Source organism: Mobula hypostoma, chromosome 1 (genome assembly GCF_963921235.1).
Source record: "Mobula hypostoma chromosome 1, sMobHyp1.1, whole genome shotgun sequence".
Lineage (NCBI taxonomy): Eukaryota > Metazoa > Chordata > Chondrichthyes > Myliobatiformes > Myliobatidae > Mobula > Mobula hypostoma.
In genome coordinates, this window is record NC_086097.1 from 166,507,279 (window position 1) to 167,615,368 (window position 1,108,090).

General features: G+C 41.3%; 3 protein-coding genes and 3 pseudogenes across 7 annotated transcripts; 3 read left to right on the forward strand and 3 right to left on the reverse strand.

Moving 5' to 3' along the window:
• The first annotated feature begins 1,127 nt into the window (after positions 1–1,127).
• napgb (N-ethylmaleimide-sensitive factor attachment protein, gamma b) lies at positions 1,128–81,818 on the forward strand. 2 transcript variants are annotated; one of them, XM_063059298.1, is made up of 12 exons: positions 1,128–1,287; positions 43,843–43,910; positions 48,535–48,619; positions 50,870–50,887; positions 61,272–61,302; positions 62,297–62,406; positions 63,851–63,917; positions 64,951–65,021; positions 65,731–65,809; positions 73,821–73,900; positions 75,419–75,548; positions 80,403–81,818. In XM_063059298.1, the coding sequence occupies exons 1-12, from the start codon at positions 1,241–1,243 to the stop codon at positions 80,547–80,549; spliced, it is 933 nt and encodes a 310-aa protein (XP_062915368.1). In that variant the 5' UTR covers positions 1,128–1,240; the 3' UTR covers positions 80,550–81,818. The 2 variants fall into 2 exon arrangements, with proteins under 2 accessions (XP_062915368.1, XP_062915358.1); XM_063059288.1 differs by lacking the exon at positions 1,128–1,287 and adding an exon at positions 40,619–40,861 and having other exon boundaries at positions 80,403–81,817.
• Positions 81,819–89,879: 8,061 nt separating this feature from the next.
• LOC134352105 (probable aminopeptidase NPEPL1) lies at positions 89,880–140,326 on the forward strand. Of its 2 annotated transcripts, none has more exons than XM_063059308.1 (12): positions 89,880–90,081; positions 93,442–93,627; positions 95,635–95,805; positions 97,077–97,166; positions 118,003–118,084; positions 120,600–120,742; positions 122,536–122,613; positions 133,699–133,799; positions 134,217–134,340; positions 135,473–135,649; positions 137,884–137,994; positions 138,845–140,326. In XM_063059308.1, the coding sequence occupies exons 1-12, from the start codon at positions 89,902–89,904 to the stop codon at positions 139,004–139,006; spliced, it is 1,605 nt and encodes a 534-aa protein (XP_062915378.1). In that variant the 5' UTR covers positions 89,880–89,901; the 3' UTR covers positions 139,007–140,326. The 2 variants fall into 2 exon arrangements, with proteins under 2 accessions (XP_062915378.1, XP_062915385.1); XM_063059315.1 differs by having other exon boundaries at positions 122,542–122,613.
• Positions 140,327–140,413: 87 nt separating this feature from the next.
• On the reverse strand, positions 140,414–768,122 carry LOC134352116 (piezo-type mechanosensitive ion channel component 2-like). Of its 3 annotated transcripts, none has more exons than XM_063059328.1 (52): positions 767,409–768,122; positions 615,228–615,323; positions 503,592–503,717; positions 419,476–419,518; positions 374,873–375,035; positions 344,304–344,508; positions 343,892–344,105; positions 341,581–341,749; positions 339,029–339,163; positions 335,516–335,554; positions 324,261–324,387; positions 321,697–321,815; positions 317,967–318,209; positions 314,735–314,846; positions 314,207–314,388; positions 310,219–310,367; positions 302,907–303,080; positions 292,134–292,267; positions 289,756–289,919; positions 288,470–288,646; positions 284,718–284,846; positions 277,507–277,707; positions 274,905–275,109; positions 273,641–273,742; positions 267,088–267,253; positions 263,917–264,160; positions 260,149–260,245; positions 256,105–256,270; positions 255,761–255,850; positions 252,583–252,704; positions 245,635–245,706; positions 239,228–239,331; positions 229,699–229,786; positions 220,553–220,630; positions 216,707–216,873; positions 213,324–213,523; positions 201,931–202,233; positions 201,584–201,842; positions 200,316–200,498; positions 183,502–183,739; positions 177,847–177,982; positions 170,208–170,355; positions 166,767–166,981; positions 166,382–166,540; positions 162,252–162,399; positions 159,442–159,630; positions 157,262–157,354; positions 155,774–155,946; positions 154,632–154,745; positions 151,836–151,915; positions 149,143–149,335; positions 140,414–143,331 (listed from the first exon to the last, which is right to left on the reverse strand). In XM_063059328.1, exons 1-52 carry the CDS (start codon positions 767,470–767,472, stop codon positions 143,079–143,081), a joined length of 7,950 nt encoding a protein of 2,649 aa, XP_062915398.1. In that variant the 5' UTR covers positions 767,473–768,122; the 3' UTR covers positions 140,414–143,078. The 3 variants fall into 3 exon arrangements, with proteins under 3 accessions (XP_062915398.1, XP_062915415.1, XP_062915405.1); XM_063059345.1 differs by lacking the exon at positions 767,409–768,122 and adding an exon at positions 620,335–620,410; XM_063059335.1 differs by lacking the exon at positions 335,516–335,554.
• LOC134356654 (RNA-binding protein 25-like) lies at positions 422,879–427,785 on the reverse strand (annotated as a pseudogene).
• Positions 513,656–515,049, forward strand: LOC134356660 (paraneoplastic antigen Ma1-like; annotated as a pseudogene).
• Positions 753,211–754,785, reverse strand: LOC134356664 (sin3 histone deacetylase corepressor complex component SDS3-like; annotated as a pseudogene).
• Positions 768,123–1,108,090: the final 339,968 nt, after the last annotated feature.

The window sequence follows — 1,108,090 nt, forward strand, 5'->3', positions numbered from 1 at the left end:
TGCTAATTGGTGGCCCTTAAAGGCTTCAGGATGAGTTCAGGGAAAGCATTAAGTAGCTATCTCCCATGTTAATGCGTTGTATTAGGCATTCCTCTGCCAGGTAATGCACAGTTCAAGAAAGGTCTGTTTTGTCACTTAATATTCTGGCATGCTGTATATTCAGGGAGCCATCTCTTAACACTGCAGTAAGGAGATGTATTTTAGGTGTCTGGAGTTTGGTATTGGGCCAGTTACCAGCAATGAATGGCCCAAAGAGCTCTGTTGGGTGGAATGTGCTACCATTGTAAATATGTAATTCTGCAAAATTAACTTTCTACATTCAAAACGTTAAGGTTAAGTGGATAATTATATTCATTGAAGCTAGTTAATTGTTTATTGCTATCTTTGGTTATAAAAAAGTATAACGTATGTGAGAAGGGAACTAGATTCTCTCCAGCAGATCTACTAAGTTAAATAAAGACTTTTACGTCTCCAGACATCATATCCATCAGCACAGGTATATCACAGGCTGTGTACTTAGCCCCCTGCTCTCCTTGCTTTACACTTATCCCTGTGTGGCTGAGCACAGCTCCAATGCTATATTTATATTTGCTGACAACACCACCGTCGTAGGCCAAATCAGAAGTGGTGATGAATCAGCATATACGAGGAAGATTGAAAATCTGGCTGAGAACAACAACCTCTCAATCAATGTCAGCAAGACCAAGGAGCTGATTATTGGCTTCAAGAGGAGGAAATCAGAGGTCCATGAGCTAGTCCTCATCCAGGTACAGAAGTAGAGGGGGTCAGCAACTTTCAGCACTGCAGTGCTATTACTTCAGAGAACCTGTCCTGGGGCCTGTATGCAAGTGTAATTATGAAGAAAGCACAGCAGTGCCTCTACTTCCTTAAGAGTTTGCAAAGACGCAGCATTTAAAATTTTGACAAACTTCTATAGATGTGTGGTGGAGTGTATATGCCATTGAACGGGAAATCCAACGATAAGTAGTGAATATGGCCCAGTCCATTGTGGGTAAAGCCCTCCCCATCACTGAGCACATCTACACGGAGCACTGTCACAGATAGCAGCATCCATTATCAGGGAACCCACCATCCAGCTCATTCTCTCTTCTCACTGCTGCCATTAGGAAGAAGGTACGAGGCTTCAGGACTTACACCACCAGGCCCGGGAACAGTTACTACTCCTCAGTCGTCAGGCTCCTGAACCAATGGGGATAACTTCACTCGCTCTGTCACTGATATGTTCCCACAACATATGGACTTACTTTCAAGGGCTCGTCATTTCAGGTTCTCAATGTTTATTGGTTATTTATTATTATTATTATTTATTTTTCTTTCTTTTTGCATTTGCACAATTTGGTGCCTTTTGCATATTGGTTGTCCACCTTGTTGCTGTGGTCTTTTATTAATTCTAATACGGTTATTGGATTTATTGAGTATGGTCACAAGAAAATGAATCACAGGGGCTTATATGTACTTTGATAAGAAATTTACTTTAAACAATTTTGCTTCTGTGTGGTTCAGTCATGATGGGCCAAGGGGCCTCATGGTTTTGCCTAACTTGGCTTTCTAAACACAGCAGTTGCCACCTGTAAGATCAAACAATGTAAGTTCAGCTTCCAACTATATCCTCTGTTTGGATTCTTATCATAAAAGGAAGCCAGTCTTCAGTTCTTCATATGTAAATGGGAAGCAATAATCAGTTTGAAGTTAAAACACAGTGTGGCAAACAAGCTCTGTCTATGGAGCAGATTGCCAGCACACAACATCTGTTTTATAGCTGAAGAGAAGCAGTATAAGATGATGGGTTATATAATTTGGCCTGTTTCAAACAGACAAGCTGGCTAAATTGCTTACTGTAGATCAAGGAGGCTTGCTAACCAGATGTAGCATATCAAATAACTGTTCTACTAATAAGTTGGGAGTCTTATGTACTCACGGAAGTTGGCTTCACAGCATTAGTTGTGGCTAGGAGAGATCTATGTATTTAAGAAGGTTTTAGACTGTTCGCATAAAAGGGGTATCTGAGGAAATACCACTCCTGTGTAAAGTCACCGAAGTGGCAAAGAAACCATAAAGATAGAGACAGTTCAGGCTTATTAGGAATGGGGTAAGGAACGTCACGAATGAAACATGGGGTGAACAAGAATCCATTTCTCTGGCTTTGATATCTGCAACAGCTGATTCATTTGTCTGCATTGTTGGTGTGTTATTTTAGAATATAGGCATTGTACCTGTGTTTTGGAAATGCTTTATGTTTTAGAAATTGTATGTGTTTATGCAGACGATACCACCCTAATAGCAAGTGCTGCAGAAGACCTACAAATCCTCCAAGACCAGGGGTCCCCAACCTTTTTTGCACCGCGGACTGGTTTAATATTGACAATATTCTTGCGGACCGGCCAACCGGGGGTTGGTGGGGGGGCGGGGTGTTCAAGTAGGGCTAAACTCACCTCAACATGTCTTTTACAGTTAGGTTTGCCAACTTTCTCACTCCCAAATAAGGAACAAAAGCAGCAGTCAAATCCCGGGACACTTGTTTACCCCGAGAAAGACCACCATGACCATGAAGCCTTGTGCGGGCACTTGTGTGCGCATGTGCGAGTGACGTGCGCATGTGCGTACGTGCCGATTTTTTTTCCACAAATCGGTTTTGGCTTAACCTTCCCGACTACACTGTACATACATTTCTACTTTATATAGGCTGTATATTTATCATATCATTCCTGCTTTTACTATATGTTAATGTTATTTTAGGTTTTATGTGTTATTTGGTATGATTTGTTAGGTTATTTTTCGGGTCTGAGAACGCTCAAAAACTTTTCCCATATAAATTAATGGTAATTGCTTCTTCGTTTTACGCCATTTCGGCACGAAAGGTTTCATTGGAACGTTCTACCTTAGCAGGGGAAATACGGGACAAACCAATTTAGCCCAATATACGGGATGTCCCGGCAAATACGGGACAGTTGGCAACCCTATGTTCAAGTTCAACAGTGCGTGACAGGGAATGAGGAGAGGTGCAGCTGACTCATATCGTTTCCTCGCGGCCTGGTAGCACATGCTTTGCGGCCTGGTACCGGTCCACAGCCCGGTGGTTGGGGACCACTGTCCTAGACAAAGTAATACAAACAAGTGCAGATTTTGGTCTAACCATCAAATGTTTAAAAAAACCCAAATGTATGGTAATATCAAAACAGCAGGATACTCCCAACTGCCAATTGTACATCAGTAACCAAGAGATTGAACAAATGACCAGCTTTAATCACCTTGGTGGCTTTATATCACAAGATGCTAGAAGTAAAGTAGAAATAAAAAGAATTGTCATTGCCAAAACCAACTTCCAAAAAATGAAACCCATTTTTACCAACAGACATCTCTATGACAACAAAGCTGAGGCTACTGAAATGTTACATCTGGTCAATCTTGCTGTATGCTTCTGAAACATGGACTGTAACACCAGAACTCCAAAGAAACTTAGAAGCAACAGAAACGTGGTTTCTTAGAATGCAGAAAATATCATATAGAGATAGGGTAACTAATGAGACAGTACTCCAACATACCCATACAAAAAGATCTTTAATAAGAACATTAAATGAGAGGAAACTTAAATTCCTGGGCCATGTCATCAGAAAGGGAGAAATAGAATGCCTTACATTACAAGGCCATATGCCTGGGAAACACGGAAGAGGAAGACAAAGAAGAAAATTATGGACACTGTGAAAGAACTAACAGATCAAAGTGTGCGAGATATCATTGACGCTGCGAGTGATCTTTTGATGTGGAGAGCTATGATCGCCCAAGCATGTAACACGCAAGGCACATGAAGAAGATGATGTGTTTAGGAAATGGTTTGTGTTTTGGAAATAGTTTATAAGATAGAGATCCTTTGTGAGTTTTAAATGTGTTATAAGAATATGGTTTGGGTTTAAACATACTGTATATCACTGAACATAACTGAACTGTGTTTTAAACTACTTTTTAGCTGAAGTATCTTCCCCTTGATAGGGAGAGGGGACCCACCACTCAAATAGCAGGTATTAGCAGCTAAACTCACCCTGGAGAATAAACAGGGAAGGGAACTAGACTTTGAAGATAGGGTAGTTACAGAATAATCTCCCTTTAGTGAGAGTACTCTTGGCTATTTATATCCGATAGGACTTAAAGTCCTCATTTGAATTTAGAACTTCACGGTCAGCAAACCTTATATATTGTACAGTCAACATAGATTTGTGCGTGGAAGGTTATGTTTGACAAATCTTATTGAATTTTTTGATGAGGTTACTAAGAAAGTTGACAAGGGCAAAACGATGGATGTTGTCTATATGGACTTCAGTAAGGCCTTTGACAAGGTTCCACACGGAAGGTTGGTTAGGAAGGTTCAATCGTTAGGCATTAATATGGAAGTAGTAAAATGGATTCAGCAGTGGCTAGATGGGAGACGCCAGAGAGTAGTGGTGGATAACTGTGTCAGATTGGAGACGGTGTGTAGCGGTGTGCCTCAGGGATCTGTACTGGGTCCAATGTTGTTTGTAATATATATTAATGATCTGGATGATGGGGTGGTAAATTGGATGAGTAAGTATGCAGATGATACTAAGATAGGTGGAGTTGTGGATGAAGAGGTAGGTTTTCAAAACTTGCAGAGAGATTTAGAACAGTTAGAAGAGTGGGCTGCAAGATGGCAGATGGAGTTTAATGCTGAAAAATGTGAGGTGCTACATTTTGGTAGAACTAATCAAAATAGGACATACATGGTAAATGGTAGGGCATTGAAGAATACTGTAGAACAGAGGGATCTAGGAATAATGGTGCATAGTTCTCTGAAGATGGAATCTCATGTGGATAGGGTAGTGAAGAAAGCTTTTGGTTTACTGGCCTTTATTAATCAGAGCATTGAGTATTAATAAGGCCAAACCTGGAGTATTGTGTACAGTTCTGGCCACCCAATTATAGGAAAGATGTCAATAAAATTGAGAGAGTACAGAGGAGGTTTACTAAAATGTTGCCTGGGTTTCATCTCCTAAGTTACAGAGAAAGGTTGAACAAGTTAGGTCTTTATTCTTTGGAGCGTAGAAGGTTGAGGGGGGACTTGATAGAGGTGTTTAAAATTATGAGGGGGATTGATACAGTTGACGTGGTTAGACTTCTTCCATTGAGAGTGGGGAAGATTCAAAGAGGACATGGGTAGAGAGTTAGAGGACAAAAGTTTAGGAGTAACATGAGGGGGAACTTCTTTACTCAGAGAGTGGTAGCTGTGCGGAATGAGCTTCCAGCAGAAGTGGTTGAGGCAGGTCCTATGTTGTCGTTTAAAGTTAAATTGGATAGATATATGGACAGGAAAGGAATGGAGGGTTATGAGCTGAGTGCAGGTCGGTGGGACTAGGATAGGGCAAGAGTTCAGCACGGACTAGAAAGGCCGAGATGGCCTGTTTCCGTGCTGTAATTGTTGTATGGTTATACAGTTATACAGTTCAGTAAATCACAACAGATGCTGCCTGACCAGCTGAGTTTCTCCAGAACTTTGTGTGTTCATGCATATAGGAACCTATCCATTGTGCAACACTCATTGATACTTTAGGAACGTTGAAACTAGACACAGGATGTGGGACATTGTGTTTGCATCATTGTAACTGCACAGGGTGAATCAGTAAATGCCTGGATCTGCAGGGAGCAAACTGCAACAAGTAAAACATGCACTGTCATCATCTAACTCCTTACAACCTCCTACCTTATTGTTTACCTGCACTGCACTTGCTCTGTAGTTGTTACATTTAATTCTGCATTGTTGTTTTACCTTGTTCTACCACCATGCACTGTGTATTGATTTTATCTGTGCAAGTATGCAAGATAACCTTATCACTGCACTGCAGTACGAGCAACAAATATCAACCAATTCCAATTCCAATGCCAGCAAATGTTAATACTAATTGATCCTTGTTGAAACCCTCAGGTGAGATCAGGGAAGAGGCTTTCTGTATAAATATGTAATTAAAGACACGTCCCTGCTAGTTAACACATAATTCAAGACATTTGTATATTCAATGTTGTTGTAAGAGGTGGATGCGTTGTGGAACCTATTGTCCAGGGCTGCATCTTAAATTTAATCTACGGTCCATGTTCAGGTCTAAAGATTGGTTGCTGAAGTTAATATTTTGCTATAAAACTTAACTCCAGAATACTCTCTAACAGTCCCTCCGCTTGGCCCTCCTGAACAAAAATAAATTTGTACCAGGAGTTCCTTGTTATGTCTCCCCTCTCACTGTGAAATGGAGACATCTCTTTTTCCCTATTAAAGAGAGAGCCTGTGGTATGTCAAATACAGGGTGAATGAGTAATCTTTGGGGGACTACAAGTCTGTCTTATTGATGCTTTGCTTCATACTTGAGTGCTTGGTGGGGGGAGGTCATTGCCTTGCTACTGCTTATGCGTGGGAGGGGGCTGGGGGGCTTTGGGGTTCTAATATTTAACTGACATTCATCCTTTGGGGTTCTGTTTTCATGGATGTTCGCAAAGAAAAAGAATTTCAGGGTTTATATTATATACAGTTCTCTGACATTAAATATACCTATTGAAACCTATTGAAAAGCCAACCTTAAGGAGAATCTACTCAAATAGGTCAACAAAAATGCCCTGCCTTGGATCCCCCCTCATTACTCTGTGCATTTACATCTACATGATCATCACTAATAGCTACCTACAAGGCATTACACAGAGAGATTGTTCCAGAAGTTTGACCAACTGTCTTTAAAATGCATTGTTGTCATTCATATACCTGTTGTCTCTTTCCCTGCCGGGCAAATGCAGTTTAATCACATTCTTCACCCCTTCATTCTCTGACAGTTAAAGATCTATAGTGGCTACTAGTAGTAACTCTTTCTTTCCAGGGGCACCAGCAAGGTAAACATATCAGGTTCACTGGCCCTCACATCGATGTACAAGCGGGGTTGGGGTGGTCTCTATTAGTGTGGCTGCAAGGATCTCACCCTGCTGGCATCCACTTCTGAACTGTAGTCGATCACCACCACGCCGAGTCTGCACACAGACACAAGTGTCATTTGTTAAAGTACCACCTGTGATCATATCCATCTGGGAGCAAACCCTGCCTTTTCAGGCAGCACCCTCACCATGACTTGGTCACCTGGCTGTGGGAGGTCTACCTCCTTTCTCTCGGGCTCTCTCTCTGACCAGCAATCTGTCATTCAATTCCTCTGTGTTACCCTGGTTACTGTGGTCCTTCACATCTCCATGTAATCTTACTAAATTAGCATTTGTAGTTTCTTTCTGTACACTTGCAATTTCTGTTCTTCCACTGCCCTCCTCGCACTAAAGACTGCCCACTTGTTCCCTTTCCGCTGAGCCTTTACTTTAATCATTGCTCCCTCCTCAGGTAACTGCACTAATTCAAGCAGCTCCTGACTGCGCTTGGCCTCTCTCCTTGGGACCCCCTGATATGATTCCCACACATCGCCCTGTCTCTCCTCCCTGTTAGAGCCTGCTGTCTCTCTGTGGGCCATGTTAGATGTTTTGTGGGTCACACATGTTCACTGTCCCTGTCTTGTCCATGTTATTTCTCCTTTCCCTGAGTCTGTGATAGCACCTGCCTTACTCAGTGTGTCTATCCTCAGGTTAGTACTTTCATTACCCAAAAATCTACAGGAAGTTGAACTCCCTCAATCTTGAGTATCTTGTATTGACTTCTCTTGCCCTTTTTTTTTTCACCTCCTGCACTGGTAACCTAAATTGCCTCTACAGATCAGTTATCGATACTGACGACTCCGTGTCCATTAACGTTTCACATTGCTGCCCCCCTAATAAACCTCTTGTGTATATCCATGGATGACCACCACTGTCAACAGAGGCTGTCATCAGCCATTTGTCTGACCTCACCAGCTCTATAATCTGGTCGGCAGTCAAATCAGAAAGGAAGGGCACTGCTGTGGATTCTGCCTGCTTTAGTGAGTGATTTTAAAACTTTCCTGTTTCTAGGACATTGCCTCTAACCATGGCCTGAGAGGCCACAGCTGTAACAAATCATCTCCTTTATTCCCCCATGTCTATTCCAGCAGTTCCTTGCTATGTGCCCCAGCTACTGACCCACAAAGCAAGTTCTCTGATGTCATAGTAGCTACATTCGCTACAGCCATGTTACAACTTGGCTTCCTTCTCCTCTAGTCCATTTCACTGGCCCATGATACTTTTCCCAAATCTAAAACTTCCTAGTGAGTGAGTTCAGGTCTTCCTTCAGCATTTTCAGGAAGACTGAGTCATTCCTCCCTGGATTATCCATCCATGAATACTCCTCATGCACTCAGTATTTATGGTCTGCAGGCTCATCAGCTCTCTAAACCACTGACATTATTGTTCCCAAGTTACTCTCGCCTCACCACAGTCGCTGCCTCACTTCCCTTTTAAAGAAGTCATATCTCTCTTCATTGCTTACATTCCCAGTAGCTGCCCATGTATAACCAGCACTCCCTGGACCATACTGTCCCACATTCACTTATACCAGCACATGTATATCTTTGGGGTGCATCTGGTGAATTTCAACCATTTCCTAGAGCTTGCATCAGAATTTCCGCATTCCTGCAGGCAACCTCAAGAGAGGGCAACTCTGACAAAATGCTCTGCTTTTCCCGACGGTGAAGGGCTTATGGATTGGTGTAAACAAAGTTAAAGGCCTGCTCGGGTCATCAGGGTTCTTGTCCTGATGTTGCTTGACCTCAGACAGTGCCATCCCGACAGATGGTGCTATGCTGCTGATCTATTGCCACAGTAGGTCAATGGCAAACGCAATCTCAATGGCTCTCCACACGGCCTTAGACCACCTGGACAACACAAACACCTATGTCAGAATGCGGTTCATTGACTATAGCACAGCATTTAACACCATCATTCTCACAATTCTCATTGAGAAGTGCAGAACCTGGGCTTCTGTACCACCTTTTGCAAATAGATCCTTGACTTCCTAACTGGAAGACCACAACCTGTGCGGATTGGTGATAACGTATCCTCCTCATTGACAATCAACACTGCTGCACCTCGGGTGTGTGCTTAGCCCACTGCTCTACTCTCTATACCCATGACTGTGTGGCTAGGAATAGCTCAAATACTACCTATGAGTTTGCTGAGGATACAACCACTGTTGGTAGAATCTCAGATGGAGACGAGAGGGCGTACAGGAGTGAGATATGCCAACTGGTGGAGTGCTGTCACAGCAACAACCTTGCACTCAACGTCAGTGAGATGAAAGAGCTGATTGTGGACTTCAGGAAGGGTAAGACAAAGGAGCACATACCAATCCTCATAGAGGGATCAGAAGTGGAGAGTGTGAGCAGTTTCAAGTTCCTGGGTGTCAAGATCTCTGAGGATCTAACCTAGTCCCAACATATTGATGCAGTTATAAAGAAGGCAAGATAGCGTCTATAGTTCATTAGGAGTTTGAAGAGATTTGGAATGTCAACAAATACACTCAAACTTCTATAGTTGTACTGTGGAGAGCATTCTGACAGGCTGCATCACTGTCTGGTATGGGGGGACTACAGCACAGGACCAGAAGAAGCTGCAGAGGGTTGTAAATTTAGTCAGCTCCATTCTGGGTACTAGCCTACAAAGTACGCAGGACATCTTCAAGGAGCGGTGTCTCAGAAAGGCAGTGTCCATTATTAAGGACCTCCAGCACCTAGGGCATGCCCTTTTTTCACTGTTACCATCAGGTAGGAGGTACAGAAGCCTGAAGGCACCCACTTAGCAATTCAGGAACAGCTTCTTCCCCTCTGCCATCCGATTCCTAAATGGACATTGAACCTGTGAACACTACTGCGCTTTTTAAATATACAGTATATTACTTCTGCTTTTTGCATGATTTTTATCTATTCAATTACATATACTGTAATTGATTTACTTATTTCTCATTATTTTATTTTTTTCTTCTATATTATGTATTGCATTGAACTGCTGCTGCTAAGTTAACAAATTTCACGACACATGCCAGTGATAATAAACCTGATTCTGATTCTGATATCTGGGGATAACCTCTCCCTTAAAATCTCCACACTAATTCCCACATTTTGTAAAATATAAATAATGGATAAAAATTAAACAAAACACAGTTTAAACTGCAATGTACTTTGCAAGCTGCCACTTGTGAGTCTGAACTCATAATGCCTGTTGTATTCCTTGTATCTAACTGTTACATCAAAGTTACAGATGTATTGTTAAAACATGCACACACTTGCAGAAGCATATACTAAAATACAGTTCCCGGAATGAGTATGAACGCCCCACTCGCATCCCGAACCTAAATGGCCAAGCTTCGCAACTAGTGGTCCCGTCTCAACAAATTAACACACAAACTTTAGTCTCTTACCTAAACACACCGGCACACGCACACTCCACACTCTGTGCTAAATGAGGGCTATATAGTAGAATGGCCTTCATTTTCAGTCCTGAAAAGTGTCTCAGCCCGAAATATCAACTGTTTATTATTTTCCATACATGCTGCCTAACTTGCTGAGTTCCTCCAGCATTTTGTGTTGCTTTGGATTTTCAGTATCTGCAGAATCCCTTGTGTTTATATGATCCTTGCTTTATGAATTGTGCTCTATTTGAGTTGAATGATAGCAAAAAAATGCTTTGGGATGTGCTCAGCACCTTTCAGAATCAGGTTATTCATGAGCTGGTTTATTGTCACTGTCTTATATGACGTGAAAGTTGTTGTTTTGTCGCAACAGTGGAGTGCAGGTTCATAAAATTACCAAAAAAATTAAAATTAAATAGAGCAAAAATAGGAATAAAGAGTTCATAGAGTAATGTTCATCTGAAGATTCACTTTCTCTGCACCCCACTACCCTCTGCTTTACTATAGGAGAGGCCAGACAACATTGGATAATATCTAAAAAGCTGTTATATTAATTTTGTCATGGTTTGAAGCTTATTATTTGTGCCACTATAAGGTAGTCTCTGTCAGTGATTCAATAATTTTCAATGGAAAAGAAACGGCAAAATGCTTTATTAAGAGATGGAAAAATTATTAATATTGGAAAGTGATAGCAGTTATTCCATTCATAGCCACGGGGTAGTGTAGGCTCAACCAAATTTAATTGGATGCCACTTACTGGGGTGGCCGAGTGGTGTAGGAGAGAATACTACTGTCAAAATGCTCCAGCAGCCTGGATCCATTCTCAGTCTCTGATGCTGTTTGTGTAGAGTTTGTACACATGGTTTTTACCTGGGTGCTCCTATTCTAAAGACATGCAGTCTGGTAGATTTAATAACAATCATCAATTACCCTTGTATAGGTTGGTGAAAGATGAATCCGGGTGGAGTTAATGGGCTGGTGAGAGACGTTAAGTTATAGGAAAATATGTGGGGGAATAAGATAGATGAATTTGTGCTGAAGGCTTGAGTGGACTTAGTGTAACAAGTGACCTCCTGTGTTGTGAGAAATTAGAATATTAGCAGTTCTGTGAAAGAAAATATTTAAAACTTTGATATCATCCCCTCACAACAATGCTCCATTTCAAACTCTGGTTTAATTCTGCTGCATAATTACTCATGTTTTATAGTCAAATATGTCAGCTTACGGAAAAGAAAGTCCCATAAACAGTATAGGAATTGCAGACAACCCAGTGTGTTAAAATCATGAATGGGCATGCATATACCAGAGGATAACAAACACTTACATGAACTCTAGTGGATAGAATGCCTAGCTGTTGGGATTTGCTTGTGAAAAGCCTTAGCTGCTAACACTAACTCAAATGAGTCAATGGATATGACCACATTGTAACATCATCAGGAGGTAAATGGGAAATAGTCCAGTTACAGCTCCAGGTACACAGGTTTGATCCTGACTTTAGGTGCAGCCTGCGGGTGCTTTGCACATTCTCCACAAGATTCTTCGCACTTCCTCATTGTGATGCCAAAGATGAGCTTATAGGTCAGGTGTGGGTGTGGGGGGCAAACCTTTTGGAGAATGTGCCCAATTAGCGATAATCTAAAAAATTCTCTCATGTCATGATAATTTTTAGTGGAGATGATCATTAATGAAGTAGTAACAACAATAATGGACTTTTAAAGGAAAAAGGATGAGTCCTGTTGCTTGGGTGTATTCATTGTTTTCCTATTAATAAAGGTATAACAGAGACAGATTGAAATGAACAAAACAATTTTAAAAACTTGTTAAAAAATCATCAGTATTAATCTTTTAAAAAAACAATTGAATAATGACATCACTCCTAAACTGTAACTGTTTGTTATCTAAATACCGTTGTGGTCTGCAAGAATTTTAAAACGTATCATCCAATGCCACATGTTCTTGTAACCGATGGCTGGTGACAAGTCGGCGTGAGTAATTTCCTGTGAAAACATCTCTCTGCTTCTGGGTTGTGAATAGTCAATCACTGCTTCATTTGGCAGTAAAGGTAATCATTATGTATCATTTTATTATGGGTGAGGTTAAAAGAATCGATCAGAGCACAGCATGCCGCATACCAACAAAAATATTTTTGCTGCCCCTTTGCAGAATAATTAGATTTTGTACATTGCTCTTTAAGTTAATGGCAGAAAGAATCAAAGGGGAGCTGATGGATAAGTGTAAGAGACAATCCTCCGCAAGGGTGGGTATGGGAGAAATAGGATTGCTTCCCAGGAGCCAATGAGCCAAATTCCTGTCTTCTGTGTCATTAGAACTATAAATTCATATTTATATAATCAATGTAGCAGGGAGGAGCTTGGATGGGAAACTGGAAAACTGCCAATCCCTCATTTTATGCTAAAATGTGAGATAGGATTTTTCAAAGAAAACAGGACATTATCCAGTAACAGCCATATCAGATTAGTTCAAGTTCACCATTTAACTCTTTGTTCAAGGAAGAGTGGTAGACATGGGGTGTGGCTGCAGTTGGAGAGTTGTGGAAGGTCTCAGATTTTTAAAAACTTGATTCATATGCCATCCCAGTAGTGTCACTGATTCCAGAAGAATTCATTTGCGTCAGTGGAATCAATGGGCACATTCCAGGTGGGAAAAAAATATCCACACTGATTATTTATTATTTGTTTTTTGTATTTGTACAGTTTGTCTTTTGTACATTTCACTGATTCTTGAGACTTCGGCGAAAACATGTCCCACTAAGAAAAGTGCTAATTGCATTGAAAATGAATAACATTTTCTTTATTTAAAATAATCGGGGTTGATCATCTGAGGGTCTTTTGCACAAATGCAACACTTTTTCTTGTGCTTGTTTTTAATTTTATAAATTATATGATTATATGATAGCCCAGTACCCACAAAATCAGTTGTCCTCGGACAAGAGATTATCATTTCAATTTGATAAAAGTGTGAAAAAACCAAAATGTGTCCCAAGTTTTTGTCAACACCATCAAATATTTATATATAAAAAAAACAAGAAAATCAGTGGTCAACTATATTCCTGAGGACCCCTTTCCACTCTGCACATCTGCTAAATGCAACAAGTCAAACAAGCTCCTGTAAGTTTGCTATTTTTTCAATATTTTTACATATTTATTGATGTTGCTGCTGTCACAACCATGATGTGTCAACACTGTATCTTTTGTATAGAAAGAATTATTTTAAATTATGACATAAATTTATGCATTTTAAGTAGAGGCCAGAGGCAGCTAGCAACAGAGGGAACAAGATGGCTCCTGTATACAACTCATGCGTGTCATGTAAAAAGGTGTGTTTTTGTCACCACTGTCAGACATTAACACCCTCAGGTTTTCTGTCTGACGGTGGTGACACATAGTTTGACGGTGTTGACAAAAACATCCAAATCATTCTCAGTGGAGGCTTGAATATAATTTATGATTGCAATAAATAGTAATATGGCTTGTAATGTTTCATTAGCCTCTTTATTTATAATATACATAATTTTCCCTTTATTTCTTCCACACACAGGCATACAATATTTCCTTACTATATGTATCCCCAATGACTAAAACCATAAATGAATTTAGTTGCACCATTTCATAATCATTTTATAAAATTTCACCAAATTAAATATAATTAAATTCATAGTAATTTTGCACAATTTCATAGTAATTCCATTAAATTCTGACCTTCCTTTTATGTATTTTAGGAAGTTATAGCTAAGCAGCAGCTATCAGTGGAGGAAAGGAGAAGAAACAGGGAATACCAAAAAAAGTGGAGAGAGAAAATATATAGTGAACCAGAGTTAAAGGAGGAATACCTGAGAAAGGAAAAGCAAAAATGGAAGAAGAGGGTAGAGGATGGGAAGATAAAAACGATCAGTGATTTGAATGAAAGGGAAAAGAGGAGTAAGAGAAAGGCATAGAAATATAGACAGCAAGAGTTGAGAGAGCATAAGAGAAAGCGGATGTAGGAAATGGAGCAGGAACCCCAGAGTGGTCCTGATGGGACTATGACAGATATATCTGCTGGTGTCATTAATTGTGGAGATTGGCTTGCACTCATTTATGACCAAAATTGGTGGTTAGCGAAGGCTGTAACTGTGGTTGCTCATCAAGATGTTCAAGTGGAGTTTTTCCACCCTCATGAACCCAACACGCGCTTCCATCCGAAACCAGGTGGAAAGGATATGTGCTTCATACTATTTGAAGATATTCTGGTCAAACTGATGGAGCCATCATCACCAGGTCAGGCAAGCAGGAGAACTACCACCTGTCTGCTGAAGTTATGGACTTCATAGAGGAGGAGCATATTAATCGTCTACTTCCTGATAAAGCTGACTGAACGTTTTCAAAGATTTTCAAGCCCAGAAATGGATGGAAGTTTTTTTAGTTCCTGGTTTGTTTTCTGATGTTTATGCTTAAACATTGCAGTTGTACTGTAGTTTTTATTTTGCTGTTTACAGTTGTTGGTAATATTTACAGAAGGATAAAATGTACATGACAAATTGTTATTTGTTGTACCAAATTGTTAAATAAAGTTGTTAAGCAAGGAAGCATTGACTTGAGTGGTGAAAAGGTTGAAATTGTTTGTTGTAATTGGGCCACTGCCACCACCGTCAGGTCGCAGTCACCACTGTCAGATGGAATTTTCTTTGTTTTAAATTAATATGCTTACAATCTGTTCCTCTAAAACAGTTGATTTATTAAAGCGATCGTCTCTTTAAAAATAAGTGTTTTATGTTCAAAATTGTTATTTTGTATATTTAATGCTAATGATAAAAGTTGCATGATGGAAGAGTTTTTAAAGGAGTACACGTGAAATAGTATAAAAAATGAACAAAAGTGGATATTCAACATCTAACAGCATATGTGCTTACCTATTGTGTAGACAATGATTTAAAAACTCTAAATCTATGCAAGACTAAATAAATAGGAATAATTAGCTTTTTATTGTGTCTGACACTGTTGGCAAAAACTAATGACAGGAAAAACACATTTTATGAAAAAATTACAAAATCAGGTTGCACTGAAATATTGCTTGATTGCTGAGACCTTGTTCTATAAAAATATAAGTTTAGATTTAACATTTAAATTTTTTTCTTTTCAAAATTAAAACGGGGGTTACCCAAATTCTCAAGAATCAGTGATTTGTTGCTTGTCAGTCTGTATTTGTGTGTGGTTTTTCATTGATCATATTGTATTTCTTTATTGTACTGTTAATTCTGGCAAGAAAATGAATCTCAGGGTAGTACACATGTAATATGCAACCTTGATAATACATTTACTGTGAATTGTGGGCGACTACTTCTTACAAGGAAATAAGTAATTTTCTGCAGAGGAAGTAGGTGCAATAACAATATTTAAAAGGCATTTGGACAAGTACAAGGATAAGGAAGATTTAGAGGCATAGTGGCCAAAGACTTGCAATTGGAACTAGCTTAGATGAGATGTGTTGGGCTGAGGGGCCTGTTTGTAGGTTGCATCACTCAGGACTCTGTGACTCTCGATGTAGACTTGATAATACAACTGTAATTGACATGAAATTACAGAACCATCCAATGGTTGATCTATAAAGAATAGTAGCATAAAACTGAACATTTTCCTTCTGTTAAATTGAAAATAAGTAAGGTACTTTACAGGATTAATGAGATTAAATTTCAAGGGATGCAAGTGCAGAAAAACAAGAGGAATAGGCTTAAGGTCAAGAAGTACAATTTAGAAGAGATATCATTAAATATTTCTTTACACACTGAGCAACTATTAACTGGAATGTATTGCTAGAAATAATCATTGAGTCCAGATCATTTGAAAGATACCAGGCATTAGACTGAAGAGAGAGTAAGTTTTGCACTCTGTAGAGATGGGATCAAATAACCTGAGCACTGAAATAAAATCCTATGAATGACTTTGCTGGAAGTTTGCTCAAATTTCTGTTCCTTTTAACTGGTCTTTAGCAACGTATTTACTAATTCCACGCACATATATATCTGACTCCAGTTGTCATATTTGGCATGTCTTGTTGACACTTGTAATGGACAAATAGTATTTCTCTTGGAGACCAAATCTTCCATGTTAATTGAAAAATGCAATACGGACTTTGCAAGTATAGAAGCCTGCGATGGAATGTTTCACAAGCTGCAAAACTTAGTACACTTTTTGTCAGGTAAATTGTTATATTTTAGTATTTCAGCCACCAAATTTAGAAATTCCACACTTCATACAACAAATCACATTACACTATTGTGAATATTGATCATTTTATAAATGTATTGTAGTGTAGCTGAGCATTACACTGCTATAAGTAAATACAAATGATCAATGTTTATACTGAGTTAGTTAGTGGCCTTTAGTGTCTACCAGCTCTTCATCTATTGTCCTTCATCAATTTATGTAGTTGTTTAGGTGCTTATAAATAATTCTTCCCCAGTTCCCTCTAAACTACTTGCTCTCCTCCTTAAATCTATGTCCCCTGGTATTAGCCACCTCCACACTGGGAACATTTTTTCCTACCTACCCTGTCTATACTTACAATTTGGTACACCTTTATCAAAATCCTCCTCAGACTTCTCTGCTCTAAGGGAAGCAAGCATAGCTTATCCAGCCTCTCCTATTAACTGAAAAGTTCCACCAAAGGCAACATCCTGGTGAATCTCCTCTGCACCCTCCTTTTGCAGTCATAGCTTTCCTACAATATGGTGGCCAGAACTACATACAATATTCACTGTGGCTTAAGCAATGTTTTATAAAGTTGTATGAAGACTAACCTTGTACTTGTATTCTACACCCAGGCTAATGTCAACATCCATGGCTTCTCCACTGCCCTATCTACCTGTGCTGACACCTTTCTTATAGCAAGATCCTACTGTTTCTACGTACTCCCTTGGATCCTATATTTCATGATTTATCCCCTACATTTACTTGATTTCAGCGCTGGGCAAATTGCAAGACATATTCATGAGAATTAAATTCCATTACTTTGCGCAGTTTACCAGCGGATCATTCTGCAGTCTGTCTACTGTCCCCATCATCACCTATTTTGTGTCATCTGTTAACTTACAATTGTATTTCCTCAAAGTCAAGTTTATTGTCATGTGCGCAGGTGCATCGAAAAGCTTTTTGTTGTGCAAAGTGGTCATAGTGTTGTGAAACTGAGTTAGTGGTTAGAGTTGTGTTGATTGTTTCGAGAATCAAATCACTGAAGGGAAGTAGTTGTTCTTGAATCCAATGGTGTGGAACTTCAGGCTTCTGTACCTCCTACTCATTAGTAGTTGTGAGAAGATGACATGGCCTGGATATTGGGGATCTCAGATTATAGCTGTTGCCTTTTTGAGGCAGTACCTCATGAAAATGCTTCAGGTTGTAGGGCAGAATGTGCCCGGGATGTATTTGGCTGATTCCATTACTCTCTGCATCTTATGTTCTTCTGCAATCAGACTGCCATACCAGACCATGATGCAACCACAGGACACTTTCCACAGTACATCTGCAGAAGTTTGTTAGTGTTTGCTGACTTGCTGAGTTTCCTTAACCTTCTAATAAAAGTGGTGTGCCTTTCTTGCGATTGCATTTATGTGCTGGACCCAGGACATTTTATCAGATATTTTAAAGCCAAGGAATTTAATGCTGCTGACCCTCTCCACCACTGATCATCTATGCAGGCTGGCACATGTTTGCCAAACTTCCCTTTCCTGAAATCAACAAACAATTCTTTAGTTTTACTGATGCTGAATGAGACGTTGTTTTTGTGGCTCCTACATTGACATTCATGCTGTTGATGTATACAACAAACAACCATTTAAACTGTTAAAACTTTAGGATTGTTTGTAATTAAAAGGTCTATATTTTGTTTGCCAGCTATACAAGAAGACCATTTGTAAAGTTGTAAAGCAGCTACGGAAGAAATTAACAGTGAAATGGAGCCACCTAGTGTTTGTTGAGATCAAAACATTTTCTGCAATATGAGCATTGGAACAAGTTTTACACACCATTGTACAAACCCAAGCAACAATTGTTTCCATCTATATTTCTTTATGATAACTATTTATGTCAGAATATGACTTAAGAAGGAAAGTTCTTTTTGCAGTCACAAGAACTGCAGATGCTGGAATCTGGAGCAACAATTTGTTGGAGGAACTCAGCAGGTTGACCAGCCTTTGTTTGGTGGGGTAGGGAGGGGAACTAGGATAAAGGACTGTTAGGCAGATTCATGATCTGCAACGATGACAGTTCCTTTCTCCCTACAGATACTCTCGATCCACTACGTTCTTCCAACAGACTGTTTGTAAGCTTCTGTCATCAGGATAACATTTGATTTTTTTACTGGAATTGTACTATTGGGAGTTGACATGAATCTTGAGGGCTGAATGGACAGTTTCAGTCTTGTAATAAGTAAGTCAGTCATACTACTTAAGTCTTCCTTATCTCTTATCTTCTTCCTATCATTCTAATCATTACTTTTATGGCAACAATTTGGACATTGTCTGTTTTTGAGAAGTACTCAAAGTAGGAATAACAGGTTAAATTATGAAGAAAGATGTCTTCATTGCTTTGAGAATAGAAGAAGAGATCAGCCAAGAGGGGCAGTTGAAAGGAAAAAGACATTCTAGGCTCCCGCATACTCCCGAACAAAAGAACTGAAAGTAGATGATCAGTATGATATCAGGAAAGACCACTTAACACAAAGAATGGTAAAAATCTAGAATTTATTTCCTTACAAGATGCTGAGGTAAGAGATTCAACTGAAAAGCAAAATGCTGCAGATACCAGAATTCTGAAATAAAAACAGGAACTGCTTAAAAACTAAGCAGCTTAGTGCAGCATCTACAAAGGAAGAAATAGAGCTAATGATTCAGGCTGATGACCTTGATTTCGACATAGGTAGGTTTGTGTCACACTAGCAGAAACAGAACCCAGATGAATTGATCGAAGTAAGTCAACACAGACATGAGAAGCAGATTTAATGAACGGCTAATCATTACTTGACAATGTCCAAACTTTTCTACTGTATTCTCATGCAGATCTTTAATCTACATTATTATTTCCATTTGTATTTAAATATCCCTTTCATCGAGTTCATTTTTTAAATTTCAAAATAAACTTTATTCAGAAAATGCAATAAAATCAGTATATTTTTTATCACATTCATAGTGTCATCAAGCCATTATAAGTATTTATTTTATTAACAAAATAAATTTTATTCACAACAATTTACAAGAATAAAACATTCAATGCCTTTACATTCTTCACAGACCTGGTCAATACTTTCCATAGTGCTGCCACTCATGAAGGGTCTCGGCCTGAAACGTCGCCTGTACCTCTTCCTAGAGATGTTGCCTGGCCTGCTGCGTTCACCAGCAACTTTGATGTGTGTTACTACCATAACTGAGGAGCTTTCTCACCCACCCGGCCCCTCCATCTCCAGCAGAAGAAGAACCCTAAACTGTGGTCGTTCCCCACCAAGCCTTTGTGGTGGCTGTGCCAAGATTCAGTGTGTCCCTCAGCTTGGAACATGCCAGTCGGCAGCATTCTGCCACAGACATCTCGATACGCTGGTAGACCAACAAGTCCCAGGCTGACCAAAGAGCACCTTTCACTGAGTTGATGATCTGCCAGCAGCACCTGATGTTTGTTTCCATGTGCATCCCAAGGAGCAACCCGTAGATCAGAGAATCCTCTGCTTGGGATGAAATGTGACACTGGCCCTTTCATCTTCCTCCACACCTTCTTTGCAAACCCAGTGTGCAAAGAGATGAGTTACTGTTTCATCTCCATTGTAGTCATCCCGTGGACAGCATGTTGTATGGCTGATGCTCTGAGCACACAGTAAGGACCTGACTGAGAGGGCCTCTCTCATCGTCAGTCAGGGTTGGTCTTGGTGCCTGTTGGTAAGACCTGGCGATGAAGCAAAGCCGAATGCATTGACCACTTGGAACCCTGGAACTGATGCCAATCGGCTGGTGTTAAGTAAGCATATCCTAGACTTGTGCAGACTCACCTGAAATTTAGGAAGATCCAAGTAATAAATTTCAACAGATCTATATTCAGTTCCAACATTTATCCAAAGCTGGACAATTCAGGATTTTCCAGTCTTAATTCAGGAATTCACTCTGTAATCCAGGTTAGGAGACAAATTTGGAGATTGGTGAACAACATTTTTACACACTTTGTTTTAGTGAGCTTCACTTTCATTTTATAAGTACTTACAACAATTTTAATAGTTTTAAAGTATCTCTGGTCAGAAACACATCCTTGCTTCTGTTAAGAGGAAAGGTCAACCTTGTCGTCTTGTCAGTGCGTTCGTGTCCTGAGGTCTACCTAACTAGTAGCTTTTCTGGAACTACCACAGTGGAGATTCAGCTGATTTTGGCCAACCTATGTGAAAGAGGGCAGGAACATCAAGTGGTGAGTCTGTGCAACAAGTTTTGTTTAACCCCTTGTTAACTTGACCCATTTAGTTTACTGAGAGCAGGATGGCTGAAAGCAGCCAAAGACAAAAGGAATACTTTTGTTTTCATTTGCACTTAGATTTTATTTTAATAATAGATAGTTGTTCTCTTTCAGAACCTTTGTGTTAGTCACTATTAAACATATTCTTGTCACTCATGATTCACAACTGTCCCACAGTTGGGCTTCCATTTACAAAACAAATTCCCTACAATTAAAGTTGCTGGTGAACGCAGCAGGCCAAGCAGCATCTATAGGAAGAGGCGCAGTCGACGTTTCAGGCCGAGACCCTTCGTCAGGACTGACGAAGGGTCTCGGCCTGAAACGTCGACTGCGCCTCTTCCTATAGATGCTGCTTGGCCTGCTGCGTTCACCAGCAACTTTGATGTGTGTTGCTTGAATTTCCAGCACCTGCAGAATTCCTGTTGTTTGTTCCCTACAATTAACCCCACTTCAAGCCCCTATTCAACCACTCTCATATTTATGCCAAGTGCTTAAAGCCCTTCTCTGTCATCAAAGTGATAACATTAAGACCGAGGTAACAGGGTGTTTTTAAAAAAAAACTAGAATCACAAACGACTACATAAATTTCAGAGACCTTAATAAGCAGTAAAATTATGGCACAGCATTTGGAATAACACGAGGTGGTGACTTTCTGAAACTTTTTAAAGTTAAAGTCTGTCCCGAGCCTTGTGGCCCATCAGGCTGGTGCTTATGCCGGTTTCTGTGGCGTGAAGCGGCTGAGAGTACGAGACTACCCCCCCCCCACCAGATAGGACGCCAGTCTATCGCAAGGTTGACCCCCAGCATTTGCCGGTACCCATTTTCAGCTGGGTGGACTGGAGAATTGTGTGGTTAAGTGCCTTGCTCAAAGACACAACATGCTGCCTTGGTCGAGACTCGAACCCACAACCTTCAGATCGTGAGTCCAACGCCCTAACCACTTGGCCACGCGCCACACTTTCTGAAATTTCATGTTCAGTATTTCTCGTGTGGCCTTAAGGCTGATTTATACTTGTGCGTCAAATGTATGCCGTAGGTACGGCGTAGCCCCGGACCCTACGCTGCAGCCTAACGCGCACTTCTCCCAAAATGTAACTACACGTGGCAGCATCGCAGACCGCAACAACTGTGATTGGTCCGCTTGGTAGCATCGCATTTCCTCCTACGCTGCAATAGCTTGTCATTCGGCGACTGGCAATGCTGTCCATCACGCTTTAGACCTCCAAAATTATGGAGGACCCTGTGCTTGACGCCAGTTTGTAGCTAACTGCTACAGCCTGTGGACCTCCACCTGAAGCTAAAACTCGAATGGTGATTGCCAGTCTCTGAGTATACTGTGCGTACACTGATGCGAAATAAATGGTTGGAGACGATGAACCAAATCATCAAATCTACCTGCCGACATCCGAAAATATTTGAAGTGCATTTCCTCGTCCATATCTCTCAGTGGTCGGACAAGCACAGAAAATTCACCCTCCTTCAGTTTCAGTCGCCATTGTTTGAAATTTGAGTTTCTTCGTGTTGAGTGTTAACACAAAGAAACTCAACACAATGGCATAGAAACCCCACCGCCAACTAGGGTTTTGGTGGTGAATTGCAGAGCAATGCAGACACACCAACGCACAAATATAAATGCTCACAACGGCGTAGCCCACTTGCGTAGGCTGTGGCGTAAGTTAGTATGCACAAGTATAAATCGGCCTTTAATGGTGACAATGGTGCTTTAGACCATAAAACCGTAAGATATAGGAGCAGAATTAAGCCACTTCATCATGACTGATCCAATTTTCCTCTCAGCCCCAATCTCCTGCCTTCTCCCCATAACCCTTCATGCCCTGACCAATCATAAATCTATCATTCTCTGCCTTAAATATACATAAAGACTTGGCCTCCACAGCTGCCTGTGGCAAAGAATTTCACCAATTCATCATCCTCCGGCTAAAGAAATTCCTCCTCATCTCCGTTCTAAAAGGATGCCCCTCTATCTGAGGCTGTGTCCTCTGGTCTTAGACTCTCCCACCGTAGGGAACATCCTCCCCGCATCCACTCTATCAACGTCTTTCACCACTCGATAGGTTTCAATGAGGTCACCCCTCACTCTTCTGAATTCTAGTGAATACAGGCCCAGAGCCATCAGATGCTCTTCATATGACAAGCCTTTCAATCCTGGAAACATTTCCGTGAACCTCCTTTGAACCCTCTCCAGTTTTAGCACATCCTTTCTAAGATAAGGGGCCTAGACCTGCTCACAATACACCAAGTGAGGCCTCCCCAGTGCTTTATAAAGTTTCAGCATTACATCCTTGCTTTTATATTCTAGTCCTCTTGAAATTAATGCTAATATTGCATTTGCCTTCCTCACCACAGACACAACCTGCAATTAAACTTTAGGGAATCCTGCACAAGAACTCCCAAGTCCCTTTGCACCTAAGTTTTTTGTATTTTGTCTCCATTTAGATAACATTCTGTTTTAATTTAAATGCAAATTTACATTTTCCAGTTACTAATCAACTTGTTAGAGGAAACAATTTCAACTTTGTTGTTCTATCAACCACCCTAATATTTCAAATGCATTTAATAATTTTCTATTTATTCTCTTCTAAGTAGGACTATCCCAGCTCTCATTCACTCACTAACAATTAACCTAATTTATAACTTATCTCTATAGTCACATTAGACTTACCCGATCAGAAATATCCCCCTCCCCTATTCTCCCTGCTGCCAAATCATCTCTGTTCATTTCCTCCTATAGATACTCTGACCCACCAAGCTCCTCCAGCAGTTTCTGTATTTCCTCCGATTTCAGCATTTGCAGTCCCTGTGTCTCTCTTTTGCTACCTTCTTGTTCTGAGAAAGGGTTTTTTGACCTGAAACATTATCTGTTACCCTACCCACAGATGTAGTCTGATCTGCTGAGTGTTTTCTGTTTTATTTTAGAACTTGAAAGGGGCTTTGGGGGCAAAAAAAAAATACCCAGGCTATGACAGGAAGAAACATAGAAACAGAAGATGAATTATTCTCCGTGGGCACATAACTCCCTTCAGCATTTGAGACAATGTACTAATTCAAAGATGTTTATCTCCTTTCTCAAAATGCACGGGGAATAGAAAACAACTCTTCTCCGCAGGTTGTTGAAATATCCATTATGCATTTGGAAATATAGTAAACAGCCAATGCAGTATGACACAAGTAATAAAGGAGCAGAGAAGCAGAAATCTGCAAATAAAAGCAACACAATAATAGAAACAGTCCATTGAATGAAGTCAGATAATGGGCTTGTTATCATTAATTATATTTCAGATCCTAGAAACAGCGTTTAACATATCATTAATATATCAGTATTAACATATAATCCTTCTCCAAAGTTAGAATTTTAGGTGAGAGGGGCAACAATGTGCAGGAAAGGTTTTTTTTTACACAGAGAGTGATAGTTGCCTGGAACATGCTGCTGGGAAGTGGTGGAAACGGACACAATAGTATCATCTAAGAGTTTGTTCAGACATACATGTGAATATGCTGAAAATGGAAGGATATGGACTAGGTGCAGGCAGAGAGACTTAAGTTAACTTGGCATTGTGTTCAGTGCTGACACTGTGTGGTGAAGCTGGTGAAGAGCTTTACTTTGTGCACTTACCCATGTGTAAAAGATGTCACTCTTTTATATATAAAAGACCCTGCATGGAATGTTTATTTCCTTCGTTCCCCTTTCCATGTAAAAATAAAATGCTATAATATTGCATACCAACTCAGTAGTAACCTTTTATTTTTTCCATCGCATCCCCAGTCTTTTCATGATAAACAATGTTTTAATATTCTCCAGTTTAGGAATTACTATTATCTCTAAGAGAATTATGGGTTCATTTTAGTTTGACTTATCTCCATGGATCACATCAGAAACAGATAAGTGTCTGAAAGCATTTTCGGAGAAGTTCTGCAGATCACCAGAGGCCTTTCAAAATGGGAAACGTGCCATCCAAAACGGCAGCATTTCATTAAACAGATCTGGCATATGGAGAAATCGTGTGGGAGCTAGAAGCAGTTTCGTGGTTGCTGTACTGAAAAGGATCATAAGCAAACCCCCACCCCCACCCCAGGTCAAAGATGTTCCCATCCACAGGTTTTATTTCCTTCATCTTTAGGTGATTATCAAGTCTGAGGTTGAAGTTGCAGGTCCATTTTTCAGGAGTTATAATCAGTGGTGGAAAACAGGGTGAGGGATGGAAATAATGTGCAGGCTGAGAAGGAGCTACTTGCTGTGATCTTTGGACTGGAAAAGCTTTGCTAATTCACATGAGGGAGATCTGTATCATCCAGAGCCACTCAGACGTAAGGCTTTTGTAAACAATCCAGCACAAAGGAGGTTGCAGGAAATGCTTACAATGGCAAAGGCATACACTGTAAAGATTTGGTATGGACCAAGAAAAGATGTCGATATGGAAGACACACTTAACTGAGCCTATTTCAAGAGCAGAAGGGATGCCATGGATTCTAAACTTGAGAGGATTAACATGTAAGATATATTCATAGAGTCAGACATAGAGATATGGCATGAAAACAGGCCCTTCAACCCACTGTCTGGTTTGATCATCAACAGCACATTTACACTAATCCTACATTAATACAATGTTTCATTCTCCCTGCATTCTCATCAAACTCCTCCCAGGTTCAACAACTCATCAGGCTAAGTTACAGCAGTTATTTAACCTACCAAGCCACACATCATAGAAATAGAGCACTTCAGCACAGTACAGGCTCTTCGGCCCACAATGGTGTGCCAACCTGTAAACCTACTCCAAGATCAATCTAATGCTTCCCTCCAACATAATCCTCCATTTTTTGTTCATACAAGTGCCTACATAAGAGTTTCTTAAATCTGCCTAATATATCTTCCTCTACCACACCAGGCAGCACATTCCACACACCCACCTCTCTCTCTGTTTTTAGGAAAAAAACCTACCTCAGACATCCCCCTATACTTTCCTCTAATCAGCGTAAAATTATGTCCTCTTGTATTAGCATTTCCACCCCTGGGAAAAGGTGCTGGCTGCCCACTCTATCCATGCCATTTTTCATTGTATATACCTCTATCATGTCACATCTCATTCTTCTTCACTCCAAAGAGAATAGCCCTAGCTCACTCAGCCTAGCCTCATACAACATGCTCTCAATCCAAGCAGTATCCTGGTAAATTTCCTCTGCACCACCTCTAAAGCTTCCACATCCTTCCTTTAAAGAAGCAAATAGAACAAACACAATATTCTCAAGTATGGTCTAACCAGAGATTTACAGAGCTGCAACATTATCTCATGGCTCTTGAACTGATTCCTTAACTAATGAAAGTTAACACACCATATTCCTTCTTAACCACTCTATCAACTTGTGCGGCAACTTTGAGGGATCTATGGGCATGGACCCCAGGATCCCTCTATTCCTCCACAATGCTAAGAATCAAATTATCCAATGACCATTCACATCCTTCTGAGGTTGGAAAATCCAAAGAACTGTAGCTGTCTGCATGAGAAAATGCCTGATTATTGCAATTCCGACAGAGACCAGCAAACAGTAACAGTTGATTCTGAAATGTAATTTACTGACCAACACTGGGTTCCCAAAATAGACTTGAAACCGAGCACTACTAGGGGAGGAGATTATTAGATGGACTGAAGAAAAGATTCAAGGGTACAAAGACTCTCTGAAGTCCCTGGTCTGTTATTGTACAAAATGGAGAAACAGCATTTCGGGTGGTATTGAGGGTCTTGAGTCCATGCATCAGGAGCATGACAGAAGCAATTTGAAGGTGGCAGGAGTACATCATCTCACAAAATTAACCACCCACCCACCATTTGTGTCACTCCCTGTTCCACCTGGGGAGAAGTCTGCAGTTCTTAAATTACCTCAGAATCTATAAAAACAAAATGGAAAAGTCATGAGAATCACAAAAGAAAATTTGCAAATGCTAGAAATCTGAAATAAAACCAGAAAAGGCTAGAAAAACTTGGCAAATAGGAGAGTACCTGTGGAAAGAGAAAGAGTTAATATTTCAGGTTTGGGACTCTATATCAGAACTGATTAAAGTCATCTTTGATCCAGGGTACCTAATTACTCCAAGAATCTTGGCAATTTTAAGTACTTTCAAAATCATGGCTCTATATCTATGTCTGAAGATCTTTTAATTGAATCAATCTATTCCTCTTTCCTTCCTTCAAGAATTATTTTCTTCAACTAATTGGTTTAAGTTCCACAGTGTTTTCAATTAAATGACTCAAATAATGAAGAACTGCTTTGTAAAATAATCTTCCCATTTTTCCAAATAACTTGAAAAGAGGTTTGTGTTTCTTGTCAAAAGATAGTGGAAAAGCTGCCAATTGCTATTGTCAATTTTTATGAGTAGATCAAAACTAATGCAATATATCACATGGAAATTAATACAGTGCTGGAATACTGTGCAGGGCAGCCAATATCTAAATTAAATGAGATTAAGACTGCAAGTAGGGCCTTTGAATAGAACATTTACTCAAGTTCCCTTAGTTTTTAGTTAGGTGAAAGATGTATGAACTGCAAATATAAATATAGGTTTAAGGTGAGCGCGGACAATTTCTTCACACACAGCATGGTGCATTTACAGAATGAGTTGCCAGAGGAAATGATTGAGGCAGGAACAATGATAGCATTGGGAAGACACTTACTTGGACAGTTACATGGATAGGAAATGTTTAGAGGGATGTGGACCAAGTGCAGAGAAATAGCAGTAGTTTAGATGGAAATCTTAGTCAGCATGGAGGAGATGGACTAAAGGGCTCTTTTCCATGCTGTATTACTCTGTGACTTGATGACTCTATGATGACCTAATAGTCCCATGCCTCTGAGTATGGAGTTGAAGCTGGAAAAGTCTGAAGGTTGAAATTGAAGATGGAGTACGGGATTGAAGGCAGGATCCTTAATAGTGCGGAGGAACAGAGGGACCTTGTGGACCCCATGCACAGATCCCATGAAGCTGTTGCACACGTTGATAGGGTGATTAAAAAGGCGGTGCAGTTTCTGTGCCATACAATGATGCAGATTGTTAGGATGCTGCCTACTGTGCATCTGTAAAATGCCATGATTACCGATGTACATAGTCCAGCTCTCTACTGTGCATCTGTAGAATGACGTGAGTATAGATGTGCATAGTCCAGCTCACTTCAGCCTCCTCAGAAAGTGGAGGCATTGGTTAGCATCCCTGGTTGTGCAGAATGTCTTCAGGGACCATGGGCAGTTGTGTGAGATATGCACTCCCAGGAGTTTGAAACTGCACACTGTTTCAAACTCCTTTATTAGTTGAGGAATTGAGTTCAAGAACCGTGAGGTAATGTTGCAGATCTATAAACCTCTGGTTACAGCACACTTGGAGTATTGTGTTTCAGTGTTGGTCACTTTATTATAGGAAGGATGAGAAAGCTTTAGAGAGGGTACAGAGGAGATTAATTAATATGCTTCCTGGATTAGAATGAGAATTACAATCACAATCAGGTTTATTATCACTGGCATATGTAGTGAAATTTGTTTACTTCGAGGCAGCAGTATAATGCTGTACATGATGATACAGAAAAAAATAAGTCAATTACAGTAAGTATGTATGTATATTAAATAGTTAAATTAAAAATAGTTCAGAAATAGAAATAATATTTTAAAAAAAGTGAGGTAGCGATCATGGGTTCAATGTCCAAATAGAATTCGGATGGCGGAGGGGAAGAAGCTATTCCTGAGTTTCTCAATGTGCGCCTGTAGGCTTCTGTTATCTCCTTCCTGATGTTAATAATGAGAAAAGGGCATGCTCTGGGTGATGGGAATCCTTAATAATGGACGCTGCCTTTCTGAGGGACCACTCCATGAAGATGTCTTGGATACAGTGAAGGCTAGTACCCAAGATGGAGCTGACTAATTTAACAACTTTCTGAAGCTTATTTCGATCCTGTGCAGTAGCTACATTCCCCCGCCCCCTCCAAACCACACAGTGATGTAGCCTATCAGAATGCTCACCACGGTCCATTTGTAGTTTTCAAGTGTTTTAGGTGACAAACCAAATCTCCTCAGACCTCTAATGAAATATAGCTGCTGCCTTGCCTTCCTTATAGCTGCATCGATATGTTGGGACCAGGTTAAACCTTCAGAGATCTTGACACCCAGGAAATGGAAATTGCTCACTCTCTCCACTTCTGATCCCTCTGAGGATTGGCTCGTGTTCCCTCATCTTACCCTTCCTGAAGTCCACAATCACTCTGTGTCTTACTGGCATTGAGTGCAAAATTGTTGCTGTGACAGCACTCTCTCTTTTGTACGCCCTCTTGTATCCATCCGGAAATTCTACCAACAATGGTTGTAACATCAGCAGATTTACAGATGGGATTGTGTTGTACCTAGCCCCACAGTCGTGGGTATAGGGAGAGTAGAGCAGTTTGCTAAGCACACATCCCTGAGGTGCGGCAGTCGACAGATTGTCGGCGAGGAGGACATATTACCAATCCACACAGATTGTGGTCTTCCAGTTGAGAAGTCAAAGGTCCATTTGCAGAGAGAGGTACAGAGGATCAGGTTCTGTAGCTTATCAGTCAGGACTGTGGGAACGATAGTGTTAAACGCTGAGCTATAGCCAACAAACAGCATCCTGAAATAGAAAGCCTATCTTAAAAGAAAAGACTGAGTGAGCTACTGCTTTTCTCTTTGGAGCAAAAGAGGAATGAGAGGGACCTGGTAGAGGCGTATAAGATGATAAGAGGTATTGATAGAAAAGACCAGTGTCTTTTTCCCAGGGCAGAAATGGCTAATATGAGAGGGTATAATTTTAAGGTGACTGGAAGCAAATATTGGGCGAAGGTCAGAGATAGGTTTTCTACATAGTGGTGGGTGCCGGGAATGTGCTGCCAGAAGTGGTGGTAGAGGCAGATATAGTACAGAGATTTAAGAGGCTCATAGACAGGCATGTGGATGAATGAAAAATGGAGTGTTATATGGGAGCGAAGCATTAGGTTGATCAGGGAGTAGGTTAAAAGTCAGTACAATATTGTGAGTTGAAGGGCCTGTACCGTGGTGTACTGTTCTATGTTCAATATTCTCGACAGGTTTTTGAACACCAAGGGAATTGGAGAACATGGAGAAAGTGGATTAAGGTCAAAGGTTGGCGAGCAGGCTCAATGTGTCATGTGGCCTGTTTCTGCTTCTATATCTTAAGATGAAATGACATTTAATGGTTGATTTGATGTGCTGTTACTGTTAGAACAATCTTATTATTTTGAAAAAAAAACTTCAATAATTTAAATTTCAAGCAAAACAACACAACATTGGAGGAACTCAGCAAGTCAGGCTGCAGCTATGGAAGAAAATGGAAGGGATCCTTCATCTGGACTGAATGATAGAGGGGAGAGGCGTACCGAGAGACAGCAGGTGGTGGATCGACCCAGGTGAGGAGGGGAAATGAGAATGGTGTCAGAAGCTAGGAGGTGATAGGTGAAGTGACAAAAGGCTGAAGATTATGGAATATCACACGAGCTGAAGGAGCATGGAATAACGGGAGGGAGGTGGAGAGGAGAGATGTAGGGGAGTAGACCCCGTTGGAAAGATGATCAATATTAGGGTCAAGTCTCTTCATCTGGAATGAAAGATTGAGGGTCAGAAGCTGGGAGGTTAAATTTCATAATATTTTAAAAATGGAAATGTTACAAATAAATAAATAACAAGTTAGAATTAAAAATAAATTAACAGTTCAGCCTTGAATAGTTAGTGATTACAGAGCAACTGGTGCAGAAGAACCCTTTCCGGAAGGTGTCAACAAAAAAAATCTGTGAGCCTGAGTTAATCACTTTGTCAGAACTCATCTAAGACTTGAAATATCTTTTCACAGATGCTGCTTGATCTACTGAGTGTTTCTGGTATTTTCAGTTTTTTATTTCATATTTACACCATTTGCAATATTTTTTATCACTGGAAACAAAGTTGTCAAAATGTGATTGCCTATTAACGTTCTAGCCATACCTTGGGTTAAACCTGCTGTGTGAGGAGGGTTGAAATGGGGTTTCAATTCGTTAAAAATTTTGAACTCACTAAGTAATGATAAAATGAAAATATCACACTGATAAAATTATTCATGGTGGAATATTTCTGTTAGCACTATAATATAATATCACTTTAATAAAATCAAGATATTATAAAAAATTAGTACTTTTTTCCATTATTGACTAATCGCTCATTGTCTTTGGGAACTAGATTGTATTCTGCTTCCTTAAACTGCTGTAGTTGTGATTTGAAAGTATCACCACAGTGTCCAACGCAGGTATGGAGTTCCAAGATTTTGACTCTAAGATGGAGAAGTAATAATGATGACATCTTTGAGTCTGGGGGGGGTGGGGTTGGCATTCTAACATTTAACTGTCATTCATTCTTTGGGGCACTCCTCTGTTTTTGTGGATGTTTGTGAGGAAAAAGAATTTCAGAATGTATATTGTATACATTGCTCTGACATTAAATGTACCTATTGAAGATAGCATGGCAGAGCCTCTACTTTCTTAGAGGTTTGTGTAGATAGACAATAGGTGCAGGAGTAGGCCATTCAGCCCTTTGAGCCAGCACCACCATTCACTGTGGTCATGGCTGATCATCCACAGTCAGTACCCTTTTCCTGCCTTCTCCCCATATCCCTTCACTCCACTATCTTTAAGAGCTCTATCTAACTTTTTTTTGAAAGAATCCAGAAAATTGGCTTCTACTGCCTTCTGAGGAAGAGTATTCCAAAGAACCACAACCCTCTTGTGTAAAAAGGTTTTCCTTCAACTCTGTTCCAAATTGTCTACCCCTTATTCTTAAACTGTGGCCTCTGGTTCTGGAATCCCCCAACATCGGGAACATGTTTCCTGCCTCGAGTGTGTACAATCCCTTAATAGTCTTATATGTTTCAATCAGATCCCCTCTCATCCTTCTAAATTGCTTTTAGAATGGCATATCATCTAAAACTTTGATAAACTTCTGTGGCTGCACAGTGGAGAGTATATTGACTGGTTGTAGCATGACCTGGTATGGAAACACCAGTGCACAGGAACAGAAAAGCCTACAAAAATTGGTGGATACCACCCAATTCATCACAGGAAACTCCCTTCCCACCACTGACTACGTCCATAAGGAGCGTCACCACAAGAAGGCAGCATCCATCGTCAAGGACTTCCATTGTCCAGGCCATGCTCTCTTCTTGCTGCTACCATCAGGAGCCTTACATCCTCATACCATCAGATTCAGAAACAGTTATTACCCTTCAACCATCAAGCTCCTGAACCAGTGTGGACAGCTTCACTCCCCACACCTCTGTACTGATTATTGAAAATAACCTATGGTCTCACCTTTAAGGTCTCGACAACTCCTGTTCTCAGCATTATTTGTTTATTTTTTTTAGTTACAGTTTGTCTTCTTTTGCGTATTGGTTGCTGTCAGTCTTTGTGTATAGTTTTTCGTTGATTATTTGTTATACTGTGAATGCCTGCAAGAAAATGAATTGCAGGATAGTACTTGGTAACACATACATACAGGTGGCCCCTGTTTTCCAAATGTTTGCTTTATGACACCTCGCTGTTACGAAAGACCTACATTAGTTACCGGCTTTCACTAACAGAAGGTGTTTTCACTGTTACGTAAAAAGGCAGTGTGTGAATAGAGGCAGCGCGCGAGAAAAGACAGTGCACGCCCAAACAGCCAAGCTCCTCCCCTGGAACTGCATTCTAGCCGCCATTGCTTAAGCACGTGCTTTATCTCGATTTATTTTGTTCATTCGTTAGCAAGATGAGTTCTAAGGTATCAGAAAAGCCTAAAAGAGCTCATAAGGGTGTTACACTTAGCGTAAAACTGAACATAATTAAGCATTTCAATCCTGGAGAATGAAGTAAGGACATTGTCCGTGCGTTGAACTTGGCTGCATCCACCATTCGCACTATTTATACACAGAGAGAAAGAATTTTGAAAGCTGCCGATGTTACTGTTGGTTCTGCTCGTAGCAAAGTGGTCTCTCTTAGTCGGCATCCAATAATGGATAAAATGGAAAGTCTATTGCTTGAGTGGAGTGATGGGTGTACAAAGCGTGGTGTTCCGTTAAGTTTTTTTATACTTAAGGAGAAATCAGTCAGTCTTTTTAATAAGTTGAAACAGAAAGCACTGGACGATAGTGATGCAAGTGTTGTGAAAGTGGAATTTAAAGGTAGTCATGGGTGGTTTGATGGGTTTCTGAGGTGAGGGCAGCTTCATAGTTTAACGTTTACCAAAGAGAGTGCTTCAGCTGATACTGAAGCTGCCAAAAAGTTCCAGGCAGAACTGAAGAAAATAATTACAGAAGGTGTTATTCGTATAAGCAAGCGTTTAACTGCAATTTATTAGTCTTCCCGATTCTGGTAAGTGAAACTGCACTGTACATACATTGTTTCTACTTTATATAGGCTGTGTATTTTTATGTGTTATTTGGTATGATTTGGCAGCTTCATAGCTTAAGGTTACTGGAAAGAGTGTTTCTGCTGAGAGTGCTGCTGTGAGATTTTCGCTGTGCTAGACAGTGCTGCAGAAAAGTACTTCTACTTTATATAGGCTGTGTATTTATCATATCATTCCTGCTTTTACTATATGTTACTGTTATTTTAGGGTTTACGTGTCATTTGGCATGATTTTGTAGGTTATTTTTTGGGTCTGGGAACACTCAAATTTTTCCCATATTAATTGCTTATTCACTTTACGACATTCCGACTTACGAACCGTTTCATAGGAACGCTCTACCTTCGGATAGTGGGGGAAACCTGTACGTGGATAATGAATTTACTTTGAACCTTGAACAATGCAACTAGTCAAATGCTCTCCATAGTACATACATAGAAATTTGTGACATACCGTGTCCTCAAATGAAGTAGAGTGCTAACTTGCCTTCTTCATAAATGGGATCAATGTGCTGAACCCAAGATAGATCGTCCTTTATTCTGTGTATAATTTATGTTTTTCTTGTGAATACTGCTTATATTATGTTATGTTCCATCGATGCTACTGCAAGTACTGTAGGTACTTCTGTGCACCCATGCATAACATGTACTTGTGCATATGATAATAAATTCAACTTTGAATTTTGATTGCAATCAGTTATAGAGCCTCTAAAGCTGGTGTGTTTATACAATAAGTGCATCCCAGGTAAAAGAAAAACAGCGCATCATTGCTGAAATGACTGCCCTGCTAGAAACGAAGTGGAGGAGAGGACACTGCACTTCTCATAAAGTTTAATGGCGGTTGGCAGACCAACATTAGGTGCCTTTATGCTACCTACTGACTTAGAGTGGGGAGTAAAGAGACAGGAAGTATACCCAATAAACTCCTCCCCCCCAAATAAACTCAAATAATATCAAAAAGTCTACTACTTTTCAGAAAGTCAGAATGTACTTTTATACATTACGATGGCACTTTGATATCCTAACAAACTTTCCACGTAAAACTGTGTCTGTCCTAACGATCTCAATTTAGCAATTAGATCAAGCAACACACACAAAATGCTGGTGAACGCAGCAGGCCAGGCAGCATCTATAGGAAGAGGTACAGTCGACGTTTTGGGCCCAGACCCTTCGCCAGGACTAACTGAAAGAAGAGATAGTAAGAGATTTGAAAGTGGGAGGGGGAGATCCGAAATGATAGGAGAAGACAGGAGGGGGAGGGATAGAGCTAAGAGCTAGAAAGTTGATTGGCAAAAGGGATACAAGGCTGGAGAAGGGAGAGGATCATGGGATGGGAGACCTAGGGAGAAAGAAAGGGGGAGGGGAGCATTAGAGGAAGTTATAGTGAGAGGGACAGAGGGAGAAAAAAGAGAGAGAAAGAAAGGGGGAAAAGAAAAAATAATAAATAAATAAGGGATGGGTAGGAAAGGGAGGAGGGGCATTGACAGAAATCAATGTTCATGCCATCAGGTTGGAGGTTACCCAGACGGAATATAAGGTGTTGTTCCTCCAACCTGAGTGTGGCTTTATCTTGACAGTAGAGGAGGCCATGGATGGACATATCAGAATGGGAAAGGGACGTGGAATTAAAATGTGTGGCCACTGGGAGATCCTGCTTTCTCTGGCATACAGAACATAAGTGTTCAGCGAAACGGTCTCCCATTGTGCGTCGGGTCTCGCCAATATATAGAAGGCCGCACCGGGAGCACCTGACGCAGTATATCACACCAGCTGACTCACAGGTGAAGTGTCGCCTCACCTGGAAGGTCTGTCTGGGGCCCTGAATGGTGGTGAGGGCGGAAGTGTAGGGGCAGGTGTAGCACTTGTTCCGCTTACAAGGATAAGTGCCGGGAGGGAGATCAGTGGGGAGGGATTGGGGGGACGAATGGACAAGGGAGTCGCATAGGGAGTGATCCCTGCGGAAAGCAGAAAGGGGGGGGGAGGGAAAGATGTGCTTGGTGGTGGGTTCCTTTTGTAGGTGGCAAAAGTTACGGAGAATTATATGTTGGACCCAGAGGCTGGTGGGGTCGTAGGTGAGGAAAAGGGGAACTCTATCCCTAGTGGGGTGGCGGGAGGATGGGGTGAGAGCAGATGTGCATGAAATGGGAGAGATATGTTTGAGAGCAGAGTTGATGGTGGAGGAAGGAAAGCCCCTTTCTTTTATATATAAAAAAAAGGACATCTCCTTCGCCCTGGAGTGAAAAGCCTCATCCTTTGAGCAGATGCAGTGGAGATGGAGTAAGTGCGAGAAGGGGATGGCATTTTTGCCAGAGATAGGATGGGAAGAGGAATAGTCCAGGTAGCTGTGAGAGTTCATAGTAGGGTTGCCAACTTTCTCACTCCTAAATAAGGGACAAAAGTAGCAGTCAAATACGGGACACTTGTGTTTACCCCGAGAAAGACTACCATGACTGTGAAGCCTTGTGCAGGCACCTGTGTGTGTGCATGCGTGTACGTGCCAATTTTTTTTCCTACAAATCAGTTTTGGCTTAATCTTCCCAATTCTGCTTTTACTATATATTAGCGTTATTTCAGGTTTTATGTGTTATTTGGTATGACTTGGTAGGTTATGTTTTGGGACTGGGAATGCTCAAAATTTTTCCCATATAAATTAATGGTAATTGCTTCTTCGCTTTACACCATTTTGGCTTATGAGAGGTTTCATAGGAACACTCTAACTTAGCGGGGGAAATACGGGACAAGGGCAGTCCCATATGGGACAAACCAATTTACCCCAATATATGGGATGACCCGGCTAATACGGGACAGTTGGCAACCCTAGTCCGTAGGCTTATAGTAGACATCAGTAGATAAGCTGGCTTCAGAGATAGACAGAAAGATCAAGAAAGGGGAGGGTGGTGTCGGAAATGGACCAGGTAAACTTGAAGGCAGGGTGAAAGTTGGAGGCAAAGTTAATGAAGTCAATATCTTCCTCTGATGCTCCCCTCCCCCTTTCTTTCTCCCTGGGCCTCCCATCCCATGATCCCCTCCCTTCTCCAGCCTTGTATTCCTTTGCCACTCAACTTTCCAGCTCTTGGCTCCATCCCTCTCCTTCCTGCCTTCTCCTATCATTTCCCCCTCCCCCTCCCACTTTCAAATCTCTTACTATCTCTTCTTTCAGTTAGTCCTGACAAAAGGTCTCGGCCCGAAACGTTGACTGTACCTCTTCCTATAGATGCTGCCCGGCCTGCTGCGTTCCACCAGCATTTTGCGTGTGTTGCTTGAATTTCCAGCATCTGCAGACTTCCTCGTGTTTGCGTTAGCAATTAGATATTTCCTTTGCACCTCATAGGAACTGCATTCAAACAATACATGCTGCATCGTTTCTTCACAAGTGCATTCTCTACACAGCCCATATCATGCATATTAATTCTGAACAAGGAATTATTCAGTCTAGTATATCCAATATATAAACATGAAAATATAACTTCTTCCTTCCTTTTATACTCATCTACCGGTTGACTTCTCACTATCTTCTGAATTTTATATAAATGCTGTCCTTTTTCATATCCCAACTCTGCTGCCACAGTGATCGAATTGACTTTTTAAATATGGCTTTCACCTCCCCTTTATGTAAAGGAACCACTGCATTTACATCCTTAATTTTAAGTGATGCTTGGCAAGAGTGTCTGCCACCTTGTTTCCTTCAACTGCAAGAAATGTATACATACATAAGTCTAGACGCTGCAGCCTCAACAGATGCTGTCCAATCTCAGGAAGAACGTCTGGCCACAATTTGAAATATCTGTTTTAATATATGCCAAAACTGAGAACAAATCCGAGCACACAAGCACATAATCAGGGCATATTTCTTCAACCCACTCCAAGGCTAAAATGATAGTAAGCATCTCAGGTGTGAATTCTGATACTTTGTCTGGTAATCTTTTCTGAAAAGTCATCTGATACTTTGGAACATAAACAGAAAACACCTGGAAAAACCTGTCACTGGATCTTTTGAACCACCTGTGTAGTTATGTAAGAAGTCATAACATCTGCCTTGAATAAATTGCTGAACTCCCCGTGCCACTGATATACAATCATACAATCGCTCCTCATCTTCATCTTTTCCTGAAGGCCCAAATCAACCACAGGCAAAGGGAAAAACCATGGACGAACAACAGAAAGTCCTTGCAAAGGACTGTGAGAATGGCCAATAGGATCATAGAGGTCTCCCTACCATCCATCAGAAACATTTGTCAGGAGTGCTACGTATGTAGGACCCTTAGTACTTCAAGGATCCCACCCATCCATCCAGCATCCTCTTTGACTTTCTACCAACAGGCAACGGACTCCAATGCATAAAGACAAGAACAGCCAAGATGGGAAAGTTTCTTCCCTCAGGCCATTAAGCGTTTGAACTCCCTGGGGCATTGCATTCAAAGTGTCACCAGTTAATTTGTACTGTGCCCTACAATATTTAATTTATGCACTTCGTTTTATTTATGCATAATTCATTTAATTCTTACTTTACTAAGTTATTGTGTGTTATGTGTATGGCTGTGCTTCACACCCTGGTCCAGAGAAACTTGGTCTCTATTGATGGTACACACCTACGTATATAGCTAATTGGCAATAGACTTGACTTGACTTTAAGAGATTTACCATAGAATTTGAGGTCAATTGTCGGTGTAATGTTCCTTTTAGAAAAAATGTAAACCCCTGCCGACGTCCCCATTCCTCTACTTCATTAATACCTACCTGTATTTTCTGAACAGTATAATTTATACTCCTGTCTCTCTTACACATTGCAGGTAATAATATGGGTATGTCTGAGACGACATTTAAGAAAATAATCATAATATTAAAATGATAATATTAAAAAGGAGTGGGCTACACGCTGTGGAGTCCCGTTCTCTATCACATACTCCTTAGGGAGTGTTGTTCCAACCCTATCTTGCATCTTCTTATCACATAAAAACCACCTATTCCTATCTTTTCCAGTTTGAACAGCAACATTTGTGTCCATAAAATATCATAAACTGTCTCTACACCAAAGAGTACTGCTACCAATGATTCTTTATTAACTTGGGCCTTACGAGAGTCAAACTCCAAACTTAACACCGAATCCATGATCATTCTTCTTTTATGAAATCCAGATTGGTATACGGTCAATTTTCCACACTTTCTACAAAATAAGAAAGCAAGCCTTGCTATAATCATTTATTCCATTAACTTACATACAATACATGTGAAGTTAGTGAAATAGGTCTCTAACTGGAAGGATTGATCTTCACCAGGTTCCAATATAGGGGTAACAACCACTAATTTATAGGAAATAGGAAGTTGCCTTTCAATCCACATAGTATTAAAGAATATTGTACATCACATGAGAAGTGTTTGATGGCTCTGGAGTTCAGAAGAATGGGGATGACCTCATTGAAACCTATTGAATGTTGAAAGTCCTCAATAGCGTGGATGAGGAGAAGATGTTTCCTATGGTGGGAGAGTCTAAGTCCAGAGGACACAGCCTCAGAATAGAATGATGTCGTTTCAGAATGGAGGTGAGGAGGAATTTCTTCAGCCAGAGAATGGTGAATCTGTGAAATTCTTTGCCACAAGCAGCTGTGGAGGCCAAGTCTTTATGTATACTTAAGGCAGAGGTTGGTAGCTTCTTGATTGCTCAAGGCATGAAGGGATATGGGGAGAAGGCAGGAGAATGGGGCCGAGAGGGAAAATGGATCGGACATGATGAAATGGTGGAGCAGACTCGATGGGCCAAATGGCCTAATTCTGCTCCTATATCCTATGGTGTTATGGTCTTAAAACCAACATAAGTATTGAATCTAATAACTGTTTAAACACATTATAACAAATACTATCTTTCCCAGATGATGTCTGAGCAGTGCTATTAATAGCCCTTTAAAGTTCAGATAATGTAAATTCAACAGCCTTGCAGGAACTGGAATATTTTTTTTCTCAGCAATCTGAGGATTGCTTGTCAAAAAAGCTGTTTCTCTATAAGTTAGAACATAGAACAGAACAGTACAGGCCCTTCGACCCACAATGTTGTGCCGACTCTTAAACCCTGCCTCCCGTATAACTCCCCCACCTTAAATTCCTCCATATTCCTGTCTAGTAGACTCTTAAATTTCACTAGTGTATCTGCCTCCACCACTGGCTCAGGCAGTGCATTCCACGCACCAACCACTCTCTGAGTGAAAAATCTTCCTCTAATAACCCCCTTAAACTTCCCACCCTTTACCTTAAAGCCATGTCCTCTTGTATTGAGCAGTGGTGCCCTGGGGAAGAGGCGCTGGCTATCCACTCTATCTATTCCTCTTATTATCTTATACATCTCTATCATATCTCCTCTCATCCTCCTTCTCTCCAGAGAGTAAAGCCTGAGCTTCTTTAATCTCTGATCATAAACCATACTGTCTAAACTAGGCAGCATCCTGGTAAATCTCCTTTCCAGTGCTTCCACATCCTTCCTATAGTGAGGCAACCAGAACTGGACACAGTACTCCAAGTGTGGCCTAACCAGTTTTATAGAGCTGCATCATTACCCCGCAACTCTTAAACTCTGTCCCTTGACTTATGAAAGCTAACACCCCATAAGCTTTCTTAACTACCCTATCTACCTGTAAGACAACTTTCAGGGATCTGTGGACATGTAGCCTCAGATCCCTCTGCTCCTCCACACTACCAAGTATCCTGCCATTTACTTTGTACTCTGCCTTGGAGTAAAGATTTCTCTTCTTTACTTAAATTGGCCAAATTATGTACACTGACATGTTTTGCTAATAATGCTGCTTTTTCAGTCAGTAACTGCTAACTTCTCCCCACCATATAAAAGCATCACGCTTTCTAACCCCTGCCCCCATTTTCTATATCGATACCCTAAACATCCCCATCTGCATCTCTTTCCCAATGCGATCACAATACATTTTCTTTGCCCTTCTACTTTGATTATAGTTTGAGCTCTTTCATATTATATGAAAGATGAATAGGAGTAACACTGCTTAACTTCTCTAAAAGCTTTATTCCACTCCTTCAGATCGCTTTTACATTCGTCCATCTACCAGAGATCAGCTTTCTTTTTATTATCTCTCAATGTTCTGAGGATTGATTCTTTAGTTATGGAGTAAACCTCCAACAACACACTGCACTGACCGCAACCCCAGCGCACTTGTCTGCGTCTGCGCGGATACCGGATGAAGGAGGCAATGTGTCATCGAAGAATCCGCCGAAAACTTTTTGCGCGCTTGCGCGGTAGATGGACTACCGGCAGATGTACGCTTGCGCGGTAGATGGATTACTGGCAGATGTACGCTTGCGCGATTTGCTGGGACTCGCAGTGCAGTTGCTTTGCGCTTGCGTACTCCTGCGTCGGTCTGTCGTTAATAATTCACACGTCGTTGCGTCAAACAACAAACACTGGGTGGTTGAGTGAAGGACAGGCAGTCAGGTTTATTCTGGTTGGTAGGACGAGTTATCTGGTTGTTTTGTCCACATACCGTTTTATTTTTTAAGCGGTCCATCTAGGAGAAAGACAAGATGGCTCAAAAGATAAACGAGGCGCTGGAACACATAGCGGCCGCCGAGAAATGGTAAGCAAGTCAATTTTTTTTGCCGGTGAATGTTGGACTATTACTGTCCCTTAGAATTAGAGGCGGTTTTAAGTGCTTCACCTCAACCTGAGAGACCCGCAGACGCCGGCCTGGCCACCTCTGTGTGGGCGCGGGGTATTCCTGGGATTTGTAGTCTTTTTGATCAGGTGTCACTCTCAGGGGAGTGAGTTTGCACTACAACTCCCATGATGTTCTGCGAGGAAGCTTGCAAGCCCTTGCCTGCGCCGTCTCTATTAATTGGATGAAGTAGATTGTACGTTCATCTGGTGAGCGCCGCTAGTGTTGCAATACCACTTTTGGGATGAGCAGGATTGTTGCAATGACCCTCTGTGTAAAATTGGATATAAGCAAGGCTCTCCAGCCGGTTTCATAAAAGTTTGCCACAATTGCTTTTGTACTCTTTCTCGATTAATAGTGACAAGGGCCCTATAAGATCTTTTCTGTTGAGTTCCTACTTTTACCTTAAACAAACGAAATGAAAAAATTCGACCCCTCGCACTCTTCCATCGTTAAGTGCTTATTAATAATCTTGTACTTCGGCATCACTCTTCTATGCATACTCTCTTGCATCTTGATTCTCTTACATTCTAAGTTCCTATTGATTTTTTCCATGAAAATATTTGGTGATTAACTTCTGCAAGTATACTCCACAGCCATTTTGGTAGACAAAACCAGTGATTCAATTGCTTCTGGGTAAAACAACGTATCCTTGTCTTGAATGCCTTTTTATTTTGAGCTGTTGAACTCTCCGGTTCTGGACATGCCAGAGAATTTTGCATCTATCCTTTCAACCCCGTAAGATATTTGTATAGCTCAATGAGACTGACTTTTCTTCCACTAAAGTAAGTAATATAGAGTTGGGTTTATTTGGTTTCTATCATAAGACATAACTGCCAACCCAGGAATTAACCTGGTGAGCCTAATGTGGGCAGTATGCTATGGTGGTTAAAGATAGCAATATTTTAGATATGAGCCTAGCAGGGTCCTGCAGCATAACTGAAACAAAATATCTCTACACAAATTCTCATGACATAAATATCAATGCATCATTTGGCTTCTTGAGTCATTAAATGTTAATATGCTGGTAGAGTAACCAATCATGTTGAAGGATAACTGACCACCAAGGCTTTCAATTTTTCACCATTTAAGAATAATGTCTATTCATTTTCTCTAACAAGGATGATATCCTCATTTTTCAAGTTATCTTCATCTTCCCTTTCACCTCCCCAACATCTACATGAAATGTTTCTGCTGGAAAGCGGCATCCATTATCAGGGACATCCCACTATCCAGGCCATGCTGTTATTGATGTTGCTATTAGGGAGGTGGTACAGGATCTTCAGGGCTCACACCACCAAGTTCAGGAGCAGTTATTATCCCTCAACCATCAGGCTCTAGAACCAGAGAGGATGACTTCACTCAACGTCATTCACTCCATCACTGAACTATTCCCACTACTTACAAACTCACTTTCAAAAACTTCATCTCATGTTCTCGAAATTTATTATTTATTTATTTACTATTATGTTTTCTTTTGTATTTGAACAGTTGTCTTTTACACATTGGTTGCCTGCTTTGTTGGATGCAGTCTTCCTCTTAGGGTCATTGCACTTAATTGAGTACACCCACAAGAAAACAAATCTCAGGGTTGTTTTTAGTGACAAATGTACTTTGATAATAAATTTTCTTTGAACTTAGCACATCTCCATCTCCTGACACTTGGTTAAATCTAGTATATCAGATATCCCAGTTCCCAAATCCCACACCCATTAGTTCATAATGGTTTTCCTCATTCTTCCTTCATTTTACCTTTTTTCAGTCAAACATTTACTAATTTACATCTTTCTAGAGTTTGTTTGCCATATTTTTAAATTTGAACGGATGAGGGTGAGTCCTGGGCTGGATCTCTTGCTCACTTAAAGAAGGTGAAGTGTCTTACATAGCCTCTCCTTTCCAGGTGTAGTGATTGCCGCAGGACCACTGTTTGGCTTGCCATGCAGGAGGTCACTTGCATATGGCATCTCCTACACTACTGTACCCATAGTAACACCTTCACTGTTACTGTTCTTACTGAGTTTGCTGTGTTATGGCGTGACCAAGTGTCCAGAGGTATAACTGGGCAGGCAGGCTTGGCTGGCAGCCAGCCTATGAGAAGGACAACTCCAATTCCAAACCCAAGTAGATGGGACCAGTTAGAAGGGGCGTAATGACCGGTCCTCTACAGTCACTCCTGAGGACTCTTCTTCCTCCTGATGTTTGCAAGCAAAGAACCAGCCATCATCATCATCATCATCAACAAATTTCGTATCATCTGCAAATTTTGAAATTATTTGTTACACCAGTTCAGATCTTTAATAAATTTCAAAGAGTTTTGGGAATGATAAGGGTTATAATATGAAGAATGTTTGATGGCTCTGGTTCTGTACTTGCTGGAATTTAGATGGATGGGGGGGGAATCTCAATGAAACCTTTTGAATGTTAAAAAGCCTAGACAGACTAGATGTCGAAGTGATGTTTTCCATGGTGGAGGAGTCGAGGACAAGAGGGCACTGCCTCAGGATAGAGGGGCATCCATTTAAAACAAAGATGTGGAGAAAATTCTTTAGCCAGAGGGTGGTGAATTTGTGGAATTCATTACCACAGGCAGCTGTGGAAGCCAGGTCATGGGGTGTATTTAAGGCAGAGATTGATAGGCTCTTGGTTGGACACGGCATCAAAGATTACGAGGAGAAGGCTGGGGAATGGGGTTGAGGAGGGGCGAGAAAAGGATCAGCTATGATTGAATAGCAGAGCAGACACGATGGGCCGAATGGCCTAATCCTGCTTCTGTGTCTTGTAGTCTTATGGAATTGTATCTAGCGTGTCTATTCAATGTAATGTATTTAGTCTAATCCAAATTTGTTTTTGAGCCTGTGAAAATATATTAATGCAATTTTTAATATTGATTGTTTTAATTCCAGTCTGAAAACCAGCTTTTTAAAATGGAAGCCTGATTATGATGGTGCAGCATCTGAATATGGAAAGGCAGGTAAGGAAAAGTGTCCACTGTAGCAGTAATTCGTGGGTTTTCAGATTGAGTTTATCAGAAACTTGTGTTTTTAATTATTTTACAATGAAAGTTGTATGTTGTTATTCCTAATAATACATGTACTTAAATCTAAAATGCTTGATTGTTGAGATCATGATAGTTTAATATAATTTCCAGTACACAAGTGTAAAGGAGAAAGAAATAATCGTTACCCTGGTTACAATGTAGCACAAAAAAATCCCAATAAGATAAAGAACGCAATAATAAAAAAACTACAATCTATAAATATACAAGATAGCTTGTATGCATAAATGAAATGAAGTACCTTTATTGTCATTGCATAGTACAATTTGTCATGTACGAATACAGCAAAAATGAGTTTGCAACTCTCGTACTCAATGCTATAAAACAACAAATAAAATAAATAAACAATAAATAAAATCAAGTAACCAGCCAGTACACGCAATGTCCAGCAGTACAAAAGTGCAACTCAGATGCATGACAGCCATAAAACCAGTATTAAAAGTAGCAATATAACAATTTATGGATGATGCTTGATCGATTGGTTCAGAGCAATTATAGCTCTGAGGAAAAAGCTATTTTTCAGTCTGGAAGTGCGGGTATAGAAAATCTTATAACGTCTGCCAGATGGAAGAAGTTCAAACAGATGATTGCATGGGTATGTATTGTCCTTACAGATGCTTGTAGCTTTCCTTAGGCAGCATGAGCAATAGGTGTCCTCCAGGGCTGGGAGCTGTGTCCTGATGATCTTCTGTGTGCTAGAGACAACCCGCTGAAGTGCTTTACTATCAGCTGGTGTACAACTGAGATACCACACAGGGATGCAGTATGTTAAGATGCTCTCTATGGTGCAGTGGTAAAAGGTCACCAGCAAATTGATTGTATGTCCATAAAGTGACACTAGGCACGATAGTATCAGAACATAAAGTGGCTAACAGAAAATGATACATTAGTGGTGGTTGGGCATGTGGAGGGTGGGTTATTGACTGGAGGTGTTGATCAGCCTCACTGCTTGGGGAAAGTAACTGTTTTAGAGTGTGGTGGTGCTGGCGTGGATGCTTCCTGATGAGAGTGGGACAAACAGACTATGTTGGGTTGGTGGGGACCTTCATAAGGTTACTGGCCCTTTTCCGGCACCTTTCTGTATATGTGCCATTGCTGGTGGGTAGGCCGGTGCTAGGGATGCGTTGGATAGTTTTGACTGTCCGTTGTAGAGCCTTCCTGTCCGTCACAGAGCAGTTTGCGTACTGTGCAGTGATGTAGCACGTTAGGATGGTCTCTATTGCCCATATATAGAATGACATGAGCGAGTATAGATCTCTTCAGTCTCCTCAGAATGTAGAGGCAGTGGTGTGTTTTCCTGATTGTGTGGAACCACGAAAGTCTGTGTGAGATGTGTGTTCCCAGGAGTCTGAAACCCCTGCAGTTTCCACTGCTGTGCCGCTGATGTAAAGAGTGGTCTGATGTCAACAATTTAAAATCGACAATTCTGTTAAAACATTTCTATTAAGGATTGTTTAGAATTAAGGGTTATGGGGAAAAGGCAGGTAGGTGGAGATGAGTCCACAGCCATATTTTATTGAATGGCGGAGCAGGCTCGTCGGGCCAGGTGGCCTACTCCTGCTCCTATTTCTTATGTTCTTATGAATTGAAAATCATTTTGTTGTAATAAAACAAGTATTACTTTGTAGTTACTAATCTACATAGAACATAGAAATCTACAACACAGTACAGGCCCTTCGGCCCACAATGTTGTGCTGATCATGTAACCTACTCTAGAAACTGCCTAGAATTTCCCTATCATATAGCCCTCTATTTTTCTAAGCTCCATGTACCTATCTAAGAGTCCCTTAAAAGACCCCACTGTATCCACCACCACCGTTGCTGGCAGCCCATTCCATGCACTCACCATGCTCTGCGTAAGAAAAAAAAATTACCCCCGACATCGCCTCTGTACCTACTTAGATCTAAGCACCTTAAAACTGTGCCCTCTTGTGTTGGCCATTTCACCATTTTCTGTGTGAAAAACTTAACCCGACTTCCCCTCACCTAAAAGCTACGCCTCTTCTAATTTGTATAGTTTGCACAAAATGTTCTACCATTCTTTGACAATTAGTTGCAGGAACTTTTTAAAAATGAAGTTCTGTCTGTGAACAAAAGTGCATTGTTGAACCCTAAACTTAGGTGGCCATTCCTACTTCAGCTGTTTTATTTCCTTGAGAACCACACTAATTTAATTAAATGGTGAAAATTGTCTTATTTTAGATTTCTGGTCTTTTTTTTGTTCAGGATAAATCTATTAGCTGGATTATACATGCCGTAATAAAGCCTGAAAACAGAATCGTACTGCAATTTAAGGGTTTTGTGATTGCATCATTGTTTTTGTATTTCAGAAGAGTTAATTGACGTATATATTTTATTTCTGAATGACAATAATGCCATGCTGGTTCTCCATAAATTTAAATGACCTAGACCGCTAATACTTCAGCTTAAAGTTGGTGTTTGAGTCTGCAAATTTTTCTTGTAAATTTAAGATGACATTGTGTTACATACCCCATAACTGGGTTGTCAAACCAGCAGAAATGGAACACTGGTTGGCGTCTGTGATTACTAGGAACTAATAAAGTTTTATTAAAGAAATAAGTAATACAGTACACTAACTGCAAGGATATAAATGTAACAGGTTAACAATGATAGTATACACATATACACAGAAATAGGGTAATAGGAATCAACCAAGCTCCATCGCAGTCTAGGGGTAAAATGATCAGTCTTAAGGTGAAACAGAGTTCAGTTCGGTCTAGTGTAGTTCGAAGTAATCGCTGTTGTTGTACCGCTGGGTTGGGGGGGGAGGGGAGAGAGAGAGAGAGATACAGTTAGTTTCAGACAAACCTTTCGATGCCTTCTGATTCCGCTGTGGTCACCGACTGTGACCCCTCCGTTCCAGATGCGATCGGTGAACCCGGCACCCAGGCAAGGGCGGACACACACCAGGTTCCCACCGATCGTACCTTTACACCCTGTGAGCCTCTGACCGATTCCCGCGAATCAGTCCTCCAAACTCCCACCAACCTGTGGGGCACAATGCTCTTTCCAGGGTCTCGTGGCGTGTGTCCCGTGCCTTTGCAAACCCGCTATTTTTATTCCCCCTGATGGGGTATCACCTGTCCATCAAACTTCACACTTCCTATGGTCTCAGCAGGATTTGTTAGTGAACAGTTCAGGTTCAAAGCAAACTGTCTGTGGCAGGCGCCACATACTGAATTGTGTGTGTGTGTGTGTGTGTGTGTGTGTGTGCCCCTCTCCCCTCTCCCCTCTCCCCTCTCCCCTCTCCCCTCTCCCCTCTCCCCTCTCCCCTCTCCCCTCTCCCATCATTTTGAGTGGTTCTCCGTTGTCTCTCGTTATCTCTCTCATTAGCATCATCCATTCTGCAGCTCTGCTTGGCTTCACACATGACATTTTAAGATGACATTGTTAATATGTGAAAGGAAATATTGTGATGAAAAGCACAACGTAGCATATTTTTGAATTAAGCCACTTAATAATTTGAGATTGTAGGTATACAACATAACATCCTTGCTTAAATATGGAGGCCAATAGTGAGTACCTGACCCATATAATTAAAGCATAATCTCTGTTCATTTCTTCCCTTGCAATAAGCTGTAACATTCTGTAGCTTTCCTAATTATTCCTAGACAGGCTGAAAAACATTAAAATGTGAAGAAGACCATGATGCCTCTTGAAAAATAAATGTGAAATCATTAAACATGAGAGAGTTCAGAAGCTGGCTGCCTCCCATCCTGAAGATTCTTCAGAAGAGGCTGGGAGATTGCTTAAGATTGGCAATGTTTCCTGACCCCAGAGAACTGGCTGGCATCAATTTCTCCCAGTTCAGAAATACAAGAGACTGCAGATGCTGGAACTTGGAGCAAATAATGAACTGCAGGAGTAACACACAAAATGCTGAAGGAACTCAGCAGGTGGGCTGCATCTATGGAAAGGATTAAGCAGTTAATATTTTGGGTAGAGACCCTCTTGATGAAAGGTTTTGGCCCAAAACGTCAACTGTTTATTCCTTTCCATGGATGCTGTCTGACCTGCAGAGTTCCTCCTGCATTTTGTGTGTGTTATTCTGGATTTCCAGCATCTATGGACTCTCTTGTGTTTATGATTAGCTGCTGAAGTAATTTTAGTTAGCCAAAATCTGTGTAGAGGAAAATTGACAGTTGGCATCTTGCATCAAGACCCTTCACGTAGACTTCATTGGCCCAGATAAACATTCTTGACCTGAAATGTCAACTGTCCATTTCCTATTACAGATGCTGTCTGGCACATTGAGTATCTCCAGAAGCTCATTCTTTTGCTTCAGATTATTCCTGTTTTGTGTCAGTTAAAACTCTTGTCCTATTTGAGATGCATGAGAGGTTGTTTTCCAGGGTTTTGTATTGCTGTGGTGTGTGTTGGGTGGGGGAGGGAGGCTGGATTAAATTACTTGCTTCTATATTTTTTTAAATTCCTATTCCTCTCCACAAGGTACCCAAATAAAGTAGGATCCTTTTCTTTTTTTCGCATGTAACTCCCTCTTGTATTTATTTTGCTACAGCTATTGCATTTAAAAATGCAAAGCAGTATGATCAAGCTAAGGATGCCTTCCTAAAAGAAGCCGAATCACATCAGAACAACAGAGCGTATCCTTTTATCACGTTATCAGATAAATGACAGTTCTTCTCTGAAGGAAACCACTTCTTGATTCTTTATCCAGCATATCTTAAACTAATTCTTGCAAACATGCTATGAGGCTGTTTTAGTCAATGAGAAGTTAAGTTGTCAGAAGATGTTATGGATTCTTTTGTCTGGTACATAACTAGTTGAAATCTTGTGAGGGGACTCCTGCCTTTCCACTGTTAAGTATTTGGGAGGGTTGATTTGTGAGATGTTTTTCTGAGATAGTTTCCTCTGGGTGGAGAACTAGGGGATTGTTCTTGGGAGAAGATTAATATTTTCATTTTTAGAATTATGTAGTCCTGAACAGTGTAGATACTCTGTTATTGAATGTAGTCAAAATTGGGGTAAATAGAATTTTGTGCTCTAAGGAATCGAGGGATAGGAAGGAAAAATTGGAGTTGACTTAGAAGATCAGTTGTGATCTTACTAAGTTCTGAATCAGCCTCAGAGGCCATTAGACTTGCTATTTTTCCATATGTTTATATAAAACTGCAGAGAAGAATTATGTAAATATTTGATCGCTATTTCCACTGAAATAGACTACTTCATTATATGTTTTTGAGTGTAGTTGGTTAGATTTTGTACTTATAAAGTTTCAAATTTAGTTTTTAGTTGGTCATCCTTGGGGTTTTTGGTGGTGAGACATTTTATTTACATTGCCAATGCCATTTGGAACCGTTTGGCGTTTCTCTGATTTTCAGTTGGATTTGTCAGACTTTGCTCAGTTATTGTACTTTGCCCTTGAATTGGAAGACAGTCCATTCCAGTAAATTAAGCATATAACCAGAAGCAAAATGCTGCAAATGCTGGAAACCTGAATTACAAGCAAAACCTGTTGGAAATCAGAAGAGAGAAGCAATTAGTATTTTATTGTAAAGACCTTTAGTAAAACACAAGTCTGAGTCAGAGTAATGCAACACAGAAGCAGGTCATTCAAGCCAACTCATCCATAGCTTTTTCCTATCCATGTCTTTTAAGTGTTGTATCATGCCTGCCTCAACCACTTCCTCTGGTAGCAAATTTTATCAGTTTCAAAGTATATGTATACTGAATACAACCCTGAGATTAGTCTTCCTATAGGCAGCCACGAAACAGAAATACTGTAGAACCTGTCTAAACGAAAAGCCCCACACTCAGAGTACCCTCTGTGATGAAGTTGCTCCTTGGGTTCCTTTTACATCCTTCCTCTCTTATACCCTAAACACGAGGGATTCTGCAGATGCTAGAAATTCAAGCAACACACATCAAAGTTGCTGGTGAACGCAGCAGGCCAGGCAGCATCTCTAGGAAGAGGTACAGTTGATGTTTCGGGCCGAGACCCTTCGTCACTGAAGGAAGAGCTAGTAAGAGATTTGAAAGTGGGACGGGGAGAGGGAGATCCAAAATGATAGGAGAAGACAGGAGGGGGAGGGATGGAGCCAAGAGCTGGACAGGTGATTGGCAAAAGGGATATGAGAGGATCATGGGACAGGAGGCCTAGGGAGAAGGAAAAGGGGGAGGTGGGGAAAAAACCCAGAGGATGGGCAAGGGCTATAGTCAGAGGGAGAAAAAGGAGAGAGAGAGAGAGAAAGAATGTGTGTATATAAATAACGGATGGGGTACGAGGGGGAGGTGGGGCATTAGTGGAAGTTAGAGAAGTCAATGTTCATGCCATCAGGTTGGAGGCTACCCAGACGGAATATAAGGTGTTGTTCCTCCAACCTGAGTGTGGGTTCATCTTTACATTAGAGGAGGCCGTGGATAGACATATCAGAATGGGAATGGGATGTGGAATTAAAATGTGTGGCCACTGAGAGATTCTGCTTTCTCTGGCGGACAGAGCGTAGGTGTTCAGCAAAACGATCTACTGTCTCACATATCTCTCATCTTGCAGAGGAATTGGTGACTGATAACTTAAAGATACAATAATAAAGTCATGAAGCAGATCCCATTACCTGCATTTGGCCCATGTCTCTCGGACCACCTTCTCATAGATCTTGATTTGCCTCAGAATCATTTTCAGACTTGTGATCATTATTAAAACTCACAATATACATTTCAGGGCGCCAGTTAAAATTTAGATTTGTAATATACTGTTAGAATACTTGTGAAGTGCTATAAATTAAAAGGGTTTATAAGATAATGAAAAAAATTGAACTGATGAACTCAAATGAACACCTGTAATGTCTTTTGTTATCAATACTTTGTCTTCCTTAACTGTCTGTTCACTGTAGTTTCTTTCACGCTGCAAAGTAAGTAAATTTCACTTATTTTCATTGTATCTTGGAATTGTGACTACTTTCTTATATTTAAATTTTAAATTACATGGCAAAGTTGGAGTACTTGTACTTTCTAGCACATTCCAAATGATTTCAAGTTAAACTTAGAGGCGTTGGAAGATTATGGAAAGAGGGCAGAAAAATGGGGTTGAGAGGGAAAAAGGATCAGCCATGATGAAATGGTGGAGCAGACTCAATAGGCCGAATGGCCCAATTATGCTCCTATGTTTTATGCTCTTACGGTGTTCTACTGCATCCATTTACTTTACAGGTGTTAGAATTTTCTTGTTTGGGAGATAATGTTAAGGTTTGCTGTAATCCTGTCCTGTCTTGTCCATACTGCACCAACCACTGCCGCTGGGCTATAATCGTGCAGGAGCAATGTGTGGTTAAGTGCCTTGCTCAAGGACACAACACGCTACCTCGGCTGAGGCTCGAGCTCGCGACCTTCAGATCACTAGTCCCAACGCCTTAACCACTTGGCCATGCGCCACATCTAGTAGATAGTAGACTTGAAGCCACTGTGTGTACCACTGATGCAAGGACTGAATGTTTAAGGTGGTGAAAACAACTGCTTTGTTTGGAGCAGCATTCATTGTGGGACATGGAGAATATTTTGTTAAATTTCTAATTACTGTCTTGCAGGTGATATCGTATCACCACAGAATACCTAGTTTCTGACTGCTATTGTAACCTCTTCAGTGGTGCTAGAAATTTTGTGAACCCTGTAGAATATTCTACATTTCTGCATAAATATGACCTAAAATGTAATCAGATCAGACCCAAGTCCTAAAACTAGAATCCAATTAAATAACTAATATAAAACATTATACTTGTAAATTTATTTACTGAGAAAAATGACTCAATATTACATGTATTTGTTGGAAAATGTTTGTGAACCTTTGAGTAACTGGTGTGACCCCTCTCCCCCCCCGCCCCCCGTACGGCAATAACTTCCACCAAACGTTTCCGGTAACTGTTGATCAGTCCTGCACATTGGCTTGGAGAAAGTTTAGGCCATTCCTCCTTACAAAACTGTTTCAACTCTGGGATGTTGGTGGGCTTCCTTGCATGAACTGCTTGCTTCAGGTCTTTCCACAACATTTTTATAGGATTAAGGTCAGGACTTTGACCTTTTCTCAGACACGAATTTTCTTCTTTTTAAACCATTCTGTTGTTGATTTTCTCTTGTCTTTTGGATCATTGTCTTGTTGCATTATCCAACTTCTATTGAACTTCAGGTGACAGACTGCTACCCTGACATTCTCCTGTAAATTGTCTTGATACAATATCGAATTCATTGTTCCCTCAACGATTGTAAACTGTCCAGGCCCTGAGGCAGCAAAGCAGCCCCAAACCATGATGCTCCTTCCACCATGCTTCACAGTCAAGATGAGGTTTTGGTGTTGATGTGCAGTGCTAAAAAGTTCAACATTTTTCTCATCTGTCCACAGCACATTGTCCCAGAAACATTGTAGAACATCCAGGTGGTCTTTGGTAAACTTGAGATGTCCAGCAACGTTTTTTTTTGGAGAGCAGTGGTTTTCCTCTGTGGTGTCCTTCCATGAACACCATTCTTGTTCAGTGTCTTTCTTGTAGTGGACATATGAACAGAGACATTAGCAAATTCTAGAAATCTCTGCAGGTCTGTTCATGTGATATTTGCGGGATGCCCACTCCTAGGGAGAGTAGCAACAGTACTGAGTTTCCTCCATTTGAGACAATTTCTGATGAACACAGGTCTTTAGAAGTGCTTATGTAGCCTTTTCTAGCTTGATGCATCTCTACAATTCTTCTAAGGTCCTCTGAAAGTTGTTTTGATTGAGGCGTGGTGAACATAAACGGATATTTCTTGAGAAGAGCAGGCTCTGTCAGTAACCTGACTTTGCCTGTCTTTTTAATAGGGCGGGGCATCTCTACAGCCCACACCTCCAATCTTATCTCATTGATTGGCACACCTGACTCCACATTGCTTTTATAGAAGGTATTACTCCAGAGGTTCACCTACTTTTTCCCAACAAATACATGTAACATTGGATAATTTTTCTCAAATAAGTGAAAAAGTATAATTATTTGTGGGTATTTATTTAAGTGGGTTCTCTTTATCTAGTTTTAGGTCTTGTCTGAAGATCTGATCACATTTTAGGTGATATTTATGCAGAAATAGAGAGGGTTCACAGACTTTCTAATTCCACTGTATATTTGGGTGAATGGCCTAGTTAGGTTTCAGATTGATGCTGAATACCTCCTAGACTCTCTGTTAATGCTGTGGGATTTGATTTTGGTGACCATTGATTGCCAAAGTGAGGTGGTGGATTGTTCTGTTGTCTTTGCTTTACAGTTGAGTAGCCTAATTAGGAATCCTGTCATAGTTGGCAATAAGACACAGAGCAGAATTAGGCCATTCAGCCCATCGAATCTGCTCTGCCATTCCATCAGGGTTGATTTTATTATCCTTCTCCATTTCATTCTCCTGCTTCCTCCCCGGAACTTTTGATGCCCTTACTAATAAAGAACCTGTCAACCTCTGCATTAAATATACCCAGTGACTTGGCCTCTACAGCAATCTATGCCAATGAATTGCACAGATTCACCACCCTCTGGTTGAAGAAGTTCCTCCTTATCTCTGTTCTAAATGGGTGTCCTTCTGAGGCTGTGCCCTCCAGTCATAGATTCCCCCTGTACAGGAAACATCCTCCTCATGTAAACTCTGCTTAGGGCTTTCAATATTCAATTAGGTCTTAGTGAGACTTTCCTCCCCTCCCCCCCACCCTGCTTACCTTTCATTCCTGGGATAATTCTCCTGAGCCACTTCCACATCCTCTCCAATGCCAGCATATCTGTTGTTAGATAAGGGACCCAGAACTGCTCGCAGTACTCCGTGCAGTTTGATCAATGCCTTATAAAGATTCAGCAATATATCCTTGCTTTTATATTCTAGTCCTCTCAAATAATGGCATGAGTGCTTTGTCATCTGAAGTGTTGTGAATTGAGGTAAAGGTGGGGTAATCATCAACAAATGCTTTATCATTTCTGATGTTTATGTTGGCAGAAAAGTTCCTAGATTGATTGGTCCAAAGCAAATTCATGTTTATTTACTTTCAACCACATACATGTACGTCACCAAATGAAGCAACATTTCTCCGGACCAAGGTACACACTACAGTTCATATAACTCACACAAACACACAAATAATAAGGTGCATTTATGACGTAAGTTAAAGAGAAAACAATATAATGCTACTAGTGCTTCATAAATGATGAGACCTGGATAGTGGCAGGGAGTTCAGTAGACTCACAGCCTCTGGGAAGCAGGTGTTTCCTATCCTAACACTTCTTATCCTATTGCTGTCCAGAAGACTAAGGAGATTATTGTGGACTTCAGGCATGCTAGGAGCCACACTCATGTCCCCATCTACATCAACGGAGCTGTAGTGGAGCGTGTATCAAGCTTTAAATTCCTTGGTATCCACATTTCCGATGATCTCACCTGGTCCCTGAACTCATTGTGTCATTGGGTGTATTTAAGGCAGAGATTGATAGGTATCTGAGTAGCCAGGGCACCAAAGGTTATGGTGAGAAGGTGGGGGAGTGGGACTAAATGGGAGAATGGATCAGCTCATGATAAAATGGCTGAGCAGACTCGATGGGCCGAATGGCTGACTTCTGCTCCTTTGTCTTATGGTCAAACTCCTCCATCCTGATCAAAAAGGCACGACAGCACCTATATTTCCTGTGGAGCATCAAGAAAGCTCACCTCTGTCCCAGGATTACCGATGGACTTTTACTGCTGTACCATTGAGAGCATACTCACCAACTGCATCTCAGTGTGGTATGGCAATTGTCCCATATCAGACCGCAAAGTACTCCAGCAGGTGGTGAAAACTGCCCAGTGGATTATCGACACCCAATTGCCCACCGTTGAGAACGTGTACCATAAATGCTGCCTGGGCAGGGCGTAAAGCATTATCAAGGATGCATCTCACCCTAACCATGGACTTTTTACTCTCCTTCCATCCGGTAGGCACTACAGGAGCCTCCGCTCCCGCACCAGCAGGCACAGGAAGAGCTTCTTCCCTGAGGCTGTGACCCTGCTAAACCTCACATCACAGCGCAAAGCAGTATTGCACCCATATTGTACTGTCTCTGTACTTTTATATTTGTATACTGTAGCACTTTTTATTCAGTTATTTTGTAAATTTTGCACTTCTAGTCAGATGCATTTCATTGGCTTTGTATCTGTACTGAGACAATAAAATTGAATCTAATCTAATCTAATTCTGCTTGATGGTAAATGGAGATGGTTGGATGACTGGGAAGGATCATTGACAATGCTGAGGGCCTGTGTAAGCAGTGCTCCTGATAAATATTTGATGGATGGACAACATCCCAATGAGCCTCTCAGCAGTCGTTGCAATCCTTTGTAGGTTCTTGTTGTATGCTTTGCAATTCCCATACCAGGTGGTGATGCAGCCACTCAGGATACTCTCGGTGGTGTTCCTGTTTTTTTAAAATAAATGGTTAGAATGGAGTGAGGGGGGTGAAGAGTCCCTCTTGTCTTAATCTCAGTGGAGATGCTGTTGTGCTTTCTTTTTTTTGTGCATTTTCTAAGGAACTTTTGTTTCCAACAACTGTGGGCATGTTTCTTTTTGTTAAGTATGATGGTTTTTCTCCAATTCCCAATGAGTTGAAGTCAAATGCTCTTTATGTTGAGGGCAGTTATTAACACCTAACCTCATGTTTGAATACTGGCCGTAATGAAACAGTAAGTTCTGACAATTCAAAAGAAAATCAGAGAATCTTTTCAGCCCAGAGGAGGCCATTTGATCCACGTTGGCCCCTTTTGAATCAAATTGATATTTGAATCTTCTCTCTATATTTTGCTTAAACCTGTTTAATTCACATCTGTGAATTGTTCCCCTAATCTTTCTTCCAAAGAGAAGAACCGTGACTTCTCCAGCCTAACCTCATAGCTCATTTATGGAACCACTCAAGTGAATCTCTCAACTTATCAGGAAATACATGAATATTCCAATATGTGTGATCAGAAATAAATATTATGCTGCAGTCAATGTATTACAAAGATATAATCTTGCTGCTTTTTGTACTCTGCCTCTGATCTCATAATCTTGTTAGCCCTACTAACCACTATCTCACCAGGTCCCTGCATAACCTTCAGGGCTCAGTTATTTTGTTTGCCTTCATTCTTTGTACCAAAATACAGCACTTCATGCTTCTCAATTAAATTTCATTTTGGTATTTAACCAGCCAATCTTCAAGACTTTCTTGTCTTTTAAGTTAGGTTTTAATGTTATCTGAAAACTTTGAAATTTATGCCACATAATCAAATCAAAGTAACTGTTAATTTTTATTTTGCAATCCAATGACTATGTAGGCTTGTGTTCACTCCATCCCACAGTTTTCTAGTTAAAGAAGATAATATAGTTCTCTCAGAGTACGAGCAGGGGGCAGGAGGTGGTGGTAAGTTGACAAATCAATAATTAGCACAAGAACTGAATAGGGAATTAACATTCAACACACACAAAAAATGCTGGTGAACGCGGCAGGCTAGGCAGCATCTATAGGAAGAGGAACAGTCGACGTTTTGGGCCGGGACCCTTTGTCAGGACTAACTGAAAGAAGAGATAGTAACAGATTTGAAAGTAGGAGGGGGAGATCCGAAATGATAGAAGACAGGAGGGGAGGGGTGGATCTAAGAGCTGGAAGGTTGATTGGCAAAAGGGATACCAGACTGTAGAAGGGAGAGGATCATGGGACATGGAAGCCTGGGGAGAGAGAGAAAGGGGGAAGGGAGCCCGGAGAGTGGAGAGCAGGCAAGGGGTTAGAGTGAGAGGGACAGAGGGAGAAAAGAGAGAGAAGAAAAGGGGGGGGGAAGAATAAAAAACATATTAAATAAATAAATAAGGGATGGGGTGTGAAGGGGAGGAGGGGCATTAACGGAAGTTAGAGAAGTCAATATTCATGCCATCAGGTTGGAGGCTACCCAGACGTAATATAAGGTGTTGTACCTTCAACCTGAGTATGGCTTCATCTTGACAGTAGAGGAGGCCGTGGATTGACATATCAGAATGGGAATGGGACATAGAATATGTGGCCACTGGGAGATCCTGCTTTCTCTGGCGGACAGAGTGTAGGTGTTCAGGAAAGCGGTCTCCCAGTCTGCATCGGGTCTCGCCAATATATAGAAGGCTGCAGCGGGAGCACCTGACGCAGTATATCACCCCAGCCGACTCACAGGTGAAGTGTCACCTCCCTTGGAAGGACTGTCTGGGGCCCTGAATGGTGGTGAGGGAGGAAGTGTAAGGGCATGTGTAGCACTTGTTCCGCTTACAAGGAGAAGTGCTGGGAGGGAGATTGGTGGGAAGGGATGGGGGGGACGAATGGACAAGGGAGTCGCGTAGGAAGCGATCCCTGCAGAAAGCAGAGAGAGTGGGGGAGGGAAAGATGTGCGTAGTGGTGGGATCTTGTTGGAGGTGGAGAATTATATGTTGGATCCGGAGGCTGGTGGGGTGGTGGGTAAGGACAAGGGGAACCCTATTCCTAGTGGGGTGGCGGGAGGATGGGGTGAGAGCAGATACACGTGAAATGGGAGAGATGCATTTTAGAGAAGAGTTGATGGTGAAGGAAGGGAAGCCTCTTTTAAAAAGGAGGACATCTCCCTCGTCCTGGAATGAAAAGCCTCATCCTGAGAGCAGATGCGGCAGAGACGGAGGAATTGCGAGAAGGGGATGGCATTTTTGCAAGAGACAGGGTGGGAAGAAGAATAGTCCAGCTAGCTGTGAGAGTCCATAGGCTTATAGTAGACATCAGTAGATTAGCTGTCTCCAGAGATAGAGACAGAAAGATCAAGAAAGGGGAGGGAGGTGTCGGAAATGGACCAGGTAAACTTGAGAGCAGGGTGAAAGGCTAAAGTTGACTGGAAAGGGACACTCGCGGGAAGGACGGCAGAGCAGCAGTCACTGGAATTTATGCGAAAAGTGAGGGAGGTGCAAGACAGGTATATTCCAAAAAAGAAGAAATTTTCAAATGGAAAACGGATGCAAACGTAGCTGACAAGAGAAGTCAAAGCCAAAGTTTTAAAGCAAAGGAAAGAGCATACAAGGAAGCAAAAATTAGTGGGAAGACAGAGGATTGGGAAGCTTTTAAAAGCTTACAAAAGGAAACTAAGAAGGTCATTAAGAGAGAAAAGATGAACTATGAAAGGAAGCTAGCAAATAATATCAAAGAGGATACTAAAAGCTTTTTCAAGTACATAAAGAGTAAAAGACAAGTGGGAGTAGATATAGGACTGATAGAAAATGATGCTGGAGAAACTGTAATGGGAGATGAGATGGTGGAGGAACTGAACGAGTATTTTGCATCAGTCTTCACTGAGGAAGACATCAGCAGTATACCGGACGCTCAAGGGTGGCAGGGAAGAGAAGTGTGCACAGTCACAATTACAACAGAGAAAGTACTCAGGAAGCTGAATAGTCTTATGGTAGTTAAAACTCCTGGACCAGATGGAATGCACCCTCGTGTTCTGAAGGAAGTAGCTGTGGAGATTGCGGAGGCATTAGCGATGATCTTTCAAAAGTCAATAGATTCTGGCATGGTTCCGGAGGACTGGAAGATTGCAAGTGTCACTCCGCTATTTAAGAAGGGGGCAAGGAAGCAAAAAGGAAATTATAGACCTGTTAGCTTGACATCGGTGGTTGGGAAGTTGTTGGAGTCAATTGTCAAGGATGAGGTTACGGAGTACCTGGAGGCATATGACAAGATAGGCAGAACTCAGCATGGTTTCCTTAAAGGAAATTCCTGCCTGACAAACCTATTACAATTTTTTGAGGAAATTATAAGTAGGCTAGACAAGGGAGATGCAAGATTTTGTATATTTGGATTTTTAGAAGGCCTTTGACAAGGTGCCACACGAGGCTGCTTAACAAGATGCGAGCCCATGGAATTACGGGAAAGTGACATACATACGTGGATAGGGCTTTGGTTGATTGGCAGGAAGCAGAGAGTGGGAATAAAGGGATCCTATTCTGGTTGGCTGCCGGTTACCAGTGGTGTTCCACAGGAGTCCGTGTTGGGGCTGCTTTTTTTTACGTTGTACATCAGCGATTTGGATTATGGAATAGATGGCTTTGTGGCTAAGTTTGCTGATGATATGAAGATAGGTGGAGGGGCTGGTAGTGCTGAGGAAATAGTTTGCAGAAAGACTTGGATAGGTTGGAAGCTGGGCAAAGAAGTGGCAAATGAAATACAGTGTTGGAAAGTGTATGGTTATGCACTTTGGCAGAAGAAATAAATGGGCAGACTATTATTTAAATGGGGAGAGAATTCAAAGTTCTGAGATACAACAGGACTTGGGAGTCCTTGTGCAGGATACCCTTAAGGTTAACCTCCAGGTTGAGTCGGTGGTGAAGAAGGCGAATGCAATGTTGGCATTCATTTCTAGAGGAATAGAGTATAGGAGCAGAGATGTGATGTTGAGGCTCTATAAGGCACTGGTAAGACCTCACTTGGAGTACTGTGGGCAGTTTTGATCTCCTTATTTAAGAAGGGATGTGCTGATGTTGGAGAGGGTACAGAGAATATTCACTAGAATGATTCGGGGAATGAGAGGGTTAATATGAGGAATGTTTGTCCGCTCTTGGCCTGTATTCCTTGGAGTTTAGAAGAATGAGGGGAGACCTCATAGAAACATTTTGAATGTTGAAAAGCATGGACAGAGTGGATGTGGCAAAGTTGTTTCCTATGATGGGGGAGTCCAGTGTGAGAGGGCATGACTTAAGGATTGAAGGGTGCCCATTCAGAACAAGGATGCGAAGAATTTTTTTTAGCCAGAGGGTGGTGAATCTATGGAATTTGTTGCCACAGGTGGCAGTGGAGGCCAAGTCACTGGGTGTATTTAAGGTAGAGATTGATAGGTATCTGAGTAGCCAGGCCATGAAAGGTTATGGTTAGAAGGCGAGGGAGTGGGACTAAATGGGTGAATGGATCAGCTCATGATAAAATGGCGGAGCAGACTCGATGGGCTGAATAGCCGACTTCTGCTCTTTTGGCTTACGGTCTTATGGAAAGTTGGAGGCAAAGTGAATGAAGTCAACAAGCTCAGCATGCGTGCAGGAAGCAGCGCCAATGCAGTGGTTGATGTAGTGAAGGAAAAGAGGGGGACGGATACCAGTATAGGCTTGGAACATGGATTGTTCCACAAAGCCAACGAAAAGGCAGGCATAGCTAGGACCCATACGGGTGCCCATGGCTATACCTTTAGTTTGGAGGAAGTGGGAGGAGCCAAAGGAGAAATTGTTAAGAGTAAGGACTAATTCCGCTAGACAGAGGAGAGTGGTGGTAGAGGGGAACTAGTTAGGTCTGGAATCCAAAAAGAAGTGGAGAGCTTTGAGACCTTCCTGGTGGGGAATGGAGGTATCTAGGGACTGAACATCCATGGGGAAAATAAAGCAGTGGGGGCCAGGGAACTTAAAATTATTGAAAAGATTCAGAGTGTGAGAAGTGTCACGAACATAGGTGGGAAGGAATTGAACAAGCGGGGAATAAAAGAGTGTTGAGGTATGCTGAAATAAGTTCGGTGGGGCAGGAGCAAGCTGAGACAATGGGTCTTTTGTAGGAAATTAAATCCATATTTGCATTCGGTCAATCACTTTAATGTTGACCATTCAGTTGTTCGAGTACATTCAAACCTAGAAATGATATTCTCTTCTAAACATTCAGATTTTAAATTTTTTTGTACAATATTTTTTCCATGGTTCAGATGACTTGATTGAAACTGTCTTTAAGTTGACTTTGCCACTTGAGCAAATATGTTAGGAAGATAAAGACTTTTTTTTAATCAAAGCCCATTCTTACAAAATTCTTACAAAGAAATTACTCTGGAGTTGTTGGTTCCTGTTGCTTACAAATCTTTCGCTTAAGTGGGGAATGTGAAAAAGTTATATTAAGAATATTTTAATTAACTTCTGAGAAAATTGATACTATATAAGTAATTCATTAACTTTAGTAATCTTATCTGTACAATATTAATATTGCTAGCCATACCTTCTGCAGTTTGTATTCCTTTCAGTCCAGTTGTGGTCTACAAAAGCTATTTGTTTTGTTTCAAGTATATTTTTTTTGTTCAGAGTGGGCCAAATTTTTACCTTCTGTTGGTTCCTACTAATGTGATTGTCCATAGTCAGTTATAACATGTTTGTACATCCAGTATTCTGCCTATTACTGAATTGGCTATGTTTGAGTGAGTGATCCAGCTTGTTTATTATACATTTCATTGGTATGAAGTTAGTTTGCACTGAGTAGATCCCTATCCTGTGATTGATTTCCATTTTCTCCACAGAGCCTTTGAACAGGCTGGAATGATGCTGAAGGTTGGTTACTTGGCTATTTTAAACTCTTAAAAATTTATTTCTTTAAAAGTCAATAAATCTTTCTTTACAGATATACGAAATACAAAATGAATTTATTTCTGACAAGTGGTACAAATATTTATTTCAACCCATAAATAGTGTGGTAGCTTTAATACATGATTTCTTAGCGTACAGTATTATTAGTACTTCATTGTTTATGGAAGTAAACTTGCATGCTTTCATTTTATTTAGTTGAGTGGATCCTTGCACTTTTATTCAGGTAGAATTTGTCGATATGAATAGCTGATTTATTGTATCAAGCTATCCAAATAATTTTTAATTATGTTCACAAAATAACAAGTTAATTACCAGGTATTTCTTTTTTTTTAAAAAAAACTTATTGCTTTCATCAAATGATTCTTAATTTTTTGATGTGGAACTGTAATAAACTGTAATAAGTGAACTCTTCACTTTAAGAGCCTGTCATTTCTCTGAAATGAAAACACAAAGTGCTGGCAATATTCAACAAGTAAGCCATCATCTGTGGAGAAAGAAACAATTATTGTTTCAGTTTGCTGATACTTCATCAGAACTGGAGACATGTTTACTTACCAAATGTTCCCAGTATTTTCTATTTTTATTTTTGAGTTTTGGGTATTTGCAGTATTTAGTTTTTGGATTTCTCTTGTCTCCCTTTGCCTGAAAGATTGAAAATCTAAATACATGGTGCTCATTGTGTCATTTTGACATCAATTAACTGGAACATGAGTATATTCATTAAAGATATTTAGTGACATTTTTTAGGAGGATGGAATTTGTGAATCTGCTACAACATATGTAATTACTTACAAAGGAGTTTTATTAAGTGTACAAAGGGAGTAGTTTGCCCCTGATATTGCACTTTGGTCTCATCATTAATTCCACATTGTACTGTATTGTGTAGATTGATATTGACATCTATTTGTTAATTGCAATGTGCCTAATGAAATGTGTATAATAGAATGTTTTAATATAGGAAATGCAGAAGTTGCCTGAAGCAGTTCAGCTCATTGAGAAAGCCAGCATGATGTTTGTAGAGAATGGAACACCTGACACTGCTGCCATGGCACTAGACCGTGCTGGAAAGTAAGAAATTCAAAGCCATAGCAATTGAACAATTCATAAACATGAGATTCTGCAGATGCTGGAAATCTTGTACAACTTATGCAAAGGAGCAACTCAGCTAGTCAGGCAGCATCTATGGAGGGTAATAAACTGTTGATGTTTTGGGCTAAAACGCTTCATCAGGACTGGAAATGCAGAGGGCAGAAGTCAGAATAAGATTATGTGGGAGGGGGAAGCAGGTGATAGGTTGGTGGGGGAGGGGAAATGAAGTATGCAGCCAGAAGGTGATTGATGCTGCCTGACTTACTGAGCTCCTCCAGCATTTTGTGTATATTGAACAGCTCAGAATTTTGTACTGGCAATTAACCAGCTTTTGTATTGAACCCAACTAGGAGGAATGTGCATCACTGTAGTTTGCATTTTACATTGATTTTATCCTCTATGGTCCGCAATGTTTTTTTATTTTTACAAAGCAGTACTCTTTCCATTGTACAAATTATTTGCATTGCTGCAAGTGTATCTCTACAAATGTCTTAATGTAAATTCTGAGTAGTTTCAAAATATAGAGAATGTAAAAGACCATCTAGAAATATTGTTCATAAAAGCTTAATTTTAAATACCTATTTAATATTATTGCTATACCTTTATTCTCCGCAAATGGATTGCTCTTCTGCTTCACTTGAGTTGATGGTAATGAATACTGGGATCGTGACTCATTCCACCGATATCAGGATACAATATAGCTTGATTTCAGTATAGAAGTACAGTACTCAGTGTTGCATTACTCCTTACACATATGTTATGCCAGGGCCCTATTCTCCCTTGCATATCCAGCGACTGTCAAGAATCTTGGCACCATCCAGAACAAAGCAACTAGATCACGGGACACCCCATCCACAGCTCTAAACATTCATTCCCTAAGCCACTGGCACATCCTGCAGAGTGCACTACAGTTGCTTGCGTAAGGTACTGTAATAGTACTTCCCAAACCCACAGGTTCCATCACCAGGAGGGACAATGTCAATAGGTTTATGGGGATCATTCATGTTTAAGGTTGCTAGTTCTAAGAACTGCAACTCTCTACCCAGTAGCATTGTAGGCATACATTCACCAGAATAACTGCATTTCAAGGGCGTTTAGGGTTTTTCCAGTGATGCCCACATTGCAAAACAATAACTTCTCCCAATCCTGATTCTATTTGAAACCCATTCATGACTGGAAAACAAATGTATTTATCCACCCGATTATGAACACTGCACTTCATGTTTTCTCCTATTTTGTTTCCTTATCTTAATGTCAGCTCCCAATCTGTGTTTGTGTCCAGTTTTTAGTTAAATCTTTTCCTTGTGCCTATTGTTCCTCCTCTCTGAACTGGGTTGATGAAAGAGCAGTGCCTGCAGCTGTATTGTATATTTTACAGTGAAAAGTCTTCTATGAAGTGAAAAAGAATTCTATTATGTTTCAGGCTGATAGAAAATGTAAACTTGGAAAAAGCTGTTGACCTGTACCAGCAGGCTGCCTCCGTATTTGAGGTAGGTTGTGGATAACCAAGGTTGTTGTTTTTTATTTGAATTGTTGATTTAAAGAGAACTTTGGATGTATATTTGTTTTCATCATTAAAATCCAAGGAGAATAAACAAAGGTAGATAATAGCAAATTATGGAGTTTGTGCAGAGTACTTATCACTTTGGTTTCCGGAAGGCTGGCATGTCACTGGAAATCCAGTAACAATCAAGAGGCCTAAATGTGATTATTAAGGGCTGTCTTTCCCTTAACATAAATCAGTAACTAGTGTTATACCATGATTTAATAGAACATTTTGTTGTGTTAAGTTTCAATAGAATAGTGAAAATAATTGTAGAGAAGGACTTGAGTATTGTCTGCAGAGAACGTTGAGATTTGGAAGGCGTGTATAAAATCTGATTGCACTTGCAGATAGTTACCTTACTCTTTAAACTGATTAAAATTGTGAGTAAAATGCTGTGGAGAAAAGCACTTTTATTCTAATATGTATGTTCATCCTCTATGAAGAGGATGGGAACAGATTCAGTCTTCAAAAGGGAATTGGTTTTGAGAATGATTTCCAAGGTAATCGTAGAGGGCAGGGGGTATGGGGCTAACAAGATGCCCCTATTAATTGCCAATATAGACTTGATGGATTGGCTGATCCTCTCTGCCACACCAAAACTGATTCTGTGAGGTAAAGTACTTGGAAGAAAAACCATTGGGGATGTTTGGCTCTGATCAAGTAAGTAAAGGTGAATTCAAAGAAAATGTAATCTCAAATTGGAGATCAGAGAAGAGGCATGGTGAAAGATGATGGATGTAGCCAGTTGCGTTATAGACTGCAGAGCAGTTCTGGCATTAGTGTATTCTGGTCACAGTCACAGAAAGCCATACTGAATCTCTGGTAAAGCAAGGTCGAGGACAGCACTAACCTGAAAAAAATCCCTGAATTTATCAGTGACAGTTTTTTTTATGCCTCAGTGTAATTAGTGAAAGAATTTTCAAGCAGTTGAATAAAATATGTTGGCTTTGTAATCTAAATAACTTTTTATTTTATAGAATGAAGACCGTTTGCGTCAGTCTGCTGAATTGCTAGGAAAAGTTTCAAGGCTACTTGTCAGGGCTCGAAGGTAAGTGCCTTTTCCAATACAAAGTTTAGCTAAAGACTCAAAATGAATGTAAGTAAAGAGAAGGATATTTTCTATTCATGAAATGTCTGCAATTGTTGTTATGTTTTGTTAAAAAAATGTATTTTGGTTTGGATCATGTAAACTTGAGAGTAATTCTATAAAGGAATGTCTGCTATCTCCTTGCTGGTCAGCTCATCTCCTGCCCTTCAAACACAAAAGTTAGAGATGAGCAAGAGCCCAGACACTGACATTTACAGTCTTCTGCACAAAAGAAACATCCCCTCAATCTTAAGTAATTGAGCTCTTAATCCTGGAACACCATTGCCTAGTTCTAAATCAGCCTCATGGCATCTACTTTGTGGAACCCTTTCAGAAACATAAGATAATTTCTCTGTTCTCTACTGAACTCCAAAGCATGCAGGGCAAAGTTTTTCAAAGTTTGGAGTGGGCAAAGGTGAGAAATTAATGCAGTGTTGAAAACAGTGGTGAGGTGTAGTGATTCATATTCTTTAACAGTAAAAGAAAAATCCATGTGGGAAAATGGAGCCCCTGTGCTCACTAGTAATTTCAGATGCACGGCAAATGATCATGCGAGGCATCTTCAGGGTTCTATGTCACAACAGTCATTTTCATGTAAATATTTTAATGTAGTTATGCACTTTTGAACATTTTAAGGCTATTGTTAAAATTGTTTGTCTTTATGTTTAAGGCTTGATGAAGCAGCAGGATCTCTTCAGAAGGAAAAAAACATCTATAAGGAAATTGAGAATTACCCAACATGTTTTAAGGTAATCAAATAATTTGTAATATTTCAGTTATTTTCTTCTATTCTTGAAAATTTTTATTAAGTTATGTAATCATGTTTTAAAAGGCATCATGACAAGCACATGAACAGGCAGGGCTTGGAGCGACATTATTCTATATTCTAGAACGGGTCAGCAACCTTTTTGCCTCGGTGGGCTGGATCGTGTGTTAATGAGCGGACAGCGGGCCAGATAATTGCCATAAAAACTTGAAATACGGGAATTATCCATTTTAATACATCTAGTTATATTTTGCCTCAAATTAATGAGTTACGCATGCTAGAAAATCATTTGTACTTAACCAAGGATGCCAATTAGTAATCAAAGAACTCAGTTTAGTTGCAATTTATTTCAATCTAGGCATCTTTTTAATCTATTAAAAGGACACAAAGAATCTTTAAACATAAAATGTATGAACATGATGCATTGAATGGTGGTAAATTAAGTATAATACAAAAGGAAATTTTATTGCAAACAGTCGATAAATCAACGTGAAACTTGATGCTGTTTGTTGCTTGAAAGCTTCTCAATATTGGGTGTCAGGGTTGTTGATGCTAAGAGCAAGACATTATCCCACTGGACATCAGTCAATCTCGTTCTCAAATGGTTCTTGGTGTGCTTCATTTTTGAAAATAATTGCCCACACAGCTAAGTGCTGCCAAACAATGATGCCGTCTTTTTTGCATGGTCCACTAAGTTAGAATACTTCGCACTTGGATGAACATATTTTCTATAGATATCAAGCACTGACACATCTTCAGAATGAAATTTCAATCTCAATATGTTGTCACATTGCATCTCAATCAATTCCATTTGAAAAATTTCTGATGCAGTGTCCACTTTCACATCAAATGGAGTAGCAAACAGCTTGAACTCATTTGCATGCAAGCAAAAATTAGGAAAGCGAGATGAAAACTCTTTTTGCAATTCTTGTACCATATTCACAAAAATGCCTGGATCTTGTGATTTACTTTTTTGTAAAGTGGGAAAATGTACACAATTTCCTTTTTGAAGCTGGTACTCCCACCGTTGCACCTTTCTTTTAAAGGCCACAATATGACCATACATCTCGTGTATCAGTTGATTTTTTTCCTTGAAGTTGTAAATTCAAGTTATTTAAATGAGATGTAATGTCCACAAGAAATGCCAAGGTTGCAAGCCAATCAGGATCATGAAAATGTGAAGCATCCTCATTTTTGCTTTCAAGGAATATTGCCACCTCGTCATGCAATGCAAATACTCTTTCCATCGTTGACCCTCAGCTAAGCCAGCGTACATTGGAGAAATAGGCCAGGTCTCCCAGCTCACTCAATGAAGAAGTAATCGAGTGTCCAAGTGTCTTGGAAATTTCGGCACTCAGTGTCTACTTTCCTGCGTTTTGCATTCATTGCCATTGGAATTTTTTTCTTCAATTTTATTTCGAAACGCGAGTTAATCAACAAGTATCGTAGCATATGTAAATATCTGGATATTTAGCGTGGATTTCTTGTTAAAACACAGTGATGCTGTTTCTGTTTACAAATTTGAATGACCCCATCTGAAAACTTGCTCGTGCACGGAGAGTATCTAATAAATATTAATAAGGTAGTCTGCCTTCCCATCATTCGTAAATATAACAGTGTTTGGTTTGGAACAAAACGGAACCTGGGGCCAGTGCAACAAGATGCCATGGATGTCCATCAGTGTGGTCGCGTGAAACACTCAGAATAAGGGGAAATCGCTCGCACGCCGGATAAGCATAGTATCCCAATATTTGCTCGTGGGCCGGATTTGGCCCGCAGGCCGTAGGTTGCCTACCCCTGTTCTAGAAATTTGATCTATAATTCTACTTGAATTAGCATCTATCCTGCTATGCCTTTCCTATTCAAGTACCAATTTTTGAACATTGTAATTGTACTGCCTCTACTACTTCTTTCAACAGCTCATTCCAGATGAACAATGTGTGGAAAAGCTCATCCCTCAGATCTCTTTTACATTTCTCCCCTCTCACCTTACACCCACTAGTTCTAGTCTCCTGATACTTGAGGGACAAATGCTCTGCCTATCTTATCTATATCTCTGCTTTTAAAATTGTAAAACCTCAATAAGCTTACACCTCAACTGCCTACATTCCAGTAACTGTAAACCCATCCTATCCCGTCTCTCCTTTCCAGTCAACATCCAGGTGAATCTCTATTGCCACCTCATCCTTCCCGTAGTGTGATGCCCAGAACTATGCACAATATTTTAAATACAGCCTTAACCAATGTTTTGCACAACTGCATCCTGGAGTCCCAACTGCTATACTCATTGCCCTGCTATACGAAGGCAAACATACCAAATGTTGTCTTCATTACCCCATATTGCCACTTTCAGTGATCTGAAGACTTGTACCACCATCAAGGTCTCTGTATATAAATGTTCCTAACTTCCATGCCAGAATTTGTGGTAGAATATGTTCTATCAGAATTTGATTTCTCAAACTGCATAACCTTCTACAATTGTGGATTAATTTCCACCTGAATTCCTCTGATTTCCACCCCCCACCTCCAAAAATATATTTTTACCTTGTAATACAGTGATCAGCTGACTATTCAGAGTTATCTTGTCGTAGAGAGTTCCTAAAATTTACTATCTTCTGCATGAAAGAAACTTCTGTCAATCCTACCTGACTGACCCTTTAATCCTGGAGCACTGCTATTTACTTCCAGGCCTCATGGCTTCTACTTTTGTTAAGCCTCTTCAGAATCCTGATTAGTTCTCAGTTCTCTAAACTTCAATGCATGCAAGGCAAGCAACTTCAAACATAGGCCTCGAATATATTGGGGTTACCCCTATTCAGGAATATTACTAACTTCATTTTTAAAGATGCATACAAACATAAGAAAGAGGAGACAGCATTCTTTGACTGAATTTCTCTTGAAGAATAGAGGCATAACGTATTGTACAAAAATAGTGAGAGATACAAAATTTATTATAGGTTTGAGAATCAATATTTATAATAAGAAAAAAGGAAAGAAAAGTAATGAAGGGCAGAACAGATCCTCCCCAGATGATGGCAGGATTCCATTCCCCTGAACTGTTCATAACCTGAACAGTTTGCAGGTTGGAAGTATGGTCCATCAAATTTGGTTATAGACTGTACATAAGTTGGGGTTTGTACCTTGAGATCTGTTGATAACAAACTGCTTGGATAACCTTTGGATGTTAGTTGGAACACGGTGGCCCAAATGGTTTCCTGATTCTCCATATAGCAGTGAGTCTTCATGATGGTAGTTTACAAATGAGTCAAACATGAATGTACAAACCCCATTTCCAGAAAAGTTGGGATATTTTCCAGAATGCAATAAAAACAAAAATTTGTGATATGTTAATTCATGTGAACCTTTACTTAACTGACAAAAGTACAAAGAAAAGATTTTCAGTAGTTTTACTGACCAACCTAATAGTATTTTGTAAACATACACAAATTTAGAATTTGATGGCTGCAACACACTCAACAAAAGTTGGGACAGAGGCATGTTTACCATTGTGTTACATCACCTTTCCTTTTAATAACATTTTTTAATGGTTTTGGAACTGAGGATACTAATTGTAGTAGATTTGCAATTGGAAATTTTGTCCATTCTTGCTTGATATAAGACTTCAGCTGCTCAACAGTTCGTGGTCTCTGTTGTCTGATTCTCCTCTTCATGATGCGCCATACATTTTCAATAGGAGATGGGTCTGGACTGGCAGCAGGCCAGTCAAGCACATTCACTCTGTGTCTACAAAGCCATGCTGTTGTAGCCCGTGCAGAATGTGGTCTGGCATTGTCCTGCTGAAATAAGCATGGACGTCCCGGGAAGAGACGTTGCATTGATGGCGACATATGTCTCTTTAAAATTGTAATATATGCCTCAGAGTCAATGGTACCTTCACATACATACAACTCACCCATGCCGTGGGCACTGATGCACCCCATACCATCACAGATGCTGGCTTTTGCACCTTTCGCTGATAACAATCTGGATGGTCGTTTTCATCTTTGGCACGGAGAACTCGATGCCCGTTTCTTCCGAAAACTAGCTGAAATGTGGGTTCATCTGACCACAGTACATGGTTCCACAGTCTTTCGGTCCATCTGAGATGAGCTTGGGCCCAGAGAACTCGCCGGCATAGAGTTGATGTATGGCTTCCTCCTTGCGTAATACAGTTTCAAGTTGCATTTCTGGATGCAGCGATGGACTGTGTTGAGTGACAATGGTTTTCCGAAGTACTCCCGAGCCCAGGTGCCTATAATTGTCACAGAAGCATGACGGTTTCTTAGGCAGTGCCGCCTGAGGGCTCGAAGGTCACGCGCATTCAACAGTGGTTTCCGACCTTGCCCTTTACGCACTGAGATGTCTCTGAATTCTCTGAATCTTTTCACAATATTATGTACTGTAGATGTTGAAAGACCTAAATTCTTTGCAATCTTGCGTTGAGAAATGTTCCTTTTGAACTGACTAACAATTCTCTCTCGAATTTTGGCACAAAGGGGTGAGCCACGACCCATCCTTGCTTGCAAAGACTGAGCCTTTGATGGACGCTACTTTTATACTCAGTCATGATACCTCACCTGCTACCAATTAGCCTGCTTAATGTGGAGTCTTCCAAACCGGTGTTACTTGAATATTCTGTGCACTTTTCAATCTTGTTTTAACTCTGTCCCAACTTTTGTTGAGTGTCTTGCAGCCATCAAATTCTAAATTTGTGTATGTTTACAAAATACAATTAAGTTGGTCAGTAAAACTACTGAAAATCTTTTCTTTGTACTTTCGTCAGTTAAATAAAGGTTCACATGAATTAACATATCACAGATTTTTGTTTTTATTGCATTTTGGAAAATATCCTAACTTTTCTGGAAATGGGGTTTGTATTTGTCTACTGTAAATCAACTAAACACGGGTTTCCCCCCCCATCCGAAGGTAGAGCATTCCTGTGAAATGGTTTGTAAGCGGAAATGTCGTAAAGTGAAGAAGCAATTACCATTTATTTATATGGGAAAATTTTGTGAGCGTTTGCAGACCCAAAAATAACCTACCAAATCATGCCAAATAACACATAGAACCTAAAATTACAGTAACATATAGTAAAAGCAGGAATGATATGATAAATACACAGCCTATATAAAGTAGAAATACTTTTCCACAATCATTACTGAACTGTTCTCTGTCGCGAAAATCTCACACAAGCGCCATCGGCAGAAAATCTCTCACAAGCGCTGTTGGCAAGAACACTCTGCCCAGTAACCTTTAAGCTATGAAGCTGCCAAATCATTACCAAATAACATATAAAAATACATAGCCTATATAAAGTAGAAATAATGTGTGTACAGTGTAGTATCACTTATGGGAATTGGGAAGATAGCTTGCCGAGCACACTGATGATGGTGTGTTGGACTGAGTCGTCACAGGTTGGGTGGTGCAGTGGCCCCCACCCTCCAGGCCATCGAGCGATACATTGCCGCGAAGCATGCAGGAATGCAGCGGTAGCCGGGAGGTATACAGCACATCTTTAAGAAAAAAGCTGAAACAAACAAGCTAATTAATTAGGTGCCGCCGACACGTAATTGTCGGCGCAGATCAGTGCCGATATCCAATTGCGTCATCTCTGATCTGGGCTGACAATTGTGTGTCAGCGGCGCCTAATTAATTAGCATGTTTATTTCGGCTTTTTTCTTAAAGATGTGCTGTGTGCCTCCCGGCTACCGTTGCATTCTCCGTGAATTGGTATCTGTCCGTGGCCTGGGGGTTGGGGTGGTGGGACACTGGGGTGTCATCTCGTCGTCTGTTTCCATTAGACCAGACAGCTCATCTTCTCCTATGACTGCCCGCCTCGATGTCGAAGGTCGAGGTTCGTCGTCTGCTGTGGCTGACGTGGAAGGCTTGCTTGACTGCTGAACCTCGCTCATTTTTCTATCACACAGTTCTTTGTAAGGACTGAAACCATCCTGCAAATATCTCCTAAACCGACGTACCCTTTCAAAATTAAAGTCGTACTTTATCATTACTCATTCGGTTTCGATTGTTATCCTTTTTTCTTCCAATTGCATCAGCTCTTCATCTGTCAGTTCTTGGTGATGGGATGCCAAAACCTCTTCAACGTCATGTTTGTCAGCTTCCACAAGCCAAACTTATGTTGTCCTTACTTTGTTCACCACGATCAAAACACTTAATTATGTCTAGTTGTACTGTAAGTGTAACACCCTTACGAGCTCTTTCAGGCTTTTCCGATACCATAGAACTCATCTTGCAAATGGCTGCTTACAGGCACGTGTTAAAGCAAAGCAGTTCTGAATCCGGGGGAGAGTGGCTGCTCGGGGTGCACTGCCTTTTATCTCGCGCTGATTTTTTATCGCACGCTGAATTTTTATTCATAACAGTGAAAACACCTTCTGAAAGTGAAAATAGGGTACTAATGTAGGTCTTCCGTAACAGTGAGTTTTCGTAAAGCGAACGTTCGAAAAGCAGGGGACACCTGTATGAGAATTTATTTGTGGTGGTAATTTAAGAAAGGTTGGCGGCCAGTCAGACATCCAGAGTAGCCCTATGTAATGTTTTTTTTCCCCCCTCTTTGACTTCTGTTTAGGTACTCGTAAATTGTAAACATTGAACTTGGCCCAATGCATGGTGGAGTTCAGCAATGGTTAAATGAATGAGCCACTTTACCAATTTCTCATTTAAACATTGGCCTCAAAATATTACTGTGTTGATTTGTTGCACCACCAAGTTACATTCATAGTCATAGTCATACTTTATTGATCCCAAGGAATTGGTTTTCGTTACAGTTGCACCATAAATAATTAAATAGTAATAAAACCATAAATAATTAAATAGTAATAAAACCATAAATAATTAAATAGTAATATGTAAATTATGCCAGGAAAGAAGTCCAGGACCAGCCTATTGACTCAGGGTGTCTGACCCTCCAAGGGAGGAGTTGTAAAGTTTGATGGCCACAGGCAGGAATGACTCATTCCACCAAGATGCAACACTGAGCGTCATAGGATCTTGGTGGAATGAGTCTCTGGCTGAATGTACTCCTGTGCCCAACCAGTTCATTATGTAATGGATGGGAGACATTGTCCAAAATGGCATGCAACTTGGACAGCATCCTCTTTTCAGACACCACCGTGAGAGAATCCAGTTCCATCCCCACAACATCACTGGCCTTACAAATGAGTTTGTTGATTCTGTTGGTGTCTGCTACCCTCAGCCTGCTGCCCCAGCACACAACAGCAAACATGATAGCACTGGCCACCACAGACTCGTAGAACATCCTCAGCATCGTCTGACAGATGTTAAAGGACCTGAGTCTCCTCAGGAAATAGAGATGGTTCTGACCCTTCTTGTAGACAGCCTCAGTGTTCTTTGACCAGTCCAGTTCATTGCCAATTCCTATCCCCAGGTATTTGTAGTCCTCCACCATGTCCACACTGACCCCCTGGATGGAAACAGGGGTCACCGTAGTTGAAAGTTACATGATGTGACAATTTTGGAGAGATGATGTGACAATTTTGGACAGATAAGAGATTAAAAATTTTATAATTCATTCAACAGATGTCTAATTATCCTAATTAGCTTTTTGATCTGAGTAGTCTGCTAAGCCATTTTGGAGGCAGCTATGAATTAAATACTCGTAACTCATAACAAGCGTGGCAGACCGGATTGGATAAGTACAACATACTTCCTGAAGGACATGGACAAATCATTTGTGTTTTTGCAACGCTATTGTATTTTCATGGTTACCAATACAGATGCTAGTTTTTTATTCCAGAACTTATTTAACTAACTACATTTAAATTCCTCATACAGTATGCTGTGTCATGATGTGAATTTATCCAGCCTTTTGAATGCTAGTCAGTAACATAACTATTATCTTAATCATGGATCTGTAGAAAGATTTTTGCTCTTGATGTGTTGGTATTTAACTGTATCAACAGTTTTCAAGAGTATGTTTCTGAAATATTCACCATATTACTTGTTTGCTTTAGAAAACAATAGCACAAGTGTTGGTTCATCTACATAGGAATGACTACGTAGCTGCAGACAAATGTGTTCGAGAAAGTTATAGGTAAGCATTAAAAATGTCCTTATTATTTGCTGATAAGACTATATAATGCTTTTACCTGAATAAAACTGACAGCTAGAATGCAGGTGTGTTAACTCATTGGGTTTGTATACTCCCCCTTCTGGTCATACCTGACAGATTAATAGTTTTGTTAATTGGTTATAAGATTTGTGTGTGAAATGGTGAAACAATATAGAACCAATTTCATTTGGGGCAGCACAGTAGCATAGGGGTGTGTGTGTGCTCGCACACACATTTTCTTAGTGCATCCAACAGAGTAAAAATCTTAAACAACAGGAATTCTGCAGATGCTGGAAATTCAAGCAACACACATAAAAGTTGCTGGTGAACGCAGCAGGGCAGGCAGTATCTCTAGGAAGAGGTGCAGTCGATGTTTCAGGCCGAGACCCTTCGTCAGGACTAACTGAAGAAAGAGTAAAAATCTTGCTGTTGCGTCTCTGTCATAATGTACAAGCGATCAACGGGGGAAATGAGCCCAAACACTAAAATTGTAAGCATTACTGTTTTTTACACTGTATGTACAGTCAGATACACGATTAGATCAATATGTTCTCATTGTGACCTCGTGAGTTTCCTTTGGGTGCTCCAGGTTCCTCCCGCAGTCCAAAGACCTACTGAGCTGCCAGTGTGCAGGTATGTGGCTATGGCTACCAGTATACGCACACCTGCTACCCTTTTGCCACAGGACTTGGGTTAGTTTGGGATTGTAAGAATGGGTGACAAGAGTGACCTGCGCAAAGACTTAGTTTAGGAGAAAGAGTTGCGCAGTGTTGGCCTCACTCACTCGTTTGAGACCATCTGTATACAGTGGCAAGACAGAGTCACAACAGCTGAAGATGAAGTCAGCACAGCACCTCGCTGGGTCAGCCTTCCTGACTGTTGAGCTGAACTAGCGGTTACCTCCGTGCAGTCTGCTGGGTGCAGCCTTCGCTAAACTGGGTAGGCAAGCCCAAGTTCGCCGAGCATTTAATGCCCATTGTTTACCCTCACCTGTTTTAGGCCTTTTGTCAAAGGGGCTTACCAAGGTGTGGCCACAGTTGCTAGAAAACAGCAGTTTTGAGCCACAGGTGAGAGCTGAATGTAATGGTACAAGCTGGGGACAATGGTAGGCAAGTGATTGCCAAGGGGGCATGAGATGCCTGCCTCATCAGAGGTGCTACACCTCCCTGACACCCCATACACCCCAATCAAAATAGTAATGGTATATTCTAAAATTATGAAAGCCTGAATGTCCAATGCTGTTTTGTGGATAGGAAGGACATATATTTTTAGAAGCATAATTGGGAGTTTAAAAAACAAACTTAAAATATTCTGGCAATCTATGTGGTTAGCAGGCAGGAAATGTGGATCAGATGGACAAAGTTATGTCCTTATCTCAATTTTGAAGCCAATAAACTATCCAAGAAGATGATGAAACTTGATGTACAATTTCTTCCTCCCCAAGTTTAGTTTGATGCATAAGTAACGAATGATTTCTGATCTAATCTTTCTTGTTAACAGTATACCTGGATTTAATGGTAGTGAGGACTGCATTGCCTTGGAGCAACTACTGGAAGGATTTGATCAGCAAGACCAGGATCAGGTTTTTGCTATCTGTAATTCAGCACTCTTCAAGTACATGGATAATGATGTAAGTTTGATTCCATTTATTGAGTACTAATATGAGAAACCAAGGAATAGATAAATACTTCATTGATCCCAAAGGAAATTATAGTATCACAGTAGCATTACAAGTTCGCATATATACAATATTAGAACAGAAGTAAGGAGAATAAGTAAAAGTAAGTTATCTTAAACAGTCCAACACGAGGGGGTCATCACTTCCCTGGCCATAGGTTGACTCATTATAGACCCTTATGGCTGAGGGTAAGAATGAACTCGTATAGTGCTCCTCTGTTCAGCCAAAGTGGTATGCAGAGGACGAGAAACCTTGTAGAATTGCCAGGATTTTCCGTAAGTTCCTTTGTTGTACCACAGCCTCCAGCGTGTTCAGTTTGACTCTTACAACAGAGCCAACCTTTCTAATCAGTTAATTGTGCCTATTGGCATCAGCCATGTTGATGACATTCCCCAAGCATACCACTGCATAGAAGATTGTACTGGCAACCACAGACTGGTAGAACATGTGAAGGAGAGGGCTGCATTTTCTAAAGGACCTCAGTCTCCTTGGGAAGTAGAGGTGACTCTGGCCCTTCTTGTACACTGCCTCTATGTTGGTGCTCCACTCAAGTCTGTCATCCAGGTGCACCCCCAGGTACTTGTAGGATCTCACCACATCCATGTCCTCACCATTAGTGGTAACAGGGAGCAGTGCAGGCTTTGTTTTCCTAAAGTCCATAACTATCTCCCTTGTCTTACTGATGTTGAGCTGCAGATGATTCAGCATGCACCATTTGACAAAGTCCTCTACCGGGTCCCCATATTCATTCTACTATTCTCCCTTTATCTATATACTACTAAAACTCTCATGCCCTGTTTGTGACCTCCAACTAGCGGCACTATTTTTGGCTAAATCGACTTAAAATGCGCTAACTTACAGAATGCAGGCAAAGTTCAGGGTTATATATTCATACAAAATTGCTCACTCGTTAAAATCAACAGCCCCGCTTTCACCTGAGAGCCGATGTCAGCCATGATAGAAACCGCGATGCAACACCACGATGCATGCATACAGCCAGCCTCAGAAGTGACTCATGATGCTCACAGCAGCAACACCAATCGGAGCAAAAGGGCAGGGCAGCTCTATTTCGAGCGGTCTCATTCTGCTAATCACCATCAGCATGTGCAGGATTGGGACAGATCAAACTGGGACCCATCAATAAGAGATAATTAAATCTTATTGTAATGACGTACTTCGAGACACCCATCAAACCCTTTACTGCAGTCAAGGGACATTGGTAACTATATCATGTCCATTTAGGAGAGCGCCAACCACAACAACAAGAATAGTCAGCATCCTGGAGGCTTTGGTGTTACTGCTTCGTATCTTCTATCCAGCATTAGGGTAAAAAAAATGGTCAGCCTAATTATTGCGCGTGGAAAGAGAAGGGGGACATTATGGTCAAGAGATGATGCCAAACGTCGTCGGGAAGCGGCAAGGAGAGGGAGAGAACAAGAATCAGATGAAGTCAGGGCCGTACGACTCCAGGATCAAAGAGTTAGGACAACAAAGATGAGAGAAGAAGAGGCATGCAAGTCTCCAAAATGACAACAACTGGCATAGAAGGAGGAGAGATGAAGAGACAAAGGAGCTGAGAAATGCATGTCTCCAGGATCAGAGGCAAACAGCAGAAGAGATAAAGAGACGGTGGATGAAAGGACTGCACGTCTCCAGAATGACAACATGAAGCACAGGGGTGGCAGTTCAACCAGAAATGATGCTATTAAAAGTGTCCTTCGTTAGACGTCGTTCTTCTTTAATAAACTGAGGTTTTCTTCTTCAATTTCCAAAACAAAGCAATACCAATAGCATTCAGGAAAATTTAATGTTCATTCTGGTCACATCAGACTGCAGTACCCTTGTCTGAAATGGTGCCCCAATGGGTCACCCCGTTGTCTAGTACACCAACTATTGCTGACTCACCAGAGAATTTCTGCAGATGACATGACTCAGTGTCCGAGGTATACAGGGTAAACAGGAAATGGACCAATACAGTCCCCTGTGGGGCCCCAGTGCTGCTTATAGCCATGTCTGACACACAGCTGTGAAGCTGCACAAACAGTCTGCCAGTCAGACTGCCAGTCCAATATCCAGGATACAATGGAAGAGCCAACCTGCATTGAATGGAGCTATTCCCCCAGCAATGAGGGCTGTATGGTATTGAAGGCACTTGTGAAATCAAAAAATATGATCCTCACAGTGCTGCCCTGCTTATCCAAATGTGAATAGGCTCTGTTCAGCAGGTAGATACCAGCACCGTTGACTCTAATCTGTTCCTGGTAGATAAACTGCAGGGGATCGAGGGCTGATCTGACCAGGGGTTGGAGGTGAGCCAGGACCAGCCATTCTAGGGTCTTCATGATATGTGAGGTCAGGGCCAGTGGCAGTCATTCAAGACTTTTGGTCTGCCCTTCTTGGGTACTAGGACCACGCATGATGTTTTCTGCACAGTCGGGACCCTTTCCTGGCTGAAACTCGGATTGAAAATCCGCTGGAAAACTCAACACTGCTGCTTAGCACACTCCTTCAGAACTTTGAGGTTCACAAGGTGGGTCTGTGATGACTGAGCAGTTGGTGGAAGGTGGGGGCTGGGGGAGGTGAAGATCAGGATGATAGCAGTTGGTATGTGGAGGTATGGATGGTAGGTGCAGGGGAAGGAAGGGATGGAGACAATGGTAGCCTGTGTTCATCCACGTGTTGAAATGGAGGAGGGGAGGCATTGATCCTGAGGGAGCATTGGGTGCCTTGGCACCTGGACTGGTGTGCTGGGGGCGGTAACAGGAGGGCAATTGTCAAACCTATTGAAGAATTGGTTTAATTCATTAGCCTATTCACAGCTGCATTCTGAGGCTCTGCAGCTTGGCTGATTGAAGCCAGTGATGTTCTTCATGCCTCTCCACACCTCCGTTGTGCTACTCTGCCCAAGCTCGTTCTCCAACTCTCTGTTGTATTACTGTTTAGCCACCTCTGCACATGTTTCAATTCCTTCCTGTCTCCTGATCATTTTGTGGTTGAGAAGAGCCTTCAGATCACTAGTGACCCATCGCTTTTTGTTAGGGAAGCAGCGACCAGTCCTTGATGATATTACCATGTCCACACAGAAGTTGATATAGCCAGTGATGCAATCAATAAGTCTGTTTAATGTCCTCCCTATATGGTTCACAAAGCACATACTGGTCAGTAACCTCAAAGCAGCCCTTAAAGGCCTCGATAGCCTCTGGAGACCCTTTCTTTACTGTTTTGATGTACTTTGGGCTTGTTACAAGGGCATGAGGTGAACCAGATTGTGATCTGATAGGAGACCATTTAAGGCTGCTCCATCATTTGACAGGTATTGGCCAGAACTTTGCAAGTTTCAGCTTTTCTTTAATTACAATAATTTCAATCCTGAATATACTCAATAGCCCAGTGTCTGCTGTACTCAAGTAGAAAGTTCAAAAGGTTTATGAATGAAGAAATTTCTTTATCTCAATATGATCAACCACAAATCTGATTCCCTTTCTGTTCTTTTCGTCCCTTCCCCCCACGCATCCAACTTCCTGATTCTCCCCGTTCCCACATCACACTCTCCCAGCCCCCCTCCTTTCCTATCCTTGTCTCTCACCTCTTTGTTTCTATTCACCACTTCACACACAGGATATCCCCCACTCTACATCTGCTGTTCACCTGTCTCCTATTGATTGCTATTCTCACTTCCTTATCAGAACCGAGCAGTGGTAGTGCTTTGTATTCCTGCTTATCACTGTCCATTTGCTGTCTCCTACCTTGGGCCAGAAACTTTCTGGTCCTGAGTTGCATGGCTTTATATCACTACATAGCATTTTTTTTGTTCCAGCATAGGTCAAGGTACAATTTTCTGCAGGAACCTTGGTTCATAGCTCTGTTGCGAGTTCAGGAGAGCTGTGCCACATGAACAAAAAGTCATCAAGCCACTGTTATATATGGCTTCCAATCTCTTTAAAAGCATTGTATCATATCCACATCCTGCTTAAGCCAGAGAATTCTAGAGACAAATATCAAAGTTGTATTATACATGCATACTTTGGCAATAAAATGAACCTTTTTCTATTGAGCCAAATTTGTCAGCCTTCTCACTACAAAATTTGGAATGAGGTTTTTCTACAGAATTGGAGGTAAATTATCTAAAATCAGAGTTATTTTGTAAATTTAGCACAATTTTCAGTAGTTTTGTTGTTTATCATCATCATGGTACTGTAGTCAGTTATGCAGCCTGAGAACCTGCACTGACCATCGCACACTGATATATTCTACCCCCACTCTCCTTCACAATGGGGAAATGTAGAAACTGGAATTATTTAGTCCAAGTTGCTTTCTGTTGCATGGTGATGTTTCATACTTAGGAGCGGTGGAATTTCATCTGGATTACACATCTCTAAATGCTAGTGCACAGGCACAAAATTAATTTAAAAGATTTATTGAAGTTTTGTTTTATCCAGTGGGAGGGATTATAAAAATGGGACATGGTTTCATAGTCCATCTACAAGAAAAAGTATATTGACTTTTGGGACAATGTAGGTTCATAAAAATTCCAAAGCAGAGCACTGGTGTTCATTTACCACAAACTGCCAGAGTGCTTCATGGGTTGCTGTCCCTGGTCCAGATGGATTCTACAGATCATTGTGTAGCAGGTAGCACAGTGAAATCATTAGTGAAAGAATGGTTAAAATTACATCAGTATTGTTCCTATTCCCAGTGAATGAATAATTATTAGAAAACAATGTGCAAATTCATGGGAAAATATCATTCTGTTAGTTATTTGAACATCTTATTCTTGAGACTATTTAATCTAATCTATTTTCCTAGTATGCCAAACTCTCTCTGAGTTTGAGAGTTCCTGGAGGAGGAACAAAAAAGAAGTCACCTGCGCAACAAAAAAATGGAGAGTCTGCACAAAAGCAACCTGATGGTTTTGAAGAAGAGGATGATGACTACTCCTCTGGATTGTGCTAACTGTGGACAAATCTTGTTTGATATCACTTGAATCAACTTGAATTGCTATGAAGTGATGGAGGCCAAAGCTCGGAAGCATTTATTTTACATCATAACTCCATGTTTGTTTAGTTGTCAGCCTGTAACCTGTGAGATTCTGATTTGCATAAAAATGGCGCAAGTGCTAGATTAATTTATACGTTGTGAAGTATTTAGATTTGACTAACTCTGCATTATATATAATTTGATATTAAGTGTCCTTTTTATTTTGAAATGTAATCTTAAAATGCAGTTTCTTTTTGGTTCTAAATAAATGTTTTAAATCAGTGTAATTAAACTTGTTGTTTTATAAGAATATTTTCTCAATGTCCTAAAGGTAATTTATTATTTATTGTATAGATTCATCTTCAATTTAGTAAGACATTAATTGATGACACAAAACTTTGGAATATTTCAACATTTTTTACAATGTTTGATTTAATATTCCAATCGACACCATAGATCTGAAATATTGTACAGTTACCAAAAGGATACTAATCTTTAAGGTTGCATATCATGTTGTTTTCTGCATCAGTGTCATAGTGTGAGAACATATGCCTGAAAATGATTTGTATGTTTTCCAGTAGAATTCAGTGTTTATGGTTATCATTGTAATTCTGTGTGTATATATACAAGCGTTTGTATATAAATTCCAATTCAATTGATAAGCAATGGGCATGTTCTAGCAATTGTCAGTTAATATATCCTTTGTGGTGATTAGCAACTTGAAAAGTTTATTTTGTAAGTACATTTTAATGTTAGTCCTTTTTATCTTAAAAGTACACTGCTATCAATATCTGCAGTGGCCTTCAGTTACTTCATGATCATATAAATATTAACACAGGATCATAACAATAATATCCTTGCCTTGTTGCCACTTTGGAAAAAAGAACTTTGATTTCCAAGAGCTTGTTGGTATTCGTTATCTATCTGTACTTGGCAATGATGCTGTGGTGTAAACATAAAGTTGCTTTGTTATGTACACAGGTTTGAAATTTCATTCAAAGTAAAGTATTGTATTTAAATGGAAAGTGTTTCATTATTGTTTTTACTGAATCTTTTTCAGTTTGTGCTATACTTTATTTTTGATGCAAGGACCTCAAATTAAGCTTGACCTCAGTATTACAACTCACTCATGGTCCTCAGTTTGTCTTTTGCATATTGGTTCTTTATTATATTTTTTCCTGTAAATGCCTGCAGGAAAATGAATTTCAGGGCAGTATGGTAATATATATGTACTTCGATAATAAATTTACTTGAAACTTTGAGCAAGTCTTGAAGAAACAGATTGATTTAATGTTTTTATGTCATCCAAGCCCTTTTACATTCAATTGAGTACCTTGATGAGGTATAATATGACTCCATAGACCATTCACTTGTTTAATTTATAAATTAAGCACCTGTTCTACGCTTGTTAGGACAGTGATTATACTAAAAACAGAAATACTCAGTGGACCAAGCAGCAACTGTGGCAAGTGAAGTAGTTAAACAGTTAATAGTTTGGTTCAAGGACTTGATGAAACCGGAAATGTTAGTAACTGTCTGATCTGCTGTGCATTTTCTATGGTTTTTCATATTAACAGACATAAGAACATAAGAAATAGGAGCAGGAGTAGCCCATCTGGCCTGTCAAGCCTGCACCGCCAATAAATAAGATCATTGCTGATCTGGCCATACACTCGTTTCCACCTAAGGGCAGGTAGTGTTGAGGAACCAGGTAGGATGCAGAAGGACTTAAGCAGATTATGAGAATGGGCAGAAAAGTGGCAAATGAAATACAATGTTGGAAAATGCATGGTCACGCACTTTGGTGGTAGAAATAAATGTGCAGACTATTTTCTAAATGGGGAGAAAATCCAAAAATCTGAGATGCAAAGGGAATTGGAAGCCCTTGTGCAGTACACTCTAAAGTTTAACTTGGGGGTTGAGTCGGTGGTGAGGAAGGTAAGTGCCGTATCAGCATTCATTTTAAGAGGTCTAGAATACAAGAGCAAGGATGTGATGCTAAGGTTTTATAAGGCACTGGTGAAGCCTCACCTTGAGTACTATGAACAGTTTTGGGCCCCCTCATCTTAGAAAAGATGTGCTGACATTGGAGAGGGTCCAGAGGAGATTCACAAGGATAATTCCAGGAATGAAAGAGTTAGCATATGAGTAACGTTTGGGTTGGGACTCACTGGAATTCAGAAGGATGGGGGGTGGGGGGGATTTCATTGATTCCTTTCAAATGTTGAAAGGCCTAGACAGAGTAGATGTGGAAAGGATATTTCCCATGGTGGGAGAGTCTAGGACAAGAGGGCACAGCTTCAGGATAGAGGGGCGCTCTTTCAAAACACATGGAGAGAAATTTCTTCAGCCAAAGAGTGGTGAATTTGTGGAATTTGTTGCTACATGCAGCTGTGGAGGTCAGGTCATTGGGTGTATTTAAGGTAGAGATTGATATATTCTTGATTGGACATCAAAGGTTACAGGGAGGAGGCCAGGAACTGGAGTTGAGGATGAGGAAAAAAATCAGCCATGATTGAATGGCAGAGCAGACTTGATGGGCCAGATGGCCTAATTCTGCTGCTATATCTTATGGTTGAAATCTACTCCCCCAAATCTTAAGGCCATGTCCCCCAGTTAGTCTCATCTGTCAGTGGAAATGGCTTTCCTGCCTCTATCTATCCCTTTCAGAATTTTATGTGCTTCTGTAAGATCTCCCGTGGTTTTGCTTTTTGAAGGCTAGTTATATTATATGCAAGGTTGTCACTGTCCTTGGATGTGACCTGCTAATGAAAATAACCTACATATGACCCACCACCATGTGTTCAAAAAGTAATTTAAACATTCCTCTTTTCAAAATAGGGAGAAAATTGGCTTATTGTTATTTCTCTACAACATATACAATATATACGTTGTAGAGTGTTGTAATATACATAGTCTTTCACATATGTTGTAGATTGCTCCAAGCGCTGAGCCGATTTGGTGGGATTGAGAACAGCCTCGAGCTGTCCATTCTGTTCCATTCAGCTCCATTCTACTCACTCTGTCTCTGGGGAAACAAGCTTAGCTTATCCAGTGCAGCATACAAAATGCTGGAGGGACTCAGTGGGTCAGACTGCATCTCTGGAGATAAGTCGACTGTTGATGTTTCAGACCTTGACTTCTGGCCCCATAAGGTATTGTGTCATGATGTCAAATGTTGACAAGGAAAGTTCATATTATTTAGTATCCTTGATCAGCTGATGAATCTGGTCTCTTTCATGTTGAACAACACCAGTTTAAAAAAAGATTAGCAAGGATTTAGAACATACTTTGATTGTTCTGTCACCAGGTAAATTGGTTCATTATTGCCACATGTGCTGATGTACAATGTTCCCTCTAATTTGTAATGACCTGTGTGCAAAAATCTTGTGCTGTACAATTCTTTTGTCCAGTGACAACAACATTTGTGCACTGAATTTTTAAGTGGAAGTAAACCTGAAGCTATTCATAGTCATAGTCATAGTCATACTTTATTGATCCCGGGGGAAATTGGTTTTCATTACAGTTGCACCATAAATAATTAAATAGTAATAAAACCATAAATAGTTAAATAGTAATATGTAAATTATGCCAGGAAATAAGTCCAGGACCAGCCTATTGGCTCAGGGTGTCTGACCCTCCAAGGGAGGAGTTGTAAAGTTTGATGGCCACAGGCAGGAATGACTTCCTATGACGCTCTGTGTTGCATCTCGGTGGAACGAGTCTCTGGTTGAATGTACTCCTGTGCCCAACCAGTACATTATGTAGTGGATGGGAGACATTGTCCAAGATGGCATGCAACTCGGACAGCATCCTCTTTTTAGACACCACCGTCAGAGAGTCCAGTTCCATCCCCACAACACCACTGGCCTTACGAATGAGTTTGTTGATTCTGTTTGTGTCTGCTACCCCAGCACACAACAGCCGATAAGTAAGGATAAGTAAGCCATTCCACTTTAAATGAACTAGCAGTTCTTTTGCACTTCATACCCTTTGCTTCTTTGGAATTCGACATAGTGAATCAATAATTTCTTCAATAATGAGCCAGTTCTAAAATTTGCAGAAACGTCATTGCAATCTCCACATTGTGAACAGCGGCCGCATCAGAAATCAGAAAAGAAAATGTGATTATGTATGATCGTAAAGTATACGTAATATGCCAACGAGGTCGAGGGTGACAACTTTTTGTGTGCAGTTTAAATTTCTTTGTACGCTAGTAGCAAATGTGTGCACACGCAAACCTTAGAGGGAAAATTGCATGCCATCCAAATGGATCATTCATTACTACACTGCAGTGAGGCAGTACAAAGGAAAACATCAATAGAATGCAGATAGTGTTACAGTTTTAGAAAATGTGCAGTGCAAGTAGACATTAAGGTGCAAAGCCTTGAGATCAAAAGTGCATCTTATTGTACAAGGGGACCATTCAATAGTCTTATGACAGTAGGATAGAAGCTGTCCTTGAGCACGCTATTAGGCTTTTGTATCTTCTGCCCAGTGGGAGGGGGTACCAGAGAATATCTGTGGTGGGTGGGATCTTTAATGATGGCTGCTTTACTGGGGTTGAGAGAAGTGTAGAGAGAGTCCTTGGAGGGGAGGCTAGTTTCCATGATGTGCTGAGCTCTATCCACAACTCTCAGTAGTTTCTTTTGATCTCAGGCAGAGCATCAATAAGAATTGTTGATGGTCAAAGGGGCCATGCCAATTTTCTCAAAACTCTTGCGGAAGTAGAAGCGATGGTGTGCTTTCTAGGCCATGACATCTAAAACCTCACAATATAGATAATGGCATTTTAAACTAATTGTATTAATGGAGAAAGGGGATTAAGTGCGAGAGAGTTACAGACTCACAATAGGAAAGCTATATTTCCTGAAAGATTTTCAAAAATAAATGTTTTTAATAACAGTAAGTTTATTCTGCTACTGTAAGCTAAAAGTTCTAAAGGTTCCATGAAACTTTGTTTAGTAAATATCTTTACACAACTGTTAATCCAAGTGATTGCTTGTCAATTTCCAATGGCCTCCCATGGTGAAACTAGCTGCAGCCCTGTCTTTTGCACTCAGGCTGGCCCAGCTAATGTTGAGGATGGGGATAATTTTGGAGTTTCCTCCTCTCATTTCGTGTTTAATTGTCCATCCCGAATAATGATACAGGTGGTTTTGCTATAAACTTCCAAGAAGCTAGCTGTCAATCGATCAATCAATTCCAATCTAGTTACAGTTATCATACGTAATGTTACAATACAGACATCTATTCAAAACTGCCCATACTGTATGTCCTGTTCACAAAACCCAGTACCTTAGGAGGTGGTCATTTCCAAAGTACGAGCTTCAGATAAATTGGTCATTACTAGGAGAAATAAAGGGAATAGGTTGTCAGTCAGTGCAGGGTTCCCCTGTGGCCATTCCCCTTGCTAACAGGTACTCCCCTTTGGAGACTGTTAAGCGACATGTTCTTTCAGGGACTAACAGCAGTTGTCAGGTGTGTGGCACTGGTTGGCTCTGAGGGTTAGACGGAAATTGCAGTAAGATAGCATGATAGTGATGGGGGACTCGATGGTTCAGGGGTTTGTGGCTGTAGAAGACAAGCCAGGATGGTGTGTGGCCTCTTGGGTATCAGAGTTAAGAATGTCTCTAAGTGGCTGCAGAAAATGGGAGAAGGCAAACAGCCAAAGGTTATTGTACACATTGGTGCAAATGATATAGGTAGTACAAGAGATGAGGTCCTGCAGAATGTATAGGCAGTGAGGCAAGTAATTAAAATGTAAGACCTGAGAGCAGTCATCTATGAAAAACTCCCAGTGCTATGTGCTGGTGATTCCGGAAAATAGGCCAGATGAACATGTGGTTGAAGAACCTAAGGGCAATTATTTAGATTCTTGGATCATTAGGATCTCTTCTGGAGAGGGAGGCAACCTGTATAAGAGGGAAGGGTTGCATTTGAACCAGAGAAGGACTAATATCCTAGTGGGAAAATTTGCTTTTGCCACCAGGGAGGGTTTAAACTAGACTGGCAGGACAGTGAGATGCGAGTGAAGTCAAAGAGAAGACAGGTACGTGTGGCAATCAGATAGTCACATTTACAGTTAAAGGACTGATAGGACCACTGCTTTAAAGTGCATCTAGTTCAATGCAACACACCCAAAATGCTGGAGGAACTCAGTGAGTCAAGCAGCATCTATGGATGGAAATGGAAAAGAATTTCAGGTCAAGACTCTTCATCAGAACTGGAAAGAAAGAGGATTGAAAGCAGCATAAAATGATGATGGGTCAGGGAGGAGCACGAGCTTGTGGGTAATAGGTAAATCCAGGTGAGAGTGGGAAGATAGGTAGGTAGGAGTAGGTGATATGTGGGAATAATAAGAGAAGCTGGGAGGTGATATGTGAAAGAGGTTAATGTCTGAAGAACGCAAACAACAGGAATTCTGCAGATGCTGGAAATTCAAGCAACACCAGCAACTTTGAAATAGTTGGATTGTCTGAAGAAGATGGATTGTAGGAGAGGTCAGTAGACCATGGAATAAAGGAAGGGAAGGTCTGGGTGATGGGCAGTTTGTAAGGTCAGGAGAAGGGAAAGAGAAAGGTGGAGATGGGCCAGAGGGATAAGGGAAAAAAAGGTAGGGGAGTGGTTACTGGAAGTTGGTTTCAATGCACGTAGTTTAACAGGAAAAGTGGATAAACTGAGGGTGTGGAATGCCTCTAGGGACTGGGATATTGTGGCTGAGAGAAGGGCAGGACTGCCAGCTCAGTTCTCTGGGATACCAATGTTTTAGGCATGACAGAGGATCAGGTAAGAAAGTAGTTATGGGAAAAGTTATATCTGGTCCACAGATTAAATTGATGTACTGAAGCAGGGCCAACTTTGAGGGAATTAGGCAGAATCTAGCTGGGGTTGACCAGGTCACTATTTAAAGGCAAAGGGAAACCGGCAAGTGGGAGGCTTTTAAAAAGGTGATATCAAGATTCCAGCACATTGTGTTCTTGTTAGTTTGAAGGGTAGACATACCAAGTTCAGGGAAGCTTGGCTAATGAGAGATTGATGTTCTAGTAAGGAAAAACAAGGAAGCATACATATTTAGGCAGCTGTATACTAATGAATTCCTTGACAAATATATAATTTTAAGACCAGGCATAAGAACGAAATCAGTAAGGCAAGAAGTTACAAGATGGACTTGGCAGCCCAAATTAAAAATAATCTCAAGTGATTCTTCAGTTCTAGTAACTGTTAAAGGTCAACTAGGGAAATACCACATTTTCTTAAGCAGCCCCTGTGTGGAGCCACAGAAATAAGCTGATAATTTTAATATCTATTTCTCCTCAGTGTTCACTAAGGAGAATATCATTGATACTGAATAATTTAGGGGAATAAGTAGTAAGGGGTTGGGCATGGGTTGTATTTGTAGCCTAGAAGTGTACTAAAGTGGGAAAATACCCAAAGCCTGATCAAGTGCACCTTCTGACTTTATGGGAGGCCTCTGAAGAAATTGCAGAAGCCCTTGTGTCGATAACTTTCTTAATTTTAAGCCACTGAATAAGTCCCAGAAAGTGGTTAATGTTGTTCCATTTTTCAAGAAGGATAGCAAGGACAGATCAGTGAGTTGTAGGGAAGTTACTGGAGAGAATTCTGGGGGATGATCTACCATCACTTGGGCACAGATCCAAGAAGGGAGAGATATAAGAGACCTGAGGGTTAACTTCTTTACAGAACATGATGAGTACCTGGAATAAATTGCCAGAGATACAATTGCAACATTTGGATAGGTACATGGAAGGGAGGAGGTTGGAGATTTATGGGCCAAACCTGAGCAACTGGGACTAACTGTGGTTGTCATAGACCAGTTGGCCTAAAGGGCCTGTTTCCATGCTGTATAACTATAACACGTTTTCATGGAATTGAAATTGGTTTATTACTGCATACAAGTACAGTGAAAGGCTTGTCTTGCATATCGTTCATACAGATTAATTCATTGAGGTTGCAGAGAACAGCTTGCAACGAGTTACCATGCTCCAGATAACGCGATTGCTGTTATTATTTATAATGTGATTTCGGTAAGGAGCTAAAAGTTACTTTGGAAGTTGACAGATAGAGAAAAAAAACTTGTCTTGTTTGAGGCGGAGAGAGAAAAAATAGTTTCCATGTAGACCCTACAGTAATCAAACACAATTTTTCCTTGGCCTGTTTAAAAAAATATATTTAGAGATACAGTGCGGAACGAGCCCTTCCTTCCAGCCCAATGAGCCGCACCGTCCAGCAACCCACTTATTTAAACCTAGCCTGATCACAGGACAAATTATAAACACAAAATAATCTGCAGATGCTGGGGTCAAAGGCTACCCACCAGCCATCTCCTTCCCACCCTTCTTTATAGGGCCTCTGCCCCTTCCCTCTATAGTCCTGATGAAGGGTTCCGGCCCGAAACGTCGACCGATCTTTTCCACGGATGCTGCCCGATCTGCTGAGTTTCTCCAGCGTGTTGTGAGTGTTGCACAGGACAAATTAACAATGACTAATTAACCTAGTAACCAGCATGCCTTTTGACTGTGGGAGGAATCCGGTTTATTCGGAGGTAACCCATGTGATCACGGGGAGAATGTCCACATTCCTTACAAACCGTGTGGAATTGTACTCAGAGCTGTGATAGTGTCACTAACCACAACGCTGCGGTGGCACTTCAAACCGGTCTCAGCCCGAAACGTCGACTGTACCTCTTCCGAGAGATGCTGCCTGGCCTGCTGCGTTCACCAGCAACTTTGATGTGTGTTCCTTGCGCTGGTGAATCGTGTGTTCGGGACCAGGCTACTGGCATCTCCAAATCTCATCACCAGTTCAAAATTTATTCACCAAGCTAATTTCACATCCGCAACATTGTCCTGTTTTCCATATCAACCGAGAATTTGCAGTAGAAATGTCATTTTCATCTTTGCATCATCATTAGAGAATAAATCACAAATTAACTTCTACCAATTGTCGACAAGCAAGTTAACACAAAAAAAAACAAATGTTGGAAATCTTAAATCAAAATAACAGAGCGCACATTCGCGTTAAAGAGCCCCGACACACGCAAAATGCAGGAGGAAGTCAGCAAGTCAGGCAGCATCTATTAAAATAAAAAAACAGTCGGCGATTCGGTCCGAGACCCTTCTTCAGGACTCAATGCCCGAGAGCGTCTCGGGGTCCGGGTACAGTACAGTACAATTCCGGCTCTAAGAGAATGCGCATGCACGGAAAGGAAACCGCCGACAAAAAGAAAGCGCGCAACCGCATCGACGGACCCGGCGGTGCCGCTAGGAGGGTGCGCATGCGCATTCCCGAGCGACACTCAGCGGCGATGAGGGTCTGCGGAAGGAGTGGTGGATTGGTCGTGGTGGAGCGCTTGGTGTTTGCCGCCGACGCCGGGGACTCCGACCCATGCTCCAGGGCGGTGTTGTTCGCAGGACAGCTGCCAAATCTGCACAAACTTGCCTGGAACCAAGTGAAGGGGAAGCTGGAGCCCCGGGTGACCCAGGAGGTAGCGAGAAAGCAAGAGGTCCAAGATGGGGCCAGATGTTCAGGCTATTCAGCCCTTCTGGCTCTCTGTTGACCCGGCACCTATACTTAGGTGGCAGTGGCCCAGGGCTAAAGAGAGTGGAGTTGCTTGAAGCATGTTCTGATGCTCAGTTTGCACCTTGATTTTTAAATTATTACTCTTCATGCTTCCCCCTGCCTCCCACTTATATATCTGTAGTCCCTTGCTCTTAACGTCCTACTCATCTCTGAATTTTACTGCTGCACCATAGGTGACTGCACCTTTGATGGGAAAACGTAAACTCTAAAACTCTTACGTTAAAAGCATTGTGCCTGATCTTGTGTCTACCTACTTTGTGTTTTGGTGCCAATGTTTTCGTTCTCACTATCACTAGTAATGACAGTGTTTATTGTCCCTCATCTGTGGAGGCACATTATTGTGTTTAGAGTTAGTCCAGGTAAAGGATTGCACATTTCCTTCCCTGAAGGGCCTTACTGCTGCTGAAACCAGTTACAATGAAATATTTAATTGCACTTGTACTACTGGCATCCATTCCTTCTAGAACTGACTTTATAGACACAGGTAGATTCATTGCTAATTATTTATTTCTTTGAACAGAAGAACCTGGTTTGACCATCACTTGTTTTTTCTCCACTGTAATTTTTCCTTTCTTCCCCTGACCCAACCATCATGTTATCTGTCAATGGTCAGACCCTATCAAAGGCAGTCCATTCATAATCTGAAAAAGTTGTCAGTTCAGACACAACCATGGAGCAGGACGCAGTTAGCATTTCAAGGTAATGATGTTTCAGATGAACAGAACTTTCTGATGAAAGGTCATAGATCTGATCATTTTCAATTAGGGTCATTTGTTTTGCAGTTAGTGACCCCTGACCTGATGAGTACTCTGGCATTAATTTTAGATTTCCAGAATCTGCAGGTATTTTTTGACTGTACATCACTTCTACTATTTGTGCACACCAGAATGTTGATTTACAGTATTAAGACAAATGGAATACTACTTTTAAATTACCCTTTTGATGTACAATGTTAGATAATTGCTATCAGAACAATTCAGTATTAATGATGTTTAGATTATATGTAAAATCCATTTTTGCAGATTTCTTGTCCCTACCTACATCTATTTAAAAACCTTGCCATTTTGCTCATGTAGTTTTTTTTTAGCATTTAGGACATTGGCTGTTGTATTTTATAGATCAGTGTTAATTCCAAACAGCACAAAGTTTTTACTGTCTTCCATGAATGCTTAAAAGTTATATCTTCAAAAGATAAATATAGAACAAAAGCAAATACTGTGGATGTTGGAAATCAGTAATAACAAACAGAAAATAGCAGAAGAATTGTGGAGAGCAGAGAAATTAAAATGTTGAACATTTTCTGCCAAATGCCATGTTCTCTCCGGTCTTTAGCCAGAGTGTGGTGAATCTGTTTTGTTGCCACAGGCAGCTGCGAAGGCCAAAGTCATTGGGTATATTTAAGGCAGCAGTTGATAGGTTCTTGATTGGTCAGGGCATGAAGGGAGACTGAGGAGATTGAGGCTGAGGGAAAATAGATCAGCCATAATGAAATGGTGGAGCAGACTTGATGGGCCAAGTGGCCTAATTCTGCTACTGTATTTTGCCATCTTATGCTGCCTGACCGAACAAGTATCTCCCAGCAATTTCTATTTTTATTTCAGAGCAGAATATGGGCCACAGTAGGAAGATGGATGGAAGAGGCCAGGGAGAATAGTTTATGTAAATACTTTGAATTCTCTTCTCCAGAGAATGTAAATGTTTTGTATCTGATTATGTCCTTGTACCTTATTGTCTGCCTGCACTGCACTTTCTCTGTAACTTAATTCTACATTCCTACTTGGGATTGAAGGGAAACTAACCTGTGGGAGTTGAGATTATTGCTCTGCTTTTGCCATTGGCATTACTGCTACCATCATCCTCCACTGGTGTGGTGCCAATGAGTGAAGCAACATATTTTCAGAAATGAATCCTCTTCTGTGCAATACATCATGTAGTTCGTTTACTTGGATAACAAGAGAGAAACAACATTTATTTAGAGTACCTTTGGTCTGGTTATTCTTAGCCCAAAAACATTCTGATTTAAGTTTAACATAAAATTTCAAATAAAACCCATATTTATGTGCTTAATGAGATCAATGATTGCAATTGATTCATTATGAAATCTCTTGCTCAGACTGTATCTCTTCCATGATCTCCATCAGCATAGGTGCATCACAAGGCTGTGTGCTTTGCCCCCTACTCTACTCAATTTATGCTTATGATTGTGTGGCTAAGCACAGATCTAAGGCCATATTCAACTTTGCTGATGTCACCACTGTCGTAGGTTGAATTAATAGTGGACAAATCAGCATATAGGAAAGAGATTGAAAATCTGTATGAATGGTGCCATAGCAACGACCTCTTACTCAATATTAGCAAGACCAAGGAGCTTTTATTGACTTCAGGAGGAGAAAAGCAGAAGTCCATGATCCTATCCTCGGAGGATCAGAGATAGAGATGGTCAGCACCTTTAAGTTTCTCTGCGTTATTATTTCGGAGGACCTGTCTTGGGCCCAGCACATAAGTGCCTCTTACTTCCTTAGGAGTTTGCAAAGATTTGGCATGACAGCCAAAACTTTGACAAACTTAAATAGATGTGTGGTGGAGAGTATATTGACTGGCTGCATTACAGCCTGGTATGGATATACCAATGCCCTTGAATGGAAAGCCCTTCAAAACTAGGGGATACAACCTAGTCCATCATGAGTAAAGCCCTCTTCATCATTGAGCACATCTACATGAAACATTGCTGCAGGAAAGCAGGGATCCCCACCATGCAGGATATGCTCTGATTTTGCTGCTGCCATCGAGAAGGTATGGGAGCGTCAGGTCACACCACCGGGTTCAGGAACAGTTATTTCTCTTCAACCACCAAAGGGGATAATTTCATAATTTCATTCAACTTTACTTGCCCCATCATTGAAATGTTCCCACAACCTCTGGACTCATTTTCAAGGACTCTTCATCTCATGTTATCAATAGTTATTTATTATTATTACTTATTTTTGTGTTCACACACTGGTTGAACACCCAAATTGGTATGATCTTTCTTTGATTCTATTATGGTAATTATTCTATTAAAGATTTATTGACTATGCCCGCATATTCAGGGTTGTATATGGTGATGCGCGTGTATACACACACACACACACACACACATATACACATACACACATATACACACACACACACACACACGCTGAGTTTGCTAAGTTTAGATATAATTGTAATTCTCCTCTGTGTAGAGCCAAATAAGCCCTGGAATAATGCTCAGTTTGTTGTTCAGGTCTGGCAGACAGCACTGAGAACTTTGAATCCAAATCCTACAGCTACTTGCTCTCTTTGGCTCAATTATGCTCTAGTGGCAGCACTCCGGTCCAAAGTCAGTCGTCACAACAGTCCATCTTCAGCTCACTTTCTCACACGATTGATTAGTAGTTCCTTGACTCGAAGAACCAACCAGTGCATTGTGGTGAGTGATCTTTTTGTCTCTTGTTTATATAAGCTCCATCCTGTTATTTGTGAATTTTCTTTTTTCAATGTTCATTTTTATTTTCAAAAGGCTAATTAAAGTTAATGCTGATTATTTATGATAAATTACTGGCGATTTTTTTCTGTATGGGCAATCCCATGTTTTTTTTTTGGAGGGAGGTGATATTGCCTTCCTAGAAATTGGTTCTTATTGTAAATTTCTGAAATTCTAAGATGTGTCTTCTGTGCATGTGTCAAGAAATTTGAATTTAAAAGGTTGTTTGTTTATTTTTCACATGTAAATTTTGTAAGAGTGCATTTGTATTCTATATCTCAGATTTTCTAGTGGTCATTTGAGAATTCAGCAAGGGTGAATTTCCATTACCCAAACTTCTGCGTTGGGGAGGGCATCCACCTGTACAGTTATTTTACTGACTTGACATGATTTTTCAAAAGCAATGGGAATTTTCAGAAAAAGCTGTACAAAATAGTTTTCCTTGATGGCTTTCGAAAAGTCAATTGAGTTGACCAATTAAATAAAAAAAATTAGAAAGAGGCCTTGAGGTTTTAGCTCAAAAACGTTACATGGGATGATTTTCATCTAACGTTCTGTTGTCTATTTGAGTGGGATTGTGGTATTAAAGAAAAGACCTTCATTAGTGTTATATATTTGCATCCCTTTCACGACATCTCAACGGGTTTACTAGCCAGTGAAATATGTCTGTGGCATGATTATTGTTGTAATGTGGCCAATTTTTGTATAACAAGATTCCCAAAATGGCATTTTAGTGCAAAAATTAGAATTGATACAGTTGAGCTAACAGATTAGATGACGGAGACTGGAACTTACTGCCTTCATGATTAGCGAAAAGTGTGGAGATGGTATTTCACTTCTGACTTCATAAAAATTGCTTTAAGTATTTGCCTGAAATCTATTTGTGGTATCTTGAAAGAATACCATAAAACAATATTTAATGGAGTCGAGGCTATGGAATAGGTGGAAGGAAAATAATTCTGAGGTGATAGATCACCTATGATTTTACTGAATGGTAAAGAGGCATAGGATGGAATGATCTACTACTTAGTATGTTCTTGAGGATATATGCTGATTTTTAATACTGATAAGCAAATAGTTTTGTTTTTTGTACCAATGACAATTCAACAAATAAAATTCAGTGCTGCCTGTGACAAGATTAAAAAGCTGAAATTGCCAGGAAAATCAACTGTATCTGAACATCATGCCGAAGGAACTAATGTGCTTTTTCATACAGAATAATAATACTGTTGAAGCAGATGATAGTATCTGTAGTTTTAGTCTGCTCCAGGATACTTAAAATACAACCACAACATTAATTATTTTCCTCGTAAGCTTATTAAGTATTTATTAGGGGTTTGCATACATGACATAATACTATCTGATATTTGCTTGCATTTCATTACCAGCACTTAAAATTAATGTTACTAGAGACTTGAGTCATTGTTTTGCAAGTTATCTGCTTTCAGTTGAAATATCTTTTTTTCTCAATGTTATATACCCGGGGCAAAGACTATTTGCTAAATCGTATATCAGAGAATTAGCTGATGTTACAAAGAGGACAAACATGAAGGAGTCTAGTAAGTTGACTATTAATACCTGGCACAAACATTAAAGAAAAGTGAGTCTGTTAAAACTCTTAAGTTTTAAGATTTGTGCAAAGGGAAGAAAACAAAAAGAATCCAATTAAATGACTTGTGTGAACTCTTTTTTTGACCATTGAACAACTTCTCTGATGTATGCAACTTTTAATTTATGGTTAAAAACAGAAATAGAAACAGTAGTCAGCTCTTCAGCTCCACCTGACTACTACAGCATTCTGTCATTTCAAAGCTGACCTTCTGCTTTGGCTACATTTTCCCGCATTGAACCCTAAAAATGTATCAATTTCTGTCTGATTTGGATATGATTATGTATCACATTGTTTTTCAAAAGACTTTTAACTTATTATTATGGTTATAACTTTTATTTCAGTTGGTCTGTGAATATGCAGAGGTTTTTGCCTTAGCATGTGCACTAACAAGAGCGTTTCCTTTGTTCACTCGACGCACTGGAATGCATGAACATGAAGACAAGATCACTGTTACTGTAGAGTTTATTCTAGTGGGAGAAAATACCAAGCCACTCTGTGAATCTGCACTTGAAGTAAGTAATAGCACAATGGTAGGAGCTACAAAATGATGTAGTTGCTGATTTAAGATTAGCTTTCTTTGTTACATCAAAACCTTAAAATATGCAGTGAAATGCATTGTTTGCTTCAATGGTAGGCACAGTTTGAAGATGCGTTAGGGACAGCCCGCGTCCACAACTTTAATAACCCTAACCCGTATGTCTTTGGAATGTAGGAGGAAATTGGAGAAGCAAGAGAAAACCCATGTGGTTATGGGGAGAACATACAAACTCCACACAGCCAGTAGCGGGAATTGAACTCCTATCACTGGCATTGTAAAATGTTGTATTAACTGCTGCTCTGCCGTGCCACCCATGATGTTTGTTTTCATAGCTTCTAATTCTGTGTGGTTTGACAGGGATCTGAATTGAGCTGCACTTGGTTGCATAAATTGCCAATTGTCTTTTACCATCATTGTAATGGATTACTTCCTAAAATAACAGTTGACTGCAAAGCCAAATATTTTAAGTGAGTTTTATGTTATGGTGTACACTGTTTTGTCAGCTGAACAAAATCATAGGGACATATTTTACTAAACTATGGAGGATTAATGTTTGCTCCCATGGAGCAAATTGTAGTTGCAGAGACATTTGGAAAGTTGCGGTTAGTGCTCTCTTAAAACCCTTTAGCCTTTGGTAGCATACTGGAAACCCAGAGGTTTTCTTAATTTTGTTAAAGGTATTTTTAATGGCCCTTTCACATCTTCTTGTATTTAGTTCTAGCTTCTGTGACATAAGGTATCAAGAAGCTTCTTTCAACTTCCCCTGTGTTTCTTGCTATTTTAGTTTGTCTTGATTACCAGGCTTTTATACTTTCAAGATCATCATCACAATTTTAATTGCCTTTCGATGGTGACTGCAGCAATTTTCATATTACCTGTACAAAATTTAAAAGGGTTTCTCTTTTGTTGAACACTAAAGCCTGCTTTCCATAAGTTCAATTGTTTTTGTTTTCCTTTTTAACACTTAGTAGGTGGGATAGTAGTAACTTATGCACAATAGGCCTTTGCTTAATATAGCATCAAAAATATTGTTCAGATTAGTTGCTGTCTAGTGCCATAATATAAATTGCAGTGACTTGAGCAGCCAGTGACTTTAAAGGATGTTAAGTTGTTTATTTCATTTTATTCAGAAAAGAGTAGCTTACTGCATAGCTTGCAATATTGACAAAATAACCTCATTAGGGTGGAGGTACTGTTAGATGGCCCTGTTAATTTTCCAGCACTTAACCATTATTTATTTCATAGTGTTTGTTAAATGCTGCTGAAGGCATCCGATTAGCAGCTCGTATTGTGGATATGCCATGCTGTGAGATGAATACCGATGACTTCCTTGAGGTGAGCACTTTCAGTTCTTTAGACAGTGGCATAAACTGATTCAGCTCACTCTCTCCTGTATTTTGCACTTGATATCAACAATTACATCTGCCACTTTATTTTTGTCAAAAGTGTATTTTTTCAGAACTCCAGTGGTAAAATAATGTTTTATGCACATGCAGCAACTTAAAACGTAGTATTGATTTGTTAACTATTTAGCTTTCTAATAGACTGTTAGGGAATATACGGCACAGAAGCGGATGAACTCAACCATGCTAAACAAGTTGCCAACCTGACTTAGATCCATTTCCCTTTTTTGTAGACTGATTTATGTAAATGTGTTGTTAATGAGACCTTTTGCTATAGGGTTCATATTTATTCGGTTTCAGAAGAGCAGTGCAAGAATCTTTGGGTACATGTTAGAATTTCATTGTTGGTTGATTCAGATAACCTGATCTCTTAACTAGATATAGCATGGAGTTGAATTGGTCAAACACTCCCTATTGAGCTTTCTTTTAGCTGCTTTCAAATGTGTATTAATTTTATTTGATTAAAAATATTGGGAGCAAATAGTAATGCTGTGAAGTAGAGCAAGATATTGCATTGATATAGTTCCTTTGAACTTGGTTTGATTCGAGAGGGTTGTGAATCTCTGAAATTCTTTGACCATTTGGGTGTGAAATATAGATTATTGAAGGTATTTTTAAAAAGGTAGTTTTTTCATATATCTGATTAGATTAGATTCAGATTAGATTCAACTTTATTGTCATTGTGCCGAGTACAGATAAAAAGCCAATGAAATGCAGTTAGCATCTGACCAGAGATGCAAAGAATAGTGTTATTTACAAAATAACTGCGAATAAAAAGTAAGTGCTACAGCACACAAATATAAAAGTACTGAGACAGTACAATATGGATACAATACTGCTTAGCGCTGTGATGAGAGGTTCAGCAGTGTCATAGCCTCGGGGAAGAAGCTCTTCCTGTGCCTGCTGGTGCGGGAGCGGAGGCTCCTGTAGCACCTACCGGATGGGAGGAGAGTAAAAAGTCCATGGTTAGGGTGAGATGCATCCTTGATAATGCTTTTCACCCTGCCCAGGCAGCATTTATGGTAGAAGTTCTCAATGGTGGGCGATTGGGTGCCGATAATCCGCTGGGCAGTTTTCACCACACACTGGAGTGCTTTGTGGTCCGATACGGGACAATTGCCACACCACACTGAGATGCAGTTGGTGAGTCTGCTCTCAATGGTACAGCGGTAAAAGTCCATTAGTATCCTGGGACAGAGGTGAGCTGTCTTCATGCTCCACAGGAAATAAAGGCGCTGTTGTGCCTTTTTGATCAGGATGGAGGAGTTCAGGGACCAGGTGAGATCCTCGGAAATGTGGACACCAAGGAATTTGAAGCTTGATAAACGCTCCACTGCAGCTCCGTTGATGTAGATTGGGACGTGAGTGTGGCTCCTAGCATGACTGAAGTCCACAATGATCTCCTTGGTCTTCTGGGTGTTAAGAGCCAGGTTGTTGTTGCCACACCACGCGGCCAGGCGCTGGACCTTGTCCCTGTAGGCCGTCTCGTCACCCCCTCTGATCAGGCCAACCCTGTGGTGTTGTCTGCGAACTTGATTATGGAGTTAGAACCATGTACAGGAACGCAGTCATAGGTGAAAAGGGAGTACAGAAGAGGGCTCAGCACACAGCCTTGAGGCACGCCGGTGTTCAGGGTGAGAGTGGAGGAGGAGAGGTTGTCTAATTTAACTGATTGGGGTCTGTTAGTCAGAAAGTCCAAGGTCCAATTGCAGAGGGATGATCTGATACCAAGCTGGCGAAGTTTGGCGATCAGCTTGGAGGGGATCACAGTATTGAATGCCGAACTAAAGTCAATGAACAGCATTCTGACGTAAGAGTTGGGGCTGTGCAGGTGGGTCAGGGCAGAGTGAAGTGCTGTGGAGATAGCGTCCTCTGTTGACCTGTTGGTGCAATAGGCAAATTGACTGGGGTCCAGGGTAGTGGGCAGACAGGATTTCAGATGTGATAGAACTAGTCTCTCAAAGCACTTTGCAATGATGGGGGTGAGTGCAACTGGACAGAAGTCATTCAGGCCTGTGGCAGTGGAATGCTTCGGCATTGGCACGATGGTGACGAGCTTGAAGCTTGTGGGGACAACTGCCTGGGCCAGGGACAGATTAAAAATGTCCGTGAAGACCCCGGCCAACTACCCTGCACAGACTCTGAGCACACGGCCAGGTATTCCATCCGGACCAGCTGCCTTCCATACATTCACCCTGCTCAGGGTGGCACAAACATCGGAGGTGGAAAGTGAGAGAGGCAGTTCACCAGGTGGGAGATCCGCTATGAGGGTGACCTCCTTGATCTCTCGGTCAAAGCGAGCGTAGAAGTAATTGAGCTTATCAGGGAGGGAAGCAGAGCTGGCAGGGGGCACAGTACTAGGTGGTTTGAAGTCTGTAATGACCTGTATGTCATGCCACATGTGCTGGGGGTCCGAAGAGTTGAAATGCTCCTCGATTCTCTGTTTGTATATGTGTTTAACCTGAGAGATTCCCCTCCTCAGGTTGGCCCTAGCTGAGCTGTAAGCCTCCTGGTCTCCAGACCTCAAAGCTGAATCTCAGGCTTTGAGCAGGAGGTGAACTTCTCTGTTCATCCATGGTTTCTGATTGGGGAAAACTTTTATTTGTTTTTGTGATGTCACTATCTACACACTTGTTGGTGTGCTCAGGGACAGAGTTGGTATATAAATCAATGTTGAGCTGAGAGTCTGTGGTGGCATGGGCAGCAAACGCGCTCCAGTCTGTGTGCTGGAATTGGTGCTGAGGAGCAGAGTCAGCACCCTCCAGCCAGATCTTAATAGTCTTCATTGTGGCTTTCAAAAGTTTAATGACCGGGCTATACTTGGGAAGCAGAAACAATGAAAGATGGATGGTCTGAAGGGTATAGAGAACTGTAACTGAATGGATGAGGCCTGGAGCAGATCATATTGAATGGTGAGTGGCCAGGTGACCTAATCTTCCTATTTTCTTGTGTTCTTAGGCTATTCCAAAGCACTATGATTAATTAGGAACTTTTGTAATGTAGGAAGCAAGTTAGTGGTATAGTCAAACTCATCACACACAACATTAAGATAAAAAGCATATTGTATCATAGAATTATAGAATGCCTACAGCACAGTAGGAGGCCATTTGGCCCATTGTGTGTGCAGCCCTTTTTTACCACGGGTGTTTCTAGAGATGCAGCTCGTTACCCCCTTGCTAACAGCTGCCGGACTCGGTGATGAGAAAACCACCTTTCTCAGACCCCATGCGTCTAGGGTCGATAGGACTTGGATCCCACCAAACTGGGGAGGTTGGTTGCTTTGTCCACCCGAACCCCAGTCTGAACACTGTGTAAATGCTGCCTGTCAGGAAGAGATAACAGGTCATACACCACATACAATTCTGAAGAAAGTATATTTACAAATTTCAGCTTTATTGAACAGTTAGTAGGAAAAGAAAAAAAAACAAGGGTCTATTACAGTTAACTCAGTCCAAATGTGCACATAAGTTGGAGCTCATCTTGAAGTTGTCTTTAACTCACACGCTGGACCCACAGTCTGCCTGAAAGCACACACCGCCTTCTGAATATCACTTAAAATTAATCTCGATAAAATGAGCTCCCCCACGGGAGTATTGGTCCTTCTTCCTAGAAGCCGTTCATCAGCACAAAGCACCTTATGCAACAGGAATGGCATTCTTAGCTATCTTCCCTCCTGTCTTCTCCCAGCTCCTGCCAAAAGGACCTTAACCTACACCAGTGTCTGTCATAAAAACCTCTCCGTCCAGCATTCTCTAGAACCTTCTCCCAATTCCATCATCCTGATTGGATGACACTACATTTCTAAGCATGAACATCACACTCGCTTATTTTTAGCTCAAACCCAAATATGCTGAAAGCAGAACAGACTGCTCTTACAGAACTGCTAAAATGAAATACCTACAGCATAGCAGTAAAAATCTTAACCAGGGCGTTACATGTGCATAATGTGCATGTCTACAGTACTGTGCAAAAGTTTTAGGCATATATATATAGTTAGGGTGCCTAAGCTTTTGCACAGTACTGTATTTGTCAAGATGGAGCAGAGTAAGTTTGTAACTCTTGCAGGAGCATAGAATTTTGTGAATGAAGTGCTGCAGGAGGGAATTGGGATGGGTGGCAGAGAAGGAGTGCCGGGGGAGGGGATGGCACTGGTGCAGTCACACCCAGCCATGAGACACCAGACAAAGTCATTTGATTCCCAACAATTTGTTTATTGATCATTACAGAATGTCTCTCTGGTGCTTTCTGCTTCCTCCCCTTTCCCAACCATGATTCCCTGGCCCCTTCCCACTCTCAGTGCACAATACAGACCCATATCAGAGTTGGGTGTATCTTCACTCATATGTCATGAATTATTTTTGCAGCATCAACATATGGTCTTCAGTCGTGCTATTAACAGGAACACTGTCATCTGTTGTGTACTTCTATCAAATAATTTCTTAATCTCCTTTAAAGAAATCAGTCCCAGGCCCTTTGATCTATCATTGTAATTATGGACTCTTTTTCCAGGAACAATTTTCATATTTCTTTTCTGGACCCTTTCTAATGCCTTTACACTTTTCCTGTGATAAAGTGTGCAAAACTGAACACAATAATTTAGTTTTTATGAATGTTCAGTATGACTTTCCTGTTTTCTACTTTATGCTGCAATTGATGAAGTTTGCCTTATTAAATGGTTTCTCAATTTGCCCTGCCATTTTTATTTCCTGTTTTATTTATTTACGAAACTGGCCCTTCTAACCTAATGAGCAGCAGTGCCCAGCAACCCACCTATTTTACACCAGCCTGATCACAGGACAATTAACTTACTAACCATTATGTCTTTGGGCTGAGGAGGAAACCCACATGGTCATGCGGAGAATATACAATCTCCTTGCAGACGTAGCTGGAATTGAACTCTGATGTCTGGAACTATAATAATAGCAAGGTTTTTAATAGCAAAGAGCTTAACACTGATCCCTGGGGAACACTACTGTTCACCGTCCTTAAGCTGAAAAGGCAGCCATTTTCCTTAGCCAACTTCATATTCATGCTACCCCAGTCCCTTTCTTGCTATATGCTTCAATTTTGCTGATAAGTTTAGCCAAAAGCTTTCTGGAAATTTTGGAATGTGACAACGGACTAATATTCATCATTCCTGAATCCTCTGGCATCATGTCTGCATCCACAAAGCATTGAAGATTAAGGGCAATATCTCTGCAAGTTGTTCTCAGACTCTGCTCAGAATTCTAGGATGCATTCCATCAAGTCCTGGTCACTTTCTAATACAGTGGATTCTGGCTAATTGGGCCATTGGTTAATCAGGGCAGCCACTTATTGGGATGACTCTTTCAGAACAAAAACAATTTGAGAAATAGCCAGGATTCCCTTCGTTTACTGGGGACAATGTGCCACTTAATTGGGCAGGAGAATGTTGCTTGAACATTTTCTAACTAGCATCATTCACGTGCATGTCATGTGGCAGCAGGACACTAAACCGTGCTTAAAGCGAATAGTTTTTAAATAGCCTCAGCTGCATGTGTCTGTGTTCAAAAAGCAGTGATTTTTGCCATTGATAATTGACAAGAAATAAGCAACAAGACAACTCAGAAACTGCTTTGCTCACTGTGGTTTCAAGCATTCAGACTTAGAAATGCCAGATATGGCCAAAAGTGAAACTGAAATTATTTCACTATTCAACAAGTGAGGAACTATGAAGAATATGAAGGTATTGACAATCATCTTGAATGTTACCTTTGGTCCCTACCTGTGACTCGAAGTAGCTGTTCGCATGCAGCAGCGGCCATATCCTGGTATACCACTTTAACAGGTGAGCTAAACCAAGTAGCTGGTGGGTCTCATACCCCAATGAGATAGGGACATGCTGATCTAGTATGCAAAATCAGCTCCAGCAGACTGGGAAAATGAGATCTACATTGAGATCCAACAGCCAGGAAGGCAGTTCTGCAAAGCCACGTGGAGAGCAGAAGGGTATGATTGGGCACAGAAGTCATATCCACTGCAACCAGGGAAGGCCCAAGTTGTGCTGTCTACTTGTCCCACTGGACTTGGACTTCCAAGGTTGAGAGAGTGGAAATCCCCCAGTGCAACGGCCTTTCCATGTTAAAAACTCTCTTGCACAGGTTTCCTGTCATTGTCTGATATGATGGACAACTACTAGTAGTATGGGTAGTGTTCCAATTTGTTTGTATTTCATTTAAATACATAATTTGTTACCCAGTTAAATTTTTTTATATACCTTTTTAACTATTTCCAAGAAATTTTGGCTTAATTGGGCCAAAATATACTGGTCTTCATGTGTCCCAATTAACTGGAATCCACCGTACCTCCCAGTTTTTAACAGTCACAGTGGCAACATAAAATGATACAACACAGGAACAGATCCTTTAGTCTGCAGTGGTGTACCAAACTAATTAAGTTATTTATCAAGTGCGCAACTAAACTATTCAAGTTCAATTGTCATTCAACCAATCACATGTATACAGTTAAATGAAACAACGTTTCTCCAGAGCCGAGATGCAACACACAGAACATACAGGTGCACATAGCACGAACAGTTACAAACAAAATACCATGCTACCCTCAGTAGCATGGCCTGTATGTAGATGGATAGTGCATGGGATGAACAAGCAGCCAGCAGTTTCTCATCACGTGCTAGTGCAGCTACAGGCAAACGCAATCCGGCTTGTCTTCCACTGAGTGAACTCCAGAGAGCAGCACCGATGGGAAATGCCATCCCCCATCCCAGCAAGGAATTTAGCACACCCGCTGCACCTCTGCTTTCTTCCACGCTGGTTTCAGACCTTCCTCTTCTGGGTGGCTGCAATAAGCAATGCTGTGGTATAAGGGCTTGGTCCCCATAACAACAGAGGACATTCAGTTCCCACGTTGTTGGTCTCACTAATGAACCAGACATGAAGTATTCAACATTACCAATGTCTAACAGAGTCTTGTGATCACAAGAAAAATACCCAAGACAATCATTTGCACTGCTTGTTGGACCATACACTGCCTCCGATGCTTTTCCTAAGTCGCTGTAGCAGGCAATGACACAGTACTCAACAGATAAGCCTGTTCAGCAATGGATCGTGAGCTGGACCTGCAGTACTTGCTGTTCTTAATATCCAGCCGTGTCTTGTGATCATAAGGAAGACATAAAGGATGAACAAATATACCAGTTCTTTAGGTAAGATAGCGACCAAGTGTGCCGCCATCTTACCTAAAGAACTAATCTCTCCTGCTTGTATTACTTCCATATCCTTCCATCTCCTGCACATTCACGTGTTTGTCTAAGAGCCTCTTGTAACACCTCTATCATATTTGCTTCTGCTGCCACCCCAGGCAGCACATTTTAGACGCCAACCACTCTCTGTAAAAAATAAATAAATAAATAAATAAATTTAAATAATTCTTGTCCCCCACACCTCCTTTGAAGTTGCCCTCTCTCACTTTACTGCATGCCCTCTAGTATTAGACATTTCAACCCTGAGACAAAGATATTGGCTGTCTACTCTTTCTGTGCCTCTCATAATCTTATAAACCTTTCTTCAAATCTCCCTCAGCCTCCACCACTCGAGAAAGAAACAACCCGAGTTTGTCCAACCTTTTTATAGTACATACACTCTAATCCAGATCTCTTCTGCACCATCTCCAAAGCCTTGGAGAGGCTCTTCTTATTATATTCTTCCTATAATGGGTGATCAGAACTGAATGCAGTACGCCAGATATGGCATAACTAGAGTTTTATAAAACTGCAGCATAGCTTCCGATCTCTTGGAGGTGTTGTGGATAGTGTGGAGGGCTATCAGTGCAGTGGGACAGTGATAGGATGCAAAACTGGGCTGAGAAGTGGCAGATGGAGTTCAACCCAGATAAGTGTGAGGTGGTTCATTTTGGTAGGTCAAATATGATGACAGAATATAGATTTAATGGTAAGCCTCTTGGCAGTGTGGAGGATCAGAGGGATCTTGGGGTCCGAGTCCATAGGACACTCAAGTCTGCTGCGCAGGTTGATTCTGTGGTTAAGAAAGCATATGGTGCATTGGCCTTCATCAATCGTGGGATTGAGTTTAGGAGCCGAGAGGTAATGTTGCAGCTATATAGGGCCCTGGTCAGACCCCACTTGGAGTTCTGGTCTCCTCACTATTGGAAGGATGTGGAAGCCATAGAAAGGTTGCAGAGGAGATTTACAAGGATGTTGCCTGGATTGGGGAGCATGCGATATGAGAATAGGTTGAGTGAACTCTGCCTTTTTTTCTTGGAGCAATGGAGGATGAGAGGTGACCTGATGGAGGTGTATAAGATGATGAGAAGCATTGATCGTGTGGATAGTCAGAGGCTTTTTCCTTGGGCTGAAATGGCTAGCACGAGAGGGCACAGTTTTAAGGTGTTTGGAAGTAGGTACAGAGGAGATATCGCGTAAGTTTTTTATGCAGAGAGTGGTAAGTGCGTGGAATGGGCTGCTGGCGACGGTGGTGGAGGCGGATATGATAGGGTCTTTTAAGAGACTCCTGGACAGGTATATGGAGCTCAGAAAAATAGAGGGCTGTGGGTAACCCTAGGTAATTTCTCAGGTAAGGACATGTTTGGCACAGCTTTGTGGGCCAAAAGGTCTGTATTGTACTGTAGGTATTCTATGTTTATATGTTTCTTGAACTCAATTCTTTGACTAGTAATGGCAAATATACCGTATGGCTGCTTTACCGTTTGTACCATTACCATGGCTGCTTTACAGTTCCTTCAGTCTGTGGAGTCACTTTCAGGGAGCTATGGACTTGAATCCTAAGTTTCCTCTGCACGTCAACACTGTTAAGGGTCTTGGCAAACAGTGTATGCTTGATCTCCCAAAGTGCAGTACTTTAAATTTGGCTGGGTTAAACTCCATCTGTCATTTCTCAGCCCATAACTGCAACTGATCTATATCTTGCTGTATCCTTTGCCAGTCTTCTACATTATCCACTACATCACCCGTCTTTGTACCATCTGCAAGCTTACTAACCTACTCATCCATGTTTTCATCCAAATCATTTATATAAATTACAAACAGCAGAGGTCCCAGTACATCACCAGTCATGAATCTCCAACCACAATAAGCCCCATACATCACTATCATCTCTCTACTATGGGAAAGCCAATTCTGAATCTGAATACAAGCAACACACATCAAAGTTGCTGGTGAACGCAGCAGGCCAGGCAGCATCTATAGGAAGAGGTTCAGTCGACGTTTCAGGCCGAGACCCTTCGTCAGGACTAACTGAAGGAAGAGTGAGTAAGGGATTTGAAAGTTGGAGGGGGAGGGGGAGATCCAAAATGATAGGAGAAGACAGGAGGGGGAGGGATAGAGCCAAGAGCTGGACAGGTGATAGGCAAAAGGGGATACGAGAGGATCATGGGACAGGAGGTCTGGGAAGAAAGACAGGGGGGGGGCCCAGAGGATGGGCAAGAGGTATATTCAGAGGGACAGAGGGAGAAAAAGGAGAGAGAGAGAAAGAATGTGCGCATAAAAATAAGTAACAGATGGGGTACGAGGGGGAGGTGGGGCCTTAGCGGAAGTTAGAGAAGTCGATGTTCATGCCATCAGGTTGGAGGCTACCCAGACGGAATATAAGGTGTTGTTCCTCCAACCTGAGTGTGGCTTCATCTTTACAGTAGAGGAGGCCGTGGATAGACATGTCAGAATGGGAATGGGATATGGAATTAAAATGTGTGGCCACTGGGAGATCCTGCTTTCTGAATCTGAATGGTCAATTCACTGTGGATCTCATGCATTTTAATCTTTTGGATGAGCCTTCCATGATGAACCCTTACAGGTGCCTTACTAAAATCCATGTAGAGGACATCCACAAATCAACTTTGATCACCTCTCTAAAAAAGTCAAGCTAGGAAGCGATGACTTGTCCCGTTCAAAGTCATAATGACTGTTCCTAATTAGGCCATTGTTTTCCAATTGCTCATAAATCCATTCCCTGGGAATCCTCTCTAGTAACTGCCCTACCTCTAACATGAGAATCACCAGTTCCAGGATTTTTCCTATTTCATTTCTTGCATTATGGAACACTATTAGCTCTTTGCCAATCTGCTGAGATCTCACCTGCTTCACTCTTAATGTGGCCCCTTTCAGCACCCTTTGTACTGATGAAGACAGATACAAAGAATCTTTTAGTACCTTATTGGTAGCCTCAGCATCCAGGTACAATTTACCATTTTTTGTACTTGATACTTTATACTTTATTGGCTTTAATAGGCCTCATTCCTCCACTTTTTTGTTGTTAAGTTTCTAGAAAATTTATGCCAGTGGGTTTGAAAATATTGAGTAGCATATTAGGAAGATTTCCCTGTTTTTCAAAAGTGTGCCTACCATGTGAATCTGATAGGCCAGGCCTTGATTTAAACAGTAACATGTTATCCTTATTTGTCACATGTACATTGAAACATTCAGTGAAATAAGTTGTTTGCGTTAACAACCAACACAGTCCAAGGATGTGCTGAGGCCAGCCCACAAATGTTGCCATTGTTGGATCCATCTGTTGGTCATTTTCTTTGCTTGTATTTTAAGTAATCACTACATGCATAAGTTTAATACGTCTCTTGTAGCTACACAAAGTATAATTCTGGAAAGCCACATACACAAACGGCTTGGAGGAACACAGCAGGTCAGGCTTTGGCTTTCCAGCATCTGCAGAATTTCTTGTTTAGAATTCTGGAAATTTCTGGAAGCTCTGCATTGAGTGAATACTCATTGGTTTTTCTCATTGGTTAATTTTTTACTGCAGTATACTGCAGTATTGACTAAGTACTTTATAATAGGCTTATTGTCATGAAGTAGAATGGAATTTTCCTCATCTTTATTCTTGAATTGTAACTTTCCCCGTCACTGTCCACTCAGTTTCCTCTGTTCTATCAGCTCTTAACAAAATGACCATAAAGCAACAAGTTTTGTGCCTTGTTCCCAACTTCTAAAAGAGACTTGGATTTAAACACCAGAATCCAACAATTTTGGTGGAATTGGCAGGATATTCTGAAGTTAAAAATTTGTTATGCTCAAAGACAAAAAAGGGGGAATTTTTAGCACACAATAAAAAGGAGCAAAAACTTCCTCTGTTCTTCAGTTGTCTGGGGGAGGGGGAGTTCTGGTTTAGAATATCAGATGGAAATCAGGATTGAGGACTGCTGCATTGCTATTTAAAAGAGAAACAGCTGTGGAAATTTTGGTTACAATCTATTTTGGTTGCATAGTGATCTGTTTTTGGTACCTGGTGAAAATAGTGGTTGTGCAATCTGTTTTCTCGTGATCTATTTAGTTGCTGGATGAATTTATGGTTGTTGAATCAACCTATGTGGTTGTGATCTATTTAGTATTTGATTACAATCTATTAATATTTTGAGAACTCGGTCAAAGTGATTAAAGTACATCAAGACAATGGCCAAAGTTCTGGCAGCCAACCAGAAAAGGCCCCTTTTATTCCCACTTGCTACCTCCTGCCTATCAGCCATTCCTCGATCTGTACTAGTATATATCCTGTAACACCATAGGATTTTATGTGAGGCACCTTATCAAATGCTTTATGAAAATCTTAAGTAAGTGACATTGACTGCCTCTCCTTTGTCCACCCTGCTTGTTACATCTTCAAAGAATTCTAACAGATTTGTCAGGCAAGATTTCCCTTTACAGAAGCCATGCTGACTTTGAGTCAGTTTATCATTAATCTCCAAGTACCCTGAAACCCCATCCTTAATAGTGGACTCCAACACTCTCCCAACAACTGTCTTCCTCTCTTCTGAAAGAGTGGGTGACATTTGCAATTTTCCAGTCCTCCAGGATCCGGGATCAAGTGATTCTTGAAAGATCATGACCAATGTATCCTTTATCTCTTCAGCATCCTCTTTTAGGACTCTGAGATGTCTGGTCCAGACCTTACGATTTGCCTAGTACTTTTTTCCTTTATAATAGCCCTGACGTTCACGGACTTCTGGCATACAGCTAATATCTTCCACAGTGAAGACTGAAGTTCATCTGCCATTTCTTTGTCCCCCATTACTACCTCACCAGCATGATTTTCCAGTGGTCCATTATCAACTCTCATCTCCATTTATTCTTTATATAACTGAATAAACTTTATTAAGAAAAAAATGACCTGTATGAAGTTTGGGAAAAAAATGGCTGCTATTGATTTAGAGATAAAACAGTGTTGTCAATTTGATTGAACATGCAAATGATTGAAAGAGCTAGAAGTGAGTAAAGTCTTTTACTAATTGAATGAACATGAAACTTGTGATAAGCTACAAAAACAGCATGATACGAGACAGTAAAAACTAAAGAGCAAATCTTTGCATTAATTGAACAAGCAAAAGAATAACACAGTAATTCAATCTACGTAGAGTATGTGCAACGTATTGAGTTTTAAAGCAAACTAAAACAAAATGGAAAAGTGCAGCCGTGATTTCAAGTGGGCAGTTCTGCTGGTGACACTACTGCTGGTGCTCCGTCCTGGGAAACACCTGCTTCTGTACCTACACTGGAGGAATTATGGCTCACATTGAACCGTCTTCCTATATGGTGCCACCATCCGAACCCTGGAGAATTATAGCCTACATCGGACAGTCCTCCAAGTCACCGACACCATTTGAACTCTGCAGGATTACAGGATGGACATGACATGGACTCTGCAATGGGCCTTAGTGATTCAAGTTAGAATGACAGTGATGGAACAGTAAGATTGATGGCTCTGTCACAGCTTGTTCCAATAAAGACCAAGGGAGTGAGGAGACACAGGACTGAAGATGAAACAATCGTTAATGAATATATTGACAAGCTAGTGGTAAATCCATCGACTAATGCTCAATCACTCAATAATCTGCTAAAGGACAGTAAGTACTCTGACAACCTTGTGACTCAATGAGGAACAGCTGAAAGTCTTTCAAACTTCAAAGGTGACAATTGTGTATCAGCTGCATTAAGAATCCTGATGCAGGTAAATCATTTACCCTGCATGTCAACGAGAAACACATGAGAGCAGTTTTAATTCAAGAACATGCTCTTATTATTCTCCCTAAAATGATGGCGGCTCAATGATTGAGAAAGGAATTCTAACGGCTGTTTCTGGAACTGAAATTCTGGCATTAGGAAATACACCTCCTGGTACCGCCAGAACAGGCAGGACTGAAAACTTCGAATGAAGTCTGTAAGTTGGTAGAGGGAAGATAAGCTAATATCTACACTGATCAGCACAAATCGAATGAATGAATGGAACTATCAGATAATGATTGACTAAGTATCATGAGGGAGCATACTGTGGTCTACAGGTCTTCCTTTGTTCTTATGTAACAACAGAGCAACCCCAAACAAGAAAACGAGACCAAGTCCATTCTTTCTTTCTTTATCAATCTTTTAATTAATTTTAAAAAAAGTACATATATAAAAACAAGAGGATTATCTCAGATAGCTATATTGATAATAATACATATAAAAGGTAAAATAAGCATTATCAAAATCATACATAGTATTAATCTAATAGTATATAATAAAAAAGATAATCAATTCTCTTAGCATTTCATAAGAAAAAATAAAGAAACTTTTATAATTTTTATATATATAAAAAATCCCACTCTTCTCTATAAACAAAAAATAATTTAAAAAAAAAGAAAAAAATGGGGGACTGGGCAGCCCAAATTGAGAGTAAAAGCAAGAAAAAAGAAAAACTTACTGATCAAATCCAAAGTTTCGAGAAAGTAACTGGAAGAGCAATAAATCAAACCATATGAAAATATTGAATAAAAGGTTGCCAGGTTTGTTCAAATTTAAAGGATGTATCAAATGTCTGACTTCTTATTTTTTCTAAACTTAGACAGGACATAATGGAGGGAAGCCAAAAAAAAACCAGTAGGTGGATTAGAGTCCTTCCATTTAAGAACCAAGTCCATTCGATTTGGTAACAGGACGTCCTAAATCTCAGAGAGGCTGATATATACATTATGGCGGACAGTTCAGTTAACTATTGTGTGAAATTAACCCAAGCTGGCCAGGCTGCTTCTCAACAGTTTTCTGCCACTTGGGAAGACCCAACAGAATGAGGACACACCTTGATTCCTGGCAAGTGAGTCCTGATTAAGAAACTGCATAAGGAACCACTGGGAGCTGGATGGGAAAAACGTTATCATGCTGTTAATTACCAACTCAGTGTTGAAAGTAGAAGATAAAAGTAACTAGATACACATCAGCCACTGCAAGTGAGCTAAAATGGAATTTACAAAGGACAATAAGTGCTGTGGTTAATGTGCTAGTAACCTCTGTCACATTGCGTACCCTGCTGGGCTACAGTGAACAAATCACTAATGAGCCAGAAGATTTCAAGCAAGCCTATAGTTACTGAACTTTATGAAGTTGATTCTAATATTATTTGTTATATTTTTGCCAATTTCCGCACTCATAATGTGCTAGTTGACATGACTCAAATGTATGCTTGTATAATTGATGATCAGAAATACTACACTTCAACAAAGCTCCTGTCAAGTAATAAGAAATGGTCTAAGTTCGTTGAACAATACGTACTTTATGTGCAGAGAGAGTACACCTCTCTTCCATGTAATTGGTTAGGATCTTGTTAATTTAGGGTATGGTTTTCCTGCCATGAGACACACACACACCTTGCCTTTACCTCCTGAGTCTAGAAGTAAATGAAGCATTTCGGAAGGAGATTTTTTTGCATCAATTTTATTCCTGTTTTGTGTTGTGAGGAGTATAAGAGATTAAAAATGTTGCTGCAGCCTAAGAAAGGAAGCAATGATGCTGCTGAAGCTTTGGGAAAGGTAACAACGGAAATGATTGTCATGCATAAAATGGTTCGTCAAAATTGTATGGTATTAAGATCTTCTCTTAGAAGTTAAGGGGGTGGGGAAAAACGTACAGTTATAGGCAAGGAGTGTATACATATCTGATGAGTCTGAAGACATAACTAATTTGGCTGATCATATTCATAAGAATCTGCTAAATGCATCAATTGGATGTATGGGATTTCTTTGATTAAATTCATTAAGACTTGGAATGGGGGGGTTACTCAATATAATTCTATTGGGAGAAGTGCGCAGACGTAGTAGCTCGTAATCGTGCAAGGTTGCTGAGAAGATTTAAAAAGCGATGAGCTTCTTTCAGCGGGAGATTCGATTGGGCTAAGTGCACAGACACAGTAGTTTATCATCACACAAGGCTGAGAAGGCTCTGGGATAAAAGGGAGACACTGCCTAGCGGAGCGGTCGTTAAAGAAGCGTGAGTCAGAGTGGTAGGGCTTTGGTGAGGACAGGCGAGGTAAGTTAGGAGGGAAGCTGAGGAGGAGGACTTTAAGGATAGTAATCTCAGGATTAGAAAAAGGACAGGATGCATTTGAATCTGAGGGGGACCAACATCCTGGCAGGGAGGTTTGCTAATGCTATTGGGGAGGGTTTAAATTAGATTTGCAGGGGGATGGGAACCAAAGTGAAAGTGAAGAGGCAGAGAATGGGGCAGCTGGCGTGCAAGTAGAGATATCTTGGTTGGGGCAACTGTAACGAAAATCAATTTCCCTCGGGATCAATAAAGTATGACTGTGACTATAGCTTGTAGGGAGTTTGTGAGGAAAATATAGGCAGATGATAGAACAAAGATGCACTCAGCCTATTGATTTGAGATGTGTGTTTTAATGCACGGAGTATCATAAACAATCTGGATGAACTTACAGTGTGGATCAATACGTGGGACTATGACATTGTGTCCATTACAGAGACTTTGATATCTGGGCAGGATTGGCTGCTGAGTGTTGAGGATTTAGATGTTTCAAAAAGAACAGGGAGGGAGCAAAAGAGGTGGGGGTGTAGCAGTGCTAATCAGGGATAGTGTCATAGCTGAGGAAGTCATGGACGGGTTATCTACTGAGTCAGGATGCAAGGAAGTCAGAAACAGGAAGGGGGTAATAACTCCACTTAGTGATTTTTTTCGTCTCCCTCCGTAGTAACAGGGACATCAAAGGGCATATTCTGGAACAGTGCAATAAAAATAGGGTTGTTGTGATGGGAGATTTTAACTTTCCTAATGTTGACTGGCATCTCTTAGAGCAAGGGGTTTAGATGGGGTGAACTTTGTAAGGTGTGTTCAGGAAGGTTTCCTGATGCAGTATAAAGATAAGCCATCTAGAGGAGAGGGTGTACTTGATCTGGTATTGGGATATGAACTGGTCAGTTGATCTCTCAGTGGGAGAGCATTCTGGATGTAGTGATCACAACTCTATCTCCTTTACCATAGTGCTGGAGAGGGATAGGAGCAGATAATTTCGGAAAACATTTAATTGGGATAGAGGGAAATATGCTGTTAGGCAGGAACTTGGGAGCATAAATTGGGAGCAGATGTTCTCAGGGAAATGCACAGCAGAAATATGGCATTCTGCGTAGGCATGTTCCTTTGAGGCAGGGAAAAGTTGGTAGGGTTAAACAGCTATGGTGTACAAAGAATGTGGAAAATCTCGTTAAGAACAGAAGAAAAGAAAAGCTTATGAAAGGTTCAAGAAATGAGGTACTGATAGAATTCCAGAAAATTTGGAAGGTTGCTAGGAAGGAGCTTAAGACTGAAATTAGGAGAGCTTGAAGCAGCCATGAGAAAATCTTGGTGATCAGGCTTAAGGAAAACCCCAAGGCATTCTACAAATGTGAAGAGCAAGAGGATGAGCTGTGTGAGAATAGGACCAATCCCGTGCAATAGTGGAAATATATGCATGGTGTTGGAGGAGGTAGCGGAGTTACTTAATGAATACTTTGCTTCAGTATTCACCAGGGACAAAGACCTTGGCAATTGTGGGGATGACTTACAGTGGACTGAAATGCTTGACCATATAGACATTAAGAAAGAGGATGTGCAGGAGCTTTTGAAAAGCATTAAGTTAGATAAGTCACCGGGACTGAATGAGATATACGCCAGGCTACTGTGGGAAGCAAGGGAGGAGATTGCTGAGCATCTGGCGATGATCTTTGCATCATCAATCGGAGCGGGAGAAGTACCGGAGGGTTGGAGGGTTGCAAATGTTGTTTCCTTGTTCAAGAAAGGGAGTAAAGATAACCCAGGAAATTATAGACTAGTGAGTCTTACTTCAGTGGTGGGCCAGTTGTTGGAGAAGATCCTGAGAGGCAGGATTTATGGGCACTTGGAAAGACATAACCAGATTAGGATAGTCAGCATGACATTGTCAAGGGCAGGTCATGCCTTACGAGCCTGATTGAATTCTTTGAGGATGTAACGAAGCACTTTGAAGATAGAGCAGTGGATGTAGTGTATATGGATTTCAGTAAGGCATTTGATAAAGTTCCCCACGGAACGTAAGGAGAGTAAGGAGGCATGGGTTCCAAGGAGACTTGCTTTGTGGATTCAGAATTGACTTGCCCACAGAAGGCAAAGGATGGTTGTAGGAGGTTGGTATTCTGCATGGAGGTCAGTGACCAGTGGTGTTCCACAGGATCTGTTCTGGGACCCCTCCTTTTTGTGATTTTTATAAATGACCTGGATGAAGAAGTAGAAGGGTAGGTTAGTAAGTTTACTGATGACTTAAAGATTGGGGGTGTTGTGGATAGAGTGGAGGGCTGTCAGAGGTTACAGTGGGACATCGATAGGATGCAGAACTGGGTTGAGATGTGGCAGATGGAGTTCAACTTAGATAAGTGTGAACTGGTTCATTTTGATAGGGCAACTTTGAAGACAGAATATAGTATTAATGTCAGTGTGGAGGATCAGAGAGATCTTGGGGTCCATGTCCATACGATACTCAAAGCTGCTGCGCAGGTTAACAGTGTTGTTAAGGAGTATGGTGTGTTGGTATTCATCACCTGTGGGATTGGGTTCAAGAGCCGTGAGGTAATATAAGACCTTGGTCAGACCCCACTTGGAGTACTGTGGTCAGTTCTGGTCACTTCACTACAGGAAGGATGTGGATACTATAGAAAGAGTGCAGAAAAGGTTTACAAGGATGTTGCTTTGATTGGAGAGCATGCTTTATGAGAATAGGTTGAGTGAACTTGGCCTTTTCTCCTTAGAACAATGGAGGATGAGAGGTGACCTGATAGAGGTGTGTAAGATGATGAGAGGCATTGATCATGTGGATAGCCAGAGGCTACAATGGCTAACATGAGGGTACATAGTTTAGGTGCTTGGGGGTAGGTACAAAGGGGATGTCAGGAGTAAGTTTTTCACACAGAGTGGTGGGTATGTGGAATGCAGTGCCAGCAATAGTGGTGGAGGTGGATGCAAATAAGGCCTTTTAAGAGACTCTTAGATAGGTACATGGAGCTTAGAAAAATAGAGGGCTATGTGGTAGGGTAATTCTAAGCAGTTTCTAGAGTAGGTTACATGGTTGGCACAACATTGTGGGCCAAAGGGCCTGTAATGAGCTGTAGATATCTATATTCTATGTTCTATTATGAGTCACAATATTCATACTGGTATGCCTTATCATAATTTACATCTTCTTTAACTTGTTTAAAGGTGATTATTAACAGAACAGTTCAAACTCGCATAAATGCGCCTAGTAATCTGCCTAACCATGAAATAATCTTCTGAATATTTTGAAGAATTTATATCCTTTGATACTTCAGAACCTAAGTAGTCTTTTGATTGTTTTATAGTAACATACATACAAGTTTTTCCGTTTCTGAGTTTTTAGATGTAATGATTCTAAACATGTGATTCAGAATCAAAGGAGTGGATTGATGGATCTATTGTTTAATTGTCATTTTCTTTGCAGTTTAACAATTATCTGCTTCTATCTATGCAAAACAGTTTAATATGCCTCTAGTGGTTATACAAAGTATAATTCTGGAAGCTCTGAATTGAGTGAATAAGTATTTTTCTCATTGGTTAACTTTTTACTGCAGTATTGACTTACTTTATAATTGGATTATTATTATCTATAGATTTGATTGGAATTTTCATTATCTCTATGGGTATAAAATAGTTGTATTGTGCTAGGCGTAATATTTTTATTCCTGTTCTTGAATTGTAGCTTTCCCTGTCACTGTCTGTTCAGTTTCCTCTGTTCTGTCAACTCTTAATAAACAATCATGAAGCAACAAGTTTTGTGCCTCGTTCCTGACTTCTAAAAGAAACTTGGATTTAAACACCAAACTCCAACACCATGCTTCTGGCACCATTCCACAAAGTTTAAATCTGAAAGTAAATGTATGTCACTATTTATTATTTTGAGATTCATTTTCTCGCAGGCATTCTTAGTAAATACAAAGAAACACAATAGAATCGATGAAGAGCGGCACATAGTAAAGACGGACAAACAACCAATGTGCAAAAGACAACAAATTGTGCAAATACAAAATAAATAAGTAAATAATATTGAGAACATGAGTTGTAGAGTACTTGAAAGTGCCCATTGGTTGTGGAATCAGTTCAGCGTTAGGGTAAGTGAAGTTGTCCATTCGGGTTCAGGAGCCTGATGGTTGAGGGTTAATAACTGTTCCTGAATCTGATGGTGTTGGTCCTGAGGTTCCTTTACCTCCTGTCTGATGGCAGCAGCGAGCGAGAACGGTGCATGACCTGGATGTTGAAGGTCCTCGATAGTGGATGCTGCTTTCCTGAGATAGTGCTCCCTTGCAGATGTGCTCAGTGGTGGGAAGGGCTTTATTATTGATGGCTGTATCCACCATTTTTTGTAGAATTTCCATTTAACTTGTTAACCCTAACCCGTATGTATGCCTTTGGAATGTGAGATGAAACTGGAGCACGTGGAGGAAACCTATGCGGTCATGGAGAGAATGTGCTGATAGTGGTAGGAACTGAATTCTAATCACTGGCACTGTAAAGTATTGCGCTAACCACTATGCTACCATGTGGCTGACAGTACTCATGACAATGTACTGTTTCCCCAGTATTGCACTGATGTGTTGGCTCTAACTTTGTTATAAAACAAGAATGGAACCATTGGAACCTAACCATGTTATTTGGAGACCCGAAAACTATTTGACCTGAATGTCATAGAAATAGAGAAAGGTGAGTTGATTTAATTAGTTAACCTTGAATGGTCTGAGACTTGGATATAAGTCAAGTTTGCAAGCTGTATATGTGAATCCTGTTTTTGATAAGAGGACTGAGTACATGTTGGATGAAGTTAATGAGAATTAGTTTCATTTGAAGGACAATGTCTTAGAAATTTTCCACATAGAGAGGATCGTGTAAATTCAGTGCTGACTATGAGCTGGTAGATCATTTTGGACATAAATAGAATCTAAGAATATCGCAGGTTCCTGCTGAATAGCAATGTAGACTCTGGGTTATGTACCTTATTCTTATGCATATTTGTGGCCAGTGATGTGACAAAAAGGTAGAGATATGGTGAAGGATTTGTTTATTATTAATTTGTAATTAATGTTTTCAGCTGTTTCTGGGTTGGAGACTTTTCTGCCTGCTTAATCTGCATTCATCCACATAGCTGAGTGAGTCCTGTTATTCTGCTGCTCTGAAATAATTTAACATGATACTGAAATGATGCTCTCCATGTTCACCTGATTTATGCTATTTTAATTTTATTGCAGCAAGGAAGTTGACTTGTTTTACTTCCCCATTATAATGAATGAATTGAGGAACCAAAAATTATATGATATTGGTCCCGCAAAATGAGCGATAGCCATTTAACACACTTTTTTGATTTTACTTATTGGAGGAATTTCCTCATTAACCTGTATAGCTTCTCTGTTTAATACTTTTTCTTTCCGAGAGGTTCACTTAAGAGTTTATTTTTCCTTGCTAATAGGAAATCAACCTTGTTGGATCTGAACTGGGTATTATTCCCACAATTATCCGTGGGGAGGAACTAAATCACAAGGGATTTGGAGGTAATATCCAGAGTAGAGCGATAAGTATTTCTAAAAGATTAAAATTATGATAATAATAATAGTAGAATGTAAACATTGTACAGCTAGATATGGTTAAAGGCAGGATTGAGCTTCTAGTACCCTAGCTACTTCTACTAATAAAACACCAGAAGCTGCAATTTACAGAAAACATAATCATACTGAGCAGAAAGCCATCATGATTTCCTGCCAGCTGCTCTGTGGAGAAATTGTTCTGAACTAAAAGCAAAGGAGTGTGAAACCATCCCTTGAAGGAATGAGTGAAACAATCTTGAGTAGATTGAAGAACTGGGCAGACAACTGGCAATTGTTATTTGACATGAACAATGCACTGAATTTGCAGAAATAAAGCACTGAGATTTTAAGAATAATTTAAATGGAAGGGGATTCGAAGGTGGACATTTCTGTAAAGCCACTGGCACCAAGTAGGTTAGCAACATGGTTAATATATTGCAGTTTATTCCACACTTAAGCTCTTTATGGAAGGACATCAGTCGTGGAATTATATCTGCTATTCAATGTGTAGTGAGAAGTTGCAAAGGGTTAATTGTATCTCTACCTGATGTGCAATCGAAAAGTCAAGAAATACAGATGTTGGGAATTGAAATTTTAAAAAAAATGCATTTATGGATATTTTTACTTGAAGGGGATAACTCATTACATTTAAATTGATGCTAAAGTTACATACGTGGATAGAGTGTTGGCTGATTGGCAGGAAACAGAGAGTGGGAATAAAGGGATCCTATTCTGGTTGGCTGCTGGTTACCAGTGGTGTTCCACAGGGATCAGTGTTGGGGCCGCTTCTTTTTACGTTGTACATCAACGATTTGGATTATGGAATAGATGGCTTTGTGGCTAAGTTTGTTGATGATATGAAATAGGTGGAGGGGCCGGTAGTGCTGAGGAAACGGAGAGTCTGCAGAGAGACTTGGATAGATTGGAAGAATAGGCAAAGAAGTAGCAAATGAAATGCAATGTTGGAAAGTGTATGGTTCTGCACTTTGGCAAAAGAAATAAATGGGCAGACTATTATTTAAATGGGGAGAGAATTCAAAGTTCTGAGATGCAACGGGACTTGGAAGTCCTCGTACAGGATACCCTTAAGGTTAACCTCTAGGTTGAGTCGGTGGTGAAGAAGGCGAATGCAATGTTGGCATTCATTTCTAGAGGAATAGAGTATAGGAGCAGGGATGTGATGTTAAGGCTCTATAAGGTGCTGGTGAGGCCTCACTTGGAGTACTGTGGGTAGTTTTGGTCTTATTTAAGAAAGGATGTGCTGACATTGGAGAGGGTACAGAGAAGAGTCACTAGAATGATTCCGGGAATGAGAGGGTTAACATATGAGCAATGTTTGTCCGCTCTTGGACTGTGTTCCTTGGAGTTTAGAAGAATGAGGGGAGACCTCATAGAAACATTTCGAATGTTCAAAGGCATAGACAGGGTGGATGTGGCAAAGTTGTTTCCCATAATGGGGGAGTCTAGTATGAGAGGGCATGACTTAAGGATTGAAGGGCGCCCATTCAGACCAGAGATGTGAAGAAATTTTTTAGCCAGAGGGTGGTGAATCTATGGAATTTGTTGCCACGGGCGGCAGTGGAGGCCAAGTCATTGGGTATATTTAAGGCAGAGATTGATAGGTATCTGAGTAGCCAGGGCATCAAAGGTTATGGTGAGAAGGTGGGGGAGTGGGACTAAATGGGAGAATGGATCAGCTCATGATAAAATGGCGGAGCAGAGTCGATGGGCCGAATGGCCGACTTCTGCTCCTTTGTCTTATGGTCTATGGATTAGATAGCTGAGTAACGAGTGAATAAGGAGTAGTTTGTATGTGGCAAGGAGAAATAAATGCAGTTTGATATTTTCAGGATTTGGAAGTGTGTGGTTTACTAGGTTAGGTAACTTACTTTGATGTAGCCATAAACTCTAAGGGAAATTTTCTGAGTTGGGAAAAGGAGACATGAACAATTACTCCAGATTCAGCTGGTTCATAATTAGTGAAATATACTGGCAAAGGAGATGGCTTCTATTGGCAAATCCAAGCATTGCTGCAATTTATCTTGGCAAACTATAAAGATGATTATAAATGTAAATTTGTATAATTTTTTTTTAACAATTTGGTCCTAGCAAATGTTTTAAAAATAATTCAAGTCGGGAGTTTCCCATTCTGCACACTCGCTACATTCAGCTTCCCACATGAAATAAATGCTCAGTAGTTTGTACCAGTGAACTTTGCTTACATATTAGTGTTACTGTCGAAGAAATATTCTTTGCAGGATTTTCACTGACCTTTCTACGTTTGGGATTATGCTATTTCGCAGATGTCTAGATTTCAACTTTCAGCCTTGATTTTGATTTCATTGAATGTTAATGCAATAGTTAAAATGCAAATCTGGACTGCAAAGTTTATTGGACCATATTTCTGCCTTTTTGATATGTATTAGAGATTCATTTTCTTTCATTAGGCATTTACTCCATTTGTATTTAATTGGCTGTTCAGGCATTTATGGAGTTGGAAAAGCTGCAGTGAACCCTCCTGCTCTTGCAATACTTAGTCATACACCAGAGGATGCTACGCAAACTATAGCCTGGGTCGGCAAGGGTATCGTTTATGATACCGGTGGTCTCAGCATTAAATCAAAGGTGATGTGGTGTTACTTTTCACTTCTTATGTTTGTATTGTACCTAATTTAGAGTGAACAAATATGTTGTAGTTGTTAAATGCCTATCTCATTTTAAATTTATAAAATGAAGTACGAGTAAGATTAAAGTCCGATGTATCTTGATTCTCTTTAAACATCATAATAGCTATGAGAATGGATATTCTGTGATTGGATCACAGAGACTGAAGAAAGATTTAAACAAGGTGCATAAAAATATGAGGACTCTCCAGAGACTAAATAAATACCCTTTCTTTTCCCCCTTTGCTGAGGAGTCAAAATCAGAAGTATCTGAATGATTGGGAGAAATAAACTTCAAGTGGAATTGAAGTGATATGGAATTCACTGCCTGACAGTTTGTAGAGGCAGTATCATTTATCATATTTACTAAGTGCTCATATCAGTTCTGTAGGTATTAGGAACTGCGGGGCATGGGATCAAGTGCCAAAAGATGAGTCCAGGTTCAAAAAAATGGGCCCTTTAAGCCCATTGAGCTTGCTCCACCCAATTACCTATTAACCAATTAACCTACTAACCTGTATGTCTTTGGAACGTGGGGGTAAACTGGAGCACCCGGAGCAAACACATGAAGTCACGGGGGCAAAGTACAAACTCCTTACAGACAGCAGCGGGCTAAGTAGGTGCTTTTGAACTGGTACAAAAACCATTGGTTGAGAAGACCGTTAGGCCATAAGAAATAGGAGCAGAATTGGGCCCTTTGGCCCATTGAGTCTGCTCTGCCAATACATCATGGCTGAACCATTTTCCTCTCAGCTGCAATCTCCTCCCCCCCCCCAATATCCCTTCATACCCTGACCAGTCAAGAATCTATCAACCTCTGCCTTAAATATACATAAAGACTTGGCCTCCACAAAAAACTTCTTGTGTCATTGATTTTCCATGATTTGGAGGAGGCAAATATCCGTGAATATGTTTCTTGCATACCCTATATATTTACATGGATTTTCTGTGACTGCTTTTTCTGCGTATCTTAAAATATATTCCAGAATATTACGGCTAGCCCATAACCATTGCATTTGGATGAACTACTTTAGTGGACTGTGAATTTTCAGACACTGCTTCTGCAAATACCTTTCAGTACAAATTTTGTATTTGGTCAATAAACAGAAAATGCTAAAAATACTCAATTACTTGGGCAGCATCTGTAAAAACAAATGTTCAAAATCTGAAGGACTTTGGACTGAAATTTTCACTATTTCTACCTTCACAGATGCTGGCTAACTCAATTAGAATTTATTTGGTCTTACATTTACTAATAACTCTTCAAAAATAAGAAACCTTTAATTATTAACAACTGATAAGTAAACTGATATGTAGGAGTGAATACTTGAGGTAATCAATTGCCATAAATTACCCATTTGACATATTGACATTCCAGGTTCTAATATTGCCTTGACACTGTGTAATGGTTTCTTGATCCAGAATGAATCTTTATTAGTTTTGATGCACTTGATCTCCCTTTAATAAGACTGTACTCCAAAACAATATCAATATTGTTGTGTTAAAATCTCTTAATGGAGTAGTAGTGGAAACAATTTAAAACCCATCAGGTTGTTTACCTTTGAAGAAGCTTGTCTTCTGTCGTGGCCAGATGATAATATGCTACACTATTACAATTATGACTCTAGCCAGATTCCAGTATCTGCAGTCTCTTGTGGCACCATTAACATTTTGGCTTCTTTTATACTTTGTAACTAACTATTGATTGCTGATGTTTTTAAAATGAATGAGAATTCCATTTGCCTTATTTTGTAGTCACAGATGACAGGGATGAAGAGAGATTGTGGAGGAGCTGCTGCTGTCCTTGGAGCCTTCCGAGCAGCAGTGAAACAGGTAGGCAGGTGTAACATTTTCCATTTCTGGTAGTAGGTCACCAGAGCAAATTTTTCTAAAAAGAAGATTTTTATAAATTTTGTTCTATAAAAGTTGTTCCAGTTTCTTTCTTTGTATTTCTTTCCTGATGCTGCTTATTGCTGGACATAGCGAAACTGGGCCCATACTTTTAAGAGAAGTGCTTTTAGGATGCTGGATACTGGGTAATTAGCTTCCAAAGTTGTATAGGTTCTTGGATTGTTAAGGGTATGGACATTGAATTTTCTAAATTCAGGTAATCCTCACCTCCAGTGTGTTTTCTACTCCTCCTTATCCCCTCTTTCTGATTCTCCTCCAGACCCCTGATTTTGTTTCCTTCGTACCTGCTCTTATCTGGTTCTGCTTCCATCAGACTTTCATCTCTACCCTAATGGTTCCCATTATCTCCTGATTTATCAGTTTCCAACACTGGTAACCTTTGTGATCCTCTTCCAGCTGTCTCCACCTTCATTCTTCCTATTACCCATTGATTCCATTTGCCTCTTATTTTTTTCTCTTTGTCATCATCTATTATCCACTTGCCTTTGATCCCCTACTCCATCCATCCTGTTTCCTTGCCTAACTCCATTGGCCCATTATTCTTAACCCACATGTCTCCAGTCTTGTCACTCCCCTTTAGACTGACTACATCCCCTCTCTACTCATAGCTATGATTCAGGGTTTCAACTTGAAACATTGACCTTCTTTCTCCTAACTCCACCTCCCCCCACCATCCTCAACATATTCTCCATAAGGCCATAAGACATAGGAGCAGAATTAGGCTATCTGGCCTGTTGAGTTTGCTCCGCTATTTCAACGTGGCTGATCAATTTTCCTCTCAATTACTCCGCTATTTTAACATGGCTAATCCATTTTCTTCTCAACCCCACTCTCCTGCTTTTTCCCCATAACCTTTCACGTCTAACTAATCAAGAACCTATTGACCTCTGTTAAATACACCAAATACTCTCCACAGTTGCATGTGGCAATGAATAAACATTCTAAATGCTCTTCCCTCTATTCTGAGGCTGTTCCCTCTGGACCTTGAGTCTCCACCATAGAAAACATCCTCTCCACATCTACTCTTGAAATGACAATAGACAATAGGCGCAGGAGTAGGCCATTCGGCCCTTCGAGCCAGCACCGCCATTCACTGTGATCATGGCTGATCATCCACTATCAGTATCCAGTTTCTGCCTTATCCCCATAACCTTTGATTCCACGATCTTTAAGAGCTCCACTATCTTTAAATGCTAACATTGCATTTGCCTTCCTCACCACCGACTCAACATGCAAATTACCATTTGGGGAATCCTGCACAAGGACTCCCAAGTCCCTTTGCACCTTTGATTTTTGAATTTTTTCCCCATTTAGAAAATAACTTGCGCTTTTATTCCTTCTACTAAAGCGCATAACCATACACCTCCCAACACTGTATTCCATCTGTCACTTCTTGGCCTATTTTCTCAATCTGTCAAAGTCCTTCTGCAGACTCCCTGCTTCCTCGACACTGCTTGCCTCATCACCTACCTTCATATTATATGCAAACTTGGCCACAAAGCCGTCAATTCCATCATCCAAAGCATTGACATACAATGTAAAAAGAAACAGTCCCAACACCAACCCCTATGGAACACCACTAGTCACTGAACGCCAATCAGAAAGGGCTCCCTTTATTCCCCCTCTTTGCCTGCTGCTGATCAGTCAATCCTCTATCCACGCTAGTATCTTTCCTGTTATACTTGGTGACAAGGCTTTTATCTTGCTGATCAGTCAATCCTCTATCCACGCTAGTATCTTTCCTGTTATACTGGGTGACAAGGCTTTTATCTTGCTGATCAGTCAATCCTCTATCCACGCTAGTATCTTTCCTGTTATACTGGGTGACAAGGCTTTTATCTTGCTGATCAGTCAATCCTCTATCCACGCTAGTATCTTTCCTGTTATACTGGGTGACAAGGCTTTTATCTTGCTGATCAGTCAATCCTCTATCCACGCTAGTATCTTTCCTGTTATACTGGGTGACAAGGCTTTTATCTTGCTGATCAGTCAATCCTCTATCCACGCTAGTATCTTTCCTGTTATACTGGGTGACAAGGCTTTTATCTTGCTGATCAGTCAATCCTCTATCCACGCTAGTATCTTTCCTGTTATACTGGGTGACAAGGCTTTTATCTTGCTGATCAGTCAATCCTCTATCCACGCTAGTATCTTTCCTGTTATACTTGGTGACAAGGCTTTTATCTTGCTGAGCAGCTTCACCTGTGGTACTTTGTTAAAGACCTTCTGAAAATCCGTGTGCACAAGGCCCTTCGATTCTCCTTTGTCTATCCTGCTTGCTATTTCCTCAAAGAATTCCAGCATATTTTTTACCATGCTCATGGTCTGTTCTTTATCAAATTACGGTATTCCTTTGCACTGTTGTAACTATACGTTATAATTATGTGGTTTTTGTCAGTTTTTCAGTCGGTTTGTCATGTGTTTCTGTGATGTCATTCTGGAGAAATGTATCATTTCTTAATGCACGCATTATTAAATGACAATAAAAGAGGACTACGTGTCCTCATAATCTAATCTAATATTTGTCAGACAAGATTTTCCTTTAAGTTAACCATGTCAACTTTTGCCTATTTTGTCATGTAGTCAAAGTACCTTGAAACTACGTACTCAACAGTCGACTCCAACATCTTCTCAACCACTGAGGTCAGGCTAACTGGCCTACAATTTCCTTTCTTCTGCTCCCCTCCCTTCTTGAAAAGTGGCATGACATTTGCAATTTTCCAGTCATCTGGAACCTGCCAGAATCTAGTGATTCTTGAAAGATCATTACTAATGTCTCCACAATCTCTTCAGCTACCTCTTTCAGAACCCTGGGGTGTGATCGATCTGATCCAGGTGACTTATTTACCTTCAGCCCTTGCAGCTCCCCAAAAACCTTTTCCTTAATAACAGCAACTGCACTCTCCTCTGCCCCCCTCGAACTTCTGGCATACTGCCGGTGTCATCCACTGTGAAGACTGAGGCAAAATGAGGTAAAATACTTATTCAGTTTGTCCGCCATTTCCTTGTCCCCAATTACTGCATCTCCAATGTTATTTTGCAACAGCCTGATATCTATTCTCACATCTCTTTTATTCTTGATTTATCTGAAAAACTGTTTGGTATCCTCTTGATATTATTGGCTAGCTTACCATCATATTTCATCTTTTCCCCTATTATGGCCTTTTTAGTTGCCTTTTGTTAGTTTTTAGAAACATAGAAACATAGAAACATAGAAAATAGGTGCAGGAGTAGGCCATTCGGCCCTTCGAGCCTGCACCGCCATTTATTATGATCATGGCTGATCATCCAACTCAGAACCCCGCCCCAGCCTTCCCTCCATACCCCCTGACCCCTGTAGCCACAAGGGCCACATCTAACTCCCTCTTAAACATAGCCAATGAACTGGCCTCAACAGTTTGCTGTGGCAGAGAATTCCACAGATTCACCACTCTCTGTGTGAAGAAGTTTTTCCTAATCTCGGTCCTAAAAGGCTTCCCCTCTATCCTCAAACTGTGACCCCTCGTTCTGGACTTCCCCAACATCGGGAACAATCTTCCTGCATCTAGCCTGTCCAATCTCTTTAGGATCTTATACGTTTCAATCAGATCCCCCCTCAATCTTCTAAATTCCAATGAGTACAAGCCCAGTTCATCCAGTCTTTCTTCATATGAAAGTCCTGCCATCCAGGAATCAATCTGGTGAACCTTCTTTGTACTCCCTCTATGGCAAAGATGTCTTTCCTCAGATTAGGGGACCAAAACTGCACACAATACTCCAGGTGTGGTCTCACCACGGCCTTGTACAACTGCAGTAGTACCTCCCTGCTCCTGTACTCGAATCCTCTCGCTATAAATGCCAGCATACCATTCGCCTTTTTCACCGCCTGCTGTACCTGCATGCCCACTTTCAATGACTGGTGTATAATGACACCCAGGTCTCGTTGCACCTCCCCTTTTCCTAATCGGCCACCATTCAGATAATAATCTGTTTTCCTATTTTTGCCACCAAAGTGGATAACTTCACATTTATCCACATTAAATTGCATCTGCCATGAGTTTGCCCACTCACCCAACCTATCCAAGTCACCCTGCATCCTCTTAGCATCCTCCTCACTGCTAACACTGCCACCCAGCTTCGTGTCATCCGCAAACTTGGAGATGCTGCATTTAATTCCCTCATCCAAGTCATTAATATATATTGTAAACAACTGGGGTCCCAGCACTGAGCCTTGCGGTACCCCACTAGTCACCGCCTGCCATTCTGAAAAGGTCCCGTTTATTCCCACTCCCTGCCTCCTACCTGCTAACCAATTCTCCACCCACACCAATACCTTACCTCCAATACCGTGTGCTTTAAGTTTGCACACTAATCTCCTGTGTGGGACCTTGTCAAAAGCCCTCTGAAAATCCAAATACACCACATCCACTGGTTCTCCCCTATCCACTCTACTAGTTACATCCTCAAAAAATTCTATGAGATTCGTCAGACATGATTTTCCTTTCACAAATCCATGCTGACTTTGTCCGATCATTTCACCGCTTTCCAAATGTGCTGTTATCACATCCTTGATAACTGACTCCAGCAGTTTCCCCACCCCCGACGTTAGGCTAACCGGTCTATAATTCCCCGGTTTCTCTCTCCCTCCTTTTTTAAAAAGTGGGGTTACATTAGCCACCCTCCAATCCTCAGGAACTAGTCCAGAATCTAACGAGTTTTGAAAAATTATCACTAATGCATCCACTATTTCTTGGGCTACTTCCTTAAGCACTCTAGGATGCAGACCATCTGGCCCTGGGGATTTATCTGCCTTCAATCCCTTCAATTTACCTAACACCACTTCCCTACTAACATGTATTTCACTCAGTTCCTCCATCTCACTGGACCCTCTGTCCCTTACTATTTCTGGAAGATTATTTATGTCCTCCTTAGTGAAGACAGAACCAAAGTAATTATTCAATTGGTCTGCCATGTCCTTGCTCCCCATAATCAATGCACCTGTTTCTGTCTGCAGGGGACCTACATTTGTCTTTACTAGTCTTTTCCTTTTTACATATCTATAAAAGCTTTTACTGTCCGTTTTTATGTTCTCTGCCAGTTTTCTCTCATAATCTTTTTTCCCCTTCCTAATTAAGCCCTTTGTCCTCCTCTGCTGAACTCTGAATTTCTCCCAGTCCTCAGGTAAGCCACTTTCTCTGGCTAATTTGTATGCTACTTCTTTGGAATTGATACTATCCCTAATTTCTTTTGTCAGCCACGGGTGCACTACCTTCCTTGATTTATTCTTTTGCCAAACTGGGATGAACAATTGTTGTAGTTCATCCATGCAACCTTTAAATGCTTGCCATTGCATATCCACCGTCAATCCTTTAAGTGTCATTTGCCAGTCTATCTTAGCTAATTCACGTCTCATACCTTCAAAGTTACCCCTCTTTTAGTTCAGAACCTTTGTTTCTGAATTAACTATGTCACTCTCCATATTAATGAAGAATTCCACCATATTATGGTCACTCTTACCCAAGGGGCCTCTCACGACAAGATCGCTAATTAACCCTTCCTCATTGCTCAAAACCCAGTCCAGAATAGCCTGCTCTCCAGTTGGTTCCTCGACATGTTGGTTCAAAAAACCATCCCGCATACATTCCAAGAAATCCTCTTCCTCAGCACTGCTTCTGAATCCTCTAACTTCCCACTATTTGCTCTGTTTTATGCCATCCCGTTTGCTTTTATGTTGGCACTGACTTCCCTCGTTAGCCACCATTGCATCATCCTGCTTTTAGAATACTACTTCTTTGGAATGTATCCTGCATTTTCAGAATTGCTCCCAGAAGTGCTGGCCTTGGTGCTCTGCTGTCATCCCTGTTAGTGTCCCCTTCCAACCAACTTTGGCCAGCTCTTCTCTCATGCCTTGGTAATTCCCTTTACTCCACTGTAATGCTGATACATCTGACTTTACTTCTCCCTCTCAAACTGCAGGGTGAATTCTATCATAGTATGATCACTATTTCCTTAAGGGTTCCTTTACCTTAAGCTCATTAATCAAATCCAGTTCATTACACAACACCCAATCCAGAATAGCTGATCCCCTAGTGGGCTCAACCACAAGCTGCTCTGCAAAGCCTTCTCGTAGGGATTCTACAAATTCTTTCTCTTGGGATCCACTACCAACTTGATTTTCCCAATATACCTGCATATTGAAATCCCCCAAGACTATCGTAACATTATTTTTAAAAATGCCTTTTCTATCTCCCATTGTAATTTATAGCCCACATCCTGGCTACGGTTCAAAGGCCTGTATATAGCTCCCATCAGGGTCTTTTTACCCTTGCAGTTTCTTAACTCTATCTACAGTAATTCTACATTTTCTGATCTTATGTCACTTCTAAGGGTTTGATTTTGATTTTTTACTAGCAGCACACGATTCCCTCTGCCTGCCTACTTGCCTGTCCTTTCAATACTGTGTGTACCCTTGGATACTAAGCCTCCAACTATAATCTTCTTCAGCCACAACTCGGTGTTGTCCACAATGTCATACCTGTCAATCTCTAACTGCACTACAAGATCACCTACCTTATCCTGTATACTGCATCATTTAAATATAACAGCTTCACTCCTTTTATCTGTCACCTTTTCTGATTTGCCCCCCTTTTACGCTGCAGCTTATCCCACTTATTGCAATTTCCCCCAGTCATCCACCTGTCCTTGCTGACAGTCTCACTCTCCCCTGCCTCTGCTTGTTAACCAACAGCCCTGTCACTCCATTTACCATCCCCCTGCCAAACTAGTTTAAACTCTCCCCAATAGCTCTAGTAAACCTGCCTTCAGGGATATTGGTCCCACTTGGGTTCAGGTATAAACTGTTCCTTTTGTACAGGTCATACCTTCCTCAGTAGAGATCACAATGATGCTGAAATTGAAACCCTGCCTCCTGCACCAGTTTCTCAGCCACATATTCATCTGCCAAATCATCCTATTCTTATCCTGACTTGCGTGTGGCACACAGCAATCCAGCAATCTACTCTGGAGGTCCTGCATTTCAGCTTTCTACCCAGCTACCTAAATTCTCTCCTCAGGTCCTCCTTGCTTTTCCTACCTACCTCATTTGTGCCAAAATGTACCAAGGCTTCTTGCTCTCTCCCTTTAAAATGTTGTGGTCTCAGTTCAAGATGCCTCTGGGAGGTAACATGCCATCCAGGAGTCTATATCGCATCTACAGAATCTTGTGTCTACTCCTCTATGGAATCCCTCCTGCAGTTCTCTTCTCTCCCCACCGCCCCCCGCCCTTTTCTGTGCCACAGTGCCAGAGTCAATGCTGCAGCTCCTCCCCACGCCCGGCAGGTCATTCCACTCAACAGTATCCAAAATGGTGTACTTGTTATTGAGAGGTACTCTGTACCCTGCCCATTTCCCTTGCCCCTCCTGACAGTCACCCAATTACTTACCTCTTGTGACTTAGGAGTGACTATCTCCCTGTCTGTCAGCTCCTCAGTTTCCCGTATGAGCTGAAGTCACCAAGCTGCTGCTCCAGTTCCTTAACATGTTCTCTGAGGAGTTGGTTGGCATTGAGCAGTTGGGTCAAAGAACCAGTTTCTGTGCTCTGGCTCTCTAGTAGACTGTTAGGCTAGATTTATCGACAATGTTAGAGAACATGGAAAACTGGCAAGCTATAACTTATGATGTACCACAGGCTGCAGTTATTCACAATCAATGTCAACCAGATCCCTTAGAGGACCAAATGTCATATTTTAAGTTTGTGGACAATACTAAAGATAGAATTGTAGTCTGGAAGAAGATGTAAAGAAGCTTCTAGAGAATGTGAACAAGCTAAGTGGTCAAAACATGGCAGCTGGATGGTAATGCCCAGTAAGTGTGGGATCTGGAACCTAGGTGATTGGGAAGGGGTCACAAGAACCAGAGCCCTGGGGAGTTTAAAGAGAACATGGCAAATATTATCTGGTGAAGAAAGCAGCTGGAACAACTGGATTACAAAATGGTCAGAGCAGACTATTGAAGTTTTAGTGTATCGACAGCGCTCATCTACAACTAACTAAAAATTGCTGGATATTGGGCAATTGCTGCTGATTTTTTTTTCTTTTGTAACACTTCTAAGCAGCACCAGTTTTGCATGGAAAATAAGCCTCGAGTCTTAAAAGGATAAATAATTAAATAGTGGACGTCTGGGGGTTTTGATCTTAATGTGAATGGATTATGTTGTAACTTGTTTTGAATCCAGTTTTAAATCTCTGAATAAATGAATCCTAGGATAAATAGTTGAGTAATAGCTTATTTCTTTTTACTATAGTGTAATATCTTGATGCCATTAAATAAATTTAGTTTTAGAAAATGTGTTTTGAATCTTGTTGAGAATCTTTTGAAAATAGTGTAGTTCAAGCAATCACCTAATTGCATTCAGACTGTTCTGCTGCAACATCACTTGGTTGTAACTGACCTTTGTGTGAACGATTTCTGTGCGAACACCATTCTTTTAAAGGCTATCTTAAATATGTTACTATTTCAATACCAGCTAGGCAATCTATTTATATTCTTCCATAAACTTGAGGAGATCTGCCAAACCTGTGTTTACTTGACTAACTTTCCAGTCAAGTAGATGATTTGGATGACAGAATTGATGGATTTGTGGCTAAGCTTGTGGACTAGATGAAGAAAGGAGGAGGGGCAAGTAGTGTTGAGGAAGCAGGGAGGCTGCAAAAGGACTTCAACAGCTTGGAAGAATGAAAGAAGTGAAAACAGAAGTGGCAGATGGTATAGAAGTGGTAGGGAAGTGTAAGGTCATTTTGATAGAAGGAATAAAGGAATAGACTATTTTCTAAACAGGGAAAAAAATTCAAAAATCAGAGCTGTAAAGGGACTTGAGAGTCCTTGTGCAGCATTCCCTAAAAGTTAACTGTCAGATTGAGTTGGTAGTAGGGAAAGCTAATGTTAGTGTTCATTAGTGGGTGAGTCTAGGACCAGAAGGTACGGCCTCAGAATAGAGAGACATCCATTCAACAGTGATGAGGAAGTATTTCTTTAGGCAGAAGGTAGTGAGTCTGTGGAATTCATTGCCACAGATGGCTGTGGAGGCAAAGTCATTGAGTATATTTAAGTTGGAGGTTTATAGGTTCTTAATTAGTCAGGGCGTCAAAGGTTACAGGGAAAAGGCAGGAGAATGGAATGGAAAGTGTTAATAAATCAGTCTTGATGGGCCAAATGGCCTAATTCTGCTTCTACAGCACTGTGCAAAATCTTAGGTACATGTAAAAAAAATTCTGTAAAGTGAAGATACTTTGAAAAATAATGTGGTGAAGTTATTAAATATCAAAAAATACTGTAAAGAATAGTAAGCAGTAAAAATAAATCAAATCAATATTTGGTGAGCAACCTTTGCCTTCAATTCTCTAATGTACACTGTCGTGCAGTTTTATAAGAAAATCGAATGGTAGTTTTTTTCCAAGCATTTTGGAGAGCTTGCCTCAGTTCTTCTGCAGACTATAGTTGTCTCACTTGCATCTGTCTCTCCAGGTATTCCCCAGTAGCCTCAATAATGTTGAGATCAGGGCTCTATGGAGGCATTCCATCTGTTGCAGAATTCCTTGTTCTTCTTTTTGCTGGATTCTTCTTTATGACCTTGGCCGTGTGTTTGGGGTCATTGTCCTGCTGCAGAATGAAGTTGGTATTGTGCGATCGATGAGAATCTGCTTGTATTTCTCAGTATTGAGGATTCCATTAGGGCTGACAGATCACTAGAAATGCAGCCCCAAATCTGCAAGGTCACTTTCCCATGCTTTACTGTTGACTGCAGGCACTATTCCATGTAGTGCTCACCAGCTCTTCTATAGATAAACTGTCCCTTGCTTGAGCCAAAAATTTCAAATTTCGGCTTGTCAATCCAGAGCACTTGCTGCCATTGTTCAGCACCCCAGTCCCTGTGTTTTTGTGCGTAGGTGTGGCTTGGCTTCGTTTCCACCTTGGAGGAATGGCTTTTTGGCAGCAACTCTTCCATGAAGACCACTTCTAACAAGACTGTAGAGGAGTTTACTTGGGTTCCAGTGGTTTCTGTAAGTTCAGAGCTGATAGTAGTTTTTCCGATTTAGAGGGGACGTCAATTTGATGCATTTCTCATCTGCTGCACTCAGTTTCTGAGGCCAGCCACGGCACTCAACTTTGACTATTTCTTTGTGCTTCTGCAGAAGAGCTAGGATAGCACATCTTAACTTCTGTCTGTTGTGAAATTTCTGCTTGGAAGAGACCTTGCTGATGGACGATGACCACCTTGTGTCTTGTTGCTGTGCTCACTCTTGCCGTAGTGTAAGAATTGAGGATTTGGACGTTAAAATGCCACATCTACCACACCCTCACCTTTTAGTTTGTTTGTCCTTCACCCAGTTTCATTCCTTCTACATCCGTTTCTGTTTCAGTTCATTAGTTTAGTTCATTCAACTTATTATGTCATTGATAAGTACCTGTTTGTTATCTTTGTTTAATCTTGCACTGGGCTGTACACTTACAAAGTAGTCAAGTTTTTATTTGAAAAGTGGCTTATTGATAATATTTTAACGAAATACAAAACTTCCTCCAAATGTAATTTTTTAGAAAATAAATATTTGTAAATCTAAACTTTGTTCTTTTCTCCTTACACACTAATGCAGAAGACCAAAAAATAAACATCTGAAACAAAATGTATATGAAAAACCTGGGGTGCTTAAGATTTGTGCACAGTACTGTATGCCTTATGGTCAGTCTTTGTATGTGTTTATAATTAAATTACTCCACATTTTGTTGTCCAAATAATACTCTGTTTATCTCTGGACTAAGCATTTTTTAAATCATATGACATATTTGTTTTAGTTAATTTGCTGTGCTGTTTATGGAACACCTAATTAGGTGACACATTTAATGAAAAAATAGTTATCAGTGTCTTTATTTAGTGCAAAGTAGTTGGAACTGAATTCTTGCTTTACAGAAGAATCCACTTTAAAATGCTGTGCTCAAGGATATTGCTACAATATCTCTATTTTGTTTAACTAGGGTTTTAAAGAAAACTTGCATGCATTGTTCTGCTTGGCTGAGAATGCAGTAGGAGCTGAAGCCACAAGACCTGATGACATTCACCAACTGTATTCTGGAAAGTGAGTTAGTGGATGTCTGCTGCTACATTTTTGGTCTTCCAGTATCTTGGTGTACTATGTATGAGCAAAATGCAGAATATAAACAAATAGGACGGAGACAATTTGTTGCAACTTTAGAAGGTCAATAGATGCATTTTGTTCTCCAAGTACCTTTGAGCAGAAATTAGGATTTGACTGTAATGTCATTTGTAGTACTTGGGTTGTATGTTCAGCCTGGATAATTTTCTCTGATTTTCTCTTAGCAATTTATCATGGTACATTTTTTAGAGGCCAGGAATACTTTATAAATCCTAATTTTACTGATGATTGCAGATTCATACACTGAATGGGTTATAAAACAAAAAAATGTTGCTTCAATTTTTTGCAAATCAGATCTGATTGTGTTTTACTTTTAAAAAAAACACATTTACTCAATAGAACTGTTGAGATCAATAACACAGATGCAGAAGGTTCTCTGGTTTTGGCTGATGGAGTATCCTATGCGTGTAAAGATCTCAAAGCAGACATCATAGTAGATATTGCAACTTCAGCTGGAGCTCAGGTAAGTGAATGTTTCTATGTTTCTGTTTTGATTTTACTCTTAATTTACATTGCCTCCAGTGGTCAATGAATATTAGTGTCAAAGAATGCACTTTTTTTATTGGCAGCAGTTAGAATCCATTGACCATCCACATGAAAACAGCATGTACAGTTATTAAGTCATAGAGCTGTAACTCATGGAAGTTAGCCCTTTGGCTCAAATGGGAAAACAAGATGCTCATTAAAGCTAATCCCATTTGACTGCATTTGGCTTGTATCCACCTTCCTATCCATGCTCCAATCTAAGTGTCTTAAATGTTGTTAACATACTTGCTTCAACCATTTCGTCCAGCAACTCATTCCATATACAGACCATTTTCTGGGTGAAAAAGTTGGCTTTCAGGATAATATTAAATCTCTCCCTTCTCACCTTAAATTATGCCGTTTAATTTTGATTTCTCAACCCTGGGAGAAAAAGACTGTGTTTTCACTATGTCCCTCATGACTTTTATTGAGTTCTAATTTATAATGACACTTTGTGGATAATGGAATTCTGGTTAATAGTCTAATTAATAAAATTGTTAAATTTTAATGTTGCATACCAGAGAGAAGAATGGTTATTCTGCAGATCTAACTATCAAATGAACCTAAGTGGACCTAAAATGCTAAGATTTTATCACTTGTAAAAGTTGGCCTTTGCAATTCTTCTGCAAAGTAGATGTACCCCCATTGGCTATCCTGCTCTGACCTTGTATTGTACTTGCCAAGAAAAGTAGTAGAATCTTCTTCCTGATGATGGCTTCCTGTTGTCCACCAGATGCTGCAGCACTAACAAGGAATATTCCCTGAACATTTTGAGAATTCCAAGTGAATATTTTACCAGTGCTCTGCACCATGATAGAATGTGTCTCAGTGCATTTGTCGTCCTATTTTATGCAAGCAAATACATCTGTGCCCGGTTCACAATGATCACTTTTCACTAGTTCAGTGTGCTATTTTCAGACCCTGACTTGTGTGATCATAGATGATGACCTCATTTTTATTTATTATACTTTTAGAATTAGCTCTCTTGTAATATGTGTAATTGAAGAATAGATTTTGGTATATTTAAATAGCAGATCTTTGTATAAACTTTTCATATGAACTTTAACTAGGGTATTGTGACTGGGAAGTACCATGGTGGATTGCTTACCAATAATGAGGAGTGGGAACAGGCCTGTGTTAAAGCCGGACAAAACAGTGGAGATCTTGTGCACCCATTGGTTTACTGCCCAGAACTCCACTTCAGTGAATTTACTTCAACTGTGGCAGATATGAAAAATTTTGCGTCTGTAAGTTAGTTGTCTATCTTGGCTATTCTGTTAGAGTTATTTAACTCTCTAAATTAGGCTGATGCTGTGTAAGAAGTGTTTTTTCTCTCAAAATGTAATCTACTGGCGAGATGTTAAAATCAAAAATACAAGAGATATTGCAGATGCTGGAAATCCAGAGCAACACACACAGAATGCTGGAGAAACTCAGCAGAGCAGGCATCATCCTTGGAAATGAATAAACAGTTGACATTTTGGGCTGAGACCCTTCCTCGGGTGTTAAGATCAAATTGACTGTCCAGTCATCTCGATTTAAATAACATTTCAATCCTAAATTTAAACAGCCTGTAACTTAGTTGGGTTAAATTGTTCTCAGATCTTTGCAATTTACTTGCAAACATCTTGCCACAATGTGAGGAGACATTGTCACTGTGCTGTAAAACTTAATTTACAAATGGGTATAGTCAGTGAAGATTTTGAAGCAACTTACTATGCGGAGGTAACAATAAGTTAACTAGGAAATAGAATTTTTTCATTCTGTAAATATTTTCTGTGTTTTTCCTTTAATCTCGCAACGATTTATACGGTGATATGTCCACAATAATTTCTTTGACACTACAACTTCCTGTGTCCATCTTTTTCATATCTCCAATTGCATTTCCAAACAACAGACAAAACTCATTTTAATTACAATATTTGTTACCTATTAATGAAAAAAATTCTTCCTCTCAGTCTGGAGTAAACCTGCAGCTGATCTTCATGTCCCTCTGCATCACTTAATGTGCAAAATATTAAAGATTCCAGGGATAATGGAATAGGAATAGGTTATTCAGCCCATTGTTTGCTTTGCCATCCAATTGTCTTTGATCTTTTACCTGAATGCACAAGCCCCACATTTTAACATCACTGGTATAGTTGGTGTAATATTGATAACAAAAAAAAATTAATGGCATCTTAATTCATGCTCCTGGTATGATTCTGCCTTGCCCACCATCCCATCTTTGTACCATTCAATGACTTTCTTAATTGATTCTTGAGTTTCTACCTTTATTACTGTAAGTGGAATTTCAAATCTTGATCATCTTTTTGTGTGGAGAATATCCTGATAATTGACCTAAAGTTAAGGTTTACCATTATGAATCTTTTTCTCTGTCCTGTTCTATACTGAGTTTTATGTAAAGCATTTTAATACATTGCCTTTATACAGTCTATAATATATTATGGATTGGTGTTGTCAATGGCTGTATAGAAAGTGAAGGGATTAAGAATGGAATATTACTTATGCTAATGCCACTATAAAAGTTCAAGTTGTTTAAATAGGTTTTGAGAAAGTTCTGAAGATGTTTATAATAGTGATGGAAGTGAGTTTTGGAGAATAAGGTTACACAGTAATTTCTAAAGGGTGGAAGTTTGTATTAGGAATGGAGGATAAGCTGTAATTAAATTCAGGAACAGAAATCTTGTTACAGAGACAAAAAATGATTTTCTGAAGGTTGTGATGTGAGATTATGGGGAGATTTAAAAATGAAGTTGAGTGTTTTTGGACACGAGACTCTGCGGATGCTGGAATTCCAAAGCATCTCACACAAAATGCTGGAGGACACTACTGGAGACAACATTACAAGAATTTTGCATGTGTACAGCACTTTCTTGTGGCATAGACATGGCAATAAATTTGTCCTTGTTTGGGGTGTACTTTCATCCTGAGAACAAATAAATGTCCCAAAAAGGACCCAGTGCTTTCCCAGCTTTCAACCAGGTATAGGTATTGATTATAACCGATGTTTTGATGACAAGCTCTGGGTTGTCATAAAAATGAAAGTGCTTTCTTTCAACAGCTTCCATAGTTTTTCTGTATTTCATGGCTATCTCGAGAAGACCAATATCAGAGTTGTATTGTACATGCATACTTTGACTATAAAGTGAATTGTTGAACCTTTTTTTAAAATCCTGCTGGGCTTTCTCGGGTCAGCTGGCCATCTCTCAGCCAGCCAGTTACATGGCACCTCTCTGTTCCTGACTAAAATGCATATTAACTTGCATTCACTGGGGATCAACTAAAACTTTGTTATAAAATGATTAATTTGAGCTCAATGTTATGACGATACTAGATTGTATTAGCTGTGGTTTTTGAATTTAAAAATATATTTAATTCAGAAATATATACATTAATGGTTTACAAACAGATATCCATTTGCATGTTGACTGTGCAGTGTCTGGCAGGGAACAATTTTAATGTAGTTGTGTCATTGTAGGATCATGCCAGTGCTCTGAGCTCGTGTACAGGCTTGTTTATTGAAGCACATATTGGCTTTGATTGGCCAGGAGTATGGGTGCACATTGACATGGCTTCTCGAGTTCATTCTGTAAGTAAAGTTTTCTGTAACATTTGATTCTCAGTAGAAAGGTTAATTTATTGCATGCATTATTTAAGTTTGGATGTCCATACCGCAGGATATATGTTAGCATGGCAAACCAATTTGTTTAATCCACATACAGTTTTCAAAAGCAACAGGATCTGGTCAGTTATTTGTTTAGAAGTTTAATATGGTGCATATATGTTCCTAGTTGATTCTTTTCATCCTATAACTGCAATTATATTTATCATCTACTCTCCAATTCGTTTTAATTTATTTCTCTGTTCTGCTTACAAGCAATATATTTTGCATTTGGGCAGAAGAGAGGATGACTAATGATGAGTCAGAAAAAACAATGGCTCTGGGAATGTTCAGTAGGAGTTGGATTTGAGCATGAGCCTTGGGAAAACCTAGGGCAGAAGTGTTCTGAGAGTAGTCGATTACCATTGTACTGCGTGAAAGTGAGTTACCTTACACATTTGGGACGCGCAGAATTCCAACAAAGCTTTGGAAATGAGTTTTCTTTTGACATACCATATAGTGATATTTCAGCATTGTGAATGACTTGTTCTTTTAAGATTCTGATTAACTTGGGTTATAATGTATCACAATTTTGAACTAATTATAACTTAAAGCTTTAGAGAATATTTGATAAGTAGAATGTTTAAAAACTTTGTTTTACAAACACATAATTGTAAGAAACTGCCTCTTTATACAAAGGGTTATTTCTAGCATGATGCTTTTGGGAATGTCCCATAGTGCATGTGATAAGTTCCATTGTATGTACATGATTATTACAATTTGAGTATACAAGAAGATGTGTAAGCTGAGAAACTAATGGTTATACTTTCTCCATCAGGGAGCTCGGGCTACAGGCTATGGGGTAGCACTACTTTTAGCATTGTTTGGTCATGCAACAGATAATGTATTGTTGAACATCATTTCACCAAATGGTGTTAGCTTTACCACAGAAGTTGGTAATTCGATGGAAAATTGCTTCAAAAAGAGAAGACTGATATGAATCCTGATTGCAATTGTGTTCATTTTCTGCTTTATGGAATTGAAAGTATTCATTTCCTGATCCTGTAAGAAATTTTGCATTAGTATTTGGGAGCATACAGTAATTATTTTTCACTGCTATTCCTTAATGCTGGTGACTTGTCAAATAGAACACACAGCTTTGCTAATGATTTAATCCCATTACTTTTTGCATGGAGACTTGCAGAGATTGGAGTTGTATTTATTGCAGATTAAGAGTTTTTATTTCTATGAATGTAAGTTGAGCTATAATGTTTGGAGGTCACATACTTATACAATGAATCAAATTCTCTTATGTATAGTGATTAGCCTTAGTACTATCTCTTAGCAGCTTAAAATAAAACTGTTAAGATTTTTTAAAGCAGGTTTAAAACATTTTTGTATATTTTCATGTATTTGAATAAGATGTGCATAAAACATTGTATAATTTTCAAAGTTGTCCTGTTGCTTCTATTTAACCCATCGTTGCATTTCTTATCCTTTGGTTTTCTTTTAGATTATGTATTTGTGCTAATGTGGTGACTATCACTAGAGTGCAAAATTAGCAGCCCTCCAATGCTAATGTGCTAAAGTTACTTCTTCATTGATTTCCTCTTGTTACTCCAGTTTAATATTCTGATGACAACAGGGCTAACTTCAAACACTTTACAAATAAGTGGTTAAAATTCTAATACACATAAGACTCATAGCCTCAGGTGTTTCACATTTGTGCAGGAGAAGGTAGGTACCCTGGTTTGTCCCCCGTAACCCTGTGCTAGGAAGATTGGCCCGACTTGCCTTTGGGTGGAACTGGAGGAAGGGTTTTATTGCCATAGTTGACCCAATTAAGTCAAGGGAAATAATTAGCAACATGGTAAATTATTTCCAAACTCCTTCAGCATTGAACATTTACTTTTATAAATGTGGAGATTCTTGCTTTAGTTTCATTTGTAATACAGCTACACTGTTATTTTCTTCATTCCCTCAATCGTTTTCAGTATTATTATCTACATATGATTCTTACATTGAATTAAATTGTTATGATTTACCCTTCATATCAGTGAGAATTTTACAGTGTAATTGAGGAGGTATGCCATTGCTGGTTCTCTTCATATAAGTTCCAAATTCTGTGTTATTGATGTCATTGTTCTGTTGCTTGAATTACTATAAAAAAGTAGCATGAATGGTGAGGGACTATAAGCATAAGTGCACTAAAAACAAACAGGTCTGTATCAACGAATTGCAATATTGGAGATAATTTGGATGAATTCACATTTATCAAAATTAAATGATTTTTATATACTTGACCTACCCCATTTCTAACCTGGTGCTTATTGACCCCTACTTTAGTTCCAAAAACACTTGCCTCTGTTTATACTTTACAAAATCTTCTGGTGAGCGAATACCCAGTTTTCATGAAATTTTATTGAAAATGTCAATCACTGTGAGATGTTTTAGAAACAAATATAAAACAGGGACATATTTTCACTGGTAACTATTGACAGTAGAGCCACAATTGTCTGGGTCTGGTAGACAGCATCAGGTTAAGGAAAAAAAAAGAGCAATCCAACTAGAAGCAAAGCTTATTGCATATTTTCTAAAACTAATTTCAGTATTCCAGAAGTTCATGAATAAACTTGAAATATAAATACACCTTAACACTCTACTATTGAAATCCATAAGGTAATGTTATCCTTTGTCATACAAAACTTAGTTGCACCAACTATTATTGTTCATTTTCAGTTTTGACTTAAAATCATCCACTGTAATACACATAGTATGGTGAGTTGGATCATGGACTTAGCCTATCTATATTGTTGAAAATAGCCAATTCCTTCCAATAAATATAGTCAAGCTACTTGTAGAATGGGAAAAAAACATTGCTTTTCATTTGATTTTCTAAGCAACCAGAACTTTGAAAGATGAGAAATCAGTAAAACAGCTGTATCTGGAAAAAAAAATTGACTCTTGAATGCTATTTTCATCTTCAAACAAATTTATAAAGTGATCTTAAAAACAGTTTCTAAAACTATTATTGCAAGATTAAAGGGTTTTGAAGGCTAACTTGGATTTTTGTTTGGTTTTAAGACAATAACCCTTAATGTTGTTTGAAACTTACGGTAGCCCTGTGTTAGTTTTCTAAGTTATAGGTCAATTATTTAGCACATTTTCTTACATGGAAATCAGTGCTGTGATTGCCAAACTTCTATCTGGATCTCTATGAGACAGACATAAGCAAAGACAAATTGCATTATTAACCTGACGATTAAATCTTCACCAACTGGATTTGTTTGTGCAACCAAGTTACAGGAATATTTGGTGAGTTACCTTCGGTAGGAAAACTGCCAAAGAGGAAGTTGAGTTTCAATCCTTGCTTTACATTAACAATACAAATGTGTAATAGTTGTCAGAAACCAATAACTGACATGAAAATAGTTGGCCACATTGGTAATGAGCCAGTGCTACCTTTAAGAAGCATGGCAAATTACACACACAATTCCTTCTTGGTTGCAGTAACCTTTGCTGTAATTGCCTGTTTTTAAAAGAGTTTTCTCACTTTGGGTCTGTGCTTGTGCTATAATTCTACTCATCAATAATATAATCCTTAGAAATACACCATTATTTCTAAACCAAAACAGTGTTATTAATCTTGAACATGTTTGCATTCAGATAAGTAGATTAAAATTAAATCTTAAGATACATGTATATTTTGCCCTTTTCAGGGTTTTAGTTACCTTGAAAATTGTAGCAATAACAATTTGCATGTGGAAATATGCAGAGAAAAGTCAAACTTTAAGCCAAGTAAATCTTCTATCCAAAAGTCAGGCAGTCTATTTTTCAGAATATTATGCAATATGAATGGTTACATAATATCCTTTTATATTGACTCCAGTTATTATTCATTCTAATACTGTGACACAAGATAAATCCACTTTACTGTGCCAGAGTGAAAGCACGTGAATGTGCCCATCAAACCCCTATAAGCAAGTTCCTGATACTGGTTAGGCTGTCATGGGTAATATCCATTAGAAGAGGCCACATGGTTCCCAGTAAGAAAATCAGCAAATTATCACCTTGGAATATATCACCATATATTCCAATAATTGGTTGAAGATGGATCATCATAACAGTTGGAAACACATCACTCAGGTTCTAACCAGACAAATGGAATAGGTGAAAAGGAGATGGAAATGAAACAGTTATGGTTGGAGTCTTCCTATCAAAATAATTGATGACACTGTGGGCTCATTAAGAAAAAAGTTATGTTAGCTTCAGTTTAATCAAAGAGAAAAGCTATTGAAAGATTTGCCTTTCAGAGGTTCAAGTAAATTCTGAACGTTTTGGTGACTTCTGGTTTCAAGTACTTTTGTGAGTACCACAGGAGCCTTTATCTAGGAGAAGTATGTTTTGAAGCATTAATGTAAACCCACTTTGTTTTTTTTATAAGATATTGAAGATACAGAAGACAGATAAGCCTTTGATAAAATAACTCTTCCTGAGAAAGCTCACTGATAAGGTGATACTTTTCTATTGCCTGTACAAATAAGTCATGTAAAATAAATTGTTAAATTATTTCCCTCGCTTAAGCTCGTCAGTAAATTCATTCATCAGTGGAGACCTGTGATGTCCTTAATCTTTGATGATGTCTTCTTTCATTGGCCATTATAGAATCACTCCAGGTCTTCTTCCCCGAAAACTGGGTGGTATTGACATGAAGTTGTGTCGCTCAAAAATCATAAAGAAAATTCAAAGGATTGATACAGATGATATCTGCAAGGAAGGTTAGCATTTCGGAAGCCCTGATTTTGGCTATCTGAAAGTGAAAAGAAACTGGATTCAGCTACTATCTGGAATCAACTCCATAACCAGGGCTGAATGGTGGCACAAACACCAGTCTTACACTGTCAGCAGAGGGAGACTGTAGGCAGAGAGGACTTGAGAAACGTACAACTGCCTGGGCTCCAGAAGGAAAAGCTCCTATCACCTAACTGTGAATAACTCAGCTTTTCTGTGATATTGTGCTTTTTTTTTAAAATCTCCAAATTAGAATTTTACATCCAGATCAGTAAGATTGGTCACTTCGTCTTTTCGCGTGTCCATTTGATCATAGTTTCTGGTGATCTATATAAGAAGATGAGCTTAGCATACAGATCCTCCTCCAGTTCTAACTCTCCAGTCTCTCGAACCAGGAAGATATCTGTGCATAGCTTCAAGATTCGGTCCACGTTTGGTAGCTCCTCAAACATGATGGAGTGAGAGATCCCACTGAAGAACTCGCGCACAAACTTTCCAATGACTAGCACAACTGATGCATAGAGACCCATAATGCTGAAAAACAATGAAAACCATTAGAATACATCAGGAAATTCAGATTTATTCTTTAAAATTGGGGATGAAAAGTGGAGCTTCCAAGTTTAAGTTATACATGGCTTCCTAAATCTGCAACATAGTGATGGAGAATGCATGCTCATTATGAGCTATATCCCATAATAATAATCTATGTCTGAAACGAGGTTCTCTGGTCTAGTTCCATTGTATATGCAAACAGGTATGCAAATATTTCATCAATGCTTTAAACATAATATTGTTCCCCTTCACCTACCCGCAGTGGTAGCCACCACAACTTACACTTAGTGAAGACCTGGCATATAACATGCCAAGTTCTTCAACTGATGTGCTGTCACTTGCATCCAATCAAACTGTATTACTGGTGTAGATGAAGGAATCCAATGTGTTACTGTTAAATTTAGTGGCAGTACACAGAGGTAGAAAAATGAGCTGGGAATTGCTAAGTTTGCTAAGGGATATAGTTGCATTAACTGTATAAAATTTAGCTGATGCTGCGTAATGTGAGATTTCCATTTTGATAAAAACACTAGAAAACCAGCAAATTATTTAAATACAGATGGAACATAGTACTTTACTGTACCAAACAATCTGGGTGTTATTGTACATAAAACATAGAAGCATGTAGGTGCAGCAAAAGATTACGAAAGCAAATGGAATATTGTCATTTAGTCCAAGATGGTTTGAGTTTAATAAGTACAGGGTGTCAATGAGATCACATCTGGAGTGCAGTGAACAATAATACTCTCCTTATTTAAAGAGGAATATCCTTGGGTAGTTCAAAGAAGGTTAACCAGGATGTTTCACATCAAGGAACTGTCTAATGAAAACATATTAAACAAAAAATATTGGACCAATGTTTATGGATGTTTAGAAGAATGAGAAGTGAACTTTTTGAAAATTTATAATATTCTAAGTAGATTGCCTGACAGTATCTGGCAATAGCAAAATGTACTCTTGTTTCTTCTCTGTCCATCTTACGTACTAATATAATTTCGAACTTGATGAGTTCAAGACCTTTGTCGTGTTCTCTGTGGGAATTCTGGGAGACCTTCAGCCTCCCAGATAACCACATCTATACCAGGTGCACCGATCTTCAGTTCCTCAGGAGGCAGGTGCCTGCGTGACTGTCAGGAGAGGGAAGGGAAATGGGCAGCCAGTGCAGAGTACCCCTGTGGCCAACTGTTGAGGGGGATAACCTTTCGGAGGGAGCCACAACGACCAGGTCTCTGGCACTGTTGCTCAGAAGCGAAGGGGTTTTCTGTAGTTAAAAGAGCAGACACAAGATTCTGTGGACATGAGAAAGACACCCAAATGGTGTGTTGCCTCGTAGGTGCCAGGGTCGGGGACCATCGGGTCCATGGCATTCTGATGGGGGTGGGTGAGTGGCCAGAAATCTTGGTACATATTGGCACCAGTGACATAGGTAGGAAAAAGGAGAAGGTCCTAAAGAGAGAATTGTGCAAAATGTTGGAGGAACTCAGCCGGTCAGGCAGCATTTATGGAATGCAGTGAACAATCGATGTTTTGGGCTGAGACCCTTCATCAGGACTGGAAAGGAAGGGGGAAGAAGGCAGACTAAGAAAGTGGGGGAAGAGGAGGAAGAAATACTGGATGGGGGGGCGCTGAAGTGGAGCTGGGAAGTTGATGGGTGAAAGAGATAAAGGGCTGGAGAAGGGGGAATATGATAGGAGAGGACTGAAGACCATAGAAGAAAGAGGAGAGAGAGGAGCACCAGACATTCGCTTGCATGACATTCTCAAGTGGGAGGGTGATCAGCCAGATGTCGTGGTGCACATCGGTACCAATGACATAGCAAGGAAGAGTGAAGAGGTCCTGGACAGTGAGTATAGAGAGCTTGGTAGGAAGTTGAAAAGCAGGACCTCGAGGGTGGTAATCTCAGGATTGCTACCTGTGCCACATGCCAGTAAGGGTAGGAATAGGATGCTCTGGAGGAGGAACAAGTGGCTGAGGAACTGGTGTAGGGGGCAGGGTTTCAGATTTCAGGATCATTGGGACCTCTTCTGGAGCAGGTGGGACCTGTACAAGAGAGACGGGTTACACTTGAACCACAAGGGGACCAATATCCTTTCAGGGAGGTTTGTTAGTGCTATTGGGGAGGCTTTAAACTAGATTTGCAGGGGGATGGGAACCAGAGTGCCAGAGCTGACAGTGTGGCTGGGGTGAAAATAAATGATGTTGAAAGTTTAAACAAATCCACTGATAGAAAGGTTGTGAGTGGTGGTAAAAATCTTCTGAGGTGTATATATTTCAATGCTAGGAGTATTGCGGGGAAGGCGGACGAGTTGAGTGCGTGGATTGACACGTGGAATTATGACATTATAGCAATTAGTGAAACTAGGCTACAGGAGGGACAGGACTGGCAGCTTAATATTCCAGGGTTCCGATGTTTCAGATGTGATCGAGGCAGAGGAATGAAAGGTGGGGGGGTAGCATTGCTTGTCAGGAAAAATGTTACAGCAGTGCTCAGGCAGGACAGATTAGAGGGCTTGTCTACTGAGTCCTTACGGGTGGAGCTGAGGAAAAGGAAAGGTATGGCCACGTTAGTGGGGTTGTATTATAGACCACCCAATAGTCAGCGAGAATTGGAGGAGCAAATCAGCAGAGAGATAGCAGGCAACTGCAGGAAACATAAAGTTGTGGTGGTAGGGGATTTTAATTTTCCATATATTGATTGGGACTCCCATACTGTTAGGGGTCTAGATGGTTTAGAGTTTGTAAAATATGTTCAGGAAAGTTTTCTAAATCAATATATAGAGGTACCAACTAGGGGGGATGCAATATTGAATCTCCTGTTAGGAAGCGAGTTAGGACAAGTGACAGAAGTGTGTGTAGGGGAACACTTTGGTTCCAGTGATCGTAACAGCATTAGTTTCAACTTGATCATGGAGAAGGATAGATCTGGTCTTAGGGTTGAGGTTCTGAACTGGAAGAAGGCCAAATTTGAAGAAATGAGAAAGGATCTAAAAAGCGTGGATTGGGACAGGTTGCTGTCTGGCAAGGATGTGATCGGTAAGTGGGAAGCCTTCAAAGAAGAAATTTTGAGAGTGCAGAGCTTGTATGTTCTTGTCAGGATTAAAGGCAAAGTGAATAGGAATAAGGAACCTTGGTTCTCAAGGGATATTGCAACTCTGATAAAGAAGAAGAGAAAGTTGTATGATATGTATAGGAAACGGAGTAAATAAGGTGCTTGAGTATAAAAAGTGCAAGAAAGTACTTAAGAAATAAATCAGGAGGGCTAAAAGAAGACATGAGGTTGCCTTGGCAGTCAAAGTGAAGGATAATCCAAAGAGCATTTACAGGTATATTAAGAGTAAAAGAATTGTAAGGGATAAAATTGGTCCTCTTGAAGATCAGAGTGGTCGGCTATGTGCAGAACTAAAAGAAATGGGGGAGATCTTAAATGGGTTTTTTGCGTCTGTATTTACTAAGGAAACTTATGAAGTCTATGGAATTAAGGGAAACAAGTAGTGAGATCATGGAAACTGTACAGGTCGAAAAGGAGGAGGTGCTTGCTATCTTGAGGCAAATTAAAGTGGATAAATCCTCAGGACCTGACAGGGTGTTCCCTCGGACCTTGAAGGAGACAAGTGTTGAAATTGCAGAAGTCCTGGCAGATATATTTTAAATGTCGCTGTCTACGGGTGAGGTGCCGGAGGATTGGAGAGTGGCTCATGTTGTTCCGTTGTTTAAAAAAGGATCGAAAAGTAATCCGGGAAATTATAGGCCGGTAAATTTGACGTCGGTAGTGGGTAAGTTATTGGAGGGAGTACTAAGAGACAGAATCTACAAGCATTTGGATAGACAGGGACTCATTAGGGAGAGTCAACATGGCTTTGTGTGTGGTAGGTCATGTTTGACCAATCTATTGGAGTTTTTCAAGGAGGTTACCAGGAAAGTGGATGAAGGGAAGGCAGTGGATGTTGTCTACATGGACTTCAGTAAGGCCTTTGACAAGGTCCCGCATGGGAGGTTAGTTAGGAAAATTCAGTTGCTAGGTGTACATGGAGAGGTGGTAAATTGGATTAGACATTGGCTCAATGGAAGAAGCCAAAGAGTAGTAGTAGAGAATTGCTTCTCAGAGTGGAGGCCTGTTACTAGTGGCGTGCCACAAGGATCAGTGCTGGATCCATTGTTATTTGTCATCTATATCAATGATCTAGATGATAATTGTGGTAAATTGGATCAGCAAATTTGCTGATGATACTAAAATTGGAGGTGTAGTGGACAATGAGGAAGGTTTTCAGAGCCTGCAGAGGGACTTGGACCAGCTGGAAAAATTGGCTAAAAAATGGCAGATGGAGTTTAATACAGACAAGTGTAAGGTATTGCACTTCAGAAGGACAAACCAAGGTAGAACATACAGGGTGAATGGTAAGGCACTGAGGAGTGCAGTAGAACAGAGGGATCTGGGAATACAGATACAAAATTCCCTAAGAGTGGCGTCACAGGTAGATAGGGTCGTAAAGAGAGCTTTCGGTACATTGTCCTTTATTAATCAAAGTATTGAGTATAAGAGCTGGAATGTTATGATGAGGTTGTATAAGGCATTGGTGAGGCTGAATCTGGAGTATTATGTTCAGTTTTGGTCACCAAATTACAGGAAGGATATTAATAAGGTTGAAAGAGTGCAGAGAAGGTTTATGAGGATGTTGCCGGGACTAGAGAAACTCAGTTACAGAGAAGGGTTGAATAGGTTAGGACATTATTCCTTGGAGCGTAGAAGAATGAGGGGAGATTTGATAGAGGTATGTAAAATTATGATGGGTATAGATAGAGTGAATGCAAGCAGGCTTTTTCCACTGAGGCAAGGGGAGAAAAAAAAACAGAGGACGTGGATTAAGGGTGAGGGGGGAAAAATTTAAAGGGAACATTAGGGGGGGCTTCCTCACACAGAGAGTGGTGGGAGTATGGAATGAGCTGCCAGACGAGGTGGTAAATGTGGGTTCTTTTTTAACATTTAAGAATAAGTTGGACAGATAAATGGATGGGAGGTGTATGGAGGGATATGGTCCGTGTGCATGTCAGTGGGACTACGCAGAAAATGGTTCGACACAGCCAAGAAGGGCCAAAAGGCCTATTTCTGTGCTGTAGTTTTTCTATAGTTTTCTATGGTTTCAGAGGGAGGTGATGGGCAGGTAAGGAGAGAAGGTATGAGAGGGAAGCAGAAATAGTGAGGGAGTGGGGCAATAATAAGAAGTTTGAGAAATCAATCCCTCCCTCTGGTGCTCCTCCCCCTTCCCTTCCCTTCCATGGTCTTCTGTCCTCTCCTTTCAGATTGCTTATCTTTTATCAGAATTTATTGCCTCTGCAACGTGGATCTTTGTTTTCACATTAAATCCACCTTACACTGAAATGGCAAAGAACTTTAAGACCTGTCTTAGAGTTCATTCTGAGTGCAGGGTAATCTTAGAAACATTCATGTGCAATTAAGGCATCCAATATTTTAATTGGTTCAAAAGCTGTACTGGTGAGATGATCTTGGAAACCTGCAATAATCCAAGTATCAAAGTGGAGGAAAGTGCAAACTTCCTCTATCATTTTATACACCAGTAGAGTAATAACGATGTGTGTAAGAATTTATGAAAAAAACAATTACAATATTTAAAAGACATTTGGACAGATATATGGAGATAGGAAAGGTTTAGAGGAATATATGCCAAATACAGGAAGGCACTTTGGTTGGCATGGACTAATTGGGCCATAGGGCCCGTTTCTGTACTGTATAACTCTAATGTAAAGTAAATCAAAGAATTGAATTTGTTGTCTTACCCATAGCCAGCCAGGAAGCCAAGACTTGGAGGACTAACTTTATCACTGAATACAATAATTTCTAAACTTTCCTTTTTATCATTTTTGAGAAACTTGTTGGTCTGATTAACAATCCACCATTCCTGTATGAGTCCTGTAACATTGCTTTTTTCCTGAACCAGCATTAAATTAAGTTCACAGTAGTCATCACCATCTGTTGGAGGAAAGTAAAGCACAGATCATATTGAAAAGGTTACATATTTTAATACATTTTAGTGTATAATGTATTTTAGGATGTCTGTGTGAAAATAGTAGAAAAAGGGACAAATCAATGATTAGATGATATGCAATTAATCGTATCATTTGGTTGATCTTTCATTGATCCTGTTATAGTTAGTATTCTATAGATTTGCTGAGTATGCCCAGCAAATGCTCATGGTTGTATGTGGTGATTATATGCACTTTGATCATAAAATTTATTTTGAAACTACCTTTAAAAAGTCACAGTGAAAAATGAAAGAAGAATCAAGAATGTTAAATCATGCAATGTGCTTGGCTCTGATCTGCCTTCTGAGGTGACTGGTAACCCACTCAGTTATATTAAGCATTACAAAGAATTACTATGCAGACTACAGCTATTCAATAAGGTGGTTCAGCTTCACGTTCTCAGCCATGACTAGGGATGGACATTCAATACTAGTCTTGCTGGTGATATCCACAGCCTGAGAATTAAAAGAATTAAATATAGGAGAAGATGTGAATCTTGATTACAACATGGATATTACAAACAAAAATAGAAGAACCATAGAAGAAGAATATGAAAGATGGCACATGTTAAAAAATCATTTATGAAATCTAAATCAGATACCACATAAAAGAAACTTTTTTTGGTTACTGATCAATTTGAAAATGTGGAAAGGCTCTAAGGAACTTGATGCTTTTTTTTTTAAAAAAAAAGAGTTAACAAAAGTCATTTTGATGTCAAATTTCAATAGAGCACAAATGTTGCCCAGGCCTAGCCTCAGAGACATAAGATATAGGAGCAGAATTAGGCCAATTGCCCATCTAGTCTACTCTAACATTTGATCATGGCTTTCAGTAATTCACTCAAAGCTGTTCTTCTCACTGGAGTAAAATTGAGTTCATATTTTACAGCATTTTGAAAAATGAGATTATTCCACCAAAATTTATAGAATTTTTAAAGGGTCTGGAAAGCTAAATGTTGAGAAACTTTCTCACCATTCTAAAAACGTAGAACTGTGGTGTCTGTATTAGTCTCTGCATAAGGAATTAGTCACTTGTAATATTCTCCACCACTTTCCACATCACCTCTTGCTACAAGAGTTGTGCATGCAGAAATATTTAGTACATCTCAATGAAATGTGCACAATTCCCCCAACGCTTTGTAGGCTGGTTACGGGGAGGAGCTTTCCCTGACTGAGGTTTGTTAAATTTGTTCCAAAAAGAACCCGATAAATTTCTGGACATCAAGGATCTAATCCAGGGAAATAAAGGAAAAGATAAGTCATGATCTTGTTGAACATGGAGCAGGTTTGAAGGTTGGGTTGGCCCTATTCCTGCTGCTAGTTCTTATGTTCAAGACAGAGTGTTAAAACGCTTGGACTATGAAGTCAAGGGAGTGTATTTGAGGCTGGTAATAAAGTTTGATTATGATCCATATAGCCGAATAGGCTTGAATTGTCAAATAGCCCCCTTCGCCTTCCATGTCTATTGTTTCTATGTAACTTTATCAATCAGGGCATAGAAGTTGGGAAATTATGTTGGACTCTACAAGACATTGTTGAGCCCACACCTGGAGTATTATTTTCAATTTAGGTCATCCTGTTACAGGATGGATGTGACTAAACTGGAAAGAGTGCAGAAAAAGATTTGCAAGGATGTTGCTGGGACTCCAGGACCAAATTATAGGAAGAAGTTAAACAGGTAAGGAATTTACTCCTTAGAGCATAGGAAATTGAGGGGTGAATTCATAGGGGTATATAAAGTCACAAAGAGGTGAGTACTCTTATTTCAAGGGTTAGTGAATCCAGAAGACATAGTTTAAAGTTTAGATATGAAAAGTTTAATAACCTGAAGGGCAACATTTTAACACAGTGGGTGGGACCAGCTGCTAGAGGAAGTGGTTGAGGCGGGTACAGTATATTAGATACATTTAAGAAATATGTGGACAGGTATATGGATAACAAGAATTTAGAGAGATTATTGTCTAAACGTTGGAAAATGGGATTTGCTATAATACAGATTTTAGTCAGCATAGGCACATATGGGCTGATCACAAACAAGAGAAAATCTGCAGATGCTGGAAATCTGAGCAACACAAAATGCTAGAGGAACACAGCAGGCCAAGCAGCATATACGGAAAAGAGTACAGTTGAAGTTTCAGGCCGAAACGTCAACTGTACTCTTCTCCTAGATGCTGCCTGGCCTGCTGAGTTCCTCCAGCATTTTGTGTGTGTTGCACATATGGGCTGAAGTGCCTTTTTGTGTGCTGTATCACTGAATTTCCCAGAATTGGTCGATATACAGAGACAAAGTGTGAGCTTGCTTCTGAAGAACTCAGAAAAGCGGACTATCACCTCCATGGAAATAACAGATCAGAACTAATTGCATTTACGTTCCTTCCATAGTTACTCCTTTATTGTTATATATTTATGCACTGTAAAGTTGAAAACATCTTAAAGAGGTACACTTACGAACATAAAGTTGTTTCACAGGCTTTGTGTCAGAATCGCTGGGAGCTCTGATATAGTTTGGAAATATCTTTGAAATTTTTCTGAAAAATAAAACCATTTCATTAAAATATAATTTGTATCAAAACACATGAATGAGTTATTTGTTCATAATAAATCATCAACACGAAGGAGGTTGAAAGGTGTCTTGATAGACATGTGTAAGATTATATAGGGCATAGACAAGGGTGGACAGCCAGTGCCTTTTACCAGAGGACATCCTTTTAAGGTGAGTAGACAAAAGCTGAGGGGAGAAGGCAGAAATGGATTTTTTCAGAGAAAATGGTAAATGACTGGAATGTCCTGCTGGGTGGTGGGAGAGGCTGATACGTTAGGGACATTTAAGAAACTTAGACACTTGGATGAAAGAAAAGTGGAGAGTTATGGACAACATAGGAGAGAAGAGTTAGATTGGTTATGGAGTAGGTTAAAAGGCTGCTACAACATGAGCCTCAGAGCTTGTACTGTGCTGTACAGTTCTACGACAATCGTCCATAGCAGAAAAACTTGTTCCCCTCTGCCATTTGATTTCTAATCAGTGCATGAATACTACTTTGTTATTCCTCTTTAATTTATTTTTGTAACTTATAGTAATTTTGTGTCCTTACACACTGTACTGCTGCCTTAGTTCAACAAATTTCATGTCATAGAAGTTAATGTTAACAAATATACTGATCCAGACATAGGTTCCCCAGCAGAGGGTACAATTTACAACTTTCTTATGGCATTTAATTTTCCACTGAAATTAAGGTGAAATGTCTAAAAAGCGTAAGTGATAGCTTGCACCTTAGAAAATATCATTGTTGGAAGCTTTAATTCGGCAGTCAGAGACATCAAACTGTGGGTTCTAGACACTTGCAAATTGCCATGGAGGCACAAGAGGCTGCAGATACTCTAACTTGGATTAATAAATTCACTAGGTTGAGCAACATGTGGATGCAGGAATGTTAACATCAGGATCCTGCATCCTAATACAGTGTTTCAATCCTATTTTTTTCCCCTCCTACCCTTGAGACTTGACTAGCTGAGTTCCTCCAGCAAATGTTAACCCAAAGTGAAAACAAGAGTTACTGCTGCCCCACTGCAGGCTAGGTCATTGGGTGTATTTAAGGCAGAGTTGAGTAGGTTCTTGATTAGGTGTGAAAAGTAACGGGGAGAAGGCAGGAGAATGGATTTGAGAAGGAAAATGAATCAACCATGATGAAATGGCAGAGCACACTCAAAGGATCGAATAGTCTCATTCTGCTCCGATATTTTGTGGTCACTGAGAGTGCTGCAGCCTTTCCATATGTGGTGACAGCCATTTATTCATGCGATGTGAGTGCCCCTGGAAAGAACTTCCATTTATTTTTATGGGAGAGCTGAACCTATAGGATCAGGTTTATCATCACAAGCATTTGTCAAAAAATGCAGCAGCAGTGCAAAACATAAAAATGGTTATAAATTATGTAAATCCTTAAGTAGTGCAAAAGACAAATAAATGAGGTAGTGTTCATGGAATGCCAACAGGCACGTGCAGAAGTGAACTCCGTGAAGTTCAGACATGCTTTAGTTTATAAGGTAAATATGAAGTATCTGTTACTGGGATTTCCACAGGTTAAGTGAGTGAGAAAGAAAGTGGAATTTATTAATCTGGGAGATTTGGAGTTACACACACAAAATGCTGTTGCGTCCCACCGGCATTTTGTGTGTGTTGCTTGAGTTTCCAGCATCTGCAGATTTTTTTGTGTTTGCATTTTTAAATTTGGAGTTAATTACTTTGGTAGGAAATATGAAAATTTCTGCTTTTTAGACCAAGGCTGTAAATTGATCACCTTTGAAGGGATGATGAGGTGTTTGTGTATGAATCGATAAAGGTTAACATGCAGGTGCAACATGGAAATAAACAGAACATTAGGCTTTATTGTATATGTGGGGGAGTATAAGAGAAAATAAGTCTTCCTGCAACTGCATAGAGCATTACGCACAGGGAAGACTACGTGCAGTCTGGTATCCCTCCTTAAAGAAAGGTGCATTTGCTAGTGCATGTACCAGTGTACCTCAACAAGACCACCTCTTGCACTGCCATGGTCTTATCTCTGAGTCTTTTTTTGTTGCATTAATTCTTATTTTTGCACAGTCTTCCTCCCTCCCTCTTCATAGGCCTGTAAAATTTATATCCTGTGTGCCTGTGATACTGCAGTAATGAAGGCTTGTGTTGTATCTGTATCTCATCACATTTATGCCCATGACAATAATCTTGACAGGACTTGCAAATGGGAAGGTGGTTCAAAAGATTGATTCCAAAGATGAAGAGACCTATGATCCATAGCTTGTAGGAAAATGGAAAAAAAAAGAAATTGCATTTAAACATGCATTGTTCTTGTTGAATGGACAGGGAAGATATTGGTAAACCATTATATTGGTAACCATCCTAATATTGATTGGCATCTCCTTAGTGCAAGGCGTTTAGATGGGGTGGAGTTTGTTAGGTGTGTTCAGGAAGGTTTCCTGACACAATATGTAGATAAGCCAACTAGAGGAGAGGCTTACTTTATCTGGTATTGGGAAATGAACCTTGTCAGGTGTCAGATCTCTCAGTGGGAGAGCATTTGAGGTAGTAACCACAAATCTATCTCCTTCACCATAGCGCTGGTAGGATTTATGAGCACTTGGAGAGACATAATCTGATTAGGGATAGTCAGCATTGTTTTGTTAAGGGTGGGTCGTGCTAATCCCGATATGTAATCAAGAGGTAATTAATTCAAATGACTAACTTACACAGATTTGTTGCCCCCTTCCATCAACTCCGCAAGCTCAGTTTTGGTTTTTGGTGGAACAGGGAATGATAATTTATTAGAAGCAATTTCAGATTTTCCACCAAGAGTGACATTCCTGCAAATTGAAAGAGTGTTTGTAAAGTACAGTCAGAATAGTGATACTGGACTATATTTTACTAAAGTAAATTTAGCAGTGAAAATGATGAAGTATTCTTATGGAGGTTTTAAACATTTAACAAAGCTAAGGTATAAACATACAAAATGCAGGAGGAGCTCAGCAGGTCAGGCAGCACCTGCGAAAAGGAATGAACAGTCAACACTTCAGGCTGAGACCACTCCTTGGGTCCTGGTGGAAGTTCTTGGCCTGATAGGTCAACTGTTCATTCCTTTCCTGACTGACCTGCTGAGTTCCAACAAGCACTTTTTACGTGCTACTCTGGATTTCCGGAATATGCAGAATCGGTTGTGTCTAAGGTATAAACAAGGTGTCAGCAGCGCGAAGTGAAGTACCAGTGATCACAAACTTCAGCAGATGTGACGTTACATATGAAACAGAAACAGGAGTTGGTCGTTCCAACACATGCTCAGTTTTTCCAGCGGGTTTTGCATAATTTTGTACAACTCCTTCAATGATGACTTCATTGGGTAGCAAAGTCAATTTGGGTGTAAAACAGGCCTAGTGGGTGCATTAAATTATTCTCCTCTTCTGTGTTTCTGATTTTCTATCATAGAATATTCCTGCTTCCTATAATTCTGAAGGATGGGAACAAATGTAAATTTCTGAGACACTAGCATTATAGTTAGATAAATAAAATTATAAGACTAAACTATTTTTACAAAAAACTTATTATTTACATATGTTCATAAAGAAGATGTAATGTGCTTTAAACTTGGAATTCTGAAATTGCCTGAGTTATGGTCTGTAATTTTCTAAGGGTTTCTCTAATCTAGCAAATTTCACTTTTTCAATTTATGATAGTAAACCATTATGATAGCACATAAGCACCAACATTCCTGGTCATAATATTTGAATAAGGTAACTATTTTATTCATACAAATTAAAAGATAATATTACACCATAGAGGGTAACTCTAAACATGAAAGATGGTAGTGTATCCATAATCAGGTAGCTAACTAATTTACCTTTGAATAGACCATGCAACAACAATGGAGACAGATGACGTGTTATCACTCAATCCTTCTATCATTTTGGATCGACTTGGTGGACTGATGGTCCAAAGAGAATTTGAATTTCCTTCAAGTTTTGCAATCAAAATGTCTTCTTTCATGTAGGCATCCAGAAACTGCAGAGCACCCTTTAGAAACACGTAATTAACCCATCAGTCATTGAGAATTCCACCTCAAGAGACTCATTTCCAGAGACATTAAGTCAGGTTATTTTTCATCAACCAATACTCTATCTGTGAGACAGGTTTAACTTAGTTTGCATTGTCTTAAGATCTCCTTGAATTTCTAAGCAGTTGTTTTGTCTATGTTCACAACTCCAAGTGCAAACTCTGGAGTGATCACATTGTATCCTCAGCCACGTAACATTGTAAGATGTACAAGGCCAGTTTACACAGAGCAGCCTTGATAAGATGAAGGAACAGGTTAAAATAAAGGAAGATGAAGGACAAGCAAACTGTACACTATCTACTTTGTGAACAGCCAAGTGATTACTGATGGATTCTTAAATGCATGTGAAGAAGTTTGTAGTCTGAGACAATCCATGACACCATCTCACAGGTTAGAATGCAAACTGACCACTATAAGTAGAGTCAAAATTCAAGGACCACTATTTATTACAGCTAATCTTTATAATCCCTGTGCAAATACAAGACCATAATGTCCTTACAGCAGAACACATTGTTCAGTAGTTAGCCCTCTACTGTATCACACCATTACTCTGCAGTATTGGTGTCAATTTCACAGGTGATGATGGTTCCTGATCATCCTAACACGCCATCTTTCATTAAGGATGAGGTGTTGCTGAAATGCTTTTGCTGAACTTTCAGGAAAATACATGCTCAGGAAACTGAAGCTACACCATCTCTGAGAAAACTTGTATCATCAACACCCCTGCCAACAGGGTTACCAGTTTCTCGAGATGTATAAATGTGGTGTTAGCAAAGAGAACATGGAGGATCTCACGATAATGGCTGCCTTTGAGTATACACTTGGACTTAGCTACAATTCACTGGATACGCTCCATTATTGCACAAGCCATTTGGTAAGAAAGAAAAGTCACAGGGAGTAAACTGAGGGTGAGCTGACGATCCAGGGGATGATTAGGTGGTGTATCGGACCATCTGACCTGTGTTCAATGTGCATTGTTTTCATACGTACAGCACCAATGCAGTGAAAGCTGACTGGGTTGGCAGACAGGTGGCAATCCCTTCTGCTAAGTTAGCAGGCAAGGAAATCTACCAAAAAGCAAAATAGTGCAAATACTGGAAAACTGAAATGAAAACAGAAAAAGATCATGATATTCACCAGATCAGGCAAAGTTCAAGAGAGGAACAGAATTAATGTTTCAGGTTGATGATCTTTTATCAGAACTGATGTCCTGAAGAAACATCTACCCTTTAACTTCCATAAATGGGACATAAGGATGATTTAATGATTACTTACAGAATTATCATGAAATTCCTTTAAAAGTCTGTTGTACTCAGTATGATCCAAATCTTGCAGCTGGTTCTGCTGGGCACTCATTGTAAAGATGGGCTTGAAAAAAATACAAATAAATATTACAAATAAGTGACAAATAATCAAGGACAAAAGATAATGATTTTTCTTGTATTTGGGTGGTAAAAGTTTGCAAGCAATTCTTACAAGGAATTACATGGATATGAACAGACTATTAGCATTAATGGACATCTGCTGTCATTTATGTCAGATACTTAACCCCACTCCCTTGTTATGCCTCTTAACTTAACCTCTTTGATCCTCCTTAAATAAAGGCAGATTTTAATGTTTCCCAAATGAAGTCTAATATCTTGTCTTGAAGTAATATGCCTTCCCAGTCAGGCCAAGATCGGAATTCCCTCCCTATGATAAGGAAATAAACTTAGTATGTTACCCCTCAGTAACAAACAATATATAGGCCTTTTAACTCTCTCCTCCTTGATCCTCAGATAAAACTGAAAGTTGATCATAGTTTTATGAGAAAAGAGATTTGAAATATGCTTTACTTTGCCTATTTAACAGTTGGAATGGTTGCACCATTTGTACTCTGTTGGTACTTGGATTAAGGGGTTGAATTGTCCTTCTTTATATTCCAAGAGAACTAATAAACAGGCACGATTCATACTTAAATTTATTAATTAGAAAATGTACTTCTTCCTTTTTGAAATAAGTTACGAGTGCATTTAAGGCTCTCTCTCGGATACTAACAGCAGACTTATGGTCACCAGTACACATGAACAAGCTGACTGATGAATTTATGACTTTATAAACATTTTCTGATGTATTTTTCAACAAGTTCCCTAACTTGATAGTGTGGCTTCACCAGTGAGTGCAAGAAAGAATCAGGTGATTTGGAGTGTGCCAAAGGGGTTGGAGCCTGATCACACAGTTGCGGTGTCAACTGTCCAGAGATCTGTACGGTGCTGGATTTGATGGCTACTCTGAGGCTGCAGGCGTCCTTCTCAGGGAGAGAAAGCGGCATTTCCGGTGCTTTCCCTCTAGTTCTCTCCTCAAGCCACAACAAGCAGGAGCCGCCATCAGGCAGAGCTAGGAGCACTGAGCAGACTCACTCGCTCACTGAGTTAGTGAGGCCAGCTGGCAGCCATCTGTCCTATGCCCGCTCTCTCTCCCACTGTAGTTTCTCTGTGCTCCCTTGTTTTTGCTCATTTCCGACATAGAAAAAAAATCAGATTAGGAACAGTTTTTAGGAATGGGAAACCTGTCATAACCTGGGGCGTGCCTACATATTGATCCAGAATTTGTCCTAAGAAGTTAATCCATATAACATAGAATAATACAGCACAGTATGGGCACTTTGGCCATGATGTCATGCTATCCTTTAAACCTACTCCTCAATCTATCTAGCTCTTCCATCCCATTTAGCCCTCCATTTTTTTCTTTCTTCCTAGTGTCTGTCTAAGTCTCTTAAATGACCCTAATGTATCAGCCTCTACCACCATTCCCGGCAGTGCATTCCAGATATTTACCACTTTGCCTGAAAAAAACTACTTCTGACTTCTCCACTCACCTGTGTGGAAAAAAAACACCTCGCCTAAAATTTCCTCCAATAATTTTAAAAGGATATCCTCTGGTATTAGTCATTGCCACTGTGGGAGAAGAATGCTGGCTATCCACTCTCTCTATGCCTCTCATAATCTTATATGCCTCTACCGTCACCTCATTGTCCTTCGTTCCAAAGAGAAAAGCCCTAGCTCACTCAACATTTCCTCATAAGACATGCTCTGTAATTCAGGCAGCATCCTGGTAAACATCCACTGCACCATTTCGTAGAACTATAATGATAGTTATAGGAAGGAGCGTGCTCAGCCTACTGAATGTGCACTGCTCCTATTGCACCAGTGATAGGGCAGATTCTCCTCATGGCCTTGCTCTTTGCAAACATGACTTAACCTGCTTTCATGGCCCTTTCAGGGAATGAATGCCACATTATGACCACTTGATATGCTTATTTCTTATGTCACCCCAAATCACCTTAAATCTGTGTGCTCTGATTCACAGAAGAAGAATTTCACACTATTCATGATACTGAACATTTCTGCAACCATTTCCAGACCTTCACTTCTGCTAAGAAGAGCAATCCCAGCTTTCGCAACCTATTTCTTTACCTGATAGCCTCCAATGGTGATTGTAACAGAAACGTCCAAAGGTCTGTTTGTCACACCAGCAACAGACTTTATCAATGACATGAAGAGGAGCGGGAACCACACAATGCAGATTAACAAAAAGACGATGAGACCACCCATGCCATATTTTACAACCTTCTTTTTCTTCTGCCCTCGTGGCTGAGGATATCTCTGCAATTAAATGCAAGCATTAGGTTAACAAGTTCCTACCACCACTCAGGCAGGAGGCTGTTTTGCAAATGCAAAGTAATCAGAATCAGGTTTATTATCACTGATGTATGTTGTGAAATTTGTTGTTTCATGGCAGCGGTTCAGTACAAGACACTAAATAAATAGGTAAAAAGGAATAGCAAGGTCGTATTCATGGGATCATGAACCATTCAGAAGTCTGATGGTGGAAAGGAAGAGGTTGTTCCTAGAATGTTGAGTATGCACCTACAGGCTCCTATACCTCTTTGATAGTGGAATGAAAAGAGGGAGTGTCTTGGATGGTCAAAGCCTTCGTGCTGGACGCTGCCCTCTGGATGCCCTTGATGAAGGGGAGGCTTATGCCCGTGATGGAGCTGGCTGAGTTTGCAACCCTTTACTGTCTCTTTCAATCCTGAGCCTCCTCACTAGGCTATGATACAACCAGCTGGAATGCTCTCAAACATGCATTTGTGACACCAGACCTCCTCAAACTCCTAATGAAGTATAGCCACTGGCTTGCCTTTTTCAAAGTTCAAAGTACATTTATTATCAAAGTATGTATACATTATACAACCTTGAGATTTGTCTCCTTGCAGGCAACCACAAAACAATGAAACCCAAAATAACTCATTAAAAAAAAGTCAAACACCCAATATGCAGAGAGAAAAGATAAAACAGATTGTGCAATCAATAAAAGTAAGCAAACAGCATTCCAGACAAAAATGCATCCATAGACACAAAACCCAGAGTAGTTGGAGCAGGCCGGAGCCTCAGCCTCAGTTCAGTGCAGAGCCAAGTAAGCATTACAGAGCAGTGATCAGAACTGGCCCGTCCCTTGACTCTTGTCCCGACACCCTGTCTTTTCTATCCACCATCCAAACATCGGGTCATTCCTCGCATTGTCACCCAGGCCCTGCTGCTCTGGGACTTCACAGTCATGTTTTAGTCCGTACCCGACCTTTCCAAATCAGCCAGCTGCTTAGATGGATCAAACCCTGATCTTAGTTTAGGTGGACGGCCCTCGAATCTGCCTCTCCTCCACTCCATTTGCTCCGACTTTACCTTGAATATGCCTCAACCTCACCCTGATTTTCCCTCGAACGTGTCTCAATGTTGCCTCGACTGCCATGCACCCACCCACTCTGACTCTACACTCAGCTTCACCTTTGGCCACGCACCCACCCACTCTGACTCTACACTCAGCTTCATCTTTGGCCACGCACCCGCCCACTCTGACCCTAGTCTCAGCTTCACCTTTGGCCACGCACCCACCCACTCTGACCCTAGACTCAGCTTCACCTTTGGCCACGCACCCACCCACTCTGACCCTAGACTCAGCTTCACCTTTGGCCACGCACCCACCCACTCTGACCCTAGACTCAGCTTCACCTTTGCTCGTCTCTCCATTGTTTGCAGCGATTGTTTACCATACTTGTTTGTGATTGTATTGGTATGTTGGGCGCAAGATAGATCCTCTGAGATATTGATACCCAGCTGTTCACCTTTTCCACTGCTGAAATCTCAAAAGGCTCTGGTGTGTGTTCCCTGGACTTCCCCTTCCCCAAGAAAAAGCTCCAATATATGAACTCATGCAAAATACTGAGAAAAATAATGATAGGATTTTACCATCGTAACAGCCCTGAAATGAGTATATGTTTTATACTTATAACATTATGAATCTGACAACAACGTCAGAATTCCCACATTGCATAATTTACCAAACCTGCTGTTCATACTCCAGCAGTCCCTTGTTTGCAGCCTCTTCCAATGTATTCTGAGATTTGACAATAGATGCAAGCATTTAAAAAGCATTCTTTCCTGCAAATCGTATGCTTTGCTGTGTAGGTGCAAAGAAATTTTAATGGTGCACTAAGTCATAAGTAATGTATGACAAAATTCTGTGGACCTCAAAAAATAGATTTTTGAATTTTATTACCCTCAGATACATATTTCAAAATATACTGTAGCACATTGTCATATTTTTAAATTTTGAAAGTGTTACTGATATTTCAGTTTCAACATCTTACGTAAATATTAAAAATACTGGTTGAAAATCTGTATTTTCCTTCCTGGTTTGCTGTCAAAGAGGATTCTTCATTATGATTGGATGCTCAACCAGCGAGTTGCTGGGCACCAGTGTCACATTTGAACTGATACCTGAGGATAGCTGGGATTGGATAAGTATCTTGGCCAGGTTCTGATGAAGTCATCGTGACAGCCACTGACCACACTGACCAATGCATTTAAGTTTAAAAGGGACTTGAGAGGCAACTTCTTCTCCCAGGAATAGTTAGTATATGAAACAAGCTGTCTGAAGCAGTGGTTGTTGTAAGTACAATAAGAACATTTAAAAGATACTTGGTGAGGTACCGTGGATAGCAAAGATTCGGAGGGGTATGAGCCAAGTAGGACTAGCATAAATCTTAGTTGGCGTGGGTAAGGAGGGTAGAAGGGCCCATTTCTGTGTCATATAACTCTGACTTTATGAGGAAAACCAGGAACCAGAGAGCCATTAGTGCTAAAAACGTATGACTTGATCAAAAGTTTAACAACATATATTACAAGGGGTTGATTTAACTGAGAATAATATGCAATTTTCTTACCTTTTCAGATTCACGCCAGCACTTCAAAACAAAAATATGGGCATAAATGTCCTCTATACAGATCCAGCTTGAAAGACTAAGGGTTGTGTCTGTCCAGACCCAGTCCATCACTGCTCTTAACTCAGTCAGGAAAGGCACCAGTCGGAATCTGGGGAGACCAGGTGACAATCAGAATGCCACAGACGAACAACATTGCAAAATTCACTGACGTCAGAATCAGATTATTATCACTGAATGATGATTTGTTGTTTTGGGGTAGCAGTATAGTGCATGTAGTGCACTATTTTATAAGCAGGATACTGGATGCATATTACATAACACACAAATCTGACGTGAGTGCCGAGCCAGGAGTATTCAGGTACGACAAGGGCCTCATTAATGGTGAGCTGCCAATGAGAGATGGAGTGAGCTAAAACTCACATTGCTAATCTGTGACTTCTGTTGAAATGATCACAGAGATGAAACTGGTGATTTCCATTCAGAACAATCTAGCAATACTTTTTATATGGCTTCCAATTTTCTTTCATTTTGCAGTTAAAAGAAAACGAAGGGTGTAATGATCTGCTGATTCATTCCTACTGGTGAAGATCAATTTCACCATTATTTGTGTCTAGCATTTAGATTAAGTCTGCACTTCAAAATGCCACATCGTTGGATAGCCTCCCTTCTTACTCTTTGATCCGTTTGAAAAATGGTCATTTGGGTGAGATGCCAGAATAGGTGGCTATAAAGTTACACATTGTATAAGATTACACACTGTATAAGAGGGATGGGAACCAGTGCAGAGAGACAGAGGGGTGTAAAGTGAGCGTAGAAGCAAAAAGTACAAAGGGGAAAAGTAAAAGTGGCAGGCCGACAAATCCAGGGCAAGCATTAAAAAGGGCTAAGAGAGTTGTAAAAGAGCGCCTGAAGGCTTTATGTGTCAATGCAAGGAGCATTCGTAATAAGGTGGATGAATTGAAAGTGCAGATTGTTATTAATGATTATGATATAGTTGGGATCACAGAGACATGGCTCCAGGGTGACCAGGGATGGGAGCTCAACGTTCAGGGATATTCAATATTCAGGAGGGATAGACATGAAGGAAGGGGAGGTGGGGTGGCGTTGCTGGTTAAAAAAGAGATTAACGCAATAGAAAGGAAGGACATAAGCCGGGAAGATGTGGAATTGATATGGGTAGAGCTGCGTAACACTAAGGGGCAGAAGACGCTGCTGGGAGTTGTGTACAGGCCACCTAACAGTAGTAGTCAGGTCGGAGATGGTATTAAACAGGAAATTAGAAATGTGTGCAATAAAGGAACAGCAGTTATAATGGGTGACTTCAATCTACATGTAGACTGGGTGAACCAAATTGGTAAAGGTGCTGAGGAAGAGGATTTCTTGGAATGTATGCGGGATGGTTTTTTGAACCAACATGTCGAGGAACCGACTAGAGAGCAGGCTATTCTGGACTGGGTTTTGAGCAATGAGGAAGGGTTAATTAGCGATCTTGTCGTGAGAGGCCCCTTGGGTAAGAGTGACCATAATATGGTGGAATTCTTCATTAACATGGAGAGTGACGTAGTTAATTCAGAAACAAAGGTTCTGAACTTAAAGAGGGGTAACTTTGAAGGTATGAGACATGAATTAGCTAAGATAGACTGGCAAATGACACTTCAAGGATTGACGGTGGATATGCAATGGCAGGCATTTAAAGGTTGCATGGATGAACTACAACAATTGTTCATCCCAGTTTGGCAAAAGAATAAATCAAGGAAGGTAGTGCACCCGTGGCTGACAAGAGAAATTAGGGATAGTATCAATTCCAAAGAAGTAGCATACAAATTAGCCAGAGAAAGTGGCTCACCTGAGGACTGGGAGAAATTCAGAGTTCAGCAGAGGAGGACAAAGGGCTTAATTAGGAAGGGGAAAAAAGATTATGAGAGAAAACTGGCAGAGAACATAAAAACGGACTGTAAAAGCTTTTATAGATATGTAAAAAGGAAAAGACTGATAAAGACAAATGTAGGTCCCCTGCAAACAGAAACAGGTGAATTGATTATGGGGAGCAAGGACATGGCAGACCAATTGAATAATTACTTTGGTTCTGTCTTCACTAAGGAGGACATAAATAATCTTCCAGAAATAGTAAGGGACAGAGGGTCCAGTGAGATGGAGGAACTGAGCGAAATACATGTTAGTAGGGAAGTGGTGTTAGGTAAATTGAAGGGATTGAAGGCAGATAAATCCCCAGGGCCAGATGGTCTGCATCCCAGAGTGCTTAAGGAAGTGGCCCAAGAAATAGTGGATGCATTAGTGATAATTTTTCAAAACTCGTTAGATTCTGGACTAGTTCCTGAGGATTGGAGGGTGGCTAATGTAACCCCACTTTTTAAAAAAGGAGGGAGAGAGAAACCGGGGAATTATAGGCCGGTTAGCCTAACGTCGGTGGTGGGGAAACTGCTGGAGTCAGTTATCAAGGATGTGATAACAGCACATTTGGAAAGCGGTGAAATGATCGGACAAAGTCAGCATGGATTTGTGAAAGGAAAATCATGTCTGACGAATCTCATAGAATTTTTTGAGGATGTAACTAGTAGAGTGGATAGGGGAGAACCAGTGGATGTGGTATATTTGGATTTTCAAAAGGCTTTTGACAAGGTCCCACACAGGAGATTAGTGTGCAAACTTAAAGCACATGGTATTGGGGGTAAGGTATTGGTGTGGGTGGAGAATTGGTTAGCAGACAGGAAGCAAAGAGTGGGAATAAACGGGACCTTTTCAGAATGGCAGGCGGTGACTAGTGGGGTACCGCAAGGCTCAGTGCTGGGACCCCAGTTGTTTACAATATATATTAATGACTTGGATGAGGGAATTAAATGCAGCATCTCCAAGTTTGCGGATGACACGAAGCTGGGTGGCAGTGTTAGCAGTGAGGAGGATGCTAAGAGGATGCAGGGTGACTTGGATAGGTTGGGTGAGTGGGCAAACTCATGGCAGATGCAATTTAATGTGGATAAATGTGAAGTTATCCACTTTGGTGGCAAAAATAGGAAAACAGATTATTATCTGAATGGTGGCCGATTAGGAAAAGGGGAGGTGCAACGAGACCTGGGTGTCATTATACACCAGTCATTGAAAGTGGGCATGCAGGTACAGCAGGCGGTGAAAAAGGCGAACGGTATGCTGGCATTTATAGCGAGAGGATTCGAGTACAGGAGCAGGGAGGTACTACTGCAGTTGTACAAGGCCTTGGTGAGACCACACCTGGAGTATTGTGTGCAGTTTTGGTCCCCTAATCTGAGGAAAGACATCCTTGCCATAGAGGGAGTACAAAGAAGGTTCACCAGATTGATTCCTGGGATGGCAGGTCTTTCATATGAAGAAAGACTGGATGAACTGGGCTTGTACTCGTTGGAATTTAGAAGATTGAGGGGGGATCTGATTGAAACGTATAAGATCCTAAAGGGATTGGACAGGCTAGATGCGGGAAGATTGTTCCCGATGTTGGGGAGGTCTAGAACGAGGGGTCACAGTTTGAGGATAGAGGGGAAGCCTTTTAGGACCGAGGTTAGGAAAAACTTCTTCACACAGAGAGTGGTGAATCTGTGGAATTCTCTGCCACAGCAAACTGTTGAGGCCAGTTCATTAGCTATGTTTAAAAGGAAGTTAGATATGGCCCTTGTGGCTACAGGGGTCACGGGGTATGGAGGGAAGGCTGGGTTCTGAGTTGGATGATCAGCCATGATCATAATAAATGGCGGTGCAGGCTCGAAGGGCCGAATGGCCTACTCCTGCACCTATTTTCTATGTTTCTATGTTTCTATGTTTCTATTACAAATAGCATTATTTAATTCTATGACTGCTACAATACTGTCTACAAATTCAGAAGAAACATTAGAAGGATAAATTGTTAATTTATAAAAATACTGATATATTACATAAATATCAATACTCATATATGTTACATTGGATTTCAGTTTTTGTGATTATAACTTTTGCGTTTTCACTGATTAACAGCTGGTTTATTGAAATTGTGTGGTATGTCATTGGCAACTGTTTCCAAACTACAGACTAACTATGTAAACATTTAATAAAAAATGAGGTGATGTCTACATTGAGTTCTTGTATATAAAGAGGAATACTCTTACCCTTGAAACAGGAACAAGTTGATATAGTTGTAGCTCTTAGTCAGAAAGTTACCAAGGACACGTGTTGGGTAACCACAACGTATCTGATATGCTGACAATCCAAAGTAAACACATTTAACAAAGTACCAAACCTGTGCAACTGAGTTCTGGCTAAATTTTCTGCAAGAAAATGACAAAGAAAGCTTTTTTTGGAGTTCCATGCCAACAAAGATAAATACACCAACAGAATTAAACTGTACTTCTAGAAATTTCCCTCAAGTATAAATTAGCTGCCATTGTTAGCAGCAATTTTTGGCCTACATTTAAATAACAAAGTAATTTTTCTACAAAACTAACAATTTCTTCCCATAAATTTTATATTTAGTTAAAATAAAATAAAACCTACCGCTCTGTCACCCTTGGCAAGATAAAGAACATCCAGAAGTGGATTCCAAAAACAAGGATGACTTGGAAGATAACTTTTCCTAAGACTGTCTTTCTGAGGTAGAGTGCTCGGTCTACCACCATTGTTCCAAACTGAATTATCAGCATCACCAAAAATGCCTCTGGCACTTGATCCTCTGACAAAGATGATGTTATGTCAGCAGCTGCTGAATGTTTCTGTGGAAGTCAAAGGAAACATGATTCACATATGCCAAAAGATATAGGAGCAGAATTCGGCCATTTTGGCCACTGAATCTGCTTTGTCATTCAATCAAAGCTGATTTTTCTTTAAAACCCTTCTTTAAAAGAAAGGGAGTAGAGGTAGCCCAGGAAATTATAGACCAATGAGTCTTATTTCAGTGGTTGGTAAGTTGATGAAGAAGATCCTGAGAGGCAGGATTTATGAACATTTGGAGAGGTATTATATGATTAGGAATACTCAGCATGGCTTTGTCAAGGGCAGGTCGTGCCTTACGAGCCTGATCGAATTTTTTGAGGATGTGACAAAACACATTGATGAAGGAAGAGCAGTAGGTGTAGTGTATTTGGATTTCAGCAAGGCATTTGATAAGGTACCCCATGCAAGGCTTATTGAGAAAGTAAGGAGGCATGGGATCCAAGGGGACATTGCTTTGTGGATCCAGAACTGGCTTGCCCACAGAAGGCAAAGAGTGGTTGTAGACAGGTCATTTTCTGCATTGAGGTCGGTGACCAGTGGTGTGCCTCAGGGATCTGTTCTGGGACTCTTACTCTTTGTGATTTTTATAAATGACCTGGATGAAGGATGGGTTAGTAAGTTTGCTGATGACACAAAGGTTGGAGGTGTGGATGGGTGGAGGGCTGCCAGAGGTTACAGCGGGACATTGGTAGGATTCAAAACTGGGCTGAGAAGTGGCAGATGGAGTTCAACCAAGATAAGTGTGAACTGGTTCATTTTCGTAGGTCAAATATGATGGCAGAATATAGTATTAATGGTAAGACTCTTGGCAGTGTGGAGGATCAGAGGGACCTTGGGGTCCGAGTCTATAGCACGCTCAAAGCCACCGCGCAGGTTGACTCTGTGGTTAAGAAGGCGTACAGTGTATTGGCCTTCATCAATCGTGGAATTGAATTTCGGAGCCGAGGTAATATTGCAGCTGTATAGGACCCTGGTCAGACCCCACTTGGAGTACTGTGCTCAGTTCTGGTCGGCTCACTACAGGAAGGATGTGGAAGCCATAGAAAGGGTGCAGAGGAGATTTACAAGGATGTTGCCTGGATGGGGGAGCATGCTTTATGAGAATAGGTTGAGTGAACTCGGCCTTTTCTCCTTGGAGCGACGGAGGATGAGAGATGACCTGATAGAGGTGTATAAGATGATGAGAGGCATTGATCGTGTGGATAGTCAGAGGCTTTTTTCTAGGACTGAAATGGTTGCCAGAAGAGGACACAGGTTTAAGGTGCTGGGGAGTAGGTACAGAGATGTCGGGGGTAAGTTTTTTACGCAGAGAGTGGTGAGTGCATGGAATGGGCTGCCGGCAAAGGTGGATATGATAGGGTCTTTAAAGAGACTTTTGGATAAGTACATGGAGATTAGAAGAATAGAGGGCTATGGGGAAGTTCAGTGCTTTCTAGGGTAGGGACGTGTTTGGCACAACTTTGTGGGCCGAAGGGCCTGTATTGTGCTGTAGGTTTTCTACATTTCTCTGTTTCTATGTAATCCATTCTCCCACCTTGTCCCCATAAACTTTTAATCTCTGCCCGATTACATGGCTTGAGCAGATCACACTGAACTAAGCAACACACATCAAAGTTGCTGGTGAATGCAGCAGGCCAGGCAGCATCTCTAGGAAGAGGTACAGTCGACGTTTCGGGCCGAGAACCTTCGTCATGTGTGTTGCTTGAATTTCCAGCATCTGCAGAATTCCTATTGTTTGCGTTTTTAAATTCACACTGAACTAAGCTACATCTTTGGCACAAGCCATGTACTAAGGGCTTCAAAATGAGCATAACAATGTTGCTGCAGTTTGATAAACAGAAGGGCAGAGATTACCAGCATTTATAAACTTATTCATGTTTTTACATCTAGGATGTTTAACTCTGAACCTGCCAGTTTATCCTGCATTTTGCTGAAGCGGACAAATCCTACTCCCTGTGACAGGCAAACAAACCCAGATGTATTAAAGAACCTGGATGGTTAATTATCTGCAACATCCAAGAATCTCCCAAACTCAGCTACTGGAAAATGAAATGTAAGAAATCATTGGTTATATTCACATATTTATGTCAATTTGGAGTAATCGAATCCCGTTTTGGCAATTGTCAACATTCAGAAAATGGACATCTGGAATTTAAACAGCTGAGGGTTTTGTTCTTGCCATATGAGAAACAAGCATCATAAGTTAGAAAGGCATAACAACCAGCATAATTTACCACAGGTGTGTGATTGCATTGAATATACTTATTATTAGGATTATTATGGCAGCATGGTTCATTAGTAATAATAAAGGCTTGCCTCTGTAGTCCAAACACAGTGGGTGACGATGATTTGGAGAAGAGAAGCATGTATTAAATGGTGAATATTCAATGCATATTTCCTAAACTTCTAAGTAACTCATTTCAATTTACAGTTGTGTAAAGAAGTAGCTCAATCTATTTTGGATCAACAGGTTCTGAAGAATTGGTGTATGAAATGCACTAAGACAATCGTGAAGAGATGTGAATTGCTAGAGATCTTCTTTATGTTAATTGAAAAGGTCTCCTTTATTGTTGGAGCTTTCTTTGCAAGGCTACTGCAGTAATATAGAATAAACTTTTCAATTTCTCTACCATTTCATAACAGGTTTCATTCTTTTCTGTCTGAAGAATTCATTGATACCCAAACCTAAGGAACACCAAGAAAGTAGAACATGTGGGCATGGCATATTAATAGTGTGCACGGGAATGTAGTATAAATTGCAGGAATATTGTATTAAAGAATGAATATTGTACAGGATAATCATTTAACAATTCTGTAGGCTTGATGATTTACTGTGCAAGTCTCTAAGAATGTGACACCAGTACATAAAAACCAGATTTAAAAAAAAACTAAATAGCTGCAACAAAAGTAAAAGAAATATTGCAGGAAAAAAGTCATCATGGAAAATATATTATTGAACTAACGTCAAGTACTGTCACAAAGTGGAATGAATATTATTATTTATAGATAATACATTGAGGAAAAAATGTTTGCTCTGAATCAATTTGAAAGCAATAGTATGATAATATCCATCATCATCTGCTAAAGTTTCAAAAGAAAATCAATGAGTGACTTTAAGAAAGACTGGCAAACAGGCAGGGTTCTGGGTAAAAATGAAGAAAATTTCAGAAACCTTACAGCAAGTACTCTAGATCTTGTCAGAAATGCTTTAAAACATTTACATACCCCAAACGCTCCAAAACCAAAGACAATAACAATGAAGTCCACCACATCAGCCATGAACATCAACACATAAACATCTGTCACCGCACTGTACTCTGGGTGGATGATGTTGTAGAAGAAATGTCTGATTGGGAAATAGATTTGAAGTATTCTGAAAAACAACACAATTTGATTGAAATTCTCCAGCAAGTGCTCACAGGTGAAGCTGACATATGTTAAACCTTATATAGCATACAAAAGCTAGTGAAGCAGTGATTTGAGAGTTCTCCTTCTAATTTAATAATTTGTAATCACTCTTATCAATGTGGACTCCTCAACACTGGAGAGATGAGTTTGGGTGACTGCTTTGCGGAGCATCTGTGCTTATGTCTGTAGCTGTACTCTACTCTCAGGTTACAACTCTCTGACTTTGACCTTCTACCTAGCCTAATAAAGTCCAAGCCAACACAAAGGAAAAGCATTTTCATCCTTCAGCTGGACAAATACAAGCAGGCTCTTTTCCACTGAGGTTGGGTGAGAGTACAACTGGAGGTCATGGGTTAAGGATGAAAAGTGAAATGTTTAAGAGGATCATGAGGAGAAACTTCACTCAGAGGGTGGTGACAGCATGGAACGAGCTGCCAGCACAACTGGTGGATGTAGGTTTGATTTCAACATTTGGTTAGGTACATGGATGGGAGAGGCATGGAGGATAATGGTCCAGCTGCAGGTCAATGGGACTAGGCAGATTAATAGTTCAGCACAGGCTAGATGAGCCAAAGGGTTTGTTTCAGTGCTGTAGTGTTCTAGGATTCTAATCCTGTAGAGATTCACAGTTAGATTTGTACTGCAGGGAAACAGCTCCCTCGTCCCAACACATCACTAGTGACCTTTTTGCCCAATCTACACTAATTCTATTTGTCCACAATAGGACCATATTCTTCTAAATCTTGCCTGAGTGCCTTTCTAAAGGTTTCCTGAACATAGTAGCTGTAAATGCCTTTTAAACATTGAAATCGTATCTAGCTCCATCACATCCTCAGGCAGTACATACCAGATATTAACCACTTAATGAATGAAGGAACAAATAAATTAGACACTTTTAGCAATTTCAGGACATTTCAGTTAATGTATATTTTTTGGGATTTGAGCGCTATAGTTAAATTGGATGTAAAAGATTTGATTTCTCTATGATTTAAGCTTTAGTAATGTGCATGTTGTACTTGTTACCTTTTAATTATCGAACTATTTGAATCTGTATCATGTAAAATTTGCTTGCTACACTGACAATACTGTGATTTAATATTAAAATAAAGAAAATAAGAAACTTTCTATTCATTAAAAGGATAACTAATGAATTCTAGTATTAATTTCACCTTTAACATTATTAAATTTGTCAATAAATTGCTAAAAGAAACAGTTCTTGAGCATATGAAAATCACTGGGAAAGCATTGGCTGCAAGTTAATCATTAGCTTCCTCAGATACATTTGCTCAGATATAAAACAACCTCCTTGTCAGATCTTTTCTCTCTAAACTGGCTCTCTAAGTTGTTGTTAAGCTGATATTTATATATTGAATCAGGTAAATTAAATGTACTTAATCGACATATTTCATAAACTGCATAGCAAAAATATAAGGAATGGGAGGAGGACACCAATACAAACAGTGGAACTTGAGTATCCCCTTCACAAAGTTATGACAAATTCCAATATGGTTTGGCTAGTGATATGGAGGGAAGCAGATAATACTTCATCAAAAATTCTGGCAATACTTGACAAAGCATGCAAGGGATTTTGTTGATCTATTTTGACAATTCTTCCATGTAGATGATTCCAAAATTGGTGCTGTAGTGGACAGAGAAGAGGGATGTCTAAGATTACAACAGAATCTAGATTGACTAGGAAAGTGCGCTAAAGAATGGCAGGTGAAATTTAACTCAGCCATAAGGTGTTGCATTTTGGTAAGTTAAACCAGGGCACAAATAGAAAGTGAATAGTAGGGTCCTGGAGAGTGTTCTGGAACAGAGAATCCTAGGCACACAGGTACAATGATCCCTGGAAATGGAAGCATATGTAGATAGTGTGGTGAAGAATGTGGCATGGTTGCCTTCATTGGTCAGAGCATTAAGTACAGGAGCTGAAACATTACATTACAACTACACATGTTGCTCAGACTGCATTTGGAGCATTGCGGGTAGTTTCGGTCACCCAGTTTTAGGAAGAATGTCATTAAGCTGGAAAGGGTACAGAAAACATTTATGAGGATGCTGCTGGAACCGGAGAGCTTGAGTTATAAAAGGAGAGACTGGATAAGCTGGTTCATTTTGCCCTGCTGAGTAGGATGCTGATGGGTGACCTTACAGAGATACTGTATACAAAATCATGGGAGGCACATATAAAGTGAAAGGTCACAGTCTTTTTCTAAGTGTAGTGGAGTCTAAAACTAGAGGAAATAGGATTAAGGTGAGACGGGAAAGATTTAAAAGTGACTTGAGGGGTGTTTGCTCTTGCACAGAGGGTGGTAGTAGTGAGCCACCAGAGGGAGCTGTAGAGGTGGCTACACTTACCAATGTATAAAAGGCATTTGGACATGTACACAGATAGGAAAAATTTAGAGGGATCTGGCAATAAGCAGGGGAACAGGACTTGCTTAGGTAGAAAACTTGGTTGGCATGGATGATTTGGCCCAGTGATCCTGTTTCCATCCTCTATTACTTTTTGACTATGACTCGATATGTATCTGTGATGAGAAGTCATTTAGTTCTGTTATTGGGTTATTGATGCTTGACACTGGTAATCCATTCCAGAGAGACAGATGATGTTAGCCTAATTGTACCAGTACTGAGGCTGATCCTTCTCTTCAAGAATCTATCAATTAAGATTGACTTAAGGAAAAGAAAAATACATCAGAAAGTCAAAACGCAGCTGCATAAAATTTTGGTTCAGCTTCACTTGGGGTATTGTGGGCAGTTCTGGTCACTCCATTATAGGAAGGATGTGGAGGCTCGGGGAAGGGTGCAAAATAGGCTTACCAGAATGCTGCCTGGAATAGAAGATGATTAGAAATAAGGAGAGGTTGGACAAACTTGGATTGTTTTGTCTGGAGCATCAGAAGCTGTGGGGAGATATGATTGAAGTATAAAGTTGTGTGATGCATAGATAGGGTAGACATTCAGAATCTTTGTCCCAAGGTCGAAATGTTGAATGCTAGGGGGCACAGATCAAAGAAATCGTAGGCAAGTTTTTTCTTACACAGAGGGTGCTAGGTGACAGGGACTTGCAGCCGGGGTAGTAGTGGAAGCGGATATAACAGTGGTATTCAAGAGGCTTTTAGATAAGCACATGAACTTGCAGCAAACGGGGAGAGAGGAGGATCACGTCTGGGCAAAAGGGTTAGTTTAATTCAGCGTCAGGGTTAGCACAGACATGGTGGGCTGAAGGATCTTTCCCTCTGCTGTACAGTTCTACATTTTATGTACATTTAGGTGCATGAAAGATACCTTAAAATTTATTCTCTTATAGTCGGTGATGAGTTTTCCTTATTAATTCAAGAGTTATAGAAACATAGAAACATAGAAAATAGGTGCAGGAGTAGGCCATTCGGCCCTTCGAGCCTGCACCGCCATTTATTATGATCATGGCTGATCATCCAACTCAGAACCCTGCCCCAGCCTTCCCTCCATACCCCCTGACCCCTGTAGCCACAAGGGCCATATCTAACTCCCTCTTAAACATAGCCAATGAACTGGCCTCAACAGTTTGCTGTGGCAGAGAATTCCACAGATTCACCACTCTCTGTGTGAAGAAGTTTTTCCTAATCTCGGTCCTAAAAGGCTTCCCCTCTATCCTCAAACTGTGACCCCTCGTTCTGGACTTCCCCAACATCGGGAACAATCTTGCCGCATCTAGCCTGTCCAATCCCTTTAGGATCTTATACGTTTCAATCAGATTCCCCCTCAATCTTCTAAATTCCAATGAGTACAAGCCCAGTTCATCCAGTCTTTCTTCATATGAAAGTCCTGCCATCCCAGGAATCAATCTGGTGAACCTTCTTTGTACTCCCTCTATGACAAAGATGTCTTTCCTCAGATTAGGGGACCAAAACTGCACACAATACTCCAGGTGTGGTCTCACCAAGGCCTTGCACAACTGCAGTAGTACCTCCCTGCTCCTGTACTCGAATCCTCTCGCTATAAATGCCAGCATACCATTCGCCTTTTTCACCGCCTGCTGTACCTGCATGCCCACTTTCAATGACTGGTGTATAATGACACCCAGGTCTCGTTGCACCTCCCCTTTTCCTAATCGGCCACCATTCAGATAATAATCTGTTTTCCTATTTTTGCCACCAAAGTGGATAACTTCACATTTATCCACATTAAATTGCATCTGTCATGAGTTTGCCCACTCACCCAACCTATCCAAGTCACCCTGCATCCTCTTAGCATCCTCCTCACTGCTAACACTGCCGCCCAGCTTCGTGTCATCCGCAAACTTGGAGATGCTGCATTTAATTCCCTCATCCAAGTCATTAATATATATTGTAAACAACTGGGGTCCCAGCACTGAGCCTTGCGGTACCCCACTAGTCACCGCCTGCCATTCTGAAAAGGTCCCGTTTATTCCCACTCTTTGCTTCCTGTCTGCTAACCAATTCTCCACCCACACCAATACCTTACCCCCAATACCGTGTGCTTTAAGTTTGCACACTAATCTCCTGTGTGGGACCTTGTCAAAAGCCTTTTGAAAATCCAAATATACCACATCCACTGGTTCTCCCCTATCCACTCTACTAGTTACATCCTCAAAAAATTCTATGAGATTCGTCAGACATGATTTTCCTTTCACAAATCCATGCTGACTTTGTCCGATCATTTCTCTGCTTTCCAAATGTGCTGTTATCACATCCTTGATAACTGACTCCAGCAGTTTCCCCACCACCGACGTTAGGCTAACCGGTCTATAATTCCCCGGTTTCTCTCTCCCTCCTTTTTTAAAAATTGAGGTTACATTAGCCACCCTCCAATCCTCAGGAACTAGTCCAGAATCTAACGAGTTTTGAAAAATTATCACTAATGCATCCACTATTTCTTGGGCTACTTCCTTAAGCACTCTAGGATGCAGACCATCTGGCCCTGGGGATTTATCTGCCTTCAATCCCTTCAATTTACCTAACACCACTTCCCTACTAACATGTATTTCACTCAGTTCCTCCATCTCACTGGACCCTCTGTCCCTTACTATTTCTGGAAGATTATTTATGTCCTCCTTAGTGAAGACAGAACCAAAGTAATTATTCAATTGGTCTGCCATGTCCTTGCTCCCCATAATCAATTCACCTGTTTCTGTCTGCAGGGGACCTACATTTGTCTTTACCAGTCTTCTCCTTTTTACATATCTATAAAAGCTTTTACAGTCCGTTTTTATGTTCCTTGCCAGTTTTCTCTCATAATCTTTTTTCCCCTTCCTAATTAAGCCCTTTGTCCTCCTCTGCTGAACTCTGAATTTCTCCCAGTCCTCAGGTAAGCCACTTTCTCTGGCTAATTTATATGCTACTTCTTTGGAATTGATATTATCCCTAATTTCTCTTGTCAGCCACGGGTGCACTACCTTCCTTGATTTATTCTTTTGCCAAACTGGGATGAACAATTGTTGTAGTTCATCCATGCAACCTTTAAATGCTTGCCATTGCATATCCACCGTCAATCCTTTAAGTGTCATTTGCCAGTCTATCTTAGCTAATTCACGTCTCATACCTTCAAAGTTCCCCTTCTTTAAGTTCAGAAACTTTGTTTCTGAATTAACTATGTCACTCTCCATATTAATGAAGAATTCCACCATATTATGGTCACTCTTACCCAAGGGGCCTCTCACGACAAGATCGCTAATTAACCCTTCCTCATTGCTCAAAACCCAGTCCAGAATAGCCTGCTCTCCAGTTGGTTCCTCGACATGTTGGTTCAAAAAACCATCCTGCATACATTCCAAGAAATCCTCTTCCTCAGCACCTTTACCAATTTGGTTCACCCAGTCTACATGTAGATTGAAGTCACCCATTATAACTGCTGTTCCTTTATTGCACACATTTCTAATTTGCTGTTTAATACCATCTCCGACCTCACTACTACTGTTAGGTGGCCTGTACACAACTCCCACCAGCGTCTTCTGCCCCTTAGTGTTACGCAGCTCTACCCATATCGATTCCGCATCTTCCCGGCTTATGTCCTTCCTTTCTATTGCGTTAATCTCTTCTTTAACCAGCAACGCCACCCCACCTCCCCTTCCTTCATGTCTATCCCTCCTGAATATTGAATATCCCTGAACGTTGAGCTCCCATCCCTGGTCACCCTGGAGCCATGTCTCTGTGATCCCAACTATATCATAATCATTAATAACAATCTGCACTTTCAATTCATCCACCTTATTACGAATGCTCCTTGCATTGACACATAAAGCCTTCAGGCGCTCTTTTACAACTCTCTTAGCCCTTGTACAATTATGTTGAAAAGTGGCCCTTTTTAATGCTTGCCCTGGATTTGTCGGCCTGCCACTTTTACTTTTCTCCTTTGTACTTTTTGCTTCTATGCTCACTTTACACCCCTCTGTCTCTCTGCACTGGTTCCCATCCCTCTGTTGTGAACTAACCTCCTCACGCCTAGCCTCTTTAATTTGATTCCCACCCCCCAACCATTCTAGTTTAAAGTCACCTCAGTAGCCCCCGCTAATCTCCCCGCCAGGATATTGGTCCCCCTAGGATTCAAGTGTAACCCGTCCTTTTTGTACAGGTCACGCCTGCGCCAAAAGAGGTCCCAATGATCCAAAAACTTGAATCCCTGCCCCCTGCTCCAATCCCTCAGCCACGCATTTATCCTCCACCTCATCGCATTCCTACTCTCACTGTCGCGTGGCACAGGCAGTAATCCCGAGATTACTACCTTTGCGGTCCTTTTTCTCAACTCCCTTCCTAGCTCCCTATATTCTCCTTTCAGGACCTCATCCCTTTTCCTACCTATGTCATTGGTACCTATATGTACCACGACCTCCGGCTCCTCACCCTCCCACTTCAGGATATCTTGGACACGATCAGAAATATCCCGGACCCTGGCACCAGGGAGGCAAACTACCATCCGGGTCTCTGGACTGCGTCCACAGAATCGCCTATCTGACCCCCTGGTGTTGACAGATGGAAACTGATTTTTCTCTTTTATTGAACATCAGCATTAAGTGATCTGATGGCAGACACCAGCCTAACAGAAAGTTTTCCGAAAGCCTGTTCTTAGAATAACGTGACTTATTGCATAAACTTCATATGTTCCTTTCCCAGAAAAAGAGGTAAAAATCCTTCTCTCAGACCAGAGGCAATTCGTATCAACCTAAAAATTGACAGCCATTTTCTGTCATGGACTCACATCCATTAGGAAAGAGCGAATATCATCCAACTTATTTTAACCTCATAATTATTGGCAAATGCAACATTACATCCATTTCAATGGCATGAATTCAAACTGAAGATACAAAGAATATAGGGCCATGATTCAAATATTTTACAACATCTTTCTACGTGTGCTAAATCTTTAGCAAAACAGATTTTTTTAATAATTAGATATTTCATCACCTGCCACAAAGATGACCATTTTCCAGAATTAGAATTATATCACTTACTTGGCGATAATAATGGCCTTTGCCTTTATCATTTGTTCTCTTAACTTTTCCAATAAAAGCTCTCTTTTATTCTTTGGTTGAACACTGAGGGACCCACTTCCTTTCCGACTGCTGCTGTTTCGAGTACTTATGCTTCCTGTATGAAAATAGTGAAAGAATTTGCCTTGAATTTCAAAATCAATCAAATGACCTTAAAGTCAATCAATTAAAAGCAAAAGAAAACTACAGATGCTGTAAATCTGAAATAAAAACAGAAAATATTCAAAGTTCAAAGTAAATTTATTATCAAAAAATGTACTGTATATGTCACCTTATACAGCCCTTTGATTCATTTTCTTGAGGGTAATCACAGTAAATACAAGAAACACAATAGAATCAATAAAATACCACACTTAATAAGATGGACAACAATCAATGTGCAAAAAAACAAACTGTAAGTACAAAAGGAAGGAACAAATAAGCAATAAATATCGAGAACAAGATGAAGAGTCCTTGAAAGTGAGTCTACCTCAGTAGGAACAGTTCAGTCGCAAACAACAGGAATTCTACAGATGCTGGAAATTCAAGCAACACACATCAAAGTTGCTGGTGAATGCAGCAGGCCAGGCAGCATCTGTAGGAAGAGGTGCAGTCAACGTTTCAGGCCAAGACCTCTTCCTACAGATGCTGCCTGGCCTGCTGCGTTCACCAGCAACTTTGATGTGAGGAACAGTTCAGTGATGAGATGAGTGATGTTGAGTGAAATTATCCCCTCTAGTTAAAGAGCGTGATGTTTGTTGAGTAATAACCATTCCTGAGCCTGGTGGTGCAAGTTTTGAGGCTCCTGTACCTTCTTCCTGATGGCAGCAGTGAGGAGAGGTGGGGGTCTTTGATGATGGATACTACTTTCCTGCAACAGCGCTCCATGTAGATGTGCTCAATGGTGGGGAGGACTTTACCTGTGATGGACTTTTTGTGGGATTTTCCATACCAGGCTGTGATGCAACCAGTCAATATACCTTCCACCACACATCTACAGAAGTTTGTCAAAGTTTCACACGACATGCCAAATCTTTGCAAACTTCTAAAAAACTAGAGGTGCTGCTGTACTTTCTTCGTAATGGCACTTACATCATGAAGCCAGGACAGATCTTCTAAAATGATAACTCCAAGGAATCTAAAGTTGCTGACCATCTCCACTTCTGACCTCCCGATTACAACTTGCTTGTGAACCTCCAGTTTTCTCCTCTTGAAGTCAATAATCATCTTCTTGGTTTTGCTGACATTGAGTGAGGGGTAGTTGTTGAAGCACCACTCAGCCAGATTTTTATCTCCCTCCAATATGCTGATTTGTCACCATCCTTGAATTGGCCAACGCCAATGGTGTCATCAGTAAACTTAAATATTGCATTGGAGCTGTGTCAATTGGAGCTCACAGTCATAAGTGTAAAGCATGCAGATTGGGGGCTAAACACTCGACCTAGTGGTGTACCTATGCTGGGGCAAATTCTGGAGAAGATGTTGCTACTAATCTGAACTGACTGAGGTTTGCAAGTTAGGAAATCGAGGATCCCATTGCACAAGGAGGTATTGAGGCCTAGGACTTGGAACTTATTGATTAGTCTGGAGGGGACGATGGTATTGAATGCCGATCTGTAGTCAATGAACAGCAACCTGGTGTGTGGATCTGTGCTGTCCAGATGTTCCAGGATTGAGTGAAGAGCCAATGAAATGGAATCTGCTGTTGACCTGTTGTGGCAAATTGGAGTCAAATCAAGTCACTTCACAGGCAGGAGTTGATATCTTCACCAACCTCTGAAACAATGTTGTAAATATTCAAAAAATCAGGCAGCTTCTGTGGAGAGAGTGAAACAGAGTTAATGATTCAAAGAATGAAAAACATGCAAAATCTAATAATCTGAAATAAGAACAGAAAAACAGATCTTTCTAACCTGAAATGTTAATAGTTGTTCCAATATGCTGTCTGATCTGCTGAGTGTTTCCAGCAATTTCTGTTTTTATTTGAGTTGCCACATCCAGTTGAAGGCCTTTTATCAGAACTAGGAAAAGTATTAAAAATCAAACACATTTTATGTGTAGAGAAAATGGAGGAGATGCTGGTACTGCAAATGTCTGTGGCAAGTAGTGTGGCTGTCTCACAGCTCCAGGAATTTGCATTTCATCCTGACCATGGGTGCTCTTTTGCAGTTATAATGGTATTCACCTGGTGCTCCAGATTTCCCTCCCATCCCAAAGATGTGCTGGCTATTAGGTGAAATAGCTATTGTAAACTACCTCCTTTTTAGGGGTGGTAGGAGAATTGAATGTTTGAGGTAAATGGCTGGGTGTGTAGGAACATTTGGCAGAGAAATGAGGAGGTGTGGAATTGGTCTGAGAACCAGCATAGTCCCAGTGGGTGAAATAACTGCTCACTTCATGTGCGAATATGAAAAATGCACAGTTAGTGGCCTTTAGAATGTCTTAAGATCTTGAAAAATCCTGTAGACGAGGATTATTGACTGTCCATTTTCCTCTACAGATGCTACCTTATTCACTGCGCTCCTCCAGCAGTTTCTTTGTTGGTCCAGTTTCAGCATCTGCAGTACAAGACCTATAATTCATTCAATCTCAGAATCTGAGAAATTGGATCTTTCCTTTGCTGTGGTATTCTTAGTTCAGACATCTGTATACTGTGTTGTGGATGAACCACATCAAACATCAACAGCCTCAATTAATCTCTTCTGTGCTCAGTTTGGTATTTGAGCACAACCTGACAAAGATTTTCATATTTTCATATGTTCAACTTTCATTAGAGTTTCCAAAATAAAAGGGAACTTCATTGAAACATACAAAATCATGAGGAAAATGGATGTGGAGAAGATCCTGGCTATCTCCTCTTGTGGAAAATTTCAGAAAGGGATTACTTTTACAAAATAAGAGATCCTCCATTTAAGAAAGCAAAAATTTTCACACAGAGGGTCAGAAATCTTTGAAACTCATTTTCTCACAAAACAGTGGAACTAGAGTTTGAGTACATTTAAGGCATTAAGAAGGGGTTAAAAGTTACTGTAAGTAGATGTGAATGAAGAATTGAAGTAACAATGCTTATAGCCATGATCTTATTAAGTGGCAGACTAGGCTTGATGCACTGAGTTGCCCACTCCTGTTCCTAAATCTTGAACAAATACCAAAGCAGATTTAGAACTGGAGTTGATTTATTATTGCCATGTGTACCAAGGTACAGTGAAAAGGTTGTCTTTCAGATAGATCGTACAGATCAATTCATTACACGGTGTGTTGAGCTAGAACAAGGTAAACAAGTAACAGAATACAGAATAAAGTGTAACAGCTACAGGGCAGGTAAACAATAAAGTGCAAGACCATGATTACGTAGATTGTGAGGTCAAAAATCCATCTCATCATTCTACAGAACTATTTAATAGTCCTATATCATTGGGGGTAGAAGTTATCCTTGAGGCTGGTGATAGATTTCTCAACTACCTACCTTGTAAGAAGAATTTGCTTAGAACATAAGTAACAGAAAGATTAAAATTTACAGTCCTTTGTGCTTTTTGCATTATTTGCCATAAACATTATTTCCCTTGATTTCCTAGACACTGAATGGCCTATCCAGCCAGTAACAGAGTATTTCCAATCTTCTGAGATATTCAAACATGTAGAATAATATCAACAAGGACACATCTTCACATTGTTAACCTGAATAATCTACCTTTTTTCCATTTTATATTGAAACTGATGTCTCTAATTCTAGACTTTCCAGCCAAGGGAAGCGGCCCTGGGTCCCTGTCCTATAGGAGCTTGAAAATCTGCCTCAAGGTGGTTATGTCTTGTTTTTCTGAATTCCAAATCCAAAATCCTGAAAATATGTATCACCAGTCTCAAGGACAACTTCTACCCTGCTGTTATAAGACTATCAGGTGGTTCCTTGATATGATAAGATGGACTCTTGACCTCACAATCTACTATGTAGTGAACTTGCTCATTATTATTTAGCTGTACTGTATTTTCGGCATAGTTGTTACACATTGTTTTGCATTGTGCTACTTGTTCCAGCTTGTTCTAGTTCAATACACTAGGTACTGATTTGATAGAACATAGAACAGTATAGCACAGTGAAGGCCCTTTGACCCACAATGTTGTGCCGACCTTTGAACCTACTTCTATTTGATCTGCATGACAAGACAATGTAAGACAAGCTTTTCGCTATATCTTGGTATATGTGACAATAGTAAACCCAATTCCTGTTTAGGATCTTCTCACTCAGTCTTTTCACACAGGATATGAGTTTAATAGGCTCAAAGGCAAATATTTTCTTTCTTGGTCATAGAAACCATAGCTGAATGGAGTGGATGTAGCTCACCAGAGCACAAACATCTACAACATGGATAGAACATAGAAGAGTACAATACAAGAACAGGCCCTCAGCCCACAATGCCATGGCAAACTAGAAACCAAATGTTCAACTAAAGCCTTCTGTCTACACAATGTTCATATCCTTTCATTTCCTGCACATTCAGGAGCCTTTTGAACGCCCCTATTGTATTTACCTCCACCACCACTCCAGGCAGCACATTTTAGATACCAGTCTCTGTGTAAAAATACTTACCCCACATATTTCCTGTAAGCCTAACCCCATCACTTTAAACATATGACCTGTGGTATTCTTATAAACCTCTGTCAGCCTCTGCCACTCCACAGAAAACAACCCAAGTTTGTCCAATCTCTCCTTACAGTACATGCCCTCTTAGTTCAGGCAGCATCCTGGTAAATCTCTTTTGGCACCCCATCCAAAGCCTCGACATCCTACCTATAATGTGATGACCAGAACCGAATGCAATACTCCAGATGAGGTCTAACTAGAGTTTAATAAAGCTGAAACATAACGTCCCAACTCTTGAACTCACTCGACTAATTTTACCAGAGGAAAATACACCATTCATCTTCTTTACCTCACTCTCAACGTGCGTAGCTACTTTTAGGGAGCTATAGAATTGGATCCCGGGGTCCCTCTGTACTTCAGCACTGTGCTGCATGTGTAAAGAGACTGTGCACTGTTAATGAGTCTTGCCTTTTTAGTTATACAGTAAGACATCATCACTCTTCTAATCAGCTGAAAGTGCAAATTGATCTTCTAATTGCTCTCTGTAGTGTGGCGTGGTTGTGTAGCAATTCGGGCATTGCTGTACAGGGCCACTAATCACTAATCAGGTTTCAATTTCCACAACTGTCTGTAAGGAGTATGTATGTTCCCAGCACAAGAGCATGAGCTTCCTCTGGATGCTTCAGATTCCTCCCTCATTCCAGAGCCATTTGGGTCAGTAGGTTAATTGGTAGCATGGGTTTGTTAGGCTGGAATGGTCTGTTACTACGCTAAATCAATTTTTAAAAGCTTACCTATCTTTCTCTCTCAATATTGCCCAAATCTAGTTTCCCTATCTGTGGGGGTTGTATCTTCAGCTGTCAAGCCCCCAGGCCCTCTTTCCCATATGACCTGACATCAATTTAGTTTTGTTCAACAATGCTCTTCTGATCGGTTCTGAGATTTTTTAAAGTTCTGCCATAGAAGCCATATAAATGGGAATTTTTTTTGGCGCATCGAGTTTAAGTATTTTCAAATCTTCACACACAAGTCTCAAATATAAAAATGTGCCATACCTCTTTGTGACCTATGGGATGATCGATTTGAGATCTGTGAACCTGTTGAACTTGATCTTCGGGCTGTTGCCTGTTCTGGAAAGTGGACGTGAATGGAATCCATAGATGCTTGCAAATTAATTGACTTTAGAGAACCAAGTGAGCTTTTCCTTTGACAGTCATTTCTGTGATCTTCCTCACTCTCATCTTTACCAGAAGCATTTTCACTCTTTTCATCTTCATCCCACAAACCATGGCACTAGAATAAAATTTTCTTTGTTTTATAAAACTGTAGCACATAGCTGTAGTAGTGTATGGCAATACAATAATATGATGTCTGATTTTCAAGTGAATGCCTTACAAATGTAGCTTTACACTTCTTGAGTGACACATCCAGTATTAATAACCAAGACACAAATCTCAAATCAAAAAGGGGAATGTATGTTCTCCCCATCACCGTGTGGGTTTCTTCCAGGTGCTCCAGTTTCCTCCCACATTCCAAAGTCAATAGGTTAATTGGTCACATGGGTGTATTGTTTGGATGATCTCAAACCTATGATCACTAACTATAGAGCACATTGTCTGATGACCATTCAAAATAGAAAAAGGACATTTTATGAATAGTAAAACTATTGCTATGGTATTCCATGAGGTAAACATTATCAATATTCCAATCACCAGTGACTTTATTACATAATAGTCATGTACCAAATAAATACTTTGAAACTTTGGATGTGACATTATAAAGAGGCCAAATTTGTTTCAAACTCTGTTATATATCCTACCTGGTCACATTTTCCACAAATTTCAACATAGAAAATTACGTTGACTAATGTTTAAGTGGTAGAAAGTTGTCCTATACTTTCAGTGATCAATAATATGTAATATGTCTTTTTTAGCTCAGTTAATAAGGACATTGTAATAAAGGCCAAAATGGAGAATGATTAGGCTACTGCACCAGCATCTCATCTGGACACATTTATTTGTTCTTTGCTGGTCCCATTACTACAGGGGTGCTGCTAGTAAAACTACTGCCTCTCTGCTCCTGCAATCGTAACCTAAGTTAATTATCATCCTATGTATATGTCACCCTATACAACCCTGAGATTTATTTTCTTGCAGGCATATTCAGTAAATCTAAGGACCATAATAGTAACTGCACCCAACAGGACGGACAAACAATCAACTTGTAAAAGACAATAAACTGCAAATACAAAGGGAAAAAAAAAGTAATAAATATCGAGAACATGATGAGTCATTGAAGTAAGTCCATTGGTTGTAGAAACAGTTCAATGATGGGGCAAGTGAAGATGAATGAAGTTATCCCCACTGGTAAAGGGCTTTTTGACCAAAAGACCCATAAGATATACAGTAGGAGCAGAATTAGTCAATTTGGCCCAACAAGTCTACTCCACCACTTCATTACGGCTGATCCAATTTTCCTCTTGACCCCAATCTCCTGCCTTTCTCTGTATCCTTTTGTGCCCCAACCAATCAACAATCTATCAATCTCCGCCTTGAATATACATAAAGACTTGGCCTCCACGGCTGCCTGTGACAACAAATTCCACAGAGTCACCACTCTCTGGCAAAAGAAAATCCTCCTCATCCCCATTCTAAAAGGATACCCCTCTATTCTGAGACTGTGTACTCTTGTCTTAAACTCTCGCACCACATCCACTCTATCAAGGCCTTTCACCATTCGATAGGTTTCAATGAGGTCACCCCTCATTCTACTGAATTTTAGTGAATACAGGCCCAGAACCATCAAACACTCTTCATATAACAAGCCATTCAATCCTAGACAACAGGAATTCTGCAGATGCTGGAAATTCAAGCAACACACATCAAAGTTGCTGGTGAACACAGCAGGCCAAGCAGCATCTGTAGGAAGAGGTGCAGTCGACGTTTCAGGCCGAGACCCTTCGTTAGTCCTGACGAAGGGTCTCGGCCTGAAACGTCGACTGCACCTCTTCCTACAGATGCTGCTTGGCCTGCTGCGTTCACCAGCAACTTTGATGTGTGTTGCTCATTCAATCCTAGAATCATTTTCGTGAATCTCCTTTGAACTCTCTCCAGTTTCAGCACATCCCTTCTAAGATAGGGGGCCCAAAAATGCTCATAATTACATCCTTCCTTTTATATTCTAGTCCTCTTGAAATTAATGCTAACATTACATTTGCCTTCCTTGCCACAGACTCAACCTGCAAATTAAACTTTAGGGAATCCTGGACAAGGACTCCCAAGTCCCTTTGCACCTCAGTTTTTTGTATTTTCTCTCCATTTAGGAAATAGTCAACACTTTCATTTCTTTTACCAAAGTGCATGGCTGTAAATTTCCCAACACTGTATTCCATCTTTTATTTCTTTGCCCATTCTCCTAATCTGTCTACGTCCTTCAGTAGCCTCTCTACTTCCTCAAAACTACCTGCCTCTGCACCTACCTTCATATTATCTGCAAACTTTGTAACAAAGTCATCGATTTTAACATCCAAATCATTGACATATAATTTAATAAGAATTGGTCTCAACACAAAACCCCTATGAAACACCACTAGTCACTGGCAGCCAACCGGAAAAGGCTCCCCTCATTCCCACACTTTGCCTCCTGCCAATCAGCTACTGCTTCACCCATGCCAGAAACTTTCCTGTAATACAGTACCATGGGCTCATAGCTTGTTAAGCAGCCTCTGAATATCCCAAGTACATAACATCAAGCAACTCTCCTTTGTCTGTCCTGCTTGTTATATCTTCAAAAAATTCGAACAGATTTGTCAGGCAAGATTTTCCCTTAAGGAAACCATGCTGACTATGGCCTATTTTATCATGTGCCTCCAAGTACCCTGAGAGCACATCCTTGATAATCAACTCCAACATCTTCCCAACCACTGTCAGACTAAGTAGCCTATAGTTTTCTTTCTTCTGCCTCTCTTCCTTCTTGAAGATTGGAGAGACATTTGCAATTTCCCAGTCTTAAGAACTATTGCAGAATCTAGTGTTTCTTGAGAGATCATTACTAATGCCTCCACAATCTCTCCAGTCACCCCTTTCAGAAGTCTGGGATGTACACTATCTGGACCAGGTGACTTATCTACCTTTAGACCTTTCAGTTTCCCAAGAACCTTCTGCTAGTTATGGTAACTTCACACACTTCATGTCCCCTGACACCTGGAACTTCCACCCTACTGCTAGTGTCTTCCACAGTGAAAACTGATGCAAAATACTTATTCAGTTCATCTGCAATTTCCTTGTTCCCCATTACTACCTCTCCAGCATCGTTTACAAGCAGTCTAATATCCACTGTCATCTCTCTTTTACACTTTTATGTATCTGAAGAACTTTTGGTACCCTCTTAAATATTATTGGCTAGCTTACTTTTGTATTCCATCTTTACCTTGTTAATGACTTTTCAGTTGCCATCTGTTGGTTTTTAAAAGATTTCCAATCCTCCAACTTCCCACTATTTTTTGCTCTATTATATGCCTTCTATTTGGCTTTTATGACAGTTTTGACTTCTCTTGTTAGCCACAGTTGTGTCATCTTTCCTTTAGAATGCTTTCTTCTCTTTGAGATGTATTTATCCTGTGCCTTCCGAATTACATCCAGAAATTCCAACCATTTCTGCTCTGCGGTCATCCCTGCCAGTGTTCTTTTCCAATCAATTCTGGCCAACTCCTCTCTATTGCCTCTGTAGTTCTCTTTACTCCACTGTAATACTGATACAGCTGTCTTTAGTTTCTCCTTCTCAATTTTCAGTGTGAATTCAATCATATTATGGTGGCTTTCCCCTAAGGGTTCTTTTACCTGAAGCTCTCTAATTAATTCTGTTCCATTGTCTAACACCCAATTCGCAATAGCTGATCCTCAACCACCAGCTGCACTAAAAAGCCATCTCATAGGCACTCTAGAAATATACCCTCCTGTAATCCAACACCAACAAGATTTTCCCAATCTACCTGCATATTGAAGTCCCCCATGCCTTTTGGTACGCATTTTTTAATCTCCCATTATAATTTGTAGGCCACATCCTTACTACTGCTTGGTGGTCTGTATACAACTCCCACCCATGTCTTTTTACTCTTACAGTTCCTTAGCTCTATCCACAATGATCCAACACCTTCCAAACCCATGTCACCTCCTTCTAATGATTTTTCATTTTTTTTTAATCAACAGAGCAATGCCACCCCCTCTGCCTCCCTGCCTGTCCTTTCGATACAATGTGGATTCTCAGTCATTAAGCTCCCAGCTATAATCTTTCAGCCATGATTCAGTGATGCCTACAACATCAAACCTGCTAATCTGCAACTGTGCTACAAGTACATCTACCTCATTCTGTATGTTGTGCGCATTGAGATACAACACCTTCAGTCCTGTATTCACCCTTTTTGATTTTGTTGTACCATGCTCAACCTTTTAATTCCTAACTTTGTCTGACGTCTTACATACATCTACCTCCACTGACAGTTCTGGCAGTCTGGTTCCCATCCCCCTACGACTTTAGTTTAAACCCTATCATTAACAAACCTTCCCGCTGGGTTATTATACTTCTCCAGTTCAGGTGCAAACTGTCCCTTCTTTACAGGTTCCACCCTCCCTGGAAGAGAGCCCAATGATCCAAAAATCTTATGCCCTCCCTCCTACACAAACACCTTAGCCACGTATTAAACGATATAATCTTTCTAGTTCTTGCCTCACTAGCACGTGGCATGATAGCAAACCTGAGATCACAACCCTGGAGATCCTTCCCTGTAACTTAGCACCCAACTCCTTGAACTCCCTATGCAAAGCCCCATCACTTGTCCTTCCCATGTTATTGGTACCTACATGGACCATGACTTCTATCTGTTCACCCTCCCACTTAAGAATGCTGAGGTCTTGATACAAGGTATTCCGGACCCTGGTACTGGGAGCCAACATACTGGGAATCTCGTTCTCGCCCACAGAACTTCCTGTCTGTTCTCCTAACTAATGAGTCCCCTGTCACCACAGTGTGCTCCTTCTTCCCCCTTCCCTTCTGAGTTACAGAGGCAGACTCAGTGCCAGAGACCCAACCACTGCGACTTTCCTCTGTTTGGTCATTCCCCCCGACAGTATCTAAAGTGATGTACCTATTGTTGGGGGGGGGGATGGCCACAGGGGTACTCTGTACTGGCTCCTTAACTTCTTTCCCCTTCCTGACTGTTACCCAATTTCCTGTCTCCTGTACCTTGGGTGTAACTACCTCTCTATATGTCCTGTCTATCACACCCTCAGCCTCCTGAATAGTTCAGAGTTCATCCAATTTCAGCTCCAGCTCCTTAACACGGTTTCTTAGAAGCTGCAACTGGATGCACTTCTCACAGTTTCAGTGGTCAGGGATATTGGAGGTCTTCCTGCCTTCCTACATCCTGCAAGAGGAACATTTCACTATTCTGCCTGCTATCTGCAGAGCTGAGCAGATGTAAAGAAGAAAAGGAAAAAAACTCTAGCTTTCCTTTTCTTTGATTTCTCTAAGTGAAGCCCCTCTTCGCTGAAGCCTCAAAGAGCTAAAGCCTTAAGATCACCACTCTGACTATGTCCACTCAGACGATGGCCACTGCGATGATGGCTGTCGCGCTTGCCCCTGCGTTCCTTTAACTTGCTTTTACTAATCAATCCCAAACACTGATTGGCTGCTGGTCAAAACTCTATTACGCTGCCACAAACCACTCCTGCCTTTTATCTTCGGACAGTGGACCTGTTCGAAGTCCAAACCTTCGATGTCCAGATTGGCTGCTGGTCAAAGCTTCAGTCATCATCTATTCTATCATCACCTTTGGTGGTTGAGAGGTAGTAACTGTTCCTGAACCTGGTGGAGTGAGGCATGAGGCTCCTGTACCTCCTTCCTGATGGCAGCAGTGAGGAGAGCATGTCTTGTGATGTGGGATCCCTGCTGGTGGATGCTGCTTTCCTGCAACAGCTCTCTGTTTAGATGTGCTCAATGGAAGGGGAGGGCTTTATCCTCGATGGACTGGGCCACATCGACCACTTTTTGTAGAATTTTCCGTTCAAGGGCATTGGTGTTTCCATACCAGGGTGGGATGCAACCAGTCAATGTATTATCTACTGCACATCTATAGAAGTTTGTCAAAGTATTAGAGGTCATGCCGGATCTTCACAAACTTCTAAGGAAGTCGGGGTGTTGCTGTGCTTTCTTCATAATGGCATTTACGTGCTGGGCCAAGGACAGGGTCTTCCGAAACGATAACATTGAAGAATTTAAATTTGTTGACCCTCTCCACTTTTGAATCCCTGAAGAGGACTGCCTCATGGACCTCCAGTTTCCTCCTCTTGAAGTCAATAATCAGCTCCTTGGTCTTGCTGACATCGAGTGAAAGGTGGTTATTGTGGCACCACTCAGCCACATTTTCAATATCCCTTCTGTACGCTGATTCACCTTTGACAGTGGTATCATCAACAAACTTTAATGTAGCATTGGAGCTGTGCTTAGCCACACAATCATAAGTGTAAACGAGTAGAGCAGGGGATAAGCACAGAGCCTTGTGGTGCACCTGTGTTGATGGGGATTATGGAGGAGATGTTGTTGTCAATCTAAACTGACTGAGGTCTGCAAGTGAGGAATTCAAAGGTCCAATTGAACAAGGAGGTACTGAGGCCAAGGTCTTGAAGCTTATTGATTAGTTTTCAGGGAATGATAATTTTGAATGCCAAGCTGTAGTCAGTAAAGAGCATTCTGATGAATGTACCTTTGCTGTATAGATGTTCCAGGGTTGAGTGAAGAGCCAGTGAAATGGCATCTACTGTGGACCTGTTGTGCCAGTAGGCAAACTGGAGCAGATCTAAGTTGTTTTTTTTCTGACAGGAGTTGATGTGTTCCACCATCAACCTCTCAAAGCCCTTCATTACAGTGGATGTAGATTAAATGCTATTGGTCAATAGTCACTGAGACAGGTTATCACATTCTTCTTAAGCACCAGTATAGTTGAGGCCTGCTTGAAGCAGGTAGGTACATCGGAGCGCCAAAGTGAGAGGTTATGAACATTCCAGCCAGATGATCAGTAGAGGTCTTCAGTACTCCGCCAAATACCCCGTCTGGGCTGGATGCTTTCCATGGGTCGACCTTCTAGATGGATTCTCTCATGTCAACCTCAGAACCTGAAATAACAGGGTCACTGAGGGCTGTGGGATTTTGTGAAGGTTCTTCCATGTTTTGATAGTGAAAGCCAACACAGAAGATATTCAGGTTATCTGGGAGCGAAGCCCTGTTGTCACCAATGTCGCTTGATTTCACTTTGTAAGACAGCATTCAAGCCCTGCCACAGCTGTCTTGCATCCTTCAGCGAATCAAGTTTAGTCCAGAAATGGCACTTTGTCCACAAGGTGACTTTCTCGAGAACGTACCTGGACCTCTTGTATCTTACTTGGTCACTAGACCTGAATGTGTTGAATCTGGCCCTCATCAGATTGCAGATCTCCTGGTTCATCCAGGGCTTCTGGTTGGGGAAGGCTGAGTGAGTTTTTGGGGACACACTCGTCTAAAACACACTTGTTTTTATGAAGTCCGTGACAAGTGTGGTATATATACTGATGAGTCCATGAACACGGCCCAGTACACAGCCTCAAAGCAATCCCATAGCTGTTCCTTTGGTTCCCTCAACCACCATTTTGTCATCCTTACCTCTGGAGCTTTGCTCTTTCGCCTCTGCCTATACACAGGTAGGAGAAGGATCAGATTTCCTGAAATGTGGTCCTGGCATGGAACAGTCAGCATTCCTTATCATAGTATAGCAGCAGTCTAGTGTACTGGGACCGCTGGTGCTGCAGGTTATATTCTAATTGTAATTAGGCATTGATATCTTCAAACAAACCTGGTTAAAGTCCCCGACAGTAGTTGCTACCTGTGTGTGAGTTTGCACGTTCTTCCTGTAACAGCATGCATTTCCTCTGAGTAGCTCCAGTTTCTTCCCACATCCAAAGTTGTGTTGGTTGGAAGGTCATGGTAAATTACTCCCTTCATGTGAGTTAGTGGTAGAATGGGTGAGCAGGTGGTAGAATGGGTGAGCTGATGGTAGAATGGGTGAGCTGATGGTAGAATGAGTGAGCGGGTGCTGGAATGGGTGAGCTGGTGGTAGAATGGGTGAGCGGGTGCTGGAATGGGTGAGCGGGTGGTGGAATGGGTGAGCTGATGGTAGAATGGGTGAGTGGGTGGTAAAATTGGTGAGCGGGTGGTAGAATGGGTGAGCTGATGGTAGACTGGGTGAGCGGGTGGTGGAATGGGTGAGCGGGTGGTGGAATGGGTGAGCTGGTGGTGGAATGGGTGAGCGGGTGCTGGATTGGGTGAGCGGGTGCTGGAATGGGTGAGCTGGTGGTGGAATGGGTGAGCGGGTGCTGGAGTGGTTGAGCTGGTGGTGGAATGGGTGAGTGGGTGCTGGAATGGGTGAGCTGGCGGTGGAATGGGTGAGCGGGTGCTGGAATGGGTGTATGGGTGGTGGAATGGGTGAGCGGGTGGTGGAATGGGTGAATGGGTGGTAGAATGGGTGCGCAAGTGGTAGAATGGGTGAGCGGGTGGTAGAATGGGTGAGCGGGTGGTAGAATGGGTGTACGGGTGGTAGAATGGGTGAGCGAGTGGTAGAACGGGTGAGCGAGTGGTAGAACGGGTGACCGAGTGGTAGAATTGTGAGCAGGTGAAAGAATTTTCTACTTCCCAGTTAATTCACTTGAAGCTTTTCTTCTCAATTTGCCCATTTCCACAGCGAGTAGCTACAATTTTCCTCAACTGTTCAGATGGACTTCATTTATAGGGAAGATTAAAAACTAGGATTCAGCCCCAGGTCTGTGAGGTGGGCAGGTAAACCAACAGTTAACAGTGTAATCATCATTCATTCCATTAGCAATTTTGCATCAATAGTATTGACTGTGTTCCAATCAGCCTACAAAATTTTAGCTCTGAGGGATGATTGAGAAGAGAGTGGCTGTTTTCTTTAGCAAGGAGTTGATGGACACTTAATTGAAGTGCATAAAATTTTGTGAGATCCAGAAAGAGAAAATACAGAGGACTATTCTTTTGGAGAAAGGGTCAAACACCCTGGAGCATAAGAGATGGTCAGGATCTCTTTTCTTCCCTGCCAACCATTCAATTGGCTACCCTTGATCAGGTACAGTGCCAATAAGAAGTATTCACTCGCCCTTCCCTTGGAAGTTTTTGTGTTTTATTGTTTTACAACATTGAATCACAGTGGATTTAATGTGGCTTTTTTGCCATATTAGATGAGTCCACGGCCAGATCAGCCATAATCTAATTGAATGGCAGAGCAGGTTCAACAGTTGGCCTACTCCTGCTCCTACTTCTTATGTTCTGACATTTTGACACTCATGAACAGAAAAAGACTCTCCTGTGCCAAAGTTAAAACAGATCTCCACAAAGTGATCCAAATTAATTACAAATATATAACACAAAAAAATTGATTGCATAAGTATTCACCCCCCCCCCTTAATATAGCACACCAAATCATCACTGGTGCAACCAACTGGTTTCACAAGTCACATAATTAGTTAAATCGAGCTCTGTTTTTGGAGATCTATGTGTAGTCAAGGTGTTTCAATTAATTGTAGTAAAAATACTCCTGTATCAGAAAGGTCTAGCTGCTGGTGAGTCAGTATCCTGGCAAAAACTACACCATGAAGACAAAAGAACATTCCAAGTAACTCCGTGAGAAGGTTATTGAAAAGTATAAGTCAGGAGATGGAGACAAGAAAATTTCCAAGTGACTGAATATCCCTTGGAGTACAGTTAAGTCAATCATCAAGAAATGGAAATAATATGACACAGCTGTAAATCTGCCTAGGGCAAGCCATAGAACCATAGAACACTACAGCACAGAAAACAGGCCATTCGGCCCTTCTAGTCTGTGCCAAAACATTATTCCGCTAGTCCCATTGACCTGCATCCAATCCATAACCCTCCAGACCTCTCCCATCCATGTACCTATCCAATTTATTCTTAAAACTTAAGAGTGAGCCTGCATTTACCACGTCAGATGGCAGCTCGTTCCTCAAAAACCGAGTGGCCGTGCAAGAAGGTGACTAGTGAGGGAGGCCACCCAGAGACCTTTGACAACTCTGGAAGAGTTACAAGCTTCAGTGGCTGAGATGAGAGAGACTGTCGATACAACAACTGTTGCCTGGGTGCTTTACCAGTCACAGCTTTATGCAAAAGTGGCAAAGAGAAAGCCACTGTTGAAAAAAAAAGTTTGCCAGAAGGCATGTACGGACTCTTAAGTCAGGTGGAAGAAGGCTCTATGGTCTGATGAAACCAAAATTGAGCGTTTTGGCCATCAGACTAAACGCTATGTTTGATGTAAGCCAAATACCGCACATCATCAGAAACATACCATCCCTACCGTGAATCATGGTAGTGGCTGCATCAGGCTGTGGGGATGTTTCACTGCAGCAGGCCCTGGAAGGCTTGTGAAGGTAGAGGGTAAAATGAATACTGCAAAATACAGGGAAATCCAGGAGGAAAACCTAACGCAGTCTGCAAGAGAAATGTGACTTGGGAGAAGATTTGTTTTCCAGCAAGTCAATGACCCCAAGCATAAAGCCAAAGCTACACAAGAATGGCTTAAAAACAACAAAATTAATGTCCTAGAGTGGCCAAGTCAGGGTCCAGACCTCAATCCAATTGAGAATTTGTGGCTGGACTTGAAAAGGGCTGTTCACTCACAATCCCCATGCAATCTGACAGAGTTTAAGCAGCTTTGTAAAGAAGAATGGGGAAAAATTGCATCATCTAGATGAGCAAAGCTGATAGAACCCTATCCACACAGACTCAAGGCTGTAATTGCTGCCAGAGGCACATCTACTAAATACTGACTTGAAGCGAGTGAATACTTATGCAATCAATTATCTTGTGTGTTATATTTGTGATTAATTCAGAGAACTGTTCTCACTTTGACATGAAAGAGTCTTTTCTGTTGATCGGTGTAAAAAAAGCCAAATTAAATCCACTGTGATTCAATGTTGAAAAACAATAAAACGTGGGGGTCGGGGGAGCTCAAACAGTGGTGGTCTACTGTCAAGTGAAGCCAACTGCTTGCTTTAAAACCTAGTGAGAAAACGTGGTTGATTCTAGACTGCGACTTTGGCTTATATCATGAACTTCCCCTGGGGCATTCTAGCCTTTGTCTACATGGTCACATCATAGTCCATTAAAAGTAACCGTAACCTTGAGCTACAACAAGCAAGATGCTGGAGAAACTCTGTGGGTCAGGCCTGACCTGTTGTGTTCCTTCAGCACACCCTGTTCATTCCTCCAAATTCTAGCATCTGCATCCCTGTGTCTCGGCCTTGTTTCTGACTTCAATTTTCTTCTAAAATTCCCACAAGGAAGACATAAGTGGCCCTGAAACATTATCTCTGATCTTCTCACCACAGATGTTGCCTGACCCACATGTGCACAATCTTGCTTTTGTAACATGGATATTGACTGGTTTCAGCTTTGCCCTGAGACTTGTTCCATAGCATATTACTGATCGAAATGACACATTCCTTAAAAATGTTGGGATGATTGCGAGGATTTAACTACATGTACTGAAAGATACAGGTGAAATATGGACCCAGGTAAAATGTATTAGCTGAGCTTTATTTAAATTACATCTAACTCAGGAAGTTGTCATATTGGAAAGAAGGAAAGATATCAGATTTCAAGAATATTTATAGCCCTTAGTAAAATATTAACAAAAGCACCCATAAATGTCCAGTTTTACAATTTGTGTAATAGAATCTTTAATATTGAAAGTATTGTCCTCAATTCAGTGTTTTAAATGAGGGGAAGTAACAAAATCAATTGGTTAAATTTTTCAAGCTGATGGGTGTATTGTGAGGGAATCCAGGAGTGCCCCTATTAGCTGTTTGAAAAGAGACAGAGAGAGACATTCATCATTGATGGGTTGTTTGAAAAGAGAGAGAGAGATGAAGATTAACGGTTGGACTGTCACTTTAAGGCATTGGAAGTAACTTTGGATTTCTACTGAGTTGGGTTTGGAGACAGCACCGAGCAGCTCGAAAGTTGCTATAGTGACCGACAGCACATTATTGATGTTACTTTCAAGGACTTGTTGCCTGCTTGTGCATTTCTTCACAGACAAAGGAAGGAGGGACTCTTTGAATGACAGGTGATGCTCAGCCTGGTGAAATAAATGGGAGGTCAGATGATACAGACCTCAGACATATGATCCGGACACTGAATGAACATTGTTGTGCCCGCAGAGAAAGTGGGTTTTGGAGGATCGATCAGGCGGATCGATCTAAATTGCTATTCCAGCGGTGAAGAAGGGGTTGACTGATGGGGAGTTGTCTATGTGTCCACCCTTGCCGGGGTGATAGCTCCATCACAGGAAAAATGGTCCCCCAGTTAAAGTCACAGTCGGTGACTTGTGAAGGATTTCGGAGGACGACGAGAAGATCGACGGCATCAGCTCACCTGAAGACTCAACTCTCTCTCTCTCACTCTCTCTCACTCTCCATCACTACTCAACTAAATACCACAAACTGAACTGAACTAAACTTACTCAACATCGTAAGACTGTATCTTTTTACCCCTAGACTTAAAGAAGTTTGGTTTTTCATACATATATATTCCACACTTATTTTTATATATAATCATTGCTAACCTGTTTGATTTATTTACATTGATATGACTGTATTGCGTAATTACCAATAAATATTAGTAGGTCATAGCAATATGAGACTCCAAAGTGTTTTCTATTTCTGCCGGTTCTTTATCCCCGTCAGGGGTACGTGACAGTATGGTATATTGTTTTAAATTACTGTTGAATCTGATCAATTGATCCCCATGTGGATCAGGACACAAAATTATACTTAAATCAATCTGTCCTTATATTTTTGCAAATCTTGTATTAATATACTCTGTCCTTGAGCACATCAACAAGTGTGTAGATAGAGTGACATCACAAAAACAAATAAAAGTTTTCCCCAATCAGAAATCATGGACGATCAGAAAAGTTTGTCTCCTGCTCAAAGCCAGAGATACAGCCTTCAGGTCTGGAGACCGGGAGGCTTACAGCTCAGCCAGGGCCAACCTGAGGAGGGGAATCTCTCAGGCTAAACACATATACAAACAGAGAATCGAGGAGCATTTCAACTCTTCGGACCCCCGGCACATGTGGCATGGCATACAGGTCATTTCCGACTTCAAACCACCTAGTACTGTGCCCCTTTCCAGCTCTGCTTCCCTCCCTGATGAGCTCAATTACTTCTACGCTCGCTTTGACCGAGAGAACAAGGAGGTCACCCTCAAAGCGGATCTCCCACCTGGTGAACTGCCTCTCTCACTTTCCACCTCCGATGTTTACGCCACCCTGAGCAGGGTGAATGTATGGAAGGCAGCTGGTCCGGATGGAATACCTGGCCGTGTGCTCAGAGTCTGTGCAGGGTAGTTGGCCGGGGTCTTCACGGACATTTTTAATCTGTCCCTGGCCCAGGCGGTTGTCCCCACAAGCTTCAAGATCGTCACCATCGTGCCAGTGCCGAAGCATTCCACTGCCAAGGGCCTGAATGACTTCTGTCCAGTTGCACTCACCCCCATCATTGCAAAGTGCTTTAAGGGACTGGTTCCATCACATCTAAAATCCTGTCTGCCCACTACCCCGGACCTATCAATTAGCCTATTGCACCAACAGGTCAACAGAGGATGCTATCTCCACAGCACTTCACTCTGCCCTGACCCACCTGGACAGCCCCAACTCTTACGTCAGAATGCTGTTCATTGACTTCAGTTCAATATTCAATACTGTCGTTCCCTCCAAGCTGATCACCAAACTTCGCCGGCTTGGTATCAGCTCATCCCTCTGCAATTGGACCTTGGACTTTCTGACTAACAAAACCCAATCAGTTAAGTTAGACAACCTCTCCTCCTCCACTCTCACCCTGAACACCGGCATAAGAGACTACTAGACAGGTATATGGAGGAATCTAAGGTGGGGGCTTATATGGGAGGCAGGGTTTGAGGGTCAGCACAACACTGTGGGCTGAAGGGCCTGTACTGTGCTGTACTATTCTATGTTCTACGCCTCAAGGCTGTGTGCTGAGCCCTCTTCTGTACTCCCTTTTCACCTATCACTGTGTTCCTGTACATGGTTCTAACTCCATAATCAAGTTTGCAGAAGACACCACGATGGTTGGCCTGATCAGAGGGGGTGATGAGACGGCCTACAGGGACAAGGTCCAGCACCTGGCCGCATGTTGTGCCGACAACAACCTGGCCCTTAACACCCAGAAGACCAAGGAGATCATTGTGGACTTCAGGCATGCTAGGAGCCACACTCACGTCCCCAGCTACATCAACGGAGCTGTAGTGGAGCGTGTACCAAGCTTCGAATTCCTTTGTATCCACGTTTCTGAGGATTTCACCTGGTCCCTGAACTCCTCCATCCTGATCAAAAAGGCACAACAGTGCCTTTATTTCCTGTGGAGCATGAAGAAAGCTCACCTCTGTCCCAGGATACTGACGGACTTTTACCGCTGTACCATTGAGAGCATACTCACCAACTGCATCTCAGTGTGGTATGGCAATTGTCCCGTATCGGACCGCAAAGCACTCCAGCGTGTGGTGAAAACTGCCCAGTGGATTATCGTCACCCAATTGCCCACCATTGAGAACATCTACCATAAACACTGCCTGGGCAGAGCGAAAAGCATTATCAAGGATGCATCTCACTCTAACCATGGACTCTTTACTCTCCTCCCATCCGGTAGGCGCTACAGGAGCCTCCACTCCCACACCAGCAGGCACAGGAAGAGCTTCTTCCCTGAGGCTGTGACCCTGCTGAACCTCACATCACAGCGCTAAGCAGTATTGCACCGATATTGTACTGTCTCAGTACTTTTATATTTGTGTGCTGTAGCACTTACTTTTTATTCACAGTTATTTTGTAAATAACACTATTCTTTGCATTTCTGGTTGGATGCTAACTGCATTTCATTGGCTTTGTATCTGTACTCGACACAATGACAATAAAGTTGAATCTAATCTAATCTATCTGGAATTTTCCTTAGTTATACTGTATTTTATCTGGTAAAATTCACCTTAAACCAATGAAAATTGTAAAATGAGGTTGCTGAATTTTAAGTGCAAATTAACATTCTGTGGAAGTTGAGCTTTCACAGTCTTTTGCATTCAAAAACATGCAATAGAAGCTAGTAGAATAAATAAATGCAAAATGCAATGGTAGATGGTAACTACCAAAACAGAGAAAGGCGAAATTGTTGATGTGATGTGTATATGTTTCAGAAGCACCTTAAAAAGGTGCTTTATGGGGGATTATTAAATAAGAGTGTACAGTATTAGGAGTAAAATGCTGGGATGGATTGAAGATTTGTTAATGGACAGAAAACAGATTAGGAATAATTGTGTTATTTTTGGGTTAGGAGGTATGATTCATGGGGATCCATGGAACTGTGCTGAGGCCTGTATCAATAATTTAGATAAGATGATCAAATGCAATATATCCAAGTGTATTGATAGACAAAGCTCTGTGGCAGTGCAGGCAAGAGCAGAGAAGGATTTAGATGGGCTTCCTGGAGAGGTAGACATGTTATGCTGATCAGCAAAAACATGGTAGATGGAATATTATGTGAATTAAGCAAGATTGCCAACTTTGATAGGAAAGATTGAAAACCATTCTTATTTTTAAGCAGAGAAAGACTTAAAGCCGTTGCTGTTCAAAGGGATTCAGGAGTCCTTGTAGATGAATCATCCAAGTAGAGGAAGCAATTGGAAAAGCAAATCATCAGTGGCCATAATTTCAGTACTTGAGGTATCTGCTCCAATGACATCGAGCCCTGGTGAGATTGTACCTGAAATATTGTGTACCAGTTTGGTCTTGCTACCTAAGGAATGACATACTTAGAATTTTGGGGAGCGCAATGAAGCTTCACCAGGCAGATTCTTAGAATGGCCTTCTGGTGATTGAACAAATCAGGAATACACTTGCTAGAACCTGAAAGAGTGATAGATGATCTAATTTAAACCTACAAAATTGTTATGGGGCTTAACCAACCATAAGGAGGAATGATATTTCCCTTCGCCGTGGTGTCTATAATTGGAGTGTTACAGATATAAAATAATCTGTTAGCTATTCAGAATTGAGACCAGAAGAAAGCAAATCTCTGGAATTCTCTTCCCAAAAGAGTTGCAGCAGCTAAGACAGCTAATCACTCAAGAAAGTGATTTTTAGATTTTAAAGGAGTCAATGGGATATAAGATTACTATAGGCAAATGGTTCTGAGGTAACAGATCAGCCATGATCACACTCGATGGCAGAACATGTGTCAGGGATCGAATGGCCAACTCCTGCTTCTAGCTCTTCTGCAGGTTTGTTCTTAAACTCATCCTGCTGATAAAACTATCTGTGTCGTTAGATCAAGTTCATCACCATCAGCAGTATTTCACTAATTGAACTTGGGGACAGAACATTAAATCCATCCACAGCAGAGTCTTTATCTCGCTGCAGAGATGTATATATAAAAACCTTATTAACTGTCTGGGTTTGAAAGGGTAGGGTGAGGAGATTTCGATGGTGATGGGAGAGTGAAGTGGTTATGAGTACCCATTCCAAAATGTACATTCCTACAAAAAGATTTCCAGTGATCAACAGGCTGATTTGAATCTGGTTAGTAACCCTTTGTAAGCTCAGTGCAGTTCCTTCATTTTATAATTAACAACATGATAACAAATGCAGTACCTTGGCTTTCCATCACCCATATACCATAAAAGTTTGTAAAGGATTACCCAAAAAAGAAAATCTTCTGTGGGGAGAAATGTAACATGTTATTACCTTTAAGATGGATCGGTGAAAGAACAGTGCAAGCAGTTGTACGAGGTCATAATGCACATAGCCATCCTTCTTCTCAATGCCGATTATGTTCGGCACAAAGTCAGGTTTGTCTCGGTTTATACTTAAATTCTTATTCCACGGAAAAAACCCAAACTGGAAAAAGTACTTGATCACAATTGTTACCTGTGGGGAGATGAAATACCATTTTCTTAAAAAAAATTTTTAATTCAATTTTCAAACCTGATTACATAGAATAATATCTACCCTCCCCCCTCCGCTTAACCCTTCCCCCCGAAACATACCCCTACCTAAAAAAAGGAAAAAAAGGAAAAAAAAGAAAGAAATACCATTTTTACACAGCACATTCCTTTGTATTCTAAGAAGTTAAGCAAGCTAAATGTTTAAATGCCTACCTTAAGAACAAAGTACAGTTATGCATAATTATACTTTGCCTAAATGTAACAGGATTACATTTGAGCTGAACAGATGATGTAACCTCCTGTACTGAGGGTTGATGCTATAATTTCAGATGGGCACTACAGGTTGACTGACTTCACAGAATGCCTTCCCTCTGTACTGCTGGTGCGTGAGAGCATCACACAAGCTTTCATTGTTACCAACACGGTGAATCCCCTCTGCCATCGGATTTCAGAATGGTCCATGAACCCATGAACACTACCCCGTTATTCATCTTTTGCACTATTTAGTTATTTTGTAACTTATAATAGTTTGTATGTGTTGTAATATACTGCTGCCACAAAACAATAAATTTCATGACATACGTCTAGATAATAAATCTGATTCGGTTTCTGATTGGTGTGACATGTGTTAAAAACATCTTCCATTTAAATTGGCAACAAGCAATTGATTCCATTAAGCCAGTTACATGACCCTCTTGTTCATTTCAGAGGCATGGCTCGGAGTAATAAGGGGTATCAGATGCAAGAACACCACCAATGGAGACAGACAAATATACAATATTTTTCAGCAACCTAAACACTGGAAACTGCTTTCTGTACCCCAAAGTTATTTCACTTTATTTATATTCCCTCTCCCCATCTACCACCATCACCCACATAACTTGCAAGTTCTTGGCTTTAATTTGTCATTTAACCTGGATTTTAAGGAATTGTAGTACAGTATATTTAGCTTTCTCATTCCAATGTCATGGAATAGACAATTTGCAAAAGCTGTTCAGTTCTGAAAAGTGTTAATCTCCAGTTTTAGCCTATAAGGTTACAGAACATGACAAAACAAAATCTACAGACCTCTGTATACACAATTGCTGTCATCCAGAAACGCTTGCTTGGCCTAGGAACGGACAGCATAGCCCAGAGAAAAATGAGGATGGGAAGTACCAAGGTAATCATTGACGCTGAGACTATGTGATTGAGGATAATGACAAAGAAACACAGCATTTCTGACCGGGCTACCAGGGTATTATAGAGGGCAAAGAAGAGCAGCAGTGGCCGAGGTTGAGCTTTGTAGAACTTCTCCGAGTCTTCCAACTCCTCATCATAAAACATCCTGAAATGTAAGATGTTGGAATAACATTAGAGATGGGTAAAGGCCCAATAATAAGAGATTCTGTATAGAACTGAGATATACAACTTACTTGTTGAGAAGCAGTTCACTGGCTGTTAGTTCGTGGCTTAGACTTGGAAAGATAGGGTCTTCAAGTAGATCCGCTTTGCTATCTGGGGTGAGTGCCATAATCTGCTTTCCTCCAGCAGAATCTGAGCTAATGGTCAAATGCTCAAGGCTCACAGCTTTGCTGTATGAAGGAGGAACCTCTTCAGTCATGGTGTCTGTTGTATACACAGGCACTGTCGCTTCTTCATCCTGCTCATCTTCCACCTCCTCAATCGTATCAGTGGTCCCTTGACGTGAATACAACATGGTGCACTGTGTTGGCTCGCTAAGAGAAGAAATAATAAGGTTCAGACCTTCCTTTCAAAGATGTTTCAGATTTTTAATCTTTCCCCATTCAAAGGCCTTGAAATTTTCCACCACTGTTAAAGCACAAGTCTGGAAGCTTTAAGTAGGAAGAGATTGACTGTACTTTTAGCTCCATTTCATGCACATATTCCTCCCACATGCCATGAATGCTAACACAATTATACAAGAGCCCATGCTTGTAGATCATTACAAATGGTACTGATGCAATTAAAATGCGTGGATATGATGAAACCTACGTGGAGTAAAAAATACACAGAAAGGAGATAATGAATGTAAATACTTCTAATCTACTTGTACTGTATTCATCTGACTTAAACACTCAAGAAAAAAATCTGTTGATTTCTTTCCAATTCTCGTTGTGTGCTCTAAGTTTGCTGGCTCTCATTTTTATGTCAAAGTGACCATTCATGACAGTTAAACTCTTCACAGTAAGGATTTACAGGTCATCTGATAGTAACAGGCATCACAGTGTCCTTACACAACATGCATACATGTTCCAGCAGGCAGCAAGCAGAAGAAAGATTCATTGACTATTTCCCCCCTTTTCAAGACACTGTATTCAAATACAGTATCTTCATCAATGCCTGACCAACCCCAGCTGAGTCAACAGAGGTCAGAGCCTGAATTGTGGACCTTCTTTTCCTGGACCCCTCAGTATCACAATGTCATAATTAATGAAAGGAAAAGAACTTGCCCTTTATTTTTAGTCCTTTCCTTAATCATAGCATAAGATTATCAAAGAAACTTTTAAGGCAAAAGTAGAACTCTAGGAAAATTTGCAGTGAAATTTATAGGTTCTGTTAGAATGCGTTAAGTGTGTATTTGAGTATCTATAATACCAATGGAGAAGAATATTATGGGATATATTAAATATTTGTCTTAATTCTGATCCTTCAAAGTATTTATGACTGAGCATCTTTGGAAACTGGATATTGGAATATCACAGCAACTAAGACGCTGCACAAGCCTCAACAAATAAATAGTTTAAGAACCAACAGTAAGATAATCAAGAGATCCTTGTTTCAAGTCTGCTGAAAATACATTCTTTATTTAAAATGTTTCATCTTCTTTCTTGAATCTCAGATTTCTGTTGGTACAAAGCCCAAAACAAGAAACTGTTTCATTTATGTGAGAGCTTGGTTATAATGTGAAGCTCCAGCTTCTGTGTTGAGGATATTGAGCCATTGGAGAATGTGCAGTTATGGAAGATAAACACTGGTACTCTGTGCTTTGATGAAGGGAAGAATGATGGTGACCTAAAAGAGTTTGTCAAAACAACAAAGGGTATCAATAGCTTAGATGTTGTCAAAGTCTCTCCATTTGCTGGGGAGTTCAAAATTAGTTAGTATAAACATAACATAATTAATAATAAATCACCTAAACAATTCGGGCAAAAGTTCATAATGCATGACATTGTAAGAATGCAAAGTTTAGTGCCATATGGAATCACATTTATATGGTAGGTGGAGATGACGCATACCCAAGGCAGAAAGGACTATTGGAATGTGGGCACAGGATGGGAAAAAGCAGTTGGAGTCACCAACAGTTGGGCTAAATGACCTGTTTCCATGCTGAGAGCTTCTATATAACTCTAAAGGAATTCGAAGTATAGCCTCCACATTAAATTGCACAATGGAAAGTAATTGTGTAGGTTGGAGTAATGATATGGCTTTGAGGCTTCTTCATACAGAATCATTTAATAACCATATTCTATTATCAAATTTATGGCTCCCGTGATTAAGTGTGCTGTTACGCTGTGTAAAGTAGAAACACATTTAAAGGTAGTAATCATGCCAACACATACTATGCAAACATATATATGCATTTAGTACATATATTAGTTATTAAAATTAAGCATGCATGAATAAGGCACCTTGACACTATACTGCCAGTTTCAACCGATGAGGAGGACATATCAAGGCTGTACATTTTACGAAGCCTAGGTCGAGCACGCTCACTTGTTTTAGGAATATCATCTATATCATCTAGAGTTGACTGCCGTGAGTACAGCATGGTAGCTTCAGTGTAGCAGCTATCAGTACAAAACATTAAAATGACACAGAACATAGCAATTAGACAGAAGTGCACAAAACAGCCACATGCACAAAAGATTGCTTTAAAGAAAAAGGGGCAGAATTGCCAAAATTCTGTGAGTGTGCACTACTCTGAGGACTTTATTTCACTCTGTGACAATTTGAAAAAAAATACACATGAATAAAAGGAGTATCATCCAGTTAAAAAATTAAAAAAGAATTGACTAATTGTCATTTAGTAGTCCTCCTACATCAAAGAACCACCTCATTGATAGCAATAGAGCAAACACGACTGATTGAATTTCACTGATCAGTGGAAAGATAAGAATGAAAAGATTTACTGGGAAAAAAATCAAAAAGAACCTCCAAAATACAAAAAGTACAGCAGATAATAAACACCTGTTTTAAAATATATGCTTTTTAAATATAAGAATTAGGAACAGGAATCTGCCATTTGTCTTGTTGAGTCTGTTTAACAAGGTCATGCCTCTACTTCTATTCAGCTCCATTTTCCTGTCCCCTCCCCACATCTCTCGGTCTCCTTAACACTACAGCTGGAGAAATTGTTGGACTTGTGTAAAAATCCAACTGATTCACCAGTGAAGAAAAGAATGATCCACCTCCCTCTTCCCTGTCCAAGATGTGATTCCAATGTTATCTACAGAGTTGATGCATTGGAAGTGAAATCTTCAATGCTGGCATTGCAAAACAGGCTGATGGTGAGTCAAAAGTTAGTTCAGTCTTCACCTGAACTTTCAAAGAAATGGAAGATCAGGCACGGTGTAAGTTGGACTCAGATTTGTTAACGGTCTTTTCTGTACAATGAGTGTATATCAGTTTTAATCCTTTAATGCTCTAAGCCGTTTTGCCCAATATCTAATGGAAATTTAGAGGCAAAGAGTAGGGTTGAGGTCAGGTGCAATGCACTCGAACAGGAGGATATAGAGACAGGTACAGAATATACATAATCTGAATGTATATCACGCAGTAAGTTAGAAAGAATGTAAGAAAGCTTTAAGACTGCTTGGAATCATCACATTGTTTTTCTTCTTTATTTCAATGTTTGAAGCAAATAAGGTACAATTTAAGCCGGTGTTTAGCTCAAGAAACACTTAGAAAACTGATAGAAGTTTGTCCAGCTGCACCGGCTAAATTTTCCTCGTGCACATTAGAATTTAGATATATTTGGTCCTGAGATAATGTTATGTAACAAATTTAAGTAGTAAAAGAAAATAAGCAATAAGGGATGGGTAAATTAAAGAAAGCAAACTGACAGTCTCTGAACATAAATAAAAACACAAAATCTAATAATATTTTTCATTATGATTGTACCTAGATCACACACAAATAAAATTTAAACTGCAAGATCAAGAATAAAACAGATAAGTATGCTTGCAAATCAGTCACAGATGTTAATATGCAGGTAGGCCAAGCAGTCAGGAGAGAACTGTGAACATTTATTACAAAGGAGTGGAATGTAAGATTAAGTGGTGGGTAGATGGGGGGTGTGAGGTAGGATGGTGAAGACAAAATTGGTGACTAAACTGTTTATCTATATGCAAGGATGATATTTACCTATCACTAGACCGATACCTGGGTAGAGGATGTTGTCACTTCAGGAGCGATTATGCTGAATAGTCCTTACGTTCCCAGCAGTATAGAAGGCAAATTACCACCACTGAAATGCATACAATTCTTCAGGCTTGCTAGGATATAGACGATTTACTTAAGCTAGAATTTGGAGTCTGAGCTCCAGCTTATGGGTCAAGATAAGTGGAAATGTCTTCTCTTATTGCATTTTGACTCTTTGGAAATCTGAACCCAGTAATGATGCTCAGTTATGTGTGTATTCACAAGTAAAGTCATAAACTCTTCAAGAGATCTTAAGGAGATAGAATTGGAAAGGTTTAAGCAAGATGTTATAACCACACTCATCATTTCAGGAACAGCTTCTTCCCCTTACCATCAGATTTCTGAACAGCCCATGCACCTATGATCACTTCCTCAGTATTCCTCTTCTTGCACCATTTCTTTATTTTTATAACCTATAGTAATTTTTATACCTTGCACTGTTCTGCTGCCACAAAACAACAAATTTCACATGTCAGTGATAATAACACTAATTCTGAGTTAAGATGGAGACTCTAAGGGCTGCAATACCATCACCTGCTTGTATTCCTTAATATTCTGAGTGATTAATGAGTTCATTAGAGATCCTACAATCAGTATGTCCTTCCCCTAATAAACATACGTAGAAGCTGAATAGGCTTAAATCAAACCACTGAGCTGATGAGGGAGACTAGCATAATGTAACACCAGTCTTTAATGGGTAATTATTATAACACAGGGGCATTTGCTAATATCCTTTAAAAAAAAGACATTTAAGGGCCTTAGATAATTAAAACTCATCACCCCAACTTTAATTCTAATTCCATGAAAATATCAATATCAGAGGCAAGTTGGTGGAGATCAGTGTAAAGTATCATTCATAAGGAGAAAGTTGGGCAACATGATTTTCCATGAAGAGTGCCAAAGCAACTGAGGATTAAATTAAAAAAGATCTGGAGGTCCCAGTAAAAAGAGCAGTCAACATGTCAACAAAGTACAGTTGAAAAAGTAGAATCCGGACACAATAGACAGCTCTTCAGTTATGTTATTCTGTGACTAGACTACGAGAAACAAGTGGAAAATAGCAGTGGGAGCCAAGCACAGGGGTGCACATTAGAAGGGTGATGAGACTCAAAATGTCACTGAAGGTTGGGATTTTCAACAAGCAACCACCTTATTCGGGCAGATAAACAATATTGAAAGATTAATCTAAACTACTGCTTTAAATTTAACAGTGGGAAGAGGCCGGGGAGTGCATGTTGTTGTAGATAGTTAAAGAAAGTTTTAACACTAATATCAGGACATTGTTCTTCAGCTGGAGGTGATCAACACAGAGTAGAAAACCTGGAAGCATTTAGGAAATAATTAGATACAGCAAAGGAACACTGAAAGGCTGCTTTGGAATTACATATTTTGTTGAATATATGGACCTCTTCTGGTGTAAATATTGAACTTTTGGAAAATAAGATTCTGTGATAACATTCACATTCGGGCTGTTTGTAGGGGACAAAATTTCATCTAAGAATGCAGCATCACTGCATTGTATTTAAAATGTTATTATGTTGATAAGTCCGAGTTTCAGTGGAAATAATAATCACAGCATGATGAATAATCTTGTTCTGACAAAGTAATACAGAGGCTATGAGGCTAGTTGTCTCTGTACAAACTTTCAGAATGAGAGCAATATTCTAGAGACATTATAGTAGGGCTTTACCACAAACCACAACATGGAGATGGCCCTTGCCAAAGTTGTCAGTGACCTGCAGCTCAGCACTGATGCCAACAGAGTCTCAGTTCTAATTCTTCTCGATCTAAATGCTGACTTTGACACAATTGACCTCAATATTCTCTTAGATCATTTTCACAACTGGGTTGGCCTCTTTGGTAATGCCCTTAATTGGTTTTGTTTATATATCTTGGGGAAAATTTTTTGTGCATCTTGGAGACCAGTTTTCTGACATACAATGTACCTTTTGGTGTTGTTCATGGAAGCTGTCTTGGTCCCCCACTCTTCTCCTTATGCATGCTTCCCTTTGGAGACCTCATTAAAGAGCAGAAACTTGATTTCCACAGTAGCCTGATGATAACATCCTATTGTCTCCGACTTCTGGTATGGCTACACCAAACAAATGATGGCTGCGATAAGACTGTTATACTTTTGGCTGTTCCCAAAGCCAAAAGTGATAAACTTATTGATTAACTTGGAAATTTGTCTCCCATTGGAAAATCAGAAGTAACAAGCCTAGATGTTATTCTTGACTCAGATTTGAATTTTAAATCCCTTGTAAAGAAATTGACCAGAGCAGCATTTCTACACTTAAGAAATATTGCAAAGGTACATCCGTTTCTGACAGATTATGATGCTGAAAAAATAATTTATGCTTTATATCAAATAGACTAGATAACTGCAACGCACATTTGAGTGGCCTTTCAAAGTAATCTATAGATAAACTTCAACTCTTTCAAAACACCACTGCTAGACTTTTAACCAAAACCAGGATGAGGGAACATACCATTCCCATACTAGCTATTCTGCATTGGTTTCCTGTAGCCTTTAAAATCGATTTTAAAGTTATCTTACTTGTTTTTCAAGCTCTTGATAATCTGGGACTGGAGTACCTCATAGAATCATTTTTGTTTTATAATCCTGGTTGAGCTCTCAGGTCTCCTGGGGTCTCATAAATTTAAACAATCTCCCTCAAAAGATAACTGGCAGGTCAGCTTTTTCAAACTATGCTTGTAAACTGTGAATTTCAATACCTAAATCTATAAGGGCTGCAGACTCAGTTGACACTTTTAAATGCCAGCTCAATACTTATTTTTTAACCTTGCTTTTAACAAACATCACCTTATCTTTAATTTTCATGTTTATTTTTATTTTTTTTATTTTATTTTCATGTTTGTACTTTTATCCCATTGTAACACACTTTGAACTAAATTATCTGTATGAAAAACGCATTTTAAATAAAGTTACACACACAGAATGCTGGAGGAACTCAGCAGGCCAGGCAGCATCCTGATGAAAAGTCTCAGCCTGAAACATTGACTATACTGTTTTCCATATATGCTGCCTGCCTGCTGAGTTCCTCCGGCATTTTGTGTGTGTTGCTCAGATTTCCAGAATCTGCAGATTTTCTCTTGTTTATAAATAAAGTTATTATCATTATTATTGCTATTATTAAGTGTGCTAGCCTCCAAAGACTATAGTAATTCAGATCAGTGAATTGTGTTAATACCTCCCCCTCGTATTGCTTATGCAGTGAGAGAGGACTAAGTCTAGTGCCAGCAAGTAAAACGTCAATGGTCAGTGAAAGGCCACGCATACCTTCTACGCATTTAACGCAGCAGCCTCCTTGAAACCATTAAAAAAAATTTGGTGCACCATATTCATAGAATGTTGCATCCTGACTGAATGCATGATCAATAAATGATTATCAATAAATGCACCAAACTCATTTAACACTACATAGCACAGTACAGATGGTACAGTCAAAGGGTGTCATTACACCATTCCCACTGAATGTAAAACTCACTGAAAGCACCATCCTCATTGAAGGCATCACACTTGTTTAACACAACAGATGCAACGAATGCAGCAAACACTGTGAATACCCCACTCGTTCTGAGGTGTAGCAAGAGGCTGGGATCAAAAGCTTTGTAATATCAAATGCATCAAGGTCACCTGGATAAAGTTTGAAAATGGTTTTGCAAATCTCCTTTGCACAACTATTTGCAACAGTAAATGGTGTGATTCTCAAATGGAGAGTATTTCTTCTCATCCAACATGTGTGGAATAGCATTCCGGGTAGGCTTTGAGACACTGAAATTCTGAATCAACCTGCAGATGTGGGAGACGCAGTGGTTTCCCGGAAGGAAATTTGCTCAAGGTGGCCATAAGCACCAGTAAGGCTTTTTTTGAACAACTTCAAACTCAGGCAATGGTTAAAGGAACATAGATTTAATTACATTAATTATGCTGAAGTAGAACAAATTACTTGATCACTTGGTGAAGACTTGCAAAGGTTCAAGGTCACGACACAACCATCACACACCTTGAGCTATTTACAAATGAAGCAATTCATAGTCAGCTTTTGGAATTGAATCAAAGAACTGGACCATTCCAGTATTATGGAATTTGGTATAAAACTTCAGACCAAATAATTAAGTGTATTCATAAGAATAAAGCTAACATAATTCTTCAGATAAAACAAAAAGTGCTGGAAACATTAAGTAGGTCAGGTCGTAGATTCATAGAGCAATACAGCACAAATACCAGCCCTTTGGTCCAACAAGTCCATACTGACCATGATGCCCTGCCAGCTAGTCCCAATTTCCCATTTTCAGCCCATATCCCTCGAAGACCTGCCCTTCCAAGTACCTATCCAGGTGCTTCTTATTGCACCTACTTCGTCTGCGTGAAATAGTTGCCCCTCAGTCACTTTTAAATCTTTCCCCTCTCACCCTAAACCTACAGTATATTCTCTAGTTTTAGACTTCCCTACCCTGGGGAAAAGGCTGTTATCGTCCACTTTATTGATGTCCCTTATAATTTTAAACATTTCTTTCAGATCACCCCCTCCTCATTTTCCTATATAACAAGGAATAATGATCTAGCTTGGCCAACCTTTCCCTTTCACTTAGGCCCATAGTCCTGACAATATTCTTGTAAACCTTTTCAGCACTCTTTCCAGTGTAACCATACTGCTACTATAACTGGATGCACAGTACACTAGATGCAGCCTCACCAACAACTTAAATCACTATTAAATGCCTTGTTCTCCACACTACCTGTGACATTGCTTTCAAAGAACTGCATACAGTACTTGTATTCGCAAGTCCCTCTGTTCCATTCCACTCTCCTGTGCCCTGCTGTACATTGTACAAGTCTTATGCTAACTTGACATCTCAAATGCAGCTTCTCACATTTGTCTGCACTGAAATCTTGCTGCTCCTGGACCTACTCCTTTAATTGATTAAGATCCCCTTGTAATCTATGATCATTTTCTTCACTTTCAACAGCACCTCCTATTTCTGTGTTTAATGCGCTGGTTAAGATTTCTACTGCTATGCTGTTAAGTATTTTATTTTAACAGTTTTCTGCAAAAGCTGATAAGAGTATTTTGTCTTTGGCTAAAAATAAGGAACTATGTTGCCGAACTTAGGACTATTGTGTCAGCCAATCAGGATTGTGGGATGTAGAGAAGGTTCTGCAGAGTTGGGTGGGAAGAGGTTTCTGAAGGACTGTAGTCTGCTTTGGGGTCCTTTGGTGGGAGCTGCAGAGCGGGGCCCAAGGGAAGATAGCACAGAAAGCCTTTGGAACGAGGGTCCCTGTTTCAGGAGTGCTTTCTGCAGATAAATGGCTCCAAGGATGAAGGGCCAATACGCCTGTGAGATCCAGTTCATTCAAGATGGCCTTCGAGTGAAATTTGGACTGTACTGGGTGCTTTTATGCAAACCATGGCTCTAGCGCATGAGTAAAGCGATACACCCCCAATTCCTCCAGAAATGAGCTCCAATGTTTATGTGCACATTGGACTGGTTTAACTGTAATGGGCCCTTTTATTTTTCTTCTCTTTTTGCTGTAACAGTAAATTTGGTAAATATACTTTCTTTGTAACTTCATGCTGGCGTACAATCTGTCATTTCTGGGCTATCGATAACTGTGTATAGGCAGTATTTACACAGCATTCGCTCAAATTGAGGTGCCTTTTATCAGAACATCCCAATGTTCCTGAACCCCAAATCATACCAATCCTGGATGCATGTTGCTTATGAAAGGTGGTCTTCTCACCGCTGAGTCACATGGCTGTTAGCAGACGTAGCTAACGAGCCAAGTGAGTGTATGAACCCCAGTGAGAGGGTTACATGTGTCATTTGCAAATTTACTGACCAAGTCTTGTGCATTCGTATTAAACTCAGTTAAATAAATAATGAATAGCAAGCATCCATCACTGATCCCTGAGGCACACCACGAGTCAATGGCCTCCATTCCGAGAAACAACCCTCTGCTTCTTATCTCCAAGCCAATGAATCCTTCCAACTACCATGTCTCTCCCTGGATTCCATGACTTTCCACTAACATAGCCATGACGACTACAGCTAATCAGATTGTACCTATCCAAATGTTGGTAGATTCTGTCTCTCAGAATTCCCTCCAGTGGCTAATAATAAAGCAGCTATCTCCACAAGTGTCTCTAGCATTTCACCTCCAACTTCCCATAATGTCTGAGGATGCACTCTGTCATGTTCTGGGGATTTATCCACATTAATGCGCTGTAAGGGTGCAAATACTTCCTCCCTGCTAGTCTGAATGTCTACCAAAATATTCTCACGTGTTTCCCTTATCTCTAGAGCAACCACGATTTTCTCAGTAAACACAGTGAGAGATATTTGTTAATAATCACACCCACCCCCTGCAGCTCAAGAAACAGATGCCCTTGCTGATCATTAAGGGAACCTATTCTCTTCCTGCCTACTATCTTAGCCTTTTATAACTGGAATGAGAAAGACAGTTCAGTTCGTAGTCCTGATTAATGGTCTTTTGACCTGAAATTTTAAGTCTGTTTTCTGCCCCCCAGTTTTTTTTAGCATTTGCTGGTTTTATTTCAGATTTTCAGCATCTGCAATTTTAGAACACCAACTTCTCAAAGGAAACTGCTGACGAGCACCTCGGCTTGCACTATCTGCCATATTGGTGAACTATAGAGTGCTCAATTCTCAATGGAAATTCAAGATCGACCACAAGCAGTCAATGCCTGAACTGGGAGCGTTCATTAATGCCAGGGTCCAGAGGAGGTTCACAAGAATGATCCAGGAGTGAAACACTTAACATATGAGGAGGATTTGATGCTTCTGGGCCTGTAGTCGATAGGGTTCAGAAAGATGGGTGCGGGGGGATCTCATTGAAATTTACTGGATCCGAAAGGCCTGGATAGAGTGAATGTGGAGAGAATGTTTCCATTAGGAAAAGAGGCTAAGATCCAAGGGCACAGCCTCAGAGTAAAGGGACATCCATTTAAAACTTAAAATGAGGAAGAATTTCTTCAGGCAGAGGGTGGTGAATCAGTGGATTCATTGCCACAGAAGGCTGTGGAGGGCAAGATCGTTACTGAAACATCAACTGTTGATTTCCAACCTTAGATGCTGCCAGTTCCTCCAGGATCTTGTATGATGTAAAAATATTAAGTCTATTAAGCAGGAAAGCTAACTTAGTGGTACTTGCACAGACGTCTATGATTACACCATACAGTTCAAGATTACCACACAATTGCACATCTGCTTCAAGAGTATTTCAGCTAAGATTTTCGTTAATAATTCATATCAGCTTAGACAGAATTGAATGATTCAGTATTTTCTCGCTGGATACACATAAAAGAATGCTCGGAACATACTCTTCCCGAGCCACTACCTGGACAAGCTGTCGCGAGAGGCTCCAGAGTCTGTGCTGTCCATTCTGTGAGCACCCAGTTCTCGGGCTCCTTCATGGACGACTAAGGCAGCACATCGGGCACTGTTATCACTTCTGTCCAGACCTGACTCCCGGGAACTGTTCAGCTTCATTTGATGCTTGTAGTAATTATGGATACTGTCCCGGCATGGAATGTTTCCCTGCAATAAAGTGACATAGGATAATTAGCAACTATGTAATATTAACTTGTATTCAATGTGTTGATGAGAGCAAATTTTGCTTAAAGTTGGTTTAACTTTCTGCATTATTTCTTAAGAATCTCTACAAAAGTTCTTGATTCCTCTATTCCTTCTAAAAATAGTTGACTCACAATCAGAATAAGATGTAATCTCACTGGTATATGTCATGAAATGTGTTGTTTTGTGGCAGCAGTACACTGTAATACATAATAATAAAAGCTATAAATTACAATAAGAAACATAAATAACAATAAATTAAGCAAGTAGTGCGAAAAGAGCATAACAAGTGAGTCATGTTCATGGGTTCATTGTCCATTTGAAGATCTCTGACTGCAGCAGTGAGAGATTGAAGATGTCCCTGAACGCTCCTGCCAGTTGGTTGGTGCAGGTTTCCAATGCCCTACCGGGTACACCATCAGGCCCTTGAAAGGGTTCACACTCTTGAAAGATGCTCTGATGTTGGCCTCAAAGACAAAGATCACAGGGTCGTCAGACTCTTCCGGAATTCGCACAGGTATAGCTTTATTCTCCCTTTCAAAGTGTGTATAAAAGGCATCTGGGAGTGAAGTATCACAGCCATTCATGATGCCAAGTTTCACTTTGTAGGAAGCAATGGTCTGCAACCCCTGCCTGAGCTGACTCGAACTTCAATTGGAATTGTTTTTCTTGCCCTTAAAAGAGCCTTTTGTAGGTTGTACCTGGAGCTCTTGTATAGCTCTGGATCACCGGTCCTGAATGCCATGGATCTAGCCCTCACCAGACTACAAATCTTCTGACTCATCCACGGCTTTTAGTTTGTTCTGTAACACTATATTCTCCATTCTGCTTTCCTTTTTATGGCCTCAATGTACTTATAAATTGAATTTCTGTCTGGGCAGCACACAAACTAAAGCTTTTCACTTGATCACAGTACCTGTGTGAATGATAAACAAATACTGACACCATAAACCTGCAGTCTTGTGCTTTTGACTCTGGATTGCACTAGATTGGTTTATTATTGTTATGTACAGTGAAGAACTTGCTGTACATTGCTCATTCAGATCAGATCATCACATAGTACAGGTCGACCTTCACTAACCCGGACCCGGCACCATTGGGACTGGAGGAGTGCCGGATTAGTGAAAATGCCGAATTACAGAAGGACCATATTAAGCATAATCAGTGCCGGATTATCGAAGGAACTGGATTGCAGGTAGTCGGATTAGTGAAGGTCAACCTGTACAAGGGAAAACAATACCAGATACAGAATAAAGTGAAACAGCTGCAGAAAGTGCAATTCAGGTAAATAATTAGGTGCAAATATTAAGGAAGTCGGTTGTGAGGTCAGGAGCCCATCTTATTGTACTGGGGAACCATTCCCCATCTTATAATGGCAGGGTAGAAACTGCCCTTAAGCCTGGTGGTACATGCTTTCAGGCTTTTGTATTTTCTGCCTGATGGAAGAAGGGAGAAGAGGGAATGTCCAGGTGGATGGGGTCTTGACTGTGTTGGCTGCTTCACCGAGGCAGTGAGAAATGCAGGCAGTGTCCACGGAGGGGAGGCTGGTTTCTGTATGTGCTGAGCTGCATCCACGGTTCTCTGTAACTTCTTGCAGTCACATGCAGTGCAGTTGCCACACCTAGCTGTAATGCATCCATACAAAGTGCTTTCTATGGTGACATCGCCAGCACTCAGTGATCGGGGTTCGATTCCTGCTGCCGTCGGTACAGAGTTTCTACATTCTCTCCATGACCAAGTGGTTTTCCTTCGGGTGCACTGGTTTCCTCCCACGTTCGAAAGACATTTGGATTAGGGTTACTAACCTGTGGGACTGGTACGGTGACATTTGCAGGCTGCCTGCAAGTACATATGAAGATTACGTTGGTTGTTGATGCAAATGACACATTTCATGGTATGTTTCGATGCTTTGATAAACGTGATAAATAAAGCTAATCTTTATGATGCATTGGTAAAAACTGGTAAGGGTTGACTGGGATGTGCCAAATTCCTTTTGCCTCCTGAGGAAGTATTCTTGGTGAGCATTCTATGGCATCTACATGGTTGGAACAGGGCATGCTATTTGTGATGTTCACTTCTAGGAACAGTATGTTCTGTTTGAAACCTCATTCCTCTGGTCTCCAGAAGTGATTCTCAGCCAACTGCCTGATATGCTGGCATTCTACAAATTCTCCACCCATTTGTAACACTTACAACTGCTTAGCACCATGCTACTTACTGAAGCCCAGACTTGAGCCTCAAGCAAGCATGAAAAGCAGACAGTGTGGTTGCTCTGTTGACTTAGTGCTCATTTGGATGGACTACTAAACACCCCTGTATTATCCTGAAGTGAGTGAACATAGAAAGGGCAACATTGCCACATGATTTTTGGAACTGTGCTGTTTCTCCTTGTTTTGGTACTTAGGATGTTGGTGAAGCTCATATAAAGTATGAGACAGATGTCCCTGTATAGCTAAACAGGTTTCTGTCATTGATCCAGCAGACTGGAAAATAACTCCTAGCTCGAAACGGAATGCTCTTCAAGGCACGGAGGGACCACAGGCTTGTTCCCAAGGTTATAAACTTCAGTAGAAATACAGGGAAGGACAATAGGATTGGAGATTGATGTAAAGGTATCAAACTCACTAAGCATAAGCAGACTTTGGGAGGATTGGATACTGATTGAATGGTTGGAGCAAAAGGATATTTTGTTATAACTGGATACTGAACAGGGGTAGTATCCTGTTGGTCAAAAGATAATTGCTTAAATGTTTATTGATATATCATGAAATTGCTTATTTATGACAGGTAGCATTAGAATTAGGCTCTGAGAATAATAATAATTGAATATGGCTTTTGTGTTTTAAAATTACCATGGAGCTCTGTATCCAGAATGACTTAAAATTACAAGTCTTACCGTGATGATTATATCCTAGGTGTAATACTTACAACCTGAGTTCGGCAGTTCTAAGGTGATGATGAGCTCAGGATGAGCTGTGCTTGGGTGACTTTCTTTCATACGTTCCAATCAAATGGTGAGCAAAATAACTTGAATCTGAACTGATTAGAATTAGTGTGCGGAATAAACGACTCCCCGCAACAGTCCTAGTAATATTAAATATAAGAGCTGAACAAGATTTGAAGCAAAATGATGTTAATATTCCATACCTTCTTCACTTCTCTTGTAAGCATGCATCTCTCTATCCTCAGGACAGTGGATATATCAATGCATTCCTTTGAGATTGAATTTAGCCATTTAGTGAAACTATCCACCAAAGCCAAGAAGAGAACCCAAGTGAACTTCAGGAGGTTGAACACCCTCTTGAAAACATTATCTGGAAACAGAGAGAATGGGATTATTTTAAATTCATAGAGACATGAGAAATTGCAGATGCTGGAATCTGGAGCAACAAACATTGACAACTGCTTTCTCCTCACAGACGCTGCTCAAACCGCAGTATTCCTCCAGTGGATTGTTTTTATATCCAGTTATAAAACAGATCTTTAGCACATAGATTTTTAATCCAATGAAACTGTTGAAAATTTCAAAACTGTGATTGATAAGAGTGGATTAAGGTAGGTAGATGGCGTTAAAACCCAGTTTTTGTGATCTGCATGATGAAGGAATAGGCCTGATGCAATTAAAGGTCCATTCCTACTCCTTGTAGATGGAAACTGTGGAACTCCAAATGAGATTCTCTAATTTAGAAACCGCAGATAAGTTTTCTCAATATACAATTTACACCACATCACTGTCTTCTCTTAATGAATTCATTCTTTGGTATAACTTGATTGGCTATCCTTTATAATACTGGTATCCTTGTAAGATATGAAGGCAAGCATATTGTAATTAAATCAAATTTTAATCATATTCTAATCACAAGCATTTGTATATGTTGCTCCAAATTTCCAGCTTCTGCAGTGTTTTTTCTGTTAACATTTACCCCATCGGGCTCCCTTAAGATATTAAGCATTTGAATAAATTGAAATTCCAAAAATACAAACACAACTATCTAGTCTCTCTTAATAGGACAACCACGTAATCCCGGAAATTAGCCTGGTGAATCTCTTTTGGACCTTCTGCAATGTTACAATATCTTTTATTTAGGTTAGGAAACCTAAACTGTTTACTTCTGGATGACCTCACTAATAACCTGTACAACTGTAAGAAAATCTCCCTTAAACTCCAACCTCTTTGCAATAAAGCCAACATGCCATTTGCCTTCTTAACTACACATTGGACCTGCCTGCTAACTTCTTACAATGCATGCACAAGATGCCTTGTTTTCTGTTTTCAATACATAGTTACGTGCATTATCCAATATTCTGAACTTGTAGTTTATGAGCGAGCCTTTATTAGGACACCTCCTCAAATGCCTTTTTAAAATCCAATTTAGAATCTCAACCTGAGGACCAGACCTATCTTTTTCCATGTTTACCTTGAAAGTACTGGCATAATGATCATTGGATGCAAAGTGTTTCTCTACACAAATGTCTGTCACCTGCCATCTCATTCCCTAATAGGATCCCTAATAGCTTTAAATTCCCCCCCCCCACCCCCTGCTACCACCATGTAGAGCAATAGCAAAGGATGTTAGCCAACGTCCAGCTTAGGTGCAAACCATCCCTTCTGTACAGGTCCCATTTCCCTGGAACAATGCTGAAAATCCAAAAATCTAAAGCTCTCCCTCCTGCACCAACTCCTTAGGTACACGTTAACATGTATGATCTCCTACTTCTGGCCTTACTATCACGTGGCATGGATAGCAATCCTGAGATCACAACCCTGGAGGTTCTGCCCTTTAACTTAGCACCTAACTCCATGAAAAAACAAGAGAAAATCTGCAGATGCTGGAAATCCAGGCAACACACACAAAATACTGGGGGAGCTCAGCAGGCCAGGCAGCATCCACGGAAAAGGTCCCGCTGAAGGGTTTCGGCCCGAAATGTTGACTGTGCCCTTTTCCTGGATGCTGCCTGACCTGCTGAGTTCCTCCAGCATTTTGTATGTGTTGCTCATCTAGTCCCCTGAACTCACTTTGCAGAACATCATTACCCCTCCAACCCGAGCTATTGGTAATGACATGGATCTCGCCCTTTTGCTGCTGACCCTCTCACTTAAGAATGCTCTGGACTCAATATGAGATTTCCCTGACCTCAGCATCTGTGAGGCAATAAACCATCCGGGAATCTCATTCTCATCCACATCCACAGAGCCTCCTTTCTCTTCCCCTAACCAACAAATTCCCATCACTATAGCTCATCTCTTCACCCCCACCTTCCCTTCTGAGCCACAGAGCCAGACTGACTGCCAGAGATATGACTGCTGTGGTTTTCCAAGGTGGTATACCTGTCATTGAGGTGAATGGTCACGGGGGCACTCTACAGTTGCTGCCTATTCCCTTTCCTCCTCCTGATGATCACACAATTACCTGCGTCCTACACCTTTGGTACAACTTCCTCCCTGTATGTGCTGTCTATCAACCCCTCAGCCTCCTGAATTATCTGGAGTTCATCCAGTTCCAGCTCTAATTCCTTAACACAGTCTGTAGAAGCTGCAGTTGAATGCACTTCTTGCAGGTGTAGTCGTCACGGATACTGGAGGTCCCTCTATCTTCCCAGATCCTGCAAGAGGAACCTTCCACTATCCTGCCTGGCATCCACACTTCTCTAAATATGAAATAAGAAATAAAGAAGGAATAACTGACGGAAAGAATATCTACCTATGGCCTATGCCTCTCCTCGCTAAAACCTCAATGAGCCAAAGCCTGAACCCCCACTCCAACACAGGCCCACTCACACATTGGCCGCTCTCACAATGACCACCTCACTTAAACCTAACTTTTTTTTAACTGGACCTTGCAAATCGCCTAATTATGAGAAATCCAATGTCTCCTCAGGACTGTGGCACGCAAAATGTGCCAACTGCTTCCTGCTCTCTTCTTTTAATCTCTTCGTCCCTCCAAGCAATCTGGTGTCTGCTTGGGACTGCATTATGCAAAATGTTCACTCTCAAAATCTATTGTATTTTCTCCCTTCATGCAAGATCACATCTCAAAATCTATTTTCTCCCTTCTCATGAGTTTTCATGACTACAACAGGAAGTCAAAACTGTCCAGTGCATCACCAGTACCAACATAGATGCCCTCAAAGATAGACATACAGAAAGGTGGCCAGCATCATCATGAAGAATCCCATCCACCCTTCTCATGAACTGTTTGTCCCACTCCCATCAGGGACGAGGCTATGTAGCATCCATGCCAGGACCACCAGACTCAAAAAGTTTATATATACATATACAGACATACACGCATACATATAAACACACTCATGTATATGCATCTCTCTCTCTCACACACACACACACACACACACACACACACACACACACACACGTTATGCCTCTTTCTTATGGAATCCCACTTTCTAACTGGGATTTGAGGGGAAGTATTTTAAGTATTTTAGAGATAACTAATCTAAAGGGTGTGATGGCCTCTGGGAATACCATAACCGTGTTGCAACGTTTGGAAATTGGACTCTGGCTCTTTCACCCTAAGCTGACATACAGTATATATTTAGCATGAGCAGAACAACATTTGAGCTGAAGGAAATTACGTGCATTCTATTGTAGAAAATTATGTAATTTGGGGTCTGTTATAACAAAGCATTTTCCATAAAAGCTCGGACTTTTAAAGCAAACTCATACAGACAATGAGGGAAAGGGGTATAGAGAAAGAGTATGGGAACGGGCAAGAACAGATTGCTCAATAAGACAAAACAGTTCTTTCTAGGTCACAATAATTCTACCTTGGTCACTGGGGAAATAGGTCAAATGTTGAGTCTCATATATTAAAGTGAAACAAGGATGGCATTGCATGCTCTATTGTCATATCTGGGTTCTTGACATTTTTTGCATGTGTGAACCTGGATGTAACTTAGGAAACTTTTCCCTGTGACTGTGCATGCACATAATTCCTGTATTTTGTCTACTTTCCTCTTGCAAAGCTGTCATACCTGGTCCATTAGATTGTTTATGCACTTCTTCTGGCGTGGGTAATTCTTCTGACTCCTCACATTCGATTGCAATGTGACCTAAACAAAAGAAAGTGGAATGACACCTCAGCACACTCAAAATCATTCCAGCAGTGTCAATCCAGAATTTACTCAGTTTCTCTGGATTTGTTTTCAAACTACCTCAATCACCTTATCATGCTTTGACCTTAGACAATTCCTAAAATGACTACTTGGTCTCCAAAGAAATTAAAATGAACAATGAAATACAAGAATAATACTCTTACATTCACCATCCCATTTTTGTCCAAGAAGCTTATGGATATACAGTAACTTAAATAAGAAATGGGTGAATAACTGCAGGGAATAGGGAATAATATTGCTAACAAAGTCAGAACTTCCTTTTTAGGAATGCAATACTTTTCTACATTGCCTAAAAACTCTAAAGTAGAAGCAAATGTAAGCATTTGGACTCTGTATTTGCTCAACTATGTTATCCCTTGCGATTGGGGTTTTTCAAAGTTACTCCATGTTATTTAAAAGTAGCCCATCTCTTCGGGATACTTTACAGCTTGGTCCACTATTCAAGAAGATCGACGCCAACGATTTACTTTAATACCATTTCCTATGTGTCCCTTGATCCTTCCAATATACATAAAAATATTTTCACTGTTCAATGACTGAGATTCTACAGCCCTTCAGGATAGAAAATTCCAAAGTTTCAGCACCCTCCTAGTGCAGAAACATTTCTTCATTTCAGTCTTAAATGACTTACTCCACATTTTGAGATCATAATTCTAGCCTATAAATCAGATATTAAATCCATCTTGCCTTTGGTCTATTACTATTTCTATGTCTTCATATCACATTCCTTATTATATTCTCCAGCTCTTTCCCCATCACCAATGTAGGTCTGCTGTTTCCGGTTTTCTTTTGTCCTCCTTTAATCAGTGGGGTCACTTTTCCTGTTGCTGGAATCTATGTAGCATATAAATTCCTATGAATGCATTGAATCAAGAATGTAGACAATCTGGAAGATGATAATCAGAGCTTTCACCACCTCCATTCAAAATTCTAGGATATCGGACTTCAGGTCTTTGGAATTTAGTAGCTTTCAGACTCTTTAACTTCCCCAGCATTTATCATTTGCTCATACTACTTTCTTTTACTTATTACCAATGTAACTTTCTACAACAAAATTAACATCAATGTCTGCTGGTCTCACCCGTCCTGGACATCCTCTCTTCTCCCCCCTCCCACTGGGCAGGAGGTACAAGAGCCTGAAAGCACATACTGCTAGACTCAGGGGCAGCTTCTATCCCACTGGTATAAAACAATTGAATAGTCCCCTTGTATGATAAAATGTATTCTCTACCTTTTAATCTACCTCATCATTGCCTTGCAACATATTGTCTGCCTGCACTACAATTTCTCTGAACAAGTAACACCTATACTGCAATCTATTAAGACCATAAAATATAGGAGCAGAATTAGGCCATTTGACCCATTGAGTCTTATCTGCCATTCCATTATGGCTGATTTAATATTCCTCTCAATCCCATTCTCCTTTGACACTATTTTCTTTCTTCATTAATTTAAAAGGAACATAAATACAAACAAGAGGAGAATTATCTCAAATGTATATATATCAATAACAATACCAACCGAGATTGACATAGACATTATCAGCATTATATATAGTGTTAAGCTAGTATATAATATATAAAAAAGAAAACAGCAATTCTCCTCATATCAGTTCATAAAGAGAAAAGAAAAAACTTTGGATTTTAAATGAAGAAAAAAAAACCCACTACACTATACAAAAAAAACAAAAAAAAAAAGGGACTGGGCAGTCCATTCTGAGGATACAACCAAAAAAAAAGAAAAACTTTCTGATCAAATCAAAAACTTCGAGAAAAAAAATTGTAAGTGCAATAAATCAAATTAAATGGTAATATTGAATAAAAGCTTGCCAGATTTGTTCAAATTTAAAGGATGTATCAAATATCCGACTTCTTATTTTCTCTAAACTTAAACAGGACATAATGGTGGAAAGCCAATAAAAGACCGTAGGTCGATTAGAATCCTTCCACTTCAATAAAATGGCTCTCCTAGCCAATAAAGTCGAAAAGGCTATCATATGTTGAGTGGAAACAGGAATGTTTCCTGCTTCCGATGGGATAATCCCAAAAATTGCCGTAAGCAAATTAGGATGTAGATCCAGATCCAAGACTTTTGATAGTGTTTTAAAAACATCTCTCCAAAAGTTATTTAGCTTTATACACGACCAATACATGTGAATTAAAGTGGCCACCTCAATATTACATCTGTCACAAATAGGATTGTTATTGGAAAAAATACACACTAGTTTATCCTTCGACATATGCGCCCGATGCACTACCTTGAACTGTATCAAGGAATGATGGGCATAGGTAGATGAGTTGTTAACCAAATGAAAAATTTTACTCCACTGATTATCTGAAAATGACTCTTGAAATTCCAATTCCCAAGCACGTTTAATTTTATCATTAGATATCATTCATAAGTTCAATAACCGTTTATAGATTGTAGCTATCAACCCTTTTTGAAATGGTTTAAACTGAAAGAGAACGTCTGTCATATTAGATGGATAAGCAGAGGGGTAATTTGGCAACAAACCATGTAAAAAATTCTTAATTTGTAAATATCTATAAAAGTGTACATTAGATAATCATATTTATCCACTAACTGAGAAAAATACATTAAACAGTCCCCTAAAAACAAATCTGAAAAAGTTATTATTCCCTTGGTTTTCCAAATTAAAAATGCCTTGTCCAAAATTGATGGTTTAAAAAAAATTGAGATGGTATTACTAGAAAGAATAAAACTACTTAGCTCAAAAAATCTACGAAACTGAAACCAAATTCTTAACATATGTTAACAAAAGGGGGTTAAAATCTTGTCTACTAATCTTAGGAAAACAAAAAAGGAAGAGGAGCTCCCAGCAAAGAGGCCAAAGAAAATCCTTTCACCGAGTTTTCCTCCAAATCCAACCATGAAGGACATTCATGTGTATCTGAATAGTGAATCTAAAAAGTAATATATCGAATATTAATTGCCCAATAGTACATTCTAAAATTTGACAAAGCCATACCACCATCCTTTTTTAATTTCTGCTATAAGGGTTTACTCAATCTAGGATTTTTATTGTTCCAAATACATGATAAAATTATAGAATCTATTCTGTCAAAGAACTTTTTAGGAACAAAGGAAGGAACTGCCTGAAACACATGTAAGAGTTTCAGTAAATCTATCATTTTAATAGCATTAATTCAACCTATTAAAGATAATGTCATAGGCAACCATTTAGAAAGCATTTGTTCACAAGATCATAAGAAAAAGGAGCAGAAGTAGGCCATTCAGCCCATCGAGTCTGCTCCGCAGCTCCCCCATGAGCTAAACTATTCACCCATCTAGTTCCAATTTCTGGCTTTTTCCCCATATCCCTTGATACCCTGACTAATTAGATACCTGTCAATCTCCTCCTTAAACATCCCCAATGATCGGGCCTCCACAGCTGCATGTGGCAACGAATTCCACAAATCCACGACCCTCTGGCTAAAAAAATTTCTCCTCATCTCTGTTTTAACTGGGTACCCTCTAATTCTAAGACTATGGCCTCTTGTCCTGGACTCACCCACCAAGGGAAATAACCTTTCCACATCTACACTGTCCAACCCTTTTAACATTCGAAATGTTTCTATGAGATCCCCTCTCATTCTTCTATACTCTAATGAACACAGTCCAAGAGCCGACAAACGCTCCTCATATGTTAACCCCTGCATTCCAGGAATCATCCTCGTAAATCTTCTCTGAACTCTCTCCAACATCAGTACATCCTTTCTAAGATAGGGGGCCCAAAACTGCACACAGCAGTCCAAATGAGGTCTCACTAATGCCCCATAGAGCCTCATCAACACCTCCTTACTCTTATACACTATTCCTCTTGAAATGAATGCCAACATAGCATTCACTTTCCTTACTGCCGATCCAACTTGGTAGTTAACCCTTAGGGTATCCTGCACGAGGACCCCCAAGGCCCTTTACACTTCCAATTTTTGAATTTTCTCCCCAAATAATAATCTGCCCGATTATTTCTTCTTCCAAAATGTACAACCGTACATTTGTCAACATTGTATCTCATCTGCCATTTCTTTGCCCACTCTCCTAAACTGACTAAGTCTCTCTGCAACCTTTCCGTTTCTTCAACATTTCCTGCTCCTCCACCTATCTTGGTATCATCCGCAAACGTAGCCACAAAACTATTTAATCCATAATCCAAATCATCGATATACATTGTAAAAAGAAGCGGCCCCAACACTGACTCCTGCGGAACACCATTAGTAACCAGCAACCAATCAGAATAGGATCCCTTTATTCCCACCCTTTGCTTTCTGCCTACAAGCCAATGCTCCACCCATTTCAATATCTTTCCTATAATTCCATGGGTTCTCATCTTATTAAGCAGCCTCATATGCGGCACCTTATCGAAGGCCTTTTGAAAATCCAAATACACAACATCCACAGCCTCTCCCTTGTCAATCTTATTCGAGATTACCTCAAAAAATTCCAATAGGTTGGTGAGGCAGGATCTTCCCTTCATGAAACCATGCTGGCTTCAGTCTATCTTGTCATGCACCTCGAGGTATTTCATAACCTCGTCCTTGAGGATTGACTCCAATATCTTTCCAACCACCGACGTCAGACTAATAGGTCTGTAATTTTCTTTTTGCTGCCTCCTTCCTTTCTTAAATAGCGGAACTACATTTGTGACCTTCCAGTCCTCCGGAACCATGCCAGAGTCTATTGATTCCTGGAAGATCATTTCCAATGCTTCCACAATCTCCAAAGCCACCTCCTTCAGAACCCTTGGGTGCACCTCATCTGGACAGGGAGACTTATCTATTCTTAGTCCACTTAGCTTCCCAAGCACTTTCTCTCTAGTAATCTTGACTGTACCTAATTCTATTCCCTGATACCTCTGGCTATCAGGTATATTGCTCATGTCTTCCACTGTGAAGACTGATGCAAAATACTCACTCAGTTCTTCTGCCATCTCTTTGTTACCCATAATAATTTCTCCAGCATCATTTTCAATTGATCCCGTATCTACCCTTGTCACTCTTTTACTTTTCATATATTTAAAAAAACTCTTAGTATCCTTTTTTATGTTAATCACCAACTTCCTTTCATAATTCATCTTTTCTTTCCTAATGACTTTCTTAGTTTCCTTCTGTAAGTTTTTAAAAGTCTTCCAGTCCTCATTTTTCCCATTAATTTTTGCTTCCTTGTACGCCGTTTCTTTTGCTTTTATTTTTGCCTTAACCTCTCTCGTTAGCCACATTTGTGCCATTTTTCCATTCATGATTTTCTTTTTTCTTGGAATATAATTTTCCTGCATTTTCCTTATTTCTTGTAGGAATTTCATCCAATTCTGCTCTGCCGTCCCTCCATTTAGCTTACTTTTCCAATCGACTTGGGCCAGTTCCTCTCTCATACCACTGTAATTTCCCCTGTTCCACTGAAATATTGATACACCTGATACCAGCTTCTCCTTTTCAAATTTGAAACTGAAGTCAATCATATTATGATCACTACTTCCAAGGGATTCCTTTACCTCCAGCTCCCTAATCGCCTCAGGTTCGTTACACAGCACCCAATCCAAAACAGCCAGTCCCCTGGTGGGCTTCTGGACAAGCTGATCCAAAAAGCCATCCTGTAGGTATTCTACAAACTCCCTCTCCTGAGATCCATTACCTTCCTGACTTTCCCAATCCACTTTCATATTAAAATCCCCCATAATTATCTTGACATTTTCCTTCTGACACGCTTTTTTTATTTCCAGCTGTAACTTGTAGTCCACATCCCAGCTGCTGTTTGGAGGCCTGTATATAACTGCTATTAGTGTCTTTTTACCCTTGCCATTACCCTTGTTTGGTGTAATCAATTAATGGAAAAATCATATTTATAAAGATCCTTAAAATTTTTAATAATTTTAATACCAAGATAGGTAAAGTAATTTTTAGCAATACTAAAAGGTACTTGATGACTTGGATCCGAGTAATTATTAATAAGAAATAACTCACTTTTATGTAAATTTAAATTATACCCAGAGAAACTACTGAATTCAGAAAATATAGATAACATAGAAGGAATAGATTTCCTAGGATCTGAAATATAAACTAACAGGTCATCTGCATATAATGAAACCTTGTGTATTTTGTCCCCTCTCTTAATACCCTGAACAGTATTAGATTCTCTAAGAGCAATATCAAGGGGTTCTAAGGCCAAGCTAAATAATAAAGGGCTAAGAGGACATCCCTGTCGAGTACCCCTATATAATCTAAAATAGGGAGATTTTTGATTATTAGTTATAACTGCAGCCATAGGAGCGTGATAGATCAATTTAAGCCAGGAAATAAATCCCGGGCCAAGATTAAATCTTTCTTTTGATTCAAGAACAGACAATTAAACAAGAAATCCATAAGTCAAAACAAAAATGGGAAACAGATCTGAATATTAATATTGATGAAACAATTTGGTCAAGACTCTGTCTTGACAGTATGACAAATACAACAAATGTTCGACTTAGATTAGTACAATATAATTTTTTACACCAATTATATATTGCACCACAAAAAATAAATAGATTAAATTCAAATTTATCCGATAAATGCTTTCGGTGTAATCAAGAAATTGGTACTTTTTTACATTCTACTTGGTCTTGTTTTAAAATTCAACCCTTTTGGATAAATTTAAGAGTCTTATTGGAACAAATTACTGGAACTCAACTTCCACATAACCCTGTATTATTTCTATTAAGTGATATTGAAGGGATAAAGCCGAAACTTAAATTGAATAAATATCAGAAAGAATTTATAAAAATTGCATTGGCAGTAGCTAAGGAGACTATAGCAGTTACTTGGAAATCTGATTTGTATTTAAGTATGGATCATTGGGATAATGAAATGGCTAGTTCTGTTCCACTCAAAAAAATTACTTATAATTTAAGAGATAAATATGTAACATTTCTGAATATTTGGCGCCCTTATTTACAAAAGATAGGATGGCATATTTAAGTGCTCCGATAAAGATCTTGGTCCCTTGGGGAAAGTAACGAATAAGTATACCAAATTTATTTTGAACTCCATGGAGCATGTGGAAACCTTCCAATACCCAGGCGGCTCTTCTTTTTTTCTTCTTCTTCTTTTTTAGGTAGGACTATATATGGGGGGGGGGAGGGTTAAGGGGAGGGGGAAGGGTAGACACTATCTTTTCATGTATTCATTTTGAAAATTCAATAAAAATTATATTAAAAAAAAGATTAAATCTTTCCAAAACCTCAAAAAAGTAAGACCACTCCACCCTATCAAAGGCTTTCTCTGCATCAAGAAAAACAACAGATTCAGATTCTTTAGATGGAGAAGAATGAATTTTGACACTCTAACTAATCAAGAACCTAACAAACTCATTGGGTAAATATACCCAATGAATATAGCCGCCTATGGCAATGAATTCCACAAATCCACCAACAAAATTCTACCTTCTTTCTGTTTTAAATGGACATCACTCTATTCTGACTCTGTGCCTTCTGCTCTTTAACTCCACTACTATAGGAAACATCCTCACCACATCCACTCAATATTTGATAGGTTTTAATTAGGACCCTTCTTTATTCTTCTGAATTTGAGCCAGTGTAGGCCCAGAGCCATCAAATATTGCTCATATATTAATCCTTTCATTCCCAGAATCATTCAGGTGAACCTCCTCTGGACCCTCTCCAATTGAAGCACATCATTTTTAGTTAAGTGGCCCAAAACTGCTCACAATACTCCCCAGTGCAGTTTGACCAATACCTTATAAAGCCTCAGCACTACATCCTTGCTCTTACATTCTAGCCCTCACAAAATAAATGCTAACAATGAAATGCCTTCCTTACCACCGACTCAACCTGCAAGTTAACCTTTAGGAAATCCTGCACAAGGACTCCCAAGTCCTGTTGCACCTCTGATTTTTGAATTTCCTTTACGTTATTCTGTGCTTTTATTCTTTCTACCAAACTGCATGACCATATACTTCCCTGCATTACTTCCCATCTGCCACTTAGTTGTCCATTTTCCTAATCTGGCTATGTCCTTCTACAGACTCCCTGCTTCCTCAAAACTAGCTGCCCCTCCACTTATCTTTTATCAATTTCTTCATCCAAATCACTGTCATATAACTTGAAAAGAATCGGTCCCAACACCAACCCCTGCAGAACACCGGGGGTCACCAGAAAGGTCCCTCTGCTCCCACTCTTTGCCCGCTTCCAGTAGCAGTCAGTCTATTTTCTATCCATGCTAGTATCTTTCCTGCAATATCATAGTCTCTTATCTTGTTAAGAGTCTATGGTATCACAGAGTCTCATGTGAGGCACCTTGTCAAAGGCTTCTGAAAATTCAAGTAAACAACATCCACTGAATGCTATTTCCTCAAAGAATTCCAACAGATTAATCAGGCAAGATTTCCCCTTAAGGAGGCCATGCTGACTTTGGCCTATTTTATCATGTGCCTACAAGTACTCAGAAACCTCATCATTGATAAGTGACTTAACCATCTTTCTGATTAATGAAATAAGGATAAATGGCCTATAATTTCCTTTCTTCCGCCTCCATTCATTCCTAAAGAGTGGAGTGCCATGATTATTGCTTCTCCCCAAGGGAAAACTACCTCAAAGCACTGATGTGATGAAATGATCGATATAGATGGCATTCAAAACAAGATTTTTCGCTTTACCTTGGTATGACCTTGGCGTGAGACAATAGTTAACCAATCTACCAACTTCCTGGAAGCACTAATGAACATCCAAGTATTTGTTCCATTTAGCACACCGTAGTGAGCACCATGAATTGGGACTTGGGAATATATTGCTGGGGAAACAACCTGGAGTTCTTGACTCAATAATGCCATGGGAAGAATTCCATCACAAGCAGTGCAGTGTTTCAGGGCGGCTGGTTACCGACAATTTATCAGGGATAAGTAAATAATGGGCATTAAACAGCATTAAAAATTGCCATATTTTTGCTGTGCAGCAAAGGGAGAGCTGTATAATTAATTGCATCAAAAATCACCTTCCATTTCTCTTTTACCGAATCCTCGTTTCTTCTTCTTTTCCTTCATTGCCGATTTGGAATTTTTCATCCAAGTCTGGTAAACGAACTGCAGAGAGAGAAGTTTGCAGAGCTTCTTAATCACAGTTAAAAGGCAAATGCAGTTCAGTGCAGAACTGTACAAACAGGGTAGGGAAATGAAGCTCAGAGCACAAATGGAATAGAAGTACTGGTATCACAGTGGGTTCAAAACGTGGATGGCAAATTCAGCTGTTTATTAGAATCGTCAAACTCCTAACTGAACTATGGAGCTTATCATGACAGGTCCAGAAAAAAATCTTCCTAAAGACATTTATGTAAAAAATAAACTCAGAGTTCTAATGCATGTATTACTTTGCATAGGATAATATAACACAGAGTATCCCAAGACAAATTGGCATGTAAAATTTGAAAGTGCTGATTACAAAGTCTTCAAGTGACTTGAAATCAGGAAGGTGCAATTTGAACATAGTGAGTAGGATCCACAGTATAAAGACCAGCATTATTCTGGCACTTTTGCCCTCATAAGTCACAGAATATGCGGTATGGGAAATTAAACACTTATTCTATGTTCTATTGCGGTTGTTCTAGAGCAAGCGTGCAAAAACATCAATCTGCACTTGGTTGTATTGAACTGACTCTGAGATTGTCTGATGAAAGGTCATCGGCCTGATACATTAAACCTGCTTTTCTTTTCACACACATTGTCTAACCTGCCAAGCATTTCCAACTATTTTGGCTGCTGTTGGTATTTCTATTTTTTTAATGTTTAAATACCACAAAAAAAGAGAGGCTCATTACCCACATGGAAGATTTACAGTACGTCAATCACAAGGCTTCTTCAAAAACAGTGGAATATAATCATGTAATGATTTTAGGCTAACTCGTTCTATTTACGAAATATCTAATGACAACATCACATAAATATAAAAATAGTAATGTTATATGTTGGAAGATAGGCAAAAATTTGGTCACATATTTGGAGAAGTTGTTAGATTATTAAGAAAAATGGTTAGTAATTAGTAAAGCTAATATTGGTACCACTGATTTAGTCGCAGTTAGCTGTAAGCCTCTGCCTCAAGAACGATTTTTTTTGACACACAAGAATAATTTCTGGTTTCTACAATATTATCTTGACATTTTGTGCCCCACAGTTGGTGTTACCAGTAGTGTCCGCACACACATGCAAAGCAAGCATGATAAAAGCCTGAAACTGCAACTCCGGTGTAAAGCAAGCGTTAATGCAAGGCATGCACCTTTTGCAAAACTGAAACAAAAATGTTTGTTTAATCTATTAGATGCACAGAGCACAAACAAAAGAATATACAAAATCAATCAGTAGTCAGAAGATACTATCGCTGCAGCTCTACAAAAACTATCAAATTTCATACTTCCATTTTTTTTCTTCAACTTTCTTAAAAGTTAGTCACACCTGTTTTAATATATCATTGAAATCTCACAAATAGGTATTTCCACAAAAATGTCCTTTGATTTTACACATTCAATGTATTTAATTTGCCTTTAATAGTAATGTTAAATTACAGTAATTGTTGCATTCTGGATTAGCTTTGCATTTTGCTTATCCACAAGTCTTGCATATTGATTGAAATTGTAATATTTCCAGATAATTGTATTCAGTTCAATTTTGCTTTATATTTGATATTAATTTTTTCCTCGTCAACTTTTCAACTACCCATCTTTCTATGCAATATCTTAGAATAAGTAAACCATGCAGGTAGAAAGCCAGTTACAATCAACTAAAATGATACTAATTAATGAGGGAAACTGCAATTCCACTTACTGGCACTCCCAGGAGATGACAGCAATAACAAATTGTCTGATCACTTCCACTGATATAAATAGACATTACATGATAATTGTACCATTGTGCTTTAACATCCATGTTTTATTTTTTAAACCATTTCAGTCAATTCAGAAACAAAAAATCTTCATTCAAAATGCTGTACATCCAAAGAACTGCCAGCTAGTGGGAGTTTACTGTATTAAGTGAGATGACAGATCTTAGAATGAGATACAATGACTGAACACACCCATGGAATATCTAAGAAATACCTTTACACCTCTGGCTACCAACTGAAGTATGGTTTTTGGTAGTTTTAGGATAGACCTTGGCAATGCTATCATGGCTGATGCAAATTTCCGAACTGCTCTCTAAGGAGAAGGACAAAGTGAGGCAATTGTTAGTAGAGAGGCCCTAAGATCTTTTTCAAGATCTTTGAGGAAAAACTCATGTTAGTGTTTTAAGGTTTTACATTCATCTGGGATGTTATTTATCTTTGGTTTACATGAAGAAGCAAAAATAGCAACAGTTGATTTGGATTAGTGCTGAGATTCCTCCTGAAAATAAATATTCTGAATTTCTAAATTATCTGTGCTTAAAACAGAAAAGTAATTAGATTTAAACACTAGGAATTCTGCAGATGCTGGAAATTCAAGCAACACACATCAAAGTTGCTGCCTGGCCTGCTGCGTTCACCAGCAACTTTCATGTGCGTTGCTTGAAGTAATTAGATTTTCCTCCTTACATTTGAGGTAATAAGTAAGTCATAAGGTGGAATATAGTGGACCTTTTTTTTCTCTTATGAACTAATCCCGTTTTGACCTGACAAATGGTTTCACCCCAAAATGTAACAAAGTTAAATATAAAAAAAACTTTGTAAAATACTCTCCACTCAAATCCCTTTAAAACTCCTTTCTCTCATCTTAAGCATTTGTACTAGTTTTTGATAACCTACAGAGAGGAGAAAGATTCTGACTATCGACACTATCTCTGCCTTTTGCAATTTTATATCCCTCTATCAAATGATTTATCTACCTCCTCAGCTCCAGAGAAAGCCAACACAGCCTATACAAATTCTCTCCATAACAAACATTCTCCAAACCAAGTAACATCATGATAAACCTCCTCTTCACTCTTTCCAGTGCAACCACATCCTTCCTATTAAGTGGCAACCAAAACTGCACACAATACTTCCTGTGCAGTCTAACATAACTTTTCAACTTCTATATTCTATACCCCAACCTGTGAAAATATGAATGTCAACTGGTTCTTCCTTGACCACATAATCTACCTTTCTTAGGCATTCCCGGGAACCAAGTACATAAACACCAGGTCCTTCTGTTCATCAACGTTCCTCAGCAACCTACCATTTATATCCTGCCACTATTCGACTCCCTACAATGCAGCACCTTGTACTTGTTAGAATTAAATTCCATCAGCTGACTATCCTCAACTTCTCATCTGATCTAATATATTGCTGTAGTCTAAAACAACTTCCTTGACAGCCACAGCACCACTAACTTTTGTGACATTTGCATACAGTGCAGAGGCTCCCGTCCCTGACAGGATTGGTCAAAAAGGTCTGAGGTTGAAGCATTGTGTATGAGGTATTTTACATCAGTGGATATGGGTAGCACCAGAATTTAGGAAGCCAATGTTATAGTTGCCTTTTGCCATTGGTTCAAAAGTACTTTGAAAGTGTCCAGGAATTTTAGTTCCCTTTTAGAATGTGGCCATAAACATCTCTAATTGCCCCTGAACGCTGGGGCAGTTCAGTATCAGCCTGTTGTTGGGCCCAGAATGATATTTAGAACAGATCATGATGACAGATTTCCTTTCCCATGGTTTTCCTTTTGATACACCAATTTCATAGTATTTTGCTTCTGAATTTTAGGGGCTTTTAATTACTTGAATAAAAATTTCAGGGTAGAATTTGAAATGTTACTGTATCAATGCTCAAAGCCTCTGGATGCCAGTATAGTAATTTAACCACTAGTTATTTGCTATGTTTGGTAGGTGCAAGAGGTTTATATAGGGCAGAATTTGTTAGGATTCCTGATAGAAAATGTAGACAGGTTCATTAGAGGAGAGGCCATATTGGATCTAGTACTAGGCATTGAACTTGGTCAGGTGACAGATCTCTCGGTGGACAAGGATTTCGGAGACAGTTACCACAAATCCCTGACCTTTAGCATAGCCTTGGACAGGGATAGGAACAGACTGTATGGGGAAGTATTTAATTGGGAGAGAGTTGGTTATGATGCTATTAAGCTGGAACTTTGCAGCGTAAATTGGGAAAAGATGTCCTCAGGGAAATGTACAACAGAAATGTGGAGGTTGTTCAGGGAGCATTTACATTTGATTTGAGATAGGTTTGTCCAATTGAGGCAGCGAAAGAATGGTAGGGTGAGGGAACCATTGTTGACAAGAGAGGTCGAACATATAGTTAAGAGCAAGAAGGAAGACGACTTAACATGTAGGAAGCAAAAATCAATCTGGGCTCTTGAAAGTTATAAAGTAACCAGGAAGGAAATCAAGAAAGGGGGCATGAAAGGACCTTGGTGAGTAGGACTGAGGAAAACCCCAAGGCATTCTACATGTAAGTTAAGAACAGGAGGATGATTGTAGTAAGTGTAGGACCAATAGGGATTACAGAGGAAACCTAGAGTCAGAGGAGGCAGGGGAGTTCCTAAATGAATACTTTGCTTCAATATTCACTAGTGAGAGGGACCTTGATGAAGGTGAGATTAGTGTAGAACAGGCTAATGTGTTGGAAGATGTCAAGGCTAAGGAAGAGGATGTGTTGAAATTTTTGAAAAATATTAGTATAGATAAGTCCCCTGTAGTAAACCATACATACATACATTATATATATATATATCTATGTATGTTGTAACTGGGTTACCTGTCTGGACACGCCCCTCTGCTGACTGCCTCTGTGGCTCCTCCCACAGACCTCCTCTCAGTCCACGGACAGACACTCAGCATGCTGGAGGTCACATTTGACTGCTAATAAAAGCCTTTCAGTATTTACTCTACCTCCAGTCTTTTGGAGTTATTGATGGTGCATCATCCCCGAGCCGAGACGGGATATACCCTAGGTTACGATGGGAAGTAAGTGAAGAATCCTCACTGTTCCATGACCCCAACTCTTTAAGATTTTTATAAATGACTTAGATAAGAAGTGGAAGTGTGGGTTAGTAAGTTTGCGATGATACCAAGATTCGTGGTGTTGTGGATAGAGTAGAAGGTTGTCGTAGGTTACAACAGGGCATTGGCAAGATTCTGAGCAGGCCTGAGAGCTGGCAGATGAAGAACTACCTGGAAACAAGTGGGAGGTTGTATCTGAATGCTAAGTACAAGCTTAATGGCAGGATTCTTAGGGAATAGAGGGATCAGGTGTACAGATCCTCCAGGCTGCCGTGCAAGATGATAGGGTGGTTAAGAAGGCATATGGTGTCATTATTCAGGGGATTGAGTTAAAGAGCCATGTTAGGCCACACTTGGGAGTATTGTGTTCGGTTCCGGTCACCTCATTTTAGGAAGGATGAGGAAACTTTAGAGAGGGTGCACAGGAGATTTACCAGGATTCTGCTTGGATTAGAGAGCACGCCTTAGGAGGAAAGGTTGAACAAGTTAGGGCTTTTCTTTTTGGAGTGAAGGAGGATGAGAGGTGACTTGATGGAGATGTATAAGATGATAAGAGCCATGGAAAGAGAGGACAGCCAGGGCCTTTTTCCATGGGCAGCAATGGCTAATACAAGAGGGCATATTTTACGTGACGGGGGGGGGGGGGGGGGAGAGTCATAAGTTATTTATTTATTTATTTTACACAGAGTGGTGGGTGCATGGTATGCACTGCCAGGGGTGCTGTTAGAAGCAGATAAGCTCAAAGGTTTAAAGGTTCATTTATTATCAAAGCATGTATCCCTATACAGCTCTGAAATTTGTAATCTCCAGGTAACCATGAAACAAAGAAAAAACATGAAAGTCATTCAGAGACAAAGATCAAACCCTTCCCCCAATACAAAAAGGAATAGCATCCCCATAATCAATCCCCAAAACTCTGCACAAAATGGGACAGGAGTATCGACCCCCCAAAATACAACTCCTCCTCCACACAAAAAACTAACAGAACACCAAGAGATAGATTAAGAGAATCTTATGGTTGAAAGAAAAATGAGGATTAACCAGGAAGGAAGGGTTAGATTAATATTGAAGTAGGTTAAACAATCTCACTATGTTCTATGTTCAATGGTAATAGCTCACTTCAGAGCTTTGGAGTGAGAGATGAAATTCAGAAAATAAAAAGATTCCATAAGTAACAATTTAAAATAGCACGACATGTGATCAGAGCCAGATAGTGCAATCATTTTGATGCTATTGGCAGGGTTGGGACAGACTGAATCAATGAATCTGAGTGGTCAGAAGCTTGTGGAATAGTTAAAGGATCTAAAGAATGAGACAGGTGGAAGACAAAATCCAAGCAATGAGGGTGAGGAGTGTATAGTTACAATGGGTGATGGGAAAGAGCCTGGGGTTGTAGGAGTTATGGGTGAATATAATTGGTGCCGGAGAGGGAAGAGGGTTGGGATTTAAAAAAAAAACACATATTGGGAGCCTCAGTTTTGCATTTCTTACATTTGGATGAAATTTGGGGTGATGTGGAGTTTTCATCTCTGAAGTCGATTGTTGTATGCACTAAAATGAATAGATCAGCTGAATGGTGCTGAAAAATGCTGCTATTTTCAGATGTATTAATGGTGTTGTCACGTTGCTTATCAGATTAACTAAAATGCTGACTCATTGGCATAGAGCCATGGCATGTAAGCTACAATAAAGATTTGAACACCGAGTGGTTTAAATTCCAGATTATATCAGAAAAATCTTTGTTCCTCTTTTATTAAGAAATTTGCTGCTTTTCTTTCTGTATCAAGTACATTGTGACTTTGACTACATTTGTGAATGCAGAACTCGAAAAAAGAGAAAAACTCAGAGAATAAACCTACAAAAATAACCTTAAGTGCAACACTTCAGTGAATGACCTCAAGCAAAAGCTTTTGCCTTCGATTTAATCCATTAAAATCAGTTTTTTCCTATAAATAAATTCATCGCAAAACAGAATTCATCAGTGTCACTGAGAGGTTAATGAATTGCATACAAGTTCTATGTAGTTAACCTTGGACATTGGCAAAATAGAAACAAAAATATTACCAGAAATTGGCACAATACTGCATTAAGAAGCATCAAGAAGAAAGAAAAATTAATAAGAAAAATACACACAGCAATAGAAAAATGCGTGTTTACAGATACTTGACAAAATCCTGCTTTACATCTGTAGCATATCTGCATGGATTTATGTCACAGTTGATCAGGTCTACAAGCCAATCTAAAAGCACTGCCACAACCTTGATGTAAGCAATATTTAAGGTTCTTCTTCACATACTTTACGTTCATGAAAATAGAGTTTGACTTGAAACTTTATTTGTCATGTTTTGATGCAGGAAGAAGAAATTCTTACATCCCAGTCTATCTGCTTAAGTAGGTGCAATAAATGACAAACAGTTATTATAAGCAAACAACATGTCTAACTTGAAGATGGAAAAGAACAGCATACATTAAGACCCCTAAAGACATCCAGCTCGATATAAACACTTCCAAATTCTAGTTAAATTCATGGTGATTTAAAAAGTTATCGCGCAATAGAATGTTTAAAATATTTTTAAAATGTTATTCATTTAATGCACTTCTCTTATCAGTTATTCCAAGGAAGGATATCAGCAGGAACGTTATGAAAGAGCCCACTTATTCAATTAGATATTGTACTGTTAGTGTACAATGAGCAGCTGGTGCATATCACACCCTGGTTATGTGACTGCTGAAGCCAGGCAGACAATCTCTTAGGAGTATTGTTAAAGGATGGAGTCACCCGAATAAACTGCACTGCACAGAAAAAAGGCAATGGCAAGCCACTTCTGTAGAATTAGCCAAGAACAGTTATGATCATAGACCATGATCACCCATGTCATATGATGATGATGATGACCGCTAGAAGTCCTCATTGTTGTACAAGCCATCAAGAGACCTCAGATGACTATGTTTTCTTTGCTTCCTTTAAACAACTGTATGGTGAATTTTCAAAGATTTACTTTGCCAATTCCAAACTTTTCACCGGGAAATTCCTTAAGTCTTTCCATGTTCTGGCACATGAACTTTGATTGAATTATAGTACAAATCCGATCTCCTCCTATGAAAGAGAATTTCACTGAACCACATTTTAAATTACAGTGATAGAGCACAAGAAGACTCATGGATTCTTTAAAATACAGAGGTGTATTTCCAGTACCCTTATCTTTGCTCTTGGAAACCCCAATGTTTACTGCAAACAATTCCTTGGCTGCTAGCATGAAATGAAGTGAAGAATAAGTCATTGAGCAGAAATAGGACTTTCAGCTCACCATATCCATGCTGACCATCAGGTGGGTTTCCATGCTAATCCCATTCACCTGTACTTAACCAGTGCCAGTCAAGTGGCATTCAATTTCTTAAATTAATTACTAGGTAGTTAAATATTGTGAGAATACCTGCCTCCACAACATATTCAGCAATACTTTACAGATTGCAACCACTCTCTGAGTGAAAACGTTTTCCTCCAATCCCCTCTAAACCTCTCACCCTTACTCTACGCATGTGCTCTGAAATTTTATACATCTCTGCTATGTGAAAACATTTCTTACTATTCACTCCATCTATGCACCTCATAAATCTGTATACCTACGCAGCCTGGTTTCAGTTATCAGCAATGGCACAGCAATATTTTGCATGGTCTGATAAGTTGGAATCACAGTGCCTCCAGTTAGGCGTAGTCAACAAATGTTGTCTTCGTAGAGATGCTTAGATCCCACACGTGAATAAAAAAGATAGTTAGCATCAGCAAGACAAAGGTTAATGTTTGAAGTGCAGGACCTCATACTCTTACTGGAAGTAATGAAGTTCCTTATCCAAACTGACCTAGTATCAGATGCCAACTAAACATGTGTTCAGATATAATCAGGTGAGATTTTGCCTGAATTTTTAACAACTGAATGGATATTCAGTTTCATGTTGTTGCTATACAAGGTCATGTTGTTGCTATACAAGGTAAAGGCAAAGTAACCCAGCAGTAGTGGGAATAGAACAATCCTCAGCAAAGCCTGAAATTTCAACCTACTTCAACAAGTCCTTCCAAATCTATGACTCTACAGTGAAGGACACGAGCAACATACATAGAGCAATTCAGCCACCTATAAGTTCCTCTCCAAGTTGTATAGTATCCTGACTTGGAAGTATGTCACTATTCCTTTGTAGTAGATATGTCTAAAACCAGGAAGTCCCGACTGTGGACAAGTAGTGTTTTGAGGGATGGGCGAAAATTGTTGGCCTTGTAGAAGATGCTAAGTAGATGGTTAGCATCTGGAAAACAAAAAAAGTCAATGTTTCAAATACAACTTCAGACCTCAATCAGAAGTGCAGAAGCTCCTGATCTAGAATATTAATCTAGCTTTCAGATGCAGGCTGATCAATGCATTACTGTTATTTATTTGAATGGTTAAGGAACACCTTGCAGATATTAATAGTCTTCAAATAGCCTGATGTAGGATGTTGAGTGACCTTCAGTCTTCCTTTTAAAATTATTATTTAATGAACTGCCATATAATTCCAGAATATTACCTGAAACCCTGATCTTTTTGGTAGTTCTTCATCTTCTCTGACTTCTTCGTCATTCTCCTCCTCACTGTCTGTCTCAAAGAGATAGTAGTCTCCACTCCGTACCACTACGCAGGAGAAAATAACATTAATAGTGCAAAAACAATGAAATGTTTGGGCTATTGAATGTAACCTTTCAAAAAGGAATAATGAATTTCGTCATTTGATTTTAACCAGCTGGTATGAATAAAACAGATGGAAAGTTCTTAATTTGCCATGACAATAATGTCAAAGAGAGAAAGTGTAAAGAATGTACAGCACTAATCTGTTACCTGTATCCAACGCAAGGAATGCACAAGGAAATCAAGAGGAGGTAGCCAGGTTGACAGATCTTAACAACGAACTAGTAGCAGATGGAAAATGTGAGAAAAGATGGAGAAACAGAGAACTAATATTGCAAAGACTGGCAATATTTCTGTGTCAGTATAGTGGATAAGGAAGTGAGATGTTAAAGCAGAGGCTCAATTGAAGTTCGGTCAAATGTAGATTCCGTGGACCGATCGCTAGAAACATAATTTTTAGCTTTATATTTTTCAATTTCAGTTCTAAATACTCCATGCAGAAGCATGCATTTTCAATGGAAATTAAATAAGACAAAATCTGGACAATAAATAACATAAAATAACACAGAATTTCAGCATAACACAATTCATAACAAGCTTGTTTCATAAGGTTTGTTTTCAGATTTACATTTGACTGAATGTCAGCACATTAATGAAGCACATCTAGACATATACCAAATAATAGACATGGTTGTTCTGACAATGCATGTTAACTTTACAGAATTGCTGTAAAAATAGTTAACTTGTTAAAAGTTATTTATTGATTACATGTGTACTGAATTGCAAACAAACTATTTAAATAATATATTATACCTTACAATCAATTCAGTATTCACTTGTAAAACAAATCACATAATGAAAATAAATTGTCATTGACTTCACACATCTTTCTGTCCAGTTACATTTTCACTGCATTTACATTTCTAAAGGGTAATTGCTTAATCATGGGAGTAAGGAAGGCAGGTGGGATGAGGGCAATGAAATGTAGATATAGTTGAATCAGCAGATGGTTTTAACTTGTGCATTTAGATACTAAGTGAAAAGTATTGACCAGATCATGGCATTTCAATCAACTTTTGGGCTTTTGTACTTTTGGGCTTCCTAGTAACATTGAAGCTTTGGTTCTGGGGCTCTGCTGTGGTGAGGCAGATAGAGAATGGAGAGGAAGCCCCTGAATGAAACTTGACCCACCATTGTTCTGATGGCTTTTGTGCTGTGCTATGCCCTCATCACAGTATTCAATGGCTCTGGCAACCAGAGATGTTTTAAAACATTTGCAATTGAATTAAATAATAAAAAGTACTTAAAAAATTTAGTGAGTTACAGGAAAGTAAAAAACTTAATTGTACAGCAATACAGGAAAAACGAGTGAAACTCAATGAGTCAGGCAAGACCTGTGGAGAAAACAGTCCAATGAACAATTAACTTCTTGGATTGAGGCGCATTATCAAGAAGAAAAAGAAAAGGGATGCCAGTGATAGGTGGATTCAAGTGAGAGGGAGTGTGATAGAGAGGTAGGGAGAGGGAGTGAATGAAGTAAGAAGCTCAGAGGTGACAGGTGTAAATGCAAAGGCTGAACGAGATGGAATCTGATAGGAGAGGATAGTGGATTATAGAATCAAGGGTTTGAGGTGAGGAGAGGAACCAGTGGGAGGAATGTGTGCATGGCAGTGGAAGGTAAAGAGATGGGGGCTGGTGGAATGAGAGGAACAACAAGGGGGAACAGAGGTGTGAGATTATTGTGATATTCCTGCCATCAGGTTGGAGGTTACCAAGATGGAATCTGAAGTGCTGTTCCTCTAATCTGTGTCGAGTCTCAGTTTGGGCTAATAGTAACTCATTTTGCAGGTTAAGGAAAGTCATGAGGAATAGGATTGATGGGAGGTAGCATAGACTCAGTGGGTCAAATGGATGCCTATATCATAAGAAAATATGAAATAACTATAAGGTATGAACAGAATCAGATAAAGGTTGAAGGACCAGGTAAGAAATGTATCCACTCACATAGTTCACGAGGTTATCAACTCCTCCTCAAGTGGAAAATGGACAGGTAAAACAGCCCAAAATGCAATGATGTGTGTGCAGTAATTCTTTTCAGGAGAACCTGCCAGCCATTAGCATGATTTAGCGCATTGCTAACACACTTATAAAGAATGGTTTATAAAATGGTGGCATGCTCAGATGCAGTGGCTTCTACAGGGACAAGGAAAAGTGTCATTGTCTTCTTTAAACATATTTTTTCAATCCCAAACCCTGCTGGGCATTAAGAACTTAAATCAGTGAATTGCTCATTGGTGGAGAAACTGAAGGAGCTGAACTTGATGAGGATTGCGCTGTTGCCTGTGGCAGAGGGGCGTTGGAGGAATCGGTGCATGAAGGCAGTGTTCATTCTAACGGTGTTTGTCTTAGCTGCTTTTCTTGTGATGGCAAGACCCTGTTAGACATTGCTAACGCGCAATGCTGCAGTCAGTCTAATTTACCAATTTATTGGTGGATGGCAGGGGCATAATGAGGACTAGGCCTCAAGCCATGGTATTGCCTGTTTACTGCTGCCCAGGAGAGAGGCGTTGGAGCTGGCATGCTCCAGCAGAGTACTGTGGGGGCCAGTGGCATGGCATCCAAGCTGGAGTCAGTGCCCCCTCCCCCCCACCCCCAGTGCCTGCTTGGCAGAAGACAAGCTGGATTGTGTTAGAATGCTGCAACATTCATGGACTTGGACAATTTTTTTTGGTGTGATTGTATTTTATTGATATCTTATACTGTGCCTTGAAAAAGTATTGAGCCCCCAACCCTTTGTTCACATAAGTGAGTATTACAACTAGGGAATTTGATCAATTTAACAAAGAATTTTTATTTGTGAATTACATACTTTCTTTTTTTCCCAGCAGAGCCCAAAATACAGGGAAAATTGTAAAGCATGAAAAAATACAAATTCAAAAACTGAAATGTCAGCAGTTCAAAAGTATTCATCCCCCTTTGTTCAGTACTTAGTTGAACCACCTCTCTCCGCTATTACAGTCAGTAGTCTTTTTGGATATATCTCTATTAGCATTGCACAATGCAATGGAACAAGATTTGTTCATTCCTCCTTGTAAAATTGCTCAAGTCAGTGTGCCAGGTCAGTTGGAGGTCTTGCCAGAGATGTTTGATCAGTTAAGGACAGGACTCTGACTGGGTCATTTAAGAACATCAATTTTCTTCATTTGATGTTACTCTGGCAGTGTGCTTTATGTTGCTGAAGAGCATCTCTTTCTTTCTTTCTTTTTAAATCTTTTTATTGAGTAAGTATACAAAAAAGGTAAGCCATATAAACATTAATACAATGTTAAAGTATAATAAAATTCCAAAAGATAACAATACCAAAAAGAAAATACTACAAACAATGTAATTTAAGCATAAGAAACCAAGATAACATAATAGTATACTAGATTTTATATATATCAATGGAAAAAAAAAGAAAAAAAAAAACCCCAAAAAAAAAACCCACCGTGCAACTAACTAAAAGCAAAGCAAAGCAATGGGCTAACTTGAAACCAAACAGAGTTAAACTTAAAATCACGTCCTCAATCCCGACCTCCATTAAAACAGTGAAGAAAAAACAAGAAGGGTAAATATTACATTAAATGAAAATATCGAATAAAAGGTCCCCAAATCTGTTCAAATTTAAATGAAGAATCATAAAGGTTACTTCTAATTTTCTCCAGATTCAAACATAAAATCGTCTGAGAAAACCAAAAAAAGGTAGTTGGAGCATTAAGCTCTTTCCAATGTTGTAAAATACATCTTTTCGCCATTAAAGTAAGAAATGCAATCATTCTACGGGCTGAAGGGGAAAGATTACTAGAAATTTTAGGTAGTCCAAAGATAGCAGTAATAGGGTGAGGAGAGATATCTATATTTAATACCTTAGAAATAATATTGAAAATATCTCTCCAAAAAGTTTCCAAAGTAGGGCAAGACCAAAACATATGAGTTAAAGAGGCTATCTGCCCCGAACATCTATCACAGAAAGGATTAATATGCGAGTAAAAACGCGCTAACTTATCTTTGGACATATGTGCTCTATGAACCACTTTAAATTGAATTAGGGAATGGAGCATCTCCATAGCATGATGCTACCTCCACAATATTTTATACCAGGAATGGCGGATGTGCAGTATTAGATTTATGCCACACGTATCAGTTAGTGTTGGGGCCAAGAATTTCCACTTTCGTCTCATCCAACCACAAGACCTTCTTCCAGATCATTATGATATCTTCGAAGTGATGCTTTGCAAAGTGTTTATGGACAAGGATATGCTTCGGTTTTAGCCAGGATTTCTTCCTTGCCACTCGTCCACAAATACCCTTTTTGTGCAAGGCCTTAGAGATTGTGGAGCCACGAACATCATCTCCAGTTGCAGCCGCTGACTTCTGTAGTTCACGCAGAATGACTGTTCGCATCAGAGTAACCACTCTTATAAGTGCCTTTCTTCTCCAGCAACTAAGTTTAGCAGGGTGGCCTGAGCTAGGCAGTGTGGCTAGGCAGATGGACTGCACTGAGCTCCGAGGTATGTTCAGTGCCTTTGAGATGGTCGTCTACTTTTTCCCAGATTTGTGCTTCTCTATTATCATTTCCCTGAATTGTCTTGAATGCTCTTTTGTCTTCATTTTGGTTTCGTCTGTTGAAAATCTACCATACAGTTGGACATTACAGAGACAGGTGATATTTATTCTTATGAATTCATTGAAAACAGGCGATCCTCCAATTTCCTACATTAGCAAATTGGATGAGTTGGTAAGGTAATATACAGTATTACACCTGAGGAGAGTTAGCATAGTAATCACAAAGGGCATGAATACTGTTTCAGCCTCACAATTTTGGTCTTTAATTTTTAGTAATTTTTGGACAGGGTTTTAGAATTTTTCTTTTGATTTGACATGATGCATAATGTTTTGTAAATTAGCTCAAAAATACTACTTCAGTATATTTTAAATGTAGAAAATGAGACAGTAAAATGTGAAGATAATTGTGGGAGCTGAGTACCTTTTCAAGGTATTGTATGTGCTTGCTATCCTATATGTACTTGCTATCTTTTATGTGCAATATATGCCCTGTGCTGTGCATGGCTATTGGTACTGTGTTTTGCAGCTTGGCCTCGGAGTAATGCCGTTTCATCTGGCTGTATTCATGTATGGTTGAATGACAATTAAACTTGTTTACCCACACCAATTGTCCAAAACAACTGAAGCCAAATATCTTAATAGTAAACTCAAGCTAACTACTTTAAAGGTGTCAAATGGATTTGGCTTTTCAAAATTATAAATAGACAGAAAGGAAGCAGTTGTGAAAATTAATGACAATTCTGTGTGAAAATCAAGCAGTCCCAGCAAACCTCGAATGAATTTACACCCTCTCCCCGATAGCTCACAGCATCCCAGAACTGACCTTAGCCTCCAAAATAACCAATTTGGTTTAACATTTAACAAATACTTCATTCCCTTGAATAGATCAAGACTTTCATTACTTTCATGCCTCGTTTATTCACATAAATAAAATTCAACCTGAAACACATCAATAAAGGAGGCCGCTTGATTGTGTCAAACAGGTGCAAGCAATGAAGTCTTACTGTCTGGCCGAAGGGCATTGTTATGCTTCCTGTGTGCATTAACAAGCTGCACTAACACAGGTGGCTTTACAGATCAGGAAAAAACCTTGATAAAGCTAAAATACTGTGTCCTTTAATAATCAACCATTTATTTTTTGTTTCCATGTTGTGTCCATAACCGACAAATAAAAAAAAGCAATTGACTTCCATCTGACTATTAGTGACTGCAGCTGCTCCTGAAAAACTGAATTACTTTATGTAGTAGGTCAGTTAATTGCAATTGAAAAGCAATGCTGTATTACTCAAATTCCTTAATTGCATCCAACAAAACGTTCAAAATTTGGCAGGCAAAGAATGACAGAACTAACAGCTTCAAATACTGTGATCAGTTACAGTGCAATGCAAAATGGTCAGATGATACTTAATACAGCTGTAGTTTCACAATTGGTTATGCATTCAACATGGATTCAAACAACTATGGTGAATGAGTATAGAATGACTCAGATGCAGCAAATTGGCATCTGTCCATCCTTAGTTAAAACTGACCCATAAAGCCCATCAAAATAACAACAGTGGGATAAAAACAAATCCATGCTTTGAGCTAGAAGAAACATTGATTCATTATTTTTTTTAAAACTGAAATTTTAAGATGTGCAGTTGTCTATTCAAGGAAACTTGGTTCATGAGTAGCACATATAACAGATGATTGAGGCAAACCTACTGGAAGCATGGTCAACCCAGGGTCGCCACCACTGCTTTTTTTTGCCCTTGGCTTTCTCTTTCTCTGGTTCTCCTAAAACAAAATAGGTCCAAACATTAATTTTGTCAAACAAAAGCAAAATGATCAGGTGGGCATGTCTGATATCAGCAGAGTTTACAACTCATGAGGTTTACACATGCCGAAACATGTTTACAAGGAATTTCATGCAAGAAAAAAAGTACTTTAGTAATACAAAGACAGTAACTATTGCACTTTTTGTCAGGACATCCATAATATGAATTATTTCCCCATTTCCAGAGTGGTTTCCCCCTAGCATTATTTGTTTTTTAAACTATGAAATTGGTTCATGATATTTGGTTTTCTGCCAGATAGTTCAAACCATTTCATGTTTAGAACTTTTAAAATCAGCCAAACTACTGGTAATTCTATATAATTAGAAAATATGCATGCAGTTTAATTTAAACTGAAAGGACATAGGATAAAGTAGCTGAATGTGTGTCAGAATGTGTGGAGTTGACAAATGTACTGCCATACTCCCTAGAGCCTGCCCAGTTGCCCTTTATTCCAGTATGTCTTTCCCCAAAAGAGGAACTCACTTTCACTGATCAATCTCTCTATCCCAGTCCAAACAAAGAACCTTCACATTATGTTTATCAACATTGTGGTAGGGTTTCAGATATGAACTGGTTGTGGCAAAAGATTCGTTTCATTCTAATCTGGTGCATTATCTAATGATAAAGGGATCTCACCTACCCCATGCATATTTATTACTGCTTTGTAATAGAGATCTCACATCCCCTAAGTTATCAATGTATCAATCCTCAGTTAAAGATGTCCAAACACTTTTCTTTTTGACAATAAAAGGAAACACATATGAAAAAGATACACTACTCAATTCATCAGTACTTATTTCATAACTTGGCACCAGTGCACACTTGTTTTGCCTCTGGACAAATGTGAATCTGAGTATTCATTAATTACTGATATCAGCCTATTGATTACTGCTAGAAATTTGCATGACAGTTCCTTACTTTTTGTTTTAAAGAGACATTGCCCATTGAAAGCCAACTGAAAAATCGCCTGCATTAAATGGATAGCAAGGGAATGTTATTACAAATCCTTTCAATATTAGTCTATTTATAGTGGCAGTAATTGCTAGGCCTTTACTACTAATATATCATGCACTGGCAATGACAACTTAATAATAACAGGAAACAAATAATCATAAGGACTTTCCATAAAAAGTAAGAAAAATATTTTAACCGAATAAAGTAAAGTAAAGGCATCCGTTAGTCTTGCGAGACAATGGATCTGCGCCAGGGCGCAGGCCTGGGCAGGGTTGTATGGAAGACCAGCAGTTGCCCATGCTGTAAGTCTTCCCTCTCCACGACACCAATGTTGTCCAAGGGAAGGGCATTAGGACCCATACAGCTTGGCACCAGTGTTGTCGCAGAGCAATGTGTGATTAAGTGCCTTGCTCAAGGACACAACACGTTCCCTCGGCTGGGGCTCGAACTCACGACCTTCAGGTAGCTAGTCCAATGCCTTAACCACTTGGCCACGTGCCCACTTTAACTGCATGTATATCAGTTAATGACTTTCCGAGAATAGATTGATAATGTTGAATTACAACCTGATATTTGTCTGAATGATGCAAAAATGAGAACTCATTTCTCCTTCCCTATTTCTAAGAATGGGATACAATTACTCTCTGCCTCACCTAACCACCAAACTGTCAGAGATACACCATGCATAGTATCAACAGCAGACCACTAAATATAGGGGGCTTCCATCATACAAGTCCAGCCCTGTATCTGGCACTATTCCAGCAATAGTTAAAAACTTTAATTTTTCCTTCCACCAAATCTGGAAAGAAGATGGCAGTTTCCATGCTGTATAACTCTATGAATCAACAACAGATTTGGGTGCAATGCTTGCATTAGATCCTTCTTAACTGCACTCTCTACTGAAGGTTAAAATGCCCACCTAGTCGGGAACATTCTTTTATAGGTACTTAGGAACATTCTGATGTTGTGAAAGATACTACAGCAATGAAAGAATTTTCAGGAACCCCAGCCAACAGCTAACCCAGATTCTTGAGGGGTATGGATAGGGTGAATGCACATAGTGTATTTTTCCCCCAGGGAAGAACTAAAGGGTGTAGTTTTAAGGTAAGAGCTGAAAGATTTAAGGGGATGGTGCATATTATGAATTGAACTGCCAGAGAAACAGGTTGAAGCAAGTAGAATAATAACATTTAAAAGATATTTGGATAGGAAAGGGTTAGAAGGCTATGGACTAAAAGCAAGCCAATGGGATTGGCTTGGTTGACACAGGTAAGTTGGGTCATAGAACTTATCTCCATACTGCATTGATCTGAAAACTGTAATGAAAATATAACAAAAAGGTTTTGCATCTATTGTTACAAAATTAAGCATTGAAAGAGTGGCTTCTGGAGGTGAACTATATATGTACACAGCCAAAGATGGAAACCGAAAAACTTATCTTCTTAATCAAAGTTTAAAAATGCAAAGTATGTTGATTTTGACTACCAACTGTTATGTTCCAGAAATACTGGATCAGTCATAAAGATGAATAAATCATTCTTACTGCAAAAGTGTCTCTGAAACATAATTATGTCTCATAACATAATTATGGTCTGATTGCAGAATTATTCATTTATCAAAAAATCTCAATTGGAATTTCACCAATGAAATGATAATCTATCAAGTATAGAATTACTATCAACTTTATTACCTTTCTCGCTTACTTATTTTTGGGACTTGACCGCATTAGAGACACTTATTCTTTTAACCTGCAATCATGGCTGATCCACCTCAATCATCATCTCCTCTTCTGCTCAGTTCCCCATAACCTCAATTCCTCGACCTGACTCCATTTTAAATATTTCTAATGAGCCAGCCTCTACATTACTCTGTGGTAGAGAAATCCAGAGAGACCCCATCGTCTGCAAAAAGGAAGTCTTATTCTATCAGTTTTAAATTTGCAGATTAAGTCAGTGGAGCAATGTTAGCACTCATTTTGAGAGGACGAGAATATAAAAGCAAGGATGAATTGCTGAGGCTTTATAAAGCATTTGTGAGGCCTTACTTGGAGTACTGAAAGCAGTTTTGGGCCTCTTATGTAAGAAAGAATGCGCTGACATTTGAGATGGTTCAGAGGAGGTACCTGAGAATGAAAGGCTTATCATATAAGGGGCAATTGATGGATCTGGGCTGTTTCTTGCTGGAATTTAGAAGGATGATTGGGGGGGGGGGGGGGCGGAGATCTCATTGAAACATATTGAACGTTGAAAGGCCTAGATATAGTGGATATGGAGAGGATGTTTCCTATGGTCGGAGAGACTTGGACCAGAGTGTACAGCCTCAGAATAGAGGGATGTCCAATTATAATCTAGATGAAGAGGAATTTCTTTAGCCAGAGAATAGTGAATCTGTGGAATTGCAATGGGCGGCTGTGTGGAGGCCAGGTCATTGGTTGTATTTAAGGCGGAGGTTGATAGGTTCTTGATTAGTCAGGGTGTGAAAGGTTAGATTGTGAAGACAAGTAGTCCTCTTTTATTGTCATTTAGTAATGCATGCATTAAGAAATGATACATTATTTCCTCCGGTGTGATAGCACAAAGCACAGGACAGACCAAGACTGAAAAAACTGACAAAACCATATAATTGTAACATATAGTTACAACAGTGCACAATACCATAACTTGATGAAGAAGTCCATGAGCACAGTAAAAGTCCAAAGTCTCTCAAATGTCCCACATCTCAAGCAGATGGGAGAAGGAAGAAAAACTCTCCCTGCCATGCTGACCACAATCCGACTCTGAGTCATCCGAAAACTTCGAGTTCTGATCAGCTTCCGACACAGAGTACTGAGCGCCATCTCTGTCCGAACGATTCGACCTCCTTCTCGATCGCCAAAAGCAGGCAAGGCCGGGGATTTTGAGGCCTACCCTCCGAAAGATTCCCGACCACACAGTAACGACAACAGTGAACGGGCATTTCAGAAATTTCTCCAGATGTTCCTCTGTGCTCTCACGTCCATTCTCCATCGAATCAGAATTGTCCAAGGCCCCTATTTAACAGATACGATATCATTTTTCACCGGAGGGCTGCGCACACGCAGGCGCGTTGCCATCTTCTCCTCCCACCTCCCAATTACCGGGAGAAAATGAGAGAAGAGATTGAGAGGGAAATGGATCAGCCATGATGAAATGTTGCAGCAGATTTGATGGACCAAATATCTTAATTCTGCTCAAAGAAGAAGAAATAAAATGTCTGATCTCTAATCATGAAACTATGTCCCTTTGTTTGAGATTGTCCCAAGTTCCTAAGTGATCCCTCTGCATTACCCAATTGGGAAGGACCACACTTGCCTGGTTCCATTCTTATCTAGAAAGACACAAGACTGCACATGCAGGATGACTCACTGAGTTCTTCCAGCAAATTGTTTTTTGCCCTACTGTTTTCTATCAGTGTCCCTACCTGCATCCACTATGGATCCAGTCTTGGCTCCTTTCCCATTTTTCATCTGTGCATGCACCTTGGCAACATCATTTTCAGACATAATGTCTGTTTTCACATGGATTCTGAGACTTCCCATCCCTAAATCACCACCAGCCCTCTTGTGCCTTCCAACTGCAAGTCTGCCTGTGCGACTAAAGATTTCCTCCAATGAAGCACTGGGAAGACCAAAGATTCGGCCTCATCAGCTGGCATACAATCACAAAGAAGGCAAGCCACTGGCTGTACTTCATTAGGAGTTTGAGCAGATTTGGTACATCACACCAAAGACATTTGCAAACGTATACACATATATGATGGAGAGCATTCTGACTGGTTGCTTCACCACCTGGTATGGAAACTCCAATGCACAGGATCGAAAGATCGGGTTGTAGGCTCAGTCAGCTCCCCATCATCAAGGATATCTTCAAAAAAGGATGTGCCTCAAGAAGGCAGCATCAGCCATTAAGGAACTTCACCATCTAGGACATACCCTGTTTTCATTACTGCCATCATGGAGCAGGAAAACCCACATTCAACATTTTAGGCACACCTTCTACCCCTCCACCATCAGATTTCTGAATGGTCCATGAATCCATGAACACGACCTTGCTACTCCTCTTTTGCACTATTTATCTATTTTTGTAACTTGTAGTAATTTTCTTATGTCTTGCAGTCAAGCCACAAAACGACAAATCTCACAATACACGGTATGTCAGTGATTCCAATTCTGACAGAGCTGCTGACGCACAGTTCCAACAACATGTGCTGTCTGTATGGAGTGTGCACCCTCTTCCTCTTTCCTCCAACATTCCAAAGACATGCAGTTAGTCGGTCAATTTTGCACTGTAAATTCCCCTGGGGTGCAGGCGTGAGGTAGAATCTGGGAGGAGTGGCTGGAATTGTGAGGAAAATGAAAAAAAGTGGGATTAGTGCAGATGGATGCCTAATGGTTGGTACAGACCTGCTGAGCCAGAGGGCCGGGCCCTGTGCTTTATGATGCTATAAATCCTTAACTAGTAACCTTATTCATCTAGAGTCATGGAACCATAGAATTATACAGCATGGAGACTGCTCTTTGGCCAGTCATGTCAATACTGGCATCGCTAATCATTCCACACTAATCACATTACCCAGCACTTGGTCTGTAGCTTTCTATGCCCTTAAGCACTGATCTAAACAGTTCCAAAATGTTAGGAGAGTACGGGTGTCCACCACTTACTCAGGTCACCTCTACCAGTAACTACTTATACCTCTGTATTATCATCTGACACCGCCTTGTCTCAGCTTAGCCTCTGCTGAAACCTGCATCTCTTCCTTTGTTAGCTCTGGGTCAGCCTTTTCCAATTCAGTCCACATTGCCTCTCATCACGGCATCATCACCCTCCTCCCCATACAGAGGTTATCTGATACTTTGCTGACAGCGTCCTAACTCACACAAGTCTCGCTCACTCAGTATACTGGTTTGCATTGGTGCTCTTTTAAGCAATGCCTTGATTTTTAAAAAAGTCATCAGCTTCGTATCTCTTCATGGTTTTCATCCTGCACAGGGCTTTGTGGGTGGAGAATGGGAAAGTAGATGAAAGCAAACTGAGAACAACAAATAGGAAGCCTGCATTACCTATTCTTTCCCGAATACCAATCGGGCCTTAACAGTACTTTGAATATGCCACACACACAAAATCTCTCCTGTTGCAAAATGTACTCAATAACATTACTTCATGTCACTCACAGGTACATTGCCCACTGACATCAATAACAATAAAAATACATAAAACATTCTTAATCCACTCCTCAGGTTTTCACAGTCCTCCAGTAAAGGTGATATGGTTTCTAACATTTGTAAATATTAGTTTCAAAAACAACCAGGGTCCAAGATAAACAAACAATAAATTTGTTAGGTAGTATGCTTCCAATAAAATATGTAGGAACTTTTTTTTAACTCTGCTAGATCATTGGTTATGTGTATAAAGTATATATGTTGACAGCATTCCAGTCAATAGCCAAGGGCATATTCTGGGAGCAACTCTCATGGATGTTGGATTATAATTGGTTTAGCCATGACGCCAACATAGAGATAAAAGGCCTCTTAATTGTCAATGAGACAGAGATGGCCTTTAACACATGGTTCCTGCAATGAAGATACAGTACTGTATTTACTCCTGTAAATGCCTGCAAAAATGAATTTCAATGTGGTATATGATGACATACAGTATAGGTACTTTGATAATAAATTTACTTTGATTTGACTTGAGGTATGTGCTCATATAAATTCAACTGTGCTTCAAATAACACATATCAAATACAAAACATTGTTGTTCACCCGCAGCTGTAATGAGCTGTCAAGATGTATAAATGATATTGGTCAATTGTAGAATTAAAATGCATGCAGCAGGCATGCATTCCATAGAATATGCTGAAATACCTTCATCATCATCATCTTCCTGCTTCACCTTATTACCCTGCGCATCAACTGACTGTGTCAAACTCAGCATTCTCTCTTTGCCTTTTTTATACTTCTGCTGTCTTGTTTTGATGCGATCCATCCTGTTTAGAGTAAATGATTTGTGTGTGAATGGAGCCTGAATAATTATACATTAGGTAATGATTCTTTAACCATAGAACACTACAGCACAGAAAACAGGCCATTCGGCCCTTCTAGTCTGTGCTGAAACTTTATTTCACTAGTCCCATTGACCTGCACCCAATCCATAACCCTCCAGACCTCTCCCATCCATGTATCTATCCAATTTATTCTTAAAACTTAAGAGTGAGCCTGCATTTACCACATCAGATGGCAGCTTGTTCCACACTCCCACCACTCTCTGAGTAAAGAAGTTCCCCCTAATGTTCCCCCTAAATCTTTCCCCTTTCACCTTAAAACCCCGTCCTCTCGTATTTATATCTCCTAATCTAAGTGGAAAGAGCCTACTTGCATTTACTCTGTCTATACCCCTCATAATTTTGTAAACCTCTATCAAATCCTGCCTCATTCCTCTACGCTCCAAGGAATAAAGTCCTAACCTGTTCAATGTTTCCCTGTAACTCAACTTCTGAAGACCCGGCAACATCCTAGTAAATCTTCTCTGCACTCTTTCAATCTTACTGATATCCTTCCTATAGTTAGGTGACCAGAACTGCACACAATACTCCAAATTTGGCCTCACCAATGTCTTATACAACCTCACCATAACATCCCAACTCCTATACTCAATACTTTGATTTATGAATGCCAGGATGCCAAAAGCCTTCTTTACAACCCTGTCTACCTGTGATGCCACTTTCAGGGAATTATGTGTCTAAACTCCCAGATCCCTTTGTTCCTCTGCACTCCTCAGTGCCCTACCATTTACCGTGTATGTCCTACCTTGATTTGTCCTTCTAAAATGCAACACCTCACACTTGTCTGCATTAAATTCCATCTGCCATTTTCTGGCCCATTTGTCCTGTTGGTCCAGATCCCTCTGCAAGCTTTGAAAGCCTTCCTCTCTGTCCACAATGCCTCCAATCTTAGTGTCATCAGCAAACTTGCTGATCCAGTTTACCACATTATCATCTAGATCATTGATATAGACAACAAACAACAATGGTCCCAGCACAGATCCCTGAGGCACACCACTAGTCACAGGCCTCCAGTCTGAGAAGCAATTATCCACTACCACTCTCTGTCTTCTCCCACACAGCCAATTTTGAATCCAGTTTACAACCTCTCCATGGATACCTAGTGTCTGAACTTTCTGAACTAACCTCCCATGTGGGACTTGTCTAAGGCCTTACTAAACTCCATGTAGACAACATCCACAGCCTTTCCTTCATCTACTTTCTTGGTAACCTCCTCGAAAAACTCTACAAGGTTCGTTAAACACGACCTACCATGCACAAAGCCATGCTGACCATCCTTAATCAGTCCTTGGCTGTCGAAATACTTGTATATCCGATCTCTCAGAACACCTTCCAATAACTGACCTACTACCGATATCAGGCTCACCGGCCTGTAATTACCTGGTTTACTTTTGGAGCCTGTTTTAAACAACAGAACAATATTAGCTACCCTCCAATCCTCTGGCACCACACCCGTGGCTAAGGACATTTTAAATATTTCTGCCAGGGCCCCTGCAATTTCTACACTAGCCTCTCTCAAGGTCCGAGGAAATATCATGTCAGGGCCGGGGGAGTTATCTACCTTTATTCACTGTAAGGCAGCAAGCACCTCCTCCTCCTCTTTAATCTCTATATGTTCCATAACACTACTTCTTGTTTTCCCTTCCTTCCATATATGCTATGCCAGTTTTCTGAGTAAATACTGATGCAAAAAAACTGTTTAAGGTCTCCCCCATCTCGTGAGGCTCCACACAGAGATGACCACTGTGATCTTCTAGGGCACCAATTTTGTCCCTTACTATCCTTTTACTCTTAATATACTTGTAGAAACCCTTCGGGATTACCTTCACATTATCTGCCAAAGCAACCTCATGTCTTCTTTTTGCCTTCCTGATTTCCTTCTTTAGTATTTTCTTACATTTTCTATACTCTTCAAGTACCTCATTTGTTCTTTGTTGTCTAAACCTGCTTTACACTTCTCTCTTTTTCTTAACCCGATTGCCAATATCCCTTGAAAACCAAGGTTCCCTATGCCTGTTAACTTTGCCTTTAATCCTGGCAGGAACATGCAAACTCTGCATTCTCAAAATTTCGCCTTTGAAGGCCTTCCACTTATTGAACACATCCTTGGCCAGAAAACAACTTATCCCAATCCACTCTTCCAAGATCCTTTCTCGTTTCCACAAAATTGGCCCTTCTCCAATTTAGAACCTCAACTCGAGGACCAGACCTATCCTTATCCATAATTAACTTGAAACTAATGACATTATGTTCACTGGACCCAAAATGTTTGCCTACACATACCTCTGTCACCTGACCTGTCTGGTTCCCTAATAGGAGATCAAGTATTGCATCCTCTCTCATAGGTACCTCTACATATTGATTTAGAAAACTTTCCTGAACATATTTGACAAACTCCAAGTCATCTAGCCCTTTCACAGTGTGGGAATCCCAGTCAATATGTGGAAAGTTAAAATCCTCTACTATTACAACCTTCTGTTTCTTACATCGGTCTGCTATCTCTCTACAGATTTGCTTCTCCAATTCTCTCTGACTATTGGGCAGTCTATAATACAACCCTATCAGTGTGGTCACACCTTTCCCGTTCCTCAGCTCCACCCATATGACCTCTGTAGACAAGCCCTCTGGGCTGTCCTGTCTACACACAGCTGTGACATTCTCCCTGACTAGTAATGCCACTCCTCCCCCTTTCATCCCTCCCCCTCTATCACGCCTGAAACAACGGAACCCCGGAACATTAAGGTGCCAGTCCTGCCCCTGCTGCAACCAAGTCTCGCTAATAGCAATAATGTCATAATCCCACATGCCAATCCACACCGTAAGCTCATCTGCCTTACCTACAATACTCCATGCATTGAAATAGATGCACCTGAGAACATTTCTATCATGTACAAACCTTAACTTTAACAAGCATTCAACAAGAAGTCATATAATTCTCTGGAAAGGTATACTCATACAAGGTATCACATAGAATGGCCTACTGTCTCTTGAGTTGGTCCATTGACTTCTTTTCCTCTTCGAGTCTAGCCTTCACAGCTTTTACAATTGTTGCTTGAAATAGTTCTGCACCTCTGTAACAATACATGAGGCATTTATAGAAAACAGAAAATTATTACCAAATAAAAGCTACACTTTAAATGCTTCTTTAAATAAAATATTGATCATTTGACACTAAAATGTTTCTTCCAAAAATGAAGAACTTTCAATACAGTCAATGGAAGAATGGCACAAACTAATTAAAAGCGGTTAGATTAATGAATGTTTATAGTAAAATGATAGATTTATACTGAGTTATCTTCAGTCCCATATTAATGTTAGGACTTACCTTGATGCAAGTATTTGAGCGGATTTTATGTCCGCCACTACGTGCAGGAAATAGTAACTCATAAAGACTCTCCTCTGTAGCAGTAGAAAGGAGAAACATATACTATCCCATATAATGCCTGCTTCACCACTTGGCAATGGGCATTTCTTAAGGTTCTCTGGAGGGGCTGTGGAAGAAAAATATTCTTTCAGCCCAGCAACAAATCAAAGTTGGTAAATTGATTTGTTAATTTCATGTGTACTAGGGGACAGTGAAAAACTTTGTTTTGCAAGCTAACCACAGGGATGATTTCATCAGCTAAGTGCACTGAGGTAGTACAAGTATAAAGCAAGAACAGAATGCCAAGTAATATGTTACAGAGAAAGTGCAAACAGTAAGATGCAAGGCCATAATGAGGTAGATTGTAATGATCGTCGACTTATGCACTGCACTAAATCTTGCCCACTTTTAGATTCAGATTCATTTATTTCTCGCATGTACATCAAACCAGAGTGAAACGTGTTATTAAATTTCACCAGAACATCTTTACTCTTAAAGATAAATGAATACATCTGAAATATGTAAGTTCCATGAACACTGATGAAATATTCAAACATTCCCTTTATTTCAAACTAAAGGATAACCAACACCGGTAATAAAGTCCTTCCCAAACTTCTGCTCGTAAGTGATGATCAAATTGGGTAAGGCACTGAACTGGTGTTGGTGAGGCCTCACCTAATTACAAACAGCACACCACAAACCAATTTCAACGATAATTTCAAATCATGGTCAAAAGGAAATGGGCAGCTGGAGCAACAGTTTTTCACTGAAAGTGATAAATATACAGGATACACTACAGAAAATGTGGTGGGATAAGGACATCTTAAAGAAATGAAAGAATATCTACTTAACTGCTTGTCAGTTCATAGTATCCATTATAATCAAATCTGGCAATGTATTGGAAGTTGATTTTGCATGTGGGTCTCTGACTAACTTCTAAAAATTGTACGATTCCTTTGATAACCTCATTGACCACATTGATGTACTTTTGGAAATTAGGTTACAGAGATAACGATTCCATTATTTGTAAACTAAATGATGCCATGTGACAATGTTCGTACAACTGAAAATACATGTTTTAACTTTATATGGTCTGTGCTGCAGGATTAACATTGAAACTATTTTGGTGAATAGAGCACACACATTCATTCTTGTTTGTATGCAATAAAAGGAGATGTTGTAATAGGGTGTGTCAGACTGAATCTCAACAGCTCTGGCTGGCTGCTCCAAACTAAATTGCTTGTGTTCAGCCATTCCACCTGAAGCTGATGCTAAACTTGTTTGCATGCACAAGTCTTGGAATTACTCTTAGATTATATTGGAGAGTTGGGAGCAGGATCTGAGACCCCTTTAGTTCAATTAGATTATAAGGAAATATTTATTTATTTATTATTTACATTTAATGATTGTAATTATTTTTGTCCTTTTATATATTTAATTTAACATTTTTTAACAATTATGCTACTTTTTAAAAACTAGTAAGTTATTTGTTGATGGTTCTACATTGTTCACTTCAATGTTAAGCATTAAATCATTTCCATATATCACAGACAGCTGAAACCCAGTAAAGTCCATCGCAACATTAATAGAAGCAAAGTTTATGAGGGGTCAGGTTGGTCACACTCCAAACCTCTTTACTTATTGTAAGCGTTAGCATGATCGAACGTCCACATCTGGACTAAGCATGGATCTGACAGACAACAATTGGAGTGGCAGGTTTCATCCAATGCTGTCAGGCCCATTTAATCTGGATTATTGAAGGCATAGAATCATGGAGTCATAGAACAGTACAGCGCAGAAACAGGCCCTTTTGCCCATCTTGTCCATGCCAAAACATGAATCTGCCTAGTCCCATCAAGCTGCACCTGCACCATAGCCCTCCAAACCCCTCCCACTCATGTACATATCCAAATTTCTCTCAAGTGTTGAATCGACTCAGCATCCAGCACTTGCACTAGCAGCTCATCCCATACTCTCACCAACCTCTCCCCTAAACAATTCACCTTTCACATTTAACTCTAGTTGTAGTCTCAGCCAACCTCAGCGAAAAAGCTTGCATGCTTTTACCCTATCTATACCCCTCATAATTTTGTATACCTCCATCAAATCTGCTCTCAATCTTCGATGTTCTAAGGAATAAAGTCCTAACCTATTCAACCTTTCCCTATAACTCAGGTCCTTAAATCCTGGCAACTCACCATTATCTTATACGATTTCAACAAAATATCCCAACTCCTGCACTGAATATATTGTTTTGCCAATGTGCCAAAAGCTTTCTTTATGACCCTATCCATCTGTGATGCTACTTTCAAGGAATTATGGATCTCGTGTAAGCGCTACCCCGGTCGGTCCTCCCAAAGAGCAACTCCTCACACTCGTCTGCATTAAATTCCCTCTGCCATTTTTCAGCCCATTTCACAAGCTGGTCCAGATCTCATTGCAAGCTTTGATAGCCTTCCTCACTGTCCGCTACACCCCCAATCTTGGTGTCATCCGGAAATTTGCTGATCCAGTTCATCACATTATCATTCAAATCACTGACATAGATGACAAACAACGGACCCAACACCAATCCCTGCAGCTCACCACTAGTCCAAGTCCTCCTGTCAGAGGGAACTATCTACAGCCACTCTCTGATGTCTTCTGCCAATGATTAATCAAATTTACGACCTCATCTTGAATGCCAAGCGATTGAACCTTCTTGACCAACCTCCCATGCATACCCTTGTTAAACGCCTTGCTAAATTCCATGCAGACAAAATCCACTGCCTTACCTTCATCAATTTTCCTGGTAACTTCTTCAAAATACTTTGTAAGATTGTTCAGACATGATGTAACACACCTGCCATGCTGACAATCCCAAATCAATCCCTGTCGATCTAAATAATTATATATTCGGTCCCTTAGAATACGTCCAATAACATCCCCACTACAGATGCCAGGCTCACAAGCCTAAATTTTGCTGGATTATTCTTAAAGCCTTTCTTAAACAACGGAATAACTTTAGCTATCCTGCAGTTCTCTGGAACCTCACTCATAGCTAAGGATGTTTTAAATATCTCTGTTAAGGCCCCTGCAATTTTTGCACTAGCTTCCCAAGGATCCGAGTGAAAGCCCTGAGGATTTATCCATCCTAATTTGCCTCAAGACAACAAACATCTCCTCTGTAAGCTGTATAGGGTCCATAACCTCGCTGCTGCTTTGCCTCACATCTATAGACTCTGTGTCTGTTTCCCGAGTAAATACAGATGCAAAAACTCTAAGATCTCCCTCGTCTCTTTCAGCTCCATGCATAGATTACTATTCTGATCTTCCAGTGGACCAATTTTGTCCTTTGCCATCCTTTTGTTCTTAATATATCTGTAGAAACCTTTAAGATTCTCCTTGTCTGCTAGAGTAACCTCATCTCTTCTCTTAGCCCTCCTGATTTCCTCAAGGGTTCTCTTGCATTTCTTCTATTCTTCACATACGTCATTTGTTCCTGCCTGCCTATACCTGCTATGCATCACATTCTTTTTCCTAACCAGGGCCTCAATATCTCTCGAAAACCAAGGTTCCCTAAACTTGTTATCTTTTCCTTTTATTCTGATAGGAATATACAAACTCTGTGCTCTCGAAATTTCACTTTTGGAGGTGACCCACTTAACAAGGACACCTTTGCCATGAAACAACTTGTCCCAATTCACACTTGCCTGGTCCTTTTTGATATCATCAGAATTGGCCTTTCTTTAATTTAGAATCTCAACCCAAACACCACACCTATCCTTTTTCATAATTACATTGTCACGGCATAAAGGTCACTAGATCCAAAGTGTTTCCCTACACAAACTTCTGTTATCTTACCCACCCTGTCTCATTCCCTAATAGGAGATCTAGTGTCTCAGGTCAATGGAGTTAATGTTGGAAGCAGAGCACAAAAAAGATATTGAACTTTTCAAATATATAGCCCAAGTTGAAATTTTGCTCCTATGTGAAATAGAAAAGCTAAATGGATTGATTACTTACGCTCATCGTAGCCCTTAACAGTACAGACGAGGCCAAATGTTTGGATGAACCAACAACCTCTCAAAACCAAAGAATTGATATAGGCACATGCTCCTATCTGTAACAGAAATACATATTCATGAATAGATTAGTGTAAATTAAATGCTTGCAAGTGCTTTCCTCTGGAGCAGCTGAGGCTGAGGGGAGACTTGAAAAGAGTTTATGGCAAATTAATTAATTGGCAGTGTTCGGGACACCACGACAAATTCCACCATGCCAGTTCAGGAACTTAAGTTTTGGTAATTAAAATTTGGAATTCTATAAGATCATGGCTGATCTGGCCATGGACTCATCTCCACCTACCTGCCTTTTCCCCATAACCCTTAATTCCCCTACAATGCAAAAATCTGTACGGGGCAGGTCATGGTTCAGAGACTTAATTGAGTTTTTTGATTGATGAGGGGAGGGCAGATGGCATTGTCTACATAGATTTTAGTAAGGCATATGACAAGATAAGTTGATACAGAATGCTAAATTGCCTGGGTTCCTCAGTGACCTGGATGAAATGTAGATCGGTAGGTCAGTAAGTTTGTAGACAACACTAAGACTGTTGGAGTCATGGACAATGTGGAAGCTTGTCAAAGGACAGGGTGGAATATAATTCCACTCAGGTAACAGTGGAAAAATGGCAGATGGGAGTTTCATCTGTACAAGTGTGAAGTGTTACAACTTTGGGAGGTTAATGTCAGGGGAAAGTTTACAGTCAATGGCAGGACCTTTAACAGCACTGATGTAAAGAGTGATCTTTGGGTGCGAGTCCATAGTTCATTGAAATTGGCCACACAAGTAGATAAGGTGGTAAAGAAGGCAAATGGCATGCTTGCTTTCATTGGTCAGGGCACTGAGTATAAGTCAGGAAATTATGCTACAGTGATATAAAACTTCAGTTAGATTGCACCTGGTATTTAGTGTGTAGTTCTGGTTGCCTCATTACAGGAAGGATATGGAAGCTTTAGAGAGGGTGCAGAAGAGATTTACTAGGATACTGCGTGGATTAGAGTATATGATCTATGAGGAGAGGCTGGACAACCTTAGATTGTTTCCTCTGGAGCAGCAGAGACTGATGGGGGACTTGATAAGAGTTTATCAGTTTAAAAGAGGCATCGTCATAATTTTTTCATAGGGTAGAAATGCCAAGTAGTAGAGTACATGTATTCAAGGTGAGAGGGGGTAAGGTTTAAAGGAACCATGGCAAGTTATTTATTTATTTATCTTTACACAGAGAGTGGTAGGTGTCTGAAATGATTTTCTAGGGGGTTGTGTTGGAAGCTGATGTGATAGTGGCTTTTAGATGAACACGGAGGTATCAATGGTTATGAATCATACGTTGGCAGAAAATAATTAGTTTAATTTGTCATCACATTTGGTGCAGACATTGGGAGGCAAAGCATCTTTTCAGGTGCTGTATAGTACAATCTATCTTCTATGTTTAAAATCAATTTGAAATTGAAGAAAAATAGCTGGTCTGAGACAAGGCAAACATGAAACCACAGATGGTAGTAAGACTCCACCTCGTTCACATCTCCATCTTGGTGAAGGAAAACTGTTGTCCCTGCTCAGTTTGGTTGAGATGTGATTCTCGGCATTCTTGAGATATATGGCATGCTCGCCTTTAACTGTCAATGCATTGAGTTCAAGAGTAACAAAATAATGTTGCAGTTTTACAAAACTTTGGTTAGACAGCATCTGGAATAATAGTTCAGTTCTGGTCATTCCATTATAAGAAGGATGTGGAGGCTTTGGAAATGGTGCAGAAATAATTTGCCGATATGTTGCCTAGAGTAGAGGGATACAAGAAGAGGACAGACAAAGTAGAGTTGTTTCTTCTGGATCAGTGGTGATTGAGCAGGAGACTTGATAGAAGTTAAAAAAAAAAGAAATAGATAGACAGTTTATATCTTTTACCCAGGAGTGCCAAGGGTAATGGTGGAACAGACAATCATATAGAATTGTAGAAAATAGAGGGATATGGACCACATGCAGACAAAAGGGATTTGTCTAATGAGGTGAATTATTTTTGCACAATGTTGTAGGACAAAGGGCCCACTCCTGTGCTGAAATGTTTTGTGGTCTGTGTACATTTAGGGGAAATCCATTAATCATAGGGAGAATGCACAAACTCTGCACAGGCCTCTCTGACTTAAGCTGGTCATTGGAGCTTTGAGGCAGCAGCTCTCCTATCTGTCCCACTGAGCCTGAGCCGGCTTTCATCTCACGGGGCAATGCATGACAACTGATCAAAGGTGAAAACATTTGGCAGAAGGACATCAGAAAGAAAGTTAGGGATTTTAAACAAGGGAAAAAGTGGGTGAAGACTGATTTAGCCACATTTACAGGGAAATAACACCAGGAATTATTACCTGCCAGAATTAACTGAGTGTATACCTAAACAACAGGAATTCTGCAGATGCTGGCAACACACATCAAAGTTGCTGGTGAACGCAGCAGGCCAGGCAGCATCTCTAGGAAGAGGTACAGTCGAAGTTTCAGGCCGAGACCCTTCGTCAGGACTAACTGAAGGAAGAGTTAGTAAGAGATTTCAAAGTAGGAGGGGGAGGGTGAGATCCAAAATGATAGGAGAAGACAGGAGGGGGAGGAATGGAGCCAAGAGCTGGACAGGTGATTGGCAAAGGGATATGAGAGGATCATGGGACAGGAGGTCCGGGGAGAAAGACAAGGTGGGGGGGAACCCAGAGGATGGGCAAGGGGTATAGTCAGAGGGACAGAGGGAGAAAAAGGAGAGTGAGAGAAAGAATGTGTGTATAAAAATAAATAACGGATGGGGTACGAGGGGGAGGTGGGGCATTAGCAGAAGTTAGAGAAGTTAATGTTCATGCCATCAGGTTGGCGGCTACCCAGACGGAATATAAGGTGTTGTTCCTCCAACTTGAGTGCAGGTTCATCTTTACAGTAGAGGAGGCCGCGGATAGCCTCCTAGTTTAATTCCACATCCCATTCCCATTCTGACATGTCTACCCACGGCCTCCTCTACTGTAAAGATGAACCCACACTCAGGTTGGAGGAATGACACCTTATATTCCGTCTGGGTAGTCTCCAACCTGATGGCATGAACATTGACTTCTCTAACTTCCGCTAATGCCCCACCTCCCGCTCGTACCCCATCCGTTATTTATTTTTATTCACACATTCATTTTCTCCCCCTCTGTCCCTCTGACTATACTCCTTGCCCATCCTCTGGTTCCCTCCCCCCCTTGTCTTTCTCCCTGGACCTCCTGTCCCATGATCCTCTCTTATCCCTTTTGCCTATCACCTGTCCAGCTCTTGGCTCCATCCCTCCCCCTCCTGTCTTTTCCTATCATTTTGGATCTCCCCCTCCCCCTCCCACTTTCAAATCTCTTACTAGTTCTTCCTTTAGTTAGTCCTGACGAAGGGTCTCGGCCTGAAACGTCAACTGTACCTCTTCCTAGAGATGCTGCCTGTATACCTAAGATGATTTTCTATAACATTATCACACAATTAAATATTCCCCTAGCAATCCTGCCCTACAAATGAGAAGCATTAAAATTTCATCAATCCCATCTAGTCTTTATTTGCCCATTTGATGGGATAGAAACATGAAATTATGGATATTTACTGGAAAGGAGGAAACAATATAGCACAACAAGCTTGTGCCAGCTGAAAAAATGCTACAAAATTACATCCTGATAAAAGATACAAGAACAAAACAAAAGTCTTCACCAGAGCTTAAAGCTTGCAACAGTTACTTACAGACAGAATATTCTTCATTGTGATCACAAATACGTTGTAGGCTATAAGACAATCCCAGTACTGCAGAATTATTTTAATGGGTTTTAATAAAAGCTCTCCACCAAAAAGTAGGAAATAAAAACAGGCAACCAGGTAACCCATGCAGAAGATGCTGATACGGGTAGTTCCTGTGATAAAGATGATTGTGAGCACGAACCAAAATAAGTAACTGAATCCAATAACTTTGATCATGTCCAGGTAAGACCTGTGTTTGAAAAAGATAAAAAAAAAATCAAGTGTTGGTTGCAAGACTATAAACATTACATTGATTTTAGTTAGTGAACTGAGTTCCAATAAGGAGTCCCAGACCTTAATTCCTAACTGCTCCTCTCTCTCTCTTACTTCTCTTTCCACAGATGCTACCTGACCTGCTGCTTCCAGCACTTCTTACTTTTATTTCACATTTTCAGCACCTGTGTTTTTTTTCACCTTCTCTGAGTGAAAAACTTTGAAGAATATATAATTAATGCAGGCAAACAGGATTAGCATAGATAGGGATGATGATTGGCAAAGATATGCAGAGCCTGTCTCTATGCAGTACAAATTTATGACCTATTAAGAGATATATTTATATACAACAACATATACAGTGTGTGCATGTGTGTATATGTATGTATATATACACACACACATATATATAGTTGATATAAGTTATATAGTTAAATATACAGTGTAGATAAACACACACACACATATATAGTTGATATAAGTTATATAGTTAAATATACAGTGTAGATAAACACACACACACAGAGTGGATTTCAGTTAATTGGGGCAGCTACTTATTTGGGACAACTCTTAAAGAACAAAAGCAAATTGAGAAAATAGCCAGGATCGGGACTCCCTTCACTTATTTGAGACACTATGCTGTTTAATCGGGGCAGGAGCCTGTTGCCAATTTCTAACTGGCATCAGTCGTGTGTACGTGATGTGGCTCTACACTGTGCTTAAAGCAGACAGTCTTTAATAGTGTCACTGATCATTGGTGAGAAATAAGCAGCAAGACAATTCAGAACCGTTTTGCTCAGTGCAGTTTCAAGCATTTTGGCTTGGAGATGCCAGAAACGGCCAGGAGTGAAAATGAAGTGATTTCACTACTCAGCAAGTTAGGAACTGCAAATAGTTTGAAGGTATTGAAATCATAGAAATATAGAAAATAGGTGCAGGAGTAGGCCATTCGGCCCTTTGAGCCTGCACCGCCATTCAGTATGATCATGGCTGATCATCCAACTCAGAACCCTGCACCAGCCTTCCCTCCATACCCCTTGATCCCTTTAGCCACAAGGGCCATATCTAACTCCCTCTTAAATATATCCAATGAACTGGCCTCAACTGTTTCCTGTGGCAGAGAGTTCCACAGATTCACCACTCTCTGTGTGAAGAAGTTTTTCCTAATCTCGGTCCTAAAAGGCTTCCCCTTTATCCTCAAACTGTGACCCCTCATTCTGGACTTCCCCAACATCGGGAACAATCTTCCTGCATCTAGCCTGTCCAATCCCTTTAGGATTTTATATATTTCAATCAGATCCCCCCTCAATCTTCTAAATTCCAACGAGTATAAGCCTAGTTCATCCAGTCTTTCATCATATGAAAGTCCTGCCATCCCAGGAATCAATCTGGTGAACCTTCTTTGTACTCCCTCTATGGCAAGGATGTCTTTCCTCAGATTAGGGGACAAAAACTGCACACAATACTCCAGGCGTGGTCTCACCAAGGCCTTGTACAACTGCAGTAGTACCTCCCTGCTCCTGTACTCGAATCCTCTTGCTATAAATGCCAGCATACCATTCGCCTTTTTCACCGCCTGCTGTACCTGCATGCCCACTTTCAATGACTGGTGTATAATGACACCCAGGTCTCGTTGCACCTCCCCTTTTCCTAATCGGCCACCATTCAGATAATAATCTGTTTTCCTGTTTTTGCCACCAAAGTGGATAACTTCACATTTATCCACATTAAATTGCATCTGCCATGAATCTGCCCACTCACCTAACCTATGCAAGTCACCCTGCATCCTCTTAGCATCCTCCTCACAGCTAGCACTGCCGCCCAGCTTCGTGTCATCCGCAAACTTGGAGATGCTGCATTTAATTCCCTCATCCAAGTCATTAATATATATTGTAAACAACTGGGGTCCCAGCACTGAACCCTGCGGTACCCCACTAGTCACTGCCTGCCATTCTGAAAAGGTCCCATTTATTCCCACTCTTTGCTTCCTGTCTGCCAACCAACTCTCTATCCACATCAATACCTTACCCCCAATACCTTGTGCTTTAAGTTTGCACACTAATCTCCTGTGTGGGACCCTGTCAAAAGCCTTTTGAAAATCCAAGTATACCACATCCACTGGTTCTCCCCTATCCACTCTACTAGTTACATCCTCAAAAAATTCTATGAGATTCGTCAGACATGATTTTCCTTTCACAAATCCATGCTGACTTTGTCCAATGATATCACTGCTTTCCAAATGTGCTGTTATCACATCTTTGATCCAATCACTGAATGCATTGCATGAAGGCAGTCCACTATCAACACTGATTTTGTTCATTCACAGTCAGTCAAAAGAACACTGAATGAATCCTCCATCGATAACTATTAAGAATGAATACATTATTTTATAGTACTATTGTAGTTTTGGTAGTGTCCTAATTTGATTTGTATTTTATTTAAATGCATAATTTATTACTCAGTTAAATGGTAGTTTGCATTTTTTATACCTTTTCAACTATTTCAATGAAACTTTGGCTAATTGGACCAGCCAAAAGGTACTGGTCCCAATGAACCGCGGGAGAGGGGAGGGGGAGAGGGAAGAGGGGGGAGAGGGGAGGGGGAGAGGGAGGAGGGGGGAGGGGGGAGGGGAGAGGGGAGAGGGGAGAGGGGAGAGGGGAGAGGGGAGAGGGGAGAGGGGAGAGGGGAGAGGGGAGAGGGGAGAGGGGAGAGGGGGAGCGAGTGTGTGTGTATTCACTTATGAACTATGACAAGTTTGGCTATAAATAAATTCCCTTTCTGATGATGATGCTTACTACTTTCAATAAATTCAGTAGATAGAGAATAGTGAGCATTAGCACATGTTAGAGTTGCTACTGGTCTCCCAGTAAATATGAAAGCTGTCGACCAGAGTTTATGCTTCACCTGCAATGAATAAAGTCTGGTACTGGGTTGTGTTGACTGAATGTCGCTGCATCCAGATCTCTGCAGATCTCCACATTGTCCCCAGCAACGATCCTCACTGCAGCTTTGTTTTCATCTTCAAACACCTGCCACTGTAGTGACGCACACAGCAACATCATAAAGTCATCTGAAAAACAGTGTTTTATGTGACTCCGATAGATATTCCTGTCAGACACAAGGGGAATTGTTGCAACTGAACATATGAATTAGGGTATATGGTCCTGGCTCTACCAATCAACAAGAATGTGGCTGATTGATTGTAACTTTCGCTCTACGTTTGAGTCTACCTTTCAATCCACAACTTATCAACAACACATCTACTGCTGTTTAAAAATAATTTGACACTGTTTCATCATTACCCTTTGAGGGACAGATTTCCATAAACTCTCATCACTCAGAGAGAAAAAAAGCTTTCTTTATCTCTGTCTTATTTTTATACAGAAATCCCTAGTTCTAGATACTCCACAGGTGGATACTTGCCCATGTCATCCACCATGTTACACCATTTGCCACACTTTAAAATACCCTGCATTAATTAAAAGGTCTGGTATTACAATCTCCTTTCCTTTCTCCACAGACTGCCCAGATTGATCATCTTTCTCTTTCAAAAGATTCCTTTTCTTCCCTACAGTTCAAAACACGGAAACTCTAATCTTTATGGATACATTAGCAAACAATGTGGTCTTTAAGATTACAATTGTTTCGGCTGTCGGAAATGTTCTGATATACAAGTTCAGACAGCTTGATTTTTTTTCTTGGGCCTGAAACGATGTCAGGGTCAGTTTATCCCATTCTGTGGCCAGTGTCCAGCATGGACTTATCAGGCTGTGTTGGTCTATGATACTGTTGCAGAAATACAATCAGCCTCTTCATCCTTATGTCAATAATGTAAATTCCACACCTTTGGTATATATGATGATGATGATGCTCCCATCCATGCATCTTTAGCAATTATGATATATTATTCTGAGGAAAACTGGTACTGCTTCCTCTTGGAATGTCCATGCTTTAATAATGATGATCCCTTCGCAGGAAATGTTCTACAATTGGACTGTCACAGCCCACTAGAGGGAGTCAGATAATTTTTATAAACTAACAACTTGTTTACCATCTTCTGGCATGGAATCCTTCCCAAAAAACTACGTGGCAATCTCCCCAGGCATGAATTCCTGCTTTCTGCATATCCCTTCACTAACCAGATGACAGATCCCCTGGGAATCGACCATTTTTACCCCTGGCACAGATTCAGTGAACAATCCACCAAGAAGATAACATCCATCATCAAAGATCTCCACCATCTCGGTCATCTCTTCACAGCTACCACCGGGCAGGAAATTCAAGAACAGCTACTTCCCTTCAACCATTCAGTTCCTGAAGCAGCCAGCCTGCACAACCCTATTCACTGCAGTTTCACAACACTCTGACTACTCTGATCACTTCGCATGAATTGTGGTCTTTCTTGTAAACATTGAGTACAATTTACGTTTAATTTATGTTTCCATCATGAATGTTGAGTATTTTCATACTAAATGCCTGTAATGCTGCTGTTAGTAAGTTTTTCATTGTACTTGTACATCCATCAGCTCCAAGCGTTGTGGTTTCCATGCCATTGGAATCAGTTGGTTGATTTGTGAAGTATCGTGTACTTCTTGGAGTGCAACATCAAGTACACGTTAAACAAATACACGCACAGGCGTCTTCTTCAAGTCTTTCGTCGATCGGGGGAGCGCGACGGGAACAGGCAATGTGATGGCTGGAAGCTCCTAGTCAAGAACCGGCAAGAAAGCGTTGAATACTTGATTCAGTTGCTCAACTTTTGGACAGAAGCAGGAAAGTTGTTCCGCAGCCCTATTTAGGATCCACTCTGCACACCCCGAACTGGGAAGGGGCTAGAAAAGGTGCCCTAAAAATAATCTGTTTCACCCCATCCTGTCTGGAAAGCCGCGTCCAGAGGGATCACCATCATGCTGTCAAAAAACATCGAGAAGTGAAACTATGAAATTTGGAACCTGGAATATATGAACGCTGATGGATAACCCAAACTCAGACCGACCAGAGAGGCCTTTGTTGCCAGGGAACTCCAAAAATTCAACTTTAACAATGTTGCTCTGAGTGAGATCCACAGAGCTGGAGGAGGGTAACTTAAGGAAGAGCAAGGTCAATACATCTTTTTCTGGAAAGGACTTGATCCTGAACAACCGAGGATCCATGGAGTAGGTTTTGCCATCCAAAACAGCCTACTTCAGAAGCTGACAGAGCAACCATTGGGAATCAACAAACGTCTCATGACTCTGCGAATCCAGCTTGTCAAGAACCAACACGCCACCATCATCAGCGCCTACGCTCCAACTCTGGACACTGAAGATGCAGTAAAGATGAACTTTTACGCCCAACTTGACCACATCCTTTCCTCTGTTCCCAACAACGACAAGGTCATTCTCTTGAGAGACTTCGATGCCAGAGTCGGGAAAGATCATAGGCTCTGGACTGGAATAATAAGCAAGGAAGGAGTTGGCAAGGTCAATGCCAATGGAACACTCCTCTCCAAATGTGCTGAACACAACCTGGTGATTACAAACACCCTACTTCACCAGAAAAACAGGCACAAAGTCTTCTGGCAGCATCCACACTCCAACCATTAGCACCTGAACGACTACATCATCGTACGATCTCAGGACCAACAAGATGTACTGATAACAAGAGCTGTTACTGGTGCTGACGAGTGCTGGCAGACCATTGACCTCAACTCGTCCACCATGAGAATGAAGACTTGGTCCAAAAGGAAACACCAAAATTGGAACATCATTAAGAAATTTAATGTTGACATCCTTCAAGACATCAACTATGTACAGAAGTTCCAATAAAATCTTCAAGAACAACTGCATCAACAAATCCCACCATCTGTAGAAGACCACTGTAGAAGAACACTATCATTACCTCCTGCAAAGAAACAATTGGGTTCAAGATGAAAAAACATCAGGATTGGTTCGATGATAACAACAAACTACTCTAACAACTCAACAACGAAAAGAGAAAAGCTTTCATTACCTTACAAAATGACCAACAATCGGCTACCAAAAGGAAACGCTATCAAGAATAAAAGGCTGCAGTCCAGAAGAGCACCCGAAACCTGAAAAACCAATGGTGGAGGAAGAAAGCTCAGGAAATCCAACAACTAGCAGACGCCAATGACATTCGAGGCTTTTTCAACGCAACTAAAGCTATTTTTGGCCCAGCCACTCATGGTCAAGCCCCTCTCAAAAGCCAAGATGGTTCAACCATCATGAAGAGCAATGCTGATATCAATTCTAGATGGAGAGAGCACTTTGAATATCTTCTAAATCAAACCGTCTCATTTGACAGGAATGTGATTAACAACATTCCAAAACAGCCCATTGACGACTCCCTAAGCAAAATACCAACACTTGAAGAAGTCAAGGAAGCTATCAAAACTTTGAAAAACAACAAGGCCGCTGGACTCGATGGAATACCAGCCGAGGTCTACAAAATTGCAGGTAACCCGCTTCATTATCAACTGCATCAACTTCGCATCAAGATCTGGATAAATGAAAACGTACCAGAAGACTTTAGAGACTCAGCAGTCGTTACCATCTACAAAAGGAAAGGCGATCGATCTGAATGTGGAAACTATCATGGAATTTCCCTGTTAGCAACAGCAGGAAAGATCCTCACCCGCATCATGAACAACCGGCTCAAGCCTTTAGCCGAGAAGATCCTTCCAGAGACACAAGTTGGTTTTAGACCATCACGTGGAACAATCGACATGATCTTCACAATGCGACAACTACAAGAAAAATATCGTAAACAACTTCAGTCTTTGTACATGGCATTCATCGACCTCATCAAAGCCTTTGACTGAGTATCAAGGGAACTCCTATGGGATGTCCTATCCACCTCTGGATGCCCCGAAAAGTACATTCGAATCCTGAGACTCCTCCACGATGGCTTGCTTGCCACAGTCATGGTCAGCAACAGTAACTGTGAGCTTTTTCAAGTTAGATCAGGAGTAAAACAGGGATGCGTGATTGCCCCAACTTCGTTCACCATCTTCATTGCGACAATCATCCACATTATCAAGGACAACCTACCCCCAGGAATCGAAATTGTCTACAGAACAGATGGCAGACTTTTCAATCTTGCCCGTCTCAAGTGCAAAAACAAGACATCCACGAGTTCCCTCATCGAGTTCCAATACGCAGATGACAACAGTGTTGCAGCTCTTTCAGAAAACCACCTACAACAGATTTTGACTGCCTTCAACTGTGCATACACGAAACTTGGACTTACCATCATTTCCAAGAAGACTCAGATCATCTACCAACCGAGACAAATTGGATAGAACCATCAATTCAACTTGGCGAAACAACCATGGAAAACGTGGACCACTTTCCATATCTTGGAATTCATCTCTCCTCCAATGTCGACCTTAATGACGAGATCCAACATCGTCTTAAATGCGCTGGAACAGCTTTTGGACATCTCCGAACAAGAGTCTTTCATGATCGTGACATCTGAACAGACACCAAAATGTTAGTGTACAAAGCAGTGGTAATCCCAACGCTCCTGTATGCATCAGAAACCTGGACAGCATACCGACGACATCTGAAGGCACTTGAAAAGTTCCATCAACGTTGTCTTCGAAACATCTTAAATATCAGCTGGGAAGATAGAAGAACCAACGTCAGCGTGCTAAATGAAGCAAAAAGAACAAGCATTGAAGCCTACGTCATCAAGAACCAACTAAGGTGGAGTGGTCATATTGTTTGGATGAAAGATGAACGTCTGCCGAAACAAATCTTCTACTCCCAGCTTAAAGAAGGCAAACACAAAAGAGGCAGACAACAGAAGAGATTCAAAGACGTCTTAAAAGCCAACATGAAAAAATGTAACATCGACATCAACAATTCGGAAATCAATGCCAAGGACAGGAAACTCTGGCAAGCCATCATCCAAGAAGGAACAGCAACTTCCGAAGCCAATAGATGCACAGAATTAGAAGAAAAGAGAAGGAAATGGAAAGAGAGGCAGCAACAACCAAAGCCCGATCTGCCATCTGGAACTACTTGTCCTGAATGTGGAAGAATTTTCAAAGCCAAGATTGGATTCATAAGCCACTTGAGAGCCCATAAATAGATCAACAGAACGAAAACCATCATCCTCGACCTCGAGGGATAGCCACGACGATGACAACACTTATGTACTTGCACACATAACAATAAACTTGACATTGACTTTGATCTAATGGGAACCCATCATTCCCAGGGTCTGGTTGCTGCACACTCCACTACTGACCTCTCAGCACCCTCACTACCCTACTGATACCCCATGAGGCCTCAATCTCAGTCCATCACACTACCCCAACCCAGGCTCCAATTGCCATCAGCACAGACACTACCATCACCTCACTCCTTTCCTCCTCAAAATACAGAATTCAGCCTCCTCCCCAACCCACTCCTGTTCCTATCACCTGGGCAACGATTTTCCATAACGCAACCACCCCGCAGCCCAGTGACAGATATCTATCATCCCTGTACGGCTTCAGGCAACGTGATTACCAACCAATGGAAGGAAACACAAACAGAAAATGCTGGAAAATCTGAGCAAACCAGACATCTGTCGAGAAAAAAAAACAGCCAATATTTTAAGCTTGTGGCCCTTCCAAAAGTTTTCCAGAATTTTCTGCTTCAGATTTCCAACATCTACAATTTGCTTTTTTTTAAACTTTCCATTAGTTGTCTACTGAGAACTTCCGCTTGCTTGATTATTTAATTGGAACTTTCTCTGGTTGTGACTCCATGATTCAAAGACAGAGCATTATTTTTACCCAGAGTTTTGTCATATTGTAATTTCAGCATAATATTTAATCCTTATTAAATGAATATTATAGTTGCAATTGTTTAATTGTTTGTTTCACTAATTTTGTATTTCATAGCTGTGGGAAGTTATCCATGAATATAACTTGAACCCAGTATTCAGCTAATAAGCAAGCAAGTGCAAATACAAATGACTGCAGATGCCGGATTCTGGAGTGAAAAACAAACTGATGACGAACCTCAGCAACTGAGCAGCATCTGTGGCTGGAAAAGCATTGTCCATGTTTTAGGTCAAGGCTCTACATTAGGCCTGTAAATTTAGTATCTGTCCTAATGCAGGATCTTGACTTGAAATGTGAACAATTCTTCCAACCCACACTCCCCCACTTGCACCCCACCCAGCACAGATGCTGCTTGACCCACTGAGGTCCTCCAGCAGTTACTTGCAAGCATTGCAGTGTAATGGTCCAAAGCAGAGAATATGGATTTTTATAGTCTCTGGTGGAAGCAGATGATACTAGATTATAAAATAGACAGAGCTTTGAAATCACAACAATAAATAAAATAGATGCTGTTAAACACCAACAAGACGTAGACTTGTTGAGAGCTGAAGGAATTCTGACTTACTTCTAAATTCAATCTCTAACACGAATGATATTCGAAACATTCTATGTACTCACAGATAAGAAACATTGGATTAGGATTTATGATGAAATCTGGAAAGTACAACCACTTAATAAAGTTCGAATTAATGTTGGCACTAGCAAATCTCCATGGATACTCTGAAACACAAAAGCAATACAATTAAATGCATCATTTGGTATTTAGGGATTGAAATGGATTAGTCTATATTTCATTTTGGAATGCTTTGCTGTCACTAAGATCAAAAACAAGAATGTAGACTGACTAAAAACATATCTTGCTATTTCAGCTGTGAATGGCTTGCGAGCTGTACATTGTTTTCCTGCCCTGGTTATGTTATTTCAACCAAGTCTATTCCATGAAAAAAATGTTTCTCTCTTAACTGATTAGATGGCTGTAATATTTGTTTCTTCCCTTGATGCCATCAACAATTGTTGGAAGAGAATTAGTTGTACGTTTATTTGTCAGAAGTATGTAACTCTATCTTCTTCAGAGATATAAAGAGACATAACAACATTAGCCTGTCAACCATGCTTAGCTGTGCTAAGAGAGGTGAGATCAATGTGTGTGTGGTAAACCTTCCCTGGCAGTTAAAACCTTTTGATGGCTTCTATTCCCCTCCTCTACAGGATTAAGCCTGCACTCCCTGGTGGCCCTCTACAACAAACTTGCTGGGTTGCTGAATAGTGAGAAAATTGGTCTCATAAAATAAGGTTGTATGTTTGAACCATGTTGGGACTTTGCTTCAGTATTTGTTTGAGTACACCATTTCTTGGTTGAAAATCCAAGTATACCAACACGTTTGTACATTTGTCTCAGTAGAAAAAATATGAACATTATGATTTATGCCCAACTTCCATGGAAACAGGGAGAGTAACTTTCATTGAATAATAACTCTTGATTATTGTCTTAAATTGCTATTTGTTAATAATTTATTTAAATTAAAGAAATATCAGACCCCTACTATCTAATGTCTTAAATTTAACAATAATTCATTAAGAAAAACTGACTGCGATTTATATTGTGCTTTCTAGACCTCAGGACATTCCAATCTGCTCTACAGCCAACAAGTGCTTTGGAAATATAGTCACCAGAATAATGGGCGAAATGAGCCATTCAGTGTTTTGCTAAACATAGAGCAAATTGATAATGGCCAAGTTAACTGTTTGAAGTCTTGGTTTGGATTTCACGGTTAACTTGCACATCTCTTTCTTTAAGCTGTACTATGAAGCCCTTTATCAAGTGGAATATTAATTTTTTCAAGTAAAGATTACAATCAGTTCAGAAGATCATGACTTGTACCTTTGCAAGCAGCGGGTGGGATGCCAATGCAGAGCAGGTATTGGAAGGTCAGAATGCATGCCAGGAAGCAGCAGTATTTTGGCCAGATCTCAGCAATGGCTTTCCTGCGACGTCGGTAGAGTAATGCAAATAGCCAAAAGGCATGAAGCATGGCATACAGATCCATCCGTTGGCCAATCACATTGACTGTCATGAGGAAACATATCTGTGGGTAAAGTGAAAGAGAAACAGGAATGTTGTCAGTTGTGAAGGCGTATCTTTAGGCTGGGAAAAAGCTGGTTAGAAGTAGCTAGATCTGGAAGGAATAATTGTCCTAGCAATAGCTGGGTTGATATAAAGAGTGAGATAGGTTACATGGAGGAGAAAGCTGGGTATCTTAGCAACAAAAAGGATATGGGGACACAAGAGATGGCAGATGCTGGAATCCAGAGCAACGCACAAGATTCTGGAGGAACAACAGATCAGGCAGTAACTATGGACAGAAATGGACAGTACATGTTTTGGGTCAAGATCCTTCATGGGGCATTGGAGTTGGAAGCTGAGTTCAAAATGGTGCTGTGAATGATCTCACCAAAAGTGCATCAGTGATGAGAGCAGGGGCAGTGATTGGAGACGAACAAAATTTATGATTGGGAGCTGAAAGACAAGATCTTCTCAATTGTTATTTGTAAAGGGCTCATCCAAAATAGATGGCAGTTAAGGGGCAAGGGAGAAGCTATACTTTATACTTTATTGTCGCCAAACAATTGATAGTAGAACGTACAATCATCACAGCGATATTTAATTCTGTGCTTCAGTTAAGAGAGGGGAAGACTTAGTCGAGATGAATGCTATCAGATAGTGGCTGCTGTCATCTGTTTTGCATAATGCCACTGAGGGTCAGCCTATGGAAATAAAGAAGTGAGCTAAAACAGTGCTGCAAAATTGGTGAGATTAGGAAATCTGACAATACTTAATGTTTAACTGACTCTTCTCCACATGTTATTTCTGCACCTTAATTTCAATTTATGGAAGCTTTCTCTCTAGAGGTGAGAGAATGGAGGGTTTTGACCTGAAACATTAACAGTTCTTTTCCTTCTGCAGATGCTGCTCAACCCAATGGGTTATTTGTTTCTCACTTGTGCTGCCTTATTTTTTATCAGCAAAACTAAATTCTTCTTTTCACATTTTACATATATTTTCTTAAATTTGGTATCCTGCAACATTTAATTCACAACTTTGGTCACATTTTAACCATGTTTACACAATGCCTATTAAATCAAACCCATTTATCTCCATCTTCATTAAAGAAAAATTTATTTAGATATTGCCTTGCATGATCTCAGTACTTTCCAAACATGCTACAGTTAATGAAGCATTTTTGATGAGAGCTCATTGTTGTAATTGAGTCTCTGCTCAGGAAGCCAGCATAAACAGCAAAATAATAATAATCAACTCTCTTTTTAAGTGTTGGTTGGGGATGGCTGTTAGATGGGATTCCTGGGTTAATTTATACTCCTCTTCTTCAAGTCAATGAAGGAATGCCTTGCATCCAATTAAGAAAGCAAACAGGACTTCAGTTCAATGCTGATCTGAAAGAGACAACTCCCAACAGTGCAGCATTCCATTGAAGTATTACCCTTGACTGCTGTGCTCAATCCACAAACTTCTGAAGCAAGGGTGTCACAGGCTTTACAAAATATACCTTGGACACTTATTGAGATACATACACCTATTGTAAATGTGTTTGTGAAGAAAATTCACTTCACACATTCCCACTTACACTATCTGTACTACCATCCGTAACTAACCTCATTCATTACTGTTACTTACTTTTCTCTTCTACTGCTCACCCAGACACAGACTCTCTCTTTTTATAAGCTGTGAGAGTCTTTGAATCATACAGCATAGAAATAGAATCTTCAGCCCAACTGTTCCATGCTGGCAAAGACTCCCATCTAAGCTCATCCCATTTAGCCTGCATTTCCGCCATATCCCTTTAAACCTTTCCTATATTTGTACTTGTCCAAATAGCTGTTAATTGTTAATGTGACTGCCCCAAAAACTTCTTCTGGCAGCTCATTCTATATACTGACCACACTCTGGATGAAAAGGTTTCCCCTCAGATTCCTATTAAATCTCTCTCCTCTCACTTTATCCCTACTCCCTCTAATTATTGATTCTCCGACCCTGGGAAAAAGATTGCACACTGTCTCTATCTGTGACCGTCATATTTTTATATCTCTCTTCAAGATCACCTTACATCGATCTGTTGCTTCTCTCTACTCCCATTCTTCCTCATGTTTCACTTTTTTCCTCTTTGCTATTGTGTTTTCTTGGAGAGTCATGATAACTAAAGCAGAGAGAAGGACGAACAAACAAGGCCAAGAAGCGTGCTGCCTGGCTTTCTTAGTCCCTCCAGCATTTTCTGTCTATTGCTTTGATTTTCTGCAGATTTTTTCTTGTCAAGAATGCATAAAAGCATCTACAGAAGCACTTAATTTGCCAGTGCATGAAAAGCTACCAACAAAGTACTTGGTGGTTGACATGAATGTCGTGTGTCAAAGGGCTTGCTTCTGTGCTCTATAACACTATGACAAGATTGGTTTTGTAAACGATATACCTCCAACCCAAACTTGTAGTAGAAGTAGTTGATGAAATACTTGGCACAGTCAACCAGCCCATTGTCCAGATGTTGTCTTGTGATGTCATGAAAGATCGTTTTTGTTACTGGAGGTGGAAGATTATTGCGAAGTCTAAAATATTCCTGATGGCGATAGACAGTCACTTCAAATGCTAAAACAGCAAGAATCAATAGGTTGTTCTGGAATAGAAAGAAAAACAAACATTCTGGTTGGCTAATCTGAAACTCTGAAGATATATTCTCGTTTTATTTGCCAACCTTTAAATTAACAGGTATTCCAACAGGCAGAAAGTTATTGTTCTTAGGATGGTAACTAATTTAGAAATGCAAACAGTTGCTGTACAACAGCTGACGTATTTCCTGCAAAAACAATGCTTGTTTCATTGAGCAAGGAATGGAGACCAGACATGAGCCAGTTGACCTTCAAAATCTATTTCAACTGTAAGGCAGAATCAACTCAAAGCTAAGAGTAAAACTTCTGATAATAGGAATATCCAGGGAAATAGTTCAGTGCAGGGAAGTGGACTTGAGTAAAAGAGCCATAATCTTATTGAATGTGGGATTACTTACATTCTTTATTTCAACACAAGTTTTAGTGAAGAGACAAGGATCTGAAATGTCAAATGAGATTCTCTACACATTTCCACAGTATTTTCAGCATTCCCTGACTTTCATTACTTGGGTACCTGCCTGTGTTTTGCTTTCAACATCCGGAGGTGCATTTTAAGCTACATTCTCTTGGAAGTAAGTTCTTTTTGGTAGCTTTTTCCCAAAAAGGTACACCAAGACAACTATGACATGGCTGCAGGCATAGACACAAAGTCAAGACAGAAAAAGTTGGGGAAACAGGGACAAGGCTCTCTCCTCTATAATTACTAAGCGTGTTAAGCATGTTAAGGAGATAGATGAAAAATTTCAACATCTCTTGCCAAAGTTAAACTTATATTCCTGAATGTTGTCCTATGTAAATGCATGGAAAACCAAAATAAACAAGAAATTTAATAATACTGTAAAAGAGATTCCATATAATAGTACACACAACCGAACACTCTCCTTTGGTGGACAGCTGTGAACATTTGAATTACATATTTTAATTCCAAGTTAATAACGGTTTTTAAGATTCCATCTTAAGTCCAATAAGAAGTTTTATTTCCAATGTGCTTGCAGATGGATGCTCAGACTAAAAGGTGACATTGAGTTAAATAAAAACATAGCAGGACAAAGTTGACTGGTGAGCAGGTGGTGCAATTATAAGGGAGGAGCAGCAGAGAATCTGTTATAATATAACATAAATCTTATAGATTTATATTTATTGTGCTTTTTTTATTACTGTGTTCTTTATCTTATCGTGTTTTTGTGTGCTGCACTGTATCTGGAGTAACAATTATTTAGTTCTCATTCACACTTTTGTACTGGAAATTACACTAAACAAGCCTGACTCTTGAAGATGGGACAATCCCAGCACAGTGATGGGTAATGTTATGGTGGTGACCTTTGAGGGAGAATGGATGCTGAATCCAGTGCCCGTAGAAGGTTAAGAAAACGTTTGAGTGTATTTAAAACTGCGCCAGAAAAGAATAGCATTGCATGGATTAAAGTGCTAATTAACTGGAAGAAATTATGGTTCACCTCTTCCCCAATTAACATCACGGAAAAGTCTTGTTAATGGTGCCATACTTGAACACTGCAGTGAGGTTTCCTTACATTTACTTTATATCAGCTGTGCAAACAGATAACACGGCCTAAGAGGCAGTTTTAATATAAAATGTGCAAATGGCTATTAAGTATGCAAGGAATACTGTGGATGACTGTTTGTCAGATTGGAGGCTGGTATCTAGTTGTGTGCCTTAGGGTCCAATGTTGTTTGTCATATATATTAATGATCTGGATGATGGGGTGGTAAATTGGATTAGTAAGTATGCAGATGATACCAAGATAGGTGGGGTTGTGGATAATGAAGTAGGTTTTCAAAGTTTGCAGAGAGATTTAGGCCAGTTAGAAAAGTGGGCTGAAAGATGGCAGATAGAGTTTAATGCTGATAAATGTGAGGTGCTACATTTTGGTAGGACTAAAAATAGGACATACATGGTAAGTGGTAGGGCATTGAAGAATACAGTAGAACAGAGGGATCTAGGAATAATGGTGCATAGTTCCCTGAAGGTGGAATTTCATGTGGATAGGGTGGTGAAGAAAGCTTTTGGTATGCTGGCCTTTATAAATCAGAGCATTGAATTTAGGAGTTGGGATGTAAGGTTGAAATTATACATAGCATTAGTAAGGCCAAATTTGGAGTATTATGTACAGTTTTGGTCACCAAATTACAGGAAAGATGTCAACAAAATTGAGAGTACAGAGAAGATTTACTAGAATGTTACCTGGGTTTCATCCCCTAAGTTACAGAGAAAGGTTGAACAAGTTGGGTCTTTATTCTTTGCAGCATAGAAGATTGAGGGGGGACTTGATAGAGGTATTTAAAATTATGAGGGGTATAGATAGAGTTGACGTGGATAGGCTTTTTCCATTGAGAGTGGGGGAGATTCAAACAAGAGGACATGAGTTGAGAGTTAAAGGGCAAAAGTTTAGGGGTAAAATGAGGGGGAACTTCTTTACTCAGAGAGTGGTAGCTGTGTGGAACGAGATTCCAGCAGAAGTGGTTGAGACAGGTTCAATATTGTCATTTCAAGTTAAATTGGCCAGCTATATGGACAGGAAAGGAATGGAGGGTTATGAGCTGAGTGCAGGTCAGTGGGACTAGGTGAGAGTAAGAGTTCGGCACGGACTAGAAGGACCGAGATGGCCTGTTTCCGTGCTGTAATTGTTATATGGTTATATGAATGTATACACCAAACTGAATTTGTTGGTCAATAAAATAACCTGCGTGTTTTGAAGATGTGAAATACACATCCTTCCGCTTCTTTTCCAATTAGTGATGAGGGACGTTGATGGTGTGGATAGCCAGAGGCTTTTTCCCAGGGCTCAAATGGCTAACACCAGGGAGCATAGTTTTAAGTTACTTGGAAGTAGGTACAAGGGGGATGTCAGAGGTAAGTTTTTCACACAGAGAATGGTGGGTGAGTGGAATGCACTGCCAGCAAAGGTGGTAGAGGCAGATACAATAGGGTCTTTTAAGAGCCTCTTAGATAGGTACATGGAGCTTAGAAAAATAGAGGGCCATGCGGTAGGGAAATTCTAGGCAACTTCCAGAGTAGGTTCCACGGTCAGCACAACATCGTGGGCCGAAAGGCCTGTAATGTTCTGTAGATTTTCTATGTTCTATGTATTGTACCTCATCATCTCATCATTCCAGAATACTTTCTAATCACTCTGGCAACTGTTTCTTGTGATTTTTAAAATTTGTATTTTCATAAGGACAAGTTGCTTCCTTGAACGATGCTTTGTTATTTCATCAACATGCAGCTTCTGCAGCAGGATTTGGTGTAACCTAATCAATCAGGAAGCACGAGTAGTCTGAAGCAAGATCTGTCCTCTGGAGTCTTTCGTCTCTGCTTTTATCAAACCTTATGACCAAATTCCATTTGTCTGACTTTACAGATTGATGATCATCTGAGATCCCATTCAAAAGAAAGATTCCACTCCAGAACTCTAAATTTCAAAGTATCAGAGTATTTCAGAACTACAAAAGGGAATCAATCATACCAGTGCCCACGAAGAGCAGGGTGAACTGCCTCAACAATTATTGCCCAATGGTGCTCATAAGTAAGGACCTACACCTGCTGCAATTTCCATCTCTCCACAACAGGTCTACAATGGGTGCAATCTCACTAGCTCGTCACTTGGCCTTGAATCACCTATAATACCTATGTCAGGTTGCTGCTCATTGATAACAGCACAGTGTTCAACAAAATCATATGCTCAGTTTCAATGAACAAGCTCCAAAACCTGGGCCTCTGTATCTCCCTCTGTAACTGGATCCTTGACTTCCTTACTGAGAGGCAACAGTCTGTGCAGATCAGAAATAATATCTCCTCCTTGTTGACAATCAATACTGACGCACCTCAAGGATGTGTGCTTAGTCCACTGCTCTATTCTCTCTACATCCACGACTCTGTAGCTAAGCACAGCTCAAATGCCATCCATAGATTTATTGATGACGCAACTATTGTTGGCAGAATTTGAAATGGTGACAAAGTGGTGTACAGGAGTGAGATAAATCAGCTGGTTGACTGGTGTCACAACATCAATCTTGCACTCAGCATCAGTATGGACAAGGAATTGACTGTGGAATTCAGGAAGGGGAAGTTGAGAGAACACATACCAGGACTCATTGAGGGACCAGCAGTGGAAAGAGTGAGCGGTTTCAAGGTCCTGGGTGTCAACATCTCTGAAGATCTATCCTGGCCCAACATATTGATGCATAACAGTGGCTATATTTCATTAAGAGTTTGAGGAGACATGGTATGTCAGCAAAGGCACTTGCAAATTTCTAGTGATGCACCGAGGAGAGCTTTCTAACTGGCTGCATCACCGCATGGTATGGAGGGGTCACTGCACGGAAAAAGACGCAGGAAGTTGTAAACTCAACCAGCTCCATCATGGGCACTAATGTCCCAAACCTTCAAAACGTGATATCTCAAAAAGCGGCAGCCATCATTCAGGGCCCCCATCACCCAGGATGTGCCCTCTTCTCAATGCTACCATCAAGGTGGTGGTTTTGGAGCCTGAAAACACATACTCAATGTTTCAGGAACAGCTTCTTCCCCTCCACCATCAGATTTCTGAATGGACAATGAAGCCATAAACGTTACCTCACTACTTTTTCCTCTCTTTTTGCACTACTTAATTTCTTTTTTATATATACTTCTTATTGTAATTTATAGCTTTTATTATGTATTGCAATGTACTGCTGCCGCAAAAAAATTAATTTTATGACGCATGCCGGTGATATTAAAGCTGATTCTGATTCTTTAATATAAAGTGGATGGAAAGTAATTGACACTACTGAACTTTAGAACAATCTGATAACCTTTGTGTAGCCCTCTGTTACCAGTGACTGACATGCTTTCCATATTTTCCTTCAAAATCCACTTCATTAATCAAAAATCTGTAGTTGCCATGGTGAGATTTGAATTCAGGTCCAACTGTGTTGTTAGTTCAGATCTCATGATTGTTTATCTGGAATTTTAACTGGTTGGACCAGCTCTCCTTCCCTCAGTAGATGTTAATTGATGTATACACTCTAGAGATGACTGCTTGTTTCAATGAAGGCAATGCTTTGCATAAAACAACACTGAAAGGTGTGGAAATTACGGTATTCTCATCTGACATTCACTCCTTGCTCACTTGCATGATGATGTGCTTTCTGGAAAAAGTGCTGGAATCAATAGCAATTATCAATAGGAAATCTGTAAGAGGAACTCAGCAGATCAGGCAGCAACCAAAGAAATGAACAAATAGTCAACGTTTTGGGCTGAGATCCTTCTTCAAGACTGGAAAGGAAGGTGGGGGGGGGTGGGAGACACAAGAGTTAAAAAGGTGGGTGCCCAGGAAGGACAGCTAGAAGGTGATAGGTAAAGCCAGGTGGGTGGGAAAGGAAAGGGCTGGAGATGAAGGAATCTGATAGGAGGAGAGAAAGGACCATAGGAGAAAGGGAAGGAGGAGGGGACCCGGGGGGAGGTGATAGGCATGTCAGAAGAAGTAACAGGCCATAGTAGAGTGAATTTTTTTTTACCAGAAGGAGAAATCAATTTTCTTGACATCAGGTTGGAGGCTACCCAGATGGAATATAAAGTGTTGCTCCTACACCTTGAGGGTGGTCTTATTGAGGCACAAGAGGAGACCATGGACTAAGATGTCAAAAAGGGAATGGGAATTGGAATTAAAACACTGGGATGTGGGACGTTCTGCTTTTGGTGAATGGAGCGGAAGTGCTTGACGAAGCCGTCCCCCAATTTGTGACCGGTCTCTCCAATGTAGAGGAGGTCACATCGGGAACATGGATACAATAGAAGACCTCAGCAAATTCACAGCTGAAGTGTTGCCTCACCTGGAAGGACTGTCTTGGGGCCTGAATGGAAATGGTGAATGGGCAGGTGTAGCACTTTGGATGCTTGCAGGGATAAGTGTCAGGAAGGAGTTTAGATAGGAGGGATGAATGGACAAGGGAATTATGATCCCCATGGATAGCAGAGAGTAGGAGGGGAGATAAAGAAGTGTTTAGTGGCAGGATCGCTTTGGAGGTGGTTGAACTTGCAGAGAATGAATGGTTGAATTTGTGGAGATGACTGAAGGATGCAGAGGCTTCTGGGGTGGTGGGTAATGACAAGAATAACTCTAATACTGTAAGGTAGTAGGAAGATGGGATGAGCGAGAATGACTGGGTAGTCGAGGAGATGCGGGATAGATGGTGGATGAAGGGAAATATCTTTCTTTGAAGAAGGAGAACATCTCTGATGTTCTGGAAAGGAAAGCCTTATCCTGGGAAGGAAGTGAGAAAAAGGAATAGCATTTTTATAGGAGATAAGGTGGGAAAAGGTATCGTCAAGAAAGCCTTGGAAATTGATAAGCTTATAAAAGATGTTGGCTGACAGTTTGTCTCCAGGGATGGAGACAGAGAGATCAAGAAAGGGGAGGGAGGTGTCAGAAATGGATCATGTGAATTTAAGGACAACAAGGAAGTTATAGGCAAAGCTGATGAAGTTGAAGAGCTCAGCATGGGTGCATGAAGCAGCACCAATGCAGTCATCAATGTAGCAGAGAAAGAGTTGGGGAGCATTACTGGGCAGATATGGAACATAGACTGGTCTACATAGCTATCAAAAAGGCAGGCATAGCTAGGGTGGCTACCCCACGAAGCTGGAGAAAGTGAGGGGAGCCAAAGGAGAAATTGTTGAGGGTGAGGGCCAGTTCAGTCAGACAGACATGTGTGGTGATGGAGGGGATCTGGTTGGATCTTTTACCGAGAAAGAAGTGGAGATATTTAAGGCCTTCTTGATGGGGGTTAGACATGTATAGGGGCTGGATATCCATGGTGAAAATAAGGGAGTCAGGGCCACAGAATTGAAAGTTAGTGAGAAGTGTCACAGATGAAGGTGGGAAGGGACTGAACCAATGGGGATAGAATGGAGTCAAGGTATGAGAACACAAGTTCAGTAGGATAGGAGCAGGCAGAAACAACGGACCTACCTGAACATATCTGGAATACTCGAATATAATCTGTAATATATTCATACCTTAAGGTACACTAGAAGAGGAGAAGACTTCTTGAGCCCAATCCAATTTGCGGGATCCACCGGGCTAGAGTAGAGAATCGAGCTGTTCAATCTCTCAGCACTCTCTACATTGGTCTCATTGAGTTGAGGCTGGGAAATTAAACATTGAAATATATTTATATAAAGATTTAAATAACTCATAGTGCTAAATGCATTTTACATTCATTAAGCTAATGCCTGAAAGCACAAACCACCAGAGTCGAGAACAGCTTCTATCCCAGGTTCTGACTCTTGATGGACCTCTCATACACTAAAAGATGACTCTTAATATTCCAATGCACTATGTCGTAGCCCTTGCACTCTATTTGTCGCTCCTGTGCTGCGCTGTCACTGTAATTTCAACACTATATCGTTTTCTTTTTCACCACCAGAATGTATTTATGTATGGTATGATCTGTCTGGGTGACACATGAAGTAAAGCTCTTCAGTGCATGTAACAATGATACACCAATGTCAAAAATTTTCCCTTCAAGTGCAGTGAAGCCATCGGTTCATATTTATTTCAAGACTATTAATTGTCATCAGATGAAAAAAAAATAAGAGAAAAACATTAGACAAAATATTGAAAAAATGTAGAAAATATTGAATTATATATTTCAAAAATTTAAAGCTCATGGTATTAGAAAAATATAATGACTAATCTATCATACTCTGTGCTGATATTATACTATATTACAAATAGCAGTTAAAATATCTTAACAAGAATGAAATGAACTTACAATGTTCCATGTAACAGAGCAAAAGCTATTTGGGGAAAACAAACTAAGGGAGATTGAATAAAATTCCTTGAAAAATCCACACGTTATCAAATTAAATCTAGACAGGTCAGGATAAAACACATGCAATTAAATTTGTAATGATCAGACTGAGTGCATTTTTCTTTATTTGCTTATGATTTTCTAGCTTTGCTGATCAGGAATCCATTCTCAATTCCTAAATTCTGAACCAACAAACCATTATGCCTCTAATCTGGATTTCCTCATGATACTGAAGGAGATAAGGGAAAAGATTGCTGGGGCCTTGACTGAGATTTTTGTATCCTCTTTTGCCACAGACAAGATTCCAGAACACTAGAATAGTCAATATTCTTACTTTGTTTAAGAATGACAACAGGGAGAAAGGAAGAAATTAGAGGATGATAGAGAAATTACTGGAGAAGATTCTTACGTACAATTAGTAAACCATGGACTTATTAGGAAAAGTCAGCATGGCTTTGTACAAGGGAGGGTTTGTTGCCTACATACATCGACATTAGTAACACATTTGACAAGGTCCCTTGAGATATGCTGGCCCAGAAGAATGCCACTTAGGATCTATGGTGAGCTGATAAGTTAAATACAAAATTGGCTTGGACATAGAACTTATAAGGTAGTGGTGGAGGGGTGTTCCTCTGACTTGAGGTCTGTAACTAGTGGTGTTCCGCAATGATATGAAAACACAGGTGGTCTCATCAATAGATTTACAGATGACACATAAATTGGTAGAGTTGTTGATGGTGAGGACAATTGTCAAAGGATACTGAGGATATATATAGCAGATGGAGTCTAACCTGGACAAGTGTGGAGTGTTTTATTTTGGGAGATCAATACAAAAGCATAGAGACTGTGGCAGGACCCTTAGGAGCACTGATGTACAAAAGGATCCTAGTGTGCAGGTCCAGAACTCACTGAAAGCGGCCACACTACAGGATGGAGTGGTAAAGAAGGCATATGCATACTTGCCTTTATCAATTGGTGCATTGGGTGTAAACCACATCACAGGAAGAGTGTGAAAGATTTGGAGATGGTGAGGAAGAGGTTCAGCAGGAGCTGACTGGATTGGAGAATACAGGCTATAAGGAGATATTGGACAAACTTGGAGCGACAGAGGCTGATAGAAGCATATAAAAATCATGAGAGACATAGACAGTGTAGATAGTCAGAGTCTTTTTTCCTGGAGTGGAAATGTCAAATACTAGAAGACATAGATTTAAAGTGAGAGGCAGCAAGTTTAAAGGAGATGTACAAGGCAAGCTTTTTTCCCCCACAGCTTGGTGGTTGATTAAATAGCCTCCCAAGGTAGGTGGTAGAAAAAGATACAATATCAATGTTTAAGAGGAATTCACTGAGAAGCCTGAGAAGGAATAGAAGAAAATAGACTATGTGCAGATGGATGGGATTAACTAGATTCATATGATCAGTGAAGACATGGAGGGCCAAAGTCCTTTTCCTGTTCTCTATTGTTCTATGTTCCTGACGTGCCACACATTAATATTACACCAGAGATGCCTCTTCTCACTGGGTATATCAATTATGCCAGGCACTTGAGCAACGACTGATGTGCAAATATCCAGTGTGGTGTTGAAATGGATGAGGATACTTGGCATCTGAATATTTTGTTATTATGATTTGTAGTGTATCTTAAAAATAATCATTTAAACGTCCCAACTAAGTTAAAATAACCCTGGGATCATTGGATTTCTTGCAATGTGAGATGAGGAAGATTTGAAATTACCATTTTTTTGCTGCATTAGGAAAAAATAATACAGAAATGTTTTTTTTATAGTTTTTGATAAGAGAGTATAATCAATTTATGATTGAATTAACTGAACCCAGGAGAGAGGTGATGGGGGATTTATAAAGTTTATTCAGGCATGCATTGCTTCATTATCAGTACGAAGTCGATTGCAATTTCTAAGGAAAGAGTTGTTAAGCATCTAATACAAAGGAAGATCCCATTATATCAGGACATGGAAGGATTAGGAGTTCAGGTTTGGGTATTTCTTCATTAAGTGTCGGCGTGCAGCATAATACAAATGATTTCCTTCTGTGTGGTCAACATCATTATTCTAATCGCATCAAGGAAACTATTTTCCTGGGAGTCAGATTGGAGATACACTCAGCCACTTTATTAGATACACCTGTACACCAGCTTGTTAATGCAAATATTGAATCAGCCATTCGTGTGGCAATATTTCAATACATAAAAGCATGCCAGCTTATCAAGACCTTCAGTTGTTATTCAGACCAAATATCATAATGGGGAAGAAATACGAACTACGTGACTTTGACCATGATCTCCTGCTGATACTGGGATCTCCTGAAATTTACAGAAAATGGATCAAAGAAAAAACATCCAGTGAGCAGCAGTTCTATGGGTGAAAACGCCTTGTCAGTGTGAGGGGCCGGAGAGGATTGGCCAGACTGGTTCCAGCTGACAGTAAGGTGTCAGTAACTCCAACAACCATGCATTACAACAGTGGTGTGCAGGAGAGCATTTCTGAACTCACAACACGTTGAATCTTGAAGAGGATGGGCTACAGCAACAGTAGAGCACAAACACACACTCAGTGGTCACTTTATTAGGTACAGGAGGTGCCTGAGAAGTGGCAAGTGCCCAATGAGTGCGTAAGCCATGATCCAGTAATCATGGCGTCAGGAAGTCTGCTGGATCAGATGGGCATTTCCTGTCACCTGTGTTCTACTGAAGCAAAGCCTGTGAAAACCAGCCGGAGTTGATCATTATTGTGAGAGTATTCCCTCTTGCAACCCTAGTACCTTGCCCTTATTGTTTGCAAATGTGGCCACTGTTTCCTTTCTTAAAAGATAACTTTAAAGACAGTTTATTTCAGGAAGGAAAGGTCAGTAGTAGTGCATTCAGCCACTGCAGGTATAATATATTATTTACTTTAAATTAAAATGATGTATGGAATGAACTTTAAATAACATACTTACAATTGTACAGTTTGAAGAGTAGGTTAAAGGTTGAACAGATGATAATTGATATAACATTTTACAAACAATGATTATGCAGGTCATGACTGTGCAGATACTTGATGCCAGAGGACGTAATTTTACATAAGGCAAAGCGAAGGCCCACGAGATTAAGAAGACATAATTCAGCAGGGAAACCTGTAGGAGTAACACTCTGATCAGTCTTCCACACTTTAACATGCAGATCATACACGAGGATACATAAAGAAACAATATGATATCTTTCTTAAAGGAGATGACACAGTTTGATTAACCCGAGACTCACTCACGTGTAGCGAATCTAAATTGGAGTGAATTCAGTTGAGAGTATTTTGTTGTTGTTAAGACTGCAGGCACTCACTGTTATGTGTTTGTGACTGGTACACCAACTTAGGGAAAGGTTGAATAGGTTAGAACTTCATTCTTTGGAGCACAGGAGAATGAGGAGAGATTTCATAGAGGCTTTCAAAATTATGAGATGTATAGATAGGGTGAATGTATGCATGCTATTTCCCCTCAGACTGGGTGAACTAGAACTAGAGATCATATATTTAGGATGAAAGGTGAAATATTTAGGAGGAATCTGAAGGGAAACTTTTCACTCAGATTGGTACGAGTGTGGAATGAACCACCAGTGAAAGTGGTAGATATGGTTTCAATTGCAACATTTAAGAGAAGTTTTGATAGATACATGGATGGGATGGGTTTGGCAGGCTTTGGTCTGGGGGTCGCTAGATAAAAATAGGTTAGAAGATAAGGCTGGCATGATCTGGATGGGCTGAATGGTGATTTTTGGTGTGTGGTTGTGGTGTAACCATGAGTATCAACAAGTACAACAATTATATGACACCTTTAGCATAGCAACATTTTATCAAGGCAGTTCTCGAGACTCCATCAAGTCTAGACTTTCAGGCCTCAAAAGGAGATATCAGAACAGATAGCCAGAAAGTTCCGTTTTGAGAAAGCAAATTTGCGTTTGAATTGCCTGCAGTTTCTGAGAAAAGGCATCACACTGTGTGAGCCGTGAAAGGTATGGATTGGAACTGCTCTTTTGGCATGGTAGAGAAAAGCAAAAGACATGGCAGATATTTCAGACTAATAAACAGTAGCATGATTCATACTATAATGATGATATCCAACTCCCCATGCAATGGACATTAAATATTCCAGCTGCACAATCACAGACATCTAAATTTTACAATTCGTGAGATTTTAATGCTAAATATATTTGGGATTAATAAAAATGGTCATTTTGTTCTTACACTCACCTCTTTCAATGTAATCCAAATGATGTAAAATGACACAATTTTGATTATGTGAAGTTCCAAAATCCACCAAGCCATTATTTGTAGTTTATGGAACGTCTCCATAAATTTTAGGAACAGCACAGTCAGACGGTCAATTACCAGGTGCCATTTATTTGTCTTTTCTTCTAAAATGGGGAGAAAGGAAATTATTTCATTATCTAAGTCAGCTATTTCTGAAACAACTCAGGCAGAGACACAGGCAGCAGCAAATCTTGGAATCTGGAACAATAAACAAAGTGATGAGGAACTGAACAGGTCAGGCAGCATCTATGGAGTGAAGTGGACAGTTGGCATTTACACCGCAAACCCTTCCTCCGGACTTACTTTAAACTGTGATGGTCAGATGGAGAGATTAGGGGTGTGGAAAGAGATTGGATACTGGATCAGGTGGATCAGGAGAAGAGAAAAAGGGACGGCGGAGAGCAGTTACTGGAAGTTATATGTAAAATTTAATGTTCATGCTGCCAGGTTGGAGACCGCCCACGTGAAATATGAGGTGCCGTTCCTCTCAGCGGCCTGTTCTGTCAATTTACTACAACAGAAATCACAAAGTTCAGGAATACGAGTCCTTTAAAAATAGAATTCTCGTGCAAATCTGTGGAGGCTCTCTCGATACTTACCCAGGGAATGGTCCATAGTTACCTCAGGTGATGTACAAGGTAAAGAATAAACACCTTAATTTCCCCTGTACAGTATTAGACAAACAAACAGTGCCCATTGATAAAAACAGGACACTCAGCAGATCAGGCAGTATATGTGGAAAAAGAAATCCCGTGTTGATAGGAGAATCAGAGAGGGCTTAATAGTCATTCAAGAGAGAATATGGAAATAAATGAGGGAATAAGATTGTTTTGGGGACAAGGAACGATGATAGACTTCCTTTAATGTTGTAGAGAAATACAAGTATGAAATGCTTTCGCATTGACAGCCAAAGATGAGTTCTCTACTCTTCCCTCTGCTACCCATCTCCACTCACTTGGAGACTCCAACCCTTATCACTTGCCAGTTTTTGCTTCACCCACCCCTTCTCCTCTTGAAACCAGTGATCTCCTCTCCCCTCTTACAGTCCCAACTCAAAATGTTGATTTTGTCCATTTTCCCTGCGCAGATGCTGCCTGACCCACTGTGTTCCTCCAGCACCTTGTTTTTAGCTCTTGCTCCTGCACCTGCATTCTCCTCTCCTCTGCCTCCAATCATGGACACTATTCCTGTATGCATTCTGTGTAAACAGTTAAACTACACATTCTTCAGTTCATTCATCACAACAATACAATGCAGAGAGATTACCCGTCTACAAACTGGATCCCTACCATAAGTGACCTTAGTTACTACTCATTACAGGGTGCCCACATATACCTATGTGGTGGTGACTTAAACATGCCATTTGGTGCCCAGGTCCTCAGGGTGATGCCACACACTTATGGTCTTTTGAGAGGGACTGGAACTTGGGGCATATTCATCAGGATGACATCTTGATCTTCCAAAACAGAGCAAAACAATTTCGAGACAAGCGCCTTTCAACAGGATCAAATTGTCTCAGTCTGAGTGGTAAATTCTGTGTAATAATTCAGGCATGCAATATACATTCCATCTCTCAAAATTTAAATGTAGGGAAGACCACAAAGATTTTAAAAATACTGCAATTTAAGGTTTTATAGGAGGTTGAACTTCCACAGGGGTTTATAGCAATCCACTCAATGCTCGTAAATTACATAAATAGCTTTGCACATTCAAAACCACCCAACTAATAATGTCACAAGGCCTGGCGTGCTACATATTTACAATCCTTTATACAGACAAAACAGTTAAATGTGCTGTTAATTTCCCCTTAGAAATCCATTTCAACTCAACCTATCTGTGATATTCCCTTTGTTCTTCACAGTCCAGCCCCACCTTCTGTTACACTGAAGCTAACCTGTAATTCTCCGCTTCCCTGCTCTGAAATGTTGCATGGTTTCAACCTGAAATCTTGACCATTTCTTTTCTCCCACATGTACTGCTCAACCCATTGTGTTTCTCAAGCAGATCATTTCGTGGACATGATATCTTAACTGTTTTGCTGATCACAGATGCCTCATCTGCTGCATGCTTCCAGCATCTTTAGTTGTTACTGGACCTGAAATGTTGACTCCTTCTTCCTCTGCAGATGCTGTCTGAATTTCCAGAATTCTCTGTTTGGATTTCAGATTTCCTGCATTTGCAGTTTTTTTGATTTTCTGTTCATCTGGATTTTTTTTTTGAATAGGCACAACTGGAATAACTGGCAGGATTGTATCCCCAGACCATCTAGAGAGCGGAGAATATTTCATTTAAGGACAGAACTTGGAAAAATAAATCACCTCTCGAATCTTCCTCTTCCTCCTCCTCTTCACCCTCCTCTGTCTTTTTGTCATCTGTTCTTTCCTCTTTCTGAGAACTGGTGTTGATGTTCATCATGCCGATGTCAGGCAGGCTTCCATCCTGATTCACTAACCTGTGGAGATATTAGGACTGTTACGAAGACATCAAGCACAAGGTGTGGCCCTATCTGGATTAGGTTCAGAGGTGTCTTGCCATAGAATGTCAAGCACGTTACTCTAGCTTTTTGACAGACGTTTTTCCATATGAGCATATTAGAATTAGGAGAATAATTGGTACATGAAGCAACTGTCTAAAACAGCTACATATTAAAATTGCTGCTTCAAGATTATGATTCAAAACTAAACTTGACATTTTCCTGATGGAGAAAATTGTCATAGTTTAAGTTGAGAGCATGAAATGGCAAGATGTGAGAGCAAGCATTTCATGTCTTTGGAAGACTTACGCATTCTGACGATTTGACATGTATAGCTTGATTCTGTACAGAGTAATTCACACAGGAAGAAAAAGAGGATGAGTACAGCACATTATGGAAAGAATATTACAAAAGAAAAGATTTGCATCAAGCCAGACAAAGTTTATTATCTTCCCCATAAGCTGGAAACTGCTTTACCTTGCTGTGTATTTTAGATTTTGTGCTAAAGCTGCGTGCGTTTCTATTCAGGATAATACATGCAACCCTCATCATTCAATGCTAACTTTTGCAAAACCTTATTGCATTCAAACAGTAATGGCCATTCCATACTTGAGATTTGCTTCAAACTGTGCTGCTATCATTTTGTTTTAGGTGCATGGTCAAAAATCAATTCAGCTTTAGTTTGCTGGAAGTGAAAATGACAAAATACTTACTTGCCAGCAGTCTGCAGCTGCGTGTGAATATTTTACAAAGTGAAGGAGGGAAGGCAACTTGCATGCTTAGGCAGGAAATTTAGATCATGCACTTTCTCCACAAGCTATACATGATAGCACTATAGTTCGACGGTACACATTTACTTTAAACTCTAAGAAGTCTATCACAGGCAAAGCCCTCCCTACCATTGAATACATTTACATGGAGTGCTGCCACAAGAAAGCAGCATCCATCATTGAAGACCCCCACCAAACAGGCCATGTCCTCTTTTTGCTACTACCATTGGGCAGGAACCTTAGGTCCCACACCACGAAATTCAGCAACAGTTATTACCCTATAACAATCAGGCTCCTGAACTTCCATGGATGACTATGCTACTCTGAACTGATTATATGACCTAAAGACTCACTTTCATGCACTTTTTACAACTCATGTTCTCAGATTTGTTTTTATTTGCATAGCTTGTCTTCTTTTGCACATTGGTTGTTTGTCAGTCCTTGTTTGTGCATGGTTTTTCATAAAATTCTATTGTATTTCTTTTAGTCCTGTAAATGCCTGCAAGGAAATGAACCCTAAGGTAACATATATGTACTTTGATGATAAATTTACTTCGAACTTTGAAGAATAACATTAGGAGGAATTCTTCCGTGGAAACTGGCATCAAGAGGGAGTGAGAGAATCAGCTGGTGATTGTAATCAACTCACACATTTGTTTCATTGAAGGCAAAAGTGTCAGTGCCTTCACACCTTATACTAACCAAAAAGGATTTCTTTCATAAAGAGACCAAAAAGGTTCTGTGCAATAGATTGATACTTCTTAATTCTAATGAAGTATACCCTTGCAGATAAATGTCAGTCAAGTTGAATTTAGTTATACTATAGATCTTTCTGCTGTGTTATTTATGCTGTCCTAAGTTTTTATGCATCCAGAAAAAATACTCCTGTTTACATCGATGGTGCTGAGGTCAAGAGGATTGAAAGCATCATGTTCACAGGAGTGAATATGACCAATAGCTCGTCCTGGTCCAAATACAGATGCCATTGGCAAGAGAGCTCACCAATGCCACTTCTTCCTCAGGAGTCGAAAGAAATAGGGCATGTCCCCTTTGAGTCAATGCACCACAAAAAGCACCCTGTCTGGATGCATCATGGCAACTACTCTGCCCATGGCTGCAAGAAATTGCAGAGAATTGTTACAGAGCTCAGCACATCATGGAAACCAGTCTCCCTTCTATGGGCTCGGTCTTCAATTCTCACTGTCTCGGTAAAGTAGCCAACGCTGTCAAAGACATCACCCACCTATCTTCTCCCACCTCCTATCAGGCAGAAGATATGAAAGCCATGAAACTCATTCCACCAGGTTCAAATACAGCTTCTATCCTGTTGTTATAAGAATGGATCCCTAGTACAATAGAATGGACTTGGCGCTGCACAATCTACCTCATTATGGCCTTGTACCTTATTGTCCGCCTGCACGGTACTTTCCCAATAATTGTAACCCTTTATTCTGCATTCTGTTATTTCTTTCCCTTGTACTACCCCATTGCACCATGTGATGAAGTGATCTGTATGGAGAGCATGTAAAACAAAAGCTTTTCACTGTACTTCAATTTGTGTAATAATAATAAACCAATTTATCAGCTTTTAAAATGAGGGAGTAACAATTATCAATGAAATTCTGGTTAATAAGAATAAAAGAAATAGGAGCAGGAATAGGGCGCCCACTCTTCCATTCAAAGATTATATATGAGATCTATCTGTCACATGTACATTGAAACACACAGTGAAATGGATTGTTTGTCTTGTTGAAGATGTGCTGAGGCCAGACTGCAAGCTTTGCTATTTTTCCAGCACCAGTGTAGCATGCCCACAACTTACTAAGCATAACTTGCCTGTCTTTAGAATGTGGGAGGAAACCAGAGCACCTAGAGGAAACCCCAAGCGGTCACAGGAAGAACATAAAATCTCTTTACAACAGTCGTGGGAATTGAACCCTGATATTATACCTAGAACTGTAAAACTTTATGTTAACTGCTACACTACCAGGCCACCATTCATCGAATATCCAGAGATCAATTAATCTGTTCCGTATTAACGTAATTACTGAGTATCCACAGCCTCCTATGGAAATGAATCTCAAAGTTTTGTCCTTCTATAAATGAAGGAATCTCTCTTCAGATACGTCTTAAATGGTTTACCACAGTACCACAACCTGGGGGAATATCCTTCCCGCCTCAACTGTCAAACCCTTTTAAAATTCTCTTAGATAGGCACATAAATGAAAGAAAAATGGAAGGTTATGCGGGAGGGAATCTTTAGAAATGATCGTGGAGTAGGTTAAAAGGTTGGCACAAGATCGTGGGCTGAAGGGCCTGTACTGTGCTGTACTGGTCTTTGAATTTTGTATACTTTATTGTGATCTCCTTTCAGTTTTCTAAACTTCAGACAATATAGTCATAGACCATTTTATCTTCCTTTACACACCAATCTTGCCTTCTCTGCAACCATTGAGTGAATCTTGTTGGAAGTACATTCTTTCATTAGGCAAGGGGAAACGAACTGTGCACCAATGCCCCCATATAATTCCGATAACAATTCCTTATTCCTGTGTTCAGATCCTCTTTAAAAAAAAGGCAAACGTATCATCTGCACCTGAATATTAGCAGGTACAAGTACGTTAAAATCCTGTTAAACGTCAGCACTACCCAATCTCACTACATCTGAAATTCTGCTGCTTTTCTATTAAATGCACCAAGGTAGATTTTTTTTTTCATTTTTCCACATTACATTCCATCCACCATATTCTCACCACTCTCTAAACTTATTCATGTCCACCTGAAACATCTTTAGCTCTCGCTTTGTACTCACAATTCCATCTAGAGTCAAAGTTATACAGCATGGAAGCAAGCTCTTGGGTCCAACACAACCATGTCAGCCGAAGTGCCTTCCTGAGTAGCACGGTTTGCCTGCCTTTGGCCCATATCCTCTTCTCTATCCATGTGCCCTTCCAAAGGCCTTTTAAATGCTGCAACTGCATTCATTTCCACCACTTCCTCTGGCAAGTCATTCCACATAGCCACCGCCCTATGTGTGAAAAGCTTGCCCCTCAGGTCCCCGTTAAATCTTTCCCCTCTCACCTTAAACCTGTGCTCTCTAGTTTTAGACACCCCTACCCTGGGGAAAAGACCATGATCATCACTTAAACCATGTCCATGTTATATCATTAAGCTCTATAAGGTTAGTCACCCAGGAAAACAATTCTAGCCTATCCAGTCTCTCCCATAACTCAAGCCCCCAAAATCCTGCCAACATTCTGGTGAAACTTCTCTGCAGCCTCTCTAAGTTAATTGCATCCTTCCTTTAATATAATGACCAGAACTACACAGAATATTCCAGGCGTGGTACCACGATCATCATGTCAATGGTTCAACTCAGTGTCAGAGAATATATACAATCTTCAACTTGCAGTCCTTACATGTCAGAACAGGAGTTGGGATATCATGTTGTAGCCGTACAAAATGTTGGTGCGATGTCTACAACACAACAACAAACCTAGTTTAGTACTGTCGGCAAACTTGGTCCCCTCAGGACAATGTGTGACTTTGATTGTCAAAAGTCACAAGCACAGGGCACAAGTCACCAGGGCTTGTCCAAGCACGTGCCCTGGGTTATTCATGATATTAATTTTAGTCTCTATCTGATAACCAATTCTCAGTCCTGGCCAGTATATTACCCTCAATTGCACCTGTTTGATCATCCTCCTATACTGGCCCTCATTTAACATCTGAAACTGAGTACACCACATCAACTCCCATATCTATTCTAATAGTCATATCCACAAATAACTCCAGCACATTGGTTGAGAGTAATTTCCTCCTCAGAAATCCATGTTTATATTCACCAAGCCTTTATTAATGATCCATCGTGATCAAGTTCCAAAGAAAACAATTTGAATGTACTTTGAAGGGCAAAGTTTCATCTTATTAGCACAACAGTTCTCTTCCATTTCACTGGATATATTGTCAGCCAAGGTGTGCTTTTCTTACAATTCTCTCCTGTAAACTGTACCCTCAGAACAAAGGCATGGGCAAACTGTGGAGGTGTGGGAATTATGTCAAGCACTATGCAGAACTCCTAATAACCATGTAAAATGAATGTTTAGGATGGGATTATGGACCTACTCACGCACACTGAGCTCATATGAATAAGTATGTAAGCCTCGGAAAGCAAGCTAACTTAAGGTCACATGCCCCACCTTTGAAATAACATTGGAGGAGGTTTTAATGGTTTCTGTACAAGTTGAAGGGACTTTGTGGAATTGGAAAGCAAATGAATCTGATTCTGTGCTGCTCAGTAAACTATGCAGCCTGTTACAAAATCTTACACTGAATTAAGCCATTACCATATTACCTTCAGCCTGCTAATGTGAGGTTGACTTCAAAGGCAGCACCAGGTGATTGAGGAACATCATCATGTGAAATGAAGCGAAATTTAATTGACAAACACTATAACTCCAATCTCATCAAAACAGCAAGTATCAACAGATTAAACTGATTTGTAAAAAAACCCATTAGCATGATCTGAAGACAGCAGCTCATTTTCTCTCCTCAGATAAACACACAGATACACTGACAATATTAGGTAATTAGGGTGTCCATATCTGCTATACATCAATATATTAACATGCCTGGTGGCTTCATAGAGCCATTATGCACTGATATTGTGCACTCTAACATGATAATTAAGTGGTGAAACTTAAGAGAGGCGAAGGAGCAACTGATGAAATCAGCAAGAATTAAAGCACGTTCATGAAATTACCTGCACGGACATAGAACACAGAACAGGAGCAGGCCCTTCAGCCCACAGTATCTGTGCTAACCATGATGCTAATCCAAATTAATCCCATCTGCCTGCACATGGTCTATATTCCTTGGCTTGCTGCTTGATCATGGGCTGTGGATAAAATGGCTCTTAAATATTGCTAACATAACACTTGCTAGCACTCCCCCAGCATCACTTTACAGACTCCTACTGCTCTTTGGGTAAAAAAAATTCCTTCTGCATAAAAACACTTGCTTGATGTACAAAGTTTGTACAAAGAGAAAAAGCTGTGCCAACAGAAGGTGGGACGGGTTTAACATCTCAGCTCAGAGACCTTTCTTCAGACATGCTGAACATTTCTAGCATTTTTCTACTTTAATCCAGATTCCAATATTTGCATTTTTTTGCTTTTAGAAATCTTTCTGGCACACACTTTTATTTAATTATACTTTAGTGAAAAAATGAGGGACATACTCTGTTATTTGATTTGTTTTGGTATGTAGGAATATTTGTCTCATTTTGAAATACAGTAATAATAGGAACGTACTTGATAAACATTGGAGGAAAGAATTGCTGTGAAAGATATTGATGGTTTTTGTCAGCATTAAATATATGAATGAAAGAAAGAAAGTGGCTTTTTCTAGGCGAGGTGCTCAGTATAAATGAGTAATAATCATTATTTTTTGGAATTGGGATAGAGCCCAGCTACTCTACCCCAGTCCAAAAGCAACAGATTAAATGCATTGGTTTTGGGTCGGGTCACTGACTGAAATATGCATAGACCTTTGGCTTGGATTTAAACGTAGAACATAGATGGTATATCAGAGGAGCAGGCCCCCCTGGCCCACAATATCTGCACGGACCACAACACTCATTTCTCCTACCCGTACACAATTCATATCTATCCATTCTCTGCATATTCATGTATCTATCTAACAGCCTCGTAAACTCCACCATTGTAGATGCTTACACCAATACCCCTGGCAGCTCACTCCAGGAACCTACCAATTTCTGTGTAAAAATAATTCGCCCCATACTTCTTTAAAATTTCCCCTCTCACCTTAAAAGCATAATATTAATTACTTAATTCAACACAGAAAGAGGCCCCTTGGCCCATCAGTTCCATGCCAGCTCCAAAGAGAGAAATCTTTTCGGTTTCATTCTCCCCATTCCATACTGCCTGGGCCTATCACTCCTGCCCTCCAGTCAGCTTCATGTTTGATTCCAAATTTATCTTCTCTTAGGATAATTTACTGTAATTAACGAACCATGCAACACTCCTTTGAGTTAGGGAGGAAATCAGGACAGAGAGTCAAAAAAAAACACCAGATGGTGATAGGGAGAATATGCAAACTGCACTTTTAGCACCAAGATCAGGTTTGGTCCCAGGTCCGTGGAGCTGCAAGGCAACATCACTACCATCCTAGCTGTGGCCGTGTAAGGAGACACACAAGATTCTGCAGATGTTGGAAATCTTGAGCAGTACACACAAAATGCTGGAGGAACTTCACAGGTCAAGTAGCATCTAAGGAGGGAAATAAACTTTTTATTCTGGCTTCTGCCTATCCCCCCTTCCTTTCCAGTATTGATCAAGGGTCTTGGCCTGAAACGTAGACTGTTTATTCCCCTCCATAGATACTACTTGATCTGCAGAGTTCCTCCAACATTTTGTGTTGCTTGCTCTGGTCATGTCAGACTTGGGTAAGGTTTTAACTTTACAACTGAGCAGATCTCTCAAACAGAACTCTTCTTTCACAGCAAACTGCTCTCTCTTCAAGAATTTAATACAAAGAATTAAACACAACATTTCCCACTTGTTCACAGATGTCAATAATTACCCCACCACTCACTGATGATGCTCAACATACCCTGTTACATCCTGCTCATCTGATGCCATTTAATAAAGCCCCAGAATACGCCCAGGGGCCTACCTAATTCCAACCAAACACTAGGAGAAACTGAAGGAACACCACAGAAACTGCCAAATCCTTTTTGTTTTTATTGGTAACCCAGAGACCCTATTTGTGATTAAACTTAGTAAGAGTTAACATTGACTTTGTATAGGATGAGACAATTCATCACAGATGGTAGTAAATACATACCTTGAAATTCAGAAGCCAATATGATAAAACTTTCATTGAAATAATCTTTTAAGTAACGCTAACACTATTACCTCACATTGTTATACCATACAGTCATTATATTCAGGGATGCAATGATGCGATTCATTGAGATTCTGTTGCAGAAGCAGTTCCAAAAAAAGGATATGATTTGCATGCTATAATTTATGGCAAATAAAATAACTGCTATGGACTTCTGTGATTACTAACAGTACCCACCTATTTACTAACAGATAAACACGACCATTAACTTTGGCATGGCTGGAAAATGGAGTGATGGGAAGCACAGGAATGATCAAAGAGAAAGGAGAAAGACATAGAAGAGATAAGAATCCACAGGTCAACAATTAGCCAACACAGCACACACAATGACATGCAGACCAAGTTACCACAAATGCAACACAAAATGACAATTGTTAAACAAAGTAAAGCAGGATATAATGGAAATGAACTATTGCACTTAGTTCTGGTACCTTTTTCCAAAAATACAATGTTAATTTCTCCCACCGTTACAACAAATATAACAATACTGTCATCTTTGATTTTTTTTTAAATGGTCTGATTTTTCTCGGTTATCTTCTATTACACATGCACAAGTGGACCCCAGAGAAAGTCACCTGCCCACACATCTGCTTGAGATTCCTTGTGGGATGGGTGATGAAAGGCAACCGACATTGAAGAATGCCACAACAAACCATGATTTACTGATGAAGTTAATTGACAAGAAAAACAAATGCGTACTATTTAAAGGGGTGATTTGGCGCTTTACTCAGCAATGTGGAAAAATGAGATGACAGGAAGATAATGTTTATCTAAACATGGAATACACAAACTGGGACAACTAATGGCACTCTTGCCGTAACGAGAGGTTAATTATTTACCCAAACCCCAATTTTTCTGCACTATTTCTGATTTTGACTTGTAGTATTCTGTACCTGGATGACACTATAGCTTAAAAACAATGGATTCTTCTCAGAAATAATGGCGTGAGCTACCTTTTGTCCAAAGGATCTTGACTGCATTATGACAGGACTCTGCTGCTTTGGACCATACAAGGAAAACAATGATGTCCTTCAACCTGGATTCTCCTCACCTCCACAACTCCTTCCTTCCTCTGCATAGCCCCACTGACATTTGCTCTTCATTATTTCTTTTTTTTTGGAATCTGGGCAGTCCCATGATTATTCCTCATCTGGGACAGCTCTTGAGAAGGTTAACTACTGCCTTGAAATGCTGCAGTGCTTCTGGTAAATGTGATTCCTCAAAGGGTGCCCCAACGGGTCACCCCGTTGTCTAGTGATGAGCTAATTGGAGGAGAGGTGGTGGTATTCCCTCGAGTCTGCTGTGTTTGCCCTACTTTGAGATGGATGCAGAGATTTGCTACATCACCAAAGACGCTGGCAAATTTCTACCGATGTACCACGGAGAGCATTTTGACTGGTTGCATCACTGCCTGATATGGAGGCTCAATGTGCAGGATCGAAAGAGGCGCAGAGGGTTGCAGACTCAACCATTACAGTTACAACCCTCTGCATCCTTGAGGATATCTTCAAAATGTGGAGCTGCAAAAAGCTGGCATCCATTCTAAGGACCCTTGCAATCCAGGAGATGCCCTCTTCTCATTACCACCATTGGGGGAGGAGATACAGGAGCCCGAAGACCTACGCACACAATTTACGAAAAGCTTCTTTCTCTTCCCCATCAGAATTCTGGACGGCCCATGAACTCATGAACACTACTTCATTATCCCTTTTTTACACTATTTGTTTACTTTGCAATGCCTAGCAATCTTATGTCTTTGCACTGTACTGCTGTCAGAAGAGCAACACATTTCATGACATATGTCAGTGATAATAAAACTATAAAGCTGATTCTGATATATGGGAGGTACTGTCAGAGTAGCCTGGTTAAATAACTGCAGTGCATTTTATAGATGTTACACACTGCATCATTGTGAACCAGTTTGCTGGTAAGCTGTTAGTGCTGGCTACCCTCTTCACTGTTGCCTGCATGCCCGCTGCAGCTTTCTGGCCTTTCCAGAGAGCTCAATGGAACACGAGGCTTGGTATAAAGTTTAATCCTGGATATTGTTTCACTTCGCCTCAACTCTCTGCCTGCCTGAATTTTCACTTTCACCATCAAGTTCAGAATCTGTTGGGATGGGTCGCATTGCAGAACCAGCCTGATCCTCACTCTATTGAAAATAAATTGGGATGAACACAGGGCTGGTTCCTTAGTCTGCACCTACCACAACATATCTACAGACAAGTTTACTGAGACAAAGTGTTAAATTCACACAAACCAGAATTATGTACAATCGAGATTAATCAGCAATAATTCAGAACTAAACAATGGCAATTAAAAGAATCAGTGTACTATTTTATTACTGTTAATATCATAATTAGTGTAAAACAAATGAATAATAATGGTATTGTAGTACATACAGTAAATATCTATGGTTTGAGGAAAAGCAGACTTCAACTGTCTTATTCTATATTGAAATTTTAATGTCGTTTATGTACCTTTTTAAAATAAAATTCTGACAGAGAACAATTTTCATCTTTATTATTATTCATATTCTGGTGGATTGGATTGATTACCCCTTTGCAGAACTTATGAACAAGAGAGGTTCTTCAAAAGGCTGGTGATCAGTCTCAATATATGGCAGCTAAGGATAAAATCTAACCCTGTTGAATGAACCTTGTATTTTCATTAACTAAATTTAACACAGAAGATATAAAGAATATACGTTTCACTGCTCTGAATGTTACTACATTTAAAATTTATCCCTCAGTTAGTCAATTACAAAATACATATATATTAGAGTTTTCATAATTATCACATGAACTATTACGTAACCCATTTCTGATACAATCAGTCAGGGCTGTTGGCAATCAATGTCATGACATATACAGTATATTTGTAATGCATAATTTGCCAACATATTAAAGAATGTTTCTTACCTGTAGATAGTGCTCTCCTGTTTGCTGGTCACTGCTTTAAGGTCAGTGAGCTCCAGAAATCGATCATGAAAATAATGAAGGTGCAATATACACACGAGCAGGAAAGATGTGGGGATGAAAATGCTAGTAAACAGATCCGCAACTGTGAATTTCTCCAATCCAAGATCCTTCAATCTTTAACAGAAAACAACAATTACATGTTTAGTTCTGAAAGGGACTAGTTCAAGTTCCTGTTCTAATTGGAATTTACCAAATTGTGTAAATTTTCATTTTGTGCATGCACGGTAATACACTTAGCTGATCTAGTCTTGTTTCTTAAGTCCTATTCCTGCACTTGCAACCTGTACCAGCTGTAAGTAAAGTGCACCCAATCTGCCATTTTGTCCAGTTGTTCGTACTTCACAGATTTGAATTATTTATAATTGGGAGGCGAGTGTTGCTGGTAATACCAGTATTTATTACAGATTCTGGGTCACGTTTCATTATTAGCTACCGTATTTAAGGTAATGTCAGCTTTATCTACCTTCCATATTAGTCACTTAGGTAACCAGTATAATGTTTTGCTGAAATTAACAGTGATGTGTAATACAGTAAAACTCTGATAATCCTCTGTCCTTTTGCCTGGAAATCCTGATGGTCGAGCTCCATCTCATTTTAGCACATAGAACAGTACAGCACAGAAACAGATCTGTCAGACCATGATGTCCGTGCCAATCTAAACCCATCTGCCCGCAAGTCATCCCAACCCCTCCCTTCCCTGTCTGCTCATGTGTTTTTCTAAATGCATCTTAAACATTGCTTTTGTATCTACTTTCTTCACTTCTTCTGGCAGCACACTCTAGTCACTGACTGCCTCATGAATCATTTACCTTATAAATTAATGGCCTATTTCTGTTCCTATGTCTAATAACCTTTAAAGTTCCTCCCTCTCATCTTAAAATTATGTTCTCTGGTATTTGACACTTCCACCCTGGAAAAAAAAGACTCTGACTGTCTGCACACTCATCGTTTTAGACACTTCTATCAGGCTGCCATTCAGCCCTCCAACACACCAAAGAAAAGAATCCAAAATTTGTCAAACATCTCCTTATGTTTAATCTTCTAATCAGGGAAACATCTTGGTTCATCTTCAAAGGCTTCACAGCCTTCCTGAAATGGAATGACCAGAAATGAAACAGTACTTCCAAATGTGGCCAAGCCCAATTCTTAAACTGTACAGCACAACTTCCTCACTTTGGCATTCAGCAACCTGTCCAATGAAGGCAAATATGCCATACACTTTCTTGACCACCCTGTGCATAGGGTGTAACCATCCATTCATAGGATATAGCTTTAAGGTGCAGCGATGGATATTTAAAGGAGATTCAGAATGTGGATTAGTTTTTTTTTAATAGACAGGTGGGATGCATGGAATGTGTTCTAGGGGTGGTTGTGAAACAGACACGATAGTGGCAAGATGAAGAGTCTCGGCCCAAAATGCCAACTGTTTACTCTTTTCCATAGATGCTGCCTGGTCTGCTGAGTTCCTTCAGCATTTTATGTATGTTGCTTGGATTTCCAGCATCTGCAGATTGTCTCTTGTTTGTGAATGGCATTTATGAGCCACTTGGACAGGTGCATGAAAATGCAAGGAATGGGAATTGGATCACGTGCAAACATAGAGGTTTAGTTTAATTTGGCATCATGGTTGGCACAGACATGGGCTGAGGGGTCTGTTCCTGTGCTATCTATTCCATGCTCTGTTACTTGTATTCTATTACTTATACTGAAGGAGCTATAACAATTAGTGAAACTTGGCTACAGGAGGGGCAGGACTGGCAGCTTAATATTCCAGGGTTCCGATGTTTCAGATGTGATAGAAGCAGAGGAATGAAAGGTGGGGGAGTAGCATTGCTTGTTAGGGAAAATATTACAGCAGTGCTCAGGCAGGACAGATTAGAGGGCTTGTCTACTGAGTCCTTATGGGTGGAGCTGAGAAACAGGAAAGGTATGGCCACATTAGTGGGATTGTATTACAGACCACCCAATAGTCAATGAGAATTGGAAGAGCAAATCTGCAGAGAGATAGCAGGCAACTGCAGGAAACATAAAGTCGTGGTGGTAGGGGATTTTAATTTTCCATATATTGATTGGGACTCCCATACTGTTAGGGGTCTAGATGGTTTAGAGTTTGTAAAATGTGTTCAGGAAAGTTTTCTAAATCAATATATAGAGGGACCAACTAGGGGGGATGCAATATTGGATCTCCTGTTAGGAAACGAGTTAGGACAAGTGACAGAAGTGTGTGTAGGGGAGCACTTTGGTTCCAGTGATCATAACACTGTTAGTTTCAACTTGATCATGGACAAGGATAGATCTGGTCCTAGGCTTGAGGTTCTTAACTGGAAGAAGGCCAAATTTGAAGAAATGAGAAAGGATCTAAAAAGCGTGGATTGGGACAGGTTGTTCTCTGGCAAGGATGTGATCGGTAGGTGGGAAGCCTTCAAAGGAGAAATTTTGAGAGTGCAGAATTTGTATGTTCCTGTCAGGATTAAAGGCAAAGTGAATAGGAATAAGGAACCTTGGTTCTCAAGGGATATTGCAACTCTGATAAAGAAGAAGCGGGAGTTGTATGACATGTATAGGAAGCAGGGAGTAAATAAGGTGCTTGAGGAGTATAAGAAGTGCAAGAAAATACTTAAGAAACAAATCAGGAGGGCTAAAAGAAGACATGAGGTTGCCTTGGCCGTCAAAGTGAAGGATAATCCAAAGAGCTTTTACAGGTATATTATGAGCAAAAGGATTGTAAGGGATAAAATTGGTCCTCTTGAAGATCAGAGGGGTCGGCTATGTGCAGAACCAAAGGAAATGGGGGAGATCTTAAATAGGTTTTTTGCGTCTGTATTTACTAAGGAAACTGACATGAAGTCTACGGAATTAAGGGAAACAAGTAGGGAGATCATGGAAACTGTACAGATCGAAAAGGAGGAGGTCCTTGCTGTCTTGAGGAAAATTAAAGTGGATAAATCCCCGGGACCTGACAGGGTGTTCCCTCGGACCTTGAAGGAGACTAGTGTTGAAATTGCAGGGGCCCTGGCAGAAATAACTAAAATGTCGCTGTCTACAGGTGAGGTGCCGGAGGATTGGAGAGTGGCTCATGTTGTTCCGTTGTTTAAAAAAGGATCAAAAAGTAATCCGGGAAATTATAGGCCAGTAAGTTTAACGTCGGTAGTAGGTAAATTATTGGAGGGAGTATGAAGAGACAGAATCTACAAGCATTTAGATAGACGGACTTATTAGGGAGAGTCAACATGGCTTTGTGCGTGGTAGGTCATGTTTGACCAATCTATTGGAGTTTTTCGAGGAGGTTACCAGGAAAGTGGATGAAGGGAAGGCAGTGGATATTGTCTACATGGACTTCAGTAAGGCCTTTGACAAGGTCCTGCATGGGAGGTTAGTTAGGAAATTTTGGTCGCTAGGTATACATGGAGAGGTGGTAAATTGGATTAGAGATTGGCTCAATGGAAGAAGCCAAAGAGTGGTAGTAGAGAATTGCTTCTCCGAGTGGAGGCCTGTGACTAGTGGTGTGCCACAGGGATCAGTGCTGGGTCCGTTGTTAATTGTCATCTATATCAATGATTTGGATGATAATGTGGTAAATTGGATCAGCAAATTTGCTGATGCTACAAAGATTGGAGGTGTAGTAGACAGTGAGGAAGGTTTTCAGAGCCTGCAGAGGGACTTGGACCAGCTGGAAAAATGGGCTGAAAAATGGCAGATGGAGTTTAATACAGACAAGTGTGAGGTATTGCACGTTGGAAGGACAAACCAAGGTAGAACATACAGGGTTAATGGTAAGGTACTGAGGAGTGCAGTGGAACAGAGGGACCCGGGAATACAGATACAAAATTCCCTAAAAGTGGCATCACAGATAGATAGGATCGTAAAGAGAGTTTTTGGTACATTGGCCTTTATTAATCAAAGTATTGAGTATAAGAGCTGGAATGTTACGATGAGGTTGTATAAGGCATTGGTGAGGCCGAATCTGGAGTATTGTGTTCAGTTTTGGTCACCAAATTACAGGAAGGATATAAATAAGGTTGAAAGAGTGCAGAGAAGGTTTACAAAGATGTTGCCGGGACTTGAGAAACTCAGTTACAGAGAAAGGTTGAATAGGTTAGGACTTTATTCCCTGGAGCATAGAAGAATGAGGGGAGATTTGATAGAGGTATATAAAATTATGATGGGTATAGATAGTGAATGCAAGCAGGCTTTTTCCACTGAGGCAAGGGGAGAAAAAAAACAGAGGACATGGGTTAAGGGTGAGGGGGGAACAATTTAAAGGGAACATTAGGGGGGGGCTTCTTCACACAGAGAGTGGTGGGAGTATGGAATGAGCTGCCAGACGAGGTGGTAAATGCGGGTTCTTTTTTAACATTTAAGAATAAATTGGACAGATACATGGATGGGAGGTGTATGGCGGGATATGGTCCGTGTGCAGGTCAGTGGGACTAGGCAGAAAATGGTTTGGCACAGCCAAGAAGGGCCAAAAGGCCTGTTTCTGTGCTGTAGTTTCTATGGTTTCTATGCTTTCTATGGACAAACATCCATAGATATGTATCATCTACAGGTTCAGCCCATTGTTGAAGAGCTGCTTCAACAATGCAACATCAAGGCCCATGCCATCTTCCTGCAGCTACCATCTGGCAGGTGGTACAGAAAACTGAAGTGCCACAGTACCAGATTCAAGAACAGCTACTTCCCTTCAACCATTAAGTTCTTGAACCAGCCAGCACAACCCTAAACACTACCTCAGTATAGCAACACTACAGCAGACTCTTTTCCTTTGCTCTAATTGTGTTATTTCTTGTAGAAATTGAGTATAGTTTTTGTATAACTGATGCTGTTGCTCTGAATATTGTGCACCTACCTGCGATGCTGCTGCAAGTAAGATTTTCATTGCACCTTACTTGTGCCTATGGCAATGAACTTGACTTCAAGTTGCACCCCAAGGTAATGGTCCGCTGCTAGGTCTAGACTGCGGACAGGGTGCATGGCTGGAGATGGGCTTGGAGTCCAGAACACCAGGGGTCAGGAATGCAGGTATGCAGCAGGATGCAGGGAATGAAACATTTTGTACATTTCTGGTTCCATTTAAACTTCAAGGTCCTCTGAAATACTAATTATACAACTGAATAACATCTTAAACACTATATTGAAAGCATATTTGGAATTAATAAGCGTAACCTAGAATATAGAATAGTGCTGTACAGGAACAGGTCCTTTGGCCCATTGTGTTGTGCTGAACTAACTGAACCAGTAATTAAATGTAATTAAGCTAATTCCCAATCCCTTCTGCCAAAACAAGGACCATATCCCTCTATTCTCTTCATATTCATGTACTAACCTAAGTGTTTCTTCTTTCTTTTTAAATCTTTTTATTGAATAAGTATACAAAAAGGTAAGCCATATAAACATTAATACAATGTTAAAATATAATAAAATTCCAGAAGGTATCAATACCAAAAAAAATACTACAAACAATGTAATTTAAACATAAGAAACCAAGATAACATAATAGTATACTAAATTTTATATATATCAATAGAAAAAAAGAAAAAAAAAACCCCCAAAAAAAACCCACCGTGCAACTAACTAAAAGCAAAGCAAAGCAATGGGCTAACTTGAAACCAAACAGAGTTAAAATTAAAATCACGTCCTCAATCCCGACCTCCATTAAAAACAGTGAAAAAAAAAACAAGAAGGATATATATTACATTAAATGAAAATATCGAATAAAAGGTCCCCAAATCTGTTCAAATTTAAATGAAGAATCATAAAGGTTACTTCTAATTTTCTCCAGATTCAAACATAAAATCGTCTGAGAGAACCAAAAAAAGGTAGTTGGAGCATTAAGCTCTTTCCAATGTTGTAAAATACATCTTTTCGCCATTAAAGTAAGAAATGCAATCATTCTACGGGCTGAAGGGAAAAGATTACTAGAAACTTTAGGTAGTCCAAAGATAGCAGTAATAGGGTGAGGAGAGATATCTATATTTAATACCTTAGAAATAATATTAAAAATATCTCTCCAAAAAGTTTCCAAAGTAGGGCAAGACCAAAACATATGAGTTAAAGAAGCTATCTGCCCCGAACATCTATCACAAAAAGGATTAATATGCGAGTAAAAACGCGTTAACTTATCTTTGGACATATGTGCTCTATGAACCACTTTATATTGAATTAGGGAATGTTTAGCACAAATAGAGGAAGTATTAACTAATTGTAAAATCTGCCCCCAATCATCCACAGAAATGGTAAGCCCCAATTCCTGTTCCCAATCTACCCTAATCTTATCAAATGGAGCTTTCCTAAGTTTCATAATAATATTATAAATCATAGCCGATGCAGCTTTCTGACATGGATTGAGGTTAATTATCGAATCTAAAATATATGTAGGAGGAAGCATTGGAAAGGAAGAAAGTATAGTACTTAGGAAATTTCTAACTTGTAAATATCTAAAAAAATGTATTCTTGATAAATTATATTTATTAGATAATTGTTCAAAAGACATAAGGGAACCATCTAAAAATAAATCCAAAAACCGTAAAATACCCTTAGTCTTCCAAGTTTGAAAAGCGCGATCCGTAAAAGAGGGAGGAAAAAATATGTTACCTAAAATAGGAATCGCTAACCCGAATTGATTAAGATCAAAAAATTTTCTGAATTGAAACCAAATGCGCAAAACATATTTAACTATCGGGTTAGACACCTGCTTAAGGCGTTTCGAATCAAAAGGGAGAGAGGAGCCTAAAATAGAGCCAAGTGTATAACCCTGAACAGATTGTAGTTCCTAAGTGTTTCTTGAACGCTTCTATCGTATTTGACTCCACCGCAACCCTTGGTACATATTCCAGGCACCCACCACTTTTGCGTAAAAAAATTTGCCCTGCACATCTCCTTTGAACTTACCCCCTCTCACCTTAAATTCATGCTCACTGGCATTAGATGTTTTGACCCTGGGAAAAAGGCACTGGCTGTCTATCTACACCTCTCCTAATCTTATAATCTTCTGTCAGTTCTCCCCGCAGCCTCACTGCTCCAGAGAAAACAACCCATGTTTGTCCATCCTCTCCTTATAGTACATGCCTCTTAATCCAGGCAGCGTCCTGGTAAACCTTCTCTGTACTCTCTGCAAAGCCTCCATGTCCTTCCTGGAATGGAGTGACCAGAACTGAATGCAATATTCCCAATTGTTAGGACACTGTGAGTTTATCAGAGTTTTACTACAGTGTTATTTTGTGCTGCGTACAGTCATTTCTCAGTTACTCACTTTTCAATATCCATTCCAGTCATGTTTTGCCACAGAGACGGGAATGAATCAAACTGATAGGTATACACGAGGATCAAAACCAGCATTGTGTAGGAGACAACAATAATCCAAAAATACTTCAAGATCCGCCGCCACCAATCATAATGCACCTGGGGAGAAAAATGCCTTCAGAAGTATAAGCAGCCAAGGAAAGCAGAATTAAGTAACATAAATAATTATTATATTTGGAAACGCTGGATTTGCCTGCATTGGTTTCCAAAATAAACCTCTTAACTACCATGGTCTGAACAGTAATACCAAATTCCCACTGCCAGCCACACTCTCAAGGAATGGTTGTAAGATCAAGTCCATGGCATAGTAATTCCTTAAGTACACTCCCAGAATTTATAGTTTACTGCTGGGAAATCACAGGCAAAAGAAAACTGAATACCTATTTCATTGAGGTATGCTTGGACGCATGATTTAAGTGGAAAAGGGGGCTTGGTCTGTGAGTTGCTAGATACAGTGGATTGTGTACTATGTCATAAAGTGGCAACGCTCTCAGCCCTTGATTGGATCGTCTGAATTTTTCCTTCTGTAACAGCCTTTCAACACATTCCATGTTTTTGGAGAAATGTTAACTCCATATTCCCACTACAGCTGTATTTAAAAATTACATCGGCAGTGCTAGATCCATCATTTAAAACGTTTTTGCTGGAAATCTTGCAGCCCATGAATTTCTCGCAAGTGAAATGAGCTAAGTGTGGCACGGGCAAGGAACAGCAGGGATTTAGGAGTCCTCTGGAGAACTTGTTGACCAAGACTTGCTGCTTCACCATCCTCTTTCACTCGATTACACGCTTAATCTCAATTACTGTTTTCCAAAACAATGATGAAATATTTTTGTTCTAATTGTGTTATCTGTTGTATAACTGTTGTTTATGTTTCCCTTGTCAATGCAGTGCCGATGTATTTGTGACGGGTTACATCACCGCCTGGTACAGAGGCTCCAGTTCACAGAATTGCAGGAGGTGTCCGAGAGTTGTCAGCCAGCTTCATCAAGGTACAATCTCCCACCTTTGAGGACACCTTCAAAAGGTGGTTACAAACTTTTCAGAAACCTGATGACAGAGGGGAAGAAGCTGTCCCTAAAAGGGTGTCTTCAGGCTCCTGTGTCTCCTCCTTGATAGTGGTAATGAGAAAAGGGACGGTGAGGGTCTTTAATATCTTTAAAAGGTATTCCTAAAACATTAGATTCAATCAGAAGAAAAGCTCACCAGCAGATTTACTTTCTTAGGAGGTTAAGAAGGCTTTGCTTGTCACCGAAGACTCTAACTATTTTTATAGATGTACTACTGAAGGCATCCTTACTGGTCACATTATGGTCTGTTATGGCAATTTGCATGCATAGGAATGAAAGAAGTTGCAGCAAGTAGTGGCCTCTGCCCAATATATCATGGGCACGTCCCTCCACACCATTGGCCATTTCTGCAGCAGGCGCTGCCTCAAGAAGGCAACACCCATTATCAAAGATCCCCACCAGGCCATGCCATCTTTTCACAGCTCCCACGGGGCAAGAGGTACTGAATTTATACCCATTTCTATTGCTGATACCTGGCACAGAAATGAGCATAAAGACCTGAAGAAGGGTCTCAGCCCCAAACACCAACTACTTGCTCATTTCCATAGATGCTACCTGACCTGCTGAGTTCCTCCAGTATTTTATCTGTGTTGCCTAGCACACGTTATTTAAACAATTTGCAATTTGGTCACTTTGCATTTTTGTGCATTTTTTGGTCACCTGGTGACTTGAAGAAAAAAAACAATTTACAGGAAGTGTAGAAGTAAGTATAAAAAGGTTGCCTCATGAATACATTAGCTCTCTGTTAAATCACCTTTCCACCAATTACAACAAAAAACAGTCAACGGGTGAAAAAGTGTTATGCCTGGAAAAATACTTCAGATAACATAATTCTCTAACTCTAATTCCAATACTTGCATGTTATTATAATCATTGAGCCACATCCTTTTAGATCACTTGTCACTTTTTTTTTACAATTAATGCCAAATGCAGCTGGGAGAACGTAACAAATGTGGCTTCTGAGAATTCCTGCCAATTAGCTTAATCTGGTGACTAGACCCAATTGAATGAATAATCTAGGCCTCTATACGTCCCCTTGTTAAATCTACTTGTATAATTTTCCTTAAAATGTGAGATAGTGTCGGCAATTAATTTGTGTAATTTCTGGCTCTAAAGATTCAATTTCTTCAGAAAATCTTGTGATTATGCATATTTAGTTTACAATTCAGTTCAATTCTGTACATTGCATAATATTTCTGGTGAATAAATGTGGAAATCCTCTTCTTCTGTAGCATGTGTTGTTTTACAGACTTCTCTAGAATCTGTCAAGATCATGATCTGTGGGATATTCACTGACTAGTCACTGACTGACACTGATTCTTATTGTGCAAGAGGTACTCAAGTCCTAACTAGTACAGGCTCTGCAGTGTTGCTTCATTCACTAAAGACAATGAAAGAATGAACAGCAACAAGACAAAATCCACCCCACCCCCACCCAGCCTGCTCCCACTGCTCCACCACTGGACTATGGAAAACAGGGATCACATTCCATTTCCAGGGAGTGTCCCTCATTGAATCAGGAGCAAATGATCACAACAGCATCTGGTGCACCTGGATAGCATTTCGCCAGGTGAGGGAAATGGTCCTCAAAGATCTGTTCCCCAAGCCGACCAATACTTATTCCACAGGTCAAAAGTCAGACCATGTACTGTATATATGATTTCAATTATATCTCTTCTAGATATAATCCCTCTGTAATTGGATCCTCGACTTCCTAACCAGAAGACCACAATCTGTGCAGATTGGTGATAATGTCTCCTCCTCGCTGACGATCAGCACTGGTGCACCTCATGGGTGTGTACTTGGCTCACTGCTCTAATCTCTATATACATATGACTGTGTGGCTAGGCATAGCTCAAATACCATCTATAAATTTGCTGATGTTACAACCACTGTTGGTAGAATCTCAGGTGGTGACGAGAGGGTGTACAGGAGTGAGATATGCCAACTAGTGGAGTGGTGCCACAGCAACAACCTGGCACTCAAAGTCAGAAAGATGGAAGAGCTGACTGTGGACTTCAGGAAGGGTAAGATGAAGGAACACATAGCAATCCTCATAGAGGGATCATAAATGGAGAGAGTGAACAGTTTCAAGTTCCTGGGTGTCAAGATTTCTGAGGATCTAACCTGGTCCCAACATATCGATGCAGTTATAAAGAAGGCAAGACAGCAGCTATACTTCATTAGGAGTTTGAAGTGATTTGGCATGTCAACAAAATACACTCAAAAATTTCTATAGTTGTACCGTGGAGAGCATTCTGACAGGCTGCATCACTGTCTGGTATGGAGTGGCTACTGCACAGAACCGAAAGAAGCTGCAGAGGGTTGTATATCTAGTCAGCTCCATTCTGGGCACTAGCCTACAAAGTACCCAGGACATCTCCAGGGAGTAGTGTCTCAGAAAGGCAGCATCCATTATTAAGGATCTCCAGCACCCAGGGTGTGCCCTTCTCTCACTGCCCTTTTCCCATCAGGTAGGAGGTACAGAAGCCTGAAGGCACACCCTCAGCAATTCAGGAACAGCTTCTTCCCCTCTGCCACCTGATTCCTAAATGTACAATGAACCCTTGGACATTACCTCACTTATTTAATATACAGTATTTCTGTTTTTTGCACTACTTTTAATCTATTCAATATATGCATACTGTAGTTGATCTACGTATTTACTATTATTTTTATTTTTTTTTTCCTTCTGTATTATGTATTGCATTGAACTGCTGCTGCTAAGTTAACAAATTTCATGTCACATGCCGGATAATAAACCTGATTCTGATTAAAAGTTTAAGTGTCTTTTAATTAAGGAATCTCACTGACTTAAGATGAAATTTCATTTTTTATGTAAGACCAAGATACTACCTGAATACATACCTGATATAAAGCCACACAGAACAGGAACAGCATCATGTAGATAATCTTGTACATGACAATCTTGCCTTCAAAACTCACGAAGAAAAACATTCCACCGCAGATGTAAATCCAATATTTGACAAACATTCCCATCACCAGGTTTCCTAATACTTTCATTATCTCTTTGCCTTGCTGGCTATCTTCTGCACAAACAAAAAAGACAAGGTTATCTGACAACTTTTAACTGAACTTTTTTGCATTCCCAAAGGAAGATTTGTCACCCCAAGATCTCGGTGATGACACAATGAAGGACTTGCCAGATTTTTATTTTGTATGGTTGTAGATGAGGAATAGAGATATGCGGAAGAGGGGAGATCAGGGAGAGATTAGACTATTTGTTCAATTGTCTCCCTGATAAACACAAAATTTGCTTATTTTAATTTTCCCTCTTGGTAAAGAAGTCAAGATTCTTAATGTTCTCTAGGTCAATCCAATTGAGACATTGCTCCTCAAATATTCTAACCCAAGCAATATAACAATCTGTTTTACCACTTTCTTCCACTCTGACTTCTGATAAGAGAGATCCTTTGTTCTTTTCAGCTTCACGACGTTCAGTAATATTTTGACGGAGCAAAAGCCAAAAGGTCAACGCGCACAGGATCTATTAGAAGAAAACAGGATACTGATTAATCTGAACAAAGAAATAATTAATCATGTGCTGAGAGAAGCAGATACATTTCTGCAAAGATGAAACTTTGATTTACGTTTAAGCCTTGAACTTGCTTTATACAATTTAACTTCAGGCTATTCTGACAGCAACTCCCAAATATCAAGTCACCATTGTAAGTGCATCTAAACACCACCCCCCTTCAAGGCACTCTTTATTCCTAGCAATGCACACAAAATGCTGGAGGAAACTGAGCAAGTTAGGCAGTATTTAGATGGGAAATAAACAGTTGATGTTTTGGGCTGAGACTCCTCATTGGGACCCTTAATTAAATTGATTTATAGACAATCGACAATAGGTGCAGGAGTAGGCCATTAGGCCCTTCGAGCCAGCACCGCCATTCACTGTGATCGTGGCTGATCATCTACTATCAGTATCCAGTTCCTGCCTTATCCCCATAACCTTTGATTCCGCTATATTTAAGAGCTCTATCCATCTCTTTCTTGAAAGCATCCAGAGACTAGGCCTCCACAGCCTTCTGGGGCGGAGGATTCCATATATCCACCACTCTCTGGGTGAAAAAGTTTTTCCTCAACTCCGTTCTAAATGGCCTACCCCTAATTCTTAAACTGTGGCCTCTGGTTCTGGACTCACCCATCAGCGGGAACATGCTTCCTACCTGCAGCGAGTCCAATCCCTTAATAATCTTCAAACAACAGGAATTCTGCAGATGCTGGAAATTCAAGCAACACACATCAAAGCTGCTGGTGAACGCAGCAGGCCAGGCAGCATCTCTAGGAAGAGGTACAGTCGATGTTCCAGGCCGAGACCCTTCGTCAGGACTAGGACAGGGCAACGACCATGGACACCTTCAAAGTGATTGCGCAACCACCAACTGTGACTCCAGCCTTGAACTCCAGGCGGGGTCTTTATGTGCTGCTATTGTGACTCACGCCTCCCCTTCCCCCACCAATACTCTGCAATCCCGTCTCCTTCAGATCCCATCGTCAGCTCCCGGGTCCTCAGAGGCTCCATCTTCCTCTCACCCCAACCCTCCCCTTTCCATTGACACCCCCAGCCTCCCCCCTCCCCCCTCTGATCCCAACTCTCATCCGTGCCGGGTCTTTACCATCCCCTAGTCCTGACGAAGGGTCTCGGACTGAAACGTCGACTGTACCTCTTCCTAGAGATGCTGCCTGGCCTGCTGCGTTCACCAGCAACTTTGATGTGTGTCCCTTAATAATTTTATATGTTTCAATAAGATCCCCTCTCAGCCTTCTAAATTCCAGAGTATACAAGCCCAGTCGCTCCAATCTTTCGACATATGACAGTCCCGCCATCCCGGGAATTAACCTTGTGAACCTATGCTGCACTCCCTCAATAGCAAGAATGTCCTTCCTCAAATTTGGAGACCAAAACTGCACACAGTACTCCAGGTGTGGTTTCACCAGGGCCCTGCACAGCTGCAGAAGGACCTCTTTGCTCTTATACTCAATCCCCTTGTTATGAAGGCCAGCATGCCATTAGCTTTTTTCACTGCCTACTGTACTTGCATGCTTGCTTTCAGTGACTGATGCACAAGAACACCTAGATCTCGTTGTGCTTCCCCTTTTCCTAAGTTGACTCCATTTAGATAATAATCTGCCTTCCCGTTCTTACCACCAAAGTGGATAACCTCACATTTATCCACATTAAACTGCATCTGCCATGCATCTGCCCACTCAGCCAGCCTGTCCAATTCACCCTGCATTCTCATTACATCCTCCTCACATTTCACACTGCCTCCCAGCTTTGTGTCATCGGCAAATTTGCTAATGTTACTATTAATTCCCTCATCTGAATCATTAATATATATTGTAAACAATTGCGGTCCCAGCACTGAACCCTGCGGTACCCCACTGGTCACCGCCTGCCATTCCGAAAGGGACCTGTTAATCGCTACTCTTTGTTTTCTGTCAGCCCGCCAATTTTCAATCCATGTCAGTACTCTTCCCCCAATACCATGTGCTCTAATTTTTCCCACTAATCTCCTATGTGGGACTTTATCAAGGGCCTTCTGAAAGTCCAGGTACACTACATCCACTGGCTCTCCCTTGTCCATTTTCATAGTTACATCCTCAAAAAATTCCAGAAGATTAGTCAAGCACGATCTGCCCTTTGTAAATCCATGCTGACTCGGACCAATCCTGTTACTACTATCCAGATGTGTCGTAATTTCATCTTTTATAATTGACTCCAGCATCTTTCCCACCACCGACGTCAGGCTAACCGGTCTATAATTCCCCGTTTTCTCTCTTCCTCCCTTCTTGAAGAGATGGACAACATTAGCCACCCTCCAATCCACAGGAACTGATCCTGAATCTATAGAGCATTGGAAAATGATTACCAATGCATCCACGATTTCTAAAGCCACCTCCTTAAGTACCCTGGGATGCAGACCATCAGATCCCGGGGACTTATCAGCCTTCAGACCCAACAGCCTATCCAACACCATTTCCTGCCTAATATAAATTTCCTTCAATTCATCCATTACTCTAGGTCTTTTGGCCACTATTAGATCTGGGAGATTGCTTGTGTCTTCCCTAGTGAAGACAGATCCAAAGTACCTGTTCAACTCATCTGCCATTTCCTTGTTCCCCATAATAAATTCACCCGCTTCTGTCTTCAAGGGCCCAATTTTGGTCTTAACTATTTTTTTCCTTTTTACATACCTAAAGAAGCTTTTATTATCCTCCTTTATATTCTTGGCTAGATTTCTCTAATGAGGAATTATAGCACCATTCCTTCATCATCATTGGAACTCCCTTCCCGCAAAATCACATCACATTCATCAGCAGGAGAAGGGCTGACCACAACCTTCTCAAGGGAAATTATAGAGTCAATAATTCACATTCAATAAATTACGTAGCTATTAAAACGCACAATAAAATATTAAATGATAATTCTGTTTCTCTTTCCCCAGATACTACTTGATTCTTAGAGCATAGCTAGCATTTTCCATTTTAAGTACACTGTACAATTAGACATGTGACAAAGGGGCAGAGAGTGAAATTCAGGTATCAATTCCAAAACAGTCATAAAGGTATCTTGTAATATTATTTTAGTTAAACAAACCTTTGAACCCAATTCAACACATGGTGTCTCCATCTTTTTCAGTACTCCAGATGGCTCAGGAAGTTCATCTTTAGTAAGGTCGAGACTCCAGATATATTGTAGGGTTAGCAGGATGTTTCCATAGAAGACCATGAATGGAGATGTGAGCATTGCATATCGTCGACGGTCTCGCAACATCCACAGCACACATGACCAAATCAACAACACAAAAGTGAGCCAGCTATGGTAGGTAATACTCCAGGCCTAGATGAAAGCGATAAGATGATTAAAAATTGTTCACATTTAAAATAAATTTCCCTCAGTGAACATACTGTCTAACTGAATATAACTGATAATGATTAAGGCTAAGATACACAGAATGTCAAATCTACAGTAGTTTGAGTGAGAAACTTTAGTATGAAACTAGAGTCCTGAACTTAAAGGAACAGTAATTAGTCAAAGTAAAACAAATTTGTAAAAGTACATATACATCTCCATATACTACTGTGAGATTTAGTTTTTTGCAGGCATTCGCAATAGATACAAAGAAACACAATGGAATCAATGAAAACGTTGGTTTGATTGGTTTGAGGGCAGAGTTGTACGGAGCGGGCTGGTAAAACGCATTCGGGTTTAACATCGTAAATGGACAGTGACAGATGATTAAGAAGATGATTTATCAGTCTCCAGAAAAGACACAGTGGAGAGGAAGAAAGGGTGCATAAGAAGGATACATTGGCTGCAGCTAAGGAGGATAGTGATGAGCAACCCAAGTGAAATGTTTGCAAAGTTGTGAAGATTAGTGACAGTTACAGGACTAAATACTTCATAGAAGGCAAAACAGGATGACCAAAAATATTATAAAGAGGGAAATGATCTGTGTAGTAGTTTCCGGTTCCATAGAGTTGTAGAAGTAGATAGCAAGGAAATAACCCATTTGTTCCATCAGCTCCATGCCAATCATCGAGCATCTATATGCACTAATTCTACACCTGTCTTATTTAACTCTTCTTTCATTCCCATCAACTCCCCAACTAACCTACAGACTCATTAACTTGCTCACGGCAAATGAACTTGCCCTCTCCAATATTCTTAGGATGTGGGAGGAAACCCAGGTGGTCTCAGGGAGAAGATACAAACTTCACAGAGACAGTACCTGAGCTTGAGATGGAACCTGTCTCATGGGAACTGTGACAAAGAACTCCATACCTATGTCACTGTTATATCCTCATATATTTCTGCAAGCAATGAATTGCATTTTTTGCATTTTTTTTCCTTTGGAACATGGCAACGGACATATTGAACTTTCCTACCTCTGTGTTCAAAACGTTTCAGTATTGCTGCTCCAGAGATTCAAAATGGTGGCCCCAAAATGTGCTGCTTTCAGGAACATTAGATTAACACCAGAAGTACAATTGTGTTATAAATGGGCAGGGTGCTGGTGAGGCCACATCGGGAGTACCATGCACAGTTCTGGTCCACTGGTCTAAGAAAGGATGTAGCTCTAATGAGATTCACTAGGGTAATTCCAGGAATGTGAGGGTTGTCCTATCAACACAGCACAAATAGTTTGGGTCTGTATTCTTTGGAGCTTAGAAAAATGAGGAATAATCTTATTTAAATATATATTGTAAGATCTTAAGGGTTTGGCAGGATAGAGGTTGAGATGCTTTTACAAGTTGAGAATCTTGTATAAAGTTTCAATTTAAGGGGACAGTTATTTAAAATAAAGCTACATAGAATTTTCTTTCATTACAGAGAATTCTCTTTCCCAGAAAATTAAGGAGGCTAGTTCCTTCCATGTATATTCTTATGTTCTTAGGATATGCAGCTCTGACGGAACTTGAACCAAGTTCCCCTGGAACCCTCCAAAACATAGGGATCTGTGCAGGAACTGACATCCTGTCTTGTATTATGTGAAATTAGTTGTTTTGTGGCAGCAGTACAGTGCAAAGACATAAAATTACTATAAAGGACAAAAAAGTGCACAATGAGGTAGTCTTCATGGGCTACTGGACTGTTCAGATATCTGATGATGGACATTAAAATTTCAGAATAATGTCAAATTACCTGGAAACTATTTCATCATCTGTCATGACAGGAGACTGTAAAAAGACTACTGAAAGAAAATTCATCCATTGTATTATCCCAGGCAATTCTAATTGTGATGTTCCCAGCATTGCATTTTGGAAGAGCCACTGCAAGTACTGAAGAGGCAGAATGATAAAGGAATATCTAGCTCCCACCAGTAATGTTTAAAATGAGTTGCGTGCTTCAGAGGTCATGACATAGCAATCCATGATGGCTATCCTTGGATCACACTTTTTCTGCTAAATGATCACTGCAATCAATAGTCTGTAACTTCCCTTTCGGAGTTGAGCTTTTGAACCCCCTGTACAACCTGGCATTTTTTACAGTCTGGATGGTAGTGGCGCAACATGTATGGGCCAAACTGAGGCCTTGGGGTGCAGGCCTGAGAGTGAGGAATGAGCTAATGTATGGCCATTGAGGGATTGGAGTTGGAACTGATTTGAAGCGAGGATCTGAGGAGAGGCACAGTCAAGGTGGTGGGACCCATGCCCAAGAGCGAGCAATGAGTCAACGTTTGATGAATTTCAACGCTGGGCCAGATTGGAAAGGTCAGGTACGAGTTGCATCAAAGTAGTGGGGCCCAGATCCAAGAGCAGACTGAAGCACCGGAGCCGAGATCCGAGGGTGAGGAACGAACTGAGGTTCGGCTGATTTAAGCACCAGGCCAGATTGAAAAGGTTAGGGTGTCAGGAGCAGAGGCCCGTGTTCAGCTTGCTGCTTGTCTCTGCACTGAACAGCCAACAGGCTCTTGGATCAGCTATGACTGGCTTCGTGGCTGTGAACTCACTTTTGTGACCCTCAGTTCTGAATGTTATTGCTTGCACAATTTGTTCATTTTTTTGCACATTGGATGTTTGCGGTCTTCTTTTTTAATGGGTTCTTTTGGGTTTCTTTGTTTTGTGGCTGCCTGTAAGGAGATGGATCTCAAGGTTGTATAATGTATACATACTTTGATAATACATGTACTTTGAACTTTGAGATGGATTAATACTAATGCTTCGAGTCTATTTCACCTCGGATCTGGTAATAACATTAACAATATCAATTTCCAAAAGGCTGCCCTCGGGATCATTAACAATCTCTGAGACAGTTCTGAGTTTGCTTTTCATATCTTGGATCCAAACGTGGGAGTTAAGATTGCAGAATCACTCCAGCGAAGAGTTGGTGCATCATGACCCCCTCTACATACTGTGCAGGACAAACTGCAGAAAGCTCTTCTTTTGAAAGTATTGTTTGGCTCTGGAAACATTTCCACATTACAACAATGCTAAGGCATAGTTGTGCTTAGCTAGTATTAACTTAGAGATTAATTGAGCATAGGAACTGGCTATATGGCCCAGTTCATCCATACGCACCTAAGTATCCACCATACTCTAAGTTGTTCATGTTTGGCCCATATCTCTTTAAAACCTCTATTATCCATGTGCTTATCCAAATGTCTCTTAAATGATGTTATTTTACTTGCCATAACCACTTCCTCTGGTAGGTCATTTCATATACTGACCACATTGTGCAAAGAAATTGCTCCTCAGGTCCCTTCAGAATTTTCACCTCTCAACTTAAACCTATGCCTTCCAGATTTTAGCTTCCCCTTCCCTGGGTAAAAGACTAACACAGCTTTGATGAATGAAGAATCAGGCTCCCAGTTCGATCAACTCACCATCATGGCAATGAGTGCACAGATATAACTCTGCTTCATAATGAAACGGAAAATAGTGATAAGGCTGTTGAGTCTGCTGTTAACTGGTTCTTCCACAATACTTTCTTCTTTCTCTTTGTCTAGCAATAACAAACAAAAATATTTAATCAGTTAAGTCTGCCATAACCTGCCACAGATTTAATCAACAGAAGGGCCTCCCCTGGCACTGGATGACTCTGGAGACCATAATGTACCTGAAGATAAACCATGCTAGTTTTAAATTACAGATACCAGCCTTCAACAAAGTAGCATATAATCTATGGGTATAGAATGACAACACAAATATATACCTGAAATAATGGTAATTCTTTTCCCAATGCTTTAAAATCTTAAGCTAACAATGAAAAGAAGGAAGCTATTCAGCCCATCAAATTCATACTGGCTCCCTTGAGATTAATCCATTTGGCCCAACTCCTTATTTCCTCATACTTCTGAAAATTACTCTCCCTGGCACAGGCCCATCAACACCCTTTTGATTCCCTTTGCCATTAATTCACACATTCACACAGATGTGATTTACATGTAAAGGGGTTTCGACTTTTATGTTACTGCGGAGGCTAATTAAAATGGTGTCTTTGTTATGTTAATCTGGGGAATGCGGCTTTGTTGTGTTAAATGCTGAGAAAGTTTGTGCTAACAGTTTGTTTTTGCTTTAGTGTGTGATAAAAGAGTGCTATTAACCAATTGGGATAGTTGTTATGGTTTTGGTGTATTTGAAGATACTGTATGCGCGGGGTTTTGGGGGAGAAGGCGGGAGAGCGAGACAGAGGATGGACGAGGTGCTGTGAGTCCGCTAACGGGGTCAGACCCCGAGCGGGACATTCGGCGAGGAAACGGAGACGGACCCATGTGGAGCGTCTGGTCGACCACCGTTGTTGGTCCCAGGCGGCCGGTCGAGGGGGTCCGAGGGGGTCGCAGGGTGAAGAAGAAGGTCCTTGAGCTCCAATGGTTTTTGTGCACGAAGAGATTGAACTTTGATAAGTGTGGCGCCTTTTATTTTCCTTTTATATTTTATTCTCTTTTAATTATATAGTTCCAGTAATATCTATAAACTGTAAATCATTTAATTGCATCTGGTGTATTGTCTGTTATTTGGGCGGGGTGATATACCTCACACAGCATCCACACAAACAAATTATCCAGTTTGGCGGGGCCGAGGCTGTTTCCCTAGACGACAGCGAGCCGAGCGACCCTGAGGGTGGCTGGGGGGGGGGGCTACGTACAGTAGGCCGCTAACCCACCAACCCATCTTTTGGATGTGAGAGGAAACCGGAACACGCAGGGGAAAGACAGTGCGGTGGTCACAAGGGTGACGTACAAACTCCATGCGAAGAACACTGAGGTCAGAATTGAACCTGGGTCCCTGGAACAGTGAGATACAGCCATACTCACTACACCACCCTGCCACCCAAAATTCCAGTGTGGGTTGAGGAACCTCTTTGATGTGGCAACAGGCTAATAGTGTCCAGCCATCTGGATGGAGGTAAACCTGGATTTGTGTGGATCCAGAAACTTCTTTCACGCATGAAAGATTCTCTGGTAGAAGAATGGGAAAAGTAACATTTGAAGGTAATTTACTTTTTAAAATTTCATGTCATGTTTTTTAAAGACCTTAGTTTAATATCTTTATTGATTGCTAATGTGTTACCAAAATATTGTGTATTTTTGAAACTTTTGAATGATATTATTTTAAATAACTTACATTAGTTTTAGTCCTTATAAGCATCGTTGAATGTCAGGAACATTCAAAACTATGAAAAGAACTCACTGCTCTGCTGTGATACCAAACCCTGCCCTTAGCATTGCCTTCTATCAAATTTGACTGCGGCATTCCACAATACGTTGCCCGATACCTAGTGCTCCTTTAGACTTGGCTTCCTAACTTGCTACTGTGGAGGTTTAATGAGACGGAGCCCTGGTGGAAGCAGGTGGGTGCCACTATATAGGGTAAAGGTGGACCAGACTCAGGGAGATCCGGTCAAATATTTATTTGGACCATAGAGACACAAAAATAATTATCTTGGATTTTCTGCAGGGGGAGAAAATAGCTGTTTTCATTACTTCCCATTTAGTTCAATGCATTAAATTAGCAGTGCATAGGTGCACTATCTTTACTGCTCAATAGATATTAGAATTTGTTGCTTAAACCCCCTCAGGTTCAAGTGGAAGTTATTCTTGTAGAACTATCACCCAGTATTACAACAGCGACAGTGAAAAACTCAATAATGAAGCTCAAGAAATCATATCCAAGATATCCTCCGCCCCATTACCTTAGTAGGTTATCATATAGGACATATTTAACCAGGCCAACCATTCTAAATTTATATTAATCAGACAAAGCCATCCACTGCCTGAGTTGGATTCACTATGGGATACAAATCTCCCAAGACTACTGAAAATATTTGTTTGGTTCCATTCAACTGAGTTCACTTCAGACCAATTTTCACCCAGAACTAATTACCACTCTTGGGCTGACTGCTTGGAAAATATAATAGAAATTCAATAGCACTCATCATTGAACTTACCAGGAGATACATTTCCCACCTCCCATTTGTATTGTGGAGTGGAGTACATCTCTAGTGAGACTGGACCATTTTCACCTTGCACTCCATTGTAGTCTGAAGGATTCCCATTCACTGTCATTATCAAGGACTGGAAGAAGAGGGAAACATTTCTTAGGAGACCAGTGAAGGAAGCCAAACATGCAGCCAACATTTCCTCTGAAATTTTGATTTGATTTTCAAATTCTATTGAATTCACTGTCACTTCTCTTACAGAAACATTAAACTCAAGTAACCTCTGCTTCTTCTCTCCTATTGCTTCTTTTCCATTGCTCATCCTTAGTGCTTTTTGCTTTTCTTTTGGTCTTTGATAAAGTGTTGCCCTTTGTCCTATCCCTCCCTTCTCTATATCTTAAAACCAATTTGTATTCTCTTTTTTCTAGTTCGGGTAAAGAGTCTTTGACTAGAAATTTCAACTCTGTTTCACTTTCCATACACACTGCCTCACCAGCATTTCATTTTTCAGATTTCCATCTTCTGTAGTGTTTATTCTCAAAAAAACAGTATCAGATATTTTCACACTGTTTTCCAAATTCCCTGTTTAAAAGAGCTTTCATAATTCAATGACATTACTAAGAGAGGAAAGAGCTGTTGATACTATACAGGGCATTGGTAAGGCCAAAATTGGAGTACTGTGTACAGTTCTGGTCACTGAATTATAGGAAAGATGTCAACAAAATAGAGAAAGTACAGAGAAGATTTATGAGAATGTTACCTGGGTTTCATCACCTAAGTTACAGAGAAAGGTTGAACAATTTGGGACTTTATTCTTTGGCGTGTAGAAGGTTGAGGGGGGACTTGATAGAGGTGTTTAAAATTATGAGGGGGATAGATAGAGTTGATGTGGATAGGCTTTTTCCATTGAGAGTGGGGGAGATTCAAACAAGAGGACATGAGTTGAGAGTTAAAGGGCAAAAGTTTAGGGGTAACATGAGGGGGAACTTCTTTACTCAGAGAGTGGTAGCTGTGTGGAACGAGCTTCCAGCAGAAGTGGTTGAGGCAGGTTCGATGTTGTCGTTTAAAGTTAAAATGGATAGATATATGGACAGGAAAGGAATGGAGGGTTATGGGCTGAGTGCAGGTCAGTGGGACTAGGTGAGAGTAAGAGTTTGGCACGGACTAGAAGGGCCGACATGGCCGATTCTGTGCTGTAATTGTTATATGGAAAAAGCTACTGTTATAATTTTTATTGATGAATTTCTAATGGGGTAATTTGTTTCAGTTGATACATTATAACAGATGACATACTGTATATATTGAGTATAAACATTGAGAGGTCATGTTGCAATTGTACAAGACTCTGATGAGGCCTTACTTAGAATACTGTGCTCAGTTTTGTTTGCACTGCTGCAGGAACAATGTTATTAAACTAGACAGAGTGCAGGAAAGATGAACAAGAATATCATCAGGATTTGAGGCACTGAGTTATAGTGAGAGGTTGGACAGGCTGGATGTTTATTCGTTGGAGTGTGGGAGACTGAGAGGTAATCTCCTGAGGGGTATAGACAGGCTGAGTGCACTTTTTCCCATGGTTGGGGAATCAAGACCTGGAGAGCATAGGTTTAAGATGAGAGGAGCAAAAATTAATAGGAACTTGATGGACAACCTACTTACAAAAAGCGTTGCAAGTATGTGGCTAAGACAGATATAATAACTACTTTTAAGACAGTTAGATTGGAATGGTTTTAAATGGTATGGGCTAAAGACTGGCAAATGGGATGAGCTTGGTTAATATGGACCAGTAGGGCTGGAGGGGCTGTTTCTATGCTGTAACCATGAATCTATGACTTTATTACACTAGTTATCGCAGCTATTGAAATTGCTCTCTAGAACCAAAAATAAGGAGGGAGTTAATTAGTTAGTCAAGTTGATCAGTAGGTCAGGCCACAGTTAATGCTTTGTGTCAAAGTCCATTTGTCAGAATTGAGTAGGAGACAAAAGAAGCTCATTAAGCTGAAAGAAGGATGGAGGGGTGGGGGGGGGGGTACCAAAGTGATGGGAACAAGCTGTAAATAGGACTACCTGATCAACAAGTCAATGGGAGGAAGCAGTCAGGGAGTGAAGACATTGACAGAAAGGTATAGGAGTCTCAAAAGACGGAGCAGATGGAGATTTCCGGCAGGTCAGGCTGAACACATCTTGCATGCCCAGAGAACAAGGAAGAATAAAAAAAAACAAGCTGAACCAATATCACAGACAGATGACTGATACTGACCAGAAATCTACCTGACATTGTACAATTCAATATTCAGTTCACAGAGCTGCAACATACCCAGATGGAAGATGACGTGCTGTTTCTCAAGCTTCCATTGGACTCTATTGTAGCAGCACAGGAAGTCATAGACTGATATTAGCTGAACTTGTTAGTCTACCCTTTCCCTTTCTCTTTTCTCTCTTTTTTGGGAATGAAGGATATGCCACGCTGACCTACTGTTTACATCTTCCTGCTCTGCAAGTACAAGTTTAATTGTCATTCAGCCATACACATTTATACAGCTAAATGAAACAGTATTCAATGTGTCCGTATTTCAGTGGAATAAAGGAAATTACAATGGCATGAGAGGGGAGCTGGCCGAAGTTGACTGGAAAGGGACATTTGCAGGAAGCACAGCAGAGCAGCAATGGCTGGAGTTTCTGCGAAAAATGAGGGAAGTGCAAGACAGATACATTCCAAATAATAAGAAATTTTCAAAGGGAAGAGAGGAAGCTGGCGACTAATATCAAAGAAGATACTAAAAGCTTTTTTAAGTATATAAAGGGTAAAAGAGAGTCGAGGGTAGATATAGGACCAACAGAAAATGACACTGGAGATATTGTAATGAGAAATGCAGAGATGGCAGAGGAAATGAAAGCATATTTTACATCAATCTTCACAGTGGAAGATGTCTGCAGTATACCGGACATTCAAGAGTGTCAGGGAAGTGAAGTTTGTGCAGTGAAAATTACAACTGAGAAGGTGCTCAGGAAGTTTAATGGTCTGAGGGTGGATAAATCTCCTCGACTTGATGGAATGCACCTTTGGGTTTTGAAGGAAGTAGCTGGAGAGATTGCGGAGGCATTAATGATGATCTTTCAAGAATCGATAGATTCTGGCATTGTACCGGATGACTAGAAAATTGCAAATGTTACTACACTATTTAAGAAGGGTGGGAGGCATCAGAAAGGAAACTATAGACCTGTTAGCCTGACGTCAGTGGTTGGGAAGTTGTTGGAATCGATTCTTAGGGATGAGATTACAGAATACCTGGAGGCACATGACATGACAGGCCAAAGCCAGCATGGTTTCCTGAAAAGAAAATCCTGCCTGACAAACCTACTGCAATTCTTTGAGGAAATTCGGCAGGAGGAGAGAGAGCAGCACACCGTGTATGCGCAGCCCTCTGGTGAAAAATGATATCGTATCCGTTAAATAGGGGCCGTGGACAATTCTGATTTGATGGAGAGGGACGTGAAAGCACAGAGGAACATTTGGAGAAATATCTGAAACGCTCGTTCGCTGCTGTCGTTACTGCGTGGTTGGGAATCTTTTGGAGGGTAGGCCTCAAAATCCCTGGCTTTGCCTGCTGTTGGCGACTGAGATTGAGGTCGAATCGTTCGGACAGAGATGGCGCTCAGTACTCGGTGTCGGAGAGCTGATCAGAGCTCAAAGTTTTCGGATGACTCAGAGTCGGACTGTAATCGGCATGGCAGGGAGAGTTCTTCCTTTTCCCGTCTGCGTGAGATGTGGGACATTTGAGAGACTTTGAACTTTTACTGTGCTCATGGACTTCTTCATCAAGTTATGGTATTGTTGCACTGTTGTAACTATATGTTATAATTATGTGGTTTTGTCAGTTTTTTTCAGTCTTGGTCTGTCCTGTGTTTTGTGGTATCACACCGGAGGAAATATTGCATCATTTCTTAATGCATGCATTACTAAGTGACAATAAAAGAGGACTGCGTGTCTTCATAATCTAAATTACAAGCAGGGTAGACGAAGGAGATGCAGTAGGCATGGTGTACTTGGATCTTCAGAAGACCTTTGACAAGTTGCCACACATGAGGCTGCTTAGCAAGATAAGAGCCCATGGAATTACAGGGAAGGTACTAGCGTGGGTGGTGCATTGGCTGGTTGGCAGAAAACAGAGAGTGAGAATAAAGGGATCCTATTCTGGCTGGCTGCCAGTTACCAGTGGAGTTCCAAGGGGGTCAGTGTTGTGACCGCTGCTTTTTACGATGTATGTCAATGATTTGGACTATGGGATGAATGGATTTGTGGCTAAATTTGATGATGATACAAAGATGGGTGGAGGAGTGGGTAGTGTTTAGGAAACAGAGAGCCTGCAGAGAGACTTAGATTGTTTAGGGGAATGGGCAAAGAAGTGGCAAATGAAATACAATGTTGGGAAGTGTATGGTCACGCACTTTGGTGGAAGAAATAAATGGGCAGACTATTATTTAGTGCCACTATATGCACTGTATGGGGATAGAATTCAAAATGCAGAGATGCAAAGGGACATGGGAGTCCTCGTGCACGATACCCTAAAGGTTAACCTCCAGGTTGAGTCGGTTGTGAGGAAGGCAAATGCAATGTTGGCATTCATTTCTAGAGGTATAGAATATAAGAGCAGGAATGTGATGTTGAGGCTCTATAAGGTGCTCATGAGACCGTACTTGGAGTATTGTTTGCTGTTTCACGATCCTTATTTTAGAAAGGATATACTGACATTGTAGAAGGTTCAGAGAAAATTCACGACAATGTTTCCAGGAATGAAAGGGTTACCGTATGAGGAACATCTGGCAGCTCTTGGGCTGTATTCCCTGGAGTTCAGGAGAATGAGGGGGGAAGTCTCATAGAAAATTTCCGAATGTTAAAAGGCCTGAACAGATTAGAAATGGCAAAGTTATTTCCCATGGTAGGGGATTCTAGGACAAGAGGGCACAACTTCAGGATTGAAGGATGTCCTTTTAGAACTGAGACATGGAGAAATTACTTTAGTCAGCGGATGGTAAATCCGTGGAATTTGTTGCCACGAGCAGCTGTGAAGGCCAAGTCATTGGGTGTATTTAAGGCAGAGATAGATAGGTTCTTGTTTAGCCAGGGCATCAAAGGGTATGGGGTGAAGGTAGGGGAGTGGGGATGACTGGAAGAATTGGATCAGCCCATGATTGAATGGCAGCGTAGACTCAATGGGTCAAATGGCCTGCTTCTGCTCCTATATTGTATGGTCTCATATCATTCGTCTGGGGCCAGGGTGAAAAATACAGTGCATACAGTGGCACTAGAAACTTTGTGAACCCCATAGAATTTTCTCTATTCTGCATAATTATAACCTTAAATTTGATCAGATCGTCATACACATCCTAAAACTAGATAAAAAGAACCCAGTTAAATAATTAACACAATAAGCATTACACTTGTTCATTTGGAACTCAGCAGGGCAGGAAGCATCTATGGAAAAAAGTACAGTTGACGTTTCAGGCAGAAACCCTTTCGACTCGAAACATTGACTATTTTTTCCATAGATGATACCTGGCTGGCTGAGTTCCTCTAGCATTTTGTGAGTGTTGCTCAGATTTCCAGCATCTGCAGATTTTCTCTTGTTTTTGATACTTGTTCATTTATTGGAAAAAAATGTTCCAATATTACATGTATTCATTGGAAAAAGTATGTGAACCTCTAGGGTAATGCCTTCTACAAAAGCTATTTGGAGTCAGATGCTCAAATCAATGAGATGAGATTAGAGATGTGGGTTGTACAGGTGCCCTGCTCTACAAAAAAGACACACAAAGGTCAGATAACTGATAGAGCCTGCTCTTCTCAAGAAAGATCTTGCCTTAATCAAAACAACTTTCAGAGGACCTTAGAAGAAGAATTGTAGAGGTGTATGAAGCTGGAAAAGGCTACCAAAGCATTCCTAAAGACCTGAGTGTTTATCAGTTCATAGTAAAAGAAATTGTCCATGAATGGAGGAAACTCAGTGCTGTTGTTACTCTCCCTGGGACTGGGCATCCTGCAAAGATCATACCAAGAGCACAATGTCCAACGCTGAAAGAGGTGAAAAAATCCCCAGGGTAAAAGCAAAAGACTTACATTCACCTATAGAATTTGCTAAAGTCTTTGTTCATGTATCCACTGAAAAACACTGAACAAGAATGGTGTTTGTGGAAGGACACCATGGAGGGAACCACTGCTCTCCAAACAAAAAACACTGCTGCACATCTCAAGTTTGCAAGAGACCATCTAGGTACTCTATAATGCTTCTAGGACAATGTTCTGTGGACTGATGAGAGAAAAGTTGAACTTTCTGGCAGAAATGCACATTGCTGTGTTTGGAGGAAAAGGGGCACTGCACACTAACACCAAAACCTCATCCTAACTGTGAAGCATGGTGGAACGAGCATCATGGTTTGGATCTGATTTGCTGCCTCAGGGCCTGGATAACTTGCAATATTGAGGAAACAATGAATTCAAAATTGTATCAAGACATTTTACAGGAGAATGTCAGAGTAGCAGTCCATCACCTGAAGCTCAGTAGAAGTTGGATAATGCAACAAGGCAATGATTCAAAAGACAAGTGTAAATCAACAACAGAATGGTTTAAAAAGAAGAAAATTTGTGATCTGGAACGGCCGAGTCAAAGCCCTGACTTTAATCCTACAGAAAAGTTGTGGAAGGACCTGAAGCAAGCTGTTCATGCAAAGAAATCCACCAACATCCCAGAGTTGAAACAGTTTTGTAAGGAGGAATGGCCTAAAATTCTTCCAAGCCAATATGCAACTGTTATTGGAAATGTTTGGTTGAAGTAATTACTATATGGGGGGGGGGGGTGGTCACACCAGTTACTCAAAAAGGTTCACATTCTTTTCCAACAAATGCATGTAATATTGGATCATTTTTCTCAATAAATAAATAAACAAGAATAATGTTTATTTATGGGGCAGAGTACTGACATGGATTGAAAATTGGCTGGCTATCAGAAAACAAAGAGTAGCGATTAATGGCTCCCTTTCGGAATGGCAGGTGGTGACCAGTGGGGTACTGCAGGGTTCAGTGCTGGGACTGCAGCTGTTTACAATATATATTAATGATTTAGATGAGGGAATTAAAAGTAACATTAGCAAATTTGCCGATGACACACAGCTGGGTGGCAGTGTGAAATGTGAGGAGGATGTTATGAGAATGCAGGGTGACTTGGACAGGTTGGGTGAGTGGGCAGATGCATGGCAGATGCAGTTTAATGTGGATAAATGTGAGGTTATCCACTTTGGTGGTAAGAACGGGAAGGCAGATTATTATCTAAATGGAGTCAAGTTAGGAAAAGGGGAAGCACAACAAGATCTAGGTGTTCTTGTGCATCAGTCACTGAAAGCAAGCATGCAAGTACAGCAGGCAGTGAAGAAAGCTAATGGCATGCTGGCCTTCATAACAAGAGGAATTGCATATAAGAGCAAAGAGGTCCTTCTGCAGCTTTACAGGGCCCTGGTGAGACCACACCTGGAGTACTGTGTGCAGTTTTGGTCTCCAAATTTGAGGGAGTGCAGCGTAGGTTCACCAGGTTAATTCCCGGGATGGCGGGACTGTCATATATTGAAAGATTGGAGCGACTGGGCTTGTATACTCTGGAATTTAGAAGGCTGAGAGGGGATCTTATTGAAACATATAAGCTTATTAAGGGATTGGACACGCTGCAGGCAGGAAGCATGTTCCCGCTGATGGGTGAGTCCAGGACCAGAGGCCACAGTTTAAGAATAAGGGGTAGGCCATTTAGAATGGAGTTGAGGAAAAACTTTTTCACCCAGAGAGTGGTGGATATATGGAATGCTGTGCCCCAGAAGGCTGTGGAGGCCAAGTCTCTGGATGCTTTCAAGAAAGAGATGGATAGAGCTCTTAAAGATAGCGGAATCAAAGGTATAGGGATAAGGCAGGAACTGGATACTGATCGTGGATGATCAGCCATGATCACAGTAAATGGCGGTGCTGGCTCGAAGGGCTGAATGGCCTACTCCTGCACCTATTGTCTATTGTCTATTATTGTGTTATTTACTTATTTGGGTTCTCTTTATTAAGCTTTAGGATTTACGTAAAGATCTGATCATATTTTAGCTCATACTTATGCAGAAACAGAAAAAATTCTACAGGATTCACAAACTCTTTAGCACCACTGTACAGTTACAAAAAGCATACATAGTTATGATAGCACATTTAGTTACAAAAAAATAGTAAGGGGCCTAGCCTGAAAATTGATGGTGTATGGGAGGTTGTCCTGGAGCCATGTTTCTGCCAGAGCAGGTACACAGCAGTTTCTTATCTCAAGCTGGTTCACAAGATGATGGCAAATCAGTATATCTTGCACTGGGTCAGCAGCAAGAAAACCAGCTTGTCTTCTAAGGAGCGAATACTGGAGAGCAGTACTGATGGGATGGGCCAGCCCCAACCCAGCATGAATTCCATCATGCCTGCCATGCCTCTTACTCTCTCACACCACCTCTGGCACCTTTTCCTCTGTGTAGCTGTAACAGGCGATGTTAGGGCTTGGTCTGTACGACAACCAAGGTCATGCAGCTTCCCTGCCATGTGTCTCACCAATGTATCAATGAAATGGGCTGTCAGTATTTTATATTACTCATGTCCAAAAGGGTCTTGCAATCACAAGAAAAACACTTAAGACATATATTTGCACCATTTGTTGGACCCAGAGAGGCTTCTGCAACTAAGCACGCTACTATCTTAATGGAAATGCCCACGTCAATGTTTTCATTCTTAACTGCTTCCGTTCCTCATTCGCCTTCTCCCCACCTTTTTATTCTGGCATCTTCCCCCTTCCTTTCCAGTCCTGATGAAATGTCTCAGCCCGAAACGCTAACTGTTTATTCATTTCAATGGAAGTTGCCTGACCTGCTGAGTTCCTCCAGCATTTTGTGTGTGTTGCTCTGGTTTTCCAGATTTTGCAGAATCTCTTGAGTTTATAATCTGCTGCCCCACTGCAAAGTCCCTTTGAAGTATGCTTACCCTTAAGAAGTTTAAATCTTCTCTTCTGCAGAAGTTCAGTGAGACCCTCTCTCACTGCTGCCCTCTGTGATCTCTGCTGCCCTCTGACTCTTCGTGTACTCACCCTGGTACCTCTCCTTCTTCCCTTTCTCCTATGACCCACTCTCCTCTCCTATCACATTCCTTTTCCTCCAGCCCTCTACCTTTCGCACACATCTCGCTTCACCCATCACCTTCTAGCTTGTATTTACTTTCTCCCATCTTTTTATTCTAGTGTTTTCCCCCTTGCTTTCCAGTCTGGATTGAAGGATCTCAGCCTGAAACAACGGCTGTTTGTTCATTTTCATAGATGTCGCTTAAGCTGCTGAGTTCTTCCCGCATTTTCTATGTGTTGCTTCCATTTACCATTTACCTTGTTTACAGATTATCCCCATGCTTACTCCAGTTTCATCCTATCAAATATATCCTCCCTCTCCCACCTTCCCTGCAGCTTCTTTCATCTCCTTCTCAGTTCTGATTTAAAATATTGACCCTCTTTCTTGATCTGGAGGAACTCAGCAGGTCAGGCAGCATCTATAGAAGGGAATAAACAGTCAATGTTTCAGGCCAAGACCATTCACCAGGACTGGTTAGGAAGGGGGAAGAAGCCAAAATATGAAGGTTGGGTGGGGGGGGGGGGAGGAAGAAGTACAAGCTAGAAGATGATAGGTAAAGCTAGTGAGTGGGAAGGTAGGTGGGTGGGTGAGGGGTGATGAAGTGAGAATCTGGGAGGTGATGGGTGGAAGTGGTAAAGCAGGAGGTGGAAGAAGATGGAATCTGACAGGAGAGGATAGTGAACCATGGGAGAAAGGGAAGGAGGAGGGCACAAATGGGCAAGTGAAGAGAAGGAGTAAGTGGGAAGCCAGAAAAGGGATGGATGAAAAGAGGAGAGGAGAGAGAAATTACTGGAAGTTAGAATGTTTTAAAAGATGTCATCTAGAGATAACTATTGCCAAGGTTCTGGGCAAAAACTACTGGTCTTATTCATAATGGTATCTTAATATTTTGGTAAGTGTAACGACCTCATTGAATGTTCAGTCCGAAGAAGGACAGTTCAGATCTCCGAATGTATCTTGTCGTGGAGAGGTGAGAATGCTGTCACTGCACTTTGCATTTTAATTCAAAATACAGTAAAATCTAAAAAATGAAAAATGCCAGAGAAACTCAGCTGGCCAGGCAGCGTCAGTGGGGGGAGAGAGACAAAAAAACAGATTTAATGTTTGTCTCCTTTAAATTTGAACAAATATGGTGACCTTTTATCCAATATTTTCATTTAATTTGATTTATTACTTTCAATTTTTTTTCGAGGTTTTAGATTTGATCAGAAAGTTTTTCTCTCCTCTTTTTTTTGGTTGTATCCTCAAAATGGACTGCCCAATCCCTTTTATTATTTGTTTTATTTGTTCTGTTTTTCTATATAGTGTAGTGGGTTTTTCCCTCTCTATTTAAAACCAATTTTTTTTCCTTTCTCCTTTTCCCCGGTAAGAGGAAAATTGTTCTTTTCTTTTTTTTATTATATATTTTATACTAGTTTAACAATATCTATGATTTTGACAGTGTCTATTTTAATTTTGGTTACTGATATATATTTGAACTAACTCTCCTCTTGATTGTATCTACGTTTTTTAAAAAATCAATAAAAAGATTGATAAAGAAAAGATCTAATGTTTGTCTTTCCATAGGTGCAGCCTGATCTAAAGTATCGATACTTATTTCATATTGCCAGCAGCCTTTTTTTCTCCCTCTGCTTAAGTAAATTTGCAATTATAACAAGTTTGATGTCAACATGCAATTAACAGCTACTGTGTGCTAGTCATTGGTAAAAGAAAAGTAATGTATTAGTAACTTCTGGCACAACTTAAATCACATTCCCCTACTGAGCAATTGGTTTGCATTACAAACGTTCCAGGTATCTTTTATTTTGCTCAGATAGCCCTGCTGTACATAGGAAATCATTCTCAATGTTAAATGTGCAAGATTTATGGAAGGAATTTATAAATGATAATTCGGAAATTATTCTTGGGGTAAAGAATGCCAATATACCCTTGTGAGAACATAGCACTTTTTTCTACAGAAGATTATTGTATGGAAATAATGTGACCAGATACAAAAAAAACTTGAGGAGTAAATAGCCTAGCAGTTGCAGGTGATTTAAAAATCTAGTCTTACAACCCTGGCAACCATAGATTTCTAAATCAGGTTTACTAACATCAGAGAAGTTGGAGTCATCATGGGTAATCGTAAGGAGCTGGAAGAGACAGAGATGAAAATGTTACAATCAAGCAAGCAATGGTCCATGCATACATAGAATTTTCAGCAATTAGAGCTTATTTCAATAAATCTCAAATACATATAAAGGATGAGTGTGGTTACAAATCTTTAATACTTCCTCCATATACGAAAATCTGTTTACTGACCATAGATTGGCCACAGTATATGGGCATACAATGAGATAATAGAAAATACTGCGATTGATTTTGAGATCAGTTGGTGTTACTCATTTTCATTTTTCCAGTCCAAATGTTTGATGTGTATCAGTGGTGAGTGGAACTCTGCATTAGGAAGACTTAAATGGAGAAGAAAACTTAATGGAGTAAACATTTTACAAATGATAGTACAAATTGGACAGGTCAAACTCAGGTGCAGATGTCCTTAAACGTTTGAGGGATCTGGGTCAAATGCGGGCAAATGGGATGAGCCTATATGGTGATCTTCGTCAGACCACTTAGGCCAAAAGGCCTGTTTCCATGCTGTTCTGTGTGACTCTATAACTCTAATGTTCTATAAATCCCTACTTCTACCTCTGTACAGTCCAACAGGAATGCAGATGGTGTGCTGAAGGTCAGATACCAGCACATCTGACCTCCTGCTCTACTACTAAATCCAATGGTGGTTCTGAATCATTCAGACCTGAAGGGCTGGCTGTCCTTCTCAATCACAACCAATGGGTCCAAACAGAGCCAATCTCAGTGAATATCTGAGTCAAACAAGGCAGCATCATTACTCTAACCCTCCTCTCAGTCCTTCCTGCTATATTGTTGTGGAGTAGACAATGGTCTATTTCTGCTCTTACGTCTTATAGCCACAAAAGTGAGCTGATTTTCAGAACTAACAGGAAAGTATTCAGCCAATGACTGCAACCTAGGTCACTCGACCCTCTGCAGAATAGTTATTAATGTTGGTCATCAGAAACTAGACACAGAGATGAACAAGTAATTTTCTGATTAATAAACAAAAATAGAGTTAACAAATATTACTATTCAGAAAGTTCTTATTCACATCAGCAAACGTATGCATGTATTGTATAGTTCAGACACTGATGTGCCTTTGTTAGTAACATTACAGGAGGAAAATCAATAACCTTTTATTCAATGTGAGTTTTACTTTCTTTGCTACTGAATTCTGGACAATGATTGTAAATATACACCCATCAGTATTGTGGCTACTGTGTTTACTATTAAATTTAGAGTGTGTAACTAAAGCAATGTTCACATGGACTGTGACCATGTGGCAAGCTGCCTTGTATAACTCCACTTTTCTGTATCATATTCTTTCTTCAATCTATTCACTTCCATGATCTCTGAGTGACACTGGTAAAATGATGAATTATAGTCAGTCCAAGTATCAACTACATAACACAGTAAACAAGATATTTTTTCTATTCAGCTCATATGACTGCAGACAATGCTAAATGAGCTTAAAGGGGCTGCTTCTTGATAGTGAATCTGACTTTAATGGCACCATTTACCATAACTGTGTGTCTGAATCCCAACGCATTGGCAGATTATAATGTCCTAATCCCAGGGCTCAGTTATGACACAGATTGAGCCTCAAAAATTGAAAGATGTTTCAAAAACGTATTTTAGTATTTCTGACACAATACCTTCTTCTAATTAGGTGTTTGGTACTGAAGATGAGGGGGAGGATCATAAGGGAGAGGTGTAGGGTCTGGAAGGACAGAGAGAGGAGGGTGAGGTGATGCAATAATGCCAAGAGGAGATGTTTGTTTTGCTTGTTGCAGCAAAACAAGGGGCCATAAATAAAAGATAGTCACGAGTAAGCCCAACAGGAAAGTTCAGGGGAAACTCATTCAGAGTCAAATGAAACTAAAGATGCTGGAAATATTCAGTAAGTCAGGCCACATCTGAAGAGGGAGAGAGTTAATGCTTCAAACAGATAACTTTCCATCATAACAGATACAATGTTCAACAGTACAGCACAGAACAGATCCTTCAGCCAATACTCTGCACTGAGCACAATGCCATTTTAAACTAAATCTCTTCTGTTTGCTCATGATCTATATCCATCCATTCCCTGCATATTCACTTGCCTATCTAAAAACCTCTCAACATCACTATTGCACCGACCTCTACAATACCCCCCACCCAACACCAGCAGCCCATTTCAAGCACCCTCAGTGCCCCACACTTCATCTTTAAACATTCCCACTCTTATCTTAATGCAGATCCTCTAGAATTTGACAATTCAACCCTGGAAAAAGAGATTCTGCCTGTCTACTCCATCATTGCCTCTCATAAGTTTGTAAACTTCTATCAGGTTTCCCATCAGCCTCCAACACTGCAGAGTTTGTCCAACCACCTTATAGCTCAAACCCTCTAATGCAGGCGGTGCCCTAGCAAGCCACTTTTGTCCCCATTTCCAAAGCCTACGCATCCTGCTCAGGCTGATGTCTTCCCAGCACTCTGAACAGTTCTGATGAAAAGTATCAACCTGAAATGTTAGTGCACTCTCCTTTGATGCTGTTAGATCTGCTGAGTGTTTCCAGTATTTCCTGCTTTAATTCAGATGCCCAGTAACTGCCATTTTATTTTTTTTATTTGTAGAAAAACAGGAATGTGGAACTTGCTACCACAAGGAAAAGATAGAAAGAACTGATCCACTAAGAGTAAATCAAAAGAAAATCTAGATAGGTTCAAAAAGAGGATTGAGAATTGACGGACATCTGATAAGGGGAGTCACAGCTGAGCGAAAGGAAACTCCCTTGAAAGTTAAATAGCAACAGAGACCTGCTGAAAGGGCGTTATCTCTGTATATTTCATTTTATGTCACCTATGCACCTATTCTTAAAAGTTCTAAAAAAATTGTTTAAAAATAAAAATTCACTGTTACTTCTGAAGTGATTTTCTGCCTTAATCTTAGCCAGGCTGGATGCAAAGAGATTTCAGATACAGAATTTTCTATTCAATTATATAAAATAACACACCCTCAATGTCTCATCTCTTCTCTCTTTATATATGACCACTCTGGAACGTATATTCTGAAGGGCTCATTGATGTACTGTAAACCTGGAAAGCGCTTGCAAATACATTTAAGTATTACCTTAATCCATGTAAAAGCAAATATAAGAGCACGTTGTCTCAAACAATAAGCAATCCAGCTTTTAGAACAACTCTCATAAATCTGACCTACATGCAAAACTGTCGCTGAACACATTGAACCAAATTTTAACCTATCAAATGTCTAATTCATTTTCTGAGTATGACTGACCTAAACAATATTGTATGGAAGATATATCAGAGTATGTTCACGTTACTGTATGCAAAACAGACAGGAAGTGGCTACAGACACATAAACCGTGTGGTCTAATACAAAGAATCAAATTTAAAAGTATCCCCTTACAGATTCTGAAGAACATCCTGACATTACTGAGATTGAATATGAACGTTCTCCGTATGGAGTATGGTATTCTAAAGGTACCTACCCTTCTTTCATCTGTTGCGTAATGCGCTGAATACCACAGACTACGTCTCACTTCAGCAGTGACTGGTGAATCATTTCTAAGCAGGTCCTTTTCTCCTTCTTCCTCATTTTCATTGTTGTCTTCCTCTTGGTTATTCTGTAAACGTGATTTAACAAAGTAGGATTTTACAAAGTTATCATCTATGTTGGCAAGTATTCTGAAGTTCTGTAAATATAGCAGAATTTAAAAAGGATCTAGTGCTTTCCTGATGTATATGATGAATAAACCCTTCTCAGGCTTCCAAGTTTTGATGACAAACTCTGCCATCTTCATCAGGGAGGACGCATCAAGGATGAATACAGCAGAGCTTGTCATTAAAACATTGGTTAAAATTGATACCAGTACCTAGCTGGATGCCCAAGGAGAGTTTATTCATCATAGCAGATATTCATTTATGAAAGAACTGGCTAAAGAAATTCCTCCTCAACTCTGTTATAAAAGAATGCCCCTCTATTATGAGGCTGTCCCCTCCAGTCTTAGACTCTCCCACCATAGGAAACAACCTCTCCTTAAGCACTCTGTCAAGGCCTTTCATCATTCGATAGGTTTCAATGAGGTGATCACTTAATCTTCTGAATTCTAGTGAATACAGGCCTCAGACGCTCTTCATATGACAAGCCATTAAATCCTGGAATCATTTTCATGAACCTCCTTTGAAACCTCTCCAGCTTCATCGCATTTCCTCTCCACCTCTGATTTGGATTGAACCTCTTCACCTGGAACAGTTCTGGGTAGCCTCCAACCTGATGGCATATGACCTGTCAGTCCATGGCTTCCTCTACTGCCACGATAAGGAGCAACACCTTATATTCAGTTTGATAGCCTCCAACTTGACGACATGAACATCGATGTTCTCAAACCTCTGGTAATTGCCCCCTCCCCGCTTCACGAAACATCATTCCTGTTTAACTCCCTCACCTTATCTCCTTATTTGCCCACTTGCCCATTACCTCCCTCTGGTGCTGCTCCCCTTCCCTTTCTTCCATGGTCTTCTACTCTCTCCTAACAGATTCGCCCTACTCCAGCCCTTTATCTCCAGCTCTTTACCTCACCCCTCCCCCTCTCCATTTTGCCCATCACCTACCACCCTGTACTTCTTCCACCCCTCCCCCCTATTACTCCTCCTCCTTACTTCTCCCCTTCCTTTCCAGTGTCCATGAAAGGTCTCGGCCCAAAATGTTGGCTGTTTACTCTTTTCCATAGATGCTCCTTGGCCTTCTGAGTTCTAAGTGTGTTGATCTGGAACAGTTCACCAGGTTCTGAATTATTTGAATTTTTAGCCCAGTGAGTCATGTAAATGCAAGGGTGGAGAGATAGGTTTTTTGGAATATAGGACAATCAAAGCCTACGGGGTCAGGCAGGAATGTGGAATGGGAGCCAACGGAATATTCCTTCCATTCTTATCTTTGAAACCAAAGATGCTAAGAATGCCAATATTTTCTACAACTATGTGTTGCTTGACATTTCTTCACAAATAATTGTTCAGCCATGGTTCATGTGGAATAAATAGTGCAGTGGAAAGCTGAAGTCATAGTTATACAAATCAAAGAAGCACATTGGGAGGAAAAGTCCCTTTAGAGGTTCTTATATCATCAGACAATGTGCATTTTCAATATACCAGGTTACATGTGGAAAGCTTTATATCCTTAGTAAAGATATAGATATTGTGTTTGAACTAGATCATTTGTAGGAGAAACTATGGCTAAATAATCCTGAGGTTTTATAGCACAGGAGCTGGCCCTTCTGCTTATGAAGTTGTGCCAAACTAATTAAGTAATTACCAATATTAATTGGTTATGGTTGCCCGTCGTATCTGACAATAGCAGGAAACCTGTGTGGGAGAGTTTTTAAAGTGGAAACCTGTTACATTAGGGCAATTGCACTGTCTTGGCCGCAGAAGTCCGGGTCCAGTGTTAAGAGTAGTCATCACACCTGGGGATCTTTCTTAGTTACAGTGAATGACCAAGACTTTCCAACCTCCCCTTTTAGCCCATACTCTCTAATTCAGCCAGCAACCTGGCAAACCTCTCCTGCACCCTCTCCAACCTTCCAACCTTTCCACATCCTTCTTATAATAGGGTGATCAGAATAGAATTCAATTTTCTAAAATTATATTTATTTTTATCAATACAGTTATGGATCAGGCTCTTCTGGACCGAGCCATGTTGCTCCAGCAACCCCTGAAAACCCCAGTAAACCCCAGTTAAGCCTAATCTAATCATGTGACAATTTACAATGACAAATTAACCTACTCGGTACGTCTTTGGACTGTGGGAGGAAACTGGAGCACCAGGAAAATCCCACACATCCAGAGACTCCTTACAGGCAGCGCCAGAACTGAACTCCGATGCCCTGAGCTGTAATAGCGTAAAGCTCACAGCTACGCTACCATGTGCCCAATATATGCAGCCAATATACACCAGACCTTTGAAGGATATATAAAATTTCTGATATTGAGATCATGGCTCTTCAATACACAGGAATTAGTTCCATAAATTTTGAACATTGCTCACCGTTACAATCGGTTCCTGAAGCCAGAGGCGGATGAGCGTTGCCAACGTATAATACAATAATAACAGCATTATAGGATTGACGTGTTGGGGCCAAGACATGTTGGGATTGGCTATAATCTTCCACGTTGTTGTGCAGTTTGTCTGAATCACTGGTGTTACACCAAACAACCTGTGATAAGAAGAAGACGATTACCCCATTATGATGGTAAAACTGCAATATTAATGATGTTACAATTAGATTTTCATCGAAAACAAGAGAGTATCAAAAATTAGCAAGGGGCATGACAAAGTGAAGTAGTTGCAATGGACAGGAGGGTTGAAGACTAGAGGAAACACAGTTAAGATGTAAAATAAAGCAACAATGACTTGAAGAAAGCCCTTTTCATGCAGTGAGCCTCACACTGTATAATTCATAGCCGGAAAGGGTGAGGAAAACAGCTCTAATTCATACCTTCAAAGGGATTTGTATAGCTTCTCCAGGAAGGAAGAGGTGAAAATAAGTCACCAGAAAATGGGAACTGGGTGGTTTGCTTGCAGCTACCCAAAAGTTCAGAGGATGTAACAATTTTATGATTTGTTGAGGTATTTAAGACAATTGAGTTGTAAAATGAATTTCTTTGCAGGTATGTTGCATGCATATGGAAGTTAAGGCTGGATTGATACTTCGGTCAGTTACATAACCTGATTGAATACAATCCTTTTTAAGTAACAGTCTACTTATAATTCCTTATGGATTTTTTTAATTAATCAGAGATCAAAGCCAGAACAAAGGTATATTTTCTGATGAGTGCTGGATGAAGAACTTCAAGGCACGGAGTTATCCTCCACGATATGTTGGTAACGCACAAAATGCTTCATTGTCTGATTATTCTTGAATCTTTATCTGTGGGCTGGGGCAACCATAAAGGCCTCTCTTTTCTCATCTAAATGAAGGCAGCTCTCTGGCGATGAAACACTCAGTCACTAACACACAGTCCTAGTTTACAACTCAAATTTGTTACGGAGCTTAATGTGGGGACAGAGGGTGCAATAAATTACAAGGTCAGTCTTTCATCTCTTGATCTTTGGTTCAAACCCAAATGAATGTGATTTTCCTCCCATGAACATTAAATATATGAACAGTAGAATAAGTTGACCACTTACTCTCTCAGTCACAGTAGATAAGGTGATAAAATTATCAAATGAGAAATCCTGCCCCGAGGAGCTTTAAAATGAGAACCTCCTTCGGATGAAGTTCAATATAATGCCAAGAATTTTATTGTATTCATAATTAACAAGTAGACTGTTTACATTCGTTTGGCTGATTTGAGCTAAGATACACTAGTTCAACCTGGGCTCTTTGAATAATCAAACAGTGAAGTCTGGACATCCAAGTGAGCCAGCTCCATTTTCTGATGTCACAAGAAACTGCAGAGGCTGGAAGCTGAAGCAGAAATCGAAATGCAGGAGGAACTCAGCATGTCAGACAGGCATATGTGGAGAGAAATGGACAGTTAACATTTTCAGTCAGGACCCTTCATCCAAAACAGTATAAAGAAGTGACAGGTAGTTGAGGCAAGAACTGGAAATTGATAGGCAGATGCAAGTGAGGAGGAATGATAAGCAGATGGAGGAGGGAAGTGTGGAAATTGTCACAGAAGCTTAGAGTGATAAGTAGAGGTAACAATGGGCTACAGATGATGGAATCTGATAGGAAAGGAAGGTGGAGCATAGAACAAAATAAGGGGGTGGGGTGGGCAGATGGGAAGAGTAAAGGGAGAGGACCCAGTGGAAGGGAGGTGGTGATTTTTTGTTCTTTAAAACAATATTACAAATTGGGCTCCATTTGCAATTTTTTCCTAATATTTGTGTCATGTGGATAAACCAACAATGTTAACAGGAACTGTAACATTTCCACCCTGATTTCATAAAACATTAGTGATAAGAAGACAGAGCAGAGATAAAGGTCCTTTAGCCACCAAGCTGACCATCAACCAGTCATTGACACTAAACCTATTCTATCAAACCCTCCCCAGACCCTACCACTCACCTACACACAGGCTGCAATTAAGCAACAATAATCTTTAGCAGCACACAAAAAAACTGGAGGAACTCAACATGTCAAGCTGCATTTAAGAAGGGAAATAAACAGTCGATACAGAGGGTCTCGATCTAAAAAATTGTGTGTATATTTCCCTCCATAGATGGTTACAAACCAAGAGTTCTTCCAGCCTTTTTGTACATTGCTCCAGGTTTCCAGCATCTGTAGTCTCCTGTATCTGCTGAACCCACAAATCCTTGTTTGCTCTAACAAAGACATGTTGTTGTTTACCTTGCATAGAAGTCACCCGGTGGGACAAGTTCTTGAAACAATTGCAGTTGGTAAAGGTAGAGTCCAATTAGGTGTCCTGCACTGAATATAGCCATCAATACACACAAACAGCTGAATATCAGCGGATCAAACTGTTTCCCACAGGACCACCACGTGCATAACCCCAAAAATACAAAGAAGTATACACCTGAGGTCAGAGATGGTAGTGTTATACCTGCAGAAAAACAAATAAGCCAAGTTCTGAATGAGAGAGACATAACAGAGAATGAGTGATAACATATTTTTAATCAATATCATCTGTCTTCTATGATTCAACATTCAGCATGTTTAAAATGGAGCAAATGAGGACAGCAAATTAATCATTTACAAACAGCACAAGGATTGAGTGGATTTTGATTATGCCCATACCAACCTGTTAAACCAAGTAAAATGGTAACAACTACTTTTCCAGTGGTTGTTATGATATTGCCAATAAATTCTTTTAATAGTGATGCGTATGTTGCTATTCTGCGAAGAATATTTTGCCTAGTTCCCTCTTCCATTTCTTCAACCATGTTTGTGACTTCAAAATCTTCCTCATAAATTAGAGCTTCATCCAGTTCAAGCTTTTCCTCTTCCTGGAAGAAAAAAAGTCATTTTAATCAACTGCATGCAGGGAGACCTATCATGGGCACCACCCTCCCCATCACTGGTAACACCTACAGGAGGCGCTGCCTTCAAAAAGGCAGCATCTGTCATCAAGGATGGGCCATGTGCTCCTCTTTCTGCTACCATCAGGCAGGAGGTACAGAAGCCTGAAGTTGTACACCACAAGGCTCTGGAACAGCTATCTTCCTACATCCATCAGGCTCTTGAAGTGAACTGCACAATCCTAACCTAAATTCAGTAATGAAACACTACAGACCACCTCTTGCATAGCAATGGATTTGTCTTTCATTGGGTCTTTGTTTTTTTTTGCACTGAGGGTTTGTTTTCTGCACAATTTGTTTTCCACTGTATGATACACTTTCCTGTGTGTTACCTGTGATTCTGATGAAAGATTTTCGATGAACTGTACCTCAAGGTACTAAAGTACATAACTACGCTTAATTTAGGATTACTTTTTCTAATTTATAGGGCTCTCATCTCAGTTTGTACAATATAGAACTGACTGATAACAAGCATGAAGATTTATAGGTGTATCTCTTGACTGAACTCACATCTGAGCGACAATGACTGCAATAATTAACCACCATATTATGTAAATTGAAGTCACCCATTGCTCCAGTTCATGGTTGGCCTCCATTGTCCCTTTTGCTGAAAATGTGTGAATGCTGTAATAGTGTGTAAGCAGATTCCGATCAACCCCAATATTTATATGGCTCCACTGCTTGTTGATCCTCACTGTCAACATTTATACATAGAGTTGAGGCATCAGAAGTTAGTGATGGTCAAGGTAACCATTCGCTCAGCAAGTGAAATTTAAATTTATTCTCGAATGTTAGTAACATAACTGTAGCTTCCAAAATTCAACTCCATTAACTTCAAAAGCGTGAATTGACTTCAGAAGTTCAAAAGTCATCTTTATAATGAAGATAAAGAACACTTCGTTTCAGTGATGACTACAAACTGACTTTGTTCCAAAATTTGGCTCAATGAAATCCATTGGAACTGAATTTCAGGGGCAGAATACAGAGTCACTTCTTAGATATTTAGCAATAGAGAAGTGGTGATCAAGAGGGAGAGGGAACTCTCTCCCAAATTTTTAAGTAGCAGCTTTCTAGAAACTATTGAAGTAGTTTGATAAATATAAATCTATATTATACCCATGTTGCTTTGTTTCATAAAAATAATCAAACAAAATGTTTCATAAACAGGGCTTGATAAGCTGCCACTAAAAGTTCTCTAAAGGTTCCAGGCATAAGCTTCATATATTTAAAATAAATTTCTCCAGAGCTACTTCAATTCTCCAGAGTAATTTAGCTAAAGGGCAGATCACACACATGGAAAGGGCTTCAATGTCTCTCTATAGAAATAATGGCACCTTGACTAACATTTCCCTACATCTAATATTTTGTGAGAAAACAGAAATGTACAAACATGTAATTGAGATCAGCTGAACTCCGTACTGATCTTCTGTAAGTCCTGCTCCAATGATTATAATATATCAGAGGAATTTAACAACCTGTTCGGGAAGTTTTAACAAACCGATTCTGGATAGTGAGTGGTGAGTGGCAATGGGTGCTGCTGAGAATTCTCTCTTATCACTTAAAAAGGAAAGACATGACTTGGCAGTAGGATACTTTACAGGAATGAACTTCATCCTTGCCTGTAGTCGTAACACATTGCACTTGATTCACCAAATTAAGTTCTATTTAAGACAGAAGAATTTTATCTATAAAAGGCTTTAAAAGTGTTTATTTTGTACAGTAGAATATTGAAGTTTGAGTTTAAATTTTCAAATTTAAAAAAGAAACATTTCCTGCACGTTTTTTCTGCGCCTGTTTTAATTGTTTTCAGAGTGTGCATAAGTGAGGGTCTTGACCTGAAATGCTGACTGTTTACTTTTTTTCCATAGATGCTGCCTGGCCAGCTGAGTTCCACCAGCATTTTGTGTGTATAAGGGGATTAGGTTTTATTTGATTGCTAAAATGCTCCCTCTATTCACTAAAAGCTCCTATTCATTCAGAATGCTTCATCTTGTCCTTGCTGCTTCTGCGAAGTTCCACTGTAGTCATGGGTCTTGCGCTCTCTATATTCAATATTGTCATCTTCATTTCAAACACTTCAAGGAGAGATTATCCTACATTAGTGAGCTCTTGTTGCCACTGACACCTACCCCTATCTCCTCCTAGGTGAACTGTTATGTACTGGACCAATAGGTCAGAAAGCAGATTAATGTTCTGGAGACACTCAAAACCACATTTAAATTTTACTTCAATATCCAGAATAAATTGATGGTATCAATAACTGACTGCAAAGAGAAGGAAAGGAATCTGTCTTACTTACACGGCGTGGAGCCTCGGTATAACTCCAGATCCCAGCATTATGATTAACTTTCTAAGTACACACTAAAATAGATTAGTTCAAGCCAACCGGCAATGGGCACCTAATATTTTTCTTAGATTTGCCTCCATTCTGCAAGGAATAAAAGACAACATGACACAGCGTGCTTGCCATTTCGATCTTCCACCAGCTGACAGGATGGAAAAGGGTGACAGGCATGAGGTAAAACCTTTGCCCAATTCTTCCTTCCAAGCCCTACAGAACCATGGGGATACCTTATCCCCTCCAGTCGTTGGAAGATTGCTTACTGTACTTTCTCAAGAGAGACTGGGATGGGCAATAGATGTCTGCAATATATTTCATCTAATTGGTTTTTGTCAGCACTTATTTAAGAATAGTTCTACATATAGATCTTATAGAAGTCATTCCCTTTGAAATTGTGTACTACATCATAACTTAGAACAATCTGCCTTCTGATTTGCCATGAACAACAGTAACTGAGTGAGTGTATTTTGTTAAGCATGCAATTACATATTTTTAAATACATTTTAAATGCTCGATTATTATTGGAAGCAGCTGTATAACTGAAGCAATTCTAGGAGGAATGATCCTGATGCTAGAATAAACGAACTTGGTTTAACATTGGAAATATTGCATAAAATGTACTGTACCTTTTTTTTTTACAATAATGAGATCATATAAATGATGATTCTCTATAGTAGTTTAATGAAAAGCCTGATTCCCTTCTGCTGTTGGCCTTTCAGTTCTGGAGAATTATTTGTAAAATTAATCGTATCTATCTATAAAAATCGCCGATATTAACTATGTGTATAATAATGATAAATACAAGAAATTCTGCAAATGCTGGAAAGCCAGAGGAAAGCATACACAATGCTGGAGGAACTTAGCAGGTCAGGCAGCAGCTATGGAAAGAAATAAACAGCTGCTGTTTCAGGCTGAGACCCTTCATCAGGACTGGTATTGCAATTGGAAATGAGTGCAGTCCTGATGGGGGTCTCAGCCCAAAATGGCAACTGCATTATGTGTCGCTCCTTATAATAATCATGCAGTTAAGGTATGACATAACTGAACTATCTTGGTTAGTTCATTATTTATCTACTCAATTATTTTCCCTCAAGCCATCAGGCTGATAAGCACCTCCACTCATTAACCCAGACATCCCACCTCTCCCAGAAGTTCCGGGAGTCTCCCGCATATTAATAGTGGCTCTCTGATGCCCGCAGATTATATACAATATCACTGATATCAATTTTCTGAGAGCGAGTGAGAGAAAGCAAGAGAGAGCGCGAGAGCGACCACGAGACAGCGCGCGAGTGAGAGAGAAAGCGAGAGTACGTGAGTGAGAAAGCAAGTGAGAGTGTGTGAGCAACCACGACAGAGAGAGAGCGCGCGAGTGAGAGCGCGCCATGGCAGAGTGTTCCAAAAAAAATATAAAACGTACATCACCCCAGACTACACTAAAGTGTACCCCTGTCTAATAGGGGTCAAAATAATGACAGTGCTGTTCGCTGCACTGTTTGCAACAGTGACTTTTCTATTGTCCATGGTGGGTTAAGACTGTAAAAGACATGTTGAGGTGAGTTTAACAGGTGTCATTCATTCATTAGCGTAGCTAACGTTATTTAAACTAGCTGGCTAGCTGCTAAGGAGCTACTGTATTGCAGACATCCCACTTCTCCCAGAAGTCTCCCGCAAATTGATGGTGCTACCTCCCTGAAATGAGTTTTTGCAGGGTGGGATGTCTGCTAACCCACCCCACCAGCACTACCTACACATCATCTAGCACCACTTTATGTGCATACAACCAGTCTTTGTATATAACAGTTAATTGTACATTGTGATTTATATTTACATTTTTTTTTGTCTTTTTTATATTTATATTTTTTTGTGTTCTTTATGCTTATTGTGTTTTTTAAATGCTGCTTTGGAACTAGAGTAACAATCATTTTGTTCTCCTCTACTAAAGAAAGGCAACAGACAATCTGATTCTAAACAGACCTGATTCTAAAACTATTGCACACCTATCACGTCCATCACACCTTTGCCATATTTGTCAACTGGTCTAAAATTTAATTCCTTCACTCAGCAATTCGTGTGGATCCTGTCAGTGGGTGGTAAGACAAATAGTCTTGATATAAACAGCTCAGAGAGACATATTTCAACAGTAGTTATTCATAGACATCGACTAGAATGCAAGCCCAAAAATGGTTTCATCACGAATTACAGTAAAATGGTAGACGACTTATCTGACGCCTTAACAAAGACCCATTCAACAAAGTATCAAACTCAGCATTCTGACAAACTTGGTTCAAGGAATACTTTCTCTATCCCTGCGTTCTTAAAATAGTACCAAGACGTCAATATTTTCCTCATTAAAAGCTGGTCTTGTTTTTGATATTTGTTTTAGGGAATAGCATCCAAGGTTTACCTGGCGTCAGTGAAAGTACAAATAACATTTCTTCCTTTTTTTTTATCACCGTGACGTATGAAAACTCATTTCCATAAGTCCACAAGACATAGGATCATTCAGATCATTCAGCCCATTGAGTCTGTTCCACCATTCCATCACTGTTGATTTATTATCCCTCTCAATCCCACTCTCCCGTCTTCTCCCTGTAACCTTTGATGCCCTGACTAATCAAGAACCTATCAACCTCCACCTTAAATAGACTCATGATTTGGCCTCCGCAGCTGCCTGTGGTGATGAATTCCATAGATTCACTACCCTCTGGCTCAAGAAGTTCCTCATCTCGGAATGTCTTTCTAGTCTGTGGTGTGCCCCCTGGTCCTAGGCTCACCTACAAGAGGAAACATTCTCCCTACATCCACTCTATTCAGACCTTTCAATATTCAATAGTTTTCAATGAGATTCCCCTTCATTCTTTCAAGCTCCAGGGAGCACAGGCCCAGAGCCATTAAACGCTCCTCATACGTTAACCATTTCATTCCCAGAATTGTATTCGTGAGCCTCCTCTGGACGTTCTGCAATGCCAGAACATCTTTTCTCCAATAAGGGGCCCAGAACTGCTCACAATACTCCAAGTACAGTCTATTCAATGCTTTATAAAGCCTCAGCATTGCTGTTATATTCCAGCCCTCTTGAAATGAATGCTGACTGTCTGGGTAGGCTTATTGTCCTCGTCTGCTCCTGCCTCACTGAACTCATGTCCTCATACCTTGGTTCAATCCCTTCCCACCTACACCTGCAACACTTCCCATGCTCTCAAACACCTTTGTTACTTTCAATTCACTAACCCTGACCACCTCAATTTGACCCCCATCAAGAAGGCCTCAAAGCTCTCCACTTCTTTCTTAACAAAAGAACAAACCAATTCTTCTCCACCACCACCACCATTCTCCATCTGGCAGAACTGGTCCTCACCCTCAACAATTTTTCCTTTGTTTCCTCCCAATTTCTCCCAACTCGATGTATAGCCATGGGCATGCACGTGGGCCCCAGCTAAGCCTGCCTCTTGTTGGCTATGTAGAAAAGTCCATGTTCAAAGCATTTCCTGGTAATGCTCCCCAACTTAACCTCCTCTAAAATTGATGACTGCATTGGTGCTACTTCGTGCACTCATGCTGAGCTCTTCAATTTCATCAACTTCAACTCCAATTCCCACCCTGTCTAAAATCCACTTAGCCCATTTCTGACACCGCCCTACTCTTTCTCGATCTCTCTGTCTCTATCTCTAGAGACAAACTGTCAACCAACATCTTTTATAAACTTACCACTTCCCACAGCTATCTTGACTATACCTTTTCCCACCATATCTCCTGTAAAACTGCTATGCTCTTTTCTTAGTCCCTTCATCTCTACCGCATCTATTCTCAGGATGTGGCTTTCCTTTTCAGGACATCGGAGTCCTGCACAAGGATTCCCAAGCACCTTTGCATCTCTAATTTTCGAATTTCTCCCCCATTTAGAAAATAGTCTATGCCCTTATTCCTTCTAACAAAGTGCATAACCATACCCTTTCCTATTTAATATTCCATCTGCCACTTCCTCGACCATTATAAGTCCCCCAATCTAAGTCCTCCTGCAGGCACCTGCTTCCTCAGTGCTACTTGTCCCTCCATCTATCTTCATATCATCTGTAAACTTGGCCATAAATCCACTAATTCAAATCACTCATTTAAAACATGAAAAGAATAAGTTCCATCACAGACCCCTACAGAACACCACTAGTTACCAGTGGCCAACCAGAAAAGGTCTCTTTTATTCCCACTCTTTACTTCCTGCCAGTCAGCCAATCTTCTATCCATGCTAATATATTCCCTATAAATACCATGGGACCTTATGCTGTTAAGCAACCTTATGTGCAGTACCTTGTCAAAGGCCTTCTGAAAATCCAAGTAAAGAATATCCTTTGTCTATCCTGCCTGATATTTCCTCAAAGAATTCCAACATATTTATCAGACAAGATTCCTCCTCAAGGAAACCATGCAGACTATCTTCCCAAACACTAGTCAGACTAACTGGTCTATTATTTCCTTTCTTCTGCCTACCTCCCTTCTTAAAGAGTGGAGTGATATTTGCAAACTTCCAGTTCACCGGAACTATTCTGGAATCTAGTGATTCTTGAAAGATCATGACTGAGGCCTTTACAATCTGTTTAGCTACCTCTTCAAATACTTGGGTATAGTCCATCTGGTCCAGGTGATTTATCTACTTTCAGACCTTTCAGCTTCCCAAGCACCTTCTCCCTAGTAAAGGTAACAACACTCCCATCTGAATTTCTGGCGTACTGCTAGTGGCTTCCATAGTGAAGACTGATGTGAAATACTTATTAAGTTCCTTTGCCATTTCTTTGCCCCCATTACTACTTCTCCTGCGTCATTTTCCAGTGGTTCTATATCCACTCTCACCTCTCGTTTTCTCTCTATATATTTGAAAAAAGGTTTGGTGTCCTCTTTCCTATTATTGGCTAGCTTCCCTTCATATTTAATCTTTTTTCTCCTTATGGCTTTTTTGGTTGCCTTCTATTGGTTTTTACAAAGCTTCCCAATCTTCTAACTTCTTACTAATGTTTGCTATATTGTAACTATATCCAAATGCAATGCCAAAAATGCTTGATTCCAATGCATATCCTGGGTGGAATTCTCTAGCACAAAACGTCAATCAAGAGTTTTCATCCCCACTGTGTTGTGACGACACTAAGTTACAGAAGGAATGATGCAAAGGGAGGGGAAATAGGGGGATCTATTGATGTTGCTGTGGGGGGGGGGCAAACAAGAATTGGTCTTAGTATTGTCATTGGTTTATTATTTTTACATATACCAAGACACAGTGAACAGCTTACCTCGCATACTGTTTATACCTATCAAATCATTACATCCGGCATTGAGCTAGAATAAGGCAAAACAATAGCAACTTTTTGAAAGTAATAATGTGCAGAATAAAGTGTCAAAGTACCAAAAGAGTGAAGTGCAGGTAGAAGATAAAATTAAAGATCTTTACAAGATCAATGGTAAAGCCCAGAATCCATCTTATCATACACGAGGTCCATTCAAGACTCTGATAACAGTGGGATTAAAGCTGTCCTTGAGCCTGGTGCTGTGTGCTTTCAGGCTTTTGTAACATTGACCCAATGGGAAAGGTCAGAAGAGAAAATGCCTGGGGAGGGTTGGGTTTTTATTGTGCTGGCTCTTCTTCTGAGGCAGTGAGAAGTATAGATAGAGTTCAGAGAGGGGAGGCTAATTCCTGTGAGGAGCTGGGCTGTATACACACTTCTCTGCCTTTTCTTGTTGTCACTTGTAGAACAGTTGCCACACCAACCTGTTAAGCATCCAGACAAAATGCATTAATAAAAACTGACAAGAGTCAACTGCCCATGCTAAATTCCTTTCACCTCCTGTGGACGTAGAGGCATTAGTGAGTTACCTTGGCTGTGACATCAATGCGGTTGGACTCATACATGCTATTGAAAGGTGATAATGATCTGCACCTTGGACCCTGTGAGAGGCTAGTGCAGAAACTGCTGGGACCCCCACAGAGATATTTAAAACATCCTTAGCCATGGATGAGGTGCCGGAGGATTGGAGGATAGCTAATGCTGTTTTGTTGGTTAAGAAAGGCTCTAAGAATAAATCAGTAAGTTATAGGCCAGGGAGCCTGACATCAGTAAGGGAAAGTTATTGAAAAGTATTCTTAAGGACTAGATATTTAAGCATTTGGATAGATAGGGACTGATTAGGGATGATCGGCATGGCATTGTGCATGATAAGTCATGTCAAACCAATCTTATAGCGTTTTTTGAGGAAGTTAACAGGGAAGTTGATGAAGGCAAAGCGGTGGATGTTGTCTACATGGACTTTGACAAGGTCCAACATGGGAGGTTGGGAAAGAAAGTTCAGCCGTTTGGCACTCAAGGTGAGGTGGTAAATTGGATTAGACGTTGGCTTCGTGAACAAAGCCAGAGAGTGGTAGTAGATGGTTGCCTCTCTGACAGGAGGTCTGAAACTACCGATGTGCCACAGTGATCTGTGCTGGCTGGGTCTTTTGTTATTTGTTATCTCTAACAATGATCTGGATGATTATGTGGTTAGCTGGATCAGCAAAGTTGTGGATTTGGGGTGTAGTGGACAGTGATGCCACAGGATTAGGTTTTAGTAGTCGCATTGCTTGAGGAATTTATTGACTAAAACAGTGAATGAGTTTGGAAATGGCTTGTAACAGCCCAAAGGAGATTCGCAGAGGCAGCTACTATCACGGCATTTCAGCAGGACTTGGATGAGCCTTACCATTGAAGACCTCGGGCCCATTGCTGGAAAAAAGCCTGCTATATAATTCGTTGACAGTGACTAAATATTATACAGTTACTTTATTTTAATTTATTTATCTGTGGAACAGACCTCAGGTCTGGATTTAGATTAATATGAGAAGTTAATAGAACATGGAATGGTACAACAAATACAGGCCCTTTGGATCACAATGCTGTGCCAAACTTTTAACCTACTCTATAAAATATATCTTTTCTCCCCTGCATAACTCTCTGTTTTACTTTCATCTTTAGATGTAAGAGTCGCTTAAATCTCCCTAATGTATCCCCTCCCTCTGTCACCACCTCTGGTAGTGGGTTCCATGCACAACACTCTCTGAGTTAAAAAGCATACATCTGACCTTCACCCCCCCCCACCCCCAAGTCTTTCTTCCAATCTCCTTAAAATTATGCCTTCTCCTATGAGGCATTTCTGCTGAGGCAAAAGGGAGCTGGCTCTCCACTCTATACAAGCCTTCAGCATGGCACCTCTTATTCCTTGCTCCAAAGAGAAAAGTCCCAGTTCATGCAACCTCTCCTCATAAGACATGCTCTCTAATCCACGCCACATCTTGCCAGATCTCCTCTGCACCCTCTCTAAAGCTTCCGCATCTTTCCTACAGTATAATAAGACAACCAGGGCTGAAAGTAGTTCTCCAAGTGGGTTCTAACTAGTGTTTTATAGAGCTGCAATATTACCCTATGGCACTTGAACTCAGTCCCCAACTAATGAAGGCCATCAGATCATACAATTTCTTAACACCTCCCCATTAATTTGAGCAACAGATTTGATAGATGTATGGACATGGACCCCAACATCTCACTGTTCATCCTCAATGCTAAGAATCCTGTTATTAACTATGTACTCTGCCTTCAAGTTCAATCTTCCAAAGTGTATAACTTCATACTTTTCCAGATTGAACTCCGTCTACCACTTCTCAGTCCAGCTCTGGATCCTATCAATAACCCACATTAATCCATGGCAAACTTTAATGCTATCCACAACACCACCAAGCTTGTACCATCTGCAAACTTACTAACCCACCTTTCCACTTCCCCATCAAAGTCATTTACAGTATCAAATTCACAAAGAGCAGGGATCCCCTCACAGATGCCTGAAGATCTGTGGGCAGTGAAAGGAAGTTTCTGGCTGCACTCTGAATAGAAGAATGTAGGGAGTAGAAATAAGCCTATCAGCCTCTCAAACCTGCTTCACTATTCAATTTGCTCTTAGCTGAGCCAACCTGGACTTCATTTTTTCCTCTGCTCTCTCCCCATGACCCTAAATGATAAAGGTATCTGAACGAGCTGAGGAAAATGGAACTAACTGGACTGGTCATTCTTCTGCATTCCAGTGCATAAAGCCTTAACCTATTCAGCCTTTCCTTATAACTCAGATCCTCATGTCCGGCAACATCTTTGTAAATTTTCTCTGCACTTTTTCGAGTTTACTGGTATGTTTCCTGTAGGTAGGTGACCAGAAATGCACACAATACTCCAAATTTGTCCTAATCAACATCTTATATAACTTTGAGAAAACAATATAACTCCTGTATTCATTGTCCTGATTTATGGAGGCAAACGTGCCAAAGCTCTTTTTATTACTCTATTGTAATAATGCATTGATTCTGGAATAAATTAAATCCATGAAAAATTTCTTCAAGTACTTTCAGATAATCAAACCAAGTATCTAAAAGCTACACTGACCATAGAGGAACTCTGCATTGTGGCTTACTTAAAGACTGCAACATAGCCAAAGTCAGAAAATCATTCAATTCCCTTTCCATTTTTCCTTACAATATAGAAGCAGCCATCACCACACAGATTGTCCACATGGATACATTTACTCCCTTCTTGACCATAAAGAGCCAAGTCGAGTTTCTATTGAGTCTACACTTTTCTGAGATAAAAGACATAGGGCTTCAAATCTCTTAGTATAAGTGAGATCCTTTAATCAATGCCGGTGGCTGCTAGCTGAGCCTCTGCAGGGGTGTCCAAATCACCCAAGTGGAGTAAGGTGTGAGAATGCTTAACTGCATACAGTATATTAAATTAAGCTGAACTATCACCATAAAAAAGAGACAAAGACAGGAAAACAGGGATGGTTGGAACAATACATAAGTATTCATCCTTGTTTTCTAATCCACACTGCTTTTGACCAAGCTTCTATACCAAAACTTACAAATTTTACCCTCCATCTAGAAAAAAAAATGAAAAATGAATAAAAATAAAATATCATTTACTGTTTTATTTCTTTGGGAGAAAGTATTAATTGCTGACTTTATAGGCTTGTTCCTCCATAGTATGTGTGCTAATCAAATCCACTGGATGGCAGAAGAGTCAAACCAATTCAATGGAGAGTCCCTTGTGTTTACTAGACATCACTTTCTTCTTGGGAGAGCTAAGACAGTTACTATCAGTGATTCGTTACTTATCAGTATGATGGATACTTATATATAAATGCACTCAGTTGAAGATCCTAATATTACATTTAGTTTCAGCACATTTCAGCATGTAGCTTTGCCAATACAGATCATCAGGTGTGTGCAGTTCTGAGCTTATGCTACAGAAGGAATACATATTAAGAACACATAAAACAGCTGACTGATCAGGACTTGCTGGAACTTGGTCAGCACCCTGTTCGGTGTAGGTTCATATTTTCCAAATGAGAGTTAGCTTCTCAACTGGAAACTGCTCCGGCCAATGGTGTGAGTGACAGTGGAGTAGGTCAATGGCAGCAGCTTCAAAATGTGACACATAAGGCAGCTAGTAACCCCATTCTCTCTCAATTGAAATGCCTTTGTAAGCAGACATGAATCTAGGTTGGACAATGACCGAAGATCTCAAAGAGAAGGCAGTAATATTGGAATGGAACTGAAACATTTTCCATAGATAAAAGATGACAAATCCAGATGTGTCTCAAATCATGGAATCCAGTGTGCTTTGAATTATTTTAGGTGGGTGAAACTTTTGCCTCTTTTCCCTATCTTTGATTCGATCAAGAGATGGAGATGACCATCCCACAGTGGCAAGATTCTCTAAAAATCAAGTGTACTCCAGATAATATTTTCATTAATTTAACAGAATTTTTTTCACAGACCATGAAGTTATTTCCACATTAGTACTGTACAAAAAAATCCTTATTGGGTCGTAACTCAAGATGATCAAGTCCCTTATACCACACCTTGCTGCAGGAGTAAACCTGCATAATTAATAATCATTGAATAAATAAGCACAGTAGATTCTTTAATGAAGAGTGAGCTGTTGATGACGCTGTCTGTGTATCAAGGAAATTTCTTCATCATATTAAAGTAACAATTATAACATTAGCTTATAGTGCTGAATAGAAGCCAAGATATAAGTGACTTGTTTTAAATGGTAAGCTTGCAAGCAACCAATTCTATCTGAAGGAATGGAATGCTCTCGTTCCATAATCCTCCTCTGTGGAATTGACAGAAAGTGGGTGAAAGCAGATTAGTTCAGTAGCAAATGTAATCTATACAGTTTAAACACAATAGTTTTCTTTGGCACTGTTTGCTGGCCACTGGATATGTTAGCTATTGCATGTTTCCATTTGCACAAATATTAGATCCAAGAAAAATGTTACTATTATATTGGAAGAGATGGTCAGAGATGGACTGCTACAACATAATCATATTAATGTGCTGTATTGAACAAAAGAAATGCCAATTTACTTCACCCACTACAATATTCAGCCAAATTGGACAATGGAACGGGCAGTTCCATTTTGACTTAGCAATACCTCAGCATCAAGTCATTACCATGCTCAGTACGAGCTGAGAAAGTATCATAGAGGATAGCTCAATTATTTCATAGCCTGATAGACCAGGAATGAGGGAAAATGGCTAAATCTGGGCTTTGAGCAAGTTCAGAAAACAAATTCATAGATTAAGTAAATGTCACATAAATCTGAGAAGGAATAAACTGACAGGGAATTATATGAAATAGTAAAACTGAGAAAAGAAAAAAATGCTTGACGTTTAGTTTTAGAGAATGCGGGTGATAGAGATTGTCCTAGGTTTTATACACCCACTGTGGCCCTCTGTTCAAACCACAGGAGTGTCAGGATTCTGGAGCAGGGATCCAATCACAGACGCTGTACTGTGCACACAGTGATATTAATTGTGCAACAACTCTCAAGGTGCAAACAAACTCAGCGTCAAAGTTCAGGCAGAGATCAAAACATCCAGAGAAATCCAAAAACCAGAATTGGGAAACAGGCAGAGTCGATATTCCGACGGACAGAGTTCAGATACGAATGCTGGAAAGGCTCAGGAAAACTCAACTGGCACAATCTGGCAACAAACAGGTGAAGACACAGGACTGAAATACACAGAGAGGCAGATGATAGGTGGAGCACAATGAGACACAGGTGGCAGCAATACAGGTAATAATGAGAAACAGATTAGAGACGGAGTACTCAGTAATACAGGGGTCGGAGTAGAGCAGGAGCACGTGGTAATACAAAACCACAGACTGTCTGCAAGGGGGAAACACACAAAAAGACAGAGTTCAACTGGAGGTACTGACAAGGGGTTCAACAGAATACTCTATATAGTTACATGCATTTTGTTTTAGAAAGTAGGCTAAGAATTTAAATGGTACCATGAGTGATATTAACTTTATATAGATAAGCTAAAATAAAGTAACTATAAAATCATGGATGTTAAATTTCTGAAACATATATCAGATTTTTTTAGATGAGTATGTTGAGGAGCAAACTAGGAAACAGGTATCCTAGACTGGGTATTGTGCTATGAGTGAGGTATAGATAATTTATTGGACAATACTAATTGCACGGGAACTGAGGAAGCAGAAGATTCGACCATCTCCGAAGGCTCTGAAGTCACATAACCTAAACCTGATTTTTATGTCAGGTGTATTTAATTATGAATTTACGACCCCCAGCTGCAAAAGTAAAGAAGTATGAGAGGGACTGAATTCATATCTCCTGATCAATGGTCCATGCCTATAGACATTTGTCCAATACCTTAATCACATGCCTGTGCTATCATAAAGACTTCATGTTCTGTGTATTTATGTTTTTTGTTATGAAGAGTGATATCTATTGTAAAAGTGCAGCTGATTTTGCTGCATTCTGGTTTTCAATGGAACGTAACTAAACAACAATATGTCCAACTTGGCACTTCATCTCAATGGAAAAGAGAGGGAGAATCTATGTGTACATTAACAAAGATTGGTGCACAAACTCAAGTGTAGTTTGCAATCACTGTTTGGGGGCAAATGAACATCTTACAATTAAAGGCCGGGCACATTACCTGCTCAGGGAGTTTACTGTTGCATTCATCACCACTGTATAACATCTCCCCCCACCCCCCTCCCAGGTGAGCAGCCACTGTCTGTAACAGCAGCAGACAGGGAAGGACTCTGCATACAGTCAAACCCCATAAGTCTGCAGGGCCAGACAACATCGCAAGCAGAGTATTCATGGAGTATGCACACCAATTCACTGACATCTTCATGGACACCTTTAACACATCTCTCATCCAAGCTGCTATCCCCATATGCTTCAGATCTGCCAACATCAACTCTGTAGTAAAGAACTCTTACACATTCAGAACTAATTATCTACCATCCAGTGGTACTGATGCCGATCATCATAATTTGCTTTGAACAGTTGGTAATGGAACCAAAGAAAAACTCCATTCCTGCTACAATGGACACTCACCAATATGCTTACCAACAGAACCTCTCTATGACAGATGTCATATCACCTGTCATGCACTTGGCCCTGACACACCTGGCCACTTATGACACTCCTCCATTTACCAGTACATCTGCGCTCACTCCACCTTCCTGCCAATATAATAGTGATAGAGATTTTCTTGTCCTCATCTTCCACCCCATCAGCCCCTTCCCATTCTGACATGTCAGTCCATGGCCTCCTCTTGTGCCAAGATAATACCACCCCGAGGGTGGAAGTGCAACACCTTATATTCCGTCTGGATACCCTCCAACCTGATGGTATTTCTCCTTCCGCTGAACAAAATTCCCCCCTTCCCTTCCTCTATTCTTCACTCTAACCTTTTATAACTTCTCAACCGCCTATTACTCCCTCCCAGGTCTCCTTCATCTTCCTTTTCTCCTATTGTCCACTCTCCCCTCTTATCACATTCTTTCTTCTCCAGCCCTTGACCTTTCCCACTCACCTGGCTTCGCCTATCCCCTTCCAGCCAGACTCTTTCCCATTCCCACACTGTTTAATTCAGGCATCTCCGAATTTCCCTCTCAGTCCTGAAGAAGGGTCTCAGCCTGAAATATCGACTGTATCCTCTTTTCCATAGATGTCTCCTAACCTGCTGAGTTCTTCCAGCATTATGTGTGCATTGCATTTCCAGCATCTGCGGACTTTCTCCTGTTTTTCACCTGTATCAGAATGCTGTTTCTCGATTTCAGTTTGTTCCACAGACCTTGATGAGCAAACTCCTGCTCCTCGGTCTGAATAGACCTCTACACAACTTCCAAACCAACAGACCATTGGCTTTCAATTGAAAGTATCACTGTAGTAACTGCAAAAACACTGAAGCCTTATATCTAGGTGAACTGCATTTTTGTAATTTGTTAATATCTTTATGATTCCAATCTTATTACTGTATTAAATTTCTTAGATAAAAAGGCAAACATTTAATTAGAAAGATTCAATATTACTTCTCATTGGAATGGTCTGTACTTCCCCAGTCGAGGTTTATTGTTGCTTCATAGATACAGTATTTGAGCTAATGAATGCAAAATATGAATGCACATTTAGAAGAAATATGAGAACTGAAGTGGGCTACACAAAGCTGGCACTTTTATTGATTTACAATTATGTTGGAAATTACTGATAACCAACTTTATTGAGGCAACACACAAAATGTTGTCGGATCTCAAAGCTTTGTTCTAGATGTCATCATCTTCTGTCTCCTGTGTCTCTGTCTTTATTTGGAAATACCTACAGTAATGTAGGCCCTCTATTTATTTACAAGATCGAAGGAGGTCAGTTTGGCCCATCTACAACGCATCAACTCTCCTCCGGAGATCTCTGAGACCCTATCAAATTCACTCATCAACTCACTGGGGAGGGAATGACGATAGCCAACTAACCACCAATCTGTACATCTTTGGAATGGGGGAGAAAACTGCAGCACCTGTGGGGAAACTCACAGGAGGAGTGTGCAAACTACACAAAGACGGCATCCAGGATTAGGACTGAACCCATGTTGTTGAACCTGTGAGGCAGCAGATCTACCAGTGGCACTGGTAACTAATTTCTTTCTTCATAGAATCACTGAAATTTATGACATAGGAAGCTGCAGGCTGGCACACAACAAAAAAAATTCTATTTTTACCAGCCTTACTTCCAATCCTTTTAGATACAACTCTTTCAATGCTCATCCATGCATAACATGCTTTATGTTCCCTGGAACTGTTTTAAAGTTGGAGGGATGTGCAGATGGAATAGTGTGATAACGATGAGCTATCTTGGGGAAGTAGCAATGAAACTTACTCTGAAGTTCAATCTTTCTGTAAGTTAGATACTTGTTTCCAGATACAATTGCTTTCTGGATGACCTGTGCAAATAACTGTGTTGGAAACAAGTCTTGAGGGACTTTCACAAGGTGAGATTATAGAATGGCACTTCACCTTCTTCCTTAAAGAAATAGAAGTATTTTTTTCTAGCAATGGTTTTAAAATGCTCTGATGGACCAAAGCTCTTGAGTAGATGTTAAAGAGATTTGAAATCCTAATGATTCTACCATTAGATTTTTAAACGTGTGTTCCCCATCCATCTGCTTTTCAGAAAAGAGTGTTCCACATCCTGGAATGAGCATTCACTTATCTGGAGTTGAAGTTCTAAACTTACTACATATGAATTTAATCCGCAGGCTTTCAGTTGAAAGTATTGCTGTAGTAATTGCAAACACACTGAAGCATTCTATCCAGGTGAATAGCATCTTTGTAGCATATTCATAATTTGTAAATATCTTTATGACACCATCTTTGTTTTAAATTACCATTAAGAGTAACCGACTGCCAGCTGGAGAGCTCACACTCGACTCTTTGCCAGTCTGAAACAAATTGCATCCCCACTGAAAAGATGCCTCCAAGATTTTTTTCTTTGAAACAGTAGACTGTAACCAGAACAACTGAAATAGGCTGCAGTGATCTCAGTCTTTAGACATGAGGGAGGCTGCCTGAGCTTTTGAGAATTTCCAAGATCTTCTATTTTCCTTCAGATTTTCCAGAATTTTTTGTTTGAAAACAGAACAGCCACTTTAGTTCAGCTGTTAACAAAGTTGAAACAGTAATAAACATAGAGGAAGTACAGCGTGCCAAAATACCCTGATCTGTGATATGGTTTATAAACCAGGAACATCCATGACCCTGCTTTAGAGTGGGTCTGTTAAGGGCAACATAGGACTTGCAGTCACTTGAACCAGTTCTACCATTCAGTCAGACCCAGAGGTAGGTGCTTGACCTGAAAAATCAACTGTCCAATTCCCTCCATAGATTCTACAAGATCCACTGAGTCTTTGTCTCCAGTTCTTCTTACGTTTTTGTCTAGAAAAGATCTATTCATTTCAAGTCAAGAAAGTGCACCACTTATTCATGTGTATATCAGACATAAACATAATCTAATCCAGGTCAGATCAGGTTAGTCATCATACCCACGTTAAATCAGGGCGGTGATTGTACCCAGGTTAGATCAGGGCGGTGATCGTACCCAGGTTAGATCGGGGGCTGATCGTACCCAGGTGAGATCTGGGCGGTGATCGTACCCAGGTGAGATCAGGGGGTGATCGTACCCAGGTGAGATCTGGGCGGTGATCGTACCCAGGTGAGATCAGGGGGTGATCGTACCCAGGTGAGATCCGGGCGGTGATCATACCCAGGTGAGATCAGGGGGGTGATCGTACCCAGGTGAGATCAGGGGGGTGATCGTACCCAGGTTAGATCAGTGTAGAGATCTTACCCAGGTTAGATCAGGGCGATGATTGTACCCAGGTTAGATCAAGGAAGAGATTACACTCAGGTTAGATATGGGTAGTGATTGTATCCAGTTTAGAGCGGGATACTGATTGTATCGGGTGCAATTGTCTATTTGGGGAAATAACAAGGTATTACCATGTGCAATTCATCTTGTCATCGGCATTTCGCCATCTCTCATATTCCCAATGATGCTATTTGTTGAACAGCACACTTTACTTCCACTACCAAAATTAATTGAATACAACTCAACCATACACCCACAAAGAAGAAATCAAAGCACTGTGATAGAGGTATCGAATGAAAGGTCTTCTTTCCGACATCTATTTCTTCAACACAGCATCTGCAAGCCAGCTTCCATTTCCATTGCAATCAACCACTTCACTGGTTGTTCCACAACTACAGTTGTTCAAATATTTTTCCATTATAAAATGTAGAACAGTAAACAATAAAAGAATATTATTAAATTCCCAAGATGTAATAATATTTCTAATTCCTTTCTTTCAGAGTTAAAACAGAGAAAGTGGATAAAGATTCAAAAGGTACACAAATGATTCTAGGATTGAATAGCTTGTCATATGAAGAGCATCTGATGGTCCTGGGCCTGTATTCACTAAAATTCAGAAGAATGGAAGGTGACTTCATTGAAACCTATCGAATGGTGAAAGGCCTTGATAGAGTGAATGTGGAGAGGATGTTTCCTGTGGTGGGAGAGTCTAAGGCCAGGGGACACAGGCTCAGAGTAGAAGAACGTCCTTTTAGAATGGAGATGAGGAGGAAACTCTTTAGCCAGAGGGTGGCGAATCAGTGGAATTCTTTGCCACAGGCAGCTGCGGAGGCGAAGTTTGTATGTACTGTATACTTAAGGCCGAGGTTGATAGATTCTTGATTGGTCAGGGCATGAAGGGATACAGGGAGAAGGCAGGAGATTGGGGCTGAGAGGAAAATTGGATCGGCCAGGATGAAATGGTGGAGCAGGCTCAATGGGCCAAATGGCCTAATTTTGCTCCGATATCTTATGGTCTTTATTCTTAAAGCACAGCAATGAGTGTCATGCACATATAATGCATAAATCCCACTCAAACCTTTTTGGGTGATTCTTATTTCTTTGGTTAGATTCCAGTAAGTTAGGATCATTCTGTTGCATTGCCCTTTTGGAACTGATCTCCCAATTTTTCTTAATTGCCACTGTTACATATAAGTTTATCCAGTAGAAAATAGTATCAATGGTGGAGGTGCCCTCACCCACAGCTCCTTCATCTCTCGGACATCTGTACTCACCCCATCTTCCCACCACCTTAACAACCGCTTGTCTTCACCTACTTTCCCCACAAGCCTCTGCATCAGACATGTCATTCTCCACAACTTCCACCATCTTCAACAGGATCCTACCATCAAACACATCGTTACTTCCCCCACTCTCTGCAGGGATCGCTCCCTCCGTGATTCTCTTTCCTATTCGTCCCTCCCTACTAATCTCCCTTCCGGTACTTAACCCTACAAGTGGAAGAAGTGCTACATCTGTCCATTCACCACCTCCCTCGTCTCCATTCAGGGCCCCAAGCAGTCCTTCCAGGTGAGGAAACCCTTCAGCTGTGAATCTGTAGGGGTCATCAAGTGTATCCAGTGCTCTCAATGTGAATTCCCTCTACATTGATGACACCCGACGTAGACTTGGGAACCACTTTGTGCAGTAGCTTTCCTCCATCTGCAAAAAGATGGATTTTCTGGTGGCTAAGCATTTTAATTCCAACCCCATTCTCCATCTGACATTTCGGTCATGGCCCCCTTTATTTCCACTTTCAGGCTGGAGAAGCAACACCTTATGTTCCATCTGGGTAGCCTCCAACCAGATGGCATAACATCGATTTCTCCACCTTCCTGTAATTTTCTCCCTCCCCTTCTCTTTTCTTCAATTCACTGCTCTGGTCCCCCTCTTATCTCTTCTCTTCTATTTGCCTAACATCTCCCCCTGGTGCCCCTGCTTCTACCCTTTCTCCCACAGTCCACTCTCCTCTCCTATCAGATTTCTTCTTCTCCAGCTGTTTAACTTTTCTACCCAGCACCTTCTCACTTCTTACTTCATTCTTCTCCCCCACCCATATGGCTTCATCTATCACATTCTATCTCGTACTCTTTCCCCTCCGCCCACCTTATTCTGGCTTCTTCCCTCTTCCTTTCCAGTCCTGATGAAGGGTCTCTGCTCAAAACGTTGACTCTTTATACATTTCCATAGAGGTTGCCTGACCTGCTGAGTTCCTCCAGTACTTCGTGTGAAGTGCTCATTTTGGTACCTCTTCAAGGTGTTTGGGGTTCAGCCTCCAGAATCCTTGCCAGGCCTGACACCCTTTGGGTGAAAATGATTCTTGAATTCTCTAATCTTGAACAGGATTTTGAAACTATATCTGTTGGGCCATGGACAGGCACTTCAATAGGCAAAGCACAAGGTCCCAAAGTGAACAATGGGCAGGACGTTGATTCCCAATCTACATCCTCAGCCCTTGCACTTCCTCTGCTCTGTACTCTGTTCTTCTTTTTACTACCTCGATGAAATTACGTATGGCATGGTCCATCTGGATGACATACAAAACAAAAAGTTTTCCACTGTATTTCAGTACATGTGATAATAAGAAACCTATCCAATCAGGTGCAAGCCTAAACTCCTTTCTCAGATTCACATGGCCCTTAATTCCTTAATCTGCCGAAAATTTCAAGTCGAGTCAAGTCACTTTTTAGTCATTTCAACCATAACTGCTGGTACAGAACATAGTCAAAATGAGACGACGTTTTTCAGGACCATGGTGCTACATGAAACAATACAAAAACTACACTGAACATCATAAGAAAAAACACAAAAACTACACTAGGCTACAGACCTATCCAAGACTGTATGAACTGCACAAACCAGTGCAGGCACTACAATAAATAATAAACAAGACAATAGGCACAGTAGAGGGCAGTAGGTTGGTGTCAAGCCAGGCTCTGGGTATTGAGGAGTCTGATGGCTTGGGGGAAGAAACTGTTACATAGTCTGGTCGTGAGAGCCCGAATGCTTCGTTGCCTTTTGCCAGATGGCAGGAGGGAGAAGAGTTTATATGAGGGGTGCGTGGGGTCCTTCATAATGCTGTTTGCTTTGTGGATGCAGCGTGTGGTGTAAATGTCTGTGATGGTGGGAAGAGAGACCACAATGACCTTCTCAGCTGACCTCACTATCCGCTGCAGAGTCTTACAATCCGAGATGGTACAATTTCTGAACCAGGCCGTGATGCAGCTGCTCAGGATGCTCTCAATACAACCTCTGTAGAATGTGGTGAGGATGGGGGAAGCGGGGGAGATGGACTTTTCTCAGCCTTTGCAGAAAGTAGAGATGCTGCTGGGCTTTCTTTGCTATGGAGCTGGTGTTGAGGGACCAGGTGAGATTCTCCGCCAGGTGAACACCAAGAAATTTGGTGCTCTTAACGATCTCTACGGAGGAGTCATCAATGTTCAGTGGAGAGTGGTCGCTCCATGTCCCCCTGAAGTCAACAACCATCTCTTTTGCTTTGTTTACATTCAGAGACAGGTTGTTGGCTCTGCACCTCCTCTCTGTATGCTGATTCATCATTCTTATTGATGAGACCCACCATGGTCGTGTCATCGGCGAACTTGATGATGTGGTTCGAGCTGTGTGTTGTAGCACAGTCGTGGGTTTTTTCCCACCTACACTTTAAATATCTCAGCTCTAAACAGCTCACCTGGGAATTGGCTTAAGAATTTGGGTCACTGTGTTAATAGTAGCAGTCTTTAGATACACAGGACAGAGATACACAGAGCCAACACACGGAATTGTTCATTAATTCACTGGAGCTCCTGCATTGGTTTACGGGACGATGTACTGACTGGTGTGAAGTGGTACTGGTCTCCGTGGACTATAGCAGATTCAAGGAAATACGTTGGATGTTTGTGTGTCATTGGCAGGAGGAAATGGATACATTTTGATGCTGGGATAAAGTTGGGAGGGTGACAGGTGATCGGTTACAGAAAGATTTTGGAAGGGTTAAAACTGGATCGGATTGATGGATGGATGTATAGATAGTTTATTGATCCCAAAGGAAATTACAGTGTCACTGTAGGATTACAAGTACATGGATATACAAATATTTAAAGAGAAGAATAAAAAAACAAGTTACCTCAAAATAAAGATTTACAAGTTCACACTGATAAGACTGTAATGCAAAAATTACTGTAATATATTATACAGTAATGGGTACACATTCACATTGTCCAGATAAGAACTGATGGCAGTATTGCACCTGTTACATACTTCATGGATATCTTGTGATTGTCTTATGAGGATGATGTAATGGTTCTTGCGGAGGTCACATGATGTAATTTTCCCGCCAGTGAGGTCACTTGATGACCTGTTCAGGAGACCCCTGGTGACATAGTTAGTTTTCAGTTAGCTTTGTGTTAGATACTCCGTTTTGCCGCGTATTAGGCTTATGACACAGTTTTGTTTTAAAGTGGAGTTCTACTTTCTGTTGTAAGTAGTATTGGAGAGTGAAGACCTTACCAAAATACAGGAATTTGCCAAGTCAAGTAAAGCTGATATCGTTTGGCAATTTTGGAAAGGATCGACTTTTATTGAATCTTCGTTTAAGTAAAAGTGACCTGCAACTGAGATATTCCCCTGTTAAAGTAGGAAGGATAGTGCAGTGTCTATTCGCCAAAGGAAAAGGTCAGTTCCTTTAAACTGTTTTATTTCCGTCGTCGTGAATCCTGAGGACAAGGCAGGTTCCGGCTGGGATCAGCAGTAACAACACATCTTCGAGGAATTCTTTACTTCAGGGAAGTCTCTCCTAATTGACTGCATAAATCTCTTGGACTTTCGAATTTACCATTCTAAGAACTGTGTTCAAATTTACCACTTTAAGAACTGTTTTCGCATTTACCCTTTTAAGAACTATTCCAGAGTTGCCATATAGCAGCTAATTTCCGGTTAAGTCAGTCGTTTCAATATATTTCGCTATATTCTTGAGCAGAGTTTAATAAATGTTTGTTTGTTTTTTTTATAAAACCTGACTCAATTGATATTCATAGTTGCCAGTCTCGTGACACACCGTATTGCACAGGGTGCTGTATAAATTAAGGGCAGAAAGAAAGTGATCCAGAGAATGTCAATTGGGAGTTGGTGAGAGCTTACAGCAGAGACCCAGCACACTGTGCACGTTTCCTTGGATGCCAACATGACAGGCAGCACATTTCCACTACAGACAGCCCACCATGAAAGAAACCCTTTTTACTCAAGTAAACAGGCACGTATCAACATATTTGCACCAAGTAACTTTAAACTTAATACGTCTTGCAGCTTCAGTGCAGTAACATGCTTACCTTGGAAGTAAGTCTCAGAATAAATTCTAAGGAGTCTCACTGGTTCTCTGGTGAGGTCACTTTGAGAGCTGTGACTAGGGTCACGGAGCATCAACAAAAACAATTAGCATTTATATAGCACCTTCAATTGAATAAATAATCTGAAGGTATTTCCCTAAATCAAGATCAAAGAGGTAGGTTTTTATGGAGCATCTTAAAGGAGTAAGTAAGATGGACAGGTGGAAAGAATCAAAGATGGAATCAAAAGATGGGGCCTCAGTAACAGTCAGGAGAGGGAAGGGCAGGAGTCAGAGGCTAGAGAGTACCCCTGTGACTGTACCCCTTAACAATAAGTACCCCTGCTTGAGCACTGTTGGGAGGGGGAAGGAGGAAGAGGCAGTTGGCTCACAAATAGAGAAAGCTTGGAGACAGTGCGAGAGGAAGGATAGGCAGGTGATAGAGAAGGGACGCACTCAGGCCAATGGTTTGAGATATGCCTATTTTAAATCAAGCAGTATCATAAACGAAGTGGGTGAGCTTAGAGCGTGGATCAGTACTTGGAGCTATGGTGCTGTGGCCATTACAGAGTCTTGGATGGCTCAGGGACAGGAATGGTAACTTCCAGTGCCAGGCTTTAGATGTTTCAGAAAGGACAGGGAGGGAGACAAAAGAGGTGGGGGTGTGGCACTGCCGATCAGAGATAGTGTCACAGCTGCAGAAAAGGATGAAGTCATGGAGGGATTGCCTACAGAGTCTCTGTGGGCAGTAGTTAGGAACAGGAAGGGCTTAATAACTCTACTGGGTGTTTTTTATAGACAGGGACATTGAGGAGCAGATGAGGAGACAGATTCTGGAAAGGTGTAATAATAACAGGGTTGTTGTGGTGGGGGATTTTAATTTCCCACATATCCATTGGCATCCCCCTAGAGTGAGGGGTTTAGATGGGGTGGAGTTTGTTAGTTGTGTTCAGGACGGTTTTTTCACACAATATTTATATAAGCCTACAAGAGGAGAGGCTGTACTCGATCTGGTTTTGGGAAATGAACCTGGTCAGGTGTCAGATCTTTCAGCGAGAGCGCAGTTTAGAGATAGTGATCATAATTCTATCTCCTTTATCATAGCATTAGAGAGAGATAGGAACAGACAAGTTAGGAAAGCGTTTAATTGGAGTAAGGAGAAATATGAGTCTATCAGGCAGGAACTTGGAAGCATAAATTGGAAACAGATGTTCTCAGGGAAACATATGGAAGAAATGTGGCAAATGTTCAGGGAATATTTGCGTGGAGTTCTGCATAGATACGTTCCAATGAGACAGGGAAAGGATGGTAGGGTACAGGAACCGTGGGGTACAAAGGCTGTTGTAAATCTAGTCAAGAAGGAAAAAAGAGCTTACGAAACGTTCAAAAAACTAGGTAATGATAGAGATCTAGAAGATTATAAGGCTAGCAGGAAGGAGCTTAAGAATGAAATTAGGAGAGCCAGAAGGGGCCATGAGAAGGCCTTGGTGGACAGGATTACGGAAAACCCCAACACACTCTACAAGTATGTGAAGAGCAAGAGGATAAGACATGAGAGAATAGGACCAATCAAGTGTGACAGTGGAAAAGTATGTGGAACTGGAGGAGATAGCAGAGGTACTTAATGAATACTTTGCTTCAGTATTCACTACGGAAAAGGATCTTGGCAATTGTAGATATGACTTTTAGTGGATGGAAAATCTTGAGTATGTAGATATTAAGGAAAAGGATGTGCTGCAGCTTTTGCAAAGCATCAAGTTGGATAAGTCACTGCGACCGGACGAGATGTACCCCAGGCTATTGTGGGAGGCAAGAGAGGAGACTGCTGAGCCTCTGCTGATGATCTTTGCATCATCAATGGGGACGGAAGAGGTTCCGGAGGATTGGAGGGTTGCGGATGTTGTTCCCTTATTCAAGAAAGGGAGTAGAGCTAGCCCAGGAAATTATAGACCAGTGAGTCTCACTTCAGTGGTTGTTAAGTTGATGGAGAAGATCCTGAGAGGTAGGATTTATGAACACTTGGAGAAGCATAATATGATTAGGAATAGTCAGCATGGCTTTGTCTTATGAGTCTAACTGAATTTTTTGAGGATGTCACTGAACACATTGATAAAGGTAGAGCAGTAGATGTAGTGTATATGGATTTCAGCAAGGCATTTGATAAGGTTCCCCATGCAAGGCTTATTGAGAAAGTAAGGAGGCATGGGACCCAAGGGGACATTGCTTTGTGGATCCAGAACTGGTTTGCCCACAGAAGGCAAAGAGTGGTTGTAGGTGGGTCATATTCTGCATGGAGGTCTGTGACAAGTGGTGTGTCGCAGGGATCTGTTCTGGGACCCCTACTCTTCATGATTTTTATAAATGACCTGGATGAGGAAGTGGAGGGATGGGTTAGTGAATTTGCTGATGACACAAAGGTTGGGGGTCTTGTTGATAGTGTGAAGGGCTGTCAGAGGTTACAGCGGGACATTAATAAGATGCAAAACTGGGCTGAGAAGTGGCAGATGGAGTTCAACCCAGATAAGTGTGAGGAGGTTCATTCTGGTAGGTCAAATATGATGGCAGAATATAGTATTAATGGTAAGACTCTTGACAATGTGGAGGATCAGAGGGATCTTGGGGTCCGAGTCCATAGGACACTCAAAGCTGCTGCGCAGGTTGACTCTGTGGTTAAGCGGCATACGATCCATTGGCCATGATCAATCGTGGGATTGAGTCTGGGAGCCGAGAGGTAATGTTGCGGCTATTTAGGACCCTGGTCAGACCCCACTTGGAGCACTGTGCTCAGTTCTGGGTTCCTCACTATAGGAAGGATGTGGAAACCATTGAAAGGGTGCAGAGGAGATGTTGCCTGGATTGGGGAGCATGCCTTATGAGAACAGGTTGAGTGATCTCAGCCTTTTCTCCTTGGAGTGATGGAGGATGAGAGGTGACCTGACAGAAGTGTATAAGATGATGAGGGGCATTGATCGTGTGGATATTCAGAGGCTTTTTCCCAGGGCTGAAATGGCTAGCACGCGAGGGCACAGTTTTAAGGTACTTGGAAGTAGGTACAGAGGAGAAATCAAGGGTAAGTTTATTACGCAGAGAGTGGTGAGTGCGTGGGATGGGCTGTTGGCGGCGGTGGTGGAGGCGGATATGATAGGGTCTTTTAAGGGACTCCTGGACAGATATATGAAGCTCAGAAAAATAGAGGGCTATGGGTAACCCTAGGTAATTTCTAAGGTAAGGACATGTTCGGCACAGCTTTGTGGGCCGAAGGGCCTGTATTGTGCTGTAGGTTTTCTATGTTTCTACTTAGCTTAGAGTGATGGGGCTGCAAACAAGACTGCTGATGGTGAAGTGATTGGGATTGGAAGAGCAAAGATTTCTCAGAGGACAAACAAATCAGGTGATGAATAGCGATGAAATGAATCCCAGAAGGTGGTAGGACAGGTAGATCAGGTGGTTAAAATCAAAATGACAAAACCTGAAACAAAAACCAAAAATGATGGAAACACTAGAATGTCAGACTGGATCTATGGAAGGAGAAGCAGTGTTAACACACCCACTCTGCAACTTGCTTTCTTTCTTTCCAGTTCTGAACAAAGGCCTTTGCTCCAAAACATTAGTTCTGTTTTACAGTGGTTTGTAGAACAGACAAGATATGTGCTTTTAATGTAAGTGACATGGAATTCAAGAGCAGGGTGGATATACTAGAACTGAATACAGCATTAGTTAGGCCACAGCTGGCACATTGCATATACTTCTGGTCACCATATCACTGGAAAGTTCCAGTGACTCTAGAGACAGTGTAGAGGAGATTTATGCAGGTGTTACCAGAAATTTTGAGTAAAATAGAGACTGAGGTCAGTAACAAGTTGCATTGATTTAAGTTAAATTGTCTGAAAATTTTAAAGAGGGAACTGAGGAAAATAATTCATTCACAGCAGTTCTCACCATATTTAATATAAACAGTGCCTGGATGAATAGTTGAAAACCCATAACCTTCAGGGCTGTGGGATAAGACCTAGGCAATGTGATTAAACCAAATTCCACCACTGACTGGCAGGGACCCAGAGGGCCAACTACTCATCCAGTCTCCATGTTTCTATAGTTCTGTGGCCATAGGGTTGGAAGGTGGTTCGAGATACAGTAAAGGTTTAAAAGGGAAAGTTGGCACCTGGATTGGCCTGCTCAAGGACTGGACTGAAGGGCCCATTTCCATGTTGTATTACCCTGTGACTCTATGAGCAGAAGTGATGGAAGACTTTTCAAAATTCTGCTTAATTAGAAGCCAATATAACAAACGGGGGGTTGTGGGTCAATGCAGATCAGGAAAAGGCAGCAAGATTTTGGATGAACTACAGTTTATGGAAAATAGAGGATGGACGGAACGTTGATCATGGCACCGTTGGAAGAGTCAATTCCAGATGGGCATGATGGAGGTTTCTGCAGCAGAGGTAAGCAGGGACCAAGACATTGTGGTTCAGAAAACTGGACTCCACAGTAACCCCCTCAACAGACATGCATGGAATACTGTTTCAGCTGCAGTGGATAAGCAACACACCAATGCCAAACAAATTAGAAATAATGTCAGAAAAATATTCACAGTAAGAAAGATCATCCAAAACAATGGACTCGGATAGGTTTAGTGGAGCCAAAAACAGTAATAAACAGCTGGATGCCATCCTAGGGATTTTTTTCTCACATAAACTGAAGTATTTAATGAGCAATCGTCTGTTTTTCTTTGTTTTCTTAGTTGTATTCCCTTGTGCTCAATTTCTTTTTGTCTTCTCTTCTGTTTTTTCTTTCATACTTTGATCCTTTCTCTCCCTTTGTTCAAGTTTCAACAAATGTTCAGCCACTGTGTGAGTTCCTGCAACACTGACATTCCCATAAAGCAGAGAGCTTATGTTATAGTAAACATTCTCCCCGTAAAAAAAGTTGTGCACATGAGGCAAGAGTATTAGTAAATACTCCAGAAGTGACCAAAGTCTCCATTTCAAAGACTAATGCCTGTGGACTATAATTATTGTACTAGACAGAAGCAATAAAATTGTGTTGCACATCATCTTATTTTCTGGGGCACCATTTTATAGGCTAAATCTGAAAACTAAATTGTAACTTAGAAAGGAAGTGCATTAAATCAATTTTATATTTCAATTTTAATCACTAGAAATTTAAGCTTACACTGTTAAACGAGTTGCCTTTACTAAAACCTAACAGGGAATGGCAAAAACAATTCAAAATGCAAAAACATTTGATGCTCGAGACTTATACAACATAGAAAGTGTGCCCTCTAGTCCATGAAATCTGTACCAACGTTAAATTAACACTATTTTATTCTCCACGCATTCCTATCTACTAGACAGATATATGGAGGAATTTAAGGTGGGGGCTTATATGGGAGGCAGGGTTTGAGGGTCGGCACAACATTGTGGGCCGAAGGGCCTGTACTGTGCTGTACTATTCTATGTTCTATGTTCTCCTAAAAGATTCCACACTCACCTGCACAGGAGGAGTATTTTGCAGTGGCCAATCTATCACCCCCTACATCTTTGGAACATGGAAGGAAACGAGAACACCCAGAGGAAACCCACACAGCCACAGGAAGGACCTGCAGACTCCACACAGACAGCTTTGGAAGTCAGATTGAACCTAGGTCACTGAAGCTAGGAGGCAGCAGCTTCGTGTCAATGGCATGGGAAACACAACTTTGATTAAAGATGCTCCTCTTCACTTTCTATGTTACAACAATGAACACACTTCAGAAAGTAGTCCATAGGCCTTAAAGCACTCTGAGGCTTCTTAAGAGTATTTAATAAGTTCTATGCAAATGCAAGAATTTCTCTTTAGTGTAGGAAAAATAAGCATCATCCTTATACTGCAAGTCAGTCAATGTGGCATTTATTGATGCTAAATAAGATGAAGTTCACACATTTAAACTTCCTTTAGAAATAGGATGTCTGTTACACTCACCCATTTCTAGACTCAATAATTACCTCGTGCATTTTTCGTTAGATGGCAGATGGAGATTTGTCATTGCAATGCTGCATTAGACTCTCCCAGCAGCATAGAATTTATTAATTTACACTTAAAGTAAAAACAAAAAAATGTTACACTCAGCAGGATGAGCAGCATCAGTAGAAAGAGAAAAAGTTAATAAATGGTCATATACTTGACCATGAACTATTTCTCTTCCCACAGATAGTCTGACTTGCTGCATGTTTCCAGCATTTCCTGTTTTTATTTCAGATTTTCTTCAGCCAGTTTTTTTTGTTTTTGTTTTGATTCTCATGTATAGATTTTCTTTAGACAAACTGAATTCTTTAACTCAATGAGTCAGCTGACACCAACCAAAATCTGCAGCGACAAGGAAGACAGCTTCAAGCAGCATCACAACTAAACTGCAAATGTCACAGCTACTTCAAATGCATGCCTATTAACCATCAGCTTTTAATGCAACATATAAACAGGGGGCCAGCAATACAATAGCTTTATTTTATTATTTATTTAGAGATACAGTGCACAGTGGGCCCTTCTGGCTCTTTGAGCCGCCCAGCCCCAGAAACCCCCTAGGCCAATCACAGGACAATTTACAATGACCAATTAGCCTACCAACTGATACGTCTTTGGAGTGTGGAAGGAAACCAGAGCACCTGGAGAAAACCCATGCATTCCACTGGGAGGATGCACAGACTCAGGAAAGAGCTCTGAACTCCGACACCTCAAGATGTAATAGTGTTGCTTTAACTGCTCCGCTACTGTGTTGCTTTGCAGCTCATGGGTTTTGAAAAGAAGGTTCTTTAAAGTCTCAGGAAACAGGATGTAGGGAAAGCAAAGAGAAAGAAAATTACCAGTTCTTCACTCTGGAACTCTGGGTTGTACTGTGCCATGTCCTCTGTTGGTGGTTGCTGAACTAAACTTTTACAGACGAGCCATGTAGCCAAGCCAGCAACAAACATTCCAACATCTGGAGCAAAGAGTCTAATAATGTTCCCAGCATCTGCCCCACTCACACTGTGAAGAAAGAAGATATGCATCTTAAGTAAATATGAATATTTTTACTGTAACATAGCATTCTGGTTAGACATACTTGCATTTTACATAGAGCATTAAAACTTGGTTGAAAGTTTCTAGCAGTATAAAACTGGCAATACTGCTAATCTGGCACTAGATATAAAACTGAAACAATAGTTCCTGATCCAAGTAAAATGACCATAATCTTGATTACAAGCTTTCATCTAACACTCAAAAGCTTCATGAATCAGCTGGAATCCTTTTCTTTGAGGTACTTCCATCTGTTATTTTTTCTAGAACCCCACACCAGACAGTATTCCCAACCAATATAGGGCAGTATTGCTAACCGATGGGCAAAGTGCACTGGCAGATTACAACCAAGCAGTAACAACATTCCAATGTTCCTCTTGTTTTCCCAATGCCTTGCAGCAGCAGGTTACAGATGAGTATGGAACCATGTTGGGATTTCTGAGAATGTCCTACAAAAGGCCATTGAAATTCCAACATATTCCCTTCAGCACAAACCTGTTGGAAAGATACAAGTAGTTAATTGCAAACATGTTTGCACCAGACTATTCTAATAGTTCTTTGACTAGCTCGACCAAAAAAAAATCCTGCTTATTACTTAGTTGTTTGTGGGATCTTGGAGTATAGATGGCTGGCATTAGTGGCACGGCACGTAGTCTTATGGGGAAAGGTTGACAAGGTGGACTTGAAGAGAATATTTTCTCTTGAGAAAGAACTGGAACAAGGGGTCAAAGTATACAAATATTTGGTCTCCTAAGTAAGAGAAGCAGCATTGTTTCACTCTGCAATAGAATCAAAGCCTTTGAATATATATCTTTGATAATCAAGAGGGTGAAAGATTACTAGATAGACAGGAATCAAGATTTGAGGTTACAGTTAGATCAGCCATGATCTTATTGAATAGAAAAGCAGGCTCAAGAGGCCAAGGGGCCATTTTGTATGTTCACATTACATATTTCTTTTATACCTTAGATTACAGCAGCAACTGTACTTAATCCATATGGTCCTTCACCAGCTATGAATTAGTTCTGAAGGGTCCAGAGGACATTAGGGTGTGGTAGAAATGGGAGTTGGCATCACATGTAGAAATAACAATGATATTCCAGGGACAGACACAAATTCTTCTTCATCATATTTTATTACTTAACTGATGCAAAGAAATATCTGAACAAGGGGTGGAAGTAGAACACATTTTTTTTTAAATTTTGTATTTATTTATTCAAAAACAGTGCATTGGCTAACATAAGACATACAGCATAAAGAAACTACTGCCCACCCAGCTGATGCCCGTAGTTATACTGCTCGCTCCAGGTCTCTAGTCATTCTGCATCTACTCTATCAGTATAAAGCTCTGCTCCTTTCTCCTCATACCTTTGTCAAACATCTCCTTAAATATGTAAAGAATGCAATTATACAAGATATTTCCAATCTTAAGATGCCCCAAAGTACTACACAACCAATGGTGTACTCTTTTGAGGGAAATCTAACATCTAATTTGCATGCAGCAGATAACCTTAACAGCCGCTCTGATAATGGCCAGCTAACCCATGTGCTTTAGTGATTGCTAGAAAAGGAAAGGTAAATTGGAAAGAAACTAATATATGGCCTCAACTTGCAACAGATAAGAAACCAATCATAAACATGAGAAATTCTGCAGGTGCTGGAAATCCAAAGTAACACACACAAAATGCTGGAGGAACTCAGCTGGTCAGACAGCATCCATGGAAACAAACAAACAGTTGACATTTTGGGCCGAGACCCTTCCTCAGCACTGGAAAGGAAGGGGGAAGATGCCAGAATAAAAAGGTTGGGGGAGGGAGGGGAAGGAGGACAAGCTAGAAGGTGGTGGGTGAAGCCAGGTGAGTAGGAAAGATAAAGGGCTGGAGAGTAAGGATAAATCACAAACACAAGAAAGTCTGCACATGCTGGAAATCCAAAGGAACACACACAAAATGCTGAAGGAACTCAGCAGGTCAGACAACATCCATGGAAAAGAGTGAACAATTGATATTTCGGCTGAGACCCTTCCTCAGCACTCAAGAAGGGTTTCATCCTGAAATGTTGACGTTTGCTCTTCTCCATAACTGCTGCCTGACCTGCTGAGTTCCTCTACCATTCTGTGTGCGTTGCTTTGGAGAGGAAGTAATCTGATAGGAGAGGAGAGCGAACCATAGGAGAAAGGGATGGAGGAGGAGACTGAAGGAGTGATGATAGGCAGGTGAGAAGAGGTACGAGGCCAGAATGCAGAATGGAAGAAGTGGGGGAGGAGGGAGAAATTTTTTTTTACCTGAAGGAGAAATGTACATTCATGCCGTCGTTAGAGGCTACCCAGAAAGAATATAAGGTATTGCTCCTCCACCCTGAGGGTGGCCTCATCGTGGCACAAGAGCAATAGTTTTGAACAATAACCCAGTGAGAGTACATTGCACGATTCAACTGACCCAACCCTCACAGGAGAATGAGTGATGTTCTAAGTTAATATTTCATTCAGTCGCCAAGAGTGAATAGCATTTTCTTGAATATTCAATCATTATGTGAAATCAAGACCTTCACATATATATTGCAAATGTTAATAAAGTGCTTGGTTTTAATACAGAAGTAAAAATCAACAGAGCTGGGAGATGAAGCATATTTTTTTTAAAGGAAACCAAAAGAGAACAAACTGCCCTTCACACTAAAAAGACGTATTCATTTCTCCATCTGTTTTGCAATGTGGACAAATATTGGCAAGATATCTTTCACCCTGTCTGCTGCAAACACAGCAATAAAAATAGTATGAGTCATCCACAAACATTCACACAAGATTTCACAGTCCCGTCTGGATAAGATTTCCTTGAGCCCACAGAATAGCAGTGTTATGCTTAACTACTGAGTCTGCAAAAGAGCTGCACATAACAGTTATTGTGCACGAGCTCAGGCTCTGTTGTGCTTAACATATTCTGCTCCTATCGCCCATTCTCCAAGTGCTTCCCCATGGAGTGCTCTCCTCTCCACTGTTGCTAAATTGAAGTTATTCATGATGGTAATGGATAAGGAAATTATTGGCTGCTTATTCCCACATGCATTTCCGAGTCATAGAGCAGCATTTCTGGCTAGATAAGGAATAGGGAGTATGTGTCATGGAAGCCCTTGAATTTTATATTTCAGTCATGACTAATATCCAAACCATTGAAATGCATTCCAAGAAATAGAAAATATAGTTTTCAGGGAGGGTAAACTGAAAAGTTCAAGTTTAATTGTCATTTAACCATACAATGAATGCAGTCAAACAAAACAGGTCTCCTCCAGGGCCAAGGTGTAAAACATAGTACCAACAATCAGACACAACATATACAGCACACACAGAACATATAGAAAATTAACACATCTAAAAAAATCCACAGTAAATCAAACTATTGTTTCATGATATGTTAAATTTTGGCTTTGCTTATCACCTGTTTTGAATTAGTGTAAATGGAGGAAATTCATGTGTTGAATTGGAGATGCAGCCATTATAAAACGTTGAACTGCATTTCATGGCAAGGGTCAAGAGAGAAGAGTAAAAAAAACTAAAGAAATTCATCAAAGCACAATTGTGTGCAAAGCCAACTGGTGCCTAAGTTTGATTCCTGGCATTTGTTTCACATCTCAACTGTTGACTACTTCTAAGGTGAAGATTGAAATAGATACCCCTCATGGACTGAGTCTACATTCTCCAGTGAGCGTGGTCAGTTCACATCACAACATTGCCACTTTACTTGCGTGATTGACTCAGAACTTACTAAGAAACAGAAAAACCTTTGTAAGACTTTGATTATATTTGCTGTTGTAGTACACAGCATGTAGAAATGGCAAATTTCCAGAATGCATTCAGTAAAAGTTCTCTGATGGGGGTAATCTTAATTTAGGACACCAAGTGGGAATCTTATTTGGTAAGACCATTTTGTGGCCTTGAACCACTGCAATCCTTCTGGTGAAAACCTTCCATAGTGTCATTGAGTGAGGAGTTCCAGGATTCAGACCCAGCAATGATCAAGGATCAATGGTATAACTTCACGTCAGGATATGTAACAAGAACATTGAGGTTGCAGAGTTCCAATGATTCTGGATTGTGATGGAGGGAGAATCACAACGTCAATACCTTTTAATATCAAGGGTTGGCTCCACTGTTTGAGATAACCATATATAATCATATAACAATTACAGCACGGAAACGGGCCATCTCGGCCCTTCTAGTCCGTGCCGTACTCTTACCCTCACCTAGTCCCACCGACCTGCACTCAGCCCATAACCCTCCATTCCTTTCCTGTCTATATATCTATCCAATTTAACTTTAAACGACAACATCGAACCTGCCTCAACCACTTCTGCTGGAAGCTCGTTCCACACAGCTACCACTCTCTGAGTAAAGAAGTTCCTCCTCATGTTACCCCTAAACTTTTGCCCTTTAACTCTCAACCCATGCCCTCTTGTTTGAGTCTCCCCCACTCTCAATGGAAAAAGCTTATCCACGTCAACTCTATCTATCCCCCTTATAATTTTAAATACCTCTAGCAAGTCCCCCCTCAACCTTCTACACTCCAAAGAATAAAGACCCAACTTGTTCAACCTTTCTCTGTAACTTAGGTGATGAAACCCAGGTACTCCAAAATCCTAGATAGTAATTGTTTAGCACTTTTGCGGCACAAGCATTACTTACCAATTATAATGAATTTTAGCAAGAAAGTGACTGTAACTTGCTAAGAAGTTGCAAATGGAACTGAACAACTGAACAATTGTTGAACATCAAGCAACACACATAAGAGTTGCTGGTGAACGCAGCAGGCCAGGCAGCATCTCGAGGAAGAGGTACAGTCGACATTTCGCGCTGAGACCCTTCGTCAGAACATCTGCACTTCAAACCTTATGATGGACAAAACGTTATTGATGAAGCTACTGAAGGTAGTTTATCTTCATCCATAACTTGAGAAACTCCTGCAGAGATCTCCTGGGACCAGGATGATTTACCTATGACAACCATAGCCATCTTCCTTCGTGAAGAGTACAACTTTAATCATGGTAAAATTTCCTCCCTGATAGCTATTTATTTCAGTTTTACTTTTCCATTATAGAAAATAAAAAGGTGAGAGGACAAGCTGTTTAAACAATTTAAATAATTCCTTGGGTTGACACAAAGTGACTAATTTTTTTGTAGACAAATCTCAAAGGTACAGTTGTGTGGATAATAGATTATTCAGCCCACCACATTACATATATTGCTATTTTTTTTAACCCAAACACAGTAATCCCATTTGCCCATATTAGGACTATATTCAGTGCTGCCTTGACTATTTGTCAATTTATACGTCCCTTAAAGCAGTGATTACATCTGACTCCATCACCTCCACAAATCAACTGCTCAGTGCAAATTTAAACGCAAACAACAGGAATTCTGCAGATGCTGGAAATTCAAGCAACATACATCAAAGTTGCTGGTGAACGCAGCAGGCCAAGCAGCATCTATAGGAAGAGGCGCAGTGAACGTCAACTGCGCCTCTTCCTATAGATGCTGCTTGGCCTGCTGCGTTCACCAGCAACTTTGATGTATGTTGCTCAGTGTAAAACAATTTTTCCTCAGTTCCTCTTTCAAATTCCTTTCTCTCACCTTAAAACTATGTCCTCATATTCCTGATACCTCTTCCAAGGGTAAAAAAATTATTATGATCTACCTCACCTTTGCCTGTTATAATTTTATGCATCTTAGTCAAGTCGCCTCAAAGATTTTTTGCTCCAGGTACACACTCTCTCTCTCTCTCTCTCTCTCTAAAAAGAGTTATTCATTCTAAGCTACATCCTAGTGAATCTCCTCTGCTTTCTCTCAAGCACAAACTTATCCTTCCTCTTGGGTGATGACCAGAATAAATGCAATACTCCATGTGCTTTAGCATAACTTCTCAACTTGTGTTGACATTTTCAAGTATTGATGAACTTGAACCCTAAGGTCACTCTATTCAACAACATTTCTTCATGTCTTACCATTCACTGCATAAGTCCTACCAATGTATTGTCTCATACTTATCAGGATTAATTTCCATCTGCCAACACTCAGCCCAACTCATTTCAGCTTTAGACAACCTTCCACACTATCCACAACACTCCCAATTTTCATGTAATCCAATAATTTATTAATTGTACCTCCTAGGTTCATATCCAAATCATCAATATATACCACAAACAACAAGATCCAGCTTGATCCCTGTGGTATCCCAATGGTCACAAGCTTCCTATCAGTAAAACAATCTTCCACCACTATCCCATGTCTCCAAATTCTCAATCCAGCAGCTAACCTTGGATTCCATGTGCCTTAATCCTCTGGATTATCCAGTATGTAGTACCTTGTCAAGTCCCAAATGACATCTCCCCCATTTCACGCACATCTGCTCTCACTCCATCCTCCCGCCACCCCACTAGGAATAGGGTTCCCCTTGTCCTCACCTACCACCCCACCAGCCTCCGGGTCCAACATATTATTCTCCGTAACTTCCGCCACCTCCAACAGGATCCTACCACTAAGCACATCTTTCACTCCCCCTCTCTGCTTTCCGCAGGGATCACTCCCTACGCGACTCCCTTATCCATTTGTCTCCCCCATCCCTCCACACCGATCTCCCTCCTGGTGCTTATCCTTGTAAGCGGAACAATTGCTACACATGCCCTTACACTTCCTCCCTTACCACCATTCAGGGCCCCAAACAGTCCTTCCAGGTGAGGCGACACTTCACCTGTGAGTCAGCTGGGGTGATATACTGTGTTCGGTGTTCCCGATGTGGCCTTTTATATTTTGGCGAGACCCGACGCAGACTGGGAGATCGTTTCTCTGAACACCTACGCCCTGTCCACCAGAGAAAGCAGGATCTCCCAGTGGCCATAGTTTTTAATTCAACGTCCCATTCCCATTCTGATATGTCTATCCACGGCCTCCACTACTGTAAAGATGAAGCCACACTCAGGTTGGAAGAACAACACCTTATATTCCGTCTGGGTAGCCTCCAACCTGATGGCATGAACATTGACTTCTCAAACTTCCGCTAATACCCCACCTCCCCCTCGTACCCCATCCGTCATTTATTTATATACACACATTCTTTTTCTGTCTGTCCTTTTTTTTTCCCTCTGTCCCTCTCACTATACCCCTTGCCCATTCTCTGGGTTTCCCCCCTCCCCCTTTTCTTTCTCCCTAGGCCTCCTGTCCCATGATCCTCTCATATCCCTTTTGCCAATCAACTGTCCAGCTCTTGGCTCCATTCCTCCCCCTCCTGTCTTCTCCTATCATTTTGGATCTCCCCCTCCCCCTCCCACTTTCAAATCTCTTTCTAGCTCTTCTTTCAGTTAGTCCTGACGAAGGGTCTCGGCCCGAAACGTCGACAGTACCTCTTCCTAGAGATGCTGCCTGGCCTGCTGTGTTCACCAGCAACTTTGATGTGTGTGGCTTGAATTTCCGGCATCTGCAGATTTCCTTGTGTTTGCGTATACAATTAGAAGTGACATTTTTGATCCTTCGGTTAAATTTGAAGAGACCTGGAAGCCATTTATTCAACATTTTCATATGATGTTAAATTGACTTTTTCCGAATCCTTCTTATTAACTTAAAATATATGAATAGAGGAGTGGAGTTGACGATATTATTGAATGTATTCCATTCAAGATACTGGTCCAGCCTTGTTTTGTTCCATTTGCTTTCTTTTTGGGTTTGTATTTAGTTTTATTTTTTTGTTTTCTTTGGGGGGGAGGTTTCTTTGCATTATTTTTTTCTTTTTATTTCTTTTTTCTTTATGATTAACTATATTAAGAGTTTGGAAGTCTATTACACCTGTATTATTTGAAGTCTTTTTGTACATGTTTATCAACAATAAAATAATTCCAATCTCTGTATCAATATTGTTATTCTGTTTATAATTTTGGAAAATTAGTAAAAAGATTTAAAAAGAAAAGAAACCTCACATACTTTTCTTGACCTCATGCACAGATTACCCCACGGATCCCCAAAAAGACTAAATCTTTCCGTGACTACACACTTTCTTTGAGATACAGAACGTATTGGGATTCACCTTACCCTTTCTTGCCAGTGATTTCTTTTTGCCCGCCTAATTTCTTTCTTCAATTCTCTCTATAGTCATAGAACATAGAACAGTACAGCATAGTTTAGGCCCTCCAGCCCAAAATGCTTTGCCGAACTGTTGCTAGTGCTGAACTAATCCTGTCAAAGGGATTCGGCCCAATACGTCAGCTGTACTCTCCATCATTCTGTGTGTGTTGCTTGGATTTCCAGCACCTGGAGATTTTCTCTTGTTTTTGTTGTTAATTCCTCAATAGATGCCCTCAATCCCAGTTGCCTATCCCGGCCATGTCCTTCCTTTCCATCAAGCCTTCAATATCCTTTGTCATCCAAGGTTTGCTAACGTTGCCACCTTTGTCTATCATTTTGGCAGAAGAGCTCTCACCCGATTCTCCTTTAAAGGACTTCCAAATGTCTGTTGTCATTTTACCTGCAAGTATCTGTTATGAATCTACTTTCAACAGGCCCTCTCATGCTATAGAGTTCAGTCTTTCCCCAATTCAAGACAACTTGAGGACCAATTTATCCCTTTCCATAACCACCCTGAAGCTTACAGAATGAAAGTCACTGTTCCCAAAGCGTTCCCTCGCAGACACTTCATTTCCCAGTTTCACTGGGGAGTCAACATGCAAGAGTGTTGTCTAGCAACACACAGGTTGAGTACAGCCCATCTTCAGTGAGACTGTCTCAGAAAACTTCCTTGGAAGCAATTAGCAAATTCCAACTCATCTGAGTCCCTTGCACTATGGTAATACAAATCAATGTTGAGAAAGTTAACCTCCCCCACCTACTATTGTAACCATATTGATGTTTCTACGATTTGCCTACATATCTGTTCCTCTAATTCACACCGACTGTTGGGGGCCTGTAGCACAATCCCAGTAAAGGGATTGCCACTCTTTTATTCCTCAATTGAAGTCAGAGAGTTATGTAGCATTGACGGGTTGGTTTAATTACCTTAGAAACTGCTGATCTCCTGAGTTTTTCACGTACAGCCGTCTCTAGCATCAGAGAATCGCATGACAAACACCACACATCAAGTGAGCAGCAGTTCTGTTGTTGAAAATGCCTTGTTAATGAGAGAGGTCAAAGGAGAATAGCCAGACTTCCTGTCAGGTTGAATGGTCAGAATGGCCATTCAATGTGACAGGAAGGTGACAGTAACTGAAACATCCATGCGAAAGAGCATCTCTGAACACACAACACATTGAATCCTGAAGTGGCTGGGCTACAGAAGAAGACCATGAACATACAATACAGTCAGTGGCCACATTATTAGGTACCTCCTGTGCCTAATGAAGTGGCTACTGAGTGTATAATTTCCTCAACTTGCACTCGTGTTATGTTTACTTTTGTTTATTTTCTTTTGTAAATTGTGTTTAATATATATTTGCTTGAGATTGTGATTTACATTTGTCATGTTTGTAACGTGCTCAGCTGTTGCTGCAAAAAACTAATTCTTATGGCAAAAACTGTGTACATTCACCTTGTCTATGCCCCTCAATTTTACATACCTTTCTAAATCACCCTTTGACATTGATTAGTCCAAGTTAAATTCCACAGCTGCTACAAGGGGATTCAATGGCTACGAGATACAAGTCCAATATTTTGCCATTGCATCCTTGTTGGGGCTACACTCATGGGAAAAGATTTTTAAAAAATCCCACAAGTCTGTAGACAACTCAGTGACATAGTCACCTGCCGACCCGTTGTACTGAGCTTGAATGGGAGGCAAATAACTGGACTGTGTTCTGCCCAGTGACCTCTTTGTTTTCTACCTGTCTCTGCAAAAGACTCTATACAGGAAAAAACAATTCAGCAGAAAACATGGGAAACTGATCAAAGCATGCTGAGGGTCTTCTTAATAACAATTAACTTTACAATTATCTTTTCCCCTAACAGGTTAATAATTATCAACTGCTACTGTGCGTCGCCCAGTTTTTAACTCTAACTTTCTGCTCCTTTTGTTTCTACAGTTATAAAAGCCAAATTCAGTTTGGAACCATAACATCATAGCCCCGTACAACATAGCAATAGGCCTTTTGGCCCATTCAGACCAAGATATTCTGTATATTCAAGTTAATTCTATTTTCCAGCACTTGATCCGTAGGCCTCTAAACTCTTGTCATTTATATATCTGTCCATATAGTTCGTAACTGTATCTAATACAGACAACCCACCCTGCAAACACTCATTTCAGGGAGGTAGCACCATCAATTTGCGGGAGACTTCCGGGAGAGGTGGGATGTCTGCAATAGAGTAGCTCCTTAGCAGCTAGCCAGCTAGTTTAAATAACGTTAGCTATGTTAATGAACGAATGACAGCTGTAAAACTCATCTCAACACGTCTTTTACAGTCTTAACCCACCATGGGCAATAGAAAAGTCATTGTTGCAAACAGTGCAGCGAGCAACACTGTCATTATTTTGACCCATTAGGCGGGGGTACACCTTACTGTAGTCTGGGGTGACGTACGTTTTATATATTTTTTTGGAACACTCTGCCATGGCGTGCTCTCTCTCTCTCTCGTGGTTGCTCTCTCTCGCTCGCGTGCTCTTGCTTGCTTGTGCTCTTGCTTTCTCTCGCTCGCTCTCAAAAAAATTGATTTCCGTGATATTGTATATAATTTGTGGGCATCAGGGAGCCACTATTAATATGCGGGAGACTTCCGGAACTTCTGGGAGAGGTGGGATGTGTGCTAATATACCTGACTCAACCACTTCCACTCTCTGCTGGTTTATGAGCTAACACAGCAGCAATTTTCACTATTTTATTCAGTTTAAAATGAATGTTGTCAATACTTGAAAAGATAGGAAAGAAATCTGGCACTTATAGCTCCTCCAGAAAGAGACTCCGTATTTTTGTTCTCCAGATATGCAGATAATGATTTGAAGATGAGTTTTCTGCGGATTTGAACTCATTGGGAAAGAGAAATCAGTAATATAAAATCTTGCAATGGACAAAGAAAACTCCTAGCCTACAGGTAACTACAGCATGCCTGAATCTCCTCAAGCTTTCACCCACCTCGTCAGTCTTTGAATCCAAACACATCTTGGCTCTGTGCTCACAATAAAGGGCCTTATACATGAATTTCCTGCAATAAAGTTGGTTCAAAACAGATGTAAAACTTTAAAAGTTCAGCAAAAAATGAAGTAATGTTTTATGGTACAGTATTTCAATATGACTTAATTTGCGCTATTTTAAGGTTAAGTCACAAAAGAACTAGAAGTAAGATGAGGAGATAGATTTCTGCCGAATGAGAGTATTGCCTGGATGGGGAGAGGGGAGAAGGGAGAGGGGGAGGGGGGAGGGGAGAGGGGGGGGGAGGAGGGGGGGAGGGAAGGGGGAGAGGGGAGAGGGGAGAGGGGAGAGGAGGGGAGAGAGGGCGGGAGAGAGAGCGGGGGAGAGAGGGGGGGAGAGAGAGGCCATTCCCCTCAATAATAAGTATATCACATTGGATACTGTTGGGAGTATGGGGGGTGGGGGAGTGGAGCCACAGCAACCATGAGTCTGGCACTGACACTGGCTCTATGGCTCAGAAGGGAAGTGTGGAGAAGTGGAGTAGTAGGGGATTCCATAGTTAGAGGAGCAGATAGAAGATTCAGCTGACATGAAAAAGAAACCTAGTGCCAGGGTCAGGGATGTCTCAGGTCAGGTCCATTGCATTCTAAAAGGAGAGGGGTGGACAGTTGGAAGTCATAGTACATCTTGGTAACAACGACACAGGTAGGAAGAGGGATGAGGGCCTGAAGAGAAAATATAGAGAGATAGGGAGAAAGCTGAAAAGCAGGACCTCCAGGGTAGTCATCTCCAGATCACTACCTGCCTGTGCCACTTGTCAGTGAGAGAAAGAACTGATAATTTGGCAGATGAATGTGTGGCTGATGAATTCACGCAGGGGGCAGAATTCAGATTTCTGGATCATTGAGATCGCTTCTGGGGAAGGTACAGCCTGTACAAAAAAGACGGGTTACACCTGAACCCGAAGGGGAACAATATCTTTGCAGGCAGGATTGCTAGAGCTGTTGGGGAGGGTTAAAATAATTTGGCAGGAGGATGGGAACTGGAGGGATAGGGTGAAGGATAGGGCAGTCAGTGTACGAGTAGATGGAATTTGCAGTGAGATTGTGAGGAAGGATAGGCAGATGATAAGGAAAAATTACAGTCAGTGGGATGAATTGAAGTGTAACATGGGAGCAAAATTAAAAAAGGTGATGTATACAGGACTGAAATGGTTACATTCGAATGCATGCAGAGTATGGAATAAGGTAGATGATCTTGCAACACTGTTAGAGAATGGCAGGTACAATGTTGTGGGCATCACTGAGTCGTGGCTGAAAGAAAATCATAGTTTGGAACTTAACATCCAAGGATACACATTGTATAGAAAGAACAGGCAGGTAGGCAGAGGCGATGGGATGGCTCTGGTGGCATAGAATGAAATCAAATCCTCACAAAGAGGTGACATAGGATAGGAAATTGTAGAATCCTTGTGGGTGGAGTTAAAAAACTGCAAGGGTAGAAAGACCCTGATGGAAGTTATATACAAGCCTCCAAATAGTAGCCAGGACCTGGGATACAAATTATGATGGGAGATAGAACAGGCCTGTAAAAAGGGCAAGATTATAATAGTGATGCGGGATTTCAGTATGTGGGTAGATCGGGAGAATCAGGATGATGCGGGATCTTAAGAGAGGGAATTTGTAGAATGCTTACAAGATGGGTGCTTAAAGAAACATATGGTTGAGTCCACTACGGGAGAGGCAATTCAGGATTGAGTGTTGTGTAATGGACCAGATTTGATTGGGGAGTTTAGGAGAAAAGAACCCTAGACGGCCGTGATCATAGTATGATAGAATTCATCCTGCAGTTTGAGAGGGAGAACATCAAGTCAGATGTGTAAGTATTACAGCAGAGTAAAGGGAATTACAAAAGCATGAGAGAAGCTGGCCAAAGTTGATTGGAACTGGACACTAGCAGGAATGACAGTAGAACAGCAATGGCTGGTGTTTATGGGGAATTCAAAAAGCTCAGGATAGATACATCTCAAAGTTGAAGAAGTATTCTAAAGGGTGGATGAGGCAACAGTGGCTGACAAGGAAAGTCAAAAACACCATAAAAGGAAAAGGGACGGCAGCTAGTAGAGCTAAACTTTATGACAAGTTGGAGGATTGGAAAGCTTTTAAAAACCAGCAGAAGGCAACCAAAAAGCCATAAGAAAAGAAAAGACAAAATATGAAGGTAAGCTAGCCAATAATATAAAGGAGGATTCCAAAATATTTTTCAGCTATATAAAGAGTAAAATAGAGGCTAGGGTTGATATTGGACCACTGGAAAATGTGCTGGAGAGGTAGTAAAGGGGAACAAAGAAATGGCAGATGAACTTAATAAGTGTTTTGTGTCTTTCTTCACAGTGGCGGACACTAGTAGTATGCAAAAAATTCAAGAGTGTCAGTGATCAGAAGTGAGGGTATTTGCTATTTACTAAGGAGAAGGTGCTTGGGAAGCTGGAATCTCTGAAGGTGGATAAGTCATTTGGACCAGATAGACTATTCCCTAGGGTTCAATTCTATTAATAAGGGATGAAGTTTCAGGGTGCTTGGAAGCATTTGATAAAATAGACCGAAGTCAGTATAGTTTCCTTTAGAGAGAATCTTGCCTGACAAATCCATTGGAGTTTTCTGCAGAAATAAAAGGCAGAAAAGGCAAAAGAGACTCAGTGGATGTTCTTTACTTGGATTCTCAGAAGACCTTTGACAAAATACTACACATGAGGTTGCTTAACAAGATAAGAGCCCATGGTATTACAGAAAATATACTAGAATTGATAGAAGATTGGCTGACTGGCAGGAGGCAAATTGTGGGAATATAGGGGGCCTTTCCTCATTAGCTGCCCGTGACTAGTGGTGTCCGAGTTGGCAACCACTTCTTTTCATTTATTTCTCAATGACTTGGATGCCAGAATTTACAGCTTTGTGGCTAAACCAAGTCTGCAGATTCTAAGAGATGGGTGGGGGCAGTGTCGAAGAAGGGATTCTGCTGAAGGACTTAGATTGGGAGAATGGGCAGATGGAATACAGTGTAGGGAAGCATACGGCCATACAGTTCTGTAGAATTAAAGCATAGATCATTTTCTAAATGGAAGAAAAATTAAAAAATCATAGGTGCAAAGGGACTTGGGAATCCTTGTGCAGGATTCCTTAACTTGCGTATTGAGCTGGGTGGTAATGAAGACAATTGCGATGTTGGCATTCTTTTTGAGAGGACAAGAATATATTATGCTGAGGCGTTATAAGGCTTAGGTCAGCCAGCACACGGAGTATTGTGTGCAGTTTTGGGCCCCTTATCTATGAAAGGGATTGCTGGCATTAGCGAGGGTCCAGAGGATGTTCAGGAGAGTGATTCCAGGAAAGAAATGGTTAACAAAGAGAAGCATCTGCTGGCTCTGGGCTTGTACTCACTGGGGTTTAGGAGAATGAGGGGGGAATCTCATTGACACCTATCAGTTCTTGAATGACCTAAATAAAGTGGATGTGTGGAGATGTTTCCTATAATGCGCAAGTTTTAGTCAGAAGATGGTGAATCTGTGGAACTTGTGACACAGATGGCAGTGAAGTCCAAATTACTGAGTGTATCTAAACAGAGGCATTTAGGTTTTTTATAAGTCAGAGCGTCAAATGTTATGGGGAAAAGGCAGGAGAATGGGATTGAAAGGGACAGTAAATCAGTCATGATGGAATTGCGGACCAACTCGATGGGCTGAATAGTCTAATTCTACTCCTACGTCTTATGGTCTTATTATCTGTGTGGATGGCAAGCAAACAAAAGCTTTTCATTTTATCTTGGTATGTTAACAATAATAAACTAATAATAACTACAAAAGAAATATTGCAAATGCGGGAAGTTTGAAATAAACACAGAAAGTGCTGTAAATACTCAACTGATCAGGTGGCATCTGTGGGGATACAACAATTTAGTTCATCAGAAGTCAGAATAATTAAAGATAAATAGCATTTAAGATGGAGAGGAAAGTTTGGAAATGGTGGAATGACCGAGGCAGGGAACTAAAGAGTGGTCTGAGGTGATGAAAGGCAGGAAGGGCAAAATGATGGAGTGATGGGCAGTACAAGATGAAAATGCAGAATTATTACCTGAATTTACCAAAGGAAGTTGAAAGGAATGCTGCATATCCAGAGTGAAAAGGATGTACTGATGATTATCTTAAATTGATGTAGAGTTTAGAAGGCAGAAATAAGCCAAGTAAAACTCAGAAGATGCTGGAATAATATTAAGTTGTCCTGATACTTCTGTTTCTATCTTTAAATATAATACTTTGCCTATCCATAGTATTTTCTTGATCAATCTAAATTCTAATATCATTATAAATTTAATATCCTTGCTATGGGCTGTGCCCAAATTTACACATTAAGTGCCAGGTCAGCACAGAAATGGGACTTTCAGCCCAAGTTGATCTGACTATCCATTTCACTGCTTACCCTATTTGCCTGCATTAGGGCCATATTCCAGTATTCCTTTCCTATCTGAGCACCTGTCTATTTCAGTGCTCTAGTTACATCTCCATCTTCAACCTCCTCTGGATGCTCATTGGAAATGAACATCATTGAAAAGCCCCTTCCTGAGATTTCCTTCACATCTGGTACACGTGGCAATCAAAGTCTCAACAAATTATGCAGCAGGGGAAAGAAGCTGTTAAGTTTATCAGGTTTTAGTACGCTGGAGGAACTCAGCAGGTCGGGCAGCATCAGTGGAAATGATGAGTCTACGTTTCAGGTCGGATCCCTTCGTCAGGACTGAAGAATGAAGGAGACTGGTCTTTCAACCGAACCTACAAGCATTCTTCAAGGATTTGAAGAATGCTTGTAGGTTCGGTTGAAAGACCAGTAATTTGAAAGGCAAAGGGGTGGGGGAGGGGAAGCATCGACATCATGGGCAGGAAAACAATGGGTAGTAGAAGGAGGTGGAACCATGAGGTAGGTTATAGGCAGCTGGGGGAGGGGGCAGAGTGAAATAGGAATAGAGGAATGGAAGGGGAGGGAATTACCAGAAGTTGAAGAATTCTATGTTCATACCAAGGGGCTGGAGACTCCCTGGACGGTATATGAGGTGTTGCTCCTCCAACCTGAGTTTAGCTTAGTTAACTCTTTGATTCCTTCAACACCTTTGCATTGACAACAAGCTTCCATTTCTTGTTTACCTTCACCAAACCCACTAACTCACTGCTAGATTTACTTGGTTCTCCGCATTTGAATGTCCATCTGCTATAATATTTATATGTCAGTGAAATCTTTCAACATCCCCCTCTCTTAGTTAACCTTCTCCACTCAGGTTGAAGGAGCAAAACCTCACATACTGTCTAGGTAGTCTCTAGCCCCTTGGTATGAATATAGAATTCTCCAACTTCCGGTAATTCCCTCCCCCTCCCTTCCTCTATCCCTATTTCACTCTGCCCCCTCCCCCAGCTGCCTATAATTTACCTCATGGTTCTGCCTCCTTCTTCTACTACCCATTGTTTTCCTGCCCATGATGTCAATGCTTCCCCTCCCCCACCCCTTTGTCTTTCAAATTACTGGTCTTTCAACCAAACCTACAAGCATTCTTCAAATCCTTTCCCCTCCTTCATTCTTCAGTCCTGACGAAGGGTTCCGGCCCAAAACGTCGACTTATCATTTCCAATGATGCTGCCCGGCCTGCTGAGTTCCTCCAGTGTACTGTAAGTGTTGCTTTGATCCCAGCATCTGCAGATTATTTTGTGTTTAAGTTTATCAGGTTTTAGTTCTTTCAATTTTCCCATCACTTACATCTAATCTTCTACCCCAGTTTGTCTATGACATCAAAATGTTCTTGGATCTTCTCTGATCTCACACCTACAGGAATTTAGCATGTTTTAATGTCTGAACTCACATTTACAGGAATTCAACATTTCAACTCTTTGATTCCTTCAACACCTTTGCATTGACAGCAAGCTTCCATTTCTTGTTTACCTTCGCCAAACCCACTAACTGACTGCTAGATTTACTTGGCTCTCCGCATTTGAATGTCCATCTGCTATAATATTTATATGTCAGTGAAATCTTTCAACATCCCCCTCTCTGTTTGCCAAACCCTGTACGTTTGTTAAATCTATTACTCACCTCATCTTTCACCCCGCAATGTAAATCATATTCAAAGGTCTTTATTTCATTGTTGGTTTCTTAAAATATCTCATACCTGCTTGCTCAGATCAATTACACTGAAATATAGTTTTAAAGTATTTGCAGATATATGGTTGAAAGCAAATAAATCACACTTTGGCAATGCATCAGAGGTGAGATGTCTTTCACTTAAGCAGCCAACTTTTTAACTACTAAGCTAAATTGATGGTGTTTCATGGCAGCAAACCATCAGGAACTGGAAATGGTGTGAAACTCACCACAGATTTTCTTTGGAAATTTAATTGAAACAAATTTTTAATAACTTTTTGCTAAATATTGGCATTATTTTCTGTGATTTCCATCTATATTCATCAAACTAAGAAGGAGACATAAACCAGGCAAACAGGCCCTTTAGCCCAGTGAGTCCATGACAATCATTAACCACCTATTTACACTAATCTTACGTTAATCACTTTTATGTTCTCCTCATATTCTCATCAGCTAACCCCAAATTCTACAAACCAGCTGTAGCACAGGGCGAATTTACAGTGACTAATCAACCTAACAATTTGCACATCTTTGGGAGGAGGGGGGAGAAAAGAAAGTATTAGAGGGAAACCCATATAGTCACAGGGAGAAAGTGCAAACTCCACCCGGACAGCACCAGAGGAAAGAATTAAACACAGCTCTCTGAGGCTGTGAGGCTGCAGTTCTACTTGTTGGTGGCACAGTGCCGGCAGCGCAGGAAAATGGAACACCTTCCCACTGTGGGAACTAACATTGGATATGCACAAAATCATGCAACAAATTTTAGGTGTTAATAAATGAAGCTGATTGAGTTGCTGCAATGAGATTTTTTTTATTATTAATGTGCTGTACTTGGAGTTCAGTTTCCCTTCAAATGCTCCAAATTTTATGTTAGAGGATAGATAAGATGCAATGTTAAAGGGAAAAAATATTTGTGCAGGTTGGAAGATTTTGGGACTTAAGACTTTAGATTACTGCCTGGAAGCAACAGATGATAGAAAAGCTTTGTAAAACTGTTCCTGCTGAAGGATCTCAGCCCGAAATGTCAACTGTACTCTTTTCCATAGATGTTGCTGAGTTCCTCCAGCATTTTGTGTGTATTGCTTGGATTTCCAGCATCCGCAGATTTTTTCTTGTTTTTAGAAACCGTTCCTGTTTGCTGGGGCATCTGCCCTGTCCTGGAATTGTTATGCCTCAGGGAGCACTCATGCTTTGATGATGCATGTTGAGAAAATTAAGAAGTTAAAGTGTCAGGCATCTTCTGATAGGTCCACTTAAGATTGCCTGGTGCAGGATGCAAATAACCAGACTGGACAAAGAGAGTCTCCCGAGCTAGCTGGTGACTGAGTTCACAAACAAAGTGTCACTTTAGCATAATAAATATAGTTTACATTGTGGCAAAAAAGCCAAATGGTAAAATTGCTGTAGAAATCCAAACAGATACTGGAACCAATCAATAAGGATTCATGTCAAAGAAACATCATAACACAGTAATAAGGGAGAGGCATTCTGTTGTGTATTTAGTATTTCAGTAATATTTGAGTAATATTGTAAATATGTAACACACATTAAAGTTGCTGGTGAACGCAGCAGGCCAGGCAGCATCTATAGGAAGAAGTACAGTCGACGTTTCGGGCCGAGACACTTCGTCAGGACTAACTGAAAAAAGAGCTAGTAAGAGATTTGAAAGTCGACTGTACCTCTTCCTATAGACGCTGCCTGGCCTGCTGCGTTCACCAGCAACTTTGATGTGTGTTACTTGAATTTCCAGCATCTGCAGAATTCCTCGTGTTTGCGTTTGTAAATATGTTGTTGCTTAAGCATTCTTTGCTTGTTTAAATAATTCATTAGGGGTTATATATAAAAGTATGTAAATGGCAAACATCTTCACACCACTGCGTCACATGTGTATGTCTTACTTAAAGTAAAAGTGAATGTACAGGAGTTATTTCCCGGCTCACTTGTTTTCCTTTCAATCAGTCTTTATGTTTTGGAGTTACAAAACATTAACAGTGGCAACAAGTAAGTTTTAACTAAACCCAAGATGACTTCCTACCTGTTCAAGGACAGTGAGATGTTTGATTTTTAAAAAAGTGCAATGAGAAATGGTTGAGCAAAATGAGAAATAAAATGAGAAATGGTTGAGTGCAGCATGTATTTTTCACAAGAGGAAAGACAGCCAAGTTTTTAAAAAGGCAAAAATTGGAAGTACTTGCGAGTTCATAAACAGTGAGTACCGTGTGATAATAATCATAAATTAAAAAAATAGAAATGGCTGGCTACATTGGAAAGATAGACACATTTGATTGCACAAGAGGTAACTGGATTTTGTATACTTAACAGATTGAGCAGTATGTTATAGCAAATGGAATAGATGATGAGAAGAGGGTACCAGTTTTCCTTAGTACATTGGATTTAAAGGCATACAGTTTGCTTAGAAGTTTAACTGCGCCAACCAAACCAGCTGAATTGAGCTTTGAACCAAAACCCCTATTGAATGCAGAACACTTTAGGTTTCATAAGTGGAATCAAAAGGAAGAGGAGTCCATTTCAGCGTACATTGTTGCATTAAAGTAGTTGTCTGAGAATTGTCAGTTCAGTAATGGGCTTAATGATGTACCAAGAGATCATTTAGTTTGTGGAATCTTGCAAGAATGCTTTCAAAAGTGGCTCCTAAATGAAGTACAACTCACATTTAAAAGAGCAGTTGAAATTGTTGTATCAATGGAAACTGCAGACAGAAATGCAGTTGAGTTGCAGTTGAGTTGCAGTCAGGAATGAAAATGAGCATGAACAAAATTGAAGTGTCTGAACTGGAACTTGCCTGGCTAAACAAATTGTGTTACCATTGTGTGAGGAGTTCAAATTGAATAAACCAATGCAGACTTAAAGGTGAAACTTGCAACAAGGTAGGACACATACAAAAAGCATGTCGAGATGACAAAAATAAATGAACTGCGCAGGGAAGAGATAAAAATAAAAAATCAAGTTGCAGTTTCAACATAGTACTAATCTGCCTACTGTTGATGAAAAATCTGATAATGATGAAAGTGACACCGGACTTGAGAGTTACAGTGTGAAAACTAATCATAGACAAGCAATATGGTTTACACTAGAGTGAATGACAAATTAATTAAAATGGAATTAGACACTGGTTTGGGTGTTTCAGTCACTCCACAAGAGTTTGAATATACTAAACTGAAGCCTTAAGATATCCAGCTAAGAACTTATATTGGAAAAAAGATAACTCCTATGGGAACGACATTTGTAGCAGTGAAATACAACAGCCACCAAGCCACATTAGGCTTTTATGTGATAAAAACATTGTGAGTACATGAGTGGCTAAGACAACTACAACTTGATTGGAGATTCACCCACCAGTTGCATGCCACATCCTCAGTAATAGAGTCAACTGGACGTGAACTAAAAAAGACAATGGATGATTCCACAGCAATGTTCAAGGACCCTACTCTCCATTTCTCATTGGCCTGCAACTGGCTCTTCCTCTCCTTCTTCTCATTCAGTCACCTGAGGTTGCTTTCCCGACTTAAGTGCACCTGAGTGTTGATGATGCTTCACATAAAACATGGTGTGTATCACCTGGGACACATCCTCTTCTTGGTGCTACCACTGAGGATGTGGTACAGGAGCTGGAAGATCCACATTCAATGATTCAGAAACAGCTTCTTCTCCCCACCCTTGGATTTCTGAACAGTCCCTGAATTCTACCTCAGTATTCCTTTCTATTGCACTGTTTGTTTAATTTTGCAATTTCTAGCAATTTTATGCCTTTGTAATGAACTGCTGCCACTAAACAACAAATTTCCCTTCATATAAGTCAGCGATAATAAATCTAATTCTGAACCCGAACTCCCAGCTGAAAACCACAGTCATACGGAGAACATGCCAACTCCACACAAACAGTATCTGAGGTCTTTAATCGTTACTGAATATTGATTGTTCTTATTTAATTACATAATCTCCTTGTTTAATTCAATCCCTACCCACAAAGCTCAATGAAAATTAAGATATTATTTCACTTCAATCCTACATAGAATAGAGCAACAATAAAATTCTCCTTTGCATTTGACTTAATTGTACTCTCTTTTTATGGCTTCATGTACAACATTTCACTATGCAATTGCATTTCACAAATTGCAACTTCTAACCAGTAAAAGTGAACTTTCAAGGAGAATCCATTGATCTGCAGTTGCTTGGAATGCAGCTTATCGGTAACATAGCTACAATTTAAAATGGCACTAATTATTCAATCTTAGAAACCAATTGAAGGTGTGGAAAGCCAAAACACAACTGAAAACAAGTTCAAAATGTTGAATGTCATAGAGTGTGTGTTTGAAATGGAATGCTATAAACTGTTAGAATTTGCAAATGAGAAAATCCAGCTCAACCAATAAATCAAGAGTTAGCTGTACATTCTTGTAAAAACACTTCATTATTCACCAACACTAACAAAAGCTATTTGTTTCTGATTAACAAGATGACTGTGTAGAGAAGTATTCCAAAAGCACATACAAAATTCATTCGGGATTATAATATGCTCTTAGAAAGTACATGAGGTGAAATAACAGAAACACTTCAATTTTTTTTAGCTTAGACATTGTATGATAAGATTGTGTGCCATGCATAGTGGCTTAATAAACTACCTCTATTATGAGCTATCTGAATTACCAAGTGAAGACAGATCCTAAATTGAGGAACTAGAGAAAGCAAGATCTCTTGTAATTTACACAATGTCTCAAAACGTTTCAAAGTAAGTGATATTCCTCAGAATGTGTCACATTCATTTTCCACATGTGCAGTGACAATGCTGAAGAGCTCCAAACTCCATGGAAAGCTAATCCTGATCTTCATCTATAGAATGTTGAAGACACTGCAAGTTGGCATTATTTTCCTGTGCTCTGATGAACCGGGATGGATGAAAGTCCCGAGTTTATTGAAAAGTCAGAGTCAAAGCTAAACAGAGATTTGAATTTTGCTACTGCAAAATCTAAACCTTCACAATGTACACATGAAAACATCTTTGAAAACGATTTTCCATAAAATCACAATCTTTGATTCTTTGTCAGTCTTCTTTGCATTTCTCGGCTCTATGAACAATTAATATAATTCTGGTTTTCCCTTTAGTGATGTATCTCTCACTTTTTATATTTTTATGCAATTCTCCTCCATCTGCTTCCACGAACCATTCAAAGCCTGTATATTGGCACCTCTAATTTATTTCACCTAAACTTGAATTGAATATACTCTACAAAGTCAGAAAATGCCAGAAACCCTCAGTAGGAGTGGTAGAGTCTATGGGAAGAAAAGCAGACTTAATATTTCAGGTCAAAAATCTGCTGAATACTTCTAACATTTTCTGTATTCAGATTTCCAGCAAATGCAGTTTTCATATATTACAAAGTATTATTGATATTAAAGGATAATTTGTTGATGATAGCAGTGAAAAAAAGCCCTTATAACACAATTGAACATCCTGGGGCAGACCAAATGCCTTAAAGCCAGTGAAGTGTTTACTGAAGTGCAGTTACTATTGAGATTTAGAAATAATGACACAGCAAGATCCAAGAGTCAACAATGTTAGTGAGGTCACATTTAGAATATTGTGTTCACTTTTGACCACCCTGCATAGGAGAATTTAAGTATTGCGCTTTTTTTTGGATTGCCCTGCCATAGGAGAGATGCTATTTAGCTGGAAAAACTGCAGAGGAGATGTATGAGGATGTTGCCAATACTTGAGTCTCTGAGTTACGGAGAGAGGTTGAGCAGGTTTAGTTTTTTTCATTAAAGCGCAGGAGAATGAGAGGTGATCTTACGGAAGTGTATAAAATTATGAGCAGTATAGAGTGAATGTATGATTGTTATTAAGTACAACCTTAGGATGAAAAGGTCTAGTGGCTATTGATTCCCCTTGTAGCAGCTGTAAAATTTAAATCTGACCAATCAAATGGATGATCTTGTACAAGTGTGCAAAATTATGAGGAGCACAGACAGTGGTAATGTGCAGTCTTTCTCTCATGATTGGGGAATCAAGAGTAACCAGGCACTGGTTTAGGTTAGAGGGGAAAGGTTTAATAGGAACCTGAGGGGCATTTTTTCCAACACCAGAGAGTGGTCAGTATATGGAATGTGCTGCCAAACTAGTTGAGGTAGGTACACTAACAACTTGTAAAAGGTACTTGAAGAATTCAGAATTGAAAGGAAAGGGACATACAGGCAAATGCATTTAACAAAAAGTATTTCTCCTATGTTTACTAAAAGCACACTGCACTTCTACACCCAGCAACCTCTTAAAAACAATGATGTGACAATGACCAGCATCTGAAACTGTTGTCTGGAGAACAAATAGGCACCAAGTCATAGAGAACTCGCCCAGTCTTCTTTCAATGAAGGCACAGCATCATTCAGGTCCACGAAGAGGCAGATATTTAACATATTATTTGAAGGCAAGTACAACAGCAGAGCTCTCACTCAGTATTGCACTATTGCGCTGAAGTAACGACTAGGTACTCTGCTCCTCGGAGTGAGACTTCAGTCCAGACTTGAAGGCGAGAGCCAAAGTTGACACCTAATCACAAATTTGCTCTGAGCAGATGGGGAGGGTAATAAGAGGGGCCACGTTATGTAATGCTCTAGAGAACAGAGTTAACAACAAATGTTGAGAATAATTAGCATACTTCAATGAGTGCTCAATGCACAATAGGGTAATTGTTCATGGAAGGAGTTGCAATATACTCTGGCATCTATCTCAGTCTGACACTTAAGACACAGTTATAACAGATACTATTTATAAAACTGTCTGATCACACTGCCAACATTGAAGCAAATTTCCTTTAAAGATAGTTGCACACACTTGTTAACATGCCAGGGACTTCGAACAGATATTCTATTCATTGCTCTGTGATTTCCAAGGTATAAACCATTGACTTAACAACACAAGAACCACATCACAATTATAGAGCACAATACACAGTTGCAGCAAAAAATATACCTCGGGATTGCCTGACCCAAATTAGCATAAAAAAACAGTAAAACAATTCACTACTAAGACTGATAAATGCTAATGTGACATTTTATCTCAACTTTAGAATTAATATATTTGAGTGAATAGCTGTTGGAGGCATGGATAACTACGAGAAAATAGTTGGGCCACGTAGTTTTTAATATAATTAATTAAAATTAATTTGCAGCTCTTCAGAAAATGAAGCAATCTATGCAGCAAGACCAAGATAACATTGAACTGTTGTATTATCAGTGTCAAGTAAGTGCCAAAAACTGCTGTATATTTTGAACAATTCTAACCACTTATCCTTGCTATACAATAGCATTAGCCATGCTGGATACCCCACCATCAACAGCCTTGGGGTCACCACTGACCAGAACTTCAAATGTACCATCCACGTAACTACCATGTCTAGAAGAAAGTCGGAAAGCTTGCTCTCCTGTAATGAGTGTCTCATTTGAATCTCATGACATCCCAGATTCTTTCTGCCATCTACAAGCTAAAGGTATGTCAGAAGCATGATAGAACACTCTCTATTTGCATAATTGAAGCATCAACAACTCATCTGAAACTGTGCACTATCTAGAGCACAACAGCCCTCATTCACCTCCCTAAACATTCATTCCCTAGAGCACTAACACTCTATGGAAGTAATATATACCATCTTCAACATACACTGCAGTTACTTCTCTCAGGTCCTCTGTATGCACCTCCCAATGACAGTACCAAGAAAGGCAACATGCACAATGTCCTGACATAGAATATTTATTCCTTTTCTTTATGAACACTAAGTCTAAAATCTAGAATTCACTACCCAACAGCACTGTGGGAATACGCTCAGCAGAAAGACTGACGATATTTTTGAAGCCAAATCACAATCTCCTTTTCAAAAACAACTGAGGATGGACATTAAATGCCAGTAATGCCCACACCCTTAAAATTGAATAGATTTTAACAAGTGGGTACACCCCTCGAAAGATAGCACACACTGTTTGCAGTTCTCCTCACTGCAGCCAGATGAATCAGGTTATAGAATACCTATTATATTGAAATTGAAAAGAATACTTAAACAAGCTGATCTGACTAAAATGTGTAGCTGACAATGGGCAGACACAAATTTCTTTAATTGGTGCCAATGTGTTTCAATGCAACATAGAACTTGCTTCATTTTTGGAAAAGACCACGTTTACTCCAAAAGCACAAATTGAAATTACATGTAATCAAAACACTCAACCTGTGCAGAAAAACAGCTTCCAGAAGCAGACTAACTTTCCTTCAAGCTGAAAAGTGTGTCATTGGCCCAACAATTGCCCATTAACTACATTACATCAGAGCAGAAACCACTACATGCTCCCATCATTACTCACGTCATTCATTCAGCAAATAATTAAAGCAAATTTATTCACAAGATAATTGCATTCTGCCATATAGACACAAAATTACCAAAGGTAATTCAGAAAACAATGAAGTAAGTAAGTGGTAGTTATACAGAGCTTTTCTAGAATGACCTCATGATATCTAATAACCTTTATATAGGAAATGCAGCTGGAAAATTCATTTCATAAGGTCTAACAAACAGAAAAAGATAGTCATCATACCTATTTATAGAGTCATTAACATAGGCTTAAAATTAGGGAAATACCCATATTCTTCCTCTGATAGGTTTTTGGGATCGTTTGGTGTCCTCAGGAGAGACAGATAGTGTATCAATTTAAGGAACTCTATCCTTCAATCAACAGCTAAAACATCTTGTCGATATGATAATGCTCTTTATTAACTTGGCTGTGCATGAATATATATCTACATTTCCCTCATTACAGAAGTGTCATCTCTTCAAACACACTACTCTTTTCTTCCCTCCTCCTCTCTCTCCTTCCTTCTCAGTCTTTATCTTTCTTCTTTTCTTTTTTGCTCTGTCTTTTTGCTTGTCCATCTTTTTGTCAAACACCTAAAGTGGTGCTAGAAAGGTTGTAAGCTCTGTAGAAATTTTTCTATTTCTGCATAAATATAACCTAAAATGTGATCAGATCTTCATGTAAGTCCTAAAGCTAGATAAAGTGAACCAAATTAAATAAACAACACAAAAAACATTACACTTATTCATTTATTTATCGAGAAAAATGATCCAATATTAGGTGTATTTGTTGGAAAAAGGATGTGAACCTTTGCTTTCAGTGACTTATATGACCCCCCTGTACAGCAATAACTTCAACCAAACATTTTTGGTAGCTGTTGATCAGACCTGCACATCAGCTTGGAGGAATTTTTGGCCATTACTCCTTACAAAGCTGTTTTACCTCAGGGATGTTGGTGGGCTTCCTTGCATGAACTGCTTGCTTCAGGTCCTTCCACAATATTTCTATAGGATTAAGGTCAGGACTTTGACTCAGCCATTCCAAAAAACAAATTTTCTTCTCTTTACACCATTCTGTTGTTGATTTTCTCTTGTCTTTTAGATCATTGTCTTGTTGCATTATCCAACTTCTATTAAACTTCAGGTGACTAACTGCTACCCTGACATTCTCCTGTAAAATATCTTGATACAATTTTGAATTCATTGCTCCCTCAACGATTTCAAGCTGTCCAGGCCTTGAGGAAGCAAAGCAGCCCCAAACCATGATGCTCCTTCCACCGTGCTTCACAGTTGGGATGAGGTTTTGGTGTTGATGTGCAGTGCCCTTTTTCCTCCAAACATAGCGGTGTGCATTTCTGTCAAAAAGTTCAACTTTTGTCTCATCTGTCCATAGTACATTGTCCCAGAAGTGCTGTGGAACATCAAGGTAATCTTTTGCAAACTTGAGACATGCTGTAATGTTTTTTTTTATGGAGAGCTATGGTTACATCCATGGTGTCCTTCCATGAACACTATTTAAGTTCAGTGTTTTTCTTGTAGTGGACACATGAACAGAGACTTTAGCAAGTTCTGGAGATTTCTGCAGGTCTTTTCTGTTACCCTTGGGTTCCTTATCCACCTCCTTCAGCATTGCACATTGTGCTCTTGGTGTGATCTTTACAGGATGCCCACTCCTGGGGAGAGTAGCAACAGTACTGAGTTTTCTCCACTTGTAGACAATTTCTTTTACTGTTGACTGATGAACACTCAGGTCTTTAGAAATGCTTTTGTAGCCTTTTCTAGCTTGATGCATCTCTGTGATTCTTCTTCTATGGTCCTCTGAAAGTTGTTTTGATAGAGGCATGGTTACATGAACAGATCTTTCCTGAGAAGAGCAGGCTCTGTCAGTAACCTGATTTGTCTGACTTTTTAAAAGGGCAGGGCACCTCTACAACCCATACCTCCAATCTCATCAACACGAGGAAATCTGCAGATGCTGGAATTTCAAGCAACACACATAAAAGATGCTGGTGAATGCAGCAGGCCAGGCAGCATCTATAGGAAGAGGTATAGTCGACATTTCGGGCTGAGACCCTTCGTCAGGACTAACTGAAAGAAGAGATAGTAAGATATTTGAAAGTGGCAGGGGGAGGGGGAGATCCAAAATGATAGGAGGAGACAGGAGGAGGAGGGATGGAGCCTAAGAGCTGGAAAGTTGATTGGCAAAAGGGATATGAGAGGATCATGGTACGGGAGACCTAGGGAGAAAGAAAGGGGGGGGGCGGCGGGGAAGCCCAGAGGATGTATAGTGAGAGGGACAGAGGGAGAAAAAGGAGAGAGAGAGAGAGAGAGAGAGAGAGAATGAGAGAATAAATAAATAAATAAATAAATAACGGATGGGGGTACGAAGGGGAGGTGGGGCATTAACGGAAGAAGTCAATGTTCATGCCATCAGGTTGGAGGCTACCCAGACCGAATATAAGATGTTGTTCCTCCAATCTCATCTCATTGATTGGAACACCTCACTTCAAATAGCTTTTGTCGAAGGCATTACCCCAAAGATTCACATACTTTTCCCAACAAATACATGTAATATTGGATAATTTTTCTCAATAAATGAACAAAAAGATATATTTTTTGTATGTTATTTATTTAATTGGGTTCTCTTTATCTTGTTTTAGGACTCACATGAAGGTCATCACATTTTAGGTCATATTTATGCAGAAAAATAAAATTCTACAGGATTCACAAACTTTCTTGCACCTCTGTATGTCAGGATGCTGTTCACTGACTGTAGCGTAGCATTTCACACCATCATTCCTATAGTCCTGATCATAAAGCTACAGAACATGGGTTTCTGTACCTCCTTCTGCAATTGCATCCTCAACTTCCCAACTGGAAGACCGGAATATGTATAGATTGGTAATAACATAGCCTCTTCACTGACGATCAACACTGACGCATGTCGGGGATGCGTGCTTAGCAAATTGCTCTACGCCCTCTATACTCATGACTGTGTGACTTGGAATAGCTCAAATGCCATTTATAAATTTGCTGATGATACAACCATTGTTGGCAGATCTTAGACAGAGATGAGAGTGTGTACAGGAGTGAGATAGCCAGCTAGCTGAGTGCTGTCTCAACAACAACCTTGCACTCAACGTCAGTAAGACGAAAGAGCTGATTGTGAACCTCAGGAAGGGTAAGACAGAGGAACACTTATGAATCTGCCTAGAAGGATCAGAAGTGGAGAGAGTGAGCAATTTCAAGTTCCTGGGTGTCAAGATCTCTGAGGATCTAATCTGGTTGCAGTATATGGACGCAGCTACAAAGAAGGCAAGACAGTGGCTGTATTTCATTAGGAGTTTGAAGACAGTTGATTTGTCACCCAAAACACTTGAAAACTTCTACAGATGTACCATGGAGAACATTGGAACATTCTGACAGACTGCATCACTGTCTGGTATTGGGGGGAGGGTGGTTACTGCACAGGATCAAAGGAAGATACAGAAAGCTGTAAAATTAGTCAGCTCCATCTTGGGTACTAGCCTCTGTAGCATCCAAGACATCTTCAAGGAGCGGTGCCTCAGAAAGTTGGTGTCCATTATTGAGCTGATTATACCCATCACCCAGGACATGCCTTCTTCTCATTGTTACCATCAGAAAGGAGGTATAGAAGCCTGAAGGCACACACTCAGCGATTTAGGGAGAACTTCTTCCATTCTGCCATCCCACTTCTAAATGGACTTTGAACCCATAAACACTACCTCACTACTTTTTTGTTATTACTGTTTTGGCACTATTTTTAATTTAACTATTTAATATACGTATATGTACTTATCGTAATTGATTTATTTTTTGTATAGTTTTCTATATTATCAGGTATTGCATTGCACTGCTGCCACTAAGCTAACAAATTTCACGACACATGCTGGTGATACTAAACCTGATTCTGATTCGTTATTACTTTCATGTATTTTTCCTCTCTTTCTGTTTTTATCACTTTCATTCACACTATCCACATCTTTCAATCCTTTCCCCTAGGTCAGGTTTTCCAGTTCATAAAAACCCTCTAACCACAAAGCTGTAACATTTTCTTTATTTGATTCATAAGGTCAGCTCACCACAGAATGAACACATTGTACTTTAAGGAAGATGTTTAATTAAACTCTAAGCAGATTCAATTAATTTCTAAGTACAAGAAGACAAGATATTCTTGATAAGGTCACAGCTGCACAAACAGCTGAAATGCCACTTCTAGCCCTACTTACAGGGGGAGAAATTCTTGCAAGTAGTTATGTCACAAATATCTTACCTGTCAACAAATATAATTGATTTGAAAGCAGAGAATAACATCTTGTAATATTTCAACCAAAGATTCTTAGGCATTTCACAAAAAAAATCCTTCTTGCCTCCAAGTGGTAATGAAGTGTCTGAACTGGTTCTGCAACTTACATTGTCTCTGTCTAATAAGTCATTCAAAATCATAGATTGTCCTCGTCTATTAATACTACCTCATCATAAACTGCAGCAGTAAGAGCATTATAACTCACTCATAAATCCAAATTATTTAACAACACTGATATACAGGTTTGAGTGAGACAACCACACTAACTGTAATGTTCGCGGATATAAATTTTGTAACTGCAAGTATTAAATCAGTGTTATAAATAAGACGGAAGTGAATGAGTAAAATTCACTTTGTCTTCTTGACAAATTATTGTGTGTGTGAGGGGGAGAGAGGGGGAGAGAGGGGGGAGAGAGGGGGGAGAGAGGGGGAGAGAGGGGGAGAGGGGGGGAGAGGGGGGAGAGGGGGGAGAGGGGGGAGAGGGGGGAGAGGGGGGGAGAGGGGGGAGAGGGGGGGGGAGAGAGAGGGGGAGAGAGAGGGGGACTAACCAACCTTCAAAAATGTTAAATTGTAAGGGATATATTTCATGCAATAGGTCTGAAAGAAATGAATATTAAGATCTATAATAAATGATTAATGATATTCTACTGAGTTATAGAAACAGAAGCACACAGTACAAGATAAGGCCCTTTGGCCCACTGTGTCTGTGCTGACCATCATGCCAAATTCAACAAATTCCTTCATATGGCAGTTATCCCTCTATTCCCTGCAGGTTCATGTGTCTGTCCAAATGCCTCTTAAATATTGTTTTCATATTTGCTTCTACTACTTCTCTTAGTGGCACATTCTAGTCATCTACCAACATGGGTAAATAAAAACCATCTTGCAAATCTCCTTTAAGTATTCCCCTTCCCATCGTAATCCCACACGCTCTAGTATTTGACATTTGCACCCTGTGAAAAACTACTTTGACCATCCTGTGTCTGTAATAATTCTATATTCTTCTCCTCTTAGCCTCCAGCACTCTAACGAAAACATTTCAAGTTTGTCCTTACAGCTATTACACTCCAGTCTAGGCAACATCTTTGTCAATCTCTTCCGCACCCTCTCATATTTGCTATGTTTCTTTTTAATGGAATCTTCCCCTTCTTATAAGACTCTAAGATGATGTCATAGGGCCACAGAGCATGGAGTCCACTCCATTCATTAAACACCCACTTACACTGATCCCACACTAACCCCACTATATTCTCCCTGTATTCCAATCAACTGTCTCCAGAATCTACCACTCACCAACACTCTAGGAAAAACTTGCGGGGAAATTAACTTGTTAACCCATATACTGTATCTTTGGGATGTGGGAGCAAACTAGAGCATTCAGGGAAAACAAAGTCAGTTATCTTAGCATCCGTCTTGCTTGTTAGCATTCTTGGAAAGTTCCTCAGAATGTGATCATGTAAAAGGCACAACACAAATTTATTTTCTTGTTTTGCTAATACAAGTACTTAATACACCTTACTCTCACAACAACTGTGCATAATGTTACGAGCTCGAGATCAAATAATACATCTTTTCATAACTGCATTATTAAAATATGCACATGCTTAAGTATAGTTTTAATATTTTTGCAGGATAACATTTATATGAAATGCCTTTTGTTTTAAAGTGTATAATTTGCATAGTTTGATCTGTGTGAGTTGATCCCTGTTTGAAACATGCTTTATTACCAGACTAATTTCATCAATTCCACAAGATGTTTAAGGCATTATTTCTATTTTTTGACCTACGCTATAAAGCCCGTACAATTCTTCAATGTATTATTATGGAAGCTGGCTGAAATTCTTCGCGCAGTTTCAGCGAACACGTCCTTGTGCCAAGTACTTGCAGCAGTTTATAACACAGTTGGCTTCTGTTAAGCAACTGATATTTGCCAAAAAATAACTTATTTATTTTCTGAGACACATTCACTTCACAGGAATTCTCATTCAACTATTAGCATGACCTGTGTGTGTCTGGATTCCTGGCACACCTTTATGTGGATACACCGTTTTTCAAGATGTGTTTTTCTTGAGCCTAAATTATTTTACCCTGCATTCTTCCGGTGGGAAAGTCAACAAAATCTGGTGGCATTGCTGGATCCACATAGAAATATATGCTGAATAAGTGCCAGTGTCCTTAAGATGTCAAATCATCAGCAAAATTTCTTTGCCCACACTGTGTTTGATGGGCCCAGAAATCATGTCATTAACTGATTCTGTGCAAAAGAGCTTTGCCATACTTTTACATATACCATTCGGTAATTGCTGTGTCAGAAGTGGACATCAAAGTTTTGCTCCAAATGTCCTGTCTGTACGATCGTTATATCCCACCTCACCAATCCTTGTGACCAGGTTCTTTGGCCCATCTTACTTTCCTGCCAACTGTTTTCATGATCCCTTCCCTGCACTCCATTATTTCCTTCTGACTGCTTCACTCCACACCTGCTGCCATTGATCATCTCCCCTTCAGCCAATTGTTTGTCCTACTACACTGACTCCTGCGTTATTACCCAAACTGAACCCCAGGCTATTTCCCTAACCAACTCCTCCAATCCTTTCCACCTTAACCAAAGCTCTCCAACCACCACCTACAAGGATTCTGCAGATGCTGGAAACCTTGAGCAACACACACACACACACACACACACACACACACACACACACACAAAATACTGGAGGACCTCAGCAAGTCAGGCAGCATCCGTGGATGGGGATGAAAAGTCCATGTTTTAGGCTGAAACCCTTCATCGGGACTGGAAAGGAAGGGGTAAGAAGCCAGCATAAGTAGGTGGGAGGGGAAGGAGGATAAGCTGGCAGGTGATAGGTGAGACCAGGTGAGGGGTAGGGGTGTGGAGTATGCAGCTGGGAGGTGATAGATGGCAAAGGTAAAGAGCTGAAGAGGGACTCTAATGGGAGAGAACATGGACTACAGAAGATAGGAAAGAAGCAGGGGAACCAAAGGTACATAATTGGGCACTTGAGGAAGAGTGAAAGGGGAACCAGAATGGGGAAAAGTAAAATTCAGGGACAAATGGAATCTCCTTCCATTTCTGTTCACTCTTGATGTTAATTCTTCCATCATTGGCACTAAGGTTACATATTCGCTACTTTTGTATTTAGTACCCTAACTAATGAAGGCCAATATTTCATACACCTTCCTAACCATATTGTCTAACTGCATCACCACCTTCAAGAATCTTTGGACTTACACTCTGAGTTACCTCTGTTCCTCCATACTGCCCAAGACCCTATGATTCATGGTGTTTATCCTAGCTCACATTATTACTATGATGAGCAAAGTACACTTTGGAAGTAAATTAACTTATTACAAACACCCCTTAGCCTAGTCACCCTCAACATTCTAGGTCAACATGCTCCAACTACACAGATTCCTCGACTAATCTCCAGTCACTCATTTCCAAACTTTCCTAACTAGCCCAGCACACTCTCCACAGGGACAACCACCCTGATCAGTTGAAATCTGCTGGATTTCCTTTCTGTGTGCTCTCTCTGCAAAGAGAAAGTCTTTCTGTGAAGTGTCTTCAGTGGCAGGATCTCTAACACATATTGTTTCCCTCATTGCAACTCCTCCCTTGGCATTCATATTCAAGGCCAAAATCTCAGCGGCACCCACAGTTGAAGTAGGTTTCTAACTGTCCAGAGAGCCCCAAGGCACCGAGGTGGGCACCGCTGCCCCAACCCGGGTTCAATCCTGATTTCCAGTGCTGTACATGTGGAACTTACACATTCTTTCTGTGACCACACGTGCTTTCCCCAGGTATTCTGATTTCCTCCCACATCGCAAAGCAACCGGGGACAGGAGCAGAGCGGGCAGCAACATTGTGTGTGTGAGTGTGAGAGACAGAGAATGAGAAACAGTGCTCAAGTTTATTGTTGTCGTCGGTATGTACGAGGGGTGATTGATAAGTTGGTGGCCTAGGGTAGGAGTCAACTTTAGAAAGCCTAGCACATTTATTTTTCCTACATTTACACACTTAGTCCAGCGGTCCTGGAGTATATGGATCCCTTCTTTGTAGAAGTCAGCGTCTTGGACCTCCAGAAGTGGTCCACAGCAGGGGTGATTGATAAGTTTTTGGTCCAAGGTAGAAGGAGATGAGTTATTAACTTCAAACTTCCTGCATTTTCACGCAAAGAATTGAACTGCATGTGCATGTAACAAGAGCTGTATGACTCATCTCCTTCTACCTAAGGCCATGAACTTATCAATCACCCCTGCTGTGGATCACCTGGAGGTCCAAGATGCTCTCGTTACATGCAGTTCAACTCTCTGAGTGATAATGCAGAAAGTTTGAAGTTAATAACTCATTGCCTTCTACCTTAGGCCTTGAACTTATCAATCACCCCTGCTGTGGACCACTTCTGGAGGTCCAAGACGCCGACTTCTACAAAGAAGGGATCCGTATGTTCCATGACCGCTGGACTAAGTGTGTACATGTAGGAGGGGACTATGTTGAAAAATAAATATGCTAGGTTTTCTAAAATTTACTCCTTCTATCTTAGGCCACGAACTTATCAATCACCCCTCGTATATATGCATATATACCTGCATTTGAGTGCAAGTGTGTGTGTGCGTGCATACCTACAAAAATCCATCCGCTGTAGAGGAACAGAAAAGGGCAAGAGTGATAAACATAATATTGGATGGGAATAATGACTTACTGTTGGTTCCCACTGAAATTGTGAAATCGTTTCCTGTTTATTTAAGGCAGAGAATTATGTGCAAGATCATTCTGCATTTTGCTGAATTCTCTACCCACTGACTTTAATGAGCAGAAAATTAATAATCTATGGAACAGTGTGCTCTAATATCAATGGTCAGTTCGTTAATCCATGTCCCTGTTGAGCGAGGCTCTCAACCAGGAACTATCCCTGAGCTGCACTGTCAAAAGTACAGCAAAAACGAGCTAGATACACGGTGCCAGTGTATGAGACCGCACCCTTGTATAAATCACTTCTTTGAAAGAAAGTATACAAGCATTTCACTGAGAGCATCATCATTCATTCCAAGTAAATTTAAACCTCAAACCTCCCCTTCACTCACAACTCCAATACATGAGATCTTAATGGTCTGCCTTCCATCTAGAAGTCTTTACAGGTGATAAATCTGGGAGGATTGTAAATATTGAATGACCTGAGGATAGCATATTTTACCATGAGAATTCAAAGGGAAAGCAAATGTGAACCTGAAACCTATACAACATCTGCTGTCCAATATTTATAACAGATTGTATCAGTGCTTATTCAAAGAAACCACAAGGAACAATTAGCATAAATTTAGAAGTAACAGATCTTGCTCCATTAATTTTTAGAATTTCTGGAACTGATTTCTTCACAATGACGACAATCAAAATGCACAGATGATGCAATATTTAGCCTATCAAGACAAAGCACAGAAACCAATTAGTTCCAATTTGCCTCTTCCCAAAACTCTGCAATTTATTTTTCTCCCCAGGTATTTATCAATACTGATTGGCACTTTATTAAGTACCCCCTATACCTAATAAATACGCCACTTAGTGTATATTCATGGTCTTCAGCTGCTGTAGCCCATCCACTTCGAGGTTCGATGCATAATGAATTCAGAAATGCTCTTCTGCTGTAATGCATGGTTATTTGCGTTGCTGTCATCTTTCTGTCAGCTTTTGTGGCCATTCTCCTCTAACCTCTCTCACTTATACTGTGTTTTCTCCCACAGAACTGCCGCTCACTGGCTGTTTGTTGTTTTACACACCATTCTCTGTAAACTTTAGAGAGTGTTGTGTATGAAAACTCCAGGAGGCCTGCAGCTTCTGAGATACTCAATCCACCCCATCTGGCACCAATAATCATCGACAGTCAGTCACTTAGACCACATTTCTTACCCATTCTGATGTTTGATCTGAACAACAGAATTTCTTGACCATGCTTGCATGCTTATATGCACTGAGTTGATGCCATATGATTGGCTGATTATAGATTTGCATCAATGAGGTGTACAGGTGTACCTAATAAAATGGCCACTTGTGTACTCTTGTGTAAGTTATTAATTAACCTACTTCCTTTCTATCTTGTTATTCATAATCATAAAAACTAACCACTTGAAGCAATGGCTGTCTGCCCAACAACTTCTCGGATACAGAAATAAGCAAGTAGGAGACATTGGAATCTTAGAATCATTTGAAGAATGGTTTCATTTTTCTTCTGACTCCAACTTTTAATACATTACCTTTCTCTTTGTTTCCCTTTCTAAACTAAAGTTACTGGGTATATTTAAAGCAAAGGATGATAAGTTCTTGATTAGTAAGATCCTCAAAGGTTATGGGAAGAAAGCAGAGAATGGGGTTGACAGGGAAATAAATCAGCTATGATGAAATGGTAAAGCAGACACTGTAGGCCGATTTGCCTAATTCTACTCCTATATCTTATGGTATTAACTTAATTCGACCTCTGTTAATTAGCCTTCCTGTTGTTTATTTCCCAATCTTTAAAAGTAAGTCTGGTTGCTTTCTCTACTCACTCAGGATCCAGAAACACTTTGAGCAGCTTTGTGGACAAAAGCTTTGAAGGATGCAATACAACTACCTTTGGGCTATCCTGCTAAGACAAGTTGTGGCACCACACTCAAGATCGTCTTATTGAACATAAAGCTCCTCTACGGGTATTGTAATATCGCATGGTATTTAGAGATACTGCTTAACAAGAAAGAAAATCAGTAACACACATAAAAGTTGCTGGTGAACACAACAGGCCAGGTAGCATCTCTGGGAAGAGGTACAGTCGACGTTTCGGGCCGAGACCCTTCTTCAGGACTAACTGAAGGAAGACTGAGTAAGGGATTTGAAAGTGGAAGGTGAAGGGGGAGATCCAAAATGATAGAAGACAGGAGGGGAGGGCCTCCTGTCTTCTATCATTTTGGATCTCCCCCTTCACCTTCCACTTTCAAATCTCTTACTAGCTCTTCTTTCAGTTAGTCCTGACGAAGGGTCTCGGCCCGAAACGTCGACTGTACCTCTTCCCAGAGACGCTGCCTTGGCCTGCTGTGTTCACCAGCAACTTTTATTGTGTTGCTTGAAATTCCAGCATCTGCAGATTTCCTCATGTTTGCGTAGAAAAATCAGTAATATATTTCTGTTTATATGCTCATTATTTTATATTTCCATAAGAAAACATTTGCAGAGATTCTATTTCTTAACTTACCGAAGAACCTAAGAAATAAAAGATATCCTGAGCTAGTTCCATCTTTCAATGTTTATGTTGACCTTGTGCCCAACATCTATTTTGCTCGCCAATTACAATATGCCTTAGCGTCCAAAAACATCTATCAGTCTCTACCTTGGATACATTCAATGACTGAGTATCCACAGCCTGAGGCTTAGAATTCTAAAGACTACAATACTTTACATAGAGAAACATCTCCCCACATCATTCCTCAGTGGACAATATTAATCCTAAAACCATGCATCTTAGTCTCCAGCTCTTGAACCTGAGGGGAGAGAGATTTATTCTGGGAAGAGATTTAATCCGGTGAGAGATTTATTCTGGGGTGTTGAAGAAACATCTCTCTTCCTTGTTCAATGCTTCAGCCAAGGATTGATTCAGTGAAGTTGCACTGCATTGGTTCAAAAGTAAGTATATCCTTCTTTAGGAATAAAATAAATGTCAAATTATCTATCAAATCCTTGCACAAGCATAGAAAGGTTCCCTTACATTTGAATCCCAGCCAACTTGCAATAAAGGGCAACTCACCATTTGCTTCCTGAACTGATTTCCATTTTTGTAAATATATCTTCTGCATCTCGTGAACCAGCATACAGGTTTCCCTGCATACTATTATTTACTAGCTCTCACCATTTAGGTTGTACTCTCTCGTTCCATTACCACTAGGTTTTATAACACGGGGCTATCCATCATTTTAAAGGTAATCAATATACAAATTGATGAGATGAAAAAAAGGCTAGAAAAATGCTGGAGATACCTCTAAATATCACTAAAGCAAAGAAGTGCATTGAGTTTGTACTCAGTGTTCAGAATGGTATGCCTTTGTTTTGAATAATCTGTGCCCATTCCAATACCAAGTCATGAAAAACATCTAATAAGCAAAACACTGTAGCTTCAGGAGCTGCATTATGGCACCTGGAGAATGCCATTACTGAAAAGCTCCAGTGACCTAGGCTTGATCCTGACCTCAGGTGTTCTCCCTGTGTGGAGTCTGCATGTCGTTCTCGTGACCACATCGGTTTTCGGGAGTGTCCCTTTTCCTCCAAAATCCCACAGGCATGCAGGCCAGTAGGTTAATTGGCCGCTGCACCTTTCCCCAATGCATGTGAGTAGTAGAAGAACTAGGATGAAGACCTTGCTTCCGTGCCGAATAAATCAATTACTCTAAAAAAATGTTGATATATGGTCACCATAATAATGTGTGGTTCCAGCTGCTAGTTTGAGTATAGCAAGATACCACAAAAAGGAACAACACCTTCTATCACACCAGGGCAGTCTCCAACCTGGTGCCATGAAGAGAAAATTCTCAAACTTCCTGCAACTATTTCCCCTGTTTTGTTTCCCCTATATTTTTTATCTCCTCTGGATCCAACTGCCCTATCACCCTAATCTCCACCCCACCTACCCTCTCCACCTGCACATTACCTACATATTTCACCAACCTCCTTTCCTTTGCTCCTTGTCCCTACCAGATTCCATCATCTTCCGCTCTTTCTCACTTCTACCTGTCACCTCCCAAATTCTGCTCTCATCTGCCTATCACCACACCCCTCCCCTTTCACCTGGACACAACTATCACTTTCCATCTCTTGCTCCAACCATTCCCACCAGCATTTCCTCTGTCCATTTCCCTCTACAGATGCAACCGGACTTGCTAAGTTCTTCCAACACTCTTACATTGGGTATTTGTTTCCACAGTAACTGGATAATTTGATTTAGTTATGTTGGTTGGAAGTTAACCAACAGCATAGCAAGAATTGTTCAGCATGTGACAACGCAATTGGGTGTGATCACTGGGGTGACTCATTTAAGACAGAAGTGAGAAGAAATTGCAGCACTCTCTCTGCTACATTTGGCAAGACAGCGTTATTGATGTGCTCACTATTGGGATAGGGTATTTGAACTCCCAGCTGACGGAACAATGTGACTGACATCTGATCATACCAGCAGCTGTAAATACTTCTGCTTCTGAAATTCAAACTAAGTGGAAAAAAAATGTTTAAAACAATGACATTCAGCAGGACCACAAATCACAAAATTATGCACTCAGAGAACATTAATTGCAGCATGCGGAATAGTCACATTTCAATCAAATGGCAGGATTCAATTGGAAGAGTCTTCTTGTCACTTTTGCCTCATAACTACATTTTTGAGTTAACTGTATATATTATATATCATATGTATATTTGTGGTAAAATATTTCCCTTTTTTCTCAAATAATCTGTGCCTATTGCATTACTAAACCATCACCAAACCAGGAAAAAAAACACCTAGAAAGATATACAGTGGATTCTGGTAAATTGGAACACACTGGGACTAATGTATTTTGGCCCAATTCAGTGGTTGTCCCAGTTAGTTGAAGTTTCATCGAAACAGTTTTAAAAAAGTATAAAAAAGACAAATTACCAATTAACTGAGTAACAAATTATGTATTAAATTAAATACAGACTAAATTAGAACACTAGCAAAACTACTACAGTACTATAAAACTGTATAATAGTTCCTAATAGTTATCAAGGGTGGCATTTATTCAGTGTACACTGATGTGTTCTTTAAATTGACTGTAAATGAACAAAATCAGTGCAGACAGTGGGCTGCCTTCAAATAGTTCTTTTGATGATTACATTCACCAAATCTTCATTTCAATTTTAACGTTCAAGATGATTGTTGATATTTTCAAATGCTTCGCAGTTCCTAACTTGTTGGAGTAGTAAAAATGTTTTGTTTTTACTTCTGATCATTTCTGGCATCTCTAAGCATGAATGCTTGAAACTGCAGTGAGCAAAACAATTCTGAATTGACTTACTGTTTATTGCTTGCCAACTATCGATGATAAGTATCACTGCTTTTTGAACACAAACATGCAAGTGACGCCATTTAAAAATTATTCGCTCTAAGCACTGTGTAGTGTCTAATAGCCAAGTGATGTGCACGTGACTACTGCTAGTTAGAAAATGTTCAACAACAGTCACCCAGCCCAATTAAGAAGCACAGTGTCTCAAATAAATGAAGATAATCGGGTTATTTTCTTTTTTTGTTCTTTAAATGTTGTCTAACATAAACGGCTGCCCTTATTAACTGATTGCCCAATGAACCGGAATTCACTGTATATAGAAGTACAATTCAATAGATTCAGGGGAAACAATGTGGCAGTTCACCATAACACAGCTATAATACAACATTTCACAACGTTATGGCTAGTATTGCACATTATTTGGTTACTTTCTTGTAACCTAGAGATGATTATGCTAAAGCTTCCACTCACCTACACCTTTTAATCTTTCACTATTTGTTTTCCACCATTATTGGTATTGGTAATCTTTCCTACCTCAATTCTCCTTCCTGTTTCTCAAATTACTTGTTCTTTGTGCATACTGAACACAATAAGTGCACCCTGTTGTCTTCCCTCATTTACTCTTCTGTTCATTTCCCTCACAACTTGTAGAGTTTTGAAACTCAAGCTTGCTGGGTTTTCAATTTTGATTATACCAGTGACGAGAAAGGATGTGGTAACCTGCCACAATGACTACACGTCATAGTACATCTTACATCCACTGTGATGAAGTGTTTTGAAAGGTTGGTGATAAAACATGTCAACTCCTGCCTAAGAAACAACTTGGAGTTGCTCCAATTTGCCTACTGGCACAACAGGTCCACAGTATATGCCAATTCATTGGCTCTTCATTCAATCCTGGACATCTGGACTACAACTATGTCTACATCAGGATACTTTTAATCAACTACAACTTGTCATTCAATACAACCATTTCCTCAAAACTAATCAATAAGCTTCAAGACATTGGCCTCAATAGCTAGTTGTGTAATTGGATTCTTGATTTCCTCACTTGCAGACACCAGTCAGTTTGAATTGGCAACATCTCCTTCACAATCTCCATCAGCATAAATGTACCACAAGGCTGTGCGTTTAGCTCTCTTCACACTTTATACTTATGACTGTGAGGCAAAGCACAACTCCAATGCCATATTTATGTGTGCTGATTACACCACTCTTGTTAGCTGAATCAAAGCTGGTGACGAATTTGCAGAATCTAGATGGCTTTTAAACATTGCTGCCTCAACCTCTATTTCTGGCAGCTCATTCCAAATGCACATCCCCATTTGAATGAAAAAGCTGCATCTGATGTCTCTCTTAAATTTATGATCTCCTGCACTTAGTGCTCCCTGGGAAAATAGTGCACCCTGCCTATGCCCCTTATGATATTATGTGCCTTCTTGAATCTAAGGTGGGGGCTTATATGGGAGGCAGGGTTTGAGGGTCGGCACAACATTGTGGGCCGAAGGGCCTGTACTGTGCTGTACTATTCTATGTTCTATGTTTAACTCTATGAGATTTGCTAGACATGACTTCCCACCCTGCCTTTCCAAATATTGGTAAATTCTGTCCCTCAGAAGCTTCATTGACAAGCTATCCATCACCAATGTCAGATGCTCTGATATCTTTCCAATTTTTATAAAACCAGTTCTTATCCTTCTGCGATCGCACTGCTCCACCACTGGTGGCCATACATTCAGATGCCAAGGTCCCAACTCTGATATTGCCTTTCGGAACCTCTTTAACTCTTTTCCTCTCTTCCGTAAGAAAGAGAGGCAGGAACAGACAACTATCACACTTGCTCTCCTATTCATAGACTAGTACAGCATAGGAATAGACTCTTTAACCTACCAAGATGTAAATTAAAACTAACCCCACCATCCTGCCAGTTCACGTGCCTATCTAAATGTATCTCAAACGCTGCTTTGCATCTGCTTCCACCACCTCCCCTGCAGCAGGTTTCAGGTATCTACCAATGTGTAAAAATATTGTGTTGTAAATCTTCCTTAAATTTTCCCCTCCCAACTTAAAGCCGTGCCCTCTTGTATTTGATATTTCCACTCTGGAATAAAGATTCAGACTCTCTACCTAATATCATTTTATATACTTATTCAATATATATTTTACATACTATTCAATAACTCATTATTTATCTTAGCTCTATTATCCTGTACTGAACCCATGTGTCTTGATTATCTTAATATCGAAAACTTCTCAATCTCCCTGAATGGAATATGTGCAGCAAGTCAGCATTCACAGCCCTCTTGGGTTAAAACTTCTAAAGATTCATAATCCCATGAGTGATGAAATTTCTCCTCATGAATGGCCAGCAACTAATCTTATGAGCCTTAGATCTGAGCACTTCAATTGCTGGAAATATCAACACCACACCTACCCTGTTAAGCTTCAAGAACAGATGGTATAATTCTAGAATTACCAATATTATCTTTCATTTTAGATTTTTAGTAACTCTTGCATTTTGTGTCTCAAAGTACCAGCATTTTCATTCTTTGGCCTTTGCTTTCACATCTATCATTTATGTCTGCACTAACTATATTAGCTATTTCCTTGTTTTTTCCTTTACCCCAATGGTCACCCTGGTTCTTGATAAAATGGGTAAAAGCATAAAACAAAAGAGCATAAGAAAACAGGTCACTCAGCCCTTCAAACCTGTCCCAGCATTCAAAATGATCACTGATCTACACCAGCCCTCAACTCATTCTCTGACCAAGATACCACAGCCTTTACTTCCTCAATCTTTCAAAACTTCTCAACCTCTACTGTAAATACTTCTCTTGAGCTAGTATCTACAATGTTTTAGACAGAGAGTTCCAAGGATTGACGAAAGGAGGATTAGGATTTGTCTAACTATCAAATGACAGCAGGTTTGGTTTGAGGAGGAATTAAAATCTGAGTAAAATTTGGAAGCTTAACTTCACTTGCCTTTGGCAAACAATAAAAACGCTTCATAAGAGTTAACCACGGTGTTTCATTTTATGGAGAGAGCACTGAGCTAAGACCATTTCAGAGGAAAAAGAAGATAGTGACGTGATAGACACATTGACAGTCATATCTGAAAATATACAAGTCAATGAAACAACTCTTTAATTCAGTAAAATTTAATTTACATGCTACAAAATATAAAATATGCATTATTCAATTTTATTTTCTCTTCCAAAACAAACCATGGATTAAAAACCCTTTCATTGTTTAATACTAAATGTTGCTTAGGAACAGAAAAGCAAAAACTGCAAATGCCGGAAATTTGAGATAAAAATTGAAAATGCTAGAAATACTCAACATATCAGCAGAATTTTGCAGGAAGAGAACTAGAGCTAATGTTTCAGGTCTGTAACTCCCTCATTCATTCTTATCTATACTATACAGAACTGATGAAGGGCTACTGACCTGAAATTTAACCCTCTTCCTCTCTCCACACATGTTGCCAGACCTATTGTGTATTTCCAGCACTTTTTGTACTTATTGCTTAAAAGTAATCCAGAGTTTAAGATTATTTTCTTCTCTCAGTAAACAGTTGAAGGTTCTGAATTTACACAATACCTAGTTCATTAGTATAGTAGAGAAGAAATCCTCTCACATAGTTTTAAGATAAACTGATATTCACATAAAGTCTCGTACATTCACAGCACTGAAAAGTATTAGATGAAGACCTGTAGTGAAAGCAGAGTAAATGGGCACATGAAATGTCAATGAAAATGGGGTTGGGGAAAATGGGGTTAGGGTAAGTGGTTCCAACAAAGAAATCTAACCAAATCATTGGTCCTTCAGTCCCTTCCTATTCTATAACAAATTGCTGTAAGTTAAAGGCTACAATAATATATACTATTGGGCCTTTGAGCTTTCTCTGCATGAAAATGATTACATGCTATTATTGACTTGTTGGTAGTCCAGAGCATGGGATTAGAAATCTACATCACAAAAAACACTGACGTTTCCCACCTTATGTTTGAATTTAATTGAGGAGATGTGAAGAGAGATTCTGCGCTAAAATGTGTTAGAGACACTGTCCTCTCTTCAAAGTAAGTCTGCATTCTGTCAGTGAATCTGAATCTATCTAGTCAATCTAGATGTGTTCTCTTTTTCAATACTGATAGATTAATTGCCATAAATTGTAACAAATCTGCAAATTATAATGATCTATTTATTGTATAAATGTAGTATACAAATAAAACAAAATTAATTTGCAACAGATGCTGAGTTAGGCAGTTGATAATCAGAAAATTCATCATCCTGTGTATATTCCCCTAAAATGGACTGTTCAATAACCTCAAGCAATACACTGTAAAGACACAGGTGCAATTTTTTAGTTTTCTATTAACGCGATAACAATAGCAATAACAAATACTCACCTTTCAAATCCTAACTGTCTGAAGGTCTTTTCCCAATCCGTACCTAATAAAATAAAACACAACCTAATTAATTCTGATAGTCATTATGCAGAGGATTCAATAAAATGCAATACAAACCAAAATAAAAATACCAATTTCAAAGCCTTGTGATTATGTGGCAAATTGCCCTTCTATTCTTCTCATAAATATAAATTCCATAGTACACCTTTGTTAGTTCCCTAATATACTACCAATACAATTGTTCTAAGTACTCCCTTTTGTTGCTGCAACTACCAAGAAGATTAGTGGGTATATTTAAATTGCTTCAAGATACCTAACAGGCTGTTTGTTTGTGAAGTATTATAGTAGCTGTGCTTATTCTCTGTGTTTGCTGCATGTCTACTTTTGCCTTCGGCAGCAGTGCAGAATGGTTGACAGCTACATCTTCTGCCTAGCCAATTACATTTTCTGAAAAGCAATAACACTGCAAATGTTCGAATCTGAACCAAAAACAGTAATGCGGGAAGAACTCAGCCCATCAAGAATCATCTGTAGAAAGAGAAGCCAGTTAATGCTTCTTCAAAACTCAGTTACATTTATAATCTCATGCATCAGGCAAATGCACCCCAGTTGGTATCATCTAATCAGCAAGGTGTCATCAACTAACTTTCACTTGGATTTGTTTCATCGGCCTGAGTATTCACATATATTCTTTTTCAATATTTTTATTGATTTCTATATAGAAGAATACAGAGTCTAAGAGAATACATACTATAAAACAAAAGAAAAAATATAATAATACCAGATACAGTATATTGAATCACATTAACGAACTCCTTACTCTATATTCAGAGAGATTAGATTAATTCGCATATTAGAATATAAACAATTTTATTAAAAAAAAGATCTACACCCACTACCAAAGTCGAAGCTGTTTGGGAAAAAAAAGAAAAAAATCCTTATCGGATAATAAAATATGCTATTAACCAACTTCTATACTTTAACGAGAAGTCAAAGATTATGAAAATAATTTCAAAATGGCCCCCACAAATTTTGAAAATCTTGGTTAGGTTCAGAAACTGAACAACGAATCTTTTCTAAATTTAGGTATGCAGTAACATCCCGTAACCACTGAACATGATTAGGTGGAACAGCAACCTTTCATTTAAACAAAAGCGCTCTTCTAGCCATGAGAGATAAAAGCCAGAATGTGCAGATCAGATGCCTTCAAAGTGATATCTTTCCTTCCAACAATACCAAATAGGGCAGTCAAAAGATTAGGCTTAAAATTTACTTTAAAGAGTGCAGAAAAATTTGGAATACTTCCTTCCAATATTTTCCAAGACTTGGACATGTCAAAAACATATGAATAAATGAAGCTTCTCCATTGTTACACCTATCACAGTAGGGAGATATATCCATATAAAAATGAGATAACTTATCCTTGGTCATATAAGCCCTATGAACCACTTTAAATTGTAAGAGGGAATAATGAGCACATAACGATGAAATATTAACCAATTTAAAAATTTCATTTCAAGTTTCTTCAGAAATTGAAATCTGTAAATCCTGTTCCTAAAGATTTTTGATTTTGTCTAAAGAATCATTTCTTATTCCCAACAACATTTCAGAAATATTGGATATTGAACCATTATAAAATGATTTCATATTAAGAATTTCATCTAATACGTTCTTATCAGGTCTATTAGGAAATGTATATAATTGAGATCGCAGAAAATCTCTAATTTGTAAGTACCGAAAAAATGGGTTTTTGGTAAACTATATTTAGTTGACAATTGTTCAAACGAAGAAAGACTTCCTCCAACAAACAGATCCCGGAAACATATAATGCCCATCCTTCCCATTGTTTAAAAAAACTACATCAGTCATAAAAGGCTTAAAAAGATCATTTTAAAAAAGTGGGACTAGAAAGGGAGAATCTCAATAAACAAAAGTGTTTTCTAAATTATATCCAAATCCTCAAAGTATGTTTGACTACCACATTTTCAGTTATCTTACTTAAGGATAAAGGAATTTACTTTATTAAATTATATAAAAAGAACATTATCAAATTGGTCGTCCCTTTCGTTATCATTGATTGGTCGAATTAATTCTATTAAAATGAATGTTTTACCTAAATTTACATACCTCTTTCAGGCTTTACCCGTTTTTATCCCTAAATCCTTTTTTGACTCTCTGGACTCTATTTTATCCTCCTATATATGGAAAAATAAACGTCCTCAATTGAATAAAGTCCATCTCCAGAAAGTTAAAAAGAATGGAGGTTTAGCTTTACCAAATTTTAGGTTTTATTACTGGGCAGCTAATATACAGAATCTCACATTTTGGTTATACTATAATAACCATGAGGACTATCCCGGGTGGGTTTCTTTAGAAGCTAACTCGGCTAATAAATTTTCTATCATCCCTCTTTTGGGATCTCCACTTCCTTTATCCTTAAGTAAGATAACTGAAAATGTGGTAGTATTCACATATATTAAAATGCTTAATTTCAAATTTGCCAGTTTTATTTTGCCCTCAAGCTTAAACATTTTCTTGAATACTTGGATGTCAAGGACAGCTATATCCAGTTTTTGCAAAGCACCATTTTTTTTTGTACAAGATTTCAAAAACAATGTTGGCATTTACATCTTCACTTTTGATGAAAGCACGCTGACATTTGGAAATTTGAATAGAAATTCTTGTTTAATTATGATTTTGAATTTCCTGCATTGTAGCAGTGGCTTCACTTCTTGGCACTAAAATGCTCTGGAACTTTTTGAAAGGCATTAAAGGGATGCTACATATTTGCAAATCTTTCTTTGAAACATGCTCTCTGCAGCATTTTTCTACACTACTCTAACTGTAGTCCATTTCTACATAATCAGAACAACAATAGGTTGAGTACAAAACTAGAGCCACTGAGTGTAAAAATAACACCTTTGCTCACTTTGTTCGCATCGACCATCAATAAACCTTCTTAGATTAATTCCAATTAACACTTGGCCCAAAACCTACAATGTCTTGACTATTCAAGTGCTGATCTGGGTGCTTCTTAAATGTAACTGTTGCTACCACGTTCTCACTGTCACAACCACGGATTTGGCAGCGCAGTAGATAAGGCAATTGAGCTTGTGAATTTGCACGTGTCAGGTAATTATTATTTAATAGTGATAGTATTTAACTCCATTCTTGTCGTCGTAGTGCTTGTCGAGATTTGGACAGAGCATAGCAACGCTTCACTGCTGTTTTGTATTTGGCGTTCCCTGAGATGTTGGACTTTCAAATCAACTGACGCTGAAGACTAGCGGTATTCGTTTAATGTTTAGATGTTCTTTTCAGCCCCAGTGCAGGCTTCGTTTTCCTTTGAGAGTTTTAGTTAATGACCCTGTTTTGGCCTAGCGTTTATTGTTTTATTTTCCCTTTAACAGGTCAATAGTTCCCAGACTTTAATATGAACAGTTTCTCTGCTCTCCTTTTTCTTCTTTCTAGGATGTGCATCTTGATCTAGGGAAGGCAAATTTAAATCATTGGAGTATTCTCTATTTAATCGTTCTATTGCTCCCTTTACAATCTGATCTCTCCTCTTAGTTTCCCGATCCGCAACATCACCTGACAAATCCTCTGTTTTCACATCTCCAATGATAACTCTCTTTTTAACTTTGTATTCATCCAGCCTTTGCATCTACTTTTACAAGCAGCTTTTTGTCTCTTATTCATGCAATAACCTGAATAGATTCTGGTCCATTATTCTCACAAAAGCCAAACGCATGCAGCTTTTCTGAAGCTCCTTGAACTCTCTTCCAGTTTAAAACCAACCCACATTTCACAGGTAACTGCCTTATTAACATATCATAAGCTTTCTCAGATACTTTGCCTACAAAATTTGTTCTAGTCTGACCACTGCTTTCATCTCTGTCATGATTCCTCTGAGCAGCATGGTTCTTCCTCGGTCCCATATGCTTTCTAACCAGAGGCAGAGGGGCTGGCACCAACACCTGTTTACCCTCTGTTGGGCAATGGTCCTTTCTCCTTTTTAAATCTTTTTATTTATTTTTCAAAAGTTATAAACAAAATAACAATGTTGATACAAAGAGATTGGAATATTGTTAATAAACATATACAAAAAAGATTTCAGATAACACAGGTATAGTAGACTTCCAAACTCATGATGCAATTAATCATAAAAAAGAAATAAAAAGAAAAAAACAAAGAACCCCTCCCACCAAAAAGAAAAAAAACGAAATACTAAACCCAAAAAAGCGAACGGAACAAAACAAGGCTAGTCCAATATCTAAAATCGAACACCTTCAGTAATGCCAACAACTTTGCTTCTCTATTCATATATTTTAAGCTAATAAGAAGGATTCAGAAAGGTCAAATTACATCATATGAAAATGTTGAATAAATGGTTTCCAAGTTTCTTCAAATTTAACCGAAGGATCAAAAATATCACTTCTAATTTTTTTTAAATTTAAACATAACATAGTTTGGGAAAACCATTGGATTGTAGTTGGAGGACTGGTCTCCTTCCAGTTCAATAAAATAGATCTTCTGGCCATTAAAGTAACAAATGCAATCATCCGACAGGCTGAAGAAGATAAAGATCTATGTTCTACCATTGGCAATCCAAAAATTGCCATAATAGGATGGGATTGTAAATCAAAACACAGAACTGTTGAGATAATATCAAAAATATCTTTCCAATATTTTTCCAAAAGAGGACAGGACCAAAACATACGAATTAAAGAAGCCAACTCAGAGTGACATCTGTCACAAAAAGGGTTTAAATGGGAATAAAAACGGGCTAATTTATCCTTAGACATATGGGCTGTATGCACTACTTTAAATTGTATTAACGTATGTTTAGCACATATAGAGGAAGTACTGACTAATTGAAAAAAATTATCCCATTCTTCTATAGGTAGGCAAAGTTGAAGTTCCCTTTCCCATTCATTTTTAAGTTTATCAGATATACCTGGCTGTAATTTCATAATTATATCATAGATAGATGCTATTAATCCCTTCTGAAGAGGATTTAAACCTAAAATTTTATCAATGATATCAGTAGGGTATGAGGTCGGAAAGGTAGGCAACATAGTATTTAAAAAATTTCTTATTTGTCAATATCTAAAAAAATAGGATCTAGGCAAATCAATTTCTTAGATAACTGTTCAAAAGACATGAAACAATTATCCAGAAATAAGTCACGAAAACATGTTATACCTTTCGTTTTCCATATCAAAAAAGGCTTGGTCCATAATCAAGGGTTAAAAAAAAATAGATATAATAGGGCTTGATAATATAAATTTGTTCAAACCAAAAAATTCAGAAATTGAAACCATATTCGCAATGTACAAACGAATGTTTAACTATTGGATTAACCATTTGTTTATTCAATTTAGATAGTACAAAAGGAAGTGAAGTTCCTAAAATGGAAGCTAAAGAGAACCCTTGTACAGAGTCGCCTTCAAGGTTTACCCAACATGGGCTTGGAGTTATATTCCAATCTTGTGTCCAAAATATTAAATATCAAATATTAATTGCCCAATAATAAAATCTTAGGTTAGGCAGTGCTAAACCACCATCTTTCTTGGACTTCTGTAAATATTTTTTACTTAATCTGGGATTTTTGATCTGCCATATATAAGAGGAAATTTTAGAATCAATACAGTAGTATCAAAAAGGGATTTAGGAATAAAAATTGGTATCGTTTGAAATAAATATAAAAATTTAGGTAAAATAATCATTTTAATAGCATTAATTCTGCCAATCAGTGATAGAGACAATGGGGACCACTTAGTAATCAGTTGTTTAACCTGATTAATTAATGGTAAAAGATTGAACTTGAATAGATCCTTATGTCTCTTAGTAATTTTAACTCCCAAGTAAGGAAAATAGTCAGTAGTCACTCTGAATGGAGAACATCTATAAATGAGAACCTGCATATTTAATGGGAAAAGTTCGCTCTTACCTAGATTCAGTTTATATCCAGAAAAACTACTAAACTAAGCAAGCAAAATTAACACTGCGAGAATAGATTTTCCCAGGTTAGAAATATATAATAGTAAATCATCTGCATATAGTGATAATTTATGAGTGTCGTTTCCATGGGTGATGCCAGATATATTAGGGGAGTCACGAATAGCAATAGCTAGCGGTTCCAAGGCAATATCAAATAGTAATGGACTAAGAGGGCAACCCTGCCTAGTACCACGGAATAAATGAAAAAAAGGGGATCTTTGATTGTTAGTAAATACCGAAGCCAAAGGAGTACGATATATCAGTTTAATCCAAGATATAAATATCGGACTAAAATTAAATTTCTCAAGGGTATTAAATAAATATGTCCATTCAACTCTGTCATAAGCTTTCTCAGCGTCTAATGAAATAACACATTCTGGAATTCTGGGTGAAGGAGTATAAACAATATTCATTAATCTCCTAATATTAAAAAAAGAGTAACGATTTTTAATAAATCCAGTCTGATCAGCAGAAATAATTTGAGGTAATACATTCTCCAATCTCATTGCCAATATTTTAGAAAAAACCTTAGAATCCACATTCAACAAAGATATAGGCCAAAAAGATGCACATTCAGTAGGATCCTTAGCTTTTTTAAGAATTAGGGAAATAGAAGCTCAATAAAAATATTGTGGTAATTTACCTATAGATACTGCATCCCTAAAAATTCTACATAGCCAAGGAGTCAGTGTATTAGAGAAAAATTTAAAAAATTCTACTGTATATCCGTCTGGACCAGGTGCTTTACCTGAGTTCATCGAAAGAATAGCATTTTTTATTTCCTCTACCGTAATAGGTACGTCTAGTTTTAAATGTTCATTAGATGATAATTTTGGAATATTCAATTTCTTTAAACATTCATGCATTATAGTGGAGTCATCAGGAAATTCTGATTGATATAAAGAGGTACAAAATTCTTGAAAGGATATATTTATCTCGTCATGATCAACCGTCAAAGTGTCATCTTGTTTACAAATCTTAACAACCTGTTGCTTAACTGAGGCCGATTTCAATTGATTAGCCAATAGTTTCCCAGTTTTATCACCATGTATATAGAATTGACTCTTAGTTTTGGTTAATTGACTTTCAATTGAAGATGATAGTAATAGATTATGTTCCATTTGAAGATCAACTCTCTGTTTGTAAAGCTCCTAATTAGGGGCTATAGAATATTTCTTGTCAATTTCTTTAATCTTGTCAACCAGTTTAAGTATTTCATTATTAGTTCGCTTTTTTAATCCAGCAGTGTATGAAATAATTTGTCCACAAAGAATGCTTGAGAAGTATCCCATAGTGCTCCACTGGAAATATCCTCTGTAGAATTCGTTGTGAAGAAAAAATTAATCTGTTCCTCAATAAATTTGACAAAATCCGATATACCAAGAGCCCAACAGTCTTTTCACAAACTTTCCAGAAGGACTTGGCAGATGTAGTTTTGCCATCTCAATCCACGCCCCTGCAATATGTAGATGATCTACTTTTATGCTCTCTGGATCACCAAGTTTCTTAACAGGACTCTGTAGTGCTTCGTTGGGCCCTGGCTGACAAGGGCCACAAGTTGTCAAGACAAAAATTGCAGCTTTGTCAACCCAAAGTGCATTATTTGGGCCACATCTTGAGTGGGATCTGCCACCTACTTTCTGACAAAAGGATGAGGGCCATTGTCAGTTTGCCCAAACCATTCCTCAAGAAGGACCTTGTCCACTTCCTGGGTATGACCAGGTATTGCCGATGGTAGAACTTAATCAACTTCGGGACCTTGCTTCACCATCAGCTCCAAAGTCAAAGTTCAAAGTAAAATCTGACCATTTGAAGTGGTCGACTGAAGCCAACAGGTCCTTTACAACTCTCATAACTGCACCAGCCCTCGGACTCCCAGATTATGGTAAGCACAAGACCAGAGCTTTTTCTGAAGCAGTACTTACTCAACAGCATGACAACGCCTCTTGTCCAGTTGCCTATTACAAGACTCAACTGGACCCTCTAGCTCAAGGTTATCCTGATTGTTGAGAGCTGTGGCTGCAGCCTACCATGCAATAAATTTGAACATCAAGTCCTAGTAGCTCTACTCTTACTCTACTCTCAAAATCTGACTCTGGGCTACACGTGCCTTGTGTTGACTCCACTTCAAAATTATACAATTTCAGTGTGATGCACCAGAGGCCAAAAAGATTTCATGACTAAAGCACACTGTGTACAAGACTCTCAGGGCCTCTGGTATCACCCTAATGGAGATTTTGTGGCCCTCTCCGCTATCCTCCCTCCACCCCTCCCCCCCCACCCCACCAGCTTACCTGTATGGTACATGATCTGACACATGCAGGAAAAACAGAATGATGGGTATGATCAAAAATGAGTGATGTGTGCCAGCCCTTGCAGCCTTAGTGAGAAAAGTAGTGGCAAATTGTATGATTTGTCAGAGGCATAATCCTGGAAAATCACTGCTGGTACCAGCCGCTGTTGGACCCTCCCCTGGGGACCTTTCATGCATCTCCAAATGGACTTCATGCTATTACCTAGATGCATGGGCTATAATTATGTGCTTGTCATTTTGTATTTGTTTCCTCAGTGAGTAAAAGCATATCCAGTTCATAGAAATGATGTGATAACTGTCACTAAATGCTTCTTACGAGAATTTATTCCTAGAAAAATGATCTAGTACTTTCCCAGCGTATATGATGAATTAACTCTTCTAATGGGCTTCCTTATGGGTTTGTGGATGGTATTAATCCAGTATTTCTTCAGGATCCTGGCAATCTTTCCAGAAGCTGTAGAAATATAAGGAAGACTGCAGTAGTGATGGGTTCCTCCTCGTTGTTAGGCTTCTGGTATTTCTATCTGCCTCATATTGACGTACTTCCTCTATAAGGGGAACTACTGTGAGCAAACGGATGGAGTGGCCATGTCATCAGTAATTGCTAATTTCTACATGGAAGACTTTGAGGAGTGGGCCCTGAGTTCATAGTCCTTATGAGCCAAATGCTTCTTCAGACACATCGATGACACCTTCATGGTGTGGCCTCAGACTGCAGCACTCCAACAGTTCCATGACAGTATACATTCACACATTTAAATTACGATGGAGATGGAGAAGTGATTGCCTTCTGTTCTTGGGCATTCTAATATGACGCAAACCAGACAGTAGCCTCGGACATGGCATCTATTGGTAATTCACTCACATGGACTTATACCTCAACAATAACAGCCACCATCACACCTCCCAATGTAGAGCGGTTCTTACTACTTTGACTAACTGTGCAAGAACTATTTCAGACCCAGAGGTTCTCTCTGAGGAAATAAGATGACTACGCATGATGTTCCTACAGAATGGCTACAAGGAGAAGGAAATCAGTCAGGCCCTTAAAAGGGCTGACGGGAAAAGCAAGAAACCTAACAACAAGGAGGAACCTGGCGTTATCCCGTCTTCCACAAACCTGTAAGGAAGCTCAAATCACAGCTTACACGGAGTCAAAGACGGCTTGGGACTTAGATCAGCTGGCATTTACAGGATTGCCAAGGAGTAACATATATCTGCTAGACGAGCCACACGATAGAAATCAAGAAGCACAGGTGCATCATTTGGGTTACCCAGAGAAATCGGCAGAAGCAGAACTTTGCATTCACAATGGCCATAGGATTGACTTCAACGGCACAAAACTACTGTGCCATGCCAATGGCTTTTGGGACTGCCTGGTAAAGGAAGCTATTGAAATAAAATTGGAGGAAAAGAATTTTAACCAAGATGAAGATCTCACTCTTAAGTAAGAACTAGAATTCCATTGTAAACAAGATGGGAAAGTGGAAATCTGATTGGATGAGGACTAACCAATCAGGAGGAATGGACGACAGGGGTATAAATACCACCAGACTAGACATATCCAGGCATCATCCCTGATATAGATGGCAGAGTCTGTCATCGAAACCTCGGTTATAATCGACACCTGCACCTTGCCTGCAAAGTATGAGATGTTACCCACCGAGATCTCCTCAGGGATTATTCCGAGGTTTGGAATTCCTGAAAAGATCTCGAGGGACAACAGCTCACACTTCACAGGCAAGGTAATACAGGAACTAATGAAAGCCGTACAGTGTACGCACGATTTCACCTCTCCTAACCACCCTCAATCTGTTGAAGCAGTTGAATGAGAAAACAGGGCCCTGAAAGGCAATCCGGCTAAATTGTGTGAGGAAACTGGACTAAGGACTAAGAGGCACTTCCACTGGTGATCATGACAGTGCGCTGCACTCCAAACTGTGTAACGGGACTATCTCCGCACGACTAGTCCCATGTGCTTGTCAGCCACTCCTCGGTCAGGCTGCTGGGTGTGCTCTGGAGGATTATACATTCAGAAGGTGGATTGCAATTGCAGCCTATACCGTGAATCATAGTGAGTTTGATTCTGCGCTGTACGTTGATAATGACACTAAAACTGTAAAGGGAGCGTGGAACTGCAAGGCAAGAGATTCGACTAAAAACATTACTTATAACATCTTTACTGAAGCAAATTGTGGTGAATTATCACCACAGACAGTGCGGAAGGAGGTAGAGGCGAGGCTGGTCTGGGGGGTGAGCTGTGCTGAGGCATTGCAAGGCGCAACGTGTTTGAGCCAAGGTCGCAGATGGAGTTGGTATCGCTGCCGGAGATGGAGTGAGTGATTTAGAGAGGAGTAGATGCAGAAGAGTTTCGATGCCCGTCCACCTAACCTGGGTGTGAGGTTGGATTGCTCCAAACACTGAGGCAATTTGGTGGGATCGAGAATGGCTTCAGGCTTTGTGGCCCAAGTGTATCTTGGCGCCAAGGTCTGGGTCCTAGAGCAAGTCACTACCCAGTGCTTGGACAGTTTAAATGCTGGCACAGATAGACGGGAAGCCTGAGTGTCAGGAATAGGGGCAAGGATTGAGCTGATTTCACTCGCTTTCCGCAAATATTCATTTCTTTCTCCACGGTGCTGAGGCTACGAACTGATCGGTCTGTTGTGTGTTTTTGCTCCACTGGCATGGTGAACTGTGGCCGAGGCTTGAGACCACTCTGGCTGCTCTGGGAGCAGATCTGGGGACTCAGTCTGTTGCAGAATGCTGTTGGTTTTGCTTCTGTTGTTTGGATGATTTAGTTTTTTCCCTCTATTTCTCTGCCCAGTGGTTTTTGATCTTCCTTTTTTTTAAATTGTGGTTTTCAGCTGTCTTGCTTTGTGGCTATCTCTAATTAGACAAATCTCAAGGTGTGTAATTTAAACACTCTTTGTAATAAATGTGCTATGCATCTTTGAATCTTTTGTTGGCCTAGGGGGATGGTACATGTGCTATCATTGGCCAGAAGAGTTGCACGTACATCCTTGATATGTTCAAGAATATCACCAATTTAGCTGTATGCATCTGAGTAGAAGCTGATAACTGAGAGTGATTGAGAGTTGTCATATTCCTTTTAGTCTCTTGCCTGAGGTTGCTCTGTGGAATGTTGGCCTGCGGAGCAGCCATCTCCAACACGACATAACAGCCAGTCACCCCTGATGAAACTGTCAGAGTTTCAGAGGCTCTGTGTTATTGAAGTTCAGTAAGATTTATGTTGTCCTCTACAGGACAAAGAGGAGGGAGTGTGGAAGTTGCAGTAAGGCAAAGGTAGGCTGAGGCAGTTGTAGACAAGACCATAAGACCATAAGATTTGGGAGCAGAATTAGGCCACTTAGCCCTTCATCATAACAGATCCATTTCCCTCTCAGCCCCAGTCTCTGCCTTCTCCCATGTCCCTTCATGCCCTGACCAATTAAGACTATCAACCTCGGCCTTAGATATACGTAAGGACTTGACCTCCACAGCCACCTGTGGCAACAAATTCCACAGATTCAACACTCTTATGGTTAAAGAAATTCCTCTTTATCTCCATTCTAAAAAGATGCCCTTCCATTTTGAGGCTGTGTTCTCTGGTCTTAGACACTACCATACAGGAAACATCCTCTCCATGTCCACTCTATCAAGTGAGGCTTTTGAAGTGAGACCACTGGAGACATCTCTGCTGACTACAGGTGGGTAAGATTATGCCTGTATGTACTCAAGCCAAATGAGTGAGCCTCTTTAGAGAGACTTTTCCAGAAAGGTCTCCCTAAAACAACGTCCTTTTACACAACAGCAGGTGCTGGAGGCAGATGAGATAGCAGAAGGATGGAAGCATACCCAACAGCTAAGGCTCTATTGTCTTTACGAATTTCAAAATATCATTGGCTGTCTGCTTGAAGTTTTGATTGACTTTAACATTCTCTGTTGTGAATATCAGTAAGGAAGTCATACATATACAATAATCACCATCCATAACTGTTAAGCCAATTCTGTATAAAAATAGAAGTTTTCTGTTTGGTTTCAGAACAGTATGGGTGGCAGGGTCTTACGCTGCTCTCCTTGTGCACAAGTAAAATAAAAAAGAATGCTCGAGTCCTAAGTCTGAGTTCGTTCTGAGCCCAATTATTTTCGTTTAGTCAGCTCCTTCATGGGTACCAGCCTCCATTATATCCAAGACATCTTCAAGGAGTGGTGCCGTAAGAAGGCAGTGTCCATCATTAGAGATTCCCACCACCAAGGACCTGCCGTGTACACACTATCATCGTCAGAACGGAGATACAGAAGCCGGAAGACACACACTGAGCGATTCAGGAACAGCTTCTTAACCTCTGACATATGATTTCTAAATGGACATTGAAGCCACGAACAACACATCACCACATTTCTGTTTTTCTTTGCACTGCTTATTTTAACTTAACCATTTGATAAATGAAAAATGTAACTCGGGTTTTTCTCTATATTTATTTATCATGTATTTTATTGTACTGCTCCCATAAAGTTAACAAATTTCATGACATATGCCAGTGATATTAAATCTGATTCTGATTATTGATGACGGTTTCTTTGACAATCCATGCTTACTCCTCAAAAGTTAATGAGAAATTTTGTTGTAAAAGTAATTTATTTTTTGTAGATTCTTTTAAGGGTCAGAAAAAAAATCCACAGTTGCTACCAGACCTTGATGTCTTCCTGTATTTTTGCTTGCATTTCACCATCTATATTCTGAATGTTGTCAGATGTTTCCACAGTGACTAAGCACACAAACAGATTTGGGAAGCTGACTATTCAATTGCAAAATGGCCTGGCATGACTTGGTACACATATTTGGACACATCTAAGTTGGAATTGGACAAAAATCTGCTCCTGCAAGTCAAAAAAATAACTGCAGATGCTGAAAATCTGAAACAGAAATAGAAAATGCTGAAGGTCAGTCAACAAGGCAGACGGCATCTGCGGGTGATCTTTTTACATGACTTGTTTTTTTTCCTTCTCTGCACATTGGTTGTTTGATTTTGTTCGATTGGGTTTCTTTGCTCTGTGGCTGCCTGTAAGGAGATGAATCTCAAGGTTGTATACAGTAATCATATTTTGATAACAAATGTACCTTAAACATTGAAAAAGGAACAGGGTTAATATTTCAGTTGAAGATTTTGCACCAGAATTTCTGATGAAGGCCCCTCAACCAGACTTGCTAATTTTGTTACTTCTACAACAGATGGTCCCTGACGTGCTGAATGTTTAAAGTGCCTATAGGAAGAGGTACAGTCGATGTTTCAGGCCGAGACCCTTCGTCAGGACTAACTGAAAGAAGAGATAGTAAGAGATTTGAAAGTGGGAGGGGGAGGGGAGATCTGAAATGATAGGAGAAGAAGAGGGGGAGGGATGGGGCTAAGAGCTGGAAAGTTGATTGGTAAAAGGGATACAAGGCTGAAGAAGGGAGAGGATCATGGGATGGGAGGCCTTGGGGAAAAGAAGGGGGGAGGGGAGCACTAGAGGAAGATATAGTGAGAGGGGCAGAGGGAGAAAAAGGAGAAAGAAAGGGGGAAAATAAATAAATAAATAAGGGATGGGGTAAGAAGGAGAAGAGGTGCATTAACAGAAGTTAGAGAAGTCAATGTTCATGCCACCAGGTTGGAAGCTACCCAGATGGAATATAAGATGTTGTTCCTCCAACCTGAGTGTGGCTTCATCTTGACAGTAGAGGAGCCCATGGATGGACTATCAGAATGGGAATGGGACGTGGAATTAAAATGTGTGGCCACTGGGAGATCCTGCTTTCTCTGGCGGACAGAGCATAGGTGTTTAGCAAAACGATCTCCCAGTCTGTGTCGGGTCTCGCCAATATATAGAAGGCCGCATCGGGAGCATCGGACGCAGAATATCACACCAGCTGACTCACAGGTGAAGTGTCGCCTCACCTGGAAGGACTGTCTGGAGCCCTGAATGGTGGTGAGGGAGGAAGTGTAAGGGCATGGTGTAGCACTTGTTCTGCTTACAAGGATAAGTGCCAGGAGGGAGATCAGTGGGGAGGGATGGGGGGGGGGGGGACAAATGGACGAGGGAGTCGCGTAGGGAGCGATCCCTGGGGAAAGCAGAAAGGTAGGGGGGAGGGAAAGATGTGCTTGGTGGTGGGATCCCGTTGGAGGTGGTGGAAGTTATGGAGAATTATATGTTGGACCTGGAGGCTGGTGGGGTGGTAGGTGAGGTCAAGGGGAACCCTATTCCTAGTGAGGTGGCGGGAGGATGAGGTGACAGCAGATGTGCGTGAAATGGGAGAGATGGGTTTGAGAGAAGAGTTGATGGTGGAGTAAGGGAAGCCACTTTCTTTAAAAAAGGAAGACATCTCCTTCGTCCTGGAATGAAAAACCTCATCTTGAGAGCAGATGCGGCGGAGACGGAGGAATTGTGAGAAGGGAATGGCATTTTTGCAAGAGACAGGGTGGGAAGAGGAATAGTCCAGGTAGCTGTAGGCCTCCCGTTCCATGATCCTCTCCCTTCTCCAGCCTTGTATCCCTTTTGCCAACCAACTTTCCAGCTTTTGGCTCCATCCTTCCCCCTCCTGTCTTCTCCTATCATTTTGGATCTCCCCCTCCCACTCTCAGATCTCTTACTGTCTCTTCTTTCAGTTAATCCTGACGAAGGGTCTCAACCCAAAACTTTGACTGTACCTCTTCCTATAGATGCTGCCTGGCCTGCTGCATTCCACCAGCATTTTGTGTGTGTCGCTTGAATTTCCAGCATCTGCAGATTTCCTCGTATTTGAATGTTTAAAGTATTTTGTTTTTATTTCTGAAACTTGTCCGGAGTGGCAAGCACTAAACTAACAGCATCTCTCGCAGCTTTACTCACCTGCATGACTTCCAATGAAGTCAATGGAACATAGTTGGGAATGAATGCGTGGAAGTGAGAACAGCCTGCAACCAAAACTTTCACATGTACTGAACACCCACAATCAAAGGCAAAGTTCTGAGATTGCTTTCCCTTTTTTTTGATCTTATTAACCTTAAAACAGATTATCTGGCCATAATCACTCAATGTGTGCAAACTCAGCTTTCCAGAATTGAAAAAGTGATTGCAGCTTAAATATGCTTTATTACCTGCAAGGAACATTGGGACATCCTGAATTTCTGAAATGCAGTCTTTTTATTTGGAATATTCATAATTTCTACCGATTTAACTGTGCAAACACACTATCAATCTCAGCAGCACATTGGAACTGGCACTTCATAAAAGACAACAAAGATTGTTCTGTTGAAAAATTTTACACCATATTTAGTAACTGCACTTAGTATTTAGGTGAACATGCATGTTCTTATTACAATTTCTAGCATTTAGGTTTTCCTTTCAAATCAGTTCACCCAAAAACAGAACAAAACAAAATGCTATTAATATTAACTCTTCACGCTTTTTAGACAAGAAACTGGCAGAGAAGTCATCACAAAAAAATAGGAAGCGACCAAACCAAACTCATTCGACACAGGAGATTCTGCAGATACTGAAAACCCAAAGCAACACACACAAAAATCTGGAGGATCTCAGCAGGTTGGGCAGAAATGAATAAACAGTCGACGTTTCAGGAAGAGATCCTTCATCAGGACTGGAAAGGAAGGGGGAAGATGCCAGAATAAGAAGGTGGAGGGGGAGAGGACATGCTAGTAGGTGATAGGTGAAGCTAGGTGGGTTGGGAAAGGGGGATGAATTAAGAAGCTTGGAGGTGGTAGGTGGAAAAGGTATAGGACTGGAGAAGAAGAAATCTCAAAGGAGAGGAGTGAGGATGGTGGGAGAAAGGGAAGGAGGAGGGGCACCAGGGGAGGTGATAGGTGGATGAGGAGAGGGGAAAAGAGGCCAAAATGGGGATTAGGGGAAGAGGGAGGAGAAAATTTCCAGAAGGATAAAGTGCTACCCAGACAGAATATGAGGTGTTTCTCCTCAAGCCCGAGGGTGGCCTCATCATGATAGAAGAGGAGTCCATGGACCTACATGTCAGAATGAAAATGGGAAAGGAATTAAAATGGTTGGCCTCTGGGAAATTCCACATTTTGCGGATGGATTGGAGGTGCTCGACAAAGTAGTCCCCAATTTATGTCGGATCTCACCAATGTAAAGGAGGCTGCATTGGGAGCACTGGATACAGTAGATAACCCCAACAAGTTTGCATGTGAAGTTTTAACTCACCTGGAAGGATTGTATGGGGCTATGAATGGAGGTGAGGGAGGAGATGAATAGACAGGTGTAGCACTCCTGCCTCTTGCAGGGCAAGTGCCAGGAGAGAGATTAGGCGGGTGGGATGTATGGAAGGATATCACTGCAGGAGTAACCCTGTGGGAAGTGGAGAGTGGGAGAAGGGAGGTAATGATGTTTTTGGTGGTAGGATCCCATTGAAGATGGAGGCCATCGCGGAGAATGATATGTAGGATGTTGAGGCTCATGGGGTGGGAGGTGAGGACAAGAGGAATTCTATCCTTGTTAAGGTAGCAGGAAGATGGGGTAAGCATTGATATCCAGGAAATGGAGATGAAGTTGAGGGTAGCATCAATGGTGGACGAAGCGAAACTCTATTCTTTGAAGGAGGACAGCGCTGATATCCTGAAAAGGAAGCTCATTCAAGCTGTCTTACTGGAAGTTTGATCCAATGGCAACAGATTTTTGGCAAAGTACCAGAGTTTATCATAAATTTATAGCTTATTAATATATTTAATAGAATTTTAGCTCTGAGTTTCATTTTATAATTATTAATCCCACAAACAATAATAGCCAACATGTTGTGACAAACCACAAAAGTTACTTCTCATTATAAAACTCCAACTGTCCAGCTCCTTGGTGTTTTTTTTCAATCCTTTCTCCTGTCTCACAAAATGCATTTGATGTCTAATCCTCTAAAGTAACCTGAAATAGTCCATAAAGTGACCAACTTATACAGTGATGCTTAATTCTTCGTGAAGTTAGCACAGAACAAAACCTTTGCTTCTGGCATTTCTGTCATTCCCACTGAGTTGCCATCATTTTGAATTAAAAACATTCTAACCATTTATTCCAGTTCAGTTTTGGTTCAATCATGTTGCAATTGATCCAAGCCCCAAGTGGTGAAGGTTTCCACAGCCAGTTCTAACTCAGCCAAACTAATCACACAGAACAAAGCAAGACATGAGCTGCTGGAACCATGCGGCAAATCCATCATCGCTTGAAAGTGAAATAGCAGCTTAAGTTTCAGATGGCGCCTCTTTGTTGTAAGGTTAACATCTCCGTTCAGGAACTGATGGACTTCCTGAGCGCTCCATCACTTTCTGTTTCAGGCTGAAAGTTGTTGAATCCTGAACATTTCATGTGGAAAAAAAGTATTCATTGGCACATGACGCAAGTAATCATTAGAGTTATCATTGTAACTACAATTTAATAATTAATTGTTGCTGAAATAAAGAGTAAAATGCTGTTCCATTATATAACCCAGAATCATTTTTTTCTTTTTGTTTGCTGTTTATGTTGAGAAATACTGGTGCTAGAGTAAGGAATTCTACAATTCCGGCACCCAGTTTTTCAACTGAGCAATATCTAGTGAGGAATACTACACCCAGAGGTACAGTAGCCTTGGGACCATAAGACTTAGGAGCAAAATTAGGCTATTTGGCCCGTTCAGTCTGCTCTACCATTCAATCATGTATGATTATTTTTCTTCAATCCTACTTTCCTGCCCTTTCCCTGTAAATCGTTAACCCTTTACCATTCAACAACCTACGAATCTCCACTTTAAATACAACCCAATAACTGGGTCTGCACAGCTGTCTGTGGCAACAAATTCCACAGATTCACCATCCTGTGGCTGAAGAAAATTCCTCATCACAGTTTTAAAGGGAAATCTTTTTATTCTGAGCCTGTGCCCTCAGATCCTTGACCCTCCCACTAACAGAAACCTCCTCTCCACGCTCGTGCAATTCGTAACTATCTTTTCCAACTCCAATCATAGAAGAACATTCTGCACAATCATCTTGAGCTTTATATTTTCCAAATGACATACCAACTGCCCAGTAGCCTGTGAATTCAGCAACTACAGCGAAAAGAGAGAAACTTTTATGCCGCGCCACTTCAGAATATGAACCTACCTAATACATTGCCAGATAATTCATATCCAGCACTCTGGGTCTGAAACTGAACCCAGGTCACTGAAGTAAGGAGCCAGTGTCTAACACAGTATAAACAATTAATTTCCATCACTGAAGCAATCGGCTTGTGTTCACCATGCTTCAGACCAGAGCTAAATGGAACCAACCTTGAAGTTCTGTTGTGCAGCAAAATGTGTTTCTGTGCCCTGCAATACACTTTGTGCAGAACATAACTGTGAAACAAATACTTAGCCTATCAGCACAACACGTCAGTGCTGATCAAATTCTTTGGTGCTAATATATCAGGCAATCTGCCCTGGGCCCAGCACATGTGTCATCACAAAAAAGGCACCTCAACTTTCTTCAAAGTTTGCATAGATTCAGCAGGTAACCAAAACCTTTGATTCATAGTGGAGAATATCCTAACTGATTACATCACTGCCTGGCATGCAAACACCAATGATCGAGAATGGAAAAAGCTACAGAAAGTGGTGAAGACAGCGCAGTGAATCACAAGCAAAGCCTTACCCACCACTAAACACATTTACATGGAGCACTGCCACAAGAAAGCAGCATCCATCATTGAAGACTCCCACCATCAGAGACCCCCACCATCTAGGTCATACCATCTTTTTGCTACTACCATCAGGCAGGAGCTACAGAAGCTTTAGCTCTCTCATAACCAGGTTCAGAAACAGTTGTTACGCTACAACCATCAGACTCCTGAACCAGCATGGCTAACTTCAATCACTCTATTCTGAACGGTTCTATTGCCTACAGACTGAGTTTCAAGGAATTCCGTACAACTCATTGGGCTGTGTACTCAGTCAGCTGCTGGTCATGCTGCAGATCCACAACTGTTCTACTAGATCCCATTTCAAACCAAATTATCAACTTCACTCTTGAGAGAACATTGGTTGGCCTCATCAACAACAATAACAAGATAGTATACAAACAGGAGTTAGAGTGGCTGGTAGAATATTGTGACTCTCAACATGAACCAGACTAAAGAGATGATTGTGGACTTTATGAAGGTACAGGCTGACCACTTCTCACAGCACATAACCAGCATCTCTGTGGAGAGAGTTAGCAGCACCAAGTTCCTGAGAGTGCACACAAAAGACGATCTCAGCAGCTCCCTCAACACCACCTCTTTAGCCAAGAAAGCACAACAGCATCTCCATTTCCTGAGCAGTTTGAGGCAAGCGAGGCTTCCCCCTCCCCCCACCATTCTAACCCATTTTTACAGGATCACTATCCACAGTACCACCGATGCGGCAGAGAGGGCCTCAAGATGGCTGTGGCTCAGAAGAGGGGAGCCATGGAGTCATAAGTAGCTAGCCATCTGGACACAAGCTGGGGTCTGATCAGCCCCGGCTGGGTCACCTGGAGGAGGGTGTATGATGTTGAAAGACCCGAAACACCCGATGATTCCAGGACCATCACTGAAGATGTGTCCAGAAGAATCAGTAGATGTATGTACACAGCAAGAGTGTTCTGACCAGCTACATCACCGTCTGGTAAGGGAGTTGCAAGGCATCCGACGCAGGACATTAAAAAGGATTGTGAGAACTGTTGAGAGGATCATCCGGGTCTCTTTCAGAAATCTAAGGTATCTATCAGGAGTGTTGGATATGCAAGGCACTTAGCATGGTCTATAATCCCTCCCATCTACCCAACAATCTCTTTGACCCCCTACCATCAGTCAGGAGGTACTGTAGCATGAGAACAAGGACTGTTAGGATGGGAAACAGCCTCGATACAGACTGTCCCCAGGTAAGAATAGCTTCTGTTTTGACAAACATCTTTAAATCAATTTTGTGTACAAGTCAGAAAACACACAAAAATGATTTGGTATGGTAACTGTACTTTTAATGAATAGAATCATAAACAAATACGTCTGATAAAAAAAGAATATGTCAGACTTTTGAGTTTAATAGTATTATGGGAGCTAATGACATGCAAGGGTGTCCAAAGTCAGACATTCAAAACCTGGGGACAGCCTGTACACTTTTCATATGCATTGCAATGTCTTGCTGACTTCACTTTGACACCAGTTCCCCAGCACAATACACACCTTCACATGTATAAAAGCCTACTAATGGTGGATGAATCCACTGGACTGGTTTGATCGCAAGGCAAAAAAAATTTACAGTGGAACAGTGCAAGAGAATGTCAATACTTTTACTGGTGACATCACATTGTTATTATATTGATGATTTAATGAAGAGTTTCTAGCAAGTAAAGCACAGGCCATTTCATACCCATGACCTTGGAATGATACCCTCCTTTGTAAGAACACATGCCAAGCACGACAAATAATAGTGTTCCCATTACCATACAGCAAACAGCTTTCAATTGGCACTACCTTTGACTTCTGTGCACAGCTTGGGCTCCTTAACCCTCTCTGTATCTCCATTTTTATCTGGGATTCTATCCTAGTGTGGCAGGAGGAGGGTTTGTAATGTGTCCTCCACTAACAGATGTAACTCAGAGGGCAACACCACCCTCTTAGCACGGTTTACAGAGTCATAGAGTACTACAGGACAAAAAGGCTCTTTGGCTCATCTGTTCTATGCTGACCTGATCTTCTGTCGAGTCCCACCTACCTGCACCAGAGCAGATTCCTCCAAACCCCTTTCATACATGTACCTATCTAAACTTCTCTTAAAATTTATTATTGAACCCACATCTAACACTTCTGCTGACAGCTCGTTCCACACTTGTAACACTCTCTGAATGAGGAAGTTTCTCCTGAGATGCCTCTTGAATATTTCACATTCACCCTGAGCCTATGACTTTCTCACCCAACCTGAGGAGAAATCCTTTCTAAAACATTGTTCTAAAGCACGGGTCAGATGAGTTATTTGCATGTTAGTACAAACTCAGTGACAGAGATCATCATAATTCCCCATTTGGAGATGACTGAAATATGGAGCAGGGTGCTAGCCATTATCCCTTGGTTATATCAAGTATCCCCCATCGCACCAAGTCCTACATTACAGCAGTGACCACATTAACCTCCAGTCATCCCAATAAAAACAATCCAGTCATTATTGCATTACTGATGGGAGCCATACCAACTGCAATACAACAGGGAATATACTTCAAAATTTTTTTATTGGTTGTAAAGTGCTTTGGGACATTTCTAGGTTGTACACAGTGCAAGTCTTTATTACGCCATCATTTTGAAGAAAAATCACCTTAACTACAACACAGATCTTTTCCTTGGGGAAGTAACTTGCTTGGCAGTTCAATCAATCTCAGGCAGGTGATGGGAAGTGATTTAAATCATAATCACAACATTGAAGTTGATCGCTGCTGAACAAGCACTTCCAATAAATGTTCAGCTTACAGGAACACAAGAGAAAAGCCTAGATGTGTGTGGTAGTGGGGAGGTTCATCAAGAGAAGGAAAATTACTCCTGTGCAGTCAAGATCCTCTGAATTTTTATGCTGTTGGGAATTTGTGTTTAGTTGGACTTTTCTCCCCATAAACGTGGGCACCATGCACGCTCAATGAATTTGCAGGCAGCCTTTGTGAATGGGAAGCTGATCTTAAAAGTCGCTTTTACAGATACCATACTGACTGCTAAAGGATTTACAATGTAACTAGTATCTGAAAAGCACAGTTTCCATTGAGCGGTCTTCCCTTGTTTATAAGCGAGTTTTCAAACTGTCCGCTCTCTGATTTCCTTTTCTGACAGTCGTTAGCTTGTGGTTTTCTAGATGTTAAACCGAAAACCATGTGCTTGGAACCACATACAATGAAACCCAATCTTGGCTGAGTTGGTAACACCTTACCTTCTGCCTCAATGAAACTTAAGTTTGACTCCAGTCTATTTTTAAGTTCAAAATTTGGCTGACACTCCAGTTCAAAACAATAGGAGTGCTGCAGTATTTGAGATAATTTGGATGAAACGTTAGATCAGGGCCTGTCAGGAAGTTTCCATGATGCAACTTCGAACAGCAAGGTAGATGTCTGCATTTACCAAGCTGATATTTAACTCAGTCAACATCATTATGCACAGAAATACAATCAGAAAATGCTAGAAATGCTCAGCAAACGTATTCCTCTGTGAGAGTAAGTTGCTTTAAGGAGGATATGAAGGATATTCTTTTTAATGGAGAGAAAGGTCGACATCAGGAACATGCTGCCAGTCAGGTTGGGGGAATCAGATGCAATCGTAATGTTTAAGAGGCACTTAGACAGATATTCAAAATAGGCTAGGCATAAAAGTATATGAAGGCACATAAGAAGGCAAATGCTAGAATCTGGAGTGGAAAACAAATTGCTGGAAGAACTCTGCAAATCAAGCAGCATCTGTGTTTGGAAGTGTGCAGTTCACATTTCAGATCAAGGAAGGCATCTGAACTAAAGAGAGCAGAGGAGATAGCCAGCATAAAGAGGCAAGTAAATGATTTTTTTTCTTGAAAATGTATGGAATAATTTGCTTCAGGTTCATTTAAAGCCAGTTTACTATCGCACTTGAAAAACCAGTATAGGGGTTAGTGGGAGGAGAGGGACAAGAGCACATAATGACAGGAGGGTTTAATTGGCAGAAGGAGTCACATGGGCGAGGATCCTAATGCTGGAAATTGGGATCAGTACAGATGGACAAAAGGTGGGCATGGACATTTCAGTGTTACACAGTTCCATTATTCCAGGATTGGTGATAAATTTCTAAGCCAGAATAGTCTATGTTTTGGGGGGAATCTTACAGTTGGAGCTGTCCCCTAACAAAATACTTAGCTCTGGACAAACAATCTTCACGAAACTTGACCCATGGATTAAATTCTGCTTTGATCTACCTGAGGTCTGGGGCTTTGACGCTCTTTCCAGATCAGGATTTCAAGTTAGAATGAGGTGCTTAAAATCTGACATATTCTGGCATACATTTCATTTCCTCTAAGTCCCTCCTTTGGAAAGTAGCCCAGAAATCGTATACAAGGGGATCTCTGCAGAATGGATTGCAGTTGTGCTGATCTGGCTTGTTGCATTTCCCAAAGTACTGTTTGACAGAATTATTTAATTGTAATCATATTATGATAAACTAATTCCTTGAATTTTACTTGGAGCCATAATGTTCCCAATGGTATACATTTGTAAATACAATGTATGATACAATGGCATTGCCAACAGCTGCTTCCTTCAGGATGTTGCATTGATTTTAAATATAAAATGCAGCTTTAAGTTTTAAGAAAGTTCTCAAAAAAAATTCACACTGTGTGAGCATATCACCAGGTGCGCTAGAGCTTCACGACTCTGTCACCTAAATCGAGAGAAGGATTGAAATTGAGATGGGAGTGGGGACTAAGAACAGATGGGAAAGCAACTGAGAAAAATCCACAGGAGATTCCAATTAGAGCACACAGTCTTAGTAAACCTACCCAGAAAATATCCCGACCCTACATCAATAGTGTGCAGACACTCCACAGCTCCAAGTGAAAAGTGTGCAAGGATCATGCACTAATGAGTTTGCTAATATGGTATTAAAAATATTCTCTGCATGTGAGTAAATAAAGTAAATCATATCAATACTGCACAAATGCATGAGATTCTGCAGATGTTGGATATCTTGAGCAACACACATAAAATGCTGAAGGAACTCAGCAAGTTGGGTAGCATCAATGGAGGGGAATAAACAGTCGACGTTTCAGACCAAGGCCCATCATCAGGACTGGAAAGGAAGGGGGACAGAAGCCAGAATAAGTAAGTAGGGGGAGGGGAAGGAGGACGAGATGGAAGGTGATAGATTAGACCAGGTAAGGGTGGGTGGAGGAGTGGAATGTGTGACAGTTATCCCTACAAGTGTGACAAGTACTACACTTGCACCTACACCTCCTCCCTCAATGTCTTACAGAACCCCAAACAGTCCTTTCAGGTGAGGCGACGCTTCACCAGAGAGTCTGCTGGGGTCATCTATTGTACTCAGTGCTACTGGTGTGGCCTACTCTACATTGGAGGCAGGTTTGTCGAGCACTTTGGTTCCGTCTGCTGCAAAAGGCAGAATCACCTGGTGGCTGTTCATTTCAATTTGACTTCCCACTCCCATTTCAAAATGTCTCTGCCACAGGAAACAGTTGAGACCAGTTCATTGGCTATATTTAAGAGGGAGTTAGATATGGCCCTTGTGGCTAAAGGGATCAGGGGGTATGGAGGGAAGGCTGGTACAGGGTTCTGAGTTGGATGATCAGCCATGATCATACTGAATGGCGGTGCAGGCTCGAAGGGCCGAATGGCCTACTCCTGCACCTATTTTCTATGTTTCTATGTCTGTCCATGGCCTCCTTGACTGCCAAGATAAGATCAAATTGAGGTTGAAGAAGTGACACCTCATATTCTGTCTGGGGAGCTTCCAACAAAAATTTCTCAAACTTCCTGTAATTACTACCCCTTCTCCCTTCTTCTATTCCCTTTTCTAATTACCTCCCACCCTTTCTTTTCCCCTAACCTGCCTATCATTCCCCTTTGGTTCCCTTCCTTCCTCCCTTGATTCTATGTTCCAATATCTTCTCATATTAGGTTCCTTCTGCTTCAGCCCTTTACCTCTTCCATCTATCACTTCCCAGCTTCTTACTTCATCCACCTCCCCCACCTGGCCATCTTCCAACTTGTACTCCTTTCCTTCCCACACCTTCTTATTCTGGCTTCTGCCCCCTTCCTGTCCAGCCCTGATGAAGGGTCTCTGCCTGAAACAGTGATTGCTTATTCCTCTCCATAGATGCTGCCTGACTTGCTGAGTTCCTCCAGCATTTTGTGTGTTTTGCCTCTATCAGTAATTTCTCCAGTTGGTTCCTCAAGGCTGTTTATCACCAGGGGTGATAGTGGGGATAAACTTCCACTACCTATTAAAAGCTCCCAATAGTGTGCGTCACAAGTAGCCTCTGACAACCAAGTCCAGCTTTGGGCCGTCATGTGTGGCTTAGCTACTAAGCCCAGTGACACCGCTTTTACTGACAGGAGACGGGCCAAAGTCAGGCTACTGTCACCGAGTTCAACGCTGACTAACAACTCCTGCGATGCTGCTGGTGCCAAACTGTATCCATCTTGGCCGTTCCTTTGGATTCATCAGCTGTGTGAACTTGCTTATAGGCAACAGCTTGTTTTCCATATCGTACTGCCCTGACTTATGCACTGGCATGTGTATCATGTAGACAACTGGGACACAACATCCATGGTTGCGCCCAACCCATGGAGGGCCTCTAAAGTAATGACTCCATGTGCTTTCTTTTGCATTTCTAACTAACATATGTAGAAATGTTAAAATGTATGCTCCGTCTGTCTTTCCTATCAGATTCTATCATCTGCTGTCCTTTGCTACCTCCATCCATCACCTCTCAGACCCTTCTGCTAATTCCAGCCCTTTCTCCTCCATCAGCCAATTATCACTCCTCATCTGGACTCACCTATTGCATACTAGCTCTTGTGCAGCCCTTCTCCTCACCACCTATCTACCCTCTATCCTTTGATAGTGGATCTAGATCCAAATCGGCATCTGTCCATTTACCTCTACAGATGCTGCCTGACAAATTGTGCTCCTTGAACAGATTCGCAAACAAGAGAAAATCTGCAGATGCTGGAAATCCAAGCAACACACACAAACTGCTGGAGGAACTCAGCAGGCCAGGCAGCATCAATGGAAAAGATGTTTCAGAAGGACCTTCGCTTGAAATGACGACTGCTTACTCTTTTCCATAGATGCTGCCTGACCTGCTGAGTTCTTCCAGCATTTTGTGTGTGCTCCTTGAACAGATTGTCTTTTTCCTTAAAATATAGACATTCTGTCTCACAGGTCCATGAAAACACCAACTTCTATACTGGACATTTTGCTGTGCTTTTCAGTCTGTGTGGCATTCAAAAGGCAGAGTTTCAAGAAGGGTGTATCCATCGTTAAGGACCTTCATCACCCGGGGTTTGCCCTCTTCTCATCCCTACCATCAGGAGGTGGTACAGGAAGCTGAACACTTGCACTGAACTTTTCAGGAACAGCTTCTTAAGCCCCACCGTCAGACTTCTGGATGGTCCAAGAACACCAGCTCAACATTCCTCTTTTGATCGCTCTCTAATTATTGTAACTTGTAATAATTACAAAACAGCAAATTTAGTGACATATCTGTGAATGGGAGCAAATTCACATGACCTAATTTTTCATAATCTACCATCAATTAAGATTGGTAGATTTGTGGATATCTGAGGAATGAGGATAGGGGTATGGGTATAGGGGGATAGAATAGATCAGCATGAAAGAGTTGAATAACAGAGCGGGTACAAAGGGCTGAATGGCCTATTTCTCCTCTTATGAGGGGAGACCTGATACAAGTTTATAAAATTATGAGAGGCATAGATAGGATAGACAGTCAGAATCTTTTTTCCAGAGCAGAAATGTCTGAAAACTGGAGCCATAGCTTTAAGGCATAAGAGAGAAAATTGAAAGATGTGTGGGGCAATTTTCCTTTCACACAGTATGTGATAGGTGCCTGGAACTGCCTTCCAGCAGTAGTAGTGGAGGCAGATACAAATGTGACGTTCAAGAAGGTTTCAGATGGGTGCATAAATATATGGACGGAAGGATACACATCATATGTAGGCAGAAGGGACAAGGTTAAATTGGCATCATGGCCAGTCAGAACATGATGGGCCAAAGGACTTGTTCCCTTGCTGTACTGATTTACTGTATGTTCTATTTCTTGTGCTTTGAGAATTTATGTAGCAGGAAGAAAGAAGATCAGCTTCTAGTTGCTAGATCTTTCAACATGGTTGCACAGCTTACATTGCTGCTGTTCAAGTATTTTGTCTGTTCATTGTCAGTAGGTAGAAGCAAGGGTAGGAGGGTATTTAGTGTGAGCTCTGAGGTGTATGGGTCAGTAACTCTCAGTTCTCTGGTGATAATATCACTCTCTATTTGTACCTGTGCTTTTGCCAGGACAGCTGCTCGGGACAAAAATAGAAATGAATTTCTGGGAATGCTTTGGATGTCTGTCAGAAAGGTGAGTGATAAAAGCATTTCAAGTGCTATATGTTGCAAGTGAAGTATACAGAAACAATTAGCCTAAAAGCAAGAGCAAAATAGACCATGATAGGAAAGGGAAAGAAAACAAGAGAATGGGTGCAATTTTCAATCTGCGTTGTATTTTTCTGAACTGAAGGCAGGATGCACTAGAACCTTAATTAAATGTGATCGGTAGGCAAACTGACAGATAGGATAGGAAAAGGTATTTTTGAATTAATGATATAAACCATACATTCCTTATCGGGGAAATTGGATAAGCTGTCATTATTAAGACAATTATAAATATAACCAGTATTTTTCTGATCTTATGTGAGATCATTTTGGCAGTAGAAACACAGCCATAGGGAGCAAAGTATCCAGCATTTCTAGCTGTTAATATCTCACCAGTTTGGAAGTTACCTAAGGTATCAACTAGGTAAGATGGTTGACACCAAGTGTCAAGTTGCTCTGGTCATTGTGGTGTGGGGTAGGTCCTTGGTGCATGGCACAGTGATATTGTTGGTAGTACAGCCATCTCTCAGCTCCAGCAACTCATGTCAGTCCCGTTCACTGGTGCTGTCTCTGAGGAGTTTTCACATTCTCTCTGTAACCGCAGACATCTGCCTCTAGTGCAGCAGCATCGGTCCACATCCCAAAGGCACGCAAATTGCTAGGCTAATTGTACAGTACATTTCCCTAATGTGTGTCAGAATATGGGGGCTGAGGGCAATTGATGTGAATGGGGAAGAATAAAATAGGATTAGTGAATGGTTGATTGTCAGCATGGAATGGGGGCATGGGATTTGTTTGCACGATGAATCTATGATGATGGCTCTGTGATCTTTTTCACTGAAAGCCATGTACTCAATCATATGTCTCATGCAGATCTGCTAATATAATTCAGAATGTCCATTAGCTAAAAACGTATGTAATCTAAAAGATTTTAACGGGTCCAATGGAAGTATATGTATGGGGGTATGAGTTCAAGAGCCACTACTCAGATGGAAAATTTAAACTCAGTTTATTAAGAAGCTAATAAAAAAAATGAGTATTAGTGATGATACTGTTGGGAAAATCCATCCAATCCTGTGTTCTTTGGAGAAGGATATTTACCACTTATCCAGTTCAGACTATATAAGACTCCATATTTTCAGGAATGTAGCCATCCTCTGAAATGACCAGAAAGATCCCCAGTTCGAGGATAGTCGTGGATGTGTGATAAAGAATAGTCCTAACAGTGATGGCTAGATTCTGCGAAGGGATAGTGAAGGTTGGATTCTTATCAAAAACAGAAACTTTTCTGGGGTCTTTCTCCAACAGCAAAGGAGGTTGTCAAACTTAAGACTGTGACACACTATGGGCCTACCACAGCCATTTGATACATTGATAAGGCAATTTCCCCAAGGGACCAGGTGGTGAGATTTAAACCAGCTAGTCCATATGTTATCCTACAGGAGAGAAACATGAGGAATGGATAAAATCTCGGCAGGTGGAGATTCATCACTTTGGTGTCTCCTCAGGTTATAATCACTTTCCTTAGGAAAGCAAAGCAGAAGTTTCTCCACATCAGTTAGTTAAGGACAATATGTACAAATTCTGGAAGCAATACTGACAATAGCTTCAATCTATTTAAATAATTTCTTATTTCAAACTCTATTCCGTATTCTCAGATGCTGATCCTAACTAAACTTAACAAATGGTTAGAATATATCAGTGAAGATTTTTTTGGGAATGTAATTTGTTAATAGGTTTCAATAGGTACATTTAATGTCAGAGAAATGTGTGTCTGAAATTCTTTTTCTTCGCAAACATCCAGGAAAACAAAGCAGTGCCCCAAAGAATGAATGACAGTTAAATGTTAGAACCCCAAAGACTTCCCAGCTCCCCGCACCCACGTATAAATAGAAGCAAAGCAATGACCCCCCTCCCCCACCAGCAAAAAAGCATTGGCACCTCCCACCAAGTACTCAAGCGTCAATAAAGCGTCAATAAAGGCACAGACTTGCAGTACCCCAAAGACTATTCGTTCACCCGGTAATTTGACATACCACAGGCTCTCTCTCTAATAAGGGAAAAAGAGGTGTCCCTGTAATAAAGGTTATCTAACAGTTCCTCAATGTTTAAGTATTGTTGAAAGGATGCAAAGGTTAGTAACCAATTATTGATCCATAAAATTATGAATTCAGAATAACTCCTCTGCTAAGAAAATTATTCTTTTAACAGCTGCAGGGAGACTTGAGAAATTGGATCTTATTCTACACAGAACCAAGTCAGAGGGAGTAGTGTTGTACAAAGTAGCTGTGTTGTTCATTCAGCCATTTAGTACTGTAAATCTCCTATGGATATGAGGAGGAGGAAGTCAATGTCAAGGACAGCATTAGCTACTACCATTAATCATAAATCATACTTCAAAATAAGTGCCATTTGAACTATGTATATGACTAGTACCATGAAACTTGTGATTTCAATTGACCAGATCACACAATCTCTTGGCTGTACCGAGTTTCTATCTACTTGCAAGTCATATTCTGACCCCAGGAATAATTCTTTGGCATGGGAAGCTAAGATTAGAAGGTACGTGGTTAAATTTAGAATCCAATAGATTGTTGAAAGAACAAAACAGTAAGAGATTTCCTCAATTGTCCCTTAATTTTAGTGAGTACAAATTGGAAGTGAAAATAAACCAGCGTGGAAGAAAACAGTGTGCAAGTAATTCTTATTAGGGAGGAGGTACAGCAGCCTGAAGATCCAGACTCAGTGTTTTAGAAACTTCTTTCCCTCTGCAGACAGATTTCTGAATAGTCCATGGACACGACCTCAGTATTCCTTTTGCACTATTTTTTTACTATTATATCTTATAGTGATTTTTCAATGTCTTGCACTATTCTGTTACCACAAAAACAACAAATTTCATGGCATACATCATTAAATACTTAATTACTTCCGAAATCTGAATGGAATCGATGGAAATGTGCAGAAATTATAATTGGATCAGCAGACATGACTTCCTGTTGGTCAATGTTGATACAACAGTGCCAAGGGCATGTTCTATTTATTTAATTATAATCTCTAATAAATTTAAGAAGTGAGCTTTTACAGATAACAAAATACTATAATTTGTCACATACTGCTTTAAATTCACAGAAGTATTTAAACCCTCTTCATAAAAAACATCTCTTGAAATTGAAGTTAAGCATGCACAAAATCTTACTCTAACACCAACTGTTTGAATACTAACAGGGTCATTACTTAGAATAGCCCAACCAAAAATTAACTATCCCTGATTTTGCTGGCTATTTAATCTAAATTTACTAGGAGGTAAATGAAGGAGGTTACGCACTTCTGACTATATTAATTTTTCAACATAACTACAAGGAAATCAGACAGCAAGAAAATTATTAGAAATATTTTAGTCATCACTTGTACACTTATAATAGTGCATAAGTTTTAGCCAATATATATATATTTAGTTTACAGTTCTATTTATCTACAGAAAGTATGAAATTTTAAACCTCAATTCAAGTTGATATTCAAAATTCAATTAATCATAATTCTTTATGATTTTAGCTTGTCTTTCTAGATATTTGCAGTCACTTAACATGTTCACTGAGACTTTGAAGAATCCATAAAGTAATTAACTAAGGGAAGTAAAAACATCTTCAACCACATGTTAATAATCTTTTACTCTTATTTAAATGAGCTAAAGTGAAGGAGAATATCGGGCTTCTCAGATTAAAACATGAAGGGGCTGATCACATCAATGGATAAAGAAAAAGGCCCAGTTCACAGAATGTCAAAACGTCTCTTTTGCCTCAGGCAGAAACAATAATATGGTCTCAGTATAATATTACAGTGAGGAAGGGAAAGACCAGAGAGATATGTCTGCATTATGGGGACTATCTAAATGCCAGATGTTATTACTGATGAGTACTTCTCTCCAAAAAAATGTGGAAAACAGACCCTTTTGTTGGAATTACCAAATGTCAAGGGTGGATGGATGCTCGTTTCAGAATAATGTAATTCCTCAGAATGCAATTTCATTAGCAGTACTAAGGAAGTCATCAATCATGATGCACCTTCTCAACATGTGGCCAGATAGTATGCTGAATGTCTGTTAATCCAGCTACTGACTGCACAATTTTATAGAAGACTGGCTGAATATAAAAGAGAATCATACTTTGATCAGATATACATGTGCTGGTAATTTGTGTGTTAGACTCATAAAAACAGATGGACTTCCGATGAGCACTAAGAGAGAACTGTCACTTTGAGGATCCTTTACCATTCTCACTCACAGATCTGATTTCCGCTATTCTTCCACCACCAAGTTATCTCCTACTTCAATGGCTCTGCTGATTAAAATTCCATCTCTTTGACAGCTTCTTCCCAGGTGCCCAACCTATCAATATCCAGTTCCTGTTCCTTAAGGATTTTATAGCTGGGGTTGATAATGGGGATGAGCTCCCGCTGCCTATCAAATGCGCCCAACGGCCTGCACCTCAAATAGCCTCTGACAACCAAATCCATCTCCTGGCCTTCACACGTGACTTAGCTATTAAGCCCAGTGGAACCAGTTTCTACTGACAGGAAATGGGGCAAAAGCTGTTTATTAGCAACTTAAAACCAGTCACTTGGACAGATGGCAACTCGTGTAGGAGAAGGAAAACTCTGATCTCAAACCTCCATTGCCTTGTGGCTATACCCACTCATGGGGAAGTCCTCAGGCGTAAACCTGGAGGGACAATCCAGAGCTGGAGTCCCTAAAGCAGTCCTATGTTGAGTTCAATGCTGACTGGCAACTCCTGCAATGCTGGTGGTACCAAGCTGTGTCGGTTCCTTTGGGTTCATCAGATGCGTGGAAAGAGGGAGCAAGAGCTTGCTCTCCGTATCACACTGCCCCAGCCTGCGTATCTAGACTGCTAGGATGCAGCATCCATAGTCGACCCTGGCCAACAGAGGACTCTCTCACTCACTGTCCCACAACATACACCCTTGAATGTTGTTATATAATTCAATACAATCAGTATTGAGTCTATGCTGGCTGTAGAACAATCTTATTCCCCTCTTCTTTTTTCAAACATGGCCATTACCTGTTTCTTTGGCCTCCCTTTTAGAATAGGGGCAAGCCTTTCTATCTTCATACACCACCAGGTTGAAGGACAGCTTCTACCTAGTTGTTATAAGACCATCGAATGGCCCTTTTGTATGATAAAGATGCAACCTTGACCTCATAATCTACCTCGTCATCTCCCTTGCACCTTATTGTTTACCTGCACTTTCTCTGCAACTGTAATGCTACATTCTGAATTTTGTTATTTCTTTTCCCTTGTGTTCATAATGTTGTGAAATAATTTGAATGGATGGAATGTAAACCAAAGCTTTTCTCTGCATCTGGGTACATGTGACAAATACAAACCAATTATCAACTCCTCACCCTCCTAATAACATTCCTCTTCCATTTCCTCTTCCTCTGCACCTCCTTCTCCCTCTCATCCTCCAATTCTGCCAACAGGAACACTATTCCTGGACTTGACTTCCAATATTCAGGGCCAAAGAATATCTGGTAAATGCCCCAGTTCATGGCATGAACTGTGCCTTGTTTTGAAAAAAAAAATCTGAACTCCCTAAAGTATGGATAATTCCCTTGGCTGAGTAGGCAACATTTTAACCAGCAGAGCTGTCTTAGGCACTCTCTTTCATATTACCAGTTAACGGAATAGAAGATAACCTCTGGGTTATTGGGAAGTGGCTATTGATAAAACAGGAGAGAAATTTACTTAAAAATGCTAGAGTGGGAGCAGCAGTGATGATGGATCAGCTTAGTTGTTCATTGCCCTTTAATGTTCTTGGAAGAGGAGAACAGATAGGAGGATAAATTTCACAGTGATGATGACTGTGAAACTGGAATTTTCTTAATTCTTTCACAAGGACTGTGTTTTATTTGGAGAATAATAAAAGGAAACCCTTTCTGTGATGCAATCTGCGGGCTGATCTCCAGAAGCATAACCCTCAAAATATCCCACCTTCTCCCTCATGCATTACTTCACTTGTCCAGGATTTACCTCCGTTCTAATCATCTTTCCAGTTAGTACTTCATATTCTCAATGCAGAATCTGGACCTGCTGGTGAAATGGTCTGGAAAATGGCAGGCAGAATTTAATGCAGACAAGTGTGAGGTATTTGACTTTGGGAGGACCAACTAGGGTAGGTTGTACACAGTGAGCAGCAGGGTATTGAGGAGTGCAGTAGGACAGACGGATCTGGGAATACAGATCTATAATCCTTTGAAAGTGGTCTTGATAGGGCCGTTGGCAATTTGTTCTTCATAAACCAATGTATTGAGTACAGGAGTTGGGATGTAATGTTGATAAGGCCTAATTTGGAGTATTGTGTCCAGTTTGGTCACCTACCCAGAGGAACGATGTAAATAAAATTGAAGGAATGCCAAGAAAATTTATAAGGATGTTGCCGGGCCTCAAGGACCTGAGTTATGAAGGTTATAGATAGGGTAAATGCAAGTAGCCTTTTTTCCACTGTGGTTGGGTGAGACTATAACTAGAGATCATGGGATAAGGGTGAAAGGTGAAATATTTAAAAGGAACATGAAGAGGAACTTCCTCACTCAGAGGGTGGTGGGTGTGTGGAATGAACTGCTAGTGCAAGAGGTGGTTGCAGAGTCAATTTCAACATTGAAGAAAAACTTGGATAGATACATGAATGGGAGGGGTATGGAGGGCTGTGGTCCCCGTACACATTGATAGTACTAGGCAGTTTAATGGTTCATCACAGACTCGATGGGACAAAGGGCTTGTTTCTGTGTTGCAGTGTTCTATCACTCTTTTGCAATGGAACAGAACAAGTTGGTGAGGAAAGGGGCACACACAAACAGCAAATGAAATCAAAACTGGAAGAATTAAAATAAAGGAAAATGAAGGAATGGGCATAGCTAATGAGAGGGTGTGGAACACTTCAAGAAGAACGGCCAGCCACTGAGCTACATGTGAGATTTTGACCAGTGGGAGACTGCCTCAGCGGAAGCTGGTTATGTTTTGCTGGAGAAGACGACACCAGGTGTGAAGGGAGTGGAACGTTGTTTCCTACGACAGGGTAACACCCAAGCACCCCCACCTTCTGTACGATCCATGTTCTTTCCCCTCATTTCTGTTCATAGGCCCATCAGCCCAACTGACCCAACCAAACCCCTGATGGACAAACTTAGGTTGTTTTCTCTGCAGCAGAACCTGAGGGAGACATTGTAGATGTTTCTGTGGTCCAGGTGCAGGTTGATGGAACTAGGCAGATTAATGGTTTGGCATTAACCAGATGGGCCAAAGGGTCTGCTTCTGTGCTATAGTGTTCTATAACTCTATTCTCTCTATCACTTGATCTTTACAAGCTAATTCCATTCAGCATTTGAAGGTTTCCTTTAGGAATGGGCTGCATTGGTAAGTTAGTTTATTATTGTCACATGTACTGAGGTAGAGTGAAAAACCTCATCTTTCATGTCTCCCTACAGTTCATTTCATCACATCAGTGCACTGTGGTGGTACAAGGGAAGCCAGTGACAGAATGCACAATATTGTGTTACAGTTACAGAGAATGTACACTACAGATAGATAATAAGGTGAAAGGTCATGACAATGTATATTGTGAGGTCAAGAGTCCATCTTATTGTACAGGCAGTCCATTCAATAGTTTTATAACAGCAGAGGCTCTCCTCGAACCTGGTGATAAGCGTTTTCAGGCTTTTGTATATTCTGCCTGACTTGGGGGGGGAGGGGGCGGACGAGAAAATGTCCCGTGTTGGAGGGGTTTTTGATTATGTTGGCTGCCTTACTGAAGCAATGAGAAGTATAGAGTCTAAGGAAGGGAGGCTGGTTTTCATAATGCACTGAGCTGTGTCTACAATTCCCTGCAGTGAAATGAAATCTGAAAATTTACAGGGTCTCAAATTCCCACTCAGAATGCCCTTAACTCCCAAAGTCCCATGGAACTAAATACAGGACTTCTAAGATGTACTATAACATCATTTCAAAAAGCAAACTTAATTTCCTGCAATGACTGACCCATTGTCTGGCAAAAATCTTTTTTTTAATCTTTTAGCTGGTGATATTATTACTTGCATCTTTTCTCAATGGTAAAATGAACCTGCCTCCAGATAAATCTCCAGTAAAATGGAATTATTAACAAGTTCTAAATAAGTAATGATTCTTTTTTAATACACTTAATCTGTTATCAAACTTTAATGAAAGCAATTATGACAGGAATCTGCAATTATCCAACAGCATGTGTGCAGTAAAATATCCCAAGGTGCTCTACAAGAAAGTAGACTGCATTAATGTAGCACCTTTACCTTTCTACCAGCAAAACAGAATTGAAATGAATGCAGTTTTATAATTCAAGAGACACACAAGCCAACTTGCACTGAGCAAGCTCTCGTATATAGCGCTGTGACAATGTTCAAATAATCTGTGTTTCAGAAACGTTGGGTGAGGGTTCAATATTTGGCCAGGAGATCCTGAATTGTACACTTTATCCTTTACAAAATAGTGTCACAGTTTTCTCTCATCCACCTTGAAGACTAGATAGAACTTCACTTAAAGTCCCATTTAAAAGACAGGGCAAAACTTCCATGATAAACCAAAATATGACACCATTACATTTCAGAGTACATTAAAATCATGGTCAATTAAGTAGTTTTTAAGGAGCAACACACAAAAGCTGAAGGAATTCAGCAGTCATGCAGTATTTTTGGAGTGAAGTGAATATTTTATGTTTCACATCAAGATCTTTCATTTGAGCTGAAAAATAGAGGGGGTATAGCCAGTATTTAAAAAAAAAACATGAGGTAATAAAATCTAGGAGCAGAATTAAGCCATTCAGCCTTTCACGTCTGCTCTGCCTTTCAATCCTGGCTAATTTATTATCCCTCTCAACCCATTCTCCTGTTTTCTCCCCGTAACCTTTAATGCCCTTACTCATCCTCTCTTTAAATATACCCAATGACTTAGCTTCCATAGGCATCTGTGGCATTGAATTCCAAAGATTCACCAACCTCTGGCTAAAGAAATTCCTTCTCATCTCTGTTCTAAAGGGACACCCTTGTATCCTGAGGCTGTGCCCTCTGTTCCCAGCACACCTCTCCCCCCACCACTACTGGAAATATCCTTTTAATGTCCATTCTATCCAGGCCTAATCTAGTGTCCCGGCTTAAGAATTGGTTGGATACCCATGATTGTCAATGGACTGGATCTGCTTGGAGGTGAACTACCAGATAAACTTCAAAGAGTCAGCATTAAGCACTTCTGTACTTTCATTAATTAATAACCTGTATTTTTTTAATCACATTTGGGATCTGGGTGTATCCAGCAGTGCTAGCATTTATTGGCCATCCCCAATTGCTCAAGAAAATGATGGTGGGCTGCCCTGTTCATCCACTGCAATCCTCTGGTGAAAGTACTCCCAGAGCATTGGTGAGCAGGGAGTTCCAGGATATGGACTCAGCAATGTTGAAGAACATGTGAAATATTTCCAAATCATCCTGGTGCACAAATTGGACGGGCATTTATTCCAGCCCTGATGAAGGGTCTTGGCCCAAAACATTGACTCTTTATACATTTCCATAGATGGTGCTTGACCTGCTGAGTTTCTCCAGCATTTTATGTAGGTTCCTCTGGATTTCCAGCATCTGCAGAACCTCATGTTTTGGATGAATAAGTTCTAGAATTGGCATTTTGGCATTTCTTTTCCAATCTTCATCCAAAATGTCAACTGCCTATTTCCCTCCATATAAGCTGCATGGCCTACTGAGTACCTCTAGCTTTTTGTGTGTTGCTCTAGATTCCATCATCTGCAGTCTTTTGAATCTCCATTCTTTTTGGAGCTATTTAACACTCTCTGAATATTAGACTCAGGATCTTATCATGCAAACAGGTTAAAGAATTGATTAATCCTATTGTGGAGTATTAAAGATTTCATTTTGTTCTATTTCCTTGTTCTAATGCCTCCTAAATCAAAAGAACATAAAGACATATCTTTTAGGGTTGGGTTAAATGCATCCATTTGATTTTAGTGTGTTTAAATTGCTGAAATTGAAGGCTGTGCTAAATTCAATACAGGGGCATAAGAACACAAGTAGGAACAGCCATTCCACTCTTTCAGTCTACTCGCCATTCATCAGGATCACGGCTGGTCTTTAACCTCAATGCATGCATCATCACTGATGTTATTAATATTCTGATCGGTTGCATTACAGCCTGGTGTGGCAACTCCAATGCACAGGCATGCAGGTGATTGCATGGGTTGTAGACTCAGCTGGCTCCATCACAGGCACAAACCTCCCCCTGTCAAGGACATCTTCAAGAGGCAGTGCCTCAAGAAGGAGGCATCCATCATTAAGGACCCTCACTATCCAGGACACATCCTCAACTCATTACTATGATTGGAAAAGAGGTACAGGAACTTGAAGACCCAGAGTCAGTAATTCAGAAACTGCTTCTTCCCCTCCGCCATCATATTTCTGAACAGTCCATGAACCTATTACCAACTCACTATTCTTATTTTTGCATGATCTATTTTGGCAATTTACAGTAATTTTGTGTACTGTACCACTGCTGCAAAATAATAAATTTCACATCATCTAAGGCAGTGATAATAACTCTGCTTCTAGTTCAGATTCAGAAGTCTATCAATTTCTGTTAAGTTGAAACTAAATACATAAAACTAAATCAACTGGCCTTTTGTACTGTTCCATGATTTATCACAATCACCGCTGATCAGCCTTCACTGTAGAACAACCCCAATCTTCCTGTTGATGCCCATGTATCTGAAAATCTATCTACCTCCTTCTTAAACATATTCAGAGATGGACTCTACAACCCTCTGGTCTACAGGTTCACCATCCTCTGACTGGAAAATGTCTCCCCATCTCAATACTAAACCTCTTGCCATGGTCCCATCATTCTTGCCACCCCAGCCAAAAGAACTGTCTCTCCCATCATCCACTCTGAGTTTTCTGAATGAACACAATGACCGAGCCTCCACAGCTCAAAACAGCACTTACTGTTTGGAAGCTACCTCTTGTTTAAGTATGATAGAGTGTTGCTTGGTAAAATGAAATGCCATTTTCATTTTATTTCAGTCATGACTTAAGTACAAAGCCCATTTCCAGAAAAGTTGGGATATTTTCCAAAATGCAATAAAAACAAAAATCTGTGATATGTTAATTCATGTGAACCTTTATTTAACTAACAAAAGTACAAAGAAAAGTTTTTCTATAGTTTTACCGACCAACTTAATTGTATTTTGTAAAAATACACAAATTTAGAATTTGATTGCTGCAACACACTCAACAAAAGTTGGGACAGAGTTAAAATAAGATTGAAAAGTGCACAGAATATTCAAGTAACACCGGTTTGGAAGACTCTACATTAAGCAGGCTAATTGGTAGCAGGTGAGGTATCATGACTGGGTATAAAAGTAGTGTCCATCAAAGGCTCAGTCTTTGCAAGCAAGGATGGGTCGTGGCTCACTCCTTTGTGCCAAAATTCGTGAGAGAATTGTTAGTCAGTTCTAAAGGAACATTTCTCAATGCAAGATCGGGAGTACTTTGGAAAACCATTGTCACTCAACACAGTCTGTCGCTGCATCCAGAAATGCAACTTGAAACTGTATTACGCAAGGAGGAAGCCATACATCAACTCTATGCAGAAACGCCGGCGAGGTTTCTGGGCCCGAGCTCATCTCAGATGGACTGCAAGACTGTGGAACCATGTGCTCTGGTCAGATGAGTCCACATATCAGCTAGTTTTCGGAAAAAACGGGCATCGAGTTCTCCATGCGAAAGATGAAAATGACCATCCAGATTGTTATCAGCGAAAGGTGCAAAAGCCAGCATCTGTGTGGTATGGGGGTGCATCAGTGCCCACGGCATGGGTGAGTTGCATGTATGTGAAGGTACCATTGACTCTGAGGCATATATTACGATTTTAGAGAGACATATGCTGCCATCGAGGCCACGTCTCTTCCCGGAACTTCCATGCTTATTTCAGCAGGACAATGCCAGACCACATTCTGCACGGGCTACAACAGCATGGCTTTGTAGACACAGAGTGCGTGTGCTTGACTGGCCTGCTGCCAGTCCAGATCTATCTCCTATTGAAAATGTATGGTACATCACGAAGAGGAGAATCAGACAATGGAGACCATGGACTGTTGAGCAGCTGAAGTCTTATATCAAGCAAGAATGGACAAAATTTCCAATTGCAAATCTACTACAATTAGTATCCTCAGTTCCAAAACGATTAAAAAGTGTTATTAAAAGGAAAGGTGATGTAACACAACGGTAAACATGCCTCTGTCCCAACTTTTGTTGAGTGTGTTGCAGCCATCAAATTCTAAATTTGTGTGTGTTTACAAAATACAATTAAGTTGGTCAGTAAAACTATTGAAAATCTTTTCTTTGTACTTTTGTCAGTTAAATAAAGGTTCACGTGAATTAACGTATCACAGATTTTTGTTTTTATTGCATTTTGGAAAATATCCCAACTTTTCTGGACATGGGGTTTGTAGTTCATGCTGGCTAACTTATTAGTTAAACAGCTCATTGTTTTATGTCTCCTGTCTATTTCTTATTTAGATCATGACCAGTTTAATAAAAATCATCTTGAAGAATTAATGTTGTGTGCAGTTCTGGTCACCTCACTACGGAAAGGATGTAGTTGAGCTGGAGGGAACACGGACAGGAAAGATTCACCAAAATGTTACCTGGATTGAATAAAGTTAGTTATAGAGAGAAACTGGATAGGCTGAGCGTGTATTCCCTCGAGTGCAGAAAGCTAACAGGTGACCTGAGAGAAGGATATAAAATTATTAGTCATAGATAAGGTGGATAGTCAGGATCTTTTTCTGCAATTAGGAATATCAAAACATCGGTGTAAGGTAAGAGGAAGGAAGCTTAAACAGGGTCTGAGGGGCATGTTTGTTCTTACACAGAGAACATTTGATATCTGGAACTCCCTGTAAGAGGGGCTGGTGAAATCAGATACTATCAAATTGTTTAAAAGGTATTTCTTTGGACACCTAGGTAGAGAAGGCATGGGAGAATGTGATTTTAATAAGGTTAAATGGGATGAGTGTAGATAAGTAAAAAGATCAGCAAGTGGGCTGAATGGTTCTTTTTCCGTGCTGTACAATTCTATGACTGTGATACAGCTGAAGGAAATCCAAAGACTAGAGCCTGGAGAAGAGTGGCCAGGGGAGTCCAGAGACCAAGAGATGGGGAAGGAACTCAAGGAACATGAGCTTGGAGGAGTATAGTAAAAGGGAGGGGGGGGAAAGAAGACCTAACTGGATGGGTAGAGTTCTGTAAACGGATTTGGGCAATGGTTAGGTCCTTGAATATTAGGCAAACAGGCAATAGAAGAGCAGTAGGCAAACTTTAGGCAGAATCTCAGCTGAATGATCAAGTTTGGTGATCCCATTTGTTCCCAGACCACCCCAACAACCTTGTGAAGGGGCATTAAAATTAGGGAAAAATGCATCAGCGGGGAAAATAATTAACTTATTGAGAAAGCTCATATATTTAATTATTTTTAAATGAGTAAGGCTTGCAAAAGAAATGAAATCTTTCAAATTAAAACTTAATTTCTCCTCAGACCATGAATTAAAATTTTATTTTAAAAGATTTCTCATAAAATTTGATAAAATTCACAGCTTTATTAATTGTGGAAAATGCTTTCACTACTTTGTAAAGGAAGTATTCTAGCAGTGCTTAAACACAAAGGTATGACTGATACAAGGTTGCACATTATTTATTTGTTTTCAGAATCATGAAATGGAACAGCACAGAGAGAGTTTGTTATGACGTAATGAATTCTTTCAGTTTTCCCCTTCTTTGATATTTCCCTCTTTTGATCTTCTACAGATATATGTTGCAGTCTAAATAACTTTTAGTTAAATCTGGTCCCTAACCGCAACTGTTGTCTAAAGACAGTCTGACAAGTACTTGGTGAAAGATTTTCCTTGGCAAGTAAAGGTCTTGCTTTTTGCTTGGAATTAATTCTTAGTTGTGCCACTGTGAAACTACCCTGGGCAGTCAGTGCAGCTGTACAGCATGGCAGTACATTCATGATCTATTATATGTTTACATATTCACTCTGTGGGTCTCCCTTCTCAATCAGAAGCATGCTCAGAGAGAAAACAAAATAAAGCATGGTCTGAAAATGAGCACAAGGGAGCTAGAACCAACAAACAAAAATATATTCAAAGCAGGTCGTCAGAATCATTTCCCTGAAATTCAGGAAAACAGCTGGTTAAGAGTAATCAGCAGACATACTGAGTCGAATTGTTCAACTTAAAGCTTTTGGCAGAGCTTGCATTGGCTTAATAATGTATAGGATTACCAGAGCTAATTACATCAGAATGAACACGGATGGAAAAAGATAACATGCAAGTCTCGAGATCCATGCGCTTCATTCACCTGACTAAGCATAACCTAAACTGCGACATTGAGAAATGTAAGGAAGGCCTTGTTAGCCTTTATTATTTTACACCCAGAATTATTGGAAATTTGAATGTGGTTACGTTCACTTTTAAGAGTCCAATTTTGTGGCCCAGTGTTTTCAGAGAACATAAGAGCTTGGAATAAAAAAGCAGTGGACTCCTCACTGACCAGAAAGCCCTGGATTGCTTGTCCAACACCAAAAGATCGATAAGGATAAGATAGTTTCAGACTGGAGACCAGAGCAGTGGAGTTCCTGGGGACTGTTGTTCATCTGTGATTAGCTCCTTGTCAGCTGTGTACTGGCACTGCCCACCATCCTGTCCCACTCACCCACAACCATCATCACTGCAATGTCAGAAATTTTAACACGTAGTCCAAGAAGCATAAACAGACCAAGGAAGGTCAGCCTTAGTGACACATGAAACTGCAGATGCTGGGATTTGCTGCAACACACTCAGCTCATTAGACTGGAAGGGAATGTACAGAAGATAGTTTGGGTCAAGACCCTTTATCTGGACTGCAAAGAAAGAGGGGCGAGAGCCAAAAAATGGTGGGGTGGAGGGTTGGGGTGGAGTAAGAGCTGACAGGTGATCATTGGATCCAGGTGATTAAAGGTGATACACACAAAATTCTGCAGGTGCTGGAAATCCAGAACAACGCACACAAAATTCTGGAGGGATTGAGAGGTAAAAATGCTGGAGGGGCTCCGGGAACTCTTGTGTTTATGCTCATCTATTCAGGAACAGCTTCTTCCGCTCCATCAGATTTCTGAATGGTCATGAACCAATGAACGCCACCTCGTGATTTTATACATCTCTAAATGGTCACCCTCCTTCTCCTATGCTCCAAAGAATCAACTCATAGCCTGCTCAGCCTCTCCCTTTACTTGGTTCCCTGGCAACACTCCTGTAAATCTTTTCCACACACTTTCCATCTTTCTTCAAACCCCTTAAATAAGCTCTTTTTCAGCGAGAGATAAAAGATCCCTGTGAGGTGTGGGAGTCTGTTACCTGCTTACCACTTGGCTAAGGAAGAGAATATGATAGAAAATGATGTGTATGGATTTTTTTTTTATTTGCAAACTACCAAACATCTGTTATACAGTAAATCTAATTCTTCACTTTGAATAATGAGATCTTGTAGAATTGTATTTCCGTACCAAACTATTGTTTGGAAGGAAGGAAATATATTTTAAATACTCTTAACAAATATAATTACTTCGAGCAAGAAATTCAACTCCACTCAATAGATAGTCAAATACTTTGAATGCATGTGGCTTTACTCACGGTTGCTGCAGCTAGCTTGTTCTTTTAAAATATGAAACTCAGATGTTCAGAATTGAAACCTTAAGTATAAGCATGACACCAGTATGTCTTTCCTTCTATTAAAATCAAATGAGTTGCTTATTATTACACTGACTTCTGCTGTGTATAAATTGCAAGCCATGTTATGGCCGTGACAACATTAAAAAAAACGTAATTGACATTAAAGCACCAAAGGATGACCTGAGTTTGGAAAAGGTGCTTCATAAACACTCGAAGGCCTTATCTCAATCTTCTTTTTACTACTAATATGGATGACAGGGATTGAATTGTTACTTTCTAGGTCATGTTAGAGTCACAAGTCATACAGCATTACAGATCACCATTTCTCACTGCCCATCAATGCACTATTCCACATTGCTTGTCCTCCTGATTTTCCTATACACTTTCTCTAAGTTTGACCACACATCTCCAAACTAGGGTTAATTTACAACAGCCATTTAACCTACCAACCCATGTCATGGGGATGTAGAAGGAATCGAGAGCACAGGGGGAAATCCACACAGTCACAAGAAAGAACATGCAAACTCCACACAGCAGACATCCCACCCTGCAAAAACTCATTTCAGGGAGGTAGCACCATCAATTTGCAGGAGACTCCTGGAACTTCCGGGAGAGGTGGGATGTCTGCAATAGAGTAGCTCCTTAGCAGCTAGCCAGCTAGTTTAAATAACGTAGCTATGCTAATGAATGAATGACACCTGTTAAACTCACCTCAACACGTCTTTTACAGTCTTAACCCACCATGGGCAATAGAAAAGTCACTGTTGCAAACTGCAGCGAGCAACACTGTCATTATTTTTGACCCCTATTAGGCAGGGGTTCACTTTAGTGTAGTCTGGGGTGACGTACGTTTTATATTTTCTTTTTTTGGAACACTCTGCCATGGTGTGCTCTCTCTCTCTCGTGGTTGCCCGCATGCTCTCGCTTGCTTGCTCTCTCTCTCGTGGTCACTCTCGCTTGCTTGCTCTCTCTCTCTCTCTCTCGTGGTCGCCCGCATGCTCTCGCTTGCTTGCTCTCTCTCTCTCTCTCTCTCTCTCTCTCTCTCTCGAAGTCACTCTCGCTTGCTTGCTCTCTCTCTCTCTCTCTCGTGGTCGCTCTTTCTCGTGGTCACTCGCGCTCTCTCTCTTGCTTTCTCTCGTTTGCGCTCAAAAAGTTTGATTTCCGTGATATTGTATATAATTTCCTGGCATCAGGGAGCCACTATTAATATGCGGGAGACTCCCGGAACTTCCAGGAGAGGTGGGATGTCTGACACAGACAGCACCTGAGGTTGGGATTGAAGCTGGACTATTGGACCTGTGAGGCAGCAGTTTTACCAGCTGTGCCACTGCGCCAATGCCCTGGTGCATAGCTACAAGTCAACTGTATGGACTTTCTCTTGACACTTACTGCCAGATCAAAGTATTTATCATGCATACATATATTTTGTAAATTGAAGAGCATATTCAATTATTTTATCTTCTGCTTAGACTTAGAATTTTACTTTAAATTAGATTTTCAATTTTATTTCCTTTAATTTTTCTGCACTGTGCATATTGAGGGGCCTTAGACCACACAAATGCACAGCTCTAAGTCCTCCACCCATGTTTGGCTCAACATCACTTCCAGAGTGACAGAGTAACTGGCATGTCACTAGACACTCTACAGACTTCCACAAATTCACAGTGAAGAGTGTCCTAACTGTTGCATTATGCCCTGGTATGGAAACACTAATGCCCCCAGAAATGGAAAAGTCTACAGGAAGTAGTAGATACAGCCCGGTCCATCACAGGCAAAGCCTTCGCCACTACTGAGCACATCCACAAGGAGCACTGGCGCAAGAAAGCAGCATCCATTATCAAGGATCCTCACAGTCCAGACCATGGCCTCTTCTTGCTACTATCATTGGGAAGGAGCTACAGAAGCTTCAGACCCCACTCTACCAGATTCAGCAACAGTTATTACCAGACAACAATCAGACTCTTGAACCAAAGTGGATAACTTCATTCATTTCAACTCTGAACTGATTCTAAGTCCTACAGATTCACATTCAAGGACTTTACAACTCATGTCCCAGTATTATTTTTATATGCACAGTTTTTCAGGAAAGCTCACCAACATCTCTACTTTCTGAAATGGCCCAAGAGAGGTGGACTATGCACATTCTACAGGTGCACAATAGAAAGCATCTTTCATGCCGCATCACTAGATGGTACGGAACTGCACTGAGGCAGACCAGAGGCTCTACAACAAGTAGTCAAAACTGCCCAACATGTTACAGGCACCAGCCCACTTTGCCATCAAGGACATGAACCCAGAAAGGTGCCGTAAAAGGGCCAATAATATCATGTAGGTTTCCACTCACCCTGCTCATGGACTGTTTGTCCCAGTTCCATCAGGGAGGATGCTATATAGCATGCTTGCCTGGATGACCAGACTCAAAATCAGTTACTTTCCCAGGCAGTAAGGCTGATCAACACTTCCACCCAATAACTCACCCCACCACACCCCCCATCACCACCACGACTTGATTATTTCTTGTTAGTCACCTTATATACAGACACTTCTATGCTTAGCGTCACCTTATGGACACACTATCTTACGTATTTATATTTATTGTATTTTTAAATTATTGTGTTCTTTACTGTATTTTTATTGTGTGCTGCATCAGATCCAGGGTAACAATTATTTCATTCTCCTTTACACTTGTGTACCGGAAATGACATTAAACAAGGTTGAATACTTGTCTTCTTTTGCATATTGGTTGCCTATTAAGCTTTGTCAGTCTACATATAATTTTTTGTAAAGTTCTATTGTATTTCTTTTTCCTTGTAAATACCTGCAAGGAAATGAATCTAAAGGTTAAATATAGTACTGTATAGGTACTTTGATAATACATTTACTTTGAACTTTGAGAGTAACTGCTCCAAAGCAGCCTGTAAACCAGCCGGCATCCAAAGAAGCAAACAGCAGAATGAGTCAGTGTCTTCAGAAACAATAGAGAAAATGATGGAGGGGAAGTAAGGTAAAATGGTTACTCATACCCAAAGGATGGCCAAAATAATAAAGCTTTTTGTATGGATTTGCATCATTAGTTGGCTGTCTTCCTGTCTGCTATTCAATTTATCCTTTAGGGAAAGTGCTACTCTTTTACAGCTTGTCCTTGCCAAATCTAAGCTTTCAACATGGTCTGTTGCTAGAAAGGGTGCTGACGTCTGTGCATGTTACTCCAGTTATTAAAACACTACACACACGTTAACAGAAGAACAATGTACATCATGCCATCAGGACACTGCAGCAACCTTCTTACCCTCCAAATCGCTGAAAGAACGATTATCAGCACAAACAAATGTCGAAATTAATAAATTACAAATCTAGCCTGAAACAAAACTGTATTAGTCTATAGTTTGTCACTCATCCAAACCCACCTTACAAACTGCTGGACAGTTCTATACTTGTTTATCCTCATTACATAGAACTACACAAACAAAGAATTTAATCTTTCACCCTGTTAACAAAATCATTGATTTCCCTGAAATCATTTAAATATGTAGTTTTTTAAAAAAAGTATAATTCTGCAGCAAATGCTTATTGGACACAATGCTGTTAGTTTTCACCCGGAAATCTAGGTGGAGATCAATACTGGGAACAGAATATTGAAATAGAAGAATGTCGGGAATGACAGATTTGTCAAACAACGGAACAAGGAGGCAACTCAGGTGACTTCCATATAGTGTCAGTCCCTCTCCCTCCTTCAAACCTCTGCCTACATGCTACATAGCTCCAGCATTTTCTGCTTTTCATTTTAAATGAACAAGTTAGAGGACTATTCACAATAGAAGAATTGCTATTGGTACTGGTTTATTATCGTCTCATGTGCCAAGATACAGTGAGAAGCTGTTGCTTGTGAGCCATCCATACATATTGTAGGTGCATCAAAATAATAAGAAGGAAAACAGGGGGCAGAATACAGTGTTACAGAGGAAGTGCAGTGCAGACAATCAAATGAGGTCTGAGGGACATGACAAGGTAAATTGAAGATCAAAAGTTCACCTTTATTGTGCAAGAGGTATATTTGAGAGTGTTTTAACAGTGGAATGGAATTATACTGAGAAACGGGTGGTACATGTTCCCAATGGCAGTGGGGGAGTAGAGGGAAGGACCAGACTGGGAGGCGTCTGATTATGTTGGCTGCTTTCCCAAGGCAGCAGGAAGTGCAGACAGAGTCAACAGACGGAAGGCTGGTTTTCGTGACAGACCAGGTTGTGTTCACAATTCTCTGCAATTTCTGTGGTCTTGGGCAACAGCAGTTGTCATACCAGGCTGTGATGCATACAGGTAGGGATGCTTTCTAAACATCAGCTTTATTTGTCACATGAACCAAGAGACACAGAGTGAAATGCATCGTTTGTGTTCCGTGTGTCTTTGGAATGTGGGCAAAAACTGGAGCACTGGGAGGACACACACACAGTCATAGGGAGTTCATATAAACGCTTAAAGACAACAGCAGGAATTAAATCCCAATCTTACAGCTGGTGGTGTAAAGCAATTGCACTAACCACTACCCTACTGGAAGATCTTGAGTTCATCTTTTAGCATATGAGACTTCAAGAGTCTGTTAGCAATGGAATAGAAGCTATCCTTCTTCTATTCAATAATTTTCTTACAAAATACATATCAATATTTTTCTTACCTCCAGACTAAGATTTTCAATATTTCTCTTGCTAATCTCCGTTGTGCCATTATGCCAACCCTAAACTTAGACCATAAGACATAGGAGCAGAATTAGGCCATTCATCCATTAAGTCTGCTCCACCATTCCATCATGGCTGATCCCAGATACCACTCAAACCCATACACCTGCATTCTCGTCATACCCTTTGATGCCCTGACTGATCAGGAAACCATCAAATTCTGCCTTAAGTATACCAATGGACTTGACTTCCAATGCAGTCTGTGGCAGAGGATTCCACAGGTTCACTATTTTCTGGCTAAAAGATATTCCTCCTTACCTCTGCTCTAAGAGGTCGCCCCTCAGTTTTGAGGCTGTGCCCTCTAGTTCTGGATACCCTCACCACAGGAAACATCCTCTCCACATCTGTCCTATCTAGTGCTTTCAACATTTGGTTTGTTTCAATGAGATTCCCACACATTCTTCGAAATTCCAGTGAGTACAGGCCCAAAACTGCTAAATGTTCCTCATATGTTAACCCCTTCGTTCCCGGAATCATCCTCATGAACCTCCTCTGGACTCTCTCCAATGACAATACATGCTTTCTGAGATAAGGGGTCCAAAACCGTCGATAATACTCCAAGTGTGTCCTGACTAGTGTCTTATAAAGCTTCAGCATTATCTCCTTGCTTTTATATTATATTCCCCTTGAAAGAAATGCCAACATTGCATTTGCCTTCTTTACCACAGACTCAACCTGTAAATTAACCTACTGAGCATCCTGCACAAGTACTCCTAAGTTCCTCTGCACCTCTAATGTTTGAACCCTCTCCCCATTAGGGTAATAGTCCACACAATAGTTCCCTTTACCAAAATGCATTATCAAACATTTCCCAACACCGTATTCCATCTGCCACTGTTTTGCACATTCTTCCAATTTGTCTAAGTCCTGCTGCAATTGCATTGCTTCCTCAGCACTACCTAACCCACCATCTATCTTTGTATTGTAATGCTCTGGTTCACATCTTTACAGTTATGCTGTAGGTATTTCATTTAGCAGTTCTGTAAGAACAGTCTGTTCTGCTTTCAGCCTGTTCAGGTTACTGTTGAAGAAAAGGGATGATGTGGAATGTGTGCCATCAAACTACTGCGAGGTTTTTCTTGGTGAGGGACAATAAGGTTGGTTTTTGGCTTTTGTTCAATGGCACATGAAGAGAGAAGACGCTGGGGAGCACTGATTGTAGCGTACGATCCGGTTGTTTGAGATGGATTGCCAGTGACATTCAGAAGGTGGTGCGCGCTTTCACGTTGACCAAGGGCCCAGCGTGCGAGTGACAGAGATGTCAAGCTGAGTTCCAACTTGTGCACATTTAACTGTTTAATTGGAATGGGCCCTTTTCTTTTTGTTATTCTTTATTAACCCTTTGTCTGATTACTTATACACCGGTCGGGCGCCGGACGCTCGGAGAGTTTCGGCGGGGGGCAGGCGCCCGCTACTCGGCTGGGGGCCGTGGTCGAGTGGTTGGTGACCTGGGCCGGCTCCCTCACTGGACTTAGTCTGGGAGGAGGGTGTGAGGACACCCAGCAGGACTGAAAAAAACAAGACCTGACAAAGGGCAGATGAGCTCCTTGTGAGCCAACGACCATCTTCCGTGGAAGAGATTAAAGCCTCACCATGTATCTACGAATCATATGCTATGCACCTAGTTAGAAGAGATATGATGAACTTGGGCGCTGCACCGTGTGCCTGGACCTGCCCAAGGCCACTGCCTAAAGAAAGGCCAAGCTCGAAGAAGTGGCCGCGGCTGGAAGCCGACACAGCCTCGGGCTCGAGCTCGGTGGGGGCAGCAGCAGGCAGTGCCAAGGCGGCCAGCGAGAACAAACAGGAGGAGAGACTGCACTAGGTCCTGTTGTAAGATGGAAGAAGATGGGGGTGCATTGCCGCCAACCCTGGATTCGGGACGGCACCCACTGACTGACTGACTGACTGACCCTTCAGTTAAGATTCATAAATATAATTCCTTTAATTGTAAGCAGTGTACTGTCTGTTATTTGTAACAGGGTAGTGAATTACATAACATCCACACAAAACAGGGTGGGCTTGTGCCTCAATGTCACGTGCTTGGCAGGGCCGGAAATTGTCTTCCCTTGACGTACGCAGCCGAGGAAACCAGAGTGTTTCAGTATCATCCACAATCTTTGCCACAAAGCCATCAATTCCATGATCCCAATTATCGACAAGCAATGTGAAAAGTAGCAGTCCCAATACTGACCCTGAGGAATACCACTAGCCACAGGCAGCCAAACCGAAAAGGCCTCGTTTATTCCCACTGGCTGCCTCCTGCCTGTCAGTCATTCCTCTATCTATGCCAGTACGCATCTTTCTTGCAATACCATAGGATCTTACCTTGTTAAGCAGCTTCATGTGTGGCACCTTAACAAATCCCTTCTGAAAATCCAACTAAATGACATCCACTGCCTCTCCTTCATCCATCCTGCTTGTTACTTCCTTGAAGAACTCTATCAAATCTGTCAGGCAGGATTTCCCTTTACAGAAACCATGTTGACTTTGAATTATTTTATCGTTAGTCTCCAAGTACTCCACAACCTCATCCTTAATAACAGACTCCAACACTTTTCCAACCACTGAGGTTAGGTTAACTGGCCTATAATTTACCTTCTTTTGCCTTCTTCCCTTCTTAAAGCATGGAGTGACATTTGCAGTCTTCCAGTCCTCTAGGACCATGCCAGAATCAAGTGATTTTGAAAGATCATGGCCAATGCATCTGTTATCTCTTCAGCAACCTTGCTCAGGACTCTGGGTTGCAGTCCATCTGGTCCTGGTGACTTATCTACCTTAAGACCTTTGAGCTTGCTTAACATTTTTTCCTTTGTAATAGCAATGGCACTCAGTCCTGCTCCCTGACACTCACCCCAACCTTAACCCTGGCACACTGCTGGTGTCCTCCACAGTGAAGACAGATGCAATGTACCTATTAAGTTCATCTGCCTTTTCTTTGTCCCCCGTTACTACCTCACCAGCATCATTTTCCAGCGGTTCAATATCAAATCTCAGCTCCATTTTACTCTTCATATAACTGAAAAAAACTTTTGGTATCCTGCTTGATATTATTGACTGGCCTCATATTTCATCTTTTCCCTTCTTATAGCTTTCTCAGTTGTCTTTTGTTGGATTTTAAAAGCTTCCCAATCATCTAACTTCCCACTCACTTTTGCCACCTTATATGCCCTTTCTTCAGCTTTTATACAGTACTTAACAGGTGGTTGCCTAGCCCTGCCATTTGAGAACAACTTCTTCTGTGGGACATAACTATCCTGCACCTTGTGGACTATTCCCAGAAACTTCAGCCATTTCTGCTCTGCCGTCATCCCAGCCAGTGATCCACCTGAGCAAGCTCCTCTTTCATGCCTCTCTAATTCCCTTTATTCATTGCGATACTGATACATGCAACTTATGCTTCTCCCTCTCCAAATAGGGAATGAATTCAATCATTTTATGATCTCTGCCTCCTAAGGGTTCCTTTACATTAAGCTCCCTAATAAGATCTGGGTTATTACACAACACCGAACCTAAGATAACCTTTCCCCAAGTAGGCTCAAGTACAAGCTGCTCTAAAAGGCCATCTCAACAAACTCCCTCCCTTGCGATTGACACCAACCTGATTTTCCCAATCCACTTGCATATTGAAGTCCCCCCATTACAATTGTGTCATTACCCTTATTACATGCCTTTTCCAGCTCCATTTGCAATCTCAATCCTACATCTTGGCTACTATTTGGAGACCTATATATGATTCCCATAATGTTTTTTTTTAACTCTTGAAGTTTCTTAACTCTGCACAAAGATTCAACGTTCTTTGATCCTATGTAACCTCTTTCTAAATATGTAATTCCATCCCTTACCAACAGAGCCACACCACCGCCGATTCTTTTGTGCCCATCCTTTCAATACAAAGTATCCTTTGATGTTAAGCTCCCAACTATTTCTTTTAGTCATGACTTTCAGCCCTCAACTACATACCGATCAATCTCTAATTATGTCATGAGTTCGTTCACCTTATTCCGAATGCTGCACATTTAAACACAGCACCTTCAGTATGCATTCTTCGCCCTTTTGAATTTCGCTTCTGTAGTACAATTTAACTCTTTGCTCTGTCTACATTTGTACCCAGTCATTGGCTTGTTCTTCCCTACATTCATGTTACACCCATCATCTGCTTGTAAACCTACTGGCTCATCCTCAGCTCTATCATACTGGTTCCCATTCCCCTGCCATATCAATTTAAACCACTCCTGACAGCTCCAGTAAACCTGCCTGCAAGAATATTGATCCCCCTCAGATTCAAGTGCAACCTGTCCCTTTTGTACAGGTCCCACCTGCCCAGAAGAAGTCCCAATATCCAGAAATCTAAACCCCTGCCCCCTGCTCCAATTCTTCAGCCAAATTTTTATCCGCCACCTTATTCTATTCCTGTCCTCACTGCAGAAGCAGCAATCCTGATATCCAAGGTCCTTCCCAACTCAAACACGAGGAAATCTGCAGATGCTGGAAGTTCAAGCAACACACATCAAAGTTGCTGGTGAATGCAGCAGGCCAGGCAGCATCTCTAGGAAGAGGTACAGTCGACGTTTCAGGCCAAGACCCTTCGTCAGGACTAACTGAAAGAAGAGCTAGCAAGAGATTTGAAAGTGGGAGGGGGAGGAGGAGATCCAAAAATGATAGGAGAAGACAGGAGGGGGAGGGATGGAGCCAAGAGCTGGACAGGTGATTGGCAAAAGGGATATGAGAGGATCATGGGACAGGAGGCCCAGGGAGAAAGAAAAGGGGGGGGGGGGAAGCCCAGAGGATGGGCAAGGGGTATAGTGAGAGGGACAGAGGGAGAAAAAGGAGAGAGAGAAAAAGAATGTGAGTTTATAAATAAATAACGGATGGGGTATGAGGGGGAGGTGGGGCATTAGCGGAAGTTTGAGAAGTCAATGTTCATGCCATCAGGTTGGAGACTACCCAGATGGAATATAAGGTGTTGTTCCTCCAACCTGAGTGTGGCTTCATCTTTACAGTAGAGGAGGCCGTGGATAGACATATCAGAATGCGAATGGGACGTGGAACTAAAATGTGTGGCCACTGCGAGATCCTGCTTTCTCTGGCAGACAGAGCGTAGGTGTTCAGTGAAACGATCTCCCAGTCTGCGTTGGGTCTCGCCAATATATAGAAGGCCACATTGGGAGCATCAGACGCAGTATATCACCCCAGCCGACTCACAGGTGAAGTGTCGCCTCACCTGGAAGGACTACCTGGGGCCCTGAATGGCGATAAGGGAGGAAGTGTAAGAGCATGTGTAGCACTTGTTCTGCTTACAAGGATAAGTGCCAGGAGGGAGATCAGTGGGGAGAGATGGAGGGGGGGACGAATGGACAAGGGAGTCGCGTAGGGAGCGATCCCTGTGGAAAGCGGGGGGGGGGAGGGAAAGATGTACTTAGTGGTGGGATCCCGTTGGAGGTGGCGGAAGTTACGGAGAATAATATGTTGGACCCGGAGGCCGGTGTGGTGGTAAGTGAGGACCAGGGGAACCCTATTCCTAGTGGGGTGGCGGGAGGATGGAGTGAGAGCAGATGTGCGTGAAATGGGGGAGATGCCTTTGACAGATGGGTTTGAGAGAAGAGTTGATGGTGGAGGTAGGGAAGCCCCTTTCTTTAAAATAGGAAGACACCTCCCTCGTCCTGGAATGAAAAGCCTCATCCTGAGAGCAGATGCGGCGGAGACGGAGGAATTGCGAGAAAGGGATGGCATTTTTGCAAGAGACAGGGTGAGAAGAGGAATAGTCCAGATAGCTGTAGAGTTCATAGGCTTATAGTAGACATCAATAAATAAGCTGTCTCCAGAGATAGAGACAGAATGACCTAGGAAGGGGAGGGAGGTGTCGGACATGGACCAGGTAAAGTTGAGGGCAGGGTGGAAGATGGAGGCAAAGTTAATGAAGTCAACAAGCTCAGCATGCGTGCAGGAAGCAGCGCCAATGCAGTCGTCGATGTAGCAAAGGAAAAGTGGGGGACAGATACCAGAATAGGTTTGAAACATAGATTGTCCCACAAAGCCAACAAAAAGGGAGGCATAGCTAGGACCCATATGGGTGCCCATAGCTGCACCTTTAGTTTGGAGGAAGTAGGAGGAACCAAAGGAGAAATTATTAAGACCAAGGACTAATTCCGCTAGACGGAGCAGAGTGGTGGTAGAGGGGAACTGATTGGGTCTGGAATCCAAAAAGAAGTGGAGAGCTTTGAGACCTTCCAGATGGGGGATGGAAGTATATAGGGACTGGACATCCATGGTGAAAATAAAGCGGTGGGGGCCAGGGAACTTAAAATCATCGAAAAGTTTCAGACCGTGAGAAGTGTCACGAACACAGGTCGGAAGGGATTGAACAAGGGGGGATAAAACCGTGTCGAGGTATGCAGAAACGAGTTCGGTGGGGCAGGAACAAGCTGAGACAATACTTCCCAACTCCTTGTATTCTTTTTTCAGAACTTCCTCACTTTTTCTACCCATGTTGTTGGTATCAATATGTACCACAGCTTCTGGTTGCTCACTCGCCCTTTTCAGCATATCGTGGACGCCTTCAGAAACATTGCGGACCCTGGCACTTGGGAGGCAAACTACATTCCACGTTTCTTTTTCACGTCCACAGAATCGCCTGTCTGTCCCCCTGACAATAGAGTCCCCTACTACTGCTGCCGTCCTCTTCAGTTCCCTACCCTTCTGAATTACAAGGCCAGACTCAGTGCCAGAGGCCTGGCTGCTGTTGCTTCTCCCAGGTAGGTCTTCACCAAACCCCCAACCCCCAACAGTACTCAAAATGTATTCTACAGTACGTCTTTTTGAGGGGGACAGTCACAGGGATGCTCTTCACTGTCTGAGGTTCTCCCTTCCCTCTCCCAACGGTCACCTATTTATCTTTTTCCTGTAGCCTTGGGGTGACTATCTGCCTGTAGCTCCTGTCTATCACTGCTCCACTTAACAGGCTGAAGGTCATCGAGCTGCAGCTCCAGTTCCCTAACACGGTCTCTAACTTCAGCATCTTTACTGTTGTTTTATTTGTGAATTGAATTTGCTCATTCCTAGTTACCCTCACAAAATTGTGGTGACCTGCCTTCTTGAATGATTGAACCCTACTGTAGAAAATATTTCCCGAGATTTAAAATCACGAGCTCCAAATTTTTGACACAGCAATGTTGAAGAAACCAAGATGCTTTTCCAAATCATCGTGGCCTGTGATTGGGAAGAGAAATTTAAAGTAGCCATGTTACCATCCATGACTTTTGCAGGTTAAGATGTCTCTCTGAATTGTTTATGAATGTTGCACACTATGGTTGAAATATGTAAATATTAATATATTAATGGTGTAGATGTGTCACATTAAGAAAGACAAGGGTTTTATGAAATCTGGAGATAGGATAATTGATCTGACAGTCCAGTTGGCCGGGATTATTGTTAATGATATATTAAATAGATACGAAAAACTGGAATGACTCAACACCACTGGAGATGGACCAGTGGTGTGGGTTCGGTCGTCAAGGAGTTGGGGTTCAATATTATGAAAATGATAATTATAATTATGTTCATCATTATAAATAATAATATAGTTCATTATAAATAACTAATCATTGGGAAGAAGAATTTTAAAAAACCATGTTTTTATTGACAACTTATGTAGGTCAAGATAGCTCTCTGAAATGTTTATAAATGTTATACACTCTAGCCACGGTCTGTCATTGACAGAAGTGAAAGGCTGAATTATCTGAATGCTAGTCAAACAAATAGCTTTCTTCTGGATAACGTCCAGATTCTTGAATTGTTACAGCTGCGTGAAATAGTGCAACAACTACTTACATTTAAATAGCACTTTAAATGTAGAAAAATGTAAAAGAAAAAAAAAATCGGACTCTAAGCAGTGAACCAAAAGCTGGGTCACAGAGAAGATCTTAAGCAGCAGTTCTAAGGGGGAAAGAAAGTAAAGAGGTAGTGAGAGGAAAGCAGAATGACTGCTGGAAATCTGAAATAAAAACAGAAAATGCTGGAGATACACAGCAGGCCGGGCAGCATCTGTGGAGAAACATATCCAAACCTTTCATCAAAATAAAGGAGTGATAAGTATATAATCAGAAGTGGAGAAGCAGAGAGTCACAGACAGAGGAAATTGCAGAGGAGAAGCCCCTTAAGGATCCAAATTTTAAAAATCATGACTATGTTTTAACCAGGAGCCCTCAGGACAGGTGACCTTGTTGTGGCTGGAATTTGTCATGACATTGCCATGAAGATTGGATGGCTCCATAAACAGAGACATGAACAAGAAAATCTAGTGAGGAATTACAGGTGTCCCCCGCTTTTCGAACGTTCGCTTTACGAAACCTCACTGTTACGAAAAACCTACATTAGTACCCTGTTTTCGCTTTCAGAAGGTGTTTTCACTGTTACGAAGAAAGGCAGCGTGTGATAAAAAAATCAGTGCGTGATAAAAGGCAGCGCGTGCCCCGAGCAGCCGCTCTCCCCTGGATTCGGAACGGCATTGCTGAAACACGTTGCATTGAGCAGCCATTAGCAAGATGAGTTCTAAGGTGTCAGAAAAGCCTGAAAGAGTAAGGGTGTTACACCTAGCGTAAAACTAGACATAATTAAGCGTTTTGATCGTGGTGAACGAAGCAAGGACAAAGTGAGTTTAGCTTGTGGAAGTTGACAAAGATGATGTTGAAGAGGTTTTGGCATCCCATGACCAAGAACTGATAGATGAAGAGCTGATGCAATTGGAAGAGGAAAGGATAACAATCGAAACCGAATGCAGAAAGTGAAGCAACTGCGTGAGGTTTTCGCTGCAATGATAAAGTACGACTTTAATTTTGAAAGGGTACGTAGGTTTAGGAGATATTTGCAGGATGGTTTGAGTGCTTACAAACAACTGTATGACAGAAAAATGCACGAGGCTCAGCAGTCAAGCAAGCCTTCCACATCAGCCACAGCAGACGACGAACCTCGACCTTCGACATCGAGGCAGGCAGTCATAGGAGAAGATGAGCTGCTTGCCCTGATCGACGATGAGATGACACCCCCATGTCTCACCACCCCAACACCCGGGCCCCGGACAAATACTGTACCGATTCGCGAAGAACGCAGCGGTAGCCGGGAGGCACACAGCACATCTTTAGGAAAAAGCCAAAATAAACATGCTAATTAATTAGGTGCCGCCTAGCATGTAATTGTCGGCCCAGATCAGAGGCGATGCAATCGGCAATCGCCTCTGATCTGCGCCGATGTGCTGTGTGCCTCCCGGTCACTGCTGCGTTCTTCGGGGCAATGTATCGGGTCAGCGGCCATGAGGGTGGGGGCCACTGCACCACCCAGCCTGCGACGACTCAGTCTAACACACCATCGTCAGTGTGCTCTGCGCTGTTTTCCCAATTCTGGTAAGTGATACTACACTGTTACATACATTATTTCTACTTTATATAGGCTGTGTATTTTTACGTGTTACTTGGTAGATTTGGCAGCTTCATAGTTTAACAGCTACTGGAGAATGCGTTTATGCCAACAGCGCTTGTGTGAGATTTTCTGCTGAGAGCGCTTGCGTGAGATTTTCACTACGGAGATCTGTGCAGGCAATCGTTGTAGAGAAGTATTTCTACTTTATACAGGCTGTGTATTTATTATATCATTCCTGCTTTTACTATACATTACTATTATTTTAGGTTTTATGTGTTATTTGGCATGATTTGGTAGGTTATTTTTGGGTCTGTGAACGCTCACAAAATTTTCCCATATAAATAAATGGTAATTGCTTCTTCGCTTTACGACATTTCGGCTTACAAACCATTTCATAGGAACACTCTACCTTCGGATGGCGGGGGAAACCTGTACTCCAACATCCTTGTAAACAGTCTAAAGGTTCCTTAGTTAATCTTGAGCTAATCGTTCAAATATCCAGTACTGGTCAACAGTCACCCTCCTGATGATGACAGTCGTCTGGCAATGCTAATTCTATTGAAAATTAAGAGGAGAGCTAACACCCCTCTTCTGTTGGAGATGTTTTTGGGTGGCATCAATGACACTTGGGTTTTCACTCTGCTAACAGCCAACCCAGAGAGTTACTTTGGAAAATTATGAAAGTCTCGCTCCAGAAGGCACAACCTCAGAATAGATGTCCCTTTTGCACAGTGATGAGGAGGAATTTCTTTACCCAGAGGGCGGCGAATCTGTGGAATACTTTGCCACAGGTGGCTGTGGAGGCCAAGTTATTGGGTATCTTTAAATCAGAGGTTGATAGTTTCTTGATTAGTAAAGGCATCAAAGGTTACATGCAGAAGGCACAAGAATAAGGTTCGGAGCCAAAATAAATCAGCGATGAATGAATGGTGGAGTAGACTTGATGGACCGAATGGCCAAATTCTGTACCTATGTCTTATGGTCTTATTAGGCTACCATAAAGAAACTGTTGACTATTGGATAAATAGCATATTGTGATTTTCCTCACTTTTCAATCTGAGATAATATAATTTATAAATGATATGCTGTTCCATACATGAAGCAGAAACACACCCTTTTTTAAATGTCCCTTTGTTTCACCAGCTGTGAACAAGCAAGTTTAATGACTTTGAACAGCTTTGCTTACATCACTCAGCAGTGTCAGCATTTTACTTATTAATATAGAACAGGCTGGAGAAAAATGTTTGACAGACCACCCTAGTGCCAGGATTTCCCGAGATTATGACAGAGTTCTTCATTATATTGCTGTTTAATCGTTCCAAGGATCGATCACAAAAGTCTTTCACAAATATTACCACAGTTTTTTCAGCAACATATAGTCAATCAAATACATCTCTGTTTGGTTAGAATCCTAAACATGAGCATAAAGTGAAGCTTATGTTCACTGTATAATACTTAAGTTATCGAAATTACCAGAGTTTCACTTTTAAGTTTTGTCATTCAAGCTATGTGACAAAGCCAATGCCAGTGGCTGAGACTAATTTGTATGCAGATATTGTCCACTCATAGTGTCTCGCTACAGAAATTGCCCAACCTTGTTTGCTATTGGTATCATTTGTTTCCTCTGCTCTTTACATAATTCTCTGTAAATTAAATATATATGCTGTACAATAGAGTCTTTGCTGTGCTCCATCTCTTAAACTACATTTACTGACCACTCCATTAGGTACACCTACTCATTAATGTAAATATCTAACTAGCCAATCAAGTGGCAGAAACTCGATGCATAAGAGCATGCAGAAATGGTGAAGAGGTTCAATTGCTCTTCAGACCAAACATCCGAAAGGGCAAAAACAAAAATTGTGATCCAAGTGACTTTGACCATAGAATGATTGTCATTGCCAGATGCTGTGGTTTGACTATCTCAGAAACTTTGCTGATCTCTTGAGATTTTCATGCACAACAGTCTCTAGAATTCAGAGTATGGTGTGAAAAACAAAACATATCCAGTCAACAGCAGTTCTGTGGATGTAAATGCCTTGTTAATGAGAGAGGTCAGAAGAGAATGGCCAGACTGGTTCAAGGTGACAGAAAGGTGGCAGTAACCAAATAACCGTAAGTACAACTCTAACCATGAGGAAATCCGCAGATGCTGGAATTTCAAGCAACTCACATAAAAGTTGCTGGTGAATGCAGCGGGCCAGGCAGCATCTCTAGGAAGAGGTACAGTCGATGTTTCGGGCCGAGACCCTTCGTCAGGACTGACTGAAGGAAGAGCTAGTAAGAGATTTGAAAGTGGGAGGGAGAGGGGGAAATCCAAAATGATAGGAGAAGACGGGAGGGGGAGGGATGGAGCCAAGAACTGGACAGGTGATTGGCAAAAGGGATATGAGAGGATCATGGGACAGGAGGCCCAGGGAGAAAGAAAAGGGGGAGGGGGGGAAAAGCCCAGAGGATGGGCAAGGGGTATAGTGAGAGGGACAGAGGGAGAAAAAGGAGAGAGAGAAAAATGAGAGACAGAAAAAGAATGTGTGTATATAAATAAATAACAGATGGGGTACGAGGGGGAGGTGGGGCATTAACGTAAGTTTGAGAAGTCAATGTTCATGCCATCAGGTTGGAGGCTACCCAGTACAATTGTGGTGTGCAGAAGAGCATCAGTGAATGCACAACTCATCCAGCCTTGAAGAGGTTGGGACACAGAAGCAGAAGACCACATATATACACTCAGTAGCCACTTAATTAGGTACTGAATAAAGTGGCCACTGAGCGTATATTGACTTCAATTCCTAGCAGAACTTATAGAGGAACTGCCCTGGAGCTTCAACAGTCCGGGTTCAATCCCGATGTTGTTGGTGTGGAGTTTGTACGTTCTCCCTCTGATAGCATTGCTTTTCCCTAGATGCATCTGAGCAAAGATGGTGTTCCAATGCCAGTACAGCTGAACCAGGAGTGTGGCTGGGTCACTCTGGGTGCTGAAAGGAGAACTTGGGGCCCAGATAGAAGAGATTCAGTGCCCCATACTGCTGGCCCGGATGTGAAGTTGGACCGCTCTGGACACTGAGCTGATTTGAAGTTGTTGAGAGGGGCTTCGGTCTAGGTGACGGAATCTGGGCTCGGATTGAGTTGCTGGGTGGCATGGTCCAGGTTCGGAGCCTTTCTCAGTAGCCAGGTCCTAGTATGAGGTAAAATACATTGTTCAAACAATTTAAAGGCCAACCCAGATCGGAGGCGAAAGCCAATTTCCGTCACTCTCTGTGACCTTCACTCCTCTCTCCAGGGCACTGAGCCGTTTGCTGTTCTGTTGTTTGGTCAATTCAAATCCTGGCCCAGATTGACTGAAAAGACAATGTGTTGGTCAAGAACGAGATCTGATTTCACTCATTCTCTGCGATGATCATCTTCATGGCACTGAGGCTATGAAAACTGCCTGGCTACTGTGCTTCGTGCCTGCTAATATGATAAACTGATAAGGGAGGCTTTGTGCCTATTCCGGGCAGTACCAGGGTTCAGATCTGAGAACTCAGCTTTGGTTCGGAACGCTGTTGCTCACTTCAATTATTTGCATGACTTTTTTTCTTTCTCTTGCGCATCGAGTGTTGGTCTTCTATTTTTATTCTTTTTTTCTTTAATTGGGTTCTTTCGGGTTTCTTGCTTTGTGGCTACCTGTGTGCAGGCAAATCTCAAGGTTGTAAAATTTATACAGTTTTTGAGACCAAATGTACCTGAATCTTGAATTACTATAGGACAATGCAGCACAGAAGGTGAAGCACAGTATCCAATTTGTCAACAGCAAGTACCCGTGGGTAACAATAATGACCAGATTTACTTTTTTAAGTGGCAGAAAATGGTCGGCAGCATCTGTGAAGCAAGGAGAACTGGCGTTTCAGTTTGACGATCTATTAGATTTTGATTTCTAGGAACTTAATTTTAATTCTGTCTCCAGTCTAACCTGTAGAGCAATCTCAGCATTTTCTTTATTTAATTACAATGGAGTGCTTAACGTAAACTTCAGACAGTTTATTGTGTGCTTTGGTTAATAGTTGGAACCACTGGAAACATAGTGCATGAGAATTTACATAATTATTTCTGCTAAAGCAATGTAAAAGCAGTTTAAGTTCTATAACTTATAAACAACATTTTTATATCCAGTATCACTTTCGTTTACTTGCAGACAGAGGTAAAAGATCTGAGAATAGATTATAAAATCAGTGTTCAGTGCCAAAGTGCCACAACATCTGGAATAAAACCATTAAAGAAATAGAATCAGGAATAGTCTGATCCTGTACTGCAATTCAATATCATTTGCCAGTCCTCAACGCCATTTTCAACTGATCACTGATACCATTAAGGTTTGACTTGCTTTGTTCTTCAGTTTTAAAATACTCTTCTAATATGAATGCATTCTTTCTGCTTCACTGGGGTCGTTTGACAGTAGAACTCCAGGCTGCCAGTCTGGGTTTGGCTAAAAGAGAAGGAACAAATGCTGAGAGATAGGCCCTTAGTTGTAATTGTTCACTATTGCAGACTACTACAAATAATTGTGCACTTTGAATATGAAGGAATGGGCATAAAAACACATTAGCGCTCCGGGGATCTGAGTTCAATCCGGAACCTGGGTGCTGTTTGCATGTTCAATCTGTGTCTGTGTGGGTTTCTTCCAGGTGCTCCACATTCCTCCCACCTCTTGAAGATATGCCGGGAAGTTAACTGACAAGCATAATTCATCCCTTGAAGTAAATGATTAATAGAACCAAAAGAAGTTGATAGACATATGAGTTAGAATAAGTTCCAAGGCTTTAGGCGAAAGGGGAACAGAGAGAGAGAGACTGCAAATGAGTGAAGTACAGAGCAATTTAAGTGCTCTAAGGCAGGAATCATGAAGTGTTACCTAGTAGATCGAACCACGATGTTGCACATTAGCCTTTATTCCAAAGGTGTCCACCTTCAGCAGCAAGGAGGTTCTGTTATAGTTTTATAGGTGAGGTCACAGCTGGAAGGCTGTTCATAGTTTTGGTCCGCTAACTGGGAAAAAGGAGCACTGGAGAAGGTCTCAGTCTAATTCTGGGATGGAAGTGTGGCTCCAAGTAGCTGTCTGCATCTGACAGCAACCACATTCTAGTACACTGCTTCGACAGGCGGGCTAAACCAGATGAGGGCAGCTGGTGGCCTCATACCCCGTTGAGATAGGGACATGCTTGTCCAAGCTTATGAAGTCAGCTCCTGCGGACTGGGTGGATGAGATCTACAGTGAGATCCAACGACTAGGAAGGTGGTTCTGTAACGTTCCATGGAGAGAAAAGGGCATGACAAGACATAAAAAAACATCATGGTCATCTTCTGCAACCAAGGAAGACCCCAGTTTGTGACACATGTTTGTACTATTGGATCCGGAATTCTAAGGTCAAGAGAGTGGAAATGCCCCAGTGCAACAGCATTTCCCTTTTCAAAACTCTCCTCCACAGGTTTCTTGTCATCGTTGGACACGATGGACAACCACCAAAAAAAAAAATCCAATTGTCCACCTAATTCTAGACATTACTTTGTCAAAACCTGAAATTTAGAAAATATAATACTGCTGTATTATTCTACTCATTTTCTCCTCATTGGACAACTTTCTCATCCTAAGAATTAATTTAGTGAATGTTTAGATTTGAAGTCAGAGTGTTATACAGCATGGAAATAGGTTCTTGGCCCCAAATGGTTAATGTAATCAAGATATCTACCTGAGATAGTTATTGTCCATCTGAGCATATTCCTACATTTCCTACAAGACCCATATCCCTTGAGGACTTTCCTATCCATGTACCTGTCCAGATGTCTTTTAAACTCTGTAATTTTACCTGCTCTGCAGCTTCTTCTGGCACCTGCTTCCACATAGCCACCACCCTGTGTCTCTCTCAGGTCGTTCTTAAATATTTTCCTTTTCACTGTAAATGTATGCCACTTTCCTAACCTAGGAGGAAGACGGTGACCATCCACCTCATCCACTACCCCCTGAAGATTTTATATGTAACCCACTCACCAGGGCTCGTATACAAACTTGGTTCATTAGCTAATTCTCTAATAGCCACCTGACTCAGCAGTGGGAAGGCCACCTTTCATAAGCAATGTGCATCTATGGGTCGAAGTGATTTGGGGTTCAACCGAACAGGACGGTCGTGATGTTCCAATTAAAGAACACTGGTTGTAGAAAATGCTGTGTAAACACTGCTCACACACAATTATTGGTCGCCAAGAAATGACAGGTGGTACACCAGCATAAAATTATAAGTATATTCATCAATTTTCAAATTTATCAAACAGTTAACAGGAAAAGAAAGGGAAAAGGGTCCATTACAGTTAAACCAGTTCAATGTGCACATAAATGTTTGAGCTCGTTACTGAAGTAGTCGAGTATATCATTGTACTTTCGCACTGAACCCACATTCTGCATGATAGGCACAAGCCACAGTCCGAACTGCTCTCGAAGATCATCTCGAATGAACTGGTTAACTCAGGAATATTGGCACTTCCTCCTTGGAACCATTAATCTTTCCGCACAAAGCCCTTCTTACAACTGGGTCTCTCCTTTGGGCAGCATTCTGCTACATCGTCCCTTGTGCCCTGCTCCAGTGATCTCACCAAAGGACGCTAAACTAGACTACTGTCCTTCAAAAATCTGATTCCGCCCAGCTCTCTAGAATCTTCTCTCACATCTCACTGGGCAGAAAGTTACAACACGTACCCAGACAGTCTTGATTGGCTGACACAACATTCCTAAGTTGAGCAACATGGCTCCTCAGCTTTAGCCAAAGCCAAAATACCATTAACTATCAGGACACTGCCAAAATAAAAACATGTAATGGCATAGCAGTAGAAATCTTACCCAGGGCGGTACATATGTAAATCTATAAGTCACATATCAACCTCCTATATTCCAGGGAAAATGTCCCAGGCTATCCATCCTGTCCTTATATTTCCCAACTCCTCCAGTAACATTTGCATTACACCAGAAGATTTGTTGCATCCTGCAAGAGGAGTACACACCAGGACTCAAGGTGTGGAAATGCACAACAGCTTCTGCATGTGAGTTGCTTCTGCATCAAACTCTTTTCTAAATTCCTTTGAGCAACTCAATTTTGCCACATTTATGCTTTGCTGAAAAGCCACACACAGTAATACTCTGAAACACATCCTTGATGGGAGAATAAATGCTGAGATGAACATCCTTGCAAGAGCAGGACATTCTCCTCTTCCATATGTCTCACTATCTCAGTAAAGCAGCCAGCATTATCAAAAACCTCACCTACCCCAGATATCGTCTCTTCTCCCCTCGTCCATTGGGCAGAAGATACAAAAGACTGAAAGCACATACCACCAGGCTTATGGGCAATTTCTATCCATTACTGTAAGACAATTGATAGGTTGCTAGTGGGATAAGACGGGCTCTTGATCTCACAATCTATCTCAATATGATCTTGCACCTTATTGTTTTCCTGCTCTGCATTTTCTCCACAGCTGATACATTTTGTTCTGCATTCTGTTATTATTTTACTTCAACACACCATATAATCATTTGATCTGTATGTACAGTGTGCAAGACATGCATATTATATCTTGGTACATATGACAATAATAAACCAATTCCAATTCCCAAATCTTCCCAATATCAATGCTTAATGACATCATTGCTTTGCATTCATTAGCAGCATGGCCTGGAAGATAAGAATGACTTGTTAATTGCAACCAGTGTTGGATGACTCATGCAGGAAGTTAACTGGACAAATTACAGAGGACAGCAGGCACTGAAGTACTTGTGAGTGGAAAAATCACATTTATAATCAAGGACTAATTTGACATGTCAAGAGTAAATTCATACCGCAGCTGTAGTGTTGTGCTCAGCCAGAAGCAGATATTGAATGAACTGAATTCTGTAGCATACATAGCTCATGCATGTTTATAAATATCCGCACAGCTTCAATTCTTATAATTCAGAATAGTACAGTGGACATGTGGTAACTAGGAGTACTCCACAAGGTCAAGTATCAGAATGAATGATTTTTGATCAACATACAAATAACTGGAGACACAAAATAATACAGTTACTGGAATCTAGACCAAAAATGAAAAAAAAAAACTTCTGGAGGAAGTCAGTAAGTCAGGCAGCATTGGAACTGAGAGCAGAGAGAGAAGATGGCTGATATTAAGAGAGGGTAAGAGCTGAGGTGAGGCCAGTGGATGTGAGGAGGTGTGAGGAGGATCGAGGAGGGGGTGGAGTAGGAAACAGAGGCAGGTGGATGATAGATAAATTCTATCATATTATGATCAGTCTCCTGAGGGTTCTTTTACCTTAAGCTCACTAATCAAATTTGGTTCATCATACAACACCCAATCCAGAATTGCCTTTCCCCTAGTAGGTTCAACCACAAGCTACTCTAAAAAAACACTTCATAGATATTCTACAAACTCCCTTTCTTGGGGTACAGCACCAACCTGATTTTTCCAATCTACCTGCATATTGATATCCCCTATGACTATCATAACATTGCCAGTTTTGTCTTGCATTGTAATTTGTATCCCACATCCTGGCTAATGTTTGGAAGCCTGTATATCATTCTCATCAGGGTCCTTTCCCCCTGCAGTTTCTTAACTCTACTCAGAAGGATTCTACATCTTTCTATCCAATGTCACATCCTTCTAAGGATTTTATTTCATTTCTTACCCATCAGAGCCACCCCAACCTCTCTGCCTACTCTTTGATGCAATGTGTATCCTCGGATGTTAAGCTCCTTATTATCATCTTCTTTTACCCACCATTCTGTGATGCCCACAACATCATACCTGCCAATCTCTAATTTTGCTACAAGATCATCTACCTTATTCCATACATTGCGTGTGCATTCAAACCTAATACTTTCAAGTCCTGTATTCGCCACCTTTTCGATTTTGTCTCCTGTTACACTGCAACTCATCCCACTGACTGCAATTTTGACCTGCCATCTGCCAGTCTTTCCTGACAATCTCACAACATACCACCTCTGGTTGTATACCAACTGCTCTATCCTCAGCCCTACCACTCACATTCCTATGCCCCGGCCAAAATTAGTTTAAATCCTTCCCAACAGCTCGAACACACCTGCCCGCAAGGATATTGGGTTCAGGTGTAACCCTGTCCTTTTATAAAGGTTTGACTGGATGATCCAGAAATTATCCAGAAATCTCAAACCCTGCCTCCAGCACCAATTTCTCAGCCATCCATTCATCTGCTATACCATTCTAAGTCTTACTCTCACTGTTATGTGGTACAGGCAGCGATACAGAGATTATTACCCTGGAGGTCCTGCTTTTCAGCTTTCTACCTAACTCCCTGTATCCTCTCTTCAGGACCTCCTCCTTTTTCCTACCTATGCTGTTGGTACAAATATGTACCACAACTTCGGGCTCTCCACCCTCCCCCTTTAGAATGTTGTCAGTCTGATCTGAGACATCCCAGTCTCTGACACACGGGCGGTACCATACTATCCTGGTGTCTCTTTCATGTCCCCAGAATCTTTTGTCCACTTCTCTAACTATGGAATCCCCTATTATTTCTGCACATTCTTCTCCCTTCCCTTCTGAGCCACAGAGCCAGACTCACTGCCAGAGACCCAGTTGCTGCAACTTCCCCCCGCTAGGTCATCCTACTGTTGGATACCCCAACAATATCCAAAGCGGTGTATTATTGTTGAGGGGAATGGCAATGGGGCACTGTGCACTGGCTGCCTATTCCCTTTCCATCTCCCAGGTACCTGTCTCCTACCTCCCTATAGCTCCTATCTATCACATCCTCATTCTCCCATATGAGCTGAAGGACATCAGGCTGCAGCTCCAGCTCCTTAGTACGGTCTCTAAAGAGTTGTAGCTCAATACACTTTGCGCAGATGTAGTGATCAGGAAAACTGGAGGTCTCTCAGAGATCTCATATCTCACACAAGGAACATACCACTAACCCTCACATAAGAAACATACCACTTACTCTGGATCTATTTTCATTGCACTAGCTATGGACTAATAGACAAAGAATTAGAGACAAAAAAATACATGCTAGAAACTTTCTTAGATCCTCTGTCTGTTCTTGTCCAATACTGTCTACATCAACAATAGCCGCTCCGCTTACACCTCGCTGCTTTTTATTGGCCTATGCCGAGTGTCTAAGAGATCGTTATGATTGCAGCTAGCTGAAAAGTTCTAGAAGGCTCCGAGCTCATTTTAAACCTTGGAGACTTTCAGCTAGAAGGTGGGAGTGAAGAATCTGGAAAGAATGCCAAAAGGAGACTGGACAGAGGTAGGGACAATGGCAACTGTTTTAGTTGGAGATGAATGGACGGAAGCTGGTTCAAGGCCCATAGGTTACAGGTTTAACATTTTGGAGTGAATACATGGGCAGTAAGATAAAAAAAATTATTTTATACAGTGGGTGTTTTGACCCAGACATCATACTCATAAGAGTGCTAAGAGATAATTAATTAGGACTTTAAAGAGGGAACTGGATGGATACTAGGGAGAGAATAATTTGCAGCACCCATAGGGAAAATGTGTAGAGGAAATGCGGCTGACAGGAGTGCATAGCTAGGAGTTGGAACTTCATGATCTGATACTTAATTTTTCAGTTAATCACATATTAAAATTATAAGTATTCCTTACAGCAGTTGCTGCGTAGAACCTGATTGATTAGAATCTGAAAAAGTATAGACAAAAGTCAACTAACACACTAAGCATGCCTCGATATGACACAATCCACCTGCATTCTGAACTATTTTGCAACTGACCCACTACTATGAGCTCCAACTGATGCAATTTCTCAAAAGATCTTCCAAAATAAGCCAATTTAAGGAGATTGCCTTGAACAATATCAATGGTCATCTTCCACAGCTTGGGATGGGATATCTCATCTGGGAAGGAACTCATTCAGCTATGATCATATGCCACATTTTCCATACCCAGTGGTAACTATTCCTGAGGACGACATTTCTCCAAGTATTTCCTGGCTTCTAATGTAAATATATATGGTCAAAAGGTGCACTGATGTCTTCTAATATAGTGTCTCTCAGACTCAAGTAACTTATCTAATCAGACCAAAACTAGGCTTTCATTATTGTCTCCAATAAAATCTTCAAGTTCCTGTGTTCGTCTTGATAACTCAAGAGACTTTAAAGCAAATGCAATTTCTATACTTATTCAAACAACAGGAATTCTGCAGATGCTGGAAATTCAAGTAACACACATCAAAGTTGCTGGGGAACACAGCAGGCCAGGTAGCATCTCTAAGAAGAGGTACAGTCGACGTTTCAGGCCGAGACCCTTCTTCAGGACTAACTGAAGGAAGAGTTAGTAAGAGATTCTATACTTATTCGTTATGCAGGGTAAAAGCTGTTATTTATTGCCTTGCTCTAAATGCCCTAAAGTGTATTGGTTACGATTAAAGACTAAGACTAGCTTTAAACATTGAAACATACAATGAAATGAGTTGTTTGCATCAAATCAAACCTGCAGGATCTACTCAGCAGCCCATAATTGTTGCCGTTCTTTGGGCACCAACTTAGCACGCCCACAACTCACAAACCCCAACCCATCTTTGGAACATGGAATAAACTAGAGTACTCTGAAGAAACCCATGCAGTGACGGGGAGAAGGTGTAAGCTCCTTACAGGCAGTAGTGGGAAGTGAACCCTCATCGATGATCGTGTCCAAGATATCCTGAAGTGGGAGGGTGAAGAGCCAGAGGTCCTGGTACATATAGGTACCAATGACATAGGTAGGAAAAGGGATGAGGTCCTGAAAGAAGAATATAGGGAGCTAGGAAGGGAGTTGAGAAAAAGGACCGCAAAGGTAGTAATCTCGGGATTACTGCCTGTGCCACGCGACAGTGAGAGTAGGAATGCGATGAGGTGGAGGATAAATGCGTGGCTGAGGGATTGGAGCAGGGGGCAGGGATTCAAGTTTTTGGACCATTGGGACCTCTTTTGGCGCAGGTGTGACCTGTACAAAAAGGACGGGTTACACTTAAATCCTAGGGGGACCAATATCCTGGCAGGGAGATTAGCGGGGGCTACTGAGGTGACTTTAAACTAGAATGGTTGGGGGGTGGGAATCAAATTAAAGAGGCTAGGTGTGAGGAGGTTAGTTCACAACAGAGGGATGGGAACCAGTGCAGAGAGACAGAGGGGTGTAAAGTGAGCATAGAAGCAAAAAGTACAAAGGGGAAAAGTAAAAGTGGCAGGCTGACAAATCCAGGGCAAGCATTAAAAAGGGCTAAGAGAGTTGTAAAAGAGCGCCTGAAGGCTTTATGTGTCAATGCAAGGAGCATTCGTAATAAGGTGGATGAATTGAAAGTGCAGATTGTTATTAATGATTATGATATAGTTGGGATCACAGAGACATGGCTCCAGGGTGACCAGGGATGGGAGCTCAACATTCAGGGATATTCAATATTCAGGAGGGATAGACATGAAGGAAGGGGAGGTGGGGTGGCGTTGCTGGTTAAAAAAGAGATTAACGCAATAGAAAGGAAGGACATAAGCCGGGAAGATGTGGAATCGATATGGGTAGAGCTGCGTAACACTAAGGGGCAGAAGACGCTGGTGGGAGTTGTGTATAGGCCACCTAACAGTAGTAGTGAGGTCGGAGATGGTATTAAACAGGAAATTAGAAATGTGTGCAATAAAGGAACAGCAGTTATAATGGGTGACTTCAATCTACATGTAGACTGGGTGAACCAAATTGGTAAAGGTGCTGAGGAAGAGGATTTCTTGGAATGTATGCGGGATGGTTTTTTGAACCAACATGTCGAGGAACCGACTAGAGAGCAGGCTATTCTGGACTGGGTTTTGAGCAATGAGGAAGGGTTAATTAGTGATCTTGTCGTGAGAGGCCCCTTGGGTAAGAGTGACCATAATATGGTGGAATTCTTCATTAACATGGAGAGTGACGTAGTTAATTCAGAAACAAAGGTTCTGAACTTAAAGAGGGGTAACTTTGAAGGTATGAGTCGTGAATTAGCTAAGATAGACTGGCAAATGACACTTAAAGGATTGACGGTGGATATGCAATGGCAGGCATTTAAAGGTTGCATGGATGAACTACAACAATTGTTCATCCCAGTTTGGCAAAAGAATAAATCAAGGAAGGTAGTGCACCCGTGGCTGACAAGAGAAATTAGGGATAGTATCAATTCCAAAGAAGTAGCATACAAATTAGCCAGAGAAAGTGGCTCACCTGAGGACTGGGAGAAATTCAGAGTTCAGCAGAGGAGGACAAAGGGCTTAATTAGGAAGGGGAAAAAAGATTATCAGAGAAAACTGGCAGAGAACATAAAAACGGACTGTAAAAGCTTTTATAGATATGTAAAAAGGAAAAGACTGATAAAGACAAATGTAGGTCCCCTGCAAACAGAAACAGGTGAATTGATTATGGGGAGCAAGGACATGGCAGACCAATTGAATAATTACTTTGGTTCTGTCTTCACTAAGGAGGACATAAATAATCTTCCAGAAATAGTAAGGGACAGAGGGTCCAGTGAGATGGAGGAACTGAGCGAAATACATGTTAGTAGGGAAGTGGTGTTAGGTAAATTGAAGGGATTGAAGGCAGATAAATCCCCAGGGCCAGATGGTCTGCATCCCAGAGTGCTTAAGGAAGTAGCCCAAGAAATAGTGGATGCATTAGTGATAATTTTTCAAAACTCGTTAGATTCTGGACTAGTTCCTGAGGATTGGAGGGTGGCTAATGTAACCCCACTTTTTAAAAAAGGAGGGAGAGAGAAACCGGGGAATTATAGGCCGGTTAGCCTAACGTCGGTGGTGGGGAAACTGCTGGAGTCAGTTATCAAGGATGTGATAACAGCACATTTGGAAAGCGGTGAAATGATTGGACAAAGTCAGCATGGATTTGTGAAAGGAAAATCATGTCTGACGAATCTCATAGATTTTTTGAGGATGTAACTAGTAGAGTGGATAGGGGAGAACCAGTGGATGTGGTATATTTGGATTTTCAAAAGGCTTTTGACAAGGTCCCACACAGGAGATTAGTGTGCAAACTTAAAGCACACGGTATTGGGGGTAAGGTATTGGTGTGGGTGGAGAATTGGTTAGCAGACAGGAAGCAAAGAGTGGGAATAAACGGGACCTTTTCAGAATGGCAGGCGGTGACTAGTGGGGTACCGCAAGGCTCAGTGCTGGGACCCCAGTTGTTTACAATATATATTAATGACTTGGATGAGGGAATTAAATGCAGCATCTCCAAGTTTGCGGATGACACGAAGCTGGGTGGCAGTGTTAGCAGTGAGGAGGATGCTAAGAGGATGCAGGGTGACTTGGATAGGTTGGGTGAGTGGGCAAATTCATGGCAGATGCAATTTAATGTGGATAAATGTGAAGTTATCCACTTTGGTGGCAAAAATAGGAAAACAGATTATTATCTGAATGGTGGCCGATTAGGAAAAGGGGAGGTGCAACGAGACCTGGGTGTCATTATACACCAGTCATTGAAAGTGGGCATGCAGGTACAGCAGGCGGTGAAAAAGGCGAACGGTATGCTGGCATTTATAGCGAGAGGATTCGAGTACAGGAGCAGGGAGGTACTACTGCAGTTGTACAATGCCTTGGTGAGACCACACCTGGAGTATTGTGTGCAGTTTTGGTCCCCTAATCTGAGGAAAGACATCTTTGCCATAGAGGGAGTACAAAGAAGGTTCACCAGATTGATTCCTGGGATGGCAGGTCTTTCATATGAAGAAAGACTGGATGAACTGGGCTTGTACTCGTTGGAATTTAGAAGATTGAGGGGGGATCTGATTGAAACGTATAAGATCCTAAAGGGATTGGACAGGTGTTACGAGAATACACATAAAATTAAGATGTTTGCTGGCCTGGGCTAGCATCAGTGGCATCAGCAGTTGGTCTGCCACCTGCCCTCAGGGGAAGGAGAGATAAGGAACAATGGAGCAGCGTCTGGAGATGTGTAATGAAGGGATGTGGGAGGAAGAGCTGTCTGGAGCGGCTCCCCCCCTTTGAACCCTGAACTGTTTGAAGTGATGGACAGGCGATACCCCAGCAGGGGGATAAAAAGGGACAGGTTCGCTAAGACAGACACACACGCCACCCGAGGTAACGAGACCCTGGAAGCGGTGCGCTTCTCACGAGTGGGTGAGAAGTCCCAGACAACGACAAGGGTGGAAAGGTACGATCAGCGGGAACCCGGTGTGTGTCCGCCCTTGCCTGGGTGCCGGGTTCACTGCAGAGGATCGACCGCATCTGGAGGAGGGGTCACAGTCGGTGACCTCAGGTGACATCACCAAGGACCTGCCCAAAAGCTGTTTGTGAGCCATCCCGCTGGTCTGTGAGTGAAGCTGTGCTGAATGATGAGTTGTTCCTATTCTATGTCTCTCTTCCCCCACGTTGTCCACCGCCATGGCAACGATTACTGCGAACTGAACTACTAAACTGGACTGAACTTTGAGTCATTTTGAAATTGGTCATTTACCCCTAGACAACGATAGAGCTTGATTGATGCTGTTATCTTAATTCTGTGCACATGTGTGTTTATCATCACTGAACTGTTGCATTTATTATCCTTTCGATTACTGTGTTGCTTGTTTCTTTAATAAAACTTTCTTAGTTCTAGTACTCCAGACTCCAACTGAGTGATCCATTTCTGCTGGTTTGGCAACCCAGTTACGGGGTACGTAACATAAGCTAGATGCGGGAAGATTGTTCCCGATGTTGGGGAGGTCCAGAACGAGGGGTCACAGTTTGAGGATAGAGGGGAAGCCTTTTAGGACCGAGATTAGGAAAAACTTCTTCACACAGAGAGTGGTGAATCTGTGGAATTCTCTGCCACAGCAAACTGTTGAGGCCAGTTCATTGGCTATGTTTAAAAGGAAGTTAGATATGGCCCTTGTGGCTACAGGGGTCAGGGGGTATGGAGGGAAGGCTGGGTTCTGAGTTGGATGATCAGCCATGATCATAATAAATGGCGGTGCAGGCTCAAAGGGCCGAATGGCCTACTCCTGCACCTATTTTCTGTGTTTCTGTGATGATCACAGGTGCTGTAAAGTGATGCACTAACTGTTACACTAGCATGTTGCCCAATCTTCTAACGGAATGGTAGACCATCTTCTAACCAATCAGGTTGCTGAAACATTTTAGGTGCAAGCTAAGTGTTACTTGGCTCACAGGTAGGGCAGACTGCATGAAGGTGGAAATTTTTTCCTTCGCTTTAAGACGTTGAATAATTCAGATGTGATTTTACTTCAATTTGCTTACCCTTGTAAGTGCTTTCAATTCCAGATTTATTTAAATTGAAAAATTTTACAACTGTATTTTATACATGTGATTCAAACAAATCTCCCATTCATTAGTACAGGCACCTAGATTACAATCCAGTCACTTAATTGAAATACCACTCTATCCTCCAGTAAACAGTGCCCATTCCTTGGCCTCCTTCAAGCCAAAGCTATCTGTCCCTTGCTATCAGCTGAAGAGTGTGCTCCGGGCATCACTGCAGGGACTGCATTCCAAAATATGCATGCTTGTGTGTTGTGTGTGTTTGTGTGTGTGTGTGTGTGTGTGTGTGTGTGTCTGTCTGTCTGTCTGTCTGTCTCTCAGCATGTTTAAAATACTACAAGAGGATAACTGATTGGAACTTCACTGGGGCAGTTCATTTGCCCCAGGACATCACAGTAGTACTCATCAATTCAACACAGAAAACCTTTTATCTCTGTCTACTACACACATTACATCATTATCCCTCTTTTTCACTATGTGTTTTATTTTTTATTGTAACTTATAGTATTTTTTGTTCGGCACTGTACTGCTGCCGCAATAAAAAAAATCACAACATGCAGTATGTTAGTGTTAATAAACCTGATTCTGATTTTACTCCAAGCAGATTCAGATTAACTTATTGTCATATACACCAGGATGCAATGAAACCCATTGCTTGCATGAAATTATATGCAAGATAATAAAATTACAACAATAAATACCATGAGAAAAGCTGCCAGAGGAAGTGGTTGAGGCAGGTAGATTAAAGACATTGAAAAGTTGTGTACATAGGAAAGGTTTAGAACGATATGGGCCAAACACAGGCAAATGGGACTAGCTTAGGCAAGATTCTTGGTCGGCATGGACCACTCAGGCTGAAGGCCTGTTTCCATGCTGTATGACTCTATGATATGGACAAAATAGCAGAATGGTGCAAAAGTTGTCGTGCTAAATAACCAGATTATTTTGCCAATACTGTTGCTTCTATTACAGCTAGGTTAAGCATAGTCAACGGACTCAACTATGAGGACAGAACACCCAAAAAGACCCAGCAACAGTGTCATACTAGTACCCAATAATAAGGATGCCTCATTCCCTATTTCACTTTGTTTATCACCTGACACATAGATGGCTTGAAACACATTGGTATAGTTATCAATTGCAGAGCTACAGTGATGTTATCTGTATTTGCACCGTCTAATCCAGGGGACTGTCCGCGAAGAACATTTTCTGTTTGATCAAATTATAAAAAGGATCAATAAAATTGAGCCGAGCAGAGAGACTGTTATCGGGATGATGCAGGTTCCTGTAAAAGCAGAGTCTGTAATAACTATTCAGCTGGATCTCAGCACATCCTTTATTTTTTTGCACTTGGATCTGCAGTTGATTGAGGAAAGTTTGCTTCCTAGATAAGGGCCACATGAGATTTACATAAGACCAGAAAGTAACTTACTGCCTGTGACAATGCCCAATGATCTGTGTTGCCTAATCAGGAAACCAAGAGAATAGAACACTGTAATGGATTTACAAATATTTGAGTATCCATATTAATATGACAAAATGTAAAACAGTGGGAATTTAGGATATCCTGGTCTGCTGCCAACCGAATAAAAGTCACCATAAAAGCTATATGTTTTTACCACATGTATGTGTCTGTGGTTTGTGTAAATGTGCATGCACGATTATATCAATACTGTACAAAAATCTCGGTATCTAGTTTCCATACTAAGCACAAATCAGTCCGAATGGAGCCTGCACCTTATCTCTGCGATTTTCACAAGTGTCCTTGGACATGCTCCAGTTGTCTACCTGAATTTTTCGAATAGATATGCTATTGCTTAGTTAACCAGATATTGTTAATTTTCCATAGTCTGAGTAGTTGGTGGGAGAATCAGGAAGGTGCTGACAGGCATGTGTGACAGAACAGATTACAGGGAAATTGATAAAATAACAGGATTGATGAAACTGTTCTAAAAGCTGGTAGAGATTCAATGGGCAGAATGGCCTCCCTCTATGTGACAAGAAACCATGAGGGTGCAAGTGCGCACAAATGTGCGTTAACTTCTGCATACTTTGAATTCTTATTGATATGTGTTAATCTATCTGTACTTGGGTTTAAAATATCACAAGATAATTAGCACAATCTTCACCAGGAGCAGTTCATTTTCTTCAAGATGTGAAAGCAGTACCGGGGCTCCCCAGGTTATGAATGATGTGACTTTTGAAAATCCATCTTTACACAAATTCCTTCATACATTTTTTAAGCTTTTTTTTCAAAAAGATAATATCAATGATAAAATATTTCTCAGTACTATTGATAAGTGAATACAGCATACATTTTACTATTTAATTATGGGTAGTGTTAAAGTGACATGGAATCACACCTAATGCATGCAGAGATAAGGTAGTTACAGAAACAGGGCAATTCTGACTTAAGGAGAAATCAGTTTATGTACATTTCTCTGGAGCAGAACCCTTACATAATCTGGGACTGCTTGTGTTCACCGTTCCAGCACAAAAAGGAATTTATCCCCATCAAGAACCCCACACAATACATCTTCTTATATGCCATACTCAAATTGGAAGGTAAAACATGTTTTAACAAAACTTTTACTGGCTTAAAACAGATTTAAACAGTTCCCAAGAGAAAGAATGGTGAACAAGTATTCATATGCCTCTAAAAGGGGCTATTGTTTCTAAAGTTGATAATATAGGAAATATTTTCTTTAGATTTTTAATATAGCATACAGAAAAGGTTACCAAGTCAAGTTCAGTAGTTTTGAAAGTGAACTGGGTGTTTCTAAAATATTATAAAATGGAGTTTGGTAAGAGACTCCAGGTCTCTTCACCACATCAATGGATGTCTGGAAAACACTGAAGATTATAGAGAAGTTGGCTTCAGCCAAAGAAGTTTGTTTTATTTTGTTGAATAAGATCTTTCTGTAATTTCCACACAACATTTGAAAATTTGATCTTTGTCTGCATGAGACCAGATGGGCTCATCCTATTAAGGACACAGAATAAACAGTGCCTCAAATACATGCTTAGCCACTTTATTAGACACACCTCCACACTGGCTCGTTAAGGCAAATATCTAATCAGCCAATCATGTGGTAGCAACTTAATGCATAAAAGCATGCAGGTATGGTCAAGAGGTTCAGTTGTTGTTTAGATCAAATATCAGAATGGGGAAGAAATGTGAACTAGGTGACTTTGAGCATGGAACAATTGTTGGTGCTTGATAGGGTGGATTAAGTACCTCAGAAACTGCTGATCTCCTGGGATTTTCAAGCACAACCATCTGTAGAGTTTACAGAGAATGGGGAAGGTACAAAATGCATCCAGTGAGTGGCAGTTCGGTGGGCAAAACACCTTGTTAGTGAGTGAGGTCGGAGGAGAATGGCCAGACTGGCTCAAACTGACAGGAAGGCGACAGTAACCCAAATAACCACACATTACAACAGAGGTGTGCAGAAGAGCATCTCTGATCACATTGAACCTTGAGGTGGATGGCTAAGGGTTCAGAAGACCACGCTGGGCTCCACTCCACTACTTAATAAATTGGCCACTGAGTGTATATCGTCTGAAAGGTATCTGTAACTGCTCTAAGTAATCATTATCCCTTCAGATGATTTATCAGATAACAAGGAGTAAAGAAGAAGAGAGGAAAAGAGGTACCTGCATTTCCATAGCACTTTTTACACCCTTGGATGTCTCAAAATGACTTACTGTCACTAAAGCAGTAATTTTGCAACTTTGGAAAGCTGTGCCATAAATTATTCACTATTTTTTCACTAGTAGCTCAAACACTCTGGTCACCACCACAGTCATTTCCTCAACTTCCCTTGAGGCTGTAAACCCAGAAACATAGGAAATACCGCCAGGGGCTTGTCAATGATATGAACATAGGAAATGAGGGCAGGAGAAAGCCATACAGCCCCATTAGTCTGTACTGCTGTTTAATAAGAACTTGATTGTTCCTGTGCCTCAAATACACTTCTCAACATAATCTCTTGAGTTTATAATCTCCATAAATTCTTGCTGAAAAAATCTATTCATTTCAGTGCTTAAAATATTCTCAACAGGGCATCCAATGTCTTGGAGAGGAGAGAATTTGAAAGTTTCACAATCTTCCTCATTTCAGGCTTATATCCCTGCCTGGATCTATGTCTCTTACACTCAGTTCTCTGGTTTCAGTAGTCAGAAAGTCAATACTTCTCAGAAATTTACAAGTCTATGCTTATTTTAAATTCCAAAAGCATTGCCTGATTGCAGTCCCAAGTTTTCAATGCAGCACAAAACATTTGTGATGAACTCCATTTTGAAAATGCAGTTCCATTTGCCTTAATGCATGCAACATATATGCAGACTGAATGCAAATGAGCCGGGCCCTGAAGTTCCACTAGTGTTAGTGTGCAGGCACATGCCACAAAGGCTGCAGGGAAATTTGCCCTTCATGTCAAGGGCAGCACAGTGTACAACAGTTGGTGATGCTGTCCTCTTGCTCCAGGGACCCCTCAGAGATGAAGGTGCAGAGTTTGGATGCTCTCCCTGTGAGCACATGGGTTTGGCCCAGAGGCTCCAGTTTTCTTGCAGATTCCAAGCTTATGCTGATAGGTGAATAGACCAGTGTAAATTGTCCCTTAGATAATCTATCAGATAATGGCAAAATGATTTAAAGGAGAGTTGATTGCATGTGCAAGGGAGAATACGTTGAGTGGTAAGTAGAGGAGGAATGGAATCAACAGGATGAACTTGATGAGCTGAATGGTCTCCTTTTTGTAAGGAGAGGACAGAGAGAAAAACAGAAAATAGAAGTATCACTTATGAGCAAAGTACAAAGAGCAAGTTCCCTAAGTCACTCTAAGCAACACCACAGCAGAATCAATGGTAGGTTAAATTGTTAAAATGTAAAATTGTTAACATGATCAACTGTGTTATCTGTGTTAACTACTACATTTTCAACATGTATTTGATAACAACCACAAAATCCAGTATTATCTATTTCTCCATGTAAGCCTTTCAAACAAATTATGGCAATATATTGCAAAGGACAGATTCAGAATATTCCTCAAGCAGGACTTCTTCCAAATAAAGTAACTAATACTTGCTATAGTCCTTTTCCAACTGGAAAACAGAACACTGGCCTGTATTTATCCAACAGGCAGTTACATGGTGCAGTATTGAGTTTGCAAAGTTCCAAACAAGGGTAAACAGGATAATTAATGCTCTTCAGTGCTTTTTTAGTAATCTTTATAGTTGGTCAAGTAGGAACAAAAAAAAACAATTGGACATTGATTGGACAGAGTTTTGGGATGAACTGAGGTTTGAAAGACCAAAGCTCTGTCAAATTAATTTACGATCATGATGATAATGCAGGAAATGTGGCAGTAAACTTGCACAACAGCTCCTGCAAATAACAGTGTAATACTGACTTGATCATCTGTTTTCACGATGTAAATTATGAGATAAATATTAACAAGGACACTGCTTTACAATTGGACAATAGCATTTCAATTAGAAACTGGGACGTACACATGGCACAGCTTTCAACAACCCGGCTAAAAGGGAGCAACTCTGACAGTGTAGCACACTTTCAGTTTTGATAATTCATGGTCATATCTCTGGAAATTTGATGTACTCAAAGAGGACAGCAGTAAGGAGACACTGGCCACAGCTGTGAGAGACACTGCGCTCTTGGCAATGTGGCAACAGGCATTTTGTTAAATATCTGTCTTTTAATTCCTCATTTAAAGTTCAAAGTAATTTTATTATCAAAGTACACATATGTCATATACAACCCTGAAATTCATTTTCTTGTAGGCATGTTCAGTAAATCCAATGACCATAATAGAATCAATGAAAGACTGCACTAACAGAGCAGACAACCAATGTGCAAAAGACAACAAACTGTGTAAATACAAAAAGAAAGATAAAAATAAAATAATAATAATAATAAATAAGCAATAAATATCAAGAACATGAGAGGAAGAGTCCTTGAAAGTGAGTCTATAGGTTGTGGGAAGAGTTCAGTGCTGGGGCATGTGAAGTTATCCCCTCTGGTTCAAGAGAGGTAACAACTGATCCTGAACCTGGTGGTAGTGATGCACTTGGCCATATCCACGATTTTTTGTAGGACTTTCCATTCATGGCATTACCAGTACAAAGGTGCCAAGACAATGATTAATAAATGACATCATTTATTGTTTACTCTACAAGTTTAAATCTGGACTTTACCCCACAATTTTATTATACAAGACATGGAATCTAATTGATACGTATATACTATATTCCACTACAGAGACTCCCAATACAACTGAGATTCTTGTACATTCTTTGACACTAACTACAGAGTTACCCTTTTAATTGTATCTTAGTACGGGTGGTAATCTGAAATGCAGCATTTATACTTTCCTGAACCATGCCCTATGATTGATGCTTCTTTTTCGATACTTGGATTACACTCCTTGGTCAGTTCCATCAGTTGAACTGAAGACACCAGAGACAGCAGAGGCTGGAATCTGGAGCAACAAATAATCTGCAGGCGGAGCCCCATAAGTTGAGAGGGGAAAATAATTGTTTATGTTTTGGATCAAATCCCTGCATCAGTTAACTAGCTTTTGAATCTCATAGTGTTCAGCCACTGTCCTAATTTTTATCCCCAGCTATTTGAGTGACTTAATTCAGCAAAGATTTTGACTCTGGATGAGGTGAGACATGTTTGCCTATACTGCCAGTCAGGTGGTCTCAATTTAAAATAGAAACATTAAGACACTATTGCTCTTCAAGGCAGGAAATGTACTATGTCTGGCCTACACATGACTCCAGGGCCACAAAAATGTGGTTGATTCTGCAATGCCCTCTGAAATGACTCATCAAGCCACTCAGTTCAAAAACCATTGAAGATGAACACCAAGTGCTGTCCATACTAAATCAAAAAAAAATTATTATAAAATCCAACATGTTTATCTTTTTTCCCCAAGCAACCTGTGCTCAAACTATGTAATGGACCTCATTAAGCTCCCAGAGACAAGGTGGAAAACTGTAGGACAGTTTTTAAAGGAAGGCAGATCTATGATCTGCATCTCCAATAAAGTGCAACCACTAAATTCTCAGCTTCCTTTTTAAAGAACTCAGAACTGGTACTTAAAGTTATTTGGTTATGGGCTTTTAATTTGTTAAAGACTGACAGAAATATCCATCTCCTTTTCCGCTGACAATGGGCTAAGTGCTTACTTCCTTTTCTGTGCCTCTCACTTTGCATCTTTTAGATCTTGGTGTTGATTTGACAGCTTGTCAACTCTTCATACCAGTTTTGCAGAACAGTTTCCTCATTTTGCAGCACTTTGTGGGGTGTTAATGTCAGCACAGGTGTTCCATCTGGCAATTGGTGAGTGACACTGAAAACAGAGTCACATTTTATATTGTACTCTAAATATCAGATCTTCAATTTCTGTTATAAGGTTACTTGTAAAGACAATGAACAGCACAAAAGGCAGGCCTCAGAGCTTGAGTAGTCTTGATGTACGTCTCTTCTCCCAGCTCACTTTGTCTCACCCTTCCATTCCTATCTCCCTCATGAGATAATAAAGAATAGATTTCCCTGATTCCTTTAGAGTTAAAATAAATGAGAAGTGGACATCATCTGATAGGAGAGAGAGATCTGCTCTCCCACTCTACCATTCCAGGGTAAAAGGTGAAAATTGTTATCTTCTATTAACTTTATAATGTCAGTTAGAACATAGAACATAACAGCAAAGTACATGCCGTCTGGCCCATGGTGTTGTACCAGCCTTTTAAATGCTCTGAGATCAATCTAGCTCTTCCCTCCTACATGGCCTTCTATCATCCACATGTCCATCTAAGCATCTCTTAAATGTCCCCGGTATATCTGTCTCTACCACCTTTTCCACCCACTCATCATCATCTCTGTTAAAAAAAAACATATCTATAATATCCCCTGCTTTACTTTCGTCCAATCTCCTTAAATTTATCCCTCTTCATATTTGCCATTTCTGACCTGGAGAAAAGTCTCCAGCTATCAATTCGATCTATACCTCTTTTCATCTTGTACACCTCTATCAAGTAACCTCTCATCCTTCATCAAAGAGAAAAGCCATGGTTGCCTCATCTCAATGATGCAGATCTTTATCTTAACAAGTACATGAATAAAAAGGCAGGTGGCTGGAAATAACCATCATCACATTTAATGACAGATCAGTTCAGATGCTGAATGGCTACTTCGAAGTTTTAAAGAGTGTCATTGGGTCAGATGTTTATCATCACGACAGAGGCAGCAATCTTGCTGAGCGTATCGATTTTTTTTGTGTGGTATTGCAAGGACTTTACCACTTTCAGCATTAAAACAAACAAGGCGTGTGTAGGCTGGTGACAAGTTTGTTCTTTAGAATTATATCTTCCCTGATTACAATGAATTACCTGAACAAAAATAACTGGATCCAAGTGATTGCTGCTTCACTGTATCTACCATTATTCACTTATTATCTTATTCCTTTCTCTCCCACCAGCTTCCAAGGACATCTGCTTTACAGATGTAATAGATGTTTATTCATGTTCATTTCTTAACTTCCTCATTGGGAGATCACAGTCAGTGCGGATCAGAAATAGTATCTCCTCTTCCCTGACAGTCACACTAGCAAAACACAAGGATGTGTGCTTAGCCCACTGCTTTGTTCTCTCTACACCCATTACTGTGTTGCCAGGCACAGATCAAATGCCATCTATGAACTTGCTAATAACATCACTATTTTTGGTAGAATTTCAGATGATGATGTGGAAACGTACAGGACATTGATCAATCAGCTGGTTGAGTGGTATTGCAACAACAACCTTGCACTCAATGTCAGTAAGACCAAGGAATTGATTGTGGACTTCAGGAAGAGGAAGTCAAAGGAACACACAACAATCCTAAGTGAGGGATAGCAATGGAAAGGGTGAGCAGTTTCAAGTTTCTGGGTGTCAACATCTCTGAAAATCTATCCCGGAGTCAACATATTGATGGAATTATAAAGAAAGAACGACAGTGACTTTATTTCATGAGGAGTTTGAGGAGATTTAGCACGTCACCAAAGATTTGAGAAAGTTTCTACAAGTGCACCATTCTAACTAGTTGCAACAGTGTCCAATGTGGAGAGGTCACGGCATAGGATCGGAAAAAGCTGCATAAAGTTGAAAACTCAGTCAGCTCCATCATGGGTGATAGCTTCCCAAGCATTGAGGACATCTTCAAAACACAATATCTCAAAATGGAGCTGTCCGTCATTAAGGACCGCCATCACCCAGGACACACCCTCTTCTCACTGCTCAAGGAGGTGGTACAGGAGCATGAAGACACACACTCAGTGTTTTACGAGCAGCTTCTTCTCTTCTGCTATCAGATTTCTGAATGGACAATGAACCATATACACTACTTCACTATTTCTTCCCTCCTTTTTTTGCAATACTTAATTTCATATATATATTCATTACTGTAATAGCTTATATATATATATATATATAGTATACATACACATACATTACTGTAATTTACAGTCTTTATTATGCATTGCACTACATGTACTGCTACTGGAAAACAACAAATCTTACAACATATGCCAGTGAAATTAAACCTGATTCTGATTCCAACTGTGTGTCATAGGAAGGGATATATAACACTACAAGGGGTGATTGATAAGTTCATGGCCTAAGGTAGAAGGAGTCAATTTTAGAAAACCTAGCACATTTATTTTTCCTACATTTACACACTTAGTCCACTGGTCGTGGAGCATATAGATCCCTTCTCTGTAGAAGTCAGCGCCTTGAACCTCAAGAAAGTGGTCCACAGCAGGGGTGATTGATAAGTTTGTGGCCTAATGTGCAAGGAGATGAGTTATTAACTTCAAACTTTCTGCATTATCACTCAAAGGGTTGAACTGCACGTGCATGTGCATGTAACAAGAGCTGTATAACTTGTCTCTATCTACCTTAGGCCACAAACTTATCATTCACCCCTGCTGTGGACCACCTGGATGTGTAAGATGCTCTCGTTAAATGCACGTGCAGTTCAGCTCTTTGAGTGATTATGCAAAGTTTCAAGTTAATAACTCATCTCCTTCTACCTTAGGCCACAAACTTATCAATCTTCTACAAAGAAGGGATCCGTATGCTCCATGACCACTGGACTAAGGTGTACATGTAGGAGGGGACTATGTTGAAAAATAAATGTGCTAGGTTTTCTAAAATTGACTCCTTCTACCTTAAGCCGCGAATTTATCAATCAGCCCTCGTAAATACTGGACCTTAGCTGCCGATTCCAAATCTACTATCCAGATCAAGAGCCATAACATGAACTCTAACTCACCTGTAACTAAAAATAGTTAAGCTAAAGAAGGTGTAGGTTTTCTATATTTCTAAAAGTAACAAAAACTGTATACTTACAATTGAATCCTGGCTTGATTTTCCTATTAACCTGTAGGCTATATATGGTAATTTGAAACAAGGCATGAAGCAGCAGAAAGGTGAGGCTTGTGAAACACAGGGTTTTCAGTAAGCGGCCTGTATGTCCTGGAATAAAAAAGATCGATAATTAGTTCCTATGCAAGAAATTATAATTAAATTAAATTAAAATAGCCAGACAAGTGTGATATTGACATTGCAGACAGGAACACTGAATTTTGTACTACTTAGCTTTGCTTTCTTCTAGTAAAGGTAACAGACTTTTACTCGGTCTGTCATTAACATTTTCCTGATTGACATTTTCCCCCATCTCATTTTGTATGTACATGATAGAGAATTTTTTTTTTTTTTTTTAGTAAGTATGACATTGGCAAGGCATGTGTTTATTGGGTCTTGCTAGACATTTCAGGCATCCTTCATTAAGCAGTGACTTATTTAGTTACAATCGGCTGGGTTTCGTAAGGCTGACACACTTCTATCCTAAAGCATATTAGTGAACCAGATAGTTGACAAAGTAACCCAAACCTTCCATAGTCTGTGTGGTGTCTGCAAATGGCTGAGGACCCAATGAGGAGACATATTTATTATGTTGGCTCCATTATTCCAATCCTTCCTCTAACAGTATCTACAATATTTGGCTTCTCCAGCCACAATTCCAATATTGTTTATTTTCTCTCTCCCTTCCAATTTCCTCCATATAAATTATCTGCAATTAACAATCCCTCAGCAGCCTCTTTCAGCCAGCACCACCAACACTTGCATCATTCAGATCATAAAGTCTTTCCAAGACTCCCCCTCATTCCCCCAACTGCACCTTTCTCGCGTGCCTCAGCTCCTCTGCAATTTTAAACATGTTTGATTTCCAACTTCTCTCAGTTTTAATGAAAGATGCCCTCCAGTCAGTAAGAGGACATCTGTGGAGAGAGAAACAAAGTTAACAGAGCTAATGGTTTAGGGTGATGTTTGGATTTTCCAGTTAAGATTAACAAATCGTCATTCACTTGAAATGCTAACTTTATTTCTTTCTCTCCAGATGCTGCTTGATCTGCTGAGTGTTTCCAGCACTTACCACTTATATCCCAGACTTTCAACACCCGCCAGTTTTTGAATTGTCAACATGAAATATTAACTGTTTCTTTATCCACAGAATTTGACTGACCTCTTGAACTCTTCCAACATTTTGTTTTCCTTACCAGAAAGTATGATAAATGTAGCTCTAATTGTGCCTTTTAAAATAGAATTTGATAAATATTTAAAGGAAAGAGAACTGTATAGGGCTATAAAGAGGTGAAAATGGATCTAACTGGATTGATCTAAAATGGCTGTTACGTAACAGTAGAAATTACTTCCTTTCTGTAATAAATCTGCTCCTAAATCAGCAATCCCTGATCTTAAAGAGGTTTATATGGAATAATGGGACTATAGAGAAGCAGGACTGTTGTTGGAGCAGAGATCAGAAAGGCATAGCAAGACCCTGAGTGAAGCTAATGAAGAGGAAATCTTCCCATGTCACAAGCAACAGGAAGCAAAGGACAGAGATTTTAAAAAATAAAAAAAGAAACAGAGAAATTATTTTTGGTTGCAAGTTTTTATGCCTTCGATCGTAGAGTCTGCAAAGGCAGCCGAAGCAGATTCAATAGTAACATTGAAAAGGGAATCAGATTAATAATTGAAAAAGAAAATAAATGAGAAAAGGGTAAGGGAGTGATCCCATTTGGAAAGCTTTACCAGAGAGCTGGCACAGAATAACAATCTTCGGTGCTATCTGATATTTATTATCTCTATGATTCCAAAACATGGAACATATCATTTGATTTTTACACAACTTTAATGAGGTAAATTTTGAATATAAATTCCTAGTCAAAATTAAAAGTTGTTTGTCATGGCAGCTCAAGGTATATCACAGGAAACCAGAATGACGGAATGTGTATTTTCTTTTCATTTTTTTTCTCTATCAACGTAAGAAACTAAAGAAACAATTTTGTCGGAAGAGAAACACTTGCTAGTTTCTTCAGAAATTAAAAGATCAGAATTGGTCTTTGTCCCTTGGTATGCATGGATAAGAAGACCTCAAGCTGACTTTTTGAATTATGACCCTATTTGAAAATCAGTCTGTAAATAAATGAACTCAGGAGAGGAATGGATCTCAGTATGATGACTTCTGTAGTTCAATAGTTGCTTCTCCACTTTCTTGGGCTGACATATCAAGGTTATCTAATTGGCTAAATCCCTGGAGCACTGCTCACCTATGTCAGGTCATCAAAGGTGCAAAATAAACATAAATCTTTCTTTCTGAAAATGGCCAATCTTTTGGCTTGGTATTTAAGAGAGGAATGTTGGCCAGTAAATCAAGCCGAAGTTATTCTTAGAAGACTGCCAACTGAATCAAATATGACATTTATTGCACACTTTCCTCTTTGATGATACAGTCTTGCACTGAAATGTCAACCTAGCTTTGGCATTCAGTTCCAGGGCTGTGTTTTACCAATGGAGCCAAGAGATGTTTTCACAGCTGCCTTAAAGTTATCTATATTTTTTTTCTCTAAATAGGAAGGCAAGGTATTCATATTTTTTAATTATTATTTTACATCAACTCAAAAGCATTTAGTAAATACAAATTTGGCAGAAGTATGTCTCACACAGGTACTACTATGAAGGATTAATTGGACCATACAAGTTAACAAAACGAGGTAGGGTTATGTCAACTGGAAACTGCTAGATTTCTCAAGCTTGAGATTTCAGATTTTCACCTCTTTAGGGATCATTTCCTTTTATTACTTAATAGGTTTTGTTTGTATGTTTCACATATCTTCTTAGGACACAAGGCCATTTGGTCCATTCCTGCTATGTTGGCTGTCAGCACAATTCTGTTGGTTCCATTGCCCTACTTATTTTCTTGAAACCTATACCATTCTCACATGCAGGTCCGCTCCAACTCAATACTTCAGGCACCCACCTACACTAAGGGTAGTTAACATTGGCCTGGTACTCAGTGCACCTGAAGAAAACCAGTACAGACACATGGAAATGAACTACAGTAGCTCTATACAGACAGCATCCAAGGTCAGGTCTCTGGAACTGTGCCATTTTGCTTCCATTGTTTCCATTCTCTGGTGTTCAACAGAATGAAGGAAGATTTTATAGTGGTATATAAAATTACAAAGGGCATAGATGCACGCAGTCTTTTTCTCCTTGGGTTGGGTGAGACAAGAACTAAAGATAATAGATTTGGGGTGAAATGTGAAATATTTAAGGGGAATCTGAGGGGAAATTTCTACACTCAGACATTGGTGTGTGTGTGTGGAATGAGCTGCTAGTGGAAGTGGTAGTTGTGGGTTCAACTGTAACATTTAAGAGGAGTTTGGAGAGGTAGGTGCATAGATGAGAGGGATATAATCCATGTGCAGATGGATGGCACTAGGCAGAAGACCAGGCCAGCATGGGCTAGATGAGTAGAAGGGATTGGTTCTGTGCTCTATGATTCTGAGTACTCTACCATTGGTATCTTTTGGGCTATCACTGGCCAAAAGCTCAACCGTGGCCACAAGAGCAGGTAAAAGGTCAAGTCAAGTTTATTCTCGTATGCACAGGTATGATTAGTTTCAAGCAAAACCAAAGAAATCACTTTCATAGATTCAGACAACACAACAGAACATAAATCATAAAACAAAACATATATTATACAACACAGTGAAGAAAAAGACCATACAAAACAATATATTCATGAGAAAAATATAGAAACCAAGCTCACGATAGTGCAAGAGCGGGTCCCTAGTGTTCTGTTGCTGAGGTAGGTAGGATTAGGAATGTGCAAGTCAGTTCAAGAACCCGATGGCTGGAGGAAAGAAGCTGTCACTGAACATAAACAAGAGAAAACCTGCAGATGCTGGAAATCTGTGCAATATACTCAAAATGCTGGAGGAGCACAACAGGCCAGGCAGCATCTAGGAAAAGGGTACAGTCGACGTTTCAGGCCGAGACCCTTCTGACGTTTCGGCCTGAAACACCGACTGTACTCTTTTCCCAGATGCTGCCTGACCTGCTGAGTTCCTCCAGCATCTTGTGTGTGTCACTGAACATGCTGGTGTGGAATTTCCAGCTTCCATACTACTACCTTCTGAAGGATAATGAGGTTCAGGGCAAAAAGTGCTGGGCATTCCAGCAATGCAGAGATCTTTTAATAGAAGTTAGAAAGAAACAATATAGTGTGATTGAATTCCAAGCCAAGAATGGCTTGTGAAATATAAATTGAAATGTTGAAAATTAAATTGTAATTACTTTGAAGATATTAAGAGGAGCTCACAGGGTACATAAGAACTCGAAGTAGACACTAGAGTAGGCCAATCAGTCCCATGCTCTGCTATTCAATAAGATCAAGGCTGTTTTTCTCTATCTCAGCACCACTTACACGGTAACTGCTTCACATATGACCACAAGAAACTGCAAAGAGTTGTGACACAGCTCAGCACATCATGGGAACCAGTTCGCCGTTATGGACTCTGCCCATATTTCTTGCTGCCTCAGTAAATCAAATAGCTTAAAGCTCCTAGCCACCCCAAACATCCACTCTTCTCATCAGGCAGAAGATACAAAAGCACATACCACCAGGCTCAAGGACAGCTTCTATCCCACTGTTACTGGTATCTTGTACAATAAGATGAACTCTTGACTTCATAAGCTATTTTGTTACGATCTTGCACTGAGGAGAGGAGAAGATGGCGGTGTGATGCAATGTGCAGCAGCCACTCCGGTGGTGATGTCTGTTAACTGTCAAGTAGGGTGCCGTGCACAATCCTGATTTGATGGAGACAGACGTGAGAGCACGGAGGAACATCTGGTGAAACTTCTGAAATGCCTGCTTCGCTGCTGCTGCTACTGTGTGATCCAGAATCTCCAGAGGGGAAGGCCCCGAGTCCTCGGCTTTGCTTGTTGCTCGGCGGCCGGGGCGGGGTCGAAGCGCTCGGCAGAGATGGTGCTCTGTGCTCGGTGTCGGAGACTCTAAGTTTTTGGGCGGACTCAGAGTCGGCTGTGGTCGGGTGCTTCCAATGCATCGGCAAGTTTGCGGCGCTGGAGGTTCATGGCAGGGAGAGTTTCTCCCTTCTACTGTCTGCATGAGATGATGGGGCTATCGGGACTTTGAGACTTTTTTTTTTACCGTGCCCATGGTCTGCTCTTTATCAAATTACGGTATTGCTTTGCACTGTTGTAACTGTATGTTATAATTATGCGGTTTTTGTCAGTTTTAGTCTTGGTCTGTCCTGTGTTTCTGTGATATCATACTGGAGGAGCTTTGTATCATTTCTTAATGCATGCATTTCTAAATGACAATAAACGAGGACTGAGTGTCCTCATAATCTAATCTAATCATCACTTACCTGCACTACTTTTACATTTTATTCTGCAATGCTATTATTTAACCTTATTCTACCTCAATGCACTGTGTAATAATTTGTTCTGTATGAACAGTACACAGTACTTTTCTTGATACATGACAATAATAAACCAATACCAATACATACACTAACCTTAATGTCTAAAGATCACTGTCCTTAGCAACAAACTCCCTCCACCTACAAGATGACAAGATTTTGTCTCATCTCTTTGCTGAATGGCAGTTTCCCCTTATTTTGACCATATAACCTTTACTTTGTACACCCCAGCCATAAGGAACAATGCTAAAGCTAATTGTGCCTGTCAACACTTTAAGATTTTTGTATATTTCAGTGGATTAATTTTCATTCTTCTGAACTCATGAGCATAACAAGGTTAGAGTTGTACAGCGATAGAAATAGGCCCTTTAGCCCATCACATTTATGCTGACCATCATATCTATCTATATTAAACCACTTGCGTGCAATAATTCCATATCCCTCTGTGCCTTGCTCGTCAAGTATCTCTACAGATGCCTCCCAATTGTGGTTACTGTTCCTGCCTCCAGCACTTCCTCTGGCAGTTCATTCCTGATACCAGCTACACTTTGCTCGTAATGTTGCAGTTAGCATAACGCTATTACAGCACGGGTGACCTGGGTTCAATTCTGCCGCTGTCTGGAAGGAGATTCTATGCCTCTCCATGACTGTGCAAGTTCCCTTCCATTGCTCCAGTTTCCTCCCATATTCCAAGATATTTAGGTTAGTAAGTTAATTAGTCACAAGGGTATAATTTGGCAGTAGGGCTAATTAACTGTATTGTAACTCTAAGAAGTAAATAAATTTCCTTCCTGTCATATATACCCTCAAGTTTTAGATACCTTTACCATAGGAAATAGACTTTGGCCTCTATCATGTCACCTCTCATCCACCTTTTGCTACCAATTCTAACCAACCTCTCCTGATAAGTCAAGCTCTATAGGCCAGGCACCACCTAACTGAAACTTTTCTGTACCTTCTCTAGCTTAATCAAATCTGACCTGAAGAGTGGCTGATGATGACGAGACAACATACAGAGAGGAGTTGCTTGTAGAATGGTGTGAGCAAAGCAACTTGAGTCTCAGTGTGGACAAGACCAAGGAGATGATTGTGAACTTTAGGAAGATGCAGTCTCACTCGACGCAAACGGCTCTTCCATGGATAGTGTTAGGAGCACCAAGTTTCTGGGAGTGTACACAATGTATGATCTCACCTGGTCCTTCAACACCACCTCTTTAGTCAAGAAGGCACAGCAGCATCTCCACCTTCTGAGGAGATTGGGGTGAGAAATGCTCCCCATTCCCACCACCTTTGCTATCCCAACCAATTTTATTTATTTAACTCAATTTATTTATTTATTTTTACAGGAACCCCGTCAAGAGTGTCCTGACCAGCTGCACCACTGCCTGGTACAGGAATTGCTAGATATCTGACTGTGAAGGCTGCTGAGAGGATCATCAGGGTCTCTCTTCTACTCATCCAAGATACTTATCAGGAGTGCTGCTTAGCATTGTCAAGAATCACTCCCATCTGTCCCACAACCTCTTTGATCCCCTACCATCAGGCAGAAGGTATCACAGCACAAGTTCAAGGACTGTTAAGATAGGAAACGACTTCTTCCCCCAGGCCATGAGACTATTAAACTCCCTGTTATCACCCCACCCAGGTTTCATCATGTATTAAGTTCCAGCAGCATTTTTTTTAAGATTATGAGAACATGAGAGTCCTCTTATATTGTCATTTAGAAATGCATACATGCATTAAGAAATGATACAATGTTTCTCTGGAGTGATATCACAGAAAACAAGACAGACCAAAGACTAACACTGACAAAACCACATAATTATAACATAAACAACAGGAATTCTGCAGATGCTGGAAATTCAAGCAACATACATCAAAGTTGCTGGTGAACGCAGCAGGCCAAGCAGCATCCATAGGAAGAGGCGCAGTCGACGTTTCAGGCCGAGACCCTTCGTCAGGACTAATTATAACATATAGTTACAGCAGTGCAAAGCAATACCCTAATTTGATAAAGAACAGACCATAGGCACAGTAAAAAAAAGTCTCAAAGTCCCGAGTAGATCGACTCCCGAGTCCCCGATAGCAGGCAGCAAAAGGGAAAAACTCCCTGCCATAAACCTCCAGGCACCGTCAACTTGCCGATACCTTGGAAGCAGTCGACCCAGAGTCCATCCGTCCGAAAACTCCGAGCTTCCGACCAGCCTCCCGAGCACCATCTTCTGCTGAGCGCCTTCGACCTCTCCCCGGCCGCTGAAACACACAAAGATGAGGATTTCGGGGCCTTCAGCTCCGGAGATTCCGGTTATCACACAGTGGCAGCGGCAACAAAGCAGGCATTTCAGAAGTTTTCCAGATGTTCTGCTGTGCTCTCACGTCTGTCTCCATCAAATCAGGATTGTGCACAGTCCCCTACTTGACAGATAACAGATATTCATCACCCAAGTGGCCGCACACGCTGTTGCCGCGCCACCATCTTCTCCCCGCTCCTGGGAGGATTTTTTTGTTTACTTTTTAAATGCACCTTATGTTAAAAGTCAAACTTCTGGAATATATTTTACTATTTGTTAATTTATTTGTGATAGTATTACTTTATTTTGTGAGTGAGTTTGATGAATGTTTTGTGCAGTTCAGTCTGGAGGAACATTGTTTCGTTTGGTGAGGCCTAATTTGGATCATCGTGTGCAGTTTTGGTCATCTACCTACAGGAAAGATGTAACAAGATTGAAAGAGTACAAGAGAAAAATTTACAGCATGTTGCTGGGTCTGGAGGACCTGAGTGATAAGGAAAGATTGAATAGGTTGGGACTGTATTCCTTAGAATGTGGAAGATTAAGAGGAGATTGGACATACATATACAAAATTATGATGGGTATAGATAGTGTAAATGCAAGCAGGCTTTTTTCCCCCACTGAGGTTGGGTGGGACTACAACCAGAGGTTATGAATTAAGGGTGAAAGAAGTTTAAGGGGAACATGAGGGGAAACTTCTTCACTCAGAGGATCGTGAGAGTGTGGAATGAGCTGCCAGCACTGGTGGTGCATGCAAGCTTGATCTCAAAGTTTAAGAGAAGTTTGAATAGGTAAATGGATGGTAGAGGGTATGGACAGCAATGGTCCTGATGCAGGTCAATGAGAGTAGGAAGCTTAAATGGTTTTGGCATGGACTAGATGGGCTGAAGAGCCTGTTTCTGTGTTGTATTTCTCTATGATTCTATGGTGGTCTTGAACTTATCCCTAATCAGTCCTTGCCTTTCTAAATGTAAATAATTCCTATCACGCAGAAGCCTTTCCAGTAGCTTTTCCGCTACTGTGGTAAGTGTGTAGTTGCTGGTTTATCCCTGCTGCTCTTCTTAAATCATAGCACAACATTAGTTACTCTCTGGTCTTCTGATGCCTCCCACAAACAGACATTTCTTTAGCTGCAAACAGCCTCTCTCCACACAGAACAAACCCACCATCTCATGAACGAATGTAGTGAAACTTTACTGCTTTTGCTCCATTGCAGTTAAGTCCTTTTTGAGCAAGGAAAACTGGACTTGTACACAATAATCTCGATGTCATCTTATCAGGGCCACATACAATTGGAACAAGACACCTTTATTCTTCTGTTAATGTTTTTCTGCCATGAAGACCAAAGTGCCATTTGCCATCCTGACTGCTTGCTGAACCTTATTGTTAACTTTCAGTGATTCATCTACAAGGTCCCTCTGAACATTGAGAAACTGTTCAGAAACTGTTTAATCTTTCAATATTTAGAAATGGTTTGCTTATTTTCCTTCTGTCAAAATGGATGACTTCACATTTTTACATCTTATATTCCTCATCATTCACTCAGTCTGTTCACATTCCCCTTGGAACTTCTCAGCATCTTCCACATAGCCCACACTGTCTCCCAGTTTTGCACCATAAATAAACCTGAATGTGTTACATTTGATGACTTAGATTAAGTGTAAGGGGTTTCTTCTTTTATGTTACTGCGTATGTTAATCAAAATGGCTTCTTTGTTATGTTAAATGCTGAGAAGGTTCTCTCGCTGCAGCTTGTTTGGGTTATCTTATTGATAAGAGTGTGAATGAACTAATGGGTGCCCGTGTTATTCTTTTTTGGGGTGATATTCTGTCTCATATGGCTGGGAAATGACATTTTTGGCGGGCTTTTGGAGGAGAGACCGGGAGTAAGACGGACGTGCTGGAAGCGCTCTGCTCGATCACTTTGGGTGGTCTGGAGCTGCGAGTCGAGGGGGTCGGCGTGGATCGCAGGGTGAAGAAAGGTGGTCCCGGGTATTTGAGCTCCAACTGTGTGCATGATAAGTCTGGCGCCTTTTTCTTTTTCTTTTTCTTTTATATTGTATCTCTATTAATCTCATAGTCGTAGTAAGATTTATAAAGTGTAATGTGTAAAATATACATTGTGTGCTGGCTGATGATTGATGTTTGAAGCTGAATCAGGTGGCATTGCAGCAACCGACACAACCGGGAGACACAGTTGGGCGGCGGACGGGGTTTCCCCTAGATAAATACGAGCCGATACAGCTGAGCGTTACATTTGTGGGGGCCGACGTCCGGGATTGAATTTTCGATAAGCTGTATAAATCACCACATTAAGTAGTGCGGAGATGGATCGAGATAAGATTGTAAGCTGGTGTGAGTTAGAGGACGTACCGGTTAATCATGCATGCATGTTAAGTGGGGTGGATTTCTGCACTTCCAGAGATGTATTAGTGCGGGGGTTGAGTTTGATCAAAGGTATCAGGCAGGTAGAATTGATAGCTAGAAGGTGCGGTAAAGAAGTGGAATCCAGCTGGGTGTTGGTTTGTACGAGTGCTGACATCATGACATTGGAACTGCCAGCGACGGTCAGTGTCCAGGGGCAGGCGGGACTGTGGAGCCTCCACACCCTCCCAGAGGAAGAAAGTGAGGAGATACCGGAGGAGGAGCTAGATGAGACCCCAGGGGAGGTACCAGTAGCCAGTGGTGGGGGTCAGAGTGGGAAGGCTTGGCCAGGCCCCGTCCCCCAGCTAGAGGTGAGACTTTCGAGTTAGCAGCTGTCATTACCTCCCTGGTGAGAAGCGTCGAGAGGCCACACCCAAAGCTGAGAATTTTCTCAGGAGCCATGCCCACCGCGGAGGGGGAGGATGACTATGATACATGAATTGAAAATACGTCACAGTTGTTAGAGGAGTAGCCAGGCTCGGATGAGGAAAAGAGACAGCGATTGGTGGAAAGTTTGAGGGGAGGGGCGGCCGGTGTCGTCCAGGAGCTGAAAGCTGAACAGCCCTTGGCTTTCCTGGCGGAGTATCTGGAAGCTTTGGAGGAAGCGTTTGGAATGTCGGGAGATTCCTGGGAGCTTTTAGCGGAGTTTCACCACATGTGGCAGGGTGGAGGGGAAAAGCTCTGAGAATACATTTTTCGGCTGGAGTGAATGCTTACTGGGTTGCGGCGCCGAGGGGTAGTGAAGGCAGATGAATTGGCGAGGTTGAGGATGAGTCAGATATTTAGTGGTTCCCTGGAGGAGGACAAGGTGGCTTGGAGTCTCCAGCAGTCCTATAAAAGGAGCCCCCCTCCATCATTCGGGCAGCTGATTAGAGAGGTGCGGGAGGATGAGAGCGCGTTGGGCCAGAAAGGGGGCTCTGGTCACCGGGGACGATCCTCAGTGGTACAGGAGGTGGTGGCTGGGTTAAGAACTGAGAAACCCAAGGGGTCTCGGGGGGTAGGGGCCCCTCGCTTGAGAGAGTGGACAGGGAGAGTACCTCCTTTGAGGGACTGCCCCCGCAGTGGGCTCGGAGTGGCGGGCGTCTCGGGAGGAGAGGGGCGGGGGGGTAGCATGTGTTATAATTGTGGGAAAGAGGGGCATTTCCGGCGGGAATGTGAGCGGCCGGGGGTGTGCTACAGCTGTGGGGAAGAGGGTCACTTTCAGAGGGATTGAGAGAGACAAGGCGCCCCGCGGAGGGCAAGCCCCCGGGTGACTAAGAAGGGAGAGGTGTCGGGAAACTTAGGAGAGACTCAGTGAGGGAACGCACTGGAGCCTCTGGAGGAACACGTTCCCAGAAATCAGCCAAGAGTCCCCCGAAAGCCCAAGCCCTTATTCTGGATGGATTAGTGGGACCCCGTTCCAACGTGTCCCTACGGATAGAGGGAATCTTTGCAAGAACCATCCTTGACACAGGATTGCCCGCTACCTTATGGTACCGGTCGTTCTACAACAAATATCTAAAGCATTTGCCAGTAACCCGGTTTAATGCCCTGGAGATTTGGGGTATAAGTGATGGGTACCTGTCAGTGAGATTGTAATTCTCGGAGGGTGATGTGGGAGTGTCTGAAGCCCTTGAGACGTTGGTGTTGGTTTGTCCGGACCCGGTGGAAACAGGTGGCGCTGCCCTCTTGTGCGACGGCTCCTGGGAGCCTGTAAGGAGAAGGCGGGGGAGAACTTTCTGGAGACCCTCTCGGTACACCCAGTGTTTCGAGCGGTGTTCAAAGAAGCAGGTGGCCACAGGGGGCTGGATCCTGAGTTCAAACGAGGGACGGTGTGGTGTACTCAGGCGAGGCCTAAAGTGATATGGCCAGGGGAGGTGGCACTAGTGATGGGGACCCCCAGATTTCCTGGAGTACCAGCGGGCGAGGCCCTGTAGTGGACGCCCCGGAAGACCTTGAGGGGGAGTCCTGGTTCCCGGCTGGGGTACTGGTGAGACCTGAATTGCAGAGGCCCTCAGCTGTACAGGCACGGTGGATGGGGGTAATTGTAAGGAACACAATGGAGAGGGAGATCACCTTTAAGCACGGGATGCCCCTCGCGCACTTGTTCCTACGGTGATGTCTAGCGCCCCCGTGAGGCTCACTGGAGGAAAACTATTGGAGAACAGGGGGCAGCTGACCAAGGAGGCCTTTAATTTTGAGGACTCCCCTGTACCGCCAGAGTATAAGAGCAGGCTGGTGAAGAAGATGCTGAAGCTAGGGATGTCTTTTCTCAGGGCGAGTTTGATGTGGGATGTTCCAAGAGCACTCGTCACACTATCCGGGTGACAAATGACACCCCGTTCAGAGAAAGGTCGCAGCAGTTGGCCCCAGCAGATGTGGAAGATGTGCGCAGTTGAAGGATGCAGGGATTATCGAGAAGTCCCGGAGCCCCTACGCGTCCCCCATAGTAGTGGCTAGGAAGAAAAATGGGAAGGTACGCATGTGCGTGGACTATAGGACCCTGAACCGGCACACTGTCTCCGACCAGTATATGGTCCCGAAGGCAAAGCACGCCTCAGTGCCCCTACTACTGAAAGAGTGGCCTTGGTTGAAGCTGAAGAACGAAATCTTGGTATCGGGTCACGTCGCCCCTGGACCACCCCCGGCGCTGGCAGCTGGTTATGCCTGAGAAGTATTGGAAGACTGTGCTCCAGGCACTACATGATGATTCTGGGCACTTGGGAGTAGTGAAGACCTATGGATTACTCAAGGACCAGTTTTACTGGCCCTGGATGAAGGGGGGAGGTTGAAGAATACTGTAAGAAATGCAGTCGCTGCATCCGGAGGAAGACCCTGTCTGCGCAGGCGGCTCCTTTGTCCCACTTGCAGAGTGCGGGACCCATGGACCTAGTGGGTATGGATTTCCTGTCTATTGAGCCAGACATCAGCAACGCTGTGAATGTCTTAGTCATCACGGATCACTACACTACATATGCTCAGGCCGTTCCCACTAAGGACCAGAAAGCGACTACAGTGGCGAAGGTGTTATGGGAGAAGTACTTTGTTCATTATGGCCTCCCCATGCAGATCCATAGTGATCAGGAACGGGACTTTGAGAGCAGGCTTATCCATGAATTAATGGGTATGCTTGGGGTCAAGAAATCCAGGACCACACCCTATCACCTGCAGGGTAATCCTCAGCCCAGTAGGTTTAACCGAACCCTGTTGGACATGCTCGGGTCTCTGGAAATCGGTCAGAAGAGTAAGTGGAGTCAGCACAAGGGGCATTTGGTTCACTGTTACAATTGTACTCGCAATGACGCTACAGGGTACTCGCCTTATTATCTGACATTCGGGCGGGAAGCGAGATTGCCCATTGACCTTTGTTTTGGGACTGAAGCGGCTGAATTACCTTCGAAGCCCTGTCTGAAGTACGTGTCCGATATGAGGAGAGAGTTGAAAAGGGTGTACAAGTTGGCTGAGGTGGCGACCACCAAGTAGAATCAAAGGAATAAGAGGAGGTATGATCAGAAAGTGAAGTTCACCCAACTATTGCTGGGAGACCGGGTCCTTATCCGGAATTTAGGACTACCTGGTAAGCACAAGTTGGCGGATCGCTGGGCGGCCACCCCCTATGTGGTGGAGAGTCAGACACCGAATCTACTCGTTTACCGGGTGAGACCCGAGGATGGGAAGGGGCCTGTCAAGGTACTCCATTGGAACCACCTGTTGCCTCTGGGTCAAGAGGTGCAGGTAGACCAAGAGCCCGAATGGGAGTTTACGCCTAGTACGAGGATTCTGCGAGGGCGCGGGGCGAGGGAAGAACCCGCTGTGAAAGACACGGGACCGTCCCCACCCCGGAAAGGGACACTGCTTCGGAAGACGATGATTCGGATGTGTGGCACCTGTTTCCTTTCGCTAATTCCCCGGTACCGGAAGAAGAGGCTCCTGGCCCTTCCCCCACTGAGTTAGGTGAGAGGAGGGAGGGTGTTGAGGAGCAGCCTGAGATACAGCTGGCATTGGGGGGAGAAAGGATGGAACCAGAACCCGAGACAGAGGGCTCACAGGTGCCGAGTGGTCCCAGTGAGGGAGAGGGTGAGGGTCCGACAGGCAGGCCCGGGGTGTCACCCGTGGTGTCTGAGCCAGAAGGGTCAGCAGAGGAGGTACAGAGGTCTCAGAGAAGTAGGCACCCCTGAGAGAGATTGACCTATACAGCGCCGGGAGAGCAGGGTGTGATCTCTACTGCCCTGGGAAGTTATGTCACTGCTTTATGCACCAGGGTTGGGTTTTGTGTTTTTCAAGGAGAAATGGTGAACTCTGTTAATGTCATGAGAGCATGACTTATTTGGTGGGGGGAAGAGTGTAAGCAGTTTCTTCTTTTATGTTACTGCGTATGTTAATCAAAATGGCTTCTTTGTTATATTAAATGCTGAGAAGGTTCTCTCACTGCAGTTTGTTTGGGTTATCTTATTGATAAGAGTATGAATGAACTAATGGGTGTCCATGTTATTCTTTTTTTGGGTGATATTCTGTCTCATATAGCTGGGAACTGGTGTTTTTGGCGGGCTTTTGGAGGAGAGACCGGGAGTAAGACGGACGTACTGGGAGCGCTCTGCTCGATCACTTTGGGTGGTCCCGAGCTGCGAGTCGAGGGGGTCGGCGTGGATCGCAGGGTGAAGAGAGACGGTCCCGGGCATTTGAGCTCCAACTGTGTGCATGATAAGTCTGGCACCTTTTTCTTTTCCTTTTATATTGTATCTCTATTAATCTCATAGTCCTAGTAAGATTTATAAAGTGTAATGTGTAAAATGTACATTGTGTGTGGGGGTCTGATGATTGATGTTTGAAGCTGAATCAGGTGGCATTGCACAGCAACTGACACAACCGGGAGTCAAGGTTGGGCAGCAGACGGGGTTTCCCCTAGATAAATACGAGCCAATATAGCTGAGCGTTACATAAGTTATTGCTATAGTTTGCAAACAGCTGGTGTTCAAGCATGAATCTCCATGGAAACTCTGGTCTCATTTCTAACCTGATACCTCCTGTTTCCCAATTGTTAACGAGAATATTATCCTCATTTCATGTGCTCTATTTAGTTTAATATTCTCTTCTGGGATTCCTTATTGAATGTCTTCTTAAAGTCTGTACTGGTTCATCTTTACCTAATCTACTTGTTACAATCTTGAATAACATCAGTCAGTAATTGCTTTATTAGTCTGCTTTGACTCTGCCTGATCCTATCTTCTTACTGACTTGTTACCACTTCTTTAATAATAGGTTCCAGCATTCTTCCTACTTCTGAGCAGACAAACTGCTGTATAGTATTTTTTTATTTATTAGCTTTATATGTCAAATGAACATAGAAAGATGTAGGGAAATGTGTTGTTTGAATCCAATCGAATTAGCGAGGATTGTGCTGGGTAGCCGGCAAATTGAGCCCTGCTTCTGGTTCAGACATAGCATGCCCACAACTCACTAACCCTAACTGGTGGAAAATCTAAGATTCAGAAGCAGAGTGAAGTTGGGAAGCATGAAAAAACTTTGATAGAAAGATGGGACTCTCTTCCACAAACAGCTGATAGCATGTCCATCATTCACACTAAGATTAACACCAACCCTCTTGCTTTAAATCTCCTTCATAACAACTCAGAGATCTCTATACCCAATGGTGTATGGCAAAGCAGGACAATTGTGAAACAAAAATAAAAACTGGTTTTGGAAACACTCTGCAGGTCAGGCAGCACCTGCAGGAAGAGAAGCAGAATTCATATCAAACTGATCTGTACAAAACGAGCTCTTGCTAGACACAATCTGATAATGACAAGATTCACACTGATTAAGGGAAATTACTGGCCAGGACACTAGGGATGGATCCAAACTAGTATCCTTTTGCTATCACTGATAAAGCAGAGGAAACTTTAGTTTAATGACTCATCTGAAAAAAAAGGCACAACTAGTCATGTAGCATGCCCACAAGACCTGGAAAATGACCTGTTGCTATATTCAAACACATTTGGTAAATGGCTTATTTCTATGGACTACTTTTTTTTTCCAGACATTATTTGTAATTATAATGGATGTTAGCAAGAAAGGGAGACAATGACATTTCAAGACTCTTGTAGAGAGTTGGATGTTACATCTGCACAAGTCATTGGTAAGAATACTCTTGGGGTATTGTGTTCATTTCAGATTGCCCAGCTTTTGGAAGAATGTCATTAAGCTGAAAAGGTGGCAAGGAAGGTTCACGAGGACATCGCCAGGACTAGAGGGTTTGAGTTATAAGGAGAGAATAGATGGGCTGGGGACTTTTTATCCCCAGAGCATAGGAGGCTGAGGGGTAACAGTAGATATTTATAAAATCACAAGGGGTATAAGACCATAAAACAATGGAGCAGAATTAGGCCATTTGGCCATCAAGTCTGCTACCTGTTCATAGCTGATTTATATTCTCTTTCAACCCCTTTCTCCTGCCTTCTTCCTGTAACTTTTGACAACTTCACTCATCAAGAATTTATCAATCTCCATTTGAAATATACCCAATGACTTTACCTCCACAATTGTCGGTGGCAATGAATTCCAGAAATTCACCATCCGCTGACTAAAGAAGTTCTTTTCTGTTCTAAAGAAATTCTTATCTGTTCCAAAGGGATGCCTTTTACACTCAGTGACCACTTTATTGGGTACAGAAATAGAACGGTCTTCTGCCGTTCTAGCTCATAAACTTCAGGATTTGACTTGTTGGGCGTTAAGAGATGCTCTTCTGCACACCAATGTTGTAACAAATGGCTGTTTGAGGTACTGTCACCTTGTCAGCTTTAACCAGTGTGGCCATTCTCCTCCAACTTCTTTCATTAACAAGACACTTTTGCCCATAAATCTGCCCCTCACTTGATGCTTTTTGCTTTTTGAACCTTTCTCTGTAAACTCTAGGGACTGCTTGTGCATTAAAATCCCAGCAAATCAGCAGTTTCTGAGATATTAAAACACCCAGTTTGGAACTTAGATCACATTTCTTCACCATTCTGATATTTGGTCTGAACAACAAATGATCCTCTTCACCATGTCTGCATGCGTTTATGCATGAGTTGCTGCCACATGATTGTCTGATTAGATATTCACATTAACAACTACATGTACAGGTGTACCTGATTAGATTCAACTTTGTCATTGCACCGACTACAGATACAAAGCCAATGAAATGCAGTTAGCATCTGACCAGAAATGCAAAGAATAGTGTTATTTACAAAATAACTGCAAATAAAAAGTGCTACAGCACACAAATATAAAAGTACTGAGTCAGTACAATATGGATGCAATACTGCTTAGCGCTGTGATGTGAGGTTCAGCAGGGTCACAGCCTCAGGGAAGAAGCTCTTCTTGTGCCTGCTGGTGTGGGAGTGGAGGCTCCTGTAGCATCTACTGGATGGGAGAAGAGTAAAAAGTCCATGGTTAGGGTGAGATGCATCCTTGATAATGCTTTTCGCCCTGCCCAGGCAGCGCTTATGGTAGATGTTCTTAATGGTGGACAATTGGGTGCCGATAATCCGCTGGGCAGTTTTCACCACACACTGGAGTGCTTTGTGGTCCGATACAGGACAATTGCCATACCACACTGAGATGCAGTTGGTGGGTAAGCTCTCAATGGTACAGCGGTAAAAGTCCATTAGTATCCTGGGACAGAAGTGAGCTTTTTTGATGCTCCGCAGGAAATAAAGGCTCTGTTGCACCTTTTTGACCAGGATGGAGGAGTTCAGGGACCAGGTGAGATCCTCGGAAATGTGGACACCAAGGAATTTGAAGTTTGATACACGCTCCACTACAGCTCCGTTGATGTAGATGGGGACATGAGTGTGGTTCCTAGCATGCCTGAAGTCCACAATGATCTCCTTGGTCTTCTGGGTGTTAAGGGCCAGATTGTTGTCGGCACACCACGTGGCCAGGTGCTGGACCTTGTCCCTGTAGGCCGTCTCATCATCCCCTCTGATCAGGCCAACCACCATGGTGTCATCTGCGAACTTGATTATGGAGTTAGAACCATGTACAGGAACGCAGTCATAGGTGAAAAGGGAGTACAGAACAGGGCTCAGCACACAGCCTTGAGGCATGTCAGTGTTCAGGGTGAGAGTGGAGGAGGAGAGGTTGTCTAACTTAACTGATGGGGGTCTGTTAGTCAGAAAGTCCAAGGTCCAATTGCAGAGGGATGAGCTGCTACCAAGCTGGTGAAGTTTGGCGATCAGCTTGGAGGGGATCACAGTATTGAATGCTGAACTGAAGTCAATGAACAGCATTCTGAAGTAAGAGTTGGAGCTGTCCAGGTGGGTCAGGGCAGAGTGACCCTCAAGTCCCTTTGCAGGGACAATTACAATGTTTAAATGACATTTGGATAGGTTATTGATAGAAAAGGTCTAGAAGAATATGGGCCAAACAAAGGCAAATGGCTCAAATCACGGTAGACATGGACAAGTTGACTGAAAAGCCTGTTCATTACTGTACAACTCTAAAAATCAACTACTCTGTATTTCTTAAGACATTAAGGGCAATTCAGCCCATTGAATCTATGCTGGCTGACAGCCTGAATTTCCCTTCACATGTCCAACACTCCACACATACTCTATTGCCAACCACCTACACTGGTGATCACTTACCTACCAAATGATCTACCCAAGAGCATGTCTCTATGATGTGGGAGGAAATTGAATCACTGAGAGTTGAAAACACACAAAATGCAGGAGAAACTCAGCAGGTCAGGCAGCATCTATGGAAATGAATAAAGAGTTGATGTTTTGGGCCAAGACACTTCATCAGGGCTGGGAGTTACAGGTTGAGTTGGAAGGAAAGCAAATGCAATGCTAGAATCTATTTCAAGAGGAATTAGAATATATAAGTGCTGGGAGTTACCCCACCAGGTCATGGGGAGAACAGAAAAACCATGTACCTTCCAGAACCTAAAGTTAAGATTGAACCGGGAGCCAAGTGGTAGCAGTACAACCTGCTTTGCCAATGTGAAGCTTCATTCAAAAATCACCATGCATGACAAGCACACTCAGACGGAAGCTGCAGGCTACGGCCATCTGGAATTTCCTAAATCTTGGTGGCAGGCTAAAATTCAAAAGTTAATATTGAATAATACATTTTCAAAACACAATTGGCTTCTGAGAGGGGGAAATACTGTCTAATGGACATAGCAATTGTAGGGTGTATTATTCTATGTCAACATCTCACATGTGTCAGTAATTTTATTGCAACGTGCTGTAAGGTTTCACTGCTAATGTGATGGCTTCTTTGTAATGTTCACTGCTGAGGTAACGGTTTCTCTGTAGCAGCAATGTTTGGATTACGGCTGGAGATAACAGGATTCATGTTAGCCAATAAGAGATTGTTGCTGTGTCTTGTGAAGCTGGAAAAATGCTTTTTTGCGGTCTTTTGTCAAGGAGAGGTGAAGAGAGAGGACACGTGTGGAGAGAGCTGGTAGACCACCAGATGCAGTGGACTGGGATCTGAGGATCAGAAGGTCGGCGATGCTCGGAGGAGATTGATGGTGGAAGAAAGGCTACGGAGTGAGCCCCAACGTGAACTTTTGACTTGACTTGGGCCCTTTTTTAATTTTCATTATGAATCTTAATCTGAATATAGGGTTAGTAAATTTCAATCATTTAATTGCATATGGTGTACTGTCTGATATTTTGTGTTTGCGTTTGTAACTGGGGGTACATTACATAGCATCCACACAAACATGATTTCCCAGTTTGGCGGGGCGGAAGGCTTTTTTCTCTAGACGAACACGAGCTGGGCGAGCCTGCGGGTTACATTACGATCCTACCCTGACAGGCACTTCAATAAAGTAAGCTTAGCATGCACATTTTCTTTGCTCCAGTTTCAGTGTGTGCATCATTCTGGGGCCTGTACCTGCTCAGAGTGATATGAATCTGACTGCACTGCATTTTACAGCTGGCTCCTTTATTTCGCTCCATTCAAACAAAGCACAGCAGAGTGTTTGAGGCTCACACACATGCACAGTACTCTCCGCGCCAGCATAAAAGTATCAGTTACATTTTTTCACATTAGCCGCAGAGCCAACAAAACTTGCAGCTCTGCCAAAACTTAACGGTTGCAGAATGACCTTTCTCTAAATCCCAGGCAAGCCCAACCTTGCCAAGGTTTGTTTTATGATGCTTGCAAGGACAGTCAGTGAAAAATGGAGGTAATTTTGACCTGGAGGCCATCTCGCATTGTTCTCCAGAACTCAGCTGGCCTCTTCACACCTTACTTCCCCAGCAATCCCATTCCCCTTGTAACCTCACCCTACCCCACCAATTTATCCTTTGTGATCTTCCCTAACACTGACAAAGAGGTTTCAGTGACATACTCAATACGAACGCTGACAAGTACAGCAGAGTAACATAAAGAACAATACCTTGTCGATCCTTTCTTGGGCAATAATCACAAAATATGCTGTGATCACAAAAAAAAAACACTTGTGTAAGAACTGTGAAATAAAAAGCAGATGTTTTGGATTGTGTGGCTATTGATGACAGAAAGTCTGTAGCAGAATAAACAGTTAGAAAATATATAGCACAGTAGCTCTCTTCAATTCTCATACTGCATTCCTACACGTTCAATATAAAGGCCCAGCAACATAATGACATCTAATATTTTGCATTTATTGTCATTATAGTTCATTTTAGTTTTCAGAAGTTTAATTTTCCATGTTGTCATGCACAACCTGTAATACAGATCTGTATTTCACAATTTTTGATGTTGAGAGCAAGTGGGGAGAGAGAAGAGGGAGCAGAGGCTGAGAATACAGTGTTGCCCATTTAATAGTGAAATAAGGAGGAATTTCCTCTCTCCCAGGGTCTTGAATCTTTGGAATCCTTGATCTCAACAGCTGTAGTGTCTGAATCACTGAATACATTCAAGTTTATGCTGGACAGAATTTTGGACTGTAAAGGATTTAAGGGTTATGGAGAACTGGCCAAAACTGAAGGTGGAATTGAAGCCAAGACTAGATCAACCATCATCTCACTGAATGGCAGCAGAGGCTTGAGGGGTTACAATGCCTACGCCTGCTCCTTAGGTACCCATGAGAGACATACAGTGAATTGAAAGTAATGAGATAAACATCAAGGCGTAGGTTTAAGTTAGGAAACATTGACAGAGAGGAGAGTTAATAAATCAAGTCAATAAACTTGTTGATGTTATCTCTATTTCTCTCTTTGTGGATGCTGTCTAAACTGCTAAGTATTTCCAAAGTTGTCTGTTTTATTCAGATTTACAGCATCTGCCCTATTATAGTGATTTATGGTTATGGATTTATGATACAAGGATTAGAGGGAAGATGAAGAAACTTATTTTTTTCACAGAAGCATGGCAGAGGTCAAGAGCACACTGGAGGCAAAAATTCTCATCATATTTAAAAGATTACTGCACCAAGGGCATGGACCAAGAGCTGGGATCGATCCCATGAGTGTTCAACTGGTATGAATGCGATGATCCAGCTGGCTTCTTGGTGCACTGTAAACTTCTATATTTTTATCATCTTTGGGCATTGTTCCTGGGAATCATTTTTTTTAAATATATTCCTTCTCAGAATATGGATCCCTATGGCAGTATATAATTCACTATTCCATTATTTGGAAATCTTGATGGTACAGCTTTGGTGCACCTGTTTCAATTGTCCACGCACTCTTTACACTCACCTGACTTACTGGAAAACTCATTACACTGTGATATATTACCCTCAAAGGAGTAAATTAAACTTTTGTTGCTGTATTAATAGGAGTAAATTCCAATAGTTTTAAAAATCTACCTGCCCAGCACCACCAGTGTCTCAAGACTATTGGATTATCAGACATGTCACTCATTAGTTGCCCTTAATGTGACAATGGATTTTCTCTCTCTATTTCCAAACTCCCTTAGACTTATTCCTGGTAGCACTTACTTGATGAAGGCATTTGAATTTACAATCATGATTAGCTGGTTAGGTTGCCAGGTATTTAATTTTTTTTTAAGTTGTATCGTTACCAAACACTTTATGGCCCAAATGTTGGTTGGCATCTACTAGCCTTTGTGTTTACAAGTTCTTGCCCAGATTCTGGATTATCCAAGACATTACACTCAGTAAGAAACTGCAGAGAACTGTGGACACAGCCCAGCATATCAAAGAAAGCCATGAACTCTGTCCATACCTCTCCCGGCCTCAGTAGTCAAAGACCCCAGCTCCCCTCTCCCATCAGTTAGAAGATTTAAAAGGCTGAAAGCATGAATCAGCAGGGTCAAGGACAGCTTCTCTCCCACTGTTATATGATTACTGACTGGTTTCCTAGCATGATAACATGGATTCTTGACCACACAAAATACCTGGTTATGCATCTTTTTGTTTACCTGCATTACACTTTCTCTGTAACTGTTGCATTTCATTCTGCTTTCTGTGTGGCTTTCCCTTGTACTACCTTAATGCACTGTTCTAATGAAATGATCTGGGTGGATGGCATGGCAAAACAAAGTTTTCACTGTACCTCAGCACAGATGACAATAATAAACAATTTACCAGTTTACGGGTGAAGCATTGAAACCACCAAAGAAAAACTCACAATGGAGGGAAGGTGATTGGAAGCTGAATTAAACCTCAAAAATATTCTCCATCATAGTTTTCACTAAAGTAATAAACACAAGAGTTTCTGCAGATGTTGGAAACCCAGAGCAACACACACAAAATGGTGGAGGAACTCAGTTGGTCAGAGAGCATCCATGGAAATGAATAAACAGGTTGATGTTTCGGGCTGAGACCCTTCATCAGGACTGGAAAGGAAGGGGGAAGATACTAATGTAGCTTCCTTGTTCATAAAACCAACTCCAGTCAGGGGAAAAGACATGCATTAGTGCTAAAATTTAAAAAACACAGAAAAATCCTTGAAACATTCAGTGGGTCAGGCAGCTTCTATGGAAAAAGAAAGAGTCATGTGAAAAACTCTTTAATGATTTTTGTTGTTTGTTTTCATGTCATAACTGTTGTCTGACCTTCTCATCGCTGCCCAAAGCAGATGTCGAGGGCAGTCATAGCCGCAAAGGATTTTAACAATTTATAAACAGCACAGAAATTTGTCATGGGTATTAATTGAAGTTGCTCGGAAGTCAGCCATTTTTGCATTTACTTTGCAACTTGGTATCCACTTAGAGCTTTTGGTGATAGAACATATAACAGTACAGCAGAGGAACAGTCTAGTCAGCCAACAGTGTTGAGAGTAACAAATTAAATTAGTAATCAAATGGCCAACTAAACTAATCTCTTCTACCTACACAATGCCCATATTTTCATTTTCCTCACATTCATGAGCCTATCTAAACATTTCTTAAAAGTCTCTAATATTTCTGCTTCTACCACCACCCCATGCAAGATAGTCCAGCTAACCACCGCTCTGTGTAAAGAACTTGCCCTACATCTCCTTTGAAATTACCTCCTCTCATATTAAATGCATGCCCTCTGGGATTAGACATTTCAACCCTGGGAAAAAGATATTGTCTGACTGCTCTATCCATCTCTTCATCTTTTTTTTTTAAAAGATTAGATTATGAGGACATGCAGTCCTCTTTTATTGTCATTAAGTAATGCATGCATTAAGAAATGATACAATATTCCTCCAGTGTGATATCACAAAAAAAAAACACAGGGCAGACCAAGACTGAAAAACTAACAAAACCACATAATTATAACATATAGTTACAACAGTGCAACAATACCATAACTTGATGAAGAACAGTCCATGGCACAGTAAAAAGAAGTTCAAAGTTTCTCGAAAGTCCAACATCTCATGCAGATGGAAGAAGGAAGAAAACACTCCCTGCCATGCCCGACCACAGTCCGACTCCGAGTCATCCGAAAACTTTGAGCTCTGATCAGCCCTCCGACACCGAATACCGAGCACCATCTCTATCCGAACATTTCGACCTCAGCCTCGTTCACTCGCAGCAGGCGAAGCCACGGATTTTGGGGCCTTCCCTCCAGAGAATCTCGATCGAACAGTAGCAATGGCAGAGAAACCAGGCATTTCAGAAATTTCTCCAGATGTTCCTCTGCTTCTCACGTCTGTCTTCATCAAATCAGAATTGACCACGGCCCCTATTTAACAGATACGATATCATTTCATCGGAGAGCTGTGCGCGCTACGTCACGCTGTCATCTTCTCCTCCCACCTCATATGCCTTATAAACCTCTATGTGATCTCCCCTCAGCCTCCACCACTCCAGAGAAAACAAACCAATCTGGTCCAACCTCTTGTTATAGCACATGCCCTCTAACTTAAGCAACATCCTGGTAACCCTCTTCTGCACCCTCTCCAAAGCTTCAACATCCTCCCTATAATGGGGTAGAACTGTTTGCAATATGCCAAATGCAGCCTAATGAATTTTATAAAACTTCAACTTACTGACCTTTGAACTCAGTGCCTTGTCTAATAAAGGTGAACACGCCATATACCTTCTTAGTCACCTATTAAACTGTGCAATCACTTTCAGTGGCTATGACCTTGGACCCCAAGATCCCTCTGGTCATCAACACTGTTAAAGGTCTTGTGTTTAACAGTGTAATGTCTCTTTACATTTGACCTACCCAGTTATTTGGTACAGTGAATGCCTTAATAGGGTTTGTGGGTGCTAAATGCTGCACATTAAGAAGAAGAAAACTGAAGTGGCCTCCAAATTTTGTGTAAAGTAGTTCATAACGTATTCTTTCTTAGAGTGGTTTTCTATGCAAACATTACACACCACAAATTTAAAACTTCAGGGTGGATTAAAGGCCCAAAGAGCTTAAGTTCAGTAAGGAAGGATTCGAAGTAGGAAAGAAGTCTGCTTAACCCTTTGGAAGAATGCACTCGAGAAGATTATTATCCGATTTTGATGACCAATGTCTTTATTAATTCAAAGACATTTTATTGTTATAATAAAAAGCAACTTACATCAGATAACCTAAAGCAATACCTCAGCAAAGATAGGTAAACCTCTGATACTATGTACTCACATGGAGACATATTCCATTTCCTGCATGTGGCTACAGGAAAATCTATAGCTGCAACAGAAGCTATTGCTAGTTCACAAAATCTTCCTCTTGGTCAGAATCACTGTTAAGCTGAGCTTGAAGAAAGGAAGATTCTAAATAGTAACTATGATGAATACTGTCTTGAGGATACAACTGATGATGTAAAGTACAACAGTATGAAATAATAGCCTGTTCTACATCTTTCCCTATTCTATTATTTTCAGGGAATTTGGACATCACTGGAATGGCCTGAATTACTCATTACTCAAACTGAGTTGTCTATTTGGTCATTTCAGAGGGTACTTGAGAGACAATGATGTGGCAAGGGGATAAAAGAGACTGCACATAGAGGAATCTGGAGGAACAAATGATTGCTTCAGAAACTTAGCAGGTCAAGGTGTGTGTGTGTTTTGAGAGAGAGGGGGGAGGGAGAGAGGGGGGAGGGAGAGAGGGAGAGAGGGAGAGAGGGAGAGAGGGAGAGAGGGAGAGAGGGAGAGAGGGAGAGAGGGAGAGAGGGAGAGAGGGAGAGAGGGAGAGAGGGAGAGAGGGAGAGAGGGAGAGAGGGAGAGAGGGAGAGAGGGAGAGAGGGAGAGAGGGAGAGAGGGAGAGAGGGAGAGAGGGAGTGTGTGTGTGTGTGTGTGTGTGTGTGTGTGTGTTTATAAGAATTACAGTCATAGAAAAGTACACACAGAAACTAGCCCTTCAGCCTATCTACTCTGTGCCAAACCATTTAAATAGCCTACTCCCATCAACCTGCACTGGGACCATAGCCCTCTATATTACCATCTGCTTATGTGTCCAAACTTCTCTTAGACATTGAAATCAAGCTTGCATGCAACATTTGTGCTTGCAGTTCACTCTACACTTTCACAGCTCTCTGAGTGAAGAAGTTTCCCCTCATGTTTCCCTTAAACTTTTCACCTTTTCACCCTTAACCCGTGACCTCTGGTTATAGACCAACAAAATTTCAATGGAAAAAGCCTGCTTGCATTTACCCTATCTATACCCTTATAATGTTGTATACCTCTATCAAATCTCCTCTCAATCTTCTATATTTCAAGGAATAAAGTCCTAACCTATTCAACCTTTCTTTATAACTCAGGTCCTCCAGACCCAGCAACATCCTTGTAAATTTTCTCTGTACTCTTTCAACCTTATTTACATTTTTCCAGTAGGTAGGTGACCAAAACTGCACACAATACTCCAAATTAGGCCTCACCAATGTCGTATACAACTTCAATTGAATAGAGTCATGTGTAAGGATGGCAGATGAAAATCACTGGTGAACTAGATGTATTTTTATAACCATCATCATTCTTAAAATGGTCATAGTTTGCAAAGTATTACCTGAATTTAAATTCCACAGCTGTCAACAGTGGGAACTGAATTTGGGTCTCTGGATTGTTCATCCAGGTCACTCCACTACGAGTCCAGTAAATTAATCACTGTCACCACTATGCTCAGTCTACCTGACGGTATTGTTATCACCTGGATCTGAAGGTTTCACCATTACTTGTAGTCTATGAACAAAGAAATTCCCTCAGTCATTGATACACTATAATGCTATAATGTATTATACACAAGAATTCGTATTGAAGAAATCTTCATTACATTTATTCCAGGAGGTTAATTTTGAAATACATTAAGTCAGTTCTGTATCCCTTTCCAGCCAATTTTGGGCACTCAGTATGATGCAAAGTTAGAACATAATCTTATTTTGCTCTCACGCACATCAATTCCCCTCTGAAACTCCTGCTGCCAGAAGCTCAAAGAAGCCCTGCATCAGCATTGCAAGTGGACCACCTCACACAAACTATTTGTCCTTTTGGTCATCTCTGCTCTATTTGTGGAAGAGCAGATTGCTAATTCCCACATTGGCCCAATTTACCGCCTTGAACACAAAAATGGGAAGGAAGCATATCATTCCTGATCTCAAGGAGCTCCCTTAGGTGACAAAGTCATGCTGTAGGAAAGAAGTTTTTACAATTTCACTGACAATCCACTTTAATCAGCATTACATTTTGGATGTGAACGTACACTTTATTGCTCTACAGATTCTGAAAACATTCCATAATCCACTATAAAAAGTACTGTCTATTTATTTAAGCTTTCATTAAAGAAGACCCCAAAGAAGTTTTGTGCACCAAAGTTTCATGATATACCGGTAGTTGCAACTTCTGCATGTTACAAGCTAAAACATATCTGCAGAGATTCAAAGTCCAATAATGATAATGGCCAAATTTATTTTCTTAGAAAATCCTTTGTCAATATTGTTAATGTATATTGATTTCTGGAACTTCTCATTAAATATTTATTAGAAAATGTAAAAATATGTTTGCTGTTCATACTGACTTTTTTATTGTGCTATGCACCATCTGCTGATGTGAATGGGACAGAAGAATCAGGTACAACAGTGGAAATCAGAATCCGGTTTTTTTTAAAAAACACTGACATACAATATGTTGTCCAATGTACTGTACAGTGGCAGCAGTACAGTGGAAGAAAAACTACTATACAATTTATAGTAAAACTATTATGTACTTATAGTATTATACAAGTCAAGTGAAACATAAACAATGCAAAATGTAAATAATGAGATACTGCTCATGGAATTTTCAGACATCTGATGGCACTGGAGAAGAAATTGTTCCTAAAATTTTGAGCTTGGTTCTTCAGGCTCCTGTACCAATTCATCAATGGTGGTGATGCAAAGAGGGCATGTCCATACAGTGAGCATCTTTAATGATGGATGTTGCCCTCTTGACCACTCAATTGTGGGGAGAGTTTGGCCTCTGTGACCTGTTCCCCAATTTAATAAGAAAGTGACTGACCTAAATAGGGTGGATAGTGAGACACCTTTCCTCATAAGGAAGATATCTAAAACTAGAGGGAATCAGATTTAAAGTGAGTTAGAAAGTTAGGATCTGAGAGAAGTAAGCATGTCACCAAGAGCTTGACTGCAGTCTGAAACACTCTGCCTGAGGATGTGCTGGAGCCAGGTACTCTCACAACATCTGGATGAGCGCTTGAATCACCAAGGCAAAGGAGGCCAGTGCGGGTAAATGGGATCGGAATAGATGGTTATCATGGACACCATGGGCCAAAGGTTGTATGACTCCATGACTTTATAACTATCACCACCACCATCATCATTTATGATGTGGGCAGTCATGGCCTTCCCTGTCTTTAATTTGAGAAGCTCTTCAAAACTTCTGCTTGTCCATCCTTTGATGCATCTCATGAATGTCATACTCTGTTGACTGCAACTTTTTCTTCTATCAATTTTCCCATCATTGCAAGATGTTTGAGCTTTTCTTTCTTCAGTAAATGCCCCAGAAATTCCAGCTGCTGTTTCCTGACTGATGATATCAGCTCTCTTCTTGTTCCCACTTTTTGCAACACTTCTTCATTTGCTACTCAGGCCTTCCATGATATTTTCATCACCCTCCTCAAAAGCCACATTTCTGCATCTTTGAGCCTGCCCTCATTTTGCTTTGATATTGTCTGACATTTGCTTCCATATGTTAGTGTGGAATGAACATAGCACCACAACATTCTGAGTTTCGTACCCATAGAAATTACGTTATTCTTTAGTGTCTTGCCCAAGCACTCAAATGTGTACTTAGCAATCCCAATCCTTCTAACTTCAACGTCAGCCCTACCGTCAGACATTACGGTGCTCCCTAAGTAATTGAACGTCCATGTTTGCTTCATTGCCCACATTCAGTGTGCATTTTTGTATTTCTCTCTTCTTTGTGTCATTCATTCTTTGGGGCACTCCTCTGCTGTCATGGATGTTTGTGATGAAAAGGAATTTCAGGATGTATGTTGTATACATTTCTCTGACATTAAATGTATCTATTGAAACCTATTGAAACAATACATTCAGTCTTCGTGCAGTGGATGGTCAATCCTCTCTTTGCACTTTCTTCGACGACTTTGGTATTGTGAAGGTCCTGCTACAAATCATCACGATGACAGAAAAAGCAAGAAACCCAAGACTGCACAAGAGCAGTGTGGTTTCATTGAAGATAAAGTAACGCAAATCCCTTAAAATGATTTGTGAACGCACCATAGAGGTCCAGAAAGACCTATATCTATGTTTCATAGATTATATCAAAGCTTTTGATAATGAATTTATTACACTTGGACATCATAGGAAAGAGAATCAAAATCATCAGAAATGTTGCATTAGGAACAAAGAGCAGGAATGAGAGTTGAAAATGAGACAGGTGACTTTGTCCAGATTAAGAGGGGAGTCAGACAGGGCTGCGTCCTCTTGTCTGACCAATTCATTCTTTATAGCAAGAAGATTCTAAGGGAAATTAGCAGTATTCCAGGCATGATAATTGGTGGGCGCAATTTGAACAAGTCACGCTATGCAGGCACATATCTAAAGAGAAGCTCCAAGAAATACTAGATGACCCTATTATTGTCTCATTTACTTGCCAGTTCCCCATCGCCTTTGCTTCACACTTCAAAAATTATTCCTTTCCAGAAATGTTTGCCCAAAAAACTCAAGCATATTGCTATCAATGCCAATCTAAAAGTGCAATTCATACATTATTTTTATTTCTCAAAAATGCACCAATCTTGCCAATAATAATGACTAAAATGGATTAAATATAAGATTTGGCAGAATTGGACCACTGTGATTTTAGCCAACTTTTTTTCATCATTGGATTTTGCAGTATTTTTCTATTCAAGTACTTTTATGATAGATATTGACAGACATTGCTATTGAATTACAATACTTTCCAAAGAGATAAATATTTATTTTTGTTATTTACGTACATTATATGTATGTGCATTTAGGTTTCTACACAGGTTTGTACATGTGTGTGCACTTGTGTCAGTGCTCATTTGTGCATGTACTAGAAGCACTATGAGTTTTCAGACTGTGGGTTATTGAGACTATAGTCACTTGGTGGAGTGGTTCTGAGCAGTGTGCAACCAATATCATACTGGACTTCACATCAGTGCATGGGTTGCAGAACCATTTATGCAGTGATGGGCAAAGCTTTTATAGCAAGTGCTTAGCTCTGGTGGAGCTTTTATGAATTTGCAAGGAATACAAAACAGCAGGACAGCCAAGACGTCCATTAAGTGAGAGACTGAAATTGGTCTACAAGTTCAAAACAGTGCTACGCATCTGAATAAATTATTTCTGGTGTAGAGCACTGTTACAATTTCCCAACATCAGAAATTACAGATTTCCTTATGTCTTTGCAGCACAGAAAGAGGTTATTTCGACTCGAGTCCATGCTGCCTCTCACAGCAATCCCATTTTCCACTCATTTTTCTCTCGACTTCACTCTCCCCATTAAATCCTCCCTGACTCTACTACCTACCCACATACTAGGGTTAATTTCCAGTGGCCAACCAGAATGTCTTTGAGACATGGAAGGAAACTGGAAGACCAGGTCACAGGGAGAAATTACAAACTCCCACAGAGGTCAAGATTGAATCTGAGTTTTTTTTTAAAGAGCGCTGTGAGGTGAAAATTATTTCTTGTACTTTTGACCTGCCCAAACTGAATAGAGTATGTCTGATTGTAAGTAATTCTGGCTCAGTTTCTCTATTAGCCATGCATTGAATGACATCACACCCTGTCTGAGAGTCTTTGTGAAGTTAGGTCATTCAAAAGCACAAGTGAAAACAATGATACTTTCATTGGCACCACTGAAAAATAGCAGCCCAGCACTGAAACCCAGGTGGTTAACTACATTCTTGAACTTTCTTGCTTTCCTTGGATACCTCACAGTCCTCCTCAAAATCCATTGACCCTGCAGCAATCTGCTGGAAGAACGCAGCAGTTTGGGCAGTATCAGCAGAGGAAGAATAAATAACTGAAATTTTGAGGCAAAATCCTTCATCAGGACTTAAAAGAACAGCAGAGAAAGAATTCCTTTGATCCACGTTGTCCAGGCTGACCATACTGTCAATTTAAACAGCACATCTGAGATGCAAGAGACTGTGGGTGCTGGAAATCTTGAGCAACACATACAATGCGCTGGAGGAACACAACAGGTCAGACAGCATTAGTAAACAGGCAACATTTTAGGCCAAGACCCTTCATTGGGACTGGAATGCAAGGGTGCAGAAGCCAGAATCCTGACAGAGGCATTTCTCTGGCATTTCACGTAAATTGCACATCTGCCTGCACATGCCATTCCATTCCTGTATCTGTTCCCTGTCTAATTATGTCTCTGTCTAAATCTTAAACCGCTCCAACATTTAGCAAAGCCATGGTAAACCTTCCCAGAATCAGAGCAGAGATATGAGTTTCATGGAGTCGCAGACTAATGGCATCCAATTAACTCCAACAACCAACGCCTCTTTGGTATGCTGGAGGAAACCAGAGCACCCAGAGGAAATCAATGCGGTCACATGATGAATGTGCAAATTCCATATAGTCAGCACCAGAATACAGGTTGCTTGAGATATGAGCAACAAACAACCTGCCTGGAGGAACTCAGTGGGTCAGGGAGCATCTGTGGAAAGAAATGGATAATCAACATTTTCAAGTCAAGACCCTTCATCTGGACTGAAAGACTCCCGAGCTGCATCACTGTGCCTTCTGAGATTTAGTCAATGGAACATCCCATCACATCCATAGTAATGTGCTTCCACAATTTCATAGAACATAGGAGACCATTTAGCCAACCAAGTCCATGCTGACTGTCAAGGCAATCTCATTCCTGGTCTTACTTTGCCTCACCCCTATTCTCCACACATTCCGACATTCAGCAATATTGGTTCAGGCTAGCTTTGGAAGCTTTAAATCTGCAAAAGAGCAAATTATTGAGGACATGTCCAAGGACTTTAATTTGACCACCCTTGGACAAGTGAAGCAGGTGTTCATCATGTTATGAGGTTTGTGATAGGGTAGAGGTATGGCAAGTTCCAGTAATGTGGGAATTTTGTCATTAGTACCTCAGTAACTGGGGAAGTAGTGAATAAAATGAGAACCCAGTTTAATAAAACAGAGAAAATCAGACATGCAAAGAAAATTTTAAGAGGCAGAGTCTTCATAGAAGCAAAAGTAGGAACCTCAAGAGGGTTTCAGTTTCAGGCAGCAGAGTGGAACAGCCATTGCCTCACAGGTCCAATCATGACCTTGGATGCTGCCTGTGTAGAGTTTGCACGTTGTTCCTGTAATCGCAAGGATTTCCTCCAGGTGCTTCTGTTTCCTTCAATATCCCAAAAGCATGAGTTGGTAAATTAATTGGCCACTGTATGCTGTTTCTACTGTATTGGAGAGTGGTTGAATGTGGGGGAATTTATTGGAATGTGGGGAGGTTAAAAATGGGTCAAGATACTTCTCAAAGTGGCTGGGATTCTATCGAGGGCCCTGACCTGCAACGGCACTCAAAACTGCGAATTTTCAAAGTGTCAATTTCCTGCTTTTAAAGCTTGCCAGCCGGCCGTTTTCTGACATTCTCCAGGTGTGGTTGGAAGATGGTGCCTCTGGGATGTGGCCCTGCACGGCCCTGTGGACAACCAATTCCAGACAGGTGTTGCCAACTGAGGTGTCACGGGAGAAGAAACAGCAGGATATCGCTGCAGCGGATGGGTAGACGGAGGTCTCTGTATGTCAAGCGATTGCGCTCTCACTCTCCTTCTCTCAATGGTGGGGAGAGTTTGCTGCCGACTCTCAAGTCAGAGAATCTCAAAATGAAATGCGAAGCGGCAGACTGTAACACTAACAGTGACTGTTAGTTTCCCCTTCCGCCATGAAATGGATGACATCTCTCTGTCTCTTGTAAGAAAGAAAGAGCCTGTGAAATGTTGAACTGTCGGGTAGCCAATAGTTTTTGTTGACTGTAGATCATGGTCTCTCTAAGTGCTTTGCAATAGCTTGCTGGGTGGTGGGCACTGATGCTACTTTTGCTGAAATGGGTGGGGGAAGAGCGGGAGGTCGATGAGCTGATCCTTTGCTGCTGCTGTTGGCGTGGTGGGGGGGGAGAGTGAGCTTTGTGGCTGTAATGTTTTTCTGTTTTTCATCCTTTTTTTGGGGGGGTTCTTCTGTTTTTCATGAATGTCTGTAGAGACCAAGTATTTTTGGTAGTATACTGTATAGATTCTCTGATAATAAATGGAACTATTAGAAACATATGGATAAAAAAGGGTGCTTGATGGACAGTTGCTGAGTGGCCATATTATCTTACTCAACTATTACAATTACTATGAAGTGAATACAATGGTGTAAATAATTGTGTATTGTTTCATTGAAGTACATAACAAGGCAAAGTTAAATCTTGTCTCCAGCATTTCTCCTCCTGTTGCCAAAAGCAAGCTGACCTAGAATGCAAAATCAAGCAACACACATAAAAGTTGCTGGTGAACGCAGCAGGCCAGGCAGCATCTCTAGGAAGAGGTGCAGTCGACGTTTCAGACTGAAGGGTCTCGGCCTGAAACGTCGACTGCACCTCTTCCTAGAGATGCTGCCTGGCCTGCTGCGTTCACCAGCAACTTTGATGTGTGTTGCTTGAATTTCCAGCATCTGCAGAATTCCTGTTGTTTGCCTAGAATCCAAAATTTCTATTTTCGGCATTTGAAAATGTGTTTCTTCTGGGGGAGAGGCATAGTTGCACTGATTTCTACATTAAGTGTCTACATATTTGACCTAAGGCATTGTTGGAGGCATCGCCTCTGCATCTTGTTCACCAAACCCTCTAACAGCTTGTGCTTTTTCAATGAGATCACTGCTCATACTCCATGTGTATCTTCAACCTGCTTCATCTCTCCACAGAGGAAAATCCTCCCCCTCCCTGGAATCAATCTGGCAAATTATTGTTGCCTGCCTCCAAATAAATACATTATAAATTCCTGTAACATATGCTAATTGTCATAAAGAGATACAACACGGAAACAGGCACTTCGGCTCACTATGCAAGCCAAACATCAACAGCCCATTTACATTAATCTTACATCATTGCCATTTTGTTCTCAAAGCAATGGTTAATCAACCTCCAACAATTTGCATGTCTTTGGCACATGAGTGTAAACTGCAGCACCTTGAGGAAACCACTGGGTCACAAAAAGAACATGCCAGCTCCACACAGACAGCACCAGACACCAGGGTTGAACCCGGGTCCTTGGTGCTGAGAGCTGATGGCTTTATTACCTGTGGACTGTGTATTTGACTTACAGTATGTTGGGAGACCAGATCTATACACAGTATTCTGGGTACAGTCTAAATTGATTCATTTATAAATTACTTTTGCATTCAACTCCCCTTAAACTGAAAAGAGCACCAAACTGCTTGCCTGCTGAACTGTTTGCTGAAAATATATGTCATTTAGCAGTTCATGTACAAGGCTAATACTAAGACCTTAAATTTCTGTCATCTAAAAAATGATCTATTTTTTAAAATTTTTTGTCAAACTTGGTGACTTCATATTTTTCTATGTTGTATTCCATCTGCCATGTCCTCACTTGACCTCTCTCAAAGTCCTCAATCTCATTAAATCCTCAAAAAACTCAATCAAGTTTTTAAGATATGGCAGCTCTTCCTTAAAGCCATGCTGACTATCCATACTAAGTCTATACTTTTCCAGATGTGAGTAGATTTCCTGGTTTGTCTCCATTGTCCTTTTAAACAGATGGAGAACACCAGCTATTCTCCAGGCCTTTGGGATCTCGACTGTAGCGAAACAGCATACAAAGATCTCTGTAAAAATCCTAACAATAGCCTTTCTTTCTTCTCTCAATAACCTTAGATAGATCTCATAATGCCTGGGGGCTAATCCACCTAGTTGTTCTTCAGAAAAAAATCTCATTCTTCTTATTATTAGCAACATTTCCTTAAACATGAACATATTCCTCGCTGATCTCTCTATCCTCCATGTCCTTCTCCTTAGTGACTGCTGATGGAAAGTACTTGCTTAGTACCTCACTCACTTCCTCTGGATACACGAATATTTTCTCTCCCTTGTCCTCTAGTGGCCTGAGCCTCTCCATAGTTATGTTTTGTTTATAATGTGTGTGGAGAATGGCTTGTGTCTTTAATCCTGCTCACCACTTCATTTCATGGCCATTTTCAGCTCTTCTGATTTCCTGTTTAAGTTCTCCCCTAAATCCTTTACTTCTTTCAAAAAGAGATACAACACAGTTACAGGCCCTTCTGGCTCAATGTACATGTGCTGCCCAGTTATAACTATGTGACCAATTAACTTACTAACCCGGACATCAGAGGAAACCAGAGCACCTGAGAATACGGGGAGAATGTACAACTCCTTACAGACAGCAATGAATTTGAACCCAGGGTGCTAGCGCTGTAGTAACATTACACAAACCACTAAGCTAACTAGCTGTCCCCTTGTTGCATTTTTATTCAAGAAACAATGAACATCTCTTGCTGAATGAAAGATGCCACAGCTAAGAAAATGAACCAATATCTCTATTTCTTCAGGATGCTGAAGGAATTTTTGACACCTCCCCTTTGCCCTTCACTTGTTATTGATGTACCATGCATCAAGGACTGGTATGACCACTGCTCTGCATGTGACTGCAAGAAACTGCAGAGAGCTTTGGACACAGCTCAGCACATCACAGGAACCATTCTCCCCTCTATGGACTCTGCTGCGCTTCTCGCTTCCTCAGTAAAGCAGCCAGCATAATAAAACACACTGCCCACCCTAGACATGCTCACTCTCCCTGTTCCCATCAGGCAGAAGATACTTCTCCCTAAATCCTACAATATGCATCCTTTTGTTTTTTGACCAAATTTGCAACGTATCTCATCAACCAAAGTTCATGAACCTTGCCATCATTGCCTCTCCCTCTCTCACAGGAGCATATTGGTCCTGAATGCTAACCAGCTGGCCTTCAAACAGCTCCCACATGTGGGATGTGCTCTTGCCCAGTGACAGCTGTTCCCAATCTATTCTCCCCAGCTCTTGCCTAAACACTAATCTATTCCCACATTGTGTTACAGTCCGAGATGAACAATGACGTAACAATGTGAGGCACTCCTTCAGTTCGGAAACAACTTAATGAACTGGAAAGGGAGCTGAAAATTATGGATTAGTACTAGAAACAGCCAATAAGCAACTGAGTTGAATGTGACTTTGGTACAAACTACAAGTTAGATGAGTGGGATTTCCAAGTTTAGAATTCATATAATGAAGGATGGAGGCAAGACTGAAATGTTTCATAAAGGGGTGACTTATGATAAATGTCCAATTTATGAAAGAAGATAATGTAAAATAGTGGAGAGGTGGGGAGAAAAAGAAATAAGTTGGGGAATAATAGTACATGGTGTGAATTAATAATAAGGTGATGTCAGAGGTGAGGATCAATCAATGTCATGCTGTGTCCAATCCTCCAGAAGCCTTCTAAGAAATAGACAATGTGCTGGGGATTTGCAAACTCCCCACTTTAAAGCTGATGACTGAGTCATAGACTCCAGAGTTGAGAGCATAGAAGCAGGTACTGACACTCAGCAGAGAAAAGGCAGATAGAATTCAATTTGGACAATTATGAAGTGTTGGACTTTGCAAGGTCAAATGTAAGAGGGAAGCATGCAATAAATGGCACAATCTTCAGAGCACTGATATACAGAGGTATCTCGGGGTGCATCATCAAGTTCACTGATAACACAGCAGTGGTCAGCCTCATCAGTGACACGGATGAGTCCGCATACAGAGAGGAGGTAGACAGGCTTGCCAAATGGTTTGAAAACAACGATCTGAGTCTTGACACGGACGAAATAAAAGAGATGATTGCAGACATCAGCACACTGCAGGTTAACCACTCTCCATTTCACATCAATGGCTCTGCCATGGAGAGAGTGAACAGCATAAAGCTCCTTGGTGTGCACATAATGGGCGACCTAGGCAGGACCCACAACACTTCCTCATTAGTCAAGAAGGCACGGAATCATCTGAGGAGATTGAGGTGTGCAAGCCTCCCCTCCCCTCCCCTATCCTAACAACTTTTGAAAGGAGCATCATTGAGAGTGTCCTGTCTGGCTAAATCATTGCAAGGCGTCGGACCCCCAGATCCTAGAGAGGATAGTAAAAACTGCCGAGAGGATCACCAGTATCTTCCTCGCCTCCCCCCAACCCCCAAATATGACATTTACTGGGACCATTGAAGATGAAGGGCCCAAAAGTATCGCTGAGGATGCCTACTACTCATCCCACAATCTCTTAGACCCACTACCATCAGGGAGGAGGTACAGAAGCATCAGGACTCGGACTGCCAGAATGGGTAAGAGCTTCTCCTCTCAACCTGTGAAACTAATGAATACCCTACCACCACCGAGATCTCAGCACGAGGATAGTGAGCTGTTTACTGCTTACCTGTGCTACACACTACCTGCATTTTGAATTGTATTTTATTAACTTATTTATAATATATTGTTTTATGTTTTATGGGTGCACTGTAGTCCAGAGGAATATTGTTTCAGTTGGTTTTATCTACAGTACTTTGCAAAGTCTTAGGAACATATATATAGCTAGAGTGCTTAACATTTATGCACCATACTGTAGTAAGTTCATGTATTGCACTATACCATTGCTGAAAAAAGTCATGGCATATTTGAGTGATGGTAAACCTGAATCTGATATGGGACTCTATTGTGGACTGAGAGTGAGAAGGGGGTAGGAAAGGGGATCATGGTTGGGAACAGTGGAGTGGAAGGGAGAGGGGAGGGAGCACGATGCACAGGAGAGACATTTTGCAGTGATCAATAAACCAATTGTTTGGAATTAAAACACCTTGCCTGGTGTCTCAGAACTGGGTGTGTCTGCACCTGTGCCAGCCCCCAGTCCTGGCACCCCTCCTCTGGCACCTGTACCACACCCCTCCCACGGCAACTCCACCCTTGCCATTCCCAAAATCCTTCGCTCCCACCAGATTTACATTCTTGCTCTCTACTCCACGTTGACAAATGCAATACTGCGCAAAAAGTCTTAGGCACTATATATGTGTGTGTGTGTGTGTGTGTGTGTGTGTGTGTGTGTGTGTGTGTGTGTGTGTGAGAGAGAGAGAGAGTGAGAGAGTGAGAGAGTGAGTGAGTGAGAGAGAGAGAGAGAGAGAGAGAGAGAGAAAGAGAGAGAGAGACACAGATAGACAGACAGACAGACAGACTGACCTAAAATCTTTGCACAGTACATTATGTGCGGTCAGGTGACAATAAACTTGAACTTGAAGCCCATAGTTCCATGAAAGTGGCAACACAAGTAGTTAAGATGGTAAAGGTGGCATTGCCTTCATTAGTCAGGGTGAGTATAAAGTAGGAAAGTCATATTGCAGCTGTACCATTATAGGAAGGATGTAAAGGCTTTGTGAGCTTGCAGAAGAGGTTTACTGGGATGCTGCTTGGATTATTGGCTGTTAGCTGTAAGGAGAAGTTAGACAAACTTTGTTTGTAGTTCTGGATCATCTGATGCTCAGGGACATCCTTATAGAAGTATATATAATTATCAGAGACATAGGGTAATTAGTCAGTGACTTATTACAGGGGTAAAGATGTCAAGTACTAGAGGGTATAACTTTTAGGTGAGAGGAAGAAAACTTAAAGGAAATTTAAGAGGCAAGCTTCACTTGTTTGATTCATACAATGAGGGTTTATTGGAGCTTGCAGGCATGAATAGTCCTTTCTCAGAGAGCCAGTTAGATACAAGATCATATTTCTCATGGCTGGAGGATCTAGAACCAGGGATATAAAGCATGACTTGTGATTGGATAGCAATTCAACATCCTAATCACTCTTTGGGTTAGTCATGTACCTAAATGACCACCAATTTGTAGTCACGTTTCCTTTTATGGCAAATTATAACATCTATTATTCAAGGGTTGCCTGTGTTAAGACCATCACAAAGCAAAATGACCAGAAAGATTTGGTATACAGAATGATTGGAGAGCATTGAGCCAATGCTCCACTTTCAGTGGGTGTTCTGTGAACAATTCATATGTCTAGTCATGATTGGGAAGAAGTGAGTCACAATCTGCTACCTACTATAAATTCATCCTGGTGTCAAGAAAGTAGGCATCTGCATCTGAGACTTTGGACATTGATACTTGGGCATACAGTAGTTTTATATCAATTACCAGAATTTACAACAAACTGCTGGAAGAACTCAGCTGGCTGAGCAGCATCAGTGGGAGGAAAGAAATTTATTTTCTCTTCAAGCCACTGAATTTCTCCAGTAGATTCTGTGTTACTCCAAGTTCCAAGCATGTGCAGTCACTTGTGTCAGAATTGACAGGAAGTCCCAGTGTCTAGAATGCTGGAATGATATGGAAACCTTCCATGGTGTGTGGGAATATGTCCAAGAGGTTCAAATAAGAGGATTAAGAAAATGTGAAGAAATGACATTTACCCAGTCTCAGCTGGGTATTTACTCTTCCAAAGAGCAAACTCCAAACAGAATATTTTTTCAAAATAGCTGAACATCACATTCATAGAATCATAAACTCATTGGAAACAGGCTATTTGGCCTATCTCATCCATGCTGTCATTTGGGCAGCCTTATGTATTAAACCCATCACTCAGTGCTTGGTCCACAGCCCTCTATGTACAAGTGATTCAAGTTCTCATCAAATCGCTTCTTAAATGTCAGCGATCCAGTTTCAACCACTCTCTCAAGCAGTGTATTCCAGGTACACTTCCTGGGTGAAGAAGAACCTTTTCAAATCTGCTCAGTTTCTCTTTCCAATTATCCAAACCCTATATCCCTTATCTACCTCTGATCTGGGGAAAAGGTTCCTGCAGTATGTAGCCCTCAATTCTGAAAAATCTCAGTCATGTTCCTTCTAATCTCCTTTGGTCCAGGGCAAACAAACCTAGCATCTTCAATCTCTCCTCAAAACTCAACTGCTCCATCCCAGGGAACATCCCAGTGACTCTCCTCTTTACCCATCTCCAGTGCTATCACTTCCCACTTTGGCGAGCAGAACTGCAAACAGTACATCAGCTCAGGCTTGATTAAGGTTCTTCTAAAGTTGGAGCAAAACCTCCCCAATTCTGCATACAATGTCACGGTCCAATGAAGGATGGTATCCTGTATACCTTTCTAACCATATTGTCTACCTGTGTTGCTGCTTTCAGTACATTCCAATACAAACTATGTCACTTTATAGATTATATATGATGAGGAACTTTTTCATTAATATTGCTCAATTGATTAATTTCTTCTGCAAGTACCTACATATACTCGCAGCTAACTGAGAATGCACACACATTAGTGAAACTTCCAATCCTATTCAGACAGTAATTCATTGACTTCTTTCAGTGAATGCATTTGCCAGCCTTTACTCCATTTCACTATAAAATTCACTGTAAATACAAGCCTTGAAATTTATGAGTTCATTTACATTGCACAGAACAAATACACTTCTCATTAAGCTGTACTTTCTCCCAGACTCCAAATGACCACAGTAAAATAAAGACTGTGTTGAAAATCCCGACCTAAAAACAAGATCAAACAAATGGTGCGATTATATCATCACAATCACATCATTTCACATTCAGTGTTCAATGAATCTGGCATGGACAGGCAGGCTTATAAGAAATGGTTGAGCAATCTAGGCTTGTGTCTGCCAGAGTGAGCGGTTACTTAATGAAAATACTGGATGCAGGACACTGAGGACTCATGACGAGTTGGATTTGGAAAGGGCGTTTCCACTTGTGGGAAAATCTAGAATTATGTAATGACCTTTTAAAAATAAGAGGTTGCTTAATGTTTTAAGACAAAGAAGATATTATGTTTCAGACATTTAATGAGGTGAAGGGCAGTCCAATTGAAAGGTCACTAGGTATAGATGGAAAGGCAATAGTAAGCCGAAACGTCGACTGTACCTCTTCCTAGAGATGCTGCCTGGCCTGCTGCATTCACCAGCAACTTTTATTTCTAGCATTTTCCGTTTTTATTTCAGACTTTTGGCACCTTCAGTAATTTATTATGGTATTAATGCTCTGAAGTGGGCCTCCCATGGAAAACAACAATTGTTTAATAATGCAGGAGATATTTGAATGATTGAGTGTCAATTGCTCACTGCAGAAACAACCCAGGCAGTCTTCCTCCTCAGCTCCTTCCCCACCCAGTTGTGATGAAAAATCATTAAAGTGAAACTTTTGAGCATTTTTCTCCCTACAGATGCTGACTGACACACTGTTTGTACCAAGCATCTTAACCTTTGCCTGAGATTTTTCATATCTGCTGTAGTTTGCTATTGTTTTTCCTCGTGTTTTTTCCACCACTGCACCCAGATATCATCCTTTAGTTACTATATTTACTTATTTCCCTTTCACTTGTAAATATCTGCAGCCCTCCAGTCCCTGACACCAGTCCCTGACACCAGTCCCTTATCCAATGTGAATTGAAGTATTGTAGCAGCAACTTCTCCTAATAGGACACAGACTTCTTCCAGCAACCCTAATCTGGACCTCATGAAGCAAACTTTGATGTTGCCAATCTATTTTACAGCACCTTTCAATTTATCTTCTCCCCCCCCTATGTATAATACTGCCATCCATCTCCTCTCTTGCAAGTTTAGTTTTGCCCTCTCCCTTTGTAAATAGTTCCAACATACTCATTCCACATTCTATACAAGATTGGCTCTTTTTATGTCACTGTTTGTTTCCACCAGTCATTAAATTACTCTCTGATATTTTATCCTTAATCATCCTAGCTTTGGATAGGGAAGAGTGATTTAGGCAGCAAAACATACTTTAGTCCCTCTTGACTACACCAGCTGTTTTCTCAAGTAAGTTTATTGATCTCTATAGATATTCATACAAAATGCAGCTGGGACCATATCTATCACACATTTCATTCAATGGTACCCATGTAAACTCCAAGCAAAGGATAATAACCAGGTGCAGTATGAGACTCAAGGAAGCAGATGAGATCATACAAATCCCTTACTAATTATATCATTGTATTATATAGACATTTAGGTGTTTTGTTCACATTACTCATATTGTAGGCTGATTTATTTCTGGTACATTTCCTTTGTATCCTCCACACCAACCCCCAAGTGTTAGTTTATCTAAGTTTGGACTTGTCTCCAGCTGCAATGACCTGACTAACTGCAGAAAACATTGTCAGATATCTTCAGAACCAATTGACTTTCGGCTGCCCAAATGATATATTGCCAGGTTACAGTAAAAACTGTTGTTTAAATTGCCTCCCTAGGTTAATAAGGGAAGTGAAATGATGTTCATAGCAGTGCAATTTAAACACTGCACACTCATTTAATGAGGTGAAGCTCAGTCAATTTGTTGCACATTTTTCAAAACGCTGCTTTTAATCTGTTTTCATATTTTACCAACAATGAAATGGTAAAACATATGGAGTGTATTTTAGAAAAGTTTAGAGTGCATTTTCTAAAATTAATATTCCCCAAATGTGGGAAGCTGCTTATACATTTTTGTAATATACACTGATTTATGGAAATCCATTCATACATCAGGATAAGTTAACTTGCCACAAGAACAATGAGAGAGGATCTTACTGCAATATATTATGGCTCTGAGGGAGTCTGACAAGTTTAATGTAGGGAAGAGATTTCCTTTGTGGTAATCTAGAACCAAAGGCTCAAAGTTTCAGAATAAAAGATTTCCAGCATCTGCAGAATCTCTTGTGTTCAAAATAAGAGATGTGTCCATTTTGCATGGAGATTGGTAAAAGATCTTCTCTGAGTGTTGTGAATCTTTGGAATTCTATGCTCAAGTGAGCAGTAAAGGCTAAGTCACTGAAGTTATTTAAAGACAAGACAGACTGGTTACTGAATTCCTGGGAATCAGGGGTTATGGGGAGCAGTCAGGAAAGTGGAGTTGACCACAAACAGATTAGTCATGACTACTGAATGGAGCAGTATGACCGGCTTTTGCTTCTGTTTCATAAGCTGTCAAGGATATTCACTGACAAATGGACCCACCTGGCACAGACCTAATGTTGGACATTCTACTGGATGCATTCTGAAGCTTAAGTCAGGTTTGGCCAGAATACATTTTTGTTCCATGTAATACTTCATTCTGAACTTTTGGAATCACAAGCTTCAATTTTAACCTGGGCCAACATTCCCAGCTGAGTTCCAGGCACTTTCAGTCTCCAGGCCTGAATTACCTTCTGGAATTAAAACCTGCAGAAGCCCAGCAGCAGGAGGCAAGAAACTGGCTAGCCGGAATTTGTGGACATTAGCCCCATTCAGCAGACTGGGGTCCTAATCGGAATTAGCAAAAAACAGGAAAACCAAACAAAAACCAAATCAATGAAGTAACGCATCTCATTAACCTCTGACAAGACTCGCTCTTGACAGGCATGAGACACTTCTGGTCAAACTGACGGCAGTAGCCACAGAGCACTGGAGGAACTCAGCAGGTTAGGCAGGATCAGAGGAGGGAAATGAACAGTTGGCATTGCCATCTGAGACACTTCATCAGGACTATCTGAGATCTGATTAGGGGTTTTGGCCTGAAACATAGACTGTCCATTCCCCTCCATAGCTCGACTTGCTGAGTTCCTCCAGTATTTTGTATGCGTGCTCCAGATTTTCAGTGTCTGCAGAATCTCGTGTCCAGCAAGACCAACATTAATGTTGAAAATCCAGTTGCAAACTGTCTGAGATGACAGGACTCAGTTTTGAATTATAATGTCTAAACCTCTTCACGTTAAAGTCCTTAAACCTTTCCACCAGTAGGCCCACAGAACCCCAGTGCACAGGCATAAAGCAGGGTGTTTCACCCATCTTACTAACAAATCTCACAAAGCATGCCAGTGATATTAAATCTGATTCTGCCTCTGCCTCCTGCCTTGTCACCACATGGCCTGTTCTTGGAAGATAAAATCAATTGCTTCTTACAGCCAATGCAGACCAATCAGACCATGTGACCTCTGTGCCAATTCACTGACAGGCTTAATCCCATTTTCCTGCTTCTGAGGACGAATGTAGTACTAGATATCAAACCTGACTGTCTATCACAAGTCATTGAACCAACTTGCTTCCAATTTTCCTCAGTGACCGTAACAGATATTTCATGCTGTAAGTTCGTGACAATATTTTGCAGGATTTAAGTCATCAGCTTGATAGAACCAGCAGAGAGTAGGTTTCATCACAGAATCACAGAGTCCATACAGTACAGAAATTCAGCCAGTCAAATCTGTACGATCACTGCAAAATTCAGCTGATCCCACATCCCAAGCTTTCCCTACAGCCCAGAAATTCTTTTTTGTTCTTTTCAGATACTTATCCACTTTCATTTAAATGGTACAATTGCATCAGCCTCCCCTGTTTCCACTGGCAGTGCATTCTCGTCCTGAACCATCTGCTGTATATATTAAAGAAATACTCCATTAAATTTAGTGTCACTCTTGACAGAAGTACTGAATGAATGTCAAGAACAACCCCTGGCTAGGGTTAATGAGATCATTAACTCGCACCCCCCCCCCGCCATTTTTTGCTCTTCCCAGTCAGACCTCAATTGAAAAACTCTTCACCTTCATTATTTTCTTGTGAATTTTTGATCCTTTCACCAATAGGAACAGCTTCAATCTATCTACAGCATAAGCTCTTCATGATTATGAATATGCTTATGTCATGCTCACTTAATGTAAACAACACCAGAAAGCTGGTTATTGACTTTAAGAGCAGGAGACCAGAGGTCCATGAGCCAGTCCTCATGGGGGATCAGATGTGGAGCAGGCCAGCAACTATAAATTCCTGTTATCATTTCAGAGGATCTGTCCTGGGCCCAGCACACAAGTGTAATTACAAAAAAGCACCACAGCACCTCTACTTTCTTCAGAGCTTTTGAAGATTCGGCGTAACATCTAAAACTTTGACAAACTTCTATAGATGTGTGATGGAGTGTATTGATTGGCTGCATCACAGCCCATCATAGAAACATCAATGCCCTTTAACAGAAAATCCCACAAAAAGTAGTAGATACAGCCCAGTCCATCGGGGTAAAACCCTCCCCACCATTGGGCACATCTACATAGAGTGCTGTCACAGGACAGCAGCATCCATCATCAGGGAACCCCATCACCAAGGACATGCTCTCTTCTCACTGCTGCCATCAGGTAGATGATACAGAAGCCTCAGGATCTGCACCACCAGGTCAGGAACAAACTACTACCCTTTAACCATCAGGCTCCTGAACCAGAGGGGATAAATTCACTCAACTTCACTCGCCCCATCACTAAACTGTTCCCACAAACGATAGACTCATGTTCTCAATATTAATTGTTTGTTTATTTATTTAAATGTTTGCATTTACACAGTTTATTGTCGTTCACACATCAGCTATTTGTCCTTTTGGGAGGTCTTTTACTGATTCTATTATGTTTCCTGGTTTTACTGTGAATGCCTGCAAGAAAATGAATTTCAGGTTTGTATATGATGACATAAATGTACTTTGACAATAAACTCACTTTGAATACCCCAAACAGATCCCTTCAAAGCCTCCTCTGCCAAAGGGAAATAATCCATCTTTTTTAATCTATTTCAACAAACACAAAATGCAAGGGAAACTCAGCAGGTCAGGTGGCATCTATGGAGAGGAATCAACAGTCAACATTTCAGGCCAAGACCCTTCATCAGGGACTTGCTCTGGATAACCGGTATCTACAGAACGTTGTGTTTATGTTCTATGGTTTTTCTTCCAAAATGCAGCTAAACCATTGGATTATAATGAATCATCCTTTCTGTTGCCTTCTATGCCACTTTAGGTCCAAATATTTTTAACAACTTTCTCAACCTGTTCTGTTGTCTTCAATAAACAATGCTCCTCACAATGCACACGTACTCCTCAGCAACATTTTCACTTGCTCCACCATACACTTCCCTCCAGTCCAAAGAATATCCATTCACTACTCTTCTCTGATTCAGGCTACCTATCCATCTTGGGTAGAGCCCCTTCTAATATACACTCTTTAATCTTGATGACAAGCCTACGATTTGGCATTTTGTCAACACCTTTTAGAAGTCAGTGTACACTATGTCAAACTTATTTCCTTCAGCTTGAACAACTCCCACTATACTTCTTCATAAAACTTTATCTGTTTAGTTAGGTACAATTTACCTTTAACAAATCCATGCTAGCTTTCTCCAATCAATTCACACTTAACTAATTGACTGCTAAATCAGTCTTTAAAAGGAAGCAAGGCTTCAGAGAGGAATTTCCACTCAAGGCAGTTGAAAAATACCTCAGTGAGCATTTCAGTTGCCAAGGCATAGAAGGCTACAGAGGAGGTACTGGTGAATGGGATTAGGATAGATAGGTAATCAATGACCAGCATGAACAATGTGGGCCAAAGTGGCTCTGCAAGTCTATGGCATTTCTCCAAACCCTCTAGGAAATAATTATCCACAAATATAAGGCACATTTGAAAATGTCTGCTCTCCAAATAAGTCCCAAACTGTTTAGTTCTTTTGTTCCTAGAACTCAAAGGTACTCTTCCTTTGTGTCCAGCAGGAAATGTAAATACATCCAAGGAGATGAAAACTGTGGATGGGTGATAAAGCTGTATGCCACTCCACATTCCACTAGCACCTCCAACCTCCCAAAGCCTTACAAGTTAGCAGTTCGATGGAAAATTCCCCACAACTGGGGTGAGAGTGCCACTCCAACAGTGCTAAGGACTCATGGCACCAATCCAAACCAAAGCAACTTACTGGAGCGGCAGTCCATCCACCATTGTTCAGCACACCATGACTATCATAGTTTGTCTCATCTGCAAATGTCACTGCCATTGTTCGCTGAGGTTTCTCCAACAGCGCCTCCCACAACTCGTGAGCTGTGCCAACATGAACAGGCACCAACAGTCTCCAGAATTATGTTTACCCAATGAACTTGCGGGTCACACCACCACCTGCAGGTTCCCTCCAAGTCAAACACCATCCTGACTTGGAAATGTATCACCAGCCCCTCATCAGTGCTTGGTCTAAACCCTGAAAACTTCTTCTCAAAGGCACTTAAAAGTGCAAGGACTTCCACCAGAAGGACTGAAGCAACTCAAGAAGACAGCTCATCTCTACCTTTCCGAGAGCAACTAAGTACAGGCAGAACTCACACCCAACAAATGAATATGGATGTTTGGAACTTAACTCTCAAGTGGGGTTTAAGAGGAAAGCTGCACTGAAATGAATACACATTTTAATTCCACATCCCATTCCCATTCTGATATGTCTATCCACAGCCTCCTCTACTGTAAAGATGAAGCCACACTCAGGTTGGAGGAACAACACCTTATATTCCGTCTGGGTAGCCTCCAACCTGATGGCATGAACATCAACTTCTCTAACTTCCGCTAATGTCCCACCTCCCCCTCGTACCTCATCTATTATTTATTTATATACACACATTCTTTCTCTCTCTCTCCTTTTTCTCCCTCTGTCCCTCTCACTATACCCCTTGCCCATCCTCTGGGTTTTTCTCCCCCTCCCCCCTTTTCTTTCTCCCTGGGCCTCCTGTCCCATGATCCTCTCATATCCCTTTTGCCAATCACCTGTCCAGCTCTTGGCTCCATCCCTCCCCCTCCTGTCTTATCCTATCATTTTGGATCTCCCCCTCCCCCTCCCCCTCCCACTTTCAAATCTCTTACTAGCTCTTCCTTCAGTTAGTCCTGACGAAGGGTCTCGGCCCGAAACATCGACCGTACCTCTTCCTAGAGATGCTGCCTGGCCTGCTGCATTCACCAGCAACTTTGATGTGTGTTGCTGAAATGAATGGAGTAGCTCTAATGAGAGAGACAGCCTCCCTCTCTTGACCAAGGACAATGCTATAGCACAAAAGCTGGCTTTTCTCTACCATCATGTGGAGGATAGTGCTTTCACAGCATTCTGCCTAGAATTTGAGATTTGATCCAGTGTGCAGTTGACTCATTCAAACTCTCTGCAATAAGAAGTGTGGTCCCCTTATGGAGACTAAAGTTGCCTACAATATTCCAAATGCAATCTGACCAACACCTTCTAAAGCCACGGTGATGTTGGAAGGTCTAGCATACTCACTCTGGCCAATATAAAACATTGCACCATCCTGAAATAATAACAAGGGAGTTACTCCTGGTGACATAAGTGACTGTCGTTGCTGGAAATCTACAGCAGCACACACAAAATGCTGGAGGAACTCAACAGGTCAGGCAGCATCTATGGTGGGAGAATTCCTCTAAAATCACTAAAACAATTCCCTAGTCATTGCAATTTGTAGGAACTTACTATGCCCAAGCTATATCCTAGGTTTCTGACATTACATCAATCATTTGCTGCAAAATGATGTGAAGTCCTGAGGCTATGATGGATACTTAAGGTAATGCAATTGCTTACCATATAACTTCCAGCTAATTTTGTGCAAAAGATTTGGGAGACAGGTTAAGCAGGAAGTTAAAATGTTAGGTCATCACAAGTAAACTGTGTCTTTACTTGATCAGATTGCCAAATAATTCCAGGCACCAAGACAAAAAGTTCCTGCCAAAGAGGAAAGAAGCCAATAAATATTTCATCTGAAGCTAATAAGACAAATTCAACCTCCAGCAATTGTGTGTACACAATGGAATTGCTGGTCATACTACACCAGGTTTATCTCATTGTTAACATCTGTACAATCCAGGGAAGATTTCCTGTGTATTGTTTGCACCAATGTGATTAGAATTATTACACTAGCATTTACTGTATGACTTCACTGAGTAGCAATCAATGCGAATCTTCCATTTGTATCAATTAAGTCATAGGCTGGTTGTTGCATTTCCTCGCGTAGCAAATGGAAAATGAATCCATAAGACCATAAAATACAGAAGCAGAATTAGACCATTCAGACCATCAAGTCAATGAGTACATTTACATGGAGCACTGCTACAAGAAAGTGGTGCCCACCAAAGATCCCCACCATCCAGGCCATGCCCTCTTCTCATCACTAACATTTGGTAAGAGGTCCCATACCACCAGGTTCATTACAACCATCAGGCTCCTGAACTGGCGTGGATAACTTCACCTACATCTCCAAACTGATTCTGTGACCTACAGACTCACTTTCAAAGACACGTTTACAACTCATGTTCTCAGTATTTTTATTATTTGCAGTTTGTCTTCCTTAGCACCCTGATTGTCAGACATTATTTATTCATTTTATATAATTTTGCTGTATGTCTTTATTTTTCCTATAAATGCAGGCAAGAAAATGAATCTCAAGTTAATACATATGTACTTGGATAATAAATTTACTTTGAACTCCGCTCTGTCATTCAATCATGGCTGATTTTTCCCAATTTCCTGCCCTTTCCCTGTACCTTGTAGCCTATTTAACAATCAAGAACCTAAATATGTGTCTTCAATACACCAATCACTTGGCTTCCTCAGCGGCAACAAATTCACCTCCCTCTAACTGAAGAAATTTCTTATATCAGTTTTAAAGGGATGTCCTTAATTCTGAGGCTGTGCCCTTGGAGCGGAGGCCCTCCAACTAATGGAAACTCTGTGTCTACTCTACTCAGGCCTTACAATATTTGATAGGCCTCAATGAGAATCCTCCCTCCTTTCTTTCAGAACTCCAAGTATGGGCCCGAGCCACCATATGTTAAGCCTTTCATTCCATAGATCATTCTTGTAAAACTTCTTTAGACCCTCTCCAGGGCCAGGTATGGAAACCCAAAATTGCTCACAACATTTCAAGTAATTCACAATTACCCAATTTAGACCACACAATGAAAAATTCAGAGTGTTTTGTAGAACACAATTACAACCAAGTTGAAATGGCTTATGCACTTGAGATAATTTGCAAACCAATATCCTCTTCTTCCTGAAGACGTCCCTTGTCTGACTTAGCTTAATAATTGCAAATATTTGGCAAGACTGTTTTCATCATTTTGTTAGAAACAGACTGTTCACAGTTTATTATAAGGAGTACTGCAGTCAGAGTTTCCCATCTGCTTCAAAAGGGCATCAATCATATTGGTGTCCAAGAAAGGCAGAGTGAGTTGCCTCAACTATTGCCCAGTGATACTCAAATCTACTGTGAGGGAGCACTAGGAGAGGTTACACACATAAAAGTTGTTGGTGAACGCAGCAGGCCAGGCAGCATCTCTAGGAAGAGGTACAGTCGATGTTTTGGGCCGAGACCCTTCGTCAGGACTAACTGAAAGAAGAGCTAGTAAGAAATTTTAAAGTGGAAGGAGGAAGGGTGATCCAAAATGATAGGAGAAGACAGGAAGAGGAGGGATGGAGCTAAGAGCTGGACAGTTGATTGGCAAAAGGGATATGAGAGGATCATGCGACGTGAGGCTGAGGGAGAAAGAAAGGGGGAGAGGGGAAGCCCAGAGGATGGGCAAGGATTATAGTGAGAGGGACAGTGGGAGAAAAAGGAGAGAGAGAAAAAGTGTGTGTATGTATGTATATATAAATAAATAATGGATGGGGTACGAGGGGGAGGTGGGGCATTAATGGAAGTTAGAGAAGTCAGTGTTCATGCCATCAGGTTGGAGACTACCCAGACGGAATATAAGGTGTTATTCCTCCAACCTGAGTGTGGTTTCATGGCTGGAATTAAATCCTGCCTAAACAAGGGCATGGACCCACTGCAGTCTGCCTACCACCACAACATATAATCACACTGGCTCTCCATTTGGCCAAGGACCACTCGAATAACAGCACTATCCACACAAGGTGCTGCTTTTTAATTATAGCTGAGCGTTCAATAACATCACCCCTTCAGTACTAGTCAATAAGCTCCAAAAGTTATTAAAACTTTAGAAAGAGGAGAAATAAAATCAGAATGTGCCGAATCATTGTGGATAGCACTAAGAACTGCAAAGGTAAAGTGACCCTGAGAGGTGTTGTATACAGACACCCAAATATTAGTAAGGATGTGGCCAACAAATTACAATAGGAGATAGAAAATTCATGCCAAAAGGGCAATGTTACAACAGTCATGGTGGACTTCAATATGCAGGTAGATTGGGAAAATCAAATTGGTTCTGGATTCCTTGGGGGGGGGTGGAGCAGTTCTATAGTGCCTACGAGATAGCTTTTTAGAGCAGCTTGTGGTTAAGCCCACTAGGGAATCAGCTATTCTGGATCAGGTGTTGTACAGTGAAGAATTGATTAGAGATCTTAAGGTAAATGAACCTTTAGGGGAAAGTGATCATAATATGATAGAATTAACCCTGAAAACTAAAATCAGTTGTATCAGTATTACAGTGGCAGTAGAGTAAAGGGAATTAAAGAGGCATGAGAGAGGAGTTGGCCAGAATTAATTGGAAAAGAACACTGTCAGGGATGACAGCAGAGTAGCAATTGCTGGTGTTTCTGGAAATAATTCGGAAGGTACAGGATATATACATCCTGAAGAGGAGGAAATATTCTAAAGGAAAGATGACACAACCGTGGCTAACAAGAGAAGTCAAAACCAATATAAAAGCAAAAGTGAGGACATATAATAGAGCAAAACTTAGTGGGAAGTTAGAGGATTGGAAAGCATTTAAAAACCAACAGAAGGTAACTAAAAATGTCATTAAGGTAAAGATGGAATACAAAAGTTATCTAATAATAATAACAATAGAGGATACCAGAAGTTTTTTCAGATACATAAAGTATAAAATTTAGGCAAGATTGGATATCTGACAGCTGGTAGACTATGCTGGAGAGTAGCAATAGGGCACATAGAAATGGCAGAAGAAATGAATAAGTATTTTGCACCAGTCTTCACTGTGGAAGACACCAGCACAATGGTGGAAATTCCAAGTGTCAGGGGTCATGAAGTGTGTGAAGTTACCATAACTAGAGAGAAGGTTCTTGGAAAACTGAAAGGTCCAAAGGTAGATGAGTCACCTGGACCAGATGGTGTACACCCAGAGTTCTGAAAGACAGTCAACCTGCGCAGCAGCTTTGATTGTCCTATGGACTCGGACAGCAAGACCCTCTAAACCTCCACACTGCCAAGAGTCTTACCATTAATACGGCATTCTGCCATCATATTTGACCTACCTTTCTTTTGATTTCTTTGTCCTTGTGCCTAGTGTATTTGACCTCCTGACCTCACACTAAAAATATTAAATTTATGTAGAACATTACATTGGGTTAAAAGCTGTCCCCAATTTATGAATTCTTAACCCATAGATACCCATGAATATAATGCTGTATAATATTATTACATTGAAAAATAGACCATTTGTTAATTTCTATGCATGGAAAAATTAACTTCATCTCTCCACTTTTAGTTATTGTTCTTTCTTATCAGTCTATTGAGTCAATGTGCCTGTTTCTACTATGTGCCTCTGCAACTCTGTGACCAAGAGTAACATTCTGGAGTGCAACAGAACATAAGAAATAGCTAACGACATCTAACAATTAAAATCTATAGAGCGCTTTATTCAAATATCAGTCTACTTTGTGATATGAAGTCATAGTCCAAGATATTTCAGGCCGCCACACATGAACTGTTCAATGGAGCCAAACACTACCCAATGCAACCTGGATGACCCATTGATCATTATTGGCACAGAGGAGAAAAATCTCCGGATACTGGGAGAGTTATTTAAGAGACTTCCTGGGCTTGACATTAGGATCAAGGTAAACAAATGAATGTTTGTGTAGAAGAAAGTGGTTTATTTAGGTCTGAGTGTGGAAGTAAATAGTCAACAACCGGCCAAGGAAAATGTTGAGGTAATTGTTCAAATGAAAAATTTGAGAATGCTTGTAATATTCATCTTGCTGAGAAATAGTGCACCATTAGGTCTGGTTGTGCTGTGTGTTGCTGATCAGTGGTGAATGATGAAGGTGGGGAAGGAACAACACACAACCTTTGTGAGAGTCTTGGTCACAAGTTAGGATCAGTAAGGAAGACCGAGAGTACTTTATACTTTATTGTCGCCAAACAATTGGTACTGGAACGTACAATCGTAACAGCGATATTTGATTCTGCGCTTCACATTCCCTGGATTACAAATATTAAATATTAAAAATATATTAAATAGTTAAATTAGTAAATATTAAAAATTTAAATTATAAATCATAAATAGAAAATAGAAAAAATGGGAAGTAAGGTAGTGCAAAAAAACCGAGAGGCAGGTCCAGATATTTGGAGGGCACGGCCCAGATCCGGGTCAGGGTCCGTTCAGCAGTCTTATCACAGTTGGAAAGAAGCTGTTCCCAAATCTGGCCATACAAGTCTTCAAGCTCCCGAACCTTCTCCCGGAGGGAAGAGGGATGAAAAGTGTGTTGACTGGGTGGGTCGTGTCTTTGATTATCCTGGCAGCACTGCTCTGACAGCGTGCGGTGTAAAGTGAGTCCACCGACCAAAGGTTGGTTTGTGTGATGTGCTGCGCCATGTTCAAGATCTTCTGCAGCTTCTTTCAGTTTTGGACAGGACAACTTCCATACCAGGTTGTGATGCACCCTAGAAGAATGCTTTCTACGGTGCATCTATAAGAATTAGTGAGGGTTTTAGGGGACAGGCCAAACTTCTTTAGTTTTCTCAGGAAGTAAAGTTGCTGGTGGGCCTTCTTGGCAGTGAACTCTGCTTGTTTGGACATACTTGTGAAGTGAAGGAGAGATGCTAAAGTACATGTCTTAAGGAAGATAAGAAGTGAAACTTAAAAGTGTCCTGCAATGGTTGTTACATTAGCAACATCTATTGTGTCTCCAGGACCAAGGCAAATGAAATTAAGATCCTTCCAAAGACCAAAGAGAATTGAAGTTGCAGGCTGGTGCCAGAGTGTGCTAGCTCATTGCAAGCTGCTCTCTGCAGGTCAACTTATTGGAATTCAAAACACAGTGAATTAATTACATTTTTAAATTTATAACTATTGTTAAACTGCTTTTTTTCTTTTACTTTACAGAGGAAAGCAGTGTAGTGTACGTAAATGAATGTGTCATCACTAAATTACATATTTGATTGTGTGTGGGTCGTTGTACATAGCCTGAGAAAATTATTGAATAAATTAGATCTTCCAAATCTTTCTATATTTCTCTTCACACTTGGCACATTACTGCAGCAAAGAACACACAGGGATTGTACCATATAGGTGCTAAAACTCAAATAGACCTGACGCAACATTAAAAGGTGAAGTTGCAATGCTCTGACTGGCCTATTTACCCCACACTTTCTATTTTGTGAAAGTTTGATGTGAGGTGACACAATGGCATAAGTAGAAACGTTGCTACTTCAACTGTTCCACTAACCTTTGGTGCTCTCTGTGAGATTTGCCTGCTTATCCTGTCACCTCAGAGGTTCCTCTGCCTCCCCGCCCAGACCCTCCCTGAGAGCTCTGCTCCGAAAGACATGCTGGTTCGAAGATTCAGTGGCCACTCTAAACTGCCTGTGCTATAGGCGAGTGGCAGAATCTGGAGGAACTTGCGGGAAAACAGGAAAAGTTGGTGGGAGAATGGGGTCAGTCAGTGAGTCAGTATAGACTTAATTGACCCAGTGGCCTCCTGCTATGTTGTGAGAAAATAATGAATATTCCCTTATTATACCTGCCACTGCAAAGATTTTCTGGAGGAATTCTGCTATCTGTTCATTTACTGTCAGTACAAAAATGTATTTTCTATAACAGGCAAGGTTGTTTGTAGATTATGACAGGCCAAGTAATTCCAAAACTCCACTTCCAGAGAACCACAAACACGTTTGGATTTTAAGTCTCTACATAAATAGAAGGATATTATATATAAAAAGCTGCTAAAACCTGTATAAATATTTTTGGAATTAATAAAACACAAATGGGATATAGCAGTATTTTTGGTTGTGCTCAGCTACACATTGGCATATTTGGTTTCCGGATTATACAAAAGCAGTCTTTTATCCCTATTTACCAATGTTTACAGCACCTAGTGAGACTAAAATTGCTCCTTGTCGGTACATATGTTACTCCTGATTGTAGCTATAATAAATATTTCTTGCAAATTTACCTTTAAATTCCCAGTCTCAGTAAAGAAGCAGAAAAACAATCTCTAATGGTGTTGTTATTTACAAAAGTGTTAGGATTGAAAGAAACCCCAGGGCTAAGTAATTGCAAAGTGAAAAATGGCTGATACTGCAAAGCTGAAATGAAAACAGAGAATACTGATAATACTCAACAGGTCTGGTGGGAAGTTATTAACTGTTAATGTTAACTCCATTTACCTCTTACCAGCTGCTGACTGACCTGTTGAGCATCTCCAACACTTTGCTTTTATGTCTTCTCACAGTCCAAAGGCTTGAGAGTCAATAGGGTAATTAATGTAAATGGGTGCTTCATGGTCATTGCTCGTTTCCATACTGTATGACTCCAATAACTACATATTATCAGAGAAGTGGATTTTATTTATTCAGAGTGGTTGGTGGACACAGACAGTTTCACTTCATCAGGGACAGAGTACTCCCCACCATCGAGGATGTCCACAAGAGGGGCTGTCTCAGGAAGACATTGTCCATCCTCAGGGGCCTACTGTCTGGGCTATCTCCTCTTCTTGATGCCGCCATCAGGAAGGTGGTACAGGAACCTGAAGAACCAAACCTCAGTTGCTTTCCCACTGCCATCAGGTTCTTAAATTGGACTGAAGAAACTTAACACTCCTATAATACATAATTTCTGTTAACCTAAGTTTGTCAAGTGTGTAATGCACACTGCTGTTCCTGCAAAAAAGCTGATGTTTAATGGCATTTATACCTGATGCATATACTGTATGCTTGTGATAGTTAATCAGTTAACAATTCTTCTTAGATAAGAGTTAATTCTTTTTATCAAGTCAGGCTAAAAATCACAGACACACGGCGTGTGCATGCACACAGAGACAGACAGACACACACACACACACACACACACACCTAGAAGTATTTGAACAATGCCTAAAATTTCATACTTTTCTCCTACAGTATTCCTTTAAAGTTGGTGGTGATGAATTAGCATACAGGAGGGAGATTGAAAATTTAACTGAGTGGTGTAATAACAACACCAACAATGTCAATAAGACTAAGGAACTGATTGTAGACTTCAGGAGAGGGAAACCAGAGATCTATGAGCCAGTAATCATCATAGGATCAGAGATGGAGAAGGCCAATAAATTTAAATTCCTGGGTATCAATATCTCAGAGGACCTGTTTTAGACCCACCATATAATATTATTGTGAAGAAAGCACAACAGTGCCTCTACTTCCTCAAGAGTCTGCTGAGATTCTGCATGTCATCAAAAACCCTGGCAAATTTCTAAAAATGTGTGGTGGGAAGTGTGCTGACTGGCATGGGAACATAAATGCCTTTGAGTGGAAAATCCTACAAAAGGTAATGGATTCGGCCCAGTACCTCTCGGGTAAAACCCTCCCAACCATTGAGCACACCTACATGAAACGTTACCGTAGAAAAGCAGCATCCAAAGATCCTCACCACCCAGGCCATGATCTTTTCTCACTGCTGCCATCAGGTAGAAGCTACAGCTGCCTCAGCACTTGCACCACCAGGTTCAAGAATAGTTCCTACCCCTCAACCAACGGGCTCTTGAATAAAAGGTGATAACTACACTCATTTAAGGACTTCTCTTATCTTGTTATATCGTGCTCCTTATGTATTGTTATTCATTTATATCTACACTTGCACAGTTTTACTGTCTATACTGATCCTGTTTACAGTTGCTGTTCTATAGATTTACTAAGTATGCCTGCAGAAAAAGAATCTCAGAGTTGTATGTGGTAACATACATGTAACTTAATAATAAATTTTACTTTGAACTATTTACTTGAATATGCTTGTACCAGGTTTAAATTGGTGCAGATACAGTTGGCAGTTTTCCCACCTCAGATCTGGAAGCTGGCACTACAAAGAATGCCACGACGGGAGACCAAGCTGGCACTACAGAGAATGCCATGACGGGAGACCAAGCTGGTACTAGAAAATGCCATGACAGGAAACCAAGCTGGCACTACAGAGAATCCCTCAACAGGAAACCAAGCTGGCACTAGAGAATGCCACGACGGGTGACCAAGCTGGCACTACAGAGAATGCCACGATAGGAAACCAAGCTGGCACTACAGAGAATCCCTCAACAGGAAACCAAGCTGGCACTAGAGAATGCCACGACAGGTGACCAAGCTGGCACTACAGAGAATGCCACAATAGGAAACCAAGCTGGCACTACAGGGAATGCCATGACAGGAGACCAAGCTGGCACTACAGAGAATGCCACAACAGGAGACCACATTGGCACTACAGAAAATGCCATGACAGGAGACCAAGCTGGCACTACAGAAAATGCCACGACAGGAGACCAAGCTGGCACTACAGGGAATGCCACGACAGGAGACCAAGCTGGCACTACAGGGAATGCCACAACGGCAGACCAAGCTGGCACTACAGTGAATGCCACAACGGGAGACCAAGCTGGCACTACAGAGAATGCCATGACAGGAGACCAAGCTGGCACTACAGAGAATGCCATGACAGGAGACCAAGCTGGCACTACAGAGAATGCCATGACAGGAGACCAAGCTGGCACTAGAGAGAATGCCACGACAGGAGACCAAGCTGGCACTAGAGAGAATGCCACGACGGGAGACGACGCTGGCACTACAGAGAATGCCACGACGGGAGACCAAGCTGGCACTACAGAGAATGCCATGACAGGAGACAAAGCTGGCACTACAGAGAATGCCACAATGGGAGACTAAGGGAAAATACATTTCAGTCTAATATGGATCCTGGAGTTGCATGGAAATGTTGGCCCCTTTACTCTTCTCTCCGTATCCTCTCTCTTCTGACCTAAATCTTTCCCTCCTCTGTGGCCTCTGCTACTTCCATGACTGATTCTGATTTAAGTGCTTCTATCCATCTCTTATTTAACCTATCCACTCCCAGCCATTTCTGCCATTTCCAAGCCTGAATGCTTGAAACTACAGTGAGCAAAAAACAGTATTGTATTGTCTCACTGCTTATTTCTCGTCAACTATTAGTGACAAAAATCACTGCTTTTGAACACAAACACATGCAACTGATGATATTTTAAAACTGTTTGCTCTAAACACAGTATAGTTTCTAAGAGCCACACAAGTGCATGCGACTGATGCTAGTTAGAAACTGTTCAGCAACAGACTCCTGTCCCAATTAAGCAACATACATAATGCCCCAAATAAAGGAAGGGAACCCCAGCAGTGTTCTTGATTAGTTTTTGTTCATTAAGAGTTGCCCCACATAACCAGAATCCACTGTACATATCTTGAGATGTCTTGGGGTTGGGATACATCACAGATACAGTCACATTCAGGCTGGGCGAGTCTGAACTGCTCAGATGTACCAGTTTGTCTACTATTCTTGATCAATGACAAGAAATAAATACATGTAGTGCAACTGGTCAGTTTCTCAACCTAGGACGAATGCTCCTACGTCAGATTTGGAGCTGTCACAGGACCATAAGAAATTACAGGGAGCAGGCACATCTCTCCCAAGCATCAACACAATTTATTAAGGCGCTACCTGAAGAAGGCAACATCCATTGTCAAAGACCACCTCCATCTCACAGCAACTGACGGGCAATAGTCTCGGAATCCCGAAATCCCACAAAATCAGATTTAAGAACAGCTGATTCCCTTTGATCATTCAGTTCTTGAATCAACCTGCGCAAACCTTACCATCACCAGTCTGCACATTACTGAACTGTGTTTTATTCTAATTGCATTTGTTCTAGTATGATTTTAGATGGTTTATGTTTAATTTATGTCTTTCCAGTGAATGTTGCTTATCCGATGCTACGTGACTGCAAAGCTGCAGCAAGGAAGTTTTTCATTGCCCCTGTGCACCCATGTACTTGAACATGTGATAGTAAACTTGACTTTGAGTTTTTAATTTAGGTTTCATTACCCAAGCCAATGTCAACTCTGTGTCACGTTCAAGTAGAGATTGATTACCAACACCATCCGATGTGATAGCAGGGAAGGGAACGTTGACTCAGATGATGAGAGACCTGCGTCGGGCATTTTCATGCCTTACAAGGCGCAGATTGGAAGTCTGTGTGGGGCGCCAATCCTCGCACAGACACTAGAGCAATGTGTGGTTAAGTGCCTTGCTCAAAGACACAAACACACTGCCACAGCTGAGGCTCGAACGAGCAACCTTCAGATCACTAGACGAACGCCTTAACTACTTGGCCACATGCCCACTGTGATATTAGATGTATGAAAAACTGCAACAGACGAGATTCTGCAGATGCCAGAAGATGGGTCTCAGCCTGAAATGTCAACTGTTTATTCCCAGCCATGGCTGTTGCCCAACTTGCTGAGTTCCTCCAGCTGTGTCTGAAAACCCTAAAACCTAGAGCTAACATTCCAAATAAGGGTTGTCTAACGTCTCAAGCCTGCAAGTCAACTGTTTTAACTGAATGAACTACCTCCTCCTCACCATCGTTAGTATTACCTTGTCAGCTTTCCAAGGTCTAAAATATTTGATATGGTATAATTATGTAACTCCAATACATAAAATTAGGTGCAATTGAGCTGTTATTTTATAAAATGATGAAAATCAAATGGATATTCTTTTAGTGTATTTTGCTGGAGTTCATTACTTTTATGAGAATTCCTGTTGGAAAGTATATAATTTGTATGCTCAGTTTGAAAACCTGCATTTGTTGTGCATTTGAGACTCAATAGTAAATGGCTCCAATGCCTAAAATAATAATTTTTAACAAGATTTAGGCAGTGTACTAATGTTGTTATTAACTAACCCCCTTTGCTCATTGAATGCTACTCTAATATCACTCGAGGTTTGACACCATCCAGTACAAAGCAGCCCACTCCTATCACCACCCTAAACATTCTCTCTCTCCAGCACTGTCAGACCCAGATTGCCACGTGCACCTTCTACAAAATTCACAACGGAAACTGGGCAAGGCTTCTTTGGCAGTACCTCCAAGATGCACTGTCATCAAGATGCACGCATCTCAAGCAGGGGTTCAGTGCCATCTACCAGCCTTTCACTTGCTGCTCCCAGAGGAAGGAGTCTGCAGGTGATGGTCTCTCCCTCCTTCATGCTCACTGCTCCGAAGGAAGGTCCCTGCATTCAAATGGTCTCCCTCCATCCCCTGATGCTGTCAAAGGACAGTGCCAGAATCCTGGGTCATGGGCAAGATTTAATTGAAGGCATTTCGGTGAGGACAGTATGAGTGAGGTTGATGTTCTGGAGCATGTTGATATTAAGGGAGAGGAGGTGTTGGACTCGTTAAAATACATTTGGACAGACAAGTCCCCGGGGCCTGACGAAATATTCCCCAGGCTGCTCCACGAGGCGAGAGAAGAGATTGCTGAGCCTCTGGCTAGGATCTTTATGTCCTCGTTGTCCACGGGAATGGTACCAGAGGATTGGAGGGAGGGGAATGTTGTCCCCTTGTTCAAAAAAGGTAGTAGGGATAGTCCAGGTAATTATAGACCAGTGAGCCTTACGTCCATGGTGGGAAAGCTGTTGGAAAAGATTCTTAGAGATAGGATCTATAGGCATTTAGAGAATCATGGTCTGATCAGGGACAGTCAGCATGGCTCTGTGAAGGGCAAGCCTGATAGAGTTCCTTGAGGAGCTGACCAGGCAAATAGATGAGGGTAGTGCAGTGGATGTGATCTACACGGACTTTAGTAAGGCATTTGACAAGGTTCCACATGGTAGGGTTATTCAGAAAGTCAGAAGGCATGGGATCCAGGGAAGTTTGGCCAGCTGGATTCAGAATTGGCTTGCCTGCAGAAGGCAGAGGGTCATGGTGGAGGGAGTACATTCAGATTGGAGGGTTGTGACTAGTGGTGTCTCACAAGGATCTGTTCTGGGACCTCTACTTTACGTGATTTTTATTAATGACCTGGATGTGGGGGTAGAAGGGTAGGTTGGCAAGTTTGCAGATGACACAAAGGTTGGTGGTGTTATGGATAGTGTAGAGGATTGTCGAAGGTTACAGAGAGACATTGATAGGATGCAGAAGTGGGCTGACAAGTGGCAGATGGAGTTCAACCTGGAGAAGTGTGAGGTGGTACCCTTTGGAAGGACAAACTCCAAGGCAGAGTACAAAGTAAGTGGCAGGATACTTGGTAGTGTGGAGGAGCAGAGGGATCGCGGGGTACATGTCCACAGATCCCTGAAAGTTGCCTCACAGGTAGATAGGGTAGTTAAGAAAGCTTATGGGGTGTTAGCTTTCATAAGTCGAGGGATAGAGTTTAAGAGTCGCAAGGTAATGATGCAGCTCTATAAAACTCTGGTTAGGCCTCACTTGGAGTACTGTGTCCAGTTCTGGTCGCCTCACTATAGGAAGGATGTGGAAGCATTGGAAAGGGTACAGAGGAGATTTACCAGGATGCTGCCTGGTTTAGAAAGTATGCATTATGATCAGGGATTAAGGGAGCTAGGGCTTTACTCTTTGGAGAGAAGGAGGGTGAGAGGAGACATGATAGAGGTGTACAAGATAATAAGAGGAATAGATAGAGTGGATAGCCAGCACCTCTTCCCCAGGGCACCATTGCTCAATACAAGAGGACATGGCTTTAAGGTAAGGAGTGGGAAGTTCAAGGGGGATATTAGAGGAAGGTTTTTCACTCAGAGAGTGGTTGGTACGTGGAATGCACTGCCTGAGTCAGTGGTGGAGGCAGATACAGTAGTGAAATTTAAGAGACTACTAGACAGGTATATGAAGGAATTTAAGTTTGGGGGGTTATATGAAAGGCAGGGTTTGAGGGTCGGCACAACATTATGGGCCGATAGACCTGTACTGTGCTGTACTATTCTATGTTCAATGTTCCATGAGTTTCTGGATTGGTCTCAATAGTTCACGTTGTGATGTGTTTTTGGGTGCTCCTTTGTTTTTGCTATTTTGTGTGGTTTTGATTGGGGTGGCCTGCAGATAATGAGTGATACAGTGCTATACTGAACTGAACATGCCTGGACTCTATCCATGACTTTGTTGTTTGGCATTTCATATTCTGTGCTTTTCACTCATGCTTTTTACCTTTTGCGCGATTTGTTTTGCTTTGTACGTGGTGGGGAGGTGCTATTCTTCGAAAGTGTTCCATGATTTTCTTTGTTTCATGGCTGTCTGTGGGAACTGCATAAGTATTTTGATAATAAATGTACTTTAATCTGTAGGTGGAAATGTACCAGCTGTATTTTCTCATTAACACAGATAACTGTTCTGCGGAGATTTGAAACACAAGACTCTCAAAAAGATCTCTTTACCTGATCTGTACCATGAGCTGAAAGATTTCCATTTGTCTCCATATCATTTAAAACACCAGACTTGGACATACCAAATCACTGGGCAAATTGAGATCTGTGGTTCACAATAATGTTTCAGCCCACATTGGAATAAAAGTGGAAGATTCTCACTGCAGTTCCATAGAAGTTATGGACAAAAATATAATGATTACGTTGCCCAACCAATTTCAGGACAGGCCCATTCTAAATTTATCGAAGGTTTATGGATGGCTACCTGTCATTTTCTTTTTTTTAAACATAAACATTGTTCATGTTGAGTTGGATTTATTTAAATTACTCGACTGATATAGTCAACATTTAAGGAAGAATGTTTTTATCCACTCTAGCAGCAAGAAAGAAAAAACATTATTCTTTTTGTGTCCATGTTGAAACAATAATGGATAGTGACAAATACACAGTCTCCTTGACATTTTCCACGCGTCATTATTAAGGCCCACGCTCTTTCCACAGACAAATATTTACTGACTGGATTAATCACCAGATTAAGACTCTGATACCAAAGAAGACCTCCAGGCATAATTTTGAAGAAAGAAAGACTGCTTTCATATAGCACCTTTCATAGCCGTGAATGTCACAAGTGTTTCATTGTCACTGAGCTACTTTAGAAGTGTAACCACTGTGGTAATGTGGGACAAATAAGCAAGCAGTTCTAAGTGAATGGCAGTCAGTCTCTGGTGATGTAGCACAGGGGTCAAGATCAGTATTTAGGACAGGATGTGTTAGAGTGTGGGAGGAATATTTGAAATCAGACTGGAAAGAATGAGAGGAGAATGGATAAATTCAAGATGGAAGGAAAGAAGGGGTCAGTGAGGGATGAAAGGGAAGGATGAAATGAACTGGGAGTTGATGGGGGAACAAGTGTAAGTGGAGAACTTGGGAGAAAGAGAAGATAGATAGAAAGAAAGGAATTGGAAGTGACAGGGACTTCCTGTACTGTGGCTTACAGCCGGTCAAAGAACTTCTCTTTTTTTATTATTTGCAAACAGAAGCCAGCATTGAGCAGGCATATCCCATCATTTTCACCATATAATTGGTTGACCGGCCAGTTGTTGCTCCTCATTGCACCATATTGATTCCTTGAGTAGTCACCAATAAGCATGGAGTCATGGCAACAGGTTTCACTGATATCCCATAAATAGAATGTGGCAATGTCAGCCCAGACACAAAGAATTAATCTGATGAATCAACTGAACTAATTAAATTATACCAAATTGATGATTAAAGTACCTCAGTGAAAGTACATTGCATATTATAAGCCTAATGTGTGGAATAGAACTCAATCAAGCTATGGTTTTATAACAGGAGTCGTTTGCCAAATAATAATGTTAGAATGAATAAACTCTTCTTGGATTGCCAGCCGGGATGTTTCGATGACTCTGCCTTCTTCATCAGGGATGATTCCAGGGTATGTCTAGTCTGGTCGTATTTACGTTTCTGTCATCCACCCCTCCCGATTGGTTAGCCCTCATCCAATCAAGTTTCTGCTCTCCCACCTTGTTTACAATCGAATTCCAGTTCTTATTTAGAATGAGACATTCGTCTTTGTTAATGTTCTATCCTCTAGTTTTATTTCAATGGCTTTCTTCACCAGGTGGTCCCAAAAGCCATTGCTGTAGCACAGGCGTTTTGTGCCGTTGAAGTCAATCTGATGGCCATTGTGAATACAATGTTCTGCTACTGCCGATTTTTCCATTCAATTTGCAAATTCAAACATTCAACTGATGATGGAGATGGAGAAGAATGGTTGCCTTCTGTTCCCGGACATTCTAAAATGATGGAAACTGGATGATGGCCTTGGACATTCTGTTAATTAGAAACCCATTCACATGGACTTCTACCTCAACAATAATAGCCACCATCAAACCTCCCAATGTAGAACAATTCTTTCTACTTTGATTAGCCATGCAAAATTGATTTTGGACCCAAAGAGTCTCCATGAGGAAACAAGACAATTATGCACTACGTTCCTACAGTATGGCTACAAGGCGAAGGAAATCAACTGGGCCCTAAAAAGGGCCAACAGAAAAAAAGCAGGAAATCTAACAATGAGGAGGAACCCGTCTCTACAGTATGTCTTCCCTATATTTCCACGGTTTCTGGAAGGATCACCAGGATCCTGAAGAAATACCAGATTAATAGCATCCACAAAACTGTAAGGAAGCTCAAATCACAGCTTACACGGGTCACAGACGACCTGGGACTCAGGTCAGCTGGCATTTACACAATTCCCAAGGAGCAGTGTATATCCGCTAGGCAGGACACACGATGGAAACCCATATCAAGGGGCACAGGAGGTGTATCCATTTCGGTTACCTGGAGAAATTGGCGGTAGCAGAACATTGCACTCTCAATAGCCATAGGATTGACTTTGACTGCACCAAACTACTGTGCCTCGCAAATGGCTTTTGGGACCACCTGATGAAGGAAGCTATTCAAATAAAATTATATGGGCCTCCGTTAGTCTCGTGAGACCATGGTTTCCTGGGCAAAGTTGTATGGAAGACTGGCAAATGCCCATGCTGCAAGTCTCCCCTCTCCATGCCACCAATGTTGTCTAAGGGAAGGGCATTAGGACCCATACAGCGTGGCACCGGTGTTGTCGCAGAGCAATGTGTGGTTAAGTTCCTTGCTCAAGGACACAACATGCTGTCTCAGCCAAGGCTCAAACTAGCGACCTTCACATCACTAGACGTACGCCTTAACCTCTTGGCCATGCGCCAACACATAAAATTAGAGGAAAAGAATGTTAACGAAGATGAAGGTCTCACTCTAAGTAAGAACTAGAATTCAATTGTAAACCAGATGGAACAGCGGAAACCTGATCAGGAGGGACAGACGACTGGGTTATAAATACCACCAGACTAGGCATCATCCCAGATGTGGATGGCAAATTTGTCATCAGAATGTCAGTTAAAATCAATACCTGTACCCGGCTGCAAGCCCAAGAGGAGTTTATGCATCACCTACTAGACCTTTTTCAATAATGTTAGAAAGCTAAAAACTCAATGATTGATACAATGGACGCAACATTCAACGAAGAACTGTTTCATCATTCCATGCTACAGATCTATGTAACCATTTACAGCCAGGAATACAATGTAAGGTTGCCATAAACACTTGTGGGAATTTAACCCAAACCTGTATAATACAGCAGATTCCAGTTAATTGGGACATATCAAGACTAATATATTTAGCCCCAATTAAGTGGCCACCCCAATCAGCCAAAGTTTCATGGAAATAGTTAAAAATATATAAGACAGACAGACTACCATTTAACTGAGTAACAAATTATAGATTTCAATGAAATACAGAACAAATTAGAACCATACTAATACTACCGTGGGTTAGCTCCTAATAGTTATCGACTGAGTAATTTATCCAGTGTACACTGCTGCGTTCTTTTAATTGACTGTAAATAAGTAAAATCAGTGCAGACACCTACTGCCAATAATGAACTACCTTCACAAATCTTCATTTTCCATGTAATCTTCAAGGTGATTGTCAATACCTTCAAATTCTTCATAGTACTTAACTTACTGAAGTCGTAAAACCTTTTCATTTTCACTCCCGACTTTTTCTCACATCACTAAGCCTGAGTGCTTGATATCGCAGTGAGCAGAGCAGTTTTTGAATTGTCTTATTGCTTACTGTGTTTATCTCCAATTATCAGTGACAAAAATCACAGCTTTTTGAACACAAGCACAAGCAGCTGATGCTATTTAAAAACTGTTTGTTCGAAGCACGATGTAGTGGGTAACAGCCACACAAGTGAATGTGACTGACGCTAGTTAGAAACTGTTCGGCAACCGTCTCCTGACCAACTAAGTAGCATAGTGTCACAAATAAATGGAGGGAATCCCTTTCCTTTACACCAGTGCCAAAGTTATATTGCATGTACATTAATGCAAATTCCTGATATCAAGTTATTATAGTACCTCAATAAAAAAAGCTGCAAAATTCACAGATCTTTTCGTGTGTTATTGCCTTAACTATTCATCAACTCTGCTACCATTTCTCCTAATCTTTATTGCCCCGATTGAAGGAGATTCAAAGCATTTGTTCATGCTACGCAGAATCAATGAAAAATAAGTATTAAATAGTAAAGTAAAAAGCATCGGCGGCAACCCCACATTATTCTAATTGAATGGATTTTCAGCAAACGTGACAATATCCTCTGCAAGATAAAAATCAAATACACTACCTTACGTAAATATTAGTTCATCATTTTCTTATAAATACTTAATTTTACATTACATCTCAGCATTTGCTATTTTCCATGAAGGTGTTAACCAGTAGGTAGTGTCACACAGATATGTAGCATAGAACTGTGAAACAATTGTTCATTGACCACAATGCCCATTTTGTTATCACTCGGATCTGAAATCCCTCATGTAATTCTTTCACCTCATCTTCTATTATAAAATGGTACTTGACTGTTAAACTTTATATCACACATGGGCTCCCTGAAAGCCCACATGTTTTCTTCATAATTATATTTTTAATTACTGTTCTTTTCAAATGCCAGGCAAGGAGCTTGAACTCTAAGGATGAGTGGGCTAAACTGATGTTAAATGACTGAAGCTCATTCCAGTCTGAGTCATTAGGTGGTTACTGTGATTTTTTTTCCCCCCACATTCTTCACAATTAAATCAAGATTTTAATCACACAGCCTGCACAGATCCGTAATTAAATTTCTGCACACTGATACTATGAGAAAGAGAGAAGGTTTTACCTTCTACCTTCTGCAATGTAACAGCTTTCACTAAATGATCTCTTAATGGGTGAGGTTCTTTATCCGCTCTTCTTCCATAAACACTTCCATGATCTAGCCCTCTCTGAACTTCTGAATGAATGCTTTAAACTGGGTTAGTTCCATCAAGCTACTGGGATAGGTGAACAGCCACTCTTAATGTTAGGCCTTGGTCCAAAATGTCAACTGTTTATTCCCCTCCACAGATGATAACAGTGATGATTAAAGAACATGAGAAAAAATGTGAGGGGTGGTTCCATTTGCTGTAAATTAGGGGGAAGATTAAACTGCAACACAGACTGATTTGAAGGAATGAATCTGAATTACTGTTCATTCTGTATGTGCATCTGTTCCCAAGATATCTTGATTACAGCCAATTTCAGCTCGAATGCTAAAGTTATCAAGGAACTACACTCGAAAATCTACTTAAGTGGTCTCACTAGAGCCATTGAAAGCAAATTAGACTAGGGTTGTTTTACCCTTGGGGTTTCTGGCTGTACACTTGGAGGAAAAGTTTCAATTTAGCAAGGAAATTAGTCCCCATCCCAGAAGTTCTGACAGATTTGTGAGCCCCAGCCTTCCACTGTGAAGTGCATGTTTATTACACTTTGAGTTTATTATCTAAATATTTTATATCTGCAAAAATGAGTTTTCCTGAGGTCTCATTCCCATGTTCTAAACTAGCCATCAAGCAGACCACAAAAAAATAGCATTGAGAAATATCTAAAAGTGCACAATAGATTTCTCTGCAATAATTATTTCAGATTTGTTTTACTTAGTCATTTGAAATAAACCCCATTGCTGCATAAAAAAATAATAACAAGATATCAGAGAGGAGGGCCTTTGAGCCTACTCCACTATTCAATATTAAGGCTGATCTGATATTGGCCTTGACTCCACTTGCCTACCTATTCTCCACAACCCTCAATTCTCCTGTACTCCACATATCTCTCTGTCAGATATATTGAATGACTCTGGCCCACCAAGAAACCCATAATATTTTGTGAGAAAATATTTCTCCTCATGTTCATCCCATCTTCATCTTAAACATGCAAAGCCACAGCCTAAAACTTTGTTCATTGGTTTGAGATTCCCTTTATGAGGAAACATCTTCTTAGCATTCTCACTGTAAAGCCCCCTCAGAATCTAAAAAAAATTCAAAAATGCTATAAGTACTCAGTAGGCTAGGCAGCATCTATAGAGAGAGAACATTTGAAGCTGCTGACCTTAACAAGAACACCGCTCATTTGTCTGAGTTCCAGCCTGATCATTACTCCTCATAAGACAAACTTTCTCATCTCAACTAAGTAAACCTTTGCTGAATGGTTTCCAATGCCAGTAAACTAGATGTGTTAATCTACGGTTTAGATACAAATATATTGTACCATTGTAACAAGAATTCTGTCATCTTGATGTTCCATCCTTCATGCATCAAAAGCCAGCATCTCATTTGTCACTCAATCACTTTTTGCTGTTTCATTTATATACGGGACAACCAAGTAATTCATTCTGTGCAGCACCAATTTATAGCCTCTTCCCCCCGCCCCCTATTGAAAACAATGCTTTGTCACTGACTATCAAACTGAGGTGTAATTTTAACTCTGGATTATTTTTCAGTGTAGTGACGTTGAATAAGAACAGGAGTCGGCCTTTTGCTCTCTCAGTTCTGCTCCACCATTTAATATTATTGTAGCCAATCTATCTGTAGCTTCTATTCTAAATTCCCATCAACCATCAAACTATTCACTTCCTAGTTCATCAAGATATGATCTAAGTTTTGAAGAAGAGTTCCAAAGACTTGGAACATGCTGAGAAAGAGAAAAGAAAAATGGTGGTCCCTATTTCAAGATTCACCCACAAGAGGAAACTCCCTTTCCAGATCCAACTTGCTAAGACCATCATAATTATATGTTTCAATTGTCACCTTTCATTCTTTAAACTGTAGTAGATTATAAACCTAACCTGGTCAACCATTCCTCCTAAGACAACATACCTATTCCATACATTGGTCTGATAAACCTTCTCTCAACTAGCTCCAATGGATTTGTAAATAAGGCTATCAACACCGTACACAATCCTCCAGATATGGTCTCACCAGTAGTCAATACATGAGAAGCATAATCTTCATCTTGCTGAATTTACTTTTCCTTAGCAGTGAACTATAGCTCATTGTTAGCTTTTCTAGTTAAAGTACATATACATTAGCTTTCTGTGATTTTGTACTAAGACACCAACATATGCAATCTCTCACCACTACATAAGAGACACAATTTATTTATTTTGCTGTCAAAATGAGCAAAACAAGACCATAAGACATAGGAGCAGAATTAGGTAATTCAACCCATCATATCTGCTCCACCATTCCATTATGGCTGATTTATTATCCCTCTCACACCCATTGTCTTGTCCTATCCCCATAACTTCTAATGCCCTGACTAATCAAGCACCTACCAACCTATGCTTTAAATACTCTTGAGGACTTGGCCTCCACACCTGCCATGGCAAAGATTTCCACAGATTCACTACCCTCTGGCTAAAGAAATTCCTCCTCATCTCTATTATAAATGGACATCCCTCTGGTCCAGGGGTTCCCAGCCTGGGTTCCATGGACCTCTTGCTTAAAGGTATTGGTAAATGGCAGAAAGAAAGTTGGCATCCCCTGCTCTAGTCTGAGGCTGTGCCTTCTGGTGATAGACTCATCCACTATAGGAAACATCCTCCTCACATCCATTCAATCCAGACCTTCCAATCTTAAATAGGTTTCATTGAGATTCCCCCCTCATTCTTTGAAACTCCAGTGAGTACAAGCCCAAAGTCATCAAACACTCCTCATGCTCTTTCATTGTCAGAATAATTCCAGTGAACCTCCTCTGAACTCTCTCCAATGTCAGCACATCATTTCTTAGATAAGGGGCCCAAAACTATTCACAGTACTCCAAATGCAGCCTGACCAATGCCTTATAAAGCATCAGCATTAGATCATTGCTCTCAGAGAGTACAGAGAAGATTTACTAGAATGTTACCTGGGTTTCATCACCTAAGTTACAGATAGGTTGAACAAGTTGCGTCTTTATTCTTTGGAGTGTAGGAGGTTGAGGGGGGACTTGATAGAAGTATTTAAAATTATGAGGGGGATAGATAGAGTTGACATGGATAGACTTTTTCCATTGAGTGTGGGGGAGATTCAAACAAGAGCACATGAGTTGAGAGTTAAAGGGCAAAAGATTAGGGGTAACAATGAGGGGGAACTTCTTTACTCAGAGAGTGGTAGCTGTGTGGAACGAGCTTCCAGCAGAAGTGGTTGAGGCAGGTTCGATGTTGTCATTTAAAGTTAAATTGGATAGCTACATGGACAGGAAAAGAATGGAGGGTTATGGGCTGAGTGCAGGTCGGTGGGACTAGGTGAGAGTAAGAGTAGGCAGGGACTAGAAGGGCAGAGATGGCCTTTTTCCATGCTGTAATGGTTATATGGTTATAATCTGGTTCTCTCGAAATGCATGCTAATATTGCATTTGCCTTCTTTACCACAGACTCAACCTGCAAGTTAACCTTTAGGGAATCCTGCACAAGGAACGCCCAGTCTCCTTGCACCTCTGATTTTTGAATTTTCTCCCTGTTTAGAAAATAGTCTATGCCTTTATTCCTTCTACCAAAGTACATGGCCTTACAGTTCCTCACACTATATTCCATTTGCCACTTCTTTAACAATTCTCCCAATCTAAGTCTTTCTGCAGACTCTCTGCTTCCTCAACATTGCTTGCCCTCCACCTATCTTCGTATAGTCTGCAAATTTGGCCACAACACCAATTACATCATCCAAATCATTCCCATATAACATGAAAAGAAGTGGTCCCAACACCAGCCCCTGCAGAACACCACTAATCACCAGCAGTCAATCCATGTAGGCCCCTTCATTCCCACTCTGTCTCCTGCTAGTTAGATAATCTTCTATCCACACAAGTATCTTTCCTGTAAGATCTTGTTAAGCAGCCTCATGCACACACCTTGTCAAAGGCCTTCTGAAAATCCGAGTAAGCAACATCCACTGACTTTACTTTGTCTACCTTGCTTGTTACTTACTTACATTATCTCACGTTATACTCCATGTGCCAGATATTTTCTTGTTTGTTTAATGTGTCTATATCCCTCTATAGTCCCTTCACATCCCTCTCATAACAATCTCTTATCTATAATTGCATTATAACAAATTTAGCAACTATGTTTTTGCTTTTATCCAAGTTATTTACATAATTGTGAAAAGAAACAAAATGAGGCCCCAGACCCCGTCCCTGTGGTACACCACTTGTTAGATCTTGCCAAACAATTATGGCTCCCTTCCTGTATCCAGTTATCTATTCCCCTTGAGTTTCTGGCCTGCATGTAACTGTGGACAGAAGGTGGCCCGACCAACAGAAAACAGCACAAGTATAAATAAGTTTTTTTTTGTCCGTGTGGCAAGAATGGCGTGCCACAAGGATCTGTACTGGGACTCAACCTTTCGAATTTTATATAAATGACTCGGTTTGCACTCAATACCCCATAATTAGCACTTGGAAAAAGACTGGCAAAGGGTCTGCCAAGTAGAACCAGGACTGATTTGATGAAAATGACTGCAAGATTAAGGAGATGATTAAAGTTATGGAGCTACACAGTGGGCTCAAAGGTCCATCATACCCGTGCTGACCAAGTTCCCAGTCTGTGCTAGTCCCATTTTTCCCCATTTGGCCAATATCCTTCTAATCTTTTCCTATCCATCTCCCAGCTCAGATGTCTTTTAAACATTACAATTTTACCGGCCTCTACTATTTCATCTGGCAGCTTGTTCCATATACTGTTCATATGTGAAAATCTTGCCCCACAGGCTCCTCTTAAATATTTATCCACTGAATTTAAAACTTTAGACCTTTCTGCCTTGGGGGAAAGACTGTGGCTATTCACCTTATGACCCTATAAGGTCAACTCACAGTCTCTTACACTCAAGCAAAAAAAGTCCCAGCTTATCAGTTTCCCCTTATAACTCAAACCCCCGCAGTCCCATTAACCACCCCGTAAATCCACTTTGCACCATTCCAGTTTAATGACATCCTTCTTATAAACTACAGGAATAAGGTGTTCCTGAATTGGAAGCTCTGTCATTCAATGGAAAAGAACAGACTATAAAAGCACCTGAAGGAAGAGGTCCAGTAGAAAGCTGGCCAACGAAAGGATGGAAGATGAGTGAAAGAAATGGAAAAGGACTAAAAGGTGAAAGGTGAAATATTTAAGGGGAATCTGAGGGGAAGCCTCTTCACTGAGAAGACAATACAGCTGTGGAATGAGCTTCCAGCAGAAGTGTTTTCAATTGTAACATTTAAGAGAGGTTTGGATAGGTAAATGGATGGGAAGGGTTTGGAGGGATATGGTCTAGGTGCAGGTAGATGGGACTAGGCAGAATATCATATTGGCTTCACCTATACAGATAGAGGGTTTTTTTTCCTGTGCTTGTAGTATTCGATGACCAGCAGATCATTGACTGCCAGTTTCTTCAGCACTGTTCAGACAATTTACAGCCTGATCCCCTGGGCTCACACCAGAGAGAGTGAAGAGCAAGAGCAAACGTTACTGGCACAGAGAAGCAGAAGACTTTGTCTACCGCAACCTACCCTTGACATGAGTGCCATTGATTCCATCCCATGGGAGTCAGTACAATTCAAACTTACCATCACTCCTGACTAACAAAGCCACACAGCAACTGGTTGTTTTCAATGGCTGATTTTCTTTCAATCTCATTCTCTCACATTTTTGTGTAACCACGAATCTCCTTCCCAATGAAGAACCTATCAACCTCTGCCTTTATTACATCCAATGACTTGGCATCCACAGCCCTCTGTGGAACAGAATTTCTGATTCACAATCCTCTGTCTGATGAAATTCTTCCTTAGCTCAGTTCGAGATGGACCTTCCTTTATTCTTAAGCTATTCCCTCTGTCCCTAGACTTGCTTACCAATGGAAACATTCCCTTCACATCCACTTCACCAAGGCCTTTCAGTGTGTTTATTGAGATCTCATCTCAAACTCTGAACTCTTTCGAGTAATAGTAAGAATCTTGGCAGGGTGGAGGATCAGAGAGACCTTGAGGTCCAAGTCTATTGGACACTCAAAGCTGCTGCGCAGGTTGGCTCTGTGGTTAAGAAAGCATATGGTGCATTAACTTTCATCAATCATGGGATTGAGTTTAGGAGCCAAGAGGTAAAGTTGTAGCTATATAGGACACTGGTCAGACCACACTTGGAGTACTGTTCTCAGTTCTGCGGACATCCCACCTCTCCCAGAACTTCTGGGAGTCTCCTGCATATTAATAGTGGCTCCCTGATGCCCGCAAATTATATACAATATCACAGAAATCAATTTTTTTGAGAGCGAGCGAGAGAAAAGCAAGAGAGAGCACGAGCGTGACCACGAGAGAAAGCACGCGCGCAAGAGAGAGCGAGAGAGAAAGCAAGCGAGAGCGAAGGCAAGAGAGTGAGCGAGCGAGAGGGAGCGAGCTAGTGAGTGAGAAAGCAAGAGAGCGTGTGAGCAAGAAAGCAAGCGAAAGCGCGCGAGTGACCACGAGAGAGAGAGCGCGTCATTGCAGAGTGTTCCAAAATAAAAATATAAAACGTACATCAGCCCAGGCTACACTAAAGTGTACCCCTGCCTAATAGGGGTCAAAATAATGACAGTGTTGCTTGCTGCACTGTTTGCAACAGTGACTTTTCTATTGCCCATGGTGGGTTAAGACTGTAAAAGACATGTTGAGGTGAGTTTAACAGGTGTCATTACAGCATAGCTAATGTTATTTAAACTAGCTGGCCAGCTGCTAAGGAGCTACTCTATTGCAGACATCCCACCTCTCCCGGAAGTCTCCCGCAAGTTGATGGTGCTACCTGAAATGAGTTTTTGCATGGTGGGATGTCTGGTTCTGGTCGCCTCACTATAGGAAGGGATGTGGAAACCATAGAAAGGGTGCAGAGGAGATTTACAGGGCTGTTGCCTGGATTGGGGAGCATGCCTTATGAGAATGGATTGAGTGAATTCGGCCTTTTCTCCTTGGAGCGACGAGGATGAGGAGTGACCTGATAGAGGTTTATAAGATGATAAGAGGCAATGATTGTGTGGATAGTCAGAGGCTTTTTCCCAGGGATGGAATGGCTAGCACGAAAGGGCACAGTTTTAAGGTGCTTGGAAGTAGGTACAGAGGAGATGTCAGGGGTAAGTTTTTTTTTAAAACGCAGAGAGTGGTGAGTGCGTGAAATGGGCTGCCGGCAACGGTGGTGGTGGTGTACATGATAGGGTCTTTTAAGAGACTCCTGGGCAGGTACATAGAGCTCAGAAAAATAGAGGGCTATGGGTAACCCTAGGTAATTTCTCAGGTAAGGACATGTTCTGCACAGCTTTGTGGGCCAAAGGGCCTGTATTGTGCTGTAGGTTTTCTATGTTTACAGGACTAGGGCTTCAAACGTTCCTCATACATTAAGCCTTTCATTGCCTTGAATTACTCATCTCTCAATTTCTGCCAAGATTGAAATTACTTTGCAGACGGAACCAGGAAGAGAAGGCTTCACGGCTTCTTTAGCAGCTCCAGGTACTCCCACCTCCAAAATCATGATGTGTGTTGTCTTAATTTAAAAGTCAATGCACATTCACTGTACAACTAATCAATGCATAACACCCCACTGTAAGTCGTCATGAAGTCTGCTGACAGAAACTAGAGACCCATGTCCATAAAAATATGCATTAATTTATTAGCTCCATTACATCTGCAAAGCATTAAAGTTTTGTTTATGTACTACAGATGTTATTGTAAAGTATTTATTTGGTGTGGAGCGAACATTGTTAAAAATAAGAGCTGATGGGAAGTATGGAGTAAAGTATGTCACTACAAGAAAAACAACGGGTACATCCAATATTTAATATATGTTTGGATTTTAAAAACAGGCATATGGGTATGCAAGCCTAATGCAGACAGATGGGATTGGCATAGATAGGTATCACAGTCGACATGGATGAGGTTGCAAATAGCCCATATTTCTGCTGCATATCTCTGTGTTTTAACTGCCCTCTGTAATAAAGCTGGTCAGTAATTTGCAGGACAATTAGCAATGGGCGGTGGGTACAGAGATCTACTGGAAATATCCGCGTTCTGTGAACAAGTATATTAAAAACTTCTGGACTCTGCTAAGTATTCTACATTCTCCACTTAATGTAGCACATGCATCGCATTGGCATGACCTTGTAATCACTGTTAGTGTAAAATTAAAAGTGTGTTGCAGGTTGTGTAAGCAACGTGAAATAATCCAACAATTACTTCAGATTAAAGCACTAAGGAGACAAAGGATCACAATGCCAACATATTAAAAGTTCGCCAACTAGCACTGTAATTTGTAAGCATTAGATTTACAAATAGTCTACTTGTTTAAACTAAGCTGAATGGATCAGTTTGCAATCCTTTCCATAACTTGTTGATTCCAGCCTGTTTAAAATTATTGATTATTTTTCAGTTGTGGAAAGTAATCATAATGCCAGCTGGCACCTCACAGGGTATAATTAGGAACAGCAGTACTAAATATACAATGCTAATGCTGAAGCTGAATTTGAACATACCATTAACAGAAATGCAGTACGTAATAAGGTGATTTAAAATGTTTGTTCAAACATAAGCTGTAGCTATACGGGAAATTAATAATATCAACCTCATGCTGTTCACAGTAATATACAATCGGGCACGCCCCAGAATTAGCTTCCCTTTTGAGTTCTTATTTTTGTTAACTTGTTAGGTTTACCTCAATGTAATCTGTATTTTACGTCGTCCACAATTTTTTTTTACTGACCTCAGGGAGTTGTGAGTCTTTGGAATGCTGTGTCTCAGGGGCAATTGGGATTGGAACTGATTTTTTATTGCCATATATACTGAGATACAGTGAAAAGCTTGTCTTGCATATTGTTCATAGAGATCAATTCACTACACAGTGCATTAGAGTAGTACAAGATAAAGCAACAGCAGAATGCAAGTGTAACAGCTATATAGACAGTACAGTCATTGGGTATGTTTCATGCTGAACTTTTTTTCTGTATAACATGGAAATTAGGGGATATATGAACAAAACAGGAAAGTGAAAATACAATGAAACATCACCCAATATCATACTGAACAGACAGCACATTACAAAAGCCCTGCAATTACTACAATCACTATTTCCTTCCAAGACTTTGTTGAAAGAAATGCGATAATTTATTTGTTATTGTAGGATTTAGAGAGGAAAATTTGCTTTTATAAGTCACCATCTCAAAAGTATACCAACTAATGATTTGAAGGGTTGTTACTATTGTACTGTAGAAATCAAGGGAGAATATTTGCAGGCTGCAGGTTTTCACAAATCAGGTGAGTGACCAACTAACCTTATCATGGTAATTTTAAGTGAGGGATAAATATTGGCCAGGAGTCCAAAGAGAATACCCCTATCTCTTGGAAACAGTGTCATGGATCTTTTACAGTCATAAATGGTGTAGGGATCCTGTTGCATCCATACATCTTTAATTAGGACTTAAACTCGCAAGCTTTTGACACAGAATCGGGAGTAGTGGTGACGAAGCTACACTGGCAACAGCCTGTGATGTGTTTCCAAACTTGAGCAAGTTCTTGCCTACCTGCTAATCATTGTCCTTACCTCATGGAATGCCATGGCACAAGTCAATATCACTGAGCTCTGATTCCACACAACACCAATGCTGATTCTCCTAAATCAGTGTCTCAAGTTTTGAATGGCCTAGACTAATTCACCAGACATGTGTCAATATGAATAAGGGGTGAGAGAGAAGGGACTGAGAGAATAATAGAAATGTAAGGTCAACTTAGATTGGACAAAGACAAAGTAACAGGTTGAAGTGACTCCAGATCCCACAAGAGTGCATTAACAAACCTGTCCATTATTTACTTCAATATCCATTCATGCTTTTACTTGCTGGTGTTTTCTTTCCATAAGTGGATGGAAAGATGAGCAATCTAGCACTAAAGTAACAAAAGCAACCTAACTAATTGTTGTTAGGGGTCATTCTTATCTCATTTAGTTTTTGGCAAGATCAGACTGCTTTCTCTTTTTTTCCCCAAATATTGGTACATAAGGCACAAATGCAGTTTGTACTGTGTAATTAAAAATATTTTATACACCTGTGAGTTGCTTTGATTTTAAAACTTCAGCAGCCACTGACTGAACTTGGCAGTTCTAGCAATCAACAAAGAACAATCTGAATTGAAAGTCATTATCTATTAATAAAATGATAATCTGTGAAAATTTCCAAAAAGTAAATATCTATTACAAAAGCTGCAATAATTATGAGACAAATCTGAGTAATATCCTTACTTACTGAAGCTGTCAGGCAGGTAAATTAATATGAAGCTGCTATATGGTTATTTTTGCTAACATTTCAAAGATTAGAGGTGAACAGTTTAAAAAAATCTGAACTGTTGACTTTCCCCGTGTATACATTTTACAACTTGGGTGCCTCAGTAGCATAGTTGTTAGTGTGATGCTATTACAACTCAAGTGTGTTGGAGTTCAATTCCAACATCACCTGTAAGGAGTCTGTATGACTTCCCCAAGGAATGCATGGGGTTTTTTTCAGGTGCTCTGATCTCCTCCCACAGTCCAGACATGCTGGTTAGTAGGTTAAATAGTCATTGTAAGTTGTCCTGTGATTAGGCTAGGATTAAATCAGGGTTGGCTGGGTGGCATAGCTCGAAAGGCCGATTCTGGGCTGAATCTCAATAAATAAATAAAATTAAGCAATGGACAATGGTTCCTTTATGTTGTGTACAAAGTTTCAAGCAGTAGTCAGGAAAGGCATTTGGAAATGCCTATTGCTGTCTTTGCAATAATCAATCATGCAGGGAAAACAGAGTCAAGCTTGGCTTCCTGTGCAAGCTGTCAAATGTCCTACATACCCCGGGGGAAGCTTTGAAGAACAAGGAATGCAAATATTCATTGTTTATAATATTTTCTGACTTCCAAGAATCAGAATCAGATTTATTATCACCGGCATGTGATGTGAAATTTATTAACTTCGCAGTAGCAGTTCAATACAACACATAATCTGGCAGAGGGAGAGAGAGAGAAAAAAAATAAATAAAATAAAACACAATAAATAAACAAGTAAATCAATTACACATATTGAATAGATTTAAGAAATTTGCAAAACAGAAATACTGTATATTTAAAAAAGTGAGGTAGTGTTCATGGCTTCAATGTCCATTTAGGAATCGGATGGCAGAGGGGAAGAAAACAAAAAATATTCTGCAGATGCTGGGGCAAAGCAACACACACAAAACACTGGAGGAACTCAGCAGGTCGGGCAGCATCCGTAGAAACGAGCAGTCAACGTTTCGGGCCGAGAACGTTGACTGTTCGTTTCCATGGATGCTGCCCAACCTGCTGAGTTCCTCCAGCATTTTGTGAGAGAGGAAGAAGCTGTTCCCGAATCACTGAGTGTGTGCCTTCGGGCTTCTGTATCTTCTACCTGATGGTAACAGTGAGAAAAGGTCATGCCCTGGGTGCTGGAGGTCCTTAATAATGGACCCTGCCTTTCTGAGGCACCGCTCCCTAAAGATATCCGAGGTACTTTGTAGGCTAGTGCTCAAGATGCAGCTGAATAGATTTACAACCTTCTGCAGCTTTTTTCGGTCCTGTGCAGTACCCCCTCCATACCAGACAGTAATGCAGCCTGTCGGAATGCTCTCCACGGTACAACTATAGAAGTTTTTGAGTGTATTTGTTGACATGCCAAATCTCTTCAAACTCTTCAAACAAATGAAGTATATAGCCACTGTCTTGCCTTCTTTCGATTGGTTAGATTTGGAATATTAAGAGTGAAAGCACAAGTTATAGTTCCATTCCCTAAAATTAAGATTGCAACCTTAAGAAACTGATAAGATAGACAAAGAGAAACTAGTTCCACTGGTTGGATAGTCTTGGTCCACATCTAATTCAAAGATCTAGGTCCCTAAGGGGTGAAGCATGGAAGCCATGACACTTTGAAGCTCCCTTTTCCCAGTAGCAAGTGACTGAGGTCAATTGTCAATTTTATTTCTGAGAAGTTTTTGTGGATCAAAGTTATTAAAGAATATGAAACTAAATGATGTATGTGGGATAAAGTCACTGATGACCTCATGAAATATTGAAGTCAGCTTGAAATTCTGAGAGGTCTTTCACTATTCCCAAAAATGTATGTGAGATTGCAAGTGTAGAGATATACCCCATTACAAGTCTGCCTAATGCATTGTAGATGGTAGAAAATTTTTGGTACCTCAGAATAGCTATTCACTTGCCAGAGGTTACCCGGAATCTGAACAAGACTCGAAGCCACAGAGCTGATGTGACCGGTCCAGTTCAGTGTGTGGTCAGTGATGACTCCAAGATGTTGATGGTAATAGAATCAGTAGTGTTAATGCCATTCCACATGATCAGTAGTGTATTATGTTTCTCATTGGAGATGGTTGTTATTTCACACTTATGTAGAATGCATGTTACTTTCCACTTATCAGTATTGCCTAAGTGCAGATACATTAAGTTTTGACTGCTTCATTTCCTTAGGAGATGTGGATGGAATGGAACTTAACATCGTCCTGTCATCAGTGAACTTGATGGAATGAAGATCATCAATAAAGCAGCAAACAAGACAGTGCCCTGAATTGGAAGCTCCTTCCCATTTGTCCTGGGGCTAGGATGATTGAACTACAGCAGCAAAAGCTCTTTTCATTTGTGTGAGGATGGCTATATCCTTTGTCGTCCTAGATGCCCATTAACCAGTTTTCCCAAAACTCATGGATGCCACTTCTAGTCTAATGTTGCCTTGATGTCAAGGGCAAGTTATTCTCACCTCAATTCTGAACCATACATATATTTTTATATGCTTATGAATATATAAAATAATAAGTAGCTGCCCATGACAATTTGCTGCTAAACCACATTTAATCATAGACATTGAATCCATTTTGTACTCTTACTACTTTCAGAGCGTCTTCTACGTGTGCTTCAACATGGAGGAGCACTGAATCCCCAGCTGAGGCCGATTAGTGGGTGGTAACAATGATGAGAATTCTTTGACATGATCAACCTGATCCAATGAAACCCTCATGGGGTCAGAACTAAATGGTGAGGCTCCTAGGGCTAGCTCCTTCCCTCTGTATACCACTGCGTTACTACCTCAGGTAGGTCAGTGCTCTTGGAGGGTCAGGATGTGCTCAGGGAACGTGATGAAGGAATACAAAATTGTATTTAACCTGACAGACGTAAAACAGGACACGTAGTCATAAGCATATTTAACACAAAGTATCAAAAGTAACATTGTGTTCAGTAAGTAGAATTCAAACTTCTGAAGTACAAGGTTAACCTCATTTTCTCTTCAAGCATGCATAGGCAGTGAGGATAAACTTGTTTTTGTTCTCTGGAGATGATCCCTATCACCAAAATAATGAAAAACATAATCTGCTCAAGAGACCACACTGATTAATTGAGCTTCAATGTCACAAGAACCAAGTCAAACAGCAGTGGTATTGGTTCATAACCAGAAATAACACTGAATGTAAATCTGAATGGACAGCCTCCAGCAGATTTCAGTAGTTCGTCTGTGCACATTCAGCTGAAATCCTGGACCATTGAATTACAGTCAGTCATTTTACCTTCTCTTAACAAGGCTTGAGCAGACAGCTGCTGAGAGATTGTTTCCTCACTCAGCCTGAGGATTCTAGAACTGGGAAATATGGCGACAGGATAAAGAGTCAGCCTTTTACGACTGTGATGAGAAGGAACTTTGTTTCTTCTAAGGCTGTAAACCTTTGGAATTCTCCTACCTGGGGAGCTGTGGACACATAGTGAATACAGTCAAGACTGAGATCAAAGACCCCCAGCATCCAGGCCATGCCCTCTTTATGCAGTTACCATCAGGCAGGAACTACAGAAGCTTAAAGTCTCACACCACCAGGTTCAAGAGTAGCTGCTTCCCTTTAACCATTCAGTTCTAGAACCAACTAGCACAACCCTAATCACCACAGTTCAGCAACATCAAGGCCACTTTCGTCACTTTGCACTAAAATGCACTTTGACTTTTTCTGTTCTAATTGTGTTCTTTCTTGTAAAAATTGTGAATAATTTATGTTTTTCCTGCGAATGCTGCATAGATAGTGTTATGTGCCTGTGATCCTGTTGAAAGATTTCATTATAGTTCAAAGCAATTTTATTATCTAAGTACTGGATATTTATATGTTACCATATACTTCTTCGAGATTCTTTTTCAGCTTGCAGCTGGGCATACATGTACTTGTGCAAATGAGAATAGACCTGACTTTGACTGACAGATTTAAAATGCACATCACAGGAATGGGCTGTTCAGCAATGATGTTGGGCCAAACTAATTAAATAATGACAACTCATTAAACTTAACCGTTTTGTTCCACTAAGAGACTCACTGGAAGAGGGGATGAGATTGTAGTAGACTTGAGAGGCCACATAGCCTAAACTTGTTTATTTCCCCTGAATTTACTGCCAATTCATTTCCAGTATAAGTTCAGTGCCTCTGTGCTCCTGCATTATATGTATTTAATATGCTGATTGATAGTACAACCCAAGATCAGTAGTTACAAAACAGGGATTGAGGCAGCAGTTCAAAATGCAAGGCTTTTAACTTTTTTTACTTGAACATTCTCGAGAAGGTCTAATTTTACATGATTTGTCTTTACACAGTAGTTGAAACTTTTCACTGCTCCATTTTGAAATTTAGCAATAACTGTGTAAAAAATCCATCCAAATTCACAAATAAGTTTTCAGGGTTATAATTCAAGTAAATCCAAAATAAACTCTGCTTTATTTCAAGTGAACATTCTTTGCAAAAAAAGAGCCTGTAGTAAGCTGGCAAGCACCTAAGATCCTTGCTAACTGCAACTCCAAGCAGGAAGATAAAGCTGGCGAGCTAGCTCCAATTAATTTTTATTATGTGACTCATAGCTGAGTGATTTGCCAGAATCTAATCATGGTGCACTCAGTAAAAATCAATTAAAGAACAGGCTTGGAATTTGTTATGGCTCTGTGTAAAATTTTGTTGCTTCGTAACCTTAGGAATTTCACCACTATATTTCATGAATGAACAAAGGTTAGATTTAAAGATCTGGCTGCACAATACCAGCAGTGGCAATGCCCATCTCTATTCCAACTGGAGAGATGCCGGAATCAGAGGCTGTCCATTTCCACTCTCACAAGCAAAAGTATTAGCAGACACCTGGCTGAGAGGTCAATGCGAAGACCTGCTGAGGTCCTCCAGCATTTGTGCGCTGCTCAAGATTTTCAGCATCTGTAGAATTACTTGTGTCTAGGGAATGAACAGAAGGCAATGCTGGTAGAATGAGACCAGGTGCATAAAGGGTGGCGGGGAATGGGTAAACAGTTAATGCCTCTGGGGTGTATATCCTATGAAATGTCCTTCTAGCCTACAATGCCTTCAATGCAAACTTGACAAATCATAAACCTCAAATTCCAATGGGGTTGCAAAACAATCAAAATGGCTTTAAAATTTATGCCTCCCTCTTATAGGTTTAAGAGTAATAGAATCATACAGCATGGAAACAGGCCCTTTGGCCCCTCTAGTCCATGCCAACCAAAATCCCCCAAGCTAGTTCCATTTGCTTAGTGGTAAGAATTGCCTGTTCAGCTGTTTAAATAATGCCATCACTCGAGAAAAAAATACCTATACCGCAAAGGCAGCTAATTAAAAGTTGAGGAATACTCGTCTTTAGTTTATAAAAATGGTTTAATTGGAAGGAGGGGAAATCAATGTTTCTCTGGCTTTTAACTTACAAATGGGCTGTGGAGGAGAGAAAGAAGTGAGCTTGGAGTATGGAGAATAATGGAGGTCATGAGAATGCAGAGCGCCTGGTGACTCTGAAAGCACGTTCAAAAGTAACATGCAGGAAATCTGAAATAGAATTAAAATATATGGCTCAGCAGGTTAGGGAGTATCTGTGGAAAGAGAGAGTTTCAATGACTTTCAGCTGAACTGGTGAATCTAATCATCAGCTCAAATGGTTAATTCTGCTGCTCCATCATTGGTGCTGGGGTGCAACAGTAACCAATCTAACACTCCCAAACCAGAAATGAAATTTTGGTTCCCAAACCCCTGTATGACTGCAAGAAGGCAAAGGTCACCTTGTGAGGAATGGGAAAGGCCCTTCTAACCATAATAGCACAGACAAAGTCATTCCCTCCTCCAAAAGAGGCTGAATTTCTAAATCCCTGGGAAATGGGCTATTTGCTAAATAGTTTATTTTTGTCACATGTATTGAATTCAATGAAAAGCTTTGCTTGCATGCCATGCACTGTCTCTGTATATCCTGTAGTGTTTTATTCCCTACCTCAATCATTCCATACACAAGTACCTATGAAAGGGGATATAAAAACAAAATACAGAATATTGAGTTACAGTTACAGATAAAGTGCCAAGCACTTAGACAAATAAAATGCAAAAACAGTGTCAAGATAGATTGAGTGATTAAGAGTTGATCTTCATTGTGTGGAAGATCTGTTCAATAGTCTAATAGCAATGGAATGAAGCTGTCCTTAAACCCAATGGCACGCATTCTCAAATTTTTGTATCATTTGCATGACGGAAGTGCAGAGAAGAGAGAACAATTGGGATGGGAGGGTTCCCTGATTATGTTGGCTGCTTTGCTATGTCAGTGGGAAATGGAAACAGTTAATGGAAAGAGCCTGGTTTCCATGATGGACTGGGCTGTATGCACAATTCTCTGCAATTTCTTGCCGTCTTGGACAGGGCAGTTGCCATGTTGTGATGGAATTATAAATTATAAATCCACTCTCAAGCTCCTACCAATTGATTTAAATCCGTGTTCCCTGTTCACTTACCAGTAGGGTATTTTTTATTCGCCCTCCAAGGGGTTCTCCTGATTTTCCACAGCAACCCTCACAACATAGCCTCCTCAATACTATTCCACACTCAATTTTTTCAATGACAGGTAATTGATGTTTGGCTGTTTTCATTGTGTTAAGATCACATGCACTTGCTTTGGTCTTCAACCCTCTTCAATCTTTTCCTAACTCACCACTCATGAGGCCAGTAACATCGATCTCTTGATCCATTTTGTTCTTCACATCAGAAAAAGGTTAAATAACATTGCAGATAGATTATTCCATTCTCCCACAGATAGGAAGATGTGAAAAAGAAAACAAAAGTCTTGGTTTGTTAAAGCCAAAGTGACATGATCAAAGGCTCACTGATTTTTAACTGCACAATACTTTTATTTCATAAAAGAAATTAAACTTATAAACATCTTTCATCTCAATAATTAATGATTAAGCAAGTTTATGTAACAATATAGTTCTTGTCAGTAGTAGCAGGTTTCAGTTAAAGCAATCTATCATGATATTATACATTGATCAATTACCACTTGCTGCAGGCATCATTTGTGAAATTGGGCTGGTCATTTCAGAGATAAGAGTCAATGACAGGGTGTGAAAGTGGAGTTGATTACAATACAAAAATATTAAACTACCGACAGTACCAATGTAACCCCATAACAATGCAAGCTATGTAGCACATGTCCAAAGTCACTCATTTCAACTCTCCACTTTACTTTTGACAACCAGAGACTGGTGATGGGGATGAGTGATGAGAAGCTATTGGAGCTCCTCAAATGCCTCTACAAGCAAGCCGTGCTCATTTTTCCCTGTAAGTTTCTTCCAATGTTCCTCCTCTTGTTCATACCACAGCACAAAAAAAGTTAGCCATTTTGATATCATTACTGTTATTTGAATATTTCTATTATCTGGTTATGTACTTACTGCTGTGACGAATCATTATGGCCTACCTATAATGCTGCTAAAACCTTTGGGTTATCCCAAATGTTTTAATTATCATCATTATTAATAATATTATTCCTACTCTCACCGATATGCTCTCTTCTGTTTGCAGTAAGTTAGAGGATTCTTCTGTCATTTTGATGGAAGACCAAAAATATTTATAGACAGTCAAAGGCTTTCATGTTGGGTCAACAGAAAGCTTCAAACCATACTTTCTTTTTCAAATAATATAATTGACTTGCCTTTAAAAGCTTCTGGAAAGAGGATGTTCAACATATTTACTTTTATTTTTTATTTATTTAGGCTCTTCTGGCCTAATAAGCCTATGTCACCCAATTACACACACGTGACTATGCTGGTACATTGCAGAGGCAGTGCAGATGGAGTGAGTCATTCAGAGAGTTGTTGAGGCAGAGGTGTTCCAATGCCCATACAGCTGGCTCTGATGAGAGTCTGGATTTCTCATGACACTGAGCCGATTTGCAGAAATCAAGAGTTTTGGGCTAGGCAGCGAAATCTAGGCCAGGAGCAAGTCACTGGGTGGCTTGTTCTAGGCCTGGAACCTTTCGCTGCAGCGGTGCCTGGATCCTAGTGCTATTTGGACAATTTAAATCATATATTGAAAAGACAGGACATTGTGATCAGAGGCAAGAGCCGATCCTGCTCGCTCTCCTGCAGTGTTCGCTCCTCTCTCCATGGCACTGAGGCTATGAAGACCGCTCCTGGCTGCTGTGTTCCACGCACGTTAATATAAGGACTGATACTGAGGCTTTGGGCCTACTCCAGGGTTCGGATACAAAGATGCACTTTGGTTCAGTATGTTGTTGCTCATTTCTATTGTTTGCATGCTTTGTAGTTGTTTCCCCTTTCCTTGTGCATTGTGTGTTGGTCTGTATCTTTTTTAAATTGGGTTCTTTTGAGTTTCTTACTTTGTGGCTACTTGTAAGTGAACAAATCTCAAGGTTGTATAATTTATACATTCTTTGATAATGAATGTACTTTGAACTTTGAACCAACTGACCCGTATATGTCTTTAGAATGTGTGAGGAAACTTGTGCGGTCACGGGGAATGTACACACTTCCTACAGTCGGGCAGAATTAGGGTTGCCAACTTTCTCACTCCCAAATAAGGGACAAAAGTAGCGGTCAAATACGGGACACTTGTGTTTACCCCGAGGATAGACTACCATGACCATGAAGCCTTACGCGGGCACCTGTGTGCATATGCGTGACGTGCGCATTCTTGTACGTATCAATTTTTTTCTACAAATCGGTTTAGGCTTAATCTTCCTGATTCTGATACATTGTACATACATTATTTCTACTTTATATAGGCTGTGTATTTATCATATCATTCCTGCTTTTACTATATGTTTGTGTTATTTTAGGTTTTATGTGTTATTGGTATGATTTGGTAGGTTATTTTTTGGGTCTGGGAATGCTCAAAAATTTTTCCCATCTAAATTAATGGTAATTGCTTCTGCGCTTTACGCCATTTCGGCTTACGAATGGTTTCATAGGAACGCTCTACCTTAGCAGGGGAAATACTGGACAAGGGTGGTCCTGTATGGGACAAACCGATTTAGCCCAATATATGGGATGTCCCAGCTAATACGAGACAGTTGGCAACCGTAGGCAGAATTGTCATTTTGGTGACTTTGTAACAGTGCTGTGCTAATGGCTATCCTACTGTGCCACCATTGATGGAAGATATATGGCTAAGTGACAGAAATAGATGCTAAAACATAGATAATCATAGATTGTTCAAGTATTGTTCTCAGCCAATAGTACTAATTTTCAATCCTCTGGCCCTGACTGCTTCAAATTCACCATGGATGTCCAGTCCCTGTATACTTCTATCCCCCAACAAAGAAGGTCTTAAAACTCTCTGCTTCTTTCTCAATAAAAGTATCAACCAAATCCTCTCCACTACCACTCTCCTCTATCAAGCAGAACTGGTCCTCACGCTCAACAATTTCTCCTTCGGTTCTGCCCACTTTCTCCAGACTCGAGGGGTAGCCACGTGCACCAGCATGGGCCCCAGCTATGTTTGCCTTTTCATTGGAGCAGTCCATGTCCCAAGCTTTCCCCAGTAATGCTCCCCAACTCTTCCTCTGCTGCATTGACGACTACATTAGCGCTGCGTTTGACAATTTCATCGACGTTGCCTCCAACTTCCACTCTGGCCTTAAATTCACTTTGTCCAGTTCTGACGTCTCCCTCCCCTTTCTCAATCTCTGTCTCCAACTGTGGGGACCAACTGTCGGCATTTTATAAACATATCGATTCCCACAGCCATCTTGACTATACCTCTTCCCACTGTGCCTCCTGTAAAAATGCTACTTCATTTTCTCAGTTCCTTCATTTCTGCCGCATCTGTTCTCAGGATGAGGCTTTCTTTTCTCAAGACATTAGTGACGTCCTCCTCCTTCAAAGAACAGGATTTCCCTCCCTCCACCATTAATGCTGCCCTCACCTGCATCTCCTCCATTTCCTGGACATCCACTCACCTTATCTTCCCTCCGTCTTTATCATGACAGAGTTCCTCACCTAACACCCCATGAGTCTCCACACTCAACACATCATTCTTCACCAATGGGATCCTACCACCAAACACATCTTTACCTTCACCACCCTCCCATTCTCTGTTTTCCATAATAGTTGCTCTATTCGCCCCGCCCCACTAATTTCCCTCCTGCCACTTATCTCTGCAAGCAGCCAAAGTGCTACACCAGTCCATTCACCTTCATTCAGGGCCTCACCCAAACAATCCTTCCAGGTGAGGCAAAACTTCATCTGCGAACCTGACGGGGTCATCTATGACATCCAGTGCTCCAGATGTGGCCTACTCTACATTGGTGAGACCCATCATAAATTGGGGGACCTTTCGTCGAGCAGTTCCACTCCAACTTCCCGGTGGCCAAACATTTTGATTCCAATTCCCGCTCCAGTTTCTGTCCAGACATGTTGGCCCATGGACTCCTCTTGCGTCATGATGAGGCCACCCTCATGCCTCCAACCTGATGAGATGAATATTGGATTCTCCTTCCAATAAAATAAAATTCTTCCCCTCCCTTCTTCTACTATTACCCACCCTGGCCTCTTACTTCTTTCCAACTGTCTATTACCTCCGCTGTTGCCCCCCCCCCCTTTCTATGGTCCACTCTCCTATCAGATTTTTTTCTCTCCAGCCCTTTACCTTTCCCACCCTCCACCTTTTTATTCTGGTATCTTTTCCCTTCCTTTCCAGTCCCGAAGAAGGGTATTGTCTCAGAATATCAACTGTTTGTTTTTTTCCCATGGATGCTGTCTGAACTGCTGAGTTCCTCCAGCATCTTGTGTGATGATTTGGATTTCCAGTATCTGCAGAATGTCTTCTGTTAGTGATAATAAGGTATTTATTAAATACACACGATGGATTCTGTGCATGTTTTGAAGGATGGAATTTAAAAAAGCTTTTCAATTGTGAACTTGTATTTGTTTCATCAAACACTTACAAGTCAATGATTTCTCCAGTTCTAGCATTACTAATGTTCAAGCTATGCAAATAAAATATAGTTTGCAGCTAAATGGCCAGGTGTCTTTCATTCACAGACTCCTGTACAAAGTGCCAACTCCCACTCTTTGTACCATAGTTTCCAGTTCTCAGAATCAGGTTTATCATCACTGACATGTGTCATGAAATTTGTTGCTCTACAGTGCAAGACACAAAAAATTACTAAGCTACAATGAGAAATCAACCTAACACCTAACAGCACAAAAGAAGAAAAAAAAAATCGGTAGTGCTCACAGACTATTAGGAAACCTAATGGCAGAGGGGAAGAAGCTGTTTCTAAAACAATGAGCGCACATCTTCAGGCCCCTATACCTCCGCCCTATTTGCAGTGATAAGAAGAGAGCATGTCCTAGATAGCGAGGGTCCTTAAGCTACCATTATCATCACCCTCATTCCTCCCCAAGCCTCTCATCTCTCCAGAACCTCAATCTGGTGGCTTTGTGATTGGAGCTTTGGCAAGCAGGCTAATGGGATGCAGAGGGACTACCACTGACACCTTCCAGCAGTTCAAGTCATCACTGATCCTTGGACGCTTTCAATATTCAGCTTACTTTAGCAGCCTTGTCATCTGTATTTTGGAACTTGAACTGAGGCACCAGGAAGAAGAGAAGGGGAAGATGGTGAAATGGGTGTTCAAAATGATTGCTGTACTTTAAAGTGCCTCAAATCATATCCATCTCGTGACATTTTAAATAGTAGGAGTAAGCCATCCTGTCATTCACCAGCCCCGCATTTCATTGAGATGATGGCCTCAGTAACACTTTCCAGCACTTTTACTTGTTCAAGGGCCCATCCCTAGTTGCCATCAGGAAGATGGTGGTGAGCTGCCTTCTTGAACCACTGCCATCCTTGAAGTGTAGCTTAACAATGCAATTGGGAAGTGCTCTAGTATGTTGACTTGGCGATGGTGAAGGGATATTGATACATCTCCAAGTCAGAATTGTATGCGACTTGGAGAGCAACTTGCAGGGATTGTTGTTTCCAACCTTTTGCTATCCTTGTCCTTCTGGCTGGAAAAGATTGTGGGTTTGGAAGGTGCTGTCTGGGTGAGTTGCTGCAATGTACAAACTGCCACTGGTGGAGCGAGGGAATGGTTGTGGATGAGGTGCCTACCATGCTAGTAATGTTATGTAGGTACATGGAAAGGTACATGGAAAGGTACAGTGCAGGAAAGGCCTTTGGGTCCACAATGTCTGTGCTGAACGTGGTGCCAAATCAAACTAACTCTCTTCTAGTGTAAACCTTTTGGATGTTGTCCAAGCTGCGATCATCCAAGCACATGGAGAGTACTTCATCCCATTCCTGACTTAAGGCCTGTAGATGATGGGCAGGCTTTAGGAGTTGGGGGATGAGTTATTTACTGTAAGATTGCTACCCTCTGTCCTGCTCTTGCAGATACCGGTAGATTGGTACTATTTCTGTAGCCATGATTCCTATTTTGAATACACATCACAACTAAGTCTTGACAACAATCAGAATAGAGAATTCAAAAGATTCATCACTGAGTGAAAAATTTCTTGCCTACCCCTAATTCTGACACTGTGCCCTTTAGCTGTTCAGTCAAGGCAAACAAACTCCCTGCATCCCACCTCTGAAACTCTTAAGAATTTTGACGAGGATTCCTCTAACTCTTCTAAACTCTACATAATACAGTCCTTGACTATTCACTTTCTTATCATATGGAATCTCTCTTCCTCTGCTCAATTTAGCTCTGGTTAATTAAGAGGACATTCAATCAAATGCCATGCCCTCCATTCAGTCCTTACTGTGTTATTTTAAACTTTTCACTGAATTTCCCACCCACGGATGCAGAAGTGCAAGTGGCACATTACAAAGCTTGACCTAGGTAACCTTGCAATTTTTGGATAAGCATCTGAATAGGGTCTAGAAGCAAAGGGATTTGGAGCAAAAGATTCAAAGATCACTGATAAATTAGGCCATTGACCACAGTGATTCACGTCCAAAGGGACAGGCCTGAAATACAGAAGAATCATGCTGAACCTGCATTGAACCTTGCTTGCTTAGACCATACTTCCATTTCAGTGCACAGTTCCGGTCTCTGAATTACATCAGGAGCAGGTGCAAGGAATTTACTGGAATAAAGGCAGAACTAAGAGGATATATTTTTGAGGCAAGGTTGAACCATCAGGAAAAGATAGATGACATTGTAAGATGGGAAACAGAGCATGCCCACAACTTACTAACCCTAATCTGTACACCGATGTGGGAGGAAACTAGAGCACCCATTGGAAACCCACTCAGTCACAAAGAGAACAGACATACTTCTTACAGACAGCACTGGAAATCAAAGTCCAGTCTTACAGATGGCACTGTGTTGTGCTACATCTACACTACTGTATTGCCCATTAATCCCTTTGGCCAATAATGGGGAGGATTGTTGGATTGGATGGTGGGAGGGATGGAGGCTCACATATAGCTATGTCAGTTGGGTTGAACACTCTGACTTTTGCCAAAGTAATTTGTTTAACCCTTTGCAACTATGGGTAGATATCTAACCACCAGCTCTCCGCATACAAACACAGGGGTAAGCAGAATGTCTTGTCACGAAGAGCTGCATGTTGTGGAATGTGGTGAGAAAGCAATATGAAGGGGAACAAATAAGGGAGATAATTTTGGGAAGAGGGAATAGGGTATCCAGTGGGTGGAGTGGGTGGGCAATTGGCAGAGAGATTAGCTGGGGAGGAGAAAGAAATATGAATATGAAGGTCTAGAGAAAGTGATGGATAAAAGGATATACATGAGGCTCTTCCTCCCCTGGCAGATGAGAGAAAGAAAGAAACAGAGAGAAAGGAGGAAAAAAAATCTGTAGTCTCTTGTGTCTCAGTTTCATTCAACACAGGCACAGTCAAACATTCCGACTTTCCAGTATGAAAAAAGCATACTCTTGGCTCTGTTCCTCGATTTAAGCTACAAGGCTTTCCTGTGTTATATTAATCCTGTCACCTGGGTGTTCAGGAATGCATTTTACAGGTCCCAAGAGGAGTATCTTGCACCCCAAAATTCCAAACCTATAATTACCCAATACCTTTACACATTAGCTGTTTGGAAATAACAAATGCTGTGACTTATTATAGCAGAGAAATTATATTCTACAATCTGAACAAAGGATCGTATAAAATTATTTGGTTCACTTTTTTTTTCAGCATCCACAGAAGGCCCATTAGTTCTTGAATTTATGCCAACACAATGGGTGGCGCAGTGGTGCAGCCACAAACACCATTAGCCCATTGCCCCAGCAACCCAGGTTCGATTCTTACTGCTTGTGCTGTCTATGTGGAGTTTGCATGTTCTCCCTGTTGCTGCCCGGACTTCAGTGCTGGAGTTACTTCCCACAACCCAAAGACACACTGGCAGGTCAAATGGCTGTGATGAAGCCCTTCAGTGCAGCTCAATCACGAAAAGAAACAAAGGTAAGTTGATGGGCCTGTGTAATGGAGAATAAAGTACAGAGATGCTGGGAGATGTATTTTGTTTAATATTTTATTACTTATTTGTCTACTTATATTTTTTAAATATTCTTATTTTTTAAATTATTCATTAGTTTCTAAATTTCTCTGCCATCAAAGATAATTCTCACAAACAGCATATTTCCCCTTCATACTGCTGACTGTAAAGAACGTCAGGGGAATTTTGAGGCTGGAACTTCTCACAGCACCAACTAATCCTTAAATATCTGGACCTAATGACTGAGGTCTGAGATACAGCAAGGCCCCTGCATCTGCACACAATGAAAGCACAGGAAAAACGTGGGGATCCTGGGCAGATAGCTCAATCTGGCCCATTCAAATGTCCAGTAACATCATGAACTGAATCATTTAAACTCTGGTGGAAATAATGAGAACTTCATTTTTTCATTTTTTTTCATTATTTTTCATTTCTAGTAATAATCTACACTTAAGCTTTTCCAGTAAGTTTTTCTCTGTCTGAGAAATGGGATGTTCCCAGGTCAACTCAAAGTTTTGTTTCTTCTATGGCATTACAAGGAATGAATGGGAGGAGGCCAACAATCAATCTGCTGGAGAACTCGGTTGGTTGAGTAGCATCTATAGGAAGAAAGGAGTCATCGACATTTCAGGTTGAAACAGTGCACAGAACTGAGTGGAGAGGTGAAGTGACCAATATAAAGTGGAGATGGATAGTTCATCCTAAAACATTGATATTTCCTTTCCCCTCCACTCCCCCAACAGATCCTACATAATCTTCTGAGTTCCTTCAGCATGCTGGTCTTCATAACAAGGGAAATTGAGTATAAGAGCAATGAGGTCCTTCTGCAGCTGTACAGGGCCCTGGTGAGACCACACCTGGAGTACTGTGTGCAGTTTTGGTCTCCAAATATGAGGAAGGACATTCTTGCTATTGAGGGAGTGCAGCGTAGGTTCACAAGATTAATTCCCGGGATGGCAGGACTGTCATATGTCGAAAGATTGGAGCATCTGGGCTTGTATACTCTGGAATTTAGAAGGCTGAGAGGGGATCTTATTGAAACATATAAGATTATTAAGGGATTGGACACGCTGCAGGCAGGAAGCATGTTCCCGCTGATGGGTGAGTCCAGGACCAGAGGCCACAGTTTAAGAATTAGGGGTAGGCCATTTAGAACGGAGTTGAGGAAAAACTTTTTCACCCAGAGAGTGGTGGATATATCGTATGCTCTGCCCAGAAGGCTGTGGAAGCCAAGTCTCTGGATGCTTTCAAGAAAGAGATGGATAGAGCTCTTAAAGATAGTGGAATCAAAGGTTATGGGGATAAGGCAGGAACTGGATACTGATAGTGGATGATCAGCCATGATCACAGTGAATGGCAGTGCTGGCTCGAAGGGCCAAATGGCCTACTCCTGCACCTATTGTCGCTCTGGATTCCAGTATCTTCAATCTGTTTTGTTTACACAGGAGTAGGGCCTTCAGCAACTCCCCACATCTGTCCTTCTTTGCACGCTGTGCTCTAGCACTTCCTGCAAAGCCAAAATTGAATATTGCTGTCCACCTCAACAGGAAGGAGTATTAAGGAGCTCAACAGTTAAAGTACATTTATTATCAAAGTATGTTTGCTCTTTGCCGCCCTGAGATTCATCTTTCCACGCGCAGTGTCAAAACAATGAAACACCATGGAACCCGTTGAAAGAAAACACCAAACATCCAAAGCGCAAAAAAAAACATGCAAACAGCAAAAAAGTGAAAAAACAGAATTTAAAACATCAAACCACAGAGTCATTTAAACAGTCTAGAATGCTCTGTTTAACTCAGTTCAGTTCAATTTAGCGCTGTATTGTTTCTTGACTGCCAGTCTGCCATGATCAAAATTACACAAAACAGTAATAACAAAAAGGAGTAACTAGAAGCCATAAGCATATATAACATGAACTGCAGAGTTCAATCCACAAACTGTGTTGACTAAACCTTGCCCTTGATCCCAATGTCATTCTCCGGTAGCACTGAGATCTCTTACTATCTCTTCTTTCAGTTAATCCTGACGAAGGGTCTCATCCCGAAACGTCGACTGTGCCTCTTCCTAGAGATGCTGCCTGGCCTACTGTGTTCACCAGCAACTTTGATGTGTGTTGCTTGAATTTCCAGCATCTGCAGATTTCCTTGTGTTTGCCTCTCATCATTCCACTTGGTCTGCACCCAGACAAACACCTATCACAGTTCAGTTGACAGTAATAACTCCCATCGCCTACACTGACCATCCCCAAAGTCTACACTTTACAAATTGATCCCCAAGGACCATCAAGGCTATGATTTCACATTATGATTTTGGGGGTAATTGTTCATTTTTGACCCATGTTAAATTCAGGTGATGGACAGATCTCAGGAATAGAGATAACACAGAGGTCACTCGCATAGGCAGGGCAAAGGGCTGGAAACTCCCCCCTATGCACAGGTGCATAAAACTAGAGCGCACAGGTTCAGGGCAAAAGACAACCAAAGGTACTGAAGTGGGATTGAAGTTAGACTGACTGCTTTCTTTCAGAACATTGATGGGTATTTATCTTGAAATCTGAAGCACAATTCCCAATAAGTTAGATTGTTTCATTGGTACCAAAGAACATATCCATAACCACACTCCAATATATTCAACTATGCACAGATTTGGAAAGTAATAACAAGAGCAGCAAGCTTTTCATTACAAATTTTAAAGTTCTTCAAGCACAGGAGAAAACAATTTACTACAAATTATATTGTCTAATTTATGGAACAGATTTCCACATAAGAAAGATTTAATTCTGCCCCAAGTGCAGAGTTGTGGGATTACTTTGTTGAGAGTAAGTTTAGTTATGTGGCTAAATATAACTTGGAGAGGAGATAAGGATAAAAACGTAGAGGAAGTTTAGAAAGGTGAAAGCAAAAAAAAACACAAACTTAAACATAGCTGTGCAGAAATGTTTAACAGTTGATATTCGGCACACATGATAAGGTGCTGTTTAGACTAAGGAGATTTATCATGCGATTTTAAGCAAACTGCTGCCAAATATCTAAAAACATCCGTCACAGTTCACTACATTTCAAGTAAAAAATCCATCACTGGTGAGTTCTTCTTTGATAGTAATATCAATTACTATCTGAATATATTAGTGTTATAAACCCCTAGTTATTAAAGTTAATGTACCTTATTACCTTAGCATCTGGCTGTCAAAGGTAATTTGGAATGATCTGTCAGCCCATCCCCTTTGTGCTAAATCACTTCCTGCACTACAATAGACATCTATGCCTCTAGCATGATGGCGTAAATGTTGCTTTCTTCAACTTCCAGTAATCTCTTCCGCCTCCCCCTTCTACCTTTTTCCATTCCCTATTCTGGCTATCCTCCAAACCTTCTCTTCTCCTCATCTTCATCACCTCCTTCTGGATCCCCTCCTCTTTGTTCTTTTAACGTCAACTGTCTTCCCCTATCAGATTCCCTCCTCGTTAGCTCCTTATCTCTCACACCGATTCCCTCCCAGCTTTTCACATCATCACTGCTTGCCACCTTCCTTCTCACCTGGTCTCACCCATCATGTGCCAGTCTGTACTCCTTCTCCTCCCAATTTCTTATTCTGGTTCTTCTTCCTTCCTTCCCAGTCATAATGAAGGGTCTCAGCCTGAAACGTCAACTCCTTATTCTCCTCTATAGAAGCGTGACTATCTGAGACCCTCCAGACTTCTGTGCATGTTGTCAAGATGTCCGGCATGTGTGTGTGTGTGTGTGTGTGTGTGTGTATGTATATACGTACGTGCGCACACACAGACACACACATACAAGTTTTTCTTGTGAGTGCTGTATCACTGATGGTATGAGCCCGTGATGCTGCTACAAGTAAGGCATATGATAATACACTTGACTTTGACCTTGATGCATCTTCAAAGAGGATGAAGAAACCAATCAGAGTACTGTAGTAGCAGCAGTGGGTTCGCCAATGACCTGGAAATACACTCCAGCCTCTTTATATACTGCACACAGACACCACATGGTACATAGGTGTGGAGATGATCCCAGAAAACCCAGAAATTAATTCTTAGGCACCAACACTGGACCTATATACACTGAGCTATGTACTTCACTCACATTTCCTAAAGGGCTTTTATCAAAATTTGTCACCTTCTCTATAGTACCCGTGTCCCATTTCTGATGAGAAGGGCACTGAAGAAAATGAATTTTCATAGATATCAAATGTCTAAGTTTCAAAAGCAATTGGCACTCAGAAGAGTTAATCTGTTGTTTTATGTCAAGGATTAGTACTGCTTAATTAGATTCAATCGTTTCAGAAGTGATTTCCTTAATTACCATGCACCCTTTATTAGCTTTCCCCTGCCTTTGCCATCCTGAAAAGTTCCATGAACTATATTTATTTAACACCTGGTTCAATAGAAACAATTGCCCATTTCTGCAAAGTGCTTTCAATTTCTATTGAATCCAGCTTCCAGACTTATTTTGAAAATTTGGGAACAAAAATACAGGAATACAGAACAGGTCAGGAGAAACACAAGTCATGCAACTAATATTTCAGAATAAAGTGCAGTTGGATTTGAGGTGAAAGAGGCATTTTAAAGTTCTATATGAAGAAAAATAACCTCCAAATATATAAAAAATGTTTTCATAAAACCACCAACTAAAATTAATAACAGCTGCCTGTGTTAGAACTATGCAGTGACATATAATGACTAAATGTCTCTGAAACTTTAAGAGTTCAGCTGATTAGATTCTCACCAACTCCAGATGGATGAAGAGTTTACCAAATCAAACCCATTCTAAACAGTTAGGAATTGCTTCAAACTTTTTTCACACATTTTACGATATTTGTGTTTATAGTATTACTTCTCTCACTTTGGGCCACAAGTTTTGCTATATAATAAGTTCACAGAAAAGTACTACAAGTCAGGCTATGACACTGAACTGGTTTTCCTGAATCTGTTCTGTTTGTGGCCACTGACCTTAAATGACCAAAAAATATTTTCTCTCTGTTAGTAAGCGACATTTTGTGGTTAATTTCTAGCACAGCTGCTGATTCCTTTGACCATCCCCTTACCATAGCTTTCACTTCAATCTCATAAAAACACTGACTCAATCTCCTACAGAGTCGAGACACCTGATAAATGCAGAATTCTAATCCAGATCTCAAGTTTCAACGTGCCATTCCCACTCATTTTTTTTAAATTCAGAGTTCCTCGTTAAGCACAACACTTCTTGGCAAATTAACTGTGTGTTTACCAGCAATTATGTGCTCTCTGTATCCTGACAGAGCCAGCCGTTATGAAGCACAGCATTAAGTGATGAATTTAAGCAGTGTTGCAATGTGGATTTAAGTCAAGTGAGAACTGGAATGCGACTGCCAATATTAAGTTCACTTAAGATCCTAAACAGCTGTCAATGAATGTTTTCACTTCCTTTCCCAATGTTGGACGTGAACCAGAGGCAAAAGCCTATGACTGAGGCTATTGTCTCAGCCAAAATGGACTCACCAGTTTCACCATTTCTAGTTAATTTTAACACTGCCAGAATTGGCAATGCCACTAATACAAGAAGTATTCAGATGGGGATAGTCGGCTCCAATCCCTTGTGACCATATCATCAGTTACGTCTTAATTGATGAAGTATTTAAACTATACAGGCTTCCTGAATTGACTGTGGGTACATTCTATAACATATGTATAAATGCATGTACAAGAAAAAAAACTCATAATAGCAGCACTTCACCAATTGACCACTTCTTACAAGATGCCTATAATATCTTAAGGTTATATTTCAAGTTATCCTAAGGTGCAGTTTGAACCTACATTCTCCTGGGGTTTATAGGCTACTACCTTAACAAGATCTTTGGAGAACATTAATAATTGCACGTGCACAAACTGGAGTTTAGTTTATTAGTGCAATAAACTGTAAAGATACAGAAACTGTTGTTGCCCAACTGAGGGATTCAACCAAGGATTACTTTAGGTTTGAGAATTGCTGAGCCTGCTGTTTCACTCATTTGCAGTTTCCTGGAGTTCTGCTAAAATCAGCCAAACATTAAGCAACATTACTAAAGAATTATGTGCTGGGAATTGAGTAACTCAGGTTTATTGACCAGGTGCTTGCAACTGTGCTAGGTCAAGTTTGTTACACGAGTTTTGTACAATAAATGCTGTAAATTCTGGACACCAAATGACAGGTACCCCACTACCCAGTTCTTTTTTGTAATGGCCTCTGTGCATGCTCCAGTCATCCCCTTCACTAACTCAATGTAGTGGTGGCCAAGATTTTAACCAGCATCTTTTCAACTACAACACACCTGTCCTTTCAATTCTGCTCACACGATTGCTTTGTAATTAAAGTCCCGATTTCACACAAAGAGCTCACGGTCTCTGTTGACCATCAAAGTCAAAGTAAATTTATTATAAAAGGTCATATATGTCATCATTTATGACCTTGAGTTTCATTTTCTTCGATCTTAAGTGGGAAGCTAAATCATTTAAATATTTAGGAATAACCCTGCCGAAGGATCTTTCAATGCTGTCACAGGTAAATTATGGGCCATTAATCTCAGAGATAAAAGCAGATATGCATAGATGGAATCTTATCCCCTTTTTAAGTTTAAATTCAAGGATAAATACTATAAAAATGAATATTCTTCCTCGATTACTGTATCTTTTCTGTACTTTACCTGTGGAGGTGGATGATAATCAATTCAGGGAATGGGACAAATGGATTTCCCGCTTCATTTGGCAAGGAAAGAAACCTAGAATTCGATATAACACCTTACAGTTAGGGAAGGAAGGAGGAGGTATGGTTCTTCCTTGCCTGAGAAATTATTTTTATGTCTCACAGATAACCCCTCTATTATATTGGTGTAATAGGGAATATAAGGCTAGGTGGAAGGAAATAGAATTTGGATTAGTTGACAGTTTTCCTCTACAGGCCTCAATAGCTGACAAAGGATTGATGGCCCAATTGGAAAAATTTAAAAACAGTTGGATAAATCTTACATTAAAAGTATGGCAGAAGGTGATTAATTCGTGTGGAATTAATAACATGTTAAAACTCTTCAGATGGTGTGCATATGATACCGAATTCCTTCCCAACAGAGGAGATAAAAGATTTAAATTATGGATAAAGAAAGGTCTTACAACCTACTTCTCATTTATAGATAAAAGAGTATTACAAAGTTTCCCAATCCTGCAGGACAAACATGGCCTAGTACACAATGACTTTTTTTAGGTACCTTCAAGTACGAAACTATGTTAACCAGAGTTGTAGATATACAGACCTATCAACAGTAGAATTAGAATTTTTCAAGATCCTGAATTCGGCTTGCAGTTCAATACCTAGTAAATCAGTTTCTCGATTATATAATGCACTCTCCCATGCTAAAAATGTAAACACATTGTATATTAAAGAGAAGGTGGGAGAAAGAAGCGGGGTTGGTACTTTCAGAGGAGGCTTGGGGGAAAATATGCAGCTTTCAGTGGTCCTTGACTAATTCTTCGACTTGGAGAGAACATTGTTGGAAAAATATTGTAAGATACTTCAAGACCCCATATCAGGAAAAATATAAAGATACAAACGTGACGTGTTGGAGAAGGTGCGGCTCCAAGGAGGCAAATCATTTTCATATTTTCTGGGATTGCCCTAAATTAAGTATACATTGGGAAAGTATTCATAGAACATTAGTTAAGGTACTTAGGTCCCAGATACCTCTGAACTTTGAGATGCTCTATTTGGGGCATGTATTGTTTCTTGAACAGAAGGAAGATATAAAGTTGCTGCAGGTCCTCTTAGCGGCCAGTAAGAAATTAATCACTAGAAAGTGGCTAAATCCAATACCACCTACATTAGAAGATTGGCACGAAATTATCTTGGAAATATTTAAAATGGAAAAGTTGACTTACTTCCTGAGAATTCAAAAAGAAAAATTTTATCAAATCTGGAATAAATGGATTGAATATATAACCCCAATGCGAGCAGACTTCAGATGACTCTCCTAATGATTTATATTGCTCTTCTCATCAACACAGTAATATTGCTAACGTAAGCACCCCTAGTCTAAATGATTACTGTTTTTGTTTTCTTTTGGAAAATAGAAAATTAATACAAGTAAAGGAAAAGATTTGGGAAAGGGATAAAAAATGATAAAATTAAGTAAATAAGTACATAGGGATTGGATAATTATGTCTGGGGGCAGGAGCAAGCATGAACAAGTTAGGATATAAACATCTACAATGGTTGTTACATCGGCTTACATACAACATTTTGGACCAGAAGAAATGGTCCAGAAGAGATTTATGGAAACTATTGTTACTATGTTTCTTAACAACTAATACCATTACTTAGCATAATAGATTAGAATTACCACTGTACATAATTATCTATTTAAGTGTCTAATTTCCTTTTATATCATCTCAATATGTACTTAAGAATGTATAAATAATTATAGTTTTATACATATAAAAAATGGTAAAGGTTATAAGTGTGGAAAAAGTACATGATACTTGTGAATTCCTTATCCAAATAAAAATAAAATTTTAAAAAATGTTTCATTTTCTTGCAAGTACTTACAGGAAAACAGGAAATGCAGTTTATGAAAAACTATACATAAACAAAGACTGAACAAACAGACAATGTACAAAAGACAAAAAGTTCAAATAAAAAAAACTAAGAGCATGAGCTGTAGAACACTTGAAAGTCCGTCTGTAGGTTACGGAATCAGATCAGTGTTGAGCTGAGATACTACAAAGTTATTCATGCTGGTTCAGGAGCCTGATGGCTGCAGGATAATAACTAATCCTGAACCTGGTTGTGTAGGATCCAAGGTTCCTGTACCTCTTGCCTGATGGTACTGGTGAGAAGCATAGCCTGTATATTGGGGGTCCTTCATAATTGGAAACTGCTTTCTCGTGGCAGCACTCCCTATAAATGTGCTCAGTAGTGGGCAGGGCTTTGCCTGCGATGGACCCAATACCTATTACGCTAATTTTACACTAATTGTGTTTTGTTCCCATCAACTCACATTGTCCCCAGATTCTACACACACCCACCATGCAAGGCAATTTTCAGTGGTCAGTTATCTTACTAACCCATCACATCGTTGGAACGTGGGAGGAAAACAGAGCATCTGCAGGAAATGTATCTAGTCATCGGGAAAATGTACAAAATTCACAAAGGAGGTCAGGGTCGAACTTGTGTCACTAGCCCCATGAGGCAGCACCTCTGTTATTGACAACACTGGATTCACAGAGTCATAGAACACTACAGCACAAAAACAGGCTGCTTGGCTTAGCTAGTCCATGGCAAACTTGTTCTGTCTAGTCCCATCAACCTGCACTCAGACCATAGTCCTCCACACCCTTCCCGTCCAAGCACCTATCCAAATTTCTCTTAAATCTTGATATCAAACCCACATCCACCACTTCTGCTGGCAGCTCGTTCCACACTTCACCACCTGAGTGAAGTAGTTCATCTTCATGTTCCCCTTAAATATTTCAATTTTCACCTTTAACCCATGACATTTAGTTCTAGTTTCACCTAACTTCACTGCAAAAAGCCTGCTTGCAATTATTCTATCTATACCCCTCAATTTTTAATATCTATCAAATCTACTCTCATTCTGTTACACTCTAGGGAATAAAGTTTTAACCTGTTCAACTTTTCCCTATAACTCAGGTCCTCAAGTCCCAGCAACATCCTTATGAATTATATCTGCACTCTTCCAATTTTATTGACATCTTTTCTGTAGGTAGGTGACCAAAACTGCACAAAATAGTCCAAGTTAGGCCTCACCAATGTCTTATACAAGTTCAGCTTGACATCCCAACTCCTGTACTCAATTCTTTGATTTATGAAGGACAAATGACTTGTTTATGACTCCATCTACTTGTGACACTACTTTCACTGAATTATAGATCTGTATTTCCAGATCCCTCTGTTTGACCACCCTTCTTAGTGTCCCACAGCTTGCTGTGCAAGTCCGACCCTGTTTTCTCCTCCCAAAAGTCCAACACCTCACACTTCTCTGCATTAAATTCCATCTGCCATTTTCAACCTATATTTCCAGCTAGTCCAGATCCCGCTGCAAGCTTTGTTAGCCTTCCTCACAGTCCACTATGCCCACAATCTTGGTGTCAACCCCAAATTTGCTGATCCAGTTCTTTGCATTATCATCAGATCATTACTATAGGTGACAAAGAACAGCAGACCCAGCAGCAAACCCTGTGACATACCGCTTGTCACAGGCCTCTAGTCAGTGAGGCAACCACCTACTACCACGCTCTGGTTTCTACCGTGAAGCTAGTGTTTAATTCAATTTACAACCTCATCCTGAATGCCAAGTCACTAAACCTTCTCGACCAACCTCTCTTGCGTGACCTTGTCAAAGGTCTTGCTACAAGTACATCCACTGCCTTGCCTTCAATAATTTTCCCAGTAACTTCCTCAAAAACATCCTCAAGATTGGTTTGACCTAACTTACCACACACAAAGCCATGTTGACCATCCTCAATCAGTTTATGACTTTCCAAATATGTATATATCCAGTTCCTTAAAATGCTTTTCAATAACTTACCCATGACTGATATTAGGCTCAAGGGTCTACAATTTCACAGCTTATTCTTAGAGCCTTTCTTAAGCAATGGAACATTTATAAACCTGTTATCTTCAGACTTTTATCCTAACAGGCACATACAAACTTTGTACTCTCAAAATTGTGCTTTTGAAAGCATCCCACACTTGCCAGATCCTTCTGATACTATCAAAATTGGTTTTTCTCCCACTTGGAGTCTCAACCCGCAGACCAGAACTATCCTTTTCAATATTTACTTTGAAGCTAATGGCATTTTGATCACTAGATGCAAAGTGTTCCCTTACACAAACTTCTGTCACCTGCCCCGTTTCATTCTCTAACTGCAGATCAAGTGTCACATACTCTCCCATTGGGACTTCTACATACTGATTAAGGAAACTTTCATGGACACATTTGACAAACTCTATCATAACTAGTTCTTTTACAGTATGGGAGTTCCAGTCAATATGTGGAAAGTTAAAAATCACCTTCTAAAACAGCCTTTTGTTTCTTGCAACAGTCTGCGATCTCTCTACAAATGTGTTTCTCTAAATTGCGCGGACAGTTGCATGGTCTGTAATGTAATCCCATTAACATGGTCATCGCTTTCTTATTCATCAGTTCTACCCATAACACCTCACCAGTTGATTTCTCCAGTCTGTCCCGACTGAGCACTGCCACGGCATGTTCCCTGACTAGTAACACCACCCCTCCTGCTTTAATCTCTGCCACTCTGTTGCGTCTAAAACAACAGAACCTTGGAATATTAAGCTACCAGTCCTGCCTCTCCTGCAACCAAGTCTCACTAATAGCTACAATATTATAATTCCATGTGTTGATCCGTGCCCTGAGGTCATCTGCCTTTTCTATGACACTTCTTGCAATATCCTATGATACTTCATCAATATGTGGGAAGTTATACAACTCAGGACATTAGTTGCACTATGCACAACATTTTGATTAACGCAACAGCAATTTTTATGTGTGGTGAACGCAGCAGGCCAGGCAGCATCTGTAGGAAGAGGTGCAGTCGACGTTTCAGGCCGAGACCCTTCGTCAGGACTAACTGATGGAAGAGTGAGTAAGGGATTTGAAAGTTGGAGGGGGAGGGGGAGATCCAAAATGATAGGAGAAGACAGGAGGGGGAGGGATGGAGCCAAGAGCTGGACAGGTGATAGGCAAAAGGGATACGGGAGGATCATGGGACAGGAGGTCTGGGAAGAAAGACCGGGGGCGGGGGGGGGGACCCAGAGGATAGGCAAGGGGTATATTCAGAGGGACAGAGGAAGAAAAAGGAGAGTGAGAGAAAGAATGTGTGCATAAAAATAAGTAACGGATGGGGTACGAGGGGGAGGTGGGGCATTAGCGGAAGTTAGAAACAGATGGGGTACGAGGGGGAGGTAACTTCCGCTAATGCCCCACCTCCCCCTCGTACCCCATCCGTTATTTATTTTTATATACACATTCTTTCTCTCACTCTCCTTTTTTTCCCTCTGTCCCTCTGAATATACCCCTTGCCCATCCTCTGGGTCCCCCCCCCCTTTGTCTTTCTTCCCGGACCTTCTGTCCCATGATCCTCTCTTATCCCTTTTGCCAATCACCTGTCCAGCTCTTGGCTCCATCCCTCCCCCTCCTGTCTTCTCCTATCATTTTGGATCTCCCCCTTCCCCTCCAACTTTCAAATCCCTTACTCACTCTTCCTTCAGTTAGTCCTGACGAAGGGTCTCGGCCTGAAACGTCGACTGTACCTCTTCCTACAGATGCTGCCTGGCCTGCTGCGTTCACCAGCAACCTTTATGTGTGTTGCTTGAATTTCCAGCATCTGCAGAATTCCTGTTGACAACATTTTGATTCCTGACTTTGTCCTAAATCTTAACAATATCTGCCTTCACAATCTCTCTACTATCTGATCTGGCACTCTGCCTCCTCCCCCCCCCCCCCATCCTCCTTTAAATCTAGATTAAACAGCCCTCCTCCCCCTGTTCAGCACTAGCAAAACTTGCTTCTAGGATATTAGTCCCCCTCCAGTTCAGGTGCAAACTGTCTCTTCTGTACATGCCTCAGCTTCCCTGAAAGAGAGCACAATGAACCAAAAATCTTATGACCTTCCTCCTACACCAAATCCTTAGCCACATGTTGAAATGGATAATCTTCCTAGTTCTGGCCTCACTAGCGTGTGGCATGGGTAGCAATCCTGAGATCACAACCCTGGAGGTCCTGCCCTTCAACTTAGCACCTAACTACATAAACTCACTTTGCAGGACCTTGTCACTCTTCCTACCTATGTCATTGCTACCTATATGGACCACTATCTCTGGCTGTTCATCCACCCACTTAACAGACCTGAGAACTCAAACTGAGATGTTCTGGACCCTGGCACCCTAGAGGCAACATACCATCTGGGAATCTTGTTCTCATCCACAGAACCTCCTGTCCATTCCCCGAACTAATGAATCCCCTTTCGACACAGCTCACCTCCTCTCCCCCACTTCCCTTCTGAGCCACAGAGCTAGACTCAGTGCCAGTGACCTGCCTGCTGTGACTTACCTCTATTAAGCCATTACCCCACCACCCAAACAGTATCCGAAATGGTACACCTGTTGTTGAGGGGGTGGCCACGGGGGTCTTCTTCACTTCACCCCTTTCCCCTTCCCGATTGTCATCCAATTTCCCATGTCCTGCATCCTGGGTGTAGCTACCTCTCTATATGCCTTATCTATCACCCCTTCAGCCTCCCAAATAATCTGGAGTTCATCCAGTTCCAATTCCTTAACAAGGATTGTTAGAAGCTGCAGCTGGATGCACTGGAGGCCTCCCTGCCTTCCCTTATGCAAGTAGAGCGTTCAACTATCCTGCCTGGCATCCCTCCTGTTCTAACTGAGCAAGTATAGAGAAGAAAAAATATAAGTAAACTGTGGGGGGGAAAAAGATCTACCTTCAGATTTTCACTTTCTCTCACTGGTCTTCAAGAGCTGAAGTCTCAAAATTCCCACTCTATTTTCCAACGGGATCCCACCACTAAGCACACCTTTCCCTCCCCCCCTCTCTCTGCATTCCGCAGGGATCGCTCCCTACACAACTCCCTTGTCCATTCATCCCCCCCATCCCTCCCCACTGATCTCCCTCCTGGCACTTATCCGTGTAAGCGGAACAAGTGCTACACATGCCCTTACACTTCCTCCCTTGCCACCATTCAGGGCCCCAAACAGTCCTTCCAGGTGAGGCATCACTTCACCTGAGAGTCGACTGGGGTGATATACTGCGTCCGGTGCTCCCGATGTGGCCTTTTATATATTGGCGAGACCCGACGCAGACTGGTTTTCATGCTTTGCTGAACATCTACGCTCTGTCTGCCAGAGAAAGCAGGATCTCCCAGTGGCCACACATTTTAATGCCACATCCCATTCCCATTCTGATATGTCTATCCACGGCCTCCTCTACTGTAAAGATGAAGCCACACTCAGGTTGGAGGAACAACACCTTATATTCCGTCTGGGTAGCCTCCAACCTGATGGCATGAACATCAACTTCTCTAACTTCCGCTAATGCCCCACCTCCCCCTCGTACCCCATCTATTACTCATTTTTATGCACACATTCTTTCTCTCACTCTCCTTTTTCTCCCTCTGTCCCTCTGAATATACCTCTTGCTCATCCTCTGGGTCCCCCCCGCTTGTCTTTCTTCCCGGACCTCCTGTCCCATGATCCTCTCCTATCCATTTTGCCAATCACCTGTCCAGGTCTTGGCTCTATCCCTCCCCCTCCTGTCTTCTATCATTTTGGATCTCCCCCTCCCCCTCCAACTTTCAAATCCCTTACTCACTCTTCCTTCAGTTAGTCCTGACGAAGGGTCTCGGCCTGAAACGTCGACTGCACGTCTTCCTACAGATGCTGCTTGGCCTGCTGCGTTCACCAGCAACTTTGATGTGTGTTCCCACTCTATTGCTGTCCAGTCCACCAATGGCCGCTTTGCTCATCCCTGCCTTATTTTAATTTGTTTTCTCAATCAATTCTCATCACTTACTGGCTGATGTAATCAGTCAGCGAACCTGATTGAGCTACATCTTCTCATGCTTTGGATCTCCAATTGACTGCTGCTCAATGTGGAAAGTTAAAATCACCCTGAAATGTTTAAGGGGAATATCAGGTAAAATGTCTTCACTCAGAGGGTGCTAAGAGTTGCCAGTGCAAGTAGTAGATGTGATTTCAAGCTAATGGATGGGAGGGGTAAAGTGGGATATGGTCCAGGTGCAGGTTGGTGGGTCTGTGGGTCTATGCAGTTTAAATGGTTTGGCATGGTCTAGATGGTCTGAAAGGCTCGTTTCTGTGCTATAATTTTCTATGACTTTATGACTCTATCCCATCCAGCCCTTTTACAGTATGGGAGTCCAAATCAGTATGTGGAAAGTTAAAATCACCTACTATCAAAACCTTGCGTTTCAAGCAACAATCTGCAATCTTTCTATAAATTTGTTCCTCTAAGCCCCACTGACTGTGGGTGGCCGATAATTTAATCTCATTAATGTGGTCATCTTTTCATATGCCTCAGTTACACCCATATACAATACCCATGAGGACAACATGAGTGAGGTTGATGTTCTGGAGCACGTTAATATTAAGGGAGAGGAGATGTTGGAGTTGTTAAAATACATTAGGACAGATAAGTCCCCGGGGCCTGACGGAATATTCCCCAGGTTGCTCCATGAGGTGAGGGAAGAGATTGCTGAGCCTCTCGCTAGTATCTTTGTGTCCTCGTTGTCCACAGGAATGGTACCGGAGGATTGGAGGGAGGCAAATGTTGTCCCCTTGTTCAAAAAAAGGTAGTAGGGATAGTCTGGGCAATTATAGACCAGTGAGCCTTACGTCTGTGGTGGGAAAGCTGTTGGAAAAGATTCTTAGAGATAGGATCTATAGGCATTTAGAGAATCATGGTTTGATCAGGGACAGTCAGCATGGCTTTGTGAAGGGCAGATCATGTCTAACAAGCCTGATAGAGTTCTTTGAGGAGGTGACCAGGCATATAGATGAGGGTAGTGCAGTGGATGTGATCTACATGGATTTTAGTAAGGCATTTGGCAAGGTTCCACACAGTAGGCTTATTCAGAAAGTCAGAAGGCATGGGATCCAGGGAAGTTTGGCCAGGTGGATTCAGAAATGGCTTGCCTGCAGAAGGCAGAGGGTGGTGGTGGAGGGAGTACATTCGGATTGGAGGATTGTGACTAGTGGTGTCCCACAAGGATCTGTTCTGGGACCTCTACTTTTTGTGATTTTTTTTAACAACTGGATGTGGGGGTAGAAGGGTGGGTTGGCAAGTTTGCAGACGACACAAAGGTTGGTGGTGTTGTAGATAGTGTAGAGGATTGTCAAAGATTGCAGAGAGACATTGATAGGATGCAGAAGTGGGCTGACAAGTGGCAGATGGAGTTCAACCCGGAGAAGTGTGAGGTGGTACACTTTGGAAGGACAAACTCCAAGGCAGAGTACAAAGTAAATGGCAGGATACTTGGTAGTGTGGAGGAGCAGAGGGATCTGGGGGTACATGTCCACAGATCCCAGAAAGTTGCCTTACAGGTAGATAGGGTAGTTAAGAAAGCTTATGGGGTGTTAGCTTTCATAAGTCGAGGGATAGAGTTTAAGAGTCGCGATGTAATGATGCAGCTCTATAAAACTCTGGTTAGGCCACACTTGGAGTACTGTGTCCAGTTCTGGTCGCCTCACTATAGGAAGGATGTGGAAGCACTGGAAAAAGTACAGAGGAGATTTACCAGGATGCTGCCTTGTTTAGAGAGTATGCATTATGATCAGAGATTAAGGGAGTTAGGGCTTTACTCTTTGGAGAGAAGGAGGATGAGAGGAGACATAATAGAGGTGTACAAGATAATAAGAGGAATAGATAGAGTGGACAGCCAGCGCCTCTTCCCCAGGGCACCACTGCTCAATACAAGAGGACATGGCTCTAAGGTAAGGGGTGGGAAGTTCAAGGGGGATATTAGAGGAAGATTTTTTTACTCAGAGAGTGGTTGGTGCATGGAATACACTGCCTGAGTCAGTGGTGGAAGCAGATACACTAGTGAAGTTTAAGAGACTACTAGACAGGTATATGGAGGAATTTAAGTTGGGGGCTTATATGGGAGGCAGGGTTGAGGGTCGGCACAACATTGTGGGCCAAAGGGCCTGTACTGTGCTGTATTACTCTATGTTCTATATACAAACTCTCCAGCCTGCTCTGTCTGAGCTCTGCCTTGACATTTTCCGTGACCAGTAATGCAACCCTCCCACTCTGTCATGTCTAGAACGACAGAACCCTGGACACTGAGCTGTCAATCCTGCCCCCCTGCAACCAAGTCTCACTAATGGCTACAGTGTCACAATTTCATGTGCTGATCCAAGCCCCAAGCTCATCCACCTTCCCTCCGATCTTCCTTGCATTGAAATATATACAGCTCAGAACATTAGTCCCACCATGCTCAATCTTTCAATTCATGACTTGTATTCCTCAGTAAGTCATCCTTTCTTTACTTCAAACTATTTCATTTCACATAGACCATAGCTGAACTTCACCAGTGAAGCATAGCTCTACACATAGTAGAAGAACTAAATGTGTTAATAACTAGAGACATAGTTTTACAGCATTGAAACAGGCCCATCATCCCACCTCACCCATGCTGTCCAAGATGCCTGTCTGAGCTGGTCTCATTTGCCTATATTTGTTCCATATTCCTTCTATCCATACAGCAGGCCAAACACAAACACATCTTAAATATTATAATTGGACCCACTTCTACTATTTTCTCTGGAAAATTGTTCCATATACCCTTTACTCTCTGTCTCCTTAAACCTGTGCTCTTGAATTTGAGACTCTCCTATTCAGTGAAAAAGGTTTGTGTCAGAAAGCTGAAGATTCTGAAAATTCATTAGAATAGATTAAGAATGCTTGGGAGACAATACAAAACAGGACAGTAAAAAGACAAAGTGCAGTTTATTTACATATGCACAAGTAAACTTGTATGTGCACAGGTGCAATGAAAAAGCTACTTGCAGCAGCATCACCGACACTGAGCTTCATACAAATAACATTCATGTTACGAGGATAACCAAGATTTCTTCATTAAAAAAGTGCAAGTAACAGATTTTCTGATTGTTTATAGGAAGATAATCTACTGACCTGTAAGGCAACAGAACAAAGGTGAGACACAGAAATGCCATCCACATTCACTTCCCTAAACTAAAGCCCCTCAGGGAAGGGTAAGGGAATGAAAACAATGGAAAGACTGGAAGAGAGGAGCTGCCACTCAATGATCACATGGATAAGGAAAATGCGGAAGGAAGGATCACTGATTACATGTAGTTTCTTTGACTTAAGAGGGTGATGTGATGAATGTTCCAGGTGCTTTTGTGTTATTCAAGCTGCATCCACAGCTGTGACACACAAAGAATACTCATCGCTTACCCATTGTGGTTTGACCTTTGACCTAAAGAGTCATAGAGAGATACGGCATAGAAACAAGCCCTTCAGCCCGCCATCTACACTGACAACCAACTACCAGTTTATACTAATCTTGCATTAATCCCAATCCCAATTTTTAAAATCTCTATTCCCAGGTTTTACCACTCACCTACACACCAAGGGCAATTTACAGTAACTGACTAACCTACTTACTTGCACATCTTGGTGATGTGGGAGGAGGGGGAGAATGGAGCACCCAGAGAAAGCTGAGAGGGTCACAGAGAGATCACACAAGTGCCATAGAGCTCATTATTGAAACTTGATTCCTTTGGCATTGAGGGAATGATTCTACCAACTGCACCACTGTGCCTCCCATTATCCATTTTCCTCTCTCCACAGATACTGCCAAGCCTGCTGAGTGTTTCCAGCATTTTCTGCTCTCATTACATATCTCTCAACATTGGTCCAGAATACGATGCTCCGTGGAGACAAAAGCTTTCTGCCGTCCAAATTAATTTCTCTCCTGTACGTTTTAGAGGCAAGGTCTTTAATTGTTCTGTTCCTGTTGCTCTCAAAAAGGTAAAAGAGACAAATTATCTATTCTAGAATTAACTGACGCTCATTTGACAATGGACGTTTCAATGAATAATGCCTCTAACATTAGGCAAAAAAAGCTATATTAAAAAATGTTTTACCGATTCCTATTTTGCTGATGAACTATTTTAAAGGTTTGAAACTGGTCCTTCCTCCAGCAGGAATTAATGTGTGACGCATATGCAAAATTGAAACACTAGGTCAGAGCACAGTAAGAACTGGGATAACACTACTGGCTATTGAAAATGCAATAAATCCATCCTTAAAGTATGTGTTCTTTGGTCTTTCTGCTGCCACACAACTGTATCCAAGGTAATGATTTAAATTCATGGTTTCCAATGAAGCTGAATGGGAGGATGCATGCAAGTTACCTTCCTTCCCTCTAGCAACACCCTGGAGCCAACTTCGTATTTATAATTTTTCCTCAAAATTTTTTACAACACAAAAGGAAGGCATTCAACCCATCGGAACTATTCCAACTCTCAAAGCAAACCCTTCATTCCTATCCCCCACTTACATCTCAGGAACCACATCTTGCAATCCTATTATCTACTGCCACTAATTCACAGACGCCAAGCAGTGTGTCTTGGAAATCCACGCAATAACACAGCTAAACAAAGCTATGGAAACTCAGCCCTTTGATCCAAACATAGTATTTCTGGCCTCTGCTTAATGCCCTTGATTAATGAATACCCTGACAAATGACTATTCTTATTGTCTCCACTACAAATGGCTATGATCTACACAGGACAGGATAGTTGGGTGTTATTCATGGCAGTAATTTACAATTTACTGACATAAAATGAAGAAATATAAACACAAAACATTCATAACCAATTTGGTCTTGGCAATTTCTTCAACTAATACCGCACTATTACTTGCAATTAATGCATCTTATATAGCAATACACATTTAAATTTTTATTGAATATTTTCAGACAACACAAATTTAGTACTAGATGTTCCAACTAAACATAACCAAAGGATAAAAGAAACAACACTTGATTGGGTAACATCACACACATTACACTTTGCTTTCACCCATGCAGCTTGATATAAATGTTCTTACCTTGCATTGTCTTTCTTGTAGGTTCGGAGAAGAGTGGAATAAGGAGGAGGAAGATGAGGTAGACAAATGATAGTCCATTGTATCGAAACAAACATGCTGAAAGGCAAGTGAGAATGGTTACTTGCTTCTGAACTCTGTGCATTAGCTTCAGATTAACAGTTATCACCAAAAAAATGAATTTACTGTTTATTTATGTGCTCAACATTCAAGAAAAACTTACTACCAGTGAGATAGTGGTAACAGCCTTGTATATCATATGAATGATAGCACCAGCTGACTAATGTAATCTAATATTTGGATTTTAATTGGAAAGCTGGAGAAGAGGCCTTGAGGCACTGATGCATAAATATCTGATTTGTTCAAGAAACGTATTCAATTTAAGCTTAGTCATATATAAAGCAAAGCAACGTCAAACAAAACCCATTAAACTCTGTAATGAGATCAGAAATATCATATTTCTTCAATGCAAGGTACACAGTTACTACAGAATCATCCGTGATGACAGGTTTCTTGGGTCAACTTTTAACTTATTCAAGATGAAGCTGAAGTTATCACCATTTGGTTTTACACAAAAAACAATAATTTGACATTCCTCCTTGCACAAGACCACACAGCAGGCCTGAAAAAATTGCTTCACCTATGCTTTTGCAGTAGAGCTAAACAGAAATTATATCTTTCTTTGGACCCATTGCAATTTGCCTATCACCAATAGGTCAACGGCAGATGCAATCTCAATGGCTCTCCACACGGCTTTAGACCACCTGGACAACACAAACACCTATGTCAGGATGCTGTTCATCAACTATAGCTCAGCATTTAATACCATCATTCCCACAATCCTGATTGAGAAGTTGTAGAACCTGGGTCTCTGTACCTCCCTCTGCAATTGGATTCTCGACTTCCTAACTGGAAGACCACAATCTGTGCGGATTGGTGATAACATCTCCTCCTCGCTAACTATCAACACCGGCGCACCTCAGGGGTGTGTGCTTAGCCCACTGCTCTACTCTCTATATACACAACAGTGTGGCTAGGCATAACTCAAATACCATCTATAAATTTGCTGATGATACAACCATTGTTGATAGAATTGCAGGTGGTGACGAGGGGGGGTACAAGGCTGAGATATGCCAACTGGTGAAGTGGTGCTACAGCAACAACCTGGCACTCAATGTTAGTAAGACGAAAGAGCTAATTGTGGACTTCAGGAAGGGTAAGACGAAGGAACACATACCAATCCTCATAGAGGGATCAGAAGTGGAGAGAGTGAGCAGTTTCAAGTTCCCGGGTGTCAAGATCTCTGAGGATCTAACCTGGTCCCATCGATGTAGTTATAAAGAAGACAAGACAGTGGCTATACTTCATTAGGAGTTAGAAGAGATTTGGCATGTCAACAAATACACTTAGAAACCTCTATAGTTGTACCATGGAGAGCATTCTGACAGGCTGCATCACTATCTGGTATTGGGGCGGGGGGGCAGGGGGGGGCTACGGCACAGGACCGAAAGAAGCTGCAGAGGGTTGTAAATCTAGTCAGCTTCATCTTGGGTACAAGCCTACAAAGTACCCAGCACATCTTCAGGGAGTAGTGTCTCAGAAAGTCAGTGTCCATTATTAAGGATATCCAGCACCCAGGGCATGCCCTTTTCTCACTGTTACCATCAGGTAGGAGGTGCAGAAGCCTGAAGGCACACACTCAGCGATTCAGGAACAGCTTCTTCCCCTCTACCATCCGATTCCTAAGTGGACATTGAATCCTTGGACACCATCTCACTTTTTAAAAAAATATACAGCATTTCTGTTTTTTGCACATTTTTTAAAATCTATTCAGTATACTTATACTGTAATTGATTTACTTATTTATTATTTTTTTCTCTCTCATCTAAACGATGTATTGTATTGAACTGCTGCTGCTAAGTTAACAAATTTCACATCACATGCCAGTGATAATAAACCTGATTCTGATTTTTCATATTTATCATTTTCTCTCTCCAACTAAAATATTGCTTCAGAGATATATAGCATGCATCCCCAACTTCCTTAGTATCAAACCCAAAATGGCTCTCAAAAGTAGCACTTACATTTCACAATTCACATTTCTTCCTCAGATGGCTTTTCACAGATCTCTTCAATGGCCATCCTATAGGTATCTCATAAAGAGGCAGTTGACTTTGGCTGGGCTGCTGACCCTGAGGAAAGGCAGCACAGGAATGCAGCACTGCAAACATCCTCTCCCCTGTTACAGACGATGTGCTGCTCATGCCTGGCTCTCAGGGGAATGTGCTTTTGACGGAAGGCAACTTGTTTCCAAGTGCAGTACAGCAAAGCAGTCATGTTACAGTGACACTACTCCCACTTCGTCCAGCATAGGTTGTGATTTGCTGCCCTGTTTGAAATGGATGTTACACTTGCACTCTGCTTTTTTTTTAAAAAGGGACCCAATTGGACACTGGTATTACATACAATGCTTTGGTATTGACAATGGCACAACTCAATTTCTACATAAAGATTTCCCAGCCTTCAACACTTTTAACTGTGTCTCGGGAAGAATTCATATGCTCCTAGGGCATTTTCTTCCCCAATTTTGCCTAACAACGTTTTAGACTATAGAACTGTGTCCTTCAACCCACAATGTTGAACCTATCAATCAATCTAACTCTTCCCTCCTGCAAAGCCCATAACCATGTATTTTTCTTTCATCCATTTGCCAATCTAAGAGTTTCTTAAACATTCCTAATATATGAGCTTCCAGAACCACCACAGCAGTGAATTCCAGACACTGACAACTCTCTCTACAAAAACAACCTACCACTGACCTCTCCTTAAATATTCCTTCACTCAACCTTAAAAAAGATGCTATGTTCAGGCTTCATACTACATTGGATGTTAAGTGTGTATGCAGGTATTGGAGAAATCATAAAGTTCTTCACTGTACTTCAGTACATGGGAAAATAACAAATGAACTATACTGTCCTATGGCTTAAGGAAGACAAGAGAAGGAGATTTGGAAAATGCTATGACTGAAAACATACATTTTATTTTTCATTTCAAAAAAGTATTTCCAAGATCATTTGCAATCCAACTGGTGTTTTGTAAAAGCTTAATTGCCATTGTAAAGTAGGCAGCATGGTTGCCATTTACGCACAAGAGCTCACAAGTAACAAGGTGATAATTGACCAGTTAGCCTGCTCTTTAGCTTTGAATGATCAAATAATGAGGATGTAGTTAATCAGACAAATAAGAAGAGATGGAAGACATGTGAAATACAAATATGATGATTTGGGGTTGGGACAAGAAACATCCTAGATCGTTCCACAATTAAGCTGCTCACTTAACTAAAGTTAGAATGGACCTCTGTGGTAGCTCATTTGGGCAAAAATCCACAACCACATCAACACTACCATCTTTCTCTAGTCTTTGGATGAACTGTAGCTTTAATTCACTCTATTGGTAATTCAGAGGCTGCTGCAGTAATCGAAGCAAGTGACAGCCCCAATACAACCTGTGTAACGCTTGAAGTAGTTCATCTAACTTGTGCCCATTTGTTCATGCTGCACAGGCCCCATCTAGTCCAAATACTGCCTGCAATGATCAAGTCAGAATGACATCCTATATGTAGCTGTGCTGTGGACCTGTGACTCAGAAATTGATAGGGAGTGCAGGCGAAGTTACACAAGAATGCATGAAAAGAGAACAGTAGTCAGCCAACCTTGAGCCTGTCACACCATTCAATACAATCATGGCTGATTTCCCCTTAGCCTCATCCTCTTCTGCAATTCTCCATTGCCCTCAATGCCCAAATATCATCTACCTTCTCCAGTCTCCACAACTCTCCGGAGTAGAGAACTCCAGAGACGCACCATGATCTTCATGAATTCTTACACTCCTCTGCCTTAATGGCTGTTTACTCATCTTGTAAATAAAAGATTCTCTCACCAGTAGAAACAATGATCGTGACCTCCTGGGCTGAGGAAATAAAGTGAGGATGGAAGAGAAAGCAGTTCGAAGCAATAGAGAGAAGAATGATCTGTGTTAACTATCTGAAGAGATGAGAATGTCCTTTAATAGAAAGTTGCTTATTAAATATAATAAAATACTTTTATATCTACTATATACTGAAGCCTACTCCTGTGATACAACTCAATTAGTAACATTCTTAGTGCTGATTTAAGAAGACTGAGTTCAAAATTGCGTCTAGAGATTTGTGTATGAAATTAAGGCTGATATCTCCATGCTGTCTTCTTTCAGTCGTGCAGAGTCAGAAGTCACAACAGATTCTGCAGATGCTGGAAATCTTGAGCAACACTTACAAAAAAACTCAGCAGGTCAGGCTCATCTATGGAGGGAAATAAACAGTAGACTCTTCGGGCTGAGAACAGGGTTGCCAATTTTCTCACTCCCAGATAAGGGACAAAAGTAGCAGTCAAATACAGGACACTTGTGTTTACCCCGAGAAAGACTACCATGACCATGACCATGAAGCCTTGTGCAGGCACCTGTGTGCGCATGCATGACGTGCGCACGTGTGTACGTGCCGATTTTTTTCTACAAATCGGTTTTGGCTTCATCTTCCCAATCCTGATACACTGTACATACATTATTTCTACTTTACATAGGCTGTGTATTTATCATATCATTCCTGCTTTTACTATATGTTAGTGTTATTTTAGGTTTATATGTTATTTGGTATGATTTGTTAGGTTATTTTTTGGGTCTGGGAACGCTCAAAAATTTTTCCCATATAAATTAATGGTAATTGCTTCCTCGCTTTACGCCATTTCAGCTTACGAACACTTTCATAGGAACGCTCTACCTTAGCGGGGGAAATACGAGACAAAGGTGGTCCCGTATGGGACAAACCAATTTAGCCCAATATACTGGATGTCCTGGCAAATACGGGACAGTTGGCAACCCTAGCTGAGACCCTTAATCAGGATTGGAAAGGAAGGGGAAGAGGCCCCACCTTCTAATTCTGGTTTCTAATATATGCAAGCAGAAGACATGAATTAATTGAAATCAATGATTATTGCACAAATTCCTTGTACAGCTGGGTTAATTACAAACTTACAGTAATTCCAGCCACCCAACCCCCAACAAAAATACTCACAAATATAAAACTAGTTGCTAACAGTAGTGGTGACCGTAGAACTGTTGGATAAATGAGCAAAAGAGATCTGATTTCCAAATGTCCTTAAGGAAAGAAAAGCTGCCATCTTCATCCTGAGTGGTCAATTTCTGACTCCAGACCCACTAACGAGCTCAGTTTAAAATGCCTCCTGAACTGGCCTAGCAAGGCACTCAGTCCAGGTGAGGATAATCAGGAATGAACAATAAATGCTGGCTTTGCAAATACCCTGATTTCTTTAGAAAGCAAAGCAAAGTTATTTGTTTTCTTCAATTGCTGTGTTAAAGAAGTGAGCTGTCAAAACACAAAATAAGTTTGCAAATTTATAGAGTCAGAAGCTGCCAATTATGTTTGACATAAGGAGAAAGAGAAGAGCCTTTCATCTCACAGCTGCTGGGTGATTTTAGACTGTGGCCAACATCAGAGAATATTATTAAACAATTACAAATGAAAAGAAGGACTTCAAGGCCACACTTCAGGAATGAAGTGATCAGCAACCCATTTGCTCTCAAAATGAATAATTATAAACTCGTTACTGACTTCCATTGTTGGAATTGGACTGCATTATTGAAAATTGCTACTTGCTTGAATAATACCTCAATTGAAAAGTGCAATTAGTATCTTATCAGATATACTGTATTTTAACACTTTTCTAAGAAGATAAAGTGCATTTAACTCGTGTCTTTTTCAAATTACTTTATACATCTTAACTTGTAAAGGAGGTGACATTAATTTATGTGGGCATGCTCTTACACAATAACAATTGAACTTCCTAAAGAATAAGAACCAGGATTTGCAATTAATCTCTTTATAATTGCTTCTGTGCTTTATGATTAGTATGTCCACATAAATATTTGCAGTTTTTCAACATAACTATTAATCTGTTTGTTTTTAAATCTATTTAAGTTTATTTTATACAATTCACCTGATATCTTTTTGCAAAGGGATTCTGATTTTCCATTGGACGTTGTGTTCACCACAGCTTTAGTTTTTCATCATTAACCAATGATAGGAGTCTCCATTAATTTCACTAGGTTATCCAAAAATTAGACTCTTCTCTTTTACTGAAGTCACTTAGAACAAGGCTTCAGTTCAAAAGGTTACTGATACATGGCAACTGTGATATCTTGGAAATGGCTGAGCAGCCAATCATATTGAAGAATTCTCATGGACCATCATACTGGGAAGCAAAAGGCACCATTTTGAACCAATTTTGTATAAAATCTGAATCAAGTTTATTATCACCAACATACAGTATGTCATGAAATGTATTGTTTTATGGAAGCAGGACACTACCAGAGCATAAAATATTACTATACATTACAAAAAAAACTAAACAAATAGTGCAAAAGAGAAATAGCAACACAATATTCATGGACCATTCAGAAATCTGAGGAAGAAGCTGTTCCTAAAATGCCGAGTGGGGGTCTTCATGTTCCTATACCTCCTCCTTGATGGTTTCAATGTGAAGAGGCACTTAATGATGGGTGCTGCCTTTTCGAGGCACTGCCTTTGGAAGACATCCTGAATGGTGGTGTTGAGTCTACAACCCTCGACAGTAGTGTTGGACAACCTTTTACATTCCATGCGTCAATTTTTTCACTCACGAGTTCAGATGCGCCATACAACTCTTGTATCCCCATTCAATTCTTGTAAAAATATGTTAATATAGAACTTGTGCGTGAAAAAATCGCATCTGAACTCATGCCACTTTACCAATAATCACTAGGGTGATTCAACCTCTGGTTAATTCATCACTTGAGAGAGCCCTAGTCCTAGGTGAAGACAATTTCATCATCTCCATCCACGTTGTCCATCACCTCCACTACAGCCTTTAATGCTGCTGTTCTGTCACTACTGTTTTTGACGTGCTGAGTCATGCTGCAACTATGAGATATGTGGGAACTGCACAGGTCTTATTTAGCATATTAATGAATGTACAAAATGCCAAAATGCTACTTCTTGCATAGAATTGATCAATTTTTAGCATTTGTTGTCCTCAGAAATTGGAGTTGATGTTAACACATATTTATTCAAGCCAAGTTTACTGGCAAATATACAAGCGCCAGGAGGCACAGGTAAAATGACACATAGCTACAGACAACACACAGAACAGAAATCGTATATAAATTGTACAAAGCAGCGAAGAGAAAATAAATTGCGCAAAACAAGAAAAACACAACCACAGACATATCCATGGAAATGCAAAAGATGGTCCTTCGTGTTCTGTTGCCATGGTAAGGTATGGATGTGCAAATCAGTTTAAGAACTTGGTAGCTGTTTCTGAGCCTGGTGGTGTGGGACTTCAGGCTTCTGTACCTCCTGCCTGATGGTAGCACTGAGAGGAGATTTAACTCCAATGATGGATATCCTTGAAGGTAGATGCCATCTTCTTAAGGCAGTTCCTCCTGTAGATGCTGTCAGTGGCGAGGAGGGGCTGTGCCCATGATGGACCAGGCTGTGAGCACCACCCGCTCCAGCTTCTTGTATTTTCATGCACCAGGATCAAAACAGGATGAACTCCATTTCCCGATGTTAATTGCGCAAGCCCTCTGAAATTTTTACAAAATTAAACATTAGATATTTGGATATGCTTGTTGCTGGTGCTCAACAGTCATAATATAAACTCCCTCCGGCAAAACATTCAAATCTGGGTCGGCCCAGTATTCATTGAGGGCCATAAATCCAGCGTAGCCCAAACTTGTGCTATGACAACAACCTTTTCCTCGAAGTCAGCAAAAGGAAGAGAACTGGTCATTGACTTCAGAAAGGGGGGGGGGGGTGTCCTGCACCGGTTCCTATTTACATCAACAATTCTGAGGTGGAGATGGCTGAGACCCTCAAGTTCCAAGGTGTAAATACCACTGATAGTTTGTCCTGGTCCAACCATGTAGATACCATGGCCGAGAAAGAGCATCAGTGCTTCAACTTCCTGGCACGCATCTATTGACTCTCACCACAGACAACAATTTTTCTACACGTAGAGAAACCACCCTGCCTGAGATGAGAAGAAACTGCAGAGAGCTGTAGATACAGCTCAGCACATTGTGTAAACCAGCCTCCTCTCCATGGTCTCCATCTACACTTCCGATGCCTCAGAAAAGCAGCCAATATAATCAAAACCCCCTCCTGGCCCAAATACATTCTCTTCTCCCTCCTCTCATTGGGCAGAAGGTACAAAACCCGAAAGCACATACCAGCAGACTCAAAGACAACTTCACTGTTGTTATGCTATGGAACAGAGCTCTTGCATGCTATGATGGACTATTGACCACACAATCTACCTCCTCATGGCCAGGAAGATTATTGTCCACCTGCACAGCACTTCCTTTGCAACTATTATACCATATTCTGCATCCTGTTATCCCTTGCACATCCTCACTCTACTGATGCCATGGATATGGATGGTATACAAAACAAGATCTTCACTATGTTTCAGTGTATGGGGCAATAAAAAAAAATCAATTACCACTTTTATATAGAGTGGCCTTTCCTGACATCACAATGGTCATCTTGTAAAAGGACCGGAGAGTCAGCAAATGGCTACATGGCTTATTGGAAGCTGGAGTCAAAGAGGGCAGGTGTTGAAGAGCTTGGGGCTGGTGAGAAGGGGGGTGGGGGTGTTATGCATCGGGTGGGGACTGGCAGTTTGCAATCGTGAGGCCATAGTTTTGTCTCGCCTTTGTTCTCAGTGTTCTATGTAAGTGGTGTCATTGAATGAAGCACAGGGTAATTCTTTTTTTTTAATTTTTTTAATTAATTTTTTATGTGTTTCTACAATAGAGCTACAGAAAAAAAATCAACAAAATGGAGATTTATACAGTGCAAAACAAACAAGTCCAATATATAATTAATAACATTAAAAAAAGCACCCAAAATAAAATCATGTAAGATTAGTGTCCACCCCAACCTCCCACTGAAAACAAAACCCAGGCCAATCATTTCTGTGTATAAAAGAAAAAAAATTAATCGGAGCATTCAACCCCACAGAGCTGCAAATATATATGAGAAAAGGAAGTACAATGCCGACTACAAAAACTATATTGTAATTCACAACAAAAAACCGTAAAACTTACAGGGAAAAAAAAGCTGAAAGTAAGGGATTGTAGCATACAAAAAAACAATAAACTTAACCTAAAGAGGAGTTATGAAAATATTCAGAAGGTCCCCACACCTTGTGAAACTTTATGTCCGAATTAAGAAATGAATAATGTATCTTTTCAAGGTCTAAACAGGATATAATATTACTAAGCCATTGAGCGTGAGTGGGTGGGGCAGCATCTTTCCACCTAAGAAGAATTAACCATCTAGCCAAGAGAGAGGAAAAAGATAATGTTCGACCTTTACCCTGACTCAAGTGCATATTTACTTCACCCAAGGTGCCAAAAACAGCAACCAGAGGGTTAGGTTCTAAATGGTGTGACGAGAATACACATAAATTAAGATGTTTGCTGGCCTGGGCTAGCACCAGTGGCATCAGCAGTGGTCTGCCACCTGTCCTCAGGGGAGGGAGAGATAAGGAACACAATGAAGCAGCATTTGGAGATGTTAATGAAGGAGCCATCAGTCTGGGTATTGTCAAGATCGGCTCCCCCTTTGAACCCTGAACTGTTTGAAGTGTGATGGACAGGCGATACCCCAGCAGGGGGGATAAAAAGGGACAGGTTCGCTAAGGCAACACACACGACACCACGAGGTAATGAGACCCTGGAAGCGGTGCCCCCCACCCCCCGCAAGTCGGCGGGAGTCGTTTGGAAGGCTGGTTGCGGAACCAAGCCATAGACGCACAGGGTGGAAAGGTACGATCAGCAGGAACCCGGTGTGTGTCCACCCTTGCTTGGGTGCCAGGTTCACTGCAGAGGATCGACCGCATCTGGAGGAGGGGTCACAGTCGGTGACCTCAGGTGACATCACAAAGGACTCGCCCGAAAGCTGCTTGTGAGCAATATCGCAGGTCTGTGAGTGGAAGCCATTTTGAATGATCATTCGTTCTTGTTCTCTCTCTCTTTCCCCCCACATTGTCCATTGCCACGGCAACGATTACTGCGAACTGAACTAAATTGAACTGGACTTTGTGTCACTTTGAAATTGGTCATTTACCCCTAGACAACGATAGAGCTTGATTGATCTTGTTATCTTAATTCTGTGCACATGTGTGTTTATCATTGCTGAACGGTTGCATTTATTATCCTTTCGATTACTGTGTTGCTTGTTTCTTTAATAAAACCTTCTTAGTTCGAGTAATCCAGACTCCAACTGAGTGATCCATTTCTGCTGGTTTGGCAACCCAGTTACGGGGTACATAACAATGGCAATTAAGGATATGAGATTTTTTTAAATTTCAAAATATACTTTATTCAAAAATAAAATTAGATACAATAACCATTCAGTAACTTTCCATCTTTTACATACGTTTCCATTATTGTCTATACATATCCATACTTATAGCCACCCATGTGGCCTTCAGTTGTTCACCTTACCACATCATTGTTGAGGGGTATACTCCCCGCCCACCGACCCCTCCCACTCCCACGGGTGGAGAAACCTATACCGTGGTCCTTCCCCACCGGGCCCTTGCGGTGGCTGCACCGAGTTTCAGTGCATCCCTCAGCACGTACTCCTGCAGCCGAGAATGGGCCAGTCGGCAGCATTCTCCCACAGATATCTCCATGTGCTGGTAGATCATCAAGTTTCGGGCTGACCAAAGAGCGTCTTCATCAAGTTGATGATCTGCCAGCAGCACCGGATGTTGGTCTCCGTGTGCATCCCCGGGAACAGCCCGTAGATCAGAGAGTCCTCTGTTACACAGCTGCTAGGGATGAAACGTGACACTAGCCCGTCCATCCTCCTCCACACCCTCCCTGCGAACTGACAGTGTGCAAAGAGGTGGGTCACAGACTCCTCCTTACTGCAGTCCTCCCGTGGGCAGTGGGGTGCGGAGACGACGTCCCGGGCGTATAGGAAGGATCTGACTGGGAGGGCCCCTCTCACCGCCAGCCAGGCGAGGTCCTGGTGCCTGTTGGTGAGATCTGGCGATGAGGTATTTTGCCAGATGAACTGGACAGTCTGCTCAGGGAACCACCCCACTGTGTCCATCATGTCCTTCTCCTGCAGTGCCTGCAGGACATTACGTGACAACTACTGCCTGATGGCCCTGTGGTCAAAGGCGTTGTCCTGGAAGAACTTTCCTATGAAGGACAGGTATGGCGGCAACGACCAGCTGACTGGGGTGTTGCGCAGGAGTGGGGCCAGACCCATCCTTCGTAGCCAGGGCGACCGGTAGAACCTGGGCACATAGTGGTACTTGGTGCCCACATACCTGGGTTCTACACACAACCTGATACAGCCACACATGAAGCTGACCATCAGGGTGAGGGCAACATTGGGGACTTTCTTGCCCCCATTGTCCAGGGACTTGTGCATGGCAGCCCGTCTGACCCGCTCCATCTTGGATGCCCAGACAAATCTGAAGACAGCGCGGGTGATTTCCGAACTGTAGGAGTGGGGGACGGGCCACTCCTGCGCCAAGTACAGCAGCCCTGAGAGCACCTCACACCTAATGACCAGGTTCTTGCCCGTTATCGATAGGGAGCGCCCTCCCCACAGTCCCAGTTTCTGTTTCACTTTGGCAGTCTGCTCCTGCCAGTTCTTGTTGCACGCCTCAGCCCCTCCGAACCAGATCCCCAACACCCTCACGTGGTCAGACCTGATGGTGAAGGGGACACTGGATCGGTCGGGCCAGTTGCCGAAGAGCATGGCTTTGCTCTTCATGCGGTTGACCTTGGCCCCCGATGCTAGCTCGAACTGTTCGCAGGTGCCAATCAACCTGCGAACTGACCTTGGAACAGAGCAGAAGACGGTGACGTCGTCCATGTACAGGGAGGTTTTCACTTGGGTCCCTCCACTGCCTGGCAGCGTCCACCCTCTTATGCCCTCATCCCTCGATAGGGTTGAAAAAACTTCTCTCCAGAATTTCTCTAGACTAGGACAGGCCCAGTACATATGGATAAGAGAAGCCTCAGCCCCTTTACGCTTATCACAAATGGGACTAATGTCAGTGTAAAACGGCGATAATTTAGTTTTGGATATATGAGCCCTGTGCACAACCTTGAACTGCAAACGGCAGCGGCGAGCACATAGAGAGGTTGAGTTGACTGACTTAAGAATTGAATCCCAAATCGCATCAGATAAAGAAATATTTAGATTATGTTCCCAGGCAGTTCTAATTTTATCGAAGGGGGCACACCTCAAAATCACTAACTTATCCTGAATAGCAGATATTAAAACTTTACACAATGGATTGATACAAAGAAACAGGTCCAGAACATTTTTCTCAGGCATCTCAGGAAAGTTTGATATTAAAGGGTTAATGAAATGTCTAATTTAAAGATATCTAAAGAGATGAGTATTAGGTAGGTTAAATTTTACAGACAGTTGTTGAAAAGTTGCAAAACGATTATCTATGAAAAGGTCTTCAGAGCGCCTAATACTGTTGCTATACCAATTGTAAAACATTGAATCCTGCATAGAAGGTAGGAAAAGGTGATTGTGTAAAATAGGGCTAGAGAGAGAAAAACCATGAAGACCATTACATTTTCTGAACTGAGCCCATATTCTCAGAGTATGTCTAATAAGAGGATTAACAATAAGTCTAGGCAAATGACAAGGAAGTGCGGAACCGAGAAGTGCAGAAATGGAAAGATCCTTAGTAGAATTCAACTCCATTGCCACACATTTTGGGCAGTCAGACTGATCATGGAAGAAAGACCAAAAAATAAGACAACGAATATTGGCTGCCCAATAATATAAACAGCACAGGGTAATTCAAACTTCAGGGAAAACCACTTGCTGGTCAGGAGGATTGAAATTTGTGTCAGAGGCTTCCTTTGTATGTGTACAAGGCTTTCAGTTTGCTTCAGGCATTCATAAAGGAAACTCCTTGTTTGTTTTCAAATGACAGGAGATATTCATCTATCATTTTCAGGCTAAATATCTAGGCCTTTTTATTACTTCAAAGGAATGTCACTTACGCAGCAAATTGTCGAGTGTGTTTGTTAAAAACCTGGAGATCAGTGTATTGAAAACGCAAAGAAATGCTTGATGTAGAATCAGTTGCCACTGAATTGAAAATCACAGCAGACATTTGCAATCAATTAATACTGCAGATAAAATCTGCACTTCAGGATATTAAATAACAGAAACTGCACTTGGCATTATTAATTGTGCCTAGAAATAAATCTTCACAAACATTAGCACAGACTGCATGGAAGTCATGCTGAAGAGAAACAAACATCTGAGACAAAGCAGCCCTCAAATCTGAAAACAATATGCTCCTTTATTCAAGCTATTACTAATTCATTGTTACTAGACAATAACTATCTCACTCGAATGCCCAATAGTTACTTATCTCACATTCTTCAGTTTGGTAAACATGACACTGAAAGCTTCTGAAAAACATTCCTTCAACAGAATTTAACAACGAATAAAGCCCACAGGCCAGGCAATGATAAAACAGCTGGATGTCTCCATGGCTAACTCCAGAATAAATACAATTTGGCTAAATACAAAAAGAATTCAGTTGACTTCCACACAAGACACAACCCTAGTATCACTGCAGCCAGATATTATTCATTTTTTCGTATTACCTCTAGCCAATTTATCTTTAAGCTATTTTCAGGATCCAAGAAAATGGATTGATTATTCACATTCAGATAAGACTATCAAGAGAAATACAAAGGGAACTGTTCAGATTTCAGAATAGCTTATTTGCAAAGAAGGCTTTTCACAGGAAAAGTTATCCATGACATACTCAGGAGGATGCAGAAGTCTGCCTACAGGAAATCTTTGCTTTGCTTCCAGCTGTGGTTTCTACCATAGCACAGAATATATTGATCTACTCAAACCTCAAGAAGCCCTAATCTTCTTCTTTTGTTAATCCAATTCTTTGCCTTCAGTATTAACCAATCAATCTAGGGTTAAAAGCTAACTGAATCGTTGTACACCAACCACAAAGTTAGTCCAGGAGCAAGGAGGTACCAAGATAATTGGAGGTTAAATTCTGCCACACAAACACCACCCTCTATACCCCCTGGCTGTACAGACAAAAGAAGTCCTGTTCAAACAATTTACAGCCCTCAAAAATCATACTTAATGTGTTTGTCTTAAAAGAAGGGAACTAATTGAAGTATTACAAATTGGCATTGTTGACATTTCATAATATAGAAATAGGGAGACCACCAAGCCTCTTAAGCCTGTTGCAATGAGATCATGGGTAGTCTGTGACTTATGATTAGGCACTTGAAGGAACAATAGACTGTGGATGCTAGAAATGTGGAGCAGCACAGAAAATATTGGTCATTCCAACACCAGTACAGAAGAAGGGTTTCAGCCCAAAATTTTGACTGTTAATTTCCCTCCATAGATGTTGCCTGGCCTGCTGAGGTGCTCCAGCATTTTGTGTGTTGCTGCAAGTACTTGAATGTCTTCATATCCCTTTTAACCAGCCGTTATCATAATCCCATCAACATCAAGTTTATAATTGATGATTGTTGTCTGCAGATGCAAGCGTATCCTGGTCCAATTTATCCTAAGAAATTGTACTTATGCCTGCAGTATACTTATCAATCAGCTTACACTGAAAAAGTTAACTAGCTAGCATCTGTATGCAGTTTTCATTGTTGGACCGGGTCAATATGTACAATTACTGTAAAAAAAAACGTCTCTGAGAAAGAATGTTCTGATAGTTTCTATAAAAGTCAAAAATTTAGAAAATGATATGCACTGGGTGAAAGAGGCTTATCTTCCAATCAGCTTCAATGGATTTATTCAGATACTTTTGACCCATGGTTAGATATCCTGCTGTTCTTAATTGCAAAGTCAAGGTCAAATATGTGCATGAAAAAATCTAAGCTATTCCAGTGGTCATGATAAGCTGTTGATATTACTGATGTTAACACTCTACAGAGATCCCACTAAAAGATAAACCTAAACTCTGTTGTTTTGGTGAATACAGTGGTTTTGTGTTAATTGGGCCATAGGTTAATCAGGACAGCTACTTATTTGGGAGAACTCTTAAAGAACAAAAATTAATCCAGAAAATTGCTGGGTTTTCCTTTGTTTATTTAGGACACTACGCTTCTTAATTGGGGAGACTGTTGCTGAACATTTTCTCACTAGCATCAGACACGTGTACTTGCTTGGCTGCTAGGCACTACAGTGTGCTTAGAGAAAACAGTTTTTAAATAGTGTCAGTGGCATTTACTTGTGTTCAAGACACAGTGATTTTTTTGTCACTGATAGTTGGCTAGAAATAAGTTGTAAGACAACTCAGGGCTGTTTTGCTCAGTATGATTTCAAGCATTCAGGCTTGGAGATACCAGAAATGGCCAGGAGTGAAAATGAAATGATTTCACAAGTTCAGTTAGGAACTCAGAAGAATTTGACGGTATCAACAATCATCTTGAATGTTACAATGAAAATAAAGATTTGGAGGATGCAATCTTCAATAGCATTGTATGAAGGCAGTCAATGATCTACAATAGGAGACTATGTTGATCTTGTTCATTTACAGTCAATCAAAAAAACCATGCCAGCACACATTAGATGAATTCCTCCATCGATAACCATTAGGGACTAATACACAAGTTTTATAGTACTGTGGTGGTACTGAGAGTGTTCTAATTAGTTCTGTATTTAATTTGAACACATAATTTATTACTCAGTTAAATAGTAGTTCGTCTTTTTTATACCATTTTAACTATTTCCATGAAACTTCAGCTAATTGGAGCAGCCACTTAATTGGGCCAAAATGTACTGGTCCCAATGTGTCCCAATGAACAGAAATCCACTGTTTTTGAAAACTAATCTATTAAAAGAAATCATTCTGAATTCATTTCTAGTAAAAATATAACAAGATAAAACAAAACACAAAGAAATGGAAGAACTCTCTGTGTCAGGCATATTTATATAGGCTAAATAGGTAATTGATGTTTCAGATCCTGACTCTTCACCAGACTAAGAAACAGAGGGGAAACAGCCAGCACAAAAAAGGGCTATAATAGATGCTAGGATCCAAGTTCCTTGTGTCTACAATATAAAACAATATTGCAAAATATATTGTTTCAACATTTTACATTTTTTTTAGAAAAAAAATTGAGAATTTAATACATTGCTTTCTCCAGAGGACAATTCAGCAATTGTTTCGAAGGTGATCATTTGCATTCTAAATCTTTATATCCAGAAGCATCTTAATGATACTAACTAGAAATCTGCCTGGGTATAAGTCCCTTAAAATAGAACATGAATTTTCTGATGGTTTAAAGAAAACAAGGTCCATTTATTTGCCAACTATTATCTAGTGGTTGGAAGCTAAACTATTAATGGGTTTGGATGGAACAATTTGAACAGTTTAGAATAAAATAGTAAACTGAACTAGCCAATTTCTGTAGATCGCCAGTTCCTCCCAGGCATAATAATATTTACACTATCATGCCTCAAATTATTTCAATATCTGCTATACTGCAAAATGTAACTTCCTTAAATTCTCATGTGGATAATCAATATAATCTATGTGGGTTGATCTATGAAGTTGGTTTCATAAATCAACCCTGACATAATATTTCACCACATCTCTCTCTCTCTCTCACTCTCACTCACACACACACCACACCCTATTTTCAGAAAATGGGATCTTTAGCTCTGTCAGATAATATTCTGAAAAAAATGGAACAGCAGGTTCAAGTCCCTAAAAAATCATGACAAAAAACCCAATAATATTTACTCAGTTTTCTCTTTTGAATTTACAGCTTGACTGTAAGATTCTTTCTCACAAATCATTTAGTTCTCTTCATAATTTAGATTATATTATTTAAACTTCTTATGTCATTTTCATAGTGAATATATCTTTTTCATACTGTGGAAATTAAAATAGTGCATGATCTCTGAAGTTTGGTTATCCAAATGATTTATTAAGTACCTCAGTATTTTGACTCCATACATCCCTTTTACATTTGTCCCAACATCTGAATTCCTTTATTCACTGCCACTGAGTATTGTAGTGAGAAACCCAAATAATACTTATAAACTTGTATCAAATCTCCCCTCAGCCTTTACCACTCCAGGGAAAACAACCCAAATTTTGTCCAACTTCTCCCTATAGTACATGTGCTCTAATGCAGGCAGCAACCTGGTAAATCTCTTCTGCATCCTTTCCAATGCCTAAAAGTCCTTCCTGTAAAGGGGCAACCAGAATTGAATCCAACACTGCAGATGCAGCAAAATAAGTGTTTTAGTTTACTCTGTGAGTTCCATGTGAACAAGTGATTTTATTACACCCTGTTGCATGTGAAAATAACCTGATCTGAACCAAATACTTCAACTTCTTCCACTGCCTTATTCCCACAGCAACGAAGACTTTACTGAAACCTACTACTTTTCCTTTCAAAGCTCACAAGTCACATCACTGTAAAAAAAGTGAGTTGCATCATCAAAATCCTCCTTGATGAAGCTTTATTTGCCCTTTTTATGCTCTTATTTCTATTCAGGAGTATGTCCATATTTCTTTATGACACAGAAGGCAGAATTCTGGTTTACACAGTAATCCCATTCCCCTATCAATTTTCACTGTAACCTATTCTCACATTCCAACAATTCCACCCTCCCCCCCCCCACCCCGCCTCCAAGATTCTACCCTTCATCTACAGTCTAGGAGCAGCAATTAGGCCTACCAACCAATACGTCCCTGGGCCATGCGAGAAATTTACACAATCACAGTGAGAATGTGTACATACCTCACAGACAACGAGAGGTAGGATTGAACCCAGGTGACTGGAACTGTGAACTAACAGCTTTAATCTACACCACTGTACCCAAGGTAGCTTTCTAGCTACTTAAAGATGCCAATGATTCAATCTAAGAAGGATATTTGATCAAAGTTTACAAGATCACAAATTTTGATAATAAGTGTACTTTGAACTTTTTTTGAACATCACATTGTTAATGATCTGCTTTCAATTTTTCTAGTTTTTGATAATTAGTTTATTATTGCCACGTGTGCCGAGATATAACAAGAAAATGTCTTGCATGTCATCCATATAGATCATTCAAAAACTTAACTACAATGGAGAAAGCAATAACAGGATGCAGAATGTAATTTTACAGTTACCATCACAAAGGAAGTGCAGTGCAAGTAGACAAATACGGTGCAAAGGCCACGTTAAGGTAGATTGAGAGACCAACAGTTCATCTTTATTGTACAAGTGGCCGATTTAAGAGTCTTATAATATCAGGATAGAAGCCAATCATGAGCCTAGTGGCATGCGTTCTTAAGCTTTGGTATCTTCTGCCCGGTGGAAGGGGGAGAAGAGTGAGTCATCTGTGGTGAAAGGGGTTCTTGATTTTGCCGGCTGCTTACCAAGCTGAGGCGCACCCAGACAGGATGCATCCTATGGTGCATTAATAAAAATGGCGAGGATATTTCAACAATTTTGTTTTTTTTAAATGATTTCAAGTGGCATAGAAACTGTTATAATGTCTCTCAGTTTGGACAGGAAGCAGAACTCCAGCCCGTTTTACCACCTGTCAAAGGTGGGGCTATCAAAAGCCTACCAGCTACACCTTTGCAGCCAGATTTATGTGCGTGGAGAACCATTCCAGATCAGATGAACCTGGTTGGACACGGACCACAGAAGGCAGTAAACCAGATCCGACAAAATCCAGTCCACAGTTTCCTGGGTTACTTTTGCTACCATGTTATAAAAATGGTCTAACATCTGCTTTACACAGTCCCCAAGCTGCTCCCTGGATGATTTGTACAACACATCCTTCAATTGTTTTCCCTGACTTCCTCAAGGATCCCTGGATACATTTTATCCCTATGATTTATTTACCTTAAGTCTGCACAGCTGTTTGGCAAGTGTGTGAGGTGAGATGTCTGGGTTCTCTCTTTGCCCACAGTGGGAGGCGTTGAATGAACTTACCAAGACCCAAAACCCAAGAGCTACAACAAATATGTCAGTTTATTCCAATGGTGCCCCTTGATTGACTCCAGAAGCTTCTACAAAAAGTGAAGCAACCCAGACAGCAGAAAACAACCCTACAGTGCACTTAAAGAGGGAAGAGCTTCAATCAACAGCCAACTTTTTATAACCAATCCTACATATATTTTTTCCTTTGACAAATCTTCAAAGATGACTTGATGGTATACATACATTGAAGGGATCAGTGATGGTGGCTCACAGCCACAAAAACGTGGACAAATTTGGACCTCCACTGATGTTTGTGTGGAGTTTGCAGGTTCTTCCTGTGATGGAGTAGGTTTACAGAATGGTACAGTACAGGCCCATCAGTCCACAATGTTGTTTCTAGATTTTAACCTACTCTAAGATCAACCTAACCCATCACTCCCATGTACCACTCCATTTTTCTTTTATCCATGTGCCTAAGAGTAACTGACGTGTCCCTATTGTACCCGCTTTTACCAACACCACAATACATTGCACGCACTTCCCACTCTCTGTATAAAAAAAAAGCACCTAGCATTAACATCCTCCCTACACTTTCCTCCGATCACCTTAAAAGTATATCCTTTCATACTTGCCATTGCCACCCTGGGGAAAAAAGGTGGCTGTCTACTCTGTCTATACCTTACATAATTTTCTATACCTCAAGTCTCCTCTCAACCTCTTTTGCTCTAAAGAGAAAAACTCTAGTTTGCTCAACCTTTCCTCATAAGACATGCTCTCTAATCCAGACGGTATCCCAGTAAATTTCCTCTGCATCATCTCTAAAGCTTCCACACCCATCCCAAAATGAGGCGACCTGAACTGAACACAATATTCCAAGTATGGTCTAACTAGAGCTTTATATAGAACTGCAACATTATCTTGGGGCTCTTGAACCCAATCCCCCAACTAACAAATTAACCACATATGCCTCCTATCAACTTGCATGGCAACTTAAGGGATCCTTCTGTTCCTCCATACTGCTAAGAATCATGCCATTAACTTTGTACTCTACCTTCAAGTTCAACTTTCCAAAGTGTATCGTATCACACTTCTCCAGGATGAACTCCATCTACTGCTTCTCAGTCCAGTTCTACATCCTGTCAATGCCCCATTGTACCCTACAGCAACACTGTCTACAATGCCATCTACCTTCATGTCACCTGCAAACTAACTAACCCAGCCTTCCACTTTCTCATCAAAGTCACTTATAAAATTCACAAAGAGCTGGGGTTCCCAGGCAGATCTCTGCAGAACATCACTGGTCCAGGCAGAATACACTCCACCAACCAGCATAAGACCATAATACATAGGCGCAAAATTCGGCCATTTGAGTCTGCTCTGACATTCGATCATGGCTGATTCAATTTCCCTGTAGATTTATAGAGCACTACAGCACAGAAACAGGCAAATTGGCTCATCTGGTCTGTATTCATTCCACACGTGCACCAGCTTCTGATTAAAGTAGTTCTCCATCAGGTTCCTGAAATATTTCACCTTTCATTTTTAACCTATGACCTCTAGTTTTAGTCTCAGTGGAAAAAAACTGCCGGCATTTGCCCATTTATACCCCTCATAATTTTGTATACTTCTATCCAGTTGCCCTTCATTCTCCTCTACTCCAGGAAATAAAATCCTAAACTTTTCAACATTTCTCTAAAACTCCCAGCAACATCCTCATAATTTTTCTCTGTACTCTTTCAATCTATTTTGTAGGTGGGTGCCTAGACCTCTGGATTTAACTGATTTGATGACCCTTATTTGTCAAGGGAAAAGTGAAAACAACCATGTCTCTATTACCTCAGCATTGATCAAACTCTGAGGCACACTTCCAAGTTTCTTGGTGAGGCCAAATTTTGGAGTGCATTTCTGGTCAGCTACCTATATGAACAAATACAAATTCAAATATACAATATTTTAACAAGGTAGTTTAAACTTCTGAGTTGATAAATGTGATAGATTGGTGGACATATTTTGGCAAGTAAAATAAAACCAGGAAATACAAGAAACTCTCCGGATGCTGCCTGGATTTGTTATGAGGAGTGCTCAGAAGCACTTAAGTTGTTTTCTGTAGCGAAGCTGTGGGTAACCCTAACAGAAGTTAGAAAGGTAGCATGGTGCATAGAGGTTGGCATGGTAACATAGAGGTTGCACGGTAACGGATAGAGGTTGCACGGTAACGGAGTGCTTAGTGCAATGTTTTGCAGCACCAGCAATCAGAAGATTGGGGTTCAATTCGCACCACTCTGGAAGGAGTTTGTACATTCTCCCTGTGATTGTGTGGGGTGTGGGATGTGGGATTTCTCTGGGTGTGCACTGCAGAAGACCAATGGGTGAGGGTTAGTAAGTTGTGAGCATGCTGTGTTAGTGTTGGAAGCTTGGTGACACTTGTGGGCTGCCCCACCTCATCCTCTGACTGTGTTGGTCATTGGCACAAATGGCATATTTTGCTGCATGTTTTGATGTACGTATGACAAATAAAGATAATTTTTAATCTCAAGTCAAGTTTATTGTCATTTAACTATATAGATGTACACCGCGAAATGAGACAACATTTCTCCGGACCAGGATGTAAAGCACAGTAGTACACATAACAAACGTGCAACACACAATAACAAAGGAAACTAAGAATTAAATCTACAAATGAATTACATATAAATTGACAAAGTGTATAAATTAAATATTGTAGGGCACGGTACAAAGTAAATGGTGACAGTTCAAATGTGATGCAGCAGGAAGTTCAGAAGCCTAATGGCAAGAAGCTGACCTTTCTTGTCTTTATGCTTTGGGGTCTTCAGATGAAGAGGGTGCTGGATGGATGGGTGGGATCCTTGATAATACTAAGGAACCTATGTACACAGTGCTCCTGATTAAAGTCCCTGATGGATAAGGGAGACCTCTATGACCCTCTCAGCTATTCTCACAGGGACTCCGGTCCAATATTCTGCTGCTCCCATACCAGATGAAGATGCAGCTTGTCAGGAGACCCTCAGTGGTGCTCCTGCAAAATTCAGTTAAGATGATAGGGGTGGGGGGTAGCCTCGCGTGCCTCAATCTCCTCAGGATGTGGAGGTGCTACTGTGCCTTCTCATTCAGGGAGACGATATCGAGGGACCAGGTTAGGTGACCTGGTGCACTTACAAACGTTTGTAACTCTCTCTACGGAGGAGGCAGATATGCACAGAGGGGAATGGTTCATCTATACTTTCCTAAATTCCCCAATAATTTCCTTGGTCTTCTACACGTTCAGACTTAGGCCATTGTCTCACACCACTCCACCAGCTGCTCCACTTCCTCCCTGTACTCTGGCTCATCATCATATTATAAAATTATGAGAGAGATTTTATATTCTGGTATCTTTTTCCCATGGATGAATTGTCTATTACTAGAGGGTATGCATGAAAGTAAGAGAGGGTAAATCTAAAAGAGATGTACAGGGAAGATTTATTACACAGAACGTTGTGAGTGTCTACAATGCATTGCCGGGGTGGTGGTAGAGGCAAATATATCAAAGGTGTTGAAGAGGCACCTAGACCGGCGCATGAAGTTGCAGAGAATGGAGGGCTAAGGATATTGTGTAGGCAGAAGGGATGAGTGGTGTTAAGTGTTGAATTACTACCATCAGGGAGAGGGTGCTGGAGCCTGAAGACACACACTCAATGTTTTAGGAACAGCTTCTTCCCTCCACCATAGATTTCTGAATGATCAATGAACACTAACTATTATGTTTTTGCTCAATTTTTGCACTACTTATTTAATTTGTTATACATTTCTTATTATAATTTATTGTATATTTTATGTACTGCTGCTGCAAAACAACAAATTTCACAAGATATGTCAATGATAATCATCCCAATTCTAATACGAGTTTAATTGGGCCGAAGGGCCTGTTTCTGCACTATGTTCTACGCTTTATAAGACCACAAGACTTAGGAACAGAATTAGGCTATTCAGCCCACAGAGCTGCTCCTCACTGGTTTTTTTTTTGTTTTTCACACTATTCTCCACAAACACTTGAGACTGTTGAGCTGGAAAATCCCAAGACATCAGCAGTTTCTGAGATATTCAAACCACCCCTTCTGGCACCAACAATCATTCCATTATCCTGCTTTTTGTGCTCCTCGTCTCTGTTCTAAAAGGATGGCCTTCAAATCTGAGGCTGTGCTGTCTGGTTGTAGACTCACATATTATTAAAAACTTCCTCTGCACGTCCGCTAACTGGGCCTTTCAATCTTCGGTAGGTCATTGAGAGACACGGCACATAAACAGGGCCTTCAGACCACCGAGTCTGTGCCGACCATTATCCACTCATTTACACTAATCTCAATTTATGTTTATTCTCACCAAATTCTCTTCAACTTCCCCAGGGTTCCACCACTCAACTACACACCAGGGCATTTTACAGTAGCAAATAAACCTACCAACCTGGAATCTCTTGGGATGTGGGAAGCAACACATTGCCATTGCAAGCAGAACATGCAAACTCCACAGCAGCTGAGATCAGGATTGAACCCAAATCTCTGGGGCTGTGAGGCAGTGACTCAGCTGACTGCATTTTTCTACGCTCTCTTAAAAGAGCCATATTAGCATTTATATTTGACATTGCTGAAAGTAAGTTGAGAGTCAACAGCCACTTGGATGTTATAAATATTATGAACATCATGAATTCCGATTTCCAAATATCCCAGGATAATCTCACAAAAAGCTATCACACATGATGGTGCCATGCAACTGGATATAGTAGACTGATTTATTTTTTCCAAGTGTAATAAATACAAAAAATATTGCAATAGTCATCAGGTCAGGCCACATCTGTGGAAAAACAAAATGTTCAGGTCAAAGACCTTTCCTCAGAGCTTTCTCTTCCCACAGATCAGGCCTGATTTGCTGAACATTCCCAGTATTTTCTGCTTTTCTTTTGGATTTCAAACATATGCAGATTTTTTACATCATATTCTACATCTTCAAGTGGCTTGTGCTATGTACTTTGCTGAATGTACTTAGAGATTTTTTTTTTCCCTAGTTCATTCATTCAAGAGATATGAACATCACTGGAAATCCAAGAATCTTCTGTCCATTCTTGCTTCCCCTTAGACTGAGACCGCAGTTGAAAAGCAATCAGATGTCACATCTAGATTGCACACGTAGGTGCCATATTGGACTGGGCAAGAATGGACATCAGCAAACCATATGAGTTTCTCTGACAATCCATTACTAAGGCTAGCTTTTTTTTTTAAATACTTACTCCAAATTACCTAATTTTACATTCAAGTTATATTAATGCTGTAACTTAATAAATCAATTATACCTCAATGATCATAATGATGCACAAATTTAGTTCATTATTGAATGAGCTTTTTTTAAATAAAAAACCAACGTCAAATATTTGAATTCGTGTTTATATCCCGCATAACCTCTCCATAAAATTACCTCAGTGAGGGAACAATGAGTTCACCAAGTGTTTTTCCACTTGTGCAATATTCCATTATCATTTTCAACACATATAAATTATGCAAGGTTGTTGGATATTCAAGTCTGATGGAATCATAATATATAATATTGCATGCCATTTAAATCAAGCAATAAACATGTCAACAGCATATGGTGAAAATTAAAGTTCTACATTTTACAGTGGAGAAATGTGAGGTGAAGGCCATGCTTGTTCATTTGATATACTTGTACAGCATACAAATAGGCCCCTTGTATTCATCCAACTTATACTGATCCCACTTGCCTGTATTAGGACTGTACCCTTCTGTGCCTTGCCGATCCATGCGTCTGTCTAAATGATTCTTAAATACAGTAATTTATCTGATTCTGCAACCTTCTCTAGCAGCACACAAAGATCAGAAGTCCTCTCACTTTCCAATCATATCCTTACTTTTCATACCCTTCATGTGGGGGAGAAAAGATTTTGACCATCCATCTTATTTTTGCCTCTCAGTCTCACGCAGTTCTATCAGGTCATCCCTCAGCCTCCTTCATTCTAGGGAAAACAAATCCAGCCCACCCAATCTCTCCCCACAACTAAAGTTAGGCACTACGGTGGTGTAGTGGTTAGTGCAATGCTATTAGAGCTTGGGGAGCTCCAGAGTTCAATTCTGCTGCCATTCTGTAAAGAGTCTCTGTACATGCTCCCCATGGGTTTTCTCCAGGTTCTCCTGTTTCCTCTCACAGTCCAAATACTTACCGGGTAGCTTATTTAGCCTTTGTAAATTGTTCCATAGCTAGGCTAGGGTTAATCACGTTTGTCAGGAATCGCTGGGACAACAAGGCTTGAGGGGCCTACTCCGTGCTGTATCGCTAAAAATAAAATAAAGGCCTCCAATCCAGGCAACATTCTGGTCAATCTCCGCTGCACTCTTGCCAGCTCAACCTCATTCTTCCTGTAGTGTGGCAAGCAGAATTGAACACAATACTCCAAGTGTAGTAGAACCATGGTTTTGTAAAATTACAACATCACTGCCCAACTTAAATAAAATGTCCCCTTCTTGTGAAGGCAAGCATGCCATTTTCCTTCTTCACCATGGTAACCACCTATTCTTCCACTGACAGAGAGTTATGGATGTAGACCTTCAGTTCCTCAGAGTCCTGCCATTTACCTATAGATGTCCGAACCTGATTTTACTTCACAAAAAGCATCACCTCACACTTGTTATCCGATAAAACATTAAACGATACAATTGTTAATTGAACATCTTAAATTCTGGTGCACCAAAGCCTTTCAGTTTTGTTCATTGTTTCTCAGATTTCAGTCTTTACTTGGAAAATTTGATAGTACTCTATTTTTATGTTATACTAAAAGCAATATATACCCTTACTAACAATTATGGTTAAAATCTATTCAGATAGTTTTAGAGCAGGTGATAATTATTGATTTTTCCAATCATCCTTATCCCCATCCCCAAGTTGTGAATGTATCAACTTAACACAAGTACCTGCATTCCCGTCAAACAGTATCGGAAACATCAATCTCAATACATCCAGCAGGTGTAGTTTTCGGAATGTCTGAACTTCTTGGCCAGAAAGGAAGTGATGGGTCCCTTATGCTGCCATTCGTCAAACCCTGTTACGTTGAATAACATTGTATCAGGCTGCTCAGCTAGTGACCATGAAATACGTTGGGCAGCACAGTGGTGTACCACTTAGTGTAGGAGCACCAGTAACCTGGATTTAATTCCACCCCCGACGGTAAGGAGTTTGTATGTTTTCTCCATGACCATGCAGTTTTCCTCTGGGTGTGCCTGTTTCCTCCCACATTCAAATGACATATGGGTTAGTAAGTTAAACTGGTCACATGGGTGTAATTGAGCTGCATGGGCTCATTAGGCCAGAATGGCCTGTTATCAGGATGTATCTCTAAATAAATTAACTAAACAATGAGTCATGTGGAGCAAGTAAATTATCTCATAAATGTTACTGTACCAAAAAATTCCTGAAGCACACCCTTGATCAGTAATTCTTTCTAATATTGCTCAATAAACTTGAGAGGTTAAAAGGATCAACACTGGCAAATAACTGGGTACGTCTATAAGACATAAAACAACTTTGGAAGCTTCACACCTACCATAGAGGCTCACACTGATGGGAGCCCACTTTAAAAAAAAATCCAGCATTGGGCTGATGAGGGTCTGACAAGGACGACCTTAGTCTCTGAATGTCTTCCTCAGAAACCACAGAGGATAGGATTTGCCCTGGCATCTTATTTCCAAGTCCAATGAAATCACTATATCAATAGAGACACAGAGAACACAGAGGCAATCAGGCTCTTTGGCCCAACACATGCAAGCCAAAGATATCTATCTGAGCTAGCCCCATTTGCCTATATTCCTCTAGGCCTTTCCTATTATCAAGCATCTGTCCAAATGTCTTTTAAACATTGTAATTGTAATTGCCTATAGCTTCCTCTGGCAAATTGTTCCATGCACGCACCACTCTCTGTGTGAAAAAAAATTGCTCACAGGTCCCTTTTACATCTTTCTCACCACTTTAAATCTATGCCTGATAGTTTTAAGACTCTCCTACCATGGGGAAAAAACTGACCATCTACCTTACCTGCACCTCAATTAATTTTATGTACCTCTGTAAGGGCACTCTCAACCTTCTATACTCCTGGGGGTTGGGGGGGACACCTATCCAGTCTCTCCTTATAATTCAACCCATCCAGTCTCAGTAATATCCTTGTGCATCTTTTCTGCGCCCTTTCCAGCTTAGTGATATTCTTCCGAAAGCTGGACAACCGGAAATGAACATGATACTCCAAGCGTGGTCTGACCGGTGACTTGTACGATTATAATCTCCCAATTCCTGTACTCAATACACCAACTGAAGTCATAATTTGCATCCAAAAGGCTGATTTTAAAAATTTTCAGGTGCTGGTCTTAAATAGTAATAAATAAAGGTTCAAAGGTTCAAAAGTTCATTTATAATCTAAGTGTACAACCCTGAAATTCTTCTTCTCCAGATAGCCACGAAACCAAGAAAGAAAAAGAACATCAGCACGATCACCAACCTCTAAATCCCCCCTCCCCGCACAAAAACACAAACGAAAATGGAACATGCACAAGGGCCCCCAAATCCCCCAAGCCTGCACACACAAAAAAACTGAAAGATCGGGTGAAAAACACAAAATATAAAAAACTATAAAAGTCCATAATCCAAGTCCATATCCAAAATGCAGAAAACCTGGGTAACGTTCTCCAGGCACAGCAGCAGGCTAGCCCCTTTCAGGTCGCAGAGCAATCCCGAATGACCAAAAGGCAGGCAGCCAGTGCTCACCTTGATGTTTCAGTGTCTCTTGTTCCTTTCACTGGTGAACAATGGAAGCTTTAATCAGTGAAATGGAGTCAAACTGTGGCTTGCCCTGTCCCACAGCCTTCTCGCCATGAAGTTTGCACACACTGCCTCTGTCTCCCAGAATCCTCTCGGAGACTATAGAGAGCATTGTAACATCCAAACGATCTCCAAACTTCCACATTTGCCTTAATGTCTCAATCTCCTTCGTCACTTTAATCGGTGAAATGGAGTCAAACATTGGCTCATGCCCTGTCCCCCAGCATGCCTGGAATCCTCTTGGAGACTGCAGAGCACTGGATCACCCAAACGATCTCCAAACTGCAAACCACAGTTCCAAAATCACATTCAAAATGAAAAGCAAATGTAAAGGACATAGGAAAGGAAAGGTACGTCACACATCCAGAGTTTCTCCAGTTAGCAGATAATTTCCCTCCACGCCTCTCTGACGTAGTGGGGAACCGCGTACAAGGCAAGTTACAGCAGTAGTTTGCCATTGCCTTCTGCCGGGTGAGTTTCCAAAGAGATCACCAGCTCGTAATCCAATTCAGCCTAGGCTGTAGGACAAAGTGAACAGTAACAAATTGGCAAACATGAGGAAATCTGCAGATGCTGGAATTTCAAGCAACACACATCAAAGTTGCTGGTGAACGCAGCAGGCCAGGCAGCATCTTTAGGAAGAGGTACAGTCGACGTTTCGGGCCGAGACCCTTCGGTCAGGACAAATTGGCTTTGCTTTAAACTGCCAACTCAATTAGGAGGTTCCATTAATTTCAACAGAATTGGGCAACAAGCAGAACATGAAAAGCAAGGCCGAAGTGAGGGCAGAAAATGCTGGGGAAACACTTCAGGTCAGATGACAGGGTAATGAAGTTGACCATTTCACAGACCTGAAATATGAACAGCTCCCTCCCCACCTCTGCTACCTGACAATTGAATGTTTCAAACATTTCCTTTTTCATTTCAGACATCAAGCATTTGTAGGATTTTGAGTTCAATTTGATGTTTTAAAAATATTTATTATGGACAGCTTGTGATGGATTTTCACCCCAAAGATTTACTTAAATTAAAGTTGGATCAATGGAGGAAGCTTTCTGTTTATACTCTCTGGCTATAAAGTAACATTATGGGATCCCATGCACAGAGGAACACAGAGTTTGGTACCTCACAGTTAATTTTCTTTCATTGTGTCCTCAATCCCAGCTTTCCTCCTCTGTGCTGCTGCCTTGCACGACCGTCCTGGTCTTTCACCTACATTCCTCGACAACCCAGAAAACCAGCTAGTTTCAGCACCGAGACATTTCTTGCTAAAACAACACACACTTATGTGAAGCCATGTAGAAAAGTTCCAAATGGACTTAGTGCTAGAAAAAGCTTCAGGTACTAGACGTGTTTTTATTTCAGATATGATTCCACAAAAACTCTTTCAAATCCATGGGAATGAAAGGACAGCAACACACACACACACACACACACACACACACACACACAAAGTAATGAAGGAATGTAACAGGTCTACCAGCATCTATGGAAGAGTGTTTTTAAATTAATGATTTGATCTTTATTTCACTAACTGTCATTAAGAGTCCATTTGTTCAATATATCCTGCCCCAAGATGCATGTTAATTTACACAACATAATTTATTGCTGCTCCATTAATCTTAAACATGCAAAATGCTGGAAATTCAAAGCAACACACAAACACACACACAGTTCTGGAGGAACTCAGCAGGTCAGGCAGCAGCTATGGAATTGAATAAACAGTTGACATTTCAAGCCAAGATTCTTCTTCAGGACTGGAAAGGAGATGGAAAGACAGCAGGATAAAAAGGTGGAGTGAGAGGAAGGAGGATGGCCAGAAAGTGATAGGTGAAGTCAAGTGGGTAGGACTAGTAAAGGGCTAGAGAGGAAGGAATCTGATAGGAGAGGAGAGTGGACCATAGGAGAAAGGTAAGGAGGAGGGGACCCAGATAGAGGTGATAGACAGGTGAGAAGTAGAAAGGGGCCAGTTTAGAGGTGACCCAAACGGAATGTAAGGTGTTGCTCCTCCACCTGAGGGTAGCCTCACCGTGGCAGAAGAGGAAGCCATGGACTGACATTCCAAAACTGGAATGGGAATAGGTATTAAAATGTTTGACCAACGGGAAGTTCTGCCTTTAACAGGTGGAGTGGAGCTGCTCGACGAAGCAATCCCCCAATTTACTATGGACCTCAGCAACGTAGAGATGGCCACACTGGGATCACCGGAAACAGTAGATGACCTCAGCAGATCTGCAGGTGAAGCGTTGACTCACCTGGAAGGACTGCTTGGAGCCCAGGATGGAGGTCTGGGAGGAGGTGAATGAGCAGGTCTAGCACTTTGGCCACTTGCAGGAATAAATGCCAAGTGGGAGATTAGTGGGGAGGGTTGAATGGACAAGGGGATCATGGAAGGAATGATCCCTGTAGAAAGCAGAGGAGGATGTGTGAGGTAAAGATGTTTTTGGTGGTAGGATCCCTTTGGAGATGGTAGAATTTGTGGAGGAGGATGTGTTGGATGCGGAGGCTCGGGGGTGGTAGGTAAGAACAAGAGGAACTCTATCACTGTTAAAGTGGCAGGAAGATGAGGTGAGCATGGATATTTGAAAATGAAGGAGATGCTGGTGAGAGCAACATCAATAGTAAAGGAAGAGAAATCCCATTCTTTGAAGAGGAAGGACATCTCTGATGTGCTGAAAAGGAAAGTTGCATCCTAGGAACAGCTGCAGTGAAGACAAAGGAACCATTGATGTTGCCCTCAGCCACAGCTTATCAATTTCCTGAATATTGGCGCTCATCCCATCTTCCCTGCAAATGGCTGAAGTGCTACACCTGACCACTCACCTCCTCCCTCACCTCCATTCAGGGCCCCAAACTGTCCTTCCAGTTGATGCAACACTTAACTTGTGAACCTGCTGGGGTCGAATATTGCGTCCAATGCTCCCAATGCAGCCACCTCTACATCGGTGAGACCTATGGTAAATTGGGGTCAGCTTCATCGCGCTCCTCTGCTCCAAATGCCAAAAGCAGAACTTCCTAGGGGCCAGACATTTTAATTCCAATTCCCATTCCCGTTCTGACATGTCCGTCCCCTTGCCTTCCTCGTCCCAAGGTGGAGAAGCGACACCTCATATTCTGTCTGGTTAGCCTCCAATCTGATGACATGAATATTGACTTCTCATAAGAACATAAGAAATAGGAGTAGGAGTAGGAGTAGGCCATCCGGCCCATCAAGCCTTCTCCTCTGATAAAAGTAAACTTTCTCCCCCATCTCCTCTTCTTCAGTTCCCCACATTGCCCTCTTCCCTCTTTTCACCTGCCTATCACTCCCCCCAGTCTCCTCCTCCTCACCTGCCTATCACTCACCCCAGTCCCCTCCTCCTTCTCACATGCCTATCACTTCCCCCGGTCTCCTCCTCCTCCTCCTCCTCCTCCTCCTCACCTGCCTATCATTCCCCCAGTCTCCTCCTCCTCACCTGCCTACCACTCCCCCCCAGTCCCCTCCTACTCCTCACCTGCCTATCACTCCCCCCCAGTCCCCTCCTACTCCTCACCTGCCTATCACTCCCCCCAGTCCCCTCCTCCTCCTCCTCACCTGCCTATCACTCCCCCAGTCCCCTCCTCCTCCTCCTCACCTGCCTATCACTCACCCCGGTCTCCTCCTCCTCCTCCTCCTCCTCCACTACCTCACCTGCCTATCACTTCCCTGGTCCCCTCCTCCTTCTCACCTGCCTATCACTTCCCTGGTCCCCTCCTCCTTCTCACCTGCCTATCACTCCCCTGGTCCCCTCCTCCTCCTCCTCACCTGCCTATCACTCCCCTGATCTCTCCTCCTCCTCCTCACATGCCTATCACTCCCCCAGTGCCCTCCTCCTCCTCCTCCTCCTCATCTGCCTATCACTCTCCCCAGTCTCCTCCTCCTCCTCCTCACCTTCCTATCACTTCCCCCAGTCCCCTCCTCCTCCTCCTCACCTGCCTATCACTTCCCTTGTCCCCTCCTCCTCCTCCTCCTCCTCACCTGCCTATCAGTCCCCTGGTCCCCTCCTCCTCCTCCTCCTCACATGCCTATCACTCCCCCCAGTCCCCTCCTCCTCCTCACCTGCCTATCACTCTCCGCAGTCCCCTCCTCCTCCTCACCTGCCTATCACTTCCCCCTGTCCCCTCCTCCTCCTCACCTGCCTATCACTCCTCTCGGTCCCCTCCTCCTCCTCCTCACCTACCTATCACTTCCCCCAGTCCCCTTCTCCTTCTTACCTGCCTATCACTCCCCCCAGTCCCCTTCTCCTTCTTACCTGCCTATCACTCCCCCCAGTCCCTTCCTCCTTCCCTTTCTCCTGTGGTCCACTTTCCTTTCCTTCATCTCCAGCTGTTTACCTTTCCTACCCACCTGGCTTCACTTATCACCTTCCAGCTTGTATCCACCCGACCCCCCAACTTTTTGATTCTGGCTTCTCCCCACTTCCTTTCCAGTCCGGAGGAGTCTCAGCCCGAAACATCAGCTGTTTGTTCATTTTCATTCATGGTGCCTGACCTGCTGAGTTCCTCCAGCATTTGGTGTGTGTTGCTCCATTAACCTGCCAGTTTAAACCAGTGCAATCAAGTACATTTGAAAATTACACATAATTAAACATGATAATTTACTAAAACTAAGTAATTTTTTAAGATTATCACCTGATATAAATCAATCAAGACTCACCCAACTGAGCTGAGCAAGAAAGGCTGTCTTGGAATAATATAACTTGCCTTGCCTTGCCAGATACTTAACACAAAGAAAGCTTTAATGTAGATCAATCCAAGTGAATTATGGGAGTACTACATTCTATTGAATCACTTTGTAGAGTAGATCTTGTTAAGATGTTTAAACATTTCGGTCTTTATAAACATTTTTAGCTTAAATTGCAAGTGAAAATCTAGTGTGATTAACAAAATTACTTTGTGATTTTGCTCGTCTTTCAGGAGAATTGGAGAATCCAATGAAGCTTATACCGATTTAGTTTATTTCTACTAATCAGTTATAGTCATAAACAGCTTTCACACTTGGTCTACATCTCTGGAAGGGCATACAGCAACTTGATCCAGATGTTATACTAATTGGTGAACTGGCCTCCTTTAACATGTTATAAAATGCAGACATCCCACCTCTTCTGGAAGTTCCGGGAGTCTCCTGCGTATGGATAGTGGCTCCCTGATGCCCGGAAATTATATACAATATCCCGGAAATAGATTTTTTTGAGCGGGAGAGGGAGAGGGATAGCGAGCATCCTGATTGGTCTCTCTTCGTGCCAAGGGTGGTCCCCAACCACCAGGCTGCGAGGAAACAATATGATTTGGCGATATGAAACAATATGAATCAGCTGCACCTTTCCTTATTCCCTGTCACGCCCACTGTTGAATTTTAATGCATGTGAGGTCATCAGTGACCCAAGACGTGCAAAGGAATGGGTCCGTGACCCACTTGTGAATGTCCCCGGTGAACCTTCCATGTCAGCGCAGGAAGGAGATCAACTCCTCGAGCTTGCAGATGACGGTGGGCTGAAAAGTATGTTTGACATAACATCTCTGCCGGCATTCTGGATCAAAGTCAAGGCTAAATATCCTGAGGTAGCCACAAAATCACTGAAAACGTTGCTTCCATTTCCGACATATTTCTGCGAAGCGGAGTTTTCTGCAATGAATGCAACGAAAACTAAATTGCGGAATAGACTGGACATAAGGACCCTTCGAGTATCGCTGTCTCCCATCACCCCTCGATGGGACCGTCTTGTTGCACGGAAACAAGCCCGGGGCTCCCACTGATTCAGCGATATTGGTGCGTTGCAATGATTTTATATGTTCACACGAGGAAAATATGTGCTGTGTATTTAATATCCAAACGTTACTTAAAATGTTATGATGCTATTGACTTATAAGTGACTTATAATTCAGTGGTCCCCAAACTCCGAGCTGCGAAGAATACAGGGTGGCCGGAACGCACCCAGCACATCTTTAAGAAAAAAGGCGAACAAGCTAATTAATTAGGTGCCACCTGGCACGTAAATGTTGGCCCAGATCAGAGGCGATTGCCGATTGCGTCATCTCTGATCTGGGCGGACATTTATGTACTGGGCGGCACCAGTAGAGCTACTAGGACTTGATGTTTCGATCCCTATGGTAAGTTGGCACTCTCAATGTTGGCAGTGGGTTTGGAATAGTGACAAGGACGGAGGGTAGGTACGTCATCGGGGTCATCAGGTGGGCACCCTCCTTCTTTGATGTTCTGTTGATAAGCCCACGTCGTCTCCAGAGGCTCAACGGTGCTACCTGGCTTGTTTGTTTCGGCTTTTTTCTTAAAGATGTGCTGGGTGTGTTCTGGCTACCACAGCATTCTTTGCGGCCTGGAGGTTTGGGACCACAGTTATAATTGACTTATCACCATATTCATGCGAGGAAAATATGCGGTGTGTTTAATATTAAATTCATTAGATAACCCCCTTTAGAAATGAAATTGAGTGTATTAGCTGTTTAAAAGTGATTTATAGTTGACATATCACCTATATTCCGGTCATGTTTAACACCCACCCAAGCCACCCCCCCCCCAACCCCACCCCCCACCCCGGGTCGGCCGGTCTGCGAGAATATTGTCAATATTAAACCAGTCCGCGGTGCAAAACAGGTTGGGGACCCCTGATTTAAACTAGCTGGCTGGCTGCCAAGGAGCTAAGCTATTGATTTCCTACGTGATGAGGCCAAACTCCCTGTAGACTTGCTTAAAGTTGTAATAGAATAAACATGATTAATATAAGTACATATTTTAATGTCACATTTGCTGCATATACCCAACTTGGTTTACAGATTAGACAAAATCACTAAACAAAGTATTACATACACCCTTGGAGGTGGACGGTCGGGGGTGGAATATGGGGTTGCGGGGAGGCGGGGGTGCTACCTCCCTGAAATGAGTTTTTGCAGGATGGGATGTCTGAAAATGAAGTAGGCCATAATCATAAGGACAATTCTTAAAGCCTTATTTGAGAAGACTCGGTAATTATTGAACAAACTCAGAAAGTCAAATAGCCACTGCGAAGAAAGAAACAACGTTAATGTCCTAGCTCAAGACCCTTCTGAAACATTAAATCTATTTCTTATTCCACAGATGCTGTCTTAACTTGCTAAGAGTTTCCATCATTTGCAGTTTTCCTTTGGATGTCCAGCATCCGCAGACTTCATAGTGATTTCCATTTTATGTCCTCTAATATCATCAACAAAGTGACTTGCGTTAGTTTACAGATGGCTATTCAGAACATCTTTACAAACAGCAACCACTCTTTGCTGCAACACGGAACTCAGTGGGTGGGGCAGCATCTACTATACAGAGTGAAACAGACCGTCAACATTTTGTGTCAAGACGCTCCATTTGCATTGAAAAACAGAGGGGAGATGGTATGAAAAGGTGGAGAAAAGGATTGGAGCAAACACTGGCGGGCGGGCGGGCAGGCAGGCAGGGGTGATAAGCAGTCAGGGGAGAGGAAAGAGGAGATAATGCCAGAAGATGGGAGACAGCAGGGAGAAAACCCTCCACTCCCTCATCTGTCTATTCCTCCTCCATAAATGTTATGTGGTGTACAGAGTTTCCTTAGATTCTAGTATCTCCTGTCTCTTGTGCCTCAAGCACTTCTTACTACTTGCTCCGTGTGGGCTTGGAATAAATCTTCCTGATTACAATCACACTTTGAATAATGTTAATTTCTGTCAGTGACATTTTGTCAAATCAGCACATTTCCCTCTAATTATTTGGGGAAAAATAACAGCTGTATTAATTTCATTGGTCATAACAAAGCTTTATTCTATTAACCATTTGAATGCTTTCAAAGGCCACCTACTATAAAGTACCATACGTCAGTTCTAAAGAATGAGCTTCAATCTATCATTAGACCTTAGTACATATTAGCTTTGATGTTTAAAGTCACAAGATTGTGTAACAGTAATCATGTGACTGAAATGTAGCGAGGACACCATAAAACATTAACATTTTTAAAGTTTCAAATGAAAATGTTCCAGTCTTAATTTTCAATCAGGTTTTATTTTCCTCAGCAAAGATGGCAATGACTACAGAATGAGAGGTCCAGACACCAATGAGTAAATGAAATATTTCTGATGTATAAGCACTACTACAGTGTCAAGTTAATCGTATGCCAACGAGACAACTCATTGAATTTTATTTCTGATAACACTGGACGTTTTTTCTCCCAAAGTGCTGCTTCCTCCGAATTTCTTTTGTTTATAATAGACTGCTTGAAGCTGAACACAAACATAGTTTCAGACTACTTGTTCCTCCAAATTCCCACGTAATACAATAAATTAACTTTTATTGACTATATTGCATTTAATTGCATAACATTGCTGGCGCTTTGCAACTAAGCCAAAAATAGTTCGTTGATGATTTTCATTTGTACTCAGTGTCTGAGGCTTCTTGCTTAAGTGTTCAGCAATAATCAGCCAGCATTGATGGATTCCATTTGCAGTGATAACAGGCAAGACCAGGAACGGTAAAGGCAAGCAGTTGGAGAGATGGGTGGAGCATTACTCTGAACTCTTCTCCAGAGAAAACAGCATCTCAGACAGCATGCTGGATATCGTGGAATGCCTGCCTGTCATGGAGGAGATTGATGCGTTTCCGACTGCCGAAGGGCTGAGTAAAGCCATCGACAGCCTGCCCACTGGGAAGGCACCAGGATTGGATGGCATTCCACCTGTTAAACCACCTGCACGAACTACTGACTGTGCCAGTGCTGGATAGAGGGAGCAGTACCGCAAGTCATGAGAGACTGCAACATTGTCACCATATACAAGAACAAAGGGGACAGGGGAATCGTTGGGAAGGTCTTCGCCTGCATGGTCCTGAACAGATTGCAGAAAATAGCCGAAAGGGTATATCCCGAGTCTCAGTGCGGTTTCAGGTCAGATTGACATGTTCTTCTCCCTTCAACAGCTACAAGAGAAATGCAGAGAGCAAAGACAACCACTCTACATCGCTTTCATTAAATTTACGAAGGCCTTCAATCTCGTGAGCAGAGACGGACTGTTCAAAATCCTCACCAGGATTGGTTGTCTCCCGAGGCTCCTCAGGATAGTTCAGTCATTCCACACAGACATGAAGGGCGTCATTCAGTTCGACGGCTCTTTTTCGGAGGCCTTCAACATTCGCAGCAGTGTGAAGCAGGGCTGTGTGCTTGCCCCCACCCCGTTTGTCATCGTCTTCACAGTCATGCTGAAGCATGCCTTTGGAACATCAACTGATGGTGTCTACCTCCACACCAGATCGCACGGGAGGTTGTTCAGACTGTCCTGGCTGAGCGCAAAAACCAAGGTTCGTGAAGTACTCATCAGGTTGTTTGCAGACGACGTGACACTGGCAACACACTCTGAAGAGCAACTGCAACGCCTCATGGACAGCTTCTCAAGGGCCTGCCAGGACTTCAGTTTGACCATCAGCCTGAAGAAGACCAACGTGTTGGGCCAAGGCGTTGAGCAACCCCCTGCCATTACCATCAACAACTACGAGCTGGAGGTAGTTCACGAGTTTACATACCTTGGCTCCACCATCACGGACAGTCTCTCCCTAGACCCCGAGATCAACAGACGGATCGGATGAGCAGCCTCAATATTCGCCAGGCTGACAAAGAGAGTCTGGGAGAACAGAAAGCTGACGACTCACACCAAGGTGGCAATCTACAGGGCCTGCGTCCTCAGCACACTGCTTTCCGGCAGTGAGACCTGGAGCCTCTACTACAAACAAGAGCAGCATCTCAACACCTTCCACCTTCGCAGCCTGAGACGCATCCTGGACATCAAGTGGATTGACTGAGTCACCAACAATGAGGTCCTGGACCACGCCCAGATACCCAGCCTCTTCACCCTGCTCCAACAACGCTGCCTCCGCTGGCTGGGCCACATACACCGCATGTCAGCTGGGAGGATCCCGAAAGACCTGCTGTATGGGGAACTGGCCTCCGGAAAGAGAGCACAAGGGCAGCCCCATTTTCGTTTCAAAGATGTCTACAAGAGAGACATGAAGTCACTGAACATGAACGTCAAGAGGTGGGAGGACATTGCAAGTGATCACTCTCACTGGAGGCTGGAACTACGCAGAGGTCTAAAAAGAGAAGAAGAGAAGCTGAGGCTTGCTGCTGAAGAAAAGCGCACTTGTCGGAAAAACAACACCAAGACAACACTGAAGGACAGCGCCTTCAAGTGCAGTGGCTGCAGCCGAGACTGTCACTCCCGTGTGGGCCTCTACAGCCACAACAGACGCGGCTCTACCAACACAGACTGAAGCAAGACTTTTCAGGTGCAGATCCATGGTCTCGCGAGACTAACGAATGCCACAACTCAACTCAATACCGTTTCTCCATGACCGCAATGCCCTGTTAAACCTTTCACCATCCGCATCATTGACAGTGCTAAGATTTGCAGAGGTGAAGTCTAAATGGTGCTCTGTAGTTGTGGAGAGCATTTTCAACAACATCTTGGAACACCTTTCATGTGATTTTCTCCAGTCCCACTAAAAATTCTTTGAATTGCCTGTCATTGATTACCTGTTTGAGTTGCGGACCAACAAAAATTTCTTCCTTAATCTTGGCATCAGTTACTCTAGGAAACATGTCTCTAATTTCAAAATCCTTGCAGGAAATTTATAGCCTTCTTAAAACCTGTCCTGCCACATAGCATTTGCTCTGCCTACGTATGCCCAGGCATGCCTAGACAAGATAGAAAACCTTCCAGCTTGCATTGTGGGCAACATTTTAATTGACTTGAACTATGAATTGAAATAACAGATATAGGCACTTCATGGTGATTTTCATAGTTAGCAGCCCAAAATCCATAAGATATACCCAAAAGTATTCAGGAAATAAGATCTTCGTTATCCAATATAATTGATGGAAATTGGATAGCCTCAAAATTAGGTTTAATTTTTATTCCCCATTTTTTCTTTGTGTAATGCTTTAATCCCTCAGTGAAATGAGCGTAAACTACTTGGTCAGTTTCCAGTAGATGTTTCAGGCCAAGACCCTTTGTCAGGACTAACTGAAGGAAGAGTTAGTAAGAGATTTGAAAGTGGGAGGGGGAGGGGGAGATCCAAAATGATAGGAGAAGACAGGAGGGGGAGGGATGGAGCCAAGAGCTGGACAGGTGATTGGCAATGGGGATATGAGAGGATCATGGGACAGGAGGTCCGGGGAGAAAGACAGGGGGGAACCAGAGGATGGGCAAGGGGTATAGTCAGAGGGACAGAGGGAGAAAAAGGAGAGTGAAAGAATGTGTATATAAAAATAAATAATGGATGGGGTACGAGGGGGAGGTGGGGCATTAGCGGAAGTTAGAGAAGTCGATGTTCATGCCATCAGGTTGGAGACTACCCAGACGGAATATAAGGTGTTGTTCCTCCAACCTGAGTGTGGCTTCATCTTTGCAGTAGAGGAGGCCGTGGATAGACATGTCAGAATGGGAATGGGATGTCCCATTCTGACATGTCCCACATCCCATTCCCATTCTGACATGTCTATCCACGGCCTCCTCTACTGCAAAGATGAAGCCACACTCAGGTTGGAGGAACAACACCTTATATTCCGTCTGGGTAGTCTCCAACCTGATGGCATGAACATCGACTTCTTGAACTTCCACTAATGCCCCACCTCCCCCTCGTACCCCATCCGTTATTTATTTTTATACACACATTCTTTCTCTCTCTCTCCTTTTTCTCCTTCTGTCCCTCTGACTATACCCCTTGCCCATCCTCTGGTTCCCCCCCTCCCTTGTCTTTCTTCCCGGACCTCCTGTCCCATGATCCTCTCATATCCCCTTTGCCAATCACCTGTCCAGCTCTTGGCTCCATCCCTCCCCCTTCTGTCTTCTCCTATCATTTTGGATCTCCCCCTCCCCCTCCCACTTTCAGATCTCTTACTAACTTTTCCTTCAGTTAGAACTGACGAAAGGTCTCGGCCCGAAACATCGACTGTACCTCTTCCTAGAGATGCCGCCTGGCCTGCTGCGTTCACCAGCAACTTTGATGTGTGTTGCTTGAATTTCCAGCATCTGTAGAATTCCTGTTGTTTGGTCAGTTTCCAGTATATTTTTGGTGTTCTGAATATCTATCAGCTTGACTGCAATGATCCCATGACAACAGTTATTGTGACAGATTCAGCAATCAGTGTTGGAACCACACCAAAGCAGCAGTGTTTACTGCCTCAGCTGTGCGGACGACACAGCCTCTCTCCTGAACTCTTCAAAGCCAATTTGCTCAACAACAGATGTTAATATTGGTCAGAGAAGTTGTAATCAACACTATCTCATCTTGTTTCCAAATGATCTTAGATATTTTAAGTGAAATAGAACATGCATAATTATGCGAATGCAGTCCCTAAATGAGACTATAATAATTTAGAGAGATTTCTTTTGTGCTGCAAGTGTAAACGTAGATGTGTCTTGGATAGAGAAAGCAACGTTACTGTTCTGTAGTTTGGCAAAAATGAAACTTAACGTATATCATTTTGAATTAAGGTGATTGTTTATTAGCACGATTGCTGCAATCTCGTATTGAAAGGGAACCCATGAATCACTGACAAAACCTATGCCCTGTTTTCTCATGCGCACGCTATATTTTAGATCTTTGCTCAATGGCTGCACGTTCTTGCAGATGGCTGTTGTACTAAGAACTATGATGCCTTTGTAAATGCAAGATAATCTATTCCAGTTTTTTTTTGCTCAAGTGTAATCCTACCATTTCAGCCCTGAAAACATCTGGAGCTTGTTAAATTCTATGGCAGGATGCCTAACTTCTGGACCGCGCTCTCTTTTACAACTTTGCCTCCCAAAATACTATCCTTGATCAGCAAAAATCTGACAGAGGAAATATAATATTCTTCAAGTATCAACAATTTGATCAGCTTCCACTAAAACTATGAAACTAAACTAGTGTAGATTATTTAGAAGTTTGAGATTTATACAAAATGAAAGCTTTGTAATATGCATGAAATGTTAAATAAAATAATCCTTGTAGCATGTATGTGAGACAGTCGTCGGATTTCCAAACCTGTATTATGTAATATTATTCCAATACATAATAATGAAAATCAATAAACTGCAGATGCTGTAAATTTGAAGTTAAAAACAGAAAATGCTGGAAACACTCAAGTCAGTCAGCATGTGTGGAAAGAAAGACTGCTTATGCTTCAGATCTGAGAGAAACACAGGTTAGTTTTCAGCAGGAGGGAAGGTATGGAGGGATCAGTGGGACAAAGAAAAGATCTCCATTAGGGTGAGGCCAAGTGGGCCAATGAGAGCAGATACCAGTACATTGAACCTCCCTGTCAGTGTAATTTGGTGTGCAGAGCTGGCTTGGCTATGGAAACTAAATTTTAAAAGTCTGAGCTAAAATGATGACAGACAATAGTGATTAGTTCTGGTACACAGAAAGAACGACAGGGCTACATAAAGAGAATTCAAGATCAAATCCAGAAGGTTGCAGTGGGCTTTCTTTCCACATATACTGCTTGACCTGCCAATATTTCTGACATTGTGTTTTTATTTCAGTTGGATGTAAAACCATCAGCTCATGTGTTATTTGTTTGTGTAAAAATGTATCTACATAAATATTAAACTAATGTCATTACCATGGATGCTGTTGATTTATAGTTGAACTGTTTCCCATCTTCCATTACTTGGCCCAACCCCATATATGCCTCAAGTAGTTACCAAGAGACTTCTTAAATGTAGTCAAAAACTCTGCTTCCAGCACTCTCTCTGGCAGTGTATTCCAGAAACTCACCACTCTCAGGATGAAAATGCCCATTCAGATCATCTCTCACTCTCCCCCGCTCCCCACCCCTTTCTCTACCTTTGATTATACAAATGAGTAGCTTGTGCATTGAAGGGAATTGGATAATCTATGGAAACAGGCAAGTTGTTTATCTACATGTGTAGGTAAGTTTGAAGTCCAGGTAAGTTTGTGACTGGGGTGTGGAAATGGGAATTAGAAATAACTCCAAAATTGAGGTTTTTCAACTGATCAGAATTCGAATCAGATTATCACACACACGTCGTAAAATTTGTTGTTTTGCTGCAGTAGTATAATGCAAGACATAAAAATTATGACAAGTTATAAACAATAAGCAAATAATGCAAAAGAATAGCAAAGTACATTTATGGGTCTACAGACCATTCAGAATATAATCTAAATAGTTGAAGAACTGTCTTTTCAGGTAACAACAACCTACTGAAGAAACTGAGTGGAGTTTGGACAATCCAGAGTCTACAATATCCAGAGCCTACAACTCTTCAGTGTAGAGAATTTCAGAGATTCACCATCCTCAAAGAGACCCTGGAGTTTGTGGAGTGGGACTCAAGCACTCAAGTCTTGAACTGAGAGACAAGAGAGATACATCCCAAGCCATAGCTGTCAGCCAACACTCAATCCCTCCCAACCAGCAGAAACCTATCAAACAGTTGACGAAAATGCCCAAGTTTCTTATCTGACTATATCTACCATCCTCAGTCAGAGTCAAAGACTCAGATAGCATACACAGAAAAAGGCCCTCCAGCCCATCTGGTCCATGCCAACCAAGATGCCCATCTGAACTAATCCCATTAGTCCCTGCATTTGGACCATATCCCTCTAAAGCTTTCCTACCTGCCCAAGTGTCTTTTAATGTTGTTTATGTACCTGCCTCAACAACTTCCTCTTGCCACTCATTCCATTTATGGATGAGACTCTGGATGAAAAAGTTAACCCTCAAGTTTGGGTTAAATTTCTTCATCTCTCACCTTAAAACTATGCCTGCTAGCTCTTGCTTCCCCAACCATGGGAACAGGACTGTATGCATTCACCAGATGACAGCTTGGTCTCCTGATCAGAAAGTTCTAAACAGAGAATCAGTTAGCAGGATTGAAATGAGACACAGGGGTTAAATGCAAACTGTCAAGGAATTAGGTTTCTCACCATAAACACATCAGATGTTAAGATCTAGGCCAGTTAACTTCATAAAGAATGCATGGTTTAGCTTCCCATGAGACGTACAACGCCTGCCTAGATGGCAGGCACAGTAGTACTGTTGGAAGCACTTTCTATTCCCCTCTGAGTGTATACTTCTCCAGAAAAACTGTTGCAAAGACTTTTTAACAGTTAGCATTTCAACGTTGGTAGCATGTGTTACTGGTTTTCTCATTAAATAAACATTCACAACATGGTATGAGGGAAGCAGTTAAAAGGGGCAGAATTCATAAAATACAGTGGATTACAGTTAATTGGAACACACTGGGAGCAGTACATTTTGGCCAATGAAGCAGCTGCCTGAATTAGCCAACGTTTCATTCAAGTAGTTAAAAAAAAAATTAAAAGACAATCTAATGTTTAACTGAGTAAAAAGTTATAGATTTAAATGAAATACAAAACAAATTAGAACACCTCTAATGCTACCGCAGTACGATAAAAATGGGTATTAGTTCCTAATAGTTATTGACGGACGAATTCATCCACTGTACACGGTCATGTATGGGGTGTCCAAGCAGGGTTAGTACATCTGGTGAAAAGGTTCGTGTCCATTCTGGAGCATCTAGTGCTGATAATAGACTACCTTCATACAATGCTTCTGATGATTGCATCCTCCAAGTCTTCATTTTTATTGTAACATTCAAGATGATTGTCAATACCTTCAAATTCTTCATAGTGCCTAACTTGTTGAAGTAGTTAAATAATTTCATTTTCCCTCCCTGTTATTTCTGACATCTCCAAGCCAGAACGCTTGAAACCGCAGAAGCAAAACAGTTCTGACTTACTGTTTACTTCTAGCTAATTAGCAGTGACAAAAATCACTCTAAACATGGTGAAGTGTCTAAAGCCACACGAGTTCACACAACTGACACAAGTTAGTAACTGTTCAGCAACAGTCTCCCATTCAAATAAGCAGCATGAAAGAAATTCTGAATTAGATGTTGTTCTTTCAGAGTTGTCCCAAATAAGCTGCTGCCCCGATTAACCAATGGATCAATTAATCAGAATTCACTGTAAGGGATCAATTACAATTTTTCTTTAAAATACAGATCTGCTGTTATAAAAGTAATTTGCAATATAAACTTATGCAGCATAGATAAGGGGTAACTATGCCATTTACAGAGCCTTGAAAAAGTATTCAGCTCTCAACCCTTTGTTCACATATGAGTATTACAACCAGGGATTTTGATCAATTTAACTGAGAATTTTTATTTGTGAATCACATGCTTCTTCTTGCTCAGTTGAGCCCAAAAAAACAGAAAATTATAAAACATGAAAAACTAAAAATTCAAAAAGTGAAAAGTTAGCAGGTCTGCAGTATCCACCCCGCTTGCTCAGTATCTAGCTCACAGGTTCAAGGGTTCACTTATTATCTAAGTATACATCTCTGAAATTCTTATTCTCCAGATATCCACAAAACCAAGAAAGAAAAGAATGGCAGCACAATCATCAACCCTGAAATCTCTCCTCCTCCACACACAAGAAAATTAGAAAGATCAGACGAAAAACACAGAAAACAAAAAAAAAATGCACGACTGGGAAAGAAAGTCCAAGTCCACATCCAAAATGCAGAAAACCTGGACAACATTCTCCCTCTCCGTAGCAGAGTGATCCAGCAATAAAATGGCAGGCAGCTGGTGTTTCAATCTCCCTCGTCGCTTGAATTGGTGAACAATGGAAGCTTTAGTAGGTGAAATAGAGTCAAACTTCAGCTCACAGCTTCTTGCCACAAGGTTCCCACACGTTGCCTTTACCTTCCAGAATCTGCTCGGTGACTGCACCCAAACGATCTCCAAACTGCAAATCACAGGCTTCAACAGTTCCAGAATCACATTCAAGATGAAAAACAAATAAGAAGGTATAAAAGAATTGAAATATACAGTTTCATGATTTACCCAGAAGATGTCAACCAAAGGAGCACTGTACACAGGTGCCATCGTGAACAGAAGTTGAACCGCCTCTTGTAGCTATTATAGTCAGTATTCTTTTTGGACAAGTCTCTATTAGCTTAGCGCAATGTGGTGGAGCAAGATTTGCACATTCCTACCTGCAAAATTGCTCAAGCTGTGCCAAGTTAGTTAGGGAGCAGTAGTGGACAGCAATCTTAAGTCTTGCCAGAGATGTTCAATTGGATTAAGGTCAGGATCCTGACTGGGCCTCTCAAGGACATCAATTTTCTTTATTTGAAGCCATTCCATGGTTGCTCTGGCAGTATGCTTTGGGTTGATGTCCTTCTGAAAGACAAACTTCCTCCCCCAGTTTGAGCTTTCTGGTAGAAGCTAGCAGGTCTTTATCCAGGACCCCTCTGTACTTAGCAGTGTTCATCTTCTCATCAATCCTGACCAGATCTCTAGGCTGTGCTACAGAAAAGCATGATGCTACCTCTACCATACTTTACAGTAAGGATGGTGTTACCGGGCTGATGTGCAGTATTAGATTTATACCACACGTACTGTTAGAGAAAAAGCATATCCATGCCTGTATAGTCTTTGCAAAACATCACTTAGATGAAACTGTAAAAAATGTGGAAGAAGGTTTTGTGGTCGGATGAGACTAAAGTGAAAATTAAGCAGTAAATTAAGCGGCATAAATCGAATACTGTGCATCAGCCAGATAACGCCATTCTTATAAAGTATGGTGGAGGCAGTATTATACCACAGGGATGCTTTTCAGCAGCAGGGACTGAAAATCAGAGTACAAGCCCTTCAGCCTGCAATGTTGTGCCAACCTTTTAACTTACTCCAATCTAACCTTTCTCTACCATATATCCTTCCATTTTTCTTTCATCCATGTGCATATCTACAGCTTTTCAAATGTCCCTAATGTATCTGTCTCTACCACCACTCCTGGCAGGAGTTCCACGCACCCACCACCATTCTGTGTTGAAAAACCTACCACTGACATCCCGTCTATACTTCACTCCAATCAGCTTAAAAACATGCCCTCTCGTATTAGCCATTGCCACCTGGAAAAATAAAGTCTCTGGCTCTGTGGCTGTTCACTCTATCTATGCCTCTGTCAACTTTTACAGATGGTGGAGATTGTGGAATCAGATGCAATTGCTATGTTTAAGTAGAATTGAGGCAGACCCTTAAATAGGCAAGGCAAAAGAGGATACAGTCCTAATGCAGGCAAGTCAGATTGGTGTAGATGGGTGAAGAGGTGATATGTACATGGTGGGTCAAAGGATGTGTTTCAGTGCTGTACAACTCCAGGACAAAAATTAAGTAAAATCTCACAATATTACTACAAAACAATGCATAAAAGGTTTTCTAGTTTTTACCATTGACATTCAACTGCTCCCTGATAATTAAGACAGGAAGTAGGCATGGAGTGGTACTTGCAGACAAAGCTGAAACTGGAGCCTGAACTAAGTGCAGACATTGAGGAGAACTCTAAAGTTTAAAGGAATGATAAATGATCTTGAAATAATTCTTACACATCTTGACATAATGAAGATTGCAAGGTTGGAGTATCCAGAACTAGCACACAGTGTCAGGGTAAAGTGGCAGCTGTTTTGGGCTAAGATTGAAAGTTAAAAGTTCAAAAGTAAATTTATTATCAAAGTACATATATGTCACTATACACAACCCTGAGATTCATTTTCTTGCAGCATATTTAGTAAATCGGATAATCATAACAGAATCAATGAAAGATCATGCCAACAGGACAGACAAGCAAACAATGTGCAAAAGACAACAAACTGCAAATACAAAAAGGATAATAATAAAGCAATTAATATCAAGAACATGAGATGAAGAGTCCTTGAAAGTGAAGAGAAACATTCAGTACATTGTGATCCTATGGAATTATCTAATCCAGGAAGAATGTACAGTACATAGCATATTCAGGATAAAGGCCAATAGATTTCTATACCAGAGACTCAGGAGACTGCAGAAGCTGGAATCCGGAGCAAAAATATGATTTAGAAAACACTCAAAAAAATTCTAAATGATTCAAGGAAAATGAGGAAAGGCTCATCTGATGTAGTTCAGGCATGCGTTAGTGCCGGGGTAAATCCTGCTCTTAGTTAGTGCTAAATCTTTTGCTCATATCTTCTTTAATGAATTGGCTATATTACTAATTATGCCCTGAGTTTTAACAGATAAGTGAGCCAAATTAAATCGCAATTGAGAATAACAGGGACTTAATGAGGAGGAAAGAATTACTGCATGTGCATCTGTCATTCAGTCAAATCAAATATTACCCTGTACTTCATCCACTTGCCTGCCTGATCTGCATACCCTTAGCTTACCCTGGTTTCCAAAATCCTATCAATCTCACTCACGAGCATTCTTAATGCTCACACTTCTCTGGGGCAGAGTTCCACTATTGAAAATATCCCTCAGCTCCATCTTAAATGGATGATTTCACATCTTTCGGACATTGCAATGTACTAAAAATCTATTCATTGCCTTTGTTCATTAGATACTCTTACCTTAAAGATAAAAAGCACAGACAGTTCACTAGAAATAGTGAATGGAAAGAATGCAGATCCATCACTCCCGGTACACAGTTAGGAAAGGTTTAAAAGTATATGGATGAACTGGTGGCAAGTGGGATCAGCTCAGGGAGACAACTTAGTTAGCATGGACAAGATGAGCTAGAAGGTCTGTTTCTGGGCTCCCAAACTCCCTCAGTTCACTCATGTTCCACCACAATCTGTTGAAAATATACTCTATCACTTTAATATAAATTCTTGTTATTCCTTGTGAAAGAAACTAAAATTGTCTTTCCGTTCAATAGCTGCTGAAGACTCTTTTGTCCTTGTTGAAATAAACTACTCCAGTAGTAACAGCACACTGCCAACAGTTTTACTTCAGAAAAACTAATGCCTTTATGGACAAATCTCATGGGATGTTTTGGCTATGACTTACAACCCCTTTGAAAATTCAGACTGTGTATTAATTTTCAAGCCATTTGTGTTATTAAATACAAAATACACTGCAAAATGCAAAGGTATTTGTATCCAGCACACATTTTTCAGAAAATGCATGGCAAATAATCTTGAGTGTTGTGATTACCTGGCAACATGTCACAGAGCCCAACGATACACTGTCTCAAAGAACCTCTAAATTTAAGAAATCTTGTTTGGAGAAAATTTACTAAATGGTGCTTGGTCTTGATTTTTTTCAGAGATCAAATTTAAGAAATTTTGCATAATTCTCGGGAGCTGGGAACTGAGTTAATGACATGGAATAACAGAGACTTGACTATGGCAAAAAGAGAAAGCCTTACATTTTTGTACAGCACCTTGCATGAGCAGAGACTATCCTAATGTGCATTGTGACCAGTGGTTGAAATGGACCCACAGCTGTAAATTCTCATTATGAAATGAGTACAGATTATTTTATTTTGTTTAGAGATATAGAATGGAACAAGGCCTTTCATCCAGCAACACATCTATTTAACACTAGACTAAGACAAAACAATTTACAATGACCAATTAACCTACGACCTGGTACATCTTTGAAATGGGAGGAAATCAGTGCATCCAGGGGAAATGCACCCAGTCCAGGTAGAATATGCAAACTCCTTTTAAAGAACTTAAGGGCAAAGGACTGGAAGCAGAACCAATTATCAGCTAGAACCTTCCATCCTCATCTTCTCTCCAGTAATGGCAGTTACTGATTAGGTCATCAGTGTGGGCATTCTCAACTTTATATCCAATAGGGCAGGTGTCCAAGAAACTGGCCCCTCCACATTAAGAAATGGATCCAATACCTTATGATGCTAATTTATTTTTTTTAAAGAAAGAAAATTATTTGATGAATTCTAAGAACGGCTTGGCTCACTTCAGTTTCTAGAAATATAAATCAAATGGTTCACTCCAGTTACTAAAAAATGTACGGGATAAATTTAGGCATTATTGATAAAATAAAGTAATACATTTTTATCTAGTTTCATTTGCTGGGATTTTTAAAGAGGATGGGGTTATTTGGAAAATGCAATTTGCAATTGCATGGGTAATGAAGTCAGCAAAGCTTCATTTGTAAATTATGTTACGTACAATTCGCTATTTCATTTGGAAAGAGTGTGTGGAGATTCCACACAGTGGAAGAGTAAAGAACTGATGTTGGACGTTGTGTATTTATAATGATGCAGAAAGACACACAAGAGATTCAGCAGATGCATGAAATCTGGCCCAACACACACACAGAATGCTGAAAGTACTCAGCGAGTCAGGCAGGAAAATGAACAGACAGCATCCTGGGCCGAGATCCTTCATTAAGGTGCAAGTTTAAAACATCGGCTTTTGTTTTCTTCCATAGATGCTCACTACCCGATTTCCTCCAGCATTTTTAGTGTACTGATCCTGATGCAGGAAGATGTGTCAAAAGAAGAGATGGTACTGTTGCTTGCATTGGAATATCAGCATTAAGGAAGGTCCAGGCCTATGGGAATACAAAGAGGATATCAGAGATGCTTAGTGGAAGCATCACACTGGAGGTGCAGGAAATGACAGAGGTAAAGGGAACCTGGTGGAATGAACTAGAGAAAGCCCAACATGATTCTGGTAAAAAAAATTACTCAATCTGCCCACACCCACTGATTTTCTGACCCTCAGCCTTGCCTCCACATCCCTTATTGACAAGATCACAAGAAAGTAGGTGCAGGATTAGGTCACCTGGCCTCTCAAGCCTGCCCCACTATTGATATCAGATTAAAACATGTCTCTGCTCCTCTTTGTCAGCTCTCCACAAGCCTCAATTCACCAATCTTTCAAAAATTTATCTCTCTTCATCTTAAATACTTCTAATGGACTAGCATTCACAACCCTCTGAGGTAGAGAAGTTCAGAGATTGATCACCCTCTATGCATAAACATTGCTACATACTTCAATTTTAAACATCCCACTGCTTATCTTGTAACCACATCCCCTTGTTTGATACTCTTGTATGAGTCAATACATCACAATAGCTACTGTCAAGCCCCTTCAGGACCTCTTGTGCATCAATAAGGTCACCCATCAGTCTTCTAATGGAAGGGATGGTAATCATTATGGACACTTAAACTGTCCTACCTCCCTTGATTGGACAACCCCTTTCTTCCAGGAATTGACCTGGTGAATCTTCTTTGACTTGCCTCCAGTGCCACTGTTATCCTTGATTATATTGTAGGTGAGGAAATCAAAACTATGCGTAGAATTCAAGGTGTAGAGCCTCCCCAAAACCCTGCAGAATTGCAATAAAGCCTCCCATTTTTACAAACCAACCCCTTTGCAATAAAGGTCAAGTGCAGATTTCCTTCTTAATGATCGTCTAGACCTTCCCGCAAATCTTGCACAACTGACGCTCCAGAAGACTTAAGTCACTCAGCGCTTTACTCACTTTTACTCTCTCTCTCCATTTAAACAATAAACTACCTTTTGATTCCATCCATTGAAGTGCCTGGCCTCACCCTTTCCCACGTTGAGCTCCATTTACCAAGTCTTTTGCCCAATCACTCAATCTGTTTTATAAGGCTGCTTGTAATGGGTTTTAATAACCCTTGGCCTCTCTCCCCTATGAACTCTTGGATCCAGCACTGGCCTTGACTCATCTATCTTCCTTTGTATGTGCTGTGCTAGAACACTGTGGTTAGTGAAATCCTCACATTTTTGTTAGGCTTATTCATCAATGTGCGGCACCTTGGACTTCAAGCACGATTTAATCTTCAAGCAGCCAACACCCAAAGGATTGGCAGTAAGACACTCGGCAACTAATTAACACCAGTCAGTTCTCTGGCACCAATACTACTTGCAAAGCCAGAGGCAGAAAAGATTAATATAAAGTAATCAATAATTCATTTAATAAAGAATTCAGGAAAACATGTGGTATGCACTACCATAAAAAGTGGTTGAGGCAAGTGACATAACCGTGCTTAAAGAGAGATTTAAATGTTTAAATGTTCACAGTACAATCATCTAACCACAATTCTTCTGGCTTAGTAATAATGTCCTATAATTTGTTGAAGCTCATTTCTGTTTTAATCCCTTAATTTGAAGCTGTCCACTGATGTTTAAGTCATTTATGTGGATAATGATCAACAATAATTCCTGTGGAGCACCATTTATTCTTTTCTGTAAGTCTGAGTAACTAAGTATTTTTTTCTGTAACTAAACATTTAAAGAAGTTCTCTGTAACTAACACTTTTTTCTACACTCTATTGTTTTCCCTTGTACTACAATGCATGTTGTAAAGAAATTATCTGTTTGCAAGGCATACAAAACAAAAATTTTCACTGTAACTCAGAACATGTTATTGAACAAGAAAGAATGCAAAAAAGATTTACCAGAATGTTTTCTGAACTGGATGAGGTGCAACTTATAGAAGCAGACGACATCATGAGGGGCATAGAAAAGGTGAAAACACAGTTTTTCCCCAAAGAGAGGATGCTAAATAAAAGGGTATAGGTGTAAGATTAGAGGAGAGAGATTCAAAATGAGACATGGGAAAAGCTTGTTCACACAAAGTATATGGGCATTTGGACTGAGCTGATGGAAATAGTGGTTAAGGTGGGCGACTGAGTAGCATTTAAAAGCCATCCAAATAAACACACTGCCGAAATAAATAGCAACACACTGCCGAGGTTCTGCTAAAGGGTTTTGGCCTGAAACGTCTTTTCCTAGATGCTGCCTGGCCTGCTGAGTTCCTTCAGCATTTTGTGTATGTTGCTTGGATTTCCAGCATCTGTAGATTTTCTCTTGTTTGGATAGGACAGCTTTAGAGGGCAATGGGCTATCGCAGGAAGATGGCACCACACATAAAAGTTGCTGGTGAACGCAGCAGGCCAGGCAGCATCTCTAGGAAGAGGTGCAGTCGACGTTTCAGGCCGAGACCCAAGGGTCTCGGCCTGAAACGTCGACCGCACCTCTTCCTAGAGATGCTGCCTGGCCTGCTGCGTTCACCAGCAACTTTTATGTGTGTTGCTTGAATTTCCAGCACCTGCAGAATTCCTGTTGTTTGCAGGAAGATGGGACAGTTTCAGAGGACAGTGGGCCAAATGCAGGAAGATGGAACTAGTTTGCTGGGCAACACAGTCGATATGGATGAGTTGGGCTGTAGGACCCATTTCCACACTGTACGACTCTGTCACAATAATAAAGCAATTTACCAATTTATCCCCAATCTCTACATTGAATTTTATTATCCAGTGCACCAAGGAAGAATAGTCAAGGAAACTCTCGGTTAGTGCTGCTGCCTCTCAGTTTCAACAAACTTGGTTTGATCCTGACCTCCAGTGCTGCCTGCTACCACATTCTCTCTGGGTCCATGATGCTCTAGCCTCTTCCCACATCCCAATGATGTGCTGGTAGGTTAGTAGGCAAACCTTGTTGTGGATTAATAGCTTAAAAAATGGAGTTGATGAGCATGTGTGAGAAAGAGCACGCTGCAGAAAATAAAAAGAACAAAACATCCACTGGGAATTAGTATTGACCAGATGAGCCAAGTAGGCTTGTGCAGTAAAGGAACTGCAGATGCTTGAAATCCAAAATAAAAGCAGAAAGTGCCACTATCTCACACACTCTGACCTACCCTTGCATTATACTTCAACCTAACAACTGCCTGTGGCAACAGTATTAAATTCTTTCCCTAAACTATTGCCCCATTTCTTTCGAGCCTGCCCTCTCCAACCCATGACCCTTAACCATGGCTATCTTCTGTTGTTGTCATCCAGTTTCCTCCTCTGCTCTGATCTCCACTTATTTCTTATACAGAGAGCCTTAGAATATTTACCTGCAGGATGTGGTCAGTGGCTAAAACTGTCAATTTGTGAAATTCCTTTTCCCTGTACATCTACTCAACTATTTTGTCACATTGTAGTATTACACAGCGTGGAAACAAGCCATTCAACGCAGCCCATCCAAAGCCTCCACAGGTTATTCCTTTACACTTGCTATTTTTATAGAATGCCTTTAGATTTCTGGTGATCCTTCTTCACCTTTTAATTTCCTTCGTAGGCACCACTTTTTAAACTCATAACAGGCCTCTAAAGCCACAAGTGCCCCATTCATTTTTAATCTTTATCTAACCCTCAATCTCAGTTGACATCCAAAGTTCCCTAAACTTATTACCCTTGGTTTAAGAACCTTACAGGAACATATTGGCCTTGAACTCAAGCGATTTCTCTTGTAAACACTTCCTTGATTCCTGTGATTTCTTGCCAGCAGGCCTATTTTCACCAGATGAGAATATCTGTCTTATTGTTTATGTCATTTCATCCTTATGTGCAGCAATTTTCAGGAGCTAAAGCCAAATCATTTTACCCTTGAACTCTTTGTGGGATTCTTAAGGAATAAGATGCTTAGACATGGGCTAGACAGGAAATAGCAGAGATTTCAAACCCTCCACACGTACAGACTAATGTGCAACAGATTAAATTTATAAGCAACTAAACACAAACAGTGAGTCCTCTACCCACTTAATCTGTAGTCAGAATGCAGAAGGAAAGATACATTGCACCATTATTCACATCCCAGAGAATACTTGAGAATGATGCTGATACATTACCACCTGATGCACATCATAGTTATTGAGAAACTATTTTCATAATGTGGTTATCCCTTGTTGAGTTTTATGAGGGCAACTAGGTATCTTTTAACATAATCAGCAGGCTTGAAATATTAGCTTCCCTGTAAACCATACAGAATAAACAAGCGAAACAAACAGTATTAAGACAATAAGAAGAACGCAGAGTTAGAAAAATGTTCTTGGCTGTAAATCTTCTGAATATATACCCATGGATAAAATACTTTTTTGCATAGTAAAACATACTAGTTTCCTGGTCCATGCTTTCCTGCCTGTGAAATTAACAGATTCTAACACGAGGACTGAGAATCTATGTATATGATGCTTGTGTTGCTAAAAGTGCAGGAAGAGAACTTCATAGTCATAGTCATACTTTATTGATCCCGGGGGAAATTGGTTTTCGTTACAGTTACACCATAAATAATAAATAGTAATAGAACCATAAATAGTTAAATAGTAATATGTGAATTATGCCAGTAAATTATGAAATAAGTCCAGGACCAGCCTATTGGCTCAGGGTGTCTGACCCTCCAAGGGAGGAGTTGTAAAGTTTGATGGCCACAGGCAGGAATGACTTCCTATGACGCTCTGTGCTGCATCTCAGAGGAATGAGTCTCTGGCTGAATGTACTCCTGTGCCCACCCAGTACATTATGTAGTGGATGGGAGACATTAACCAAGATGGCATGCAACTTGGACAGCATCCTCTTTTCAGACACCACCGTCAGAGAGTCCAGTTCCATCCCCACAACATCACTGGCCTTACGAATGAGTTTGTTGATTCTGTTGGCGTCTGCTACCCTCAGCCTGCTGCCCCAGCACACAACAGCAAACATGATCGCACTGGCCACCACAGACTCGTAGAACATCCTCAGCATCGTCCGACAGATGTTAAAGGACCTCAGTCTCCTCAGGAAATAGAGACGGCTCTGACCCTTCTTGTAGACAGGCTCAGTGTTCTTTGACCAGTCCAGTTTATTGTCAATTCATATCCCCAGGTATTTGTAATCCTCCACCATGTCCACACTGACCCCCTGGATGGAAACAGGGGTCACCGGTACCTTAGCTCTCCTCAGGTCTACCACCAGCTCCTTAGTCTTTTTCACATTAAGCTGCAGATAATTCTGCTCACACCATGTGACAAAGTTTCCTACTGTAGCCCTGTACTCAGCCTCATCTCCCTTGCTGATGAATCCAACTATGGCAAAGTCATCCAAAAACTTCTGAAGATGACAAGACTCTGTGCAGCAGTTGAAGTCCGAGGTGTAAATGGTGAAGAGAAAAGGAGAGGAGACAGTCCCCTGTGGAGCCCCAGTGCTGCTGATCACTCTGTCGGACACACAGTGTTGCAAGCACACGTACTGTGGTCTGCTAATCAGGTAATCAAGAATCCATCACACCAGGAAAGCATCCACCTGCATCGCTGTCAGCTTCTCCCCCAGCAGAGCAGGGCGGATGGTGTTGAACGTACTGGAGAAGACAAAAAACATGACCCTCACAGTGCTTGCTGGCTTGTCCAGGTGGGCGTGGATACAGTTCAGCAGGAAGACGATGGCATCCTCAACTCCTAGTCGGGGCTGGTAGGCGAACTTCACCACAATTACAGGGTGCAGTAGATAGTTAAAGATTTAATAGCAATTATCACAATGCAAACAGATACAATGAACCTCAGTACAGTATCATGTCCCACAGTTAGTTTCAAATGCAGCATGGGTGCCACACTTGTTCCACAATGCACACTTTATATTGAGTTATCTCTGTAACTTATGGAATTGTTTCTTTTTAGCAAATAACTGTCTTTGAAATAAGCCCTTCCATCCAGAGTCTATTCCAATCATCAACTATTCATTTACACTAATCCCAGTTTTAATTCTTTACATTTTCTCATCAGGTTCCACCACTCATGTGCAAAGTTAGGGACCATTTACAGTGGCAAATTAACCTATCAATCTTCATGTCTTTGGAATTGAAGAAGAACCAGAGACATAGATTGCCGCAGCAAAGAAACTAGGCCCTTTGATCCAACCAGTCTATGCTGACTTAACGCCTGCTTAGTCACACCTACCTGCACATACACCCTGCAAATCCCTCTCATTCACAAACTATTAAAATTCTCTTAAATATTACAATTGAAGCCACATCTACTGCATTTGCACTCAAAGGAACCCCACACAGTTACAGGAAGAATGTAGGAATTCCACAGAGACAGCACTTGGGGTCAGAACCAAGCCCAGATCACTGGAGTCATGAGGCAGTGGCCCTGTCAGCTGAGCCACAGTGATGCAATAGACAAAGGGTAAGTTTCCTTAAGTAGCAAATTTTAAAGGAAGCTCTGTAGTTGAGTCTCTACTGGTTGTGACACTGTGTCACCTGTGGAAATGAATCAGTCATATTGTAAAATAATGTAAATGTAATTGTATCTATCATTCCATATCCATCATAGGATCTCCTTTGACACTCCTACAAAGCAATATTGTGTGGCAGTCACATTGTACCACGCAGTACACTATTTTTTTTAAAATTCAAGAGTATCAAGGAACAGAAGTGAGTGCAGTTGATATTACTAAAGAGAAGGTTCTTGGGAAGCTGAAAGGTCTATAGGTAGATAAGCCAACTGAACCAGATGGACTACAACACAATGTTCTGAAAAAGGTAGCTGAAGAGTTTGTGGAGGCATTAGTAATGATCTTTCAACAATCATTAGATTCTGGAATGGTTCCAGAGGACTGGAAAATTGCAAATGTCACTCCACTCCAAGAAGGGAGGGAGGTTGAAGAGAGGAAATTATACGCCAGTTAGCCTGACTTCAGTGGTTGAGAAGATGTTGGTCCACTATTAAGAACGAGGCTTTGGGGTACTTAGAGGCACATAGAGGCACATGATGAAATCGGCCAAAATAGGCCATGGCTTCCTTAAAAGGAAATCTTGCCTGACAAATCTGTTGAAACTCTTTGAGGAAATAAAAGGCAGGGTGGACAAAGGACAGTCAGTGGATATTGTTTACTTGGATTTTCAGAAGGACTTTGACAAGGTGCCGCACCTGAGGCTGTTTAACAAGATAAGAGCCCATGGTATTACTAGCATGGATAGAAGATTGCCTTTTCTAGGTTGGTTGCCGATGACTAGTGTTTCACAGGGGTCAGTGTTGGGACCATCCCTTTTCATGTTATATGTGAATAACTTGAATGATGGAATTGATGGCTTTGTGGTCAAGTTTACAGATGGTACAAAGATGGGTGGAGAGACAGGTGGTATTGACAAAGCAGGGAGTCTGTAGAAGGACTTAGACAGATTGGAAGAATGGGAAAAGAAGTTTCAGATTAAATATAGTGCAGGGAATTGTATGGTCTTGCACTTTGGTAGAAGGAATAAAAGTGTAGACTATTTTCTAAATGGCAGAAAATTCAAAAATCAGAGGTGCAAAGCTTCTTGTACAGAATTCCCTAAAGATTAACTTCTTGGTTGAGTCAGTGGAAAGGAAGGTAAATGCAATGTTAGCATTGACTTTGCGAGGACTAGAATACAAGAGCAAGGGTGCAGGGCTGTAAAGAGCAAGGATACAGCGATATAAAGAGCAATTTTACACCCCTTATCTAAGAAAAGTTGTACTGGCATTGGAGAGGGTACAGAGGAGGCTTACAAGAATAATTCTGGGAATGAAAGGGTTAACATACAAGGAGCCTTTGATGGCTCTGGGCCTGTACTCGCTGAAGTTTGAAAGAATGGTGGGGGGTGTTGTAGTGTGTGAAGGATATGGGTGCAGTTACTATTACAAGGGAGAAGGTGCTCAAAAAGCTGAAAACCCTAAAGGTGCATAAATCACCCAGACCAGATGAACTGCACCCTAGGGTTCTGAAAGGTAGCATTAGAGATGTGGTGGCATTAGAGATGATCTTTCAAAAATCATTGGACTCTGGCATGGTGCCAGAGGACTGGAAAATTGCAAATGTTACTCCACTCTTTAAGAAAGGAGGAAGGCAGCAGAAAGGAAATTATAGACCAGTTAGCCTGACCAGTTAGTGCTTGGGAAGATGTTAGAGTCAATTGTTAAGGATGAGGTGATGGAGTACTTGGTGACACAGGACAAGACAAAGGACAAAGATACAGGACAAAGTCAGCATGGTTTCCTTCAGGGAAAATCCTGCCTGATGAACCGGTTGGAATTCTTTGAGGAGACTACAAGTAGGATAGATAAAGGGGATCAGCAGATGTTGCATATTTGGACTTTCAGAAGGCCTTTTACAAGGTACCACACATGAGGCTGCTTACCAAGTTAAGAGCCCATGGCATTACAGGAAAGTTACTAACATTATTAGAGCATTGGCTGATTGGTAGGAGGCAGCAAGTGGGAATAAAAGGATCCTTTTCTGGTTGGCTGCCAGTGACTAATGTTGTTTTGCAGGGGTCGGTGTTGGGACCACTTCTTTTTATGTTGTATATAAATGATTTAGATGATGGAACAGATGGCTTTGTTGCCAAGTTTGCAGATAATACAGGGATTGGAGGAGGGGCAGGTAGTGTTGAGGAAACAGGTAGGATGCAGAAGTACTTAGACAGATTAGGAGAACGGGCAAGAAAGTGGCAAATGAAATACAATGTTGGAAAATGCATGGTCATGCACATTGGCAGTAGAAATAAATGTGCAGACTATTTTCTCAACGGGGAGAAAATCCAGGCATCTGAGATGCAGAGGGACTTGGGGGTCCTTGGGTAGAACACCCTGAAGGTTAATTTGCAGGTTGAGTCAGTGGTGAGGAAGGCAAATGCCAAGTTAGCATTCATTTCAAGAGGTCTAGAATACAAGAGCAAGGATGTGATGCTGAGGCTTTATAAGACACTGCTGAGGTTTCACCTTGAGTATTGGGTACAGTTTTGGGCTCTTCATCTTAGAAAAGATGTGCTGGCATTGGAGAGGGTCCAGAGGAGGTTCACAAGGATGATTCCAGGGATGAAAGGGTTATCATACGAGGAATGTTTGATGGCTCTGGGTCGGAATTCAGAAGGATGAGGGGGGAAATCTCATTAAAACCTTTCAAATGTTGAAAGGCCTAGACAGAGTAGATGTGGAAAGCAAACACGAGAAAATCTGCAGATGCTGGAAATTCAAGCAACACACACAAAATGCTGATGGAGCACAGCAGGCCAGGCAGCATCTATAGGAAGAAGTACAGTCGAAATTTCGAGTTGAGACCCTTCATCAGAACTAATGCAAAAAAGAGATAGTAAGAGATTTGAAAGTGGGAGGGGGAGGGCGGAGACCCGAAATGATAGGAGAAGACAGGAGGGGGAGGGATGAAGCCAAGAGCTGGGAGGTTAATTGGCAAAAGGGATACAAGGCTGGAGAAGGGGGAGTATCATGGGATGGAAGGCCTTGGAAGAAAGAAAGGGGGAGGGGAGCACCAGAGGAAGATGGAGAACAGGCAAGGAGTTATTGTGAGAGGGAAAGAAAGATAGATAAATAAATAATAAATTAAGGATGGGGCAACCATCCCTAATTTATTATTTATTTATACCAGCATTTTGTGTGTGTTAGTTAGATGTGGAAAGGATGTTTCCCATGGTGGGAGAGTCTAGGACAAGAGGGCACAGCCTCAGGGTAGAGGGGCATCCATTCAAAACAGAGATTTGGTGAAATTTCTTTAGGCAAAGGGTGGTGAATTTATGGAATTTGTTGCCGCATGCAGCTGTGGAGGCCATGTCGTTGGTTGTATTTAAGGCAGAGATTAATAGGTTCTTGATTGGACATGGCATCAAAGGTTACGGGGAGAAGGCCAGGAGCTGGGGTTGAGGAGGAGATAGAAAAAAAAGATCAGTCATGATTGAATGGCGGAGCAAGCATACAGAGAGGAGGTGCAGCGGCTAACGGACTGGGCCAGAGCCAACAACCTGTCTCCGAATGTAAATAAAACAGAAGAGATGGTTGTTGACTTCAGGAGAGCACAGAGTGACCACTCTCCGTTAAACATTAACGACTGCTCCGTAGAGATCGTTAAGAGCAGCAAATTTCTTGGTGTTCACCTGACGGAGAATCTCACCTGGTCCCTCCACACCAGCTCCATAGCCAAGAAAGCCCAGCAGCATCTCTACTTTCTGCGAAGGCTGAGAAAAGTCCATCTCCCACCCCCCATCCTCACCACATTTTACAGAGGATGTATCGAGAGCATCCTGAGCAGCTGCATCACTGCCTGGTTCAGAAATTGCACCATCTGGGATCGCAAGACCCTGCAGCGGATAGTGAGGTCAGCTGAGAAGATCATCAGGGTCTCTCTTCCCGCCATTACTGTACAGACATTTACACTACACGCTGTACTCGTAAAGCCAACAGCATTGTGAACAGCCCCATGCACCCCTCATACAAATACTTCTCCCTCCTGCCAACTAGCAAAAGGTACCAAAGCATTTGGGCTGTCACGACCAGACTGGGCAACAGTTTCTTCCCCCAAACCATCAGACTCGTTAATACCCAGAGACTAGACTAACATCTACATCATTTATTATTATATTGTAATTTGTCCTCTTCTGTGCCTATTGCCTTGTTTATTATTTATCGCACTGCCCTGCACTGTTTTGTGCATTTTATGTAGTCCTGTGTAGGTCTGTAGTCTAGTGTCGTTTTGTGTGTTTCCTGTAGCACCATGGTCCTGGAGGAACGTTGTTTCATTTTTACTGTGTACTGTGCCAGCAGTTTATGGTCGAAATGACAATAAAAAGCCACTTGCCTTGACTTGACTTGAGATAGCCTAATTCTGCTCCTATGTCTTAAGGTCTTATTGAAAAGTCTGGGTAGAGTGGATGTGGGGAAGATGTTTCCTATAGTGGGTGAGTCTAGGACCAGAGGACACAACCTCAGAATAAGGAGATGTCCATTTAAAACAGAGACGAGGAGAAATTTCTTTCATCAGAGGGTTGTGTATATGTGGAATTAATTGCCTCAGATGGCTGTGGAGGCCAAGTCACTGAGTTAATTTAAAGTGGAGGTTGATGAATGGTCTTGAATGGTCAGGGTGTCAAAGATTACGAGGAGAAGACTGGAGAATGGAATTCAGAGGGATAATAAATCAGCCATGATGGAGTGGTGCAGGATACTCGATGGGCTGAATGATTTAATTCTGCTCCTTAGTCTTGTCAAGTCCCAGCACTATCTTGTAAATTTCTCTGCACTCTTTTAAGCTTATTGCTCTCTTTCCCAAAAGTAGGTGAGCAGATGTATACACAATACCCAAAATTCTTATAGCACACGAATAACTGAAGCTGTATATGGCATTGGTGAGCTGAATGTGGGTTATTGTGTGTAGCTTTGCTCACCTAACTTCGGCAAAGATATCAGTAAGCTTAAAGAATGCAGAGAAAATTGACAGGGATGTTGCTGGAACTTAAGTTAAAGGGAAAGGTAGAATAGGTTAGCATTTTATTCACTGGAGAACAGAAGAATGAGAGATTTTAAATAGAGGTATAAAAAATTATGAGGTATATAAAATCGGGTGAATGTTTGGAATCAGAATCAAGTTTAATATCACCGGCAATATCTCATGAAATTTGTTGGTCTGTGGCAGCAGTACATAATAAAAACTATAAATTACAGTAATAAAAAAATTAAATTAATAGTGTGAAAAGGAAAAAAATGAGGTAGTGTTCAAAGGATAATTATCCATTCAGAAATCTGATGGTGGAGGGGAAGAAACTGATCCTAAAACATTGAATGTCTGTCTTCTGGTTCCTGTACCTCCTCCTCAATGGTAGCAATGAGATGGGGGCGGGGGGGGGGGCTCTCATTGATGTTCTTAATATCACCTTTTTGAGGCATTATCTTTTGAAGGTGTTCTGGGTGCTGGTTTGTCTAGTGCCCATGATGGAGCTCGCAAAGTTTTCAACTTTCCACAGCTTTTTTTCAATACTGTGCTGTGGCCCCTCCCTATCAGAAGGTGATGCAACTAGTTAGAATGTTACCCACCGTACGTATGTAGAAATTTGCGAGCGTCTTTGGTGACATACCAATTCTCCTCAAACTCCTAATGAAACATAGCTATGGTTGAGTCTTCTTTGTAATTGCAGCAATATGTTGATAGATCTTCAGAGATCTTGACATCCAGGAACTTGAAACTGCTCATCCTTTCCACTGCTGATCCTTCGATGAGGACTGGTGTATTCCCTCGACTTCCCCTCCCTGAAGTTCACAATCAATTGCTTGGTCTTACTAACATTAAGTGCAAGGTTGTTGCTGTAACAACACTCAATCAGCTGATTTATCTCACTCTTGTGTGCCTTCTCATCGCCATCTAAAATTCTGCCAACAATAGTTGTGCCTTCAGAAATCTATAGATGCCGTCTAAGCTGTGCCTAGCTACACAATTATGGGTATAGAGAGAGTGTGACAGTGTTGATCATCACTGAGGAGATGTTATTTCTGATTCACACAGAATGTGGTCTCCCAGTGAAAAAATCAAGGATTCAGTTGCAGAGGGAGGTACAGAGGCCCATGATTTGGAGCTTGTTGATGAGAACTGAAGGTATGATGGCATTGAATGCTGAGCTGTAGTCAATAAACAGCAATAGGTATTGCTATTGTCCAGGTGTTCCAAGGCCAAGTGGAGAGCCAGTGAGCATCCGCTGTAGGTCTATTGCGGCAATAAGCACACTGCCACTGATCCAGGTCCTGTTTAGGCAGGAGCTGATTCTAGCTGTGACCAACCTCTGAACACATTAGCGTGGGTGGCACTGGGTGTAAGTCATTGAAGCAACTCACCCGGCTCTTCTTGGTCACCGGTAGTATTAGTGCCCTTCTGAAGCAGGTGGAAACCTCTGACTGCAGCAGTGAGAGATTGAAGACGCTCTTGAACACTACTGCCAGTTGGGTGGCACAGGTTTTCAGAGCCCTCCCAGGTACACCATCAGGAACTGGCTTCACCCTCCTGGAAGATGTTCTGATGTCAGCCTCCCAGACAGAGATCAAAGGGTCACCAGATGGTGCAGCGATTTGCACAGGTGTAGTTTTATTCTCTCTTTCAAGGCATGCATAAAAGGCATTGAGCTCATCTGGGAGGGAAGCATCTCTGCCATTCATGAGATTAGGTTTCACTTTGTCAGAAGTAGTGGCCTGCAAACCCTGCCAGAGCTGACGTGCATCTGATTCGGTCTCTAACCTCAACGGAACTGTTTCTTTGCCCTCAAAATAGCCCTCTGCAGGGTTGTACCTGGACATCCGGTGTAGTTCTGAAGGCTGGCTTTCGCCCTTCAAATTGGATGAGACTAGAACTAGAGATCATACATTCAGCACAAAAGGTGAAATATTTAAGGAGAATCTGAGGGGTATCTTCTTCACTCAGAGGGTAGTGCGAATGTGGAATGAGCTAACAGCAGAAGTGGTAGATACAAGTTCAATTGTAAAGGCTGCAGAGAAGTTTGGATAGGTACATGGAAAGCTATGGTTCAAATGTAGATAGGTGAAACGAGGCAGAAGACCACACTAACCCTGACTAGATGGGCCAAAGGGCCTAATTCTGTGCTGTGGTGCTCGATGACTTTAGTTGGCCACATATCCAATATTCTCGGACACCCTCTTTGGACATTGAATCAGAGGAGACAAGCTCAGCATAACTGAATATAACCCAGTTATTCCACGTTTTTTTGCACCAGCCCACATCTTAAATCTTTTACAATGGCTGCCCTCAATTTTAAAGATCCTCACCAGCCTGGACACATCCTCTTCACCTTACTACCCGGGCAGAGGTACAGCAGCCTACAGGCCAACAAACAGAGTTTGAGAATGGCTTCTTCCTCTCCACCATCAGATTTCTGAATGGCTCTATAAACCCATCAGCACCACCTTACTATTCATCTTTTGGCACTTTTTTTTTATAATTTATAGGAATTTTTAATCTGTTGCACTGCACTACTGCCACAAAACAACTTTCACAGCAACACACACAAAATTCTGGAGGAACACAGCAACCCGGACACCACAGACGCTGCCTGGCCTGCTGAGCTCCTCCAGCATTTTGTGTGTATTGTTTTGGATTTCCAGCATCTGCAGATTTCCTCATGTTTATAATCAGTAATAACAATCCTGATTCTAAATAATTTTAAGTATTTACATTTCAAGTCCAGGCTTCACCTGATAAAAACCCAAAATAAAAAAAACAGAAAAAAGATTAAACAATTGCAGATCTTATTAAAAAAAACATGTGGACAAACAGCAAATCAAAATATTGTAGCAAGTCTCCTGATAAGATCCACTCATATCACACAATGATAAATGCATGTGATGGCAATTCTAAAACAGGGATTATAACTTGACAATGTTCCTGCCATGGATGACTTATAGACTCATACAGATTTCTACCTTTCAAACTGAAGTTTGCCCACTGAATATTCACAGGGTTAATCTGGTGTACATACACCCATTGAAATCAAAATAAGGAAGATCATATTTAGTTTAACCAAGTTATTTTAAATGTTGTAATTGTTTTTAATCATGTAAATGTCTAATTTTTAAACACTTTTTATCATTATTTCATTTATCTTTGACAGTATTTCAATTTCTTTACACTGTTCCAATACAATTTTCGATGTTTGAAAGACATTCAGAATGTTAACAAACAAGAGACTGCAGATACTGGAATTGGCAGCATCCGTGGAAAAGAGGAAAGACATTTTTCTCAGTCCTGATGCTGTATTTTACCCACCCCACCCCCAAAAAAAAAATTGAAATTCCTTCTCCTGGCCCACAAATGCTGCTTGACCCACTAAGTTTCCCCAGAAGATTAGCCGTTGCTGCAGAAATACTTGTAGCCATGACTGCCACGGAGCCTGGGGCAGCAGCTTCATCAGTTATCAAAACCATTCCTTGGGCTGAACAATGAGCCAACCTTCCAGCAGAAAACTGCACCCAGAACCCCTCTGGGAGAAACCACATGGTCCATGACTCAATAAGAGACCAGTCTTAGTCTCAGTCTTTATGTAGTGTGACATCTTAACGTCCACTCAACCATCCAAAGGTCAGTCAAGCATCTCACCATATCATTGAGGGTCACAAAAAAACAATTAGTAATCATGCTTATATTGCAAATCACTTAATTTTAGTTCTCTCCTCCACCCCTTCCCCAGCATTATGAAAAAAGAGAAAAATACTCAAAAGTTTGGAATAAATTGTAACAATTTTTCCACTTCACTCATTGACATTTAAAAATGCACATGTCTTTCATTTTGACATGCAGGCCACAATCTCTGATTCATCCACGAGGCTAACTCCCTCCACACAGTGATGCCTGTGCCAGCAGCTGTGAATAATTACTCTGAAGGCCTGTCTGTGAAAGTTGAAAATGGTCAGTCTGTTGTTCATTGAGTAGCTCCAGTAATGAAAAATAGAAGTTTCAATTCCATTGATAGTGGAACATTTTTCATAATCAATTGCTAGACTGCATTTTATTTCCTCAGACCACTATGACCCTTGGCTGTTGTTTACCAGGCTATTAGTTGAATTATAATTTAACAACTGAGAATTGTCCAGAGGCAAATGCTCAAGGATGGCTTAAATTCTCTTGGAAAAAAAAGTGCAACATCTGCATTAAATCTAATGATTTTCTGGCCCATCTTTCTTCAAAGTAGAGAAGCATCTGTGATGGGAAATTGGCCGCTGGACACGGTCCTGCGTAAATACTCATATACTACCCATCCTCCAGGTATTAGCTTCTTCTTAATGGAAATATCTACCATTCCCAGATCTACATCAGTCACCCCAAAAACAGAATCATCTTAAATCATGATGGATTGCCCAGAAAAAAAAGTTTCAAGAGGAGCTAAAAACAGGAAGGATACCTCCAGATAACCATCACAGTGACTAGCCAGACAAGCCTAGGCTTTATGCAGTGTTAGAGAGTCAGTAGTATTGTGGTTGCACCACTTGAATAGGAGTTCAAATCCCTCAATGGCAGGAAATGAATTTCAATTAATTAAATAAATTAATTGATTTGAAATTTCATCTAATTGACTTCAGGAAACCCCACCTGGACCTATATTTTATTCCAAGCCCACAGCAATGCAGTTGACTCTTTACCTCCCTCTGAAATGCCACTTACATCAAGAGCAATCAGGGCGTAACCTTGCTGGTAAATGAGCTAACAAACAAAAGGTGGTAATGTTTGCTTGAATCCAGATTGGAAATGATCTGTGTTTTGGATACATCATTAAAATATCCAATAACGTTTTACTAGCACTAATGGGTTTTTTCCCCACTTTTTCTGCTTAGTAGGGTTTTTTTATTATCACAAAACGTTTAATCATTAAGATAATGCTTTTTTTCCTTGAGACATTGCAAGTGTTGTTACTTCGATGTACTCGTGTTACGTTTTTTGAATAATATAATAATAAAAATATTTGAAAAGAAAGAAAAGAGAAGAGCTTTTTACTAGCATATGTCCTTTCTTGATTTAAAATGGAGTATGGAGCAATATAGCATGGATAAAGGCCCTTTAGTCCATTTAGTCCATGCTGACTGCAGTGGCCATCCAGTTAGTCCCATTTTCTTGCGTTCAATCCACATCCTTTCAGGCCACACCAAGTGCGTCTTAAATTATACTACTGCACCCACTTCAACTGCTTCCTCTGGCAGCTCATTCCATACACTCACCACCCTTTGCTTCCATTTTAAGTCTTTCCTTTCTCACCCTAAATCTTTGCCACTTGGTTTTGGACTCTGCTACACTAGTGATCCAGATGTTTCTCACGATAGGTTCAAGCCAAAAGAAAACAATTTACACAGAGAACGGGTGAGTTCAATGAAGAGTTTTGCCTGAGAACACTGGGAATCACATTCTAGAATCTCGCAAAACAACAGTTAAGTCGATCTCTGTATGGCTGTCCAAAGAAGAAACTTCAACCCTTGCTTTAAAGAATTAACATAAGAGATGTGCACATCAGCCAAATTATTCCTGTCATGTGTTGAAACACCAGTCTGATGGGTGTTTTTCATCTTGTAAAATGATTATTAGTTGCCACATGTGCAATTAGCTTTTATGCTGTGTCATTTGGCAAAGTCAAAACATGTATTCAGTATTGAGATAGTCCCATAAAGTTATATTGCACTCACGTCACAGAAAGGAACTTCAGCGTTTCCAAAGAAAATACCAACTCTGTTTCCCAAAAATCTCATCTGTCAAAACTACTTGGTTGGCTGACCAGCAAGTCAAAATACAAATAAATCTAAATCAAATCGATATAATTAATCAAAAATAATATAGCAGCAGAATTTTTAAAAACCATTAAAACATGAATGGGACCTCATATAGAAGGGCAAACTTGCTACTAAGGCCCCCAGCTAGTTTTAATCCCTATATTACTTAAACAAACTTGCATAAACAGTGCAACTTTAGATGTCAAAAAAGCCAAGGCAGTAAATTGAAACGGTATGAAGGAGGGTCCTTCTATGGTTTGAAAATGCTCACAGACATATTGATATCAACCACAAACAGAAAAATGCTTACACACACAAGTGACAAGAACTTTGTCCATCCTGTTCAGATGTGATTCAGTCTGTAAGTCCAAAGCAAATTGCTGAGGACACACCTGATATTGGATCAAAGGGCCTCATTCAAATTAGTTTTATGGAATGTAATCATTGTGGCCCAGAAATAAGCCACTCAACCCATAGAGTTGCTGCCTGTTTGAGCAGTGAAATCCCATCACTTCTGCTTTTCCCCCTTGGTCATCCAAGACTCGATTCGATTCCCACTCTTCTTATAATCACTCCCTTCAGCTCATTATTTTGATTCTGTGCCCCACCAATCCTCTCTCTCATTTTTGAATAATCCACCACTGGAAATAGCTTTCCTATATCTACCCTATCTGCATCACCTGGCCATGTCATCTTCTGAACAATGATCCTCAGTTAAAGGCCCTTGGAGACAGTGAGAAAGTAAAAGAAGAAACCTTCTGACCATGGTTGGAACCATTCATGAGGCGTGCCATGTTGACTAAGTACCATGGAATCACCCCACCTTTCACATCAGACTCTGTTAGAATTTCTGTGATAAGGTAATCAATCAGAACAAATTTGAGACTCAACTAAGGTATAACATTCCTATACTCCCCAGCTTTCATAAAAACTCTCTTGTAATTCCACATCCACATTAGTAGATTGTAATTTTGTCCTCCATTTCCAATACATACTATACCCTTCCGTGTCCAAATAATGTTATGTGGTTCTAGTCAGTGCCTTCATTCTTCAACCCTTTAACTGCCAAGAATTAGAATACAAATTCATGCAAAGCTGTAATAAGAATGTTGGAATTGCCCATCGGAAAGAAGGTCATTAGCTTGAAATGTTGACTCCACATCTTTCTACACAGGTGCTGCGTGACTCGCTGAGCATTCTTTTAGTCTTTATTATAAACTGAATGTCATTATCATTTGGTCTAAGCACTTACTACAGTGCAGCATCAGTGATGTGATAAGGATGTTTCCTCTTGTGGAAGAATTTGGAAAATGGGGTCAGTGTTTTTAAAAATAAAAGAGGGTCAGTCATTCATGACAGGATAGATATAAAGCTTTTTCTCTGACATTTGTGGCCTTCTTTTGTTGTTAAACCTCTTCTCCAAAAGATGATGGGACTCCAAAAAAAAAGCCAAAATGAACTCGATAAGAGAGGATAAAAGGCGACTCTGTGCAGATGGGAAAATTGTAATGAGGTTACAATCAGATCAGCCTTGATTTTATGAAATGATAGTTTAGGCTCAGCCAACACAAACTTTCAGCAAAATGCAAGTGGCCAGTGAACTCAGTATGTCAGGGAGTATCTGTGGACGCAGGGGCATTGTTGACATTTCAGCTCAAAATCCTGCCTCAGGACCAAGTGCAAAGGGAAGGAGGTCAATATAAAGCGGTGAGAGGAGGAGTGAATCAGGAGCTGGCAAGAACCCTTCTCCATAACCTGCATTTGCAGGCCATCTGCCATCTACACTCTCAGTCCTGATGTAGAGTCTTAACCCAAAACTTTGCCTCCACAGATACTATTTAATCTTCAAGTTCTTCCAGCAGTTTTTATTTCATTCCAGATTACCACATCTACAGTATTGTGTCTACACTCAACAGCATCTACAGTATCGTGTCTACACATTACAACATCTACAGTGTCGCGTCTACACATTACAGCATCTACAGTATTGCATCCACACTCTGCAACATCTACAGTATCGCGTCCACACTCTGCAGCATCTACAGTATCGCGTCCACACTCTACAGCATCTACAGTATCGCGTCCACACTCTACAGCATCTACAGTATCGCGTCCACACTCTACAGCATCTACAGTATCGCGTCCGCACTCTGCAACATCTACAGTATCGTGTCCACACTCTGCAACATCGAGTATCGCGTCCACACTCTGCAACATCTACAGTATCGCGTCCACACTCTGCAGCACCTACAGTATCGCGTCCACACTCTGCAACATCGAGTATCGCGTCCACACTCTGCAACATCTACAGTATCGCGTCCACACTCTGCAACATCTACAGTATCGCGTCCACACTCTGCAACATCTACAGTATCGTGTCCACACTCTACAGCATCTACAGTATCGCGTCCACACTCTGCAGCATCTACAGTATCGTGTCCACACTCTGCAGCATCTACAGTATCGCGTCCACACTCTGCAACATCTACAGTATCGCGTCCACACTCTGCAACATCTACAGTATCGCGTCCACACTCTACAGCATCTACAGTATCGCGTCCACACTCTGCAACATCGAGTATCGCGTCCACACTCTGCAACATCTACAGTATCGCGTCCACACTCTGCAACATCTACAGTATCGCGTCCACACTCTACAGCATCTACAGTATCATATCCACACTCTGCAACATCTACAGTATCGCGTCCACACTCTGCAACATCTACAGTATCGCGTCCACACTCTGCAACATCGAGTATCGCGACCACACTCTGCAACATCTACAGTATCGTGTCCACACTCTGCAACATCTACAGTATCGCGTCCACACTCTACAGCATCTACAGTATCATATCCACACTCTGCAACATCGAGTATCGCGTCCACACTCTGCAACATCTACAGTATCGCGTCCACACTCTGCAGCATCTACAGTATCGCGTCCACACTCTACAACATCGAGTATCGCGTCCACACTCTGCAACATCTACAGTATCGCGTCCACACTCTGCAGCATCTACAGTATCGCGTCCACACTCTACAACATCTACAGTATCGCGTCCACACTCTACAACATCGAGTATCGCGTCCACACTCTGCAACATCTACAGTATCGCGTCCACACTCTGCAGCATCTACAGTATCGCGTCCACACTCTACAACATCTACAGTATCGCGTCCACACTCTACAACATCGAGTATCGCGTCCACACTCTGCAACATCTACAGTATCGCGTCCACACTCTGCAGCATCTACAGTATCGCGTCCACACTCTACAACATCTACAGTATCGCATCCACAGTATCGCGTCTACACTTTACAGCATCTACAGTATCGTGTCTCTCTACAGCATCTACAGTATCGCATCTACACATTACAGCATCTACACTATCGTGTCTGCACACAATCTTCACACTTTACTCGCAGTAAGTTCCCCCACATTTCATAGAGTGCGGTAGTTCCACTTCCAACCTCGCACCGCGCGCCCCCCCCCCCAATCCCCGCAAGCAACTGCTACTTTTGGCTGTGCAAAATAAATCCACCATTTTTCCCATTTGTCAGTCTCTCCCTCCCCCTCCAATCCTGTTCAGTATTTTCCACTTTCCCTGTCATCTAACCTCTCATCTTTCTCATTTCCAATCGTCTCACTTCATTTCCCCAAATAACACGTACACCAAATTCATGAAAGAAGTTATGTATTGAAGTTATCTTTGTATTGTTGGTTTCTAATTATGATTATGATTTGGTATGCCACCAAAGACTGTTGCAAATGTCTATAGATACGCGGCGGAGAGCATTCTGACTGATTGCATCACCATCTGGTGTGGCGGCCCCAATACACAGGATCACAAGAGGCTGCAGAGAGTTGCAAACTCAGCCAGGTTCATCTTGGGCACAAGCCTCCCTACCGTCAAGGACATCTTCAAGAGGCAGCACGTCAAGAAGGCAGCATCCATCCTCAAAGTCCCTCACCATCTGGGAAATGCCCTCTCTTCATTACTATCAGCGTGGAGGTACAGAAGCCTGAAGACCCACACTCAGTGTTTTAAAACAGCTTCTAACCCCATGTCATGAATGTTCTGAATGGCCCATGAAGCCACGAACACTACCTCATTTTTCATCTCTTGCACTATTCATAATTTTTATGTCTTTCACTGTACAGCTGCAGTAAAACAAATTTCATATGTCAGTGATAATAAACCTGATTCTGATTCTATTCACCTTATTCATGAACACAAGCAAGTGTGTGCCGACGATGTTAAAGTTACTTTGTAATGCCTACATGCAAGTTTTCTTTTACTGATTCATAGCTCATGGACGTTATTAGCATGCTAAACTACCCCTGAACTGCATGCATTAGTCAAACTGCATGGAGACTGCATGTGTTAGTCATACTGCACGGAGACTTGCCCTTCAACCCAACCTTCAGCCACACATTTACACTAATCCAATTCTAATTTCATTTCTTCATTCTCCCCACATTCTCATCTATTACACTCCCTCCCCCAATTACAGTGGACAACTTATCTACCAACCTGTGTGTATTTGGAATGTGGGTGGAAACTGGAACACCCCAAGGAAATCTTTGCGGTCAGAGAGAGAAGTGCAAACTCCACGCAGACAGCACTTAAGATCAATATTGAACCCAGGCTGTGTCTGCTGTCAGGCATTCACTCCATTAGTATTTAAATTCTCTTTTGAAATGTTAGCAATCGCATTATTGGCAACTTGGAATCATATACAAGACACATCCAGCCCGCACACAGCCAGACTCAGTACCCACACAGGCCCTGTTTTCGGAATTACAACTGTGCTTGCAGGCCACTGCATGAGTCTGACAGCCTTCATTAATATGTCTCATACAAGGATGAGCAGGAAGCATGATCACCATGCATTAAGTGTCTGACCACATTTCAGAATTGCTTTTCTGACATAATTCTTTTGCACACATAAATGCTGCACTAAATGATAGAATTGAGGCCAATACATGCCAGCTATCAAATTTCCTAAATTTCTTTTCGTGTTTATAAGTGCAAAAAGTTTCTACGACAACTAATGATGCTTTGCTTCACAGATTATTAACAAAATGATGAGAAATTAATAAAATGTATATTGCAAAGAATTCAGTACAATATTTTGCAAGTAATATTTTCCACTCCAGTAAGCCAGCATATTCCCAACAATTGCTCCAATTAGCACCAGTGAATAAAACAAATAAACTGAGTTTGGATTCCCAGAGCCAGCTGCTGTAATGAATGACACACAAAACAGCTGGATAGAGATATGTGGAAAACTGGTATTGATACTGATCATGGGACACTACACTAGGGGGAAAAGATCCTGAAAACACCTAGAAAGAAACCATTAATGTACGGGCCACTCCTGAATGAGCTTAAGAGTCAATGACAAAGATCAATTGTCTCTGTTTACACAGCAACACAAAACAATAGTTTCATCATGAGTTGGAGACTTTGCCCCTCTAAATGTCCCTCTGCCAGACTTTCTTTCCAATGTCCCAATCTAATTTTTGTGCCTCTTAGCATGATTCAATTGTTTCTTAGTTAAACCCCTTTGTAGCAAGTGTATTTCAGTCAAAACTTTTGTGCGCTGAACCAACCAGCCCAGTTCTATTGATGCATTTGGGAGACTCAATCATTTTATTTAGCTTTTAATGTCCTATTCTGCTGTTTCTTTTAGAACTGAGTATTCTATTTTTAACCAGGGGGGCTGATGAGGTTATTGCTGGCATGGGTAAATGGTTGTTACTGAACAAGTGATCCACACCCTTAACAATCTGGAGAAGCGAGCTCAAACCCTATCACACAACATTAAGAATTGAAATTCATTTCATTAAGAAACTCCTCTTAGTAATACTAAAAGTAAAATTGCTGCAATATTACACAAGTTCAACTACTTCATAAAATCTGCTATCCTTATCCCAAATGGCGCGTACGTGAATCCAGCTCAAGATCCACAATTCGCGACTGAGAGTAACAACACACACAATTTGATAGCATGGCGAAGGTGGCATACAGCATGCGTGCCTTCATCAATCAGGGTGTGGAGATTAAAAGTTGCAAGGTCATGTAGTTAATCCACACTTGGAGTCAAGTGTACAGTTCTTATCGCTACATTACAGAGAGGATGTGGAGGCTTTCAAAATAATGCCGGAGGTTCACCAAGATGTTGCCCAGATTGCGGAATATTACCTAGGAGGTTTGACAAGTTTTGATCATTTTCACTGGAGCACTGGAGATTGACAAGTAACCTGATAGAAGACATATAGAAGAGGTTGGACAAACTTTGAATGTTTGGGACAGAGATAGGATAGATAGTCAGTCTTTTTCCTCAGGATAGAAATGTCAAATGCTAGAGAGTGCAACTTTCAGATGAGAGAAGGAAAGTTTCAAAAAGATTAATATGGTAAGTTTTCTTTGCACAGTAAGTGTTGGGTATCTGGAATGTGATACCAGGGGAAGTGAAGGAAGCAGATATGACTGCAACATTTTAAGGGCATTTAAGACAGACACCTGACCAGACACGGAAGTAAGGGATATAAACTACATACAGCAAATGTGTCATTTATATTGGCATCATGGTCAGCCAATGGACTCACTCCTATGCTGCACTCTTCTGTATTTTCTATGAGAAGGCTCAACAAGTTACTTAGTTCAAGGCTAATTTAAGGATGGGAATTAAATGTTGACTTTGTTGGCAATACCTGCATAAAAATAAAACTATTTCAAAGGCTATTGAGATCAACAGTGTAAAGAACTGTGGAATGCAACCTGAACAAATGAGTTAGGCCAAGCCTAAACCATTACTTAAAACACTCATGACTAATCTGAGGTAACCTCACCTCAAAGTGCCCATCTACCCACAGTAACCTTTCACCCCTTGTTTCTCAAGTTTGTCTTAATTTTTAAAGAAAAAAAAGACTATTCTCACTCTCCTTTGAAGTGATTACAAAACTAGGCTCTTAAACTTTATGACAGAGTTGCGTTTTACATCTGCTCTGTCATAAATAGGCAAATTATTTTCTAGGTTCTCCCATGGGCAAATAGCTCCCCACATCACTAACACTGCACTGCACTAGGGCTTGGAAGAAATTAGAATGAAAATCTATTCATAAGTAAAACAACACAGCACCACAGTAGAGTAGTGGTTAGTTGTCAAGCCAAGCAGCATCTGTGAAGGCAGAGGCTGAGTTCCTCTTTCAGGCTGATGACCATTTATCTGATGGGCAGCTCCAACATTGTTTATATTCCAATTTGGAGAGGTTTCTGTTTCAACTCATTAATAGTTGTTCTTGCTAATGCTGTCAAACCACTGTTCACTAGTGTTATTAAATTCTGCTATTCCCATTATGAAAAAAAATTACAATAATTCAAATGTACAGGGGAAAAAAGCAAATAAAATTCTCTCTAATATAAAATAAGGCATTTTGTAAATTATTCCTTTGAAAAGGCAAATAAGACATTTTTACTCTAATCATTTAAATAATTCACCATGAAATCCATTTTCAGAAACACATTGAAAAAATATGGATAATGATTTCCCTAATTTGACTGCAGTTAAGAGGACAACTTTCATTAATATTGCACTTTATCACCTTTCTTGGAAATGTGTCAAAGCACACTTCAAGTGCAATAAAATAAGCTGCCTGTTGTTAAGCAGTTTTGGAAAAACAAAATCCAAATAATGTCTGAAATCCAGAACAAGACACAGATGTCTGAAATAAAGGGAATGCTTAGCAATTAGTGTGACATTTTGGCTCACTTTCTACAATGCTGAACCATTTCAGGTGGTCAGCATAATCTCTAGTGTGTTTCAATGGTTCAAATTGATAAAAGGTGTATCGTTCTGATTTTCTACAATTAAATTGGATCCACAGTAATCCACTCATCACTTGTTTGGCAGTGGCAACTCAATAAGCTAGTTTTTGAAAGTAGTAAAATTAAATGCAAACATTGGCCTGGCCATGTAGGAAGCAGATCAAATCTAGTAATATGTTTGTATGTCTGTTAATTCTGTCACAGGCAGACAAATATTGGACCTTTTGTCCATCCATATGTCTTTATCTTTTCCAGATTAAAAAACCTCTGAGCAACCAACCCCTTAGCACCCAAGATATGACCCTCCAATAGGTGAGGAGACCTCAGCTGCTGTTCCCCTGAATATCTGGCCCCAAAATGCTCTTGAGAAATGGCAGTAATATAAGCAAACAAGAGAGGCAACATGGTTAGCACTGCTGCTTCACATCTTTAGGCTCAATCCTGACCTCAGGTGCTAGGTGAAGTTGGTGACAGTCTTCTAGTAATAATCCAGGATTTCTAAAACAACCAGCCTTTAGGAAGCATTCTGACTGGTTGCATCACCACCTGGTATGGAGCCTCCAAAGAACAGGATTGCAAAAAGCTGCACCCTCACCACCATCAAGGACATTGTCAAGAGGCGATGCCTAAAAAAGAAGAAAAAGGACGTCGTGGCTATCCCTCGAGGTCGAGGATGATGGTCTTCGTTCTGTTGATCTACTTATGGGCTCTCAAGTGGCTTATGAGTCCAATCTTGTCTTTGAAAGTTCTTCCGCATTCAGGACAGGTAGTTCCAGATGGCAGATTGAGCTTTGGTTGTTGCTGCCTCTCTTTCCATTTTCTTCTCTTTTCTTCTAATTCTACACATTTGTTGGCTTCGAAAGTTGCTGTTCCTTCTCGGATGATGGCTCGCCAGAGTTTCCTGTCCTTGGCATTAGTTTCCCAATTGTTGACGTTGATGTTACATTTCTTCATGTTGGCTTTTAAGACGTCTTTGAATCTCTTCTTTTGACCACCTCTTTTATGTTTGCCTTCTTTAAGCTGGGAGTAGAAGATTTGTTTCAGCAAAAGGCAGTATCCACTATGAAGGACCCTCATCATCTGGAACATGCCCTCTTCTCATTACTACAATCAGGAATGAGGTACAGAATCCTGAAGATACACAGTCAACAATTCAGAAAAAGCTTCTTCCCTATGCCATCAGTTTTCTGAACAGTCCATGAATACTACGTTGTTGCTCCTTTTATTTGCACTATTTATTTATGTTATAATTGATAGCAATTTTATATCTTTGCAATGCTCTATGTAGAACAACATATTTCATGTCACATAATACAATGATAATAAATCAGATTCTGACTCCTTTTCAATCTGTTCCCTATAGCTGATTCCCAACCACGGATAAAAAGACTATGTGCATTGACTACAACTTTCCCCCTCATGACCTTATAAACCCTGTAAGATAGGAGCTAACCTCTATATGTACAACTGCAACATAAACCACACATACAAATACTACAAGCCTGCTTCAAGGTCAAATGAATTCTTGACAATTGAAAAAAAAATGCCAAGAAAGATTAAAGGTTCATTTTTGTTTGCTTAAATATGAAGCAAATAATCTTACATTTTGGACAACCAAGTGCTTTATACACCACAATTTAAATTATATAAATCTATCTGGGTTCATTTTACTTGATAGTAACAGCCTTTTTTTCCTTTGTGTTGCCTGGTGGATTACTTGAGAAAGGATGGAGAGAGAAACCTGGAACCACAGACGGATTAGCCTGACATCTGTAAGAGGGAAAATGCTTAAAACTATTATGCAGCTGGGCACTTGTAAAGTCTTAGTATGATTGCACAATATCAATATGTATTTATGAAAATTGTTTCTGACAAATCCATTAGTTTCTTGAGGATGAATCTGGCAGGGCAGATAGGAAGGAACTAGTGGATGTTTTATGTGTTCAATAAGATATGATACATGAGGTTATCACAGGGTTTTAATAAATTAACATAGACAAGCATTTGTTAGAGGGAAGAAATCTATCAAACCGATGAGCTGCTCTCAGTGGCTACTTTATTAGATATTTTCTGATCTTCAGCTGTTACAACATATCCACTCCAAGGTTTGATGAGTTTGGCATTCAGAAATGCTCTTCTGCACATCACTGTCACCTTCCTGTCAGCTTGAACCAGTCTGATCATTCTCCTCTCACCTCTCTCATTAGCAAGGCACTTTCACCAACGGAACTACTGCTCACTGGATTTTTTTTTGTTTATTGCACCACTCTCTAAACTTTGCTGCACTTAAATATCCCAGGAGAACAGCAGTTTCTTAGATACTCAAACCACACTGTCTGGCGCTACCAATCATTCCATGGTCATAGTCACTTAGATCACATTTCTTCCCCATTCTGATGTTTGTTCTGAACAACAACTGAACCTCTTGACCATGTCGGCATGCTTTTATGTATTAGGTCAACTGTTACAGACATGATTGACTTTTTAGATAAGTGTGTGCATTAACAAGGTGCACAGGTGTACCTAATAAAGTTACTGATTGTATGTAACTATAACTACTAGTGTCTCTCAAAAGTACATGGGCTTCACTGATTTACAATCTATAGCAATTACTTACATAGGGAAACTGGTGTAGTATTTCCAAGTTTGCTGCTACTGCAGAAGTGGCAGTGGGAAATAAGACGAGGAGATGTGAACTGTTCGGTACATATTTATTTAAATGGCTAGGATGGCATATCTTGGGAAATCTGACCATATTCTTTTGTTAGAAAAAGTAAAATAAAATATGTTTCAAAAGATGAAAAAGAATATATGCTGGCATTGAAATGTATATCTGATCTTCATACATTAGGCAAAAAAAAAGCTTGCAATCAGAAAAGCAAAAGATAAAAAAAATTAAACTGGAAATTAAAACTGCAGATGCTAGATATCTGAAATAAAAACAGAACATGTTGGAAACACTCAGCAGGTCAGGCAGCATCAGTGTAAGCAGAAACAGAGTTCACATTTCAGGTATTTCATATCGTAAATAAACAGTTAAAATATTTATCCTTTATTTTAAAAGTAAGTCTCTTATCTTTTGCGAAACATCGTAGGCCAAAGGGCCAATACTGTGCCGTAGTATTCTTATCCATGGAAATCTTCAAAACTTTCAAGGTTCTTTGGCAGCTATCGACAGTGCATTACAATCCACAGAAAATAATATTAGGTTTCTCAGGGACAAAGAGTTTGCTCAGCAGTACTTATGACTAAGCATGGTCTTTAAAATCAATTACAACTTACAAACATTTCATATTAGGGCTAGTTTTATTTTATGGAGAATAGTATGCAAAGCCCTAGTTTTATTTTGTCAAAACTTTGATTTCCCTTTATAGCATTGAGAAAGCTGTAAAACGAAGGAAATGCTATACAAAATTATTAAATGATTAACTGCAAATACAGGACTTCAATACCAGACTCTGCACGTCAGAATCAAGTTTATTATCACTGACTTATATGATGTTAAATTTGTTGTCTTGTGGCAGCAGTACAGTGCAAAGATACTATAAGTTACAAAATAAATATATAGTGCATAAAAAAGGAATATTGAAGTGGTGTTCCTGGACTGTTCAGAAATCTGGCAGTAAAGGGGGAAAAACTTGTGCAAATTTTCATTGCATCACTAAGGGGAAAAAAAATAATAATTTCATCTTCATTATAACATAAAAATTCATCCTGCATAATCCTGAATCATTTTAACAGGGAATATGCTGGAAACGTACTTCCCTGGCAGGAGAGCCTGGAACAGTAGGTCAAAAATCTCAAAATAAGGCTGAAATAAGGAGATATATCTTCACTCAAAAAATGGCGGAGACTCCCCAATGACAGGAGCAGCAGTAGTTCATAAAATATGAACTCTCTTAGTCTCTGCTTAAAAAGTATGGATTCTGTGGGAATCAGGGATATGAGATTGGAGAGGAAGCCAAGGCAAGGTAAAGGATTTTTCATGGAACTTCTTCTAAATTACATCACTAGATTTCTACACATTACTCACAGCTGTAGTGACTCACGTTCAATCCTGACCGTTGGTACTGTCTATGTGAAACTTGTATGCTCACCCTGGGCTTCCTTCAGGTGCTCTGGCTCCCACACAGATTCCAGGGACGTGCAGGGTAGCAGGCTAATTGGACACTGGAAATTTCCCCTAGACTGCAAACATCTTGTAGAATTTCAGAACAGTTGGAAGGGGGGAAATGTGGGAAGAATAAAACAGGTTTAGTGCAAGAATAGTGTAAATTAGTGTTTGACAGTTGGCCACGACTCGCTGTCACTGGGTTTGTGTCCTTGCCTTGTGACTCAGCAGAACATACTTTTGATGTATTAGTTCTACATTAGCATTAAGTATTTCTAAATCTGTGCAATGTTTGAACTTTGAATTAAAACTATCCTAAAATCTCAAAATATGCACCTTTTTGTACTATTAACTACTATCCCAATTCATCTGAAATTGTGCAATTTTGCCTTAAGTATGTAGTTTTCTTTTTTTTTAATCTCAACCAATAAACATTCATCTCAAACTATAACACTTAAAAAAAAATAAACTGATGGGAACAGATGAGATCATAGTATCCTCAGATTCTTTCTAAATTTATGCCCGTCTTAAAGTTGTATATTGTCTTTATCATTTGTTGTTGCAAGTCAGAATAGTTTAAACCTGAAATTGATTAAAATTTGCAATTTTTCCAGCAACTTCACCAAATGTTATAAATCATTGTTAAGATAAAAGATAATTTAAGTGCTGTGTCTGGAACAGATGGTCCTGGTAATAAAACTGCCAACAACACAAGGGGAATTTCTCCCTCCTCATTGGAAAGTTCAGTAAAACTCTGATAATCCAGTACCCCTTGAGATTTTGGTGGTGTCGCTCTAAAAGCATTTCTGGAGTACTAAACGCTACTCCTGTTAGTTCATATTCCAGACCAATGAGTAAGCCATCAGAATTCCCAAACAACCAATTGTCACCTTAGGTCACACACCACCAGATTCAGGAACAGTTATTCCATTCAGCCATCAGGCTCCTGAACCAGTTTGGATAACTTCACTCACTCCAATATATTGAAATGATTCCACAAACTATGGACTCATTTTCAAGGCCTCTACAACTCATGCTCAATACTTTTTTTGTATTTGCACAGTTTGTCTTCTTTTGCACATTGGCTCTTTGTCAATCTTTGTGTGGCTTTTAATTTATTCTACTGCATTTCTTTGTTCTACTATGAATGCCCACAAGAACATAAATCTCAGGGTAGTATATGGTGACATATACAGACTTTGACAATGAAACGTGGTCAGGTGTCAGATCTCTCAGTGGGAGAGCATCTTAGAGATAGTGATCACAATTCTATCTCCGTTAACATTGTATTGGAGAGGGATAGAAACAGACAACTTAGGAAAGCGTTTAATTGGAGTAAGGGGAAATATGAAGCTATCAGGCAGGAACTTGGAAGCATAAATTGGGAACAGATGTTCTCAGGAAAACGTACAGAACAAATGTGGCAAATGTTCAGGGGATATTTGCATGATGTTCTGCATAGGTACATTCCAATGAGACAGGGAAAGGATGGTAGGGTACAGGAACTGTGAAGTACAAAGGCTGTTGTAAATCTAGTCAAGAAGAAAAGTAAAGCTTACGAAAGGTTCAAAAAACTAGGTAATGTTAGAGATCTAGAAGATTATAAGGCTAGCAGGAAGGAGCTTAAGAATGAAATTAGGAGAACCAGAAGGGGCCATGAGAAGGCCTTGGCGGACAGGATTAAGGAAAACCCCAACGCACTCTACAAGTATGTGAAGAGCAAGAGGATAGGACATGAGAGAATAGGACCAATCAAGTGTGACAGTGGAAAAGTGTGTATGGAATCGGAAGAGATAGCAGAAGTACTTAATGAATACTTGGTTTCACTATTCACTATGGAAAAGGACATTGGCGATTGTAGGGACGGACTGAAAAGCTTGAGCATGTAGATATTGAGGAAGAGGATGTGCTGGAGCTTTTGGAAAGCATCAAGTTGGATAAGTCACTGGGACCGGACGAGATGTACCACAGGCTACTGTGGGAGGCAAGGGAGGAGACTGCTGAGTCTCTGGTGATGATCTTTGCATCATCAATGGGGACAGGAGAGGTTCTGGAGGATTAGAGAGTTGCGGATGTTGTTCCCTTATTCAAGAAAGGGAGTAGAGATAGCCCAGCAAATTATAGACCAGTGAGTCTTACTTCAGTGGTTGGTAAGTTGATGGAGGAGATCCTAAGAGGCAGGTTTTATGAACATTTGGAGAGGCATAATATGATTAGGAATAGTCAGCATGGCTTTGCGAAAGGGCAGGTTTTGCCTTACGAGCCTGATTGAATTTATTGAGAATGTGACTAAATACATTGATGAAGGTAGAGCAGTAGATGTAGTGTATATGGATTTCAGCAAGGCATTTGATAAAGTACCCCATGCAAGGCTTATTGAGAAAGTAAGGAGGCATGGGATCCAAGGGGAACTTGCTTTGTGGATCCAGAACTGGCTTGCCCACAGAAGGCAAAGAGTGGTTATAAATGGGTCATATTCTGCATGGAGGTTGGTCAGCAGTGGTGTGCCTCAGGGATCTGTTCTGGGACTCATACTCTTCGTGATTTTTATAAATGACCTGGATGAGGAAGTGGAGGGGTGGGTTAGTAAATTTGCTGATGACACAAATGTTGGGGGTGTTGTGGATAGTGTGGAGGGCTGTCAGAGGTTACAGCGGGACATTGATAGGATGCAAAACTGGGCTGAGAAGTGGCAGATGGAGTTCAACCCAGATAAGTGTGAAATGGTTCATTTTGGTAGGTCAAGTATGATGGTAAGACTCTTGGCAGTGTGGAGGATCAGAGGAATCTTGGGGACACTCAAGGCTGCTGTGCAGGTTGACTCTGTGGTTAAGAAGGCATACATTGGCCTTTATCAATCGTGAGATTGAGTTTAAGAGCTGAGAGGTAATGCTACAGCTATACAGGACCCTGGTCAGACCCCACTTGGAGTACTGTGCTTAGTTCTGGTGAGTCTAGGTAATTTCTAAGGTAAGGATATGTTCAGCACAGCTTTGTGGGCCGAAGGGCTTGTATTGTGCTGTAGGTTTTCCATGTTTTTATGTTTCTATGTTTCTAAATGTACTTCAGATTTTGAATTCCATATGCCGGAAATCTGAAATAAAAGAGAAAAGCATCTGTGGAGGGAGAAAGAATTCATGATTCACATCAGGAGACTTTACTATAACTTGGAAAGAGGGAAAATGTTGTCTGATATGGGTTGTTGAGATGGATTCACTGGATATTTCAAAGAAACTGTCACAAAATGGTAAATTACTAGTTTTCCACTCACAAGTCAACATGAGCCAGGATAAACTTAATTAAAGGGCAAAACATTATCTTTATTTCATACTAACAGCATCTGCAAAGTCCTGGAAACACTATGCAAGGCAGGTAATGCTTGTGGAGGAGGGAGAAGCAGAGTTAATATTTCAGCTGAATGAGCTTTTAAAAGTCCCGGAACCAGGACTTTATCTGTCAGACTGAAACATAACATGGAACATTGAATAGTTACAGCTTGATAAACTGGTCTATTATTGTAGTGAGGTATAGTGAGAAAATTTTTGCATGCCCTTTATTTCATCATATCGGTGCACTGAGGCAGCACAAAGGAGAAGCAATGGCAGAGTGCAGGATACAGTGCTAGCCTGGTTGGATTAACGGACTGCACAGGCAAGGATCATGTTCAGGCAGTAGAGATGGTGTTTAATTCAGTATCATGTTCAATGGGCATATTCCTCTGGTGTACTGTTCTCTGCTCTAACCTCATGTTAAGGGCAGGTAATGTGCTCAGTGAAAAGTGATTCTCTGATGCAACACAAAATTAAACGAATGAGCAGCTCAAGGCATATTTGAGGAACATGGAAACAAAATGTGAAAGAGACGCTAATAAATCAGATAATGCTGATCTGCCTTGAGAATTGCGACCAACTATCCTCCAACCTGGAGTTTATCCTCCAAACAAACTCTGATCAGGAAGTTAATCTAGAATAATCAGAACCATGTTTATTATCACAAATGTATAGTACATCATGAAATTTGTTGGTTTGTGGCAGCAGTACAGGTGAAGAGATAAAAATTACAAAAATACAAAGAAATAAACAGTGCAAGAAAAGAGGAATACCGAGGTAACGTTCATGGACTTTCAGAAATCTGATGACAGAGGGCAAAAGCTATTTCTAAAACTCTTGGATGCTGAGGGACCTTAATAATGAATGCCACCTTCCTGAGTAACCGCCCCCCTGAAGATGGTGGGGGAAGAGTTGTGCTCGTGATGGAGCTGGCAGCCTCTTTCAGTCCCTCATATTGCAGCCTCCATTACAGGTGGTGACGCAGCCAGTCAGAATGCTCCCTGAAGAAATTTGATAAGTCTTTGGTGTCACATTTTTGCAAAATTGATGGAAATAAAAGCTGAAGACCTACTGACACATTGTCACCTAATTTACCTCATGAATTTATAGTCCAGCCCCTACTTCACACTCTCAAGCCTAGAAGGTGGCTCAGTTAATGCCTAAAGCAGCACAGGATGCTTCAATTTCAATTTCATCAAGCAAGAATCACTCTAGAGATCACAGCATTCTCAAACTGGACCAGGCATTCTTGGTTATAAACCACACCATGTTCCTATCATTTACAGGTTTCAGGCCCACACCAAACATCACTATTCATGCGTAGATTTTAGCCACTATCTGCAGCGTGAGAGCAGTAACAAGGTTACTCTTCAATAATGATGAGAAGGCCTCCACTAAAAATCACTAAAAGCAACTTCAACTTAATCGGTTTGTATTGACTATAAACAGGACAATGACCTATCATAATAGTGACTCGAGTAAAATTCTAACAGTAGAAAAAACAAAACAATTTTATGAAATAATTAAAATTAACTTAATTCCTGGCAATTTCACATGTTCAAATGAATCCTGTCAATAAATCCTCCTCTTACTCAAAAAGATAGCTTTTTTTCCTCAGCAAACATGAGAAAATCTGCAGATGCTGGAATTTCAAGCAACACACATAAAAGTTGCTGGTGAACGCAGCAGGCCAGGCAGCATCTATGGGAAAAGGTACAGTCAACGTTTCGGGCTGAGACCCTTCGTCAGGACTAACTGAAGGAAGAGTGAGTAAGGGATTTGAAAGTGGGAGGGGGAGGGAGAGATCCAAAATGATAGGAGAAGACAGGAGGGGGAGGGATAGAACCAAGAGCTGGACAGGTGATTGGCAAAATGGATAGGAGAGGATCATGGGACAGGAGGTCCGGGAAGAAAGACAAGGGGGAGGGGGGAAGCCCAGAGGATGGGCAAGGAGTATAGTGAGAGGGACAGAGGGAGAAAAAGGAGAGAGAGAAAAAGAAAATATATATAATGAATAAATAAATAACGGATGGGGTACAAGGGGTCAAATGTTCATGAGACAACAGCTTAATTGCCTGTGTAACATTAACCTAGCTACACCAGAAACATAAGTGCCACCTCAGAATCTACAAACCTGCAGTGGAAGCAAGTCACCCTCTGATCCAAGACACTGTCTCAGACCAAGCGAAAAAATGTTAAATTTTTATCCAAGAATCCTTCTAAGGCATAGTCTTCGCTGCTACAGTCAGGACCACAAGGTGTATCATGCTTTTATTGTAAAGCTTTAAATGGTCTCAACATAATCAGAGTAAATCTTTCACTGTGGTGGGTTGTTAATTACTTGGAGATGAGTATCACTTTAGTACAGCTGCAGTTCCAAACCTTTATCCTAGCACTTTGTAAGTTGTGCAAATAGTAAATGACAGGCTTCAAACACGCACACACAAAATGTCCTTTCCTAGATTCTGTCTTTATAAATGCCTGCCTGCATATAATTTTTCAACAAAGGACTACTGCAGTCAATCAACGAGTTCTATACCATAATATATTTTCCATACACTGAGAAGGCAGCTGTTGACTGCATCTTTATGAAGGTATCAAATGAATCAACAGAAGTTGTAATACAATGCAGTAACTAAGCAACCTACACAGTTTGACATCAGTTAACATCACACCTCATAATTTCGATTTTGGTTTGTATGGAAAGTCTAAGGCTGAGCATTAGCCATCCTTCTGACAGTGTGGGTGGGAAGAAATGCTGTTCCACAAACTATTACCACGTACAGCTCACCTGATGCAACCTTCAGGTCAGTCTGTGAACAGGTGATCAGCCCGGCCACTTGTTAAAAGCAAATCAGGCCACTTAATCTAACTGCAGATCCACAAACTGACGATCTTCAGTTACATCACATGGGAATGGAAGAGCCAGGCATGGATTCCCATTTGTGTCGGGTTGGGCTGACCCTTTCAAGAGCTCCCTTAAATATTCTCATTCCGCATAAAAGATTGGGGAACTCATCCTTGGAAGTTATGTACAGAACTGTGGATGCTGCAGATCAGACACAAACAGAGAAAAATTACTAAAAATGTTCATCAGGTAAGTCAGCATTCATGGAGAAAGGGACTGGGTTAACAGGGCCAGTTGATGACTTCCCAGCAGAACATTTCATGAAAGCATAGACCCCAGCGGTTATTCTGTTTCACTTTCTACAGGTATTACCTGACCTGTCAAGCATTACCAACATTTACAAAGTCATCCTGCATCAAGCACAGAGGAAAATCAGTCAAATTAAATTTTGCATGCAGAAGATGCTGCAGATTCTGGAATATGGAGTAACAGATAATCCGCTGGTAGAAATGAGCAGGTCAAGCAGCATCTGTGGGAGGAACTGCTGATGTTGGGACCAAAACCCTGTATGACGACTGAGAGTGGAGACATGATAATCAGTATGGGTAGAAGGGGAACATGAGAAAGGAGTCCAAGGTAACTGGGGAATTGAGAGGGATGTACAACGTTAAATTATGCTCCGGTCTCTGCAAAATTGTCCTTTAAAAATGACACAAAACAGGAAAATTTGTAAGCACTTGGCAATGCAATCTATGGGTGAGAAATTATGTCTCCTAGGGCGATCTTGAGCTTCTAGTTATCAGCCACTTCAAAGCTCTACCTCACCTCCATTCTGACTTCCCTCTTCAGCCTCCTCATTACTCTGCTGCCTAACTTAGGCTCGAAAACAGCACCATTTCATCTATCTAGACACATTACAGAATTTAAAACAAAATAAATAAATTAGGAAATTACAATTTTTTCCCTTTCTCCACAAATGTGGTCAAACCTTCTCCATTAAAATTTACTTCTTTATTCTCTAAATCAGGGTTCCCAACCTGGAGTACACAGACCTCTTGGTTAATGGTAGGGGTCCAAGTCATAAAAAAGTTTGGGAACCCCTGCTCTAAACTCTAGATTTGGAAGCAACTGATCTCTTTGAACACTTTTGGTCTGTCATATTCAGCTTCCTCCCACATCTCAAAGACGTGTACATTGTTACATTAATCAGCCCTACCAACTGCCCTTGTTGTAGGGTCTTTAGGTTTTGATGGGAAGGTGAGAAGAGGTTATAACTAAATAGAAAATGGGATTGATCAGTAAGCTAGCAAACTTCTGATGGGCCAAAGCAGCCTCCTTCTATGCCATTAGGAAACATGAGCTAAATAGGATTGTAAGTATGGTTTTGAATTTCTATTATAAGTGTCAGACATGACCTTATAATTTATTATTAAAATGTCTGGCAGAAAATGGAAATTCTGAATTAATTGTGTTAAGACCCTGATTTTCCAAGTTAAATCTCCATGTCTTCCAAAAATGGGCTTGTTAATTGAAAATAAAATTACAAACTTAATTCAAATGGGATTATTTGGCAAGCAAAGTGAAAATAAATCCAAAGGGTTTCTACGGTTATGTTAGTGGCAAAAGGATAGTGAGGGATAAAATTGGTCCCTTGGGAGAATCAGAGTGGACGGCTATGTGTGGAGCCAAAAGGCGGGGGGGGGGCAGATTTTGAACAATTTCTTTTCTTTGGTATTCACTAAGGAGAAGGATATTGAATTGTGTAAGGTAAAGGAAACACGTAGGGTAGTTATGGAAAGTATGACAATTAAAGAAGAGGAAGTACTGGCACTTTTAAGAAACATAAAAGTGGGTAGGTCTCTGGGTCCAGACAAGATATTCCCTAGGACTTTGAGGGAAGTTAGTGTAGAAATAGCAGGGGCACTGACACAAATATTTCAAATGTCATTAGAAACAGAAATGGTGCCGGAGGATTACCGTATTGCTCATGTAGAGATGGTATATATAATTTTCTGGATAGACAGGGTCTGATTAGGAACAGTCAACATGGATTTGTGCGTGCAAGGTCATGTTTGACAAATCTTATTGAATTTTTTGAAGAGGTTACTAAGAAAGTTGACGAGGGTAAAACGGTGGATGTTGTCTATATGAACTTCAGTAACGCCTTAGACAAGGTTCCACACGGAAGGTTAGTTAGGAAGGTTCAATCGTTAGGCATTAATATCGAAGTAGTAAAATGGATTCAGCAGTGGCTAGATGAGAGACACCAGAGAGTAGTGGTGGATAACTGTGTGTCAGATTGGAGGACGGTGTGTAGCGGTGTGCCTCAGGGATCTGTACTGGGTCCAATGTTGTTTGTCATATATATATATATATCAATGATCTGGATGATGGGGTGGTAAATTGGATTAGTAAGTATTTAGAGGGTGTTGTGGATGATGAGGTAGGTTTTCAAAACTTGCAGAGAGATTTAGGGCAGTTAGAAGAGTGGGCTGAAAGATGGCAGATGGAGTTTAATGCTGAAAAATGTGAGGTGATACATTTTGGTAGAACTAATCAAAATAGGACATACATGGTAAATGGTAGGGCATTAAAGAATGCTTTAGAACAGAGGGATCTAGGAATAATGGTGCATAGTTCCCTGAAGGTGGAATCTCATGTGGATAGGGTGATGAAGAAAGCTTTTGGTTTGCTGGCCTTTATTAATCAGAGCATTGAGTATAGGAGTTGGGATGTAATGTTGAATTTGTATAGGGCATTGGTAAGGCCAAATCTGGAGTATTGTGTACAGTTCTGGTCACCAAATTCTAGGAAAGGTGTCAATAAAATTGAGAGAGTACAAAGGAGGTTTACTAAGATGTGCCTGGGTTTGATCTCCTAAGTTACAGAGAAAGGTTGAACAAGTTAGGTCTTTATTCTTTGGAGTGTAGAAGGTTGAGGGGAAACTTGATAGAGGTGTTTAAAATTATGAGGGGGATTGATAAGAGTTGACGTGGTTAGACTTTTTCCATTGAGAGTGGGGAAGATACAAACAAGAGGACATGGGTTGAGAATTAGAGGACAAAAGTTTAGGGGTAACATGAGGGGGAACTTCTCTACTCAGAGAGCGGTAGCTGTGTGGAACGAGCTTCCAGCAGAAGTGGTTGAGGCAGGTTCGATGTTGTCGTTTAAAGTTAAATTGGATAGATATATGGACAGGAAAGGAATGGAGGGTTATGGGCTGAGTGCAGGTCGGTGGGCCTAGGATAGGGTAAGAGTTCGGTGCAGACTAGAAGGGCCGAGATGGCCTGTTTCCCTGCTGTAGTTGTTATATGGTTATACGGGATCCAAGACACATAAGCCTGAAAGCATGTACTACCCTGCTCAAGGACAGCTTCTATCGTGCTATTAAAAGACTACTGAACAATCCACTAGCACGATACAGATGGACTCTTGGCCTCACAATCTACTTCATTATAGTCTTACACTTTGCCATTTGCCTGCACTGCACCTTCTCTGCAACTGTGACATTTGATTCTGCATTCTGTTGTTGCTTTTCCCCTCTACTGCTATGATGAAATGATCTGTACAGATGGCATTGTGACAATAATAAAACTATTTGGCAAAACTGGTTGAAAACAAGTCACTTACAACGTGACCAGCCAGTAAATATATCAGGGTTGGCTCCTTGATAAAGCTCCTGCCAGAAAAGTTAATTGCAAATGATTACATTCATTTAATATCCCTCTTTTTCCTTTGATCCCAACATCCACAGCTGGCTTGCACACGCCTTTATTCCCTTGTTGCTTTCTCAACTCACTAATTTCTGTACCTCACAACCTTTATATCTGAGAAAATGATCTCAAACGTACAATCGCCAAAAATTCTGACTCTAATATTGCTCTCAACAAGTTGACATGACCTTAGCACCACAAACATCATTTAGTTAGTTTTGATTTTCTCATCAGTCTATAGAGAGGCACCTATTCTTCCAGTCACCTGGAACACATTTCAGTGAAGCTCATGAATCGGAAACAATACTCGGCTTCCATCTTGGCCCAGTGAGAATTTCCAGTATTTTTTGCTTTTATTTTACATTTCCAACATCTGGGTGTGCTTCCTTTTGCTTTGGAATAAACAAGAGTATATTAAATAACATTATTTGGCACAGAAAGTGTGCCAAATGCATGCTTCAGGATGCTGGTGCTGGGAAATGTGAACACTTGGTCTGCTTTTAACAGCCAACTGAAAAGTAAGTAGTGAAAAGGGAGGATTTTGAAGGGATGGCAATGGTTGCATCTCTCCAGTGCTTTGAGGTGCCAACAGTTGGCCTGCGAACACAGAGAGGGATATCGAAAGCCAGAGAGCTTTTCTACCCAGTAGACCAGGAGTTCCAAGTGTGAATCCTTGATCATCAAATAACTGTACACTCAATTAACTGAAGGCTGTGCTGGCACATTCTACCCAGTATCTACTTTGCTAAGAGCTGGCTCTCAAGATTAAAGAAAAATTGGTCCATGTGTTTCCAAGTTCTCATCATGAAACATAGAGCAGTGTTGTGCAAGGGGAGGGCAAGAGCACAATTTTGGTATACGTCAAATCCTCTAGTTTCTAGCATCACTGCACTCTAGCTTCAGTGAGGTGGTCAACAATGGCTTGGAGCTTCATCCACACACTGTGACTCGACCAACGGGGATCCTGGTCTTCTCCTATCATTTTGGATCTCCCCCTCCCCCTCCAACTTTCAAATCCCTTACTCACTCTTCCTTCAGTTAGTCCTGACGAAGGGTCTCGGCCTGAAACGTCGACTGCACCTCTTCCTATAGATGCTGCTTGGCCTGCTGCGTTCACCAGCAACTTTGATGTATGTTGGGGATCCTTTAATCTTAGTTCTGTGTGTGGTCACTCGGGATTAAACATTCATTGTAAAGATTAGCTCCACAACCAAAGGAAACTTGTTGGAGATGAGGAGAAACATTATAGCAAGTAAGAACTGAGAAAAGTGTTGGGGCAATAATGCAGTCTTGTTTGGCACTGCTCTTAAAGTTATAGAGAAATACAGCATGGAAGCATGTCCCATATCCTTCTTAATAGAGAAACTGGTTTATTGATTTTACATACGCCCGGGTACAGTGAAAAACGTTGTTTTGCATGCTATCCATACAGATCATTTACAGACAAAGTGATCCAAACACCCAAAGCATTTCCTCTCTATATACCTATCCAAATGTCCTCAAAATCTCTTCAATAACATCAATTCAATTGCAGGCACGTTGGTTAACATTCTAGTGTGCATGTTTTTGGGATCAAGGTAACCCCTTATAATTACTATTAGGTTAGATCTGAAAGTTATTCTTTCAACCATAAAGTAACCATAGCTACTCATAACCGAATTGTAAATTCAGTCTTCACAAACTGATTAACAATTTCATTGCAATCAGCAGGCACTGGCAATCTTAATTCACCCATCTCATAGTCGAGGGGTCAGCAACCTTTTTGCCTCTGTGGGCCGGATCGCATATTAATGAGCGGACAGTGGGCTAGATAAATGCCATAAAAAACTTTAAATATGGGAATTAGCCATTTAAATACATCTAGTTAGGTTTTACCTCAAATTAATGAATAATGCATGCTAGAAAATCATTTGTGCTTAAGGTTGCCTACCCCTGTCATAGTCATTGGACAGTGAGCAAAAAGGAAAAAAAATAGTTTCAGTCAGATTTAATACCCAGCTCTTATTGAAACACCCTGTTAAAATAGTATTTTTTTTTGTAGAGTCTTAAGATATTTTGAGGTTCACTGAATCATGAGTATGTCTTGTGTGTGTTTAAATAGAATTTTGGAATTAGGTTCAAATCAAATCCATGCCTACAGAAACAAAAATTGTAAGCTTTTGTGCATCTGCTGCTATTTTGTAGTTGTACTGTGAAGGACTATCTTTAGAGTTTGGGCAGTCGCTTGCCTGGCATCCAACCAAAAGCAAATTCAAACTTGTCATCCCACAACTACCTGTCAGTTAAGCTAATTTGTTTGGTTGGGCTGCTCACAGTCAAATTATTGCATGGAATGCCATGTGGAGACAAGATGTTTGGATGTCAGTGGGAGGAAGCAGTAAGAATCTCTCTCCTCCTCCTCCTCTGTGTGTGACTTGTAACTTTTGTTCGCTGGTCAAGCAGCCACAGAAAGTGGGAGCAGAGGTGGATTTTGACAGCAATGCAAGACGCAAGAGCTAAAAAGTCAGCAAAATAAACAAATTGCTGGAGGAACTCAGCATGTTAAGTGGTGGAGAGAAATGGACAGTCAACCTTTCAGGTCTGCACGCTCTTCCTCCTCCAAACTTAGTCTCCAAATACTTGTTAGCTTTTGCCAGCTTGCCATAACTGAAGACTTTTGAACACATTTTTAACCATTTCTGACAGACATGGAGGTATACAGCTTTAACCACATGGAAACAGGCCCTTCAGGGCAACTGGTCCATGCGGACCAAGATGCCCATCTTAGCAAGTCCAAGTTGCCTGTGTTTGGCCCACATGCCTCCAGACCCTTCCTATCCACATACCTGTCTGAGTGTCTATTAAATGTTGTTATTGTGCCTACCTCAAAAACTTTGTATCGCAGTTTGTTCCACATATACATTACCTGCTGCTTGAACAAATTACACTTCAGGTCCTCTTTAAATCATTCCCCTCTCATCTTAAACCCATGCCCTCTAGCTTATTTTAAAATTCTCTTTCCCTCTGTAAAGTCACATCTCAGTCTCCTATACTCCAATGTATAAAGTTCTTGCCTGCCCAACCTCTCCATAGCACCTTGGCTCTCTAGTTCTGGCAATGTTCTCATAAAACTTCTTTGCCCAGCTTAATGACATCTTTCCTATAACAGAAGCTACCAAAACTACACAATACTCCAAGTGCTGCCTCACCATCATCTTGTACAATTGCCGAGTCACAACTTTATACTCAGATCCACAGATGTACTGAGTTCCCCCAGCAGATTCTGTGTTGCATTAGATTTCAGCATCTGCAGTCTCCCGTGTCTCCTATTCTCAACGCCCCGACTGAAAGCCAGTGAACTAAGCACCTTCTTCACCCTGCCTACCTGCTATTTCACTTCCAGGGATCTGCATTGGTATAGGTACTTCTCAATCCTTCTTTTCTGCAACACTCCTGAGAGTATAACCCCCTTCAGTGTACAAGTCCTGCCCTGGTCAGGAACACTTAAAATTGAGTCAACTAGGTCATGGTGTCTGAGAGGAATACAGCACCAAAACAGGCCCTTCAGCCATGTCAAACTCTTTGCCCATCTATTCTAATCACATTTGCAGCACGTCAGAATCGGGTGTATTATCACTGGCATGTGATGTGAAATTTGTTAACTTAGCAGCAGCAGTTCAATGCAATACATAATCTAGCAGAGAGAGGAAAACAAAAATAAAATAAAACATAATAATAAGTAAATCAGTTACATATATTGAATAGATTTTTTTAATGTGCAAAAACAGAAATACTGTATATTAAAAAAAGTGAGGTAGTGTCCAAAGCTTCAATATCCACTTGGGAATTGGATGGCAGAGGGGAAGAAGCTGTTCCTGAATCACTGAGTGTGTACTTTCAGGCTTCTGCATCTCCTACCTGATGGTAACAGTGAGAAAAGGGCATGCGCTGGGTGCTGGAGGTACTTAATAATGGACGCTGCCTTTCTGAGACACTGCGCCCTAAAGATGTCCTGGGTACATTGTAGGCTAGTGCCAAAGATGCAGTTGACTAGATTTATAATCTTCACACGAGGAAATCTGCAAATGCTGGAATTTCAAGAAACACACATAAAAGTTGCTGGTGAATGCAGCAGGCCAGGCAGCATCGCTAGGAAGATTTTTCGTCTCACTGACGTTGAGTGCCAGGTTGTTGCTGCGGCACCACTCCACTAGTTGGCATATTTCACTCCTGTCACCATCTGAGATTCTACCAACAATGGTTGTATCGTCAGCAAATTTGTAGATGGTATTTGAGCTATGCCTAGCCAAACAGTCATGTACATATAGAGAGTAGAGCAGTGGGCTAAGCACACACCCCTGAAGTGCTCCAGTGTTGATCGTCAGCAAGGAGGATATGTCATCACCAATCCGCACAGACTGGTCTTGCGGTTAGGAAGTCGAGGATCCAACTGCAGAGGGAGGTACAGAGGCCCAGGTGCCCAGGTTCTGCAACTTCTCAATCAGGATCGTGGGAATGATGGTATTAAATGCTGAGCTATAGTCGATGAACAGCATCCTGACGTAGGTGTTAGTGTTGTCTAGGTGGTCTAAAGCTTTATGGAGAGCCATTGAGATTGCATCTGCCATTGACCTATTATGATAATAGGCAAATTACACTGGGTCCAGGTCCTTGCTGAGGCAGGAGTTCAGTCTAGTCATAACCAACCTCTCAAAGCATTTCATCACTGTCGATGTGAGTGCTACCGGGCAATAGTCATTAAGGCAGCCCACATTATTCTTCTTAGGCACTGGTATAATTGTTGCCTTTTTGAAGCAAGTGGGAACTTCTGCCTGTAGCAGTGAAAGATTGAAAATGTCCTTGAATACTCCCGCTAGTTATGTCAGTATCCTTCTATGTCTTGCCTCTGAACTACCTGTCTAAATGCCTCTTAAACATAGTAATTGTATCTGGTTCTACTACCTCCTCAGATAGAGTCCCAGAGATCAAGCACTCCATGTAAATACACTTCCCACTCAGATACATCTTAAAACCCCCTCTTCACACCTTGTACCCATCCTTCTATTACCTGAAAAAAAATCATTAAAATAATGTAAAATGTAAGGGGGTTTCATCTTTTATGTTACTGTGTAGGCTAATTAAAATGGCTTCTTTGTTATGTTATACTTAGGAATGCTTCTTTGTTATGTTAAACACTGAGAAAGTCCTTCCCGCTAGCAGTTTGTTTTGTACTAGCTATTGATATGAGGACGAATAACCAATTGGGATAGTTGTTATGGTCTTGGTGTATTTGAAGGTATTGTATGCGCGGGGTTTTGGGGAGAAGGCGGGAGAGAGGGACAGAGGATGAACCAGGTGCTGTGAGTCCGCTACCGGGGTCGGACCCCGAGGAGGGCGTTCGGCGAGGAGACGGAGACGGACTCGTGTGGAGCGTCTGGTTGACCACCGTTGTTGGTCCCGGGCGGCCGGTCGAGGTGGTCCGAGGGGTCGCAGGGTGAAGAAGAAGGATCCCGAGCTCCAACTTTTCTGTGCACGAAGAGACTGAACTTTGATAAGTGTGGCACCTTTTATTTTCCTTTTATATTTTATTCTCTATTAATTATATAGTTCCAGTAATATCTATAAACTGTAAATCATTTAATCGTATCTGGTGTATTGTCTGTTATCTGGGCAGGAAGGGGTACATCACACAGCATCTACACAAACTAATTACCCAGTTTGCCGGGGCCGAGGGCTGTTTCCCTAGACGACAGCGAGCCGAGCGACCCTGAAGCTGGCCGGGGGACTACAAAAATAACAAATAAAATTAACTGTACTTATGAGGCCCACAAAGTTTCAATGGCTCCTTTCAAATAAATGCAAGTAAGTGGCTTCTTTCAGTGTTCTGATACCAACTGGATGATTTATCTGATCTTTGTCCCATCTCTATACCCACATCTGCCCAGCTGTCCGACTCTTGAGTTTACAGAGGTACCCTATATATTTAGGCAAATGTTAAAGGGTCAAATCTCCACTAAATTCTCTAAATAATTATACTTCAAAAGATTGTTTAATACTTTAGCCCTAGTGGTCTGAGGTGAAATTTATTATTACAATCACACATTATTTAATTATTACTATCACACATGCCCTGGAATTTTCTCAGGCATTTAGCAATGAAATCTCTTGGATTGGAGTCAATACATCTCCTAAAAGATTCAGACTGAGAAATCTATAATATGCAGCATAAACCACGAAATTATGCATAGAAATTGAAATGAAATGGCACAAAAAGGTAGTTAAGAACAAAAAAGGTGAAAGGGATAAAGAAAAAAGATAACAAGATGCTTTATTCCCCAGAAATATTTGAAATCTGAATAAATGAAACACCATTCTTGTGAAGTTAACTTTCTTTTGACAAGAAGGTTAATTGGCAGTAAATAAGATCTATATAACACGAGATATCCACACACTTGATTAGACAAACCTGAGAAGTTTAGTGATGGTTAAGTGAAAAATTAGCACAATCTAATGTATGAGACAAGCTAATTTATACAGGCAGAAGAGATTTAATTTAATTTGGCATCATGTTCAGCACAGACATTGTGGGCAGAAGGGCCTATTCTTGAACTCAATGCCTTGACTAACAAAGGCAAAATTGTTATATGCTTTCCTTAACAACCTATTGAATTGTGTGACCAGTATATGGTTGAAAAGTAGCAAAAGGGTGGAATAATTTGATCAGCAACTTCCACATATCCTGCCTCAACTACATGCCTATAGACGCTAGAGGTTGTATTTCATCACTTCTGGTCTTCTTGCGAGGCCACAGTGGAGATGGGACCTCAGGTGCTGTTTCTACTGCAGCTCTGATCCCAGATTACCCTAAAGGCCTTTGTTCTAGATAACATTATTGTCATATACAATGAAATTCCTTGTTTGCATAAAGCTCCCAAGAGTACAGTATGCATGTTAATAGTACGTATAATAAAGAGTACAAAACAACAGAAAAATGTAAACATTGTAGTGCAAAATAGTGACAGTAGGCTGAATCAAAGGTGGTGATGAACCAGCATATAGGGAGATTGAAAATCTGGTTGAGTGGTACCATAACAACAACAACATCTTACTCAATGTCAGCAACACAAGGAGCTGATCATTAACTACAAGACGAGGAAACTGGAGGTCCATGAGCTGGTTCTCATTGGGGAATCAAAGGTGGAGAGGGTCAGCGATTTTAAAATCCTCAGTGTTATCATTTCGGAGGACCTGTCCTAGGCCCAACACGCAAGCGCAATTCTGAAGAAAGCATGGCAGTGCAACTACTTCATTAGAGATTTGTGAAGATTTGGCATGACATTAATTCTTTGACAAATTTCTATAAATGGGTGGTGGAGAGTATGGCTGGTTGCTTCACAATCTGGTATAGGAACACCAATAAGCTTGAATGGAAAGTCCTACAAAAACATAGTGGATATGGCCCATCACGGATAAAGCCCTTCCCTCCATTAAGCACTTTCTACGCTAGGCACTGTCACAGGAAAGCAGCATCCATCAGAGACCCCCACCACCTAGGTCATGCTCTCTTCTCGCTGCTACCGTCAGGAAGGTGGTACAGAAGACTCAGGACTCACACCAACCGGTTTAGTAACAGTTATTATCTCTCAACCATCCGGCTCTTGAACCAGTGGGGATAATTTCATTCAACTTCACTCACCCCAACACCAAACTGTTCCCACAACTTATGGACTCACTTTCAGGGACATTTCATCTCATGTTTTGATACTTATTATTTATCTGTTTATTATTATTTCCTTCCTTTTGCTCTTTTGTACTTGCACAGTTTGTTGTTTATTGATTCTGTTATGGTTCTTGGATTTACACAGTATGATAATAAATTTACTTTGAACTTTTGAACTTAGAACATCATTGTCTGAAAACATCAGCCACACGCCACTAATATTTTCATTAGTTTAACAGTATACAGATTCTTCAGTCTAAACTTCAGCAATAATTTGGATAATGAGTCACAATACAATCGCTGCCAACCCAATGGTTGGCTTCAATCACGGCACAACCTTGAAAGTATGTGCAAATAAACAGAGCACAGAACTTCTAATTCTCATTACCGGTTATATAATGGGTTCAAGAAGCAAATTATTACTAAAGCTGGAATATTGAAATAAAAACCAAACATTTGGGAAATACTTGGCATGCCAAGTGTGAACTATTGGGAAAGGATGGAACAGGTTCAACATCCTTCATCTGAAATGCTTGTGATCAGAAGTGTTTCAGATTTTGGACTTTTTCAGAGTTTGGAATATTCGTATCTTTATAATGAAATACTTTGGAGGATGGAATGACCACGTTGACTGTGTTAATTACCAAATTCCAGTGTTGTGATTGCCTTTATATCCACCATCAAACAGCTGCCCGTTCCAGAGCATCTACAGTGGAAGAGGGGCCAGTTTTATATATTTTTCATAATTTTATGCACGACAAAAATTACCTTCAATCTACAGTTTGTGGTGATAAATGTTTGTTCCCTGATCAGCATACTGTTAATCGTCAAATGTTTCATTCGACACTGATGAATCACAATCGAGATCTTAATTTTCTTGTTTTGTGCAGTGTTTTTCTATTTTTCATTAACTTCTGCTCATTACATAGCTGAGGTCACTTCTCAGAACTGTCCATGGTGCACAGAAACCTACACATCGTCTCGGAAATTTCTCAGCAAATTGTGGACTTTTCAATTTGAGATGTCATGGCAGTGCTCAAAAAAAAATTCAGATTTCAGAGGTTTTCGGAGTTTGGAATTGTAGAATGGGGTACTCAACCTGTATCTATGTTTCAGGACAATGATCTCATCAAAATTGCTCAGAATAGTTTATTTTGATGAAATGTCACTGACCTGAAAGTTAATTCTCCCCTTGCTCTCTCTATATACAGATGCTGATTGGTCCACTGAATGCTTTCAGCAATATTTTCCTTTTCATATTTTCCTTACTTTCAATTACAGTATTAGGAAGCAGCTGACTGAGCAGCTTTATCAAGCTTTGGAGATGATGTAGAGGAGACTTGTCAGGGTGCTGCATGGATTAGAGAACATGTCCTCTAAGGAAACGTTGAGTGAGCTGGGGCTTTTCTCTTTGGAGTGAGGAGGATGAAAGGTAATGATAGAGGTGTATAACATTATAGTGGCATAAATAGAGTGTGCAGCCAGCATTTTTTTTTCCCCAGGGTGGCAATGGCTAATACCAGATGACATCCTTTTAAGATGAGTGGAGGAAAGTTCAGGGGAGATGTCAGAGGTGGGTTTCTTGTTTTTACATAGAGAGTGGTAGGTACCTGGAATGCACTGCTAGGGAGTGGCAGTAGAGTTTGATACATTTAGGATATTTAAGAGATTCTTAGATACACAAAACCGCATGATATTGCAGCAGAATTAGGATATTTGGCCCATCAGACCTGCTCCACCATTTCATCATGGTTGATCTATTTTTCTTCTCAGCCCCAATCACCTGTATCCCTTCATGCCATGACTAAACAAGAATCTATCAACCTCTGCCTTAAATATACGTAAAGACTTGGCATCCACACATACAAGGATGAAAGAAAAATTGATGATTTGGGGCCCTGTAGGAGGGAAAGGTGAAATTGATCATGGTGTAGGTTATAAGACCAGTACAATATCATGGGCTGAAGAGCCATGTAATTATGTAATTACTTTACTGAACTGCTTGTGAAGTTCCAAGTACAGCTCATTATCTCTGTGCCCAATGGTGTACCCTAACTACTGACCAAATGGTTTATCAAATGATTAGATTAGAGGCCGCAATAACAAAGGATTGTTTACTAAATGCAGTTATCAATGACAAAAGTGTCCAATGTTATTCTGTACATTTAGCATATTGCTGGTTATAGAAAAAGCAATGCAGTAAAGTCATACAGTTTTTGAAAATATTTTAGCATTGTACTAAGTGGTTATTTAACAAGCAGATAATTTTATAGCAACACAACAAAATTGGGAGGTAAAATGAAAGAAAATGTTTATGAAAAGCTTATTTTAGGTGCTGGTATGATGAAATATTTATAGTTCAGTTCAAATTTAAATCCATACATTTAGCTGCATGACTACTCCTAATGCATCTTCTATTATTTGGATACATAATTAACTCAAATAATGTTCTTCTATGAAAGAAAAAAATTCCCAGTCTACTATATCCTAAATATAAGATCTGCAGGTGTAGATATCAAAGGGAAACAAGGGATAGCTTGTAGCTTGCAGCAAATAAAGGAAAGTCTTAAATAAATAATTGTTTTAAAATATAGATTTATCAATGACATATTAAAAATACATGTACTATGAAAACAAAATTCAGCTAATTTGATTTGGAGTATGCTGATGGCAGTAATATGGTGTTCATGACTTACTACATCAGTTAAAAATTCATTAATTTTGCGTAATCTTTGTATTATTAGTACTTTTTCTTATGCTGATGCATCTTACTTTACAAATGACTACTTCAGAAAATATCCCACTGGCCGTAAAGCACATTTGGAAATTCTGAGATCAAAAAGGAGTTGTATAATTAGAAACTTCTTATGCAATGCCAAAATTAAAATGTCTTTATCTGACAGTTATTCATAATCATCACATTAACCGGCGAACTCATTTTAAGCCAAGCCTACTTGTAGCTGAATAGTGTCCTCAATGAAGCAACAGCTCGAGTTTTTGATTTAATTCTTCCTGTTCTATAGGGGTGATCGGGACAGAAACAAATAATTTTGATGCTTTTGCAGGTAACTCAGTGTCAGCAAATAAAGTTCAGCAGCAGAAGTCTTAAACACTGGAGTTCAATTATCATTCTTTGCATTTTTATGTGAAGCTACAGAGTGCCTGTGGATTTTATCTTTTCTCAGTTCAGGTTAGCTCTGCATAGTTTATTTAAAACCTGTTACAGTAAAGTTGTTGTTGGCAGGCAACCTGGTTATTTGAGGAATAAATGGCAGTGGGGGGTGCATGCTACATGGGGAAATACAGACTATTTATTGACAACACTGCATCAGTCAATGAGCTGCTGTATATAACCAATAAATAACAGACAGTCTACCCAAAGCAAGTCATTATTCAGATCTTTGTTTGCTCAAAGGTTGGTACAATATCGCTGGCCAAACTACCTGTACTGTGCTATAGTGTTCTATGTTCTATTCTGTTTAAGACTGGATGAAACAGAAGCTATAGCTCCGTCTCCCGACACAAACTGGATAATTTCTCCATGAAAATGCAGTGGGTGAAAAATAGTTACATACAAATTGTGTGCATAAAATTGATCACAGTTATCAAAAATAACACAAGGTCACCAAATTTGACAGACAGGGAAAACTATCCAACATCTCCCATCTGGATAGTCAAAATATTAGTAAATACAACCATAAAATTAAAAGACTGTGCAAGAATTCTTTAAGAAAGTTCTTTCAGAGTTGAATTCATGGTCTGAAAAAGAACACACAGCTGTTTGGAAAGAGAATTAGTAACAGTATGGATTGAGGTGATCAAATTAGCCGTGAAGTATGAAGCTTTCTCATTGCCAAAGCAGGGAGGTTTTGTCTGGCCTAGTCAATGTTACTACTACAGGGAGGTGGTATAATAGAATAAAGGGGTATATTTCCAACAGTGGAGAAAAAAAAATTCTTGCTTGTTTACCTTCAAAGTACCCATATATTTGAGTGCAGAACTTCTAAGGACATACAGTATAATGTGCGAGTGAAAAGGTTTTGGGCACTTTGCTCAATCCATAGCTTCTTAAATACCCAGAACCCAAAAGGGACCTCTTAGAAATAAGTGCACATTGTACACATCTGACCCTCTGCCCATGTAACTACTCCACAGAATTTTAAATAAAGGACTTGGCAGTAAATTTGTGCCAACTTTATGAAGTTTAAACAGGACATAGTTTCTGAAAAAAATGTTTAATCTTCCAGGACACATTATAAATATTTGGCACTTTTTGTAATCAACTAAGCTGTTTTGTTTGACACCAATCTTTAGTTTTCACTGAACCTTTATTAAATACCGATGCCCGTGTTGTCCCTGGATTAGAAAGTGTCAAATGGTTCAGGACAGGAGGAAGAGGGAAGACAGGAAACTACAAACAAGCTCACTTGACGCAACTGTTGAGGAAATGCAGAATCTATGTTTACGGTTACAGCCACATAAAGTTACAAAGCAGAATCAACATGATTTTGTGACAGGAAATTATGTTTGAGAAATTAATATATTAATATCTGATATAACATTATGAGGCACAGATACAGTAGATAGCCACTCTGTTTCTTATGGCAAGTGTGTAAAACTAGAGGGCAGAGGTTTAATGTCAGAGGGGGGAGTTTTAAAGGGTTTTGAGGGGTTAATATTTGAACAGAGCTGTTGGTATCTGCAATGGTCTGAGAGAGGTGGTTGAGGCAAGAATTGTACTAACATTCAAGAGGTACCTAGCCAAGTAATTTAAGAAGCAGAATATAGAGGGGTATGGAATGAGTGCAGGCATGCATGTTTTAGTAGAGATAGGCATGATGATCGGCCTAGACACAGTGAGCTGAAAGGCCTGTTTCTATATTGTATAACTCTGATACAGTATTTCTAAGGATGTAATGACCCAAAATGCAAGGTGGGGGGGGGGGGGTGGTGCTGCAGGGATAGGGGAACTGTAGATGAAAATTACGTTTTTCTTTCCAAATTGCTTGGAAACAAAGGCTCTTGATGTTGGAGCACACAATAACTTGTAACTCGAGCTATGCTTATGAAATTAGAAGCACAGTGAGCAGAACTGCTGCCTTGCGGCTCCAAGTTGAATCCTGGCCTCTGGCACTCTCAATGTGGAGTTTACACATTATCCATGACTGGCTTCATCCAGGTCTACAATTCCCCGCATATCGCTAGAGCCTACAGGTTGGTGACTCAATTAGCCACAGCAAAGTGCATCTAGTGAGAAGCTGAGTGACAGAATCTTGGGGGGGGGGGTGGCAGGGTCAGCTGGGAGCTGATGATAACGTGAGAAGAATTTTTAAAATGGGATTTGTGTTGTATTAGTGTAAATGGGTGGTTGGTTGGTCGGTATGGGGGCCAAAGCGGACATTTAGTGCTGTAATTTGGAATGGTGACAAGTTAACAAGTGAAATGGCAGATTGTTATTGGGAAGGTGTCATGGGGATTAACGCAATTTAACCAACATGCTACAATTAAACTAAGGGAAGTCTGGGCCTACTTCCTGCTTGTGAAGTGTGTTTGGTGCACCATAGTCCTCATCGCTACCTGCTTGAGATTCTTTGTTATCTATTACTTGCATGGTAACTAGGAGATACCTCAGCCCTGCCTGATATTGGGCCTCTACAGTAAACCTCCCTTTGCTCAAACAGCTTGGTGTTGCAATGCTGCACATGTGGTGCACTGGTTGTAATCGTCAGACCATCACTACTGAAACTGGGATGCAGCCAACACATTCTTCCTCCCGAGAGGTTCGACTGTGAACCATCAGTTTTGATGGATGCAAAATATCCATCCAACTGACTAGCCTGGAGATGGAAAATTTCGAATAATATTGACAACTGCCTCCAACTCAATTTCTTCTTGGCAAAGTAATAAGGAATTTGTGAGGACTATCATCCAAAAGGCCTTGTTGCAATAAAGCTTTTAAAAGAATCTTGGATTTAGTTCAGGAGATAACTATTGATGTCATGTACAATCAATGTGTTATGCAAATTCTTACTCAAGTATCTCTATATGATCCAGAATAACAATTCCAATGCACAGGAACACAAGCAGCTGCTAAGTATAGTGGAATCAGCAAAATACATCAAAAGCAAATCCATCCTCACCATCACTAATATCCACAGGAGTCACTGCTTCAAGAAGAAAACATCCTCACCATCAAGGCCACGCCATCTTCTTGCAGCTACCATTAGTACCATTGGATTCAGAACCCCGAAGTCCCACACCATCAAGTTCAAGACCATTCAAATATTTGGTTCCTCAACCAAACAACACAACCAAAATCATTACAGTTTAGCAACACTAACACTTTGACCACTTTTGCTTTGCTATGTTTCTGCTCTCATTGTGATCTCTTATTAATAAATGTGTAAAATTTATTATTAATTGATATTTTTCTTGTGAATGCTGCTTATACAATGTTATATGCTTATGATGCCACTGCAAGTAAGTTTTTCAATGCATCTGTGCGTTTGTACACTTATGCATATGACAGCAAATTCAACAGCACCTCTACTTCATTAAAAGTTTGCGAAGATTCAGTTTGGCATCTAAAACTTTGACAAACTTCTATAGATGTGTTGTGGAAAGTATATTACCTGGTGCCATCACAGCCTGGTAGGGGAAGGCCAATGCCCTTGAATGGAAAATCCTACAAAAATGAGAAGATATGGCCATGGGTAAAGCCCTCCCCGCCATTGAATCTCTTGAGCAGTGGATAACTTCACTCACCTAATCACTGATCTGCCCCACAATTTATGGACTCACGTTCAAGGACTCTTCATCTCATGTTCTTGATATTTATTGTTTATTTTTTATTATTATTTCTTTTTTTTTCTTTTGTATTTGCAGAGTTGTTCTCTTTTGCACATTGGTTGTGTGGTCTTTCAATGATACTGTTATGTTTCTCAGATTTACTGAGTATGCCCACAAGAAAACATTGTATATGGTAACAGATATATACTTTGATACTAAATTTAACTTCTGAACTTTGAAAATGTTAGCAATGTAATTATAAACTGTAGTTACTTCGAATACATCACTAAAAATGATTACTCTACCAATATTTGCTCTGGTCTTCTTGACAATTACTTCAGTGGTTAAGACTACAGACCAAATTCAGATAAAGAGGACTAAAATAGATAGTAAGTGGTTAGTGTAGACAGAATAGACCAGAGGATCTAGGCATGACTTTAATCAATCCTACTAAACAACAATTGCGAGAAGTTACAACACTCTTGGCCCTGAAATAACCATTGGCTCCTATTTCAAGGACCAGACGGAGATAAGATCTTAAGGACCACCAGGTTTGTCAATTGTCTGAAATGCTCCATTCATCATTCTCCAAATCCTTGGTAATACTTTGATCTGAACTCATTATTAACTGTCTTAAACATTTTAAATTGTTTGTAGACTCCATTCAAAATGAAAGATTTGCTCCACTCATCTTCCAGGGCTATCTTACATCTCAGAGGAACAGAATACAAGTTAACAATTTCTCTGAAATTCACACCCCAGATTTGAAGAGTTTCATTTTTTGCTTAGTTTGAGAATGTTCTTTAAGCTTTCATTTGCACTTCACAATACTGTGTCGCAACAATGCTTCAGTTCAGAGATGCATTTAATTTTGGTCTTCAAACAATAATACTAACTTAAAATTGATAACAACAAAAACATCAACTGTGTTTCTGACTTGATAAGAATTTTGTGTTTTTATTTTACATTCAAATTTATATTGAATTACTTAAATTTACCATGTCCCAAGATATTACTAATACCATCCAACCAGCATACTTAATAAACAAACAAGATTATTCTATAGACTCGGTATCTTAAAGTGATGCAAGATTAACAAACGTGTTAGTTCTACAAATATAAGATTTACTGCCAGTAGTCCTATTGGTGAAAATGTTACTTTACATTAGACTTTATTTTACTTTAATGTAATTATTATTTTTAAAATGAGTCAGTGAGGAGGAGAGATATACTCTCTAGCATTTGACATTATCAGCCTGGGGAAAAGACTATCTACACTTTGACTGCCTCTCGTAATATTATATAATTCTATTAGCCTTTGCCTTTATAAACCTCCCCAACCAGCTGCTCTGGACAGCCTCCTGATCTCAGAGGTACTAAGATTTTGGGAATTGAGGGTTTGCCAGTAAGATTCACATCTCAAGAAAGAACGAACTTTAAAAAAAGTTCTGATTGACCCAAGTATTGCTGAAACAAAATTGTTCTTCACAAGTCTTAAAAGGAAAAACCGAAGAGCGTGGATACACCACCAGTGGATGCATTATGGATGGTGGTGAGTGGGTGGGAAGTGAAAGCAGAAGCTTTGCCAGAAATATAGCCAATGGATGTCAATTTATTCATTTTTCACCTTGAAGCTTATCAGCCGAAGTGCTCTCGCTACGCTAATGAAAATAAAGTAGAGGAGGTGCATCACCACAAGTCTATTTCCTCATTTCCAATTAATTTGCAAAATCCTCTAAAATCTGAGATTTTTTTGAGAATTACATTCTAAAACAATTTTGTAAAAGTCCTACTTAAAATGTAACAGCAACAATAATGATGAAAAATCATTGATCTAAAAGATTATCACGCACCCATACACCACCCTATAATTTCATCAGTGAATTAAGGATTTCTACATTACACAGCAAGTATGCAGAAGTTCTTGTTTTAACTTTAGATTGAATGGCTGAATTTCTCAGCTCCTTTCAGAATCAACAGCCACAACCAACATGATCTGATCTCTTTGCACTTTTCCTCTCTGTTCAGAGTCTTAATGACCTGCTGAGCATTTCACCTCATATTTCTCCTCAAAGTGACTGTCAACCATGCCTGCACCCAGAAACAAAACCTTCAAAAGTATTCGAATAAACTTGTATACAATATATAAAATACATACTTTGCCACTTAGCTTTACTGAGGAAAAACAAATTGGGGCAGCGTGAATTCCATTAAATTCTCAAAATCATAATTCTCCTATAAAGTTTCATTTTGGTACCTTGTGAAGAGTTACTGGTACCACTAATAGTTACCTCAAATTTCAATAAGAAAATCTTTTTTAAAAATAACCTGTGTTGTCATTTTCTTATACCAGTCTGTCACAGTTTTCAGTTTAATTTCCTCTATAACATTAAGCATGCAATCAAATTGTACGTTTGTATTTACTTTCCTTTAATTACCCAGTGTGACGGTCATGCTGAGAACAATGTAATTATTTGCAAGATTCACTTCTATCTTTGGCAAGCAACAAATTATTCAGGCATGTTTCTGCACAAATACTGCCAGCTTGTTACTTTGTATTTTTTCAAAAACTTGTTCCAAACATTTATGACACTATTCAAGTACATTTACTTTTTGTGTATTATCAATTAAAAATAGAGCGTGGATGAGGAAGGTCACTTCCACGTGTTCAGGGATCCAGAATGAAGAACCACTGATTCAAACTTAATATACAAAATGCTAAAACACTCAGCAGGTCACAGATCAGTCTGAAGCTCTGGAAAGTGTAATAGGGTTAAATGTTTCAAATCAAGATAATGGGTCTCAGGCCTGAAACATTAACTATTTTCTCCTTTTTCCACAGATGCTGCCCAACTACCGGGTGATTTCAGCATTTTCTCATTTTAATTCAGATTACTAGCATTGGCAGTTTTTAAACTTGATTTAAAAACTCTTGATTTGAGATTACAGGCAATCACACTTTATATAAAAAACGGACCATAATGTGGCACAGATAAAGGTTTAGTCTAAAATAGTAAGATGGCAGTAAAGTACAAGATGATGCCAGCAACTGACACAACTAACAGTGATGTCCTGCGGACAGTTCACAAAACTACTACTTTGTCACTATCTTTTAACTTCTACTAACTTGTGTGTGACAGGAGCCTGTAACTTACATTTTGATAATATGTTTTGGGCCAATTGTACAACCTGGCACCTTTGCTGTCTCCGAAGGAATTCTACATGCTTGACAGCAAGTTTGAGAACAGTGTATGTGGCCTATTGGCGAAGCACAGAGCCATGATCATGACCAGCACTCGTTGATCTCACCAATTAAAGCGTTGAGCAAGGTTCAAATCAACAGGGGTGAGAGCAGAAGGCGAGCAGGTATTCAACAACAACTATCTGAGTTTGAAAAGGCTTCTCTCTCCCTTGCTGCCGCCAGAGGAAGGTGCAGGACTCTTGACCCTTGGGCAAGGTTTGATCAGTGCAGCTTGTGGATTGGACTTGTTTTTTGGAGGACTCTACAATTCAGGTTATGCATTTCCGGCTACTCCTTCTTTATTGCTATTTTGTGCGATTTTGGTCGGGGCAGGCTGGCGCTGCGGTCTGCAGTCACTGAATGACAAAGCACTAAATTGAACTGAACTGAACTAAACTAAACATTCCCAGACTGTTTCCAGTACTTTGGGGTTTAATGTTTATTATTCTGTGTTACTAACTCCTTTTTTGCCATTTGCGCAATTTGTTGGGTGTTCGATTGTTTATTTTCCCCAATCGGTTCCATGGTTTTACCTTGTTTCATGGCTGCCTGTGGGAAGATGAATCTCAGGGTTGTATACTGCATACAAACTTTGATAATAAGTGTACTTTGAATGTTTAAAATAATACCAACACTCAGGACTTTATTGGAAACAAAGATGAAGAAATATTAGCTCACAGTAAGAGTAAAGGGTCTCCTTACTGCATGGAATTGTTGAAGTTGTTGACGCATGGGTGGCATTCCAATGCTCACTATAACCTTGAGCATATAAGGAACTCTACTACCCCATTCCAAGTTGGACCCATCACCTCTATGTTAACACGCAATGATTCCGAGTCTGACAATAGCATTTTAAAACTCACATCATCATTTATAATTTCTTCCCTAGCATCACCACTTTCAAAGTATACAACCTCCAACACATCTATAACCCCATGAATAATTGAGGAATTTTCCATATCATCATAGCATTAATTGCCATGCGAATGTCCTGTGCTCTGGAATTTCCTCCTGAAATCCTTCAGATCTCCATTTCTCCTTTACAGCCCTTGTAGTATCCAACTCTTTGGCCAAGGCATGGATCATTTGGCTACCATTCCATGTACCATTCAATGCTGAGTTCAGTTTGATTATGTTGCTATGAATCTGCTTTACGATTCATGTTGCTGCAAGCAGCAGAACAGGAAGACCTGTGAGATGAAAAATTTTGCAAAGAGACTCACCTGACATGAGCCAATTATGTAAAATGGCCTGCTTTTGTGATGTAAATTGCATGCAAATCAATCAATTGTAACACCTGGTACACTTAATTCAATCTATTTCATGCTTTGGCATTTTGCCACAATTTCTATTTCATATTTACTTTCTTCCATTGCTGAACATTTCTTGTCATTTTACAATGGAAACCCCCAATGTCATACAACAGATCTAATTTTAATTCTTCACAAAGCACTTTACCATGTTATCTGAACCTTTAAAAGCAATTCAAAGTTAAAAATGATTTTCCTATAGCAAAAAGGACAGGGAAACAATACAATCTGAGTGTCGTTTACAATTCAGCTCAAATTTGAAGTTAATCTTATTTGCATTTTCATGTTTTCAGTAAAGTTAGAGTTCACAGCCTTTAAAAGTTACAATCGTAGAAGGATCATTTGTTTTCCTCGTTGATCTTAAAGGTTATACTTGGAAAGTCACTGTGATAACAACCAAATGCATTTCTTTACAATTCAATGAACATTAAAACTGACAGAATCATCAATGATTCTGTTTCAGCATGTTCTATCATATAATGATACAGCAGAGTAAAAGGTCATTCAGGATACCTTGCCTCTAACTCTTTAAAAGGGTCATCATGTGTTTCTCTCATTTATCCTTAATATTATTGGCCCAAATTAAACAGATTTTGCTCTTCACTGAGTATAGTTATCTTTCAGCACTTAATAGATATACCATCTAGTGACTGGTTGAATTTGCCACCCTCTACAGGGAATTTGTAACATCTGTAATGGGGATCTTCAACCAATCACATTGAAGAATCTTCTGTGAGACAATGTGATCTGTGAATAAGGAAAAGTGGGGAACTATATCACTCTACAGGAAGGAAAGCATAAACAATGGGAAATAAAAATGATAGAACAAATAGGAAAGCTATTAATTCTTTCCCCCCCTCCCACTATATTCTTGCTCTGACCTCTCATCTTTTTCTCCAGTCCTGATGAAGGGTCTTGGCCCAAAATGTTGAATGTTTGCTCTTTTCCACAGATGCTGCCTGGGCTGCTGAGCTCCTCAAGTATTTTGTATGTGAAGCTACCAAGTCTGCCACGTTCTTTAACCTACGACATTAATTTTCCAAAGAATCAAACTCCACAATTGAAAAGATAAATTACCAGAGCCAGAGAGGTTGTTCACTTATAACCATTACACTGGGCCACTGAAGTTCAGATGCTCCTGCAATTAGATCTCTTTAGAAAGGAAATAGTGAGAAATTAGCCCAAATTCACATCATGAACACATTCTCCAAAGGAGAACAGAGTGAAGTGTGGTAGTATTGGCAATAGGTTCTGGACTTCCTCAACCACACAATAGGAAATGCTGCTCGCTTCACCAGTAATGATTGTTGCTGTGCTACAGATATTATACAGCTAAATCAGGGCCAATAATTTTTCAATTGTTTCCACTACCTTTTCACGATTTTACATTCTACACCATTACTATTTTCAACACAAGATAATTCTCCTTTTCTTGGCTGCCTGGCCTGCTGCGTTCACCAGCAATTTTTATGTGTGTTGCTCTCCTTTTCTTGGATGGGCTTTTGCTGGAAATTACGTGAAGTCCATTTCCTTTGGTTACTAACACTTATGACAAGTGAAGAGTTGTGCTATTTTCACCTAAGCCTGGAAATTAAACACTCAAGTATTTATTGCTAATTGCTCTCTCTACTAAACCAATGGGGTTCAATGGAAGCACATTTCAGTCTGTTGTACAGAAAGCTTGTAAATTGTCCTTCATCTATAAGTTTCACCATAACATTTGTGTGCTCTCAGTCCCTGAAGAAATATTTGGACAGCATCAATATGTCAGTATAATGACAAAACTATAATAATAGATGAATGATAACAACTGAATCTTGAAATTGGAAACCAATGTTACACTCGCCAGTTTACATCACAAGCAGCAATGCCTAAAACCAAAATATCCATGGCAGCACAAGTTAGATTGAGATTCTGCAAATTAATTTTTCTAGTTTGGATACCACGTCTGCCCATTTGGCTTTTGTGAAGTTTTACACCCACCCCCTGATATTTCCTCAAAGCCTTAGTGTTTGTTACTTACGGTCAATTCTGAGCATTTCCATTGCACTTACACAAGCATCTGAGTAGCTCCACTGTGGTCCAGTAATTGGTCACTCACCAACGTAGGATGTAATACTGAGGATTTGACCATTACACGTTCTATAGGCATATCATTGCCATCTGACACAATGTTACTTCAAAACATGTATATGCTGAGCTAACATTTTGGATGAATTTGGACATGTTCCATGAGCTATTCATCAATTACAGACCAGGTTCAGTTTTCGGTAAGAATGATCTGATAAGTGTGAAGATTGCACTGCTATCTAAACTAATAGGATTGACTTACTGCCATTAACACTATTAACTTTCATTTTGTTAATAGGTAATTTGGACCTTGTTATGGAAGAAGGTGTAAAGTCCTATTGATTCAAGAATATTGCAAATCATTGCAGTTTGAAATCAATATGAAAAGAAGGAATCTTCTGCATAATATTAAAGATATATTGAACAACATTATAATTGTTCCTTTCAATGTGACACAGCGCTATTCATGATCATGTGGATGAATAAAATGGTTGACGATAGTAACCGAATGGAAAACCTCCATCTGGACCCAAAACATTGATTATCCATCTCCCTCTACAGATAATACCTGATGTGTTCTTCCAAAATTTTGTTTCCTTCTCAAGATTCCAACATCTGCAATCTCGTGTCCACGACAGACTGTGACATACGCAACTGCTGCATTGTTAACGCTTATCACCAGTGGTGCTTTCTTTTAAATACCGCTGCTGTTCAGATAACCTTATGTGGAAATGCATTGTTTTAGGAACTTCAGTTAATTCCGTATGCGAGTTATCCAGTCTCAACTGAACTAGCATCCCTTTCTATTATAGAACAGTGCAGTGATGAAACAGGGCATTCTACAACTTAAATTGCACCCACCACCTCAGAGAGCAGGCATTTTTCAAAATTAACTACATATTAAAATATATTTTTCCCCCTCTTGTCCTTTCTGATTCCTCAGCGATCGCCATGACAAATGATTACACTGATGCCTCTAGGTCAGAGAACCAATGGATTCCTGTTCATAATCACCATGATAAGATGAAAATGAGGAGTCCAGATGCCAGCACTACTGACCTGGGACTTGAGCTTGAATCTTGTTGTGTGGCAAGATAATTTCAATTGCTATTTTTAAGTAACTAGGACTTATTATAAAATTCTATTCTTTCTCAAGAGAAAACCCAAATCCTGCCAATGACTTCCTTGCCGCCTTGCAGTGGAAACCTGGACTTACTGAGTTCCCCAGCACAGTCTGGGTAGCCTGCTCATTAACCTTGCACCAATTTAAACAGAGACACACAAAATTATTGACAGCGGGCACACCTGGATTCATAATAATGGACAAAAAAAATATTTTTCATAGAAGAAGTTGGGCTTTTCCCAGTAGCATTACTTAGGCCCTACCATTCATGCTTGCCTTCCAACATGTTCAAAGAACAGTATACTTAAGATTCAAGATTCAAAAAACTTTATTGTCATTCTAACCGTACATCAGCTCTGCAGGGCAGAATGAGACAGCGTTTCCCAGGAGCAGTGCAATCATAACATAACAAGTGCAACACTAAATAATAAACATAACAATAAATAGTAAAACACAACAGCCACATGTCAGTTAAAATCAGTTATAAGTGTCCAGTGCAAGTTAAAAGTGTCCAAAGCAGAGTCCGGTGGAGCAGCTATTTAGCAGTCTGACTGCCTGTGGGAGGAAGCTGTTTAGTAGCCTTGTGGTTTTAGTTTTGATGCTCCTGTAATGTTTGCCTGATGGCAGAAGAACAAACAGTTCATGGAGAGGGTGTGAGAGGTCTTTAATGATGTACCGTGTCTTCTGGAGGCATCGACTCTGAAAGAGGTCTTGGACAGAAGGTAGGGGGACCCCAATAACCTTCTCCGCTCCCCTAACCACCCTCTGCAAGGCTTTTTTGTCGACAGCACTGCAGCTGGAGTACCAGGTTGTGATGCAAAAGGTCAGCACACTCTCAACCACGCCTCTGTAGAATGTAGTTAAGATGTTAGTGGGGAGTGATGCTTGTTTAAGCTTCCTCAGAAAGTGCAATCTCTGCTGGGCCTGTTTCACAATCCCAGTGGTGTTCCTGGACCAGGTGAGATTGTCCGAGATCTGCACCCCAAGGAACTTGATGTTTTCCACTCTCTCCACTGTGGAGCCGCTGATGCTGAGGGGTGCGTGCTCAGGCTGAGACCGTCTGAAATCGACGATCATCTCTTTGGTTTTGGTAACATTAAGCATCAAGTTGATATCACTGCACCAGCTCTCCAGGTGTTTGACCTCCTCCCTGTACATTGTTTCGTCATTTTTGCTGAGCCCCACCACTGTGGTATCATCAGCAAATTTAATGATCAGGTTCTCCTTGAATCTGGCTGCACAGTCATGTGTTAGCAGTGTAAACAGCAATGGGCTAAGCACACAGCCTGGTGGGGATCCAGTGCTCACCTTCGTCTTGCTCTGCAGGTTCCCAGCCTAGGGAATGATGACTTCCCAGCATGGAAGAATATATTGAAGGGAATGAGACTGATGTGAGTTTTCTACTTGAAACTGGTATAGACTTGACAGTTTTATTTCATACATGAGAGATTCTGCAGATGCTGGAAATTCAGAGGACATACACAAACTGCTGGAGGAACTCAGCAAGTCAGGCAGCATCAATGTAGAGGAATAAGCTGTCAATATTTTGGGCTGAGACCCTTTATCAGGACTGAAGAGGAAGGGGGAAGAAGCTGAAATAAGAAAGTAGGGGAGCAGAAGGAATACAAGCTGGCTGGTGATGGGTGAGACCAGCTGGGGGGAAAGGTGGATGGGGGGAGGACAGAGTTGAAGAACCTTGGCAGAAACTAATAATTCTGGGATAACTACTTAATGCACTTGGACATTTTCACACATACTGAAATTTCAGCAGCCAGGAAGCAAGCAGCAAAATCAAACCAAATAAAATTAGACTGCAAGCTCAGGCACCAAGAAACTGTAATGTTAATTGCTTCCCTTCCCAGAGATGCTGCCTGGCCTGCTGAGTTTTACCTGCATTTGTTTTTCACCTTACTTACACTCTAACACCACTTCACACAATAAAGGTGACAGACTAAGAGTTCTTCATTCCCTCAGATGACAACTGAAGACCCAAGTAGGAAGACAAAGATACATGAAGGCTTCCAACTGTTTGGTCATGAAGATGAAAGACAAAGTGGACCTGAAGGTGAACCTTTCCCACATAAGCATGATAGGTATATTGAACAAGCTGCCATAGGAAGTAACAGATACAAGTAAAATTGCAACATTTAAAAGACACGTGACAATAATTTTTAGATTGCTGCAAGAGATCCATTTTTTTTAAGAATTCAAGGATATATTATGAATTTCAATGTTGTTGACTGATAGTTTATCAATTTTGTTTCAATTGTGATCTCCATTTTCTGACAATGAAACCAATTTAACCAAACTTGACCTTTGGTCTGTTTGGCACTATTCAGATGCTTTCTATTGGAAGATGGTAGGAATGGTGGAGAAAACAATAAAGTACCCCAGGACAACACTTATTTCTATAATCAAGTATGAAGAGCATCTACTTACGTGCACTGAAATTACAGTACACTTAATGTCCAATAAAGAGAAAACCAGAGGGATTTGAAAAAAATCCAAATGCATCCTATGCAGAGATTCAGGTGCTAACTAAGTACTTAACAAGTGTTAACAGATTTAGTCAAAATGCAATTCTCGTCTTGGGGTAATTTGAAGAATTAAAAATACTATCATTTTTTTTCTTCCATCAGCAATATGTTTACGGGTGGATGATTTCAAGCTACCTCACAGAAGCAAGCAGGTTAAGAGATATCACAGTCGAAACTGCCCAAGAGTATGTTCAAAGTAACACGTTATCGAATAGGAAGACAATGTCATTGATATAATTTACAGGTTGTGGAGTAAATGAACTAATGTTCAAAAGGAGAGGCAGAGAAATATTGAACAGAGAAGTCTGGAAAAGGCAATAGCACAGCTGACTATAAGGGAAATAAGCAAAATGGACTGCATCTCAATGTGGAAACATATCATTTAGTTTCTGTTCTACTGATCAGATCTGTGGCATACGAGACCGGTGATCTAGAACTATACAAGTAGCCCAGGTACGACCTATAGAACAACAAAGCAATTCCAATTGAAGTTAGAGATGGAATTGTACGCACGGCAGCTCTGGCAGAGTTTGCGGCCCATTATTTCCTACAAGGCAAAATGTAACATTATGAATGACTGAGATGCTTCACTCCCAGATGAGCTCAATACCTTTTACATGCACTTCGAAAGGGAGAATAAAACTACATCTGTGCAAATCCCTGCGGCATCTGGTGAGACTGTAATCTCGGTCTCTGAGGCCAGCATCAGATCAAATTTCAAGAGGGTGAAACTTTGCAAGGTGTCAGGTCCTGATGGTGCACCTGGTAGGGCACTGAAAAACATGTGCCAACCCACAAGCAAGAGTGTTCAAGGACATCCTGAATCTCTTACTGCTGCAGCTGAAGGTTCCCACCTGCTTCAAAAGGGCGAAAATTGTACCAGTTTGGATTGGGGCATGGAGATACATCTCTACCAAAGGAGGTACAAGGCGCTCAATCCTTCCACTAGCCTGCGGGTCACCCTTGGGCAAGATGTAGCACCTGATTAGCAGGCCCCCCCCCCTCCCCTCCGATCAGGGTCAAATGAAGCCATGGGAGCAGCTGGTGCACATCACAATTCCTGGTTGTGCAACTACTGATACCAAGCAAACAATCTCCAAAGAGTATTGATAATGGCTGGAGTCACCCGTCTTGTAAAGACACTGCACAGAAGTCAAATTATTTTTCATTTAACTATATACATGTATATAACCATATAATGTATATAGAAACGAGACGTTTCTCCAAACCTGGGTGTAAAAGCACAGTGGTACATAAAACACACAATAATTTGTTAAGGTAAGGATAAAATCTACAGATGGATCACACATAAATAACAAACTGAAGTGCATTAATATTAAATATTGTAAGGTACAGAACAGATTAACCAGTGACACTTGGAATATGATGCAGCAGGGAGTTCAGAAGCCGAATGGCTGGGGAAAGAAACTATTTTTCCTCCTGACCATTCTTGTTTTTGTACAATGTGGTCTCCTGCCTGAAGGGTGAAAGTCAAAGAGGATGTTGGATAGATGGGTGGGATCCTTAATAATACTAAGGACCCTGTGAATGCAGTGCTCCTGATAAATGTCCCCGATGGACGGTAGGGAGACCCCTACCCTCACAATCCTTTGTCGGCACTTTTGGTCCGATGCTTGGCTGCTCCCATACCAGAAGGAGATGTATCTGGTCAGGACGCTCTCAATGCTGCTCCTGTAAAATGCAGTTAAGATGGGTTGTGGGGGGTGGGGGGGGGGAAGCCTTGCTTCCCTCAATCTTCTAAAGAAGTAGAGGCGCCACTGTGTCTTCTTGTTCAGGGAGGTGAAATTAAGGACCAGGTGAGGTCATTCATGATGTGAACTCCCAGGAACATCGTGCACTTACCTCTCTCTACGGAGAAGCTATGTATTCACAGAGGGGGGCGGTTTGTCTGCACTTCCTGAAGTTGACAATGATTTCCTTTGTCTTCTCCATGTTCAGGATTAGGTTGTTCTTCTCACACCAATCCACCAGCCGCTCCACTTCCTCTCTATACTCCATCTCATCATTATTCTTGATAAGGCCAGCACTATTGTGTCATCCGCAAACCTGATGACACGGTTTGAGCTAGATCCTGCAACACAGTCGTGCATCAGCGGTGTGAACAGCAGCGGGCTGAGCACACAGCCTTGGGGAGCACCAGTGCTCAGCGTAATGGGACGGGAGATGTTGCTGCCCACACACACTGACTGTGGCCTCACTCTTAAGAAGTCCACTATCCAATTGCAGAGGGAGGTGTTGACAATTGCACAGAGTCCAGTATCCAACTGCGGAGAGAGAAGGTGGAAATGGCAAACAACTTCTATAGAAAAAATTGCCAAGAGCAATCATGGTCAAACAACCATGATCACCCATGTCATGACACAGCACATAATGATGATGATGAATCACAGCAGTGCCCAAGAAGAGCAGGATGAGCTGCCTCAAAGATTATCACCTAGATGCATTCATATCTACTCTGATGAAGTGCTTTGAAAACTTGCTCATGGCTAGAAACAACTCTTGCCCAAAGACTTGGACACGTCACAATTTGCCCATGGCCACAATGGATCATCAGCAGATGCAATCTCACTGGCTCTCCACTCTGCATTGGACCACCTGGACAAAAACAAAACCTGTGCCAGACTGATGCTTATTGAATACAGCTCAGTGTTCAACACCATTGTACTGTCTGTACCAATCAACAAGCTCCAATTTCTAGTCCTCTGCAACTGGATCCCTGACTTCCTCATCAGGAGACCAGTCAGTACAGATCTGAAATAACATCTCTCCCTTGCTGGCAATCACTGCTGCACCTCAACGATGCATACTTAATTCCCTGCTGCTCTCTCTCTACACCCACAAATGGGTGGCTAGGCACAACTCAGACAGCATTTATAAATTTGCTGACAACACAATTATTGTTGACAGAATTTCAGATGGTGACAAGTCGTCGTACAGGAGTGAGATAGATCAGCTGTTTGAGTGTTGTCACAACAACGAACTTACATTCAACATCAGTAACGTACTCAACATCAGTAACTGATAATGGAGTTCAGGAAGGGGAATTTGAGGGAACACACGCCAGTTCTCATCGAGGGATCAGCAGTGGACAGGGTGAGCGGTTTCAAGTTCCTGGAGGTCAATATCTCTGAAGGTCTACACTGCACCCAACGTATTGTTGCATTTACAAAGAAGGCACGACAGCAGTTATGTTTCATTCAGAGTTTGAGGAGATTTGGTCTGTCACCAAAGATGTACCATAGAGTGCATTCTAACTGTTTGTATCAGTGTCTGCTATGGAAGAGCCACTGCACGGAGTCATAAAAAGCTGCAGAAGGTTGCAAACTCAGCCAGCTCCATCGTGCACATTAGCCTCCCAGTATCAAGATCATCATCAAAAGGTGATACATCAAAAAGGCAGTATCCATTATTAAGGGCCCCTCACCACATGCCCTCTTCTCATTGCTACCATTAAGGAGGCATGGAAACCTGAAGACACTCAACATTTTAGGAATAGTTTCTTGCCCTCCATCATCAGAGTTCTGAACAGACAATACACACATGCACACTACCTCACTATGTTGTTTTGGCTCTTTTTGCACCAATTTAATTTGAAATATATTTTACTGTATGTTATAGCTTTTGTTATGTATTATGTACTGTCGCCAAAATACAAGAGATTTCATGACATATGCCTGTGATGTTAACATGGTTCTTATTCTGAGATAAACACTCTCATCATGTGCATATGAATAATTCACACCCTAAAAGTCATGGTTAAAGTTTAGGTATCCTCTACCTGATAGGAGGATGAAGAAGAGAGAATGATTGAAGCAAGAGACTCCCTTCCCAAGGCAATGGGAAGTGTCAATGGAAGGAGGACTGGTTTGCGTGATAGACTGGGCTCCCTTCACAGCTACCTGAAGTTTAATCAGAACTTACACAGTTCGTGAGCTCAGAGCTCGTTAGTGGGACTTAATGCAAGTTAGAACAAGCAACTGATCTCACATTTACCTGAGTAAGGTGAAAGGCTGGGGGGAGTGGGGGAGGGGTAGTTAGCAGTGCACACAAATAGCCACGTCTGGATGGGCACTCCAGATTTGTGGTGACAGACCAAAAAAAATGTTCCCGACTATTGGATTTATCAGTACGTTAACACACACATAAATTTACTTTTTAGGACATGAAGTTAACACAGAGGTACGACAAGCAATTAAAACATCAGATAATATTACAGAAACTACCGCAAGGTTTAAGTATGAGAGTAAAGATATTCCTCCAACCAAGACATAGGGCCTTGCTAAAACCACCTATAAAGTAGTGCCTGCAATTTTCGTCTGCTTAACCAAAGACAGGCATACATATTACAGTGCCGCACAGATCAACCAGACTGATTCCCGGGATGGCAGATCTGTCATAGGACAAACCAAGTAGGTTAATTCAAAAATGCATGCAATACGTGGCACAGGTAAACAGTCAACAGCTCGCAGTCTTAGTGATGTGACCTCGGTGGTGGCAGGTTATTTGTTAGTCTCACAGCCCAAGAGAAGAAGCTGTTACCCAGTCTGGCGGTTCTAGTCCTGCCGCCTCCTGTACCTCCTTCCTGTTGGTAGTGAGTCAAAGAGATTGTGGGATGGCTGATAGGGATCTTCAACAATTTTTTCGGGCCCTTCATATTCAATGATTCCGATAAATGTCACAAATGGTGGGGAAGGGGAACACCAGTGATCCTCTCAGCAGCTTTTACTATGCTTTGTGGGGTCTTGCCGTTTGATGCCTAGCAGCTTCCGTACAACACAATGATCAGGAGTAGTGCTCCTGTAGAAAGTTATTAGAATAGGGGTGTGGAGCCATGCACATCTCAATCTCTTCAGAAAGTGTAGACACTGCTGTGCCTTTGTGATTAATGAGGTGGTGTTGTGGGTCCAGGTTAGATCATCTGTTATGTACACACCAAGGGACTTTGTGCTCTTCACAGCTGAGCCATTGATGTGCAATGGAGAGTGGTTGACCTGTGCCTTCCTTAAATCCACAATCATCTCTTTTATCTTGTCCACGTCAAGTCTCACACCATTTGACAAGCTCTCGACCTCCCCTTTTTATGCCGACTCACCATTGTTGCTGATGAGGCCAAGCACAATTCCATGATCAGCAAACTTGATAGAGTTTGAGCTTGATCTAGCAGTGCAGTTGTGAGTCAGCGGCAAGTTGAACACACAACCCCGGGGGGGGGGGGTGAGGGGAGTGAGGGGCATCAGTGCTCAGCATGAGAGAGCTTGAGACGTTGCTGCCAACTTGGAATGATTGGTGTCTTTCCATCCAAAAGTCCAAGATTCAGTTACAGAGAGGGGTGTTGTATCCCAAGCCCGAACAGTTTACCCACCAGCCTCGGAAGGATGATCATGTTAAGTGACTACAACTTGGATTTTATTTTGGATTTTGAGTCACATTAATGGAATGGCCAAGTAGAAAAACAGAACAGTAACCATGATCCTGGTGAGCATAAGGGGCCTCACAGAATAAACCAAGTCCTACTTCCTGTGTTGTTCTTATAAGTCAGCCTAACCTTGGCTTTTTCCTGCCTGAATATTGAACATTGGTCAATTGAATTCATTTAATAATTTTGCCAAATGTTCAGAGCAAGAAGCCCATTAAATAGAAAGATTCAGCTTTCATTTTTACTGGTAGCCAATTGAACCGATATTTAAATACATCAGCTGATCAGTTAAGCCTTTGCCAATGCACGGACTGGCTCTTCCTTCTGGCAAGGGCTGCAAAGAGGGACTATTATAATAGGAAGTTATTTATAACAGCACACATTCATTCCAATCATGATTCAAAATAGAACTTCAGCAAATTTGCCTTACCCACAGGATTTATACAATGCATTAATAGAGTAAAATATTGCCAATCACCATGGAATGTGTATCTCAGAAGTAAGGCAGCATGCTTACATTGTTTATAGAAAGCAGTACAAGATAATATGAAAGCCAAGAACAATATTCAAAACAAAATACTATATTCCCATTCAATGGATAATTATGTATTTTGATGCAGAGTACAAAGTGCTTCATGTGATATTTTATAAACACAAAAAATGGCAAGTCAGTGATCATAAACCTGATCCCGACACGGAATGAGTTATTGCATAAACTGCGGGTTTCGCACAAGTACTGTACTAAATACAATTCAATGCACAATGTCAAAAGCTACAAAGTAATGCCATTACATTCCAAAGATACTCTTCCAGAGAAATTTCGCAGATCCTACTTAGAGTCTTTGAGACATACAGCACAGAAAAAGGCCCTTCAGCTTAAGTCATTCATGCCAACCAAGATTCTTAGCTATTGTAAATTAATCTCATTTGCCCATGTTTCTGTACAAGCATCTTTTAAATGTTGTAATTGTATTTGTCTCCACTATGCCCTTGTGCAGCTTTCTATACTCACCACCCTGTGTGAAAAGATACCCCACGTGTCCCATTGTAATTAATAACATTTCTCTCCTCACACCTTAAACCCACGCTCTCTTATCCTGGAAAAAGTGACTGACCATCCATTGTATCTATGGTTCTCATGATTTTATAAACACTACCTGTCTCATCAAGCAGGTAATGTTTAGATCATTTTGAAACGTGGTTTAAAAAAAAAGCCAGAGCAGGTGCAGTACAAACAACACATTTGCACATATATAGACACAAGAGTTGGAAGATGCTGGAACTTTGTATGATATGTGTTTCTGTTTATTTAAAAGTGGTCTGAGACAATATCTGCAGATTTCTGGAGACATGAGACTGCTGATGGTGGAATCTGGAGCAACAGAAAAAGTTCTGGGGAAACTCAACAGGTCATGGAGTATCTAGAGAAAGAAATTTCACATCGGGACTCTTCATCTGAACTCGTACCCAACACTTTACCCAAGAATGTTTATACTGGTTATCACCCTTCTGTCCTCTATACAAAATGAAGGATCTTCACCAGAAACTCCAACTGTCCATTTCCCTCCATAGGTGCTGTTGAGTTCCTCCAGCTCTTTTTCTGCTTCTGCACATTTCTAATCATTAACAAATGCAACATGATGAAATTCAGAAGATATTCTGCCCATTTTTGTAGTCACAAAGCAATTAATCTCTGGTTAAATATCACTGAAGAATGTGAATTGTCTCAAGAACTATTCATTATTGAGCCATGACTTTGAGGAATGTGCTGATCAGCAGCTTGCATTGTAACCAGAAAGATCTCGGTGTGTGTACAATAATGATATTTCTGGTATACCCATGAAATATGTCCTCCAATTCAATGTGCCTCTATTTCTTTTTGCTGTTCAACAAGGGTTATGTATTCTACATAACCCAAATGGACATGTTCATGATTTAAGTAATCCGTGATTATATGCCATAATATAATGCAGTAGTAAAAGTGTACAATACTGGAGTACACCTTGGGGAAATTAACTGGCTTTTCATATCACTAAAATTTTTATTTCTATTTTTTCCTCTAGGACTGTGTCATTCATTTTCTTGTTTTTCAGTGAAAATCCTAAACTTTTATAATCAGCAGTTAAACAATTGCATCTATCACAAAGGCTTCTTTTCCACTCAAATACCAGGCAAAAGGGTAAACAAAAATGTGATACTATCTGGAAGCAAGTTACACAGTACAACAATTAAAGTTTCACTACGGTAGTGAAAGTGTTCGAAAATGAAAATTTTGTTAAGGAAGTTAAATGACCTTAAGAGATGGAAAAAGAGAAAAGGAGATGGACCGTTGGCGAATTTTGTGAAATCAACTCAAATATAGAGTACAAAACATTAGATGCAAGAAGGAATACAAAATGACAGAAGGTTATCTGTATATTCCTCCCTGCGCTAATTCTATGAGAATTTTTACCCTCAGTCATTTAATTTGTTTTTGAAAGCTACCAAATGGATTTGCATCATCTTGTTTTTGGATTTCAGACGCAGTAAATTCCAGTTAATTGGGATACATTGGGATCAGTACACTTTGGCCCAATTACATCTAAGTTTCAAAGATATCGTTAAAATTGTATTAAAAAAAGACAAACTACTGTTTAACTGAGGAACAAGTAATTAAACGAAATACAGAACAAATTAGAATATTACCAATGCTACAACAATGTTATAAAACTATGTATTCGTTCCTAATAGTTATTGGAGAAATTCAGCCACGTATGGCATGTCCAGGAAGAGGCAGCACCTCTGTTGAAGGAGCTTATCGTGTCCATTCTGGGGCAGCTCATTCACCTTTGGTCCCCTCCAAGCACGACGCTCTCACCTGCAGCTGTTTGCATGCGACAGCAGCCACGCTCCAGTACTCTGCTTCAAAAGGCTGGCTCAATAAGATGAGAGTAGCTGGCAGGCACAATACCCTGGTGAAATAGGGACATGCCTGTCCTAGCATATGAAGTCAGCTCTGGCAGACTGAGTGAATAAGATCAACACTGAGATCCAACGGTCAAGGTACTTGTGCAACACGTCACGGAGAGCGAAGGGTATGGATATCCACTGCAACCAAGGAAGACCTCAGTTTGTGATGACTACTGGTACCACTGGACCCTGTCTTTTGAGGTCGAGACAGTGGGACTGTCCCCTTGCAATGGCTTTGCCACCTTGACAACTCTCCTGCATGGGTTGCACTATCAGATATGACAGACAGCCAGCAGGCTGTCGTGTTCTCTTGATTGACTGTAAATGAACAAAATTAGCACAGACACCTAGTGCAGATAATGGACTGCTTCCATACAATGCTTTCAACGATCGTATCCTCCAAATCTTCATTTTCATTGTAACTTTCAAGATGACTGTTGATACTTTCAAATTTTTCGTAGGTCTTAATTTGCTGAAGTAGTGGAATCATTTCATTTTTACTCCTGGCCATTTCTGCCATCTCCAAGCCCAAACGCTTGAAACCTTAGTGAGCAAAACAATTCTAAATTATCTTACCGCTTACTTCTCACCAACTATCAGTGACAAAAATCCCTGCTTTTTGAACACAATCACACACTACTGATGCTACTTTAAAAAAATGTTTGCTCTAAGCACAGTCAGCCATAGTGGCATCAGCGCCAGACTTCGGAGCGAATGGTCCTGAGTTCGAATCCAGCCGGCTCCTTTGCACGCTTTCCATCCATGTTGGGTTGAGCGTCGAGCTAGCAACTCGACCTCGTAAAAATAAGAAAACCTGCTTTAAAAAAAAATGCCCTCATGACGGCATCTTGATGACTCCATTCGGAGTTAAGGGCTTTCTTCTTTCTTCTTCTAAGCACAGTGTAGTGTCTAACCTCCACACAGTCACGCAACCAACGCTAGTTAGAAACTGTTTGACAACAAACTCCTGTCCCAATTAAGTGACACAGTGTCTCAAATAAATGAAGGGAATCCCGGCTATTTTCTTGATTAGTTTTTGTTCTTTAAGACAGCGGTCCCCAACCACCGGGCCGCGGACCGGTACTGGGCCGCAGAGCATGTGCTACCGGGCCGCGAGGAAACGATATGATTTGGCGATATGAGTCAGCTGCACCTTTCCTCATTCCCTGTCACGCCCTGTTGAACTTGAACGCACGCGAGGTCATTACCCGCGCGTCATCCATGTTAGTGCGGGAAGGAGATCAACTCCTCCAGCTTGCAAATGATGACGGGCTGAAAAGTATGTTTGACATAACATCTCTGCCAGCATTCTGGATCAAAGTCAAGGCTGAATATCCTGAGATAGCCACAAAAGCACTGAAAATGTTTCTTCCATTTCCAACATATCTCTGCAATGAATGCAACGAAAATTAAATTGCGGAATAGACTGGACATAAGGAACCCCCTTCGAGTATCACTGTCTCCCATCACTCCTCGATGGGACCGTCTTGTTGCAGGGAAACAAGCCCAGGGCTTCCACTGATTCAGCGATATTGGTGCGTTGCAATGATTTTATATGTTCATACAGGGAAAATGTGTGCTGTGTGTTTAATATCCAAACGTTACTTAAGTGCTATGGTGCTATTGACTTACTTATATAACCATATAACAATTACAGCACGAGAAAAGGCGATCTCGCCCCTTCTAGTCCGTGCCGAACACTACTCTCACCTAGTCCCACCGACCTGCACTCAGCCCATAAACCTCCATTCCTTTCCTGTCCATATACCTATCCAATTTGTCTTTAAATGATAATATTGAACCTGCTTCTACCACTTCTACTGGAAGTTCGTTCAACACTTACTTCAAGCTCCCCTGATAATTGACTTATCACTATATTCATGCGAGGAAAATATGCGCTGTGTGTTTAATATTAAATTCGCTAGATAAGCCCTTTTAGAAACGAAATTGAGTGTATTAGCCACATAATCACCTATATTCCGTCGTGATTAACACTCCCCCCACCCCGAACAGAATCGCCAAAAACGACTTGTAGAGAGAAATCGGCAGGTACATGCACAAGTCACGCATGCGCACTGGTGCCCGCGCAAGGCTTCATGGTCGTTGTAGTCTTTCTCGGGGTAAACAACGTATTTGACTGCTACCCTTGCCCGTTGGCAACTCTACCCCTCCCCCCCACCCCGGGTTGGCCAGTCCGCAAGAATATTGTCAATATTAAACCGGTCCGCAATGCAAGGTTAGAGAACCCTGCTTTAAGAGTTGTCCCAAGTAAGTCCCCGAATAGCTGATGGACCAATTAACTGGAATCCACTGTATTTTGTTCATTATTACAGTTTACCATATAAACAAAGGGATAGACATGCTAAAGAGCAGTTTGAAAGAAAAGTTTCTTGTGACTGAAAATAGCCATAATTACATGTACCGTATATACATTCTAAGAGTGAATTTAAAGTAGAAATAAATGTTTAAATGCACCTTTTTTGAAAAAAAAAAGTACTGCTGTGATGTTAACTCTGTTCCTGTCTCCACTAGATGCTGCCCAATATTTTCCGAATTCTATCTCAGGCATACCGATCTGCATAATTTTGTATTTACAATATCACAAAAAATTTAGTGATATTAAGCATGTAATGTTCCAAGGTCAAGAAAAAACACAAATGCTAGAAATCCAAAATGAAAACAAATATACTGGAAATGCTCAGGACCTACAAATAGTCATTCACCTGAAATATTAACTGTTTCTTGTTTCCCAGGTGCTGCTCAACCTGCTGAGTATATCCACCATTTTCTGGTATATATCAGATAATTATATATTATCATTTTAATTGCAAGATACGATTCCAACAAAAAAAAGTTAGCCACAGATTTTCTTGTTGAAGCCTGCAAACAAAAAACTTTCCAGAAAGTACTGTACAAATACTCATACTTATTAAATTAGCTTTTTTTTCTAAATCCAAGAACAATGGCTTTAATTTTATTCTAGTGGGCTTGGGTATTCTTGAAAAATACTCACAAGCAGTAAGGTGGAAGCTGCACAAATCTTCCATTAAACTGACTCTTAGCTTCAAGATCTATGGCTCAAAACTTGGATGTGCCCCAGGAATATACAAGAATCTCTCAGGGTATTTTACAACCTGGACATTTATAGCATTTTACACACAATAAAACATCTCAGAGTATTCTTCAATCTGTAGATAACATCTTAGAATCTGTGCAAGAGAAGGCAACATGGACAAATGTATGGAAATGTATTTTTTAAAATACAATCAATCTTAATCTCCAAATCATTAACAGTCCGTTTTACTAAAAAAAACACCCAAGTCCAGCAAGATTATCTGACAGAATTACTACTTAATTATGGATCTCCTCAACTGTTGCACAGTTAATATCGATTTCTTCCTCCATACAGCTTTTGGATATTTTAATGTAAGATTTTTCAAAGCAATATTGGTTGCAAAATTATTCCATCTAAAACTGCCGCCATAATTGCCCAGGCCAGACAACATCCCAGGCTGAGAACTCCGCGACTGTGCACACCAGCTCACTGACGTCTTTGTGTACATCTTCAATATTCCACACATTCAGGCAGGCTGCTGTCCCCACATGCTTCAAATCAGCCACCATCATCCCTGTACCAAAGAACCCAACAACTTCAGAACTCAAACTACTGCCTGGCTGCACTGATGCCAATCATCACGAAGTGCTCTGAACAGCTGATAATGGCTCATATCAAAAACTCCATTCCTGCCTCACTGGACACTCACAAATGTGCATACCGACAAAACCATTCTATGACAAATGCCATAGCCCCTGTTGAGCACCTGGCCCTCACACACCGACAAAATAAGGACACTACTATCAGAAAGCACTTCTCATTACAGACCCCGGTCAGTTTGGATTGGCAACAACCCTCTTCCACACTCAACACTAGCACAGGTACACTACAAGGCTGTACACTTCGCTCCACGCTCTAATTGCTTTATAGTTATGATTGCGAGGCAACGCACAGTTCCAATGCCACATTTAAGTTTGCAGATGACACCACTGTCGTTAGCCGAATCAAAGCTGGTGATGAATCAGCATATAGGAGGGAGATTGAAAATCTGGCTGAGTGGTACCACAACAATCTCTCACTCAATGTCAGCAAGACGAAGAAGCTGATTATTGACTATAGGAGGAAACCAGAGGGCCATGAGCCAGTCTTCATCAGGGGAATGGATCTGGAGGGAGTCAGCAACTTAAAATTCCTCACTGTCATCATTTCAGAGGATCAGTCCTGGGTCCAGCATGCAAGTGCCATTACAAAGAAAACACTGTAGCACCTCTACATTCTCAGAGGTTACAAAAGATTTAGTGGAGAGTATATGACTGATTGCCTGGTTTGGAAACACAAAACCCTTGAAAATAAAACCCTCCATTTCAGACACAGCACTGCCGCCCGATGGCTTTGCCAATCTTCACAAAGACAGGACAGCTCAGTCTTTTAAAGGTAGAGGGGGTGCAGCATGCTTAACTCAGTGCGATGCACAGAAGTAGTGGTTCTGTCTCAATCCTGCTCATCTGAACTGGAACATCTAGCAATCAAATGTCATTCATTTTATCTGCCGAGGGTGTTTTCCCACCTCAGGCCAACATCAGGCAGGCTGAGCTCCATGACCAGCAGTCACAAGACAGTGTCCCAGGATACCTCCTGATCATTGGAGGGGACTTCAGACAGGGCAGCATAAACGAGTTACAAAATTGCAACTGTTTGCCTGCCCTCTCACCGTGGAAAGAGTGACATCTATCTCTCCCTTGTTAGTGAGAGACAGAGAGAGAGCCTGAGGAAAGTCAAGATGTTGGAGTGAACAGTTGGATTTTAACAGACCATGATCTCTCTTTGGGGGCTTTGCTTTTGCTTGCATGGTGGGTGGTGGGAATGCTGATACTTTCTGTGAAATAAGGGGGGAGGAGGAGTGGAGAGGGTTGATGCTGCTCGTGCATTGGTAGGGGGTAGGGGGCTTTGAGGTTCTTACTTGTTTTTCCTGTCATTCATTCTTTGGGATTTTTCTTCTGTTTTGAGGATGTCTGTGGAGAGTGAGAATTTCAGGTGATATATTGTATACATTCTCTGATATTAAATGGAGCCATTGAACTATCACCAACATATCGCCTTGTGGAACCAGAGGAGCCAATACATTTGACCACAGTTACACCATCATCAAGCATGCTTACCATGCTATCACACACACACACTTTGGAAAGTTTGATCACCTGGCTGTACTTCCACTTCCAGCACATAGGCAAACACTGCAGCACCAGTGTTGAGGACCAAGGTATGGTCAAGAGAGGCAGTGGAACACTTACAGGACTTTGAGTTGGTGGACTGGACAACATTCAGGGATTCATCTTTGAATACGCCACTGTTGTCACTGACTGCATCAAGACCTGTGTGGAAGAGTGTGTGCCTATGAGAACAACCCAGACATACCCAAACCAAAAGCTGTGGATGAACCAGGAGATTCATAGTCTGTGATATTCAAGACTGGTGACCCAGAATTATACAAGTAGTCCAGGTAGTCATAGAAAACTACAGCACAGAAACTGGCTTTTTGGCCCATCTAGTCCATGTCGAACCATTTAAACTGTTTAGTCTCATCAACCTACACCCAGACCATAGCGCTCACATCCATGTAACCATCCAAACTTCTCTAAAATGTTGAAATGAAAATCGCATCCACCACTTGCATCGGTAGCTTGCTCCACACTCCCACCACCCTTTGAGTAAAGAAGTTTCCTCTCATGTTCCCCTTAAACATTTCATCTTTCACCCTTAACCCATGATCTCTAGTTGTAGTCTCACCAAACCTCAATGCAAAAAGCCTGCTTACACTTACCTTATCTATATCCCTCAATTTTGTTTACTTCTGTCAAATCTCCCCTTAGTTTTCAACTTTACAGGGAATAAATTTCTAACCTATTCAATCTTTCCTTATAACTCAGGTCTTCCAATCCCAGCAAAATCCTTGTAAATGTTCTCTGTACTCTTTCAACCTTATTTACATCGTTCATGTAGGTAGGTGACCAAAACTGCACACAATACTCCAAATACTCCACAATACACCAACATCTTGTACAATTTCAAAATAACATCCAACTCTTGTACTCAATACTTTGATTAGTGAAGATCAATGTGCTAAAAAGTTTCTTGATTACCCTGTTTACCTGTGATGCCACTTTCAATGAATTATGGATCTGTGTTCCCAGATCACTCTGTTCTACTGCACTCCTCAGTGCCCTAACACTCACTGTGTAAGATCCACCCTGGCTGGTCCTCCCAAAGTACACTTGTCTGCATTAAATTCCATTTGCCATTTTTCGGCCCATTTTTCCAGCTGGTCCAGATCCCGCTACAAGCTTTGATAGTCTTCTCCACTGTCCACTACACCCCAGAACTTGGTGTCATCTGCAAATTTGCTGATCCAGTTTACCACATCGAAATCATTGACGTAGATGACAAACAACAACAGACCCGGCACCGATCCCTGCAGCACATCACCAGTTATTGGCCTCCATTAAGACACGCAACCATCAACTCTGGCTTCTAATGCAAAGCTAATGTCGTATTAAGTTACTACCTCATCAGGAATGCCAAGCTACTAAAAATTCTTGACCCTCCTCCCATATGGGACTTTGTCAAATGTTTTGCTGAAGTCCCTGTAGACAACATCCACTGCCTTGCCTTTATCAATCTTCCTGGTGACATCCTTGAAGAATTCTGTTAAGATTGCTTGGAGACGACCTATTGCTCACAAAGCCATGCTGACCACCCCGAATCAATCCTTGTCTATCCAAATACTCCTATATCCCGTCTCTTAGAATACCTTTCAATAACCTTCCCAGCACAGATGTCAGGATCACTGTTCTATAACCTCCAGGTTTAATCCTCAGGCCATTACTTCCTACAAAGTGATACCTCACATCGTGAATGGCTGTGATGCTTCACCCTCAGATGAGCTCAACACCTTTTATGTACGCTTTTAAAGGGAGAACAAACTACACTTGTGCTTATCCCTGCAGCATCTGGTGACCCTGTGATCTCTGTCTCAGAGGTCGACATCAGAGCATCTTTCAAGAGGGTCAACCTTTCCAAGGTGTCAGACCGTGATGGCATACCTAGCAGGGCACTGAAAACCTGTGCCAGCCAACTGGCAGGAGGGTTCAAAAACATCTTCAATCTCTCACTGTTGCAGGCGGAAATTTCCACTTGCTTCAAAAATGTGACAATCAGACCAATGCCCACGAATAGGGTGAACTGCCTCAACATCCATCACCTAGTTGCACCCACATCTACTGTAAATGAAGTGTTTTGAGGTGTTGGTCATGGCCAGAATCAACTCCTGCCTAAGCAGATATCTGGAGCCGCTGCAATCTACCCATCACCACAGAAGGTCTACAGCTGATGCAATCTCACTGGCTCTCCACTTGGCCTTCGATCACTTATGCCAGGCTGCTGTTTATTGATTACTTGCAACTCAGCATTCAACGAAATCATAACCTCATTTTTGAGCAACGAGCTTCACAACTTGGGTCTCTGTACCTCTCTCTGTAAATGTATCCTTGACTTTCTCACCAGGAGAACATAGTCAGTGCCGATCAGAAATAACATCTCCTCCTTACTGACAGTTAACAATGGCACACCTCAAGGATACATACTTAGCCCTCTGCTCCACTTTAAACCCACAACTTGGCCAGGCACAGCTCAATCACCATTTATAATTTACTGATGACACCACTCTTGTTGGCAGAATTTCAGATGGCGAAGATGAGGTGTACAGGAGCGAGATAGATCAGCTGGTTGAATTGTATTGTAATGATAACCTTGCACTCAATGTCAGCAATAGCAAGGGATTGATTGTGGACTTCAAGGGAACACACACCAGTCGCCATCAAGGGATCTGCAGTGGAAAGAGTGAAGAGCTTAAAATTCCTGGACCAAACATAACGACAGTGGCTATATTTCATGAGGAGTTTGAGGAGACTGGGTATATCAAAGACTTCCAAATTTCTACAGGTGTACTGTGTAGAGCATTCTAATTGGTTGCACCACTGTCTGCAATGGAGGGGCCACTACACAGGACTGGAAAAAGCTACAGAAAGTTGTAAACTCAGCCAGCTCCCTCATGGGCACTAGCCTCCCCAGCATTGAGGATACCTTCAAAAGGTGATGCCTCAAAAAGGTGGCATCCATCCTTAAGAGCCCTCATCACCCAGGACATGGTCTCTTCTTATTGCTACCATCAAGGAGGTGGCACGGAAGTGTGAAGACACACGCAACATTTCAGAGACAGTTTCTTCAGAACTCTGAATGACAATGAACCCATGTATACTTCTTCATTATTTTTCTCTCTTTTTGCACTACTTTTTTAATCTTCTTATATTACTTATTGTAATTTGTAGCTTATTATTATGTATTGCAATGTACTGCTGCTGCAAAACAGCGAATCTCATGGCACGTGCCCATATGCCAGTAATATTAAACCCAATTCTGATTATTGCTCCTCAACCATCAGGCTCTTAAACCAAAGGTGATAATGTCACTCAGCCCAACATTGAACTGTTCCCACAACCTATGGACTCATTTTCAAGGACTCTTCAACTCATGCTCTCGATATTTATTGCTTATTTATTGATTTTTTTTTGTTTCTTTCTTTCTATTTAAGGAAATAATCTCAGGGTTCTATATGGTGACATATGTACCTCGATAATAAATTTTCTCTGAACTCTGAATTTCATTCCAGCATTCAACACTATTGGCTATGACCATGGGAACCAAACTCCTACTTCTTGGTCTAATTACACAATTTCCAACTGGACGAATCAACAGACTTCAGATTGCCAGGATGCATAACTACTCTGCCTTGCCCATAATCCTCACAGGCGCCAGCCAGGCAGTGCCCACTGCTGTATACTCGGTTCACACATGACTACATAGCCAGACTCCTGAGTAGTCACATTTTCAATTCGACAATGACATCTCAGTGGTAGGGCTCATCACCAACAATGAGATGACAGAAGAGCTGGAGGTCTGGTGCCTGGCAACAACCTCTTCCTCAGTGTCAACAAGACAAAGGAGATGGCTATTGACTTCAGGAGAAATTGCACGACTCACACTCCTGTTTACATCTGCGGTACAATAGAAACCATGAGCAGTCTCATACTCCTAGGAGTGCACATCTTGCACAACCTCTCACGGTCCCAGATCACATACTGCACAATTAGGAAATCTCACCAATGCCTCTACAATCTGAGGAGGCTGAAGAGAGCTGGGGTATGCATCGCAATACTCAGGTCACTTCACAGGTGTACAGCAGACAGCATCCTAACATGCTGCATCACTGACTGGCGTGGAAGCTGGACTGCGACAGACAGAAAGGCATGAGAGAGCATGACTACAAAGGGTAATCAAAATTGCCCAGTGCACCACCAGCACCACCCTACCAACCGTCAAGGTCAAAAATACAGAGAGCTCGCAGGAAAAGGCCAGTAACCTCACAAGGGATCCCACCCACCCTGCTCATGGACTGTTTGTCCCACTCTTATCAGGGAGGAAACCACATAGCAGCCAAGACCACCATACTCAAAAACAATGACTTTCCCCAAACAGCAAGGCTGATCAATATCCCCAGCCACTAACCCACTCCATCACAATACTTCATTATTTCCTGTCAGAGTCACCTTGTGTACAGACACTCCTGTGCCCAGTGTCACACTATGGACATACAATCAATGTATACTAGCTGTCTTATGTATTTATATTTGTGTGTGTTTTTTTTTAATGTTCTTATTTTTTTTAAGCTGCATCAGATCCGAAGTAATAATTATCTTGTTCTCCTTTACACTTGTGTACTGGAAATGACATTTAACAGTTTGTTAACCAAAGCAACTATTATTTCTGTCAAAATTACTGCTGAGTGCAATGGTGGAAAATGAGTAAAACCCACAGTATACATATTTTCATCTCACAAGTTACACTGAACGCAGAGCCTGGAAAGCTATATACCCACTACTATATACTCACCAACTACTATATACCCACTACTATATACTCACCAACTACTATATACCAACTACTATATACTCACCAACTACTATATACCAACTACTATATACTCACCAACTACTATATACCAACTACTATATACTCACCAACTACTATATACCAACTACTATATACTCACCAACTACTATATACCAACTACTATATACTCACCAACTACTATATACCCACTACTATATACTCACCAACTACTATATACCAACTACTATATACTCACCAACTACTATATACCAACTACTATATACTCACCAACTACTATATACCAACTACTATATACTCACCAACTACTATATACCAACTACTATATACTCACCAACTACTATATACCCACTACTATATACTCACCAACTACTATATACCAACTACTATATACTCACCAACTACTATATACCAACTACTATATACTGAATAAAAGTGCTGAGACAAATAAAGTACAATGCCACTTTCTTAAATGGAAGGATTCTGCATTGGGTATTTCTCATCCAGTCACAGTAATAGTTGAGAGAGCTCAGAATCAGTTTAAAGAAATAAAATATAAAGTATTACTTTGCAACAAAATTTTAAATTATAAAAGCAGTGTAGGATGCCAACAAAAGCAGCCACATAACTGCTCGGTTTTAGCTGCTCCAATGTCCTTCAAATCTGAGTTTCACCCTTAATGATTTGGTAAGAATAGTAGGTTGAACAAAATCCAGATATCTTCCTTTTAAGTGGAACTGGGAGACATTGAAGCAGACACCAACCTTAGATCTATGCCTCGAGTGTTCAACCAAAATGTTATATTCTGATCACAGAAGAATAAAGGGTTTAACAAGTGCTTCAGGGAGGTTGCAGTGGAGATTTACCAGGATGCTGCCTGAATTAGAGAGCAAATCTAATAGGCTGAGTGAGCTGGGGCATCTCTCTTTAGAGTGAAAGAGGATAAAAGATGACTTTTATAGAGGGGTATAAGAGGCATAGAGTGGACAACCAGTGGCTTTTTCCCAGGGCAGAAATAGCTAATACAAGAGGGCATCATTTAGATGTTATTGGAGGAAAGTATAGGTGAGGGCATCTCAAAGGTAGTTTTATTTTAAATACAGAGAGTAAAGGTTGCAAGAAATGTGTTGCAGGACAAGAGGTAGATGCAGATACATTAGGGACATTTAAGAGACTCTTAGATATGCACACAGATGAAAGAAAAATGGAGGACTACGTGGCAGAGAAGGGTTAGATTGATTCTGGAGGAGGTTAAATGGTCAGAACAATATTGTGGGCTGAAGAGCTGTACTATTATTGTCTATGTACTGAACCTACAAGTTAAACTCAACATAGGTTTAGCAACTTTCATTTCAATACACAGTAAGGGCTGCAAGAAAGAGGGACAGGTTCACAGAATTTATTTGGTTGGATTAATTTAAATGCATCCAGTTTTTTAAAATATTATCCAGTGCTGTTAATTTCAAATATTTTAAAGAATAATAAGATTGGCATGGGCATGTGCAGTCTTATCAGGTCCAGCTACCTAGGAGTAGGCCATTAAGTCTTTCGTGTTCCTTCTACCACTTAATACCATGACAGATATGTTTTCTTGGTACTACTTTACCATACATCCCTTTATTCTCTTAATATTATCAAAAAAAAATCTATCTGTCTTAAACATAGTCATCAACACTTTGCAGCCTTACAGATGCTGAATTTCAAAACTAATCACAATCCATTTGGTGAAAAAAAATCCTTTCTATCCTAAATGATTCACACCTTGAGTGCATAATTCTTTTTAGTTTGAGACACCCAGCTAGGGGAAACATTAACTGTGAAATAGCTCAGAGCTTTGCACATTTCACTTAGGTTACTTCTTATTCTTCAAGTCTAAAGGATTATAAATCCAGTGTGTTCATTTGCTCCTCATTAGAACAAACTAACCCAGGAATTCAACAAATAATCTGCTAGAGCTCCCCCACACAGATGCTGCTCTACCCAATGAGTTCCCACGGCTGATTGGAGACACAGGAAGCTGCAGATGCAGGAATCTGGAGCACCAATCAGCATCTGTGGGAGAAAAGAAACTGCCGATGTTTTGGGTCGAAACCTTGCCCTGATATACGGCTTACACCAAAAACATTGACAACTCCTTTCCTGGAGCAGATGCCACTTGCCCTTGAGTTCCTGTAGCAGATCATCTGGTGTTCCAGATTCTAATGTCTGCACCCTCTTGTCTCTCCATCCCAGCAATCAATCTGATTCTTCCAAGTAATTTTATTCATCAGTAGGAGATATCAGAAGCAAATTTATCCAAAAGGTAATTGAGTAGTCTATTTCTCTCATTCTGCCTGAAGTTTTGCATAAAATCTGAATTGCATTCCTAATTTGCAATAAATAGGCAAACATTGTTCATGTGGACAATGCAATTTATTTGCGTTAGTAAGACACACCAAGCAAAGATGAATAATTTCTACAATACAAAACGATTTGCTCTCGTATGATAATATCGATTTCTATTTTTTTAAAGAAAATTTAATAGCTGCCAATATGCTAAATCTTTGTTAAGTATAATGAAAAACTAAACAAGAACTAGGATAAACAACTTTAGTAACTGAACTGTTAATGAAGCTTGAACAAGAATTGAAAGCCAAAACTTACACAGCCATGCAATGTATTCCTTGTGAGTTTCCTCCATATTCCTACATCCGTTTTTGCTAGCCAATCTGACCAAATGTTTCTTGCCTGAATAGGTTCAGGCAATTTCAAAAATTGTGAAATCTGTTAAGAATTAATATTTCAATCCAGAGCCACAAGATTGTGAATGAATCAAAGTTTAAGACGGCATGTCTTTGTATTATAAGGGCAGGCTTGTATGCATCATCCCCTTCATATCCCCAAACACTTTACAGTCAATGAGGTCCTTTGAAGTGCAGTCACTGTTGCAAAGCAGGAAACCCAGTAGGCTATTTTGCACTGCAACCTCCAACATCAGATAAAGACCAGATAATTTGAAGAACATTTTTTTAATGTTAAAAGATTTTCATTTGAGATAGCAGACACTGGATTCTTGGAAGAGGATAAAGTAGGGAGCCAAGATTTTGAGTTGTGACCTACTGCCTAAAGAAAAACCACTTAAGGTCAGCCAACATGTACAAGTGTTTTCAGAAATTCACTATAACATGCAGTTTCCTCATGCATGTGCTACATGTCAATACATAAGGATTTAATTTAAAGTGGTGCCACTAGTTTTAAAGTCTTATCTTTACAATGAAAATCTCTCTCAAGCTGTACAAGACCATGGATAGTTTTTTTTTTAAAAAATCAGGTTCTGGTTTCACCTATCTGACTGAATAACAATTGATTCCACTTAGAATTCTGTTTCTAAGCTATGAATTCAAGAAAATTGCTGAACTAATGCATAATAAGTAAATTCAGACTCCAATAAATACACTGCTGTATTTCTAGACTAATTATCATTCTACGCAGATATTCGCCCAACAGTAGGAAAATTCCATGTTCACAATAAACATGCGTTCTCATTCACTGATTGCCCAAATGCGACATGTATGTAAACATTGAAATCACACCATCATGTATTATGTTACTATGATTGTGTCACCCTGGACAATGGAATGAAAACTACTGGTTGGACTCAGTAGCCAAGAAATGTCAAGTGCTCTGAGGTTCTAATACACCCTTTAAGAAGAAAGAGTTAATTCTGCATCACAAATTGCATGGAATGCAAATGAAAATGGCTCTGCAATGTTAGGTTCACACTAGGGTTTTGTCAACATTGACACCAATCTATTCTCTCATTATTAAAATCATTGTAAGTATGGGGAATGAAAGAGAAAGAACAATGGGAAAAAGCGTGAATTAGAATCAACAAAAAGCAAAAGCCTGATGAAAGTCATCAAGTTGAATCGTAATTCCTTTTCATTCTCCCTCCACAGATGCTGCCTAACCTGCTGAGTATCTCCAACATTTTATGAATTAGTCAAATTGGTTCCAAAAGGCAGCAGAGATGGAAAGAAAGAATGGATTAAGAAAGATAAAAGACAATTAAACATGAAATATGTATTAACTAAAACATGCTAATTGTTTTATAGCACACAAGGGTGCAGGTAATATGAGAAGTGAAAAATTTTTTGGTTTTTAGCAAGGTTAGTGTAGAGTGATATGTTGTGCAATTCCAAAACACAAAATTAATTGTAGAAAAGACGGGAGCCCAAGAGATGCAAATCTTAGCTTGTTTGTTTCCCACTTTAAGCAAGGTGCACATGTTTCTCATGGTAGAGTTAGACATATGCAATTCACTTCTTTTTGCATATAACCCATATGTATTATTTAAACAAAGAATGTTTAATCAACTACATATTTACAAGATTACTCAAATATTACTGGAATATTAAATAGACAACACTCCTCTCTGTAATCTCAATGACTCTCCATACAGCTTTAGACCACGTGGACAACACAAAAACCTACGTCAGGATGCTGTTCATTGACTATAGCTCAGCATTTAATACCATCATTCCCGCAATCCTGATTGAGAAGTTGCAGAACCTGGGCCTCTGTACCTCCCTCTGCAATTGGATCCTTGACTTCCTAACAGGAAGATCACAATCTGTGCGGATTGGTGATATCGTATCCTCCTGGCTGACGATTAACACTGGCTCACCTCAGGGGTGTATGCTTAGCCCACTGCTCTACTCTCTTTCTACACATGACTGTGTGGCTAGGCATAGCTCAAATACCATCTACAAATTTGCTGATGATACAAGGTGGTGACGAGAGGGTGTACAGGAATGAGATATCTCAACTAGTAGAGTGGTGCCACAGCAACAACCTGGCACTCAATGTCAGTAAGACGAAAGAGCTGATGCTGGACTTCAGGAAGGGCAAGATGAAGGAACACATACAAATACTCATAGAGGGATCAGAAGTAGACAGAGTGAGCAGTTTCGAGTTCCTGGGTGTCAAGATCTCTGAGTATTTCCTGAGGTGCAACTGTAATGAAAACCAATTTCCCCCGGGATCAATAAAATATGACTATGACTATGACTAACCTGGTCCTGACATATCAATGTAGTTATAAAGGCGGCAAGACAGTGACTATGCTTTATTGGGAGTTTGAAGAGATTTGGCATGTCAACAAATACTCTCAAAAACTTCTATAGTTGTACTGTGGAGAGCATTCTGACAGACTGCATCACTGTCTGGTATGGAGGGGCTACTGCACAGGACCGAAAGAAGCTGCAGAAGGTTGTAAATCTAGTCAGATCCACCTTTGGTACTAGCCTACAAAGTACCCAAGACATCTTCAGGGAGCGGTCCTTTAGAAAGGCAGTGTCCATTATTAAGGACCTCCAACACCCAGGGCATGCCCTTTTCTTACTGTTACAATCAGGCCTGAAGGCACATACTCAGCAATTCAGGAACAGTTTCTTCCCCTCTGCCATCCGATTCCTAAATGCACATTGAATCTTTGGACATGTTGTGTATGTGGCCTGGTTACATAACAATGTTATTAATAAAAACGCTGGAGATGGGAGCTAAGTTTCATTGATCTTTACTGGCAGAATCCAAACTCGGCACACACGTACAGTTCAATACGTGCCTAATAGCGCGTGCTCAATATGCGCCTAATATTGCATGCAATGACGTGTTACTGGAACATAAAACAGTCCCTTATTATAATGTAGGCTCTACAGTACACTTCTTCCCTTTTATTTTAATAGTGTATCAACTGCTTTTTAACTGGGGCATTATGCTAAACAAATATGCTTACCCTTAACATACAAACGCCAACCATTTGTTTACTTAGCAACTTAATAATATCAAAGGTTATCACAAAGTAATGTAATAATATCAAATTATAACAAGCCTTTTTTTTTAACTTTTGGTCTAAGACCCATTTATACCAAGTCTCGTGGGGGGGCGGGGGGGTTCTTCTCTAGATTGTCCGGCACTGAAGCAAATAGGTCTTCACTCTATTGTTTGGAATACATTGAACAATCCACAAATTGGCAGGTTCCAGCCATAAAGAGTAGTCACCTTCATCTTGCAAAGGTGATGAAAGCAAAGTGAAATCCGTGAAGAGGTGAATGTTATTCTTAAAAATATGTACAATAATCAAATCTGAGATGGCATTGGAAAGTGTCTTCAAATAGTGTGTTCTTCAGTCTGTCAATAAACTTGTTTGTTTTAATACAGATTTCCATATAAAAGTCATGAACAGTTGACCTCTGAGCATAGGGAGTTAAGAAGATATGCACCTCCAACTTGCTAAGAGTTCGAGGCAGATCGCCTCCGTATAATGAAGACTTCTCTGTGCAGCTGTCCTAGATATATACGCATCTTTGTGCTATCGCTTGTCTTCCTTACCCATATCTCATTTGTTCCAATTGAGCTAATTACACAGCCAACCTTCGTATTCTCCTTAGATTCCAAATAGACAGTCTGACCTTTATGATACCACCTCTTATCGTAATATAACTTTCCATTTTATATTCGTGCTTCATATCTTTGTGCTGGTGATTCAGCAGGAGTGCTGCGAAGATACCATTGTCATAGTCATACTTTATTGATCCTGGGGGAAGTTGGTTCTCGTTACAGTTGCACCATAAATAATAAATAGTAATAGAACCATAAATAGTTAAATAGTAATATGCAAATTATGCCAGTAAATTATGAAGTAAGTCCAGGACCAGCCTATCGGCTCAGGGTGTCTGACCCTCCAAGGGAGGAATTGCAAAGTTTGATGGCCACAGGCAGGAATGACTTCCTATGACGCTCTGTGCTGCATCTCGGAGGAATGAGTCTCTGGCTGAATGTACTCCTGTGCCCACCCAGTACATTATGTAGTGGATGGGAGACATTGACCAAGATGGCATGCAGCTTGGACAGCATCCTCTTTTCAGACACCACCGTCAGAGAGTCCAGTTCCATCCCCACAACATCACTGGCCTTACGAATGAGTTTGTTGAGTCTGTTGGTGTCTGCTACCCTCAGCCTGCTGCCCCAGCACACAAAAGCAAACATGATAGCACTAGCCACCACAGACTCATAGAACATCCTCAGCATCGTCCGGCAGATGTTAAAGGACTTCAGTCTCCTCAGGAAATAGAAACGGCTCTGACCCTTCTTGAAGACAGCCTCAGTGACCAGTCCAGTTTATTGTTAATCTCAGGAGATGCTCAGGAGAAGACGGAGATGCTAGTCTTTTCGGAAATTTAAGCTTATTGAGAGTTGGAAGATCTTCCATTATCTGTTCACCTGTAAACAAGTAACTTAACTGCACAGGTGCAGGTTTTCGTCTTTTGTCCGTAATTGGAACAGGGTCATTAGGTCTCCTCCTTAGTTTCCTAGTCATTATTGGCTTTACCTCCATAGTATCTCCTGAGTTCCATTGTTAGCCTCTCATTCTCAATCATCTTTTTCTTTTCTTACACTCATTTTTTTTAAATCTTCAAATTCCTTCACTGCTGCTTTCTTCTCTTTAATATAATTCCCTTCCACTTTTTCTGTCTCCAGTTGCAGAAAAAGCTCTGCATTTCGTATTCTTTCCTTGTATTGTTGATCTAGTTTCTTCATCCTTTTCTGATACTCCTGCAAAGTGCCTTCCTGTAACTGCTGTAGCTGCTTTTTGAGAGATGTCAATTTCTCCTGGTACCTCTGTTCTTTTACTTCCAGGTAGTCTTCATCATCCTGCTTATTGGAAATATCTGTCTTACTTGCATCCTCTGTATCTTCATCCAAGTCGCGGCCATGGATACTGCGTTCGGTCTCATCGTCGACGCTGTCTAGCTCCTCCTCGTCGTTGTAATAGTCAACAATGGGTGAGAGGAGCGCTGCGGACATCTTTTACCCCGAGCTGCCCTCCTTTGTTGACACATCTAGTGCCTTGATGGTGTGCCAATCCAACTGGATTTTCCTGAGCCATTCATGTCCCAGCAATGGTGGTCCTCCATTTTTCAGTACATAGAGGTTCCGCTGCTGTGCTTTGTCTCCGTAGGTCACTGTCACTTTATTTTTACCTTTGGGATGCACTTTCTGTCCTGTGTAATTCTTTAGCAGTAGTTTAGTTCGGTTCAGAGGTATGTGAGAAAACAGTCGTTTGTAGTAGTGTACAGAGAACACTGTTAAAACTGAGCCTGTGTCCAACTCCATTTCCACTCATATTACAGTGATCCACATTACTCTTCGATCATCTATCTCTTTCATGCTGTGACGTTGCAGACAAGACAATTCACTTTCGTCTGAGTCATTTTCATCAAAACTGCTTTCTTCCCTTTTGTGTGCATTGTTGTGTTTTCTTTTCTGGGGTTTCTTGTTTCTCTGTATTTTGTCCCTTTTCTGCTGTTTATTAGCTTTGCATACTCTGCCAGTGTGGCCCTGTTTGCCACAGTCTCTGCATTCTTTGTCTTTAAACCAACAGTCATCAGGGTCATGTGACATGTTCCCACAACAGTAACATTTCTTTCCTTCATTTCTGTTCAGTGACATTTTATTCATAGCATATTCCAAAGATTTCTGTTGTATCTCTGAAGCACCCTGTGCTGCTGTTTCCAATGATATTGCAATGTTCAGTGCCTTCTCTAATGTAAGGTCTCTTTCACCCAGGATCTTCTTCTGTGTAGTTTTACAGTGCGTGCCACACACTAACCTGCCCCTCAATGCATCCGATAGACCAGCTCCAAATTGACAATGTTCTGATAATTTGCACAATTCAGCACAATATTCAGAAATGCTTTCATTTTTGCTCTGCTTGTGTTTGTGAAATTTAAATCTTTCAGCAATGGCCAGTGGTTTGGGGTTTGAATGCTGTTGGAGAGTGTCTACTATTTGCTTGAACATTTTGTCAGCTGGCTTTTCAGGGGTTAACAAGCTCCGTAGCAGCCCGTATGTTTTTGCTCCCATAATACAGAGTAAGATTCTGGCTTTCTTTTCATCATTAACACCGTTAGCCTCACAATATAACCCCACTCTCTCAATGTAAGTTGCCCAGTCTTCACTACCACTGTCAAATGCTGTAATGGTTCCAATCATCGCCATCTTTGTTATGTTAATTTGGCCCCATTTTCCCCTTGTTTTCTTTTTGACTTCACGTGTCCTTTTTGCTAGCACCATGAGTGCACTCTGTCTAAATGTGTGTGTCGCTCCTTTTTATCTCCCTTCTAGGGCAGGCAGACCCTCAGTCCCCAAGGGTCAGCGCCGGCTGTGGTCTCGCCTGGACGTGCTGCGGCTTCGACTGTGTCTCTTGGTCTCCCAACGTTCCTGACCCCGGCTGTGCTCCCACTTCCTTTCGGACTCGCGGCCTCACTCTGCCTCCTTCTCCCGCTCTTTGGCTTGCGCTCTTCCTCCAAGTGCCGTTATCAACTAAAACCCAGCATTCTGATAAAAGATGTACGTTCATGAACCTTGCCACCAATTTGTTGTGTATGTGGCATGGTTACATAACGATGCTATTAATAAAAACGCTGGAGATGGGAGCTAAGTTTCATGGTTCTTTACTAGCAGAATCCGAACTCGGCACACACGTACAGATCACTACGCGCCTAATAGCGCATACAACGAGTTACTAAAACAAAGTAGTCCCTTATTATAATGTAGGATATATGGTACAGGACACTACCTCACTTTTTTTTTAAATATACAGTATTTCTGTTTCAACACGTTTTTTTAAATCTATTCAATATATGCAATTGATTTATTTATTAGTTTTTATTTTATTTATTATTATTATCTCTGCTAGATTATGTATTGCATTGAACTGCTTCTGCTAAGTTAACAAATTGCACATCACATGCCGGTGATAATAAACCTGATTCTGATTATAAACTCTAATTCAATAGAGAGTGCATCTCAACTATATGCACGGTATATAATACAACTATATACAGACATCCACAGTACAGTAAATTTAAAATTGTCCCAGTCAAAACTAAAGATTTAATCACTGTGGAGGCTTTCTAACTCTTGTGGGATAACGTCTTGCCTGACAAGGAAGGTCACTCTGCTCGGCAGGTGAGACCTATAGCTGTTCTGGGGTAGGAGTTGACTGAGACGGCAGTAAATGGTTTTGATAGTGCAGGCCGCCTTCCTTCTCTAACAATTGAATCTGCTCTCCTCAACTGATCGATGTGTCTGATACCACTTGGAGACAACACAATCTCCACTAGACAGAAGAGTAGTTGAGTTCTATCCTTAATCTCTCGGAACACCCACTTTTGATCACCTCTGTAGTTCTTTGCCAGGACTGCTTGTCCAGGAGTGAAACACCAAACCTTCTGGAATGAGGAGGCTTCAATTTGTCTCAGCTGTTTGTCCTGTATACTGCTTCTGAGACTGGGTTTGAAGAGACACAAGCTTGAACACAAGGGACGAACCAGGATCAGCACAGCTGGTGTGTTATTGGTTATAGAAAGTGCTGCACTGTGCAAGGAGGAAATTGGTGAGATCCTGATTCAGTGTCTGTGTAGTGTGTTCTGCTGACATTGTTCATAATGTGTTCTTTAGACTCTGAACAAACCTTTCCACAAAGCATTTGTAGCTTGGTGGTATGGTGCAGATACAATATTTCTTATTCCATTCATTCTCAGGAATGACTGAAACTGCTCTGCAACAAACTGTGGTCCATTTTCACCGATATAAGTGTTCTGGAACAGTAGAAAAGGATGCAGTGGAGGCTATTTTTTGGTTTCCACTTGGATCATCACTGCTGTAATAGGAAGACTTTTGACTTCCATTAGGGAGAATACATCAAGGGGTGTATCTTTTTTTTTGTAATTTTTTCAGTTATTTCCTTTGCCAAGGAAAAACGGGACAATCCATCAACATTAGCATGATTAGCCATCCTCTTGAATTCAATCTTGTAACTGCGTCCTCCAAGAAACAAAGCCCATCTCTGCATTCATGCTGCTGCTGTTAGTGGAACAGCCTCTGTGGATTGAAAATGGACAATAGCAGTTGATGAACAGTAATGAAGGTAAACAGTCTCCCACACAAGTACTGGTTGAAACGTTTTACACCACAAACCAGAAGCAAAGCCTCTCTGTCAATCTGTGTGTAGTTATTCCCTGCAGTGGTAAGGGAATGTTAAGCAAAGACTACCGGGCGTTCACTTCCATCACTAATAACAATGTGACATGATAGCACATATATCATACGGCCAGGCATCACAGGCAAGCTTCACTCAACAAGGCAAATCATGATGACAGTGTCCGACACCACCATTTCCTTTATCTTTTAGAAAGCCACCTCACACTGCTTTGTTCATTGCCATTTCTTCCCGATCTGCAATAGTGCGTAACCAGGTTTGACAGGAACCTGTTAAAGCACTTGACAAATCCTAAAATGGACTGGAACTGCAACATATACTTTGGCCTTGGAGCATCCATCGTTGCTTTAATTTTCTCAGCACACTTGTGTAATCCTTATGTGTCAATAGTATGACCACAGTGGTGCTTGGTTTAAAGAATTCACACTTGTCACATTGTGCTTTGAGCCCATAATCTTCTAATCTTTTTAACACTGTCTTGAGATTTTAGAAATGTTCCTTGTCATCCTTACCTGTAACAATGATGTTATCCAGGTAACACTGAGTGCCTGGACAGCCTTGCAGCACCTGGTCCACAGCTTTCTGTCAGAGTGAAGGTGCAGATGCTTCTTCAAAAATAAGCCCATTATAGTGATAAAGCCCTTTCTGAGTGCTTCTGGTAAGAAACACTTTGGACTCTTCTTCCATCTCCATCTGTAGGTAAACCTCAGTCATCGACTTTGCTGAAGTGCTTTCCTCCAGAAAGGTTTGCAAAAATATCCTTGATCCAGGGCGGAGGTCTATCTTCAGTACTGGTTGATGGTGACCTCAAAATCACCACAGATTCTGACAGAACCATTCTTCCTGGCTGCTGGGAACACTAGCGTGCCCATGGACTCTACTCAACCTTGGAAAGAATTCCATAGCTTCCAAGCGATCTAGCTCACCGGTTACTTTGTCACAGATGGTATAAGGAACCAGATGGGCTTAGGAGAACTTAGGTGTGGCATTTTCATTTAACACCATTTTACCCTTGATATGTTTGAGATTTCTAATGCCAACCTTGAACACTGCTGTCACATCATCCAGTACCCTTTTTAATTAGCTTTCAGTTGACTTGCAAGGGATAGGACGTGCAAATGGTGGATGGATCTCTGATCAAGTTCTAGTTGGATTAGCTACTCATGACCCCAAATGGTTGGCCCTCCTGCTTTTACCACATTTCAGTTCAGTGTGGCTTGTTGGTTGTTACAAATGTCATTGCCATTGTAGTTATCTTTTCTCCAGTACAAGTTCTTAGTTGGATATCCATAGGCTTCAGTTTAGCATCCGTGAAATGCCGCTCAAATTCATTTTGGGAAATGACTGGAACAGCCAACCCAGTTTCCATTTTAATTCATTTGCTGTTCACTTCTGGTGTAAGCCATATTGCTTGATAGTTTTCACATTGTAAATTTAATGCTCTTTTTGAAACTGCAACTTCTATCTTTTCCTCTTCCCTGTGCAGTCCATTTCCCAACATGCTCTTTGTACGTGTAATAGTAGGAAAATCTCTGCAAGTTTCACATTAAATCTGGATTTTTCTGGTGTACTGTAAGTGAGCTCCTGTCACAATGGTAACACAATTTGTTCATCCAGCCTGGCCTCTAGATGCCGCAATTTTGTTCAGGCTCACTTTCATTCCTGACTGCAGCTCAATTGCGTCTTTGTCTACTGTTTCCATTGATACAGCTATTTCAACTGCACTTTTAAATGTTAGTTGTGCTTCTGTTAGGAGCTGTTTTTGAATGTTTTCTTGTAAGATTCCACAAACAAACCAATTTTTAATGCATCATTAATCCTATTACTGAATTGAATGCTCAGAAAATCTCTTCATTTCAGCCATGTACACTGAAGTGGACTCCTATTCCAACTAATTCCACTTATGATACCTGTAACATTCTGCAATACAATGGTTTTGGTTCTAAATATTCCTGCGTCAGATTCATGATATCAGAAATGCTCATTTCTGCTGGTTTGATTGGAGTTGTCAAACTCTTAAATGAACTGTATGCCTTTCAATCCAATGCACTCAGCAAAATTGGTACTTGTTTTTCAATGACTATTCCATTTGCTTTAAAATACTGGTCAATTTGCTCTCTATATTATATAGATTTCTGCCTACCTGACGTAGTCAGCTATTTCTGCCTTTTTTTTTTAAATAAAGTGATCATAACCCAGTACTGACTATTTATGAATGCCTGTATTCTTCCACTTTCTACCTTTTTTTAATAACTTGACCGTGTCTTCCATTCCGAATACATGCTGTGCTACTTTTAAAAACAACTCTAATGTCTCACTCCACATGTAGATAATCATCTCAAGATCACTTTAAGAATACCTTGTCATCACTATTGTTTTGCAAGTCCAAAAGAGAAATTGAAGAAAAGATGGGAGCTCATGACTTCTGGGGTGCCTCCAGTGGCAACTTATGTGGCAGCAGAATCTCCAATATACATATATTGTAATTGATTCACTTTTTCTTCTTCTATATTATGTAGCATTGTACTGCTGCTGCTGCTAAGTTAACAAATTTCATAACATATGCCAGTGATAATAAACCTGATTCGGATTCTGAGATGAGAGTTTTAAGTGAGGTGAGCACGTATCATGTGGTGGTCTCATGACATATGCAATGTGCTTCTTTTTATATATAACCCAGAATGAATTACTTAAACAAAGAAAGTTTAATCAACATACTTACAAGACTACTCAAGTGTTCCTGAAATATTAAATACACGGCGTCGAGCAGCACAAGTCACCACACAATCTGTAGCCATTCAGAATGCTTGTATCATACGGCCACATTTGTTGGGATTAATTTCAAATGAATATTTCAAACCATAAACCAATTACTATTAATTCTAAAGAAGTTTCTCAGAACGCTAATGCCCAAGAACGGAAAAGCCAACTCACATTCTTGGTATTATTTATTTTCCTTTTTGCACATTGGTTGTTTGTTAGTCTTTGTGTGCAGTTTTTCATTCACTCTATTGTATTTCTTTGTTCTACTGGGAATGCCTGCAAGAAAATGAATCTCAAGGTAGTTTATGGTGACATGTACCGTACATACTTTGATAATCAATTTACTTTAAACTTTGAGGTAGTACTACTTTGGACAACAGCACAAGGAATTGCACGGACTGGTGAAACACTTGTAAAGGGACCCTGACAAGGAGAAATACTAACCAAACTTCTTTCAGACAGGTAGGTTTGAAAGCTAATATTTAAAAAGTACTGTTTGTAGGAGAGCGATTGAGTTTTAAATTTCACATTGTTATGTGTCAAAGAAAGGAAACTGCAGAAATTGGCTCATTTAAAGCAAAATAAATCTTGGAAATGAAAGACAGTTCCTGTTTTGGCAATTCACATCAGCTCTTACAGACATGATCTAAAAATTACACTATTGAAAAAAATGTAGTCATTGTTTTCATTTCTGTTTCTTATTGACAAAACGAATAGCATATTTAAAGATGCCATGATTATATATTAACTGTAGTGCTTCTTGAAAAGCAAATCTCATCGCATTCTATACAAAGTGGGGAAAAGTAACATGAAACAAATGTGCAATACACCCTTTCCATTTTTACACTAACACAGAAAGAACAGTATGACACAGGAATTGGCCCTTAGGCCCACCATGACTGTACTGAGCCAAGTTAAACCAAAATAGTTCTGCCTGTGTATGATCCATGTCCCTCCATTCCCTACATGCTCATTATTTTAAACACCACTCTCAATCTGCTTTCACCACTACCCCCGACGTACAAGTAAAAAAGAACCTTGCCCCACACATCTCCTTTAAACATCCCCCCTCTCACTTTCAATGCATATACATTAGTACCAGTACATGGCATCAAAGGTTACAGGGTAGAGGCCGGGGAGTGGGGCCAAGGAGGGGAAAAATAAAAGGATTAGCCATGATTAAATGGTGGAGCAGATTCAATGGGCCAAATGGCCCAATTCTACTCCTATGATTTATGGTCTACTTGATATTTCTACCCTGGGAAAAAAGATTCTGACTGTCTACCCTATATGCTTTTCATATTTTTTTATAAACAGGTCTCCCCTCAGCATCTGACACTCCAAGAGCAAACAACTCAAGTTTATTCAACCTCTCCTTTTAACACATGCCCTTTAAATCAGGTTAGCATCCTGATAAATCTTTGTTGTACCTTTTCCAAAGCCTCCACATTCTTCCTGTAATGAGGTGACCAGAAATGCACACAATACTCCAAGTGTGGCTTAATCGAAAGGTTTTGTGTAGCTGTAACGTGTCTTTGGTCTTCATATTCAGTGTCCTGATTGATTAATGCTTTCCTTTGCTACTCATGCTTTGTCAAACAGAAGGTCTTGCAGTTTTCTTGACTGCACTTCTCATACACGGTAGAGCTGACAGCTAGTTCAAGAACATGAGAAAATGGGAGGAGTAGACTGCCAGCTCCTCAGGCCTGCTGTGGTATTCAATATGATCACGACTGATCTATGCTGGCCTCTTTGCTTTGCCAGTTCCCCACGAATGCATTTAATGATCCAGATTCCACCACCTTTGGGGCAGAGAAATCCGGAGGTTTACTCCTCTCTGAGAAATGGTTGCAAGTAGCTTAGTTTTAAATGACTATTCCATTGTTCATGACTCTCTGTCTAATGAAAACATCACAACAGCTACTCTGTCAAGCCTTCTTAGACACTTGTATATTTGAATAAGGTCAGCCCTCATTCTTCTAAACTCCATGGAATACAGACACAAACAGTCCAGCTTCTCATGATAGGACAGCTCTGTCATCCCAGAAATTAACCTGTGAAATCTTTCTAATGCTACTACATTCTTTTTCGGGTAAGGGATCCAAAATTGTGCACAGTATTCCAGATGTGGTCTTACCAACGCCCTATAAAAATGTAATAAAACTGCCCTGTCCTTGAACTCCAACTTCCTTGCAATGAAGTCTAAAGTGCAACTATTTTGTGATTTATACACCAGAACACTTAGATAGATCTGCCGGACATCACCTACTTGCAATTTCTCTCGGTTTAATTTCCTTTTACCCAAGTACATGATCTCACACTTTCCTACATTAAACTTCATTTGGCTGGTTATAACCCACTGACTATATATCTCGTTTTGGAGAATCACATTGTCCTCATCACAACATGCCCTTCCACCTACCATTGGCAAACCACCTACCATGTACCATTGGCAAACTTGGAAACCTTGCATTTCTCTCCCTTTTCTCATTAACATAAATAGTAAGCAACTTGCTGGGATACTCCATGGGTTACAGCTCTCCGGCCTCAAAAGGTCCCACTTATTCTAACTTTGTTTTCTATGTGAATTTTCAATCCATGCTGATACACTTCCTCTTGGGGCTCTTTGTTTACTCACCAGCCTCTTAGGTGACACCTTGGCAAATGCCTTTTAGAAACCTAAATGCATTACAGCTACAGGTTCCCCTTTATCAACCTTCCCTGTCACTAACTCAAAGGTTTTACAACATAGAAGCAGCTCGCACATGCCATCCTTTCTGCACATCTACTAACTCAACTTAATTAGATCTGTATTTTTCTAAGCCTGGCTATTTAAGTACCTACCTAAATTTCTCTTAAATGCTTGTGTCAGACTCCACCATCTCCTCTGGCAATGAGCTCCAGATATGAAACAAACTGCAAAAATAAACTTCCACTCAAATCCTCTTTAAACTCCTTCCTCTCATTTTTTTGATATCCCTACTACAGTATGTACAAGCCGTATGCTTCTATGCCCCTCCAATTCTACCCACAGCCCTCCCACCACCTCGTCAACTCTGAGCATGATTTCCCACCTGTCGGGTGTGTAGTACAAATATTCCCACAGTGCTAATAGGTAGATTCAGCAATTGGAGGGTTTATAATCTTCAGGTGGGATAAGAAGGGGAAAAAATGGCAGCATTCCAATCTTAACAAAAGACTCCATTAGTGCAATGATGAGGGAGGATATCCAAGAATTTTAAAATAAGACCACATGGTACTGCTTACAAAACAAGGGACAATCACTTTGCTGGGGGTATAATACAGGGTACACTCAGCAGAAGAGATACAAGGTAAACCACACAAACATGCAAGGATCATAGCTACATGGCAATTGTAAGAGATGTCAACTTCACAAACTTCTACTGAAATCATTGCAGTGTGAAAGTTTTAGACAGGGTGGAGTTTCTTTTAAATGTGACCCTCAAAGAATTTACCTTTCATAAATTGACATTGACTACGTTTGATTATATTCAACCTTTCCACGTGATTGGTTACTTCTTTGGTTATTGACTCTAGCACGTTGCCAACAATAAACTTAAGCTAACTGGGCCCTGGTTCCCTGTCTTTTTGAACTGGCTGTTTTCAGTCTTCTGGTACCCTCCCTAAATTTCAACACTGGGTCTGCTATCTCTCCTGTAGCTGGGCTTGGTTTTGATTGTGGCTCATCAATTTGATTATGGGCAACAAATTGATTGTAGACTTCAGGAAGCAGAAATCAGAAGATCACAGAGCAGTTCTGAAAGGGGTCAGCAATGGAAAGTATGAGCCGCTTCAAGTTCCTGGGTGTTAACATTTCTGAAGATCTGTCCTGAGCCCAACACACTGATGCAATTACAAAGAAGCCATACCAGTGACTATATTCCATTCAGAGTTTGAGGAGATTTGGTATGTCACCAAAGACTCTAACAAACTTCTATAGATGTGTTGCATTCTGACTGGTTGTATCACTATCTGGTATGGAGCCACCAAACGTACAGGATTGGAGAAAGCTGAAGACGGCTGTAAGCTCAGCCAGCTCCATAATCGGTACTCGCCTCCCCACCACAGGACATCTTCAAAAGGCAATACCTTAAGAAGGTAGCATCCATTATTAAGGACACTCACCATCCAGGAATGTCCTCTTCTCCTTACTGTCATCAATGAGGTACAGCATCCTGAAGCATGTTTGAGGAACAGCATTCTGCCATTGTATTTCTAAACACTCCATGAACCCAAGAACATTACATCACTTTTTGCTTATGTTTGCATTTTTTATATATTCCTATTGTAATTTATAGTAATTTTTATGTCTTGCGCTCTACTGCTGTTATAGATCAAATTTCACAACATACATCAGTGATAATAAAACTGGTTCCGGCTAAACAGGTTCAGGCAACTGGCCAGCAAATTCACATTTGCCTTTAACCCCAACTTACCTGCTCAGGTGAAATCCACAATGTTCATCCTGTGAACTCAGGTGAGGGTCTTACAGTATCCCCTTCTCCTGGACCCAGGTGACAGCCGCATCTCCAGCTCACAAGAGTGACCCACTTCTGGTTTAAAGATGCAGAGGAAATCCCCTGCCCCAGAACAAGAGAAGTGAACGTGCTTGATCCAGCCATGGGATGGGGTGCGGTGGTAGTAATTGGACAAGGAAGGTTGGGAGTGCAAACCCCTACTCTCTACGTCCCCAGCGCAAGCCGAACATACGACACACATTTCACCGTGCCTCGGCATGACAATGCACACAGCTTCTGCAGCCCAGCCTGCACAAAAACAAACTTTCTCTTGAAAGTTACTCACCGTCAACTCTACAATGGGTGCAAGAGGGAAGAAGTTTATTTGAACAAGCTCCCTGTCTGGATTTCTACCCCTTACATTCCAGCCAAGCGTAGGTTGGTAGAGGAAAGAAAATTGCAATCGTACATGAACTGTGTTGACAGACATTTAAACATCCTATTTATCAAAAGAAACCCTCTCCCAGGTCATCATTAAGACTTCAATGGGGAGCTGGAACCTGGGCACATTCTGTCAGGAAAAGGCACCTGGAATAGTTCAATGACATATTTATTTCAAAAGTGAATTGTTCCCAGTATCATGTCAACCGGCTCCGTCACTAACTCACCTTAGAGGCAGAAGAAACCAGATTCAAGCCCCCAACCCAGAGACAAGACCTGAGATGCAAGTCCGGAGCCCAGCCTGGCGGTGAAGGACTATCTGTGTGGATGTGTGGGAGGGAGAAAAGAGACTTGTTTTCTGTTGCTGTTTTAATGCCTGTTGTTTCGTGTTTTACTGCTGAACATCCTGGGTATACTTTTTTGCACCGGAATACGTGGCGACATATACGGACTTGGCGCAGCAAATCCTTCCGTTGTGCTGGTTGTTAAAGCAAAGGACTATGTGTCGATGTATACGAGATTAATAAGTGCATCTGAATCTGAAGAATAGGGCTGAGGGAAGGCTGCACAGTCAAAGATGCAACCTTGCAATGTGCTATTACAAGTTAGACTAAAGGGTTCTCTGGCACAGTTTAGAAATATTCTATTTATTGTTGAATGCATGTCATAAAATTATATTTGCTCATTAGAAGGATCTTACTTTTCACGGGTTGGCTTTCTCAGGTTCCACATTACACTGTTTTCAAGAGTGCTTGATTGGCTGCTAAGATGTGGAAGGAGCTATGCAAATGCAGGGAATTTTATTCATGGCTTTCAATCGGAATGACATTTAGGAAAAATATATACTTGAAATTAGAGGGACGATCAGGTTACTAATGCTGGAAACAGCGGCACATCTGCCTCCCCTTCATTCGGTGGGCTTTTAGCTGCAAACTTCGAAGCTGCGTCGGAAACGATCGAAAAGTCAGTTCTGTCCAAAGCCTGCCACTACTAGCCCCGCCGTGCCTCTCCCTAACCGGGGCCGCTTTCGTCCGAACCTGATAATGGGACCGAGACTAATGAACCAGCCAGCCATCCAGTCCGCCCTACACTGCGGACGGGACAGCGATACAGTGTTAGATCCAAGCACAATTAAACTTGACTATCTCGGAAACTCCCGTAACTTGCAAAGACAATAAGAACTTTGTATTCATTTCCAATTCTGGTTTAAGCTGCAGCCATTTCTACCTCGACAGGTCACTTGGGAAAATCTCTGGCTGAAAGTTCCTTCCTGACTGAAAGGGTTTGATGAGGAGATCGTGATCTGTCCTGATGTTTACACGGAGCAAAATTGCCCGCGGTGTTAAAAGCATTTGGCTTGGGGCATTTTTTTCTTGAATTATGCGGGGAAATCTCGATTAGTTTTCGAATTCTGTCATCTCAAGGGGTAGTTGTTAGGGATAAAATGCACCTAATCAATTATAAAGTCGTTTTTCCTTTCAAAATCCCCCCATAACAATAAAAAAGTCACTATAACTGCTAGAAACGCAGTGTTATAGCATTGCATTTAAACAGCCGGACTTACAAACATTTTTTTTTAAAGAATTGTTTCCAAATAATGTAGCCTTTAGGGAAGTTTGCATTTATGGAGAGAAAGTATAAAGCAAGAGTGGAAGGGGTGATACAAAAAAAAACTCAGATACTTCCGTCGGTTTGGTCAAATTAACAGATCTTAAAAGGCTGTTATCTAGACGCTCTCTTACCAGCTACTAAACAGATGGGCAGAAGCAGTCTGAAGATTAGGCCACACACCACTTCCGATGCCATTGTGAGTAAGACGGTTCTCTTCTCAACCCTACCGCGGGGAGGGGGTCAAATACTCATCGGTTGCCCGCAGTTTATCATTCGCAACGTGCGAAAGAAAATAAGAAAATTCCATCAAATTCGGGCCGGATTTCAAAGCAACCTTCTCATGGTATCCTTGGAAAGTTGTCTCGGCGTTAGCCTTCCAATCCCGGCAAATCTCAACAGATGGCTCGCATCGCCCGCACATCCAAGTACCTGGTCAACGGATGGAGCCTAAGGATCGTTACAGATAGTGTCCCGGGTGCCTCGACATTGTAAAGAACTTGCCGGTCTTTACTGAGAGGTGGGTCGGTACAACTGGACCAGTAACGAGTGCCTTTCTGGAAAAGCGGGACTTCACAGTGTTCCGCTGTAGATCCCTTATCCAGAATGACTCATCAGGGTAAGACAGCAACACGTTTCACTGATGGTACCCCAGCCGATTACTGTCTGCGAGTATTCACTATCGGGCTGGCTCCCGCTGATCAATTTATTGGTTACCTTGATTTCACAAAAATAAGAGAGAAACTGCCTTTTTGTTTAGGAGCACGCCTATCTGTTCCCGAAGTTGGTGCTGCGATAGTTTTAATTCCCGCTGATCGTGGGTTGAAATTGCAGCCCGGTCTCGCTGATGCCCCGTGCGAGTCTAAGTCCCCAGCCGCTGGCTGCTGCTCTGCAAGCTACAGTAGCCTATCCACCTTCAATGAAACTAAAGGCGAAACACCGCCCCACTTGCCCTGATTGACTTTCAGTCCGACCATTCACAAATCGAGGAAGCGACATGCATATGTGGAAAAAGAACACACCCAATTTGCAGCCCGGCGAGTTGGAGGGGACTTGTGTCTTTGAGCCAGTTTTGAAACTCTCTGCGTTGTGCGTTCTCGAATTATCAGGAGGCCCTGTAATCTTCCAAATTAAACACTCAAAGCGATAGCAGATAGTACTAACAATTTATAAAACTATGATTTTAAAGTCCCAAGTCTATAAATTAGAAGTTCGTTGCTGAAGATCGTGTGTTTTACCGTCTATTTATAAATCAATTCGTAAACTAACAGGTGTAAAATGAAAGAAAAAAACATTTTAAAATAGAAAATATTTTTTAAAGTAAAAGCGCTAAATTGACAGTACTTATGTACACGTTTCATCATATTTTTCGCGGTGTGCTCCGCAATGAACGAAAGATGGCCCGTGAAATAGAGCTAATTTTCCCCGTCTTTATTTCGCACCCAGATTTACGCTCGACAATTCCCCAAGGGGTGTTCTTCCAGTTTCAGGTGTCTAAGAGCATCGAAACGGGAAACGGAAAGAGTCGCTGCTTTTCTTCACAGGAATTTAACTTTTTATGCTCAGGATGTTTGAATAATTGAGAACGTTTTCCTGGGGAAAAAATGGTAGAGGATCTTTCAAAATCGTCAACAGGAAAGTGATTAACTTAAAACACGTAGGGATTTTGCTCTGCACATACATTCTCCATTGAACGAAACAATTCAATATGCAATGAACCAACATATTTTAAACTTTCCTCTTAACTTTTGAAAACATGATTGTGTGATGGTGAGCATTTCTGCTATAGTGAAAATCAGAAATTAAACCGACCCATTGACGGTATTTTTTTAAGATGATCAAGCTATTGAGAATTTGTTCATAACAGCTTTGGTAATTGACATTATTATCCAGAGGCAAAAAAGAAGTTTCCAGATGCCGAAAACTGAAATATAAAACTAGAGCGCGGGAAGATCTCAAGAGGTTCAGTACTAAAGCAGGTTCTCCACCCGGAACGTCGGAACCCGGAACCTTCCTCAAAATTTGCTTGACCTAACGAGTTCTTCCAGCGTTGATTTTGTTTTTTTTAAAAAATATATAGTGTTACTGTAATAAGATGTTCAGTTGTTTTCTTTACACACTAAGGATTTAATTATTTATTACATTTACGTTGAAGCACATTAGCCTTAAATAGTTGTAGATCTAATGGGCTAATGTGCATGGAGTCAAACACGGTGACTAATTAACTTGTCAGCCAAATAACAACATGCCACCTATTTATTGTAATTTTGTAATGTGATGGGAAAAAAAACTAGGTTAGTTAGCAAGCAGTTAATTGGGTGTATTTCCCAGCTGGTTATAAATGGGATTCCTAATTAGCCTGAATGGTAGATAAATGATAGTTAAATACTTAAACAATTATCAATGCATGAATTGATTCACCTGGTGAAAGATGTAAATGTTTTATAGGAACACCACTTTGCTAATGAGCAATTAGTGATTTATTTGATAGTTATCTAAATAAGATTGGTCTCAGTTAAGCATTTAGAAAACTACTGTGAAGGATAGGATGTATCATGACAAATTTCCTAGTGAGAAGGATATGCCGTCTCATGGAATATTTGGTGACCTTCACAAAACCCATGGGTTCAGTTAGCTAATAACCAGGAGAAAGCTGGCTTTCAAGGTTGATGCTAGACTTCACCTAATCTGAGACAAATTATAGGGACAGCATCTTGTTTATCAGCTGGGTAGTCTATAATCCAATGCATTGAACCATCTAATTTCAGACTGTTTCCCCTCTCCACTTTTTCTTCCCTGATCTTCCTAGTTCATGTATGACTGCAATCTCCTTTCCAACTGTCCCCTTATTTCTTTGCTCTTCTATGCTGCAATTTCTTCTCCTAGCAGATTCCGTTACCTACAGCCTTTTGTCACCTCCCAGACTCTGTTGCTGTTTCTATTCTCCCCTGCTCCATCTGTTTATCATCCTTTTCCCACAAGATTTACCTATTGTTTGCTAGCTCTTGACATACCCCATCTCCTTGCCCCCTCATAAAGGCTTTCTCTCCTCTATCTTTCATTCCAGATCATGACCTAAAATGTTAATGGGCCATTTCTCTTCACAGATGTGATCTCACCTGCTGATTTCCTCCAGCATTGTTGCTGTGTCAGGCTCCAGCATCTGCAGTCTATTGTGTCTCTGTTTGGCCATTGAGTTCTTGTACATTTACAATACCTTGAACACATGAGATTGATATTTCTATGCACCACTGAAGAAGAGCTGCAATGGTTAGCTGTTCCATCTTTTGTCTGAGTTTTTAAACCAAGTCTCCCCCCCCCCCACCCCAGGCAATTGTAAAAGTTCCAATGACAGCTTTCCTACAGAACTGCTGAGTTCTACCAGTTGCCTTGGCCACTAATGTTTCTTAACCAAAATGACTGAACTGTTGATTGGATCCTTTGCCTCAGTGCTGTGCCAGGCTGCCCACTGAATTTACAAGTGTACAAAATGACTTCACTCTGTAATGAGCTTAATTGCCTGTACATGCTTCTGAAGATTTGAAAGGGCCAAAAGGTCACCAATAAAATGGTGCATTGATACTGCACTTAAGCGCTGCAATTCACAGCACCAGTCGCCCAGGTTCAATCCCCATGTGCTCTCTGTGCACAGATAGCACATTCTCGCTGTGACAAATTGTGTTTTGCTGGTTTTCTCCCATATACCAGTGGCATACTGATGGGTTAGCTGGTTACCATAAATTATTATAGGGCAGTGGCAAAAGAATCAAAGAAGAGTTGGCAGGAGAGTCTAAATTTCAGGAATGGGAGGTTACTCTGCAGGAAGCCAGCATGAACACAAAGAGCTTTATTTGTCACCTGTACATCAAAACATGCACTGAAGTGCATCATTTGCAGCAAATCAAATCAGTGAGGATTGCGCTGGGCAGCCTGCAAGTGTTGCCATGTTTCCAGGGCCAACATAGCATGCCCACAACTCACTAACTCTAAGCATACATCTTTGGAATGAGGGAAGAAACTGGAGCACCCAGAGGAAACCCATGTGATCATGGGGAGAATGTACAAAGGCCTTACAGACACCAGTAGGAACTTTGAACTTACAACTGAAGCTGTAAGATCATAATTTTAAACTCCTACTTTGTAATTCTCATCAATTATCTTCACATCTTTTAGTTTCATTTATTCTTTTCTAAATACCTTTAGTTTTATTTTAATTTTTGGAATAATCGTTGCTGGTTTTCTTTGCACCATTTCCAATGCACCAACTAGGGGCTGACAAGTACATATTAAGTATCAGTATCTGGGAAGTTGCAGTGAATATGTTTACCACAGTTTTGACTCTGAGTCAAACTAACACAGTTAATGCCTTTCTATTTACCTACCATTTCCACTGACTCACCCAAAGTTCTCAGTGGATCATCTCCTGTAATGTCTTGGCCACTCTTTCCTTATTTAAATCACTTGCTGTATCTTCTATTTTTTGTGAATTTTACTGGCAAGGCCTAATGCATCCTTAATTGCCCCTTACTCCATTTTGGAGTCAACCCAATGAAGGGTCTTAACCTGAAATGCTGACTATTTCTCTCCATAGATGCTGCCTGACCCAATGAGTTGCTTCAGGAGATTGGATTTTGCTGTCGATTCTGGCATCTACCATCTCTCATGTCTCCAGGGCAGCCACATTGCTAGGGGCTGGTGTGATATATAAGCTAGAATGGCATCTTGACAGTGAATCAGAGAAATTTTAATGAAACTCTGGTAGTTCACTGGTCACCATTTATTTAATTTGGGTAGCATGAGAAATAGAGCTAACATTTCAGGTTACTGATCCTTTGTTAGAACCTGAAATGTTGATCACTCCTTCCATCCCAGAGATGCTACTCAGTCTGCTGAGTTCCTTGAGCAGATTGTTTGTTGCTCCAGATATCAGTGTCTGTAGTCTCTTGAGTCTCCAAGAGGAAAGAAGCAAGTGGATTTTAAAATTGCAGAGAGGTTTTGGGGTGAGATGTACAGAACTATATCAGATGAGGCTAGGTAAATGAGGTCTTCAAAACAATGGGTTAATAAATGAAGTTAAAGAGCAAAGGATCTTGAAATCTATGAGATGAGTGTAGAGAATCAGAACACAAAGCAATGTAAAAGTGCCCAAGCAATAGAGAGAGGAAACACTGAGCCACTGTCCCAGCTGAATGACCTGGCCTTTTAGGTTAGGAGAAAGGAAGTTACTTGAAATTTAAAAAAAAATTTGTTAAATCACATCCCCTGTAGTCTGCTGTGCAAATTTCACCACCAAGACATTGAGGGACAGATAGGCAGGCAGATTAAGTAAAGGTGTAAATTCAATAGCGTTGTTGTCATGGGGGACTTCAACTTAGACCATCAGGCCTTTTAACATTTGAAATGTTTCTGAGATTCCGCCCCCCCCCCCACCCCATTCTCCTGAACTCCAGGGAATACGGCCCAAGAGCTGTCAAACATTCCTCATACAGTAACCCTTTCATTCCTGGAATCATTCTCGTGAATCTTCTCCGAACTCTCTCCAATGCCAGTATATCCTTTCTAAAATAAGGAGCTCACAACTACACAAAATACTCAAAGTATGGTCTCATGAGTGCCTTATAGAGACTCAATATCACATCCCTGCTCTTATATTCTATACCTCTAGAAACGAATGCCAACATTGCATTCACCTTCTTCAATACCAACTCAACCTGGAGGTTAACCTTTAGGGTATCCTGCACAAGGACTCCCAAGTTCCTTTGCATCGCTGCATTTTGAATTCTCTCCCCATCTAAATAATAGTTTGCCAGTTTACTTCTTCCACCAAAGTGCATGACCATACACTTTCCAACATTGTATTTCATTTGCCACTTCTTTGCCCATTCCCCTAAACTATCTAAGTCTCTCTGCAGGCTCTCTGTTTCCTCAACACTATCTGCTCCTCCACCTATCTTTGTATCATTGGCAAATTTAGCCACAAATCCATTCATCCCATGGACCAAATCATGGACATACATCGTAAAAAGCAACGGTCCCAACACCAACCCCTGTGGAACTGCACTGGTAACTGGCAGCCAGCCAGAATAGGCTCCCTTTATTCCCACTCTCTGTTTTCTGCCAATCAGCCAATGCTCCACCCATACTAGTAACTCCCCTGTAATTCCATGGGCTCTTATCTTGCTAAGCAGCCTCATGTGTGACACCTTGTCAAAGACCTTCTGAAAATCCAAGTACACCATATCTACACTATCTTTTTTGACTACCCTGCCTGTAGTTTCCTCAAAAAATTGCAGTAGGTTTGTCAGGCAGGACTTTCCTTTCAGGAAACCATGCTGGCTTTGGCCTATCTTGTCATGTGCCTCCAGGTATTCTGTAACCTCAACCCTTACAATTGATTCCAACAACTTTCCAACCACTGATGTCAGGCTAACAGGTCTATAGTTTCCTTTCTGCTGCCTCCCACTCTTCTTAAATAGTGTAGAAACATTTGCAGTTTTCCAGTCATCCGGTACAATGCCAGAATCTATCAATTCTTGAAAGATCGTTGTTAATGCCTCCGCAATCTCTCCAGCTACTTCCTTCAGAACCTGAGGGTGCATTCCATCAGGTCCAGGAGAATTATCCACCCTCAGACCATTAAACTTCCTGAGCACCTTCTCAGTTGTAATTTTCACTGCACAAACTTCACTTCCCTGACACACTTGAATGTCCTGTATACTGCAGGTGTCTTCCACTGTGAAGACTGATGCAAAATACGCATTCAGCTCCTCTGCCATCTCTGCGTCTCTCATTACAATATCTCCAGTGTCATTTTCTATTGGTTCTATATCTACCCTTGACTTGACGAGCAAGAGGATAAGATGTGAGAGAATAGGACCAATCAAGTGTACAGTGGAAAAGTGCATATGGAACTGGAGGAGATAGCAGAGGTACCTAATGAGTACTTTGCTTCAGTATTCACTACGGAAAAGGATTTTGGTGACTGTAGGGATGACTTACAGTGGATTGAAAAGCTTTAGTATGTAGATATTAAGAAAGAGGATGTGCTGGAGCTTTTGGAAAGCATCAAGTTGGATAAGTCACCGGGACTGGATGAGATGTACCCCAGGTTAATGTGGGAGGTGAGGGAGGAAATTGCTGAGCCTCTGGCAATGATCTTTGCATCATCAATGGGGATGGAAGAGAATCTGGAGGATTGGAGGGTTGCGGATGTTGTTCCTTATTCAAGAAAGGGAGTAGAGATAGCCCAGGAAAATATAGACCTGTGAGTCTTACTTCAGTGGTTGGTAAGTTGATGGAGAAGATCCCAAGAGGCAGGATTTATAAATATTTGGAGAGGTATAATATGATTAGGAATAGTCAGCGTGGCTTTGTGAAAGGCTGGTTGTGCCTTATGGGCCTGATTGAATTTTTTGAGGATGTGACTAAACACATTGATGAAGGTAGAGCAGTAGATGTAGTGTATATGGACTTCAGCAAGGCATTTGACAAGATACCCCATGCGAGGCTTATTGAGAAAGCAAGGAGGCATGGGATCCAAGGGGACATTGCTTTGTGGATCCAAAACTGGCTTGCCCACAGAAGTGGTTGTAGATAAGTCATATTCTGCATGGAGTTCGGTCACCAGTGAAGTGCCTTGGGGATCTGTTCTGGGACCCTTACTCTTCGTGATTTTTATAAATGACCTGGATGAGGAAGTGGAGGGATGGGTTAGTAAATTTGCTGATGGCACAAAGGTTGGGGTGTTGTGGATAGTGCGGAGGGCTGTCAGAGGTTACAGCAAGACATTGATAGGATGCAAAACTGGGCTGAGAAGTGACAGATGGAGTTCAACCCAGGTAAGTGTGAAGTGGTTCATTTTGGTAGGTCAAATATGATGGCAGAATATAGTATCAATGGTAAGACTCTTGGCTGGGTGGAGGATCAGAGGGATCTTGTGGTTTGAGTCCATAGGACACTCAAAGCTGCTACGTAGGTTGATTCTGTGGTGAAGAAGGCATACAGTGCATTGGCCTTCACCAATCATGGGATTGAGTTTAAGAGCCGAGAGGTAATGTTACAGCTATATAGGACGCTGTTCAGACCCTATTTGGAGTACTGCGCTCACTTCTGGCCATCTCACTACAGGAAGGATGTAAAAAACTATAGAAAGGGTGCAGAGGAGATTTACAAGGATGTTGCCTGGATTGAAGAGCATGCCTTATGAGAATAGGTTGAGTGAACTTGGTCTTTTTCCTTGGAGTGATGGAGGATGAGAGGTGACCTGATAGAGGTGTATAAGATGATGAGAGGCATTGATCATGTGCTTCGTCAGAGGTTTCTTCCCAGGGCTGAAATGGCTATCACAAGAGGGCACATTTTTAAGGTGCTTGGAAGAAGGTACAGAGGAGATGTCAGGGGTAAGTTTTTTATGCAGAGAGTGCTGAGTGTGTGGAATGGGCTGCTGGCAACAGCGGTGGAGGCGGATACGATAGGGTCTTTTAAGAGACTCCTGGACAGGTGCATGGAGCTCAGAAAAATAGATAATATGGGTAACCCTAGGTAATTTCTAAGGTCAGGACAAGTTCGGCACAGCTTTGTGGGCCAAAGGGCCTGTATTGTACTATAGGTTTTCTATGTTTCTTCTATGTTTCTCTTTTGCCCTTTAATTACTTAAAAAAGCTTTTAGTATCTTCTTTGATATTAGTTGCCAGCTTCCTTTCATAATTCATCTTTTCCTTCCTCATGACCTTCTTAGTTTCCTTCTCAACAGGAATTCTGCAGATGCTGGAAATTCAAGCAACATACATCAAAGTTGCTGGTGAACGCAGCAGGCCAGGCAGCATCTATAGGAAGAAGCGCAGTCGACGTTTCAGGCCGAGACCAGTCCTGACGAAGGGTCTCGGCCTGAAACGTCGACTGCGCTTCTTCCTATAGATGCTGCCTGGCCTGCTGCGTTCACCAGCAACTTTGATGTATGTTGCTAGTTTCCTTCTGCAAGTTTTTAAAAGCTTCCCAATCCTCTATCTTCCCATTAGCTTTGGCTTCCTTGTATGTCCTCTCTTTTGCTTTTACTTTGGCTCTGACTTCACTTGTCAGCCACGGTAGTGTCCTTCTTCCATTTGAAAATTTCTTCTTATTTGGAATATACCTGTCTTGCACTTTCCTCATTTTTCGCCCATTGCTGCTCTACTTTCCTTCCTGCTAGTATCCCCTTTCCAGTCAACCTTGGCCAGTTCTCTCTCATGCCATTGTAATTTCCTTTATTCCTCTGAAATACTGACACATTGGAATTTAGTTCCTCCTCAAATTTCAAAGTGAACTCAATTATATTGTGATCACTGTTCCCTAAGTGTTCCTTAACCTTAAGCTCTTTTATTACCTCCAAATCATTGCACAACACCCAATCCAGCACAGCCAATCCCCTAGTGGGTTTAACAACTTCCCTAATGTAAACTGGGACCTTCTAAGTGCAAGTGAATTAGATCAGGCAGAATATGTTGGGTGCATCAAGGAGGGTTTCTTAAATCAATATGTAGGTAGTCCAACAGAGGAGATGGTGGATCTGGTGTGGGCAATGAGCCTGCCAGGTGGCCAACCTGTCAGTGAATGAGCAGTTAGGGTACAGTGACCCCAATTCTTTAAGTTTTAAGGTAGCTGTAGATAAGGATGAGTACAGATATCGTTGGGAGAGTATTAAACTGGAGCTGAACAAATTACAAGAGCATTAGGCAAGAAGTAGAGAGAGTTAATTGGGAATAGTTATTTTTGGGTATATCTACATGTGACATGTGGAGGGTGTTTCAAGAGCAAATGCACAGAGTACAGTTCATATATGTTCCAGTGAGAAGGGAGGGCAAAGATGGCAAGGTAAGAGAACCTTGGATGTTGAGGGAGGTGATGGATTTGGTCAAGAAGAAAAAGAGCAAGCATATAAAATATAAGAAGCTAGAATGAAACAAAGCCCTTGATGATTATAAGAAGCTAAAAAAGAACTCAAGAAAAGACTTGGGAAAGCCAAGAGGAGCTATTAAAAGTCCTTAGTAAGTAATATTACTGAGTAAGCAAATACTTCGTAAGAAAATCCCAAGGCGTTCTATACAGTACATATATGAGAAGCAGGAGGATAAAGAGGGAGAGGATGGGATGAGGGAGAGGGGAACATTTGCTTGGATGTGAAAATGTGGGTGAGGTCCTTAATGAGTACTTTACCTCAGAGAAGGACACGGAGGGTAGGGAGATCAGTACTGAGGGTATGGATATGCTAGGGCATTTTGAAATAAAGGGGTAGGTAGTGTTGGATCTCTTAAAGAGCAGTAAGGTGGATAGGTCCCCAGAACCTGATGGATGTACCCCAGGCAAGTTATTGAGAGAGGCAAGTGAAGAGATTGCTGAGACCTTGACCAATATCCTTGAGTCCACCAGTCCTGGAAGACTGGTGAGTGGCTAATGTTTTTTTTTCCATTTTGTAGAAGGGAACCAGGGATGATCCTAGAACCTATGGACTAGTGGGTCTCACATCAATGGTAAAGAAAAGAATTCTTAGGGATATGATTTATGAGCATTTGGAAAATCATGGAGTAATTTGGGAGAGGCATTATGCCTTTGTGTAGGGCAAATTGTGTGTTACTAACTTGATTGAGTTTTTTGTTGCGGTGATGAGGGTGGTTGATGAAAGTAGAGCTGTAGATGGTGCCAACATAGATTTTAGTAAGGCACTTGACAGGGTCCCCCATGGCGGGCTCACCCAGAAGATTAAGGTGCATAGGATCAGTGGTGAATTGGCCACTTAGATTCAGAATTGGCTTGCTCATAGGAGACAAAGGGTGGTGGTCAAAGGGACTTATTCTAACTGGAGATCTGTGATTAATGGTTTTCAGGCAGGGATCTGTACTAGGACCCCTGCTGTTTGTGATGTATATAAATGACCAAGATGAAAATGTAGATGGGTGGGTTAGTAAGTTTGCAGATGATATGAAGATTGGTCATGTTATGGATAGCATAGAAGACTGACAAAGAATACAACAGAATATAGATCAGTTGCAGATATGGGCAGAGAAATGGCAGACAGAGTTTAACCCAGCTGTATGTGAAGTGTTGCAGCTTAGCAGGTCAAATGTGAGGAGACAGTACACTGTTAAGGGCAAGACCCTTAACAGTACTGATGAACAGAGGGATCTTGAGGTCAAAGTTCATAGCTACCTGAAGTTGGCTACACAGGTTGAGAGGGTGGTTAAGAAGGTAAATGGCATGCTTGTCTTTATTACTAGAGGCATTGAGTTCAAAAGTCAGGAAGTTATATTGAAGTTTTATAAAACTCTACTTAGGTCGCATCTGGAGTATCACATGCAGTTTTGGTCACCCCACTATAGGAAGGATGTTGAGGCTTTGGATGGTGCAGAAGAGGTTTACCAGGACTATAACTACACTATAGTCTATACTATAACAACAGGTTGGACAAACTTGGGTTGCTTCCCCTGGAGCAATGGAAGCTAAGGGAAGATCTGATAGAGGTTCATGAGAGGCACAGATAGAGAAGACTATATTTTTTCCCCAGGGTTGAAATATCTAATACCAGAGAGCATGCATTTAAGGTAAGAGGGGTAATTTTAAAGCAGATTTGAGGGAGATTTTTTTTTTACACAGACAGTAGTGGGTGCCTGTTTTGTGCTGCCAGATACATTAGGGACTTTTCAAAGACATCTAGATAGGCACATGAATATATGGAATATGGAGGGATGTGGATATTGTGTAGGTGGAAGAGAATTGTTTAGTTAGCCGTTTGATTACAAATGTAATTGGTTCGATACAACATGTTGATGAAGGCCCTGCTGCTGTGCTGTACTGCTGTATGTTCTATGAAATTACCAAATGAAGTAGCAATTGCTGTTACATATTCAACACCACATCTGTCAGTCTTTTTTCTACTGTTAACATTTCCCATATTCTCTGGAATTTCATTGACATTGGAAAGGTTTTGGTGAAGGTCCAAGCAGGGAGTGGCACAGTAGCATAGTGGCTCATGTAACACCTAACAGTGCCGGCGGTCGGGATTCAATTCTGCCACGGTTTGTAGGGAATTTGTAGGTTCTCCTTGTGACCAAGTGAGTTTCCTCATGGTGCTCCAAGTACCTCCCGCTTTCCAAAGATATACCGATTAGAAAGGGTTAGCAAGCTGTGGGCATGCTATTTAGGTGGCGGAAGCAGGACAACACCCGCACACTACACCCAGTAAATGTACATGTGACAAATAGAGCTAATCTTTAAAAGTAAACTATAGCCTAGAGATTTTCTAATTTTTGTAGGATCCTCAAATCTTGTCAAGTAGTTCTGCTAACAAGAGCCCTTTCAATTTATTCCACCAGTCGACACTGGGTGGTTACTCTTGTAATATTGCATTTTTTTTTTCGTTTAGTGCTAAGATTAATCAGCTCCATCATGGGTACCAGCCTCCGTAGTATCCAAGACATCTTCAAGGAGCAGTGCCTTGGGAAGGTGGCGTCCAACATTAAGGATGCTCACCACCCAGAATGCCCTCTTCTCATTCTGACCATCAGGAAGAAGGTACAGAAGCATGAAGGCACATATTCAGCAACTGAGGAACAGCTTCTTCCCCTCTCCCATCCAATTTGTAAATGGACATTAAACCCATGAACACTACCTCACTACTTTTTTTTTGCACTACTTGTTTTAACTTAATTATTAAATAGACTTTCGGTATATATACACTGTAATTCTGTTTTTTCTCTATTTATTTATCATGTATTTCATTGTACTGCTGCTGTAAAGTTAACAAATTTCACAACATATGGCGGTGATATTAAACTGATTCTGATTCTGGTATAAGGAGCCTACAGTTACCGGATTTGAACATTCTCTTTCCTTTTAAACATTGTGAGTATACCAGTATAATTACCTGGTATAATAAGGTGAACTCTTGACCTCGCAATCTACCTCATAATGATCTTGCACTTTCTCTGTGGCTTTTATACTTTATTCTACAATTTTCAATTATTCTATCTTGTTCTGCCTGTGTAATGATATGAACTGTATGAAAAGTATGCAATAGAAGTTTTTCATTGTGTCTTGATACATGTGACAATAATAAACCAATTTCAATTCCAATCCCAAGTCCATAGATCCCCATTGGTCAATGGTTCTTCAGCACAGATCTCCAGATAGGCCTCAGGATGGATGCTATTTGGCTCATGGAAATTTGATCCTTTAAATCAATACCTTGATATTCCTGATAATAAAGCTATTTATATAGTAATTATTAAAGTACATTGTAGAGATTTAAAAGAGGTTAAAAAAGGATTGCACTTTGTATAGAGCCTTGCACAACCACAGGACTTCTAAAGAGCTTTACGGTTAATGAATGCATCATGAAGTTTAGTCACTGTTGTAATGGAGGAAACATCGCAGTCAATTTTCAGGAAACTCCTACGTAAAGCAATGTGATAAGGATCACAGAATCTGTTTCTGTCAGTTGTAGTTAAGGAGTAACTCCAGATGCTGATGACTGAGGTTTAAATAGAAATGTTGGGAATACAGAGCTGGTAAAATAGCGCTGATAATGTAATATTAACCAGAATGTTGCAACGTATCCTTTCACCATGCATTTCTGATAACTTAAGTTTTATTTAGTTCCTCCAAATTCTAACATGCAGCTAATGATGATACATAGGAATTAAGGTATGTGTAAAATTGATTGGAAAATTCGTGCACTGGCTTGGATATTAACCCCTTCACCCAGTCGAAATACTATGTAAAAAGGGTTGAAGTCTTAAAAACTCCACTTCATTCCCATGTTTCTACTAAAGTTTGAAAAGAGTCTCCATCCTTTCTCAAACCCAACCCCCCCACATCCCCAAATCTACCTGCAAGTGTTTTTGTGGCAAATCCCTACTCTTGCAGTGAATTTGCCCAGTATTTGGGTGGGACTCAAGACATCTTTAATTAAGTGATATCAAGTTGGTGGCTCATCTCCCCAGGGCCTCTGAGTGGATGATTTTTCTCTTCTCCACCCACTTTCTCAGCTGAGAATTTGGCATTAGGTATAGAGATCACATCAAAAAGCATAATAATTTCATCACTTAGCTCATATTTTTAACTTTGCTGGAACAATGATATTGACCTTACTTTTAGACTTCAAAGTAAGTTATTACCAAAATAATGTTACAACCATCAAACTGGTTAATCCATTTACTACTTTTAACTGTTGGAACATTAGACAGTTAACTACAGGCAATGCCATTTTTGATGAAGACATGAATAGCTTTTTATTCAAAGATGAATGTTCCTTTCATTCCAAAACACTTTTAAATACAGTACTCCACATTGGGATTTCTTCCCTCCCTGTGGATGTACACCAACCTAATTTTCTTTTGTACTCATTCAAGGGATGTGGACTTCTCCGGCTGAGCCAGCATTTGATTATTAATCCCCCGGTGCCCTTTAACCTGGTGTTAAGCTGCTTTCTTGAACCCTACCCATAAAGCCTAATGTTTTGAAAAAGTACCTCAGCCAGTGGTTGCAGTAAAGCAATCCTTTATATTACCCATCTGGTTATTTTTGGCTTTTGGTCTTTACTCACAAAATGTATGTATGGGGTACATGGGGTGTCCAGGGAGGGGTAGCACCTCTGGTGAAGGGGCTTGTCATGTCCTTTCCAGGGCAGCTCACACACTTTACTTCCCCAACAGACACTAAGCTCTCACCCATGGCTCCGAGTAGCTGTTTGCATGCAACAGCAGCTGTCCACCACTTCGACAGGCGGGCCAAACCGGAGTGAGGGTAGCAGGCAGCCGCATACCCCAGTGAGATAGGGACGTGCCTGCACTAGCATGTGAAGTCGGCTCAGGTGGACTGGCAGGCGATACCTACCGTGAAATCCAACAGCCAGGATGGTGGTACTGCACACTCCATGGAGAGCGAAGGGCATGACAAGGCACAGAAGATGTCATGGTCATCCACTGCAACCAAGGAAGACCCCAGCTTGTGATGACTGCTCGTACTACTGGACCTGGACTTCTAAGATCAAGAAGAGTGAAACTGCCCAAGTGCAACAACTTTTCCACTTTAAAAGCTCTTCTGTACAGGTTTCCCGTCATCCTGATGGACAACCACCACAAGGTGTAAGATCATGAAGTGATTTAAATCAAAATCAATTCTATTTGTACTTCTACTGAGGTCTTCACCTTTACAATATATAAGAGTTGTATGTCTCAAATCAGATTAGATTATGAGAACACTCAGTCCTCTTTTATTGTCAATTAGAAATGCATACATGCATTAAGAAATGATACAATGTTTCTCCGGAGTGATATCACAGAAAACAGGACAAACCAAAGACTAACACTGACAGAACCACATAATTATAACATATAGTTACAGCAGTGCAAAGCAATACCATAATTTGATGAAGAACAAACCATGGGCACGGTAAATAAAGTCTCAAACGTCCCCGAGTCGATCGACTCCTGAGTCCCCGATAGCGGCGGCAAAAGGGAGAAACTCCCTGCCATAAACCTCCAGGCACCGTCAACTCGCTGATGCCTTGGAAGCAACCGACCACAGCCGACACTGAGTCCATCTGTCCAAAAACTTCAAGCTTCTGACCAGCCTCTCCGATACAGCCTCCCGAGCGCCATCCTCCGCTGAGCGCCTTCGACCTCGCCCCAGCCACTGAAAGAAGCAAAGCCGAGGATTCGGGGCCTTCTGCTCCGGAGATTCTGGTTACCACACAGTAGCAGCAGCAGCGAAGCGGGCGTTTCAGAAGTTTCTCCAGATGTTCCTCCGTACTCTCACGTCTGTCTCCATCAAATCAGAATTGTGCACGGTCTCCTACTTGACAGATAACAGACATCACCATCAAAGTGTCCGCGTGCACTGCCGTCGCGCTGCCATCTTCTCCAGTACTTTCAAATCTGTTACTTTCGAAAAGTTTGCAATTTCTCCTCAAGATGTACAACACAAGAAGAGGTCCTTTAGGCCTCTGAGTCTGCACTAATCACCATGTCCCTATTAACCCTAAACCTACGCAATTCATTTCATTCTCCCTCCACCCTCCCCATTCTTCTCAACCTCCTTTCTGATTCTACCACTCGTCTACACTAGGGGCAATCTATAGTGGCAATTGACTGATAAAGCAGCACATACCTGGGATGTGGGAGGGAACTGGAGCACGTGGAGGAAACCTACGTGGTCATGAGGAGAATGCGCAAACTCCACACAGCGTCTGCACCAGAGGTAAGGATTGAACCTGGGATGCTGGAACTCTGAGTGTGCACCGCAGCTGGGTTGGCATTTTGGGCATAATGCTTCCAATGATTTAATAAGAAAAATTAAAAAAAAACATGAAATGTAACATGTTGAAGATCTCTGACCGCAAGGAGACAGCTAGTAATTAAATTGCTAGATATCTCCTTGTGGTAAATTTCCACTTCATGGTTGGTAAGCTGGTGGAGAGGACTGTGTTTGTACTGTGGAATTCACCTCATTGTAATTCTGTTGAAAGCAAACAGACACATAAACTCAGGGTAGGACTAAGTCACTCAGCCCCTCAAGCTTGCTCTACATTAGTACGATTATATCTGACAATGACCTTAACTCTACATTCCCACCCATCTGTGGTGACCTTTTTAACCCTTTCATTATCAAAATCCCATCTATCATCAAAGACTCAGCTCAGAAAATTCCATACACCCACCATCCTCAGATAGAATGTAGTTCACCACATCTCTGCCTTAAGTAGGCAACCCCATACCTTTAAACAGTGACAAGAGTCACTGTCAAGTCAAGTCCCGTGTGGAGAGTCCTCTCCAGTCAAGTCCCGTCATTCCAGTAGATACAACCTCGTCCATCACACTTTACTCATTAAAAATGCATCCTTCCAGATATTATTCAGTTAAACCTTCCGAGCTGCTCCCAATGCATTTCCCCAATTATACTCTGACGCAGCCCTTTCTGGAATAGTTTACATGTCTGGTCTCCCTGTGAGAGGAGGAGAATCACCAAACTGATTGAGGGATGGTGAATCTGTTGCATGGGGAAAGGTTAAGCAAATAAGGCCTAATGTTGCTGTCACAGCCTAATCCTACAGTTCTCTCTGTGAGCTTCATCCAAACAAAGTTGAATACAGTTATTCAGTGCATTTTAGGGAGAGGTTGACATATATTTAAGTAACTGAGAGATATGGGGTTAGTGCTGTAATGCTGAGGTTAAAGATCAGCCATTATTGTTGTGTTTTGTAACTCCCAAAACTAATTGAAAGAAAAAACTAAGGAGAGCTGGGGATAACTCGTGTTAAGTTTCATTTCTATTTTGGGGAGGCACGCATTTATAACATGGTGGTGCGGTGACTTATCCCATTCATACACTTTTACATATAACCCATGATAAATCATGTAAAGAACAAAGAATGCTAATCAAACAATATATTTACAAGATAACTCAAATATTATGGAAATCTTAAAGACACAGCAATGATCCTATTGAAACTACACAAAATATTAGAGGAACTTAGCAGCTCAGGTAGCATCTATGGAAATGGATAAACAGTTGACGTTTCCAGCTGAGACCCTTCTTCAGGATTGGAAAGGAATTGGGGAGACAGCAGAATAAGAAGTTGAGGGAGGAGAAGAATGATAGCTAGAAGGTGATAGGTTGTGGTAGAAGTGGTTAAAACTAGTGTATGATGGGAATCTTGACTATCCTGGATCAGCTGGGCTTAAGACTGCTGATGCGTGTCGAGAATAACCTTGGATGACAAGTGCAGTACCAGGAACTCCAATAAATAAGATACTCGGCCCCTGGAACAAGGAGGGAGGATGCCTCTGGGGGTAAGTTATGAGTCCTGATAACAGGAGGCAGGAAGAACCATCGCGCTGAGAGATAATTGACATCTCTTTTAAACAATTGATCATGTATTGATCATGTACTGACCCGTGGGATGCCAAACAAAGTTATGTGAAGCTGTTTGTCTTGCTGTATAAATATGAGCTCAGTACAACCTAAAAATCAGAGTTCTGTTGGTGTTGGAAACTGCTGCAGACTGTCCATGGTATCATATTAATAAACTCTTAAAACAAAACTCAAAGTCACTCTGGTGTTCTTAGTTAGTGTTTCCACAACACAGGTAAAGCAAGGTGGTCAAGAACGGTATAGGGCTGGAGTTGAAGGAATCTGTTAGGAGAGGAGAGTAGACCATAGGAGAAAGGGAAGGAGGAAGGGACTGACTGGGAAGTGATAGGCAGGTGAGAAGAGGTAAGAGGCCAGAGTGGGGATTAGAAAAAGGGCGGAGAGGGAGAGAATTTTCTTTTACCGGATAGAAAAATCAATATTTGATCTATCAGGTTGGAGGCTACCTAGACGGAATGTAAGGTGTTGCTCCTCCACCCTGAGGGTGGCCTCATCATGGCACAGGAGGAGGCCATGGACCAACATGTCTGAATGGGAATGGGATTGGGAATTAAAATGCTTGGCTACTGGGAAGTTCTGTTCTTGGAGAATGGAGTGAGGTGTTCGACAAATCAGCCACCCAATTTACAATGAGTCTCTCACCAATGTAGAGGAGGCCACATCAGGAGCACCAGATACAACAGACAACCCCAGCAGATTCACAGGCGAAGTGTTGCCTCACGTGGAAGGACTGTTTAGGGCCTTCAATGGAGGTGAGGGAGGAGGTGCATGGGCAGGTGTAGCACTTAGGTCTCTTGCAGGGATAAGTGCCGTGAGGGAGATTAGTGGGAAGGGACAAATGGACAAGGGAATCTCAGAGGGAGCAATCCCTATGGAAAGTGGGGGTGAGGTAATGATGTGTTTAGTGGTAGGATCCTTTTGGAGATGGTGGAAGTTGTGGAGGATAATGTGTTGGAGGTGGAGGCTCATCGGGTGGTGGGTAAGGACAAGAGAACTCTATCCCTGTTACTGTGGTGGGAAAATGAGCAAGCGTGTATGCCTGGGAAATGGAGGAGATGAGGGTGAGGGCAGCATCAATGGCGGAGGAAGGAAGACCCTGTTTTTTGAAGAAGGAGGGCATTCTGGAAAGGAATTGGTGAGACCCGTCAAAAACTATGGGTGGCTTCGTTGAAAACCTCTGCTCCATCCACAAAAGCCCAACTTCAAAGTAGCCCAACATTTTAATTCCAATTCCAATTCCTGTTCTGATATGTCATTCCATGGCCTCATCTTGTGCCACAATGAAGCCACCCTCAGGATGGAGGAGCAACACCTTATATTCTGTCTGGGTAGCCTTCAATCTGATGGCATGAATGTTGACTTCTTCCGGTAAAAAAAATTTCTCTCCCCCTCCCCTCTTCTTCTATTCCCCACTATGGCCTCTTACCTGTTCTCTCCGGCTTATCATCTCCTCCCTGATGCCTCTCATCTTCCCCTTTCTCCTATGGTCCACTCTCATCTCCTATCAGATTCCTTCCTCTCCAGCCCTATACCTTTCTTACCCACATGGCTTCACCTAACACCTTCTAGCTATTTTTCTTCCCTTCCCCCACCTTTTTATTCTGGCATCTTCCCCCTTCCTTTCCAGTCCTGAAGAAGGGTCTCGGCCCGAAACATCAGTTGTTTGTTCATTTCTATAGAAGTTGCCTGACCTACAGAGTTCCTCCACCATTTTGTGTATGTTGCTTTAGATTTCGAGCATCTGCAGAATAATTTGTGTTAATGTTCTCACTGCATGGCATTACAATGGCAAAGGACCAAATGGACTGTTTCTGCTAAATCTTTAATTCTTATGGATGCTGATGGCACATAGCTGAACTCCTCCACCACCTATATTCCTCATCTCCTTCACATCCTCTGCGTTCTAGAACTTGGACAAGATTTGCTCTTCCCTAGTTAAGCATGGGAAAATCAGAAGCCACTGAGGTGACCTTTGTTCTCTATAGGTACTGTACGTGGAAGATGGCAATGTGTGCACATTGAGCTACATAGAGTGAAATTTACTCCATGAAATTGACTCAGTGGAGCCACATTAGAAAAACAGAACCGGAGTCAGCTAAGTTACTACGTACTTTCTGTTAAATGCCTACAATAGTGAATGAGTTTCTAGCTCTCTGTACACATTCTCCCACCATAATTCTGAACATCTCACCTCGGAACATCATAACTTCCTTCTGAGCACTTAGCATCTGTCTGGAATCAACACTGATCTTTCCTGTTTCAGGTAAACGTCCTCTCATTGTTTCCCATTATCATGCTCCTTTCCTTTTCTCCCTCTCATTTCAATAAAATGCTTCCCTAATGGCCAGTCCTCACGTAATCTGTATTAACCCATCTCCATGCAGTGCGTCCCCTCTCTATCAGCTTGACCAAGCATACACTAGGTGACTGCTTTGCCAAATAGCTACACTCTGTCCGCAAAACCATTCTTGAATTCCTGCTGCATGCGGTTTCAGCTTCCCCTCCCCATTCAAACACCGTCCTGTTTGTCCTCGACCTCCTCCACGGCCAGGGTGAGGCCAAATGTAGACGAACAGAGAGACTCCTCATATTCCACGTGGGTAGTCTACCACCGATGGCATGAACATTGAATTTTTCAATTCCAGGTAAACTGCAGCACTCTGTGTTTCTTCCTCTCCATTGATTGATGCAGGATTTCTTACCTTCAGTTCTTCCCAACCCACCCCCCACCGGTAGCACCACTGCTCCTTTCCTCTCCCGCACTGTTTCCATCTGCCCATCATCCCTCCATAATTCAGTACAACATCGCCTTCTTTACTTATCAGATATCAGAATATGTCGCCCTTTGTTATCTGCACTTAAAGATTCAAAAGAGCATTTATTATCAGAGGATGTATAAAATGTACAACCTTGAGATTTGTCTTCTTTTACGCAGACACAAAGCAAGAAACCTGAAAGAACCCAATTAAAAAAAGAAAAACTGAATAAGAAAGACCAACATCCAATGCACAGAGAAACAGAAAAAACACAAATTATGCAAACAATAAGAAATTTATTGATCCTGACTGTGAAATTATTTCATTACAACAGCAACATTTAAAGACACAGCGAGCAATAATAATAACTAGTAATCAAGTACAGAATAATATACACAATAGAAGCAAGCAACAGCATTCTGGACCAAACTGAGCCAATAAACCCTGAATCCACAGAGCAGCTGGAGTAGGCCGAAAGCCTCAGTTCATCAGATAGCGGGGCAAATCTCCATGAAGCTCATACACATGAAGCACGTTACAACGGGAGCAGTTTCACAGCCTCAGCGCCATGGAGAGAGGAGTGAACACTGTGGGACACTGAGCGAAATTGGCCTGATCCTCACCTCCAGTCATGACACCCTGCTTTTCCAATCTATCTGGGCCGGCATTTAAATTGTCCAACCACTGGGTAATGCCGTACACTAGGTCCTGGGCCCCACCACAGCGATATGATCCGGGTCTAGACCTCACCACCCAGCCTGAAGCCATTCCTGACATCTCCAAATTGGCTTAGCGCTAAGAGCAATCTAACCTTGCACCCAGGTGAGGTAGATGGGCATCGAATCTCCTCTGCCTCAACTCCTCTCCAAATTGCTCATTCCAACTCCATCTCTGACAGCAACACCATCTCCATCTCCAAAACCATCTGGAACATGTTAAGCTCTGACTTTGCAACCTACCAGCACAGCTCATCCCTCAAGTTAGCCTTGCCTCTGCTCACCTCTTCATTGTTTGTGGTGATAGTTTACCGCAATTTACCTCATAAAAATTATTATCAAAGATGTTTTTAGTCATATCTCTTGCCTTTTGAACTACCAGTAAAGCTGTTGTACAACTTCAGTAGTGCCATCTTAAGCCAGACCATCTTACATCCTTTGTTTCTTCTCAACTATCCTCTTCCCTTGCTTGGCTCTATTTGCCCCCTAGCGCCCTTCCCATTTGTTCCATCTATCACCTGCCAGACCCTACCTCTGCCTCCACGGATGCTGACTGAATCACTGAGTTCCCTCAGCAGTTTGTTTCATGCTCATTCCTCCCCAAGCTCTGCTTTGAGAACTGTAACCCCTCCACTCTTTCCCCAGTTCCGGAAAAGGGCCTCTGACCTGAAATATTGACGATTTTTTCTTTCAGCAAATACTGCTTTACCAGCTGAGTTCTTACAGTATTTTCTGTTTTTTGTCACTGATTCTCCAGCCAGTATCTCAAGTTAAATTAATTCTGCATCTATAATCTCCCTAAACACTGCGACTCCGAATGCCTAATATTCAAATGAAATATTAATATTTTGTCACAAAGAGTTAGAGTCACAGCAAAAAAACAGAACTTCCAATTTTATGGACTCAATGTACGGAGGGATCTTGGGGGCCAAGTCCATACCTCCCTGAAAGTGGCCACCCAAGTTGATAGGATGGTCAGGGAGGCATATGCTATGCTTGTCTTCATTGGCTGGGGCATTGAATATAAGTCAGGAAGTCATGTAGCAGCTGTATAAAAATCGTAAAGCTGCACTTGGAGTATTTAGTGCAATTCTGATTGCCCTATTGCAGGAAAGGTGTGGAAACTTTGGAATGGGTGCTGAAGATGTTTACCAGAACACTGCTTGAGGTACGATGATTGAGCTATATGGAGAGATTGGACAAACCTGGGTTGTTTTCTCTGGAGTATTGGAGGCTGAAGGGAGATCTGAGAGAAGATTATGAGAGGCATACATATGTTGGACAGTCAGAATCTTTTTCCAAGAATAGAAGTATCAAGTACTAGAGAACATGCATTGAAGATGAGAGGGGAAATGTTTAAAAGGGTTGTGTGGGGCAAGTTAATTATAGAGAGAGTGACAGGTGCCTGGGATGGGCTGTAAGGGGTGGTGGGGGAAGCATAGAGAATAGTGCTGTTTAACAGGCTGTTAGGCAGACATATGCAGAGAACTGAGGTACAGTGGATTTCAGTTAATCAGGGCAGCTGCTTCTTTGGGACAACTCTTAAAGAACAAAATCTATACAGGAAAATATTTCACCAGGGTATGAGGCTCACCAGCTACCCTCTCCTGGTTGAGACCGCCTGTCAAAGTAGTGTACAGGGACGTGACCATTGTCGATTGCAAACAGCTATTTAGAGCTACAGGTGAGAGCTGAGTGTCCGATGGGGACCTAAGGTGAGTGAACTGCCGCAGAATGGACACAACAAGCCCTTCACCACAACACCCCATATGCAGCAGCGTACACCAGATGAATTCCTCTGTTGATAACTATTAGGAAGCTTTGGACACTACCTCACTTATTTATATATACAGTATTTCTGTTTTTGCACATTTAAAAAAATCTATTCAATATACAGTAAATAATTGATTTACTTGTTTATTTATTATTATTATGTTTTTCTCTCTCTTTGCTAGATTATGTATTGCATTGAACTGGGGCTGCTAAATTAACAAATTTCACATCACATGCCAATGATAATAAACCTGATTCTGAATCTGATTTTAATACGTAGTTTTATAGTACTGTAGTAGCATTGGTAGTGCTCTAATTTGTTCTGTATTTCATTTAAGTACATAATTTGTTACTCAGTTAAACTGTAGTTTTAACTATTTCCATGAAACTTCAGCTGATTGGGGCAGCAGCTTAATCAGGCCAAAATGAACTGGTCCTGATATGTCCTAATCAATTGGAATGCACTGTATATAAATCAGCACAGGCAGAATAGAATTAATTAATTCCATATCAGGTTCTGCACAGACATTGTAGTTGAAAGGGTCTGTTCCTGTGCTATACTGTTCTAAGAAATCTTTGAGTTCATTGTGTTTTTGTTTTCAGAAATTATGCCTTTTAATTTTCATTCTCACAGCTATTTAAGGATTCTAAAGGAAGTAATTAATGTAGGACAGAAAGAAGCATTGTCTATCTTAAAGCCAAAATAAACCTAATTGTAATGTTCTATATTGATCAGAATAATAGCCTTGGGGAGCACATTGAGGATCTGGAAGGATGTCAATCTACATTCACCTTAATGAAGATAAGGCTTGTCACTTGAGTGAGCTCTTTCTAACCAGTAGGCTAATGTTGCTTTGCAGGCTACTTCCTGAATAGCAAAGCATAGATTATCTCTTCAAATTTAAGAGATTTTTAAAAAAACATCCGCAATTATTCTCTCATGTGACATGGGCCTGAAAACATCAGACTTTATAATTTTGGTCATCTCAATATTTTGAATAAGTGTTAAAATCTTCAGTAAAGAAGATGCTTAGTTGTGGCAGCATTTAGACCTAACTCATTATTATATAGTACATGTGGGATAAGATGTTTCTTCAAAAGCTGGTACGACAAAGTTAGTTCTATTATTTGCACTTCACCAACAGGCATTCGTCTTTCCATAAGAATTTCTTACTGATAAGGAACACAATAAAATAGGACTGATCTATTGAAGCAAATTGGTTATGTTGCCACCATAAATAATAATAATTGGATGAAAAAGAAGTCCAAAGAAACTTCACTCCAGTCCTGCCAAAGGTTCTTGGCCCGAAACATTGACTCTACTCTTTTCCATAGTTTCTGTCTGGCCTGCTGAGCTCCTCCAAGTGTGTTGCTTGGATTTATAGCATCTACAGATGTTCTCTTGTTTGCCAGAAGAAATTTTGATGTCTCCAATAAAGATGTATTTTATCTTGAACGGCACACACAAAATGCAGGAGGAAATATGCATTTTGTATGGGTTACTCAGGAAATAAACAAGTCAGACAGTCATCTGTGGAGGGGAATGATTAGTCAACATTCACAGAACTGTAAATTATTTAGCTACACTAGGATGGTTCTCTGAGTTTCAGCTGAACAATCCATGCTGCTGTAACAAGTACCAGCCCCCAACCTCATGCATACCCACACTTCTGCTTGAAACTACTATTCAAAGAGCTGATTTTTATCAGTCAGTTACCAGCCAGATGTGGAACTGACACAGCCTTCCATTTGGGTTGGGATTCACATCAATTCAGAGACGCGAGAGATTGCAGATGCTGAAACCTTGAGTATCGCACAAAACGCTGAAGGAACTCAATGGGTCGGACTGTATCTTTGTAGGGAAATAGACAATCACTGTTTCAGGCCAAGACCCTTCATCTGGACAGAAGGACAGAGAGGAGATAGCCAGTATAAATAGAAGGAAGGAAGAGGTGGAGCAAGAGCGAGCGAAGAGGTGACAGGTGGATCCAGATGAGCAGGAGATAGGCAGATGGGTGGGGGTGTGGGGCTGGATAGTTAGAATGCCATGAGAAGCTGGGAGGTGATAGGTGGAAGTGACAAGGGGCTGAAGATGGTGGTATTTGATAGGAGAAGAAGGTGGTGCATAGAATAAAGCAAGGGAGTAGGGACATGTAGACAATGGACAGCTGGAGAGACTGGGGGAGGGGAAAGAGATTATGGAGATGGTGGCTAGGTAGGTCAGGCGAAGGGAGAAAGGAGGAAAGGAACAGCCAGGAAGCAATTATCAGAAGTTGGAGGATTCACTGTAATGTTACTATGTTGCAGACTTACTGGGTGGAATATGAGGTTTTGTTCCTCTACTCTTTGTTTAGCCCTATTTTCCTCTCTTTCAGAAGTTGAGATTGGACACTAATTAGTGGAAGGAACACACACAAAATGCTGGAGGAACTCAGCAGATTGGGTAGCATCTATTGAAAAGTGTATATAGTCAACGTTTCAGGCCAAGACCCTTCATCAGGCGAGGGAGTCTGATAGGAGAGGGTAGAAGGCCATGGAAGATAGGGAAGGAAGAGGAGCTCCAGAGGGGTTGATGGGCAGGTAAGGAGATAAGATGAGAGAAGGAAACAGGAGTGGCAAGTAATGAAGGAGGGCTGGGGGTGGGGGGCAATTACTGGAAGTTGAAGAAATTGATGTTTATGCCATCAGGTTGGAGGCTACCCGGATGAAAGAGAAGGTGTTGCTCCTCCAACCTGAGTGTGGCCTCCAGCACATAATTCTCTGTAACTTCCATCATCTCCAATGGGATCCCAGCGCCATGCACATCTTTCCCTTCCCCAAAGTTTCTGTGGGATCATTCCCTACACTGCTCCCTTGTCCACTTGTCCCTCGGCACTGATCTCCCTCCTGTACTTATCCTTGCAGGTGGAACAAGTGCCACTCCTGCCCCACACCTCCTCCCTCACTACAATTCTGGGCCCCAAACAGTCCTTCCAGGTGAGGTGACACCTCACCTGAGTCTGTTGGGGTTATCTACTGTATCCGGTGCTCCCAGTGTGGCCTCCTGTATATTGGTGAGACCTGATATAGATTGGGAGACTGCTTCACCAAGCACCTACCAGAAAAATCCAGAAAAAGTGGAATCCAGTAGCCAACTATTTTAATTCTACTTCCCATTCCCATTCTGACATGTCAGTCCATAGCCTCTACTGCTGCAATGAGGTCATAGAACAGCACAGTACAGGCCCTTCGGCCCACAATGTTGTGCCGATCCTCAAACCCTGCCTCCCATCTAAGCCCCCACCTTAAATTCCATCATATACCTGTCTAGTAGTCTCTTAAACTTCACTAGTGTATCTGCCTCCACCACTGACTCAGGCAGTGCATTCCACGCACCAACCACTCTCTGAGTAAAAAACCTTGATATCCCCCTTGAACTTCCCACCCCTTACCTTAAAGCCACGTCCTCTTGTATTGAGCAGTGGTGCCCTGGGGAAGAGGCGCTGGCTATCCACTCTATCTATTCCTCTTATTGTCTTGTACACCTCTATCATGTCTCCTCTCATCCTCCTTCTCTCCAAAGAGTAAAGCCCTAGCTCCCTTAATCTCTGATCATAATGCATACTTTCTAAACCAGGCAGCATTCTGGTAAATCTCCTCTGTACCCTTTCCAATGCTTCCACATCCTTCCTATAGTGAGGTGAGCAGAACTGGACACAGTACTCCAAGTGTGGTCTAACCAGAGTTTTATAGAGCTGCATCATTACATCGTGACTATTAAACTCTATCCCTCGACTTATGAAAGCTAACACCCCATAAGCTTTCTTAACTACCCTATCCACCTGTGAGGCAACTTTCAGGGATCTGTGGACATGTACCCCGAGATCCCTCTGCTCCTCCACACTACCAAGTATCCTACCATTTACTTTGTACTCTCCCTTGGAGTTTGCCCTTCCAAAGTGTACCACCTCACACTTCTCCGGGTTGAACTCCATCTGCCACTTCTCAGCCCACTTCTGCATCCTATCAATGTCTCTCTGCAATCTTTGACAATCCTCTACACTATCTACAACACCACCAACCTTTGTGTCATCTGCAAACTTGCCAACCCACCCTTCTACCCCCACATCCAGGTCGTTAATAAAAATCACGAAAAGTAGAGGTCCCAGAACAGATCCTTGTGGGACACCACTAGTCATAATCCTACAATCTGAATGTACTCCCTCCACCACCACCCTGTGCCTTCTGCAGGCAAGCCAATTCTGAATCCACCTGGCCAAACTTCCCTGGATCCCATGCCTTCTAACTTTCTGAGTAAGCCTACTGTGTGGAACCTTGTCAAATGCCTTACTAAAATCCATATAGATCACATCCACTGCACCACCCTCATCTACATGCCTGGTCACCTCCTCAAAGAACTCTATCAGGCTTGTTAGACATGATCTGCCCTTCACAAAGCCATGCTGACTGTCCCTGATCAGACCATGATTCTCTAAATGCCTATAGATCCTATCTCTAAGAATCTTTTCCAACAGCTTTCCCACCACAGACGTAAGGCTCACTGGTCTATAATTACCCGTACTATCCCTACTACCTTTTTTGAACAAGGGAACAACATTCGCCTCCCTCCAATCCTCTGGTACCATTCCCGTGGACAACGAGGACATAAAGATCCTAGCCAGAGGATCAGCAATCTCTTCTCCCGCCTCGTGGAGCAGCCTGGGGAATATTCCATCAGGCCCCGGGGACTTATCCGGCCTAATGTATTTTAACAACTCCAACACCTCCTCTCCCTTAATATCAACATGCTCCAGAACATCAACCTCACTCATATTGTCCTCACCGTCATCAAGTTCCCTCTCATTGGTGAATACCGAAGAGAAGTATTCATTGAGGACCTCGCTCACTTCCAACAGCCTCCAGGCACATCTTCCACCTTTATCTCTAATCGGTCCTACCTTCACTCCTGTCATCCTTTTTTTCTTCACAAAATTGAAGAATGCCTTGGGGTTTTCCTTTACCTTACTAGCCAAGGCCTTCTCATGCCCCCTTCTTGCTCTTCTCAGCCCCTTCTTAAGCTCCTTTCTTGCTCCCCTATATTCCTCAATAGACCCATCTGATCCTTGCTTCCTAAACCTCATGTATGCTGCTTTCTTCCACCTGACTAGATTTTCCACCTCACTTGTCACCCATGGTTCCTTCACCCTACCATTCTTTATCTTCCTCACCAGGACAAATTTATCCCTTACGTCCTGCAAGAGATCTCTAAACATCGACCACATGTCCATAGTACATTTCCCTGCAAAAACATCATCCCAATTCGCACCCGCAAGTTCTAGCCTTATAGCCTCATAATTTGCCTTTCCCCAATTAAAAATTTTCCTGTCCTCTTTGATTCTATCCTTTTCCATGATAATTATAAAGGCCAGGGAGCGGTGGTCACTGTCCCCCAGATGCTCACCCACTGAGAGATCTGTGACCTGACCCGGTTCATTACCTAGTACTAGATCTAGTCGGCCTGTCCACATACTGTGTCAGGAATCCATCCTGGACACACTTAACAAACTCTGCCCCATCTAAACCCTTGGAACTAATCAGGTGCCAATCAATATTAGGGAAGTTAAAGTCACCCATGATAACAACCCTGTTATTTTTGCACCTTTCCAAAATCTGCCTCCCAATCTGCTCCTCTGTATCTCTGCTGCTATCAGGGGGCCTATAGAATACCCCCAGTAGAGTAACTGCTCCCTTCTTGTTCCTGACTTCCACCCATATTGACTCAAAAGAGGATCCTGCTACATTACCCACCCTTTCTGTAGCTGTAATAGTATCCCTGACCAGTAATGCCACCCCTCCTCCCCTTTTTCCATCCTCTCTATCCTTTTTAAAGCACTGAAATCCCGGAATATTGAGAATCCATTCCTGCCCTGGTGCCAGCCAAGTCTCTGTAATGGCCACTACATCATAATTCCATGTATGTATCCAAGCTCTCAGTTCATCACCTTTGTTCCTGATGCTTCTTGCATTGAGGTACACACATTTCAGCCCTTCTACCTTACTGTCTTTACACCACTTATTCTGCTTCTCTTTCCTCAAAGCCTCTCTGTATGTTAGATCTGGCTTTACTCCAAGCACTTCTTTCACTGCTCTATCGCTTTGGGTCCCATCCCCCTCGCAAATTAGCTTAAACCCTCCCGAACCATGCTAGCAAACCTACCTGCAAGGATATTGCTCCACCTCGAGTTCAGGTGCAACCCATCCAATCTGTACAGGTCCCACCTTCCCCAGAAGAGATCCCAATGATCTAAAAATCTAAAACCCTGCTCCCTGCACCAACTCCTCAGCCATGCATTCAACTGCCATTTCCTCCAATTCTTACCATCTCTGTGACGTAGCACTGGCAGCAATCCTGAGAACGTCACCCTTGAGGTCCTGTTCTTCAGCCTTCTGCCTAATTCCCAAAACTCACACTTCAGGACCTCATCCCTCTTCCTGCCTATGTCACACTTATGTTGGAGGAACAACACCTTATACTCCGTCTGAGAAGCCTTCAACCTGATGGCATGAACATCAATTAGTCAAACTTCCAGTAATTGCCTCCCCCCTTCACCATTCCCCACTCCTGTTTTGCTCTCTCACCTTATCCATCACTTCCTCCTGGTGCTCCTTCTCCCCTTTCTTACATCGTCTTCTATACTCGATCAGATTCCCTCCCTCCGGCCCTGTATCTCTTTCACAGATCAACTTCCCAGCTCTTTACTTCAGCCCCTCCCTTTTTACAATTTTGCCCATCACCTACCACCTTGTACTTCTTCCTCCCCTTCCCTCTCAACTTTTTATCTGAGTTCTCATCTTTTTTCCAGTCCTGATGAGGGGCTGCAGCCCAAAATGTTGACAGTTTACTCTTTTCCATAGATGCTGCCTAGCCTGCTGAGATCCTCCAGTATTTTGTGTGTGTTGCCTTTGGTTTCCAGCATCTACAGATTTTCTCTTGTTTGAGAGAGAGGGAGAGAAACAGCGAGGCAGAGGGGGAGGGGGAGAGAGAGGGGGAGGGGGAGAGAAACATTGTAGGAAATTGAGGCTAATCTCATTTGATTCTTTTTAGCACTTCACCTAACCACTCGATTAATGCTATTTCCACACTAACAGTTTTGCAGAGAAAGGAAGCTGCCAATATGTTTTACTAGTTAGCAATACATTGGCAGTAATTGACAGAATACTTTTTCGACCTACGTAAAAAAAACTTTGAATGCAAATCCACTCAATAACTTCCTTTGTCAATTTTACTGTACTGAGAAGAAATATCCACAATTTCCTCAAAAGTCATTGTATCATTAACATCATGTTAAAAAGACATTGTGCAATTTGGTTAATTTTATAAGGTTAGACCATAACTGGAACATTGTTTCTAATTCTGGTCACCTAACGTTAAAAAAGATGTGACAGTCCTAAAGATGGTACTGAAATTATTTAATAGAATGGTTTCAAAGATAAGGAATTTCAGCTACAAATGTAGAATGGTGAATCTGGGGTTATTGTTGTTGCTGGAGGACAGAGCATTGAGAGAAGCTTTGATGGAGGTATGCAAGATAATGATGGATTTGGAGCAACTAAATTGAGGAAAGCTATTTCTGTTTGGATATGATACAAGGACCCAGACACTTAGAGAAGCAAATCTGTAGAGAGAGCAGACAGTTGCAAGAAAAATAAGGTTGTGATAGCAGGTGATTTTACCTTTGCACATCTTGACTGTACTCCATACTGTAAAAGAACTGGATGAGATAGAGTTTGTCACAATTGTTCAGGAAAGTTTCTTCCATCAATATATAGAGAGAGCATGATGCTGGATCTCCTACTGGGGAATAAGGCAGGGCAGGTAACAGAAGTGTGCTAAGGTGAACACTCGGACTAGTGATCATAAATCCATTAATTTCAAGCTAATTAGGGAGAAAGACTGGTTTTTGGGTTGAGATTCTAAATTGGAGAAAGGCCAACTTTGCAGGCATAGGAAAGGATCCAGCAGGTGTGGATTGGGAGAGGTTTTTTTTGGCAAAAGGATGATTGATTAGTGGGAGGCCTTCAAAAAATAAATATTGAGAGTGCAAAGTTTGTATATTTCAGTTAGAATAAAAGGCAAAGCTTAAAGCCTTAGGGAACTTTAGTTTCCAAGGGATATTAAGGCCCTGGTCAAGAAGAAGAAGGAGGTGCAGAGCAGGTATGGGCAGCAATGAACAAGTGAGTTGTTTGATGATTATAAGAAATGCGAGAGAACACTCAAGAAAATCAGGAGGGCTAAAAGAAGGCATGATGTTGCTCTGTCAAACAAGGTGAAGGAGAATCCCAAGGGTCTTCTACAGATGCATTAAGAGTAAATGGAAAGTTAGGAACAAAATTCATCCACTTGAAGATCAGTGTGGTCATCAATGCCTGGAGCCAAAAGAGATGGGAGAGATCTTGAATAGACTTTTTTTTGCATCTGTATATGCTCGGGAGGTGGACACTGAGACAATAGAACTAAAGCAAAACAATGGTGAAGTCATGGACCATATACAGATTACAGAGAAGGAGGTGCTTACTGTCTTGAGGCAAATTAGGATGGATAAGTCCCTAGGGGCTAATGAGGTGGTCCTTGGACCTTGCAGGAACCCTGGCAGATATATTTAAAATACCCTCAGCCACAGGTGAGTTACCAGAGGACTGGGTGATAGCAAATGTTGTTCAAGAAAAGCTCTAAGAATAAAAGAGAAATTATAGGCCAGTGATCCTGACATCAATAGTGTGTAAATTATTGAAAGGTATTCTAAGGGACATTATATATAAGGATTTGGATAGATAGGACCTGTTTTAAGATAGTTAACATGGTTTTGTACATGGTAGGTTATGTTGAACCAATCTTACAGAGTTTTTCCTAGGAGGCTAACAGGAAAGTTGATGAAGGAAAAGCAGAGAACATTATCTACATACACTTTAGAAAGACGACGTCCCACTTGGGAGGCTGGTATAGAAGGTTCAGTCACTTGGCATTAAAGATGAAGTAATAAATTGAATTCAACATCCGCTTAGTGGGAGAAACTAGAGGATGGTGGCAGATGGTTGTGTCTCTGATTGGATGCCTGTAACTATTGGTGTGCTGGGACAGTCATTGTTGGTCTTTGTAAGGCACAGAGGAGTAAAGTAGAATAAAGGGATCTGAGAATACAGATCGATAATTCCTTGAAAGTTTCATCACAGGTAGATAAGATCACAAAAAGAGCTCTTTGGCACATTTGCCTTCATAAGTCTGAGTATTGAGTATTGAGTACAGAAGTTATGTTGAAGTGTTATAAAATGTTGTTGAGGCTAAATCTGGAAATATTGTGTGCAGTTCTGGTCACCTAAGAAAGATCCCAATAATATTGAAAGAGTACTGAGAAAATTTACAAGGACGTTGCTGGGACCTAAGGGCCTGAATTATAGGGAAAGGTTGACTAGGTTAGCTTGTTATCAACTGGAGAACAGAAGAATAAGGGGAGACTTGATAGAAGTAAACAAATTATGGGAGGTATAGAAATCCAGCTTTCTCCACTGAGGGTGGGTGAGACAAGGTTAAGGGTGAAAGGTGAAATATTTAAGGGAAACCCGAGGGGGAAGTTCTTCACTCAGAGGGTGATGAGAATGTGCGAAGAGCTGCCAGTGGACGTGGTGGATGCAGGTTCAATTGCAACATTTAAGGGGAGTTTGGCTAAGTACATGGATGGGAGTGGTATGGAGGGATACAGTCCAGGTGTGAGTCAATGGGACAAGACAGAGTAACAGTTTGGCATGGATTAGACAGGCCAGAGGAGCTACTTTTCAGCTGTAGTGCTCTATGACCATGAAGTAGATTTAAGATTTACAGGGATGTGAAATAATTTTCTTCGCAATGACAGGAGTTATGGTTTGGAATTGACTGTCCACAGAAAACAGTGGAAACAGAATCAGTCAGTGCTTTCAAAAGAATTTGGATAAGACACTGAGAAGGGTTGAATTGTAGAGCTACAGGGAAAGATTAGGATGGAACATGTTTTCCCCAATAGTAGCTGGAATAGACTCAATGGGCCAAATGGCCTCTTTCTGAGGTTTAGCAGCTCGATGATTCTTTGGATTGTAAACATGGTTGAATATTAAGCTATAGCATGTCTCTGATAATCAAAAATATATTTTTCCATTTATTACATATACAAATTACAACTTTCATTCAATAAACAAAAGGGTTCATTTAAGGTGTTTCACTTAGCGATGTGAATCAGTGACAAAGCACTTACTTTCCCTACACATTTACACTGATTGCCAGTGGTGTTGTGACCAGTTGACTGTGAACATTCCTCTCTTTTCTGAATTGACAGCACAGCCTGGTGCTGAGGGGATAGAGTTGAAGGTCTTAGTCTGGATTATTTAATCAATCACCATGTACAAGATATCAGATGGAAACTTGGCTTGCACCACTGATAACTTCGAAGAAACTGGAGGCTAGGGGTGTGATCCTGTGTCCGTAAAGGTTGACTGCATGATGTAACTTGGAAGAAACTACAGGCTGGGTATGTGATCTTACATCTATAGAGGTTGATTGCATGATTTCATGAAGTATATACATGACCCGCTAAACAACTCCTTGTCCCTGCAATGGTTTCTGTCATCACCAGGTAATTTTTGTTTTTGAATGGAGTGGATAATATGCCTCTGGGTCTGTTTTCCTTGAGATTGCTCCCTTGTTCATTTTCAAGCCTTGTCATTGAAACAAAGTGAGAGGAATGATTTGTGACTGCTCACAAATTCATTTTTGTCAAAAGGAACACAATGATATCAGTCATCCTAATGTCTTAATCGGCATTTCTCACCATTAAACACACACATAAAATGATTGAAGACAGAGGACAACACATGGATTTTTTGAAAACATGAAGAGTGAAGGCTGCCTTAGAAAGCAGCATGCAGCATAAGTTTACTTTGCTAATGACAATTTTGTTAGCAGTACCACATACTGTACATTTCAAGCATAGCAGTAAGTACAATAATGGGAATTAGAAACATAGATAACCTGCAGCACAATACAGGCCTTTGAAGGGTCTCGGCCTGAAACGTCGACTGCGCCTCTTCCTATAGATGCTGCTTGGCCTGCTGCGTTCACCAGCAACTTTGATGTATGTTCCCTCTTTATGTTAGCCAGTTCAGCCCTGGGGAAAAAAGCCTCTGACTATCCACACGATCAGTGCCTCTCATCATCTTATACACCTAACTGAGGAAGTTCAGTAGCTTACATTCATTGTTTTGGTATGAAGCGATTCAGGACAGCATTAATGACATTTAGAAAACAGAATTTCCTGATTTTTTTTTTAAGGTCAGTTCTATATGTGACTACAGCAATGTTGATGCCTAAATGCCCTCTGAATGGTCTCTAGAAATTCAGTCAGGTGAAGCCTAATCAGGAGTGTGAGTTGTAGGCTAAATCTGGTGAAAGAGAGAACAGGTGATATTTTGCAATCTGAGCACATCACTGATTAATGATGCTTGTATTGATTTGGTCTCCCTCATTGTTTGGAGAATCATCCACTTGCTCAGGAGTCTGAGATTCCAGGCCTCATTGGCTAAAGCTTGGATAACTTTCAACGGCTGTGACATTCAAAAACATTCAAAAGTTATTTTGTTGATAGGGGTAGTGGGAAAAAGATGGGACAAGACCAAGATTCAGATCAGCTATGATCTTACTCAATGGCAGAGCAGTCTTGAGGGGCTGTTCGTATTTCTTATGTTCCTATTATTTCTCCATTCTTAATGATAAAATGGTTAAATCAAATATTAAAAATTAAAACATTTAAAATATTTAAAACAATTAAGTAAACTCAATTAATTCAACAAAATATGAATAACTAAGAATGCTCTTGTTCCTCACAGCCATAGCTCTCAAATGAAAGCTGTTGTTTTTTTCTGTAGGACTAACCTGGTTCAATGAAACATGCACAAAATACTAGAGGCGTTCAGCAGGTCAGGCAGCATCTATGGAGGGGAATAAACAGTTGATGTTTTAGGCTAAGGTCCTTCATCAGAACCCTTCAGTAAGCAGGGTTGAATCGAGGGATGTTGGTGTTGTGATGTCGAACCCCATGAGGATTTCAATGGCTGACTACAATGTCCCAGTGAAGAAGACTTCTGATTTCACATGGGAATCCTAAGCTTGGTGGTACTTAATGCCTGGCTCTATTGACAGCTTGGAATGGGACTGTTCATATTTCTTGGTATGTTAATTGTACACGGAATAGTATGTCCCGCAGGAATAGTCTAATCGATGGGCGGTGGGGTGGAGATATGTCTCTTCCAAAGGTGGCATGAGGTGCTCCTTCTCTCTGCTAGCCTGCAGGTCACCCTTGGGCAAGGTGTAGCACCTGCTTAACCCCCCAGTCAGGGTCACATGAAGCCATCGGAGCAGGTGATGGATGGTCGTATGAGCAGCTGGTGCATATCACAAGTCCTGATTATGCGACCACTGACGCCAGGCAGACAATCTCTGAAGGGTATTGATAAAGGCTGGGGTCATCCCTCTTGTAAAAACACTGCCCAGAAGAAGGAAATGGCAAACCACTTCAGTAGAAAAAAATTGTCTAGAACAATCACGGTCAAGATGATTAATGCCCACGTCATACGACACGGCACATAATGAATGAATTAAGTATCTCTTACTAATAATATTCTGTAGGGGTTTCTTCTTTTATGTTATTGCTAAGGCTAATAAAATGGCTTCTTTGTTATGTTAAAAATAAAATGGCTTCTCTGTGATGTTAACTGCTGAGACAGTAGTTCTCTCTCTAGCAGCTTGTTTGGGTTATATTACTGATAATGAGAATTGTATTCATTTGCTAACCAATTGGGATAGATGTTATTCTTTCTTGTGTGTCTGTAAGCTATTGTTTTTCGCTGCCTTTGGGGCAGAAGGCGCGATGGGGACAGAGAGAGGAGACACGATGCTGTAAGCTGGGCGACAGAACGGACCCCGAGTGGGAGTCCGAGGCCCAGGGTTTTGGGGAGGAGAACCGAAGAGGAAGGACATGCTGGACGCGCTCTGGTCGACCACCGTGGTTGGGCCCAGGCGGCGGGTCGAGGAGGTCAGAGGGGATCGAATGGTGGAAAGAAGGCTCCGTTCATTGAGCTCCAACGGTTGTGCACGAAGTGGTTGAACTCTGATAAGTTTGGTGCCTTTTACTTTCCTTTTATATTGTATCTCTATTAATTACATAGTTCCAGTAAGATCTATAAATTCTATTCTGTAAATCGCATATGGTGTATTGTCTGTTATTTGGCGGGGTAGGGTAAATCACACAGTATCCACACAAACTGGATTACCGAGTTTGGCAGGGCCGAAGGCTGCTTCCCCTAGACGGAAGCGAGCTGAGCGAGCCTGAGGTTTATCAGGGGGCTACAATTCTAATAGAATAGTATCAATGTAGGGGATTTAAACAAGAACACAATTATTTAAATACCTGCTGAAACTCTTGCAATATAACCCCATGTTTGGAAGACTGTGATCACAGCTGATGCTAAATAGATAAACTGTGCTAATTCAGATATAAAACAACCTCCATGTTCAATTGAAATTGCAGCATAAATTGTATATAGATATACAAAGTGATACTATAAATATTTTATTTTCCGTAAAAATTAACCATTAAGCATAGTTTCTTCAAACTGAATTGAGGTACAAAAGAGAGGAAGAGACAGGCAATCCATGCCTTGCTGAAGGCCTGCCTTCTGAAAGTAAGCTTCAGTAGTATGATCAGGATAGATGCATTTCCCAATAGACAGGTATATGTTTTATCTATTAAAAATAAATGGGATATTGGACTGAAATGGAAATTCAAAATGTTAATGTATCTGATTGTTTGCTGGGCATTGCTCAGTAATCTATATCTAACTGTTGTTCTGACTAATATAACTTCAACCATTAAGTTACAAGGACAAGAACAGATATAAATTACTTTTGTATTTGCATTATTAATAAATTCAGCTCCATTATAATACCCAACAACTCTTTACTGACTGGGTACTTTTTGGGAAGCCAACGCAAGAAAGGTAATTAAAATATTGAGTTCTGTGCTACTTCACCATAATGTAAGTTTTATTGACCAGAAAAACAAATTATGAGCCAATAATGTAATGACTGGTGCCAGTAATGTCAATGAACATCAAGTGCAGGTGAACCATTCTATTTGGTATGAGGGTTTCTTTCACACTGATCACACATATCAATGCATAGTGTGAGATGCAAGACCGTGTAGGGTTAAGTTTGTTCATCAGGTTTGCTTTGAGTTTGATAAGCAATCGAAAAGTGTTAATGATGTTGCTGTTCCACAATGTGGTCCTGTTACATCCTTATGATGTATCTTGTGACAGCAACTCAGTCCTGGATCAAAGTGACCCAAGGGGGTATCAAAGCTAACAGCAAATGTTTTTATTGATGTATAAATGGAAGAAAGTGTAACAGGAAGCTCTGGTCCCATTAACACTTGTAGGGAGACCATAACAAACAGTTAGGACATGGCAGATTTTCACAATTATAAAGCACAATATTACAATTATAAGGATTTAAAATCAAAGTTAATAGGAAAAATCTAGTGAATTTAGTAAATGCGCTAAGGATGATGTAGTAAAAAAAATGGGATTTAAGATGCATAATTTTTCAGGACCTGATGATTTAAATCACAGAGTATTAAAAGAAAGAGGTGAGGGAAATTGCATATGCGTTCATTATAATTTTAAAACGATATGAAAAATGTTATTTAAGAATGTTTTGGGGTACTTTAGGGGAATTGTGTAGGGAAAACAGATAGATGCCCTTCCTTCAGTTTAAAAAGACCTATAGGAAGGTTACCGGAATCTCTCAGCAGAGAATGCAACTGAGCACTTAAACACGTAGGAGGTAATCAGAAGAGGAAGGAAAGGAAGTTGTATCTAGCTAATCTTGTTGATTGTTTTAGGGAGACCTCTAAAATGGTGAACTAGAAATGCCTGAAGATATTTTCCATTTGATTTCCAGGAGACTTTTGATAAGTTTCCACTCAAGTGAATACTAGCTAAAATGGAATTGTATAGTGGTCAATTTAGCCTTTGCTATAGCTTGGTAATTATTGAGGTGAGGGTGAAGGTATAGGGATATTGTCTCATTAAGGGAGTGTGAAGGTGGTGTCTCCCAGAGAATTGTTTTGGGCCTTTAACTTTTCAATTTATGATGGAGGATTAGTGGCTTATACATCTAAGAGAAAAGACAGAATTTCTATTGCCCAATATTTTGTTTGCAAAATCTTCCAGATATTTGTCTTACTCCTTTGTGCATTTGATGCACATTCACATGAAATCCATTGGGTACCCACAGTGATATTAAATTACATGCATGCCTCAACTGATGTCTCTTTGGCGAAATTCTGTTTTGCATTCTCGCTGCATGATTTGCATGTAACCAGATCTTTAAAGAAGAACTTAACTTATTTTTATTTCAATATAGGAGGAGGCCATTTGACCCATTGGGTTCTTCTAACTCCCAGGACAGCAGTATTGTCAACCACGTTATACTTTGCTTGTTTTTCTGTGACCGTACAACTTCTCTCCCACACCTAAGCCCATGAACCCTTCTTTGATTACCCTTTTTATTGCCACACTTCCAACAAGAAGTAATTTCCAGTAATAGGTTAAGCTGCCAGCATGTCCATGGGACGTGGGAGGGCACCTAGGCAACAGGTGTCAACCTGCACGGTCATGGAGAGAACATTGTAAACTTCATGCCGGCATCAGATAGGGATTGAACCCACATCCCTGGAGCTGTAAGGCAGCAGCACCAATTGCTGCCTTATTGAGTCACCATAAAAATAGATGGTTGAGGCCTGTTTGGCTATTCATGAAGGGGCCTTCCATGTTAACCACAAGCAAAGCCTTGGGAAGCCTCAACATGGACATTAGGCCTAACGAAATCATATGCCCCTGGATCAACAATAGACAAGGAAAATATTTGGCAATTGGTTTATTATTGTCACGTGTACCAAGATGCAATAAGAAGTTTTATTTGCCTACCATGCAGCCAGATAATTCCATGCATAAGTATGACAAGGTAGTAGAAAAGGGAAATATAATAATAGAATGCAATACATTGTGTTACCATTACAGAGAGAGTGCACTGCAGCTAGGCAATAAGTCTGAAATGCCATTTTTTCTTGATCCAGTTTTCTTCTTTAACTTTCCATCTATAGTACACTGCTTCCAAACCCTTAGATAGTCCCATCACAAGAATGCCCATTCAGCCCCGTACCCAATCTCTGATTGTTCTCCATCAAATCTTTACACCTCTAATAAACTCATCAACAACCCTGATTTTCCTCCTCTATAAATCCTTACTTGCCTCTGATAACCTCATTTACAGCCCCTCTGCTCCATCTTAGCTACTGTCCTGCCTTTAGTAATCTCAATCTACACCATCACCACCTCAAAGTACCCCCCTCAAAACCTCTAACTTCATCAATCAGTCCCAATGCAGAATATCAACTGTATCTCCATGCCCCAAAGATGCTGCTCGACCCCCTGAGTTCCTCCAATAGATTGTGCCAAACACAGGCAGATGGGACTAGCTGACATGGGCAAATTGAGTCAAAGGGCCTATTTCCGTTCTATATGACCCTATCATTCTATATGGAGTTCAAGTACAAATCAACTATTATTTCATTGTTAAGACATTATTTTCAAGCTGAGAGCATTGTTTGCAATCCTAGAATACGTTACTCACTGCTCATACACCTGATAAAGTGTGATACAACTTACTGAGTTGATTCCTGTTCAGCCAGGGCTGGTAGTTCCACAGACAACTGGAGGTTGCCAACTGCTGAGTGATCAGCACATCACAACCTTCTCTGCATACGGAAACGTAAATGGAATTTGTGTTATTGCAATGAGTAGTATAGATGAGGTGGTCCCAAAGGCCTGTTTCTGTCTTATATGGCTCTATGGCTCTAGTAACAGTTAAATAGAGATAATGTTAATACTTTAACCACTCTTTATAATATTGCTAATTAACTTCCTTATATTTATTTTTATTTTATTTTTATTTATATCCATGTTTATTTTGCCTTAAATAAGTTAAATATTCTTAAAAATATCTCTAACTGTTCAAAAGAAATTAAAACAATATGGAAACTTTTGACCAGGGACAGAAAGATGCACAGCAAGAAAAACTGTAGAAGATGAAGGTTTATATAATAGTAACTGTTTGGACAACATCTATATATAGATCCCGTGTCTGCTGAGTGTCAGAATTGTTACTAAAGTAGGGAAACAAATTTTGAAGTTTGCACATTCTTCCTAAGACAACATGAATTTCCTCTGACTGCTCTTGTTTTCACACAGATCCCAAAGCCTTGAGGGTTGGTAGGTTAATTAATGACAGTAAACTGTGCCGCTGAGTGGTAGAATCTGCGGGTAGTTTATTGGAACGTGAGGAGAATAAAATGAGATTAGTCTAAATTTGAATTGCTGGAGGAACTCAGTGGGTAGAGCATAATCTTTGGAAGAGAAAGAAATTGTCGATGTTTTGAGTAGAGACCTTGCACCAGGACTCAGAATGGAGAGAGAAGGTAGCTGGTGTAAAGAGGAGAGGGGTGGCCTGAGACCGACAAGGTGTGAGGGGTGATGGGCAGGTGGAGACCAGTGTCACATGGGGACGTGGGAGTACTGGAGTTGGGAGACATGGGAAGGTGGATGATTGGTCAAATCAATAAGGGAAAAACGGCAGGAAGGGAGAGGGTGATGGCTGAAGGAGGAGAGTGATAAGCAGGGATACAAAGTCTTGGGAGAATGTGATAAGTAAGGAAAGTGGTCATTGGAGAAGTGAATGACAAATGGAGCAGATGGGGGAGATAATCCAGTGGGTGAAGTCTGGAGTTGTAGGTGGATGAAAGGGGAAGGGGAGTGGATGATGAGGGCTGGAAGGAGGCTGGAAAAGAAGCATAATGGCAGTGCATAATGATGTGCTGTGAGGCTCAGTGACTCTATCTCAGTTTTGCACATAGCATAGACAGCATTAAGAAACACCTGGTCAAATGTCTTATTTGTATTTGAATCCAGTACAAGGCACAATTGCTATAACCATCTGTATTTAAGAAAAGTGTTTATATTGCTATTTGCTATTGGCATTAAAAGGAAATTAAACAATCTGATCTATACACTGAATGTAGATTCCCACATTGCTGTAGAAATATGTCCCTTAAGTAATGTACAGTATAATTTTTTTAATAAAGAAGGCTTTTGACAAGGTTCTGCATGTTGCACTCCATGTATTGAGGGCTGCGAACAGCAAGCAAGAAACAGTCATCCCCTTTACCTTTCAAATCATTGCTGAGGACTTCAATCAGGCTTCCTCGAAGAAATGTCTGCCCAATTATCATCAACAGTTCATCTCATGGACTGGTGGGCACCCAAATGCCTGTCACTTGCGATTGGAGATAATGGTGATGTCTAATGCCATATTGAGTTGTAACTTGACCAACTAATTGTTGATGAATATGCTGACGTACCCTTCTCCTGGGGGCAAAGACAACTTTGAATGTGACCATTCAATTCTTTGAAGGTTTGTTTGATGGAGTTTGAAATTTGTCTTTATGTTTTATTGGCCTTCAATAACTTGCTGGTCAAGGTTTAGATTAACGTCTGCTGGGCCACCTCAAATTGAGCTTGCTGCTGTGGTTGAATTGCACATATCTCCTGCTGAAATTACCATGTTGATATAATACAGCACCTGATTGCTAATTTGTTGTGTTTGCTCACCTATAACTACTGATGAGACCCAAAACCAGGAGATAGGTTGAAGCCAGAACTTGAAATAAAGCTTTATTCAGTAAAACCACACAAGTACAAAAACCTCAGAACTCCCTGTACATTCCAAAGCAAGAATATTTCAATGATTTACCCAAGAACATTTCAGAAGATTGTAGGAACAATGACCAATTAGTGAAAGTCAGCTTGGGATTAGTTGTCATCTGACCAATAGACATTGGTTGTTTCAGCTCACCGTAACACAGTAGCACTTACATCCACTGTGATGAAGTGCTTTGAGAGGTTGGCGATGAGACATCAAATCCTGCCCGAGGAACAACTTGGATCTGCTTCAATTTGCCTCCCGTCACAATAGGTCAGCTTCGCACGCTATTTCACTGGCTCTTCACTCAACCCTGCAACATCCGGACAGCGAAGACGCATATATCAGGATGCTCTTCATTGACTACAACTCTGCATCCTTCACTACCATTCCCTCAAAACTAATCAATAAGCTTCAAGACCTTGGCCTCAATGCCTCCTGGTACAACTGGATCCTCAATTTTCTCACTTGCAGACCCCAGCTAGTTTAGATTGGCAACAACATCTCCTGCACAGTCTCTATCACGACAGGTGCACCACAAGGCTCTGTACTTACCTCCTTGCTCTACTCACTTTATATTTATGAATGTGTGGCTAAGTACAGCTCCAATGCAATATTTAAGTTTGCAGATGACACCATTGCCAAACCAAAGGAAGAGACTAATCAACATATAGGAGAGAGATTGAAAATCTGTCTGAGTGATGCCACAACAAGCTCTCGCTCAATGTCAGCAAGACCAAGGAATTGATTATTAACTTCAAGAGGAGGAAACCAGAGGTCCATGAACCAGTCCTCATCATGGGATCAGAGGTGGAGAGGGTCAGTAACTTTAAATTCCTTGGCATAACCATTTCAGAGGACTTGTCCTGGGTCCAGCACTTGAGTACCAATACAAAGGAGACATGGCAGTTGCTCTACTTTCTTAGAAATTCGCAAAGATTCGGCATGTCTTCTAAAACTTTGAGAAATTTCTACAGATGCATGGTCCTTAAATGGAAAAACCTACAAAAAGTATTGGATACGGATCAGTCCATCACGGGTAAAGCCCTCCTCACCATTGAGGACATCTACAGGGAGTGCTGTCACAGGAAACCAGCATCCATAATTAAGGACCCCCACAATCCAGGCCATGCTCCCTTCTCACAGCTGCCATTAGGAAGGATGTACAAGAATCTTAGTTCCCACAGCAGCAGGTTCAAGCACAATTATTACTCTCAACGATCAGGCTCCTGAATCAGAGTGGATAACTTCACTGAACACAACACTGAACTGATTCCACAACCTATAGACTCACTTTCAAGGACTCTACAACTCATGTTCTCAATATTTATTAGTTGTGTACTTATTATCATTGTAAGGGGTTTCTTCTTTTATGTTACTGAGAAGGCTCATAAAATGGCTTCTTTGTTATGTTAGAATGAAAATGGCTTTTCTGTAATAATAACTGTGATGTAAGGGGTTCTCTCTCTCTCTGCTTGTTTGGGTTATACTATTGAGAAGACAGGGAATGAACCAGTGAGTGTCCATGATATTCTGTCTCATATGGCTGGGAACCGTGTGGTTTGGCGGGCTTTCGGGAGGATTCCTAAAGAGGAAGGATGTGCTGGAAGCGCTTTGGTCCACCACTGTGGTTGGTCCCGAGCGGCAAGTCGAGGGGATCGAATGGTGGAAAGAGGACCCCGTTAATTGAGTTCCAACGTTTGTGCACGAAGTGGTTGAACTCTGAGAAGTCTGGCACCTTTTACTTTCCCTTTTATATTGTATCTCTATTAATCACATAGTTCCAGTAAGATTTATAAAGTGTAATCTGTAAATCGTACATTGCGTGCTGTCTGATATTTGATGTGTGAGTTTGTACCAGGTGGCGTTACACAGCAGCGATGCAACCATGAGAAATGGTTTGGCAGGCGGACGGGGTTTCCCCTAGATATTTGTATTTGCACAATTTGTTGTCTTTTGCACATTGGATGTTTGTCCATTCTGTTTCATTCTGATTCAATTCTGTTTCTTGGATTTACTGTGTATGCTTGCAAGAAATCATTGGGATCTCTTCGGGGGAAGGTGGGACCTGTACAGCTTGGATGGGCTACACCTGAACTCGAGGGGGAGCAATATCCTTGCAGGTAGGTTTGCTAGCATGGTTCGGGAGGGTTTAAACTAATTTGCAAGGGGGATGGGATCCGGAGCAATAGAGCAGTGGAAGAAATGCATGGAGTAAAGCCAGATCTAACATATAAAGAGGCTTTGAGGAAAGAGAAGCAGAATAAGGGGTGTAAAGGTAGTAAGGTAGAAGGGCTGAAGTGTGTGTACTTCAATGCAAGAAGCATCAGGAACAAGGGTGTTGAACTGAGAGCTTGGATACATACATGGAATTATGATGTAGTGGCCATTACAGAGACTTGGCTGGCACCAGGGCAGGAATGGATTCTCAATATTCCTGGATTTCAGTCCTTTAAAAGGGATAGAGGGGGGCGGAGGGGGGAAAAGGGGAGGGCGGATGGCATTACTAGTCAGGGATACTATTACAGCTACAGAAAGGGTGAAAAATGTTGCAGGATCCTCTCTTGAGTCAGTATGGGTGGAAGTCAGGAACAGGAAGGGAGCAGTTACTCTATTGGGAGTATTCTATAGGCCCCCTGGTAGCAGCAGAGATACCGAGGAGCAGATTGGGAGGTAGATTTTGGAAAGGTGCAAAAATAACAGGGTTGTTATCATGGTTCACTTTAACTTCCCTAATATTGATTGGCACCTGATTAGTTCCAATGGTTTAGACGGGGCAGAGTTTGTTAAGTGTGTCCAGGACGGATTCCTGTCACAGTATGTTGACAGGCCGACTGGGGAGAATGCCATTCTAGATCTAGTATTAGGTAACAAACCGGGTCAGGTCACAGATCTCTCAATGGGTGAGCATCTGGGAGACAATGACCACCGCTTCCTGGCCTTTAGCATTATCATGGAAAAGGATAGAATTAGAGAGGACAGGAAAATTTTTAATTGGCGGAAGGACAAATTATGAGGCTATAAGGTTAGAACTTGTGGGTGTGAATTGGGATAATGTTTTTGCAGGGAAATGTACTATGGACATGTGGTCGATGTTTAGGGATCTCTTGCAGGATGTTAGGGAAAAATTTGTCCCGGTGAGGAAGATAAAGAATGGTAGGGTGAAGGAACCAGTGACAAGTGAGGTGGAAAATCTAGTCAGATGGAAGAAGGCAGCATACATGAGGTTTAGGAAGCAAGGATCAGGTGTGTCTATTAAGGAATATAGGGTAGCAAGAAAGGAGCTTAAGAAGGGGCTGAGAAGAGCAAGAAGGGGGCATGAGAAGGCCTTGGCGAGTAGGGTAAAGGAAAACTCCAAGGCATTCTTCAAATATGTGAAGAACAAAAGGATGACAGGAGTGAAGGTAGGACTGATTAGAGATAAAGGTGGGAAGATGTGCCTGGAGGCTGTGGAAGTGAGCGAGGTCCTCAATGAATACTTCTCTTTGGTATTCACCAATGAGAGGGAACTTGGTGACGGTGAGGACAATATGAGTGAGGTTGATGTTCTGGAGCATGTTGATATTAGGGGAGAGGAGGTGTTGGAGTTGTTAAAATACATTAGGACGAATAAGTCCGCGGGGCCTGATGGAATATTCCCCAGGCTGCTCCACGAGGTGAGAGAAGAGATTGCTGAGCCTCTGGCTGGGATCTTTATGTCCTCATTGTCCACAGGAATGGTACCGGAGGACTGGAGGGAGGCGAGTGTTGTCCCCTTGTTCAAAAAAGGTAGTAGGGTTAGTCCGGGTAATTATAGACCAGTCAGCCTTACATCTGTGGTGGGAAAACTGTTGGAAAAGATTCTTAGAGATAGGATCTATAGGCATTTAGAGAATTATGGTCTGATAGGGACAGTCAGCATGGCTCTGTGAAGGGCAGATCGTGTCTAACAAGCCTGATAGAGTTCTTTGAGGAGGTGACCAGGCGTATAGATGAGGGTAGTGCAGTGGATGTGATCTACATGGATTTTAGTAAGGCATTTGACAAGGTTCCACACAGTAGGCTTATTCAGAAAGTCAGAAGGCATGGGATCGAGGGAAGCTTGGCCAGGTTGGATTCAGAATTGGCTTGCCTGCCGAAGGCAGAGGATTGTGGTGGAGGGAGTACATTCGGATTGGAGGATTGTGACTAGTGGTGTCCCACAAGGATCGGTTCTGGAACCTCTACTTTTCATGATTTTTATTAACGACCTGGATGTGGGGGTAGAAAGGTGGGTTGGCAAGTTTTCAGATGACACAAAGGTTGGTGGTGTTGTGGATAGTGTAGAGGATTGTCAAAGATTGCAGAGAGACATTGATAAGATGCAGAAGTGGGCTGAGAAGTGGCAGATGCAGTTCAACCCAGAGAAGTGTGAGGTGGTACACTTTGGAAGGACAAACTCCAAGGCAGAGTACAAAGTAAATGGCAAGATACTTGGTAGTGTAGAGGAGCAGAGGGATCTGGGGGTACATGTCCACAGATCCCTGAAAGTTGCCTCACAGGTAGATAGGGTAGTTAAGAAAGCTTATGGGGTGTTAGCTTTCATAAGTCGAGAGATAGAGTTTAAGAGTCGCGAGGTAATGATGCAGCTCTATAAAACACTGGTTAGGCCACGTTTGGAGTACTGTATCCAGTTCTGGTCACCTCACTATAGGAGGATGTGGAAGCATTGGGAAGGGTACAGACGAGATTTACCAGGACGCTGCCTGGTTTAGAGAGTATGTATTATGATCAGAGATTAAGGGAGCTAGGACTTTACTCTTTGGAGAGTAGGAGGATGAGAGGAGACATGATGGAGGTATACAAAGTATTAAGAGGAATAGATAGAGTGGACAGCCAGCGCCTCTTCCCCAGGGCACCAAGAGGACATGGCTTTAAGGTAAGGGGTGGGAAGTTCAAGGGGGATATTAGAGGAAGATTTTTTACTCAGAGAGTGGTTGGTGCGTGGAATGCACTGCCTGAGTCAGTGGTGGAGGCAGATACACTAATGAAGTTTAAGAGACTACTAGACAGGTATATGGAGGAATTTAAGGTGGGGGGTTATATGGGAGGCAGGGTTTAAGGGTTGGCACAACATTGTGGGCTGAAGCGCCTGTACTGTGCTGTACTATTCTATGTTCTATATGAAATTGAATCTCAGGGTTTTGTATGGTGACATATATGTACTTTGATAATAAATTTACTTTGATCTTTGAACTTTGATAGGTTGGTCCAGAAGGTTAAGGCACAAGTCTCCAGGGTGCGTTGGCAAACTGGATTCAAACTTAGCTTGCTGATAAAAGTAAAAGGCCTCTTTTAATTTTAAATGGAATTTTTTAATTGAAGTCTGAACAAATGGTATACCATAGTGCTTGGATTTCTGTTTTTTTTAATGTACAAGGACTTGGATGAGAAATAGATAATCTGGTTAACAATTTTGCAGATGACATGAAAATTGGTGGAGTCATGGATGGCAAAGAAGATACAGTGGGTCATAGGTCAGCTGGAAATTTGAGTGGAGCAGTAGATGGTGGAATTTAATCCAGACAAATATAACATAATGGACTTTGAAAAGTCAAACCCTGGGAAGAGATATGGAGTAAATGGAAGGGGCCTTAGAACAGTGATGTACAGAGAAATATGGGATCCAGCTCAATAGGTAATTGAAAGTAAATGATACAGGTAGATAGGATTGTGAAATGGACATTTGATATGCTTTCCTCATAGACCAAGACACTGAGTGTAAGAGTTAAGACTTAATGTTGAAACTGTACCAAACAGTAGTTTGACCACATGTGAAGTACAAACGTATTTTGCAATCCACTCTATTGGAAGAATGCTGTGCCAATAGAGAAAATGAAAGAGATTCATCAGGAATGCAAGGCTGTGGAGTTTGGATTGGCGGGGTTTATTCCCACTCGAACACAAGAGATTCTGCAGATGGTGGAAATACAGAGGTACACATGAAAAATGCTGCAGGAATTCAGCAGGTCAAGCAGCGTCTGTGGAGAGGAACAAACAGTCGACGTTTTGGACTGAGACGCTTCATCAGGCAAAACTTGAACAGAAGGGTAAGAAGACAAAATAAGAAGATGAGGGGCAGGGAGGGAGTACAAGCTGTCAGATAGTAGGTAAAACAAGGGGAGGGGAAGGTGGGTGGATGGCTGTGGAAGCGGGAGGGGGGATGAAGTGAGAAGCTGAGAAATGATAGATGGAAGCAGTAAAGGGTTGAAGAAGAAGTAATCTGATAGGAAAGGACAGTGGACCAGGGGAGAAAGGGAAGGAGGACTCCAGAAGGAGATGGCCAAGTGAGGAGAAGAGAAGGGATAAGAGGGGAGACAGAATGGGGAATGGAATAAAAGAGAACATGGAAGGGAGAGAAATTACTAGATTACCGAAATCGATGTTCATATCATCAGGTTACAGGCTACTCAGACAGGATATGAGGTGTTGCTCCTCCAAACTGAGAGTGGCCTCATCATGGCATGGAATGGGAATGGGGAGTCAGATTGAAATAGGTGGCCTCCATGAAATCCCTACTTTTGTGTTGGATGGAGTGAAGGTGCTTGATGAAGTGATCTCTCAATCTACATTGGATCTCACTGATTAGAAGAGGCTGCTCTGGGAGCACCGGATGCAGTAGATGATCTTGACAGACTCGTAGGTGACGTGTCGTCTCTCCTGGTAGGACTGTTTGTGGCCGTGAATGGTTGTTAAGCAGGAGGTGCTTGCAGAGATAAATTCCAGGAAGGAGATCAATGGGGAAGGACGAATAGACAAGGGAGAACTAGAATGTTAGTGGCTGAGGGATGTCCACATTGAATTTTACAAAATTATAAGGGGCATGGATAGGACAGGTAGTCAGAGGCATTTTCCTAGGGCAAGGGAATTCAGAACTAGAGAACACATCTTTCAACTGAAAGGGAAGGTAGTTAAAGGGGATATGAGGAGGAAGTTTTCATACAGAGAGTGGTGATTATCTGGAATGAGCTACCAGAGGAGGTGGTAGAGGCAGATGCAATCACAATGTTTGAAAGGAATTTTCAACATATTGGTGAGAAGGCATGCCAGTGTCATAGTTCATTAGGAGTTTGAAAAGATTTGGTATGTCACCAAAGTCCATTGCAGATTTCTACAGCTGTATCATGAAGATCTTTCCTACTGGTTGCATCACTGCCTTGATATGGAGGCTCTAATGTCAGGATTGAAGGAGGTGTCAGGCAACTGTACACTCAGCCAGTTCCATCATGGGCATAATTGAGGGTCCCTTCAAAACACAGTGCCTCAAGAAGGAGTCAAACCTGTATCTGTGCACAACTACATATCAATTAAATAAAAAAGCACACACACGGGAGATGGCTTTAACTAGTGTATTCACATGAGAGAGAGAGAGAGAGAGAGAGAGAGAGAGAGAGAGAGAGAGAGAGAGAGAGAGAACATTGTGCATGCGCAGACAACAGAACATGCGCAGGCAACAGATCAATGCGTAGTGCTGGGGGGGGGCGGGTGGTCATAGCTCTAAAAGAAATAGGTCAATACATTAATCTGCAGGGGGAGGAAGTGTAATGCAACATTAAACTGTATATATTCAATTTCCCTTTCATAAACCCATATTCCAAATAAACACACTTTCACAATAACAGTCCATAACTAACTTTACTGTTCTAAAGATTCAGTCTTTTGGGTGGTTCTCTGTTTCTTTCTGGATAGTGCATCTGGACCTGTGGAGGGGCATCAGGTTTGGTTGATGTCTTGTCGAAGTCAACATTCTCAGTTTTCAGTGTCATGTTGCTGTCAGTGACATCATCACTGAGAGGAAAGTTCGGTGACTGTAATGTGTCCATCTTGTTGGATGTAGCTTACTCAGGTGTGTTCTTCGGTTGAGCATCCTCTATCTGATCCACATAACGTCTCCATGTCTGATCTCTAATATCCACTGTGTGCAACAGTAGTCTAGTTCTTGTAGTAATCCTACCTGGTGTCCACTTGTCTTCTCTGTAATCATGCACGAGTACGTCCTGTCCAATCCCGAAGCTCCTTGCTGCTTCACTTGGCAACTGGCTGAACTGTTTATTCTGCACTTCCCTCCGTAGATCTGATTTCAGCAGGTCTATGTGAGATCTCAGATTCCTGTTCTGAACAGCACTGCAGGGGTCTGATTTGTCGTCCCATGAACAGAGTTCCAATACACAAAAAGGAAGTTGTCCACCTTGTCTTATAGAGGAATGTCCTCCTTGCCCATCACTTTAATAGACTACTTGTGAAGGTTTGGAAAAATCTTTCAGCTAACCCATTCATTGCTGGGGTGGTTAGGAGAAGACTTGAAATGTCTGATGCCATTTTCCTTCATGAACAGTCTGAGTACTTCTGATGTGTATTGTGGTCTGTTGTCACTCACAATTTGTTCTGGTAAGCCATTTCCGGTGAAGGTAGTCCTCAGAGTGGAGGCAGTCTTTGCTCAGGTGGTTGACTTCATTGGTCTAACCTCTGGTCACTTTGAATAAGTATCCATGGCAATCAGGAACATGGAGTACATGAATGGCTCAGCAAAGTCAATATGTACTCTGCTTTGGTGAAGACAGCCACTCCCATGGGTGTAATGGTGCCTGTGGGGGTGCATTTTGAAATTTTTGGTATCCTGGACAGCTCTTAGCCAAATCTTCAATCTGTTTATCCATTCCTGGCCAACACACGTAGCTCCAGGGCAAAACTCTTCATTTTGACTGTACCCAGGTGTCCTTCATGCAGATACAAGGCCTAAATATGACCTGAGTTGTGACACATTTTCCAGTTTGGTTGCCTGTAGCACTGCTTCAATCTTCTCTTGTGACTTATGTAAGCCATGCTTGTCAATGACATGTCCACAATATGAGATTTCATTCTTAAAAAACTCACATTTCTCTCCCTTTGCACACAGACCATACTCACTCAGCCTGGTAAGCACTTTTTAGCCAGTCACCATGATGTCATCAAGGTAATATTGTGTTCCTGGGATATCTTGGAACACTTGGTCCATTGCCCTTTGCCAAATTGCTGGAATTGATGCGACGCCAAAGACGAGACAATTATACTGGAACAGTCCCTTGTGAGGAACTTCCTGCTTAACTCTCCATTTGCAGATTAGTTTATGACAAGTCAATCTTTGAAAACCTCTCCTCACCTGCCAAGGATGTAAAAGTGCCTTCTATTTATGGCAGGGGATACTGCACAGTATGCAGCACCAGATTGCTACTCTCCTTGAAATCTCCACATCTGTGAACGGCTCTGGCCTTTCCTTTCTTGATCACCGGGACAAATGGACATGGCCCAATCACTCCACTCAATCTTGGAGAGAATGCCAGATGCCTCCAAGCTCAGCAATTCAGTACCCACTTTAGGATGTAGTGCGCAAGGAACTAGACACATTTTATATAATCTTTGTGTTGCTGTTTCATCCATTTCATTTCTGGCTTTAACTTCTTTGAGTATACCAATCCCTTCTCAAACACCTTCTCATTAGCATTAAGCAGTTGTGCCAGTCTCTGGTTAGTGCTACCATTTGGGTTGCCATTGCCTGTTATGTCACATTGAGAGCTTTGAGTGACAGTCTAGTTGGATTTTTCTCAACCATTCACATCCAAAAATTGCTGGCCCTCCACTTTTCAATACATAAAACTCTAACTGTTGTTTTTGGCTTTCATACAGCACGTTTACTTTCTGTTTGCCTTTGGGAGACATTTTGTCACCTGTGTAGGTCTATAGCATCACTGAGGTCTTCTCTAATGGTATCTTAGGTAACAGTCTGTTGTCGGCAGCCTCAGAGGTTATGGACAAAGCTGACCGTGTGTTGCACAGTTCAGGCATTTTGGCCCATAACAGGGTACCAATCTTTTAATCTTCCCTAAGATCAATCTTACTCCTTCCTCCAACTTTATTTTATCCATATGCTTGTCCAAGAATCTTTTAAATGTCCCTAATATATCTGCCTCTGCCACCACTCTTGGCAGCACTCACCACTCCCTTTGCAAAAAAAACCTTTGAAGTTCCCCCTATACTTTCCTCCATTCAAATTACAAATATGCCTTCTCATGTTAGCCATTTTCTCCCTGGTAAAAAGTCTCTTGCTGTCCATTCTGTCAAGTCACCTCTCATCCTCCTTCACTCCAAAGAGAAAAGACTTAGCTCACTCAATCTACCATCTTAAGACATGGTGGCTAATCCAGGCAGCATCCTAGGAAATCTCCACTTCATCCTCTCTAAGCTTCCACATTATTCCTGTATTGAGAGGACTAGAACTTACACTTATCTACTTTTGTAATTTTTTAAAAATCTTGCATTGCTTTACTGCCACAAAACAACAAATTTTACAAAATATATATCAATGATAATAAATCTGATTCTGATACTTAGTTAGGAAAGGAATGGAGGGATATAATTTAGTTTAGGCAAAGGGATCAAAATAGATTGGCATCACAGTCAGCATTGATAAGATGGACCAAAAGGGTTTTTTTCTGTGTTGTATGTTCTAACATTTAGTGATTCCATGATATAATTTTTTTTTAATTCAGCCAAGCTCACAGATGTTTGACCCTAAGGTCACTCGTACCTTTGTGACCTTCACTTTGTGAGCTTTATCATTCGTTTTTGTTCTGCTTTCTTTCTCAGCAGCCTGTCACGTTGCATGTGCTGCACATCTGCCAGAGCCTAAATCTGCTGCCTGGACTCATTTGGCGCTAATCGGCAATACACCATTAGAAGGAATAAGCCGGTGAGAATCATGTAATATCATCATTGACCTTCTTGAGCATCTGTGCCTCATTCAAGGAGGGTAATGTTCACATTACATGGTAGGCGACAGGCACACACTGCTGGGATGGTGATACTATAGTTGATACAATAAGGCCATTTAAGAAACTCTTAGATAGGCACATTGATGTAAGAAAAATGGAGGGTTATGGACTGTTTAGGAGGGAGGGGTTAGATTGATCAAGGAGTATGATTATATAGATCAGGACAAATCTGTGGGCTGAAGAGCCTGTACTGTGCTGTACTGCTCTCCTTTCTCTGTTCTATGTTCTACATGGTTCTTGTTTCATTTGCCATCTAATTCTATCCAAGCGATCAGACATGTCTTTGATGCAATGCATTACGTCAACAGTAGGCTGTGCTACGTTGCTGCAAAGGCCTGTTATTAGAAGTGTTTGCTCAGCACTGAGAATATTCATCTGACCAGCTTGCAAAGTCATCAGGTTCATTTTAAACACTGCACAGGACTCAGATTAACTTCACACAAATGAGCAAGATAAAATATAAAAAGGTTTGAACAGAGCGAGTGAACTTTCATTTTTGATACTGAACGCAATCCTGTAAAGGCATGAGAGGAAACTTATATTAAAATTAAATTAAACTAGCAAACATTGTTATCAATTTAATCACCTGAACACAAGACCACTTTGACCATTCTTCAGTTATAGAATCTGGGGTCACCCCTTTGTCAGTGTGGAATGGCTTATATGGTTTCTGCGTTTCAGTTTATTTTAGAAGTCATTTCTGATTTTAAGTGTTCTCTTGCTAACCTTCAAGAAGATACTCAGAATTCCCCTTGTTGGAATTAATAGCACCAGAACAACTAATGGAAGTTTTAAAGTCCAAGTTTAAAGTAAATTTATTATTAAAATACCTATATGTCATCCCATACTACCTTGAGATTCATTTTCAAAATTCAAGATCCATTTATTATCAAAAAAGTATATATTATACAACCTTGAGATTGCTTACTCACAAGCAGCCTCTAAACAAGAAACCTGAAATAATCCAATTGAGAGAAAAAAATAAAAATAAAAATAAAAGACCAACACTCAATGCGCAGAAGACCAGCATTCTGAACCAAAAGTGTATCCTCAGATCCAAACCATGGATCAGCCTGGTGTAGGCCCAAAGCCTCGCTTATCAGTTAATTACATTAGTAGGGATAGTCCGGGTAATTATAGACCAGTAAGCCTTACGTCTGTGGTGGGAAAGCTGTTGGAAAAGATTCTTAGAGATAGGATCTATGGGCATTTAGAGAATCATGGTCTGATCAGGGACAGTCAGCGTGGCTTTGTGAAGGGAAGATCATGTATAACAAGCCTGATAGAGTTCTTTGAGGAGGTGACCAGGCATATAGATGAGGGTAGTGCAGTGGATGTGATCTACATGGATTTTAGTAAGACATTTGACATGGTTCCACATGGTAGGCTTATTCAGAAAGTCAGAAGGCATGGGATCTAGGGAAGTTTGGCCAGGTGGATTCAGAATTGGCTTGCCTGCAGAAGGCAGAGGGTGGTGGTGGAGGGAGTACATTCAAATTGGAGGATTGTGACTAGTGGTGTCCCACAAGGATTGGTTCTGGGACCTCTACTTTTCGTGATTTTTATTAACGACCTGGATGTGGGGGTAGAAGGGTGGGTTGGCAAGTTTGCAGACGACACAAAGGTTGGTGGTGTTGTGGATAGTGTGGAGGATTGTTGAAGATTGCAGAGAGACATTGATAAGATGCAGAAGTGGGCTGAGAAGTGGCAGATGCAGTTCAACCCAGAGAAGTGTGAGGTGGTTCACTTTGGAAGGACAAACTCCAAGGCAGAGTACAAAGTAAATGGCAGGATACTTGGTAGTGTGGAGGAGCAGAGGGATCTCGGGGTACATGTCCACAGATCCCTGAAAGTTACCTCACAGGCAGATAGGGTAGTTAAGAAAGCTTATAGGGTGTTAGCATTCATAAGTCGAGAGATAGGGTTTAAGAGTCATGAGGTAATAATGCAGCTCTATAAAACTCTGGTTAGGCCACACTTGGAGTACTGTGTCCATTTCTGGTCACCTCACTATAGGAAGGGTGTGGAAGCATTGGAAAGGGTACAGAGGAGATTTACCAGAATGCTGCCTGGTTTAGAAAGTATGCATTATGATTAGAGATTAAGGGAGCTAGGGCTTTACTCTATGGAGAGAAGGAGGATAAGAGGAGACATGATAGAGGTATACAAGATATTAAGAAGAATAGACAGCCAGCGCCTCTTCCCCAGGGCACCACTGCTCAATACAAGAGGACATGGCTTTAAGGTAAGGGGTGGGAAGTTCAAGGGGGATATTAGAGGAAGGTTTTTTTACTCAGAGAGTGGTTGGTGCGTGGAATGCACTGCCTGAGTCAGTGGTGGAGGCAGATACACTGGTGAAATTTAAGAGACTACTAGACAGGTATATGGAGGAATTTAAGGTGGGGGGTTATATGGGAGGCAGGGTTTAAGGGTCGGCACTGTGCTGTACTGTTCTATGTTCCATATTTGCAGGCGTGGAACACAGCAGCCAGGGCAGTCCTCATAGCATCAGCACCACGGAGTTCACCATTATGGAGAATGAGTGAAATTTGCTCTTGTCCCGACTGACACCTTGTCTTTTCAGTCTATCTGGGCCAGCGTTTAAATTGACGCAACAACAGGACAGTGAAAGTCTCCGGTACCCTGGAGAGAAGAGTGAAAATCATGGAGAGCAAGCAAAATCAGCTCTCACCTTCGACCTGGGCTGGCGTTTAAATTGTCTGAACAGTGTAAAGTACCTCGCACTAGGACCTGGGCATCGGGCCTAGACCATGCCGCCCAGCGACTCGTTCTGGGCCTGGATTCCAGCCTGAAGCCATTCTCAAGCTCTGCAGAACAGCTCAGCACCCAGAGCAGTCTAACCTTTCACCCGGGCCAGTTGAATGTGCACCGGAACTCCAACTGCAACGGTTCCGCAACACACCCTCTCGGCTCATCCTCTCAACTTTCCTCGCCATTGCTCGCCCCTTCACAGTTTGCGGCGATAAATTAACACAATTTACCACAGAACAGGTCATTTTCCTGATGTTTTTAGTCAGCCTGCAGATATTCACAGTAAAGCAAAGAAATACAATAGAATCAATTATTTTAAAAAACTACACACAAAGACTGATAAATAACCAATGTGCAAATGACAAACTGAGCAGATAAATAATATTGAGATATGAGGTGTTGAGGTCTTAAAGGTGGTCTACAGATTGTGGAATCAGTTCAGAGTTGAGATGAGTGAAGTTAACAATTTGTGTGGGACCCAAGGCTCCTGTACCACCTTCCCATGGGCAGCAGAAGGAAGAGAGCATGGTCCTGACAGTGGAGTCCTTGATAATGGATGCTGTTTTCTTGTGGCAGTGCTCCTTGTAAGAGTTTTCAATACTGGGAAGGGCTTTGCCAGTGAAGGACCAGGCTGTATCCACCACTTTTTGTAGACTTCTCCATTCTTGGCACAGGTTCAATGATACTTGTACATTCTTCCCTCAGTTACTGAGATCAGATCATTAGTTTAATTTCAGGTAAGGGCATCCATCACTAACGATCCCCACCATATAGGCCTTGCTATTTTCTCACAGCTACCACCAGACAGGAGGACCTGAAACCTGAAGTTCCACACCAGCAGCTTTAAGAACAGCTACTTCATTTCAACCATCCGTTTCTTGGACCAACTGGCAAAACCCTAATCACTGAAGTTTTACAATACTTTTCATCATTTTGCACTCAAATGGACTGCGTTTTTTTTTTCTAATTATGTTCTTTCTTGTAAAAACTGTGTATAATTATGCTTAATTTATGCTTTTCTTGTCGCTGTTTGTCTGTGCCTGTAATGTTGCTGCAGTAAATTTTTCATTGCACTTTTGCATATACGGTGCATGTGGCAATAAACTCAACTTTGACCTTGAGATAAAGAAATAAAGAAAACTGATTTTTAGAGTATTTTGCAAAATTCAGGGCACTTCAAAGTGCTTTAAATACAATCAAATATTGCTAACATGTAGGAGCTATTTAATTGTAGATAGGTACTCCACACAGATGAAATTTTGACTCCTACCTGTCTACACTAGCACAGTAGACAGTTTCCAACCCTCTTCATAAACCATCAGATTCTCATTCCCTACTCTGTTCGGCCCAAGGACAACTTCTATCCCATTGTTGTCAGACTCTTCGACAGACTATTTGGATTATATAATGGATTCTTGACCTCACAATCTAACTCGTTACGACCTTGCACATTATTATTTTTCCTACACTTCACTTTTCAAGTTCAAGTTGAATTGTCATTCAACCACACACTGGTACAGCCAAACGAAACAGCGTTCCTGTGCCAACAGTCAGACACAGCACAAGACTCATTTAGCACATATAATTATGATAGCAGTAAACATACAGTCACAAAAAGTATAGCCCAAGTCCCTGAGTGTCAAGTCCTGTAGGTTGACGGTGCATGGGATGTTCTTGGATAGAGCAAGCCTGAAGCAGTCCAATCATCACATGCTAACTGAAGCCAAAGACAAGCACAATCCAGCTTGTCTTCCACCGAGCAAACATTTGGAAGCCAGCCCCAACCCAGTCACGCCACACAGCCTCATGCATCTCCACCCCTGGAAGAATCAACAGGTGACCGCAGCCATGAGGGCCTGGTCCATGCAACAATGGTGTTGAAAAAGAAAATGACATTCTCAAAGGCTTTGATGACTTGTTTTCTGGATTAAGATGTTTACCAGCATATCAAGATTGATCCAACTATTGCACCAGTCGTGCATGCCCTGAGAAAGATTCCAGTAGTTCTCAGGGATCAAGTACTGGAGGAGCTCCACAGAATGGAACAGGTGGGAGTCATAACAAGACAAATAGAACCGACCGACTGGGTGAATAGTATGGTGACAGTGGTCACAGAAAAAAAGACGAGGATTTGCATGGATCCACAAGATCTCAAACAAGCCATCAAAAGAGAGCACTATCCGCTGCTCACGGTTGAAGAGGTTGTCTCCCGCATGCCTAATGCGAAATACTTTTCAGTATTAGACGCAAGTCAAGGTTTCTGGCAGATCAAGCTGGATGAAGAAAGTTCCAAATTATGCACCTTCAACACGCCCATAGGGAGATATCGTTTCCTGCGTTTACCCATTGGGATTTCTTCTGCATCAGAGGTATTCCAGAGATCCGTGGCACAAATGATTGAAGACCTGGACAGGGTGGTCAACATCATTGATGATTTGCTGATATGGGGTGACACAATTGAGGAACATGATCAGAGACTGAGGAAGCTCCTGGAGAGAGCACATGAGTACAACCTAAAACTGAACAAAAGTAAATGTAAGATCAGAACCACAGAGATCAAATACATAGGTCATGTGCTCAGTGCTGATGGGCTAAAACCAGATGATGAAAAGGTCAGAGCTGTGGTACAGCTACCACCACCCAAAGACAAGCAAGAACTATTGAGGTTCATGGGCATGATACAGTAATCTTGCCAAACTCATTCCCAACTTATCAGAGGTCAGTGTTCCACTCCACTCCGAAAGCTACTCGAGAGCATTGGAAAGACAAACAAAAGAAAAGTTTTGACATATTGAAGCAGTTGGTTACCAATGCACCAGCACTGAAGTTCTATGATGTCAATAAACCAGTGACGATGTCTGTGGATGCCAGTTTGGAGGGAATAGGAGCTGTTATACTGCAGGATGGGAAGCCTGTGGCGTATGGATCATGAGCACTTACGGACTGTCAACGCCGATATGCTCAAATCAAGAAGGAATTACTCGCCATGGTTTATGGGTGTGAGAAGTTCCACCAATATGTATATGGCAAAGAAATCCAGGTTGAGAGAGATCACAAACCACTTGAGAGCATCTTCAAAAAGCTACTCCACCAAGCTCCTATGAGGCTGCAAAGGATGCTTCTCAGGATACAGAGGTACACTCTCACAGTCACCTGTAAGCCAGGAAAAGAACTGCACATTGCTGATGCTTTGAGCCGTGCTTACCTCAAAGAGCAAAAGGAAGAGTTGCTAGGAAGAGAGCTGGAGGTCAACCTCAACTACCCATCGTCATGAGAAGTTGAACATGTTCAGGAAAGTGACTGCAGATGATAGAAACCATAGAAACACTACAGCACAGAAACAGGCCTTTTGGCCCATCTTGGCTGTGCCAAACCATTTTCTGCCTAGTCCCACTGACCTGCACACGGACCATATCCCTCCATACACGTCCCATCCATGTATCTGTCCAATTTATTCTTAAATGTTAAAAAAGAACCCACATTTACCACCTCGTCTGGCAGCTCATTCCATACTTCTATCACTCTTTGTGTGAAGAAGCCCCCCCTTAATGTTCCCCTTAAACTTTTCCCCCCTCACCCTTAACCCATGTCCTCTGATTTTTTTCTCCCCTTGCCTCAGTGGAAAAAGCCTGCTTGCATTCACTCTATCTACACCATGATCCTGAAATGCAAATACTAAGAGACATTACAATGAATGGATGGCCAACAGAAAGAAAAGATGTTCCAAAGGAGATGCAGAAATACTGGACATTTAAAGAGGAAATCAGCTATGCATCAGGACTAATGTTTAAAACGGCAAAACTCATCGTACCAAACCAAATGAGACAGGAGATGCTCAACAGAATTCACGAGTCACACCTGGGGATAGTGAAATGTAAAGAAAGAGCAAGGGACATTCTCTTTTGGCCAGGCATGTCAACTCAGATAGAGGACATTGTGTCTCAGTGTGCTGTCTGTAATGAAAACAAAAACAGCAATCCAAGAGAGCCTCCGTTTCCCCACCCACTACCAGGAAGACCATGGGAGAAGATTGGCACAGATCTCTTTCACTACAGTGGTACAGAATATCTGCTTTGTGTGGACTACTATTCAAAATATCCGGAGATCACCAAGTTAAGTGACACGTCCAGTCGAGGTGTCATTACCGCAATGAAGTCAACATTCACAAGACATGTTATTCCAGATATTGTCGTTAGTGACAATGGTCCACAATATGCCAGTGGTGAGTTCAGAGGGTTCTCAGAAAGCTGGGAATTTCAACATGTTACTTCCAGTCCAGGGCACGCTCAGTCTAATGGACAAGCAGAGAGAACTGTACAAACTGTCAAAAACATGCTCAAGAAGGCACATAGCAGCAACAGTGACTCTTACATTGTTCTGCTTGAATACCGCAATGCACCGACCGAGGGTGTGGGGTTCTCTCCTGCGCAGCTGTTGATGGGACGTCGTCTGAAGTCCAAACTGCCAACATCCACAACTCTACTGACTCCTGAAGGTAATGCTCAAGTACATGACAAGCAAAAGTACAAACAAATAAACCAAAAGGGCTACTATGACAGACATACAAGACAGTTGCCAGATCTACATACAGGTGAAAATGTCAGAATACAGAGAGGAGACACTTGGCAACCAGCTGTGGTTGTGAACAGACATCAGCAACCAAGATCCTTCATAGTTCACACGCCGGGTGGAAGAGTCTACAGGAGGAACAGGAAGCGTCTGCTGAAGACAGGCGAGAGTGAGTTTCCACGTACAGATGCACAGGACATTTCCACAGATACAGACATGGAAACAAACGACACCAAGAGTGATGCAGACCGCAAAAACACAGAGGTTACTCGAGAGACTGACACGGATGAAGGACAAAAGCACAGTCACAGTTGTATCACACACGGTCTGGGAGACAAGTCAAACTTCCAGCCAGATACAGAGACTAGACATACATACAGTCTCACACAGTTTGAGGCAAAGTCACACATGGTATAAGCTCCAAGATGTGAAAGAAAAGGTTTATTAGTCTATGTTAGTAAAAGAAAATACACTGCTGTTAGTATTGTAAGATACAATGCAGAATACAGTACAAGGTGGTAAGATTTTTTTTAGTTTATGTCATGGTTGTTGCACTGTAAGAAGGGCATACCTAGAGGCATCGTTATGGTAATTCACAGTGTAAAAAGAAAAAAAAATCTTGAGGAGGGGGATGTAATGTATTGTGTGAGTATTCGTAGCGTCAGAGTGCGTATGAAGTCAGGACGTGGAGAAGTAAAAATGGAAGTCTGTTGAATAAACGTGGTTGTTCAATCTACAGTGGTGTCCGAGTCACGTCAATATTACGGAAGTGAAGACTAAGCTTAACTTTCTACTGGCAGAGTTGATACACCATGTGGATCACTGTCTCTCACTGTATCTTGCTCACAAACAACTGTAACTTACGTGGAAAATCCCACTCTGGCAGCTACGTCTGTTTGTAAGCTTGGCTTTGTGAGTCAATACAGAGTAGCTAAACTCCACTGGGACATGTTCATAAACTTCATCCCAACACCCTCCTCCTCCATTCACCATCACTACTGGAACAGTCTCCTTTCCCCACGTAAAATATTCTCCCATCTAATAAACAAAAATTTTAGCTGAACTCAAAATAAATCCTGTATTTTACTCTGAAAATGGCAACATTAGTGGATAGGGTGGTCATGAAAACCTATAGCATTCTTGCTTTTATCAGTTGGGACAATGAGTAGAAAAGTTGACAAGTCATTTTGCAGCTGAATAAAACTAAGGTTAGTGTATATTTGAAGTATTGTATTCGGTTCTAGTCACCACATTACAGGAAGGATTTCAAGGCTTTGGAGAGGGTGCAGAAGAGTGTTTCTGTAGTGGAGTAGTTAGTATAATGCTATTGCAATGTTAGAGACCCAAGTTCAGTTCCACTGCTGACTGTAAGGAATTTGTACCTCTTCTGCATGACGATGTGGGTTTCTTCTGAATGCTTCATTTTCTTCCCAGATTCCAATGACGGATGGATTCGTAGGTTAAACAGTCACATGGGTGTAATTAGGCAGCGTGGCCTTGTTGAGTCAGAATGGCAAATTATTTTGCTGTATCTCTAAATAAAACAAACATAATAAAATTGAAGAGGTTCAGCAGGATGTTGCCTGGATTATAAGGTATTTGCCAAAAAGAGAAGTGGGACAAATTTGAATTGTTTTCTCTGGAGTATTGGAGGTTGAGGGGGCGACCTGCTAGAATTATATAAAAAATTAGAATAGATGGTCAGAGCCTTTTTTCCCAGGCTGGAAATATCAAATACCAGAGGGCATCCCTTTAACATGAGAGGAAGAAAGTTTAAGGAGATTTGGAGGCAAGTGGTTTTTACAATGAGTGGTAGATGCCTGGAAGACAGCACCTGAAGAAATGGTGAGTGGTGGAAGCAAATACAGGAGCAACATTTAAACACACACATGAGCAGGCAGGGAATTAAGTGATTTAGAGCATGTGTAGGCAGACGTGAATAGCTTAATCTGTTGTCATGATTTGCACAGACATCATGAGACAAAGGGCCTGATCCTTTGCTGTGCAGTTCAAAAACCAATATTGTTTCTCCTCCGTTTTTTGAATTTGAACTGAATTTGAATTGACTTTATTTCTTACACCCTTCACATACATGAGGAGTAAAAATCTTTATGTTACGTCTTCACCTAAATGTGTAATGTGCAATTTATAGTAATTTGTAATAAATAGTATGTACAACAGGACCATCAGTATAGCATAGAAATACAATTATGTCAGCGAGGATACGAGTTGACAATAAACTGGACTGGTCAAAGAACACTGAGGCTGTCTACAAGAAGGGTCAGAGCCGTCTCTATTTCCTGAGGAGACTGAGGTCCTTTAACATCTGCCGGACGATGCTGATGATGTTCTACGAGTCTGTGGTGGCCAGTGCTATCATGTTTGCTGTTGTGTGCTGGGGCAGCAGGCTGAGGGTAGCAGACACCAACAGAATCAACAAACTCATTCGTAAGGCCAGTGATGTTGTGGGTATGGAACTGGACTCTCTGACGGTTCTGTCTGAAAAGAGGATGCTGTCCAAGCTGCATGCCATCTTGGACAATATCTCCCATCCACTACATAATGTACTGAGTGGGCACAGGAGTACATTCAGTCAGAGACTCATTCCTCCAAGATGCAACACAGAGCGTCATAGGAAGTCATTCCTGCCTGTGGCCATCAAACTTTACAACTCCTCCCTTGAAAGGTCAGACACCCTGAGCCAATAGGCTGGTCCTGGACTTATTTCATAATTTACTGGCATAGTTTACATATTACTATTTAACTATTTATGGTTCTATTACTATTTATTATTTATGGTGCAACTGTAACGAAAACCAATTTCCCCCAGGATCAATAAAGTATGACTATGACTATGTGAATTAATCAGTCTGATGGCCTGGTGGAAGAAGCTGATCCGGAGCCTGTCAGTCCTGGCTTTTATGCTGCGGTACCATTTTCCAGATGGTAGAAGCTGGAATACATATTGTGGTTGGGGTGACTTGGGTCCCCAATGATCCTTTGGTCCCTTTTTACATACCTGTCTTTGGAAACGTCCTGAATAGTGGGAAGTTCACATCTATAGATGCACTGGGCTGTCCGCACCACTCTCTGCAGAGTCCTGCGATTGAGGGAAGTACAGTTCCCATACCAGGCAGTGATGCAGCCAGTCAGGATAATCTTAATTGTGCTCCTGTAAAAATAATTTGGGGACTCATGCCAAACTTCTTCAACTGTCTGAGGTGAAAGAGGCACTTTTGTGCTTTTTCACCATACGGCCGGTATGTACAGACCATGTGAGATCCTCGGTGATGTGTATACTGAGGAACTTAAAAGCTGTTCACCCTCTCAACCCTAGATCTATTGATGTCAATAGGGGTCAACCTGTCTCCATTCTTACAGCACCATTCTTGAACATGGTGGTTCATCTTGAACAATTATCAAGGAATCTCAATGCCACTTTCACCTCTGTTTAATTGCCTGCAAGTTCTGTTTCATTTACAGGTGCACTTTGTAAAATCAAGCTTATTCATCGTTCAGTGTTCACATCTCTTCTTACTATCCCCACTTTACCGGTCACTGTTGTGCTGAAGAATATACATTGGCTCCTGATCCAGCAGCATGCTGATAGCCTTGGTTTGATCTCTTCAGATGCCTCATCACTATCGTCCTCCAGCTTATTGACAGATGGTGATGAGGTGGTGTACAGGAGTGAGGTAGGTCAGCTGTTTGAGTTGTGATGTAACAGCCTTTTGCACTCAATGTCAGTAAAAACATAGAAACATAGAAACATAGAAAATAGGTGCAGGAGTAGGCCATTCGGCCCTTCGAACCTGCACCGCCATTTATTATGATCATGGCTGATCATCCAACTCAGAACCCAGCCTTCCCTCCATACCCCCTGACCCCTGTAGCCACAAGGGCCATATCTAACTTCCTTTTAAACATAGCTAATGAACTGGCCTCAACAGTTTGCTGTGGCAGAGAATTCCACAGATTCACCACTCTCTGTGTGAAGAAGTTTTTCCTAACCTCGGTCCTAAAAGGCTTCCCCTCTATCCTCAAACTGTGACCCCTCGTTCTAGACCTCCCCAACATCGGGAACAATCTTCCTGCATCTAGCCTGTCCAATCCCTTTAGGATCTTATACGTTTCAATCAGATCCCCCCTCAATCTTCTAAATTCCAACGAGTACAAGCCCAGTTCATCCAGTCTTTCTTCATATGAAAGACCTGCCATCCCAGGAATCAATCTGGTGAACCTTCTTTGTACTCCCTCTATGGCAAAGATGTCTTTCCTCAGATTAGGGGACCAAAACTGCACACAATACTCCAGGTGTGGTCTCACCAAGGCCTTGTACAACTGCAGTAGTACCTCCCTGCTCCTGTACTCGAATCCTCTTGCTATAAATGCCAGCATACCGTTCGCCTTTTTCACCGCCTGCTGTACCTGCATGCCCACTTTCAATGACTGGTGTATAATGACACCCAGGTCTCGTTGCACCTCCCCTTTTCCTAATCGGCCACCATTCAGATAATAATCTGTTTTCCTATTTTTGCCACCAAAGTGGATAACTTCACATTTATCCACATTAAATTGCATCTGCCATGAGTTTGCCCACTCACCCAACCTATCCAAGTCACCCTGCATCCTCTTAGCATCCTCCTCACTGCTAACACTGCCACCCAGCTTCGTGTCATCCGCAAACTTGGAGATGCCGCATTTAATTCCTTCATCCAAGTCATTAATATATATTGTAAACAACTGGGGTCCCAGCACTGAGCCATGCAACTGATTGCATACCTTAGAAGTGGAAGCCAGGTGAATATAGATCTCCTCATGTTGAAGGGTCTGCAGTGGAAAAAGTGAGCAGCTTGGAGTTGCCGGGTGCCAACATCTTGAAGGATCTATCCTGGACTTAGCACATGGATGAAACCATGAATACAGCATGCCAGCCTTTCTGTTCTCTAAGAGGTTTAAGGTGATTCAGCATGTCATCAAAAACTAACAGCTCTACAGATGTACAGTGCAGCAGACAGCATTTTGAGTGATTGTATCAATGCCTGGTATGGAGACTATAGAGTGTGGATCAGAATCAGGCGTACAGTATTATCACTCTCTTATATGACATAAAATTCATTGCTTTGCAGCAGTAGTGCAAAGAATGTAAAGAAATAGATAATGAAGTCGTGTCCATGGATTCATGAATCTGACAGCGGAGGGGAAGAAACTGTCTCTAAAATGTTGATTGTGGGTCTTCAGTCACCAGTATCTCCTCCTTGATGGTAGCAGCAAGATGGTGAGGATATATCAAGATGGATGCTGTCTTCTTGAGGCACTGCCTCTTGAAGACATCTTCAATGGTGGGGAATGTTTTGCCCATGATGGAGCTAGTTGAATCTACAACATCTGCAGCCACTTGTGATCCTTTGTATTGGAGCCTCCATGCTAGGCACTGATGCAACCAGTTAGAATGCTTTCCACTGTACATCTGTCATAATTTGCAAGAGCCTTTGGTAAACTCCCAAATCTCCTCACACTCCTAATGAAGTAGAGCTGCTTGATCTTCATGATGGCATCAATGTGTTGGGCTTAAAACAGATCCTTGGAGACGTTAACACCCAGAAACTTAAAGCTGCTCGTCCTTTCCACTGCAGACTCCTTGACGAGGACTGGTGCGTGTTTTTCCAACTTCCCCTTGCTGAAGCCCACAATTCGTTCCTTGGTCTAGTTGATGTTGAACGCAGGGTTGTTATTGTAGCATCACTCAACCAGTGGATCAATCTCACTCTTGTATACCTCCTCATTCTCATTTGAGATTTTTCCACCATTAGTAGTGTCACTTACAGGTTTAAGGGTTTAATCTGAGCTGTGTTTGTCACACAATCATGAATGTAGAGATTCAAGTCAATTCAAGTACATTTATTATCAAACAATGTATAACTTATACAACCTGCAGATTTGCTTGCTACAAGTGGCCACAAAGCAAGAAAACCAAAAGAACCCAATTAAAAAGAAAGGATAAAAATAAAAATAGAAGACTAACACTCCTTGTGCAAGAGAAAGAAAAAATTAGGCAAACAATTTAAGTGAACAACAGCATTCCAAACCAAAAATGAGTCCTCAAATCCAAACCACGGAGAAGCCTAGAGTAGGCCTAAAGCCTCCCTTTATCAGTTCATCATATTACTGGGCATGGAGCACAGTAGCCGGGGCAGGCTTAATAGAGCAGTGGTTAAGCATGCATCTTGAGGTGCACCTGAATTCTTTGTCAGCGAAAAGGTGATGTGGACTCAACCATTTAATTACAGGTACAGCTATCCCCACCATTGAGGACATCTACAAGAAGCAATGCCTCAGGAAGGCAATATCGTTATCAGGGAACCCACAGTCTGGGCCATGCCCTCTTCTTAATGCTGCCATCAGGCAGGAGCTACAAGAACCACAGCTCAAAGTTTAATAGCAGCTTCTTCCCCACTGTCCTCAGGTTCCTGAACTGACCTGAGAAACCCTAATATCACCTCAGACTTTATTTCTTTTCTCTCGCTACCTTAACTTGTACTGGTGACATTCTGTTTGTAATTTACGTTTACATTGTTTACAAACATTCTGTTTGTAATTATGTTAGTTGGAGTTTATATTATTTTGTTTGTCATGTTTGTAATGTATAGTGTTATGGCAAGAAGTGAATTTTCATGGTATCTGTACCCATGACAATAAACTTGAACTGGAACTCATGCTCACATCCAATGTATGCTCCATAATTTTAAGCTGTCTTTAGAGTGTAAAGCAAACAAAATCTGCAAATGCTGCAAAACTAAATTAAATACAGAATTCAGGATAGAAGTTTCTGACCTGAATAATAGTCTCTATTTCCCTCTCCTGCTGCTGTCTGCCCTGCTGATTATCTCCAACATTTTCTGTTTCTAGATCTTTATCGTGACTAGATTAGATTCAACTGTATTGTCATTGTGCCGAGTACAGATACAAAGCCAATGAAATGCAGTTAGCATCTGACCAGAAATACAAAGAATCGTGTTATTTACAAAATAAATTTTGTAAATAACACTATTACATAATATAATACAATAACAAATGACTTTCCTTGAATAAAACAATGGATGTTGTAGTTCAAAATTGTGATCAAGTTTGAAGATGCTTCACTATCTACACTAGAGATCAGAAGTGATGCCACTAACCTTTAGTAGAGACCTGGACAGTGTAAAAAAAAGAAAAGAAATATGCAATACTGCCAAAATGCATGCAAGGTTTGAGGTAGTGGAGGTATGCAATCAGATCTAAAAACATTCAGAGATGCTGGAAGAATAGCTTGTATATTAGCACACAATTCCTAATTTAAACAAGTATGGTATTCAGTTTGTTGATAGCAGACAGATGGCGTTTTTGAGAACAATTCTGTCATGGTTATGAAGGACTGGAAAATTGCAAGGGTCACTCCACTCTTCAATAATGGAGAGAGGCAGAAGAAGTATAGGCCAGTTAGTCTGACCTCAGTGGATGGGAAGATGTTGGAGTCGATTGTTAAGGATGTGGTTTTGGGGTACTTGGAGGCACATGACAAAATAGGCTGTAGTCAGGATGATTCCCTCAAGGAAAAATCTAGCCTGGCAAATCTGTTGGAATTCTTTGAGGAAATAACAAGCGAGATGGGCAAAGGAGAATCAGTTGATGTTGTGAACTTGGATTTTCAAAAGGCCTTTGACAAGGTGCCATAGATGAAGCTGCTCAACAAGTTAAGAGCCCATGGGTACTACAGGAAAGACACCAGCACGGATAAAGCAGTGGCTGATTAGCAGGAGGCAAAGAGTTGGGATAAAGTGACCCTTTGATGGTTGGCTGCCAGTTACTTGTTGTGCTGCACAGTGTCTGTGTCAGGACGGTTTCTTTTTACATTATATGTCAATGACTTGGATGATGGAATTGATGGTTTCATTGCAAAGTTTGCAGACAAAATGAAGATAAGTGGAGGGGCAGATAGTTTTGAGGAAGTAGAGAGACTACAGGAGGACTTAGACCAATTAGGAGAATGGGCAAAAAAGTGACAGATGGAATAATGTCGGGAAGTGTATGGTCTTGCACTTTGGTAGAAAAAAATACAAGGGTAGACTATTTTCTAAATGGAGAGAAGATTCAAAAATCAGAGGTGCAAGGGGACTTGAGTCCTTGAGCAGGATTCCCCAAAGGTAATTTGCAGGTTGAGGTAGTGGCGAGGAAGGCAAATGCAATGTTAGCATTCACTTCAAGAGGACTAGAATACAAAACCAAGGATATAATGCTGAGGCCTTATAAAGCACTGGTGAGGCCTCATTTGGAGTATTTTGAGCACTTTGGAGCCCCTTATCTAAGAAAGGATGTGCTAACATTGGAAAGTTCAAAGGAGGTTGATGAAAATGATCCTGTGAACAAGAAGCTTAGCATATGAGGAGCATTTGATGGCTATGGGCCTGTACTCACTGGAATTCAGAAGAACGAGGGGAATCTCATTGAACCCTATCGAACGTTGATAGAGTGGATGTTGCAAGAATGTTTCCTAGCGTGAGGTAGCCTTGGACTAGAGGACACAGCCTCAGAATAGAGGAACATCCATTTAGAACCAAGATGAAGAGGAATTTCTTTAGTCAGCGAGTACTGAATCTGTGGAATTCATTGTCACAAGTGGCTATGGAGGTCAAGTCACTGGGTACTTTTAAGGTCAAGGTTGATAGATTCTTGATTAGTCAGGACATGAAGGGTTTTGGGAGGAAGGCAGGAGATTGGGGCTGAGGGAGAAAATGGATCAGCCATTATAGAATGGCAGGGCAGACTCAATGGGCCAAATGGCCTCATTCTGGTCCTATATCTTATGGTCTTATGGACTGATGAAAGCATCTTCCCTGAATGCATTATGGCTTTGCATGGTAACTGCTCTGCCTGTGACCACAAGAAAATGCATAGAATTGTGGACACAGTTTAGCACATCACAGAAATCATCCTCTCCTCCATGGATTTTGTCTATAGCTTCCCGTCTATGGACTCTGTCTATACTTCTTACTACCTCATTAAAGCAGCCAGCCTAACTAAAGACCCTACCCACTGAGGACGTTTTCTGTTCTCCCCTTCCCAATTGAACAGAAGATACAAAATCCTGAATACACATACTACCAGGCTCAAGGGCAGGCGCTACCCTACTGTTATTAGACTATTATATAGTTCCCCAGTACAATAAGATAGATTCCTGACCTCACAATCTATCTCATTATGATCTTGCACCTTACTGCTTACCTGCATTGCGTTTTCTCTGGAGCTGTTACACTTCATTCTGAATTCGATTATTGTTTTATCTTGTTCTTCCTCAATGTACTGTGTAATGATCTGATCTATATGAACAGTAGGCAAGACAAGTTTCTCACTGAATCTCAGCATGTGACAATAACAAACCAATTCCAATTACGATTGTGAAGCCATTGTTTTTCAGCACTCAATGAACTCCAGGGCAGTATTGGAAAATGGCCAATGTGACTCCTTTGTTCAAAAAGGGAGGAAGACAGAAGGCCAGGAACTCTTGGCCAGTTGGTTTAACATCTGTTGCTGGCACAATACAAAATTCAGTAATCAGAGAGGAAATAACTATTCATTTCGGAAAGCGAGATATAAGTAAACCTAGTTAACATGGCTTTATGAAAGGTAAATCATCTTTGACATATTTCCTCAAATTTTTTGAAGATGCGACATAGAGAGTTGATAGATGGGACCTGTCGATGTAATATATTTAGATTGCCAAAAGACATCTGGCAAGGCGCCACATAAGGGGCTTGTGCATAACTTAAGAGTCCAAGGTATTGGAGGAAGTGAATTAGTATCAGTTGAAAACTAGCTGTCACACAGAAAAGAAACAGTTGGAATAAATGGCTCCTTTTCAGGCTGGAGTGTTGTAAATAGAGGATACTCTTGGGATCGCTTCTTGGCTCTCTCACTTGCTTATTATTTATGCTTTTGATCTGCAGGAGGAAACAAAATATTGGATCGTCGAGATTTCTGATAATATAAAAAGTTCCCTAGCCCTCACCTTCCATCCTACCAATCCTTGTATTCAACAGACCTTTTTAGGGAACATTCCCTTTGCATTTCACTAATCTACTCTAAATTTCCCAAATACCATCCACCTTCTTACAGGATTTCCCTTTGCAACTGCAGGCAATGCAATATTTATCAATTCACCTCTTCCCCTCTCACCATCCAGGAACCAATCTTATTTTCCATGAGTGGAGGTCAGTGATCTGTGACTAATGGTGTACACTGTACAGCAATGATCGGTGCTTGGACCTCCGGTGTTTGTAATATACATGTTCATGATTCAGATGAAAATGTTGGTGATCTGGTTAGTAAGTTTGAAAATGACACAAAAAATGAGGGGGTTGTGGGAAATAAAAAAGGTTGTCATAAGATACAGAAGAACACAGTTCATTTGGAAGTTTGGGTGGAGAAATGGCAAATGGAGCTTAATTTGGAGAATTTTGAGAGTTGATTCTTGGCAGGAGGGGCAAATGCAGGTGTAAAGTATGCAGCAAATGGCAGAACCCTCAGGAGAATTAATGTACAGAGGTGCAAGTCCACAATTCCCTAAAGGAGGCATCACAAATGTCAAAGGCATTCTGAAAATTCAAAATGCAAGAATTCCCCTTAAGGAAACCATGCTGACTAGCTCATGTTACCATCTATCTCCAACTACCCCAAAAACTCTCCCTTGACAATTGACTCCAACATCTTTCCAACCACTGAGGTCAGGCCAAGTGGCCTATAATTTCCTTTCTCTGCTTACCTCCCTTCTGCAAGATTGGAGTGACTTTTGCAATTTTCCAGTCCTCCTGAACAATGCCAGAATCTTGTGATTCTTGAAAGGTCGTTACTAATGCCTCCACAATGTCCTCAGCTGCCTCTTACAGATCTCTGGGTTGTAGTCCATCTGATCCAGCTGACTTATCTACCTTCAGACCTCTCAGTTTCCCAAGCATCTTCTCTCTAGCAATAGCGACTGCATAAGTAAAAATATTTCACTATATACAACCCTGAAGATTTTGCGAGCGTGCACAGTATATCCAAGAAACATAACAGAATCAATGAAAGATTGCACACAACGGGATGGACAAACAACCGATGTGCAGAAGACAATAAACTGTGCAAATACAAAAGAAAAAATACTCATAATAAATAAATCAATAAATATGCAATAAATATGGAGAACATAAGATGAAGCGTCCTGGAAATTGAGTCCATAGTTTGTAGGAACAGTTCAGTGATCTGGCAAGTGAAGTTGAGTGAAGTTATCCCCTCAGGTTCAAGAGCCTGATAGCTGAGGGGTAATAATTGTTCCTGAACCTGATGGTGTGAGTCATGTGGCTCCTATACCTTCTTCCTGATGGCAGCAGCAAGAAGAGAGCATGGCCTAGATGGGGCGGGGGGAGCTGCCCTTGACGATGGATGCTGCTTTCCTGTCATAGTGTTCAGTGTAGATGTGTAAAATGGTAGGGAGCGCTTTACCTGTGATGGACTGGGCCATATCCACAACTTCTTGTGGGATTTTCCATTCAAGGGAATTGGTGTTTCTGTACTTGACCATGATGCAGCCAGTCAATACACTCTTCAGCACACATCCAAAGAAGTTCATCAAAGGTTTGGATATCATGCCAAATTTTCAAACTTCAAAGGGCATAGATGCAATGCTCTGTTTTCTTCGTAATGGCCCTTACCTGTTGGACCCATGACAGATCCCCTGAAATGATAACATTGAGAAATTTATAGCTGCTGACCCTCTTCAACTTTGATCCCCTGATGAGAACTGTCTTGTGGATCTCTGATTTCTTCCTCTTTGGTCTTGCTGATGTGGATACATCTGACATTGGTGCCAGGGCCATCCCCTCCCAGCGATGATTGGATGGGAAGACACACCTTTGCTTCGTCTTCTTGCACAAGTTCAACTCCACACAGTGTGTTCTGGAGCACAAGACAGAGAGCTACTCACCATCAAATGGTCCTTGGAGGAATGGAGACATTGACTGATTGGAAACATTGAGCCCTTCCTGAACTGGACTGACCACCAGAATCTTACATCAGGCTCATTGTGCCATCTTCAAGAAATTCGACTTCACCTCCCTCCAACCCAGCTCCAAGAACTCTTAGGTGAACGCCCTGTCATGACAGATTGGCCCAGCTGGAATGGAAATCAACCCTCAGCCCATCATTCCATCCTCCCAACTCCTCACCTCAATCATCTGGGACCTTGAAAATCAGATCCTCCAGACCCTACAGCACAAGCCTGCTCCAACCCACACATGACCACTGAATGTACATGCCGGCAGCCACGAGCTCTGATGCGTTCCAGCGGGCCCACTCTTCACCCCTCTCCAATCATTCAGGTGCATGATAGACTCTGGATTTTCTACAATACCAGTGCTTGCAGCCCACTATAATACAGATGTGCATCAGTTTATTGCTGTCTGTCCTGAATGTGCTTAGTCAAAATTTCTACCACCGGTGGCCCTCTGGGCTTCTGCAGACCCTACCAGTCCCTCAACGCCCATGGCCCCATATCTCCATGGATTTTATCACAGGTTTGATGGGGCCACAGTGACCATGATAGTGGTGGATCAATTCTCCAAGGTAACCCACTTCATTGTCTTCCCCAGACTTCCACATGGAAGACATATCTGCTCTGGGCTGAACTTTCCCATAATCTGCACACCTCCTCTGCCCACATATGTTACCCTCTGAAGTGCCTCATGGCTACCAACCCCCATTGTTCTCCACGGAGGAGCCAGTGATGGAGGTCCCGTCCAGGAGGGCCCAGGCATGCTGCTGTTGGGATGCTTGGAAGAGGGCACAGAGGGCCATTCTAACTGCTAAGTGCACCAACTGCTGCCAGGCCTACCACCGGTGGCAGCCAGCCAAGCCACTCCAGTCTAGGGGCCATGTCTAGCAGTCCACCTGAAATCTAACTCTGTGCACCGACTCCCACAGTTCTCACCCTCATTCATTGGTCCCTTCAAGATTACCCACTAGATCCCTCCAGTCACTCACTGTTTCTAGATGCTACTGTCACTCAGGATCACACCAACCCTCCACATGTTCTGCCTCAAGCCCATTGTCCATGGAGTACTTAACCCACCTGAACCTGCTTTGCAGAATCCAGGATGGTGGAATGTGTACACTGTCTGCTGGTTAATAGATCCATGTCATTGTGGACAGGGTGTGCAGTACCTCATCGTCTGGGGAGGGTACAGCCAGAGGAGAGGTCTTGAGTTGCTTACAGTTTCATTGTGGATTCATCACTCATCAAGGAGTTTCACCAGACCCAGTAGCTCACCCTGGGTTTTTGGGTACTGGCTGTAGGAGGGGGTGGGCCCTATCAGGCCTGCATAGGCAGGCACCTCTCTGTCTCCACCCAGATAACAGGAATCACCTGCCACTCATTTCCAACTCATCACCTGCAGCCTAATTAAACTAACTTTTACCCACAGACCTTGTTCACTCATTGAACCAGCCAGTTGCTCCTAACTTTCAGATGCCTTGTTGTGTTAAGTATCTGTTATCTCTTGTTTTGTGGCCCCTCATGGCTTGTTATTTTGCAGTTTATTATTGAAGTCATCACTCAATGCTAAACCATCTTCGTTACTTTGTGTCTGGGTAAAGCATCTGCGTCTTTTCACCTCAGCTGAGTACATGTGAGAATATTAAACCAATTATTAATGATCATTTCATGCCTGGGACCCTTTCTGTTTTTAATTTCAGATTTGCAACAGGTGCTGGTTTTATTTTAATTTTCTCCTGATACCCCAGGGTCAATGTTTACAGTGACTAATGAAACAAATTCTGAAATCTTCCATTCAGGTTACAGAGCAATTTTGCAGAACCTCTTTCATAGAACATAGAAATCCACAGCACATTACAGGCCCTTCAGCCCAAAATATTGTGCTGACCATGTAACCTACTCTAGAAACTGCCTAGATTTTCCCTACAGCATAGTCCTTCTCTTTTCTAAGCTCCATGTACCTTCCTAAGAAAAGTCTTTTAAAAGACCCTATTGTATCCACCTTTACCACTGGAGCTGGCAGTGCATTCCACACACCCACCACTCTGTGAAAAACTTAGCTCTGACATCGCCCCTGTACCTACTTCCAAGCACCTTAAAATTATGCCCCCTTGTGTTAGGCATTTCAGCCTGGGAAAAAGCCTCTGGCTATCCACACGTTCAATGTCTCTCATCATCTGCCAGGTCACCTCTCATCCTCCGTCGCTCCAAGGAGAAAAGGCCATGTTCACTGAACCTATTCTCATAAGCACGCTCTCCAATCCAGCCAACATTCTTGTAAATCTCCTCTGCACTCTCTCTATAGTATCCACATCCTTCCTATAGTGAGTTGATCAGAACTGAACACTTTACTCCAAGTGGGGTCTAACTAAGGTCTTATATAGCTTGAACATTATCTCACAGCTCTTGAACTCAGTCCCACCGTTGGTGAATGCCAACACGTCATATGCGTTCTTAACAACATTGTCAACCTGCGCAGCAGCTTTGAGTGTCCTATGAGCACGGACCCCAAGATCTTGCTGATCCTCCACACTGCCAGGAGTCTTACCATTAATATTATATTCTGACTTCAAATTTGACATACCGAAATGAATCACTTCACACTTCATAGATTATATTGCTGCATTTCTAGTTTATTCATTCCTGGAACAAAGTCTCACCCTGATTTTCACAGGAAAAAAAAATACAGTAAACTATTTTGTATGATATTATGTGAAGTCACATATAAGCTGGGCTGGTTAAAGCAGTAGAATCCAATCCCAAAGGACATTGGCAAAAGAGATTTACTTTGGACTGAACTGCAATTGAATGTTCATCATATTAACATGTTAGTCAGAGAGAGGTGAGACTGGAGAAGTTGAGGTTGTTGTCCACAGAGGAAAGAAGGATAAGAGTGGATCTAACAAAGTGATATGCGATCATCACCAATTTAGAGAAGGTTTAAGATTGGAATATTCAAAGACCCAAATATAAAGATTTCAGATTTTGTGCAAAAAATAATACAAGGGAGATATGAGGATAAGGTTTCAGCATTCATTTTAGTTAGGATGTGAACTCACTTCCTGTAAGGGTGGAACAAGCAGAATTAGTTATTGCCTTCAAAGGGAAATTGAGGAGACACTTGAGAGAGTAACGTGCAGGGCAGTGAAAATTGAGGATCTGACTACTTTCATCACCTTTCAAGAAGCCAGGCAAATACACTGAGCAATCTTGCTAACAAATTGCGCTCACTTGAGCAAAGTTTACAAACAGGCCCTCGATGCCTTACAGGAAAACATCAAGAGGGAAACAGACACACTGTCTGCACTATGGGTTTGGGAGGATACAACAGTGTGAGTGAATACAGCTGGCCAGGTCTGTGGAAGTCAGCCAATGCAGGAAAATGATGTCAAGACTCAGGAAATCTGTAAGGATAAGTCAACACCAATGCTGTACGTGGCCCAAAACCTGATCAGTTATTTGTTGATATAATTCAAGGGTTCTCTGCTTCCAATTTACTCTTGTACTTTGGAAAGATGCTAAACCCAAACTGCAGAACTGTTGCAACTTAAACCATAGAAACCATAGAAACTACAGCACAGAAACGGGCCTTTTGGCCCTTCTTGGCTGTGCCGAACCATTTTCTGCCTAGTCCCACTGACCTGCACACGGACCATATCCCGCCATACACCTCCCATCCATGTATCTGTCCAATTAATTCTTAAATATTAAAAAAGAACCCGCATTTACCATCTCGTCTGGCAGCTCATTCCATACTCCCACCACTCTCTGTGTGAAGAAGCCTCCCACTAATGTTCCCTTTAAACTTTTCCCCCCTCACCCTTAACCCATGTCCTCTGGTTTTTTTTCTCCCCTTGCCTCAGTGGAAAAAGCCTGCTTGCATTCACTCTGTCTATACCCATCATAATTTTATATACCTCTATCAAATCTCCCCTCATTCTTCTACGCTCCAGGGAATAAAGTCCTAACCTATTCAACCTTTCTCTGTAACTGAGTTTCTCAAGTCCCGGCAACATCCTTGTAAACCTTCTCTGCACTCTTTCAATCTTATTTATATCCTTCCTGTAATTTGGTGACCAAAACTGAACACAATACTCCAGATTCGGCCTCACCAATGCCTTATACAACCTCATCATAACATTCCAGCTCTTATACTCAATACTTTGATTAATAAAGGCCAATGTACCAAAAGCTCTCTTTACAACCCTATCTACTTGTGATGCCACTTTTAGGGAATTTTGTATCTGTATTCCCAGATTCCTCTGTTCTACTGCACTCCTCAGTGCCTTACCATTAACCCTGTATGTTCTACCTTGGTTTGTCCTTCCAACGTGCAATACCTCACACTTGTCTGTATTAAACTCCATCTGCCATTTTTCAGCCCAAATTTCCAGCTGGTCCAAGTCCCTCTGCAGGCTCTGAAAACCTTCCTCACTGTCTACTACACCTCCAATCTTTGTATCATCAGCAAATTTGCTGATCCAATTTACCACATTATCATCCAGATCATTGATATAGATGTCAAATAACAATAGACCCAGCACTAATCCCTGTGGCAAACCACTAGTCACAGGCCTCCACTCAGAGAAGCAATTCTCTACCACCACTCTTTGGCTCCTTCCATTGAGCCAATGTCTAATCCAATTTACCACCTCTCCATGTATACCTAGCAACTGAATTTTCCTAACTAACCTCCCATGCGGGACCTTGTCAAAAGCCTTACTGACATCCATGTAGACAATATCCACTGCCTTCCCTTCATCCACTTTCCTGGTAACCTCCTTGAAAAACTCCAATAGATTGGTCAAACATGACCTACCACGCACAAAGCCATGTTGACTCTCCCTAATGAGTCCCTGTCTATCCAAATGCTTGTAGATTCTATCTCTTAGTACTCCCTCCAATAACTTACCTACTACCGACGTTAAACTCACTGGCCTATAATTTCCCGGATTATTTTTCGATCCTTTTTTAAACAACGGAACAACATGAGCCACTCTCCAATCCTCCGGCACCTCACCTGTAGACAGCGACATTTTAAATATTTCTGCCAGGGACCCCGCAATTTCAACACTAGTCTCCTTCAAGGTCCAAGAGAACACCCTGTCAGGTCCCGGGGATTTATCCACTTTAATTTTCCTCAAGACGGCAAGGACCTCCTCCTTTTCGATCTGTACAGTTTCCATGATCTCACTACTTGTTTCCCTTAATTCCATAGACTTCATGCCAGTTTCCTTAGTAAATACAGACGCAAAAAACCTATTTAAGATCTCCCCCATTTCCTTTGGTTCCGCACATAGCCGACCACTCTGATCTTCAAGAGGACCAATTTTATCCCTTACAATCCTCTTGCTCTGAATATACCTGTAAAAGGTCTTTGGATTATCCTTCACTTTGACTGCCAAGGCAACCTCATGTCTTCTTTCAGCCCTCCTGATTACTTTCTTAAGTATTTTCTTGCACTTCTGATACTCCTCAAGCACCCGATTTACCCCCTGTTTCCTATACATTTCATACAACTCCCTCTTCTTTATCAGAGTTGCAATATCCCTTGAGAACCAAGGTTCCTTATTCCTATTCACTTTGCCTTTAGTCCTGACAGGAACATACAAACTCTGCACTCTCAAAATTTCCCCTTTGAAGGCTTCCCACCTACCAATCACATCTTTGCCAGATTACAACCTGTCCCAATCCATGCTTTTTAGATCCTTTCTCATTTCTTCAAATTTGGCCTTCTTCCAGTTCAGAACCTCAACCCTAGGACCAGATCTATCCTTGTCCATGATCAAATTGAAACTAATGGTGTTATGATCACTGGAACCAAAGTGCTCCCCTGCACAGACTTCTGCCACTTGTCCTAACTCGTTTCCTAACAGGAGAACCAATATTGCATCCCCTCTAGTTGGTCCCTCTATATATTGATTTAGAAAACTTTCCTGAACACATTTTACAAACTCTAAACCATCTAGACCCCTAACAGTATGGGAGTCCCAATCAATGTATGGAAAATTAAAATCCCCTACCACCACAACTTTATGTTTCCTGCAGTTGCCTGCTATCTCTCTGCAGATTTGCTCTTCCAAGTCTCGTTGACTATTGGATGGTCTGTAATACAATCCCACTAATGTGGCCATACCTTTCCTGTTCCTCAGCTCCACCCATAAGGACTCAGTAGACAAGCCCTCTAATCTGTCCTGCCTGAGCACTGCTGTAACATTTTCCCTGACAAGCAATGCTACTCCCCCACCTTTCATTCCTCTGCCTCTATCACATCTGAAACATCGGAACCCTGGAATATTAAGCTGCCAGTCCTGCCCCTCCTGTAGCCAAGTTTCACTAAATGCTATAACGTCATAATTCCACGTGTCAATCCACGCCCTCAACTCATCCGCCTTCCCCGCAATACTCCTAGCATTGAAATATATACACCTCAGAAGATTTTTACCACCACTCACAACCTTTCTATCAGCGGATTTGCTTGAACTTTTAACATCATTTATTTTCACCCCAGCCACACTGTCAGCTCTGGCACTCTGGTTCCCATCCCCCTGCAAATCTAGTTTAAAGCCTCCCCAGTAGCACTAACAAACCTCCCTGAAAGGATATTGGTCCCCCTGTAGTTCAAGTGTAATCCGTCTCTCTTGTACAGGTCCCACCTGCCCCAAAAGAGGTCCCAATGATCCTGAAATCTGAAACCCTGCCCCCTACACCAGTTCCTCAGCCACTTGTTCATCCTCCAGAGCATCCTATTCCTACCCTCACTGGCATGTAGCACAGGTAGCAATCCTGAGATTACCACCCTCGAGGTCCTGCTTTTCAACTTCCTACCAAGCTCTCTATACTCACTCTCCAGGACCTCCTCACTCTTCCTTGCTATGTCATTGGTACCGATGTGCACCACGACATCTGGCTGATCACCCTCCCACTTCAGAATGTCATGCAATCGATCAGAGACATCCTTGACCCTGGCACCCAGGAGGCAACAAACCATCCTGGATTCTCTGTCACGACCACAGAACCTCCTATCTGCACCTCTAACTATCGAATCCCCTATCACTACCACTCTCCTCTTTTTCCCCCCTCCCTTCTGCACTGCAGAGCCAGACCCAGTGCCAGAGATCCGGCTATTGCAGCTTGTCCCAGGTAAGTCATCCCCCCCAACAGTATCCAATGCGGTATGCTTGTTGTTGAGGGGAATGGCCACAGGGGAACCCTGCTCTGCCTGCCCTTTCCTCTTCCCTCGCCTGACAGTGACCCAATTTCCTGTCCTCTGCTCCTTTGGCGTAACTACCTCCCTGTAGCTACGATCTATAATCTCCTCATTCTCCCGAATGATCCGCAGGTCATCCAGCTCCTGCTCCAGTTCCCTAACGCGGTTTGTCAGGAGTTGCAGCTGGATGCACTTCTTGCAGGTGTCGTTGTCAGGGACACCGGAGGGCTCCCTGACTTCCCACATCCTGCAAGAGGAGCATTCCAACATCCTGCCTGGCATTCTCACTGAACTAAACAATCTGAACAAAAAACTTACTGGAACCTACCCTGGCCTCTGCCTGTTCTCGCCGAAGCCTGTTTGAGCTAAAGCCGCCCCATTCTGACTCAGTCCACTCCGACGATGGCCGCTAACAATGGCCGCTGTATACGGAGGTCTGCTCTTAAACCTTGGCGCGCTACGTCACGCGCCTGCGCAGTGCAGACCCTTCTCCCCGAACAGTGTTTAAAAAAAAATGACTTTTTCTACCCGATTTCTTCCACTCTCTTCTTCTCAGCTGCTTACTTCAACTGAAACTTGGACCAGGAATGTTGCACCTCATTGGAACATACATGAAATGGTGTGGAAAGCAATAACTTTTAAAGGGGCTGTACATTCAGAATATGAATTATCATCTTTACATAATGGCTCTGAAACTATGCAGTTGTACACTGTGAATGATCAATATGTCTGTATTAATGCTTTGCTTTCAGGCAACGGTGTTTCAACTCTGCACTACATTTATCACTTGCCCACTTTTAAACGGTTAGCTACAAGATAGCCTGGTGCCAGGAAATTAAATGTGGATGACATATTTAGGACAGCACGGTAATGTAGTGGTTAGCACAATGCTTTACACTACAGGCAACCCGGGTTCATTTCCTGCCACGGTCTGTAAGGAGTTTGTGCGTTCTTCCCGTGACCACTTTGGTTTCCTCCAGGTGCTTCGGTTTCCTCCCACAGTCCAAAAACGTACTGGTTGGTAGGTGAATTGGTCATTGTAAATTATACCGTGATTAGGCTAGGATTAAATTGGTGGATTGCTGGGCAGCATGGCTCAAAGGGACAGAAGGGCCCATTCCACACTGTATCTCGGGCAGGTGGGGCTTGTCAGCCTTGGATGGCAGCCCACTTAGGGGAAGGAAAACTCTGATTTTAAACCTCCCATGCCTTGCGGCCATACCGACCCATAGGAATGGCCTCGGGAGCAAACCCTGAGGAAGAAATCCAGAGCCAGGGTCCCTAAGGCAGTTTGATGTTGTTTACAACTCCACTCTGGCAACCCCGCGACACACTGGTGTCAAGCTTGCCCTTCCCTTGGACTACATCCGTGTCGTGGAGAGGGGGAGCCCGCTGCACGGGCAAGAGCCAGTACTTCAAATCTTCTTGCCCAGGATTGCGCCCTGGAGAGGACACAGTCCACCAGAGGCACAAACCCATGATCCCCAGGGATCCCTACAGACAGAAACAGGTGAATTGATTATGGGGAGCAAGGACATGGCAGACCAATTGAATAATTACTTTGGTTCTGTCTTCACTAAGGAGGACATAAATAATCTTCCAGAAATAGTAGGGGACAGAGGGTTCGGTGAGATGGAGGAACTGAGTGAAATACTTGTTAGTAGGGAAGTGGTGTTAGGTAAATTGAAGGGATTGAAGGCAGATAAAGCCCCAGGGCCAGATGGTCTGCATTCTAGAGTGCTTAAGGAAGTAGCCCAAGAAATAGTGGATGCATTAGTGTAATTTTTCAAAACTCGTTAGATTCTGGACTAATTCCTGAGGATTGGAGGGTGGCCAATGTAACCCCACTTTTTAAAAAAGGAGGGAGAGAGAAACCGGGGAATTATAGACCGGTTAGCCTAACGTCGGTGGTGGGGAAACTGCTGGAGTCAGTTATCAAAGATGTGATAACAGCACATTTGGAAAGCGGTGAAATCATCGGACAAAGTCAACATGGATTTGTGAAAGGAAAATCATGTCTGACGAATCTCATTGAATTTTTTGAGGATGTAACTAGTAAAGTGGATAGGGGAGAACCAGTGGATGTGGTATATTTGGATTTTCAAAAGGCTTTTGACAAGGTCCCACACAGGAGATTAGTGTGCAAACTTAAAGCACATGGTATTGGGGGTAAGGTATTGATGTGGATGGAGAGTTGGTTAGCAGACAAGAAGCAAAGAGTGGGAATAAACGGGACCTTTTCAGAATGGCAGGCGGTGACTAGTGGGGTACCGCAAGGCTCAGTGCTGGGACCCCAGTTGTTTACAATATATATTAATGACTTGGATGAGGGAATTAAATGCAGCATCTCCAAGTTTGCGGATGACACGAAGCTGGGTGGCAGTGTTAGCTGTGAGGAGGATGCTAAGAGGATGCAGAGTGACTTGGATAGGTTGGGTGAGTGGGCAAATTCATGGCAGATGCAATTTAATGTGGATAAATGTGAAGTTATCCACTTTGGTGGCAAAAATAGGAAAACAGATTATTATCTGAATGGTGGCTGATTAGGAAAAGGGGAGGTGCAACGAGACCTGGGTGTCATTATACACCAGTCATTGAAAGTGGGCATGCAGGTACAGCAGGCGGTGAAAAAGGCGAATGGTATGCTGGCATTTATAGCGAGAGGATTCGAGTACAGGAGCAGGGAGGTACTACTGCAGTTGTACAAGGCCTTGGTGAGACCACACCTGGAGTATTGTGTGCAGTTTTGGTCCCCTAATCTGAGGAAAGACATCGTTGCCATAGAGGGAGTACAAAGAAGGTTCACCAGATTGATTCCTGGGATGGCAGGACTTTCATATGAAGAAAGACTGGATGAACTGGGCTTGTACTCGTTGGAATTTAGAAGATTGAGGGGGGATCTGATTGAAACGTATAAAATCCTAAAGGGATTGGACAGGCTAGATGCCGGAAGATTGTTCCCGATGTTGGAGAAGTCCAGAACAAGGGGTCACAGTTTGAGGATAAAGGGGAAGCCTTTTAGGACCAAGATTAGGAAAAACTTCTTCACTCAGAGAGTGGTGAATCTGTGGAATTCTCTGCCACAGGAAGCAGTTGAGGCCAGTTCATTGGCTATATTTAAGAGGGAGTTAGATATGGCCCTTGTGGCTATGGGGATCAGGGGGTATGGAGGGAAGGCTGGGGTGGGGTTCTGAGTTGGATGATCAGCCATGATCATAATAAATGGCGGTGCAGGCTCAAAGGGCCGAATGGCCTACTCCTGCACCTATTTTCTATGTTTCTATGTTTCTATGTTTCGGATTGCTGAGTGCTTTAAGGGTTGGTGTCCCGGTGAAGTGAGTGCTTTAAGGGCTGGTATTTCCCTACTTATGACTTATTTAATCCTAAGGTCTTGACTCTGACAGTGATTTCCCGGCTGACAAGGAAGGGAAAGGAATGTTGGTATAGATGGTATGCTAAGCACAGGTCCAATCAGTCAGTGGGACACAGTGAGTGTAAGAAAGGATGGTCTCCTGGAACAACAGTGTCTATGTTGAATGGTGCTGTAAAGGTGGGTAGTCCCTGGACACTACAGAAACTTACTGGATATGCATCTCCCGGGCCTACTCGTGGATATGCAGCTCCCGGGCCTACTCGTGGATATGCAGCTCCCGGGCCTACTCGTGGATATGCAGCTCCCGGCCCTACTTGTGACTCCCAGCGGGGTGGTAAATACACCACCTCAGTGCCCTGGATGAGCTTCCTGCCCATGATATTTGGCATAGTAAGAGGCCTATGACAGAGGCAGAAAGGTTTTGGATAATACCCTTTCCCCTGTGTGGTATGGCCAGACTGCCCCAGGAACTGATACACATGATCTCTGCAATGGAGGCACTGGCTAACGAGATGGCCGTAGCTCTCAAACACATGAAGGATGCACTAGTCTGAATATCAACTGAAATGATGGCTAGCTGAATGGCTGCCTTACAGAATCAGATGGCTTGCTCACAAAAAGGTGTCACTTGTGGTGTTATCAGTCAAGAATGCCTCACTACATTCCTGTCGAATTGGGGAACGTCACTCACCTGCCTGATTACATCTGACAGTCGATGGATAAGATTATTGAAGTGGGGAACCAGTTCTATTGCTGTTACACTCTGGAGAGAAGCTGGTGGCTTTTTGGGGCACCAGGAAGTAGGTGAATTACTGTAATACACTGGGTAATGAATATTGGGCTTATTGTACTGGGTGTTGTAATCTACTGAATGTTTACCAGCATTAAGAAGCTCAAGCCTCATAGATATTGCTGCTTGAAGGGAAAATAAGAGTGTATGGAGATAGATGTCTTTCTACTGTGTGTATCGCAAGTCAAAATTCAAATTAATCTGCGCAGGAGATGATGTTTATACAAAACCAACTGCATGTACAAAATGAACAGCACCTCTAGAGGCAGAACTGTAGTTGTGTAACTCGGGGGGAATTAACCAAGTGCCTGTTTGAGTTAGACGTGTTATTGAATGTTTAGTGTCGTCGTTTTGTAACTTGAGGGGCTTAGATCAGTACTTGTTTGACTCAGATGTTAGGTTGAGTGTTGCACTGTTTGTAAATGAATAGTTGACGTGTTTACTCGTAATCAATGTCTCCTGTCCCACTTACCGAATCCATGAACCCACTTCGGCTAATGTCTGTCGCCATGGATTTACGGGATGGAGTCAACTGAGGTTGTAGGCAGGTGGATGACCAGGCGAAGTGAGGTTCCTGAATACAGAGCCAGGCTTAAGCCTAGATGAGAGGAGTGCGAGGTGAGTCAATTCAGGAGGAATTGGATGGACTGAGGGTACTCTCCAATGTTGATGTGCATAGGCCATGTGTACATTCTGACCATCAACGACCCCAAAGACTGTCCATCAGCGGCCGTGGTGCTGATGGGGTGAGAGGTAGTTTCGATAGGGAGTCTAGGCTGCACAGAGTCCAGTTCATAAAGATTCTACTGTGCTGGAATCCATAGAGTCACTGGGGTATGGAGGAGGACAGGGAGAGTGAGTCCGGCTATGGTGCTAGAATGAGTGGCTGGGGGGGGGAGTTTACCAGATAGAAGGGTCCTCATCTCTACCTGGTGGTGTCATTTTCCCGGACACAGTGGGCACTTGATGCACGGCTGATTGGCAGCTCTGCAGTAGGTGCAGAAGTTGTTTCTCCACCGACACTCAACGGTGCTGCCGTTTCCTGTTTCCTGTCCCAGTGTACCTTACACTTTGCTCACACTCTTTGGGGGTTAGGGGAGCTCTCCCTAACTGCATGGGTTCAGGAGATGTTGATGATGTGAGGGTCCTGCAGCCTGAAATGGTTCTGGGAACAGAACTGGGATGATCTGGAGGATAGTTCCAAAGGATACTTGCCAATTCAGAGAGCCAGCGTGATGAGGTTTTTGAAGTCGGTGGGCATCTCCCAGACAGTCAGCTCATCGTTCGAGCACTTTGAGAGGCCATGGCGGTGATGGGCCAGCAGTGCTTTCTGTATTCTAGCTGCACTCTGCTGCAAGGGTCTTGAATTCTATGGTGTAATCGAGCACCAAGCGTGAGCCTTGATGCAGCTGAAGTATCCAATCGTCTGCCCCTCTTCCTCTTCCTGGATAGTCGAAAACCTGGTGCATCTCAGCAGTGAATTCCTCATATTTATTGCAAATGGTGGTTTTATTGTCCCAGTTAGCAGCAGTCCACTCAGGAGAGAAATGATGAGGGCAATCTTAGTTGTTCTGTAGAATACAGAGGTGGATGAAGCTCAAAGGGTGAGACCCACTGGGACAGGAAGTTGCAGCATCAGGCTTTGGGCCCATTGAAACATTCAGGCACCAGAGTCCAGGGCTCTGAGGGAGGACATCGACTGGTGCGGGGTTGCTGTATGGATAGCTGGTTGTGAGTGGCAAGCAGATGCTCAATGGTTTCCTGCTGTTTCAGGATCATGTGCTCCTGTCAATGGACAGCTTCTTTTAGGCAAGCATACTCTGCTGGGTCAGTGTTAGTTCACCCATCTTATCAAGAATTATGGAGGCGGCTTGACCAAAGGTAGTGCAGTGGAGATGATTTAGCAGTAAATGATATTTTGATAATAAACTGCAAAGTAACAAGCCACTAGGGGCCACGAAACGAGAGAGAATAGATAGATAATATGACAAGGCAACAAGGTAACTGAAGTCTAGGAGCAACTAGTTGAGGTTGGCTGGTTCAATGGGTAAACAAAGGACTGTGGAAGTGAGCTGGGTTTAAATAGACCGCAGGTTATGAGTTGGAAATGAGTGGCAGGTGATTCCTGTCAGCGGAATGAAAACTGGGAGGTGCCTGCCCCTGCAGGCCTGATATGTTGAATGCTTCTGGCATTTCAGCATTACCTCAGATTCACGTTTGCTCTGTGTTGTAAATGAGTCATTAGTAATGTTTTTTCAAGAATCAATGGATTCTGGCATGGTTCCGGAGGATTGGAAAATTGCAAATGTCACTCCACTCTTCAAGAAGGGAGAGAGGTAGAAGGAAGGAAATTATAGGCCAGTTAGTCTGACCTCAGTGGTTGGGAAGATGTTGGAGTCGATTATTAAGGATGTAGTTTCGGGCTACTTGAAGGCACATGATAAAATAGATCAAAGTCCGCATGGTTTCCTTAAGGGAAAATCTTGCCTGGCAAATTTGTTGGAATTATTAATTGAACAAATAACAAGCGAGATAGACAAAGGAAAATCGGTGGATGTTGTTTACATGGATTTTCAGAAGGCCCATGACAAGGTGCCGCACATGAGGCTATTAAACAAGGTAAGAGCCCATGGTATTACAGGAAAGATACTAGCATGGATAGGGCACTGGCCGATTGGCAGGAGGCAAAGAGTGGGAATAAAGGGAATCTTTTCTGTTTGGCTGCCAGTGACTAATAGTGTTCCACAGGGCTCTGTGTTGGAACAGCTTCTTCTCATGTTATATGTCAATTATTTGGATGATGGAATTGATGACTTTGTGGTCAAATTTGCAAAAGATATGAAGATAAATGGAGGAGCAGGTAACATAGAGGAAGCAAATAGGCTACAGAAGGACTTAGATAGATTAGGAGAATGGGCAAAGAAGTGGCAGATGCAATGCAGTGTCAGGAAGTGTATGGCCATGCACATATTAAACTATTTTCTAAATTGTGAGAAAATTCAAAAATCTAAGGCACAAAGGGATGTGGGACTCCTCATACAGGGTTCCTTAAAGGTTAATTTGCAGGGTGAGTCGGTGGTAAAGAAGGCAAATGTGATGTTAGCATTCATTTTGAGAGCACTAGAATATAAAAGCAAGGATGTGATGTTGAGGCTTTATGAGGTCTCACTTGGAGTATGGTGAGCAGTTTTGAGCCCCTTATCTAAGAAAGGACGTGCTGACATTGGAGAAGGCTCAGAGCAGGTTCACAAAGATTACTCCAGGACTGAAAGGCTTGTCATATGAGGAGGGTTTGATGGCTCTGTGCCGGTACTCACTGGAATTCAGAAGAATGGCGGGTATCTCATTGAAACCTGTTGAATGCTGAAAGGTTTCAATAGAATGGATGTGGAGAGGATGTTTCCTACAGTAGGGGAGTCTGAGACCAGAGGACACAGCCTCAGAGTAGAGGGGTGTCCATTTAGAATGGAGATGAGGAGGAATTTCTTTAGCTGGAGAGTGGTGAATCTGTGGAACTCATAGCCACAGGTGGCTGTGAAGGCCAAGTCACTGGGTACATTTAAAGCAGTTATTGATATCTTCTTGATTAGTCAGGGCAAGAGGGGATATAGGGAGAATGTAGGAGATTGGGGCTGAGAGGGAAATGGATCAGCAATGATGAAATGACTGAGTTGATTCGATAGGGCTAATACTGCTCCCATTTCTTGTTGTCTTGGTCAGTTACGTTCCCAATCAGTTTTTGATGTGGCTCTCATAGGAGATGCTTGTTATCACAGATCTAATTTATTTACATCAGATCTTGCTGTACTCATCCACAACCCTGATGACTGAAATCATTTCCCATTTTCATCACAAAGCTGAAAAAATATAAATCCAGTTTTAATCCTGCGATAACAAACCAAACGGAAAGATCACCAGTCCCAATTACTGACTTAGTTTCTGAGCAGTCGGAGTGATGTATCACAATTGGCCATCTTGTATTATTAATTAAGGATAGTGCAAGAGTGTTATTTGGAAACTGTGTTACGGTGCAGACGCTTCTAAAATGGAATTGTCAATAAAAGAGGGGATTTGGCATCCATTTTTCTAGGATTTATTTTGTTCTCTCGAGCTAGCCGAGTTGATTGTGTGCTAAGGAGCTAGCAATATCTTGATCAGACTTTATTAATTTTTTATCCAGCATATGCAGATTCAGCAGCAAGTGTATTCTTATCACCATTATTTTTAACATATCTCACTGAGGTTGTGAGCATCACTAAGGAGCTTGGCATTTACTGGACTTTCATGATTGTCCTTGGGAAGGTGGTGGCGACAGCCCCCTTCAGTCGCTGCAATCCATGTTGTGAGATCACTCCCATGATATTGTCAGGTAAGGAGTTGTAAGGTGATGATGCAGAGATAACCAAGTCAGGAGGAAATGAAAATTAAGACAGAACCTCAGTATTAGCTGCTGTCCCTGTACTGCCCCTATTCGTGTGGTTCCAGGTAGTTGAAATTAGGAGACTGATGTGTCCAGTGGAAGAAATCGTAATGAGTTACTGAGTGCAGCTTACATATGATCCAATCGCAGCTTCAGCGTGCTGATGGTGCAGGGAATGAATCAATACCTAAAGCGATGAATGGGGTGACAATCAAGTGAATTGTTATGCCCAAGATGGAAAGGCTGATTTAGGGTGTAGAGTTATCATTTTTCTTGTAGTTTAACTTTCCAATGCTTGCTTATATTTTTATATAATCACCTACGTATATACTGTACAGATAATTGTTCAATATTTGTAGTATAATTGATTTTGCATTTTCTAGAAGCTACTTAGTTTTTCTGCAGCAGGTGTCAGACCACTTGAATGTGGCTATTTCATACATTACATCTTATCAACCTGCTTTATGTCTAATCTGAGTATGAGATGGACATGTCTTCTTTGTCTTTGTTCATTCTTTGTTCTTTTAACGCTTAATAAAACAGCTGTAACTACCAAGTTCTATGCCTTATTCTTTACTGTAGTTGAACCTCTGCATCAAAATCACTAGATCGACATTACTGGGTTTAGAGAATGTTGTTGGAACTGTATTTATTTGGGTGGGTAAACTAATTCTATGTCTCTTAATCCACTAAACACCTATCAATCAATGACTTGAATATACTCTGCTGCAGAGCCCTATAAATTTAGAAACTCTTGCTTATACTCAGAAACTTGCTAGAAATGCCAACTTGCTATTTGCTTCCTTATTGTTTGTTGTAGCAGCATATTTACTTTTAGAGATTTGTGCCCAATGAAAATCAACAACTTCCATCCTCTCAGTTTTGTACTTTTCTAACTTTCTACAGTATTTTTCTAAGTGTATGACCTCACATTTTTCCATCTGCCACGGCCTTGTCCTTACACTTAGCCTATCTATAATCCCACTGAAGCCTCTCTTCACTCTCCTCACAGGCGACACTGCCATCTGCCTGCATCTCATCACACTAAGCACTCTTTTAGCTTGTGTGGTGTCAATGATGGAAGGACTTTGGGAAGTCAGGAGGGAAATCGTTCTCTGCAGGATTCTCAGTGTCTTATGGAACTGCGGTACTTGTTGCTCAGCTAGGTCTCAGAATAATTCCAGTTTAGGGAATGTTGTTTGTTACAGGAAGAATCTAGAAATGGTAAGTGGTTATTATTTATAAGCAAAATACTGCAGATCCTGGAAATCTGAAATAAAACCAAAACTAACCTATTCCTCTCTCCACAGATGCTATCTGCCCTACTGAGCATTTCCAGTATTTTCATTTGTATTTGGGGCATAATTTATTTGGTTGGAGACAGCCATTTCATTGACTTTTTTTAATGATTTGAATAGTCAATGCCTGAATATTATTTAGGTCTTGCTGGTGCTGGCGGTGAACTCTTGCATAATCAGCAAGTGCTAAACAGAACTGAACATTGTGCTATGTTCAGCAAACACCCAACCCCTCTACCTCTGATCATGGACGGGAGATTATTTAAGATGGTACCAAGATGCAGTCTCCATCGAAGTCAAAGTTCAGATTTAGGCTGGTTTTATTTGGGCTTGTAGGAATGGTTTTGGGGACAGGTTAGTGTTTAGAGAGCAGGGGTGTGAAGGAATTAGGGTTTAGGCCACTGCTCTGCATTCAAAGGCCGGTGACGTGGTTGGATGTGGGAACGGCAGACTGCCGAGAATGAGGCTTCCTTTCAGACAGGAGACTGAGGTCTAATGACCTCATATTTAAACAAATCAGAGAAACTGGCGTTCAGGACCTAGTGTCTGAGTGTCGTCATCGGCGAGTCTGGTGTTCAGGGCCTGGAGTTTGGATCCTCATTTGTCATCATCATTGAGTCCTGGGTCAATACCAATGATCAGAGATCGAAGGTTGATTGGAAGTCCACATTGAAGCATGAAGCTCTATTGGAAGTCCAGATCAAAGCACAAAGATTGATCAGAAGTCCAAACGTCAAGGTCCAACAGCTGGAGTCCACATTTTGCGAATCTTTGCAAATCCTCTAGGAAAATCAAAGGCCCAATGTCAGCGAATCCATGGGCCCACTAGAGACTGGAGGCTGCAGACAGTCTGTGCTGAGATTAGAGGTAGTATGTTCTGTTTGGATGTGTTCTGAGTTCTGCCGAGCATTGTGAGCATGCCAAGTTGACATCAGGATTTGTGGCACCCCAACACTTTGAATCATAGAAAAGTACAGCACAGAAGCAGGCCCTTTGGCCCATCTAGTCTATGATGAACCATTTAAACTGCCTACTCTCATCAACCATAGCTATTCACACTTTTCTTAAATATTGAATGTGAACTTGCACTGGCAGCGCATTCTTTGGGTGTGTTTGGTGTTAACACAAACAACACATTTCACTGTATGTTTCAATATACATGTGATAAATAAATCTGAATCTGAACCAGCTAAGATATCCTGAGGATGTCGCAGTGTCCTGCGGCTTGTTAGAGAACAACGTCCAATTATTCTCTAACTCAGCCATCTTTATTTGTAAGCAAGATATTGGGCACAGGAAATTTGATTTAATTTGAGGTCAAATAGGGTGATTAAAATAAAGAAATGCACTCCAATAAGTTAACTTGGAAGTTTTAAAATATTGTTTCACTGATAATACTCCAAATTGGTGGTAAAATTCAAATTGGTAGAGCTTACGATTCCTTTCCCTGGCACACTTTAAACACTAGAGTTTAGTAGCACTATGATCACTTTGATCTCTTTGCAATAAAATTGACTTAATCTTTTTGTTCTAATCATGCTCTGCCAGGTAAAAATTGTGTACAATTTACGTTTAATTTACATTTGTCTATTGAATGCTGCTTATCTGATGTCATGTGCCTTTGAATTGTGCATACATCTATTTGTGCATATAACAATAAACTTGACATTGTTTTTCTTTGAGATTGCTGCATATGTCTTTCTAAGAGCTCATGTTGACTCAATGTCTGGGTGCTCTGGTCAGTGGTGTAACAGTAGTAACCTGGTCAGCAGAACTAAATTTCAGTAATATTAGTTTGCTCTGCATACATTTTACCAATTTCAATTCAGCTCTGTGTAATGGAGCTCTGAGGTCATTGTCTCGAGACTAAAATGACCAAAATTACCTGATTTTGCTGAATGCTGGTAAAAATCATTTTAAAAAATACTGAATCGCATCAACAATAAAAACTGAAAAACTCAAGCTCTAATGATGCATTAAAAGTATTTTCTATTCACATGCAGTTCCAAAATGACATGATTTAATTAATGCTCTTCACAAACCTTGGCAAGAATAAGCTACATCAAAGGACAAATGAATAATATTAATCTCCCAGCATTTTCTGTGTTTGCCTGCTGCAGTCTGTCTAAGTGTTGCATGACATTGGGTTAAGTAGGCGTTTTAACCCTAACTTTGTATTTAGTTAAGATGTCACTCCACTACTTGTGGGACTGTGTGAGGTGGCTAGTTGAGCTTCTTGTTCAGTCATGCTGCATCATTCCTCTCAAATTTTATCAGGTTATAGATCGCAGAGAGTCATTCAACACAGGAAAAGGCCCTTTGACCCCTCCCCATGCATTCTGACCTTCAATTATCTGAATATATTAATCCCATTTACTAGCACTTGTTCTGTAGCCTTCAATCTCAGTCTCTGAAACATTGCCAGTAAAAGAAGTGAATGCATAACAGTAAAAAAAATGTTGTAAGAGTAAATTCACTAGATCACTCTGGCTTTGGCTGGAGGAAAAATATGAAGACAATGGAATGATATTCTAACTACAATAGTATTCTAACTAACCCCAACTATCTATCAAATGCATGGCCGAAGTAAATTATGTGTCCATATATTTCACTAAATCAGCTGATAGAATCAGGGCTGCATTAGAATAAGGAGGAAGATGGGCATCTGTCCTTTATGAATTCAAATTCAAATTCGAATCAGAATCAGGTTTAATATCACTGGCATATGTGTGAAATTTGTTAACTTTGCGGCAGAACTATAATGCAATACATGATAATATGGAAAAATAACTGATTTACAGTAAGTATATATATGTACAATAAATAGTGAAGTTAAAATAAATGGTGCAAAAACTGAAATAAATAAAAAGAAATAGTGAGATAGTGTTCATGAGTTCAACTTCCATTTAGGAATCAGATGGCAGAGTGGAAGAAACTGTTCCTGAATCACCTTCAGGCTTCTGTATCTCCTTCCTGACAGTAACAATCAGAAGAAGGCATGCTCTGTCTGTGCTGATCCTTGCTCTGAATACCTGAAGTAGCATTCGTGTATTGTGTAAGAGCTCGCAGGTTTGCAGGGCTGCAGGGCTGCCCTTCGTGACTGTGCTTTCTGTCAGAATGGAACTAGTAGTTGCAGTCACCATGGCCTGTGATAATACTGATGTGCTAACACATAGGGTCATAGAGTTAACACCAAGAAACAGGCCCTCTTGTCCATCTCATGCCAGCTGAATTGCCCTGTGAACTAGGCCCATTTGCCTGTGTTTGGTGCATAGCCCTCTAAACTTCTCCTATCCTTGTACTTATCTGGATGTTTTTTAAATGTTGTTGATCTGCCTACCCTAACCACTATTTCTAGCAGCTCACTCCTCACTTTGCGTGAGGAAGCCGCTCCTGATGTCCCTCTTAAATCTCTTGCTTCAGATCTAATACCTGTTTTTAGCACCCTCTCCCTGGGAAAAAGATGATGTGTCCCGTTGCCGATGCCTCTCATGATCTTGTGTACTTCTATCAGCTCACCACTCAATCTCCTGCATTCCGGGGACCTCTCCTTGTAACTCAGACTCCCAGGTCTAGGAAACATCCTGCTGAATCTTTTCTGAACTCTTTCAAAACAGTACTTCATTGTGGTCTCACCAACATCTTACCTAACTGCAGCATAACTGTCCAACTCCAATACTCTGTGACCAGACTGATGGCCAGAATGCCAAATGCCTTCTTCACAACCCTGTCTACCTGTGACACTGTTTTCAGTTACTATGCACATACACTCCTAGGTCCCTCTGTTCCACGATACTCCACCAAGGTCCTATCATTCACAGTACACGTCCTACCTGATTTGATCTAATAAAATGGACTACCTTACGGTTATCTGGATTGAAGGCCAATATATCTGGACGGGCCTCTGCAATTTCTTCTGTAGCTTCTCACGAAGTTTGAAAAATGCACTAAGCCAGGCCTTGTGGATTTATCCACCTTAATACACTTTAAGGCTACCAATCCCCCTCCCTATGGTATAGGAGAACATCAGTCATTTGCACCATTTCCTTAGTTTCCATCATTTTCTACACAGGAAAAACTGAGAAGAAATGCTCACTAAAAATCTCTCTCATTTCCTTTAGTTCCACACACAGATGGCCATGCTGAACTTTAAGGGAATCTACTCTCTCCCTCGACACCCTGTTTGACAGGAGTTCGGTGACAACCCAAGTGCAGAGGAAGAGACACAGAAATGGAATGATCAACACACACAAAACACTAGAGGAACGCAGCAGGTCAGACAGCATCTATGGAACGGAGTACAGTTGACGTTTTGGACCGAAACCCTTCGGCGGGACTGGAGAGAAAAAGCTGAGGGGTTGGTTTAAAAGGTGCAGGGAGGGACGAGAGAAACACCAGGCAATGGGTGAAACCTGGTGGGGGAAGGATGAAGTAAAGAGCTGGGAAGTTGATTGGTGAAAGAGACGGAAGGCCATGGAGGAAAGAAAAAGGGGGAGGAGTGCCAGAGGAAGGAAATGGGTGGGCAAAGAGATAATATGAGAGAGGGAAAAGGGGATGGGAAATGGTGAAGGTGGGGTGGGGGGGGGGCATTACCAGAAGTTTGAGAAATCAATGTTCATGCCATCTGGTTGGAGACTACCTAAACAGAATATAAGGTGTTGTTCCTCCAACGTAAGTGTGGCCTTATCACAACAGTGGAGGAGGCCATGGATGGACATATCTGAATGAGAATGGGAAGTGGAAGTAAAATGGGTGGCCACTGGGAGATCCCGCTTGTTCAGGCGGACAGAGCATAGATGCTCGGCAAAGTGTACTCCTAGTCTACGTCGGGTCTCACTGATTTACAGGAGGCCACATGGAGAATACCGAACACAATCAATGACCCCAACAGACTTACAGGTGAACTGTCGTCTCACCTGGAAGGACTGTTTAGGGCCCTGGAGGTGTAGGGGCAGGTGTAGCATTTGTTCTGCTTGCAAGTATAAGTGCCAGGAGGGAGATCAGTGGGGAGAGACAAATGGACAAGGGAGTTGCATAGGGAGCAATTTCTGCAGAAAGCAGAAAGTGGGGGTGAGGGAAAGATGTGCTAGGTGGTGGGATCCCATTGGAGATGGTGGAAATTGATGAGAATTATGTACTGGATGCGGAGGCTGGTGAGGACAAGAGGAACCTATCTGCCAGTACAAGTGGGATCTCCCAGTGGCCGCTCGTTTTAATTCTACTTCTCATTCCCATTCTGGTATGTCCATCCACAGCCTCCTCCATTGGCAGGATGAGGCCACACTTAGGTTGGAGGAACAACACCTTATATTCCATTTGGGTTGTCTCCAACCTGATGGCATGAACATTGATTTCTCAGGCTTCTGGTAATGCCCGCCCACCCCACCCCCTCACCATTCCCCATCCGCTTTTCACTCTCTCACCTTATATCCTTGCCCGCCCATCGCCTCCCTCTGGTGCTCCACCTCCCCCCCACCTTCTTCTTTCTTCCATGGCCTTCTGTTTCTTTCACCAATCCACTTCCCAGCTCTTTACTTCATCTCTCCCCCTCCTGGTTTCACCTATCACTTTGTGTTTCTCTCTCCCCTACCCCACCTTTTAAATCTACTCCTCATCTTTTTTCCCCAGTCCTGCCAAAGGGTTTCTGCCCGAAACATTAACAGCACTTTTTTCCATAGATGCTGCCTGGCCTGCTGAGTTCCTCCAGCATTTTGTGTGTGTTGCTCAGATAACCAGCAACTGCAGATTTTCTCTTGTTTGTGACAGAAATGGAGTGAACTGTTCCCTGAGTTTCATTCAAAGCTGTACAAAACTAAGGAAAATAATAAATGCTAGGCCAACAGGGCCACTAACTAAACACTCTCAAACTAACTTAAAACTAATGCTGTCACCGTAGGTCCAAAGCAGTAACCTAGAACTTAATTAATATTGGTCATCTATCTAAATCACTAATTTTCTTTCCCAGAGCATGGACCAAGGTAAGCAGAGCACATTGTCATCACTGTGCTTCAATCAAGACTTGAGAAGACTGAAACAAAAGGAAGACAGTTAAATGCAGCTACAAGGAAACCCTAATTGGTTGGAGTATCTGCATTCGCGTAAATCGGAGGATTACTGTGGAAATGTGGATCTTGTTGATACCCAACAGCTGACCATCAGAGCCTTGATATCAAAATTTTCTCTCAATTGTTGAGCGAGAACTCCCCATCTCCGAGCCTGAGAGATATCCATGAAGTTCCCGGCTGCCCTGGAGTCAATAAATGCCTGAAGCTCATGGGTTAAGGGGCCTCATAATAGGGAAGCTGGGAGCATTACTTGATGAGGGAAAGGTGTTTGCAGAGAGAATCGACCCATCAGAATTCCCCTTCTTACTGACAGGTCTTCCCTTTTACTGGGTGCTTGGGAATAATGCCCAGAAGTATCCTGGAGAACGCAGTACAGGTAAAAACCTGTTTTTCTGTGCCATTCTCATTCCTCCTGAGAGAGATCTGCCTCTGCGTGGAGTGTGTACAGGATGAAAAGAGAGGGAGTGAAGACTGGTGATGATCTGGTGAGTAGAAGGCTCGGGGCAATTTCTCTTTGCACCACTCAGTTGCTCAGTCGTCTATTCAAATGGCCAGATTTGTCAGGTCATCCAGGGTGTCGTATCCATCACACCCTGTGATCTCACACTGGACCTCTGTACTCAGCCCATGCCGGAAAGCAGTGATCTCTCGTTCCACCCCACCTTAAGTATAAGAGGGCGGAACTTCACTGCATAGTCCCTCACTGACCTTCTCCCTTGGCGCAGATCCAGAAGTTGGTGGGCAGCCTCCTGGCCCCATACTGGAAGGTCAATCCTACTCTTGAACTTAACTACAAATTGCTGTAAAAACTGGGCTGCAGGAGAACCTTGTTCTTGTCGGGCATTGAAGAGGCTGAGTGGGGTCCACCTAAGAAATTCACCATGTAAGCCAGTATACATGCACCATCTCTGCATTGACCCGGCTGGGCTTGCAGGATTAGCTCACACTGGATAATAAAGTTTTTGCAGCCGTTGGGATCAATGGAGTATTTTCTTGTTTTTTTGTGTAGGGTGGTGAGGGATTTCGGCGTTAACATCCCTGATTAGTTTTGTTCATTTTTTTTGTGTGGGAGGACGGATTTGGGGGTCAATGGGCCTGATCAGTTTTTGTTTGGTTTTTTTTGTGCAGGAAAGGGGATTTGGGGGTCGATGTGCTTGATCCGTTTTAATCTTTTTTTGTGTGCGTGGGAAAAGAGATTTGCGAGTCAATGTACCTGATCTGTTTTTGTTCATTTTTTGTGCAGGGAAGGGGATTTGGGGGTCAACGTGCCTGTTCTGTTTTGGTTCATTTTTGTTGTGGGGTGGTGGGATTTGGGCAGGGGGGTGTTGATGTGCCTTATCAATTTTGTTCTTTTTTTTTGAGCGTGTGAGAAAATGGACTTGGGGGTCAATGTACCTAATCTGTTTTTGTTTGTTTTTTTTTGTGCAGGAAAGGGGATTTGGGGGTCGATGTGCCTGTTCTGTTTTGTTTTTTTTGTGGGGAGGTGGGATTTCGGGGTTGATGATCGTGCTGCCTTTCTTTTCTTGATTTCATGGCTACTCAGAGAACTGAAGAATTTCAGAGTTGTATACTTAATTAATTAATGAACCTTTGAACCTTTTCTCTTATTGTAACTTAGAGTATTTTTATGTATCGCTCTGACTGCTGCTGTAAAACAATATATTTCGTGACTTTGATAATAGACCTGTTTCTGGTCCTGACAATCTGACATAAATCTCCTCTTCTATAAAGATTTAGGCTCCCCAGAAGTAGAAACATTTTTCTGAATCCAGAGAAATATATAATATGGAAAGAGACTGTTGCACCTGTGCTCTCCCTTGAAAGAGATATTTTCTCAGTTCAATTACCTCTTTTCAAACGTTTTCTTCACTGTGAGTATTTATCCAGTTCACTTTAGAAAATTACTATTGATTCTGCTCCCACGACCCATTGCAGAATAGTGCAAATCAGTATAACTCACTGTACAGAAAAACATTGTCTAGCTTTCTCACCAGTTACCTTAAATCAATGTTGTCTGGTGACCGTCCCATCCACCAATGAAAACAGTGTTTCCTTATTCACTCCATCAAAGTCTTTTACAGTTTTAAATGCCTGTTAAATCTCTCTATAACTGCCTGAAGGAAAATAATCTCATTTTCTCCATTTACATAAATATTGTGAATCTCAGCGAGATCTTGACATATTTCTTAAAATGTTTCAACTAGAATTGGACATAAAACTCCAGCAGCAGCCAGCCAGTGATTTGTAAAGTAGTTGCACAACTTGTACTCGTTGTGTATATTTTGAAAGCAAAAGCTCCAAAAAACATTTTGTTCCTTGTGGTAAATGAATATAGCATAGACTCAAGTAGAGTGTAATTACAAACCTGAATAAACCATTACTACTTGTCTCTGTGCTTCTCTCCATATTTCCTGCATTTAAAATATTGGGAAAAGGAGTGTGCAAACATTACAAATTGGTGACAAGATAAACATTTTAGAGATTGGATTTAGAGTCCAGAAAGGTATGTTTTTCAAAGGCTTTATAGTGGTGCTGGAAAGTTTGTGAACCCTGTAGAATTTTCTTTATTTCTGCATAAATATGACCTAAAATGTGATCAGATCTTCATGTAACTCATAAAACGAGATAAAGAGAATGCAATTAAATTAAAGAACACAAAAGCATTATACTTGTTCATTGAGAAAAATCGTCCAATATTACATGTATTTGTTGGATAAAGTATGCGAACCTTTGCTTTCAGAAACTGGTGTGACCCTTGTACAGCAATAACTTCAACCAAATATTTCTGGTAATCGTTGATCAGTCCTGCACATAGGCTTGGATGAAATTCAGGCCATTCCTTTTTACAAAACTGCTCTAACTCTGGGATGTTGATGAGCTTTCTTGCATGAACTGCTTGCTTACATAACATTTCTATAGGATTAAGATCAGGACTTTGACTTGATCACTCCAAAACACAAATTTTCTTCTTTTTAAAATATTCTGTTGTTGATTTACTCTTGAGTTTCAGGTCATTGTTTTGTTGCATTATCCAACTTCTGTTAAGCTTCTGGTGACGGACTGCTACCCTGGCATTCTCCTGTAATGTCTTGATACAATTTTGAATTCATTGTTCCCTTAATGATTGCAAGCTGTCCTGGCCCTGAGGCAGTAAAGCAGCCCTAAACCTTGATGCTCCTTCCAACATGCTTCACAGTTGGGATGCGGTTTTGGTGTTGGTGTGAGTGCCATTTTTCCTCCAAACATGGCAATGTGCTTTCTGCCAAAAAGTTCAGCTTCTGTCTCATCTGTCCACAGAGCATTGTCCTGGAAGCATTGTAGAGCATCCAGGAGTCTTTTGCAAACTTGAGACATGCAGCAATATTTTATTTTGCAGATCAGTGCTTTCCTCCATGGTGTCCTTCCATGAACACCATTCCTGCTCAGTGTTTTTCATATAGAGGACACATGAATAGAGAATTTAGCAAGTTCTAGAGATTTCTGCAGGTCTTTTGCTGTTATCTTTGGGTTCTTTTTCACCTCCTTCAGCATTGCACATTGTGCTTATGGTGTGATCTTTGAGGGATGTCTACTCCTGGGGAGAGTAGCAACAGTACTGAGTTTCTTCCATTTGTAGATGGTTTCTCTTACTGTGGACTGATGAACACTCAGGTCTTCAGAAATGCTTTTGTAGCCTTTTCCAGCTTCATACACCTCTACAATACTACTTCTAAGATCCTCTGAATAAATAAATGTACAAGTATAATGTTTTGTATTATTTATTTAATTGGGTTCTCTTTATTTAGTTTTAGGACTTGCGTGTAGATCTGATCACATTTAAGGTCATAGTAATGTGGAAATAGAGAAAATTCTATTGGGTTCACAGATCTTCTTGCACCAATGTAGATAAAAAATGAGGTCAATATTATCTTCAGAAGAAAGGCAGCAGGTTGAAGTCATGCCAGCTCTGATAAGCTAACTCTGAGCAAGTATCAGAAGGTATAGACACAAGGGGGAATGCTGGCCAAATACAACACAGCAGAGGAACCTTAGTTTACTCTTTCTTATACGCCATTTGGAGATTGCAGACTGCATGATTAGATTGGCCTTGTTCAGTCCTCAGTGACTGGTCAGTGGGCCACCAGCAGAAATCACGTTGTACAATGACCACCACAGCCAGATGACCTAGCAGCATTTCAACCAACTGCTTATTTTCAAGGGTCTTATCTCTTTTTTTCAGCAGTAAGTTATGATGTTCCTTGGTCCCTTGATTCTCAGGAAGGCAAGTAGACTTTGCCTCATCTCTTAACCCCTCAGGTCTCCATGTAATCTGTTTCATACCACACTTGTTTCTTTAGCTTCTAACCAACTTCCCTGTGTTAATTTGCAAATTCCATTCTCTTTTAGACATAAATATTGTTCAAATCTATTACCGTATTCCCTCTAAACACTTAATTCATGTAGTTTCTCAAGATTTAGGTGGTTAACTGGACATTTTGAGAATTGTACCAGGAACTATCTCCATGTACTTTTGTTTTGATGGGATGCAAAGCAAAGCTTTTTACTGTATCTTAGTACATGTGATAATAATAAATTATTACCAATTACCAGAAAGGTGGAAAAACTTGTACACTCTGGTGTGATATCATCAGTATAATGTGATCAACTGTAGAGGAGCACAAGCTTGTTACCCAGTGGAAACTCTGGCAGGTAGGATTTTAGTTGTGACCTTTGCAGTTAAATAGTCATGAAGTAATTGGACCCATCTAGTTCATGCTGCCTGTTCATCACCTACTCCCATCTATCGGCACCTGGACCATAGCCCTCGATACCTCTCTCATTCGTGTACTTACCCAAACTTACCTTAAATATTACAATTTGACCTGCATTTCACCACTTCCACTGGCAGTTCCTACAGAATACACGTGAAATTATTCTTAGATTAACTAAGACAATGTATATTGATGATGAGAATATATCTGCACCAAAACTGTATCTTAAGGAAGCTGTAATAGAAAACTGAAGCAGAAAATGCTAGAAATACTCTTTAATATATATTCATTTGAGGGATACCAGCTTTGCTGGCAGAGCCAGCAGTAAATTGCCCATCCTTAATTAAATTTGAGAGGGTGGTGGTGAGTTCCTTTAGTTATTTAGCATGGTTATTTAGAGATGCAGCCTCTTCTGGCCCAATGAGCCTGCAACATCCTCTTACACACATATAACCAATTAATGGATTAATTATGAGTCTTTGCAGAGTAGAATGAAATCGAAGCACCCGGAGGAAGCCACAGGGTCATGGAGAGAATGTACAAACACCTTGCAGACAGTGGGGGAACTGAAGCCAGGACACTGGTGCTGTAATAGTGTTACACTAACCGCTACATTACTGTGCTTTTTTGAACTGTTGCAGTCTTTGAGGAGTGGACATACTCACAAAGCTGTTACGGAGGGACTTCCAGGATTTTGACACAGCAATTTTGAAGGAATGGAAATATATTTCCAAGTCAGAAGGGTGTGGACTTGGAGGCCAACTTTTAGTCAGTCATGCTTCCGTGCTTTTTCAGCCCTCGTTCTTCTCTCTGGGAGAAGTCATGGGTTTGGAAGGTATTATCAGAGGAGCTTCTGTGTAAGATGTTGCTAATGTGCATCAATGGTAGTATGAGTGAATAGCTCAAAGATTAAGCAGCATCTGTGGAGGAAACAAGCAGGACTTGCTAAAGGGTCTCGGCCCGAAACGTCGACTGTACTGTTTACCATAGATGTTGCCTGGCCTGAGGAGCTCCTCCAGCATTTTGTGAGAGTTAACATAAAGATTGTATTGATGACTTTTCATCAAAATAACCATCAGCCTAAACATTTAACTCTCTTCCATAAGTTCTGAAATTTGTTGTTGGTTGCAGTTGTACAGCGCAAGACATAAAAATTTCTTTAAGTTGCAAAAATATATAAGTATTTCAAAATGAGGTAAAGTTCCACATTATGTGTTCAATGATAAGTGAGTTGTTTGATCAATGAGTCAATTCAATTGAAATTATTAAACACAAATGTAATATATTTTGGCCTTGTGCATAGAACAACTATTTCAATAAAAATGGCATTGAGAAATTCCGAAGAATTTTATCCAGTGAAAGGTACAAATGTAACAGTGGTTTATGACTGAAGTGTGGTAAGGACTGCAGTACTATTCTACCTATGTTTGCAAAATGTTTCATCTGCCTGAGTAACATACACAATATGCTGGAAGAACCCAGCAGGTCAGGCAGCAACAGGCATAGATGCTGCCTGATCTGTTGAGTTGCTCCAGCATTTTGTGTGTATTACTCATCAATGGCAAGGAAGTGTCAAGCCAAAGGAAATTGACCCGTTGGATCAGCAAGTGGAACAATGATATTGCTGCAGTCATGGACACATGGTTGAGGGAAGGACAGGAGCGGCAGCTCAGTGATCCAGGGTTTAGATGTTTGCAAAAGGGAGGGAGTATGCTCTGCCAGGGAACTCTGGAGAATGAGTTTTTAGCTGGTTTTAATATTTAAGACTACTGGGTGTTTGGTAATGGGGTGACTGAGAAACATTTTTCATTACATAGAAATTTGCAATGAGTAGGCTTTGTTTTTAGAATGAGAGACCATTGATTTAAGGTGAGAATGAAAAGGAATTTCTTTTTTCAGAGCGCTGTGAATCTTTGGAATACTTCACCCTGTTCAATATATTCAAGACGTACATAGGCAGGAAAGTGGAGCTGAGCCTAGGATTAGATCGGGCATCATTTTATTGATAAGCAGAATAGGCACAAAGGACTGAACCAGCCTTTCCTGATCCGACTTTTTAAATTATGTTCTCAGAACAGGTTATTGTATTTCATGTGTGGTCCATTTAAGGTCTGATTCAATTTTAACACTTTACCCTCCTCAATATGGTCCCCAGTGCTTGGTATATGTTGTGTACCAAACTGACAATGTCTTTTAGCAACATCTAAGCCTTCTTGATTCCCAGCAATGCAATCTTCCCAATGCAGGAACAACTGTGTTAGCAATCCTAATGCATTCTATTCTCCATTAGGTGTGTGTGGGTGTGAATCAACTATGTGTAAATGAGGATATAAAGGAAAATGGACATTTTATATTTCCGGATAATTGTGTGTATTATTAGAGTTCTGCTAAATCATATCTATATTGTTGAGAATATGAATAATATTTGGGAATATGAGTTCACAAAAATTGAACATCAACAAAAATACAATTTGAGGAAGAGTTGTAATCAATTCAAATCTGATGACTGACTCTTAAAAGCCTGATACTTTGACAATAAGTAGCAATTCCTCTTGGGGTTCTTGCACAATAATGTTGTGGGCACTATGAAAGCAAATCAGATATATATCTGAAGTATGATTGTAATATTAATCTTACAGTACATCATTCTGCTCTGCGCCATTTATTGAATCAGGATTCTGTACTGTGCCACTTAGGAAGCCTTTCATTGATTACCCAGTTTAGGAGTATTGGTTTATCATTAACTAAAATGTTGCATGTCTAACAGAAATATTTGAGTTTTACCAGAACAGCTATTTCCTTCTAAAGCAAGTGAACAAATGGCATCTTAAAATCATATTTCACTGATGTACTCCAAGCCAAAGCCCTGTCCAAAATAGATACTCAAGAGAATGCAGATAGTGGAATCTAGAGCAAAAAAATGTGCTGTTGGAGAAACTCGATGGGTCAGGCAGCTATGGGAGAAAGTGGACAATCGTGCAGAGCATTCTGATGGACTGCATCATTGTCTAGTATGGGGGTGATGGGGAGGGGGTGGCTACTGCACAGGACCGAAAGAAGCTACCCAAGGTTGTAAAATTAGCCGGCTCCATCTTGGGTGCTAGCCTACAAAGTACCCAGGAACGTCTTCAAGGAGCAGTGTCTCAGAAAGGCAGCGTCCATTATGAAGGACCTCCAGCACCCAGGGCATGCCCTTTTCTCACTGTTACCATCAGGCAGGAGGTACAGAAGCCTGAAGGCACACACTCAGCGATTCAGGAACAGCTTCTTCCCCTCTGCCATCCGATTCCTAAATGAACATTGAACCCATGAACACTACCTCACTTTTTAATATATTATTTCTATTTTTGAATGAATTTTAATCTATTCAATATGTATATGTATACTGTAATTAATTTACTTATTTATTGTTATTATTATTTTTTCTTCTTCTTCTTCTACATTACGTATTGCATTGAACTGCTGCTGCTAAGTCAACAAATATCACGTCACGTGCTGGTGATAATAAATCTGATTCTGATTCATTTCTGATTCTGAAACCTTTCATTTGAACCAACATCTGGAGACTAGTTGAAGGGACTCAATCTGAAATGTTAACTGTGTATTAGCCTCCAATGTGTTCCTCCAGTAGTTGATTATTTCTTCATGCCCTAAATACACATACTTCAGCCTTTAGTTTAGTTTAGTTGCTTCTTAAGATGGTCCTGGATTTTGTGGGAAGATTATGAAAAATTGTGTGCGGATAGAATGGCGACAAGAGATTCTGCAGATGCTGGAAATCTTGAGCAACGCAAACAAGACACTAAAGGAACTCAGCTGGTCAGGCAGCATCTATGGAGGAAAATCCACAGCTGATTTTCGCACCAAGACCCTTCAGCAAATCCTTTGTAGATGCTGCCCGACCCATTCAGTTCCTCCAGTGTTTTGTGTGTATTGTTGAAATATCCAGCTGTGTCCAGTATCCACAGTATGATGAGTGAAATTTGAGTAGGAATCCATAGAGAAATATTTGGAGTCAGACATTTGCTACGGAAAGAAATGTGACTGAGGATTTGAGCCTTGGTTAACATCCTATTGAAGACCTGAAAGAGAAAGACACACTATTGAGGGTCAACAGGACAAATGGGCCAGGTGGAATCCCCACCAGAAAATGGAGGAGAACTTGAGGGTGGAATTTCTGCAAGAAAAGTGACAGTGAATTCAACTGTAAATGAAAATTTTAAAATATTGTAAGTGCTGGAAATCTAAAGTAAACTCAGAAAAAGCTGGAAACACTCAGCTGGTTGGGCAGCATCTGTGGAAAGAGGAACACTTAATTTTTCAGTCCCTTTTCAGATGTGTTATTCACAGATGTGAGGTAGCTGGATCCTTTAACAATGGATCGTGGAGACATTTTATTGTTCCTGAAAATCCCATCAATGTTGTTGCTATAGGCTCAGTCTCACTGATGTTGATTTAATGCAATGTTGTAGAAATGCACCAAGAGAGGTTGAAAACCCTTATGGCCAAAGTGTCCCCATAGGAAATAGTCCAGAGAAAGAAAGTTAGAGGCAATGATACTGTAAGTTTATAACCACATAACAAAGAGCAGAGTCTAGAGGAAGCCAAGTTGTGTGACAGACAGTGCTCATGAAGACACAGAGACAGAGGGTTAAGAAGAAATCCAATTACATAATTTTGTACTGGAAGTGATAGCATAGTGCTTCTGTTTATCATAGGTAATTCTTGAATAGTAGTCACTTATGGGTGTATTGGTCTGTGATAAGTTTTGAAGTTGCAATTTAGAAAATGTATGTAGAATATTGTACTGCACTGATGTAGCAACAATTGTAGAACACAATGAAAAATTAATCATATATGAATCCAAACTCTGAAGAATCTTTAAGAGACACATTAATTCTGCTTCTCTCTCCACAGACATACCGTAAGACCATAAGGTGCTGTCAGACCTGCTAAGAATTTCCAGCATTTTCTGTTTCTATTTAATTATACATGAAGGTATTACCCAGGTGACCCCTTGAGATGGTTAGCACTAGGAGTTGGTCTTCTAGAGATATTAAATTTAGATTAAGGCATTGAGAATGGAGTTGAGAGTTGAACCAGACAGGATGTGTGCTTGGTCACGTGTCTGGTCTGTATGTCAAGAAAACCACCCTTCCCTCAATGTCGCAAAAACAAAGGAACTGGTTGGGGACTACAATGGAGACAGGCTAACTCCTATTGCATCAATGGATCTGAGGTTGAGAGGGTGAACAGCTTTAAGTTCCTTGGCATACACATCACCGAGGATCTCACATGATCTGTACGTACTGGCTGTGTGGTGAAAAAAGTACAACATCGCCTCTTTCACCTCAGACGGTTGAAGAAGTTTGACATGAGTCTCCAAATCCTAAGGACTTTCTACAGGAGCACAACTGAGAGCATTCTGATTGGCTGCATCACTGCCTGGTATGGGAACTGTACTTCCCTCAATCACAGGACTCTGCAGAGAGTGGTGTAGACAGCCCAGCACATCTGTGGATGTGAATTTCCCACTATTCAGGACATTTACGGAAACAGGTGCATAAAAAGGGCCTTGAAGGGTCATTGAGGACCCGAGTCACCCCAAATACAAACTGTTCCAGCTGTTACCATCCGGGAAACAGTACCACAGCATAAAAGCCAGGACCAACAGGCTCTGGGACAGTTTCTTCCACCAGGCCATCAGATTGATTAATTTGCACTTATACAATTGTATTTCTATGCTATATTGACTGTTCTGTTGTACATACTATTTATTACAAATTACTATAGATTGCACATTGCACATTTAGACAGAGACGTAACATAAAGATTTTTACTCATGTATGTGAAGGATGTAAGAAATAAAGTCAATTCATATGCATGTACACTTAGTGTTCCCCTTTTCATTGTAGTGCACTTAATCCTCGGTCTGGAACACTCACAGATACATATACTCAGTGGCCACTTTATCAGTTACAACTGCTTGTTAAAGCAAATATCTAATCAGCTAATCATGTGATAGCAACTTAATGTATAAAAGCATGCAGACATGGTCAAGAGGTTCAGTTGTTTTTCGACATCAGAGTGGGGAAGAAATGTGATCTAAGTGACATTGACTGTGGAGTGAATGTGGAAAGCTGTTGTTGGGGTGGGTGTGTTACATTTTTTAAAGGAAAAACAGTGTAATATATATTGAATGCTTATGTACCTTTAATAAGAGTGTGAGCTTTGATACACTGCTGTAATGGCCGCAGCCGCCGCAGCTGTTCATCACAATCAGGTTTAATATCACTGGCATATGTTATGAAATTTGTTGTTTTGTGGCAACAATACATTTCAATACATCATAATAATAAAACAATACATTACAATATATGTTGCTTATTGTAATTTATAGTTTTACAGAGCAAAAAAAAGAAAAACAATACTGAAGTGGTGCTCATAGGTTCATTGTCCAGACAGAAATCTGATGGTGAAGGGGAAGAAGCTGTTCCTGAATGTGTATCTTCAGCAACATTCCCTCTAACGTTTTTTTTACAGCTAAACTGATTGTTCTGAGCAGGAAGATTTTTTTACATGGTTTGAAAACTCAGTGCCACTCTATGTTAACACGATATAAAAGAAAATTCCAGCTGTATGGCAACAAAGGCTATGTACGCGGGAACATTTTAGCTACTGCGCGGTCACACAGCCACACAGCTTGGAGGGAACGGAGGTTTTCAGGCTCCTGTACCTCCTCCTTATTGGTAGCAATGAGAAGAGTCGTGTCCTGGGTGATGTGGGAACTTAATGATGGATGCCACTTTTCTGAGGCATGGAGTTTTGAAGGTGTCTTCGATGCTGGGGAGGCTAGTGCCCATCATGGAGCTGACTGAGTCTGTAACTTTCCACTACTTTTTCTGATCCAGCACAATAGCCTCTTTATACGTATCAGTGATGCAACCAGTTAGAATGGTCTCCAAGGTACATCTGTAGAGATTTGCAAAAGTCTTTCATGTCATACCATCACCTCAAACTTCTGCTGTCATGTCTTCTTTGTAATTGCATCAATATGTTGACCCAAGGTAGACCTTCAGAGATACTGAATTTAAAATAGCTCACCCTGATCTCTCAATGAGGACTGGTGTGTGGTCTTTTATTTCCCCTTCCTGAGGTCCGCAAACAGTTCCATGGTCTTACTGACATTGAGCGCAAGGTTGTTGTTGCAGTACCACTCAACCTGCTGACCTATCTCACTCTTTTATGACTTTTCATCACCAGCTGAAATTCTGCCAACAATAATTGTGCCATCTGCAAATTTATAGATGGCATTTGAGCTGTGCCATACCACACAGTTGTGGATGTAGAAAGAGTCGAGTAGTGGGCTAAGCATGCATCGTTGAGGTGCGCCAGTGCTGACCGTCAGTAAGGAGGAGATGTAATTTCCAAGCTGCACTGACTGTGGAGTTCTGATGAGCAAGTTAAGGATCCAGTTGCAGAGAGAGATTTTGAGATCCAGGTTCTGGAGCTTGTTGATTAGTACTGAGGGTATGCTGGTGTTAAATGCTGAGCAGTAATCACTAAACAGCAGCCTGACATAGGTATTGCTATTGGTCAGCTGATTCATGGAGAGTTGACTGCCATTAATAATTGGTGTCTGCTTAGTAACTTGTTACTGAGCGGTAGGAAGGAGACAATGGATTCCAACTAGTTGTGACAATAAAGTAAATGCCTTAGGGTGCTGTTCTCACTTCGCAGTCTCTGGTACTCAACTTCCTGCTGGTGGCATTTCCCAGCAGGAGTGAATCTGAACACTCCACCAAGTATTTAATCCTCTGGGTTGGAGAACTGTCAGCCGTGTTCTCTGCCAGACGCTCATCAGAGCAGTTCATAAATAAAGCAATAACCTATATTATGTATCTACTTTGTGTGTGGAGAATGGCCTTCCACCAGCATCCTGTGAATGCTTAAATTGTGTAATTGACTGATCAATTTGAGTGTATGTTTGAAATTAGCCTTGAATGTAGGCAGATCCATGAAAGGTTGTACCAGATTGGTAAAAACACCAAGTTAAATTCATTGTTCCAATTTTTTCTTTTGATTTTATTTCTTTTGCTGAAGATAATTGGCAAAAAAAAAGGATAAGGGTCGTGAGGAGGGCGGTTTTTATAGAGTAGAATTTGGGGACAAATTAGAGGCTCTTTCAAAGTGACAAGTAAGAAAAAATGACCAAGAAACTTCTCTGATAATTCTTCTAAATTTTGACAATCCCAGTTTATTTAATAAGCCTTGTTTATTCTGTCCAGCATAAGACGTAAGAAATAGTAGCAGGAGTAGGCTATATGGCCCGTCGAACATAGAAATCTACAACACACTACAGGCCCTTCAGTCCACAATGTTGTGCTGACTATGTAACGTACTCTAGAAACTGCCTAGAATTTCCCTAGCGCATAGCCCTCTATTTTTCTAAGCTCCTTGTACCTACCTAAGAAAAGTCTCTTAAAAGACCCTATTGTATCCACCTTTACCACTGTCACTGGCAGTGCATTCCACACACCCACCACTCTGTGTGAAAAAAGTCTGTCCCGAGCCTTTGTGGCCCATCAGGCCAGTGTTTATGCCGGTTTCTGTGGCGTGAAGCTCTGAGAGTACGAGACTCCCCCCCCCCCCCGGATAGAACGCCAGTCTATTGCGAGGTTAACCCCCAGCATTTGTTGGTACCCATTTTCAGCTGGGTGGACTGGAGCAGTGTATGGTTAAGTGCCTTGCTCAAAGACACAACACGCTGCCTTGGCCGAGACTCGAACCCATGACCTTCAGATTGTGAGCTCAACGCCGGAACCACTTGGCCGCGCACCACATATGTACCTATCTAAGAGGCTTTAAAAAGACCCTTTTGTATCCGCATCCCCCACCGACACTGGCAGTGCATTCCATGCACCCACCACTCTCTGTGTGAAAAACATACCCCTGACGTACCCTCGGTACCTTTTTCCAAGCACCTTAAAACTATGCCCACTTGTGTTAGCCATTTCAGCCCTGGGAAAAAGCATCTGGCTATCCACACAATCAATGCCCCTCATCATCATATACACCTCATGCATCGAGCTGGCTCCGCAATTCAATAAGATCATGGCTGATCTGGCCATGGACTCATCTCCACCTACCTGCCCGTTCCCCATAACCCTTAATTCCCCTGCTATATAAAAAACATAATCTTTAGTTTTTTTGCTGAGAACACTTAGCTGGTCAAGCAGCAACTATGGAAACAGAAGAGAATCTAGGACAAAGAAAACAAACTGCTGGAGGAAGTTAGCAGATCAGACAGCATGAATAGAGGGAAGTTCAAACTTCCCTCACTGAACTCCTGTGGCAGCTACTATGTGGAAAGAGAAACATGTTTAACGGTTTCAGATCAAAGACCCTCTTTTCAGATTTCCATCATCTACTGTTTTTTTATTTAAGATTAAAGAAGAGTTTTAGTTCTAACATGTACATCATTAGATTGAAATGCCTCGTTTGCATCAAATCAAATCAGCAAGGATTGTGCTGGGCAACCCACAAATGCCACCATGCTTCTGATGCCATCATAGATTGCCCATCACTCGCTAACCCTAACATGAACGTCTTTGGAAGGTAGAAGGAAACTCATGTAGTCACGAATAGAACATACAAGCCACTTACAGATTGTATTGAGAATCAAACCTTGATCTTACGGCTTGATGCTGTAAAGCATTGCTCTATCTGCTACGCTAACATGCCCCAAGTCTTTTCCTTTTTATACTTCTTTTCACTTTTAAATGTATTGATGCTCTGAAAAACCATCCTTCAAAACACTTGGTCAGAAATTCACAGAATGCATCCAAAGCAGTTGCTTAGAGGTTTCCCCACTTAAACACAAGCTTTTAGGACCCGACAGGATAGATGTGGAACTGATGTCTTGTCTGCTTGTGTGCTTTGAATAATGGCTCACTGTCATAGCCCCGACAGAGCAGCAGCAGGCATCCAGGTTTCCGTGCTCCACTTCCCCTGAGTTTGACTAGCTGCCACTGTCCCTTTAAGATTCAGACTACCAATTATTGCCTGCCATATTCCTTCATGGAAAGTCAGTACGTAGAGGCCTCATGCTGAGCACTCAGTGCTCAATCATAGGAGTTCCATTTCTAGTACTATAGTTTGTGATGTCTCCTTTTGAGTTTGTATGTGTTGTCTTGTTGAGTCTTGACTTTACTCTGCACTTGGGTTCACCACCACCCAAAGCTCTCTTGTTCCAGCATGATTGAGCCATTGTGAACCCAACAGCATATGAATGTCTGTGAACTGCATTGGCCTACCAGGGAACAATTGTAGGTAGGCATGACAACATGCTTCAGGAGATCCTCACTATTCTCTGACTCTGGTAGGCAGGATCTGAGTTCAGCCAGAGTGTCTGAAAGTTCTGAGCATGTACAAGCTGGAGACTCTGTCAATACTTGTGAGGGATTGCTGCACCTACCGGCTCCCAAGCTGTACAATGCTAACCCAAAGTATTCTGAGGATTCTTAGTACAATACTTCTTGGCCTTCAAGTTACAGGCATCCAAGTTCCTGGCAGAATGCAGTGAGGTAGTCTATATCATCTAACTCCTAACTGGAAGAGCCCTTGCCTGGGCCACCACACTCTGGGAGAAGGATTCATCCATCTGCGCCAGTGCGAACATCTCTTCAGAGACTCTGAGGAGGGTGTTCTATCTCCCCACTGGAGGACATAGGTCTGTGTTACAGCTCCTCAACTTGTTCCAGGGGAATCGGACTGGCCGATTATTCCAAAAAATTCTGTACCTTGGTGGCAGACAGCAGTTGGAATCTGGAAGAACTAAATGCTCTATTCCATAATGGATTGAGTTATGTGCTAAACAATGTCCTTGCAGTCCAAGACCTGGTGGAGGATCTAGAGAATCTTATGAACCTGCTAATTTGACGATAACTGATAGATGGAAAGGAGAAGGGATAGCCTAAGGGGATGATTCAGAAGACACTCCTCTCCCATACTATCCTCTGTCCTCTCCTATTCCCCGGGCTAGGGCTCCTCCTCGACTGCCGCCGATCACAGCTTCTGAGGAGTCTCTGCAAGTAGGGTGGACCAGGCTCTCTCTAGCCAAAAGAGAGAGAGAGAAAGGGAGAGGTACAACATTTACTGTGAAAAGGCTGGACATTATCAGACCTCTTGACCCAAGCTGCGGAGAAACTCCCAGGAACATCTTGCCTAGGGAGGGCTGTGATGGATGAAGTCCAGGCTTAGCTTCCTCCCCATGTCACTTTCATGGGGAGATCAGAAATATTTCCTAGATGTTTTTATTGACTCCGGTGCAGCTTTTTTGGACCTTGGACTGGCCAGAAGATAGAAAATTCCCTTTCCGCGTCTCAACCAGTGGCTCGATGCTACGGCCTTGGATGGGAGACCATAAAACCATAGGATATAGGAGCAGAATTAGGGCAGTTGACCCATCGAGTCTTCTCCACCATTTCATAATGGCTGATTCAATTTTCCTCTCAGCGCCAAACTCCTGTCTTCTTCCCCTATCCCTTCATGCCCCGACCAATCATGAATCTATCAATCGCTTCCTTAACATTGCATTTGCCTCTCTGACCTGCAAATTAACCTCATGGAATCCTGCACAAGGACTCCCAAGTCCCTTTGCATCTCAGTCTTTTTGTATTTAGAAAATAGTCAACCCTTTCATTTTTTTCTACCAAAGTGCATGACCATACACTACCTGACACTATATTCCATCTGCCATTTCTTTACCCATTCTCCAAATCTATCTAAGTCCTTCTGTAGCCTCTCTACTTCCTCAAAACTACCCGCCCTCCACCTATCTTCATGTTACCTGCAAAGTAATTGATTCCATCATGCAAATCATTGACATATGACATAAAAAGAATCGGCCCCTGTGGAACACCACCAGCAGCCAGCCAGAAAAGGCTTCCTTTATTCCCACTCTTTGCCTCCTGCCAATCAGCCACTGCTTTATCCATGCTAGAATTTTTCCTGTAATACCATGAGCTCATAGTTTGTTAAGCAGCCTCATGCGTGGCAACTTGTCAAAGGCCTTCTGAAATTCCAAGTGCACAGCATCAACCAATTCTCCTTTGTCTATCCTGAATGTTACTACTTTAAGTAATCCCAACAGATTCGTCACGCAAGATTTTCTCTTGAGGAAGCCATGCAAAGTACGGCCTATTTTATCATGTGCCTCCAAGTATCCTGAGACCTCATCCTTAATTATCGACTTCAACATCTTCCCAACCACTGAGTTCAGACAAACTGGCCTGGAGTTTCCTTTCTGGAAAGAGTGGAGTGACATTTGCAATTTCCTAGTCTTCTAGAAACATTCCAGAATCTAGTCATTCTTGAAAGATCATTACTAATGCCTCCACAATCTCTTCAGCCACCTCTTTCAAAACTCTGGGGGTGTACACCATCTGGCCGGGGTGACTTATTTACCTTCAACCCTCTCAGTTTCCCGAGAACCTTCTATCTAGTTATGGTAACTTCACACACCTCATGCCCCCGACACCTGGAACTTCCATCATACTGCTAGTGTCTTCGACAGTGAAGACTGATGCAAAATACTCATTCAGTTTATCCGTTATTTCGTTATCCCCCATTACTACCTCTCCAGCATCATTTGCCAGTGGTCCAATGTCCACTCTTACCTCTCTTTTACACTTTATGTATCTGAAAAAACTCTTGGTATCTTCTTTAATATTATTGGGTAGCTTACTTTCATATTCAATCTTTACCTTCTTAATGACTTTTAGTTGCCTTCTGTTGGTTTTTAAAAGCTTCTCAATCCTTGAACTTCCCGCTAATCTTAGCTCTATTATATGCCCTCTCTTTGGCTGTTGGTTTTGACTCCTCTGGTTAGTCATGGTTCTTTAACCTGTGCCTTCTGAATTGCTTCCAGTGCTTGCAGAAACTGCAGCCATTGCTGCTCTGCTCTGCCGTTATCCCTGCCAGTGTTCCTATCCAATCAATTCTATCATCTCCAAGCACCATGCGGTTTCACCCTACATTCCACGCATCTTGCCTCAGGCCCATGAGTGCCAGTCCCTTGGTTCTGGTTCCCAGATTTGTTCAGGGACAATCCGCCTACAAAGAAGGATTACTTCTGGACACCCACGTTGTTCAAGGGAAAAGGTGGTATCTCATGAATCAGGAGTAATATGGCTCAAAAGAAAGAAGCTGGCTTCCTTCACGGGACACCTCCGATCCTACCTTGATAGAGGACTTTCACCACCACCATTCTGGTCAGCCTGGGCCATCAGGAGCTAGACATAAGGGTGCGGTGGGGGGTGATTCTGTCATGGTCCTGACTGAACAGCTATAGGCATCCAAGTTTCAGTGCTCCAACTCCCGAGTATAGTTAGCTGCCACTGTCCCTTTAAGACTCAGACTGCCCATTATTGCCTGCCACATCCCTTCATAGAAACTTTGTACTTAAAGGCCTTGTGCTGTGCACTCAGAGCTCAATTGTAGGAGTTAAATTTCTAGTGCTGCTGTTTGAGATTTGGCCTATGTTACCTTGTTTATTTCAAGTCTGAGTTTGTTCTAGACCTTACTCTGCACTTGGGTTCTCACCATCCTTTCCTCTCATTAAACTCAGTTTCAAAGTAAGAGCTTGCTATTCAAGACCGAAAAGCAAAGAAATTTCTTCAGTGGAATTTGAGCTCTGTCACTACATATATTCAAGACAGATTTTTAGAGTGGGGATGCTGGATATGAAGGGAATCAAAGGATACTATATGTGTTTCTTATGGAAAGGTGGTGTTGGCGCCAAGGAAATAGCCATCACTGTGTTGACTATCAAGTATCCATTTACCAATCCTATGTTAATCCCATTTTCTGTTGCCCACATTCCCATCAACTTCCCCAGATTATACCACTTCTTTTCAACATAGGGACTTCTCAGCAGCTATTTAATCTACCAACATCTTTGCTCTGTAGGAGAGTTCACAGCTCACCAGAGTGGAGAATTCTAAAGATTCACCTTCTTCTGAATGAGGAAATTTCACCCAATCACAGTCCTTGCCAAGATGCCCCGTCCAAGCTAATCCCATTTGCCAATAGTTAGCCCTAACCTTCCAAACCTTTCCAATCCATGTACCTGTCTATCTGTCTTTTTAAAGTTGCTATTGTACCTGCTGCAATCACTTCCTCTGGCAGTTCATTCCACAGATACCACCCTTCATGGATACATAAAAAAATAAGTTGCCCCTCAAGTTTCTATGAAATCTCTTCCCGCTCACCTTAAACCTATGCCCTCTAGAGTACTACAGCACAGGAACCTTGGCCTGCATAGTCCATGCCAAGCTGTTTGTTTCACCTAGTACCATCTAACTGCACCAGGTCCATAGTCATCCATACCCTTCTCATCCAGGAACCTATCCAAACTTCTCATAAGTTTTTCAGTTAAACCCACACCCACCACTTCCGCTGGCAGCTCAATCCACACTCGCACCACTCTGTGAGTGAGACTCAATTCTTGATTCTCCAACCCGAGGGAAAAATACACTATTTATGCTCCTTATGATTGTTCCCACCTCTAGAAGATTACCCTTCAGTCTCTAACCTCTAGGGAATAAAGCTGCCTCCTCCACTTTGCTCTCAATGTTAAGGTTTCATAGTAGAAGATACGCCCATCAAAAGTGGGTTGAGTTTGAAAAGAATATTTAAACAAATATATTTGCAGGACCAAGAGCCTGCAAACACATGATGTTTGCTAAACAGGGTCTCATGCGAGCTAGCACATGGACAGCCAAGGATTTATTGTGGTCACGGATGGTCCAAGGCATTTGAGCAGTCAAGTTGAGAATAACAAAAGTATGGATAGTCTGCCTTCCATTGCTTGCTTCCGGAATAGTATATCCAACAACCTCACTTAAAATCTTTGTGGAATTCATTGCTGTCAACTTTGAAACCCTAGGCTTCTCACAGAGTGGTTCACTAACTCATTTTCACAGCACAAAATGGTCCTCTAGATACTTGTAAACATGTAAGCTAGAAGAAAAAGTAATAAATAAAGATTTGCTGATAACCTGGAAATTACTCCATTGCATACAAGTTATGAAGTTGAACAGATGGCTAAACCAATTGTTTTTGCTGTTGTACTTTACATTAAGCACTGGGGCACATTTATTTCCCTAAACTAACTTAAAAATCCCTGCAGTACTTGACAGGGGCTGCACTTAGTTTTATGGCAATCATTAATCCACCAAGGAGATGCAGAGAAGATACGTTTAGTTTATCTTCAAATCAATTTGTGCATGATAACATTATCTACAATAAGCAGATTTGTAGATCTGATTTCAGCATAAAGTAAAATAGTTGGGATTCTGTGTTTGGCGAGATCAATACCAATATTCATGCTGCCATTCCAATGGAAATCTCAGAGTAGCAGTATTTGTCTAGCACCTTTTGCAACCTCGGAAAGTCTAGCAACACATTGCAGCTAAATAAATACTTTCAAGGCATAATTGTTTTGCAATTCGGGCATAAGTCCTTTGTATGCTATCAACCAAGCCAGTTGGACTGACTTTCCAAACAGCAAAGGAGATAACAGGGATGTTGGCAGTCTCAGTGTTGAGATTCACTGCATTCTGACAATGCCTGCTGGCATTAACTGGGATGTGGGCAAAATGGTTTCATTTGAAGCTCATTCCTCAAACAATCCTTGCACTGTTCTGGAGTTACAAGATCTCATCAACTAACTCCTGTGGTTATCCCCTTTTTTCACAGAAAAGCTCAGTGTTAAATAGTTACCCTTTTAGCTCTGAGCCAAGTATTACCTTCTGAGCAGTTTCCTTGTGTAGGAAGATCCAAGTCTACCCAGCAGCTAATGCCAAACAAGTGCTTGTCTGGGCAACTTGGTTAATTAAAGAGGCCTGACAGATATGGGTTCAAGTCCTTCACCAGAAACTTTGCCATGATTGTCTTGTTTTTGCCAGGTCCCATGGCGTTACTTAAAATGAAGAAGTTGTCTTCAGGGCCTGGCCAATACTTATAAACCAAATTTACAAAAGCTGATAATCAATTTGTGTTATTGTCTTTTCTATGAAATTTTGCAACTACAGAGTCCCGGGTTACAACAGGGCACCTGTTGATGATAATTTTTCATTAGTGGGCAATGAACAGAAAGAATGTGTGGGCGAAGATCACAAAAAAGGCTGTAATGGGAGAGTGAACACCAGTCAGCTTATAGACTCAGGTCATGAATCTGCTCGGAGCTCCCAATTCAGCTCGGCTCAACCCACTGCACAATTTTGCAGAATTGAGTGGGGTGGGGATGTGGAGGGAAGGCACACAGAAATGCCTGATCCACACCCAGATGCCTGTAGCCCTGCAGAAACTAGCAAATCCAACCCCATCCACCCTGCTGGGCTCCTAGGAAAATTCTCACCTTATTCCTGAGAAAGACCACGTGCATACAAACCTCGAAGCAGCTGGCACTGCGGATCAAACCCACTGCAAATATCACTTGCACCTCGATTACATAGAGCCCCACAGTCAATCTGCAACTGGCTAACTGCAAGTCAATCTCATCGACTCACCTGTGAAATTAGCTAATTTCAAAAAAAATTATCAGAAAATGTACGTAAATTCAAAGATTGGTGAGTGAGCTTGTTATGTCCATTGCAGGTGTCCATAAGTCAAGCATTTGTAACACACATACAGACTACAAGTGCACTTGGAAATGCAAGCTTTCCTCCTATATTAGAGTCATTAAGTTACACAGCACCAAAATTGGCCCTTCCTGCCTATTATGTCCATCCCAACCTTTTTGCTCACCACTAATTTGATTTGCCTGTATTAGGTTTGTATGTGTCTATAGCTTGCTTATTTCAGTGTTTAACTAAATGTGGTAAGTCAATGTGTAATTCCACTGCCTTGACTTGCAAGATCAGCCTCCATCAGCTTAAAAATCGTCACTTCAGATTCCCTTTAAAACTCTGTCATTTAAACTTATGCCCTCTTCAAAGCTAGAACATCGAATGGGCTTTTTGGCCCATGACACTGTGCTAAACTAATTAAGTTAATGACATATCATCCATTCTGCCTGCACATGGTCCATATCCATCTATCACCTGTATGTTCATGTATCTACGTATCTACAAGACTCTTAAATGCCTCAATATTTTCTGCTTCAAACTCTGCCCCTGGCAGTGCAAACTGTGCACCTATCACCATCTGTGTAAAATAACCTGCCTTAACATCCTTTTAAACTTTCCTCTTCTCAGTTTACCGGATATGGCCCAGTCCATTATGGTAAAGCCCTCTCCACCATTGAGCACATCTACATGAAACATTGCTGTCGGAAATCAGCATCCACCATCAGAGATCTCCACCACTCAGGCCTTGCTCTCTTCTCGCTGCTGCTATCAGGTAGAAGGTACAAAAGCCTCGTGTCTCGCACCACCAGGTTCAAGAACAGTTTCTAGCCCTGAACCACTAAGCTCTTGAATAATAGGAAATAACTACACTCATTTGCCCCATCCATTGAGATGTTTCCACAACCAATGATCTCACTTTAGAACTTATTATCTCATGCTATCATTATTTATTGATATTTATTAATACTTGCATTCACATAGCTTGTTGTCTTCTGCACTCAGTTTAATCTTTTATTGATTCTGTTATAGTTACTATTCTATAGATTTGCTGAGTATGCCCTCAGGGAAATGAATCTCGGGGTTGTATATGGTGACAGATATATGGACTTTGATAATAAATTTATTTTGAACTTTGTACTTTAAAAGCATGCCCTCTTGTATTATTCATTTGGACCATGGGATATTTATGGTGGAGTTCTTCTTCTGTCTCAAACCAACCTTGTGTGGGAACCCTCTACGAGTTCCTCATCCGTTCGTAGATTTGTGTTGCCGTCAGTAGCACCTCTTACACACATTTAGACCAAAGAAAAAATTACTTCCAATAATGATCAAACTTCCTGATTCAGGCAAGAAAATATCTTGCAAAATTCTATCTCTTTAGTTTCCAGTCTGGAATACACATCTTCTAGTATTTAGCAAAGCTTAGTATGTCACAGTATTTGCAGCACCCTTTAATCTACATCAATTCTTAAGCCAAATTAAAGTACTTAGGGTAATAGATATACTGTATTCGAAGGTACAGAATAAGTGGGGAGGTGGAATGAAAGTTGAGTGAAATTCCTCTTTCAGCCAAAAACAGGGGATGCTTGTATTCTCTGTAATTAACTACTGCTGGCTGAACCTCAGAGGTTTGAAGTGTGGACTTTGGAGAAGGTGCTCCTGATAGTGGGTTGTCAATTACAGGGCAAACAATCAAATTCTTGATTTTCTTCAAAACAGCAGTATTTTCTCAGAGCAATTCCTGAAACATAAAATAGGCAAGCATTTCTAATTTTGCAATTAACTACGGTTCTTTCACAGTCAATACCAGGCTCTGCAACTTCGTGGGTGTCAAGTAAAAGAATGAAAACCCTGCAGTTATAGAGTTTCTCTCATACCTCTTTGAGGACATCCAGTCAGTGCTTTAAAGTGTGTTAATTGTTGTGATGCAGAAAGCACATCAGTGAATGTGGATGCGGTAAGCTCCCATAAGGGGAAATATCTGATCTGGTAAGCTGGAGAGAGTAGTGACTGAAGATGATGGAGTCTGGAATCAAAAGCAAACTGCTGAAGGAACTCAGCATGCATGCATTCCATTATAAGTTTGAGTCCTGATGCAGAGTCTCAGCCTGAAATTTTAACCAGAAGATTTGGCATAAATTTAGACTTACACTCCAGTGCAGTACTGTGAGCAAGTCGCACTGTTGCAGCTACCATCGTCCAGATGAGATATTAAACCAAACTCTCCTAACCAGATCCCATGGCATCACTTAAAAGTAAAAAGTTGTCTTTAGTGGTCTGTCCAATACTTATAAACTAAATTTACAAAAGCTGGTAATCAGTTTGTGTTATTGTCTTTTCTATGAAATTTGGCCACTGCAGTCCCAGGTTACAACAGGGCACCCAGTCCTGACCATTTGTCATCAGTGGTCAATGAACAGAAATAATGTGTGGAAGAGGATCACAGAAAAGGCTGTAATGGGAGAGTGAGTGGGTGCAGGCAGAGTGGCCACCAGCCAGCTTACTGACTCAGGTCGTGAGTCTGCTCAGAGCTCCCAGCTCAGTTCGGCTCAACCCAACCCCAATTTTTGCAGCTTGGAGAAGGGTTGGGGTGTGGAGAGTAGCCACACAGAAATACCCAATTCCAACCCAGATGCTAGCCTTGACTGCTCTTTTCCATTTACAGCTGAGTTTCTCCAGCATTCTGTGCTTGTTGATTCAGACTTCCAGCATCTGCATTCTCCAAGTCAAGTACTTCTGCCCTATCTATAGATTACTCACCTCTTCCCAAATTTGTTCTTATTAGTCACCTCAGACCCCACAAAGCTGGAGTGGAGGCAAGTAATCCAAGATCCCAAGAGACTGCCTAGGAAGAAGAAGAAATAATCCACTTGCAGGGCCTGTATCCAGAGGATTAATCAGAATCAGGTTTATTATCACCGGCACGTGACGTGAAATTTGTTAACTTAGCAGCAGCGGTTCAATGCAATACATAATCTAGCAGAAAGTGAGAGAAATAATAATAATAATAAATAAAATAAAACATAATAAACAAGTAAATCAATTATGTATATTGAATAGATTATTTAAAAAATGTGCAAAAACAGAAATACTGTATATTAAAAAAAGTAAGGTAGTGTCCAAAGCTCAAAAGTCCATTTAGGAATTGGATGGCAGAGGGGAAGAAGCTGTTCCTGAATCACTGAGTGTGTGCCTTCAGGCTTCTGTATCTCCTACCTGATGGTAACAGTGAGAAAAGGGCATGCCCTGGGTGCTGGAGGTCTTTAATAATGGATGCTGCCTTTCTGAGACGCAGCTTCCTGAAGATGTCCTGGATACATTGTAGGCTAGTACCCAAGATGGAGCTGACAAGATTTACAACCTTCTGCAGCTTCTTTCGGTCCTGTGCAGTAGCCCTTCCATACCAGACAGTGATGCAGCCTGTCAGAATGCTCTCCACAGTGCAACTATAGAAGTTTTTGAGCGTATTTGTTGGCATGCCAAATCGCTTCAAAGTATAACCACTGTCTTGCCTTCTTTATGACTACATCAATATGCTGGGACAAGGTTAGAACCTCAGAGATCGTGACACCCAGGAACTTGAAGCTGCTCACTCTCCCTACTTCTGATCCCTCTATGAGGATTGGTACGTGTTTCTTCCTCTCACCCTATTAGACTATAAATTGGAAGAAAACATATTCAAATCCCATACAGTGGAGATGCAAGGCAGATCGGAAATAACGTCTCCTCCTCAATGACAATCATCATTTCAAGGATGTGTGGTTAACCTTCTGTTCTACTATCTCTACGCCCACGACTGTGTGGCTAAGCACAGCTCAAATGCCATCTGCCTATATCTTTGCCAATGACACATTTAGAGTTTCAGATGGTGACAAGGAGGCAAAAGGATAGATCAGCTGATTGAATGATATCAAAACAGCAACCTTGCAGTCAGTAAGACCAAAGAATTGATTGATTGTGGATTTCAGGAAGGAGAAGTCGAGGAACACGCATCAGTCCTCACTGAGGGATCAGCAGTTGAAAAGGTGAGCAGTTTCAAGTTCCTGGGTGACAATATCTCTGAAGATCTATCCTGGGCCCAACATATTGATGCAATTACAAAGAAAGCACAACAGTTATATTTCATTAGGAACTTGGGGAGACTTGGTATGTCACCAAAGACTCCAGTAAATCTCTACAGATGTACAGTGGAGAGCATTCGAAGTGGTTGCATCACTCTCTGGTATGGAGGAGCCACTGCACAGGATCAGAAAAAACTGCAAAAAGCTGCAAACTCAACCAGCTCCATTATGGGCACTAGATACCTCAGCATCGAGGACATGTTCAAAAGGCGATGACTCAAAAGGTCAGCATCCATCATTAAGGACCCATGTCACCCAAGACACACCCTCTTCTCATTGCTACCATCAAGGAGTAAGTACAGGACCCTGAAGACACATACTCAAAGATTTAGAACATCCTTCCACACTGCCATCAGACTTCTGAATAAACCCATGTAAACTCCCTCACTAGTTACTGTCTTCTCTTGCTCTCCTTTTGCACTAGTTATTTAATTATACATGTGTCTATATCTTATAGTAATTCATAGTTTATTTCATTATGTATTACAATGTACTGCTGCTGCAAAACAACATATTTCACGATAGATAATATGCCAGTGATATTAAACCTGATTCTGATTCTGAATTTCAATTCAATCAGTTAAATGAATCTGGAATTAAAAAGTCATAAAGTATAGATAAAGCACAGTTGAGATAATAAATCAGTCATGATGGAATGGCAGAGCAGACTTGATTGGCCAAACAACTTAATTTTGCTCCTATGTCATATGTATTACAACCTTAAAACTATCAGATTGTCATAAATTCCCATCTGTCTCACTGACTTTTTCAAGAAAGGAAATCTAACCGTGACAGACCCAACAACGTGATTGACTCTTAACAGCCTCCTCATTAGAGGCAATACATTCCGATTTATTTATTTAGTGAGGAGTTGGCCCTTTGAGCCACACTGCCCCAGTAACCTCACAACCCCGATTAACCCTATCCTAATCACAGGGCAACTTCCAACGACCAATCCAGTACATCTTTGGACTGCGGGTCACCCGGGAGAAACTCGTGTCTTCCACAGGGAACGCATGCAGAGACTCCTTACAGACGGTGCTGGAATTGAACTCCGAATTCTGGAACATCCCAATCAGTAATAGCGTCGCGCTATTACATTATCATAGATGCTGTTGCCATCGACACCCTCAGGAGCAAGCAAAATAACTTATTCTTCACTTCTGATATCAGTCCTGTCATCAGTAAAATGAGAAGATTTCTCAGGCTGGACACAAAGCACTGCCAATAGACTATGCACAGAGCAAGGGAGGACCACTGAATTGTAATGGAACGGCCCTGAATTTGTGTGATGTCGTGCATCAAGCTAAGTGCTTTAAAAAAGAGAGATGTAATTACATCTCATTTTATGCATAATTAATGATCCAACAACAAATTATATCCCACATTTTTTTCTCCACATGCAGTGTGATCCAGGAGCCCTAAAGAAAATCTAGGAGAACCTCGAGAGCAGTTTCAAGTGCTGCGCTTGGGGCTTGAGCTTTACGTGGGCTCTGGATAGATAGGTGATTCCCAGAGACTTCAGAGAGAATGGCAACTCCAAGGGAATTGAGGTGGGAAAACAGTTAGAGCATGCAAGCATCTTTGAATTTCACTTATCATGGGGGGAGGTGACTTGGTGACACTGTGAGTGAGTGACAGCTTTGAATAAGTTTTAAGAACACTCTGAAATGGATATCAGGTTCGGAGAGCACTTGGGTTGAGTGGTTGGATCTGGCAGCTGTCAGAAATACTAATGGGAAGGAGAAGTATTTGTAGTAAAGTGGTCTGGCAGTGAGAGAGCATTGTCTACTTACGGCGTGAAACACTGGCAAGACTATTGAAACTCCCAACAAGTCAGTTCCAAGCCTGCTTTGAGTACCAGTCACCATGAAAACGGCAACTATGAGTAACCACAACTCAGACTTAGTTGTTGCTTCACACCAATATGCCTGTCAGCTAGAGTTACAGTATATACCGTAGATTGTATAAAAGTGTGAAAGAATTTTTATTCAAGTTCTCCATAAGTTTCACTCAAACCTTCACTTTCATTCTCCGTAGTATAACCATCCGTTCCTTTCAGATACATGTAATGAAAGAATTTCTGGACAGAATGGAAATTATTGGGGTAATTTCACTGACGATTAAGCCTGCGAACAACATAGCTCTAAGTGCCCATGACTAATTTTGTGTACATAATTTGCATGCAACTTTCCTCCACTCTGGACTTTATTCAGCACAATGTCCCTGTCAAAAACACTGACTTCATTGAAAGTCCATTTTTCTATGTCCTGTTCCCCAGTCTGGATGACAGAGATGGTATAGTGATGTAGAAGTCAGCGTTGCTGCCTCACCAATCCAGAGAGCAGGGATTTGCCCTGACCTTGTATGATGTCTACAGGGATTATAGAACATTGAACAACACAGCACAGGAACAGGCTCTACTGCCATAGATGATGGGTCAAACTAACTAAGCCACTTCCCTCTGCCTGCAAAATGTCCTTATCCCTCCATTCTCTGCATATTTATATGCCTATCTAAAAGCCTCAATTCCCTCTGTTATATTTGCCTCCACCACCATTAGTGGCAGGACATTCCAGGCACCAGCTGATCTCAGTTTAAAAAAACTTGCCCCACACATCTCCTTTGGAGTTATTCCTCCTCACCTTAAATGCATACCCCTAGTATTAGATACTTTGACCCTGGGAACATCTTGACTCCCACCTTGAAATTGCCAAGTTTCCACATTCTCCCTGTGACTTCATGGACTACCTCCCACCCCTGAACCCCAGCACTCTCCCAGTGCCTTATCTTTTTAAGAACAGTCATGCCCTACATGAATATGTTGGAAACCTTAGAGCTTGATGCCCTCTGCCTAGTTCTTGAAATGGAAGTAGCCCTGTCAGGTAATCTAAGGCAGTTGGGTAGTGCCCTTCTGAAGGCCTATTATCTGGGAGGGCCATGAATGGAGATGTGAGAGAGGGGCAGCAGCAGTCTAGCCGCATCAGCCAAGTCAACACCAGCAATCAAAGGGTAAAGAGATATTGCAGCCTGATGACACTCGCAGTTTCCTCTCACATCCCAAAGGTATGAATTTTGGGATGCTGCCTGGATTAGAGGGCATGTGTCAGAATGAGAGGTTTGTCAGACCTGGGTTGTGTTCTCTGGAGCACCAGAGGCTGAGGGGATTCATTTAGATTGGTTTATGAGAACAGTCAGTCCTCTTTTATTGTCATTTAGAAATGCATACATGCATTAAGAAATGATACAATGTTTCTCCCGAGTGATATCACAGAAAACAGGACAAACCAAAGACTAACACTGACAGAACCACATAATTATAACATATAGTTTCAGCAGTGCAAAGCAATATCATAATTTGATAAGGAACAGACCATGGGCACAGTAAAAAAGAGTCTCAAAGTCCCGAGTCTCCGATAGCTGGTGGCAAAAGGGAGAAACTCCCTGCCATAAACCTCCAGGTACCATCAATTTGCCGATACCTTGGAAGCAGCCGACCCCAGTCGACATTGAGCCCATCCATCCGAAAACTCCGAGCTTCCAACCAGCCCTTCCGATGCAGCCTCCCGAGCGCCACCCTCTGCTGAGCGCCTTCGACCTCTCCCCGGCCGCTGAAACACGCAAAGCCAAGGATTTCGGGGCCTTCAGCTCCAGAGATTCCGGTTACCACACAGTAGCAGTGGCAGCGAAGCAGGAATTTCAGAAGTTTTCCAGATGTTCCGCTGTGCTCTCACGTCTGTCTCCATCAAATCAGAATTGTGCACGGTCCCCTACTTGACAAATAACAGACATCATCACCGAAGTGGCTGCGTGCGCTGCTGTTGCTCCGCCATCTTCTCGCCCCTCCCGGGAGGATTCTGATAGAGGGTTTTAAGATTATGAGAAGCATAGATAAAGTAGACAGACAGTATCTTCTTCCCAGGGTTGAAATGTCTAATACCACAGGGAATACATTTGAAGTGAGATAGGGCAAGTTCTAAGGAAATAAGAGGGGCAAGTTTTTTTACACAGAGAGTGCCTGGAATGCACTGCTTGGGGGCATGGTAGAGGCAGGGACTTCTAAGAGGGGTTTAGATAGGCACATGAATGTGAGAAAAATGGAAGGATGTGGACATTGTGTAGGCAGAAGAGATTAGTTCTGTTGGCCATTTCCTGTGCTCTACAGTTCTATGCTCCATATGCTGGTCGATTAACTGGCTACTAATTGTGGTCCATGTGGATACCAATGATGTAGGAAGAACAAGGAAAGAGGTTATACTGAGGGAATTTGAACAGCTAAGGGCTAAAAGAACCATAAAGGTAACAAATCTCTGGACTATTAACTGAGCAATGTGCAAATTGGCACACCATTAATAATATCAGCGAATTAAATGCATGGTTCAAAGTTTGGTGTGGGAGAAGTGGGTTTGAATTCTTGGGACATAGGTACCAGCGCTGACGAAGGAAGAAGCTGTTCTGATGGGATGGGCTCCATATGAACCATGTTGGGATCAGGGTCCTGGTGAATCACATAGCCAGAGCTAGGTACAAGGCTTTAAAATAAATATTGGGGAGAGGGGAGTCAACAACTTGGAAAATATGGATAAAGTAAAAGGGAAGGCGAATGCACAACAGTTTAATAACATCTTCAGAATAATAAGATAAAAAGCTTAGAAAGAGATAAGAATTTAACTTTAGGCAGCATGAAATAGGGTGATGAATACAGGACTGAAGTTGTTATATTTGAAAGCACACAATGAAGATTTGATGTTGTGCAATGAATTAGATTAAATTAGGAAGCTTAAGATAAAGGAAGTCTTAGGAGACAGTGATTATAATATTCTGGAGGAATTTAGTAGGCCAGGCAGCATCTATGGAAGGGAATAAAGAGATGACATTTCACACCAACACCCTCTAACGATACTGGAAAGAAAGGGGAAAGGGGAAAGAAGCCAGAATAAGAAGGTGGGAGGGTGGGGGAGAATAAATACAAGCTAGAAGGTGATAGGTGAAGCCAGGTGGTGAGGGAGGGAGATGTAGTGAGAAGCTGGAAGGTGATAGGTGGAAAAGGTAAAGGTCTGACAGAAGGAATCTGATAGGATAGGAGAGTGGGCTATTAGAGAAACAGAAAGCGGAGGATCAGCAAGGGGAGCTGATAGGCAGGTGAAAAGAGAAAAGGTAAAAGTCAAGCCGGAGTGTAAAATGGAAGACAGAAGGGGGAGGGGGAGAAATTACCGGAAGTTAGAGAAATTGATGTACATGCCATCAGGTTGGAGGCTACCCAGACAGAATATGAGGTGTTGTTCCTCCAACCTGAGAGTCACCTCATTATGGCTAGAGGAGGCCATCGCTCCTTCCCCTTGCCTCTCCCACTCTGGCTCCTCTCTTACCTCTTCTCTTCTCACCTGCCTGTCATGTCCCTGTGGGGGCCCTCTGCCTTCCCCTTCTCCAGGGATTCACTCTCTTTTCCTGTCAGATTTCTTCTTCTTCAGCCCTTTACCTTTTCCGCCTGTCACCTCTCAGCTTCTCATTTCATCCCCCTACCTGGCATCGCCTATCATCCTCTAGCTTGTGCTACTTTCCCTCCCCGCCTTCATTTTCTGGCTTCTTCTCCCTTCCTTTCTAGTCCTGACGAAGGGTAGCAGTCCAAAGCAACAAGTGTTTATTCCTTCCCATGGATGCTGTCTGACCTGCTGAGTTCCTCTGGCAAATTGTATGTGTTACTCTGGATTTTCAGCTTCTGCATAAACTCTTGTGTTAGTGATAAAATTCACCCTGCAGTTTGAGAGGTAAGCAGACAAATTTCAAGGTGCGTAATTTATACATTCTTTGATAATACATGTGCTTTGAATTTTGAAGCTTTGAATGTTTGAGGGGGAGGAGCTAAAATCAGATATTGGTATCTTTTCTTTCTTTTTAAATCTTTTTATTGAATAAGTATACAAAAAGGTAAGCCATAAAGGCACTAATACATTGTTAGAATATAATAAAATTACAGGAGATATTAATACAAAAAAAATGATACAAACAATGTAATTTAAACATAACATACTAAGGTAACATAATAGTATACTAATTTTATATATATATACCAATAGAGAAAAAGAAAAAAAAAACCAAAAAAAAACCCACCGTGCAACTAAACTAAAAAGCAAAGCAATGCAATGGGCTAACTTGGAACCAAGCAGAGTTAAAAAAGTTAAAATCACGTCCTCAATCCCGACCTCCATTAAAAACAGTAAAAAAAACAAGAAGGGTATATAAATATGGAGCAAAAAAAGAGGAAAAAAATAACTCTTTCTAATGTTGTAAGATACATCTTTTCGCCATTAAAGTAAGAAATGCAATCATTCTACGGGCTGAAGGAGAAAGATTACTGGAAATTTTAGGTAGTCCAAAGATAGCAGTAATAGGGTGAGGAGAGATATCTATATTCAGTACCTTGGAGATAATATTAAAAATGTCTCTCCAAAAAGTTTCCAGAGTAGGACAAGACCAGAACATATGAGTTAAAGAGGCTATCTGCCCTAGACATCTATCACAAAAAGGATTAATATGAGAATAAAAGCGAGCTAATTTATCTTCGGACATATGTGCTCTATGAACAACTTTAAATTGAATTAGGGAATGTTTAGCACAAATAGAGGAAGTATTGACTAATTGTAAAATCTGCCCCCAGTCATCCACGGAAATGATAGACCCCAATTCCTGTTCCCAATCTACCCTAATCTTATCAAATGGAGCTTTCCTAAGTTTCATAATAATATTATAAATCATAGCCGATGCACCTTTCTGACATGGATTAAGGTTAATTATAGTATCTAAAATGTATGTAGGAGGAAGCATTGGAAAAGAAGGAAGTATAGTACTTAGGAAATTTCTAACTTGTAGATATCTAAAAAAATGTATTCTTGATAAATTATATTTATTAGATAATTGTTCAAAAGACATAAGGGAACCATCTAAAAATAAATCCAAAAACCGTGAAATACCCTTAATCTTCCAAATTTGAAAAGCACGATCCGTAAAAGAGGGAGGAAAAAATATGTTACCTAAACTAGGAATCGCTAGCCCAAATTGGTTAAGATCAAAAAATTTTCTGAATTGAAACCAAATACGTAAGGTATATTTAACTATCGGGTTAGATACCTGTTTGAGGCGTTTCAAATCAAAAGGAAGAGAGGAACCTAAAATAGATCCAAGTGTATAGCCCTGAACAGATTGTAATTCCAATGCTACCCATTTAGGGATGGATAGTATATCCTGGTCAAGTAAGCAAAATTTCATACGTCGAATATTAATTGCCCAATAATAAAATCTAAAGTTGGGTAATGCTAAACCTCCATCGAGATATTGGTATCACAGTTGAGCAAACAGGCATGAGAGAGGAGCTGGCCAAAGCTAATTATAAAAGGACACTAGTGAGGATTGTGCTAGCTTTTTAAAGATTAAAAATTAGCTTTATTAGCCACATGTACATCAAAACATGCAGTGAAGTACATTGTTTGCATCAAATCAAATCAATGGGGATTGCGCTGGGCAGCCTGCAAGTGTCACTACACATCCAGTGCCAACATAACATGTCCACATCTCAATAACCCTAACCATACAACTAGGAATGTGGGAAGAGCAAAGGCTGGAGTTTCTTGGAGTAATTTTGAACATGCAAGATTGGTTCATCCCAAAGAAGATGAAACCTTTAAAGGAACAATTAGGTAACAAGGAAAGTCAAGAATCAAAAGAGAGGGCATACAATATAGCAAAAGTTAGTGAGAACTTAGAGGTTTGAGAAGCTTTTAAAAACCAATGGAAGGCAACATAAAGCCAGAAGAGAAAAGACAAAATACGAAGATAACCAGCCAATTATATAAAAGAAGAAACCTTTTTTTTTCAGATATATGAAGAGGAAAAGAGAAGTGAGAGTGGATATCGGACCACTGGAAAATGACACTGGAGAAGTAGTAATGGGGAACAAAGAAATGAATACAGTATGTATTTTGCATCAATTTTCATCGTGTAAGATACCAGCAACATGCCAAAAATTCAAGAGAGTCAGTTTGTAGAACAGAGAGTAGTGACTACTGCTAAGGAGAAGGTGCCTGGGGAGCTGAAAGGTCTGAAGGTAGATCAGTTATGTGGACCAGATGAAATACACCCCAGGATTCTGAAGGGGCTAGCTAAAGGTATTGTGGAGACATTAGTAGTGATCTTCCAAGAATCACTAGATTCTGGAATAGTTCCGGATGACTGGAAAATTTCAAATTTCACTCCTCTGTTTAAAAAAAAAGGAGGCAAAAGGCAGGAAAATGGACGCCAGTTAGCTTGACTTCAGTGTTTGGTAAGATGTCAAAGTCTAGTATTAATGATGAGGCACTGGTGTACTTTGAGGCACATTATATAATAAGCCAAAGCCACCATGACTTTCTTAAGGAAATCCTGACAAATCTGTTGGAAATATTTCAGGAAGTAATGCAGTACAGACAAAAGAGAGTCAGTGGATGTTGTTTACTTAGATTATCAGAAGGCCTTTGAGAAGGTGCTGCACACGAGGCTGCTAAACAAGTTAAGAAACCATCATAATACAGGAAAATACTTACGTGGTTAGAAGATTGACTGACTGGCAGAAAACAAAGAGTGGGAATAAAGGGGGCATTTTCTGGTTGACTGCCTGTCACTAGTGGTGTACCGCAGAGCTTAGTGTTGGGTCCATGTTTTCCATGTTATATGTTAATAATCTGGATGAAGGAAATATAACCTTGCGGCCAAGTTTGCAAATGATACAATGAAAGGTAAAGAGGCAGGTAGTGTTGGGGAGTCAGGGAGTCTGCAGAAGGACTTGGACAGATTAGGAGAATGGGCAAAGAGGTAGATGGAATAGCGTAGGGAAGTGTATGGTAACGCACTTTGGTAGAAGGAATAAAGTTGTTCCTATTTTCTAAACTGGGAGCAACTTCAGAAATCAGATTTGCGAAGGGTCTTAGGAGTGCAAGTGCTGGATTCCCTAAATGTTAACTTTTGAGGCGGTAGTAAGGAAGGTAAACGCAATGTCAGAATTCATTTCCAGAGGAATACAATATCAAACAAGAACGTAGTGTTGAGGCATCATAATCTGTTGGTCAGCCAAATTTGGAAAATTGTGAGCAGTTTTGGGCTCCATAACTAGGTTTACAAGAATGATCCCCAAAATGAAAGGGTTAGTGTATGAGGAGTGTTTGATGGCTCTGGGCCTGTACTCACTGGAGCTTAGAAGAATGAAGTGGGAATCTCATTGAAACCTACTGAATATAGAAAGCCTGGATGAAATGAACATGGAGAGGATATTTCCAATAGTAGGAGAGTCAAGGACCAGAGAGTCCAGTTTCAGAACAGTGGAGCAGACTCGATGAGTCAAGTGACCCAGCTCTGCTCCCAATCCTTATCAGCTTAATGTCTTATGGATGGGAGGCTTGGATATCATCATTTCATTATATATTAAGAGGAGGTTATTTGATTCACCCTTGTTGACAAGTTTTCGGTGGTTGAGATGAAAAATTTGCCAAAATTCCCACAATATAAGGTAATTGGTCCACCATTTCCAAACCCTGGCACTTTTTATCTGATGAGGATGTGGATAGAGAATTGGATAAGATATAACTGGGGCAGTTTTAACAATTCATTAGGCAGGAAACTAGTGACTCATATGGAAAATTGGTCCAAACTCTCATGAATAAAATGGCAATTCAGATGAGTGAGAAAAACCTTTAAGAGAGGAGACCTCAAGGAGAAAAAAAGAAGCAAAATTCTTCCGAGATGATGTCTCTTTAAAAGAATCTGCTGACTATTATTCAACGACTCATATTCCTGAGGGTGAAGAGATTGGGATTTAACATTGTTAAATCAGTACATCAATAGCTTTCAGAGAATGCATTGAGCATACTTAGGAAGGAATTGTGTGGACTTTGGGTGAACATAAAAACGTCTATGGACAGCATTAATTTTCCTTTATGAGTACTAGATGCAGTTTTGTTGCCTGATAGTTTGAACAGTAACGAAGAGTAATGCTGAGAGGGGAATAACGTGGGCATATATAGAATGACACAATCTGAAAGAAAAGTGCATTAATCTGCTAGGATTAGTAACATATTAAAACATAATTCCTTTTCATACAATTATACCCAGCACTCGGGAGATTTGTAATATCCCAAGAAACAGGAAATTTTGATATATTAAATTCTCTTGTTTATATGGGCTCAAAATCTTTCTGCATTAAGATTCAAATGGTTGAAGTTAATATCAGAGAATATATACAGTATACAATCTGTAGATGGGTAGATATTTAAAACACACTTGTGGTGAAGAAGTGATACAAAATAGACTTGGTGATGTAATCACTTGCCTTGTGCTTTGTCTGCTCAAATGGGGAATGCTATTTAGTTCCAGAATGCATTTCCATGCTTATCTGCATCATTGAGAATTGTATCTATTGCAAACCCTTTGTGACAAAAGTCCTTGCTCTCAATGGCTAAGCTTTAATTTTAAGCTTATCTTAAGCTTATCTTCTTCTGTTCTGGATTCCCAACCAGAGGAAACAGTTTCTCCTTGATGTAGAATTGTAAGATTGTGTGATGTATACAAGGCTATGTGCCCTGAACTGATATCTACACAGATAAAATTTGACTGTCTAAAGTACTTCAGTTAAATCTAGTTATTGGCTGACTGGCTTCATTTACTAACTACATTGAACAGAGGGCGTAATCGAACTAACCTGGCTTCTCTCTGGATTTTACTCGGTATAATTTAAAAGTGAAGTAAGAGCAAGTTGAAGTGACCCAGCAAGGAGGCTTCACCCCAACATACAGTCGATAATGTACCTAGTGGCTTATTTTGAAATTGAATGAAAAATCAAACTAACAGATGCTGATTTAATTGAAGATATGATTGGATACTTAATTGAAGATGCAAACAAATACTGCACATTTTAAAAAAGAATATTTCAGTACTGAACAAATAATGTTCAACAGTTAGTCCAACTGTATATCTTCATCATACTGATATCATTCAATAATTGTATAATCTAATTTTCCTTGTCAACATTGCCACTTATTTAATTATATATAAATTCTTCAAGTTGCACATTTTCAACCCCTATCAATTGCCTTCTCTCACCTCAAACTGGGAATGTGTTGATTAGATCAGTCTATTTTCACCTTATTTTTCTCTTTGGCACAGCAATAATCTGTAAAAGCTCAGGCATCTAATTTCAAATCTGTAGCTTAACCATTAAACCTTTGCCTTTCTCTCTCCATCTTTCTCCTTGTTTGAATCTTCTTATAAACTTATCCCAAAAGAAGTAAAGATGGAGGCATAATTTAAAGCCCTTATCCTCCACTCCTACCTGTCTATTCTTTGTTTCTCTCACTGATGTCTCCACCTTCCTCAGCTTCAACAGAATATCTGCTCAGACTTCCCTCCAGTTTTTGCTTCTTCCCTCTTTGGGTCACTCCCTGATTTTCATAAAACTCATCAACTCTATCAAGCTTGGCTTGATCCTCAATTACTTCTCAGGTTCTTCTACCAAATACTTCTTCCTAGCTGCTAACATCATCAATCTCCAAACCATTATCTCTTAAAAGATCTTAATTCCCTATGTTCTGCAATTTATCATTCTTCCACAAATTCCCTCTCACTCTTTAGAGACACTGGGGCATATGACAAGCACAGTAACAGCCCAGCTCATGCATGCTAACTGTGATGCCCAAATGATCTTCAAAACCTATCCCAACCATGCACCTGTCCAAATGCCTTTTTAAATGGAATTAATGTATTGGCCCCAACCCCTTCCTCTGGCAGCTTGTTACATATAGTCACCACCCATTGCATAAAGAAGTTGCCCCTCAGGTCCCTTTTAAATCTTTCCCCTATCACCGTAAATCTCTACCATCTATCTTTGGTTCCCCAACCCTGGCAAAAGGACTGTGTACATTCTCCTTACCTTTGTTCCTCATGATTTTTTTCTGCCTCTACAAGATCACCTTTCAAAGATTCAAAGATTCAAAGATTCAAGATTCAAAAAACTTTATTGTCATTCTAACCGTACATCGGCTCTGCAGGGCAGAATGAGACAGCGTTTCTCAAAGGCAGTGCAATCATAACATAACAAAGGCAACACTAAATAATAAACATAACAATAAATAGTAAAACACAACAGCCACATCTCAGTTAAAATCAGTTATAAGTGTCCAATGCAAGTTAAAAGTGTCCAAAGCAGAGTCCGGTAGAGCAGCTATTTAGCAGTCTGACTGCCTGTGGGAGGAAGCTGTTTAGTAGCCTTGTGGTTTTAGTTTTGATGCTCCTGTAACGTTTGCCTGATGGCAGAAGAACAAACAGTTCATGGAGGGGTGTGAGGGGTCTTTAATGATGTACCGTGTCTTCTGGAGGCATCGACTCTGAAAGAGGTCTTGAACAGAAGGTAGGGGGACCCCAATAACCTTCTCTGCTCCCCTAACCACCCTCTGCAAGGCTTTTTTGTCGATAGCACTGCAGCTGGAGTACCAGGTTGTGATGCAAAAGGTCAGCACACTCTCAACCATGCCTCTGTAGAATGTAGTTAAGATGTTAGTGGGCAGTAATGCTTGTTTAAGCTTCCTCAGAAAGTGCAATCTCTGCTGGGCCTGTTTCACAATCCCAGTGGTGTTCCTGGACCAGGTGAGATTGTTCGAGATCTGCACCCCAAGGAACTTGATGTTTTCCACTCTCCACTGTGGAGCTGCTAATGCTGAGGGGTGTGTGCTCAGGCTGAGACCATCTGAAATCGACAATCGTCTCCTTGGTTTTGGTGACATTAAGCATCAAGTTGTTATCCCAGTCTCCTATGCTTCATGGAATGAAGCCCCCTCCACCTCTTTGCTCTCAATGCTGAAGCTTCACCATAAAAAATGGATTGAGTTTGAAAGGAAAAGGTTTGCTGGACCAAGGTCCATTGTAAGTGTGTGAACACAAGCTGATAACTGAACAGGATTTCATGCAAGATAGCACATGGGCAACCGAGGTTCAACTGGGCTCATGGATGTTCCAATGAAGGCAGTTGGCCAGGCAGGTATTTAAGTATTTTAGCCAAAAATAACATTCATGGATGATTTGATTTCCACTGCTTATTCCTGTGAACAGCACGTTCAACATCCTGATTGAAACGATTGGTGGTATTCATTCCTGTCAACTTGTAAACCAGTTCTGTGTTCTCTCAAAAAAAGTTTAACACAACCCTGGGCTTCTCCCAGAGTGGTTAAGTAACTCAGTTTTATGCTACAAACTAGTCCTTCAGATGGTTGTGAAACTGAGCTGGAGAAAAATAAATTGTACAACAAAATTGTTAAAGATCTGGAAATTACTCCATGGCGTACGAGCTATGAAGTTAAACAGATGGTTAAGCCAATTGATTTTGTTGTTGTACTTTACATTAAACACCAAGGCACATTTTTCCCTAAATTAACTCAAAAAAATCCTGCAGTTCCTGGGGGATAGAAAGAACTCTGTGTTCACCCTATCTTATGCCTCTCATTTTCTCACTTCTGTCTGCCATGCTCCAAGGTAGGTAGTCTAAGACTTCCCAAACTCTCCATAAATTCAGGCCCTTGATTTTTGGCAATATTCTCATAAATCTTCTTTAACTCTCACAACACTTTGTTATTCTCATGATCTTAAAGTCATAGAGCACGGAAACAGTCCCTCTGGCCCACTGAGTCCATACCAACATCATAACAGTCTGTCTGGCCCACTGAGTCCATAGTAATTTCATAACAGTCCCTCTGGCCCACTGAGTCCATAGCAACATTATAACAGTCCCTCTGGCCCACTGAGTCCATAGCAACATTATAACAGTCCCTCTGGCCCACTGAGTCCATGGCAAAATCATAACTGGCCCATTGAGTCCATAGCAATTTCCCTCTGGCCCACTGAGTCCATACCAACATCATAACAGTCTGTCTGGCCCACTGAGTCTGTAGCAACATCATAACAGTCCCTCTGGCCCACTGAGTCCATAGCAACATCATAACAGTCCCTCTGGCGCACTGAGTCCATACCAACATCATAACAATCTCTCTGGTCCAGAGTCCATACCAATATCGTAAGAATCAGTCTGGCCCTCTGAGTACACCCCAACACCATAGCAATTCAATATTATTCCTATTTTATTCTCCCCATCAACATCCCTATGGTGTCATAGATTTATACAGCACAGAAAATAGTCGTTAGACCAACTCGTCCATGCTAACCAAGATATCTACCTGAGCTTGTCACATTTGCCTGCATTTTGCCCATATGTCTCTGGAGTTTTCCTATCTATGTACCTACCCAAACGGGCTTTTAAAAGTAATTGTATGCATCTCTGCAGCTTCCTCTGGCAGTTCATTCTATATACCCACTGCTTTCTTGTGCCAAATTCGCCCATCAGTTCCTTTTAAGATCTGTTTTATCTCTCTGTTAGTTTTAGACGTCCCTACCCTGGAAAAAAATACTGTATCTATCCACCTTATCCATGCCCAGCATGATTTTATACTCCTCCATAAGGTCACCCCTCAGTCTCACACATTCAAGGGACAAAAGTTTCAGCTCATCAAGTCTCTCCTTATATCTTAAGCTTTCCAGTCTCAGTAAAATCGTCAATAATCTTTTCTACACCGTTTCCAGGTTTTGTGCATAACTTTTCTACCACTGCTGGTTTGAGTGGATTCAGGCTTCCATCTTCCACATTTCAGAAACAGAGCTCAGAAGGACTTTTAGCCTCCCTTCAGAGGCTGCCTCTATGGTTTCATATTCTTCTGTGCGTAATGCACAGCGATGTTCCAAGGCAGTGAATCTAAGTCCTATCTATTCAGAAAGCTTACAAGCAAACAGAGCTACACACATCAAAGTTGCTGGTGAACGCAGCAGGCCAGGCAGCATCTCTAGGAAGAGGTACAGTCGACGTTTCGGGCCAAGACCCTTCGTCAGGACTAACTGAAGGAAGAGTGAGTAAGAGATTTGAAAGTGGGAGGGGGAGGGGTAGATCCAAAATGATAGGAGAAGACAGGAGGGGGAGGGATGGAGCCAGGAGCTGGATAGGTGATTGGCAAAAGGGATATGAGAGGATCATGGGACAGGAGGCCTAGGGAGAAGGAAAAGGGGGGGGGCGGAACCCAGAGGATGGGCAAGGGGTATAGTCAGAAAGACAGAAGGAGAAAAAGGAGAGAGAGAGAAAGAATGTGTGTATAAAAATAAATAACAGATGGGGCACGAGGGGGAGGTGGGGCATTAGCGGAAGTTAGAGAAGTCAATGTTCATGCCATCAGGTTGGAGGCTACCCAGACGGAATATAAGGTGTTGTTCCTCCAACCTGAGTGTGGCTTCATCTTTACAGTAGAGGAGGCCTTGGATAGACATATCAGAATGGGAATGGGATGTGGAATTAAAATGTGTGGCCATGGGGAGATCCTGCTTTCTCTGGCGGACAGATGAAGCCACACTCTGGTTGGAGGAACAACACCTTATATTCCGTCTGGGTAGCCTCCAACCTGATGGCATGAACATTAACTTCTCTAACTTCCACTAATGCCCCACCTTCCCCTCGTACCCCATCCATTACTTATTTATATATAAATATTCTTTCTCTCTCTCTCCTTTTTCTCCCCCTGTCCCTCTGACTATACCCCTTGCCCATCCTTTGGGTTTTCTCCCCCCCCCCACTTTTCCTTCTCCCTAGGCCTCCTGTCCCATGATCCTCACATATCCCTTTTGCCAATCACCTGTCCAGCTCTTGGCTCCATCCCTCCTCCTGTCTTCTCCTATCATTTCGGATCTCCCCCTCCCCCTCCCACTTTCAAATCTCTTACTAGCTCTTCCTTCAGTTAGTCCTGACGAAGGGTCTCGGCCCGAAACGTCGACTGTACCTCTTCCTAGAGATGCTGCCTGGCCTGCTGCGTTCACCAGCAACTTTGATGTGTGTTGCTTAGATTTCCAGCATCTGCAGAATTCCTTGTGTTTGCGAAGCAAACAGAGTTGATGTGTGTACAATGAATAAGGGGTTTGCTAAAGATGATTAAAGATTTCAGTAAGATAGTTAATACTGCAGATATGACAGGCTGAATGAGCTCCTGCTTTATAATCTGCCAACTACCTTTAGTTGTTAATGCACTCTATGTGTCACAGGGTGTACAAACAGATGACTGTGTGGAGGAACAACAGACTCCCATGTTGAAATAGAAACAAGAGTTTATGCGTAGGAATCCATGGCTTGACTGAGAGACACCATGAGATCAATCATTCTTGAAACACAAGGTCCTTGCGATGAGCGCAAATTGAGAGTCCAATTTAAATACTCATAGTATGCTGAAACCCGTGGCAGTCAAAATAAATCTGACAGGATTAACTAGAAAGAACAAGGACTTAATGACTCTCAATAAGACAACAATTACCAAATACAGGTACATAGTCTCACAGGACTGATGACACCATGACTTGCTGCTGCCTCCTGGATATGCTTATATTTGGCCAAGAGGCGATATTGATTGGAATATTAGGATCTGCTGGTTCCTTCGGAGAACCAGCACAGGCAAGATTGGCTAAATGGTTACCTATTATGTCTTGTGATCATACATGACACAAATATATATTTTAAATTGCTGCATTTCACAACCCCCATTTGCCTCATGCTCCTCACCTTTCTGCTATTCCAATCAATTAGAAATATTTTCCCTTGATGTAAATATTCAAGGAAATAGAATTTCATCCTCTGCCACCTGTGCTAAACCCAAAAATAAAGTAGAAACTTCATACTCTAGTTCAGAATTCAGTTCCTTCAACATCAAGTGATCAAGAGCAAATTTTATTCCTCAGTTATTCAGGGCTGAGTTGCTCCCAACCACCATTTCAGAACTTGTAATAAAGCATCATAAATCTATCATTCTGCATTGCTGATTAGTTTAAAAAGCTGCAGTTATTTCTTATTAGTCCAATGGAATCAGTAGAGATTGGATGCTACAAACCAGAAACCGCACAGGTTAGATACAGTTTATTCCCTTGTAGACCATTGCTCAATCTGAATCTCTCTTTGCAATACAATTCCAGATGATATATTTCTGAACAGCTGTACAGTGGAAATAGAATAGAAGGTGAGTTATACCATAAGACATGGGAGCAAAATTAGGCCATCTGGCCCATCGAGTCTACTCCGCCATTCAATCATGGCTGATCTTTTTTTTAATCTCCTCCTCAACCCCAGTTCCCAGCTCTCTCCCCATAACCTTTGATGCCGTGTCCAGTCAAGAACCTGTCGATCTCTGCCTTAAATACACCCAAAGACCTGGCCTCCACAGCTGCATGCAGCAACAAATCCACAAGTTCACCACCCTTTGGCTAAAGAAATTTCTCTGCATCTCTGTTTTGAAAGGGCGCCCCTCTATCCTGAGGCTTGTCCTAGACTCTCCCACCATGGGAAATATCCCTTCCACATTTACTCTGTCTAAGCCTTTCAGCATTCAAAATGTTTCAATGAAATCCCCCCTCGTCCTTCTGAATTCAAGGGAGTCCAGACCCAGAGCCATCAAACATTCCTCATATGATAACTCTTTCATTCCTGGAATCATCCTTGTGAACCTCCTCTGGACCCTCTCCAATGCCAGCACACCTCTTCTAAGATGAGGAGCCCAAAACTGTTCACAATACTCAAGGTGAGGCCTCACCAGTTCCTTATAAAGCCTCAGCATCACATCCCTGCTCTTATATTCTAGACCTCTTGAAATGAATGCTAACATGGCACTTGCCTTCCTCACCACCAACTAAACCTGCAAGTTAACCTTCAGGGTGTTCCGCACAAGGATTCCCAAGTCCCTCTGCATCTCAGATTCCTGGATTTTCTCCCTGTTTAGAAAATAGTCCGCACTTTTATTTCTACCACCAAAGTGCATGACCATGCATTTTCCAACATAGTATTTCTATTGACACTTCCTTGCTCATTCTCCTAGTCTGTCTAAATCCTTCTACATCCTACCTGTTTCCTCAGCATGACCTGCCCCTCCACCGATCTTCGTATCATCTGCAAACTTGGCAACAAAGCCATCTATTCCATCATCTAAATCATTTATATATAGCATAAAAAAGTGGTCCTAATACTGACCCCTAAGGAGCACCACTAGTCACTGGCAGCCAACCCGTAAAGGATCCTCTAATTCCCACTCACTGCCTCCTACTAATCAGCCAATGCTCTAACCATGCTCTCAACTTTCCTGTAATACCATGGGCTCTTAACTTGATAAGCAGCTTCACGTGTGGCACCTTGTCAAAGGACTTCTGAATGTCCATATATACAACATCCACTGCATCCCCTTTATCTATGCTACTTGTAGTCTCCTCAAAGAATTCCAACAGGTTCATCAGGCAGGGTTTTCCCTGAAGGGAACCATGCTGACTTTGTACTATCTTGTCCTGTGTCACCAAGTACTCCATCACCTCATCCTTAACAATTGACTCCAACATCTTCCCAGCCACTGAGGTCAGGTAACTGGTCTATAATTTCCTTTTTCCTGCCTTCCTCCTTTCTTAAAGAGTGGAGTAACATTTGCAATTTTCCAGTCCTCACACCATGCCAGAGTCCAGTGATTTTTGAAAGATCATCTCTAATGCTACCTCTTTCAGAACCCTAGGGTGCAGTTCCTCTGGTCAGGGTGACTTATGTACCTTTAGGTCTTTCAGCTTTTTGAGCACATAACAGCACCCACTTCTGTTCCTCTCACACTCCTGAGATCCATTACCAACCTGATTTTCACAATCAACTTGCATGTTAAATCTCTCATGACCTGTATAACATTGCCCTTTTGAATCGCCTTTTCTATTTCCTGTTGTAATCTGTGGTCCACCTCCCAGCCACTGTCGGGAGGCCTGTATATAATTGCCATCAACATCCTTTTACCCTTGCAGTTTTTTAATTCAACCTACAAGGATTCAACATCTTGCAGTCCTATGTCACGTCTTTCTACTGATTTGATGCCATTCTTTACCACACCACCCCCTCTGCCTACCTTCCTATCCCTCCTATATAACGTGTAACCTTAGACATTCAGCTCCCAATTACAACCATCCTTCAGCCATGATTCAGTGATGGTCACAGCATAATACCTGGCAATCTGTAATATTGCAACAAAATCATCCACCTTATTTCTTATACCACACGCATTTAGATACAACACCTTGAGTACCGTATTTGCTGTCCTTTCTGACTCTGCATCCTAATGATTTGATACTCAGCCTGTTGGCTGCAACTGAATCCGATCACCTGCCTGCCTTTCCTGGCAACCTGACTGCACGCTACCTTTACTTTTTTCCCATCCGTCCTTTCCTGAGTCCCTTCACTCCAGTTCCCACCCCCTTGCCGTTAGTTTAAACCCTCCCCAACAGCTGTAACAAACTTGCCCGCGAGAATATTGGTTCCCCTTGGTTTCAAGTGCAGCCCATCACTACCTCCCCCAGAAGAGATCCCAATTATCCAAGAACCTGAAGCCCTGCCCCAGCACCAGCTTCTCAGCCACGCATTTATCTGCCAAATCATCCTGTTTCTACCCTCACTGGTGCGTGGCACAGGCAGCAATCCAGAAATTACTACCCGGGCAGTCCTGCTTCTCAGCTTTCTGTCTAACTCTCTAAATTCTCTTTTCAGGACCTCATTGCTTTTCCTTCCTATGTCATTGGTACCAATATGTACCAAGACATCTGGCTGCTCCCCCTCCCTCTCCAAGATGTTGTGGACATGATCTGAGACATCCCTGACACTGGCACATGGGAGGTAACATACCACCTGGGTGTCCTGTTCACATCCACAGAATCTCCTGTCTGTTCCCCTCACTATCGAATCCTCTATCACTACCAGTCCCTTCTTCTGTCTTTTTCCCTTCTGCACCACGGACCCATGCTCTGTTAACAGGCATATGGGCAAACTTAGAGAGACATTATCAGTGGCATGCATAAAAATCACTTAACTGCTGTTAATCTGAAATTCTGTTGACATGCAGTGTACAACATTACAGCAGATAAATTGTATTTCAGTGATTAATAACAATTTCCTTATCAGTAAAACACTAAGCATTTGCAGCCAGCTAATTCATAATAAATCAATGCAACAAATGAACAAATAATCATATCTTCTTTGAAACATTGCTCGGATTCTAGTTTTAAGTTGGAACTGCATTGTCAATGTCTTCAAATTGCTGGAACCCAATTGACTATTTGTCTGACTGTTACAAAACTGAAACATTGCTAACAAGTGAAGCATTCATGTTAAAAAAACAACTCTCAACCTAAAAAGTCTTCGTTCAAATTAATGTAGAATATAGACTTCCTCACTATTTCGGTCCACTTACAACATTAGATGGAGGAGCAACACTGCGATTGGAATTTCCCCACTGACAAGATTCCATGAGGTTCTAGGTACTGGGTACAAATTACATCTTCTAAATTACAATAGATGTTTAACAGCACCATAAATATTGATCAGATTAAATATTTTGTTCCCCTCAAAATTTCAGTGTGTTCCACTGGAATGATGGTTAGCACTCAGATCTGGTCTTAATTTATATCAGTGGTGATAGATGACTTACTACTGTATCAGTGACATTTATTGGCAACTACAGAATTTCAGAAAGGAAGGTGGAAGAACAAGTAAAAAGGAACAACTGTGACATAACCAAGAAAGATTTATCCAACTAAAGCTTCAATTACAATTGGCTTTTTTTGAGTGTGTCAAGACATTCAGTTAGTGGACAAGTTTTGAGAGTAAAATCTGAGGACAGTTTAGGGAGGGGCATGTTAATACAGGACCGTCAGCATAAATGGAGATCATGTTGCCCTAACCTAATTGGAGATTTTGAAAAGGTAACAAAGGATCTCTGTAAGTGTAGCTTATTTGACATCATCTACATAGAAAGTGGTAATGTTCGACCCATGGCAGATTGAATAAGAAAGTAAAACCCTCTGGAGTTCAAGAGAAATTCAATAATTGGATCCAAACTTCAAGAAAAAGATGGATTTTTGTCTATTACAGGAATCAAGGGATGTGTATTTGTTTCAGGAAAAGGACACTGCAGGAAACATAGAAACATTGAAACATAGAAAACCTACAGCACACTACAGGCCCTTCAGCCCTCAAAGTTGTGCCGAACATGTCCTTACCTGAGAAATTACCTAGGGTTACTCATCACCCACTACTTTTCTGAGCTCCATGTACCTATCCAGGAGTCTCTTAAAAGACCCTATCATATCCGCCTCCACCACCTCTGCCGGCAGCCCATTCCACGCACTCTCCACTCTCTGGGTAATAAACTTACCCCTGTCATCTCCTCTGTACCTACTTCCAAGCACCTTAAAACTGTGCCCTCTCGTGCCAGCCATTTTAGCCCTGGGAAAAATCCTCCATCCACACGATTAATGCCTCTCATCATCTTATACACAGGAGCAGGTCAGTCATGATGTTATTGAGTGATGAAGATGACAAGAGAGGTTGAATGGTCCATTCCTGCTTTTATGTCTTATGTTTTCCAGGCTGGTATTGCAGGATGTAAAGGTTAAGAGTTAATGGTTTTGATTGTAACAGCAGGGTTCCATTTTGTCCATTGCTGTATCCCTTGCTTTTGATGGTATACATCAATTACTTGGGCTTAATTGTGAAGGGCATGATTAAGAAATTTGCTGATGATACAACAAAAATTCAGTTCAATAGTGAGGAACCAATAGACAGTATGAAAATATCAAGGGACCAATTATGAGATGGTGAAAAATGAGAAATTAAATTCTAGAAATGTAAAGGAATCCACAGTGCAATGGAAAACAGAGCAATGCACAATAGCTAGTTGGATGCCAGACAATGCAGAAGAACAGAGGGACCTGTCCTTGTCCACAGATCCCTGAAGGTAGCGGAGTGAGAAATCAGGGGATTATTTGGTCTCTACCTATGCTTTTAATATCAGCAGCACTATGATTCTTTGACTTAAAGTTTATCCTTATTCTGAAATAAGCTCTTGGTCCTCTACACCTTTGAATACCTTCCTATGTTGTCCAGCTTGTTGAAACTCAGATTAACACCAGTATTGCATTCTTGCTTAACTTTGCACAAATGATGCTGTTCTTGCCCCTAAAATGTCCAGCACACAGCAAACAGAACAAGATAGGGCTTTTGTCAATTCATCCAAGTTAATTGCAGGTGTCAATAGACAAGTATGATTTCAGCTCACTGATTCTAACCATTTAATGGAATCCCTCAAGGAATGAAGAATTTGCTATCTTAATCTGAGTCCTGTTTGGCTCTCATAATTAAAGGCCATGCTCACAACTAAAATATATAGAGATTTTATGAAAATGACCCAAGGTCAATATGCCAGCATAATATGCTGAGCTCTTACAAGAGCATCTTTAAGCAACTTGACATAAAATTGTTCATTTTAATTTATCACACAGTCTACTAGTGTAGGTTGTCCGAGTGCTGAGAGAGTGAGTAACCTGCAGCAACGTTAAAAAAATGAGAAAATCCCTATCTGAGATGTTATGGTCGGTGGTCATGGGACATCTTCATGAGGACATGAATAACGAATTTCCACCATTTTATGTTGGAAGCCCAACAATGGACCTTTCTGAGATGTCTGTGCTGCCATTTGGGGTTATATCCCTTCAGAAATATTCTTTAAGTCATAACATGGGACTAAGTCTATAAACATTACTAAGCAAGAGGTATGAGTGGTTTCAAGGTGCTTAAAGGTGGATAAATTTCCAGGACATGACCAAGGTCCCATGACATTGTGAGAAAGAAATTTGATATGGCTAGGGACCTGGCAGAGATTTGTGTCTTTGTCAGCCCCTGGTGAGTAATGAATGTCTAGAGGGTGAGTAATGCTGTGTCTTTATTTGAAAAGGGCTGTAAGTACAAGCTATGGAACTACATAAGACCATAAAATGTTGGAGCAGAATTAGGCCATTCAGCCCATCAAGATTGCTCCGCCATCCTATCATGGCTGATCCCGGATTCCACTCAACCCCATACACCTGCCCTCCTGCCGTATCCTTTGATGCCCTGACCAATCAGGAAACAATCAACTTCCGTTTTAAATATACCCATAAACTTGGCCTCCACCACAGTCTGTGGCAGAATTTCAACACCGTCCCAACCACTGAAGTCAGGTTAACTGCCCAAACATATCCTTTCTCTTTGTTTTTCTCCCTTCTTAAAGAAGGAAGGGACATTCGCAATTTTCCAGTCCTCCAAGACCACGTCAGAATCAAGGGTTTCTTGAAAGGTCATGACCAATAGATCCATTAACTCTTCAGCTTCCTCTCTCAGGACTTTGGGATGTAGTCCACCTGGTCCCAGTGACTACCCACCTTACGACCTAGTACTTTTTCCTTTGAAATGGTAATGGCAATCACTCCTGCTTCCTGACACTCACAGACCTCTGGCACACTGCTAGTGTTTTCAACAGTGAAGACAGATGCAAAGTACTCATTAAGTTCATCTGCCATTTCTTTGTTCCCCATTACTACCTCACCAGCATCATTTCCAATGGCCCAATATCAATTCTCACCTCCCTTTTACTCTTCATATATTGTAACTGAAAAAAACTTCTGGTATCCTGCATTAAATTATTGCCTAGTTTGCCCTTATATTTCATCTTTTCCCTTCTCTTGGCTTTTATAGTTGCCTTTTGTTAGATTTTAAAAGTTTCCCAATTATCCAACTTCCCATTCACTTTTGCTACCTTATCTGTCCTCTCCGTGGATTCTATGCACTCCTTAATTTCCCTTGTCAGCCACACTGTCTACCCCTGCCATTTCAGAACTTCTTTTGTGGGACATACAGTGCCTCTAAAAAGTATTCACCATCCCTTTGAAATTTTCATGTTTTATTGTTTTAAAACATAGAATCATAGAGTGTTTAATCTGGCTTTTTTGACACTGATCAACAGAAAAAGACCTTTTTGTGGCAAAGCGAAAACAGATCCCTACAAAGTGATCTGAATTAATTACAAATATAAAACACAAAATCACTGATGCTTAAGTGTTCACCCCCTTTAATATGAACACCAAATCATCACTGGTGCAGCCAATTGGTTTTAAAGGTCACATAATTAGTTAAATAGAGACTATGGTCTGATGAAACCAAATTTAAGCCTTTTGACTATCAGACTAAACGTTATGTTTGGCATAAGCTGAACACCACACACCAAAAACCTACCATGAAGCATGGCGGTGCCTGCACTGCAACAGGCCCTGGAAGGCGTGTGAAGGTGCGGGGTAAAATGAATGCAGCAAAATACAGGGAAATCCTGGAAGAAAACCTGATGCAGTCAGGTTAACTGTGACTTGGGATGAGATTTGTTTTCCAGCAAGACAATGACTCCAGCAAGACTCCAGCAGAAAGCTAAAGCAACACAGGAATGGCTTAAAAACAGCAAAGTTAATGTCCTGGCGTGGTGAAGTCAGAGTCTAGACCTCAATCCAATTGAGAATTTGTGGCTGAAATGAAAAAAGGGCTGTTCACTCATATGTGTCAAAAAAGCCAAATTAAATCCACTGTGATTCAATGTTGTAAAACAATAAAGCATGCAAACTTCCAAGGCGGGTGAATACTTCTTATAGGCATGGTGTCCATCCTGCACCTTGTGAACTATTCCCAGAAACTTCAGCCCCTTCCGCTCTGCTGTCATCCTCCTCCAATCCACCTGGGCAAGCTCCTCTCTCATGCCTCTGTAATTCCCTTTATTCAATTGCAATACAGATATATGTGACTTATGCTTCTCCCTCTCAAATTGCAGTATGAATTCAATCATATTTTGATCCTGGAAAGGTGTAATAATAACAGAGTTGTTGTGATGGGAGATTTTAATTTCCCAAATATCGATTGGCATCTCCCTAGAGCGATGGGTTTAGATGGGGTGGAGTTTGTTAGGTGTGTTCAGGAAGGTTTCTTGACACAATATGTAGATTAGCCTACAAGAGGATAGAGTGTATTTGATTTGGTATTGGGAAATGAACCTGGTCAAGTGTCAGATCTCACAGTGGGAGAGCATTTTGGAGATAGTGATCATAATTCTATCTCCTTTACAATATCATTGAAGAGAAATAGGAACAGACAAGATAGAAAAGCATTTAATTGGAGTAAGGAGAATTATGAAGCTATCAGGCAGGAAATTGGATGCTTAAAGTGGGAACAGATGTTCTCAGGGAAAAATATGGAAGAAATGTGGCAAATGTTCAGGGGATATTTGTGTGGAGTTCTGCATAGGTATGTTCCAATGAGACAGGGAAGTTATGGTAGGGTACAGGAACCATGGTGTACAAGGGCTGTAATAAATCTAGTCAAGAAGAAAAGAAAAGCTTACAAAAGGTTCAGAGAGTTAGGTAATGTTAGGGATCTAGAAGATTATAAGGCTAACAGGAAGAAGCTTAAAAACGAAATTAGGAGACCCAGAAGGGGCCATGAGAAGGCCTTAGCAGGCAGGATTAAGGAAAACCCCAAGGCATTCTACAAGTATGTGAAGAGCAAGAGGATAAGACGTGAAAGAATAGGACCTGTCAAGTGTGACAGTGAGAAAGTGTGTATGGAACTGGAGGAAATAGCAGGGGTACTTAATGAATACTTTACTTCAGTATTCACTAGGGAACAGGATCTTGGTGATTATAGTGATGACTTGCAGCAGACTGAAAAGCTTGAGCATGTAGATATTAAGAAAGAGGATGTGCTGGAGCTTTTGGAAAGTATCAAGTTGGATAAGTCACCAGGACCAGATGAGATGTACCCCAAGCTACTGTGGAAGGTGAGGGAGGAGATTGCTGAGCCTCTGGAGATGGTCCTTGAAAGATCAATGGGGACGGAAGAGGTTTCTGAGGATTGGAGGGTTGCGAATGTTGTTCCTTTAGATTATGAGAAAACTCAGTCCTCTTTTATTGTCATTTAGAAATGCATACATGCATTAAGAAATTATACAATGTTCCTCCGGAGTGATATCACAGAAAACAGGACAGACCAAAGACTAACACTGACAGTACCACATAATTATAACATATAGTTACAGCAGTGCAAAGCAATACCATAATTTGATGAAGAACAGACCATGGGCACAGTAAAAAAAAGTCTCAAAGTCCCGAGTCGATCGACTCCCAAGTCCCCGACAGCAGGTGGTAAAAGGGAGAAACTCCCTGCCATAAACCTCCAGGCACCGTCAAGTTGCCGATGCCTTGGAAGCAGCCGACCACAGCCAACACTGAGTCCATCCGTCCGAAAAATTCGAGCTTCCGACCAGCCTCTCCGATACAGCCTCCCGAGCGCCATCCTCTGCCGAGCACCTTCAACCTCTCCCCAGCCGCTGAAACATGCAAAACTGAGGATTCGGGGCCTTCAGCTCTGGAGATTCCAGTTACCACACAGTAGCAGCGGCAGCGAAGCGGGCATTTCAGAAATTTTCCAGATGATCAAACCAGAACTGTGCACGGTCCCCTACTTTTGATAAGTTACCCCATGCCAGGCTTATTGAGAAAGTAAGGAGGCATGGGATCCAAGGGGAAATTGCTTTGTGGATCCAGAACTGGCTTGCCCACAGAAGGCAAAGAGTTGTTGTAGACGGGTCATTTTCTGCATAGAGATTAATGACCAGTGATGTGCCTCAGGGATCTGTTCTGGGACCCTTACTCTTTGTGATTTTTATAAATGACCTGGATAAGGAAGTGGAGGGATGGGTTAGTAAGTTTGCTGATGACACAAAGGTTGGGGGTGTTGTGGATAGGGTGGAGGGCTGTCAGAGGTTATAGCGGGACATTGATAGGATGCAAAACTGGGCTGAGAAGTGGCAGATGGAGTTCAACCCAGATAACTGTGAACTGGTTCATTTTGGTAGGTCAAATATGATGGCAGAATAATGGTAAGACTCTTGGCAGTGTGGAGGATCAGAGGGATCTTGGGGTCCGAGTCCATAGGACGCTCAAAGAAACTGCGCAGGTTGATGCTGTGGTTAAGAAGGCATACGGTGTATTGGCCTTCATTAATCATGGAATTGAGTTTAGGAGCCGAGAGGTAATGTTGCAGCTATATAGGACCCTGGTCAGACCCCACTTGGAGTACTGTGTTCAGTTCTGGTCAGCTCACTACAGGAAGGATGTGGAAGCCATAGAAAGGGTGCAGAGATTTACAAGGATGTTGTCTAGATTGAGGAGCATGCCTTATGAAAACGGGTTGAGTGAACTCGGCCTTTTGTCCTTGGAGTGACGGAGGATGAGAGGTGACCTGATAGAGGTGTATAAGATGATGAGAGGCATTGATCGTGTGGATAGTCAGAGGCTTTTTCCCAGGGCTGAAATGGTTGCCACAAGAGGACACAGGTTTAAGGTGCTGGTGAGTAGGTACAGAGGTGATGTCAGGGGTAAGTTTTTTACTCAGAGAGTAGTGAGTGCGTGGAATGGGCTGCCGGCAACGGTGGTGGAGGCAGATACGATAGGGTCTTTTAAGAGACTTTTGGATAAGTACATAGAGCTTAGAAAAATAGAGGGCTATGGGGAAGTCTAGTAATTTCTAAGGTAGGGACATGTTCAGCACAACTTTGTGGGCCAAAGGGCCTGTATTATGCTGTAGGTTTTCTATGTTTCTATGTTTTCTATGATCGCTGCCTCCTAAGGGTTCATTTACAGTAAGCTCCCTAATAAGATCTGGGTTTTTACACAACACCCAATCTCAGAAAGCCTTTCCCTGAGTGTTAATGATTTGGAAGAGAAGATAGGTGCCATAATTAAAAGATTTACAGAATTTACAGGTGTTTGTTCCTCAAAATTGGTGGGTTTTGTCCACTGATGAAGCTTGTCTAAGGTTATTACAAGATCTAGATCAACTGGAGAAGTTTGAAAAGAAATGGTTGAGGGAATTTAACTCAGACAAGAGCAAAGGATTGTATTTTGGGAAGTTAAACAAGGCCAGGATATAAACTGAGTAGCAGGACCCTTACTGCCGATAATTACACTTGAGTATAATTGTATAGCTGGACCTTGGAGTAATAGTGCATAGCTCCCTGAAACTCGAATACAGCTAGTAGTATAGTAAAGAAGGCATTTGATATGCTTACCTTCCTCAACAAAAGCATTGTATATAAGAGTTGGGTGGCACCTTGCAGCTGTATAGGTTGTAGGCTGGGCCACAGTGAGAGAATGGCGTGCAGTTCTAGTCTCTAGGCTCTATGAAAGAGATGATGATTAAGCTTGAGAGAGTACAGAGAAGATTCACAAGGATTTTTCTTGGACTGGAGGGCTTGAGTCATAAGGAGAGATTGGATTGGCTGAACTGTTTATCCTGGAATGAAGGAGGTGTAGACCATAAGACCATAAGACAAAGGAGTAGAGATAAGCCATTAAGCCCATTGAGATTTCCCCATTGCTCCATCATGGGTGATTTATTATCCTTGCTGCTTTCTCCCTGTACTTTTTGACATGATGACTAATCAAGCACTTACCAATCTCCACTTTAAACGTGCCCAATAACTTGGCCTCCAAGCGATCTGGAGGAATGAATTGTTGAACAGAATCACAACCCTCTGGCTAAAGAAATTCCTTCTCATTTCTGTTCTAAATGGACATCCCTCTGTTCTGAGTCTTGCCATCCAGTACTAGACTCCCACAGTCTAGGAAACATTCACTCAATCTAGGCCTTTCAATATTGGATAAGTTTCAATGAGATCCATGCTCATTCTTCTAAACTCCAGCGCGTACAGGCCCCAAGCCATCAAATGCTTCTCATGCATAAACCCTTTCATTCACAAAATCATTCTCATGAACCTCCTCTGGACCCTCTCTAAAGCCAATGCATCTTTTCTTAGATAAGGGGCCCAAAACTGTTTTAAGATACTCCCCGCGCAGTCTGAACAATGCCTCCGCATTACATCCACGCTTTTATATTCTGGTTTTCTTGAAATGAATACAAACATTGCTTTGTTTTCCCCACCACTGACACAACCTGCAAGTTAACCTTTAGGGTATCCTGCATGAGGACTCGCAAGTCCCTTTGGACATCTGATTTTTGAATTTTCTCCCCATTTCAAAACTAGTATATGGCTTTATTCCTTTTACCAAAGTGCATGACCATACACATCCCTACATTATGTTCCATCTACTACTACTGTGTACATTTTCCGTATCTGTCCAAGTCCTTCTACAAACTCCCTGCTTCCTCAACACTACATGCATCTCCACCTATTTTTTGTATCATCTGCAAACTTGCCCACAAAGCCATCAGTTTTATCATCCAATTCATTGACATATAACATGTAAAGTGATCCTAATACTGACTCTGCAGAACACCACTAGTTACTGGCAGCCAACCAGAACAGGTCCTCTTTATTCCCAGTTTTTGCCTCCATCAATGCTAGTATCTTTCCAGTATTACCATGAATTTTTATCATGTTAAGCAGCCTTATGTGCAGCACTTGTTAAAAGCCTTCTGAAAATCCAGGTAAACAACATCTATAGACTCTCCTTTGTCTATCCTGTTCATTATTTCCTCAACCAATTCCAAAAACTTGTCAGGCAAGATTTCCCTGTAAGGAAACCATGCTGACTTTGGTCTATTTTACCATGTGCCTCCAAGTACCCCAAAACCTCATCCTTAATAATGGACTCCAACATCTTCCCTACGACTGAAGTCAGTCTAACTATCCTACAATTTCCTTTCTTCTTCCTCCCTCCCTTCTTAAAGAGTGTAGTGATATTTGTCATTTTCAAGTCCACCGGTACCATTCCAGAATCTATTGATTCTTGAAAGATCATTGCTAATGCCTCTACCATCTCTTCAGGTACCTCTTTCATAACTCTCGGGTGTATTTCATCTGGCCCACGTAATTTCCTGTTGGTAATAGCAACAACACTCTCTTTTGCCCCCGACACTCTTGAAATTCTGGCATACTGCGGGTGTCTTCCATAGTGAAGCCTGACACAAAATACATCTGTCCGTTATTTCTTTATCTCCCATTACTACCTCTCTAGCATCATTTTCCAGTGGTCGGATATCCACTCTCACCTCTCTTTTACTCTTCATATGTCTGAAAAGACTTTTGATATCCTCTTTTCTATTATTGGGCAGTTTACCTTCATATTTCATCTTTTCTCTCCTTATGGTATTTTTATTTGCCTTCTGTTGGTTTTTTTAAAATTTCCTAATACCCTAACCTAATCATTTTTTGCAAGGGCACCCGGACTGTACAGCAGAGTCCGTGGTTGTGACCTGAGCTTCTTCGACCCACCCCCCCCGCCAATTTGTTGGGGAGTTTAAAACTAGAGGGCTTCGGTTTAAGGTGAGGAGAGAAAGAAGATAATCTGAGGGGCAAGCTGTTCACACAAAAGAAAGAGAGAGAATGGAAACAGACCCTTTGGTTCACTGAGTCTACACCAACAATCTATTGCCTGTGTTCTGGACTGTCATATTACAATATATTCATTACTCTGGTCTATCCCTGAATTCCCCATCTATTCACTTCTCCAAACACTGTGATGATATATGGCTACAGGGTTTCAATGATTAGAAGTAACATCACTCAAGCAGTTGTGTGATTTCCTGTACAGAAGTCTGCTATTATTTAGTATTGACAGATCAAAAGGACCCTTTAAAAATAACACATTGGCCATCGTGCAGCACAGGCCATCCCACGGCTAATAAAAGAAATCTATAAACACTTCTTCCTCATGGAAGAGGCAAGTTCCATCAAGCTGACTTGTGCATACTTGACTGGGATTTCCATCATCTCTTTTACTCTGCACACTTCTGGCAGTGGAACAGAACAAGATACTTGGTGGTTACTGTGATTGACATGTTGCTGCTGGAATCACAGAGATCTGCAACTGAAAATAGACAGTATGAACAATATTCCCACAACTCCTCTATCATCACCGTAACTGATGACTTATCCACACACGAAGTACTTGTTGCTCGCTGTGTGAATCTGTAATCTGCAGTGAGAGAATATCTCTGAAAGTCTAACTGTATCCACCAGTTCCTTGCAGAAAAGTTCCATTCCCAAAAATCCAATCATAGACCATAACAAAAATGATTGTGAGGCTTTTATTGGGATCTTCTCAGAGGTGCTCTATTCAAACCTTCCTCTCTCCTCCAGCAGCAGCTCGAGTCCAACTTGAATTGGTCTCGAAAAGGATATAAGAGGAGAACTAACGGAATTCATTCAGCAACTGGACTTACTCATAGAGTCATAGAGCACAGAAACAGGCACTTCAGCCCATCTAGTCCATGCCAAAACCATTTAAACTGCCTAATTCCATCAACCTGCACCAGGAACATATCCCTCCCTACTCCTACTATCTATGTACCTGTCCAAACTTCTTTTAAATGTTGAAATCGAGCTCACATGCACCACTTGTGCTGGCAGCTCATTCGACACTCTCACAACCCTCTGAATGAAGAAGTTTCCCCTCATGTTCCCCTTAAACTTCTCACCTTTCACCCTTAAGCCATGACCTCTGGTTGTAGTCCCATCCAGCCTCAGTGGAAAAGGCCTGTTTGTATTCACCTTATCTATACCCCTCATAATTTTGTATACCTCTATCAAATCTCCTCTCAATCTTCCATGTTCTGAAGAATACAGTCCTAACTTATTCAACCTTTACTTACAATTCACATCCTTCAGACCCAGCAACATTCTTGTAAATTTTCTCTGCACTATTTCAACCTTGTTTGGACCTTTCCTGTAGGTAGTTAACCAAAACTGCATATAATACTCCAAATTAGGCCTCACTAATGTCTTATACAACTTCAACATAACATCCCATCTCCTGTACTCAATACATTGATTTATGAAGGCCAGTGTGCCGAAAGCTTTCATTACGCCCTATCTACCACTTTCAATGAATTATGGACCAGTATACACAAATCCCATTGTTCTACCACACTCCTCAGTGCCCTACCATTTACTGTGCAAGATCTACCCTGGTTGGCCCAACCAAAAAGTGAAACCTCACATTTGTCTGCATTGAATTCCATCTGCCATTTTTTTAGCCTATTCTCCAGCTGATTCAAGTCCCTCTGCAAGCTATGATAGCCCTCCTCACTGCTCAGTACACCCCTAATCATGGTGTCATCCGCAAAGTTGCTGATCATATTATCATCCAGATTATTGATGTAGATGACGAACAACAAAGGACCCAGCATCGATCCCTGCGGCACACCACAAGTCACAGGCCTGCAGTCAGAGAGGCAACCCTCTACTACCACTCTCTGGCTGTTCCCGTAAAGCTAATGTCTGATCTAATTTACTACCACATCCTGAATGCCAAGTGACTGAACATTCTGGACCAGCCTTCCAGGCGGGACCGTGTCAAAAGCCTTGCTAAAGTCCATGTGGACAACATTCACTGCCCTATTTTCATCCACTTTCCTGAAAAACTCTGTAAGATTGGTTAGACATGACCTACCATGCAGGAAGCCATGCTGACTATCCTTAATCAGTCCATGTCTATCAAAATACTTATATTTCCTATTCCTTAGAATACCTTCCAATAACTTTCCCCCAACTGATGTCAGGCTCACCGGCCTATAATTGCCTGGTTTATGTTTAGAGGTTTTTTTAAACAGCTGAACAATATTGGCTAGCCTCCAATCCTCTGGCACCGCACTTGTGGCTGAGGATGATTTAAATATCTCTGCTGGTACCCCGGCAATTTCTGCGCTTGTCTCCCACAGGGTCCAAAGGAACACCCTGTCAGGCCCTGGGGATTTACCTACCCTGATTTGCTTCAGAGTAGCAAACACCTCCTCCTCTGTAATCTGTACTGGATCCATGGAATTGATGCTGCTATGCCTCACTTCTATAGACTCTGTCTCCATCTCTTGAGTAAATACAGATGCAAAGAATTAATTTAAGATCTCCCCCATCTGTTTTGGCTCCACACATGGATTACCATTCCGGTCTTCCAGAGGACCAATTATGCCCCTTGCAGTCCTCTTGCTCTTAACATATCTCTAGAGTCCCTTAGGATTCTCCTTCACCTTGTCTGCACAAGTAACTTCATGCCTTCTGTTGGCCCTCCTGATTTATTTCTTAACTGTTCTCTTGCATTTATTGTGCTCCTTAAGAACCTCATTTATTCCTACTTGCTTACACCTGCTACGCACTTCCTCTTTTCTCTTAACCAGGGCCTCAATAGCTCTTGAAAACTGGGGTTCCATACACTTGTTATCTTTACCCTTTATCCTGACAGGCGCATACAAGATTTGTACTCTCAAAATTTCACTTCTGGGGGCCCCCACTTACAAGTACACCTTTGCCAGAGAACAGCCTGTCCCAATCCACACTTGGCAATCATTTCTGATACCGTCAAAATGGGCCTTCCTCCAATTTTGGAATCTCAACCCACAGACCAGACCTATCTTTCCTCATATTTACTTTGAAACTAATGGCATTGTGGTCACTGGATTCAAAGTGTTCCCCTACACCAATTTCTGACACCTGCCCTGTCTCATTCTCTAATAGCAGATCCACTGTCACACGCTGTCTCATTGGGATTTCTAAGTACTGATGAAGGTAACTTTCTCGAACACATTTGACAAACTCTATCCCATGCAATCCTTACCCAGTATGGGATTCCCAGTCAATATGTGGAAAATTAAAATCACCTACTACAGCATCCTTATGTTTCTTACAACAGTCTGTGATCTCTTCACAAATACGTTCCTTTAAATCCCTCGGACAGTTGGGTGGTCTGTAATATAGCCCCATTAACGAGGTCATACCTTTCTTATTTCTCAGTTCCACCCATTACGCCTCACTAGGCGAGTTCTCCCATTTGCTCTGACTAGTAACACCACTTCTCCACCTTTAATTCTGCCCACTCTGTCACATCTAAAACAACGGAACCCCAGAATATTGAGCTGCCAGTCCTGCCCCTCCTGCAACCAAGTCTCACTCCTGGTGAAAAAAGCGTAATTTTGTGTGTATTTTCATGTATTGAATGTAAATTGGATGAATAAAATTGTAAGAAAAACAAAAAATAGTCCAAGAAAGCCATTCTTTGTCAGGCAGCACCTGTGAAGGGAAAATCATGTTAACATTTCATTAGAACTGGAAATAATTGCAGTGAGCTGTTTCAAATTAGCCAAGGAAATTAAAGGAGTGAATTTTGGTGAAGGGTCTTTGACCTGAAATGTGACCTCTGTTTCTCTTTCCACAGGTGCTGCCTGGTCCACTGCGTGTTTCCAGCATTTTCTGATTTTATTGCTGTGTTTCTGCATCTGCAGTTTTTTTACATTTGCAAGCAATGGAATGGCTGGGAGTGGAATGAGGAACAACAACAATGAAAAGACAAAACAGAACATATTCAACAAGAACAACAGGAATTCTGCAGATGCTGGAAATTCAAGCAACACGCATCAAAGTTGCTGGTGAACGCAGCAGGCCAGGCAGCATCTCTAGGAAGAGGTGCAGTCGACGTTTCAGGCCGAGACCCTTCGTCAGGACTAACTGAAGGAAGAGTGAGTAAGGGATTTGAAAGTTGGAGGGGGAGGGGGAGATGCAAAATGATAGGAGAAGACAGGAGGGGGAGGGATAGAGCCGAGAGCTGGACAGGTGATAGGCAAAAGGGGATACGAGAGGATCATGGGACAGGAGGTCCGGGAAGAAAGACAAGGAGTGGGGGGACCCAGAGGATGGGCAAGAGGTATATTCAGAGGGACAGAGGGAGAAAAAGGAGAGTGAGAGAAAGAATGTGTGCATAAAAATGAGTAACAGATGGGGTACGAGGGGGAGGTGGGGCCTTAGCGGAAGTTAGAGAAGTCGATGTTCATGCCATCAGGTTGGAGGCTACCCAGACGGAATATAAGGTGTTGTTCCTCCAACCTGAGTGTGGCTTCATCTTTACAGTAGAGGAGGCCGTGGATGGACATGTCAGAATGGGAATGGGATGTGGAATTAAAATGTGTGGCCACTGGGAGATCCTGCTTTCTCTGGCGGACAGAGCGTATTGTTATATTTAAAAAACACAAAGGCAGCACATGATGAGGTGCAACTGGTTACAGCAAAGGCGAGCCAGCACAAGCTGTGGAATATAATGGACAAGTGTTAGGAGATGTGCAGAGGGTCAGGCAATTGATGAAAAGCAGAGGCTCAAATCCTTTCTGCTCTGTCTCAGAGATTTTAATGGTGGTGAATTTGGCAATGGGAAGTTGTCCATCTGAGAAAAGACCCTATACATTTTTCACTGCATCAATCGTATACTACAATCATTATATTCATAATTTAAATTAATTTGGAATTGGAATTGGAATTGATTTATTTAGAGATACAGCACATTAACAGGCCCTTCTGGCCCTACAAGCTCAATTACATCCATGTGACCAATGAAACTACTAACACGTATGTCACTTTTTAAACCATTTGGTTCTTGTGGGAGTTTGTTTGCAGTGGTGACATAATTTAGATTAGATTAGATTAGATTCAACTTTATTGTCATTGTGCCAAGTACAGATACAAAGCCAATGAAATGCATTTAGCATCTGACCAGAAATGCAAAGAATAGTGTTATTTACAAAATAATTGCGAATAAAAAAAGTGCTACAGCACACAAATATAAAAGTACTGAGACAGTACAATATGGATGCAATACTGCTTAGCGCTGTGATGTGAGGTTCAGCAGGGTCACAGCCTCAGGGAAGAAGCTCTTCCTGTGCCTGCTGGTGCGGGAGCGGAGGCTCCTATAGTGCCTGCCGGATGGGAGGAACTGGTTTGGTTTTGATTTAATTGGAATTGGTTTATTACTGTCACTAGAATGCAACACACTCTGCTGGAAGAACTCATGGGGACTATAAGAAGAAAGAAATCGCTGACATTTTGGGCCAGAATCTTGTAATAAGGACTTAAATAAGCATTTTTATCCCTGTTTAAATGGTAAAGGACAGCTAACCAACAGTGACAACCTTAGTTAAGTCTGGCAACATTTATGGAATGAGAAATAAGTTTTAAGTTCTTCTTTTTTTTTAAATTTTATTTTTATTTGGATAAGGAATTCACAATTATCATGTACTTTTTTCACACATATAACCTTTTCCATTTTTTTATATGTATAAAACTTCTTTACCAGGCATCTCTAGAGATGGCGCTCATTAGCCCCTCGCTAACAGCCACAGGACTCATTGGTGAAAAAACCATCTTTCACAGACTCTATATGTCTAGGGTTAATATGACTTGGGTCCCACCAAACCTGGGAAGTTGGGATATCTCTCCCACCCGAACCCCGATCTGTGCGAATACTGTAAAACTATGGGCCTCATGCAATTACCCATCAGCAAGAAATAACACACTACATTAAATTATACAGAAAGTATATTTACAATTGTCAGCTTTATCAAACAGTCAGTAGGAAAAAAAGGGGGGAAAATGGTCCCTTACACTTAACCCAGTCCAAATGTGCACATACATTGGAGCTCATCTTGAAGTTGTCTTTAACTCACGTGCTGGACCCATGGTCTGCGTGAAAGCACACACCGCCTTCTGAGTGTCACTTGAAATCCATCTCGAACAAATGGGCTCCTCCACGGGAGTATTGGTCCTTCCTACTTGAAGCCATTCGACTGCACCAGGCACCTTGTGCTACAGGGATGACATCCTCAGCCATCTTCCCTCCTGTCTTCTCCCAGCTCCTGCCAAAAACACTCTGACTCACACCAGTGTCCATCACAAAAACCTCTCCACCCAGCAAATCTAAAACCTTCTCCCAATTCTACCATCCTGGTTGGCTGACACAACATTCCTTAGTTGAACAACATAGTTCCTTACCTTTAGCTCAAACCCAAACATGCTAAAAGCAGAACAGGCTGTTCTTACAGAACTGCTAAAATGAAATACCTACAGCATAGCAGTAAAAATCTTAACCAGAGTGTTACACTACCTTGAGATTTATTTTCTTGCGTGCATTTAAAGGAAAATAAAAATACAATAGAATGAAATGAAAACAAGCAAAGACTGACAAAAAAGCACTGTGCAAAAAGAAGACAGACTGCAAATAAAAATAATAATGTGAACATTAGATGTGGAGTCCTTGAAAGTGGGTCTGGAGATCATAAAGTCAGATTACAGTGGTCTTGAATGAAGTTATCCACACCAGTTCAGGAGGCTGATGGTTGTCGGATAATAACTGTTCCGGAATCGGATGGTGTGGGACCTAAGTCTTCTGTATGGTAGTAACGAAATGGAGGCACAGCCTAAATGTTGGAAGTCTTTGATGATGGATGGTGCTTTCTTGTGGCAGCAGTCCATGTAAGTGTACTCAGTGATAAGAAGGGCTTTGCCTGTGATGGACTGGGCTGTATTCACCATTTCCTGTAGAGTTTTCTCTCCTGAACATTGAAGCTTAAATAAATGGCCATGATGTATCTAGTTAGGATACACTCCACCATACATCTATCGAAATTTGTCAAAGTGTTTGGAGACATGCCAAATCTATGCAAATAAAGTTCTGACAACGTCTTCAAACTGAAACATCAACTCCATTTCGCTTTCCACTGATACTGCCTAATCTGCTGAGTATTTCCAACATATTTTGCCTTTATTTCAGACTTCCAACAAGGTTCTGACAAAGATCTTCAACCTGAAACTTTAACTCTGTTTCTCACAGGTGCTGCCAGACATGTTGAGTCTTTCCGGTGCTTTCTGTTTTCCAGCATCTGCAGTATGTTTTGTTTTCATTATTTACGCATTGGAACTTTCAATTTCCATGGATAAATATTTAATAAATATTAATATGCATTTTATTCAATCACAAAATGATTATTTGCCCCATTCTTCATGCTGTAGAAAGAGCAGAATTTACAGTTAAATTATACAAATACTTGCAGCAATTGGCATGGATTATAAATGTAGTTTATGCTTCAGGGATCTGATCCAGGCTCAGTTTTGAAACAATAGATCTCTTGATTTAACTAATGTGTGCACAGACATTGGATTTTCTGTTTAATTGGTGCTCAGAACTCTATCTCAAGCAGATAGCTTTGGTCAAGGTTGTTTTTTTTCTGGACTGATTGTGATATATTATCCATTAGGTTCCTACAAGTGCAGGGTAAAGAACATCTAAAAACCACACCGGATTTGTGAGAAACCTATTTAAACTGGGCACATCATATTTCAATTTTGCATTGATAAAAGTCATGAATAAAAACAATTAGCCAACTATTTAGAAATTGGCTTTTAGTGAGAGCTATGTTTAAAGATTGTTTTATGTAGTAGATTTCATCATTATCAGGTTTCACTTTTTGAAACAGTCAGCAGTTTCGTAATGTCATAGTCATTAACATGGCTACTTTAATATAGGGATGCCAGAAGTATCATTTGCTTTGTCCTGTACTAATCTAATATTATGTTAAATATTATGTTTAGAAACTGGGTGACAGTCAGGAAGGAGAAAGGGGTTAAGGGGCAAGTGCAGAGTGCCCCTGTAGACATCCCCCTCAACAACAGGTGTACCACTTTGGAGGAAAGTCACAGCGGTCAGGTCTCTGGCACAGGGTCTGCCTCCGTGACTCAGAAGGGAAGGGGGAAGAAGAGGTTTGCTGTGTGATCGGGGATTCATTAGTTAGGTGAGCAGACAGGAGGTTCTGTGGGCGAGAATGAGATTCAGGGATGGAATATTGCCTCCAAGGGCCAGGATCCAGGATATCTCAGATCGAGTACTCTGTATTCTTAAGTGGGAGAGTGAACGGCCTCAAGTCGTGGTTCGTGTAGGTTCCAATGACATGGGTAGGGCACGTGACAAGGATCTGCATGCGGAGTTCAGGGAGTTAGGTGCCAAGTTCAAGGGTAGGAACTCCAGGGTTGTGATCTCAGGATTGCTACCCATGCAATGTGCTAGTGAGGCCCGAATCAGGAAGATTATACAGTTTAATACATGGCTAAGAAGTTGGTGTAGGAGGGACGGCATATATTTTTGGATCTTTGGGCTCTCTTCCAAGGAAGGTATGATCTGTACAGAAGGCACAGTTTGCAGCTGAAATCCAAGAAGGCAGTTTGTTGCTAGTTTTGTGGGGTGGGGGAATTTAAACTAGAGGTCTAGGAGGATGGGAGGCAGGCTCCAGAACATTAGCAGAGAGTTTATGAAGATGGATATTGTATGAAGATGGATATTGTTAGGGCCTCAGACAAAGTATGGAATCAAAAGGCTGGTGTGACCAAAATCCTGAGCTGCATTTATTTCAATGCAAGAAGGCAGATAATAGTGCTGAAGATGAGGTAGCTGGTTTACAGACAGAGGCAATGTGTAATGAGGAGAGGCTGTTGAGAGGGCAAAATTGCAGTCAACAGGATGACTTGCAATGTAAAAGGCGGACAAAATTGAAAGGGTGAAGGCAGGACTAAAGGTGCTGTATTTGAATGTGCACAGTATATGAAATAAGGTAGATGAACTTGCAGCACAGTTGCAGATTGGTAGACATGATGTTGTAGACATCACTGAATCATGGCTGAAAGATTATAGCTGGGAGCTTAATGTCTAAGGATACACATTGTATTAAAAGGACAGGCAGGAAGGCAGAGGGGGTGGCATTGCTCTGTTGGTAAAAAATTAAATCAAATCATTAGAAAGAGGTTGCATAGGGTTGGAGGGTATTGAATTATTGTGGATAGAGCTAAGAAACTGCAAGGGTAAAAAGACCCTGAAGGGAGTTGTATACAGACCCCCAAGCAGTAGTAAGGATGTGGTCTACATATTACAATCAAGTGCTGGATTCCAGGAAGGGGAATTTCTAGAGTGCCTACGAGACAGCTTTTTAGAGCAGCTCATGTTTGAGCCCATGAGGGGATCGACTATTCTGGATTGGGTTTGTGCAATGAATCAGAATTGATTAGAAACCATAAGGTCAAAGAAACCTTCAGGACAAGTGACCACAATATGATCGAATTCACCCTGAAATTTGAGAAGGAGAAGCTAAAATCAGATGTGGCAGTATTGGACTGGAGTACAGGGAATTACAAAGGCATGAGAGAGGAGTTGGCCAGAATTGACTGGATCAGACCATTAGCAGGGATGACTGCATTGCGGCAATAAGTGGAATTTCTGGAAGGCACGGGATATATGCATCCCAAAGAGGAAGAAGTATCTGAAAAGAAAAATGACACAACAAGAGAAGTCAAGTCCAACATAAGGCAGAGATGACATATAATAGAGCAAAATAAGTGGGAAGTTAGTGGATTGGGAAGCTTTTAAAATCAACAGAAGGCAACTAAAAAAGTCATTAAGAAGGTAAAGAAGGAAATGAAAATAAGCTAGCCAATAATATTAAAGAGGATACCAAAAGTGTAAAAGACTGGTGACAGTGGATATCAGACTTCTGGAAAATAATGCTGGAGAGGTAGTAATGGGGAACAATGAAATGGTGGATGAACTGAATAAGTATTTTGCAACAGTCTTCTCTGTGGAAGACACTAGCAGTATGGTGGAAGTTCCAGGCTTCAGAGATCATGAAGTGTGTGAAGTTATGGTAACTAGAGAGAAGGTTTTTGGGAAACTGAAAAGGTCTGAAGGTAGATAAGTCACCTGGACCAGATGGTATACACCACAGTGTTCTGTAATAGGTGGCTGAAGAGATTCTTCAAGAAACTCTTCCAAATCTTTCAAGAATCATTAGATTCTGGAATGGTTCTGGAAGATTGGAAAATCACAAATGACATTCCACTCTTCCAGAAGGAAGAGAGGCAGAAGAAAGGAAAGTAAAGGCCAGTTAGTTTGACCTCAGTGGTTGGGAAGATGTTCAAGTCAATTATTAAGAATGAGTTCTCAGGACACTTGGGGACACATGATAAAATAGGCTGTGGTCAGCATGGTTTCCTCAAGGGAAAATCTTGCCTGACAAATCTGTTGGAATTCTTTGAAGAAATATCAAGCAAGATAGATGAAGGAGAATTGGTTGAGGTTGCGTATTTGGATTTTCAGAAGGTCTTTGACAAGGTGCCACACATGACACAGTTTGATACAGAACAAGACCATGGAACTGTGTTACAGGAAAGATTCTTCCATGGAAAAAGCAGTAGCTGATTGGTAGGAGCCAAAGAGTGGGAATAAAGGGAGCCTTTTCTGGTTGACTGCCGGCAACTAGTGTTGTTCCCGAGGGGTCTGTGTTGGAACCGATTGCTCAGACTCAATGGATATTGTTTACTTGGATTTTCAGAAGGCCTTTGACAAGGTACCCCACATGTGGCTGCTACACAAGGTAAGAGCCCATGGTATTATATGAAAGATACTACCATGGATAGAAGATTGGTTAACTGGCAGAAGGTAAAGACTGCGAATAAAGGGGGCTATTTCTGGTTGGCTAGTGGTATTCCACAGGGGCCAGTGTTGGGGCTGCTTCTTTTCACATTATATGTCAATGATTTGGATGATGGAATTGATAGATTGATGTCCAAGGCTGTAGAAGATACAAAGATTGGTGAAGGGGCAGACAGTGTTAAGGAAGCAGGGAGTCTGCAGAAGGACAGACAGATTAAGCAAATGGGCAAAGAAATGGCAGATGGAATGTAGTGTGGGGAAGTGTATGGCCGTGCACGTTGGTAGAAGGAATAAAAGGGTAGACTGTTTTCTAAACTGGAAGAAAATTCAGAAATTAGAGGTGCAAGGGGTTTTGGGAGTCTTTGTGCAGGGTAACATAAAGATTAACTTGCAAGTTAAGTCGGTGGTAAGGAATGCAAATGTAATGTTTGCATTCATTTCAAGAGAACTAGAGTGATATAATGCTAAGGTTTTATAAGGCATTGGTCAGATCACATTCCTTGCATCATTAGCAGTTTTGGGCCCCATATCCAAGAAAGAAAGTGCTGGTATTGGAAAGTGTCCAAAGAAGGTACACGAGAATAAACCCAGGAATGAAAGTGTTAACGTATGAAGAGCATTTGATGGCTCTGGGCCTGTACTGTCTGGAGTATAGAAGAATAAAAGGTGATCTCATTGAAACCTATAGAATATTGAAAGGCCTAGACAGAGTGGATGTGAAGAGGATGTTTTCTATAGTGGGGGAATCTAGGACCAAATGGCACAACCTCAGAATAAAAGGACGTCCCTTTACAACAAAGGTGAAGAGGAATTTCTTTGGCAAGAAAGTGGCGAATCTGAGGAATTCATTGCCCTAGATAGCTGTGGATGCCAAGTCATTGGGTATAGTTAAAGCTGAGGTTGATAGGTTCTTGATCAGTCAGGGCATCGGATGTCATGGGGAGAAACTAGAAGAATGGTGTTGAGAGGTTTAATAAATAAGCCATGATGGAATTATGGAAGAGACTTGATGGGCTGAATGGCCTAATATTGCTCCTACATCTTATGTTGGTTCCAAGAATAATTTCCCCATCTTATTGCTAGAGTCCTAGAGTCCAAATTGAACATGCTGAACAAGATTCCCACTTAAGCTAATCCCATTTGCCTGCATTTTACCCATATCCCACTAAACCTTTCATATCCCTCAATCTGTCAAAATGCCTTTTTAAGTTCTATTATATTCCTGTTATTATAATAAGTGAGGACTTTGCTTATCTTAAAAATGTAATGTAATAATCATAGTTTATCAATGGAACTCGTGAAATACAAACATTGGCCTGCAAATTGTTCTGTGCCAGGAAATATATATCAAACCTGGACTTACAGGACACACACACACACACACACACACATGTGTGCACAATAGAAGGAACTCTGGGCATCACAATGCTGTGATTTTTGCCAAACATGCAATATAAAACTTTGACAAACCAATCTCTAAAAGCAACTGGCTGCATATTATTTATTATCATGCTGGATAACAGAATATCAAGGCATCATTATTGTGTTTCATTGTCAGTCTTTGGACATAGGCAAAGTTTTGTCATTTGGTGTTTGAGTGCATGAGTTTCCATTGTTAATAGGCTACTTTTCTTTCATTCTCAGTGTCAAAATGTGACTTTGCTTTCAGTTTTGAGCAGTCATAGCCTCATCTCAGAGTGTAAACATCTCTGCAGACCATTGTGACAGTGGAGTGTTCTCCAAATTCATTATTTAATGTTCGGTAGGTTACTGACACTCAGTCCCTTCCTTTCTCTGGGTATCTCGAAGAACCCACAATGCAAGCAAGCCTGAAGACTCTGCACCACTCTTACTATAGGAGCCATTAAAAACAGCTGTGTATGTCAAGCCAATCTTATTGGCTGGAATAATGATGGCCAAAGCCAGAGAAGGATCCCTGACATCAGTTAGTCTACAGATCCTTCCATTACTTCACACTATTCTCCAAGGAACGTGCCCAAAGCCATGGAGTTAATGTCTTCCAGGTGGCTGGATGGTATTTTAGCATTATTTTTAAATAGAGAAACAGCAAACCTAGAATGCAAATAGAGAGCCCAATTAATGTCGTCAGCCCATTTCTGCTGTGGATGAGCATCAAAGCATGAACAGTATTATCCACTACTTCGTATTGATTAGTTCAAATGTTAGATTAAAGGGCAGATGATTATATTACATAGAACAATTTAATAGCTCTCTTGTGCTGTTATTTTCAGGATTTAATTGAGAAAGTGACTCCATTTATATCAGCACAAAACTAATGAACTTTGTTTGCATTTTGAAAGTGCTGCTGTGTACGGAATAAGGAAGTTTGAGGGAAAAAAGTGGTGCTTATGCTGATTAATAGGATTCTGCTTCAGACTATATTAAGAGGGAAACAAGATAGGATTATATTTTGGAGACACAGAAGTCTACAGGTGCTGGAATCTAGAGCAGCAAACAATCTGCTGCATAAGTCCAGATGCAGGGTTTTGACCCAAAATGTCAATAATTTCCTTTCTCTCACAGATGTGTTCCATCCGCTGGGTCCCTCTACTGCTCTAACAAATTGACTTAATTGTTTTAAGGCCAAACTTTTCACCTCCGTTTTCTGGCAGCATTTCGAAGATACCTGAGACTTTGACCCGGCTTCTCCGTCTCACTTTATTGGGCCAAGAAATGTATAATCTCAGTCAGTAACCTGCCTGAAACAGGGGCTTCTTTAGTTATTGAAGAATAGGCAATAAACAGTGGCTTTGCCAGTGACCTCTGTGGCCTTTGAAGAAATACATATATAATTCAGCACCTGCTGCTTCCTTTCTGTGCACCTGTGTTGATTGCTGATCAAGTTCAAGTCAAGTCAAGTCACTTTTTATTGTCATTTCGATCATAACTGCTGGTACAGTACACAGTAAAAAAGGAGACAACGTTTTTCAGGACCATGGTGCTACATGAAACAATACAAAAACTACACTGAACTACGTAAACAACACAAAAACTACACTAGACTACAGTCCTATCCAGGACTGCATAAACTGCACAAAACAGTGCAGGCATTACAATAAATAATAAACAAGACAATAGGCACAGTAGAGGGCAGTAGGCTGGTGTCAGTCCAGGCTCTGGGTATTGAGGAGTCTAATGGCTTGGGGGAAGAAACTGTTACATAGTCTGGTCGTGAGAGCCTGAATGCTTCGGTGCCTTTTTCCAGATGGCAGGAGGGAGAAGAGTTTGTATGAGAGGTGCGTAGGGTCCTTCATAATACTGTTTGCTTTATGGATGCAGCGTGTGGTGTAAATGTCTGTAATGGCGAGAAGAGAGACCCCGATGATCTTCTCAGCTGACCTCACTATCTGCTCTAGGGTCTTATGATCAGAGATGGTGCAATTCCTGAACCAGGCCGTGATGCAGCTGCTCAGGATGCTCTCAATACAACCTCTGTAGAATGTGGTGAGGATGGGGGAAGCGGGGGAGATGGACTTTTCCCAGCCTTCGCAGAAAGTAGAGACGCTGCCGGGCTTTCTTTGCTATGGAGCTGGTGTTGAGGGACCAGGTGAGATTCTCCGCCAGGTGAACACCAAGAAATTTGGTGCTCTTAACGATCTCTAAGGAGGAGTCGTCGATGTTCAGCAGAGAGGGTCGCTCTGTGCTCTCCTGAAGTCAACAACCCTCTCTTTTGTCTTGTTCACATTCAGAGACAGGTTGTTGGCTCTGCACCAGTCCGTTAGCCGCTGCACCTCCTCTCTGTATGCTGACTAATCGTTCTTGCTGATGAGACCCACCACGGTTATGTCATCGGCGAACTTGATGATGTGGTTCGAGCTGTGTGTTGCAGCACAGTCGTGGGTCAGCAGAGTGAACAGCAGTGGACTGAGCACACAGCCCTGGGGGGCCCCTGTGCTCAGTGTGATGGTGTTGGAGATGCTACTTCCAATCCGGACTGACTGAGGTCTCCCAGTCAGGAAGTCTAGGATCCAGTTGCAGAGGGAGGTGTTCAGGCCCAGTAGGCTCAGCTTTCCAATCAGTTTCTGAAGAATGATTGTGTTGAATGCTGAACTGAAATCTATGAACAACATTCATACTTGACTTGAACTTCAACTTCAATTTCAAGTTTACTGTCATCAGTATATTGACGTAGGGTATAAATGCCATGAAATTGGCTTTTTGTAACAGCACAGTATATTATAAAATTATAAGTATGAGTTAACATAAATTTAAACTAGCATAAGTTATACATAATTTCTGACAAAATAAACATAATGATGCAAGAGCAATTTGAGAGAGAGAGAGAAAGAGAAATATAGTCTGAATAACATACAAAGTGCTGGAGGAACTCAGCAGATCAGGCAGCACCTATGGAAAGGAAAAAAGAGCTAAAACTTCAGCCTGTAAAGCAAACTCTTTATTCCTTTCCACAGATGCTGTCTCACCTGCTGGGTTCCTGCAGCATTTTGTGTGTGTGATGCTGGATTTTCAGCATCTGCAGAATCTCTGGAGCCTCGTGTGGGTGGGCAGCAACATCTCTTGTCCCTTTACACTGAGCACTGGCGCTCCCCAAAGCTGTGCGCTCAGTCCACTGCTGTTCACACTGCTGATGCATGACTGTGTCGCAGGATCCAGCTCAAACCGTGTCATCAAGTTAGCGGGATCACACAACAGTGGTTGGCCTTATCAAGAACAGTGATGAGACAGAGTTTAGAGAGGACGTGGAGCAGCTGGTGGGTTGGTGCAAGAGTGACCTTAGCCTGAATGTGGAGAAGTCAAAGGAAGTCATTGTGGACTTCAGGAAGGTGCAGATGAACCATCCCTCTCTGCGAATACACGACTCCTCTGTAGAGAGAGTTAAGTGCACCAAGTTCCTGGGAGTTCACATCATGGATGACCTCACCTGGTCCTTAATTTCACCTCCCTGAACAAGAAGACATAGCAGTGCCTCCACTTCCTAAGGAGATTGAGGCGAGCAATGCTCCTCCCCCCATCCTTTACAGGAGCACCACTGAGAGCATCCTGGCAAGTTGCCTCTCCATCTGGTGTGGGAGCAGTTGAGCATTGGATCAGATGTCCCTACAAAGGACTATGAGAACAGCTGAGAGGATCATTGGGATCTCCATTTCATTCATCGGGACATTTATCGGGAGCACTGTGTATGCAGGACCCTTAGTATTATTAAGGATCCCACCCATCCATCCAACATGCTCTTTGACTTTCTACCATCAGGCAGAAGATTATAACGCATTAAAACAAGAACTGTCAGGATGAGAAACAGTTTCTCCCTCCAGTCCATTAGGCTTCTGAACTCCCTGCTGCATCATATTCAAAGTGCAACTGGTTAATCTATACTGTACCTTACAATGTTTAAGATTAATGCACTCTAGTTTATTATTTATGTGTGATTCATCTGTAGATTTTATCCCTACTTTCATAAGTTATCATGGTGTTATTGTACTATTGTGCTTTACACCCTGGTTCAAAGAAACAGTGTCTCATTTATACGTTTGTATATACATAATATGGTTAAATATGTTAGATACATGCATATAGTTAAATGACAATAAACTTGACTTGACTTGACTTATAGATTGAGGTAATATAAGGATATTCAGGTTGGTTTGAGAACCTGATGGCAGTGGGGAAGATATTGTTGAACCTTGAAGTGTGGTTCTTCACCTCCTTGTACCTCCCGCCTGATAGCAGCATTGAGAAGAGGGCATAACCCACGTGGTGAGGTCTCTGATGTTGGATGCCACCCTTGTAAGACATTGCTTCTTGAAGATGTCCTTAGTGGTAGGGAGAGCAGTAGTGTGATGGAATGGGCTGTGTCTACAACAAAATTCGGGAAAGTCTTCTGGTATCTACTGCCTTCAACCAACTGGCCATCCTACCACAAATGGTAGATGCAGAGACAATTTTAGATACTTTCTAGTATGTGCATCCTTTGACTTTGCTTCTGAAGCAAATGACAGCAAAATAGCAAATAGATTGAGATACCTCTACATTTTACCGAAGCTAATCACAGTTACAGTTCCTCCTCAGAAAGAGAACTGCTAGGGTTAAAAGAGAAGGATGTAAAACATGCTGGGTGTGTAGCATTATTTTCTACCTACAACCCACACAGCCTGGCCAATCTTTCCCAAAAACTCAAACTCTCTAGTCCTAGCAACACCTTGGTCAATCACTCTGTGTTCTTTCTACAAATGTTTGTAGTTTAACCATGTCTTTCCTACAACAGGGTGATCAAAACTGTACGCAGTGCTCCAAGCACAGCTTCACCAATAGCTAGGACAACTGCAACACGTTACATTGGCGTCTGTTTTGAATTTGACCTCCGGCCAATAAGTGGGGAAGCTACTGAATTATTCAGACAGTGTAAGATAACTAAATTTAATTAACTACCTTTTTTGCTGTTTCTGAGTCAATCATAAACACATTGCTAAGGCTTTAAAATTATGTTTCAGGAAACAAGAAATTCCATCCACAAAGGATGAATTTTTAATGTTGCATCATGTTGTTAGAAGTATTGAATCTGTTAGTAAAAATGTCCGAAATCCAAAGATTCACTTACAACTTAGTAATTAGAGTTTTCAAGCTTAATATCCATGAATTGGCTGTTGAGGACCTCTAGGAACAAATTGTGCAATGTAGCATCAGCAAACCTGATGTTGGCAGCCTCTTCAAGATTCATTCTTTGGCCTGGAAATTCAATTCCGTAATGCTGTATTTTCATTATTACGCAACTGAAGATGGATTATTTCGCAGATCAAAGGACAACAATGACGGCTTTTGGCTGGGTTTGTCTCTCTTGTAAATTCCTGTGACAAGTTATCCTCAGGTGACTTCCTCATCAGGGCATAAGGGATGATATAATTCCCTAAGCCAAGCTCCTTCAGGTGCAATCCAAGGAAACCGAGATCACTGTCTATAGGGCACCGGTCACAGGGGCATAGAGGCACACAGCCCGGAAACAGGCTGCTTGGTCCACAATGTCCATGTTACCCAGTGAGTGCATATTCTTATTCATCCCATCTTCCAGTGTTTGACCTGCAGCCTTCTGTATCAACGAGACACCATTCAAGTGCTCAACAAGACATGTTATAAATTCTGCTACTTATGCTGCTTTCTCTGACATTGCATTCCAAATACTCTTTGCTGTTTGGGTGAAGATAGGCCCCTCAGATCCCCACCAAGAGGTGGACCATAGTATTCTGTTGCCAAGGTATTATTAGGTTGGTTCAAGAACCTGGTGTTTGTAGGAAAGTAGACGTTCCTGAGCCTCCTGGTGTGGAACTTCAAGCTTCTGCATCTCCTATCCATAGTATCCACGGTATCCATAGTACCTATGGTATCAGCAAGGTGAGACCTGGATGGTAGGTGTCTTTGACGATTGATACCACCTTCTTGCTTTTGATGGTGGTGAGAGCTGTGCCTGTAATAGACCGGACTGAGTCCACAGTCTGTACAGTTTAGGTATAATCATTTTCTCTGTGTTGACTGAATCTATATGCCTCTGATGCTGTTGCAAGCAAGATTTTCATAGTACCTTACCTCACCTGATGACAATAAGCTTAACTTGCAGGTTCCTACAGTCTACCCTGTCTATGTCACTTATAATTTTATATATGTCAACCATGGCCCCTTTTAACCACACTTTAGAGTGCTCATTTCAGTTCTGGTCATATGGGAAGGAGGTGGAAGCTTCTTCCCATATGACCAGACAGGGTGCAGGGAACATTTATCAACATGCTGTCTGGATTAGAGCACATCTTATGAGGAAAGATAGAGTGAGCTAGGGCTTCTCTCCTTGGAACAAAGGAGGACAAGAGATGAGTTGACAGGCTAAAAGGTCAGAACAACACTAGGGGCTGAAGGGCCTGTATTGTGCTGTGCTGTTCAATGTTATATGTAAACTGCTCTAGTGTAATCCAGTCCCAAGCTTCTCTGTGCATAGAAAAATAAAAAATAGGAGGAATAGGTTATCTGCACCTTCAAGCCTATCCCAACATTCATCAGTACCACAGCCAATCTCCTACCTCAACACAACTTGTCAGTGCTGTCACCATATTCTTATATTTCCTTTGCATCTAGAAATCTATCCATCTCTATTTTCAATATGACCTAGGCCTCCACGTAGTGGAGAATTTCTACATGAATTACAATCCAACCCATTTTATTCTTCCTGTATAACCATCAACAGCCCCCACTTTCTTCTGCTCACATTCACCAGGGACTGCTTACAGTGGCCAAATAGCATACCAACCTGCATAGTTGCTATGATGTGGAAGAAACTCAGAACACCAGGGGGAATCTCATCTTGTCAAGTCACTGAGAATTGACAGCAGCCATCCTACAATTTTCCAGTGCATCCTGGTGTTTGCCAACTGTCTGCATTCTGAAATAAGTCCTTTTGCGCAATAAACAATTCTTCAATGGTTCAAAAACTTCTGCGAGACAACGGAAATATGATCAGGACAGCTCTCAATTCAGTTCTGTATCCATGAGTGGGACTATGCAAAAGGCCTAGACTGGGAATGACATTGACACCCAAGTCTGGGACCTACTTTGATGCAAGTTTATCAGTTGGTTACAGCTGAGTGACTTGTTAGATTATTTCAATATAGTGAACAATCATACATATATTGTGTGGATTGGAGTCTTATATAAATTCAACTAAGCAAGGATGGTGGTTTATTGCTAACTCGGAGTGCTTTATGATGACTTACTCTGTTTTAAAAGTGTTATTAAGTATGCTGTATGTAATGCCAAGAGATTAATTGGTTCCTTCTTTAACCAATATTTGTCAAGGCATGGTGCCACACTTTGGACAGAGAAAGTGAAACAGTTTTCAGAAAAGCTCGTGTGAATAAGTGAATAGGTTGATATTTAAGTTCACATGAATAACCTTGTTTGACCAAGCATAAATAAGTCTGGATAAAACATATGTGAAAGAAATGAGTTAACTGAAACAGGTTGCATGCCAAATATCACAGACTTCAAAAGAAAGCACAAGGAAAGGAGTGCATTTACATAGCACCATTCACTTAATCCCAAAATGATTTACAACCAGCAAATTGTATTTGAAGTATAATCACTGTTATAATGTTAAAGAATAACATACAGTACAGGAAGTTGCTAATTTTTTAGCAATATTTATTGAGCAAAAAGTAGTGTTCAAAATCCTGGGGTGTTATAGGATCTCTATAACTGATGGTTATACAGGAAGAATAAAATGGGTTGGATTGTAATTCATGTAGAAATTCTCCACTCTGTGGAGGCCTAGGTCATATTGAAAATAGGTAGATGCAGTACAGAGAATCATAGATAACCACACTGAAGGAGGCTACTTGGCCCTCTTGTCAATACTGACCAAAAGTAGATCTTAAATTAATCTAGCTTCTTAGCTCTTGTTTCATTTCCCTTCAGGTTTTGGCTCTACAAGTAAGTATCCAGGTAGATTTTAAAGGGTTGCTGATTTGAGCACCCTGTCAGTGAGTAAGTTCCAGATCTCCATAGTTCCTTAAGTTCTGTTGCAAAAGTGTCACATTTCAACACCTTGACTCTGTTGGCCCACTTTTACTGCAACCTTGTAGCCTCCAAGTTTGCAAGTATGACAATTCTCTTCCACCAGCTCTGTAGACAGAATTTTAATGATAGGAACACCCTCTGGGTGAGGTGGCCTGAAAAATGGATAGCTATAGTTTGACCAGGGGACAATTTTCCACACCATCCTTCATCAAAGGAGCCAGAAGAATCTAAAAAATTAATTTTGCTGGACTGCTGTACTTTTTCTGAGTTGATCAGATAAGAATTTGAGAACTGGCCTGGGCTCAGGTCTAGCAGGATTGTTTCATTAATTTCGAGAACATCTTCTGATGGTTTGTCCTTGGAAGACCTCAAAGGATTCATTGGTTTTAGGGAATCGAACGACAAATAAATAGTTTTGGCTATAAGCTCATACCAAATGGATCAGTATTGTAATAGGACTAATTAATTTTCTACGTATATAAGTTGCTCGGTATCACATCTGGGACAGCTGTAAAAGGAGAAGACAACATGGTGAGTTTGCAGCTAGACAGTTATATACTGGTCATAGGCTGAATATACGTACAACTCTGCCGGTGAATGGGAAATCGGGTACTTCCTTTTGGTCTTTTGAATTTGTAGTGAATTTAGTAGTTTGTGTTTAAAGAAAGAGGCATAGGTTGTGCATACTTCTGGGACCAGTAGATGTACAACAGTGTTGTAATCTCTCGCTGATTTTAATTGTCACTCGGTGCTGAGATGTTGTTGTTTATGACATATTTTAACAATTTGGATGTGAATGTAGGATATATGATTAGTAAGTGTGTGGATGATATGAAAGTTGGTAGTGTTGTGCATAGTATCCCTGATAACCGATGCCACCTTCCTGAGAATTGCCTCCTGATGGTAGGGAGATCTACACCAATGATGGAGTTGGTTGAGTTTGTCATTCTCTGTAGCCTCTTGCTAACTTGTGCATTTGAATTTCCACACCATGATACAACCAACAGAGTGTCTTCTATGGCACATGTGCAGAAGACATGACATGCTGAATCCCCGTAAACTTTTAAGACAGATGCTAGCAAACTTTCTATCTGATTGCATCTATGTCCTGGTCCCAGGATGGGTTCTCCAAGATGTTAACAATAAGGAACTTGAAGCTGCTCACTCTTTCTACCTCAGACTCTTCAATGAGGACTGGGGTGTACTTACCTGACTTTCCCTTTGTAAAGTCCACAATCAACTCCTTGGTCTTGCTGAAACTGAGTGCAAGGTTGTTACAATACAACTCAACCAGCTGACCAATCCCACTCCCGCACCCTGCCTCGTCACCATCCATGATTCATTGGTGTCATTGGTGAATTCTACCCCTCCTTCAGAAGAGATCTTTGCCTTGAGATCTCTTTTGATTTATTAGGGATCATCTTATACTTAACATTTCTTAGTTACCTACCCTAAGTGCTATAGCAATGTAAGATATAGGAGCAGAATTCGGCCGTTTGCCCATCGGGTCTGCTCCACCATTTCATCATGGCTGAACCAATTTTCCTCTTAGCCTCAATCTCCTGCCTTCTCTGCGTATCCCTTCATGCCCTGACCAATCAAGAATCTATCAACCTCTGCCTTAAGTATACATAAAGCTGCCGGAGGCAAAGAATTCCACAGATTTACCACTCTCTGGCTAAAGAAGCTCCTCCTCAGCTCTGTTCTAAAAGGATGCCCTTCTATTCTGAGACAGTATTGTCTGGCCTTAGACTCCCCACCATAGGAAACATCTGTTCCACATCCACTCCATCAAGGCCTTTCACCATTCGAATGGTTTCAATGAAGTCATCCCTCATTGTTTTGAATTGTATACAGGCCTAGAGCCATCAAAGGCTTTTCTATGACAGGCCATTCAATCCTGGAATCATTTTTGTGAACCTCCTTTCACTCTTCTCCAGTTTCAGCACATCCTTTCTAAGGTAAAGGGCCCCACACTGCTCACAATACTCCAAGTGAGGCCTCACCAGTGCTTTATAAAGCCTCAACATTACATTCTTGCTTTTATATTGTGGTCCTCTTGAAATAAATACCAACATTGCATTTGCCTTCCTCACCACAGACTCAACCTGTAAATTAACCTTTAGGGAATCCTGCAGAAGGACTCCCAAGTTCCTTAGTGTCTCAGATTTTCAAAAATATTTTCTCTCCATTTAGAAAACAGACAACCCTTTCATTTCTTCTACCAAAGTGCATGACCATACACTTCTCAACACTATTGTATCTGCCACATCTTTGCCCATTCTCCTAATCTGTCTAAGTCCTTCTGTACCTTCTTTACTTCCTCAAAATTATCCACCCCTCCACCTATCTTCATATCACATACAAACTTTGCAACAAAACCATCAATTCCATCATCCAAGTCATTGATGCATAATGTAAAAGACTTCTCTTGTCAACCACGGTTGCATCCTTTTTCCACTCGAAAATTTCTTCTTCTTTGGAATATACCTGTCTTGCACATTCCTCATTTCCCATATAAACTCCAGCCACTGCTGCTCTGCTGTCTTTCCCGCCAGTGTCCCTTTCCAGTCAACTTTGGCCAGTTCCTCTCTCATGCCACTGTAGTTTCCTTTACTCCACTGAAACACCGACACATGAGATTTCGGCTTCTCTTTTTCTAATTTCACAGTGAACTCAATCATGTTATGATCACTGTCTCCTAAGGGTTCCTTCACCTCAATCTCTCTAATCACCTCCGGTTCATTACACAATACCCAATCCAGTACAGCCAATCCCCTAGTGGGCTCAACGACAAGCTGTTCTAAAAAGCCATCTCGCAGACATTCTACAAATTCTCTCTCTTGAGATCCAGTGCTGACCTGAATTTCCCAATCTACTCGCATGTTAAAATCCCCCACAATTATCATAACACTGCCCTTCTGACAAGCCTTTTCTATTTCCAGTTGTAATTTGTAGTCCACATCCCTGCAGCTGTTTGGAGGCCTATAAATAACTGCCATCAGGGTCGTTTTACCCCTGCTATTTCTTAGTTCAACCCATAAAGATTCTGCACCTTCCGATCCTATATCACCTCTTTCTAATGATTTAATATCATTTCTTACCAATAAAGCCACTTATATCAATAAATAATAAACTTGTAATAAACTTATATCAGATTCATCGACTGAGCTCATGTATTTGCTCAATCGTGATTAGTGTTCACAGCATTTTCTGAAGAATTGTCATGGTGTGCACTAACAAGTGACTGAATTACTAGATAAGTGACAACTAGATAAGACAACAATTAACCAATACAGGTGCTCAGGCCTGCAGGGCTCATGACAGATATAATTGATAACACTACTTTGTGGGGTTTCCAGCTGATGGATGGTGAGGGCCCATTCAGATTTTGAACAAGACTATAGTAATGAATCTTGAAGTTAAAAACAGCGAAATTATTGTTGCACAGAGGGAGCAATTTAGCCCATTGAGTTTTGCTTGTTTTCCCAAAGCAATCAATCAAATCCCTTCCTTGTGTTCTCCCCATATCTCTATAAACGATTCTCTTTCAAATGTCTGTTTAATTCCCTTTCAAAAACTCTGATTGCTTCTGTTTTTTGTCCCATATAGGTAGTGAATTCCAAGTCTAAACTACCAAGAGTAAAAGTGGTCCTTTTACTAATAGTAAAAATAGTTCATCCTCACATCTCTAATTCTGTCTTATCAGGAAAGGTTCAGCGAGATGGCACTTTTTTTGGAGTGAAGGAACATGTGAGGCAATGATAGAGGTGTATAAGATTATGAGAGGTATAGATCATGTGGACAGCCAGCGCCTTTTTCCCATGCTGGCAATGGCCAATATCATAGGATATCCATTTAAGGTAAATGGAGGCAAGTTTAGGGATTGATCATGTAGGTTTATATAGTTTGGCGCCTGGGAGAAAGGACCCATACCATGCTCTATGTTCTATACTCCCTCATTTATAACTTTTCTCTAAGTTTTAAACCTGGACTGTGAATCGTCCATTAGAACTAACAGTTTACCTCTATCTTTTACTTCTCCATCAATTCCCCTCTTAAAATGTTTTGCTTCAGTATTATCAGCTCCAGCCTCTGCAATCCAAAATCACCATGAAAACCATCTCCTGCCTGGAATCAACCTAATCATTTTTTTCTGCACCTTTTCTAGAACCTTCACATTCTTCCTGAAGCATGGCAAACACAAAAGAGTGAGAGGACACTTTGCAAATGTTTAAATAACTTTACTACTTTTCTACTTTGTGGAAGCGATGGATAAAGGGCCATATTGGACAATCCCCAAATGGTGCCTTGAGAAGGATTCTGTTGAGACAGTGTACCTGGACGACACTTGCTAGACTGAGATTGCAAACTCTCTGTGTATCGTAATTAGAGCAATTGTGTATTTTAAATAATCATAGACACTTACAGCACATAAAGAAGCTCTTCTCACCTTGATCATGCCAAACATCAACCACCCATCTCCTCGAGCAGAACTCAGCCTGTTGCCTATCGTACCTGTCCCGCAGCTTTTTCACAAATTTGATGGAAGCATCTTGAAACTGCCATTGAGAAACTACATGAAATACTGTCATAGGAAAGAATCATCCATCATCAGAGATCCTCAGCACCCAGACCATGCCATCAGCTAGAAGGTACAAGAACCTCAGGTTAAAGAATAGTTACTACCCCACAACAAAGGGGGATAACTACACTCACTGGCCCATCTATTGAGATGTTCCCACAACCAATGATCTCACTTTAAGGACTTTTTATTTCATTATCTCATGTTCTCATAATTTTTGCAATTTATTTATATTTGCATTAGCACAGTCTGTTGTCTTCTGCACTTTGGTTGATCTTTCATTGATTCTGTTATAGTTACTATTCTATAGAATTGCTGCATATGCCCACAGGAAAATGAATCTCAGGGTTGTATATGGTGACAGATATATGGACATAGATAATACACTTACTTCGAACTTTGTATTCTTCATTGCCATTTTTAACTGTATCCCTTTGATTAATTACAGGAATGGATTGATTACCCTGAAGAGTTAGATTATTCTATTTCATTTGACTACTACTTTCCTAATTCGTGAAAATACCCTTTCTGAGATAGTAGTGGCACAAGAAGGAACCTTACCCATCCCTTCTCAGGAATATTTAAGAGTGAATATTTCAGGCGGTTGTGCCAGCCGGTGGGGCACATTATTTTGAGGTCATGAGTTCGAATCCAGCCAGCTCCTTGCACGCTTTCTATCCATGCTGGGGTTCACGTGGAGCTAGCAACCTGGACTCATAAAAAACAAGTTAAATGGGAAAAAAATGCTGCCTGATACGCCACAAGGCAGGAAAAGGAACAACAACTTAAGGCTGTTCTTGCAGTGAGATTATGGTCCCGAAAGAAGAAAGTAAATGCTTCTTTGCATTAATGCATAGCATAAGTAAACTCTGTAGTTCTAGATATTTAAAGTTCTAATGAAAGGTCCTAAGCCTGAACTGTTAACTTTTTCTCCTCCACAGATGCTGACAGCCTTCTAAGTGTTTCCAACATTTTCTGTTTTTTTTTATTTCAGATTTCCAGTACTATTTATAGGAACTGGTTCTCCAGCTCTTGGGTTTTATTGACAAACAATCTGCTGGAAGAACTCAGCGGGTCGAGCAACATCTGTTGAGGGGAAGAAATTATCAATGTTCTGGTCAAAACCCTGCCTTGGGATGAATGATGCCAGGCTTTGACCTGTAACATCAACAAATCCTTCCTCAACCTCTCCCCAACCCCTTGCCCCGTGAACCGATGCTGCTCAACCTGCTGATTTCCTCCAGTAGATTGTGTCTTGCTCGAAACTACAGCATCTGCAGATCTTGTGTCTCCTTGGCTCTTATCAGACTGCACCTGCATTAAAGGGTTTGATTAGGACAGGAAGATAATATGCACTTTAGATCGAGATTTCATATACCAAGCCATATGGAATGTAGTGAGAAAATCTTGTCTGTTCCTTATCAACTGATACTAACAATATTAGAATATCAATTTAATCTTTGTTTCAACTGAATTATAAATGGAACACCCTGTAATTTTCATTAGTCACACAGGAAATAATTAAATGAATATTACACTGGTAAGTTATTTGAAGGCAGAGTGAGAAAATGTTTACCATAAAGGATGTTATCAGGCATCATGAATTTTTAAAATACAAAAATGTTGATTGCATTACCAAGGTCATTGAATATTACCTGGAAGTGGTTACCAACTACAGTGAATAAGAGTACAAATTAAGCATTCTGTTATTATCACATAAAAACAGTAATGTTTATATGCTCATAAAGTTCTCTATAGAGTAGCAGTTTCTCTGGTGCCAGAAATCAAATCTGTGCCCTGAAATATTATAAAGGGATACAATGCAGTGAAATTGCCTGTGCTCCTGAAATGACAGAGGTATGAGATGATTCAACAGGCTCCCTGATTTTGTCTCACCATGAAGTGTAACAAGGTGGACCAATTCCTTGTGAGCTTGCAGCACCGTCGGGAAAGTTCTGAAGGCTTTCAGCATGTCAGGCAGCATTGGTAGAAAGAGAATTCTTGTGAATGTTTTGTTTCTGATGATACTGTGATACTGCTGAAAGTAAGTTTTTCATTGCAGCAGTGGATATACTCACATGTACATAAGACAATAAACTCAACTTTGATTTTGAGACACTGGGTTAATGTTTCAGGTTCAATACTCTTCGTCAGATTTGAGAAAAAATTAGAAAGACTAATCCCAATTCTGATGAAATATCAATCTGTAACGCTAACTCTCATTCTCTTTTCATAGAAGCTGCCTGACCTGTCGGGAGTTTCCGGGACTTTGTTTTATTTCATAAATCCAGCATTTTCAGCTTATGTTTTAATTTTAATTTTCTCCTCATTATCTATGTCTAATGAAAAGCTTATTTTGCTTAGAGTCCCAACCTGGCTTAATGTGCTATTCCATCACTATGATATTATTTTTAATATTAATTGTTATTGATCTTAAATTGGCTTACAATGTGAGTATAGAAAAGAAGTGATATTGTCTGACTTTGTTTAAATAAAACATTCAAAGGCAAATTCATTCTTTATTTTAAAGGCAAAGGCAATAAACATTGTTACTGTCCCAAAATGAATGTACTGTAGCTTTTCAACCCTTTCCACATTTCTAGTCTCCACATTATGAAAATAATATATATTGCAAAATGGTAAATGCTGAATAGATCTACACATTGCAATCAAGTGTTCAGAAAAGCCTGAACAGGTTGGAAGGCTTTTTTTAATAGAAAAAGAGGCAACATCATTTTAAGATGTTCAAAAAAAATCTATATCTACATCAGGCTGCTGTATGTTGATTACAAATCAGCATTCAACACCATCATCCCTTCAGTATTAATCAACAAACTCCAAATCCTGGTCCTCTGTACCTCCCTCAGCAACTGGATCCTTGACTTCCTCATCAAGACACCACCATAAATGTGGACTGGAAACAACATCTCCTCTTCACTGACAATCAACACTGGCGCATTTCAGCGATGCATGCTTAGCCCTCTGCTCTGCTCTCCCTACACCTTTGACGATGTGTGTAGGCACAGCTCAAACACCATCTATAAATAACACAGCTATTCTTGACAGAGTTTCAGATGGTGACGAGGAGGCATACGGGAGTGAGATGGGTTATCTGGTTGAGTGGCATCAAAGCAACAACATTCCACTCAATGTCATTCAGACAAAGGAATTGATTGTGGACTTCAGGAAGAGGAAGTCGAGGGAATACACTCCAGTCCTCTTTGAGGGATCCTCAGTAGAAAGGGTGAGCAGTTTCAAGATCCTGGGTGTCAACATCTCCGAAAATCTAGGCCCACATATTGATGCAAGGAAGGTACAACAGTGGCTATATTTCATTAGGAGTTTGAGCAGACTCGGTGTGTCACCAAGGACCCTTGCAAATTTCGACAGATGGACCCGTGGAGAGCATTCTATGTGGCTGTATCACCATCTGGTATGGAGACATCACTGCACAGGATCAGAAAAAGCTCAATCGTGAGCACTAGCCTCCCCAACATTGAGGTTATGTTCAAAAGGCAATGTCTCAAAAAGGCAGCATCCTTCAATAAGGACCCTTATCACCCTGGAAATGCCCTCCTTTCATTGTCACCATCAAGGAAGAGGTATAGGAGCCTGAAGACACACAGGAACAGCTTCTTCCCCTCCACTATCAGATTTCTGAATGGATAATGAAACCATGTACACTACCCCACTATTTTTTTCTCTTTTTCGCTCTCTTTTTGCACTAACTTTATATATATAGTGTATTCATTATTTGCACTACATGTCTGCACTGATCTTGTTCATTTACAGGCAATGCTGCATACATTGGGTGAATTCTTCGATTGATAATGATTAGGAACTAATACATAGTTTTATAGAGCTGTATCAATACTGGTAGTGTTATAATTTGTTCTGTATTTCATTTAGATGCATCATTTTTTACTCAGTTAAATGGTACTTTGTTTTCATGAAACTTCATCTAATTTGGACAGCCACTTTATTGGGCCAAGATATACTGACCTTGATAAATTTCAAATTTTTCAAATTAACTGGAATCCACTGTATATTGTAAACTGTAGTTTTTATATATATAAAAACTACAGAGAGAGAGAGAGAGAGAGTTAAGTATTGCAATGCACTGCTGCCACATAACAACAAATTCCATGATATATGCCCGTGATATTAAACCTGATTCTGATTCACAAGAGAGAGACCTGCTAGTCTAGAGTATTAATTTAAAACCCAACCCAAATCCTAGTGTGAAGCCAACTAATCAAGTCCAAAACAAGCCATAAGATTTTTGCCCAGAAGTCAGTTCCCAGCTATATAATTTGCTATGGTATGGAAGTAAAAAGCTAGTCTACTGCCCTCACAGTGTGCGTGTGCAAAACTAAGAAGAGAGTTAAAGACCTTCTCAAAAATCACTGAAGCTAGAAGCTTCTTTCAGGGAATTTGACAAGGTATGAAATCTTACTTGTTGTTTCAAGGGCAAATAAAGAGGAAATGGAGATGCATGTCTTTCTACATCGTGTGCTTCAAGTCGAAAAATTAACCCACCCGGGAAATCATATAAAAAACAGCTTACGTAGAGGAAGTGAAATTCATACAAACTGAACTGCTTACAAAACGAACTGCGCCTCTAGAGGCCGGAACACTCCCCGGCTGGCATCCATGGGGTGTCAACTTAACCACTGAACCTAAAAGTCAAATAACATTTCATTATGTCTTTGGCAAAAGAAGGACAGTCTTGGAAACTGGTTTTGAAAACAGTCCTACTGCGCAGTTTTTAACCAGAATGATGATTCGGTGAGGTATCTCTGAAGTGAGCTGTGTCCTCTTAATCCATCCTCCAACTCACAGTAGCCCCTCAGAGTCGAGAAAGGGACAGAGTTCACTCGGGTAACTTTGGATTGGGAGAGGCTCCTACTTCGTGATGCGCTGCACTTCCTCCGCATGCAAATGTCTTCAAACAACAGGAAGGATTCGAACCTTTGCCTAATTAAGTTACTCAGCGTTGAGAGGTTGCTGACAAATGTGCCAACCACTACAGGGACTTTCATGGCTACTCCTTCAATCTTCTCTTTCATATAGGTACCACTTCCACGGGGCCTGAAGTGACTTCGGCGCCCGTTCTCCAGGACACGAGTGTTAAGTGCGCTGACAGTGGGCTGATGAGGACTATCAAGGCAGACTTTACCTCCTCTCACCCAACCCAGGACCAGTCATTGGGCATAATGTGCCTCGTGCCAACCATTGTGCATAGATGGGGTCTCCGCAAAGCAGCAGAAGAGTTGGTGGGGGGAGGGGAAGGGGGGATGGGGTTCTTGTCAGCTTAAAGTTTGAATGACTGTGCCGTTTCAGGATTTGGATTTCATCCCTATTGTTGGGAATATGGTCGCACTCTACGAAGGTTGACAAGGGTAAGCAGATTTCACCTCTTATTGGTTCCATGACAAATCCACTGGCTATTCATCCAGAAACTTCTGATGTTCCAGAACATTTGTATGAGGAAGTAGCTACATCTGACAGGTGCTCAGCTGGTTCTCCGCTGTGCTCCTACACAGTTGTGCTAGAACCAGTAGTAGCCCGCCCAAGGTGCTGGCCCTGAATCTACAGCTGTATCTGGGCCTTATTCTTCTGTAGTGCCAATAGGTTCTTTGCTGTTTCCTGGAGACAACTGGTGCTTGCTACACCATGTGTCCATCTGTTTTCTACAATATATCATTACTGTTTCTCCAGTTCACCTTGCTGCCGTCCCCAGATTCCTCACCACTCTCCAGATGACTGTCTTGTCTACATTTGAAGGCTTCTCCGGCCAGATTCAGCATCTCACTCAAACTGTTGTCCAATTGGTGATTTATCACCACAGCCTGGTGCAGCGAGTGAGGGCCGTGCAGTTGGTTTTGTAGTAGCTTCTGTTGAAAGGTGAGCCACTGATGCACACAGTGCACTGTTCAGCCTTGTCTGCTCTTATTAACTGGTGAACACCCACGTTTTCCAATTTGGGTGACCTTTGGCACTTCTCACTTTCTACCTTAAATGAGGGTTCATCTTTCTTTAGGTTTGAATCTGAAGCAAAGAATACAAGTTCAAGAGGAGGACTGGGGAGAAATATGCTGTGAAGCATGACAGGAAGCTGGTTCCTATCTTTGTCTACTAGTTTCATTTCACCGCCTGTAGAGCAACATGTCATATTAGAGGACTTGAACTCAGTCATGTTCCCAGAGAGACAATCAACACTAAGTCAGCTGCTACCTCGTACACCCTCGCCTCTGCTTCACGCTTCCCCCTAGAGCATCCTCAGTGTAGCCTGTACGTAAGGTTTCTCCATCTCTGTGCCAGCTTTCTCCATTTGCACTTCAACTTTGTGCTCAGCATACTCTGCTCTCCTTTTTGTTGCTTCAGCTGTGGCGCAGGGTCGTGCAGCGGCTATACAAATTGTGGCTTTGCAAAGGCACGATCGATGCCCAGATCAGAAGCTGACATTCTGCCCCGACTTCCAGAACTCAGCGATCGACATTGCCCAGATCAGAAGCTGACATTCTTGTGTACGGCGTCCAGTCCACAGGCGATGCTTTTGAAGATGAGTTATCTTTTCACAGTGCACTCGTGCTCCCTTCACAAGGGAGTTAAACACCTTCTCAAAAATCACCTGAGCTGGAAGCTTTCTTCAGTGCTGTTAATGAGAACTTATTTGTGAAAAGATATTGCTGTTTCAAGGGCAAATGAAGAGGGGGTGGATGTCTTTCTACACAGTGTGCTCCAAGTTGAGATCCAAGTTAATTCACAAAGGATGTGATATAAGAAACAGCTTACATACAGGAAGCGATGTTCATACAAAATGAACTGCACCTCTAGAGGCCAAGAACAGCTGGTGAAGCCAGAGTAGGCCATTTAAGGAGAAATACATAGTAGAAAGGAACAGAAAAGCTTGTTGTCCAGATGAGATGAAAGTAGGTATAGAAAGAACATAGAACTGTACAACACTGGAACATCTCCATTGGCCCACGATGTTATGCCAGTCTAATTTAACTAGTGATTAAACACCTCACTAAACTAATCCTTTCTGCCAACACAAGGTCCATATTCCTCCATTCTCTACAAATTAATGTGCCCATCTAAGAACTTCTTGAATGTTTGCCTCTACCATCACCCTTAGATCGCTTTCCAGACACCCACCATTCTCTGTGTACAAAGCTGACCCCATACTTCTCCTTTGGAATTACCCCCCTCACCTCTCTCTAGTATCAGATATTTCAACTTGGCAAAAGGATACCGGCTACCTACGCTGTCCAAGTCTCTCATAATCCTAGAAATTTTTATCAGATCCCTAAGCCTTAACTGCACCAGAGAAAACATCTCAAGTTTGTCCTCCCTTTCTTGTAGCATATACCACATAATGCAAGAATAATCCACATGTGGATTATTTATTAATGTCAAATAGATCAGTTGGACAAAATCATGTGTTTTTAAGCAATTAAAACTTAGAAACATATGCAATAGTTTCAAGCAGGTGAAATCCTACAGTCCCTCTAGCCCGTCCTTCAACAATATTTTCCTGGAATATCTTTCTGATAACCTTCAATCTCATTTGTTAACAATTACCTGCAAGTTCCTTTTTGAAGCACTTTATTGTTCTTTTATTGACCACTCATACTACACACCAACTTTCCTTTCAGTGTGAAAGTATCTCATGCTTTTTCCATGTTTTTAACTCTCTCCTTAATTTGTAAATTCGTTTTGTGTTGACATTCAAAGTGCAGCAGTAATCTTCACTCACATCCCATTTATCCCAACTTTCCATAATTTAGACCAATTTCACCATATTCCTTGCCTAATCTTTCAAGATCAGGCTGGTTAATCTTTCTTCAAACGTCATCCCCTTGAGTTCTAGGATCAACTTTATAGCCCTGATCTTTATAGCTGCCAATATCTTTTGAAATGAGAAGCCTTAAGCTACCAGATGTGGTTTCATCAGGGCCAAATACAAACTTGAAGTCGTTTCTTCAGAGTCATAAACTAATCCGCTACATGGAACGCCAACATTTGGTTGCTCCCCCAGCCACAGGATATGTTGAATGGAGATTAAAATGCTAGATCATAATCCAAACGTCTGCATGCGAGACAAAACTTGAAAGTGTACTAATTGACTTTAAGGAGATACAGACACAATAGGGGAATGGACAGCTAGGTGGCAGATGAAATTTAATGCTGAGTGTTTATATTTGGGAGGAGGGAGGAAAAGAGGCAAGATAAGCTAGAGAGCACTCTTCTAAGCAGGAACAAGATCAAAATGTACTAGCAGAGCAAGTTGAGAAAGTGACTAACAAAGTATATGGGATTCTGGGCTTTACAAATGAAGCCCATGGTGAACCTTTAGAAAACTCGGCTTCTTGGTGCCATGCTTTAGTAAAAATATAAAAGCTTTAGATATTTACTAAAGTGAATCTGAGAGTATGTGGATTGACTAGTGAGGTTAGGATTATTCTCCTTTGAAATGAAAAGACTGGGGAATAATAGAAGGATTTAGACAAAGTGCGTAGAAAGAGGCTATTGGTATTAGTATTGACTTATTGTTGTCATGTGTACTAAGATGCAGTGAACAATTTTACATGTCATCCGGGTGTATCACCGTAGCATAGTAGTTAGTACAACGCTTTACAGTACCGGTAAGCCGGGTTCAATTCCCTTCACTGTCTGTAAAGAGTCTGTACATTCACCCGGGGCCATGTGGATTTCCTCCCACAGTCCAAAGACGTATCAGTTGGTAAGTTAATTGGTTATTGTAAATTGTCCCATAATTAGGCTAGGATTAAATTGGGGAACTGCTTGGTGGCGCAGCTCAAAGGGCCAGAAGAGCCTATTCCACGTTGTATCTCAATAAAATTTTTAAAATTTAAAAATCATACTGTATAAGAAAAACAGGTTGTGGAATTTGGTCATAAGGTCCTTTGTTCCATCTAGTCCATGCCAAACCATTATTCTGCCTAGTGCTATTGACCCACACCTGGACCATGGTCCTCCATACCTCACCCATCCATGTACTTATCCAAACTTCTCTTAAATATTGCAATCAATCAATTTTCCATCCTTGGACTCACTTTACACCGCACGCTGTCAGAGCAGTGCTGCTAGGATAATCAAGGACACGACCCACACAGCCAGCACACTTTTTGTCGCTCTTCCCTCCAGGAGAAGGCTCAGGAGCTTGAAGACTCGTACGGCCAGATTTGGAAACAGCCTCTTTCCAGCTGTGATAAGACTGCTAAATAGATCCTGACCCGGATCGGGGCTGTACCCTCCAAATATCCGGACCTGCCTCTCAGTTTTTTTGCACTACCTTACTTTCCATTTTTCTATTTTCTATTTATAATTTATAATTTAAATTTTTAATGTTTACTAATTTTTACTATTTTTAATGCTTTTAATATTTAATATTTGTAATCCAGGGAGCAGGAAGTGCAGAATCAAATATCGCTGTGATGATTGTACGTTTTAGTATCAATTGTTCGGCAACAATGAAGTATAAAGTAAAGTACAGTAAAGTATCCATCACTTCCACTGACAGCTCATTCCACATTGCGCCATCCTTTAAGTGAAGAAGTTTCTCCCAGGTTCCCCTTAAATATTTCTAACTCAACCTCAGTGGAAAAAGTCTGCTTGCATTTATCCTACCTATACCCATCATAATTTAGATATCTCCATTAAATTTCCTCATTCTTTAACACTCCAGGAATAAGTACCTAACTTATTCAGCCTTACCCCATAACTCAGGTCCTCAAGTCCCAGCAAATGTTGTGTTCCAGTTACAGAGAAAGTGCATAGCAGGTAATCAATGAAGTGTAAGGGTTGCAACAATGTAGACTGGGAGATCATGAATTATCCTCAGCATTTGAGAAGTCCATTCAAGAGGCATGAATATGTAAAGGGAGAAGACAGGGAAGTAGGACTATCTGGACAGCATTTAGAGAGAGCAGGGATGGGTTCAATATTTTGTCATTTTATGATTTGATAATGGTCTGGGGCATCAATTTACACCCTCCATGATGGTCAGGGAACTTGAATTCAGCGTTTCAGATAAAAATGTAAACAGCAACTGGATTAATGTTAAAACTCACTTGGTAGACCAGTGTTATGTGATTGTAGATCCACCAATGTCTCCTAACAGCCCTCCGGAGTGCCCTAGTAACCACTGTGTTCAGGAGCTTTAAGATTTAAAATGTGCATTATTTATCACATACATAAAAACATACAGTGAAGTGTGTTGTTTGCATCGAGGATGTGCTGCGGGCAGTCCACAAGGGTCATCCCACTTCCAGCATAAGCATAGCATGCCCACAATTTACTAACCCTGACCTGTACATCTTTGGAATGTGCAAAGAAACTGGAATACCTGGAGGAAGCCCACACGGTCACAGGGAGAACATACAAACTCTTTACAGTCAGCCACAGGAATTGAACCCCAGTCTCTCAGCCGGCAATGTAAAGTGCTACGCTTACTGTTATGCTTACAGCATAACACTGTTAAGCTGCTCCAGCTGCATCCCAAAAACCAAAGACAAAATGTACAATTGTCATGTTGATAGTTTTAATGACATATCAGGACAGCTCTAAGAACTCCTTCCTGCTCCAGTAGTCCAATTACTGGCAGCCCATGGACCTAACAATTCCAAGCAGTGACCAAATTCTGATCCCAGTAATGGAATCCAGTTTTGCAGACTTGCAGTACTCGAGTAGTAAAAGACTACTCGTTCACCCAGTATTCAACATACCACAAGCTCTCTCTCTCCCTAATAAGGGAGAAAGAGGTGTCTCCATTTCACAACGAGAGGGGAGACATAACAAACAACTCGCTGGTTTACGAAGTTAAAAGTCTGTTGCGAAGCTTTTTCCAAGCTCTGTGCCCAAAGATCTCAAGTCTCCGGGCACACAGCCTTACATCTTCCGACTCCCATAACACACCAATCTCCTGCCCCGACACTGACCTTCAATCCCCCCGTCTCCAAAGCCAAGAAATCTCGGACTTCCGAAGCCCAGTGAAGCTCTTAGCCCACGTGCTTGGCGTACCGAATAATAGCCAGTTGTGAAACCCCGAGAGCGGGTCCCATTCTTGTAAAGAACCATAGTCAGCGTGAAACACCAGGTCAGGGTCTTCAAAAGAGCCCTGAAAGGGAAAAAGAGAGATATTAAAGACAGAAATAGAGCTGTTTCTGAAGACGCAAGCAAAGGAGTCGCTGTTAGGCGCCATTGATTCTCCTAAGCTCCTCCTTTTCAAAGAAACCTCAAAGATAAAATCACACATATCCTGTCCCATTTAAGATATCACAAAGAAATGTGGTACTTTTCTGATGATGGAAATTCAGCAGTTAATTTGTACACAGCAAACTCCCAAAATCTGTAATTATCCTGTATGCCCAGATCCTCAGTTTTATTGATGTTGATTAATGGATAAATAGTTACAGTACTATGAAAAGCAGCACCTCTAGCAGGTGTGACACTCTCTCACTGCCACACTGAGGATTGTTGCCATCAAGTCTCTGGAATGGGACTTAAACCCAGAATCTTCTTATCAAGAGAGTTCCATGTGTAACAAGACATTGGTCAGGCTGTATTTAGAATAATGTGGTCAGTTTTGGTAACCCTGATATGGGAAAAAGTGCTATTAAGCAGGAAAGAGTACAAAGGAGATTTACAAGGATGTGGCTGGAACTCAAGAGCCAAAGTTATAGAGAGAGGTTGAGCAAACTGGAAGAATTTTTCGTTAGAGCATAGACGATTGAGAGATGTATGAAATTATGAGCAGCATAGTTAGAATGAATGTGCAGTCTTTTTGCCCAGAGTGGGGGAATTAACGACTGGAGTGAGAGGAGAGCAATGGAATAGGAATCTGAGGGACTTTTTTTTTCATCCAAAAGGAGGTCAAGATATGGAATGAGCTGCTGAAGGAAGAGCTTGAGGCTGGTACATTAACATTTAAAAGGTGCTTGGACAAAACTATGGACGGGAAATTTTTAGAGGGACATGGACCAAATGCGGACAAAGGAAACCGGCTTAGAATGGAACCTCAGTTGGCATGTATCAGTTGGGCCAAAAGGGCCTGTTTTCTTGCTGTATGACTCAATGAATCCACAACTCTACCCAATATATAAATGAAAATGAGTATCAGGATTGTATGTGGTATCATATATGCACTTTGATAATAAATTTACTTTGAACTTTAAATAAGTTTTACAACAGATGGGAAGGTGAGATGAGTTGAGTTCCAGCAACATCCTTGTAAATCTCCTTTGTACTCTTTCCTGCTTAATAGCACTTTTTCCCATATAGGTAGGCAGATGGGTTTTGGCCCAAAACATCGACTGTACAATTTTCCATAGATGCTGCCTGGCCTGCTGAGTTCCTCCGGTATTTTGTGTGTGTTTTGCAACTAGATGATCTTTTAGGTAGGAGGATTGAAAACTAACATGAAAAGAGATTTAAATTCAGAATTATTATGACTTCAAAGAAAACAAAATATATTTTTGTGTCCTAATCAGAAAATGGACCAGAAAGAAGGATTGCTTTTATCCAGTCAGCATATGGACAATGGACCAAATTGCCTCCTTCAATTTAAGATGATTCTATAACAGAATACAGGCATTCCCTGTGCCGCTCATACACCTCCACAATACTTTCAAACACGTAATTCTAGTGTCAGAGAAATAACATTGAAGTGATTTGATTTTACTGAGACCAATTATGTTTCACAACTCATACTTCAGCAAGGACCTTGAGCCTGTTTGCATTCTGGATATTGCAGAATAATGATTCTGGTGTTCCAATAATACTTGTCATCAGCACATTATTATGGATCCATATCACTTTATTTAAGTGTTCCAAAGATAAAATTACATAGCTCTGCCAGTTTGAAGCTATTGTGCAGTCATTTGTTTCAGGCAGTTCAGGACTAATTTGTGAAGATAATTACTCCAAATTGGAATTCTGAGAGGTAGTGTGGGTCAATCATCATTTAACCAGTGTATTCCTGATCATTGCTGATATTTCAGATAATTACACCCTGAATTACAATATCTGATTACATTCCTCGTACATACTAACAGTGGCCACTTTATTAGGTACCTCCTGTACCTAATAAAGTGGCCACTGAGTGTATGCTCACAGTCGTCTTTTGTTGTAGCCCATCCACTTCAAGGTTTGACATGTTGTACGTTCAGAGATACTCTTCTGCACACCACTGTTGTAATGCATGGTTATTTGAGTTACTGTAACCTTCTTATCAGCTTGAACTAGTCTGGCCATTTTCCTCTGACCTCTCTCATCAACAAAGTATTATCACCCACAGAACTGTTTCACAGGAAACAGTTATAGTCATAGAGTCATAGAGAAGTACAGCACAGAAACAGGCCCTTTGGCCTTTCTGAAATCATTTAAACACTCTACACCCATCGACCTGCACTGGGATAATCGCCTTCCATACTCCTACTATTCACTTACCTAACCAAACTTCCCTTCAACATCAAAATCGAGCTCACAGGCACTACTAGTGCTGGCAGCTCATTCCACACTCTCGTGATCCTCTGAGTAAGAAGTTTCCCTTCATGTTCTCCTTAAACTTCTCACCTGACACCTGTAACCCATGACCTGCTTGCATTTCCCTATCTATAGCCCTCATAATTTTGTATACCTCTATCAAATCTTCTCTCAGTCTTCTATATTCTAAAGAATACAGTCATAACCTATTCAAACTTTTCTTATAACTCAGAGTTAGCCACATCCTACCCAGTTTCATTCCCTTATAGCAGATCCAGTATTGCACGCTCTCTCATTTTGACTTCTACTTTCCTGCACATATTTGACAAACTCTATCCCATCTAGTCTATCCCATACTTTTACAGTATGGAAGTCCCAGTCAATATGTGAAAAGTTAAAATTATCTACTATAACAATATTATCTTTCTTGCAATAATTTGCGATCTCTTTACAAATTTGTTCTTCTAAATCCCTACGACTGTTGGGTGGTCTGTAATACAGCTGCCTTAACATGGTCATACCTTTCTTATTTCTCAGTTCCACCCATAACACCTCGCTACTCGACTTCTCCCGTCCATCCGAATGGATCACTGCCGTGATATTTTCCATGACTGGTAATACCATCCCTCCCGCTCTGTCACATCTAAAACAACAGAAACCCAGAATACTGAGCTGCCAGTCCTGCCCCTCCTGCAACCAATCTGTCTTTCCCATGATACTTTTTGCGTTGAAATATATGCAGCTCAGGACAGTAGTCGCACCAAGCTCAACCTTTTGATTCTTGACTTTGTCTGAGGTCTTGCCAACATATGCCTCCACAACCTCTCCACTACCTGTTCTGGTACTCTGATTCCCATCCCCCTGCAACTCTAGTTTAAATCTAGGATGTTTTTATTGGGTTTTTTTTTTGCATTATTCTCTGTAAACCCTAGAGACAGTACTGAAAATGCCAAGAAACCAGCAGTTTCTGAAGAGGACGGCAGCAGTAATAGTGGACTGTTTAGTTAGCAGGACAGATAGGCGAATCTGTGGGTGTGAAAAAGGAAGAAGGATAGTAGTTTGCCTCCCAGGTGCCAGGGTTTGTGATGTTTCTGAATACATCCACAATATCCTGAAGTGGGAGGGTGAGTAGACAGAGGTCGTGATACATAGTAGTACCAACGACATCGGTAGAAAAAGAGAAGAGGACCTAAAAGCAGAAAACAGGGAATTAGGAAAGAAGCTGAGAAGCAGAACCTCAAGGGCAGTAATCTCGGGATTGCTGCTTGTGCCACACAACAGTGAGTACAGGAATAGAATGAGATGGTGGATAAATGTGTGGCTGAAGGATTGGAGCAGGGGGCAGGGAATCAGATTTCTGGATCATTGGTACCTTTTCTGGGGCAAGTGTGACCTATACAAAAAGGACACTTGGACCTGATGGGGACCAATATTCTTGCGGGGATGTTTGCTAATGCTATTGGGGGGGGTTTAATTTAGATTTGCGGGGGCGGGGAAACTGAAGTGAAGAGGCAGAGGATGGGGCAGTTGGCTTACAAGTAGGGACAGCTGGCAGGGAGTTTGTGAGGAAGGATAGGCAGATGATAGAGCAAAGATACACTCTGCTTGATGGTTTGAGTTGTGTCTATTTTAATGGAGGGAGTATCACAAACAAGGCAGATGAACTTAGAGCGTGGATCAATGAGTGGAACTATGACCTTGTGGCCATTACAGAGACTTGGATGTCTCAGGGACAGTAATGGCTGCTGAGTGTGCCAGATTTTAGATGCTTCAGAAAGGACAGGGAGGGAGGCAACAGAGTTGGGGGCATGGCATTGCTAATCAAGAAGACTGTCACGGCTGCAAAAAAGGAGGAAGTCATGGAGGGAATATCAGTGTGGGTGGAACTCAGAAACAGGAAGAGGGCAATAACTCTACTGGGTGTTTTTTATAGATCCCCCAATAGTAACAAGACATTGGGGAGCAGATAGGGAGACAGATTCTGGAACAGTGCAATAATAATAGGGTTGTTGTGATGGGAGATTTTAACTTTCCTAATATTAACTGGCATCTCCTTAGAGCAAGGGTTTTAGATGGGGTGGAGTTTGTTAGGTGTGTTCAGGAAGGTTTTCTGACACAATATGTAGACAAGCTAACTAGAGGAGAGCAACATTCACAACACGCTGGAGGAACTCGGCAGGTCAGGCAGCATCCGTGGAGAAGATCGGTCGACATTTCAGGCCGGAACCCTTCGTCAGGACTCAACTGGAACTAGAGGAGAGGCTGTGCTTGATCTGGTATTGGGAAATGAACCAGGTCAGGCATCAAAAACAACAGGAATTCTGCAGGTGCTGGAAATTCAAGCAACATACATCAAAGTTGCTGGTGAATGCAGCAGGCCAAGCAGCATCTTTAGGAAGAGGTGACAGTTCTGGTCAGGCATCAGATCTCTTGATGGAAGAGCATTTTGGAGGTAGTGATCATAACCCCATCTCCTTTGGCACAGTGCCGGAGAGGGATAGGAGCAGACAATTTAGGAAAACATTTAATTAGGGTAGGGGGAAATATGATGCTATTAGGCAGGAACTTGGGAGCATAAATTGGGTGCAGATGTTCTCAGGGAAATGCGCAGCAGAAATGTAGCAAACTTTCAGGGAATATTTGCATGGCGTTTTGCATAGGTATGTTCCATTGAGGCACGGAAAAAATGGCAGGGTAAAAGAACCATGCTGTACAAGGATGTGGAAAATCTAGTTAAAAAGAAAAGAACAAAAGGTTCAAGAAATTAGTTCATTACAAGTTTGCCAGGAATGAGCTTAAGAATGAAATTAGGAGAGCTAGAAGGAGACAAGAGAAGGCCTTGGCAAGCAGGATTAAGGAAAACTCCAAGGCATTTTACAAATATGTGAAGAGCAAGAGGATGAGCTGTGCAAGAATAGGACCAATCAGGTGTGATAGTGAAAATGTGTGCATTGAGTCAGAGGAGGTAGCGGAGGTACTTAATGAATACTTTACTTCAGTATTCACCAGGGAAAAGGACCTTGGCAGTTGTGGAGATGACTTACAGCGGACTGAAACACCTGAGCTGGAGCTTTTGAAAATCATTAAGTTAGATTAGTCACTGGGACTGGATGGGATGTACCCCAGGCTATTGTGGGAAGCGAGGGAGGAAATTGCTGAGCCTCTGGCAGTGATCTTTGCATCGTCAATAGGAATGGGAGGCGTACCAGAGGATTGGAGGGTTGCAAATATTTTTCCCTTGTTCAAGAAAGGGTGTAGCGATTACCCAGGAAATTATAGACCAGTGAGTCTGACCAGTGGTGGGCAAGTTGTTGGAGAAGATCCTGAGAGATTGGATTTAAGAGCATTTGGAGAGACATAATCTGATTAAGCATAGTCAACTTGGCTCTGTCAAGGGCAGGTCGTGCTTTACAAGCCTGATTGAAATCTTTGAGGATATAACAAAACACATTGATGAAGGTAGAGCAGCAGACAAATTTAATAAGTACTTTGGTTCTGTCTTCACTAGGGAAGACACAAGCAATCTCCCAGATGTATGGATGGGCCAAGGACATAGGGTAACAGAGGAACTGAAATGGATTGACATTAGGAAGGAAACGGTGATGAGTAGACTGATGGGACTGAAGGCTAACAAATCCCCAGGTTCAGATGGTCTGCATCCTAGGGTACTAAAGGAGGTGGCTCTGGAAATTGTGGATGCATTGGTGATCATTTTCCAATGTTCCTTAGATTCAGGATCAGTTCCTGAGGATTGGCGAATGGCTAATGTTATCCCACTTTTTAAGAAAGGAGGGAGGGAGAAAACAGAGAACTATCACCCTGTTAGCCTAACATCAGTAGTGGGGAAGATGCTAGAGTCCATTATTAAAGATGAAATAGCGGCATATCTTGATAGCAGTGATAGGATTGGGCCGAGCCAGCATGGATTTACCAAGGGCAAATCATGCTTGACTAATCTATTGGAGTTTTTCGAGGATGTAACCAGGAAGATAGACACGGGAGATCCAGTGGATGTGGTGTACCTTGACTTTCAGAAGGCATTTGATAAGGTACCACATAGGAGATTGGTGGGTAAAATCAGAGTTCATGGCATTGGGGGGAGGATATTGACATGGATAGAAAACTGGTTGGCAGATAGCAAGCAAAGGGTAGCAGTGAATGGGTGTTTCTCAGAATGGCAGGTGGTGACTAGTGGGGTGCCACAGGGCTCGGTATTGGGACCACAGCTGTTTACGATTTACATCAATGATTTAGAGGAAGGCATTGTGAATAACATCAGCAAGTTTGCTGATGATACTAAACTGGGTGGCAGTGTGACATGTGATGAGGATGTTAGGAGAATTCAAGGTGACTTGGATAGGCTGGGTGAGTGGGCAGAAACTTGGCAGATGGCGTTTAATGTGAATAAGTGTGAGGTTATTCACTTTGGGAGCAAGAACAGGAAGGCAGATTATTATCTGAACGGTGTGGAGTTAGGTAAGGGAGAAATACAAAGAGATCTAGGAGTACTTGTTCATCAGTCTCTGAAGGTGAATGAGCAAGTGCAGCAGGCAGTGAAGAAGGCTAATGAAATGTTGGCCTTTATTACAAAGGGAATGGAGTACAAGAGCAAGGAAATTCTTCTGCATTTGTACAGGGCCCTGGTGAGACCACACCTGGAGTATTGTGTGCAGTTTTGGTCTCCAGGGTTAAGGAAGGACATCCTGGCTGTGGAGGAGGTGCAGCGTAGGTTCACTAGGGTAGTTCCTGGGATGTCCGGACTGTCTTACGCAGAAAGGTTAGAGAGACTGGGCTTGTACACGCTGGAATTCAGGAGATTGAGGGGGGATCTGATTGAGACATATAAGATTATTAAGGGATTGGACAAGATAGAGGCAGGAAATATGTTCCAGATGCTGGGAGAGCCCAGTACCAGAGGGCATGGTTTAAGAATAAGGGGTAGGTCACTTAGGACAGAGTTGAGGAGGAACTTCTTCTCCCAGAGAGTTGTGGAGGTGTGGAATGCGCTGCCTCAGAAGGCAGTGGAGGCCAATTCTCTGGATGCTTTCAAGAAGGAGCTAGATAGGTATCTTATGGATAGGGGAATCAAGGGTTATGGGGACAAGGCAGGAACCGGGTATTGATAGTAAATGATCAGCCATGATCTCAGAATGGTGGTGCAGGCTCGAAGGGCTGAATAGTCTACTTCTGCACCTGTTGTCTATTGACATAGTGTACAGGTTTCCCCCGCCATCCGAAGGTAGAGCATTCCTATGAAACGGTTTGTAAACCGAAATGTCGTAAAGCGAAGAAGCAATTACCATTTATTTATATGGGAAAATTTTGTGAGCGTTCGCAGGCCCAAAAATAACCTAACAAATCATGCCAAATAACATTTAAAACCTAAAATAACAGTAACATATAGTAAAAGCAGGAATGATATGGTAAATACACAGCCCATATAAAGTAGAAATACTTCCCTACAACGATTGCCTGCACAGATCTCCGTAGCGAAAATCTCACACAAGCGCTGTTGGCATAAACGTGCTCTCCAGTAACCTTTAGGCTATGAAGCTGCCAAATCTACCAAATAACACGTAAAAATACATGGCCTATATAAAGTAGAAATAATGTATGTACAGTGTAGTATCACTTACCGGAATTGGGAAAACAACGCCGAGCACACTGATGATGGTGTGTTAGACTGAGTCGTCGCAGGCTGGGTGGTGCAGTGGCCCCCACCCTCATGGCCGCCGACCCGATATATTGCCGCGAAGAACGCAGCGGTAACCAGGAGGCACACAGCACATCGTTAAGAAAAAAGCTGAAATAAACATGCTAATTAATTAGGTGCTGCCCGGCACGTAAATGTCAGAGCTGATCAGAGGCGATTGCCGATTGCACCGCCTCTGATCTGGGCCGACAATTACATGCTAGGCGGCACCTAATTAATTAGCATGTTTATTTCGGTTTTTTTCCTAAAGATGTGCTGTGTGCCTCCCGGATACCGCTGCGTTCTTCGAGAATCGGTACAGTATCTGTCCGGGTCCCGGGTGTTGGGGTGGTGGGACACGGGGGTGTCATCTCATCATCGATCAGGGCAGGCAGCTCATCTTCTCCTATGACTGCCTGCCTCGATGTCAAAGGTCGAGGTTCGTCGTCTGTGTGGCTGATGTGGAAGGTTTGCTTGACTGCTGAGCCTCACACATTTTTCTATCATACAGTTGTTTGTAAGCACTCAAACCATCCTGCAAATATCCCCTAAACCTACGTACGCTTTCAAAATTAAAGTCGTACTTTATCATTGCAGCGAAAATCTCACGCAGTTGCTTCACTTTCTGCATTCAGTTTCGATTGTTATCCTTTCCTCTTCCAATTGCATCAGCTCTTCATCTATCAGTTCTTGGTCATGGGATACCAAAACCTTTTCAACATCATCTTCCTCAACTTCCACAAGCCAAACTCACTTTGTCCTTGCTTCGTTCACCACGATTGAAACGGTTAATTATGTCTAGTTTTAGGCTAAGTGTAACACCCTTGCTCTTTCAGGCTTTTCCGACACCTTAGAACTTATCTTGCTAACGGCTGCTCAATGCAATGTGTTAAAGCAATGCCGTTCCAAAACCGGGAGAGAGCGGCTGCTCGGGGCACGCGCTGCTTTTTATCGCGCGCTGATTTTTTCGCGTGCTGATTTTTTATCGCACGCTGCTTTTTTTCGTAACAATGAAAACACCTTCTGAAAGCGAAAACAGGGTACTAATGTAGGTCTTTCGTAACAGTGAGGTTTCGTAAAGCGAACGTTCGAAAAGCGGGGGACACCTGTATATGGATTTCAGTAAGGCATTTGATAAGGTTCCCCATGCGAGGCTCATTCAGAAAGTAGTGAGGCATGGAATCCAAGGAGACCTTGCTTTGTGGATCCAGAACTGGCTTGTCCACATAAGGGAGAGTGTGGTTGTAGATGGTTTGTATTCTACATAGAGGCCGGTGACCAGTGGTGTTCCACAGGGATCAGTTCTGGGACCCCTCCTCTTTTATAAGTGACCTGGATGAAGAAGTAGAAGGACGGGTTAGTAAGTTTGTTGATGACACATAGGTTGGGATGTTGTGGATAATCAGGAGGGTTATCAGAGGTTACAGCGGGACATTGATAGGATGCAAAACTGGGCTGAGAAGTGGCAGATGGAGTTCAACACAGATAAATGTGAAGTGGTTTATTTTGGTAGATCAAATTTGAAGACAGTATTTAGTGTTAACGGGAAGACTCTTGGCAGTGTGGAAGACCAGAGAGATCTTGGGATCAGTGTCAATAGGACACGCAAAGCTGCTATGCAGGTTAACAGAATTGTTAAGAAGGCATATGATGTTTTGGCCTTCATCAACCGTGTAATTCAGTTCAAGAGTTCAAGTAATGTTACAGCTATTTAAGACCTTGGTCAGACCCCACTTAGAGTACTATGTTCAGTTCTGGTCACCTCACTACAGGAAGATTGTGGATACTATAGAAAAAATGCAGAGGAGATTTACAATGATGTTGCCTGGATTGAAGGGTGCACCTTATGAGAATAAGTTGAGTGAACTTGGCTTTTTATCTTCGGAGCAATGGAGGATGAGAGATGACCTGATAGTGGTATATAAGATGATGAGAGGCATTGTTCGTGTGGACAGCCAGAGACACTTTCCCCAGGGCTGAAATGGATAGCACAAGGGGGCATGGTTTTAAGGTGCTTGGAAGTAGGTACAGAGGGGAGGTTAGGGGTAAGTTTTCCATGAAGAGAGTGGTGGGTGCGTGGAATGCACTGCAGATGCCGATGGTGGAGGCGGATACAATAGGGTCTTTTAAGAGACTCCTGGATAGCTAAAATAGAGGACTATGCAGTGGGGCAATTCTAGGCAGGTTCTAGAGTAGGTTACATGGTCAGCACAATATTGTGGGCCAAAGGGCCTGTAATATGCTGTAGATTTCTATGTTCTCTGTTCTACTTTCTATGTTCTGAGATACGCAAACCACGCCACCTAGCACCAACAATCATTCAACAGTCAAAGTCATTATGATCACATTTTTTCTCCATTCTATGTTTCGTCTGAACAATAATGAACCTCTTGAACATGACTGCATGCTCTTATACATTGAGTTGCTGCCACATGATTGGTTGATTAGATATTTGCATTAACAAGCAGGCGTACAGGTGTACCTAAAAAAGTGGCCACTGTGTGTATGGTACAAAGAATAATTTAAATTGTTCCTACTACTTACACAAGCAGGCGATTAAAAAATTCACAAAAATGTCTTAGTTTCAATCTGTGCAGAACTCTTTTGCTTACACTTAACCATAAAATCATAAACATATTACAGCATTGAAAGAGATCAAAGAGCCATTGGATACAGGCCAGATGCCTGGAGACAAAATTATTCCGTTCCATTTCCTCACTATTTCTTGCAGTCCTGGAAGTTAATTTCCCTCCAATTTCCTTCAATTCCCTCTTAAAAGTATTCATTGGCTCTACAGAGAGCTAATACCTCACAGATTTTGTAACCTGGGTTCAATCGACCTCCAATGCTGAATGAATGGAGTTTGCATATTCTTTCGTGGTTGCTTCCTCCAGGTGTTCTTGTTTCTTACCAGAACCCAAAGATATGTTGACATCTCAGTTAGAAACGTCAGTACAGGTGAAAGGTCTCAATCTGAAATATCAGTTGTCTATTTCCCTCCATTGGTGATTGATGATGGTGACCCTTTGTGTTCCCTCTAGTTTTTTGCTTGTTGGTTGGTAGGTTGATTAGTTACCATAAATTTGAGTTAGCATAATAAACAAGGAAAAATGCACTTCAACATATCAGGCACCCATGATACGATCCCTACAGTAATTCCATGATATTCTTCTGGAACTCCCGTCATTTTCCCAAGGTTCAATCACTCAGACGCCTCTTTGGGGAAATTTACAGTGGCTATTGCTCACAAAATGCTGGAGGAATTTGAGGGGTCAGGCACTATCAATGAAGGGAAATAAACAATCAATATTTCAGGCCAAGACCCTTCATTAGAACTGGAAAAGGGAGAGGGACAGAAACCAAAACATGAAGGTGGGTGATGGGAAGGAGTTCCAGTTGTCAGGTGATAGGTGAGACTGGGGGATAGTGGAAGATGTAAAGGGTTAATAGGGAAATAATCTGATAGAAGAGGACAATGGAGCATGGAATATTGGGAAGGAGATGCGTAACTTGAGAAAGATGCAGAACAAGTCATAAGAGCAGAGGGCAGCGGCCAAAAATGAGGGAAAACAAAAGGGGGGATTGGAAAACAGAGTAAAGTCTCAGTGAGTACAGGCTCAGAGCCATAAAATGCTCCTTAAACTCTTTCATTTCTAGGATCATTTTCATAAAACTCCTCTGGACCCTCTCAAACTCCAGTACATGCTTCCTTAGGTACTGCATATGGCCAAAAAACTGCTTACAATATCAAAATAGGGTACCTAACAAAGCCTCAGCATTACATCCTTGGTTTTATATTCTACTGTTGTCAAAATTAATGCTAACATTGAATTTGCTTACCTCACCATTGACTCAACCTTCAAGTTAACCATTAGGGGATGCCACACTTTGTCTCCCAAGTCCCTTTGCACCTCCAGTTTCTGAAATCTCTCCCCTCTTAGAAAATGCCTATATTCCTTCTACCAAACTGAATGACCATACGCTACTCTATTCTGCATTCCAGCTGAACATTTGTTTCTCAACTGTTACAAACACCTTGAACTGAATGGTTTCCATCTGGGTTGTTAACTCCATAACCTTCCCATTCTTAGAGTACGGATGGAACCCTCTCTTCCTCAACATTTTACGTTGCTATACCAGCTCTTTTTCCTGGTCAAAGCATTCATTCTCATCACATGCATGAAGACATTGCCAAATATTGGAAAGGAGGAACAAAATTAATATGCTTATTGAAATTTACAGAAATTGTGACACAAGCTTATCTTCAAACATTGGATTTACTCTCTAAATTCAACCAACGTGGGTGAAGTGGCATGTGGTATTGTAAAGTAATTATTCTGCTAAGTAAACTGTGGAAAGTGGCTGTGCAATTAAATATATGCTGTTAAAGAGATGATAGTTGCGGGTTAAAATGGGGATGGAGTGGAACTGTTAAGCACACTTCTTAGTTGTACTTTCTTCCCCACACAGTCAATTAACTAGTCATAATGCGGGAAGCCATGAGGTTAACCAAAGCCGAGTCCCTACAGGGATAGAAAGAAAAAAATCAGAGGAAGAGAAGATCAGATGGTTTGGCATATTGGTGGTTGAGTTATTGCACTGGCATCTAGAGACCTGGACTAAATACTGAAGACAAAATCAGCATCACAGCTGAAGAATCTAACTTCAACTAACTAAACAAATCTTTGAAAGTTAAATAAAGGTAATGGTGGCTGAGAAACTACTGGTTTTTGTTGTTAAGAATCCATCTGTTTCCCTAATGTCTGTCAGCAATGGAAAGCTGTCTGGCCTAAATGTGACTCCGGATGTAATGCAATAAAGCTGACTTGGTCATTTAATTTTCAAATGGAAACACAAGAACAGATCAGTCTCTTGTGTCTCTTCACACTTGGTTTATCTCTAACTTTTCCCTTTTTGATGAAAGGCAATTGGCTTGAAATTTTAACTCTGGGCTACTCCCTCCAGAGAAGTGGCCTGACCTGTTGAGCATTTGCTGTGTTATTTCAGACTGCTGCTTCTGCTACAGTGCTTTGCCTTTGGAGGATCCCAGGGCTTGGCCTGCCGAGCAGTTTCTGTTTTATTTCAAATTGCTGCCACTGCTACAGCGTTTTGCCTTTGGATGACCCCAGGACTCGACTTGCCCAGTAAATGAGAGGAGCAACTGGAAACCAATACGGAGTCAGCTGCTCCTTTGCGAGTTGTATTGTATTAATGCCATGACAGAGTCAGTCATTGGAGTCTGCCAGTAACAGTCTCTCATTTGCCCAGTTTTTATGTGGTTTGGGTACTCAGGTTCCAGTACACTTCTTGGTATTTATTGACCAGATCTTCTTCCACGGAATCATAGAGTCATACAGCAAGGAAATTGTTCCTTCAGTCTATGCTAACTAACAAGCTGTCTAGGCCTTACTGAGATTGCACAAGGCATACCGTGTGAAGTTCTGGATGCCATTGCAAGAGGAAAAATGTAATTAAGCTTGTGAGGGTGCAGAAAAGATTCACAAGGATGCTTCTGGGACTGGAGGGCGTACATTATGAGGAGAGATAGGATAGGCTGGAACTGTTTTCCATGGAGTGGGGGGGGTGACCTTTCAGAAGTTTGTCAATTCATGAAGAATATAAAGAAAGTACACAGAGTCTTTTTCCCCAGGGCAGGGGAATCTAACGCTGGAGGACATGGGGTGAGCGGGAAAATAAAGGCGGATCTGAGAGGCAAGTTTCTCACATTTTGAATGAGTCTGTTGAATAAACTGCCAGAGGAAGTAGTAGAAGCAGGTACAGTTACAATGTTTAAACGATACTTCTGCAGATAGGAAAGATTCAAAGGGATATTGGCCAAATGCAGGAAATGGGACAAGTTCAGGAAGGCACATTGTCCAACATGACAAGTTAGGCTGAAGGGCGAAGGGCCTGTTCATGTGCTGTAACTCTGTGATTCTATGCTACCATTTACACTAATTCAACTGTGATCTCATTTTCTTCTCCCTACTGGTTCATCAATTTGCTCCAATTCCAACTCTCACCTAAACACCAATGACATTTTTTAAGCATCTATTTACAACAATCCCATTTTACCCGTGCACGCTCACACCTACGCCGACCAGATTCTGCTGTTCCCCCACACATTTGGGGCAGTGTACGGTGGAAACCTGAGGACCTGGAAGAAGATGGTGCTGTGACTGAATGCAAGTTACTGGAGCTACTATGGCACACCCTAATCCTTTCACCCTATCATAAATAGTTTAAAAAATTAGCTCGGCATTCTTTGAAGGAATGGGATGACCTTAGTGAAACTATAAGATCCTGCAATGATCTGACTGAGCAGATTTTGAGAAATTTCCTTTTGTGGGAGAGTAGTGAACAAGATGACATAGAACATAGAACATTACTGCACAGTACAAGCCCTTCTACTTATGATGTTGTGCCAGCCTTTTAACCTACTCCAAGTTCAATCTAACACCTCCCTCCAGTTTCTCATTCACAAATACTAATTAAGGGCCCAATCATATAAAACTGAGATGCATTGGAATTTCTTTTCTCATATTTTCCATCCGGGGGAGGTTTGGAGGCTGGATCAATGGGAGCATTTAAAGATTAGGCGGGCACACTTTTGAAAGATCAGGAGATTGACGGCTATGGGAAGAGCAGAGGCAATGATACCTGTGGCAGATCAGCCATGACCATGTTGAATGTTGGAGCAGGATTAAACGGCCAGGTGATCTATATCCTATGTTCTAGAAGTCCTCAATGTGATATATTAAGTTCTTCAGGCTGGACTTTATCTTTGTCTTATCCCAGGAACAATTCCAGCACTCCTGTTCCTTGTGTTTTCTCTTTTCTGGCAATTTCTTTTACTTTGGATTTTCTGTTGACACACATTGCCATGCGATTGTAACTAAATATTGGAGGCCCCATTCATTGTAAGCACCATGCACTGCATTTCCCATTGGGTCAATCTCAGTTAACACTGTCCTTGGATCTTCCTTTCAAGTCATTTGTTTCCTCCCCTGCAGCCATTTAAGAAATCACATCAGGTACAAATAGGGTCAAAGTTTTTTTTACAGTTCAGCATGTGGGATTCCAGAGCTATCTGTTGTCTGTACTTAAAGGCAGACTGATAGCCTGAGGATTGACACAAAATGTGTATTTTATCAGCGTGCTTACTGATCTTCAAGTCATGAGCCCCCTTAGCAACCATCATGCACTGCAACATCTTCACTCACAATAAGACCAACAAGCTGCTAATAGAAACAAGATGTACTGACTGAACAAAGCCCAGATCTGTTCCCACCGCATCCTCCCCTTCCCTAAATAAAACAGAAAAACTTAAAATCTAAAAAGAGTAGAATTACAGGAATAATGCCATAAATACAAGTGCTGAAAATCCAAAGCAACACACACAAAACCCACCATATATGGAAATAAATAAACAGTCAACATTTCAAGCCAAGAGCCTTCTTTAGGACTGGAAAGGGATACTGCCATATACTATTGGTCTTACCATAAAGAAGCAGGTTATTGAGACCATCAGATTTATACAGGAGCTCAGAGCAAACCCAGCCTCATCGCCTCCTGCTATTACCCCATAACATTTTCTCACAAATGTACCCGTTAATATTTCCATAATTCTCCCCCACACCCACTTACTGTCAGGCCTGCACAGTCAGGCACCTCCTAGTATCCACCTAGATAACAGAAGTCACCTGACACTCATTTCCAACTCATCACCTGCAGCCCATTTAAACCCAGCTCTCATCCACAATCCCTGTTCACTCATTGAACCAGCCAACTGTTCCTAGTCAGCCATTTGCCTAGTCATTATAAGTACCTGTTCTGTCTTATTTTGTGGCCCCTTATGGATTGTTACTTTGCAGTTTATTAGAAAACTATCATGTACTGCTAATTTTCTCTGCTGCTCTGTTCTTGGGTCAAGCTTCCTCTACATTTCCTGACACTTATATTGAAGACAATTTATTGTTGATAATTTGCCTACTACTCATCACTGCAATAGGAGAGGAAAGACTGACAGCTTCAAAGGTCAGACTTGAACCCTGGTTCATAAAGTAATTGATTCATTCAGCACAGAATCTGGTCCTTCAGCTCAACGGATCCATGCCAACCAAATTACTATCTAAGCCAGCCTCATTTACGTGTATTTGGCCTGAGTCTTTCCGAACTATCAGAATTTCCTATCCATGTACCTGTCCAAGTACCTTTTAAATATTTTGAAAGTATCTGACTCAACTGTTTTCTCTGACAGCTTACTTCACTCATTAAGTGATAAAAATATCCCTCAAGTTTCTAGTAAATTTCTCCCCTCTTATCTTAAACTTGTGCCCTCTAGTTGTTGATTCCTCAGCTCTGGAAAAATTGACTGTGTACGTCCATCCTATCTATAGCCCTCATGATTTTATACACTTTTATAAGATCACCACTCATTTTCCTATGCTCTAATGACAAAAGTTGGAGACTGCTCAATCTCTCTCCAGAATTCAGGCCCTCGAATCCCTGCAATATCCTTGTAAGTCTCCTCCGCACTGAAGCCGCACTCTATTCAGCAGTTTTCCCACTATGCTGTGAAGAATTCTAATCCAAATGCTTAAGAGGGTCAGGCTGCCTGGACATTGGTGTCTGTGAAAAATCCATTGGCCAGATAGAAGCCCAGAATGGAAGGGAATGGGGAAAGATTCAAAGGTGACTCACCTGAGGGTGAAGAGCTATTTTGGGGGAGAAAAGTACGAAACCGAGGTGAACTCACTTATATTTATGTCAATGTTGAAGAAGAGGGGAGAGGAAGAGAATTTTTATTTTTACTGGAAGGGGAAATCGATATTCATGCCATCAGGTTGAAAGCTACGCGGATGGAATATAAGGTATTGCTCCTGCACCCTAAGGGTGACCTCATCGTGGCACAAGAGGATGAGGGGGACATTTTCAAAAGGCAATGCCTCAAAAAGACAGGATCTGACGTTAAGGATCTCCATCACCCAGGACATGCCCTCTTCTCATTGCTACCATCTAGGAGAAGACACAGGAGTCTGAAAACACGCGCTCAACATTTCAGGAACAGCTTCTTCCCCACTGCCTTCAGATTTCTGAATGGACAATGAACCCACGTACACTTTCTCACTGTTTTTTTTGTTTTGCTCTCTTTTTGTGCCAATTTAATTTATTTTATTAATAAATTTAATTTAATATATTTATAAAATATATACTTCTTATTGTAATATTCAATCTACTGCTGCTGCAAAACAACATATTTCATGACATATGCCAATGATGTTAAACCCTACTGCGATTCTGATCAGAACATCAGAGAAGAAACATGTCCTTCTATCCACCGTGCTCTGACCACCAGCATCACATTTTCCTGCATTGATTCCATACTATTGTCGGTAGAATCTTTGATGAAGATGAGAGGGCGAACAGGAGCAAAATATACCAGCAAGTGGAGTCCAACGACCTTGCATTCAATGCCAGTAAGGCGAAAGAGCTGTTTGTGGACTTCGGGAAGGGTAAGATAGAAACATAGAAAATAGGTGCAGGAGTAGGCCATTCGGCCCTTCGAGCCTGCACCACCATTCAGTATGATCATGGCTGATCATCCAACTCAGAACCCTGGACTTGCCTTCTCTCCACACCCCCTGATCCCTTTAGCCGCAAGGGCCATATCTAACTCCCTCTTAAATATAGCCAATGAACTGGCCTCAACTGTTTCCTATGGCAGAGAATTCCATAGATTCACCACTCTCTGTGTGAAGAAGTTTTTCCTCATCTCAGTCCTTAAAGGCTTCCCCTTTATCCTTAAACTGTGACCCCTCTTTCTGGACTTCCCCAACAGCGGGACCAATCTTCCTGCATCTAGCCTGTCCAATCCCTTTAGAATTTTATACGTTTCAATAAGATCCCCCCTCAATCTTCTAAATTCCAGTGAGTATAAGCCTAGTTGATCCAGTCTTTCATCATATGAAAGTCCTGCCATCCCAGGAATCAATCTGGTGAACCTTCTTTGTACTCCCTATGTACATAAGATTACTCCCTAAGATGAGAGAACATGATCTGTCCTCATAGAGGGATCAGAAGTGGAGAGAGTGAGCAATTTCAAGTTCCTGGGCATCAAGATTTCTGAGGATCTAACCTGGTCCCAACGTATCGATGCAGCTAAAAAGAAGACAAGACAGTGGCTATATTTCATTACGAGTTTGAAGAGATTTGGTTTGTCAACTAAAACACTCGAAAACATTTATGGATGTACAGAGAAGAGCATTCAGTATCACTGTCTGGTATGGGGTGGGGGTACTGCACAGGACCAAAAGAAGCTACAGAAAGTTGTAAGATTAGTCAGCTCCATCTTGGGTTCTAGTTCTAGCTTCCATAATATCAAAGACATCTTCAAGGAGCGGTGCCTCAGAAAAGAAGTGTCCATTATTAAGGACCCCATCACTCAGGACATGGCCTCTTCTCATTGTAACCATCAGGAAGGAGGTACAGGAGCCTGAAGGCACACACTCAGTGATTCAGGAACAGCTTCTTCCCCTCTGCCATCCGATTCCTAAATGGACATTGAACCCATGGACTCCACCTCACTTTATATACATTATTTCTGTTTTGCACTATTTTGAATCTACTAAATATACATATATACTTACTGTAATTGATTTACTTATTTTTTTTATCTTTCTATACTATCATGTACTTCATTGAACTGCTGCTGCTAAGTTAACACATTTCGCGACAATGCCGGTGATAATAAACCTGATTCTGGTTCGGATTCTGATTCAATGTACCTGCTCAGATGCTTCTTAAATGTTGCTATTGTCCTTGCCTACACCACCTCCTCTGGCAGCTCATTCCAAACACTAACTACTGTTTATGTGAAGAATTTGCCACTCAGATCTCCTTTTAATCTCTTCCATCTCACTTGAAGCACATGCCCTCCAGTTTTAAACACCAACAAACAAACACTGGCCATCCACCCTTCATGATACCATACAAGTCTGTCCTTCACTCGGGGGGTCTAAAGATTGCTAATCTACCCAGTCAAATGTTGTGTGTGTTAAAATAAGTTGTTGCAACACTGCCAAAATCTGACCTTGCTTTACTTTTCATAATGTTCATCACAAAATTTCAATGGGAATTTTGCACAAATTCACAGGTTGTGTAGAAAGAGCTTATCACCCAAGACAACAACTTAACTAGACTGATTAATGGGACACTCAAATATTTCCATTAACAAATCAGTGTAATATAAAGCCATCTTGATCAATCATGAGTCATCAACTCTTTTAAATTTATTAACAATGAGGCTGTTTGTAATGGCCAGAATCTATCCCCATAACATAAGATGGCATCTCAGTTTCTCAGGGTGATTTGCTTTCTCTTATTGAGGTACACCTGTCATTCCCGAAGCACATAGAGACAGAAAGTAGCCAACACACACACAAAATGCTGGAGGAGCTCAGCAGGCCAGGCAGCATCTAGGAAAAGAGTACAGTCAATGTTTCGGCCTGAGACTCTTCAGCTGGACTGGAGATAAAAAGCTGAGGAGTAGATTTGAAAGGTTCCTCTTGTTCTCACCTACAACCCCACCAGTCACCACCGCTTCCAGCACATATTTCTCCAAAACTTCTGCCCCACCACCAAGCACATCTTTCCCTCCTTCCCCCACCCCCCATTTTCTGCAGGGTTCACTCCATACGCAGCTCCCTTGCCTATTCGTCCCTCCCCACTGATCTCCCTCCTGGCACTTATCCTTGCAAGCGGAACAAGTGCTACACGTACCCCTACACCTCCTCCCTCACTATCATTCAGGGCCTCAAACAGTCCTTTCAGGTGAGGGGACACTTCACCTGTGAGTATGTTGGGGTCATATACTATGTTCGGTGATCTCGGTGCAGCCTACTGTATATTGGTGAGACCCAACGTAGAATAGGAGACCACTTCAACGAGCACCTACGCTCCATCCAGCAGAAAAAGCGGGATCTCCCAGTGGCCACCCATTTTAATTCCACTTCCCATTCCCATTCCAATATGTCCATTCATGGCCCCCTCCATTGTTGGGATAAGGCCACACTTAGTTTGGAAGAACAACATCTTATATTTCATTTGGGTAGCCTCCAACCTGATGGAATGAACATTAATTTCTCAAACTTCCGGTAATGCCCCCCCGCTTCACCATTTCCCATCCCCTTTTTCCTCTCTCACCTTATCTCCTTGCCCGCCCATCACCTTCCTCTGGTGCTCCTCCTCCCTTTTCTTTCTTCCATGGCCTTCTGTCTTTTTCACCAATCAACTTCCCAGCTCTTTACTTCATCCTTCTCCCTCCAAGTTTCACCTATCACCTTGTGTTTCTCTTTCTCCTGCTCCCCCTTTTAAATCTACTCCTCATCTTTTTTCCCCAATCCTGCTGAAGGGTTTCAGCCTGAAACGTTAACTGTACTCTTTTCCATTGATACTGCCTGGCCTACTGAGTTCCTCCAGCATTTTGTGTGTGTTGCTCAGATTTCCAAGATCTGCAGATTTTTTCCTGTTTGTTAGAAAATAGTCACTTCTTCAGATGTATTCTTTTGTCTCGTGTAATATGGCAAACGCTTAATTGAAGTCATAGAGCACCAACATAGTTACAGGTTCTTTGGTCCATTTAGTCTGGAGGCTCATGACAAGGAAGATCCTGCCTGACAAACTTACTGCAATCAGTAAATCAGTGGAATTTGTTGCCATGAGCAGCTGTGGAGGACAAGTCATTGGGTGTATTTAAGGCAGAGATAGATAGGTTCTTGATTAGCCAGGGCATCAAAGGGTATGGGGTGAAGGCAGGGGAATGGGAATGACTGGATGAAGTGGATCAGCCCATGATTGAATGGTGGTGCAGACTCGATGGGCCAAATGGCCTACTTCTGCTTCTACATCTTGTGGTCTTATGGTCTAGTCTGTGCTGACTTGGTTTTCTGTCCAATCCTATCTACCTGCACCCAGGCTATAGCCTTTCATACCCCTCTCATCCATGTACATCCAAACTTCACTCAAATTTCACAACTGAACCTGCATCTAAATTCTGCTGACAGCTCAGTCCACGCTCACACCATGCTCTAAGTGAAGTAGCTCCCTCTTGGTTTCCCTTGAAATATTTCACCTTCCACCCTAAACCTATGACCTTTGGTTCTAGTCTCACCGAATCCTAACTACACCCATCCCAATTGTGCAGCATTTCTTGAAGTTTTTTCTAGTATCTGGTCATCTCTCTTCTGGTCTTTCCTTTGGCTTTGGCCATCATTTCTCTCAACTCTGGATTCCTTCACTTCTTGACATGTCCATAATATTCAGTAGAAGATTATCAAAAAAAAATCAGTGGGGATGGGGATCTTGATCCTGGAAAGTGACTGGAGTAATAGCAAATGTGTATAGTGCAAATATTGCAATGTTTTGCACTTTGGGAGAAAGCCTTGCAATTGGAGAAATCTTTGCAGTGGCAGAGAGGGAAAGATTGTTTGCTGGTAACATTACTGCACTAGCAATCTTGCAGGAAGAGTCATGAACAGAAGACAGCAGTTAATTCCCAACACTCTCACTAGAGAATTTAAATTTACACAATTCATAAATTCTGGCATAAATTGTTAGTTTCAGTAAGACTGGGTGTAAATCTACCAAAACCTTTCAAGCTTATGGGGGAAGGAAATCTGCTGTCCTTAACTGGCCTGGCTTACACTAAAGAAATTCAGCATGACCCTGTGACTCCCACCAATTTTTGTAAGTGCATCATAGAAAGCCTCTTATCCAGATGCATCATAGCTTGGTATGGCAACTGCTCTGCTGAAGGCCACATAAAACTACACAAGAAATTACAGTGAGTTGTTAACAAAGCCCAATGCGTCACGCGAACTGACCACCTCTCCATTGACTCCATCTTCATTTCCCACTACCTTGGAATAACAGCCAATATAATCACGAACCCCTCCCATCCCATTCATTTCCTCTTCTCCCCTGCTGCGTTGGGCAGAAGATAACATCAGACTTGAGGATAGCTTCTATTCCACTGTTATCGGATTCTTAAACCATCCTCTCATATACTAAAAGATGAACACTTAATCCCCCAGTCTTCTTTATCCTGGCCCTAGCACTTTATTTGTCTACCCACACTGCACTTTCTCAGCAAATGAAACATTATATTCTACCGATTTCTATTTACTACCTCAGTGAAATTATGTACGACAATCTACCTGGATTGCAGGCAGAATAAAATTTTTTCGCTGTACCTTGGTACATAAGATTAAGATCAGTTTTATTTGTCACATACAGTACATCAGAGCCTCAAAACATACAGTGAAATGCATCATTTGTATCAATGGCCAACACAGTTTGAGAAGGTGCTGAGGGCAGCCTATAAGTGTCGGCATGTTTTTGGTGCTAACATAGCTTACCCGTGACCCTGGCCTGTGCATCTTTGGAAAGTGAGAGAAAACCAGATGACCCAGAGGCAGCCCAGCTGGTCATGGAGAGAACGTACAAACTGCTTACAGGAGCGGCAGGAACAATGTGATAATAATAAGCCAACTACTCCTGCAACACCCCTTCAAATGCAAGGGCACAGAGAGATGGACAATAAATGCTGGTCTTGCTGATCTTGACAGATAACTTAGAAAGACCTTTAACCGTCTGCAAGATGTACAAAAGCCCTCTGAAGTAAATTATTTTTGAGGGGATATTGCAGTTGTTCTTCCCAGATGTACAGTATATCCTTATCGCAGACTGCACAACTGGGCTGTCCAAAGAAATGCATTATTGTTGCACTTGTAGCAGCTTAACAACAATAAGTTGCATTTACATAGTAGCTTTGTTGTATAAAAAAATCTCCCAAGGTGCTCTTCAGGAGAGTTAGCAGAATGAATCCATCACTGAATTATTTTAGGAAATGTTTGGACAAGTGACTTGAATGTTTGGTCCAACTAAATCATTTATAAATGACCTGGATAAGGAAGTGGAGGGAGGGGTTAGTAAATTTGCTGATGACACAAAGGTTGGGGATGTTGTGGATAGTGTGGAGGGCTGTCAGAGGTTACAGTGGGATATTGATAGGATGCAAAACTGGGCTGAGAAGTGGCAGATGGAGTTCAACCCAGATAAGTGTGAAGTGATTCATTTTGGTAGGTCAAATATGATGGCAGAATATAGTACTAATGGTAAAACTCTTGGCAGTGTGAAGGATCAGAGGGATCTTGGGATCCGAGTCCATAGGACACACAAAGATGCTGCGCAGATTGACTCTGTGGTTAAGAAGGCATATGGTGCATTGGCCTACATCAGCTGTGAGATTGAGTTTAAGAGCCAAGAGGTAATGTTACAACTATACAGGACCTTGGTCAGACCCCACTTGGAGTACTGTGCTCAGTTCTGGTCACCTCACTACAGGAAGGATGAGGAAATGATAGAAAGGACACCAAGGAGATTTACAAGGATGTTGCCTGCATCCTTATGAGAATAGGTTGAGTGAACTCAGCCTTTTCTCCTTGGAGCGACGGAGGATGGGAGGTGACCTGATAGAGGTGTATAGGATGATGAGAGGCATTGATCATGTGAATAGTCAGAGGCTTTTTCCAAGGCTGAAATGGCTAACACGAGAGCAGTTTTAAGGTGCTTGGAAGTAGGTACAGAGGTGATGTCAGGGGTAAGTTTTTTATGCAGAGAGTGGTGAGTGCGTGGAATAGGCTGCCAGCGACGGTGGTGGAGGTGGATATGATAGGGTCTTTTAAGAGATAGGTACATGGACCTTAAAAAAGTAGGAGGCTATGGGTAACCCTAGGTAATTTCTAATGTAAGTATATGTTCAGCATAGCATTGTGGGCCGAAGGACCTGTATTGTGTTGTAGGTTTTCTATGTTTCTATGTTTCTAAAAACCTGCCGAGGCTGGGAGCTGAAATAAGACAGAAAATTCCAGAAATACTCAATGGGACACGGAACAATTTGTGAATTGAGAAACAAAAATTAAACTTTCAGATCACTGAGTGGTCATCATAATTAAAATATTGGATCTGACTGTGCTTGATACAACTATGCATGCACCCACAGCTCAACTATCCTGATCACAGAACCACAGAAAGTTTATGATGCAGAAAGAGGCTTTTCAGCCCATCATGCCTGTGCAAGTTTAGAAAGACTCCCCAGTCATGCTCTCTCCTCGCTGCTGGTATCAGGAAGAAGATCATAAGATATAGGAACAGAATTAGGTCATTCAGCGTATCAAGTCTGCCCAGCCATTTCATCATGGCTGATCTATTTCCCCCTCAACATCATTCTCTTGCCTTTCCACATAACCTTTCACACACTGACTAATCAACAACCTATCAAACTTTGCCTTGTTACGTACCCCGTAACTGGGTTGCCAAACCAGCAGAAATGGATCACTCAGTTGGAGTCTGGATTACTAGAACTAAGAAAGTTTTATTAAAGAAACAAGCAACACAGTAATCGAAAGGATAATAAATGCAACAGTTCAGCAATGATAAACACACATGTGCACAGAATTAAGATAACAGCATCAATCAAGCTCTATCGTTGTCTAGGGGTAAATGACCAATTTCAAAGTGACACAAAGTTCAGTCCAATTTAGTTCAGTTCGCAGTAATCGTTGCCATGGCGATGGACAACGTGGGGGGGAAGGAGAGAGAGAACGAGAACGACTGATCATTCAGAACAGCTTCCACTCACAGACCGGCGATATTGCTCACAAGCAGCTTTCGGGCGGGTCCTTTGTGATGTCACCTGAGGTCACCGACTGTGACCCCTCCTCCAGATGCGGTCGATCCTCTGCAGTGAACCCGGCACCCAAGCGAGGGTGGACACACACCGGGTTCCCGCTGATCGTACCTTTCCACCCTGTGCGTTTATGGCCCGGTACTACCCACCGACTTGTGAGAGGCGCACCGCTTCCAGGGTCTCGTTACCTCGGGTATTGTGTGTCCTGCCTTAGCGAACCTGTCCCTTTTTATCCCCCTGCTGGGGTATCGCCTGTCCATCACTTCAAACAGTTCAGGGTTCAAAGGGGGAGCCGCTCTAGACAATACCCAGACTGATGGCTCCTTCATTAACATCTCCAAATGCTGCTTCATTGTTCCTTATCTCTCCCTCCCCTGAGGACAGGTGGCAGACCAACTGCTGATGCCACTGGTGCTAGCCCAGGCCAGCAAACATCTTAATTTATGTGTATTCTCGTCACAGCCTTAAATGCACCCAGTGCCCTGGCCTCCACTACCACCTGTGGCACGGATTTACCACCCTCTGGCTAAAGGAATTCCTCCTCAGCTTTGTTCTAAATGGATGTCCCTCTATTTTGAGACAGTGCCCTCTGGGTCCCAGACTCCCTCACCAAAGGAAACATCCTCTTCACATCCAATCTATCTGCAACACTCTATCTATCAACACAGACCCTTGTGGAACACCACTAGTCACCAGAGGCCAATCCAAAAAGGCTCACTTTATTCCCACTCTTTGCCTCCTGCCAATCAGCCAATGCTTTATCCATGCTAGCATCTTTCCTCTAGTACGCTGGGGTCTTATTTTGTCAAGCGGCCTCATGTGCAGCACCTTGTCAATAGCCTTCTGAGAATCCAAGGACCCAACAGCCATCAATTCTCCTTTGTCTATCCTGTTTGTCATTTCTTCAAAGAATTTGAACAGATTTATCAGGCAAGATTTCCATTCAAGAAATCACGATGACTTTGGCATATTTTGTCATGTGCCTCCAAGTACCCAGAAACCACATGCTTAACAATTAACTCCAACATCTTCCCAACCACTAAGGTCAAGCTATCTGGTCTATACATCTGTTCTCCTGACTCCCTCCCTTCTTGAAGGGTGGAGTGACAAGTGAAATTTTCCAGCCCTCCAAAACAATGCTAGCATATAGTGATTCTTGAAAGATCATTACTAATGGCTCCATAATCTCTTCAGCTACCTTATTCAAAAACCTGGGGTGTAGTCTACAAGATCCAGGTGACTTATCTACCTTCAGACCTCACTGTTTCCCAAACACCATCTCTGTAGTATTAGCAACTGCACTCCCGTTTGCCCCTTGACACTCTTGAACTTCTGGCATACTACTAGTGTCCTCCACAGTGAAGAATGATGCAAAATACTTATTCAGTTTGTCTGCCATTGCCCTGTCCCCTCGCCAGTGTTATTTTCCAGTGGTCCAATATCTACTCTTGCCTCTCTTTTACTCTTTATATACATATCTGAAAAAGCTTGTGAAGTCATTTTTTATATCATTGGCTAGCTTACACCTTTTCTTCTTTCCCCCCTGTGGTTTCTCGGTTGCCTTCTGTTGATTTTCAAAATTTTCCTATATCCTCTAACTTCCCACTAATTTTTGCGCTATCGTATGACCTCTCTCTTGGTTTTATGTTGGCTTTGACTTCCTTTGTCAACAATGGCTGCATCATCTTCCTTTTAGAGTGCATTCTCTTCTTTCTGATGCATTTATCCTGTGACTTTAAAATTTGTCCCAGAAACTCCAGCCATTGCTGTTCTTTTGTTACCCCACTAGTGTCCCCTTCCAATCAGCTTTGAACAGCTCATCTCTCATACCTCTGTAATTGTTTTTACTCCACTTACTCCACTATAATACTGATACATCTGTCTTAGCTTCTTCCTCTCAAATTGCAGGGTGAATTCTATCATATTATGATCATTATTTCCTAAGGGTTCCTTTACCTTAAGCTCCCTAATCATATCTAATTCATTACACAACACCCAATCTAGAATTGCTGGTGGGCTCAACCACAAGCTGCTCCAAAAATCCATCTCAGAGGCAGTCCACAAATTCTCTCTCTTGGGATTCAGCATCAACTTCATCTTTCCAATCTACTTAAATATTGAAATTCCCCATAATTAAAGTAACGTTGTCTTGTTGACATGCTTTTTCTATCGCCCACTGCAATTTGTAGACCACATCCTGGCTACTGTTTGGAAGCCTGCAAGAAACTCCCATCAGGGTCTTCTTACCCTTGCAGTTCCTTAACTCTACCCAACAAGAATTCTTCATCTTCTGATCCTATGTTACCTCTCTCTAAAGATTTAATTTTATTCTTTACCTACTGAGCCACTCCTCTTTCTCTGCCTACCTGCCTGTCCTTTTGATAGATGGTGTATCCTTGGATACTAAGCTCCCAACTACCATTGTCTTTTAGTCATGACTCCATGATAGCACAACATCATTCCTGCCAATCTCAAACTGCCTGACAAGATCATCTATTTTTTGTTTTGAAAAGATCTTAAAATTTCTTCATCATACACGTACTCTTTGGTCTAAAAATTTAATATGTATCACATAAAGCAAGGAACAAAGCACTGAGCCCAGTCTCAAAATTAACTTTCAACTATTATCCTTATTTTCCTGCTATTCAGCTAATTTTGCCAATGGTCATTAGATCCCATGGATATCTACCTGTTTTGACCAATCTCTGCCAAAAGCCTTGTTAAACATAGAACATAGAATAGTACAGCACAGTACAGGCCCTTCGGCCCACATTGTTGTGCTGACACTCAAACCCTGCCTCCCATATATCACCCTGCCTTAAATTCCTCCATATACCTGTCTAGTAGTCTCTTAAATTTCACTACTGTATCTGCCTCCACCACTGACTCAGGCAGAGTATTCCACGCACCAACCACTCTCCAAGGAAAATTCTTTCCTCTAATATCCCCCTTGAACTTCCCACCCCTTACCTTAAAGCCATGTCCCCTTGTATTGAGCAGTGGTGCCCTGGGGAAGAGGTGCTGGCTATCCACTCTATCTATCCTCTTAATATCTTGTATACCGCTATCATGTCTCCTCTCATCCTCCTTCTCTCCAAAGAGTAAAACCCTAGCTCCCTTAATCTCTGATCATAATCCATACTCTCTAAACCAGGCAACATCCTGGTAAATCTCCTCTGTACCCTTTCCAATGCTTCCACATCCTTCCTATAGTGAGGCAACCAGAACTGGACACAGTACTCCAAGTAAGGCCTAACCAGAGTTTTATAGAGCTGCATCATTACCTTGCAACTCTTAAACACTATCCCTCGACTTATGAAAGCTAACACCCCATAAGCTTTCTTAACTACCCTATCTACTTGTGAGGCAACTTTCAGGGATCTGTGGACACATACCCCCAGATCCCTCTGCTCCTCCACACTACCAAGTATCCTGCCATTTACTTTGTACTCTGCCTTGGAGTTTGTCCTTCCAAAGTGTACCACCTCACACTTCTCCGGGTTGACCTCCACCTGCCACTTCTCAGCCCACTTCTGCAACTTATCAATGCCTATCTGCAATCTTTGACAATCCTCTACAACACCACCAACCTTTGTGTCGTCTGCAAACTTGCCAACCCACCCTTCTACCCCCACATCCAGGTCGTTAATAAAAATCACGAAAAGTAGAGGTCCCAGAACAGATCCTTGTGGGACACCACTAGTCACAACCCTCCAATCTGAATGTACTCCCTCCACCATGACCCTCTTCCTTCTGCAGGCAAGCCAATTCTGAATCCACCCTGCCAAACTTCCCTGGATCCCATGCCTTCTAACTTTCTGAATAAGCCTACTGTATGGAACTTTGTCAAATGCCTTACTAAAATCCATGTAGATCACATCCACTGCACTACCCTCATCTATATGCCTGGTCACCTCCTCAAAGAACTCTATCAGGCTTGTTAGACATGATCTGTCCTTCACAAAGCCATGCTGACTGTCCCTGATCAGACCATGATTCTCTAAATATCCTTATATTCTTATAAGGATATCTCTAAGAATCCTTTCCAACAGCTTTCCCACCACAGACATAAGGTTCACTGGTCTATAATTACCCAGACTATCCCTACTATCTTTTTTGAACAAAGGGACAACATTCGCCTCCCTCCAGTCCTCCAGTACCATTCCCGTAGACAACGAGGACATAAAGATCCTAGCCAGAGGCTCAGCAATCTCTTCCCTCGCCTCGTGGAGCAGCCTGGGGAATATTCCGTCTGGCCCCTGGGACTTATCCGTCCTAATGTATTTTAATACTCCAACACCTCTTTTCCCTTAATATCAACATGCTCCAGAACATCAACCTCATTCATATTGTCCTCACCGTCATCAAGTTCCCTCTCATTGGTGAATACTGAAGAGAAGTATTCATTGAAGACCTCGCTCACTTCCACAGCCTCCAGGCACATCTTCCCACCTTAATCTCTAATCAGTCCTACCTTCACTCCTGTCATCCTTTTGTTCTTCAATTGAAGAATGCCTTGGGGTTTTCCTTTACCCTACTCGCCAAGGCCTTCTCATGCCCCCTTCTTGCTCTTCTCAGCCCCTTCTTAAGCTCCTTTCTTGCTACCCTATATTCCTCAATAGACCCATCTGATCCTTGCTTCCAAAACCTCATGTATGCTGCCTTCTTCCACCTGACTAGATTTTCCACCTCACTTGTCACCCATGGTTCCTTCACCCTACCATTCTTTATCTTCCACACTGGGACAAATTTATCTCTAACATCCTGCAAGAGATCTCTAAACATCGACCACATGACCATAGTACATTTCCCTGCAAAAATGTCATCCCAATTCACACCCGCAAGCTCTAGCCTTATAGCATCATAATTTGTCCTTCCCCATTTAAAAATTCTCCAGTCCACTCTGATTCTATCCTTTTCCATGATAATGTTAAAGGCCAGGGAGCGGTGGTCACTGTCCTCCAGATGCTCACCCACTGAGAGATCTGTGACCTGACCCGGTTCGTTACCTAATACTACAAATTTTCTAGATCTAGTATGGCATTCCCCCTAGTCGGCCTGTCAACATACTGTGACAGGAATCCATCCTGGACACACTTAACAAACTCTGCCCCGTCTAAACCCTTGGAACTAATCAGGTACCAATCAAAGTTAAAGTTCATTCAAAGCACATCACATGCATCACTTTCATTGACCTCCCTTGTTACCACAATAAAGAGTTTTATCAAATTTGTCAGACACAAACTTCGTTAATAAATCCATGCTGACTGTTCCTGATTAACCTGCATTTTCAAATGGTTTAATTGGTTCAAATAGTTCAAATCAATATCAGAAAATATATACAGTATACAACCTGAAATTCCTAATCTTCGCAGACATCGATGAAACAGAAAAAAACCTGAAGACTGAATGACAGAAACATCAAAACCCAAGCCCCCTCCCCCTCCCAAGGACAAGCATCAGCAGAAGCATCAATTCCCCCCTCCCCCACCATGCAAACAATAGCAATAGCCCCCAAAGAGACTTTGATCTCGAGTCCTTCAAAAACTACAATCCATCGTTACACTTTTTAGGAAGGTCCTCTCTCACTAGCGAGAGGGAGAAAGGTTGCCCCTGCGGCAACGAGAGCGGGAGAACACCAACTCACTGTATCAATGTTGCTATCTTCTGTGTTGTTTCTCCAAGTACCCAACTTGTGGACCAACAGACACCCAATCACCATCAAAAAGACAGAGAGAGAGAGAGGGGCTTTCTTCCAACAGCAGTGCACACTGCCTGTTGCCTTATGTTTCAGTCTCCCATGATTCTTCAGTCGGGGACATCGGCAGGGAGCCGGGTCATCTATGAGGCTGCATTCTGAAAGCACACGTCTTCAGCCCGCACGGCGAGTTCAAGAATCCACTGCTCATGGAGAACCGTAGTTTGAACTGCAGCTGTTGATCACAGACTCTGACATGGCCCCAGCCACCTTGAAAAGATCTACAAAAACCTCAGGTGCCATTTTTTTTTCTCAGTGAAGCATTGTACTGTTTTCATCACGGAATCCAATTTGTTTCCACGTAGCTCCTAACCATCTTGATGCCTTCATTCCGCAACCATCCCATAAGCAAATCTGATCATGAACAAGCGTGAAAGTGTGGAACGTACTAATATGTACAAGGCTGCTTGCCATCAGCACTGTCCAGCCATTCCCTGGTGCCGGCTGGCCTGCAGAGTATTTCCAGCATTCTCTGCTTTTGTTCCAAACCTCTGGTTATAAGCTCATAGAGTCACTCTATACAAAAATGGGCCCAATGACCCCTTACACCTGTTCCAACCTCTTTGTCCATATACCCTAATCCTGTTTGTTTGCATTTGTAGTATCTGTAGTTTTTTATGTGATTCTAATTAAGAGATTCCTTGATAGAACTTTGAAGATGCACATCAATTAGTAGCAAAAATACTTCTCCAAGTCACAAAAGGAAATACTGGGATTCCTGCTCCTAGATTTTCAAAGATCATTACCATCTCAACCAGGGTGAAAGTTGGTTGGAAGTTTGATCTCGTATATGGGATCCAGCTTCTCAGCAGCCTCAACTGCTGTGTACTTTGTCAATCAATCCCTTCTCCCCTTTCCCACACACATTGCTCTCCTGCCAAATTAAGTCAGCGCACTATCAATGGGTCAACTGTCCTCCTGTTGCACTCTGTTGCAATTTGATTAGTCCAGGAATTATAAACTTGCTTTCTGTACGATACATTTTCATAGCTAGTAGGTTAATAATTAATGAGACAAATGGTAGTTTAAGCTGTTCGTCAAAGGGCTGGTAATTTCATTGTCTCTGGCATAAAACTACATAACACTGTAAAATCAATGCTGTCCATTTTCCACACTATTGACTCCTTGACAGCAGCCAGACAGCGACAATGAGATCTTGCACTTTAGCTTATTGTGTCGCCAAATGTTTTAATTTCCTGGTAGGGAAGATGAAAGTCTTTATTAAGGGGAGAATAAAATCAGTCTATGTAACAAGGAAAAATCACAAAGGAAATGGTAGAAATAAAAAATAAGGGGATGCGAGAATTCACCATTAAACTGGTGGAGCAGGCAAGTGGGTAATAACCACCAGATCCCATTCTGATTCTGAATTCCTGCTGCCCGTCTTCTTCTGCAGAGATAGATTATGGATATGATAAGGGTCTTCAGCCCACCGAGCCTCCATCAACACTGACTTCTCTGACATGAAATTTGTTGTTTTGTGGCAGCAGAACAGGCCTAAGGCAGAAAATTATTATATGTCACAAAAATGAATAAATAGTGCAAAAAGGAACAAGATGAGGTTCATGGGTTCATGGATCATTCAGAAATCTAATGGCAGAGGAGAAGAAATTGTTCTTATTGTGGATTTGTAGGCTCCTGTACCCCCACCAGGATGATAGTAACGAGAAGAGGGCATGTCCTAGATGGAAGGGGTCTCTTGTGATGGCTGCCTCCTTCTTGAGGCATTGCCTTTTGGAGCGGTCCTCAATGGCGGGGAGGGGTGTGCCTGTCATGGAGCTGTCTGAGTCCACAACCTTCTGCAGCCTCCTTGCCATCCTGTGGTGACGTACCAAATCCCCTCAAACTGCTAATGAAGTACACTAATTCTTGTTTATTCTCCCCACATTCCTATCAACAACCCCCCACCCACCCCCCAGATCGTACCACTCACTTACACACCAGAGATGATTTACCGTGACCAGTTTAACCGGCCAACTCACACACTTGTGGGATGTGGGAGAAACCTGGAGCACTCAAAAACAAAAAATACTGGAGGAACTCTGCAAGTCAGGCAGCATCTATGGAGAGAAATAAACAGTCAACCTTTCAGACTGAGACCCTTCATCAGGACAGTTTATTCCTCTGCATAGGTGGTGCCTGATCTGATGAGTTCCTCCAGCATTTTGCTCTGGATTTCCAGCATCTGCAGAATCTCTTGTGCTTATGACACCTGTGAAGTCACAGATTATGTAAACTCCAAAAGCACAGCACCCAAGACTGCGTGCTTAAATACATGTATTGTATTTTATTTGAAAAATCAAAATAAATGGCAGATGTTGGGAATGTAGAGTAAAAACAGGGTGTATAGGATATGCAGGAAGAGGTTTCACCTCTGGTGAAGGGACTTGTCATGACCAGTCTGCGGCAGCTCACTCACCTTTGGTCCCCGCTAGACACTCAGCTCTCACTCGTGGCTCCAAATAGCTGTTTGCATGCAACAGAGGCCATAAACTGGTACACCATTTTGACAGGCATGCTAAATCAGGTGAGGTTAGCCAGTGGACATCATACTCTGGCGAAATAGGGACATACCTGTCTTAGCATGCAAAGTCCATTCTGGAGTTCTGGGTTGGTAAGACCTACAATGAGATCCAACAGCCGAGAAGTTGGTTCTGCAATGCTCCATGGAGAACAAAGGGCATGACAAGGCACAAAAGTCATGGTCATCCACTGCAACCAAGGAAGATCCCAGCTGTGATAACTACTTGTACATTGGATGTCCAAGGTTGAGAGAGTGGAACTGCCCCAGTGTAATGGCTTATGTTAAAAACTCTCCTGACAGGTTTCCCATCATCGTTGAGTACAACTGACGATCACTAGAGTAAAAGCAGTAGGAATTTGAAACGCTCACGAGCGAGACAGTACCTGCAGAAAGAATCCACTACCCTCGCTGTGTGTCTCTACACAGTTATGTACCAGGTTAAGCAACTTCTCAAAAATCACCTGAGGCAGATGCTTCTTCCAGGGCTTTTAATGAGATTTCGGGCTTGTGAAAAGATGATGCTGTTTCAAGGACAAATAAAGAGTGGATGGAGATGTGTATCTTTCCACCGTGTGCTTCAAATTGGATCAAAACTAGCGTGCACAGGAAATGTTACAAAAAACAGCTTACATATCGGAAGTGAAGGTCAAACAAGATGTACTGTGCCTCAGGAATCCAGAATAAAGAGAAACAGAGATAATATTTCAGGACAAACATGATTCATCATAACTAGAAAGAGAGAAAAGTGGAACCTTTAAAATGGTTTACAGATGCTGGAATCTGGAGCAAAACCATGAACTGCTGGAGGAAATTGGATGGTCAACATTTCAGGTCAAGACTCTTCACCTGGACTGGCCAGAAGCTGGTCTCAGCACCCACTGTCCTTTTCCCTCTACAGATAATGAACGGCCCGCTGAGTTCCTCAAGCAGCTATTTTTTTTTTTGAAAGAGAGAATTGCCCTGGTGCAGGATCTTGACCAGCAATTGTGAACATTTTTCCCCTCCACAAATGCTGCTTCCCCTCCAGCAGTGTACTTCTCAGAAAACAAGTTAGTTTTAATTAACAGGTGAAAGGATGAACAGTCAGAGGCAGCTTACAGTAAATTTAACTTGTTACCTCACTTTCCAAGCTTAGGTGAAGCTTCCTCAACTCTTGTCTCTCCTTCCATTGATTCTGCCTGACCATCCCTGACTTCTATCAAACCTTACCCTGACCACAACCTTGTTCTGATACTCTCAAACTGTCAAGTGTTCCTTCACTTCCAGCCTCAACTGACTCTCTCTTGCCCTGAATTTATCTCATGCCACTTGTTCCCACTTTGGCAGACTGTCATTTCTGAGGAGCCCTCACACCTGGTCACCATGGTCCACTATGTAAAGATTCACTCCTTGCATCGGTTTTCTTCCATCCTTCCCTTGTGTAACGTGTACAGGAATATTTCTCTGATGCAGAGTCCATCTACTGAGAATGATTTTCAGTTCAATGTCCGCCTGTAGTTACACAGAAATACAAAATTCAGTCAGATTCCCACACAGTGTGTAGAACAAGCTTGTGATCAGTACCAGAACTTCCCACTGGAAACAGGCAGACCACTCATTTCCATGCCAGCGAAAGGAAAACAAAGGTCCAATATTCTATTTGCCCGCAGGTTTTGTTTCATGATGAGATTTCAACAGGCCAGAGAAATCCATCAAGGTAAAAGATTTTATGGACACGCTACATTAAAAAAAACACAACTGTCATCATATGAGATTAACATTTAAAATGCCTCACATTCAAAATGCAGGATATTTGCTTCTTTAAGCACATGCCCATATACACAGATAAAAATCAGTACGCAGAGCAGAAGTAATTTAATCTCTGATACAGGATCTCAAGCTGAAACATTGACTATCTCTCCACTGACTTTCTCTACCAGTTCATTTTTTGTTCCAGATCGCACCATCTGCAGCCTCTTGTATCTTCATAACTCTCGGTACTTCCCAGTCCACCTTGTTGTAGGCTTGCACTTTATTGTCTGCACTTTTACTGTGCTGCAACACTTCTGCACTCTGTTATTGTTTTACCATGTACTACCTCAATGTATCATTGTAACAAATAGATCTGTGTGGATGGTAAGCAAAAGATGTACCTTGAGATTTACAACTTACAGATCTAATTTACCTGTTTTCAGCTGGGTTCCTCTGTAATGCCAGTCTCACCCTGGTCCTTTGTCCAGCCTTTTCTACCCCAGCCTATTCCAAAGACTAGTGGAGACAAAAAACCTGCAGGTGCTAGAAAGCCAAAACATAAAGTAGTTTTGTGACATACATCAAAGTTGCTGGTGAACGCAGCAGGCCAAGCAGCATCTATAGGAAGAGGCGCAGTCGACGTTTCAGGCCGAGACCCTTCGTCAGGACTAACTGAAGGAAGAGTGAGTAAGGGATTTGAAAGCTGGAGGGGGAGGGGGAGATGCAAAATGATAGGAGAAGACAGGAGGGGGAGGGATAGAGCCGAGAGCTGGACAGGTGATAGGCAAAAGGGGATACGAGAGGATCATGGGACAGGAGGTCCGGGAAGAAAGACAAGGGGGGAGGGGGTGACCCAGAGGATGGGCAAGAGGTATATTCAGAGGGACAGAGGGAGAAAAAGGAGAGTGAGAGAAAGAATGTGTGCATAAAAATGAGTAACAGATGGGGTACGAGGGGGAGGTGGGGCCTTAGCGGAAGTTAGAGAAGTCGATGTTCATGCCATCAGGTTGGAGGCTACCCAGACGGAATATAAGGTGTTGTTCCTCCAACCTGAGTGTGGCTTCATCTTTACAGTAGAGGAGGCCGTGGATAGACATGTCAGAATGGGAATGGGTTGTGGAATTAAAATGTGTGGCCACTGGGAGATCCTGCTTTCTCTGGCGGACAGAGCGTAGATGTTCAGCAAAGCGGTCTCCCAGTCTGCATCGTGTCTCACCAATATATAAAAGGCCACATCGGGAGCACCGGACGCAGTATATCACCCCAGTCGACTCACAGGTGAAGTGATGCCTCACCTGGAAGGACTGTTTGGGGCCCTGAATGGTGGTAAGGGAGGAAGTGTAAGGGCATGTGTAGCACTTGTTCCGCTTACACGGATAAGTGCCAGGAGGGAGATCAGTGGGGAGGGATGGGGGGGGACGAATGGACAAGGGAGTTGTGTAGGGAGCGATCCCTGCAGAATGCAGAGAGAGGGGGGGAGGGAAAGATGTGCTTAGTGGTGGGATCCCGTTGGAGGTGGCGGAAGTTACGGAGAATAATATGTTGGACCCGGAGGCTGGTGGGGTGGTAGGTGAGGACCAGGGGAACCCTATTCCTAGTGGGGTGGTGGGAGGATGGAGTGAGAGCAGATGTACGTGAAATGGGGGAGATGCGTTTAAGAGCAGAGTTGATAGTGGAGGAAGGGAAGCCCCTTTCTTTAAAAAATGAAGACATCTCCCTCGTCCTAGAATGAAAAGCCTCATCCTGAGAGCAGATGCGGCGGAGACGGAGGAATTGCAAGAAGGGGATGGCGTTTTTGCAAGAGACAGGGTGAGAAGAGGAATAGTCCAGATAGCTGTGAGAGTCAGTAGGCTTATAGTAGACATCAGTGGATAAGCTGTCTCCAGAGACAGAGACAGAAAGATCTAGAAAGGGGAGGGAGGTGTCGGAAATGGACCAGGTAAACTTGAGGGCAGGGTGAAAGTTGGAGGCAAAGTTAATAAAGTCAACGAGTTCTGCATGCGTGCAGGAAGCAGCGCCAATGCAGTCGTCGATGTAGCGAAGGAAAAGTGGGGGACAGATACCAGAACAGGCACGGAACATAGATTGTTCCACAAACCCAACAAAAAGGCAGGCATAGCTAGGACCCATACGGGTGCCCATAGCTACACCTTTAGTTTGGAGGAAATGGGAGGAGCAAAAGGAGAAATTATTAAGAGTAAGGACTAATTCCGCTAGACGGAGCAGAGTGGTGGTAGAGGGGAACTGATTAGGTCTGGAATCCAAAAAGAAGCGTAGAGCTTTGAGACCTTCCTGATGGGGGATGGAAGTATATAGGGACTGGACATCCAAGGTGAAAATAAAGCGGTGGGGGCCAGGGAACTTAAAATCATTGAAAAGTTTAAGAGCGTGAGAAGTGTCACGAACATAGGTCGGAAGGGATTGAACAAGGGGTGATAAAACAGTGTCGAGGTATGCAGAAACGAGTTCGGTGGGGCAGGAGCAAGCTGAGACAATAGGTCGGCCAGGACAGGCAGGTTTGTGGATCTTGGGTAGGAGGTAGAAACGGGAAGTGCGGGGTGTGGGAACTATAAGGTTGGTAGCAGTGGATGGGAGATCCCCTGAGCGGATAAAGTCGTTGATAGTGTGGGAGACAATGGCCTGGTGCTCCTTAGTGGGGTCACGATCGAGGGGTAAATAAGAGGAGGTATCCGCGAGTTGTCGCTGTGCCTCGGCAAGGTAGAGGTCAGTACGCCAGACTACAACAGCACCCCCTTTATCAGCGGGTTTAATAATAAGGTTAGGATTAGTGCGGAGGGAGTGGAGAGCAGAGCATTCCGAAGGAGTGAGGTTGGAATGGGGACAAGGTGCGGTGAAGTCGAGACGGTTGATGTCCCGTCAGCAGTTGGCAATAAAGAGATCCAGAGCAGGCAGAAGACCAGAGCGGGGTGTCCATGAAGAAGAGGAGGGTTGAAGACGGGAGAAGGGGTCATCGGTGGGGGTGGAAGAGTCCTTGCCGAAGAAGTAGGCTCGGAGACGGAGACGGCGGAAGAAAAGTTCCGCATCATGGCGAACACGGAACTCGCTGAGGTGTGGGCGAAGGGGGACAAAGGTGAGGCCCTTACTGAGAACAGAGCGTTCTGCCTCCGACAGTTGAAGGTCGGAGGGGATGGTAAAGACCCGGCACGGATGAGAGCTGGGATCAGAGGGGGAGGGGGGAGGCTGGGGGTGTCAGTGGAGAGGGGAGGGTTGGGGTGAGAGGAAGATGGAGCCTCTGAGGGCCCAGGAGTTGACGGTGGGATCTGAGGAAGACGGGGCTGCGGAGTGGTGGTGGGGGAAGGGGAGGCGGGAGTCACAACAGCAGCACATAAAGACCCGGCCTGGAGTTCAAGGCTGGAGTCGCAGTTGGTGGTTGTGCAATCGCTGTGAAGGTGTCCATGGTCTTTGCTGGAGTCCGGGTTTTGAATATGTCCTGAGGTGTTGGAGCCACCGAGATCAATGGCAGGGGCCGCAATTGAAAGTTCATGCCTGCTAGCGTCGGGGCCGGCAGGCTCTGGAGTCCGTAGATGTAAGATCTTGCGATCTTTGCCTAACATGACAAAGTCAAAAAAACGGCGATTGCAGGCGTGAATCCGACGGAGGATGAAATAACGGGTAGGACCATTACAGACGGCGAAGAAAGTCTGTAAAGTAGAGCAGAGTTCCCCTCTACCACCACTCTGCTCCGTCTAGCAGAATTAGTCCTTACTCTTAACAATTTCTCCTTTTGCTCCTCCCATTTCCTCCAAACTAAAGGTGTAGCTATGGGCACCCTTATGGGTCCTAGCTATGCCTGCCTTTTTGTTGGGTTTGTGGAACAATCTATGTTCCGTGCCTATTCTGGTATCTGTACCCCACTTTTCCTTCGCTACATCGACGACTGCTTTGGCGCTGCTTCCTGCACGCATGCAGAACTCGTTGACTTTATTAACTTTGCCTCCAACTTTCACCCTGCCCTCAAATTTACCTGGTCCATTTCCGACACCTCCCTCCCCTTTCTAGATCTTTCTGTCTCTGTCTCTGTCTCTGGAGACAGCTTATCCACTGATGTCTACTATAAGCCTACTGACTCTCACAGCTATCTGGACTATTCCTCTTCTCACCCTGTCTCTTGCAAAAATGCCATCCCCTTCTCGCAATTCCTCCGTCTCCGCCGCATCTGCTCTCAGGATGAGGCTTTTCATTCTAGGACGAGGGAGCTGTCTTCATTTTTTAAAGAAAGGGGCTTCCCTTCCTCCACTATCAACTCTGCTCTTAAACGCATCTCCCCCATTTCACGTACATCTGCTCTCACTCCATCCTCCCACCACCCCACTAGGAATAGGGTTCCCCTGGTCCTCACCTACCACCCCACCAGCCTCCGGGTCCAACATATTATTCTCCGTAACTTCCGCCACCTCCAACGGGATCCCACCACTAAGCACATCTTTCCCTCCCCCCCTCTCTCTGCATTCCGCAGGGATCGCTCCCTACACAACTCCCTTGTCCATTCGTCCCCCCCATCCCTCCCCACTGATCTCCCTCCTGGCACTTATCCGTGTAAGCGGAACAAGTGCTACACATGCCCTTACACTTCCTCCCTTACCACCATTCAGGGCCCCAAACAGTCCTTTCAGGTGAGGTATCACTTCACCTGTGAGTCGACTGGGGTGATATACTGCGTCCGGTGCTCCCGATGTGGCCTTTTATATATTGGTGAGACACGACGCAGACTGGGAGACCGCTTTGCTGAACATCTACGCTCTGTCCGCCAGAGAAAGCAGGATCTCCCAGTGGCCACACATTTTAATTCCACAACCCATTCCCATTCTGACATGTCTATCCACGGCCTCCTCTACTGTAAAGATGAAGCCACACTCAGGTTGGAGGAACAACACCTTATATTCCGTCTGGGTAGCCTCCAACCTGATGGCATGAACATCGACTTCTCTAACTTCCGCTAAGGCCCCACCTCCCCCTCGTACCCCATCTGTTACTCATTTTTATGCACACATTCTTTCTCTCACTCTCCTTTTTCTCCCTCTGTCCCTCTGAATATACCTCTTGCCCATCCTCTGGGTCACCCCCTCCCCCCTTGTCTTTCTTCCCGGACCTCCTGTCCCATGATCCTCTCGTATCCCCTTTTGCCTATCACCTGTCCAGCTCTCGGCTCTATCCCTCCCCCTCCTGTCTTCTCCTATCATTTTGCATCTCCCCCTCCCCCTCCAGCTTTCAAATCCCTTACTCACTCTTCCTTCAGTTAGTCCTGACGAAGGGTCTCGGCCTGAAACGTCGACTGCGCCTCTTCCTATAGATGCTGCTTGGCCTGCTGCGTTCACCAGCAACTTTGATGTATGTTGCTTGAATTTCCAGCATCTGCAGAATTCCTGTTGTTTGCGTTTAAAAGTAGTTTTGTGAGCAGTTTTGGACCTCTGATCTTAGAAAGGATATGGACACTGGAGAGGGGTCAAAGGAGATTCACGAAAATGATTCCAGGATTGAACAGCTTATCATATGAATAGTGTTTGATGGCTCTTGGCCTGTATTCACTAGAATTCAGAAGAATGAGGAGTGACCTATCGAATAGTGAAAGGCCACGATAGTGAATATGGAGAGGATGTTTTCTATGGTGGGAGAGTAATACCAGAGGACACAGCCTCAAAATAGAGGGGTATCCTTTTAGAACAGAGATGAGGAGGAATTTCTTTAGTGAGAGAGTGGAGAATCTGTGGAATTATTTGCCACAGGCAGCTGTGGAGGTCAAGTCTTTACACATATTTAAGGCAGAGGTTGATAGATTCTTGATTGGTCAGGGTATAAAGGGATATGGGGAGAGGCAGGACATTGGGGCTGAGAGGAAAATTGGATCAGTGATGGATGAAATGGTGGAGCAGACTTTATGGGCCAAATGGCTACTTCTGTTCCTATATCTTATGGTCTTATGGTCTTATAAACAGAGAATTCTCTGCAGGTCAGGCATTGGGGATGGAAACATGGTCAACATTTATGATCAGGAGCACTTCCCCAAAAAAAAAAGCAAGAAGACAAGCATGTCTCATACCTCAGAGAGGTTGAGGGATCAAGACCATAGAGGAGTAACTTATTGAGATCAGTAAGATCCTAAAGGTGATGCTGAAATGTTTCCTTCCACAACTTGTGGAATCAAAGAAGGGACATAGTTTCAAGATTAGGGTTTGTATAAGAGTTTTATTATACAGAGGATGGTGAATCACTGGAAATCTCTATTTAAATAGATTTCTGGAGGCATTTATAGATGAGTTAGCTATATTTCTGAATAAGATATTGACTTGAGTTCCCTAGGGAACTGACACAGAGGAAGAGTTAAGCTCGGGGGCAGATCAGCTATAGAATAGTTGAGACAGGGATGAGGGGCTAAATAGTGTACTCTTGCTCCTAATTTCTTCTGAAGGCCTGTGATTACCAAGATAGCTATTACTTTAAATATCAGTAGATGGAACAAAAATGAAACAGGTGCAAACTGAAAGGTACTTTAAAAACTGAAGTAAAGATGCGATAGCATCTGTGAAAGTAAGAGAAGGTTTAGCTGGATTTATTGAATTTAATATTAAGGTTTTAAAATATCCGGTCAAAATCAGGTGCTGTTCCTCCAGCTCACATTGAACATTGTTGGAGCAACACTGGGAACTGAAAACAAAGAGAACAGAGCGGGAATTGGTCAGAAAACTGTAATGCCATTCAAAGTATACCATGGTCCCACAGTTTATTTTTATTGTATACTGGCAGCAAGAGCAAGGATTTTTATATTGAAATTTTATATTTGTAGCTGATGTGTCCAAGTACAATTTAATGTCAGACCTGGGAAAAGATGGAGGAGGGATACTTTTTTTTGTTAAGTTCTATTGATTCTCCAATAACTGTAAAGGAAAGGACTACGTGCAATAAGACCATAGTTTTTTTTTTCCCCCAACACATTGCATGGTCATTCATCCTGGTTTATCTTGAACACTTGACAAACTAAATAAACACAACCTTTTTTCTCACAAGGCTTCAGGGCTTCCCATGCTGCAAGGAGCAAGAATGCCAACTGAATTCTCATCAGCTCTGGGAGGCAGTTGATCTGCTGGGAAATCTACAGATCCACAACTGATTTTCAGGATCTCAGCTGAGTCCTCTATCTGTCTGGTGGTTGCACATCCCAGTATTCCATCTTTCTTCTTATCTTTACGTACACTCATTTTCAAGTCATGCTATAATTCCTTATTTTCATATTACCTTATGGCATAGAGGGGGACTAATTGGCCTCATTGAGTCCACCAGCTCTCAAAGCAATCTCATCTCTTTCATTCTTCATCTATGTCCCTCATAACCTATCCACTCCTGTACAGGACATAGAACATTATTACACAGTACAGGTCCTTCAGCCCACAATGCTTTTACTGACATTTTACCCTACTCCAAAATCAATCTAACCCTTCCCTCTTACATAGTACTCTATTTTTCTTTCTTCCATGTGCCGATCTAAGAGTCCCATAAATGTCCATCAAGAAATATACCTCTGCCACCAGCCTGGAAGTATGTTTCATGCAATAACCACTCTCTGTGTGAAAAAACCTACCTCTGACATTTCACCCCCTCCCACACACATATATTTCCTCCAGTCACCTTTAACCACTCTCTCATATGTCCATTAACATTTCACACAAGAGGGTGTGTCTATGTGGAATGAGTTGCCAGAGGAAGTGTTGGAGGTGGGTGCAGTTATGACATTTTAAAGACATTTGGACAGATACATGGATAAGAAATGTATAAAGTGATATGAGTCAAATGCAGGCAAATGTCAGTAGCTCAGTTAGTTTGGGTGGATTGGGCCAAAGGCTCTGCTTTCTGGGTTGGATTTCTCTATGTTGTTCCTTATAGCCAGGGGTGGTAATGTGGACAAGCTCCCACTACCTATTAAATGCTCCTGAAGGCGTGTGCCTCAAATAGTCTAAGACAACCAAGACCAGCTCCTGGTATCCACAAATGGCTTATCTACTAAGCCCAGCGGAACTGTTTCTACTGACAGGAGAAGGGGCAAAGGTGGGTTACTGGTGACTTAAAACCAGTTGCTTCGGGCAGAAAGAGCTCATCGGCCATGGTTGGCAGCTCATTGAGGAGAAGGAAAACTCTGATCTCAAACCTCCGCTGCCTTGTGGCTATACCCACTCATGGGGAAGGCTTCAGGAATAAACCCTGAGGGAAAAATCCCTAAGGCAGTCCTACATTGAGTTCAATGCTGACTAGCAACTCCTGCGACACTGCTGGTATCTAACAGTATCGGCCTCTGCCATTCCTTTGGGTTCATCAGATGCTTGGAGAAGGCAAGCTTGCTACATGGGCAAAGCTTGCTCTCCATATCGTACTGCTCAGGCTTGCATATCTATACAGCTAGGATGCAATACTAATGTTCAACTCCGACTGACAGAGGCCCTCATCTCACATATCTTTATGTAACAACCTTACAAATGACTTCTTGTCTGTACCTGGAGTATTTCATTCAATTCTGTTTGCCTCCTTATAAGAAGTATGCAAAGGTTTTGGAGAGAATGCAGAGGAGGTTTACCGGGATGCTGCCAGTATTAGAGGGCTTATCCTACAAGGAGAAGCTGGTCAAACTTTCGTTGTTTCCTGTGGAGCATTGGAGGCTGAGGGAAGATCTGATATAAATATATAAAATTATGAGAGGCTAGATAGAGTTGACAACTGGTTTCATTTTCCCTGGATCAAAATGCCCAATTCTAAATGACATGCATTTAAAGTGAAAGGGGAAAGTTTAAAGGAGATATATAGGGCAAGTTTTCTTACACTGTCATGGTCCGGATCGGGGTCTCTTTAAACTTACCTTGTTTATGTTACGATCGGGACCGTTGATTCCCTGTTTTCCCGTGTCCCTCGACTTTGCTGATTAGAGGCAATTAATGCTCGGCTGAACCACTAGTTTATAGTCTCCGGCTTTCAGCAGTTTGAAGCGGGAGCGTCTGCAAAGTCACCAGAGGTACGGCATGCCAATGTCATCCGGCCGGAGCAAGCCTAGTCTCTGCCGAAGCGAGTGTCGGTAATTCGCCTTTTCCTCACCGGAGCAATCCTGTCCAGTTACCTCGCCAAAGTGAGCCTGCAAAGTTTCCTCACCGAGGTAGGTCCGTCAGTTAACCCGCCGGAGGGAATCAAGAACCGCTGTTTACTGTTCCCGGGCCAAGTCGAGAGCTCGCCACTACCCGGAGGTCCCAAGTACCACGTCCTGGCCCAGGTGGCATTCAAGCATCAAGTCAAGTCCTGGTCCTGGTGGCATTCTAGCACCAAGTTAAGTCCTGTCCCTGGCGGCATTCAAGCACCAAGTCAAGTCCTGGCCCTGGAGGCATTCTAGCACCAAGTCAAGTCCTGGCTCCGGCGGTATTCAAGCACCAAGTCAAGTCCTGGCCCTGGCAGCATTCTAGCACCAAGTCAAGTCTTGGACCTGGCGGCATTCTAGCACCAAGTCAAGTCCTGGCCCTGGTGGCTTCCCAGTTCTGAGTCAAGTCCTGGCCCTGGCGGTCTGTGATTCCTGTCCTACCCCCTTGTCTGAATCCCTTCTCTGCCCCTCTCGCCTCTAGCCCTCATCTGTAGCCCTCGCCTGTCTTCGGTCTAGTTCTATCACCAGAACTAGATGGGTATTGTCTGGTGTGCTTTCATGTTGGTCTTGTCCTGTCCTTGCCTCCGTGGGGTAAGTCTGGCCGTCTTGCCGTTGCCCCGCGGAGAGTCATGTCTTGTCTCGTCTTGCCCTCGCCTCCATGGGGTAAGTCTGGCCGTCTTGCCGTTGCCCCGCGGAGAGTCATGTTTTGTCTTGTCTTGTCCTTCCCTCCGTGGGGTAAGTCAGACCATCTTGCCGTTGCAGAGAGTCATGTCTTGTCTCATCTTGTCCTCGCCTCCATGGCGTAAGTCAGGCCATCTTGCTGTTGCCCTGTGGAGAGTCATGTCTTGTCTCGTCTTGTCCTCGCCTCCGTGGGGTAAGTCAGGCCATCTTGCCATTGCCCCGCGGAGGGTCATGAGTCCCAGCCTTATGTCCTGTACCCAAGGAGGGGTCCCGGCTCTCTGTTCTGTGTGCTTGCCCGGCCCTATGTTCTGTACCCAAGGAGGGGTCCCGACTCTGTGTTCTGTGTATGTGTCCATGGTTCCATGTACCTGCTCCCCGAGACCGAGGCTCTGTGTTCCTATGTTCCTCCTCTCCCTAGTCCATGTCATGTCCTTGCCTGGTTCTGGGGTCCGAACCCGAGGCAAGACCCAGGTACTGGGTCCTTGCCCAGTCTCTGGCTCGGAGTCCATACCCTAGCCTCTTCATGTCTCCTCTAGTTCTGGGAGCCGATTCCGAGTCCTAGCCCAGACCCTTTGTCCCAGCCTAGTCGTAGTCGTGAGTCCCTGTCCAGTTTGCTACTCCTGCTCCTGCCTTGCTCTCCTGGTATCGAACAATAAACTAAATCTAATTAACCTCACAAGATGTGCCTTGCATTTGGGTCCACCCTTGCTCCCTATGCCCCCGCCACTGTGACATACACAGAGAGTGGTAGGTGTCTGAAATGTGCTGTGGTGAAGCTAGTGGAGGCAAGCACAACCAAAGTGCTTAAAAGATTCCCTGATAGGTACATGAATATGCAGCGACTTGAGTACGGACGTTGTGCAGGCAGAGGGGATTAGTTCAGTTAGGCATTTAATTCGTTTGGTACAGCATTGTGGGCTGAAGGGCCTATTCTTGCACTGTACTATGTTCTATGTTCGCTGTCACTCTATCCTGATTCTCCTACCATCCAGCTACACCAAGGATCAGTTACAATAGGCAATTACCCTACCACCTCTCGCATCTTTTGGAATTAGGGAAAGACGAGAGTGCCATGGAGTCACAGGGAGAAGATACAAACTTCACACCAACAGCACCGGAGGTCAGGATTATACCAGGGTGGCAAGAACAGTGAAATGCAATGCCTGCTGTGATACTGTACAACCTTACTACCTTTGACTCCCAATCCTGTCATCCAAGAAAAGCAAAAGCACACAGGACAATCAGCAGAAATGTCTCCAAGTCAGATTTTGACCAAGATGAAGGATATGGGGGACCAGGAGATCAGTGCTGAGTGTACCAATACATTAGGGCACTTGGAGGTCAAGGAGGAGGAAGTGTTAGGCCTAATGATTATTAAGATGGATGATTCCCCAGGGACTGATGAGATTTACCCCAGGTTATTGAAGGAAGCAAGAGATAGATAGATAGCACAGAGATAGCACAAGAGATAGCATAGGTAGATAGGGTCGTAAAGAGAGCTTTTGGTACATTGGCCTTTCTTAATCAAAGTATTGAGTGTAAGAGCTGGAATGTTATGATGAGGTTGTATAAGGCATTGGTGAGGCCGAATCTGGAGTATTGTGTTCAGTTTTGGTCACCAAATTACAGGAAGGATATAAATAAGGTTGAAAGAGTGCAGAGAAGGTTTACAAGGAAGTTGCCGACACTTGAGAAAGTGAGTTACAGAGAAAGGTTGAATAGGTTAGGACTTTATTCCCTGGAGCGTAGAAGAATGAGGGGAGATTTGATAGAGGTATATAAAATTATGATGGGTATAGATAGAGTGAATGCAAGCTGGCTTTTGCCACTGAGGCAAGGGGAGAAAAAAACCAGAGGACATGGGTTAAGGGTGAGGGAGGAAAAATTTAAAGGGAACATTAGGGGAGGCTTCTTCACACAGAGAGTGGTGGGAGTATGGAATGAGCTGCCAGACAAGGTGGTAAATGCAGGTTCTTTTTTAACATTTAAAAATAAATTGGACAGATACCTGGATGGGAGGTGTATGGAGGGATATGGTCCGTGTGCAGGTCAGTGGGACTAGGCAGAAAATAGTTCAGCACAGCCAAGAAGGGCCAAAAGGCCTGTTTCTGTGCTGTAGTTTCTATGGTTTCTATGAGATTGCTGGGCCCTTTGTGTCCTCTCTGGCCACAGGAGGTCTGACGAGTGACTACTGTTGCACCTCCATTTAAGTAGGGAACTGGGAAAAGTCCTGGAACTATAGACTGGTGAGTCTCATGTCATTTGCAAGGAATTTTCTGGAGAAAATTGTTGGGGATAGGATATATGTGCATTTGGAATCCCGTGGGCTAACTAGGGAGAACCAGCACGTTGCAGGTCTTGCCTTACCAACTGAGTTTTTTGACAAGGTGACAAGAGAGATTGATGAGGGTAGGACAGTAGATGTTATCTACATGGATTTCAGTAAGGCATTAGAGGCTTTTAAGAGACATTTGGATAGGCACATGGTTGTAAGGAAGACGGAGAAATATGGATATGGTGTAGGTAGGAGAGATTAGTGTCTGGGTGTTCTTGATTTGCCTTTTAGCTGATTCGGCACAACATTGTGGGCCAAGTGGCCTGTTTCTGCGCTGTACTCTTCTATGTTCTATGTTCTAGATACACACCGAGCCTGTTCATTGCACTGAAATTGAAAAGGATATTAGGGTATGGGTCCTGAGTAATTGGTTAACACCTTCTGGCTGACTTAACTGAAAGGAATTCTCAGTTCAGCTGAATGGAAGTTACCATTTGGCAGTGGGTGAAAACCTAGCTTTGGTTGATAATGATTACAACTTCAATCATGAGTAAGAACATTAATGGATCAACAGAATGAGATGCAAGAATGAAAACACACACATGGTCTTTACTGTAATCTCAGCAGTTTACTATCTGTTGTTACAAGCAAGTCAAAGACAAAATTGCTCACAACTTTAGAATCAAAAATCATAAATCTCTTATAACAGAAATGCAGTACAACAATGGTCATCTTTGATCCAGTCTGTCTCTAATGCTGGCCCACACATGCTTTCCTCAATATCACATAGAATGTGCTCTCTAGCAGTGCAGCGGTAAAATGCCTCCTGGAATGCCTAGTCCAGCCCTGGCAGTCTGACATGGTGATTATCCAACACACCTCAGTTACAGCATACACCAGTGGCAGTTGGTCAAAACAGTGCTTGTCATAGACCTTCCATCTCCAGGAGGGAAAAAAGACCTCAGTAGGACTGGGGAGTGGGAGTATGGTGGAAGGAATCCCATGGACACGTGTGAATGTGCTTGAAACCAGTCTGTCACTGCAGATAATTGGTGGAAATGTACATTGTCCCAGATGATGATGTAATGTGGGCCATCGGGCCTGGCATCCTGCTCCTCCTTGGATGCGAAGAATTGTCCATCAAGGAATGTAATAAGGCATGGGGTGGAACACGGCCCAGTTGTTGGGATGTATGCCAGTCTGATATGGCTGCATACATGGTAATGCTTAAACCTCTCTGGCATGGTGCCTGGACTGTAACCCTTTGCCCTACAACATCCCTCTTTCACCTCCTTGTCTTAGACAAGGTTGGTGTATCAACAGATTTGTAATGATTGTTTAATTCCTCGCAAAATAGAGCCACTTTGCATCAATGATCTGCAATTGATTGCGTCAGCTGGGGACATTTGATTGTGTTTTGCTTGACCTAACACTTCCAATTGATTTTTGTGTGTTATAATGACTGTTGCGTCTCGTGTTTTGCAAAAAAGAAATTCATTAGCAATTGAGACCGGTGTACATGAAATGCGAAATGGCTGACTGTTTTGTTGAGGTGCTTGCTGTTTCGCTCATATGGAGTATAAAATTGACCACACACTCTGCAGGCTTGATCTAAGTGTTTAGGTAACTGGTTTTTCCACCCAGGTATTAAGCTGAGTGGTTCTGGAGAGTAGTTGCAAAAGGCTGTACAGCCCTCCTTAGTACTGTGTAGAGTATTGGTGAATAATCGATGTTATTTACTAACAATCTCATTACTGATGCACAGTTTGGGTTTTGCCAAGCCCACTCAGATCCAGATCTTATTACAGCCTTGGCCCAAAAAGCTGGATTCTAAAGGTGAGGTGCATGTGATTGCTCTTGACTTGTGACAGCAATTCAATGAGTGTGACATCCTGTTCTCCAGGTCACCTGGACACCCTGGTAAAACTGAAGTGAATGGGCATCCAGGGAAAGCCCTCCCATAGCTGGAAGATGGTTGTGGTTGTTAGAGGTCAATTATCTCAGCCCAACACACCGCTACAGAGGTTGTTGGGTTAATAGATCAATGAATGCAGGTAGAGGGAGAGAGAAACAGACAAACGGTCAGGCTGACACAGGGAAAGGCAGCCAGAAATAAGGAAAAGAGAGAGATGACAACATACATCTACAGATAGAAAAAGGCAGGGAGATACAGACAGAGGGAGATACAGACAGAGGGAGATACAGACAGAGAGAGATACAGACAGAGGGAGATACAGAGAGAGAGATACAGACAGAGGGAGATACAGACAGAGGGAGATACAGAGGGAAATACAGACAGAGACAGATACAGACAGAGGGAGATACAGAGGGAGATACAGACAGAGAGAGATACAGACAGAGGGAGATACAGACAGAGAGAGATACAGACAGAGGGAGATACAGACAGAGAGAGATTCAGACAGAGGGAGATACAGACAGAGGGAGATACAGAGGGAGATACAGACAGAGAGAGATACAGACAGAGGGAGATACAGACAGAGAGATACAGACAGAGGGAGATACAGAGGGAGATACAGACAGAGAGAGATACAGACAGAGGGAGATACATACAGAGGGAGATACAGACAGACAGAGATACAGACAGAGCGAGATACAGACAGAGGGAAAAGAAGAGATGGAGCCAGACCGAAAAAGAAACACGGGCACAAGTTAAAGTTGTGAAATGTGGGTCAGAGTTGCCGCTGAAACATAAATGAGAATACTAAAATCAGCAAATCAGTGCAAATCTGAAACTATTCTGATAAAAGTGAAATTAGCTTTTCATAATTGCAAAAAAATCAAAATTCATGCTTCACTGTTTTAATTACCATTGAACAGGAATTAGTGTTTTCATTAATGGCTGCTATAGTTCAATAATGCAGTTTCTGAAGCATAAATTAGTTCTGAAGAACATTATAGTTGACAATAGCCATTTAATTTCATGCAGCATGTAACCGAGATCAGTTTGTGTGTATTTCGGGAAATAAAGGTGCCTCGATGTGGTCATTATGTCATTGTGTCTGGTGTGCAAGGGCACCAGGTATAGAAACAAGTTGTTTCACAAGGTAGGGTGAACAAAATGGCGTTGGAGGTTTATGTGGCTATAAATTTGTGCTGGGTATTCTATGTATTAGTCTGGCAACAGAAGAGAAAGAGCAGCACAAAGAGAGAAACAGTACGATTAGATTTGTAAAGTACCCTATCACATTTCCCAGCAATGTTCCAAAGTGCTTTACATTTAATTCAAAGTGCTTTGAATTAAACTGACCGTTGTTATGTTGATGTAAACACAGAACTCAGTACATCAAGTTCACAGAAACAGAATAAATAAACAGTTTGTATTTGGCAAGTCATTGAGGGAGAAACATTGGCTAAAACAGCAGAACATCACCCAGATCTTTAAATAGAAGCTTGGGATCTTCAAATGTATCTGAACCCGAGGAATGGGCTGACAAGCCTTCTCTAAAATAAAAAACCTCAAGTTCTGTACCTTAGAAGATCCCTAAATATTTAAGTGCTAAGACAGGTTCACCCAAGTATTAAATACAAGAGTTCACATACTTTTTTTTCAGCCTCGACCGTGAATGGCTAAGCAAAGTGTTCAATAAAGACGTGAAAAGTACAATTGTTTGCGTGTTATTAGTTTAGGCAGATTGTGTTTGTCTGTTATTGTGATTTAGATTAAGATCCAACCACATTTTATGAGTAATTAATGCAGAAAACCAGATAATTACAAAGGGTTCACAAACCTTTTCTTGCAACTGTACATATGGTCTGTAGATATAGACAGACATTGGTACACATTCAGGGGCACTCACTCACGCACGTACAAAAAACAAAAAGACACATTTGGGACACAGTAAGTTCCTTCTTCATGTAATATCATGCCATCTGTTCCTGTTAGAAAATGATCTACATCTCTGCCAAACTATTCCCGCACCAAGCCAGTCCTGGAGTTGTGAGACACCAGCACTAACTATTCCAGCTTTGTGATCTCCATATGATGTAAACAAAAGAATATGGGAGAAGGGATTCGTTTTTACAAACCCTGCATTGATCCATGAAAATAAGCTTCTGCAAGAAGATACAGAAGCGCGAAAGCCTAGATGACCAGATTCTTTCCCTTTGCTATCAGATTTCTAAACCAATCACCTTTTTCACATCCCCTTCCTCAGTGAAGTTGCAGTGTTCTCGAGCCCAAAATTCTGCCTCTCTTGGCTATTCTGTTATTGTCACCTTAGTGTTTCTTTTTTTGTGCTGTTTCAGACTGCACAAAAATCAAAGCACAATTCCATTATTTTCTGCCAGCCACTATTGTCATTGTTGTATCCTGCAGACTGTTCATCCAGTGAGAGTCACATGAGCAAGGAATTTCACTGTACCCTGGTGTATATGACAATAAATAATCTGCATCTGAATCTTGCTGTAAGACATCCAGTGTCTGTTCAATTAGCAGTGAGGTTATTGTTACTGACAGTCACAGTCTGCATTAATGTAACTGTAATGGTGTGTTTAGAATCATTTGATAATTGACAGCTTTACAATTTAATATTGGGCGATAGGGGCCGATATCTTCACCATCTTGAGTTTCATTTTTAACAAAAAGAAATTTCACTAAAAATTTCAGGGGGTAATTTACAGAAGCCAATTAACTATCCAACCCACGTGGGAGGAAACAAAAGCACCCAGAAGAAACCCACAGGTTCACAAGGAGAATGCGCATACTCTACACAGACAGAAGCCAAGGTCAGGTTTGAAATAACCTCCCTGGATCTGTGAGGCAGTGGCTCTACCAGCTGCATCAACGTGCTTGCCATATTTTAAGGTAATGCATTGCAATGAACTGCTGAGTCATCACATTGCTACAATGAGGACAGCACACATGCTCAGTCCCTTTGCATTCAGTGTGCAAAGAAGGATTGAAATTGGTTTGGGAGGCATTACCCCGTTGGTCCCTTACGAATGTCAAGCCTTGCTTAATTGTACCCTTTACCACACCCTTCTGGGTCTCAGAGTTCAAGTTCAAAGTTCAAAGTAAAATTTATTATCAGAGTACATACATGTCACCACATACAACACTGAGATTCTTTTTCCTGCTGATATACTTAGCAAATCTATAGAACAGTAACTGTAAACAGGATCAATGAACAACAAGCTGTACAAATGTAAATATAATGCAAGTACAATGCCACCATGAAATAATAAGACACAGTATCCTTAAAGTGAGACCATCAGTTGTGGGAACACCAGAAATAGAATGAGTGTAATTATTCCATTTTGTTCAAGACCCTGATGGCTGAGAGGTTCTTGAACCTGGTGGTGTGAGTTCCTGAGGCACTTGTACCTTCTACCTGAAGGTAGAAGTGAGAAAAGTGGGTGGTGAAGATCTTTGGTGATAGATGATGCTTTTCTATGGCAATATTTCATGTAGATGTGCTCAGAGGTTGGGAGTGTTTTACCTGTGATGTACTGGGCTGAATCCACTACCTTTTGTAGGATTTTCCACTCAAAGGCGTTGGTGTTCCCATACCAGGCCGTAATGCAGCCCATCTGCACACTTTCCACCGCACATCTATCGAAGTTTGCCAAGTTTTCTGATTTAGGAGATAGTATTTATATTTGAAGAATCCACACAGTCCTAAACAAAGGGCTGGAAAAAAGTGGAGTTAATCCTCATCAAAAAATAGAAAATAGAAGCAAGAGAAGGCCATTCTCATCTTGAGGCATCCTCCACTAGTCAATATGATTATGGCTAATCATTCACGTTGAGTTCCCTAATCCTGTATTCTCCCTGTACCCCTTAATCCATTTGGCAATTAAAAACCATACCTTCCCCATTCTTGAATATATTTAATAACCTGGCCTCTACAGATTCTCCACCCTCTGAATGAAGAAATCTCTCCTGATCTCAGTTCTAAATGGCAAACCCCTTATAGTTCTATTTTCAGCCAACAGAGGCATTTTTTGTTGTAGATTTCTATGATTTTACATTGCCGTTTAACAGAAATAAAGTTACTGCATCAACAGTCTGATTAGTTCCAAAGCCAGAAGGCACTGTCCAACTGCAAAGCATGATTTTCGAATGAAATGTGAATTAAGTTTCTATCATAGCAAAGTAACTCACACCGCAAAGTTGATCTAGATATATTACCCAGCAAATATTGAGTCAAGAGGGGCTCATAATTTGAAGTCTTAAAATATCAGTTCCTTAAAAATTCCAGTAAGGAAACCCTCCTTTGGGAAAATAAAACAACAGTTACTCATGATTTCCATGTTCCACTCTGCTTTCATTTTTGATATATAAAGTATAGTGATTAGAGGAAAAAATATTGTTATAAACATGATTTAAACTGTACTTTCCATTTCCTAGCCATTATCACCCTCCCTGATCAGTTACAGTGATTCATAATAAATAAACACAGGGTCACTGGAATCTGAAGCACAGAGAGAGACTTGATGACTCATTAAGATCTTGCTGGCCTTTTAATGATCAATACCATCTTTTACATATCTGTGCTCAATGGCATTGAATTATTTGGACTAAATTTGCAGCTTTGAAGTGCTTCTAACAGTACAGAGTTGAAGTGCGAATTCCAGAACTTAGTCCCTCGTTAAGGAAGAACATTTGTCTTTGTTTCTCTTATGTTTTAGTTCAAAATGCAACTTAAATCATTGTCTTCTAGTGCTTGAACCTTTCCACATTTCATCCTTCATTAATATGTTCAAAACCCTTGGTGATTTTGAACACTTCCATCAAATAAACTCTGCCTTATGGAGAATAACGCTTCCATTTCTCTGATGTAAATCTAGCAATTCCATTTTGAACCCTCTCTAAGGCCTCCACATCCTTCCTGTAGTTCCATGCCCAGAACTATAGACAACATTCCAGCTGTACCTGCACCCAATTTTTACAGAATTCAAAATAACTTCCTTTTTGATTTGGTCATAACACAAATTGTCGGCAAATTCCTTTCATTGGGACACTTTCCCTTTAAATTGGAATTTGCGTTTTGGGAATAATGCAGATTCGTGCTACCCATTTCCTTCAAATCTCAGTAAGTGTCAACCAAATATTCGTTGTTTCCTTCCCTTTGATCTGAACATTTTGCTTCTATTTGGCAGGAAAATTCATATTTTCAAGCTGTTTCACTTGGATTTTAAAAAACTTTGATAAAAGCAATTGCATGTATTTTCATATGCACAAGTACGTGTATGCACAGGTGCAATAAAAGACTGCTTGCAACAGCATCATATGCACATAGTACCAGGCATACAACATTCCCAAAAACACATAATTTGTACATTATACAATATGCAAAAAAGCACTGCTAGAAACAAAGAAACAAAGACTTTTGTGTCAAAAGTGGTCAAAGTGGTCATACCTTCTAATAAAGTAGAGATCCGGGCATGCCTTCCTTGTGATCATCTCTACTATATGTGCTGGGCACAGGGAAGTTTATCCAATGTGTAAATCCCCAGGGATTGGAAGCTGCTAAACCTCTTCACTGCCAATTCCCCAGTGTAGACTGGTGCATGTTTGTCCTCCATCCCCTTCAGGAGTCAACAATCAGTTCTCTCGTTTCACAGACAATGAGCAAGTGTTATCCTTTTTCCCTCTTTACCTACATGGAGGTGGTATAATCAGACTGCTCTAATTGTACAGGTTGTGTACTGAAACTTTAGGATTTAATTTATCAGTATTCACCCTAGCAATGTTTGCTGTCCTGAACTGCCAGCTGCATCTACATCCAGGAATACTCAGCATCACACCTCTGGTTCCTCATAATCTAGATGCAGGTAAATCAGTCCATTAAGTCCAAACCAGCTCTCAGAACAATCCCCAGTCCCATCAATTCTACACTTTCTTCCTTTGTTGCCTATTCTAATATCCAGCTCTCCAATTTCTCTACCACCTATCTACAGAACATCCGAGGCATGTAAATTAGTGTGCAACTTACATATCTTTGGTTTATGGGAGGAAACTGGAGCACACAAAGGAAGGCACAGGGAGTCATGGGGAGAATGAGCAAACTCCATCCAGACAATGCCTGACATGGAGATCGAACCTGGTTCAGCAGAGCTGTGAGGAGGTTGCACTAATCCTCCGCTAGTTGAGCTCATTGTCACAGCGATCTCATGAAAAACCTTTCTGTGTTAAAGGTACTGTATAATTGTCAGTTACTATGGTGATTGATCATTTGTTCATTATTTTCACATGTACCCAGGTACAGCGGAAAACTTTGTTTTACATGCCATCCATACAGATCATTTCACAACGTCAGTACATTTAAGTAGTACAAGGGAAAAGCATTGAAAGATTGCAGAATGAAATGTTAGAGTCACAGAGAAAGTGCAATGCAGGCAGACAAAACAGTACAAGCCAATGTTGAGGTACATCGTGTGGCCAAGAGTCCGTTTATTAGGGATGTTTTTCATTTCAACATCAGCATGAAGTTGAACAGAAATGCAAAATTCAGTCAGGTTCCCACACAGTGAGAATGAGCCTGTGACCAGCACCAGAGCTTCCCACTGGGAAGTAGCAGACCGTTCATTTCCGCACCAGCTAAAGAAATGTGCTACTTGCCCCCAAGTTTGGTTACTTGATGAGATTCTAACGTACCAGTGAAATGCATCAACGTATAAGTTCTCATATCATCCTGCATTCAAAACAAAACACCATCCAGCTCAGTTAGGATTTTAATATTTAAAATACTTCAAGTTCATAAAGCAAATTGTTTGCCTCTTCAAGTGCACATGCATGGGTAAAATCAGGGCACACAGCAGAAGCAATTCTTTCCCTGAGGTAGGATCTCAACCTGAACCATTGCCTCCATTGATGCTGCCTGACTCGCTGAGTTCCTCCAGCAGTTTGCTTTTTGCTCCGGATTCCAGCATCTGCAGTCTCAGGTGTCTGCAGAAACAATTCCATGTGGATGATCATGAAGCAATGCACTTCGGTAGAAGCAGGAATTAAAATTGGAATTGATTTATTATTATCACATGAACTGAGATACAGATGCAAACATTACTCAGTGTATTGAGGTAAAACACAGTAAAGCAATAAAAATGCAGAGAAAAGCTGCAGAGAAGATGCACTGCAGGTAAATGATAAGGTGCATGATCATAACAAAGTAGATTCTGAGGTCAAGAGTTCAATTTATCATAATGGGAATTGTTTAATAATCTTATGCCTGCAGATAAAAGCTATCCTTGAGCGTGGTATTGCAAGCTTTGTATCTTCTGCCCAATGGAAGAGGGGAGAAGAGAGAATGTCCACGTGGGGTGGTAACTTTAATTATAGTGGGGAGGCTGGTTTCCATGTTGTGCTGATCTGTGTCCACAACTCTCTGCAATTTCTTGCTGTCACGTGCAAAATAGTTGCTATACCAAGCGTGATGCATGGAGATAGGATGCTTTCTACGTTGCATTGATAAAAATTGCTAAGGGTCAATGGGACACGCCAAATTTCTTTACCTCCTCAGGAAACAGAAGTGTTGGTGAGCTTTCTTGTTGGTTACGGCTATGTGGTTGGATCATAGAAACATAGAAACATAGAAAATAGGTGCAGGAGTAGGCCATTCGGCCCTTCAAGCCTGCACCGCCATTCAGTATGATCATGGCTGATCATCCAACTCAGAACCCTGTACCTGCCTTCTCTCCATACCCCCTGATCACTTTAGTCACAAGAGCCATACCTAACTCCCTCTTAAATGTAGCCAATGAACTGGCCTCAACTGTTTCCTGTGGCAGAGGATTCCACAGATGCACCACTCTCTGTGTGAAGAAGTTTTTCCTCATCTCGGTCCTAAAGGGCATCCCCTTTATCCTCAGACTGTGACCCCTCGTTCTGGACTTCCCCAACATCGGGAACAATCTTCCTACATCTACTCTGTCCAATCCCTTTAGAATTTTGTACGTTTCAATAAGATCCCCCATCTATCTTCTAAATTCCAGAGAGTATAAGCCTAGTCGATCCAGTCTTTCATCATATGAAAGTCTTGCCATCCCAGGAATCAATCTGGTGAACCTTCTTTGTACTCTTTTGTACTTCTTTGTACTGATCGGAACAGGCTATTGGTGATGTGCATTCTTAGGAACCTGAAGCTCTCAAACTTCTCAACCTCAACACCATTGATATAAACAGGAACCTGACCTCTTCCTGAAAACAATGACTAGCTCTTTTTTTTTCCAGAAACGTATTTGTTGATAACTTGAGGATCTACAAAGCCAGACTCTCAACAAAGTCCCAGAATCATAGAGTCACACAACATGGAACCAGGCTCTTTGGCGCAACTCGTCCATGCTGATCAAGATGACAAGTCAAACCAAGTTTACTCATGTGCAGACACAATGAGAAACTTGATTGCAGCAAAATCACAACGCATAAGTAAGCCCACCAAAGTTAGTCCCATCTGCCTGCATTTGGCCCATTTCCTTCAAAACCTTTCCTAGCCATGCACTATCCTACAATGCTAGAGAAGAGCGGGGCAAGTCAGGCTGGGATCACTGAACTCTGATGAATATAAAAACAAGGAAACCATGCAGGATCTCATCACCCTGGAGGGAGTCAGAGAAGGTTTACAAGAGTGTTTGGTCTTGTGGAACTATGGAGAAGCTGCGGTCACTTCCTTTATTGTGAAGAATTTTATTGCAAGAAGGAAAATCACAATGTCTCGCTCGATCTCTCAGATCTATGATATAATCATCAAATTTTTCCCACTGGCATCAGATTACTCCAGCTAAATTTGTAGCTTTGAAATATTTCTGACAGTGTTGAGTTGAAGTGTGACTTTAATTTTTCAACCACACAGTCATTTAGGACATAAATTGCAACAAGTGGTGCCTACAGTCAGCCAGTGGCTTCCCCTCCCATTAATAATGTGACTTCCTTCCACTCACAAAATGTTTTTTATTTTTCACATTTTCAGAGTCATCGTCATAGAGTCATACAGTATAGAAACAGGCCTTTCAGTCGAGCTCATCTATACTGACAGATGGGATTAGCTCGCCTGTTTTCCAGTGAGCTAGTCCCATTAACCTCATTTAGCAATAGCCCTCGAAATCTCTAATATCCATGTATTTATCTAAGTGGTTTTCAAATGTTGCTAATGTGCCTGCCACAACCACTACCACCAACAGCACTGCTCTTTGCATGATGAAGCTGTCTCTAATATCCCTTTTAAATCTCTCACCTCTGACTTTAAACTTGTGCCCACTTTGTTTTAGCATCTCATCCCTGGGGGAGACAATGTGCTTTTACCGGTCATATATTTATATCGCTCTGTCAGGTCACCCCTTTGTTTATATCTTCTACATAGAACACAGTACAGGACAAGAACAAGCCCATGGTGAACTTTTGCATAAAAAATTGTAGAAATTTATGAACAAATTTCACCTCAGCTCTGGCCAAATGGTTGACCCTTTATTTTAAGCCAGTTATCCCTGATTCTTGAAACTAATGCATAAAATTCTACATCTACCCCATCAATACCCATGGGAATTCCATCACTGAAATCACCTTCCATTTTCCTAAATTCCAGAGAGCATGGTGCAAGTCTGCTTAATCTTTCAACATACAGCAATCCCAGGAATCAATCTGGCTAATCTTCACTGCACTCTCTCTGCACACTGTACATTTATCTTTCCTCAGGAAGGGAAATCAGACCTTAACGCAATATCACAAATGTGGTCTTACCAGGGCTCTGCATTATTGGAAATAGATCCTCAAATTCTCTGGAAATAAGGGCCATTATACATTTCTCTTCCTCGGTACCTGGTGCACATGGACTTTCAGTGATTCATGAATATCCACATCCCTTTAAACACCAATATAGTTTGATTAATTTAAGAGATAATTCTACTATTTTTTCTACCATGTTTTCTATGTGATGCGTGCATGAGCAGGTGTGAGTTTTGTGTGTCTGTTTCTGTCTGTGTGCATGCATGTACGTGCATGTGCATGATTGTGTGTGAGTGCTTTTGTGTGTGTGCACATCCCACGCACATACGTGTACATGTATTGACCTAATTCTTCAGTTTAAATGGATTCTGTTATTACTAGGGAAAGTTCTCTCAGCCCTGGCCAAGGCAGTGTTTAAAATAAACCTTTGGAAATGTGTTTTTTTTAGTTTTTCTAATCCCTCAGCTGAACAACATTTTAAACAGGTTTTGTCATAAGCAATGAGGTGCCAAAACACAGACAACAGGTTCTAGATGAACATAAGGAATTTGGACTCTGGAAGCAGTGATCCACACCTGCACACCGTTTCATTCACACTTTGTAACATAACTTCGTTATTTTCTAGTACCCCTCATTAATAAAGCTAAATTTCCAGAGAAGAAATAGAGCTTGGATTTACATAGAACCTTTTGTCACTTCCAGAATTCAGCTACTTCTAATTGAATGTTCTAAAGTGTAGACACTGATGTAAGTAGGAAACACAGTGTCCAATTTGTTCCCGTTTACAGGACTGTAAATAAGGACGGGATGATCTGTTTTCGTCACATTGATTGTGGGATAAATACTCTTCAGTGGAGGGAATGTTCTGCTAAAGCCAGCTCATGATAGACCCTTCCAGACCCAATCAACCTTTCTGGTCAGTCAGCTGAATAACAGGCCAGGTAGCATAACTCCCTTACTCTTCCATGAAATAATGTTCTGGGATCTATTAAAGCAGGGGTCCCCAACCTTTTTTATGCCATAAATACATACCGTTAACCAAGGGGTCCATAGACCCAGATTGGGAACCCCCTTTTAGAGTCATACAGAATCAAGTTCTTTGACCTACTGAAACTCGTGTTAACATCAAGCACTCATTTGCACTAATCCTCAATAATCCCATTTTATTATTCCCACATTCCCATCAACTCCATCCAGATTCAACCACTCATCCAATTAACAATGATGAATTATAGCCCACCAACTTGGTTCTTTGGAATGTGGGAAGAACCAGGAGCACCTGGGAGAAACCTATGTAGTTGCATGGAATGTCAAATGTCAGGATAGAACCCAGATCACTGGAGCTCAGAGAGAAAAACTGTTGCACCTTTTCAAGGAGTAATAAAACAAGCAGAGATACGCAAAGGACTTGCATTAGAATTGGTTTCCTTTGGCAAAGAATTAGTCACATACATGGCAGACTGAAGTAGCAAGAGAAGATGGTGAGTTGGGTGGGCGTACAATGTACACAAGAGGCCAGTGTCCGTAAAGCAAAGGGCATGGATATCAAAGTCCGGTCCATGAAGTCTGCATTCCGGTTCACGGTCCGGTCCATGGACTCAGATCTCCGGGTCTTCCAGCTGTCCTTTGTTTCAGTTGGGTTAGGCACCTGATTCCCATCTTGGAGCTTGGAATATAAGTAGCCTTGGGGTCGCGTGTGGGCTGCTTGTTTGTCTTGTCAAGATCCCCTGGGAGCAACCTGCCAGTGGAAGGCTAGAGTGGCCACTTGCCATCATTAGGCTGCGTTGGAGAACCACCATTTCATGGAGCCTTGCTGACGGTAGTCGTAGCGGTCTTTGCGGTATGGATTCGGCCGTTTCCTAGGCCAGCTGAGTGGCCGACAGCCACTCTGAGCTAGGTAAGGATCCAGCTGTTTCTGTAGCCAGCTGAGGTTGCTGGCCATAACTGCAACTCGGAGCAACCCCAATGCAGAGATGAAACTGTCTGTCGTTCTTCAGTGTTTGTCTCTTCTTGTCCTCGCCTCCATGGGGTAAGTCAGGCTGTTCTGCCGTTGCCCTGCGGGGGGATCTGTCTTGTCTTGTCTTGTCCTCGCCTCTGTGGGGTAAGTCAGGCTGTTCTGCCGTTGCTCTGCGGGGGGGGGGGGACTGTCTTGTCTTGTCCTCACCTCTGTGGGGTAACTCAGGCTGTTCTGCCGTTGCCCTTCGGGGGGATCTGTCTTGTCTTGTCCTCGTCTCTGTGGGGTAAGTCAGGCCATTCTGCCGTTGCCTTGCGGGGGGCTGTCTTGTCTTGTCTTTGCCTCTGTCGGGTAAGTCAGGCCGTTCTACTGTTACCCAACAGGTGGACCTGTCCCACCTTAGTATGGAGATAAAGTTGAGTCCTGGCTTGTCTAAGGATAAGTCCCGGCTCTATGTCTAAGTACTGTCCAGTCTCATGTTAGTGTCATGTTAAAGATCAGTCCTGGCTTTTCGAGGGATAAGTCCGGGCTTTATGTTAATGTACAGTTCCCAGTCTGTCTCCAAGCTCCAGCCTCCGAGTTATCAGCCTCCACATTCCAAGACCCCAGCTTCCAGCCTGCAGCCTACAGCCTCAAGACCCCAGCCTGCAGCCTCAAGCCTCAAGACCCCAGCCATGTCCTGTCCTGTAGCCATGTCATGTCCTTGCCTAGTTCTGGGGTCCGAGCCCGAGGCAAGACCCAGGTTCTGGGTCCTTATCCAGTGTCTGGCTCAGAATCAAAGCCCAGGCTCCTAGTTCATAGTTCCTCGTCCGGGTTCCCTGTCTAGTCCATGTCCTAGCCCGAGTCTGCGTTCTTGTCCCTGCTCCTCATCTGTATCCTGTCACATCCCTAATCTAGTCAAGTCCTGTTTCTAGTACTTCAGTGTCTGTATCTTGTGTTTGGGTCCGTTCCCAGCACCCCAACTGTGACAGTGGAATCTACAATCATTCACAAAGATAACAATTGCCAAATGAAGGTAAGGAACAAGCTTCTCTCAGAGTTATAGAGCAACACAACATGGAGACAGACACTTCAGCTCAATGAGTGCATGCCGACCATGGTGCCCACCCAGCTAGTCCCAATTTACTGCATTCAGTTCCATCTCCCCTGTAACCCCACCCCTCTATGTACACAACAAAGTGTTTTTTTAAATGATACTATTCTACCTGCCTCAACCACTTCCTCAGGCAGCTTATTACATATACCCACCATCTTCTGCGTGAAAATGTTGTCCCTCAGTTTCCTTCTAAATCTTTCCCCTCTAATCCTAAACCTCTGCCCCCTAGTTTCAACCTCCACAGTCCCAGGGAAAAGATTGTTCCCATCCACCTTATCTATGTTTGTCACAACTTTAAACACTTCTATAAGAACATAGAATAGTACAGCACAGTACAGGCTCTTTAGCCAATTATGTTGTGCCAACTTTATAACCTATTCCAACATCAATCAAACATTTCCCTCTCACATACCCCTCTATTTTTAATTCATCCATGTGCCTAACAGCGAGCCTCTTAAATGTCCCTGATGTATCTGCCTCTGCTCACCACCCCCGGCACCATATTCCAGCACCTAGCACTATCTGTATAAAAAACCCTCCCCTGACATGCTCCCTGTGTTCCTCCAATCACCTTAAAATGACTATGTCCCCTCGTATTAGTCATTTCTGCCCTGAGAAAACAGCACCAGCAGTTCACACTACCAATGCCCCTTACCACCGTATACACCTGGTCACAAGACGTAAGGTCACCTCACGTTCTCCTATGTTGCAAGGAAAAAACAGGCTTAAAGTGGCTAACCTCTCCCTATAACTCAAGCTCTTTAGTCCTGGCTATATCCTTGTAAATCTTTTCTACATTCTTTCCAGTTTAAGCACATCTCTCCTACAACAGAGTGACCAAAACTGTGTACAGTATTCCAATGATTTAAACAACTGTAACATAATAGCCTAACTCCTGTACTCACTGTCCTGACTGATGAAGGTCAGTGTGCTGTTGAAGGCTCCAAATGGAATTTCCAGCTTTTGGCAGCTTGAACAGAACAGAGTCGACTTCAGGGCATGTAATTGAGCCCCTCCAGAGCTCAGTGCTGTCTGAAGAGTTCACCAAATAGTGAACAGTAGTGAACTGGCAGCTGGATTAACATTCTGTCTACATAAAGAGTAAATAATGCAGCCTGTAAAATGGGGCCATTCCTGTTTCGCTTTGCCACTGTGGGTGAGTTCCTGACCTTTTCTATCAACTCAGTCTTTGCTCCTTTAGTAGAGTGAGATACCTCTAATGGTTACAGTAATTTTGTTTCCTAGCTTCCTTTCTCTACAGAAATACGAGTAACTTCAGGCTCCTAAGGAAATACAGAAAGGAAGTCCTTCCGGACTTCTGTTAAAGCTTCTATTAAATAAAGCAGAGGAATTGGTTATTGCTGTTCATCTGAGCATTTAAACCTGAAGCAAAATACATGAACATAAATTCCAATTAAAAAGCCAGAAGAGAGCAGGATATCACTGTGAGAATAAATACTGAATGCATGATAGAGTGAACACTGTCCGTAGGAAACAAAACAAAGTTGTGATAAACACTGTACTTTTTTAATTATTCATTTTTCAAAATCTACAGGTAAAACCATAAGACATTGCCGCAGAATTAGGCTATCTAGCCCATTGAGTCTTCTCTGCTGTTCTATCATGGCTGAGTTATCATCTCTCTCTACCCTATTCTCCTACCTTCTCGTAACCCCTATCAACATGGGCACACTGGAAGCCGTGGTAGAACAAAGGATCCTACAGAAATTCCTGGCAATTCTGGACAATGCTTCTCACCCTCTGCATGCCAACTTGGATGAACAGAGGAGCACTTTAACTAATAGACTAAAACAACTGCTCTGCTCCAAAGAGCATGATATGAGGTCATTCTTCCCCTCGGCCATTAGGCTGTATAATGAGTCGGCCTATAGCCAGGAATGTGACGAGGCCCCCCCCCCCCCATTAGACTGTTCGTGGTAACATTTTTTTTATCCTTTCTTACTTCTTTTCTAATAATTGTATATTTGTATATCTCTGCACTTGTACTGCTACTGTGCCAATGTAATTTCCTTTGGGATCAATAAATATCTATCTATCTTTCCAAATTGGCCAGGAGAAAGATGAATGGTAGACCATCTTCCTGAAATGCTGCAGTCCTTCTGCTGCAATTGTTGGGTGTGAGTTCCAGGATTTAGCCTCAGGATGAAGAAGGCTCACCAATGTATTTCCATGTCAAGTTAATGTGTGAATTGGAGAGAAATGCACAGCAGGTGAAAGTATTCATACGCATTGTCTTTGCCAGTAGAAGGAAGGTTTGGGAGGAACTGTCAAAGCAGCCTAAATAAGAAATTATAGTGCATTTTGTAGATGGTATCTATCACAGCAACGTGCACAGGACTGTATGTTCTCTGTTGTGCAAATATACTCTTAATGGCCACTTTATTAGGTACACCTATACACCGGTTCATTAATGCAAATATCTAATTAGCCGGTGATGTGGCAGCAACTCAAAGCATAAAAGCATGCAGACATGGTCAAGAGGTTCAGTTATTGTTCAGACCAAACCTCAAATTGGGAAGAAATGTGATCTAAGTGACTTTGACCATGGAATGACTGTTGGTGCCGAATTAGGTGGTTTGAGTATCTCAAAACCTACTGTTCTCCTGGGATTTTCACACACAGCGGTCTCTAAGTTTTACAGAAAATAGTGCAAAAAACATAAAAGCATCCAGTGAATGGCAGTTCTATGGGTTTATTAATGAGAGAGGTCGGAGGAGAATGGCCAGACTGGTTCAAGTTGACAGGAAGGTGACAGTAACTCAGATAACACATGTTACAACAGTGGTGTGCAGAAGAGCATCTCTGAATGCACAACATGTTGAATCTTAAACTGGATGGCCCACAGCAGCAGAAGGCCACATCAGGTTCCACTGCTGATCCTGGTAAATTTGTCACTGAGTGTACATATTTATAAAGCAGATTAGATTAACAAATAATCTTCAAATAACTAGGGGTCTTATTCTAACTTGATGAATACATCAGTATTAACTGCACTGCTTTGGAAATGCCTGATAAGAACATTGATTTTGTAGCTTGTTCTTTCAGAGATAGTCGCTAGAAAACTGGGAATTTCAGAAAATGCTCAGCAATGCTTCCACTTACATTCAGATGAAGGATCTTGACCTAAAACGTTGACTGTTCATTTCCCTCCACAGGTGCTGCCTGACCCTTTGAGTCTGGTAAATAAAAAATTGGTTTATTGTTATCACATGTACCAAGATAAAGTGAAAACTTTGTTTGGATACCATCTGTAGGAACCATTTCATTAGAACAGTGCATTGAATTGAATTGACTTTATTTCTTACATCCTTCACATACATGAGGAGTAAAAATCTTTATGTTACGTCTCCATCTAAAAAAATAGATTTGGAATGGAGCTCACAACACAGCCGCCGTACGCGGCGCCATTTTGGTTGAAGTAATATGAAGGAAAACAATAACAGAAAGCAGAATGAACTGTCACAGATACAGAGACAGTGCAGTGCAGGCAGACAATGAGGTTCAAACTCTAATGAGACAGATTGTGAAGTCATGAGTCCACCTAATTGTACTAAAGGATTGTTCAAGCAGCCACCGGTTGTGGATGAAGAGGATTGACAGCAGCTGGGCCCTAAAATTACCCATGGGTGGCCAGATGTGAAGAAGGATGTACCTGGCACGCTGGGTCGCATTGCTGAGCTGGAGATGTAGTGGGCTTAAATTGAAGAAACATCTAAGTAGGGGACTGCCCACCTGATGTCCCCTGGGAAGCATCAGCCACCCACCAAGCCCCACTTCAACTTCTCTGCCCTATGCTATGCTGAGTTTGGATCTGCTTATCAAAGGGATTGAAACATCTGGTCCTATGAGCTTGAACCATTATAACAGTGGGATGGAAGCAATCCTTGAAACTGATGATATGTACTTACGGGTTTTTGTAGCCTAATGGGAGACAGGAGAGGACAAAATGTCCAAAGCACCTGTCTGATATTCCAGGTTCCAGCATCAGCAATGCCTTGCGTCTCCATGATCCCTCCGCTATTTCCAGGGCTACTTCCATTCATACACTGCAATGCAGATTATCAAAACCTGAGGAATTATGAGCATTTAGTCCCATCCTTAATTTTAATTTCCTTCAGTTTCTCCCTCTCTTTAGACCATCGGTTTCCTAACACACCTGAGGGATTTTTGCCCCCCACCCCACCCGCCTTTGTAAACACAATCAAATATCAGTGTTGTGCCTCCTCTTCAATCCTGGTTATAATATCAGCCGACATACATCAAAGTTGCTGGTGAACGCAGCAGGCCAGGCAGCATCTATAGGAAGAGGCGCAGTCGACTAGTCCTGACGAAGGGTCTCGGCCTGAAACGTCGACTGCGCCTCTTCCTATAGATGCTGCCTGGCCTGCTGCGTTCACCAGCAACTTTGATGTATGTTGCTTGAATTTCCAGCATCTGCAGAATTCCTGTTATAATATCAGCCGGTTTTGATTGTACCTTCACCAATCTTTTTCTCTTCAATTGTTTTAATAGGTTTTTACAGTCAATTTTTATGCTCTCTGCAAACGAATTATTTTTAGATAACCGGAGGTTCATTCTTCTGATTGGATCATGGTCTGTCTGCATCTACTCCATTGCTTTGGAAATTCATGCCAAAAAAAAACAAAACAAAACAATGTTTTTGCTGCTGGTTCCTTCAGAACTATTGGCTAGAAAACTGTGAATTTCAGAACTGGGTGACACAGTCGTACAGCTGGTGGTGTGGATAAAGTGACATACCTGCCCCTTCACACCTCTGATCCTGATCTCCGTGTGGAATTTGCACATTCTCCCTGTGTCCTCACTGGTGTCCTCCAGGTGCTCTGTTTCCTCCTGCATCCTAAAGACATGCAGATGGGTCGGTAATCGTCTACCGTTGCCCCTAGTATGTAGGTGAGTGGGAAATTGATTGAAATGTGGGAGGGAGTGGGGGAGTAAGTGGGTCTGGTGTCAAATTGGCATAAGTGGCTAGTTGATGGTTAGAGTGGACTCGTAAGTCCAAAGGTGTCAGTAGTTGGTGACAGTGTGACTCTAATTATCTTCTTATCTGACGTTGTCTCCCAGCACTGCAAAGATAAATATGTGTATGACAGTTTGCGTACAAATTGACTAATAGAGCCATTTTGTGTGTTTTGAGTTCTCTCACTTCACTCCAACTGACAACAAAGTCCCTCATATCAAATACGTGTTAATGTTTCAAAAAAAAGTAATTGTTTTCGTGAAAGAGACCTTAAATTTCATCCCTCTTTGTGGCAAATCATGCATGTGCTCTCAGAATTTCATTTCCACAGAATTTCATGCCATCAGTAAGTCTACACAACACAGTAGGTAGTATTCTCAACTCAATGCCTGTAGGTCCTTGGTTCAAGGCCCACTTTAGAGATTTAAATACATTGATCTACGCTGACAAAAAACTAAAATACTGTATAAATCTTGTTATCCAACCTGTGCTAATAACAAGCATTTCCGAGGAGTGGCTGAATCAGGCATCAACTATGGGGAGAAAAACTGATAATATTTTAAGGTGACAATGTTTCATCAGAACAGGGAGAATTTATTTTAAGTTGCAGAAAAATGGGGAAAGGTGTAAAGAATGCAGGAGAAGGAATGTGATGGCGTGGAGAGCAGAAGGGGTTGGATGACACCAGCATGATGGTGCTGCCTGAAGGGTGGTCGGAGAGAATGGTGAATGGGTTTAACCCAAAAGCATTGACAATTACTTCACCCACACAGATGCTCTCAGTCCACTGAGTTCCTCCAGCAGCTTGTTGCTTTATCTCAAAAAGATTATCTGTATACATTATCATGTATGAGATGATGAGAGGCATTGATCGTGTGGATAGTCAGAGGCTTTTTCCCAGGGCTGAAATGGTTGCCACAAGAGGACACAGGTTTAAGGTGCTGGGGAGTAGGTACAGAGGAGATGTCAGGGGTAAGTTTTTTACTCAGAGTGGTGAGTGCGTGGAATGGGCTGCCGGCAACGGTGGTGGTGGATACGATAGGGTCTTTTAAGAGACTTTTGGATAGGTACATGGGGCTTAGAGAAAAGAGCACTATAGGTAAGCCTAGTAATTTCTAAGGTAGAGACATGTTCCGCACAACTTTGTGGGCTGAAGGGCCTGTATTGTGCTGTAGGTTTTCTATGTTTCTATGCATAATCATATAAGAGGAAAGAACTGAATGAACACGAAACAGTAGGACCATTCAGCCCATGATGAAGCAATGAATCTAATGATGTCTAATTAATTAATCTTTTCTCTCTCTCCATATGATCTATATCAATGGTTTCAAAGGTTTCAAAGGTACAATTTAATGTCAGAGAAATGTATACAATATACATCCTGAAATGCTTTTTCTTCGCAACCATCCACAAAAACAGAGGAGTGCCCCAAAGCATGAACTACAGTCAAATGTTAGAACCCCTAAGTACCCCCCAGCCATCCATTCTTTCCATATTCATTATCTATTTGAGAGACTCTTAAACACTTCTATCATATCTGCCTCCACCACCTCTGATAGCACATTCCAGAGACCAACCGTGCTCTGTGTGAAAAACTGGCCCCACAGATCTCCTTTGAACCCACCCACCTCCCCACCTCCCCAACTTAAATGCAAACCCTTTTGTATTAGACATTTTGATCCAGGGAAAAGATACTAGCTGTCTACACAATCTATGACTCTCCTTCTCATGATTTTATAAGCTTCTGTCAGGTCTCCCCTCAGCCTCTGCGGCTTCAGAGAAAACATCCCTGGTTTGTCCAGCCTCACCTTGTTACAAATTCCCTCTAATCCAGACAGCATCCTGGTAAGCATGTTCTTGCCATTTTCCAAAGAATGAAATCTGAATTTGCCAGAAGAGGAGAGAGATAATAAAGGTGAATACTAGATATAAGACATAGGAGCAAAATTAGGCCATTTGGCCCATTGGGTCTGCTCCACCATTCAATCATGGCTGATTTATTTTCCGTCTCAATCCCATTCTCTTGCCTTCGCCCCATAATCTTCTTGATCAAGAATCTATCAATCTCTCATTTGAATATACTCAATGACACAGCCTCCACAGCAGTCTGGAGCAATGAGTTCCACAAATTCTCCACCCTCTAGCTGAACAAATCCTCCTTATCTTTGTTATAAAGGGACATCCTTCTATTCTGAGGTAGGTCTTAGACCCTCCCATTATTTAAAACATCCTCTCTGTGTCCACTTTATCTGGATCTTTCAAAATTTGGTATGTTTCCCTCATTCTTCTAAAGTCTAGTGAGTACAGGACCGGAGCCTTTAAATGCTCCATGCATGATAATCCTCTCATCCCCAAGATCATCCTCTGGACCCTCTCCAATGCCCGCAGATCCGCTCTTAGTTATAGGGTCTAAAACTGCCCTGAATACTCCAAATGAGTTCTGACCAATGCCTTATAAAGTCCCTGCATTATGTCCTTGCTTTCATATCCTGGTCCTCTCAAAATCAATACTAACATTGCATTTGCCTTCCTTACAACTGACTCAACCTGCAAAGTAAGCTTACATGACGAGAGACAGGACTGAGATGGCTGGATGGTTTATTATCTTGAGGCCTGAGGAAGGGTCTCGGCCTGAAACTTCAACTGTACTCTTTTCCATAGATGCCACCTGGCCTGCTGAGTTCCTCCAGCATTTTGTGTGTGTTGCTTGGATTTCCAGCATCTGCAGATGTTCTCTTGTTTATTATCTGAAACTGTTTTGACTTTGATGTTGAATCTGGAAAACTGTAATGTTCCTAATGGGAGGGCAAGCTGCTGTTCCTGGAGCTTCTTTGGTGAAAGACAGTGAGGTCCAGGTAGGAATGGTTGCATAAGGCTCTGCCTATATCCACACCAGTCACTGGGTCCTCTCCCTCCTTCTGACATGAAAATGATCACAACAGTCAGTGAATAGACTGGGAATAGATTCAGCGCTCTGTTACTTCCAATCAATTTTTCATGTAATGATTTGCACCTCTAAACATGAAAACTAATCAAAAGGAAAACAAGAGAGCCACAAGTTAACTCGTGTACATTCTTAGTTTTATTCTTAGCAAGATGTGGTAACCTCATGACATATGCAGTTCACAAATGTTTACAATATTACTCAAATATTACTGAAATATTAAATACATAACATTTCACAAGGCATCATTTCTTGAGTGAGAAGCAATGTGGGATTGGTGGCACGTGGACACACTGAACAATGGCGTTTAAGGTGTTGACATTGCTGACACCAACTCACTTTGTTTGGCTGTAGCCAGTTCAACCCACTTCATCTGTAACTGCAAATCAGCAAATACATGAAAATGGCAAGCCATCCTAAGGCGACCTCATTGACCGGAATATCAATAAAAAAGCGGTAATGTCATTGATCGCTAGTCAAAAGAATACAGAAATTACAACTCTTGAGGTAATGGGCTATCTAGACAATCTATATCATGGAATAAGATTAGTCTGAAACACTGGCAAAGTAAGATGTATTCAAATAACATAACAAAATGTTGATATCGATAAAATTACTCTGAATACCTCATGACTAACAACATTTCCACTGATTCTGCAAGTTGCAGAAAAGTTTAGATGACAGAGAAGGTCAATGAAAAGTCAAATTTGCCGATGATGGGTTTACAACATTTTCGAATCATGGCCCAGTTACCAGCACAGAAAATGCAGGCCAATTTTACAAAGGACATCAAATTTTACATTGATTTTGATAGAAGGAGGTGGTTTATATCATAAAAGAACCATTCTTCCTCTGACTTCTATAATCCACAGTAAAATCAGGCAAAACACATACTGGTTTAGCCAGAAAGAATAGGGAGATAACAGCCGAAAAATATTATTCACATTTGTGTCCGCCCCCATTATCTCTGAAAGCCGAGTGAAATTGAGCTCATAAAATAATATTAACATTTAGAAAATTAAAGCAAGCTATGGGACTCAATAGAAATCACAGAGTCTTGGAGTCCTACCACAAAATCTACAATCCATCTGCAGCTAGTTCTTAGGGTGCAGACCATCAAGACATGGCAACTTAGTCACCTCTACTCCCAAGTTTTTCAGATACATTTTCCTCTGTAAAACTGATTGCTACAAGTGCTTCCTTAGTATATGAAAGTAGCCCATCCGAAATCTTTGGGATGTTCACAGTGTCCTGTGCGGAAACTGATGAAAGGCAATATAGCTGTCACTCCCCCATTTCAGAATCAGAATCAGAATCAGATTTCTTGCCACGTACATAAGTTATGAAATCTGTTGTCTTGTGACAGCATTATAATGCAGGCCTAACACATTACTATAAATTATAATAAAAATAAATAAAGCAAAAGTGCAAAAGAGGAATAATGAGGTAGTGCTCATGGACCATTCAGAAATTTGATGATAGAGGGAAAACATTGAGTATGGGTCTTCAGTCTCCTGTCATCTCCTCCTAGATGGTAGAAATAAGAAGAGTGCATGTCCCAGGTTGTGAGGGTCCTTAATGATGAATGCCGCCTTCTTGGGGCACTACATTTGGAAGATGTCCTCAGAGGTGGGGAGGCTTGTTCTTGTTACTTATTCATAAATTTCACTCTCTAACAAATCCCATTCTTACCTTAGCTGTCCTCTTACTTTTCATAAATTGATATTCACTGTCTTCAAGTCATCTCATAATCAATTTTCTCCTTTCTGATTAACATTTTAGTCTCTCACTGATGGTTCTTTTAAAATTCCCCATCTCTGGTCTATCACCATCAGTTGCCACTTTATATGTTCGAATCTTTGATTTAATATTCCCTTTGACCTTCTTTGTTAACCATGGATGGTTCAACTTTCTCCTGGGGCTGGTACTGTACTGTAGCCACAATACATCAAATTTCACATCATATAAGCCAGTGATAATAAACCTGATTCTGTTTCTAATTCCAATGGTAAACCCTAGGATGCTGGCTGTAGAGCATAGACCATTGACCAGCACAAGCCCCTCGGCCCGTGATGCTGTGTGACCTCTTAACCTACTCTATGGTCAATCTAGCCCTTCCCTGCCACATAGTCCACAACCCTCTATTTCTTGACATCCATGTAAGAGTCTCTTAAATATCCATGTTATAATAGCACCCCCAGCAGTATGTTCCAGGCACCTAACATTTTCTATGTAAAAAAACCTACCTCTGACACCTCTGGTGGCAGAGTCAGAAATTAGAATTTCATTACGTGTCAATGGCTGGTGGTTAGTCACAGTCTTAGAAGGACTCTGTGGCACAAGTGTGCCCATTGCCATTTAACTACCCATGCCTGAATCTTGTCTTGCTTCTGTTCCGTGTTATGGGAGAACTCTTTTGCATCAAAACATGTTTGGAAGTTGGAAGGTGCCAGCCTGCACAGAAGTAGGCAGCTCAAACAAAGCTGGACCAGATTCCCAAGGTAGGGCAATCAAGCCTGAGGACTCCCTGGACTGCTCTCCACCCTCACTCAAAAACTCACATGGTCATAAGGACCAGAAGGAAGGGAGGGAGGGAGAGGGGAGGGAAAGAGAAGAGAGAGAAAGACCAGAGAAGAGGTTGCTAGAATGAGAAGGCATGAATTATAGGCAAAGGTTGTCCAGGCTAAGTCTTTGTTCCTAGGAGTGTAGGAAAGTGAGCAGTGACTTGTCATGGTGTTTAAAATTATGAGAAGCATAGAGAAGGTGGGCACATGGCCAAGTGGTTAAGGCATTCGAATAGCGATCTGAAGGTCATGAGTCCGAGCCCCAGCCGAGGCAGCGTTTTGTGTCCTTGAGCAAGGCACTTAACCACACATTGCGCTGCGACGACACTGGTGCCAAGCTATATTGGCCCTTGCCCTTCCCTTGGACATCATCAGTGTCGTTAAGAGGGGAGACTTGCAGCATGGGCAAATGCTGGTCTTCCATACAACCTTGCCCAGGTCTGCGCCCTGGAGAGTGAAGACTTTCCAGGTGCAGATCCATGGTCTCGCAAGACTAATGGATGCATTAAAAAAAAGGTGAATGGTAATAGTCTTTTCTCTAGGGTAGGGGAGTCCAGAATTGTGGGGCGTAGTCTCAGGGTGAAAGTGGAATAATTAAAAGGGACCTGAGGGGCCACCATATCACATAATAGGTGTTGAGTATATTAAGTGAGCTGGTTGAGGTTAGTACAATAGCATCATTTAAGAAGTACTTGATGGAAAGACAGGACTTGGAGGGATATGGGTCAAGCACAGGAAATTGAAACTAGTCAGGTGGGCGCTACATCAGTATGGACTGGTTGGGCCAAATGAAGGGCCTGAATCCATGTTGTCTTTCTCTGTCTCTTTGACTCTAAGATGGAAGCTGGGGAAGAGGAGAGAGGAAGAAGGTCAGAAAAGAAATGGGGGTAAGTGACAGGAACCAGAAGAAGGAAAGAAAATGATTTATATTCAGGATGTGGATATCATTAGCTAGGCCATCATTGCCTATTCTTAATTGACATTCAACTTGAATTCCTACCTAAACCTAGGTTTCTATACAAAGATGAGTCCACGACAAGAGAAAGTATTCTTTTCCTTTGATCATATCAGTGAACAAGATTACCCTTACTAATACTGACTTTTCATTCAGGTATATGTAATTAGTTGAATTCAATGTCTAAGAAAGAAAGGACAGCTTTTTTATGCACTCAGGATGTCCCATAGAATAAGTACCTAATGAATATTTTAAAATGAATACCATTGTAAACTCAGTTATCATGACAATTTACACTCAACACACTCATACAAGTCAAATATCAAATGGAAGCTACCTTTACACGGATACCCATGGGAAAGATAATTTGTGAGTTTTATTTGCATTTACACTTTTAGCAAAACAATAATTCCTTTTTTTTTACTGGAGACAAGCTTGAATGAATTATATTCATCATTTCACTGTGTGTGAGAGACAAGAGATGAACTCTGGCCAGAATAGTAATGTTTATAACACGATCATTGAATTGTTCCTCATCATGCAACATTTCCTATGGGCTGAGTTCACATGGACACATGCAAAATTTATGCCTGTAGATTTATTCCCGGAAACACTCTGTTCATATACACTTGACACTTGATGCTTTTAAACATTAAATTAATTCTGAATAATCAATGCAGTTTGGAAACTTTCTTGGCACTAATTAATTTTCTAATGTTGAACAATGTATGATTTTTTATTTACTTGTTGAATGTGGATGTTGTTGATATTATCATAATTTATTGCCCTTCCCTAACTGCTCGTAAACTGAGAATACAGTAAAGAATCATGGTCACCAAATTACAGGAAGGATATTAATAAGGTTGAAAGAGTGCAGAGAAGGTTTACAAGGAAGTTGCCGGGACTTGAGAAAGTGAGTTACAGAGAAAGGTTGAATAGGTTAGGACTTTATACCCTGGAGCGTAGAAAAATGAGGGGAGATTTGATAGAGGTATATAAAATTATGATGGGTATAGATAGAGTGAATGCAAGCAGGCTTTTTCCTGTTTTTGTTTCATTTTCCAAGTTGATCTAGATCCTGTTGTAACCTTAGTCAAACTTCTTCACTGCCCAATATATCACGAACTTTGGTGTCATCTGAAAACTTACTTATCAATACATTCTCTTCAAAATCAATATATGTCATCTCCTCCCACAGCACTCCTCTGGCTACAAGTCTCCAATGTGCCCACAATACTACAGTGCACCAATACACCAATGCCTTATAGAGCCTCAGCATTACATCCTTGCTTTTATATCCTCCGAAATGAATGTTAACAATGCATTTGCCTTCCTTACTACTTACTCAATCTGCAAGTTTACCTTTAGGGAATCCTGCAAACTCCCAAGTCCTTGCAATCTCTGATTTCTTAATTTCCTCCCCGTTTACTCAATAGTCTATGTCTTTATTCCTTCTACCAAAGTGCATGACCATACACTTCTCTACCAACTATTCCATCTGCCACTTCTTTGCCCATTCTCCTAATCTGTCTAAGTCTTCGGCAGACTCCCAGCTTCCTCAATACGACCCGCCCCTCCACCTATCTTTTATTGTATGCAAACTTGGCCGCAAAGCCAGTAATTAGATCATCCAAGGTGCATATTAATTCCTCTCAAGTTCAGGTGTAACCTGTTATTTTTGTACAGGCCATACATTCTCCAGAAGAGATCCCAATGATTCAGAAACCTGAAACATTGGCCTCTTCACCAATTCCTCAGCCACACGTTCATTTGCCAGATCATTCTATTCTTACCATTACTGGCCCATGGCACAGGAAGAGATTATAAAGAGATTATAACTCTGGAGGTACTGCTTTTCAGCTTTCTGCCTAATTCCCTATATTCTCTCTTCAGGACCTTGTCCCTTTTCCTGCCAATATTGTTAGTACTGATATGTACCATGACACTGTTTGTTTATCCTCCATCTTTAGATGCTATGGATCTGCTCAGAGACATCCCTGATGCTAACACCTGGATGGCTACATACTATCTGGGTGTGTCATATGTGTAACCGGGTGACCGTCAGATCTTATTCAGCATCGTTAAAAGTGTACTTAGGCAGCCATCCAGGTAATGCTAGAATAGTTGTCTGTGCCTTTAAGGGAGACGGTGATGTCATTACACACATGCGGGATAGTGGGGAGACCATTTTGCTTTCTGCTGAAGACGTGGTAAGGTGTTGGAATTTGGGCTCCTCCCGAGGCTGGGCATGGTGAGGAAAGGTGAGCATTAATTGAAAATATCCATGTGAATTTGTATATGCTTGTTGGCGGATTGAGAATATCGGTAATTTGACATGTTTTACATGTGGATGCTTTAGGTTTCCATGAGCAAAGAAATCAACGCTGGGTAGCGTGGCTTATACCAAGTTCCTCACCAGCCAAGTAGGTCAGTCTTCCTGTAATTTAACTACCAGGCAATACCTTGTAAAAGTTGTGCCAAAGTGTACCTTTTGTCTAACTTGATTGTATCAGGACTGATGGTGCATGTAACCGCGTAACGTGAATGTTTAGTCTCTGTTCGGAAGTTCAGCACGTGTGTACGTCTTAGTTGAGATGTATTCGCTTACATTTTTCGCTGTTATGTATAAGATGCAGGGTGGGTGGGATTCTAATGTTGTTTGTATTTTGTTCCTTCAGGGTTGTAACTGCAAGGACTGTTTGTAAATTCGTTCATATTGTTCCACGACCCTCTACTGGCACTTAAACATCGAAAACCGATAAAGGAATTAAAACCCAAAAAAGTCTTTGTTGTCCTGAGCGTGTACCTTTCCCCAGGCTACATATGTTTAAATAAGATTGCCCCTTTTTTGAAACTCTAATGAATCTAAACCCACTCAACCTTTCCTCATAGAATATGGAGGACAGACTGGATGAGCAGCCTATTCCCATTCCTGATTCATGTGTTTGTGTGCATCTATCTCTCTCCTCAGTTCGAAGAAAAGGCTCTCAGTCTTCTTCTCCTTTTTAACAAATTATGCTTCTGAATATAAGCTATATGACAAATTGTTTGTGTTGATTGATTATTGGGAGTGGATTCCTTTCTTATATTTTATTTAAGATGAATCCTTTTTTCGAATGGATGCCGTGAGCATTAGGGAATTGGAGCTGGAGCTGGATGAACACATCATTCAGGAAAATGAAGGATTGATTGACAGGAGATACAGGGAGGTAACTATGCCCAAGGTGCGGGACACAGGTAAATGGGTGACTGTCAGGACAGAGAAAGGGAATAGGCAGCCAGAGCAGGGTACTCCTGTGGTCACTCCCTCAGTGACAGGTATACACTTTGGATACCATTGTGGGGATGACCTAGTAGAGGAAAATCACAGAGTCAGGTCTCTGGCACTGAGTCTGGCTCTGTGGTTCAGAAGGGAAGTGGGGAGGAATGGTGAGCAGCAGTGATTAGGGATTCATTGGTTAGGGGAACAGACAGGAGGTTCTGTGGATGAGAACGAGATTCCCGGATGGTATGTTGCCTCTTAGGTGTCAGAAGTGTCTCGGATTGAGTCTGTAGCATTCTTAAGGGTGAAGGTGAACAGCTAGAGGTTGTGGGCCATATCAGAGCCAATGACATAGGCAGAAAGAGTGGTGACGTCCTGCAAAGTGAGTTCAAGGAGTTAGGTGCTAAATTAAAGGACAGGACTGCCAGGGTGGTGATCTTAGGAATACTAACTTGTGCCGTGTGCTGGTCAGGCCAGAAATAGGAAGATAATACAGTTTAACAGTGGCTAAGGAGAGTGTGCAGGAGGGAGAACTTCAGATTTTGAATCAGTGGACTCTCTTCTAGGGAAGGTGAGATCTGTACAGATAGGACGATTTGTACCTGAACTGGAAAGGGACAAATGTCCTTGCAGGAAGGTCGGCTCATCCTGCCTTGGGGTGGTTAAACTAGAGTTGGTGGGAGATGGGAACCAGAGTGCCCAGGCAGGTAGTGCAGTGGTGTGGGAGAGAAGATGTTAGCCATTAGTGAGACCTGGTTGCAGGAGTAGCAGAGTGGCAGCTTAATTTTCTGGGGTTCTGTTGTTTTAGACAGGATAGAGTGGGAGGTATTAAAGGGGAGGAATGGCATTTTTCCCTTATCAGGGAAAATGTCGTGCATGACAGTGTTCAGACAGGACTGACTGTAGGGTTCATCTACTGTAGTTATATGGGCGGAACTGGGGAATAAAAAATGGATGGGATTATATTTATAGACCAACCAATAGTCAGCAGGATTTAGAGGAGTAAATTTGTAGATTTGTAGAGAAAAAGCAAAAAACTAAGGTTGTGATTGTAGGCAAATTTAATTTTCTAAATATTGACTGGGACTCCCATACTATAAAAGAACTGGATGGTATAGAGTTTGTCAAATATGTTCAGGAAAGTTCTCTTAATCAATATATTAAGGTCCCAACTACAGAGTGAGTTGTGACTGAAAGAACAGCTGGGAGCTTCATATCCAAGGGTGGACATTGTATCAAAAGAATGGGCAAGCGGACAGAGGGTGTGGGGTTTCTCTGTTGATAAAAAATGAAATAAATTCTTCAGAAAGAAGTGCCATAAGACTATAAGACCATAATATATAGGAGCAGAAGTAGGCCACTCAGCCCATTGAGTCTGTTCCACCATTCAATCATGGGCTGATCCAATTCTTCCAGTTGTCCTCACTCCCCTGCCTTCTCCCCATACCCTTTGATGCCCTGGCTAATCAAGAACCTGTCTATCTCTGCCTTAAATGCACCCAATGACTTGGCCTCCACAGCTGGTATTTTATACCTCTAGAAATGAATGCCAACATTGCATTCACCTTCTTCACAACAGACTCAACCTGGAGGTTAACCTTTAGGGTATCTTGCACAAGGACTCCCAAGTCCCTTTGCATCTCTGCATTTTGAATTATCTCCCCATCTAAATAATAGTCTACCTATTTGTTTCTTCCACCAAAGTACATGACCATACACTTTCCAACATTGTATTTCATTTGCCACTTCTTTACCCATTCCCCTAATCTATCTAAGTCTCTCTGCAGGCCCTCTGTTTCCTCAACACTACCTGCTCTTCCACCTATCTTTGTATTATCGGCAAATTTAGCTTCAAATCCGTTAATCCCATAGTTCAAATCATTGACATACATCGTAAAAACCAGCGGTCACAGCACTGATCCCTGTGGAACTCCACTGCTAACCGGCAGCCAGCCAGAATAGGATCCCTTTATTCCCACTCTCTGTTTTCTGCTGACCAGCCAATGCTCCACCCATGCTAGTAACTTCCCTGTAATTCCATGGGCTCTTATCTCGCTAAGCAGCCTCATGTGCGGCACCTTATCAAAGGCCTTCTGAAAATCATGTCTACTGCACCTCCTTTGTCTACCCTGCTTGTAATTTCTTCAAGGAATTGCCGTAGGTTAGTCAGGCAGGATTTTCCTTTCAGGAAACCATGCTGGCTTTGGCCTATCTTGTCATGTGCCTCCAGGTATTCCGTAATCTCATCCCTAACAATCGACTCCAACAACTTCCCAACCACTGATGTCAGGCTAATAGATCTATAGTTTCCTTTCTGCTGCCTCCCACCCTTCCAAATTGCAATGTGCCGTAGGATCAGAAGATGTGGGTAGAGTTAAGAAACCGCAGAGGTACAAAGACCCTCATGAGAGTTACATTCAAGCTTCTGAATGGTAGCCAGGATGTGGTAAAAACAATAATGATGGGAGATAGAAAAGGTATGTAAAATGGCAAATGTTACAATGGCCTTGGGGGATTTCAATATGGAGGTAGATTGGGAAAATCAGGTTGGTGCTGGATTACAGGAAGGGGAATTTCCTGAGTGCCTATGAGATAGCTTTTTAGAGCAGCTTGTGGTTAAGCCCACTAGAGGATCAACTATTCTGGATTGGGTGTTGTGCAGTGAATTAATTAGAGACCTTAAGGTAGAAGAACCCTTAGGGGCAAGTGATCATAATATGACAGAATTCGCCCTGCAGTTTGAGAAGGAGCAGCTAAAATCAGTACCAGCATTATAGTGGAGTAAAAAGAAATACAGAGACATGAGAGAGGAGCTGGCCAAAGTTGTTTGGAAGGGGATACTAGCAGGGATGACAGCAGAGTAGCAATGGCTGGAGTTCTGGGAGTAACTGAAAAGGCACAGGATTGGTTCATTTCAAAGAAGAAGAAGCATTCTAAGGGGAGGATGGGACAACTGTGCCTCACAAGGGAAGATAAAGACAACATAAAAGTAAATGGGGGAGCATACAATACAGCAGAAAACATCAGAAAGCTATAAGATTGAGAAGATTTTAAAAAAACAGCAGAAGGCAACCGAAAAAGCAATAAGGAGTGAAAAGATGAAATATGAAGATAAGCTTGCCATTAACATAAAAAATGATAACAAATTTTTTTTTCAAATACATAAAGAGTGAAAGAGAGGCAAGAGTGGATATTACACTGCTGGAAAATATCCCCTCTTGGAAAGGTAACAATAGGGGACAGGGAAATGAGGGATAAACTGAACAGTATGTAGATGTGGTGAGCAAGTACATTTGCACTTCCCGTATCACAGCTCTGTCTCTCTAACACCACCCTCCCTCATTGCAACCTCCTAAGATCTACACTTCTCAATATACAGCAGTGGCACAGATTGTCTGCTAATGGAATCTTCCTGCACACAAATTTAATGATGCATTTCAAAACACACCAGGGACCGCACATCAGAAGTACTCAGTTGGGACATCACAAGGTTGTAAAATATCTTCACAACATAATGATACAAATCTGCACCACTCTAAGATCGTGCCCTTTGTTCAACAGTTATATTTTCATTGGTTTCCATTCGCTAGAACCATTTTCAATTGCTTAGATTCTATTTCCATTATTCAGGTCCATTTTCCATTTGTACTTACTAGATTCATTTTCCACTATTAAGTAAATTTTCCATTGGTTAGAATCATTTTCCATTTGTCAGAACTATTTTGTCAGCATTGATACTGCATTGAGTAAGAACCACATGTTTTCAATGATCCACCTGATCTTGTGATTTCTTCTACAAAGATGTGTGGTGCAACATTTAGGCAACGCGCAGGGTCAAAGATATAACTTTTCATTTAATTTTGCATTTGCTTTCATGGGTAAAGTTAGTGAGTGACTCATTTAATGCAAAGCTGCCATGGTCAGCGAATGTTGAGTGATGTTAATGGACAGAGTGCTGCTCTGATTAATATTTGAGCAGCCAACATTTCAGGGTCTTGGGAACATGATGGAGCCTTATTCATATTGAAAGTGAGTTAGTGAAAGTTGGCCCTCAGTTATCACAGCTATCTGAATAGGAATTGCCAGCGCTTTACTACTGGAACATTAGTGAATTAAATCACTTCTTTGGATAAGATAAAAACATAGTAAACATGTGAAGGATTCCAGGAAGTTGAATCCATTAGGGCAGAAAATAAAAGGCAAGCTCACTTTGCCAAAATCCTTGATAGCAGCATCCACAAAGAGTAGCAAAGTATTGAGAGGGTCAATGCATGAAAAATGTTCAATAGATACCTTAAATTATTCCCTCTGCACCTTCCTGCAATACAATCAATCAGGCTGCTTCTGCTGAAATTTTAAGATGTGACACCTGACCTTCAGCTTTTGTGAGACTGAACTTCTGCCCTTCTCCACATCAAGTGGGAATACAATGGTCACTTGTTGACCACAATGGATTAATATTCCCAGATTCCTGATGAGGGACCTCAGCAAAGCTGCATTTAACTGGTACAGTCAATGTCCTTTTTACATAGAATGAGATAGCAGAGCAGAAAACAGACTCTTCAGCCCATCTATTCTATACTAGTCTTTTATGTTTAATAGGAGCCCCCTATACTTCACTTTTCTGACTTCACAGTTTCTTTCTATTCCTTTCTCTATCATGTACGTAACTAATTACATCTTAGTCAACTTAATTGAATGCAATGAGCAGTGTTTGAGCAGTTCATCTTCCATCTATAGGTACTTAAAAATATTTGGCTGGGTGGAAGCTGATGTCCTGATGATCAGTTTCAAGGACAATGTCGGGCCTGCACATGCAGGTTCCTCCAAGTCCCCATACAGCTAATAGGAGTTACCTGCCACTCATTTCTAACTCATCACCTGCAGCCCATTTAAACCCAGCTTTCATCCACATCCTTGTTCACTCATTGAACCAGTTGCTCCTTGCCTTCAGTGACCTTGTGAACTGTTGTGTTTATTATCTGTTCTCCCTTGTTTTGTGACCCCTTGTGGCTTGTTATTTTTGCAGTCCATTATTAAAGCTATCACTCATTGTTGAATCATCTCTGCTGCTCTGTTTTTGAGTCAAGCCTCCTCTACATTTCCTGACAGACAGCTACTTCCCATCTACCATTAGTACTTAAACCAACCTGCATGACCCCAAGCATTATAGCAAAACTGTGATCATTTGACCACTTAGATTAGATTATGAGAACACTCAGTCCTCTTTTATTGTCATTTAGAAATGCATGCATGCATTAAGAAATGATACAAGGTTTCTCCAGAGTGATATCACAGAAAACAGGACAAACTAAAGACTAACACTGACAGAACCACTTAATTACAACATATAGTCACAGCAGTGCAAAACAATACCATAATTTGATGAAGAACAAACCATGGGCACGGTAAATAAAGTCTCAAAAGTCCCCGAGTCGATCGACTCCCGAGTCCCTGATAGCAGGCGGCAAAAGGGAGAAACTCCCTGCCATAAACCTCCAGGCACCGTCAAATTGCCAATACCTTGGAAGCAGCCAACCACAGCCGACTCTGAGTCCATCCATCCGAAAACTCCGACCTTCCGACCAGCCTCTCTGATACAGCCTCCCGAGCGCCGTCCTCTGCTGAGCGCCTTCAACCTCGCCCCGACCACTGAAACACGCAAAGCCGAGGATTTCGGTGCCTTCTGCTCCGGAGATTCCAGTTACCACACAGTAGCAGCAGGAGCGAAGTGGGCATTTCAGAAGTTTTCCAGGTGTTCCTCCGTACTCTCACATCCATCTCCATCAAATCAGAATTGTGCACGGTCCCCTACTTGACAGATAACAGATATTCATCACCGGAGAGGCCGCGCGCTGCCATCACGCCGCCACCTTCTCCTCCTTTGACCACTTTTCACTACAATGGACTTTTTCATTTCAACTGTGTTCTTTTTTATAAAAATTGGCCAAATTTTGTGTTGATCTTATGAACATTGTATATCTGATGCTATGTACCTGTGATGTTGCTGCAAGTGTTTTTCTTGGCACCTGTGCATATGCCGTATGGACCTGTGCATACAGTATGTATATGACAATATACAGCTATACATATGGACAGTACATAGAGTGGTAGGGCTTGGAGGGATATGGGCTGGATGCAGGAAACTGAGACTAGCTGAGTGAACAAGGTGGTTAGCTTAGACTAGTTGGGCCAAAAGGCCTATATCCATGCTGTATTGCTCTAAGCACAACTTTGACTTTGACTTTTGACACAAAAGGGCCTATAGGGACATGGGCCAAACACAGGAAATGGGATTAGCTCAGATAAACTTCTTGGTCAACAATAACAAATTGGGTCAAATCATCTGCTTCTTTGTTGTATAACTTTATGGCTCTCTGACTTTTGCATGGAATAGTGTCAGTTTCTGTCTTCCCCTAAAAAAATGCCTATTACCCGTTCCCAATGTTCATTTACTTATAAATATATAAGAATGATTAGCAGGAGATAGCATACTTCGCCATCATTTTCAGGTCTTTCTCTCAAGATTCCTAGAGAAAGGGAACCAAACACTAGAGGGCATAGATTTAAGGTGAGGAGGAAAGGTTTGACAGAGCCGTAAAGGACAACTTCCTCATGCAGAACGTGGTGCGTATCTTGAACAATCTGGCAAAATTACTAAGACAGGTACAATCATAACATTTAAATTACTTTCGTGTATGTACCTGGATGGAAAGGGTTTAGTGCAATGCAGGACAAATGTGTACAAATGGGACTAGCTTAAGTGGGCACCGTACTCTGCATGGGTAAATTGGGCTGAAGGGCATCATTTCATACTGTATTACTTTATGATGCAACTCAAATGATTGCATTGCGTCAGTCTTCATGCAATAAAAAAAGCTTCTCATATATATCAGAGGGAAAAGGGTCCAGTGAAAATCAGAGACTTAAGGATTTGTCAATAAATAACATTGGAGAAGTTGAAGGTGATAAGTCCCTTGGGCCCAATGATCTACACCCGGAGGTTTGAGAGAGCTGGTTACAGAGAAAATGTATATCATAGTTATCATCCTCCAAAGTTCTACAGATGCTGGAATTATATCAGTAGATTGGTAGGTAGCAAATGTGACCCAACTGTTTAGCAAAGGAGGAAGTGAGAGAAATGACTAGATGCTGGAAGTCTCTGAAAATGTGACTCTATAATAGTGAAGGGACTAGTGATGTATTTGGATCTTTGGAAATCATTCAATGTTGTCCTTCAATTGAGGTTGTTCAACACAGCTGAGTGCTTGATATTTACAGATAATATACTGACATGGATTGAGATTGGTTATCAGAGAGAGAGAGAGAGGGGGGGGGGAGGGAGGATAAACAGGCCCTTCTCAGGTTGACTAATAAGGTACCATAGGAATCAGTGCTTGAGCCCTAATTCTTCACCATCAATATCAACATTTGCCTGAGGGGATGGAATATCATAGTTCTAAGCTTACAGATGACACCGTTAGGTGGGATTAAGAGGAGGGAGGAGGATGTAAAGAGGATTCAAGGAACGATAGACAGTCTGAGTAAATGGGTGACAAAATTTACATGAAATAAAATGTTGAAAATCATGAGATCACTTTACTGCGCATAACAGAAAAGTATGGTGAAAGACTGAGTAGTGAAGATGTTAAAAGGGATATAGGTACCTCTGTATAAAGGTCTTATATAAGGACAAGGTGTAGGTGCAGGTAAGTGTTTGAGAGGACAAGGTATGTTAGCCTTCATTACAAGAGAATTTGAACACAGGACAAAATAAGCCTTGTTGCATTTGCCAGGGACCTTGATGAAACCATACTGCAGCAAAAATTCACTAGACTTACTCAATGGCTAGGTGTATGTGGAGAGATTGAATTGATCTGGTTCAGAAGAATAAGAGGAGATCTCTTCAAAACATACAAAATTCTTAAAAGACTTGACAGGCTAGATACTGGAAATATGTTTTCCCTGACTGAGGATTCCAGGACCAGTGGTCATAGTTTCAGAATAAGGGGACAGGGATGGGAAGAACTTGCTTCAGTTGGATGGTGTTGAATCTTTGGAATACTCCACACTCCAGATCTGATTACCTTCATTCAAATCAGGGAATCGATAGATTTCTTGTCATTAAGGGAATCAAGGGATGGTACTGAAAATTTTATGTTCTTAATTTCCTGGCTCCCTCATCCAAGGCAGAAATATCAATAGGATATTTTTGCATTTTGTCATTTCCTTGTTAATATTATCCCACAGACAGCATGCTTATAATCCAAACTATATTAAATTTACGGATTGCTTCTCACATCAGAGAGGAGTGCCTGTTCCCAGATAACTGAGTCCCAACAATTAGCTGACCCAGACCCTACTCTGTATGGTAATGAGGTCGACTGGTATCAGTTAAGGTGAAGATGGAGATGATCCTATTTTGCACAGAACCTTGAGCTTCGGGTGGAGAACTTTGGCCAGAATTCTGCTCCTGAGGAAAGGTAGCAACTCTGCTGGAAGGACATCTCAGATTTTTCTGGGCTTACCTGCAGTGCTCCCTCATAACCAAGCACTTTATCAGATCGTGTATGTTGAAAACAACCACATGAGAACAACACCTCTTTTCATAATTAACAGTGTGTATCCATTGGTATTGGAATTGGTTTATTATTATCACATGTCCCAAGATTTAGTGAAAAGCTTGTCTTGTATACTGTTCATTCAGACCAAGTCATCACACAGTGCATTGAGCTAGAATAAGATAAAACAATAGCAATGCAGAATAAAGTATAAAAACTACCAATAGAGTGCAGTGCAGGTAAGTAGTAAGGTACATGAGATGGATTGTGAGGCCAGGGATCCATATTATCGTACAAAAGGTCTGTTCAAGGGAGCTAAATAACAGTGGGATAGAAGCTGTCCTTGAAACTGGTGATACAGGCTTTAGGGCTTTTGTATCTTCTGCCCAATGGGAGAGGGGAGAAGAGAGAATATCTGGGGGTGAGGGGTATTTGATTATGCTTGCTGCTTTACTGAGGCAAAGAGAAGTATAGACAGCATCCATAAAGGGGACTGGTTTGCCAAAATTTGCTCTCCCTCCCTAGCTAGTTAACAGAATTATCTACAGTTATTTTCCACACCTGTTGTGTTGGGATTCTAATTCTTATCTCAAAGTTCAGGCCCTGTAGATGAGTAGCTTAACCACATTTTGAGACATAGTATCCCTGAGGCAGTGCAAGCATCAAGTACTTATGGTATTGCTTCATTGGGCATTTTGATGCCTACACTGCCTTAGGTAAACTGGGTTTTAACCAAACAAAATAACTATTTGTCATTTCCATTCTGAAGGTACATATATGAATGATACGATAAACCAAAGTTTGAAACACAGAAACATAGAAAATAGGTGCAGGAGTAGGCCATTCGGCCCTTCGAGCCTGCACCGCCATTTATTATGATCATGGCTGATCATCCAACTCAGAACCCCGTACCAGCCTTCCCTCCATACCCCCTGATCCCCGTAGCCACAAGGGCCATATCTAACTCCCTCTTAAATATAGCCAATGAACTGGCCTCAACTGTTTCCTGTGGCAGAGAATTCCACAGATTCACCACTCTCTGTGTGAAGAAGTTTTTCCTAATCTCGGTCCTAAAAGGCTTCCCCTTTATCCTTAAACTGTGACCCCTCGTTCTGGACTTCCCCAACATCGGGAACAATCTTCCCGCATCTAGCCTATCCAATCCCTTTAGGATTTTATACGTTTCAATCAGATCCCCCCTCAATCTTCTAAATTCCAACGAGTACAAGCCCAGTTCATCCAGTCTTTCTTCATATGAAAGTCCTGCCATCCCAGGAATCAATCTGGTGAACCTTCTTTGTACTCCCTCTATGGCAAGGATGTCTTTCCTCAGATTAGGGGACCAAAACTGCACACAATACTCCAGGTGTGGTCTCACTAAGGCCTTGTACAACTGCAGTAGTACCTCCCTGCTCCTGTACTCGAATCCTCTCGCTATAAATGCCAGCATACCATTCGCCTTTTTCACCGCCTGCTGTACCTGCATGCCCACTTTCAATGACTGGTGTACAATGACACCCAGGTCTCGTTGCACCTCCCCTTTTCCTAATCGGCCACCATTCAGATAATAACCTGTTTTCCTATTTTTGCCACCAAAATGGATAACTTCATATTTATCCACATTAAATTGCATCTGCCATGAATTTGCCCACTCACCTAACCTATCCAAGTCACTCTGCATCCTCTTAGCATCCTCCTCACAGCTAACACTTCCACCCAGCTTCGTGTCATCCGCAAACTTGGAGATGCTGCATTTAATTCCCTCATCCAAGTCATTAATATAACATAAGATCGGAGGTAACCTACAATTCGTATTACTATAGGACAGTACTGGGTAAATACTCCCAAATGATTGCCAAGTCTTGTGTATAAGTTACTAACCTTTAATTTCATTTTCAATATCTGTACATAGATATGTGACTCAAGACCTTTGCAGCAAAAGTAGTGCTGACCTGGATTTATATCTGTTGTGCAGAATATCAGATAAACTGCAACAGCTCTTTTGAAACATCAAGTCATATTATGTTTCTCCCCCATACGATCCAAATGAAATCAATCAACTTGTAAAGTCTCTTTGGGCTGCTTGAGCCACTTGACTCCATCCTCCAGAACAACTACATCATGACATTTCTTAAATTGATTCAGAATGCATTTCAGCCACACTTCCAATGAGGCATTCTGGCTGTTGATCAGATTCTGTAAAGAAATACTCTTCAAAGCTCTGTGTCCATGGTTTTTCTACAGCCCTGACGTACCTGAAAGTATCTCTTTACATTTACTTCATCTTCTTAAGAATGTGACATTTTTTAAAGGTCACCTCTGGGACATCTTTTTTATCACAATTCATTCCTCATCACTACTTCTGCAACCACCAAAAAACAGCTCTTCATTTTCAGCTTCTTTACCTCGAATGCTGCCAATGTCTCTGATGCAAAGCAGATTATGAAAACTAATAAAGAAGCATACAAGGCCAAAGAATTCACACACAGCATTGGGAAATCCTGCAAATCTCTACAAATTCATGCAGAGCCTAGAAATTCGTTCACATGTCCTATTTTTCTCAAAGCTGCACAAATGAAGATCACTAGATTGTGGAATGGTTCCCAAGGGCTAGAAAATTGCAAATGTCACTCCACTCTTTAAGGAGGGAGAGAGGCAGAAGAAAGGAAATTATAAGCCAGTTAGCCTGAATTCAGTGGTTGGAAAGATATTGGAGTCTATTATTAGGGATAAGGTTTCAGGGTATTAGAGGTAACATGATTAAGAAAAACAGGCCAAAGTTATACAGTTTAATATGTGGCTAAGGAGTTGGTGTACAGTAGAAGGGAAGGCATAAGACTTTTGGAGCATTGGGCTCTCTTCCAGGGAAGGTGGGACCTGTACAGAAAGAACAGTTTGCACCTGAACTGGAGGGGGACTAATATCCCAGCGGGTAGGCTTGTTAATGCTGCATGGTCGGTTGGGTTTAAGCCAGAGTTGCAGGGGGATGGGAACCAGAGTGCCAGAAGAGTTAGCGGAGAGGCTGTGCAGGCAGATATTGGTAAGACCTCAGACAAAGTTGGGAATCATGGTGTGACTCGTGTCCTGAGCTGTGTAGATTTCAATGCAAGAAATATTGTAGGAAAGGAAGATAATAGTGCTGGAGATGAGATAGCTAGTTTATAAACAGACGTAATGTGCAGTGAGGAGAGGCTGTTGATAGGGCAAAATTTCAGTCAACAGAATGAGTTGCAACGTGAAAGGCAGACAAAATTGAAAAGGGTGAATACGGGTGTCATGACCCCTGCTGCTTGCCAAAAAGCTTTGAACTTTAGGGGGCTTTGAGCACCTGTGCTTACTAATTAATATCTTAACAAGAGTTGTTAAGCCCTTGTGTTTCCAGTTGAATCTCATTAAATTCATCGTAGCTGACACATTTTTCTTGGATTCGATGATTATTTAAGGAGGACTCCGATTCAGTACCTCAGTAGACCCCAAAGTGGGTGTTTGAAAAAGCTGATTGGGGTAAGTTCCAGAAGTTGAGTGAAGAAGGGTTGACAAAGATTGATATTTCTGGAAATGTAGATGAATTAAACAGTCAGGTGACTTCAGCAATTATCATGGCAGCAGAAGGATCTATACCTAGGAGTAAAAATAGGATGAATAGAAAACTGGTACCATGGTGGACAGAGGAATGTTGTCAGGCTGTAAAAAACAGAAATAGAGCATTCAGGCTAGTTAAAAGAACCCATAATATGCAGTATTTGGTTCAATATAAGAAAGCACAGGTAGTGGTGAGAAGAACTATACGTCAAGCTAAAAGGGCAAGTTGGAGGACTTTTTGCGACAAGGTAGGAAGAACAACACCTGTGGGAGAGATATGGGGAATGATTAAGAGGATGGGAGGAGATAGAAGGGAATGGGAATATCTAGTAATGATATCTGAGGAGGAAACTGCAGTCTCCAGTAGGGATAAGGCTGAGGTCATGGCCAAGTCATTTGTATTGATACACGGTTCAGAAAATTTGTCTGAAGAAGGGAGAAGAACAAGGGAAAGAATAATGAGCCAACACCCAGGTGTGTTAAGCAGGAGGGAAGGAACAGATGATATAATTGATGATCCATTTACATTAGCATAAATGGTGAGAGCAATAAAGAGATCGAGACCAACCTCCCCAGGGAAAGATCTGATATGCTCTGTGATGCTAAAAAATCTAGGAGAAGGAGCGCTCTTGAAGTTGCTGCATTTTTATAACAGAGTGTGGGAGGAGGGAAGATTACCAAGTGCATGGAAAGAAGCAGTAGTAATTCCAATAAGGAAGCCTGTCAAGGATCTGTCAAAACCCACTAGCTACAGACCAATTGCATTAACATCAAGTATATGTAAGATAATGGAAAGGATGATAACAGAAAGGTTATCATATGAGCTTGAGAAAAGGGGAATGCTGGCAAGTTATCAGAGTGGTTTTAGAAAGGGAAGGAATTCCATGGACTCAGTGATTATGTTAGAGACTGAAATAAGGAAGGCCCAGGCAAATAGAGAGTCAGTAGTGGCAGTGTTCTTTGACATTGAAAAAGCCTATGATATGATGTGGAAGGAAGGATTATTAATTAAACTGCACAAGATGGGGGTTGGTGGGAGAGTTTTTAATTGGATTAAAGATTTTTTGTTTGGTAGAAAAATTCAAGTTCGGATTGGATCAGAATTATCAAAACAGTACATAGTGGAAAATGGCACACCTCAAGGTAGTGTGATTAGCCCGTTACTTTTCATCATTATGTTCAATGATGTCTTCACAAAGGTACCAGTGGATATAGGTAGGTCACTGGTTGCGGATGATGGGGCCTTGTGGAAAAGAGACAGGAACATGGACCATATAATCAGGAAACTACAAGAAGCAATTGATGAAGTGGTGGAGTGGGGTTATGATTGGGGATGTAGATTTTCAGTAGATAAAACTCAAACTGTATTTTTTACCAGGAAAAGGGTTGAGATAGGGAAGAAGTTAAGGATGTATGGCGTTGAATTAGAAAGGGTTGCATCATTTAAATTTCTGGGAGTTATATTTGATTCACGATTAACATGGGCAGACCATATCAGGAAAGTTGAGGAGAAATGTAAAAAAGTAATAAATGTGATGAGATGTTTGACTGGTAGGGAATGGGGAGCAAGTTGTTCAGCTTTGAAGAGAATGTATGTGGCTTTAGTAAGATCTATATTGGATTATGGAAATATAGTATATGGATCAGCATCTAGGTCTCTTATAAGGAAACTGGATGTGATTCAGGCTCAGGCCTTGAGAGTGTGCAGTGGGGCTTTTAAAATGTCACCAGTGTCAGCCCTACAGGTAGAAATGGGAATAATGCCTTTGGAACTAGGAAGGATGCAACCGATAGCAAACTACTAAGCTAACTTGCAGGGGCACAATGATTCTCACCCTACTAAAGGAGTGTTGCAGGAGTGCTGAGAAAATGGGAGGTTTCAGAGGGATACCTTTAGTCTGGTAGGGAATGATATCGTGAAAGAATGTGGAGTATTTGATCTGAGGATAAGTCCTTCAGTAGTTTATCCGGTTGTAGCTCCATGGAAGCTTGTATGGCCTGACATAGACTGGCATTTGTTAGAGGTAAAAAGGAAAGAAAGATATAAAACAGATTTGGTAAATGCATTTAACTGTCATGTGATGGAAAAGTACTGTGATTATACTCACATTTATACGGATGGTGCGAAGGAACCTGAAACAGGAGTGACAGGGTTTGGGGTGGTAATACCAGCAAAAGAAATTGGAATCAGCAGAAGAACATCTAATAAGTTAGGGGTGTTTACAGTGGAGATGCTGGCAGTGTTGGTTGCGTTGCAATGGGTGCAGAAAGCCAGACAAGTCAAAGCATTGATATGTTCAGATTCATCCTCAGTTCTAGCAAGTTTAGGGTCTTTTCACACAAACAGTCGGCAAGATGTATTTTTGAAGTGCTTCAGTTAGTTACAAGAATTGCAAATCAGGGAGGTCAGGTAAAATTTCTATAGGTTCCAGCACATGTAGGGGTGAAGGGGAATGAGAGGGTGGATGAGTTGGCAAAGTGGGTGTTAAAGAAAAAAATACACAGAAATGCACATTAGTATCAGTAAAGCAGAAGTTAAGTGTGTAATCTGGGAAAAATCAACCAAATGTGGCAAGGAAGATGGAACAGGGAGGGGAAAGGAAGGCATTTATATCTAATACAAAAGAGTGTTGCAGGTACTAGGGTAGGTAGTGGATATAGAAGAGAGGAAACTGTGTGGACTAGATTAAGACTGGTACACTATGCATTAAACAAAACATTGAAAATGATAGGGAAACACCAGACAGGATTGTGTGAGGAATGTCAGGAAGAGGAGTCAGTAGAACATGTAGTTCTGAGTTGCAGGAAGTATGGGATACAGAGAGATGATGAGAATTAATCTAAGGGAATTGGGGGTGCAGGAATTCACATTAAAAGGGTTGCTGGGCATGGGTGAGAGCACAGGTCGGGGGATTTCTAGCTTTCTTAAGGGATACAGGGTTTTTTTTATAGGATATGATGGCTAAGCAGGAATAGGGTACTAGGATAGCCAAAGATGGGAGGATAAAGTGTAGGTTAGGGTGTGTATGTGTGATTGGGTGAAGGATTTAGAATGCAAGTCTATTGCACACTCTGGAGCAGAAGATGGTGGTAATGCACCATTAAGCTGGGTGCCAACTGCTGTAAAACAAGATGGAGAAGAAGTACCTCAGTGGGGGTTATTGTGTTGGAGAGGGTGAATTATCTTGTGGTGCTATGTAGTTGCTGCTCTGATTCTGATGTTTAACTTCTTGTGTCTGTCTCTTGTGGGGATCCTGCTGTTCCTCCACACCTGAGTCCAGTCCTTTGTGAATGCACCATGACAACAGGGCTGAATATGTTGAGTTTGAATGTGTGCAGTGTATGGAATAAGGGAGATGAACTTGTGGAACAGTTGCATATTGGTAGTATGATGTTGTAGGCATCACTGAATCATGGCTGAAAGAAGATTATAGCTAGGAGCTTTATGTCCAAGGGTATTCAGTCTATTGAAAGGCCAGGCAGGAAGGCAGAAGGGGTGGTGTTGCACTGTTGTAAATAATGGAATCTTGTCACTAGAAATAAATGACATGGGGTCAGAAGGTGTTAAATCATTGTGGATAGAGCTGTATACAGACCCCCAAGCAGTAGTAAGGATGTGGCCTATAAATTATGATGGTAGACACAAAATGTGTGCCAAAAGGGCAATGTTACAATAATTATGGGGGACTTCAATATGAAGGTAGATTGAGGAAAATCAGGTTGGTGCTGGAATCCAGTGGTGGGAATTTCTAGAATGCCTGAGATGGCTTTTTAGAGCAGCTTATGGTTGAGCCCACTAGAAGATCAACTATTCTGGATTGGGTGTTGTGCAATGAACCTGAAATGATAAAGAATTCCTTAAGGGAAAGTGATCATAATATGATTGAATTCACCTTGAAATTTGAGGAGGAGCTGAAGTCAGATGTATTGGTATTACAGTGGAGTAAAGGGAATTAGAGGCATGAGAAAGGAGTTGGCCAGGATTTATTGCCAAAGGATGCAGGGATGTTGACAGAGTAGCAATAACTGGAATTTCTGAAAGCAGTTCAGAAGGCACGGGATATATACATGCCAAAGAGGAAGTATTCCAAAGGCAAGATGACACAACTGCAGCTCACAAGAGAAGTCAAAGCTAACATAAAAGCTGAAGAGAACATATAATAGAGCAAAAATTAATGGGAAGTTAGAGGATTAGAAAGACTTTTTTAAAAAAAACACAGCAACTAAAAAATCATTAAGAAGGTAAAGATGGAATATGAAAGTAAGCTAGCCAATAATAGAGGATACCAAAAGTTTCTTTACATAGTGTAAAAGAGGGGGAGAATGGATATCAGACCATTAGAAAATGAGAGGTAGTAATGAGGACAAAGAAATGGCAGGTGAACTGAGTAAGTATTTCGGTGAAAGGCATTTTTAGTATGGTGAAAGCTCCAGGTGTCAAGGGTCATGCGGTGTATGAAGCTACCGTAACTACAGAGAAGGATCTTGTGGGAACTGAAAGGTCTGAAGGTAGGTAAGGCATCTGGACCAAATGGCCGGGTGCACCTAATTAATTAGCTTGTTCATTTTGGCTTTTTTCTTAAAGATGTGCTGGGTGCATTTTGGCCACCGCTACATTCTTCGCAGCAATGTATCGGTCCACGGCCCAGAGGTTGGGGACCACTCATGTAGTGTGGCACAGGTGTCATTATTGGGACTGCTTCTTTTTACATTGTATGCCAGAATGAAGGAATTGATGGCTTTGTTGTCAAGTTTGCCAATGATTTTAAGATGGGTAGAGGATAGGTCATGTTGAGGAAGCAGGATTTTGCAGAAGGACTTGGACTGAAGCAATGGACAAAAATGGCAGATGGAATGAAATGCTGGGAAATGCGTGGTCATGCACTTTGGCACAAGGGATAAAGGAGTGGACTATTTTAGAAGTGGGGAAAAAATCAGAGGTGCAGAGAGACCTAAAGGTTAAAGAAACTTGCAGGTTGAGTCATGTAAATATATTGATTAAGCATTTTGTTTACATCATTTGTTACACTTGCGTACAGGATGTATCAAAACCATATGTCATTATGCCACCATCTCATACTGTAAGCAAGTGTCTCACTAAAGTAAAAGTAAGTAGACATGCATCTCTGGATTCCTGTGGCTTTTTTCTTTCAAATATTTTGTAACTCCAGAAACTATAACAGTGATGAGTAAGCTTTAAAATGAATACGAGATGACCACCTACCTGTAAAAACGCAGCATGATTTTCCTTTGCAGGGGCAGAGTTGGTAGAGTTTAAAAACAAACGTGTAGCACACATTTCCTCGCATGGGGAGAAAGACAGCCAAGTTGATAAGGTTCACAGATTCATAAACAGTGAGTACAGGGTGATAATGCAGTAATAAATTTTAAAAAGCAAATAGTCGGCTACATTAGAAAGACAAATGCATTTGATTGCACAACAGATAACTAGGAGATGTACACTGAACAAATTGAAATACTTTGAAGCAAATGAAATAGCCAATGCAAAGAGCCAGGTTTGCTGAGTGTAAAAGGTGGAAAAGCATACACTTTGCTTCCAAGTTTGACTCTCCAACCAAACTAGCCAGAATGGGCTTTGCTGCTATCATGAATGTAAAGCAGGAACATTTAGAATCTAAACTATTCTTGATTGCAGAATGTTTGGGTTTCATAAGCAGAATCAAAAGGAAGGGGAGTCCATTTCAGCTTGCATTGCTACATTGCAGAAATTACCTGAACAGTGTTCAGTGATGGTCTTAACAATGCACTGAGATTGTTTAGTTTGTGGAATCTTAAACAAAAAAAAAATTCAAAATGGCACCTAACTGAAGCACAACTCTCATTTAAACAAGCATTTGAAATTGTTGTATCAGTGGAAACCACAGACAGAGTTGAAGTCAGGAATGAAAAGTGACTGAATAAAATTGCAACATCTAAACAGAAACCTGCCTGGCTGAACAAATTGTGTTACTGTTGTGGCACGTACTCACATACACCAGACCAATGCAGGTTTAAGGTGAAACTTGCAAAAAAGGTGACAAAGTAGGACACCTGCACTGGTCCTATCAGGCAGGGGTTACAAGTGCTTGAGTCCCACCCTACCAGGCTAAGGAATATCGACTTCTTAAAAAAATTGATTTCTTGAACTGACCCACACAAACAAATTGTACAGAGTACAACAGAGCACTATATGCCCCCTTTTGCACTACCATGGACTTTTCTCTGATTGTGTGTTTTTGCATTATGCCTTGGTTTGCACAGTCTTTTTCATCAATGTCTTCTATGGTTTATAAGTAATTCATGTTTTGTGTTTGAATTTACCTGTTCTAGCTCATAAAAACAAGAGGCACTACAGATGCTGGAAATCTTGAGTAATACACACAATGTACTTGTGGTAAACCATATATGTTGTAACTGGGTTACCTGTCTGGACGCGCCCCTCTGCTGACTGCTCCTGTGGCTCCTCCCACAGACCCCTGAATAAAGGTGATTGTGCCACTGCTCCTCCTCTCAGTCCAGGGGGAGATACTCAGCAGGGATAAGACCCATTTTACTGTTAATAAAAGCTTTTCAGCATTTACTCTACTTCCAGTCTTTTGGAGTAATTGATCGTGCATCAGTACTGGGGGAGCTCTGTCGATCAGGCAGCCTCTACAGATGGGAATGAGCAGATAATGTTTTGGATGGAGACATTTCCAGTCCTGAAGAAGGATCTCGGCCTGAATGGTCGACTGTCTACTCCCCAATAGATGCTGCCTGACCTGCTGAGCTCCTCCAGCACATTGTGTGTATTTCCTAGTACCTAGACTTTGCCATACTTGTGCACATACAATAAACTCCTCTTAATTTGACTGGACTGGAGATAGAAAAGTGAAGGATGTTTAAAGTGGTAAGCAATGTTAATACTCACAGGGACCTGGAAGTTAACAAATGGTACAGTAAATAATCACGAAGATAAAAGTTTTGATCTTTATTGCAAAGGAACTAGATCACAAGAATAGAGCTGTCTTGGTCCAATTATACAGGGCCCTGGTGAGATATACAGAAGTATTGTCTTCAGGTCTGAACACCCAACTGAAAGAAGAATATACAAGGATATATTTGTGATGGAGGGAATATAGCAAAGATTCAAATCACTGATCCTTGATATGATGGGTTTATCATTTGGAACATTAAGCATCCTAGTCCTGTAACTCTGGAGTTTTGAAGAATGAGATATGATCTCATCGAAACATGTTATATATAGTTTTACAGGGTAGATGCAGAGATGATGTTTCCCTTGGCTGAGCTGCTATGAACGCGAACGCAATCACAATCACTGAAGTGTTGAATATTCAAGACAGTTGAAAAGAAATGTCTTGCCCCAGGGAATATTCTACTCAAAAAGCTGTGGAACTGAGACAGATTTTTAGATATAAGGAATATATGGCCGTGCAGTGAAATGGCACTGACATAATAGGCCCTTTGGCCCAAATGGGCCGTGCTGACCAAGATACACATCCAAGTTAGTCATTTTCCCCCTTTCCTATCCATGTATCTGTTCAAGCATCTTGTAAAAGATTGGCCGAAATCTTATTAAATGACAATATAGCAAAAAGGGCTTTGCAGCAACACACAAGAGTGCAGAAGGAACTCAACGGGACTGGCAGCATCTCTGGAGGTAAATGGACAGTCGCCAATTTGGGCCCAGACTCTTCCTCAGGACTCTACAAGGGCTCTACCGCTCATGTTTATTTAGCTTTTATGTTGTAGCACAGGATGCCTCTGGGGTTTCTATAGCACTAGGCAAGTCTTTGTCTCCTGACCCAACCTGAGTGAACAATGCCATCCATAGCAATGCCTGCAGGGATGAAGAGCTGTACTGGTGCACCAAGAGCTGCCCCCAGGCACCCGGTCAATATATGTCACAGTAGCTATGTTCTGGGGAGAAAGCATTTCCAGTTAGCTGTGTTGCAGCCAGCTCCAAAGCTGCACAACAATGACTCCCAATCTCTGAAAGAAGCCAGAGATTGATGGGATTGCAACCCATGTTTTTAAAGGCTGTTTCTGTGCTCTATTGATTCTGTATGTTCTATGATTCTATCTAATTCAATCTTAAATCACGTACAGAAAGCAGAATAAAATTCTTTCTGCTAATTAAATTTGCAGATGATACTACATTGATTGGCCTATCTCAAATAATAATGAGGCAGCTGATAGAGGAGAAGTCATCACCCTGACAGTGGTGTCATGGAAACAACCTCTCCCTCAATGATGCAAAAACAAAGGAGCTGCTTGTGGATTACAGGAGAAATGGAGACAGGCTAACCCCTATTGACATCAATGGATCTGGGGTTGAGAGGGTAAACAGCTTCAAGTTCCTCGGGATACACATCACCAAGGATCTCACTTGGTCTCTACGTACTGGCTGTGGGGTGGAAAAAAAAAGCACAACAGCGCCTCTTTCACCTCAGACAGTTGAAGAAGTTCGGCATGAGTCTCCAAATCCAAAGGACTTTCTACAGGGGCACGACTGAGAGCATCCTGACTGGCTGCATCACTGCCTGTTATGGGAACTGTACTTCCCTCAATTGCAGGACTCTGCAGAGAGTGGTGCAGACAGACCAGCACATCTGTGGATGTGAACTTCCTGCTGTTCAGTGAGAGGTGCGTCAAGAGGACCTGAAGGATCATTGGGGACCCGAGTCACCTCAACCACAAACTGTTCCAGCTGCTACCACCTGGGAAATGGTACCACAGCATTAAAGCCAGGACCAACAGGATCTGGGAGAGCTTCTTCCACCAGGCCATCAGACTAATTAATTCACGCTGACACAACTATATTTCTAAGCTGTTCTGTCGTATAAGTCACTGTACATACTATATATTACAAATTACTATAATTTGCACATTGCACATTCAAATGGAGATGTAACATAAAAAATTTTACTCGTATGTGAAGGATGTAAGAAATAGTCAATTCAATTCAATGTCTGGTAAAAAAGATAAGAAAGAAATAAAAGAGCAAATATTTTCCTAATATCTCTAACAATAACAATTAAAAGTGCGGAAGGCAAGGCAAATTAATATCATTTCTTCCCATTACATTCTGTGATGGGAGCTCAAACAATTTTCCCTTTTACACACATGGACTTCAGTAAGGCCTTTGACAAGGTCCCGCATGGGAGGTTAGTTAGGAAAATTCAGTCGCTAGATATACATGCAGAGGTGGTAAATTGGATTAGACATTGGCTCAATGGAAGAAGCCAAAGAGTGGTAGTAGAGAATTGCTTCTCCGAGGGGAGGCCTGTGACTAGTGGTGTGACACAGGGATCAGTGCTGGGTCCATTGTTATTTGTCATCTATATCAATGAGCTGGATGATAATGTGGTAAATTGGATCAGCAAATTTGCTGATGATACAAAGATTGGAGGTGCAGTAGACAGTGAGGAAGGTTTTCAGAGCCTGCAGAGGGACTTGGACCAGCTGGAAAAATGGGCTGAAAAATGGCAGATGGAGTCTAATACAGTCAAGTGTGAGGTATTGCATGTTGGAAGGACAAACCAAGGTAGAAAATACAGGGTTAATGGTAAGGCACTGAGGAGTGCAGTGGAACAGAGGGATCTGGGAATACGGATACAAAATTCCCTAAAAGTGGCATCATAGGTAGATAGGGTCGTAAAGAGGGCTTTTGGTACATTGGCCTTTATTAATCAAAGTATTGAGTATAAGAGCTGGAATGTTATAATGAGGTTGTATGAGGCATTGGTGAGGCCGAATCTAGAGTATTGTGTTCGGTTTTGGTCACCAAATTACAGGAAGGATATAAATAAGGTTGAAAGAGTGCAGAGAAGGTTTACAAGGATGTTGCCGGGACTTGAGAAACTCAGTTACAGAGAAAGGTTGAATAGGTTAGGACTTTATTCCCTGGAGCGTAGAAGAATGAGGGGAGATTTGATAGAGGTATATAAAATTATGATGGGTATAGATAGAGTGAATGCAAGCAGGCTTTTTCCACTGAGGCAAGGGGAGAAAAAAAACAGAGGACATGGGTTAAGGGTGAGGGAGGAAAAGTTTAAAGGGAACATTAGGGGGGGGCTTCTTCACACAGAGAGTGGTGAGAGTATGGAATGAGCTGCCAGACGAGGTGGTAAATGTGGGTTCTTTTTTAACATTTAAGAATAAATTGGACAGATACATGGATGGGAGGTGTATGGAAGGATATGGTCCGTGTGCAGGTCAGTGGGACTAGGCAGAAAATGGTTCGGCACAGCCAAGAAGGGCCAAAAGGCCTGTTTCTGTGCTGTAGTTTCTATGGTTCTATGGTTCTATTGGTAAGCCGTTTGAAATTTAAATCCCACATAAAGAAAGTGACCAGAGCAGCGTTTCTACACTTCAAAAATATTTCAAAGGTACATCTGTTTCTGTCATGTAATGATACTGAAAGATTAATTCACGTCTTTATATTGAATAAACTAGCAATTGATTGACAAAACTTCAATGCACTCGGATCGCCGCTGCTAGACTTTTAACTAAAACCAGGATGAGGGAACATATCACTCCCGTACAAGCTTCTCTGCTTTGGCTTCCTGTATCTTTTAGAATTGATTTTAAAGTTCTCTTACTTATTTTTAAGCTCTCAATGTTGTGTGAACAGAGAATGTCACAGAATTACTTTCATTTTATTATCCTGATCAAGCTCTCAAGTGTTCTTCTGTCAGTCTTTTAAATTTAAACAATTGCTCTCAAAAGAAAATTAGTAGGGCAGCTTTTTTTAAACTATGCTCCTAAACTGTAGGACTCCATACCTAAAACTAAACGGGGTGCAGACTCAGTTGACACTTATAAATGTCAGCTCAAAACACATTTATTTAACCTTTCTTTTAACTAATGTAACAGTCTGGTTCTGTCGCCTGTGTAAGTCTAGGGAAGGCACCCTCCGACCCCGCCAAACATGGGAGATTGAAGTGCAAGCCCCCCAAGTCCCTCTGTTTGTGTGGATGCTGAGTGATTTGTTACCCTGTTATAAATCAGTACCACAAAATATCAGACAGTATACCACATACAGTTAAAAGATTTAGCTTTATAATCCTTAATTTGACCACAGGGTTAGTAAAGAAAAAGCAAAAAAAGAAAAGGGCCCATTTTAAATGAAACAGGCTAACGTGCACAGGTTGGAGCTCATATTTTCCCCTTCGCCGATCCTCCTTCGATCTCCCCAGGCTTCATCAAATCACAGCCCCACTCCAGGTCAACTCCTCTGACCTCTTCTCTCCGGCATCTTCTCTCTTCTTCCCTCTCAAAATCCTCAAACCCAACCTTAGTGTGCCTCACCAGAGAAACCCCCCCTAAATCCGTTCATCCCCATTTCTCCTATCTTTTGTGTGAAGGTACGGTGCCCTTAAGCATCGAAGTAATAAGTAACACTGAGCTTCACCTGAGAACCGATCAGATCACCTGTTGTGATAGGTAACACGGCAGTAGCCAAGCTTCGAAGTCCACGTTTTTTTCTGGAAGCTTAAACCCAAGTGACAGCTCTCCCTTACCAAGTCAATCATAAATATTTTCTGTCTTTAACAATAACGCAAACCTTATAAGGTCAAGTGAGCCTAGAGTACTAACACTTCTAGCTCCCTGTGGACTGGGTGGCACGGAGACATTCTGAACTCTGGGTGCATATTCACAATAGGCTGATGAGAAAAAGTGTGGTTACCATCTGCCACTCACTGCAGGTCATTTTAGAAAATCTCAAAACAATTTTAGCACATAGGATATTCTGAAAACCTGCAAGCAGATCAGGCAGCATCTGCAGAGAGAAACAAGAGGCAAAGTTTCAGATTCATGAGTTTTCATTAGAACTGGAAAAAAAATTAGAATTTAACAATAAACTCTTCTCAGGCTTCCAGCAGGGTATGAGTATCAATTATAATTGACATTTCAATCACACACTCTGTCTTCTTCATCAGGGATGATACCTGGGCATCTCTAGTCTGATGGTATTTATGCCCAGGCTACATCCCTGATGAAGATGGCAGAGTTTGTCATCGAAACATCGGTTATCATCGATACCTGTACCCGGTTGGAAGCCCAAGAAGAGTTTATTCGTCATATACACTAGGAAAGCATTCGTTTTTTTTATATAGAATTGTACAAGTTACAAGACACTGTGAAAGTGAGGAAGGAAGGGACTACAGTCAAAATATTCACTGTACACAGTACAGTCTTCTCTATCTTGCAGAGGACAGATGCAAATTAGAACTCCACTTTATTGAATGATTTCAGTCATTCCCCAGGTATGACACTCTCTTTCCATATCTATCCTAACATTTAATTCATGTGTTAATCTTTCTTGAACACCTATATCATCAGCCTCTTACAGTGTTCTAATGTAAGCTGAATGAATAGCACCTCTCCTTCTGACTAGATACTTTACAGCCTGCTGTGCTCTACACTGAGTTCAAGAGTAATGCTCTTCTTATTTGATTCTTTACCATTCAGATTGCCCCCCCACCTTTATTCCGAAACTTCATCCTTTTATCACATTGTGTAGGAAGCTTATCTTTTAAACTCTCTAATGGAATGTAGAAAGGAGAAAAGGAATAATATGAGGAAATAACAGGACAGATTGGATAGTTCCTTCAAAGGGCTGGAGCCAATGGGCCAAATGGTCTGCTGTTTATCAATATTCAATGAATATACTATCTGTAAATGGGAAGGAAATTTTCAATAGGTAGGCAGAGTCTGCACAAGCTTATCGAGCCATAAAATTATATAACATGGAAGCAGTCACTTCAGCCTAACGCCCATGTCAATCAAGCTGCTGTCTCAGCTAATCCCATTGCCTGTGTTTGCCCATATCGCTCTAAACATTTCCTATCCATTACCACTCTAAATATCTTTTAATACTGTAACTGTACTCACCTCTACAGCTCATTCGATATATTCTTTGTCCTCTGTGTGAAAACGTGCCCCTTGTCCTCTTTTAATTCTTCAATCCCTCACCTTAAGTCTATGTTCTCTAGCTTTAGACTTCCCTACCCTTGGACAACCCTGTGGTCATCCACCTTATCTATGCCCCCCTGGATTTGATAAACCTCAATACGGTTACCCCTTGGCTCCCTAAACTCTAGGAAAAAAATCCCACCCTACCTAGCCTCTTCTTATACATAAATCAAGCCCTCTGATCCCGTATGATCAAGATCAACTCTTGACATCACAATCTACCTCATTGTGGCACTTGTACCATACTTTCTCTGAAACAAACTCTGCAAGTACACCCAGTCGCCACTTTATTAGACACACATGCTCATTAATGCAAATTTATAATCAGTCAATCATGTGGCAACAACCCCATGCATGAAAACATGTAGACAAGGTCAAGAGGTTCCATTGTTGTTCAGATCAAACATCAGAATGGGGAAGGAATGTGATCAAAGTGACTTTAACCATGGAATGATTATTGGTGCCAGATGGGGTGGTTTGGGAATCTCAGAAACTGCTGATCTCCTGGAATTTTCCCACAGAACAGTGTCCAGAGTTTACAGAGAGTGGTGTGTAAAACAAAAAAAATATCCAGTAAGCACAGTTCTATGGGCGAAAACGCCTTGCTAATGTGAGAGGTCAGAGGAGAATGGCAGACTAGTTCAAGCAGACAGGGAGGTGGTAGTAACTTCGATAGTAACTCAAACAACAATGTGTTGTAGAGCATCTCTAAATGTACAACACATCGAACCTTGAAATGGTTGGCCTACAGTTGCAGAAGACTATCAACATACAATCAGCGGCCACTTTATCAGGTTTCAGGGGTTATCCAATAAAGCAGCCTCTGGGTGTATATTCTGCATTCTGTTATTGCTTCTCCCTTGGAACACCTTAATCAAGTTCAAGTTAATTGTTATCTGACCGTACGTATATACAACCAAACAAAGTAACATTCCTCAAGACCACGGTGCAGCCACAATACATATATCACTCACAGCACATAAACCAAAATATTATATGTAATGAAGTTAATAAAATATCATTCAAAATGCAAGTAGTAAATGCAGCACAGGTAAGAAGTAAACAGTAAACAGTAGAGAAAACAGCTCGCTGTCTTAGTAATGAGCCCTTCATGGTGGTAGGGTATTCATTCGTCTCACAACTTGAAGGAAGGAGCTGTTACCCAATATGAAAGTCCTAGTCCTGCTGCTCTGTGCCTCTTTACTTGATGGTATGGCTAAGAGAGATTGTGGGATGGGTGGTAGGAATCCTCAACATTGTTTTGGACCTTTGTTAGCAACTCTACCAGTAAATGTCACAAATATGGAGGACGGGGGACCTCTAGGTGGTTCTTACTATCCTTTGTAGGGTCTTGCGGTCTGAACCTTGCAGTTTCCACACCACACAATGATGTGGCCAGATAGGACACTCTCAATGGTGCTCTTGTAGCAAGTTGTTAGAACAGGGGGTGGGGAGCCTTCCATACCTCAGTCTCCTCAGAAGGTGTAGACACTGCTGTGCCTTCTTGACTAATGAAGAGGTACTGTGGGTCCAGGTTAGATTGCCTGTTATGTTTACACTGAACTTCATGCTCTTCACTCTCTCCAGGGCAGAGCCGTTGATGTGCAATAGAGAGTGCTCGACCTGCACCTTCCTCAAGTCCACAATCATCTCTTTTGTCTTGTCTACACTGAGACTCAGGTTGTTGTTCTCACACCATTTGACAAGGTTCAACCACCACTCTGTATATCAGCTCATCATTGTTGCTGATGAGGCCAACCACTGCAGTATCATCAGCGAATGATGATGTGGTTTAAGCTGAATCCAGCAGTGAAGCCATGAGTCAGCAGCATGAACAGCATGGAGCTGAACACTCAGCCCTAGGGGGGCACCAGTGCTCAGTGTGATGGAGCTTGAGATGTTGCTTCCTACTCAGACTGACTGGGGCCTTTCCATCCAGAAGTCCAAGATCCAGTTACTAAGAGGGGTACTGAGTCCCAGCGAGGAAATTTTACACATCTGTTTCTGAGGGATGATTGTATTAAACTCTGAGGAACAACATCCTGGTGTATGAGGCATCATCTACAGACCAGTTTGAACAGTAGGCAAATTGGAAAGAATCCAATGTAGCTGGAAGGTGTGATATTTAATGATCCATTACCAGCCTTCAAAGTACTTCAAGATTGTTGAAGTCGGTGCCACTGGGCGGTAATTATTAATGTCCTTAATCATTTAATGTACTTATGTTTTGACATTGTCTGCACAGATGGCTTCCGAACTAAGTTTTTCACTGTATCTTGATACATGTGGCAAAAATAAACCAATTACTAATTCCAATTCCAGCCTTTATGGAATATGTTTCTCACTCGTTTCCCATCTCAAAATAAAATGATACATTGGCAAACTATTTGGATTGTTCCCCTGAGAGTGTCTTCCAGTTTAAACCAACGGATCAGCCTATAACAATTTTATTGGCACGTAGAATGCTTTTTTTGGGTATGAACTAGAAGGGGAACATTTCTGCAGTGCTTTGATAGAATTGAAAGGCAGCAGAAGAAATGCTATTGGTCGTAGTCAGTATGATCCAAATAGTGTTCTTCTGCAATGTAACATTTTTTGACTTCTGGGACCTGATGGAGGCAGACCCACTGAACCCATGTCAGTCACCAGTGGTAGTATGACCAGAGAGAACATCTGCCTAGCTGTGTAACTCAGTGTCAGCCTTAGGAAATTTCCCAGGGTAACTTCTAATAACATGCCCTCAGAATTTCCCTTGTGAAGTGTTGTGCCTGCAGTTGGAAAGTGGTAGCAAGTAGTCCAGGATCCAATGCAGGATTTAACTGCCTGTGGGACTGTTAAACTGGCAGAGAACATTGGGGCTTCTTTGGATCTCAAGGAACGAGAAGGCAACTTTCTCTGAGATAGCTGGGTGAGCTGTACATTGAACATCTAAGGTGGTTAAGCTTTTATACCAAGCTTCAAACTTTCCACAGTCAACAGCACAGTTGCAGACTTAGCGTATCACAGGTGGATCACAAACTTCCTCTCTGATAGGAAGCAGCATGTGAAACAAGGCAAGCACATCTCTACACCCCACTCAGCCAGCATTCGTGGGCCATTGGGTTCCCTCTCCTCTCTAGTGAGTGGCAGTTCCGTGGGCAAAAGCACCTTGTTGATGTGAGAAGTCAGAGGAGAACGGCCAGACTGGTTCGAACTGACAGGAAGGAGTCGGTAACTTATATAACCACACGTTACAACAGTGGTGTGCAGAAGAACATCTCTGAATACACAACATGTCGAACGTTGAAGTGGATGGGCTGCAGCAGCAGAAGACCATGAACATACACACTCAGCGGCCAACTTATTAGCTACTTTACTTAATAAAGTGGCCACTGAGTGCGTGTCCAGGGCAGAGAAGTGGGCACAAAGCATCATTGCAGTCATTACCCACCGGCAAATGCCTTTTCCAAAACCTCCCTTCTGGAATGCGCTATAGAACTATTAAAACAAAAACTTCACACCATCTTAGAAGTTTCTTCCCCCATTCAATCAATCTGATCAACTGTTCTAGTAACCTGCCACCCCCACCCCTCTCTATCTACAGATGTACTGTACTGTGGAGAGCATTCTGACAGGCTGCATCATGGTGCCAAAGTTAGTAGTGGAGAAGGACACAGTAGGAACTTTCGAAAGATATTATGATAGGCACATGGATGAAAGTAAAATGGAGGGTTATGGGCTGTGTAGGAGGAAAGGGTTAAACTGATAGAGAAGTAGGTTTATTTAGGTCAATAAACATTGTGGGCTGAAGGCCTGTACAGAGCTGTACTGTTCTATATTTTGTGTTCTGATTTGCCACACCAGACGATGATCTAACCAAAGAGGTAAAGAATTATTAAACAGGTAAATTGGTTTATTGTTTTCACACGTACCAGGGCACAGCAAAAAAACTTTGCTCTGCTTGCCAACCATACAGAACATTTTATTGCATCACATGCATTGAGGTAGTACAATTACAGAATGCAGAATGAAGTGTTATAGTTACAGAAAAAGTCCAGTGCTGGCAGAGAAAAAGGTGCAAAGCCATAACAATGTAGGTTGTGAGGGCAAGAATCAATCTTGTTGTACAAGGGGCCCATTCAATAGTCTTATAACTGTGCGTTAGAAGCTGTCCTTGAGCCTGGTACATGTTCTCTGGCTATTTTATCTTGATGGGAGGGGTGAGAAGAGAGAACGTCCAGGCTGGGTGGTGACTTTGATTACGTTATCTCCTCTACTGAGACGTCGGGAAGGGTAAAACAGAATCCATGCAGAGGAAGCTGGTTTCCATGATGTGGCCACAATTCTCTCTGGCTGGGTGTTCTGTTTGAGAAAAGTAACCATGCAGTTAACAATCACACCTTTACGCCATGAGTTTGCCTTCGGACGATGGTGATGTGTACCTTTAAGGCATAATATCCAACGGTATATACTTTCCCTTCAAGGAGCTGAAGAGATATTTTATTCAATACTTACTTTCAATGTATGTTTGAGCTGCATGACATATTCACTTCTGGAGTCTGCATTCTGCCTCCAAAAGTCAATGAGTCATCCTGTAAGCAGACAGGACATAAAGGTTGGACCAGTCATAGTGGGCAGAAGGACCCACTTCTGTGCTGTACATTTGTACATGTGCTGTACATGCTGTGCATGTCGCCATGGCAATGCAGACTGGTTACTAGATGAGACAGTGAAAGGAAGGAGCTGGAAGACCATCTGAACTCAGGGGACTTTTCAAAACCGGTTAAGGGGGAGAAAGAAAAGATAATTTTCCACCCATTTTCTTCACAACCGCTCACATAGTTGAGGCCTTTTGAATCGCCCAGGTGTAAGCCCATTCATGATATTACACCGGCCAGTTCAGGACATGCCAAAGGTCAGTGGGCATGCACCTGACCTCTGGTTCAATCCCTTGACTTGAAATGAGATGTTGGATACAGCTTGTATTTGGCACCTTTGCTGTATGCCAGTTCCACAGCCACTCACTGGGATGGGGTCATTGGCCGTGTTTCAAAGGGTGAGCTTAGCTAAGTAATTTCTTTAGCTTTATTTTCTTTACATTCTATCGTGTAAGACAGTGGTAATAAAGCTGAGCAATACACACAGATCCCGATGAAGGGTCTCAACCCGAAACATCAACTGTTTATTCATTTCCATAGATATTACCCGGCCTGTTGAGTTCCTCCTGAATTTTGTGTGTGCCGCTCTGGATTTCTTGTGTTGATAATAAACCTGATTCTGATTCTGATATATTCATCGACATAGTGATATTTTAAATTGATTAGCATTAGGTAAGTTTACTGTGAAGTGATACTTTTCTATTTGTTTTTAATTTTACAGTGATTTAAGTATATTTCAACTGTTTTTACATATCTCTGATCATCAGGGCAGGCCTCAGTTTCCACCACTCGAGGACCAGTAAGTGCTCCTGCACCAACCTGTTTCACTGGACAGTTGCATCGGGGACCATGTTAGTGTGAGCCAGGAATGATATGGCAAAATGTACTCAGTCATTCCAAGTACAATTCAAAAAGCCATGAATGTTCCTCAAAAACAAAAGCACATCCTCTGTCGAAGCTCCTGAGGAGACAAATTCACTTTATTTAACGTTGATCACAGCTCTACAGTCCATTCCCCCAAACCCAACTGAATGCTCCCCTAGTAAAGATAATTACTTTATAAATAGACACAAGAATTGAAAGAAGGTATCCCACTACTTGAGCTGTTTTGCACAGTGATTATCTATGGAACGAGCTGCCAGAGGAATTGACAGAAGAGGGTGCAATTACAACATTTTAAAGTTGAATGGATAGGTCAGGAAACGAGAGCCAAACACAGGTGAACATGGGCAACTTAGGCAGCATGGATGATTTGGGCTGAAGGGCATATTTCAATGCTGTGTAAAACTAAATCTGGCCATTCCTGCCAGTCATTTATCTGTGATATTGTCCTAGTTTTTCATTCTCTATTATAATAGTCTGATCTGCTGAGGTGTGACTCAAAGCCCTACTATTAGTAACAGTTCACACAAAGAAATGTAATCACCTTCTTATTGTCCTATTCATCCATTGACCTAGTCTCACCCTACCACAGACATTTCCCTTGTCCTATCCATTCCTCTGTCACCTTCTCTGCACTTAAAATTATTCCCCATTTCTCACTTCTGTTGGAGAGGCTGTAGCCTGAATTATTAGCTCTGTTTCTTTTTCTACATATGCTGCCTGACTTTCTGAATATTTCTTTCTTTCAGATTTCCAGTATCTGCAATTTTTGTGTTAATTCTCATTTCATTCTGTCTTCCTGAGTCATCAGTACAACCCTGCATGCAGGAAGCAGAGGATGTGCCTTTACGAAGTGCCAGTGGTGAAGTTTGGTAGAACGCTGCTTTAATAGACTGGGAAGCTGTTTCAATCTAAAAGCCTTTCAAGGTCACAATCTCTAATGCTATTGCACTAATACTGGAATGTTCTTATCAGGTAGGATTTTTTCCCAGTCCACTCACAACTTAAATTGCAATGTGAAACCCTTTACTTCAACTGCCCTGTAATACAGTATGATGACATTCTGAAATTGTTTATAAAGCCAAAGTCCCAACCCGTCACTCTAAAAATCCAGTCTGTCCACCGCTGGGACACGGTAATGATCATCTGGCAAGTACACTGCAGTTACTCACTAGGCTACTCCAAGGGCACCTTCTGAACCTGTAACCCGCACAACTTGATAGGCTGGAGCAGCAGACCATGCATGCTCAGACCCTGGAATTTTCATCACACGTCTCAAATTGGAAAGTTAAGAAGAATGTGAGTTTTTTTTCTAAATCTGGATTTGAAATATTGGCTTCACTTTGCACTTGTTATCGGAGCTGAGGTAGTTTTCACCTGCAAATCCTACACATCAGGAGTTCCCAATCTTTTTTATGCCATGGATCAGCACCATTAAGCAAGGGGTCTGTGGAACCCAGGTTGAGAAACATTGCTATACATGAATATTCAGGACTTCATTTCAGCCCTGGATCAGAATCTAAAAACATGTCAGAGTATCACTGAACCTACTGTATAGTTGGAAAACTGCTGTGCATCATGCCGTTCACAAGAGCTCACCACTCTTGGCCATTTTCCTTGTTGGAACCACTGTGTTCAGACCAGATCTTGATGAATTCAAAATCCCCCTAACTAATGGCAAAATTTTAATTTGCTGGATACCACAGGTGGGTCGATAATTTCTCCTGTGTAGTTTCCTAACTCAAAGTTTAATCTATAATCACTAATATTTTATAAGGAAACAGTATTGGGGATGTTTCATAACATAGTCATATCAAATACATTTTAAAGTATAAGACTATAAGATATAGGAGCAGAATTAGGCCATTCAGCCCACTGAATCTACTCCACCAATCATGGTTGATATTTTCAACCCATTCTCTCATCTTCTCCCCATTACCCTCAACACCTAACCAATCAAATATATTTGTCATAGTCTAACTAATATAAATATAGTGCTCTCAGTATACTAGATGAATTGTTAACTGTTGATCGCTTATTATCAAAATAGCTTCTCTGAAGTGTTATATTAAGATGGCTTCTCATAATGTTAACTGCTGAGCAGGGGGTTCTCTGTAACTGCAATGTTTGGGTTATACAGTGTGATAATGGAAATTGTGTTCATTTGTTAGCCAATGGAAGTCATGTTCTGTTATCTTGTATATGTGCGCTGAGTTGAGGAGCGCGGGCTTTCTCGGGAGGCCAGCGGAGAGGACGGACGTGTGAGGAACGGACAGCGGTTCCAGGGTGGCAGATACCGGACCTCGGGGGTTCGGAGGGTGGCCGGAGTCTCGGAAAGATGTTATGGATGGAATCGGAGGCGTGAGCTCCAACGTATTAAAATATTATGTGCACTAGACTGATAAGTTACTTATGTGGCGCCTTTTCTTGTAGTTGTTTCTACTAACCCATCACCACAAATTTGCCATAAGGTATAATTCTTTACTCGCACTTTGTATATTGTTTCATATTTGTGTCATGGCTGATCATTGGGTGACTCACACCTTATCCGCACCAAAGCAATTGCACTGTTTGGCGGGGTCAACGGCTATTCACCCTAGGCAACGGGGGGGGGTCAGTGGGGCAAAGACCGTTACATAAAAATACACATAAAAATATTTTATTTCAATTGTATACATGTACTTTGTACAAAAGTAGGCAGAGATTTTACATATTACAGTTACTATTTAACCAATTTCATTTTTTTATTTGAACACACACTGATTGATATCTGGAACGTGCTGCCAGAAGAGGTGGTAGAATAAGATACTTTTATTATGCTTAAGAGGTGTTTAGACAGATATGCAAATAGACAAGGCAGAGAATGCAGACAAATGGAATTCATGTAGACAGACAATAAGGTTGCATATACTTGAAGGGCTGAAGGGTCCACTCCTGTGCTGTATGACTCTATGGCCCAGTGACATCCACAGACTTGGGCTTCTTGCACAAGAAAAGGTCTGCTATGGTGAGTCAGACCTAAAGAGATATTTATTTACTGTTTTCTGTTTGGAAAATAAACTTTATTCATAATAGTTAGAAGAATATACATGGTGCAAAGTTCTTTGCATTCTTAGTGTAATTTGGTCACTAGGTCAGTGGTGCTGGTTTTATACCTAGTAATGTCAGCATACCTTTTTTGTACATTGCATAATTGCTACTCAGGTGGTCCTCTGTTTCCGTTGACTGAAGGGCGACCCCGCTAGACTCAGCCCCTCAATGTTCAGTAGTGGAAGAAGCTAAAACTCTGGTCCTTCCCCATAGAGACTTTGCATTAGCAGCACCAAGCTTCAGTGCATCTCCCAGCATGTATTCCTGCAACCTAGAATACGCCCATTGGTAGCATTCTTATGGACATGCTGGAACATCAACAAATTTCAGACAGACCGAAGAGCATTTTTCATAAAGTTAATGACCTTCCTCCTGCACTTGATGGCCATTCTCTGTGTGTGACGCTGCGCTGGGAACAGCCCATAAATTAGAGAGATCTCTATTCTGTGTGCGACACTGGGAACAGCCCATAAACTAGAGAGGTCTCTATTCTGTAGCTGCTCAGAAAGAATGAAGACGAGGATCCTCACAACATTACAGAGGCATGAGAGAGGAGATGGCCAAAGGTGATTGGAAGGGGATGATGGTAAAGCAGCAATGGCTGGAGTTTCTGGGGACAATTCAGAAGGTGTAGGATAGATATATCCTAAAGCAGAAGTATTCTAAAGATAGAATAATGCAGCTATGGCTGACAAGGGAAAGCCAAAAAGAGGTCATATAATGGAGCAAAAAAAAATTGTGGGAAATTAGAGAACTAGGAGGCTCTTAAAAAGCAACAGAAGGCAACTAAAAAAGTCATAAAGTTCAAACAGACTGAATACAAAGGTAAGTTAATCAATATTATTAGAGAGAATACCAAAAGATTCTTCAAATACCAAAAGATTCTTTGAGTGATTATGCAGGAAGCTTGAAGTTAATAACTCATCTCCTTCTACCTTAGGCCATGAACTTATCAATCACCCCTGATGAGCTATTAACTTCAAACTTCCTCCATAATCACTCAAAGAGTTGAAATGCACGTTCATGTAACGAGAGCTGTATAACATATCTCCCTCTACCTTAGGCCACGAACTTATCAATCACTCCTGCTGTGGACACTTTCTGGAAGTCCAAGACCCATATGCTTCATGACCGTAGGACTAAAGGCTGATTTATACTTGTGCGTCAAATGTATGCCGTAGGTACGGTGTAGTGGCGTACCCTACGCTGTATCTACGCTGAACCCTATGCCATAACCTAACGCACACCTCTCCCAAAATGTAACTACGTGTCGCGGCGTCGCAGACCGCAACAACTGTGATTGGTCTGTTTGGTAGCATCGGATTTCCTCCTGCGCTGCAATAGCTTCCCATTGGGCGACTGAAAGGCAGGGAAGGAACTCTGGCTGCAATGCTTTCTATAAAGCTTTACAGACCTCCGAAATTATGGAGGAGCCTGTGCTTGACGCCAGTTTGTAGCTATCTGCTACAGCCTGTTGACTTCCACCTGAAGCTAAAACTCGAATGGTGATTGCCACTGATGCAAAATAAATGGTTGGAGATGATGAACCAAATCGTCAAATCTACCTGCCGACATCCGAAAATATTTGAAATGCATTTCCTCGTCCATGCCTCTCAGTGGCCGGACAAGCACAGAAAATTCACCCTCCTTCAGTTTCAGTCGCCAATGTTTGAAGTTTGAGTTTCTTCGTATTGAGTTTCAACACGAAGAAACTCAACACAGTGGCATAGAAACCCCACCGCCAACTAGTATTTTGGTGGTGAATTGCAGAGCGACGCAGACACACCAACGCACAAGTATAAATGCCCACAACGGTGTATCCCACTTGCGTAGGCTACGGCGTAAGCTAGTATGCACAAGTATAAATTAGCCTTAAGCATGTAAATGTAGAAGGGGACTATGTTGAAAAATAAATGTGCTAGGTTTTCTAAAATTGACTCCTTCTACCTTAGGCCACGAAATTATCAATCACCTCTTGTATATAAAGAGCAAAAGAGAGGCAAGAGTAGATATTAGACCACTCAAAAAGGATGTTGGAGAGGTAGTATTGGGGGACAAGGAAATGGTGTATGAACTGAATAGGTATTTTGCATCAGCCTTCACTGTGGAAGACACTAGCAGTATGTCAGAAGTTCGAGAGTGTTAGGGGGCAGAAATGAGAGAAGATGGCATTACTAGGGAGAAGGTGCTTGGGAAACTGAGAAGTCTAAAGACAGATAAATCACCTGTACCACACAGTGTACATCCCAGAGTTCTGAATGAGGGTGGCTGAAGATATTGTGGGGGGATTAGTAATAATCTTTCAAGAATCAATTGATCAATGGAAAATTGCAAATGTCAGTCCACTCTTCAAAAAGGGAGAGAGGCAAAAGAAAGGAAATTATAGGCCAGTTACTTTGACCTCAGTGATTGGGAAGATGTTGGAGTCGATTGATAAGGATGTGGTTTCAGGGTACTCCATGGCATATGATAAAATAGCCCAAAATCAGCATGGTTTCCTTAAGGGAAAACTTCGCCTGACAAATCTGTTGGAATTCTTAGAAGAAATAACAATCAGGATTGACAAGGAGAGTCAGTTGATGTTGTATACAGGGATTTTCAGAAGGCCGTTGATAAGATGCCACACATGAGGCTGCTTGGATAAAGCAGTGGCTGATTGGCAGGAGGCAAAGAGTGGGGATAAAGGGAGCCTTTTCTAGTTGGCTACCTGTAAGAGTGGTGTTCCACAGGGGTCTGTGTTAGGCCTGCTTCTTTTTATTTTATATGTAAATAATTTGGATGATGGAATTGATGGCATTGTGACCGAATTTGAGTACGGTACAAAGATAGGTGGAGGGGCAGGTAGTGTTGAAGAAGCAGCAATGCTGCAGAAGGACTTAGACAGATTAGGAGCCTGGGCAAAAAAGTGGCAGATGGAACAGTGTCTGGTAATGTATGGTCATGCACTTTGATAGAAGCAAAAAAAAAGCATAGACTATTTCCTAAATGGAGAGTGAATTCAAAAATCTGAGGTGCAAAGGGACTTGGAAGTGATTGTGCAGGATTCCTTAAAGGTTAATTTGCAGGTTGGTGAGGAAGGCAAATGCAAAGTTAGCAGTCATTTCAAGAGGACTAGAGTATAAAAGCAAGGATATAATGTTGAGGCCTCACTTGGAGTACGGTGAACAGGTTTGGAATCCTTATCTAAGAAGGGATGTGCTGACATTAGAGAGAGTTCAAAGGAAGTTCGGGGAGTGAAAGGCTTATCATATGATGACCCTGAACCTGTACTCACTTGAATTTAAAAGAATGAGGCGGGATCTCATTGAAACCTATCCAATGTTGAAAGGCTTCAACAGAGTGGATGTGGAGAGGATTTTTCCTATGGTGGAGGAGCCTAAGACCAAAGGACTCAGCCTCAGAATAGAAGGACGTTCTTTGGAATGTAGGTGACGAGGAATTTCTTTACCCAGAGAGTGGTGAATCTGTGGAATTTGTTGCTGAGGAGGCCAAGTCATTGGATATATTTAACACAGAGGCTCATAGATTCTTGACCGGTCAGGGCATGAAGGAATACAGGGAGAAGGCAGAAGACTGGGGTTGAGAGGAAAATGGATCAGACATGATGAAATAGTGGAGCAGACTGGGTGGGCAAAGTGCCTAAATTCTGCTCCTTTATCTTATGGTCTAACATTTTCCTGACCCTCTTGGCAAACGTACAGTCTGCAAAGAGGTGAACAACTCTATCACAGTTGGCCTGAGGGCAGCATGCATTGGAAGTGATATTCTACCATATAGGAAGTATCTAACAGGCAGAGCATCACCAGCCAAGTGGGGTCATAGTGATTGTCAGTGAGTTCTGGCAATAAGGCATCCTGCCAGATGAGTCGGACATCTGCTCAGAGAACCACCGCAGAGTATCTCTCCATTGGTTCCTTGTCCTGTAGCATATGCAGGGTATTTTGTGCTGTGGATTTCTGGTCAAAGGTGTTGGTCTGGAACTAGTTTTTCATGAGGAATGGGTAGCGTTGCAAAGTCTGACTAACATTGTATGATATCTAGATCACCATTCACATATAATTCACCAGTGTCAGATCTATAAGCACCATGATCATAGTCTTGAGAATGCTCTTCTTGGTGAAGATGCAGTGAACAAGCTTATGGCCAACTGTCCCAGGACTTCCCTCTCCTCCAGTGCTGACATCTCTTGGCAATCCAGCCACACCACCATGATCCTCACCTCATGACCAGGATATTCCACACAACCCCGCAATAAATACAAACCACAGGTGTTAAATGTCATTTGGAGCCCAATAGGTGAAATACTTGAATGTGGATCCTTAGCAAACAAAGGGAGGCAGCATCAAACAGGCCCTTCAGTCCATCAAAACTATGCCAAACATCAAACATCCATTTTTATACCAATGCTACCCGAACAAATTTTATGAACCAATATACCTTAACACACCCACCTAACCCTTCAAATATTTCATTTTTATACCAGTCCCATCTACCTCCCCACATGCATTCAAATCTCCCCAGATTCTAATGCCCACCTACACACTAGGAGCAACTTACAATGGGCAATTAAACTACCAATCCACATGTCTGAGATGTGGAAGAAAACGATATTACCCAGAGGAAACCCACACAGTTAGCGGAAGAACTTGCAAGGTCCACACAGATATTTTTGTGACAGTGATCAAAGTCACCAGCGAGACACTGAAGTTGATGACATAGAAGTCTTTATTCATCAGAACAAGCAGACATTCTTATGGAGACTCTCGTGGTGGAGTCTCACAAATCCAAAAGTACATCGCATCTTTATACCCTTAAGATCAAGGGTAACAGTGGGTGATACAATGCAATTTCTGTAGTTACAATGACATCGTTTACTTCAATATTTTGGGTTGGCAATGCTTCCTTTGAATTTCAAATCTACAATGGGAGACATCTCTGAATGTTCAAACACCCCTGCTGGAACAATCTGATTGATGCAGAATGCCTAAAAGCTTCTGAAGTCAGAAATCCCAGACACCCAAAATTTATTTTGTCGGGGCTATCTCTGAGTACTCAAATATCCTAAGTAGACAAAAAACTACTGAATGCCTATACCTGTGACCGAGTTTGATATGCTAAGTGATATTGTCAATCTGGTCTGCCAGCCTGAACAATGGGCAAGTAACCTAGCCCATGTTGCCTGGTTTACTGCAGGCAAATTGACACAACACCATTGTCTTAACGTTTGACTGATGCATATCCAAACAATTCATGGTCACCATTCCACAATCTCTTAGTCTGAGGGGCATCAGTTCTTAATGTACAATCCACATTAAGAACTGAAGGCTGGTTCGTGTTTGAATCAATATCCGGTAATATTTACCTAACACTGGAATACTCCCTAACATACAGCAGCTGGGGACAGGAATGATTCTGGGTTACTGGAGATGGTTTACACCAGATATGCCACTGTACCACCCATATTCTACTACTCAGTAAAAATATAATGAAAAATAGATATGAAACCTCGTCTGGAACAGAGTAAAGTTAATATAGTTGTTTGACTACCTAATGTTCTTTAGAGTATTGATCAAGTAGAGAGATTGAACAGTTGAAGGTATTTCTATTTATTATTTATGTATATGCATCTCACTATTACCTCTCTGGAAAATAGACTGAACGTATAAATTGATCTGTTTCTCTTGTTTTAATTGCAATTCTCTGCCCTTCCAGTTTTATATGTACTCCACAGTTAATTATCTTTGCTTTCTGCCTTCCCAATCATTAATGCCGTGTACAATACATAATGGCAAGGTTAGAGCATTCCATCATCATTATGGTTTACTGTTACTGCATGTCCCTGGTAAAGAAATGAGGGCAAACAGACTCAGATTATCTCCCTCTCACATGCCCATCATGTCCCCTCCGTGGGGCAATTTACCTACTCGTCGGCAGACTTTTGGGATGTGAGGGGAAGCTGGAAATCCAGGGCAGCCACACGGTCAGAAAGCAAATGTGCAAACTCCAGCTCTGGATCAAACCCAGGTCGCTGGTGCTAGGAGGCGCCAATATTTTACTTTTTATTTTTGGTTCAATTTGGAGCACGTTCTTCATCTTTTTATTGCAACGCTGTGTACTTCAAGTCAATAAAAATAGTCAAGAGATGCATCAATGTTTAGTCCCTACAAACCGCATCAAAATCAATACAAAATTAAAGAGTGATTCAAACTTTACCTTAATTATCTCTTCAATAAAATGTTCATTTGCTTTCATGTAATCATGAGCACCTTTTGTTTGGCAGCACATTCCCACCTACGCATTCATTCTTGGCATTTTTCTTATCCTGTCATGCCACAGGCTTGCATTCCCCACAGCCTCACACCTCCAGTGATCTGGGTTCAATCCCGACTTCTGATGCTGTCAATGCGATTTGCACATTCTCCATGTGACTGCATGGGTCCCCTCTGGGTAATCTGGTTTCCTCCGCTTATCCCAAAGACCTCCAGGTTAGAAGGTCAATGACTTGTAAATTTCCCCAAATGTGTAGGGTAGTAGTAGGCGTTCAGTGGAGTTGATGAGCATGTTGGGAAAATAAAATCAGGATTAATATAGGATTGGTGTAAATGAGTGGTTGATGGTTCAGCATGGACTGGTTGGGCTGAAGGGCTGGTTTCCATGCTGTATCTCTTTGACTCAAATAATATGGTAATGGTCAGCTTTTTGCAAGCCACATCAGCATTCTCCAAACAAAATGACTCTGGGCCAATTGATATTTATTCCCAACATAGAGTTTGTTGTTGAAATAAAAGAACTCTATGTAGCTCTTGGTTGTTGATTTAAAATTTGGTTTTAATTAACCAAATCATAAAATCTGCACCCTAGTTATAATCTTAATCAAGAATTGACAGAATATCTGGCTCCTTGCAAACTTGAAAAAAAATGGCAAGAAATTTTAGAACTAGTTGCTTTTATGTTGTAACTGAGGGAAAAGTAGGACAGGTACCTTTTGCCCCAGGCATCTATTTACTTTACCATGTAGGTGCTGGGAATAGGAATTTTTTGAGGAAAGGAGCCATTAATTTAAGGACGGTAGTTGATACCTTTGATTCAGGATACTACCTAGTAGTTTGGTGATTTGCTTAAAATTATTAGAAAGTGCAACTGGAATCCCAAGTGAGGCAAGGACCACTCTACACCACGACAAACATTTGACAAGCAGCTTGAACATATGTTTGGTTCCAGGGCCAGTTTTGTTGACCTCTGATTCAATTCATCACCTGAAGACTCCTGTTGATTGACACCAAGTAGGAGAAACATCATCCCATGAAACATACTGTATGATTGGTTAGGGGATTTACTGATTGACTGATTACCAATTTACTGATTAAAGCTGAACATTACCAGCATTCACCAAACTATGAAAAGGACGTAACACAGACAAAATGCTGGAGGAATTCAGCAGGTCAAGCAGCATCAGTGCAAACAAAACAACAGTTAACTTTCCAGGCTGAGACCTATATTCAGGACTGGAAAGGAAGTGGGAAGATGCAAGAATAAAAAAGGCAGGAGGAGGGGAAGGAGGACTAGCTGGAAGATGATAGGTGAAGCCAGGTGGGTGGGACAGGTAAAAGACTGGAGAGGAAGGAATCTGATAGGAGAGGGGAGTAGAACATGGGAAAGGGAAAGAAGGAGGGGCACCAGAGGGGAGCTGATAGTCAGGTGAGGAGAAGAGGTAAGCGGCCAGAGTGGGAAATAGAAGGATAGGGAAGGGGCGGGGGAGAAAATATAGAAATTACCGGAATGAGAAATCATTGTTTGCGCCATCAGATTGGAAGCTACCTAGGTGGAATATGAAGTGCTGCTCCTCTACATTGAGATGGCCTCATCATTGCAAAAGAGGAGGTCGTGGACAGATATGTTGGAATAGGAATGTTACCAGAAATCCACAATGGCTTCGATGGGACCTTCTTTCCTTTCTCCCGTGGTCGAATTTCCTCTTCTATCAGATTCCTTCTTCTCCAGCCCTTTACCTTTCCCACCCATCTGGCTTCACCTATCATCTTCTAGCTAGTCCTCCTTCCCCTCTCCCCACCTTCATATTCTGGTATACAGTATTCCCCTTTCCTTTCCAATCCCGAAGAAGGGTCTTGGCCTGAAATGAAAGGCTGTTTATTCATTTTCATAGATACTGCCTGACCTGCTGAGTTATTCCAGCACTTTTTTGTGTTACTGTGGATTTTCAGCATCTGCAGAATCTCTTGGGTTTATGAAAGGGATGTGTTCCTGGATAATCTTTTGCTGTGCAAATTTTATAAATCGAAAGGTTGAACCAGATGTTTTATTGATATTATGTTACAAATTATTGTTGTGGGCAGAAAACAGCAATCTCTTCGTAATAGTTGAAAGACTCTTAGTCCAGGCAGGGTATATTGGTAAATCAGGGAATTCTGGTACTCAGCAGGAGATGTGGACATAAGCCACCAAGAGCAGGAGTGGGAAGTATGCACAATGGCTTCATGCTATCAAAGTACATATCCAATTGTCAAGACTATTGATAGCATTTTATTGATTATTATAGCCGCTTGCTATTGCTAGACCTTTTATCAATGCTGTTAATAAAACAACTGATACCATTGTGTGTGTGTGTTAACTTCAGAAAGCAATTTAAGATGACAAGAATTACCAGAAAGTAATGGATAAATAACTGGTAAGAAAAAAACAGCCTTGTTGGGTGAGTGGACATAATAAATGGGTGGCTACTTTCCGGTAATCAATGATTTAGGTGAATCACAACACCATCACACTAGCGAGCTTCTTCTCTCAAAATGTCCTAAAGTCATAGAACTCTACAGCACAGAAACTAGGCTGTCAGCCCATCTAGTCCATGCCAACCATTAATCTGCCTAGCCCTATCGACCTGCACCTGGACAATAGCCATAACCCTCTTATCCATGTACTTCTCCAAACTTCTCTTAAATAGTGAAATCAAAACCACTGACAGCCCATCTACAATTTAACCACCGAGTGAAGAAGTTCCTGCTCATGTTTCCCTTAAACATTTCACTTTTCACCCTTAGCTGCACAAATACACCCACACACCTGCTCGTTAATGCAAATATCTAATCAGCCAATCATGTGGCAGCAGCTCAATGCATAAAAGCCTGCAGACATGGTCAGAAGATTCAGTTGTTGTTCAGGCCAAGCATCAGAATTTGGAAGAAATATAATGTAAGTGGTTTTGACAGTAGACTGATTGTTGGTGCCAGACGAGTTGGTTTGAGTATCTCAGAAACTGCTGATCTGGGATTTACAAGGACAACAGACTCTATAGTTTACAGAGGATAGTGCAAAACACAGAAACCATCCAGTCAGCGGCAGTTCTATGGGCAAAAACACCTTGTTAATGATAGGGGTCAGAGGAGAGCAACCAGATTAGTTCAAACTGACAGGGAGGTGACAATAACCACACAATAGAACAGTGGTGTGCAGAAAAGCATCTTGGAATGCACAAAACCTTGAAGTAGATACGCTGCAGCAGCAGGAAACTACGAACATACAGAAGTATAGTCAGTGGCCACTTTATTAGTACAATAGGTACCTCATAAAGTGGCCACTGAGTGTATGCACCTGTGCATATAACAATAAATTTGGTTTTGAAGTTACCCTCAGAGAAATTGAAACAGGAACTTATTTCCACACAATAAACACAAGGAAATCTGCAGATGCTGGAAATCCACAGTGACACACACAAAGTGCTGGAGGTACTCAGCAGGTCAGGCAGCATCTATGGAAATGAACAAATAGTTGATGTTTCGGGCAGAGACCCTTCTTCAGGACATTTCTTCTCACGTGTCATTTTTCTGGCATCATTAACTCAAATGATGAGTTCTTCAGCAGTAATTTTGTTTATTTCCTTATTAATGGTTCAAATTGGTCAAAAACATGCAAAATAGACTCAAGGCTTTCATTCACAGCAAGCCGAGAAGAAGAATCTGCACTGTTATCAACCAAGTATGAACTGAGGAGTTTTTGTTGGTCCAGACAATGTCCACCCCTGATCTGATCTGATCTCATATCATGCAGTGAGTGTATTGGCACCATCTTGTTGGGAAACAGTGGAGTATGGTCAATGGGAGTGTAGGCAGCTGCCCTCAGGAATCACACAATCCATATTTTAATGCACCAAAATGAGGGAAATCACCCTCAGCATCACATAGTTTCATCATTTCATTACATACAACACATTAGCAAAAGCTTCCCTGAGAACTAAAATATGTGCGCATCAGGCATCTCTCTCTCCTTCTCTCCATCTCACTCTTGTCCCCCCTTTTCTCAATTTCCCTCTGTCTCTCTCTCTTGTATTCTCTTTCTTTCTCTCTCCTTCTCCCTCTCTCACTCTCCCCCCCCCCCACCCCCACACTCTCCATCTCCTTTTGTCACTGGCTTCCTCCCTTTGCCCCATTATGTCTGTCCCTTTCTACTTCTCATCATTTTCATGATCTGTTTGGAGTCATCCAACTGGGTATTCGCCTACACTCAGCATCCAGTAAGTGTGCCATTTATGGGTGAAATCTAAATTCCAGACAACATTATTTCACTCCCAGCACTGCTGCCAAGATTATTTCTGTTCTTTGGCCCACAGCACCATCTATTGACTTCACTGTGGTTTCGCACAACAACTCTGAAAGATAGCCACAAAGCATTCTCGCCCGCTGAGTGAATCCTTCCTGCTTCATACCACACTCCAAAAGACTCCTGTTTGCTTTGGGTCATTTCATCACTTGCACCACACTTGCAAAACCAACCCTTAAAACTGAGGTATGTGCACAACACGCATTACTTTCTCTCTCTGTCTGCCTCTCTCTCCCTGCCTTTCTCTCTATCTATCTCTCACTTTCTCTTCCCTCTCCGTCTCCCTTTCTCATTCTCTGACCAATTATCTCTTTCCCTTTCTATTTTTTCTATACCTCTCCTCTCCATATTTATATCTATCTCTCTTCCTATTCCTCTCCCCTTATCTCTGATTCTACCCCACCTTCTTGATGTCGTTCATCCTCCCTATTTTTCTGTTACTAGCTCTCTATTTCCACCAGCGTCTCTCCTATTCATACTTAACTTTAAAACTCTTCTAACATGTCTCCCCTCAGACTCCACTGCTCCAGAGAAAACAACCCAAGTTTGTCAAACTTCAGCGCATAGCAACTGCCTTCTAACCATAAGACATGATTACATCATTTTGACTTCTGAACCTCATATCCTATTCAAAAAAATTACATGAAGATGCACCACAGGAGTCTTCCCAAAGGTTTAGCTAAAGAGAATGCAGTTTTGCATGTCAGAAATCCCTCTGACAATTTAGAAACAATTTCAGGGTCAGGATAGATGGTGAAGACGAAGAGGCACTGTTCCTTTCCTTGATCTCATTTTCTGTCATTACTCCAACAAACAAAAGTTCTGAGTCAAATTGCCAACTGCAGACTCTGAGTCATGTTTGAACCTGACTATGGCAGGTGGCAGAAAATGGTATTCACATTGGTATTGTTTATTCTTGTCACATGTACCAAGATTCAGTAAAAAGCTTGTCTTGCATACTGTTTACATAGATCAAACCATTACACTGTGCATTGAGCTAGAATAAAGTAAGACAATAACAATGCAGAATGAAGTGTAAAAACTGCTGAAAAAGTGTAGTGCAGGTAAATGATAAAGTGCAAGATCACAATGAGGTCATTGTGAGGCCAGGAGCCCATCTTATCGTACAAGAGGTTCAGTCAAGACTCTGATCTCAGTGGGAACAAAGCTGTCCTTAAGCCTGGTGTTATGCGTTTTCAGGCTTTGGTATCTTTGCCTGATGGAAGACGGAAGAAGAGAAAATGTTCAGGATGTGTAAGGTCTTTGATTATTCTGGCTGCTTTACTGACGTAGCATGAAATATAGGCAGTCCATAGAGTTCATTTAGTCCATAGAGGGTGGTTTTTTAAATTACTCCAGGGAAAGACATTACCTTTTCACAGGTTCAAGAAAGGGATGAAAATCCTTCTCCAGTTCATCAATCCTGTTTTACAGATGGCAGAAAAGTCACATCCCCGCCATGTTGACTAACACTGGAACATAAGGAACAAGAGCAGGTAGAAGCCGTTCAGACTCTCCACCATGGGCTGAACCATTGCACAGATGCAAGGACAAAGAACTTTGGGGAGATTTGGCAAGTCTCTCTGAAAAGTACCAACATGGCTGCAAAACGTAATGGACTAAACTGGCTCCATCTCAGGGACAGCCTCTACAGGAGGTCCTGTCCATTGATTTATAGACCCATAAATGGCAGAGCTAACGATGCTGCATGTACTCCATTACCCGACCAGGGGACATCGACTATCCGGTTCCCTGCTTAGTTGCAGCCAGACCTGCTGAGTTCCTTCAGCATCTTGTTTGTTGCTCCACATTCCAGCATCTGCAGCTTCCTGTGTCTGTAGAATAAAGAATACTCTTCCAATAGGGAGTGCAGGAGCAAAAAGGCCATGGGGTATGTGTGCACATGTCATTGAAAGTGGGAGGGCATGTGATTAATAAGGTAGGCACAATTCTGACATTTATCAGTAGAGGTATAAATTATAAAAACGGGGAAGTTAGGTAAACCTTCACAAATACAGGTCAGTCTCAACCGACGTATTGTAATCAACTTAGGTCACCTATTATAGGAAGGGTGTAAAGCTATGACAGGAAATATAGAGAAGATTTACGTGTATGATTCCTGGGATGTGAGATTACAGATGTAAGGAGAGATGGGAAGGGCTGGAAATGTTGTCTTTGGAGAAGGCTGAGGGAAGGTCAGATAGAAATAAATAAAATGAAAAGGGGCAGAGCATATAGTGGGAGATTGCACCATTGGTGGGGAGGTTGAGGACAAGAGATCACAGGTACATAATAAAGAAGAAGAGAATTAACAGAAGTGTGAGAAAAAACCTATTCTATGCATCACGTGACTGGAATCCAGGAGGTTCTGGCTGCAGATGTTGCAGAGGCAAGTTTGATTGTGGCCTTCAGATAAATATACAGTGAGGAACATGGAACTGAACAGCAGTGGAATTAGGCCCTTTGCCCCACAATATTGTGCAGAACTCATTTAGAGGAACATTTGGGGCGAGGTCAGAGCTAGGCTTTTTACACTGTAATGGATGCCTGGAATGCACTACTTGGTAGAGACTGATGCAACTGAGGTATTGAAGAAACTCTTAGAAAGGCACATGGATGTAAGTAAAATGGAGTGTTATGGACATGTAGGAGGAAAGGGTTTGATTGATCATGGAGTAGGTTTATATGGGTTGGCTCAGAATCATGGGCTGAAGGGCTTTTACTTCTTGATTTGACTTCTTTATGTGCTTTACCTCTCTACATTCTATGTTCTGATGACTTGCAAAGCTATGAAGATGGGGCTGGTGTGTGGAACTAGTGAGTTATTCTGACAGAGAGTTGACGTGGACCTCTTGGGTCAAACAGTCTCCATATCCGCTGTAACCTTCCATAATTCATTAACATTATCCAAAATAACACCTTCCCAAAGAACATTTATTTCTAACAGTGTATTGACTGTGGATCTTCTAAAGTCATACAATCATTCCCCTTTAAGAATGTAGCTTGGGAACACTGAACACCATACACAAACCATTTTCCAAATGCTTGTGCTTGTGAAGTCAGAGAACGATTAGTTGTAACAGGTTATCTCATAGAAGAAGAGAAACATGGGTTCACAGAAAAAAAAACAGATCATTGAAAACCCTGTGGGCATAGATGATACAATTGCCCACGGATTCCACACGGTAAAGTGTTCACATCTGTTACTACAGAGCTGACATGGACACAATAGGCTAAGTGACCGCTTTCTGTGCCTTAAGTTATTATGCTTCGACAATAATAAACAATTGCTTATTAAATCTCAATGAAACTGTGCATGAAGCATGTAATTAGTTGAAAATGTTAATGGGCCAAATTATTGAGAGTTTAAGTTATAGTACTTGGGATCTAATGCTCCTAATTATATATTTGCAATTAAGATTAGTATTTGAGTATATTGTAAATTTGTGAGATTACGGGTAGATGAATATAAGTGAGGTGAAGTGTAAAAAAGTAAAAAATATATATTAGCACCACATACACTTAAAAGATAAATTTTTAAAGTTTAAACAGCTAAAATTGCCCTCTGGAGCTGAAGTGCAGTGGGTGCGTCTCAGATTGCTGGAGAATGCGCTCTACAGTGTCACCGAGTGGCTGGAGGTGACAACTGCACACAGGCCCAACCATCAAACTGTCACATTCAAGGGAAAACTCAAATCACACTGCAAGATTGAGTTAAAATAGAAAATCTCCAAGAGATACTTATATGGGAATTTTCATTGGGAGATGTGACCGATTGGTCAAGTTCAGTAGTATGTTTTCTGTAGCGTGGAGAGGACAGTTTAGATTTTTGTTCCCTCAAAACCAGTTAATAGAGCTCAATCCTTGTGCTGCCTTGATAAATGATACCAGTCTATGACACTGGATTCTTTAATGGTTGGGGTCTGTGTTAGTGTAGTCAAGGGTGAAGTAAGCTTCACAGACTGGTGGTCATTTCCTGCCCCTCTTTTTTACTGAATTAGAATCAGAATCAGGTTCATTATCACTGGCATGAAATTTGTTGTTTTCTGGTAGCAGTACGGTTTGAGGAGACTTGGTATATCACCAGAGACTCTCACAAATTTCTACAAATGTAGCGTGGAGAACATTCTAACCAGTTACATAGTTGTCTCTATGGAGGGGGGTGGTCACTACAACAGGATCGGAAAAAGCTGCTGAAAGTTGTAAGCAACAGGAATTCTGCAGATGCTGGAAATTCAAGCAACACACATCAAAGCTGCTGGTGAACGCAGCAGGCCAGACAGCATCTCTAGGAAGAGGTGCACTCGACGTTTCAGGCCGAGACCCTTCGTCAGGACTAACTGAAGGAAGAGTGAGTAAGGGATTTGAAAGTTGGAGGGGGAGGGGGAGATCCAAAATGATAGGAGAAGACAGGAGGGGGAGGGATGAAGCCAAGAGCTGGGCAGGTGATAGGCAAAAGGAATACGAGAGGATCATGGGACAGGAGGTCCGGGAAGAAAGACAAGTTGTAAGCTCAGCCAGCTCGCTTGTGGCTGTTTGCCTCCCCAGCATCAAGGACGTTTTCAAAAGGCAATGGCTCAAAAAGGTGGCCCTCATCATTAATGACCTCCATCACCCAGGACATGTCCTCTTCTTATTGCTACCATCAAGGAGGAGGTACAAGAGCCCACACTCAACATTTTAGGAACAGCTTCTTCTCTTCTACCATCAGATTTCTGAATGGATAATGAACCCATGAACATTACCTCACTATGTTTTCCTTTTCTTGCACTGCTTATTTAATTTATTTATATATATATATATATGACTACAGACCACAGACCGGTGCATTGACCTCCCACATCATGAAGACCCTGGAGAGACTTGTTCTGGAGCTGCTCTGGCCTATGGTCAGGCCACACTTAGATCTCCTCCAGTTCGCCTACCAGCCCTGACTAGGAGTTGAGGATGCCATCGTCTTCCTGCTGAACTGTGTCTACGCTCACCTGGACAAGCCAGCGAGCACTGTGAGGGTCATGTTTTTTGACTTCTCCAGTACGTTCAACACCATCCGCCCTGCTCTGCTGGGGGAGAAGCTGACAGCGGTGCAGGTGAACGCATTCTTGGTGTCATGGATTCTTGATTACCTGACTGGCAGATCACAGTACGTGTGCTTGCAACATTGTGTGTCTGACAGAGTGATCAGCAGCACTGGGGCTCCACAGGGGACTGTCTTGTCTCCCTTTCTCTTCACCATTTACACCTCGGACTTCAACTACTGCACAGAGTCTTGTCATCTTCAGAAGTTTTCGGATGACTCTGCTATAGTTGGATGCATCAGCAAGGGAGATGAGGCTGAGTACAGGGCTATGGTAGGAAACTTTGTCACATGGTGTGAGCAGAATTATCTGCAGCTTAATATGAAAAAGACTAAGGAGCTGGTGGTAGACCTGAGGAGAGCTAAGGTACCGGTGACCCCTGTTTCCATCCAGGGGGTCAGTGTGGACATGGTGGAGGATTACAAATACCTGGGGATACGAATTGACAATAAACTGGACTGGTCAAAGAACACGGAGGCTGTCTACAAGAAAGGTCAGAGCCATCTCTATTTCCTGAGGAGACTGAAGTCTTTTAACATCTGCTGGACGATGCTGAGGACGTTCTACGAGCCTGTGGTGGCCAATGCTATCATGTTTGCTGTTGTATGCTGGGGCAGCAGGCTGAGGGTGGCAGACACCAACAGAATCAACAAACTCATTCGTAAGGCCAGTGATGTTGTGGGGATGGAACTGGACTCTCTGACGGTGGTGTCTGAAAAGAGGATGCTGTCCAAGTTGCATGCCATCATGGACAATATCTCCCATCCACTACATAATGTACTGGGTGGGCACAGGAGTACATTCAGCCAGAGACTCCTTCCACCGAGATGCAACACAGAGCGTCATAGGAAGTCATTCCTGCCTGTGGCCATCAAACTTTACAACTCCTCCCTTGGAGGGTCAGACACCCTGAACCAATAGGCTGGTCCTGGACTTATTTCATAATTTACTGGCATAATTTACATATTACTATTTAACTATTTATGGTTCTATTACTATTTATTATTGATGGAGCAACTGTAATGAAAACCAATTTCCCCCAGGATTAATAAAGTATGACTATGACTATATTCCTTATTGTAATTTATAGTGTTTATAATTATGTATTTCAATGTACTGCTGCTGCAAAACAACAAATTTCATGACATATGCCAGTGATATTAAACCTGATTCTGAATCTGTTTCTGAATATATTATGAATTGCAGTAAGTACATACAGCATAAAAATGAGTAGTGCAAAAGCAGAGCAAAATAATGAGGTGGTGTTCGTGCAGAAATGTGATGGTGGAGGGGAAGAAGCTGTCTGTGAAGTGCTGGATGTTTGGTTTCAAGCTGCTGCATCTCCTCCCTGATGGTATTAATGAGAAGGTCCCGCATGGAGATGGTATGTCACAATGGAAGTGACCTTTTGAGGCATTGCCTTTTGAAGATGCCCCCGATGCTGTGGAGGCGAGTGGCCATGGTGGAGATGGCCGAGTTTACAAACTCTGCAGCTTCCTCCGATCCCTGTGTATTCGTGCCACCGTACCGGACGATGATGTAAACGATTAGAATGCTCTCCAATGACATAACAATTCTCCTCAAATTCCTAATGGAATATAGCCACTGATGTGCCTTTTTTGCATTTGCATTACCACTCACCCCCACACATTAACAAAACATCCAGTGAGGCACCTCTGAAGTGTGGACCTCATTGTACCCTGGGCAACATGGCAGCCATCTGTGCACAGTAAGCTCCCACAAACAGCTGCACACTGACGACCAGACAATCTGTATTTAGTGACTGAAAGATAAATATCATCCTGAGGGTTTAACACCAACTCAGGCTGCTTTCTTTCAGAATAGTCCTGTGGAATTGTTTCCTTCCATACGAGAAGGTGGGTCATATCTGTGACTGTGTGTCCATCCCTCAGTCCCACACTGAAGGGTCACCTTGGAGTTTTGACTCCATGTTGAGGGTAGGACCAGCTGAATCGGGAACAAGTATGTCCTCTGCTGGGTTACAGTTCAAGGTTTGCTGTCAGCAGGTATATAGATTCTGTAGTGCTTCCTCTACAAGCCCATAAGATACAAGAGCAGATTTGTCCATTCAGACCATCAGATCTGCTTCATCATTCAATCAAGGCTGATTATCTTTCAACCTCATTCTCCTGCTTTCTCCCCAATGGCCCTTAACCCCTTTAACAATCAAGGTATTCTTAAATACCCCCCAATGACTTGGCCTCCCTGCCCTCTGTGGCAACGAAGTCCACAGATTGACTAATATCTGGCAGAAGAAATTCCTCATCTCAGATTTGATGGGTAGTTCCTTCATTCAGAGGCTGTTGTCTCAGAATTCAGTTTCTCCTACCAATATCTTTTCCACATTCACTATATCGAGTCCTTTCGGTATCCGGCAATCCACAATGAGAATATCCCCCTCATCCTTCCAAACTCCATCAAGTACAGGCCCAGTGACATCAGTCCCTACGTATACATTTAGGATTTCACTCCTGGGGTCATTCTTGTGAACTTCCTCTGAATCTGCTCCAGGGCCAACACATCTTTCCTTAGATTTTGGTAAATTGGTCTATTATTGTTAGAAGTACCAAGGTACATAGTGCAGTAAAAAATTGTTTTACATGCCATCCACACAGATCATTTAATCACATTTGTGCATTAAGGTAGTACAAGGGAAAACCAATATCATGCAGAATAAAGTGTTACACTTTCGGAGAAAACGCACTGAAGGTAGACAATAAGGTATACAGCCATAATGAGATAGATTGTGAGGTCAAGAGTCCATCTTATTGTACTAGGAAAATATTCAATAGTCTTATAACAGCAGGATGCAAGCTGCTCTGAGCCTGGTGGTACAAGCTTTCGAACTTTCTGCCTTCTGCCAAATGGGAGGGGGAAGAAAAGAAAATGTCTGGGTCTTTCATTGTGTTGGCTGCTTTACAGAGGTCATGAAAAGTTTAGAAAGAGTCCATGAAGGGGAAGTTGGTTTCCATGATGTACCGATCTGTGTTTATAATTCTCTGCAGTTTCTTACGGCCATGGACGGAGAAGGTGCCATACCAAGTGATGTTTCAGAAACAGCTTCTTCCCCTCCACCAACAGAATTCAAAGGGTCCATGAACCCACTTGTGCTAAATCATATATATATATGTTGTAACTGGGTTACCTGTCTGGACGCGCCCCTCTGCTGACTGCTCCTGTGGCTCCTCCCACAGACCCCTGAATAAAGGCGATTGTGCCACTGCTCCTCCTCTCAGTCCAGGGCAGACACTCAGCATGGTCGAGGTCACACTTTACTGCTAATAAAAGCATTTCAGTGTTTACTCTACTTTCAGTTTTTTGGAGTTATCGATGGTGCATCACCACTACCTTGTTATTCCTTATTTTGCATTATTGATTTTTGTAATTTATTGTTATTTTATTCATTAGCAATGTATTGCTGTCGCAAAATGACAAATTTCACATCATATACATAAATGACAATAAATCTGGTTCTAATTCTGATGCATCTGGATAGGATGCTTTCTAAGGTGCGAGGGTAAAATAATGAGGGTCAAATAGGACATTCCAAATTTCTTTAGTCTGCTGAGGAAGTAGAGGCACTGTTGTATTTTTCAGACCATGGCGTCTATGTAGTTGGACTAAGACAGTCCATTGATGACGTTCACTCCTAGGAACCTGTAGCTTTCAACCTTCTCAATTTCAGCACCATTGATGTAAACAGGATTGTGTGCACCACCTTCCTTTGTGAAGTCAATGTCCATCTCTTCTGTCTGCTGACATGGAGGGAAAGGTTGCTGTCATGACATCATGCCACTTGGCTCAATATCTCCTTCCTGTACTCTGACTCACTATTATCTGAAATTCACCACATGATGGTTGTGTCATCTGCAAACTTGCAGATAGAGTTAAATACAGGGCCCAAAGTTGCTCACCTTAAATTTGATTACCAAAATCCTTCTTCTATAGGGAAGACTGCACTGAGGCACTTAAACTGAATTTCACAATGGCCGCCACACCTATGGAAAGCTGAGGACTGGGGGAAGAAATGAGTGGCTGGGGGCAGATATTCTTCAGCAATGGATCTGGTCCTGTCAGGTGATGAACCAATTTTCCTTCACCAGTCCTTTCCCTGGATTCAGGATACTTAGGGTGGGATGACAGAAGAGGGGAAAAGAAGAAGAGATCATTGTAAGATTTAGAAGATGCTTGTTCCTTATTGATGGGTTTGGAAAGTGACTGCTTGAAATGTCTTTTTCTGCTTTCTTAATACCTAGACAGAAAAACAAATAAGCAAGGATAACATACTCCTATTGACACAGTTCTAAATAGTCTGCAGGATTACAATGATCTAGCAGGATGTGTGCACAGATCTCTGAAAATAGCCGGACACTGACAAGTTTGCGCATGGTGGATCCTGTGGAAAATTAGATCAGGTGGGACCCAGGGAGAACTGACTAATTGGACGCACAGTTGGTTTGAAGGTAGGGAGCAGAGTGTGATGGAGGGAGGTTGCTTTTCAGTCCAGAGGCCTGTGACTAGTGGTATGCCTCAGGTGTCAGTGCTAGGCCCATCGATATTTGTCATCTGTATCAATGATTTGGATGAGAATATACAGGCATGAATAGTAAGTGTGCAGATAAGACCATGCTGAGGGAGTATCATAGAGTCAGAGACTAAAGCAGCAAGAAACAGTTCCTTCGGCCCACACAGAAAAGTTACCCACCCAATCCAGTCCCATTTGCCTATGTTTGGCCCTTTTTCGATCCATGTACCTATCCAACTGCCTTTGAAATAGTGTTATTGTAACCGCCTACTTGCTCTGGCAGCCTGTTCAACATACACACCACCCTCAGCATAAATAAGTTCCCTCTGAGGTCACCTTTAAGTCATAAACAAAGCCCTTGCCATCCTGGAATTCAAAATAGATTCATAACATAATCTGGAAAGATTTACAAGGATGGTGTCAGAACCCGAGGCACTGGGTTACAGGGAGAGGTTGGATAGGTCAAAACTCTATTTCTTGGAGCATAATAGATTGATAAGTGATCTTAGAGAGATGCATAAAGTCATGAGGGGCAGGGATAGGGTGATAGTGCACAGTCTTTTCTTCCAGGGTTGAAGAATCAAGAGCTAGTGCATATATATAAGTCAAAGTTAAGAGGGAAAAGATTTAATAGGAAGTTGAGAGGCAAATTTTCAGGCACAAACAGTATTACGTATATGGAATAAGCTGCCATAGGAAGCAAGTGAGGCAGATACCTTAACAGAATTTAAAAGGAACTTGTACAGGTACATGGATCGGAAAGGTTCAGAAGGTCATGGGCCAAATGCCAGGTACCATCTCCGCCCTTAAGCACATGAACAAGTGTGTAGATAGAGTGACATCACAAAAACAAATAAAAGCTTTCCCCAATCAGAAACCATGGATGAACAGAGAACAACAGGAATTCTGCAGATGCTGGAAATTCAAGCAACATACATCAAAGTTGCTGGTGAACGCAGCAGGCCAAGCAGCATCTATAGGAAGAGGCGCAGTCGACGTTTCAGGCCGAGACCCTTCGTCAGGACCCATGAACAGAGAACAGAGAAGTTCGCCTCCTGCTCAAAGCCAGAGATTCAGCTTTCAGGTCTGGAGACCAGGAGGCTTACAGCTCAGCCAGGGCCAACCTGAGGAGGGGAATCTCTCAGGTTAAACACATATACAAACAGAGAATCGAGGAGCATTTCAACTCCTTGGACCCCCGGCACATGTGGCATGGCATACAGGTCATTACAGACTTCAAACCACCTAGTACTGTGCCCCTTTCCAGCTCTGCTTCCCTCCCTGATGAGCTCAATTACTTGTACGCTCGCTTTGACCGAGAGATCAAGGAGGTCACCCTCAAAGCGGATCTCCCACCTGGTGAACTGCCTCTCTCACTTTCCACCTCCGATGTTTGTGCCACCCTGAGCAGGGTGAATGTACGGAAGGCAGCTGGTCCGGATGGAATACCTGGCCGTGTGCTCAGAGTCTGTGCAGGACAGTTGGCCAGGGTCTTCACGGACATTTTTAATCTGTCCCTGGCCCAGGCAGTTGTCCCCACAAGCTTCAAGATCGTCACCATCGTGCCAGTGCCGAAGCATTCCACTGCCACAGGCCTGAATGACTTCTGTCCAGTTGCACTCACCCCCATCATTGCAAAGTGCTTTAAGAGACTGTTCTATCACATCTGAAATCCTGTCTGCCCACTACCCTGGACCCCAGTCAATTTGCCTATTGCACCAACAGGTCAACAGAGGATGCTATCTCCACAGCACTTCACTCTGCCCTGACCCACTTGGGCAGCCCTTACGGCAGAATGCTGTTCATTGAATGTTCGGCATTCAATACTGTGATCCCCTCCAAGCTGATCGCCAAACTTTGCCAGCTTGGTATCAGTTCATCCCTCTGCAATTGGACCTTGAACTTTCTGACTAACAGACACCTATCAGTTAAGTTAGACAACCTCTCCTCCTCCACTCTCACCCTGAACACTGGCGTGCCTCAAAGCTGTGTGCTGAGCCCTCTTCTGTACTCCCTTTTCACCTATGACTGCATTCCTGTACATAGTTCTAACTTCATAATCAAGTTCGCAGATGACACCACAGGGTTGGCCTGATCAGAGGGGATGACGAGACAGCCTACAGGGACAAGGTCCAGCACCTGGCTGTGTAATGTGCCGACATCAACCTGGCCCTTAACACCCAGAAGATCAAAGAGATCATTGTGGACTTCAGGCATGCTAGGAGCCACACTCACATCCCAATCTACATCAACGGAGCTGTAGTGGAGCGTGTATCAAACTTCAAATTCCTTGGTGTCCACATTTCCGAGGATCTCACCTGGTCCCTGAACTCCTCCATCCTGATCAAAAAGACGCAATAGTGCCTTTATTTCCTGCGGAGCATCAAGAAAGCTCACCTCTGTCCCAGGATACTGATGGACTTTTACCGTTGTACCATTGAGAGCAGACTCACCAACTGCATCTCAGTGTGGTATGGCAATTGTCCCATATCGGACCGCACCCAATTGCCCACCATTGAGAACATCTACCATAAACGCTGCCTGGGCAGGGCGAAAAGCTTTATCAAAGATGCATCTCACCCTAACCATGGACTTTTTACTCTCCTCCCATCCGGTAGGTGCTACAGGAGCCTCCGCTTCCGCACCAGCAGGCACAGGAAGAGCTTCTTCCCTGAGGCTGTGACCCTGCTGAACCTCACATCACAGCGCTAAGCAGTATTGCACCCATATTGTACTGTCTCAGTACTTTCATATTTGTATACTGTAGCACTTACTTTTTATTCGCGGTTATTTTGTAAATAACATTATTCTTTGCATTTCTGATCAGATGCTAACTGCATTTCGTTGGCTTTGTATCTGTACTCAGCACAATGACAATAAAGTTGAATCTAATCTAATGAGACTAACTTGGATGGGCATCCTGCTGAGCACGGACCAACTGGGCTGAAGGGTTTGTTTCCATGCTGTATGACACTATGACCCCACCAGTGCCCAGTTTGGTCTTCACCAGGAGCACTTGCCTCCTGGCCTCATCACAGCCTTGGTTCAAACATGGGGTGAGATGACTGCCAAGATATGCTTGCTGGTGGGAGCTTGTTGTGCCTGAATTAGCCTCAGAATTTCTTACATCAGTGACCACACTTCAAAATACTTCAGTGGCTGTAAAGTACTTTGGACGGTGATAGCTAAATGCACCTTGTTTCAACTTCAGGTGAGATGAGTTTCCAGCCTGATGCTTTTTCAAACAATGTTCATGCCATTGATTAGCTATAGGTTTAGAAATTCCATTATAGATACTGAATGAAGAACCCAAAACCTACTTAGACTGTCACTTGCTATTTGCTTTCACTTATAAAATCTGTGAAACAACAAATGCCAACCATGTAGAAATACATCTTAATTTACTTTACTAAAAGAATCCGTCACATAGGCTTTAGAATTGGTAGTTAGGCTCCTGACTAGTTCCACTAGATTCTGCTATGTGCTGGGCAGCATGGAATAGATAGTGATACATATATTTTAATGAATTTTTGATTATGAACATGTTTGCTTTATTTTCACCACCAAATTTACTGAAATTTGCACTTTATTAAAACTAAAAGTTGGTGCGGCTCTTCACCGAAGTTTATTCTTAACCAGAAAAACAATTGCCAAATACTCATAACTGGAACAAAAAAATTTAAACACAAGATCCATTCAAGTCCTGAACATAAAGTGGATCCTATGGAAAACTAATCCAAATGGCACTGAAGTCCAAATCAGCAATCAGTATTTTAAAATGAGCAATTACAATGTGTGCAACACACACAAAATGCTAGAGGAACTCAGCAGACCGGACAGTATCTATGGAAAAGAGTACAGTTGACGTTTCGGGCTGAGACCCTTCAGCAGGATAAGGTGATAGTGCACAGTCTTTTTTCCAGGGTTGAAGAATCAAGAGCTAGAGCATATATATAAGTTGAAGTTAAGAGGGAAAAGATTTAGTAGGAAGTTGAGAGGCAAATTTTCAGGCACAAACGGTATTACATATGTGGAATAAGCTGCCACAGGAAGCAAGTGAGGCAGATACATTAACAAAATTTATAAGGAACTTGTACAGGTACATGGATAGGAAAGGTTCAGAAGGTCATGGGCCAAATGCCAGGTAGTGGGACTAACTTGGATGGACATTATAATGTGAACAAGTTTTCTCTGGTAAATCTACATCTCTCTGGTACAGACACTATATTTAAATTCATTCATATTCAATTACTTGCAGTATTTGACTTATTTTATTTGGTGATTCATGTAATCTGTCTGTAATAAATGCAGTTGGCAGCAGAGGGCACTTTATATCACAATCAAGAGCACTGGAGAAGTAAAACCAGGTGTAAATCTTCAGGACAGATATACAAGTCCCCTAATCTGAGGACAGGCATTCTTGCCGTAGAGGGAGTACAAAGAAGGTTCACCAGATTGATTCCTGGGATGGCAGGACTTTCATATGATGAAAGACTGGATCAACTACGCTTATACTCGCTGGAATTTAGAAAATTGAGGGAGGATCTTATTGAAACGTATAAAATTCTAAAGGGATTGGACAGGCTAGATGCAGGAAGATTGTTTCCGATGTTGGGGAAGTCCAAAACCAGGGGTCACAGTTTGAGGATAAAGGGGAAGCCTTTTAGGACCGAGATGAGGAAAAACTTCTTCACACAGAGTGGTGAATCTGTGGAATTCTCTGCCACAGGAAACAACTGAGGCCAGTTCATTGGCTATATTTAAGAGGGAGTTAGATATAGCCCTTGTGGCTAAAGGGATCAGGGGGTATGGAGAGAGGGCAGGTACAGGGTTCTGAGTTGGATGATCAGCCATGATCATACTGAATGCCGGTGCAGGCTCGAAGGGCCGAATGGTCTACTCCTGCACCTATTTTCTATGTTTCTCTGTTTCTATGTTTCTATGTAAGACACAAATATACTTTTTAATCATTGTTGAATTTTTACCAGCCATAAAAAAATGTGACAAATAGACATTAACTTCTGTCCTTCACTGACACTGATGGTGGATTTGAGGTGAATCAACCATTTGAAGTTCAGCCAACCACAGACTTCACGTTCCTGTGCTCCAGCTTCCCACATGGCCACTAAGCCTGGTAGGGGAGCAGGATGCATTTCGCATCTGGGCCTCAACTTCACCCTATGCTCAGATGGTGTATGATGGGTTACAGACTGTAGAGTATTCCAGAGACCACTACCTGAGGCCAATGTGCCTGTGCAAGTCCTCTTTGCTTCCTGAGATGACTGTTAGTTATGAAGGATCAACCTACTTAAACACCCAATGGAAGAGATAAGCCCAGTCAGGGAAGTGGTAGACATGGGCACCGGGCTGGACCCTGGACAATCCAGTCCAAGGAAATCACCTGTTGGGATGGACAGCCAATACGTGTAACACCTGATCAATGCCAGTTACCAAGATGTCCATTGCATCATAGCTTTAAACTGAAGTCAGGAACTAAACCAAAGAGGAAAATATGCAGTAAGTGGCAGGAAGCTTAGAAACTTTGATGTACAGAGGGGTCTCAGGGTACAAGGCCATAGCTGTCTTAAAGTGGCAACACAAGTAGACTGAGCAGCAAGGAAGGTGTACAGCAGCCTTGCCTCTATCAGTTGGTGCATTGTGTATAAACATTGGGAAGTCGTGTTGAAGCTGTATAAAGTTTTGGTTAGGTCACTTTGGGGGTAGTGCGTGCAGTTCTGGTTTCTACACTGTAGAAAGGATGCGGAAGCTTAGAGCAGTGCAGAAGAGGTACAGACAGATGGTTCCTAAATTGGGGTGTGTTATTGTAATAAGAGGTCGGACAAACGGATTGTTTTCTCTACAGTGTCAGAAGCTGAGAGGAGAACTGGTGAGAGGCACAGATGGGGAAGATACAGTCTTAAATACTAGTAATCTTAAATACTAAAGGGAATAGGTTTAAGGTAAGAGGGGAGAAGTTCAAAGGAGAAGCAGGTTTATTTTTACACAAAGAGTAGCAAATACCTGGAATGTGATGCCAGGGGAAGTGGTAGGAGCAGATATGATGGCAATATTTACAGACATTTATGCAGACACATGAACGGGCAGGGAACAAGAAATAAGGAAGATGTAAAGACAGATAGGATTAGTTAGACTAGTATGGTCGTCAAAGACACGATGGGCTGAAGGGTCAGTTCCTATGAACTGTTATATGTTCTAGGTTCAAAGAGGAAAGAAAATCCCAAACAGACTCATCCAGATGTGCAAGAAGGCTATTTAAGTCGTAGAGTCGTAAGCATTACAGAACAGAATCAGGCCCTTTGGCCCAGCTAATTTGTGCTGACCTATTTCTGTGCCTAGTTCCATCTACCTGAACCCAGGCAATAGTCCTCCACACCCCTCTCATCTCTTAAGTGCAATATATAGAACCCACATCTATCACCTCCGCTTGTTCCACATTCACACCACCTTCTGAGTGAAAGGATCCCCCTAAATATTTCACCTCAACCTATGAACTCCAGTTCTAGTCTCACCCAACCTCAGGGAAAAAGATACATGTATTTACCCTATCTATACTCCTCATAATTTTGTACATCTCCCCTCATTTTGTAGATCTTTCCTCAATCTCCTATGTGCCAGGGAATAAATTCCTAGCCCATTCAATCTTTCCCTATAACTGAGGTCCTGAAGACCCGGCAATATCCTTGTAAATTTTCTCTGCATTCTTTCAACTTACCTGCAGGATGATGAATAGAACTGGACAAAACACTCCAGATTGAGCCTCATCTATATCAGTTCAATTGCTTATAGGAAAGGGCCACTTTGGTCTCCAAAACAAATGACCGGAGTTCAATTCCCATCGCTGACTGTAAGGAGTCTGCACGTTCTCCCTGTGACTGTGTGGGTTTCCTCAGGGGGCTCCGGTTTCCTCCCACATTCAGCGATGTACAGGTTTGGGTTAGTAAGTTGTGGGCATGCCAGAAGCACACTTGCGGCCTACCCCCAGCACTGTGTGGGTCCTTGGTGCAATTTCACTTTATGTTCTGATGTACACGTGACAAATGAAGCTAATTTTAAGATTAACATCTTCACCTTACTTGCCAGCGAGCAGGCAGGATGTAGGCAGAGCCACTAACACATTAAGTATCATTGGGGTAGAGTCAAGATATCATCTTCCTTCCAGCAACAAGACTGAGAGTTAGTGAACCCTATCTTTCTCTTTCCTTCTGTAAGATCTGAACCACATGAAACTGCAGAGAGTTGTGGACACTGCTCAGCACATCATGGAAAACAATCTCCCTTCCATGGAACACACATCAAAGTTGCTGGTGAACGCAGCAGGCCAGGCAGCATCTCTAGGAAGAGGTACAGTCGACTTTTCAGGCCGAGACCCTTCGTCAGGACTAACTGAAGGAAGAGCTAGTAAGAGATTTGAAAGTGAGAGGGGGAGGGGGAGATCCAAAATGATAGGAGAAGACAGGAGGGGGAGGGATGGAGCCAAGAGCTGGACAGGCGATTGGCAAAAGGGATATGTGAGGATCATGGGACAGGAAGCCCAGGGAGAAGGAAAAGGGAGGGGACCCAAAGGATGAGCAAGGGGTATAGTCAGAGGGACAGAGGGAGAAAAAGGAGAGAGAGAAAAAGAATGTGTGTATATAAACAAATAACAGATGGGGTTGAGGGGGAGGTGGGGCATTAGCGGAAGTTTGAGAAGTCAATGTTCATGCCATCAGGTTGGAGGCTACCCAGATGGAATATAAGGTGTTGTTCCTCCAACCTGAGTGTGGCTTCATCTTTACAGTAGAGGAGGCCGTGGATAGACATATCAGAGTGGGAATGGGACGTGGAATTAAAATGTGTGGCCAGTGGGAGATTCTGCTTTCTCTGGCGGACAGAGCGTAGGTGTTCAGCAAAACAATCTCCCAGTCTTCAGCAAGGCATTTGTTAAGGTACCTCATGCAAGGCTTATTCAGAAAGTAAGGAGGCACGTGATCCAAGGGGACATTGCATTGTGGATCCAGAACTGGCTTGCCCACAGAAGGCAAAGAGTGGTCGCAGATGGGTCATATTCTGCATGGAGGTCGATCACCAGTGGTGTGCCTTAGGGATCTGTTCTGGGACCCCTACTCTTCACGATTTTTATAAATGACCTGGATGAGAAAGTGGAGGGATGCATTAGTAAATTTGCTGATGACGCAAATGTTGGGGGTGTTGTGGATAGTGTGAAGAGCTGTCAGAGTTTACAGCGGGACATTGATAGGATGCAAAACTGGGCTGAGAAGTGGCAGATGGAGTTCAACCCAGATAAGTGTGAGGTGATTCATTTTGGTAGGTCATATATGATGGCAGGATATAGCACTAATGCCAAGACTCTTGGCAGTGTGGAGGATCAGAGGAATCTTGGGGTTTGAGTCCATAGGATACTCAAAGCTGCTACACAAGCTGACTGTGTCGTTAAGAAGGTTTACGGTACATTGGCCTTCATCAACCGTGAGATTAAGTTTAAGAGCCGAGAGGTAACGTTGCAGCTATATAGGACCATGGTCGAACCCCACTTGGAGTACTGTGCTCAATTCTGGTCACCTCACTCCAGGAAGGACATGGAAACCATGGAAAGGGTACAGAGGAGATTTACAAGGATGTTGCCCAGATTGGGGAGCATGTCTTATGAGAATAGGTTGAGTGAACTCGGCCTTTTCTCTTTGGAGCGATGGAGGTTGAAAGGTGCCCTGATAGAGGTGTATAAGATGATGAGAGGCATTGATCGTGTGGATAGTCAGAGACTTTTACCCAGGGCTGAGATGGCTAGCATGAAAGGGCACAGTTTTAAAGTGCTTGGAGGTAGGTACAGAGGAGATGTCAGGGGTAAAATTTTTACGCAGAGAGAAGGCCACATCCTATCTCCCTCCTGGCACTTATCCTTGTAAGCGGAACAAGTGCTACACTTCCTCCCTCACTACCATTCAGCACCCCAGACAGTCCTTTCAGGTGAGGCGACACTTCAACCTGTGAGTCGGCTAGGATGATATACTGCGTCCGGTGCTCCCAATGTGGCCTTCTATATATTGGTGAGATCTGACGCAGACTGGGAGATCATTTTACTGAACACCTACGCTCTGTCCGCCAGAGAAAGCAGGATCTCCTAGTGGCCACACATTTTAATTCCATGTCCCATTGCCATTCTGATATGTCTATCCACGGCCTTCTCTACTGTCAAGATGAAGCCACACTCAGGTTGGAGGAACAACACCTTATATTCCATCAGGGTAGCCTCCAACCTGATGGCATGAACATTGACTTCTCAAACTTCCGCTAATGCCCCACCTCCCCCTCGTACCCCATCCATTATTTGTTTATATACACACACTCTTTTTCTCCCTCTCCTTTTTCTCCCTCTGACCCTCTCACTATACCCCTTGCCCAGCCTCTGGTTTCCCCCGCTCCCCCTTTTCTTTCTCCCTGGGCCTCCTGTCCCATGATCCTCTCATATCCCCTTTGCCAATCACCTGTCCAGCTCTTGGCTCCATCCCTCCCCCTCCTGTCTTCTCCTATCATTTTGGATCTCCCCCTCCCCCTCCCACTTTCAAATTTCTTACTAGCTCTTCCTTCAGTTAGTCCTGATGAAGGGTCTCAGCCCGAAACATCGCCTGTACTTCTTCCTAGAGATGCTGCCTGGCCTGCTGTGTTCACCAGCAACTTTTGTGTGTGTTGCTTGAAATTCCAGCATCTGCAGATTTCCTCGTGTTCCCCTCCATGGACACTGTCTGCACCTCTCACGACCAATATAATCAAAAGCTCACCCATCCTGGACTCCAGAACTTTTCTCTCCCCTCCCATTGGACAGAAGATACTAGAATTTGAAAGCACATGCCACCAGCCTCAAAGCCAGTTTCTACTCCATTATTGTAGGAGTACTGAATGACCTCTTGTACAAAAAGGTGGACTTTACAATCTACCTCATCATGGCCTTGCACCTTATTGTCCTCCTGCACTGCATGTTCTCTGTAACTATAACCTTATACCCTATGATAACAGCAACAAGAACAATTCTTTAAAGATAGTCTAATGTGAAACAGCATTAATGCTGGAATCACAAAATAAAATGACCAGGGCCAAACACACGTTCCAATATCTAGGTACCTAATGTGGATCTGGTGTTTTGACTTGTCCTTCAGTTTTCAGATTGAAATGCTTGGACTGACAAAGGCATGGTGAAGGAAAGGAGACTTGGGTCAAAACAGCCTCCCAAGGGAGATCTTTTTTTCTTTTTCATTCCATTGTCACTTTCTGCAATAAAATGACATGGTAGCTTGTAAGATACTTTGTGTATTTAATGATGCAGAATCATTTGGTAACATTTATTTGGTTGTACAACTTAAGCCTGAGAACTCAGGGTCAATTGTTTCACAAAACTTTTAAATTGGTGAAATCAGTATTTCCAGTGATTACAGTACATTTATTTGCCACTTTCTACCATAAAACATATTGTAAACTTCTTCATCACTTTTCTTCTTCAGGATTATGACAGGATTCACTTTCTAAGACCCACTTGCAATCTGAACAATTTGTAATTCACAAATGTACAGAAACACACACAAAATGCTGAATGAACTCAACAGGCCAGGCAGCATCTATGGAAAGGAATAGAATCAATGTTTCGGGCCGAGATCCTTCATCCGGACTGGAAAGGAAGGGGAAGAAGCCAGAATAAGAAGCTGAGAGGAGGAGAAGGAATACAAACTAGAAGGTAATAGGTAAGGCCAGGTGAGGGGGAAGGTAGGTGAAGGGGGAGGAATATGAAGTGAGAAACTGGGAGGTGATAGGTGAAAAAGGTAAATGGCTGAAGAAGAATGAATTCAATAGGAGACGAGAGAGTACCATAGGAGAAAGGGAAGGAGAGAGAGAGGTGAAAGGAGAAGGAAAGTTCGTTTTTTACACAATTTGATTTTCAGACATCATCAAATTGTTAAAGATGACTCTTGATGTTGGATTTCAAGCAACACACATAAAAATTGCTGGTGAACTCAGCAGGCCAGGCAGCATCTATAAGAAGAGGTACAGTCGACGTTTCAGGTCTCGACCGGAAACGTCGACTGTACCTCTTCCTATAGGTGCTGCCTGGCCTGCTGCGTTCACCAGCAATTTTTAAGTGTTCAATGAGAGCTGGTTAGGTGAGATACTTTGTTGTGAAGCTCATAACACAACTTTCACCCAAATACTATACACTGGGCAACAATGATTTTGCTTCCTGAATACTTTTGGTGTGTCTAATGGATTTGGGGATACTGATCATGAAAATTGCCATGATATTTCCCTATCACAGACCATTTTTTTTTTGAAATTGCCTATATTTGTTATTTCAGCTCATAATTCAGGTCAATTAAAATGTTGCCCACAATGTAAGCTGAAAAGTTTTCTATGCTACCATTAATAGACCATATTACTCAACTTTCATCTAAATGGTTTCCTTTATATTTAACTTTGATTGGTCGTATTAATGCAGTTAAGATTTTTTTTTGCCAAAATTTTTATATGTGTTTCAGGCATTACCAATTTTTGTTCCAAAATCTTTCTTTGATAAAGTTGACTCTAAAATTTCTTCATTTATTTGGCAGAATAAAAATCCGAGACTGGGTAAAATACATTTACAGAAAGCTAAGAGAGATGGAGGTTTAGCATTACCTAACTTTAGATTCTATTATTGGGCAATTAATAAATTAATATTCGACATATGAAATTTTGGTTACTTGACCAGGATATACTATCTATTCCTAAATGGGTAGCATTGGAACTACAATCTGTTCAGGGCTATACACTTGGCTCTATTTTAGGTTCCTCTCTCCCTTTTGATTCGAAACGCCTTAAGCAGGTGTCTAACCCGATAGTTAAATATGCTTTGCGTATTTGGTTTCAATTCAGAAAATTTTTTGATCTTAATCAATTCGGGTTAGCGATTCCTATTTTAGGTAACATATTTTTTCCTCCCTCTTTTACGGATCGCGCTTTTCAAACTTGGAAGACTAAGGGTATTTTACGGTTTTTGGATTTATTTTTAGATGGTTCCCTTATGTCTTTTGAACAACTATCTAACAAATATAATTTATCAAGAATACATTTTTTTAGATATTTGCAAGTTAGAAATTTCCTAAGTACTATACTTTCTTCCTTTCCAATGCTTCCTCCTACATATATTTTAGATTCGATAATTAACCTTAATCCATGTCAGAAAGGTGCATCGGCTATGATTTATAATATTATTATGAAACTTAGGAAAGCTCCATTTGATAAGATTAGGGTAGATTGGGAACAGGAATTGGGGCTTACCATTTCTGTGGATGATTGGGGGCAGATTTTACAATTAGTTAATACTTCCTCTATTTGCGCTAAACATTCCCTAATTCAATTTAAAGTTGTTCATAGAGCACATATGTCCAAAGATAAGTTAGCGCGTTTTTACTTGCATATTAATCCTTTTTGTGATAGATGTTCGGGGCAGATAGCCTCTTTAACTCATATGTTTTGGTCTTGCCCTACTTTGGAAACTTTTTGGAGAGATATTTTTAATATTATTTCTGAGGTATTAAATATAGATATCTCTCCTCACCCTATTACTGCTATCTTTGGACTACCTAAAATTTCTAGTAATCTTTCCCCTTCAGCCCGTAGAATGATTGCATTTCTTACTTTAATGGCGAAAAGATGTATTTTACAACATTGGAAAGAGCTTAATGCTCCAACTACCTTTTTTTGGTTCTCTCAGACGATATTATGTTTGAATCTGGAGAAAATTAGAAGTAACCTTTATGATTCTTCATTTAAATTTGAACAGATTTGGGGATCTTTTATTCGATATTTTCATTTAATGTAATATATACCCTTCTTGTTTTTTTTTCACTGTTTTTAATGGAGGTCGAGATTGAGGACGTGATTTTAAGTTTAACTCTGTTTGGTTTCAAGTTAGCCCATTGCTTTGCTTTGCTTTTAGTTAGTTGCACGGTGGGTTTTTTTTGGGGGGTTTTTTTTCTTTTTTTCTATCGATATATATATAAAATTAGTATACTATTATGTTACCTTGGTATGTTATGTTTAAATTACATTGTAGTATTTTTTTTGCATTAATATCTTCTGTAATTTTATTATATTCTAACAGTGTATTAGTGTCTATATGGCTTACCTTTTTGTATACTTATTCAATAAAAAGATTTAAAAAGAAAAGAAAAGTTTTCTATCTTGTCCAGGCATGCCTGGGCATGCTTAGGCAGGTGGATGCTGCATGGCAGGACAGATTTTAGAGAGGCTATAAATTTCCATGAAGGATTTTGATATTTGAGATAGATGTTTCCAAGAATAACTGATGCCAAGAATAAGGAAGGCATTTTTGTTGGTCCACAAATCAAACAGGTCATCAATGACAGGCAATTTGAAGAACTTCGTGAGATCAGTGAAAGTCACATGGAAGGCAGTCAAGGATGCTGTTGAAAATTTTTTTGGCAACTACAGAGCAACGAACTACATGCAGCTGGTTGACAATATGTTTCAACATGCAATGCCATGATGTGCAACATGTCACTAAAGATTCATTTGCTGCATTCCCATTTAGACTTCTTCATTGCAAATCTTGGTGCTGTCAGTGACGAGCATGGTGAAAGGCTTCACCAGGACATTGCGGTTATGGAAGAATGGAATAAGGGCAACTGGAATCAATCAATGTTGGCCGATTGTTGTTGGACACTTAATTAAGAAGTCTCAGACACTGGGTACAAATGGAAATCAGCAACAAAATATTTTTAGCTTTGTTGAACTATTGCAAAGGATCAGCACTGTTAGGCAATTAAACACATTACATTCAATAAAAGTTAATTTCTTGTTTCTCAGAAATTCCTATGTCATACAAGTAGTCTGAAATTATATTGGTGTTCAGGTTCAAGTGGTCTATCAGAAACAAAAATAATTCTGAGGAAGCAACACTTTCAAAAAACTTTGTTGTCCAATGATATTGGACACTTAAATTTCATCATAGGTCCTTTTTACATCTGGAGACACTGTACTATTTATCCACAGACAACAACTTTCAGCATCCAGCAAAACCCAGTCAATGTCTTACTTACATTACTAGAATGGCTTGGCCAATATACAGCAAGTCTCTTGATCTCCTTAAAATGCCAAAGTTCTTTTTAAACTTAAGTGGCATCAGCTGAGTCAGGTAACCTCTGTGATGAAAAACAACTGAGGTTAATCTTTCAGCTTAAACATTTCATCAGACCTGCAAAAATCTGAAGATTAAACAAGTTTTAAGACCAGAAGGAAAGGTCTGCAGAAGGAAATGGGATGGGGGTGAGATAGATTCCATGTCAAAAAAGGCAGAGGTAGAATGGCCAACATTTTCAGTTTTTATTTTAGGTTTCTCGAATTTGGAATGAGTTGCCAGAGAAAGAAGCAGACTGGGTATAATTACAATATTCAAAAGATACTTAGACATGTGGATGGGTTGGAAAGGTTTAGAGCAGGGGCAGCCAACCGATGGTGCATATGCCAAAAGTGGCGTATTGGATGATTAGAAGTGGCACATTGCACCCCAGTGATAATAATAAAAAAGTAAACCTACTTATGCAAAAAGTATTAACCAAAAACCGACCTGTAGAAATAAAATCTGTAACAGGAATTCAAGCAGCTTAGAGCTAGAAATGGGTTTTACTGAGAATAAATCTAAAATTTAGCAATTATTTTTAGTGATGTTAGTATCTTGTGCACATCTACTGGCGAATGTTATCTTCTTTTACAAAAATCTGTTTTCAATTTTTAAAGATGTTCAATGAGTCAAACTAGGAAAGAAGGACTTTTGTTCTGCAGTCGTTCCATAACTGTTCAATACACGTTTGATACTTGTTTGAGCCTGAGGCGCCAGGTGTCTACACCAACGGTGCGTCACAGGTTTTTGCCAGTCAGTTTACGATTGACATTCGTGCGCTACCGAGTTGTGCTTTGTTCGTCATTTGTGAACATTTGCAGTTTTGTACTTTTTCGAAAATTAAGCCTTGTTTTTACATTCAGTTACCCATCACGGTGCAAAAGAAAATGAGCAAAAGTAAAGCAGAAAGTGATAGTAAGCGTGAATTCAATGAACAGTGGGAAAATGAGTTCTTATTTATAAGAATCCGTCAGGAAAACCGTTGTGCATTGTTTGTGAAAACACTTTCTCACATAATAGAAGACATGATCTTAATAGACACTATAAAACACAACATCAGACTGAAGTAGAAGTGCTTGGGTTTGAGTTACGGAAAGAATATGTGATTAAGAAAAAGGAAGAAATCAAAAGAAGACAAAATATATCAGTTAAAAGTCTCATTAAGGTAAATAATGTTTATCTTGTTTTATATTAAATCAATATATCATGTAAAAATGCTAAACATGTCTATATTAACATATTTTTACAAGAATTGAATGGGAGTACAAGAGTAGTATGGCGCATCTGAACTCGTGCGTGAAAAAATTGACGCATGGAATGTAAAAGGTTGGCCACCCCTGGTTTAGAGGGATATGGGCAAAAGGGACTAACCGAGGTAGACAACTTGGTTGGCATGGATCAGATGGGCCAAAGGGTCTATTTCCACACTGTATAACTTTCTTACTCTGTGACACTTGCAGTACTTTTCTTCTGTAACTTCGATATTAAGTAGTGTTTTGCATTTTGTGCATTTCTTACAAGGTATGCATCTCAAATTCTACAGACATATCAAAGTTTCTTTGTTTACAACCTTAACATAGGAAAACATGGAATAAGAAATAGGGAGAATTCTTGTGTGATGCCCGGTCCACACATAACACATGCAGTCTTCTTAATACCAGTCCTTAACTTATTAATTCCTTCAAGTGAAAGGAACATTTACTATGGAAAGCAAGGGAAAAGATTTCTGGATTTCTGGTGATGATCCTTGCATCCTCATTGGCCACATAAGTAGTTCCAGGAGATTGGAGGATGGCAAATGTTATTCCTTTGTTCAAGAAAGTTAATAATGATAATCCTGGGAATCATAGATTTACATCAGTGATAAATAAACTATTGGTGAGGATTCTTAGAGATGGGATTTATGCGCATTTGGAGAAGCATAGTCTGATTAGGGATAGTCAGCATACCTTTGTGAGGGTCAAGTTCTACCTCATGAGCTTAATTGAATTCTTCCAGGATGTGACAAAACATATTGATGAAGATAAAGCAATGGATGTGGTGAATTAGGATTTTAGTGAGATGTTTGATAAGATTCCCCATTGTAGGCTAATTCAGAATATCAGCAGGCATAGGATGCAGGTAATCTTGGCTGTGTGGATTCAGAATTGTCTTGCCCAGAGAAGGATGGTTGTAAATGGAGTGTATTCTGCCTGGAGGTCAGTAACCAATAGTGTTCCACAGAGATCTTTTCTGGGACACCTGCTCTCTTGAGATTTTTATAAACAACTTGGATGAGGAAGTGGAAGAATGAGTTAGTAAGTTTACACATGACACAAATGTTGGCAATGTTGTGGATAGGGTAGAAGGTTGTCATAGGTTACAGCAGAATATTGATAGGAATAAGAGTTGGGCTGAAAGTTGCAGATTGCATTCAACCCATAAAATTGTGGTGATACACTTCGGAAGGTCAAACTTGAAGGCAGAGTATAGGGTTAATGGCAGGATTCTTAGCAGTGTGAAAGAACAGAGGGATTTTTGGGGTCCATATTCTTACAGCCCTCAAAGTTGCCCACAAGTTGATAAAGTTGTTAAGAAGGCATATAGTGTATTGACCTCTTTTAGTCAGGGAATTGAGTTCAAGATCCACAAGGTAATGTTGTGAGATCTATGAAACTCTGTTTACACTGCACTTTGAGAAGAGCAACCGAAGCTTGAACGTGGAGAAGACAAAGGGAATCACTGAGGACTTCAGGAAGGTTGAAATGAACCCCTCCCCCCCATGAATACATGGCTCCTTGATAAAGAGAGTTAGGTGCACCAAGTTCCTGGAAATTCACATCACAGATGACTTCACCTAGTTCCTTAATATCACCTCTCTGTACAAGAAGGCACAGCAGCGCCTTCAATTCCTGAGAAGATTGAGGCAAGCAAGGCTCCCACCCCCAAGCTTAATTGTATTTTACAGGAGCACCACTGAGAGCATCCTGACAAGTTGTATCTCCATCTAGTACGGGTTCAGTCAAGCATTGGACCAGATCTCCCCACAAAGGATTGTGAGAACAGCTGAGAGGATCATAGGGGTCTCCCTACCATCCATCGGGGACATTTAGCAGGAGTGCTGCATGAACAGAGCCCTTAGTATTATTAAGGATCCCACCCAACCGTCCAGCATCCTCTTCGACTTTCTACCATTAGGCAGGAGACTACGATGCATAAAAACAAGAACAGTCAGGAGGAGAAACAGCTTCTTCCCCCAGGCCATTAGACTTCTGAACTCCCTGCCGCATAGTATTCAAAGCGTCACTGGTTATCTGTGCCATACCTTCCAATATTTAAAATTCATGCACTTTAGTTTGTGATTTATGTGTGATTCATCTGTAGATTTTATCTGTACCTCCACAAGTTATCATGTGTTATGGGTTATACTTTACACCCTGGTTCAAAGAAACGTAGTCTTGTTTCTATATATGGTTATACACATTACATACATGTAGATAGTTAAAAGACGATAAACTTGACTAGACTTGACTATTGTGTTCAATTCCAGTCGTCTCACTATAAGAAGGACGTGGAAGAGTGTAGAGGAAATTGACCAGGATGTTGCCTGAACGAGAGAGTGTGTCTTATGAGGAAAGGTTGATCTTAACTTAGCATATGGCTTTCAGACAATCCCTATCAGTCCAATTCCCCCACTAACTTCCCATTGTTTCTCATGCACCTATCAACTCCAAGCAAATGCACCTGTCATCTGTCTGCATGAAGAGTAAAGTACATTGGCCAACTAACCAACCAACTTTTGGTGTGTGGAAATAACGTGGCTTAACCAGGAGAAACCTACATAGTGACAAGGAAAACCTGCAAACTCCACATGGACAGTGTCCAAGGTCAGGAGTGAACCGGCTACACCACCTCACAGCTTTTTTCCCCTTGGTCCTAGTTTCCCTGCTTATTTCCCCACACCCCTGTAACACTGTGTCTCTCTTTCTCAATGTTTCAAGTAAATTTATTGTCAAAATACTTATATATTCTCATATGCTACCTTGGGATTCATATTTTTGCATAACTTACAGGGAAAAACATACAATAGATTTTTATGAAAACCTACATTTTGGTAGGACTAATCAAAATAGGACATACATGGTAAATGGTAGGGCATTGAGGAATGCAGTAAAACAGAGTGATCTGGGAATAATGGTGCATAGTTCCCTGTAGGTGGAATCTCATGTGGATAGGGTGGTGAAGAAAGCTTTTGGTATGCTGGCCTTTATAAATCAGAGCATTGAGTATAGGAGTTGGGATGTAATGTTAAAATTGTACAAGGCATTGGTGAGGCCAAATTTGGAGTATTGTGTACAGTTCTGGTCACTGAATTATAGGAAAGATGTCAACAAAATAGAATGAGTACAGAGGAGATTTACTAGAATGTTACCTGGGTTTCAGCACCTAAGTTGCAGAGAAATGTTGAACAAATTAGGTCTTTATTCTTTGGAGCGTAGAAGGTTGAGAGGGGAACTGGATAGAGGTATTTAAAATTATGAGGGGGATAGATAGAGTTAACATGGATAGGCTTTTTCCATTGAGAGTAGGGGAGATTCAAACAAGAGGACATGAGTTGAGAGTTAAGGGGCAAAAGTTTAGGGGTAACACGTGGGGGAACTTCTTTACTCAGAGAGTGGTAGTTGTGTGGAACGAGCTTCCGGTAGGAGTGGTAGAGGCAGGTTCGATGTTGTCATTCAAAAAAAAATTGGACAGGTATATGGACAGGAAAGGAATGGAGGGTTATGGGCTGAGTGCAGGTCAGTGGGACTAGATGAGATTAAGAGTTCAGCACGGACTAGAAGGGCCGAGATGGCCTGTTTCCGTGCTGTAACTGTTATATGGTTATACATAAACAAAGACCGACAAATAACTAATGCGTGAAAGCAGAGTAACACTGTAAATAAAAATAACACTGAGAACATGAGCTGTAAAGAGTTCTTGAAAGTGAATCTGTAGGACATAGAAACAACTCAGAGTAGTGGTGATTAAAGTTAACCATGCCTGTTGGTTGTAGGGTAATAACTGTTCCTGAGCCTGATGTTGTGGGTCCTAAGGCTTTTGATAGCAGTGAGAAGAGGGCATGGCCTGGATGGTGATGGTCTTTAATGATGGATGCATGGATGCTGCTTTCCTGTGGCAGTGTTCCATTGAAACGTACTCAATGGCGAAAAGGGCTTTACCCACTGACTGCTTTATTTTACAACTAACCCATTCTAGTGAGGAAACCAGCACACACAGGGGAAACCCACACAGTCACAGTGAGAGCCTACAAGCCCCATCGATACAACACCAGAGTCCGTTATCAAACCAAAATTTCTCTCTAGCACCTGCTCCACCATGCCACTGTTGTGGAGGCTTTGCAACTTTTTAGATATTTATAGCAGATCTGCTTTTAGCTGTCAGTAACAAAGGAGGCTTCAAAATCAAGACTGACAGTATGCACACCTCAGGGGATTTCCATTCTGCTGGTGACTTCCTCAATGTGACACCATAAAAAAGTCTGTAGAACAATTTGCATTAAGTTTAAATACAAAATGCTGCTTTTGTGCAGAAATATTGTTGACTTCAGATTTAGCTGGGATGAGTTCAGTTTAAGAATAGAATCAGAATTATTAGCATTGACTTATATGATGTGAAATTTGTTGATTTGTGGCAACAGTTCAGTACAAAGACATTAAATTACTGTAAATTACAAAATAAGTAAATAATAAATTAAAAACCGTTAAATAATGAATTAATAGTTCAATAAAAAGGAAAAACAAAGTAGTGTTTATGGATGACATCTAATGGCAGGGGAAAAGAAGCTGGTTCTAAATGATTGAGTGTTGATCCTAATGTGTGAGGAAATTAGAGCATCCTGAGGAAAGCATTGTGGTGACAAAGAGATAAGGTGTAAACTCCACACAGTAAGCACTGGAGGTCAGGATTGACCTTGAGTCACTGGAGCTATGAGGCAGTAGTTCCACCAGTTGTACCACTGTGCTGCAAGAGAAAATGGAAGGAAAACCCTTAACAACTTGAGCTGCCGTGTTGCCATCTTACGCACAAAGTGCATAGATTTAAAGTAAAGGGTAGGAGGTTGAGAGGAGATCAGAGGAAAAACTTTTTATCCCCCTAAAGCATGTTTGGAATCTGGAACACACTCCCTGACCGAGTGGTGGAGAAAGATACTCTCACAATATTTAGGAAGAACTTTAAATTCCTCTGTGTTGATGCTGTCCAAGTTGCATGCTATCTTGGACAACGTCTCCCATCCACTACATAATGTACTGGTTGGGCACAGGAGTACATTCAGCCAGTGACTCATTCCACCGAGATGCAACACTGAGCGTCATAGGAAATCATTCTTGCCTGTGGCCATCAAACTTTACAACTCCTCCCTTGGAGGGTCAGACACCCTGAGCCAATAGGCTGGTCCTGGACCTATTTCCTGGCATAATTTACATATTATTATTTAACTAATTATGGTTTTTATATTGCTATATATCTATACTCTGTTCTTGGTTGGTGCAACTGTAACGAAACCCAATTTCCCTCGGGATCAATAAAGTATGACTATGACTATGACTATGTTATCATTTCGGAGGACCTGTCCTTGGCCCAGCATGTAAGTACAATTACAAAGAAAGCACGGCAACACCTCTACTTCCTCAGAAGTTTGCGAAGATTCAGCATGACATCTAAAACTTTGACAAAATTCTGTAAATGTATGGTGGAGAGTATATTGACTGATTGCATCACAGCCGGGTATGGAAACACTAAAATTCAAAGTACATTTATTAACAAAGTATAAAGAGTACGTCTTGGTATAATGTCCTTGAATGGAAAATCCTACAAGAAGTAGTGGATATGGCCCAGTACATCACAGGTAAAGCCCTCCCCACTACTGAGCACATCTACGTGGACCACTGTCACAGGAAAGCAGTAGCCATCATCAAGAGCCCCCACCACCTAGGCCATGCTTTCTTCTCACTGCTGCTACGAGGAAGAAGGTACAGGAGCCTCAGGAGCCTCAGGACCCACACCATCAAAGTTGAGGAATAGTTATTATCCCTCAACCATCAGGCTCTTGAACCGGTGGTGATAACTTCACTCGCCCCATCATTGAACAGTTCCCACAATCTATGGACTCATTTTCAAAGACTCTTCATCTCATGTTCCGATATTTATTGCCTTTTTTTTTCTTTTGTATTTGCACAGTTTATTGTCGTTTGCACATTGGTTATTTGTCAGTCCTGTTGGGTATGGTCTTCCACTGGTTCTATTATGTTACTTGGATTTACTGCATATGCCCGCAAGGAAATGAATTTCAATGTTGTATATGGTGACATATACGGTATATACTTTGATAATAAATTTAATTTGAACTTTGGACAAGTACCTGAACCACCAAAGCTGGTAGATGGGATAGGTAAAAATGGGTTCTTAATGGTTGACATAGACATGGTAGGTGCATGTGCTTGTTTCTGTATTGTGTGACTCTAAGCCTTGATGGAAGTGGTAAAGTTGAAATCTTCCCATTCCTGAAATGTGCTGCTCTCACCAAAAACCAGTGCCTAACCTGCTGGGTATGTGCAGTATTCCAGATCTCCAGCATCTGTGGTATCTGAAATCAGTTCCTGGGTGAGCAAGCCAAAAGCCTGCTGGTCTTGATCCTGGAGGTTGACTCTCACTATGATAGCTGGGGGATTTAAACAAGTAATTTCCAAAGGGGTGCTAATTGGTAGATTAATTGGCAACTGTAAATTAACCCTGGCGTGGGTAGGTGACAGGGTATCAGTGGAAAGCTGATGGACATCTGAGAAAGAATACATTACAGTGGAATAATCTGGGAAGGGAGATAGTTGAGAATGCAAGAGAATGCAGATGCTGGAAACTTGAGCAGCAAACAAAATCCTGGAGAATTCAACAGGTTAGGAAGTATCTGTGGAGGGAAATAGACAGTCACCATTCTAAGTCGAGATCTTTAATCTCAACAGAGTGGTTGCCTAGTCTGTGCTTGGCCTCACTGACATAGAGGAGGACTCATCAAGACCAAGGAGAGCGGTGCATATGAATGCCTACCTCCCCTGGAAAGGAGCAGAGATCCTGGGAATCGGCAGAAATGCCTGCTTAAGGTTAAATCAGGTCAATCTTCATCTTTTTCTCTGGTGGAGCAAACCTGAGTGTTCGACTGCCCCTCTCCTGCCCCTAATTATGGCAGTAAAAGTCAATATGGAGATAAAGAAGGCGTATGGCATGCTTGCCTTTTTTAGTTGAGGAACTGAATTCTAAAGCCAGGAGGTTATGTTACAGCTTCATAAACACTAGTTAGGCCACATCTGGGGTATCGCATTCGATTCTGGTCACTCCCAATTATAAGGACGATGTGGAAGCTTTGGAGAGGGTGCAGAAAAAGTTTCCTAGGACGCAGCCTAGATAAGAGTGTGCTATATCGAGACATTGTACAAACATGGCTTGTTTTCTCTGGAGCAGCAGAGACTGAGGGGAGACTGGCAGAAGTTTATAAAATTATCAGAGGTATACACAGACAGCTAGTAACTTTTTCCGAGGACCTAAATATCTAATATTAGAGGGCACAGGTTTAAGGTGAGGGGAGAAACTTCAAATGAGATGTGAGGGGCAAGGTTTATTAAACAGAGAATGGTGGTATCTGGAATTTGCTGTCAGGGTCATGGTGGAGGCAGATCTGATAGAGGCATTAAAAAGTTCTTAGAAAGGCACATAAATACACAGAGAACAGAGGGATATGGACATTGAGTAGGCAGAAGGGATTAGCAACCAGCTTAATTTGTTTTGCACAACACTGTGGGCTGAATGTCCTGTCCTGCGCTGCAATGTTCC

Coding starts and splice junctions, on each gene's coding strand:
- LOC134352116 (XM_063059328.1), bottom strand. CDS start 767,472: ATGGCATCGGAAGTGGTGTGTGGCCTAATCTTCAGACTGCTTCTGCCC. Junction 284,847..288,469: donor ACTCTTCAAACTGTACAATT/GTAAGTATGTTA, acceptor TTAATTTCCCAG/CCTCAACTCAATGAGACCAA. Junction 177,983..183,501: donor ATCCCATAGGTCACAAAGAG/GTATGGCACATT, acceptor ATTTTCATACAG/GAAGCATAAGTACTCGAAAC.
- LOC134352105 (XM_063059308.1), top strand. CDS start 89,902: ATGAGGGTCTGCGGAAGGAGTGGTGGATTGGTCGTGGTGGAGCGCTTG. Junction 90,082..93,441: donor AGCCCCGGGTGACCCAGGAG/GTAGCGAGAAAG, acceptor TTTGTTGTTCAG/GTCTGGCAGACAGCACTGAG. Junction 133,800..134,216: donor CACCAACTGTATTCTGGAAA/GTGAGTTAGTGG, acceptor TTTACTCAATAG/AACTGTTGAGATCAATAACA.
- napgb (XM_063059288.1), top strand. CDS start 40,809: ATGGCTCAAAAGATAAACGAGGCGCTGGAACACATAGCGGCCGCCGAG. Junction 62,407..63,850: donor GCACTAGACCGTGCTGGAAA/GTAAGAAATTCA, acceptor ATTATGTTTCAG/GCTGATAGAAAATGTAAACT. Junction 65,810..73,820: donor ATTACCCAACATGTTTTAAG/GTAATCAAATAA, acceptor TGTTTGCTTTAG/AAAACAATAGCACAAGTGTT.